At 29.6% G+C, this 845,000-nt stretch overlaps 2 protein-coding genes, 1 long non-coding RNA gene and 9 other non-coding genes across 12 annotated transcripts; 9 read left to right on the forward strand and 3 right to left on the reverse strand.

The window, feature by feature from the left end:
* The first annotated feature begins 4,225 nt into the window (after nt 1-4,225).
* Trnat-ugu (transfer RNA threonine (anticodon UGU)) lies at nt 4,226-4,307 on the forward strand. The gene has a single exon. It is a non-coding gene; the product is annotated as a tRNA-Thr (tRNA).
* A 494-nt stretch (nt 4,308-4,801) lies between these two features.
* On the reverse strand, nt 4,802-4,883 carry Trnas-aga (transfer RNA serine (anticodon AGA)). The gene has a single exon. It is a non-coding gene; the product is annotated as a tRNA-Ser (tRNA).
* Nucleotides 4,884-5,027: 144 nt separating this feature from the next.
* On the forward strand, nt 5,028-5,100 carry Trnak-cuu (transfer RNA lysine (anticodon CUU)). Its single transcript has one exon. It is a non-coding gene; the product is annotated as a tRNA-Lys (tRNA).
* Nucleotides 5,101-5,300: 200 nt separating this feature from the next.
* Trnak-uuu (transfer RNA lysine (anticodon UUU)) lies at nt 5,301-5,373 on the forward strand. The gene has a single exon. It is a non-coding gene; the product is annotated as a tRNA-Lys (tRNA).
* An 83-nt stretch (nt 5,374-5,456) lies between these two features.
* Nucleotides 5,457-5,531, forward strand: Trnar-acg (transfer RNA arginine (anticodon ACG)). The gene has a single exon. It is a non-coding gene; the product is annotated as a tRNA-Arg (tRNA).
* A 169-nt stretch (nt 5,532-5,700) lies between these two features.
* On the forward strand, nt 5,701-5,782 carry Trnas-uga (transfer RNA serine (anticodon UGA)). Its single transcript has one exon. It is a non-coding gene; the product is annotated as a tRNA-Ser (tRNA).
* A 492-nt stretch (nt 5,783-6,274) lies between these two features.
* Trnas-aga (transfer RNA serine (anticodon AGA)) lies at nt 6,275-6,356 on the reverse strand. Its single transcript has one exon. It is a non-coding gene; the product is annotated as a tRNA-Ser (tRNA).
* Nucleotides 6,357-6,500: 144 nt separating this feature from the next.
* Trnak-cuu (transfer RNA lysine (anticodon CUU)) lies at nt 6,501-6,573 on the forward strand. The gene has a single exon. It is a non-coding gene; the product is annotated as a tRNA-Lys (tRNA).
* Nucleotides 6,574-6,913: 340 nt separating this feature from the next.
* Trnar-acg (transfer RNA arginine (anticodon ACG)) lies at nt 6,914-6,986 on the forward strand. The gene has a single exon. It is a non-coding gene; the product is annotated as a tRNA-Arg (tRNA).
* Nucleotides 6,987-254,252: 247,266 nt separating this feature from the next.
* On the forward strand, nt 254,253-678,040 carry LOC129984667 (chondroadherin-like protein). Its single transcript, XM_056094594.1, has 6 exons — nt 254,253-254,555; nt 385,296-385,523; nt 526,618-527,525; nt 627,483-627,663; nt 638,326-638,465; nt 676,830-678,040. Exons 3-6 carry the CDS (start codon nt 526,670-526,672, stop codon nt 677,072-677,074), a joined length of 1,422 nt encoding a protein of 473 aa, XP_055950569.1. The 5' UTR covers nt 254,253-254,555; nt 385,296-385,523; nt 526,618-526,669; the 3' UTR covers nt 677,075-678,040.
* A 3,715-nt stretch (nt 678,041-681,755) lies between these two features.
* LOC129984668 (uncharacterized) lies at nt 681,756-749,516 on the reverse strand. The gene is made up of 4 exons (XR_008785516.1): nt 749,414-749,516; nt 713,082-713,241; nt 692,573-692,668; nt 681,756-681,839 (listed from the first exon to the last, which is right to left on the reverse strand). It is a non-coding gene; the product is annotated as an uncharacterized LOC129984668 (long non-coding RNA).
* An 11,597-nt stretch (nt 749,517-761,113) lies between these two features.
* Nucleotides 761,114-818,197, forward strand: LOC129985021 (uncharacterized). The gene is made up of 4 exons (XM_056094950.1): nt 761,114-761,201; nt 775,161-775,367; nt 813,964-815,748; nt 818,097-818,197. The coding sequence occupies exons 1-4, from the start codon at nt 761,114-761,116 to the stop codon at nt 818,195-818,197; spliced, it is 2,181 nt and encodes a 726-aa protein (XP_055950925.1).
* Nucleotides 818,198-845,000: the final 26,803 nt, after the last annotated feature.

Consider the following 845,000-nt stretch of genomic DNA (forward strand, 5'->3'; position numbering starts at 1 on the left):
GCCAGTTATTCAGTAATGCTGAAATAACTGGTCGATGCGCCTTATGACTGTAACAAATAAAAATAATTGTCAAAATATTTCTTTGTAATATTCATGATACAAATTTGGCCTGGAAAAATGACTCAAATAATACAGATTATTTAGACTCATAATTAACCATTTGCAACTGGAATTTTTTGAATACCTGCAAATCAAGTTCCTACAGAATATTAAGTACTGTTTTAAAATAAATTACAATTTTTGAAAAATCTCAGTTTTAAGTTTTTCGGGTTAGAATCAAAGCTCTTACTATTTTGCAATCGGATAACGACAAACCGTGGGGTAAACGAATCATTAAAAAGAAAAATCTGAATTTAAAAGATTTGCAAATACAGTTGCATTGATCTTTTTTACTTATTACTTTTACATTATTTATTGCTTTTGATGATCAGCACATGTGTTACGTCGAGGTTACTAGCCAATATAAAATTTTTAATTAAATGTTTTCTTCAGCAAAATATCTTGAAATTTCAAATTTTGATAGTCATATAATTCATACTATTGCAGACTCATTGTACCATTCTGTATTGCAGATTTTTTTAATTTTCTGTCAGCTCCTTGACAGTAATTCCTTAATTTAAAACGGGAGTGAATAAACTTCAATTAATGCAAAACCTTTTTTGTTGAAACCAATCAGGCTTATTAAATTTCTAAATACAGGGAATAGAATCATTCAGCAATAAAGTTTTATGTATATACTGAATATTTCTTTTTAATTTTTGAAATGACTTTGAATGATCTCTTATTCAATAAAAATTTCCAAAAATTCCTTCTTATTCTGTAATAATTTTGAAAGTTATGATGGAATACACTTCAAAATCTCATTTTATTTTTAACTCATAATTTTTAAAAAATTTCAGAAAAAAAAAACAACAACAAAAAAAAACATTTTACACATTTTTATTTTCTAAGATGCATATTCCACTAAGATATATATAGAAGATCTAATAGACGCCACGCACAAACATTCGTCTAAGTTTATAACAAAGATGGACAAGTGTGTGTGTCATTACTTGTCTGGTTGTATTGGTACTTTTCAGACCAGACAATTTGAAATAGAATTACCAAAATCTGCCTCTACATACATTGGACAGTGGGAATCATTTCTTTAAAATTTTAATTAACCCTTTCAAGGGACAAGGGAAGTATGCTCATCACCAAATTCAACAATTTTTGAATAAAGTTATGTAAGTTGGCATAAATTCTTACTAATTTTTCAGTAAGGTTTCAATTGTAGGTTAGAGGTTTCAATTGTTTATCTCAAATAAAATGAAGTGTCTTGATTTATTTCTTAGTTATTAATTGGAAAAATTAATTAATAAATCAGATTAAACTGATCTAATAAGTTGAATGAATTACTTTTCCTAGGCCAATCTTAATTTTAAAAACATTTTACTCCAACATGACTAGGAAAAAAAGGCCCTTTAAAGGGTTAATAAAAATTATTAAAATTTTAAAGTTCATTCGAAAATATCACAGTAGAAAAATAATTTGTACATTAATTATGAATTCAAATTTTTTCCCCCACTTTTAATTAAATTAAAAATATTTTAGCATATTTTAAAAATATATTTTATTTTTGAATTGAAACTAAACGTTTTCATTGTTATCCTTATATTTCATTCCGGCTTTTTACCCATTGATGATGATTTAGTTAAAAGGTTAAAAAGATCTAAGCTAAAAGCAAAGGGGTAAAAATTTCTTTACTGAAATACAAATAAATCATGTGGCTGAAGAGAATGCTCCATAATTAGCATCTCAATAAATAAGACACTAAAAGTTCAAGATCTTAATTTTACCTCAAAGAATGATTTTTCTTGGTGATACATTCAAATGTATAAATGACACATTGTATAAATTATATTAGAATAATTTCGTATTTTATCGCTGATAAATGGTAAAATTTTAAATAATTTTTAATTAACAGAAGTTTTAATTAAAATTTTGAAAATTTCCTCTCGAGGTGAACGTTAACAGTTTTCTAATTATTTAATGGCGAAGTGCGTTCGCTCTAAGTCAAACAGTTTGATCTGGAGATCGCCAATACGAACATTCATATTCATTATAATTAGAGATATTCGCTACTTTAATAGAAATATTCGCAAGCGACCTTCATGTCTGACACCCTTGTTCAAACTAGTTCTGTTTTTAAAAAATTAAAATGTGAGGCTAAAGGTTATTAAGAATAAAGAATTTCAAATTACATGGAAGTGGGAGTTTCCGAATTTTTTTTACTCTCGTAATCAAAAATAAAATAAAACAACGATCATATCCCGTCTTGTTTGTTAAAAATCACATCCAGTGAACTCGAACTGACCAAACAGGAGAAGAAAATAGTCTAAATGCCAGTTGTACGCATTAAAAATTTTTTAAATGCTAACATATGAGATAAAATTAGATCAAGGAGTTAAAATAATGGCAACAATTTTAAAATTATTTATTCTCACATTTAACTCACACATTCACTCACTTTCAAGTGGATTAAAATTCGTGGATTAAATTACTCAGCATTAAGAGTAAAAATGTCAATATAAACCACTTTCATATAAACAGAATCGTGCGATGTATATATAAGATTGTACAGTGAAATAAGATTAATATTTCGATACAAAAAATAGAACCTTTAAAAACTGCGCTTATATTAACTTTGAAAATATTATTAAAAACCAGAGGAAAAATATAAAAACAATGAAACTTATATCTCTACAATGCTTACATTTTTGTTCGAATTCGTCAAAGAGTGTGAAATTCTATAAGGTTTAAAGAATGAAACAAATATTCCATTTTCATATATAGTTTATTACGTTATAAAAATAAGGATTTAATGTAACGAATACTAATCTTTCCGAAAAATCGCACTTTAATATATTGGTTCTATATATCTCCCCGTTTTGAAATACACTTATTAATGAACACTAAAAAAAATAATTCATTAAAAGTTAAAAAGGTTCGTTCGTTAAGTAAATTCTGTAAATAAGTTTAGTGTCTTATTTCCAAAAATAAGTTGCATAAGCAATGTCAATTCTAAAATCCTTAAATGAAAGCACGCTGGAAAAAAAAATTGTCAAATTTTAATTATATATTTTTTATTTATTTTTTACATTAACTATTTTCTTATGCTAGAAAGCTTTAAAATCTTATGTTTCAAATTATTAATAATAATACGTTTATGTATGTATTCATTCCAGGTATATATTTTCATACTTTCAATTTTATTCTCGTTATTTAAATTTCATTTTGGATACGTAATTATTATCAAAATCTCAAAAGTAACGCCTCAGAACGTAAGCAAGATTTTAAAATGCTTAAAAGGGCGCGAGCAGGAAGACATCAATCATATCGTCCACTGTTAACGATTCACTTTTCCTTATCTCACATTCCCATCTCATTATCTCACAGCTTGAGATTGGGGGTAGGGAAAAACTGGAACCCGTAAAAATACGGGCAGTGACAGTTTTAAGGGAGTTTTTGTTTCCGTCTATAGACGGGTCCGCCGTTTTGAAGGGAGAAAAGATTCCGTCTTTTTCCGGGGTTGCCGCTTGGAGGGTTAATCTCAGGGTCGTGGTTTCGAGCCCCACGTTGGGCGACATTTTTTACAGGAGCGAGTCGGCGTTTGAACGAAGATTTGTCTTAAAATGTTCCCGTTGCGACTTGTTGCCAAAGAGACACGAGAGACGTGGGAGGGCAAATCGTGTTTACTTTGATTACGTTACCTCATGCTGTGCGATGTTTAAGACGAAGAATAAGGGAAGGGAAACTGGAAGTTTCACAGAGTAGAGCGTACGAGCCCGGATAGCTCAGTCGGTAGAGCGTTAGGCTTTTAACCTAACGGTCCAAGGTTCGAGTCCCTGTTCTGGCGGGAGCACAATCTTTTTGAACATGTGAAGTCGACAGTAAGGAATGGAAAGAAACTGCAAAGCATTACGAATGACGCGGAACGTCGGGCCCGTGGCGCAACGTACAACGCGCCTGACTACTGATCAGGAGATTCCATGTTCGAATCCTGGTGGGCTTGCAACTACGCCAATGTTTTTAATTTTTTTATTTTGTTTGCAGAGACACTCGTTCACCGGATCGAAAGGAAAATTTGCCGAAATTTTTTATCTATTCTTTAGAACGCGTTGGTGAGAGAGTTTTAGATACTTTTCGGTAATACCTACAAAGGCAAATCTTTGCCACTGAACGGGTAGTCGTGGCCGAGTGGTTAAGGCGATGGACTTGTAATCCATTGGGTTATTCCCGAGCAGGTTCGAATCCTGCCGAATACGATGAATTCTTCGCAAAAAAGTTTTTGGCGGTAGGATTTTGTTGCAGCTCTCTTTTAAGTCTACGTAGACTTACTTCTACATGGGTGATTAATTGTTGAATTGCAACATTTCCGGATTTCTCAAATTAGAACGGAACTCAAAATTTAGTGAATGTCGAATACCAATTCTGTGCAATTGGGATGGTAAAGAAGGCATATATCGTTTTTTTTTCAAGTATATCGCGAATTTCCGGATTTCGCGAAATTTCTGGTCTAGAAATCTTGGCCTCTCTTTTCGAAAAAAAAAAACAAGACTTGTCTTGGAATTATATTGCGAGCATGGGATTGAAGTTGACGCCCTCTTCATCTGATGACACTCCGAAAAACGACGTCTTACACAAAACAAGCGTAGTGTAGCATAAAATGCGGACGTAAATGTAACTAAAACTTCCATTCGAGATATGAAAAAACGCGATTTCAGAACGAAGTAAAAAGCTGATACCTTTGGTGCAAGTACGTAGTCAGTAGGATTCGAACCTACGCGAGAAGATCCCAATGGATTTCTAGTCCATCGCCTTAACCACTCTGCCATGACTACACCAGTCAGTTTCGAGAATTCCACGTGTAGTGTATTGCATTCCAGATATATATAAAAAAGCGACCGATCGACTTTAGCGAGAAAATGCGATATTATAACGGATATAGTTTTTGACACGTTAACTGCAATCCGAGATCATTGGCAACCCGGTTAGCTCAGTCGGTAGAGCGTGAGACTCTTAATCTCAGGGTCGTGGGTTCGTGCCCTACGTTGGGCGACATTTTTCATAGGAGCGAGTCGGCGTTTGAACGAAGATTTGTCTTAAAATGTTCCTGTTGCGACTTGTTGCCAAAGAGACACGAGAGACGTGGGAGGGCAAATCGTGTTTACTTTGATTACGTTACTTCATGCTGTGCGCTGTTTAAGCTGAAGCATAAGGGAATGAAAACTGGAAGTTTCACAGAGTAGAGCGTACGCGCCCGGATAGCTCAGTCGGTAGAGCGTTAGGCTTTTAACCTAACGGTCCAGGGTTCGAGTCCCTGTTCGGGCGGGAGCAGAATCTTTTTGAACATGTGACGTCGACAGTAAGGAATGGAAAAAAACTGCAAAGCAGCACGAATGTCGCGGAACGTCGGGCCCGTGGCGCAACGGACAGCGCGCCTGACTACGGATCAGGAGATTCCAGGTTCGAATCCTGGCGGGCTAGCAACTACGCCAATGTTTTTAATTTTTTTATTTCGTTTGCATAGACACTCGTTCACCGGATCGAAAGGAAAATTTGCCGAAATTTTTAATCTATTCTTTCGAACGTGTTGGTGAGAGGGTTTTAGATACTTTCTGGTAATACCTACAAAGGCAAATCTTTGCAACTGAACGGGCAGTCGTCGCCGAGTGGTTAAGGCGATTGACTTGAAATCCATTGGGTTTTTCCCGCGCAGGTTCGAATCCTACCGACTACGATGAATTCTTCGCAACAGCGTTTTTGGCGGTAGGATTTTGTTGCAGCTCTCTTTTAAGTCTACGTAGACTTACTTCTACATGGGTGATTAATTGTTGAATTGCAACATTTCCGGAATTCTCAAATTCGAACGGAACTCAAAATTTAGTGAATGTCGAATACCAATTCGGTGCAATTGGGATGGAAACGAAGGCATATATCGTTTTTTTTCAAGTATATCGCGAATTTCCGGACTTCGCGAAATTTCTGGACTAGAAATCTTGGCCTCTCTTTTCGAAAAAAATAACAAGACTTGTCTTGGAATTATATGGCGAGCATGGGATTGAAGTTGTCGTTCTCTTCATCTGATGACCCTCCGAAAAACGACGTCTTACACAAAACAAGCGTAGTGTAGCATAAAATGCGGACGTAAATGTAACTAAAACTTCCATTCGAGATATGAAAAAACGCAATTTCAGAACGAAGTAAAATGCTGATACCTTTGGTGCAAGTACGTAGTCAGTAGGATTCGAACCTACGCGGGAAGATCCCAATGGATTTCTAGTCCATCGCCTTAACCACTCGGCCATGACTACACCAGTCAGTTTCAGGAATTCCACGTGTAGTGTATTGCATTCCAGATATATATAAAAAAGTGACCGATCGACTTTAGCGAGAAAATGCGATATTATAACGGATATAGTTTTTGACACGTTAACTGCAATCCGAGATCGTTGGCAGCCCGGCTAGCTCAGTCGGTAGAGCATGAGACTCTTAATCTCAGGGTCGTGGTTTCGAGCCCCACGTTGGGCGACATTTTTTACAGGAGCGAGTCGGCGTTTGAACGAAGATTTGTCTTAAAATGTTCCCGTTGCGACTTGTTGCCAAAGAGACACGAGAGACGTGGGAGGGCAAATCGTGTTTACTTTGATTACGTTACGTGCGATGTTTAAGACGAAGCATAAGGGAAGGAAAACTGGAAGTTTCACAGAGTAGAACGTACGAGCCCGGATAGCTCAGTCGGTAGAGCGTTAGGCTTTTAACCTAACGGTCAAGGGTTCGAGTCCCTGTTCGGGAGGGAGATGTATCTTTTTGACGTCGACAGTAAGAAATGGAAAGAAATTGCAAAACATTACGAATGTCACGGAACGTCGGGCCCGTGGCGCAACGGACAACGCGCCTGACTACGAATCAGGAGTTTCCAGGTTGGAATCCTGGCGGGCTCGCAACTATGTCAATGTTTTTTATTTTGTTTGCAGAGACACTCGTTCACCGGATCGAAAGGAAAATTTGCCGAAATTTTTAATCTATTCTTTCGAACGCGTTGGTGAGAGAGTTTTAGATACTTTCCGGTAATACCTACAAAGGCAAATCTTTTCCACTGAGCGGGAAATCGTGGCCGAGTGGTTAATGCGATGGACTTGAATTCCATTGCATTTTTCCCGCGCAGGTTCGAATCCTGTCGACTATGATGAATTCTTCGCAAAAGCGTTTTTGGCGGTAGGATTTTGTTGCAGCTCTCTTTTAAGACTTACTTCTACATGGGTGATTAATTGTTGAATTGCAACATTTCCGGAATTCTCAAATTCGAACGGAACTCAAAATTTGTGAATGTCGAATACCAATTCGGTGCAATTTTGATGGAAACGAAGGCATATATCGTTTTTTTCAAGTATATCGCGAATTTCTCGATTAGAGATCTTGGCCTCTCTTCTCGAAAAAATTAACAAGACTGGTTTTGGAGTTATATTGCGAGATGGGATTGAAGTTGTCGTCCTCGTCATATGATGACCGTCCATGAAACGACACGTCTTTCACAAAACAAGCTTAGTGTAGCTTAAGATGTTTAGGTAACTGAAACTTCCCTTCGAGGAATGAAAAAACGCAATTTCTGAACGAAGTAAGGGCATCTACCAATTTTCTGATGCGATGGTGCATTTTTTGCCTGAGACTTCTAATATTTGAGTCATATGTTTAGGTTTTCACTGGTCCCAAAGATTTACTTTTTCACAATAAAATTTCATTTGATTGTAAATCTTCAAGTGATATGTCTTTTGTATCTTTACAATCATAAAGGAGGTCACATAATTTAGGAAGAAAATATTGCATTCTTTTAATGACATGTATTTACAACCCCCTCAGACGATATGAAAAATGAAGCGTAACTGGAATTTGCCCGTGGCTCAAAGTGCGTATCATCTGATTCTTCTTCGGAGGTTTCGTGATGAGGCCGCGGTGGTCTGTTTTTAATGCCTTGGCTTTGTAACCGGAGCTTATCAGGTTCAAGATCGGATTCCACCGAAGTGCCGTCGTGTAAACGGGTCTGGCTCATGCTAAATCCTTTAAGGCCAAACGACCTCCCGCTGGTATTGGATGGTGTTTAAGTTTGAAGAGGGTGCCAGCTCAAATGTCGTCCTTTTCATCTAACCGTGGTTAAACGAGGTCCTTCCCAGAGTAGCTCTAGTGTTGCTTTGAAAACGGGATATTAATATAACTAAACTAAACTTGGAGGGTTCGGGGTTCGAAGTCAAGCCAATCTCGCAAATGTTGTGTGTATTTTCAATTCGATTACATTTACAGAGAAATTCGTTTACTCCATTGAACTGAAATTATATTAGAACCATTCATTTTTTTCCCTTCAAAAGAATTTTTTTCCCTTCGAATTTGAGATTTCAATATGCCAGTTTTTTTTTAAATTTTTTATTTTCAATTGAAGAGAACAAAACTGAAAGATATATTTTGATATTTATATGAGTCTCAATGTTTTATCATTTGGCTAGTAGTCTTGGCCAGTTGGATAAGGCGACGCACTTGAGTCCCATCAAATGAATTTTCATATCCTTCGTCAATTAATTTTTGTTTGTTTAAATTCATTTTAATATCTCATATGCTTTATTTTTTCGACTATTATTATTACTATTTATACTTATACATTGCTATTACTAGCAGTTTCTGCTGTACATCAGAATTTAGTCTCGAAACGGGGATAGCTCAGTTAGTACAGAATATTAATTTGAATTTATAAGACGCTATTTGTTCACTTGAAATATTCTATTGTTTGTCGAAAAAAGATATGAAAAATAAAACTATAAAGTATTTTATATTACCTGGAATTTTCAGTTAATCGTACAACGTGCAACGCGGTTTATTATTTATTAAATGGCGAGCTTAGTTCTGAATGATTTCAAGGCTTTATTGCTTTAAATCTTTTTTCATCCTCTAACACACGAGGTTGACATAAAAGTAGAAAGTTCTGATGTCATGCTTGGTGTGAGACCGGCGTAACTCAAATGTTAAGAGTTTTTAAAAATTTTATTTAATGCCTTTGCTGCATCAATTGCGGTAACATTATATGGTATAATTTGGGTAAAGTTGGTTCAACAAATCTTATTTTATGACTAGAAATATAATTGATAGCTTTCCCATCATCTTTATGCAAACGGCTTATGGTGGAATGAGGTAAGTAAGAACCCATTTTTTGAAGTTACAAATTGGCCACACTTGAATTTAAACATTTCTACTAACTTTAACATATCTACTTTTTATTATATACTACTATATTTATAAAAGAAAAAGTGCAGTAAAATGGTAAACAATATATCAAAATGTTTGTCGAGCGTCTTTAAAATTATAAATGGACCTTTCTAATTAACCTTTTAGGTACATTTGACGTATCAGAACCTTCGGTATTAGTTTAAATTCATGTTTCCATTAGTTTTTGTAATTCTAATTAGCTTAAGTCATCTCAGTATCATGTAGCAATATATATTCTGAATAATAAGAAATAAATGAATTTTTACGTAAAAGCTACTGCCTTTACATATTCAAAAAAATGAATGCGTTCCAAATACAAATGTCGTTTCATATAAATGTGTAGTCAAAAGGTTAATCCCTTGTTTAGATGTAAAATTTAATCTATAAATATACAATCTAGTACTTCATCTCACTGGGTTTAGTAGTCAGTCCTTCCTTCCCTGAAATTCTGAAATAGATATGAAATCCCACCCCATAAAAATTTATATGTTATTATTTTATACTATAAAGTTTTTTTGTTATTATTTAATATTTTAAATGGGAGTTTAATGTCTAAAAATATATCTTTATTGAAGTTGCAAATGAAAGAAATAATGTCCACTAAAATTGCAATAATGTAAGATATTTTGAAATACTCTCAATTAACTCTAATAAGGCATTTTTAATATCGTGTAACTCTGATTTAATTCTTTGATTTTAACCTTTTGTAACTCTGATTATTCTGTGCACTTGTACGTACATATGCGTAGATATGTGTTTATGCGTGGAAATGGTTTGTAATAATTAAGTTTTTATTTTTTCTTCGACAAGCATATTCGGCCACTTCGGTCATTGGAAATGCTAAATTTAACAAATCATATTACATTAAAAAATCTTTAAAAGTTGTGAATTTTTGCAAATAAAGATAAAATTTTCTTAAAATTCAAATTTATTAATAAGTTCACTAAAATAAGCTTTAAAATTAATTTAAAAAGAAAAATATTTTAAATAACTTATTACAGCTTGGAATCATTAATTTAAGTTAGTGCTCAAAATAGTTTGTTGTAGCAAGAAAATACTACTAAAAGTTAGATGATGAAATAATACGATTCAAAGTTAATTTATCATAAGTTGGTTTAATTTAGTTTAGTTATATTAACGTCCCATTGTAAAGCAACACTAGGGCTATTTTGGGACGGACCTCGTAATTTTGAACCGCGGTCAGATGATGAAGATGGCACCTGAGCTGGCACCTTCTCTCTACACCACACCATACCAGCGGGAGGATGTTTGGCCCTGACGAATTTAACGTGCAACAGACCCCCTTACAGTGGTGCAACAGACCTCCTTCGGTGGATTCGCGTCTTGAACCTGAAACCCTATGGCTCAGGAGCCAAGACCTTATCATAAGTTGGATAGTTTATCAAAGTTAATTTTTATTAAGTTATCATAGGAAAACTTAGTGTTCTAATCACAGGATAAATGAGAATTTAGAGAAGTTTCACTTGTATAAAACCAAAAATATCCATGCCAATGGGAAGAAGATATAAAAGAAATCAAGAAATAGCCATGAAAAACAAAGTTTAATCTAGCGAAAAACAGACATGAATGTCACCAGTTGAATAATAAATATGACTTTCCCACGAAGATTGATATTCTAGTCTTAAAAAATAGTGTTTTTATTATCTTACACTCCAAAAATTAACTTTTTAATTAATATCAATTTCGTAAAATTTTTCCTTCAATTTTAATTAAATTTGAAAATTATCTGTAAGAATGTTTTTTAATGCTTTGATAGAATTATATCGCCTCCATCAAAATATTCCTGCGTTTTTGCCAACAATTAACTCCTTAGTAAGATTTTCTTTTTCCTTTTTATTTCATAATATATGCACTTTTTAACTTGCAGTAAACAGATTCAATTAAATTCAAGCTTTTCAGTCATATCAAATGAAAATGTGAAATGCTTTTAAAAAAGTTTCATATAAATCATTTACAGCTTAAAACGTCTCTATAATCTGCTTGATCAATTGATCGCCAAAGATGGATTGTACTAAACAATACAAACAATCGATTTCTTCATCATGGCAGTTACACATTCTAATTTATAGCTTTAATAGTCAGTGTCAAATGATCATACGATTGAGCCCTGTACTAACCAAATGGATAGTGGTATTGTTAGCGAATGATGTTGGATATTAAGAGTTAATGATTAGTCCCGAATTTCGACCTACTACAGGTAACCTAAAATAATCAACAATTGTAGCTTTTCATAATTGATTTGTTTGTTTGTTTAGCTAGATTAAAGTCTCGTTTTAAATCAACACTAGGTCTATTTTGGGACAGACGTAATTTTGATCCACCGTTTGGATGACGCCTGAGCTGGCCCTTCCCTCTCTAAGTTTCCACACCACACCAGCGGGAGGCCGTTTAGCCCGATGGGTTTAATGTGCACCAGACACAACGGTTCTTTGGGGGAATCGGCTCACGAACTTAAGCCCTCCGGTTTCGAATCCGTGATCTCACAACCAGGCCACCGTGACCCCTTGATAATCCATTTATAATATCCAATGACAATTAAATGAGATTTTTGTCTAAGGCACTTGAAGTACATCCATATTTATTAAGATAAGGAATCCAAATTGCATTTGTAAAATTACGATTTCAGACTTAATTGAAATAAAAAAATATAATTCATATTCGCTTTAAAGATTTTTCTACATTTAACTACGACGATATAGTTACATTCTGTCTGTTCAACAGAGTTTTTCCACAAATTATAATTTAACTATCGTATTTCACCTCTTAAGTCACAACAGTGATTTTTTTTTATTATGCCGTGTATAAATCGTAGCATCTGATGAGAGTTAAATGGAAGTAATTATTTCTTAATCGATATAATGTGGAAATGCCCACCAAATTACATAAAAACAAATGGCTCTGAATTAAGAAAAGGTTTAGAATCGAAAACCATTCGCATTTGTTTGTGAACTTTCTAAACACTCCTAACTCGAAATAAATGCGAGCAACCTCCGAACTGCATACTTTTAAGACAGACTTGAGAACCCTTTTTAATATTGCGGTCGTTTAAAACGCTGCGAAGATGATATTTCGGATATAACTAAAGCTATTTAATTGCTTGGAAAAGGGGAAAGAATAGAAAACTGCCGGACCAGGAAAGGCGACGGGAACAATTCAAAATGTTCGGACCGAATTAAAAGGAGGGCTTTCGTCCGCCATTAAGAATTCAATTCACGCAGTTTGGAGGCGTACGACCAGTGAAAAGGCAGTTAAGAAACAATGGTTTACATTAAGTGAACTGCGAAGTAAATGAATTAACGCTGGATGCGTGCGTAAATCTGTCAACTTCAGGTTCCCAAAAGGAAAAGAAGTATCTCTTGGGTTGGAAAGACCTTGAACTTATTCTTATCAAGTGTAAATTAAGAGTAAACGCTGATAATTTCATTCTTTTCTTTTTTTTTAGACTATTTCTCTTTGATCTTAAGTCTTGATGTGCATGCATTCCGTGCCTCTGGTTTAGATGGTATGTCCATCTTTAAGCAAAGAGGAAAATCACAATGATTAATGAGAATATACTCAACAATTGAAATATAAAATTTTGAAGTGTGAATTTTCAGCGTTCTAGAAGGAAAAAGAGATAATATTTATTTAATATGCGTTTTAAAGTGAAAGAGGATTCAAAAATAAAATAATAAGCAATAAATAAACAATATTTAATTAAATTAAAACTTAATCATGAACTTACTTAATCATGAAAGAAATATTAATTCTTTAAGCATATGTATTTTACAGATAAAATTATTACATAAAATAATTGCACATGAATGTGATAAATAGGCAAATAAATAAAACTTATATGCAATGGAATTATCACTTACGATCCTTACGAAGTGTTTTGAAAACCTAAATCAGAATTTTCTGTAAAGTAGAACCTTTTTTACAACAATCATATGGCAGACGAGGTGCTCATTAAAATAGAACAAAATTGGGGGAAAACAATTTTTTTTAATAAACAATAATTTCTTCTTTAACATAGTCTCCTACAGAGTGTTTAATCACACTATGCTCGAAAAATTTTATTTCTTCCATATAACAGGATTTGCCAAATCTTTGAAAATCGGCTAGTTTTCGGCAATAAATTCATAGGTCTCAACAAATCTCTTTCTGCCAATCATTTTTAAGCGTGCGAACATGTAGCAATCTTAAGGAGCTAAGCCTGGTAAACAGAAGGGGGATGCTGAAGAATTTGTTTATCTAAATTGTTTAGTTTTGCATTCACGATAACAAAAGTATGACTATGTGCTTATAAAAATCGTTCTTTTCATTTCATTTTATTCTATATATCATTACTTAAAAATTCAGAAAAGGAGCATAATGCTATTTGGTAATGATTTTGTCGTTTTCCGAAATGCTTAAGAAGAAATTTTATCACAATTATCCCAGAAACCTGTCTCCATAAATTTTCCTGTTGAAAACTCAGTTCCTGCCTTTTGGGAAACGGAATCCGCAGTAGCAATGTATTATTTTGATTACGCTTTTGATCCATATTGATAATGATGAAACCAAATCATTCTCCAATATTATGAGATGATAAAAAAATTCTTCTGAATTCTATTGAAATCAATTCTGACATTCCTGGATAGGCCTTTTTGATACAGAGTAAGTAATGATTCTTTTTTTTTTTTTTTTTTTTGGCTAATAATGTTTTTATGTGTAAATGTCGAAGAAAAATATTACCTAAGCTTCATTTCAAATACCCATGCCCATATTCCCAGCAATTTCATACTTCCTCAGCCTCTTTCTATCGATTATATATTTTGAATTTCTTAATGATTTCTTGATTATCAACAATGACTTTTGAATAACAATACTTTCTGGTAGATGATTTCAATGATTTCTTGAGTGTTCTTCAAGACGGTCTTAAATTTAAACATCACGTATGGCGATGTGGCCACTTCATAAGCCATAACAAAGCGATTACGAAATAAGCTAATCGAAGGTATTGTGTTTATCAAGATTATTTCTGGTTTTCTGACCCGTTTACAATTTCAGAAAACAAATGGCTCGAATAAACTATATAGGGTTATTCCGGTTTGAACGATCCATTAATATAAAGTGAAAAAAAAAATGTAAATAAATGAAAGGTCAAATAAAACGGAACAGATAATGCCAGAGTGTGTTTTGGTCCTGAAATTTTCACAATGCTGCTGAAAAATGGATATTCTGTAATCATCTAATCTTCAACCTGAATCTTTTCTTCCTCTCATAAAAAATCTGAGAAATCATTCGATAATATGAAAATACAAATGCCATGATTCTTTACAAAATTATTTATACAGTTTCATTATAGGAATCATAACAAAATCTAATTTAAAAGCCATATATCAGCTTATTATTTACTTAAATATTTAAAAAAAGCAGCGCTGTTTAATAGTCGTAGCAAAATGATATTAAAATCAACATATTTTTTGCCCATTTTATATTTAATAACTAATAACCAGATAATAAAGGAAAACGAGCTGAATCTTCTGTACCTACTCCCTACAACGCTATCTACTACCCAACATGTAATTACCTCGAAATAAAAAAAAAATCAAAGTAATTGTATTTTCTGCTTGGATAGAAAAAGAAGAAAATAATGAAGGAGGGAAAAAAATAAAACGAAAAAGAAAGAAAGAAAGAAAACTGTAATAATTTAATGTTGTTTTTTCTGGTTTTCCCTTTTTGCTATTTTTGTGGATCCTATTTTAGTAGTAAAACATGATAATAAGATTTTTTAAATATTTTTTTACTTCCTATAATTTTTTTTCCATTCAGTTTTCATTAATTATCTAATAAATTATCGTTTGCTATAGTTCAGATTTTTGTTCAGGCCTTTTTTTCTTGATATTTTTATTGAGAAGGAAAAATGAGAAATGCTCTTTTTTTTATTCATTTTCTTTATTTGACTTTAAAATTAATTTTATGTAGCTTTTAGAAAGAAAATACCTATTTGGTTTCTCTCTCCTATTGCTTTAAACTGAACTTTTCAACGCTGATATTTTCTTTTTAAATATAATCACATTATTAATTACATTTGTTTAAATATTCATATTTTTAAAAAGTCTTAATTACTCATGCATCTAAAAGCTCTTTAATATTTTAAAAACATTGAATGATACGTATTTATTAATATTTACTGTGATTTTGATATACTTGGAAAATGCAAAATGAAATACTGTAAACTGCAAAATTTACTGAATTAAACTAACTTTTTTTTAGTATTTTTAAATGTTTAATTGTTATCCGATTTTTCTTTCTGAGGGGATAAATAACCAAGCATTTTCAAAGGTGTAAAATGTTGTAGTAAAAATTGTATTTTTATTCGGAATTTTTCTATTTATTTTTATTATTTGGTTAAAGAATTAAAATATAATTTTTTTCTACAAATACAGCCGAGGCCTACACAAAAATAAGGACATGCAGACACTGACATTACTTACAGACAGAAAACAGAGAAATAATGCTTAGCATATGGCTTGGAAGCTAGTTTCAGTATCAACATTCCTAAGAGAGATTCGATTCATTTATGTGAGCACATCCCACTTATTTATTCTCCATGTCATTCTATTGAATTTTCTATAAAGATACTTGAATAGCGACTCTTAACAAATGTATCGCTATAACTCTTGGTATTTTTTAGAAATTTTTTTTTGTCATCAGCTTTATTTTCAAGGCAACCAATCGATATCCTTTGGAGATGCGTATGAATCCCTTTTCCTTGTTATGAAATTAACTCTGCTAAGAAACAATATTACAGAATTGTATTACCATATACACAGATAATTAAACAACAGTTGGGTTTAGTCTAAAACTCGATGCTAGTCTGCGATTTTCAAAATCATTTGCCGAATTTTATCAGTTTAAGTTCTTATACTTTTGTTATTCTGTTCTTACATACTCGGACGGATAGGCATAGAAATTTGCTATAAAGTTTTCATATAAAACCCATATGCATGGTTTTACCTAGGATCTTTGAGTAATCGAGTTTATAGACCAACTGACATAGGTCCTTAATTACATTTTCTGGCCTCAGAAAGATGTGGAGATTTTTCAAAATCTCAAAGTCGAATTTTTTATTATTGAAATACAAGGGGTGTTCAAATGAAAAGGTATGAAACATCGTAACAACGTAACCGTTAATATATTTGCCTATGCTGCTATGAGAGAACGTAGAGAGCCATCTAGGAATGTGATTGGAGTCTCCGGCTTAGATCGGAGCATGCGCAGGAGAGAGTAGAATCTCTTATAAAGACCGTCGTCCAATTGACGTGGCAGTGCATGTGAAGACAGGCTACTTGTTGAATTCCTAGAGCACAGAAGAACCATTAACTCCGATGTGTACTATGAGACACTCCGAAGATTACGCAGGTCCATCGAGAACAAAAGACAGGGGCTACTCATGGAGGGTGTGGTTCTACTCCATGATAACACGTTTCGACACGTCTCTAGGATCACGCACGCGGAACTGGCTAAGTTCAAGTGGGAGCAGCTACAGCCTGGACATGTCGCCATGCGATTTTCATGTGTTTGGTTCCCTGAAAAAACATCTGAAAGGGAAGAGCTTCATGCGGACGGCGAACTCAAAGACGTTGTGAAGGACTGGATCTCGTCATGGCCACAGGAATTCTGGGAACAAGGAATCCTTCAACTCGTTAATAAATAGGATCATTGTGCTCAGGCCTATGGTGTATATTTTGAATAAAGTCTTCATTTATACCCATAGTGACGTTTCCTTCCTTTTCGATTGAACACCCCTTGTACTATTTGTTTTATTCTTATTTATTTATTTATTTGCTGCGCAGTTCAGTGTTAGAAGATTAACCTAAAAGAAGAATGCATTTAAAATATAAATTTGTTTCATGTCTCACATTTAAGATTCAGAAAATTTTCATAATATTCCTTTCATATAATATTTCAATACAAACATAGAAACTGTGGTAGTTCATATAATATTACAAAAGATTTTATGTTGAAAGATGCTATATTTCTTTTTAGAAAAGAAATAATTTTCTAAGACTAAAAGTTAAGAAGATAGAATGAAGAAACATTCTTAAAAAATGTCCGTATGCTTCTATCAAAACAAACATCATCGAAATGTTTATGGATAATCGTATTTTTTTAAAGTTATCTTGGCAATTTTTAATTTTAAAATTATAAAGTAAAAAAACCGCTCTGAAAATTTCTTTTATTCTTTTGATTTCTTTAATCTAGAATGCTTTCTAAACTCTCAATTCCAAACAAAATAACAGTCGTCAACTCTCAGGTCAAGTGACCGAAAAAAAAATCTCAATGTTAAGAGTTTGTTACATTACAAAAAAGAAACACGCTTGGATAAAAAGTATCAAACATTCTTCCAAAAGTAATTTTTCGAGGTTAGCTAATGTCATCGGCTCGGAAAAAAAAAAAAACTCTTAAAAGTTGATAAGGAAGAATAAACAGCCATTTATTTCTCCCCCCCCCCCCTCTGCTATATTTTTATTTCCATGGACTGCATCGAAGGCGTAACTGCTGATACTTTTTCATGTAAGTGTTTGTGTTATTTTTTACTGTATCTATACGCATGTTCCTGAACATTTCAAAATAATATGGTCCAAATCTCAAAACTTCAAATGTCTGATTTCTTAAATTTATTTTTTTAATTCTATTTTAACGCATTTTTTTTGTTTTTTAATGAAAAAAAAGCTATTTATTTCTCATAAAATTTTTCACACATCAAACCTTTATTAACTAATGGAAAATTGCATCCATATATAAATTAAATAAAAATTAACTTTTAAATCAACATATTCAAAATATTTCTAAATAGTAATTATTTGTCTAAGCAGAATATAAAAATGTTTTTCATCAGTACTATAGATGAACGGAACGGGCATTCTAATCGTGAGTCTAAGAATTAATTTTCAAATTGCTACAAGTAGGCACATACTTTTGGCCGGAAGTTTTCTAAATGACGCGAAAAGTTATATTTTATACTCCTTGAACCAATACATGTGGTGTTGAAAGAAAGGAAATCTAAAACTTTGTCATACTAATAATTAAAAAAAAGTACTGATATTAAATGATACTGATATATTTTTGACATACTGATATTAAAAAAAAAGTTACAATCCTCTGTCTCTACATCTGAGCGAGGTACGAAGTTTTGAAATTCAGTTGTAGTAATTTCAAGGATATATTATTGTTTTAAAGCCAATATTTTAATCTATGTACATATTGCGACGAATCAGTAATATTACTCAGTTATTGCATCTAACTTCGTGGAAGGAAGAGAGTTTTACAGTTATATCTAATGGATGCAGAACGGATGCCAGGTGAATGGCGGCAAACTTGGCGATTCATAGAAAAATTTGTGCTTTAATGGATAAAAATGAAGGTTCTTAAGCAACAAATGTATTTTATGTCAGCGTAAAAACATTTCTACCAGGAATCAAAAAACGGGATTTTTTAAGATCTTCATAGGAGCTATAAAAGTGGAGGGACTCACACTAGAGGAGATAGTCGAGTGAGTTCTCACTTTGGAATATCGATCTCCAGCGATTTCTCTCCGAGTGCTTTGTGATATTGCATTTGTTTCATAACTATTTGTTTCTTGCCTGCGCTCTGTTGAAGTAGGAATGAAGTAGTCCAGGATCGAGGTTACTGTAAACCCAAGTTATAATTATTATGATGAAAACAACAAATACTTGCAACGTATATATTGTTTGTAAGTTGAATTTATAAGTCCGAATTAGTAAAGTTCTATCTGAGATTATTGGTACAATACTTGAAGTGCCCACCGGAATTGATGAGTATTTCTAAAACAGAACTTGTATGAACTTTTTAACTTTCAGAACTTTTTTAACAGAAACTAAAACAGATAAACGAAACAAAGATAAAAAAAAACAAAAACGTTATTTATTCAGCCATTATTTTTACTAATTCTTCCAGATAAACAAATGTTTAGGAAACATTCTTTTATCTAAACACTGGGATCAAATTCTTTGTTTTAATTCCATTTAAAATTCGGCCATTTAAGAAAATACTAAATTAATAACGCATGAATTAAATAAAATGAAAATTAGAATGTTGTTAGAAAAACAATTTATTAATTACAAAAATGAAGTTTTAATAAGTTCGCATTATTCGACAAAGCAATTATAACAATTATAATTCAAAATGGCCCAATTTAAACAGAGATGGTTTGAATAGCTATTTTTTTTTAGCATAGCATTATTAGTTATTCATAGTATTTATGCTTTATTCTTTTATTGCTAAATTTAAAATTCAATCGAATTCCTTTGTTAAACTCAAATTTATTTAATTCTCTCATAAAAGCACAATTTCAAAATGAAAGAATCAAATTGCAAAGTCTTCCAATTTTGCCTAAGGGTTACTAGACCCACGAATAATTTAAATGGAAAATAACGTTCTCATCAATATTTTAATTAATCTTTAAATGATTTCTAATCGTAAAAAATCCTATTTTAATCAGTTCTAAGATATAGCAAACGGCACTTTGTTAATTTCTGTGAGAGTAAGAGTTTTGAAATTGCTCATTAGTGAATATTTTAGTCTGAGTTCCTTTTTCGATTTAACAGAATTTTTAAATGGAGATATGTTTATTACCTTTCTTTAGGAAGAGAACGACAGAAAACTTCTAACCTTTGTTAGATTTATAATCAGCTTTATCATTGGAGATATTATACATGAAGAATGATTTTCAATTTAATCCATTTTATTTAGGGAATATATTATTTTGGAATAATTCCTAATAATATTAATGACAAACAGGAAACTGCTTTTAATCTCTTGTGCTCCGGTTTATCTCAGGAAAAGTTTGCAATGATGCACCTTATAATTTGAGTTAGTATAAATATAAAACTTTAGAAAGAAAATAACGAATTCTTTTTAATGTTCCGATACTGTACAAATTTTGCACATGTTTAAGCATACTCCGCATACTTCATACTGCATGACAACTATAGTTTGCCAATGTGAATTTGGTAAGTCAACCAACTGACTCTCCGATCTGCCACGAAGGCTCACGGATTTAAACCATAAAGCTGAATGACCAGACCGTTGCAACAGCAACACTAGCGGGAACTGGAATTAAGTCATAATGGCATCATCACCGTCCACGTCCACGGTACAACCCTCCCCGAAGGAAGTACGTCCCGTCATCGATGGGAGGAGTCAGATCCCTCACTTATGTGTGTGCACTCCAGGGTGGCGAGATCCAACCACCATGCCGGAAGCATCTCATCCTCATTTCGAGGTGCCCCCCAGGGATATGAGAATTTGGTAATTAAAATCTTATCTTTTCAGCCTAGCAAATTTAGCCACGATTTCGAACCAATCTGGTGAAGAAGCGTGAATGCGAAATAAAATATGCAATATAAAAACAAGAAAACTAGTGCAGTTTCTGCAAGATAACCCGAAATTGCAGAAGCCCAAAGAATTTGGTACGTACCATTATATGATATGAATTCCCAGATCCAAGCCCAAATAATTCGTTTCCTTAGTATCCTCAATCAAATCCCATCTCTATGCAAATTAAACTTAGCATCAGAATCCATGAACTCATTTTTCTCATCATGTGCATTCTTTTTGTATAATTGTATTGCATATTATATAGTTGTTTTATTGATATTTTCGTGTTTTGAATGTAATTCTTAACATTTTTTTGTATAAGAAGTATTGAGAAAGTATTTTAATTTTAAATTACCTCTTGCAATTACCTTATATGCATTTATTTTCTTAAATAATGAAACGGCTTTATCACTAATAAAATGTTTTTTTTCCTTTATTAATTTCTAGTGTACGAAATATAGAGAAAGTATTGTTACAAAATATTTTTCTACAAATACCGCCAATCAATCGTAATAACGCATCACATTTAATCGCTAGTTCAGCAGCTTGCTTGCTGTCTAATCCTCCCAATTCTTTTACTTGTCGGCGACTTCGACTACTCTAACACACCACTTCTTTGCAGATTCAGAGTGCCCGCCTTTTATAGTTCCGGGAGGTGGGGCTAGAATCTTCAGACCAATCAGGGCGTACCTGGGTGTATCTCGGTTCTTAGTGGATGGATCATGAAAGTTCTCAAACTTTCCAGTATTATCCATTTAGTCGCCAAACGCGCCAAATTCGTCGCCAGGCTCTGAGGTCACTGACGAGGCACCCGTTCGGCACGCACAGGACAGATCTTACTACGGTTTTTCTTACGAGGACACTATTCGTACTGGGAAGCAAATTACAGGTTTGTAACAGTATTATGATCGTCAAGAATTTTGAACTTCAGATTTTAACGAATCTTCACGTTTCAGACCGCTCTGAATTGGAAAAACGGATTTTTGGAAAATTGTCCATCCGTAAGTCTGTTTGTGACAAAGATAACTCAAAAACGCTTTGAACTGACGAAATTTAGTATGCGATCTTTACACCAAATTTGTATATTTCTATCAAATTTGAGCACATTACGTTCAGAGGATGTCTATCCTTTTGTTCGAATATAAATTAACACGATAACAATAAAACGGAGGTAGCTATTTAGATAAAATTTCGTATACAGATTTGCTATCTATAGTCGACATATCTGTCGAATTTTGAGCCAAATACAACTATGGTTTGATCGTCAATCGGCCTATCTATCTACGTCTATTTTTAAAAACATGAAAACCCGATAATTCCAAAATGCAATGACTTAAATATATCAAATTTGATATGTAATTTTGTAATTTCAAATGAAGCTTTATGCGAAACTTTGGTTTTAATCGGTTGCGAAGAACGCGTCTAGAATCCAAATTTGATTTTTCGATAACTTTGACTATATACCAGGAATTATTCCTCCCCCCCCCAAAAAAAAAATCGCCAAGGATGACAGATTAGATTCAGTAAACATGCTCAATTTACTCTAAGGCTTAATATTTTGTAACTATTGTACGTCGATGTCCTTCTCTGAGATAACACTTTTATTAAAGAGCACCCGAGAAAGTTTTGAGAAGACCACTACCTCTGTTTTTTTAAATTTTTTTAAAATTTTTATTTTGCATATTTCATCATTATACATCTAAGATCGACTAGGAGCAACTTGGTTCCAATTGGTTGAATCGCTAAAATTCTGGAAGTTTTCAGTAATATCTATTTTGTCACCAAAATCGACAAATTTATTGCCAAGTTTGCAAATGGCAGCCAAATTTGTCGCCAAGCCCTGAGATTTCTGATTCTGCATCCAATCAGCATCCAAAGGAGTTGGCTGTAAAACGGTCTTTCTTACGATGACACTATTCGCGCTGGAAAGCAAAAATTACAGGTTTGTAACAATATTGATAGTGAAAGCAGGACATCAACTTAATATTTTGTAATTGATTGATATAATATCAACCGATCGAAAACGAATAAGGTCGAAGATATCATCACTCAAGTTCAAAAATTGATACTGAGTACCGTCTACCCTTAATCTGTACCATTTTTGTGTATCTGATACAATATCAGCTAGCCCTAATCTGAAAAAGGTACACAATCACATTGTCATTTGATGTTGTCATCCTCTTGACACTAGAAAGTAAGTAAAGAAACTGATATGATTATTATATAAGCTGACATAATATTAGTAAATCATAATATGCTTGATAAAAAAAATCTTTTAATTGTTCTATAGAGAATGTTATATAAACTAAAGCTATCAAAATTGGAATAATGTTTGATAGGATATAATCACTAAGTAAAGATCATTAAACATTTAAATGAAATATTAATGATTTTTTTTTCATTTTTCTTCAATAACTTCAGATCATATTATCGCACATTAAGAAATCTTAAATGATTTTAAAATTAAAAAAAATAATAAACGTTTCAATTCCCTTAACTGGGGACGTGCGGTCTGTGAGACCAGTAGCGATGGATTTTCAATCACCCCTCTTCTATTTTTAGCTCAATTGAATGGATTGACCCTGTAGCTCCCTGTTCGGTGACCTTCAATACACGTATACTTTTTCAACCGATATCACTGGATGTTTTTTAACATAATTCAGTTATTTCTTTAAGCGCGATTTCTAAGACCGCACCTCCCTGTTTGTGTCCCAGTCATAAACAAGGCTAAGCAGATGACGCTAAAACTTGGGCCCCGAAATATCATCCAATTTACTTATTCTTTTATGTAGCAGTGCTTCAGACACTTTTAAATGAAGCAGAAAGTGATTTTAGTGATAATGATAACTATACAGAAGAGTTTTTCGATGAAAGTTCGCATTCAACTGATTCTGATATGTATGTGCAAACATAATTAATTTTTCTAATGATAATGTATTTTGAAAAATTTATAAAATATATTAATATACCAAGAGATATATATACAGAATTTATAGGTTTATTTTTATACTAGTCCTTTACCTGTATGTTTAAAATGCCCTAGAAAACCATGCTATGAAAGTCACAAATACCGATAAAAAAGAGGGCCAATTTTATCCATTGTCAATTTTTTTTATTTTACATATAATTGTTGAATTTTATATTATATTGTCTTCTATATACCTTCATATACTGTAAAAATAAATATGACTTAAAAAGTAAAAAGTAATATGCTTTGTCAAGAATATTATTTATTGTAACATGTAATTTGAGAAGAAAACGTATGTTCCAACACATTTACTTTTTTCAATGATAATATATTTTCAAAAATTTCTGAAACATATCTATATATCAAGAAAAATATCTGCAAAATATATTGGTAGTTTTTCATAAAAATGCATTCATTAGAAAATTTAATTTGAGTGTAAATGAAATGCGGTCTCGTAGACCGCACCTCCCCAGTTAAGTCCTAAAATTTCACCACCCCAGTTGAGAGTTAAATTTTTCTCTAATTTTAACACAATTTTGAAAACATTTTAAAGGAGATCTTTCAACAATGCTTTTCAGTTTTTTTAGTTACTGGATTTATACTCATGCATGCTGAGATATTATATTTCTCGAATACACATCGTTGCTGCTTTATAAATAAGACTTAATTTTGAAAATCAATGGAAAAATCCTGAAGCCTTATCATAGCATGATGTTTTGAACTAAAGTTTCGAAATGAAATTTTTTATTTATATTCTGACATTTAAAAAGAAAAAAATAAAGATAATAAGAAATTAGGTTTTCTTATTTGACCGAAATTATCTTCTCAATGAGAATAAACTTTAAAATAAATAAACTTCACTTGTTTGTCTGTTAGATATTTTTTCTTCTGAATTTGAAAGAAAACAGAAAAACACTGCGAAAAATACCAGACGAAACATTCTTGAAGCTCACAAGAGATAATAAACAATCAAAAATATGGCGGAACTCAAAAAATAGTAATGTGAATCGTAGCTTACAATTCAAGAATTTCATTTTGAAATACTTAAATTGTAGATATGATTCAGATTACTATTTGCTATTGAGCAGCAGCCATCTGTCAATATGTGGAGGTTGAAGCAATATGAGTTGCACTATATCAATAAGGAAACAGATGCGAGAAATATTTATTGATACTAAAGGAACTTGGCGTTTTCCGGCACTTAGAGTACGAAATTTAACGCCAAATGGCGGAATTCTGTAAAAAATTTGAAACTGGAAAATATAAATAGACATAGGATTTGTATTTGCATTTTGTATGGGAACTGCCAGAATTTATTAATCAGAAATATAAACATTTTTTCAACAAAAGAGTATTTCAAATAAATAATGGGGCATATTAAAGATGCTATTCTGTTGATGATATTGTGTGCTCATAATAAGGAAATTGATAAATTAATTAAATTAGAGGAGAATCAAAGTAATTGATACTAAATAGTGGGAAAAGAAATTGTTTAAAAGATACGAAAACGCCATCGTTTTGTAGACAGCAGAGTGAGTGCATTAGGAAGATTCATTTTAGATAATTTATCTATTATAATATTTTTATGACACAAATTCTGGCAATTTTCAAAATAACTTCTTCGGACATGAATCCTAGGAGCAAAATGAATTCTCATTCAATAGTTTATATATATATACATGTTACGTCCAATGCGATTAATCTGATATTACTAATAATTATCTTAGTGAAGATTTATATTGAGCATCTTCTAATCATAGAAAAACATTTATTATCAATAATGAATACTAATAATAATGTTAACATTATTATTTATTATGTTATATTAATAATAACATTTATACATAGAAATCAGAATTTACAATTCCACCATAATGTACTTTACATGCAAAACAAAAACAAAAAGAGAGAGAGAGAGAGAGAGAGAGAGAGAGAGAGAAATTTGAAATTTTTTTTTTTTAGCTTTTATAGGTAAGAATTTCCAATTTAGGTAAAGAGTTGCCTCTACATAACGGGAATTCTTATATTAAAAGCTTTTTTTTATTTCTCCCACCCCTTAGAAATTAAAGATTAAAATGAAATTCCGGTGAACGAGCTTAATTTGTTCCTGAAACTTACTTGCAATGCGAAACACTCGTTAAATAAGGGGCCACGGTGGCCTGACAGTAAAGTGTCGGTTTCGGAACCGGAAGGTTTCAAGCTCTAGACTAGATTCCACCACTAGAGTCGGGTGCACGATAAATCCGTCGAAGCCAAATGCCCCTCCTCAGCTGGTATGGTGTGGAAGTTTGAAGAGGGAACAAGATCTCAAATGTCTTTCTCGTTATCTGACCGCAGTTCAGAATTACTAGGTTCGTCCCAAAACAACCCTAGTATTTAAAACGGAATGCTACTATAACTAAACTCGTTAAACAAAACACCTTTTACATAGAAATCCATGTAAAAATATGGCACAGCGTTCAGTTCCGAAAAAAAATCAAACAAATTTATAATAATGTATTTTATTATTTATAATGCATGTTTCATTCTTATTAGAAAGTTGTTAAAGACAAATTCTTCAAAATTTGATGACAATAGGACAAAACATTACCTTCAAGTGAATTTAAAATGCTGCCTGATTTCAGTGAGGGTTCTCAACATGCGATGTAATAATTGCAAGAGCTTTCAAGATATGTTTTATTCCATAGATTGCCTATTCTATGTTCTATTCCATAGATTGCCTTGCTGAGGCTGTTATTTCCTATCCTCCTGACTAAAGTTTCTCCGTATCTTTTTGATGTGACACTGAAAGCAGTTCCATGCGTTCTTCGATAGTTCTGACTACGCTCTTCCACTAGCTCATCAATGCCCTTGCCACCCACCTTTAGTTCTACAATCTTGACCAGAGAACAAATCTTGTTGATTAAAGTTCTACAGTTTGCTCGAGTCCCTCAGAGTCGCATTTGATTTGTCATCCGTCCCAAACTTCTTCTATGTGGGTGTAAGGGTTTTCTTCATACAAGGCTACAATAGAGGCCCATCCAGGATGTGACGTCATGATGTCTCATTTTCACTCGTTTTGCGAAACATCGCTCGTTAAGACAGTCACATTTTTACATTTTGTTTTGCTCATTATAAGAGGTTTTCGTCAAGCAAAGTTGATTATATTACTATCAGATAAAAACATCACATTATACATCAAAGTTTTATTTTTGATCGAAAATACGAGGCAGTAGCTGCATTGTGCTAGAATACCATCTTCCAAATTGAAGGTTCAAGAGTTCTGTATACGATTCCTTTGGAGCCCTATCAATATGTATGGGCCTGTTCCTCAGAATATCTAAACCCAATCCAATCCGAAAGCAAAACAAACAGATCGGTCACTTCAAAATAATCAATGAGGTCGCGGTTTCCTGGTGGTAAGGTCTCGTCTTCGGAACCGGAGGGTTTCAGGTTCGATACCCGATTTCACCGAAGAACCGTCGTGTAAGGGGGTCAGTTGCACGTTAAATCCGTCCTGATCAAACGTCCTCCCGCTGGTGTGGTGTGATGTGGAGAGGGGGGTGCCAGCTCAGGTGTCGTCCTTGTCATCTGACCGCGGTTCAAAATGACGAGGTCCGTCCCAAAATAGCCCTAGTGTTGCTTCAAACGGGACGTTAATGTAACTAAAACTAAACCAAAATAATCGATTTAGTAGAAAAGCACTAAAACCATAGGTTACCGAGAACTAGCGAGTCTGAACTATGCAAAACAATAACTGTCACTTTAAAACAAGTAATGTAAATTTTTTTTAAAGTCAATTCCTACTTTCGCAAAAATTGAACTCGCATTCTTCACCTTCACGTGAAAAATACTGAAATCCTTGCATTTTACCGATTGAGCTACTGCCTATTGATTTCAATTTTCATTACAAACTGCTGAAACTCTATTTAAAGTATTACAAATGAATTAAATTTAATAATTAATGAATTAATATTTGAAAAAACTGTATTGACATCAAATGCCATCCACTACAAGTTTTAAAAAAATGTATTTGAACTTGATTGGAGGAATGAAAAGTATTTTATTAATGATTGAAAATTTGAACAAGATATATAAATATATATATATAAGGAGAGTGTGAATTAATAGTAGGAATTGAATGAAAAGAACAATTTTCTATACTAATTCGTCTTTATTCCAAATTTGAAAATAATAATTTCCTATATATCTACATGCTTTTTTTTCAAGCATGTAGATTAGGGATTCCCAAACTTTTTTTGAAAATTTAACTGGAAGGAAAAATGGAAAATACCTCCTTAAATGCATTTTAACACGGATGAACAAAGTGCAAAACTTTTTTTGATTTATATAATCGAAGATGAAACTTATACATTGTAATAAATTGCAAATATATTATATATCATAAAAATACTGAATAATTATACTTAATAATGAACAAGAAAATTTATTATTTAAGAGAAATTAGTGTGTTGAAATGAGCCTGTTTCACTATAACCAATTACAAGAAACCCATTATTAAATTTATGCTACATAATAATGTGGTGCCAGGTACATCACTTCCCACCCTTGAGCAGCGTCTCTGGTGGTGGAAACGAGAGTTGAGGCCAGTTGATGCCAAGGCATGGCAACGTGAAGACGAAGTATTACGACGTGTTGTTTATAAGATGAAGACGAAATATTACGACGTATTGTTTAAAAGACCAACTTCTATGTTAGCTCTGAACCTGACCCTTGTAGTTTCATCCTGCATATTTGTCATTTTCAGTTTGTTCATCATTATTTGTACATCATCATTAACGTAACTATATTCATATTCATTAAATTCTCAAATATCAACTAATTCGAACTTATTGCGTGGCCATAACCCCCCCCCCCCAATAATTTATGTTAAAAGTTATTTTTTAGACGAACTTCTATGTTAGCTCTGAGCCTGACCCTCTTAGTTTCATCCTGTATATTTTTCTTCTTCAGTTTGTTCATCATAATTTGTACATCATCAGTAATGTAACTGTATTCACATTCATTAAATTCTCAAATATCAACTAACTCGAACTTGTTATTGCTTGGCCATAACCCCCCAATAATTTATATTAAAAGTTATTTTTTTACCAAGATATTAACTTTTTAGATTTATTAAAATCACGGAAATATTTAAAAAAAATATTTTTTTTGAAATCAGAAGAGTAAGCAGTAAGTATAAACTTTATTGAAGTAAAAGATATACTTTTTCCATATGCGTAGTCATGAAATATTTTAAGCAATTGTAAACTCATTTTCTGATGCTCCAAAGTTTCGACATTTTGCATACTTCTCTATTTCCAAAGATAAATTTTTATCTTAATACTTTAAGATCTCGTTAATCAGTTAATTAAGTAAAATAATGATATGCATTTTTGAGCCCGTTTTTGTTGAAATTGAGAAAAATTGATTTAAGGTTCCTTAATATTTATAACAATAAATTATAAACTAACAATTAAAATTAGATTACAATCAACAAACTAAATTCTTCTTTTTAAAAATTCTGATAAAAATGCATTTTTTAAAAAAAGTGTTTTTGATTAATTAATTTATTTAATCATATGTATCTGAAAATATTGCTATTTTATATTTTATTAAATAAGAAATCATGTTTATAACTGTACTAATATTGGTATATTTTTTATTTTAATGTTTGGCTTCATTTTTTATTTTAATACTTCTTAACATATTTCTTATTTTACATTTTTAAAAAACATAAATACCTTTTGCATTTCGAAATCATTAGTAAACAATAAGTAATAGAATTGAGACACAGATACAGCATCTTAATGTAGACTTCTCATTTGTTGAAACATTGCAATAATATTTTATATTCTACAGAAAACTTTCAATAATATTAAAACTATTTATCAATTGTCCAACTGATTTATGTGTGGTTTTTCATCAATTTATTCCAAAGATAATTCAGCAAAACTTTATATTTATGATTTTCTTTTCCAAATGACAGTTTTCAGATAACATATCTCCTCACCCATATCCCTGAAGAGTTGCAAAAGTAAACATCACCGGCCATCACCAGAAAACCATCGCCGGCCGTGAAAAACAATACACCCGGCTTGTAGCTGGTTTCTTTCTCCATTTTGTGCTTCCAGAAGGTTACTGATAGGCCATCGGGGAGGCTCTTTTTCCTCTTTTTCTTCCGCCGGTCACTCTAATGGTCATCACCGCGAAATTATTATTCGCTGAAAGAACAGGAGATATAAATGGCCCCATTAGCTGCGAAACCTTTGCAGTAAATGGTCCGCCGCATACGGTTATGTTCCGTTTTAACACATAAGGATATGTTCTCTTGTTAGCAGAGGAACTCTTTGACGCTTATGAGTGGATTAGAAGAATAGAAGTCTATGACAAAGGAGTTCGAAGAAGAATTAAACAACATTATTTCTGTAAATGCGAAAAAAAGAGAAGATGAATATTATTTCACTAAATTTCGAAAACATGCATATTTTTTCTTCTAATATCTATGCAGAAACTCTACATATTATTTCAAATTTTTTAAAAAATTTATTTTGACATTCCTCTGTAAAAATTTACTATATTAATTTACTATATTATTTACTAGCCGCCTTTGGCGACCAGCCGGTTCGCCAATCTTAATGTCCGTTTAAATTTTAATAATTAAATATTTTACGCAATTCCTACTTTAATAGATTATTCATCAAAATATTTTAAAACTTCACATTTTGATACACATATAATTCACTCATAATATTATAAAGGCCTTCATTCATAACGTAATACGTATCTCTCTAATTTTCTGTTAGCTCCAGTAGAATTTATGCTTTAAATTAAAGTGGAAATAATTAATCTGCAATTAATATAATAATATTTTTTACTGAAATAAAGCATTTTTTATAATATGATTATTGATAACAGAGTCACTGAGCGCTTAAACTTTATGGGCACTAAAGAATATCTTTCTTAATTTATGTAATATCTCAAGAATTTGTCAACAAAATTTTCTCAGATTCATCATGACCAGATCGATTCATTAACAATGTTTAATTTTAAATGCATCAAACACTAAGAAAATAAAATGAATCGTTTAAAATAATCGTTCGAAAACAGGTTTAAAAAACTACTTAAAAACGATGTACTTAAACTATAAGCATATACAAAATATATATAACTAACATAGATACAATTTAATTACAAAAGCATGCAACTAACCTAAAAATAATTTAAATCAAGAATCATCCGTTAATAATATTGTCAACAATCAGAACACAATGCGCATGCGTCAGTTACGGTACGGTTACGGCCAGTTGGCGATTTTCAACGCCAGTTACGGTAACGCAAATGTGTGAATTTTTTTACGCTAGTTGGGGTAAAGCTATGCAGATTAGAAATTTTTAATTTCCTTTTTTCTGTGTTATTTTAATTCAAAAGTACTTCAGAATGAATCTGAAAGATCGATTCATTAACAATTTTTAATTTTAAATGCATCAAACATTAAGAAAATAAACAGAATCGTTTGAAATAATAGGCCAAAAAATGTTAACCCGAGCCTCATTACTGTTGGGGAAAAAATTGAAGCCTTACTCATTTGGCGGTAGGGAAAATGAAAAGACTTTTTGGCGGGAAAGTTAGTTTTTAATTAATAATTAAAATTCTAATTAAAAATTCAAAAAAGGAACCCCAGGTGTACATTCCCGACCTCTAAGGTATACATGTACCAAATTTGGTAGCTGTAGGTCAGACAGTCTGGCCTGTAGAGCGCCGACACACACACACACACTGAGCTTTATATAAGTATAGATTACCTATAATATTGCCAATTACTATTACCAATTACAAATATGCTATTCAGTATTAGTTATACTTGGTAATAAAAATAAGTAACCGTCAAGTAAACCAGCAGGTGTGGTCTCCTCAAAACTTTCTTACATGGCACCGGCGTACAAATAGTTGGAAAATATTAACTCTTGGATTGAATTTAACATTTTTACTGAATCCATCGTGTCATCCTTGGCGAGTTATTTGGCGATTAATCCCTAGCTTGCGGTTAATATTATCCGAAAATTGAATTTGCGTTTTAGACACATTTTTCTCAAACGATTGAAATAAAAATTTGACTGAAAACTGCACTTGTAGTCCCAAAATTCAATACCAGATTTTTATATATTTAAGTCATTTCGTTTTTGAATTATCGCATTTTATACATTTCGTAAAGTACCGATAGACTAACTGTCAACCCTTTGTCGAATTTGGATCAAAATGTGTTAAAAACCATAGATGTTAAATCTGTTATTTAGATGTAGATGTTAAATCTGAGTTATTTTTGTCACAGACAGACAGACGAACATTTTTTAAAACGAATTTTTCGAACTCAGGGTGGTCTAAAACGTAGAGATTTGTCAAAATCTCGAATTCGAATTTTTTAACAAGTATTTTATATACTTGTATATACTTCTGTTTACTACATATACGAGAAAGTAAAAAATTAAAAATAAAATATTTAATTGATCCTTTATTCATTAGTAATAAATTGTCAATAATAAATTAATATTGTCAAAATTAAAATATAGTTTAAAACACTCGGTATGTATCGTGATCACTACTGTGCGTATTATTTATTGTCACGGCGGTAAAAATATGTTATTAGATCGGCAAAGGAGGTAAGAGAGTATTTTACTGGAAAAATTAATCCAAATTTGAAGTTTTGGAAATAATTTTAAAATATTCACAAGTACTTGCTGTAATTAAACAGTTGCCCTATTCCATTTTAATTCTAAAATGTAAAGTAATTTATTTGTCATCACTTGAAAATTAGTAAACCAATAGCCTTTGAAAGTATTTTTTTTTTAATATTAGCCTTTTCAAAATATGCAATTCAATGAGAAAAACTTAGTATTGGGTAATTTGATTTCCTGGCATAAACTACACGAAATATTCATATCTTTCCACTCATTTTAAGAACAAATTTTGTTAAATGCAAGACCATAAAAAAGATACTATTTAAAATTCTTTTTTTTTTGAAAACAATAAGAATTTAGTTGTTTTTTAAAGCTTTTCAAAATAGCATTTTCCGTCAAAAGGAAAAAAGAAAGCTTAAAAATAAGTGGTTTAGAATTTTTTTGCAAAGAATTCGGCAAAAAATGTGTCTGGTGCCTTTTTCTTTCAATATCTTTTGAACATAAAGTTTTGAGATATTCTATTATTTAAATTATCAATTCCTTAACTTTGCTTGCAATATTCTTTTCAAGAATGTTATAGTGAATTGTTTGATATTCCATAAACTTCTATGGTAAATCAGACATACAGATTAAAATATTTTTTTTAGACGAAAGCATGAAATGAGTCAAAGAAAAGTTATATGCCATATAAAATGTACAATTTAATGGAGTACAAATTTCTAGTAATACGATAATATAGTTGCAAGTTTTTATAATATATAAAATTTTTTATTTAATGTAGTAAAATTTACAAGTCGGTAAATTTACGAATCGATAACATCAAATAGAAGTCCTCATCATCATCATCAACAACAACAACAACAACAAAAAAAAAAACCTCATGGAATATTTAAAGTAAATGCTCAAATGCTTGCTGTTAGAGAAAGAAAAAAGGCTGAAATACAATAAAATAAAAAAGATCCAAAACAACTAACTTAGCATAAATACAGAAAATATTAATATCTTTCTCAAAACTCAATAATTGTGACAAAAATAATTGTTATTATTGTCTATTTTCTTCCACAACACTAAAAATATTTATATCTATGTTTGATCACTTGTAGGTTATGCAGATAGAAAGTTCTACAAATTGAACATGACACACTTCTCCGCCTGCTAAAAAAGAAAAAAATTTCTAGCACATCAATTTTTTCTCGCCAGTTTAATATGCATGTTCTTAGAAATTTCGCTATGAATTTTTATTCATAGCGAAAAACAGAAGACTAAAAAAATCCGAGTCAATGTTTTTAGTAGCTTTCTAAAACACGTCACTACACATTCTGCAAATGATGCACATTTATAAGATGAAACATCTTGAAATTTTATACACATTTTGATATTTCATTATGGAGTATTTCAAGCATCCCACGGAAAATGCTGATCAGCACGAGTCCTATCAATAGATTGATTAATCAAAACAAAGAAAGACATGATTTGTCATATAAACGATATATATTGGTTGACTGATAGGGTTATGGAATTTTTGGATGCAAAGGCTGTCCTGCAAGCAATTAAAACAATTTGAAGGAATAAATGTGCAAAAGATTTTTAATTTTGAAAGAAAATATAGAGATTTTGTTTATTTTCAAAAAAAATAATAATAATAATAAATTTCTAATGAGTTTAATGTATTTGAAGGGTGTTAGAGGAATTAAACTTAATTTATTCCAGAGAAAATATCAAATGATTGACAAATATATAACGATGATCCCCAAATAGAGGAGGAAACAAACTCTTTTACAATTTCCAATAACTAGGGCCTGCTGTTGCGAAAAATGTTTTACAGTCTAAAAACATGAAATAATTTCTCCCAACACTGAAGCAATACTTGATAAGTATATTGGTATTATAATTATTTAATGCCGGAGAGTTCCAGGTTCGAAACCCGATTCAACTAAATATCTGTCGTGTATGAGAGCCTGGTTTTGGCTAAACCTGACGTCATGGGCCAATATCCTCTCTTCGTCATGGGGCGGAAATGTATAGAGGGGTTGCTAGCTCTGCTGTCGTCATCGTCATCTGACCGGAGCTCAAAATTACGATGTCTGTACAAAACGGAACGTTAATATAATTAAATTGTTATACTTATTTTTATAATCCAATAAAATAATAAAATGATTTGATTTAATTCCATTAACACATTATGTGATTTGTATATATCCTTTTCCTTTACTTAATTCATCTACAAAGGTGTACCACAGCACCTCCTTTAATGTGCGCGTTCTGTCGTACTCTTATGTTCTATTGATATGATATTTTTTAAAAATCCACTATGTATTTTATTTGAGATTTAAGACAAAAAGGAGGGGAGATTAGATTCGTCTGAAATAAGAATATTTTATTAATGGAAAATACAGTACCAACGAGCAAATGTAGATGGCGCTGCTGTTATTGATTGCGAAGTTTTTGTCTACAGCTGACGTGAATGCCTTTGATTAATGATGTAGAAATTTTTAAACTGGCGATCGCCAGTGGAATCTTACGATGTAGTTTATTATTTATTAATAAGAGAAGCAGTATTAGTTTCTTTTGGTTGCAATAACAGTTAGTATTCCGTACAATTATATACATGGAAAATTAAGATGTCCGTTCCAAACGGGAAGTTACTATAATTAAATTATTATAATTATTTTTATAATCCAATCAAATTATAAAAATAATTTGATTGAATTCCATTCAATAGGTGTTCTATATATTATCTGATTTGTATATATCCTTTTCATTCACTTCATCCATCGACAAAGATGTACCGCAGCGCCATCTTTATTTTGCGTGTTGTGTCGTACATTCATGTTCTATTCGACAACAACAGATATGATTTTTTTTAAAATCGATTATGCATATTTTTAGAGATTTAAGACAAAGGAGAGGGGAGATTAGATTTGTTTGAAATAATATTTTAATAATGGAAGTGAGTACAAACGGAGAAATGTAGATGGCGCTGTTTTTATAGAAGGACTTAGTTTTTGTCAAGAGTTTAAAGTGAGTGACGTTCATTAATGATGTAGATTTTTTTCAAATGGAGATCGTCAATAAAATCTTATTTATTATTTATTAATAAGAAAAGCAGTATCACTTTCTTTTGGAAGTAATAACAGTTAGTTATTTCGAACAATTACATATATGAATTCATAAAATTTTATAAATTCATGCTTGTAATATATTATGTTTAGAGTAAGAGGAGGGAATACTGACAGATATTTATTTTGAGTATACATATTTTGAATTGGAATAAATAGATGAAAAACCGTACATAAATCTGCAAGGCAACTGACAAATAGTTTTAATTTTGTTAAACGTTTTCTATTGAACATAAACAAATGAAAAGTCAACATTGAGATACTGTATCTGTGTAGATGTTAAGGATTTTATTACTTCATTCATGACGTGGGTACATATATATATATATAAAAGTGCATATTCGTAAAAAAGAAAACATTTAAAAATTTAATAGAAGTAATTTTTAAAAATTATCCACTTTTTTATGCAAATTCCTTGTCGTGATACAAAAGATTGTTAGTATTGCTAAGCAATCAGAGAGTTTAATTCTTCAAAATTCGTGCAATAATCAAAATTTTGAAAAAAAATAGTTCACTTTATATATATTTCTTTATATATATATATATATATATATATATATATATATATTTAACTTCGTAGACTTTTCTTTTGTTTGTTCGTGTGTGTCTGGTATAAAACATTTTTAATTTATTGAAAATTACTATGATTTGTTCTTGGCCCTTTTTAAAACAAATATTTAGTATTTAATGCTAAGTAGCTTTCGCAATGAATAAGAAAGATGATATGTATTTATAATTAAAAATATAAAATTTTTCTGAATTTACTAATCAGTTATGATACCGAGAACTAGAAAAATTTCATTTATTCTTAAATATAACGTATAGAAACTATTACTATTGCAGACGAATAGTTAATACGATTAGTTAATCCAATTCACCAGTTGTAGACACTCCATATAGAAAATTTAAATATTTGGTCTCCTGAAATGCATGTGTGCCGCTTCTAATTATATTTACTCATTCATCCAGCATATGTGCCGTACAATTGTCGCATTGAGCTTGCAATCCAGATGAAACGTACGTCTTATAAATTAACTGTCCTCTAGTTGCTCTGAATTAGCCTGCCCTTCAAAATTAACTTTCACACTTTGCAGAAACTGCAATCAGCAAACCTGTTCGTCCTGTACCATGTTACCCGTATAATTATCGGTTCATCTTGTTAGAGACGATTCTGAAACTAGGTGAGGCAGTTTCTGGGTGCGTTAATTAGCTAACACTTTCAACCACATTTCTAAAGATAATAGAGTTCCAACATTGATTTGCATTTTTTTCTTATATATAGAAAATTGATTGTGGTTAGTTAGGCAATTGAGTTTTGACATTTCAAATGTGATAGATAGCCAGTTCCTCATGTTACAGTCCATTTTTAAATTAAATTAATAGGCAGAAATGAAATAAATAAAGGTATATAATAAGTTTAGATAAAGTAACCAATCAAAGAAAGAAATATTTTGAAAACGAAACTAAAGCTAAAACGAAACGAAATCGTTTCGGAATCGTAACTAGAAATTATTTCTTATTCAAACTAAAACCAAAAATGGAACAGGAAAAACATCTTAGTATTTAGAGAGCGCAAATGCAGCTACATCTAAAACACAGATGAATTGCGACAAAAGTAATAAAAATCAAATTAAACCAAATAAAAAAAGGAAGCCTGAAGACTTTTTCAAGGGTCACCCTCAGGCAGGGATTCAAAAAAAGGGATTTTTTCTGTGAAGGAATGCAGATTAAAAAGTCAAATAATGATTCCTCGTGACCCGAAAATCCCCTGAAATTTGGCCCAAGAGATATACCATTTTAACAGAAAGGAAAATACTAAACACTAAATTAGAAGAATACATCCACTAATAAGCAAAAATACAATAACAAAAATACCATATAATAATACCATATGATAACACACCATATAATATTACTGGTTTGAGTGTTATTATATGGTATTTTTGTTTTATTGTTATTTTTGTTATTGTATTTTTGCTTATTAGTGGATGTATTCTTCTAATTTAGTGTTTAGTATTTTCCTTTCTGTTAAAATGGTATATCTCTTGGGCCAAATTTCAGGGGATTTTCGGGTCACGAGGAATCATTATTTGACTTTTTAATCTGCATTCCTTCACAGAAAAAATTCCCTTTTATTGAATCCCTGCCTGAGGGTGACCCTTGAAAAAGTCTTCAGGCTGGATTCCTTTTTTTATTTGGTTTAATTTGAATTTTCTATTAACTTGATTTTTATTACTTTTGTATAAGTTTAGATAACGTATTTGTAATAGATCTTTCTGTCTTTGAAAAAATATGGGATTTAATAGCAAGGCATATGCGTTTAGAATTTATTAAATCAAATTTTCTGCATCAGTTCTATTAAAAAATTTTCTTCTTGGTGTGAGCCTGGAACGGTTTTAATTATTAAGCGACGGTTGATAGGAAATAGCATTCAAATAAGCAGTTTATGTCATAAATTACATTTTAGTGTTATAATATACAAGTCAATTAAATCTAATAAAAAACAGATGTTCTGTATCCGATTTATTTGTATAGTTACATAATACTTTTTGCTTCTTGCCAGGATTCATAGCAAAATCCACAGAATCGATTATACATTTCAGACATCTTCCTGTTAACAGACTAGGTCCATAATTTTATGTATATCTACAAATCTTGTTATAGAAAACACTTCAAATTTCATTTATCTTTATTTTTGCTTTCTTTAATCATCGCATTTATATTTATTTTGACAGCTTAGCAAACCGTTTTAAATGTACAGAATTAAATACAGACCAACATTTTTTTTGCGTCAAGTTCATGTTCGAAAATTCTCTTATAGTACTTGTGCTTTTGAATTATTGTGCCTTCTTTCATACATGTAGACAGTCTGACATATAGTCAGCCGTTCCAGAGATTAAATCTAAATCTAGATTTACAATTTTAATAATAATAATAAGTGCTAATGTTTTTTTTTCTATTTGTTTCTTTGCATTTTTTAATTATCGTTTTCTTATGCACAAAGATAAATAAATTTCCGGTAGATTTATAAAAATTTCGAAATCGATTTTCATGTGAATTTGCAATTCCGTACCATGCTTGGATATTTGTACCATATTTTATTAATGTTTGTATCATACTTTAGTACTACGACAATATTGTCATGTAGATACTTTAGTATAAAACTCAATGACACACACAAGAAGTAGAGCTAAACCAATTTATTAACTAAACTCAGTACACAGTGACTGACAAATCTTCTGCTTTTGTACTAGCAGGGAAAGTTCCAGAATACTTTTCTGGAGACAGTAAGAAAAGTCCAGAACACTTGCCTGGTAAACTAAAGAAATGTCAAGAATCTTCTGGAATATGAAATAAAGGGAAACATAAAATCAAGGAATTAAATATTTACTCAAACTGTGAATCGCATTGTCTCTAGTGGGATTAGATCTCACAATCTTTTGATTATGAGATCAGTGCTATGACTATTCGGCCATGGAGAGTCGACTGCTTCTTTTCAATGCGGTGATATCATCATCCTCATATGGAAATACAAATGACATAAGAATATCTTTTAAATAATGATTTTCAACTTCTTGCTAAGGGCAAGCTCTTGGAATGTTTATAAAGCCGAGAAAAATTTTGTTGTACGTAGAAACATATTAATAAAGTAAATTAAGTATAGTTGTTTTAGATGATTTACATTTTTTACTTTATATCTACGAAAATTGTTTTCGAATATTCAAAATTTACTCCGTTTGCTTATTTTAACATTAATGAATTTTATTTTATACAAAAACATGTGTAAAATAAAAAAATCTATACGATGCAAAAGCAATCTGTCAACAAGTAAAAAACGTAAGATATTCTCTAACATTCTGTTACATCATTTCATTACACATCACCAATAATATTTACCAATTTCAATTTACACAAAATTTTTCGCCATCAAAATGCAGAAAGTTCTATTGATTTCTTAAAGTCTATTTTAAAAAGTAAATTCTGTTAACCAAAAATGAATATTTCAACTTGTTATTAGAAAAAAAATAATGTGTGAGTGCATATTTATCTTTAAAAGGGGGCTTCAGAAATATTTATAAGTAAATATATTACAATCACAGCGTTAAAAATTAGTTTTTAAAGAAAAAGTATTCTCTTTTAAATTTTGACCTGATTGCTACTCTCAGAAAAACCTCAACCTAAAAAAAATGCTACATTTTTTTTTTTTTTTTGGAATTTTTTCAAGTCAAGATTAAGAAATAACAGGAAAAAAATTAGAAACTTTTTTTACTCTCTTTTCTTTTTTTTTCTTTTACATTAAATGACGCTTTATGAGGTTTAACTGGAATAAAAAGAACCACCAAGAATAACTCAAACCCCCAGGCCAAAAGATTAAAAAAAAACTACAGAAGGTGGATATAAACACTCTTCTGGCTAAACTTCTTTAGGATGGTAAAGTCGTTTTCACTGAAAAAAAAAACATTTGTAGAAACTTAAAAGCGGGATTGAGAAAAATAAACAGCCATTTTTATAGCTATATAGCTATTTCTGTTTTTTAAAATTTTATTTGATTATTATTTTTTTAGAAGTGATACTTTAACATAAAAGTTTTCGGAATCTCTTGAAAAAAAGTTTAATGGCTGTATGGCTGTGTCCACAGTATCTATAAATACGGTCTCAGATAATACACTTCGGATATATATATATATATACACAAAGTAATATATCAATAAAAAGTAAAAACCAAAAATGAACCGGGGAAAAGAAGAAAAGTGCTTATAATATATGAAAAGAGGGAAGGAAAGATAAATGCATGCAAAATAAGTGCGCAAAAAGCTGCAATTCAAGGAAAGGAATTCAGGGAATTCCTTTCCTTGAATTCAATAGTAATTTAATAATAAAAGGAATGCAATCCTCATTAATTTCAACTCTTGATGATCCATAGGTGCATAAATCGCCTTATTTTATCTTCTACTTTATATTTTTATTATCATGTGAGAACATGATGTTGTTTTGGTTAAGGGGGTTTGACGCTCAAAATCGTGTAGGCAATGAATAAAGCATAAATGGCAATTTTCAACATCATCTTGTAATCGCATATATTTTTTTTACCTGCTTTTACCAGTATTGCATTATTATTATGTATCTTCGTTGAAAGCAGATGCGTTTTTAAAAGATTGACATGCTTTTACCAGTATTGCGTTATAATTAAGCATACTTCTTTGACAGCAGATGCGTTTTTAAAAGGTTAACGTAGTACTATGACATCATAGCTGTTAGACAAATGATGACTCATGATTTTTTTAATTTTTTTTTTTTTTTTTTTTTACTTTTAGCATTGAAAAGAGGTATTGCCGAACGAGTTCGCAATCTAATACGTATAACACAAATAAACATGTATAATCGTTCCTTATTTATATCAGTGCATAATGTAAAAAATCAAATTTCATACTTTTTTATTATTTAAATTTTTATTATTAATCTACAACATATATAGAAGTTGAATAAAATAAGCCATATTTTATCTTAATTTTATTTATAATATTTAAAATCCTAGTAATTCTTAGATGCCACATCTCTACGATTAAAGATTTCACTAAACACAAAGTACAAAAAAAAAAAAAATGTTTAGCAATGAAATTTTACTCAATTTCTTTAACGTATTTTTATAGATATAGTATCTAAATAAAAGCATCTTATAAAATTCCAATAGAACTCGTGGCTTCATCAGTCTAATTCAAGATGATTTTAAATAATTATTTGTCTTAGCAATTATTACATATATATAAAAAAAATGAATCTATCAGAAAAGAAAAAAAAAGAATTATCAGGATTTTAGAATTAGTCGGTTAAAACTTATATGTCAAACTCAAGGGCAACATAATCCAAATAATAAGATAAGAAGAACTGGGTTAAAAAAGTCTTCAATTATTATAGATAGTAAATTAATTTCGAAAATGTAAAATAATAATAATAAAAAAGACAAGATAAAGTTTATTTTTATGTAAAGTTTATTTATATATTTATAATTGGCTTTTGTTTAATTAAAAAGTTTCGAAAATAAATCACAATATATCTACGAAAATATTTCCATAATTTAAAAGCAACCAATAATTTTAAAAGCTTTGTTATACTGTCATGAAATTTTATGGTTAGAATTTTATAATTAAAGGAAATAAAGATTAAAAAAAAAATTAGAAAAGTTTTGCTCTTTATTCTGCGTATTATAAAAAGTGCCTATGGTATTGCACAAGGAAATCAAAAGAATTTTTTTTTTCGATTTTTAATTCAGAAACATTTTATACTGAGAGTGAAAGTCTAACTGAAAAATTCTCTCATAATGGCGTAAGAAAATTATTCCTTTCATTTGAGTTAATAGATAGATTTCATGGTTAAATATTTAGTAAACATTAATTTTAATATAATTATATCTATAAGTTTGTATATTATCTATAATTTCAGATAAGAATGATGAAAAATCTTTCATAAAGCTCGATAAAGTAGGTCGTGGAACCAAGAGCTTCGCCAAACCAAATTCGGCACCCAATCGCTTCTTCAGTAATAGGCGTTCATTAAAATGTTTTATTTTCATAATTTTAGTTAGATATTTTCTTAATCAGAAGATTAATGTCTTTTATCAATGAATCTGGTTCATATCTTTGAATAAAAATCACTTTTAATCCAATTTCGAATTATAAAGAATAATCTCCTATGAGAAACCAGTTTTATTTCTTTACAATTTTTTCTTTAAATGTGATTGTTTCAAATATATGTAGCTGAATACACTTAAGTATGTGTACATTTAAATACACAAATAAGTGTAGCATGAATAATATTTATTGCTTAGTTACTAATAAATCACTTTATATTTTTACAATTTAAGTTGCTAGAATTCAAATTTATGTTTTGGTGCACGTAAATTTTAAAAGCAAAATGAAGATAGAGAAGTCAAGCTTAAAATTCTACAGTTCTATACCGTGCTATGATGTTTCGAACTACAGATTAGAATGTTTTTTTTCTTTTACATTTTCCTCTAATCTAATTTTGTTTTCTTCAATATTTGGTAATCATAATATGCATTTTACAAATTATAATTTCCTCTGTCCATTTGAAGAACAGTTCAACCAATTGGAATCTTTCAGGGCATTACAATAAACTTGATATTGTTTTAAAATTATCTGCATTCATAGCATATATAATTATTAGGAAGCATGAAAATAGAAAAGGAAACATAATTTAATCTTCCTCTTTCATGAAAATAAATTACTCACAATAACAACACAGGCATTGAAGGATTACAAGGTTAAGACACGATCTCTTAACTTGTAATGCTTAAATGTCCATCTTTTATATAGTTCAATTCTGAGCCAAAATGACTCTTTGAATACCGACGTGAAGCTCCTTGAAATTTTGGCGATTGAAATTTGGCTCAGAAAATATTGATTTAGAATTCATCTTCGCGATCTTGCAATGATTCGAAATGACAAGTTCTTTCTCCAAAAGCCACCAAGCGATCTTAGAGAAAGAAATTGTTCAACAAATCAAGCAAATAAAGAAAGAAATTGTTAAAGTTGTTTTAATATTTTATTACAGCATTCAAATATATAGAAATGGAAACTGAAAATAAGGAAAGAGTTTAAAAAATAAAACAATTTAATGAGTTTATTTCAGGAATATAATATTTGTCGAGATTAGTTCCCTTTCCTAACACCAGATGGCAGCGCATTCCGTTCCTTGAAAGTTATGAAGAATAGATTTCTTGCTTGTTTGGTAGTCAAGAAAAGTATACGTTCACGTGGAGTGTGAGCGATCAGTAGCTTGCGAAAAAAAGCAGAGCAAATTTATTTTAACTATCACGTGGAAACCCAGCTAGTTTCTCGTGAAATTTGTAATTTAAGAAGAAAATAATTTTTATCAAGAAATATTCGTAACCTTGATATGGAATTACTTATCGGAAATTGAATAAACATAAGGAGTAGCTCGATGTGAATAAATGGATGAATAGTCAAGGAAATTGTTTCCTGATTTTTTTTGCAATAGAATCTTTCATTTTTGCAAACAGGAGCACAGCATATGTGCTCACCAACAGTGCAGAAATACTTCGTTAGGAAAATGCCCCTATATTCGACAAGATTCTTTAACTAGAAATTCGTTTTTCAGTTTTTATATCTAGTATCTTATTTATGTTTCTATCAATATGGAATTTAAAGAAATATGATTTTTTCTATATCACTGAGAAAATATATGTATGTATAACTTATTGATTATAAACGTATTCAATGTTTTTTCAGCCGCTAGGATATGAAACTTAAATGTCAAACGCCTCTATCATCTAAACAGTTCAAATCTTTTGAACGACTGAAAAATTATTGGCTCTAGATTTGCTTCATTATAGGATGGTTCAAGCGTATTTTGAATTCCGAAAATAGTCATTCTTCAATAAAATTCTCTGAAAAATTCAGTACCGATCGTCATTTATAGAAATAACCAACACGTCTTGCAGAAGATGCAAGCAAATTATCTTTACAGTTTTAAAATAAAGTCCGTTAAAATTATTTCAAAATGTGGAAACGATATACAAGTTTTTTTTACGGATCTACAATTAAGAATATTTTCATATTTGGTACAATTAACTAATATGGAATAGGGGACGCTGGAAGGTTTTTTTTCCATAAAGGGGTGGAGTAGGGGGGAAAAATAGTTTGGAAAATGACCACAATTTGGTAGAAATCAACAATATCAGTGTAAGAACGATATACAAATTTTCAACTGCTTAAATCGTTTTATCTTTAAGACGCCATGTTAATACGTGAACATAATCTTCAATTTTTGTAAAGATTAGGGAAAATTTGAATCGAGGAGATTTTTCAAAACTTCGAACAGTACTTCCGTTTTATATAAAAAAAAAATGCAAAATATGTTCTTAGAATTACTTTTTTTCTGCATTAAATTGGACAAAACTATTGAAAAATTAAAAAAAAATGTGTAAAAAAAAAACTAAAAAAATTGTATAAAATTTCAATTTATTAATTGCACAAATGAGATCTTAAATTAGCTCTTATAACTCGAAAATTCTTCGAAGAACGAATCAACCATTATTAATTAAAAAAATGTGGGAAATTAAAATAAAATATGATACAGAAGCTTTTTTAGTGTATCGTCATTAGCTAATTAGTAGCACTTAAGCCTCCTGTAAAGAAATTAAAATTCGCTCGAGTTCGTCTAAAAGGCGTAGAGCAAGTTCCCTTTTTTTTCAAGCTGGAAATTTAAAAGATAAAATGCCAATATATTTTGAATCAGCCTGGGGGTATCTAGAAAATAGTGCAGTTTTAATTGAAAAGGATGCTCTAATTAATCTTTTAATCATTTCGAATTATAATAAGGACTATTTTAATCGGTTCTAAGAAAGAGTAAATGGCACTTTGGTGCTTTCGCTGAGGGCAATCAATTAGGGATTACTTTGCACCAAATTCCTTTTTAAGAATCAAAAGAATTCTTAAGGGGTATTGCATTTGCCTTTCTTATTTAATTTGTAAGAAATTAGAAATGGATTTCAATTTTATTTAAATTTTATGCTAGTTTTATCACAAGAAATGTGCAAGTGTTGAAGATATCCTTTTAATTAAAATCATTAAGAGGAATATGGATTTTGAAAGAATGTCGTGGGACTTTTGTGAAGAACATGAAATAGGTTTTAGTATTAATAAAAGATGAATCGTTAACAGCAAAAAGAAAACAAAATATAAATTTAACAAGAAAGAAATAAAAAGGTATTTATAGTCGTTAGTGATGATGTCAAATATATTTTAAATTATAAATACAAGCGGTATCATAAATAGTATTTTTATATAAAAAAGAAATACCCTCCTTCTCTCAAAAATATTTTATGCATTGGAAATGTTCTGTTCTTTATTTGCGGAGAATACGATTAAATAGCAAATAATGACATGATTATGGAAATTTTTTTATTAAAATGGAAATATCTAAATGCGACAAAATATATATTTAGATGTAAAAATAATATTTTACTTTAAAAATATTACCAAATAAAACAAAAACGCATTGAAACTATTAAAATGGCAATTAAAACTATTAATGTTTTTTCTGAGGACATCATAAACCAGCAGGTAATGTTGTTTCAGAACTCTTGCGGGATGTAAATCAAGTGTTTCTTAATTTTATTTACTTTCTATGAATCGATGGGATTTTTAGATTGTTATGTCTAGGTTGTTGGGGATTTGGGATTTATTTCTATGAATTCGATGTAAGTTTATTAAAATTAGCACTGCAATTTATTGGCTAAGCGGTGCTAATTTTAATAAAATTACATCGGATTCATAGAAATAAATGGTCTGCTAAGAGAATGAGATATGATACTAAGAGATAACAGCGGTTCTTTTCCGGGATAATAGGTACATTTTCCCCGCATGAAGGCAAGTGTTCCCCATGAAGGCATTCCTCATAAGAAGTGAAGTAGTATTATAGTATTACTTTGAAAACCAACGGGTAAATTATGCAAAAAAAAAAAAAACACTATTGAAATTTGTCTATCTTTTTTGATGAATTTTAAATAAGGCCAACAGCTTCCCTAATAATATTATGAAGTCTCTGAAGTGTTCTAAGTTCACTTTCAGTTCTGTGTGCAGTTTTTCTTTCTAATATAGGTATTATTAGACATAAAGGAAAGATGGGTGAATAGAAAGGTTAGCGAGTTTCGTTTTCACCCAACCCTCACAATGAGTGTTATCAGGTGTTGCTTCTGTTTGTTCATTGTATTTCCAATACCATTTTCAACCTTCTTATCAATTTCATTTTAAATGCCAATTGAATCACCAAACAAATATCTTTAAATATTCGCCCACATTCACATTTTTAATGCACAAAATGTGTTAATACAAAAAAATATGTTCTCTAAGTAATGCGAGAAATATAAATGTTAGCTGTCGAAATCGATAAATATATCTTGTACTGATATCCAACTATAGGTCAAGTATCCAATATTGGATACACACAATTGCAGGATATCAAATAATGACAATAATAATGCACATAAGTTTTTTTTCTGTTATTTTCAATTTTTTTGTTCTGTTGCGTAACTTTTTTGTCTCTACATATGTGCACAATAATGTTATTTGGTGCAATGGGGCTTTTTACATTAACTATGTAAACCACCGGGGGGCACCTTGAAATGAGGATGAGATGCTTCTGGCATGGTGGTTGGATCTCGCCACCCTGGAAGTACATTAATAGGTGGGGGATCTGACTCCTCCCATCGATGATGGGACGTACTTCCTTCAGGGAGGGTTGTACCGTGGCCGGTGACGGCCCTTAGGACTCAACCACAGTTCCCGCCAATGTTGCTGTTGCGGCGTTCCGGTCATTCAGTTTTATGGTTTAAATCCGTGTGCTTTCGTGGCGGGTCGGAGAGTTAGATGATTGACTTACATTAACTATGTCAGATTAGCGGTGTTTATTACAGGCAGGGTATGATTATATGACCTGCCCCATTTTGCAAAAAATGCAAATTTTAACTGCTCCCACTACAAAATAGGTGGTCGAACACATCTTGTTTCTGTAGCAAACAATGCCTCATGTCCTTTAAAAAAGTTTTTTTTTTAAAAAAAGGAAGGGACTCACTCTTGAAAATTTCAGACTTGCTTTCATTTTTCTTTTAAGACTCATATATAAGCAAAATTCAACTTTTTAAAGAGAGATTGTAAATAAAAATGAACATTATTTCTAAAGAAATTTATTTATATTAACGTTCAACTAACGTCACTGCAGTTCTAAATCATCAAGGAATATTTTTGCTACAAACTTCGTTTGTATTCACTCAATGTTTCAGATATGAATTCTTTTATTTATAAAGATTTTGTTATATACATAAATATGTGTTGCTTACACTACTTTTATCAGTAAGAATATAAGCGAGTGCGTTGGTATCATGGTATCTGATGCCATTTTTTTCTTAAAATTAAAATTCACATGGTTTTCTTATTTTTAAAATTATTTCTCAGTGCATCTATCTGCAATGATTTTTGAAATTTAAGTTAGAATTATATTTGATAGAAAATTAATTTAAATTCTCGAATTTTCCTCCGATAATTTGAGGAAACACCCTCTTAGAAAGATGATTTTAATGTCGAATTTAAAAAAAAATTCATATGTATATATGTATATGTATAAAAAAATTCATATGTATATATGTATATGTATAAAAAATTCATATGTATATATGTATGTGTATAAAAAAATTCATATGTATATGTATTTTAATAATGCAAGTATGCAAGAGCACGTTTCATTGTGAAATTTATTTTTATACAAAATATGCTACCTTTGTTTAATTTACTTTTTCTGAGAAATCGGGCTTCAACAACTCTAATCAACCGAGTTGAAGGTGATATCTTATCACCAAATTAATAAAGACCCTAGAAGAAAAAAATGAGGCAGAGAAAACTAGCGGAAGGTTGAATAATATTTTTACTGATTCTGCAGTTTCATTATTATTGCGCGGATAACTGATACATGCTAGACTTATTGTGAATTAGATGACAATACATTATTTGTTTTCATCGTAATCGGACCACGAAGATTTAATCCTCTTACTACAAAGCCGAGTTTGCCACTGGATTAATACAGCCTTGGAATATGTAACGAAAAAAGAATAAAACAAATGTTACTGGGATGGTTTTCAAATATGTTACTGTAACATATAATCTAAATCGTGAATCTTAACATATTCTATCAGGAAAATTCTATTAGAATTATTCGGATTATGTCAGAAATAAAAGAAATGAAAAAAATATCCAGATGCAATTAAAATTCTTTTTTTAAAATCTTTGAAGTCGGATCTTGATCTTAAAAATAATTTTAACTGTTCGGGTCTGTTTTAGGGAGAAAGGGGTAGATTCTTTAAATGAAAAATTCTTTAAAATCTTCTGCAATGGAATGAATAGGTCCAGGTTTTTAAGAAGCAAATCATTTCTCTTCTTTGATATATCCTTTATTCTTTTTCTGATTAAATCAACTATTTCAATTTATAATAATTTATTTTGATGAAGGAGCAAGAGATTCAAGATCTGCTTGTTTTTTTCTTCTAACTGCTGTTGGACGAAAACATTTATAATATTTACTTCAGGTTTGTTCAAGAGATAAATTGAACTTGACTAAAATATCCAAACAAATATAAATCTTTGATTCTTAATTATGTTGAATAAATAAAGGGGGAAATTACAGTTGACGGATTGAATTTCATTTTGGTTTTTTTTGTGTTATCTACCATGATAATTTATAATCTTCGGACTTTGAAGCATCATATTGTAGAGTAAAATAGACAACAATAAAAAAGTTTCAGGCATTTAAAATAGTTTTATATCTATGAAAAATAGCAATACCTTATAATAGATATGAAAATTTCCAATTTTTTTTTTCTATCGAACAGTTATAAAGTTTTTTTTCCCTCACCTTTCTTTACGGTACACACATGTTTGCTGTAGTCTCATTCTTACCGGAAATGTTGCAGCCTGCCATTATCGTTGAGTTTTATTTGAGGCGACCATCTATTTGACGATGATACTAGTTATATTTAATTTCATTTGAATCGTTTAGATAAAACTTCATGTTCGAGAATCAATCAGATTGTCAGACATTAAAGCTGTGTTTTTTTAAAAGATGTAATTATGCTCTGTTTATTGAACATATATTTGAACTTCATTAATGATGACTAGTTATAGGACGTCACAGTGCTATTACGTCCAGTTCATTTATTTTTTAAACTAAGCGAAAAGTGAAACTTTACTTTTTTATTCATTTTGTAAACTACAAAGGCACTAAACAAAATACCTCTTTAGCTTTCAAAAACGGAAGAAATTCTCACTATCAAATATTTGATGAAACAATGACAGAGGTTTCGATTTCATTCACAACAAAGTAATATGCTTAATATATTAAAAAATATGTTAAAAAGGTATTTAGATTTTGACTTAATAACTTTACAATAACCAAGTTGGCATATGGAAAGACTATTTTTGGATTTTAAAACGGTGTAAAAAATCATTTTTGTTCGGTAATATTTTCTGAAGTTATAGCGGAAAAGTATTAAAATCTAGTTTAATTTTTAATTAATTGAAAACCTAATTAATATTTCAATGAAATTATTAAAAATTGTACATTCTCACCCTCCATAGTATACCTGGGACAAGTTTGAGAGCTTTAAATCAATCAGTCTGGTCTGTAGAGCACATACATTAATGTTTACTATTTTTATCTTTTCTTATAATAATTTGAAGAATTTAAGATTTTTCTCGCAATTGGACAGTGGATGAGCTAAACTGGATTCCTCACCTCCTTAACACCAAAACGAAGGCGATTCTCTTATACCAAAATCTCAGCAGAATTGCTGGTTCCACATGGGGTCTGAAAAAAGAATTCAGGCGTCATCTCTACTTCACCGTTGCCGAGAGAATGATCTTACATGGAGCATCAGCTTGGGCCTATCCTCTCTCATCCCGACAACAAAGAATCCTAATCTCAATACAGAGAAATTTTCTCCTGAGTATTTCTGGAGCATTCCGAACAACATCCACGGCAGCACTGCAAGTTATAGAAGGAATTCTTCCACTTCACATGAAAGGGCAAGCAGAAGCAACCTATGTAAGAGTAAGTCGTCTTCAATTACCTAGCCATTTTCAGAATATAACATTCCATCCTGAGAACTTCGAGATGAAATGCTCTCACACAAAAATCTTCCCCTCAAACTTTCTTCTCGAGGACATAATTTCCCTCAAACAAAAATTCCAACCTATAAACAAGACGGATATTTTTACAGATGGGTCCAAAATCGAGGGGAAAACCGGCTTTGCCTACTGCGTATTCCAAAACGAACAAATTACTCATCAGTGGCTCGGCAAACTGAACGAAAATAATTCTGTCTTTCAGGCAGAGCTGCTGGCCATTAAGGAAGCATGTAAATGGGATAGCAAATACGATCATAACGCTAAAATATGGAGTGATAGCGAGTCCAGCTTAAAAGCGATCAGTTCATTCTCCACCTCAAGCCCAATTGTTCAGGAAATTCAAGCCATTCTGCTCTCCCAACCTTCTATTAAGTTAGGATGGGTTAAAGCACATGTAGGCCACAACGGAAACGAGGTTGCAGATTCCCTAGCCAGACAGGCCATTTCTGCAGGTACGCCCGTTCAATACCCAGCTCCTAGAAGCCATATGAAAAGTATTGTAAATGAATTGAACCTACAGCGATGGCAAGAAGAATGGGATAATGGCTCAACTGGCAGAAACATCCATCAAATCATCTCGAAAGTGTCCTTTAACCCATAATCTTGGAATAGGCTTGATATTATCTTTGCAACTGGCCATGGTCCTTTCCCTTCATATTTCAAGAGATTCCATATTAAAGGATCTGATCAATGTGGCTGCGACGAAGTAGGCGATCCCCTTCATTATGCCACTAGTTGCCCTCTCACCACATCTTTTCACCTCAAAAAACCCATCCACGACCTAAAAAATATCTGGTGGACCAACGTCATGAGAAACAAGATGTCCAAGGTTAAAATTAGAAATCTTGTGCGGTTCCTACAAGAGAACGAGGAATTGATTTCTCCAGACCCAAGCCCAGTATAAATTTTCGTTTCATTTCTCAACCAAGCTCTTCTCCAGAATATATTACCTTCAATAGATTTCATCTACTCATACTCCCCACCGAACACCTCCCTCATCTTTATAATATTGTATATAGTTACTTTTTATGTGTATTGATGATATTTTATGTCTTTTTATGTGTATATTGATATTTTATGTCTTTTTTTGTGTATATTGATTTTTTTTGGTCTTTTTATGTGTATTTCTTTTATCTTAATAAATACTCCCACGTATATCCTTTCAACCGACAGGGAATCCTAGAGATTCCAAGTTCGGGGATATTATGTGGCGAAAGTGGATGAGAATTGTGAACCAATTTTTTAAATATCTAAAGGCCATTACATTTCATATGAAATACAAAATTGGCTAAAGAGGTACAGTCTCGATTTACAGATCGATTTTTATAGGTGGCTAGATTACATTAAAACTAAAACTTTTCTTACCATCTTAATTCAACAACATGCTGTTTACTGTAGAGTTTTAGCTTCAGTTTCTTACAGTGCATGCAAAATATTGATTTTTGATTTTGCATGCACTGTAAGAATAAGATTTGATTTTAATCTTAATATTGAATATCTCTTCTTAATCATGTTTACATGTGTAAAAAAGCATTTTTTTTTGGATTAATACTTTTTCATAGAAAAAAGTAAAAATCGTAATTAGCTAAAAAAATCTTTCAGCTTATTTCCTCTATTACATAATATGTTATATAATATTTTAATATATCTTCAAAACGTTGATTAAGTAAAATGAAAAGTAAAAAAAAAAAAAGTCACCAGAAATTATAAGAGTTATGATTTTCCTTTTTTTCTATAACATATTTAAGATGCTTAACAAATTCTGTGTTCAATACATAAAAGTGAATAAATGCAATAATTAAATGATAATACAAATACTGCGCTTAATGTATCAAAGCAATAGAAAAAGAACTAAAGTTTGGATTTAAGAAATTGTATCATTTATCTATTGTCACGCTTTAACTTTTTTTCCTATACATAATTCAAATAGGAGTTTCTGTTCCTGAGCTAGCAACGTTTCATTTTCCGATTCAGCGCGTTCAAAAATAAATCGTTTAGAACTCTGTACTATTCGGTAAAAACTTTCTTGCATTAGTTTTGTGAATTTTTATACTTTATCTATAAATAAATTGCTATTAGTAGTACTTAAATAAAAAATGTTTTATTGCATCATGAGTATTTATTACATATCCACAGACCTCTAAAATATATGCGAAATAAACTTGTAAGGGTAAATATTAAAAAAAAGTCTTGAATGTTTCTTTTAAAACTGTTATTATCTTTCTATTCCATTAATTTAATTTTCTTTTTGGCTTCTTCACAGCTTTTGAGATTATTATAATACATTTTAGATTAAATTGGAATGGAATTAAGAAATTTCCTGTAAGTAATCGAATTAATTACATCGTATAGAAGCAATATTTTATGGCTTTTTATTTTCAAAATATAATTTTCTTTCTTTTTGCATATTATTTCAGTTAGTATAAAATTTTTAAGTAGATCTTTTTTCTCTTCTTTTGCTATAAATGTATATAGTAAAAATTATTCAAACATTAACCTTTCATGAAATAATTATTTGACTCGTAATGCGACATAACATTTTCTTTTCTGAAAACAAAACAACAATATCTGTACATAAAAATACAGATATTTTATTATGAAAATGTAGATATTATTTTCAAAAAATATTGAAGAATATACGTGCTGTAATGTAAAACAGCATTGCATTGTAATATTAAAAATGCATTTTAAAAAGCGATCTCTTCAATTTGTTGTCCTCGAAATATTCTAGTGCTGAATTTTAAATGAAATGCATATTGAACTTTTAAGGAACACACGAGGGAATCTAATTCCAGAATAAATTTGAATATAATACTCTTCTTGAAATTTTATTTACAAACGAGTTTTAAAAAGTAAGTCTACAATATATTCGCTTAAAAACAATCGCATTTCTCTTTTTAGAAAGCATTAGATGAATGTATTACTTCAGAATCATTGTTATATGTACACAAATGATATCTACTCTTTTGAGATTGAAAAAAACAATAGAACAAACAAACATTTTTTTCCCATTTCGAATATAACATAGCAATAAGTTTAAAATCAAATAATATGAAAGAAAATCTTTTGCTGTGTTTTTTTAGTGATAAACTAAATTCATATGGATCACAACAAACGATAAATATGAGAAAAATAAAGTAAAGTATTCTAAGCGCAAATAAGAAAATAAATAAAAATTATCAGAAATTTTATTGATCATCTTTTAGAATTAAAATCAAATTAGAAATAGCAATAAAAAAGTACAAAAATTATTACCTCTAAGTTCTCAGAGTTTTTTCTTTATTTTTTTCTCGTATTCTGAAAGTAGAAAATGTTAATATTTCGATTTTTCAAGTAATTGCTGGAAGGCGAGAATGGTGGAAGATATTCACTTGTTTCCATTAATTAGATGGTCATTAAATATTAAAATAAGTGGAAATATATTCTGTAAATTTAAATATAATGAGAACTTGAATATGATTTCCAATTATGTTTATGGCATAAATAATAATAGGATCTTTTCTAAGGGATCTTAAAAGTCCATGAAAATAAATTGAAAAAAAAAAAGATAATTGCGTGTTGTATTAAATTTGAAATAACTCTTCTAAAAGAAAAGGTTAAGTAGTATATATGGGTGAAGTATCTATCAGTGAAGTACGTATATATGAGTTTATTCTGCTTTTTTAATTTCGACTCAATTATTATTTTATTTAATTAAATTCAAAAGTGTAATTTAAATTAGTGTTCCTCATTACTAATTCTAACATAAATAAAAGACTTGTGTGGTATATGGGATCAGTGAATGTTATTAGAAACGAACTTTGCAAAAGTTGTCCTTTTCTTTGATTTAAAAATGTTCTTATAAGAAGGGAAATAAATTTATAGTTAATTGAGAGCATAATCATGTTCTGGAAAATTCATTAAATGATGTTTTTTTTTTCTCAAAATTAATTTACTCGCTTAGCAGTCTTAGCAACAGAAACATTATTCCAGTATGTTCTAATTTTCTCTGAAAATATGGAGAAATCGGGAACCTGTACTTTGACTGCAGCAAAAAATTGATTTACTGAACATATTTTTAATGAGAAATTACTACTTATTGTCTCAAAGTTTGCTTTACCTTTCGTTCCAATTACACCAAAGCACCGTATTATCCTTGCTTTTCAATATAAATATATTGTAATTCATTCTAAGTGATGTAATTATTTTATATCATCAATTTGGAGTAATTTGAAATCATTCTATCCTTACTTTTGTCCAAAAAGGTATTGGACGAAAAATTGTCGGATCCTTACAATGATAGAAATTATTGAAAAGTATGAGGCAACAAAGTAAATATATATGATTTAAATAGAAACTTACTTTGGAATGAATAAAGAATAATAGTTCAATTTAATAATACAAAATGGAGCTCCTGCTTCAGGTAGAATGTTCAACTCAATTAATTTTCTTTGACATTTATGCTGCCTGAACGAATTTATTTGGCAATCGGATTTAGTAGTAGAAGTTTCATTTAACAGTTGGCAATTGTAAATTAACATTAACTACCAAAACAATTTCAGTTTAGTCAAACTGGTGCTCTTCAAACTTGTCCCATTCAGCTGACTGCTGTCAACTTCACCAATTCTCAGAAGAAAAAATAATGTATTCGTTCAGATTAAAACAAATAAATTCTTCTTTCATGTGCCTTCAACATAATTGATTAAAATACATATGTATATTTGTTGAAAAATTAACTCTGGATGATACGATATGTTATTTTTTTCCATTTCCATAACTTTCGTTTCTTATTGAAAAGAATCAAAATCACAATTTTCATATTTCTCTCTCAACATTACATTTTTTCCTTAACATCAGTTTTTTTTCTATATTTTATATCTGTTAGTAACACATCATTATTAACAACCACCTTCCAAACATCAATTACATGTTAGATAAATTATCATTTGTTAATTTGAATAAAATACAAAGCATTATTGGATATTAACGAAAAGGGCAGGGCATTAACGAATTCACCGATTTAATATTATTTCCAGCCATATAATAAATTATTCAAAATGCTTGAAAGAAAGATGATTTTTCTACATCTGTTCATAATTACCTTCCGATAATATTGTGATGAGTAATTGGGAATCCTTTCCTGTTTTACAAGAGAAAATCTGAAATTTAAAAAAGAAATGTTACTCATAGGTGTTACACCCTATATATCCAAAATTTAGCAATTATAATTTAGTAACTTTTCTTGCAAATAATTACTGAAGGGAATGAATAATGCCTTGTATAAAAGTTTTGTTTTCATATTTTTTTTTATTATGGTTGCAAATAAACAAAACAAAATTTATAAAATTCCACTGAGAAAGGCAGGAATGTGTTTATCCTCTGCCTCTAGAATTCATTTAAAAAGGCAAATATGTCTCACCTTGTTAAGACTTCACCAATCTGAATTGTAATCACAATTCTTAATTACTCACATTTTCCTTACCTTTTATGTATATAATGTTGCACATTGCAAACAACTGGAAAAAATACAATCGAATTGTGTAAAAAGATGAGACAAAAAATATTGTGAAATTTTTAAAGTGCAAAGATGAATTAAATTTTCAATTAACTATAGCTGAATTTTTGCTGTGTTTTCACAGTAATATCTAAAAAATACTGTGAATTAATAATTAAAAATAATTCTAAAAGAAATACTCTCATGCCATTTTAAAATTAAAAATGTTACCTTTCAATTATAACAATTTTATTTACTTGCATTTTTTTAAAATTTAATACATAATTGAATAAATTTAGAACAATTTGAAATAAAGAAATTTATTACTGAAAAATCGAGTTGCGCTACATTTTCTTTGTTATTTCTCTCTTATTTTTCAAATAATTTGGTTACACTTATTTTCTTTTAAAAAATGTGTACGTATTTGTAATAATATTTTTTATTGCTGAAACAAAGGGAAGAAAATAAGAGAAGAACTGTTGCCAGAACACGCTAGAAGAAATCTGAAAGAACACTAAAAGAAACGTTTTGAAAGCAGATTATATTATTTTATTGGTAATATATATATAATTTTTAATAATTGTTTTACTGATTAATTTTGTTTACTGATGCAGAGAAAATTAACTATCGGTGGTTTTTAAAAATCGCCTGATTTCATTAATATTTTAATTTTAATCGAAATTCGTTTCAGACGATAAAAAGGTTTCTGTTATATTTTATGCAAAGTAGTTTTGACATTAAAGATATTAGACACTACAGTATTTTATCTCTGAGCAATATTGGTTATTTCTCCGATATGCTTTCTTATTTTTGCTGGTAGTCTAGAATAATAAGGCAGATCATTTTTCCTGCGACCGTGAATAAGAAGAAAGAATGACTGAAATTATTTGGCTAATTTATAGCAGCTTTTTTAAATATGCAGCAATTCTCTCTAAATATTTATGACCCTACCATTTTGAAGCAAATGATAATTTTCATGTATTAATAAATAATTGCTACTTACTTTTGATTTACATTTTGCATGTGTATAGTTAAATGTGCTTGCGAAGGTTCTGATATATTTCCTAGTGGTTATGCCACTTTTATACATTGTTTCTACTATTTGTTATTGTTATAAAAATGAATATAATAAATTATTTTAAATTTTATTTAAATTTTCGAGAAATTTATTCGTTGGGGAAGATTATTGATTAGAAAATTTTTATTTTGTCTTGCACTCTGTCTGTATTTCTTGTCCGAAGTTTTATGTATAGTAGTGTATACAATGTATTTCATTTCACTGTATACAATTAATTTATCATTTTTTCATTATGGTATTTCAGTTCCCTAATTGAATTAATATAAATAAAATTTAATACACATTTGTCTTTTCTTAAATTTCATTTAAAATTTACGTCTTTTCTTTCAGATGAAGAAGAAAGAATTTTAATTTCGGAAAGAATTAATAAAATAATTAAATTCATTTTAATTTTTAGAAGGATTTTAATAAAATATTAGTGGTGTCTGAATAATTTGAACGTAACAATTTTTATTTAATGCTCCTATTGCTTATCATTTGATTCATATTCCAATACAGTGCAAGAAATTTCATCAGGCAAAGTTGTTATAAAAAGAAATTATATTTCTTTTTAAGTTCATTCTTATTTAAGACATTATCTGAAATGGTAATTAAAATTGTAAAAGGATTTTGTATTCAAAATATTACGTTTTTTTATGTTTGTTTCTGAAAGATAGTAAAGTTCTTGATATATAAAAACTGCAAAAAATATGTTTCATTGTCAAACAGTTGCTTTAGATTTCCTTAACCAAAAGTGGTTTTTAAGGTAGAAGTCAGGTATTCGAAATTTTCCTCTTTCAAAAAGATTAGTATTTCTTGTTAGAGATCTTCTGGAAGAAATGGAAACAAATTCTTCTTAAGTAACAAATGAGTTTTCAGATAAGCTAAACGAACATTAGTCAGCTTTTCACGAATAGTTGAAACAGATCAGTGAATATAAAAAAAGAGCTCTTTAGGTTCTACACACTCCATTATTAAAAATGAATATCATCATTCAATTATTTATAATGATATTAATGATTTGATTAGTGTTTTGTAATTTTTGTAATTTGTTGATGCAATGGTATCAGGCAGAAACATATACGGTGACTGGAAATGAGAAATGATTCTTTTTTGATAATCCCAAATACAAAAAGACAATAATTCACTTTCAAATGAATGACATTAAAAGACAATAATATATTTATAGACACCAATAGTCTATAAATATATCCCAATTAAATTATATTAGCCAATGATTCTCCTTAACATTCCATCTCATATCCTAAATTCAAATATACATCCTAGAAATTTAGTATTGTATTATAGTTTGTATATTGTATTATTGTATTGTAATATAGTTTGAACATCTAGAGCTATGCCAAATGTTAAATATAATTTTTTTGTATCAATAACTAAATTGAAAAAGAAATCTTGTAAGTACCCATTATTTGTTAAATGAAATATTGCCATTCTTCTATTAAATGATGCCAAATAATAATTCCCGAGAAACACCCTATATAAAATTAAAAACCGGATAAAGTATGTTATTACTACGATTTTATTTAACTGAGATGCTATTCTCATTATTGAGGATTTTATAATTATCATTTATTGAAGTAATTACATTTCTAAGAGTGGGGAAATTTAGGAACTTAGATGATGCCAATACAGAATTACCTATTATTTAAAAATTAAAACCTTTTTTTTTGTTCTACAAATACAGACTTTAAATTATGCCAACTTTTTAGCAAGAGATCATTGATAATCATGATGTTAGTATCAATGACTGAAAAAAGAAAAAAAAAATTGTCAAATTCTTTTTTATACATTTGAAAAAAAAAATATTAAATTCTTCTTAATATGAATATTTATAAATAAAACAACGTTTGGAATTATTATTTAACATTCAGATTTGAGAAATCAAATAATCTTATTTAGAATATGAAGATATAAAGATTTCTTAACAGATCAAACATTGCAAACTCAAATTACAAAATTTTTATTTTGTGAAAAGATAAATTTAATTTAAGAAAAGATAAATTGGTTATAAGTAAAATTGAAGAAATTTCTTGAAGGATTTATATTTTAAAAGAATCAAATTCTTTTGCCATTCATTTGATGTGAAAGTGGAAAGTGGTATAAATAACAAATTTCTTAGTTTATTTTTCTTTGCTCTGTGCCAAAGCATCAGAAATTGCATTTCATTGCACGGAACAAAATGTTAACCAGCATTATACTAGTATAAATCTATCTCTGTTATTGGTTTGATTATTAGCCGCACAATTTTGCCATGAAAGAACCTGTATCATGAAATTACCTAGCTGTTTTTTAGACTTTTCTTTAAAATTGGTTGTTGTCAAAATGTTTTTTTATTTCATTATTATAGTCAAAACATATAATTTTTATTTTTTGTTTAGATTCCCGAATACGATATCTGTAGTGTATTTTAGATTTAAATTTTTCAGATATTTTTGATAATTCTGATTCGTATATAAAATTTAAATTAGATGATAAAATTATTGATTTTTATCAAATAAATTATATGAATTACATAGGAACTTTTAAAAATTTTGAATATAATTTGTTCATGTTACTAACATTAAAGTAAAGACATTAAAATATATTATAAATTATATCAGCATTATTAGAATATCAATAAGAAGTTTTCAGTAGATTTGCAAGCTTAAATTTTTTTGTTTATAAAATATATGAAATAAAAATGTACTGTAAGTTCATAGTATTGAAAATTTATATCTCAAAACTTCCTCAAATATTTATGTGTTTTTACTTAATAGATATAAAACTGAAAACGAAATCACACGTTCTAAAGCTTATAATCTGTTCTAAAGTTTATTTTCGGTGAACGCATCAAATCATGTGCTCTAAATGTAATTATGGAATGGAAATTATAGAGGGAATATTTAAGATGAAGCATCGAATCATGAGATTTGATCATCAGCTTATAAGCAGCGAGATAATTTTAGTATCTTTTCAATCTGAATATCCCGTTCCATTGAGGTTGACAGCTGCATATATTCGCCAGCTCTGATTCGTTCACTTCTAAGTTTGCTTAATGGAGGCTATTGTTCTTTAACTAGCCTTTCACTGGTTCTAGTATTCTTAGTGAGTTGAATTAAAGGAAGACAAAAGTCTTTGTTTTTATTTTATTCGAATATCCTGAGTTGATCCTGTCCTCTTTCTGGTCTTGCAGATTTCTATTTTTCCTCGTTTTGGTATTTTAATTGTTTTATTTATAGATGGGAGAGCGCTTCTTTGAAAGTAAGTAGCTCTCTCCTTTGCTTTCAAAGTGAGGGAGAGAGCTGCTCTCCCTTACTCTCAAAGAAGCTCTTACTTTACGAGCTTCTTTGAAGTGTAAAATTTATGAGGTTCTCAGTTCTGCATCAAAAAGTGTGGTTTTCATTTCAAACATTTTTCAGTTTTATTTCGTATAACTGTTGTTTGATAAATTTGCAAAAAGCACATGTGCATCATGGTCAAATATAAATTACCTTTTTAGTACTAATTATTTTAGTACTTTAGCAATCATCTATCTATACATCAATGGTGTCATGATTATGTGCCTCATACTTTATTATACTAAGTTTTCCATCAAAACTGTTTATATTTTTTATTCTTATTTTTTATTATTATTAATTTACTTTCTCGTATAAGAAGTATGCAATGAAAAAGTATTGTTATCATAAAATATTCGAACAAGAAATTTCGCGTTTCAAATGTTTTCAAGACCAAAAAAATATCTTTGAATAATGCCTGTTTGTGATCACATTAACTCAGAAATGTTTCAAGCTAGATGGATGAAATTTATGTAAGTATCTAGATTTCAAACCAAACTTGTAATTTCCTGTCAAATTTTAAACAAAACCCATTTAATGGAAATCTATCAGTCCAGCTGTCAGAGGTCAGGTGAGCAAAGCAACTTAAAATTTTATTCCGCCGTGCCATTTATCTTACTGTAAATGTGAAAAATTAGAATTTAATCACGTTTGTCTAAAATGTGGATGAAAAACAAGAAAAAAATGTGCACAAAAGAATGTGTAAAATATGTGTTTCTTCTTTTATGAAAATTTTCTTTCTTCGTTTATTAGAAGAAATCAAACAAAAATCCTTACATTTTATGAATGTATGAAATATTTGGTTGTACTTTTAATCGATACAATATTTCTATTTTTACAAAATCGAAATCGAAATATCCTGGAGTAAAATGAAATTGATTTTCTTCTCAGAAGGAATGATCTTTTTCATGAATTCTTGAGTTTATTTTATCATAAAAGCTAAATTGGGTAGCAGTGGAACATTTATAATAGTATTCTTTAAAAAGATCACTTGACTTTGTTACTATCCACCAATGTTGATGTTGAATTTCAAATGAAGTCATTTTCAGTTTTTAAAATAGCTTGCAATCAAAACAATTCCAGAGTAAATTTGAATAAGGAATAATGTTTGATATATTATTTAAAAATGTTATTAAAATTGAATCAAACTGAATCTGCAATGTTCTTATATTTTTATACAATTGGAATGTTTAGCATTTTGTTTAGAAAAACGTTATGTGATGAAATCATTATTTCAATCATTTCATAAATAAGATTTATTTTAATACTTTCTTATCGAAATGATTGAACTAAGAACCTAAATAGAAATTTTATATAAAGTGTGCAAAAGCATCATTTAAAAAAATAAATAGCAAAAATGACACAGAGAATGGCAACACTTTATTTTATTTTCAAAACTAAGCTCTTTATTAGGAATCGATAATTCGTTAGAAAAATTCGGAAACGAGCTACTGTTTGCAACGAGACAAACAAAATAAAAAAAGAAAAGGAATCTAAAATTTTATTCATTATCTTTTATTTCTTAAATTAGACCCACATAAACTAAGAGGAAAAAAGAATGAAAAAAAAAAAAAAAGGAAGAATTTTTTCATAATAAATTTTTATTACGAAAAAGTTTTCTTGTGGCTTTTGTTTTTCATTTAATGTTCTTCTCATTTAAACTAAGAAGAAAATGTGAGTAATTCAATTTTCCTACCGCATGGTAATTTCATGCAGCGAAGTAGATCGCACTTCTAGAGGGGTCATTTGTCTGCTTTATTTAATTATCTACTTATTTGTTATTAAATAGTAAAATGAACAACAACAAAAAGAATCCTTGATTTTCATGCTTTTTTGCTATGGATATTAAAAAAAATCCTTAAATGTTTAAATTAAATGGCAAGTTAGTACACAAGTTTTAATTGTTTTAAACTATAAAATTAATAATTTTTTACGAGCCACGAGGATTCGTGGAAGCAGTTTAAAAAAATAAGACGAGTTGTATGTAACTTTAATCAAAAATAATAATTTAATATCAAAATAATATGTTTTGAAATGGAAATTACAGATATTGATTTCTTACAATGAATAATTGGAATATTTTATTAATATTTCAGTTTATATGCTTTAAAGGGTGAAATATTTTATTAATATTTCAGCTTATATGCCTTAAAGGGTGAAATATTTTATTAATATTTCAGTTTATATGCTTTAATGGGTTGAAATATTTTATTAATGTTTCAGGTTTTATGCTTTAATAGTTGAAATATTTTATTAAAATTTCAGTTTTTATGCTTTAATGTATTGAATTATTTTATTAATATTACAATCTACCCTACAAATTTTCGCAACAATTCAATAAGAAAATTCACTTAAATTTTCTATGACCTAAAGAATATACAACTGAGTTTCAACATGCATTAGATTTAGTACCATCTTCGTCTTCAAATTGTATCGGATCATGATTTATCAATCCTTTAAATTTGATAATTTCGACCAACTTTCAACTAATGGACGAATAAAAAATGAAATGTTTGCTGCAGTACTATGAACTGTAAATAAAAACTAGAAAGCAATATAAAAACTTTGAAAACAAACGAAGAAAAAAGTTATTTGAAAGAATATAAGTTTGATATATCCGTTAAGTTAACCTCACAAATTTCAGCTCTGAAAACATTTGCAAACAATTGTTTTCAAAATAACAGATGTAAATTAAATAAACCAATACGTTTCATAGCTTTGTTTTAAATAAAACCGATGTATTTTAGCATAAGCATATTTTATCAAAACGATTTCAAATTCATTATCATAATATTGAAGGAGTGTTTACATTAAAATCTAATACGATATTTTTCACTAAAAAAGTGCATTTCTGTCGCTGAAAAGATTTCTGTCATAGCCCCTAGATTTTTCATTTTATGGATATGTTTCTCAGAGGATAGCTTGTAAAATGTTGCATTTTTTCGGAACATTGTTGCATTTATTCTCTGGATCATAAACAGAAAAAATAAATCTTCATTATCTGTTTGATTCTTTTCATTCAGAATGTTCTATGATTTTTTTAAAAAACTGTAATCAAGAAAACAGCAAAGAAAATGTCGCTATGTACCAACCCAAATAAGATAAAAAATTCTCTATTTTAATAGTTCTCTAAGAATTTATTCATAGAGACAAAAGAAAAAGAAGATAGATCAAAAATCGTGAACATACGAGCATAATTTCCGGGAAATAAATTTCTTGAGGATACTTATATGTTACGCTTATATAATATCGTCTGCTCTGGAAAGAATTATTTGTAAAATTCTTTAAAAATAAATCCATAAAATAAATAGCCCTTTATTTCATTTTTATTTTTTAAAATTACTTTTTATTTAAAAACAGTATTGCTGCTTGACTCGAAAGTTCCACAGAAATATTCATTTTCTCACAACATATTGCCTCATTTGGAATTTCGAATAAAAATCTCTTCTGAAATATGATTAAATATTAATTTTTTCAAGTCAGTTCTAAACATATGCTTACGTTTTAATTATTACAAAACTGAATTTATCTTTGATTAAATATAAATTTTAGTATTATCTCTTTTGAAGAAATTGTTTATACTCTAATAATCAGATAATTTATATCAGAATAATTACTTTCTATATTCCGATACAATTTCTTCTAGACATGTGATTCAAATGAAGACTGCTATGGATCACTCGAGGTGATTTCCGTCAACAAAGTTTTAATTTTAAAAAAATAAGGAAAACATATTTATAAATGATAAGGGGGCTTCCTCCCTGCTTGTTTTCGCTCACCAACCTTAATATTGTCCGATACTGTATCCAATATTCGTCAGTTCCAGTTGGAAAATTTTTAAACTCTATTAGCCCTTCGTTCAACGTTGGAAACTTAATTCGTCCATGATGACAACATATATTTGCCAGTCGGCCCATTTCCGATTCAAAGCTAAAATAATTATAATAAGAAAATTCTTTGCCCATATCTCCAATATCTAAATATTGATTAAGCGTTTCATGCTTTGGCGCCAATGTAGCACTTTTACGATCAGCTTTTCTTATCAAATTCGCATATTTTTCATGTTTTTTTTTTTGCTTTATTTGTATTGATTGACGCCCCATTACTAATTAAAAAACAATGCAGGTATTGCTTAAGTATTCAGTATGAATACAAAGAATTTTCTTTACTTGAAAATGGTAAACAAATCCGAAAACTATTTATTAGAGTTGCCACAAACGGTATATTTAAAAAGTGGAATTAGCGAATAATATAGTTTAAATCCATCTGCCATTGATTTGATGTTAACTAAAATTTTACTTTTCCTTTTTTTTTTGTCCTTCAAGTGTAATATAAATATCTACTATGACGTAATAATAATTTTTATTGAATATTTCAAACAATAATGACAAAATAAAGCTCAAATACCATAGGTCAGATGATTCACTATCTACCAATCACAAAGCGAATAAAATGCAATGTTTATCTATGTATTTTATTTAATAGATAGATAGATTTTTTATTTTGACAAAACATTTATTCTATAAGATTTACATTTTTGCACAGAATGCGATCTACAAAAATGAAAAGTTTGCCTTACCACGCATAATTTTGGGTTTTTCTAATGCACTTCCTAGACAATATTATTGATTGGCGAAATGGAGAGCTAAGATGAAGCCCATTTTATTTAGGTTCAGTTCAAATATTCCATCCATATAAAACATGGATCTTCCGTGCATTTTAAAAGGGCAGTCGCAACATTAAGTAAATATTAATTTTCTAATTCAAATATAAGTTCTGTTTGGGGCAACATAGGCAACATTTTGATTTCTGTGCTGTAATAAAACACACCATAATCAAATATAAGTGATACTCCAATTACTGAAAAAAACCCCATTTTATTCCAAATCATATAAATCCAAACCTCTAACGTAATTCTATAGATTCTTTTAAATCTTTTGAATCGTCCGTTGCACGAAATGGAACAGAATAATCTTCGAATAGAATTAAGACTGAATGAGATACCGATTTAATATTTCAGGACTTTCATGCTTTTAGGCGGATCTTTTAACTAGTTTCGAGCAGCAACTAAAACTGTTTGAGAGATCGGAAATTGGAAGAATAGAAAACTATCGGACCAGAAAAGGGATGGAAACAACTCAAAATGCGCGAACAAAATGAGGAGACGAGCTTTTGTCTTCTGTTAGGAACTCAATTCAGTTAGAAGGCTAGCGGCCAGTGAAAGGGTGGTTAAAGAACAATAGCCTCCTTTAACAAACTGCGAAATACATGAATTAGAGAGGATGCCTATATGCAGCTGTCAAATTCAGCAACCTAAATAGAAAATAAATACCATCTCAAAGAGAAAAGGTCTTTAGTTTATTTCATTATATATAAGAAGAAAATAAACACTGATGATTGAGTTCCTTTTATTGTGAATATTGAAAAAGTTTCAGCTAGATTTCCAATAAATTATTCATATTGTGAAAATGAACTATGTTTATGTTTGTTTTAAATGCTGTCAAGTTCAGCAATCGAAATAGAAAATAAATACCTTTTCAAACACTTAAAATCTTTGTCTCATTACATTTAATAAGAAAATAAACGTTGAGGATTGAGCTCTTCTTATAGTGAATATTAAAAAAAAATTATTGAGATTCCTTATAAATTATTGATATTGAAAGAATTAATAATTTACATGTTTGGTACATAGTTGAGTTATATAGATACTCAAGGAATTAAAAAAAAATTAATGAGGAGAAAAATTTATTGTTTTTTCAGTGACATTTCAGTTAGCAAATTATTTAGATACTGTTTCTGTTACTCTTATTGTGACAATACTCTCTCTGTGCTCTCTTTTATAATCGCATTTCGAGCATTTCTTTTAATATATATATCACATACAAATTTAAAACAGTGTTACATTTTGGTTTGTTTATCAATTAAGTTACAGCAAATAAATAGTTAATTAAATATGGAGATATACTTTCTCAGTGCTTAGGCCTTAAAATATCCCTTTTATTTATTAAAGTTTGCAAACTAAACAAAATATTAGAATTTAAAATGAGACATAATAAATTGAGTTAAATTTAGATAAAAATCTTAAAAAAATTTTATTTAATGTTTTTACTTTAAGGTATTTCAGTGTTCCGGTAATTACTTTTTTGATAAAGTTTTATACAATACTTAGACTTTAGAATCCTTACGTGAAATACATTGAAAAAAATCTATAAAAATTTTGTAAGTAAAAATCAAAGACGCATAATAATTGGAATATATATTTATACATAAATAAACATATATAGGATACATAATAAATACGTTCAAATTTCAAGGAATGATGCGAAACCCAAATATTTCAAACTAATTATATCGACTGTTTATATAGCTAAAAAAAAAAAAATGCAATTATCCTAAATACTTCAAAATAATATAAACTTTTCAATATATACAGCCTTTATTCAAGTAGTTGTTAATTTTTTAAATCATACATTTCGTCTTTTTTAGTTAAGTCTTTTTAAATAATAGATTATTTAGAAATGAAAAGGGAAGTCAACCAACTGACTCTCCGACCCACCACGAAGGCACACGGATTTAAACCATAAGGCTGAATGACCGGACAGCCGCAACAGCAACACTGGCGGGAACTGTGGTTGAGTCCTAAAGACCATCACCAGCCACGGTACAACTATCCCCGAAGGAAGTACGTTCCGTCACCGATAGGAGAAGTCAGATCCCCCACCTATTTGTGTATCCTCCAGGGTGACGAGATCCTACCACCATGCCGGAAGCATCTCATCCTCATTTCGAGGTGCCCCCCCCCGGGAAGGTTTTATATGAAAAGGGAAAGAAAATAATTAACAAATAATAAAGAAATAGAAAATAAATAAATAAATTGTAAAATTTTCATCCATATATATACGTTATTTTTCGCAACACCCAAGAAATGGGAAAGAAAATAATTAACAAATAATAAAGAAATAGAAAAATAAATAAATTGTAGAATTTTCATCCATATATACGTTATTTCTCGCAACAACCAAGAAAAGTTGTTTCTAGGTTGACGTTAAAACAAATCTTTTCAACCTATTTATATAGACTTATTATATGGATCATAAAAAATTCAGTTATTCTTTATATTTAAAAATAATTTAAACTTTTTAACAAATTCATACTTTATTCAAGCATCGAGGAAACATATTTTCTTTAATAACTATAGCAAGACGGCATAAAAATCTGTAAAAAATTAAAAAATCGTTTTAATATTTAATAACAATTTACAAGGTAATTTAGAAGGAAAGGAGGGCCCCCTCCCCTCATGTATAAGAGTCTCTATCGTCTGACTAAACGACAAAAAAATCAAACTATCCTCATTTTTTTTCTTTGATTAAATGAGCAAACAAACAGAAGCTTTAAAAATACTTTCCGGTAATAATAATTTCTTATTTTTTTTATTCTCATTTTGCTTTTTGTTTATGTGGGTATAATATCAGCAATAAAAGAAAATAAATAAAATTTTAATTTCTTTTTTTATATTATTTGTTTCCATAGAGTGGATTTTCTGCATTTAAGTAAATATTTACTGTTTATTTTATTCTCGTTTCAAAATATAGTTCTTTATATAAATTGAAAAAGGGAAGACAGAGGATTTGCAATTCTTTTTACCATTTTTGTACAAAATTAATTTATTTGCGAAAGAATTCCATTTTATATATGAATCTCATTTTTTTCTTTTGCTATATTGTTTCAATATAGGTCAATTCATGTAAATATTTGTTTTGTGTAAAGATTACATAACCTAAAAACTCTTTCGGCATTAGACTTCAGGTTACGTTATGTATGCAGTTACTAAAAAGTTAATTTAATCTATATTTATTTATTTATATTTTTATATTTCTGTTCTGCATCTCAATAGCTAGTGAAAAGTCATCTCATACGTGGACATCAGAATACAACCATTGAATGACAACAGTGATGCGAGCAACAAAAAATACATTTTAAACCTGAATGTTGTTGTTGTTTCTTATGGCACCTAAGCCGGAGGGGAGCGTCTCTTGTTTTTTATAGTAGCGCCAACTAGGGCCAAGAGTACGACTTTGCCACTCACGCATCACTCATTCGCTTGCACAACCCCTTTTTACAGGAGGGCACATTCACACATCTCACAGATAAAACAAAGGAAGAACAACCATGCCCAAACCGGGACTCGAACCCAGGACGCCCAGATCACGGGGAAGACGCGTTACCCCTATGCCAGGACGCCGGCCTGAATTAAATGACTGTCTTAACATGAGCGTCTAAATACGAGGGAGAGTCAAAAAGTAAAGAGATATTTGAGAAAAATTGCTTTATTCTATAATGATAGAAAAACATACATATTTTTTCTGTATAACCGCCCTGGATTTAAACTCACTTTTCCCAATGTTTCACAAGTTTTTTGATTCCGTCGGAAAAAAAGTTTTTCGGTTGTATCTGTAACCAATTTTTCACCCCATCAATGAAATTCTTCATCGGTTGCAAATCTTCTTCCCCTTAGCGCTTTTGTCAATGTCCAAACATATGAAAATCGTATGGAGCCCAGTGTGGACTGTATGACGAGTGTTCCAGCACCTTATTTAAATCCTTATACTTTATAGTTTCGGCCTCAGATCCTTTATTGTTTCCGCTGGGCAGAATGTGACCTTGCATTATGTTGCTGCATGATGACACCTTTTTGTAGTTTTCCACGTCATTTGCATAGCTGATCCTATTTCCTTCTTGTTGCAGACCGACAATAGAGCTGCCATATCTGTGCTACATTCCAATAACTAACTCGGGAATAAGAGTGACACGTTGCACAGAAGTGTTGCCAATTACATTAATTCAACGCTGGATACTAGCAGTATTACCAAACACTCGAAAGAGAAATTGCGGAAGACTCTTTACTTTTTGACTTGCCCTCGTATTTTATTTGTTTAAAATCTTTTTTGAAAGAACCAATATAAAAGCAAAATCCTTTAAGAACACGTCTGCTTCAGTTTTAAAGAAAATTTGAATAATGTACCAAGAATAATTTCTTATTCAAATTTATTCTCCGTTAATGGCGATTGTGAATTATTTTAAAATATGAATGTACAACTGATTTGAAATCCAATTCCAGAATATTTGAACGACAACAAGATGGAACCATCTATTTCAGAATATAGTTTGGAATAGTATGTTCATTTGAATATTTCAAAATATATAAATATAGTCATTTTAGAAAAACGAAGCTATTTTTTTAAAGTACTTTTCAATTCTTTTATTCAAATTATTATTTCTCTCTCGTGAAAATAGAATCATCTCACTCATTATGAATACAACTGTTTATTTCATATAAATTTCCAAAGCTTTATAATATTTGTTGAATAAAAAACTGTTAAGAATTTCGTATAATTGAAAGCGAGGAAAAAATTTAAATTCCTGTCTCTTTTTGCTTTTTTTCTCACTCTGTGTAAGAAAGATTGAAATCTAATTCCAAACATTTGTGGCGAATTGAATGATATCAACTATTAAAAAATGTAAGGTAATAGTTACGCTTATTTTTAAATTAAAAACGCATTAATTTTCAAGTCAAAAGAGTGAAGAGATTTTAATTAACTATCTTAAGTAACTTAATGACTTCTCAGGAAATATCTTTAAATTTAAAATTTTTAAAGTTTAATTTATAAATTCAACTTTAAAAGTAATAACTATTAGTAATAATAAGGGAAAACAAATTTAATTTTGTTAGCAATATGTTTTTTAAAAATTTATGCGTGAAGTATTTTTTAAAAATAAAATAAAAATATCATATTGCAAAAAAATTATTCAAAGTATCATTGAAAAGATAATTTTTTGAATTTCAGGATGATGTAAAAATCACTTTGGCAGATACTATAATATTTTTAGACGTTACCTCGAGGAAAAGGCCAAAATTTTGCTTTATTTTTAATTAATTAATATTTTAATTCAAATTTTAAAAACATCTCTCAAATCTGGTACACTTTTACCTTTAAAATATATATATTTCAAAATGCGGGAGCTCTATGTGAAATAGCCTGTAGATTGCCAACACACCCATAACTACATTCATATTTAATAGAAAAGATAAAGCCAGGATGAAATATTATAAAAAAGGATTTGAATGAAACAATGGAAACGATTTGATTTTCTTTCACAGCATTGCAAGTAATGATGTAAAATATACTTAAAAACATTTTTAAAATTAATTAAACTGAAACTAAATTACTATGCAGCAACTGAAATCATTAAAAATATAATTTTCAAAGCGACGAAGAATTTAATTCTGTGCAAGTATATTTATATAAGTCATCCTGAATTGTTGCTTAATTTAAAAAAAATTAAAGTTCTAATTAAAATGCCTAACGATGCATATTTCCACCATTCAAATTAATATATTGTCAAATTTAACAGTAGAAATAGGGATTATGACTCCTAAGCTCCGGTCAAAAGCAAACAAAAGATACTAAAAAATACAGCATTTTAAATACCGGTCAATTCAAAAATATATTTTGAAACATGATGTATTTTTATTTATATTCATTGATGTAACTATATTGTGTAGTTTTCCGACATTTCGTCTAGCGAAAGTTTTGGCATCAGATGCAATCATAATTCATTGACAGTTGCATTTTATGGGTTACTATTTGTAAAAGAATGTGAATGGCCTATTATTTAATCAGACTAATTTGATGCAGTTTCAATTTTTTTCTTGATTTCAGAATAGTGAAGTAGGAATTTGGTAACAGATTTTTCAATTTAAAAAGTCTACTTCAAAATTCATTTAAATAAATTTCTATTACAGCAAAAGAGGAATTTTATTCCAATATAATAAAGAGGCCAGCAAAACCTCTATAGGCATTCTGTCACCGGCTTTTTCAATAAAAAAGAATAGAAATAAAGTACTTTGAATCTAGAAATTATTTTGGAGAAAATGGAAAACTTGCAATTATACAGTAGCCACATATTCATCGCATCGCTCATGTACACATAAACTTATTTGCGAAAAATAAATTTTAGTATGACGCACTTTACTCAAATTCGTATGCAAAGGGGCCCTGATTGTAAAAAAAATGCTCTTTTTAGATTTATATCTTATTTTTAATGAAAACAAAGGACTTTGTATAAATAATTTAATACATAAAATACAAATTCAAATGAATTTTTAATAAAAATGGCAATATGAATAGTATCAAACTCCTTTTAGTCATGTAGCCAATCATTCAATTACGGATTGAGACAAACGATTTTTATTAATAAATTCTGATTATTAATTATTTAGTAATTTTTGAAGGATAATACGTAGTTTAATCAAACTTTGTAAGTGGCTACAAAAAATAATATTTTTCAAAATCACTTTTATTCAAATTTAAGAGAAATCGCAACTCAAAAGATGATTTTTTAAATTAAAAAAAAAAAAAAAACATGATCTTTAATTAATGATGATTTCGTAATTTTAATTAATGAGAAATTAATTAAGTTAACTATTACGAAATCTTTTTCTGTATCTTTCCGTATTCTTCGGGAATGAAATTTTATGAAACTAGTTGAAAACTTTGGATTTCAAAAATATAGAAACGTTTAAAATTTTCTTTTTATATATATATATATATATATATATATATATATATATATATAAACCAAAATGTAAGCAAAAGTAATTTGCTGATGACAGGATTTAAAACTGGAATTCCTCCTATCCTATTAAATCTATTTTTTTTAAAAAATTAACAGCATACGAAGAAATTCAATTGTTTTGGAATATAACAATATTTTTAAATCAGAAAGGAATTGAGAATGCCTTGTACGTCTGGACATAACTTGCAAGTAATATGGAATGCTTCATATACAAAAGATGTTTATTTATTTATTGCTTTGAAAGAATATTTTTTTTTCTGTTTGCTTATCATCATATTTTCTTAAAAATGTATCTAGGAAATTCTTTCTTGAAGAATGTAAATATGGAATATAAATATTCTTTCTTTTAAGAATATAGAATTTCTCGAGATAAAATGCAACTAGATTTCTTTTTTTTCTTCCTTATGTTATAAAACACGCAGCAAAATCTATTTAAATTTCAGACTGGCTTGAAATAAATGGCGAATTCATATTGCTATATACGGCCTACATTTCTACATCCGTACTAGAAATAACAATATTTCTGAATAAAAATCAAGGAAAATTTATCACCTCAATATATATATATATATATATATATATATATATATATATATATATATATATATATATATATATATATATATATATATATATATATATATATATATATATATATATATATATATATATATATATATATATATATATATATATATATATATATATATATATATATATATATATATATATATATATATATATATATATATTGAAATAAGGAACATGTGCCCTATTAAGTTAAATTAGCCTTATAAAATTTTTTTTTGATAACGATCACTTTTGAATTTATTTTTTCGAAATATTCTAATGCTGTCTTTTAAATGAATTAAATACTGAACTCTTAAAATTTATTATTTCATGAGTACAATTGCCGTAAGTAATCCAATTCCAGATTAAATTTTAACAAAAGAATCGCACTTGCAATATTATTCATAGATATTTTTTAAAACAAACCGATTTAGTTTCTTTCTATTTATGAGAAATCTATTTTTTTTTCAACAAACGTAAACGAATGTGATGTTTTAGAATGTTAGTTATGTTTATACAAAATATATCTACACGATTGAGATTAAAATAATAAAACAACGAAACAAAAGATGTTCTTTTATTTGAAGTTCTGTTGTGCATTAATTTTAAAATCACATGACGTGAAAAAATCATTCTGACATGCTCTTTTTAATAAACAAAGAAACAGGATATAAATATTCAAACGATAAATTATAAGAAAAATAAAGCAAAGAACACAACGTTAAAAATAATAATAAAAAAAAATTATTGATTACCTTTTAGTTCTGAAATTAAGCCCACGTAAACTAATAAAAGTGAAAAGAAGAGAAAAAAACTTGAAATTATTATGTGGAATTTTTTTTACATGCTTATTATTTTTTTATTTTACTCTCATTTCCTCTAAGTAACACACGTGGATAATTCGATTTTTCTACCTCGCGATATATCCTCGTTGGGGGTAGCGGGCAGTGGTGGTGTTGGATACTCGCCTGTCTTTCTTAATTATCTAGTTATTTGTTATTAAATATTAAATGAGCAAAAAATTCGCTGATTTTTATGCCGTCTTGTTACGGCTATTAAAGAAAATATGTTTTCTAGGTACTGAAAAAAAAGGTGGATTTGTATACTATTTTCAATTATTTTTATAGTATAAAGAGTAATTGGATTTTTTATGAGCCATGTGAAGAGTCCATGAAAAAAAAGAGAGTAAAAAACAGTTGCGTTTCGCATAAAATTAGAAATAACATTTTTAAAGAAAGATGGCCTGCATGTAGCTGAAAATTTTTGGAATTTATAAATTTATTTCACTTTCTCTTTGTTTTAGATCATGAATGCCCTTGTAAATTTTAATTAAATAAATTAAAAATTATGACTTTGATTAGCATAATTTACTCTAGAGTAATGTGACAAATAATTTTTTTAAGATCAAAAGCTCAAAATATGAATAATTCAATTTTTTTGATTAATTTACATTTATTTTTTTAATTATTCAGAAAATAATCTATTTATTGCTCTACTAATTTATAGTAAGTGATTTTTGCAGTTTTCATGCAAAAGAGGTACTTTCAAAAAATTGCGTTTGGTTTATGTTTTACAGCTGAATTGTAAAATACGGTTGTGAATTTTTTGAAATACTTGCTAATGTTATGATAATTTGAATTTGTTTTTCTGTTATTTGTTCTAATAGTTTTTGGGCGCTAGAATTTATTCGTTTGAAGTTTTATTCAAATTTTTCAATGTAATTTTTAAAAGAAACTATATACCGAATTTCATAGGCAATGTTACAGTCTGCCTATAATTTATCTCCGAAATAGCACGTGCAAATTTCATATTACTTTTTCTGACTAAATTTTCCAATTCCTGATAAAATAAATGCAAATGAAATTTAAAGGACATTTGAAGTACATGAAATTTATGTTTCTTCATTATTATAACATAATTTATAAGATGCATGGAGGTGTTGTCATTTTCAAACCTTTCTACAATCGTATAACAATAATTATTTGATTGTGTGACCCAAGATATTTTATGAAAAAGTTATTTCTTTTTATTCGCTTTACAAATTAAATTCATTATTGTAACATTCCTATTCGAAATGGTCAGATATGTTTGCATTAGATGTCATTAGTATCAAATATTAATTTTAGGCCCTTATTGTAATGAAAGAGATCGAATAAATATTTTTTTTTTTACATCTTCAGCCTCTTTCCCCACCAAAAAAGACATATAACGTCAAAGAAATGGGATGAGAGAATTATTGCACCTATCTTATTCAATTTAGACTGAAAGACTCTGTTAAAAATTATTTAAATTTTTTATGCATTTCTGGAGTGAATAAATATCAAGACTTAGAAAATGTTAAAAAAAAATCTAAATTTTCTTCTTTGAAATTCATTTTTGTCCTGTAAATTAGAAATCGTAAACAGGCTACCGTGGAAGCAATGGTATATTGGCATGATAGATGTTCTACAATTGAATATTTTAATTTCATGGAAAAAATTTACATTCATTCCGTATCATAGATTCATCTTTTAAAAAATGGAAATATGTTTGGAATTATTCTTTTATATTCTAAGTCTTCAGAAGTAAAAGAATCTTATTTAGAAGATGAGACCTTAAGGATTCTGGGTTGAATCATAACTGTTTCAGCCTCTCATTATAAAATTTTGATTTTTAAGAAAAATTGGAAAAATAACCCCTAAAATTTTTTGAGTGTTTCATCTTTTAAAAGAATTAAATGCTTTAGATATTTGAGATAACTGGACATAGGAAGTGATAGATCGGTAAATTTTATAACGTAGCTAAGTTGTATCTAAGCCATAAATGATCTCGCTTCTTTTTTAGCAAAACATGTGAGCAGTGATTAGGAGAATATGAACTTGTAGATATGATTGTTGTCCTCACAGTTTCCATATCAGCATCATATTTCTGGAATAAACATCTCATTTATGCCTGGAAAAATAACGAATTTTGTTCCTAACTAAGAATTTCAAAACTAATAACCTGAAAAAGTTATTATATTTGGTTTCAGGTTTTCAACTTCATCTGTAAATATTTTGATTTATAAATAAGGTTTAAAAGCAATGACTTTAAGCAGTGGTCAAGGTTTAAATATGCATATTATCAATATAACTAATAGAAAATTATAACATTTGGGAAATTTTACATATTCTCAGCAACAACAGAAAGAGGAACCACTTCATCTGTGTTTACTTTTAGCTTATACATAATAAGGAAAATTTTGGGTCTTTTCCTTTTCAGAAGATATCCTTTTCTGCTCAGGTTGCTGCAGTTGACAACTGCTTACGAGCTGTGGATTTAATTCATTTATATAGTAGTTTGCTTAAAGGAGACTATTGTTCTTTAACTCCCCTTTCACTGGTCACTCGTCGCCTGACTGAACCGAATTCCTAACGGAAGACAAAAGCTTTTCTTTTCATTTTATTGGAAAATTCTGAATAATTCCCGTCCCCTTTCTGGTTAGGCAGCTTGCTATTCTTTCCCTTTCCGATTAATTACAGCTAGAAACCAGTTGAAAGAACTTTCTCGAAGTGTGAAAATTCTCAAATATTAAATGGTATACTCCATTAGTCAAAACTGTGCAGTTTCCAAATCAAATATCGTTCATTTTAATTTCTTTTATTAAAATTTCAAAAGGTTTAAAATAACAGTTGGTAATTATGTTGGAGTGTAATTCGATTTGAATTAAAGTATGACCTTTTTAAGTAGTTTGAATAGCATTTTTATTTGGATTAGAAAATAAATTCTTATGTATTGTTGCGATTTATCGTTCTTTAATTTGCGAGCGTTATTTTTATTTGTAGATGGTTTTATCAGATTTGAAGATAACTTCTAAACTGATATAGAGAAGGCTTAAGTGAAGACATTTATTTCCTTGGATTGATTCTTTTTAATGCCTTTTTTTTGTGTTCACAGAAATTTTTTTGTTGAATATTTCCTGCATCTTATTAGATATATTTCAAACCTCATTACTCAACTCAGATTTGAAGAACAGAATAACACTGTTATTAGTAACACAATTAAAACAACTTAATTAAATCGTAATTAAGAATTATCCATCCTCATGTCTGCTACTGTTATGCAGTGGAAAGTAGAAAACTTTGTTTGATAAGTGTTCTGTAGGATGAGCAATACTTAACTGTATCGAGTGTCAGCGAATTCATTCCTCTTGGCAAAATATTGGAAAAACTAGGATGTATATGTAAATAAAAAGACGATTTTAAAATATCTGGTAAGAAAGAATGAATGTAAAAACTGAGTTTTGCGGGAATAAATGACGATCATTACGTGATCACTAAAATATTACATTTACGATCATGGATATTTGTGATATAAACAATTCGCGGTATAGAATAAGTCCTTGCTGTGCAATCGCAGTGGCCGTGGTGGTAAGATCTCGGCTTCGGAACCGGAGGGTTTCAGGTTCCACCGACGAACCCGATTCCACCGACGAACCGTCGTGTAAGGGGGTCTGTTGCACATTAAATCCGTCATGACCAAACGTCCTCCCGCTGGTGTTGTGTGGTGAGGGGGATGCCAGTTCAGGTGTCATCCTCGTCATCTGACCGCGGTTCTGAATTACGAGGTCCGTCCCAAAATAGTCCTAGTGTTGCTTCAAACGGGACGTTAATGTAACTAAACTAACTAAGCAATCCAAAGATGGCTCTTGTGCCATAAAACTAAACCGAAACCTTTCTGTGCAATTCCGAACAAGAAAGATTTTTCATTAATATTTGCATTATTATAATCGGCAATTAATCAGTAGGACAAGACTTTTCGTTTAGTTCGTTGATTATTCGCATTTACGACATTTGTTTATAAAATATCCTATCGCAATGGAAGTCATTGTTCTTACGTACCTATTAAATGGTCGCACGTCTCCAAACTTCGCGAAGGCAGGAATTGTATAGGCATGTGAGAAACCTTTCACTGTATTCCAGCTTTACGACAAATTATTAGCTTCTTTTCTTTCCTATTTCACTCCAATTTGACCAGTTAAATTTTTATATTTATAGAAAGACACAAATTAAAGTTAAAAATTTCCTAAATTGTGAAAAAATTTGAAATATTCACAAGGATTCTAACTTAAAAACATGTAATTTCGAGTTGAAGATTTTTTTCACTTTTTTATGTGGTAGAGATACGAAAATATTTCGAAAGTCCAGAAGTGAATTATGTTCAAATATGAATCAATGCTATTCCTTAAGGCTTTATGGGAAAATTTTCAGTTAGTGATGTGATGATAATATATGATATAATTTTGCTATTTATTTAGTGTTCAATTGTAAGTTTAAAGTTAAATTTCATTACTTTTGTTTCATAACAATATCATTTCGAAATTTAAAGCTAAAGCTAAGGAAAATGACCTTCTCTAAATTTTTTCACTTATTTTCTAGTGAAGATATTTTCTACTGCTCCACATTGAAATTGTAAACCTTGAACAAGGGTACGAAAGCTGATTTTTTTTCAGTATTCTTTGCACGAAAATTGCGTATTTAAAATAGTATAGCAAAGAAAATCGATTCTTGTGCATTAACCACATGCCATTAATGAATTATAGTTTTGAAGGAGACTATTAAAGTTTCCATGAATAAATTCATAATCTTTCTACATAATTGGCTTGATTGTTGTTTCTGATGGCACTTGTCAAGGAGAAGCAAGCTGACTGACTAAATTAGTGAATTAAGCCAAAATTTTTGCATAATATTTACAGAAGTGCCATCTAGGGCCAAGAGACTTAGATATTAATGCGTCACAACCCTTTTTACGGGGCGTACTTCATTCATGCAACCACAGATCGTAATTTAGATCTGAACCAGAGAATGACACCTCTAATCCAGTACCCCCAGTGGGTTTACCCTCGACATGGAGGACTTTGAAATCACGACAGATTTATATGTGCGCCAGCCTCCACCACACACACGGGGAGTCTTCGGCAGGCGGGTTCGAACACACAACTCAAGGGATGGGAATTCAGCGCCTTACCAACCAGGGTTTCCTGGTTTATTGGTTTGGTTCTGGTTTGCTTATTAATAGCTATCCAAGCTGAAAATAACCCAAGCTTCAGTAGGTGGGCTATTTATTTATGTATTATTTAGGATTTCATCTTATCTCCCAATTATCTGATATTCTTTGTTGGGGTACTTAATTATTTCGTTTATAAGAATTAAAGATTAACACTTGATTATCCCAATAGTCTAAAATGAAATATCTCCTCTATCAATTATTGGATGTTATGAGTTCAGATTTTTCGAAACTAGCATAAATCTTCTTGACTAATAAGAAAGGGATTTTACTATGATAAAGGGTTTATTTCTATTCCATAATTTTGTTGAAACATTATTCCAGAATGTTGTTTAATATGTTTATTTTTCATTTCGAAATACGTTAGAAAAAGTTTATCATGTCTTATGTGAAAATTTAATATAAAACCTTTGAAAGGGTTAAATTATATTATAGAATCGTAGAATCCAATGATTACTAGTTCATGGGTCAAATAAATTATTTTAGAATACAAATAAAATAATTTGGGGAGAATAATTTAATTATTTTAAAATAATTTTAAATCCAGAGGATGCAAAAGAAATGCTAATCTCATAATGCCTAAATGAAAAGTAAAACCCATAATAGTTCCGAAAGTGCAGAAAGCGGATATTGATGCTTTCGAAAAGAAATAGCATTTGTGTTCGATATTAACATTCGCTCAGACATGCTAAGCTAATTTTTGTATTTCAGCTCACCGTTTCATCATCCACCATGCCTTTGTGGTTTTCCATCTGCAGTTTCAAAAATAAATTATTCAATTCGTAACCGTCTTGTAACTGTAACATCTTGGTTTTAACCTTTAAAGGTTATATACCATTTTCTTCAATTTTAGGTTTATGGTTATGTACTGGTGACAGTGCTTGTATTAAAATGCTGTTCAAGGTAAATTTGTATTCTTAGACTTTTAGTGATTTTACTATCCTAGAGAACTTGTTTGTAGTAAAGGGTTCAATAAACGCAATTTTATTCGAACCTCGTTTACAGCATATATTTTCTGGTGAAAAATGACAATAGACGATCTGAAGATGAAACCAAAGTTCCTGCAAATTGATTTTAATATTTGATGCACTGTTACAGAAGAAGCATTAGAAGGCGTAAACACTTCTTTAATGCACTATTTACATTCCTTTCGAAACTAGTTGATTGATAAATTCACAAAACTGGATACTATCCTGGAGGCAATTACGATTCCGCTCCTGAGTGATGAAAAGCTGTGTTAATTTTTCGACAATGGCTTTTCGAATGCAAAGCATTTGAGAAATAAAGTGAACCAATTTGCAACAAACCTGGAACATGATAACGAATAAAAAGTGAATTTACAACTGAATGAAACTTTGATTTTGCAAAATGAAGTGCGGAACTGACGAAATTTAGTGATAAATCGAAAGACTTCCTTGATTTTTGGTCACAATTCAAAATAATCCATGAGATCCTGAAATTCCAGCACAAGATAAAATGGATTATTTAATTCAAAGTTGCGTTCTTAGACCAAAAATGGTCAGATTAGTGAACAGTCTTCGGCCAATAAAAGAGAAATATTCTAAAGCTGTGTAATAGGTTAAAGAAAGTTTTGAGCGAGGAGATCGTTTTGTACAAATTTATATCGGTAGGACGTATTCACATTGTTCTACCAAATGCATATGATTAAATTAAATTTGAATTAATTGAATTCTATGACTTATTGAAGAGCAACTGTTAGTTCTTGAATTCCTAAGCAGAAAGCAGGTGAAATTCGCTGATGTTCTCGATTTTGTCGAATTGTGCTGGACGAAATTCATTCTACATATTGTGAGATACTGAATCATTGACTTTCCGTCAACGGATAAAGGCAAATGTTTTTTTGATACATTGATGAAGTTCCTCATGAAGGAAGCAGAGGAAATAATACAAATTTCCCCGCTCTGAATTAGATAGTACACGATGCTAAAGAAATCAAGCCCATGAGAGGAGAGTTGTCTTTGGATAATATATAATGCTCTTGTCAATACAGATGAAAAGGGTGCAGGTAAGTACAACATTTTTTTTTAAATTTGTATTAAGTTTAATTATTGGAGCTCTGATTGACTCATATCTGAAATGTCATTAAATGATAAAAATTGTATTGAATTAAAAATCCAGCATGCTTGATATGTTTAAATGAAGAGCATAATACTTATTCTTATAGATTAAAAATGTTAAAATGCATAAACAGTAATGTAAACTATCATCGTAGTTTATTATGTAATAAAGATGAAGTATTTGTTTTCAAAAAAATGACAGCAGCTTAAGCTAGAATTAGTAATAAACTTTCTTATTAGTCTTTAATAGTTAATAAATATTTGCAAATAACGGTTTTAAAATTATGTGGTGATATTACAGAAGTAATTTGCTCTGTTTGCTAGATGTTAGTTCTTACTGAGAATTCTGACCTAACTCAATGAGTATTTCAGAGTTCACAGTTATAACAAATCATTATTCCTGATTTATTTGGAAGCAAAGAGAGAAATGTAAGAAAACATATCCTTTACGATGTTATGATTAAGAATATAGTCGACTGTTTTTCTTGAAAAATTACGGTCCTCTCAGAAAATAAAATCTGTGCATATTTGTCTAGAGTTAATGATTTATAAGAGATAAAAGAAAAGGGAAAATTGGTACTCGATTTGTAAGATTTCGCAAAAGTAATCGCTTAAGTGTTGATATAATTAGTGTAGTTATAGTATTATCTAGTAATACTATAAAATTAAGGTTAGGTCTAATTATTGTTAAGCTAGGCTTTATTTTAATGGACAAAGCAAATGAAACATTTACGAATAGCGTTATTTCTATACTTATTACTCTGGAAAGACGAATAAGTATGTTTATAATTATTTTAATGTAAAAGAGCTCAGGGAAATTGAAATAAAAGATATAGGAAACCCATTAGGATATGTAAAAAGTCAGTTAAAGCATTCGCATATGATAAATTTTTCAGAGGAATTCAGAAATACTTCTTGATGAAAGATGTGATATGTCCTTACCTTTTAAGGGTCAACTTATCTATATGAAAAATCTAATCTTGAAAAAACATCAAATAATGTTTAAAAGTATAGATGAGAAAAACCATTTTAAAAACATTACTTTTTTTTATGAATGGGAGAAATGAAAAATAATTGAAAGGGTGCTTAAGGTTGAAATTAAAAGTGATGTTTATTATTTTCCTCAATGATTTGTGTTTAAACTCTAACAACAACGGTAAAACCTGTTTTTGATTCATCGACTAGGGAGGAAATAAAAAGTCTCTTAATGATTCTCTGCTTAGATGGCCTAATCTTACCAAGTTAATACTAGATATTCTAGATGGATTTTGGATGTATTTTTTTTTATTTGTCAGAAAAACCAATTTTTACTTTAAATATTGCTACTAAGTTTCTTAAGTTCTAGTTTTAATGTTTTTACATCCATGTGGAAATGAGCAAGCAATGTATCGGCATTGCCGACTAGTATTTGGAGTATGTTCTATCCCAATTTTGATAACGGCCATTATCAATGATTTACTTGATAGTTTCCACAGAATATGCAGGTTATATTTCAAAGCTTTTTCGTTCTTTATATGTAGGTATCTGCTTTATTGAGGTTTTAGATGTTCAAGAGGTTGAATTCGTAGTTGGCAGGGCTTAAGAAATTATGAGTAAAAGATGCTTTAATTTATGGGCTGGCAAATGAAATCAAATTTGGAACTATTTCTAAATATATGGGCGATTCTAACAGGAAATAGACCTAATATAGAATTTAGATAGGGATACTCATTGGTATTTCGTTAATAGATAAATTTTAGAAAAACAAACAGAAATAAAAAGATCAATTTTGTCAAAACCAGTTCAATTTAATGGATATTTTATTCTTCAGGAATTTTAAAGAGTCCTATTTTGTTACCAAAAACATGGTTGTAAGAAACTTGGGAGATGAAATTATTTTAAGAAGATCTCTTCTTCTTGAGTTGAATAATGAATTTGATAAGTGTTTTAAGAAAAAATTGTTATTTGACAATGTAAAAGCTCAAGCATTGGACACCAATTTAGAATCGGAACTTAACGGAACATGTAAAGACGTCCAAAAAATTACCTGCGTTACTTATGTGTTTGTTTGGACAAAATCGACGTCGGGTGTAAAATTGTTTGCTTAATATAAAATCTAGGGGGAAACCAACTAATATATTTACTTACTTTGAATAGAACTCGTGGCTTGTTTTGTGTCAGGAGGTAGAGTGTGTAAGATCCAGGTGAGCAAATTCGATTAGAAACTCTCTCTCTCTCTCTCTCTCTCTATATATATATATATATATATACCTGATTTAAGTATTATCCATTCTACAGAATCGATGGCCTTCGATTCGCATTACTGGATGAAGAACCATGGAGAATGGCCAATTTTTATTTCTAATTAGATTAAGAAAATAAGTTCGGTGGCTCTTCTAAAAAGAAATGTGTGCCTTGGGGAATGAATCTCGTAAATGCTCTTTATTGTGGTTTCTAGATAATTTTTGGGCTTTAAATGGTTTGAAGATCTGGCATGATTGAAAAAATGTGGCCTGTAATTGAAGTGAAAATCTGACGTTACAGATCTCGGTTGTGAAAGAAGGAAAATAAATCTCTGTAGCTTTAATGCTACAAATAATGGGATGCCTAGGTTTTAGACAAATTCTCCTATTACAACTCTATGATCCCAGTGAAGGTTTAGATTTTAAAATTTATAGATAACTTCCGAAAACAGTTTCAAAATAAAAAAAAATTATAAGGTAGAAATTATTTGGAACTTGTAACAATTGAAATTGAAAGGGTTTGGAATATCTTGATTTCAATGCAAGGGAATTGTTTCCATACTTGAATGTAATTACGATTTGGATATTATTTAAAGATAGCACAGGTTTTATCTGGATTAAAACAAAGATCATTTAGCTTGAAAATAATCTTAAGTGTTTTCGCTTTGGCTACTTTCAAATGTTTTCAGAGTGTTTAGTTAAATTCTTGTATAAGAAGAAATTATCATGCGGGCACATAAATTCTACTCTCAGTTCTTGGGGAGAAATATTGGATTTTTAAGGTTAGAGATGTTATTAAACATTGTGTAAGTTGTAAGAGATACAGCGCGAGATCATCTGATAGTGAATCTATAAATTTATCGGCTGACAGATGAACAGATATTAATGTATTTAAAGTAGTAATCATTGATCTAATTGCGCCTTACTTTCTGGAAGATGGTGGGAAATTGTAGATTGTACTCTACACATGTTCCGTGTATCGGGCAATATATTTGGAGTTGGTCACCTCGCTGTCATCGAACAATTTTCTGCTGTGTTTCCACCGTTTCAATTATAGAAGGAGCAGGTTTTCTGTCGTGTACATTGAAAATTTTACTAATTAAAAAATTTTATTTTCCGAAAGGATAAAATCTGGATGAGGCGAAAATTCAATATGAAACGAATTCATCATACAAAATGGTTCATTCCTCCCACTGCTGTATGTTGGTAGAAGGAGCATAAATGCTCAAATATCTGATAAATTGAAGCTTAGGAAATTCAATTTTACTATATGAAGTCCTTTTCACTGTTTCATATGACTGCAAATCCACCACCAACAGCAGCCGTTTGAATTACAATTCTGAGAATTTTGATATAGTGCCCAAAACACCTGCAATGTTTATGACTAATGTATTTCTGGATGTGACAGGCTTAATGACTTTTCAGTTTCAGAAAAGAATGAAATTTTGAAGTTTTTGAAGAACTTTAAAGAAAGGTTCCGAAAACAGTATCTAGAATTGCTCATAAATTGAATCTTCAAGGTTGAAGAGGTTGTTATTGTCAATAATGCTAAAGGCTTTACTGGTTTTCTGAAAATTATTTATGGAAGAGATTGCTGAATACATACTTTAAAATTCAGATGTTCTAATTCGTTTGACTCAGAGTTTTCCTTTGGAAATTCAATTTGAGGCTAAAGGATCTGAAGATGTTCTGTTGGATTATGAAATTTCGGTTGAACCTTCGAATTATTCTGCTAATATTTCTGGGTCTATGGTTTTTCCTGTCATCGATATGGTCAAAATGCCATTATATGGACGAACTGTTAAAGTCGATGAGAATAAATGTTTTGGACATCATTCTATTTTTATATTTGTTCAAACTCAAAAATGGGGAAAAGAGTACGTTACCTTTCAACTCGAGTTTCATCATCAACTATGCTATTGTGGCTCTTCCTACAGCTTAAAAAATAAATTCAGTTGCTTAGTCCGGGGGATTCGACTAAACGCTAGATTTGAACTTTTTAAAGATTAATTGCGTTTCTATTTTAATGTTTATTATTCAGTATTCCTGAAGAATTTGCATTAAAATTTTGATTTTAGTAAACTTGTATTATTCCGACGTTTAGTGAACCCTTAGAACCTGTTTATATTAAAAGATTCATTAAACGTATATATATTTGAACCTTGTTTATAACATCGAATTTACATTAAGATGGGTAATTTTAATAAATACAGATTTATGGAATTTAACTTTCAAACTAAAATGTGGAATTGAAATTTCCTTTTTACAGTATTTGAATTCTCATTGAGCATGTATTTGTACGCAATTACTTTTCCAAGAGATTAGGATTCTTAAAAATGATTAATGTGTGTATGGAGCCCTTTGTTGAAATACAGAACAGATGGATCCAAAATTAATATTGCTATTTTCTTGAAAATTAGTTGAAGAACACATCAAAATCACTTATTCTTTCTTTTCTTAATTTTTATCGTAACATAAAATGATAAATACTACATCTTTACAATCAATATTTGAATGCTAGCATTTTATAGAATATTAAACATATTAAAAGAATGCATTGAACTGGCTGGCAATGTATGAAGGGGTTATACCTTTCATATACTTCTTAGGCATTATATAGAAGTCATATGTCAAACAAAGTATGTTATTCGATATTAGAATAAAAGCCTGTCCCAAGAAGCATAGATATTATATTCAATAATGGATGAAAGTAACATGATGACATGTTTACTGAAGATATATTTCTGCTACATGTTATGCATATTTACAAGAAATCAGTGATGCACATGCTTACGCAAAATTTCGCAAATTTTACCTTCTGTGGCCATGCTAATTAAGATGATGAAAATGTTATTCTAGTGCACCGTATGTTACATAATTAATAACATGTATAAAAAATAGTGTAATAATGACCTTTTTTATACTTTGACTAAATATCACTTATCATTTTATGGAATGTATTAAAGTGTATAATAATTTTCACATTTCATACTTTGCCTAAAAATACCTGGCATTCTATAGAATGGCACGTTTCGTACATTACAAACAACAAATATATTTTAAATTTATTACTTTTTAAAATATACTTTCTTTAGAGTAAATAAGCAGATGAGATTGCTAATTGTTTTCCACTTCTTAATATTGAGATCTGTTGTTTCTCTAACTCGACACTAGATGGCGCGACTAGTAATTAGAAATAACATATCTCCTTAGCAGTTGGAGAATTTTTCTGCCGTTTGTTAGAAGAAATTGAACAAATAGCATTAAGATTTAAAGCTTGAATAAAACATTTGCTTTTAACAAGCTTGCATTTGCATTTATTTGTAAGGAATACTATATTTTGACTTTCGCATATATTTTTAAAAAATGAAGCCGAGTTGCACTTGAGCATTTATGAGTTGTATTCCTAAAAAAGAAGTTTTATTTTATTATCCAAATTATCTGCTGAAAATTTGAGATACAGTGCATAATTTAAAAAATAATTCTCAATCAATAATTCGTTTATTTTTAGCTGCCGTCTTTTTATTTTTTAACAGTTGGGTTGTTTAAAAGATTGCTTATCCGAATAGAATAATAGAATACATGAGAAATTTTAGTTATGTTTACATAAAAATCTTTACATTAATAATTATCTAAGTAAGAGACTCAATGAATACTTTAGTTCAAGTACAAATATATATATATATATATATATATATATATATATATAAAATCAAACCGAAAATTAAAGAAATTGCATTTGCAATTGTTTTTGCCTCTTATTTACTCTTAAATAAAGGATTTAATTTTGAACTCAGACAAAAACAGCCGATAATTTATATGAAATATACAGTAAAGAAAACCTATTCAAAGAAATTGTAAGAGAAAAGTTATTCATTTTTTTACTTTTGAAATAAGACCAAAGTTCCCCAGCAAAAATAGAAAGAAAATCAATAAATTATAATCAGAGGAAAGCTCTGTTTCGAAATTTTTGCCCTCTTCTAATTTAATCTAAGTAGAAAGTGTGTATAGTTTTAATTTTCTACCGTGAGTTAATTTCATGATCGTACGTTAGCCGTGCGTAACTGTCTGACCTAATTATCTAGTTATTTTTTTCATTAAATAATAAAAACCAATATTTGTGTTACCATGCTCCTTTTATTAAGAAAAATCTCTTAAATATTTAAGTTTTGAACACGTTTTCCTCATTTATTTTTATACTGTAAATTTTTATTATTTTTTATGAAGAAAGAGTGGAAAAAGTTTGAAACGAATAGAAGATGTTGCATTTGGGATTTCAAAATAAATTTTCCTAAAAAAATGCTTTCCTTAAAATTTTTGCAACTTTTTTCGTTTTATTTTTATTTCACTCATGTATCAGCTAACGGTTTACTGAACTCAACGAAAAATATCTCAAATAAAGATCCTTTATTTATGTGATATTTTTTTTTACAAAAACTTACAAAAAATAACTGAAATATTTTGTGAATTTAGTTAGGAGTGTAATTATTAAATACAACGAAATTTAAAACACCATAGTGATTTTAAATTTGTTTTATAACTATATTACGGAAAATTACCGAAAATCAAGGTACACCTATAGTTTACTGGACAATGAACAGAGAACAACAAATTAAATAAAAAAATGAAGTTTCATTTTGCATGAACATTCAGCCAACAAAACACTCGATAAGTACTCAAGAACAGAACTGACAATAAACAGTAGCTTACAGGCAGCACATCAGTAATAAATAGCAACAGCTGCAAAAAGCACTTAGAAAGAACGCTCTCCATCTCTATATGACTCAATATTGACTGCATCTAAGTTTAACAGCCAATTCACTTATTCAATATTCGTCAGTTTAAGCTCTGCCGCTTGGGTTTTTGTAGTATCCGTGATGTGATAGTGAATATTCAAGAATGATGTGGTAATAGAATCCTAATTGATATATCGCCAAAATTACATCAGTTCCTGAAACTTTCGCCTATATTGCCAAAGTCACTAAAATGTCACCAAATTTGTCACAACCCTGGGAGTTCTTGATTCGATATCCAGTGAGCCTCCATCAAACATATCTGTAAAATTATTTTCCTTACTAGGACATCTACTGCATTGGGAAGAAACATTACAAGTTCATAGAAATATGCTGCTGTAGAATAAATACTATAATGAATCAGCCATGACTCGTAGGAGAGACTGGCTTTTGCAGTCAGGAGGCCGCAGGCTCATGATTTTATATAAGAGAAAAGTTCACCATATATACGAACGGATTACGTTAAATCTGTCAAATGTCAAACTACAATCTTTGGCTGAAACTTTTGAAGAAATCTAGCTAAATTATTCACATATAAGAAAAACAAAATTTACCAAAATATAACAGAATTTGTGTTGCTTCAGAATACAAAGAACTAATATATATATATATACAATGTGAAACTCTTATATGGTTCTCTGGTTAATATTCCCTTTTTGTTGATCAGCTTTGATTTATTTGGTTAATTACTAACATTTCAAATTCTTTCTAATAATCAATATTAGAAATAATTTTAAATACTAGAAGAATTAATGCGATTTAATTATTAAAGATAATTATCTATTTTTATTCAGCTTCATTTCAGCCTTATTTAGTTTATGTATGTATATTTCCTTTAACTGGAAAATATAACAAATTTTATTGTTTCACTTAATTATCTTTTGGCTATTTATATCTTCTATACTTATAATAAAGACAAATGTGTGTGTGTTGGGGCTCTACAGGCCAGACCATTTGACCTAAAGCTACCATATTTGGCACATGTATTCCTAGTTATTAAATAATCTTTAATGTATATTTTTATTGCTTTTTTATGGATATAATATATATATGTGTTAAATTAAATGCTTTATAGGCGAAACACTATCTAAGGCCACAAAAAATTGTTTAAAAGAAGAGGTACTAAATGATCAATATTTTATTCTCAGATTTTTATACGATGGAATTAGTTTAAAATCCTTTTAGGCAGGGATAGCACTTCCTTTCCGGAAGTTAAATTTGGCAGCTGAACTTGCTCACTCCCTTTATTTCATTTTCTTTACAGTTTTGTTTAATGGAGGTTATTGTTCCTTAACCACTCTTTCACTCGCCCTGCATCTCCATTCTGCGTGAATTGAATTCCTAATGGAAGACAAAGGCTCTTTTTATTCCCCATTTGTTCCAACATTCCAAATTGCCTATTCTTTTCTCTTTTTTTGTGTGTGTCCTAAACTGTTTTATTTATGGTTTTCAAATAGTAAAAAAGAATCTCCTCAAAGTGTGAATGCCCTGAAATATTAATAAGATTCTCGATTCTATCTTTAAAGTGTGTAGAGTTTTTGTTCAAAGAGTGTTCACTTTTCTCTGGGCGACAAAAGGTTAAAAATAACTGATGAGATTTTATTGAAGCATATATTTTTTAAATATTTGATAAGAAATATGTCTCTCAAGAATTATGCATTTGTATAAGAAATTAAAGCGTGCTTATTATTGCAAATATACCTATTTGATAGTGTGACTCTTTCGAACAGGATTTGTGCATAAAAATTATAACATTATAAAAAATTATTAATTACAAAATGGACTTTTGTGAGCCGATTGTGAGGCTGGTTGATTCCTGAGATTTTATGAAATTTTTTATGAAAATATGAATTTGTATAATATTCACATTGTATTTTATACAGACGAATTATTAAAATTTGAATTAATTTGAATAACAAGCATTATGCAATTTATACAAATGAATTCCTATTCAATTCATGAAGAAAATCAAGGGGATTGTGATATTTCTTTTCAATTGAATAATATAAATATATCGAAGCAAATAAAGGCTTTCATCAGCTTATGGCAAATTTCTTTTTAATTCATTTATTTAATGCAATAATATAAATATATCGAAGCAAATAAAGGCTTTCATCAGCTTATGGCAAATTTCTTTTTAATTCATTTATTTAATGCAATAAGTCCGAATACAAAAGTGCATGCTATTTTATTATGGTAACATAAAAAAAATGCAATTGTTTCTTGTGCTTGAAGAGCAGCTCAATGAGGTTAGTGATGTTAAAATGACTTATATAAGAAGGGATTGTTTATGGATTCTGTCTCGAAATACACTGAGAGGGGTACCCCAAGAACGGAATTACGGTTTCATGAGTTAGTGTGATGTATAGACTTCAGTTTCTTTATAATTCTAAATGTTGTCCCCTTCTTGCAATAAAATACATCACCACACGTCACTGAGAAAACAGATTTTAAAGACGCAAAGCCATTCTTTGTTGCTGTGGCTTCAAATAATACTGTCATCGAAACGTTTCTATGCATATTGTATTCTTTAGACTACAATTTAGTTATGAAGATATCTAAAAATTTCTAAAGCATATTATTATCAAGGAGTAAAGAATTAATTGTTTCAATTAAAAAATTCTTACTCATCTGGTCATTCCCTAGAAGAAAATAGATAAAAATGAAATGTAGAATTATTGCATTTAGAATAAAAGGGAATCTTTTAATATGTTTGCAAATTTTCAGAAATATTAAGCTTCTCTTATGATCTGATTTGCTGAGTATAATTGCTTATTTATACTGCCACAAATTGATATCTTTTTTTACTTCTTTCCAGTGCAGTATTCAAGAAAAGGGGCACTAATTTTAATTTGTTTAAAACTTTAAAAGAAAAAAAAATTAATGCAAAAGTAGCATTTTATTTCCTTTCGAAAATATACACTCATGTCCAAAATTAAGGTCACAAAAATGTTTTTCAAAGTAATTCTAAATAGCTACCAGTAAAATTTAAACAAATTATATTTTGTATAATCTGAAGGACCGGTAACACAATATTAACCTTCGTTGTGGGAAAAAAATGTTGTTTAGCATTAGTTTTTGAGGAACTACTGAAATTAGACCGTTTAGGCATCTGGGATTTTTGCCTGCCATTTTGTGAATATTGCATTAAAACAAAAAATTTAACCTCTTTCCAGTGAGAATGAGTTCTCATAATCGTTTAGACGATTCCTTGAGATGGAGAGCCGTTGGCAGGCTTGAAGCAGGGAAGTCTCAGGCGGAAGTGGCTCGATGGTTACAAGTGGCACCGAAAGTGGTATTCAGGTTGTGGAATCAATTCCAAACAAGTGGTACTGTAACCAGGAAGGCCTGCCAAGGCTGTCACAGAGCAACGTTGCCTGCACAGGATTGCTATTTGGCCTTAAGCGCACGACGGCATAGGCTGACAAAGGCTCCTTAACTTGCTCGTGACCTTGCTGCTGCGTCTGGAATAATAATTTCCAGACAAATAGTATACAGACGTCTAGCAGAGAGGGCCCTTTATGTCCGGCCACCAGTTGATTGCTTCCCTTTGACTGCATCCAACAGAAAAGTCCGGTTGTTCTGGTGCCGAACACAGCAGTTTTGGACACAGCACAGTTCTTTTCTGTGATGAGTCGAGATTTACCACACAGTGACACTCGTCGAATCTTCATCTGGAAAGAGCGAGGAGCTCGCAATCATCCCTCCTACATAAAAGATATCGACAGATTTGGTGGCAGAAGAATCCTTGTCTAGGGTGGCATAATGTTGGGCAGTTGTACACCATTGCACGTATTCGATTCGGGTACTGTCAATGCACATCGCTATAGGGATGAGATCCCTGAAGCCTATGTGAGGTCGTTCCGGGGTGCTTTTGGCACAGACTTCATATTTATGGACGATAACGCGCGTCCAAACAGAGCCCAGATCGTTGAGGATTTTCTTGAGGAAGAGAATATTCGACGTATGAACTGTAAATCGAGGTCTCTGGATCCCAATCCTATTGAACATGTTTGGGAGGGACTTGGAAGAGCCATTACACAGCGTAACCGCCCCCCCCTCCTAATACCGTCCAAGAGTTAAAAGCCGCGCTTTTGGAAGAATGGGCTTTGTTGCCCCAAGCATTTATTTACATCCTCATAAACAGTATGAAAGCTTGTTATGAAGCCTGTATAGCAGTGCACGGTGGTCACATTCCATATTAGACAGGCTTTCTCAGAGATAAATGCTTTATCTCTGATTCATAATGTAACACTTTTTGATATACCCTGTTTCTTAATTCCCAATTAAAATCTTTTTCATGTTATGTGTTTGTTCTTTCTTCCATTGTAGTGTAACTGTGTGCCAAATTTCGTGGCAACACAGTGAATAGTTTTTCATTTTTCGCAGATTTTATGTTTGTGACCTTAATTTTTGACGTGAGTGTAGATTAGCAGCTCTATGGGATACATTTCTTTTATGAGATTAATTTTATATTTGAAACACCCCAATTTCTTTATTTGAATATGGGAGTTTTTTAAAGTTCTAACGATAACATTCTTAAAAACAAATCGATAATTTTCCCTAAATATTTTTGAGATATTAATTCATAATTTTTATTGGATTGAAATATATTTCTGAATGCATCAAAATGAAGCCATCATCAATTTTAAATTTTAATGATTTAAACGTAATAAATATTAATATTTGAATATTGATTTAGTTTTTATTTTGATTTAAAACGTGTTTTAAGTTGAAATGATTTATATTTTTCTTAATTTATATACTTTACATTTAGTTTAAAATAATTTTCGTAGAAAAAAAATGCAAAAACGTGCATTATTATTAAAATTCTATTCATAATTATTGTTATTAACATAAGCGACTTATGTGTTCATCACTGACATTGGAAAGATACAAATCGCCGCTACTGATCATTTGCTCTAAACATGTTATGTCCCAAAATAGAGCACTATATCTCAGGATAGGTAATTAAAAGAATTTTTACAATTAAATCTAAGTTTAGAGCGCCAACTAATCATTACTTTTTTATTAAATTATAAAGTTTAAATAATTCAAGTAAGAAAGGGTTGTTTTAGCCAAATTATTCTTTAGATAGTGAAAGACTGTTAAATCGGGTCATAAATTAATTACGTAGAACCAGTTTACTCCAGAGGGTTGTGTCTATCGTATCCATTTATATTTCCTGATTTATATTTTTTAGATGAAGGGCGAATTCTTGAGGATGACTATTAGAGTTGATCAGTGGAGAGAAGAAACGAACAAAGAAAAAATAATACAGTCCCTTCCCTGATGATGTATCCTAAAACTTCTGGACGCAAATAGTGCTATCATCTCATGGAAGAGAAAGCAAACTATTTGCTATCTCTCTTTAGTTTATCTGCTGCATTTCTTTTATCCAAGTACTGAAGTTTCGGAAGTGGGACTGACTGTAAGGTTGCTGACTGGGAGAAAAAACAATAAGATTCTGCAAAAAGCGAATGTATAGAGTGAAGAAGATTCATTTGGAAATTGAAATACATATTTTATCCGGTTGCATGTAAAGTATACATAAAGAATTATTTGCAATCGTGGAATCTGCTTTTCAGTTGAAAATAAAAATAACTCAAAATAATAAGGAATTGAGGATATGAAATTTAAGTCCTGATGTTTTATCACATTTTTGAATCTGTGGAAAACAAAAGATCAAATTAGTTGATTATCTGTAAATAAGACTATTCAACTGAATACAGTTTTTTTTAAAAACACGCTACATGTTAGAGAATGGAATTATAGTATGAGTTCTTCATATCGGAATTGCAGATCTGTATTACAGTTTTGAACCCAATTGTTGGATAAGGGAAATCCAAATTAAGAAATAAATCTTCTTTCTTAAATGAAATTAAGCTCAGAACTTGTGATATTGTGAAAATATACAACGGAGTTGAGAGCAACACATTTCTGATATCTGAGAAAGACATTTAAAGAAATTTTTCTTCACAACATACAATCGCAATTGAATAAGGACCCCTAGAAATAACCAACTAGAAATCAACTCTTCTAAAAAAAACTTCGCTTTACTACACTCTCGACTGGATTACTCACTGACTGTCGTCTGTGTGCTTTCAGTTTTATAGCTACCGTTACAGGAGATCGAATGTTATGGAACAAGTATTGGTACTCGAATTCTAAGTGTCTGGAATCTTGAAGAGTTTCGACTATTTAAGATCTTTCATTTCTGACACTGAAGTTCATCATCAGGCTCGGGGGTCAACTGCTATCCATTCAATAGTCATTAAATTATCTGTAAAACGTTTTGCGTGTACTTTTAAAAATTAATCGTGTAATTATAAAATTATCTGTATTACAGTATATATACAGTAAAATTATCTGTATATTATTATCTGTCTTACATAAAATTATTCTGTATCTGTTTACAGATAACTTTAAAATTATCTGTAAAATTTTTTAAAAATTAACCGTGTACGGGAACAATATTGCAAATTTGCAACAATACAAACGAAAAGATTTAATCAGTATAATCAGGTATAATTCAGGTCAGGCATAATAATTTAATCAGGTATAATAGGTTTAATATTTAGGTATATATATTTATTGCAACTGATCCGATTGCATATAACAATTTATAAATATTTTATATGTTTTAAGTAATCGAAAAGACAAACAGCAAAATGAGACTGTTTCGCGTAATAGAAATAATTATTTTATATGTATGGCATATTTCCTAATGAATACTATAGATTTGGGCAGGCGAATCAAAGAAATCTGTAATTTCAAGGCAAAAAATACCTTATAGTTTTCTGCTGACCTTCATTATTTGTCATCATTTTTTATAGCATTTCCGGAGATATAAAATTATCCTTTATAAAAGTAAACTTTCTCCTGGTAATATAAAGAAATGCTTTGTTTAAAGAAGAGTTTTAAGGGGATAAAGGACCTATAATTTTTATGACTTCATTTAACAGCCGAACATTCTGAACAATTTTTAGCATTTCACATGCGTTTAAGTTAATTAGTTTAAAAAATAACATGAAAGTCACTGATATCTTTTCATTCGTTTACTTTAAAGTCATTTTTCGCAATAATACATCTTCAGAGCTAGCGTGCATGATTAAATAAAATTGGTTCATCGTATCAATATGAGATTTTCCAGGTATACTTATACACACATAATAAAATAATCATGCAAAATCAAAGCATTATTACTTTTTTAATGCTTAATAATATGCTAAAAGGGTTTTTAAAAAAAGTGTGATCATGTTTTAACAACATAAAAAGTAAAATAACTCCAGTAAATCTATTAAAATATTAAGCACTTTGCATGATTATCAAGTTATGTTCTTTGGGAGTGAATTGGTGTAACATTTGTTAATATGAATTGCTTATTTTTTGAAAAAATTTGCGCTCACACTAAACGCGTGTTTCTACATATATTTTAAGTAATGAAAATTATTTCACTGATATAAACCTTCATAATTTTAAAGTAAAAGGTCTTATAAAACTGTGATGAAAAGCATTATTAGGTGTAAGAATTTTTTCTTACATTAGGAAGAGTTGTATTTGACCAAATTTCGAGGTCTGTTTTAGTTGTTAAAGGACCTTAAATATGTATGGCCAGATATATATTTGTTCATATATGCATTCCGTCCTTTGAAATTTTTTAAATTTCCTTCCTGCCAGGGTGGTTTTGTTAAATTCTGAATCATCTTATCCTCTGTCTTTTTTTGTTTTCTCTCATTCGAGTGGAATTCTTTCCTAACATCTCTTCATGTATTAAAACAGATCCTAACCACATACGGCGGATCATTTAACTGGGGATGTGTCGCAACTAATGGACTCATTTATATCCACCGCTCTTTTAGCGAATGATAATTTCGTGGCAATGACCATTAGAGTGACCGGCAACGGAAAGAAAGAAGAAAAATGACTGCAGACGGTTCCCTGACGACCGATCTGAAATCTTCTGGAGGTGCAGATGGGAGTCGTTGTTGAAGAAAAAACCGAGCTTAAGCTCCATACAAAATTTTTCACTGGTGGCAGTAGTCGTGTTCTGGTGTTAGCTTTTATAGTACTGCTGGGAAATGTGGTGGAAGAAAAAAAATCTCTTCGAAATTTCAACTTTTAGGAATTATGAGCGAGGAAGAAAGGAAATGAAGGTCTAGAAGCAACTGAATGGAATGGAGCGTTTCTTAGGGAATTTGGAAGACATCCTTTTGTTTTTATAAGATAAAACGTTAAATATTATCCTGAAATGATTGCTTTAATTGAAGGTCATTATTTTCATTTCTTATAATTTAGAAAACGAAATTCGCGTGTTCGTACTTAGTTTAGTTGAATATCACAAGTTAACAGAAAGCTACAATAAGTAGATTACATTTTTTAATTTCCATTGTCAAATTCCACTTTTTAAATCATTGTATTTTTGAATTGCCATGATTGCATGCATGTGAAAGTACAAACTAACCGACGATCAACGTTTTGACATGTACCATTTAAATTTTGATATGAATCTACATGTCAGATGTCAAATTTTATTTATCTACGTTGTATGCTTTTATAAACATTCAGAAGTTCGAATGAACAGACGTATTTGATTCAAAATTCGATAGAGATTTTAGATGCTAAATATATGTACTTAATTTTAGTTATATAGCTCTTTTTGTTTGGAAGTTTATCTTATTTGGGAAACCTTCTCCAATCAGATTTTGTACAAATTTGATGGATACTTACGAATTCAGCTTAAAAACCATATACTAATTTCATCCTTCTCGTTCAAGGACTTTTGTGTTTATTGGGGTTTCAAACAGACAGAGCAGGGCCGGTATAGCCTGGTTGGTAGGGCTTTGGATTCACGTCCACTTGGGTTCAGAGTTCGAACCCCGCTGGCCGAAGACTTTCCGTGTGTGTGGTGGCTGGCGCACGTATAATTCTGCCGTGGTCACAAAGTCCTCCATGTCGAGAGTAATACCATTGGGGGGTACTCATTCTCTGAGTCAGGTCTAAATTATGATCTGTGGAGGAGTGAATGGAATGCATGAATGAAGTCCGCCTCGTAAAAAGGGTTGTGACGTGTGTGTAGCTAAGTCGTACTCTTGGCCTTATATGGTGCTACTGGAAAAACAAGAGACACACCCTTGGCTTAAAAAAAGTCAGTGGGCTTGTCTATGACAAGTGCCATTAGAAACAACAACAGACAGAGCGACAAACGCGCATAATTCCCAAAACGTATTTTTTGGTTTCGGGGAGTTTTTGCGAGGTGAATAGTCATCAAATTCTTGAGTTTGAATTTTTTTAATGATTGCAATACTTTCTTTTTAGTAGAAATTAAATAACATGGTAATACTTTCTTCTAATGTACTTATTTAGACTCGATATTAGCAATTAATATTAATAGTCATATGTCTCGGTTTCATCCAATTCCTTTAAATATTCAGTATCTCTTCTATAGAAAAGAATCTGTCATTCGGGAAGTTATCCGATTGCAATTATTTCTATTGCAATATAATTTTTAGCAACAATGTTTTATTTCTGAAGCGAACTTTTACTATTTTAAATAATCTGTCAGTAATAAGCATCGAATCATAACATAATTCATACTGAAAATATTATTCTTCAAATAATCGCTGTATGTATTAAAACAGAAAGGGATTTGACTAAAAAATTTAGTTTTTGAATCGTAATTGAAATAATGATTCTATTAATAATTGGAAAGTAATGCTTTCAAATACTATTTATTTAATGACTCCTATTTTTGTCAAAACGGAATAGGTAAAAGGCTACTTAAAGCATGGAATAATAATTATTATAAATTGAATATTAAAGATTTACGTATGAATTTTATTACAGTTAACATATAATTAACTGGTACTTTTCACTTATTATCATGCTTCTTGATAGCTTTTTTTTGTCTGAATCGGGGAAAAATAATCAAAAATTCAGTGTCGAAATGAGTGGTATGTTTCAGCTATAACTGTATTGATTGGCTATTTTTTGGCGTGGTGAAATTAGAAAAACTGTGATTTGGTGCCAAATTTTGTCACGTTGAAAAAGTACCAATTAATCTGTATTGGGAAAATATGACAATTATGAATATATTGGGAAATTATGGCAAAAGGAATCATACATGTACTGCGTAAATGTATTAAAAATATCTTTTGGTGGCACAAAATTTATTTCTAGCTTGTGCTTATTCATATGCTTCAACTATATGCAAAAGATTCTATTTTTTGGTGAATTTATAAATAAAAAATATCGAAATTTTTTTTATTACGTTGTTATTGCTGCAGGAATTCAACAAACAATATTATGATTTTGAATGATTTAATTCTTCTAACTCATTCTTTTTAATCAACAATAACAAAAAAAAAACTATATTTGGGGGCAGACATTGCATTTTCGAACCTAGATAATACTTTGAAGGCGAAATTTGATGCCACATATCCTTGTTTAAACTTTGTCTCACAAGCCGGAAAGCATCTATATCATGAAGACAAACTTGATGCTGTTCAGTAGTGACCACTCCATTGCATCGTTCCAGCTAATCCATTTAATACGAACACTGGCGATCACGGCGAAACCAATTACTCTAATCTTCTTCCTGAAAATCTAGCTTGAGTTCATTCTAAGCCTCCCTCTTCTTACCTATTCCTAACCGGACTACGTGATCGAATGCCCACTCCAAATGGAAGAATTTAGGAAGAGATGCTTTTTTTACGGAAGTTCCATGTCTTGACAGTTGTGTCTGGTTTTCACTTTTACCTTCAGTTTGGAATGGCCTCATACTATTTGAGCTGCCGTTTCGTCGTATACGAGGGTTAGATGCACTTTGATAGTAAGATCTTGTAGCTGATCAGGAACTGAAATGTTATCATCAGGTCATCCTTCTGAAGGCACCTTAGTTATGAAAATATGCTTTCAATAGTTCTCGCTTCTCTGGTGGATATATTAAGATCATGAACTCGATCTGTCTTCTTCTGAGATGGGAATAACATCATACCGTGATCTGTGCTAACAGTTGGTACTCAATCTCAATTCCAGCATTCGTGCTGTTGTAAAGAAGGTCATGCAATTCATCTCGGACGTTAGGAGAGATCCGATGTGTTTCTTAACCGATCGATCCATTTCTTAAAATGGTCAATGTTACATAAAATTTATGAATTAAACAAAACGGTTTCAAAAGATATAACTGTCCTCACATAATTTTTACTAATATTCAAATATATTTCATAAATCTTATTCAGAAAAATCCAGAATTAAAATCCTTTCAAGCAGACATTTCATACAGAAGCTGTTTGTTCTTAAAGTATTACTCGCTGTTTTATGTAATAATTTGACGTTTAGTTTCAAATTGGAAATAGGACTGTTGATTCTTCAGGCATTGTTTAAAACTACAAATGTTTATCTAAAAATAGATATTCATTTGAATCTAAATGCTCAATCAGAACTTTAATTAAATTCCGTTCCATGCTATTTAAATCCCAGATTTAAAAATTAATTTATGATCTACAGCTGATAAAACATTGTATTTGACAACAGTGAAAATAAATGTAAATATTATTGGGCGAATTTTCGAGGCAGAATTCAGAAAGAAGTTGATGCCAAATGAAAGTGTAAATGGAAATAAGGCATCAAAAGGTGAACATTATTCATGGGTTCTTTCGGGATGTTTATTTCAAGTACAATCGAACTTTTGGCTCATCTTTTGCTGTAATTGTTTTTATTCTTTATTTCTAAAGATGGTTCTGCACAAAATTCTTCAGAGAGGTATGCTTAGTGTTTATTTTTCCAGAAATTATTTTTTATTTAGACGGATTTAAAAAAAATTACTATTCAAATACATTTTCGAAACATTTTTTTTCGAGAATACCAAATTTATAGCATTTATAAAATTACTGAATAATAAATAAAAGTTTAGATTTCTATTTTATAAATTCATAGAATTGAATTAGAAATAATTTTGAAAACTTTATTTGATGATCTTTATGATTATAAAAATCCATTATATTCATATTTTATTACACATTACTTTAAATATATCTTTTTTATATCATATATTTATGGTTGCTATTTTGTTGTGTTTCTAAAGATCTCTAAGTACTAAATAATCCCTTATACGTCTTTCATCTAAATGTGAATTAAAATTACAGAAAAGATCAAGATTCTGTTATATGAATGAATTATATATAATTTATATAAATAATTTATATAAATAAATTAAACTTTCGGAAAGTTTGAATTGCTGCATTTTGCTATCTATATTTTAATTATTGTTTGCAATAAGTTGCTGAGAAACAACTCGTTAGCAGATATGAAATAGTTATTCTTCAAAGGCAAATAATAATTGCAAGGAATTCTATCCAGGCAGAAACATCACCAGAGAGCAAAAGAATTAGCCATGGTGTGATATAAATTGTTCCAGAGGCTTTTAAAACGATAGTTCGCTTTATACGAATGTGAGTTAAAATGTTAATCTTTTCCTCTTTCTAACAACTTGATGTTGTAATTCAGATTTTTGACTTGTATAGAATACTAAAACCTTATCCATTCCACCAACATCAAGGAATCGAACTCGCGTCTCCTGATGTGGAATTGTTGGTACATTAATTATTTTATTAGGTTGAAAATGTCATGCGAAGGAATTATATTGTTGATTGAATTTCATCTCCAGCCAAACTTTCATTATACCAGAGACTCTATACTCACTATATTATTTGAAATCTTTGATATATAAAAAAAAATCGAAAAAAATTTAATAATCCCAATGGTAGGAGGTACCACAAATCTGAAGCTCCATGGAATGAACAGCTTTCTTTCTTTAAGGGATCCCCTCAGACACGATGAGTTCCAAATGAAAGAAAAAGAGAACACTAAAAGCAATTAGAATTCTTTTTTGAATTCTAAAATAAGTTCTTGATAAGGAAAATAAAAGCATTTGTATCTCTTAGAGAAAGATAGTGGTGGCTTTCTTCAAACGAATAAGACTATAAATTTCCCTCAACAAAATTGTTTAAGTCTGTTTTGGAATGCAAATTGCTTCAATTCCCCAACTTTGCTTTTCGTACTGAAATCTTTTTTTTTTTCCTGCATGACTTTAGTTTAAAATGAACCACCGAGATTCTTTTTTGTAACAAATAATTTATTTTCATGAAAGAGAGACGGTTGAAATCTACTTGAGCTTTGTTTTTCTCTTCTATAATCCCGTTCCTTTTTATTAAGTTCCTGTTTTTGAAAGCAATATTTAATGCTGAATTGTGGAAATGCAAAACAAATTTTGTGAAAAATACCTGAAATGCACATTATTAAACGAGAAAGTTTTATTTTAAAGACAATGAGAAATGTTAAATGAAGAAAAAAAATTTAGGACTGTTTCAATATTTAAAATTGTATAAATGTTGGTTATGAGATATAGGGTGGAGATAATAAAGAAACATCCCCAGTATATGAGCCCCTAGCAAGGGACCAATCAACTAATAGGTCCAACCAAAAGAAAGGAAATTCCAAGCATTGTTGTGTTTATATAAATGATTTAAAACAATGGAGTTCTCGTAGATACAATTACAGTGAAAGCAAATCTCGAAATTTCCGAATGATAGCACAACCACGTTTTTCGTGCAGATATTTTTTGTAATGCATTGAAAAAACAAGAATACTTATCATTAAAATGATGCACATACAACGAAAAATGCTGGCATAAACATTTGCAAAGAGGATTGTAAAGAGCCAAGGCTTGCATGAAAGAAGGGAGAATAAAAACTTCTATTGGAATTACAAGTTTGAAACGTATTAGAGATGATAATGCATTTCATGCGGAAGACAGTCGGCAACAATAACGAATGATCTAAATACGGGAAGTGTGACAATAAATCTGTTCTTTGTGTTAACAATTGTAATGGTTCCAGTGAAACAGTTTCATGAGGTGAAGGATATTGTTTTAAATCATCATAGTCTCGAATTTATACTTTCAAATGACAAAATATGATATTTCCTTTTGATTGCTTGAACTCATAAGCCGCCTTGTGTTCATATATCAAGGTAGCGTTTTGCCATTTTGTATTTAATATGGTCAAAAAAGCGTTTTTTTTTTTTTTTTTTTTTTTTTGCTAGTGTTACACATTTTAATTTGTATAACTGCTTATATATTAGGTAACTTCAAAAATTTATGAATTTCAGCATTAATTAAACTAATTTATTAGCCAAATAAAACCCGAAAGGGAACGCTTTCAATCAAGTAGAAAGGTTATATTTTTTTAGCATGTAAGAATAAATTTTGAAAAAATTTCTTTAAAAACATAACACTTTTCAGACTCATAATAAAGAAATGGTGAACTCTGAAATTCCATTATTAGATCAAATTCCAATGATTAAACCAACATATTTCATAAAATATTTTCTTGATGAATCGAGAATTTCTGCTGATGCTGAAGTTTGGTATTGATTTTTGTGAATACAAACATGCCACCGAAATTTTGCTACTAATTTTGAAATAACTAATGGTGTCAGATCACGTTTAGTGTTTTGATTTCATTCTTGTTTTGACACGGTAAAGATTAAAAGCTGGTATGCTATCTGTAAATTGCGATATTCATTGTATAAAAAACTATTCAAAATACTTTGCAGAACGGTAAGAGTTTCCAATTTGGATCCGTAATTAAATCTAGATTTATTAAGTGCTCTCAGAAAAACGTTATCTTTTCAAAATCTTATCTGGATTTTTTTTAAGAATGAAATCAGATATCAATGATTTTAAAAAGCTTTACAGTGATAGCAATTCTATATCCTTAGATATTTACTTTCTTGTATCCGAAGTGCGAAGAAAGTATCGTAATAGTCAAAACAATTCCAATTCGAGATTTCGAAGAATTTCCACTTTTAAGGCTTTCCTAAATTTGTAAAGCACAGTTTCGGTATTAAGAGCATAGGTATTCAGTTTCCTATTGATAGTTTGCTGAGAAAGTCACTGCAATTTCTTATTTGAATCTCAGCCAGCTCTTTGCTTCCCATTTTATTTACCTAACGTTACCCCCCCCCCCCCTACTAAATTTTAGTCAATTAATGTCAGACATCGGACAATTTGGGAATAGTCACAGCGATAGATAAGGGCATCTTCCGATATCTCTTCCACTTTATGCCCATTATACTGTTTAAATAACCAGTAAGTTATAGTTGCAAGGTCTTGTAGTGTTATGTTATGTCTGTGACAACGATAGCTGAAAAATTCTCTGAGCTAGATGTATAAAATGTGGTATGTCTTTACGTTACATTTGTAGATAGATTTGCATGAAATTTTGAGAGAAATACATTCAGAAGAACTCTTCCTGTCTGAATGTAACTTAACACGATAACTACAAAAAGAAAGAGCTAAACGGATGAAATGTAGCACACAGATTTAGCATTTAAAGCGTAGATACTCATCTTATTTCAATTAAAATAAGTCCGTGGGTTAACTTTCTGTCGATCCGTATTTTCGCAAAAATGTGAAAGTGTGTAATTCAAAATCGCGAAATCTCAAATATATAAAATTTGGAATCTGATTTTGGGACTACAATTGTAATCTTTGTGTCAAATTTCAGTTTCAGTCGCTTGAAAAAAATGCGCCTAAAACATAAATTTGATTTTCGAGTATTATTAACCAATAGTCAGAGATTAATCGTCCAAAAATTTCAAAAATTACTTTATAGATTCAGTAAATATCTTAAATCCATGCAAGAAATAATTATTTTGTGACTATTGTTTGCTAATATATAATGTAAGGTATCCATGGCCTTATTCAAGTCAAAACCTTTATAGGAATGAAAGGAATGGTTCAATATGGAAGTTTCTCATATCTCTTTAAAATTTTTTTCAAAGTTCACTTTACAACGTTACAAACGTTCTTTACCTATTAGCTCAGTTTTTTTTCTATTTTACATATAAATGTATCCTATAGGGGAAGACAGTGACATGTTGTATTAACTCGAATGATTGTCTAGAAAAAGTGCGTATTATTTAAAAAAAATATTAGAGATTTTTATTCCAGTTTTATATAAATCACTTGACAAGATATAACTATTTCCGGAACAGATTTGAATTCCTTTTGTAGATTGCATAGATATTTTCATAGTAAAAATAAAACTAAAAATACTTTGAGGAAAAATATTGCTATATGTTCAACACTTAAGAATCGAATTTGAAATTATATTGAAAGATAACAAATTTGATACATTAGACTACTAATGACAGTCGGCAAATGAGTTGCCATTTTGTTGTCTGTATATTTTTATTTATATGTTATTGTTGATATATGATTAAAAGAGAAATGTTTTGAAAAATATAATAAACACAGACCAATCAAAATTAAAACCCTATCTCTTGGGACTAAATATTTGAAAAAGCCTAAAAAGTTCCATAATTAGTTCTTTTTAAATAATGATAAATTATTAATTTTATATTTCCTTTCATTCTTTTTCTTTACTATTTCTTAACATTTATAGTATAGTAGTGATTTATTTTTTCAATTTGAACAGTTATGCCGAGATTCTGTGATGTACAAAATCTTCATGGTGCCTTATATGTAAAATTCTAAATAATTTTCGTTCAAGTCTATGCGTCGGTAAAACTTTACTAACTTGCACAATGATACAACTCATGACGAACTTTCGTATCGAAGCTCAGAAAGCTTTCATTTGTATTTCTGATTAAAAACATAAAATTAGTATGTACATTAATGTGATAAAAGTAATGGAATACCACCTAGTAATGAACTGGATCTCCATTTGCCTCCTTCTTGCTTTCAGAACTCGTATTCAGTGAGTACATGGGTGTTTTTTCTTTTTTGCTTTTACGAATATTGTCATGCAAAAAATATATTTTTAGAAAGTAATTCAGTTTCTATTAAAAGAATAAATAACTTTAGATGGGAATCGGCTACATGGAGATGTATAGTACCAAGTCGTAATTTTTGTAAAACGATAAATATACTCAAAAGAACAAAAACAGGCAACATCTGGAATTTTCTAAATTGGTCACTTCTACATAATGATGTCAATAAAAACTCCTATTTCTTTATTTTTATTTAATTAGTTTTATTCAAGCTTTTAAACTTTACCCCCCTTGTATTTAAACAATGGAAATGAAAGAAAAATATAAATATTTTATTTTCTCAAAACTGGCAACATAAATTATCGATGTTAAAACTAGTCAAATTTAGTGGGTAAAAATAGCTTTTTATTGAAGCAACTGCAACAATCGGAAAAGTGTAAATACAAAAGATTTCAGTCTTAATGAGACGAAAATTCGGCTAATTCGATTTATTTTCATATCTTCAATATTACGGATGTTATCACACACACACACACACACACACACACACACACACACACACACACACACACACACACACACACACACACACACACACACACACACACACACACACACACACACACACACACACACACACACACACACACACACACACACACACACACACACACACACACACACACACACACACACACACACACACACACTATATTCGGTGAGGATATGCAGAAATTGCCCCGAAGTCGCGTCATGAGAACCATTGCCATAGGTATCCTCTCTATAAAGAGTCTACCAGAAAAATAACCCTTGTAGAAGATCCAAGTATTTTTTTAGCTGGCATTTTTTACCTTATAAGACTCAGAATAGGTTGTTATTGCTTTTAAAAAAAAGCATTACTTGTGTTAAACATTATATTACTTTTAAAAACATTGCATGTGTTTTCTGTAGATATTTCGGTTTTTTAGGAAAGAAAAGTTAATTATTAAAACATAATTAAAATAAATTCTTTATTTTTCAAGCTCATTGGACTTCGATAATCTTTGTTCATCTAAAAATTAGTTCATAGAGATTGATTTTTTAATTCAGATCTTTCTTTTAGAAAACAGTTTTAAAATAAATGATTTATAATTAATATAAAAAAAATAAATCTGAAAATACTTCCATTTATTAATGTATTAAATTAAAAGATTCACCATTAACTAGATGATTTGAGAATATTTTATATTTTCACAGTTTTCTTTGAAAAAGATCTTGTCGCTCAACAATGAGGAACTTTCCAATAGATTTATAATGCCAGTTTTTGTGAAAGTGCATAGAATTTCGTCGCATTACCCTTGAAGCAATAAATAGAACTGAAGATAAAGTTGGAAAAATAATAGAACTATTTTTTTAAAAATAATTTTATCAGTTATAAAATATTGTCTCCCTATAACCGTCTTTTGTAAGTTTCTGAGTCCTGATTATCGGTTCTGAAGATATCACGGTACCTTTTCTGAAAAAATTTGCCGAGGTTTTAAAAAAGGAAAACCATAATTCGATTTTCTGCTACCGTTTTGGCTAACACAGGTCTAAGTTGATAAATATTTGAATAATACAGTGTCAAAGGTAGAACCTTGAAGCTAATTAAAATAATTTGAAAAAATAATGAAATTATATCGATAAAAGCCATATCAGTAATATATGAAGAGCTTTAACTTTTTTTTCACCTTAGATGGGTTTTATTATCACTAGAATTTCTCTTAATAAAATTAAAACATTACAAACATGTTTTATTCTGCATGCAAATAATTATATAACATCTGAATTGATTCATTTGCCGAAATATTTTCTATTCAGAATAATGTGTTTCAAGAATGGGAAACATGTCTCTGAATGAAAGACAAAAACATTAATATCATATAAAATATCACACCCATGTGAATATAGAATACATCTTTAGATCTTTAGAATTCATTCTAATCTTATCAGATTCAAAATAAAGATTAGAAACTACATTAAATGAGGTTAAGAATTAGAAGGCTACCTAAAATGTCAAAGAATACATTCCTATGCTAAGAATGGATTATAGTTAAATTTGATTGGAAAAAATTATAATTTTAGTTCAAAAACATAGTTTTGTTTTCATCATCTGCCATTTATTCTTTTTTTATATACATGTTGTTATAAATATGTAATATTGTCTCCCTGGACAGCTTCATGTATTATTTCTTAGTGTGATAATGAAGAGTTTTACAGAAAGCTTGGACTGATTCTGAATGGATGTCGGGTCTATGTACGCTGATCTTATTGACGACTTTGACGATAAAAGTGGAGATTCTCGAATATACGGGAATTTCGGCGATATCTCTATTGGTATTCGAATTTCATAGTTTTTTCTCTAGTATTCAAAGCCCTATTATGGGGATTTTAAAAATGCAAGAGTGCTAGAAGCAATAATAATTGAGTGTAGTTTATATTTGGATCTTTGATCTCCAGAGAGTTCTTTCTGTCCATTTTATGTTGCTGTGGTACTACTTGCATGCTGCTGCTTTTTGAATTGTTGCTTTCGTGTACGCTTCGGTTGCGTTTTGCCACTTGTTTTCGCGCTTTCTAGTAGAATACCGCTTTATTATAATTTATTGAGATTATTGGACTTTTCACCGATCACCCGAACAAATGGATTTTCAGTAACAATATTTTGATGCATAAGAAGTAAAAAAAAAAAATGAATGTAATTGTTTTGGTATTTGACGAAAGTTTTCAAAAAACATTTATTTTTTTATTTTTTGGGGTAATTCGTCAGAATTTATGTAGTAACAGTCATATTTTTTCAATTGCCAGTCGTAACACTGATATTTAATATTATTAGAAGTCATGAAATTAGATTATTATATCACATTTATTACTTTAAAAGCTATTCCATACGAACCATTGTAAATTTGTTGTATTCAACAAATTAGGAAAATTTCTGTAGTAATTGCATTATCTCTAGATATGTAGTAGAAAATGTCACCTAATTCCAAAGTTTGGAAACTCTCTCACCGAAATTTGAAATCTCCTCTGAGAAGATGAACCAATAACTATATGAGGGCAGAAGATGCTTTGAAGTGACCCATGGATTAGAGTTTTAGGAAAGTGAGTAAGTTAATTTTGAAAAACGGGTTAACTCAGAACAATCAGATGGCAAAAAAATTTATGACTTATGAAATTGCAAATCGGATAAAATATAAGACAATTGTTCAGTTCAGCTATGAGATAAGTAAATAAATGCAGTTAGAATTCGTAGAAATTTGCTTCTGAAAGCAATTTAATTAAATACTGCGATTTAGTAAGGATACAGAGTTTGAATTATAGTAATTTAAACCCTTACCAATCAATACTCTATGAATACTTTCAATCATAATCAAAAAAATGCATTGTCAGGTGATGTATTATTTTATCATAAGTTTAGGGCTGCTCTATAATATAATATTTTAATTTAATGAAAGATATTTAATAGAACGTTTCCATACTATAGATAATTAAAGGACAGTTTCTTTTACTAAGCGAAGATATGATAGAAATTCTTTTAAAAATAATGGTAAAGAAGCGATAAAAAATATTTCCGTTTTCTGTCGTTGAAATATAGAGATTTTTTCTGCGTCTATTATTAGGAAATTAAATTTAGATTTAATCCTTCATAATAAAACTCTAAGATGAATTGATAGAAATGTCCTTGCTAATTTCTATCGGGAATGTAAAGTTTAAACAGAATATAAAACCTGAAGAGCTATTAGTTCCCTTGAATGTGTTCAAATACAAACCGAAGTTTACCAATGACTGATTAGTACTGAAATATTATAAAGTGAGATTTTCATACTGTAGAACTTCTTACTTTCTTTTGGAAATTCGAAAATATCCAGAGATTATGAATGTCATTCTTGAAGTCCTAAAGGAATACTTTTGGTGCTCAGCAAGAATAACAATATGAAAGAAAATTTTTAAGAGCGTCACATAATATTTAATTTCTAATTATATATATTTATTAATTGCTAACTGACATTAATATTATCAATAGTTAATTGTCAGGGATTTTACATTGATTAATATCATAGAAATGGGACGTTATTCGTAATGGAAAACAAAATTTTAATGAATCTGAGATGCACGTTTTTTTTAAAAAAATATATTTAGTTTCATTATTTTGCAAAATTCCCATATGAAATTATTTCCTTGTTTGCTGTTATTTATTGATGGAAGTAATTATATTCACTCTGAAGAGAATTTTTCTGATGATATGAGAAATATCAACAAAAACTGACTGGAAATAAGTTTCCTGTCGGATCTAGACATAATATTTTGGTCGATTTTGAAATTAATCACTGCAGACAGGATATCAAAATAAATATTAAAGATGATATCAGAGTGGGGATACAAAAGTAAACAAGAAGATATTCAATCTTTTCTTTTTTCCACTCACGAGTTTGAAATAATTCTGCTTTTCTATCAAAATTAAACTTTATTTTTTCTTTGTTAACTATTCATGTAAACAAAGACCTTGTTTATTTGGCTCGTGCTAGCTAGGGTTTATACAAAAACCGTCTTTTTGAAAAACTGGTTTTCTAATTCAATATTTCCAAAAAACCGGTTTTAGTCGGTTTTCGAATTTTTGTCAAAAAATAGAATAGGGAAAAATATTTAATTTATATAAAATAACAAAAAAAAAGCAAAGTCAAAATATATATAAAAAAAATTAAGAATTACATATTACTTACACAAAATAACGAAAACTCAAACAAAATTTTCGAATAATATTTATATTATTTTCAGTAATTTTAATTTCTCCTAAGAAAATAGGATTTAAAAAAACATAATATCCACTGAACGGGGGCTAAGTCTTGTTCTTAACTTGGGCACAATATTGCCTGAAATTAAAAATACTCGTTTTCTAGCTACTGAGTTAGATTTGTTATTTCATGCCATGAAAACTAAAAATCCAAAGTTTTGTGCTCTTTTATTCGCTGCCTCAAATAATGCAAATTCAGCTTTCAGTGTCTTTGGATTTGTAAGTTTTTCTTCAGGGTCTTCAAGAAACTTATGAATTGATTTTTTCATGGCTTCTTTTAAAAAAGCCTTATTCTGATGAGTAGTTTTTCCGAATTTGCTCTTCATCAGAATTGGTTTCCACATGAGAATTTAAAAATAATAATCTAGACAATATCTTTTCAGATAACTTAATTTCCGTTTTTGAAGCTAAAGAAAGTACACAATATTTCTTCGCTGAACTAGAACTGTTTCGTGGATTTTGCAAATACAGGAAAAGAGTTGCTGATTCTACTGGTTTTCTTTCTTGAATTTGTTCTTCTAAAGCATATAATAATTTTAAACTTTTTTCAATGTTTAAATTTGTTAGTTCCTTTACCAGAAGTTAATAATTAATTATTAGTCATTTAGTTCATTAACAGAAATTAATCAATTAATTAAACAAATCAAATAAGTTTGAAATTAATTTTTACATAAAAATATGAATTCTTTAATTCGGTTTTCTTAATTTTGAAAACCGATTTCAAATGTGACCAATTTGCTTTAAAAAACCGTCAAACCCTAATGCTAACCTTGAGTTTGACTTTTGCAGAAAACCACTCTATGGCACATCTTGTGAGAAAGATAGAAAAACGAGAAACCAAGGGAAAATGCCGCTTCTGTTTTTTGTTTAACGTAAGATAAAAATATAGTCTACTACTGAATTTGTTTTAACTAATTTTTAATCAAAAATACCTTTGGAAATTTATTTTCATTTGTCAGTCGGTTGCACTATATCAAATATCCGCATATCGTGTTCTGTTAGTCAGTAATGTGTTCAATGAAAAGAGAAATGAAACATTTCTCGCGTATTAGAAAGGTTTTAAATGTTTAAATGTTAATTGTACATTTTATCTTAGTTTTATTGACATATTATATGCTAAAGTGCTTCCTGTTATTTATTTATCGTAAATGCATATCAGAATTATTCTCAAAATCATGTTTTAAGAGATTATTATACACTTTATTTTTTAAGACAATATACTGTTTTTCTCTTTATTTATTACTTAGTAATTGCTAAGTAAAATTATAATTTTTTGCAATTTTTCTTATAAATTTTGTTTTTTCCATATGTAATCATTTTTAGATCCAGGTTTTTTGAACGATTTTTTAAATAAAATTTTTAATGTGATTATCATCGAATTAACCAATTTGTTTGGTTTTCAGAAAGATAAATTATAAATAAAAAAAACACAAATCAAATTTTTAGTTTTCTCTATTACAATATGTTTGGTTAAGAGCAAATTATAGAATATCACAATACTGTATTCTTGAAAGATGGTTCAGATATATAAACCTGTAAAGTGAAATAAAAACTAATATTATGAATAATATTTTACCTGTCTTGAAAAGTTATAAAACTTTGTATATGAGAGGAAATATTCTCTATTCCACACATAATATTTTCCGTAACATAATTTAAATTATTTCCAGAATTATTATTTCAATACAAACTGAAAAACACTTTCTTATTTTTCATCTATATGAAATAATGTTAAATATAGTTAGCTTTAACGCTGATATAATTTTATTTATTAACTTTTTTGCGAATCGGAATTAGCATCCGGTTCTGTTTTCTGCAGAAGGGCCATTTATTAAATTCCCTCTTTCTCTGACATAGAAACCCGATTCCATCACTTATTTTGATGATTTCCGTTATAAGTTTCCCTTCCTAGTTGCTGTTACACGATTAATGGCTGCAGGAAATGAGAAAGTAGAGTATTAAAATTCTGCAGAATTTCGCAGATCACCATTTATCAACTGAGCCAAATTTTATACAAGAATTTGTTCATCTATTACTTCGTGCACATTTTCGGCCTCGGTCATTTCCTTTCCGTTTATAACTTCTGGATTTTGATCGATGGCAAGGTAACAGCAAAAATCTTTAGTCAGCAAAACGACAAACTTAAAAAAAATGATACTATTTCACTTTATATCAATAAATAATAAAATTCTTTTATCATAAAAAAAAGTCATGATAATTATCAATAATATGAAATACGACCTCTTAAGTTTCTATCTTTCGTAATCTTTTTTCAAGTGAAAACATCTTCCTTTATGTGGAATATTTTGCATTTTGGGATATTACAATTAAAAAAATATATATACATTTATTTTGCAGGCCTGCCGTTTGATTATTTAGGAAGGAAAAAATACATAAAATTAAGTCTAAATAATTAATGAAAGGGAGCTCATTTAGATTTGTCTTGAATGAAATGTTTTAATTAAAATGTTTACTTACTATCAGAGTTTGAAAATAACCGTGGCAACCATATAATACAGCCGGAAAACATATGTTTAATTTGAAACGTCTAACATCTTTCGATACAGTTACCAGTATTATGTCAGGTAATTATTTTGATATGAAATTAGTACAATATCTAAAACAATGCTAATTTTGTACGTTTTTCGAATGCAGATATTTCTCGCTTTAAGTTGTGGAACAGAATAGAAGTAAATACCACGAAATAAATCCTTTTTCTTTGGAATTAGATCAAGAACACAAAGACTTTAATCCAGTAGATCAATTTCCAGTTCTATGAAATAGAAGAAAAATGAAATTTTGAGATTTTTATAGCAATAGACTACTCTATACATCAATAAACATAAATGGTATTGATATTCATAGATGTACTACAAATTCCAAATAACTTCAGTAGATTGAAGGACTGAATTTAAACCGTCCAAGCTAATATTTTTCTTGTATTACCAGTAATTAGATTGTTGCCCTTAATTTACCTTACTTTGCCAATTAATTGGATAATCAAGTATACAAATTTTTGCCAATATTCTGTCAAGGTATAACTCGGTAATTAATTTTTCTGTAAGATTCTTAGTTTAATTGATCTTGTTTTGGTAAGATTCATTCAGATACTAAATAGTTAAAAATGTTTCTCGATTTATTTCTTGACTTCATTAAACTTTATCAACCATAGTTTCATTTTAAAATTTAGTCATGTTTGTTTCCCTTTGTTTTTACAATTAATCTTTGATTAAAATCTTAAGAGGAATAACCACTGTGTTAGAGGTTTAGTGATGAAGCATAGAGAAACACTCCTTGATTTCTTTTTTTGGTTCATTAAATCTCAAATTTTCAATTTAGGCTTATTAGTTTTAGTAATTAATCTTTGTTTGATACCCTTTAAGAACCCTTGTTTTAAGAAAATCCACTCCCAAACGAAGTAGGAAGAAATGCTCCTTTATTTCTTGTTATGCTTCATTCAACCTCATTCTCATTATGCATTTTTAGTTAATTTTATTCTCTTCTCGTTTTAAAGAAATATGTAAACTTTTAAAACGTGGCTACATTGTGAAGAGGATCTCCTTTTTGCTATTTTATTATTTGTTAACAATGATCTTCTTAAAGTATTATGTGGTTGCCAATAATTTATAACAATCACAGAAGAAAATGCCTTAATGCTGCCAGAAATATCGAACAACTGCTGTAAATTTTCTCTCAAAATAAATAAAAATATTTAAATTTTTATTTTCTTATATTTCAAATTTTTTTGTTATCAATTAACTTGCAGCTGCTTCTATCGTTAGCATATATCTGTATCCATATATCTGTATCGTTGTTTGTATTTAGATGGTTTTCCTTAGAAATGCAGAATTTCTAACTATAATTTTGTGCAATTAAGGTTTTTTGATATGATTGGTCTTATTCCGTAACGATATTTATTGTCTCTAATTTATACTTCGGTATTATTAATATTTTAAAATATCACTTAAGTTTTCTCAGATTCACTGTTAGATAACTTCAGTTCAGTAGTTTGAAAAAAAAGTTAATTGATTGACAATTGATAGTCAAGTTTTGAAATATTACCCTGAAATTCTGAAAATATTTTAAAAGTACACAGTAATCAATAATGCGAAAGTGTATAAAACTTTATTACGTCAGTATGTAAATGAAAAATCCTTTTTTATTTTTACAGGTATGAAATAGATAAGTATATGTACGGCCTTAGCAAGAAATAATTTACATCAGAGGGCTCTAAAATGCGTTCTATTGGTCCAAATAAGATAAGATTTGAACCAAAGATTATTCCGATGATGCGCTTTACATTTACTAATTAAAAACAAATTTAGTACAAAAATTCATCAACAGATGACGCTGTAACACAAATGGTATTTATTTGCATATATTAAAAATGTGATTCATCATTTGAGTTACAGAGCATGTTTATTAACATTTTTCTTTTGGTAAAAAGAAAGCGGATTCTGCACGATCATTAGTTTCTTCTTTGTTCGTCATGCCTATGTTGCAAGAAAGAGCGCTACTGGGGAAATTGTTCTACCAGAACCAACAAAACTCCGTTGCAGCTTAAAGAAATTTCGTCTTATAAAGCAGATACCAAGAGCTCCAATGTCTCTCCAGTTGCCCTATGCAAGATGATTCAGAAATTTGAAAAAAACTGGGAAAGTTGGTATTCTTCCAGATAGAGGACTAAAAAAATCTCGTCTTCAGCGTCGAAAATGTTGCGACCGCATTTGTTCAAGTCAGCAATCAGTCGCTGCATAATAATGTGAGTTTGCTATTTGCTCCCCGTGTTCTAGATATGCCGTATTCAACTGTACGAAAAATCGTACGGCAGATTTTGCATTTTTATCCATACAAAATCAAGTCTGTGCACCTGTTGCAGGACGGGGATTTGGAAGTCCGTAAAACGTTTGCACTTCAGTTCCTTACTCGAATGGTGGTTGATACAACTTGGCCCTGGCACATTCTGTGGAGCGATGAGGCCCACTTTTGCCTCAATGGGCAAGTTAAAACCCACAACTGTTTAATTTGGGCAGAGGAAAACCCTCACGTTATCCAGGAACGACCCTTGCATCCTTAAAAATGACAGTGTGGTGTGATTTTTTAGCTACCTTCATCATTGGACCTGTATTTTTTTTTAAAGAGATAACTTCAAATGGAATCCAAACCTGCTCCTTCACAGGACAACTGTACCATGATATGCTGAGGGATTTTTTTAATCCCAACTCTTCGGAAGCGTGAATGTTTTCAAAACATCATTTTCATGCAGGATGGTTCACCACCTCATATTGATCGTCGTGTAAAACGATTGTTAATACAGCATTACTCAGGGGAGCGAGTTATCAGCCGTCATTTCTCAATAGCATGGCCTCCTCGCTCGCCGGACAACATTCTTTGAGTCTTTTAATTTTGGGGTTATCTGAAGGACAATATCAACTGGCAAAGGCCATCATCTCCACCAGATCTGAAGGACAACATTCGGTGCCATATTCTTAATATTCCGGCAGACTCACGCCGGTAATCTGTAGAAAATGTGGTTCTCCGATTAGAGCATATTGTTGAAAATGAAGGAGGACATATTGAGCAATTTTAATTTTACTTTATTTAACAAATATAAACCATATTAAATGGTTTTATGTGTATTACAACGCCACCTAACGTTGAATTTTTGTACTATTTTTTTACTATTTTACTATTATTTAGTAATTGTGAAGCGCAATAATCTGTAGTTCTTCTCATTTGGATCAATAGAACGCATTTTAGAGCTGTCTGAAGTGGGTAATTTATTTCTTGTTAACCCTTTATATAAATATAAAAAGTAAGAATATGTTGAATAGTTACTTCTTTTCCACTGAATATAATATACCAAATACGTCCACTTAGAATAATAAAGGATTTTTACTGCTAAAGTAATGATGCTGTGAGATGATTTTGAACGAATTTAAATACGCTAATTTACTTATAAAGTGTGTTAAAGTTTTGAATAATCTATGTAAGAAAATTATTCAAAAATTGTATGAATATAATTGAATTTTATAAATTTATTTGAATAAGATGGAAATGATAATTTTAATTTAAAGTAAATACTTAAGGATAGTATTTAATGTTTAAGAAAAATGATTAGATATCTTTACAATGCCCAAAGCAAGATTTCCGATCTTTCGACTTCAACAGAACCTTCATTTCCTATCTTCCATTTTCATAATTCTCACAGGGTGAAATTGCGCACACAATTTTTTCCCCAGCTCATTTCTGAATAGAAATATAAAATCTAACACAATGGGGAAAAAACCTGCAGTCAGTGAAAAATTTTGCATGGTACTTACATTCGGTTTCTTTCCTCAAAATGACTCTACTGTGCTTTCGGAAGGTTTTAGATCTGTCCTCGGGGGAGCCGTCTGCAATTCATTTTTTTTGTCTGTCGGTCACTCGAATGATTATTGCCGGGAAATTATCCTTCAGTAAAAGAATGAGATACCAATGAATCTGTTAGCAGAAACATCTTTGCTTTATTCACCATATGCGGTTGTGCTCTGAGACATTAGAAATGAGAATTAGAAGAAAATATTTCAAGGGATGGATCTTCATAAAAACATTTTTAGCATTTTAATACAACACTACACAGCACAGCACGTGTATAGGGGGTGATGGCCAAGCAATAACAAGTACGAGTTAGTTGATATTTGAGAATTTAATGAGCGAAAATGTAATTATGTTAATGATGATTATGATGAGCAAATTGAAGATGTTAAATTTACAGAGTGAGACTACGATAATTAGGTTCAAAGCTAACATAAAAATTCGTGTTTTAAACAACACGTCGTAATAGTTCGTCTTTACCCGTCTTGGCGTCAACTGACAGCAACTCTCGTTTCCTCCACCAGAAGCGCTGCTCAGTGGCGGAAAGTGAGGTACCTGGCTCCACATATATAATACATGCCTTTTGTAAAATTAACATTTCTGTATATTTTCAGAAAATTGCTTAATTTTATACTTAAGGAATGCAATGACAAAAAATTATGGTAAATAATATTGACCTTTTAAAAACTAGTGAAGATTTTCTCCAGTTTTTAAACACGAACACAAGACAAGACGCGCACATACCTCTCCAGTATCACAACGCATTATAATTACAATCGCAATGCACTATGGGATGCTCACTTAATCCTGTCTCTCCATCAATTATGCAAAATAGAAGACAGTAATGAAACAGCAACAAATTAATATAATAAATTTAGAAAATAGGCTATGAAATATGTTATATTTTTATATTGAAATTGCGTTTGTGTGTGTTAGAAGTGTGTAGATTAGACCGATTGACATAGAATTTCCAACTGACCCGTATGTACTATAGAGAGCGGAAATGTGCATCTGGAGGTATTTTTTTATATTAAAATTTCAATTTATTAAAATCAAAGCCAATTTTTGGCGATTTTTAACTATAACAACTAAAAAATATTACTTATTTTTAGTTCATCTTAAAACTAAAAAAATTTTTTTTCAATGATGTATATTATTTTGCCTTATAATATTTTTTTAAAAAAAATTATTCAATTAAAAAATATTTTAAACGTAATTAACAACTATATATTTCACACAAAATAAAAATTTAAACTGTCGAGTTCTTTATGCTTGCATGAAAAAAAAGTCAGTTTTTATCAACGTGTTGCTTTTAGAGATGCTGAGAAGAACTCAAAATAAAGCATTAAGTTAACTTTTATATCAAGCTAGACCTAGAAAGAAAAGTGTGATTTTTTGAACATCCCTGTAAGAAATGAAATGAAATGAATTGTAATGTTTCCTCTTTTTTTTTTTTTTCCTCACATGGCATTCCGACCAAATGAAAAGTCACCCGTTTCCCCACACACATTTAAGTGCCTATGGATCACCATATGGGGATCCTCTTCAACAGTAGTCATTGTGTCCGGTCATTTGTTGTATCCAGACAAAGGACCACGTATGTGTGTTTTGTCATTTCAACGAGATCCATAATATCTTCAAGGAAGAATGTCAAAACATCCAGATGTTAAACTTTTTCCATTATGGTGGGACTTCTCACATATTTCAGAAACGATCAATCACCAGCAATCGTTGTCATTAAGTGTCGAATTCAAGTGGACTTTAGTCAGTGTTAGCTGTGAATTGAAAGTAATTAACATGCGATCAAGAAGGGTCAGCTACAAAAATGAATCATTAACAGACCTTCCCACGATAGACTGGAGACCATTGAAGAAGCATTGCTGAGAAGCTACTGGGTAATAAGGAACTCAAGTTCACTAATGAGGAAACCGGAGGTGGAGATCTGGCAGAAATAAAATAAGGTATTTTTTGAAAGAGAGGAGAGAAAAGCAGTGATAAACGTTGAAGGAAGAGTCGGATGGACGTCGGTGTTCGAAGTTGTTCCTGATTTTGTGAGAAAATCCGTGCAATTTGGGTTTCTGTATTAGTAGACACTCAATAAAAATAGTTAAATTTCCGGAATGGCCCCTGGAATAGCCGTTTGAGATAGTAGCCAGTTAGCATTCTTTTTGGTGTCTGTTTTCTGATTTGATCAAGGAATTATTTCATGATTAAACTTTCAACTGTTGTGTGAACTTTGTAAATAATATTAATCTAGATGAGAACAAGTTGTTTTTGCGTACACTGTAAATTAAAGAATTGTTTGTTACGCTTTTCTCGTATTTGATTGGTTAGGATCAAGACATTACAGAACATGGAACATCATATTTTCTAGAATAAGTTCAACGAAAATATTACTGTGAGCTTTTAAAATATTTGGAATATATTATAATCTAAAATAATAACGGTTTCATATTTATAGTCTTAATTTTGGTTTCAAGTGCATGATAAATTACTATTAAGAGCCAGATACTACAAGAATAAAGTTAATATTCATATAATTTCATTTAAGAGATGGAAATTGCAAGATTTAACTATTAAATTTCATTGCAACTTTTAATAGCATAGGTGTAATTACATAGTATAAAATTGTGAGAATAAATATTATAAGATGAATCCTTTCGTATAGGAATTAGTCAGGAAGAAGTTGTATAAAACATGTAAAGTGATTCAGACACGATACTTGAAAATGTAGAGACATCAAGATAACAGATATTAGAATGAAATATCAATTTTGCAAAATTGAAAACCACATAGACGCAGCATATCGCAAGCATTAATTTATTAATCAACATTGTATATATATTCTCCAAATTAAGTAAAAACGAAGAATGATAGACCCAAATGACAGCACAATCGAACACAACTCGTATCTGGTTTAAACACCACTTTCAATGGCCATTTCATAAAATAAAAATAAAAAAATCTTCGAACTCCAAACTAGAGGCTTTTAAAATCGAACATAGAAACTCTTTTAATATTTCAAGTCTTAACTGGCTTTCGACTGTCACCAAATCTATTTGAGAGATGGGAAAGAGGAAGAATAGAACACCATTGGCTCAGAAAGGGGGGCTAAAACATCTTGGAATGTTCTAACCAATTGAAAAGGTTGCTTTTGTCTGTCGTCAGAAGCTCAATTCACGCAGTTTGGAAGCGAACATCTAATGAAAAGGTGGTTAAAGAACAATGGCATCCATTAAGCAAACAAGTAAATGATTTAAAGTGTGTGGGAGGGAGAAGTAGCTGTCAAATTCACGCTTCTGAATAGAAGAGCCTTTTTAATCTAAAAAAGACTTAACATGTCTAATCACTAACGTATTGAGATTAAACATTACGATTCGGTTCTTTCTTTTGTGATTATACTCGCTTCATCTGTAGCTTTCATAGAGAGTTAAAGCTTTCTGATTTAGCGGATGTATCTAGTATGAAATATAGAATAGAATTTAATTTATCATCAATTTTATATAAAAATGTCCTATATGAAAAAAAAATCGGTGGAATCACTAGCAAGATGGCGAACCCTTTTTTTTTTATTCCATTACCTGATGATATAAAAATTTGAAAAAATATGTTGCTTATCCATTCAATTATTGTACATCAATAAAGGAAGCAAACAAATAATTTTGAACACGTTAATAAAAATATGTAGTACATGGCAATATGAAACTGAAATGAAAGTGATACTAGCCCATTGCTTTTCGATAGAATTGACATTCATTTGAAGCATTTGCCATCGCTTAGGTCAGTTTCAAAATCCGAATCACAATGAACGTCATCGGTACTTGAAGCATTCATTATGCGTATATTCAATACGTTCATTATTGCATTCGAACTAGGCATTGAACAAATATTTACGAACTATAAAAAAATGAACTAATTTCTGAAGATTAAAATATCTTCTTGCAAACAATTGATATGATTAACGATAGCAAATCAATACCAAAGTATATTTTTTTCAATGTTTGTCCTGAAAAGGACCATCGTGTGTAAGTAGTCGGTTATTAAATAAAGACACACATTGCCATTATAACATACTCAAACAAAACACTTAATGCTTTCTTTTTTCCTTCACTCAAATTTTATATTCCTATCATTGCTTTCAACATAGTCATAGGCGATTGCAATCAATGCAATTGATTTTGATTATGTTGCACTTTGTGTCATTTAACAATAGAACAATTATAGTTGTTCCCGCAGTTAGACTAATATATATATATATATATATATATATATATATAAATTAGCCTCAATGATTTCCTTTAAATGATTTTTAGATTTTTAATTTACTTTAAACTATTTGCCTCAGACGATCAGTAAGTTCGTGGGAATATTAGTTGTATTTGATTGCAGGTAAATCCTTTAGATAAAAATTTGTCTGATTCCCCATATTGACTGACAATAACGTCATTTATTTCATTTTACTTAAGCTTTATTTATTGTGTAGATAAATCTTTCTAATGGAGACAATCGCATACCGCCATAGCGAAATTAAAAACGTAAATATCCGGTACATCGATCTTTTAAGTTTCCATATAAATTTCGATAATCGAACTTCTAAATTTCTATATTCCTTCTAATTTCTATATAAAGTGAAATTACAATGCCTTTTAGACATTGTATTTTCACTTTCTTTTTATTTGTCTTGTAGATTACATAGATATCAACCAGAATCCTTGTTCTACAATTTTCAACATGGAAGAAAATCGCTGGATTAAATATTTCATGAAGCAATGAAAATAGTCTGGATTTCAGGGCAAGAATGCAATCTTTTGCTAGAAATTCACAAAAGAAAAATGTTTTTTAAAAATTGCCAAAATCCAGGAAAAAAATAGCATGATTATTAAACTTTATCATCTTCAGACGATTTTGTCAATTTTAAAAACGATGCAAAATTTACTTTTTGTAATTATGTTTTCTAATATTATCGCAGCAAAAAGTCATAATTCAGCTTAATTTTTAACTAAAATTAACAAAAAAATTTTCCGATGTTGGCATTTCAATTCCCATAAAAAATTTAGTTCAATTTTTAATGAAATTCTTATTAAAATTTCCAAAAAATTGCTCATATTCCAATATTCCAATCCTCCAAGATATATATGAGATAAATTTGATATTTGTTGGTCAAATACGCATGGACGTTTGTCTCTTTTATTAGGAGAAATACTCAATAGATTTGATAGTTCATTGGAAAGAATGCTATTTATTTATATCTAAATTTTTATTTTTCTTCTTATATTACATAGTCACATTAATTTTTATTATTTTTCCCAAAGGATGACGTAGAACAATCATTAGCAACTACAAATTATTCTTAACGAATTTTTTATTAATTCAATGATTATAAATACTCAATATCGAAAATTTAATTATGTTTCCTTCTGAAATTCATATGCTCCTAATATAGTTTTACTAATCTAATTTTCAACAATTCTAACTATTCTATTCATATGATCCTAATATAGTTTTACTAATCTAATTTTCAACAATTCTAACTATACTTGTTTATTCTGCAGCTGAGAGTCATAGCTGTCATATTAAATTTACAGCTTAGACAGTAGGGTTCAATTTATAAATTATCAGTCTTTCAGTTGTATGCTCTACATTATCCAGGTCTTCACAATTAATTTTCACATTCTATAGGAATTGCAGTTAGCGCGTCTCTTCATTTTGGCGGCTGCCTCCCGTGTTATTATCAATTCATCTCGTTAGAGGGTATTCTAAAATTTCCTGTGGCAGTTTCTGGCTTCTTTAATTAGCTCCCAATATCTTCATTTCGGAAGGTAATGTAATAGCACCACAAGCTGTCCTTTAACTCATTTTTATGTAGTTTAACTTGTTTTATGTTTGCAAACATGGAATGTTGTAAACTATATTTCAGTTATTTCTCGATCATTAAGATTTGATTTTTTTATACGTTTCCTATTTTGTCTATTCAATGCTCAGCTTGACAGTGCTTGTTATTAAAATGCTCAGAAACTTAATCGACTGTACTGAGTTAGTTCAATCTTCTTAACATATAAATTGAGTCACTAATTAAATAATACAAAAATATTTCAATATTTCAGAATATTTTTAATAATAATTGTTAAATTAAGCTTAAGAAATTTAAATTACTAAAATAAAAAGTTCTACTTTTTAATGCACTATAAAAGTGTTTTTTTAAAACTAATTTTATCAAATAGATTTTTTTGATCGAATTACAAAACGTATTATGCAGCTCACGAGTATTTGCTTTTGTCTGTAAAGTTGTAATTATTCCTTCGTGGTTAAACAGAATAGGATATTTTATGCATTAAAATTTTTTTTTTAATGTGCTAGACTATTTATTAGTAACTTTCAATAAAGATGATGGGAAATTAGACGAAATTAAAGAATATTTGCATAAAATTAAAAATCTTTTCAGGGTAACGTCTTGTAAATTCGCTTTCAAATTTGCGACCATCAATTTTAAAAGTGATTTTATAAGACATTAAACGAATTGATTATCCAAACAAAATGTTTGATATTTAAAGAATGTTTTTGGCGATAATTATCAGATATTAGAATTTCATTGCAATTGCTGAGATCATGATCTTAATGTACCACCAGATAAAAAATACTAAAGAGATTAAATTTGGTGAATGTAGCGACTGGATCTAAATAATAACAAAATACTTCCAGTTTGATTTATTGGAATATATACCGTTAGATTTGACGGCATTCAACAAAATTCCGATCAGATCTAATTTGCTATTCTATCAATTTATTGTTAATTGTATCTGTGCAATTATTAATGAAAAGTATTTAAAGACAAGTATATTATCTAATTTCACAGATCCTAAAAATAAATTAGAAATGTTAAACTTACTCGAATATGTAAAGATGCTTATTAGTTATTGCCTCATCATCATTCATTATTTTAATATTGTACTTTTGTACTTATTAATAAAATTACATTACTTTTGTTTTTCTTTCTCTATCATATGTTTAAATTCATCTTGTTTGCCCATGTTTACTAGGGAAATAGATTTCTCCTCATCTCTTCGAAATTAATTTGGCGATGCTGCCCACAATCATCCACCTGTTGAGTTGCAAAATCTATTATGACAATAAAATTTATGCTCTTCCGCTATCTAAATATATATCGAAATGTGAATGAAAAAAAAAAATCATACAAAATTTAATGAAGTTTTAGTGATTTCTTATAACTAAATTTTGAAACTAGATTTTGGAAATGTCTCATAAATTAAAAAAAAAAAAATTAATTCATGGATTTGCTTTGAGAAGATTGACGGAAATTCATCCATTTTCAAGGCGTAATGAAATTAACATAGTCATTCGTACCATTCCTTAAGCATATTCGAAATTTGGCTTCTAAAACATCAAAATTATTTATACGAACCTAAATTATTGTGGTAATACAATAAAGGTATTGTTTCAACAACAGACAAACACAGATTTCTTAATGGAAAATTCAAATGCAATCTAAACAATTAAAAATTCTCTACAATTAAAAAAAACTGCTCTGAAATACAAAATGAGAAATATTTCAACATACGATTATCTATTCTTTCTGATCTTTTCAAACACTTGTCGTTTGGACTAAAAGAGAAATATCTTGAAGCTAAAACTGCTCATTTCTTTAAAATCAGAATCTAGAATGCCATTAAGGGGGCCATGGATTTTAAAATAAGAAAAAATGGAGGAAAATATGAATTTTTAAAATTATTTCATCACAAAATATATGCTTATACTCAACTAAAATAGAATTATAAATTGTATTGTTCAATAAAATGAAAACTTGGAAGACCTAGAGAGAAAAATACAGTTTAATAACTTTTCTCACAATTATGTTCCAATTAGATTGAATTATTTTTGAAATGTTCCAAATTTTTGAGGAAATTGAGTAAAATTGACAGTGAAAATTTCGTTTAAGTATTAAAATAAAACTGGATATAAATTTTATGCCCAGAGTTCGTTTAGATAGCTAAAATTCAATTTTAATTTTGAAAAACGTAAAATTCTAATGAAATTTCAGTACTTGTGCATAAAAATAATTCTAAAACAATAACATTTAATTGGAATTATAAAATCATGCACAATTTTATTTCAAATACTTTTATATAGAACAATAAGAAAAAATAACAAAAAAAAATCGTTTGGAATATTTTGGTTTTTTTAAAAATTATATATCTTTTACTTTAAATTGAAATGTTATTTTTTTTTTTAAAAAAAAGGTGTGTTTTTTTGCGATATTTGACATTTATATTTTAATACATATACATAAAAATTTCACAATCCTAAGTGAATTATTCGCAAAAGTACCTAACAGAGTTAGTTCACCGTCCCCTTAATATTTCAGAGCTTTCACACTTAGAAAAGATTCTTAAAACTAGTATTCGGTTATAAGTAAAACTATTTCAGGAAAGGAAGGGGAAAAAAAATTAGAAAACTACAGGCCTATAAAAAGATTTCAGATTAACCCGCAATGTTCGAATAAAATAGAAAAAAGAACTTTTATTTTTTACTAGGAATTCTATTCACGAGGAATATTCGCCCAGTGAAAACATGATTGAGGGGTAATGGCCTCCATTAAATAAACTTTAAAATACGAAAGCTAATGCGTGAGTGACGCTGTCAATATCATTCTGCTAAAAAGAAAAGAAGAGTTTTCTCTGCCTCAAACGGCTTTGCATTTGTTTTATCGTATAAAGAAGTGTAACATAAATGCTAGCGATTTTGAATTGATTTTTCCTTTGATTTTTCTACGATTGCAACTTATCTTTAGTTTGCAAAGCATGCGATTTGAAGGATATATCCAAAATAAAATACCAATAAAATTTTACGTCCAGGATAATTAAGAATTTTTCTCGGCAATCTTGAATTCAAAGTTAGATTCCTTTGCTTTTAAGTTACTATCTGGCAACATAAATTATTGATGATATCAATAGTCAATATTAGGGCACCTAACTTCTAAAGTATTGCAGTTATCGAAATGAAATGCAAAATTTGTTCGTCTTAATTTGATTAACTGCACTTATCATTCTATCTTCAATATTAAGAAAGTTATATCGAAATGAAAATTTCAATCCTCACCATTTCCACCAACTTTGAACAAGAGGGGCCATTTAAGAACTCGTTCGAGATCTTTGCATTTCTAACAACAAATTCCAAGCCAGTTAAATTCCAAACAAAATTACTCTAGTTATTCTGTTCAGAAGATAACATAGGGAAATAGTTATATATAATATAACTCTTAAACAAAGAGTGGTTTTGGGTTCTAGGAACCATGGTTGAAGAAATTTACCCGAAGTCTTGTCATGAGAACACTATTGCAATAGGTAGTCTTCCTATAGGAATCTACCTAATAGAGCCGAAAACGAAAGTGTTACATGGTTAAATATTTCTTATGTATCGAAGTTAAAAAAAGAATTTTACATATATAACGCAGTTAGCTAGAAATGAATATCAAAATTCTTGCTGAGATTTAATTATATTTAGCAATTAATTTAATTTAGTTAAAACATAAAGTTATTTTTACGATTTCACAGTTACCATTGTCATTTCGTGAATCAATAACTAATGCAGAAAATTATATTTCAATCAAGAGGCAATACAAATGTATTATAGCAGCATTTAGTTCAGTTATGTTAGCATCCTATTTTGAAGGAACGCAAATGATATTTTTGGGAAAAATCTCATAATTTTGGACTGAACTGCATTTCAACACGAGTGTCTTCTTTTTCCAACTCTACAAAACCCAACATCAGGTTATATTATCTTCGAAAGATTAAACATGCAATATGCTAGTATATAAAAAGTCCTTTGCTTGAAATCGGGTTTCCAACCTACAATCCTTTTAGATAAGAAACTGAATTCCTGCGAAGGATCACTGCAACCCTCAAATATATTTAAAGATTTCACTGCAGCATTTTAATTGTAAAGAATTCATCTTATTCACTTTTTGGCGTATTATATTTTACCTCTTTTAAATGGGCCGGAATAACCTGGTTGGTAGGGATTCGCGTCCCTTGAGTTGCAAATTCGAACCCCATTGGCAGAAGACTCTCCGTATGTGTGGTGGCTAGTGCATGTATAAATCTGTCAGGGTTACAAAGCCCTACATGTCGAGAATAATACCAATGAGGTTTCTGGTTCAGAGGTGATAGGTCTCTGATTCAGGTCTAAATTACGATCTGTGGATGAGTGAATGAAATGCATGAATGAAGTCCGCCCCGTAAAAAGGGGAGTGACGTGTGTATAGATAAGTCGTACTCTTGATCCTAGTAGGCACTACTGAAAAAACAAGAGACGCTCATTCGGCTTAAATCGCTGGCAGATAGCTGTCAATGGGCTTGTGAAGTGCCATAAGTCACAGCACAACACAACAAACAGCTTTTAAATATTACACTCATAAATATGAAGAATGAGTAAATGTTTATTGAAATAACTATAATGAATTCACAAATATTTGAATTTTCCTTTTTCGTATTAAGTCAGATGGGAAAAATAGTCCATTGTAACCCCTAAATGAAAAATTATTGTTTGAATTTTATTTTTCCAATTTCAGAAATAAGAAATAAATCCATCCGTTATGTGAAATAAGAACCAAATTATTAAAAATTGCAGAATTTCCACGAGCACGTATCTTCTTAGGAAACTTATTTTCGTTTAGAACAAAGTGAAATTACCTTTATTCTTATTAAAGCCATTTTCTTGTCAACTGAATTGTATATTATAAAAATATCTATAATTTCATTTATAGTATAAAAATACATTGAATAAAATAGCCAAAAAATAGTTCTTGATTAAAATAGCCAAGAAAAGTAGATTTTCTTTCATAATTCAATTTAATTATAAATCTGAAAAAGCATAAAAATTCAAAGATATTTTTATTTATTTTAATATTTAATAATAAAATTAGATATTGAAGCAAGACGGGTGATTCCCCCCCCCCCCTTCACAAACACCACATATTACTGAGCGTGCGATTACCACGAGGTAGGAGAATCAAATTATATAGATTTATTTTTCTACTTGAATTAAATGAAAAGAATGTAAAAAACTATAAAAATATTTTCCCTCGATAATAATTCGTTGCAGTTTTTCTTTCTTTTACGCCATTTTGTGTGTATCTAATTTCAGTAATAAAAGATAATGAATAAAGTTTCATTTTCTATTTTTTTTCTGCTGTTTCTTTTCATATATTGTTCTTTCCTGCATTTATCTAATAAAATATAATTTTATTTCGGTTTTGCTTAAGGATAAATAATAAAAGAAGGTATATGTCCTTTTTTATGTTTTTATTTGATTTTACAATAAATTATTTTGTAACAAAATTAAAAGGTTCATTTACTTTTCTTTATTCCATTCTTTCGGAAGAAATTAATCGTGTAAATATTTTTTACACATATTCAACCAATATCGCCATGTTTCCAAACGTTAAGCGACCCAATTGTGCTAAAGTCTCGAAACAAATTAACTTGAAAAAAAGAAGCATTTTTGACAAATATGATTTCTTTTTAAAATTTATTTTATATTTTTATCGAATGTGACCTATTTAAAAAAATAAATATGCATTTTATCATAAATTTACATTAAAGTATTTTAATAATCAATTATCTTTTCTAGAAGATTGCTTTAAAAATACTAAAGTCAAATACAATTTAAATTTTTAAAAAAATCATACTTATATGTCGAAATATAATACTCCTCTATGAATAAGGATGAATGTTTTATCTCACCGAAAAATCTAAACATTATTTGCTAAATTAAAGAAAGCTGTAGTCGAATTTCACACGGGAAAAAAGCCTGAAATTTCAATGTTTTTTTTTTTTTTTTTTCGTCTTTCAGATAAATGTTTTTTGAAAATTAGTTCCTTATATTCGCGGTTATTACTCCTGAAAGAGGTTTATCTATTAAAAATATTTAAAAGCAATATGTTTAGTTTGAAATTTTAAATTTCGTATTACTTTCTAAAATAAATGAATATAAGAATAATTGTATTGATTTGTATTCCAAATAAGAATAAAAAAATTCCGTTCATTTTGAATATACAAATAGAATTTTTTTTTTACATATTGCTAGTATGGGCATATTCCTAAAGAATAAATTTGAGATTGGAAATAAAATATGATAGGCTTAGCCATTTTTTCATAATTAACTATTAAAGCCCTTTTCTATGTGTTGTCATGTTGCATTGTCATATATCCTCATCTCGAACCCGATTTCAATATGGTAAAATTGAGTGTAAGCTGAAAAATATAAATAATGATGGATGAATGGTAAAATAAATACTGCAATGTAGTCGACTGTTTCAATAACGTGTTAAATTAAGTGTATTCATGTTTTTTTTATTTAAATTACCAGTTATATGTAGATAAGATTGAAAAATATTCATATGTAACCAGTATGTGATACGTATCTAAATATATTTTTGTAAAATTACATGATTTTACAACAACAAAATAAAGAATAACCCTGCCTATTTGGAGAAGCTCAGTCTTTAGGATATTAATTCGTTAGAAAAAGAAGTATATATAATTTAAAAAGAACGTGTGAATATTTTCTCTTCTTTCCACAATACCTTAATTTTTCCATACTTTTAATTCGCTTTGTTTCATTGTTCGGCAAATAGAATTATGCCATCACTCATTGCCTAAAATGCTAAAGTATTGACAATTTTAACATTTGCGTATTTTTTTCAATGACAATATTCTATTTTAATGTTCTTAGAATTGAATTTTCAAATCAGTATTATTACTGATAGTAATACTATTGATTTACAAATTCAACTACTAGTATCTACTAGTTCTTACTATTAGCATAGTAGTAATTTTTTCATTCATTACTCCTGGCGTCATCCGGTAGTTAATTTGAGTCGTTTATTTTGAAAATGGGGCAAGTCCATTTTTTGTTATTGCGAGATATTTAAAGATTTGCGTTTCAATAAATTTAAAAATATTGATAAGTATGAATAGATATATTTTTTGTATTTTGTAGAACCAGATAATGTAACTTTATAATCCAATCGTGTTTACAGTGCTGACTAAAAAAATAAGAGTTCCATTACAACTAAATGAACTTGCCTCACTTTCAAAATTAAAGAATTATTGCAATCATTCATTTAATTGGGAAATAATATTTCAGTTTTATCAGCCTTTTTTTAAGAATAAAAACAAAATAATACTCAAATTTTTATAAATATTTATTCATTTGATAAAAAGGGGAACAAAATCAAGAATATTCTAGTAGAAAATATAACATAACAAGAAACAATTCAGTTTTATTAAGAATTTCAATGAAATTATATATTTCAGTTTATACGTAGGTATAATCAATTTGAATTTTATTCAAGATTTAACATTTTAAAAAATTCATGATGAACAGGATGTATATATGGTAATAAATCCATCATATTCTTGTATTTTTAAGATGTAATAAATCTTTTTTTTCTTACAGAAAAGTTAATTTTATATTTCTGAAATTACTTTCAATTATTTACCTTAGTCGTTGTGTTGTCAAATCGATAACTTTAAATTCAAAATCTCGTTCTATCGAAGTTTTGTTGAACATTTTGTATGGTGCATCCCTTGTAAATCTGATCCAGCATATAGTTAATCAATTCATGGTTTCAACATCGGTATTTTTCTTTCATTATAAAACCGCATTTTCCAGAGGTTGGTTTGAAAATAAATTTCCATGTTTCATTTCATGTACTAAAAATTTATGTTTTCGACAATTTTGTATTATTTTATAGTAATCCTGGGGAATATGCAAGGAACTGGTTTCTGGATTGGATAGTTCCTCTCCGATTTCACGATCGTTTGGTAGAAATGAATGTCTTGACAGTAAAAATTTGTGATTAATGATATTTATTTCGTTGTCACTGGACTGAATAATCGGTGATGGAAGTAAACATTATTATCGACACACAAAATTAAGATATACTTCTTATTATTTATTAAATACTGTACAACCTCCGCTTTTCAATATCAAAAATAGATAAATAGAAACACCCTAGATTTCAGACATGATGTCAAACGGCCATATTTCTTTCGCCATAGAGCAACCGGAGCTAAATTTTACCCTAATATATTCGGTCAAATATAATTTCAATCTAAGATGGACTTGCACCACTTTCAAAATAAACAGATTTTCAATACTGTTAAGAGCTAAAACTTCCATCTCCAAAATTCTAGAATCTACATATTTTTTACTATAAATTTTTTACTCATAAAAAGATCATAATAAGTTTGATCTATAACTGCCATTATCTCCATTTTTTTCAAAAATGGAGATAATGGCAGTTATCTCTATTTTTTTCAAAAATAGGACTTGCCCCACTTTTAAAATAAACGGCTCATTTTACTAGCAATATGTCATAAGATTAAGATGTAAAAATTATTTAAAATTAAAATGAAATTGCTATTTAGCTCAGTAATAAAAGCGTGATTAAAATTTTATCTTAAGAAATTTATTCAAAAAATAAAAATGCATAATTTTACGTTATAATAATGATTGAAAAACAAATGATTTTCGTATATTAGCTAACGTCCGACAAAACAGCTTATCTCTTACTCTATTTTTCAGACAATGGTACATAGTGTACACTAATCAATGATAACAGTACAAATATAATTGAGAATTTGAGTGCTATAACAATTAATTTTCAACTTTCCACTCCAGTTTGAAAGTGAAAGCCCATAAATCTATATTCACCAAAATTGTGCCGTCTTATCTCGAGAGTGCTCAATGGGCTTTGCGTGTTAGGGGCACACATATCATGATTTTAACTTCGGGCGCACATGCTACTCGTTTCCGAAGGTGTCAGAAACTTAGTAGCGCAGGGAGGTTTTACTTTTACAGTTTTGATACAATGTGGCAAGATATATTTTGTATCCTTTGTAGCTGAAACTGATTTTAGGATAATTAAGCTACTGTTTTCAAAATATTTCACTCATATTCTAATATATTTTTCATGTGAAATAGAAATCATTTCATTCCAAGTTTCTATACCATAATTCCTCCTTGGCAAATACATTATAGTAAAATTGAACATGAAAATAGGATAAATTTCCTTTAATCGATTTGATGAAGATTGTAAATATTTTCTGTTATTCGTAGGAAATTTTACAATGAAATTATGACTTGCGAATAAATTATTGATACTGGAATGCTTTTCTTTTAATTTTTTCTGCATACAAAGTTTAGAAAGCTTATTGTATTGTATTGTTAGAAAATTCCTTCTCGAGATTTTGACTTATTTCCACGTTTCGAACTTTCTTGAGTCCAAAAAATACATTTTTGACATTATGTCTGTACGTGTACACGATCATTCAAACACGATTTTAACTAGGTAGACAAAATTTAGTATACAGATTTACGACTAAATTTGTAAATTTCCGTCATGTTTTGAACGAAATCCATTCAGAGAACGTATGTCTACCTGGTTGTCCATTGGTTTACTTTTGAATGCGTGTAAACGCAATAACCTAAAAACACAGTGGCTTAAATCAATAAATTCGATATGCTATATTATGACTACAACTATAATTTTGCAATTCTACATAACATAATGCCATCCTGTTCCCCGGTGCCTATAAAACGAAGTTATCTAACCAGTTGGATGAACACAAGATTGGAGGAAGGGAAAAAAGAAAGAAAAAAAATGTTAAAAGAAAGAAAGAAAGAGACGACAAACCACCCAGGGATCTCCAGACAGAATCCCATCGGTGTCAAATCCTACACGACTGTATTCAATTTTTGGTGAAGTAATAACTAAATGGAGGGGAGAAGAATACTTAAACAAATGGTGACTGTGGTTTGAACTTACGGGGAAATGAGATTACTAACTGAAAAGGAAAAACATTGCTAAATTACATTGTGAATATCTGTATGACATGTATAAACATATAAATATGCATTGCAGAGTCAAAAATCTGTAGCGTTCGTCTGGGTCCTGTGTTTTGATTTCCTTCGTGAGAACTGCACTTTTGAATGAATAATTTAATTGATTTTGACAAGTGGCATTTTGGTTTCAGTTATTATGTAGTCCTGAAGTCTTGGTATTTATGAATATGATTTACTATGGAATGGATCTTGCCGCGTGAAAGGGTATTCGAAACAACTCCCCTGTACTAGGAGTTGCAATTCTACAAAAAGACATCGAAAATACAGTTTTTACGATGGTAGATTTACAAAGAATATCTATATTTATTAATTATTGTTCATCAATAGTTGGCAACGTTTTTCCGACCTTGCTCAAGGTCCACAATTTTATTCAGGGTGAGAGATATGAAAAAAAAATTATCGGAGAGTATGCAAGAGTGCTTTGGAGAGATCACCTCCGCTGGTTTAAACAGGTTAAAAGGTATTCGTTCACTTATTTGCATGATGGCATCTCTGCGAAGAACATATTTCATTATTTGGCTTGATGAATATTTATATATATATCGTTCATTTATTAAAGCTTTTGTAGCCGAATTCATCTGTCGAAGAAATATACATAATACAATACATGGAAAAGCAATACATAATTTTGTAAGGAAATTCTGAAATTTCCGGAAAAATATTTCAAATCACATTAAGAGAATAAAAATTAGAATAAGTTATTATTAAATATGTGGGAGAAAGCGACATCTGAATTCTGCCCATTAAAAATAGTAAGAACCAGTGATTTGTTACCCACCTTACCTAAGCAATCAGGGCAATCTGAATGTTCATCCTTGAGGCAGTCAGACGAGATAAATTGAGAGTTTAATCATAAGGATCAAAAAGTAAGTAAGGAATTTAGGTATTATAAAAAAGAGCTATATATTACTAACACTCCAACCTTTGTAATAGATTGTCGTTCGTACAACTATCAATAGCAAATTTAAATTAAGAGCCGCGATCAATGGATTAGTGTGTTTTAACAATTCTCAGAAATTAACATACATTTTAAGAAATAACCGAAAAAAACTAAGCATTTGATTCCGTGGCTCATAGACACGTTCTTATTATTCCGGCAGAAGAAGTTAATCCATTTCCAACTTCATGAACACAGCGACTAAGAAACACTGACAATTTTTTTCTTTCATTAGCGGTTGTAAATAATTTGAAAAAACAATATTTGGATCGCTCTTGAAATAGCTCACCATCTGAAATTACAAATGAGTGCTAACTATTAGATTCTCTTCTTCCCTATATTTTTCTATTTGACTGAGTACATTATAGGCGTATGTTGTGCACTTATCAGACCATATCCAATGTTCTGTTAGGATAAAGACTGCAATTCTTCTAAGAAAATTGAAAGGTTATATGAAATCCAAATGATTATAGCATATTGACAATTATAGATCTTATTGACAAAGTCACTCAAACAATATATAGAAAACACTATTCGATTTGCAAAACTTTTAATGCATTACTCTGACTACATAATATATCATAATACATAAAGTATCGATTTCCCTTATCTCCTCTTGCAAAATGAACAATATAAGACGGAATTTCATTCCATCATACATTCTAATGGCCTTTGCTGCAATCAAAAATATAGAATTTGAAAGGCTAATTATTCATTCACTGACTGATTTGAATAGTTTTAGTTGCTCCTGCTTCTTGGCATCAAATTATGAAAAAAGTATCATTTAGTTAAATAAAATATGCTATGGTATTCACCACAATAAAGGGGTAGTGAATATAGGAAAGGAAAATATTTACAGAAAAAATTAAAATGCAATCAGTATTTAGATTTGCAGCATGTCTTTTTCTTCAGTAGAAAAGCCTTTAAGACAGAATATAGGCTGTCTAGAATTAATTGATAAATGTATAATTATGTTAAAGTAAATAAACCACATAAACTTCTCATATAAAAATATTGCATATCACATAGTATTATATTAACTGCTAAAATAAATTTCTCTATAATGGTTTTTATTTGAATATGATTCACATTCAATGTTTCGAAACTTTTCATATATCAATCAGACTAAAAAAATGTTTCACCTTCGAACTTGAAACGGCATGCATTCGAGACAGGATTTCTCAAAACATTTCAAATTATTTTTGCACTTTAAGGAAACTCTTTAAGCTAATTTCGGGCTATAAATAAAACTATTTAAGTTACCGGAAAAGAAAAAAAATGCTGGACCCGAAAGGAGACCGGAGCAACTCGGAATTCTCGGAACAAATAAAATGGAGAGATTTTGTCTTCCATTAGGAATTCAATTCACGCAATTTGGAGGTGTGCAGCCATGGAAAGGTTGGTTGAAGAACAATGGTTCCCATTACGCAAACTGCGAAATAAATGAATTAAACCCAGTGAATGAGCAGCTGTCAGCTTCAGGCTTTCGAATAAAAAAGAAACACATTCTTACTCTAAAAAGACCTTGAACTTGTCTGATCACGAACAAATTAAAAATAAACACTGATGATTCGTTTACTCTTTTTTTTGACTATTTCCTCTTTGATTTCTTTCTTAAGTTTGCATTTCGAACTTCTGACTCAATGAAATATAAGGGCAGGACATAATAGTAAGGGTTTGAAATTCATTCAACATTCATTTTAACATTCAAATTTTAAGATATAAATTTTTCAGGTACTTTGAAATTGAACGATTCTTTTTATTAAAAAAATTTTTACAGGTACTGTAATTTAGATCCAGAACTATGGATTATAAATCACAATTTGAATTTGACAAGACTAAAATAAGTTTATGACCTATTCAATGTTTTTATTGTTATATTGTTACAGAAATACAGAATATCTTGTTACAGAAATTCCTTCACTAAGTTCGTAAAGTCAACACGATCGCTTGTAGTGAGTGTCTGATGTAAAACAGTCAACAGGCCTCGACACGAATACACAGACAACAAATACACAGCCGAGACGCTCACACGCAACAAACAGGAGCACACTTACAAACAGTAGCCCACAAGTAGTAATCGGTAATAATAACAACTTCAGCGCACAAATTGGTAAGACAGAATTCAGCAGGGAGAAGGAATCTAAGTAGTTATTCTATAAGGTCTCTCCAAACGCCTGCAATTCTCCACTGTCTCTTCGCTTTAGCTGTATCCAACTGCCGACTCACTACTACACGGCTGGTTCTCTACACACGACTCGATGCTGCTTTTGTAATAAACTCTAGGATTCGGCACATAGCACAATTCACCAATCGCTTGAACTCCATTCAAAGCTCGCGCTTCGCTGGACTGATCTAACTAATTTACTGTTGACTCGCTATGCGATTTTAAACCTCTCGACGACTCTCTACACGACTATCTTCGGCTTGGACTACCTGTATTTTATAGTTCCCGGAGCAGAGCAGAGAAGTTTCTAGAACAATCAAGCATATCTCAACTTCTATTGGCTCTGTTTCTCTAGTCTACTATTTTAATGTAATGGCGGTAGATTAAATTTGTTTAAACTAGCTTGTGCTTGGGGGATATTTTATGTATAGATAAACACAATTCTAAAAATAGCGTTTCATATTTGAAGAGATCAAAAATGTAAAAGGCTGAATTAAATCTCCAGACCATATTTTGTAACATAAGGAACCATAAAATAATTACAATAAATGTTTTAAACATACTAGATTACTATGTTTTTTAACCTCTCATCCCTAATATATATATATATATTATTGTACCAGATTACAAATAAGGGATGCTGATTTTAATCGTAATTTTAGCTTTAAGGAAATGAAAAAAAATGGGGGATTAATGCAACGAGGGATTAATGCGACGAGGGATTAATGCAACGAAAAAGAAAAACACTTTTAAAATTGTACCCACGAACTTGGTGGTTTCTTTTACAAAATTCTTTTTTCTTTTAATAAAAACTCCATATATTTACTATTCTTAAAATTATTTCCATGAATTCCTAATATGAAGGTAAAAAATGAAATAATTCATTGTAATATAAGAAAAACTAAAAATTTTTGACAAATCGATCCTTTAATTAATCTAAACGCTAGAAAAAAAATCACATAAAACCCGTAGCAAAAATGGGAGAATTTTTGCTCATTTTAATATTTAATTAAAAAATAACAAGATAATTAAAACAGGAATAAGTAAGAATATCCTCTATCTACCTTAGCATTGAGAGCCATTATACTGGCAATGGGCAATTACCACGCGATAGAAAAATCAAATTATTCACTTCTTCTGCTTAAAGGAAATGAGAAAAGGGAAAAAAGAGGGGAAAAGCCCTTAAAATCAAACAAGTGAGTTTTTTTAAATACTTTTTCTTGTTAATTTATGTGGGTATAATTTTATGGAATAAAGATAATGAATAAAATTCCTATTTCTATTTTTTTCATTGCCGTTTTATGTGCACGTGGAGATCTTTGCTTTTTCCCATATAAATTATCGTTTGCTGTAATCCAAATATCTGATCTTTTTTTTTTAAAATTTGCAGCAAAAAGTAAAGAGATTGACGGTGTTTCACTGCTTAGTTTAAAAATTAATCATATTTTTTTAAAAAAAATATTTTTCCTATTATTTCTTTTTGAAATTATGGCATTGAATTATGGCTCTGAATTTGCATTTGATTTCACTAAAAATCAGTATTACAATCATTAAAATCAGTATTACAATCTGTGTTTATTAATTGTTTCTTTAATTGTTCGTATTGTTTGGACTAAAAATTTATTTTGTCTCCATTCTTATTTTCCCCATACTTTATTTTTTTAAAAATTTTATCTAAATTTACTTCATTATTTATTTTTAAATATTTTATTTTATAAATCTTATTTTTTTAAAAAATAACTTATTATCTTCTTATGCATATGTATTTCTACTTCTTACTTTCTTATGTATTTACTTTATTTCTGATTTTTAAAAAAATTTCTCTTCTTTTATTTCTTTGCTTACCTTTACTTTATTTATCGCTGATTTTTGTTATTTAATTCTTACTCTTTTTTATATTTATTATTTTTTATTTACTTTGTATATTAGTTTTTTGCATATGTTTTGCTTTTATGCTGAAGATGCACAAATGTGCATTTATGCTACTTTATGACTTTATCCTGAAACATTTGTGTTAAGGCAATGCATGAATACCTCTTCGAACAGGCTTGCATTTTTTGAGGCACCAAGCCTTCATAACCATCATCAAATTATAATTGCTTAGATTTAATAAAATCTTTGGTTTAGTCCCTATTCTGACAGAACATTGCATCTGGTCTCATAAATGGACAACATTCGCCTATGATGTATTCAGTCAGAAAAGAATCTAGCAGTTAGCAATTACTTGTTTCAGTTTTCTGCATATGTTTTGCTTTTATGCTGAAGATGCACAAATGTGCATTTATGCTACTTTATGACTTTATCCTGAAACATTTGTGTTAAGACAATCCATCAACACCTCTTCGAACAGGCTTGCATTTTTTGAGGCACCAAGCCTTCATAACCATCATCAAATTATAATTGCTTAGATTTAATAAAATCTTTGGTTTAGTCCCTATTCTGACAGAACATTGCATCTGGTCTCATAAATGGACAACATTCGCCTATGATGTATTCAGTCAGAAGAGAATCTAGCAGTTAGCAATTACTTGTTTCAGTTTTCTGCATATGTTTTGCTTTTATGCTGAAGATGCACAAATGTGCATTTATGTTACTTTATGACTTTATCCTGAAACATTTGTGTTAAGGCAATCCATCAACACCTCTTCGAACAGGCTTGCATTTTTTGAGGCACCAAGCCTTCATAACCATCATCAAATTATAATTGCTTAGATTTAATAAAATCTTTGTTTTAGTCCCTATTCTGACAGAACATTGCATCTGGTCTCATAAATGGACAACATTCGCCTATGATGTATTCAGTCAGAAGAGAATCTAGCAGTTAGCAATTACTTGTTTCAGTTTTCTGCATATGTTTTGCTTTTATGCTGAAGATGCACAAATGTGCATTTATGTTACTTTATGACTTTATCCTGAAAATTTGTGTTAAGGCAATCCATCAACACCTCTTCGAACAGGCTTGCATTTTTTGAGGCACCAAGCCTTCATAACCATCATCAAATTATAATTGCTTAGATTTAATAAAATCTTTGTTTTAGTCCCTATTCTGACAGAACATTGCATCTGGTCTCATAAATGGACAACATTCGCCTATGATGTAGTCAGTCAGAAGAGAATCTAGCAATTAGCAATTACTTGTTTCAGCCAGATGGTAAGCCAGTCTATTTCAAGAACGCTTCAAATATAATTAATCTTCAAGCCACAAGTAGCTGCCATTAAAAGAAACGAATTGAAAGTGTTCCTTAATCACTATATTAAAAAAAAAAAAACTTTCAAATAAAAAAAATCAAAATTAAATTGCATTGTAAGTGAATTCTTAATCCATATCTTTATGGTAAATATCGCTTGATTTGCAGATAAAGTAACAATATAATAGTTAATTTTTTTTAATGTATAGTATTTTTCTACATTCAAATCACGATAAAAAAAGGAAAATCAAGACATGGGAGAAAATTTGAATTAAGGTGTACGTACACACTTGAAGATTTTTTTTTAAATTTTAATTTTAAAAATCCAGTTTTTTCACAGTCGGTTATTAATATATGTTTAAACTCATTTCAGTGAGAAAAACCATATAACACTAATTATTAATTAATTAAATAATATTTAATGAGCTAATTAGCCTATTTTTTGAAACATGATATCTTAAATTCTAATTTGTACAGACGCACAATTCTACTTGGAAAATATGCCTAATATTAGTCTTCATGTTGTCTGCCTCAAACAAGTTATAAAAGTGTATAGTTTTTTTTAACAATATTTTCATCATTGATGAATAGAAAAAGCGAGATTTTTTTTCTATAATTTTAACGTTTAAACAGCTATTAAAAATTTATTTCTATAAATATAACTTTGATTGAGGCACAAAACATCCACTATTTCATACAGATTATTTTGATATATAAATAACTGTATTTGGTTAATTTTTTTGTTGAGTTATGATTGTTTGAATGAAGCAACATAGTGGAAAAATATCATTCTTCATAAAATGAATTTTAAAAACATCGTAACTAGAGTTTTTAATGAAAGCACCTCAAGAAAAATAATTATAACTCGAGAAATATTTCGAATACTGAAAACATTTTGGTATCGTTTGAAAACTAAAGGATCAGAGAACATTATTAAGCAATAAAAAAATATTCGATATTTTGAACTATTTTCGAAGTTTCAAGTGTGTACATACACCTTAAAAAAATCGAATTAGCCAAGCACCAATATAAATATTTGTCATCTCTTCACATTGTGTTTTTTGATGAAACAGTACCCTATCAATAAAAATTTGAAACTACTAATATAGAAATAGGTAACTGTGTAACAGTTAAAAATTAATAGCTTTAAGTTTAATTGAATTTTAATTTTTTCAAACCTTCATTTTCATTGCTTTATTTCAAATATCATATGCCTTAATGCCTTTCTTTGTTTCTTGATATTAGTCGTTTTATGAGCTACTAAATACTGGATTTCAACTGAGTGACTTCTTTTAATATCTGACATTTTGTTCCGTGAGCAACTATATGCAATTAATATAATGAATATGACACTCTTTTTTATTTAAATGAAACATTAGATTTAATTTGTTAATAGCATGACAAATCCTATTTATTTTGCTGTGTAATGAATACTACAGTATTAATGCGATACATGTTACAGTATTAATGCAATTTCATATCTAGCTTATGATTAACGACTGCTTTGATTTGTGCTCATATTACATCACCAACAATAAGGAAAAATTATGATTTATTAATAATAGTTAGAATCTTTATATCATAATTATTCTAATAAAAATAATTAGAATTATTGGAGTTTGTTTCATAAGCGTGATTCTCTGTGGCTATACAAATGAAGAGAGAAATTCATCTCGAAGTTTCGAACAATTACTCTACCAGAAATTACCCAGAATTGCTTTTGTCACAAATTCCACTGCTTTTGTATACGGTTTAGTAATGAACTTGTTAAGAAGCAGTATCTGTCATTTATGTCTGTATTAAAGCATATCAAATGTGAAGGCGGTAATTAATAAAAGGAACATCATCAACTATTCTAATGCAATGCCACCAAAACTTATTTTGGTTTGATGGACTTTTACCGGCCCAGAAATCATTTTTCAGTATGAAATGCCAAACATATCGTGTGTTGGAATCATTTTGACGCTCCACTGGATCCGTTTTGTCCATCATTCAAAATTTGTAAGAATTATCATTCAAAATCTAGAATGGTCAATGAATCATCACTTTATCGAAACTTGCACAGAAATGACGATAGACCTAGTGGCGAGAATAGTACATATCATCACTTTATATCTTTAAGTACGTCAGTTCTGAGTCTGATAGTCAGCTCTAGGTACATCGGCAATCATTTGATTCAATCCACCCAAAAGATGTGCGCAATTTTGGTGTTACATTAAGAACCGCTATCCAATAACTAGAAAGGTATATAGACTGGTATTTTTTTAGGTGACTCTTTACAGATCGTAGAAAACATTTTCATTGATGTTAAATTTTGGCCGTTTCTGATTTCGCGAACGATTTTTGACAGCAATTTGCTTCAATTGAGGAAGTGATTAAAAACAGATAACACGAGAAATAAACAAGATTTTATTGAATTAAATCATGGTAAATTGTGCTCCTCGATTTCGAACCACCTGAAAACAAATTTTCTACTCACATGGAATATTCCGGCTTTATCATAGAATCGATTCCAGTCTGTCAACCAAAGTGAAGAAATATCTTAATAAATCACATTGCAAGGAAGCAGGAGATAATTAAACAACCTTGACAATCAGTCCAAATATATCTGTAATCTTAAACCCATGACGTCAAACGTACGTACAACGTTCTTCACAATGCATCAAATTTTTATACGAAAAAATAAAATTTTTTTAAATAAATGAGGAAGGGGTTTAACAAACCTGCAGTTCCAACGAATGAAATAACTTCATTTGGCTCTGCATCCTTTCGATGTGATAGACCGGAATAAAAAATAAAGCTTTAGAAGCAATTAGATTTCTTTTTTCACTCTAAAATGCTATATTGATAAGAAAAATAATGGTCTTAGAATGAGGCTTCTTTTAAACGAGCAAGTTTTTAAATCTTCTGCAACAGGACGCATCGCTTAAGTCTTTTTTTCAGATGCCATCCCCTTCTCCCAACTAATTTTATTTTCTTTCCCTTAAGTACCAAAGCTGAAATAGACAAACAAACAAAAAATTAACAGCCAGGGTTTTCTTTTATAACAAGTAATTTATTTTCATGAAAGAAAGACAATTAAAATCTACTTGGCTTCTTTTTATTTTTTAATTGTTATATCTTTTTTCTTTCTAATTGCTGTTTGAAGACAGTATTTATTGCATGACTGCATTTGTACAAGATATATTGTTTACTGTTAGTTCATATCAGTAAACAATATAATTTTTGTTAAATGAGTAATGAGAAATATATTATAGAAAATACATATTTCGATTATTTTAGTATTTAACCAATAGAAATTGTCTCCTCAAAATTTTCTTACATATTTGCTACCCCATGTTTCTTATAAAAATTTTGAACCTTCAGCAAAGCCCTGACTATCATGAGCAATAAAATTTTTATTTTCAGAGATCTGTACATGAGCGGTTTTGTACTTCATTGTACAGCGAAGAAAACGTGGTATGCATTATGGAAGCATTTTTTTTACCAATAAAATCAAAGTTTGACATAGAATTACATTTTTAGTAGTAAAATAACATAAAAATTCTCTTTTATCCAAATTGTTGCATTTTTCAGTTAGAGCATTTATTTGCATACGAATATACTAACCAAAATACGGTCAGCCCTCACATGGATTTGGCTCTAAATTTGGTGAGGATTTACACTTTAGAATATAAGTTTATGTATCATTTAGCAATTTGCGCCTCATAGTCACTACTTTTATTTATCTTCAGACATAGAAATATAGTTTCTGTGAAGGGAATTCGTTTTCAAAACTTTATAGAAGTTTATAGCAAGCCAGATTTCATTCTTCTAGTTAAAATTGTGTTTATCGTGTTAACATACTGATATATAGAGAGATGGACAAATATAATTCGATATATATATTTATCGGGCTCAGGAAGAAACGTGGTGACTGTCTAAATCTTGAGGTCATTTTTTTATGATTACAATTCATCGGCGATTCTCATGAAGCTAAGAATAAATTCAGTGGCGGCCATCGGTAACCCTCAAGGTATTCAGCTTGCTAACAAAAATAATAACCAAAAATCGTTCCAATTAAATCTAAATGTTCTATGCATTCCAATTTCTTCAAAAATAATGTTCTTCAACTACATAATAAGGAAGTTGTGAATTCTAGTTTTTCCTGGCTGTCTGATGCATTAGATCAACGTGTATTAATGTTTCTTGATGAATCAGACATTTTTAGTGATTCAAAAATTCAGCCAAAATATTATTTATTTATATTCCTTGAATATTTACAGAACACCGGAAACTTATTGCCAAATATGTGCAACACATTTATATTTTTATATTAATGCATGTTTCCATTTTAATTTGATAATGTTTATAGGCTGCCAAAATATCTATAAATTACACCATGTGAGAAGCATGATACAAATCATATAAAAAGTTCTACAGGTCAAATAGTTGGATCTAAAAATTACCAGATACGGCAAGAAATTATTTTTCGGCGTAATATTTGCTAGCTAATAAAAAATTCTCTTTAAGTTTTTAATTCGATTCTCAAGTAAAAATTATACAATGTCTCAAGTGTATTCCTCAAGAAATAAGAGCATATTATTTTAGAAAATCTATTTTTACACAACTTTAAAATTTAAAATGAACAATTTTCAGTGGTTACAATTTTATATCCGTACAATGTTTTTCGATCTTTCAATACAATTTTCAGCGTATTTTGAAAAAAAAATTACAATAATTATCAGAATGATTTTTATTGTTTAAGACGACGGGGAAGGAATATTTGGTGGTGTACATGGACTCTTGACCCCCAACCCCCAACCTTAGTAAATTCGGGTCATTATGCCAAAACATAATTTTAAGTGGCGAATTAATTTTTTAAGACTCAGATATTAGAAATCTATCTATTTGCTTTAAAATAAAATTTTAGGAAATTTTAGTCGTCTTGGATATTACACTTGCATGCATGCGTGTTGCGAGGGTATTAGATATAATTTTTGTTTGCAATTTATTGCTGTAAAATAATAGAAAATAGTTTTTAACATGGATGGAACTAAAATTAAAACATTATTTTTTCAATGCAAAGGTTTGAATGTCTTTAAAACTGTATTTTTTCATGCATACAGACGATGGTACATTATTAGTTCAATTTTTATATATATATATAACTTGATTTATTATGTTAGTAAAGATTATAGTAATTTATTATTTTGTAAACTTCAAAAATTAAGTAAAACAACATTATTACTGTTTCCATAAATTCATTCGAAAAGATCTATTGATGTGATTCCAATTAATTTCGGTTCAACTCTCATATATAAAAGAGAAAAATCTGAAAGCGAACATGAGTTCTTTTCTTTGAATTTTTTTTTTTAATTAAGACTAAAATATTCTGAGATGTAAAACCCTGTGAAAGATTCAAACTTGAATAAGCCATGGGGTTCGAAATTACAATGAAAATTGCATTAAAAACTTTGATATCTTATATTCCAATTCCGATCGTGATCTTTTTTTATGGTTGACAAAAGCTTTTGAATGATCAGTTTTTACCATTTTTTTTTCGTTAGTAGTTTATGCATTTAAAATATCCTGAATCCACAAAGCAATTACAATTACAAAAGGCCGCGGTGGAATGGTGGTAAGGTTTCGGCTTGTGAGCTGTAGGGTTTCAGGTTCGAGACCCGATTCCACCGAAGAACCGTCGTGTAAGGGGGACTGTTGCACCTTAAATCCGTCATGGCACACGTCCTCCCGCTGGTGTGGTGGGGCTTGGAAAGGGGGGGGGGGTGCCAGCTCAGGTGTCGTCCTCGTCATCTGACCTCGGTTCAAAATTACGAGGTCCGTCCCAAAATAGCTTTAGTGTTGCTTTACAGCGGAATGTTAATATAACTAAATTACAATTACAAAAAACTTCATTCGTATCGTTGCATTCTTGAAGAAAAGAGGAAAAAACTGTTGTCGCAGTTACATTACTTGTAGAAATGTTATAGGAATTACCACCTTATTAAAGAAACCAAAAATTAACTAGGCGAATCTTAGAATAATTTCTAACGTGATGACCCGATAATTACTTTGCGACAAAAGACGCTGCAAACAGGCTTATTGATTACAGTTTCTGCAAAGTGAGAAAGTTAATTCCGAAGGTCGGATTAAATTAGAGGAAGAGATAATTTATAAAACGTGTGTTTTATCAGAGTTGCAAATTTAATACTGCAGTTGTATTGTTCGGTAGTTGGTTAAGATTTTAACTACCGTCAGTAGTTGGAAAGATATTTTCGGATTCAAAATATTGAAATTTGGAAATTAGTGTGCACAAAGGTTGGATTAAATAAAAAGGAAATTATTCAATAATCATAGTCAGCATACTATACTTTAAGGTGTAAAGAAAAAGTGGTTGTTTCTATAATGTAAATTTTAATCATATATTTAGGAGCAGTTTTTATAATAATACTAGCATTTCTGAAGTTTAAAATAAGTTCATGTCTAACACATTTTAAATAATGAATATTTTGTTAAAAAACACTATAATACACGAGATCTTTTTATTGCCTGAAATGTTTATTTTAAAATTAAAATGAAAGTATCGATTGAACCAAGTAAAATTTTTCCATGACAATTAAACAAATCAATAAATGTTCCTTATACAATTGTTAATTATTTGCATTTAAAATTTTCTTTTACTGTTCTTTCAGAAATCTTTTGAAATAGAACTGTAGAGTCAAGAATAATAAAATAGAATTTGCTCTTACAAGTACAGCTTATACATTCTTGTAATAAATTTGTATTCTTTTCAAAAATTATTACAACAAATAATTCTCAAGTTGTCTTTTAAAGCAAGTAAAAAGAATCTTGATTTTTATAAAATAAATAATTATTTTATAAAAATTAAAAAAATATATATATTTAAAAAAATTCCTCTAGGCAAGCTGGGACGCAAAAGTATGATTCTTTATATCTAAGTTACTATCTGGCAACATAAATTATTGATGTTAGTTAGGAGGAGGAGGAATTACTTTTCAGCCAATAACTTTTTAATTTTAAATTAATATTGATAAATAAGTATTGAGAACGAGCCTCTATATTTGCCAGTTACTACTACTAGTAAGCTTAATGGATTAAAGTAATCAAAGTCGTATCTAAGAATTAAAAAAACAAAAATTGGTGAAATCTGAATGTCTGATTTGTGCAAAAATTTGACACCATCATTTAAATCTCGATTATGCCATAAAAACATTTTCCTTTTTTTTCCCAGAGTTTGAGGAGAGCAACTTTTGTTTTGTTTCAGAAATGAAATGAATTTTCTTTAAGACAAAGATTTATTATTTTCGTCCGTTTTCAACTGAGTCCTGTAGCACACAGTATATTACGTAATAAGGAAGTTTCCAGCAGATAATTGATGCCAATTATTAAATATAGCGCTTTTCTTTTTCTTTTTTAACTGTATGGTTTCGAAGTAGATTGATGTTTCTGTAAAAAAAAATGAGTTCCTTTTATTTGCTCGTATGTGAACTAGTATGAAAAGAGAAAATGCTGATTCCTTAATATATTCGAACGCGAAATTTTAACAAATTTCACATTTTAGCCTTCGCTGAGTCCAAAAATACATTTTTGGCATTGCGCCTTTACACCATAAAGATTATTTTAAAAGATTAAAACATAACTTATTTTAAAATGCTCTGAGCTAGATGGGTAAATTTCGTTAATGGTTTTTACACCATATTTTTTGATTTGCATCAAATTTTGAGCGTAATCCCTTATTCATAATATTCACCTTTCATTTAATCATTTTAAATTATATTTATCTTCCTGTCTGTGAACCGGTTAGTTCCCAAATGCTTTGAGCAAGATAGAAAAAATTTAATATGTGTGGTCTGTGGTGAATAGCTTATAACCCAGTTAACAGATATGCTGCACGAGCAATTGTTTTTGTATCATGGTCATGTTACTGGACTGCGAACCACAAGGTCCCAGGCTCTATCCTCATTCAATCCAATCCGCTACATTGGTGACCTCGGACGACGAACCTTCAATCTTCGTACAGTTGTTGTGGCGCCAACTACCCACAACCAAAGTCGTCAGACTCACTTGACGCAGCAAATGCATCAGCAAGCAACCACTCACCCACAGACGCTCGCCATAACACTTGGCGCTATTCAAATGGTTACAGGCGCATTAGAATCAACAGCTAATATATCACCACTCAGCAGCCATATCGTTCGTCTCACCTCCGACTCACTGGAGGGAGAGTCTGTGGTGAATAGCTTATAACCCAGTTAACACCTACGCTACAAGAGCAATTGCTTTTGTATCCTGGTCATGTTACTGGACTGCGAACTACAAGGTCCCAAGTTCTATCCTCGCGCATCTCAATTCAATACTGCTAAAAGTCCTTATACTGAAGTTGAGAAATTCTATTACATTTTGAACGAAAATTTTTCACAGTAAATTGTCTGTCCAAGTACAAGTACACATTAGAACTTTTACTTGTTGTTGGTGCACATTTGTATATACATAAATGCTATAGGTATATGAAAAAGTATGTACCTTCCTCACCTCAAGTAAACGCAATGACTGCTGCTAGGTGGATCAAATTTGGTATGATGTTTTGTCATCTAAAGTGTCGATCAAAATCATATTTTTAACAAAATTAACTTGTGGAGTATTTGGTATGAGCGAGGATAGAACACGGGACCTTATGGTTCGCATTCCAGTAACATGACCACGATACAAAAGCAATTGCTCGGGTATCGTAGCTGTTAACTGGCTTATAAGCTTTCAACACAAATTAAATAGTTTTGATCATTAGTCTTTTGTACATTCGTATGCCTGTAAACGTAATATCTAAAAAAAATTTTAAAAAAAACGCAGTCATTTTGATAAATGAAATTTTATATATGGGTTTTGCTATTAAAATTGTAGTTCTTTTCTAGTTTTCTTCAATAGTTTCTTAGTTTTTGTTCAATATATCATAAAGCGAAAAACGTTCATCTATGGGAATCTCTAAACAAACATTTTATCACTTTGTGACGTTGATGGCATTGCTCAAGGTCTCTTTTTGTTATGCAGAAGTGGAGGGGCCATTACCTTTTTATCGGCTGGTATATGAGAATATTATGGGGAAAACCATCTCGAGTTTTTTTTTTTCGAATCTTGGCCAGCTGTATAAACTAAGTTCATATTTATGTGGCACAAACTATCACTTGAGTTTGACACCATTACCAAGGTCAACTGAATACTAAAAACGAGCTATAGTACAAAATGAGAATCGAAACAAATATCACGCTTACTTTAGAGTTACAATTAAGAGTTTATGATTTTAATGTAGTGGATACTAGAATTTAGTTAAAACATGATAATATAAAACTCCGAAATGTTCAGCGCTTTTCTGGTGAAAGCTTATAAGCCAGTTAATAGCTACGCTACCCGAGCAATTGCTTTTGTATCGTGGTAATGTTACTGGGCTGCGAACCACAAGGTTCCAGGTTCTATCCTCGCCCATCACAATTCCCCACACAATATTTGGTTAAGATAACATTCAGAAAAAATTCAGATTTTCAGTTTATTTTGATTTTGTTTTCATTTATATAAGAAACGTAACAGCTTTCATTTACAGTGACATAACTAAGTTTATTTGGGAACAGTGATCTTGACTTAGAAGGACAAATTTGAAATAAGTGATTATAAAAATTAATTCAAACATCCATCCACAAATCAGTCCAAACTGTTTCAACGAAATTGTTTATTTTTCCCGAAAATAATTACACATTTTTAAGATAATTAAATAGGAGACCATTAAAATAACTAAAACTAGTAAGAAAAAATGGACAATGGAATTTCTTACTTTGCTGTTCGAATTTTTAATTTAATGTGTAGCATAAGTACGTTCGAAAATAATTCTTTATTCAATCGATTGCAAAGCAAATATAAATACGAAACCATTCTTGAAAAATTAATTGAAAAAAGATTTTGAAAAAAAAGCTAGCTTATACATAGGTTTATAAACAATATATTTTAGGGAAAAAAATTTTAAATGGGAGTTATATCGACAACAAAGATTAATTTGCTATTCAAATTTTTAATTTAATGTGTTACATAAGTAACTCGGAAAATAATTCTTTATTCTATCGATTGCAAACAAATATAAATACGAAACCATTCTTAAAAAAATTATTGAAAAAAGATTTTAAAGGAAAAACTAGCTTATACCTTTTATAAACAATATATTTTCGGAAAAAAATTATGCATGGGAATTATATTGACTACAAAGATTAGTTTATAAGTAATATGAGATAAACTACATGACAGGAAGAAGAGAAAAGAATATATAAACATTATTTTAAAATCAAATTTTAAAAAAAATACAACTTCTCTTATTAATTGTTCCAAATAAAAAAAAACTCATCATAAATCTAGATTATAATAAAGACTACAATGTACATTAATTTATAAAAAAATGAAGAATAAAGTAAATAAAATAAATCGCAGTGAAAAAGATGAAGATGGTGAATTTTATCTTTTAATTCTGAAATTAGATCCGCAGAAATTAGCAAAAAAGGAGATAAATATTTTTCTTTTCACCCTTTCTTTCTTTCTTAGTAGAAAATATGATTTTTTTTATCACTTGGCATTTTAAAATTGACCGACAGATGGCGGTAGTAGTGTCTGATGTAGTACTGTCTTTATTAATTATCTTGTAATTAAATATTTAAATGGGTTAACAATTCATTCATTTTTTATACTGCTTTGCTAGAATTTTTTTCTTTATTTAAATGCAGGGTGGATTAGTGAAAATGCCCAGTTATTTTTATACTAAAAAAAAGAATAATTCTTTTATAAGAATTATTCTTGAACTCTTAAAGTATCATCTTAAAGAAAAGCCTATACATTTGTGTTTATTAGTAAAAAAAAAAAAAAAAAAAATCTAAAAGAAGTCCTAAATGCGTGAGCAAAAATTCTACACATCTATTTATTTTCCTTTTTATTTTATAAACATTAATCATTGCTCTCATTTAATAAAGATTTAAATATAATTAAATTTAATGCCATTCATATACAAGTAGGTATAATAAAACAAGTTATACTTTGTTTAAGATTGGGCGTATGAGAAGATAGTAATTCTTTAACTTAATATCCCAAATAGCCCACATACATTATGATATTGAATTAATTGTATAATATTAAACAATATTCACAATATTGTATAATATTGTTGAACATTGAATGCCATAATATAATATCGTACAATATTGTTCAGTATTTTATGCAATTTGGATACAGTAATGATGTTTCGGTATATGAAGTCAGAATATTTTTCGCATGTGTTTGATGGATTTTAACATTTTAGAATTCTTGAATTTTGAAATTCACTTTTGGATTTATATATTTACATGATAATTCAATGACATAACAGTAAACTAAATAGAAGGAAAAATTGCCTACAGTCTCTATTTCAAAGCGGTAGCTTTTTTTTAGCAGGGGGGGGGGCATCTTTCGTGCTGTCAGTGGTCGTGTTATGTCCGTATCTCAAAACTGCAATGAACTTCTTGAATGGAGTTTTATAGATGTCTTATAATTATAGTGTATTTATATTATATTTTCAATCAAATAATTAAAAAAATGATTTTAGTTCTGTACTGGCTTCCTTTAAAATTCAGCGAAATGCTATAGATAAACATTTTATAAATGAAATTGTGCATATTATCTTGAAAACATAGCAATAAATTTTCTTCGTGTGTGTGTGTGTAAGTATAATTATTGCAATTTCTGTAATTTTTGTAATTACTGTAATAAGCATAATTGCTGAAATTGCAGTAATTATACTTATTATATACAGGGTTCGGAAAAAAACCTGGACAAAGTTATTACATTATAGAATCGAAGTTAATTAATTTCTCTTAAATTTTTGTTCATTTCTTTTGGTCTACCATTTCAATTATAACATATTTTATAATGTATCTTTTAGTTTACGTGTAGAGTTTTTTTTTGCTTTTTTACAATGCCAAGCAAAATATATGCAATTTTAGAGTTGGAAAACGAACAATATGAAATCGTTCGTCTGCCTAATGTGCCTCGGCCAGCAATGTTTGATGCAATCTATCGTTTCAAAGAGCTTGTCAATAGTTGGTAAATTTCAGGAAATGAACGAAAACGTATGGTGACCTCTTTCAGTAGCCGTAAGGCCATCTAAAAGCGGGTTCAATCCAATTCGAGGGTTTCCCTGAGAAAGGTAGCTCGTGAACTGAAAATAGGGGACCGATCACTGCAACGAATGGCAAAAACTGGGCTTGGATTGAATTCTTACAAGTTCCAAAAAGTTCAGCTTCTCACTAAAGAAACAAACTCGTGCGGCTCCAAAGACGCCGAAAACTTTTGAAGCGGGCTGCAAGTCAGCGCTGAGAGAGATTCCTTTTCACTAATGAGATGTTAGCTCTTTACTGTCTAAAAGCTCATGACTCTTAGAACTATAGGAACTAGTCTATAGACTTACCAAGCACTTCAGCAAGAGTTGAACATCGCCAAAATCCAAAGTCGGTCATGGTCTGGGGTGGAATTTGCGCAAGTGGCAAAACATCTCTGGCTTTTGTGGATGTGGCCGTTAAAATAAACCAAAAAGTCTACCAGTGGGACATTCTAGAAGTTGTTGAATTTCCGTGGGCTAAAACGCGCTTCTGCAAGGTAAAGAGGGAGTTTCAACAAAACTATGCACTAGCTCACAAGCCCCAAAAGACAGAAGAGTGGCTCAAGGCGCATTTTTTGGACTTTATATCATCTGGAGAGCGCGCACTATACTCTCCGAATCTCAATCTCATAATTACAGTGTAGGGTCCATTTTGGAGTCTAGGCCTTGCATTAAAAAATGCAAAAGTTTGGACTCTCTAAAGCTATGGCTTCGGTTGGAATGTGATGGATTAAAAGTAGAAGACTTGCGGCCCATTGCTGAAAATTTCAATAAGCGTTTGCGCCTCTGTATCACTGCAAAAAGCGGCTTCTTTGAAACAAATATAATTTATTAATTAGTAAGAGTCTACCCTTATTATAATTTGTTATATTTTGTTAATTTATTTTTTTTAATCAAATTGTACTTAAAATTGTTTGTCCGGCTTTTTCTGGCGCACCCTTTCTATATAATTACTACAATTTCACATTTAAATGATGCATATTTTGCAACATTTTTAGCCGTTAAAAATTCCAGTTTCGTGTAATTTATCCCTAATTATAGTAAGTCCGGAAATATATTTTATTTTCTTAATGTTCAAAAACATAATTCAATATCTGATATTGCTATAATACATTTAAAATGTTTAGGAAAGTCTTTTTAGATATTTCTTTTCTCTTTAGGAGGTTGATGTTGGCATCTTCACATATGCCACTGCTCTAATTCATTTATTTCGCAGTTTACTTAATGGTAATCATTGTTCCATAACCACCTTTTCACAGGTCGCGCTCTTTCAAAACGCGTGAACTGAATTCCTAATGAAAGACAGAAACCTTCCTTCTCATTTCGAGCAAACATCCCGATTTGCTTTTGTCTATCTTTGAGGTCCGACAATTTTCCCTTTTTCTTCTTTTGATGCTCTTAAACAGTTTTAGTTGCAATCGAAAACTAGTTAAGCGACCCTCCCCAGAGATTTAAAAGGTTTGAGATATTTAATGGGGTTCTCGGTTCTACATCAAAAGCATATACAGTTCGATGATCGTTCGCTTTTATTTCATGTAACGAATGTTTAAGTCCCTAAACTACTCCAAACGATAAATGCGAATTGTGTTTCAACCCATATGGTTTTTGATTTTGAGCCTATCTATTTTAAAATAGTTTGGTGAGTATTTGTACGTAATTGTTCCTTGTATAAATACTTGATTTTAGAAGAATCTTTATGTGTTATAACTTTTAAATCGGTATTTTTAGGGTTAGAAGTGGTCAAATGCTTTAAACTCAGATGTTCTAAAATGGAAATCTTTGTAAATCAGAAGTGGCCTCTTTTGAATCATTTAAACCGAGATCAATGTTTTAAAATCAAATTCTTTATAAATCAGATGTGGCCTCTTTCAAATGCTTTCAACTGAGACATATGTTTTAAAATAAAATTCTTTGTAAATCGAATGTGGCCTCTTTTGAATGCTTTCAACTCAGGCATATGTTTTAAAATGAAATTCTTTGTAAATCAGAAGTGGCCTCTTTCAAATGCTTTCATCTCTGACTTATGTTTTAAAATGAAATTCTTTGTAAATCAGAAGTGGCCTCTTTTGAATCATTTAAACTGAGAGCAATGTCTTAAAATGAAAGTCTTTGTAAATGCTACAAATTTAGTTTTAGTTGCCCGATTTCCTGCATATGATCTAATAGGCCTTGAATCCATTTATAGAATTTATTTTAATTTGACATTGTTTATTGCATGATGGATCTTACTCGCTGAAATCTCTGATTTTCAGCTAATTAACATAATTTTTTTGTATCATTTGATGTCCATAAATTATTTCGTTATTTGAAATCTGTGGTTCAACATATTCATCGTCATCACCAGGAGAGCCAGCGAAAATATAATAATAGAATTTACTTCATAATACAATAAAAGATTTTGATTACAATAATTCACTACTATTATTGTATTAGTGTATTTAATACAAGAATAGCATTTTATTGTAATCTTTTTTTACAATAATAGAATCCAGTGATTGCTTTCGAGAAGATCTTAAAAAAAATTCTAACTCAAGAAAGAGATTATCTAAGGCCTATAGACCTATTTGTATTAAAATTTTGATTTGGTCAAGTATAGCTAAAAGAAATCTCATTGGAACTTTGCCATCTGAAGACGAATACACTCTAAGTTTCTCCTCGACTGACAGCTTCGGATACAGGTGCCGTGTCGAGTTTATGTCCGAAGTTGATGTCCATGATAGCTTCATCCGAAACACGCAAATCCAGTAAGTAACTGAACAGTCTTAATTGAGACCTACGTAATTTTAGTTTGAACTAATTTATGGGCTTTTCCTTTCCATAAGTGCAGAGAGTAAACGTGGCGGCCAGACCACTCAGACTTCCAACAAACTCGTATATCTGTTTGAAATTATTTTTTTAAGACGACATATTAGCCTTTTTGCACCAATGAGTAATAAAGCATGCTAGATGACACCCCGAAAATTACTGTATCTGCTTTGCAGCATACTAGTTAATCTTAGAACTTTAAACGAGCAATTCTTGCATATATATACACAGTGGTGGCCAGAATTGTGTACACTTTTGAAAATCGTTATGTTTTCTAAATTTGTACGCTTATAAAAAATGTTATATTTCACAAAATGCAAACTATTAGACATCATTTTAAAGAGAATTTAATGCTGATTTCAATACAAAAATTCAAATATTTTCAATACAAAAAAAAAGTTCTTCTTACTTTAATCTGAATAACAAACTCAATGATGAAGTGGTTGTAATTTCTAACTTTCCTGACAAGTCACTGTTCTTGCTCTAAGAAGCAGTCAAATGTCAATAACTGCTAGCTGAAGCTGACATCATGTTTAAAGTTGGAACAAGTCATTATTGTGCTTTTTTCTGTAGAAGGAAGACTGTTTTCTATGTAATCAAATTGCAAGTTAGAAATGTTGTTAAACTTTTTAATATATAGTCGGAAGTTTTATTAATATTTATTATATTTAGTCAATGACATCAACTAAATGAATAGATTGGACACCTAGAAAGAGAACTAAGATTATTGTCTTACATGATTGTGGTTTTTCTTATGCTGAAATTTCAAGACAGGTGGGTGGTTCAGTGCCTACATCTGGAGTCTGAAAGTTTTGTTTGCGATATCAGGAGACAAATTCAATAAAAAATAAAGTAGGAAAAGGCTGGAAAAGGTGCATCACATTTGTTCATGACAGAAGAATAAAAAAGACTATGTCCCCAAGACAGAAGAATGTCTTCAGAGTCCATCAGAAATCAACTGAATGATGTTGGTGTTTCTGTCAGTTCCAGAGCAATCAGGAGAAGGTTATCAAATGTTGGACTAAGAGGTAGAATTCCTCGAAAAAACGTTATTTCAATTTACAGTAGAGCAAAAAAGATTATAGTGGACAAAGGAACACATTAATTGGACAATTGATCTGTGGCCACATGTTATATGGAGTGATGAAACATCGATATATTTATTCGGTAGTGATGGGTGAAAATATGCAAAACGTAGAATAGGTGAAGAGCTACATCCTGACTACATTCAAGCAACTGTGAAGAACTCAGTTAGTAGTATGATTTGGTCATGCATTTCATAGGACTGTATTGGTCTCCTTCATGTTACCGATGGGACATTAAATGCTAGAAAATACATTGACACTATTCTAGAGCCCAAAATTTGCACCTTTCATCAGTGATCTCTTTCCCAACAATGCATTATTTATTTTTCAGTAGGATTCAACTCCTTTCCATTCAGCAAAAACATCGAATGAGTGGTTTAGTACAAAGAGCATTGAATTGTTATCATGGCCAGGAAATAGTCCTGGCCTCAAAATCATTGAGAACTTATGGCGACGTTTGAAAACTATTGTGCATATGAAGCATTCATCAAATAAAAGAGAATAAAATGTGGCTATAATTTTTTCCTGGCCTCATGAATAATGAAGGAAGAACTGCAAAACGAACAGAGCTCATATATAAAATTTGGTACACAAATTTAACATCTGAAATGTAAATAATTTCAATTCAGTCCATAGATTGACCATTATGTCGGTCTGTATTTTCACAAGTATATAAATACAATAATTCAGAAGCGCAATGATTTAAATATTTGAAATTTGATAAGTGATTTTGCAACTTCAATCTTAGCTCTGTGTTAAATTTTGGTTTCAATCAATAGGAGAAAAGGCTTCCAAAATACACATTCAGTATTCTGGTTATTGAATATTAATACCATCTCAACAATCAATAACCAAAGATTTCTTGTAAATAGATTTTTTTCATAGTATTGCTAGCCAATGATCTGTGATTAAAAATAAACAAGCACATTTATAGCATTATACAAAGAAATTTAACTTATATCAAAACAGTCAAATTCTGTGATGTAATGCTTTCATGGATTCTAACATTCTATCCGGCTGAAAATATTTATTCTTACTATCGTAGAAGGGCCACTGTGGCCTGGTGGTAAGGTCTCGGCTTCGGAACCTGGAGGATTTCATGTTCGAAATCCGATTCCACCGAAGAACTGTAATGTAACGGGGACGTCGGGGTCAATTATCCTCCTGCTGGTGTGGTGACGAAGCTTGGAGAAGGGGGGGGGGCAACTCAGATGTCATCTGATCATGGTTCAAAATTATCCCTCCAAAAATAGCCCTAGTGTTGCTTTAAAACGGGACGTTAATATAATTAAACTAAACTAAACTTGCTGCCGTAGTAAAAGAGTGCTAATCGTGATTATTTCAATATTTTGGAAGTGTGAGGCTTTCTAATTTTTTTTTCTAATTTAGATATTAGATAAATAAATGAATATATATTTCTTTTCATCTATTTTAAAGAATTTCAACAAATGGCTGGTCTTTTTCACAGAAAGATAAAATTAATCAATCTCAAGAAATTTATTTCTAAAAAGGTTTGAATTATTTTTATTTGTTTTGTATACCCTTAAAAGAACGCTTAAAATTCAGAATTTTTTGAATAGTATTTACTTCTGGGAATCACGAGAGTTTAAGTTACTATTTTTGTTGAATTCAACAGCTCGTAATTTATTTTTGGTATTTTTTAACCAAATAGAGAAATAAAATTAATCTGCATTTTTATTTGCACTTTAAAATATTCTGTAGAAAAATATTTCTAAAACATTTGCAACGATGCAATTTATTTTAACATCGATATTTGTTATAGAAAAATTTTTTGGTGAGTCGCTAAATTTTAAAGATTTAGTGATGCATTTCTTTCTGCTTTGAAAAACGAGTATCTTTTAGTCCTTTATTTTTTTTAAACGCCCAATTAGCTTTTTCAAAGAAATAAAACATAAAATTATATTTTTCTTGTAAGTGGCATTTTAAATACTTCTAATTTCTTTTCCGGTTTCTTTCAAGTTATTTAATTTTTTTTAATAGAAATTTTTTTTAATAGAATTTTTAATAGAAATATTAATTGAAACTAAGCATTTTTAATAAAGTGAAAACTTGGAAATGTAATTGCCGATACGTTTCACAGCCACTGCAAGAATATAACAGATTAAGAAGAACACCATGTGTTTTATTTTAGCAAATGATTTGTGCACTTAATGTAGGTGAAAGAAAAAATAGAAATGGCTGGAAATGTTTTTGAAAATAAAAGTGAGCTACAAGAACGATAGCAATATTTCGAAGAAAATTCAAAATTCTTCCAAAACATGATAAAGACAAACTTTTTTAAAAGTAAATCTTTTATCTTTATTTTATTTAACCCAAAAGCTCTTACATTGTTTTTTATGCAGTTGTCTTTTACTGGAATTAAGCTGAAAAATACGAAAATACAAAAACGATTGATCTTTTTAAAAACGTTATTTAAAGGTTCAATGCGTTTGAAAGTATTATTTTATTTTGTAATGAGATTCTTTTTTAAAGAATATTCTTCTTTAAACGACAGCAAAAAAAAGTCTTGGTAAACATGGTTCACATGGTTAATGGATTCATCATTTGAATTCCAATATCTTTAGAATCAAAATTATTAAATGCTAACATTTAAAACTGCGTTCCTGAGTCTTAAATATAATCCATAAAACAAATATCGTCTATAATTGTAAGGCATGCTATTTTTTGTCTTTCTAAACAAATCCAGCATTTGTTGTTTTTTCTAACAAATCAATCCTACCTTCTGTTTCATATAGTGTCTATAATTACACATACATTAAATAATTTCATCCCACTTTTCTTTTTACTGTGAATTGTATTTTATGTTTCTCTCTATATTTTTTATACAGAATGCAACAGTCCTAAATTCACTTTTAAGAATAAAATGAAAAATATTTCTAAGTATAAAAAAGGAAGCAAAAACATTTTCATCGTGATAGTTTAGCTTTTCAAATATGCTCCTCTGATCCTTAGAAGACTGTAGACCAAATTTTGGACGAGTTCGATAAGTAATTTCCGGAAAATGTTTATCTGTATCTTTTTTTTTAAAAAAAATGAACAATTATAGTTTGAGAGTATTTAAAATTAGTATAGAAAATGAAAGTTTTGAATATTAGAAAGATATACTTGAAGAAACTTCTAAAGTTAATTCAAGATCAATCGATTACAGAGTAAATATTAATAAGAAACTGTATATAAAATGATTTTCAAAAAGGAACTAATTAATTTAAGGTACTATCTTGTATATACTTTTGTATATACAAAGTAATGTATATACAATGTATAAGTAACATACTTTTCAAAAATATTTCTTATGAATTATAGCACTTAAGAATGAAAGTTATACTAACAAAAAAAGAAAAAAAATATGCGTCCATAAATAATTTCAAATAAAAATAAAACATATGCGATAGAAAAAGAGTTTATGCATTGCATTATTTTTTAAATGGCCATTGCTTAAAAATTGTTACTTTTCCGCATTTTTCGTTTCAAAATTATATATATATATATACTCCTAAATCTTGGCGATCAAAAAATATATTTTATTAAAAAAAGACTAATGCAAACAAATTAAAGACATAAAAATCAAAAACTGTTATTTTATTCATTTTCTTTTACATCTGACATTAAACTCACATTAGAAAAGAACATTTTAACACAGGAAATTCTGTAACGTTTTTCTTTTTCGTTTCTTATATGCCGGAAATGCGAATAATGCGACTTTTCCTGCGCGTGATAGCTGTCCTATAAATAGAAGTGATGAAGGGATATACAGGCCTGCCTAAGTAATCTGTCTATTAAAAAAAAACGTACTTTATTATAACGTTCAACTACGAATATTGCTTTTCTTAGTTTAATTAAAAAATGGATTAATAGACAATTTTCAGTTATTATACTTTAACTTATTTATTCATAAAAATAAAACAATGATACGAAAAATTTTATGACAATAAGACATGAAAACAAAAAATTTATTTTTCATTAGCATAATAGAAAATACGCTCAAATAATTTGAACAAAAATCAATGATTTTGTCTTTCTTTATAATGAAAAAGAATTTCCTAATATAAATCGCAACTTGCGTGAGTGAAAATATGACATTTTTATTCGTTTGTTTTTTCCTGTTTGATATACAGTGATAATTATTTGTCACTTTTTGTAATCAGAGGAAGAGAAAAGTTTAATTCCCGTTAATATCGCTCAGTAATGTGACATTATAAAACGAGTCAAGTTTAAAAGAAAGAAAGGCAAATAAGTAAATAGTTCATTAATTTATTATAATATTTTACAGCATGTATTTATTGTTGTGTATTGTACTATATTTGGTATTTGTACACGTTATGAGTTTTAATTTCTTCCTCTTGACCGATTTGCTTCACAATTTGATGAAATTCTGTGAATTTGAAATCGTATCCACATATTAATTCTGTTTATTTGTTTCATTGTGTTTTTGCTTTATGACATTTTCAGAACAAGGAAAAAGCTAACCATTAGACAGTAAACTCTTTGATAAATTTGAATTAAAATGCGATAGATGTATATAGTTTCAGTGATGAATTTACTTTACCAAAATTCACCCTTTTATCTCTTTGTATATGTCATTTAACGAATTCACATGGATACATATAGGCATGAAAGTAAATTAACCCAGTACAATTTCAGTTTGACAAGAATATACAGTTGCGTTATGAAAGCAACGCCTTAATTATAACCATTCTAGTTCAATGCATTTTTAAGTTAGCTTTATCACAGATAGACTAGGGAAATTTTAAAATGAAATTCTTTGAATTACGAGGATCTAATAGATTCATCGAAATACCAATATGAAATTTTCAGCAATTCAAAAATACTTTCTATTCTTCGACTGTCAGGAATAAATTAGAAACGAAGTTATGAAAAGGAACTGACGTTAATTAAATAGTCATCTTTTCAAAGATTCTTTGCAATTTTGAATTTTCGAAGAATCAGTTTTACATTACGAGTATTCTATATTGCAAAAGAGTAAAAATAAAATTAAAAGAAAATGCTATTTAATTTTTGTTTAAAAGACAGATGAATCCTGGTAATGATTAAAATATAAATAAATTTTACAATATTATATAGTTTGCTGTATTATCACATATTTCAGACAATTAATTTGCTTTATTATCACCTTTTGTTGTTAAATGTACAAAACATAATTAAGTAAAAAAAATAAATAAATAAAGCCAGGAAACTACATTTTAGTCTTTTTCTTGAACCACTGAGGGAAAAATGATAATTTTCATTTCAAAGCCAATCAGAGCTTTGAATTGCATTTTACATGCTTTAATAATAATAATAATAATAATAATAATAATAATAAATCTTCAAAGAGAAAATCGGTCTGGCCTCATTTTCTCACTTCATGGAAGTTTAAAAGTTGTTTTATTTTCTTTTTCTTCACTCTTTAATTTGAAGAACTGAAACACAATTTGTATTAAGAATTTTAAAAAAATTTAAACATTTCGAAACAATAAATTATAAACATCAAAAATAACAGGATGTGTTTAAGCCAAATTATTAATATAGTTATATTATTAGAAATTAATTCATGGCTTAAATATGTAATAAAAGGTGATAATGACTTAATTTTTAAGATTAAATAATTAATATCTAATATAAATGAATCTAATATAAATGAATTAGATCTAATATATTAAGATCTAATATAAATGAATATAAAAGAAAAAATATTTATTGAAAGATTTTTATTTGTCTTCTTAAATCTGAATGCATGCAGAAAGAATTTTAGTTTTACTTTCTTCCTTTGTACATTGTAATAATTATAGTTCAAAACTATTTCGTTTTTGATAATTTTGGAATAATCATGAATTAGCATCTATTTTCTTTAAAATTGTTCTGCCTTCTTTTTATTTTCCCTCTAAGATTAAAAGAAATATTTGCAGCCAGACAAAAAACGAGGATCAGCGGAGATAACACATTATTCAGTGTGATATCAATGGAGATAATAAATTAATTAAATGCTACAATATGCTAGTAAAATGTTATCCAGGACTTTTAAGTTTTTTCGTTAGAATTTGGATTCTAAATCTATATTTTTGGGAAGTTACACTATTGTTTGTATTTTTATTTACATATGCTTTAATGCTGTTCTACAATTTTAGATGCTGCTTTAAAAAATTCTAATCTTTGACTGAATTTCTTAACAGAAAAAAGCTTCATAAATTAATATGAAATGCATATATTTTTTTTCAAATTTGGTATTATAATTTCTTTACGTTCTGAAAGTTTCTGAAGTAGATAATAAATAAGCTATTTATTTAGAAATATTTTAATGTTTGCTTAATAATTGTTTTAATGTTTCACAACGTGAAAAAAAATGAATCCTTTTTGCCATTTAATCAGTCGAATCCCAACATGTAAAGAATGGGTAGAAATACAGCTTATGTTTTAGTTCAGGTACTAGAAAATATATGTCTTAAGCTATCTGCAAAATTTTAAATAAATCATAAACTAGAAAAAATTTGCTTTATACCACTTTTTAGTTAAAATAATGCTCTCTTTTTTTTCTAATTCAAAAAAGCTTTTTCATTGAACTGGTAGATTTTGATTTCACAAATGTTTTTATCAATCTATTTTTATGCAAACTTTCAAAAATATAGCTATTTTCGAACATTGTTCAAAACATTCATCGTGAACGTAATCACATATCGTAACATTTCCGAATGTTATTCCACTTTCTACAACATTTTAACAAAACAATTTATTCATTTTAAACAAAAACGAGAATAATCGTTTTAAACTGAGTAGCAACTTATTGAAGTTTCGTTAAGATTTACTTCTTTTCTATAAGTATATGAATATTTTCTGAGCCCTCATTTTTTTCACATCATTCAACCATTATTAAGATATCAATTCTCAGTGCAACTCAGTCACATTTCTATAGAGTGTTTCCCTAACCTTTTACCATCTCATCTCAGGTACAAAATACAGCACCAGAACAAACTAGAATCTGAAAATATATACGCAATGTCCACGGTTGGTTCCTTTACACAATGGCTTTCTCCTATGCAATCATTTTTTTTTTTCGTCTCTTTCTTCCGCCGGTCACTCTAATAGTCATCGCCTCTGCATCATCATTCGCTGAAGGAACGGGAGATATAAACTGGTCCATTAGCTGTGACACCTCTGCAATAAATGGTCCGTCGCACACAGTTATATCCTTTTTCTTTAGACGCAAAAAGATATTTTCGGGTTAGTGAGGGATTTCTTTCTCGCTGATGAGTGGATTAGAAGAGCAAAATACAAGATTTTGATATGTTGCTGAGGAATTAAGCACAGATGTCCTGGTTGGTTAAATATGTACCAATTCGTAAATATCTTTACAGAGTAGTTTAATATCTATAGAGTATATTATTTTTCATCCCATTTCCACAATTTTGCTTTTTATTTCTAATGCTTTAGATTATTTTTATAAAAGGATATGTTAGGATCATTTTTATGATTTTGACATATAATCTTGCTAGTTTATTTTTTGTGTTCTTCCAACTTAGCTTCTTCTCATTTAAAATTTTATTTAGTGAGCGGGTAACATAGTGTCAGACTCAGTTTCGTTGCAGGAGAGCCATGGTTATAGCATCCCTCATGAGCAGAGCCTGAAGTGAATTAAATATTTCGAAGTTAAAGCTGCATAATCTTAACAATGCTGTGATGTGGATGTTTGGAGAGAACAATGATTGTATTTGTGACATCCTTAAGTATAAATTAGACTATTTTAATTTATGAACAGCATGATGAAATTAAAATTCTAATGAGTGGCAAATATGTATATAAAACTATTTGATGCAAAACGTATTTGCTATAATGAAACCAACATATCAACTCATTTGAATAATCTTCATTTCTTAAACAGTTAGATAATTTTATTGAAACGGAAATTTATTTAAAACTGTTGAGGTATGCTTCAATAATGATGGCCATTAAATTAAATTTAGTGAGCATTGCACTTTATTATGTAATAAAAATGATTTTCTAACAATTATTGCCCTTTTTTTAATGTTTCTGTAGTTATTTAGTTCTGAAATTTAGTTTCTTAGAATATACATAAATATAACTTGCCTACTCTCAGAAAAAGACATATAAAATTTTATAAATTTTTATCTTCATGTTGCTTTCCTTTTTCAATAATTTTATCAATATATTATAACAAGTTTGATAAAAAATACTGTAGCAGAAATTATTTAATTAAATATAAAGAAATTGTTAATTACTATAAAACAAACATGTGAATATTTTAGCCAAATATTTCAGCAAAAGAGTATAGTAGATCGTAAATGTTTCATTTTATAACAGCAAGAAAAAATAAATATACCTAATGAATATAAAACACAGCTAAATATACTAAAGATATATTATGCTATGGAGCAAACAGCAATTGAATCTAGTTTTTCAAATCATTTTATTTTTTAAATTATTTTTGAAATTCTGTACAGTAGTAAGGAAAATACTTCCAAAATCGAAAAATAAAAATAATTAAATGAAATTAAACTCTAAAAAAAACCTCCTAAACATAGTTATAATACTTGAATCCTAATTATAATCTAGTATCAATAAATTCCGATGTAAAACATTTGCATGTGTGTTTTAACCCTTAACTGGGGAAGTGCGGTCTGTGAGACCGCTAGCGATGGATTTTCTGTCACCCCTATTCCATTTTTAGCTCAATTGAATGGATTGACCCTGTAGCTTCATGTTTTGTGACCTTGAATACACGTGTACTTTTTCAACCGATTTCAGCAGATGTTTTTTTTAAAATAATTCAGTTATTTCTTCGAGCTCTGTCTCTAAGACCGCATCTCCCTGTTAGTGTCCCAGTGATAAACAATGCTTAGCAGATGGCGCTAAAACGTGGGCCCGAAATATCATTCAGTTTACTGATCCTATTATGAAGCAGTGCTCCAGACACTTTTAAATGAAGCAGAAAGTGATTTTAGGGATAAGAATAATTGTACAGAAGAGTTTTTCGATGAAAGTTCGCATTCAACTGATTTTGATATGTATGTTCAAACAAAATTAATTTTTCTAGTGAGAATGTATTTTGAAAAATTTATAAAATATATTAATATACCAAGAGATATATATACAGAATTTATAGGTTGATTTTTATACTAGCTCTTAACTTATATGTTTAAAATGCCCTAGAAAACCGCGCTATGAAAGTCACACAAGCCGATAAAAAAAGGGCCAATTTTACATATTGTCAATATTTTTATTTTTCATATAATTACCGATTTTTACATTATATTGTTTTCTATATACCTTCATATACTGTAAAAATAAATATGATTTAAAAAGTAATATACTTTTCCAAGAATATTATTTATTGTAACATGTTACTTGAGGAGAAAATGTATGTTCCAAAGCATTTACTTTTTTCAATGATAATATATTTTGAAAAATTTCTAAAACATATCTATATATCAAGAAAAATATCTGCAAAATATATTGGTACTTTTTCATACTAAAACATTCATTAAAAAATTTAATTTGAGTGTAAATGAAATGCGGTCTCGTAGACCGCACCTCCACAGTTAAGTCCTAAAATTTCATCTCCCCATTTAAGGGTTAAGATTTAAATAAAATGCATACACATGATTCATAAAGCCTAAATATGAAAAATTACTGAACTTTACTGCGAAAATTTGGCTGTTTACCAGCTAAAAAAAGTGTTAGTAAAAATGGATAAACTACTACTATTCAGATTATTCTTCACATGGTTATAGGCTAGAGTCCAGCAAAACAGTTACTATTTTTGGTGGTGTAATTTGTCATCCTTATCGCTCAATGGTGTAAAACTGAGAGTTTGTCATCTTGCAAGAAAATGCTCACAGAAATACGAGTTCCTTAGAAATCTGAGTGGTGTAACAGTCACGTTTGGTTCCTGCACTTAGTACGGGAAAGTCCATAAATTCGTTCAGGGCCAAAATTACGTCAGTTTCACTTGGCACTGTTCAAAAGGGCTTGCGTGTTTGAAGCGAACATATCACGAACGTCAACTTCGGACACACCTCGACACGCTACCTGTATCCGAAACTGTCAAAAGTGGAGAAATTTAGAGTGTATTTGTTCTCCAGTTGACACAATCTGATTAGAATTTCTTTCACCTCTGATGCGTTCAAACGAAGATTTGAATATGCATGCGATTCTCAGATTACTTCTTCCAAGAGTTAAATGATTTTTTTTTAATTTTTAGTTGAAAGAAATTCCAGAATTACAAAATTTTATAAGGGAATAAATAGTTTTCATTTTAAAGAAATACAACAAAAAGGAACATAAAAACAGGATAATCTATTAAGAGACAGCATATAAAATAAATTTATATGAGAATAAGTTACTTATTGTATATGATATGTATATGATACAGTTATTTATTGTCATATAATAACTGTATACGGCAATAAATAGTTTCCTTTTAAAGGAATTACAATAAAAAGGAACATAAAAACAAGATATATTTTTTTCTAACTTATTATGAGACTGTATATAAGAAAACTGCATATGATAAGTTATTTATTGCATTACATATATATATATATATATATATATCACGCAGTTATTTATTGTAATATAATAACTGTATATGACAGAAAATAGTTTTATTAAGGAATTACTGTTTTAAGGGAACATAAAAACCAGGCAAAATTTTTTCTAACTTATAAGGTAGCATATAAGATAACTTCATATGATAATAATATGTATATGATGTTACTTATTGCATATGATATGCATATAAGACAGTTATTTATTGTCATATAATAGCTGTATATGACAATAAATAGTTTCCTTTTTACGGAATTACAATTAAAGGGAATATAAAAACTAGGCACAATTTTTTCTAAACTGTTATGAGATAGCATATAAGATAACTGCATATGATAATAATATGTATATGATGTTACTTATTGCATATGATATGCATATAAGACAGTTATTTATTGTCATATAATAGCTGTATATGACAATAAATAGTTTCCTTTTTAAGGAATTACAATTAAAGGGAATATAAAAACTAGGCACAATTTTTTCTAAACTGTTATGAGATAGCATATAAGATAACTGCATATGATAATAATATGTATATGATGTTACTTATTGCATATGATATGTATTTGATACTATTATTTATTGTCATATTATAACTGTATACGAAATGAATAGTGCTTTTTAAGACATAGAAAGACAGTGCTTTTTAATTAATTACAATAAAAAGGAATATAAAATCGACATCTTTTTCCTAATCTGTTTTTAGATGTCGTTAAACACATTAAATTTTAGATTTGAAAATTTCACTAAAATTAAGAGATTATTAAGAAATCGATGAGGTGATAATTTCAGATCTGATAATGATGGATTCCTATTAGTTCTAGTCAATGACATTCTAGGTGAATAATGTTAAATCTGTTGATTAGGTTAACTTTTAAAAGACATAACAATGATCAGATGTGTAGAATTGAATAAATTAGTGTTAATGGTTGGCTGTAATTAACAAGACGATCAGGGAATACAATTGATATAATCAGTCAAAAAAGAGACAATGCTAAATTAACTTCTGTTAATGTTTCTTTCGTCTGATGAAGCTTAAGGTTCTTATCTTTCCGCGTGAAAAAATTAAATTAAAATTATTAAATCAACCATTTAAAAATAATTTCAATTTAAAACTTTTGCAGAAGACCTTCTGTCAGCAAAAATTAAAAAAAAAAAGTAAAGACGGAGCCCCCCCCCCCAAAAAAAAAATCAATATCGAACAATTATTACATTAACTTATTAAAATGTCTTAAAATAAATTATATTAAAATCAAATTTAGTGGTAAATCGACCATAATTTATTTTTTTGTCTGAAATCTTCCTAAAGCTCTTTTACAAGAAACGAAAGTCAGTGACCTGCGAACTTGAAACTATATGTTTTTTATATAGAGCTCAGAATCCGATTAAAAATTTCAAACTTTTTACTATTTTAGGTATTTTTGCAAGTTTTTAGATTTATTTAAAATTATTTAAGAGCCCCATAAGAAGAAGAAATAAAATCTGTGAGACTAGAATAGAGACGGGAGTAACAAGGAATTTTCTGACTAATTGAAAAGGAAAGCTTTTGACTTTCATTAAGAATTCCATTCACGCTCTTTGAAGCGCCTGGCCAATGAAAAGATGGCTTTGGAACAATAGCCTCCATTATATAAACTGCGAAGTAAAAGAACGGAAGAGTTTGCGTCTGTGAAATTGTCAGTTTCAATTTCCTAAAGAGAAAAGAAATGTCTTGCTTGTCTAAAAAAGAGCATTTGTCAAAACATCTGAAGTTTAAAGAAAATCACTAATTTCTCCTTTCTATTTATGTCGTTGTTTTTCAACGTTTTCTAGCCTGTATGCTCGAATGTAACATTTGATTTAGCAGATTTATTTGGAATGAAATAAATTATAGAATTTTGTGTCTTCATCATATGCTGATTGGTTTCATATACATAAACGTAAATGAATTTAAAATAAAAAACAGCAAATGTCTTCCCTTTCTTAAAAAGTACAGATACATTTCCCAGATAAATGTTTTGTAATGGTAAAAATGTTAAAGTAATATTCGTTAAAATAAATAATTTTTATAGTATAAATATAAAAAATTGAAATAAAAATCGGATTTTGTTATGCCATTTAAAATGTGCTTAAACAAAACATTAAATTCCTGTTTCATTTTGCCTTTTTACTTTCTCTGCTTGTAGTATAAAGAAAGTATAATAATTTTCAAACAATTTAAACTCGAGAGCTCCACTTTTTAAACACCCTTGAGTTCGAAAAGAGATTTTTGCAAAATGCCCGTCTGTCTTTACAAAGATAATTCACAAGTGCTTTGAGCTGGACGGATAAAATTTCGTATACTGTCTTTATATCAAATTTGTAGATTTCTGTACAATTTTGGGTAAAATCCCCTCAGAGGAAGTCTGAATATAATTTAGTTCGAATATAATTTAGCGCCATAATTACAAAATAAAGAGAGCTAAATAGAGAAAATTCGATACACAGAATTAATATCTATAATCTAGACACTTTTCGAATTTTGAGCCAAAGCAATTAGGAATTAACCTTCTGTCGGCCTGTTTTCTCGGAAATATGTAAGCGTAATAATTCAAAAATGCAATAACTTAAATATATCAAATTTGATACTGGATTTTGTGGCTATTAATGTTGTTTAGTGTCAAATTTTTGTTTTTAATCAGTCGAGGAAAACATTTCTAAAACTCAAATTAGATTTTTGGATTCTATTAAGCATGCTTGAGATTAAACGCCAAAAACTCGCCAAGGTTTACACGATAGATTCAGTTAAAATTCTAAATTAACGCCAAAAGTCAATATTTCGTAACTAGTGTACTCCATTTCTATGCAAGGCATTCTCTGGGATAACACCTTTTAAGAGTGTGTGCGAGAAAGTTTAGAGAAAACCACTTCCGGTGGTTTGTAAATTCACTATAACTAAGATGACTATTATTGATTTTATAAAGTCATTAATTATTCCAGAACCGAACAAGATGTTAAAAAAAATCACGAAAAATACGCTATTTACATACGTATACGCATCATTTAAAAGAATGTTTGATTTTTTTAAACCTACCAAACGAAACTATCAACTAATCATATCAATTCGAAAAAAAAATAGTCCATTTATAATAACAATCGGTTTCATAAACTGGTTCATAAATCGGTCACTTTAATATGAATATAAGAAAAACAATTTCAAAATCAAGCAATTTATGCTCCAATGCCCAGAAACATAAAGATATTTTTCATTACACATTGACAACGCATAATAACCGCGATATTATAATATAATGCTATATAATACAGTACACTGCTTTAGAATCATGCAGCATGCTCTAGTGACTAAAAGGATTAATTCTCACTTTCATTAAGTTTTACTTTCATTAATATTGTTGCTGTTGTTTCTAATGGCACTTGCCATGGATAAGATCACTGTCGAAGTCAGCGATTTTAAGCCAAAGGAGCTCTTGTTTTAATAGCGCCAACTAGGGCCAAGAGTACGTCTTACTTACTCAAGCGTCGCATTCGCTTGCACAACCCCTTTTTACAGGAGGGCACATTCACACATCTCACAGAACAGATGAAGAACAACCATACCCGAACCTGAACACGAACCCGGGACGCCCGGATCACGGGGAAGACGCGCTACCCATATGCAAGGACGCCGGCTCATTAATATTGAACAAAGGGAATTAACACCTTGACTGCCACGGAAGACACCTGTGACCGGCGAATCCATATAATTACACTGTAAGAAATTCAGCTCTGCAGTCAACGTGTTAAGGAAGTACTAAATGACCCAAATTACAGGAACATCATGTTACAAAGATCTAAGAGTTAAGTCTTTGAAAGCTTTATGATTGCACATATTCATCTAGACTGGATTCTGTCTAACAGGCAGGAAGCTAGTGAAGTGCAGCCCTTATTAGTGCTTCTGAAATGAAATAAGTACTTAAAAAGTAAAATCGTTTTTAAATTTCTTATATACTCAGTCAAGATTTTGACGAGTCTCCATGTTTCATATATTCCTGATTCCGAAAAATACCTGTTTACCACTACGTCTGTCTGTTTATGAGCCCCATAACTCAAAAAAGTTTTGAACTAGAAGAGTGACATTTGGTATATAGCATTTCGACGAAATTTATAGATCTATTTCAAATTTTAACTGAAATCTATTCACAGAAACTCTATTTGTCTGGCTGTTTGAGTACAAGTAGCTCTATATCTAAAAATTATAAAGATCTGTGTAGATAAAATTTGTTACTCAAATATAACATCTTAAATAAAGATTTTTGTATATTGAACGGAATCTGTCAAATTATTGCCAGTCTATCTCCTTGTACTTTTGCATTCATGTAAAAATCCGTTACTCCCAATCATGATGAGTTAAATCAATGGAATTCGATTTGTTTTCTTGCGACAACGATTGTAGTTCCTTGTCAAATTTTGATGTCGAGCGGTTAGTAAAGATACATGCAAAATGCTTATTCTCAAGATAGATTCAGTAAAAATGCTATATTCTCGTTAAAGATAGATATTTCGTAACTATTCTTCATCAACAGGATATTTATAGTCTTCCCCAAGGTCCATAATTTCATGCGAATGGAGGACAAAAGTTTATTGGAAAGTATGCGAGAAAGTTTTGGAAAGACTACACCCGTTGTTAATGTCAAGGTACATATCCAATGGACGTTTGAATGAGCTCTATCCCTAATATTTTGATCACTTAATGTATGCTACTAGTGAAAAATTTATGGTTTACATCAGTATCTAAAATCCATAATTAGTCTATATTCCAATTAATACTAATAAGAATTTATTCCTATTACTGAGACACATCATGAAGTTTAACGAGTTTGAGTCTTTTGCAGGCATACCCTATAATTGTTGTTTCTTATGGCACTTAACATGGATAAGCCCGCTGTTACGAAGACAGCGATTTTAAGCCGGCAGGGGAGCGTCTCTTGTTTTTAAAGTAACGCCATCTAGGGCCAAGAGAACGACTTAGCTACACACACGTCACATTCGCTTGTACAACCCCTTTTTACAGGGAGGCACATTCACACATCTCACAGGGCCTCGGTGGCCTGGTGATAAGGTCTCGGCTTCGGAACCGGAGGGTTTCAAGTTCGAGACGCGATTCCACCGAAGAACCGTCGTGTAAGGGTGTCTGTTGCACGTTAAATCCGTCCTGACCAAACGTCCTCCCGCTGGTGTGGAGAGGGGGGTGCCAGCTCAGGTGTCGTCCTCGTCATCTGACCGCGGTTCAAAATAACGAGGTTCGTCCCAAAATAGCCCAAGTGTTGCTTCAAACGGGACGTTAATATAACTAAACCAAACCATCACACATCTCACAGATAGAACAGATGAAGAACAACCATGCCCGAACCGGGACTCGAACCCAGGACACCCAGATCACGGGGAAGACGCGCTACCCCTATGCCAGGACACCGGCAAACCCTATAATAAATATTATATTGGTTGAATGGCAACGGGATTTGATTCGTTAACCTGTTAACTGTGTATGACGAAATATTTCAGTGCAAAACGCATTGAATATGAGTTAATTACCCGGTTAACAAGTTAAGTAAAAGAGCTTTTAGTCACATTTGATGATTGGACAAACAGATAGTGATTATAAAAAGGAATCTTGTCCCATATTTGACAGAAATCCATCATTTAGTTGTGAAGGTTGCAAACTAAACTTCATCCATAAAGATTATTGGTTTTTATTTCAGTTAATTTGTAGAGATACAATACTACAGTTGGCCTTTTGGCGTAAAGAATCCTTAAAACTGCTAGATCAAATATTGCGACTTCGTATATGATAAAATAATTACTATAATAAATTAATCAATCTCATTAACTCTTCTTTTTCCATCTTCGCATAATTAAATAAAATGTAACTGATTTTTTTACACCAAATTATAAATGCGGGACGTTAATTTAAATCATACATTTCGTTTTATTTAAATAAAAATGTAAAAAATGATTAATGCTCACTAATAAGCATGTAAGAAAAGAAATGAATGAAAATATAAAATTTTCTCCATGACTATAACGCTTTTTTCAAAAGGATTTTTGTTTGTTTCATTAATAAGAAAGACAAATATATTGAACAAACTTATGGTAATTTAAACAGACTTTCAAATAAAATCTAAAATTATTATTTACGGTATAAAAATAAATGAGAATAGTTTACAAACGAATATTTTTTTTTTTTGAACTGCACCAAAAAATATAAATAAGTTATAGTCAAAGAAGAAAAGCATAAAATTGAGTTTATATTTTTGAACATTTTAATATTTAATTAGATAATTATCAGATTAGTTAATTAAGAAAGACATAATTATATTCTAGTCCACCAGTGCCATTTAGCGGGCAGCGTATAATCACGGCATAGTAGAATAATCAAATTATTCGAATTTATTACTTAGAATAAATGAGAACGGCGAAACGAGAAATAAAAAATAACTTTATAACAATTTAAATCTTTATTTTTCTTGCTGTGTTCTGACTTCAGTATTACAAGATAATGAATAAAAATATTATGACTGTTCATTTTTTAAAAATCTCTGTTGATTAGTTTGCATTTTTTTTTTCTTGAATCTCGTAAAAACTATTTCTTGCTATTATCATTCCAAGTTAAGATTTGAGACTTTTTTATTTAATTAAAAAAATGCAGGCTATAGATTTTTTCTTTGTTTAATTTTAAAATTAATGTTATGAATATTATTTATTATTTCATTCAAAATGGCACATTTGATAAATTTTTTAAAGTTCCTTATAAGAAGGCAAATAAAAAGTATTTCTTTTACCCAAAAGAGGAAAAAAAAAATTACATTAAAAGAGTAAATTATATGAAGTTTTATCCTAAATAAGTATGGTACTGAATTATAGTGCCGGCGTCCTGGCATGGGGTAGCGCATCTTCTCTGTGATCTGGGCGCCCCAGGTTCGAATTCCGGTTCGGGCATGGTTGTTCTTCATCTGTGTTCTATCTGTGAGGTGTGTGAATGAGCCCCCCCTGTAAAAACGGGTTGTGCAAGCGAATGTATGTGTGTTATCTTCAAGTGAGCTAGAAGTCAGACTTCTGCCCTCGGGTGCTCAGGGGTCTTTACCCTCAGAAGCTTCTGCATCCCCTTTGCGTGGTAACGCGGACACGTCATCATCATCACTAAACTATAGTATATGACAGATAATTCATGGATGTAAATTTTCAAGGTTAAGAGCGGGAAAATAAGTAACGTCGCAGTTTAAGTTAGTCATAAATAAAAGAAGCGCTTCAATTCTTATATAAAAAACACATCATAAAATAACAATAATAAAACTAAAAGATTAATCAGAATGCTATTATTCCATTTTTATTTTCTCATGTATGAAGTGCTGCAATTCTGAAAAATTAAATCTCTGGATTTTGACCAATCTCCAAATTTCAGACCTTCCTGAATTCGATAAATATATTTTTGAAATTATTCCTGTCTTTCTGTCCGTTTGTTAGTCTCTCGTCTGTGAACACAACAAAAAACGCTTTGAGCTAGACAGCTGACATTTGGTACAAGGAATGACGACTAAATTTGATTTCTATCAAATTAGAAGCCCCCCCCGGGGGGCACCTCGAAATGAGGATGAGATGCTTCCGGTATGATGGTTGGATCTCACCACGCTGGAGGGTACACTAATAGGTGGGGGAATCTGACTCCTCCCATCGATGACGGGACGTACTTCCGTCGGGGAGGGTTGTACCGTGGCCAGTGTTGGCCCTTAGGACTCAACCACAGTTCCCGCCAATGTTGCTGTTGCGGCCATTCAGTTTTTATGGTTTAAATCCGTGTGCCTTCGTGGCGGGTCGGAGAATTAGATGGCTAACTATCAAATTAGGAACGGAATCCATTTACAGGAAGTCTGTCTACCTTGCTATTCGAATAAAATGAGCTTGATAACTAAAAAAATTCAAAGATTGAGTTTATAGTTAGTAGTATTGTTTGCCAAAGGAGGGGTTTAATTCGCTAAAATAGGGGTGAGAGGTAATCTATTAACCTTTTACCAATTTATTTTTTTACAAAATACCAAAAACTAATTTGATAGTATTTTCAATGCTAGAACTATTCATACAATAGCCATTTTCTAATTTTTCCAAGTTTCTAACTGAAATCTAATTTTAATACTTCTCTTGCCATTTACAGGTTTTTTCTACAAATTTTATCAAACAGCAAGTAATATATATTTAAATATAAAAAAAAAAAGATTTCCAAGCACTTACTACTATTTCGTATAGTTCATGTGAAGCAAGAGATTCGATATTAAAGGATCAGATTAATTGGGCTGCGGCGAAGTAGGCGACCCTCTTCATTATGCCACTAGCTGCCCTCTCACCACATCTTTTCATCTCAAAAACCCCTCCCACGACCTAGAAAATATCTGGTGGACCAACGTTATGGGAAACAAGATGTCCAAGGTCATAATTAGAAATCTTGTGCGGTTCCTACAAGAGAACGAGAAATTGATTTCCCCAGACCGAAGCCCAGTATAAATTTTCGTTTCATTTCTCAACCAAGCTCTTCTCCAGAATATATTAACTTCAGCAGATTCCACCTACTCATACTCCCCACAGAACACCTCCTTCATCATTATAATGCTCTATATAGTTACTTTTTCTGTGTATTGTATATGTAAAGTAAATTAATAAATACTCCCACGTTTATTCTTTCAACCGACAGGGAATCCTAGAGATTCCAAGTTCGGGGATATTCTGTGGCGAAAGAAAGTTCATGTGAAGCTTAAAAATGGGAACAAAAACATGTAGCCAAGTGGCTACTCGATGCATTGCAGGGTTGACTTATGATGAAATGCACATTGTAATTCCATAATGGATTCGTTGAATAAGGAGGAAATGAAAGCAACTTTTAAAGAGCTCTTACGATTTTCATGCAAATAAATAACAGTGCATTTTTCTTGGAATTTTTGAATGAATAAAAAAAAAGATTTTTTTTTATCTAGTGTGAGGTATTATCCATGTTTTTATTTGTTATCATTCTTTGAAATAAGTATTTTATATCTTCTCCTTCTTTTCAAATAGATATGTACTTATAGGTCTTTTCATTTTAAACAACTAATAGACTTCCGCATTTCTGATCCTTTATCTAAATTCGCTTGGATATTGCATGAAGTAGTATAAACTTATGATCACATTCCTATCAATGCCTACAATGACCACATTATAAAGTATGAGTTTCATGTATAATTTATAATGTATGATTACTAGTGTCACAACGAAATCTCATTTATTCCTGCGGTTGAAAAAAAATTCAAATTTTTATCTCTTTTTTTACCAACATTTAAAAAAAAATCTTCTTTTATTATTACAATATACAGAAGAAAATTTAACCGACTTTTCAATATTTAAAAGAAACATATATTATTATAACAATGTACAGAAGAAAATTTACCCGACATTTCAATTATCAAAAAAGTGGAATTTTGGATTGAATTAAAGTAATTAGTTAAACTAAACATTTTTGATATATATAGCTTTATTTTTACCAAAAATATCTTATTTTATAATTTTTAAAATTAAATATTCCTTTAAATATAGTATAATATATTTAAACACAAAATAAATTGTCTTGCGCCAGAACTAAACTCTTTCCCTTTATCCTAGGGAGGAAAGTCTAATAGCTATAATTATTTCTGAATAGTTTACTTAATTATTCCCTATACCAAATTTAAATACTTTACCTTCTAGACTCATAGCTGTCAATTCAAATTGCACTTGCTTGCTTATTGTGTACTAATCCAGACAACTGTCGTTTTAAATTTGAAGCTCAAATAAAACGTAAGTTTTATAAACTGTCTTCTAATTATGTCATTCATTCTGTCTGCCACAATTAACATTCGCACTTTGCAGAAATCCTAATCAGTGGATCTGTTTGTGCCATCTTCTTCTGCAGTGGTTCATCTCATTAGAGATTATTCTAAAATTCAGAAAGTAGTTTCTAGTTTTATTAATAAACTGAGAATACTATCTATTGTTAATACCCTAAGTTAATAGCAGAAAATGTTAATGCTGTTATATCCATTCTCCCTAAAGTCAATATTTGGCATGGTAAATTAGTAAATATGAGAGATACTTCAAAAATATTGATAATTCACAAAGCAAAAAATTAATAAAGAAATGGTAACTGAAAATATTCGAAGGCATGAATTGTCAATTTTCGTCATTTCGCATGGTATGCATAAATGTATGCTTCAACAACAAAAAAAGAATATTATCTAAACGTAAACAAAAAATACAATTAAACAGGAAAAATTATTTCCTATTAACGGCTACTTCTTTTATTATTGGATTTGATTTCTCTGTTCAATTAGCGTCCAAAATTAAAGCTTCAAAAGAACTAACTTGGTGAACTAACTTAAATCTAACAATTTAAAAGGAGAAGATAAACATCCAATATCAACATTTAAATTGAAATAGGACTACTGATATATCAACATTCTAAATGTTTTGAATAATATTAAAACATGAATAAGTAGACTAGATTTCGATATTAGTATCTAAAAATAGATATTCATAATAATGTAATTAAAGTTTTCCTTTCTATCAATTTCTTCTGTGCATACTAAAGCTTAAAATTACATTTATTTTTATTATTGTAGAAGCCACCTTTGATAACAGATTCGTTAAAATTATTGGTTACGTAACATTTCAATAGAATTCTTTTATAACTAACTCAATTTTCATAGATTCATCGGTAAAGCCATCTTAAATTTCTTGAGTAATTTAATTATTCTTTTGCTTAAAAAATAATTGAGGTAGTCACCTTTGATAACAGATTTGCCAAAATTATTGGTTGCATAGCATTTTAATTGAATGCTTATATAATCAACTCGACTTTCATGGCTTCATCAATAAAGTATTCTTAAATTTAAGTAATAAATTAAGTGCTTCTTTACTTAGGTACCTTCACTATTTTATAGTCCTTTTACACTTCTGTTTGTTTTGCTATGTTCCTCTCTTTCTTTCTTTTCGCTTCACGTTAAAATTTGAAATTCACTTATGGAAGAGAAAAAATTAAACTTCAAATAATCTAGCAACATGATCGCTGAATTGGAACACGTCTGTAAAAAATAGTCATCCATAAAAAAAATTCGTAAAAGTGGAAAAAAGAATCATTTAGCATTAAATTTTGGAAGTATTGCAGAATATGTTTTACGATTTACTTATTACACTAGAAAATTATTTAATATAGAAAATCAATGTAATTCAATAAAAAAAATAGAATCTTAAACTAAAAAAAGACAAAATATAATAGTGTTTACAAAAGAGAGAATTAAAAAAAAAATTCAACTATCTTTAAATTTCAGAAGTACTCAATTTAATTGCCACATTAATCATAATTTCATTTAAGGCATGCCTTAAACAGAAAAATATTCAATTTGGGTAGCTAAGGCAAATGTTCACAACTTGTTCATCAACAGTGTAAGAAAAATCCAGAGTGAAATACTAGTTCCCCAATATACAATAAAATTTCCTTGGGTATCATTCCCAGCTATCTAGATAAATAATAATACGGAAATTAAATCGGTGTCATAAAAAGCAATGTTTTAAACTTAAAAGTGATGTAAAAGTAATTTCTTTACAAGAATGCTTTCGGATGTCCAGTGTTATAATATTAACTTTTCAAACATCGTGCAGTTTCCTTTCGTTCAAACCTGTTCGCTCACTTGATCAGTTGGTTCACTGTGAATATTGGTTATATTTAATTTTCTTTAAATCGTGTAGTTATTAATTCATATCCTGACTCCATTAAATTATTGCCGTATTATTTTAATTCTCTCTTACATATGCTCTGTTTCTTGTGTACATGAACCTTTCCAATGGAGATCAGTCCTATGATATTATGGCGCTATTAAAAACTTTATATTTCAGTTCATCTATTGCGTTATTGTAACTTCATTTTTATAAGTGTTGTCAATAAGAGGTATATTAAACAGAACCATTGTTCTTTAGCTTTCATTAATGGAAAAAAATTGATCAATCATATAGTTTATGAAACAATAAAAGCAGTTTGAGCTTCAGAGCAACTATGTAATTCGTTGATGGAAATCAAGCAAAAAACATTTTTTTTTTAAATGTTGAAATTCCTAAATATTTCGCACCACTATTAAATTGGTGTCGAGGAAAAGATAATTTCTTTTAAATTTTGAAACAGTAAAAAAAAAAAAAAAAAAAAAAAAAAAAAAAACCTTTTTTCAGAAGTTATCGCGAGTAAACGTCAAAATTCAGTTTAATTTTTAAATTATTGAAATTCTAATTAAAATTTCAAGAAGACAATCGCTTCGAAATTGACAGTTTGACCAAAATATACATGGGCCAAATGTGGTAGCTGTGGCTTAATCTGTCTGGCCTGTAGAGCGCAAATACATGAACAGACATTCATCTTTAGAACTAATATTGATGCCGGCTTCCTGGCATAGTGATAGCGCGTCTTCCCCGTGATCAGGACGTCCCGGGTTCGAGTCCCGGTCCGGGCATGTTTGTTCTTCATATGTGTTCTATCTGTGAGATATGTGAATGTGCCCTCCTGTAAAAAGGGCTTGTGCAAGCGAATGTGACGCATGAGTAGCTAAGACACACTGATGGCAATACTGGAAACAAGAGACGCTCTCTCGGCTTAAAATCGCTGACTTCATCAGTGGGCTTGTCTATGACACGTGCCATAAGAAATAAAAAGGACTAATATTGCCCAGAGCGGAGTGGCTGAAGGAGTATGTCGGTAAGTCGATTAAAAAATATTATTACTCTTTTCCTAAATAATTGAATTTCTAAAAACTGCAAATAGGTGTTAAAATATTCGTTGAAGTTATCCTAAAATATTAAGTTTATATCGATTTAAATTATTGATTGAATATTAAAATTTGTTCCATTCATATCATTACTTTAAACTTTTAATGTAAATCGTAATATTATATACAATTATATAAGCTTCATATGTTAATAATAAGTAATCAGGAATTCTTTTTCTCAAAGACATTAAAAATCAATCAAAATCATAGTAAGTTGGTTAAGTTAAAATTATTTTTAAATGTGAAACTTTATTGACTGGTTTATCAATGAGAATATTGCTTCAATCTGCTATTAATTCTAAACATGAGTAGGATTCTAATGATGCGTCCATTCAAACATGTGTAGTATTATCCTAATTTTTGTAGTTATGCTGGAGAAATTCCAGTTTCAAATTCTTTAAATGCAGAATTCTGTTTCTAAAGTTTAAGGGTTCTCTTAATATAACAGATCCAATTTATGTTATAAAATCTTTTGAAGAAAAAGGAATTTTATTTTCAAATCGTACAATATAAATCATAAATAAAGCACAAAAAATAGGAAGAAGATATCCTTAAAATTCATAAGAACGTTAAAGCTTTTAGATTTCTAAGAATACAGGTGTCTTCATTAACATTTTGAAAGCATTTTAAATTCCCTACAATACTACTTTCAAATTAGAAACTCCTTTTTGTATGAAATAGGCTCTACAAAAACTTCAAAAAAATCTAAATTATTGAAGCAGTAATTTAAGACTTATTTTAAATTCTAACATAAAATAATTTTATCATAAGCTCAATTCATGTTGAAACTTTAGGTTAAAACATCACGACAATCTAATAATTTCATTATATCATTTCAATAACCATCAAATGTATCGGTAATTATATTTTATAGTGTCACTTTATTTGAAAAAAGTTTTACACTATTGAGAATAAGGAAGTGCATTTCATCAAAAATGTCAAATTTATTTGAAAAAGACATAAAAATTGATGATTAAGGAAATAAAAGATCTTAAAAAAACCATTTGTGAGAAATAAAATAAACCTTGTACTTTTATTCAGTTGAAAAGTTTTTTTTTTCAATTACTTATAAATATCTCAGAAATAAAAGGATTTTCGATCCTTAATCCTTGAAGAAAGAGGAACTTCTCTAACATTAAAAATTTCAGCGAATCAAGAAAGCGAAACTTTATTTTTGAATTTATTCCCAATATACATTTCTCAGGAAAACATAACTGATCTTTGTAAATATCTTTTTCGACATCTTTATAAACTTTTTACAAAGCTTTTTCTGCTAAATATTTAAAAACTTCAGAAAAAATATAAAAATATTTTTTTTCTCCTTTTCATTTCTGTTATCAAGATTATTTTATGGCCTTTAGACTTTCGTCAAAAGAACAGCTTAATATATCTCGAATCCTCGGGCAAAACGATATTTAAAAGAAATCTTTCATTTCAAGAGATCTTGGAAGATTTTTAGTGCCAAAAGAAGAGAGAAAAAAAAACTAGAATGATAAAAATGAATCAAAATCGTTTTCAGAAATATATGTTTTCAGTTAATGGCATCTTTCTAAGAAAACGGTATTTCTGGAAATTTTCAAAGTAGATAAGAACAAATACACAATTATTCATTTAAAAAATACTTTTCTTTCTTGATTTTCCTCGTAAATACTTCTTTAATCGAAAAATTGTTGAAACTTTGAAAAGAAAGTTTTATGGTAACATGTATTGTACCAGTGTGCTTGCAACTAGATGAGGATTACGAGCAAATCGCGAACCGAAACTAAAAGTAAAATATAAGAAAATATTGCGTTATTTTTATGCTTATTTTAATTCCTGTTCATTATGGAAGCTTGCATATCGGATATATTATTTTTAATCGTTACAATTCTGTTTTAACCGTTACCAAAAAACGCCAAGAAAAAATTTCGCCAAATTATAAAAATGTTTTCAAGTGCATTATCATTTGTTATTAAAAATTTTGAACGTGCGAATCACATGTTTTAAAGTTCGATGACTGTAGTAGCCAAATTGGCGAAATTTTTCCTTGGAGGTTTTTGATCGCCGTTGCAACTGACAAGTACCTCTTAATCTTATTTTTAATGAAAAAAAAAATGATTTCCGCAAATATTTTAAACGCAATAAATTTTTCACTGATTTAAGAACAGTTGTTTCTAGACATGCGATTCGAATTAAAAAAATGCTTAATTATATTAATAATTTCTTCCAACTATTTTATATGAATAATATTTAGCAATTTCTTAAATAATTGTTTGTTGTAAGAGAAACAAATTCTCTATATTGTAAATATTACTATCTATATTAGGAAGAAACAGAATTTACAATTCCCCAAAATTTTCAAGGAAGGAATTAGAAAAAAAATAATATCTATAATAATATCTATCTATCAGCAGCGGACCGTCGTATTTTCCTTGATATGACCAATTGAGTGGTATTAAAAGACATAGACAGATTCTTATAAAAGACAGATTTATATAAGATGATAATATTCAAATTTTCATAATGCACAAAGTTTTAATCACAATAGAGTGTGCTTTGTCTTTTTAAAATTTTTTGAGATAGCGAGCTTTTTTTATAGAATCGTTTAATGAAATAAAAGTAAACAATCCTCCGAATGAAAACTATTCACTTTTGATACAGAATTGAAAATCCTATTAAATATTTCAGACCTTTTGCAGATTTAGGAAGAGTTTTCTAAATAGTTTTCGGTTGTAACTTAAACCATTTAAGAAAGCAAAAAGAAGAGAGAAACTACGAACTAGAATGGACACGAGAACAATACAGAAGGTTAGGACCAAATGAAGAAGAGGGTTTTTGCCTCTCATTAGGAATTCAATTCAGGCTGTTTGGAAACGTGCATTTAGAAAAAAAAAAGTTTTTATGAAACAATGGCTCCCATTAAACAAAAGGTGAAATAGATGAAATTGTGTGAGTCTTTGGAGTTGTCAACGTCATTCTCACATATAAAAAACAAATGTCTTCTTTATTGAAAAGAAGACATTCTTTCTTATCAAAATAAAATGTGGAAATAATAACTAAATATTAAATTCCACGTTTTCGTTACTGCTGTCATTTAATTCTATAACACATATTCAAAAAGTGTGTTTGATTTATCGAATTAATCTAGTATGGAATTAAAACAGAAGTTTCCAAACATCACTTGTTAATCGAATGTTAATAAACTTCGACATTCTTCTTTTTGAAAAGAAAAGGATGCTTTTATCGAATAATAATTTATAAAAGAAAAAAATATGAATGTAAAACAGTATATATAAAAACAAATTCATTGTATTCATTTCATTAAGTAATGCTAATTTGCATTTTTAACTTCTTTCGAAATATTCATTTGAACGGTAAAAATACTTAATCATTATGTCTACATGACTGCGTCTTAGAATTATAGTGTAGAAGCAATATTGAAAAACTGTTATTCAGTCTTAGAAACGTATGGGGGAAAAAAGCTCAAGGTCAAATACTATGACTACAAAATTAATAACTGTAATAAATTAAACAAATGATATTAATTACTTGCTTTTCATTCTTCCAATCTTAATCTTAAGAAAAATATAAGTCGTTTTTATTTTACTATATAAATAAAGGAATGAAGATTATTTCAATAATTCTTACAGTTTTAATTAAATAAAAAAATTGCAAATGACTAATACTCTATATTAAACATTAGAAAAAAAAATTAAAAATGTAGAATTTTCATCCAAGTAGGAAATCATTTCTTTTAGAAAAATTTTTACTATATTCTTTAACAAGAAAGACAAATATGTAACATTTTCTTCAAGTTATTGATACGAGTTTCTATAAAAACATAATTATTCCATGGTGTATAAAAACGAAGATTGTTTACAAATCAGTTCTCTTTTTAACGAAAAGGAAGGGAAAAAACTAAATAATAATAACCCTAATAGAACTAAAGAAAAATAAGATAATTTTTTTGCTCATTTTAATATTTAATAACTAGATAGACAATTAAAAAGACAAGTCTATATCCCAGTCTACCAGCGCCATCTACCGAGCAGCGAGAAATTAGAACGCAGTATAAAAATCAAATTAGCCTCAATTGCAGTTTAGAAGAAATGTAAAAAGAAAAAGAAAACATGATATCTTAAAAATTTCCTTCCTAGAATTCGTAGTTTTATATTACTTTAATTTAATTTATGAAGGTCTAATTTCAACAGTAAAACATAAGGAATAAAATTTCTGTTTATTTTTTCGGTGGTGTTTACTTTCTATTTGTTCTATATTTCAGGTATTAAAAAAAAAAAAAAAAAAAAAAAAAAACAGCAACAACATAGTATTGGTACAGTTTTTTTAGACTTTTAAATTTAATATAAATGTTAGGCTTCTGATTTTTATTTTTTTATTTTTCTTTTATATTTATTTTCTTTGCGAATTTGTCAATATAACTTTGTTTCTAATGTATTGCAATTGGATTGAAAATATATTGTTGACATACCTAAACTCGTGTTTTTTAAAAAAAAAACAATGTTAGATAATGATTCAAATGCAGTTTCGTATTTATGTACAGGGTCAGCAAAAAACAAGTTACTCACTTCAGAGGGCTCTAAAGTGGGTTCTATTGATCCAAATAAGATAAAATTTTAACTACAGATTATTGAGAGGAGGAGCCTTACATTTATCTAATAAAAAATAGTACGAAAAATTCACCATTAGGTGGCGTTGTAATACACATAAAACCATTAAATATGGTTTATAAGTATTAAATAAAGTAAAATTAAGATTGCTCAGTTTGTACTCCTTCATTTTCAACAATATGCTCTAATCGGAGAACCATATTTTCTATAGATGACCGGAGTGAGTCTGCCTGAATATTAAGAATATGGCGTCGAATGTTGTCCTTCAAATCTGGTAGAGATGATGGCCTTTGACGGTAGATAGTGTCCTTCAAATAATCCCACAGCCAAAAGTCGCAAGTGTTATGTCCGGCAAGCGAGGAGGCCATGCTATTGGGAAATCACAGTTGATAACTCGTGCTGTCTTAATAATCGCTTTAATCGACGATCAATATAAGGTGGGACAAAATCCTGCATGAAAATGATGTCTTGAAGACATCCACGCTGTAGAAGAGTAGGGATTACAAAATCCATCTGCATATCATGGTACCGTTGTCCTGCGACGGAACAGGTTTGAATTCCATTTGAAGTTATATCTTCAAAGAAATATGGTCCAATGATAAAGGTAGCTGTAAAACCACACCCTACTGTCCCTTTTTAAGGATCCAAGGGTTGTTCCTGGATAACGTGAGGGTTTTCCTCTGCCTGAATTCGACAGTTGTGAGTGTTAACTTGCTCCCTGAGGCAATAGTGGGTCTCATCACTCCACAGAATGTTCCAGGGTCAAGTTGTGTCAACCACCATTTGAGCAAAGAACTGAAGTACAAAATATTTACAGACTTCCAAGTCCCCGTCCTGCAACAGGTACACAGACTTTATTTTGTATGGATAAAAATACAAAATCTACCGTACAATTTTTCATACAGTTGAATACGCCATATCCAGAACACGGGGAACAAATAGCAAACTATTATGCAGCGATTGATTGCTGGCTTCAACGAGTGTCGTCGCAACATTTTCGACCCTGGAAGACGGGGTTTTTTGGTCCTCTACCTGGAAGAATACCAACTTGCCCAGTTTTTTTCGAATTTCTGAATCATTCTGCATAGGGTATCTGGAGACATAGAACTTCGTATCTGCTTTATACGACGAAATTCCTTTAAGCAGCAACGGAGTTTTGTTGGTTCTGGTAGAACAATTTCCCCAGTAGCGCTTTTTCTTGCAAAGTAGGCAAGACGAACAAAGAAGAAACTGATGTTCGTGCAGAATCGCCTTCTTTTTATTCAAAGAAAAATGGTAATAAACATGCGCTGTAACGCAAATTATGTTTCACATTTTTAATATATGCAGATAAAGGCCATTTGTGTTACAGCGTTATCTATTGGTGAATTTTTGTACTTAATTTTTTTTAAATTAATAAATATAAAGCGCATCGTCTGAATAATTTGTTGTTCAAATTTTATCTTATTTGGACCAATAGAACGCATTTTAGAGTCCTCTGAAATGGGTAACTTATTTCTTGCTAACCCAGTATTTGATTATAAACTATATTGGAAGATTCTTATTCAACTTAATTGTCATTCAAAACAATTCTTCGCTTACATTCAAAACCAGAATATTTCAAGAATAGCAAAATGTTTTTTTTTTATAATTATGCATAATTTTAAATTTCGAAATTCTCTTATTTAAAATTTTTTTGGATATGCGCACCTAAACATTTTATAAAAATGAATGCCACACGACGATGGGATTCACTTAAAAAAAGTTATGAATTCCTTTAAGGGTCAGCAAAGCATATTCGAATGGAGAAAATAAAATAACATTCAGAATATGTAATTAAATGCGTTCTTCATCGAAGTTCAGACATGCTTTTATTTTGTTTTTAAAACAGCAGATCTCACTGCCATATAGACAATTCTTATCATTTTATTAAAAATTTCTTCTGCTTTTCTTAACATGAAATGAACGAAATAGGTTTAAATTTAAGAAAAAAAAATTACAATTGAATAAAATTTTAAATGCAAACATAAAAAAATGTGAATTTCTTTTTAGTAATTGTATGACAACAAAATATAGTTCTTGACATATTTCCATAGTATTAAATTTTATTATCCCTTTCACAACTGATTCTGCCCAACTGATCGTGCAAACTTTATCCTGGAGATCAGGGTTTTTGTTTTAAACGAGGCGTCCGGGATGTAAAGCAAGAACATTCATTTTACATCCTGCACCCCTGGTTTAGAACAGAAACTAGCTTACCTGGATAAAAATTACATAGCGGTTTCGTCCGAATCAATATTGAAAGGGTTAAATATTATCTTTGTGATATTTCAATCATAAATTTGTGGCAGCAATTCAAACTCATTAAGTGACTTTTCAGCTAAACTGAGAATCATTTTCTTTGTTGTTTGTCCTCGATTTTGGATTGGTGGTCAGCAATGTGTGAAAACCATGTGATCAGATAAACAACGTCTTAGTACATGTGGGCCATATGGAAGAATATGGCCTACATGTACTAAATCTGTATGCGTCATCTAAATCTTTATAGAAGCATAGATTTATATAAAAAATGACTAGTAAAGGATTAATATTAAGCCATTGTTTTCTTCCTGTCTCTTATCATTCTCTTCTCTTACACCAGTTTTATTATTTAGAGGGATATCTTGTCTAAAGTGATTAATTTCGGAACTAAACCAAATAATATTTCCAAACATGAGAGAAGCTTTATCACCTTCTATAAGAGACAATAATTGCTCTAACCGATTACATTTATACAAGAAATTAAGTTTATTTTTTAATATTCGAGTTCTTTAAAATAGGCAGGTATTTCTAAGTGGTGAAATTGAAAAAAAAAAAAATTCTTCGATTTCAATAATTCGTGCAAGGATTCTTTTAGGTTTGTGAATGGCAGTAAGGGTGATAAAATGTGTCAAAAACATTTAGGAGGGAATGTTTTAAGATCCGTTAATGCCAATCCAAGAAAAAAGTACTTTTAGAAAACTTTGAAAATAGATGCAATAATTTTTTTTTATTTAATATTTTTCTTATAAGTTTCTTTAATAATGCTACTTTAATGGCAAAGGTTTCAGAATTTCTATACAAAAGGTTAGAGGGCACATGCACTGCATCTATGCGCATGCTCAAGACAAATACAGCTTCAAATTTAATTTTCATTTTAATTTCAAATCCCGTTCCTTATTTAAGTTTTAATATTTTGCAGTATTTTTTCCGGCTCAGATTACGTTTAACCGAACTTTTAGTAAAAACTATCTATGATTTCTATTAAAATATTAATGACAGAAAGATTAATTAAAAATATATAAATTCTTTTTAGAATTTATATAAATTCGGTATTTTATTAAAATTGAAAAAGCTGATGCACTTTTACAGAGAATTCCTAATGGTTCTCGAAATTTATAAAATCTAGTTGTAATCTATCTAAATATTGGGACACTCTCTTTTTAAAATAATAACCATTATCTATCATCGTTATCATTCTGTGTTCTTCTGTATGCGTCATTCGAAATAATGAGCGAAAGCAGCCCTGGAGAATATAAAATTTCAATTATATTTGAAAATAAAATCCCGAGTAAACATTCGTAGTTTTCAGATTACGACACCTTGCCGTCTCTTCTAGCAATTATTACTCTTTCTATTAATTTATATCTTGAATGATTAGATTTATAAAATTCTCTCAAGACTATTTTATTTGTCTTCCGGATTTCCAGATCCCATGTCTTGCCATTATCGAATTTAAACTAATTTATCAGTTGAAATAATATATTGAAGAACTTAATTAATGTTTTGACAAAGCATTTAGAACCAAGTGAAATAATCTTGTTGAAAAATTATAATTAAAATTAATTTTTACTTTAAAAAAATCTTTTTTTTATTTAAATAATGTATTGCTTTGTTACAAACCTGTAATTCTGCTTCCCAGCACGGTTAATTCAATCACTGGAAAGACCGTTTTATGATCAGTCCTGTTGGATGCTGATTGGGTGCCGCGTCAGTGATTTCAGAGCTTGGTGACAAATTGGCGACAAAATAGATATTACTGGAAACTTCGATAATTTTAACAATTGAGTCAATATAAATCGAGATACGTCTGATTGGTCCAGAACCTTCTCGGCCCACCTCCCGGGAACTATAAAAGGTCGACAGTCTCAAGCTGTAGTCAGTTGGAGCAGTAGACAAGTATCGATAGGATAACGGAGCATCGTAGAAGCAGCGTCGTGTGGATCTCAAGCGATTGCGGAACTGAGCTGTATGCCGAGACCTGGCTTTTATTGTGGAAGCAGCATCGTGTCGTGTGTGGAGTAGCCAGTCATGTAATAGTGTGTCGGCAGCTGGATACACCTAAATCGAGGAGACTGGAGAGTTGCAGCCGTTTGGATAGACCGTAGAGGGAAGCTATGAAGATTCCCTTTCCTGTCTGGCCACTTTGTGTGCTGTGGTTGTTACCGATTACTACTTGTGGGCTATTGTGTGTTGTACTGTGCTGCTATCAGTCGTCCTGTGTTCGTCTCGGCTGTACATTTGTTGTGTATTTATAGTCTGTATCATCGTGTTTAATAAAAGTCATCGTTTGTTATTGAGACCTGCTGAGTGTTTTCACACCATACACCCACTACAATCTAACAGGGCGAATTTACGGACTTAGTAGTATAGATGAAAGTTTCGTAACACTTATTTTGTGATTTCTTCGGTGGACTGCGGTGGCCTAATAATAAGGTCTCGGCTTCGGTACCGGTGGGCTTCAGATTCGAGACACGATACAACCAAAGAACCGCTGTGTAAGCGGATCTGGTGCACGTTTAATTCCTTGGAGTCAAATGTCCTGCCGCTTGTGCGATGTGGAAGTTTGGACAGGGACAGCCAACTTAGGTATCGTCTTTGTCATCTGATCGCGGTTCAAAATTACGAGGTCCGTCCCCATATAAACTTAGTTTTGCTTTAAAACGAGACGTTAATTAACTGAACTAAACTGTGATTTCTTCAATCTTCTAAGTTGAGGATTTGTATTTAAATTATAAGATTCGAACATATTTTATTTTCGATTTCTTTTAAAATAAAAGAAAAAGGTACCACATGAACAAAAGGCTGATCACCTTTTGATGCGCAGTTACACATGAAATTTTTTTTTTTTTTTTTTTTTTTTTGTCATCCTTATATCTAAACTCTTAGGGTTCAAAAATGGTCAATTCCTACCTTATATTGATTCACTAACAGGTCTTATCCTGCTGCTGAGCTGTGAATCTTTTCTTCGCCTTTTTCTGTCCTTGGGGCGTTTGCATTCGTTAAAGATTTGATTTCCTGACCATTATGAAACCAGTCCGTTCAACTTCTATGCATCTTCAACTTAATAATGAATTCTTTCCCTATAATTTGAACCCTAACCCTTTGAAAATTTGAATCTGAGTGGATAAGATTTTATTTGGTAAGCTGCAATTGATTAACAAAATATTTCTATTTGGTAACCCATGGCCCAACAAGATTTTAAATGCTTTTGATTGATCAGGGAAATTCGAGCTGATTTTGGAGCGATATTATAGTTTTTAAAAATTCATGCATGACTTTTAACAACAGGATAGAGTTTTTTTATGCCATTGAAAAGACACAGAGACTTGATGACGACTCTGATATCTGAAGAGCAATGACTGTCTTTCGGCTTGATGTTTACTCTTCTTCATAGTATGTGAGGTTCACCGTCCAATGCTGATACTCTTATCCTATCCAAAGAATCATTGGTAAAGCCTCCTTTACGTTGTAAAAAGCCAGTAAAAATACCCTTGAACTCATAAGGTGGGTTCATACGAGGCTAACAGTTGCGCGCAATTGTTGTTTCTCTTCTGTTGTCCCTGTATTGTCCCCGTGTGAACAGTTGAGACAACGTTGATGGGACAATGGCTAATAGTTGTCCCGACGGGACAACCATTTGCCATTGTCCCGTAGCAGTCACGTGATTTTCCTGAGGTAGGCGTGACCTTCCATTGCGTCAATAGTTGGCTTCGTGTGAACCCACCTTTAACTATTCCTACCCTGATGAGACTGTTTTCAAGACGTTGTGCGAAGGTGCTGTCTGATAGGTTGCTTTGTAAGTACTGTCCACTGAAATTGTTGAAGATTATGCAAGTAGACGACCTTCGAAAGACACCGCCATCTGCATTATTGTTATCATGAACCATATTTTGAATCGCTGTCCTGTGACGAAAGTGATTATTGAAATCTTTTCTATGGACTGTCAACATAAATATGATCCTCCGACATGTGTCTGCCTGCCATGTAAAATAAGTAAGTATTTTTCTACTTTTTTGTCCTTCTTGTTCTATTAAAAAATGGTGGAAATGGTCAAGGGAACTTCCAGGTCTCGATTATTGCTTACAAAGTAAAATTTCATATCGAGAACTTGTCAAATTGTGTTTCACCAATTGAGAAGCTGTTTTTATCATTCGGAATATGGTGGATATTTTATTGTTCTGTATTTACGGATAGGTAAAAAGCGAAGTTTAAATTGTAAAACCTTTTCAGGCGTCTTGCAAAATGCTTTCAAAGTTCAAGGTATATATCACAGGGAAATCAAATGGTAATTTTCGGTAAAACATTTGGCAATTTTATTTGTGATGTTCTAAGATTCAACATCCTGTTTCAGTTTGAGTAACTGGTTCCGTTATTTAAAAGAATTTAGCATCTTTTTATATTTTTAGAATGAAGAAATTTATTTTGGTTCATTAAGATACTGTGATTGAGTCATTTTTATTTTGTATTTTTTACATAAGTATCTAATATGTTAATGTGGTGCATAACATATTAGATTATATTCGGGATAAGGTTAAAGTAATAACAATATTCCGATGTAATTTTGTATAGCTATTGAGAAAACCTTAGGATTTAGATGCTTAAAATTTGTTAGTGGAAAGTTTAGTAAGCTGTAATTTCTGTTATAAAATTTTACATTTTGATTTAACTGTTTTGAAACTTTTTGTAGCTACTTAAAATTATAATTTATTTTATTAAATTTAATTTAAAAAATGTAAAGTTTTTTGTATGGAATGAAGATGTTAGTGTTAATGTTCAATTCTGTCAGAGTTAATTTTTATTTTATGTGGAGAAAATAATTTTTCCTTTTTTGCTTTTGACGTGTCATTCGTGAAGTATTTAACGTAGTATCGACCTAAAAATTATTTGATTTATAAAGTACCTATTGTTTCCGAATTTTATCGTGAATATGGTGTTACTTTTGAATCATTTGTATAACCTGCATAGAATCACAAAATTTGTGCAATCCAAAATAACGGCAATATTCATTATTATATTTAATCAAATATTTTTAAGCGTATGATTAAAGTATGTAAAAACATCCTATATTAAAAAGCCTTGCGAATTTTTTTTTTGCATGATAACAACGCGATCTATTCACTGATTCAGTTTAAAATAAAATATTTTTTTTAAATTAAAAAAAATAATGCTTTGCAATGTCATAAAATCAATATGTAGTTTTATATAATCATACTCAAGTTTAAATAATCTTTGCATAATTAAAAATCTGCCTCCCATCTGAACCTATCTCTTAAGCCTAAAAATAAAAGTACATAAATCAGTGAGAAGGTAGAATTTTTAATTTCTTGACTAGTATAAATATACCAATTTAAAAAGCTCAGAAGAAAATTCTTCTCTAAAATATTTGAGAAATTTATCATTTTATGAGTTTGAAACTCATTTCAAAGAATCACGCTAACTCCTTAGTAAAATCTAAGCTACCAGACAAGATTCAGACTCGCAAAATATTCTATGTATATCTGAACCTTGTACATGTTATTGTTGTAATATAGTACTGAAACTGAACGTTATTATACAAACCACAGAGAATGAGCAAGGCGTGGAACAGCCCATAACATTGTTTGTATATGAACCCATTTAATGGACATAGTACCATGATTAAATCATTATTAAACACGCAAATGTGTGGTTAATCTATTGTCTAAATTTCGTGATATTGTAGCTTTACTTTTTACAATTGATCTCGTAGATTACACAGATTGCCCTTTCTTATCGGAAAAGTAATTCGATGCATAATTATTCACTTAATACAAAGATCTGTTTATTGCTCAGAAAAATAAATATGCATAATTGTTTCAAGTCGAATTTCTTTGAAAAATGAATCTACATCTTCTTACCACTATGTAGGCTTTTTTAACAATCAGAATTGAAAAATAAATAAAACGCCAATGATGCATCATCTTGAATGGTGTCTGAAAGGCACCATCCGAGTGCATAATCCTTCTTTCGTAGCTTTTACCAATGGAAGAAAATAGGGTGTGAAATTTTATCAAACCCGATTTTAAAAAGCCTGTTTTTTAAAGTAAATTTGTCACATTTGAAAACCGTAATTCACATTTAAATTAAGAAAACCGGTTTAAAGAATTCATATCATGTAAAAATTAATTTTAAATTTATTTAATTTGTTTAATTAATTAATTTCTGTTAATGAACAAAATGACTAATAACTAATGATTAATTTCTATTAAAGGAATTAAAACTTTAAATACTGAAATAAGTTTGAAATTATTATATGCTTTAGTAGAACGAATTCAAGAAAGAAAACCAGTAGAATTATCAACTCTTTTACTGTATTTGCAAAATCCACGAAACAGTTCTAGTTCAGCGAAGAAATCTAGTGTACTTTCTTTAGCTTCAAAACCGAAATTAAGTTATCTGGGAAGATATTGTCTAGAATATTTCCAAATTCTTATGTGGAAAAGGATTCTGATGAAGAGCAAATCGAAGAAACTACTCCTCAGAATAATGCTTTTTAAAAAAAAAGCCATGGAAAAAGCAATTCATAAGTTTCTTGAAGACCCTGAAGAATAACTTACAAATCCAAAGACACTGAAAGCTGAATTTTCATTATTTGAGGCAACGAATAAAAGAAAAGATACTTTGGTTTTTTAGTTTTCGTGGCATGAAATAACAAATCTAAATCAGTAGCTAGAAAACGAGTATTTTCAATTTCAGGCAATATTGTGTCCAAAATAAGAACAGACTTAGCCACCGTTCAGTGGATATTTTGTTTTTTTAAAATTCTATTTTCTTAGGAGAAATTAAAATTAGTGAAAATGATATAAATATTATTTGAAATTTTTGTTTCAGTTTTCGTTATTTTGTGTAAGTAATATGTATATGAAATTCTTAATTTTTTTAATATATTTTGACTTTAACTTTGATATTGATTTCGTTTTTTATTATTTTATATAAATTAAATTAAATATTTTTCCTATTCTATTTTTTTTTTGACAAAAATTTGAAAACCGACTGAAACCGGTTTTTTTGGAAATATTGAATTCGAAAACCGTATAAACCCTAGAAGAAAATAACGCTATCAGATAGTTGATGAAACAATGAAAAAGATTTAAGCTTCGAGGCAAAAATGAAATATATTATTGGAAATTAAATTAAAAAATGTATTTAAAAAATGCCGACTTTCAGGAAGAAACCTTTAAGACAAGTATATTGGTATTGTTCGAAATTTCTCTCTATATTCGAAAAGACATTTTGTTTAAATTTTAAAACAGTGTAAAATATATTTTTTCAAAATTTTCAAATGGTTCTTTTTTTTTTTTTTTTTTTTTTGAAATCATATTTTGGAAATTATCGCGAAAATATGTCAAAATTTAACTTAAATTTTGTTTCAATAAAATTGAACAAAAATCGCTTCGATATACATATAGATGCTATTGTAGGTTAAGGCGAAACTGTCTGGTCTGTGGAGCACTAACACACGCGCATGCGCGCACGCGCTTGAACACGTACACATTCTCCTTTATTATAATACACATATGTAGATGAGTTTTTTTTATAGTTTGAGTTTTATATTAGTAAGACTAATAATGACAGGAATGGCAATTTCTACTTTTGAATAAAGATGAATTAATCCTAAAAACGAAACTTAAAAGAAATTCTACAATTTTATGTAGTTTATTTTCAAAAAAGTAAAATTAAGAAATAGTAATTATTCTAAACACATTTTAACTCTTTTTTATAGGTGCTAATCCTATTTATCTGAAATGTGATAATGAAAATGTATCCAAATTGTATTTTGTGAAGTCTCGACAAAAATAACGATTCCCCTTACTGAGTTATGCAGAATTTCGTTTAGTTTTTTTTGTCTATTTAAAAAAAAATGGATATGTTTTGAATCCAATGAATTCCTTCCTGTCGGATTTCCTCAAATCTTTTGAAACGATGCAACGAGCAACTTGCGAATTGTCTCATTTATGACCTACTGGTCATCTGGGTTTAATTCCTCAGAAATATGCCGAAATCTTGTATTTTGCTCTTTTAATCCACTCATCAGCGAGAACGAAATCCCTCGCTAACCCGAAAATATCTTCTTCGTGTAAAAAAAAAAGAATATAACTGTGTGCGGTGGACCATTTATTACAGAGTTGCCACTGCTAATGGAGCTATTTATATATCCCGTTCCTTTAGAGAATGGTAATCAGAGGTGCTAATCATTAGTGATCGGGGTACAAAAAAAAGAGAAGAAACAATTTTATAGAAAGGAGCTGGTAGAGCCGGTATAGGGAAGACAAATCAGTCGCGGAAGGCATACACTGCTTATTATGCTGATCATACACTGATTGCAGTGGGTTTGTGCAGGTATTGCCTTATATAGCTCTGTTTAATTAGGAATAGAGGCTTACTACAAGGGTTTCATTCTGAACAGTTAAGATAAAATAAATATAAGGATGAATAGTGATGTTAGTTATAAATTTATTGAGGAGTTTAAAAGATATTCTTACTGCACAGCAAAAATTGGTAATTCATGAAATGAATATCATTCTGAAGGAAGCATTACACACTGCTTGCTAATTTATAACACAGGGTTATAATTTTCATGTGCAAAATTCTGTACATTTTGAAAATAAATTCTAATTTTGAAAGAAAAAATATTCACTGTTGCTCACCTTGTAAACATTCATTTATTATTTAACTAGCCGCCTTTGGCGACCAGCCGGTTCGCCAATCTTAATGTTCGTTAAAATTTTCATAATTAAATATTTTATGCAATTCCTACTTTAATAGCTTCTTCATCAAAATATTTTTAAACTTCAAATTTTGATAGGCATATAATTCACTCATAATATTATAAAGGCCTTCAGTCAAAACGTAATATGTATCTCTCTAATTTTCTGTTAGCACCCGTAGAATTTATGCTTTAAATTAAAGTGGAAAGAATTAATCGGCAATTAATATAATAATATTTTTTACTGAAACAAAGAATTTTTTTATAATCTGATTAATGAAAATAGAGTCACTCAGCGTTTAAACTTTATGGGCACTAAAGAATATCTTTTTCAATTTACGTATTATCTCAAGAATTTGTCAACAAAATTTTCTTAGATTCATCATGAGCAGATCGATTCATTAACAATGTTTACTTTTAAATGCATCAAACACTAAGAAAATGAAACGAATCGTTTAAAATAGACGGTTTAAAACAGGTTTTAAAAAAACTACTTAAAAAACGATGCACTTAAAACTATAAGCATATACAAAAAATATATAACTAACATAAATACATTTTAATTACAAAAGCATGCAACGAACCTAAAAAAAATTTAAATCCAGCCCGCATCAGTTGATAATAATTCGTCAACACAATGCGGAATTCAGAACACAAAGTGCATGCGTGAATTTTCAACGCCAGTTACGTAACGCAAATACGTGATTTTTTTTTCTACGCCAGTTGGGGTAACGCTATGCGGATTAGAAATTTTTAATTTCATTTATTCTGTTTTATTTTAATTCAAAAGTACTTCAGAATGAATCTGAAGGATCGATTAATTAACAATGTTTAATTTTAAATGCATCAAACATTAAGAAAATAAACAGAATCGTTTGAAATAATCCGCCGAAAAATACTAACCCTAGCCTCATTACTGTTGGGAGAAAAAAAACGGAAGCCTTACTCATTTGGCGGTGGCGAAATTGGAAGATTTTTTTGGCGGAAAAGTTGGCGGTGGGGAAAATGGAAGATTTTTTTGGCGGGAAAGTTAGTTTTTAATTAATAATTAAAATTCTAATTAAAATTTCAAAAAAAAAGGGACCCCAGGTGCACATTCCCGACCTCTAAGGTATACATGTACCAAATTTGATAGCTGTATGTCAAATGACCTGGCCTGTAGAGCGCCAACACACACACACACACACACACACACACACACACACACACACACACACACACACACACACACACACACACACACACACACATTGAGCTTTATTATAAGTATAGATATAGATAACGCAGGGAAACAAATTGAATTTATGCTAAATTTTCTGCGTAATTAAGCGTTTAAAAACTGTCCAGTTTTATTAAATAGCAATAGTATATTTTTTCATTCAATTTAAATGCAAATAGCAAATTCGGAAATAAACAAGGCTCTTCGAATATTTTATATTGATTGGAATAAAAAATATAATTGTAAGGGAAAAAGTAAATATAGAATAATAAAATATAATGGGTAGTTTCCGATTATTAAACATTTCTCAGCAATAGGGAAAATTGTTACAAATTCTTATTTTTAAGGAAGCATGCTCTTGTAAAAAATTTTTTATTTTCCCAAAGAATTGAGATTAAAAGAATTAAATATAAATCACTAAATTAGTTATTATTGTTTAATTTTGATAATGTTAGATTTGTATAAAAGAATAATGTAATAATTAACTAGTTAATTAAAACATTGCTAATAATAGTTCGAATTTTTAATATATTATTTAATTTTAGAAAATATTTTCTCATATATCTCCTTTTCTTTTTTTTATTCCCTAAGTTTAAAATTTCAGTCATATTTTAGGATTTAAGAAAATACTAATATACGGTAATATAACACCTGATTGAATTTGAATTTTCTTGAATCTGTAGTTGTAGTTGACCTAGTTAAAGTCATTTAAGCATTTTTATAGAGAAACAGTATTATCAAAGTGAACTGATATTTTAGCTTGTAACAGTGGCATCGAAGTAGAAAATTGTCCATTTTAACGAGGAAGTCTACAAATATCTGTCTTGATGTACAAATACATACATAACTATGCCAATCAAAATTTTCGTCTTAAGACAAAAGTTTTCTTATTGTTTTAAAATTGCGAAAATGTATTAAAATTTTTAATTAGAAGATTTTAGACAGAAAGACAAATGGAGAATGGTTCTGCAAGATTTATTTAATGTTCTTTTGCTGATGCCTGTAATATGATCCAAATATAAAAAGATATATATTTTTTGATGTACCCAAAATAAAAAGCATGATCTAGTAGAATGGAATATGTAGATGAGAAAATTAGAGTGTGAGAAGAAAACTACAATATTGCTATTTGAACAATCATACATTTCTTCGAATGGATTTAAAAAAGATAAAGGACAACTCATTTATAGACTATGGTTGCTTTTTAAATGAAGAATAACATTCATCTAGTGATTCAACCTTTCAAGAATTGTAAAAAGAATATTCTTTTTAACAATATCGCTGGAAAATTAACCTAGTGATATTAAATGATAGAAAAGGGGTTGTAGTTTTTACGAATGCCTAAAATCCTATTTTGGGTTCCATCCAAATTATAATGTAAATAAATCTTATATTCTGGGTCTGATTGCGATGCAGAAAATTTAAGATTTAAAAATTGCTTTTTCTGTAGATTTCCTTTCGGCATTCTACGGAAAGGGAATTTTAGAAGACATTGAAGATAGTGTAACTCTGTATCTGCTACTAAGCATTGTTTCAAGTAAAAGCCATTTATTTCAATACCAAAACGTCCATGAGAAAAAGGAGAAGTTATATGTTCTTCTGATCAAAAAGCACTGGAATCGTGAGAAGTAATTTATAAAAAATGTTTTTGAGTTTTGATACAAGCCATGCTTGAATTCTGATGCAATTTAGTAAGCAAAATAATAGATGTGGCTAAATTGGAACGATATCACTACTGCTTTTAAAAATATTGCTATAAAAATGGAGAATTAGAAAGACATATCAAAGGCCAAGCATCAAATTATTAAATAATGCAGCAAAAATGGCCCTGATTCATTTTAAAGTAATGGCACTATGCAGCATCATGGACAATCGAAAACGCAATTCGCAATTCTTGTTTGGAACATTTCTAAATGTCTCTTATATGAAATATAAATGAGCGAACTTTGAACTGGAAGATGTATGCTTTTGTACAGAATCGAGGATACCATTAAATATTTTAAGCCTTTTACGGTTTAGAAAGAAGTTTTAAACTGCTTTTCAACTGTAATTGAAACTATTTATGGACGCCAGATAAGAAGAGAAAGGAACCACTTCGTACAAAAAGGGTGACAGGAACCACTGAGAAGGTACGGAACAAATGAAAAGGATGGCTTTTGGCTTCCATTAGGAATTCAGTTAGGAAGCCAGAGACCAGTGAAAAGGTGGTTAGAGAACAATAGCCTCCATTGTGCCAACTGAGCAGTCAATGAATTAAAACTTGTGCGTGAGTGGAAGTGGTAGCTTCTGCCTTCAGAAGAGAAAGGAAAAGGCTGCCTTGGTTGAAAAGGCTTTGAATTAGTTTAATCTTTTTAAAGTTTTAAAATAATCACTATGTTCCTCATTTTCATAATGCTTCCATTTATTTCCAACATATATATTCAAATGAAGTGTTTGATTTATCAGATTTTTCCAAAGTAATATCATGTTTTCATCAAATATGAAATGTGTTTTTTTTTGAAAACCTTAATAGAATATTTTTTTTTTTGAAAAAAATATTATAAACAGAAGTTTTATTATTTTGAACAAAATCCATAATTATTTTTCCAATAAATGTTTTCTGACATAAAAAAATTTGCATTGACTGTTTAGGGATCTAAAAAAATATTGCTGTATACAGTTCGAGCGTTTTTGCATACAATATTTGTGTTCGTATGTGTATACTAATAACTTTTTGATTCATATTAAATACGCTCGTTAAAATCAAACTGTATTTTATAAAATTAAAATAAATGAATTTAGCCTTTTAAGAACTTCGAATTGAAAATTTTATTTAGAATTTTTTTATTAGCAATAAAAGTCTATATAAAAGAAATATAATATGAGTGATGTCATCCATTACTAGCATATATTCGTACTTTTCCCAGTGATTGTTTTGTGTGTGAAAACAACTTTGTTTTGATTTTTGTCTTTTTAAGAACTGATAATTAACTTATAAAAAAAGTTTTGAATTCTCCTCTCATGAAATGAATGTAGAGTAATTTTGCCGATATCATCAATAATTACACCTTTTGAATCATTTTATTTTTCTGCTATTTTATTCTTTTTATAAAAACTTTTATATTGGTTTTATGGTAGATATAATCGATTGAAAAATCCCTTATTCTTCAAGAACACAGACTTAAATCATTTCTTGATCAGTTAAAAGGTAATTGCAATCATTTTGTTAAATAATGATATTTTATGCAAACCCATCATAAATCCAAGGATTTAACTCTTCAAAAATGAATTTCAAGATACAAAGATTAGTGATAAGTGCTAAATCCGAATATTGCAAAGGACTTAGTAAGACCAAAGTAAGCAGAATTAGAACATATTCCTATCCCCAGACCCAGAATTTTCCTGCTAAATAAGCTACAATTTCTCTTCAGTTCTGTTTTCTAGTTCATTGTTTGTTTGTTTGTTTTCTTATGGCACTTGCCACTGACAAGCCCGCTGTTACGAAGACAGCGATTTAAGCCTGAGGGGGACGTCTCTTATTTTTTTATAGCAGCGCCAACTAGGGCCAAGAGTACGACTTTGCCACTCAAGTATCATTCATTCGCTTGCACAACCCCTTTTTACAGGAGGGCACATTGACACATCTCACAGATAGAACAACAGAAGAACAACCATACCCAAACCGGGACTCGAACCCGGGACGCCCAGATCACGGGGAAGACGCACTACCCCTATGCCAGGACGCCGGCGAGTTCATAGGGTGTTGTAAACTAAGGGAAAATATTTAATGTGCAAATCTCTTAAGCAGCAGCATATACGGTCATAAAAACCGATAATTTCGGTAAAAGATTCCGAAGCATTTTCGATTAAAAAATAGATACCGGTAAAATATCTTGTAAAAAAAAATGGTAATTTCGGTAAAATATTCGGCTAAAAAGGATTCTCTAGAAACAATTCGGTAATTTGACTTGTAATCGATAATTACAAATAAATTATTCGTTACAAAAAGATTTCAGAAAAAAAATCCTGAAAAATTGGTCATTTACTATTCTAATTTCCAAGAAACTATAAAGTTTCGAAAAAAATCTGTAATTTCGGCAAGAAAAGTTTGATAAAAATTTTACAGTAACAAATAGGTTATTTTGAGAAAAAAGCTCAGTAAAAAAATACGTAATAAAAAATCGCTTGTTTCTTAAAATGGTGCAATTTTTCTTATACACAGATGTATCTAAAAATGGATTACAACTGTAGACAAATTCAAAGTCACTTTTAATTTGACCGAAATTGGGATTTTTATTTATTCTATAACAATAAATCAAAAAGTAACAATTTGGCGTATCATTTTCAAACACACTTCATTCTGTAATATTTATTGAGAGATTCAATTCTGAAACAGACAAGAAATACTAATTTTTTGTATTATTCTGTAGTTAATATTTAAAAAAATTGCAGGATACTAAATAAGGTATTAAGAAAATTAAATTAAAGTTTAAAAATTGTTACATTTTAGATGGAAAGAAACGCTTTTAAAATACATTCTCTTGCTTTTTTTTATATTATGTAATCTGTAAAAGAAAGGTGTCATTTTAAAAATGTAGATAAAATTTAAAGGCTTCGATTAAATAAATAAAAAAACGATGAAAAATATATTTTTTTAAGCATTATGTATGTAAATGTTTACATTAGTTATTTTACTGCATATAGATATGAAAGAGAAAATATGAACTCAAAATATTTATTTTCCAAGAAAAAAATTTCTTTAATATTTCTGCTTTCCTATAAAATGATCTTAATATTTTTTAATGATAAAATATATTTTTAATATTTTACTGAAAAGTTTTTTTTTATATTTATTTTTTCAAACTGTTCAAAAATAATTGAAAATATTTTTTTTATTATAGGGGAATAAGCAATAAGAACAAATAAAAGTACACAAATAAGGTATGATTAAGTATTATCAAAATTGCCGAATAAGACAGATTTTTTTTTTCAAAATCTATGATTCCGATAGAAAAAAAAATATTTGAATAAAGCAAAAATAAATTCGTTTGAGTAATCAAATATTTTTTTTTAAAAGTAAAATCTAGAACACTAATTCAGTTCATTATGGTACAAGTACAAACTGAACAGCAGAAAAAGTAAAATGTAATGAGGCAGATGGTGATAAGCAAGATTTGTTATTGAACGGAGTCATATATTTATAATCCCAACTTTGAAATAGTTCAATTATCTTTATTGAATTATAAAGTAATTGAATGTCTATAGATATTAAATAAAGCGTATGAAAAGAGTTTTTTTCCTCCAAAATTGCGCTCATTCATTCATTTAATGTTTCTAGTAAATCAGAAATAAATATTCTTTACTGGTTGCAAAATTTTTCATCAAATTTTTATATTTTAAAAATATTTATTAAAACCTTTTAAAGCGATTGAATTATAGAAAGCATAAGCGAAAGAAAGTAATTAATTAAATTTCAAAATTTTAAATACGTCTAACACATTTTTATCAATTTTAATTTTAACTAATAAAACTTACGCCTTTAAAAGATTACCTCGCTAATTGCCCGTAAAGAAATATTACTTTATATATAAACGAAGTTTCAGTGTATTTTTTATCATACAGCAATAATTATAGTGCTTCTATTTTTAACATATTCCTTATGGAATCTATAGGAATTGAGTAATGGTTATTTATGGCGCATATTATAAAATTTAAATTAATAATTTATATGTAGTAGATTTTATTTAATTATTAATATAAAATCATATTATTTCATTGATCTATAAAATTTTCAAAATATATCTGAGGAAAAAATATTGTGACATTAGGAGATATAATTCATTTATGGACAGAATTTATATTACAGTACGTTTCATTACATCAAATGCTGTTCCTGAATTTTTTAGTGTCACATCATTGAATCTATGCTTAATTGATTTGTCACATTGGGGCCCAAAGTAAATTCTCAATCCATTATGATTTTACTTCCCAAATTTGCCGCTTTGGACTTCGAATTTAATATATTAAGCAATAGTAAGTGATTTAAAAAGTATATAAATAATATATATGAAAATTTTTGGATGCACGCTTTAATCAGCGAGTTAAAAAGCAGATTTTTATATATCATTTTTCTAATTTTTTAATTTGTAATGTATTGCTTGTCAAATTCGCCAACCAACTATTCCTTCATCATTTATGCATCTAAAATAATTGATAAATCATTCTTTTAATCACGAATATTGAACAGGTTTCATAAATTTTTATTTTATATGAAACTTTTTATATTACTTATATGAAACTTTGATACGTCACCAAGAGGCGGTTGCCTCTCAACTTTTAAAATTATAGTTGGTATTATAAAATATATACTAAGGAATGATAATATATAATGCTATTGCAATAATATATAACTTTATAGAAAATTACTTTTGAAATTTGAATAAGACTGATTTTAACTTCAAAAACTAGACTGATTTTGTAAATTTTCACCCCAATTAACTTCGCCATTTTGCAGATAGAGCAATTTTTCATTGGTTAGCTATATCATTATTATGCAGTCTTAATTAAAATGACATTTCCTTTTGTTTTGATCAAATATATTCCATTAAAATTCTTTGATATGGCCAGATTGATGTCATTATTATGGCTAACGAAGAAGAAGGTAGTATTAATAAGATTAATTTAATTAATTCTGTCTAATTTGATAAACTTTTACTATACCGAAATTATAATAGCAATATGGTTGAAATTAACATAAATGAAAGCCTTATGCATTAGCAAAACTTGGAAAATATTATGGAGTGTTGTTAAAAACTTTAATTTCCACGATGTTATTTCATTTTAAAAATATATTTCAAGACTATATTACATTTTTTCATTTAGTTTTCAAAGGAATAGTATTTTATATCATACAATAAGCTTGATGTATTATCTAAAATTGAATTTAGTCTTTTTTTATAAAGAAATCTTATTTGTAGAATCAAAATTACAAATAAATTTTATAGTTAAAAAAAGGAATTAAATGAAAGAAGAAAGTTTTTAAAAATGAGTTGTACTGGTAAAGATCGTATGAAAATTTTTGTGAGATTAAATCATACAAAGTAATAATTAATTAATAGGTATGAAATGTTTGGAAAATTAGAAAAGTTTGAAAAATGTATTACATTTGAAACAAATTCTCATATTTGCCTTACCATTAATCATTCAAATAAGACAAATAAGTAACGAATGAAAAAAAAAAAGAAATAAAGCGAAAATTAAAATATAGCCTCAAATTGCAATTTATTAAACATATAAACGAGGCTTTTAATTAGTTCTTATGACTCGAACAAATTTTGGAAAGCAATCCTACCGTTAAAAAGTTTAAATACGAAAATTAAAAGAAAACTATTTCAAAGTTTTTTTTTTTTTAATTCAGTCAACGCAACACATTTTTAACCGCTACTTATTAATTGCTAGTACTTATACTTCATTTTTTTTTATTAATTTTAATACAGTCGAGTTTGTTTGCTGAGTCCAATGTTTGTTAATTTTTTTTATGTTGGATTTAAAAAGAACTATATGAAGAAAAAAACTTCGCTAGTATCTTTTGAACTAGCTTGAGGGGTAACTACAGCCGCGTGTAATTTAAATTGAAAAGAACGTTCTAATCATTATTTTAATTAATCTTTTAATCATTTCTAACAGTAATGAAGACGGGTTTAATCAACTCTAAGAAAGAGCAAGCGCCTCTTATGCTCTTTTACGCGACGCTGAATCGTTGGGATAGCCAATTAGTGAGTACTTTACACTCCATTCTTTTAAAAGATAAAATTTTAAGACTGTTGCTTTTCTAATTTTATTTGAAAAAAAAATGAATGGTTGAATTCGTACTGAGCTTTAAGAAACGAAGAAAATCCAAATAATGAATAATTTCCATCTATTCAATTTGAAATTAAAATTTGTTAATATAATAAAACTTTAATAGTGACATAAAATTCAAACATAAAGGCGTTTATCCTATAATTTAAATATAAAACTACTACTGCTTTAACTCATGATTCTGTGAACCTGTAGTTATTTTTCCACATTTCTCAAAGTAGGATTATTTTAACTCATTATGTCTGTGACTACTTTTCTATTATTTTAATTTACTTCTTTCTTTAATATGTGCTTGTGAGTAGATATTCATTTTTAGAATATATCGTGAAGCGGAAGTAACTAAGAATTTTAATATGAGAATTTGATCTCGTTCAACAGCTATCATATGAATATCTTAAAAATTATTTGTAAATATCAGAAAAACATTGTTCATTTTTTAAATTAATAAAAAGTCTTTACGATGACACCACGATTTAAATAGTGTTGCCATATACGTTTAATTAAAAAGCAATTTTGGAAATCAAATCGTATCTTTTTGCATACGATTTTGCCATGATGGTTCTCTGTTTCATTAAAGACGTTTTTGAAACTAATTGCCATGAGATTTTAGTAATTAATCGAAAATTGTATATTCCATAATTTTAATAATTATATATTTGATAAATTATCAATAATTATAAAATATATATTTTTTCTGCGCAAGTTTATTTTCAAAACGAATAATTGACCCTTTTTTTCTTAGAAAAACCTATAATTTTTTAGAGTGATAGAAGACTGGAAATTCAAGCAGTCGATCAAGTTATATTACTGAATTGCAATACACCAGATACAGATAACAGAAACGTTCAAACATTAGATATTCTAAAAAAACCTTTCACTCAGAAGAACTAAAAGAAATCGCATTAATAGTTCTATAAATATAAATAAAAAAATATTTACTTAAATTTTTATGCTAGGATTGACATTTTAATATTGGAAACACTGTAAATATACAATTACAATATAAATGCAAGGTTGTAATGTTTAAAGGCCTTTGTTGCAATTAATCTAGGTTGTAGCAATTCGGTACTACTTCTGATATTGTAAATCATGCAAAATTACAATCAGTGCCAATTGTCATAGTGTTTTGGATGGGGAAGTTTATCGTCATCGAATAGCTGAAGTATGGGAATAAATGAATATTCTCGTCTTTTGCAAATGGAGTAGAGTCTCTCTACTGAATGTGATTACAAATCTATATCAAAGAAGTCATTCGTTGCCGAACTTCTCCAGTGATTCTTGCACTGATTTTATACATATTTCATTCTAGACAGTGTTACTACTATTTCGAGTATTCTTTGATTTCAACAAAGTAGCAGTATGGACATTTGTTCATACATATTCATTTGCTTACTAATCACTGCATCAAGGTGGTATGCATGTTTCAAGCTAATACTAACGTTATAACTTTGTAACTATGAGAAATAGAAAGATTCCCCATTTAAATATACAAGAACTTGAAGAAATACTATGGCATAAAAAAACAGATTGCATTTAAAATCATGGGTCGGTTTGAGATATATAGCAACAAAGGCTTGGTATCCAAAAATGATAAATAAACGTTGAAAAGTTTCAAAATTTCAAGAAAATCCTGAGAATGGTGCTTAGGAAATAGTGCAATGCTATTTTTACTCAAAGAAAAACTTAACAAGAAAAGTTAAAAAAAAAAATAAACATTAGTAACTTTCTAGAGCTAGGGAAAAATATTACTTTCTGGCCAGCCTATTGGCATAGTAGGTAGTGATAAGTTACCTCATTCTTGCCGGCACATTAGACAAGTGATAAGCTGTAACATAATTATGAAATTTTCTTCGATTATCAGTCCCGGTTCTTTCGCATTACAATCGATTCAAATGTTTCTCAGTTTTTAAATTTTGGATGACAGTGACCACTTTAAAATCTGAAATACTTTGCCTAATTTTTCTCTTAATCAATAGATATAATTGTTTGCCCATAATTGGACTTCAGATGATATTTTTGAAATATAGCAACTGAGAGATTGTCATTAATTAATTACGATTATTACATTAATTTCAAAATACACATTTTTTTTTGTTTTGAACAGACTACACAGTTAGTATAATTGAAGATATTTTACATGCGATATTTAAATCACATCAACTTGTTAAATGCTTTTCTATTATGCATGAAATAAGGGAATTTAATTACTCCTAGTAATGATTTTAGATTGTTTTTAATTTTAACATTTTTTGTGGATTTTGAAGAATTTTTTCATCATTTCTGTCAATCAATCTGTAAATGAAGATTTTTCATCAGGTTTTTTAATACATTTTTTTTTTCTTTAATCGCATCTGATTACATTTTTTAAATTTCTTACTGAAATATATTTTGCACCAAATTAAAATTTAAAAGTCCTGAAATTCGATGATTCTGACTTAAGTTAATCGTAAGAAGATAATTGTCTGAGATATAATAATTTGAGGGATGGCAATGATCGTGATAATTATGATGAATGAGATCAAATTAATAAATAATTTGATTTTGTTTCTACACAGAGGGTGATGTGTATAGATAAATCCTGGGATGATATATGACATGAACCATTAAAATTATTGCAGAAATATGGAATGGTTATCCTTAATCCTGATCTTCAGTATATGGTGTTTTGTTTAACAAAATTTAGGAATCGTTTCAAAAATTTTCAAGAAAATGTGAAATAATTTATTTTGCTTACTTTACAGGTGTCATTTTTACATCTATTGTATCTTTTGAATAAAATAGATATTTAAGTTGGAAAATACTCTTCAATATATTTAAAGCACAGTGAATCTGACATGTTTTTTTCTTGATATGGGACGTATGATTTATGATCCTTAGCTCTCATAAATTTTAAAAGAAATTCAAGTCACTTTTCTACCTTAAAGTATTCTAAATAACTAAGTAATTTCTATAAAGTAGTAGGCTTCATTTTTGTTCACGTCTGAGGAAATTATATATATGCATTATACTCTGTGTTAAGTAAAGGCAAAATTTTCTACTATAGGTTATTATAATAGAAAATAATAGTTATGACAGTCTATATCATTCAGCAGAAAAACAAAGGAAAGTAAAAGCTGATCCAAATTTGAGGCCTTCATATACACTTATTGTAAGCTGTAATACTGCTCAAATTTTGGATACATAATCTATTTCTGAAGAAAGCAGCTGGAATGCCGGCGTCCTTGTATAGGGGTAGCGCATCTTCTCCGTGATCTTCCCCATTCGAATCGGGCATGGTTGTTCTTCATCTGTGCTCTATCTGTGAGATGTGTGAATGTGCCCCCCCCCCCTGTTAAAAGGGGTTGTGTAAGCGAATGTGCGAGTTTCATCTTCATATGAGCTAGAAGTCAGACTTCTGCCCTCGGGTGCACAGGGGTCTTTACCCTCATATGCTACTGCACCCCCTTTCCGTGGTAACGCGGACACGGCATCATCATCCTCACCAGCTGGAATGGTTTTCCCCAAACTATCTCACAATCTCCTAGATAAAGGTTGTAGCAATTTCCTCCCCGCATAAAAATTGAGGATAACGAAAAAGGTCCGTTTTTCAGAATTTCATATATAAATATTGTGTGCTTCATTTTATAGCGAAGAAAACCGCTTATATATTTTGGATGCTTTTTTAGTCAGCCAAATCGAACCAACATTTGACTTGGAGTTACTATGACAGTAAAAAGGTTACATATCATATTTCACTCATTGAATTCATTGCTTTTTTATTCATCGGCTTAGTGAAGATGAGTTTTTGATGCAAATGATGCAAATCTACATTTATGAAATGATGCAAATCTACATTTATGAAATGATGCAAATCTACATTTATGAAATGATGCGAATCTACATTTATGAAATGATGCGAATCTACATTTATGAAATGATGCGAATCTACATTTATGAAATGATGCAAATCTACATTTATGAAATGATGCAAATCTACATTTTATATGCTAAAACTGATTTTAGGTATCTATTTAATTACGTTCTTCAGTTATGTTCAGTTGCATTTAGACATACTTCTATACAGGCTGACATACTTTCTTTGAAGGGATTTTGTGCATAATTTAAAGGAAATGTATAGATTTGATGTAAACGCTACTTCTAGATATTTATCTGCCTATTTCAAAGAGTTTTGGAATTTGTATTCACAGACGAACATAATTCCAAAAATGTTTTACTTACCCAAAGGGACATATATCGCTTAGTTTAATAAAAATATCCAAGTGGAATATTTTGATATTATATCACTTTCTCTCAGAATATTTCATAGAAGAGAAAGTATAAAAACAGTTCCTATTTTTACCAATAGGGGGAATGAATTCTGTTATTCAAATAAATTGTAATTGAAAAAAGAAATGCAGCAAATTTTCTTTTCAGAGAAATTATGAAAATATTGTGTTCATACAATATTACTGTCGTATGCATTTTTTCATTGTTTGCTTAAAAATTATTAAACTATCTCTTTTTATTCAACTATCCAGGTTTCTCTGCAAGGGTTTCAGTGTTTTCATACAGTCATTCATCAAAGATTTGTAATATCACTAGCGACTCAGCGAAACAGATCATTAAAACCTATGTCCTATTTTAAATTCGTAGTTTAAAAAGTAATTGCTTAATACTTTGTTATGTGGGCATATGGATTTCATATATTGTGATGCAACTTTCTATAGCAGCATTATCAGTTTCTACGTCTATCAAAATATGAAATACTTTTGCATTTTAAATTGTAATAACATAATCAGGATTATATGCCCTGAATTTGCTTAAAATTCAGTCTATAATGTTTTGTATAGGAATTGTTCTATTTAATTTCAAGCAATCTATATTTGATAAAAATGTGTCATATTTTTATTAAAACGTACACTATATCTAATTCAGTAGCAAGCAATTTACTATGAAAAATTGCAATTTCTTATGATTTTAGAAAACTATCGAAATTTAAAATTTCCTTTATTATTTTATTTGATTGGTACTGCAGTTTCTTAATTGCAATTCTTAGTGCATTCTTTAAAAAAATTGTTAAATGCCTCAGGTACAATGGACAACTTTCAAAATAATTTTACCGAATCAAAGTTTTATAAAAAGTGTTAATTCAAGAATGTTTCTAATAATTCTTATAAAGTAACATAATCTGAACAAATTCTGACTAATAACATTTAACTATTATAGAAGGAATTAAATTAGGAATACTTGAAGAGAAAAAGAGCCAAAATTGTAATTTCAAAATTAAATAAAACAGGTTTTAATTAGATTTTATTTGATGATAGTTAAAAAAATAATCCAATCGTTAATGACTTTACGTGGCGAAATTAAAAGAAAATGATTACAGTAGGTTTTTTCCCCTAACATACGATCATCAAATAATTGCCAACGTTTAAAACCTGATTGTTTTCACTAATTTTAAAATCCATTTGAATTCACTTTCAGTGCGGATATTTGTTATTTTTTCAAGGAAGTGGAATTTGTGAATGAAATAGGACACCAATATCTTTTGAAATGACTAGCCTAAGGTTTATTCTGTCGGCGTGCAATTGAAATTGAAAAGGAATCGCTATTTTAATTAATCTTTTAATTATTTCTAATTGTAATAAAGACGAGTTTAATCGGCTCGAAGCAAAAGCAACTGACCTTTTTTGTCTTTTTCGAATGAATATGCATTTTCGGCTAGGCAATTAGTGAGTACTTGGTTCCGAATTCTTTAATCAATTTATATAAAATTCTGGAAAAGTGTTCCTACACTTCCTGCATTGGATAGAAAATAATTAAAATTTTTTATCTAGTTGATGAATCTCGCTGAAATTTCACATACATTTATTAGATGCAAATAATTTGAGATATTAATGTTAATGAATGTAATTTTGTTGATTTGTAAAAACTCGTATTGATGAAGAATTCTAGAAGTATTTCATAGTGAGCAAGAATTGATTTTTAATAGTAATGAGATGTGCGGATATAATAAAAGCAGTTAATCGTAGATATTTGCATTTAAATTAATGGAAATCTTTATATTCACAATTGGTATAATTAATTGTCATGGAGCTATATAAAATATTTATAAATATTTTATTTCAATTGAATTTTGCTAGAATGTCTGGTTAAATTATTCAATTTTGTCCATTTTTGTTAAATTAAAGATGATTTTTTTAGCACAATTTCATGGAATAATAATTCTTTGTCTTTAAGATAATAATCTGCTCATTAAAAAAAAGAAAGAAAAAACTAGTGACTTTTCTTTATAAAAGTAGTCTATTTTTTATTAAATTTATTGAATTACTTGGGTTCATAATACAAACTCCTTTCTTGACACAAATAATAAAACATGATAATTTTCTTTCTTTAAAACAGCATAATTTATTGCTCTTTAATATATGTACATGAATTCTTTCAAGGCAATTATGTAAAACTTTAAAAAAAAGCAATGTGAATATAATGTATTTTTGTTACATAGCGTATTTAATGAAATAAAACAGTTAATGGTTAGTTGTTTATTAAACTACATTGCAAATATATATATATACACTTAAAAGCAGTGGAGATAGTCTCTCCGGAACTTCCTCGCATACTCTGTGTAAGGTATCATCTACCTCACCCAGCATAAAATTGTGGAGTTTGGGTACGGCTGCAAATGCTTTGCATGGAACAAGTGAAAAATATTCTAAAAAAATTAAAATACCTAAAATTAATTTAAAAATACTTAACATGGAGAAAAAAAGACATTGAAAATGTCACTTTCTAAAATATTTCATTTATTATAGAAAATAAAAATCTAAACATATGAAAAATTAAAATTACGTCTTTGATGCTTTAAAACAATGAGTAGACAGTAAAAATGAGGAAATAAACCATATATATGGATTAATCTTTTGGACATTTTTTTCGGCAATATATACACTAAAGTTCATTTGTAATGAAGTTTATACAGGGTGACCATAAAATAACTTTCTCTATTTCATGGTCTCTACAGCCAAAATGAACGAACGAAATGAAACCACATTTCTTGAACAGACTGTGAAAGGCATGGGAAAATGATTTCCGCAGGAAAAGAAAAATAGCACCAAAATTTGTAGGTAGTCAAAATATTAACGTTGTTGTCACCTACGAACGATGAACTCGCTTCACTATCGCCTAAATGATTCTTGCCCGAATGGAGATCAACACTGACTGGCCTTGAAAATTATTGTGAGGAGATGAGTCTTAATTTTATTTTAATGGATCTGTCAGTACTCAGAACTGCAGTATTTGACACGTGAATGTCCCATAGTGATCCAAGAAATGACATTGCATTCTCCAAATGTGACAGTGTGGTGCGGTTTCGCAGCCAATTTCATAATTGGACCGTGCATTTAGGAGAATCTCATTCAAACAGGTCCTATTACCTGCACTATTAATGGAGAAAAATATCAGCACGGAACCTTTTACGACAGCATTTCGATACTGAGAGAGTTATCAGTCAATATTTTCCGACGGAATGGCTGCCCCCTTCTCTGGACATCATCCCATGTAACTTTTAGCTGTGAGGGTATGGGTATCTGAAATCGGTCGTGTACGCTTGTGACGTTAAACACTTCATGTCTTGTACGCGTGGCGATGTTAAAAACGTGCATGTCTTGTACGCGTGGCGATGTTAAAAACGTGCATGTCTTGTACGCTGGCGATGTTAAAAACGTGCATGTCTTGTACGCGTGGCGATGTTAAAAACGTGCATGTCTTGTACGCTGGCGATGTTAAAAACGTGTATGTCTTGTACGCTGGCGATGTTAAAAACATGCATGTCTTGTACGCTGGCGATGTTAAAAACGTGCATGTCTTGTACGCTGGCGATGTTAAAAACGTGCATGTCTTGTACGCTGGCGATGTTAAAAACGTGCATGTCTTGTACGCTGGTAACATTAAAATCTTGCATGTCTAGAAACAGAACAAAAGACAGGCTGTTGCGAACATCTAAACTGACAGTTTACACGCAGTAGTAGAGAACGTCATACATCGTATGCAATATATTGTACACAAGAAAGATCTGCATATTGAAAAAGTTGCACAGAATCAAGGGACCCTAACGTTAATGAATAAAAGATTATTTTCTGTGAGTTTCATGAATTCATTCATAACAGCATTCCTACAGTGTCAGTATTTTCCCCTTCTTCCATGAATTTCTTTCTTTTTTATATCAAATGTGGTTTCATTTCGCTCATTCGTTTTAGCTACAGAAGCAGCCCGAATAGGGAAAGGTATTGTATAGTCCCTTTGTATATGAATTTGTTTATAAATATTTACAATTCTCTTCAATTATCTGCACGTTTTCTTCATACCTAAATTAATAAATTGTGAAGAGTTACTTCTAGTAAGAATGTTACTTTTTTTTTTGCTATCTGTATTTCTATGTTTTGAAACATCAGTTTACCGTCTGTCTATATATTGAATGAATTCTTGAATCTTTAAGTTCGATATTTGAATTTTTAGTGTCCTCTGTTTGAGAGCTAACCCTTTGACATATCGTATCATGTTACATATAGTACATACTAAGTACATATATAGTATGTTACTAAACTTTTAATATTAGTTCAAAATAGGTCTATTCAAGCCTAGTTATTATTATAAAGGGTTAATATCTTGAAAAGAAACATTTAATTTTAGAAAAAACCGTTTTTCAATAGAAATGGAAATGTTTTTCTGTATCAAATATCAAATTATAATCCTCTAAAAATATCAGTTTTCTGACTAGAACAGGACAGAAGTTTACAGGATCATACTTCTACTTATTGCACCTAGACTAATAGAGCAAACTGTGCAAAATATATAAACATGGATACATTCAATATCGGCTTCTCAGTTAAAATTCATGAGCACTGTTTGTAAAAACCTAATATTTAAAATGTTGTAAAATTGGGTTACTTTTAGTACTTAAAAGAATTTTTGTCTTGATATATGTTTCCTTAAATGTTGCATGTTTTCATTAATAGAAACTTTCGAAATTCCATATAATATTTTTATAAAGGAATTTTGCTTCAAAAACTTAAATTTAAGACTCATTTCATGCCCATAAAAAATACAAAATGAAAGGAAGAAACATAGATTTGTGAATATAAAAATTTTAAAAATTGTCTTTCAGAAAATAAAATCAACTGTAATAAGATGAATTCATGAACACACCTATGTGAATCCCCCCCCCCAAAAAAAAAAGTTATAAAAATTTTTTGAAAAGCACTTTTAATTAGCTTTAAAATTCACCTCTTTAACATTTATCCATTCAAATGGCGCAAAATTAATAATAAATGAATTCAAGAGAAAATGTAGAAGGAAATAGAAATTTATTGATTTAAGAAATGAAAATTTTAATTAATTCTAATTTCCTAAAATTCTTCAAAAAAAAAAAAAAAAAACACCGTTAAACACTAAAAACTGTTAAATAAAGAAAAAAAAATATTTCAGCTGTTTTTTAATGTACCATCACCAACTAATTACCAGAGCTTATACTTCTGTTATTTTATTCAAAAGTGTCTTTCCTCCCACGAACTTGGAACTTAATACTAAGAGAAATGAAATCCTAATACCTTCAGAACACGCCTGAGGGTAACACGATCCACGTCTAATTTGAATTGAAAAGAGCACTGTCATCACTATCTTAATTAATCTTTTAATCATTTCTAATTGTTATAAAGACAGTTTGAATCAACTCTAAGAAAGAGCAAAACGACATTTTGATCTTTTCGGCGATGCTCTGTTGCACTTATTTCTTAAAGTAAATGAATTTTTTTAGTGGGTGATGCTTTTATTTCTTCTTTTTTGTGAAATAAATAAGTGGTTTGATTTCTAATGAGCTTTATAATGAAATAAGTTGTGAATAATGAACATTTTCTACTTTTTCTAATGAAATATAAGCATTAAATTTGGAAATAATTTTAAATGCTATAATTTATACATAAGTTTGCTCTTAATGATAATAAGATATACAAGATAAATTAAAATAATCCATTTAGAAATATGAAAAATAATAAAGAATATTTTTAATGAATTTTCTACAATCCACATTCGATTTCCTTAAAACGAGTGGGGGGCTTCTTAAAGAAATTAGTCATTCAATAATCGGTTTAATATTTCTATTTTTTTTTCTTGAATGGAGTTTTACAGAAAGAAAAATATCAATATTGATTTTAACTGGACTAAGGAATAAATACTGATAAAATTGAATTAAATTGTAAAGGATGATACCATACCTAATGTTTTATTCATTTTTATTCCAATAAAGGTTATTTGCAAACATACTGAAAAGCGTACACTTAAAAAAAATCCAAGAAATATGCAAAATGGAATAGAATATTTCTTATACTCTTTTTTTTTTATTCAGGATCAATTTTTTTAAAATGTTTAATTTTTTTTTTTTTGCAAATTTGCATTGTTTATAATTTAGCTTTAATTTATTTGTCAATAACTATTTTATTATATTTTATTTAATCGAATTAACTCTTCTTGGACATTCTTGAAGACACATTGGAGGGAAAGGTTACTAAAATTAATGTTTAAAATTTTTATATCGTAATTTTAATAACAATCCTTCCCAAATCTTCCTAAGTAAGATGAAGGATAGCGCATTTTTCTAGAACCTCTTGGTTTTTTTTTAAATACATAAAAAATCAAATTAATTGAAGGCAAAGTATGTCAATATGAGTAAATGCTTACTGAAAGCAATATATTTAGTTGCATGTTTGAAAAACGAAAGACTCAGACGATTTTTTCAAAAACTAAATTTCTCTAAAATTACTTTAAGAATATTTAACTTTAAAAGAACAGTATTCGTTAGGTCTAAAAAGAGCAGTATTGATTTCTTTTTTTTTGAAAAAGAACAGTTGTTTTTTAAAAAAAGAGCAGTATTCTTTTGTTTTAAAAAAAGAGCAGTATTCTTTAGTTTAAAAACATTCTTTAGTTTAAAGAAAAACACAGTATTCTTTAGTTTAAAAACATTCTTTAGTTAAAAAAAACAGTATTCTTTAGTTTAAAAAAAAGAACAATATGCTTTAGTTAAAAAAAAATTCATTAATTCACTATTCGATGTTTCTTTTCAGAAAGAGAAAATCTCAAGGAGGTAAAAACTTTTAAAAAATATAATTTTTTTTTAAGAAATTTTTTTCCATATTTAATCTAAAAGACATTTGGCTCGTGAAATGATAACTATCGAATAGGTTTTTTTTAACTACGTAAACTGCTGTAAAAAAATTCAAAAAAAAATTAGCTTTCATTATTAAAAACTGAATATCAGAAGGTAAAAAAAAAAATACTCATTGGAACAGATTCTGTTGTGTGCAGATTGTGTATCTCTCTCAATTTCTTTGAATGTGTGAGTATGCCGTAATCTCTTACTGCTAGTATTTAAATAAAACTTTCACAAAAATAAAATTTTTCTTGGCGTGTTAGTCAGATTAATGTTTGCTTTTTTTCCACAAGGATCAATTTAAAACTGAATAAAAAAAATAGAACACCAATATCTCTTAAATAAAAAAGACTTAAAAGATAATTTGAATTAAAAATAATTCTCTACTCAGTGTGTTTATTTAATTTCAATAAAAATGGTTTTAATTTTAACAAGCAAAATTATTTTTCATTTATTAGACAGGCAGAATATTTGCTAATTTTTTATTCTCACAAAGATGGAATTTAAAATTGAGAAAAATAGAGCAGCAGTATCTTTTATACAAGAAAAAATAAAAGACAGTAATTTGAATTAAAAACAACTCTCTACTAAATATGTTTATCTAATTGCAATGAAGATGGTTTTAATCAGCTCTAAACAAAGGCAGATAATACATTATTTCTTTCAGCGAAACTAGATACTTCAGGAGATCCAATTAGCGAGCTGAATTCATTTATCGCATTATGTACAATACTTATTCAATGTCACCTTCCTTCCTTTATTAGCGTGAAATAATGGAATACTTTAAATTTTTTCCGTGAAAATTCTAATAAATTAATTTCAGATCAAATGCAGGAAACGACTGATTTATGTTTAATTTAGTTTATTTAAGGAAATACTTAATTTCGAAGTGATTTCAAAAGCTTTTCTTCATATAAAGGGAACTCATTTTAATGATGAGAAGTATGAAATTAATTAATACAAAGAGTGTTCTATATTCGCTTTCAGATTGGCAAAACACTTTATCGTTGATTACGTTTGACGCAATTGCTATTATTTCATAAAATATCTAATATTTTCTGTGATAATTTAACTTTCATCTGTGTTTCTTTAATGAACCTATTTTCTATAATTTTTTATTAAGTATTTCCAATTGTTGCTAGTATAATAGAGCCAATGTCCTTATCATTCTAGATATTGTTACACCTGTGTATTTTTTCTGTTTGAAAAAAAAAAATTAATATGATTCCTGACAAAGTGTTAATATAACAAATTTCAAAAGTTGGAAATGTTTATACTTATTCATTGCTTTTTAAAGAAATATTTGATTATATAAATTCATTTATTTGTAATGCAAAAAAAAATAATTTCAAGGAATCATGACTGAAAAAAAGCTTCTATTACAATAATGTTAACGAAAGAAGAGATTTATTTATAAAATTATTTATTATTTTTAAAGAAAATAATATATTTATTCTACATTTTTTTAAAGAATTCTCAGTTTCTATTTATACAAAATTGCAAAAGTTTTTTAATGTAATGTTTATAAAGAAAAAACTTTTTACTAAACTATTCATTCCTCTTTAACTTTTATATTAGATCTGTGAAGTTGATATTAGTTTACTACAAATTTGGAATTCCTTTCAATTGTTTAAAATTTGGAATTCCTTTGAATTGTTTAAAATTTGGAATTCCTTTGAATTGTTTAAAATTTGGAATTCCTTTGAATTGTTTAAAATTTGGAATTCTTTTGAATTGTTTAAAATTTGGAATTCCTTTGAATTGTTTAAAATTTGAAATTCTTTTGAATTGTTTAAAATTTGAAATTCCTCTGAATTGTTTAAAATTTGAAATTCCTTTGAATTGTTTAAAATTTGAAATTCCTCTGAATTGTTTAAAATTTGAAATTCCTCTGAATTGTTTCAAATTTGAAATTCCTCTGAATTGTTTCAAATTTGGAATTCCTCTGAATTGTTTCAAATTTGGAATTTTTGCAATTTTTTTAATTTGAAAAGAATTTACAAAATGAGCATACACTTTAGCAAATATTTTATAATTTAATTATTAAATACAGTACACACGTATACAAGCATTTTCGTTTTGCTATCTAAACAGAATCGATTTTATCTTACTATAAGCATTTTGCTTATTAAGATGTCATTCTTATAGATAAAAGTATCTAGTTTAAAGTTTTGGGATTCAAATCCTAGATCCTCAAATATGGTGCATCCAAATCAGTACGGTAGACTCAACCAATTCTGTAAACATATAGATAATGGGTCTTATTTCTAAAAATAAGCCTGAAAAAACGTTTCTACATAATACTGCAAAAAGCGGGAAACTGTTTTTCTTCATATAGAGTGACTTAGGCGAGGCACTGACTTTATAGCTTGCTAATGCCTCACGAGTGCGCACATTACTGCCATCATTTCCAATTACTTTTTGATCCTGTTGGAAGCTTAACTCTACTATTTTAGTGGTAATGATGCATAAAATGGTGTAATAGTAATTAATATGTAGAAATGTAGAGTAATTAGAACTCTGAATTTTATAATTTTTTACTGTTGTTAGTATTATGAGGCATACGTAGAGAACAATGCATAAAAAGTATGAAAATAACATCTTTTCGAAATGATAATAAATGATATTTTACAGCCCCAGAAAATTTTCGATGAAAGAAATTAACATTATTATGAGAAAAATGAATGCCTTGCATAAGTGATTTCTTCTTTCTTTACATTTATTTTCAAATCATTAACACCAAACTGAATATAAAGTTTTAATATATTACTTTTAAATTATTTATAAACACGTTTTAATTAATTGTAAATAACTTTATTATGTAATTTCTTTTGGGGAGTGGGGAGTTTTCTTTAAAAGAATATAGAAAATTTGGTAAAAATATATTAAAGTTTATAGACATATATTAAAAGATTATTAAAATAATAGAAATATCAGTAAATATATATTACTTCAAAATTCTTTATACATATTACCTTGACAATCTCCCTCAACCAAAAATAAATAAAATCCAAATTTTGAGAAATTAATTTTTAAATCTGGAAAATGTGTGATATATGCTAGTTTAAAATTCTTCAGGTGTTTGGAAAAACATTTTAATATCTTTTCAAAAAAAAAACATATATAGCTTGGAAAGCGAATTGTAAATGCCTTGTTGATAGGATCTTTTAAAGTTTTTACAAGTTAATGCAAACTTGTCTTTTCGGTAATCTTTACGGCAAGAAACTCGTATCGTTTTTTCTGTTCTATGTTAATTTAAAAATATCAGTTTTTTTTAAATATAAAATGTTATTAATTGGAATTTGTGCTGAAAATACTGTGTTAATTATCTATATTTAATTCAGAAAAATTTGACCTGCATAAAGTCTAAAATACTGACCTACCGCCATGAGAAAACCCCCTAGTAACCCTAAAAGTATGGGTCAGTCCGCATGGAAATGATATATTCCATTGCATTTTGGGGGGTGAAGGAAAGGGCTGTGTTTCATTGGGCGCAAATAAAATCGGTTAGAAGTCTTGTTTTGCTTTGTATTTCGATCGATGCATAAGGCTCATATTTTGTGATTTTTTGATAAATTCCATTTCTTGTTTGTTTCATCAATCTTTGATCCAATCTGTGAAGGAAAACCTACCACTTGCGTTGATTATATTGTAGATCTGTCTTATAAAATGACTACATTTAAAATTGGGTAGAATTTGTCAAGCTGCGTACTTTAGTTTTGAACAGAAGAAAAATACTAACTCAAACATATAGAAAAGAGTTATTGTAAAAAAAGATGGACAAATAGAAGAAATTGTGGACGAATTAGTCGTCTATCTATATATTATATCTGTATATCTATTCTTCAATAATTTGTGGATATTCATTATATATAATATACCAGTAAGAATTGCCGTGGTGGACTGGTTAAACAATGTTGAAGAGTATGATTTACTCCAACGACTCTGATAAATATTTCGTAATTTCTTAAAGGAATATGAAACGAATAAATAACTTTTAAAATATTTTTGTCTGTTTATTGATTTAATTATATTTTAATTATTTGTTGAATTTCGTGTTTTTAATTTTTATTTAGATTAAACAGTAACAGATTTATTATTAAACTGTATTACTTTCTAATTTTTTTTTCCTGGCCCTAAGTTTATTATTGGGAACTATAATTTTCATCTGCCGGCGTCCTGGTATAGGGGTAGCGCATCTTCACCGTGATCTGGGCGACCCTGGTTCGGGCATGGTTGTTCATCTCTGGGAGGTGCGTGAATGGGCCCCTCTCCCTTGTAAAAAGAGGTTGTGTAAGCGAATGTGACACATGAGTAGTTAAGACATGCTCTAGCCCTAGATGTCGCTACTGAAACAAGAGACGCCTCTCGGCTTAAAATCGCTGATTTTGTCAGCGGACTAATTATATGGATACGGGCTTATCCATAAGAAACAACAATACAACATCAATATAATTTTCATCCAATTCAAAACTTAGAAACTCTACTGCAAAATGAAAAAAAAAAAAAAAAATCTAGTCTTAAAACATAAGCTTTCGTCTCTTAAAATCGCATTAACCTTCAAGAACCCAATGGTTTTTATTTAATTGACGCCAAACTCAGATCTGAAAAAAAAAATCAATACAAAAGTAGTAGAATAAATGCTATTGAAGGTTTCTTATACGCGATGTTATTTTCAAGCTTAAATAACAAGGAATTTTTATCTACTATTTAATACGAATATTTTATTTAACTGGCATAGAAAAACATCTGCATTAGCACAGACGAAATGAATTTCTTTCTTAATAGTAGCGCATTTAGTTAGCCAAATGTTGCGGTCTGTTTTAATGCCCACTTCTCTCCTTTCTTCGACTCGTCTACTTACGGCAAACATGTTCAGGGTTTTTCTCGTGACGGTAGGTCAGTAGTAAAATTTGTAATGGTAAAAAGAACTATTAACATATTGGACATATATAAAATATTGGATATATAGAAAAAAGAATATATGTTATGTATCTAACTTTCATGAAACTAGGAACATATCAAAGTGATTTTTTTACGATTTATTGTATGAATTCTCCGAAATATAAAAAAAATTCGATGTTCACTTTGATGCATTATGAAACAGGAATAATCAGTAATTGAATAAATAAAATAAACGAGAATCCCAAGAAATTCTTATTATAACGAAAAAAAATTTTTTTTTGTTAATTCTGAAATATGTTTTAATTTATCTTGAAAAGCGTGAAGATAAAATTTTAATTAAAAAGAAAATCACAATCTTTATTTCAGTTTTCCTTTTCTAAGTCAAACAGGGGGAAAAGTTATTTTCACAATTTCCTAGATAAATATTCAGTTTTCATATTTATTAATGCGCTTTTAATATCTTAAGCTTTTGCATAAAAATGAAGAGAATACGGATGGAAACAAAGATTTTCGAGGAAGAAAATCGGGTTGTGAAAAGTGGCCTTTTTCCCTCCAAACAATCTGTTTAAAAATCGATTTCTTTGCAAGGAATAATTAATTTTGAGTTATAAAGGAAATTTCAGCACTTCTGAAAATTTTTAAAATATATTCCTAAATAAGCAATAAAATTCATTCCTTTTCATTCTGTTTAATTTTTGATCATAAAATATAAAAAAAATTGATGTTAGGCAAAAAAAAAAGTATGAGGGCGAGTTAAAAAGTAAAGGGACATTTGAGAAATAGAGCATTTATTTCTTCAGACCAAAAACTAAAACATAAATTATTTTTCTACATAACACCCTGACTGACTACATAACACATTATACCCAACATTTCAAATTTTTTTTGAAGTTGTCGGAAAAAGTTTTTTGGTTGCAACTGTAATCAATTTTGCATCGACTTTTTCATCGTTTGCAGATCTTCTTCCCTTTAGAGCTATTTCAATTGTCCAGGCATATGAATATTGTACTGAGTCAGGTCTGGACTGTAAGGCGTGTATTCCAGGACTTCCAATCCCAACATCTTTATTAAATAATTTCAGCAGGTTAAACACCTTCCGCAAAAAATTCGAATCACTGCCATCATTTCCTCTCTAATGCAGGTCGACAATGCAGCTGCAAAATTTAACGGTCTGCTACACTCCAACGTCTAACGCGAGAATAAGAGTGACGCGTCACATAGAAATGTTGCCGACTACACTAGTTCAAAACTGGATACTCGTAATTTTACCAAACCCTGGAAAAAGAAAATGAAAAAGTCTCTTTACTTTTTGACGTTGCCTCGTATAAAAAAATATTATTTATGAATTATAAATCGTAATTAATGCAGAATTACGCTTTGTTTCATAAGGAGAATTGCATATTTTATTATTTTCTTTAACAGTTATTAATATAAAAGCAACAAAATGATATTTAAAAATTTATTCAAAGGAGACATAATGTAGCAATAATATACAATATTTAAAACTGGAGATAATAGCATTGGAAAAAATAAACACATATATTGAACATGTGGCAACTCATTCTCAATCCCCTCGTTTAAGTAGTAATTTAAATTCCTATACTTCAACACATTATCCAGCAAGTTGTGACTTCTGTATAGTTTTAATTATGTCATCTTTGGTAAATTTTGAATTGTGAAATAATTAATTAAATTATTATTAGGTTTCTGATTCTATGATACATATATTTATTAAAAGTATAAATATGACTTCATCATTCTTTTTGAGTTAAAAAAGATACATGTTTTTTTAATGAAAACTAAAGATCGATTTATTCAAAACATTTATCTTCAAATACTATAGCATTTGTCTTTGTTTTCGGATAGAAAATGAATTCTTCGAAGTTAAAATTCTTATTATTTCTAGTTGTAATACAGTTATTGCGTCCATTTTTCGACATTTATGTGGAAATTCAACTCCTCTCCAGAAAGGACACATCTGCATCGAATAGAAATAGATAGTAGTCTGAAGGAATAACAGCTGGTGAATACTGCAGGTGAGGCAATTCATAACAAAGAAGTAATTCTGAAGTTTCTTTCTGGAAAGAAACTTTCAACATGTAAGCGCATATCGTCTTGTTAGAAAGACGTATTCAGGGGAATACTCCTTATAAACGAATCGACACCTCCAATTCTGTTAATCGAGAATCAACAGTTATATTGAAATACAAGACATGCTTCATCTTTTTGTTAAAAGAAAATATTGCACGTCTGTATTTCTAAATATTTGATTTCCTTAATGAATATTAAGCCATTTGAAAATATATCTTACTTTTAAAAATTCAAGAAATTTGAATATAATTATTTCACTTTAGTATTTTACAATAGAAATGGTTATGGAATTCTAAGCTCTATAAGATCCTTCAAAAAATCTTTGGTAAGCAAATATTGAAAATTGAATAGCAAGAGACATGTTTGATAAACATATAATTGTCAATAGTTTTATAGAAAATTTAAATTTTAAATTTCTTCTCAGAAAAATATTTAAAAAAATCTAAATTTCCGCGCAGTTTACATTCAACTATAGCTAAACACAGCAAATTTTTGTATACTTGTGAAAAAAAAATTGGAAACCTGAATCCTTTTCATAATTTTTTCGTATGAAAAATTTATTAAGATTCAAAATTTGATATTCCCAATGATATCAGTTTCATTTACATGGATTTTTTACTTCCATTTTTAATGATATTCTCAAAATTTAAGAAGCAATTGAATAGATGCAAACGATTTTCGAAGAAAATTAATTATCGTCGGCATTTAAAAATCAACTGGTACTATTAATACTCTCATTTTAATTGAAAAAGCTTCTGATAATTGAACGATTTTTTGTGTTATTATATTTTACACAAAAACGTTTTTTACATTAATAATATTAATCATAAATTCATTTCATTCCTATCGATATCGGGTATATCGGATAGCAATTTAAAAAAAAAAATTAAATCATTCCCTCTTTTTTTCCCCCTTTTTTTTTATTGTTCTACAGTAATCTTGAAACATAAAGCAAAGGTGAACGAAAAAAATAAATGAACGATGTAGTCTTAAATTTCAATTTATTAATTATAAAATGAAGTTTTAACTAGCTCTTCTTGGAAAAGTAATCCTACTGAAAAATGGGCTCTAGTTGGAAAAAGAGAAAAATAAAAGAAAACCGGTTAGCAGTAATTTTTTTTGTCTAGTATTACCACTACTTACAATTTATGCCGCATTTTAAAGAAATTAAAATTCATTCAGGTTCGTTTGCTATTTATTCCCCTAAAAGAGAATTAAAAGATGCGAAGATACTAAGCATACTATGATCTTTTGGATGAGAATAAGGGTTTACTAAGTATAATTTTATTAAATAGAATGCTGTCATTATTATATTAATAAAGTTCTTAATCAATTAAAAATGAGAAAAGAGCTGTTTTAATCAACTATAAAAAAAAAACGGCAAATGTAATTTTTATGTTTTCTATGAATGTAGATGCTTCAGGGTAACGAATTGGGAACCATTTTTCTCTCAATTCTAATAACAGATTCAATCGAATTTTTAAGAGAGGAAATATCTGCAATTCTTGTTTTCTTTGAAGAAAATCGAAATGGATTTCAATTTTATTTGTTTTTTTTTGTTGTGATTTTTGATAATTACTCACTAATAAATGTTTATAAATTTTTCTGCCAAATAATCACTGAAATTAGGATAATAGAAAAGATTCCAAGGAACCAAATGTGTGTTTGGATATCTTTACCAGATGAATCAAGAACAAAATTTGATATAGAACTGCAAATGTAATGACGAGGAATTCCAAATTTCATATATTTATTTTAATCTATGAGTTTTTAAGTTATTGTGCTTATATGGGTATGAAAGTACAGACTTACAGGCAGTCAACTCCTTAATTTTATCCCAGATTTAGTTATTATCTTCACTTTGGATGTCAAAATTGTGTATAAAATTCAATCCGTCTAACTCTTTGTTTTATAATTATGTTCAATTATATTCGGCAGCCGGATAGACAGATTTGTGGATTTCATTTAAAGTAGGATCCACATACCAAATTACATCCTTCCAGGTCCAAGAGCTTTTAAGCTATGTTCACAAATGGGTAAGCCTGCATACAAATGGATAACATTCTGAAAATGTGTTTTCGGGCGCTGGCATGCCTGAAACGTGAAGATATCTAATCAATCCCGCTTCAAAATATCGAATTCATATCTTTTGACAATTACAATATTTTGTATATTTCGTACACGAGAAAATTGAAAAGCATTGTTATGAAAGGTTTCATTTGAAATATATTAGATTTGAGATTTCGCGAAAGTTTCTAAGATGTATCATGTTGAATATAAAATTCAATAGTAATCAATTTGTAGCAAATTCAGATTGTGAGAGAAATTATGCATAAAATCGAAGAACATCCTTAAAAGAATCCTTTATATCCTTAGTTAATTTCACCATCTCTGCGCGAAATATTGCTATGATGCAGTTTGTATTATCATGCATTTTGGTTATATACTTTTAGATTTCACTATTTCATATCAATAGAGGGAATGGACCATAATTTTACTTTTGAGAGAATCTCCATGAGGTTTCTGAAAGAAAGTGTCGACAGTTAGAAAGCTCAAATCAATTTCTGCGAAATGATCTTTCAAAAATTAGAAAATAGCTTATGAATCTTTTAATTTTAATATTATTTCTTATTAAATCGTGCAGGTGTGATGAGCATATATAAAAAAAGAATTGGATTTCAGAATTCGAATCAAATTCGGAAGCATTTTAAAGGGACATGGAATTTTGTATACTTTGGACTATCAATTTTATTTATTTTAAGTAGAAATACACACTTTCAAATAAAATACATACAATAAATTTAAATAAAATACATACAAATTAAGTAGAGATTTACTTAAACGTAGTATAATTTTTAAATAATTAAAATCAAATGATTTTAAAAATAAATTTTGAATAGGTCGATATTTTTCGCGGAATATAAGCTTAAAAATGTTTATGAATAATTCGTCAATTTTTAAATTACCCTCAAATATTTTCTTTTAATTATAGAACACACACAAAAGAAAGCATTGAATGTCGTCCTTAAGCACGTGTGCATAAAAATAGTGTCTAAAACAATAAAATGCATTGTTTTGAAATTTGAAAAAAAAATGTTTTGATCTTTTATATCATTAGATCTTGTTTACAATTTCAGAATTATGTTTTTAAAATGCAGCCTTAAGAGATTAAAATATTTACTACAATTTTTTTTTAATTTAATCCCTTTCTCAAAAATGCGATGAGACATAAAATTTAAAAAAATCATTTCATTATAAATTTTCTGATAAGATTTTCTAAATATCCATTCATTTATCGATTACTGATTTACAAAGTTAATACCATTAACATTAAATGGAAACATAAAAATTCAATTGAAGATTTAACAGTGAAAATAAGTTAAAATCATACAGTTTTAATTAAATTTGTAATTTTTGATTGTTTACGAAATATAAAACCTGTAATCTTCATTTTTGAAAGAAAAAAAAATCCATAATATTTTAAAACATTAGTTTCCCTAATCAAAGGGGTATTTATACATTTCTAATTTATTTACTATTAATCAACGAGAAATAGTTGGTATTGCAGAAAAAGTATCCTTTAATCATGTTAGCAGATAAGTTTTTAAAATTCGATTTAGTGCTTTAGAATAATTTTTATGTATGACAATAAATACTAAAAATAAATCGTTTTTGATTTCTTCTACATTAAATGAAAGATATATAGCTAAAACGTTAAGTTGAAAATGTAAAACTAGATATGAATTCCCATTCTGCATTTCTTTTATTTCAATTTTCTTACTCTAAACGTATAACAAAAAATAATAATCAAAGTAAAATAAAATAAATATCAGACATAAGAATACGTTTACACTCATGCAAAGGAAGTATAAAAAATATTTTAACAAAATATGCAATCATGCGATTTGAGGAATCTTCACCTTCGAATCGAAAAGAAATTTGAAATGACACCTGTAAGTCTAATTATCTCCAAGCAAGTCAACTATAAATTCTATGATCGAGCAAGACGTAATTAGATTCGATGCAAATCGAAATCCTATACAAATAGGAATTTTATGAAAATTTTATTAATCATAAAAAAAATGTAAGAAAAGTTACACAATCAAACCAGCACTTATTGCATTTGAAGAATTTTTCAAATAAAATAATTCAAAATTGTTACGGAATCCTCCTCGAGGTCTCCCATGTCAACTGGTTTGTTAGGTAATAGCAATATGGTGTATCACAGTCAGCAGGCATCAATAATAAACAGGGACGTTTAACTAAGACGAAGACACTGACAACAAATACACAGCCGAGAAGCACACAAGTAATACAAAGCAACACACCACGACCTCCGTAATACAAGGCCTCACAACTCCCAACGCGTTCAGCCCGTGACGTCACGAGTTAGGATGAATTTTCAGGAAAATTCTAAAGGCAGCTGGTGTAAAAGAGTGCGGTTAGTCACGGTAGATGTTGGCGTAGCGAAGTGCGGGTATTGTGTTACTGGTTTTATTTAAAAGTTTTCTGATCTTTTTTTCATATTAATTTTAATTTATTGTAATAAAGATGCCTAGTGCGTGCTGTGTTCCTAATTGTAAAAGTAATTACACGAAAAATAGCCCCAATATTTCAGTACTTTCGTTTCCAAGAAATGAAAACACTAGAAGAGCATGGATCTCTGCAATAAAGCGGGACAATTTCGTGCCAACTAAATATAGTAAGGTAAGTTTCATTCTTTTTTGTACAATTTTTAGTTAATTAATTCTCTTGAACTGTGAAACATTTAAAATTATGTATAACTTCCATTTCTGTCATTTTGTTTTCTCTACATTTAGTTGCTTATGCTTCCAATTACTTTGGTATTGTTTGCTTGAGCTAAATAAAAAATTTCTTTGTTTTATTGTTACTTCTCATAGTCTTTTTTTTAATTTGTTCTTAATATTTAAAATGTTTTGTTTCTGTATCTTTTTAATTATACTTCATATATATTTTTTTTAAAATTTGACTTAAGCCTAATATTTGTTTCATATATGTAGGTCTGTGCTAAACATTTTCCAGAAAATCAGTTTTTAACTGTTAGAGAAGCATTTAATACCAGTACTTATTCAAGTACCAATGGAGTATAAAAGGTAAGTTTTTTTTTAGAAATATGTAATAATTATCACCAAAATCTTACAAAGTACTTAAGTGATTTACTGTTATTATACTCTTATAAAAAAAGTTTAAAATCATCTAATGAATAATAAAACTTTATTATTTTTATCTTTATTATTTAAAACTTTATTATTTAGTTTTTTATTATATATATCATGACTATAGATTGTAGCAAATTAAATTTATATTTTGTTCTAAAATATTATGTAAAAAAGTTAGATATAGTTGTAAAACAATATGAATTGCATGCTCATATAGGTTTAGAAAATGGGGGTAAACTTTCTTTCTCGCAAGAACATATTTTAAATGCAGTGCTCTATAATTTTACAGTATTTAAAAAAATATGCGACGAATATGAGTCTGAATTCCTAAAACTTCACGATCAAAGAAAAATAGTTTCTTGCCTTACATATTCTATTCTAGAAGAAAATAAATTCTGTGATAGTGGAGCATGTGATGAAGGTCATCAGTTTAATTCCATTATCTGGAAAGTTTGGTGCTCCACAAATATATTTTTAAATAATTATGTTAAGAAAAAAAATGATAATTTAGCTAAAGCTTTAGTTCAGAAAAAAAACCTAGCTGTAAAGAGAGCAGAAAAAAGAAAGGAAAAAAAATTAAAAATTACTAACTTGAAAAAGAGGAGGGATGATAAAAATATTTAATATTAAATTTTCAAGCATAACAAGTAATATCAGTATAAATTATTAATTGACTTTTATCACAATTGTTTCTTTTAATATTGTTATTAACTTTTATTTATAAATTTGTATTTTAACTTTATTTAATATTATAATTATTTTCATTTGTCTGTGTGAAATTTATAATAAAGTTAAGAAACAAAATGTATTTTGTTATTGTCTCTGAAAATAAAATGTTATGAATCAAATAGTGTGTGATTTTTTATTTGTGTTATCCTTTACTGTTACTTCAGATTAAGTATAAGTGCATTGAAATGTGAAATCAGATGTAATAAAAGCTAGTTTATTAAATTGTATGAATTACTAATATATTAAATGAAAACAATTCTTAATGTGAAAAAACAAGGTGTGAAAGTAATTCTTTTTTATCAACAGAATTAGTTGGTGTAAAATTTAAATCTGATATTAAATACATTAATGTTTTATTTGAAAGCTTTAAAATCATTAAGCTTTAAAAAGTCTTAATGATTAATTTAATTTCAAGCTTTAAAAAATATTTTCAAGGAAAAAATAAAACAATTTTTAACAGCTTTTAATAAAATAAAAAAAAACTATTAAAACAAGAAAACTAACAATACCTCAATGTATATATCTAAAAAATTCACATCTTCGAAAGTTTGAATGTTATTAAATGGTCACTACGCTATAGAGGACTTTTAAGATTTTCTATCATGCCGTTTCTTTTATTCACACGGGAAAAAATAAATCTTGAATTTTATGCAAGATTCATGTCTTAATATTAGGAATAGTAAGTTATTTTTAAGTGAATCTAAAATATACCTACACATCAAGGAAGAAAGCAGGATTCTGCTCACGGCAGGCAATCATCCTAATTGTGTGACGTCACAAACTAGTTGTGAGGCCTTGTATTACGGAGGTCGTGAACACACTTAGTGCAAGCAGTAGCTCAAAGTAGTAATCGATAGAAAAACAATCACAACACACAAAGCGCCCAGATAGAATTCACCAGAAGGGAATCTAACTAGCTGCTCACGACGGTCTATCCAAACGCCTACAATTCTCCACTGTCTCTTCAACTGCCCACTTACTGCTATACGACTGACTACTCCACACGCGACTTGATGCTGCTTCTACACGGTTATCCACTTCAGAGGGAAACTTACTAGAGGCTTTCTAAAATGCGTCTATTGGTCCAAAGAAGATAAAATTTCTTATCAAAAAATTTGTAGTTCAGATTATTCAGATGATATGCTTTACATGTATTAATTAAAAAAGAATTTAGCACGAAAATTCACCAGTAGATGGCGCTGTAACAAAAATAACATTTATTTGTGTATATTGAAAATGTGAAACATAATTTGCGTTAGAGCGCATGTCTATTACCATTGGATAAAAAGAAGGTGGATTGTGCACGAACATTAGTTTCTTCTCTGATCGCCATGCCTACATTGCAAGAAAAAGCGCTACTAGTGAAATTGTTCTACCAGAAACCACTAAACTCCATTGCAGCTTTAAAGGAATTTCGTCTTATGAAGCAGATACAAGGAAGTTCAAAGTCTCCAGGTGACTTACGCAAGATGATGCAGAAATTTGAAAGAAAAAAAAAAGGCATCTTGGCATTCTTCCAGATACAGGACAAAAATAAAAAATCCCGTCTTTCAGCGTCGAAGATGTTTTGACAGCGCTCGTTCAAGCCAGCAGTCAGTCTCGCCGCATAATAGGGTGAGTTTGCCAGTAGTTTCCCGTTTTCTGGATATGCCGTATTCAATTGTAAGAAAAATCGTACGGCAGATTTTGCAATTTTATGTTCCTCGCTCAAAATTGTGGTTGACAGTATGGTGTAGTTTTTCAGCTACTTCTATCATTGGGCCGTATTTCTTTGAAGCGAACTTCAAATGGAATCAAAACCTGTTCCGTCACAGGACAACGGTACCATGATATGCTGAGGAATTTTGTAATCCGAACTCTTCTACAGCGTGGATGTCTTCAAGACATCATTTTCATGCAAGATTTTGAACCACCTCATATTAATCGTCGATTAAAGCGATTATTAAGACAGCACGAGTTATCAACTGTGATTTCCCAATAGCATGGCCTCTTCGCTCGCCGAACATTACCCCTTGCGACTTTTGTTTGTGGGGTTATTTGAAGGACAATATCTATCCTCAAAGGCCGTTATCTCTGTCAGATATGAAAGACAACATTCGGCGCCATATTCTAAATACTCTGTCAGACTCACTCTAGTCATCTGTAGAAAATATGATTCTCCGATTAGAGCATAAGTTGAAACTGAAGGACATATTGACCTATTTTAATTTTACTTTATTTAACAATTATAAACTATATTAAATTGTTTTATATATTACAGCGACAACTAAGGGTGAATTTTTGTACTGACTTTTTAATTTAATAAATGTAAAGCGCATTATATCAATTATCTGTAGTTCAAATTTTATCTCATTTGGATCAATAAAAAGCATTTTAGAGCTCTCCGAAGTGGGTAACTTATTTCTTGCAAACCTTGTTTAATAAACTCCATGATTCGGCACACACCAATCACTTGAGCTCCACCAAGTATTACGCTTCGCTGGACTGATCCAACGAATTCGCCGTTGACATGCTACGTGACTCTAAACCTCTCAACGAACGTCTTGGTTTGAACTAACCGCCTTTTATAGTTTCTGGAGCGGGACGGTGAAGGTTCCCAACTAATCAAGCATATCTTAGCTTCTATTGGCTCTATTACCAAAATTCTTGAAGATTCCAGCAACAACCATTTTATTTCCGAAGTCTCCGAATCCGTCGCCAAATGTCGCCAGGTTTATCGAGTCCAGGGGTTACTGATCCGACATCCGATTAGCATCCAATAGAGTTAATCGTAAAACGGTCTTTCCTGCGATAGAACCATCCGTGCTGCAAAGCAACACTACAGATTCGCAACAATATACATAAATTTCCATGTAAAGTGAATATGCAGAGACACACATTCTAAGTATTTCTTTCTTTTTTCTTTTTAGTAAAATGAATTATGCTGAGTTTATTTTGATGCTAAAATTTAAAAAAAATGGTAGATTAAAAGTATTAAACTGCCAAAGAAATTTATTTTAAATAATGCACAAGCACCAACTATTTAAAAAAAATTTCGAAACTTTGTTGCCAAGATTTTATATATTTTCCTGAGTCTATATTTTTTTTTATTTCACCTCCTGCATATTTTTACACTGAGCGTTAAGCTTGCTTAAATATTTTCACTTACGGACTAAGTTTACTGCAAAAGAAGAAAAAAATGAAGTTCAGTTGAATTAAAAATTAAAAATGTCGGTGTGAACCGTATGTGCGAGTCGAATATTTTAGCTGTCAGTTTGAATCCTGTTTGATAAACGAATATATATATATATATATATATATATATATATATATATATATATAATATGCATAATTTCCTTTTAAATATGAAATTTCTTCCATTTTTTGACACTCTGCTACTTATTATTGAAAGATCTTTGTCAATCAAATAATATAATATAATGTATAATGTACTATTATATAAAGCGTTATTTATGAAGTATTTATCTTTTCCATTTTTTTAGAGAATAAAGTTTTATTTGTTTGAATATTTTTAAACAAAAGATTGAATTCTATTGCGAAATTGCTTTTATTTATTTGTCACTTCGCATCAAAAACATTTTGCAGACATCATCATGAATTTTAATTACATTAATTGAATTTTTACGAACTCAGAAAAAAAACATTTTTTTTTAAAGTTTTAATTTTTTTTTTGTCAGAAAAACGGTTACTAATCAAAAAAATGTCTCAAGAGTATTCTTTTTTGAATTTTTCTCTTTTACTCTAGAAAGTGCAAAGAAAATAAAATTACTTTGTTATTTTTGTCTTCTAGAAAAGGCGTATATCATGTAGAAACATCGAAAACCATAAAAAGGCCAGGGAAAAAATGGGCTACAGTTTTTTTTGAAAAGTAATTATTGAAAAACAACTTTAATTCGCTAAATATATATAGCATTTCTTAGTTAGAAATATGTGGATAATTCAAAGAAATTATTCGTAGGAATTTTGTTATTGACATTGTTTTCATTTCAGTTTGATTCGATTTTTATTGCATTGAAGTATAAAAATTTTTGCAGATAATTTTTTCCATAAGAATGATGTAAAAAAGGAAAATTTCCATTTATTTTAGATATTGGATTTTTGAATAAGTATTTAATATATATTTGAAAGTTTAAATTTTAAATATATATAAAAGTTTTCCTTTTAAACAGTATATTTTAAAGTTTTTCAATACTATAAAATAAAATTTAAAGATTTACTATGCTTTGCAAGTATAAAGTTAAATTAATCTTAATCTAATCATATTAAAAATAGCTTGAATTATAAGAATATTTACTATATAGGTAAGAAAATACTCCAAAACAAATGTATAAAATTATTCTAATATTTGTAAAAGTTGTTTGATGAAGTCCCAAACCGTTGTGTCCCAAAACATACTTCGTGTTGCTTGAAGCTATATTAAAGAGTTGAATATTAACGGAAATGTGGAATATTTCTTTTATTCGATAATCTTGGCTTCTCTCTAGATTTCTTTATAAAAGCATTTTACTTTTGTATTCAAGTTCATTCTTTGAAAATTTAAATACCTACCGAATTATAATTACCTAACCTACGCTTTAATGGTATTTTCTCAAATTCTAAATTTTCATAAAATCTTAAGAAATTACTCATAAATTGATATTTTATTTGCCAGTTTATTTCACAGTTCAAAAGCTAAGTAATATATTTCTGAAGTTATCTACGAGATTTTGAATTAAAAATAAGAATTAGGTAATTAAAAATTATATATATATATATTAGAAATTCATTTGTTTGTTATAACCTTATAAAATTATGCATTCGCTTCGAAGAATCAAGCAAAATTTTGGAATTTTCTTCGTAAGAATTCAATGCGTTATTTAAAAAATTCTATGGCCTCCTAAATGGTATCAAATGATGGTACAATGATTTTACCTTTACCCACCGTAATATTTATAGAGAAATATACTAGTGTGTGTGTCAATTAAATAACGCATTTTTGTAATATTTTTTCAATTACCAGTGTAATCGTCCTCTTTATTTACTGACCATTCACGCGTTTAAAAATATCTTATGTAAACCATCAAAAATATTTTTAAAAACTATATTGTGAGTTAAAACATGGATAAAATAGAATAAACCAGAACGATGCATTTTCAATTCCTCCTATAAAAAAGTTCGCTTGAAATAAATCTAACGTTGAGTTCAAAAAGAAAGGCAACTTCTCGTAAGAATATATATATATATATATATATATATATATATATATATATATATATATATATATATTTAAATGGGAAGGGGATAAAAAGTAAAATATTGGAAAATTCCACATTTTTCAGCAACTATCTTTGCAAAAGAAAGTAAACTCTCAGAGCAGATTAAATTCATCTTCATTACAAACCAAAATGAATAAAAAAATTAATAAAAATAATAACTTTTTCATTTTAAATTACAGTAGATGTCCTTATTTCTCAAGATGACTTAGATGATATTAGCTAGTTACTTATTTTTCTTTTCCCATGTTTGTGAAAAATATTCCTGTGTCTATAACAAGAATTTGAATAAATTTTAAACTAATTGAAAGAAAAAAGTGCAATTAGTTAATAATTGTATGTAAACATTTATTGCGACTAGCTTTCTTTTTATTTCTGGATTTTTATTTTTAAAAATTCTTATTTAAAAAGTTACAAATAGCAAATGCTTTTTAATGTTTTCTTAACTATTATGAATTAATTTCATTCCAAAATCCAGAATGAATAAATTGCAAATTTAAGCTACAAGGCTTCGAATTTTCTTTCCTTTGTTTGCCACTTTTTATTATTAAACGGTACAGAAATAAATATGATAACATGAAATGGATAAAATACTTTTGATTATACCAGCACAGTGTTTCTTCTTTTGACAAAGAGATGGTTTAAACAGCAACTCCATCCGAAGTCTAGCACTATATTGCTTTCCCGACTGCAGCGCCATCTTTTAGTTCTGCTTGTAAACAACAATCAATAAATCCCGCCTTCGTTTCCATACTTTTTGTGATAATCGAATTTTTTTCATCTTAATTCGTTTTCCAATTATTGATTTTTAATTTTTTTCTATCCTCTAAATCACAGTGTAAATTTGAAATTCTTAAATCTTTATATAATTCTGTTAGGAACTGAATTATAATTTAGGTTAAATGAATGTATAATTATAAAGCTTTAAGGTGTTTTTCAGAATTTAATGATGGATAAAGAATATCAACTCTATCACCTAAATTGGACATTCTAAAATTTCTCACAAATCTAAATGAAAGAATTTATTAAATCTATCAGATGTATAATATTTTTATGATCTTTTATGGCAGAGGTATTCATTCATTGTGAAAGTGATAATGGCCGCAAAGATGAATCGATTTTATATATAATTGCAAAATTGGAATGCCTTTTTCATGCAACTGAAGCAAAATTTTTAAACATTTAGTCTAAAGCACTTACGTAGTGGGCGACATTGTTAGAGATCACTTCCCAAGATTTTATATTATTTGATGTCTTTTCGTGTGAGTGCCAGGAAATACCTAATTTTTCATCAAAAAGTTTTGCTGGAATTTTTCAATGACAAATATGTTCCACAATCTCTTCCTAGTTAGTTTGATTCCAGTATGAAGGGTGTGTTTCGTCATTGGAGGTTTCTCCGCTTAGTATTCCGATAAATGTCGATCGGGTTTTGTCGTTTGGTTTATTGACATACTAGCCGCCTTTGGCGACCAGCCGGTTCGCCAATCTTAATGTTCGTTAAAATTTTAATAATTAAATATTTTATGCAATTTCTACTTTAATAGCTTCTTCATCAAAATATTTTAAAACTTCAAATTTTGATTGTCATATAATTCATTCATAATATTATAAAGGCCTTCAGTCATAACGTAATATGTATCTCTCTCATTTTCTGTTAGCACCCGTAGAATTTATGCTTTAAATTAAAGTGGAAAGAATTAATCTTCAATTAATATAATAATATTTTTTACTGAAACAAAGCATTTTTTTTTATAATCTGATTACTGAAAATAGAGTCACTCAGCGTTTAAACTTTATGGGCACTAAAGAATATCTTTTTTAATTTATGTAATATCTCAAGAGTTGGTCAACAAAATTTTCTTAGATTCATTATGAGCAGATCGATTAATTAACAATGTTTAAATTTAAATGCATCAAACACTAAGAAAATAAAACGAATCGTTTAAAATAAACGGTTGAAAACAGGTTTTAAAAAAACTACTTAAAAAACGATGTACTTAAAACTATAAGCATATACGAAAAATATATAACTAACATAAATACAATTTACTTACAAAAGCATGCGACTAACTGAAAAATAATTTAAATCATCCATTGATAACGGTTGTCATGGCAACAATCAGAACGGAATGCGCATGCGTGAATTTTCTTCGCCGGTTACGTAACGCAAATACGTGGTTTTTTCTACGGCAGTTGGGGTAACGCTATGAGGATTAGAAATTTTTAATTTCTGAAGATCGATTTCTGAAGATTTCTGAAAGATCGATTCATTAACAATGTTTAATTTTAAATGCATTAAACATTAAGAAAATAAACAGAATCGATTGAAATAATCCGCCGAAAAATTTTAACCCTAGCCTCATTACTGTTGGGAGAAAAAAAAACTGAAGCCTTTCTCGTTTGGCGGTGGGAAAAATGGAAGATTTTTTTGGCGGAAAAGTTGGCGATGGGGAAAATGGAAGATTTTTTTTGGCGGGAAAGTTAGTTTTTAATTAATAATTAAAATTCTAATTAAAAATTCGAAAAAAGGAACCCCAGGTGCACATTCCCAACCTCCAAGGTATACATGTACCAAATTTGGTAGCTGTATGTCAAACGGTCTGGCCTGTAGAGCGCCAACACACACACACACACACACACACACACACACACACACACACACACACTGAGCTTTATTATAAGTATAGATATAGACTAGATCTTCCAACATATAATTTCTCAAGTGTTTCATCTGGAGTCATTTAAAGTAAAAGGATTCTATCTGAATCAGAAACTTTCGCTTCATCTCTGGGGCTACTTGGATAATGAGAGATTCTGTAGGAGTATTTCAAAATGATAGGGGATTCCTGTGGCTTTACTTTAGGGCAAATATGCGAGTTTCTGATTGAATCTTGCTAATACCTTAAGTATCATATCTGGCATTTATTGACATATATCTCTTGATATAATTTTTCTATTTATTACTTTATCTGTATTTTTTTTTGTTCTAGTTCTTAATGAAATTATTTCCAGTCATTTAGTATCATGCCACTTTGAGTCGTCGAATTAAGCATGTATTAGTTCAAGAATACCAATATGATGAATATCCAAAATATTTATTACTATACTCGTGTAGCACAACTTGTTGCACATTTCGCGACATCATATTATACGTATAATATTTAAAAAAATATTGAACAATATAATATTGAGAATATTGTTTAATTCCATACAATTCTAGTAATATACAATATTACTAGGGTAGTGAGAAAAAGCTAAATTTTTTCTGGGAAACAAGTATTTATTAATTTTTTGGGATGTACAGTTCCTTATTAGTACAACATGCTTAATGATATTATTGCAATAATTGTACGATATTCTCTGGGACTGAGGATATTGAGCATAACATCATGGATATATCGTAAGATATCCTGTGTCAAGTTTCAAATATGATAACTTATTTTACTAAAAAAAGAACTGTTTTATACTGTAGGTAGTTCATGCGCACAAGAAAGATGATCGAGGAAAATGTATTGTGTTGTGAATATTGATGTGAATATTAATTACTTATCAGAATGAATAAAGTTGTTAAAAATTATTACAGAAATGATACTTATACGATTTTTTGTGTATGGAGTGGTTGTGACAGTTGATGAAATGTCTGCTGAAGATTTTGTTCATCAATTTTAACCGTAGGTAAAAAATTGTTGTGATTAAATAATGCTGGAGAATAAATTCATGTCAAGCGGGACAGGATAGAAAGTTTCTTTTGCTGTTATTATTAAGTTATAGAGAACTACTCTTACACATTTAAGTATATTTCAGAGGTCATTTAAGGATTCTTTCAAAGCGTAATAAAATGAATATAATAATATAAGTGAGTATAGAATTGTTAATTTAAAGCAGAATTGGGAGTTGCCAAAGGGAAGGAGAAGAATAGACTTTCAAGCAGTAACTTTTTTTCTTCTCATCGTTTTATGTTATTACTAGCAAATGTCTTTCGTACAGAAAAAAAAAAAAAAGATGAATTATCAGTATGTCTATTTTAATTTTCCAATTACCTATATTAAGAACTTTTGTACAATTTCTTGAATTAAAGTTTCAAAACGGGATCCTTGAATTAATTATTCCATTTTATATTATATTATATAGGAATATTGTTTCCTATAAGAAGTTTAACAATAAACTTCTGGAGTAAATTTAGTTTAGTAAAAGAGGAGAGAAATTGTTAAATAATTTTCAAGAAAACTAGATTCTTATGCAGAAGTCATTTAATGCGTGAGCGTGAGCTCACAGACAACATAAAGCTGTCACAGAGTTAAAACCTATATCAGAATAATTTGCTATAGAATGTAATTCTGAAAACTTGTCATTCAAGAATATATTTAAATTTCAACCTTTAAAAAATTATTAGTAGTATGTGTGGTTTGAGCATGAATCCTTCACAAATCCGCCTGAAATATTGTTGCTAAAGTATATAGCTCAGCTTTTGTCCCCCGTGTTCTTTTTAAGTTTTGTGACAACATTCATTGTAAATTAAAAAAAATAATTAAAATATGAAATTTTTCCATAAATTAGATTAAAAAATAAATGAAATAAAAATGATAATTAAAATCTAGAAGTGTTTAGAAAATAAGAAGGCATATTGTTACGAAATTTCAGGGTTTGTTTGGATAGTGGAAGTTATATGGTGTGGAGAACGCTCAATCAGCAGGCGGCAGTAGAAAATAAAACAACGACGTTTATTTACATGAAGACAACCGGATAGCACAAAGACGACAACTATATACAACATAGATAAGACAATTATTTTCAGCCGCGAGATGTGTACACAGCAGCGCACAACAAGACTCTACTGCAGACAGTGGCGCACAGCTTAGTTCAGCACTAGCTTGACTCCGTCGCTGCTCTGCTAATCTCTGGAAGACCCGTTCTTTACCGTCGACTCCGACTACTCTCGACTACTCCACTCTCGCAGCTGCAGACTGCCTCCTTTTATAAAGTCACAGGAGGCGGGGCTAGAAGCCTCTCAACCCATCAGGAACGTTCTAGGCGTATCTCGGTTCCTAATGGACGGATCAGGAAAATTCTCGATGTTTCGGGTATAATCTATTTTGGCACCAAAGTCGCCAAGTTCGTCGTCAAATGATCGCCAAGTTTGTCGCCAAGCTCTGGGACCTTCGACGCGACACCCGGACTCCGTCCAATACAGATGACTGTAAAACGGTCTTTCTGATGATGGAACCCACTATGCTGGGAAGCAGCATTACAGATTCGTAACGATATATATATATATAATATAATATAAATAGGCTAAAAAGAATTAAAAACAAAAACTCTTCTATCTTAGAATTTTTTTAAATGATTTATTGAAAGTTCTATAGATAACTTAAGAAATATATTTTTTACTACCCGAGCTAAATAGTAAGCTGTATTTCTATTCACATTTTAAATACTGCAATCAACCGTTAAAAGATAAAATTCTGATCTTTTTAGAAAGCATTGAAACAACCATAAAACAATATTTAAATAAATAAATTGTTTATTGTGGTGTCAAACTGTAGAGGATATTGAAAAGTTATAATAAGAAGTTTGAACGAAAAATAGGAATTATATGTTAATTTATGAGGTTTTACGTAAGATTTTTCAAAGATTTAAAAGGCTTTAAATAGTTGTAAAATAACAATAAAACTTAGATTATTCAAATATAAATGATTCTAATGATTCTAAAATATTCTAATGATCGTACAATGCATTTATAAACGTTTACTTCCATCGAATTATTCATGGTGCTTAATTCTAGAATTCCTTGCAAAATATGGATTCATTACTGTAAATAATAATCAAGATATCCATATTCGTGCAATCCTTGACAAATATTGTCATATAAATTTTCCAAAGTAGCGGGAAAATAATTTACTATCCATATAACAGGAAAAATAGGAATGAAGTTTATATAGTAAAATTTAGAAATATTTCCTGGCGCTTTTTAATGAATTATAATTAATCAAAACAATTATTTAATCAATATTTAATTTATATATGATGCTAATACTATTCATTCGTATGTTAAATTTAAAAATGAAATTGAATATAAGAAAACTGCAGGCTGATAAGTTATTTATATCAGTAATTATTGATCTGAGTTGAATTTGAATTCTGAGTTAAACAAAAATTTTCACTTTGAGAAAAGTGATTTAATTGTTGAAAATGTTATTAAATCGAAATTTTCTACTAATTTAATTGAATTTACTTTGAGCATTAAATTTCTTTTTTAATTGAAAAACATTATGGAGGATCAAAAATTTGATAGTGGATATTCTAATCAATCATTAAAAATAGCAACTTCCATTTTTTTGTAATTTGAGAAAATTTTTATTATTTTCTGTACGCGTTTAAACCGAATTTAATTAGTTCCTATTGATAAAGTTAGAAAACGGTTTTTCTTCGGTCCAAGTATTAAATTACATCAAAATTGTTTTTTTGTACAAAAAAATTAAAGTAGATCAGAATATTAGCTGTTTTCTAAAGAGAAAAAAATATGATATTTAGTCTATCTTTCTTTTTAAGAAAATGAAATGAAATCGACTGTTGTTTTTAAATAAAAAATATACGATTTCACTTAGATGAAATATATTTTAATGAAAATCTGTATTCCATATTTTTTATTTATAGTAAACAATATGATTCATTTTCAAAGAAAAGTGTTGCATTTCAACGCTTATTTATTTGATGACTTGTTTACATATAACGTTCCTATTAATTTATTTATATTATAGCAATCTCCAGAAAAATAATTTCGATTTTCTAAAATAGAAATATTACGTGTATAGATGAAAATTTTAAAGAAATTGTACCGACAAATGAGATCATAGCAATCAAATCCTTTAATAAATAATAAAGAATTTAAGAATCTATATTTTATATTGAGAAGAATTACATGAAAAACTATAGTCCTCACAGTTATTATTACAACGATACAATTTCGAAAAGAAACAGCAATTTACTTTCCGCATTCATATGGTTTTAAACAAAACACATGAATTGGATTGATAATATTTTAAATACGAAATCAAAAGGCAAACATGAAAAACATTGAAAACTACCAAAATAAAACAGTAGCAGAAATTAAGGTGGAAGCTTTATACTTCCCAGAACTTTAACATGTCCGCCCTCGCAGCCGATGGCATTTTGCATGCGGCAGATGTTGCATAATACTGCAGCATTTACTATGAGTAAAAGAATCTGTTGAATTTGATATCAGATGGCCATTTGAAATCGGACACAATCGGTGGATTTCATACATTCACTGTGGAATTTCAGGTATCGCCAGCATAAAATTCGTTGATGAGAGTTTTACGGACCAATTGCATTCAGCAATTCAAGTTTTGGGGAATGCATGACTCATATTTTACTTTTTTTTATATCCCCTCCCCTTTCTCACCTAAAAATAATGTATTATCTATACATTTTTCAACTCTGAAGACTGTTTATGTAAAAAAAACAGTGGAAGTGGACTCTCCGAAAATTTCTAATATAATTAGCATTTATGTATCATTAGATGGATATCATTGGTGAACAATAGATGCAAAAGAGCCTATAAGCATGCGTTCTTTAACGATTAATTTCTGTTACGTGATCAATACACAAAACCCACAACCCATTGGATAGGAACTGATCGGAACTAATTGACATAAAACTGCAATTATAGTTACAAAGTCGTCAGTCCGTTGACGGATGTGCCTACAAATTTTATTCTATCTGCTTCTGAAATATGTTTATCAGATTTTATCCATCGCACTCTTTACGTTCCATAGTTATCATGTTTATTTGTGCTCAGACAGCCTGACGGATTTCCTCTAAATGGATTTCCTTCAAAATTTGTAAGATATCAGCAAATGTAGTATAAGAAGTATGTATGAAATTTCATTTGTCTATCTGATATTGTGTTCATAGAAATACTGATATAATTTCAAAAATTATTTAATCTCACATATATCTGAAATGTGGTGATTCATCAGAAATCTTGAATTCAAATTTCATGAGGATTATAGTATTTTTTCTTTGTCATATACGATAAAATGAAAATAGCTATTGCTATTACAAAAGTTTCGAAATTTTATCGTTGCAACCTCAACTGTGAAAGTTCAATCCAAATTTTTATTCCTTTCTCTCCAAAGGAATGAAACGTTATACTCCAGCGAAAGAATTATTTAATAGTCATTGTACATATAGTTTAATACGATACTTATAACTAACTATAAGAATGTAGAAGTTATTTATAAAATCTGAAGTACTATTTTCTACTGTCATTACCTATTCAATGAAAATGAGAATATATAATATAATTTTCCTGTAATAATATATATTTTTAATTTTCAAGACATGTAATTTTTGGTAAATGTTTACAATAATCTTTGAGAAATAAAAATTACTAAAGGAGTAACTAAAGAACTACTTTGAAAGCTGATTCTTTTCTAGTGTGACAAAAAAAAATTGTTTTATGTTTTTAAAAATGAATTGAGTAAGCATTAGCATCTAAATAATTCTATTCACATGCAAAATGATTTTAAATTATTTCAAACACCTCAGTTGTTTACTATATATAAAGAAGAATATTGAACAAATATAATATTTTTTGTGATATATAAAAGTATTTGAAATATATTGAATTCAGTACGGAAGATTTGGAATCGGAAATTTTTTTCCTTCCCTAAATAGTTTAGCAAGAGAACTTTGTTTTGTATATCTTGCCCATATAACCACTGAAATAGCAAATTTGCATCGTATAATGAAGAAAATTATATGTGCATGATGGATTTCTATTTCGCTAACTTTCAGAGATCAAAATTTGATACAAATCTAAAATTATGATTGGAATTCCATGGTCTCAAATCCTATTTCCAATATATTCCTTTTTTGAATAAACAAATTCAAATACAAACGAAGAAATGAATCAGAGTTGTAGTCAATAGTGAATGAATTTTCTCTAAAATTTGGTAAATATTTACCATTTTTAAGGTAAAATGTATGGGAAATTATAATATTCTAGCTGGTTGATTTCTTGAAACAATGTAATTATAATTTTAAGAAATAAGATTCTTTATTTTGATAATTATGAGTTTCTATCAATTCTAACTTTAATTTTTTAAATACCATATAACAAACCTAAATATTTCCAACATTTACAGAAATTGAGGGAAGCAAAATTTACATTGACAAATATTTAGTGAAAAAGATTCCAAATAATTGCCAGATATATTATTTATATATTTTAAATTAATATTTGCAAATTATTCTATTATTTATTATCTATTAGTAATATATCTGGCTCATTGTTATTATATATTAAATAATTGTGTATTAATAATAAATAAATTATTCTACATTAAAAATATATGCGATAATGTATAATATTAAACGATATTGTAACAGTAAAACTGAATATTTTACAACATATTTCTGATATTAGGGAACCAATATCGTTTGCACATTATTATATCAATGTATGCGAAATTCTCCGGGATGCTAGCTTTTACAGAATGATGAGATTTCGTTGAAGTGGGCAATATCCTGGTTCCCCTTGCATTAAAATTAATGTACCATGACAGAAAGCACCTCATCATGAGAATTCTAGGCATCTAATTTTTTAGGGGCATCTATTATGCTTGGGTACATAGTACAAATATAATTCTTTTCTTAAGTTCCAGTTTTTCAGCTTAACAAGATATCCTCGTAACTGAGAAGTTTCTTTATGATATTCAAAATTAATGGCTGATTTTAACGGAAATCCTGCTTTAATAACAATATGTCGGTGCAGCAATACCATTAAACAATCCGGTATGTGTGATGCCTTTTCTGGTATTATACTGGTCTAAGGTAGGGAACTACGTTAAAAAGTCAAATTTTTGGGGAAACTATGTATTTTTTTAAAAAATAATTTGTTAATGTTTGAATAGGGCTTTTATAAAATCGTTAGAATGTTGTTTAAAAATTTATTTTTTGGGAAGTTTACCTGATTTTTATTTAGGTACGTTTTAATGCCATTTCATATTTTTAAATGCCATTTTCTCAAATAAAGAATAGAATAGATTTTTTTTATGAAAGACTTCATAAATTAAAATCTAATGCCTACTTTTCGTTCAAATTTGGTACAATAATTTCTCAAAATGTTCTGTAGCTCCTGCAAATGGATAAATGATTTTTTCATTTAGAAATATTTTATAATTGTTTTAGTGCTTCACAATGTGAAAAAATGAAAATTTCGTGTTATTTATCAGTTGAACGTCAATATTTAATGAATGGATAGAAATACTTCTTATTTTTTGGTTCAGGAACTAGATAATATATTCCTTAAGCTATCTGCAAAATTTTAAGCAAATCATTGGATAAACAACTTAACTGGAAAATTTATGCTTTCTGCCTCTTTTTAGTTAAAAATACTTTTTTTTCATATTAAAAAAACTTTGGGAACTTATCTGTTATATTTTGGCTTCATAGTTGTTTTTCCAGTCTTTATTATGCAACTATTCAAAAATGGAATAATTTTCGAACGTTTTCCAAAATATTCATCGGGCCGTGGTGGCCTGGTGGTAAGGTCTCGGCTTCGGAACCGGAGGGTTTCAGGTTCGAGACCCGATTCCACCGAAGAACCATCGTGTAAGGGGGTCAGTTGCACTTTAAATCCGTCATGACCAAACGTCCTCACGCTGGTGTGGTGTAGTGTGGAGAGTGGGGTGCCAATTCAGGTGTCTTCCTCGTCATCTGACCGTGGTTCAAAATGACGAGGTCCGTCCCAAAATAGCCCTAGTGTTGCTTCAAACGGGACGTTAATATAACTAAACTAAACTAAACCAAAATATTCATCCCGGACGTAGTTGCATACATTTGGGATTTAAACCTATACGTCAAATATTGGGATGAGAGTTGGAGGGGGTGATTTTGGGAAATATATCGTGTATCCTTTTCGATCGTTGTACAGATTATAATTGCAACGTTTAATCATAGAATCGTAAATGAATCCTTCACCACGTGCACCGGGTACTTTGGATTCCATCCTTTGTCCTTTGTTTAGAAATTCTAGGAATTTTACAAAAGTTTAAATCTGTTACTGCTTATACAGTCTTAGCTGGAATAAGAAAATTAAAACAGCAGGATTCAATAAAACAATATATTTTCATTTTTCCTGGAGGATTGGGGCCAAATTGACCCCTGCGTGTGCTAATATTAGAGTTTTTTAATATTATGACTATTAAAAGAATTCGAATGTGAACAGCAGAGATTCAGATATCTTCTAGCAAGTGTTCTTATTGATAGTCAAAATGATTCAAGTCAAATTCGTCAAATATTGATGAAATTTTGGAAAATTATTATGAAACCGAATCATAATAAAACGCCGGTTATGAATATTCTAGATGATCTGGTCCAAAGACTTTTCCTGCTCATGAAAACATAGGAAATTTGTATAAATAATTTCTTCGATTATAATATAAATGAATTAACAAGAAAATTATGCTTAAAATTCATTTAATTCTGAATAAAACATGTTAATAAATCTTTTTGAGTTTATATATGAAAATGAAAGGAAAAAATTCTGAATTTCCAAACTTATTTGTTCAAGCTTCTTTTACCAAATATTTTCAAATGTAAAATGGGTAAAATATAGATTTTCTTATTCTTTTAATATCTTTATACAAAAAAAATCTACTTATTTTTTTAAAATTATCTGTATGAAATGAAGGGGGAGGGGGAGGAAATGAACACAAATAAGACATTTAATAAAAAAGTTAAGTTCAATTTAGGTTTTCCTTATTAAAAACCTCATATATGTTTTAAAAAGAAATATATAAAAATATAAAAAAAAAATATTTATATTTTGATTATATTGAATCTTCCTATAAATAGCCAATATGATCTGGAGTAAAAGCCTGACAATTTGGGGTCCAAATGAATCCGCGCATTTGGTATTGTTCAAAACACAGGTGGTTGTGCTGAACGGTTAATATTTAAAAAAAAACAAGAAATTCTTGAAATAAAATTTAATTGAAAATTAAACTATACATTTTTATTTACTATTCATTTTATTAGAATTAAATTTATCAAAATCTCTTCTATAACGATATTCAGATTTTAATGTTCTACATTTTGAATAAAAGAATAATATCAAATTTTAAAATTTATTTATTCTCTATTCGGTCGCAGTCTAATATAAACATTAGAAATGCGAAATCAATAAAATGACAGTTAATCAGTGCTAACCATGACAACACGCAATGAAGTTAGACTGGTTATTTCGCCAGTTTAATTAAGTTCAGAACTCTTAAAATATCTTCAAAAACAGTGGCTAGATGGATTAAAAACAAAATTTTAGGGCCTAATTTTATCTTGTTGTCTAGAATAAACAAGTCTAGATACTCTTAAAACAACTATTTCGAAACAGAATTGCAAAACCTTTATTCATTTAGACGTTGATGATTGCTTTCATTCCGGTTTGGAGAGATATTCCTGCCTTCATATAATATATTTATTTATAGTATTCATAATAGTATATAATAAAATATCCTGAATAAAATACTTGAATGAATATTCACTGTAAAAGTTCATTATCATAAGTGAAAATAGAATAGAACATTATATGGTATTTTAATTAAAAATAATGAAACGCTAATTAATTAAATTAACATGCGTGGGTTTCTCTCCTTTTTAATGTTTCGCTTCGCATAGAATTTATTAAATTTATATCATGAAATATGATTTTAGAATATGGAAGTTGGAGATATTTTTTCAAGTTTTAATTAGAATTCTGATGTTAAAAATACAGTAAGATTCTGGTGAAGTTCGGCGAAAGTTTCTGAAATTATTATTGCAAGTAACTTATTTTGATACTATTTTAAAATTTAAAATATTCTTTTGCAATTATAAAAAAAAATGAGTTACAATGTAATATTTTCTGAATTTTAATATTTAAAGAAAGTTTCATGCACAGTATTGAACAGTACTTCCCATTGTTTTTATCAAATTAAACCCCTTTTTATTGTTTTCTGATTTTTTTCCATTTTAAGCTGTCTTTATTATCTGAGCAGTTTATATAAGGAAGAACAAACCGAATAAATTATAATATTGCAAAAATCATCGTGCAGTTCGACAATAAATAAGATAGTTACATATTTAATATTTAGATATGTAGGGACTTGACTCCATTAAGAAAGTTCATTTATACTATAGATTGAACAGACGCAAGTTCATTAAAATTGCACGTTTTTAATATTTATTAAAATATTCTGCTTGGTTCCTTAAGTGCTAAGCTTATTTTGGGGTCCTCTCTGTCTAGGCCATTGTATCCGATTTCTTCGATGGGGCCGAGGTGGCCTGGTGGTAAGGTCTCGGTTACCGGAACCGGAGGGCTTCAGGTTCGAGACTCGATTCCTTCGAAAAACCGTCGTGTAAGCTGGTCTGGTGCACGTTAAATATGCCGGGGCCAAATGTACTCCCACTGATGTGGTGTGGAAGTTTAGAAAGAAGGGTGCCAGCTCAGGTGTCACCTTCGTCATCTGATCGCGGTTCAAAAGTAAGAGGTCTGTCCCAAAAAAGACCTAGTGTTGCTTTAAAACGAGGCATTAATATGATTGAACTAAACCGATTTTTTTTATATATGCTGACAACTAGAGATCTAAGTTGAGTTGTGATAATACTCCATGCATTTAATTTATTTATTTTGGAATCTCCAGATTAAAAGTTATTAAGAGAATATTAATTTTAATGTTTATTATAAATCAAAAAGTATCAAAGTAGCCTGAACAAAAATTATATTAACAGCTTTGTGATGTAGAGATAAAATATTAAACTAAGTCATAGGTGAGCGATGAGGCGCAAAAGGAAAGTTGATTGTCAGCCATCGTTGAGTGAAATGGTACTGAAAACATACTAAAATTATTTTGTTGAGGGTATCATGAACATCAAGCTTATGATTTAATTGAAATCGAACGTAACCAATATTTCTGTTTTCCCCAAATGTTGCCGAAGTTTTGTTTTCGATGCTGGAATCAACATGTTTATTTTGGCTAAACGGCCAGGGTTGTCTTTAATCAAAATTATGAGATTTTGTGTGTGCCGAGAAGCTCAAATTGACCCTTTCGATCGCTAGGCTTGGTAACAATTTCGAGCTGCGATGCGACGAAGAGATAAAATTACTGAATGCCTCGTTTGAGTTTTCGACTAGCGAAACTCCAAGGCTACAACAACAAGATAGTGATTGACAATGATGGTAATTTTAACGAGCTCTGGATGTATTAGAGAATATAGTCGCTCAATTCTCACATTGAACAGAAGATTGTGCAAACAATCCATGAAAATTCTAAATATTATTCTTTCAGATATTTTTTCCATTCACAATTGTAATGGTCCCAGATTGCAGTTCAAAGGTCAGACTTTCTAAGAAATGAAATAATCCTAACAGAAAGGTGTTGGACTATTGCAAATTCGATTTCCGTTTCATCACTAAATGCTGATGACAAAAATGCAGAAGATAGACAAAAAGACGTATCTAAAAACATACCTTCTAAAAGTTCAATAATTGGTATAAAATAAATATTAAGCTATATGACTTCCATCTGACTGTTTCTTATTTTCTATTTCTCATATTGTTTTTCAATTTCGTAAGAAAAGAAATCGCATTTGCGTTTCAATAAAGGTAATTCCATCAATAAAATGTCTCTTTGGCAAAAACTCAAATATCTTCTTCAAAAATGTTTGTCTACTCACCAATTTAAGCTTTTATATAGGGTGTAGAAATATGATAATTGGAGCATAGAAATGTTTTTAAAAAGTTTCAAATATTTCTTCAAAATTACTAGGAAATATAGCAAGTATACTTTCAAAATGATATTTTTTCTCTTCTGTTTAGCAACTCTTCTCATCCATATCATTTTCTATTTTGGAATAAATGTTTTTCAGTAGTCATTATTCTCTAAGTTATCATAAACTGATTATTTACTATTTATATGTAGCAATGGAATATTTTGATGATACTGATTGCTCGCACATACATGTTCTTTGTTAATATTGAAGTGAATGCATAATATGGTTCATGAATTTTTCTGTTTCCGAACCAAGCACGAAAAAGTTTATGTAAAATTCAGATGTACAAGATGAAGAGAATTGCGCTTTCATACCTTATTTATACTTAACATTAGATTATATACATTATTGCGGATTTTAATCACACAATAGGGATATTTTCCTGCTGTGTGAGTCTCATCCTTGAAAAAGAGATTTACAGATATTCTTAATAGATCAGGTAAATTACGCCAACGTCGACGTGAAAGATAGTGGCCATTTGGTGATTTGAAAATGAATTTGGTGGCAAAAGTAAAAATTCTAGAAATTGCAGAAATTTTAGCGATATCCTCATTATGACTCGTGATCTGGGATTCATACAGAAATTATACATCCGGACAGAAATTCGATATAAAAACAAGGAAACTAAAAGCAAGTCAATCAAGGAAATTCAAAATAATAATGAAACTTGTAAGAGAAATAGTTTAAAACATATCATTATTGAGAAACCAGATTTCAAGAAAGCATGCTATTTATATCTTTGAATATATTAATACTAGATACTAATGCACTAGAATCTGTAAAAATTAAATTCATATTTAAAATATTATTAACAAGATGAGAAATGCCAAATCTTGCAATGTATTTAAAGTTAAAAATTAGGTTACATTGTTAAAAGGTAGAAATAACAGAGTCAATTATTTTTTGAGAATTATAGAGAAGCTGATAGAGAATTAGAGAAATGCATAATAGAAATGAAATGGAACGACACAAAACTTTTGAAATAATATGTATTGTATATATGTCAAAATCTGAAACTTAAAAATATTTTGTTGGAGAAACTATTAAAATCAAATCACATGAAACATTTAAATGAAAATTTTAGGGACCATTAATCTCTAGAACCAGTTATTTGCCAAACGCGGTTAATACAAAATGTATGAAAATAGGATGTAATTTCATTTATCTTGGTTATAATTAGATATGATAAACATTTTAAGTTTTTTATAAAGTGTTTTAATATCCAAAATATATTCGTTTTAATATACATGTTATGCACGTGTAATGACATGCAGCTAGACAAATTTGTTTTTATTTCACTTCACTAGTTTAGAAATGAATTGCCGTAATTTTGTTCTGTATTTAAAAAATTTTATAACCTCTCTCAAATATTAGAAGTCAGTCTCATGAAATGCTAAAATAATTAAATATACTGTGTACCATTAAGAGAATAGCAACTTTTAGACAATGTATAAAAGTATTTTTAAAGCACTGAGAATTCTATTTTCAATTTTTGATATAAAATATAAGCCTAGTATTCAATTTTGAACAAGAACGTTTAGGCAAGAAACGATTCCATAATCAAATTAAATCATTTTCTGTTTTCTGAATAGTTGATAAGCATGATGTTAAAGAAAATTCAAAATAAATATATTTTCTCTTCAGAATATGAAAACAATCATGCCATTCATACACATCAAATTACTCTTACATTATTTTCTCTTATAAACTCTCTTGAAATTTTATAAACAGGAATATTTGATGAGTAAAGAAAATGAACAGTTATTTCAATAAAGGACTGAATTAAAATAAAGCGTAGGCATGTTGGAAATTTCATTAAAGATATTATCTGCTCGTTCGAACTTTCTTATGCATATTTATAAGATGCAAAGTCGTTGAAAATATGAAAAAAGTTCTCCTAGTTTAAAGTAATCGTCTAATCTATTATTTGTGCATTGAAACCTTCAAGTCTGACTTTCGTACCTAAACGATTTAATTAATCTTCAGCGAAAGATGGTTCTAAGTTTTCTACAATATTCTAGTAGTATTAAATGTAATATACTACGGGAATTTTGGAAAGATTACACGGAAGTGCGTTAATAAAACAAGAGAATATTTTAATATGCTAAAAATTTCAAATTTTTCTTCTCTTTTGGAAATTTCCCACAAATATAAGGTAGAGTAATTTAAAATTTGCTCTGTCATGGAAAGAAGGGATATGAATTAATTTAAAAATAACCTATAAGTGAATAAAAAAATCAAAAAATATTTTATGATGCAGATTCTCTTTGTCCTAAAAATAATCCTATAATATCCATAATAATCCTATAATATCCATAATATAAAAGATTAATTGTAGTTTAATTGTTCAGTTTATATTCTAATGCAATATAAATAATTCGTTATTCATCTAAAGTTATTTAAAATATGATGTACATGATCCAATTGGAAAACGTTTGTCAGAAATCGGCTATTTTCTCAATATTTTAGATTTAGATCCTGCAAAGATGAATTATATCAAAGCATATACTCCCATCCTGGTGTTGCATCTGGGTTCGGAAATAGCCGGGGTATAACAAATAACAAATTCGGTCTCTCTGTATTCAGTATAATCACGAGTGGAAATCGTGACTTCCAGTCAGACAAAGGTACAACCTGTTATCAGCAGGATTTTAAAGAGAAACATCTTAAATCTGAAGAAATTCTTAAGAATCCAAGTGATACAGAATGAGGCACACATTTTAGAGTATTACTCTGCAGTATTATAGTATTTAATATTAAACAATATTTTACAACATTGCTGATACTATTTTATATAGTAAAATATCTTATATACAATATCGTACGATATATGTGTACTAATTTGAAAAAACGAAAATACAAAACTTTAAAAATATGTAGCGAGTAATTAAGCTTTGATATTCTAAAAGTCCAGCACGCTCTGATAAGGCAGTAGTAATTTTGAAACTTATTTTTATATACAGCGAAAATTAAATAATGGGGATGTTTTAAACGTAAGTATATAATTTATTAAAATCACGTTGAAATTAGTCCTTTATTAGTAAGACACATTTATGCACTTGCAAATGGTGACGGGGCCCTATGAAGCTCTTTGTCAGTGAAGTAGATAAAAGCACCTTGGACAGTAGATGATGTTTACTACTCAGATTTATTGAAACAAATTCACAATTGCATTACCACAGAGATACATAAATATCACTACTACTACTAGTCATATACATCATGAATGATGCAAAAGAAAATAGGACGCAATATCAACCATAAGCATTTGTATTGGCATTGTCATAAGTATTTATGGTACTTAGCATTCGAATTTCTTGCCGAAAGAAACTATACCAGCTTCAAGAAACTCATTCTGCTGTGCTACTATAAGTATTTATTCTATAAATCCTCTGTCGGACATTTCATCTGGGATGCCTTTTTTTTATCACTTTCCTGACCAAGAGAATCGTGAAATCTTAACTCATGTATCAGAAATGATACAAAGTCAAGTAGGACGCAATATCAATCATAAGTATATGTCGTACTTAGTGTTCAAATTACCGAAAGAAGCTATAAGCGCTTCATGCAAATGTATTGTTGTGATACTGTTAATTTTTATTCTATTAATCTTATTTGCAAGTTTCATCTGGGGTGTTCTTTCGTCTTATTTAATTCCCTGGAATGGAGAACCCAGAAACGGGTTGTATTTTATGTTTGAGATCTCATGTTGTTGTTGTTGTTAATGGCACTTGTCATAGACAAGTCTACTGACTTTAGAAATCAGTGATTTTAAGCCAAGGGTGCATCTCTTGTTTTTAGAGCTAAGAATAGAGTCATCGAAGGCCAAGAGTACGACTTAGTTACACACACGTCACAACCCTTCTTACGGGGCGGACTTCATTCATGCATTTCATTCACTCATGCATAGATCGTAATTTAGACCTAAATCAGAGAACGATCACCCCTGATTCAGTATTCCCAGTGGTCTCGTATACTTCTGTAAAAAAAAAAATCGCGTTTTCTGTACGCCTAAATAACCATTAAACAACCACTATCCTCAAGACTTCTCCTATACATGTGTTAGTTTAGCTCTTTCTTCCGAATTTAGAATACAGTCCTTGCATCCTGACATGTTTTAGTTCAAAAATGCAGAAAATGAAAGAATAAGAAAATGCGATACAGCACAGTGATTGTAATAAAAAAAAAGTTTCAATGACGGAGTGGAAAGTATGGCTGAGCAGCTTGACGACAAAGTAAAACTTGGAATTGCTTGTAATGTCAGTCATTTGAAAACATCGCATTTGTAGTACAGAAATATGAAAACAACTATTTTTAAAAGTCATATATTTAATGAAACGATTCTAAAAGCCCATGAATTTGAAATGAATGAATGAATGACTGACTGCGAAGGAAATATTAAGCTTGTAGGGAATATGATAGAAATTTTAATTTAACGTGATAGTTTTATACATGAGTGAAATTTTGTTCACATCTATGAAAATTTTTCTCAAAATTCCAATTTTGAAATACGTTTGAAATATTATAAATTCCATTAAATGTAAGGAAAAGTGACTTATTTATTGTAAAAGCCAGATCTTATACCTATTTTGTTAAAATATTTCAATGCCTAAAGGATTAAGTGTCTCATAAAATGAAAACGAACTTCGTTTCTGAGTAAAAATATTTTATGTTTTGTACATACAGTGATATTTAAAGAGTTATTTATTATTCGCATTATTCTGTTCGAATTTTTGTCACGAAAATGAAATTAACTTTCTCTTATTAGAAATATAATTGTATATCACAAAAAACAAAAACATTTGTGATTTGGAAGAAGTGGTGTTGGAATTAACTCAGAAAACTCTTAAAACTTTTTATGTGATCCGTCTTTGTCGAGTTGCTAGTTCGCCAGAATTAATGATCCTTAAATTTTGATGTTATGCAACTAGGTTTTAATAGCTTTTTCAGCAAAATGTTTTTAAGTTTCGAAGTTTGATAGATGCGAGATCCATATTATTTTAGAAGCCTTACGACGTTCTGTCGATTTTATTATGCATTTCCCTTATTTGCCGTCAGTTACACTAAAATTCGCATAAAATGGATTCACTGTTATCTCTAGTTTTTAACAGCATACCCTAATTTTAAACCTTAAACTAAAATTCTTCATGTTGGTAATATTTTCAAAATTCCAACAAATACATTGCTTACTTTACTGAAATCTGCTTTGTCGTTAATCATTTGTGTTAAAGACTGAAATTGAATTTCACTATTTTACACTGATTACCTATAGCCGTTGCTGGTCTGCCGGATCTAATGTTTATATTTAATTTCAAATATATAGTTTAGATGTCCATGATTTCGTTAAACTAATGGGATTTCAAGACATGTTATTTTGTTTTACTTAAAGATGTAGTTGTCGTGTACATGAAACTTTCTAATGGAGACCAGTACTATACATCTTGAGCTATTGAAAAACTTAAATGTTCGGTTCATTTATCTTTTAAATTTCATAATTTTAATAATGTGGTTTTTTTTTGTCGATACAAGAAAATCAGTCGATTAAATATTTGATGAAACAAGCAAAATGGTTTTATACTTTAGCAAAACAATGTAATTTAATGTGAAAAATTATAGAAATAATATTTTTAAAAATTGGTAAAATTCAGAAATTTTTTTATATTGCTATTGATTTACAAGACTAAAATGTGCACTTTGAGCGACTCTTCCGAACTTTAATTAGTTTTAATTAATTAAAATAGTCTGAATGTTGGCATTTTTCCTGCCATACTTTTTTAAAAATATCATTATACAAACATGGAGTTTACACCTTTGAAGCAAGTGTCTTTTTAACGATACAAATTCAATAATAATGCAAATTCTTTTCCTAAATTTTGGTATTTTTAAAAATATTTCTTAGTCTTAATGATACATTACATTGTTGCCCTGTAATTCAAATTTGTATTGATTTTCAAGTATTTAATTGCGTGGCTTTCTTCCATAATTATAAGCTAAACAAGAGGGAGTTTATTTAATATATTTATAGATTACAAAACAATTAACAAAAGTGAAAATTAAATTATGAAATTTACAAGATAGTTGACCTGGGCATTTTCGTTTTTAATAGCGCTATGATTTTATAGGACTTAGTAAGAAAGACTCGCATTAGAAAGATTTGTGTACACAATAAATATAATTTAAGCAAGACAATAAAAATATCACGGGTTTAAAGTCAGAGAATTTGGCTTAATTATAGGCATGCTTACATCTAAACGATTTAACGGAAATCAAACGGAAACAATAATTCCTGCGAACCAGCTGATCGCCTAAGGCGACTTTTTATATAATAAACAACACAAATGTTTTTTTTTTTCATTGAAGTTACCAACTTCCTAATTAATCTGCCTATTAGTTATGTAATAAATAACACCGTCTTTTTTTCTTTCATTTCAGTTACTAATTTCCTTTGGTGACTAGCTGATGTGCTAAAATATTAACTTTGCTTAATTTTGTTCAATTAAGTATCTTATGCATAACTTAATAATCATTATTTTCCCAGGAAAATATTATTAAGAATTAAATTGAGATAGAAATTAAAATCGTGTTTATTTAATAACCTTATACCTATTCTTTTCATTATGCGTATAAACCATCTAAATAAAGTCAGGTCAGTTCATTATTTTTCCAGGAAAATGTTATTAAGAATTAAATTGAGATAGAAATTAAAACCGTGTTTATTGAATAACCTTATACCTATTCTTTTCATTATGCATATAAACCATCTAAATAAAGTCAGGTCAGTTCATTATTTTTCCAGGAAAATATTATTAAGAATTAAATTGAGATAGAAATTAAAATCGTGTTTATTGAATAACCTTATATCTATTCTTTTCATTATGCATATAAACCATCTAAATAAAGTCGGGTCAATTCATTATTTTTCCAGGAAAATATTATTAAGAATTAAATTGAGATAGAAATTAAAATCGTGTTTATTGAATAACCTTATACCTATTCTTTTCATTATGCATATAAACCATCTAAATAAAAACAGGTCAGTTCATTATTTTTCCAGGAAAATATTATTAAGAATTAAATTGAGATAGAAATTAAAATCGTGTTTATTGAATAACCTTATATCTATTCTTTTCATTATGCATATAAACCATCTAAATAAAGTCGGGTCAGTTCATTATTTTTCCAGGAAAATATTATTAAGAATTAAATTGAGATAGAAATTAAAATTGTGTTTATTTAATAACCTTATACCTATTCTTTTCATTATGCATACAGACCATCCGAATAAAGTCAGGTCCCATGACGTCACAATGCCTGCAAATGTAATTGTTTGATTTAACTATCTTCTAATTTTCACGGTGGTATAACTTTATTTTTTTAATAGTCAAGTAAATAAATTAAACATGCAATATACAAAATCATTCTTCCTTAGTTTATAACAAAGGACGAACATTTTTCATTGAGGAAAGACTCAAACATTTTGCTCAGTTTTTATTTGAAATAAAAAAAAAATCACTTTCAGTTACCCATTTTCATATTTCAAATTGTATCTTTGCGAATTTGATAGTTTTAATTTCTGTCACAATTGAAGTCTTAGCCAAATTTAGTCTGTCCAGCCCAGACGGACAAACACACACACATTCATTTTTATTAGTAGAGATTTTTTACATTTCAGTTATGATATATATTGTTTACAAACATATTATTAGATGATTTACTAGCATAAAATCAAATTCACTTTCATTAATGATTAAAGAGTTATAACCTCTGAAATTACTAAAATAATGCAATTGTATTGAAAAAGCACAAGTACACAACATTTTAAAATTTTAACTGGTATAGCATCTAATAACTAGCGCATTAGCAACTGAGTAAAAATTTTTCAAATCAAATTTCATAAATTTAAATAATAGATATAATTTAAATTCCCTCCAAATATTATTAAATATACTTATTCGATGTAAATAATCTTCAAAGCTATCTGTATTAACTGTAAAATGAATATAAAAATATCATTTTATTCAAAATTTAAAAAAAAAAATAATTCGAAAACTCATTCTGAAAAAAACTAGCAAACTGAAATAATCACGCTAACAAAAATCATGATTTACTGCATGAATCAGCATTCTAAAATATTCTTTCATTTCCAATTTTTCAATGTCTTTTCTATTAATGACAAAAAAAATTTTTTTTAATTTTTTTAACTGATTTATTTGATTTGCTATAATTAAAAGTAAAAAAAAAATTGGTCTCAAAATTAAATATGATAAAGTTATTTATAAAAAAAATAAAAACATGAATTGTCCTTTCTCTTTCTCTTTTTGTCAGTGATCACTTAAAAAGAGCTGAATGGGACTAGTAGCCGTAACAAAAGTGTTTGCCACCAGAGGTCGTTGGTAGTTCAGGCAAGAACCTTCTACTCCAGTACAACGCGCGTTCGCAACTGGCGCTGCTGTGAACTAGAATATCCCTCATTGCTTCGTCCTGAACTTGTACGAACTCTTTAGCAGCTCAGGACACACTCTTGTCCTGTTCCTTCAGTACCCTCCCGTCGTTTCTCGGAAGAGGATGAGATTTTTCGTGCTTTTTGAGATGGTTCTCTCGATAGGAGAATTGTTCGAGTGACAATATAACGTACTTTTTTTTACGGTTACGCCAATCTTTTTCTTCTTTGAAAGTTTATAAATCCGCAGGGGTCTGTGCAGTTTTCAGTACTTCTGGATTTTAAATGCTGAGTCTTGGTAAGTTATGAAGTTTTTGTTTGTAACTTGAAAATTAATTAATTTTGAAAGAATGTTTTTGAATATAAGTAAAAGAAGAAAATATGTTCTTCATTCATGTTTTTTTTCTTCTTTTGTTTAGCTCAGCATCTGTAGATTATTTTTAAATGCAATTTTCTTTGACTTAAAAGTAATTAAAAAAAGTTTTTTTTGAAATATTTTTATAAATATTCTTTTTATTTAAAAACTTTATTTATGCTTTTTCCAATATTATTACACTGTTATGAAAAAAGAAAGTCCTATTTTTCTATAAGGGAAAAATGGTTTAAACTTTTCTGGTTCTGATTTTGCAGTTTTTAATGCAAGTTTCGTTATTAATATGAAATTGTTTCTTCAAACAGTTTGATTTGCTGTTGTCATTTCATGACTTATTGAGTACAAAATACAAATTACAAAACTGATTTCTTATCGTTAAATACGTTTCGTATCACCGATTTCATCGAATTTTGATTCTTTTCATTTCATAGAAAATTTTCACCGTTGATTTTAAACTCTGCTCTAAAAAATACATAAAAATAGATTTATATAAGAAATTATTCTCTGAAAAATATGTCGCTCAAGCAGAAAATTCACTTTTATATTCAATAAAGGGGGAATTTATTTTTATATTCAATAATATCTCAAAATTGTGACCTCCAGCAGAAGAAAAAAAAAATCAGTAATTGGAGAACAAGAATTTTCTTGATAAAGGTACAAGAATGGAATTTTTTAATAAAACCTCTTGTACGTTTTGAGCTCAATCATTCCAAAAAATGAATTTGATAAGTTTTTACTTTTTAAATAAAAGATAAATATAAATTTGTCAAAATCACAATTAAAAATGAGTATTTGACTTTTAATGCCACTGAATTAATATGTATCAGAAATGTAGAAATATAATATAAATAAAACGAATGGTTAAGCAATTTTTTTAAACTTTCATTTTTTTACATTACCAAAAACTAGAAACTAGCTATTTATCTTCATGAAAACATTCATGTTCAACAAAGCATCGAAATTCGTCATTAATGTTTGATATCAGGGAAATACAGAAATTAAAAAGACAATATATCGAAGAAAAGTAATGAGAATGTTCAACCATTTCTTTTGTTGGATGATATAAATCCAAGAAGACAATCTATTACTAACACATCTTCAGATTTTACATTATATTATTAATACAAACTTACCAAATTCGTAAATCTATTTGAATAAATATATATGAACTGATACCGAATATATCACATACTGTATGAAGATAAAATCTGAAAGATGCAAATTTTTAACTCCGTATATCTGGAGATTTTTTCTTTTCTTACTGCTCGAAATCTGTATTTTTTGATAGTGAATATTATAGCAATAGTATCATGTAAGATAGTTCTTTTGAATAATGTATAAGCTGCATCATGTTCTTTGAATTGTTTGGAACGAATATCTTAAATTCTGATGAGTTGTGATAAAATATCGATTTAAAAAATCGATATACTATCGTATCAACGTTTTCGCAAACTAGTTTTATTGTTTCTTTCTACTTGGCAACTGATAATAATTTCTTTTAATAGAATGGCGTATCTTATCGAAATGATTGAATTTGGCCTGGTAGAAAGAGAGAAAGGTGGAGGAATAGAAAATAGTAGGTTATAACTATGCTACCGCTAGAGAAACAAGTTAATAAAAAATATATAAATTTACAGTACCCATCCTTTTGTATTTGTTTTAATTATTATTCATACTCAAAAAATCAAATTAGTTTTCTTTATATATATATAAATTTTTTTAGAAATAATAAAAATTACATTATATGCTTTTGAATTAACCATGAAAAATGGAAAAAGCCTGTAACACTGCTTAAAACGTGAAAATAGGAAGCAGTTTTGAAAGTTTTACTAATTTGTACAAACTGGGAAATAAATTAGTAAATAAAAATACTCCCCTTATTTTTTTAAAAAAGTTTTAAATATTTGATGTTTTCGTTCCATGTATTGCATCGTCTTTAATTTTTTTGAAAATTTTATTTGGGCCAAACAGATTAAAATATTTTTGGGGCAATCAAAATCAGTTTGTAATATTATATTTGTACACTGTGAATTCAAAGATTTTTTTTTGTCTGACAGCTTATTTTTTACCAAATTATTATTATTGTAGAAAAATGTCTAGTACTTTTCATTAACAAGATTTTTCTAACTTCATAGGGATAGTTTCGAAAAGGTTTTTTATTCATTGGGAAGGAGTTTTTTTTTCTATATTCATAGAGGGATTTCCATATTTATAGGGATTCTTTGAGAAGTGACACAACTCATTTGGGGGGGGGAGTGTTTAGGCAGACGGTTGAAAAGTATTTTTTTCACAATATCGTTTTACAATAGTCACTCAAAAAGTGTGCACAAACAATGTACGTTTTATACACTTCATCCTTTGAATATTCGCCCCGCTAACCATTTACGTGCGTGATTTGGTTGAAACTGACCAAAAACTGCTTCGACGCTGCCATGAATATGCTGCTATTGGAGGACGGAATTTTGAGGAATTAACAGAAAAAAAAATTGTAAAGAAGCACATTTTACCGATTATCTAAGTAAATGAATCTGTTAGGAAGATTCCTATAGGAAGATTACTTATTGCAATGGTTTTCATGACAAGATTTCAGGAAACTTTCTTTACCGATCATGATCCCCAGAATCATTCAAATGTCATATGCGTATAACACTTTGCCTGTATTATCTTGTGTACAGCATAATTAGAGTAATTTGTTTGTATTTTAACTGGTTTGGAATATGTTGTTAGAAATGTAAAAATCTCGGACGAGTTCGTAAAGGGCTCATCTAGCTCAAAGGGAGTGGAATTGGTGGGGGTGAAATTTTCATTTCTGTTTAACTGCCTGATTATTGAAAATGAAAAAATAAATTCAACAAGCCAAATTAGCGCCTTATTAAGACGATCAACTTTTGTATTTTGTATTTAAACTTTTGTGACACCTGCAATATTTTAGAAGTTCGAGGCTGAAAAGTTATTTTCAAGCCCTAATTTTGACTGCTTCTAACATCAACAATTTATGTTACCGGATAATAACTTATATGTACTTTTACCTTACAGCTTGCCGATAAGAGTTTTTGTTTATTATTATGTTTTAACACTGGCGCTTCAACGTTGCACATTTTTTCACATATTTTGTATTAAAAAAAGTTCGTTTTAATGAACTTCATCACCAAACATGATTGCCCAAGCAGTTCCTCCTTGTATATATTGTTTAATCGTTTAGTAATCTTCTAAATCTATATTATGATAGAATGCTTTTCATGTTTTTTTATCGGCACTAACTACGCTTGTTAAAATTATTAAAACGACTAAATTCGAATTAGTCGTTTTTTAATTTGTTTTATTTATCGTTCCACCTCAGAAATTTTCAAACGGTAAAGTAAAGATGCATTTATCTTCTAATTCTGGTAATCTTGAAGCAGTCTATAATCTTTTACTTCGATTCGAGACACATTCGGCAGTTTCCTTATGAATCTAATATTTCATTTCACACTGCAGTCTAATATCTATGTATATTCGCGAGCTATATCTGTGTATAAACTAACCGATTAAATATGTTTGTAATATAGAAGGGATCTATTTATTATTTACCAAAGTAATGAAATATATCATTAATTATAAGAAATTCTGCTTCCGATAATTATTAAATTATAACCAGAATTAATAAATTGATTCCGATAGTTATTAAAAATTTTCATTCATGAATCGTTCAAAAATAACGTAAAATTGCGGTTTTGCAATAATTATATTTTTAATAAAAACATTTTTTATTCAAGATTACTATTAATGTTCTGTTTTGCATTTATTCATAATTGCAAAGATATTGACAATATACCAAGAAATGAAAACTTGCTGCACAACTTTGAAGCAAACCTTATGGTATATTTAATTCCTTATTTCATGGTACAATTCATAAGAAAAGCATTTTAAACAGTATAAAATGTGACAAGATAAAGCAGTATCCAAAATATATGTTGTTGAAGATTCGTAAAAACGTAATAGAGCCTTCTTTGCTATCATTGTCAAACAAATATAAACTGCCATTGCAGAAAAATAACTGTTATTTCTCCTTCGAAACATATGATGGCATTATTATTAAACTGTAGGAAACATTATTAAACTGTAGGAAGAAATATATTTTAACGATTGAAAATGGTTTCTGTGTGCAAATAATTTTCTGTTTGTAAATAATTTTTTTCAGATATATTCAAATTTAAAATTGGGTTCATAAAGAATTTGTGCTTCTTCTTTTGTAATAAAAGAGGGAATTTTTCAAAAGAATCCAAAATACAGGGTGTTTTTTTTTTTTTAACTGACGGTATTGATAGACCTCTGTAGGTCGAACTATCGGCCGCAAAGCCGCCAAATTTTGTACAGGGACTATTGACGACATGGGAAAAAAAAAATTCAGTGAAAAAATTTTAGTTCGAAAAGTTGCCGATAGAGGGAATGTGGCACTTTTGATTTAAATTTTAAGTTTAACTGCACGATAAAATTTTAAAAATCTACAGTAAACAGATACATGAATAACAAAGAATTAGTTTTCCACAAATGGGCTTTATTCGAAAAAAATAACTTCTGTAAATGGTTACACAAAAAAAAATATATATATATATATATATTATTTGACTTCCTTTTTATTCTCTTTTTTTTTTGTTTTTATTCTGTAGAATTGCGTTCCCAGGGAAGACATCGGCTATTTTCAATATGACCTCCATTTTCTTTGACTAAGCATTGTGTTCTGTACATCGTACTCTCTACAGCTGAATACAACATTTCAGGTGTCATGTTCATAACAGTCCGTGTTATGTTTTCTTTTAAAACTGATTAGTTCGAGACTCCACCAAGATAAACTTTCGATTTTAAATAATCCCACAGAAAAAAGCCATATGGGGCTAGATCCGGGGAGCGAGGTGGCCATGCAACACGAAAACAGCAACTAATGACTTTTTCTTCTGTAAAGTGATGGTGGAACAGTTGCTACACGGATGTACTAATATGTGGTGGTGCTCCATCCTCCATAAAGACAATTTTATCGAAGTATTACCTTTGCTGAAGTTGTGGGATAACAAAACTTCTCAGCATATCATGATATCTTTAAGAATTTACGGAACGAATATTCTTACGGATATCTTTGAGCGTCTGTGGTCCCGCTCGGGTAATAGTCTCAATAAAATATGGTCCGATGATAAAATCTGCTGTAAAATTACACCAAACAGTTATTTTTGAGAATGGAGTGGGGTTTCTTGAAATGCATGGGGCTGTTCAGATGCTGAAATTCTAGAATTCTGAGTTTTAACAGTACCATTCAAATAAAAATGGGCCTTATCACTCCAGAGAATTGTCCTAGTCCAAGCCTCGTCGACCTCCATAATGGAAAGAAATATCAAATCAAAGTTTAATCGAAGATCATGATCTGTAGGTTTTAATTCCTCGAAAAGGCTAATTTTATAGGGATAAAATTGAAGAATTTTTCTTAAAACTTTTCATACTGTTGAAACATTAACATCCAGTTGTCGGGCAACTGCACGTTTGCTGCTATTACCAGCAGTACTCGTTTGATTTCTTTCAACGATTGCAGTCGTAACATCTGTGATCGTATCCTCCGATACCGGTTTCCGATCTCTACCAGGCCCAGTTGCGAGAGAATCTGTTTTTTTTTTCAAATTTTTTTAATCATTGTTTTCACAGCATTAATTGATAGAGGTCCTTTATGTAAATTGTTTTGACTTTCAAATTCGCGAAGAGCGGCCGCTGCATTGGATTGATTAAGGTAAAAGAGCTTCACAAGTAATACACGCTATGCTAAAGTGAGACGCATTTTACAATTCATCTGATACTTGAAGTTATTTTCAATGCCCCGTTTCTTTTTTATAACTCCAAATACTGGCGCTGGTGTTGACTACGTAATCGAAATTTTTCATTTTGCAATTTTTCCCATGTTTTATGCAAAATGTTAGCTGTCTTAAAGTGTAAAGCGTCACATTTTCCCTATCGGCAACATTTGGAACTTTTTTTGCGGATCCTTTTTTTCCATGTCGTCAATAGTCCTCTTACAAAATGTGTTGGTTTTGCGGCTGATAGTTCAAGCTACATAGGTCTCTGAGGTCCTTCAGTTAAAAAAGACGCACCCTATATATGGATTACTATCAAGTTTCAGCACCTTATTGTTAAAGAAATAAAGTCATTAGTAAAAAAAAAAAAAAAACACGTCCGTCATTCTTATCAAATTGAACGTCATGAATGAATTATTTTTGTTTTCATTATTTTTTGTTAATATTTAAAGGTTAAAAATTAAAAAAAAAATATCTAGGAAATTCGATATTCTATCAAATTTTCTATTTCAAATATGTTCATTTTAACTTTTTTTTTTAATTTGTCACTTTTAGTGATATATTGATTATATTACTACCCTTTTAGCGCTTTCATACCCATGTGATTCAAGGAAACTATTAAGGAAATTTTGATCTAATTTTCAGGTTGGAAATATATAAATAATGAAAATAACAAGGATTGATGTTTTAGTAGAAATTGATAGAAAGATAAATTTTTTTTTGAGTAGTTAGATTATGGCGTCAATCAATTGATTGAAATATGTTTCCTCAATTAAAAATATCATCTCTAATCATTGTGTATATTAAAAGCAATGACGTTTTTCTGATTATAAAAGTTTTTTTTTGTATTTTTTTTATTAAAGATAGTGTTTCTAATAATAGTTTCTTAATTTAAAAGCATTTAAATTTTATCTAGATAAATTTTTTTAGTTTTATTCACATCTGAATACTGCAAAAGATATTTGTTAAATGCACATGAGCCTATATGACTTGCAATTTAGATATTCATGCCATTCGCAGTTATTTTTTTAATAAAATTTTTTACAATTCTATAACTTTTTTACATTTTATATTCTAAGAAATTTTGTTTCTTTTTTAACTAAAATTTAAAAATTTTGAAGAAAAAGTGCTTTATTTTGCTAATCGACGGAAAATAAAAAAAATAAAGGCAAAACCAATAGCGGCACTAAAATGTTTGAAAACTAATAAACAAAACATTTATTGCTCATTAACTTGTTTTTAAATCTGATTTTACAGTTATGGTAGGCTTTCTTGTTTAAAAAGCGTCATTGCTCAAAAATTCAAACCAAAGGATTGCTTCGAATACTTCTTATTATGTAAGGAAAACACTTTGGAAATAGGTATGTCTGTTTCTATAAATGACTTAAGCTAGATAGATGGAACTTGGTTACTGGTATGATACCAAGTTCCTCAATATCTATCGAATTGAAAACATAATCCGTCAATGTAAAGTGTGTTAGTTCGTCCTGCACAGTTAAACACGATAACTCAAACGCGCAAAACATTAAAAATATAAAACCTGGGATATTATTAATAATAATGCAACACTTATTTCAAAGGTTAAATCAAATTGGTAATAAAGTTGAAAATCTACTGTTCTATCAATGCAGTAATTTAAAAAAAAAGCCCTACGATGCTGAACTGTGAAGCCGCGAGCGTGAATGTCTTGTCTTGTCTTTGTGTTTGTGCTTGTTTAGTGTGTGAATGTGATTATTAAAAGCAATGTTCCTAAAAACATTCGTCCTATTGCTTCCTGCATGGATTATAATAATCTACTTACCATCATATTGGTGCCCAACGTGGACCCAACGGAAAAGAATTTTGAGGAAACGAAAGTGACCTCGTCTCGACCATCACAAGAAAAGTTTCCCGTCACCACATTGGCACCCAACGGAAAAGAATTTCTGATGAAACGGAAGTGAAGTCGTCCTGACAATCACAAGAAAATTTTCCCGCCATTACACTACTACCTAGAAATGTGACTTTCGGTTTCAAGTCCCCTTATCATAACTTATCAGAACTTAAAACACTTTGGCCCACGGTCAGTCAAAAGGGAAAAGACCAAACAGTTTTCTGTTTCACAATGGAGAATCAAGAAACAGACAATAATATGATAATATAAGAGAAATAGGAAAGAAAAAGAATCCTTTTGTTTTCTTTATTATTCCACATGCTTATATTAAACTTTTTTTCTGGCAACGGAATATCTTAAATAATAACGTACTGAAAACAAAGAAGAGAGAAATGAGACGATTTTAATATCATTCGACATTTTAATAATAACCACAGAAAATGTACATATATCTCTTAGTTCATGTTTTACACAATAAACTATTAGTACTTTTATAGAATTGGCAGGTGCATGGCATTTCAAATTTAGTACAGGAATGAAAAGCAGAGGAATATTTTCAAATTTCATTCTAAAAGCAATTTCGTTCAGAATTACAACATGAATCTGTAGATACTTTGAGCAGTTCATAGTTTTCAAATTTATGCGAGAAAAAATTGTAAGTGACTAAAATAGTAACCAAATTTTAAATACTTACTAAGAAACAGAATACTGAACATGGATATCCTGGGAACTTCATGTCAACTTACAACTCAATATCCTCTTCATTCCATCATGAAAAGTTTGCAACTTCCACAGTTTCAATATACGTTTAAACAGGAGAAAGAACAATTCCTAAGTGGAAAGCATGCAGTATTATTTTCTTGACTTGGCTTATTCAATTGAATGACCATAATAACGCTCAGTGTGACTTGCATAAAAGGATTCATTAATTCTGATATTGAAGCAAAAGTCTATAAGAAAAAGAGTTCAGTTCAGACTGCTTTAACCCTTTAAAAAGTCAATTTTTTTCCTAGTCAGAGTTAATTAAAATATTTTTAGGATTAGAATTGACCTAAGAAAAATGATTTATTTAGCTTATTAGATAAGTTTAATTTGAATAAGTAAATCACAAATCAAGACACACTCTTGTGTTTGAGCTATGAAGTTGAAGCATCTAAGTTTGTTTTATTGAAAAATGTGTCAGATCTTAAGAAAATCTACATAATTTTATGCAAAGATCGAGGAATTTTGTAGAAAGCAATATACTTCCCATAGTCCTTGCAAGGAGTTAGCCCTTTCTAGGGCCATGGGAAGTATGCTTCCCACCAAATTTATCAATCTTTGTATGAAATTATGTAGGCTGGCATAAGTTCTGACAAATGTTTTTAGAAAGACAGAAACTTAGATGTTTTGGTTCTTTATCTCACACAAAATGATGTCTTGATGTGTTACTTAATTATTAATTAACCAAATTAATTAATCAAATTAAATGTATCTAATAAGCTAAATGAATCCCTTTTCTTTTTCTAATTTCAACCTAAAAATATTTTAACATAATATGACTAGAAAAAAATGACCCTTTAAAGGGTTAAATTGCAGTATTTGGAGAGAGGAGGACCCTTTTGTTGATACATATTTCCCTTCCTTTTGTCTGAAGGATGTTTGATAGTTGATGACTAGGTTCGGACTTTTTGTTATGGTTGGAGAGTTTCCTATGCAGTTTTATAGTGTAATTTTCAACTTGCCGATTTTCAGATCGTTATATGGGACATTACTTTACCGATTATCATTACATTTTCGTTGGTATACGGAAAATGTGAGTCAGTAGAGTTAGAATTTTCTTTCTACAGATTTCAGCTACAAGTCCCTAAATTAGGGATGCATATGTTAAAATGGAATTATATACTTACTTGTATAGAGGGAATTTAATATTTAATAAAATCGTGTAATGCATGTCAATGAATGAGATGATGCTTAACTCTATTTAAAAATATATGAGGATTTTAACCCTTTCCACTCAGAAAAGCAATTCGATACATAATTATTCACCTAATACAAAAATTTGTTTATTGCTTTGAAAAATATACAATTTTTTTAAGTCGAATTTCTTTGAAAAATGATTCTACGTCTTTTTACCACTTTGTAAGCGTTTCTAACAATCAAAGTTGAAAAATAAATAAATAAAGCTTCAAAATGATTCACCATATTGAATGGTGAGTGATTGTCACTATCTGACTGCAAAGGATTAAAATATATATTTATTGAAGATGAATAGAATCCCTTGATATTTTACTTTTTTCCCAACGAAATGTCAATGACGGTTAATTTGTTTATTCGAATGCCTTTTACAAAAGAGAATATTATGTTTTGGTATGGGTAAGTAATTCGATATTAGAAGCCACCCACTTTAGACTCATCAAAAGAATTATGATTATAAAATTCAAAATAAAAAATGATACATTGAATGATTTTTTTTACTTTTCTTAAAAAAATGAGTTTTTAGTGGTTCCCTCAAATCATAGACAGTTCTGGATACAGAAAAAAATTTCCAATTTCATTAAATTTGAAATTATTTTAAATAAAAACGAAATATTTTTCGAATCATCTTGGTTTTATTAACCAGTCTCATTTGAAAATTAATCTGATATTGATTGTGACATTTTGAATCCATAAAAATTGTGATTAACCCATTTTCATTGATCTACGGATCATAATTATCTGATTATCATTGATCTAAGGATCATAATTATCTGATTATCATTGATCTACGGATCATAATTATCTGATTATCATTGATCTACGGATCATAATTATCTGATTATCATTGATTAACTGATTAAGGACACAATGATGAGCTAATGACCATTGCTAAATTGTGTTGTAAAGTTTATCACTGTAGATGATTAAAGCTTTTAGAGAAGTAATGTAAACATTTGCATTAATTTTAGCCAAATGTATTTACTGAAATTTTATAAGCTCTGAGCCGTCAATTGATGATGTTATTTACCTAATATTAAAATATAAGGCATCGCAAAATAAATATTTTAACTCAAAACAAAAATTCTGCACTAGAAAATACTATTATTTCTCCAAAATTGACGTTGATTATGATGCATTGGTAATAAAATGGAAAAACTGAAAGAAAATAGAATAAAAATGAAAATGTTCTGGTGTTTACAGTTTATTTCATGAAAATTGATTTATAGTCTGCTAGAAGACTTTTTGTTATGTCTTATGAAACCTTTTCCACCAGATGTTTTCTATCTACTATGTAAAATTTAATCATTTTGAAAGAACCATCATTTGTTTGTTGTTAATTCGTAGAATAAATATCTACTACACAACGTCTAAAGGTTTTTGTATGGAGCATAAACAGCATACTTTTATTATGCAAGAAAAAGAAATTTAATGAAAATTCTGTAGATATTATTAAATAAGAAAGCAAAATCTAATTTCCCTTATTTATATTGTTTGCTGTTAAAATAGATCTAAGTTATAGCTAGAAAATTATGTCTAAGTTACTGCTGGCAAATTTCTGGAAAACAAGCAATTCTTTGGAGAGAGGCGAAAGAAATAAACTGACAGAATGGTATCGAAAGGAAGTGTTTCTTTTAAGCACAATTCCCCCTTATTTTTGAAATCTACAAAAAAAAAAAAAAAAGTATAATCGTCAAATTTTTGAAATATTAACAATTGTTGCAGATTAGATCCAAGAGACAAGAAAATTTATAATTGAAATTACATTTGTTTGTCTGTTAATACATTAATTCAAAAATTTAAAAAAAATGCACGAATGAATTTGTTTTGACGTATTGATAGGAGAGTTGCAGGAACAGATTATTATATTAGAGTTTGTATGGAGTTGACCAACTGGTTTTATCATGGACATGTGAATATAATAAATGAAATATAATGAGCTGGATAGATGAAATTGAGATGGATATTACCTGTAAATTACAGATTTCTTTAAAATTTTATCGGATCTAATTTTATTTATTTAGCGCGTTTCGGTTTGCATAAACATTTCTATATTTGAACATAATAAATGAAAAATACAAAATGTTAAGTGAAATTGCTAGATGAAATTTTTTTGCATCATATTTTAGATGATATTCGTTGAAGGGTAAACTATTTGTCTGTGAGACTGTTCATTAAATGAAATTTGGTATATAGCTTTATCAATAATATACTTATATCATATTTTCAATCTGAGAAAAACAAATGGCGCGAAATGCGTTGGCATAAATTCTATAAAGTGAAGATATCTTGTCTTTTTGTCTATTACTTAAAAAAAATATTTAGAGCGTCGACTCTTTTCTAGAAAATTTTAAAAACTCCTGATAGTATATAAAAGAAAGGTATGATGTTAAACTTTCAAAAAGTATGCTTGGCGCGCGATCATTGATGTTTCTGACTGCGACGAAACTCTTCAATTTAACCGAGCATAAAAGTTGATAGAGTAATGAGTTTTTCCCATTACATTGTGAATGAGCTCATGTGTTTCTGTTATATTTTTTTGTAGATTGGATTGTTTTTACTGTATTAACAAATATTTTAATATCTATTGCAAATAAATTTCTATTTAGAACTTCTTAATTAAAAGGTTATTTCTGGTTTCTGGTCTATTAGGTTATCTTCTTAATCAAAATAATTTTCTGGCCATCGACCAATAATTATTATTCGGATTGTGATTATGACTAAAAACAAAAATCTCTTTGATACACGGGGACTTAATAAGCAATAAATACGAGATATTTATTTGGAAGTCATGTACATTGGACTTGCAAATGAGTCACAGACAGTCGTAATTTGTTGAGGCTAATGAGACGCCAACATAGATTTGCCCTAATCAGGCCAATTTAAATTTATCTCTTCACCAACAAACCATGACATATCCCGAGTAAGGATTTGAGAAAACCAATTTGTCAGTCAATATCATGGATAATTCATCCATTTCATATCTCAGACTAAATAAACATTAAATAAGTTTGGACCTTATGAGCATTAGGTCTGTCAATGAATCGCAGACACCTTCGAGATGGTGTTTGAAGTTGAAAACTTCTCAATAGCTTTTAAATAGGGCATTGATCAAACAAATTTATCATTCAGTCTTGTGGAAAAGTCTCTCTTTTGATATCTCCGAGTTGAATAGACACTAGATATGTATTTACCCTTTACGTCCATTAGATCAATCGTTAAATTTGAGATGTTTTCAAAATGGTGTTTTTGGATTGAGGAGTATTTTCTTAGATGTTGTAATCCTCATCTGTGTGGGATAATTTAAAATTATTGTCTATTGCAATGGCATACGTGTGTAGTTTTTGAACATGACACTGATCGAACACTTTTATCAATAACATCACTTTCTTTCTTTTGATATAGCAGAACCAAAAAAACTCTAAGCATGTACTAATGTTTTCATTTGGTATCTATCAGACAGTCATTGAATACTAGGCGTCTTAAGTTTGGTTTGGTGCACGGAATGTAATGTGTACTTAAATGCTTTTAATATGGTCATTTTAATAGCGTAATTCACGAGCAGCCCACACGTAATTCTGAGTATGGCATTGATCCAAAAATTGTAATCATCAGTTGAAGATAAAGTTAGAAACTATTTCTATAGAAACTTGTTGTTGTCCATTTTTTTATAAGTTAGATTTCTATAGGAAGACTACCTATTGCAATGGTTCGCATGACAAGGTTTCGAGAAAACTTCTTCGGTTCTTTACCGATCATTGTCCTTAGAGCACAAAGCGACTTTTAATTCAAAAGTTTATACAATAGGCAATGCCCATGTTATCTTGTGAACATGATAAATGGAGTAATTTTGTTTGGATTTTAAGTAGCTTAAAATATGTTTCTAAAAATATAAAAATCTCAAACGAGTTCGAACAATCTAGCTCAAAAGTGGTAGCAATGGTGGGATATTTGAAGCTTTCATTTCGCTATAACTTTCTTAATATTGAAGATAGAAAAATAAATTCAATTAGTCAAATTAACTCCTGATTAAAGCGAAAACTTTTGTATGTAAAGGTTTTTGTGTAACTGCAATATCTTATAAGTAGGTGCTTAAAAGCGCATTTCTAGCCCTTTTTTTGACTGTCACTAAAAGCAAATATTTTGCTGCCAGATAACTTAAATGCAAAGGAATTTACGTTTGCTTTTCAGATTGCTGAGATGATTTTTTTTTATAATTTTATTTTATGCGTTTTATAGATTTCGATACTGTTGAGTTAAACCAATTTCGAGTTGAATTTTCATAAGACATTTTTCTGCAATCATTAGATTTATCACATTTATTTCAACACTTTCAGTTCGCTGATTAACTCTAACAAGTGAAAGGAAAATGATAACCATCATTTCAAAAATTGCAAGTTATGCAAAGAATATTTTCTTTTTTTCATTGATTTAGTTTCTTAACCATTTCGACCTCCCGTTTCTTCTAAAAATTCTCCTTAAGGAATTGAAAGGATTTTTTCGATTAGCAGAAAAAGGCTTCTTTGGAAAGCTTTGGTAGTAGATGATAAATTTACTTAAAATTTTTCATAAATAAGAAAAAAATAAATTATATGTATTTGCAGCTTTAAAGGATTTCCATTTTTCATTACTAATTTCTTAAATATTAAAAAAAAATCAGAAATAATATTTCTTTGTAAGAAACGTTATCGATTAATTTTAATATGTCAAGGTTCATTTCTGAAAAAAAAAATTAAAATTTCTGCTTCAAAAATTTCAAAGTGTTAATCTTAATTATACAGTTTTTTAAAGAAGGAATCTTCAGAGTTTAAATTTTATAAAAAGTGGGCTCAGATTTAAAATTTCTTTGGAGGAAATTTAGTTATTCCTTCTTGACATCCTATTTAAATTTTTTATTGAAATGCATTACATTTTCATAAGCAATTTTAATCGAAAACGAATTTTTTAAAAAACAGCGTCTTTCCATTTTTAAAACCGAAGGAACGGATGTAAATAGAATAAAAAAATAAATTAGAATCTTCTTTTCGTTTATAGAAAAGAAATAGATGTATAAGAGTTAAAAAAAAGTAATAGAAATTCTAAAGTCAAAATGTTAAATGAATTAGAATAATTTTTTTTTATTTCTAAAAGTAATGTAAATTTATTTTACTGTAATGAATAATTAAAACTGTTAGATTTCTTTTTTGAGGATACTTTCAAGTTTTGAGGCAACGGTTCAGTTGGTGTTTATTTTTTATTCATTTAATTGCAGAAATTTAAATCCATTCAAAGAATGAAAAAAATAATTTTGACGAATTTGAATTGGAATTTTTTTAACAATTTCAAAAATTTTGTGTTTATATTCAATGAAAGTTAATTGGAGATTAGATTTTACTCAACCTATATATGAACTAAAAAAACAATTTTATAATCAAGAATTATAATTTTACTAGCCGGCTTTGGCGACCAGCTGGTTCGCCAATCTTAATGCACGTTAAAATTTTAATAATTAAATATTTTATGGAACTCCCATTTTAATTGCTTCTTCATTAAAATATTTTAAAACTTCAAATTTTAATAGTCATATAATTCACTCATATTATTATAAAGGCCTTCAGCCATAACGTAATATGTATCTCTCTCATTTTCTGTTAGCTCCCGTAGAATTTATGCTTTAAATTAAAGTGGAAATGATTAAACTGCAATAAATATAATAATATTTTTTTTTACTGAAACAAAGCATTTTTTTTTTAATATGAGTACTGAAAACAGAGTCGCTGAGTATTTAAACCTTATGGCCACTAAAGAATATTTTTCTTAATTTATATAATATCTCAAGAAGTTTTCAACAAAATTTTCTCAGATTCATCATAAACAGATCGTTTAATTAACAATGTTTAGTTTCAAATGCATCAAACACTAAAAAAATAAACAGAATCGTTTGAAATAATCTGTCGGAAACATATTAAACCATCAAAACCAAATCCGCATCCGTTGAAAATATTTGTCAAGAATAAGAAAACAATGCGCATGCGTGAATTTTCAACGCCACTTATGCTAAAGCAAATGCGCGAATTTTCTACTCCAGTTGGGGTAACGCTATGCAGATTAGAAATTTTTAATTTCCTTTATTTTGTTTTATTTTAATTCGAAAGTACTTCAGAATGAATCTGAAAGATCGATTCATTAACAATGTTTAATTTTAAATGCATCAAACATTAAGAAAATAAATAGAATCGTTTCAAATAATCAGCCGAAAAATCTTAAGCTTAGCTTCATGACTGTTGGGGGAAAAAACTGAAGCCGTACTTATTTGGCAATGGGAAAAATGAAAAGATTTTTTTGGCGGGAAAGTTAGTTTTTAATTAATAATTAAAATTCTAATTAAAAATTAAAAAAAAGGGCTATCCTATCTTTTAAGTTAGATCAAACTGCACACGGTGTGCAAATTTGATTAAAATCGGTTAAGTAGTTTAGGAGTCCATCGCGGACAAACAACGTGACACGTAATTTATATATATTAAGATTACATATTTACTTAATTTTAATAAATTAAATAATTTTTATGAGCAAATTCGGAAGAAGAGTTCTTCAATGCAATTCGTTATTTTTTTTCTTTTTACGAATTATTATTATTATTTTGTACTTACGGTTATAATACAAGCTGCATAAAAAAATGTAGGTTTAAAGAGATGATATTTTTACTATTTTTCAGTAACGGAAAGAATGACTTTTCTTTTCCGAATTTAAATATTTGCACTCCGGGAATAAAATTCTTGAGAAAAGTATATTATGTATGAAAGATGAATCATTTTTCCTCCTGTTCTTATATACTTGTCTTTTATTATATTTTCTGTATTTATTCACCGGATCTTCCTAGGATTGTCGGAATACATATTTCCTCTTTCTTTATATATAAAATCCTGAAAACTTCAAAGAAAGATTTTTGTTCTGTCCAAAGTTTCGGCTTATGTTTTGATATTGATAAGAAATGTAGTACGCATAAAAATTTTAGGGTTAATATCATAGATTTGTGGTGGCGCTTTATGAGCCAGATAACAGCTACGAGACATGAGAAATTTCTTTTGTCTAGTGGTCTTGTTACTCGGCTACGAACCATAAGGTTGCGAGTTCGATCCTCGCCTATCGCCAGTAGCAACATTGGTGACCCGATGACGTCATACGCAAAAAACCTTCATACAACTGTTGTAGCGCCCTCTACCAGAAATAAATAAAATGAAAGCTGATAAATAATCGGCCAATAAATAAAAATGAAGCTGATAAATAATCGGCCAATAAGAGAAAAAAAAATGCAGCTGATAAATAATCAGCCAAAAAAAAAATGGATAAGACGCTACAGCCAATATATCACCACTAATAACAGCAAAAAAACAGGACAAAAAATCGTTCGTCTCACCTCCGACGCACTGAAGGGGGAGTAATGTGGTGGCACTTTATAAGCCAGATAACAGCTACGAGACATGAGAAATTTCTTTTGTCTAGTGGTCTTGTTACTCGGCTACGAATCCAAAGGTTGCAAGTTCGATCCTCGCCTATCGCCAATAGCAACAGATTAATTGCTTCATATAAAGCTTCTTATGATATATTATATGGGGAAATTCCTCCCATTTTAACATCCTTTTATGAATTGGTGTATTTTAAATACTTTAATTTCTTTTCAAAATGTATCATTAAAATAATCAATTCTGAAAACTTTTTTAGTTAATCTTTCATATACATTCAGTCTTTGCAGAAAATGTATTTGCTTCATAACATTACTTTCAAATCAGAATACAATGAAAATCAATCATAGTAAACTTGACTGTACTAGTCTTATAACATTGCTTTGTTATTAACTATTCTTTGCTTACCCTGCTTTGTTATTAACTTTTTTCTTGAATGGTTTCCAAAGAATAAAACAAATTGAATTTCCAAGATGCATCCCAAGGGTATCACACATATTAATGACGTTGCTTTCACTGAAATTCGATTAATGCGAATTGTTGCAATTTTAAGTTACATTCGAGTTTTAGAATCAGTTGAATTTAGTTAAAAATTAGTTGAAAATTAGTCAGGGGTTAGTTATCAGAAAATTAGTCAAATCTTTTTTTTTTTTTTTTTTTTTTTTAATTTCAGAAAACTTATTCGTAAATGTAAAAAAAGACTGAAATGTTGATTTTTTTTTTTTAAATTCTATAACAGAAATACAGATTTCTGGATACAGTTTACAGATATTACGACAATCGGTGGATAATATTCCGTTAAAAAGCCGGATTACATTGAAACAACGAATAAAACATCTGCAAATACAATCCCAATGAAAGAAAACATTAACTGAAAATGAAGCATTACATTTCTATGGAATAATATTTCTATGACATATTATTTGTTACCCTATGAACAACACCATGTTAAAATTTCGGAATTATACAAAAGAAAATAAAAAAAGCAATTGCAAATACAATCACAAAGAAACGTAATATTAATTGATCTCGAAACATTACGCATATGTGGAAAACAGTCTGTAACTTGTTAAGAGAAATGTTCGGATTGTAAATTAGCCTACGAATATCACTAGATTAAAAATTTCGACAGTACACAAGAGGGAATGACAAAATGCTATGAAACCAGCTGTAAATACCACCATAAAGATACTGAACATTGATTGAACATGGAGCATCACATACACGTGGCAAACAGCCAAAAACTTTTATAAATCATTTTATACAGTATAAACGGTGTCCCAAAATTAACAAAGATGTGAATTTACCACCATTTGTGCATTCAAGTGTTGGCAACCCTATTAAAAACAATTTGACAGCTGATAGTTTTGGGTGAGTAAAAATGGAATTAGTAATTAATTAGTTAGTAAAAGTGCTACACGATAGCACAACGGTTTTCATTGTTGAACAATATTTCAAAAATAATGAAAGTCTGGAGGCCACAATTCAAAAATGTGAGTGTTGGCCCCTTAGATCGCGTGAATTAACACCATTGGATTTCTTTCTATGGAGTTATTTGAAGTCAGAGGTCTATGCCAATAAGCTCACCAACACGTTTTACATTGAAGGATGAAATTCAATTTTGTATCTACAAAATTCAGCCACATTTATGCAAAATGGCCATGGAAAATTTAGAAAAAAGAGTGCGTAGGTGCCAGAAAAGCAGCGGAGGCCCTTTGCCCTATGTATTACTTCAGACATAAACTTACCATGGGTACTTTGTGATTCAATAAAAATATAACAATTTAAAGAAAAAAAATGTGTGTTTTTTTTTATTTAATTCAAATTTTGTGTTAACACTTTGTTCTATAGTGTAATTTTCCATTCTTACCAGCCCTAAACTATCAGCTGTCAAATGGTGTTTTTAATAGAATTGCCAACACTTAAATGCACGAATGGTGGCAAATCTATATCTTGCATTAATTTTGGGACATCTTTTATGCTAGCCTGCTAGTATCACCATCTGAAAAATTTCGGAAATTTTTCAGAGATAATGAAAGAATTAGACAAAAACAATTGTAAATATAATCACATGAAAACGCAATATTGATTGAGTAGGAACCATCACGCATATTTTCCTATTGTCTGTAACCTGTATAAAGTAATTTTCGGTCTATATTCTACCTTAAAAATATAACCATCTGAAAATTTTCGGACATATACAACATAAATAATGAAATAATGAAACAAAAATAGTTGTAAAGACAGCCATAAGAAACGCAATATTAATTGAGCACGAAGCGTCACTCATATTTGCCTACTGTCTGCAACCTGTATTAAGTAATTTTTGGGCTATATTCTAGCCTACGAATATCACCATCTGAAAATTTTCAGGTTTACACTAGTGATAATGAAAGAATGAGACAAAAACAGTTGTAAATACAATCACAAGAAAATGCAATAGTAATTGAGCAAGAAAGCAGTATGCATATTTGCCTATTTTCTGTAACATGTATAAAATAGTTTTCGGGCTATATTATAGTCAAAAACAAAAACTATTGTAAATACAACCATACGAAACGCAATATTAATTGAGCACGAAGCGTGACGAAAATATGGCAAATATATACCATTTGCATAAAACAATTCGTATATAATAAGATAGCCTATAGACATTGCCATGATAAAAAAAAGTTCGGGATTCCTATGAAAGCAATGTATAAAAATTATCTGTAAATAACAGCCTCTTGGGAATGCAATATTAATTGAGATATATCATTTTCATTCAATGCAACGACAGTACTAACTAATCCGCCTTTTTAAAAAACAACTCTGTTAACTTAAAAACTTAACTTCATTAAAAATCTAAATAAAACGCTGAATATTTCATGGTTTTCAGAGTGGAGGAAAAAAATTCTCTCTATTGAAAGGCTTAAGCATAAGATTGAAATATATTTTCATTTACCTAATTAGTTAAAATAAATGCTGCATTTTATTTTATTTTTGCATAAAATTTGAATAAATTAATAAGGCTCATTTTTTAAATAAATTGAAGTAGGCAGGAATTTAAAAACTTGATCTCGTATCCTTATTAAATAGAGGCTCCTCTTTTATCTCTAACTAATCCTAAAATATTTTGGATAATGCCGATATTCATCATGGCAAGTAGTATAAACTAGCAATTATATATATTTTTTAATTATAATAAAGGCTTTTTATTTTGAAATGAACTGAAAAAAGGAAATTATTCTTTATGAGTAGGTAATTTTATAGATAAAAGTGATTTGATGTTTTTAATCTTCTTTGAAAAATGAGGGTATTAGATTTGATCTACTGTATGAATATAAAATTTATTTCAGCTTTTTACATAAAGTAAATTTTTGCAGATTGGGAAAATAATAATGATTTATTGGCACAAAAAGGCACGTTAGTTCTTATATAAATTGTAAACTTTCTTTTGTAAGGCATAGGATTTTTTTGCCATTTTAATGGGTTTATCAAAAAAATATTATTAATTCGCCATCATTTAAAGTTAACATAAAACTCTATTAATTTTAGTCAGAATTCTTCAATAGAAAATTTGTTTGTTAGTCTGTTTGTCTATCTTAGCTATACATGGCCATAGATTAAACCTGACTATAGGTTTATTATTATATGGTTACTATATATTATGACTATTTTTAATTATAGGTTTTTGCCTGATTCCTATAAATATTCACCGTGTATACTATCCACTTCTACACAAAATCCCGACACTAAGGGGGAAATGTTACGTGCTGTCTCCGTGATCTGATCAAATTCCAGACTATCGCACTTTTGATCAGATTAACTTTTATATTGATTCAAACTGTGCCTTGAAGTCAAATAAAATAATTCAACCATGTATTCAGAAAAAAGTGCACTAATTATACTTAGCACTTTTAGGGTATGATTCATTAGTAGTAACTAGTATCATTAATTTATTAATAACATAGCAATTATACAACATGAGAATTCTTCATGTTTCTCTAAAAGAACCTTATGGTGAAATAAAGGCAATTAAACATGAGATCATCATGTTTTTAACATCAAACAAATTATTTCCTTTAAAGAATTAACTTCTATTTGCAAGCTGAAAATAACAGCAAAAATTCCTTTTTGATGCTCGATAGAATTCGATATATGCATTTTATCCGTGCACTTCTGTCAAAATGTTGATTGGTTTCTTTAAAACGATTATTGAAAAAATTGTTTTTTCATCTTCAAATATTCATAATAATTGATGGATCCATTGAGTTTTTTTTTCGAAAGTGAAATAACATTTTCCTTACTCGGTATTCCAAAAGATGTATTTGATAGAAGAAAAAAAATATTTAGTGTGAATCTTGAAAACAATATAATTTATTTTGCTGTAGCTAAAAATATAATGACCCGTTTATAAACGCATTACAAAAAGCAGTCAAAATATTTACCTCAAGCTATTTTCCTTATATGTGCCAGATTTATTTTCTTAAAGCATAGCATATTTAAAGTCAATCTAGAAAGATAGAAATACAAGTATCAAATTTAATTACTTCAAAACATATCCTTTCAAAATAGGTACTTATTTTCAGTTGTAAAATAAAATAACGCTAACAATCAAGTTACATTGAATATGCTGAATTTAATTTAGTTGGAAATGTTTCTGAAATATATTCTTCAGTGATAAACAAATTGATTCAAGGTAAAAAATGCAATACATATTTGAAACTTTTTATTTGAGATCAGAATGCATCTAAGGAAAGAAATACACTTCAATTTAGTCAACTGTAGTTCTTTTCATAAATGTTTATTGCTCTGATTAGAAACTTATTGCCCATGAAATGTTAAAGATATTGTTTTCATTTGAAAGATGCAATTTTAATAAGTTGTTTCCAAAAGTCTTTAACTGGAAATTTAAGATTTCGAAGTTAAAATGCTGCTGCGATACATTTATTATATCGATTGGCTATCAATTACTTGCCACTGTGGATATTAAACCCTTTAATGATTTTATTTCAGTTTATTCGATCTAATTATGTTATTCATTTTTCATCTTTCAGAAATTGTTAATTTTGCAAACAAAGTTAATTTTTCTCCTATCTTTCAATATGCAAAGAATTTACATCGGGAGATTTGCAGTTTATGAAAAAAGACAGTTTTTGTTAAAATGTTGCGATCTTAGAATTATATAGGGTGTCCCAAAAGTGAAATGAAGTTGAAAGTTTCTTCCTCATCACGATATGAATGGCCTTATCTGGCTCTGCTTGTGCAAATATGCATGTTTATCTATTAGACGTCTATTTTATCGGTGTAAGGTCAATAGACCTTCACCAGAATCAATCACCTTTAAAGTCAGGACTACACCCAATAAAGTTCATTTGTCCATTTTGTGGGATTGGAAAGGCGTAATTTTCTAGGAGCTCCTTCCTCAAGGTGAAACAATAAATTCTGCGAAATATTGTCATCAACTGGCAAATTGAAAGCTGCCATAGCAAAAAAACGGACAGACAGTTAATGAACCGACGAGACGTTTTTTTTCATCATGACAATGCGAGACCACATATTGCATTAGTCTTAAGAAAGAACCTCTTACAGTTTGATTGTGATGTTTTATCGCATCCTGCATTCTCTCCAAATTTCGCTCCATTTGATTATTACTTCCTTATGTGATTAAAAAAAATTATCTTCGCGGTAAGCGCTTTAAATTCACCAGCGGAATAAAAGCTCACCTGGAGGATTATTTCTTGTCCAAAACACAACAATTTCGGAAAGAAGGCATAATGAGGCTTCCTGGGAGATGGAAGAAGGTAATAGAGCAAAAGGGCTCTTGTATAACAAAATAAATAATATCTTAAACAGTAAATATTGTGTATTCATTTCTTATTAGAAATAGGAAAGAAACTTATGGGACACCTTAATATATGCTTTAGATCACATTTGCAACAGAATATCTCTAAGGCCAGCGTATTTTTCGTAGGACAGTCACTTTTTACTTAATTGGATAAATCGAACGCATTCCCTTGTTCCATTTTTTTGGCTGGTGGTGTATGGGTTGGGGTTTGTTAAAACACTATGTTTTTCCAAACTTCTAAGTAATTTTTAATTGCATATATCCCCAATTAACGATACTTTAAGATGAATGTGTCATCATCTTGCTTCTTGGTTTGATTTATTTACAAGGTAATGGCTAGATAAAAAAGCATTTTTTTATTTTTTGATATTTAATTATATTTAAATAATTTTTTTAAAAATATATATCCATAAAAATTTTTAACGATATTATTTGATTTTTAGATAGTTCTTTTAACAAATAAAATAAATTAAAATCCATATATTTTTGTTGTTTTTGGAATTCTATTTTTTAACACTCATTTTAATCTTGGAGTTTTCAATATAATATAAAAGAAATATATTTAAATCTATAAACTGAAAAAGCTCAGTGGCATGACAGCCCTTGTGTGAAAAGGCCGATAGTGCCCATATCAGCTTTCTTGACCGAGGGTCCTGGGGTTCAGTGCGATATTTAAATCTATGTTTTACTTTAAATTAGGCTTGTTTGATTTGGTTTAATTTGTTTGTATTTTTCTGGCACAAGAGCCATCTTTGGCTAAACTGCCCACTCATGTGGTAAAGGAGAGGTTACCACATGAATGGCGTAGTTTAGCAGCAGTTTAAATTAGTCATCAATGAATTATATTTTGCTCCTAAATTCTCTGTCAGATAAGATGTGGTTAGGTATTAGAATTGCAGGTGCAGTTAGATAATTTTACGTTTGTCATGTGACTGTATTGTCACTGTATTGTATTTAGAATTAACATTAAACAAAGGAAATAATATTACATAATTGCTACAATTGCATGGAGAGCTATAACGTATGATAATATGCTATATTATACTATATTGTATAATATTGTACAAATCTATGCCCCTCCGTTTAATATATTGAATCGAAAGCTATACAGACAGAAGACTTCCTACAAATGTTTTTCGTTCAAAATTGGATTGAAATCGGTCTAATGATCGTCTGTTACATTTGGTCCGTCTAGGAAACCGTTTCTGAGTTATGTGCACAGTCAGAGAGGTGAACAAATACAGAGATATAAATTTAAAAATAAATTTTTCGAAAGGGAGTTTCAAAACGAGCAGATTCATCAACTATCTCGGGTTTTCTCATTGAGTATTTCTATATACGAGAAAGTTAAAACGTGTTTTCTGAATTCTTTCATGTACAATCGAATATACAGAAGGACAGTCAATTAACCAATTAGAAGAATTGGTTCTAAACTTGCTACATATCCATATGTTTAGTGAAAAAGCAACATTTATGATGTTTTGAACTTCCAAGTTACTAGATAAATAATTACAATCAAAATCGAATTCAAGAATCTGAAACCAAGGAAACAACAAAATCTAGATGCCGAAATTTTAAAATATTTTAAGAACTTTTTTATTACATTGATATTGTGAAAGTGAATGAAACTGATGATTTGGAGGGTTGAAAGAGTTTTGACAAAATCGAATTCAAAATTCGTAAGTGAAGGGAATCAACACAATCTCGATGCCGGAATATTTTAATGTTTTTTGAACTTTGCTTTATTGACATGTGAAAGTGAATGAAACTTATGATTTGAAGGGTTGAAAGAGTTTCAACAAAATTCAATTCAAAATTCCAAAACGAAGGGAATCAACAAAACCTCGATGCTGGAACATTTTATGATTTTAGAACTTTGTTTTATTGACATGTGAAAGTGAATGAAACTTATGATTTGAAGGGTTGAAAGAGTTACGATAGAATCGAATACCAAGATTCTTAAACGAGGAGGATCAACAAAACCTTGATGGCGAAATATTTAAACTCTTTTTTTTAGAACATTTTATTTCATGGATATGTGAAAGTAAATATAATAATAATTTAAAGGGTTGAAAGAGTTCCAAAAATTTAGAATTCAAGATTCTTGAACGAAGAGTATCGACAAAAATGCGAAAATAGTTTAATTGTTTTGAACATTTTTATTTCATTGACATGTGAAAATGAATGAAACTTATTATTTGAATGTAGAAAGAGTTTTGACAAAATCCAAGATTTTTAAGCGAACGGAGTCAACAAAACCTCGATACCGAAATTTTAAAATATTTTTAGAACTTTTTTTATTACATTGAAACTGTGAAAGTGAATGAAACTTATGAGGGTTTAAAGAGTTTCAAACTCTTATGACATAACTTTTAGTCAGTATCTGACAACAGAATGAACCTTAAAATTAAATTGCAGATCATGAATCAGTTTCCTAATTATCTCCGTGTCTGTGGTCAGAATCCCTCCTAACTCATCATTTTCCACTCCTTCAACAAACTCTTTCGCTTCAGCATCAAAAATTCAGCTGCAAAGGGTCGACTAAATGTTTAATTACCAAGTCGTAAGATTCGTTAGGCATCTATAGTTCCCCTCCGACCGTAAAGATCGGTGGAAGGGAATTAATTCCTTTGGCCTAATTATCTGTACGTATCCAACCACTGGATCAAAATCCAACTCTTCGCATTCATTTATCGGATTATTCTTGCGCGCTTCAAAAGGAACGAACTAAGTTGGATGCGTTTGGGTGCGGATTGCAAGCGAAACATGCATTTTTAATGACGTTGATTTATGGGGGCACTGGAGGAAATTCGTGCCGGAAGTTGCGAGAATGCAGAATATTGCATCAATTTGGATAAAAAAAAAACACTAAAGCTGTGTTGTAAGAACAAAAAAGTATATTTGATACAATTATTTAAGCCAGTTTTGTTTTGCGGAATGTAATATTTTTTAAAGTATTGTAGGAATGTGGTGAAAAATATATGGAAATAAATTAAATTTGAAAGTTTTAGAAAAGTAAAGCAATTAAATAAATAAATCAAAGAATCAGTCCTCCAGTTGCAATCACTTTACCAATTTTACCAACTTTTATTTCATATGACATTAATGATACCATTGATTATATGACTTTCATATAAAATAATTGATGCACTTCTCTCCCCCAACGATTATTTTCGAGTGAAATTTTCAAAAGCATTACTTTACTTCATATTCTATATTGACTAGAAACTTTATAAGATGTCCAAAATTACAAACACTAAATAAAATATTTAAATATTTTTGTTTCATATGGAAGCCATGATGCCTAGATAAGTCACCAAGTGTTGTTTGCTACCTCAGTCACCATCTTCGAAAAATATTATTAGCCGGGCTCAAATGTCCCCCAATTGTGAACCAAATGCGAATTTGGCTGAATTTTACTTTATTTGGCGGTTTTCGCTTGCGCCCGGCTAAGGGAAGAGTACCTTTTAAGCCAAATCGACAACGTAATGATCCCCTGTTGATCGCCTTAATTCAAACATGCAATGATATAAATAAAGGAAATTTCGTAAGCAAACTTATTTTTAAAATTTCTGTGTCAAATTTTTACTTTAATCAATTGCTAAAAGAAGTCAAAAAGGGATGCTCGGTTTCCTTCATTGTACTGTGAAGTACAAAATGCTCATGTTTAGGTATCAGAAAATAAAATTATCATTATTCATGGTGCTGAAGATTCTATTTAATGTATACTAAGGTAGAGAGATAACACTTTAGTTAGGGAGTATATGAGAAAAATGCTTGGCGAGAAATCAGAATACCTGATTTATTTTCTAACTCCAGCACCACACATATATTATACAATATTGTATGTTAAAAAGTATTCATAGTTTTGCATAATATTGAATAATATAATATCACACAATATTGTAAAATATTGTGAAAACAATATTATAAAATATTGTGCAACAGGGTGTGTTATCTGGGAACGAATCGTTGAATATTCTTCCCAAACCAAACCTTCAACAAACCATATGGGCTTGTATGGTAACGTATTTGTTCAAAATTGCAACAGATAGAAAGTACCAACGTAAAATATACGCTAATATGCATCAATTTAATTCTATTTAATTCCGAAATAAAATGAAGGACGCACATTACTTCGATTCATGCAAAGCGTCCAATTTTTGTCTTTGTTAAATCAACGTTTCTACAAGTAAATCCAGTTATTGAATGAATCATAAACTTTTAAGTAATAAACTGCTCTTAAATAACGTAAGGTCTTTATCATTTAACAATTCAAGCGGACGTCATATTTATTTTTGCTTCTGCTAAAAGAAAACGGAAGGAACGTTTCCTGTTCTTAGAAATTGTTGCAAAAAGTTTTACCTGGAAAAAGCAGCTTTCCACGAGGCATGATACTCCCCACAAATTATTCAGACTTGCGGGGTAAAAATGTACCCGGTGCATTGATTTTATGCAGCACATTATCTCCGGGGAGAGAAAAAAAAGTAAATTATTCACGTTAAACACTTTTCAAATTCGGATAGATGACGGTTGTGTGGAATATCTCGGTTTGCGAGACATGAATTGCAGTTTTCTGCCTTTTTTGTCCACATTTGAAGCTGTATTTTGATGAGGAAAAGTGAAAATGGTGAGATTGCCTTTAAGCAAATGAAGTTTAGTACTTCAATGATTTTCACGCTGAGATTCAGATTGTTTTATGTATGGCATTAAATTCGTTTTGGAATAAAGCTTCTTACGACCACGAGTTTCAAATGCACATGGACTTATATGAAATATTTTCTCTCATCAGTTATATATAAAATAGGATTTGGGAGTTTTAGGATTTGGTTTTCTTAGTATTTGAATATAACTTAATTTAACAACTAGATAATGGATAGACAAGGATGATTTTAAATTCCCATTAAAAAACAATTTTATGTTAACACAACATGATATTGTTACGAACTCTGATGCAGCTTCCCAGCATAGCTGGTTCCATAGGAGGACCCAGAGCTTGGCGACCGTTTGGCGACTTGGCGATGAATTTGGCGACTTTGGCGCCAAAATAGATTATACCCGAAACATCGAGAATTTTCCCGATCCGTCTAGTAGGAACGGAGATACGCCTCGAACGTTCCTGATTGGTTGAGAGGCGTTTAGCCCCACCTCTTGAGACCTATAAAAGGAAGCACCCGCATCTGCCGGGCGGTCGTGAATTGGGTTGTGAACCAGTCATGAACCGGAGCGGTGAATTGAGAAGTCGGAAGCGGCAGAGCAGAGCAGAGTAGTGTGAACCGGTGGTGAGTCGAGTGGTGAATAGAGTAGTTGGAAGCGGCAGAGAAGTGTGGTCGTGGACCAGTGGAGTCGTCGTAGTGTGGACCGATAATATTTAGTAGCAAGATTCTTTTGATAAAGCATCGAAATCAAAACTAGTGAGTTACATAAATCAGAACTTTTTTTATTCAATTAGACTCGTTTCATGTTCGCACAGCTGAAATTTTGTAATCCTTCTCTCACTTCCTAATACGCTAGTGTTTTGAAAAGTTTTACTCTGTGATCTTGATGGCAATGGTATATTTTAATATTTTCAGACCTTAATTACCAGTTAAAATATTTTAATGCTTTTCCCTACTCAGTGGGTCCCCCTGAAGTTAATATTTATTTATATAAAAATTTCACGATGTTAATAATATTGTTACGAACCTGTGATGCGGCTTCCCAGCATCGCTGGTTCCATAGGAGGTCCCAGAGCGTGGCGACAAACTTGGCGACCATTTGGCGACTTGGCGTCAAAATAGATTATACCCGAAACATCGAGAATTTTCCCGTAAGTCCAGTAGGAACGGAGATACGCCTCGAACGTTACTGATTGGTTGAGAGGCTTCTAGCCCTGCCTCCTGAGACCTATAAAAGGAAGCACCCGCAGCTGCCGGGGAGAGGTGAATTGAGGAGAAGTCGGAAGCGCCGGAGCAGAGCAGAGTAGAGTGAACCAGAGTAGACGGTGAATTGAGTCGCGAACCAGTGGAGTCGAAGAGTGGACGGAAGCGACGGAGAAGAGTTCGTCTTCCAGGGTCTAGCGGAGCAGAGACGGAGTAGAGCTGCTGTGTATACTGTTGTATGCTGCAATTCTCGGCTGAAGATAATCGTCTTCTGTGCTGTGTATAGTTGCCGTCCTTGTGCTGTCCTGTGTGTCTTCGTGTAAATAAACGTCGTTGTTTTATTTTCTACTGCCGCCTGGTGATTGAGCGTTCTTCACACCATATAACCCCCACTATCCAAACGAACCCCGGAAATTCCGTAACAATATAAAAACCGCCTATTATTATTATGTTTTGATTGATATTTTCGTGGTATTTCTGATTGTTATAATTTTTTTTCAAATAATGATTCATCGCTCACATTATAAAGAGAAATCAAACATATACTTTCCAAAAATTAATTACCCTTTATCACTGTATTACCAAAAATTAATTACACAATATTTACTGTATACGTTCTTCAATACTTATCTTTCAATAACAGCAAAACGTCTAAAAATATATTTTTCTCATCATTAAATAAAATTAATCTGAGTTATAATTACTACCTTACTGCTAGAAATAACTTATTAAAGATGAGCTTATGATATTAATAAGATGTATTCAAGAATGAATATTCTACTTTAATTTTATGAGCGTTATCAAGAATTTTTAATATGATGTATGTGCATTTCATGGAAGATTTCGTTGCGTAATTAACTAACACGTACATTTATTCATTGTACAGGGTAATTATGTATCTATAAACAACACTCCCGATGTGTGAGATCGTAATTATCATACCGTTCACCGAACGAAATAAAATGTTGGTTCAGGATATTTGGAGGTATGTACTCAAGATACATGGGAAAAACAGCAGAACAGTTATTTTCACAGGTGGCACCCCTGATATGTGAGACCGTAACTATCATACCGTTCACAGAACTAAATAAAATTTTGGTTCAAGATATTTTACGGTTTGCACTCAAGATACACGGGGAAAGCAGCAGTAAAACTCTAACACTTACGGTTACAATGGCAAAACTTCAAACTTTTCAAGTGGCAATATCAACTTTTTTTTTCATTGGAATATATTCTCCGTAGCAAAAAATAATAAATAGCGTTGGAACGCTATCTGTAACAGGAAACTCACCAGCGCTAGACAGACTAAGAAAATAAGAGAAAACACCTGTGGTATGCCGAACAGAGAGTGAAGTTCAACAAACTCTTTTCGACATATCACTGGATTTGGTTCGAGTCACCATCTGCTGCATGCAAACTGCAATCTTTGTTGAAGAAGGGCAAGTAGAAAATTCGTGAAGTACAGTAAAATATTTTTTCTGTTGCTTCGCGGTCTTTATTGTTTATTTTCTCATTTCTTCTTAGTCTGTCGAGCATTAGTGAATGGTTCAGCGGGATAGTTTTTTTTTAATAATCACTCTTAGTTTTCTAAGCCATGGACACTAAATTCAGGCATTCAAACATTATCAACTTCATGAGATGGGAGAGATCCTTCTGTATAAAATGTATTTTATCGTATCAGCTTTTGATAAATTCTTGAAATTTTCGCTCCAATTAAACTATATCAACAACCTATATTACGCATTCTTGTTTCTAAAATAACGCACTGCCATCTTAGATGAATTTCATAATGAAGGTTTGGACGACTTCTTGCAGCCAGATGCTGATCATTTGACTGGGAAGAAAACTATCCCATTGTTTAAATTTTATCAATTAATGAAATTAGACTGCTCTAAAGTCAACCGCATGGTCAATTATGAAACATTTGTCTTTCCAGACATCAAAATCAGGAAAATCACGTCCCTTATTAAAGCTTATTCCGCTCTTTTTCGTGTCAGATAGCCAGATTCTCTTTCGATCCGTTGTAAAATTCTAATAAAGTCTGGATTACGAAATTTCAGCATGTGTGCTTGATGCTCCTTAAATCAAGGGATGAATATCAAAATTTCTCTTAATGGTAAAGATATTTGTTAGCGTTTGACCAAATTTTAATGTTAGGAGATGCTTTTCAAAATTTCCCCTTTGTTGCTTCAAAATCGGATTTTAATATAATTAACATAAGAAAAGACTTGGTTACAAAGTACCAGATTGCAATGATTTGAAACAACTCAATTTTTGCAGCATAGCTAACTGGAAGTATCTGCAAATTTAAACCTTGACACCCTATCGGTGACAGGGGTATACGTGTCTACTTTAAGTTTAAACCCCATATATTCAATTTATTTTTTTATTTAAATAAGACATACCTGTACTAAGAACACATTTCTAATATTGGTTAATAGTCAAAGCAATTATTTCTTAATCATGAACAATATATTGTATTTTATGTGTTATAAGCCTAAAATATGCATGCAATTCAAGCTTAATATTTAAGCATTTAATATTGCCATAGTGCCAATGTAGTGTATACTAAGAGTTAATGTTCTCCTTCTGACTTTCTAATCTAGCCAAATATTTTCTATGGAACAGGTGTTTGTTATGTTTCCCTTCCATGCATTTATCAGATGAGAGAATACGTGAGAGTCATATCTTCTAATAGCAGGATTCCGATGACGTTTTTGCCAGATTCCTCCAATCTTGATCGGCATCTGTAATAAATGAACAGATGTAAGTTAAATAAATAATATGCGCCCATACTATTTCTTTTTCATTCATTCACCTTGCATATTTGATACAGCATATAAAAATGACGGCTTTTATTTTGACGCTGAAAACAGCTTCTCGAGAAATCACGTCCCTTTTGTTGGGTGGAGAGCTAATTGCTTTCATGAGGTGCAAAGTGAAGCAGATCAGAAAACCATAAACGAAGTTACTTCTCTCTTAAGCATCGCCGTCGTGCAACACCCTTAGCAGGGGACATTAAAGTAGTTAAGGCAAGCTGCAATCTCGTTAGCCAATGAAGCAGAGGAATGTGGGCCATGCCTTCATCTGCCCCCCCCCTCCCGCTCTATCCCTTTCCTTTTAAGTGGGGGGTGTTCGAATACCCTTTCAAGTTTCAGCGCCGGTTATGAGTTTCGTGTAATTGTTAAGTTGCAGTAGAGTTCTTGGAATATTCGGCTTGTAATTATATTACCTGACATAAAGTTGCTCGAAATCGTGTTAACGACATTCTGTTGAAGCAAATTGTCAAAAAATAGTCATCAGCAGATGGTGAAGCACTGATTCACGAGAAACTTTTCCCTTCGATTTTGAAAATAACGTTTCAAAGGCAGTTGATTCTTTTTAACGGAAAAGAAAACGGCTGGCGAGGAATTTCTAAGCACTTATTAGATTTCTAAAATAAAGATAATTGCTTGTCTGAGGTTTAAAGCAAAATAAAACTTCCATAAGCGTCTAAACATTTAAAATTGTAAGAAAATATGATTTACCAATTAAGATATATGCTCTTTATTTCAAAATTAATTCTATATTAACTGTAAAATGTAATGATTTTAAGAATAATTTTATAAGGGAATGGAACGAATTATTAGCTTTTTATCAATAAATGCAACATATGTTTTACAGTTAGCAGAAATTAATTCCATAATAATCAAATGGGCAACATATACGGAATCTTATCCTAAAAGATTCTTTAAAAATTTTCTTAAATATCGATTTAATTTCGGATAATTTTATTTTCGCTTCTTTATCATTCTACAAAAATGTATCTAAAAATTTACAAAAATAAATTTAAAAAAATATTCTTATATTAGATTATTTTTCTTCTATTAATCCCAATTAATTTATATTTTTTCTTCTATATCAATCTATAAAAAGAATTTAAAAAATTTTCAGCAATAAATAAGAAAATTTATTTTAACATATTATTTTTGTTCTATTAATCGTGATTAAACCCTTATGTTCATTTTGTATAGTATACCATACATACAACTTTATAAAAATATACTACCACTATAAAATAATTTTTAACTTAGTTTTATTAAACGATTTTCATCACACGATTTTTTTTATTTATTTTTTTTATGTTTTTTATAGCGTAAAGAAGCTACCTATATACATTTTTTTTTGCTTTTCTTCAAAAAAGCAATCTTGCCACGATAAGGGTTAACTACAGTGACGATAAAAACGCAATGTAAATATATTTGCAATTGTGATCTAAAATTCCAATATATAAAAGATATGAATGAAAATATAAGGAATGGGTTTAATATGTATAATCATATGTATACGCATATACAGATTGAGATTTGATTGAATAAATGAAAGAACTGAGCAATATGAGATATGATTCATTCCATTAATTATTTTGGTGTAATATCGATTACATGACATATTAGATTTTCTAAATAAATATCAGTTACGTCAATGCAGAAACATAACTACTAGTACGCTGGAAATTATAAAAAATTACCACAGATATCTTCTTTTATCATGTTTGGTTTGGAAAAGGGTTATAAGGCTCCGGGTAGACAGAATTAAACACGGAGAAAAATATTTCATTTTTTCTTTTAAATATGAGTTTTTTTACAAAATGATTTGGTAACATTGTTTTGCAATTATATTTTGAATAATAGACATAACTTATGTACTAAATTGTGCAATGATTCAGAAAATTTTTTTAATCAGATTCTTTCAAAAATTTCTTTGTCGTTTCAAAAAAAAAAAAAAAAAAAAAAAATCGCTCCAAATTTGCTTCATTTTTTTTAAAATATAGAACTCAAACTTTGATAAGTGCCTTGGGGTATTAATCCAACATTTCATAGTTAACACAAACCTTAAAGTAGTCAGATGAATCAGTTCTAATATTATTTTTGTTAAATTAAAAATTTGGTTTATTCTTCATTTGATATCTTTTTTTTATTGTGGTTTACTGTTAATCACTAATCCGTTTATTTCACGTTACTCTGATACATTATTTACAATTACATAAATAAATATAAGTTGCACCAATCGGCTTGCAAATAGTCACTAATTTAACGAAATTTGGAAGCTAAGCATTTTGGTAATTTCAGTATAATAATACTTATTATCTCTAGAAAAGAAAGCGTTTCCATTTCCAAACAGACCTTTAAAGCCTTATAATTTTCGTTTTATATTATATTGTGATTAAAAAGCGTCTGGAGAGAAACTTAGCTCAGTAATTAGTAGGCAAAATAGTAAATGTGATTTGTCAGATTGGAAACTTACACGATTAGCATTGATATAATTTTGAATTAAGTAGCATGTTTGTTTTTCTGTGGTTTGTTTCGAACATATATATTGTAACTCTATGTTGCTACAATCTTTCCTTTGAAAATCAATTTATTTTACTTTAAATTGATTCGTTGCTTTTTTTTCTGATATGGTTCAGTCCAAATCATCGAATGCTCTTATAGTATTCAATAGTAACAAATTATGCTTGTGAAATTCTGACCAAATTTAAAGAAAATAAGTGTTTGCCAAGCCGTTATATATGACGTTATGATACAATTCATAACGTCAATTTTGTGATAAAAGATTTATTATTTCTAATTTAAGAAAAATCTCAATTTTATTTGATTATAAATTATTCTAATTATTATGAAAATTCATTTTTTATTTGAATTGGCTAATAATTCAAGCTATTTTTAGCAAATGATATATAATTGAATACAAATTAATTTTTTTAAAGAAAAAATTATTTTATTTTACTAATATTAGTTGTGAATTTTTTATTTTAAAAACTATTTTGATACAACTTAACAATTTTTATTAAATAAGATAGGGATTAAAAGCAAATTCGTAGCATTATTCAGCTATAAAATTTTTTATTAAAAACAAAATAAATTTTGCAGGAGCAGAATACATAATTACAAACTATCTTTAATACTCTTAAAAATTATTTTTCTTTTAATTATACCAGGTACTTATAATCCGAAAATAATGAGCAATTTGGTGTTATTCGAAGACAAAGAACATCATTACAAAAGCATAATTAACTAAAAAAATTCATTACAAGATTTATCAATCAATTAAAAATATAATTAGCAAAAAATGTAACCATTATAATATTCACCCCCTCTCCGACTCCAAAAATATAACAATTTGAAAAATGAAGCAAATCAATGTAAAAATAATTTTGTTACAAATCTCTTAATATATATTTTTTAAAATTTTCTATATTTAAATGTGTTTTTCGATTAAATATGAGTTTCAATCAAATATTTAACAGCAGATAATAATTAATTTAGATGATAAAAATAAGTGAAGCAGCTTATTTCGTATAACGCTGATAATATTAACCATCAGTTTGGATAATATAATATATGTGTATCTTTGAAAAGTAGTAGTTTGTGTTATCTTGATGTTAACAGTCATACGCAATTGGAGTAGTCGTTTGTTATTGCCAACTAGCATATACTTAATTTCTAATTTCTCTGTTGAATCTGTTATAATACATTGACTTTATCAGTATTTTTAAATCTGACAAAGGAAATCTGAAAATGAAGTAATCGTTTTTATTCGCAAAGTTTTCTTAACTACTTCCCTGATCCTCCCGGGTTCGTACATATTGCAGTAAATAATTGTCCTGAGAATATTTGGGAATAGCAGAATTTGTCAGTACAGCTGGTTTTATCAAGTTTTTATTCGCTCTAAAGCGTAAAGAAGGGAAAAAATACATTGTTTCGATAGGCAGCTTGTTAAGTTTTATTGTAGCTTTGCCATTGGGTGTTGGGACTCCAGAATGTTTTTTGTCCTATTATATGTGCAACGGCTAGTGGATAAGTAAAGATAATTACACTGAAAAAGAATAAAAAAATGGCGATTGCAGGAAGCGGAATGCAGATGATTTTTCGAACAATTATTATGAATTGATTAATCAGAATCACTGATTCTTTGTATATAATGCAATAATATTATATATATATATTTATCCGACATAACTAAGAGGAATGATAAAACTGATGAAAGAACTAAATGCTTTAACCCTGTAAAAAAGTTCTAAATTCAATTTTAAACCTTATATTATATTTTTATTTAGTTCCTTATATTTAATTATGGAATAAAAAAATATGATGATCTTTTCAATTCTTTTATGAAAAAATTAGTAAAAGATGTGGTTAAAAGTGACTAATTGTCAAAACATTTAGGCATAATGCATTAAGTAGGAGTCTTCTCATAGACCATATGTATATTATTATGTTAAACCAATGATGGTATCACTAATGCTACATTATCTTCAGTGGTATAATTTTTACATTAAAAAGTCCAGATAGTTTTTTAATTGAATATAAAATTCAGCCAGTTTAAAATTTGTTTTAATCTATATTATTCAGATGCAAACCCTTTTTAAATGCCATGTTAAAAATATTTTATTCTTCGGTAATAAACACTCTATACAGGACGCTTTGATTATAAATTAGAAGAGGTTTTTTTTATAGCAAAAAAAATGATTTTTATCATTTATGTACATCGTAAAAATTTTAAAGAATTTGAGAACTCCTATTATAGAAACCTTTAAGAATTAAAATAAAACAATTTAATAATTTAACTGCATACTTAAGACATTCCTAATCTTTAATGGAAGCAATCAAGTTCGATTTCAGAATCTACAAATCAACCCCTGTTCATACGTGCTAAGTTCGCGTAAAAAGCTTAATAAAACGTTAGTGTTAAATATTGTCCTCTAATCACCATCTTTTCCCTTGTGGCAGGCGTGTCGGATTCTTTTCGGTTTCACCATTTGAGCAAAACATACAACAAAAAATGTAACCTAGAAATCCAAATATAGCTTCACTACATGTTATTACCTGAATAAAAAAAGAATATTAACAAGGTGTGACAGAAAAATAAAAGAATTAAATGTTAAATATGCAAATCAGACAAACTGTATTTTAATATAAAAGACTCCCATAACAAAGGGAGCTTTTCCTGATTATATAGTTTTGATGACGGAGAATATGCTGATGTTGCACAGGTTGTGTTTCAACTCCCCATTTTTTTGTTGATGCTTTTTTGCAGACTGATGAGTTTGAATTGTCATTATATAAGATAATTTTTATAGTAACAGGTGGGCTATTTTGATAAAAATTTCATAGATTCAAATTGTGGCTAGATGACTGGAGGAGGCAATTTCTACCAATCTTAACTCAGATGCAACACTAACAAGCGGTTGCTTGACCTTTAACGACAAATTTAATGCTCAGAGGTTTAATGTTCATATGTTTTTATTTATCTATTACTGGACCGAGTTTCGAACCTAACGCTATCTTATACCAAAATTAAACCTTTATGGTCTCTCTGAAATCCATATAAAAATTTCGATGTAAGTGATCAAAATTAAACTTGTGAATAAAAATATTTAAAATCTTTAATTATTTTGAGTTTTTGTGAATTTCATTCATTGAATATGAGTTTTCCCATTTTTTTTCAATTTTCAAATTAAGAAAATACATAAAAATTACAATTATAAAATGCAGACGGATGAATAAAGAAGGACATATGTGTATTCCTGACAATGTGCTAATCGCTTTTATCAGTATTATTTATTGGTCGACGAATTTACTTAACTTCCTAATTAGATGATGTATCCTGTATGGGACATTTGTTGGTATTATTTACGATACTTTTATTATTACTTAAATAATTCATTTCTGATTTTAATTTCTAAAATAATATAAAGATATTTGAAATATTAAAGATTTTTAATTGATTTTTTTTAATTTTAAATTACTCAATGCTTTTAATTTATTACAAACTACAAATTAAAAATTCAGTAATTCGATGGACTAGTCATACTCTTCATTATAAGCGAAGGAATAAAAATCAATTAATCTCATTAACCATAGCATATATAGTAAATAAATATAAAGACATAAGCAAAAATATCTATGTGCATATAAAATAATAAAAAATAAAACAAAATTTAAAAAGCGGAAATAAAAAGGATTAAATAAGAAAAGAATCAAATCATAAAAATATATAAGAAGGGAGGGAAAATATAAAAGGCAAGCAATACTAATGCACAAAACGAATTCAAGCAACACTGAGGAATAAGGGACTCAATGCATTAATCGCTCATTAGGGAATGAAGTTATCAAGATCCACAAAAAGGAAGTTTTATGTAGACATATATAATATCGTCATTTGCATCTTAATTTAACCCTCATCCACATGGGTTCATTATAGATTTGAGACAAAATTCGATACTGTTTACTATTCAATATTGTTTGCAAAAAATGGTATAATTTTTTGTGGAGGTATATATATATATTGGTTTGTTATGGTATACTGTCCATATTGGTTTGATACCATGAAAATTATTGTTTAACAAGGATAATAAAAACCCAGGAATTTCGAATTCTTTCGTTCATTCATTCATTCATTCATTCATTCATTCATTCATTCATTCATTCATTCACACACACACACACACACACACACACACACACACACACACACACACACACACACACACACACACACACACACACACACACACACACACACACACCGTTGCTTAAGAAAAATAAAATAAAGTTTGAATGGAAGTATATTAAAACTATTGACACCATGTTTCTGAAAATAATATTTATATTAGCGTTCATATTTGACATTTAAATTCAGAACAGAAATCTGAAATCCTATGGAATATGTCTCCCTTCAAAAAAAGTTTCATATATGGACATCTCCAAAAGAAGTAAAATAGGCGACCAAAAATCCTATTTGAGAAGCAAGTTTTTTTCTTTTTTGTTGCTGTTGTTGTTGTTGACCTAACTTCTCTTCCAGGATATTTCATCAGCCATATTTGTTTCCCTGAAGCTAGCAGGCGAACTATTTGTAAGCTTCTTATATCTCTGTCCGAGTTTTCGAATGAAAAATTGTGCTTCGCTTTCAGTTTTTCTAGGTATTAAGTGCAATATTGGAATTCGAGTTTAATTTATTGGACACAAAATGTGCAATAACTTCGGCTGACAAAAACACGTAGAGTTAATAGTTTTCACTGATATAAAAAAATCCTAAATCCAAATCGATATAGAAATAAAATAAATTTCATTTCTTAACACAAGCCACCCTTTTTTAGCAATAAACTATTTCTTATAGTTTTTAGCCAGTTTTTTCTGCCATTCACCGATAAAATTCGGCGCTTTGAAATCAAGTTTTACTGAGCAATTGCTCTTACTAGAATCATGTTTTACTGAGCAATTGCTCAAATGCTAAAAAATGAGATTGATTGGTCTCGATGAAGCCAATGCTGATTTTTTAATTTAATTTGAGAGCTATTAATGAATTATTTTATTTATTTTAGCTTGATTTATTTTATTATTATGATATTTTATATTGCTTTTTTGTTCATTTTCTAATGAGTTAATGTTTTGAAAATTATTTACACTTGTATGTTTACAATTGAAATAATTTATTTTATTATTTTCATAGCACCTTCAAAGTAAATTATTTTTTTTATTCAAGTGACCGTATCTGGTAGTAAATTTGAAACAGAAACCGATATCAAAATTCTAAAATATTTTTAATAAATTATATCTAAATGACTGAAATTTATAAAAATAACTAAAATAAAACATTTATGTACATTAATAAAAATGCATATTTAAAAGAGTCTTTCTTTTAAGCTTTTAATGTTTTTATAGAACTTAGATAAATTTTAGGCCCAAATTGATTAATTTTTTTCATCTATTCTTAACAGCATTTTAGATAACGATTACGTGTTAACAACAATATAGTGTTTTTGATTGGCAGTAACATTTTCAGACTGCTATTAATTTATCACATTCGCCTATAAGCATGTTATTTGATTTAGGAAATGTTCGATATTTTTTTATTCCGGATAAGGGTTTTGTTTTCTTCGCTATAATTTTTCTCCCATTCGAGGAGAAGCGAAGAAATAATCTTAAATCCAATGTATTAATGAACACTAGGGCGCTCCGCGATTTATTATTTTTCAGTTTTTCTTCTAAGAATTGTTCAAGCGGAGATTTCACTGAAGTTTCTTCTACAGTTCGCAGTTATTATCTTGTTCAAGGCAGTACTCCTATTTATCATTAAACAGAATAATCTTGTATATAGCCATAACCCGGAAATTGATCTCTAACAATTCAATTTCGGATCATGGCTAACATAGTTCATTACTAACGTGTCTTCGATAGAAACGCACATTTTTCTTTCATGTTGTTGATTTACTTCTTAATACTAACGTTTTTGAAAGAAGTGCTTTAATAAAAACTTTCATTAATAAATTCATTGACATTTAATACTCAGCACTTCTTTAAGAAAAATATAAACGTTAATGTTTTTATTATAGAAGTATTGATTTGTTTCTTAACGCTAATATTTTTATTATTTTTGTGTTAAAACTCTTTTCCTTGCAGTTCATGACGAAGGAATAGGTTGTTTGAATGGAGAATGATTCCTAATGTTAGCCATAAATTGTTTGTTGTTTGTTTCTTATGGCACTTGCCACTGACAAGCCCGCTGTTACGAAGACAGCGATTTAAGCCTGAGGGGGAACGCCTCTTATTTTTTATAGCAGCGCCAACTAGGGCCAAGAGTACGACTTTGCCACTCACGCATCACTCATTCGCTTGCACAACTCCTTTTTACAGGAGGGCACATTCACACATCTCACAGATAGAACAACAGAAGAATAACCATGCCCAAACCGGGACTCGAACCCGGGACGTCCAGATCACGGGGAAGACGCGCTACCCCTATGCCAGGACGCCGGCTAGCCATAAATAATTAGATAAACCTTTATTTCTGAGCAGCACAACTTATTTTCAGATGAGTAGGGTCGCAAATTTTAGATTTTTTTTTTATTATACCAATTCCCTCATAAAGAGAACAAATTTCAAGTAGCATACAGATCTATTTTGCTTTTCTACTTGACATTCTAATTTTGGATGATAATTGCATAAAATTTTAAATCTTTTCTTGTTTGAGCAATAGAACAATGAATAAGCATTTGGAATTCCATAAATGCACCATATTTTGACTAAAATATTATTTTATTTTCATCCCTGCTCTCTGCAGTAAAAACGAAAATATTTGCGTACCAAATTTCTTGGAAAAATGACTGCATCAAATAATCAATTTATATTCTGGAACGTGCACTTTTTTAAAACACACATGGAGAACATTTGAAATTAAACTCCCGAATTCTGCCTTTTCATTGCAGCAGTAGAATGGCTAATTTACTTCTTTCTTTGTCCAGTTTTTTATCAGTTTACTTCCCTAAAAACTATTCTAGAAGTTCTTTCGAGAATGAAGAGAAAAGGAAAGTAAAGAAAAAAAAAGAACCTCCATCAGTTGTTAATCTACTTTAAGTTCCCCTCCAGTCCTTCACAGCGAGAAAAAGGCGTGAAAACTAAATATCACTGTTGCTTTCCTTGATAAATAAACTTCATTGGTGCTCGCTTAGAAAAAGGCCCCTTGTATCAGGAATTAGCATTCTTTTTAAGTTAATCCCGACTTGGGCATCATGAATAATTTATTAGAGATTGCGTTTTGGGCAATCTGCATAGTTAATGAGTCGGTGGCTTCTGTTGAACTGCGCTCTCACCACCCAAAGAGGCCATTCCTTTAATTTGGCTGCCCCCTTTTACGACCCTCCAGCTCTTAATTCAAAGACTCGCCAGATAATAGAAATCTAAGAACACTACTCTCTGATTTAGGAAGTCTCCGTGACCTTTCTGAGCATTTCACGTGTTAGGATTAGTTAGTTAGTTAGCTGGGTATTATTGCCTAAATTATGGAGATATACGTCTTACGCCATTGACATCTTGAGGTCATTGGAGAAAGGATCTTAAAATTGTTTCATTTTTTTTGAATCAATGATTGATCATTTCATTCAATTCATTTGTTAAGCTAAGCTAGTTTCTAGAGTATTATTGTGGAAGGCCGGAAGAATTTGATTTCATTACGTCACTATCTCGAAGACACCGAAGAAGGGCCCTAAGAGTTATTTCTCTTTTTGATTTAATGACTGATCGTGATTTTCTGTGATCTGGTTCATTTTTTTAGATTCAACAAGTTTTGGACACTTCGTGACCTATCTGAGGATATAACGTGTTAGGATTAGTTAGTTATTTTTGTATTATTGCCGAAGTTATGGATACATACGTCTTACGCCACTGGCACCTCGAGATCATAAGCGAAATGATCTTAATCTTCTAAGGCAATTCGCTTATTAATCTTAGCTAGTTTCTAGAGTATTATTGTCGAAGTCAGGAAAAATTTGATTTTATTACCCCCTATCTTGAAGAAGGGTCCTGAGAATTATTTCGCTTTTTTATTTAATGACCAATCGTGACTTTCTGTGAAGTAGTTCAGATATTAGCGCCGAAGTTAAGAAGGTATTAGTCTTATGATATTAATATCTTGAAATATTTGAAGAAGGATCTTACAAATGAATTATCTTTATCTCTTAGACTCAGCTAGATTCATAGATAGATTCTGAGACGGTGTTACGAAGATAGTTTTTCTGATAACGGTGCTGTCTAGACAGATTGCTGAAAAAATCTTAACATTCATTCTCTTTTTTATTTAAGGACTGATCATGATTTTTTTTAGACAGACTAATTGACGGATTGAATTAACTTAGTTATATAGGTTGTGGAAATATTTGACGTATATTTCTAGATCTCTGGAATAAGAACTTTAAAAAACTATTGTTGTTTTTGATATAGAAACGTTTATTTAACTATCTATTTAAATATATATTTACTCGATATGCATAAACAAAATTAATTTCGGAAAAGAAACTAAAAGATGTTCTAAAATAATTTAAATGTCATTTTTGTATTTTAAATTTGATCATAATTTTCGTACTTAATTTACCATTTTCATTGTTACAGTATGAATAAAATAACAATTTTCTATGTTAATTTAAACAGATTTAGAACAGGGCAGGACAGAAACAAAAAGTGAGCTCATTAATTTTGAAGGATAGTAAAAGCAAGCTTAATGCATTTTATTTTTCCACATTATATACAGTAAGTTTGTATTGGCAAATACAAAGAATGTCTTCAGTAATTAAGATAAAAAGAGCTATCCTTTAGTAATGTCGACCAAAACCTTTATCAAAATTACTAAGTTCTCGACTTCTTTACTTTACTTTTACAACTTTTTTACTTTTTTATAATTAAGATAATCATATAGGATATCATAAAAGAATCAATCAACAGGGAATGTGTTTTTGAAAAGTAAGAAATAATGTGAAATTATGAAAGGTAAAAGGGAGCTTACCTAGGAAGTGGTGGGAGTCAAGCTAATTTAGAAAGAGCAAATTTAATATAATGGAGTTAGTTACTGAATATGATTATGCATATTATAATTGATAGAGTGATAGTGTATGTTTATGCATATTATAATTGATAGAGTGATAGTGTATGTTTATGCATATTATAATTGATAGAGTGATAGTGTATGATATCGCTTTGAAATATATCAAAACATTATAAATAGAAAATTGGGGCTAAAATTTAAATTTATAATTTATTAAACGAGGAAACATTATTGAAATTTAGTTTTGATTTAAAAATAATAACCAATAAAAATAAGGTTAATACACTTAAAATGTTGAAAGACATAATTAGTAATGTAAATGGAAAAAATACCATCATATCATCAAGACAAACAATATGGGAAGCCTATTTCCGACTTATTAATATTCAATTCTCAACATAAACTTCGAATTTCTTCAGGTTCCTCGCAAATATAATACTAGAAGAAATAAATGTCAAAGAAATTATTCATATTGTCACGTAGATGCTTTAGTATAGAACTTAATAACACACACAAGAAGTAGAGCTAAACCAATTTATTAACTGAACTCTGAACTCAGTGACTGACAAATTTTCTGCTTTTATACAAGCAGGGGAAGTTCCAGAATACTTGTCTGGTAAACTAAAGAAATGTCCAGTATCTTCTGGAACATGAAATAAAGGAAAACATAAAATCAAGGGATTAAATATTTACATATGCTATGAATCGCGTTGTCTCTAGTGGGATTCGAAACCAAAGTCTCTTGATTATGAGACCAGTGCCATGACCATTCGGCCATGGATATTCGACTGTTTTTCTTCAATGCGGCAATATTAGCATTATTTCAAGCCATTATTTTAAAGTCCCATCAAAAGGCGAGTGTATTAAGGCACATCTTGCATACTTTATATTTTTAACTAACATTATTCAGAAATTTGTAGACTGCTCTCTCTTGTCTGGTTTGTTCCTGTGCATTTCCTTCAACTAAAGAATAAATGTAAGTCAAACCAGTTTGCCTAAAATAGCTATTGGAAACTAGAATCACACTTTTATTTTAGGTAATACATAAATATTTTAAACTCTCTTTGGCCATCATTGGCCCTTTATCAGGAGTCCATAATTCATCGACATTGCTGCTTATGGCAGTTCCAGTAGGACCAATCGCATCAAAAACAATTTTCATAATTAATGAAATCTGGAATCTTTGTAAATAATATCTTATTAAGACTACAAAGCATTTCAACTAGAACTCAATTTTGAAATCGGGAAATTCCTGAAATATTTTCTATCTATCTTCTGAAAACTCTTGATATCGGAAAAAGAATCACTCCATTCTGACAGGCAAAAGAAATTTGACTAAACATGCCTTGGTGATGAAAGAAATATAGCTTGTCCCTTAAACGCGAGCCTCTTTTTCCTAAACGGAAAAATGGAAAATTGTGACGGCGAAAGAGAATGGGAGGGGGAGGAGAAAAGGCTCTATTTTTCAGGGTTCTGAAAGGTCTGCTTCCCCTTTAATAAGCGAAGTGGCCTCATTTCAAGAAACGCCAGTCAATTCATCACTTTGACAGATCCATTGCGAAGCAAAGTTGCAACTAATTTACCACCTGATGGATTATTTGGAGGATCACTTCAGGAGGCCTCCTCGATAACAAATCGTCTTTTACTTCCCGCAGCTGGTTTGAAACGTATGCTTAGCGTCAGTTTTAGGGGGCTTGCATACTTCAAGTGTTTCGGCTCGGATTAGCAGATAGTGGATGTGGGTGAAGAGAGCCAATTCATTAACAAAGCGTTGAAAGACAAGATTAAGTTAAAAACTGAAGAAAACCTGAACTGTTATTAACGGGTTCGTTGACGTGTTTTGGCTTTTTAAGGAATTTATCATTATTGGAAAATAAATTAATTTCTTTTTCTGGTATTTATTCATAAGAAAAGAATAAGAAACTTCAATTTTTTTCCTGATGATATTAAATAAAATTCCATAAATCCCAATTAAGTGTGAAAATTCAATATCTTCAGTAAACTAATATCCAATTAATCAAGGCTAGTTAAGGAATGAAATTAAAATAAATAAATAACTCTTAAAATCAAAGAAATAAACAACGATTTAGGGGAAGTAAAATGGGTAGTTGATTATCATTTCAGATTCAGAATTTAGAAAACTTGTTCAATAGTTTGCTACGAAGTCGGGCAACTTGAAGATAGTTTGACGTAGGGATAATTTTATACCTTTTCAATTAAAATGTTGGGCACAAGTAATGATGCACATTCTTTATATTAAGCTAATTTAATTGGCAGCCATCTTTTGCCGTAAAAATTCATAAATTCGGTTATGTGAAGAAGTATTTTGATATCTCAAAAATAAATTACACTGAACTTCGAACACGCAGCAAAAAAGTTACTAATATCGCAGAATTCACTAGGCTTTTCTACGTCCAATAACTCTTCCGACGTTTACGGAACTTAAGAGTAGTTACTCATTTTATGCAGCCAAGCGAGGTGAAGAAAGGAACTTTCAAGAAATTTCACCAAACCGCTTCGCCAAAGAAAAAAAAAATCGTCTCGAATTTTTGAAATAACCAAATCTGGTTGCAAAACATCCTATTTTTAATGGTTATAACAATATGTGGTTATTGATAATAATCACATAGTGTTAGTCACACGTCATTATTGATAACCATAATATGTGATTACAGATGACTCGTTTTGATATTGGAATAAATAAAGTAACACACATCAGTAACATTACGCAGTACCATATTTATAAAACTTAAGTAATGTTGAGGCCCACTTATCCAGGATTATCTGATAGGTTCTTTCTTCCGACTGTATAGGAAATATTCCAAGAAATTATTCATTATAATGTTAACTAGAAACTGAGGATAAACTGAAATTGCGAATCGTGTGGTTTCTTCCTTGTAATTTTTCAAACACTCATATGAGCCAGTTACCAAGATGATGATCGACGCGTCTAATAAAAACATGGTTTCGGCTTCACCATGGAAAATCAGTTCGAGCTATCTAATGAGACTAATGCATCAACTGCTTGCTAGTTCGTTGATGTATTCGTCTCTCCAGTAATCTCAGGCTGCATTATACTTTTATGTTCCAGTGATATGGCTTCACTTCAAAAAATATTATTTAACAATTATTCGAGATCACACGATATTAAATCTCTGAGCTTGTCGTTTACAAACTTCGCTTGTAAAGTAAGTCAGGGGCGCTTAGAGAGTAAAGTAAGAAAAAGTTTCTATCACATAAGGAAGAGGACACAAAAATTTCCAATCAAGTCGAATGATAGCAAAATAAATAAATACTGTTACAAATGGTAAGCAGTGCAAGATGCAGTATGAGAATTACTTAAAACTTAAAACAATTCTTATTCCTCATTCTAAGTCAGCCATCTGACTATCCGACCCGCCACGAAGGCACACGGATTTAAACCATAAAAACTGAATAAGCGGACCGCCGCAACAGCAACATTGGCGGGAACTGTGGTTGAGTGCTTAGAGTCATCACCGGTCATGGTACAACCCTCCCCGAAGGAAGTACCTTCCGTCATCGATGGGAGGAGTCAGATCCCCCACCTATTTGTGTACCCTTCAGGGTGGCGAGATCCAACCACCATACCGGAAGCATCTCATCCTCATTTCGAGGTGCCCCCACGGGGTTTATTCCTCATTGTAAACTGAACTGATATTTAGCAAATATTCTCTTACTTAGTATTCAAAAAATAGATTAAAATCATGTGTTTAAAAATTGGTTGAAACAAAGCAAACTATTTCAATTTCATTGCAGCAATTTAAATTTTGATGATTTTTTTTTAAATGTCAAAATTTTTGCAAACTTTATGAAAGTATTGAAGTAAATAAGTACGAAAGAAAACGATTTCTTAAAATATTTCTTAAGGGGTAAATATTATTTTTGCGTATAAATATTTTCGAATGCCATCCTGTAAAGCACAAAATTCTCATTAAAATTATGATTTATTAAAACTCCAAAAAATTGGTCTGGAGTACACTTCCACTTTCCAAACTTTATGCTTTCGAATTTGTTGGCACTATGTTAAACGCTCTGTTCTGTAGAATACCAACATCCTCACATGTATCTGATTCTTAGTTATTATTAGTCAATATGAGCAAAATATTTCATCGAATTAAAATAATTATATTATAAAATAAGTGATTTCCTTCCATGTTTTACCTTTAATGAGAGTTATTTTTAATCCCAAATGCAAATATTTCATGTTCTGCTACACTTTTATGGCATCTTTATAGATTCATTTAAAATTCACTGGATGTTGTGAACAGCGGTTTCAAAATTCCGTACATTCATATATAATTTTCTTTCATACATCACATTTTCTGCCTTTTACATGAACTTGGCATAGTGGAAATTAGCACCCTCAGATTTAATACTCACATAGAGAATTTTTAAACAATGCTAAATTCCTTTGTGTATCCATATTTGCATGTGCACATCGCAGTTCAACAAAAGAAATATACTTATAAATTTATGCATTTGTTTTACCATAGGAAATGTTATTCAAATGAAAATCTGAAATAATATATTAAAATATGACTTTGTAGAAATTTAATACAAATTCTTCAAAAGGAAATTGCACAAATACACATTATATTTTCTGTTTGTGTAATTGGTTATAAGAAGCTTTTATTCTAAAGATAATTTGTAAATTTTGGAACGAAAAGCCAAAAAAGGAATTAGAATAATAATCCTATAATCAATATAAAACATTTTTATACGCCGTAATTAAATATTTCGTGCTCGGATATATTTTATGGAGTTATTTTTTTCTACTTTACAATGTCATTTTATCGCAATGACGTAGAATGATAAAGAAATACCAATGACAAAAATTGCCTCAGCTTAAATATAGTTTTTAAAAGCATGGTTTAAATAAAAGTACATTTTTGTTTCATAATTAATCGAATTCATTGTTTAAATTAAATATAAAATTGTTATGATTCAGTATTTTAGAAGTTTTTATATATTTCTATATGAAAATCTAATTATTAAAGATATTTAAGAAGGTAAATACCATTTGATCCAAATGAAATAAAATAAAAAGAATTAATTAAAACATTTTAAACTGTCACAATTATATTAAGAAGAAAGAAAAAAATATTTTATTTATTTCGATAGTTTAGCCTTTATTTATTTTTATTATTTTAGATATTGTGAAATAAGTATACATTTTTATTCATATTTACTAACAGATGGCACCACCTTGAAAGAATCAAAATTTAATTCTATCAATAGTTTTAATAGCAATACAGTTCTGTCAATTATAAAATAGTATTGTAATGTTTATCGCCTTCTAAGAAAATATTGTTTTAAATCAAAGGCACAATTAGTCTAATCAAGTTTTTTTTGCATAGTAAATTAATTAATGTTTTTACGAACGTAGTGGCAACACTTTATAAATAAAAGAAGTAACGAAAAATGTCTATGTTATTCTATTTGAAAAAGAGAGAAATCGATAGCGAAGTAGTTACAACATTTAATAGTGTATCTAATATACATGTTTAAGAAGTCATTATAAATATGGCAATATTGTGTTCGACTATACAGTAGAAAGAAATAAAAAAATGGAATTATTAATTTTATTAATAATTTGTGGAAAATAAGACTTCTCTTTGACACATTTAGGTACATATATTTTTAATTTGCCGTAGAGATATATGCTGAATATTTTTTTGCTTTTTGCGGTAAAATCCTAGATGGGCCCACCTCTTGGCGACTTATTTGAAATCTCGCCAAGTAGACTACTAATTGAATATTTGAAAAGTGAATATTCAATTAAAAAACGATACTTGAAGGCCACAAATAATAATAAATATAATAATAATAATATAACAAATATATAAATATAATAATAAAATAAATATAATAATATATAAATATAATAATAAAATAAATATAATAATATATAAATATAATAAATACATAAATATAATAATAAAATAAAATAAATATAATAAATACATAAATATAATAATAAAATAAAATAAATATCATAAAAAATAAAAAAAAAAATAAAAAAAAATCTGTTCTAGGTTGATTATTTACTAATAAAATAAAATAATAAATAAATAATAAAAAATAAATAAAAAAATCCGTCTAGGTTGCCACATTGGCGACGTTATCGCCACTCGTTGGCGAGAATTCAAAAAGACGCCAAGAGGTGGGCTGTGCTAGGATCCACCCCTTTTTGCCTTTCTGAAGACATAGCTGAATGCAGAGATACAGAACTACAAAAATGTTATTCATTATACTCGATCAATACTAACATATTAAAAGTCCTCAAATTCACAAGATGGAAGGTTTCATAATACAATTGATTAATTTTGCGGAATTACTCATTCGTGTAAGTAATTATAATACCGAAAAAAACATAATTAAAAACGGCGGTTTTGGATGTTTTTAGAGGAAGGTTTCTATTGAAGCCGTTTTTGATTAAAAGAAAGGAAAAACATATTGGTTTACATGTTAAGAGTTTCATCTTTTTTGAAATTATGAAAGATATACAAGAGAAGAACATTCCCTATTTTATGCCTTAAGTAGGCAATGATCTATTATTATATATAAGCGTTATGGATATAATTTTTTAGCGAGAAAACTGCATAAAAAATATAATATTTTACTATTTTTAAAGTACGCATTACGAAAATATTTCGTTTTTATTTCTGGCATACAAAGTAGAAAATATCGTCTGCTTTTTACTGTGGAAAAAAAAAAAAAAACAAGCTTCAAGATTATGATGAATTTTCATGTTTTATGTTTCCCTGAGTTTGAAGCTTTTATTTTTAAAAAAAATTGTTCGTCTATAAAGACAATAAAACGCTAATAGTTAGAATATTATATTTTGTATGCAATTTTTAAATAAATGTTTTAGATTTCTCTCAGTTATTGAATAAATCCATTGCTGGAAAATCGACATATCTGTTTGTCTAACTTTCTGCATATGAAAACGATACATAGATAATATGTAAATAGATAGATGATTTTGAATAATAGTTTATTAACTGAATTGTAAATTTGTATCAAATTTTGGTCTAAGTCCACGAACGTTTTGACCTTCTATTGATATGTTTATGTGTATGCTATATGTGCGAATTCTGTATCTCAAAAAGGCAATAATTGAAAATAAATGAAATTTTATATGCGAAAATACCGTCAAAATGTCAAATTTACATCACATTTTTAGTTTCTCGTATACGTACTATAGAGAAAGTGTTATAAACGTCAAAAAATTCGAATTTGAGATTTTGACGAATCTCCACGTTTTAGATCTCCCTGAGTTCTAAAAACATATTTTTGGAAAAATTCCATCTGTCTATGACAAAAATAACTCAAAAACTCATTGAGCTAGACGCATGAAGTTTGATATAAGGTCTTAATATCAAATTCGTAGATATATATTAAATTTTCAGCAAAATACATTCGGAGGAAGTCTGTCTGTCCTGATGTTTGAATATCAGTTAACACAATAACTACAAAACGAAGAAATGCAGACAGATAATACTCGGTACACATATTTTGCATCGATAGCATAGACTACAACGAGGGTTTGACCGTCTGTCTGTCTGTCTGTACTTTCAGAAATTTGTAAACGCAATAACTAAAAGACACAATTACAAATATATAAAATACGATTGTAGCAATTGTAGTTTTGAATATATATATATATTTTTTTTACCTCATTGGGAAAAATGTATCTAAAATGCAAATTTAATTTTCGAATACTATTATCGCTTGCCAAGGAACAATCGCCAAAACATTCGCCAAGGATGACACGATAGATTCAATAAAAATGCTGAATTCAAGCCAAAGGATATTTTCTAACTATTGTGCACCAATGCCATGCAAGAAGGTCTCTAGAATAACACCTTTAAGAGAGAGTATAACAGAAAGATTTGCTCATCGGCTGCACTGGTTAAATTGGCCGATGAGATATCCGGTATGCATATATGTTTTTCTTTATTGCACTAAAAAAGAATCCACACGGCTTATTGTGCATATGAAACGATCGAGGGAAGAATTTTATTCCAAATGTTTTCAATTTTATGTTATTAATCCATTATGCATAATCATATTCTGAATGTTTTATAATATAGTTATATATAAACTAGAGTTAAAGCATTGTGCACATTTTGTTTACTTTAATTCTTAAATCAAAGGAATTAGAAATACTTCTAGAAATATAAAAGCTTCATTGTATTCCATTTAATTCTATAATAAAAAATAATTATATTTTACATCGAATAGAAATACAATATTCTAATAAAAAGAATATCTTCTATAACAATATTTTCAGTTCACAAAGGATTTTTTAAATGTCGTGATTATGTAACATTTAAATATAAATTTCGATTGTAACGAAATGCTTATAAATTAGTTATTTGTATGTTTATTAAACATTTGGGAATAGAAAATATCGCTGTTTTAAGAAAAAAAAAATTATTCTACTTTTTAGGCAATTTTTGAGTTGCTCCTTTTAAAAAAAATAAAAATATGAAGAAATTAAAAAAAAAAATGTGTTTTTTTGTGATATAGCTTTAAATATGAATTCATAAAATGGTGCTTTATTTTTCTAAAGGGAGAAACGCAAACATAATAATAATATGCTTTTAAAAATAAATATTTCGCATGTGATCTAGAAAGTTTTTTTTATGTTCAACGCAAATTTCTTTAGAAATTTTATTTTTATTGAAACCATTTAAAGTTTAAAAAAAAGATATTTTTTGCTGAAAGAGATCTGAGATAACAGTCTACTGGCCGGAAATTTTTAAATAACGTTTTCTCATAAAAGGGATCGGATTTTTTTTTTTTTTTTTAATTTCTAAAGAAGAAAATGTTTTTTGGCAATGATAACATTTTATCAAAAATGATATTTCTAGCCTTTAGGGCATTCAGAATGATATTAGAATTTTCATAAAAGAAAAGTGAAGTTTCCTCGTCGATTTATACATAGAGAAAGATAAAGAATATTCATCCATGTGTTAGATATTATAACTTACTTTGCTAAAAATTGAAATATTTATCATAAAATAAATTAAAGAACTTGAAAATATGGGGTAACTTTACGCTTAAATATTTAAGTGTCGAGTTTAACAAGTGCGATAATATCTTACGGCATTTAAGATAAGGGATTTTTTGATAAATTGTAATGTCAAAATGCTAATTTGTCACGTGTAATGTTTGAAACTTATGTATGAATTTATCAAATAATCTAGAACAGTGCCAACAAGGACTTTCCTTAACCAATTTGACCTTTGAACATCTGCCAGTTTTAATATATTCTCCTCATTGCATTTTTCAGTCACCTTGTACAAGCTTCGTTCAAAATTTGATCTTTATCGACAGTGTGGACTTAAAGGCCATTTACAAGGTGTCTTTTGTTCAACTTGTCTAGTGTTTGCAGTCAGATTACCTGTATCTTCAGTCTTGATGCATTATCACAGTTCAAAAGTTATATATCAAAATAGTTCCGTTTATTAGCTATAACTTTCAATTTAATATTTCGTAGATTTAATTCCTTAACCGATTTATCTGTAATTTGTACCCATAAATAATCGTAATTTTGCGCTTTTAAATACCAAATAAACCATTGACTAATGTTACAATATTCAATATAAAAATTATACATTATAAGAATATTTCAAATATTCTATGGTATCTAAAATAATAATAATAAAAAAATAGAACAATGGTGAATATACCCTTTTTGGAATTTGCTAGTTAATTTAACTTAGGTCTAAAAATATGATGTGACGATTTCGAATACAATTTCAGTTATCATTTTCTTTCCATGCATGGGCTTTTATGTTCAGAAATATAAAGGAAAAATCCATATATAACTCTAAAAATGATCTAAATGTCTCGGTTCAACAAAACCCTCAATTTGTACTTTCAAGTCCATAAAATATTTTCCTATACTTCATATAAAAAATTTCGTGCACATAAAGAAAACAGAAATAAAACAAGTCAAAAATTCATCGGTTTTTGAAATCCTCCCTCTCTCCCAAGAATTTATAGGCTACACTTTATGAGCAATAAAAATGTTCCATTTTATGTCTGTCATATTTTTTCTTTGTCTACATTAAATAATCATAAAAAAAATACTTTTCTCACGTAAAGAGCAATGATATAAAAATTGGCCTTAAATATTCATGAAATTGTATCCTTATCAAAACTGATGATGAAACATCATATGTTCTTTAAGCACATATCTAGATTCTTGATAATTAAAAGATAATTACAAAATAATCATTGAATTAGAAAATGAAATAAATTCAAAAATATTAAACGCATTTCAAAGACCTTATTATCTCTCCTCAATGGGTGAGGGAGTGATCTCCTTGAAACATTCTCGTACTTTCTCCAATAAAGTACTCCTCCCCCCCCCTCTTTCCGCTTAAGATTGGTCGTAAATTTCAATTGAACAAAGATTTTTGCCTTCGGAATCCCATACATGAGAGAGGCCGCGGTGGCCTGGTGGTAAGGTCTCGGTTTGTGAGCCGTAGGGTTCCACGTTCATGACCCGATTCCACCGAAGAACCGCCGTGTAAGGGGGTCTGTTGCACGTTAAATCCGTCAGACCAAACGTTCTCCCGATGGTGTGGTGCGGTGTGGAGAAGGGGGGTGTCAGCTCAGGTGTCGTCCTCGTCATCTGACCGCGGTTCAAGATTACGAGGTCCGTCCCAGAATAGCCCTAGTGTTGCTTTCAACCCGACGTTAATATAACTAAACTAAACTAAATCCCATACATGGGAGAATAGTGATTTGTAGTAAAGAGATGAAATCCGTTAAATGAGTATTAATTGCATGCATTGGTACGAAAATCTTACAAATAATCGGTTTTCGAGGAGGATCTAGGGCTTACAGTAAATTTATTCTTGGATAATTATTTTAAGATTTATCACTGGTATACGGTAAATAAAAATGTATTAAAAAACCACATGTGTATTTTGAAAATAAGATAGATATGCAAACCAGATATGTACATCATTATATCATTGAATTCTAAATAACTTATATTTGAGATGTCAATACTAAATAGTGGGTCTGTATATTGGACTTTTGAGGTCCTCATATCTCTTTTCGGAGAAGAGAAGATGGGGAAAATGGCACGAATGCTTTGGTCAGCTTTCAAATAACCTTGAATGCTACTGTAATGATGGAATTTCTTTACTTTGAGTGCAGTCTTTGGAGAATTGCTTTTTTTAATTAATCACTTCGATGTAATTAATTGAAAAGTACCAGAAAACTGATTGTGTAATTCTGACGGGTTTTTTTCAGACTGATTAAAAACCAAAACTTGACATCGAATTACAATTTCAGTCACCATATCATATGCCAAATTTTATAAAAAATTGAGTCATTGCGAGTTTGAGTTATTCGTTTGCATTCATGTGAAAATACAGACGAACGGTCAACCACTGAAGGGATTTGGTTCTAAATCTGATTTGTATCTGAATTTCAATTATAAATCTATAAACCAAATCTTATCCGTCTAACTTTGTTAGGTTTGTAACTGTTGTATTAATTTATATTGAGATGGCCAGACAGGCATGACTTCCTCTTAGATGTATACAATTTCATAGAAATCTACAAATCTTGTGTAGGAACCATATATTAAATTTTATCTATCTTGCTCGAGTCGTTTTTAAATTATCGTATCCACATAAAATGACACACATGATGTCATTGAGTGTGCACACATAGACACATATATCATGTAATTTTGGACTGCGACTTTTGGACTTAGGGATATCTAGCTTCTGAGGGTAAAGACCCCTGAGCACCCGAGGGCAGAAATCTGACTTCCAGCTCATATGAAGATGAAACTCGCACATTCGCTTGCACAACCCCTTTTTACAAGAGGGCACATTCACACACCTCACAGATAGAACATAGATGAAGAACAACCACGCCCGAATCGGGATTCGAACCTGGGACGCCCAGGTCATGGGGAAGATGCGCTACCCCTATGCCAGGACGCCGGCTACAGTATTTCCTCTTTGATAAGATACACGAGAAAGTAAAGTACGAGTATAAAATAATTGCAACGTTTCTTGCCAGAATCTTTTATTCCATTAGCATTGAAAAATTTATGTAAAGAAAATCGAAGAAAGTTAATACAAATCTGAAAATTGAAAATGCTTTTTAATTTGAGAAAAGACAATTTGAACGAACAGATAATATTTAGTAGCAAGATTCTTTTGATAAAGCATCGATATAAAAACTAGTGAGTTACATAAATTTGAACTTTTTTATTCAAAAGATGAAATTTGTACTCATTCTCTCACTTCCTAATATGCTAGTTTTTTTAAAAAAAGTTTTACTCTGTGATCTTGATGGCAATGGTATATTTTAATATTTTCAGACCTTAATTACCAGTTAAAATATATTAATGCTTTTCTCTACTCAGTGGGTCCCCCTGAAGTTAATATCTATTTATATAAAAATTTCACAAAGTTAATAATATTGAATTACTAAATTGAATATTATTCAGCGGAATGATGCCCTAATACTTTCTCCCAATGATGTCCCAATATATCTCTAATAAACTTGTCATGCCAGAGAAAGCTTTGCATGGCACTGGCATATAATAGTTATGAGATATTAACTCGTAGCGTGAATTTAGAATTTTTACTGAATCTGTTAAGAAGTCGAGTGTTTTTGGCGATTAGTCTCAGGCATAAGTTTAATAACATCTTAAAATGAAACTTCTGTTTTAGGCGCGTTTTTCCCAACCGACTAAAACAAAAATATGATTCAAAACTACACTTGTAGTCACAAAATCATATATCAGATTTGATATATTATATTATTAATTATATATTATTATATATAATTATATATATTATTATTATATAATTAATTATATATTATATTTATATTATATATCACGATCACATATTTCTAAAAGAACAGACTGACAGATGGACAATCCATTGTTGGATTTGGCACAAAATTTGATAAGTACTATAGATATTAATTCCATGTATCAAATTATATGAAGCTCTCTTCGTTTTGCACATATTGTGTTAAGTTATATTCGGACAGCTAGTCAGACAATTTTTCTCTGGATAGATTTTATACAAAATTCGATTGAGCTCAGCTAATTTGGTGTAAAGACCGTACACCAAATTTCAACCATCTAGTTCAAAGCATTTTTGATTTATCTTTGTCACAGACAGACCGATATATTATTTTCAAAAATGTATTTGTCGAACTCAAGGAGGTCTAAAATGTAGAATTCATCAAAATCTTGAATTCAAATTTTTTTGACGATTACTATATCTTCTCTATACTACATGCATGCGAAAGTAAAAAGTAGAAATAAAATGAATTTGAAAACAAAAATATGTTTTAGAACATTAATAAAAACATATTTTTGAAAACAATTTAATTTATTCAACAAAAAAACAGCTGCAAAAAAATTGGAAAGAAGCTAATAGAGAGTAAATTCTGGTTTTTACTTCTTTATTTTTAACAATATATTTCCATTTCTATTCGATAAGTAATCTGCTGTTTCTGCTGGTATTCTAAACTACAATCAGAGAAAGCGAGAATCTTCATTTTTTTTCTTCTTCCGTCTCCATGAGTAAGATAAAGATAAAAAAAAAGATAAGCGAATAAATCTTAAGATATTCTTGTTTTCAGAAAAAAATAAATAGATAAAAGAAAATGGAACGCCGAAATCTTACTCCTTGCAAATTTAAATCTCAAAAGTAAAGAGCGATGCTCAGTTCCCTTGTGTGCATTTGCACTTCCTCGATGAAAACGTGTATTTCTCAGAGAGCTCAGTATTAAATCCAGCCTTATCCACTCGCTTTAAAAAAGAAAACGTTATTTAAACAAAATAAATCAACAATAGAACACTCATTAAAGATTCCCATACACGGTACTACAAGACACCAGAGCGAAAAGGATGCACGAATCATCGTTTCTGAATCTCTATCCATGGTAAAAGACAAAGAATCTCGCTTACGACTCCGTTGTCATTTATCAGGAATAATGCAAATCTTTTCCTTGCGAGAGTGTGAGACAGGTAGGAAAAAGGGGTGTTTTTATTCTTCTCTTCGCTTCCCTTTTGTTCTTTTTTGGTTCCATTTTCTTGCCGAAGAGATCTGTTTACCATTCTGAAAACATTGAAAGGCGAATATTGAGTGACGCGGAATTCGAAACGGTTCATGAATATGGATGTCCCAGGGCAAAGAAGAAGAATCTTTATTTTTGAGACGCAGATCGGGATGGAGATCGTGAGATGCTGGAAGGGGCAACCCCTTCCAGGAAACGAAAGGATGTGATAGGCAGTCCTGCTTTCATGCGTGAGTTGTTCTTCCGGATCTTAACAAGCGAAAAAAGGGGGAAATAGCAGTGATTTAAGGGAAATGCATCTTTTCTTTTGAACTACAACCTGCTGTTAAAACTTTTGACATTCTAAAGTGAGAACCATTTATGAAAGAGTAATTAATCGACGAACGGGATTAATAAACATTATTTCGGCAATGGGGTGCCTTATCGTGCATTTTTTTTTATTGTGTGTGTTCCATATTCGTGAGGCTGTTGGAATGAAGGCTATTGAATACCGTGAATCATTTTAATTTAGAACAATAACAAAAATTATCGAATCATGTATTAATTGATGGATATTCAAATCAAATTGGCCGGTCCTAGGGGTGTAACATTATTGGCTCTATTATTTTGTAACCAGATGTATGGCGTATTTCCAGATCAGTTGTGATTGGTTGCTATATTTGTGCTTTTAAATAAAAAGAATTAACCCCAATTTGGTATGGGCTGTATACTCTGCAAGTTGCAGCCACTTTAATTTATTAAAGAATTTATTTCTAAATCTCCTGCCTGACGTATGCACTCTGTTCTTGTTGCGATGAAGTACGTCAATACTAATGATTTTAAATCGTCAGTGTAATTACATGATTAAAATTAAAATTGATATTTGAACATTAAACAATCAATATCGTGAAAGGGCAATATAAGCGATTCGGTTCTTAACATGGTTCGATAGCTAATTTCTAAATCGTTAAAGATATGCAAATAGTTGCAATTGATTAAAAAGTGCTTTTAATGTTGAGGAAGATTATAGTTTACGTTTCTTGAATTAACAAATGCGTTTTTGACAAAGTTACGACATTTAGTTTTTTATATAGTCGCTCGGCCCTAGCAACCATCTCAAGTAAAATAAATTTGATTTTGTAACATGTAAAAAATTCACTCCTCAGCGATTAGAACTAGTCGGATTATCAAACATTGAAAATTGCTATTTTAGATAAATTTCACAGACAAATTTGGAGCTTCGATAGAAATCTTAAAGGAATCGTTTGCAAATTGATATTAAACACCATTTTCAGATTGTTCCTTAAAATAAATTTGCATAAGATCCCACTTTTGGTTAAACATTTTTAACTTGGTTAGTTTTAATCATAAACCGGTGCTATTTTGTTAATAGTACGTTTTAGAACATTGGACATTTTTTATAAATATGATTAATAGTACTAGAGGGACTATATAAAAATTAGAATTCGTAATTTGTCAGAAACATATTGTTACGAATCTGTAATGCTGCTTCCCAGCATAGTTGGTTCCACCATCGGAAAGAATGTTTTACAGTCATCTGTATTGGAGTCATTGTACGGAGTCCGGTGTCGCGTCGGAGGTTCCAGAGCTTGGCGACCATTTGGCGACTTGGTGACGAATTTGGCGACTTTGGCGCCAAAATAGATTATATCCTAAACATTGAGAATTTTCCCGATTCGTCCAGTAGGAACCGAGATACGCCTCGAACGTTCTTGATTGGTTGAGAGGCTTCTAGCCCCGCCTCTTGAGACCTATAAAAGGAGGCAGCCGCAGCTGCTAGAGAAGAGTAGTCGGAGTCGACGTTGAAGAACTGGACTTCCAGGGATTAGCAGAGCAGCGAGGAGTCAAGCTAGTGATGAACTAAGCTGTGCGCTGCTGTCTGCAGTAGAGTCTTGTTGTATGCTGCACGTCTCGGCTGAAGATAATCGTCTTCTATGCTGTACATAGTTGTGCTGTCCTGTGTGTCTTCGTGTAAATAAACGTCGCTGTTTTATTTTCTACTGCCGCCTGCTGATTGAGCGTTCTCCACACCATATAACTTCCACTATCCAAACGAACTCCGGAAATTTCGTAACAATATTAATTGACTAACACAACGTACATAATAATTCTGCGCACATTTGAAGCATTTCTAAATTGGAACTATATGTTTATCTTTCCCACTTAAAAATAGCTATTGGGTTCTGTACATTACATTAATGCTCTGAAATATATATGAATGTAATGTATATGACAATATATACGAAATATAAATATGTCTTTCAGTGTTTATCTATTCTGAAAACATTGAAAGGCGAATATTGAGAGACGTGGCATTTGACGTGGTTCATGAAATGGATGTCCCAGGGCAAAGAATAATCTTTATATTTGAGATATAGTTCGGACGACAATATTGAGATGCTAAAGGAGCAACTTGTCCAAAAAATTTAAAAATTTGATTGACAGGCCTGCTTCTAATGCGTGTTGCACTGCCGGATATTGACACACAAAAAGAAGGGAAAAGCAGTGATTTAAGACAAATGTTTCTTTCCGATTTCACTAAAATATGTTGTTAGTGCTGCTGACATTTTAAAGTGAGAACTACATGCAAAAGCACAATTGGCAGTACTAATTCGCACTGAATTGCACTGATTCGTATTGAAATGTACCAATTCGAATAATTTGTCAGTGGAAAATGTATTATTGTAAAATTTCTTAAAAGTGAATGTTCCACATTTATGTCGTCTTAGGAATAAGGCTTAAATAATTTGGGAAGACAGTTTTCCTCTGAAAACTAAATTTAATCATATATTAATTCCCTGATGTTATATAAATGATAAAATATAACAACACAAGAATTCAATTTATTTTTTGAGTTAAAAAAAGTAATATCGAAGATGACAATAGTCTGTGAATAGAGTCAAATTTTTTTGCTTCAAATTTTTAGATTCGAGTTTCTGTTCAACTAAGTTTTTGCTATTAAAGCATATAAAAGATAAATGCCGATCTTTGTAGCTTTAAAGAAATAATATACGACAGCAAAAATTTGTCGAAACATCTTTTAATCGAATTAATTCTAATTAGGAACTCATATTATCGCCAAGATCTTAAATCATAGCAATAAATATCCTGAATAATATCTGCAATAAAAATAAACATAAAAAAGAAGAATTGAACAATAAACGATTCGTTGTTTGTGGTTAAATCGCATATTTTATTTTCGCAATAAAACTGAAGTATCACGTTTAAGATTAATGTGCAATATTAGACAATCGTATTAACTTAACAAGTAAACACGTTTAAGAATATAAAAGTATAAGAATTCTGAACGGACACTGAAAGCATAGCGAATAAGGATATATATTTAAATTCTGAAGGGATATAATTTATTTCTCAATATTATTATTAAAATTATTATTAATTGAAGAAATTTCTTATTTTAGATTAATAATAATACAAAAAAGTGAAATTAAACGTCCAAATCTTACGCATTTATGTGACTTAATACATACTGAATTTCCCATTGTGTTATAAATTTCTTCACGTTAATGAAAAGGCAATGTTAGTAATGATCCATATCTTCACTAAGAAATACTGAATAATTTTGAATAAAATACACCAAAGACTCGATTGTTTTATATGTCCATACGTCTCCAATGTTTTAAAATATTTGTCAAAGAGAGGTAAATAAATATTCTTATGAAAATATGCCAATGAATGCTTCGTTTTAGCACTATTTTTGTCGAGTTAAACCAGCGTGAATGGTCTCGAATTGTTCTATATTATCTAATAAAAATATTATACTCTTTCCTTCCTTGGAAACATTGTCAACCTTAGAAATACCGTAAAAGCTACAAAAGCTCACGATTTTATTTTCACGCATGAGAGTTATTTGCTTCATAACATAACAGAGAAAACGAGTACTCGCATGATAGTTACGAAATATTTATCTTCGGTACGGATCTAGCTAGTGAAATTTAGTGATTAATATGCACAAATTTCAAAATTTAACGTGTATTTTGAACGCTTTTTTCTCAACCGATTGATTTGAGTCCCGATTCCAACGAAGAACCATCGTGTTAGTGAGTCTGGTGCATGTTAAATCAGTCAGGGCCAAATATACTCTAGATGGTGTGGTGCGGGTTGAGATAGGTGCTGGCTTAGTGGCATCCTCGTCATCTGATCATGGTTCAAAATTACAAGATCCATCCCAAAATAGCCCTGGTATTGATATAACTAAACTAAACTCGGCCTACTGAAAACAAAATTTGATATAGAACTGTAATACAATTATCAACAAAAACATCATGTACCTAATTTCATTCATGTAAATTATTACGATTTTAAATTATCACGTTTATGTAAATGATCGACAGATGTTCAATCCAATCTGGCGAATTTAGTTACAGATTTTATAGGAATCTACCTTATAGTTATATATGTGTGTGCTTCTAAATATAATTCTTTAAAAAATAATTAATCTCTTTACCATCGAAATTTTCATACAAATACATCGTGTATGTTAAAAAAAACTTGATTTCCTTATTTATAGCTTATGGGTTCTAGATGATTTCCACCAAAGCTTCTGTTTAAATATTAGCTAGGTGCACATAATTTCTACCTTGGATTGAATCCAGGTGTATTGTAAATATTTAGAGAGTGGCCGTTTGCGAAGATGTCATTTAATAATAGTTACAAAAAAAATAACATAACATTAGTTTAACCCTTTCTAGAGCCTTAGGCAGTGTACTTCCCACCAAATTTATCAATATTTGTGTGAAATTATGTAGGTTGGCATAAGTTCTGACAAATTTTTTTAGAAAGATAGAAATTTAGATGCTTCAGTTCTTTATCTCACACAAAATGATGCACCTTGGTTTGTTACTTAATTATTTATTAACCAAATTAAATTTATCTAATAAGCTAAATGAATCAATTTTCTTATTCTAATTTCAAGCCTAAAAATATTTTAACATAGTATGACTAGAAAAAAATGGCAATTTGAAGGGTTAATTTGAAAAATATAGCATAAATTAAAATGAAATCTTTTTGCAACGTTTTATTTTATTTGGTATATCATGTTGTTGTAATTGATTGACTACTATTCGTCTCGGTATGCTGTGACGACCACTTTTCGACGATTCTATGCCACTAAAGGATGAGACGCGGTGGGATAGCACATTTTTCGATTACTTCGTCATTCTTTGACTTTTATTCTCGCCCTATCATATACTTTGTAATTCCTTTTTTTTCACGTGTATGAGCATCGTGTCGTTTCTGACCTTAATCTTTTATTTTAATTTAGTCAACGAGTAATCCGAGTTTAATTTATTGTTAAATGTAAACATATCCTCCTTTCATCTTTAGTATCTCCTCTATTTTGATGAATTAAACCCATCCAAAAGCATGCACAAACGCGCGAAAGGCTTCATAATCCGTTGGTAAACAATACAAAGACTTCTTTGTTTGAAGAGGATTGCAGTTCGTTGTTCTTCTGTAAAAATTTTTGTATTTTTATGATTAATATATCCTTGAATTTTGTTTAATCTATTAAAATCATTGAATATGTTTGATACAAACGTATCTTATCTAGTTAATTTGTAAATATTTCAAAGCGACGGATATTTAATTTTCATGCTTCGTGAATGATTACAGATAAAAGAAATGCCAATATCTGTAGCAAAATGCATTCCATTGTTAATATTTGTCACTACATAATTTTGCTCTCTCAAAAGGCCTCGAGTCTGACACTTGAAAAGGGCAAATATTTTTATCTCCTTCTTAAATTAAATCGCCTTTTTTTTAATTCGTAAAAGACAATTCAATTCTGCCATTTTCGAGAAAGATCTTGTTTGTTCATCTATTGTGCGGTATTTGCTAATCATCTATCTATGCAGAAGAGAGAGAAAAAAGAACAGCATCAAGAATTTGCGGGGGCAAGTAACACACACGAAGCTAACACGATTTCCTTTTATTCTCTTTGCTTTTTTTTTTTCATTATTTCATCCCAATTACTCAAAAGAGGAATTTTTCTGTAGGATTCTTCTTCAGATGTATTACTCCTTCCTTTATGAAAATGTAAATACGTTTTTTATTCTCCCCTTGGATATTAGCATACGTTTAAATGATAATAAATAAAGGCAGCTCGAATGGCTTTGAAGGCGGCTTTGCAGCGATTTGATCACCATGGTGGTTGAGATAGTTGTTCAGTGAGATGGAAATTGTCTGATGTTTTAGTTTGTTGTTCATCAAAATTGTGTAGCGCAAATCCCGTGGTGTTGTGGAAAAGATATGCAGTTCGGTTTTGTTTTTCAAAAACTTAAAACATTTCGGATTTATGGAATTCTTCTGAATTTGGTGGTATGTTGCGAAAGGTTCGTTTAATAAACTCGCTGGGGATTCCAGATCCATTAAATAGAATGCTAAAGTTTTTCGATTTATTTTAAAGAAGATCGAGGCATAAAAGACATGATCTTATATTTTGAAGAAGAGTTAAGTAAAGATTTTCAATATTTTGAGTTGAGGACTATATCTGAGTTTATGCCTGTAAAAGAAATCTTTTTCTGTGATTGGGAATATGGCTGCAGAAGATTTTGTAATACTGAGAGAGATTTCAGTTATTTAACCCCTTGCCTGCCGCGGGCGTATATATACGTCTCTCTAAGTCAATGTGTTAACTGCCCCTGGCGTATATATACGTCTCACAATTAACTATATACGTATATGTACGTGGAACTGGGGACCGAATCTCGCAAGTTATCCTCGGCAGGTAAGGGGTTAAATGTTCCGTCTCATTTATCTCAGGCACTTGAAATAAATTAAATGAATTAAAGTTTTGCTCAACTTATAATATGCTATAAAATCTCTTTTTGATATCTTTATGTAGAAATATTTCTTCCATAAACTTCTCCGAACATCTAGATTGTTTTCTCTGAAGTGTTCTCAAATTTAAAATATAAAATTCTTCTAAAAGTGAATTTTAAATCTTAATTTCTGACACTGTAAATTTTAAGAATTATTTTTAAATCAATGGGGGATTTTAATATTTCATACATTTATTTATTTACTTTCAGAAAACATGCAATTCGTGTTTAGTTGAATCCTATGGAAGTAACAGATATTCCAATATAAATTTTAAATGGAAATATAATCTGTTTGCTAGTAATTGCAGAGAAATGACAATTTTAATTAACTTTTTTTTCATATAGTATTGATCCGATGAGTATTGGCTTAATGATTTTGTCTACATAAATATTGAATGATTGTCCAATTAATTATATCAAATTCTTATACTAATGCAGTATATCTATAAATTTATTTGATTTTTTTTAAAAACATGCTGGGACATGTTTTGTTTATCAAAAGTATATGCGTTTGGCGAGACTGGTTTCTGATTTGTGTTTAGTATAAACAGGATTCCTTGTTTAGTTAATTATATTAAAGTACTGTTTTAAAGCAACACCTGGGCTAATTTGAGACGGGCTTCGTAATTTTGAACGGTGTTCAGATGAAAAGGACGACTTCTGAGCTGGCACCCTTCCCTCTACAAACTTTCGCAATACGCCAGAGAGAGGACGTTTGGCCTCGACAGATCTAACATGCACCAGAACCGCTTACCTAAATCCCTTTGGTTCTGAAGCCGAGACCTTATTACCAGGCCATTACGTTCCCAAATGGTTCTAAGAATCTTTCTCTTTAGTTGAAAACAAGGGTCGCTTTTCTTGCTTAGTAGGAAAAGAGATTATGGGTTTCTGTTTAATTCTCGGAGTAGGTTTGAGTGTATGCACGTGCTCTTTCAACTCCTTTTCTTTTAAAAAATGAAGACGAAATCAATGGATTTCAATAGAATAGAAAGGGCAGCCCACCCCCTTGCTGATCAGAAGGATTTAACTGACGGATCCCAGGGGTTATTTTAACATTATAATACTATACCATAACTTCCAATCAAATCTAAAGAAGGCATGGGTAGAAATGCCCACTTAAAAGAAGAAAGAGAACTGTCTCAAAATGTGTGATATTTCATTCGTGTTTTTTTAAAATTATATTTTAGATTCATGCTAATTCTATGAATTATCGTAGGGATTTTCATATAATAAGAGAAAACTTCTTGAAGCCTTTATGTACTTCTCAGTATAAAGATAAATAAGAAAGATTAATTTTAGTCCGATGGTGTTTGAAGATCATCCAGCACTGTTGGTATTTTTGGTATTTTTTCTGTAAAAAGCTTAATGTGTTAGGCTATGGTATAATGAATACTTCTGATATGATAAACATTAATGAATACTTCTATTAAAATGTTATACTTTTATATTTTAAATGTTTTAAAGCTTTTAAGTCTTTTGAGTAACATTTTTAAAATTTATTTAGAGATTTTTATTTTTCTATAAACACGGATATGCTCATTTTCACATCTGATTTATAATATTAATGCCTTGCCAAATAACAACTGCTAGAAATTTAGTTTTTCTAAACTAATGAAATGTGTTTCAAGTACAAATTGGTAATTCTAAGTTATTTTAGAGCTTTTTAATGAGTAATAACGAGATATGTTGAGTAATACTCTAATAATAAGAGTATATGAGTAAGTAATATTAAGAGTATATGAGTAATAACGAGATATATGATCTGGCTGTGCCCAGCTATAGGAAAAGAACTAGGGCTGCAATCGACAAATCTTACATCAATTTTCCGTCTTTAAAAAACCCTGAGAATTTACTAATTCAGTCAACAATCCGATGAATTAAAATGTCTCAAAATTATTCTTGTTTCGAGCTTAAATAGTCACAATAGCTAGGCTACATGCGTGAAATTTCTGGATTTTCTCGAAAATGACTATTTAAAAATGTCAATTGAATTCCCATAGTAAATTGCATATGCAACGTAATTCCATTAAAGTTCTCGTTCCCCCCATAAATAATCAAAATATTATTTTATATTAATAATAACATCAAAAATATTAATCTGACATTTCTATGAACTTTAAGTGCTGCTTTCATGACAATAGAGCTTATATTAGAGCTAACTAACTTTAACCATTCCCTAAACTTCTAAATTATAATAATTATTCCAAATTATGATATGGAGGTGCTCGTGACCATTTTGTCACACCGTGGAACTCCAAAACATTACGACGGTTGCCATTGGTTTACTATTTCGTTCGTCTTTATTGAATTTTATTTAGAATAAAATCTGATATTTTGATTTAAATTACAAAATCTAAATTAAAGTTAATCCGACCATGTACATTACTAATAAAAAATACAGCCGACCGATATTTTTCGAAAATATGTTCAATTCATGTACACGATGCTAATACTCAAATATTAACAATAATTAGATCTATTGAACCAATTATTCATTGGATTATTGAAACACGTCAGTTTTCAAGTATATTAATACTATTATAATATTTTTATGAAATATCAGTTAAAATAACAATGAGTTATTAAATTTTTACCAGAAAATTGGGTTAAAAATATTTTATTACGTAGTTTCGTTTACCCTCTTGACAATCAAACGATTTTTTATTTCTGATATTTTTAATACGCATGATGAATTCATATAAACATGAATTAACTGAAGATTCATTCCAGAAATGTTATGCTTTATTATTTAATGGATATTCCATGTACTTAGGCTTTTGGAAATCTGAATAAAGAATTATACGATTAATCAAGAGAGAAAAGAGTTTTTCATCTGCATGAAGGTTTAAAAATGGACCAGTAAAATATGACATAAACACTCTTCTAATAAATTACTTTAATGATATCTCTGAAACCTTGAGTGGAAGCCAATTTTTAAAGCTGAGAATAAAAAAGAAATTGAATATAATATATCCCATATGGAAATTAATTTAATTCTCTTACTGGTTTAAGTGAATATAGAAAATTTTCAACTTTTGCTAGATAACTTTATTATCACTCTCCATATTATTTATTTTTGAAATATTAAAATTGAAAATATGAAGATCACATGAAAGCATTTATGTCTTTCGCTTTTGTTTTACTTCTCTTAGAAATTGATTTATTATTGAGGCTGACATAATCATGCAAATTCAGTTTGTGTTTTTTCAAAGTATTTCGTCCACATATATTGCTTTCATGAAGTCTGAGCTTTATGGAAATATCTCTTCTTTATGCAGTCTTAAAAGCTTTCAGAAGTTTTTGTGTTGGAAATTTAATTAATTTTTTTTTCAAATTTTTTTTATTAGAATTATTTTTTATAGATTCCCGGAAAATTTTAAATTATTTAAAATATTCTCTCAAATTAATTAATTTTATTTTGTTTTCCGAATTGATTTTCTTTTCTTTAGTAATATATAATTAAATTTTTTGGATCGTGATATGCAGAGTTAGAATTTTGGCAATGTCGTGAGATATAGATTAAGGTGCCGAATCAAATTAACTTTTTAGCCCATTGCGTGCTTCTAATGAAGGAAAAACATATGTCATCGCAGAAAAGTAAATGCTAAATTACAAACAAAGGTCAGTTGAAAGGCAAAATAATTTTGCGCTAGAGAAGTAAAATTTTGTTGAGGAATGAATTTGAAAGTGTACTAAAATACAACTCAAATATAGAATATATAAACTACAATGAATAAAAAATTGCACTTTTAACAATTTATTAACATCTTAATTGAGAAAGGATTTTCTATTCTTTGAAAAATCTTTCAATTCTTGTGTCAAACCTCGATTAGCATACTGATTTTATAATTATTTTTTAAATTAAATTTTATGATTATTTTTTTCATATATCTGTTCCTAAACTGTGTAAAAGCATCTTCAGACACCTCAAAAAATAAAACAATGATTTATAAAAGTTTACTGATATTTCTTATTATGTTGAAAATCATTTAAATCAAATCATTCCAAATGTTAAAGAAGGAAATTGGAAGAGAAATCGCTATGCAATGGCAGACTAGATGGATAATGCCATGCAGAAGATGCATAACATATGAATTTATACCGAAGCCAAAAATCATAAAACGAATGTTTCATCTGTTGCTAGCAAATTATATCAGGACATGGAAGATTTCCTGAATACTTTTACAGATTCGAAAGGATGCAAGACAATAGACGTACATGTGTGGAAATAGGCTTAGTCCAGCACTACATAACATAATATGTGTTCGAACTCAATGAAATTAGAAGAGCTGTCATTATGGATAATGACGATTTTTAACAAAATATTTACAGTGCCCTTAAAATTTAAAAACATTAAAAGAAATTGGAAAAAGGCTAGAAATCCTTTCCATAAAAATTTAAAGTTTCTTTGGACTTTTGTTGGCCGTTGTTTTCTTATGCAAACGTTGGATAGTTAATGAGCATAACCGCCAATCACAATTATTCTTTTTATACGGCTTTGTTCTGTGGTAACGGGGGAACAGGTTGTAACTAAAACTTAAAAAAATCTTATTATGAACTTTGTAGACATGTCATATACGTTATAACATTTACAAATTTTTCCACATCTCTGATCCGCTTCAAAAATCTGGTAGATCAAATATACTCATTTTCATGAATTAATGAATGAGATATTTTCCTCTCTTTAATTCTGCAAAAATATAACGTAACATTCATATATTTGCTTCACATTTTTGGAAAAACGCCTTAAAAAATCAGGCGATTTATTAATTAATTTTAGAAACAAAACGACTTCAAAATTCTTAAATTGGATAAAAGGAATTACAATCCTTTTCCAAAGCAGCATTTTTTTATGGTTGATAAAATATTCAATAAAATATTGTTCCACGAATCGAACAAGCTGGAGCAATGCTTCCTTAAAAATTAACTCACCTTCATTTAATTGAATCTTCAAGTAGTTAATCTGCTGAGTTAGACATATCAGTTTTAATGAATTAAATATTATAGAGCAACTACAAATGCGTCTGATGTTGATAAAAGAACAATTTTTTATTGAATGCATAATTTGAAAGATAATTTCCATACGTTTCCTTATGTGTGTAAATATCTATTTTATCAAAAAGGAAACTTTGCATATTGAAAATGAAGGAGTCTGTTTATTCAAATATAATTATGTTATTCATAGGTTCTAGAAAATTCGCTTTACCTTCTAGATAAGTGGAAGATATTTAAAGAATTTTTCAGGGTAAAGAAGTTTATTATGGAATTTTATAAATGAATTTCTTGTTTTGCGATGAGTTATTTTATAATAGGAAAATGTTTCTTCTTTTTATGCTTTCTTCCTCAAAAATAAATCATTTTAAGAATTTGAATATGAAAAGTAAAAAAAATAATAAAAATATTAGTTTAAATTTTAATAATCTGCATATGAAAAGTTAAAAAGCGAAACCAAAATGTGGTGATTAGTAAAATTTTTTGTGATCTTACTAATAGCTTTTCATTTAATTAAAAAAACCCAAATTTAATAATGTTGAATTAAAGCCTCTTCTTTTATTAAATTCGAAGCAAGAAATTAATTGCATAAGCGCCTTTTTTTAAAGATCTCACATATCTAAATATAATTTAAATAGATAGAATTCTCAATTATTTTGTGAATAAAAAGTTCAGAAATCGAAATTGCATTTTAAAGTAAAATTCTATAAAAATTTGAATTATGCATACATGAATTCAATTTCTTTGAAAAAGTGTGAGAAGACAATGTTATAAAAATATGCAATACAATTTTCTAATATAAAATTTATGCTTAACTTTTCAATTTGAATCTCCCGTTGTTTAGTCTATTACTTTGTAATAATATTTTAAATTAAATATATTATCTATTTTCTATGTTACCTATAGTTCTATTTTTTGAAGCAGATATAAAGTATAATAGTTTTTCAGATAGTAAATTCAGTGATATAACATTTTTTTTTTATAATGGAAGCTATAGGGTATTTCTAAATAATTTTAAATATACTTCCAAAAATAAAGCGCTAAATGATTATATAGAGTATCCATTTTTATTTTGATCGACTAGCTAATTTCTAAGAGTGATATTTCTTAAAGTGATAGAAAAATCTGGACCATGGACATTCAAAAGATAGAATGACCAATGGAAGAAAGTTTGAAACAATTATAGAATTGTACATTATATGCGAAATATAAACATTTACTCTCTAAGCTCTCCGATACAAATATTCCCATTTAATAAAATTTTCTTGGTGTATTTCATAATTAAATAAAATTATTCCATAGTTTTGTGACTAAAATCGAGTGACCGGGTTATGGAGCTCTGTTATCGAAATTTCAGAAGATTTTATCTAATTTCAGTGGCTATCTTGAGGAAGCTCCATTTATCAAGAAATTTGGTTTGATTGAAATCACTATGATTAGATTTAAAATAATGAAATTCAGATAATTCGAAAACTTGATGATTCGATCAGTTAAAAAATGTGCTTGAAAAATTATGGTGTTAAAAGTATCTTATTATATGTGACTATTGAACTGAAAGTCTATATAAAAATTTAGTCAAAATATTATTTTTAATTACATTTAATGACTTAAACAATTTAAAGCGTAAGTCTTAACATTTAAAACATTTTTGCAGTGAAATTATTTTGTAATTAATTGTAACTTAAAAATTATATATTTCACTACTATTCATATATTGGAGGGGACGTCTGGACTCTATCTACGATGATTTGATATCGTACAAATATACAGAAATTAAAAAAATCTCAAATTTCTGGATGTTTATTATAGCCGAATTATGTTAATTTTATCCTGAAGAAAACTTGTCTTGTCAATGCTATTTTATTTCAAATCGCGTAAGAATAAGTAAAATTCGTTGGTCATCCGCACTTTATGTTTACTGCTAATTGCGCCAATTGCTACTGTCATTGCGCCAAGCAATGCTAATTTATATAAAAAGAAAATCATTTTTTTTCATTAGAATAATCAATCGAATTTTAGACTATTGTACAGTAAAATAATGGTAACATATGGTCTCAATAGTAATTCAGATCTAGCATTTCATTATAACTCTAAGTATCTGACAAATCATAATATGTTACAATCTAAAAGATGACAAGTGTGTGTGCGTGGGTGATGTTTAACCATATGTGGTGGAAAGTTATGCCATGTACATGGATATTCTGTTGTCACAGAATCGCCAACGATACGACTATATACGCCAGCAGACAATTGTCCCAGGAATAAAAATAATTTATGCGACTTATCGACAGAAATTCAATCAAAAAATGCTGGAGCATAGTTGTAGGTCGAAAATTAATTCATTTAGAAGATATAAATAATTTCCCGATTTCGATAAGGTCTCGTATATTTTGTATGACCTAGCTGCAAGTTAGAGAGGACTACATTGACTAGCGCACAAAGTAATTTCTTGCTACAACAAGTGGTTAAAATGTCAGTATTTCACATTTCATTATAACCCTCGATATTTGGCAACTTATTATACTTCACAAATCAAAGGATGCAAAAGTTTTCTATAAACGTTTAAGTTGCCATCATTTACTGATAATCTAAAGTAAGAGAGAGATAAATCGATTTTTTAAAATGATTTCCACATGGAATTCAGACACTTACTATATATATATATATATTTAAAAGTTCTATATCGATCATAAAGTCATTTTATTATCAATATTATCAGGCTTGGCGTACTTTCGCCGAGTTGAAGCTTTTTCTGATAGAAATTCGTACCTCTGTATTTGCAGATATTTTCTCCTTTGACCTCCTCCCCATGGGATACCCACCTTTGGCACAATTCCACGTAACGATTTATTGGTAGGAGCAACTTCAAGAAACGAGTGAAATACTAAGCAGAAGACTTTATCTGCCTAGAGGAAGACTGTAATTCTTCAGTAGTGATATTAGCTTTTAAAGAGAACTCAGTCTACAAGCATAAACAGTTTTTAGAGGGAACTATGTTTTATATAGATTTGCATTCAACTTTTTGTTATGAAGAAATATAATGAATTTTTCATTATAATCATTATCACGTTGATACGTATATTACAAAGAGAATAATAAGAGTTTTTTTTTTAAACTTTTTGCTTCACGCTCCTTTACATTTCAAGAAATGAAGCAGATTTTTTTTTATCTTCCTGCCAATTTTGTAAGGTAGAAAATGACATTTTTAGTTTCTTTAGAAAACGATTAAATTATTTTTTGCAGAATGCTAGCTCAGAAAATATAGGAAAGCTCTACTTTTATACCATTGAATACTATAAATTTTATCATAAAATTTTACTTTATTTTGTACAAAGTATATAAAAGTAAAGAATTGAGTAGTTAAAAAAATGATAAAGAAATTTTAAACACTCTAAGAAAATTTATTCTTTTGTGAAAACTGATTTTTTAAAAGTTTTATCCTTATAAAATAAGAAATATTTTACCCTACATGTAAAGGTATAATATATGTAGGTGTAAAAATGACGAAAATTTATAAATTAAAATGTTATGGTTATATTTTTCATATTTTGCTAAACTTAGAACTTGTTTACCATTGCAATATTCTTTTCAGATTATAAACCATTAAATGAAAGATTACTGGAGAACGCATATTGAAATTAGAATTTTAAACTAGTCAAAATAGTTTAAAATCATCTTATAAGTATAACCAGAAAAGCTAGATCATCTTATAATTTAAGAAGCGTAAAAATTCTCACCTCTGAGCTGCTGGAAATGTGCAATTTTGGTTACAACTGATTAACCATCTTCACCAGTTGACAATGGTAAAAATTATGATTTCTCACCTAAAATGGTTTTTATATAGCTTTAAATAAGACAAAAGAAATGAATTGTAATTAGATTTTATTACGTTGTCTTTCATTTACTTATTCATATCATTTTCCAAGAGAAGTGTTAGACTTTCCTTTGAATGGGATATTGTACTGCGACCTGTTGGTTTGTTTGTAAACTAAGTTCATTATACTTTTTCCGATTTATCATACGTCAGTATAATGATGATTTACGAATCATCATATATATATATATATATATATATATATATATATATATATATATATATATATATATATATATATAATATAATATCAAAGGCAACCCTAACTTTCAAAGCAAGAGCAGATTTTACTCATCATTAAGCTAAATCATCTTGTAATTCTGAAACTTAATTATAAATAAATGCTAGGTAATAAATAATTTAACGGAAATTTAGATTTTTATCAAAAATCTGTAACTTTTAACGAAAACATGTGAATTAATGCTTATATGGATAAGACAATAAGGACAGATTCAGGAAATCCCCACTCCGATTCCCGTTGTTTTGTAGTTTATTAAGGATTTCCAAAATAAAAAATTAAACGTACCATAAAGCGGAATAAACAGAATTCCAAAAATCATCTTTTTTTTCCTTACGAGCAAATTTTGCGAGAATTTTTTAATGTCCATCCACCTCGAAATCTAACTAATACATTCCCGATACAGTAATTGTCTCAATTTAACTGTTTGATATTCGTTTGTAGTTTTAACACTCGCTTGTAGTTTTCGTAGTTTTGGTTTGCTTAGAAACGAATGTTTTTGCTAAATCATCGGTTTCAGAATATTTCCAACGTTTTTATTTCGGCATTACAGTTTAGAATATGAATCAATAAATAACAATGAATTTTTAGTGATTCCTTTGGGAATTAACGCGCATACCACCTAAAACAGGAGCTGTTTCATTTCTAGCTGTTGCATCTGCTGTTAATACTTACTTTTTCTTTATGTTATCTGCAACATTTATTTATTATATTATCAATTTTTAAAGATATAACGCGAATAAAAAACGCAACTGCCATGTGTAAAGCCATGCCACGTGTTGCCATTCTATTCTATATTAAACAATGATCTCTGAAATTTCGAAACAAATTCATAAAAAATTCAAACTAATAGATATTTGGTCGACTTTTGACGCATCATTATATTAATACATTATTTAAAATTTAAGTTGAAACAACTATTAAAACAACATAGATATTATGGCTTCATCTCTCATAATCATACCTATTCCAACAGCCATTTTTAATCAACGTTTGCACGAGGCTATGTATTGCGAGCAATAGAAGATCACGTGGTTCTAGTGAGACAGTGGCAAATAGTTGTTTCATTGAGACAACTATTTGAAATTGTTCCATGGCAATTACGTGATCTTCCTGATGTAAGTATGAACTTCTATTGCCGAAAAGAGTTGGCCTCGTGTGAACGTTCCTTTAGTCTAACAGTATTTTTGTATCTACTATCCGAAATAATGAATAAATAGTTCAATAAATTGATATCAAATATAAAATAAAATATTATAGAAGAAGATATTATAGAAGAGGATATATATTTTATATAAGAAGATATTATAAATATTTTGAGATCAGTAAATGGGTGTTGCTATTTAGCGAAAGTTTTTCAATGATTATTTTATGTCAACTCCTAAATAAAACATTAAATTATGCTTTGACAGTGAAAATTTTAACATATACTTAAGGATTACACCTATAAACGAGTATGCAAGTCTGGCATTTGCTTTCAGTTATACAATTATTTTAGTTAGTTAAAAAAATCTCTTAACCTTTACGAGCAACAATTGCAAATTGTGTTATAGCCTGGAAATTTGTAACGTCAGGAGTCACCTCAAACTGTTTATGTGAATATGAAATGATTTGATTTCTTTGTAAATTTATAATTTATACTTAATTAATTTATAACATGAAGACACATCTTTAAAATTGTTTCAAAGAGATTTATTCAATAATAATAATAATAATTGCAGTATCTAAAGGGGAAGAATTTCTGAGAATTCCAAAATTAGCAATTGTTTTTGCTTTACACTTTTGTTTTACAGAAATACGAAATGATATAAAGAAATTTTTGCTTCTCACAATATAGGAAAAAAAAAAGAAATTAATAAAACCGAGAAAAATTCCACAGAGCGAAGAATAATTATCGTGTTGCTACGCACATTTATACTAGTGATTGCATTTTAGGAAGAAAAAAAAACTTTTTTTTTATTATTTATCAGAATAAATACTTAGATTAAACGAATGAATATCTTCTTGTATAAAAACACGTATAAACGGGCAGATTAGTGTTTCATTACATAACATTTTTTTTTATCGTCTGGAAAAAAAAGTTGGCTATCGAATTTTCTTTATGCATATTTTTCTCGTTAAAAGCATTATCCATTTGCAAAAATCTGGTGACGATTTTTTTTCTTACTACATATCGATTTTATTTCTTTATTTTTTGTCTATCCTTTTCATAATGACTAGATACCATTTCTTAATTGTCGTTTGTTTCAATCCGTGAAATCACTTAAAGAAACCATTTTACGAAGAATGATAGTTATTATTTTTACCGCAAATTTCATTTTAAATTCAGAAAAAAAATGTAGCATTCATAGAATCTGATTGGAATTCATTTAATTCCCGAATAGATGGAATGAGGTGTATTCACGCAAAATGCACAATTAGCAAGAAGATCTTCCTACAAATAGTCCATTATAAATCACGATAATTTTTTTTTACTTTAGGTTATGTTTGAAGATAAACTAAAAATAATCAAACTTGAAGGTTTTATTTGTCTTAATGATTGTAAACATCAACTAATTTCTAAAAAGCATTGTAAATAATTTCTACTTAACATAAAGTTTACTTTTGTGGAAAAAAATACGTTCTATCTGTTTTTTTTGTTGTTGTTTTGTTTTTTGTTTTTTTCATTGCATTCCAGCATTTGTTTTGCACTTGAACAACATTATTCATTTTTAAAGGGTCTTTCTTTTAATTTAATGAAACAAGTTTCCATTATTTTAATTATGGTTAATAAATGGTTTATGCATTAGGTTTAATTTTTTAAAAAATGATTACATTAACTCTATGAATCTCACGATTTTTTTCCGAAGTTCCAAGTTCGAATATAAAATCTTCACATATATTTATTTCTACGTATTTAATTTCATGTACTTTTGCAGCAATTTTATGAATTAAATATTTTACAGTAAATAAAAGTTTCTAGAAATTAAAAAAAAATATTTTATAATTATTCAAACATTTATTTTAATTGTAAAAACTACGGATTGAAATGAATATGTTTGATGAAGAAATGCAGCTTAAAAGAAACTGAAAAATATTGATTGACCATAAAAAATATAAATTATTTTCGATAATACCCTGAAGCAATTCTCTGCAACGGATAAGTTAGAATTTAATAAAAAAATATTAAAAGATTGACGGTGGAAACAGTAATAACATGTTTTCTTAAAGATTATTAGTAATGAAATCATTTGAAGTTGAAATATTTTTTTATCGCTGCTTTATTTCAAGCTTTGTTATGCTTTAGATGTCCTTTTTTTTAATTTTCAAGTATGTATTTGCTTCTATAGTTATCTTCTGTAAGAAGAATAGTGTGTTATTTTATTCGCTCAATATATGAGTCGAGTTCTCAACTGACGAAAATAGTTTTATTTCAATTGACTTGATTTTGAGTTATAAAGATAAAATTTCGTATTCAGTTTTTTAATCAAAGCGCTACTATATTATCTTCAGAAAACTATAATGAATTAATCATTCATCAAATTGAAATTTGATTACACCAGTGATTACACATGAGCGTTTAATTTGTGGAACTGATGATTTTCAGATCAATAAAAAAATTATCTGAAATAATTATCCTGCTTAGTACTCAATAAAAGTAGGATTTTAAGTCAATTTATTAGTTCCAAATAAAATTACATACTATCTCACTTTTTTCTATTAACTCTGCACGTGAGCAAATAATTCAAATTCCGCGTTTTATAACTTTCATTTATATATATGATATAACGGAATGAAAAATAATTTTAAGAAAACAGTGTTTTATAATCACACTAAAATACAGAATTCGTTTTTATTTTAAATATATTTTGCTTTCCAAACTTCAAGAAATAATTTATTATTACAAGTATTATTAAATTTTAAAATCGTATTATTTTTTAAATTTAACTCATTACCAGATGGCACCAATCGTATGAAATATTTCGACTTTAGTCCAGCAAAAAATGAGTTAAACATCAATTATGAAATTCTATCTTTCCAAAGATAAAATGGCAAAGTTATATATTAAAGTTTTTTTCCAATTAGGAGAAAACTTAAAACAATTCAGAATCTATTCTCTGTGCAAGTAGAAACTAAATGGGAAACAACGGGAGTCGTCCTCCAAAACTTTTACGCATACTCCCTAATAAGTGTTTTTATATATAATTAATTGCATGCCATTATAGAATAATAATTACGAAAAAACTAATCGTAATTAATTTCTGGGATGCGAATAAATTACAAACACTAGAAACCCGAATGTGTATTTTGACGTTTTTTCCGCAACCAATTGAGCCAATATATGACCCATAACCACAATTAGTTGCAAAATCATTTATAAAATTTCATATATTTAAATTATTGCGTTTTTAAATTAAAATGCTTACTTGCTATCTTACTAGTTGTTTTCATATTTTAGATATCTTGCTACCTTACATTAGCACAGTCGGATAACAGAATTCCTCTAAACGGATTTCGTTCAAAATTTGATAGATATCTTAAAATTTGAATTAAAGACCATATGTGAAATTTCAGCCATTTAGCTCAAAGCAATTTTGAGTTATAGTATTCATAGACAGGCAAATATAATTAATTGCAAAACTATGTTTTTAGACTTAGCAATGTCAGAAAAATGAACGTTCGTCAAAATCTCGATATGGAATTTTTTGACTATTGCAATACTTTCTATTTATAGATTTAACATACTAGAACGTTAAATGATGGATCGTTTAAAAGTAAGTCATCCAATGAAAAGATACGAAAGATAGCCATAAGCTCCTGTGGAACGAAACCGAGGACAAGCTGATAATACATGCATATTAAAGCTGTGCAAAATACAAAAAAATAGAATCACTTTTAAATGTAAGATCATTTGTCTCTTTGATCATTTGTCTTATTGAATTTCATTCAAAATTTCATAGATGTCTATACTATAGATGTTAATTTTGTTTGTCGAATTTTGTCTCTCTCTCTCTTTTCGTATTGAAGCTATCGGATTAACTTTTATTCGAACATCCGCGAAGACAAACTTTCTCTGAATGGATTTTGCTCAAAATTTGACAGAAATTTCCATATTCGATGTAAAGACTGCGTACCAAATTCCAACCGCGCAGCTCAGAGAAGTTTTGAGTTATCTTTGTCATAGAGAGACAGACAGACATTTTTCAAAAGATGGATTCAATTTCAGCGAATTTTTTTTCAATTTCTGCGAAAATTCTTTATTAAATATTTTTGCTATAGTTAATTTACAACAATAAAATATGTTCCAAGATCCTTTAAAGCAGCATCAAAACTTATCTTTACTTCACCGCTATGATGAAAGAAATCCAAATAAATAATTAAGACATGAGGAAACACTTCGAAAAAAAAAAACAGACTATAAATCAGCGAAAGTGGTTTTCGCAAGACTTTCTAATATACTCTCTTACAAACTTGTCATGCCAAAGAACGCTTTGCATGGCACTGGCAATAGTTACAAATTATCAGCTTTTGGAGTGAAATTAGCATTTTTACTGAATAGATCGGGCAAACTTTGACGCCTTAATAGCATCCGAAAATCGAATTTATGTTTTCTGTTTCTCAACTGATTGACCCAAAGCTTGTACTTGTAGTTACAAATTCCTTACTAAATTTGATATATTTATGTTATTGAGTTTTTGAATAATATGATTGCTTTTGACCGATAGATAATCAGCTTATTGAATTTCATTCAAGATTTCATAGATGTCTATACTATAGATGTTAATTTTGTTTGTCGAATTTTACCTATCTCTCTCTCTCTTCATATTGAAGCTATCGGATTAACTTTTAATCGAACATCCGGGGAGACAAACTTTCTCTGAATGGATTTTGCTCAAAATTTGACAGAAATTTCCATATTCGATGTAAAGACTGCGTACCAAATTCCAACCGCGCAGCTCAGAGAAGTTTTGAGTTATCTTTGTCATAGACAGACAGACAGACATTTTTCAAAATGATTTTTTTTTTAATTCAGAGTGGCCTCAAACGTGGAGATTCGTCAAAATCTCGAGTTCGAATTTTTTGACGATTACTATACTTTCTCTACACTACATATACGAGAAAGTAATAAAATGTATGTAGTAAAATAAGAAAAAAATTAAACAGAAAATAGAAAACGATGAAAACAAAATGGTGCTCATAGTTAATGTTAATCTAGTTACTTAAGGAGAAAAAAAAACAATAACATTTACCAGTAATTGTGATCCTTGCTAGAATTCAAAAGAAACCATTCTTCTTAATGAATTTGTAACAGGTGACATATACAAAATGAATTTTGTAGTCAGCCATATTTTCCTGAAAACCACTCAACAGGAGCTTTAGTGCATGTATATAATGGATGGCGGATAGGCATGTTAATGAAATGGGATAATTCATTGTTCTTTTGTTTGCTACGGGTGTAACTTGCAACATTGTTGGGTAGTATCTCATTGTCTATGAGGCCCGCCCGCATGATGGAGTATGAAAAGCGGTTTATGTTACATTTCTCTATTTCCTGAAGAGTTGACAGGGAAGAATAAAAGGGATATGTTACGTCATAATATTTATGAATATGCATTTATTAATAATAATTGTTACAGTCATAAGCGTCTGCAAACATATGAAGAATAATGAAGTCTTATAAATAGTTAATTTTTATTCTTATAATGATACAATTAATTTAGTTGTAAAAACTTCATTCATGATTTACTGAGAGACATAGTTGAATTTTCTAGTTCATATTCAGGTAAGTTTACATGATGAATCTACCTAAATGAGAATATAAACTTACTGAGAACATAAGAGTGCTAAATTAAATCATGTCATTGCTTTTTAATTTATGGTTTTTTACTATGATCATAAATTGATACATTTTTACACCAGATATTATTGTAGTAATATAGACTGGGTTATAAAATTTTTTCTTGATTACAAAAATTATTACAAAATAAAAATTGAACTTAAAAAAATGTAAATTTTTCCTATGTAATATCATGTTTCTAATTTATTTTAGTTTAAGAGGTACCGTATTAATGCAGAAATAGTGATTTTACATTCGGTCATTATCAAATTGGCGCCAATGAATTATAAAGTTGTGTTATTTGGTTCCATGGGTTCAAACCGACCATTATTGTTCAATGTAAAGTTTTATGGTCACAAAGAGGACGAAGTGTTTATAATGCCAGTTGAGCATATTAATACATTGAAAATTAGGATCACAGATGATATGCCTAACGTGAAAATCTAAATGTTGGACATTACTTGGAGGAAGCAGAATTCCTTTATATTATTTGATATATCAAAGATCTGACAGTGAAATGTATTGATTTAAGAGGTTTAACATGTTTATTGTAATAAGAGATTTAAAAAATCATTTGATAGAAATCTTCAACTTAAGAATTACTTATTAGAATTCTCATCTAGTTTATAGCATTTCTGAATTATGCCGTTTATAAACAAACAGCTTTCGTCTCTCACTGTAGCACTTCTCACCATGCCATGCGGCAGCTGATAGTTTGTGATTTCTTTAAGTAAATCACGCTTCTGCAAACGCCTTCACAATGCACTGAGTATTTGTGCACCCAGACGAGTGAATTCTGCCATACAAAAGTAGTGTATAGTAGAATTCACACATCGGCACACACATGTAACCTGTACCTATACACATATATGGTAGGTTCTAGACAGTGGAAGATACACCACAACCATGTAAAGTGGTTGATGCCCACATCCAAAATCTTATGACAAAGTGGTTTCAGTGTTATGTACCAAGGCTGACATTCAATAATCCATCTATCTACAAGCAAAATCCGAGATTTTCAACTGTTGAGCACATTGTAAAGATTTTCAATCTTCTCTACCTCTTACCGGTTACTTGCTCACCATGTTTCTCGGGCTGTATGGTAATTGCGATGCAATGTGTATTACACGATAAATGCAGATGTTTATTTTGTTTAGATTATTGACTTTTTTAATTGCTGAATGAGTGTTGCTGTTAAGGTTGTAAAATAATAAATGTGTATTGTTCCAAAAAATTTTTTTTGTTTACTTGGTGTTTTCACCTGCAGCCACTAATTCATAACTAAGAAGAAACATAAAATCCGCCATAAGCATACAGAAATAATTCTTAAAATATTTTTAAAAAGAGACACAGTATCGGGGGTGGGGCACTGGTGAGAAAGAGGAGAGATCAGAATATCGAAATTCATCAGTCTCTAGCTTCACCTCTTCGGTAATAACAGATATTTCTCTTTATATTTTGCATTTATCAAAATATATTTCATTTATTTTTTAAGGTATATGCATAATCAGTTGCAGACGATTTTATGAAATTTTAGCAACTTTTTATATATTGCTATTTGCTGACGATTTTATGAAGTTTTAGCATCTCTTTATATATTGGTGTTTCCAGACGATTTTGTTAAGTTGTAGCATGTCTTTAATATGATGTTGTTTCTGTTTTTTTAAATTTAATGTAGCTTTAATCACAGATGGTATGGTTAAACTTGTTTCACCTCCTGCGTTTAACTATATACTGTTAAGAAATTTCGGCAGTAGAAAAAAAAAGACGACGTTTATTTACACAAAGACACACAGGACAGCACAAAGACGACAACTATATACAGCACAGAAGACGATTATCTTCAGCCGAGACGTGCAGCAACAACAGCAGCATACAACAAGACTCTACTGCAGACAGTAGCGCACAGCTTAGTTCAGCACTAGCTCCACTTCGTCGCTGCTCCACTTATTTCTGGAAGGCCAGTTCTTTACCTTCGATTCCGACTACTCTTCTCTGTCGCTTCCGATTACGACTAAGCACTACTACTGGTTCACGAATCTACTTCTCGGCAGCGGCAGGACTGCTTCCTTTTATAGGTCTCAGGAGGCTAGGCTAGAAGCCTCTCAACCAATCAGGAACGTTCGAGGCGTAACTCGGTTCTTACTGGATCGGGAAAATTCTCGATGTTTCGGGTATAATCTATTTTGGCGCCAAAGTCGCGAAATTCGTCACCAAATTATCGCCAAGCTATGGGATCTCCTATGGAACCAACTATGCTGGAAAGCCGCATCACAGATTCGTAACAAAACGTTTCTTTTACAATTTAAAGTTCTTAAAATGGCAATAAAATGCATAAATTAAAAAATGAATAAAGATTTTTTTTATTTGGGTGATTGAATTAAATATGCACAAGAAAAAACATTTAAAAAGTGCATAACAATTCTTCTTTCCTTTTCTAGTTGAAAATATCTTTCTTAAATACATTATAATCTCACAAATCTAAAAAGATATCTGCTTCAATATATCGTTCAATTTTATCCAAAGACGGTAGCTTTAAGTTATTTTATGATTCTTTCCAATTTCTTTCCGTCTGTTTCTGATTGAAAAATGACTAACAAGGCCGATCGCGAAAAAGAAATCCGATTTTTTTAGAAGCAACCTTCAGATAATGAGCTTGCTTTGCGTCGAGAGATTTTAAATAGTTAGGAAAGTCGCATCGATTTATATCTATCAGCCTCCTGTTTGATTTACCTGGGATTAATGCAGCAAGGTCTCTTATTTCCATTGCATTTGATGACTTTATTTGGTTGCATACTTTTTTATGATTCCAGTGGTAACTCTAATTTCAATGAGTGGAAAAAAATGATGTTTTTATGGTAAATATTGAATTCTATTAAGTATTGCTAGACATGGCTGTTGAAAATTATAGATGCAATAGCAATGGGTTTGGATTGATTAAAAAAAAGTATTAATTATCTGATATTTCAACACGTATTATTGATCCAAAGAAGAGTTATTGTAATTGTTGAAAAGTTTGAATATTTATGAAGCTAAATATATTCTGTTGAAAAAAATGCCTCCATAAAAAATGAATCGATTCTTTTTCTCTTCAAGTGAGAGAAAAAATATCGATAAAATCGATTGCATCGATTAAAAGCACTCTACATATGGAAGTGTATTTTTGTGTTCTTATTGGAATGGTTTCCAAAATAAAGTAAATACTTTGTTTAAGATTATGATATATACAGTTATTCGGTGCTGAGTTTTTTTTTTATAAGTTAGCAAATATATGAAAATAATTTTTTTTCCTAAATTATTGTATAGCTTCTAAATTCATACCACTTTTTTCTGAGTTTTAATCGCTATTCTGAATGGTTTATCGTTTCTGCACTCATTTTAGATAACAATTATTATATAAATGTATAATAATAATAATAATAGAACTATTAGAATAAGGAATTTTAGAAAAATGAAACCAACACTTCCTCTGAAAGGAAAGATGTGTTCACGAAGTTAAAGAGATTGACAAAAGTAGAAAGGCACTTGTATATATTATTTTTCTACATAGCCACTACGGTAATGGAAATATTTGTGCAGCGTTAAACAAATCTATCTAAATCGGCATAGAAGAAATCAGGTTCTAGGTCGTGCAGTCAATTAACAATGACTTCTTAAATATCGACATAGGTTCTGAATTAATTTCGCATTTAGTGTCAGATGATGTACCCACTTTACGCCTCTTATAACACGATGTCGGAAGAAAAAAAAACCTTGTGACTGATACCGCAATTATGAAGACACAATTCAATTTGTATGATTTTATTGTCCTGTGATAGTTGTCTCGGTAGCCAGTGAGAACAGTGGAATATTTTGGTTTGGGCAATTTTTTGTGCACGATATTCAGGACACAGCCTGTGGGGATGTTAAGTTCGTATGCAATCTTTCTCACATAAATGCTACGAGAGGCTCGAGCCAAATCTTCAACATGATGCATGTCGTCTGTGGTGGACATATTTGCCTGCCTTCACCTTTTCTCTATTTTGCTTTGTTCAAAAACCTTGCACCCAAATCATGTTTGTTTTCTTGGCATTTTCCTTCTTGAAATTTCATTAATCTTTGTAAATTTTTACTATTTGGAGATGAATTTCAGTTAGAGATGATTTCTTTCAAAGCAAAACCTTATTATATTTTGAATTTCATGCGCCAACCAAATATATGCCAGCTTATTAGCTACCAACATATTTAATTCGCATGAAAGCGTGCATTCATGTGAAATTTAGTTACAGTACTTTTTGAACCACCTGCGTAATATGAATCTTTATATTCTGATGTGAATATTTATGAACTTCTCTTGGGAATTTTTAATAGTAAAAAGTTAAAGGTCATTGGACCTGAAGAAGCCAAGTACATATTACTTGTATATAAAAACATTCTAAAATATGATTAAAAAATTATAAATAAATTGGTTTTTTGCGAACATTTTCAATAATATCACTTATTTTATTGTATTTCTATGAAACGTATTATATGCTCTAAAAATAGTTTGAATGGAGATATCAATTTATTGTCCAAAATAATTTTTTAGGAAAAGCCCCACAGTTTAAATTAACAGATATATGTAAGTTTTCTCAATGTCATGTGATTGACAATAATGTAAAAAAGTCAGTTTCGCAAGAATAATTTTGATTTGAAAGAATTATACAGACTCCATGATTATTCCATGATCCATAATCAGCGAATAGGAATTTATATTAGCCATGGTAATTTTGCAAGTAGACGGTAATCTTCAATATAAATATAAAGACTGCAGTGGTCCCGGCTGACAAGAAAGTTAAGCTTTCCATTTAATTGATTAAAGGACAAAATTGAATTTTATTACATCAAAATATAATTTGATATAATAAATTATTGAAAAGCAGCATTTTTAGTACATTTTTTAAATATAATTTGAATTATCTCGTGTTCGCAAAAAATTTGTAATCGAAATTTTATTCAATGCCTGATGTTCTAGCGCTGAAATGTTCTAAAAATAATTTAGTGAAATTGTGTTCGCTTAATTATTCTTTACTATATCACATAATTTCAATATTTTCTTAGGTTAAATATTCAGTTAATCAATTCATTTAGTTTAATTTTCATGACATGAAAATGGTACTACTCAAAAATAAATTGCAGAATATGGTATTGTCAAAGTCCCATAATGTTCCTAAGTTTTAATTTTTTTAAATATAAATACTATAAAGAAAATATGAATCCGACGTTTTAACGTACAGATAAATGTATGCCCTTTAAAATAGTTTTTAGTAATCAATTTATTTCACTATTTGTTAATTAGAAGAAGAAGAAAATTTTTCCAATTATTTAGCAAAGCCAGTGTATGTTTAATTATCTACAAAAAAATTTCTTTCTTCTAATTACATTTAATGATAATTTTAATCTCAAAAAATTAAAGGAGATTAGAGTTTCCAGTTCAAAACACCGTAGCTTGATAAAAGAATTAAAAAAATATATAATTACAAATAAGATAAAATTGTTTAAAAATTTGTTAAATTAAAAAAATTGTTAATTGTTAAATTAAAAATCTAATTTAAATTTTTAAAGCTGCTTTCTTCATAAGTTGCTGCTATATAAATAATAATATTCTGCCAAATATACAAGTTTTATGTTGAACTATTTTTTTATCTTTCATCATTAGTTTCACAATTTACAGATAAAATAACAATTTATGGATATTATCATAATAAGTTTCATTGAAAAATAATACTACAACTTCTTTACTAAATTTAATTTTTTTTCTTATTATCAACAGAATAATCAGACGATAAAGTTCATGGAACTTGTTAACAGCAGTTGTTAATGACGGCAACTACTTTTGAAACTTAACAACTCGATGAAGAGTTAATTCTCTTGCAGCTCCGGGCAGAATATAGAGTTTGAATGAAAAGTTATTTTCGAAGCAAGCTTGCTTAAGTCTGAAACCGTCTTCAATGGAATTTAATTACTTGATTTAATTTTTGATTCGACTCAATTCGCTCGAGATGAAAGGAAGTTTCTGAATTCTATTTGATCTCCATTTGAGTGGTAAAAACGGATGAACGAACCGAAAGAGCAAAGAGAATTTAGTGGGGAAGCTAATCTATTTCACATCCCTTAATTTTGAAACTGAAGTGATTTCTGAAGATCATTGCATCAAAATAAAAATGGTTTCAAATTTAAATATTTGAAATCTGAGCCAGAGTTAATGAGATGGAGGAAAGAAGATTTTTTTTTTTTTTTTTTTTGAAATTGAAAGTTTTGTTATATTTACTTTTATACCCAATTGAGATTGTAATGGATTGAAGAATTTATTTCTTTTAAAAATATTTTATATGGGATATATAAAGTTAGTTATAGTTACTAAAATTATACTATAATAGGATTTTATTGGATTTCAATATTTAAACCATGTATGGATCGTAGAAAATAATTTTTGGAACTATGACTATGGTAATGATAATTCATTTATGCTACAAGTTAAATGGATGAATTCATGAAGGATCGATTGCTACACGAAAATTGTAATTTTCTGCCAGGTCTTGATGAAAATTGATTTGAAAAGTTGCATCGGAGATTAGATTTATTATTTTGTGATAAATATCTGTATTATTAAATTGTCTCATAAATATCAATTAGTTTTTCCATGTGACCCCCCCCCTCCCATTTGAAGGTATAATCTTCTCCTGAAATAACATTTGTACAACCCCCGTAAGCACGAGGAAACTATTGGTGCGGTATGTACAACCTATTTTAAGTGGAATAGTATCTATATTAATCCTTATACGAACTTCTACTGGCAGAGCAGCAACTTCAGCCGTATATATTAAAAATTGGCTGCTGCCTAAACTGACTAACCCTCTAAATCACATGGAAAAAACTGGATAACCGAGCCGTCACGAACATTGGTGGAAACTGTGGTGGAAGGACCGTCACAGACCACGATACAACCCTTTCGGTGAGAATTACGTCCCGTCATCGATCGGAGGTAGCGAACCCCTACCTTTTCTGTACCCATCATGGTGGCGAGATCCAACCACCATACTGGAGGCTTTCCTTCCCCATTTTTAAGGTGCCCACTGGGGCAATTTCAGTCGTAGAGAAAAGGTCAGCCAATGATGGATAAAAGTTGAAATGGAATTGTTCATGACATAATATAATTTTATGAAATAGAAACATCTAAAGCAACTTAACATGCATTAAAAATTGTTTCAAATGAATAAAAAATTTGACAGAATTTTAGATATATGTTGAATACCTTATCTTGAGCAAACTAAAAAATATATGATAACATTGCGACTTCACAGTTGAAAGCAGAGTAGGAATGGTAATTGTACAAAAGTACCATTATAGAAGATATTGGAAAACATTCAATTGACTTTTATTTAAAATATATATCGCAGTAAACTAGGATAGAGTCTTATACAATGAGATGTTGGTGTACAGGTGAAGTGCTGATGTACAAACAAATTATGTTTTTATGCCTTTTACAGGTCATATCATTGCGAATTCAGAAGAACTGACTGCAGTGCACATTTCCCATAAAATTGAAAAAAAAATAAGTCTAAAAGTCTCATTTAAATATTTGAAAGTTATTAAGTGTTCTTTTCATCTAAATGTTGTATGGGGAAATCAATCATGGAAAAAATTAAATCTGAAATTCAAAAGTAATGCAGTCGATAAAACAAAATTTCCCTTGACTGCATTAGGCTTGAGCTAAATTTCATGTCGAGAATTGATCAACATTAAGAGAATAGCTGGGATGTTATCATGAAATTCTAGAAGAATAGGTAGTTTTAAAGATATCATTTTAACAAACAACCTGAAATGATATTTATTAATTTGTTGAATTAGTGATTACCAGTTGCCATATCGAAAACTTCACATTATTTTCTTCGAACTATAAGTAGTTTTGATAAACTGATTTTGAGAAACAAGCTGAATGATGTTAATTTGTTGACTTACTGATTATCAATTGCCATATCGAAAACTTCACATGTTAGCGAATACAATGCTGTTCACCTTGTATAAAATAAGATCCCCCTCCCATATAATCCCGTAGACAAAATGGTGGCATATTTATTGCATGGCTCTGATATAATCAAATAAATATATTTTTGCTGCATTTTATTCAGAGAGAGATTAAATAAATGCATTGGAGGTTCGTTATGGTCTCTCCAGGTCATGAAGGATTAGCTGTACATCATCGTATGTTTTGCTTATCTAGAAACCCCAGCAGTCCATTTTGATTATAAGAAGACCGTAATGATTTCGATAAGAAGAAAGAATTAATATGGATTCCGTCTACATTTATCGCTTTGCTCTAAAAATAATTTATTTTCGACAGGCAGAAAAAAAAATCCTCTGCAGGATTTGTTCATTATTTGCAAATCATATCTGCATTTTTTTCTCATTAAAATTATATGTCAGTAGATATTGAGATTGAAAACCAGTGACATTTACGAAAATGCACGAGTATGAAAGCACAGTAAAAATTACTAAATCAATAAAAAAGGAATTTTTTTTTAAAAAAAAGGTCTTTTATTAGTAAAGAATAGAAGATATATATTTTAATCAAAATACATAAATGTCGTTAATTAATTAATTAACGACAATGTAATGAAAACATGAGATTTTGATTAATAATAGTCAAATTGGAATTCTATCATCAAGCTACGAGTTAAATGGACATTCATATTAATATACAAATGATTTATTTTGTCAATTATATTTTTATTAATTGTGTACAAGATCGCGTAATGAACATCGGATTTCGTTCATTTTTTTGATAAAATTCAGATGTAACTTTGTCAGTTAATACTAATTATATTTTCCATAGATTTGACTGATAAAATATAAATAATAAAATAATATCAGAAAGCTCCCTAAAAAACATTTCACCTCCTTAAGTAAGACGAGGTGTATAATAAGTGTTACCATAGTTTTGCGGAAAACTAAACAACTGAAGTATGTAAATTTAATCTCTTAATTATTTTTTAAATAGTTGCCATCGCCAACCAGCTTTTGGGTGAGGAGTTTTGCTTGATTTTAATTAAATGTCTAATGGACAATTTGATATTTACTGTTTTCACATTGAGATTTTTCTAAATTTTAAATTAAAATAAAAACCCATTTAGCATTATTATTACCGCCTCAAATTTCGAAGTGCACAGCAAATTCGTAATGGCTGTCAAGTCGAATGACACAATCATATGAAAAGGATAATGGCCCGTAAAATTTTAATTATAATTGCACATAGTCTTTTGTGGTGGTATAAATTCACTTATTTATTCATCATACAAAAGTCATTGTTAATTAAAGCAATAAATTGATTTTCTGGAAATCGCGCGCATTACTTGCCCAAGTAGCACAGCCTGTTCCACAATGTTTTAAAATAATGTGCAATATTATGTGATATATGATATTAAATAATATTCTACAATAGTAAACAATATTGCGAATATTGATCAATGTCATGCAGTATTTACAATATTTGTATGCTACTAGGGAGAGTACGCCAAGCAACATGTTAACAGAATTCTAATCTGGTAATAAAAAAAAAATAAAGAATGGGAAATAAAATTTTTTAAGATACCACATTCATCCATAATGTTATCTTAATAAGATTTATTTATTAATTTTGGAAAATAATGAATGAAATAATATAAAGAAATAATAATACATTAGAATTTACCAAAGAAAATGAAAATATAGACAGGAATTTCATTTTAGTTTTAACAAACGGAAGGAAAAAATATGTAATTACATAGTTGACGAAATAATAAAAAAAACTGCTTGAATTTCATTGCAAAATTCAAAAGTTTTTTTGAAAATTATGCAAAAACCTATTTTAAATAAACTATAACAAATATAATTTGCAATGAATTATATTTTTGTCTTTGTAAAAATATCACATTGGGGAAATATAAAGATTCTTTTTAAATACAAATTTTTTCTACATATGTTGTTTATAATCTCCTGAGTTTTGAGCTAAACCTGTAGGCCAATTAAATAAATACATCGAAAATCTGAATGACTTTTACTTCTAAAATCAAATTAAAATTATTAAATTTTTATATTACAAGGTCATTTAGATTACCGATGAGTGATTGACGAAGGAATAATTTTCATTCTCCCTGTTTTTTAAAACTCTAAAAATTTGAAAGATTTAACAATTTTTTAATTCCCAAAATTATCAGCATATTTTTGTTGAGCTTTAGGCTAAATGATATGACATTGATAGAATGTATGTTGTATAGACTATAATAATGAAATTAAATATTTTTAATATTTGAAAAAAATATTAGTATTTGCAATAAATAATTTGTCACTGAACGTGTAGAGAATGTGAATTAATTTTTCTTTCAAAATTTTAAAACTAAACACATTAAGTCAGCTTATATAAAAGCTTCAGTTAAATGCTCTTATATTTAGAAAGATATCGGCATTGAAATGAGATCAGTTTCAATTTCTGTCTAACAGAAGCCGAATAATGAAGACTTTTTAGAAAATTGAGCAATTACGAATTTAAACAAATAAATTTATTTACCTATGAAAGGAATTAAAAAATATAAAATATATCCTTGCAGGATATTAAATATGTCCCAAATTCAGATACAATTCTTCCAATTCCCCTGCCCAATTTATCTTTCAAGAGGTCTGTTTCGCCCATAAATGGAAAAAAAGAGGCATTACTTCTGATAAGTCGCCTCAACGGGCACATTAAACCTTCCTCCAAGTCTTTCCAATTAACTTTACTTTCTTCCTTCGCTTCATTTAGGCAGTAAACAAAGGTTTTTAAAAGCCCCCGATAGATAAGAATGGGAAAAAAACTCCTTGGTTGTAACCTTAAGCAATTGATGGTCGTCAATTGCGCGTTGTTCCAATCGCTAATAGCGTCGGTTGACTTGGTGAAATGCTTAAATATTACCGAGTGCAGTAATTTTTTTAAGCAGTCAGGCATGGAGAATCTCCATAATTCAGATAAATTTGAATCTGGTCGATGTTTGCAATTATTCTTCCGTAGGTACGGAACTGATGACCTTTGCTTAGTTTGAATGTCAAAATTCAAGGTCATTATCAGCTAACTGTGGCAGTATAAATGCGATATTTTGTAAAATAAAATTGATGTCAGTTTTCACAATGAATTGTTTTTTTTTATATAATTAATAGGTTACTAAAATGCTCAGCCGGCATTTTAACTGTGTAGTCGGCTTTTATTTTATAAAATCTATTCAAAAATAGTTTGGTAATAATAAATGATTTTTAAAAAGATTCGAACATCGCAATTGTTAGACTGATTATAATTTAAATTTTTATTTAAATAATTCAGGGTAGAGATCTGCACTAATAAATATTCACATTGCAGTAATTTGCAGAAAAAAGTGCCGTTTTAAATATGTAATAATGTTAAAATCACGATGAAAATTTTAGATTTGTTAAAACATTGGTTAGATTTAAAATGATATATCTAAACTTATTTGCTTAGCTTTTTCCGCAAAGAAATAATTTGATTATTTAATTATATTTGCTTAGATTTTTTCAACTAAGAAATGATTTAAACTATATTTCCTTGGTCATAAAAGAGTTGTTAAAATATTTCTTCCGATTGTTGACAAGTCACTATTTTGTTGTGCTTTATTATATAAAATAAAAATCCATTGATACAAATGGCATTTAAAACTAATTTTGAAAAATTAACTAAAATTAAAGAAAAAAATGTTGAGAAATATAATGATGTTATTAAACCTAATTGTTTAAATTTTAAAGCGGAATGAAAACAATTTTGGTGCAGTTGTATATTATGAATTTTATGAGAAAAATATTTGAATTTTTCATTGTTTATAATCGAATTAAACTTTTGAATACCGATTTCTTTGTATACCATCTGAGAAATAATTTTTCTATCAAATGTGGTATTTTAGGCAGACATTAAGCTTATAGAACATTTGAAGGCTTTTTTCCCATCATGTAACTTTTAAATTCAACATAAAATCATTATCATATTAACTCATTATTGTTTTATGTAATTTTGCTATTTTTGATAAAAAATTTTATTGTTTTTTAAAAATCTTATAACATTTATTTATGTTCTTTGCTTTTTTTTAAGGAAAGATTTTTTTTAGTATTATTTCTGACCAACTTGCTCCAAAGTAGTACCATTCATATCCAGGAAATGGAATATTGAGTGATTCAGTCAATTCCATTTCATTTTACAGCATATGTTCCTGCAATGTTTGTATAAAGTAGATAAATAATTTTTATGGCGAATTCAGGAACAAAATTTTGATAATACATGAGACATGTTATTAAGTTATTTGGCTGGTTAATTTTTGTAATATTTTGGAATTAGAACCATTCTTAGTTAAACACCGCTACATGGCTAAATTCAAATACAAATGTAATACAGCCATAGAATCACTTTCATAATCTTATAAATATCAAACCAGCTGGAGTAGTTTCCAAAAAACTTTCCCGCATACTCTTTAATAAACTTCTCATTCCAGAGAATCCATTACATGGCATTGGCGAAACATTAACTTTTAGTTAGATGAGTTAGATTCTTTATATATTTACAAAATGTTAACTTTTTGCGCGAATGTGACGTATTTGCTGAATTTATAGTGTAATCTTTCGCAAGGATTTTTGGCTATTAGTGTCTGGAATGGGGTTAATAGTATCTGAAAATCCAATTTGTGTTTTAAGCACGTTTTTCTCAACCGATTGAAACAAAAATTTGACAGAAAACTGCATTCGTAGTTACAAAATCATATACTCAATTTGATATATTTAAGTCACCGAGTTTTTGAGTTACTAAAAATACAGACAGACAGACAGTCATCCCCATTCTTGGATTTTCCTGAAACTTTGATGGGTGTCTAAATTATAGATATTCAATCTGTGTAGCAAATATTATCTATCTAGCTCTCTTCATTTTGTAATCATCATGTTAAATTTTATTTGAGCTACCGGACACAAGGATATTTTCTGAGGAGATTTTACTCGAAATTTGACAGAAATCTGCAAATTCGGTGTAAAGACCGTATATCAAATTTCAACCGTCTGGCCGAAAGTGAGTTTAAGCTATCTTTGTCACAGACAAATTGATAGACAGATGAACGTTTTCCAAAAATGTATTTTTCAAACTCAAGGGGATCTAAAACATGGACATTCGTCAAAATCTGGAGTTCCAATTTTTTGACGATTACTATACTTTTTCTATATTACGCATACTAGAAAGTAAAAAAATAAATTACTGTAAGGGGAAAATAGCAGATCTCTTTCATTGGAGGACATTTCATAAAAACTCAGTTATGTTATGTCACAATGAAAAATGGCATTTTTCTTTTTGCACGGCGGAAAACAGATGTTCAAGAATCATCCCCCACCTCCGGAAGGATATTTCCTCCTGTCCGCATGTGACCAAAGATCAACGAATGAGCCTTCCTTCCATTTTTTACGGTTGCTAGCAGGCTCATCTTTTTAAAGCAGCTTACTTCATAAATAGTGATAAATTCTATATTCTTTAAAATCATGCATACATCTAAGAATATTATTAATTTCATCAGCTATTTCCGTACTAATTAATACAAAATAGCGAATATTGTCAGAACATCGTTTTTCAATTATTTATTAGCTGACCCGAGTACCTGAATAACAAAAAAGATTCAGGCATTTTTCCAGAAAAGCGCAAGATAATGCGATGTCAAAAACACTGTTAATAGAAGAGAATAACAATATTAAATAAAGAAAATGATTAATGAAAATTTTCCTTAAAATTAACGTTTTCCTGAAACATTCTTAATTAGTAAGTTGACTCAAAAAATCCAATTAAGAAATGTGATTTTCTGTATAGGAAAAATATTTCATCGCCTTCAAGATATGATGGCCGTGTGAACAAATAGTTAATTTTTCAAAAAATATTCTATGACGCCGGAATCCTTTTTAAAGAATTTTCTTAAGAATAAACTATAAATTATTTAATTTCTTTTAATATATCATTAAAAAATGCGCTTATTAATTAACTATTCTTGCGCATGTGTTTTTTTAATTAAATTTTTCTCAATTATATATTTTTTTTTAATTTGACACATTTTGGAAATTAATAAATATAATATATATCGTAATTAATTATGACTGGAAGGTAATATAGTTTCGTTAAACTAAATGCACGTAATATGAACACCTTAAGAATTTCTCTTTTGTGTGACAGTAAACGTCTTCAGATAGGTACGGCAGAACCATTGATATTAAAAAATTGCCATAAAATCTCTTTTTATACTGCAATAAGCTTTTTAAACAAAAAAATATAAAAAGTTCAAGATTGAAAATTTAAAATGCACTTAATTTTGAATTTATTTGTCGTGAAATGTAATATTAACTTAGGATAGCAATAGATTTTTTTGCAAAAATAAATCATATTCTGAAATAAATCAGATGAAAAACACATGTTTGATAGATTCATTGTTAATAAAAAGCATACTATTAAAATATCTCGAAATGTCACCTTAAATGTTACAATATCAATTTGAAATTATTAATATGCCATAACAACGAATAACAATTTAAATAATAGATTCCAAGAAAAAGAGCAAAACAAATATCAGCATTCTTTTATTTAAAAAATGGAACTCGGTTTTTATCTAAAACAAATGTGCTTTAATGTTAACTTACAAAATTTAGGTATAAAATGTAATTGAGCTTAACCCACTAACTGTTTAATTTTTAAAAAAAAAACCCATTTAAATGCAATGTTTACAAATAACTTCAAATATTTTCCAACAAATTGACCTGATATTATACATCCCATGTTAATATGATATAATTAAAATCTGCAATCGTAAAAATAAACACTCTAAACTGCGAAAAACAAGGGATGCAATATAAAATGGACTGATTACCAACCTACGGAAATCCCGGGATAAGCAGATGGAGGGTTAAAATCGGGTAAAAAAAGAATGAAAACATAAACTAGAACCAGAAAATAAACATTTATACTTTATCTTTAATTACAATCAGCTGTGATTTATGAACTGATAATGGTTTGGAAATTTTGTATTTTTTATCCTCCATATTTGTGAAAAAATAAATAAAAAAGCATGGAAACTTAAATTATAGCAGTAAGCTTAATCATTAAAAAAGAGCCTAATTAAGAATGCCTTAAAAACTTTGCTAACCTGGCAGTGAATTTTCAATAATATTTGTTAATTTAACGCGAATGATTAATTTGCTTTTTCATTAAAAATAACCACTGCTTATCCGCCCTTACAATTACATCATACCTCATCTATAATTCCTAACGAATGAATAACCGAAAATCATTCCAAATCTCCCACTGCATGGCCATTCCCTATCTTCCCGCCACGACACAATACGATTATGTCCATCCGGTGGTGAAACATTGTCCCACCAAGATAACTGCGGATCTAAACCTTAAAAATAACCGACATCCAAGCCATTATCGGCTTACGTTTTGAAGCGCGCCCCATGGAACATCATTAATGGAACCCCTTCCATTGTTTCTGCAGGTGCTTTATTACTGCGAACGGACATTTTCAATGGATCCGCTAATCTAGTGCTTTACGATAGCAGCGACGATTGCATTCATCAACATGCTGGGACACGAATGCTTACAGTTGTCATTCGGAAGGATTGGAGCTCTCGCAAAATTGATTACGTTTCGCAGTCAAACGTTTGAGGTGAGGCCTGCGATCTTAACAGATGCAAATACAGATACAATGGATTATTCAACGACCGGCCGATATTAAAGGTAGGATTAATTCGTGTTGCAGAGAAATTGCCGGTCCGTGGATATGCTTTCATCAGCGTAAAAGAGGAATTGATGTATCTATGAAATTTTAGGCGTATCGTAGGGTATTATATCGGCTAAGCAAGCACTTCAAATTATAGGAATTGGTATGGATATTGCATTGTAATTTCCGATAGAGATGTTGGAGTGTCATGTTTTTGTGCTATGGCAGCTCTCAGTGTGGGTGCGGAGTGTGTTCTGATTTGTGTGGATACCTGGATTTGAATCGACTGGTTTATTGCTGTAGATTCAATCATGCTTTGGATTGAAATGGTTGATGATGTCTTGATATGTTAGATACGAGCAATTATTCAAATAAATAACTACTTCGAATTGGAGAATGCCATTCGATGCAACTTGGATGAAACCTATATATTGTGCATTAATTCTATAGCCAAGGAAAATTAGGAACTAGATTTGCTTCTTAAAATATATTGAATCATATCTGTGAAATTAAGATTCACATAATTACATGTGTCTATAATATTTAGAATCGAGCTTGGCTCTTAAGAACATTTTATGGGATATTAAAAAATAATTTATTTCCGACTAATGGAATGCTAGAAAATAATGGAAAGAAAAAAAGTTGTAAACTTTCTTAGCTTAAAATAAAATTTTTATCTTAGCAGAAAACTAAAATATGTCGGATTTCTTTATATTCATAAATATCCTATAAATTAATAGTGAACAAGAAAATATGTGAAGTAACTTTTTTCACAAGATAAAAATAGCATTTATATGACTAATATATATATCTATACTTATAAAAAAGCTCGATGTGTGTGTGTGTGTGTTGGCGCTCTACAGGCCAGACCATTCAACCTACAGCTACCAAATTTGGCACGTGTATACCTTGGAGGCCGGGAATGTGCACCTGGGGGTTATTTTTTCGAATTTTTAATTATAATTTTATTTATTTAAAAATTAAGCGAAATTTTGGCGTATTTCTGCTATAGCTTCCGAAAATATTACCGCACAAAAAAGATTTTTACATGAAGTTAAAGATCAAAAATTTATCTTTTAAATGATACCAATGTTTTAACCTTAAAATTAAATTTCTATTTTTAATGAGTTTTTAAATAAATATTTTAACTATATTTTTCAACAATTTTTTTCGTACAAAATAAAAATATAATTTAAGCTGCACGAGCACGTTTCGCATTCATGGGAAAAATTAGCTTTTTTCAAACTGTTGCCATTACATTGATTAAAGCTCCAACTAAAAATAAATTAAATTTTTTTGGAAATGAAATGTGCAAAAATATAATTTTCGGCACGTGTCTGTAGAAAATGAAACAATATGAAATATTATTTTTTTAAAAAAATAAATTCAAGAAAAATTATTTTATGATCTTTAACACTCTCTGTATTATTAATCCAATAAATCAGTTTTATTTTAAGGCAAGTTTTGTTTAATATGAACAGGATATCCATTCAAATCAGGGCCACACAGCTAATTTGTAAATCTTTAATAAGACACAGATCTGCTAAAATGGTCTAAATGGAAAATGATTATATTTTATGTAACTTGATTCAATAAATGCTCTAATAAATAACGAATTTTTGATTTTACATAAAGCTTCTGCTGTGGAAATCACGAATAACAATATGTTCTTGAAACACTAATATTTTAAATAAAAAGAGTTAATTTCCAATCAACTAAATCAATCACTTAAACTGACTGATTTATGAAAATTTGAATATCACTATTCAATAAAAAAAGGATAATTTTAGATTTTCCATCGATCGTTTCAAAGAAAATATGTCAATCAGGGCGCAGGTTTCTCAAGATTAATTGACCTAAGATTATGAAAATGTTGAGTTTTTCTAAATTTTTAACATTCAAAACTTCATAAATAAGTCTTAGTTGATCGTGGAAAATAGAAAAATTCATTCATTTATTTAAAATTTGGTGTGTCCGGAATATTTCTCAGAATCTGATTCCTTACTGCATTAAATTTAGATTTCATAATTTTTTAAACATATTTATAAGCCAGAACAAAATATTTTTATTGATTTCATTTCAATCCTTTTGAAAGCAAAACTAAAAACTGAATTTTATGCTGAATCTGAGAAATTTTTGTTGAATTATTGTTTGAGATATTACATAAATTATGAAAAATATTTTGTAGTTCGCATAAGACTTCAATACCGAGTGATTCTGTTTGCAATACTCCTATTCAGTAATAATAATAATATAACAATAAAAATGATAAAATAAAAAGCTTGGTTTCATTAAAAAAATATCTTTATACTAATTGCAATTTCATCATTTCCACTTTAAATTAAAGTTGAAGTTTTATTGGAAATGACAACACATTAGGAAAATATATATAGTAAATTGAACGAAACGATCTAAGCAACAGTATAAGTTTTGTATGACTATCAAAATTTGAAGATTAAAAATGTTTTGTTTGAGAATCTATTAAGAGACCAGTTACTTAAAACATTTAATTGAAAATTGTAGCGAGCGGTAATACTGGCGAATCGGCTGGTCGCCAAAGGCGGCTAGTATATATATATATATATAATATGGATTTTTAAAAAGAAAATCCATATTAATATGATTTAAACTTAATGCAATAATCTCTAGTACTTTAATCTCATTTGAAGGTGAAAAATCGTCTGCGAGCATTATAAAAGTGGATTATTTGATGTATTTACTATTAATCATTATTATATTCAGGAATAAAATTGTGCAATATTAAGTGGAAGTAAAATCCTTCATCAAGAGAAAAAAAAGAAATCTTGCTAACCAGGATATTTGTTTATTAATAATCTTAAATTATTAATGTGTTATTAGGCTATTTTAAAATTGCTAATATTAATTTGTATTCTCATGAATATCTAAAAAAGTAGTTTACATAAACATGAAAACTTGTATAAATATCTTTCTTTAAAAAAAAATCCAAAGAAATAATGAATTCTAATGATTAAAAAAAATAATTGGACTTATAAAAGCTTTAAAAATCAAACATTTACTGAAGATAGCATTGTTTATGTTTAATATTAAAATAGTAAGTTTTTCTTCAATGGATCATCTGATATGAATAATTACAAATAGTAATTTTAATCACCATTAGATGCCATAAAAACGATTTCCCTGTCTTAAAAAGATAAAGACATTTTTTTTAACAGAAAATATTTTGAGCTTGAAGTCTTGATAGCTTGGTTCCCCTCTGCTTGTCTGTTCTCTGAAGCGGTTCTAATGGGACCATCTATTTAAAAGCGCTTTTTAAAAGTCGTTTACATCCCGTTTAAATGAAATTAATTAAGCATACGGGGATTGAAAAAAATGGAAATGGTCGCTAATAGCGTTTTTATTTCCTGTCCTTCGAAATTTATGGTTTTCAAAGTATCTGAAATTACAGAAACTGCAGATCGCTCTTTTAGTGCATTATCTCTTGTTCTACAAACGTATTTAATGACTGAATTTTACTACTACTTTTATTTTAGACTTATGAAAATTGTAAGATGGTTTTCAACTGTACTTAATAATTGAAATCTATTTCAGTATGTCTAGATTTTTATATAAAAAATTGTTGAATTATTTCTGCATTTTCCACGTAATATTAGTTTAATAATTTTAATCGCAATAATTAATATCAAATATTGAAAATTTCAGTACGAGAATTTTGTAGTTTTAAACTTCTTAAAACTGTCTTTTTATGAAATTTGCATCCATGCCATAGATTTTTATTCAACTGATACAATATTTATCCCTTCTAAAAAGTATTTTTAAATGACCATTGACAATAGACAGTGCAATAGACTTTCAAAGTTATACAAGATTTCATATTAAGAGATTATTTGAAATCTGAATATAAGACTTTATCACGTTTAAAGATGAATACATGTAGATAATGACTTTCTAAAAGTTAGATTCTTGCTGTAAAAATTATTATATATAGAAATTTTAAAAGATACTTAATGAAAACCAGAAAGATATATAATTGAAAACCAGAAGATCAAAGATTTATTTGAATTTGAAAATAATTCTAAATTTGAATTAAAGATAAATAAGAAACGAATACAGGCTTCTTTAAAGGACAGATATGTCATTGATAAACATGAGAAATCATTCAATAAAATGCTTTTGCTGAAGCAGAGAAAAAGACTAAAGTAGAAAGAGACTAAAGCAGAGAAACAAAATAAATAGAATTATAAATGAATAAAAAGAATTTACATAAATGTCGATAATAAATTTGCTTCCAAGTCATATAAGAGCTGTCAATCATATGGAATCATCCTTTAATCAAGTAAATTGTTCTCCTTATCATTGAAACGATGTTATTCATATGAATAGCTAAGAATATTGTTCAGGCCAATAATGTATAAAATTCCAGAGAAGCTTAAAAATATTAGTGTAGATACAGCACATTTTATTTATAGCATCAGACTCACTACGTCTAAAGTATCACTGCTTAAGTGTAGAATAGAAATATTAAAACATTCATGTAAATGTGGTTATTTCATCTTGAATTAAAGGGAAGCTTCTGGGAGTATCCTTTGTATTTTCAGTCCTGATAAAGAGTAAAACGTGAACCAGAATCTCACTTCTAATAATATTATAAAGTAAAATTCAATATGGATATTGTAATGTCCTGATCTAGACTACTCAAATAACGAAGCAGAATTTCCAGACATTCTTTATTTTACAACCGTAAATATACAAAGAACAACTTGTTCTAATTTTGGTTAAATAAATAGCTATTTACACCTGTAGTAGAAGATACAACAGTCAAAATCGAAGGTTTTTCTTGGAACCCAGTTCTCCATCATGTCAACACAACAACTCCAGGGGTAGTTTCTCAGACTCCGAACTCGTGAACGTAGTCCAACCGTCCTCTGCAATTCGTTTCCTCTTTCTCTCTAAAAAAAATATCCGCGCTTTTTTTCGGCGACAATCTCCGCCTCTTAATTTACATTGGTCATTTGAGCTCTCCTTCGGCAAATCGGGGTTCAGCCATATGCTCTCTCAGCGGCACAAGTGGGTCGTGGGAAGGTCCTTTCACAAAGAGAAACATTGGACACCCCTTTCTCTTTGAAGGTACTATCAATACCTCTGGGACGAGGAATTCCATATGTGGTCTGTCATTGTAGTCGCTAATGAACAGATGCGAGACCACCCAGGTGAAAAGATCCACTATCGAGGGGGCTATCTGGAGGGTTTAGTAAGAACAGCTGGCTGTAAATGTGTTATCAGTACTGGGAAACGGGGAATGTTACAATATCAAATTTCCGAATTTACAAATTGCCATCTTATTATTGTCATATGTAAAATAATTATTTTCGTTATGAATACTAAGTAGTCTGGTTTATATTTAGATAGTTAAAAGTTTATTTCTTTGCCATATGCATCACTATTACATCGCGAAACATATTAGTGGTGACATTAACTGATCCTTTGGGGAAATTGATGCTGACTCATTTGTAGACATTTTGGTTCCAATATGAGGATGCAATAAAATATACCTAATTCAGATTAAATTTAAATAACAAATTACCAGCTGATTAGTCATACACAATAGTAGCGCAATCAAAGGAAGTATCTCTTTTGTACGTCTTTATAAAAGATCTTTCAGGATTGAAAGGAAAATATTGCATGGCATATAACCGAGACATGATCCAAAGCATCATCTAAAGTTTTGTTAAACCTTCTCATTCTTAAGATCATTCCTACGTATGCATATCAGAATATTGGAACTCCTGAGTTTCTCTTTCAAAGATAGAAAGATTTCCTACCACTTTAAAACATCGATGGCAGCCCATGTTCTTAAAAGGTTAATACAGAAAAGACGACTGCGTCTAACTGATAACTATTCACAAAACGTATACCCGGACACTCTTTCAGAATTCTCAAAATATCTCCCTTTCCCTCAAACCCAAATGGGTTTATAAGAAATTTTCATTTAAAATTTCATATCACTTTTGCAGCTATACTATTCGAAAGTAAAGGGAAGGTAAAAGGATTATAATTAACATTTAAAACTTTTCCAGATGGAAATAACTCTATTTGATGTGAATATTTAATTTCAAAGAAATGCGGAAAAAAGTTTCAAAAACAAAAATATTGCACATATTTAATAGAAACCAAGTCCACTGAATGAATTAATATGAAGCAATAAGGACAAGAGTTTTTTTAGAATGACGAATACACACCATTCGTATCTGTTTCGGCAACAGTAAAACACCGAGGCCAAATATTTAATACAAATTTGAAAAAAAAAATTGCAAATCCTTTTTGTCGTGCCATTTTTAATAAATATATATTTTTAAATTTTTAATTGTTCGTCTTATAGGTAGCTTGAGTTTCACGAATTAAAGTTAAAAAATGAATGCCTTTGACGCTTTTTTATAATTTTATAATATTTAAAAAGAATTTGAAACTTATTTTATAAAATTGATTACTCAAAAAACTTACTTGTCATTTTTTTTTTTAAATAATGACTTCACTTAGCTAAATCTGTTTTCACCAATGCATTGCCAATCAAAAGGTTCTAAAGAATATTAATAAATCTTTAGTTTATATTTTAGGAAAAAAATATATCTTATAAAATTCTGTAAAAGCAAAATAAAAAAAATCTAATTTATGAGAGAGCACAGCTGTAAATCTCTAAGAATTCACTGGAAAAAAAAGTAATGTTTAATCTTGAAAATAATTTTGCAAAAGAAATTTTACAGACTGTCTCATGTTCAAATATTAATGGAAGAAAAAATACTTTATGGTAGAATAGTTTTAAAATTAATCTGAATAATTTCTTGCTGTACACGAAAGTGGTAAAATCTTGCTTCAGGCATGTTATTAAAAATTTAATAAATGATCATTTCAGCATTAATACACGCATTTTTTTATAAATTTCATTGAGTTTATTTATTCAATTATTTCTTTTAATTTAAATCCTAACTTGAAAGTACAAAGTCGTGAATATCTCTGTTATTTGAGTGAAATTAAAATTTAAAAACTACATATTTAATTTTTTTTTTTTAATTTTTGTGTTATTTTGTTAGTTGTTTTTATTTTTTAAATGTTCAGCAATATATTTATTCAAAATAACAGAAACTTGATTTGTTTTGATATTCTTGTCTATAACATAGTTTATATAAAACTGTGTGCAATATAGTTTGGATTTTAAATCTAAGTACAATTCTCTCTCTTTAGAGAGTGTGAAAAAATAAGAACTAAAGCTAATATATGGTGTCATCAGCACGGGAGTTCTAAAATTTTTCGCCTTTTCAAATTAGTATTTTGCATATACTTTGTAAATAATAATTTAAGAATGATGAAGCTAAATGAAAGAAATTATTATAAACCGCCCTTATCCTCACGATCTTAAATTTTTATATAAATTAATTGATATTAGTTTTCAAGCTTGTTCTATAAGGATTTATAAGTACAATTAATATTTTATTATATTTTTCATTTATCAACAAAGTTTAGTATTCTTATGATAAAAAATAATTTATTAATAATAAATTCTAATGAAATAATGTGACTGCAAATTAGTATATATTATGTTTTTTTAAATAATATTCTCAGGTCAAATTGCATCAATATGCTACCGAAGGGTGAAGTCAGTACTTTATATCAATGCAGTCGCAGTATGATAGTCACAATACTTATATAACTGGCAGTGCTGAACGATTGCTCAAAGATCAATGTACTTTATGTTCACCTAAGAACCCGTAATGCTCCTGAATATATAAATGATTACTGTAACTGAAATGGCAAAATGTCAGTCAGCAGACTCCCATGATTACCAATGTATTAAGTAAAATGGTTATTATTTTTTCTATAAATAAAAACATTATATCTTTCCCTTCTCATTTTGTTTCTTTCAAACAACATTCGTGCTCTGTGCTATTACACAACTAGTTCAAATACTGGCTGTAACGCTGCTGTTCTTCTAGAGCAAATGTTTCAAAAATAGTTTTTATAATTAGGTGATTGCATTGATCATAATTTCTTTGTTTAAATTATGCATGAGAGCAATTCCTTCTCCCGAAATTCTGAAATACAAATACTAAGAGGAAATTTGAAGATTCATTGATGCTGACCAGTGAGAAACTGGAATTTTATTTCACATAGTTGTTGAACCTACGAAAGATATAAAGAAATGTACCATTATTTTGTGACGAACAGCTTCAAGTAGTCGAACAAGAACACAGGTTAATAAGAAGTGATGATAAAATTTGTTTAGAATTTTTTTTGGGGGGGGGGCTCCCCTGTCAGAGGTGTGAGATTTATCTCATTCATTTGCTTATGTGTAAGTCTTGATTTAAACTTACACCAAAGAAGAGAAAGTATTAACAGATGTTTGTATTTTCATTGAACATGTATACATGGAAACGACGATCTTTGCACTCGAGGCCTGAAATGCTACTTATAATGACATTGCTTATGAAATCGTTGATCAAACATTTCACTATTCATTCAACATCTGAAAGTCAACAACAAATAAATTTTCTAAACACTTATGGTTTATATATATATCAGAGAAAATAGTATTTTTAAATTATTTTTTATTGTCATGTCAGCAGATCTACCAAAACACAAATGATGAGTTCTTTCAAAAAACAAGATAAACAAAGCAACTTTAAGCAAGTGAAGATTACCCTTTAAATGTTTGGGAGCAAAACTGGGAGATTTTTGTGACCACCCAGTCAATGTTACAGTTAGAAATATTAGACTTCCCAGTGGGTTGTCTTTCAGTTCATCTAGCATTCTGGGAGGTAATAAAAAAATTAGAAAACAACAATCCAAGATCTAAATTTAGAGATGTGGAGTGGCACTTATTCGGGAGTAGAGTAGTTAAATAACTAAAGATGAGAAGCAGCTACAATTGTAATTACTAGTTATTGTGAATCACCATAGAAATGTACCTTGAGAGCAGAAACATTACGGTGTTTTTAATTCTTTAAAAAGCATTATTTTTTCTACGACAATGATAAATTTATTAAATGAAACATAAGCGAAATTTATTGCCTAATGCTAGCGAATTTATACATCTATTGCCCCGTGAAAAAAATGTGAGGCACGCAAATAAATGTAAAGCTAATATTTTTTTACGAAATTGTCTCATTATAATAAACTTTGGTTCACTTGAGCTACTTCTTTGAGTTATTTTGTTCACCAACTGACAGGTTAAGTTACAAAAATGCTTCATTCTGACACAGAAAGGTGTAAAACTTGGAAATTCTTTAACGCTTTCAACGCTACCGACGAGATATCTCGTATTTCAGATACTTCCAATTACCGGTTTCTGTGGGCTAAAATTTGTTTCTTATGCCAATTTGAAAAAAATTAAAGGTATTCTTCAGATATGTATTAGAAAGTTCAACCTGTCTAAATTGGCATAAGAAACAAATTTTATCCCACAGAAACCGGTAATTGGAAGTATCTGAAAAACGGGATATCTCGTCAGTAGCGTCGAAAGTTAAAATCTCAAGTTGAATTTTTGACGATATATTTTTCTGACTATTCCTGTTTACGTTCTTCAGATACAAGAAAGTAAAAGCGCAGCTGAACAGGACCATTACTGAAAACTGTTTAAAGTGTTTCTGTGCTGAAATTTCAATAAATATCTGTTAATTTGAAATCTTCATGGTTAATTGTAAACTATGTGTTCTTTTATACGCTTGATTTAAACTAACAGAACACATCGATTACAACAAACACGCTGTAACAAAATTACGTAAAATTGTACAATAAGTTAAATGAGGGTGTGTTAGCACTGGTCAGAGTTATCTTGATGCAATTAAACTGTTGGGGAAAAAAACCTTTATTCATTCAAGCAATTAATAGCTTTAGTAAAAAATTATTTTGCTATAAACTTTTTTATTCATTCTGCATTTTAGAGATGTATCGAATTTGAATCATCATCTATATTACATTTGAATAGTTAGTAACCACATACAGAATTTTCAAAACAATAAATAGGAAATAAATTTTTTAAATGCAGTAACTTTATTTACAACTATTTTCCGTTGCGAATGATCTATTGTATTTAAAATGTCCAAATTTCATTGTGCTGGATTTAACTACTTCCGCGCTACCATTGTTTAGGACAACAACTACAATAGGCTACAAAGCTCCAGGTAAGGGTAAAGCTTCAAACGGGAAATGTTGGGAGGAGAGGGGTGGATGTGTAAATGTCGTTTTGCGGGGATCTGCCAACAAATTGCGACCTCCCGAGCACGTGTGTTCGAAATGACGCGTATTAATGGGGGCTGGGCTTGGAAGGGGTGAAACATTTGCCTGATGAGAGATCTGGTCGCTAGGCTACAATGCTATGGCACGTTTCATCTCATCTATCATCGGCTGCCATATTGTCTGAGCACCAATCATTGTTGTTCCATTACGCTCCGCTAATTCAAAGCCGGCGCACGCTCAGATACATGCCCGGAGATCTAGTCAGCCATTTCTGGACATTACCAATCGTTATGAATTGATGCTTTAATATTTATTGTAAAATTAATATTTCCCTATCATTATAAAATTATTAAAGCATTATTAAAAGCATCCTCACGAATAATTAGTCAAAAAGCAAATTCTAATACATTTTCATGCTTCTCAGATCGGTTTTCTTGCTAGATAATACAGTTCAGCTGGGACACAGTAGCATATTTATATTGTTTAATATTGTATGGTGTATTGTGCAATATTCACAATATTGTACCATATTGTGCAACAGGCTGTGCTATTTTGTAGTTGTAAGCATTTACCGAACTTTTTGAAGTGAAATTTCATACCAATCTGGCATCATAGATTAGGAAGTTTTTAATTATTGTGTAACAAGAAGAAAGTATTCAAAGGTGTTTGAACAAATTTTATAAAATAACTATTAGTATCTTATTGCTGTTTCTCAAAATAACTTATAAGTTTATTTGTCTTGTTTATGTTATGAGGAGATGCTTATGTTCATAACTGTTTATCGTCGTTAAAAATATTTATCTAAAAAATATAAATACCTCCTATATACATCAAAATCGAAAAGAAATCAGTTTCAAAAGTTGGAAGTGGTGGAATTGCATAAGTGAAACATTGTCTGAAAAATCAAATTTTAGCAGTTGGTACGATGTTTGGATTGGAACACTTTTCTAATATCAGTTCCTGGCAATTATCAAATTGTTTTTTTTATATTCATGATTGAATTGGCGATATAGGTCGGATTTCAGATGAAATTTAGGTCAAATATCTTCTCTCATGCCAATTTTTTTTTGTTTCAATTTCAGAATATCAAATAGGTTTACAAAATAAATATTGATTAATCAAGAATATCTTTATCTCAAAGCAATTCCATAATTAAATTTTATTTTGCAATTTTTCACTTCCTGAATAATATCTTGAACATCATCAATGATTATGTATTCAATATAAAAATAAATTTCGAGTTTTGATATCTCTAAATTATTTTTTAAGAGCTCCGTAATTCTACCTGTTTAAAAAAGAAAGACAGTTTTCTTGTTTTAATAAGTTTCTACTATCGTCGATGTACTTTTTCTGCAAAAGAAGCAAACAAAAATTAAAAAAGATAACACTTTCTAAATGCATCACAGATGTAAATTCAGCAAATTTAAATTGCCTATTTGGTTAGGAAAAGCATTAATTACCCTTCTTTTAAACAATAAAGGCGGTTTTTAATTCTCTCTGATAATCAGTCGCGTCTTTAGAATTTACAGAATCATCTTATGCAACTCTTCGAAAAAAAAGGAATATATTAATATTTTGCATAGAATGTGATATTTACTTCTTCGTGAATTAAAAGTCAAATTTAAAACTCGATGTTTCATATTCTTTCTGCTATTTATTTTAAATCTCAATAAAATGCCAATATTGACCTTTAAATATTTACATCCGTGATATAATTTTCTAGGCTCTTAAACAATTATTTTTTTCGAACAAAAATGTTTTGAACTGTATGAATTCGAATTGGATAGCCAATATTGACGAAGTACTCTCACAAACACTGGCAATCTGCATCTTAATTTAATCAATTTCAAATTGCCTTTTGATGGCATATAGTAAAAGTGTGAAATAGATAATATCGGTTTTTTTATGCCATTAGACATTAATCTATTTAAATTAGCTGAACTATAAATGTAAATATAAATTTATTTGTGTTTATATTGTTTATGGTATCTGTATTGTTTTCCATAACTTCAAAAAATCACCAAAATCCACGATTTTCAATAATTTTTAATTCGATATCTAAGCTGGCTAAATATTACTTACACTATTTTCTTAGAATCAAATAATTTCAAATAAATAAATAAAATTATTTTCACTGATATTCAATTAATAAAAAATTACACTTTTAAAAAGATATCAAATTATCTTTTAAGCGCAAACTAACAAAACAATAAACAATTGTGAACTGTATAATAAATTTAATAAAAAGGATAGTAGCAGTTTCAAAATATCTCAATTTATTTTCCTGAAATGAGACATTAAAAACAATCTAAGCTGTGGTATATATCTTTCATTTTAAGCAGACCCAAGATGGCTGCTTCTGACAGCTGCGTGCTCAAACGCTTTGACTTGTAGTCTCTACCTATCGAATGAGGTAATGGCACACTTTAAAAGGACTCTGAACACACGCCCTGAATAAGTTTCTCCTCGAACTCTTTGTGAAGCATTCGAGTTCTCGCAGAAGTTTGTTTGCACTTTAGTTGTTAAGTATCCCTTTTGAGAACAAGCTGCAGCTGACGAGGAGGAAATTCATAGCATGCGGATTCTCACTTGCATACAGAAGTTACTCTGCAGTTCTTGACACTTTTCCAGCAGGAGGATGAATACAGTGAAATATGCTCAACTCCTCTACTAAATGCAATTTGGGAGTTGTTTGAATAAATGCTCTGCAGATATGCTGATTTCAGCTGGAGATGAGAGAAAATATATGATTAGCAGATTTGTATGGTGCATATAGTAGGCAGAAGCTGGTTTATTGTTTGACAGTGAAGGCATAAATATGGGAGAAATGCTGTGTATAAGGTAATCAGATTATGATTCAGATACTCGATTTATGAAATCGAGAGTTTACAGATTAAGTTATATAGATATTCCTTTGGCTTCGTAAAATTTAGTTATTTTACATCACTGCCTATTTATTTAAAGAAATATGGTGTTGTTTTCGAATAGGCCTGTTATTTTCAAGAAGAGTTCAGATGACACATGACAAGGGAACACCTGAGTCGACATCCCTGCCAAATCTTTTTTCCTAAATAAATAGGATGATGTTTAGAGGGACTTAACATGGACAAAAGTCCATCTATACAGCGCTTAATCGGTAGAATCGTATTTCGAACTTATAAAACTTTATTTACAAAGCTGAAGTCTTCCTACGGTCTCCTTCTGGTTTAAGTAAATTAGGCTTAATAAAAATGGAAATTTTTGCGAGTTTTGTAAAGTTTCAATGATTAAAATCTGTTTTACGTTCTTTTAAATGATTAGATAAGCTGATAATATTTTCTATCAAAATATTAGATAATCAATTTATAAGAGATATTTTATATGTTGAAGGTAAAATGTTTGTAGAAGATTAATTGGTGTTAAATATATTTTAAAGAACATTGTAGCTATTAAAATTAAAAATTAATGTTTTTACTTCAGTTTTGTCGTCTTTAATTGAATGAAAAATTATATTATCTTCAGAAGATATTTTCAATGATTCCAAGATAAGAATAATTTAGAAGTATTGCACATGAGGATAGCGAGAATTATCTGTAAGTGACAAATAGAAAAAGGATGATTCTAAAATATGCATTTTGTTATTTATTCTTACTAAATAGGGAATCGCAAGCTAAAGTGTTTACTCAGATTTTGAAGAGCCAGGGGTTCTTTAAAATACGAGTAAACATTTTATCTGATGACTAATCTTGCCGTAATAATGCCGTTGCTAATCTTGTCTTCATGAAAGCATGAATGAAATTGAATACAAGATATTGTTATTAATATTACCGTTACTGTGAAGGAAGGAAAGCCCTAGTAGATATAATTTTTTTCTTTAATTTGGGGGAGGGGGTGTTTGAAAAAACACTATTGGCGAGAATTGTTGAACTGTCAGTATAAAATAACAAAGAACAAAATAGATTATTTTTTAGTTAACAATACTTTATATTCAATTTCATTCATGTTTTTTTGAATTCTGAAAAGAAATCACGCCAATTAATTTTTTAATTCTTTGTTTATATTTCAAGGAGAAAAAATTCACGAGACTATCTGGTAAAACTGAGTATGTAAAATATTAAATAACGTGTATATAATGCTAAATCACGTGAACTGACTTTTTTATCAAACGTTTGTAAGTTTCCACTAATAATAAAAGATAATGCAAGAGCGTATTTGCGCTTAGATATCTACAAAGCTAAATGTTTGATTTAGAATTATAAATTCCATCATAAATATACTTCAGAGGCCATCAATATAAAGTTGGAAGAGAATTTTCAAAAGTTCTGATTAATTAAAATTTCAAAAATATTGCATTTCTTTGACGATAGTTTTTGAAAATATTATTGATCAAAATTAACTTTAGCATAACTCTAAAACTCAAAAATTATTCTTTGTAAGGAGCCATTTTGTTTATTATTTAAATTCCATTACTAATTTTTTTAAAGTATATTTTAATGTAATATTTGCAAAAATATTTTTCATTGCAGTAATTAAATTAATTTTAATTCGTAAGACAAAAGAATGGAGAATATGTTTTTAATTTTCGTTTTTAATGTTGTGAATTTTTAATTTCTTATTTTATTTCATTTATTGTTTTGGGGAACCTGTAAAAACATTTTAGTAATGACTTTTATTCTATTTTGTAAAACCAAGGAATAAAGATTATGTTTTCTTTTTTTCTTGGAAATATTATTTATAATTATTTTTCTTTCTTTTTTTTCTTGGAACTATTATTTATAATTATTTTTCTTTCTTTTTTTTCTTGGAAATATTATTATTTTATTGAATTTTTAAATTTTTATTTTATTTCCCTTAATATTTTATGGAATATATAAACAATATCCCTAAAATATGAAGTAATATGTTTAATGTGTCAAAAATTAAATGATTTCCACTTAAATTTTCCAGTTAGCACATTTTTATCTATTTGATATACTATTAGACATATTGATATAATAGAAATAAAGTACGTAGTAAGCTTTTATTGGAAAAATCAACTGGGTATTTTACATGACAAATATATAATGGAATCACTTCTTTATCCTGTGTGCAATTATACATTAAATGATACTGAAAATCATGGACTGTATGCTGACACAATGCCGATGAGTTGAGAACTTCAGCAAAGTTCAAGGACAGATTAAAAATACCACATAAGCGGTTATCAAAATTCCATGCTTCAAATAAAATTTTTTGATATAGTAATAATTATCAATTTAGACAAAAAAATCTAATTGAAATTAAATATAAACAAAATCCATAGATAATATTTGTGTGGTAATCTGGTGATTTACCAAAAATTTGATTTTTAATTTTATGACGATTACTATAAATTCTCTATATTAGGTATGAGAGAAAGAAATTATTAAATTTTGTCATTGCTTTCATTGCATTTTAAAACTTTTAATTTCTACAGCTGTGCTAACTTCTTCTATCCAGTTTTTCTGGAATTTTTATTGTAGTCCGGCCACTTTCGAATTATCCACGCTGCACAGTATTCTAATCAAACATTATCCCATTCTTTTGTGCAGGAAATATTCAATCACCTTTAAATGCAGCTGATTGCATGAGTTAATGGTCGTATCAATATTTAATGAGTTGCTCCCTTGTAAAACTCGAACCATAAACAAAACGGGAATCATTTTACGAGTGCATGCACCGTCCATTCCGCTTTAATGATATTCATTAAGCTGCTCCATTTTTCACGAATAAGGCCCATAATATAATTTACAAAGGTGCTACGACTTTTAAATAAAAGGGATATCGACTTCAAGATAAGCATTTCGCATCCGAGAGTTTTATATCCAAAAATATTTATAGCGCCCCTACCAGCATGTGTTACCGGAATTCGTTTCATGGGAGATATTTATGATATTTAATATGCGGTAATTACTTCAATTTCCCTCTGCTGCTTGCGCCCGAGTAAAAATATCGAGGTAAATAAGTTTTCTTTTCTTTCTGCTGAATGTTCATAACTTCTACTTGTTCACTTTCTATTTCTGGGGTGCATGCATAATTTAGATGGGGCCGTTTGTGCAAAGATTGCTGTCTGTCTCCTGTTATGCATTGTGGGCCATTATAAGCGTGTATTGCTATATATGCATTAATGCCACCGTTATTTCTAAGAAAAACAACTACAGAGATGATAAAAGATTGGCTTTTCAAATCTTTAGTGGATGAAGTAAGCTAAGATGTATAGTGAGCCATTCATTTTATGCTATAAACTATATAATTATGCTAAGAGCTATGTTTCTACATGTAGGGCGAAACATACAATTGGAAAGTGACAAAGTGATTCAAAATTTAACAAAGATATTGTGATACTGGCTTTTCTTCATTCAGATCTTTAGTTATGCAATTCGTGTGATAGTTGTTTATATATTATTTTCTTATTATCGCTTTTATGGCTACTTCAGAAGTGTTTGAGTTATTGTTGTCACAGGTAGACAGTTAGTCAGACGGCCATTTTCTAAATCCTATTGGCACATTAATATTTTATAATATTGATAGATTACCGCACAAATATTTTATAATATTGCTAGATTACCGCACAAATATTGTAAATAAATGCTGTACAATATTGTATGACATATTCAATATTCGCAATAAGATGGAATATTGATTATTATCTTATAATATCGCATAATATTGTACAACAGGATATGCCACCCAGGTAGAACATCATCTTCCACAGCATTATACTATTATGTGGCATATAATATTAGTATATCATTTAATGTTCAACAATATTATACAATATTGAGCATATTGTATAATATCATACAATATTATACAATATTGAGCATATTGTATAATATCATACAATATTATACAATATTAAGCATATTGTATAATATCATACAATATTATGCAATATATGTGCTACTAAGGTCCCTGGAAAATGTGTTTATCGAACTCGGGGAGATATAAAACGTGGTGATTCACCAAATATTTGATTTTTAATTTTTTGACGATACTATACATTCTCTATATTAAGTATACGAGACGATAACTCAAAAACACATTGAGCTAGATGGTTGATGATTTTTACACCAAATTTGCAGATTTATATCAAGTTTTGAGTAAATTATGATCAGAAAAAGTCCATCTGTTCGGCTATTCGAATATTAATTAACACTTTAATTATAAAATGAAGAGAGCGTGATAGATAAAATTTGGTACACAGATTTATCATCTATAGTGTAGACTTCTATCAAATGTTTCGTCAAATATAACAAGGAGTTGACCATCGGTCAGTCTGTAGTTTGAAAAGCATATAAACTCGATACTTCAAAAAAGCAATGACTGAAATATATCAAATTTGGTATCTGATTTTGTGACTACAATTGTCACTTTGAGTCCAATTTTGACATCAATAGGTGGTGAAAAACGTGTATAAAACACAAATTTGGTATTCCTTTAATAACATGCCAGGAATTATTAGCTAAATAACACGCCAAGGAGGACACGAAAGATTCAGTCAAACATTAACATTTTCGCCAAAAGTTAACATTTGGTAACTATTTTATGGCAATGCCGAGACATTTTTAGGAATGACACCTTTTTGGAAGAGTATGCCAGAAAGATCACATCCTCTGGTTATTTGAATTAGAATCCTTCAATAAATAATTTCTATAATAAAAAATTATTTCATTTCATTAATAATTTTTAGTGCGTGTGCATGTATGCATTCTGCAAGATCTGTAACGTTGTAATAAGCAATGTTGCATATGTTATGTATACTGAAAATTTGACTTTCATATGTTTTTCCTATAATAAATGATCATTTTTTAATTCGAAACAAGTAATAAGGCATTTAAGGATTCAGTGTGGTCAAATGTCCATTATCGTGAACGAACGCCCCTGTCCTCACAATTCTATGGACAACAGAGACATAGCGGATTGGACGTAAACTATACTCTTTCAGAAACTCTTACTTTTGAATGAAATCGTGTTGAGAACTTCTCGTGCACGAATAACAAACCTAACCAATAGGCCACGATGCCGGATATGCCTAAAATGAGGATATTTTTATCTTGATAACTTGATTTTTTTTGTCAGTTTAATAGAAATTATTTGCTAAAAATGTTAATGTTTCAAGAATAATTTACTGAATAAGAATGATATAACTGAATAGATATTTTAGCAGAAGATTTATTGACAAAAAGAAAACATAAATTTTGGCCTTAAACATTTCCTATCTTTAGCTTTTATGAAGTAGTTTTTGAATCATCATTATTATAAGCGTTTTATATACTATAAGTCAAAAGCGTTTAATGTATTATTGAGATATAAATATATAATCATAAAGTTTTATGCATATTTTAATATGTGTCAATATGCCATGGAACTTGTACTTTACATTAAAATATGTTGGTACATATAAACATTTTATAAGCGCAGAAATTTGATAACAATATAATCAGTAATCTGTGTAATTATTTTTTCTTTCAGAAAAAAATTTAAAGAAATATTGACATTAAGAACTTAACAGATTTTTAATGAAATTGAAATACATTTAAAAAAAGTGAGCTCCATTGTTTAAGTGTTTATATCATACTATCCTATAAAAGAACATACATGTTGCTTCAATAAACAGAGTTTAAATAATGCGAAATTTTCAATGAGTAATGAAAAAATGTGACTACATTTCTTTCTTTTAATTAAATATCTATAATATTTTCTATTAATTTTCCAATTTTAAATACATTGTGAAACATTAAACAATATGTTTGGAAGAGGAAGAGATAAATATCCAGCCATCGCTGAATCAAAATGTTTCCAAAATTATTTTGGAAATATCTAAAATAAATTATTCATTTAAGTTTTGCATTTTGATAAATCTGCATCCCACCTTAAAAGGTGGCAATTACTGAACCTATCCATCTTCCGATCGCAACTACGCCCTTTTAGATCGCCATCAAGACACATTTTTATCTTAATTAGTATTGCGTAGATCTCTTCTTCTTTCTCATTGTTCGCTATTTCGCACCTAACTTGTTTTTTTCTTCCATTGCGAATCGGAATAAAATATTCAGCGTAATAAATGAGCTGCTAAAAATACAGCTGCTTGTGTTCCCGCTACATAGAGAAAATCATTTACTTTTTTTCTCATCTGGCAATGTAGGAAAGATATCTCTGATCTCAAAAAATAACTTTGAGAAACTGTATACTGATGTTATTAAGTAAAGTGTTTCTCTTTCTAAAGAGATTAAACTCAGTTGTTTAGAAAAGTCAATTCTGGGCTTAATATTTCATTTCACAATCCAAGTTGGTTCCCATATTAATATTCACATGATTTATACCAACATTTAGCAAAATATTTTGAAATGATTTATTATGTTTACTAATATTTTTGCAATATTTTTCCTTCCCCATTATCTCTATGGACAGGATAACTATGCATGCAGTAAAGTATGTAGGACAGGATAACTATGTATTAGTACTTTAAGCATGATAAGTTGGATATTATCAGTGAATTACGTGCTGCTTGGTTTGGTTATATTAACATCCCGTTTGAAGCAACACTAGGGCTATTTTGGGACGGACCTCGTAATTTTGAACCGCGGTTAGATGACGAGGACGACACCTGAGCTGTCACCCCCCTCTCCACACCACACCACACCAGCGGGAGGACGTTTGGTCATGACGGATTTAACGTGCAACTGACCCTTTTACACGACGGTTCTTCGGTGGAATCGGGTCACGAACTTGAAACCCTCCGGTTCCGAAGCCAAGACCTTACCACCAGGCCACCGAGGCCCAAATTACGTGCTGCGACATACATGATAGAATGGTGGGATTTATTGAGCTTCAAGTTTGTCTTTTCATATTCTAGGCCGTATATCAAATTAGCATTCATTTGGTTTATTCCGACATTCAGCAAGGAGCTTTAAAATTTTTACTTAGATAATATTTTTCTTTCCTATTAGCTCTATGATAGGACATAATAACACATTTATGTTTTTTAACATAAAAATGTTTGTAAGTTGAATACTATCTGTAAAGTGAGTAATGCGGCATACATGATACTAAAGTGGGATTTAGTGAGCTTCAAGTTTGTATTTGCACATTCTAGGTCGAGTACCAAGTTAGTTCACGTATGATTTATTCCAATATTCGGCATGGATTTTGAATGTTTTAGGATGTTTACTTTGATAATATTTTTGTTTTTCTCTAATAGCTCTATGATAAAACAAATTAATTAGATATGCACAATTATGTTTTTGTTTTTAACTTTAAAATGTTTGTAGGTTGGATACTATCTCCAAATTGCGATATGCGGCATACATGATATGAGAATCGGATCTAGAATTACCTAATTTGGTTCATAATTAGTTTTTGAGCAACAGGTTCTCAAATAGGAATGGTTTTCAAAATTATTTTAATTCATTAAAAAAGGTGAGAATTTTAGATTTTCCTTGAATAACTGATTAACATACTATCAGACACATACCATTTTATGTAACTCTAAAATTCAAATTTAGAATTTTCAGTCCATTTATATCAGTTCAATTCTTTTCCAATTTTAGTAATGTTTAAAATTTAGTATTAAGCACAATTTTGTTATAATGGCATTGCTTTATATAATTTTTGGCAAAAAATCCCTTTGCAGCAAGGTTATAAGTAATTAATTTAAATATTTTAATATTCTCTGTGCGAGTAGCAAAAAAAAAATAATAATAATAGGGTTGAAATTAAGTTTAGTGTGCTCTTCACCTTGTCAAAGATGCCAAGAATGCCAATTTAATCTCCAATCAAGATGGTTGATCAGATAAACAATTCCATAAAAAGTTGCTATTAGCTATCTTGAATGTTGAGTTTGAGACTTGGTATTCTTGCGAAAATGAAAGAGAACCTAAATTAGATTTCGATTAAACAATAAATTTTTCGGTTTATTAGACAAAGGCTGTCAAAACAAATTATTTTTTAATGTTATAAAAATTTATAGTGTTACTCTTTCTAAACTTTTGCTATCTAAAAGTCATGGAAATTTGTTTGGAAGTTAGAAACGGAATTTAATGCATATTGTTTTTAAAGTGAGTAGCTTCAATGGAAATACAATAGCGTTTATCTAGTACAAAAAAAATCCTGTCAGATACCAGTGTTTATTTTTTTCTATTTTTAAAAGAATTATCTATCTAATTCTTTTTTTTTTTTCAAATAGTAATTTCAAATGGAACATATTTGAAAAATATAATTTTTGGTTCCTTCTTTTAAGTCAGATTTCCTAAATGATATGAGCAGAAATCGCACGGATAAATATCTGATGAATAATGTAATCAATGCATGCTGTTTAAAAATGAATACATGAGTACAATAACTCATTTTCCAAACTCGCAGTTAATGGTTTAGTTGGAAAATCGTCATATACGAACATTAATAACCACATCTGTGGATAAAATATTGTTTTTACACTACATAATTTTTATTATAAACGTCTGTATGTATATTCCCAATTTCAGCATTTTAAAACTGACACTTGCTAACCGCACATAATCGAAACTTTAAAAGAACATCACTAAACATAATTATAGAGCAAGAAGACAACGTTCTCTATTAATTTTGGTTGTCCGCTCTGGATTTAGTTTGTGTTTTCATTTCTTCCTCTTCTAATATTTCCCAGGGAGACTGCCAAAAGATGCATGTCTCAGAAGAAACAAGCAGGTATTCTTGCTCCTGGAGGTTTATCAATTATGAAAAACAATGAGTTATTGCAATTCTGATGACGGACATACTTCTGTTAGAGGGGTTGGAATGGAGCCTGTAATAATGAGTGAGATTCCATAGGTTTCATGCAACTATAGTGACCTTAATTATTGATTTCACCTCAGATACCTATGTAGGGAAAAGTAATTATCCTTAATAGATTGCACAAATAATTTTATATCATCTGACACTCACTACAGATACATAGAGGGAAAGAAATAATACGAAACAGAATCAAATTTCATAGAAGAAGAAAAATAATTCAATTTGTAAGGCAGTGTCATCAATTAACAAGGTAATCAATCAGTGAAGACGGTGATCAGTGATTCAATCAGTGAGCCGGCGTCCTGGCATAGGGGTAGCGCGTCTTCCCCGTGATCTGGGCGTCCCGGGTTCGAGTCCCGGTTTGGGCATGGTTGTTCTTCTGTTGTTCTATCTGTGAGATGTGTGAATGTGCCCTCCTGTAAAAAGGGGTTGTGCAAGCGAATGAGTGATGCGTGAGTGGCAAAGTCGTACTCTTGGCCCTAGTTGGCGCTGCTATAAAAAATAAGAGACGTTCCCCTCATGCTTAAATCGCTGTCTTCGTAACAGTGGGCTTGTCAGTGGCAAGTGCCATAAGAAACAAACAAACAACAATCAATCAGTGAAGAGAAGATTATAAAATCTTGAGTTTTATGTTGATATAACTAAGCATTATGCATATTTTTATTTTAATAAATATAACATCAAGTCCTTTAACATCCGCAGTTCACTACCTAAGTATTCTTCTTTTTCCCCCTTAGTTTCAAACGGTAGAGATGTCTGCGAATCTGAATAAAATATTCCAATGTAATAAATGGGCTGCTAAAAATACGGGGCCTTCTGCTCTAACTACACTGCGTTTTCGGAAAAATGATTTACTTTTTCTCCCTTGGCAACGGCGGATAGATATCTCTGGTCTGGAAAGGAGAGAAAAAAAAAAGGGTGGTTTGGATGTAAAACTCGGGCATTAAATCTATGCAGCGCGGAATGCTTTTTTAAATAAAACACGACGAACAATAAAGCCTCGTCTTCAATCCATCATAAAACAAACATATGCACCTTGTGATATTCAGCCGATCTAATATTGAATTCCTCTGCCTTTTTTCGGTTACGACTTTTTCGAGGCTTTTATTGCTTTCATAGACTAATATTGGCTGTAAAATAAATAGAATTTTGTGCGTCAATGTGAAATGTTGATTTAATAATAAAGAACCGATTCCTTTTTGATTCGATGTTCTGAAATATTTTTTTTTCGTTTGAGAAGTTATTGGTTTTTATTTAATCAAATTGGGAAAGTTATAGTATTTATGTTTTAGGCGTTCAATAAACTTTTAATGCTTTTGTTCTTATTTTCAACCAACTTTAACGCTTTTTGGTTCTTGTTCTTGTTTTTATTTCATCTGTTTATAAATTTGAATTGTAGAAGTGTGAAGGGAACAAGAGACTCACAAATAAGTTTTTTTCTGGCCTTTTATAATTTAAAATAAGATTTCAAGCGTGTTGCTCAAATTATATTAAAATTTCTGTGCCATAGTCTTCCTTTTAGAAAATATTATTTACTATAAAATGATATTCATTATGTAGATTTGCCTTGAATCTGTAATAAATTTACTATATATATATATATATATATATATATATATATATATATATATATATATATATATGGGAAACAATTATTTTGTTCTAAGGATCTGAAGAATTTATAAAATAACAGCAGAACTCATAAAATCTTATCCATGACAAGATGACTATTAGCTAAATGAAAATCACGACAACCGAAAATATAGCTATTGAAACTAAATGAAAATATAATATACAGTTTGTGCATCGACTTTATTATTTGTTTGCGCAAATGAACAACAAATAATAAAAATCAATAGAAATAACTAAAATTGAAAATGCATAGAAAGAAAAAGCAGATGATAAAATTAGAAGGTGTCTCGTAAAAAAATAACATTAGTAATAAAATTATGTAAATACAATTTTCATGATTACTTAAGTTAATTCCTGACAAATCAGCGATGAAATAAAATTTCATTTGGGAATTGGTGAAGAAAATCTTTGAATTCATTAGAACTTAAAATCAATTAGTAAAGATATATTTATCGTTCTGTTTTATATTAGAGGGAAATAACTAAATAATGAACTCAAAAGATTTTAAATGAAACAGAGTTAAAGCATTAGGTGAAAAAAATCTGATTTCAACTTTTAAAAATTTAGGAAAGAGAGGAAAATTTGTAGAAATATCTCAAATTCAGTAAATAGAGCCAAAAGTATAAAAAGAAATCTCTGTAAAACGACAATTATTTGCTTTCTTTGATGGTGCATGATATTTTCTGCAATTATTAGAAGCTATAAAATGGGTAAATATGTTCAAAATCTCGTCCAAATATTAAATAAAAAAATTTCTTCATTACATTTTAATAATTCAAATTAGTAAGTTTAATGACTCACCATTATGACTACCTGCATATCATAGTGCCAAAAATTCAAAAAGAAATCTCCGTAAAATGGCAACTATTTGCTTTCTTTGATGGTGCATGATATTTTCTGCAATTATTAGAAGCTATAAAATGGGTAAATATGTTCAAAATCTCGTCCAAATATCAAATAAAAAAATTTCTTCATTAAATTTTAAAAATTCAAGTTAGTAAGTGTAACGACTCACCATCATGACTACCTGCATATCATAGTGCTCCAATATCACGGATGTAAGTAGAGATTGCAATACCGGACCAAAATTTCAATACCGGTATTCGGTATTTTTTAGATCTTAATACCGGGATACCGGTTTTAATACCGGTATTAGAAATTTTAGAAAAAGAAAGAAAACAAGGTGTTTCTTTGTTTTATTTGCCAGTTTTATAAGAGAGTGTAATATCACAAAAAATAATATGGAACTTATAAATTATAACAGTATATAAAGAATCACAAAAAAGTAAAGGAACAACTTATTTATTTAAATCACAAAAAAAGTGTAAATATCACTATTCAGTCTGTGATACTATTACAAATTTTTGAAATGTGATCTTAAAAAACATAATGCATCAGTTGTACTGTCATTAAAGCTGAAAAGTAATTTTGTGTAAAAATTACCAGCTGTCGAAACCACTCTTTCGGCATCTACGTCTACGTTCTTCAGATAGTGATTTGTGCTGTTTTTTCATGATTGCAACATGAAATTTATTGTTGCATTAGCTGTTAATAAATTAAAATCTCTCCCACATAATGCCTCTATAGTCAGTTTTATTGGAAGTAGAGCTGATATAGTTCTGGATATTAAGATGAATTCACTGTCTGAAAAAATTAATTTGCAAGTTTAAGTCGATTATTGCTTTTTGGATTGGATTTCTAAATTTCAAAAACCGTTCCATCATTAGGAGTAAACTGTTCCAACGTGTCTTAGAATATATTATTAACATATATTCTATTTTATTTTCAGTCAGTATATATTTTTTAATATGGAGTTTTTTGTAGGGGAAAGTTTAAATATCTTAACAATTTTTCGAACTTTATAAATTATAGGAAGCAATTCTTGATGGGTTAATATTTCATCCTCATTAGCAATATCTTCTTCCACAATTACATTGTCATTATCTTCATTGTCAATATCACTCTCACTCTTACTCTCTTCAATGTCGGAATCCGAAGTTTCTATATCCACAATATTTGGAATCTTCTGTTCTTTATTTCTTTGGTATAATACATCTATTACCCCTAATTGAAATCCATGAGCATAGCACAATTGCTGATTTGCACCAATCAACTTACCAGATTTTTTCATAACTGTTGCTCAATTAGTCGTTATAGATACAATATCTTCTTTCAGTTATAATCCATGTTTCGCTAAATAAGATTTAAGCAATTAATTAAGCCATTAATTAGCTAATTAATTTCGCCAGTTTGGGAGACATAAAAGCAAAAACGTATACTATTTTGCTATGTTGGCGATCCCTGAACATATAGTGGAGACAATTTAAAAAATTTCTAGTAAATACCGAAAAACCGGTATTTAAACTTGTGAATACCGGTATTACGAAATTGTAAAATGGCTCAAAATACCGGTATTCGGTATCCCGGTATAGCGGTATTGCAATCCCTAGATGTAAGTAAAATGGAATCATCAGGATACACCGATCGATGTACAAAGTTATACACATATTTCTTTTTTTTAGTGCAAATTCTCTAATTGTTTGCATATTAAATTTTGAATCCTAATAAAACGAATTCAAACATTTATGTAGAACTTGTTAGAGAAGGAAAATCAACATGTTTATTGGATAAAAAAACATGTCAGATTCACTCAAAATTGCCTGACTGGAAACTACGCTCGGGAATATAAGAAGATATAAATTTGAGAAGATAAGAAACGGATGAAAATATATAGAGAAAATTAATTTAAACTCAGGCAGTAAGTTGGAAGAGTGTAAAGTTATATAATTTCACAACTGTTTTAGATTATAGTCAATAATATTGATGGATTTTTCTTAGAAGTATCGTATAAATTGGCCAGTGCCTGCGAGATTTTCCAGTGCATTCTACAAAAACTCTACTCCGTGTGTAATAGAAAGCTGAAATATGGAACAGAGAATAATTGATATTATAATTGAATACTGGATTATGGAAAACGAATATTTATTACGCAAGTAAACATGAAACATCGATAACAAAACAAAAGAAAGAACCAGCAGCACTCCTTCGTGATGAAAAAACATGCTAAAAAGAAACTTCAATCATTTGTATGAGGCAGTCTGTTGAGACAAAGTTCGAATATTCTATAAGGATTTATGGGTTTCTGCTCCTGATTGAGACCTCTCAAAATTTCCTGCATTTTCTATAATTTTAATGTTTATTGTCTAGTAACTAAATTTACTGCCAAACCAATCCCCTGGCATCCATTCAGGTTCATGTAAAATTATCTCTAATAGTTTCTTTCCAGTGATGGCACTCAAATTGCCGGAAAACAATAAAAGAATTAATAATGCTATAGAATTCTTGCAATAGGATGAATGTCTCATTGACGTTGCATTGAAGGACTCCCATAAGAAAAAAGTCCGACTAAAAAAATTGTGGAGGAAGCAGTATCACTATAACATTGGCGAAGAACATCCTCATTTTGAAGCGTTTTTGATTACATTTTCCAAAGGGGATTTTGGATGTCTATTTTCTGCCAGCAAGTTTGTAAATTGATTGGATATCTAGACTACAGAATTAGAGTTTTGGAAATATTATAATAAATTTATAAATTCCCAATTGTCACAATATTTGTACTAATTTGAAATGTCTGTATTTCATAGTCGTATTATTAATTATATATATATATAGTTATTTCTCGAGAATATCTGATACATATTCGGAGAATATCTGAAATCGTAGAAATTATGATCATAGATTAATAAATTTTCATTTCTCTATTTTTTTCTTCGTGGTTATTTCACAAACAAATATATTTTTGCGTTTTTCTTTCTGGAATGCGTTTACAAGCTGGCATTTTTATGAACGTGTCGGTGACAAAACATTAAAAACTTCGGCAAAAGTGTTTATTTTCCCGATTGCCATTGTATTTAACTCTAGTTAATAGAGTAAGTATTATATCATTCAGTCCTATCAATATTTAGTCCAATCATCCATTTATTCTAAGGAAACAGAAATATTTTTCAAAAATTTAACTATTAAAAGAACATTTGTCGCTCACAAAATTTTAGTACCCATAAATTTGGATTATCATTAATCCTTTTGTTTACCATACTTAATCTTTACAAAAACATATTGATTTACATGATGCCATTGTAATGGACTTCCCACAATGTGTATAAATTTTGTATAATATAAGTAGATTATGCAATTTTTTTAAAAAAATTCAGTTTAAAAAATATATATAATTTAATTACTGGAATTATTTATAGGAATTTTATTGAAATATTTTTAAAAGCAGTATTTTATTTTATTCCATATATGTCTGAAGTAAAATCTTTCCCAGTTTTAATTTACAATATGAGAAATGGTAATTACCATTCAATTTCATTTAAATTCATAATTTTGATACAAACATTTAATTTTTTTTAATAAAATGCAAATGAAATGCGATTATTTTCTTTTCCACAACTCTTTTATGTATGCTATAAATAACTATAATCGATAGATAACTCAGTCATTTATTACTTTATCTCCGAGAATATAAAATAGATTGTTGGACATCTTAAAAATAAAATAATTGATTAACGTTACTTCAAAAATAATTGGAGGAAATTTCTGAAAAATTCGTAATTGTATTAAAACTTATTAGAATAACTATCATTATAAAGCAAAATATCTTTTTCAGAAAAATATATATAGCTGTCTTGCCATTTAAATTTAACTAACTAAAGGATGTTTCTCATATGGTGTGATATAACTAACAAATAAATTTAATAAGAAATCAAGATTTTCTAATCCCAATTAATTTCTGCACGGGGCAAATATCTTGTTATGCTCGTATAGTTTTGATTAAGTTTAAGCATTATCCAATAAACTTCTAAATTATTTTTATATATAAAATGGGTTACTATTTTTCTGAAAATATCTGAGCAAATATATCTCATCATTTATAGCAAGAAAGGAGACTAGATAATAGTTTTTATCTCACATGCAAAATGTTATTAAATTGTGATATAATTTACCACCAGATTATCTTATAAGATTATATAATTTGGAAATAAAAATCATTCCGTTTGATGAACTAAGTATTTTTAAATACCTAATGAGATAAGATAAAAAAGCGAAAAGTTATTAAAAAATACAATACCAATTTAAATTATATGAATAATATATTTATTATCACAAGAAAATATTCACTAAAAAGATAGTTATGTTATTGTAATTACCAATGAAAGTGACTGCATATCCATATGGGTTATGAAATATCAATATAAGTTTTCGAAATTCTATTACACTTTATATGTGATCTTCATTTTCTAATAATTTATGCGCATTTCTTCTAATATTTCTATTGGAATCTGAATTTTTTCTTTTCACAAAGTGTGTATGCAATAAGAAATTTAGATAGGAAAATACTCATTTTGTTTTTTAAGCAATAAACAGTCGGATGAGTTTCAGTGTTAAAAATGTTAAGTTCTATATTTAAAAGCAATTTTTAAGCATATTGTTTTTAGTATAATGAAAAAAAAAAAAAAAAATTTGGTTTTTGGTCATTATTGGTTCATTACTGTTGAAACTTGAAATCATTTTTTAGTCTAATTCAATACTAGACAGATCACTTGTTTCAAATCCGAGCTTAAATTAATCGATAAGTAAGTTTTAAACCATTAAAATATATCATTATCATTGACAACGCACAGTTATTTAAAATTATAAAATTCCAGCCTATCATAAAATAAGAAAAGTTCATCATAATAAAAACGAAACAAATCAAAGTGAATAACACTATCTATCAAAAATACGATGATTTTTGTAAATAACTGAGAAATAGAAATTTTTTTTAGGGGAAAAAAATGTTTTCGAGCGAAAATGAAAATATTTAAATATATTTCTCATTATTCATTTCTTTTCCTACTTTGGAAGATACTCATATTGTCACTGAAAATATTACAAAAATTCAATCTATGATTTTTCTTTTATAATACATGCGCTGCAATGAGACACACGTTTACGGTTATAACTGTGCAATATTGCTACGAATGTGTAATCTTACTTCTCAACGCAGTGCATCTCCTGGTAAGAAAGATAGTTTTACAGTTCTGATGGATGTTGAGCAGATGCCGGATTAATGGTCATAGCGATAGGTGTATAGAGATTTTTGCGATAAGTGTATTAGAACACAAGTGATGATAATCTTTCTGGAACATTTCTTGTTCTATCACAGATAACTATAAAAATCCAAGAGACAGACTGAAGTCAGCTGTGTTTGAATAGATAGTTGGCACTCACGTTCAGCTCAAGCATGTAAACAATAGAGAAGAGAATTTACTCGAGAAGGCGTCAGTAATTGTGAGAAATCTCTCCTTGTGAGTAGCAGAAGTTCGAGAGGCGTGAATAGTTGTGTGAAATTCTCCTAAGCGCACTAAGGAGTTATCTCCGTTCTCTTTGTGCTGTTACGGTTGTTCACTATCGATTTGTCGTTTGTCTACCGCTGATTATTATAAGTACTGGTTCTAAGAACGCTTCGGCTGCATTTTGTTGACTACCTTGTTTATATTGTAGAATAAAGAGTCAATTCTTAATTATGAATCTACTGAATTTTTCAAAGTAACTCACTGCAACGAACCTTATATTTTGAATACTAGGAAATTTTGTAATAATATCTAATTATTAAAAAAAATGGAAGATATTAAGGTTTTATTTATTATTTCATGCAATTAAATATTATAACGTATTACATTACATTATTTGCTTACTCTACGAAGAGAAAACTCCTTCTCTTCGTAAGATGAAAATGGAAATCGATTATCATCTTAAATATTTAGTTTCTCTGAAATTTGGAAGGTATTAAACAAATTTTACGTTAAGAAAAAAGCTATTTTTATTAATACATAAAAAGTCTGTTAAAAGAATTGATAATTTTAATATTCTATTTTATAGATTTAAAAACGTTTGAAATGCTTCCATCTATACAGCTTTTTTTATTGTATATCTACAATTTCACCGATGAAAAAGTAAGCGAATATTTTATAGTAAATAATGGTCTATAGAAAAATAATGGTGTGTTTTAAATATAACTTTTAATAACTTTTCTATTTGAAATCATGCCCCATATTGTGTTCATTCTGGAATTTTAATATTTTGTTTATAAAACCTAACCTAATTCTACTACTTTCGAAATTCATATTTGATGCAATTTTATGACAGCTTTGACATTTTAAGCTGAGTACCATTTTATATTTATTAGTGAGTAAGATATGAAAATTAAAAAAAAAAACATATTACTCTAATTTTGCAAAGATTGATAGCGCTTATATTATTCTAACTTCACTGTTGCAAAAATAGATAGGAAAGTAAGATTAAATGGTGTGATTTAAAGTTAAGCCATAACTCAATGTACCTGAAAATGTGAAATTTAAAAGACATTATTATTTTTTTTTTTCATTAAAAAACATTTTTTAGCTGCCACACAGAAAATTAATTTAAAGAAAATCTGCACAATCGAGTTTTCCAACAGCGCTTGACTTGAAATAATTCCATTTTGTTTACTTTACCGTCTTTTTTTCGTTTAAAATAAATACCACCTGTCAGAATAGGATAGCATGAGATCCAATGAAAACATCTCCAGGAAACCACGTCTTCTGGAATGAAGATTTGTCGTCTACAAGCGACGCTGCTGCCACTGGAAGAAAAGTAAAAGAAGTCCCGCACGTGATCCAAGTTTCTTATGATGGATTATCTTCACTTGATGAATCGCCTTTTAGGCCTCTTTTGTTGAGCGTCCCTGCTTGCTTCAACAACTGATTTATTGGATCTTGCGAGCTTTCTTTTGGCTATTACTTATTACTTTTTGCCGCCAAGGCGAGCCATTTTATGGTATAAACGAATCTGGTCGCGATGTTCTGTAAGTTATGTTTTGCAATTTAGCCATCATTTATCATTTCTTGGTGTGATTTTTGGAGGAAGTTTTAATTTTTCTTTTTTTTACTGCACAGTAATTTTCAGTGACAGATTTAACTTTTCTTGCTGGTTCTTAATTCTTAATTAGTTCCGTTTAGAAATCGTAGCTTAAATATTTGGTGCTTAGAAACAGATTATTTTTTGCTCTAAATGAGTGTGTGTTTGAAAGAAAGAAGACTTTTTTTTTGCGAATCTTCAGTCAGGTTTAATTTCATATTATGGGGAAAAAAATATTTTTTGTTTCAAAATTTATTTTATTTCCGCAGTTTTATAAAGAATATGAAAATAGAATTAAAAAGAATATGACCATCATAAAGAATATGAAGTCATTTTTGTTTTCAGTATTAATATTTGCACTGATGTATTATTATGATTGTGAAACATTGTCTGATTTCAGTCAGAAAGAGAACCACAACCCAGCATAATTTCAAAGGAAGTTTTATGCTATAAAAGACCATTAAATAACTATAAATCTTTAAAGAAATTCAAAAATATGTAGTATTTATATAGCATTAAAAAGTCGTTATTCAATCAATAAGAAATTCAAAAGCAAAATATTTTGTGGTTACTTTGTGAATAGAAAGCTTTTTAACTTCTCATTAGACAGATTATTATGATCCTTTATTATAGATTCATCAATTTCTTAAAATAATTTTACTACTTTTACTAAAGTGTCTTCATTTTTAGTTCTTGTAAGAAATTTCTAAATGCATTTATTTTCATGCAAACTATTTTATCTCATTAATATTACAATAATATCCCTCATACTTCCTTCAAAATTTTCTGAACATATGATGCTTTAATAACCACCACAAACTGGCGACAATGACCCGACGGAAGACACACCGAAAAACCTGAAGGGCCGAATCACTTTAATAGCAACACTGGAGGGAACTGAGGTTGAATCCTAAGGACCATCACCAGCCACGGTACAATCCTTCCCTTGAGAAGTACATCGCGTCATCAATGGGAGGATCCAGACCCCCTCCTATTAGTGTTCCCACCATGGTAGCAAGAAAAAAAACTACTTTGCCGGAAGCTTCTAGGAACTGGAAGTCGGACCCCTCCACCCTCCCCGTTTGAAAAGGGGCTTCAATAAAGTTAACATCGTGATACTAGGAAAGAAATTACTAGGTTTTACAATTTTCGTATTTAGTAATATAACCATTAAATAACTTGATGTACGCAAATAAATTTTAAAAAATATAAAGTAAAAGCACATGATTTTTTGTGAGTTGATCTAACTGAAAGGAGTTGTGTTTTCTGGACTTTGATAGAACGGATTATGTAAATGGTTGAAAAAGCGCTAAAACAATATTGTTTGAAAGAGGAATGCTAAATTTAAGCAAGAGATATGACAGATTGTTTACTCTTAATTTAGGTCATGAATTTAATCGTATTAAGAGGAAAAGTTTTAATTTTTATAATACCACTTATGAAAGGTTGCTTTTTTAATATATTTAAAAAAAAATTTTAAAATACATATTTAAAATGATAAATACACTTAAGAACTGTGTGAAGTTTTTGGCAACCGTAACTCCCTATTCCTAAAAAAGAAAAAAAAAATTCGGATAAGCAAATGAGGTAATAATATCATTTTCATCATTGCTATATAATTAATACTAGCAATGATGTGGAAGATTGGGAAAACTCATTCAAATCTTTTTAAAAGACGCAACGAACTCATATGGAAAATTTATAATTTATTTAGTTTGTCAAAATATAAATGAAAATTCATTCAGTTAAATTAATTAAATCCATAATGCTGCACTTAATACTCATATTCAATCAACATATCAGACCATGATTAATATATTTTGATAAGAGCTTACTTATTTCTAAGCTTATTTATATAAGAAACTGATATAAGTAAGCTTACTTATATAAGAAATATATAATTAATATTCAGGTTATTTAATATTTTGCCTCTCCCCCCTCCCACTTCAAATATTCTCCATTTTAAATAAAATTCAGAAATAAACATATATAGAAGAAATAACTTCAAAATTTGTCATTTTTTTCCTTTATTAATTAGAAGTGTTTCATCAGAGGACGATGAGGATTTTTTGATCAAATCCGTATTTATTCATAAATCGTATGAAATAAGAAATACATTATAAGTAGTTAAGATATTCATTATTTTGATTTCCACCTTCCACTTCAAATGTTTCCTATTTTAAATATTGAATACAACTTCATGATTCAGAAATAAACATAAATATCAGAAATAAAAAGAAAAACTGTCACTTTTTCCTCAAAATTGAGCCGGTGGCAATACCAGGAATTTATCAAATTATGAAGTAATGATATTCATTTATGAGAGTTCAGTTGAAAGTGACCTTCGGCACTCGCATAGCAAAGTGGTTGATGGCCGTTGAATTTATACATGTGCATGAGTCAAATGCTTTAATAGATGTTGACATCTGAGATTAGATGCACTATAAAAGAAATAAACAAGTTCTTGACTGATGTGAGCTTTATAGAAGGTCTCTTCTTAGTTTGAAAATTGTTGAAACAATAGATGAGTAGGGAATACATTCTGGTATAAAAGCAAGAAATTAAAATCATATATATAAATGTCTGTGTGCGTGCGTGCGTGTGCGCGCGAGCGATGGAATTTTGGTAGGGATTTCTAAGTAGTTGATCACGTGTCGACTTAGGAAAGGGAATCTTATGTATCTTTAAAAGAATATTGTAAGCACCAGGAATATTTATCTCTTCACTCGGAACGGCAGAAAATGCTAAAGTCATCAGTTATCTAGAGAATGTGTTGAAAAAAATTCAATAAAAAGAGATAAATGTATCAGGAAATAATAGAACCTAATAGAATGATGTTAATATGGGCTAAATTAAGGAAAATAATTATGACTGAAATTAAATTCAGAGATATTGTTACATATATATTAAATGTTTTTAAGAAAAGATATCTGAGAAAAAATATAGTTCCTTTATTTTATGAATTATCGATACAAATATTTTATTTTAATGCATTATTTTATAGGTGTAAGTATGAAGAATTATTTATTATATATATTTCCTTCTAAACACCTTTATACTTATTGCTTTTCTCTAATTTAAAAAAAAAATCACCATGAATTTATTTAGATGACGTCTTATGCAGACCTTATTTACACTTTTTTCGTCCTTTCTCTTTGGGGTAATTATATATATATAGATAATACTATGTATATATACGTATATATATATAGTATTACCCCAAATGTATATCTATATATATATATAGATTAATAGATATACTATATATATAAATACGCATATTCGTTACAACTTTACTCTTACAAACAGGATGATTAATTTTTAATATTCTTCTTTCAGATGCCCCAGAAATGCTTTTAAAGTGAGTGCCGTCAAGGAAGCCAGAAAGCAGAAAAAACATCCGCTGCTGCAGAACATTCATTCTAGCATTGAGTGATTGCCATTCTGCGCATCTTAGGATATAAACTGCGCAGACGAACTTTTTTGGTCTGTGCAGACGATCATCGAGGAAGATCCATTGGAAATATTCCTCAGATGCTGTTCAACACACTCTGTGACACTGTATCGGTGAGTTATATTTTTTTTTCTTTCTCGAAAGGTGTAGATCTATTGAGAAGTGCGAGGATGAAACTAATACGATACTTTATTTGTGTGGATACACTGCCACTTTCAGAATAATCTTATTACGTCTCAATGCAGCATTCCTTGTAAACCTTCTAATTATGGAATGTTCTGTAAATACGAAACAAGTTTTAATAGCACGTGCAAACTCTTTCGATTCATTTTTCTATTTCCGTGATGTTGCAGTACATTCTTTTAGTCGTGGCACTCAAAATACAATTCATCCCAGAATTGCAAAAATTTGGTGTACTGAGTGTAATGTCACTAAGGCAGATATGCTGGATTTCTCACAAAACAATGCGTGCACTCAAAGCAAATGACTCATGGAAGTATTAGTATAAACATGGTGTATTGTGTGAAATGCCCTTGTAGCGGATTCACCGAATTTCACATAAAATATTCTGGTTTTTTCCTACTTTGTGCTGGTAATTGTCCACGCATTACAGAACTAGTTTCAAAATTTTTTGATACCACCTGATATAATACTATTTTGACAATCAATAAAACAAATTTATGATTTATTACAACAATGCGATAACAATACAACTGGACATGCAAAAATGTTTTGTTACGTATTTAATACAAGAATTCAGGTATTCCTGTGTGGAACTTATGAAGGCTGAGCGCTTATAACAAATACAATTTTCATAAAAACTTGGTTACTACTAAACTGAATTAATAGAAAAATTCATTTTTGTGCAATATAATATTACGGATATAATGCAAAAATGAAAAATAGTACAAATTAATAACCGAACATAATCTAATACTTTTTAATCCAAATAATTCATCCAAAATAATTGATATCAACTCATTTGACAAACAATAATATCTGCTTAATGATTTGTGATTACAATACCAAGCGATTAGAATACAAATGGACATGCACAAATGCGTTATCGCATATTTATACAAGAAATCGGATATTCCTGTGTGGAAACTATGAAAACTGTGCTCTTATGATAAATAGCAGTTTCATAAAAACTAGGTTACTACCAAACTAAATTAATGAAAATACTCATTTCTTGTTCAATATAATAATATGGATATAACACAAGAGTGAAAAATAGTATTAATTAATAATGGGACAAAATAATCTTTTTTTGTTTATCTAAATAATTTACTCAAGATAATTTGAGAAACTCAGGATATATGTTAATAAATTAAGCCTTATGAAAAACTATAGATACTTTGCATTTTTAAGATATAAGAAATTTCATACATATTACAACCATTTTAAAATTGAAGAATACGATTTACATCCCACATTAGAATTGCAGCTATGTAATCATATTTGAATGAAACTTGTTAACGGCATGCCTATCTGCCGACTTGCCTAATATAGTATCGTGTAAAGGAATACTTATTATTTATTAATACATTAAAGAAACAATTATGAAATGGAGAATGCATAAATTTTAGTATGTGTATGCTACACCATTATTATAGAATATATTAATTTTTCAGAAAAAATAATGAACAAAGCATCTGTCGTGTAAATTATGTGTCACAATTGGGACCTATTTGCCAATGGGAGAATGCAGAAAATCACTATTCCATTTTATTTTCTGATTACACAGCTAATCCAAAAATGCGTGATAATGCTATCCACTGCTGCATCATATCAATACATGCACCACTGCCTTTGGGGATCTCCGTAAAATTGAATTTGTAATGTAGTTTTGAATGGTAATTATATTCTGGATAGAGTTCTGTCTTGATAGATTAGATAAAATGCAATCAATTATCAACAATTAGTTCTTTACTTGACAATAACGAAGAATACTTTCGGGTATCTGACTTAAACCGAAATTCTGAGCCACCTGTTCGACTGATAACATTATAATTTTAGGGGTAGATATTTAATACATATAATATATATAAATTTTATTAGAAAAAATAAATTTTGATTTGAATTTGTTTAAATAAGTAAGTAATTTTTAGCACTTTTTTCTATGTATCGGATTTTATTTTAAATTTAATTTTCTTTTAAAAATGCATTTTACAAAATATTTTGTAAATGTTTGTTTACTTCCAGTAGCCATTTACTGAACCTATTTTCAGGATAATGTGACAGTTATTTACAGGCTATAAACATGATGTAAAAATGAAATTTTGAATGAAAAATTTATTCGAATTTTTCAATTGAATATTAACTTTATATATTTTTATTTTATTTCGTCGAGTGGGCTTCAAAACTGATTTATTTTACTAAGTTTTTGGAAATTTTCTTATGTCTCTGATAATGTAATATATATATATATATATATTAAACATATAGCTACTCTCGAAGATTATCCTTAAATGTTTGCTTACTTCTATGCATTATTTAGTATGGAGGAACATATTTATCAGACTATGCAACTTAGATCTTGAGGAAATATCGGCATGATTTGTAAATGAAATTTTTATTATTAGTAAATATGAATGTGTGCATGTATATATGTGTTAATGCTCTATAGTCCAGATCGTTCGACCTACATCTATCAAATTCCTCGAACATTAAGCTGAATATTGGCGGTATTCCATGAAAATTTCCGAAATTATTATTGGACAAAATGAATATTAAATCATTTAAAAAAAACCTATTTAATCATATAAATTTGATAGCCCTGCGATGCTTTCCCGAATTTCGACACTTTTTAAAACACAACATTTTTTTTCTCTTATTTCCAACATTAGATTATATTGGTATTTTGAAATTAAAATCGTTTTTTTTTGTTTGTTTCCTCGCATATTTAATCATATGATTTTCATCCTTTGCTAAAAGATAAAAGAGAAGTAATCTATTTAATATCTGTTTTGTTTGAAAGATGATTAAAAAAAATTGTTAAATATCGCGAAATTTCGAAGAAAAATAAACTTACTTTTTTATCATCTTTACAATGTTATGGGAGAATCTCCATTGGAAAGGTCCATATATGTAATAAACAGATCTTAACCCTTTAAAAGACAATTTCTTTCTAATCAAGGTATATTAAAAATATTTTTAGGATTGAGATTGGCTTAAGAAAAGTGATTAATTTAGATTACTACATAAATTTAATTTGATTAATGAATTAGTTTGATTAATTAATAATTAAGTAACAAAGCAAGACGCACCATTTTGTGTGAGATAAAGAACTTAAGCATCTAAGCTTATTGAAAAACTTATCAGAATTTATGCCAACCTACATAACTTCATGCAAAGATTGAGGAAATTGGTGGGAAGCATGCTTCCCTTGGCCCTAGAAAGGGTTCAGTAAGACAATTAAAAATACATGGGTTTAATGCGAAACAGTCTAGTGTATCATGGACATGAATTTATAACTGAATAATTGAAATAAAATTAAATATAATCAAAAATCCTAGTGTACCTGAAGCAACTACTACCTAATAAAAAAATTTATTCCAGTTTTAAATTTCAGAGAAATAAAAGTTTATAATAATTGAAACTGAATTATTATTAACGACATTAATTATTAAACAATATTAATAAATAATTTAATTAATTTTAATTAATTATTTAAAAAGTTTTAATAATTGAATTGGAATGGAATACGTAACTGAAATTTAGCAAATCTTACGCGCTAAAAATAATCTCAGACTGATAATATTTATTTTTATGTATATAATAAATAAAAAGAAACTTTTAGTTATCAGTGAATGTAAATTCATATTTATTTTTTATAACATATATATGCTATTTGTATATATATATATATATATATATATATATATATATATATATATATATATATATATATATATATATATATATATATAACATTTATATGTTATTCTGAAAAATCATCATTTAATACCGTCTGGATGAACTATCATTATTTGCATTGAAAGATTACTTTCAGTTCAACGACAACAATCCCAGAGTATCTACGCCTCAAAATCACATACCATCCGGGAATATACTGAAAGCTTTGTGCAAGAAAAATACATATACCTCTATAAACAGACGAGGAGAAAAAAAAAGAGTTTCTTACAATCCTAGCAATTACCGACGGAGTCTTTGCGAATATTTGCCGAACATAACACACACCTAAACCTCCTGGATAAAAAAAAAATAGTTATAAAAAATGAAAAAAGGAAGAAAAAATAACAGTGAAAAAAAAACACGATACCGAGCAACAGAGAGATTAAAAAACAGCATGGCAAAAGAAAAAAAAAAGAACGAAACCTGGGTGGAAAGAGGAGAGAATTGTCGTGAAGGTCTTTTATCATTTTGGTTCATATGATGGAAGATAAACATTCGGCCGGAGCGTTATTTTACAAAATAACAGAAAGCGTATCAATCATCGGAAAAAAGGGAAGGAAACCCCGCTTTTATCGCCCGAAAAGCTGCCGGAACAATGAACCGACTCGAATCGATGGACAAAGACGCCGCGAATAATCTTCGGAAATGCCTGCAAAAAATGATGCGTCGACGTCTCTTACTTTTGGATCTACCGATTGGTAGGCTTTACAAGGATTAGGTCTTTTAACTTTTTGAAGGTATTGGTGAATGGAAAGAATATTTTTGTATGTAAATTTTCTCTGTTATTAAAATATTTTATGATTTACTAAGAAAGTTATGCCAAGGACATCAACAGGAAAAGAATTCGGAACATTTAGTTTTGATATCGAATAAGACCCTCAAAATAATTTTTGAAAACTAGTAGGCGTTGTCTTCCCTAAATCTTCTCATAAAATCCTTAATAAAAGTCGTTCTCTCCTCATAAAAAATTTAGACCTTGAACAAGGCTGTGAATGCCATAAGGGCTCAAATATTTTATTTTCAGATTCATAAAAAAATTTAGATCTTGAACAAGGGCGTGAATGCCATAATGGCTCAAATATTTTATTTTCAGATTCATAAAAGATTTAGACCTTGAACAAGCCTGTGAATGCGATAAGGGTTCAAATATTTTTTTTTTCAGATTCCCTCGTATGAATAATTTGTATTATAGAGAAGAATTTATGGAGGTATTTTATATATACCTTTTTTTCAATCGACTGAGTATTATTTAAGTAATAAAATGACGACCAAATTTCATTTACTTTTGTCAATGTCTTTTTAAATTATTGCATCCATAGACACAATAATGTATATACCAACTAACTGAAAATCTTTGAAATATTTGGTTAAAAGAAGGATATATATACACATTTACACTTTGCATGCCAAAATTATACGCCTCATTCGATATGTTCAGGTTTTTGCGTTTTATAGTTAGGATATTTCTTGTTACTGGACATACAGAAAAACTATTTATACATTTAGATAGTTTGAAGTAAAATTTGAACTTGAAACTTCAGTTGAACGAATTTTGATATGTAGTTACACCAATTTGCTCAAATTCAGGTGAACAAAATTGGCATAAAAACAAAAACAATTCAAAGATTCAACCGTCTAACTTAAACTTAACTTAACCTAAACTTAACTTAAACACACACACACACACACACACACACACACACACACACACACACACACACACACACACACACACACACACACACACACACACACACACACATGTAATATATATATATATTACATATTATATATATATATATAATATGTAATGATATTTTAAACTCAAATTTAAATCCAAATTAATTCCCAAAGTTTTTATCTTAATTTAACCCATAGTAACTTCATTTTAAAATATTCTCTTATTTCCTGATCCACTTCAACTTCCTCTACTTAATTAATTCCATTGAATCTTTGTGAGAGCGAAAACATTTACACTTCCACACGCTCCGCGTGACGGGATAGAAAAAGGTCCAGTAAGCACATTCTTTTTAAAAGATCATTGTGTTTTTCTTACTTGTGTGTGTGTGCATACGTGCGTGGGCGCGCGCGTGTGAGCACTGTAAAAAAATATTTTCCCTATCAATATCTCATGTTATATAAGACAAGGGACAATTTATTTCTTGCTCTCTCCCCGACTTCTGCTTTTGTGCCACACTGTGGCGGACGTGCCTTGTCCGAGCCTTCTTATTAATAAATCATGCCTCCTGCGAGAGAATAAATCGAACTTAAAAATGCAAAGTCTCTTCACTGCTCGTCGCGCCTGCATTCTGCTTTCAAGCAAAAAAAATGCTTACACGCGCACTCTCACATACACACGCACGCACACGAGTCTACAATTTACACAACCAAAAATACTAGTTTTTCGGTGGGGTCAATAATATATATTGTACTTGTAATTGAGCAAGTAGAACGAAATCAAGCAAAGATTATTCAATAAATGTTTCAGAATTCTTACTATCTAAAATCATAGATATAAAAATTCTATTGTTATATGAAATTTTAGATAAGATTCCAAACTCGTATCGGAATGTTCTGTTAAGTAGTAAAAACTGTAAGGTTAAAATAATTATACGAATCCATAATTATAAAGAGATTATTGGCAATTTTTATATGAAATTGGATTTTTTTAAATAAAAAATGACAAATATTAGCTTATTAACAGATATTTTGACCAATTTTTTATTTGAAAGAAAATAGGCCATGACACAGTGTAATATTTTAGCAATGCTTTACTTAAATTAATATATATTTTACAATGTTTTATGTTATGCGATTGATGCATCACCTTTTTACAGTCAAGGTATGAAAGAAGGCATTTTATAGAACACCTAGGCATTTAATAAAATGACGAAAACTATGATGAAATATATGAAACAATTAAGCATTTTAAATATTTTCGAAGCATTCATTATAATGCGAAATGTCAAGTCGATAATGTATGAAATATATTCCTGATGCAAAAAAGTAGCCTGTTTCAAAAAACATGACAACCTGTGATGAAAGCAACATCATGATGATATTGCTCATTCAAGAAGTTTCCATTTCTTTTACTTGTTGAGTGCTTTCAAAAGAAAACAATACCCACGCATGCGCAAATATTCGTCAAAAATCCATACCTTCTATGGTCATACTAGTAAAAAAGCACCCTTTTTGTATTTAAACTAATGCAGCTTATGTGCTATTATTTCATACTTTTCTTTAAAATGTCGTCATGCTTTAAATTTCCTAGGTGTTTTATAAAATGCTCGTTCTTCATGCATTACTAATTACATGTATAAGTTATACAGCTTATAAAGATATATCGCTCAATGTTCATATTATGTAAGTTAATATAAAAGTTTATTTTATACCCATACTGCACTAAAATTAAAAAAAACCATATTAACTTCATACATATATCAAAAACCTACTAAAACATTCATTCATTGCCAGTTACATGCATAAACCGATCAGTATTCATATTATATACGTTAATATAAAAGTTTATTTTATATCTAAACTGCACTAACATTTTATAAAGCATATCAACTTCATAAATATATAAAAATCCTACTAAAACATTCATAATTGTTTATGAAAAAGGTATGCAATTTGTCGCCTATTATATCTAAAGAAAAAAAAATCCCACCATCCCTTTTTGTTCGAAAACCTCTCTCAAAGGATAAAAACCACCTTTCCGATGAAAGAGCATTCGAAAATCCCTAAATGTTCCCTGGAGAATCGAAATGACAGAAATCTAAGAGTCTGCTTCAATTTTAAAAATCTCCTTTTTCCGATTTTCGCTAAGTGCCGTCTCTACTGAAATAAATACGTTCCCAGAGCGAAGATCGATTGCAACGAAAAGACAGCCCAAATGAATCATTTAGGAATAGAGTTGGCGCTCCTAAAACATCCTCCGAGTTAAATTATTAAATTTTAATGATGACTGAAGAGCGCGCGTGAGTCTACTAACGAGACTTCCAGCCGTTGCTTGGCGCAATGCCAGCTCGCCAAAAGAGTAAACGGTTTCACGCGGACGTCGTGATGAGTTTGGGTCTAGTTTAATTTATGCGTGTCGCAACGCATAAAGGACACACGGTTATTCAGTAGTGCGCTTTGGAAAAAGTTATTTTCTCAGAAATAGATGACCTTTACTCGTTTTATATGATTCGAAAGATGCATATATATATTATATTTAAATATAGTCATTTCATCGGCAAATTATGCCTGACAAAAGCGTCGATTTTTTTTTTCTTCACATTTTTAAAACATGATTTGATAAAATATATACCTTACAAAGTAAAATTTTATGAATATTTAATTAATGAAATAAATAATTTTATACTGAAAAGGAAACGGACTCCAAATGGAGAAAAATAACCGTTATTTGTACAGATATAACAATGAGAAATCCAGAAATTTTATAATGAGTTTCATTCTAATAACTGGGATATTTATTATATTAGTTTTTCTTAATTAGCTTATACCAAATTATCTTCAAAGGATAAACTCATAGTAATTGGGATTTGTGATATGAAATCACTGTGGAAAAAGGAGAATAAGAATTCAAATCTCAATTTCACTAAAGATCTTGTCCTTGTTGCCCGTTGAGAGTCAAATATTCTCCATTGATACATGGATAGAAGTTAAAAAAATGAATTGCTGGGCCGTATGTTTTTTCTCCATTTAACCGTAACTCATAAGTACGAAGTCTAGTATAATTCTTATCTCAAATAATTTATAAAAGATATCGATTTAATTAAAATGTATCTACAATTTTAAGATATTGGCATTAGATCAATGATTTGAATAATAGAAATATAATATCATGAAATACAAAGAAATGTAAAATGCAGTGTGTTAAAAATGGATACCAAATTAAAATGGACTGTTTTGTGGGATTAACTGAACTATATATTTTTTAAGGATGTATTCACCACAATATAACCAATTGTGCTTAAGAAGCTAGTAGTGCCTACTGCGAATACAATTCTTCATACTATTTTCATTTATGTTTGTTAGTTAGAATGAATTCTAAAACAACAATGAACTAAAAAAAAATCATCGGATATTATGCTATTTAACCCTTTCTAGGGCCGTGGGAAGTGTGCTTCCCACCAAATTTATCAATCTTTGTATGAAATTATGTATGTTGGCATAAGTTCTGACAATTTTTTTTACAAAGATAGAAACTTAGATTCTTCAGTTCTTTATCTTACACAAATTGATGCGTCTTGATTTGTTACTTAATTATTAATTAACCAAATTAATTAATTAATCAAATTAAATTTATCTAATAAGCTAAATGAATCCCTTTTCTTATTCTAATTTCAAGCCTAAAAATATTTTAACATAATATGACTAGAAAAAAATGGCCCTTTAAAGGGTTAATATTATAAACATATATGTGGTTTTTGTATAGTAAATTCTGTAGTCATCGTTCGGCGCATCCTTTTTGAAAACTCCTTAGTTCTTTTTTGTAAATTAACATTTGATAAACACGAAAATGCACTAATGAAATTTGGGATGGAGCAAATAATTTCAAACTTCTGGCTGGTGACCAGAACTCACAACTCGCTTTAAAAAAAATTCAGGCACCATTGGGGAAGAACTTTAGATCCAAGACAGATTTTTCGAGTCTCCAATTAGTATATTTGACAGGTCTAAGATGACATCGGTTTTTGGTATGAAACAGAAATTATGGCAGCCCCTTTCAATATATAACGAGTCAGAAAAAACAACTAAATAGCATCTATATAAAAATCCACATAGTTCTCCTTTATATTTCATTTTTTTACTGTGTAAGGAGTATAACAACGTCCAAAGGGATATCAACAACAAAAAAGGGAACTTAACATTTAATTTCTGTTCCTCGGTAATAAGGGATATCATATTCCACATCCTTTTCAACCATCCCTATATCTATCTGTGACGAGCATTTAACCCACAATGGATTTAGCGTATAGACTTGGTAGATTTTTGATTCAAATCTTAAATTTAACTCACTCCGGTACCCAAACAGATATTTTGTATGCATGTTAATGTTCACTCTTCATCAATATTTCAATAATCTTCAACCGCAACTTAAAAAAACATCTTCAAAGAATAACATATAATTATTCTCCTTAATTTGTTTCTAGAAGGAGAGACCGACAACAACAAAAAAGGGAACTTAATTATTAATTCACTCCCTTCAATAATAAATGATATTATATTCCTAATCCTTGGCAAACCATCAATGTGGCTATCGGTGACGAGTACAAAACCCACGATGGAATTGGTGTATATCAAAAACGTATATTTGGCAGATTTTTCTATGGATTCTAATCTTGAATTTAACACTTTCAGGTCCAAAGCAGATATTTTGTATACATACTAATGTTCCCTCTTCATCAACAGTTCAGTAAATTTAAAGCTCAATTAAAAAGTATCTTCAAAACAATTTCATATAGTTCTTCTCCTATATTTATTTCTAGAATGAGAAACCAACAACAGCAATAACAATCAGAAACTTCTCATCCTCAGTTCCAGTACATCACTAAAAAGCAATGCTATCTTCCACGTCCTTCGCAGACCATCAATGTAGTTATCGGCGACGAACCTTAAACCCAAGATAAATTTAGCATATATTACATACATTTAGTGTACAGATATTTTAAGTATTCATATCTAGAATTTAACACTCTCTGCTACCCAAGCAGATGTTTTGCATACGTGCCAATGTTCCCGCTTCATCAATATTTTAGTGAGTTTAAAGCGCAACTAAAAGCATTTTCAAAAAAAAAAAAATAATATATAGTACTTCTTCTTCTTATATTTCTAGAAGGAGAAACCGACAACAGCAATAAAAATCAGAAGCTCTATTGTTATTTCCAGTACGTCACTAATAAGGGATGCTATCTTCCACGTCCTTGGCAAACCATCGAAAAAAACCACTTTTTTTCATAAAGAAAACGACAATTTGTTCCTGTTTCGCTGCTTTGCGTCTTATCTGCTAAGGCAAAAGCAAAAGTTATGCACTTGTGCAACGCTTCCAACTTTGCGGGGCGAAACAGAAAGATAAAATCAACGGGGAGAAGGAGAAAGGCGGGGGAGGGAGATCTTTCCACTCTCCCGTTGTTCTTATCTGTAACTTCATGTTGCTTGTGCAATGTTTTTTATCTTTTGGTCGCAGGGAAAATGGGATGAAAAAAAAACGGGATTCTTTCATAACGGCCGAGCCCCGGGGCAACGCAGGGAAAAGAGCGTCTTTTATTCATTTCTGTCCACTATAGGAGGGTAGACGCCCAGAATTGCCCGGACATGGCGGCATGTGAGCCTCGTTAGTGGGCAGATAGCCGGAAGAGTTTTCATCTAGAATATTCTTGAGCATTTTTCTCAAAACATGAATCTAAAAAAAGAAGATTCTTTTGATATAAAGTAATTTTCTTTTGAGATTTTGATTCGAAAAAAATAAATATATATAAGAATTCTGTAACATATCTTTAAACTTTTTACTTCAAAGCGAAGTTTTTTTTCTTCATCGAAATACAGGGTATGCAGGTTTTCTAATAAGTCGATAAAAGTAAAAAACTGTGCAAAATTTTTAAAAAGTACAACTTATTAGTAAAAGTTTTTTTAAAAAAAGTATTTACTTTTTTTCTAATTTTTGTTGCAATCTATATAAGGATTACAGAAGAACGTAATAACATTTGTAAACCATCTTCGATACCATGGCAACTAATTTGTTGATAGATATAGGATAATTGTAGAATATAAATCATAATTTTTAAATAGATATATCTATATTAATAGTTATTTTATTTTCATATCATTAAATATGAACACTATTTCCAAAAAGAAGTGGAGTAATTTCAAATCTTATTCGTAATCCACTGAAGTAAATTATTGGAAATAGATTATGCAAAATAGATTTGTTTTATAGCTCTCCTTATGCTCATTTATTTAATGATGCAAATCAAGATAAAGAATTTTGGCACTGCTTCTATGAAAATAAAATTATAATGTTCCAAACGATGCAATTGAAGAGTTTTATCTGAAATATAATTACCATCTGAAGATTGTAAAATATAGTGAATAAGAACGTTTTAAACACATTAGAAAACCATAATTATCCATAATTCCATGCTTTATACTCTACATTTAAAAAAGAAAACCTCTTTTCAACTTATTTCATTAGCTATCTCATAGCTTGTAAGATGTGAAAAAAAATACATACATTTTTTAGATGTATGAAAAATTTTAATTATATGTGATATTCGAAAAAAAAAACTATATCTGCTTATCAATCAAAAATTATCTCATTTGCGCGTAGACTTATTATCTACTCCAGAAAGGGTTCAGAGAAAAGAAGCAACTGATTGAATATCAGAGAAAATTATTTTAACGTCGTAACTAAACAATGAGAGACAACTGTTTATTTTAAAATACATTTGTAGATTTACAAACAATGTTATTTCTAGAATTTCTTGAAAAAAAAATGATTTGTCGATTCTTGACAAAAATGAATAATTTTTAATAAATATTTTCACAAGTTTTATTAGAAGAATCTACAACATTTTTGTGGTTCCAAATTCTTGTATTGAAATACTGCATATTTCCTGAGACCCAAATCGAGACAAACATTTTAAACATTGAATCATTCTCAAATTAGGAAAGAGGCATTTTTTGCAGTTGTGGAATTAAGATGTTTGAATTTGTTTTACGATTTCATAATACATAATTTAATAGTTTAATTCAATGAAAAACAAACCTTAATGTTCATTAAAATATTTCCTGAATTTCAAATAATTATTTTAATAAAACAAACAATATTTTTATATGAAAGAATGGAGTTTCAAACAATTTGTATATTAAAAATATCACAAAACAAAACTTTTCCACCATAATCATTAATAAAACTGTTTTTTTCACCTCAACTACGATCCCTTAAGCATCAAACATTTTCAAAACCATTTTCTTCATTCACAAAAATACAAAAATGATGCTGGGACATATACAGATATATTTATAAATAATGGATCAAAAAAGGAGAAAGGTTCTTCTAAAAAGAGTAACAATGGATTGCTTAATCCGATACAAAAAAAAAGCAAAAAATATTCGAAAAAATGGAACGTATTATCTCCAGCACTGTGACAGTTGCTCCCATTAATCATTAGCAGACGAGCTTTCCAAAGCAACACTGCTTGTCATTAGTCATCGCTAACCGCAGAAGCTACCGTCACCCAGTAACGGTAGATAAATAACTCTGCAGTCATTTTTTTTCGGAATAATAAAGAGGACTTACTGAGCAGAAGTTTAGTTGTATGAAGAATTAAATAAATGATTATGATAAAAAAAAACTGAATTCTAAAATGATAAGGTCGGTTTCATGTGTATGAATTTATGTGGGCATAATGAATATTTCTGTGTGAAATTTTAAAATTTTTCGAATGTTAAGATGAATTTGATGTATAGTTATTTCCAGAATTTGTTGGATAAGTTTGAAATTTTATTATTTTTGTTATATAGTAAAGCATTCCCAAGATGCTGTGCAAGAGACGAATACAAAATGATGTATTAACGTATCTTGGTTACAATTGCCAATCCGAAATCCATTCCAAGAATCTGGCAATGCATTCTAAAAACTTGTCACTGTATTATATAAATGGTGACATTTAGCAATTTATAAATATTATTTATTGTTTAAAGATAAAACTATTTCATAAAAGGCGGTTATTTATTTTATACGAATATTAAATTTAAAGTGGAGGAATATATATGTTACCTCGAATTAACCATGCACTGATGGTAAATGTTGAAAAAAAATATTTTGTTACTTTTTTAAATCATGCTTTATTATTAAAACATATTATGCATGATATATGTCAAAATAGAAGAAAGCTGTAGTAATTAAACTTAAAAAAACTATATTAATTAAACTATTAAACAAAGCTAATAAATTTAAGTAAATAAACTTAAAAAACTATAGTAATTAAACTATTAAACAAAGCTAATAAAATTAAAGTAATTAAACTTAAAAAATTATAGTAATTAAACTATTAAACAAAGCTAATAAAATTAAAGTAATTAAACTTAAAAAAACTATAGTAATTAAACTATTAAACAAAGCTAATAAAATTAATTAAACTTTTAAATTTAAATCTGTAGTATTAAACTTAATTATGTGATTGACATTAGACTCTCTTATTTTTTATAACGATTTAAACTGTTATGGTACTTTGAATTGCACAACAGTCCCTTGATTTTACAATTGCATATAGTAAATGAAACATCTTTTTGCAATGACAGTGTATATAGCCTTGCCTTTCACTTCTTGAATTAGCTGCAGCGGCTTCTCTCAGCAACATTTCTTGAGAAGAAATCTCATCTATGGAAAGTAACTTTTCTTTACAAATTACAAACTTATTACAAGTATAAAGCTGCTTGATGGTACCATTTTTGTATGCTAATTTACAAAAGCCGGTGTCTTTTATTCCAACAACAACCGCCAACACATTTAGGGCATCTTTACGACCACCATCGGCATCAGGGACTTGTATTCGCACAGTGGTATCGCCTCTCCGTGGACATCGGCGTCTTGTTTCGATAATAAAATATTCGGTTTTCACCGTGGTATTTGGTCGCTCACCGAGATTTGGTTGTTGGGACATTCACCGGTGAGTGTCGACATTTTTCAATTTCGGACATTCATGGTAATGGTCCAGTTTTACTATATTAAGCAACGTTATGGTAATAATTCTTTCATTAATATCGGATATCAATGTATAAATAATCCCCTGAAATAAATGTTCTTAAGTAACAAATGCAAAGGTCATTCCAAGAACCTGCCAATACATCCTAGAAACTTGCCAATGTATTTTAACAATGATGACATTTAACAATTTATAAATATTATTTATTGTTTAAAGATAAAACTATTGTATAAAGGAAAATAATTTATTTTAGACGAATCTTAAATTTAAAGAGAAGATATATATAATATAAAGAAATATCAAGTACAAGTTTTCCTCACTTCATTTAAGATCCAGTTTTGCTATATTAATCAATATTTAATGGCAAATAATTCTTAATTTAATATTGGATATTACTGCCTCCTGATTAATATAGCCTCCTGAAATAATGAGCTTAAGTAATTTTCTATGAAGTAATCTCGAATGTTTGATCTTGGAAAACTACTGAAATTTTAAATAATAATATCAAATTTTCATGCATTTATTTTAATCAGAATTATTCGTAGCTGCTGTTTTCTTTTAAGAAAAGTTAGCAGTAGGTGAAACAACCTTTACAGGTTAATATCGCCTGTTTAAAATCCAGTGATATTAACTACAAAATTTATCCTCGAAAGAGCGTAGTCTTGAGGCATTTGTTACGCTCTGCAGATAAAGAGTTAAGAATTTTGCCTCTATGCAAATGAATAAGAATTAATTTTAGTGTTATTTAGTGATATTTACATAAAAATAAATACTTTTGGATTCCATTATATTGATTCTCAACAAGTGACATGAAAGTAATTCATACACTACATGAAAGAACTGGAATTAATGATTAAAATATTTTTAATATGTTTCTACCAAAAAAAAAAGAAAAGAAAGAAATGCAGCTAAATTTTAGATCACAAAATTCTCCTAAAGTTATCAGAAGTAATAATATTAATCCTATAATATGTCACATTCGAAAAAAATATCTACAAAATGGATATCATAATATTTTACATTAAATTCCGGCGCATGAATGCTAGCTTAGAGAAAATATTAGCCTATAAAGTTTCGACAATGCAAAGTTCTGTGAAACATAGTCGTAACACATAAGCAAATAAAAGATTTTAGATGTAACTGTTTAAATATTTAAATTGTAACAGTACTCTAAACGGAAAATGCTTTGAAGCGGCATGCATTTTCAATGCAAAGACTTAGATAATTCGTAATAATAAATTTCTTTGTATTCAAGCATTCGCATCATATTAAATGCTGCAATTCATTCTTACGGTAAGCACTGAACCCATATATATATATATATATATATATATATATATATATATATATATATATATATATATATATATATATATATATATATATATATATATATATATATATATATATATATACAAGCCGAAATTGTCCATGCCATAAGTATATTTTTATTGACTTTGATTCAGATATCCTTATAAGTGCATATATAAATAAAATAAAAGTGCGAAAGGGCAAATAAGTGCATGTATTTGCATAAGTGCATATTTTTCTGAATTCAAATAATGTATACAACATGAGTTTCTATGTAATACATTATAATTACCCTCAAAAATTTGAAAATTACCACTGAACAACCTAATGCACAAACATTTTTAAGATGGTAACGAATAAGAATAAACAGAAAAATAATAAAAAAACATTTAAGTTACCTGTTAAAATTTCATATAGGCAAGTTTATAAAATCTGATTCAACAATATAGAAATAATAGTATTGAAGTGGTTCTTTTGTATATACCAAAGTACAATTACGACAAAACACCTGAATTAATTTTTAGTAATGCATTTCGCATGATTGTTGCCATGAAACATAGAAAAGTAATACACAAAAGTGAATTGAGTGTATAAGGAAAATTTCATATGAGCAAACAGACATCGTTTCTTTCTGAAATCGCTCCAATGTTTAAAAAAAAACAATCAGAGAGAACCATGATGATTCCTAAATGAACAAAGAATAACTTCTTCTAAATCAATAATATCATTAAATCAGAGAAATAATTTTTTTCTTCCAACCTGTATTTAGGTTAATGACAACAGCAGAAATAGATTTAATACTTACCTCATTTTTTTGCTATTTGAACGTTTTTATCTGAAAAGAGATATAGTAGTAAAGGTAACTGTTTTTTATACAGCATTTATCTGAACTCTGTATCATTTATTGAAAAAGAAAGGTAAGTAATCGCTGCATTGAATTGTATGGGATAAATGAATATTCACCTATAAATAATTCATATATATATTTAATATATATATCTTCACTAAAAGAAAATTATTTTAACATATCATATTTATTATTTTTAAAAAATTATTTATTTTGGTTACAAATTTAAAAATATATATATATATATAAATATGAAAGTTATCATAGTTAATTTTTAAATGAATATTAAATAAATGTTACTCATCGATGAACGCATAAGATCAATTTCTTCAGTAAATGAAAATGCTTAAAGAGATAATAGAAACTACATTTCTATTTTTATAATGAGTTACGATATGTAACTGTTATTGAATTAATTTATGTTCTTGTTAATTAAGAGGGATCAACAAAAAAGCTTATCGCTTTCATATTTTGATGATAATTCTGCCACAGTAATAAAATTATTTTTTCATAAAATTAGCATTGTTCCCCTACTTTGTTCGCCATAGATATTGCTTACATTTAATTTCAGTTAAATCCTTTTGATATAATTATATAATATATTTGATATACTCACACATGATTCCGGAGAAAAACATTGCCAGACATTAAATCCATGTTATTATAATTGTCTCATATAAAATTCCGTTAATTCTGTAAATGAATCTTTTTAATGGAGACCAGTTCCCTGGTATCGTAGTGCTATTAAAAGCATAAATGTATGTCCAGCTGTCTTCTAAATATCGTGAGTATATTAACTTCATTTTCACTTATTTCTGTCGTAAACTGTAAAAATTTAAAACATAATAATTTATCTTTAACTCTCAAAAAGAGAAAAAATCATATTATTAGATATTAGATGAAACAATGAAAATACTGTCATACACGCGTTGAAAAACATAGATAGATATACATATTAGAAGTAAAGATGTTTATATAGACAACTCTTTTGCAGCACAACATTCTAGTAATGGAAATGTCATAAGTCAGCCATCTGACTCTCCGACCCGCCACGAAGGCGCACGGATTTAAACCATAAAAACTGAATGACCGGACCACCGCAACAGCAACATTGGCGGGAACTGTGGTTGAGTCCTAAGGGCCAACACTGGCCACGGTACAACCCTCCCCGAAGGGTGGCGAGATCCAACCACCATGCCGGAAGCATTTCATCCTCATTTCGAGGTGCCCCACCGGAGGTTTGGAAATGTCATAAGACACAAAGCAAAGATTGGTCACCATCTTGTAAATGGACAATATATAGACAAGAATTTCTTTATAATATGGGCACAAATTAAAGCTGCAATCATGTAATTAGGAATTTTTATTTCCCTCTTTCAGCTCGGATTCAGGAAGTAATTCGTTAATTGTCATGCCTATTGTGAAGAAATAAAAATTTACATTTTCGCAGTTACCAATTAAGGGGCGTATCTTTTTATACGATGATTTTACATGTGATATTTGATTAATTCAGCAATGTTCGTGTAGTAAGTACCAAAGTTCCGAATACTAACACTAGAAATATTAATTTTAAAAATCTTATAGCATTATTTTATAAATAATGATCAGAAAAAAATCATTAAATGGCATTCATCATATTAATTAAACTGCAATTCATTAAATTAATTGCAGATGCTTAACCAAGAATCATATATTAAATTAAAAATGTGACCTATGTAATATTCCATTTCTTCAAGATAAGTGATAATACTATCGTACTTCCTTTGTTACTCTCATGTTACTTTATACCAAATACATTGATTTTTACGGTAGGACGCAGATGTTCTGTGAGAACTTTTGATATTTTTATAATAACAATTTTAAATTTGTTAGATCCGATACCGAGTTTAAAAAGAAACAATGAAACATTTTTGGCACAGACTCAAGATATACATAAACAGTTAAGAATTTTTTGGATCGAGTTATTTCTATGTCAGACTTTGAATTTATTGAAAACAATTTAAAATTCCTTTTGCACAAATCAAACATATATTGTGATATCCATTTGAGCGTATGAGATGATGTCAGAAAATAAAAGATGCCAGCTTTATATAAAAACAGACCAATATATCGGATATTGTATAAATAAAATCATATTTTTTTTTATTCCTACTACCGCTCAAAAATTTAAAGAATTAATGATGACATTAATAAGTCTAAACGTTTATAATTCGATAAAATTATTTATGAGTATATGCTTTATTGCAATTATTGTATTAAATAATTGCTACAAATTGCAAGAAAACGGAACAAAAGCTACAAGTATTGATTTAATTTCTTAGATTTTCTGATAATTAAAGAGGTACTAAAAACAGGATTATATATTTCTAGACAGTAAGGAAATAATTGATGAGACAGTGTCTCGATTGCCTCACGAGACTAGCACTCTGATTTCATAATTTGTATGAATATGGTCCTTATATTCTGGCCATGTTGTTCTAGGGTTATACTCGGTTGTTGAATACTCCTTTTGGAGTTACAGTAACCCACTTCAATATTCAATTCTTGCAAAGAGTCATAAGAAATGCAGCTTGGAGAAGTTAAAATCTAGTATTGTAGACCAAACATTCTTCCAATGACAAGGGGTGGGAGTTTCATGTGGTGAGTGTTAACACAAGTGTCACATTCGTTATTTAACATTAGAACAACCAGAGATCGACATAGGCATAGATTCCAACAGATATTGATAGAGACACAGATTCTAACAGATATTGATATACACATAGATTCCAACAGATATTGATATACACATAGATTCCAACAGATACTGATATAGACATAGATTCTAACAGAGATTGACCAATCATTTTGATTGGTCCATTAGTTCTAGGGTTAATGACCCTTGAAAATTAAACATTAGTCCCAAAATTGCCCAAATCCATGTGTTGCTGGAAGACATGTTAACATATATCACGTGTAAAAGTATAAGGAGCAGAATTTTCAAGATTTTAATTCATGCTTTCCATCTCAGTCTGAATGTCGATCGTGTAGCCATGTCGGCCCTCATATGTATATGTTTGTATTTTTTGTATTTGTAGCAGATAAGAAAATATGATTTTTCAGATATATGAATATAATATTTTTGGAAGTGTAAAACTGGAGTTTAAAAAATTAAAATGTAATTTTTAAACACGGTATCATTTTAAAATGAATTTAAAACATCCATACTCACAAAATTTGAGAATAAGAAACAATAATGCATTCATTCATTCACGGTAAATTCATCCGCATCAGTAATAAAAATCCAATATTACTTAATTGAAGCAAAACAGAAAGCAAGTAGCAACTCAATTGTAGTGAAAAAAATATTCGGAATTTGTAAATAGTTAAAATAGATAGAAAAATATAATTTTTGTAATACAGTTCTAATAATTTTTTCCTAAGTGGCTTTTAAGTGGCTTCCATTCAGAAAGCAAAGTATTATTGATATAGTCAAGTATTGATACAAGACAATAACATTTATATCACGCCTTTCAATTTTTTTCATTTTATCTAAAGATAAGCTTTTTATATGAATGAATTACATAATAATTTTTAACACATAAATCAGTTTCGATGCTTAGATTAATTTTTTTAAATTTATCTATCGAATAGATAGTAATAAATTATTAAATATTAAGAATATCATAAATATTGTTAAATAAAATTATATGCCCAATTTAGCTGAAACAAATTATTGAAATTTTGAGTTATAATGTATAAAAGCTGATAGGGTGAGTGCGAAATTAATTTCTCGTTGTCATATTTCGCCTATAATTCTACAGGAATCTGCAGTATTGGCATAAAGAAAATATAACGTCCCAATCGTCTGCGGTTTTTATTATTTATTTATTTATTATTATTCTTTTTGTAGATTATTATAGGAAGACTATCAATTGCAATGGTTCTCATGACAAAACTTCGGGAAAATTTTTTCAGTTCTTCACCGATCATAATCCCTAGAACCCAAAACCACCCTTCGTTCAAAAGTTATAATGAGCACATCACGCTTTGTCCATGTTATCTTGCGAACAGGAAAACTAGAGTAACTGTGTTCGGATTTTACTAACTGTTAAAAATGCAAAAATCTCGGATGAATTTGTAAATGGCCAATCTAGCTCACAGAAAGTGGAAATTATCATTTCCCTATAACTTTCTTAATATTGAAGATAGAAAAATAAATCCAATTAGTCAAATTAGCGCTTTATTAAGACAAACAACATTTGCATTTAAATTCTTTCGAAAACGGCAATATCTTAGAAGTTAGGGGCTGAAAAGTGATTTCCATGCCCTAATTTTGACTTTTTCTAACATCAACAATTTTTGTTGCCAGATAGTAACTTGGATGTAAAGAAATCTTCTTTTACCTTCCTGTTTGCCAAGAGGAATTTTTTTTTTGTTATCATGTTTGCGATCCAACCAAGAGAAAGGAATAATTTTTAAAACATGTTTTTTTTTAACTCAGTGTTATCTAAACATAGGGAATCATAAAATCTGGTTTTCGCATATTTACATATGATTTCAGTATTTCAGTATTTCTTCTTATGCATTTAATATATAAAAAAGCAAAAATAAATAAAGTTACATTTTTTTTTTGTTTTAGAACGAAATAAGAGTCAAGAAGGGGCAAATTATTAACAAAAAAAAAATATCTTCCCAGTTCAAGATTTCTTGCTGAGAGTCAACAAGCCAAATTCTTTATCACTTTCTCCTCCTAAAGGGAACTGTATTTAATTTAACTTAATGTAGAAACGGAAAACAACATGTAACGTAATTGTCCTTAAAAAACATCTATATTTGCGGAAACGACTAAAACGGATACAAATGTGCCATTTTCTAATGCAATTCTAATCTTTTTTTTCCTACTTTTGGAGTAGCATGCACCCAGGAAACAAAGGCCGGCATTACTCGTGAAAAGTAGCCTCGGCGGAAGCATTAAGCGGTGGCCTTAAGTCTTCTAATTAACGTCATTTTCTTCCTTTGCTTCATTTAGCGGATAAACAAAGGTTTTTGGAACGACCCTGCCGTAGATAACGCGTTCAATCTTTTTGGAAAAAAACTCGCCAAGACTTTGAATGAATTTCTTTTAGATGGCTTTTCGGCATTACATAAGGGAGGGGATCCAATTAACTTGCAATTGGACGTTATCGCTTTTTCTTTTTTGCTCGCCAATCTGTTGTCTATTGTAGTCATTGAGAACAAAAAAAAAATGACGAAGAATCGTTTTTTTTATGTAATTTCTTTTTATTATTAGAGTTACTGTTTATTTCGTAATCAAATGAAATAAAGGAAGGGCTATATGTTGATTAAACTTATTATGCGATATTGACTTAAGCTAATGTATAAAGGACTAGAAAAATACCAACTAGTAATTTTTTTACTACAACTTATTTAATTTGATCATTGGAAAAGAGCTTAATAGAAAACACTAAGTAATTAATTTTTTCTTCACCATTTTCACTGCAGTTTTAACTTTATTTATTGTTAGAAGTTCGGTTAACGGTGTAATTTAACTAACTCAATTAATTCTTCTTACAACTGTTGCTAATTATTCAGTAATTCTTAACAATTCATTGTATTGCTTCGTATAAGCCAATTACGCTCTGAATGCTAAGTGATAAAAGAAAGTTGCAGGTAGTTTTATTCGGGAAATGGAATTGTGAACAAAGATCGTTATTTTTAACTTCTAAAGCTAGTTTCATTCATATTTTGCTATTCATAATCACGCCATGACATTCCATTTTTTTATGCCATTCATTTAAGTTGGTCATACTTGCCCACTGCTCACCGCTTAAAGCTGCCCACTATCAGTCTTCAGTATCCTCGATTAACACCTCCTAGACTTGCTTCCCATGCACCCCCCCCCCTGTACTAATCATTTCTTGTTTCCTGTATTCACTGACTGGCAGCGTTTTCTCCAAATGAATTGGAGTATGGTAAACTCTGCGGTTCTATCAGCCACTCCACGCTATACCATTTACATTTGGTTTCCTCTTTCTAATTTGATTTTGGCACTGATACAAGATATTCGTTAGACATGAAGTACTGTTCATTTCAGTATCCTGAGAGACCACTTTTCGACTGTTCAATCTTAGTAAAAAGACAGACGTGGAAAGAACCCTATTTTGTAGAATTGAACATATCCTAACGCATGCGCAAAAGCTCGGTGTTTTTTAGAATACATTGGTAAGTAATTGGTTTAGAGTACATTGGTTCTCTAACGCTTACTAACACTTTCGCGACGGGGGTGTCATATATGCATCACCTACGAAAATCTCCCACAGTCAGGCATACCACCCTTACATTTCTGGAAATCGAACTCACGGGACGGGGATGCATATGTGCATTTTGAAGTGGAACAATTTTTAAACGCCACTAGATGGCACATTGTGTCCATTACTTTTAAAATAAATATAGTTTGGTATCTTGACTTTCAGTTTGCTCATATTCAACCTGACTTTGTTATTTTACTCATCAGCAGTGGCGGGGTAAGGGTTTAAGAGCAAATAAAGAGGTAAATAAGCAGAGCTAGGTTTTGTAACTACTTTCCACTTGATAGAGACATTCTCTATTCTGTCTTGCTGTTACTGTGTAACTATAGTCTCAGCTCTGCTGTATTCTGCGGAGCTTTAGGATTCGTTTCGTGCGCTTCTCATTATTATTACGGAAAGCCTTGGTTTCGGTTTATTACGGAAGAAAATGTGATTTGTGAGAAGAAGAATGTGCTCGTATTATGAATAATGAAGTAACAATCTAAAAAAGTAGCATAAATGACGACGTTAGCACTTAAATATTATTTTTGGGGATTTTTTTTTCAAAGTTAGGCTTAGTGATGCAAAGTCCCCATCCTGTGGGATGATTCTTTTCGCGTACACTCCGTCCCGTGTTGCGTCTAGGATAGAGGCCTCCTGTCCCGAATGGGTTAATTCTTAAGTAATTGAAAAAATGCGAATTATGTGAAAAGTGTGACCATCATACAACATTTAAGGTGAACATACAACATTTTTGAACGCTCCCAATCAACAACTAATGGAATGTGCTGATGTTTCCATTTGTATTCTCGTAGTATTTAGTGAAGGTATTGGAGCATATGATGAGGATATTTTTTTTAGAATCTGAGTTTAAAGGCAGTTATTCACCATTTATAAAGCTATGAAGGTTCGACTAAAAACCAAGGCAATTATAACTAACGGCAGCAAAGTAATCTTCTGTCTGTATTTAAATAACGATTTTTTTTCTCGTTTCATTTCGTTCAAATACAGTGCATACTTATCTGGGAATTTTTTGTAGATTGGAGCATCTTTCGATGTCTTAAATGCACTAACCATCCATGCCCAAATATCTCTTTGTGCTAATTTCCATTTGCTTGGAGTTATGGCGTCACTGTTATATCAAAATATTGTTTGTCATACGTCCCCAGAAAACATATGAAATTATGATGCAAAAGTTGGAACCACCAACAACATTTATTACTTTGTGCAGCATGCAATAATTTCAGTTTTCAATTATTTCAGAAACAGGTTATAGCTGACCTAAACGTGCACGTGTATTTGTACGTACACCTTCAAACCAGTCTGGTTGAACTAAAAAAAAAAAAAAAAAAAAAAAAAAAAACTTGCCACAGATATATTTTGAAAGATGAAAATGTGCAACTAAGAGTGATTTTTTTTTTATTTTCAAATATTAAGAGTAAAGTTTATATTTTCCATGATAGCTATTAAATATTTCATTGAACCAAAAAAAAATCTAACACCATTTAAATATTTCAAATTGTGCCTTTCTTATGATATCACTTTAGTTGCATACAAATTTTTCTAAACTTCAGAATTCCAATTTTTTTTTTTTATAATTTCAAACAATATAGGTTATTACTGCAATAGAATTAAATGTCTTCTTTTTACCCATGGAATAATTAATCATGAAAAAAGAAAGATTCTGCTATATCAGTAACCAAGAAAGAATATTACATTAATGCAAAAAAATAAAAAAATGAATGAAGAACACAAATATTTAATGCTATTATGATGAGATGGGCTTCGATCCAATTAGAGCGTTTCATGTGCTCTGTAAACAGTTCAGATATAAGGAAAATAAAATAACATGCTTTTATATAATAAAATTTGATGTTTAAAATTACCTTGCACAGGAAATAATTACCATCATATTAGCATTAGAGATTTGTTTGAAAGGTTATAAAGTCAATTTTTCCTGTGAAATAATTGGTTCTTGGAGAGGTTCGTAGAAAAACACTAATAATTTATATATTATTTAGATAACATAGTCCTATTTTCTTTCTTCAAGAATGCTTTGATAATGAAAAGATTGAGTAGCTTGCAGGAATTCTGCTAGGAAAGTATAAAATGGAAGATAGAAATAAAATACGTGAAACCAAATTCAAATGTAATTTAATGTCAAATCAGAAATTTCAACAAAATGCTGAAATTTCATTAAACATTTTCTTCCATAGCTTTCAGAGATGCATTATAAAGAAATTCCAAAATAGGGACGGTTACAAAATATCAAGAAGGTAATTTTAAATCCAGCGATAAGGTAGCTATACCCAGGAACTAACAAGAAACTAAAGCTACCAGATCCTATTTCGAAAATGGGGAGAAGTCCAAAAAATCGCGCAACTTCAGAGAATGTGCGTCGGATAGGAAACAAGTAATGAAAAAAAAAATCGAGAAAATAAATATCCCAGACGCGCATACAAATAGGTAGAGCCAAGAAAATAAGACATCCCGAAAAAACAAGACGCCCGGCCCTTATGAATAATAATAGGAAGAAAATCTCCATGGTAAATATAAAACGAAATGGAAATCTCTCTTGCTTTTCATTTGGGATCTTCTCTTTATTTCGAGTTGTGTTTTTCCTCCTTACCGATCACATATCCATTGAGATGTGAATTTAAATACGGCGATAAATGATATGTCTCATTTGGATGTTGTGAGCCCCCTTCTTATTTTGCGTCTGGCTTGTTTCTAGTTTTTATGATTATTTTTTCTTAACTTTACGGTTCTTCTAGATGGCAACGGATTCTTCAATCACAGATTGAGCTTTGCTTGTTGCCGATGTTTTTATTTCTTTTTCATTTCTATTTCCATCTACTTCTTGTGCGGTAAGAAAATGACTTTTTTCAATGATTGGTGGATTCGATTTGCTTTTCAAGGTGCATTTTACAAGGAAAAATGATGAAGCTATGTTATTAACCAAATTTTTTCGGCGGTGAAAGGAGGAAAACATTTTGATTCTTTGAAGAAATCAGACCAGATAACGGTGGAATAATTTAATCCAAATTTATTAGAAATTGTAAGATGACAGGTATTTCGTATTCTACGATTTTGAGTTTATTTTTAATAAGTTTCTGAAATATAAAATACTGCTTTGAAATTTCAAGGAAGCTTGAAGTTTTAATATTTTTCGAGGTAACATATTGATAAAAAAATAGTAAAATATTATATGTAAATATGCTCTTATATATTTGTGTATGATTTAAAGTATGCTGATGTTTGAATTATTGTTGCATTTTTCGGATACAATAGCAGAGGCATGAATTAAACATTAAAGCATATTTACATTTTGAATATGAAACGTTGATTCAGGCTTATTATGAAAGTTCTTGACAGCTGGAAGTAAACGTTTTTTGATTTACTGGCTGGTAATACTTTTTTAACCCAAAGATACATACAATAGTAAATTTGATATAAAAAATTACGAATTTAGTGAACCTAGAAAGTAACTTTAAAATGACAAATGCTCATATTTAATTTTAGGGAAAAAGGCTAATATGGGAGTTATTTATTGGATAATAATCAATACCCTTAAAAGCAATAATTCAATTTTAACATAGGATATTTGCAACATAAGATTTTCAAATCCTTGGTGTCTCTATGCTGAAAATTCATTCATTTTCATTTTTATGTTATACAATAAAAATAAATATGGCTGGTTCTTTTCGAATTGAAGCAGTGGTATGGAGATAAATGAATTCTATGCAAAAGATTACATCTAGACATTCTGCGTCTGGAAGTTTTGAAATGTGTTAAATGACAGGAACTTTGAGCATGTATTGATATGCTATGCTATAAAAATTTGAGACCAATAAATTTTAAATACAGAAACTGTAGTCGTATAGATAAACGAATCTGATGAGAGAAATACGTGAGGCATTCAGCAGATGGATGTTCCAGATATGCTGACTGACAAAACTGAATATAAATGATCTAATATTAATAAATTTACTTAACCTTTCAATGCGCTCTCTTTTACATTTCAAGATAAAGAAATGTTTTTGGTATGGAAAGTTATATATTCTAACCAAGTGTAATATTTGTAATTGTAACCTAGAAATAAACAAAAAATATTCTTGGAATTATGGAAAAAATATATTTTAAAATCCCATCTAAAAAATCTATTTAGAAAGTCTTCTTTCTATTCCAAAATGTGTTCTAAATTTCTATTTAGAAAGTCTAATAAACAGAATGTTCCATGGAAAAAATCAATTGCTTATTAGCACGAAATATAAATCATGTATGAAATTTGGTACAGTTTGCAGTTATGTTTAGTACATCCATATTTGTTTCCGGAGTTTGAATTTAAAATAATTAAAACTAGACGAAAAAATTCCAATATAAAGAGGTTCCCAAATACTATACGTTATGCTGGAATAAAAATATTCTTTCCACATTACTGAGTCGTAAATTGTTTAGTCAATTTTTCAAAAAATAAATTCTTAAAATTTTGTATCAAAAACATAATGTCGATACCTTTACTTGCATGTTATTTTGGATGGGCATATTAGAAAATTCACATTGTTTTAGCAAGGGAAAGTAGCCCAAATGTCTTGAGTAATGGTATTTTTACTGAAATACATCAAAAGCTGTTGAAAATAACTTTTACTTCGCATTAATCATCAATCAGAATACAGTGTTACGGTCAGCCAAAAAAAAAATAACTTCCAGAATGTGAAGAGTCACAATTTTTTAAATCTCGTTCAATCAGATAAAGACTATTTTTGAAATATTTTTCAGTCTGGATTAGATGTAACTAGTTAGATAGGTGAAAATAAAGAACTTTTCTTAAATCAAAGTTGAGCATGTCTATCCTATTTTGGAAGATAAGAGTCCACAGGAGGAATATGTATGTACATGTAACAACGATAACAGAAAAGTCCTCAAAAACATCCCAACTTTAATAGATAAAATTTTTGACGCGATCTTCTCATTATTATTATAGATACATATTAATTTTTGTTTCAATTTCAAAATTGAGAAAAAATCGAAAATCTTTCTCCAGATTTTTATATTATACAATGAAGCACAATTCTGAATGTCTTACATTTATTAAAATCGAACATAGAATTATACCAATAACTTTCTTTCAAATGTATATTAACAACACATTTAACTTTTCACTTATTCTTGAGTTTAAATTCCTAAATACTAAGGAATTTCAAATTCCCTGGTATCAAAAACTGGACCATCTGTGCTTATCTCTGAAACATTAGTTTAGAGATTAGATAAGCATTAAGCATCAACATTAAGATAAGATTTCCTTTGCGGGTTATCTTAACTTGATTCTCATTCGCTGTTAAAGGTTCTCAAGTGATATATTCTACTTAGGTTTGCAGAGCTGAAAATTTAATGAACATTTCATGTCACGAATTTAGTGTTGATTTTAGAGTTTCGGAAAGGGAAAAAGTTTGAATTACTTTATTTTTCTTTCGAGTTAATTGTAAATTCTTAATCTAGAACCTTCGAAAATAAGCAAGAAAATTTAATTAAATGGACTTTTATGCAAGTTGTTAAGAGGAGTTAAATGAGACAACAGTTTATATTTTATTCTGTATTCAGTAAAAATGCGTTAAAATGTTAACGCATTAACATAAACGCAGTATTTAGAATTTTACATCAAAGCCAAACAATAATTTGATTTTATCTCAACGTAACTTTTGATTAAAATAACCCCAAACTATTGCATTTTTATTTTCATCAATTTGGTCAATCATTTAATCATCAACATTAAATTATTTTAAAGGTAAAAAATAAATAAATAAATATATTTTGCCAAAATATAATTGATTCTTGACCCTCAAAGAGGATTTCATGTAAAAATTTCTAATTTCCCTAACTGATTAAAGATATGATTTGGAATTTGATTTTTTTAAATGCATGAAACGAAACCTTATGGATAAAACAGAAATGGTTAATAGTTTATAAGTCTATGAAGTTTTAAATTCTCTAAAATATAATAAAACAAAAACATCATTCGAAATATACTGAAGTGATAAAAATCATGGAAAACTTTCTAATAACCTACCTGATCATCTTTATCCTGGAGAAATGTAGCAACTCGACGTAGCATGGACTTAACAAATCATTGGAAGTCTCCTGCAGAAATATATAGCAATGTTGCTTGTATAGATATCCATAATTGTGAAAGGTTTGCTGGTGCAGGATTTCACGTTCGGATTGACAATTTGATCATGTTTTATAGGGTTTTAAATGTTCTTAAAACTAATCGTGATCACTTGTGATCCAGCATTCATAAAAATACCGTCGTTGTTTGGGTACATGAAGTCCATGCATGGCTGCGATCGGTCTAACAGTAGCTGAACATAAACAATTCCTGTCAATGAACGGTTCAACTGGACCAGAGGATCCTTTTTATTCCATGTAAAATCAATCCATACAATTATGGTGTCAGCACCATTTTACACAACTCCTTCTTGAAAACTTGGTTCCATGGCTTCGCGGGATCTGAATCCCACTCAAACTCTACCATCAGCAACTTCCAACTGAAATCGTGACTCAGCCACGGTTTTCAAATCTAGTGTCCAACCGATACGGTTACGACCCCAGGTGAGGCACTATAGGCGATGTTGTGTTGCTAGTAAAGGCACTTGAATGGGTCTTCTTTGCCATAGTCCAGTGTAGCCAATTTTCACACACTGTCCTGATGTATACGTCCATCGTGCATTCCACATCGATTCTTGAAGTTACTTAACGCAGTGTTGCTTGCCCATTAAAGCTGATTATTCAACACATACGTCATTGGTCACGGTCATGTAGTGGTTGATCACCACATTGTCCATGATGGGAGGAATGCCATAAATTCGGTATTATCGGTACACTTTTGACTCTGAAGGTTTTGGACTGATGAATACTTAATGATTTCCGATATAGAATGTCCCATGGTCCAGCTCCAACTATTATTGAGTGTTCAAAGTCTGTTTATTGCCGTCATGAGGCCATAATCATGTTAGAAACCTTTTCAGATGACTAGTCTTAATTAAAGCCTTGCCAATGCATTGCCCATTTATAGATGTAGCACACGATACTATTGCATTCTATAAACTTGCATATTGCTATCCCGTGACTTTTATCACCTCAGTGTAATCTCATTTGAAAAATGAGCATTTTCTTTATTTCTATTAATTTTCATTTATTCATTGTGATCATGCTGGAAATGCTTTTTGTCACCGTTGACAATCACTTGAGCGATCAAAATATTCACATGCGCGTGTCAAATCATTCCACTGTGACTCACAGTGAAGCCATACTAAAAATCCGTTACCTTACGATTCATAACCTTCTATAATGATGGGTAAATTTATTGCTTACATGGCAAGAATGAATAAATTTATTACGTAGGAGGGAAGACAAGAATGAGTAAACCTTTTGTTATCATAACCTCATGTGATGATGAATGAATTTATTGCTTATCTGGCAAGCATGAATAAATTTATTACGTAAGAGGGAAGGCAAAAATGAGTAAACCTTTGATTATCATTAGGGATTGCAATACCGGACCAAAATTTCAATACCGGTATTCGGTATTTTTTAAATCTTAATACCGGGATACCGGTTTTAATACCGGAATTAGAAATTTTAGAAAAAGAAAGAAAACACAGCTGTTTCTTTGTTTTATTTGTCAGTTTTGTTAAAGAGTGTAAATATCACAAAAAAAATGTGTAACTTATAATTTATAACAGTTTATAATCATAATAAAGTAAAGAAACATCTTATTTATGTAAATCACAAAAAAAGTGTAAATATCACTATTCAGTCTGTGGTACTATTACAAATTTTTGAAATGTGATCTTAAACATAATGCATCAATTGTACTGTCATTAAGCCTGAAAAGTAATTTTGTGTAAAAATGACCAGCTGTCGAAAACGCTCTTTCGGCATCTATGCTAGTTGGTGGTACTGTTAGCAATGTCTATCGGAGGTTGTGGCAATGCGCAATATACTTTTTCTAAATATTTACCTCTAAATCCCTCATCTTTAAATAAATCGATTTCTCGTCGGATGGTTTTGGATATAGCTGGCTTCTGTATTGTATTTCGGTTCGTTGAAATTTTTTTACTGTCGCTAATTCTAATTTTTATTCCAGATCAATTCCTTTTCACTATCGACAGTAGTGACATCATAATCTTCGATAATTGAATCAAATTCTGAATGTGGATAGGTTTGTGGGTAAAAAATGTTAAGAAAATTTACTCTAACTTAATCAGATTTGAATTGGTCATTTTCTTTTCTTCTTTTTCATTCTGATTTTTAAAATTATTATAATTATGTAAACACCGTAAGACATTTTCTATTTCGGTATGCCTTTCTTCTGTGCGATTTTTCAATGTAATATATAATTCTTCAGATAGTGGTGTGTGCTGTTCTTTCAGTGACTGCAACATGAAATTTATTGTTGCATTAACTGTTAATAAATTAGAATCTCTCCGACATAATGCCTCAATAGTCAGTTTTATTAGAAGTAGAGCTGATATAGTTCTGGATATTAAGTCGAATTCACTATCTGAAAAATTAATTTAAAGATTTAAGTAGAGTATTGCTTTTTGGATTGGATTTCTCAGTTTCAAAAATCGTTCCATCATTAGGAGTAAACTGTTCCAACGTATTTTGAATCTAATATTAATATATATTCTGTTTTATTTTCAGTTAGTATATATTTTAGTAATATATCCTTTTTATAGGGGAATGTTTAAATATATTAATAATTTTTCGAACTTTATAAATTATAGGAAGCAATTCTTGATAGGTTAATATTTCATTGTCTCAATTACAATTACATTGTCTCAATTACAATATCTTCTTCAACAATTACATTGTCATTATCTTCATTGACAATATCACTCACTCTTTTCAAAGTTGGAATCCGAAGTTTCTATATCCACAGTATTTGGATTCTTCTGTTCTTTATATATTTGGTATAATACATCTATTACTCCTAACTGAATTCCATGTGCATAGCACAACTGCTGATTTGCACCAATCAACTTTCCAACTTTTTTCATAATTGTTGCTCCATCAATCTTTATGGATACAATATTTTCTTTCAGGGATAATCTATGTTTCGCTCATTTAGATTTAAGCAATTTATTAAGCCATTAATTAGCTAATTAATTTCGCCCGTTAGGGAGACATAAAAACAAAAACGTATACTATTTTGCTATGCTCGCGATACCTGAACATATAGCGGAGACAATTTTAAAATCTTCTAGTTAATACCGAAAAACCGGTATTTTAACTTGTGAATACCGGTATTACAAAATTGTACAAATGGCCCAAAATACCGGTATTCGGTATACCGGTATTGCAATCCCTACTTATGAATTCGGGGGAAAAATTATATCTTCCAACTGAATTAATTTTCGACTTAAAATAACAGTAAAACTATACGTTGTACTGTTGTAAACAATGGCAGTCGAGGCGTGACGACCATAACTTTTACGTCTGTGATAATCGCCTGGCGATGTGTATAAACACATGTTTGGTGGTTTTATGATCAAAGCATTTCGACTTGCGCAGCTCTCCTTTCTAACGATAGTAGTTAAAAATTGCTCTTATTAAAAGAAACCCCGGTATTATAAATTATTCTAAAACATAAACATTTATTTTAAACATTTTATACAAATTATAAAAAAAAATATTATTTTATCGATTTAAACATTAGAGAGATGAATTTCCGAGGTGTAAAATGAAAATAGGAATCTCGCTATCATTTTTGCAAGTGTGAAATTAATTGTTCCTTTTAGCTGAAACATTTATGAAAGATTTTTTTAATAAATAAATCGTTTATTCCATCTGTTTAATAAATTTTGTTTTGTGGTTTGTCTAAAACTGTATGGTAATATAAAATCGAAACTAGTTGAAAATGTGATTTCCACAAGTATGTAATGCACAGCCAATTTAAATAACACAAATATCCAAATCATGACATAATTTATGTGCATTATTTTTATTCTGTAGTCTTAACTTAAACTAACAAAAAATTAAAGAAAAACTTTATTTAAAATTTTCTTGTAATGAAAATATAAAAGTTCTGATCAATGTACCTTTTTCCTAAACAATCCAATTAAATAATATTAATTAACTAACAATGTGTATACTTATTTAGGTTTTATAGTTTACAGTAAAAAAAATATAGATGGACTATAAAGATTCGAACATCGAACTTTCTAGGAAACGTCTCTCGAATATCGATGAGCAAAACATCAAACATTTTACGATAAAAATTCAAGCGCGATCACGTAGTTTAGTCTATTGAAGGCAAAACTCCCTGTCCAAACATTTCTAAAGGTTAATTCAATAAAAACTTCTCTGTTTTCCGTAGCTGTCCCATTTCTAAAATTGCATCCTTTGGCTGAAACGGAATTGACGAAAAAGCAGCGAAAAATGTTCCCTCTTCTTTTCCAATACTCTCATGGAGTTTATTTGTATCCACTGGATTATTTCATTGATCTACCCCGAGAATCATAAAAACGGTGCGACTTCCACTTTCTATGTTCAGCGCTCCTAAAGTGCTTATAAAACAGAAGGGAACGCTTATGTAAGCGCGGGAAAATATTTACATCTGGGAATTCAAATGTCTCCTGATCTACAAACGTGAGGTTCTAGAATCGATCTTTTCCCTGTATTGAGCACGTAAGTGGTGCATCTGCTTTTGTACAATATAAATGGCGTACTCTATGCAGTAGAATCAGACTATTAAGGAATAGAATAATTCTATGATAGGACACAAGAGAAGTATAATTCAAAAGGAGGCACATGGCTTGGAAAGAACATATTTTTCTATGCACATTTTGCAATTCATAGAGTTTCTATTTTAAGCTTATGATCTCTTTCAGATGTAACGGAGCATTTGATATGTATTTCAAAAATTTGGTAATTGTTTTTTTTTCAATATATTTTTTTAAAATTTTAAAGCAGAATATTGTATTTGTTTTAATTTTAGTATAAATTAAAAATGGTATCTCATTTCTTTTTAAATGACAAATTACCACCTTTTATTTTTGTTTAGAAATTGTCAAAATTGGTAAAAAAATTATTTGGAAACCTACAGGGAAATGAATAAATAACACACTTATAAAGAAAATTAATTTTTCTCAAAATATAGTTTTAAAAAATTTAATTAAATTTAATGAGTTTTTTCATTTAAAAATTTGGATTAAATTTGTAAATGCGGTAAAAAAATATCAGAAAAAAATTGAAAAAAAAATTGCTTGATGTTTTTTTAAAAAAGTTTTAATTCTTTAATCATTGTCATACTTTCATCGAATCATTGCTAAAAATTAAAATTTAGCTATTGAATCATTAAAACATTATGTATGAAAATTCCTCATATTCACCAAACACCTCAAATATTCTACGAATTCCTACTTAAATCACTATGACTACATGTCCCCAAACAAGAGGGTGCCATCTAATTAGGCAGTGAAGGAATATCTGTTAAAGAGTTAAAATCTCAAACAATTTTTGAGAAGAAATATTTGAAGCAAATGAAAATATTTGGGCAGCAAAAAAATAAGTCTACGTTAATATTGGTTTTACTTTGAGATCTTTTCTTATGTGATACAAATTATTAAGAAGTTCGACATTTAAGTTCATTGGCAATTATGTTTAACTTATAAATTGCTAATATATAGAATCATATTCTTACAAAACTGGTATTCAGAAGCAATTGAACCAGAATCATATTCAAGATAAATTTATCAGTCTCTCAATCTATATGCACACAAATGTATAAAAAGCCGTTTTCATATTATATTCATATATAGATTTTTGCCCTCAAGTGTCGATATTTTCAACAAATTTCATTAAATAAATCGAATTTGTTAGAATTTGTGATTTATAAATTTATATAATTCGTCGCTTTCAAACTGTTTCCGTGCTAAATTAGGCAATTATAAACCTGAGTCTTCCAGGCAGACAAATACTTATTGTTACCATAGCAGATTGTTATTCAAGTAAATTCTTAGACAATACAATGATTTAATGTAAATGCGTTTAAAGCAGGGTGTGATCCAAATTTAGAATTAATTTCAATCTTTTTATATTAATGAAAAAGAATTTTCTTGAGGTTTACATTAAAAAAAAATGTTGACGAATCATTCATTTTAAGTTTTTATAAAAAAAAGCTCTTAGATGTAAATAATCTAGATGCAGCCAAAACTGTTATGTAATTTGCTTTTCTTAAATACATGTATGTTTTGACTTTAATTGTTTCGAAACTCATTTGAAAGATTTTGGAATATCTTATGTATAAATCATTGCATAGTTCAGTATTTGACTGATATTCTTCATTTCATCAACTATCGTTTCTTGTACCTGATATTATTATCTTTAACTGAAATATTTAATCACTTATTTTCTCATTATTGAATGCAATATTGCTAATAAAAAAATAAAAACGTTGCTTTCTCACAATTTAAACTATCTCTAACACTCCAAAAGAGCACAAGAAATTTAGGAGTTAGTTTTAGAAACGTAAGGAAAAAAAATAATGTTGTAGCGGTTACATAACTCTACTATCTTCTCTTTTTATCCAACAGATGGCGCTACCTTATTTACATCAAGGTATATTTCCCATAATATTTCTTGGGAGTCATTATTAGATTGTATTCTAAGTGAGTGTCATGTATTTCGTGTTTGTGTTTGTCTTGTGAAAGGTGGAATTTAGAAAATAATTAAATAACTGTTCCTGAAATTCCTCTATTTTTATCTACCTCATAATGACGTTATAAAGAGTCTCGTCTCACTCTCGTGCAATGTAACTTCATTTAATGTCATAAATGAAAGATAATTTGTAAAATACAGAAAATCCATTTTATGATATGTTCATGAGAGAACTTTGTTTTTATTCTTTAATGAAATTGTTTAAAAATATTAATGAAGATAGATATTCCGAATTATTTCAAATAATAACACCAATAATGATATAAATAAAATATAATGTTAAAAACATATAAAAAATAAGTTTGAATGCATTCATAATAGAAGCGTATTTTGATAGTTAGTGTATATATATACAGTAGACTCCCGATTATCCGCGGTGCGGATTATCCGCGCCTGCCGCACTAAGTTTTTTTTTTTTTTGACTGATTTTTTTCAAAAAGGTGCAGTTTTACAGTTATGCTTTTGTAATTGCATAATACATTACAGTATTAAAACAGTACATATGTATTAATTTCTCTGTGTATCCTTGACGCCTCTCGTAAATACAAAGCTCTTTTCTGTTTTCATTAACAAAATGCATTTTAGGTTAGTTTTGAGTGATATACTAAAATATTAAGCATTAGTTAAACATTTCCTGCTGTTTATTTTACGTTTTATTGTACATAAAACGATTTTTCAAAGTTGGAATGACTGTTTTCTTTTTTGTTATACCCGTTCTTAGCTTTTTTTCGGATTATCCGCGATTTTTGTTATCCGCGGCCGCCGCGCCACCCAATTCCGCGGATAATCGGGAGTGTACTGTATATATAAATATATATATTCTATCCCAAATAAAACAGGATTTTTATTTGACATACGACTTATTATACGAACAACATTTAAGAATAGGATTATAATAACTCTATTTAACACAATATAAGTTCCGTGTCCGTATATAATATTTATCCATATATATTTCAATACAAATGCGTGAAGAAGGCTTTATGAAAGAAAAATATGACTACATCAATGCCTGAATTTCTGCTATGGGATAAAGGAACCTTATTCTTCACATAAACACATCTCATATGTTACTTTTCCCTCATCCTTTCCGATTGAATGACAGTTTTGCTGCATAGCATCGCTCGGAAAAATAATAAATAAGCAAAAATATGAAGAAAAAAACATCCCCTATTTTTTTTCTGCGTTATGTTCTTCCCTCTTGTAAGATGACAGCTCCCCGCACGGCGGTAAATTACGTGCGGATCCCGTTTTCCGGTGCTCTTTCCGTCGTAATTACGCTACAAGAGAAACATAACGAACTGTCGGATGCATCAAAAGATAAAAAAAAAGAAGAAAGAAAACGAAAAAGTTGCTACAACAGGATGAAATGACTAGTGTGGACGACGTTTCCTCTTTTTCCTTCTTTCACTTTTACGGAATTTTATTCCGTTACTTTTGGTGGAATAAAAAGGAAATGAAAGCAGTTGTCGACCATTGCTTTTGTGTTCCATGAATATGGTATTCAAGTCCCTCCATTTTTCAAGGAAATTTGGAGAGGATTTCGAAGTTATTTGGCTCTTCATAAAGCTAGATTCCTCTCTTAGAAACAGGAAAATTAAATAAGTACTTTCAGAGAGAGAGAGAGGGAGAGAGAGAAAATGCTTGAAATCCATTTTTATACGTTGTTACCTTCTCGATTGCTGAGTTGTAAAAGTGCAAACTTTTAACTGCGTATGGAATTTCCGTTTCCTTCTTTTTGAAATTGAGAAGATATCTCATCGTGCTTTTTGAGATTAGAGAATGTGAGATTTCGCGTTTAAGAAATATTTCTCACTGGGAATATTTTGAATCGTTTAGCAATAGATTTAAGAAATATCTTTTCCACCATTAAATGTTTGCTATTTTTTTATACTTCAATTAATCGTGCATTTAAAAATATTGTATTTATTTATTTTATAAAAATCAGTTTATATTATTTATTATCGCAATAAGTTTCACCATTTTCGTTATTTCCAAATAAAATCATTCTTTTCTTTTATTGAATTTAAATCACGAATTGAAATAGAAAGTAGATATTTATATACATTTTTTATCTTTCTATAGGAAATTAAAAATAGTAGTGCTTTTGTTAAAAAAAATCGTTTTCTGAAACAAATACATTTTTTTTTTAAATTTTTAACAAATCAAACTATTTAAAGATTTTTATTTCTTTTATATCGTTTGGCCTAAATTAAGGGGAACGAAACTTATTTAATATCCATTGGAAATAATATGGAAAAATTATTATTTTCAGGTTTAATTCTTAATTGTATAAATTCAAATACGATTTAATCATTCTTTAAGCCGTAAGTTATTTTTTTTTTCATTTAATGAATTTATTTCATTTCATAATTGTTTCAAACATAAACCAAAGCGACTGAAAAAAATATCCTTTTAAGATGAGTGCTATTTACTGTTGTATAATTTTTCTCCAAGATGAAGATATATTTTTTAAATTTTATATTTTGAAAAGAATAATAATATGGTCCTTAAAAATCCTTATATTTTGTTTTGTAATTTGATTTTTCAAATTGCAGTGATGTATTTACAAACATTTTATTTTTAAATAATCATTTTGAATCAAACTCATTACAAGATAATGCTTAGGTATCAAAATTATGATTTTAGAAATAATCGCTAGTTGTAATTACTGCAATAATTAAATTTGATACTATGTTTAGAAAATGCTTATATATATACTGTGGTGGCCAAAATTGTGGAAACGTTTGAAAATCTTTATGTTTTCTAACTTTGTATCCTTATAGAAAATGATACATTTCACAAAATGCAAAGTCTTGTATATCATTTTAAAGTGAATTTAATACTAATTTCAATACAAAAATAAAATTTAATTATTGGCAAAACAAAAACAAAAAAAATCAAACAAAACAAAATAATTATCGAACATTAGATGCTGATGATTGCAGGGAATTATCAGTACCTTGTAGGGTAGCCTTTATTTTTTATTCCAGCTTTACATTGATGTTTCATTGCACTGACGGGAGTTTTAAACTCTTCCTTCGTTATCATATGATGCCAGGAAACAATTATAGCCTCAATTAGTTAATTTGAATTAGATGGATGCCTCATTCGTACAAGAGTTTCCAAAACTGGGCTATAAGTTCTCAAGAGGATTGAGGTAAGGAATATTTCCTGGTCATGATAACGGTTTAGTGCTCTTTCTACTTAAACCAATCTTTCGATATTTTTGTTCTGTGGCAAGAAGTTGAATTTTGCTGAAAAATAAATGATGCGTTGTTGGGAAAGAGATCTATGATGGAAGGTATAAGTTTTGTCTCTGGAATAGAGTCAATGTATTTCCTTGCATTTAGTGTCCCATTGATAACATGAAGGCGACCAATACGGTCTGCTGACACGCATAAGCAAATCAGAACACTGAGTTTTTCACAGTTGCCTGAATGCATTCAGGATGTAGCTCTTCACCTATTTTACGTCTTGCATATTTTGACCCATCACTATCGAATAACAACACATTTATTTCATTACTCCATGCAACTTGCGACGACTGATCATCTGTTCAATGTGTTACTTTGCCAACTGTAATCTTTTGAGATAAGGTTTAGATAAGACTGAGATAAGGTTTTTTCTACTGAATTATACCTCTTTAGTTTCACATTTAATAATCTTCCCCTGATTGTTTTTGATCTGACAGAAACTCCAGCATCATTCATTTGTCTTCTGATGGCCGCTGAGGACATTCTTCTATCTTGGAGACAGTCTTTTTATTCTTCTGTCATCAACAGATGTGATGCGTCTGTTTCGACCTTTTCTTGTTTTGTTTTTAATTGAAAGTGTCTCCTGATACCGTAGCAAAACTTTCCGACTCCAGATGTAATCACTGAACCCCCACACTTGTCTGGCAATTTCAGCATAGGAATAATAGTCATAGTTCTCTTTCTAGGTGTCCAATCTTATTTGATGTCACTGCTTATTGATTAAATATTAGATATACTTACAAAACTCCCTACTAAATATTAAAGAGTTTAACAAAATTTCTTACTTGTAATTTGATTACATAAAAATCAATCTTTCTTCTAAAGAACAAAGCACAATAATATCTTGTTCCAAATTTAAACATGGTGTCAGTTTCTCCTGGCAGTTATTAACATTTGATTGGTTCCCAAAACAAGAACGGTCATTGGTCAAAAAACACTGTATATTTAATCACTGTATTTGTTTTCAGATTAAAGTATGTATAGATTCTTTTGTATTGCAAATATTTAAGTTTTCCTTTTTGTATTCAAATAAGCATTAAATTATCTTTAAAATGATATGTAAGAATTTGCATTTTGTGAAACGTAACATTTTCTATAAGCATGCAAAGTTAGAAAACATAAATGTTTTTTTGAAATTGTCCACAATTTTGACCAACATTGTTATCTTTAAATATCTAACAAGAAAAGAAACTTTTCACGAAATCCTTCCTTAAATTGAATATTTCATAATTTTTTAAGTATTTATTTAATTTAAAAGGAACAAAAGAATTTTATTAATAATGCATCAGCATCAATGCAACTACCACTATCTGATAAAATACAAAAATAAATTTTAAAAAATTGCCAGAATTTTAGAATAATATTCATTTTTTGCTTGAAATATTGTACTACATTTGGAGAAATTTGTATGTTTTTCAAAATAAATATTTTCAGTATTTTAATACTTCTTCCTTTTCGTAGTTTAATTTTTGTGCTATAGCAAGAGTTCAAGAAACTTTTTTTGTGATAAGTATAAGTTTGCAGTTGGACATTTGATATTATTATTCTGTTTTATAGCGAAATATTAGTATATGATTTAGAGAAATGAATTGAATTCTCAAATTTATATAAAATATTTCTTCAGGAAAAAAAATAATTGAGAAAATTTAGAAAAATGCAGTTATGTGATTTCTTATTGTTTCTATAGTCTGTATCACAGAAATTGGGAACTTTAAATTATGATAATCGTGCAGCAATGCTTCCAGATTTACCGAAAAAATTAATTTAAAAGTTTTTGACGATGTACAATAATTTTAAATTTATTAGAGGTAGAAAGAAATCTAGGTGTGCAGATGTGAGAAAATAAATTGAAAACCTTCTTTTTAACCATTTTTTAAATCTTAATCCTTTGATTTAATAAATGTAATTGACTTTGTCTTGAAATTCTGTAAGTAGATAAATTAAAATCAGTTCTTTTAAACTTTATGAAGTTTAAGATAAAAGATTTTTTTTCCCTTTTCCTGGTTATACAAAAATCTTTTTTCCAAGGTAATATATCTGAATAATTTAACTTCATAATTATGCTTGCAGTTTTGAAATTCTGCTAAAAAGTATTTACGTGGTGATCATTTTCAGCATATAAATATATGTTTAAAATAATCATATACGTATATATAGTATCAATGATATACATTTCTGGGTAATATATAAGATATGGCATAATTCTATGACCTATTAGCAAATATAAGTTAATAATAATTCATCGATTGTAATAACATAAGCTTATTCAAATAGTTTAAAATTAAGACAATTTTGTAATAATAGAAATGAGAGAAAAAAAAACAAATCGTTGAAAAACTCATTTGGCAGCTAATTTATACATTATAAGTAATCAATATTTTGTGCATCATTTTTTTGAAACCCAACCGAACACATATATCGCTTTATTAAATAAGCAATCCATTAATTACTTTTTTCGAGAACCATTTCACACATTGAAAAAAAAAGATAAAAGTAAAAAACAGCATTGCAAATAATCTAAATTCTTTTTTTAATCTTTTACAGAAAAAACTGTCTTCTGTTAGAAATTCATTTTTTAAAATATCATTAAAATAAATTAGTTTAAAAAATTTTAGGATTTGTCTGAGTTTTAAATAAAAATATTCTTTTTCTTTTTTTTATGCTTTAATGACCTCGTTTAATAATTACAAAAGTCTGAGAACGCTCAACTATATTTAGATACACGTATGCAGACAACTTAGTTTTTCTCTCCAGACAGCAAGGTGTCATAGAGATTGCAGTATTATTATTTTTAAAAATTCAATTATATTTACTACTAGATGGTCCAATTATATATACCACAAATTACAAAAAATAAGGAAATTCAATGCAAGTTTTCAATTCGAAAAAAAAAAATAATTAAAATTATAAACTTCATAAATTACTTTAGAAATTACTTTTTCATATGAAAATTTCTTTAGAAGTATTATAAACAGCTCAGAAATTTGAAATATATTTTAAGAAAATGAGCAATTTTTTAAAAAGTCAATCAATATTTTTAAAAAAGTTTTAAGCTATGTGAAATTCTCAAGAACAAGACATTTTTAAAATACCATTTTATCGATAAAAAACAACCGAATAATTAATATAATATATACAATTATATAATCTGGAAGTTTTTATAGTAATAAATTAAAACCGTAGAAAACATTAAATTAATAAAAGATTACATGAACGGTAAGTTAATATATCATATAAAGAATTTGAGAATGTCAAATTCTTAATATGCTAACAGAAACTTAAATATATTGAAAATGGTACATGTGCATTACTTGCATGTCGGAGATTAATCGCCAGAAAAAAATCACTAGATCTCATGTTTATTGTAATCAATGGAACAAATCGCCATGATAATCTTTTGACTATGACTATGACTATGACTAATTACATGCGGTTAAGTAAAATATTCGTTAATGGCATACGATTAATATGCATTAAGATATGAAAATAGTTAATTAATGAAAAAGAAAAATCACAAAAACCTTATACATCTGCGAATATTCAATTGCCTCCTTTCAATATTCTTTGAAACATTTTCATATAAATGGTGTTAATCAGGCTATTAAGGAATTATTAAGCATAGCTTGTACTTGCAAAATGATGCTTAATATCATCGATTATTATTATTTCATAATGTAAAAAAATATTGACTTTAAGATCATTATGAACATTAACTTACGGTGAAATTTAATTAAATATCTTGATGACCTTCATATAATAACTTATTCCTGAAAAAGAAATATGAGTAGTTATAATATAGAAAAAAAGCAGAGAACAAATATGGTAATTTCTAAAGAAAAAAAAGAAAAAGAAAATGGGACATCGATTCAGTGTTTTCCATATCAGTCTCATATTTCTTTTGGCAGCGATGTTTAGCTTCCGGATTCGATACTTCACAGTTCCAAGCTCATAATATGAATCTAACATGGAAAATCTAACATCTTCCTATAAGATATAATATGAAATTAAATCTGTTTTCTTAAATAGTTGAATTCCATTGTAGCTTACCTTGCTGTTAACCGCTTAACTTTCTGGCCCGAATGCCATACGTGCATCGATTTATCGAATTTTGATAGTTGTAAGCAATAAATAAACCATTCATAAGGATTATGATTTAATATTAAAATTACATCGAATACATAGATAAGTCAAGTATTCAAATGGATTTTCATTTGAATCAAAACAAGAAAATATTTCCAAAATAGAAGGTGTCATCTTATTAGATAGTAAAGAAAATAAAACAGTTAAGTGGTTAAGATAATGTCAGTTTGTTTGTTTCTTTAATAAGAAGAAGAGAGAGAAGAGAGTTCGTGCTGTACAACATTTATCGTTTATCTGGTGGTACATTTTTTACAGTACAGTACACATCGTTTATCTGGCATTTTTCCACGATGCCTTAAGAAATTATATTGGAAGACCTTAAAACCTTTTTAAAATTCCAAATTCAATATTTTTTAGGTTATGAAGGAATTATATATGTCATACCAGATATTAAACTCAAGATGAAATGAAATGAGTTATTCGTTATTTACTTTGTTTTATTATTGAAAGCTAAAGAATAATAACATTATCTATGCACCTTATTTCGAAAAAATTACTAAAAAAATGAATTTACAGTACTTCAAAAGAAGAACATGCGCTTAGAGTATAGATTATTCAATATTTACGTTTTTAATAGCACAATAATGTCCAGTGAAGTAACTCCAATATGAAGGATCATTTAGATAAAGAAAGAACAAGAGTAAAGCAATTAAATTAAAATTACTCTAATGTTTAAAACAAGGTGATACTGAAAATTACTTCTTTCAGAAGATTTTAGGTATTTAATTTAAAATAAAAATCCTCCAATAATCTTGGCAAACCTGCCAGTCATCAAAGTAGGCTAAATAAATAATACAAAGATAGCAATGGAAGAGGAATAGTATTTATTAATTATAAATAACCAATATAAACTTATATCAAGCATTATTAACTATTTCTTAATAATATTGTTTTAAATATTAAATACACACCATTCTGAAATATTTAAATTTAGTACCAATTGAAAGCTCATAAAATTCATTTAATATAAATGCGGCGACTAAAATTTTCATGATGCAGAAAAAAAATCATAATATAATTCACTTCATGCTTTTGTATGTATCTTGGAACAAATACTTTACATATTTCCTAGTACATGTCACGCATTCGACAAAATTATGATCGCAACATAAAATGAGAATTCCCAGGATATTTGTTTTTTATATATCATCTCCGAAAAGCACAACTAAATAATTTCAAATGTCACAGTTATTCTCTTTATATTAAATGTCATAAATTTCCTTTATCCAGTACAAAAAGGAAAAATTTAATTAGCTTAAGACGATAATTTCCATTTAGTTTCTTTTTTTTTCTGTTTCATATAAGATTTTAATATTAAACAACTTGTAATAAAAAAGCATATATTTGAAGTTAAATTGATGTTTAAATTAAGATAATAATTTACTGTGATTTAAAAATATTAAATCAATATTCTTTGTCTGAAAATCACAAAATGAACAATGAATGTTTGCAGTCTGTTTGATTTGAATTATTTTTATACATTGGATATTACATTTGACAAAATTTGATTATCATTCTTTTATTCGTTGCAATGACATTCAATATCTTACTGTATTTTTCATATGAATCGGCATTTGAATATACTATTCAGCTAGTTATTTGTGTATTGTGATACGTGGAAATGAAAAAAAAATATTATCTTTTATGAATTCAGAAATGAAATGAAATATTTATAATATGAGTAGGAGAAGGATTCTGTAGTAAATATATTGAAAATGACAAAGCAATTTTTCTTTCGAACATTTATCAAGTTGTTGTAAGAAATTTTTTCGGTGCAGATGCTTAGAAAATGTGTCGCAGTTACATTCTAATTATCTTTATAAATTCCTGAAGAATTATTTTTGGAAAGTGATAAAGAGAATATGAAAGGTTGGAAAGTGATAAAGAGAATAGGTTACTGCTATTAAATGAATGCGCAATTTTTTTTAGGTAGTCAAATTTGTTTTATTGTTTTTACTAGGCAATTGCATTTTAAATGAAAAGGATACGTATTTCTACATTAGAGGGCCAGTAATTTTTTTTTTCTTTTTGCCTTTGGATGTCAATAGATGTAGTCATAGCAAAGATGATATTAGCAATGATGTAGTTAGTATTAGCAACTCGATAATACCGATTACAATACACAATACAGTCAGAAACTGACTACTTCCTCCACTAGAAGATGAAAGGTAAAACTTGAATGACAAATCGCAACAACAACGCTGGCTTAAACTGTGGGTGAGTCCTAAAGGTTATCACCGGTCATGGTAAGAAATTACGTTCCATCATCGATAGAAGGTGTCAACTCCCCAACTTTTTTTTACCCACAGGAGTGGCCAGAACCAATCACCATGCCGGAGGCTTCTCATCCTCAATGACGAGGTGTCCTCACCCGTGGGACAATACAATAGTGGTAAAACCAGAAGTGATCATGAAAACTATATTTTCTGTATATCAATTGAAACTGAAGTTTTACTAGGTATATTTCATTGTTCGAGGTTCGTAAAATTATTAAATTTTGTAAAATATCATAAAGATATTACCTTGCAATTTCTTTAGAGACTCTTTAAGGACTCAGTGAAATTTAATTTCATTGCGGCATTAATTATGTTTTACTAGAATATTGTATGAACCAGGAATCTGTTACTAACACTTTTAGTGATTTTATCATGCAGATGGGCGAGACGTAATGAGTAAAATGAGCGCATTCGGGATTTCTTTGTTTGACTGTGATCGTCGTCCCATTAAATACATATTATTTCAGTTCTTTATTAGAGAAAGGGAGGAGATATTTTTAAAAATCTATCTCCATGACATATTGTTGTTGAAATTCGAAGGATAAATAATTTCTTACTTATTCTGCACTTATTATTTGCATATGCAGTATATCTTTTTGTAATAAATCGATGACATTGTAATTCAGTTAAACTTACTTTTTTCCACATTTTGTATATTTTCGAGATCGGTTTTGATTTTACAATGGTCTCACTTTGTAATGCAGAACTGCCTTATTAACTCAGTTAGCGCTTTTTATGACTTTAAAAGTTACCACTAAAAATTAAGGATTACAAGGAATTAATTATTTTACACCATGAGAGAGTAAAAACATTTTTTTCCAAAATTAAAGAGTCGTGCAATCAGAGACGTGAATGTATCTTTAGTGAGTTGCTGTCATCTTAAGTCTGGAAACTTTCATCTCGCACAAGCTAAATAATTGAACAATTGACAAATAAAATTGATTGATTCGGAATTTTTATAATAAGATTTTATATCTTAAAATGCTTTCCTTTCTAACCGTGTAAAACTTCAGTAGATTGTCGATGAAAGAACAGAAGACATCAATTAATTTCGAATTCCTTCTCCATGTTTGGACTTCGGTATTCCTGGCTTTTTGGATAAAAATATTTTTGATTAAAAATAAATTGAGATAGGTAGCAATATTTTTATCTGATTCCATATAATTTTGATAATTTTTTTGAGAAATCACTTTGTTTTTTCCTTACAGTTTATCACACTTATATGCACTCACGTTTATAATTACAATTTCGAATTCATGATACCCACTTCACTAATATATCTTCGATTTTCCTAAAATATGATTAAATTCGTTCTATGTTGCGTTGAAACCGTAGGAATTGAAATTCATGCGCTTTGCGTTTTAAAAACAATTCGACTAAAAAATGTTTTATTGTAAAGTGTGTCACAAAATTAGTGCAAAAATTGAATTTGCTACCATTCCAACAGTAAAATGTTGGCAATCCTATTAAAAAAACTATATGATAGCTGACAGTTTATGATCAGTAAAAATAGAGCGTTACACGATAGACCATCATGTTAACGCAATATTTGAATTAAATAAAAACCACATTTTTTTTCTTTAAGTTCTTATATTTTTGTTCATTTGTATAATACATAGAATAGGTTTATGTATGGAATAATACAAATGGAAAATGAGCTCTAAGGCTTTGCTGAGACATGCGTACTCATTTCTCAAAATTTTACCATTATTATTGTGACTGAATTTCTTTGATGCAGCGTTTCATTTCCTACTTCAAAACACGTGATTGTGGGCTTGTTGGCATAGGCCGTTGACTTCAAATAACCCCATAAAAAGAAATTTAATGCTATTAAATCACACGATCTAGGGGGCCAATTCACAAATTTTTGAACGGTGGCCGGCAGATTTTCACTATTTTTGAAATATTGTTCGACAATGAAAACACGTTGCTGTATTATGCAACGCTCCACTTTTTACTAACCCTAACCTAAACTGTCAAATGGATTTTTAATAGGGTTGTCAACACTTTCATGCACGAATTGTAGCAAATTCAAATCTTTTGTTAATTTTGGGACGCCCTTTCTAAACAATGACCGATTTCCTTATGTCGCCCTGGATGAAAACCGTATTTTCGAAGAGTTGTTATTGCAAAATGTTATGCGAAAATTGAATTATTAGACTTTCGGGATATATGGGGATCGAACAGTTATTTCAAGATGATTTAAAACTTGAAAGAGTTTGATATAATTACCCAGATAAAAAGTAAGTCATTTTGGCACCACTTCGTTCCTAGGCAACGAACAAACTGCTTTCAAATAAAGCAATTCTGCGAGAAGAGCTTAAAAAGTTTGTCTCAAAGTCAACGGGCAGAATTCGGAGAAAATGAAAACTGAAACTCGCGAGCGAATTTCATTCGTTATTTTTCATCGAGTAAAAACGATTTTTTTTTCTTTTTCAACTTTTCGTTTTGTATTCCCACTCGCAAGTTTTTTCCTCTTCTTTTTTTCATTTCTTTAGTTTTGGATTTCATTTCGTTCTGAAAAGAATGAAGAATGAAACTTCGGAAGGTTTCTGGGTGATATGAAGGCTGTCACGTGCTGCAGTGTGTTTGGGAAAATGAAGAAGATAACTGAGATTGTTTTAAGACTAAAGGTTGAGCTAACTAATTTGGGACGATGTATCATTTCAAGAATATAGGTAGTCTTTATTAATGTAATCAAAGTATAGTATATTGTAAACATAAAATAGAGCATGGACAAAAAAAGTATAAGGATTTATGAAGAGCCTTTCTTTTAACGATATAACAAAAATGAGTGCCAAAATTTGTTTTAGAGATTTTCTTTACTATTAGAAATAGTTTTCAAATATGTATAGTTTTATAATTTAGAAATTTTTAATCAACTAAATAAAACTGCGGACTTGATTCCCCTTCACAAATTCATTTTCTTTAAATGTCTAATTTCGCAGAAAATTTTTTGACACTTTGGCATCAAAAATATTTTTTTGATTGTATTCATGTTTGATAGACATATTTTGAAGATGAAGAAACAAATGGACTACATTTTTCATATTAAATATTCGAGTACCAAAAGTCTGTCTAGACATTCCAGTAAAAAATAGTGTGAGATGTCTCCGAGATATTCTTTCTTTAATTAACAAAATATTAGTAATTTCTAATGTAAAATAATGAGGTAATTAAAAGAAAAATAAATGTAATGTCTATTTCATAACCGCAATGCATATTTTTATAACTTAGAGTTATTAAAAAGATTTTCTGATATTTATAGAAACTGATGGCTCGAAACCACCAGTGCTAGCTTAATATAAAATACAACGTTTACTTTAATAGCGTTTAATATAGAGTATTTTTAACTTGTTTTTTGTAAATTTTGCCTTCCTAATACAAAATAAAATCTTAATGTGTATTGTCATAAATTCAGTTTATTCCATTAAGAAACTTAAAAGCTTGAATTTCAATTAGTGTTATGATTTAAGTAATTTTTATTATCTTATACAACTTTCATTCTAAAAAATCCTTCTGAATTTTTGTATAATTTTGTACTTAGCTGCTAAAACCTGTGGTGTACATTCTTTTTTGTTCTCATTTTTTTTTTCAAAATTCTTAACTATTAAGTTTTATTGGGACTGAATACTATAAGCTTAAAGTTTAATATAGTTTGAGTTATAGTATTTTTATAAATATATTTATTAGTATAATGCTGCAATAAATTCATTTTTGTTTCATGATAATATATAATTCATAATTAGGAAGACATACTTTTTCAAGTTAATTAAACCATTTTAAGAATAGTAAGTATTATTCAAAAGCATATTCAGTCGACTTATTCTCTGAATATTACTGATTATAGATCAAATGGCGTTAGAAAAATTTAAAGTTCAAGTCCACTATATTAAAATATATTATATAGAAATGTAGTTCTACTTGAACTTTGATTAATTTGCATAATTATCAGATGAAATAAGCAACAGTATTTTAAAAGTATAATGCTTTTAGGGTAACATACTGTTTGTAAGTTACCCTAAAAGTAAAGTTTGTTTGTAAAAAATAATTTTAAGTTAAGTAAGTAAGTAAGTTACCCTAAAAGTAAAGTTTGTTACCCTAAAAGTAAGTTTGTACTACTGTAAGTAAGATATTTACATACCATCGGACCTAGGGGTACCAAATTTCGAACATGGTTACTCCTCGCCTCGGAGAGAAGAAGTTTTTCAGAATTTTCAGGAGGATATTAAGTCACTAAAATACAATCGAGATTCTAATTTTTTGCCTCTACAATATAAATTTATATTTGCATTAAAAACCCTTTCATGAAATTTTAAAAAAACTTAAACTATGAAATTTTCAATGATACCAATCTTGTTTTCCCCAGATTTCTTCCTACATTTCTAATTCTTTTTTAAAATAATTTCAATTTAACTTGTAATGTAGTTTTATTCTTACAAGAAAATCAAATCAATTTAATTGTTTGAACTTATCAATCAATTAAGTTGGTTTCGAATCATCAATCAATTCAATTGATTTGAATCATCAAACCTATCATTCGCGTGCATTTTGGGTTTCGCTTTAATAATACAAAAAAAATTGCTTTTCCTTGATATTAAAATATCAGAAAAATTGCATTCTTATTTACCTTAATTAATATATGTTGTCTCTAAAAATTGAGAAATGCGAAAGTCGTTACTCCTAGAATATAATGACAGATTCAATCAATCTAGGTGCAATCAAATCTAAAATATTATCATTACACATTGTTCCAAATTAGAACAAATTCCTATTTTTTCCCTCCCCTTTGATTAATCGAAATTAACATGACACGATCGTTACAGTTTGAGCTTTTATTTAACAAAATTCCACCATCATTATTACAATTATGTTTCATTTATAAACTTTACTCAATTATTTAACTAATTTGATAACAAACAGCTCTTTCGCTTTTCCAGATTTGTCAAGCTCATCATCAAGCATTAAGTGAAATATGAACTTCGCTCCAGACGGTTAAGCTTTAGGACTGTTACTCGGATACTAATCACTTTGAAAACGTAGATTAGCTCTCTTCACCTAATTACTGAGCCGGGTTTTCAACGAGACAATCTATTAGCTCATGAATTCAACCATCATTGCATTTAGTCGTGCATTTATCTTTGATTCTCTGTTGCAATTAAGCAAGCAAGGGCCTCTTCTCACGGATAACCATAACTTATTAATAAAGAGGAAACAGCCAACATTACAGCCATTAGAAAATGAAGTGTCTTCTGAGAGCGAAGATTTAGTTTAAGTAGCTAGGTAATGTATGAGAATTATAAGAGTTATTAATGCTATTAATTATTCTAATGATTATAATCTATAATTTATGCAGTTTATAACATTGAAAGGATCTCGAATCTCGTATAAATAAATATAAATAAAAGTCATTATAATCATATAAATAAGTATATACGCTCTACATCTTCTCCTAAATGGCTGGGTGGATTTTAGCCATACTTTCAACTATTATGACAAGAGAAAGAATGAGATTAACTTTTCAAAATACAAAAATTAATTCAATATTCAGTTAACTAGAAATTAACTGAGATTATGTTATGTCTCTGAAGTAACTTCAGAGAAAATTATTTTATAAGAAACATCCTAATATCATCTTAAGAAACAAAAGTTTACCTTTTCAGTGGCATCAAATATTACAATTTATAAGTTATACAGTTTATTCCGTTAAAGGAATCGCAGCTTTCGTATAAATTAATCTTAATGTAAATAAAAGTCATTGTGGTCATATAAGTATATATGTTCTACATCTTCTCATAAACGGATGGGCTGATTTCAATCACACATTCCAAATTCATTCTTTAGAACAAGAGAAAGAATACCATTAACTTTTCAAAATGCAAAAATTAGTTAAATATTCGAATTAACTAAACATTAACTGAAAATTTTCTATTTCTCTGCAATAAGTTAGGGGAAAATTATTTTACACTGAACATTCTAATATCATCTAAAAATTCAAAAGTTTACCTTTTCGGTGGTTTTAAATGTTATAATCTATACTTTATATAGTTTATTCCATGGAAAGAGTTTCTAATCATGTGTTAATTAATATTAATATAAATATAAAAAACACATTGTGGCCATATATATGGATACATGCTCCACAGTTCCTTCTAAATAACTGGATTGACTTCAACTATACTTTGCTCACTTATTGTTTTGGGAAAGTGACAAAATACAGTCAAAAACACATTTTGTCTGTAAATTCAAAAGGTAAAAACACATTTGACTTTTAAATATTTTGGACTGTGCGTACAGTCTACAGTCTTTTTAATTTGACTTTTGACAATTTTGGACTGTGCGTACAGTCTACAGTCTTTTTAACTATACATACCGAAGCTTTGATATTTTTATTTACTGTACATACTGTCAAAAATACATTTTGATTTACCTTTTAAAAATTTAAAAGTTAATTAAATATTCAATTAATTAAAAATTAACGATAATTTTTCATTTCTTTAGGGAAACGTCGGAGTGAATGATTTCATAAAAAATAATTTAACACCAACTTAAAATTTAAAATCTTACTTTTCAATGATAGCAAATATTTTTTCTGCATTTTTTCTTCTTCGATTCTTATATTACTCCTTATAAAATTTAATTAAAAAAGGTTTAAAATCTAGTAACATCAAGTTTCTACTCTATTTTACCATTTTTTTTTTAATTTCTGTTTTTATCGTTTGGAATTTCTTTTATTGCTTTAAATAAAAGATTAGTTTTATTGGTTCAAATAAAAGTAGTTAATTAACGGTGCCCGAATAAACTGAAGGAAATACTTAGACACCCTTCCTTTTTTAAAAAAAGAAGTGAACAAGAATCTATAGCAGTCAGTTCAGATGTGTGACATATAATATGTATTATAAAAATTATTAAAAAAATAATTTTTATTAGAAATATTCTTGAAAGTATTTCAATCCCCAGTAACGCTAGGTATATGAACTAGTGATATATATATTTCCTTAATTATTGTTATTTTTGAATTTTATTTTGCGTAAACATTTGCTGAATATAATATTGTTATTTATACAAATAAAAGCAGAAATTTGCATATTTTGAACTTCGATAAATCTCCCAAAATCTCTATTAAGAAAAATATACTTTCGCAATATTTTTACTTGGATGACACTATTTCAGCTTCAGCTTATTTATATAAAAAATATAAACTTTATGCTTGATATGAGTGTAGTTTATATTGTCTAAAAAAATTGAAATTTCCCAAGATTTTTGTTACATGAATGAATGAAAAAGTAAGTGAAAACATTATTTTAGTTACTATTTTATTCTTACCAGATATTCACAATTTAAATGAAATGCTTCAAAATATTTAATAACTTCACGAATAGTGATTCGTTTTTAAATGAAGAACGTTACATAGTAAATAAATTTATTACTTGAATATAAAAATATATTTTATTGCTACATCTAGAAATGTATAATTTTGATATTTAGAACTACATTTTAAATTAGTAAATTTCAAATCATTATTTGAAAATATAATAGTTTAATTTCTTCTAACACGTGTCAGTTTCTTTAAATATTATTTCGCAACATTTTGAAATCATTAGTATCTCAAATGCTCTTTCTTAAGTCTTTGCAAACCTATTAGAGGAAATAACGAACCATTTCGTTCAACCAAGAGTTTCTAAAACATATCAAATTTCGCGACCAAATACATTTCTCTTTTACAACTACAATTTCCAAATATGCATTAGGCTATACGGAGTCATATTTCCAAATTTTACCAAATGATTTCTAATAAAAGTTTGGAATGAGTTCTAATGTTTATTACAATGGTTTCGGAACTGAATTTGATAAGGAATTCTATGAATGCATAAATTAAGGTCTTTCATTTCCTCAAATTCTTACTATTTCCACTTTGCCTCAAATTTGACCTATGATTTTGCTACATTAATAAGTAAAGCTAATGTAGATATCTTTTCACCATTACTTACTAATGATGTAGATATTATACATTCGTAGTAAATCAGGTTTCTTACGCACTGGAAGTAAGAGTAGGTAAGCATAGATGGGCAATAGTTGGTCGAATCTTTAATTTTGGCTCTAATATTGAATATAGGAAAAGATATCAGATATCAGTCTTGATAATCACTATTTTTTATTGCTATTCTACCACATTGATATAGATTTCATAAATAAACACGAAAATTGATTGTGAATTATATAAATTGTTGTATATGTTGATTGGGTCATATCCGACTCCAACACCCAATCTGAACTAAAAATGTTGTGCATATATGACATAGAATAAGTAATGAATTAATTTAATAAAACAATAACAATAGTTAAAAAAAGCAAATCAAACAAAATAAAGACATCAATACATGGGAGGTGTAGCAAATTGGCCTCAAGAACAACCAGGAACAGTCATAACTTCTAGAAAATGAATCAGAAGGAAACAGAGTGAATCAAAACGCAAGCGGAAACTGTTAACTGTTAACTGGAGATGAAAGTACAATTTGAGCATTTATATAACTAATTCTTGTTCACTTTCATTTTACTTCATGCTTTGGCATCACAAGTGAATGAAATGATAGGAAATAGTAGATTGTAATTGGTATTGTGAAATACGTGTAACAGAAATCAAAAAGTATATCGTTTCATTAACGCAAACATATACTAAATTTATGATTATATAATATACAGAATGCTCCAATTTTCATTCAGTATCTGCTACATATATCTCCTATGTTAAAAAGTTCAGATACCTTGATGTGAGAATCTTGGTCTCAGGCCTCTTGGGTTCGTAAGGTTCATGAACTGATAATTGTTTGATAAAATTGATTCCACCAAGGATCCATTGCATACGTTTGTTTGGTATTTCGTAATAACTCCAAACGTCTTTTTGCTATATATTTCCTTATATATCTCCGCTAGATGTGTAGCGTAGAAACAGTGAGATGATAAAACTGTGTCTTCATGTCATTAGATTCAATCGACTCTTATATGTCAAATAATATACAAAAGTATAACCAAAATAATTTTTGTGCAATTTCGTAATAAAAATATAGCCCGAGGAATCATACTTGTTGACAATAAACAGCAATTAGAAAATAGGAGTCAAGTTTTAGAATGATATTGCCTTAAAAATATTGGCAGCACTCTCCACTGCCAATTGTTTATTGAGGAAACAAGGAATATTTAAAATTTTCATTTCTGTTCTTGACTTTTTCATATGAGCCACCTGATACAGCATAAATGCATTACTTTATTTAAAAATAACGGAAAAAAGAAGTTTATTATTGCCTCAAGAGACGCTGATTTGATCTTTGTGGTACACGCAACTTGAACCAGTTTAAGGGGCTTTAAAGGACATTAAAGCAGTGTATGATATAACTATTTGCATGAGATATCTTCCAGAACCATATTAGCAGTTCTCAGATTTTTAAGATTATGAATATGAACACACCATGAAGGAATTCACAATATATTTGATTAATTTTTCTGCAAATTCATCATTTCTGCAGAAATCTAAGAAATCAAATTTCTCAGAATCAGCAGAAATCATCTTTTCAATAATCATATTGATCACTTGATCAATAACTTCTCATCATTCCAATCTTTAAAAAAAAACAAAAAAACTTGTAACCTACTATTTCAATTGTTCTTATTTTCACTTTGTTCTCATGTTATGACCAAAGGAGTTGAGAATTGTTGACGAATGATAAACCAAAGTAGATTTTTGAGCGAAATAGTGTGATGATCCGGAAGGTCTTAAAGTGGAGGAAATGATTGATTGTTTCCGGTTCATCCTTTTCCTAAATTGTAGGGTAGCGTTGTACTTTGGCTTTGGTTGGAATTGCATTGTAGCTGTCAGCATTGATATCCACTTGGTTTCGACTAGGACAGAATAAGATTATGTATACCATCATTAACTATAATCGCCTCAATGAATCGATAAGGCATTCAACAAAGACATAATACATGTATTTTGTGAGCTAACTTTTAATTTTTATCTATCATGATTCTTCTTTAAGTCAAGAGAGTTTTATATAATCGTAAATTTTGTCAAGTCCGTTTAATCTCGGTGGATCTTTATAATACTTATAACGATTTTAAAAACACACACAGGCACAGGCTTTAAGAATTGAATTATGGATTGAAAATTGAAGAATGGAAGATTGAAACTTCAAGAATTCATTTGGATTAGAATAAAAATCAGAACGTTCCAAACTAATAATATTTGGTGGATTAAGGCAAAAGACTAATATATATATATATATATATATATATATATATATATATATATATATATATATATATATATATATATAATATTATTAACGTGATATGGACATAAAACCTTCATTAAGTCATATAGTACCAATATAACAAATAAGTGCAATACGCAAACAAGCGACTCGAGTCAAATAATAAAAAATAAGTGTATTTTAAGTGTACATATATCTTGTCACTTAGTGTTCTATTTTAAGGATTCATTTCACATAGTTTAAATTTCATTACCTAATCAGAAATTCTTATTTTTAATATGAAAAATCAATTCATTCTGTAAACTCATTCATTCCATTTATTATCATTGTGTATTCTGTTCTATATTATTCATGTATATTTTTATTTTATTCAAAAATAACAAAAGCTTCGTTCTGGCTATAAAATCTCTTTTGCAAACAGCAAATGTTGCGTGTCTCTGAAAAAATGCAATTCCTCCAGGAGTAGATCTCTGTAGATTTGACTTGTAAAAATCAGTTACCAGTATTTAAAAGTTTAAAACAACTGTTTTAATATATTGTATAACATATATAACTTTTGTTACTATTGAAAAGGAACTGAAATATTTTTGTTTAAATGAATCATTGACTAATATCATAGTAATTTTTTTTATTTAAAAATATAATAATTAAAAATTGTATGGATATTTTATGATATATTGATGATCAATAACAATTTCATCTCAGAAAATTATACTAGTTATTGATAAAAAATAATTCTAGTTGACAAAAGATTCGAAATAAGTTAGAACATATTCCACCTCTCATTTTCTATTAAAATTTTCAACTTTAACTTCCTGCATTTCTTAATGTCATATCATTAACTTAAGCCTAATTACTGAAGAACAAAAACTGTTCAATACTTGGTATTGCTACTCCGTCTGAAATTAAGTCCTCTCTGTCAATATCCACTAAACAAATGAATCCCAAACTTTAATTTACATTAAGACCAATTTCTCCTGCAATTTATTCCACTAATAATCGAAACGAATGTTGAATTATCAACACTGTAAAAAGGCATGTTCAAAACTCATTAGCTTTCGTTAAAAGGAAATAAATTTCTCAGTCCTTATCCCTTTCACGCTGGTTTGATTTACGGCTTCCAATTTAAAGTTCCGATAATTCAACTGCTGCGCGTTTTTGCCAATTTCCAAATGAGTTATCGCCTTTGCCAGCAGATGACAGTCGGCCTTGTTTGAGGATAATTTGTAGATGATAAGGGAAAATGAACTCTTAGGTGAAAGAGATTATTAATTAGTCCCGCTGGTAGCCATGACAACCAGTACACAGTACTCGAGAAAAGAGAGGTCTGGTCTTGGTGATAAATATTTATTTCTTGGGCTATAATTCAGTGAAAGGAAACGTCTGTGTTAAGAAATACTTGGTGTTCCTCATTTTGGAAGAGCTCTTCCTTCTTTTCGGGATTCTTAATTGCGAATAAAGCTCGTAATTCGCAAATAAGTAGTCAGGATGTTTTAATTTCTAAGCCTAATTATCAGTGACGCGTATTCTTTTGAAAATGTTATTTACTTAACACTTGCATCCTGAGTTTGGAAACGTAACCTGTCTCATCAGATAAGGAGTAAGCAAGACTGTTGTAAGAATATCGAGTGCCTCTTAGAAAAAGAAAATTTAACCATTTCATCCAAAATAATATTTATATGCTTCTTACAGATCGTATCTGCATATAAAGACGTGCAAAATCTAATAGAACAAAGTTAAATATAAGAAAATCATTTAATTACATTTTTAAAGTAATTAAAGTTAGCCTAAAGACAAAACTGTTCACAATAATAATCATTCATTTGTATTTTAAGCACTGATAAATCATTAATATTAGTCGATTCTCAGTAATTTTGCAGATAACAAACCAGATAAGTGACGTTTTAGAGAAACTGCTAGCTTAATAGAGATTTATTTTAATAGTGAAACTTCTTTTTAATAATAATCTGTCTAATAATAATCATTTACTTGCTTTTTAACAATTAACTGGGGAGGTGTGGTCTACGAGACAGCATTTCATTTAGACTCAAAATAAATTTTCTAATGAATGTATTAGTATGAAAAACTGCCAATATATTTTGCAGATATTTTTCTTCGTATATAGACATGTTTCAGAAATTTTTCAAAATATATTGTCATTGAAAAAAGTAAATGCTTTGGAACATACATTTTCTTCTCAAATTACATGTTACAATAAATAATATTCTTGAAAAAGCATATTACTTTTTACTTTTTAAATCATTTTTATTTGTACAGTATATGAAGGTATATAGAAGACAATGTAATGTAAAATTCAACAATTATAGGAAAAAAAAAAAAAAAATGACAATGGGTAAAATTGGCCCTTTATTATCGACTTGTGCGACTTTCATGGCACGGTTTTATAGGGCATTTTAAACATACATGTTAAGAACTAGTATAAAAATCAACCTATAAATTCCGCATATTTATATCTTGGTATATTAATATATTTTATAAATTTTTCAAAATACATTATCACTAGAAAAATTGATTATGTTTGAACATACATATCAAAATCAGTTCAATGCGAACTTTTATCTAAAAACTCTTCTGTACAATTATCCTTATCCCTAAAATCATTTTCTGCTTCATTTAAAAGTGTCTGTAGCACTGCTTCATAATAGGATCAGTAAATTGAATGATATTTCGGGACCCGAGTTTTAGCGCCATCTGCTAAGTATTTTTTTTATCACTGGGACACTAACAGGGAGATGTGGTCTTAGAGACCGCGCTCGAAGAAATAACTGAATTATTTTAAAAAGCATTGTCTATTGAAGGTCACGAAACAGGAAGCTACAGGGTCAATCCATTCAATTGAACTAAAAATAGAAAAGGGGTGATAGAAAATCCATCGCTAGCGGTCTCACAGACCGCACGTCCCCAGTTAAGGGTTAAGTATCGATAAATTTTAATTTACAGTTCGATGCTAAGTAATGTGGTAACTAACAAACCAGATGAGTGGATGAGTGCCAAATTAGCAAAAAGGCCAGATTAATGACGATTCTATTAAACAGTGATTTTTCTGCCTAATTATAATCCTTTACACTTGCATTTTAAGCATCGATAAATCTTGTAGATAATTCATATAAATGTCAAATTATCAAAAAGGCAGAAGAGTGACGATTCAATTTAAAAGTGCAATTTCTGTCTAATAATATTCCTGCACTTGCATTTTAAGAATCGATAAATCATTAATTTACAGTCGATTCTAAGTAATCTGGTATTTAACAAATCAGATGACTGCTGAATTATCAAAAATGCCCGAGTAGTGGAGATTCAATTTAACAGTGAAATTTCTGTCTAATAATAATTCTTTGCGCTTGCATTTTAAGCATTGATAAATTATTAATTTACAGTCAATTTTCAGTAACCTTGCAGATAAACCAGATGATTGTCGAATTAGCAAAAATTACAGGTTAATGGAGATTCCTTTTAATCTTGAAATATATGTTCATAACACGAAATATACAAAGATACTCTAAATTTTATAAATATTACAAAATATAATTCAAAATTTAAGAAGAAGTCTATTATTTCAATTGATTCTAGATAATTAAATTGCTTGATTTGTTGTCCCTTTAACGTTTCCTATTCGTCCCTCTAAAACCGTCGGATTATTGAAAGGACGGAGAGGAAGGACGCTGTATTACTAAGAGTATACAGCATTTAATGATATATTTGTAGTTATAATTAAATCAAAACAGCTATTACTCATCTATTACACCTATTACATTACGTACCATTTTAAGGGCAAGCTCTTCATTTTTCTGGCAGCCCTAAGAAATCGCAACAAATCCCGTCGATACTGCTACGTTCAGTGATGGCGGGGTGGCCGGCTGTACGTACGAAGAAAGAAAGCCCTAAGAAATCGCTTATAAATGTCTGTACATCTTCATGTGAATATTACATGGAATCTTTGGTATTACTTTTGTATAATTGCATTCAGTTTTTTGGATTACAAAACTGAATACCAATATTGTTGACTTGATTCAATATTTGAAAGAAAACACATTTTATATCTCTCTCAGAACATTATTATTGAATTGAAACTTTTGTAAGAAGAAACTGTCAACTATAACACATAAAAATGAAATCCAGTCTCATGATACCCCTTATACGAATTAGATTATACAAGAATTACAGAGAGAGAAATTTTTCAGTAAACTTTAATATCAGCATTTAAAGTTAAAGCTAAATAATAAACTGCAATAAAACATAAAAAAGATAAAATTATTTTAAGACATTCTATTTCAGTATTTTGAAATGCAACATGGGACTATAGTAGAATAGTGAAAATTCTTACAAACGTGTAAGAATCTGGCCATATTAGCACAAGAATACAAGCCTTAGAATCTAGCCATATTAGCACAAGAATACAAGCCTTAGAATCTAGCCATATTAGCACAAGAATACAAGCCTTAGAATCTAGCCAAATTAGCACAAGATATTGTAGAGTGTCTCCACAACGTTGTTCAATATTCTAAATACCAATATTGTGAAGATATCGTAGCAATATTGTTGAGCATTTTGTGCTAATAAGGAGAACTCAGTTTTCTTTATGGTACAGTTAAAATTATACTATATTACTTTAACATGCCGGCTTTATGCAGTCAGTTGCACATAATGTTCTACAATATCGTTAACTCTATTTGTTCAGTATTGTGCACATTTTCATTATTGAGAAAATATTATTCACTTTCTTTTGTAAATAATGAATAAAAATCTTCATTATCAGAAAAATGGATACAAGAATTTATTAACAAAAGCAAATAATGTGAAATTAAGTAGACGAATGCTTTTATGAAGTTATAATAATTTATCTTATATAAAGTTACAGGAAGTTATTGAATAATTATTTGGAAAATTAATATTCATCATAAAAAGATAATGTCTCTTACTGCACGTTTCAGTATTCTGAGACAACCACTTTTCGACGATTCTATCTCATTAAGGGAAGAGACGCGGAAGAATGAGCGCGTTTCCGGAATTCTTCATCACTCTTCGGCCTTGATTTTCGCCATATTTGATACTTTTTTGTTCAAATTTTTTGCACTTTTATTTGAATATCACGTCGTTTCTGTTGGTATTATTTTAATTCAGTCTGCGAGTAATCCGAGTTTATTTTATCGTTAAATGTAAACATTCCCTCCTTTCATCTTCCCTCTCATCCCTATTTTGACGAATTAAACTCCTTCTAACGCATGCGTAAAAAGGTGGAGGGTTTTAGAATCCGTTGTCAAACAATAACTCAATAGTTGAATGTTATAATACCTATAATCTGAATACATCTTCTGTTTAGTGACATTTATTCATTTAAAATAGCTAGTTACTAGAAAAAAAATTGACTAACTTTTTTGAATATTTTATTAAAAATATTCAATTTTATTCACTTTGAAATTAATTTAATTTAAAAAGAATGTCCAAATATGCATATGTGATATATAATATGTATATGTCAATCATCTTGAAAATTTGAATTATGCAATTAATTTCTTATGGGGAATTATTTTTAAGATATCTAATCATAATTTTAGGGAAATACTTACCCAGAAAACAAAAGTTTCTCATTAATGTACCCATTCAAACCTTGAAAAAAAAATCTTTTTGATCTTACTAGAGGCTCCCCACTTCAACTTTTAAGAACCGACACGAACTTTACCGCTTTAAAAGTCGCCACACTTTAATTTATTTTGCCAAAGCGAAACAACGAACATAACGTTAGAGACAGAGAAAAAAAACTGCTCTTGCAAATGGCAGAAAAATTACTTTAATTAGTGAGTCGGCCATTTGCAGTTAGCTTCAAGAGTGGAATAATGCGTGCTCAAGTTATTGACGATGGCCTGACGGTAGCGTCGTGCTCATTTTATCCCTTCGAGCCAATTCCGAAAAGAAGGGCTAATGAGGAAAAGGCCAAAAGAACGCATCATTAGCAAAACCCTTTCCTTCAAATTTCGTTCCAGCGATCCTACAGGCAATCACCCAAAGTTGATGTTTATTCTTTCTTTTCTTTTTTTTACTGTGTTTGAGAGGAGTGATTGCCCTTCTACGCGGCTCATTGATCAATCTCGGATCAGATGGTTTTTCTTCTTCGTGCTCCCATACTTTTTTGGGAGCCATCGATGAGTATCTCTAGGTTATATATTTTCTTTACGTATAACCCTTCTCATTTTCTGTCGGCTTAACGAACCTCCCTTTTCTGTTTGTCTTAAAATAAAAGAGAAATAATTTATATGTAAAAAAGCAGCGTATCTAGTCCCTTTTATATTTTTTTCTGTTATTGATAGGATTTTTGTAAGGTTGTCCGTCTGATAAGTAGACAATATTATCACTCAGGTTATACGTAATTAGTGATAATTCGATTCGATAGCTATGGCGTGAGATATTAGGGCAACTATTCATTCAGCTAGATAAGGATTATGATGAGTGAGATAGTTTTATTATTACTAAATGGAAAGGTTTTAAGCGTTGATTAGTAATTTTCTTTTTATTTTACTGTTATTCGTCCGATTTTGGTAAAAATAAACTTTGACAGCCATATTTTTTTTTAAATTATTTGAAATTTCTATAATAACATGAATTATTCATTTAGGCATCAAATGAAACTGGATAATTCTAAATAGGTTGAAATCTTGGTTGAAGCATTTACTTCAAGACTATTATTTTACTTATTTGTAAAAACGAGAATGTTATAGCTCGACCAAATATAAAAGTACTGTTAATGAAAACTTTATATGATATATATTGAAATAAATAAAATGAAAAAAAAAATACACATAAAGGATGTTCCAAAATTGACGCAAAATTTGAATTTGACATCATTTGTGCAATAAAGTGTTGGCAACCTTATTAAAAAATCCATTTGACAGCTGATAATTTAGGATTAGTAAAAATGGAGCGTTACACGATAGATCAACGTGTATTCCTTATTGAACAATATTTCAAAAATAATGAAAGTCTGGTGTCCAAAGTTCGAAAATTTGAGAATCGGCCCCTAGATCGTATGATTTAACACCACTGAATTTATTTTTTGGTGTTATTTGAAGTTATAGGTCTATGCAAATAAGTCAACAAGCACGTTTGCAATGAAAGAGGAAATTCAAAGCTGCACCAAAGAAATTTGACCACATTTATGCAAAAGGGTCATGGAAAATTTCGACAAAAGAGTGCTATGTATCCACAAAGCCGAGGAGGCCATTTGCCCTGCGAGTTATTCCATATATTACCCTATCCTATGTACTTTACGATTCAATAAAGATATAACAATTTAAAGAATAAAATTGTGTTTTTTATTTAATTTAAATCTTGCTTTAACACGTGATTTTATCTTTAAAAGCTCCCTTTTCATTAACTTTAAACTACCAGCTGTCAAATGTTTTTATAAGGTTGCTAACACTTTATTGTTGGTGACAAATCCAAATGTGTCATTAATTTTGCGACAGCGCAACACGCAAACATTAAGAACAATCTTGAAAATAAGCAATTAAAACTCATAATATAAATATTAAAATTCAAACATCATTATTAAACTAATTTTTAATATTTTTCCTTTATTTATATTAGCAGTCTTAAATAACAGTCATATATTTATTATTATAAAAGTAATTAAGTGAAGATTGTAGAGTATCAAATAAAGAAACAAAGAATATCATTCATACTATCAAAATTAAAATACTTAACTTCAATAAAATAAATTATTCTTTATTCATTTATTTAACATTAAGCAAAACCAGTTGGAAAAATTATATTAACAGAAGTGCCTTAAATTTAATTTTAAGAATAAAATATATTTAATTAATGTATATGAACAAATTGGATACAAATATTGAGAAAATAATATTGCAGAAAAATCATTAAACTATAATTTAATCAAGAATCCATTGTGTACTGAGAAAAACGTACAAATGACAAAAGTTTGGCTGAAACAAACACGAATCAAACTGGAACAAGAAGTTAAAACCAAAATTGATAGCAGAATTTTTTTATTGTTCCCGAAGTTTCTAATATTTATTCTTAACAACACATATCAAACACGAATCAAACTGAAACAAGAAGTCCAAAATTGATAACAGAATTTTTTTATTGTTCCCGAAGTTTCTAATATTTATTCTTCCAAATTATTACTTCTATTAAACATATATTTCCTTATTTATATAAATTAATTACATTATAAAATATTTAAATACAAATATTATGTTTGATGAAAGAAAAATTAAAATTCGTTTGGAAAAAAATATTTTAGATCACATTTAAGCTTAATAATCATATTTCATGATTGTAATTTCGAGTATTGTAAAATTTATAGTAAATTACTGGTTTTCATTGTAATACATTATGTTTAAGAAATTAGGGGGGATAATTGAGGGAAAATCAATTTAGTTTCTATTTCCACAATCTAAGATTTATAATTAAAATTTTTAAGTATTATAAATATAATTTTAATAAATATTCTTAAAAAATTTCACTTAACTGTAAAATGACTTCTCCCTTTTTAGATTTCAATTTTATGCCTCATGCAAGCCAGTAATATACGAAAAAATACTTCACTTTTAGGTGTGCTTAGTTAATATTTGTTAGATATCTGCAACTTTGGAGCTAAAACTAAATGCCAAATTTTTTCACCCATGTAATTTTAAGTTATCGTGATTTTACGCAAATAAATTTCTAATTTATGAAATTAATTCAAAATCCAATGAATATCTGCAATTTTGATAAGACTAATGAGTAGAAAATTTTATCTATATAACCCGTTTCCTTTAATCACCTATCGTGTCTACAGACAAACAGATAAAAAAAACAAAAATAGTTGCACAAATTTTCACAGCTTTTGAAGACATATAAATATCTTATAACTTTAAACATATATTTATATTCGTAATATATATATATATATATATATATAATATAAATTTCATGTATCTCGGAAACGGCTCTAAAGATTTAAATCAAATTTTATATTATCTTTTTACCTTTTAAGTTTATTTATATAGGAGTCTTTCCTGAAAAAATACAAAAAAAGCATTTTTTTTACAACTAACTACTGGAACCTTTTTTTTTTCTGTTGCCATTCTGATAACGTCATATAGCGCCATCTCGTAAATTTTAGTGGTACTTGAATTTTCGCTATAGGATGATAATCTACTACTACCTCAAAATTTTGTGAGATGGCGCTATATGACATTATCGCAGTGGACGACATCACACCTGGAAGTGCATGTCTAATGAGCACTTCTGTATAAACTGCTCAGAGTCGAACAGACTCAATGGAACTAACCTGCACATCTACCATATGGCCATAGACCCACGATGCCCCTGCTACCAAAAAGCGTTAGCAGCATTTAAACGGACTAGGGATTATTAATGACAACTAATATCACTTTGAATTCGTCCTTCTCCAGCAACAAAAATTTTAATATTCTCCAAATTAACCTCGGCAGAACTAAAGCAGCAACCACTCACCTCCACCCTGCCGTGGTAAAATTGAAAACGGATATTCTCTTGGTACAAGAGCCATATGTGTACAACAACAAAATACAAGGTTTGCCGATGTCTTGGAACATCTTCACATCCACATCAAATAAAGCTGCAATTTTTATTCCCCAAACCATCCATAAAGTAATTACAGTAGCTAAATTGGAAAATACAATAGCAGTTAAACTTCACACTGACAACAAACCTATAACACTCATTTCGGCTTATTCATCCCCAATAGCGGATATCAATCAAACTTTACAAGAGATCCAGGATATTATAAGAATGATACCAAATGAAAACTTCCTTGTTGGAGCCGATCTGAATGGCCACAATCCTCTTTGGGGATATCATCGCACAAACACCAGGGGTGTTGCAATAATGGATTTCCTACTGGCTAACAACCTTTATATCAACAATTCGTCAGATGCCCCACCTACCTTCACAAGAAATACAGATGTGGGTTGGCCCGATTTGACATTCTGTTCACAGGAAATGATCACAAAGGTAGCCTCTTGGGAAGTTCTCGAAGAACCATCGTTTAGCGATCACCACTTTATTCAGATAACAGTAAGAACAATAATTACTAGCCACATCTTCAATAGGTTTAAAACCCTCCATGGAAACCATAACAATTTCCACAATCAATTTAAGTTTCATGTCGAAGAACTAATTAGCATAATCAAGAACTGCAATACCCAACAAGAACTAAATGAATTTACCTCCCTTCTCCAAGCAAAAATAATTCAAACCTGCAACAAAGAATTTAAAATAAAAAAAACAGCCATTGACTGAAAACCCAACTTGGTGGACAGATAAATTAGAAATAGAAAAGAAAAGAATTAAGGCATTGAGACGAAGGGCCCAAAGATCAAGTTCGGAGGAAAGACCAGAAAAATATTTGCAGTGGAAGACAGAAGCCAAAAAATATATGAAGAAAGTCAAGAGAGCCAAAAGCGTTGGTTGGAAAGATCTTTGCACGGAAGCTGCAAATCCATATGGGAAACATTTCAAAGCTGCCTTTAGGAAAACAATTCATCCATCTCAACTAACAGTCTTGAACAATATCAATCCAGAAGGAGGACACCAAAAAATAGCTCAGGATATATTAAAACAAATTTTTCCATTCCCCAATTCAACCCCATCTTTAACACATGAAATCACTACCACTCCTAATGATTGCCCTTTCACTGAAAAAGAAATAGCACAGGTCATTGATAATCTCCCTCATGGAAAAGCACCAGGATATGACGGCATTGATAATCTAATTATAAAAACAATAAACAAAAAGTTCCCGATCCTCTTCAAAGAATATTTTAATAAATGTCTTTCACTAGAAAAATTCCCGGATCCATTTAAAATAAGCAATATCATCCTATTTCAAAAAACTGGAAGAGACCCTAAACTAGCCACGTCATACAGACCAATAGCTCTCTTGCCTACTATAGGAAAAGTTCTAGAAAAATTACTCACACAGCGTCTTATTTATTTTCTAGAATCAAATAAACTCATCAACAATAACCAGTTTGGATTCCGTGAAGGAAAATCCATAGATGCTGCTCTTAAAAAGCTTGTAGAAAAAATTTATGATGGAAAAAGGGAAAAAGACAATATTCTGGTTCTTTCAGTGGACATCAAAGGGGCATTTGATAATATCCAACACCATTCAATAGTTAAATATCTAGATAAACTCCAATGTCCCCAAAATTTAAGAAACATCTTTGAAAACTTGCTACATGCCAGAAAAATAATCCTCAACACACAAGAAGGCTGGGCCATAAGAGAACAGAAGCAAGGCTGCCCCCAAGGATCGTGTAGTGGTCCAGCTCTGTGGAACTTGGTGGCGAACGATCTGCTTAATAAAATCTGGCCTGCCCATACAACTATCCAAGCATTCGCCGATGATTTTGTTCTGGTCATTAAAGCCAAAACAAAAGAAAATCTAAGACAAAATACCCAAGAATCAATAGCACAATTTATATCCTGGGCTGACATAAACAATCTAGAAGTGTCCACGGGGAAATCCAACTTTATTCTGTTTAGTAAATGGGTAGCAGGACCCAGAATCTATTGGCAGGGAGAAAGAATAAAGCAGACGCATGCCATTAAATACCTAGGTGTCCATATTGATGATAAATTGAATTGGAATACCCACCTCAAGCATTTAGCATTGAAAGCGCAACAACAACAATTCAATTTTCTCAAAATAGCTGGCAAATCTTGGGGGATAACACTTCGACACAGAAAAATTTTGTACAGGACAGTCATTGAAAGGATGCTTGCACACGGAGCTGGAGTTTGGTGCCTTCACCCAACGGTTAGATTATCAAGAAAGCTCTCTTCCATCCAAAGAAGCTTTCTGTTAGCAATTACGGGAGCATACAAGACCACGCCTACTGCAGCACTTCAGGTTATCCTTGGCTTGCCACCACTACATCTGAAGCTTCAAATGATGGCAAGAATGACTGAACTGTACAGACTCCGTGGAATCGTACATGATATGCCACATATCAGCCCACACGAGTATGAATACAGAGCTACGGGCTGGACGTCACATCCTTCCAAACATCTCCAAGCACATCAAATTTCGTTGGAAGACGGTGGGTCTCAGAATGTAGTACTCGGGATCTATACAGATGGATCAAAATCCTCAGCAGGAGTTGGGGCTGCATTTTGTGTCATGCAGGATGCAGTGACTATACACCAATGGTCAACCAGCCTATTGAAAGAAAACACGGTCTTCCAAGCTGAATTACTAGCACTCAACAGAGCAGTCAAATACGCAACCTCTCTTCCTACATCAGATCCAGTTACTATTTACGTCGACAATAAAGCAAGTATACAAGCCTCAAGTTCTCCAAAATCCAATAGCCAATTAGCAAGAGATACATTTACCCTTCTTCTTGCAAACCCTCACATTAAAATCTCATGGATCAAGGCACATGTAGGCTATGAAGGGAATGAAGCGGCTGACAAACTAGCCAAAACAGCGGCTAATGCTAATCAAGATCGGAATATAATGAAGCTCCCAAGATGTCATCTGAAGAACATCCTCCAAACCGATATGATGACAATATGGCAAAAGGAATGGGAAGAAGGCGAAACAGGCCGCTCCACATTCAATATAATACCGAAAGTTTCTCTATACGCTGCCAACTGGAACAGAACGGATGTCCTTTTCTTCACTGGACACGGTCCATTCCCGACATACCTACACAGATTCCATCTGGCCAACTCTCCTTACTGTAGCTGTGGGGAGATAGGATCCCCAATTCACTATGCCACCGAATGCCTACTGACTCTGTCATGGCACATGAGAAAGCCAGAAACAAGTCTCGAAGAAGAATGGTACAGGAGAGTTGCATCGAATACCCTATCACGTGGCAAGATCCACTCCATAGTAAACCATATTCACAAATACCAAGACCTATTCAAGACTACACATTAGCTGAGACCAAAATGCCACATGTCAAAATCAGCCGAAATTATAACTTCAAAAGTCCCTCAAAAGTGCCGTTCTCGAGAAGGAAATCAAAACCACAGGATTCAGACGGACGCCACAGATTTCTGACTCTTTAGTGATTACTTATATGCTAATATATGTCATACAGATATTCTCAATGTAAATTATCAATTTTTCAGTTAGTAATCTCATTTCCCTGTAAGTTCAACTCAAAGTCACCATTTGTTTAAGTATTCTTTTCCCCTCTATCCAGTTATTACATCACCAAAATATTGAATATAGTCATGTAGGATTTGACACCAATGTGATTCTCTCTGAAGAACCCTGGATGGTCTGTCGTCTCTTTCTTTTTATCTTCTTTCTTTCTTTTTTTTTTCCCCTTCCATCTTGTGCTCATCCAACTGGTTAGATAACTTAGTGTTATAGGCACCGGGGGCACAGGATGGCGTTATGTTATGTTATATATGACATTATCCGCATACGAATATGTTCGACTCACATCCAATAGCAACAATGCAATTATTGTGTTAAGCAATTCGATTAACGAGTTAAACTAAGTGCATTCATGATTTTTTTTTATTTAACTCTTTCTACGGCCGAGGGAGGTATACTTCCCACCAAATTTATCAATCTTTGTATGAAATTATGTAGGTTGGCATAAGTTCTGACAATTTTTTTTAGTAAGTCAGAAACTTAGAGGCTTCAGTTCTTTATCTCAGACAAAATGATGTGTCTTTATTTGTTACTTAATTAATAATTAACCAAATTAATTAATGAATCAAATTAAATTTATCTAATAAGCTAAATGAATCTCTTTTCTTATTCTAATTCCAAGCGTAAAAATATTTTAACATAATATGACTAGAAAAAAAATGGCCCTTTAAAGGGTTAAATGACCAATTCATATGTAAATAAGATTGAAAAATATGCTTATGTAATCAACATGTGATTCCTATCTAAATATTTTCTCAAAAAAACAAAATATCGGTGAGCTGAGCTTGCTCTCCCTGGTAATTTTAGAATAAAATTTACAATACGTTTCCGTGGAATATTTCATAGATAAGGATGCTTAATATGTTTCCCCTACAATTGTGTTTTATTTTATATTTTTGTTGACAATGCCATATATCTAAATATATAGCATTTTTCTTTTGCTCCTTCTACAAGACCATAAATAAACAATGTTTCTATGAAATATTGAACTTTAAATAAGCACCGTTTAATATCGAAAGAAACACTAAACAAAAAAAATAATTAAATGATGTAATCTCTCACATTTAGAAATTAATCAATAAAAAAAATCGGAAACGTAACTCACGCATTTCTTTGAAATGTGTATCAATGAATTATTGAAACAACTAGTTGTCATTTCGAAGACTTTGGCATCGATCCTCCCTCCCTAAACAAACACATTTAGTTTCACAATCACTTCATATATATAAGAGAAAATATTGATCAGAAAAATATTTTACCAGCTCCAAATAATTACAAAATACCTCCGTTAAAATTTCTGGGAAACTCTGGCGACCAGCGTTTTTCTGGATGCCATCGTTTTACTGCGCCGAAGTTTTTAAAGTTGATACGAAGCGTTGACCGCTCTTTCTCGCAGCTTTAATTAAAAGCAACATATGGAATTTTTCATTAAATGCCTTTTGGCAAAATATTTATCGTTTCTTTCATGAACTGGCGAAGAATAGTGCTTTGCCCCTGTCGCTTCAGTTTATTATCTTCCAGTCCTTCTTCAACCGACTTGATGACTCTAATGTCTAAATTATTTTCATATGCATTAATTATTCATTTAGCGAAACGAAAATTTCTGAGAGTTTTTTTCTTCGAGAGCAAAGTGATTTGAAAATTCTTTGGGAGCTTTAATTTACTATATGAATTTCGGGGAAGGAAAGAAAAAAATTGACGGAGAATTGAATGGTATTGTGCTGTCCGCTTGGGGCTTATTTCTGCATGCTTACGAAATTAATTTCTGTTAATAATGATAATTTTACTAACTAAAATAAATTTATTCTATTGTATATTTAAAAGAATTGTTTGTAGAATTACTTCAGGAAACTGAAGTTTATGTTTGTAGAAATCACTTATTTAAAATGAATCACATAATTATTATGACGCCAGATACATAATATTAAACAGAGTTTCATTCTAAGGAAATATATATAATATGTGTGTGTGTGTAGTAGGTTTTACTTTTACGTGTAGAAAATTACAAAGAGAAAGTACTCTAATAAATTGAAATAAGATTTTAAAATTTGACTACCAATATTTTGAATCCATGTCATGATAACTGAAAAATTTAATTAGCCTGATGAAAAGTGAAATACATTGTTTACACTATTTTTTATAAAACTTTTAACTTTATGTTTGATTGTCTAGGTGCATATAATGGCACAATTGCTCAACACTACTTAAATGCAAAGACAATTTGACATTTGATTCTTGTTGCAAAAATACGAATCTGTGCTAAATTTTAGAAGTACGAAGCTCCGTTCACTGTATGTTAAAATGTATAATGAGCGCAATCACTCAAAATTTGAAGAGATAATGTACTGAATTTTAAAGCAAATCTATCGCATGAAAAAAATAATTAAATTTAATTTAAATGTATAACCAAAATATAGTTGCATAATAATCGTTTATTCTTGATTTACCTGTCTTTATTTTATTTTTTTAATTTGTACTTTATTTTATTTGAACATTAATATGCATACAAACATTTATTTAATATCGTTGGAATGCGAGTAAGTGTTGACACTTTAACTAAAATATCGAAAACAATTATTTTAAAATACATTTAGAATGTTTTTAGAAATTGAATAAAATTGTAAAATATTCTATAGAAATAAAAAAAGATTTTCACTGAAAAATCACTCTTAATTTTAAAATAATATAGAAATGTTTTTGTAATAAGAATGCATTTCAAAGGTATTGAGGAAAGACATACATTTTTAATTATCTTTTGTTTTGTTTAAAACTTAAATTAAATGTTTAAAAAATTCCTTTATTATCTTCAGTTACTAACCAAGAAAACCTAGGGTTATAATAAATTTTCCAAAATGTTTTGCATCACATATACCACATGTCGTAATTTATAGATAATGTAGCAAATGAGAAAAATTATGTTAAAAGCTGTAAATTTCTATATTAGCTTCGATTAAGTCATAGATGCAATTTTTAGGTAAATAAAAATTTGTTCCACATTTTTGGAATTATCTGTATTTCTTAATAAAATACAAAGAAAAGAAAATATATGTTACAGTATATGAAATATAAAATAATTCTTAACATACAACTGTTATTTTTAAAAATTTCAGTCTTAAAATGATTTAAAATTTAAAGATTTAAAAAAAAATGTATTATTGAAATTTGAAAAGTGAACAATGCAAGCCATGTATAAGATTTAAATTGGAAATATAGAATTATAATGTTAAATTCGATTTAAAACTTTATATAATGCATAAATGAAAATAACTGCATCGTGTTTCAGAGACCCGACTACTGTTTAGATTAATAAATCGAAAATACTATTAGGAAATCGGAGAGAGATATCGAAATGTTTTGTTATGAAGCTAATGGATGCTACGATTTCTGCCATTAAATCGGTTTCTTTGTTTGACTTAGTTGTTATTGTTGGAATATGTTCTGAGTGCTTTGTGGTCGCTAGTGAGTAAATGGACGATGGTTTTGCTTGGGAAGAAAAGATTCTCCCGTCGGTTTGAATAAAAATATTATCTTCCTCTAAAGAAAGATCTATGCTTTTGGCATTGTCTGTCTAAGGTATCATATTGAAGAATTAATTATGTATGATGTGGCAATCTTCTGTCTTGGACGCCAAAAATAATTATATATTATGAGAGAAGATATTAGACTTCATACTCCAGAAATATTAGATTGCGGCATGTTGAATAGCGTCTAAATGTGGAATAGGTAATTTTGCTGTTTTGCAAACTAGGTCTCATATGTCTTTATTACAAATGTAATACTTCTGTGACGAAAAGAAGAAAGATTGCTTTTTATAAAAACAGTGGATTGTTTTCTTTTGTTTTTCAGTATCTTTAGCAGAAGAAATGAATTCATACCGATTAGCCAAGAGAGTTATATGTTGTAAATTCCATAAACTGGTTTTATAAATGATGAAATATTCTTTACTTTATAATTCATAATTTCAGAAATTATCTCGTTTTGGGCAATTCTAAATTTATTCTTCAACTGTAATAAAAAAAGAGTGTTTTCAAAAATTGTCTGATAATTGATCTCAAACAGGAAAAAAAAAAGAAAAAAAATTAAAAATTATGTTGTTAAAACAAAATCGTAAAAGCTTTTGTTCTGAAAAAATATTTTTAATAAATTGAGATTTTAATTCTTATTAAAGGCCATGCATTTCTTTTATTATGCTTTTCGTTTTGGCTTCATTTTCCAACAGTATTATTTCCAGGATATCACAACAACTTTGCTTTATTTTGAATCATAACTGTAACAAAAAATTGCCTACTAACCATACTTTTTAATACATTTATTAAATCACCTTCTTGTTACTCCGTATTAATATTGCTTTCAATTTCATAGTCTTTAATACATTCTATTATATTTTATTATAAATATTTTGGAATCTTGCAATAAGTTTATTTCACAAATTTATTACCATGTGGCGCCAGTTCCAAAGTATCAATAATTTAATTATGATCATTATATTAACCGATAATAAAAGTTTTAAAAATTCAAAACAAATCTTTCAGTATAAAATAAATCACTGTATAAAATTTCAGATCTTTAGTACGTAATGAAATTTGCAAAAATTTGTAGCAAAATCCTATATTTACAAACATAATACATACATAATTTATATTACATACATAAAACAATTCAAGTTAAATGAATTCATCTGAATATGTTGTAAATGGAATACATGGAGAATTAAAAGAAAAGCAATTGTTAATTGCTAAAATGATTTTTATAAAAATAAAAGGAATGTTAAAAATTTATTTTTTATTAAAATTTTGCATTCGAAAAACATTTATCTATATTGGTGATTATGACTGGAGTGCTTTATTCACTGAAGCACTTGAATGGACAATCATCATGCTGTTTGGTTAAACACTTGCTCCTTAATAACAAACAAGAAAATTAAACTTAATTCTCCATTTATAATTAGGTACTTTTCATTGAGCCAAAAGTTTTATTTTTGAATTTATTACACGATATTTCCTTTGTTTGTTTACTTTAAACTCAGAATCTTCAAAATACTTCATTATATTTTAAAAGCCTGTGGAAATAAATATGGAAATAAGTCTCAGTAAAATCGATTTCAATTAGTTTGCGTCTTTTTAATTAGTTTTTTTTTTAAATATCACTCTACTTTACAATGAAAAGCCATCCAACGCCAATGTTTTATTGAAGTAAACAGGATTAAAGTGAAAACAATTTTTCCAATTAAATCGACAATTATTTTCAACTAATTGAATTTTTCACAATTCATTAGAGTTGCTAAAATAAAAATAAATTCAATTCATTTCATACTCTAAATTTTTGAAAGCAATAATGCAAAAGATCAGTTAATGGTAACTGAATGTAACAATGCTGATGAAAAAAAAATTTCTAATTCGATTTAATTTTCAATAAAAAATTAATGGTTGCCAAATAAGTCAGGAAAAGAATTGTGAAAGCAAGAATGAAAATACCTTATTTATCCAACTAAATTAAATATTATTGTTAACATTCTCCTAGTAATAAATTTATTCTTATTTGTAAAGTGCTTTTAGTTAATGAAATAAAAAAAATCAATGGTTGAATTGCTTCAATGGAAACTAATTTTGTGTAATTATCAAAAGGTATTATACACTATTTTTACTCCTTGAACGCTTTAAATATAACTTGACTTATTTCATGTTTTTCGAGACAGAATTCATGGTCTATTTTCCAGTCGCTTATTGATGTTCTAAAGAATTTTGTGTAATGCATATTCTCGAATGCAATGTACTATTTTGGAATTTTGAGAGTTTTATTGAAATGTAATCCATTAATTTAATTTAAACTTAGATTCGTAGCAGTGGCAGCTTATTGTAATTATTTGCCCTGCAATGTTTAAAATAATGGATAATAAATTAAAAAATTAGTAAAAAATCATTGAAATAAAAGAAAATATATGTTTTTCCACACTAAGAAAATGTAATTTTAAAAACTGCTTTTATTTATTGAACTGTTTTTTTTTTAATTCTTTCATACAAAACATTCTTTTTCCTCTCATTTGATTGTGGTGTAAACTATTTCTACCGTAATTCAGAGTTCCAATAAAGATTTAAAATTGTATTTTGGTCGTTGAAATACATAGGATTTTTTTAAAAATCTTTATTATTTTAAGTATTTTCCAAAAGTCATCATTCCAATTAAACACAGTTCGAAATCACAACCTTTTAATTTCTTGCTCTGCACAAAGTAAAAAAATGATTTTAAATTTAAAAATAGTTACTACAAAACGAATGCTAATGGATTAAGATTTTAAAACAATCGATCCTTCAATAAACACAGTGAAGAATAAAAGAGAGAATTTTTCATTTTACTGTATATTTTTTTCTTTCCTACTGTTTTAATAAAATCTTTTCATTTATCCATCCGTCCATCTGTTACTTGGATTGTACTTCTCTTACATTATTATTACTTGAATTCTACTTAGGTAATAATTATGGTTGTCTTAGTCACTATTACAACTGAAAAATTATTAATTGGTAAGAATAATACCCAAAAATTAATTTTCAGCTGAGAAAAATTAGAAAAGTTATTTGAATTTCTTGGTTTTAGAAGTATATGACATACACTTTATGAAATGACACACCAAACGGAAGAAGCGATTTGTAGATGGTTAATTTTAAAATCTTGGCGCTGTAATTTTCAAATACCAAAATCTACTTCATGAACTTTTTCAACGTTATAAAATATAATATGGAGATTTAAATCTTTTGAATACAATCAATATCCTATACATAGCCATGTTTCTGATTTATGGCATTTAATTAACATATTGTTCATAGAAAAAGAATATTTGTCGTTTTAGGGAAACGAATCCCTCGTTTAATTTCGCAAGAGAAATGAATAAAATGTTTAATAAAACATAGGAATAAAAAATAATTTTCCATAACAATGGAGTTTTCAGTTTGAATTTGGAAAAATTTTCATTTACTGTTGAATATATGCGATGAATTACTTTTTAAAGTTAATGCAAGAACGATATTTGTTTTTTCCATATTTTCATTTATTTGTGTATTTAGGTCAACATAATTAACATATTATTATTTAATATAACTAAATAACTGAATTAAACTCTTGATTTGCATTAATACATATAAAGCATAATACATAATATAAATAATACATATAAAACATGAATTATGTATATATCTATATACGCTCGCATACGTGTATTAAAGACAACATGATTAATATGTCATTATAAATAACCGTAATAAATGATAGGTTTGTATTAATAATTACTGATTATTATTATTATTAGTAATAAACGGAATTATTGACCATAATATATATGTAAATATGTAGTTTATATATATATATATATATGTGTGTGTGTGTGTGTGTGTGTGCGTGTCATATTTTTGGTTTAAATAGAATGCAGGTTCGAAGCAGTGAAGAGACTTGGTATTTTTAATTCTGTTTTATTCTCCCTGGGGAGGCAAACATGGTTATTTACAAGAAGGCGCAGCGTGGCACAAAAGCAGAAGGCAAAAAAAGGGACGGAAAAATGATCACTAGTCTTATATAACATAGGATTTCTGCCCAGGCGCCAATTCAATAGACGTGGTGACCTTTAACACCTTTTCAAGGGCAACAGAAGATATCACTTTCTCTTGATACGTAGTACTGATGGCGCATTATTTTTACAGATTAAGATAAAATCTTGGAAATTAATTTAGATTAAATTAAGAGTTTAAAATATATATATATATATATATATATATATATATATATATATATATATATATATATATATATATATATATATATATATATATAGTGTGTGCGTGCGTGCGTGCGTGTAATACATATTTTTTTATTTATTTGTCTTTTTAGTTTTAGTGAACCTGAAAATGCTTTTCATAAAACAGGTGTTTCACAAAAAATATTGGAAACAAAAAATATTTGTAACATCTCAGTATCGATAAATGATAGAATATATAAAACTACATATTCATAAAAAACAAATTTAAAAACTTTTTAAAAAAATAAAGTACTGAATAAACAGAGTGGGAGAGAAAAAGAAAGAATTTTTACATTACCATAAATATTTCTTCCTACTTCTTGGAAACATTTTTGTTGACCCTCCTTTCCTGTATACACGGTCTCCCCGAGAACATTTGCCTAAAAGAATCTTCCCACAGAAAATTGTAGGCTCTGTCGATCCCATAGACGTCGTAATGCAGCTGATGAAAATCGATTCCAAACATTGAAAGAAGGCAAGCAATGATGCAGGGGATTGAATTCAGGAATTCGTCGTTCATTGATAACCGATAGCGGGGCCCAACTCGCCGCTCGTAGATCGATGAGGTCATTGGATCAGAGTAGGGAAAAGTTTCGAAGAGAGAGAGAGAGAGTTCTGAACTCGGATGCAACTGGTTTCGAGAGAGATGAGAAATTCCAATTCTTGAATTTTCTTCGGATGTATATGTCTCTGGACGAGATTGAAAGGGCCTGGCTATTGCTTTTGATCAGAAGAAAAGGAAAAGATTCCCCCATCCGTGTTTGAGCTATGGAAAGATATAGTAGTGAAATGGATTCAATAGGAGGAAAGGGCCCCTAGGGTTGGGGAATTTGTTTGTTGGATGTAGTGGAAGATAAGTTGAAAGGATATTGGGAAAAAAGAACTATGGATATCTATGCATAGAATTAAATAACTTTGTATAAATTTTCATTACATTGAAAAGCGATTTTCTTAATTATGTTGTAAATGATTATGCAGTTGAGAGCCAAATGAGTTGTCAACGATCAAAATGAACCAATCCACAATTAATGCTGAACTATGCTTGCCATATTAACAATGAAAATATATTTTTTTCAGAGTCCTTAAGAGCGTTTTAAATGCTCTATATTACAGTAATTTACTTATTTAATTTCTGTCAAGAGAGATTGATTTTAATCTCTTGATTTATAAGACATAATTTCGCACAAATCAGAATAGCTAACAATCTCCTTGGCTCAAAGACTCATTGGTGGGTCCATGGTTCGAACTACATTCACGATGTTTTATCCAAAGAATGGAATTCTTTTATTTAAATTGTAATCTATTGTTTATCTAAGTTCTGGAAGGTTCTAGATCTTTCTTAAATATTCAAATTGGATTGTTCTCGAACATTCTATATATGTATAAAAGCTGAGCCCCATAAATGATGGGTAAGTTCTCAGTATCGTGCTATTGCGAGTTTCTTTGTTCTACTAAATCAAATCGCTTCTTTAAATTAACTACGTAGTTCTTTACAATGAATAATATTAATATGATAACATGCATTTTTAATAATCTGGCATTAACATTATTGATTTCATGCGTATGAATCAGGAAATCTGTATTTGAATGATTTGACAACAAACTTTATAAATAAGTGTCTGATCTCTAATTGATATTCAAAATATATAGTATTTTACTTTCGATAACATGTCGAATTCTTTGCCAGACACACAGGATTTATGTAAAACATTACAGCATTTCATTGCAAATAGCTGCATTGTCTGTTATTGGACATTGTATGGGGAATATCCCCAATCGAATAAAACTTGCAGATAGCTGTTTCAGTGATTTAGAAATAATCATTTTAATATACATAACAAAGAACATGGCAAGCCACCAAAAATCCAAGATGCAAATTTGAGAGCGTTATTTGATGAAATCATCGATGACGAAAGATGCAAGTAACAATTGATGTTTGAATGGAGCATTGAAAGAGAAACTTCATAATATGGCGAAAGGCAAGGTATAATGGTTTTTCAACTAGCCAAGGCTTTCTCACATTTTGTTAGGCCAATGAAAGAGAGTTTAGTATCCCACCCATGGAAAATGTTGTCCTACCCGCTCTATTCATCAGATACTGCTCATTCAGTCTATTATTCATTTAGCTCTATGCAGAAAACTCTTTCTGGAAAGAGATTCAATTCCTATACATATGTATCAACAATTGACATTAATTGGACTGCATCTCAAAACCATGGTTTTTTCTGTGTAAAATTTATTTATTGCCCTAAAGCTGAATAGATCTTGTAGTTTTTGAGGAGACATATTTTGAGTAAAACGATAACTTCTTTTTATAACAAGCAAGTGCCATTTTTTTTATCTTAAAAAGAAAGGAGTCTTATTTATATACCAAATAAGACCCTCGGGGGGGCACCTCGAAATGAGGATGAGATGCTTCCGGCATGGTGGTTGGATCTCGCCACCCTGGAGGGTACACTAATACGTAGGGGATCTGGCTCCTCCCATCGATGACGGGACGTACTTACTTCGGGGAGGGTTGTACCGTGGCCGGTGACGGCCCTTAGGACTCAACCACAGTTCCCGCCAATTGCTGTTGTGGCGGTCCGGTCATTTAGTTTTATGGTTTAAATCCGTGTGCCTTAGGGCGGGTCGGAGAGTTAGATGGTTGACTTATATACCAAATAATCTAGAGAAGTGTGATGGCAGTGCAAAGAAAGGAAGACACTGTGTTGTGTATAGTTTATCTCAATATCCGTTGACTAAATTTATGCTAAAATAAAAATTTTACAATAAGACTAGAAAATTAACTAGTCTAAATGGATTATTATTCAGTGAATGATATATTAGATTTAATTATTAAAAATCACTAAAGTTTTATTTAAAAAATCACTGTTTTTAAGAAATAAAAAATATATTATTTTCCAACACGTATTGTTGTAAATATGTAATAACATTAAAGGTTTCATTTCCATGTGATGGGATTTTTTCTATTTATAACTTTCATAATACTCAAATCAAAATAAGTCTTTAAGCTAGGATTGAATTTAAAAATAAACCACTGAAGAAAGAAAAATGTAATGCCAAATACAAAATTAAAAAAAAATGCTGAAAAACATAATGGAAATAATATTCAACTTGATATTTGAAGGTAGAATATTAATGAAACCTTGACCTATTTATTTATGCTTATATTCGTACTCACGGGGATAATTCATTAAATTTAAACATAAAAAAACTCTACTACAATTGCTGATGCCAAAATGAGATTTCACATGGATGATGACGCAGATCAAAAGGGCGAAGATATTTTTAACTCCCCGCAGAGTTACAGAAACGTGTGGGCTATTATATATATATATATATATATATATATATATATATATATATATATATATATATATATATATATATATATATATATATATATATATATATATATATATATATATATTGATGATAAAATCGTCTAACATGCACTGTTTTTTTATCATAAAGCCTTATACAAGATAGCAGCACTTGTTAAATGTTTACATTACACATTTAAATGTATTATGACTAGTTCAGTTTAATGGAAATTGTTAGAAAGCTTGTTGTAACGTGGATTGTGAAGTTTCAATTTCAAATATGGATTACTAGGCATAACAATTTTCATTAAATGTCTATTAGTTTTATATTAGTATGCAATCTGAACGCGATAGCTTTCTAGCTAAGAAAACTTAATTCGATGTTAAATTAGGAAAATGGAATTTAGTCTGTAATATTGCTATTAAACTTGTAAAATTTGCTTCAAACTTTAGTGTGAAAAAAATGCACTCAAAATGTGCACTCAGAAAAATGCTTTAAAAAATTCTGAATATTTCCTTTATTATCCTAAGAAGCATAAAATGTTCATCTGAAATAAATTATTTGAGTACACGTATTGCTAACGCCCTTACCTAAAGTCTCCTCTGTTTGTTATCGTTTTTTTTCTTTCATCGAAACATATTCATATCAAAAATATAAAAGGTTCTTTTCAATTTAATTGAAAAATTGTATTAAAAATAACAAGAATCTCTTTTATTAGTTTCTTTCTGAATTTTCATCTTATTATTAATATTGTCAAAATTAGAATAAAAAATGCTTAAAAATATTTTAAGTACTTCATTCCAAATCTGCTGTAAAATACCGGGTGTTCCAAAAGTGACTCATGGATTTTGAAAATCAATAAGAAAATAGCAGAAAGCGATACAAATGTATGGTTTCCGACCTTAAGAATGATAATTCCGGAAATTTTATCACACCGAATGGTAAACAGTTAGCATTGCGACCGACAGGTGCCACTACAAAATATGAAAATAAAAATCGACATGGAAATGTTGGAAGGACTGCCGCAAAAAATTTAACAACTGTGTTTTCCATACCCTCTCTCCTATTTTCAGCAACAACGTGAAGTTATAAGAGAGAAATAAATAAATAAAAAAATAGCGATCTCAAGTATTTTGTTTTAAAGATACAGATTGTTTACTGTTATTTACTGTTACAGATCGCTTGCAGCGCCCACTTTTGGTGGCAGTGTTAACTAAGTGTGCAGTTTGTGCGATAAAATTCCCTGATTTCCGAAACGTAAGGCCGCAAACGATATGTTTCTATTACATCCATCTTTTTTTAAATGATTTTTAAAATTCATTAATTATTTTAGAGCACCCAGTATGTTCTATCAAACAATTATCAAGCATAAACTTTAATACAAAAGCGTAATTGAAAATATTAATATCTGGATCAAATATAGTTAATTAATTTCTAACAAGCTCTTGACTCGATTCTGATCTCTAATAAATCCCAAAAGAGTAAAATCGCACATTGGAAACATTTCTAAAATTCTCAAGGGCACCTACCTACAAAACAAAAACATTACAGGCACTCTCATAATAAAATTTATCATTCTCAAGATGTGATAAGATACATATATCAGCCTCTGTCTGTTAATTATGTAACAAATTTGAACAAATCTTCTAAAATGTAAATTGCGTGCTTTCGCCTATCTTCCAGTAACGAATTATCGTGGCGGAGAATTTGAAGAGGCATGGTTAAAGAATCTTAGGATTTAATTTCGCTTCGTCTTCCCAATGGAGGCCACTTGATATAAGCCATTCAAAGTGTTGTCTCTCCACAATGATGAGAACGAATGCGATATTAGTTCGAGAAAAGCTTCTTGTAATTAGCATGTTTAATGTGATGCTCTTCATGCGAATATGGCGTATAATTGACTGCTTTGATGCTTGTGTTTGAGGGGTTAGTTTGTATGAAATGAAGTGATTGTTTGAGAAGTTATATGCAAGTTTTAGATTAAATGTTATATGTACAAATCAGAGGGATGAATAATTTCTTGATACAAATGCATATATCTTTTAACTAGATATTTCTGTTGAATATTTTATAGCCGTTTCTCAATGTTTATTAGACATCGGAGAGGGAACTGGGGGGTTTGATGAAAGGCTTTCAAATTTATTATATATATATTTTGTTGAATTAAATTGTAATAAGATTGAATATATTTAAAATTATATCCTTCCTTAATGATATTTCTAAATTTGTTCAAAAAATCTTATTTGCGACTTTTTTATATTGTTTTGAAGAAAAATAAAGGAAATGGTAGTCTTTCTACTATTATTTAAATCCCCAAGTAATTTAATGAAATTCCTTGATTTTAAGTAATTATTAAATTATCTAGCCATTTTCTTTTTGTTATCTTATCTTGTTATTAAGGTGACTCCTTTCAAGAGTGAAGAAATCAGCATAAATGGTCTCCCCAAAACGTTATCGCATACTCTTTAATAAACTTGTCATGCCAAAAAATGCCTTACATGGTACTGGCGTACAATAGTTACGATACATTAACTTTTGGCTTGAATTAAGCATTTTTAATAAATCGATCGTGTTATCCTTGGCGGGTGATTTGGTGATTAATCCCTGGTATGCGCTAATAGTATCCAAAAATCAAATTTGTGCCTAAATACGTTTTACTCACTAGATTGGGAAAAAAAATTCTGACATAAAACTGCATTTGTAGTCATAAAATCCCATATCAAATTTGATATACAATCAAGTCATTGCATTTTTAAATTAATGCGCTTGAATATATCTGAAAGTACAGGTTTAGACAGCAAAAGGTCAACTCCTCTTTGGATTTGGCTTTAAATTTGGCAAACGCTTACTCTATTGATGTTAATTGGTTTGGTTTGGTTATATTAACGTCCCGTTTGAAGCAACACTAGGGCTATTTTGGGACGGACTTCGTAATTTTGAACCGCGGTCAGATGACGAGGACGACAGCTGAGCTGGCACCCCCCTCTCCACACCACACCAGCGGGAGGACGTTTAGTCATGTCGGATTTAACGTGCAACAGACCCCCTTACACGACGGTTCTTCGGTGGAATCGGGTCACGAACCTGAGACCCTCGGGTTTCGAAGCCGAGACCTTACCACCAGGCCACCGCGGCCTCTATTGATGTTCAACTTGTGTTCCAAGTTTTGAGTATCTAGCTCTCTTCGTTTTGTAATTATCGTGTTAACTATATTCGAACAGTCAGATTTCCTCTATCCAGATTTTACTCATCTGCAGAGTAAAAATCTGTCCTGAGGAAGTCCGTCTGTCAAATTTGATAGAAATATGTCAAATAGAATTTTGATAGAAATCTTCAAATTTGATGTAAATATCGTATACCAAATTTCATTCATCTATTTCAAAGCGTTATCAGTTATATTTGCCCCAGACAGTTGGCCTAGCTGTTCCAAAATTTTGGTTCCCTATCTGGGATGTCTAAAACATGGAGATTTATCAAAATCTCGAATTCAAATTTTTTGAATATTACTATACTTTTTCTATACTGCATACAAGAGAAATTAATTAAGTATCCCTAATCACATTAAAAATGAATGTTGTTGTCAGAATAATAAAAAATGCCAGCGATTATTACAAAATTAAACGAATTAAACAGTATATATATATATATATATATATATATATATATATATATATATATATATATATATATATCCAAAAGTATTAGATGTAGGCGCTGGGAGCCTACATCTATTTACATAATTTACCGTTAGTTTTTTAAAAACAGGGAATCACAATCAATAGGTTAAAGTTTCCTTGACTGTTGATGGTATGTACTGGCCTTTTCGTTTTTAATTTTTAATTTTAGTGCTATCTTTTGTTTTTATTGTTACTTTTGTTATTGTATTTTTACTTTGTTGTGGTTAATTTCTTCTTATTTGTTGTTTTATATTTCCTTTCTGTTAAAATGGTATATCTCTTGAGCATAATTTCAGGGGATTTTCGGGTCACGAGGAATCATTATTAGACAATATCTGTATTTCTTCACAGAAAAAATCCCTTTCTTTGAATCCCTGCCTGAGGGTGACCCTTGAAAAAGTCTTCAGGCCGGATTCTTTTTTTATATTTTTTATAATTTTTTTGGTTTGATTTTTATTTGATTTTTTGTTTTTCCTATTAACTTGACTCTAATACTTTTGTATCAATTCATCTGTGTTTTAGAAGTAGCTGCAATTGCGCTCTCTAAATACTATGAAGTTCTTTTTTGGTTTTAGTTTAAATAGGTTATAAATTTTAGTCGCGATTTCGAAACTGTTTTTGTTTCGTTTTCAAACTTTTTCTTACTTAAGATTGGTTATATATATATATATATATATATATATATATATATATATATATATACTGTGAAGAGAATGAAAATATAATAATATATATGTACATATTTTCATTGATTAGCTACAGATTTCTAAAAAATACCACGAAAGGATCTTTCAATCCATCAGACAATTTTATCTCTTACTAATCCATTGTTATTATATCACACAATCTCCGGATTGAAAAATATATCTTATTTTTACATTTAATTTCCTCTTAATGTAAGAAAAGTTAAATTCTGCAATTCTATTGCTTTTTCTGCCAGGAAAAGTGAGCTATATTCAATGACATAATCCTGAAACTGAGCGAGGAATAAATCATATTACTGTTTTTGGAACTCTAACATGGATGTTTTTACACCACGTGATTGGTTATTGGCTCTGGAAGAGCCAGAATATTTATATAAATTTTCTCTTGAATCATATTATCTTTTTTTTTGTCTTCATTTAGAAAATGCAGAAATAATATTTATGGCTATAAATAATAGTTTAATTGAAAACTTTCTCGGTGAAAATGTCACTTTCAATTCGTTTTCTAAAAATAAAACTCATTATTCTATAGAATCTCCTTTATACTTTGTCAATTATTTGGTTCTGAAACTTGGTTTTACACTTTGTAATTTACAAAATTAGAGGCGCATGCTAATATAAATTAAACTTCTAACAAGAACAAACTTACTAAAATAAAAACTCTCTCAGGATTCCTGTAAAAGTTTCTTTAATTGTCAATCCAGCGATGGCAATAGTCATCCGATATATCCGTTTGACGTCAAAGCTCGACGTCATGACGAATGACCATGACGTCATTGTCATGGTTATTCGTCACGGCCTCATCCTATTAGAATTAGCTCTGCTTCCCTTGGGACACCTCGGGAACATTCCATATCCTATATATTCATGGATGATGGATATTTATTATTTATGCTGTTGGCAACTGAATCATCAGGACCAAGTAATAGTGAGGTTTCTAAAGTATTTTATAATCACATGAAAAGATAAAAAAATGTAATTGAACAAATTTGACATGGTAATATTTTAATATCGCATTTAATATATAATTTTATTTTTTAATTATCAGTTTTTAAAAAGGGCAACTAACGCACTGCGCAATAAAATGTCAGTTGAATTGAAAAGCGCAAACACAATTTCTTCATCTTATATTTTACAGTCCTTTGAATGAAAACACTTGATAAGTTCATGTATCTAAATAATACACTTTTGTTATTTTCATTGCAAACCCTCTCGTTGCAAACAACCTTTTCCTCCTCCCTTTATTTGCCTTTTGGCTTTTCCTATTTCAAGTACAGATGTATAGGCTAAAAAACAGATAGGCAGATGCATAGTTTCACTGCCTCACAGGATCAAAAAGAAAATATTTAAATTGAATAAATGAATAGGCACTTGATGAAAAATTATCAGTTTCTCTATATTGAAATTCTATGGTTTATTATCATGCAATAAATAAACAATTATTAATTTTTAGAAATAATAATATCATTATGAATTTTATATTAGTTTGATACAATACAAGGTTATTCAAAACGAAGGAGCAAATTTAAATTATTTAGCTTCAAATATTAAATAAGTTTTATTTTATGCATTATTGATGCATTTAATATCAAAATAAGCTTATTTTGTGAATTCAACATGAGCTCCATTTATTATTTGACAGATGGCGAATTAGAACAATTTCTACCACTCTTAAAGTAAGTGGGTCCTTGACAAATTAACTCATTGCTGTAACAATTCAATCTTGTAAATCCTGAAGGGTGGCAAACATGTGTAATGTATACACTCTGTATTTTAATTACATCCCATAAGTAAATCACAATGGTTAAGTGCTATTGAACGGTTGATCACTTCATTCTATAAATATTGAAAGACTCAAATGCCCATTCAATGAAACTATGATGGGCTCCCGAGACCCTTGGATATCCCTGCAAAATACTCCTTTCTTTCGTTAGATGTGATTGAAAGAATGCGTGTTTCGTTCGTAAGAGAAAGAAAAGAAATAAAATCCGTTGCATTTAAAGAACAGAAAGGTTTTCTAGGAACGCTCAAAGGGTGTCCGAGCATATATTCATCTTTTGTTATCAGTTATGTGAACTCCTCTTTGTATATCACAGGTTATTTTTATAAATCGTGGGATCGTTTTTGCATATGATGAGGTCTGAATTTGTATATCACTTTGGCTGCCATTATGAGTTTGAAGGGGTGTATATTTGTTGTTGCTGAAAGGGAAATTCGAACTTTCTAGCATTTTGAGGTACCTCAACTTGAATTATCTTAAAATTGAGAGGATTAAAATCAATAAAATCACAATGTCCATCTTTTTGGATCTATTATCTTGAAACTGCTAAAATACTGAAATATTTCGTGGTGCAAGTGAGATGGAAATACCGCCGGATGCAAAATACAATTTCTTGTACCAATTCTTCTTGTACCACCAATAGCAAAGATGTGCAGCGGCCAAACAGGCGATAAATGACTGTTTGTTTCGCCAGTTGGCGATAAGCATCAATCATACCTTTGGAGGTGAACTTTGCTCTCCAACGGATACGAGTGATTCACTTCCTGCCTTCGCCAGCTGGCTTAGAACGTCTGTCTCCTGCTGGTCGAGGGAATTACAGCCAATGTATCATATTCTATATTTGTTAACTTAATTTGTAATTAAAATTTATTTTTGTTATTTACATGGCTGGCAGTTTTCATTAAGTAAAAATGTTTTAATACTTTAATTTAAAGTAAATTTGGCAATGCGTGTTAAACTACGCACCAAAGATGCTTATTTTCCGGATTGTAAAAATGCTTGAAATGGAATTTTCAACTTTTTCCTTTCCAATAATGTGTCCCAGTCCGTTGTTGTTCATTATAAATAAACATCTTAAATTCACTAAATAAATATTTTAAATTTATTAAAATATAAATAATAGATATTAATTTATTAAAATATAAATAAATATTTTAAATGTCCTCTTTTTCTTTAAATAATCATGTGCTTTGGAATGCTGGAATTGGTAAACATTATAGAACATCGAAAATGTTTGGAAAGTAAGAAAAAATTGCTTTGACAGCCTTGAAGGTCATATACTAGTAGCCTTATTTCCTGCTTTTTTGAGGTTGTCAATAAAGTATTGTTCATTTGTTTCTTAAAAGTGAAACAATGAAGTGTAGTTATTTCCCCATAATTAACCGATTTTATTATTCAATTGCGTCTCACGTTGATGAGAGTTATTACTTCTGTTTTAGAAATCTTTTTTTTTTAAAGAAATTGCAATTCATTTGATATTTTCATAAGTTGGTTATCAACTCATCTTCATCCCAAAGCATATAAATGTTTCGATCATCATAGTTGGATATTGCGTGATCGAAATCACTTCTCTCTTAACCTCCTCAAACGCTACTGATCGTTCCATGTCTTTATTGAGATTCTTAATCGTTTTATATCTTGATGGTGGGAAAGTGGAAATCTCAGAAGTAAAATCTATCTGTTCTATATATATTATATTTTCTTATTTCTTTGTTAATATACATTTTTACTGTGCAAATAACATATTAACTCTTCATAATAAATCAACTCTTTCATGGAGAACTTGGATAGATAAAATACAGAGATCCATTATAAGATATTTACTGAGGTGATCAATCAAATCAAAAAATGAATTCTCTGAGAAGAAAAATTGCAAAAAACTCCATTTACAGATAACAAAATATTTGTAGAATACACATTATTTGAAAAAAAAAAGTTTGTTACGAAAATGAGAAATCAATTGTACCTTCATTAGTTATCCAAATGTTATTATAAATTCACTTTTTACTTTTTCTTTCCTTACAAAGAGGATTCCATAGTATTTTCAAACCGAACAAGAACGATACGGAATCAACCATTTGATCTTTCTGTTTTCTTATTTTCTATTGGTTCTGTAATTTTCCTAGATCCGTTCTGTCAATTTTGAAGAAGGCGGCTTTCGAGAAAGACAGACAGACAGACAGATACAACCAACACAAGGGAGGATTTTCAAAGGGTTACTGAGACTTTAAATTGCAGCCTGAGACAAACCTGCTATCGATCTGAAGGTGCACAAATAACGCATTCTGTTTGTTTCGAAGGCAAGACCATGAGCCCCCTTCGGGCGCTTGTATGGGTTTTCCAAACAAACCTTTCAGACTGAATGGAATAGACAATCTACCGGCGCGGATGGAGAATTGAAAGCACTCCCATCCGTCTATTTCGGAATATTCAGCTGTTCGAAAAAAAGAATGGCACGTGTGTATTTGATGTAGGCTGAATTTTGTTGCAAGGAGGCACATTTCCACGCATTGTCCGAAGTAAAAATACCAGGGAAAGGGGAAAATTTAGAGCGTGAGATACGAAATGAGATCCAAGATGGTTTTTGCGTTGATACTTAATATTCCCAGAGTGCTTCTTCCAATACACTTGACATGTTAGTTATGATTCTCGATTCTTTAAAAGAATGATTTTTGTAAACTTGACAAAGATCGTTCTTTGAATTTAGAAATAAATAACATACGTTATCTATTAGAATTTTACTAAGTATTCATTGCAATATTTTGAGAACTCTTAAGCAAATAAGAAAATTCAAAATTAAAATATTCCCATGTCATCTTACTCAGGATCCTGCTATTTTGGAAAAAAATTGCAATATATTTGATGTAATCTCAGTTTTAACATCAAACACATTCAAATAGGCATGAAATGAGAACTGATTATACATCTGAGCATTTTAGCATGATAGCTTTTGTTGAAAGTTGATACATTATTATACATTTCCAGAATAATAATAAAAAAAATCGTAGAAAGTTGAGAATTTAGAACATGAGACGTGAAATGAGAAATAAATTTCCGTTTGTGCTTTTCAAAACTGGTAACTTTTGTTCCAAAACGAACGATTTCTAAGTAATGCAAAAAAATTACAGAAAATGGGTATTTTATTATAAATTAATTAAATTTGCCTTTGAGTATTTGAACATGATGGCTTTTTTTTATAAGGCAATGAATCCCTGTGTATTTTCAAAATTAAACCACTGGAAGTGGCCTTCTCAAAATTTCTCATATACTCTCTCTTATTGGTGTTACTCCAGATGCATTGATGTACCATATTTATGAAATATTAACTTCTGGCATAAATATAGCATTCTTTCTGAATATATCGTGTGACCCTTGACAAATTTTGGGCCGATTCATTTCCCGCATGGAGTTAATAGCATCTGAAAATCGAAATTGTGTTTCAGACACTTTTCTCTCCTGATTGAAACAATTTTTTTACACAAAACTACACTTTAAGGTACGCAATTTCATACCAAATTTGATATATTAAAGATACTATGTTTTTCAACTATCACATTTATATGCTTCTAAAAGTACAGATGGTCAACGTTTTCGTCGATTTGAGCTCAAACTTTGATACGTGTCTACACTATATATTTTGAATTTGCGTACCAAATTTTATCTAACTAGATCTCCTCATTTTGTTGTTATCGTGTTAGTTTGTTGTCGAAACAGCTGGACAGATAGACTTCATCTGAATGGAAGCTGCCCAAAATTGGTCAGAAATCTACATATTTCGTATAAAGACTGTATATCAAATTTCAAACATTTAGTTCAAAACGTTTTTAAGTTATCCTTGTCACAGACATATAGACGGGCATTTTCCAAAAAATGTGTTTTTCGAGTACAGGGAGATCTAAAACGTAGAGATATATCAAAATCTCGAGTTTGAATTTTCTGATGATTACAATGATTTCTTTATACCACGTATACGAGCAAATAAAAGTCACAGAAAATGAAAAATTTAGAAAACGTGTGAAATGTTAAATAAATTTACATTTGAGAATTTTGATATGAAACATAATATTTCTTGTGCGCTTCTTCATATATAATCTATATTTAAATTTGAATTATAAATTTAATAAGAGAATAATAAAGACAATACTTTTAACAAATATAAACTACGAAACACAATAAGCTCTAATCGATGCGACCACAAATTCCTTCATAGTATTTCCGAGCAAATGACAATGTTCTAACATCAGTCCTTTCTGAATGATCAATTCTAGAATATAATCGAAATTCTTGAAACAGATTTTATATACATAAATGTATCTCTTTGTGTTATAATTGTTTCTCCCTTAAGCGCCTATTATTGTTTGCCTTGTTTGTAAAATTCCTATGAACATCTTAATACAAAAGAGAAAATTTAAACTTTACAAATTCTGATCTCCTATTCGGACACGTGATAAACGCTCTTCAGCTTATACCCAGACCGAATGCATTCATTTTAAATTTCCCGACAGTAAAGCAGAAATCTGGAAGAGATCAGGTGCGGATCTCTTTAAAGCGCTTTCCTCTCCCGAGTGAATCCGAATCATTTGTTATCCCGTCGCGGCGAGTCACTTTCGAAGGATTCGCCCAAGTGTGAACGCGTTCCAAACGACGGATCTGATGAATCGGTGGATACATTCTTACGGATTTCCGGAATGTTTTCCCGAAGGACTTCTGGAAAATGGACCGAGTGGACGATTCAGTTTAACTGAAAGATACTTTGCGAAGATATATACCATATTTATTTTTGAAAGATGTGTCTTGAGATGTGGGATTAATTTGAAAAGATATGTGCGTTGTGAATGATGTAAATTAGAATATTCGCTTTGAATTCAATTCATCTATTTAAACAATGCCTTTGATAATTTATTATTCTTATGACTATCTGATAATGGTTTTTCTTTTAGCATATTATTTGTTCAAAGTCATTGAAATAATCACAATAGAGGACATAACTATTAGGTTCTTTCATACGCCGCAAATTTTTTTGCCGTAATGATGTGTTATGAATATATAATTTTCATTCTACCTTTAACATAAAAATAATTTAAAAGGTAAGAAATAAGTTGGGATTATGATTTTACATTAAATTGTATAGGATAATTGTTTACTTATTTTTGAACATAAAATTACTGAATCAATGCAGGAAGTTGATTTTTCCATTAATGAAAATGGTTTTTTCTTCTTTATATTCAATCATTAGCAAACTATTGAATTTTTTTGGTTTAATGAATTTTATTGCCATAGCTACTCCAGATGTAAACAATCTTTCAAAGATTTTATAATTTAGTATAAAAGACTTATTGTACAAAAACGTGAAATGAATTTATTGCAAAACTGAATAAACAATAAATAAATTTATTAAAAGCAGTTATTTTATAAATTCATATTTATAAGTGCGCTGAATAATAAATTTTTATTTTAATTATTTTACATATCTTACTACTTAATTAATTGTTCATAATTTAAAAAAAAGAAATCTTGAAATTTTAAAAAATTATCTACATTTGGCACAATGTGGCGAATTGTGATAAGCGAGGATAGAACCTGGGACCTTGTGGTTCGCAGACCAGTAACATGACAATGATACAAAAGCAATTGCTCGGGTAGCGTAGTTGTTAACTGGCTTATAATCTATTCACCACAGACACTCCCTCCAGTGAGTCGGAGGTGAGACGAACGTTATGGTGATGTATTTTCTGTTAATTCTAATGCGCCTGTGCCCATTTGAGTAGCGCCAAGCGTTATGGCGAGCTTGTGTGGGTGGGTGGTTGCTGCGTCAAGTGAGTTTGACGACTTTAGTTGCGGGTAGATGGCGCCACAACAGCTGTACGAAGATTCATCGTCCGAGGTAACCAATGTGGTGGATTGGATTGAGCGAGGATAGAACCTGCGACCTTGTGGTTTACAGCCCAGTAACATGACCACGATACAAAAGCAACTTCTCGTGCAGCGTTATTAACTGGCTTATAAGCTATTCACCACAGGCACTATGGGGGATGAATTAATATTTAATTAAATTAATAAAGTTAATAAAATATTGGTTTTTTGTAAGAATTAAATTAATTTTACTTAATACAGAACACAAAAGTATAAATAAATTCAAAATTCTAGTTAAACATTAAAAGAGAGAAGATCCAATTGCAAAATTTGATATTTTAAAGCATAAAATAAATAAAGCTGAGTAGTGAAGAATATTTTTCTTAAAATGCCTTGCATTGCTACATCAAGATAATACAGAAAGGAAACGTACTAAATATCTGATCAAAAATCGAATTTAAGCATAGCTCTTTGAGAATATGGAACAGAAAAAAAGATAATAATTTAAGACTTTCCACAGAAAAATAAGATTTAAAACTCCCTTCACCACCAAAAACAGTTTTCGTGATAAAGTTACATAAAGCAATACGTCGTTAACAAAACGACGAAAAAAAGTTTAACTGTCACCAGAGGAGTGCTTAGAATGTGGCAAAAAATGTAGATTCCAAAAGTTAGAACCTGAGCCATTGGATTGATAACGGATATAATCCAGACGAAAAAGTATCTACATTTTTAGCAACTTTGTTATAAATATTTAATTGCAGCAAGACTTTTTTTTTTACCTTTTTGTACATGGAATATGCCTAGAAAAAGTATTATAATCATTTTTTTTATGAATCTATTTATCTCAAGTCTAAAAATGTCTGTCTACAATAATTATAGACAGGATATTCCAGAAAAATTTATTTTCTTAAAATATTGATTTATGTGCATTTAATTTCAAAATTTCCTTAAATAATGTAAGAAATTGCATAAAAATATCCGAATTCTGTAGAGACTGATAATGAAAAAAATTATCTTGTTAAAGTTTTATATGGGCTTCCATCCTGAAAAAGTATCCACACGTAATTATACCACTGTTCTTCTTCAATTTACCAAAGCGGACATAACATTTCATGTCCCTATCTACAAATTTTCATTGATATGTTTATTTCTGTATTTAAAATGTCTTACTATAAATTCAGATTGATCATTTACTTTAGAAATGCAAATTTATTCGATACAGGAAAACTATCAATTGCGTATATTTGTCAAGTAGTACATATTCAATCGTCATAACTTCAAAGAAATTTGCTTATTTCGAATATTGTTAACCAGTTTGATTGTTTGGCCGTTGCCACTTTGAATTTTTAAAGAAAGAAAGAGAAAAATGAGAAATGTAAGAAATTGAGTATTTTATTTATCTAAAAAAAGCAATGTATTTTGAAAAAAATGAATAAAATTCTTTAATCACAATTACATACGGGGAATTGGACTTTCTTTAAAAGTGAAGTATTTCAGCACGGACAAACAAGCATTTTGAAACGCTGATATCTTATGCAGTATGTAATTGCAAATCTAGCTTAAATGCGCAATACAGATTTTATTTTCTGAATGCTCGGAGTCTTTTCAGGAAATTTTGTTTATGGCACCACTTACATCTTTTGGTATATAACACGTCTCTCTTAGACGATGTATAAGTTTGTAAGTAAATTCAAAAGGAGTGTTTCGATGCCACACGTCATGAATTGAACCAATACTTTTAGAAAAATGAAACTTTTTTTAAATAGTGATAGATGCTCATTTTGGGCAAATTTTATAAACACTTCATTTAATGCATTATTTAACTATTTTTTTAAAAATTAATAGGCATGAACAAATGAACCTTATTCTCTAAAGAAGCCCTCATATATATTATCTCCAAATTGTTGAAGGAAAGAATTGTTGAAAAATGGTCTAAATCAATATACCAAACATACAGTTTCGTATATTGATTTAAATTTCTACAAATTTTGCAAATGAGAGCATACAGTTTTGCTCAATTTATAGATGAATGCAAGAAAAAAACATTTTACTCTGAGACTCTTTTTCCTCCAGGAGACCTATACAAATTCCATTTCTTATCTATTTAATTTTACACAGGCAAAAGTGTTTAAAATAAATCGCATACCTTATTTTACTATAACTAGCACAACACTTGTGGCTATAATTGTCGCCATTTTGAAATAAATGTAGAGTAGAAAGGTCACGTAAATACACTGTATACGCTTTGTATATAAACAATTTGCTCGAATTTTTGGATAGGACTTATTAATTTAAAAGCTATAACAATAAAATGTAGAAACCCTCATTGTCAATAGAACAAGAATCAAAGAACCCAAGAAATGGTAATGGTAAGAAATAATAATGCATAAAAAACAGCGTATAATTTTAATCACACTAAAAAAATTCTGAATATTTAGTTTTTCTGAAATGAGTCTATTATGAAGAATCGTGAAGGTTTCGAGGAAGGGTTAGAGTGCTTTTCAAACACTCTGGTCAAGTAGTGTAATAATTCGAAGCATTAGGATAATTCGTGGATTAGTAATCACAGGGTGATAAGTCTGGTCAGTTTTGGGAAAGCACTATTGTCCACCCGTGTTCAGATTTCCCTTTAAAGTATTGCTGAATATCATAATTGAAATTTTGAGTAATTTTTCAAAGTGACGCCTTTTAAAAAAAAAAAATGTTTTTCAAAAAAAAATTAGATGAAAAAATACTTCGAACTATTCAACACTTCCTGGCATCCAGACGAATAAGATCAAATTATGCGTTAATTTATCAATAGCGATGCCATACTCAATACTTTCTCTACAATCAATTTGATGCCATTATGAAGCATAATTATTATAAGATTACATTTTGGCACTCTTGCAATCCATGTCTTCCTGAAAGATTTGGAAATGTATTGAATATTTCTGTTGATTTATTAGTTACTAAAGTAGCAGAATATAAATTCTTGCTCAGTTTGGTATCAACCAGAGAAATATGCAGAGTAAAATTCAAACTGCTTTGAATTTCATTATGAAGACTAGATTAAACCATTCACTAAGAAACCGAGGAGAGTCACTTCGAATCGCTTCCGTTTGTTGCTTCAGGTAATAGGTGGGGCAATATGAAATGTGAACAGATAATTTTAATCATGTGCAATAAGATATAATATATAATTATACCTATCAACAGCTTTTCCATATATTAATGGAAAATTAAAATTTTTCTCTAATTGGAACGCACTAATTTCATTTGTCTGATTTTTCTTAATGATATACAATTTTGTGAAGAATTTGAGTTGAAGATAAATATTCAGTATCTAGTAAATTAAATATTCAGTTCAGTATAAATATACAATTTTCTGAAGAAAAATTAGCTTATTGGAAATTTAACATAGTTAACGGGATGTTACATAAAAACATATTAAAGTAAAACGTAATTAGTTGATGTAGTTGATTACAGACGAAAATTGGATAATTGTTGCTTTCATCCATTACATTGTCAAGATTGCATATAAAAATAAAGTTACAGTGTAAGTGAATTTAAGCCAGAAACCTGTCAGAACCTTTCTGATGAAAATGGTTGAGCAATGTTTATAAATTTATACTTTATTAACAACAACTTAAAAATAGGAGAAAAAATTAATAAAACAATCTGTAGTGACGAATTAGATTTAATTTCATGAATAAAATATTTTCTTAATAGAAAATGGATACTGCATGCGAAAGAATCAAAAGAGAAATATACTATTTTTAATTTACAGGGAATGAAAAGGATTAAATAGAAAGAAAAAAAACTACCGTCATTTAAGGAATTAGCTTATTTTCAAGCCGACATGAAAAATCTCCTATTAAAGAATTCGTTCCATTAGCTGGCATCAGAGATACACAAAGAAACAAGATAGATATTTTTTTTCATGTCTTCCTATTTTCAATGCATACATTTTTAATAGCATATCCATTATTCTTTCTGTGCATTACAGGTTTCATTCGTGGACTATCTAAGTGATATTTTATTTAAAATGCTATGTAGAGAAATTATTTTTCGTTTAAAATAAAGAGTGAAAATAGAAGAAGTAATTATTTAACTTCTATTTAATGCAGCATTAAAAAGACTTACTACTGTAAAAGAGAAGTGCAGCTGAGATTAGAAGTGAAATGCTTCCTTGAGTCGTCCAAATTCTTCCGCCGTTACAGTCGGGTTAGAAAGATTGAAAATACAAAATTAATATTTCATTACATGGTATTTCACTTAATTTTTGTGGCAAAACGAAACGTTCTGAAAACAAGAAACAGATTAGACTGATGGAATTTGTTTGGTCTCTGTTATGCTTAAATCTTTTATTGTTTAAACATAACAGAAATAGGATGAACAATGAGCAGATTTTCATTGTGCATCTGATTTTGAATGGAGTCATGTTGTTAAATTTCTCAAATGCATTATACCAGTTTCAATTGTTGTGTGTGCAAAAACATAAAAAATAATCAGACAAAATGTGATTGCATAGCATGAACAATTGCTTTCGTCATGAGTATAATATCTCAAAAGAGGATTTCAGAGAAGAAAGGAGAAAAAAATGTTATACAATGTTTGAAATTTTGAATCTGGAACGAAGCAAATAATTAATTTTGTAATTAATATGAAGTAAGAATCTGAAGCAGGTAAGAGTTAATCGATTGCTGGTTACTACGGCGAACCGAATTATATTGAGGAAACTTGAAAAATGAACCGCATTCGTTTGTAACAAGTTTAGTGCTGGAGAAGTAAAAGAAGAAGATGAATTAATATAAGATAAGTACCTTTTCAAATTTTAACACAAAATTTTATATAATAGCTAACATTAAATAAAAATAGTAATTAAATATCGAACCAAAATTAAAATTAAAAATTGATCTTCTATGGAAGGTTATCAAGTAATTTATTTTCCATAGAAAAGCACTCACTTGATAACTAATCCCATTCCGTGCTCATAAGCATATTAAAAAAACAAAAAAATGAATATTCATCCAACATGAAATGTACAGGCGTATTCTAAAATAAAATAGTTTTCATTTCTGTAGGACTAACTTAGTCCTTATTTCACTAAAAAAGCAAGTGCTTCATCAATACATTTTTCAATATTTTTATTCTATATCCTGCTTTCAAGAATATTATTAATAACTTTTCTGAAAAAATTTAACTGGAACTCTGGAACATCATTATTTATGAGCTGATTTCTCATTTTTAGTACTGTTACTGGTGTTCGTAAAAGGAAAAACAAATTAAAAATAATTGCCATTTTTATATTAAGTTCTAATTCATTTTTATCATTTCAGTTGTATTTAAATCAAAAATCTTTACAGAGTCTTTTACAAAGCAATACTTCAGAAATCTTTCGTTGAAGTGATGAATGGGCGATACTGCGAGCATTAAAATTATAATGATATCGGATGAAAAGCAATAGTTTGCTTCTTGCTAACAATGAGGTATCAATATATAACGTATATAATTTTGAAACACAATAATAAAAAAGTGCAATTAATGGCAGTATAAAAAAAAAAAGATGGACATACTGGAAAATTATTATATTTGACATAACTGTAATTCACATTGAAGCAGAGTGGGAGCCGGCGTCCTTGCATAGGGGTAGCGCATCTTCTCCGTGATCTGGGCGTCCTGGTTTCGAGTCCCGGTTCGAGAATGGTTGTTCTTCATCTGTGTTCTCTTCTGTGAGGTATGTGAATGTGCCCCCTGTAAAAAGGGGTTGTGCAAGCGAATGTGTTTCATCTTCATGAGAGCTAAAAGTCAAACTTCTGCACTCGGGTGCTCAGGGGTCTTTACCCTCAGAGTCTACAGCACTCACTCCCTTTCCGTGGTAACACGGGCGCGACATCATCATCAGCAGCAACAGAGCGGGAATAAAAAACTTGCCAAGAATATGAAATTCCCAATCTCATAGAACATCGTAGGTTAGTTTGAGGTCATCACCAGAGAAAAAAAAACTTTTGGCTCTCTAAAAATCCTTTAATGGATATAAACAGATAAAAATTTGAGGGTGCAATGTCCAGGCTATATGGTGGGGGCTCCAAAACTTCCCAACTGATTCCTTACCATTTTGAACGGACTTTGAAAAGGGAAGGTGCTGCTTCATGTATCATCCTTATGATGTGATAATCATCTAAATCCCAACTATCTCTTGTTTATTTACACAGTTGGATATTTGGGGCTTGGATTAATTGGTAAATTGTACCTCTGCTGATAAACCTTTGCAATGGTGATGAAGATCCAACTTTTCATTGAAATGTCTTAGTTAAGGCAAATCCTGTCATTTCTAATGTATTTAGTAAAAAGAAGTGAATATCATATAAAGTCTTCAATGCACGTTTAATGGAAAAAAATATTTACAAAATCTACTATACATATTTAATAGAGAGCATATTCACAAAATCTACTATACATATTTAAGGGAGAACATATTCACAAAATCTACTATACATATTTAATGGAAAACACATTAGTAATAAAAAACAGCAACGTTTCATGAAGAACAACATATAAATTATGTAGCACTTCATAAGGCAAGTTCTTTGAACACTTACTATGAGAAACTTCCTAGATTTATTTTTCTTATGACTTCCTGCTTTCCATTATATTTATCAAATTGTTTGTAAATTTCTGTGTTGTAATTTATGATACTGTGGTGTTCTATTGTAAATTCATATTCTATTAAATATTTCATACTTTATGTCATTTCCTTTTATTTATTAGCCACGGATACCCTACAGTAATTCTATAGCAACGACGTAGCACATAATTGGCACCTAGAATTTTGCTCGGAAAGTTTTAGACTATCTTGCACAACTATACTAATTGCCACAATAATGTTCTTTGTATTTTCTGTAGAATTTTAATTTCATGATATATGCAACATATGTCTCTCTCTATTGAAGCAAAATTATTTCGTTATATGAAATTTAATAGCATAGTTAGTAATAAATGAAATGACACTTACTAACTGAAATTTGAATTAATATTCACTTATTATGCAGAAACTAAAACCATTTTATAACGGAGAGAGTCATTTTCAAATAGTTCTGATTGAGATTTATCGGCACAGAGATCTTATGGTGTTTGCTTTAAATCTTTCCAGAAGTTTCACGTACTTACTGTCTGGAAAAGGAGATCAGTGTCAAACAATCATAATCAGTTTAACCACTCAAATACACCCCAATCCTTTGAGTTCCGTATTAGCTGTCTTTGTCTCCTTCGAGTAAATATTGGTCTCTTAATTTAAACCTTCAAGCAGCATGGAGCAGTTCTATTCCTTGCAGTAATTAAATGACATATTGGGTATCCGGACACTTTGACAGACGTCGACATTCTCTCTATGAAGAATTGGGATTATGAGAAAGTCCTTTTTGATAAATGGGCTCTCCGGGAATTAATTAAGCTGTAAGAAGTACGTATTTCAACTCAAGTATGTAATGTATGCTCACGATTAATGATGGTCCTAATAATATATTTCGAATCATTCATATCAAATTTGTTCCGTACTTCACATTAAAACTGACAAGTTGAGTTCCAAGACGTGCCAGAACATTTGAATGGTGTACCAAAAATAGTTTCATTTGTGTACCATGTGTCAAATATGTTAGCATGCCCAATGACTACATAAAGGTATTTTTGCTCTTGAGAACTTTTCAATAAGTCAATTGGGGAAAGAGCAAGTTTTGCCGAGAAATCAAAGTTCATCAAAAGTACCGATGAACTTCTGATCGCAGTAACTCTCATTGTTAATTTGACTCCCTAACCTTTTCTTGCCTTTTTGCTCTTTTGTAAGCGAAGGACATAAACAAAAAGTATTGTTATCATCAAGCATTTCAAATTCCAAAATTTTGACGATTTTCTATGTTTAAAACATTTCTTAACTCTTTAAAAGACAATTTTTTATAGTCATATTATGTTTAAATATTCTTAGGCTTGAAATTAGAATAAGAAGAGGGATTCATTTGGCTTATTAGATAAATTTAATTTGATTCATTAAATTTGATTAATTATTAAGTAACACATCAAGACACATAATTTTGTGTGAGATAAAGAACTGAAGCATCTAAGTTTCTGTCTTTCTAAAACAATTTGTCAGAACTTATGCCAACCTACATAAATTCATACAAAGATTGATAAATTTGGTGGAAAGCATAATTCCCACGGCCCTAGAAAGGGTTAATTCTAAAAAAACATCTTTCTGGGATTATATTTGTTTATCGTGGTTTCTGTCTATGAACAGGATAATACAAAATAATCTTGTTAAATGACTAAAATTTGGTACATGACTTTAACCTAAATTTGAAGATTTCTGTCAAGGTTTGAGCTAATTCCATCCATAGAAAGTTTGTACACCAATCCTATCAATAGTAAATACGATTATTACAAAACGTTACAAGTTATTGTAAAGCAATGTTTTATATTTGATGCAGAAGTTTAGCTTCTAAAACGTAGAACTTAATTAAAGTTTGAGTAAAATCCATCAAAAGATTCACCGCCTGTTTTTCTATAATTTCGCATGTGTGTCAACGCAGTTATTGAAAAACGCCATGACTTAAATAAAAGGATATTTGATATGTGATCTTGTGATTACAGATTGTAGTTGTTTATCAAATTTTGATTTCAATCGGCCGGACGAAAGGTGCCAAGAATACGTATTCGATTTTCGTATATTTGTGATTTAACATCATTGTAAGTATTAATAACCACTCAAAAATCGGCAATACCAAGAAAAACATTACTCATGGTCATCAAATGCTATGCAGGAGGGGGTGGATGTGGAATACCACTGAATATGCGAGAGAGCTTTGGGAAGACCACCCTTGCTGATTTCATTTTCTAATTTGATGTAATCTTTCTTTTCTGAAATGCGCGGTATTATTGATTCAAAAAGAATCTCTAGAATATTCGATATAGTTTTATTTCTCTTGGCGAAACTACGAGTTCGAAAGCTACGACAATTTCAAAACTTCATTGTATGTTGAGTGTAAGTTTGAAGATATTCTAGTTCGTCTAAATTGTTGAACCATAATCACACAAAACAAAATATATTAAATTAAATGCGTCGTTAGATAATTAATCTGTAACTGGAGACATGAATTTCCTCACACGGCCAGAGACATGGAGTCAAAATGATTCCATTATAATTTTTCTTTTTTTTTTTTGTTTTTTGCAAACAGCATTGGAATTTTATTTTAGAAACACAATACATTCTGGAAATCATGCAGCTATCAAAAATATTAAAAAATAATAGCATTAAAATATTAAATGTTGGCAAAAGGTTATAAGAAAAACATAAACAATCTTTTAATGAGTATTTACTTCGGTTAGATATTATGGAATTGCACTAACTGTTAGAATTTAACAAACAAAAATGAAGAATACAATATTTTAAAATATTATTTTAAGAATATTTCGTTATTCTTTTTTTACTTTATTCCTTTTGCATTCAAATTGAAAACAGTTTCAGAGACATGAAGTCAATGACTCCATAAATAATAACAAAAACTATGAAAAAGAATAACTCGTTCACACATGTTCATACTTAGACTTTTGCAACATACTGCTGAGAGAACAACTTGAAGGCACTGACGAGATGACTGTATTCAAGGATAAAATACCAAGTGATATGCAAAGCTTATGAACAACACAGAGTCATTTTGACCTCCATTTCCAATTACGGGTTAGTTCAATTTCAACTAAGCCTCTACAAATACAATGAACATCTACAAAATCAATAAGCATCTACAAATGAGTAATAGCTTTATGTTTACATATAAAACAGTAAAAACAATAATATTTATATATGCAAACAACTCATTTATATTTAAATATTTAATAAAAAGCAATATGAATATTCAAAGGTATTGATTTCTAGTATACAGCCTGCTTATGAAAAATCAGTACAAAATCAAAATTGTTTAAATATACAAATATGCTCAAGCTTTAGACTTTAGGCTATCTTTCTTTGTCTGCTTATATTCATAAGTAAATTTTGAGATTCTATAAAAACATCTATTTACATTTATTTTGTGAAACAGCAAGAAAATTAAAACAAATCTGGTATGAATATTCATATATTCGCATAAGTTTTATGCACATAACCGTAATATTTAACCCGTCAAAAGAAATGAATAATTTTTTAAAAGAGCTGTTTAAAAAATGTTGATATTAGAAAAGCGAGATTCAAAAGATGCTGACAGTCGCTGCAAGCTATGATAGAATGTGAATATTTTTCTCGTCTAAGCTGTTTTTCCCGTTTCGTTACTGAAACGTTAACATTTACGAATTTAAAAAAACTTTCCAGAGTGGAAGATTATACAAGGCTGCAAGAAATATGCAGAAGCTCGTAGATGCATTCAGCTGCTTTAATGGCAACTTTAAAAAGCATTTTGAGATGTTGACAACCAAGTAGAATTTTAGTTGTATCCATTCAAAGAAATTCATAAAGCAGCAGAAAGGTCGTTTTCTTCCACGACATGACTTTACATAAACTTTCATAGGTTCACGCAATTTTAAATAAGATTTTGCGCATTTATATATGAACTTTCATAGATTCAATGACATATTCATCCATGAAAATACTTTTAATTATGAAAATAAATATATTTTATCTGTAAGTTTATTAATTAATGATTCAAACTGGTAAATGATAAAAATATTTAAAAATTTTAAACAACATTTTACAAATTAAAGCGTTAAAGAAACAATTTATTATAATGTGATAATATAAAAAAATAGTTCTTCAAATAGCTCAAAAAAGCTTGTAAATTATTAATTCTCATATTTTATTCTTATAAATTTATTCTTATTGTTTATTCCTCTAATTTCCCGATATTTTAGTTTTTCATCACATTTAATTATGAATTAATTTGCAAGAGAATGATACATTTTAAAATGAATAAAGGATTAAAAACCTCATTATCAAGAATGATTTTACAAATATACAAGCCGCAATTCATTATATGATTCCTCTGCTTCTTTTTATTTTTTCATATACAAAGTACACAAAGAGAAGTTGTAGTCATCAAAAATTCGAACTCGAGATTTTGTCGAATCTCTATGGCTGTTTGTCTAGATGAAAGATTCTTTTAATTAGAAGAATGAAATTCGATACATGGTCTTTATATTAAATTTGCACATTTCTGTTAAATTTCAAATGTGTTCGAGTACAGGTGAACGCGATAAGTACAACATATAAAGAGCAAGATCGATAAATAAAGATAATAACATCTATTAAGTGAATTTTTGTTAAATTTCAAACCGAATTCATTAAAGGATTGACCGTTTGTCAATCTGAGCTTTCTGATTCATTTAACACTATAACTCAAAAATGTAATTACATAAATAAATGAAATTTGGTATGCAATCTCGTGACTTCACTGTAAAAGTTTGGTTTCAGTCGTCCGGGCAAAAGGCGTCCAAAATACATAGTTGATTTTCTAGTATTTATGTAATAATGATTTTCAGCTATTAATTATACTAAAATCATCGGCAGAAGTCGCTTGCTAGATTCAGTTAAAACTATATTTGAACCAACGATCGATCTTCCGTAACTATAACTCAACATACAGGCAATTAACAAATACAGGGTTTAAAAAAAAACTATGAATTGCTCAAGTCTATTCTGTAAGTGAAACTAAAAATCTGAGTCTCGTGGGACTGAGTCGTGAAATCTGAGACTCTCGCCCAATGTCTATAATTTTATGTTGGCGAGGTGGATAATAACTTTTTATAGAGAACGTGAGAAAGTTTAGGGGAGACTGCTGCCAATGGGATTCCAAAAAGTCGAATTAACTTTTATTAAATCTCATGTTTTTACTAAATAATTCTTTTGTACTCTATATGCGTCATCTCATAAGTTCCTTATTGTTGATATAAAATTGCCATCTTTTTATTCACATAATGTAAAATAATTACTAAATTTAAGATGGTAAAATTTATGTTGTTGTCGTTTCTATTTGCCATGAATAAGACCACTGTTACGAAGACAGCGATTTAAGCCGGAGGGGGGGGGCGTCTCTTGTTTTTTTAGTAGCGCCAACTAGGACCAAGAGTACGACTTTGCTACTCACGCATCACTCATTCGCTTGCACAACCCCTTTCTACAGGAGGGTACATTCACACATCTCACAGATAGAACAACGGAAGAACAACCATGCCCAAACCGGGACTCGAATCCCGGACGCCCAGATCACGGGGAAGATGCGCTATCCCTATGCCAGGATGCCGGCGGTAAAAATTTATAGTGATGCCAGATTCTTTTTAAAGAGAAAAAGGACTTAGATGCAAAAACGATATCCGGATAAGTTAATTTGTTAAATAAAAACATGGATGAAGTAGAATCTACATTCAACTGTAAAATAAAAGCAGTGAAGTCCTGATGATAAAAAGAAAAAAAAATGTTTTGTTTATCAATAAATTAGTATAAATCATGGAGCACAGTTATAAACTCTTCCAGAATACCATTCCACATTTCAAACTAGGCTTTCTTTTAAGACAGTAGATACCGAAGAAAAAGTTACAGCATCATTCGATAGTTTTGATGGTGATAATGACTGAATGTTTTGGGACGGGGAAGATAATTAATCAAAAAAACTAAAATAAATTTCCTTTGAACTAATGATTGATACATAAAGATTGATATAAAACATTGCATTGGATATTGGAGATAATTTTTTGGTTCTTTTATATATTAAAAAATGGAAATAGACATTACTTTGTATATTCCCTTATTATTTGTCTAAATCACGAACTTAAATACACAATCAATTTAAAATACATGTCACTTTATCCACGGCTTCTACCCCCACATTGAAATGATGAGGATAAAAGGAAGAAATAATTAAAAAAATTATAATTGATATTAAAAAGAGTATATTTAAAAATTTCTTTTACATAACTATACCATATATCTGGTAAGGAATGCTAGAAAACTGATGGAAACAACGAATGATGAAGTGCAACTTTCTGAGCTTAATCTGTTAGCCAAAAGACATGGTATGCTATCATTTCTAGAACTTTCTTTAGGATAAGATATATCCCTGAGGAAAAGAAGTTGCAGAAACGAAGAAAAAGAACATGATAGACTTTCAGGACGCATTTCCACCAGAGAAATATGGGTCTTTCTTTCCCCATCCAATGGCTGAATATAAAAAGATATGCACAGCCTATCTTAATCCACTGATACTTGTAAGAAATGCGAGTTTAAAAAGTAAATAATAAAATAATAGCTCCAGTAGCACGCATATGTCGTACAATATTTATTATATTAAATAATATTCACAATAAATATTGAATAATATAATATGGCACAATATTCTTCAACATGTTGAGCTATTCGGAAGTCAATCGTTTTGTTTATTTGTAAGAAAAAATGTCAATTTCTGATAAAAATGTATTTTGGAAGGGAAATAATTTCCAAAGTAGGTTGAAATACAGTTTGTTGACATATACACTGGAATAACTCACGGAATGGTGACTAAGATATACCTCTTATGAATACTAAGCTATTTTTGTTAATAATAAAAGTATAAATACTTATAAGTTCTCAATAGCATTAATCGCCTCTATAAAATCTGAATCTTGAAAACACCTCTAAAATGATAGCAGTACAATACTTGGCCTGGAGGTAAGGTCTCGGAGTGTGAGCTGTAGGGTTTCAGTTTCGAGACCCGATTCCACCGAAGAAACCGCCGTGTAAGGGGGGTCTGTTGCACTTTAAATCCGTCATGCCAAACGTCCTCCCGCTGATATGGTGTGGCATGGAGAGGGGGGTGCCAGCTCAGGTGTCATCCTTGTCATCTGACCACGGTTCAAAATTGCGAGGTCCGTCCCAAAATAGCCCTAGTGTTGCTTTACAACGGGACGTTAATATAACTAAACTAAAATAAACTACAAATCTCAGAATTCTTAAATTGATCTGAGTTTAATTTCTTTTACCATAACTGAAATATAAGTCCAGATAATTGGGTGCGATTTACGATAGTACCAATTCACATTAGGGAATGCAGTTCCAGTAAAAAGGTCTTTGGTCTTACAAAATTCTCGATGAAACGATTCATCACATTCGAAATATTTATGTATTTTAATCCATAAAAGAAAATAAAGGACATCTTAGATAATTAAGAATCTTCCGTTGAAGTGTATCTTGATTTTCTGTTAATTCTAATGTCTCTAATGGATAGACATTACAAATTAGGTTAATCTACTTTATATTAGTTTGGACTTATTTTAATAAATTGCAGTTTAAATTTTTCCTGCAGAACATTTTATAGTCTCATTAGAACTAATTATAATAATTACATTAAGAACTAATTATATAATTTGCATCCGAGAGATGCATTGTAAAAATTAAAGGATGATATTTTTTTATGACTAGCAAATAATTAACTAATTGTTTGTTTTGATTCGGTTACAGATTTAAATGCCAAAAAATTGTGTGATTTGACGCATGCATTTTATATTGGCTGTTTGCTTCAACATCCCGAGACTACCAGTTTTCGATGATTCCACCTCTCTAAGTGGTGAGAGTCGTAAAGATGAGCATATTTCAGGAATTCATCGTCATTCATTGACCTTCATTTCGACCCTATTAGATACTTTTTCTTTCACTTTTTCCCTCTCACGTGTATATGAGTATCGTCTGATTTTTGATGGTATTATTTTATTTAAATTCAAACATGTGTGTTGATTGCTTATATGGATGATTCAAACTACAAAGAAAAAACTTTCAGAAGTGTCATGAAGAACAATTTAAGTAGTTAATCATAAATGTTTTAAAGAATTCAATAACAAATGGGAAAAGAGGAAAAGTGATTAAAAAAATTACTGTTATTTTGTAAAAAAGTGAATTACCAAATTTTAAGAACATAAATTTTCCATTTATTCATCATAATTTAATGTGGTAAATAAAAATTGTTCTAAAATATTTTACTATGAATAACAGTCTTTTCCGTACAATATTGCGGGTTATCTGTAGTTTGTACACCTCCAAATTCGAGTAAAATCCGAGTTCATCTTATTGTTAAATGTAATCTACCCTTTCTATTTTTTCTTCTCACACCCTATTTTGACTATCTAAAATCATTCTGATGCATACGCAAAAGTGTGGAGGGTTTTTGAATCAGAGACATACAGTACTTGTATTCGTAGAATTAAGGAAAAAATATATTTTCTTTTTACTCATCTTATGAGTTAAAATGCAATATGATTATCTCATCAAATAAGCTCATGATTGTATGAATCATGCTAATTCATGAGTTTAGCAAGCTCCATTTTGCAAATCACGAGAATGAATCATGTGGCGACGAATAGATTTCTAATATAAATGGGAATCATGCTGCACAAAAGGCTATATTTGCTTTTGGAGCAGGCGCTATGATTTGGAAAAAATGACAACTAATCCCTAGTAGCATAGCAGATTGCACAATATTTTACAATATTGAGCGATATTATGTTATCCAATATTCAACAATATTGAGCGATATTATGTTATCCAATATTCAACAATATTGAGCGATATTAGGTTATTCAATATTGAGCGATATTAGGTTATTCAATATTCAACAATATTGAGCGATATTAGGTTATTCAATATTCAACAGTATTGAGCGATATTAGGTTATTCAATATTCAACAATATTATACAATATTGAGCGGCATTATGTTATTCAAAATTAAACAATATTATACAATAGTGGGAAAATTGTTAAGTAAAACATAATGTTGTTCAGTATATGTGCTCTATTGAGGATATTTATGGTGTTTAGCCAATCAAATATTTTAATTTTATAACGAAAACATTTAATTGTAATAGTATACAATAAATATTTATGCTAAATCTTGCAAAAAATTAATAAATATGATTTGAGGAAAGATTATTGAATATTACACTCTGTACTCAAAATGAATAATTTCAGAAGTAAGAAGAGAAGAATCTATAGTTATCTGAGCATAGTCTTGAGACGCAATCACAAATTCGCATAACGACTTCAGAAAACTGCGTAATGAAAAAGGGGAAGAAAAGAGTATTAAATTCCAATAACCTGTATATGTACGTCTAAATTAAGGATAATACTTTGAACCTTTTCAAGTGAAATTCAACTTTACCCAAAATCCAGCCTGTTAAACCAGGTCGTATTTAAACATGTATCCAATCCCTTAATCCGAAATAAATTTCATTTTTTCTCAAGTCGACGATCAGCGAATATCACTCTTCAAAAGAATTTTTATAACTTACTTTGATTTCAGTGTGGATTTTCACTGAGCATGTTTATGTATCATTTTCTAGAATTCTGATATCATGAAAGTCCAAAAAAAAAAAAAAAAATGACTCCAGACTGAAAAAGTTTTTTAAAAAGAAACGTGACAAAAAACCTGAATTGGATTTCGACTCACGTATTAACCAACGGGATACAGGGAGAAATACAGCAGGAACACAATTTGTACGGCTCGAAATTCGACCCATTCATAGAAGCAAGAAAAGTTACCTAGTGGCGCAGTTTTTGCTCTTTTTCTTCTTAGTTTTCATTTCTCTTATTTGTTCAAGTGCATCTTTTCTTTTTTCATCCATTGCGCAGATTCAATCTGGAATGGAGTGTGTGATATGTGTCCAATCGAACATATATTTTTTTTTTGTTGATATTTAGTTCACCCTGCACTCAAGTTCTCGAGAATTGTCAGTACATTATCGCATTACTTAGTACGCCCGTGACTACTTAAGGACTAGTGTCAAAAGAAAAGTGCAAGATCTATTAAAAAGATGCAACCTGATGCTGTACTGGAGTCAGCTATATTGATTTAATTTCAAATCTTGCCATTTCTGTGAAGTTGTAATAGATATGGCTCCAGTATAAAATTTCTGCAGATTCTGTGGAGTCAGAAATGAAGGATAAGATTGGCGACAACAGAATAACTAGTTCTGATTATTCTTATATAGTTTGTACACATTTCTGACAAGCCAATGATATGATCACGACAAGTAAAATACTAATAAAGAAAAAAAAGAAAAATGTATTTGAAAGATGAATTGTATTGACATATTGAGGATTTCTCTTGAAACTAAAACTCCAATGATGCTGGGGTGAGGATGGGGTCTTAAGAAGTGCTTGGATTCAAAAGTCTTTGATCTTCCACTTGGAAGTGAAAAATAACGATTAGTGACATAATATGTGATTTGCATCTAAAATCAAATATGGTACAACAGTTTAACTAAGGAGATGGATTTGATTCGTGTTTAAATTTTATCATTACAATATAAAAGTATGAAGGAAAGAAAAGAAAGAAAAAAAGGATGAAAAGACTAAATTATAACTTGTTTATTATAATGAAAACTCTAATATGAAATTCAAAACTCATATTTGGAATATCAGATAAAGCCACTATGGCATAAGGATCAAAATACTAATGTATGACGAACATAATAAACAAATAAATAGTGAATAGAGAAATAAAAATATGCTGTAAGGGTTAAAAGGTCCTCTAAACTGACAGACTGATTGCTTTTCTTGAATTTAAAACTTTTATTCTGAGAACCAGATAAATTTTACAATGATGGATAGGATAAAAGTATTAATTTGTGACAAATTCAGAAATGCAAATTCTACTAAAGAAAAGATATTATATAAACACATGTCTTGGAGAATAATTGGAATTTGCAATGGACAGACAATATCAGATTATTCATTTATGATTGGATATGCCTTGCGAGTTCCACTGTTGAAAGATACCTTTCGCTATTCTGATTTGAATAGTCGGAGTAAACAGAAAGGATCAAAACATCGGATTTGGAAGGTACTGGATTATCACTACGGCCTTGTTAGTTGGAAAGATATTTGATTATAGATTGAGGAATACATAAATGAGTATTTCATTAAACTAATCGTTTTAATTATGTTTTACTCTTTATCAATCAAAAACACAAATCAGTTAAATTCAAAACTTTAAACAAATCATTTTATGGTTATCTTATTCCCTCCTACAGAGGCTGTACTTCAAAGTTTTTCAAATTAAATTTTCAGATCCAACATGGGAAAATGATTTAATTTAGTTTTATTATATCATAATCATATTTTAAAAAAAAATATAAATATCAAATTCACATTTTATTTTTTCTGTCATTCAAAGAAGAAATATTTTTTATCTTTACGTGAATTATTATTTTATTATTATTTGGTGTCAAAGAACATTTGTTTTTATGTCAATGGCAAATATTGACTGTTACTTTTGACTACTGACTAACTTTACTTTTCGCTTATCTAATATCATTTTTGTGATGTCGTCAATTCTTTTATTCTTTTGCAACTTACGCTGTGGCATCTAAACTTAAAACTGTACTATGTATACTGTAATTATCAACTTCTTATGAATGAACTTCATTCTGAATCTTGATAATAGTATTCTTTCTAAATAGCTCTAATTATTGACAATAATCTTAAAAAATATAAGAAATCCATATTTTTAAAATTGTTTACAGAGTACTTATCTGCAATTGATCTTTACATTATTATAATTGTAAAATTTATTTATTGTGAATAGAGATATTAAAAAACCTAAAACTACTGACACAAACTTAAAAAAAATTAATAATATTTAATTACTATTTTAGTTGTAACTTATTAAACTATTTCTCTTCATCGCCAGTATTTTTAAAGGTATTGTCGTTCAAACAACAATAAAAATCCAAGCAAAAAAAGTGAAATATACCATTGCAAATTTCAAGTGAGAACATTATTATTTTTAAGTCATTATTTGTATTAATTAATTTAAGTCCTTAACCAGTTTAAACCGGTTTGAAATAATCACGAGACCTCTCTATTGGTCTCTACCTCTCTCCTTCTATATATAGGTATATATAATGATACTTTTTTTAAATTTTCATTTTCAATTTTTATAGCTGGTAAACAAAGTTTTGGAGTTCTACCGATTTTGAGATGAAACAACAGCTATGATGTCATAGTTCTACGTACAGCACTTGTATAATAAAGCAATATTGGTAAAAGCAGGTCAATCTTTTAAAAACGCATCTGCTTTTAAAGAAGTACACATAATAATAATGCAATACTGGTAAAAGCATGCAAAAAAAATATATGCGATTAGAAGATGATGATGGAAATTGCCATTTACACTTTATTCATTGCCTACGCGATTTCGAGTTTCAAAACTCCATAACCAAAATAACATCATGTTCTCACATGATAATAATTAGATCTCCTTAAAAATGAAATAAATAATACTATCATGATACTTATACTTAACTTACACTTACACTTATACTGATACTGATATGATATATTATACTTAATACTTATTTCATGATACTATCATGGAATAAATTAAAGTCTATCATTAAAGTTACACATTTAAATTCGGTATAGAAAAAAAAAGTAAAGAAAATCGATGCTTTGATTGTTCGAAATATTTTCAATAAATGACCTAAAATCGATTAATTGATATCTGAATGTATAATAACATTTTTCTTAGTTAAAATAGCGTTTAAATAATATTGGAAAGGACAATTTGATTTTAAAAATAAATTGGAGTATTGAAATCAAATTTATAGGGAAAGAAATCTTTTTTCATAAACTTTTGTTATTTACAATAAATATATTTTTAAAGAAAACTGCATATTCTTTTAGAACTTTATGAAATTGAATTAAAATCACAATATGTCTTTTAAGAAAAAAAGATTTTATTTTCTCTTTTTTTTGTTTCATTATTATTATTTTTTTGACTATAAGATAATTTTTACAGCTTAAAATAAAGAATCAAAATCTAAATTATATATCATTCATTTTACTATTGTATATAATATTCATTTATTTATCTATATTTGTATCTAAATAAATTTTTCTTAGGGGTAGGGTAGAAAATTGCATTCTCTAAATGACAAAAGTTGTTTATTATTGTCTTCTCACTTCTCAACTATGGATGAGCTTTATAACTTCGAAAGATATTTGTAGTTGCTTACAAGCCATAATCTTTGTGAATACATTTAGAGCAGAAATGTGTGTGTTATATTTAATATCAAAAACATAAAATAAGTTTGTGAATTGATACTTTTGAATTAAAAAATTCATTAAAGAAAAGAGTCAACTTAAAAACTAAGTTAACTCTTAATTGCATAAAACAGAATTGACATAAATGACAATTAATTGACAGTTAAACGAATTAATAAGCATAAGAGTGATACTTATAGTAATATGATACAAAGTATGAAAACGATATTTATTTCACTTCAAAAGCATCAGATTTTTATGTTTTAATTCAATCGAATTCTTGTATTTTCTTTATTTACTAAATTCTTTTCTTCTTTTTTCGAAATTCGATCTAAATTCACTCACTATTTTTAGTCTTAGATATTAGATACTTCCAAATAGGGAAAGCTATTTTTGTCTTACCTTGTATTTATCGAATTGCTTTGCTCCTCGTTATAATAAAATAATATGCCCTTTGTTATTATCTAAATTGAGAACCAAAATTTTACGTTAAAAGGTCATTACATATTTGTAGCTTCATTCATTTTCACAACTATATTTCCATCTTCACATAGTAGGTAGAATAAAAATAAAAATAAAAACAAAATCACCTCTATTTTACTATTATATCTTAACTATACATTAATTTATATATTAATTATTATATTGATTATTAATTATTATATATATTAGGTATGCAAGATTTTTTAATTGTCCAAATCCTTGCTTCAGGTAACTAAATCAAGGAGATAAATAAATTTCATTACTCATTTCATCTTAAAAGAACAAAAGAATACAGAATTTATAAGTTTAAAAAAATATCTATTTTTATCGATTCGAACTGCAGAGAAAGGTCTTGACAGAATACCGCCATGAAATAAAACGTGTAATAAAGGAAAAAAAATGGGGCATAAAAAAATCTTCTGAAATCTTTGGTACTTTGCCAATATCAGAAATAGCAATTTTTTTCCCTTAAACTTTTCTTTTTTTTCTCCTACTTTCTTCCTTTATCAATCCAAAGTTACAGAGTCACTTTCCCATTCGTATAAAATAAAATATAATAAAACAGAATGAAAAAAATGGGAGAATATATACTCCAAGAATTCCGAGAAGAAGAATTCGTTTTCTTCACAAAGTAAAATGTTCAAAGAGAAGTAATAAGAAACGAAAAATGTGTCCTTTTCAAAAAAATCCAAATTTCATTTTTTGGATAGACTTTTATTCGCCTTTTATTGTCACCCTACTCTTCGTTGATGCATATGAAATATTTTCGCACTTCAGACACTCCTATCGAACAGGTGATTGCTTTCGTTCTCTAACACTCCCTTTTCCTCCAATGTATGGAACATTCGAATGCGCTTTATGACTAACGGTGATCGATGTTCCCTGTAGAGCCATTGCCTCACTAGAAGAAAGAAAAAAATGTGATAGTAACTGTAACTTTAGCTAGTGGGGTAGATATGCGATATAAAATGAATGTTTGTTCTTCTGCAGAGCCTTTGTAGAGCGTTGCTTCTGGGACTTGAATATAAAATACTTGAAGTTATTGAAAAATTTTTTCCCATGCAATATAGCTGGTCTCTATTATGTGCTTACTTTTCTTTATCGATTTTTTTCTTATATAATTCTTATGTTTTTTTAGAAATCGAATTTACAGTTTGGCTACTTTCCTTCTGTGTCTTTGACCATGCGTCAGTGGGTATTTATTTAGCTATAATATTAAAGAGATTATGGATAAAGGACGATATGCATGTTTTCAGTTAAGTTTATAAAAATTTTTTTCGCTTGTACAGTACGTACACACTTGAAGATTTTTTTTTAAAATTTTAACTTTAAAAATCCATTTTTTTACAGTAAGTTATTAATATATGTTTAAACTCATTTCAGTCAGAAAAAAAACCATATTACACTAATTATTAATTAATTAATTAATATTTAATGAGCTAATTAGCCTATTTTTTGAAACATGATATCTTAAATTATAATTTGATATTTAAATTATAATAACATACAATTCTAGTTGGAAATGATGCCTAATATTAATCTTCATGTTGTCTGCCTCAATCAAGTTATAAAAATATATAGTTTTTTTTTTTTTTTTTTTTTTTACAATTTTTTCATCAACGATGAATAGAAAAAGCGAGATTTTTTCTGTAATTTTTAACGTTTAAACAGCTATTTAAAATTTATTTCTATAAATATAACTTTGATTGAGGCACAAAACATTTGCTATTTCATACAGATTATTTTGATATATAAATAACTGTATTTGGTTCATTTCTTGTTGAGTTATGATTGTTTGAATGAAGCAACATAGTAAAAAAATATCCTTCTTCATAAAATGAGTTTTAAAAACACTGTAACTAGAGTTTTCAATGAAAGCACCTCAAGAAAAATAATTATAACTCGAGAAATATTTGGAATATTGACCACATCTTGGTATCGTTTGAAAGCTAAAGAATCAGAGAACATTATTAAGCAATAAAAAAAAATATTTGATATTTTGAACGATTTTCGAAGTTTTAAGTGTGTACATACATCTTAAAAAGATCCGATAATAGATATGACAAATTCGTAGATAGTAGATATTAAGTAGGTGGATAGATAGCTAGGATGGTGGACTAGATAACAACACGCAAACAGTATCTACCGTGATGCGATCTCACTCAATGCGACCCCCTTTTAGGCGTCTCAAAATCGTCGAAAAGTAGTAGGATTTCTAAAAAAAATGGAGAAAGTATATATATTTTTAAAATTTAAAGGAACAGTGCAGGAGACAGTTTTTAAAAGCAGTACGAAAGAGAGATTTAAAAGATAATGCAAGGACAGTTTTTAAAGACCGGGATAGTATAGACCGGGATAGATTGTATTTAAAGATAGTACAAAGGGTTCATTTTAAAGACAGTGGAATGAGCAGTTTTCAAAACATTACGAGGGTCAGTTTTGAAAGGCAGTTCTTTTCTAAACAAATTTATTTATTTAAAAACGTGCTCAGATGAAAATGATACTCGAACTTGAGTAAAACGCCCTAACAAAGACAATGGGTAAAAAGCTTAGTTCACTCCCTGTGAATATTTCATCTGTTGAATAAAATCTTCTAAAAACCATAGTCATGTCTTTATAAAAAGGACAGTTGATATATTTAAATATTCTATGAAAGTAGTATGAGGCTCATTTAGGGACAGGTTTTTCTATTTCAAACAATACTGAAATGATACACCCCAAGCAGAGAATGAAAACTTCACTGGTGGATAAAGTGATTGCGCAGGGTCGAGTTATTTCCGTACCAATGATGGGATGTACTTAAAATAGAAGGGTTGTGCCCCAGCCGTTGACGGATATTAGACTATATATTGAATTCCTTCCTCAGTGCTGTCGAAACGATTGTCATTCACGCAGCTAGGCAGGATTGTGGTAACATCTTCACGATAACGAATCTATTCTTTACATATTAAGACTGTTCACCATTATGTAACTGGACAGAAATCTACGTATCAAACTTATATGTACAAAATTTTAGTCATTTAATCCAAAGTGTTTTTGAGTTGTCATATCATCAGGCAAACAAAATCTGAAACTTGAAAAATCATTAAAATCTTGAGTTCGAATTTTTTTAATGAATACAACGTTTTCTTAATATGATATTTTGCATACAAGAAGATCAAAAGCGAATGCATATAAAAAGACACGTTCATGTTATATATATTTAAATGTTTTTAAAAAGATGATTTAGTAATACAATTAACACCTTTTTATATACTAGAGTTCTGGTACTTTCTGTATTTGCGCATCCTCAAAATCTGTAAAATATTTCATATTATTATTAGAAAGTCCTTATCAGTTAATCAGTTTATTTTCATTGAATTTTGGTTCCGTATATTGGATGTCTCAATAAACTTTAATGAATTTGAGAAACGCTAATTATGAGATTGCATAATATTTATGATATAGAATTTTTTTAAGTAAGTAAAATATTAAAAAAATAAAAAGTAATTCAATTGAGAAATTATTTAAAAACACAATTTTTTATCGGTACTTTACACTGTAAAATATAAATTTTAATTAAATATTTAGTCATATCGTGAATCGCGAAGGCCTGAAAACTGAATATTATTAGTTATATCCCGAAATTAAGAAACAATAAAAGTCATAAGGGAGATAATTCTTAAATATTCATTAAAAATTCAAATACATTTTAAATGTGACTAAGATTCCAATTTACATTGTGCGTTTCGACTTGTGTTTTCCGGTTTAACATTTTTTCTTTTGACCTGACGATTTTTTTATCAGAAAAAAATTATAATCTAAATTTATGTATCCATAAAAGCATGTTTTTAAATATATATATATATAAATATTAAATATATATATATGAATTAAAAATCTAAATTAAATATAAGCATATTTACCACAGTTTGTTTATTTTAATTACTAATAAAGCTATGAAAAATAAAAGAGTTTTATATATTTTACCATTTACTTTTCCTAAGTCAAATGTTTGCTAGAGCTCCGTAGTTCATGATTAACATAGCAAATCTTATTTTGTACAAAGCTCTCCTCATAATATGATGGCTAAAAAATCTTACAAACCTAAATGTTTGATAGCGTTATACAGCCATTAAAACAAAAACTAAAAAACACAATATAAACACATTACATCAGACTACAGACGCATTTCTTTTGAAAAATACGGAGTTCCTTTCAGTGTGAAGTCTAGAAATTCTGGTTTTACCAAAAACACAGGCGTGTGTAAACTACCATCTAATGGCTTCTGGCTCGATGCCAAACTGCTCCGACAGCTTTTTACGTGACCTTAAAGTTTTCCCCGTCGACTCATGACAAAATTTCCTATCATGCATTTGCACCAAAACACAGTTACTTACGAAAGAACATGTGATTATGTCGATAAGAAATTTTTATTTTGTGAGTTAAATATGCAGAACCACGCTCGCACTCGGCCCAACCTATCAGTTCAGAATAATACAGCATCGTTGTTTGGAAGTCAGTTTTATAAAACTAGTGGTGAAACTTATTAAGTAAACTTAGCATCAGTCAATTAGTTCTACCCTAGAATTTAGATACAATCGTTTAATTTTTCCAGATTAAGTTGGCGTTTGAATACATAATGACCATATTTACGAAGTAATGAGTGTTCATTACCTTTTAAATAACGCACTAGTTATGTGTGGTTTACTCGTATAACCATACAGCTTTCATTTAAGGAAATTGTAGAAAATTATATGATGGTTATATGACTCACCTTTTAAGCTAAAAATATAAATGGCTCCTATTATAAGAATATTCTAAATCCAACTAAATGTGTAGTAAAAATCAGGCGTTATTCTGTTTTCATTCATAAAACTATTTTCAATCGGATTACTTATATAAAAGAAAAATTCATCAATGCATGTTTTGGCAAATATAACTTACAGAACAACAATTGAAAAGAAGGGATATAGATTCAGTTGAAAATAACTAGAAAAGCAAATTTTACGATATAAAGATATTTTTATTATGCTTAATTAATAATATTAAAAGTTTTAAAAAAGAAAATATCACTATATTATCTTAAATTGCAATAAAATCTTTTCATTGATACCAACATTTCAGTACAATTTTCTTTCTCTAATTATAATGATTTTTAAAATTTAATTTGATACATTATCTGCAATAAAGCGTTTTTATCGTTCCATTAAATCAGTCTCAATTAAAAAAAAGTGTTTTCTTCAGATATTGGGCCGCTGTCTCCTGGTCTTAACGTACCATCGTCGGAACCAGAGGGTTTCAAGTTCGAAACCCGATTCCACCGAAGCAGTGTCCGTGTAAACGGGTATGATTCACTTTCAATCCGTCGCAGCCAAACTCCTCCTGCTGTTGTAGTGTAGATGTTTGAAGAGGGCGTGCCAGCTCAGGTGTCGTTCTTGTAGTGAATGCCTATCATAAATCATATATACCTATCATGAATCATAAAAATCATATCAGATATCTGTAAACTACGGGCTCCGTAGAGGCTGTCTGTGACTTAATTGCCGCGCCGCTCATCATCCGGGTATGCTTCTAAAAGAGTTATTATCTCTCCTTCTCTTCGGAACTGCCTCGGTAAAATTCATAGTAAAAATCAAATGTTTAATGTCTTTAGTTAAAATGCAAATAAAATTATTTTTCTAAAACGTCCCAATAATTGGTGTAACAACAAATATAAGCAACCCTAATTACAGCATCTTCATCATTTGATCCTGGCTCAAAATTATGAGGTCCGTCCCAAAATAGCCCTAGTGTAGGTTTAAAACGGGGCATTAATATAACTAAACTCACCTAAAATAATCTTTGGATATTAAACCAAAATACGATTTCATTTATGCTATCATTTTGTGTTATATCCTATTTAATTTTAAACCAGAATTAATTTGCAATAGAGTGGAATTCTAGGTTTTTCATTCTTATCAAATCGTAAGATAAAAATTTAAATTAATCAATTCCATATTAATACTTTTACAATCAGCAAAACCGATATTCCTAGCCATGACTGATACCCAAATGCATCTAGTTCACATTATATCTCAGATATGGAATTATATAATAAAAGTTAATTTATTCAGAAAACATTCAACGATTTTTTCACAGTAATTCCAGTCTTGCAAAGAAAAAAACTGGATTATATGTATATTTGATTTTGTCTTGATTGAGTAGCTATCAAATAGCATTATAATCACCATAAGAAACTTTTGCTATGTGAACATTATCTTAATTTTATAAAATTTTAATTACCGAAATTTACAACACAATTACCCCTATCTTAATCCTCTATCCCATTAAACGGTAAATGATTTTGCAATAAAAAGCTTTCTCGTAAGCAAAACAAAACAAAAAGAAATTAAATAAAAACTAAAAGATTATTTACTGACATATTGTTGATAACATAAGACATAACTGACATAAAGTTGACGTTATCGAATATAATTTACCTTCAGGTTACCATCACAACGCCGATATATATACAAATATAAAAATATATTTGCAATTCTGATGTAAACTCATTTTTTCACAAAAGTTGTTTATATCGTAATTTTTATTTATTATTATCAATATAATTAATAACTCCTTATGACAATCGAAAATATTAAGGTAACCGTTGTTTTTCAGAAGATATGTTGCTATTTTCCTAATTTTGAAATGGAATAAGAAAATATGCAATATACTAACCTTGATCACAGTTTGGAATTGAAAGATTTTATATAGTAGATTGAGCACTTACCTATACCCTTCTGAAGCAACATCCAGCCTATTTGGGTACAAACTTTATTTCAGAATACCAAACCACCTCAAGGTAAAGACGTTGGATTCCTGCAAGCCTGTACCATTGTTAAGAGAAAACATTGCACGAAGGGTTTAAGATAATGTTTAATTTTCTGATCCAAATCTACAATATCGAGAATATATTGTATAACAATATTATAAAACATATTTTCCTATTTAAGGTATACAAGGTTGTTGATCTTTGGAATTGATTCTCATTTTTCTATGGTGATAAAACCGAAACTATCCTAAAGATACAGTGGCTTAATTAAAATTGTAAGTAGAGAATTATACAGTACGAAAGTTAAATTTTACGTTGAAAATTTTCATTGGCTAAGACTACAAAAACAGAATTTGTTGAAAGTTGGTTGTGTTTTATAATGGTATTTTGAAATTTTTATATTTTAAATACTTTCTAAATACATGATTAAAGTTATATTTTCTGTTAAAAAGTTTCATCGTATCAGATTACAATAAATCTTCAAAGAAGAAGAATTACCTGATAGTTGGTTGTCTCGAAAGATTTCCTAGAATCATCGCATTTTAATACTTTCTAGGAATACAGTAATAAAGTTAAATATTCCGTTAAAAAATTTCATTCGAGTGGCTGTGAAACAAAAATGGCTACTTTAGAACTATTTGTGACTTTTTATGTTTTATTGGGAATCATCGTATTTTGAAGGCCTCCTGAAAACGCCGAATTGAAGATAAATTTTCAGTTAAAAAGTCTAAATGCTTTGTGAAACAGAAAAAGTTCTTGAGAATTCCTTGCATTTTTTTCTATTGCTGCTTGGAATAATCAGATTTAAAACATCTCAGTTTCCTTTTCAAAAAATTATATGCATATTTATCAAAAATGTATTTTAATAATAAGAGTTTGAATTTTCAGATTTTTTTATGAATGCTTGAAAAAGCCATAACATTGTTGAAACATTTTGTAGAATTTACAGTGAAAGGCATCCATTTTGGCTTAAACAGAAGAACATAAAAAGAACTGCTGCATCGATTGACACTTTAACTCTCATTATAATGAAATGCCCCGAAAACTTATTCAATGGAACTACGCGGATGCCCAAGGCGCCTGGATATAACAAAGATTTTTTCTTTCTTTTCAATTAAATGTGATTGATTGAATACACGTGGTACATACTTTGCCCGCTAGAGAAGTTCACATAGATGAGTTTGAAAGACAAGAAAGCACATATTTCCTTAGAGTACATTTGAATTTTCTCTCTTTTTAATTAAATGTGATTGGTGAATACACGTGGTACATACTTTGTTCGCTAGAGATGTTCACCTAGATGAGTTTGAAAGACAAGGAAGCATATATTTCCTTAGAGAAATAGCCATTAGTAAATCAGAATCGTCTTTCTTATATCAATACATTAAGAACATGGTTGTCATTGCGGTTTTCTTACTTTTAGTGAAGAAAGAGCGATTCAGGCGCTGCAATATTCTGAGGTATCTGAACTGGAATGATTTTAGGAATGAGAGGATTGACGTATTTATAAAAAGTTGTTTTACCTTTAGTAATGAATTTCTCTATAGTAAGAAGATGAACACAAAAATTTCAGTGAAGGTATTGTGTATTGAATAAAGAAACGCAAATATGAAGTAACATTTTCTATATTTGTAAGCATTTGTGTCCTCTATGAAACCATGAATAATTATAATATTTAAAACTATATTCAAAAGGACCCTTTTTCTGTCTCTGAAGACATATCATGCCTCTTTCACACGGCCTTTATGTTTTATGAATCCTTTGAAATATCTAAGCTAGAGCCATTTGATGCTCAGTGTTTTGAAAAATCCTTTTGCTTGATGGATCTTTTTGAGTTTTCGTGCAAAAGAGAATGATTTTGAATACTTTTGGATTCTTGAATGGAACACATATCATCAAACCTCAATCGCATTATCTACTTAATACAAAGGTTTTCCTTTCTTGTGGTGGTCTTTAAGAGTTTTTCATTCCAGATTAACAAAGTACTGAGGATCTTCGAATTGGAAAGAGGCAGGAAATGCAGAAGCGAAAAAAACTCACACACACCAAAGAAGTAATTTTTTTCGAATGTTTATTCAGATCTTTTGTTCTGTTAGAGTAACTCAATGGTTAGGGATTCACTACGAGTTAGTTCTATGCGGCAGATAAGGGAAATTCAAAAGATTCCATCCACCCTCCTATCCACCCTTTCCAAAGATCCCTTTTGGGAGCTGTTCCGAGTACGACTAATTAGAAAAGAGCTTTTTTTGTTCTTTCTTTCCCTGTTTTTTTTTTACTTGCTTTTACTCTTTCTTTGGCATTTTTTTTTTCTGTTTTTTTTCTCTCTCTCTCTCTCTGTTCCAGGCCTTCTACTTCTTTCACCTCTTCTGGTGGACTCATTTGTCTCCGCTTTCCCTAATCTTTGCCTTCTTTCAGTGCGAGGATCTTTCCCAGTTTCTTTTTGCATCATTTTGTCTTTAGCCGCTTCTTTGATTCACCCATTCACGATTACGCAGAAAGGTATCATCTGTTTTCTGTTTAGAGTTACGATAGTGAATCTGGATTCTGTACTTGCTGATACGAAACAGAAGTAATTCATTATTTATAAATGTTATCGCAGATCTTGTAACATGAAAGAAACCGTGATCGCCCCAGCATTTTTTAATATAATTAATTACGCAACTTTTATACATAGTAACATTTTAAGATGTATCTATATGAAGAATCGTTACTTTGTAGAGTATCGAAGAATGTAGGTATTTTATATTTTCTTTCTCTATATGAATTAAAACAAAAATTTGATTCAGGCATACAGATATTGAGATAAGAAAATGTATTAAATAATATTTATATAATATATTGTATTGACTTATTAAAATTCATTTGTAAGTGAATATTCTAGTCGACTGTGTTGACGGATTAAGTTCAAAATATGATTCAGATCACCAATTTCGATGCTAAACCATATGCTAAATTTCGTCTAATAAGTATCTAGTTCTTTTCTTTCATTAAGATATCATGCCCCCATGCAAATGAATATATAATCAGATAAATATCTCATTTTCTAGTTTGCTCCAAATTTTGTTCATGTACAATTGTGATTTAAAGACTACAAACTGAATTTCATTTTTCTTACTAGCTGCAATTCTACAGTTTCATGTTTCCAAAGAATCAACAGATATGCATAATTCCTATATAAGGGATTATGCCTATCTGGGATTATTAAGGGATATTTAAATCATAAAGATTAATGAAAACATTATATGTACTTACTTATATAACATTATACTCACTGTATTTCACACACAAGACAGTAAAAGTGACTTCCGGCCAACGTAAACTAACTTACTATATAATTAACTAAATATAAAAGCCTCTTAGTGTACTATTTTTTAATGATTATCTTAATAAAGTTATGTCAAAGATCTTTGAGCAGTAATTATCAAACTTTATGCTTTCTTACCTCCCCTTCCCCCAGTTTCTAAATTTTTTAAAAAATGAGTTATTTTTATGAAAAAGAAATAAAAAAAAGGAATAGAAATTTAATTATTATAAACTGGATTCATTTTTTACTCCTAATTTTTTATTCACTGTAACATTCTGCCTTTTCCTACTTTGAATATTCTGCGAGTTAGTCATTTGTCATTAACAGTAGGTTTACGAAACGCGTCATTTTGACACATTTCTGATATTTTAAGGAGAATTACAAACAAATTTCGCAGTTTTTTTTTAATCACTTGCACTGACTTTTATCCGCTAAAAAAGATAAATATTTACTGATACCTATTTTCTTCAAAAATTGTTGAAATATTGTAATTCTCTATGTGGTATACCGATCTTTACGAATGTGTTTCAATTTGACGCGATCGTAAACCTCACTAGGTTTACAATAACAAACATACACCGGGAATATAGCATATTACAATGAGATAAAGTTTGGAGTCGACATAGTATAACAAATGACTCGCAAATATACAATCAAAGGAGCATCTTTTTGAGGGCCTCTCTAGCTGATTTTCAACATTTGAGATTTCGTGGCAATAAACGCATAGCTCTTATATAAGAATGTACTCCATAATACTATCCTAAAGGATTTTTTACTTCAGTTATCTTGTCCAATAAATTTGCAGAAGGAAATGAATAAAAAATACAAAAGCATAGATTATAATCTCTCGTCACCTAGTACTTCGCAAGAATACAGGGATTACCGAATTGGCTTTTGTAAAAGAAACAGTAGCAATAACGCTTGTAAAATATGTGAAAAAATTGTTTGCAGAAAGTGTAAAAATGCATTTGAGTATTTTTGTAAAAGATGCGCGAAATGAATGTAAAATATTAAAATAACGTATACTAAAATTATTGAATAATAAAAACTTTCTATAAATAGATTTTTTTTTTTTACATATAGAGTAAAAGTATTTTGCCTTCTAAGTGGTTGTTTTTTCTTTATATGCTATATGGAGTCGTTCACACGTCCAGCTGATGCTTGTCGTAGAGATAGGTATATAAAAAATATCTGTAAACACATTAACCTAGTGTTAATGTTTTAGATGTTCTAGTATTTACACACTCTAATAGATATAAATTTTTTTCGATTTTTTTTTCTGTTACTTCAATAAGTTTATTTAATAATTTTTTAAACTTTAGCTTCAATTATGTTAGGATATTCTTAAATTCATATTTGAAATTTTGCGCAATCTCATTCATTTGCATAGTATGTGCAATTTCATTTACATTGTCAAATTTTATTGTTTAGATATAAACTATTTCAAGTGGGCAGAAATGTTTGAATATATCACATTTGTTTAACAAATGAGCATGATTGATATCAATAAACAGTCATATAGTACGTAAAAATATTTGTGTTTTATTGTAATAATTAAACAAATTATCTCATTTGTTTTAATTTACAGGGAAATCCTGCAGGATTCTTGAAAAATGTTTTAGTCAATAGATTATAAAAGTTTAAAAGCTAACTAATTAATTGATCAAAAGGATAAAATTATTGTTCATAATTAGTACATAATTCACTCATGATATATGCATCTTAATAATAAATAATATTTAAAAAGAACAATATTCTTTAATTAAATCAATTCCAATTTCTACAAAAAAGTGTGAAATTTAAATAGATGATTTAGTAAAAAGGTAGAATTATTTTTAAGGCCTTTTGCATGCTTCTATTCTACACGCCTCAAGTGTGACAACAGTTTTTAAGTAGAGTATTTTTAAAGTACCTTCGAATCTAAGAAATCCTTGTAAAAAGAATGGCTTTGAATACAGAGAAGTTAGCAAAGCGCTTTTGAAAAATGTATGCTTCAAATTTCTTTTTCATTCCTTATCACCGATCTTTATAAAACATTAGAAAACTAAACGCAGTGAGACAGAAAACACACATCTTGAATTTTATTGTGTTCTCATGATTTTTATAATCAGTGAAACGCGTTTTTTATTTCTGAAATAAAAATTGATTTTCTCGAAATAAAGCGTTGGTTATTATTGAAAGAAATCGGCGAAAGCCACCAAAATTTCTCTGAAATACAAAACTCATTAAAATTTTTCGAAAACACAGCTTCAAGGTATTTTTGGAAAAGAAGTTTCTGTCTTATGCTTTTACACTTCAATAAACATATATACCAATTCATATTCTTTTATTGTCACAATCTGTTTACTGCTTATATTCTTTCTGTAATGAGCTTCGTCATAAATCATACAAATGGGAAAATGCAAATAAATAAAATTACTTTTTTAGTTTTCAATTTCTATCTTTTTTATACTGTTTTTATCATTAAAATGATAAATCGATATAGCATTATGTATGTGTACATATTGTAGATTAAAAATGATATAATGTTTAGATTTAATAAGGTTATCTAATTTGAATTATTTTTCACAATCTTAAGAGTAAATTGAAAAGAAAAAATTCGAATCTGGAGAAACTAGAATATTTTTTTTTTGTTCCTGCATATCGTTGAAATTATGAAAGCTCTTTTTGAATTTATTTGAATACAAATGGCTTTATAATCTAATGAATAATGCATTTTTTAATATATTTGTGCTTTTTATAAAAGACTGAACACGAAATATTTTTTTTAGTATTTGTATTATACCAGGATAATTCCTTTGTTTTGAAATTTTTCGACAAGTTAGTTATAAATTTTAATTTAACGTATATGCGTTGGACTAAAGATGACATTTCTATATATTTAAAAAAAGTTCTTTGGTGTAATAAATTTGGAAATTAAAGAAATGTTTTTCTTTAATAAAGGATAACAGAAAATTCTAAAAAACGAATATGTAGATAATTTTTATTTTAAATATGAGAACAAAAGAATTTCAAGCTCTTTTGAATAATAATTTTTCTTTTGTGTCATGTCTTTTATTGCACATTTAAATTTTAGTAAATATTTATAATTATTTTTTTTAATTATTCGACATTTTAACTCTAAACACGTAATTACTTTAGTCAGTGTCATGTTTGTTAATAGGTAAATGTTAAAAAGATACGTTTTTAAAGTTTTGTTTGCACGTGAAAAAGATTGCAAAGCTGAAATACCACTCGATTGAAAATATTTTACTTTTAAAGAATTTTTCCTACTTCTAATATTTTCCCCGAGAAAATTGGATAGCTTCTGTCCTATCGCTCCTCAAAGGGTCGAATCTGAAAATTGATTTTCTGGTGGTTCTAAATCTGACAAAATGACATTTTAAATTCTCCATGTTATGTACTTCACGACAGAGAAAAAAGAAAAATACTGCTTATTCAACTGAAATGACTATGACTATATATATATATATATATATATATATATATATATATATACTTGGATCTACGTCAAAAACGAAAGTCAATTAAAATAAACCTAAAAAATAGTCATATGATTTTGTTCTGGAAGTTCCGCGTTTAAAAAACATTATTTAGCAGTTTTTAGTAACCCGTATTTTGTTCTTATTTCCGTAATATAATGGGTTATTTATTATATATCAACAAAAAGACGAAAACGAAGAATATATACCAACAAAAATCAAGATGTATGGACATAACACCAGATGTTGCTATCTATTTTATATAATCTATTCTTTCTACATGTATTTTGAAATATGGCATTGCAAAGAGTTTTAATCTTGAAATAAGTTATTTTACTTTGCAATAGAGTAAGGACATTTGCATCGTGATTTATTACTGTATGGTTATAGGACGAGTAGTTTGTTTAAATATAAATCAAATGAAACAGCAATAGAAGGTCCTCATATGCAAACATCATGAATTAGAGAGCGTTCTTAAAGAAATGGTAAAACATGAGTGCTGAAACACTTAAGGTCAATTACTAAGCAATGAGAGTAATTATACGGTTTAAAATCATTAAAGATAAATGTTTTTTTTTTTTTTTTGAAAAATGAAATATACTCGTAGCATTCCATGCAGACTACCCAAAGAAAATAAAACGGTAGGTGGTACTTAAGGGGTTAGACTATAATCTGTAAGTTCAATGTTTACGTATTGGAAAAAATAGTGTAAAACGGAATTTCTTGATTTTCTATTTTTTTTCATTTATTTATGATACATGACGTAATTTTATGACTAACTGATATTTCTAAATTCACGTTTAGTTAGCAATAAAATACAATAATGACGAAGGAACATAAAACTCATCCATGCGACAACCATTATTCATTGAATTCTGGATATGAAATACATTTATATCTTCTAAAGTAACTGCATTTTTATAATTTCCTTAATATATCATAAATATATACGTATATTTATGATGAAGTAGTTATATGACTAACTGAATTTTCTAAATTCACGTTTAGTTAGCAATAAAATACAATAATGACGAAGGAAAACAAAGCTCATCCATGCGACAACCATTATTCATTGAATTCTGGATATGAAATACATTTATATCTTCTAAAGTAACTGCATTTTTATAATTTCCTTAATATATCATAAATATATACGTATATTTATGATACATGAAGTACTTATATGACTAACTGAATTTTCTAAATTCACGTTTAGTTAGCAATAAAATACAATAATGACGAAGGAACATAAAACTCATCCATGCGGCAACCATTATTCATTGGATTCTGGATATGAAATACATTTATATCTTCTAAAGTAACTGCATTTTTATAATTTCCTTAATATATTATAAATATATACGTATATTTATGATACATGAAATAGTTATATGACTAACTGAATTTTCTAAATTCACGTTTAGTTAGCAATAAAATACAATAATGACGAAGGAAAACAAAGCTCATCCATGCGACAATATTATTCATTGGATTCTGGATATGAAATACATTTATATCTTCTAAAGTAGCTGCATTTTTTATTTCCTTTTGACTTTTCGGAGATGAGATATTCGAGGAGAAGCGGACAGATTTCGGAGATGTTATGAAACGGGAGAAATCCTGTCAAGCATTCGGAGCGGCGAGTGTCAGAACTGTGCAGGCATTTTAAATCGAAAATCACATTCTTGATGTTCCATTTTCGTCCCCAGGAACGGTTATAGTGTCCGGAATTTTCCTTTTATTTCATCCCTTTCCATCGAAAAGTTCTCATCCCCCCCCTTTTTTTTCTCTCCTTTTCTTTCTATCAAACTTCTTTTTTTTTCCTATCCAGAAAGCGGGAATAGTAGCTTGGATCGAAAATGGGAAAATTTTTTCTGAAATATGTGACATTCGACGGGCGATGATCTGGAAAAGCAAAGTGGAAGATTCTCTACCCCGTGGAAAATAATAATAAAAAAAAATCGCAGAAGAGCAGGTTTTTATATTCAATAATCTATTCAAATATTGAACTTTGCGAATAGTTCTTCACATTTTCTTGTGGAAGATCTCAACAAGAGATAGATGGAAGCTTCTTTCCAACCAGGTTGAGACCTGGTGGTCTTAAGAGTTTGACATCGTATTTAAACTACATTTCCTAAAGAAAACATACATTTCGAAAACTTGTAGATGTTAGTCATATAGGTAGTCTGAAATAGTTTTTTTTTTAATTCTGATGCAATGCATAGAATAGTAATAGTAAAGAATCTGAAGATGGCTTCAGACTGAAAGTAAATGCTTTTTATTTAGTCAAATGTTTACCATTTTCATTTAAGAATTTATCGCAAAAATATATTGCATATTTATTCGGAATGTCACTCTCATATTTATCTAATAGATATTTAATCCTGCTGCTGTTTTCAATTCGCATATACATACACTTTGTTCGGGTCCAAATGAGCTTAATGTTTCTTATTTCATTTAGTAACAAAATGTTCATTTTCAATTTTCGAACAAAATTAATGGAACAATTTCTTTTTATCTTTAAGAGAGTATACAACATCAAACACGGTATTTCTGTGTACATTTATCCATATTTATTTCATAAAAATATAATATAAATATAAAATAAATATAAAAATACCAGAAACTTGCATTTTTTTTTTACTAAAAATAAATATAAATTAAAATTATATTAGATAAATTTGTTATATTTATCAGATTTCTACAATATTAAAAAATTGTAGTAGTTGAAATACATTAAGAAGTGTATTATTTTCTCTATTTAGGCAAACATATGGATATAGTCATATAAGTATATATGCCTAATATGTATAGTCCCTCTGCCTACATGGAAACCACCTTAAAAATAGAAAGGGTGAATCTTCCTGTATGGTGGTTGGTTCCCGCCGCCCTGCGGTTACAGAAATGAACTATCTCTTTACGATGACGGGACATACCTTCGATTAGAGGAATTGTACCGTAGGCTGTGGTGGCCTTTAGATCTTAGCCATAGTTCATGAATATGATGCTGCGGTTTACCGATCTTTCATTTTATCCGAATGCCTATGAGCGAGGTGAAGTAACCGTTTGTGGTAATTGTATTTATACGGTTATATAATAACGGCGACAATGCAATTGCAGTCATTCAAAAATTTTTACGGCCTTTTTTAGTCAATTGCAATACGTGGTTCGAATTTCTGTCTATCTACTTATCATAGCAGACATATGTAAGGATCGTAAAAAAGGAGCAATAACATTTGCTATTATACATTCCTTTTAATGGATTTTGTAAGGGAATGTTAATGCTCATCTGAGGTGGTTAAAAAGCTGCTTCGATGAGGAAAAAGTGTTCTTCATCACGATCCTTTTATACTATGATTCAAATTATATCCTAAAATTCCTGATATTTAAAATCAAGAAAATGCTTTTAGATAAATTATTCGTCTTTTATATTTCAATATATATTTGCCATCGTAAAGATTGTTTTCTTGTGTTACATATATCAAGATATAAAACTATAAATAATAAAGTTTTTTAAATCGCGTAATAAAAATTTATTTAGATATAATGGCCGAACTTCTTTTATATCGTGAGTCATGGTGCCTGCTACAATGAAAATATTGCTTGGCATCTCAAGTTCATTAACAGAGATGACCTTATAAACAAGGATAAATTTTAAAATGCACATGATAAGATATAAACAATTAATTGAAACATGAACGATTTAAAGACTTTAATACCGATATGACCAATCAGCTCTCAGTCAGATTTAATTTTGGGTGTTTCAGAGCCCTTTGTATAGAACATTGGATGGAAGGAGTAGCGCCATCCGATAGCCTAGATATATTTGTCACAAAAAGATTTAAATTTCATAATTTTATGCATCTAAATTGAATGTAAGATTTCCTGAATCTACGTAGCCTTGGTAACTAAGATAAAAATTGACGATTGTCAATTTTACAAGGACTAAAAATTTTTGGTCCTTGTAGGCGGTAAGCGAATATACAGTAGCTATTTCTTAATATTATCACTTCAAGACTTAAGAATTTTAATATTAACCACCTGATCATAATAAAGAAAACGGGTACAATCAATTATATTTATCATACAAAGGAAAGCCAAACATCTGACTCTCCAACACGCCCGAAGGCACACGGATTTAAACCATAAAACTGAATGACCGGACCGCCGCAACAGCAACACTAGCGGGAACTGTGGTTGAGTCCTAAGGGCCATCACCGGCCACGGTACAACCTTCCCCCGAGGAAGTACGTCCCGTCATCGAGAGGAGGAGTCAGATCCCCCACCTATTTGTGTGCCCTCCAGGGTGGCGAGATCCAACTACCATGCCGGAAGCATCTCATCCTCATTTCGAAGTGTCCCCCGGGGGTCATCATATAAAGGAAAAGAAGAAAAAAAACTTACCGTAGAGACATTTATAATTAATTTCAAAAATAAAAATTTCAAAAAAAATCATTAATTTTTACATATTTACAATTATTTCTTCACTTATATATTGTTCGTACTTCTATTGTTTACATAAAATATATTAAACCATCCTATAAGTTCAAAATATCAAGTGCTTGACTCATTTAGTTGCTTATTTAAAGGCTTTCTTTCTTAAATCCATTATTCTCTTTCAAAATCAGCGACAGTTATTTCTTGAAATTGATCAACAAAAAAAAATCCAACATTTTCAAAGAAGAGGCTAGAAAATGTTTAGTGGTTTTGCAAAGTTTCATTGATTTATTTTGTATTAACTTTTATACCTGTTAAGAATTTCAATTTTTATTTTAACACTCCAACCTATTATTTTTATAGAGTTTTCTTTCATAACTCACATGAAGGTAACAATGTTTTATGGATGCATTTCAACTCACGCTTACCAGGGCAGTCATCCTTTTAAACCAATCCAGATAACTCTAATCCAGACAAAAGAAAATCCGTGAAAAAAAAATGTTTGTCTGATATTCCCATACAAGTGGTGAGAGAAATTTCACGAATATCAAACTTTAACGATAGTTGAAAAGGAAGGATTGCTCGATAACGTGTTTCAAAACTAATAACATTTACCTTTTGCACTCAAAAAGATAATCCGTTGCTTAATTATTCAATTAATACATGGACCTGTTTATTACACAACAGAATAAATACATGCAACTATTTTAAGATGAGTTTGCCTTTTTCTTTTTACCATTCTGTAGGTATTTTCAACAATTAAAAAAATTGATCAATGAAATGTCAAAATGATGCACTGCATTGAATGGTGAGTAAGAGGCATCATTCGACTGCAAAGGGTTAAACGATGCAGCAGTCACATTAAATGAATAATTTTTATGCACTTGAGTGCATTGCGTCGATGCCACAGCCTTTTGATTATATGAAGGGAATTATGTCGTTGTTTGTTGTTGTTTCTTATGGCACTTGCCACGGACAAGCCCGCTGTTACGAAGACAGCGATTTAAGCCGGATAAGGAGTGCTTCATATTTTTATAGCCAACTAGGGCCAAGAGTACGACTTAGCTACTCACACATCACTCATTCACTTGCACAACCCCTTTTTACAGGGAGGCTCATTCACGCACCTCACAGAAAGAACACAAGGAAAAGAACAATCATGCCCAAACCGGGACTCGAACCCGGGGCGCCCAGATTACGGGGAAGACGCGCTACCCCTATGGCAGGACGCTGGCTAAGTGAATTATAACTTAAATCGCCATCGCATTAAGTGACGTCCAATGTATTAAACTTTTTCAAAAAAATTGCAAAGAAAATCTTGTTTTTGCTATAATATAGAAATGGCAATTAAATTGACAGAAGCAGGTATTTGTTGCTTAAAAATATTTTTTTGGATATTCAAAACTTATTTCTAGAAGCACAGAAGAGAAAAAAAAAGCATTACCGAAACTTGTAGAATACAAACACAATTTAATAGCAGGTTGAAATATAGTTTACGATAAAAATAATACTTTCACAGCCCACAAAACTTTCTGATTCAGTTTAAGGGACATTATGGAAATGATAAAAAAGGCCCAGGGGAGTTTTCGTTCGATTAAGCTTCCTCTGGTCTGTGCAATCTCCACATTCACAGTTTAATTAAAGGCACAGAGCGTCGAATGTTTGAACGCACGAAAAAAAATAGTTATATAGCGTTTGAAAAATGTGTGACGAAGTAAAGAACGATAAAAACAAAGGGATATATTTTTTTTCCTCCATCTTTAAAAGCGCTGAATAAAACAAAACATAACAAAAAAACCACAGCAAAGAGTGAATAAAAAGATCATTATCACGAAAAACAACGATTACGAAGAAACAAAATATTGCGAGAGACAGTAGGAGAAATAAAAAAGATAACTTTAAATGAAACTGGGTAAAGTAAAATACTAACATCTCAACTCAACTCGGAGTGATTAAGTACCCTGCAGACGGAAACTCCGCCCACCAGGCAGCGCTTTAATGCGCTTTATCTCCTTCGGAATTCTCCTTATTTTACGGACTTGTGGGGGTTAAATAAAAAAGAGAATTTTTGAAACTTCGGCAAAATGACTCTGACCAATCAATATCAAGAGTTGAGAAATAGGTTTAGATTTAACTCATGAACCAATAACAGCTCTGCTTTACCAAAATGTATGGTCATTGCAATTTAGTGGGTTTTATTCCTTAACGGAATGAAAGATTTTCGATGTTTGGTTTCAGATGTTACTACTCAAATGGATCGAATGTTATGGAGAAAAAAGAAACGATAAACTGGTGGTTCTTTTTATTTCAAAGTAGTTTTTTAAGTGCTTTGGAATTACAAGTGATTTAAAGAGAGGAAACGGTTTGGTAAAGAGGAATTAAAAACCCAAACGACAATTGGGCTAGTATTTTACAACGTTTAATCGTTTTAGAGAAAAAGCAACAGTTTCGTATAAAATAGTTTTAAAATAAACTAAGGGGAATTAAATTTAGTTGTAAAGCTATTTAAGTTTTGGGAAATTGAATTTTGTTAGCTACCCACCTAGGTTCGGAGACGAATATATATATATATATATTACATACATATTTTTTTTATTGCAGCAGATAGCTAAAACAGGCTTTAAAGGCCAATATTAGAATATACTCCTTGTCTTTAGTTTTCGAAAAAAATTGTTTTTTTACTGAAAATTTAGCAAAATTTTTAATGTTCGGAAAAACAAATTAAGTTAAAAAATAATGGAATTATTTAATTTTTATTTCACCTATATGTAGCTCAAACTACATAAAATGTAACAGACCGCAAAATAAAAATTATTTTAATAAAAAAATGAGAATTTGACGTTGCCGTTAACCACTTAACTGTTTTATCTTAACTATCAACTCAGATGAGGGCCGAGGTGGCCTGGTAGTAAAGTTTCGGCTTCAGAACCGGATGGTTTCAGGTTCGAGTTCCGATTCCACCGAAGAATCGTTATGTAAGTGGACCCGGTGTACGCTAAATCCGTTTGGGTCTTTCTCTAGCTGGTGTGGCGTGGTATGGAGAGGCGGGTGTCAGCTCAGGTGTCGTCCACGTCATCTGACCACTGTTCAAAATTATGAGTTCCGTCCCAAAACAACCCCAGTGTTGCTTTAAAATGGGACGTTAATATAACTAACTAATCTAATAAGATGGCACCTTCTATTTTGGGAATATTTTCTTATTTTGATTCAATTGGAAATTCATTGAATACTTCACTTTTCTGTGTATTCGAAGTAATTTTTTATATTGAATTATAATCGTTATGAATGGCATATTTTTTGTTTACAACTATCAAAATGCGATAAATCGATGCACGTACGGCATAAAGGGAAAACAGTTAAGCGGCTAATGATTTTTTGTCGTAATTTGTCTATGTTTTGAACTTAAAGTGTCTATAAAACATACCTAAATGAAGCTACCTTAAAATCCACAGCCTCAAAAGTATTGGATACTTGTAATACCAAATTTCATGAAATTTTATTGAATTAATTTTGAGACATCCTGTTTACCATGAATCAATCGCAGTGAAATAAGCATTCCTAAGAAAATGCATTTGGATATTGTACTTGTAAATTAGTTCGTCTAAATGCGCTGAAAGTAATGTAGTTTTCCCGTATCTTTAACTGAAATGCCAAAAATAAACAAACTACTACGATTGTGTAGGTAGAGGTATCGTGTAAACATATAAAATATTATTTTGGAGAATTTTACAGTAAAAATAAAATAAATCGCTTATTTTCGATGAAAAATATCAGTTTCCGATTTCATTTTTATTTGTTGAATATTATTGAAACTACTTTATCTACAGTTCTATCTCACATATATAAATACAAAGTCTGTTTTAGAATCTACGAAATGTAGACTTTATTTCCAGATCATTAAAAATATTTCAAAATTTTCTGGAAAAATATTCTTTTTAACCTAGTACCTTAATGAATCACCACATAAAAAGCTTCAAATATTTTTTGTATATATGTTTCCTTTCTTGTTAGTCCCTAATATCATAATAATGTTTACTGTTCTCATATTCTACTAATCCCGTTTGTAAATTTCTTATAATCTTCATATTTATTTCAAAATTTTTTTTGAAAAAGAGCACGCGGGATTTTTTTTTTTATAATTTGGGTTGAAAATCCTTATATAATTAAATAAAAATTCCAAATATTTAAATTCCTATTTAATTTATCGCCCTAGTTGTAATAATGTAGCTAAGGAGCATTTCGCCTCAAGATATTAATTGATACTTTAATGCCTAATAATATTCAATACACCGCGTCTCAACTTTTCGAATTTGGGAAATAATTTGTATGGAAATCTAACAGGGGTTAAAATAACTTAAAAAGTCTTCTAGAAATGTAAACAAATGTTAGAAATCCTCTCTGCGTTCTCTTTTGGTATCGAAAAGATTGATACTGCTACGTTCAGTGGCGGCGGGGTGGTCAGCTGTACGCAAGAAGAAAAAGGTATCGAAAAGATTCTTTCTTTCTATGCAATTCATTAAGGCCCGTCTTTGTTTAGATCCATCAATCAACCATCTGTAACTATTAAATGTTTTATACAGCTGTTTTAATTCTGAATATTATCTGACATTTCGGTACTTATTGACTACAGCTTCATTTCTTATATTTTAACCCTTTGCATTCGGAAATTCGATGCATATTATTCTTCCTAATATTTACCATGTTTACTGCTTCAATATATATATATATATATATTTGTTTTTGTTGTTATAATAAGTTGAAGTTTTGATTGTTTATAAATTTAATTCCCCCCAAAAAGTAATCTACATTTTTTTACAACTCTGTAGGCCTTTTTAATAACAAAAATTGAAACATCTAAATGATCCACCGTCTTGAATGATAAGTGATAGTCACCATCCGATTGCAAAGGGTTCATTATCAAACAGCATGAGCATTTTATACTTTCTGTTGTACGGAGAGAGAAAATTTAGAAAAAGAAAAGTATTACAAACATCAAAAAATTGGCACTCGAGATCTTGACAATTATCATTTTTCTGACTTTCTGAGCTCCGAAATCACAATTTGAGAATTACGTTTGCCTGTCTATAAACAAAATATTTGGAAAACATGCTTAACTAGAGAGGTGAAATTTAGTATGTTATTTTTGCATCAAAATTATTAATTCTTATGAAATTTTGAACGGCATACGTTCAGAGTAATCGATTTTTCCATGCAAACACGAAGTCGGCGTCCTGGCCTAGGGGTAGCTTGTTTTCTCCGTGATCTGGGCGTCCCAGGTTCGAGTCCTGGTTCGGACATGGTTGTTCTTCCGCTGTGTTCTATTTGTGTGTGAAAGAGCCTCCCCCCTCCCTGTAAAAAGGGGTTGTGCAAGCGAGTGGGTAAATGTCTTCTTCATATGAGCTAGAAGTCAGACTTCTGCCCTCGGGTGCTCAGGATCTTTACCCCTTTTCTGTGGTAACGCTGTCATGACATCATGATCATACAAACATGATTATTATATATAGAGTTAAATAGATGCAATTTTGTAAAATATTTATTATTATAAATGTAAAGCCATTTGGAATTTGGAACTGGACCTAACTGTTGGATAGGAATAAAAAAAAAAAAAAAGAAAAGATCTTTCCATTATCACGATATGAGTTGTCTCCAAATACTGGAGAATAATATAGATCAAATAGTAGCCAATTATTGGCCTTCCACCTTGATGCATTAGCACTGTTAAAGTCAGAACGTAAAAGTACTTAGAAATTGTAGATTTTCAGTTTTAAATTAGTTTATTGTAACTATTACACAATGTTTTTTGAATTAATAATAATCTATCAATAAAAATAATCTTAATCTATTCATTTATTTCTAATATAATTAACAAGCATTTTCAATTTTTTTTTTCAAGAAATAATGAAATCTGTCGATAGTATTTGAATAGCTGATCAAATTTATAACAAATTTTTTATTGAAATAATTCATACAGATTATATCGGAATGATAATGAAAAAAAATTACTAGTAAGTGTGAATTTAAATAGGATGAATTAATTAAAAGAAAAAAGAGGATAATTTATAAAACTAATGAAGAAAAATATTTTTCTCAGTGTCTCGTACGTTTCTAATTTATTTAGTTTTTCTAAAAATCGCTTTCACGTATATTTTATCTTTTCGAATATAAAAACGGATTTAAAATACAAATATATGGAATTTTTCGTATGAGTTATTTATAACTTTGTCTTGGATATTTTTTACATTAAAATCCAATTTGAAAACAATTCGATGGTTATTTTGGTGCGGACTTCTTAATTTTGAACTGCAATCAAGTAAGAGGACGACATTCGAGTCTTCATTTCCTTTCTAAATTCAGTAACACACCATTGGGCAGGATCGTAAGTCCACATATACGCAGTGGAATTTAGCTTCTACTTAAGAAAATTTTGAACACGATACCAAGATAATAACTACCGAATATCACAGCATCCATAATGTTACGTACCGTTAACATTATGCATCATAATTATTCAATTATTTGAATAATTATATTTAAAACTAAATAATTTTCGTAATTAACCCTTTGCAATTCTATGTCCAGTCTGATTCTATTTTCTCCATCGTTTTTACTTTCTTGCTAGATAGTGATTATTAAAAATCCTTTTAACAGCAAAATATCTTACAGTAAAGTGTTAGGAATTCTAACAAATATATAAACATGTTTTTGAGATTTTACGTTTTAAATGGAATCCTTACACGCTCTCATATATAAAATTTCATCTCATTACTTTTCGGAGAATAAAATGATTATAAAAATTGAAATTTCTAAAATAAAACTCAATTCCATTATCACTCTAAAACTATTAAGACGTACTAGTATTTTTAAATATGTCAGGATTTTTATTTCAATCTCTAGCCAGTACTTAAATAAAAAAATAATATTAAGGGATATACCATTCTGATGTTATCATTTATGCCATGAAAATATAGTGAAAAATATCTTCCAATTAGGGATTGCAATACCGGTATACGGGATACCGAATACCGGTATTTTGAGCCATTCGTACAATTTTGTAATACCGGTATTCACAAGTTTAAATACCGTTTTTTCGATATTTACTGGATTCTTTTAAATTGTCTCCACTGTATGTTCTGGGATCGCCAACACAGTAAAATAGTACATGTTTTTGTTTTGTTTTTTGTCTCCCTAACAGGCGAAATTAATTCGACTATGAATACAAAGTTGCATCGTACAATCAAGATAAATAATAAAATACTGTTTGACAATTCGACTTATTATTCGACTTAATATCCAGAACTGTATCAGCTCTACTTCCAATAAAACTGGCTGTTGGAAAATTATGTTGGAGATATTCTAATTTATTAACAGCTAATGCAAGAATAAATTTCATGTTGTAGTCACTGAAAGAACAGCACACATCACTTTCTGAAGAATTATATATTACATTGAAAGATCGCACAGAATAAAAGAATAATGAAATGGAAAATGTCTTACGGTATTTACACAATTATAAAGATTTTAAAAATGAAAATGAAAAAGAAGAAAAAAGACTAACTAATTCAAATCTAATCAAGTTTATAGTAATATTTTTTTACCCACAAACCTATCCACATTCAGAAGAATTCGGTACAGTTATCGAAGATTATGATGACACTAATGTCGATAGTGAAAAGGAATTATCTCTTGAATAAAAATTAGAATTAGCGATAATAAAAAAGAATTCAACAAACCAAAATACAATACAGAAATCAGCTATATCCAAAACCATTCGGCGAGAAGTTGATTTATTTGAAGATGAGGGATTTAGAGGTAAATACTTGGAAAAAGTATATCGCGTATTGCTAACAGTACTACCAACTATAGTAGATGCTGAAAGAGCGTTTTCGGCAGTTGGTCATTTTTACACAAAATTACTTTTCGGGCTTAATGACAGTACAGTTGATGCATTATATTTTTTTAAGATCACATTTCAAAAATTTGTAATAGTACCTCAGACTGAATAGTGATATTTACAATTTTTTTTTATTTAAATAAATAAGATGTTCCTTTACTTTTTTTATATTCTTTATATACTGTTATCATTTATAAGTTACAAATTATTTTTTGTGATATTTACACTCTAATAAAACTGGCAAATAAAACAACGAAATACCTGTGTTTTCCTTATTTTTTTTTTTCTAAAATTTCTACTGTCGGTATTAAAACCGGTATCCCGGTATTAAGAACTAAAAAATACCGAATACCGGTATTGAACTTTTGGTCCGATATTGCAATTCCTACTTCTAATACTTTCACAATTCTTAACTACTTTTTCTTATAACTCTATAATTTCTAGAACAGAAATTATTGGATCGCTCCATTCCTTAATATACAAACTCCATATCAAAGCTTAAATTAGCAATAATTTGGCATCACTTTAAAGGAAAATCTCGATAAGAGTGTGGCCAGGAAATTTCTGTTCATCCGATCGCTGCTGTTAATAATTACACGGGATCAACCAGAATTATTAATTTTAATTACACCTTTCAATCGAAAAGGGAGGCCGGAATTTTCCACCTCCTATCACTTACCATAGAAAGCTATAGTTAATCAATTTCACAATCGATAGAGCCTCGTTTCTTAGACTAAGATGGTGCTGTGCGGATTTATTGGCATTCAGGGAATTAGAAAGCGCTATGAAAAGCGCATACATTTACTGAAGGTATTATTTAGAAGAATTATGAGCTAAAAAAAGGTAAAATATAATCTTGCCTATGAGATCAGAGAAATTTTCTATTTGCTCAATAAAATGGTTGATAGTTCAGTTTTACTAAGAATGCATGAATGCTATATATACGGTATAAAAAATATTAAAGTAGGGGACTACGTTGAAAATTCAAATTTTTACCAAATTATGGATTTTTTTTAAAATTTAATATTCTTAATGATTTCTTTATGAAATCGTTTGAATTTAGTTTTCAGTCTATTTTTAGGTAGCTGCACTGATTTTTTATGCCTGTATTTACATACATTTTAATGTTTCCGATACTATTTTCACAAATTCTAATCTTTGAAAGAATTTCCTTGCGGAAAACTTCATAAATTAAAATCCGATGCATATTTTTTATTCAAATTTGGTATGATTTCTCAATATGTTCTGCAGTTCCTAAAATAGAAGATAAGTAATTTATTCATTCAGAAACCTTTTATAGTTATTTTAATGCTTCGGAATCTGAAAAAAAAAGAAAATTTCGTGTTACGTATCAATTAATCTCAATATCTAAATAATGGATTAAAATACGGCTCTGTTTTTAATTCTTTCCGAAACTGGATAATATATTTCTTTAGCTGTCTGAAAAAGTTTAAGCAAATCACTTGATAAATCTCTAAACTAGAAATTTTTTTTATTTATATTTCTTTTCAGTTCCCCCAAGAAACATTTTCCCCACTTAAAAACCACTTCAAAATTGCAAAAATATAAATATTTTCTAACATTTTCTAAAAATAATTCATCCCGAACGTAGTCACAGACCTTAAATCCAATCGTAATTTTAAGTGCTTAAATAAACCCCAAGCGATCAGGTTTATAGATTTTAGATTATTAAAGATTTTATTGGAATATATTATTTCATTAATGGTGATAATGCTCTCATGACAACTAAATATTACAAATTATAATGAATGAAATTTTACCTTTTCTGTACTCTTTATACATCTCTTATGCGTAAAAATTACAAAATAGGTTTAGTAAGTTATTGCTGATATTTAATATTTAAGTACAATATTAAGAAACAATAAGCAATCTGTACCTAATGTTCTTTTACAGTTTCTTCCTCTTCTTTTCAAAATCAAGAAAACATTGAAATATCTATTTTATATTTCTAACTAAAAATTTCTTTTTTAATCTAGCATTTTCTCCTTTATTACTCTGAGAATTCTTTAACGTTTCAATTCATCAATATTCATTTTATTTTTGCTATAAAAAGTAATTTTTTTATTAATATATCGAGTCATATTCAGCGGAATTATTGATAGGTCTTCAGGAGTCGAATGATTTGAAGTTGAATATCTTTATTAGACGAACTACATTCGAAGAAAGACAAAATACGCACAGCAACATCACCCGAGTACCAAAATCGGAAGTTGTATGTTGAATCTTAGATTTTAAATTATATGAGTGTAAAGGTGGGTTCACGCGAGGCCAACTATTACGCGCAATAGAAGGTCACGCCTACTTCAGAAAAATCACGTGACCTCAATGTGACAATGGCAAATGGTTTTCCCGTCGAGGCAGCGATTTGCTGTCCCACCAACGTTGTTTCAACTGTTCTGACGAGGACGGCAGAGAGACAATTGCGCGCAACCATTGCCCTCGTGTGAACCCACCTTAAGAAAAAAATAATATGGCAGCCAATTACATCCTTATAGTAACTTCACTTCACTTACATCATTATAATATCTTCATTTCATTTACAATTAAGATGCAGTTCACAACAGTTCACCAATTCGTAACACATATACAAATATTTAAATACATTTTTTGAAAATTGTCTGATTTGCAATAAAATAACTTAACATTACCTGTATGATAAAATAATAAAAATAATTATTTCATTTAATCTGCTATTTAAAAATACACTAAATGATGAACTCTCTTTTTCTTAGGTCTGCTGATTACGATGTTGTCACCCGGCCTCAAATCACTGGCTTCAGGGTCATGCTTGGAACTCCACCCCGCATTAATCTGGCATCGCTCCTCATGACGGCAGCAGCAGCCATGTGCCTCACCTGCGGCCAGCACTTCGACTGTCCTCTTCCCCAGCACCTCAGCCCTTGCACCTGTTTGGAAAGGCCCCTTGGCCTAGATGTGGTTTGCACAGACGTGACCTCCATACAACTGAGGGAGGTCCTGGATGTGGTTGGCCTCACGAGACAGACACTATGGTTCCTGAGGATCAGCAAGACTGATCTCTCATCTTATCCCAAAAACCTCCTCGAAGGCTTAGACATTCGAAATCTCATCTTGGTGCAATCGAACATTTCAAAGATTGACTCCGGGGCCTTTGCGGATGGCATGGAATCTTTGGACTTAGCCAGAAACTGTTTGAATCGTGTTCCCTCGATGGCCCTCTCTTCCCAAAAGTCTCTGGCTGCTCTTAATTTAGATTTTAATGCTATCGAAACCCTTGAGGCACATGTTTTTGGTGACCTGGTGTCACTTTTGTGGCTATCACTATATGGAAATAGGATCCGATTGATCGATAGCCGGGCTTTCTTGGGAACAGAAGCCAGCCTGACTAGACTGAATCTGGGTGGGAACAGACTCGGTCAGGTGCCTAGATATGCGCTGCAGAGGCTGAATTGTCTGCAAGGTCTGCGACTCCATGATAACAACCTGACGGAGGTGCTGGTAGAAAATTTGCCTGAGTCATTGTGCGACCTAGATTTGTCGGGAAATGATTTAACATATTTGGATGTTGAAGCTTTTGTTACCTTAAAGCACCTTTCAGCATTGGATATTGAAGATAACAGGATAAAATCTATACATGAAGATGCTTTCAATGGAATTCATGGTGAGTAAAATTAACATTTTTTATATTTTTTTAAGATTTCTTTTTATGGTGTTTAAGAGTTGGGATTCATAAATTTACCGCGAAGCATTATTTGTCATTAAATTAATCTAAAATTAATTATGTATTAAGTCATAAATTAATCTATACTTTTCGTTTCTCTGTTACTTTTCTTTGCAAATGTATCTGATTTATTGCATCAAATATAATACTTCCCCATTGGAATAATGATTAAAAATGTTATATGCAATTTGATTCTATGGCTATATCAAAATTCAATGCCATAAGTTATTTTTATGTGCGATTCGTAATTAATGAGTGACTGGCACAGTATGATCCTGTTTGGCCTTGTGCCATGAAAATCCACAAATCTACAATTATTACTGAATAAAAAACTCCATATATTTTATAAATGCATGTTTAATGAAGCAGATTTATATATCAACATAGTTATTAAGGATATTAGATTGAAATTGATAATACTAATTAGAATGAATTGGCATTTGATAGAAACATATAACTTGATAAATATTTGATAGTAAATTATTTCAGCACTTTTTTTTGCACAGGGCAAGAATTAATTTACTAAAAATATATTCTTCGTTGATTTTTTTTTCTTATTTTATATAAAGAGATAAATTCAAGGTTCTTTCCTTTATTCGTGCATTTATCGACTACCATAATGGTCACAAATATTGTATGATTTCAAATTTTTTTCTGTATGAAACGAGATTAAAAGAAAATAACTTGTTGGTTTCTTATTCGGATTTACATTTCATTAATTCACTGACTTTTAATATTGTGAAGAATTCTGTATGACCTTTGATCAAACTTATCAATATCAAAACACGATTTGGGTTGGTTCAAGTTTATGTTCTACGAAAGTAATTTGAAGTTAAAGCTAATGTTTTAAATTAGAATCAAGTTTGTTGTTTTTAAACATTACTAGGGATTGCAATACCGGACTAAAATTTCAATACCGGTATTCGGTATTTTTTAAATCTTAATACCGGGATACCGGTTTTAATACCGGTATTAGAAATTTTAGAAAAAGAAAGAAAACACAGGTGTTTCTTTGTTTTATTTGCAAGTTTGGTTAGAGAGTGTAAATATCACAAAAAATAATTTGTCACTTATAAATTATAACAGTATATAATCACAAAAAAGTAAAGGAACATCTTATTTATTTAAATCACAAAAAAAGTGTCAATATCACTATTCAGTATGTGGTACTATTACAAATTTTTGAAATGTGATCTTAAAAAACATAATGCATCAATTGTAATGTCATTAAGTCTGAAAAGTAATTTTGTGTAAAAATTACCAGCTGTCGAAAACGCTCTTTCGGCATCTACGCTAGCTGGTGATACTGTTAGCAATGCGCGATATATTTTTTCAAGTATTTAGCTCTAAATCCCTCATCTTCAAATAAATCGATTTCTCGTCGGATGGTTTTGGATATAGCTGATTTCTGCATTGTATTTTGGTTCGTTGAAATTTTTTTTTATTTATCGCTAATTCTAATTTTTGTTCAAAACACAATTCCTTTTCACTATCGACAGAAGTGACATAATAATCTTTTCTTTTCTTTCTTTTTCTTTCTGTTCTTTTCTTTTCTTCTTTTTCATTTTCATTTTTAAAATCATTATAATTATTTAAATACCAAAAGACATTTTCTATATCGGTATGCCTTTCTTCTGTGCGATTTTTCAATGTAATATATAATTCTTTAGATAGTGATGTGTGCTGTTCTTTCAGTGACTGCAACATGAAATTTATTGTTGCATTGGCTGTTAATAAATTAGAATCTCTCCGACATAATGCCTCAATAGTCAGTTTTATTGGAAGTAGAGCTGATATAGTTCTGGATACTAAGTCGAATTCAGTATCTGAAAAATTAATTTACAGGTTTAAATCGATTATTGCTTTTTGGATTGGATTTCTCAGTTTCAAAAATCGTTCCATCATTAGGAGTAAACTGTTCCAACGTGTTTTAGAATCTAATATTAACATATATTCTGTTTTATTTTTAGTTAGTATATATTTTAGTGATATATCCTTTTTTATAGGGGAACGTTTAAATATCTTAACAATTTTTCAAATTTTATAAATTATAGGAAGCAATTCTCGATAGGTTAATATTTCATCCTCATTAGCAATATCTTCTTCGACAATTACATTGTCATTATCTTCATTGTTAATATCACTAGCACTCTCTTCAAAGTCTGAATCCGAAGTTTCTATATCCACAGTATTTGGATTCTTCTGTTCTTTAATTGTTTGGTATAAAACATCTATTACTCTTAATTGAATTCCATGAGCAAAGCACAACTGCTGATTTGCACCAATCAACTTTCCAACTTTTTTCATAATTGTTGCTCCATCAGTCGTTATGGATACAATATTTTCTTTCAGGGATAATCCATGTTTCACTAATTTAGATTTAAGCAATTAATTAAGCCATTAATTAGCTAATTAATATCGCCCGTTAGGGAGACATAAAAATAAAAAAGTATGCTATTTTGCCGTGTTGGCGATCCCTGAACATATAGCGGAGACAATTTTAAAAATTTCTAGTAAATACCGAAAAACCGGTATTTAAACTTGTGAATACCGGTATTACAAAACTGTACAAATGGCTCAAAATACCGGTATTCGGTATCCCGGTATACCGGTATTGCAATCCCTAAACATTACCGAAAAGCACATTCTGGTTTGAATTTTTTCATGAATCTTTATATAAAAATTCTAGTGTTGCATTTTTTTAAAAAAAAATTATTATTGGATTAAAAGTGACCGGCAAATCAACTGGCTACTGGACTCAGTTTGATGAAATAAATTACTTACAAACAAGCATAAAATTTAATAATGAACATAATATCCATAAAATAGCGACTGATCCGTAATTATTAAATACCACTTGTTATACGGTGAAGGCAAAAAATTAGAGTATTATCACTTCTTCCATGATATTATCATCTATTTAAATAACTGACAGATTTCTAGTTTAAGAGCGAAAATTTATATTTGTATACATGATATACCTGAAAAAGCACTGTTCTCACATGAAAAATGACTTGCTATCCTTAAATGTGAACATGGCATATTGGAAATACCATACTTCTGAATTAATCTCTAGAAAACTGAGTGTGAAAATATCACCGATATTTAGAAATGGGGTTTACTGTCTCTATCATACTTGCTGAAAATAAAATTTCATTTCATCTATGCAAAAATATAGTTATCGATTAATCAGTTAAGTGCGCTCGATCCAATTCTTCATTTACGCGGTCTAATTTAATTTTTTATCGAATAAAAATGAAGTCGCATTCACTTATTATAATGTTTTTGAAAAATTTACTATGCAACCATTTGTATGGAAATCGACGTGTATATACGTCCTAGCTTGAATTAAAAAAAACAGGTGGGAGGGAGGCGAGGGATTTAAAAAAAATAAATTCTGCAGTTAACTAAATAAGGTAATGCAGGATGGCTTATGGAATCGGGATATTGTAAATTGCAAATAAGTCATGTTTTGAAATTGCATTCCATTTTACTAAATGTTCAATTGAAGACGTCTTTTTATTTTCTAATTACATACCGGCATTTTAGATAGACAATACTCCATATGGTGTCAATCGATGACTACTATGATCACATGATTCTGAAGAATATCATTCAAAATTACCACTGTTCCTGACAATTTTCTTTCAGCAATAAGAACTTATAGAAATCTATGAACTGAATTAAATAAATCAAAACACAATTTATGTCGAATATGAGTGAGCTCACTTTCTGACAATGATTCTTCCTATCAGACACCTTATGGTTTAGAGATTTTAATTCTCTAACAGTGTAAATGTAAACTGTAATGCTCATAATAAGTAATCTACCGATTAGATGGGCATTCTTGAAAAATTGAAACGATCGGTATGAATCTTTGAATAATATCTGACAGTGATTTTCTTTTCCCGACACTTCCTGGTTTGAAAGATCCCATATTTTCAGTCAGTGTTAATATAAACTGAAGTGGTTATAAGTAATGTGCCAATTATAGGGTTGGGTTTGAAAAATTGGAGCAATCGGTGTAGGTATTTGAGTAGTATTGTGCAAAACTCTGTGTCTAGAGGGAAGACCAATAATTTCAAAATAGCGGCCAGTAGTAAAATTATCATTCCATCGATGCATTGGAAAGATAATCATTTCTACATATTGATTCTCAGACACAGAACTAAATTTTCCTAAAGATATTTCTTTTTAGCAAAACAGAGGGATTTCAGAAATCTTTTCTGGGAGTATTTCACGATTAAGTACTGATACTAATGATAATGGCTGCAGAACAATCATCGCAGAAGACAGTCGCATCTATTTCATGCGCTCGCCGATTAACTTTTTGACTCCAATGACTCTCAATCGGCGCGTAACAGAGCACCATCCCAACAAATGACAGAAAATTTTATGTAATCCCTTCCTCCACCACTCCCCCCCCCTTCCACTGTATCATTTGCTTGCGCGGAGGGGTGAAAGGATGAAGGAGTTAATCGATTGGAACAAAAGCCATTAGCGATTACCATTGGACGAGTCAAATATGCCGTTGTTTGGATTTTCAACAATCCTGCTTGAAGTGATTTGAATATTCGATAAAGTGGTGCGGAGAAAGCGCGCGTGTTGATAAATTAAGATAATAACCGCGGAATGGAAGAAGGCGCCCCCCCCCATCATCATTTGAGGAAACAAAGAAAATAAAGCGTTTTGAATAAATAAACCATTTCGGCAGTTATACTTCCAGTTCTCGATTTCTCTGTTTCGTCCCACCCCTCCAAGCTTAAATGATCACTTTGCTGCTAATGATTTTATCAATTACGAGGGCAAAAGCAATCGGACGAATAAAATGCATGCGTAAGTTTTAAAAGATAAAATTATTTCTTTTTACCCAAATTGAAGCATTTTTAATGAGTAATGATGCCGTTTTATATCTGCTGATTTTTTGCGAGGTCGTTTAATCTGCGTAATTTGGAAGTCGGTATGTGAAGTTCATTCGTGGAATACAATATTATGCGATTCGTTGTTGTTGCCACAACTAGGTCAAACAGGTACAAAAAATGTTGAATTCTTCGAGAGGGATATTTCTAAATTTTTCTCCGTATTTAGAATCAACTATCTTTGGCTACCAGCTAATTTGTTGGGTAACCAATATTTTCATTTAAATGTAATATGTAACTTAATAGCTTCTCCAGCAAAATATTTGTAAATTCTAAATATTGATAGATATATAGTTCATACCATTTCAGAAGACATACAGTGTCTATTCGTTTTTCTATACGCACACACACACACACGTACGCACATCTTTAATATTAATAATCAAATAAAGATATAATAATGTAGACTTAATTTTTGTCTGCATTCTCTATTTCGATTTTAATATAAAACAGTTAACTAACTGGTCATAGCTTATGAACTTATGAATTTTAATTTTCTATTCAAAATAACGTTTAAAACATACTGAGAAAAAACATCTTCAAGTATATAGTCAACGACGATTATTATTTATGAAAAGTGGCTTTGTAGATCATTTTTAACGAAAACTGGCTCGCATGCTAATTTCAATTGTAAAATTATATCAATAAGACAATTTGGAAAGCATAAGTTTGCTTTCAATCGCTGTCGGCGTTAGCTCAGGGTAAATCGGGTCTCTTAAATTGGCATAAAGGATATTGTTAAAGATTCCGCTGTTTGTTGAAATTTTAATCCCCTTAACCACTTTGTTTCGTTCTTAATCTAATTAGATGACATCTCATGTTTATGGTATGTGCTGTCATATGATTCAATTAAGAATCGTTAGAATAATTGTGGTGTTAATGGATTATGTGATTTTTGCAACGAATTATTCCGCCTTGGAATGATTAAATTTCCGCTTATAATTTTGAGCTCATGATACCCCACTCTGTCACAACCGTAAAGCGATTCAGTAAAAAATTCGTTGCTTAAGTGTAAAGAATGATTGAAAGTCTGAGAGGGGGGGGGGTAACAAGTTGTTGTAAAGCACCGTATAAATGCAGTGTGATCATCCGTGGCAAATTTGACAAGCGCTGAAGTGATATAATAGTTGCATTAAATATTAACCAGCACCTATTTGTTGCTTTGAAAAAGAAAAAGAACTCCATCACTGTGGGGAACCTTTTCTAAAGTTACTTGAAATAAATGGAATTCAAGTGTTTTGGATTTGCTGTGTCCAATTTTTTTTTTTTTTTTCTAAATTGGCTTATTCACTCATCCGCCCCAAAGAAGCACATCATCATTAGTTGCAATTATATTATTGAAGAGAGCATGGAACTTGTTGGATCAAAAATAGGGCACATCTTCAAAGATGACTTAATTAATGTAAAGGAAGATTCACTACCATTTGATAAAGATGAAAGAGGACAAAGTTTCACCATACTAATATTAAAAGGAAATTGTTTTTTAATAGCTCTGTAATTTTCAGATAGTTCATTATGCCGAATTGAAAAAATCGAGCTATTAAGTCTTGTTAACTTATGCATTTATTAAAGATACCAAGCGAACAACGCAAAGATTCATTTTTGTGCCAAATTATTCTGGATTTATGCTATAAATGAATTGCATGATCATGAGGATGCAGTTCGAATCTATTTTTGCTCTTGTTACTTTCATTTACATTCCACTGAAGAGTGCTTTGAAAAGGAAATATTCTGCTTCAAATGCATATAATAGTCAATATAACTTTTGATGATTAAAAAAAAGAAACAGGAAGGTTTATAAAGAATTTCTCTGTACATTTGAACTATACGTGAGCAGCTATTTTCTTTTTTAAAATAAATATTTTTTTTGTCTGTTTGGATCCTTCCATCATCCATAATCTTCATTTCTGAAATATCTCATTTTTATGTAATCCGAGTATACAATAATATAGCTTATTTGAGAATTTAGCACCCAATCGGAGAGTTTTCAGAAATCTCCAAGATCAATCCAAGTGTTATTTAAAGTCCACTATTTGTATGAGCTGCATGGAAGAATTTTCATAAAATAATAAAATTTCAAAATATTAGAGATTTTATAGAATAGGTAAAAACAAATTTTCTGAATCTCTTTTTACGATTGAACCTCATTTCTTTTATTATTACAAATAATTTTAAGGTTCGAAGCAATTATCTAATTTTCTTGTGAATAAAATTGGAAATAAGCATTTTAACAAAGTAAATTTAGTTGTACTTAAAAGCATTCAATTTTAGAAAACTACAGAGTACAGAGTCTAATTATTCAAAAAAGGAAATTTACGCAATATAGCAGCTTAATGCGACTTTCTGTATTGTATTCTTTTGCACTGTAAATTTTGAAAATTATTTTGAAAAGTTTTGGGCATCTACACTCCCATTAAATTATCAAGAGCACAGCTTGGTTTTGACATTTTCATCCTAGACTTTTATGTTTCCAACTTACAAATTTTTCTTTTAATGTTTAAAATTCCGTCATAATTTCCCAAATCAATCAGCTAGCTAAGCTGAATTCCTATTTCAAAATTATTTGAAATGTTTCAAAAAGCATCTGATACAGTTTATTCATTTCAAAATGTTATGCTTTTATAACAATAAATTGTAAAGAGTAAGCGAATGAGTTGCACACCATAGAAAGAAAGTTTTCAATTATTTTTTTATATCCTAAATTATACCAGTTATAATGATTTTGCACCAGTTTCAAATATATATTGAAAATATCTGTACTGTCTTCGTAACTTGATATTCAATGAAGTTATTTTTATATGAACATTATAAATTGGTAACGATAATTTTGTGTTCGAACACAAGGATAGAACACTACAAGCCCTTGACTAAAAATTAGAATGCACTTAAAATAATTTTTTTTTTCAAATTCTTGAAACCATTGTTAGTTATATTTTTCAGAGAACGTAGCTTCAGTAAGGAGTCTCTCTTTGTACCACACTTATTGGATAAGCTGAAAATTTAAATAGCAGATACAGATGAAATGACATCAGAAATGCCATTTTTAGAAAATCGGAAGTAGACAGTGGGCGTTCACGCTGTTTACAGGATGGTGCCGAGTTTTTATTGTCAAAACGTGGAGGAATTCTGCAAATTTCCAGTACGGTCCTATTCTTTATGCTCATTTCTGTGAAAACATTTTGAAACCAAATTATGAAATTAAGTCATTTAACCATTCACCATATAGTAGCTTGTTTGGCGGAGAATTTGTATTCTCTGTCAGATGATGAAAGGGCATAACTTCCCTCCTTCGGAACTCAAATCACATTATTTATCTAATTTATGTGCATTGCATTTAAATAAGGTTATCTTATGACTCTGGCAAAATTTGTATGATTGAAAAAAAACGAAATTCTGATATTAGGAAGGATGACAAACAATGATTTCTACGGGTATATTAAAACTGAAATAGTGAAATTTGAATTTCGGAAATATTATTAAAGAAATCAAATGAAAACGCTAAAAAAGAGGTTGCGCATTGCATACCATATCGCTAAAGAGATGTTGAGTTTTCTTGTAGCGAATGTTTTGAGCTTAACGACCAAGCTGATTTCTTCGCAAATAATGTCATTACTGATGAAGATGAACTAAATATCTCCACATCCTCCACTTTTACATTAAATACGAAGTAAAACTTAATGTAAATCTGAAAGGGAAGAAATATTGGTAATTCTACATCTCAGCCTTTGGAAGAGCAATAATTAACAAAAAGGATTAAAAAAATAGTTTGTGTATATTAATTATATGATGTGCTTTCTAAGTATTTATCGCCTATTCACAGAACGTCTAACCAGACTTAAAATATTAAGTTGTCTGTGTTGGTCTTTAAAAACAGGAGGCGTGAACTACTATGTGCTCGAATTCATACACACCACAGATAATCATTTTAAAACCTGTTATGACCAGCAGGAAAGTCAAGTTCGAAAATTATATTAAAAATTTTGTAGCCGTTATTAAAATTATTGAGGTCTGTAATATTATTGGAGCATACTGCTCCAACAATATTACAAGCCAGCTACGCACTGAACGGCTAAGAGGAGGCAATGCTTTAAATGTTTTAATATATGAAATTTTACTCTTACTTGGTCTGTCATTTTTCAATTCAGATTAACTAACACTTTCAGATGGCCGAGCTCTTAAGGTTCTTGCTGCTCTTAAGGTTATAGACTTCCATTATTTAATTCATTAGCTTTTAAGTAAATACTTTTTTTAAAAAAAATCCTTACATTGTTTACATTTCAAAAGCATATGTTACTATGGGGCATTGTTTAAATAAGCATTTCTAACACTAGGTTGGATGGCCATTTATCACTTCGTTTACACAGTTAAATTTCTTTTGTTTTGTTCAGAATTTCTTTTTGTTTTAATCAGTTTGTTTTAATTATTGCCTTTGTTAAAGTATTGAAAATACTTTAACAAAGAATTAATAAATCTTTAAATATATAAAGTTAATTAATCTTTTAAATATATGAATGAAAAATCGACTTTAAGTTGCAAAATCAGAAAATTAGAATTTGATAGTTTAAAAGTAAATTTGTTTCATTTTAAAATACATTCACGAACTTTCAATTCGAGTTAACTCGAATCCTATCAGAACATGATGGCATTTCTTACCATGCTCTTTTACCAGGTGCAATCTGAGCGCCTTAATTAATTTCTGGTGATCTGCGTGACAGAAATTACTCGTGCTTCCATCAAGGCCACGCCTTCCTCCACCCCAACAGCCCATTATCCCTTTCCGTTTTGCCGCCTTCTGCTACAAACGATCCTGCTCTCTTTCCGGATTGGCATTTTTTTTTATATATATTTTACGTACCATATATGTGTTTGGGGGCATTCCGTCCAGGTCTTTTATGACAGGATTTCAGGCGATTTCTGGGAGCGACATTCCGAACAGTTTTCCATTTGTGCACCCTTAGTACGGAATTCGAAAAGAGTATGCCGGCATTGAAGTTAATTAGAGAATTCGTGAGGAATCGTTTTTAAAATTATATTAAAGAATTATTAGCGTTTTGAAAAAAAAATCAATGTTTTTATTTTGTTTGAACATTATAATTTAATTATCCGGAAAATTTTGAAATTTGATATTGAGTATATTAATTATAATTCATGCTTAATATACTATCCATTCAATATAAATACTTTAAGATCCTTCTATAATTTATTTACTGAGTGAAATGATTTTATAACTGCGACACTAGATGTTGTATAGAATGCCTTTTCTGGACACGATTTTTTAGATGATGAATCTAATTTGTTTTAATATTAATACCTAGTTAAACTTGTATTAATATTATAAATAAAAGAAAATAAATGACTGCATATAATAGGTGGTATAATAAACACATATTTTCAAGAAATTTAAGCTACATGAAAGTAAAATATCAGTACCTATAATCGTCCATCTTCGTCTGTAATGTAGAGTGAAGTTAAAAATAACTCCGTCATTTTGGTCTACGTCATTATCGGATGTGAAGTCAGAATTTTTATTCAATATCTAGCAACTGAAACAGTTATATTTTATATTCAAATTTATTGATTCACTCAATCATGTATACGTAGGAAATGTCAATGAACTGCAATTTTTATGAATTTAAAAAGTTGTTATTTCTTGAATTCCAAATTTCACTGCTGTCTTCAAGGAACAAATTAAAAGTCATTGCCAATATTTCTTCAGCATTTTTTAAAATTATTTTGTAATCGGAATTGCAATTTTTACCATTAGATTATTTGTTTTAATGTGATTTGTATTTGATTTACGAGTTCATGAACATTACGGATAGAAAAATAAAACTTTACTCCATTATTTTTGTACAGAAAAAACTACTTATATTAACAATTAGAAATTTTATATGAATAGAATGGGTAAAGAGGAAATACAAACTGGAAGAAACATTACAGAAAAAAAATAGGCTAAGTCAATTTCGTTTTTCCTTATTAAAAATCGTATTTGTTTCTTATATAAGAATATATCTGTAAAAGAAAACTTCAATTACTCTTGTCATATTTCATGTTTATGCAAATATCCAATAATATATGGGAAAATGTTGTGTAAAAATTAACCACTGGTCTCCTAACTTTAAACAAAATGGGTACATGTGCTGAAGGAAAAAACAGATCCCGAAATATTTCCAGCTTTTCTATCTATATAAAAAAAAATACATTATTAAATAGAATATCTCCAATAACGATTAATTCATCTTTGCTCGTAACTCACACCAAGATGCCGCCAGAACAAAGTTCGAAAAATCTGGAAGCTTCTGACTTATGAGCTTTCCGAAATGTATCGCCTCCACATTTGAATAACGACCGTCCTTTTAGCTCGAATGACGCGGCAGCCATGAACACACGAATCGAATAAATGATCAAGTATTCGAATGACACGCTACCCCCTGCACTCTTAATTAAATTTCGAGCTCTGAGAACCGAACAGGCGGAAAACGTATCCAAGATTCCGGTAGCCATTATCGGGAGATCCACTTGAACAGAGTCGACATTCGAATGCTAATGGAACGAACCTCATCTCCTTCCAGCAGGGAATTGGACAGAGTTCTCGAGGAGGCTGGTGGGTTCCGGTGGACGTCAGAAGATGTATCGGGATGCATTCGCTTGTGAACCTTAGTTACAAAGATGTTCTCGAAGCCTTGATGTGTGTCAGGCACGAAACTGATTCAGTGGAGGATTCGAACGCAGTTGCTAGTTGTAGGGTATGATTTAAGGCCAGAAGGATTTGATGAGAGTCCTGAAGTGAATAAAGGCTTTTAAGAAGTCTTGCTTTATATTGCATTCTTTTCTTCTTTTTTTCTATATTATAAGGAATATTTACTATGGATACTGATATGACAATAAACATATTTTGAATATCAAACGCTATGTGGAATTATCGCCTCTAGTATCGTTGTAGGTTTCCTGAATACTTCTCCGTATTCATAAATATGCAAGACAACACATGTATATGTGGGGAAATAGGCTCAATCCAGCAATGCATAACAGAATGTGTCGAATTCAAAGAAATTAGAGAAAGACTCATTATGGATAGTAATTTTAACACATTACGATACACTAGAAATTTAAAAATATTAAAAGAAATGATGGAAATGATTTCTAGTTTGAAAATAATTGAATTGCAGATTCTTTGAACTTTTGTTGGCTATTGTTTTCCTATGAAAACATTTGGATAGTTCATGAGCATAACAGCCACTCACAATAATTCTTGTTTATTCTGCTTAGTTATGTGGTAATGGGGTGACTGGCTGTAATTGTAAAATAACATAGTATAGGCAGTAAACAGCTGTCCCTTGTAGCACACTTATTTTATATGGTATGAAGATAAATATTCCCAATATTGTATAATATTGTTAGATATTTTGGATACTTGATATACTGGATAATATTGGCCAGCATGCTGCGTTATCTGTGTCTCTTGGTAGTTGTTGGGTCAGTTATTTTAAGGATTTTCTATAAATACTCAATTTTACACATTTTTTTCATTGAAAACGTCCCCTGAACATATAAGTTGAGTATATTTCATTTCCACAACTTACTACCATTTATTGTGTATTCTGTCACCACTTAAATTCAAAAACTTAAAAATCATTGTAATTCTGACTTTTCATGTTTTTGAATCCCTTATTTATACAACTTTACTTTCCAATGCTATGTTTCAGTAGCACGCAAAAATTACATTCATTAAACTAAAGTCTGCTCAACTATATTTCGATGAAATATTTTTCACCAATTTATTTCTATTTACATTTTTTCAGTGATGAGTATATACTTCTAGACTTCAGTCATGGCTTAAAAAAATAGGCACATTTTCATTTTTGATTATTTTTAATCATGAAGAGAAAAAATAAGCTGTAAAATTAAAGCACTCTTTGGGATCTGTGTTGAAAAAAACACTTTTTTATTATGGGCATCTATTCCTACTAGGCAATATTACATAGCGGGAATTTTTTTTATGGTTTATTTTTCTGTTCGTGCACTACGATTCGTGTGTTTATGCATATATCTTTTCTAGGCAAATCCACATTTTTTTCATTTGCTCCATCTTTTTTTAGAACATGTGGGTGTGTTTGATGATGAGGTATAAGTAAATAAGTCAATGACAGTAGTTTATTTGATCGGAATAAAAAATATATAGAATTATCGGCGTATGACTCTGCGTTTTAAAGTGCAGATTGTAAACGCTCGATACACAAAATAAACATTTCTTATTTTAGGATATTACGACCAACGACTGAAATTGTTTTAAAGAAGTTAAAATCAAAACACAGACTACATCAAATCCAAGTAACAGCTAGCATCTCACTCGTTCTATTTATTTTTTACAACATAATCCTCATTGACAGATGCAACAGCAGCAAAACAGTTTCATTTAACACAAAATAATATATAAAATATTTTTGCTACAATTACTTCAAAAACAAACATGAACAATTATAACAATTAAACAAATACAAAGCATTAACAATTATTTATAATATTTAATTACGTGTGAACCACAATGACTTGCGATAATGAGTTGCGTTACTTACAACCTGTTCCTACAGAATAGAGGATAACGTACTTTCTTTATGTATGTTGCATCATAAAAGGTAGCAAAATAATTCATAAAACGATTTTAAGAAAATACAATTTGATACATCTGAATCATTTATGTATTAAAATTAACCTAATTTAGATGCATAAATAATTCATAAAACGATAAAAAATAATTTATAAAATTGGTTATAAGTTAAAATATGGGCATATAATTACTAACCCTCTGGCTGCGTAATTCTTTAAAATCACTATTAATTAAAATATTTTTCAAAGAAAGTGAATTGACACTATATGTTACACGATAATAATATTATAAAAATCTGTAATCGTAAAAATAAACACTCTAAACTGCGAAAAACGCGGGATGCAATAGAAAACAGAATAAAAATAAAGAAAAATGATTGCCAACCCATGGAAATCGCGGGATACGCAGCTGGAAGGTTAATATTTAACTTAAGAAATCCCTACCGGGGCAATAAATTTGTCAAAAAATTGATAAATGAAATTAAAATAGAGAGCACACATTAAGGGCTGCAAACACTACTGAAATATTAAATATGAATTTTTTCAGTACTGAAATATTGATTATTCATTAAAATGTAAAGATAATTTCGAAAAAATAGAATCGGTTTTGAAACTGGCAAGTTGCTCTAAAATCATTATAACTGTCTTTTCTTTTATTGAATACTGTTTCCGTTATAAAATAGATGCAGCTAATATTTCTTAATCTACTGTATTTTCGAAAAGAATTTCGGAACTTGATACATGTTATTGTTATATGTATGAGAAATATTAAGGCGAATTTTAAGAATTTTGAGAAAAAAAAAAGATTGGAAATCAAATTTTGAATTTACATAACTTGAATTATCTCTATTTTCCTGATTCAGACCAACCCTGCTAGTTATATAATGATTAGTCGGTTTTGGCCTTATTTATAGAGCAAATGAGGAGCCAGGTTGTAATGTAAGTTATTACCAAGTGCGCCCTATGGCTGCAAATATCATTTTGTCATACTTTGTCGATGATGAATTACTTTTCCGAACAGGATAGCTTATGAAGTTTACAGAAGGGAATAAGTCATTAAATTTTTACTCTTGTAAAATTTCAAAATTCATATTTTTTGAGAAAATATATATTTTATATTTATTAAACTCTGCTTTGATTCGTATAAGAGAAATATTGAAATGTAAAAATACCATACATGAATTAAAATTTTTGAGAAACTCGTTGAAGTTGATTTCGTAACTTATGTGGGAATTCTATCAATTAATTTATTGTGGTTTCCTTATCACTCTTAGTCAAAGTAAAGAAAGCAAGATATGTAATGTATGCATGTATGCATACATTATATATTTTGTATGTATTATATATGCATGTATGTATATATTGTATATCTTGAGTACACATTACATATATATATATGTATGTATGTATGTATATATGTATGCATGCATGCATGAATGAAACTAATTTTTTTTTTGACTACCTTTTATAATTGAATTTTTGTGTTCGAGCATTTGTCAGATGTTTATTTAAAGTTGTTGTTAATATGTGTTATAAGTTGTTATATTGTTGTTATAAGTTGTTAATATGTGTTATATTGTTGTTAATAATAAGTGTTATAAGTAATAAACGAATGTATATTGTCATTTGTAAACAAAAGCAATTGCGAAGAAACTCTTGGAAGAAAAATCCAAACTTCACTTAACACGTTTGAAGAATTGAATGTTATATTATTTATTTTCCTCATGTTGCAAAATAGCGTGAATGCAATTGCATTCAAATGTTAAGCCATATTGACAAGCATTCAATTTTGTATCGCCTTAATTAATGAATCTAGCAGATTTTTGTAGGTATTTAATTGGCCGGTTCATTATGTATTAGTTTCAACTTTTTTTCGTATATTTAAAAATATACAATAGATTACAAGCATATCCTGTAAGTTAGATGCATAATCCTATCAGCATCAGTTTGTCTGTCTTTGTAGAGTAAAAAAATTTTAACCGTCAGTGAAAATAATTAAAAAAAAAACTAAATTCAATTTAAAACGTAATTTTTTCTACGTTTGATTTCTGCTTTCGCATTTCCTATAATCAAAATCAGAGCATCATCTCTTGAAAAATAAAAATTTCCATGGTTGTTTCTAAACAGTAGCTATTTTGATTGCTAGTAAAGGAAAGCATTCTTGAATTTTACTAGCAGAAAACTGTCTCAGAAAAATCATGTTTTATTGAAGCATTTAACTAGTCTACATTTATTTCTAAAGGGTTGGAAACTTTTGACTCATCATGACATGCATATAAATGAGTTTCAAACATGTTTTCTGAATTTTAATCCGTAATAAAATAATATTCAACTTGACTGATTTTAAGTTTACAGCTCTGGAATAACGCAATAGAGAAATTACTCACTTCTTGACCTACTAGAGATTTTCCAGTTTTGGTTTCAGTGACAATTGAATATTATAATTATTTCAAAATTTAATCATCTGTCAATCGGTTTATTTATTTATTTCAATTGCGATTCTATAATTGTGGTGCCATCTAGTAGCAATTTTTCAAACTAAATTGTTATGTTTTATAATATTTACAGAAATGATTAAAAAATTTAGTCTGAAGTTTTCTTTCTTTGCCCACAAATAAAAGTGCAATTTTAAATGAAATTTATTTTTTACATTTTTATATATATATATATATATATATAAAAAAAACGATTGTAAATGATCTCCCCTGCTTTATACGGCATGCATTGCAATTTACTTCACAATTAATGTGTTCTGTGAATAGAATATCTATCTAATTAGTGACATTCTTTGATATACTTTAATTGCAATAGAGAAGCATTTAATTAGATGTAGTATGAATGAATTAGACAGATGTTATTCAAATACGATTCACGTGGTAGACAACATGTTTAGAAAACATATTATTGATTTTAGACTTCTGTCATCTCATTTTACTCAAAATTTCATGCAGATATAGAATTTTCTCGGAATACTCGATACTAATACTCGGGATACTTGATTGATTCGTAACATATTAATTTGATTGGTCATCGTATTTTCTAATTATAGTATTCACATACATGGAGGAATTAAAATAGATTCTTGTTCCCACAATGGTGTGTTTGGTACTAACATTGATAAATATTTGAGAAAGTGAAAATAAAAATTGAATTCTGACTTTTTCAGTCTTTTAAAAAGTTAACTTATCCTTTATCATGTTCTGGAGGACAGTTGGACTGTCTGTGCATAGACTTCCTTGAAATTTCAAAGATGTCAACACATTTTTATAGAAAAACCACATATTTAATCCATTTCTCTTTTTGAATTATTCTATTGACATACATACAAATATAATTTGAGAAATATTAAGACATCTGAAATGTTCTAGTAGCACACATATATTGTACAATATTGCATGATATTAAATAATATTCGTAATATTGTATAATATTGTTGAATACTAAATGATAAAATATAATATAGCACAATATTGTATAATATTGTAAAAAGGGATATGCTACCTGGATGTTGATTTTTTTTTTTAATTTTAAGGTAGAATTTTCTGTCAATGATAATCATTTATCTCTATGTATTCATGCATATGAGAAAGTAAAAACATCAAATCAATTAACAATCTTTTTCCTGTCATTCACAACCGATTAATACATTGACTGACCAGTTGAATTTCTTACAATGCAATTTGTATGGGCTCCCTCAGTCACCAGTGTTCCCCACGGCAGTCAAGGTGTTAAGAAAAATACCTTGTAAATCTTCCAGCTACATAATGTGAGTAGTTTGAAACTGTTTCTGTAACTAATATCTTTTTTTTTCTACAATACAAAATCCTTCACATTTCAACCTCAATAATTAAATTATTAGTACAGTACGCAAGTTAAAAAAATAGTTCGAGTGGTACTTATAAAGAAATTCATTTCCAAAGTGATCGCTCAAATTCCCATTACATGCAGATCCCAGCGGAAGTGTTACATTCAACTGTTATTTCCTGGAACATTAATTACATAGCTCACCTGATATTCCTGTTTCTTGTACGTTCCGCTGTTTTACCATTCTTTAAAAATACTATTGATCCATCTCACTTAAAGGCCCTGGTGTCTGAACTTTGCCACGAAACCCATGTCCCCGAACTTACTACTTGACGTGCATGATTGAGCAACAAAGGAAACAAGACATTTACTACTCTCTCTCCTCCCCAAAATTCACCGGAAGATTGGCATTGCGTGTGATTGTGAACGATCACGATATGCCTGTAAAAGCTAGAAAGTTGCTTTTTCACAAAACGTTCATATCCTCCCTCCCCCCCCCAGCCATCCGTGACTGTGTCATTTACAACTTGCCTCGAAATCGATAACAATAATACAAACTTCTCCTTACACAACTCGGGTATTCGATACTCACAATAAATAACTGTAAATTTGCCATAAAAAAAGTCTGAATCAGACCTGGTACTTGTAACCGCATTGAGATTTGAATCACGCAAATGGTATCTTAAGAGATCCAAAGCAAACATCTTTAAAATGCAGTGGTGTTTAAAATCGAGGGCTTATTGTCATTCGTTCTAGAAGGATATAATGAGTGTTAAGCTAACATTGGATATAAACTATTTGATTTTGGAAGTACGTAAAACACAAATATTTCGATCTGTTTGAATTGTCTGCTAAAAATGCACTGCTGATTAAGTATTGATGTGTATTACTTTAAACAGTTTTGTATTTATGCATATAATGTAATCTGTGGTAATTAACGAACATTAGATTCTCTTTAATATTTATAGATCGATGCTATAACCAGTCATTGATGAAAGCTAAAATGCGTAAACGATGTAAATTTCTAAAGTGTTCATTTAAACTTTATTATCCAGTATTTTTTTATCTTGATTCAGCATTTGCTCATTAATCAAGTAGATAATATTATTCTGTAATATGTAATAAGGTCATATGGCTTCTAAAGCGACATACTTTAGTCAAAATAGTTCTTATTGCAGGAAAAGTAATTTCAATTATTCGTAGTATGATGTACAAAATATTAAATACAAAGACAGAAATTAAGAGAACTCTTTATTGGAAATAACGAATTCTTTTAGGAGCACTCTTTAAATAGTGTACTAAAAATTATATTCTTTTATTTTGTTTTGTAACTTTTAGTGTTTAATTTTAATTCACAATCGACATTAATATGGATTATTTGCAACCATTTTTAAAACTTTTTTTCAAAATCTTACTAAGCCTTGCCTTACATGAATTTAATTAAGTTGGTAATTTAACGTTGAAAATATTAAAATAATATATTATTTTCAGCTGCACAGAAGTTAGAAATTTAAAAATAAAGATGAGACATTTTTTTTTTTTTTCATTCAATAATTTTTGTTAAAAATTCTGAATGTCAACCAAACAGATGAAAAAATGAGTTGCTTTAAGTAATATAATAGGAAAGTAAAATCACAATAAATATTATTTTAAAACCATTGCACGTTCATGAGGATGATGTCGTGCCCGTGTTACTACGGAAAGGGGATGCAGTAGCTTCTGAGGGTAAAGACCCCTGAGCACCCAAGGGCAGAAGTCTGACTTCTAGCTCAGGTGAAGAGGACACTCACACATTCACTTTCCCAACCCCTTTTTACAGGGGGGGGGGGGTGCTCTTTTACACATCTCACAGACAGAACACAGAATGAAAGAACAACCATTCCTGAACCAGGATTCTAAACCGGGAAGCCCAGATCACGGGGAAGACGCGCCATCTCTAGGCCCGATATTGCACGTTCATACAATTTGTGATTAAATGTTTGCATTTAAAATTCGGAAGATATGAATAAAAATACAATGTTTCTCTTAATATCTTATTCTTACGATTTTTGTTGAGCTTCCAGATTTAATTTAGAATTTTTAGATTTCTAACACACTAGCAAAAAGATATATATTTATTTTTCTGAATAATTAATTGACCTTAAATAAAAAATTCATGCAGTAGCTATTAAAAATAATTCAGCAAAAAGCAGAAAACTCAAAACATTTTATTTTGACATAAGACAAAATTTTCTTTCAATAACTAAACGAAAATATTTGTCACTTCTGGGATTATGTTTCATAATTAACTAGAATTCGAAAGCGTTTTATAATTCACGACATAATTTCTCAAGGAAATCTTTTAATGTAGTGAAGACCACTTCTCAAAACATATTTCATTTTGACAGCAAGTTCATTCTAACGAATAAGTTCTTTGACAGTAAGTTATTCGACACTTGAGATACAAGCGCTATTGAAAATTTTATTATAGCATTAAAGAAATAAAATTACTGATACACGGAAATTCATATATTCAAGACTCTCAAAATGGCTTGAGTATAATAAGTTAATAAAGATATCATTTCCAATGGCATGAAAATATTGTATATTATTCTTGACATAACTCTCAAATATATAAAGCATACATACAATACATAATTTTAAAGTATTATATCAGAAAATATATTAAACAATTTAGCTTACTAGAAATAATATTTATGGTTTAATAATATTGTCTGCAGCCTTATGTCTATAGTTTATATTTGATATTAAATTTCTCACTTTCAAAAAATGTAATGGCATTCATTTGTAACTTCGAATGCAATATTTGAATATCGGATCTCTATATTAAGAAGGATATTTAATATCGTTTTCGCTTCATTTAGATAGTACAAATATATAAGTTATTTGAAGGTAAATGTTATATATTACCTATGCCTCGGTTTCTTAGAATAAACTTTAAATATTTGTTTCAAAATAAAACGTTATTGTTACTTATTTTTATTTGTGCATATCAGCTCCCTTGCTGCATCTGTAACATCCTTCAAGTAAAAATTGTATTTAAAAAAATACTTATTTAAATACAATTTTAACAATTGTATTAAAATTGTATTTATATAATAATTTAACATGTATAATAAATAATATACACTTTCAAATTTTATTAGACACGTAATAATATTTGAAATTATAATCCAAACATTTAGTGAAAGAATTTTTTTAAGGATATAAATGCATGTAGTTTTTGGTTGAATAATATCTCTCATTCTTATTCTTAAAAATTAGGCAGATATTTAAATTTTTTTGAAGACGTATTATCGATTACGATCTTAAGTAACAATAAATATGTATAAGATAAAAGGAGACAACAATGCCATCTCGGCTTTTATTAACTCGGAATTGGAATTTCCTCTCACTTCAAAAGTGAACATACTAAAACATTTTGAAATTTCGGTTATCTGCCGCTCTTATTGATATTCACTCTGGCAGAACAATATCAATTCATCAGTTAAATAATTAGATGTTAAGAGGCGTGGGAAAAACCACGATTCAGCGCAGTTCAGAAGTTAAAAGTATTTTTGTGTTTTGAGAGTTGAGATGACGAATTACGTTTAAAATCGCAGAAAAGTAACCTATTACATACATATAAGTAAACTGATGAATTTTAATAAGTAGGATTATAATCATTTAACAGAAATGTGTCAAAATCAGAAATTTCAAATTTCTTTTTTCATATAATACATATTTATGAACTGCAAGTGCTCGCGTTTACACGAATGTCTTATCATTAAAAAAATTGGGTCTGAAAATTGCTCAGTTTTCCGAATCTAATTTGAAATATTAGTACCAAGTCACTGCTTTCTTGGAAAAATATCTGCAAGCTGTCAATAGTTTTTTTCATTAAAGTTTATGTTTGCAATATGCTTGTTGCTTGAGGACAATTCTGGAGAAAACCTTGGAAATTAAAAAACGATGGATAACATCTTATCCAATAACCCTTAGAATATTCTTAATCACGCAGAACTGTTTGACCTCTAATGAAAATAAGAACGGACGTCAGGCTTACATATATTATTTATGATTGGTCAATCGAGTCTCCACTTTACAATCCCTCAATCCTGTTTGGTGAATCGAGTCTCCACTTTACAATCGCTCAATCCTGTTTGGCGAATCGAGTCTCCACTTTACAGTCCCTCAATCCTGTTTGGTGAATCGAGTCTCCACTTTACAGTCCTTCAATCCTGTTTGGCGAATCGAGTTTCCACTTTACAGTCCTTCAATCCTGTTTGGTGAATCGAGTCTCCACTTTGCAGTCCTTCAAACCTGTTTGGTGAATCGAGTCTCCACTTTACATCCTTCAAACCTGTTTGGTGAATCGAGTCTCCACTTTACAGTCCTTCAAACCTGTTTGGTGACTCGAGTCTCTAATTTACAGTCCCTCAATCCTGTTTGGTGAATCGAGTCTCCACTATACAATACTTCAACCCTGTTTGTGCCGAATCTAAAACAAGAACTTGGTCAATGAATATCCCAAGACTTTTCGATTTATGCATGGTAATCATATAAATTGTAAAAATCTAGATAAATGTTTATAGATCTTTGATACAGTCTTCTATTATTAAGCATAATTTCTTGTCACAGATATAAAATTCAACGAAAACGCATATTAGTATCTAATTAATTCTGATTAGGTACCACTTATGTTGATGGTTAGACGGTGAAGATCTTGTTATCTTTAAAAATATCTGGTGCAATTTTCTAGTGAATGTCACAAAGGGGTTCCTTCATCTTGTTGTAACATTTTTAGATTCTGGATATGAAGTGTGGTATATGCAGCTTGGTTTTTACTTTTTAATCATACCAAAAATTTCATTCAGAATATGTAACATACTGATTTAATACATCGTTAATAGATTACTGATTAACGTGCAACATTTTACTGTACATGTGTTAATCACATTGTTAGTTGGATGGAAGAGCCTATTTACTGATAAATAGTTTTGATTAGTAGCAGCGTGTGGAAGAAGCAGTTCCGTTTAAGATTGTATACACATGCCGTTTAATATTTCGTTTCCCTTTAGATTTCGTTCTTTAGATCCGTTTATATCTTGTATACACATGCCACTGTTATATTTTTAGCATTTGTTGTTTGTATCGATATAATATTGCACTCCATTACTTGTAAAATGCAATACTATTCCGCTATTTTATTTATCAAATGCTGAATTTTAAATGGACTTGAAAATTCAATATAAACTATTCAATAAAATAACTTTTAACACTGATTGAGTTGAAAAGAAACTTGACACATTTAAATCCTCCCGATTCTTAGTATTTGATTTTTCCAATACTGTAATGTTTTCGTCTCTGATAAACTTTTTCTTTTATTTTTCCTTATCACATTTTCTTCCCAGAAAGTCACCGATGAATTCTTTATGATGTCACGGATCAAATCTTGATAAAATAAAGCTCCCCCATTTCCTACAAAGTCAGCGGGAGGCGTCCTTACAGGATTATACCACCATATTGATTGACGATGTATAGGAAGGGAAGATCTATTTTAGTTTGGAGCCACTTATTGCATTAGAAATACATTACTGGCCCTTAAATAGATGTTCGGATGTTGCCTGTAATCCTCAAGGAGAACACGTAGAAATGTCTAATGTTGTTGGAAATCGCAACGTGTTCAAGTAGCTGAAGGGGTCTTATATGCCTTAATAATCGGACAAAAAATTATTATATTCGTTTGTAATGAGTTAACACTTTAAAAGTACATAAATGTACAACTAAGTAGTCATTTTTTAAAAATATTTTGATTTAAATAAAATATTTTCATCAAAACATTCACAGAAAGAAATTGCCAAGATGCTAGGATATATCAGATTGGTTTCTGTCTTATGAATGAAAGCTTGATGAGTATTCAAAATTTAAGAATCAAAATTATATAGTATTTTAGGTCGTATTATTTTGTATTATTTAGAAGAACTCCAAATAAAATACTGTTTCTCAGGAGTGATTCTGCAATTTTATATGCCACCATAAATATATTATTATTAAAAATTTTTAATTTCTTTCATTATTATACAAATTGTTTAAATCCATTTTGAAAATTTCGTAGAAGTTAATGACCTCCTTTGGCCTGAGACCTAGTTTCGGTTTGATCGAACAACTTTTGAATCATGTTCAGATATATAGGATGATATCTGAATCGGCATGTTTTTAAAATGGCCATTCTAAAATAGCTGATATTTGATAATAAGGACATGTAGCTCAAAGCGTTATTTTATGTAACCCATAAAAAAAGTAACTTCTTACCTCTAGCTGTTAATATGTGTTAAAATTCAATGAAATATATAATTTTAACCTGTGTTTTCTTTAACTATATGTGCACATAAATGTCATATTCGCATTTGTTTCCATATGAAGCTCACATTTTTCGTTGATAAGTAGGTATCATGCAAGCAGTTAAGAGACATCAATGGCGTGAGATGGGAAAGTGATATTTCGTGCGCTTGTTTTTGAATTTTTGAGATAATTAGGATCACAAAATTAAGTAAGTGCATTACTACTGTGTATGGGCGCCTGTGCAAAGTACTACTACATTGAATGGGCGCCTGTGCAAATTGTTTGCCTGCAATGATGCACTAAACACTGTCTATACACTGCTTCTTTGATGCAACAGTGTGGCCTGCTTCAAATTATATTCCTGTACTAATATGAAACAGGTGTTCCTATAAATTGAATTGAATTGGATCTCGTGCAACCTTTTATTTTACTAAAACTATTTTCAAAAAACCCTTTCGCATTACTTCTTGATTTAAGCAAACATTTATTTCATTATAAAATGCTTGATATTCCTTTAAAGTTTTTAAGCGACAATTTAAGGTACTCTGTAGATTTTTATATTTGAATGATTATGTATTGATTGTCCTGAATATCCCTGAGCGTTATCTAGAGCTTCTAATCAGTTCTATATATAGGAGCTCGTAACATTTTCACATGCAGATGATTAGAGAATTTCCTATTAGAACTAGATATTGTATGATATTTTCACGATGTTGGGCGACATTCAGAATACCGTCCAATATCTTAGTTATCGTAACAATGTTTCTTGGCATTTTCTGTTAACCCTTTAAAGGGCCATTTTTTTCTAGTCATATTATGTTAAAATATTTTTAGGCTTGAAATTAGAATAAGAAAAATACGTGTTCATTTAGATTATTAGATAAATTTAATTTAGTTAATTAATTTGGTTAATTAATAATTAAGTGACAAACCAAGACACATTATTTTATGTGAGATAAAGAACTGAAGCCTCTAAGTTTCTGTCTTTCTAAAAAAAATTTGTCAGAACTTATGCCAACCTACATAATTTCATGCAAAGATTAATAAATTTGGTGGAAAGCATACTTTTCACGGCCTTAGAAAGGGTTAATAGGGTTTAATCAAGAAGATATTAAATACTTTTTTCGCTTGCAGTTGTCACAAAGACAGGAATAGACTTGTGAAATTTGGCATTTCTTTTACAGAAAAGTGGGTAGGTTGTATATTTTTTTAGGTATTTATTTTCCATTGAGGACGTTTTTTATCAATTTTCAATACAGCCTTTATATAGAACATCTGTTAGTCTTTTTACACCGCATCAGTTTGAAAAAAGCAGCAATTATTGCTACGAACTTTGTTTCTATGTATACTATTCTGCTCAAGAACTAAACTCTACTAAATAGAACAGTTTTATAATACAGATTTGAAATTATCTGTTTCCCCATATCTGTACCGTTTTCGAGATAGGAGCATGAATTCCGATGCTTTTCGTCAGATGGCGCTGTTACTGATCTCGATGCATTGCCCTTTATTTATATAGCAAATTTGTTGCAATATTTGATTTCAACTTAATATTTGGTTGACGGATATTACTGAGCATCCAGTGATTAATTCCTCTAAATTCCTGAAAATTTTGAAAAAAAAAAATCTTGCATTTTAATACTTATATTAATAAAAGTATATTTCATTTTCCAAAGCAGTATGTGTGCCATTTTAATTTATAATCATAAACCTCAGTTTTTTAATATTCCTTTCCTCAAACTTTAATTAAATTCTGGAGTTTATTTTTGAATATCCATCTGCTGCATTATTCATGTTCTCCATCAATAAATTTGCTGAACTTTGTTTTAATTTTCCTGATGAATTATGAAGCAACACGAAACTGCATTACTATTCTCAATTAATTTTAATTTTTTTGTTGCTTTATTTAACAATAATGATGACGACCGTAATAAATTAAGAAATATGATAATTAGATGTTTAATTTATTGAGATTATTTTAGACGCTTAAGCAATGCATGCACAGATTCTGGAATTACTTTTTAACATACTTAAACATGTAAATGTACTTTGCCCTTAAGTTTCACAAGAAAAAAAAATCAGAAATTCAAATGAATGTAAATGATCATTTAGCCAGAGTAGAACATTACGGTCCAGTGGGAGCAGCTATTACAGATAATGCTTTTCTAGCATTTGTTTCGACACTGTTTAGTTCCAAGGTCTTAATCTTAAAGGAATAAAATTGCCACAATTCGCATTTAACCAGTTTATTTTTCAAATTGATGAAGTAGTTAATTTACAAGAATGTAAGTCTTGCATTTATTTCAATTGAATTGTATTTTCACTTTGAAAAAATGCATAACAACAATTTTATTGGTTTAAATTGTTTTTATTGGTAAAAATTTAATATGTTTCGAACACTGTTTAGTTCCAAGGTCTTAATATTAAGAGGATAAAATTATCACCATTCGCATTTAACTAGTTTATTTTTCAAATTAATGAAGTAGTTTATTTACTAGAATGTAAGTCTGGCCTTTACTTCAATTGAATTGTATTTTGACTTGGAATAAATGCATAACAGCAATTTTATTGGTTTAAATTGTTAAAATTTAATATGTTTCGAACACTGTTTAGTTTCAAGGTCTTAATATTAAGGGGATAAAATTATCACCATTCGCATTTAACTAGTTTATTTTTCAAATTAATGAAGTAGTTAATTTACAAGGATGTAAGTCTGGCCGTTACTTCAATTGAATTGTATTTTGACTTGGAATAAATGCATAACAGCAATTTTATTGGTTTAAATTGTTGAGCTGAGTATCCAAAACTGGCTTCAATGTTTACAACCTGTTATATTAATGGATATGGAATATAAGTTGATATTATTTTTGCGTTGAAAAGAAAAATCTATTAAACTGAATGGAAAATTAATTTAAAAATTTGTAGGTATTAAAAAGACTTACTAATTTAGCTGTAACATTTTAATCGATAACTTAATAAGATTTCTCGCTTCTAAACCATTCATAGAAGCTAGTCAAGCACTATTAATTTCTATTTTCACATACACCTCACAGATTTGACAACACTATTTCCGCAATAGCCGTGACTTTGGTTTATCTAATCCGTAATTGGAGATGGGAGTCAAAATGACTCCGTGTAGTTCATTAGCTCTGATTACCACGTGGTGTTTTGTCCTTGAATACAATAATGTTCTCAGTACCTTCAAGTTGTTCTTTCAGCAGTAGGTTGGCTACGGTGGCCTGGTGGTAAGGTCTCGGCTTGTGAGCCGTAGGGTTTCAGGTTCGAGACCCGATTCCCCCGAAGAACCGTCGTGTAAGGGGGTCTGTTGCACGTTAAATCCGTCATGCCAAACGTCCTCCTGCTAGTGTGGTGTGGTGTGGTGATGCCAACTCAGGTATCGTCCTCGTCATTTGACCGTGGTTCCAAATTACGAGGTCTGTCCCAAATTAGCCCTAGTGTTGCTTTACAACGGAACGTTAATATAACTAAACTAAACTTCAGAAGTTGGTTTGCAAAAGTCTAAGTATGAACACGTGCGTACAACCGAGTTATTCTTTTCTTAAAGTCTTTGTTGTTATTTATGGAGTCATTGATTCCAAATCTCTGAAATTGCTTTTAATTTGAATAATGCAAAAAGAATAAAGAAATATTCTTAAAATGATATTTTAAAATATTGTATTCTTCATTTTTTAAAAAATTCTAACAGTTATTAATGTTAGTGTGATTCCGAAATATCTCAACGAAATAAATATTCATTAAAAGATTGTTTAGGCTTTTCTTATAACAATTAACATTTTTAATATTAATATTTTAAATATTTTTCGAAACTTCATGATTTTCAGAATGTATAGTCCTTCCAAAATAAATTCCAATGTGGTTTACAAAAGACAAAAAAAGAAAAATAGCAATGAAGTCATTTTGACTTCGAGTCTCTGGCCGCATGAGGATGTCAAGTCTCCATTTACGGGATAAGCATATTTTAAGGATTTTTCATATAATCTTTTATTGATTAAAAATATGCATTAAGACTGAAATGAAAACTTTTGCTTATTCGATAACAACCTTTATTTTAATGTCTATTATCTCCAGACTTATTTTACATATGCTATGTAACTTTTAAATACAAGGTGAAAATAATTAAATTTCCCCTTTGAAATGGTCATAAAAGGAAAACTACTGGTCCAAATGTTATCAAACTTGGTAACAGATTAAATAAGGTCATGGAGTTTCTTTTCCGCCCCCCGTCTCCCTGAAAAATTTCAATAACTCACCACTGGGGGGAAATAGTGCTGTATGCATTATTGTTAAGTAAAATAGGACATGAAGACATAGATTTAAAATGTGTTTAATCGTTTCAGAAACATCTTACAAAGCATGTTCAATGTGGCGTCCGCCATTTTCTGAAAGCAAGTTAAATTACATTACTGTATTCTCATAGCATATCAGGAGGAATGTTACGTACATTTGGGTTATCGCATATTTCAGTTCCACCAAATTGTTTAGATTATCATGATAAACAGTGCTTTTGAGATAACACACATTGAACATGCTTTGTAACACGTTTCAGAAACGATTAAACACATTTGAAACCGATGTCTTCATGTCCTATTTTATTTTACAATGTTGCATACAGCGACATTTCCCCCCGGTTGCGAATTTTTGAACTTTTTTGGCAGAAAAGACATTTTTATGACTTTCTTTAAACTATTACCAAGTTTGGTAACATATGGTACAGTAGTTTTCCTTTCATGACAATTTTAAAGTGGAAGTTTAATTATAACCACCCTGTATATAAATAGCAATTTGAAATCTTTTTGCTACATGCAATACTTAAGAAATATTAACCCATTGTTTAAATCCATTTGTAATATAAGATGATAAATCATGATGCCAGTGCCTTAAAATTATATATTTTTTTTCGTACTAAACATTACATTTCTATTTGAACCTATTGAACATATTTCGATGTATTTGGTACCGCCTACAGACCATCTTATAACCCAGTATTATGACATAACCTTTCAACCTCTCCTTCCGCCGTCCACTGCATTTGAGCGGAGAAATAATTACAAGGAAAAGATCCTACCCTGTGCTCCCAGTGGACACAGTTCCACATCGATCCGTCTAAGTCCCGGTTCGGAAAAGGGACCGGGGGTGGGAAGTCCTTTTCCCTTGGCTGCCGGAAGAAGTGGGACCATTGAAGTGAAGTGAAGAGTAAAGACGGGTGATGGAAAGCCACTCTTATGGAAAACTGAGATCTCTCTTTCCGTTTCTTCTCGGAATTTTTTTCGTCTGAGTGTCTATCTTGTCACCCTTTTCGTTCAGGTTTATTTTGTCCGACTTCTTCTTTTGTTAGGGCTCGGAGACTGTCCAGCGATTTCTTTGTGGTTCTTCTTCGGTCCCCTCTTCGTATTTCATCTCTTCGCGGCCGCTGAGGTTTGTTCTGCTGTTTGTTCTTGTTTTGTTCGAGGGGACAGAATGGAATCTTTTTTTGCCCTCTTTGTCTCTTTCACGGAAGCTGTAAGAGGATTAATAAAAGCACAAAGTCAGTGATGGAATGCAGTGGCGTAACTGGATAGTATGTGGCCAATGACTTCGGGGCCCATTAAAAAAATTAAAATTTCTATCTTTTCTAAAATCTCTATCAAAAGAGCCATTCCTTAACATGTTGAATTTCACACTAAATTTCTTTTAATGCAACTTGTATGATCCCGTGTGTCACCGGTGATATCCACGATAGCCAAAGTGTTAATTACTCTTTGCAATGTCGGTAGCTTATTTTATAGATGAAAATTCATATATATTCCCACAGGAGATAAAAATGTGTGGGGCAAATTTTAAACTTAAATGCAAATTTAAATTAATTGGAAAAAACCGTCTAATGGAAAAATATCCAATAAAAAAAGCAGTTTTCAAACACATCAGTGTGATGTGTTTTAGTGGTAATGATATCGATGTATAAATACATCGGTGCCACTACCACTAAAATGTGGGCATTTCAATGCCGATAACTTTTTAATGCTAATAAACTCGTCAAATGAGCACTTTTTATTTCCCTCAACATAGTTTCATCATTGTAAATTAATATATTTTATTTATTTTTTTAAAATCAGGAATATGCTCTTCTTTAGAATATTTTATTTCCAAAATTTGGCATTAATTTTTTTGAGAGTTGAGACCTTCTGTGAATTTGATAGTTCCTTTCAATTATTTCCTGATGTACTATATTGATTGTATATCTGGAATGACTGATTGATGACTTTTATTGAACGGTTTGCTAATGCATATATCTATTAACACCTATTTTTATGAGTTTAACATCTCGGTGACATAAATATGATATACTTACAAATAAAATCGTCTTTTAAAATCGAAATTCTCTATTATACGAGTTTATTGTTTCTTAAATTCCTTACTAGGTGGTGCTACTGCGCAAGTTGAGGTTCGAACTCGCTACGTGAGGGTTCATATCCGAGTAACAAAGTCACGAGAAAAAAGTGTACACTCATTTCCTGAGGTTGTTATCTGGCTTGTGAAGTTACCACCAAACTAGTTATAGGGAATCGAAATTTATTCAAATCAATGAATTAATGGACTACCAAGGAGTAAACGCAAATGTACAAAATTTCAAATGGCCAACACATCAGGAGATATGAGAACTCTCTTTTAAATATCTCTTTTTATAAATAGAAAAAAATTCATCTGAAGCATTCTGAAACTTTAAAAAAAAACTTTAATAAAGAAAGTTTCTATTATTTTAAACTTTCTCTAATGTATGGGGGACTTCATTTGTTTCTGGAGTTATTCCAATCTCACTTTTGAAAAAGACGAGCCACATTTTTTCTTCATTTCTTTTCATTGTTTACATTTTCGAAATTTATATTTTTTTCATCACTTTATAAAACGGGATATATTCTAAGCTAGAGAGTAAAATTTAAAATTGAGTAGCTCTAAGTACTCGTAATTCGAGGTATTATTATAATTAATAATTTATATTTTTTTTCTCAAAACCTTTTTTTTAAGTCTCTACAATATCTTATTGTTAACATAAAATTTCTTATTTCAAGTTTTCACTTTAATATAAATTTCTAGTATTTATTCAGAATAAAACATTTATTGAACACGTGCAAAGTTTTGATTCGGCAATTCTTTAAGTAAGGTACAAAATAGTGCAAATGTTAGCCGTTAGAAAAGTTCTGGGCTCATTTCAAAACAGTTAATTTTGTGGGGAAACAAAATGTATTTTCTATCCATATGGTAACTATTAAAATTAAATCTTTGTTATGAGATATCTTATTTGAATTTGTATATGGATGCAATTTTTGCTCTCTCGATTATAAACATTTGAGAAATTCTGTTTACCTTACGAACAGCTTCAGCTCCTACAAAATAGTACCAGACCTCTAATTCACTTAATCTTTCATATAATGTTGCATAAAAAATTAAAAATAATTTAGATTGGATGATATGGCTACTCAGACTATACGTAAATCCTTTTGGCGGATTTCGGGAATTCTGTGGAACACAAGTTTTGGATGCAGTAATAGTAATATTGTATATCATGAAACACTGTTCAAATTACTTAATCTGTGTTTTATACTGATTACTTTCTATTAATTCTTTTTAATCTAATAAATATGACCAATATTTTTCATACATATTTTATTTATTTCAATTAAACGAGATATTCAATCTTAATCTTTATCCCATTATTATCCAATCTTAATCTTTATCCCATTATAATCCAATCTTAATCTGCATCCTTTATTTATGATTAAAAAAAGTATAGTCCAGCCTCGATTAATTAAATTTCAATTTATTAAAAACCTATGTACCGAAGCATTATTGAAATAATGTATTTTCATTAGAAATGCAATTCATGAGCACCTAATACAATTACAATATATCTAACAAAAGAATTATTTTTATAATTTTTTGAACAATCTATTAATTTTATATAATATAATATAATTAATTAAAACTATTTTAAAGGAAAATTTTTATAATTTTTCTATTTGAAAAATCTTAATAAATGATCAAATCACCGATAAAAAAAATCCATGGATATTTTTACAAAAAGAAAAAAAAATAATGAAGGAGGAAAAAGTTTCATTGATATTTACTGCAAAAGAAATTTACAGACAGAATAATAAATATTTGCAGTCTGTTTTATGCTATTCTTTCTCTTATAAAACTAAATATATATTTTTTAGAGCAGATTCTTTAAATTTAAATTTAGTTTAACTTTAGATTTATTATAATAAACAGTGTTATTAAATGGAATTCTTTAAATATGAAAAAAGAAATTCAGCTTAACAGTAAATATAGAAAGCGGACTAAAAAAATATGTTAAAAAAAAATGTTTTTTGGAGAAACATATTGTTACGAAATTTATCGGGGTTCGTTTGGATAGTGGGAGTTATATGGTTTGGAGAAAGCTCAATCAGCAGGCGGCAGTAGAAAATAACACTAAGACGTTTATTTACACGAAAACACACAGGACAGCACAAAGGCGACAACTGTATACAGCACAGAAGAAGATTATCTTCAGCCGAAATGTGCAGCATACAAAAGTATACACAGCAGCTCGACTCCGTCGCTGCTCCGCTAGTCCCTGGAAGACGAGTTCTTCATCGTCACTTCCGACTACAACTCTCTGATCTGGTTCACGACTCTAATTCATGACGACTACTACTCTTTCGCTTCCGACTACTCTTCGACTCCGCTGGTTCGCGACTCAATTCATCGTCCACTCCCCGGCAGCTGCAGCTCCTTTTATAGGTCTCAGGAGGCGGGGCTAGAAGCTTCTCAACCAATCAGGAACGTTCGAGGCGTATCTCCGTTCCTACTGGACGGATCGGGAAAATTCTCGATGTTTCGGGTATAATCTATTTTGGCGCCAAAGTCACCAAATTCGTCGCCAAGTCGCCAAATGGCCGCCAAGCTCTGGGACCTCCCATGGATTCAACTATGCTGGAAAGCCGCATCACAGATTCGTAACAATATATTATTTATCATTCACCTTAAACAAATTTGAAAGTTAAATGCTTATTTAAATATTTTTAATGATTTTTTTGATAATATATTTTTGTGAATTTTTCTTTAATCCAAAAAATGAATTTCTTGTTTTCAGTAAAATAAGAGGAAGAAAAGATTGCAATATATGCTGTTCAATGTCGAATTCTCTTTAACGACTATTTTTTCTGGAAACTTCCAGTATGTTACGTAAAAGTTTGTCTCATACTGAAAGTTATGTTTATCAGTTATTTTTTGTATTGTTCAATATACATTTGCACTTATAGAATGCATTTAAATCCTTTCTTTCCAATAATTCAATATAAAATAAAATTCTCTTGCTATCGGTTAATTAATTTAAATTCAGTTACTAATTGCATCAAAAAGGTATGTAATCAATAGTTAGTCCCTATTCAACAACCTGTTACCCCAATTACATTATTGCTACAAAATAGAGGCACAAATTGAGACTCGTCCAATTAAATAATAATCAATCGTAAGCCATCATAACATCATAATTAGAGTGCCATTTTCTTTTTCTTTCAAAGCATTCATTTCAAATGTAATTCAATTTCGGTAATGTAATTCGTTGTTAATAAATATAAATTCATTCTGGAATTTCATATTTATTTACACCATATATTTCAATGAAACATATTTATTAATGAAATATAATTTGTGATCCATAAAAGCAATTGAAATAATTAAAAGAAGGGAAACTTTCGCTATTGAATTAAAAATATATATTGGCGTTTTTGAATGCAACAAGTTTCAGATACTTTTCCCGATTAATATTAATTTCATATCCATTCATGACATATAATGCAATGAAACTGAATAAATAATTTTATATAATTTGCAATTGAGAAAAATGACATCGGAATAATATAATAAAATTAATATATCTGTAACCGAATAAAGTATTTTAAATTGGCTGTTAGAATGTAATGATGATTATAGATATTTTCTCAATTAATTTGTGAGTATGTCATTTATTAAATGGAGAATATAGAAGACATTATTCTATTTTCAAACCAAGTTGAGCATTTTGACTTTGCATCAAAAGGGTGAATCTGTTGCGCAAATAAAATCGGGAATAATTTTTGGGGAATAGTTGTCCAAATGGACAAACCATCATTATAAATATTACTATTAAAAAAAGGTAGACTTATTACATCAAGCATGACTGAAAATTTTCAAATTTTCTCATAGAAAATTAAATATGCAAAATTATGTAAAAAAAAGTATCACGCTAATAACTAGCCACCTTCGGTGACTAAATTGTTCATCAGAATTTTTAATGCCTTGTTTTCAATTAATATTTTATGCATAATAATTACTTTACTGGAGAAACTGTGAACAACAATACACATATTCTTCAGTAAAGTATTTTTTAAATAAAAGAGTAGGATCTAATAGATCTTATTCTTTTATTTAGAGTCGAATAGACAATAAATTCAATCAATAGACAATAGATCAATAGATCTAATAAACCATTTTCTATAGGATCTGACAATAATTTTCTATAAGATCTAATAGACAATAAATCCATGTTGTATTAATATCCTTACAAACGGCTATCCTTGTCTGCAGCGCCATCTATCGATAGTTTTTGAACTAAAACCAAAAAAATTGTGGGAGGAAAAATGTTTGCTCCGTCACATGAATTTGCTGGAAGAAATGTTTTTTCCCCTTTAATCTTAATCATTTTCCTGTTATGTGTTTTTGAAAACGTTCAGTGCATTTCAGGACTCCCTGTAGTTGCATATTATTTTGTTAGTTTCATTATGAAGAAGATTAACAACCATAATTATAAAACTTAAAATGTATACTTCTTAATATTGTAACATATGATTCATTCGGTGGGTATATGGTGAAAAATCCAATAAACTCGATGATTTATTCTATGAAAAAAAAACACAGTAGCAAAATATAGCCGATGCATGCAAAAGAAAAGAACCTGTAGGAAGCAGTATCACACAAGCAGCAAAAAGATCAACTTTCCAAAAGAAAATTTGCTAGACTATTTTTTCTCGATTCAATTGATTCCTTTATTGATTCACTCCGCTTTTTATAGTTCACGTGGCAAAACATCGAATATTCTAGAATGAATTCAGAGTTCTAATCTTGGTCCGAGTCCTGATCTTTGCTGCCTCCAAGATTCTGGAATATTTTGGATTCTCCATTTTTGTCTGCAAAATTGAGTTTATTAATCTATGGTTGAAACCAAAGGGCCATAACTGGCTGCAGTACAACCTTTTCCGTACTAGGTACGTTCCGTCATCGATAGGGAGTAGTCAAATCCTAACCATTTCTGTAGCCTCTAGGACGATGAGAGACAATCACAAGTCTCACATCTCCATTTTTGAAGTACCCTGGGATGATATTTGCAAGTATAAGTGTACGGACAAAAAAATGGAGGAATGCATAATCCATTGAAGAGAATCGTGCCAGACTTCTAAAATAGTATGAGCTATGCGTTTGTCAAATTTGAAATATAACTGAATTTTGTTTGAAACTATTAAGAGTAAATTACATAAAATATTTAAGATAAATTTTTAGTGACAATTGAACTTTTCGTCAAAGATAGCTGGGAACTGAATATGAATAAATTCAAATAATAATTCTTAAAAGCACATTTTTATTAATGTGCAAACAAGCAGTGATCATTTTATTTTGTGTTTTTCTTTTTCTTTTACTTTTATCTATCCCCATTACTATAATGACTTTTAAATGCTTCAATGAATATATTTCAATGCTTCCACTTTTCTCAAATTCTTGACCAGAAGGTATTTATCATGAAATAAAATTTTTATCAAATCACATAATTTTACACTGAATATTACATTTGTTGAATTATGTATGCACTTAATTCAATACTTATATATACTGAAAATATTAAAACTGTGTATAATCATTGAGAACTCAAAGTGTACAAACTTCAAAATTCCAATACATCAGGAAATGTTAACAATCTGTTAAATTTTTTTCTTTACAAATACGAAACAAACTAAGTTAAACTAAAGTGAACATTTATACAAAAGTTTTTTACATTTATACAAAAATAATTCAGCAGCGAAAAGTCATAACTGATATATAAAAATCTATTTATCTGAGAAAAAAAATTCCTATTATGCAGCTTATGCAATATTCTACATTTTTCACAGAAGCTTTATACGCAACATAAAAATTAGGATAATCATAAAAATTGTCGAGCATAATTGAAAGAAAAAAAACACAATTAATAAATTTAATAAAATGATTTCAAATGGAATTATTTTCATATTATTATTGTACTGTCAATAAAAATGTGAGACATCCACTCTCCATTTATTGTAACCTCCTTTACTTTTATTAGGATTGAAAGAAATTCATCTGAAACGAAAAGTCCTTCCTTCACAAAAATAAATAACAGAAAAAAAAGGCAAAAGTTTTTTCCTGACAATGAAAAACTGGGGAGTGTTTTCCTTTTTTATTGTGTATTTTTTCCCAGAGATCAACTGCATCTGACAAGCGGCTTGAAATTTTGCTAAACTTTGGACGTATTGCCTTTTCAGTTCTAAATGGCTTGTTGTTTCTTTCTTGCTATTATTTTTCTTTCATTCTTTTTCTCAGCTGGACTTTGGTGGCGTTCGTAAAAAAGAAAACAAACCAAATCAAAAAAAAAAAAGAAAACTGCTGCTCATATCACAATTTTAAGGAAAAAGAAAGAAAGAATTTCAAAGAAAAAGAAAAAAAGAATCGCTGTTTTATTAATTTTTTTTCTTTCCATCCCCCGAGAAAGTTTCCGTGTCTAGTTTTAGCTGTCTTGGGCGTACGCTTTCATTAGATTTGCTGCAGGGTTTTTTTGACTCGATCAAAGAAATGTAACGGCCAACAGATGAACAAAAAACACTAAACTAAATTCATGAGATGACGCCTCCACGGGGTTTTTGGGAAGAAAATCTAAAATTTCAAAAGCTTCAACTTTGTTGTTTCCTTTACTGTCACCTGTAGTCGTCGCCGCCACCTTTTTATGTTTTCATTTCCAATTTTGCTTTCTTCTTTTTTCTGAAGGCATTTTTTTTCCTCCTTGCTAGGTTGGAACATACAGATGATTTCTTGGTGACTATACTATCCGATAAAGCTGTGACATTCACAAAGATGAAGTGTGATATCAATATCTTTTTTTTTCGAAAAGGAAATATTCTACCCTGTTTGTGTGCCGAAATGTTTATATATATACTTTTTTCCCCTATCTGCACTTTGTGTCGGTCTTGGAGGCAAAAGAAAAGTAAGCATTCGATTTTTTTTGTTGTTGTTCAGTGTCTTCTGGCATTCGAATTTAGTTTTTTGTTCACTTCTCTTCCTGAGCTAACTATTGCTCGGGATTCCTTCTCTTCTTTTTTCGAATTTTTGTTGTTCTTGTTCTAAAAAGTGAGGAAAGAAGAAGGAAATCTTTTCACTTTGCGAAGAGTCTTCGAAAAGTCGTCTTTGTTGTCGACCGCTCTTAGTTTTTCTTCTTTTCTTCTTCTTTGCAACTGCTTTCGGTCTTTTCCATCAACATTTTGTTTCGTTCGAAAATTGGAACCTGTACAAATATTTTTTCAAACCCTTCGAAACCTTCTTGTAGGATGAAGTCTTTTCAGCTCAAAATTTACCGATAAAATGTAATATTGCCTTTAAAGCTAAAAGATTGTTTCGAAAGACCTTAGGAAACAGCGGTAAATAGCAATCTTCTTTATAAATTCTTTTACAATCGAGGTTATTTTCATATTAAAGGTATTGCTCTTGAATTTTGTAAGACTTTCTTAGCACATGTGGTAATTACCAGTACAAAGAATTTATAAAGAATGTAATAAATGCAAAAGTGTTTCATCAGTAAAAGGGAAAAGAAAATTCAATATTTTTGAAAAACTGAAACTGAATTTTTGTGTCATTTGTCGATGCAGCGTTGAGTAGTAGCTTTGCTGTTATTAACAACTTGAAATACTTTTGACTTCTTTTCATGTTACCATTTTTGTTTAAATTGCAATATTTTAATAGTTACAAAATAAGGTTATGTTTTAAGCCTTTCCTGTTTAAAACTTGACCATTTTCTTGAAGGAAATAATTTTTCAGCGTATTCCGTACTTTATTTATTTCACAAGAACCCGTATAAGAGAAAATAGTATGATATTAGCAGTATATAAATGAATGGAGTATATGGTTGTGTGATATTGGTTGCATAGAAAGGATGGTTGTGTGATATTGGTTGCATAGAAAGGATGGTTGTGTGATATTGGTTGCATAGAAAGGATGGTTGTGTGATATTGGTTGCATAGAAAGGATGGTTGTGTGATAATGGTTGCATAGAAAGGATGGTTGTGTGATATTGGTCGCATAGTTGTGTGATATTGGTTGCATAGAAAGGATGGTTGTGTGATATTGGTTGCATAGAAAGGATGGTTGTGTGATATTGGTTGCATAGAAAGGATGGTTGTGTGATAATGGTTGCATAGAAAGGATGGTTGTGTGATATTGGTTGCATAGTTGTGTGATACTGGTAGCATAGAAAGGATGGTTGTGTGATATTGGTAGTATAAAAAGGATGGTATTAAAATATTAGAAATATATCAATAATAGCAGTGATAATTAGTATTGAAATGATGGTACTATGATATTAGTAATATACATAGAAACTAGTAGTATACGTAGCATAAACTGAAAAGAGTGCATCTAATTGATGAGCAATAATTGAGCGAATTTACGCTGTTTTGGTGCTATTTTTAAAGCATCATTAACATGGGAATAAATAGCTCTAGTTTATGCATGAACCCGGATTAGCTTGTTGTAACAGGCATCGATTTAATATTTATTGATAAAAAATTATAGACATAAATTGCATGGTTTTAATTTATTACAATTCAATGGCGTAAAGCCAACCTAACAGTCATTTGATGCTATTAATTAATATATGAAAATTAAAAATGCAGTAAACCAAAGAAAATCTCCAAAATGATAATTTACAGGACAATTGTACTTCCGAATTTTTTCCCTTTTGCTTCACTTTTCCATAAAAAAAGCATTTACTGTGCTCTTAAAAAGACTACATTAAATGATAATCAATGCCCTTTTCACTTAAACTGACAAATATTCAAGAAACTATTTCACGTCATTAAACATATATTTCAAGCAGTTATTTTCACAATACTTAGGTTATGGATCTTTCTATCACTTATGACTATTATTCTTTCCAAGATATATTGGCACGTAGAACTATAGTATAGAACTCAATGACACACACAAGAGGTAGAGCTAAACCAATTTATTAACTGAACTCTGAACTGAGAATACAGTAACTGACAAATCTTCTGCTTTTATACAAGCAGAGAAAGTTCCAGAATTCTCTTCTGGGGACAGAAAAGAAAAGTCCAGAACACTTGTCTGGTAAATTAAAGAAATATCCAATATCTTCTGGAACATGAAATAAAGGAAAACATAAAATCGAGGAATTAAGTATTTACATATACTATTAATCGCATTGTCTCCAGCGGGATTCGATCCCAGGTCTCTTGATCACGAGACCAGTTATGACATTTCATTGTGTGGCTCTAGTTCTTGATCGAGTCACAGGACCAGTATAAGTTGCCGTGTCTTCACGGGGAGTAGTCTCTTGAGAAATGTCTCTTTCCGGAACCTCCATAATTTTATAAGAATGTTGCTCGTCTTGTTCTTCTGGGTCATGGTATGGCTTCATGCATAAAACGTGGACAACTTCCTTCGGTTTGCGCCTTCAAGAATTAGGATCGAAATCGGCTACTTCATAGGTGACGTCAGACAACCCCCTCAAAACTTGATAAGGGCCGAAGTACCTCTTGAGGGGTTTCATGGAAAACTCTTTTTTACGAACTGGAATAAAAATCGACACCAAATCCCCTGGTTCGTATCCCGCCATCCAATGTTTGGAATCATAATGCCAATTAGAATTGTTAGAGTGCATAGAGTATTCTAAATCTTCACGTTCATTGTTTGAATTATAATCATGTCAATATTTATCCTCAAAATCACAATCATTCTCAATTATTCTTTGATGAATCGAAAGTATACCCTATCTATGCCATTCCATTATTATCAGAAGTAAAAAAGGAAACCTGGATGGATGCAATACAAAGTAGAAAATTAAAAAAAAAATCTTATAAAATCGATCGTGAAACAAGTACAGGTCATTCATTTACTTAACAGCATAATGTATAGAAGTTACGGAGACTTAAAGCAATCCATTGCCATATGATAAATGTAGCTTTAATCAATGGCAGTGGTCTCCTCCAAACTTGATCACATACTCTAATAAGTTTGTCACGCCAAAGAACGCCTTACATAACATTGGTGTACAATAATAGCGAGATATTAACTTTTGGCGTGTATTTAGCATGTTTAATGAATCTATCGATTATTCGTAGCGAGTTATTTGGCGATTAATCCACGGCATGTGGTGAAATCGTATTCAAGAATTGAATTGTGTTTTTAGATAGATTTTTTCTCCCAACCGATTGAAACAACAAATTTGAAACAAAGTTGCACTTATGGTAACAAAAACCCTTACTTAATGTAATATATTTCAGTCATTTCATTTTTGAATTATCGTGTTTTCATGTTTCTGAAAGTGAAACCTAACAAATAGTCAACCCATAATTCGAATTGGCTCAAAATTTGACAACTGTGTACACTTTAGATGATGGAACTGTGTACTGAATTTTATCTAACTCTCTTTGTTTTGTAATTATCGTGTTAGCCCTTTAAAGGGCCATTTTTTTCTAGTCATATTATGTTAAAATATTTTTAGGCTTGCAATTAGAATAATAAAAGGGAATCATTTAGCTTATTATATAAATTTAGTTTAATTAATTTGGTTAATTAATAATTAAGTAACAAATCAAGACACATCATTTTGTGTGAGATAAAGAACTAAAGCATCTAAATTTCTGTCTTTCTAAAAAAAATTTGTCAGAGCCTATGCCAACATACATAAATTCATACAAAGATTGATAAATTTGGTGGGAAGCATACTTCCCACGGCCCTGGAAAGGGTTAACTTATATTCGGACAAATGAAGTTTATTCAACAAAAATTGATTTTATTCAAAATTTGATAGACATTTTCAAATTTTGTTTAAAGAATATATACCAAATTCCAACTTTGTAGCTCAAAGCTGTTTTGAGTTATCTTTGTCGCAGACAATCGAACATTTTCCAAAAATGTGTTTTTAGAACCCGGGAGGTCTGAAACATGGATATTTGCCAAAATATCGAGTATGGAATTTTTGACTATTACTATATTTTCTCTATAGTATGCATTCGAGATTGTTAAAGATAAATTTTTGCTTCAGAGAATGTCGGAAGAACTTGTGAAATGGATTTCCCGACATACTGAATCCCAAAATATCCGTTCTAAAGTTGATTTGCTTTTGTGAACAAGATTTTAGAACTGATAATACAATTCACATTCCGTTTTCTTATTCAAATCGAGCAATTCCTAAAATTCTCCATCCTGTACGTGGAGAGTACAAAGTGTGTGAAGTCGTCCCTCGTTAACCACTGCATTTGCACAGCTTTGGTACTGTTTTTCCAGCGACGTTAACACGGAAGAGAATAACTCTAGTTTATCATCTTAAACCACAGTAAATTGCTCCGAGGCGAATGTTTTAGGAATACTAAATATCTAGGCGTACGTGCTTCATTTTGGCCATTAAATGAACTTCCGTCGTATGAAAGCGACGGGAAACTGCTCCATGCCTAAGTAGAGCTTTTGTGCTACCGGAAAAGCGGTAATGCGAATAATTGTTCCCTTTGTTTGGAAATTCAGACTCGTTTGCATTTAGTTGTTAAGAATGGATTTGCGTAAAGCATGTTTTGTGGTAAAGTAGGAGCACTGCTTTCGGATTTGGCCAATTAGATGCTAACAGCGCCTTTTTCCGACAAATACTTATACCCGGATTAATTATGAAATCTTCCTGTATAATTTAAATAATTTTCTAAACAGTCGTTTGGTTATTATTGAAAATAAGCTTATCTGTTAGTTTGGTGAATTTCAAATTCATGAAATAAAAAAGAGCTGTAATGACTAAAAGCAGTAGTTCAGTGGCGTCTTAATCCTTCGTGTATCTGTATTTGTTCTATAAAAGTAAGTATTGTATGTTTTGTCCAAATTCATCTGTAGTACTCAAAATTAGGAAATTTGGTAGATGTTCGTCATAAGAGTGACTCAATAATTCTCAATGTACGAATTATAATATTTCAAATAAAAATTATACTCAATATTTTGAGTAATGTGGGGTGATTATTCTTAATTATTGGACATGATATCATTTTCGAAGATTACTGAATAAAAACAGTGCATCATTGGAATATGTTGATGCATTGATTTTTTTTTCTACCGAAATCGAAGCATTCAAAACAAATATTTGTTGTACCAGTGAAATTTCAGCAGAGCAACTAACCTTTTCTATTAAATTTTGAGAAATAATTTGAAAAATAGTGAGTTTTCCTGAAAAACTTAATGAAATTAAAGTTCTTGAGTATTTCATTTTTTATTTTGTTAATTTAAATTGTTTGGAATAATAAATTCAACATTTATTCCTAATTTAATGCAAAAAAGTGATAACGCTTTTTATAAATTGATTTTTGTTTTTCTCATATATTCAAACATTCACTTCACATATTCACTGCCTCCCACCCATTGGGTTGATACATAAATGTTAGGGGTCTGCTACCTCTTACCGTTGACGGGCCTATCTTACCACGGGGAGGGTTGTGCCGTGACCAGTGATAGCCCTTAGAATTCATCATTAGTACCCCCGCCCCCCCAGCGTTATCACGGCGGTCCGGTCAGTGAGATTTAATCTATATGCCTTAGTGGCAGGTCAGAGTTCCCAAATTTGTAGTTACATATTTTAAGTAGAAATATTCCTTTTTGATTGTCATTGTTTAACACATCGCGTGTCTTTTTTTATACTGATTTGGCAAGAATTCGATTGAAAATGAATGTTCCAGGAATACTGTATGAACCATGCGTTCTGCTTATTTGATCAAAGAATCTTTTTAGTCAATATAATACTTAATGCTTGGAGTTCTCTATGAGTGTTTCTAATCCTATTTCATGGGCATATCTATTCAAATGAATAAGTATAAGATTTATAATAAAGAGAAGTGTGCTGTATAATGTAAGTTATCTGGGTAGACTCGAGCATCACTTAAAATAGAAACCATATATTGCTCTCGTATAATGGAGAATGCTGCCTTCATGAAAATCTCTCAGGGAGTTGGTGTTAGCCCACATTTGCCTTTTTCTTGTGGGAATACCAAGAATGTCTCAAGAAATAGCGCGATCACCTGAAATCTTTCATTGAGGAAGGTGCTCAATGGTTCACACAATTTCGTTTAATTTGGGCTTTCACCACAGCCAATTGCGACTATGACTTTTGGATATAAAAATAATTTTTCGTTCGCAGTCAATTAGTAGTTTAGAGAAAATCGCGTATTGTTTTATTAATTCTTCAGGAATATATATTTTCTTAATTTTCATAATAATTCTTCCTGCGTTATATTAACCGTTTCGGTATATCTTTTTGGTCTCTACTAACTACAGTTAAATTCCGTGATATAGATGTCTCTTGAGCGCACACTGAGAATTGTGAAATCATAACCTTGGCCTTCATTCATGCGATATCTTAATACAAAAGGTCAATTGTTGGCATGAAATATTATAAAAAGGTTAGTAAAAACGATCTTAAGCGACATTAAAACGTTATACAATTAAATTTCATAACTCTTAAAATAATTAATGGCAGCTATGAACTCAAAGTCAAAAATTAATTCCTTTTGATATAAAAAAATAAGAAATAATCCAAAAATATGATAAAAAAAATAGGCATGAAGGTTCTGAAAACTTTACATTGTCGAAATTTCTCATTCAAATTTATGAGCAAAAGAGGTAATTTATTTTTTTGGTTTTAGAGCACTAAAATTTTGTTATTTTGGAAGCGATTCAAGATTTACTTAGCAAAATAGAATTTTATAATTTTTTTTTAGATTTCTTTGTAAAAAAATACATAAAATGAATTCATATGGCAAATATGTAATGTCATTCATTGAAAAACACAAGTCATCTGCTATGCAATTCCAATATGTATTCAATTTTTAGAATATACTTAAAGCGTATAAAAAAATCAATATTAAAATAGGCATACCTAAGTGCATATGCGTATGATTTTTATTTCTGCAGTTTGTTTAGTATAATTTAATCATTAGTATAATTTAATTGAATATATATATAATATGTATTAACTACAAAACATGACTTAGATAATCCTTTCAGTATATTTAGATATAATCTTTCTTTATTGAATTTCAAAGGGTATTAAAGACGAAAAAAATGGTTAACACTGCATTATATTTTACAAAAACTGAAGATACGGGAATTAAAAACGTAAAAAATATTAAATTAAAAGTAAAAGACCAAAATTATTCAGCAAATTTATCTATGTGTTAATTTAAAACAATACCCCTCTTTTTTATTTTTCAATGAAAATATTTTCGAAAATAAATTTCAAACATATTTTTATCATGACCCTTGTTGATAGTAAATCAAGCAAATAATAAAGAAAATAGGATTACAAGTTTACTCTCCTTACATGCTTTAAAAACATAAATATTATTTGTTGTTGTTTTTAATGCGTTTCCGTAAAGAACAAATAAAACCTCATTTTTAAATATATATATCCTCTTAGTTAAATTGTTTGAGTTACAAGAAAGATAAAAAAGAATCCCTTGTTTTTTTTTTTTCGGATAGTATATATATAAAAGGTTAAGAGCATATAATTCATTATTTTTTAATGTTAGACTGTGTGAATGTACCAGAAATTTCATTTTTCTAAAATTATATTACACTGGAGGTAGATGGAAAAATGTATTTTTAATGTTTTGCCATTTCATTTAATAAATGTGTTGGAAAACACTGAATAATTTATTATTTACAAAACTCGTTCAATATATTGAACAAATGAAACGGACGATGAAACATTGAAAACATTATTTGAACAATGAAAAAAAAATAATACGAAACCTGAAAGCATTAAATGGACAATTTACAATGAACAATTTAAAGATATTTAATCCAATTAAACTTAATTTGCATCATATCTTAATACAAGCTGGAACTTCAGTTGGAAGTTCATCCTGAAACCTCGTTTCTTTTATCCCAAAATATTTTCATAAAGGCGCAATATTAAAGCCTCATTTTCAGGTCCGAAGGAGCCATCTTCGAAATCCAATTCCGTTGAAGAACCATCAAATAAGTGACTTGAATCCATTGAGGACAGACGACCGCCCCGTAAAGAATGGCATGGAAGTTTGAAGAGGGAGGAGTGCCAGCTCAAATGCCATCCTCGTCATAAAACCACGGAACAAAATTATGAGGTCTCTCTCAAAATAGAAGTATTGAGACTAGATCAAAGTGTATTTGGGACAACGGGTACAGGGCTTTTATTGCTATAAGGATAAAAGCATGCGGCAAAACATAACACCTATAATATAACATATTCAAACAAAAAAATCTAGAAATTTTTGTTTCTACAAATTTTTGTACGAATTGAAAATTCGCTCACTAAATAAGAAAATAATGAAGATGTAATAGTTGACAGATAACATATTTATCATCATTCATGTTTAATGATTATGCATGGGTATATATCTTCCTGTACGGAGTCATTATTGCCCCTTTTTTGCTGTTTTTGTTAGAGCTATCGAAAAAAATGTCAAATACTTTTAAAGCTTCTTGATTCAATGTTTTCATCAAACGCTCAGTAAGAAAAATATATGGAAAATTTGATTATAAAGGTGAGTAATTATTAGATTTTTCATAACTAATGTGAAATTATTTCGTTAATTTTATTTGTTTTAATGTTGAATTAATACTATTAGAAAAGTCGAATTCAATATAAAATTTAATGCCCGTTTTATAAGCTTTATTAAGTTAGTTCATACCGTTTGATTCATAAACTTAACTTCAGTAACTTCTATTTTTAACAGCATGATGTTTGGAAAGGTCAGAAAGGGGCTCTCAAAAATAAAAATAAAAAATATTCAAGCAGTAAGATAGGAAAGGAATTTAGAGATATATTTTCCTGCTCATTTATATGTCTGTGAAACAATTTTTCATTTTTATAACATAGTTAATGACGAATGGTTGTTATAATCCGTTAAGTTGAAAAATAAATAACCATATGGAGCAAATGTAGTAAATGATATATAATATAGTTATAGGGAGATATAATGTAGATAATAATTTCACAATTTAATAAATATGTTTCCCACAAAAAAAATAAAAAAATATATGTGCTTTTTGATGAAGCAAACATTCTTTTATTGGCAGAACTGATTCTCGAAATATAGGTTACTCGAAATAAAAGCAAATATTACTCTTAATGTTTCAGATGCTCATCGTCCAATGTAAAAGAATAAATTTAATATATATAAGAAATTATTGGCATGTTAAATATTTTCTCCGGATACCGGGACACTCTTGAAAAATATGGCATTTTTTGTCAAGTTTATCGATACTTAGCTTAAGGAAATAAGTCATTATTCTGTAATTTGAAGATTGGTATTAACTAAATTTCTATTCTGTGAATAATTATTGAGACCTCCAAAATCATAGGAGTTGCAGGACATTGGCATGATATGATATACTTTCCTCATATTTAGATGACATGGTTAGTTGAAAGACGAGAAGACTCATTAACACGATGACAAACCATTAACGTAGTCAATTCAAACATTTGTTTTTATTTACCACTGTCTATCAGTGACAAAAAGAAGCAGTTAAAGCGCAACAACTTCAATTGTAAAAGAAAAGTTGCGCAATGATAATTTAAATTTGAAATAAAAATTTATTTATATTTCTACCAGAAAAATTAAAAATAAATAAAAAATAAAGTGAAAACAGTTGTTTAAGGTGCACTAATCTTTCAGATTCTTGTAGGTGTGAAGGTTAAAGAGCCGCTAGTGCTCTGTAACACTTCTCCAGTCCAAGATATATCCTATTACTACTATGTACACAAATGTCCTGGAACTCTTTTACTATTTTACAAAGGCAAACTAACTATGCTACTCCTGCTGTAAAAATGAAGAATATTTTCAAAAACACATAATATTGCATTTTTTCTCAGTAAGTCTAATAGTAAGGAAGAAAATTTTACAGGTAATTATTATGGATACTGAATGGATCTCAGATAAATTATCTCCGGCCTTGGCAACCATTAGGTGAGAAGTTTGGCGATAAAAATAATGGCATTATTTCTATTAAGAACTGAACATTGCGGATCATTTTGGAAGCGTATATACCCTGAAGATTATAAAAACCGATAATGAGTGAGGCCTAAAGCCAGTCAGTCAGATGAATTCCTTCTTTTTTAGAATAATAGCGGCCCGAGATCTCTAGCTGCAACCCAAGCTCTAATCTTATCTGCCGTTATTTCACTAGTGATTTCTTTCTTGTGTGTTTGTTTTTGATTTCTGAAAGTGCTATTTCTTTTCTGCTGTGTAGTTCTGAGTTTCGCGCTTTCATATGGAATTAGTATCCGATATCGAATTTTTGGAATTCTCCTGATGCACAAATCGGGCAGAGTTTTCAATCTACAATATATGAATGGGTATATAAAATATGTGCATAGATGTGTATATATATATATATATATATATATAATATATATATATATATATATATTGAAAATATTGTATATAACATGGACATAGATTGAGATTATAGGCAATCAAAACTTTACATTGCGGGGAAAAGATGCTGATTTCTTTTCGATTTAAAGGTAATTGCTTTAACAAAGTAGAAAAGTCATTACATAATAATATGATAATGTCTTTAAACTTTTGCATGAATTATAGGAAAAAAGTGGCTAGATTTTAAGTGGGATATATTTTAGGTGTTAAATCTGGGTAATGTATTCGATCATAACTGCTTTCTAGTGTCAAATTATATGCAAAAACATAATATTTTCCTCTTTTACAATTCCTTTATAACTTTGATTTCATTTCATGCTCCCTTTTTCAAAAACGATTCACTCAGATTTTTTAAGCGACAAAGGCAAAATTCCGAAAAAGTGCTATTGAATAGTTACAAAGTACCGAGCGATGTGTCAAAAAGAGGTCTGTGGTCCTCATTTACATCTTCGCATAAATGATGAAAATTAATGAGGCATAATTACATAATTGAATTTCTTTGAAAGAAATTAAAGAATTAAACATATAAATTCTATATTTATTCATTTAAAGGGTACTTCCCTTAAAAAATCTCCCTAATTTTTTTAAAATAGTTCTGCATATATTTCATTTTATTAAATATTCGATAATAGATCCAATAACAGAATACTATAATTATATGTGTAAGCGTAACAGCTTTGCTTATATTTGAATTTAACATTTATTTCCATTGTTGGCAAAAGAAATTCCGGATTATATTTCTTGAAGTAATTCGTCATTTTCCTTCTTTTTCTGCTTGAAACATCCAGTATTGGATGCAATCTGTTTTCCTCGCATTTTTACGCTTTACTGCAACTCAAATCGCAGAAATCTGAGACGGGAAAAGGGACTAGCGTCGAATCTTATTTCGATGAAAACATTCAACATGGTCTCGAATTCTCTGTAGTAAAAGAATTTCCCAGAACTTAGTAGTTTTTATATTAGAAAAAAAAGATTTTATGCTTTGAAATTTTCTACACATATTCCATTTAAGCATTTAATTTAATCTTTTAATGGTGTTACATTTATGAGTAAAATCCAATTATTAAAATACATTCTATTTGCTCTATTATAAAAAATATATATAAATAGATTCTATTTTATTATTATATATTAGTATATTTTTATATTTTATTACTCTTTTACTTATCTTGGGAAGGATATATATATGCTTTCAATAACAGAATAATTAATTTTCTGAGGTGGTTACGAGCAGTTAAAATAAATTTGTTCGGAGTTGAATGTAAGTAAAAACGCGCAGATATAAAATAAAAAAAAAGGATATATGCAACATATATATATGTAAAAAGTTAGAGAAGCTGTAGTCCGAGATATAGTGGTATATCAGTGTTCCAGACGTGATTAGCTAACTTTATTTTAGTTTCAAAATTTATTTTTAACCATCTATTTCTCAGATGTTGCGAATAACTAAATTTTCCTTTTTCTTCTCTCTTTCCCCCATTTTCTTAAATATTTTTTCTACAAATGTTGTCAGTTACTTTTTTGAAATAGATATAATTCTTTTTTAAATTTCTGCTTGTTGAATTAAATCATTCTTATACTGGTTTTCATCGGATTTTTTCAATGTGTAATGTGATTTCAGACGCAGAGGTGATTGCACTGCAAAGAAGGCCAGAAAACCCAAGGATATTTCTGTATAGAAAATTAAACAAAAGCTGTACTTTGATACAATATTCATAGTCCTTTCAGTTTCATTAAAATTATTCAAATAGAGCTATGAACTGTCTTATTTCAATCATGCGATTTTTTTCCTTCTCCTTACTTGTCTTCATTCTTCAGTATGTACTCAGGTAATACATTGTTCTCCAGTTTCCTGCTACTGTATTTAATTTCCCTTTCAGTATTTGTCTAAAGTATGTATTTAATATCTTCTACAGTTCCTTATTGTCTTCATTTTACTTTTTCTTCTAACTTCTAATTCTTTTTGGATTGTTCTTTTGTATGAGATATTGAATTCATTTCTAGTTTAATATTTATCAAAACTTCTTAAGAAACATGTTGCAAAATTGCATTTCATTTCACAAATGGAGCTGAAGGAAGCGATGGGAAGGTATCAATAAAAAATAATTGTTAATTAACTATACACATGAGCGATGTTTTGGCATAAATGAAGAGTTGTCAAAAATATAGGTTACTGAAATTCATAAATTAAAATACGAAAAAATACTCTTTTATGAAAATAGTCATTAGAAAAATATAGTTTCATACAACAATTTATAGGGGAGAATAAAATCTTACTGGTGTTTGTAGAAAAAAGCAAATCTTTGAAAAATTTGGAAAAAAGTATTTAAAATTCAAACAACTTTTAAAACTATAATTCTCCAGTGAGAATATGTTTTGAAAATTTGCGAAAAACGCGCAGCAAACAGCAGTCCACAGCTTAACATTTAAAAAGTAAGAAAACTTACAAGAATTCTAAAATAATACTTTTGTTATTGACTTCTATTTTTGCTGACTCAACCTGTGCCAAATGCAATTCCGATATATCAAAGATTGAGATATTCATATAGATGTTAGGAAAACATGTACGCATAAATAAGCTCTTTCTTACTTTATATATAATTTGAAAACACATATACGTATATTTGAATCATTATGTATATATATATATATATATATATATATATATATATATATATATATATATATATATATATATATATATATATATAATGTAAAATGACAGAAACATATATGTGCTTATGCATATCCATGTATATTATATATTTATGAGCGACGTATGTATGCAAATATATATATATAGAATATACAATCAGCTGCTAATATTGATTAGTTTTATTTTATGAAAGCAAAATGACAATTTCGAAGACAGTGTATGTTGCTTTTTAAAATATAGACAAAACTTAAGAAATCTTATTTAAGAAAGTACGAAAACCAAAACTAAATAATCATATTTACAGAAGTGCTAAAATTAACAATTGATATTCATTCTTTTGTGTACAATTTATTTGATGACAAAAGGAATTGAAAAAAAAATGTATCAATTAAACTGAAATGCCAACTTTTCTGTTTCAAATAGAAATCCAAACTTCTAAATCGATACTCTTTAAATTTTGTTCATTTTATATACCATTCGGATTTCCCTTTTAAATTCTGACACAAATGTTTCAATATTTCTTGTATCATTCCTTAAAAATAATTCATTCCTTAAGTAAAAGCAATCAGTTTTCTATTGTTTTTATAAATCGCTTGTGATAGTTCGCAATTCTTTCAGAAACTAGAATATATTAAATTTTTCAGCGCAACAGAAGTTTGTTTTCCTATTTTAAATAAAATTGCAGATGAAAGAAAGATTTCGAATTTTAATGAAAATAATTTCGCATTTTCATTAAAATTAAAAATAATATCTTACAATAAAAATAACTTTTAAATAAAAAAAGATTAAATGTACGTGCATACTAATGAAAATGTGATGTTTCCTCACAAGCGCCCGAAGCATTAGAAAAAATTACCGAAGGCTTTGTGGAAAATTATAAAATAATTAATTTTTCAATAATTGGAATTTTTCATTCACGGAGAGAAAGTAACGTTATTGTTGCCATTCATATTTGATAAAAATAATGTAGATATTTAAATCGTATTATTTATTTCTGTATTGCCAAGCGCAAAGCCTAATTAAGTTTCATATCATTTTTAAAAAAACTATTGACAACGAATTCAGAAAAATGTGCTCTCAGTGGATTATAAATATCTTTTAGTGGAGTTCGTAACCTTTCAAAAAAACAACAATTTAAAAAATGTGTTGGTCAAACCGAGTTTATATATATATTTTTTTTAAATTAAAAATATATTTATAAGCGAAAAAAAGATCTTGTGCAGTATATTTTATATAAAGTATTTTCTCATTATAAATATCAGCAAATTTTAAATTACGTGTTGCATTAGGGTAATATTAATTGATAGTTAATGTTAATTAATTTCATCCAAAGCAGAATAATAAAAAAACGGAAACTTTGAAATAATAATAGTGTATAAAAAATTATTAAACATGCAAAATCAGTTATAGTAGTTTGAAATATAAGCTCAACAGTATTATTCAAATCAAAAAAGACAAACTCATTTAACGAAAGAGTAAATTTTGCTTTTAAATAGTTTGTTATATTTCAAGATCAGTGGACTAATCTAAATAGTTTCACGATTTTAAACTTTTCGAAACTTTCAAATTATGAAAATGGATACTTCATCAAAATTTTCTCACAATAGCGGATTATAAATATTTAGTTCTTTAATGATGGAATTGCAAATTTATTTATAGATAACTAAACGAGAGGCAACAACATAAAAAAAAAACTTTCGAAAGAAAATATTTGAGTGAACATAAAGTAATGGAATGTAGAATTCAAAATGAATAACTCCCAAGTCAAGGGAAAAAAAATAACAATCTATGAATACAAAAGCGATAAATTATAAACAATAAAATTAAATTCTAATGCACAAATCCTTTAAAAAACTCTTTTAAATATCAAATATTATATTGAAATACATAACTTGTTAGAATGCAAATATTCTTCAGTAATATTTTCAATTTTCTCACGTAAACAAGAAAGTTTAACACATATCTTTTTAAATGTTCCTCACGTAGTGATTGTATCAAAATTTATATATATTAATCTAAAAAATAAGGGTTTCATGATGTTACCAATAAAATTTTTAATTCTTCTATACTTTAATTCCTGTCTCCTGAAAATTTGACGCTTGTTAAAATCTCGTTAATCATTTTGTCTCGGTTAAGCTGCGGATATTCCAAGACACTTTTTTACGTAATTTAATCTTGTTCTTTTACTACTTATCTGGTAACTTTCATCTAATAATCCTTCGCACATTTTTCCATAAATTTATAATTTTTAAATGTATTTTTCCATAATTTTTTTTCCTATATGCTTCGGAAATGGCCGTTGCAAATTTTTCTGATTTGATGTGGTATTAAATTTTCAATCTAAGCCATTTATTTTAAAATTTCTTTAACATGAAATTTCTTTCTTAAAACAAGTATTTAATGTAACAGCGTAGTAAATGAAATTTCGGTTTTGAACAAGCTTCACAAGAAAAATTGGGTAGATAAATATCTTTTGAAAAGTAATTGCATAAAAATTAAATTCTTAGTACCTTTTTAAATCTAAAAGTTATTTAAATATTTGGTGAGAGCTTTCATAGTGGAAAGATGTCCTTGATGGAAATATTTATAAACAATAAAAATAATATATTATAGAAGTTGTAATTAATCGCTTTAGCTTGAAAAATCTTTAATTTTAATTTATAAACATTGCGTTCGTGTTCAAAAGTTTGTTAAACGATATGGAGAAAGTTATAAACGAATATATTCCTTTGCATGCAATAATTATTTGGCAAATATATGAAATTATATTTCATTACACTTTTCGAAAACAGAGTTCATTGTAAATAATTAAAAACACATCGTTACCATTTAGGTTCGCAAGCTAAAAGAATTCAATAATTTATAATTATCCTTGAAAAACATTATTCATTTAAAATTTGTTAGAAAAACACAATTGGTTTTACTCTGTGAAATTGACCATAAGGAACTAAAGATTTATCAAAAATAAATTTGGGTCATCATGTTCTGAAGATTTGTGTAAATAAGCTACGTATTATAATGAAAGTTACATTTGAAAGCTTTGAAAAAAAGGGGCAAAACATAATCATTTCAACAATGAAGATTCAACACCCTTGATTGCCATATGTATTGATACAGATAGATTGCCATTTGTATTAGAATTTCTCTCAAGATGTAGAATCCCTCCCTCCTTTTGATAAAATCTAAAAAAATAATAAATAATAAATGCTTACAATAAAATATTTTTTTTTCATACAAATGATAAAGCACTCTGATTGGTTAACAATACTTAAGTTTTAATGCTATCATGTTTCAATAACAATTAGTAGAACCATTCCCATGCTGAAGCTGACTTCTGTGTCAAAGTTTAGAAAAAATTCTTGAAATAGGAAGGAAAATGATAAACAACCATTGTAAACGAGCCGAGGAGTCATGGGAATTCATATGAAATAAAATTTTCTGAAATCGATTCAGTGGTTAGGTCTTTCAAACTTTTTCGGAAGATTTCCCCGTTGAGAATACATTATGAAGTGATTTCGATCCTTGATAATATGTTTAGGAATCATGAGTTTTCATATGAAATAATCGAACCAATCGTTGAAACTGAGCACATGTTCCATTATTTCTTCTTATTATTTTTAATATATAAAGGGTGTCCCAAAATTACGCAAGATTTTCTCCATTCGTGCAATAAAGCGTTGGCAACCCTATTAAAAAAACCATTCTGCAGCTGATAGTTTTGGATGAGTAAGAATGGAGAGTAACACGATAGAAGAAAATGTAAAAGAAAGATTGAATTGAATGAAACATAGTTTTTTCTTTTTTAAAATTTTTATATCCGTATTAAATCGTAAAGTATAAAGGATAGGGTTATGTATGGAATAACACACCGAGAAAATGGTCTCCATGGCTTTGCTGGCACATACGCCCTCTTTTGTCGAAATTTTCCATGGCCATTTTGCATAAATGTGGTTGAATTTCGTTGATGCAGCGTTGAATTTTCATCTTCAGTGCAGGCGTGCTTGTGAGCTTGTTGGCATAGACATTAGACGTGAAATAACTCCTTAAGAAATCCAATGGTATTGAATGACACGATCTAGGGGGGTTAATTCTCAAATTTTCAAATTGTACCCAAAACACTTTCATTATTTATGAAATATTGTTTAACCATGAAATCTAGTTGTTCTATAATGTTAAGTTCCAGTTTTACTAACCCTAACTATCAAATTCAAATCTTGTGTTAATTCTGGGATACATTTTAGATAGAAATCATCGCTCATTTATATGTTTCAATTACAAATAAAGTGTTGAGGGGTTATCAGTTTACACACGCATTTCGCAAACTGCAGGATTGAATTAGAGTATCATTTGAATTCGGTTCATAGAAGAAAAATTGCACATATTGAATTTTTGCAATAGATTGTACAAGATACCTTATTAATACCTCCTTGTACTTTATAACAAATTAATTTCTTTATACTTTCTGATCTTGTACTTTTATAATGTTTCAAGATACAGCGCCATCTATGTGAATAATTTGAAACTTTTTGTGGTTACGTTTTTATTATTGTAAGAAGAAATTTAAATTGCACCCGCTGTACTATATCCTTTAAATGCTTTTATATTTAATTTTAAATATTTTGAGTATACTCGGTAGACCCGTTATATTTGGACTTCAAAACGGATTGGATACAAAACGTTACGATTATTATTATAATTATTATTTTTGACTAACATTCAAATTTTTAGAAATCATTTGAATCTTTCAAATGTAAATATTTTTATAAAGGGAGAATAATAATAATAATGATTGAAAGATTAATATTTTTTTAACATAAAGACGATTTTTTAATCACTGCCAAACAAAAATACTTTTATATCATTCATTATTTAGAAACTTATTTCTTTTTGGAACCGAGCCAATGTTCCGCAGAAATTGATTTGTTTTTTCATGCAAATCCATTTTGTAAAATATTTCGAAAGCAGTTTACATAAATAAGCAAAAACAGAAAATTGCTTTCTCGAGACATATTTTAATATCGAACGCTCAAAAAGAGTTTCATGTAATTTTAAAAATATGTTTCTGTGTTAACGCGGTGTACACTGGATAGTTTATTACGTATGATGGAGACAATTTTGGAAAGTTTAGAATATCTTCTTCTTCGAGACACAGCTGGGGAAGTCCAGGTTTATGCTTTTTTAAAGATGTGCCATTTTCTGTTCTGCGCATTAATGTTTCTCCCCACTGATTTCAAATGTTCGATCCCATACTTCGAATGTTTTAGTCTGGGATTTCCTACACAGCTGCATTGAACTTAAAACTGTTTTGTTTGTTTACGAATAACATTCATTTAAATACATTTCTGGATCCTTGATTTAAAAAGAATGATAAAAATGTAAATTCACAGTCGAAAATTTCCTTCAGATTAAAATATTTCTTGAGGTCCTTTTATTTTTCCCTGAAGAAAATTAATTTTGGGGAAATTCTCTCTCCTTGCATTATTTGCGAATTTGAAATATGCCAGATTTTTTGATGGAATAAATTATGTTAAATTGATATTTTTTTCAAATCTATTTCAAGTTTAAGAGAGCTTGGTTATTATTTTACTATATTTTTAAAGTAGAGTTGATATTTAAAAAAATTATGTTGTTTTACCCTATTTACACAAGATAAAGTATATCGCAGTGATGCGTTTTGATATTTTATGTTTCGTTCAATACTGTAAAAATATCGTTGCAATACTGTAGATTAATCTTATGCTTATTTGGTGTAGTATGCAAATGCTAAATTGTGCGATGTGAGCATATAAGATTGTAAATATCATTTGCTAACTTTCCTTTTCCTTTCATATAGCTGCCAGATGAATATTTGATTTTAACGGATTCTTACTTCCGTAATTTAAAATCTGGAATATTTCTTATCATGTTATACTTTAAGTATTTTTATCACAAATAAAGACGGAAGATCTCGCTTACTATCCTGAAAAAATAAACATCAAACTGTGGCATTTCTAGAATTTTAATGATAATCATAAAAAAAACAATGACCCATAAATATTTTTCTGTTGGATATATTTGTTGTATTTGTGTCCATTCTCGAAGCAAAACTAGATCTATTTTTGTTAGAACTCATAACTTTGAATGACGCCTGAGACAACACCTTATTCATAACTGAGAGCATTCAATACTAAGGAGTTAAACAAAAACAATTATCGCTTACACTGATGCTTTTCCGTGGAATCAGGTTTCAGATATGGAACCTTCTAATGATCTGAATCCCAACATCAGATCATTGCGGCTTTAACCCGTGAGAATAAGTTCCGTCAACTTTCTAAAATTTTTGTAAATAATGTCAAGAAACCTTATTGTGTTGAATAACACTGAAATCACAATCGCAATTGCAATTTCAAAGACTATGTCATCATAGGTGCTTCAATTAGCGTTTTATTAAAATTGTGCTGAATTGTATTAGAAATGCATAAAAATTCCCGTTTGCCTCTTTGCAAAAGTTTCTCACCCATTAAAATCGTCTTTTCTGTAGGAATTAACATTTATACTAAGTATATAAAAATAATTCCATTTAGTTTTAATAGATGAAGTTAGTTATATTGTCTGCTTATCTGCAAGCAAATAGGAAAACTTATATTTGAACGTCTTGTCAATAACTTTTAAAAATGTGTGAACTGTGGTTAGTATTTAAATTATGTATGAATTCAGTTTTGAAAAAGTTTCGAGTTTGAAGCAAACCACATTTGCAAGAAATTATTTTAAGGATTTCGTTGCAAAGAAAACTACAATGAAAAAAATTCAGTTCCGATGATATTTCTAGACATTAACACGGCTGTAATGTCTAGCAATTTAGCAGAACGTTGGATATAAAGTAATATGTAAGCGATTTTGTTCAAATTAAATATATCCAGTATTTTCTATTATTTCTTATTTTCTATTCCCAGTTGGTCGCCAAAGAAAGCTGGATGAAAATAATGAAATTTTAATGTGAAGTAGTTAAGCTATCTTCGCAAACCATTTAAGTTTTTTCGGAAAATTGTCTAAAAAATATATATATTTTGTAATGAAAATTGCCGTCTTTGTAATTTCTGACAATTGAGCGGATTGATGGATATGAAGTTATATTTAATTTGAACTAATTCACGTACATATATCTGGAATTTTTGACTATCCTACTGGTCGCCAAAGGAAACTGAATAAAAATGATGGGTTTTTTTTTTATTTCTATTCAATCAAGCAATGCCTAATCAGTTAATTTTTTTAGGAAAATTGTCTAAAAAATAATATATGTATTTTGTAATAAAAATAGAGGTATTTGTAAAGTCTGAGAATTCATCGGAATGATGTATATGAAGTTATAGGTAAATAATTTGGTTCAAATTAAATATATCCAGTATTTTTGTCTAATCAGCTGATCGCCAAAGAAAACTTGATAAAAATAATGGACTTTTAATGTTCAGTAGTTAAGTTATGTTCGAAAACAGTTTAAAATTTTTGGGAATATTTGCTAAAAAATAATAAATATGTTGTAATGAAAATAGCATCAGACATTTAGAATCATGATTTAATTTTTTAAACCTGATTCCAAGATAACAAATCTATTTATATTTTACTCTCAGCTATAAACTTTCCGTTCTAAGTGCGTAAGCAAATTTCTCTCTTTTCTCTCTCAAACGGCCCAATCCTCCTGACACGTAAAACACCAAATAAATAAATCCGGAGTTATGACGTCCTCTATAAGAACGCCCGCGCCATTCCCTTCATTAGCTTCTAAAAACACAATTTATGGAACTTATTTTTGCACGCAAAGCTGTGGAACGGATTCTATTCGCCGGACGCTATAAAAAATGCAAAGTGGTGGCTCACGATACTCGCGAGATTGGGCGGTCGCTATAAATCTGATCCCCCTGTAACTGCTGAGTTTATGTGCGTTCAGGGAGTCCTATTTCTGCCCTAACAGCCGTCCGAAATACGAGATCGAGGCAAGAAAAACTTTTTTTTGGGTGTTATACCAACCTTTTTCCAATGTTTTTTATTTTTTTTTCTCAATCCATGTGGATTTGATTTCAGAAAACTAAGATTGTTTTATTATCTCTATGGGTTTTTATATCTGAGTCATGAAGGACGTTAAACTGCAAAAGTATATTTTTATTTTATGGTATTAACCGAAACAGATTAACCTCAGAAAATATTATTTCTAGAATTGAGAAAAAAAATATGAGTAGTAGCAAATATTCAAAAGACATTATTGGCAAAAAAGAAAACGCCTTGGCTGCCATAATGTTGAAGTCTTGGCAATGACATATGACCCAATTGTCATAAAACTGCAGGTTAATGACTTATTAATTCTCATATCAGTAGATTAAGTCATACAGATGTTTGTTTCTTGCAAGAAGACATTGCTTTGCCGATACTATATATCAAACATATCTAATCAAGATGAAGACCTATAAAAAGATGAACCTGAAGAAAGACTCAACATTTTGAAGTTATGATTGTGAGCAATCCTGTGCAAATGAACTGTTTCTGGTAGCATTTGTTTATTATGTTTCAATAGCTGGTAACGAATTTTTAAGGCTCAGAATTCAATATTTTTTGCCGACCTGAAATCTTAAGGATCTTCAGAATAGTCTTTTTTCAAATCTACTTCGTCACCTTAAACTGAATAAATGCATTTAGCATAGGTTGAACAATTGTATAAGGTAACTAATATGACTTTCTCATCGGATGACGATAGTTTAATATAACCAGTAACTTTCTAAATTCTGAAGAGACATTTGAAACTTTGCATTTTGATAAAATATTATTTTTTTCCTTTTGGAAATATTTGTTGGAATAATCTGTTGATATTTCTTCTTGATAACAAGATTATATATAAAATCAAATTTAGACCGTTCTTAAAGACACCCTAATTCACCCAGTTTAATTATCGGCAAGTTGCGATAGCATGTTGATAAGATCTTGGCTTCAGGACAGAGGGTTTTATTACATTCGTTTACGGTTTCGAAATCTTTCTACACGGGAAAAAAAAATCCCACGTAAGCAAGCCTGCTGTCTATTAAATCCATTAGGTCCTAGTGGCTTCTCACAGCACAGCGCAGTGTCTTGAAGAAAGAATGCTGTCTCACCTGTTGTCTTGATAATCTGATTGAAGTTCATAATCACACGCCCTGATGTTGTTTCAAAGCGAAAATTTAATATAACTAATTACAAGCAGAAACAGAAAATCTAATTACAACAAATTCACTAAGATTATTATTTATCACTAAAATTATAGCCAGCTCGTTTCTATTGTTTCATTGTTTTTATTCTTTTGCTATTTAGTTTCGCTTCGTGAATATATTTCATGTCTCTTGGATGGCATTGAACTCTTGCATTTTAATGTATTTAAATTTTGATAATATTTAAGAGACAGCTTTCATGCAGCAGAGAGAAAAATGAACTTATTTTTGTTACATTATCACATGTTTTTTATTCATTTTTTATTAATAAGGCTGTTGATTATGTATATATTATTGCTATTGCTTCTCTGTGATATTATTCCTGTAATTTAGACTTAATATTTTTATGATAATTTCTTGCTTCTCTTTATTATTTCCTGATATATAAATTGTCTTGTATTAAATTTATATCTTATTCACTTAAAACATTGAATGCTTTCCGATTCCTTCCGATGCTATCAAAATTTCTTAAAATTGCAATTTAAGAATTTTTTTTTTACTAATTTCTGGAATTGTTCTTTTCTTATATAATTAATTTATTTATTCTTGCAAATAGATAGTAAGAGTAAATTAGATAATGATGGCAGAAAATAAGTTCTATTTTACCGTTTTGTAAAATTCGAATTCTATTTTAATTCTGAAAATATGTTCTATTTTACCCTTTTTGTAAAATTCGAATTCTATTTTAATTCGGAAAATATGTTCTATTTTACCCTTTTTTGTAAAATTCGAATTCTATTTTCATTCAGAAAATATGTTCTATTTTACCGTTTTTGTAAAATTCGAATTCTATTTTCTTTCAAAAAATAAGTTTTATTTTACCGTTTTGTAAAAGTGGAATTCTATTTTCATTCAGAATATATATATATATATATATATATATATATATATATTTATTTTTGTTAAATTCGAATTTTATTTTCATTTTAAATAATTTAAATATTGTTGCTCGCGATCAATCACCAAAACATATTTATAATTAAAAATATATTATATTGTATTGTATATGTATAAGCATAGTGGGTATTTACTTCCTGTTAATATTGACTTCAATAGCTAAATTTAAAAGATATTTCGAAGATTTAGAGGTTTAATAATCTCGAATCCCTTTAATTTTAAATATTTCCACGAAATAATCTCAATAGCTTAGTTAGGTTGCTAGATATTCCAGGAATAATCTTCGAACGGAATCTTATAATATTTGGCCTTCAGATTAAATCTTCCATTAAAAGTAACTTTCGCAGTTTAATCCTATCTCGGCTGCATTCTAAGTCGGATCAAAATCATTATTCTTTTTAAATGCATGCTGTTAAGCTAATTGGAGTTTTCAAATTCTCGAGTGTTTACTTCTTGATGAAGCTAAATAATTAGATGAAAATTTTGAAATAAATTTTTCCATCACGCAATGAGTTTGAAAATTAAGCGTATATAAATTTAAACTAGTTTTTGCTTTCTTGTGTGAAAAGTATGCGTAAGTAAATGAGAACATCTTGGGTACAAAGTATGCATAAGTAAATGAGAACATCTTGGGTACAAAGTATGCATAAGTAAATGAGAACATCGTGGGTACAAAGTATGCATAAGTAAATGAGAACATCTTGGGTACAAAGTATGCATAAGTAAATGAGAACATCTTGGGTACAAAGTATGCATAAGTAAATGAGAACATCTTGGGTACAAAGTATGCATAAGTAAATGAGAACATCGTGGGTACAAAGTATGCATAAGTAAATGAGAACATCGTGGGTACAAAGTATGCATAAGTAAATGAGAACATCGTGGGTACAAAGTATGCATAAGTAAATGAGAACATCGTGGGTACAAAGTATGCATAAGTAAATGAGAACATCGTGGGTACAAAGTATGCATAAGTAAATGTGTACATCTTGTGTACAAAGTAAAGGGAAGTATTGTAATCTTCAAAACATTTGTACTCGAAAATCATATCTCCCCAAGTTCGAAAAGCCCATTATTATGAAAGAAATTTTCTTTTCAGGCTAAACGCTTAGTTAGAGTCATAAGAAGAATTGGAGATTTTTTTAGAAAATATAATTTGCTTAAAGTTTTCTTATAAAACAACTTTCTGTATTTTAAAATTAATATTGCAATATTGTCAGTAAGAGATGGATTCAATACATCTTGAATAATCAAAGCTAGTGAAATACGAATACAAATACATTCAGAATTAAAAGGCATAAATAAAATACATAATGAATTAAATGCTCATCTATAATTACACATTTAAAACTTGGAGTTTAGGAAGAGAACTTTTAAAAATTATTTCCAGTCATCACATTTTTCGATAGCGAAGAATTAATATCTTTCCAACTAAACTCTTTGTTTCCTTCTGCATTGTACTTGAGCTCACTTTAAACATTTCCTTTAAGGATTTTAACTTTCAATTTTTCTATTTAACATCAGTGGAGGATACTTCAGTATGTAACTTTTGAATTTCTAAAATTAATTGTGATGCAAGAATGTTAAGAATTATTTTTCATCTCAATACAAGCTGACATGAATGTTATAAAATTCTAATTTGCATGCTGTATATTATTATAATACATAAAACAATACATAGTAGACTTTATTTTTCAAAATTATTATACACCCTGAAATCGTGATTAATTCTTGTAATAAGTATTTTTAATTTATACTTTTTATGCAATTAATATTTCGGCTTATTAGACTTTTGCTGAGATTAAAAATATGACAATTCCATCGTTAACTCAAATAAATCACCTAACAAATTTTGAAATTCACCAAAGTATTTATAGCTGTTGAAGGGGTTAATCTTCAATTCAGTACGAACCGTGGTGGCTTGATGTCAAGACATAGAAAGCTAGTGGTTTAAGGTTCAAATCCGATTCCACCTAATAATAACCGACCTCGATATACATATCTGACGGGGTGTAATATTCTCCATTGATATCGCTCAGAGGCTTGGAGAAGAAGAGGGACTGATAGGGGCCACCCTCATTAACACGATTCGGCAAATCAAAACCGAACCAACACCATTATTTTTAATGTACTGTTTTTCTTCAAAACCAAATGTAAATGCAAATAAAAAAAGCTAATTAAAGCTTTTGCTCAATGTGAGTTTAATTGAAAAGATTCCGGATATTGATAAGAATGAACAAATTATTTACTCAACAACAAATAAACGAAATATTTAGAATAGTTTCTATTGTGTGCTGATAATGAAACTAATTTACTTCAGTAGTGAGTTTATTATCGAATTTTGAAATTACTAATTGATAATTTATTAGTGTTTTATTCTTTCTCAATACATTTGTGTGAAATTGTTAGAGAAACTAATAAAAAAAAGTAAATTAATAGTAGAAATATAAGCTTATAATGAAGAAGAGGAATTGTCTTTAGATACAGTGTTTCAACAATTTATAAAATTATTGCAAAATAGCATAAAATGCATGAAAAATATTTCTTTCTTAAATCCTTTATTTCCTAATTAAAATAGCCTCTAAAAGTATGCTTCAGAGACGATTTAAAAATTAGGGTTTTCTATAAAAAAATACTTTTTCAGGTAAAAAAATTAAAATATACTACGTCTTGAACCAGAAAAGCGCTGAACCCAACCAACTGAGGGAAGAAAACTTTTTTAGACATCAATCAACATCAACACATTGTCTGGAAGAAAAAAAGTTTGAGTTAAACCATGGTATCTCCTGAAATTTTCCTGCTCCAAATACCTCTACTAAAAATTCAACTCAGTCTTCCAGACGCAATATTTCTCTTGGCATTACACAATGTATAAAGCAATTTAAACCTTAATGGTTTTTCTTTTTTTCGCAGAGAAAGTGACAAAACAAAAGCAGGAAAAAAATCAATGACAAAGGTGCTATAATGCTTAACTGACGTGCAGCCAGAAGAAAAAATACATCTTTTATTTCTCGGGTTTCGCTAATTACAAGAACTTGACGTGCCACATTTTTCGAGAGAAGGACTAATTAGATTTGTTTTAATTAAGAGACTTACTTTTTACAGCGGGTGTTGTGTTTTTTCATTATTAAATTAAGGACACTTAGTCGTCTTTGGTGTTTACTTATTCCCCAAATTATGAAGAACCGAAACCAGATCTCAAATGTAATTATGAATGCTGCAGGGGGTAAAAAAATGACTCATTTTTACTCGCGCCTGGGATGTAGAGTTGTGTACTTGCAAGGAAGAAAGTGTGAAAGTAAACATTTCTTAGAGGGATTCGTTTCTTGTTAATTTTTAATAAACTTTGCTCGGCTTTTCGTTTTTATTTTCTTGCATTCATTCTTTCAGAAGTTGGAAATGTGTTGTGTGAGATTAACACGAATAAACTCTTTAATTTTAAAAAGCCATTATATTTTCATATGGGAGATTTTTTATTGTCCTAATGAATGTGATTAAAGTAAAACAGATTATGTCTCATCAATTTACTTTTTTTATTAGTTTTTACTGATCTTTTCAAGTTTGAAATCGCTGGAAAAATCATTTCGACATGTTATTAAAAATTTCGTGAAATATAAGTTCTATTTAAAAGTCCAGAACTTTTTGATTTTTTATTTTAATCAGTTACATGGAAATTTACAAAGCCATTTTATTACATGAATGTAAATATAAGGAATCCTAGTTTCAATGGTTGATACTACTAATTGTATAAAATATTTAATTCCTTATGGACACATGAAACAAAAATATTTAAATTGTTATGGTTATATAAGTAATTCGTACTGAAACGGGGGCCGCGGTGGCCTGGTGGTAATGTCTCGGCTTCGAAACCGGAGGGTTTTCAGGTTCGTGACCAGATTCCACCAAAGAACCGTCGTGTAAAGGGGTCTGTTGCACGTTAAATCCGTCATGACCAAACGTCCTCCCACTGGTGTGGTGTGGAGAGGGGGGTGTCAGCTCAGGTGTCGTCCTCGTCATCTGACCGTGGTTCAAAATTACGAGGTCCGTCCCAAAAATAGCTCTAGTGTTGCTTCAAACGGGACGTAAATATAACCAAACCAAACCAAACCGTACTGAAACAGCTGTCTCTTTAAAAAAATATAGCTTTTAAATAATTAAGATAATAGGAATCTAGACAAGATAATATATTGCACATCTTGCATACTGGTTTGAGAGTTCAGAGCGCAGATTATTAGAGGAGGTGGGGGGGGGGGCGCAAGCCCATATCCTATTGTAAAGGGTGGTCAGTAATGGAAATGTGATAATCCAGAGGTAGCTATTCTTCAGCGCTATAGTTGGACTTAAGTATCAGCAAATTAAAAATATTCGATTATATATGATGGATATGTAATAATTGCAGAATGCTAACAAAGTGGATTCACATATTGTGAACGAAATTATAATAGATATTGAAAGAATGGTGATAAAATTGAATATATAAAGAACTATGTGGGAAATGATACAGAATTGCAAATTTATCCTAGAATTTGCATGAATATGGGACGTTACAAAGTTAATAAGTTTGTACGTATTATCCAAGTATCGCCATGTAAAGACATTATATAAGTTATGGACTTCGCATTTCGTATATTCTAATACCTTTCATTCTATCTTAGTGACATTTTTAACAATATATTCCTCAATTATTCTGCTTTTGTTATTGGTCTTTCTTCTTTCAAAACAGTTTATATTATTCAAATTATCCTTATTAAGACAAATCACATTATGTAATGGGCAATTATTCTTTTAAAACATTGTTCCTTGAGCTTTTTAGAAACAAAGCAAGTTTGTATCATTGAGATTAGTCGTTCATAAATGAATTTGCTTTCCCTAATTAGTACACATATATTGTACAATGTTATATAATATCAAACAATATTTGCTATATTTTCTAATATTTTCCATCATTGAATAATATTATATAATAACGGAAAATATTGTATAATATTGTGTAACAGACTGGACTACTTGGGTGAGTTGAAAACCTATGAATATAAAAGAATTTTTTTAACGAGTCTTTACTAAATGTCCTTAATTCCTTCGTTGATCATTTCGAAATGGTATTTCTTTGTATATCTGTCTCTCTACTTTTTTATATGGCTTCTTAATGAATATGGGACATTACAAAGTTAATAAGTTTGAGCGTATTATCCAAGAAATAAGACTTTATTTTTGAGGAAAGTTTATCTGACTAGTAGAAAGGTTATATGATTTATTTGTTGCCCTTCCATTTATTATCGAGACCCTAGATACACAATCTAAAACAGCATCATGATTTATATTGGTGAGGATAATGTTAATTATCCACTACTCTTTGATTAGTGTTTAATTTAGATTTTTTTTTTCTATTTTTCCCCTTTTTAAATTTATATTTTTAGTTTCAGTTGTCGCTTTTTATAAAAGTCTGCAAACTCTTTTCGAAACTATACACGAGTGCCTAGATATCCTAGAAAAAGCAATTTCCCAAAACTGTTACAGACGCATAAAGTAACAATTTTTGTTTTTCAACAGTTTTATTCGTCTAACTAGTTCATTTGTATTCTGTCCAGGCAAGTCCGGTAACACCTGTGGTTTGGGTTTAAGATTTCCTAGAATATTCTTTTTTTTATTTCGAAAATGGAACGTTTACGTAAAGGGTCACCTTGCAAGTTAATAAGAAATTTTTTGAAAGCATTCATCTGATTTATGAAACATTCATATTCAATTCAGCATCCATGTAAAAAATAAATGTCATATACCTTCCGAGTATTTGACCTTTTAAATAAAGCTTTGCTTTCAGAAAGTTTTGAGAAATTTGCCATAAATCATCTTTTTCAGAAATGAGGGAAAAGATTTCTAACCTTTTACCAACAGTTTGAAAATCCTTTTAACATTTGGTGGACGTTGTTAAAAAAAACTATCTTTTCCGTAACTTTTTTCTGTCAATAGTAACAATTTGACTCAACATTGTGAACTTTTAATAATATTATATGTAAATATATTGAAAAATATAATTCATTTATAAAAAATATAACAAAAATATCGTAATAAGTTTTAAAATATGAAAATTTTGAAATTTAAAGAACCCAGTAAGTAAAAAAAATACTTAGTAAAAGGAGGAATATATTGTTTTGAAAAAATTATTTTATCGAAAAGATAAAATAAAACTTTTTTTTGTGAGAATTGCATTAACTGGAAGGGAAAAGATGCTTGATTTGTAAGAGCTGGAAAAGGTAGGTGCAGTCCAAGCAGATTCAATTGTTTAGTTTATTTTATATGTGGAGACAATCTGCTTTCGTCCAAAATAGGAGTGCTGGTGAAACTTCGGAAATAAATTTAACCATTCATGAACCGTTGGCAGTTAAAATTTTGCAATTCCTTTTGATAGTCTTAGAATCGTTTGATCTTTCCTTGGAATCAATAATTAAAGTCATAATGGGTAGGATAGTGCATTATGGTATGCATTTATTTATTTATATTTAAATCTCATTTCAATGCAACATTAGGGACGTTACTTTGAATGATAATAAATAAAGTGACGATATATGGCATTATATTGCACTTACTAATTGTATCAATCAATGACAGATACATATTCTTTCAAAGAACAAATGAAATCTTAAAGGTGTAGTAACCTTTTCTATCGTTTTTTCATATTAATGTTCTGTGTTTGAAATTAGAATTTAAATGTTAGGTGATATGATAGAAAATTGAGGATATGCATAGTACAGAACAGAGTAAAGCTTATAAAACAGCTTATATCTGAATAAAAATTAGATATAGAAATTACTTTAACTAAGACCATTAAATACAAGGTTATAAAATATTTAATTGAACATTTTAGCAGTCATCAATTCCGCTAACCTCCTAATCGTCAAAGCTACTTAATATTATAGTAAAAACGTGTATAATTAAAAATTGCTATAATAATAAGTCTTTTATTACACATTTCTTTCTAAGCGTAACGGAGCATTGATTAGTACAAAATGAAATCAATTTATGCCCATGAAATTCATATTACAAGGAATTTCCCTTGACCGAATGCATGCAATGAGATGACAGAATGCATCTGCAGTAATGCATTGCATGTGATTTTGATAGGCTTATTGTATTTGCAGCAGTTCTTTGATAAATTCTGTGGAAAACAAAGAAATAATTAAGATTCATATTTTTTTTATTGTAACTTTATCTTTAAATGTGTCGAAAAATTATTAAAAAACTAGTCAATTTAAGGGGAATGAAGAATCATACATTCATGACGCATAATTGCATCTACACTAATCATAAACCTATTTCTGTACTGTTTAAAATAGGCATATACTTATAATTGGAAATCGGCAAGTGCTGTTTCTCCGAAACTTTTATGCATTTCAGCATGCATACTAACGTTGTTATCCCCTTCTCCTCGCATGAAGAATTTTGACCTTGAGCAAAATTGTGAATGCTACGAGTACCAGATTTTTATTTTCTAACTTCGCATCCATGAGCGTTTGAGAATTCGAAATATGCTAAATAGAATGAAGTTAGAATTTTGAATGCATGTTTGCTCCCTGAGCAAAAATATTTGATAGAGAAATAAAGTTTTAGTAAAAACAATTCGCCGAATTTCCTTTCTTTAAACCATTCGCTTTTGAAACATCGTGTTTGCTTGAATGTATAATTATGCATACTATCACACCTGTAACTTTGCTTAAGACTTTCATATAAATCTGTAGTTTAGATGCTTAAGCCAGCGAGAATATCCAAGAGAAAATATTTAAAAAAATTGATTAATTGACTGAAAGGAAAGCACACATCCACATAGAAAACAAAATACATTTAGACATATTTAATAACTTATTGAAGTAAAACAACTTACTAAATCAAAACTTACTTAATCAAAACATACTAAATCAAAACATACTAAATTTAAAACAAATTTAATAATTATTAGTGACTTCCTTGGGACTGTCTTGCACAGCAAAGTTTTTCTAAGAAAGGCTTAACATTAGAAATAGCCACTCTCAGTTCTGTTTCTATATTTTGTCTTCAAAGAAGCCACAGCAGAAAATCCAGTTTCACAAAGGTAGGATGTTGAATGGTAATAGAATGAGAAATGTCCTGGTTTTTAGTGCAGAAAAATCATCCTTACTCCTTTCCAAAATTCAAATAGTGATTTATTACTAAATTGTCTTTTAGTTTCGCTACTTGTTGTGAAGTCTATGAATTTTTCTTCCTCATCAATTGAGAGTCCTTCGGGAGTTTTATGAAATGGATCCCTAATCCACTCGCTATCAGTTTGTCGTCAGCATGAAAATACTTTTTAAAATTCTTTGCCAGCAAGGCTAAATGATTTTCAATGGTTATAAAAACAACTTTTACATATTCTTCTTCAGCCTTATAAGTTTTAGTACAATCATGCACATTTACAAACATTGTTCGATTTTTTGCTTTAAATATCTGCTCCCCAATTCCAATTTTCTATAAAAAGCATTAACTTTATAACTCGTATCCAACATATGTGTATTTTCTTCTTGGCGTTGAAGATTCAAGTTATTTAATCTCTCGAATATGTCTACCAAGTACCTCAATTTCATCACAAATAAACTATCGTGAAAATTCTCAGCCTCCTGTCTGTTTTCTTCTTCTAAGAAATGGCGATTTCTTCTCTTAATTCATAAACACGTTGCAAAAATTTCCCACGTGATGACCATCTAGCCTCGCAATAAAATAGTAACTGAATGTACTGAACCCATGTGGAAAAGAGTCTCCATTTCAGGGGTCTCATTTTTATATAATTTACTACGGTTACAACCGTAGTAAACCAGGACTCATTTCTTTCGAAGCCAAAGTTTCTCTGTGGATCATGCAATGTGTGCACTGAGATGATTTTTGTTTTAAAAGTGCTTGTATATCTTGGAATCTTTCGGACATTGAACGAGTACAGTCGGTGCATAATCCGACGCAATTTTCCCATTCTATGTTTGCCTCGTTCATAAAATCGTTTAAAATAGCAAATAATGCGAGAGCTGATGTTTTGAGTTTTATTGGTTTGCAGAAAAGCAGTTCTTCTACTACTGACCTATTATCACAAATTCGAACATAGGCAATTAAATGAACATCTTTATTACTATCTGTTGCTTCGTCAAGCTGTATTGAAAACAATTTGTCACGCAACTTCGAGAAAAGCTGACACTATACATCTTCAACTATATCGCCAATTCGACGGGCAACAGTATCATTCGAAAGAGGTAGGGACTGCAATTGTTTTGAAAAATTATCTCCATAGTTTCTACAATCTCAATTGCTGCTGGCAAAATAAGCTCTTCACCAATGGTGTGAGGTTTTTTACATCTGGCTATGTTATATGAACTTTGTAAGATGCAATTAAAGCTTTTTTTTATTCACATACAAAGTTTCTTTAAAAAATGATTTTTGCTTGTTATATGATTTTAATTTCAATTCGAAGAATTTTCTGGGTTTTTTGACGTACTCACTATGAAGCGTTTCCGAATGTCGTTTAAGTTTATTAGGTTTCATGCTGTCTGCGGCCAACATTTTTGAGCAAAAGATGCACAGGGGCCTTTCTTCTTCATTTACTTCAGTACTGGTAAACCCAAAATTTAAGTATTCTCGAGAATATTTCTTTGATTTTATTTTCGAAACCACGCTCGTCTGTGTACATGTTGATGCTTGACTATCGTCTAATGCTTGCTTACTTCCGCTTAAAAATTTATTCATGAGTCTGCATAAATCTGCTGCCGTGAATATTTTATATGGTGAATTGCAATTAACACGAAAATATATATAACATACACATTCACGATAGATTCGATTGCGATAAAAGGATAGACTCGAATGAGACTGGCTGGAATTGAAACTTGCGTTATCGAATATTTTCTTTCTTCCTGTGAGGAAACATTTGTTCTGCGCATGCTCGAGACGGCATCGGTAGTGTGGATTCCCTTCCACAAACATTCATATTTTTTCACTTTTGTTTTGTCATGCTTCGGTTTTATTTCTTTTATTATTCGAAAAAATGTATTCCTAGTTTCTAAATTTAGTTCACCCCGTCTAGGTTAACTTTCATTGACGAATTTTCTACATTCATATTCTTTTAACGTTATCACCCTGTTTGGCTTTCATTTCAAATATAATATTTAAATTTTCTCTGCTTTCATTCGCTTCATCTGTTTACCGCCCGCTTGTACAAAATGCACGATGTAGTTTCTCGCTAACATTGGCTCGTTTTTACTCTGGTTTTGGCAGTTATTTCAAAATAATTTAAAAACAGAATCCAAAATACTCAATATACATTAGTGTTGCATACATGTTATTGTAATTTGGGATCGCGATGAAAATTATGATTGAAAACTGGGCCACGAATACTGAAAGGTTAAGAAACGCTGGCTTAAGCTGTATGCTAACTTTTACCCACCTGGATCTTTGCGTTTTGTAATTATCACATTCTCTTGCACAAGGATAAACATTTATACAGGCAATTATTCTGCTAGACAAATATACTACAGATAGGATAGACAGATATACAGGCAAATATTCTGCTAGGCAAATACACTACAGATAGGATAAACAGATATACAGGGAAATACTCTGCTAGATAAATGCACTACAGACAGGATACACAGATATACAGACAAATATTCTGCTAGACAAATACACTACAGATAGGATAAACAGATATACAGTGAAATACTCTGCTAGATAAATGCACTACAGAGAGGATAGACAGTATACAAGCAAATAAAAATAACTTTCGAATAAGATTTGAAAAAAAAATCTATAAAGTGGATGCAAAAATCACATTCCAAGTTTCATCCGTATAACAGAATAGTTTTGAATTATCGTGATCAAGGATAGAGACAAACAGATATAATTCCATGTAAGTATTTTCGGAACAAAAGTGCTTTTTGTAATTCGTCAAAATCTCGATTTATTTATTTTAAGATTACAGTACATTTTCTTTGTATATTCTGTATGCAAGAAAGGAAAATTGATCTAAAAGATGCTAAAATATTATATTTCATATTTTTAATACCAATAAATGTATTATTGGAAATATCTGTGAAATCTATCTATCTTTTTATGCAACTTCACAATCCTCTTAGTTTTATACACAAAGTACTCTGTTACACATTAAGGTAATAAGCGTTAACTTTCAAATCCCTGTGAATGAAACTGACAGAGTAATAATTTTTTTATATGATTAATACAATCTTAATGGGATCTTGGAATGAACTTATGGCGTTTTCTATAATCCTTTCTAGGGCCGTAGGAAGTATGCTTCCCACCAAATTTATCAATCTTTGTATGAAATTATGTAAGTTGGCATAAGTACAAATTTTTTTTAGAAATACAGAAACTTAGATGCTTCAGTTCTTTATCTCACACAAAATGATGTCTTGGTTTGTTACTTAATTATTAATTAACCAAATTAATTAATTAAACAAATTAAATTTATCTAATAAGCTAAATGAATCCCTTTTCTTATTCTAATTTCAAGCCTAAAAATATTTTAACATAATATGACTAGAAAAAAAATGGCCTTTTAAAGGGTTAAGATAGCCATTAATCGGCTTCAAATAAAATGAATTGCTTCATCTAGAATTGCTTAAAAATTGGACCTTATCTATTTAGCCTTTAGTAACATTACTAATTAAAACCTAAAATGTACTTTTTTTAGGTTGTTTAGAGCATTTTACTAGTTGGAAATGCATATTTTATTTCCAATGGTCTAGAGCTTTTTTGTGACACGATTAGAAGGGATCCCTATAATTAGGTCAATCATTCATGTTAAATTTATTCATTACAAGAAACATAATTGTACAAGGAATAAAACTCACAAATAAAGTTTATTTTTTAAGGAAATTTGAGGAATATCTGATAATTAAATTTTATAAACAAAAATAAAACATACATTTATAATTTTACTGCCTCAACTAACTTTAAAAATATTATCTTGCTTTTTCGCTGCAATATGTATAACCTAACCTTTTTTACTGTAATATAAAACCTAAATCATATTATTCGTTTTCTCTGATCACCCTTCATTCAATTACAAATTTTTTTTTCAAGGAGAAAATTTAAATAGATTATGAAGGGTCACATCGCAAACTGAAGCCAATTGCATAATACTATGTTTTGCAGTGATCTCGCAGAAGCATGCACTATCCCTTAATATATATTATAATTACTAATATTAGCATGATATTATATTATAGCTGAGATTAAGGGCACCGGAGCTTCGAAGCATACATTAATGATAGAGCAGATGCAGGCAGCCCTTTAAACAAAGCTGATTACATTTCCGTAATAATCCGATTTATGTTTAATCATCATTGATTCTGCATGATACGAACATCGATGTAAACTTATTTATGAATAGGGAAGAAATGATTTGTTACATATCTGCATTATAAAGGAATGATAATGGTATTAAAATAGAGAGTGATTTTGTTAATATATTAAAAATCAGTATATTGTTACTGAAATCGTCTAGCAGGTGTTTGGTACAATAATTGCAACAAGCTCGATAAAAGGATAAAAATATCTTATTCCATTAAAAAGCAAAACAAGTGTAACAAATATAACTAAGATGTATAGAAAGAAAAGCATTAATAGAAATTGACATCATACATGTAAACATCAAATTAGCTAATTAGCTGATGCCACAAAGCATTCAAAAATCAATAGACAAAGCAATCAATATAATATTACTAGATCGCAATATGATCAAACCTCTTAGACGAATTAATTATCCTTTATTCAAATTTCAAGAACTTTTAATTTTTTCACTGTCGCCAATGTCGCCAAATGGACGCTAAAGTCAGAGTTCGATGATCAGTCATTCACTCAGTATCCATTACGACTCATTATTACCAATCTACGTTTTTAACCATGATAATAACTTGAAAAGGAAGCGATATTATATATTCATAATAATATAACATAATATTGAAAATAAAATAAATGTCCCCAAAACGGAAGACGAGGAATGAAATATTACTTTTCACTTTTAATTTTCATTATATTTGATAAAATTCCTAATTTTCTGTGTATTCATTGCTGTGTCATTTGCGTATTGCAGATTTTGATATCATCACGCTTTTTATTTTATATATTCGGTTATTTTTAATGCAAAAATGTGTTTTAGAAACATTTTTTTTCTGCTCTTTAATGCACCAATAGTAGTGAATTTTAAAAATTCTTTTTATTTTGTAACTTTTAGTTTTTCATATATTTCGGAATTTCTTATTTCAATTATTATTAAATATTGATATCAATTTTTTTTCTCAGAAATATTTCAAGATGGCGTCTTCCATAGAAAAATAAAATTTAATTAATATCAATTTAAAATTTGTGAATAGAAATCTTAATATGTTGAAAGATTTTAGTTTCATCCCTAGATTTTTCTAAATTCTAGAAAAATGTTGAAAACTTTGAGATTTCATTAATTTATATAATTTCATCAGAATAAATATTAAATTTGGAAATATAAAACCAGCATGATTATACCATAAAAGTCGGATATCATGAAAGTATCTTTGATAGAAATTTTTTTTTTTTTATTTCAAGATAAAAGTAAAAATTGTAGCAATGAAATAGCATAGTGCAAAAAAATAATAAAATTATTAGCCATATTATAGATAGATCAGGTAATAATATTATGGGTAAATCATTGTCAATCAACCTTTGAACATTTTTTTTTAAATTCTGAAGCCGGATTTTATTTTTAAAAAGTGCAAAATAATTAAAAATAGGAAGGTCGAAACAGAACTGCTAAAGAGAGAGGAGAAAAGAATAATATATTCAAATTAGGCTACTACGAAGAAGAAACATAAATATTTATTAACCTTTAAAAATAAATTATAAATTTAAATTTTTATCGTATTCATATAGAAAATCTGCTCACACATTAAAATTTAAAATTCAATATTTTCGATAAAAATATTATTTACTATTTTTTAATTGACAAATTAAATATATTTTAAATTTCTTTAATATATTATAATATATTTAAAAAATTTAAATTTTTAAAATATTATAATATATAAAAAAATTAAGTAAATATTTCTTACTGATCGAGAAACAATATATTCTCAGCTTAGAAAGCAATCTTTCCTCTTTATGAAGACCTAAATAATTCCAAAAAAGTAATATTCTCAAGAGAAATAGATTTTTTTTTCTTCAAGTTTCCGCGAAAATCAATACAGATTAATGTTTACACAAGCTTAAAAGGTAAACAATGATATGACTAATAGAACCCCCATCATTTCCAGCACCACGAGGCACGTAATTATACTGGCATAAATTATTCAGTGAATGTTCTAATTGGGAGCGGTATTAGCTCTGTTTAATACGCAAATTCGATTTTAAAAGCGTGAGGGAATTCTGGGACTTGTTATTAAACTGGGTGCGTTGGGAATGCAATTTGTAATTGCGCTGAATCTCTGTTGCGGAATTTAAATGCATTGTAGTGTTGATTGCAACAATTCATTTTGGCAGGTTTTGCGGTCAGAGGTGGCTGAAAAGTGAGATACACTTTCTGGTTAGAAAACATGTCATTGGAGTTGTGGATTAGTTTGATTATTATTAATGTTTATTTTTAATTTATTCCAAAGTTATAAATACGATGAAACTGTACTCTATATTATTACATAAATTCAAATAATTTTTAAAACATAATTCTCATTTCATAGATACGTGGGCTCAGATTATTGGCGCAAGGGACGGACAGATTTCCTGTGCCAATCTTATAGTAAAACTAAAATCATGCACTGTATTCTCAGAAAAATAAAGATTGAGAAGCAAAATATTCATGAGGAAAAAATTCTAAACACATGATTTAGAAGCCAAAATTCAGAAACGTATATTCATACAACATATTTAGAAGTAAAAGTGTTTCTTCAAACAAAAGGTTTTGAAACAATAATGTGAAAATATATATTCAAAATAATAATTTAAATATCTGGAGAAAATTTAGTATCTCATTTGCTAAATCTATTTTGGAAGATACGCATTTATATTGTAAAGTTGATGATAATTTTCCTGAGTATTGCTTTTACTTTTGAAGACACTAGGCTGTTAAATTGTTTTCAGCAAGAATCTAGGCTGTTGAATTGCAAGACAATCGAGGATTTGCCCAACTTCACAATTTATTTGGGGTGAGAGGTCAATGTGTAGGATATGATCTTCATTAGAGAGTACACGAGAAGCTTTTAGCAGACCACTATTTCTAATAAAACTTATTGAACGGGGGATCTGAAGTTATAGTTTCTCATTTTTACTATATTAGACTTTTATTTTTACTATATAAAATGAGAGAATTTTGGATTTTGTGGTTTATTCTTATGATGTATTAGGAAAGGTTTTCGGTCATTCCAATATATGTTCCAATATGTTTAAAATATGCTAAGAATTCAAGCTATTATACTAATTGGATTGGGACAAATTACACTGTGATTTAAAGTCTCTTATACGTTATATTCAATTCAATTTCAGAAAAAAAGTCTTTGAATATTAATAATTAAGAAGTAATTTTCTTCGAATATCTTTCTCAAATAATAAAATAAAGAAAATATAAGAATAATCCTTATTTTTCTAAATTTTAACAATATTCAAATCTTTTAAGGTACGTTCAGCACCGATCTTATTTAAGAAAGATTCTCCCAATACAAAATTCCATATAACATGATATAAAATATTATATCGATCTTTTACTCTATCAATAAACCCCAAACACCTATTCTACAAAATTACAGCTGGCATTTGAGACCATGATTTGTTCGCTAGATGCTCATCCAGAAGGAATTGAGAAAAATAGAGGTTTTTTTGAAGAATCTGAATGTACTATCGAGGATGCATTTGCTTAGTAGTAATCATATAATCAGGGTTCCCATTTACATATCAACTCTGTTGAGTGGTAGGTGACTGTATGGTTCGATATCAGCTGCGGAGTAGACGAAGAATTATATTTCTACAAGGTAGAAAGAGGGTTATTGTACTGCTTCGTTCAGTAATGAATGTTGGTTGAGGTTTGTGGCTTTTCTGGTTAAGAAGAGGACCCATTCCACTCATAAAAAAAGGCTGAAAATACCTATGAGGATAGGGTAAAGCAGATTTTTGGCATGTAAGTGGAAAACGAATTGAAAAGTTGTGTTTAACTTGGGTTTGAGTTCTCTATGTAATGCAACGTTGATTGTTATGGCTGTATACCCTGTGTCTTGAGAGTAATGGAGATTTTGAAGAAATGTACTTTGATGGGAGGAATGAATTAGTTGAGGAAAATAAAAATTTACTTTGGAGGGTAGATTATGTTGATTAACACAGACAATTTATTACAATTAAGTGGTTTATCACCTAATTATTGAGAACATATTGTACGTAGATAAAAAGAAGCCAGATAAGAAATTGAACAGCCGGATCCATTCACAGAAACGGATTAACTAGTTAACTGTTTCGACTCCTTCTTATCTAAATTGCCATAAACATATATATAATAAATAATTAATTATGAATATAATAGTTAAAGAGTTATTATATCAATAAATGTCATTGAATGGCCTCGTCATTACTTTTTCCATGACGAGTATACTCGTCAAAAACAATTAACTGTTTAAAACACCTGTGTTGATGTTTAAAGTATATTTTTGCACTTGAGAAAAAGTGAATTACAAGGTTGGCTCCAATTTTGGTGTGAATTTCCTGAGAGTATCAGTATTAAAAGTTATGGATAGTGAGGGCCAATAGGTAGTAGCAACCTTGTGCTTTGTCAAACAAGGAGAGTTAGATGAAACTTAGTTTCGTAAGTAGAATAAATTAATTGGTCTATAAGTATAATGGATTAAAATTTATTCTGGCGATTTGATTGTGTTATATAACAAAGAAGTAAAGTGTAAATCTGGTGCGAATAAGTTCATTGTTAGGAACATCTGGAGAGGCAATAAGTAAGGAAAGTTAGGTCGGGCCTTGATCTCTGTTTTCCCGGATGCCAGATGAAATGGAAAATAAGAGTTTGTGATTCGCCTAAAGCTTGTGACTGGAGGCCAACCGCCACGAAGAAGAAAGCGGCTAGCAGAGGATGATGAGTATTTCGGACACACGATTGTTTCGATATAGAGTGTCTTTGGAGAACGGGAAGAGGTCTGATCTTTTCAAAGAGACTGTCAAATATGAAGAATTACCTTAGTGAATGTACTAGCAGTCAGTCACAGCGAATTCTGTTTATTCGGCTCAGTTTTGTAGAAACGGCGTAACTGGCTGTATTCAAATGTATAACAACCTCATTAAGAAAACGGGCTGTCCAATCAGTCTGTTAGGAGGGTAGGTTATTTTCCTTATCTTTGAATGAGAAGCTAAAGCATTCTGAAATACTTGGATTCAAATGACCTTAGAAATGAAGAGGTTAAATATTTTGTATTTACAATGACAAAATATTACTTTAAATATATTTATAACATGGAATATATAAAATTAGGGTTAGCTGTTCAAACTTAAGTCTATATAATGGTCTCTATTATTTTTATAGTCAGAATTGCTATACAAAATATAGTTTATTTGACATTTAATTTAATTTAACTTTTCATTGTTCGACATAATGTGTGAAAATATAATTCTTATTGTTATTTTATTGTTTCAACCATAACATTTCTTGAATATTTTAAAAAATATCTATGGACTTCTTTTGATGTTTCTAAAAAGATTATTAGCTAAAGATATTCTTTATGAATATTGTTTGTTCATAAAGAATCTATCATAAAGAATATCTATCTAATTTTTGAGCAATTTTTCCCAGAGTTTTAAAAGTAAAATAGGTATGTGATAGCTATTAAATTAAACTATACATATTCAATTATTTCAATATAACTTAATACATTAGTGAAATAAAGTATAAACGTTTAGGTATTTTAAGTATTCTATTAAAAGCTTGCTATTTAAACGACATCACACAACTTTACACAGAATTCTTAGGATCTTGTTTCAAATATTTGATAAAAGGCTTTGGAAAAGTCTGTATGAATCATTGTTAAAAATATAATTTAGACTGATTAGATTTTCAACATCTTCCAGACTTCATCATTCCGCATGCGGCAGAAGGAAGAAGACCCGAATAAAATCCTAACTTTTCCAAATCCATTCCCATTCAAACCCTCAAAACGGAATTTCGCATCGTCCCTATTTAAGACACGTTCTCTCAATATAAAACTCCCTCGAGGATACGAGCAGCATGCTTAATTAATGCACTTGGCAATTTCGGCGGGTTGCTTGGTCGGAATCATTTTTGTCTTTTGGTGGGGCCTTCCATCCACGCCCTCCCTTCCCTCGTTCCAGCACCTCATGAGAGCGCGAGGAACCGAGATTTAGAACTATTGCCTTGTAATCCACAATCCTCTTCCCAATTAATGCGAAGCCATTGTTATAGCCGCTGCCATTCCACAGGATCAGAATTTCCCCAGAAGACCCTTCCTCACAAAAGTAATTACAAAACCGATTTGGCAAAAGGGGCTGCTTAAAGTGGATGGAACTTTGCGAGATGTGAATTTTGGCTGGAAGTCCCAGAAGAGATGGGTGGAAGAGAGTATCTAAGTTATGGAAAATGGGAGCTGGTTTGGAGAGTACAATGAGGACTGAGGTGTGCTTACTTGCAAAAATAACCACCCGGAGAAATCCTAAACAATAAGGATTCAATTGTTGGTGACTTTGAAGAGTTCTTCTTGGCGCCATTTTGGAGAAGCGAATCTCGTTTGGAATAGATATATAGGGTTTAGAGTCGTATGGAAAAGGCATTAAGATTGGTTAGGAATACTTTTAGGCCGTAGTTAGTTGATAATAGACTTTTAGAAATAAGATGAGTGAACCTTAGTCTTAATGCACTTAAAATTATGAGACAAGAATGTATGCTCATGAGATTCAACTACAGATATTTTCATTTTCATTTCGAATACTCGGAGCAGAACAAGGTTTATTTAATGCTTTAGAAGCTTTTGTTAGATCAGATAAAAGAAAAAAGCAGTAGTATTTTATTATTGCGTTGAAACGAAAGCCTAATATGGAAAATGAATGAATGGTTTTTCAGATTCTTTCTTAAGTTATGCAGGCAGCCAAGCTGTAATAAAACTACTCTCAAAATTTTTAAGCCATTTAGTATGATATTATCATTATCAGATTTACAGCCTTTTTTACCATGCAGTCAACTGTAAAATTTTTTCTTCGTCTGAAAGAACAGCCGAAGTCATATAATTTTAGTATGAAACTTTACATACATAACAATCCCAAATAGAAAATTGCATTTTCATGATTATTAAAATTTTTATAATCATCAAAGTATGAAGAAAAATAATCGTAGAAGGGGAAAAAAAGTCGTAGAATTAAAAAAAAGAAATGGTAATCTAGATGTTTTGAAAGATTTTATGAAGCTGCTAAAGGCCTTAAGAATATTTTTTTTTTGAAATTTCGTTCTTTAAATAAATTAAATAAAACCAATGAATGTTTATACAAGGTGACGAGAGTCCTGCACACAGTACAGGGTAGCCATAAAATAACCAGCCTTGTTTGTAGAGATCTGCGTCAACACTAATGAGGGGAATGAAATTGCATTTCATATATAGACAGTTTAAGACCAATGAAGATAAACTAAAAAAAAATAATTGCATCTATCAATAGGAGAAATTTAGCCACATATAGAACGAAAATTCTGAATTCAATAATGGCAACAACATCCAGAAAACAGATTAAGAATTTCATTAATGTTCGAGTGATGTAAATATGTGCATATAGATATGAATAATATGCAGTATAAAATACACTGAAAACATACTTTCATTATTTAATATTAAGGCTAATGTTCACTGCGAATATTCTACTTTTCTATAAAAGATATCTGCACATATATTTGCAAAATTTATCTGCATATGCCTTCCATAGTTTGTAAATGGAAAGGAAATTTGGTTTCATTTTTATCATTCATTTTAGCTGCAATGCCTTCAAAAAAGAAAAAGAAAACTTTGCTACCATCTGCCTCTATCTTATCTGATAATCATCATTTAAGACCACAGACAGGCAGATTATAAATACCATATCACTTGGCCTAATGATCGTGCATAAAATATATTTTATTCACTAAAAATTAGATAAAAATATTCGAACTTCTACTTTAGAGATTTCACTTCTGTGGTTTGACAATCCTTGAGGGTCTATAAACTGAGAATATATGAAAATAAAATTGAAACGGCGAAAAGCAGAAATATAAAGAATTAAAAGAACGAGAAATTATTATTTTGTAATTATTCCCTTCAAATAAATCCTTGAAAAAAAATCAAGTTAACCTTGGCAAAAGCACACGAGTAAAAAACTCTATAAATTATAAATGCTGGTTTGGATTTCATTAAAAAATTAAAAATAAGTTCTCCAAATCTTGTTTGAAGAAGATCGTTTTTTGAAAAAAAAAAATCTATAAACATTAAAAAAATTTCACGCAAATAAAATTGATGCCATTGAAAAAAGAATTTTTGAATTTCAATGCTGTTGAAAAATGGTTTTTTAAAGAGTCATTCGGGGAAATATTAACATTTCTAGCTATTTTTAATAATTAAAAATGCTAATACTATCTTAATGAACACCAAACATAATACGCCCTTAATTATAATGTATTAATAAGGCATGGTATATTAATTATGGACCTGAATTGGTAGTTCCAAATCGGTTTGCATTGTAAAGATTTCATTAAGTGTGTAATGCTTTATGTTTCCCTGTATTTGTGCAAATTTGCATCACGCAATTTTGGGTAAGTATACCAACCTATTATTATCATTGCGTCAAAAATACTTCGAAATGGAAGCACTTATTTGATGGCCTATTGAATAACAATAATTTCCAAAATTAGTCGGAAGAAATGAGGATTTAACATTTAATCAGCTCTATTCTTCCTAAGGGTCATCCATCATGAGTGAAAATTTCACGGCTTTAGATCCTTTTTATTGCGTGAGCACTTAAAAGGTAAGATGGCATCGGAAATCGTTTACGTGTATGAGGGATCACCCACTCGGAGGTGAGACAATGCGCGTTCATGCCATGTGTGACAATCTCACGAAGAAACAGGTGACGTTATGGATGAGATAATGCAGTGTAATATGCATTTGCTGTGCACATTTTGATGAAAGATCTGTCCGGTTTCCGCAGATTTTCATTAATTATTGCAGGACATCTGGTAACTAGGTAGGAATGCTTGAATTCATGTTTTAGCATGCGATAGGAAGTAAAAAAAAGATCAAAATGTTAATTGAGAAAAATTGTGCAATGTTTGACCTTGTCGTTTCGTTTATGAAAATCTATGATTAGCAGTCGTGTCAATGTAAGGTCAGTTAAAAGTAGTTCCAAAGAATAAAACTATTCGTGTTGTCCTTTAAAATAACCGTCGTGATCTGTGGTATAAAATAAGTGTAAAAAAATACAGCTTAGAGCACTCTTTTGACTTACCATCTACTGACAGACAACAATTGCTTTTGTAGAAACTTTAGTTATTTGTTGATTTTGTCATTTCTTCCATGTTCTTTTACTTAATTTCACCTGCTTTCTGTTTCTAAAAATGGAAATTGGTCACTTATATTTTCACTCACTTCTTGTTGTTCTATTGGTTAGAAATTTTGACATTACATTTGTTCATTCGGAAAAGCTATATACTATTTTAACTTTTTCCGAATTTATATACCACTTTGTCAATTAATTTCATGTTTTCACGAACAAGTGACGCTACTTTGTAGAAGCTCTTATAAAACATAGTTACAATAATATTTAAATAATGAATTATAAATTAAAATTTGATAATGAAAAAAAAGAATGGAAATAAAAGTTCTATTTTTTTAGATCATCTATAAAAACATTTTCAAAAATTGTTTTCATTAAATTTGTTTCTTGGTGACTAAGTTTAGCAGTGAAATTCTCCTCAATTTTTCTTGTAACTATTAGTCATTTTAATGAAATTGAAACAACTGGAGCGTATGAAAACAGCGAATCCTCGTTTCTTCCCCGAGTTGTAGAAGTACAGGAAGTGCCCATTCAGGACAGCAACTTACTTAACTCCTGTAAAAACTGTTTTTAAAAATTAATAAATATCCCTTCAATTGCCACGAAAGTACAGCTTATATATATATTTAATATATTGTGTTCAAATTGAACCTGAGATGTTGGATACAATGTGTACTATCAACGCGATGTTGTTTAAATACAGATTCAAAATGTTTTCTGCTTTAAAACGTTGTTTGTTCGGTTAAGATGTTCGCATAGACGATTTTCACAATCGCTCATACAAAGCGTTGAGAGAGACATATTGTCCACCTGAAGGTCACATTCTGTCTTTTTTCTAGATACTACTCTAGGATCAAATTTTGAAACTAATTTATCAAAGAATTGATTGCATGTGTGAAATTTACATTCGGAAGCATGCAAACGCGATGAATCAAAAATGCAAAGCGTCAGATAAATCAAAATATGGATATGAGGTCTTCATACTAAATTATTTTATATCAAATTTTGGTTACAATCGGTAATATATATATATATATATACAGGGTAGTCAAAAAAAAAAAAAACTTCCCCTATATATGAAACCCTAGCGGCCTACTCGCTCAACCAATCGAACCAAAATTTCAGACATGGTTGTTTGAAGGTATGCGCTGGAGATTGTGATGATTCTAAACAACGCAGAGCTCACGGTTACGGTTACAGTGAGAGAATTTCGAAATTTTCAAATGGCAACACCCACTTTTTCCTTGCACAAATTGATCAGCGTATTGAAAAACCACAAATGGCTTTGAAACGATTAGCATGTGACAAAAATTGACGCCGTAAAACTTTTGCAAAGAAGAGCATTATAAAGGACTAATGACAACACAGAGAGGAAAGAGAAAAAAAAAGCTTTTATTGGAATGGAAAGTTATAATTACAGGTTTTCAACGTGTTCACCTTCGCAGGCGACAACTCATTGCATTCGGGAGATTGCGGACAACAATGCCGAACGTAACATGAAAGGAGGAATCTGCATAACTTCACGTGTTATGGCGTCTTGCAATTCTGACACATCTTGTGGACTAGGCGTGTACACCTTAGATTTCAGATAACCCCAGAACCAGAAATTCATAGTCGGGGGATCGCGGTGGCCACGAAATTGCAAAGTCACTAGAGATAACTCTATCACCAAAGTGTTGTTGCAGCATTGGTCGAACACATTGGGCGACGTGTGGAGGAGCCGCATCTTGCATCCATACAATCCCCCTAATGACATTTCGTTGCTGCAATACAGGAATCACAGAATTCTGTAACTTTGTCAGAATTGCAAGATGCCATAACACGTGAAATTATGCACATTCCTCCTTTCATTCTACGTTCGGCATTGTTGTCCACAATCTCCCGAAAGCAATTATGGATGCAAGATGGGGCTCCTCCACACGTCGCCCAATGTGTTCGACCAATGCTGCAACAACACTTTGGTGATAGAGTTATCTCTAGTGACTTTGCAATTTCGTGGCCACCGCGATCCCCCGACTATGAATTTCTGGTTCTGGGGTTATCTGAAATCTAAGGTGTACACGCCTAGTCCACAAGATGTGTCAGAATTGCAAGATGCCATAACACGTGAAGTTATGCAGATTCCTCCTTTCATGTTACGTTCGGCATTGTTGTCCGCAATCTCCCGAATGCAATGAGTTGTCGCCTGCGAAGGTGAACACGTTGAAAACCTGTAATTACAACTTTCCCTTCCAATAAAAGCTTTTTTTCTCTTTCCTCTCTGCGTTGTCATTAGTTCTTTATAATGCTCTTCTGTGCAAATGCTTTACGACGGCAATTTTTGTCGCATGCTAATCGTTTCAAAGCCATTTGTGGTTTTTCAATACGCTGATCAATTTGCGCAAGGAAAAAGTGGGTGTTGCCATTCGAAAATTTCGAAATTCTCTCACTGTAACCGTAACCGTAAGCTCTGCGTTGTTTATAATCATCACAATCTCCAACGCATACCTTCAAACAACCATGTCTGAAATTTTGGTTCGATTGGTTGAGCGGATAGGCCGTTAGGGTTTCATATATAGAGGAAGTTTTTTTTGACCACCCTGCATATTTTTTTCTCTAAACTATGAAACACAAAACTGATAATAAATATCGGTTTTAAAGGCGACGGATGATAAATACCAGAATGCTTAAAGAATGAAAAATTTGTCCAACTTGTACATTTTTGCGAAGAGGAGGATTAATAACACTTTTATTTGAGACTATGCAAGAATGTTCCGAAGAAATCTCTTCCCCCGATTTGAAATAGCAAAGTATATTTTTTTGTCGCATTTATCGCGAGTCTCCACCTTGTCCTCACAAAAAACGAATTGGGCAATTTTAACTGATAAAGCACTATCGTACCTACAAAAGACGCACGTAGACATAGCAACATATCACTAAAAATGTATGAAATGACACGAAACTATATATTTCATATATGAATTGTATATTGTGCGTGAAATATGACGACATCCATTTTGCATATCCACCACAGCATCCTGTCTACTTCACAACAGCCAAATGCACTGATAAAAAATAATAACAAAAAAAAAATGGTTGAGGGGTTGTCATGGGAGTAGAAATAATTGTAAATCTACTCAATCCCCACAGACAGGAGAAAGCACTTAGGACTTTTTATTAGTATTTATTTCCGGGCGAAGTCTGTGTCATCTCTAATTCAACAGCCACTCGGGTGCGATGTGTTTTCGCCCATGTCCGCACCTCCAGCATCAGCTTACAGCGGATAAAATTTCTGCCATAAAAGCTCGAAGCTCGTTTATAGGATGCAGACATTTCATCTTGGCTTTATTTCTTATTCGCTTCTCCTCTTTTTTATTGCCCCGGAAGAAAGTTAGAAAAGAACTGTAGAGTTCAATTATAAGCATAATGCATTTTTAGAAAATATAAACCGGTTCACAATGGCTGGAGTGTAAAGTTTTTCTCAAGTTTCGCTTTCTTTAATCTTCAGCAGATTTCGACTTAGTTTGAGTATGTTATTATTATTTTTTTAATTTTGAAAGAGAAACCTTTGGGGAAACCTCCGCTAGTTTACCGAGATAAATACACATTAAAATTTACAATTAAATATTTTATCTAGCTGGACCTTTTAAATAGCTTCTTCATCAAGATATTTTTAAGTTTCAAATTTTGAATCATATAACTCATTACTTATTACATATAACGTATTATATACTATTATAGAAGCTTGATGCGGTTATGTTAATTATTTTAAGAATCTCTAATTTGTTGTCAGCTTTCCGTAAAATTTGAAGCAGAAATGATTAAACTTCAATTAAATAAAATTATTTTTTTACTGAAAGGAAACATGTTTTTTGAAATATGAGTGCAGAAAAGAGAATCATTGAGCGTTGGCGTTTTATGTGTATTACAGTGTATTATGTGTATACAGTATGTTTTTTACAGTATCTTCATAATTAATTCAAAATCTCAAAGAAATACTTAACAAAAATATCCCTGATTTATCAAAATTTAATTTTTAGTTTAATTTCCAAAACCATTTAAATGAAGTAATTAATAATATTTTGTTTCAATCAATAAATATACCTCTGGACATATTTGATCTAAATCTATATCAAAACCCTTTGATACTAAGGAATCATATTCAGTAAAACATGCTTCATACTTCAACTTTGAAATGAAAATAAATTTTTTTATTTTTACGACCAATTCTGGCCAAGTGATGGAATTTAGAATATCAGTAACTTAAAATGAATGATTTTAGAATTTTAAGCTAATTATCCTCGAGAAGATTTCGGTCACTGATTGCATTTGGCCTTTAAGCCAGTCAACGGAGGGGACTAAAATCACTCGTTTTTATAAGATAGTAATATTAAATTAAATTATCATAAATCATTCCATTTTAGTCGCAAAAGAGTCGACTTTTCATTTCATTTAAAATGCTAGAGGACCAAGGATATTTTACTAAATATGAATAACAGGCCAAGGAATCCAAATAAATTTATAGATTACATAAATCATCAGAATATTTACTGACTAAAACTACATAAAATATAGTATTCTTTCTTTCATTTGGACGATTTTTCTTATTAGATGCTGTTTAGAAGTTAAGTGTTTGATCCCGAATAGAGTAGTCATTTTATATTTATATAGACACTATATTTGATTTAAATAATATAGAAATATTGAATTAAGAATATAGATATTTTCTTTTCTTGTAGAAAATTAAACATTTGAAATTTGAAAATTACAGTTTTATTGGCTAAGTTTGCAGTACGATATAACTTAATATTTTAATTTGATCTTTTATCAACGTGATAGAAACACATTGTTAACAGCTAATGCTATCGTGCATGTTAAATTACATTGGTGATTAATTAAATAATAGTACAAAAACAAATACATGGCAGTTTTTTTTATTTTTATGAGAAATTATTATTTCTTCTGAACACAGATGTCTCAATATATTTGAAACATGTCTATAAAACTATTTTGTGGGTAAGAAAATGCATAATAAGAACAAGTAATAGAAAATAAATATATATAATCAGCATTGGGAAATAAAGAGTTCGGTAAAGGATTATATTTTGAATGAGTCAAAGAAACGATTCCATAAATGTATCTCATATATAAACTGATTTTATTCTTTGTTTTAGAAAACTCTTTTCTACATACTTTTATTAAAAATAATAATAATAATAATAATAATTATACCTTTAGTTATTCTGAGATTAGATCTCAATGTTAACACCATATATAGTTACAGTTTATGTATTTCACAAATACAATTTATATGTTATAATTTATAAAATTTATATGGTTATACAATACAGTATATATGAATATAAAATGCGATTTTTAATAAGAAAAACCGGAACTGAACTTTAGCCATATTTTTCATACATTTTCTGTATTTATTTCCCTTTTCACTATTCCATTCCGATAAAACTTATTATTTTTAATGTAAGTAGTTTTTTTCTGTATAAAAATATTGGAAGAATAAGAAAATATATATTTTACATATAGATTACATTTGAAATTTTTTGAAAAAAAAAGAAGCTTAAGCATACAACTTTGAAAATTCATAAATTCTTTCTTTCATTTTTATATACGTAAACAAAAAATATTTTTATTATTTCTTATTCAGAATAAAATGAATTTTTATCATAAATTTGAAGACAATTTATTCATATAATAATAGAATGCATTTTATATAAGGATTTACTACTTTTTTTTTCATTAGCAAGAAAGAACTCGATCAGATTTTCTAGAGTATTCAGAATTTGGGTTTTGTTCCGATTCTGTATCATGATCCTTTTCCGAAATGTCATGAATGTATCACGAGTCTGATCTCCCGTAATTTTGTCTATTAATAGAAGGATTTAAGAAAAGATCTCTGAATCGGTACTTTTCATTGTCATAGTTACAATATTAAAGGATTCTGAAACGTTAGCACATGAAAGAGTCGATTTGGCTCCAAATCTCCTGTAAAAAATAGGAATAATTTTTCATTGTTTTCTGTTATTCTAAATTTCTTTTTCTAGCTCCCCCATGTAGGTATAGAAAGTAATAGATGTATTGTTTGCCTACGGATTCTAAAACCCTCCGTTCTTTTGCGCATGCGTTAGGATGGGTTTAATTCGACAAAATAGGGGTGAGAGGAAATATAAAAGGAGGAGATGTTTGCATATAGCAATACATTGAATTCCAGAAATGTGTACATCCTTCCGCGTATCACCCCTTAGTGAGATAGTATCGTCGAAAAGTGGGCGTTTTAGAATACTGAAACGAGCAATAAACTTTTTATACATTCCTAGAAATTCTAAACAAAAAAGAAATGTCGGGGTCAAAACGACCCCATGCGTTTGCTAACGGTTAAAGAAATTTTGTTTGTAATTACTTTCATTGAAATTTCTTAGCCATAACTTAATTAATATTCGTGATTCTTTCATGAAACTGTTTTTACATGTCAACTTGCCACAAAAATTAAAGTCTTGTTAGTTTAATTGACTCACATCTGCTTTGTTCATTATGTATTTGTATCATCTTAATAGCATCGATTCCCATGATATCATAGCGCTTAAAAATCTAATTGAATGTTCATTTATCTTCCCTCATTCATTTATCTTGAAAATCTAATTCTCTGTTCATTAACTTTTGCGTACTATAAATTTATTTACTTATTCGTCGTGTAAACTATACACATACTATACTTCATAATATACACATACTATATAATACTAAGCAGTTTTTTCTTCCTTAATTTTTAACAATAAGTTATTGCCAAAATTCAGGAAAATTCACATCACTATTAACCCAACAGTGCATAAGTGTTACATACGTTTGTTTCCATTCATAAGTTTCTCAAGACTGCCAAGCACTTGCAAAAATATAAAGATGCCTGTTGTATGAATAGTTCTACCATTAAAAATAATAGCAAGATTTCCTTTTTTTTTTTTTCATTGTAAAAACATATTGGTAAAAATGAATTTTTATTTTTATTGCAGAATTGTTATAAAGTGATTTGTGTTACCGAAATATTGTTTATTTTAAAATGTAGGTATATCATGCATTTTATTTATTTTTTTATTTCAAGGAAACAAATAATGAAAAAATAATAATAATTTTCCTAAATTATATACACTTATACAAAATACACATATTACGTGTAACAAAATAAAAAAAACCCTTTCATTTTAGGGTTAAATTGTTTCATAAAAAAATAATTTTTAAGATGATATAAAAAGTATTTTTCGTGCTTAAATATTTTCGAACATATTCCGAACAGCACATGCGCACATCATCAATGTAACAGGCAATTAATTATCAATAGAAATGGGGATTAAATATCGCAGTGCAGTGTTGAATCACACAATAAATCCCATGCAGAAAATACTATTATTTAAAATTAATCGACAATGAGTAATCAAGAATATGTTGCAAAAGGCAAGCCGACTGACCAAATCAGAGTCACTTGCATTTGTTCCATATTGATTGCTCTATTTATGCTATTTATATTCGAATGAAAAGCTCGATCTTGAATATTCGATCATGGATAAAATTTCACAAAGTTTATATTGTCATTTTCAAATCCGTAGTATTTCATTCTGTTACTTAACCAAATATTCAGCCATAAAATCTTGCTTTTACAATAATTAGTAACGATATGATTAATCGTTAATCGATCATTTCCACAAATTTGCTAATCTTCTTTTTTTGCTATTTTAAATGCTTTATTTTAATTTTCATTAATTCTTATCAAATATTTTTTTTCCTTAGTGCTAAGTACAAGAATTTAGAATAAAAAACATCAGTTCAAATTTGCAAATTAATTAAAAATTGAATGCTATTTAGTAATTTTAATACACAACAAATAAAATTTTAATTATAAATCAGTTTTTTAGTTACAATTTACAGGAAAACCGTTTTGCATAAATTTCAATAAAATTTTAGACATTTTATTTTTTTTATATTTTTTTAATTTTTTTCTTAATATTTACATAAGTAATTAATACTTCAATGCCCGTTTTAATATATATTTTTTATTTTTTTCAATGAAACTTAATTTTATAACAAATGGTTTAGAATCTTTGATTGTTTTATAATATTTCTTCTATACACAATCATAGTAAAATTTAACAAAACGTAAATAAAGCAGGGTAATTAGTCTCTGTGTAGCTTCAAAAAATGACATTCAGCAAAGAAATGGTTAACTTGAGTAATTAACCAACATAAATAGTTAAGTCACACAAAAAAAAATTTAAATAATTCTCTTAATATTTGCTTAAAATTAATCACTATCTGCATCAGCATAGGAAAGCAGCAAGATTGTGAAATAACGTTCTTCGAAAATTAAAAAAAAAAGAAAATTCTTTTTTCGGATATTTCATTTCACTGGAACACATCTGAGAAACATGATCTAATAACTTTGAGTGTATTTTTTACTAAAAACTGAAAACACACTCAATCAATCACGTGAAGTAAAGAAGAAATAAAAAAAAAATATTATATATCTAAAAAAAATTCTTATTCAATTAATCATCCAGAAAGCTACATGCCAGAATGGAAGGAGCTAAAATTTCAGCTAATGAAAAATTGATTTCAATTAGTTTCTTGTGATTTGAACAGTGCCTTACGTTTTGAGCAGATTTTTAAACAGAAAAGGAGAGATGCGTGCGAGAGTGTGTTTTTTTTCTTCTTCTACTCAATCCCTTTTCCCTCTTTTTTTTCGCATCAATTTCAGCTGAAAAATGTTTGTTTGATTCTCGTTCCAGATGTGGTCACTCATTAATGCTTGGTGAGAAAAAGAAAATGGCAAATAATTATCCTAAAACTGTGACACTTTAGCGAAGAGATTTTTTGATTACTATTTATTTATTTGGTTTTTATTCAAAGCGAATTCTGATGAAGAAAAAAATATACTTGAGAGGTGTTGTTAAGCAAAACTGCGTCAGTCCAATTATGCATTCCAAATTTTTTTTCTTTAAATTTCAGAAAAAAATAAGACAGCTAGATTAGAAAAAGAACAGGTGATTAACGTATTTTTAGTCGAGTATGAAATTTCACACTAAAACGAATCAGTTTTTTAAATAGGAACATTAAAGCAGTATTTAAATCTTTCTGGCAATTTTTTTTACTTTTCGAAATCGATCGATATTTCCAAAATCTTTTATTTGAACTTCAACAATAAGCTTAGGTTACATGATTTTGCGTAGGTAGGATTAAAAATAAATAACTTCAGGGTGATATGTTATTACTATGAGGCTAGTTTTTGAGATTTTTCTATGTAACTGATGGGCGAATGAAACTTTCAGAAACAAGGAAGATTAAACTGGCAATATCAAACGAATGCCGTTTCTATATTCTATCGCGAGAAACCACTTTAAAAGAAATTGGTAAGAAAAATGAACATTAATAAACTTAAATTTCTAGAAAAAATGGATACAAAAAAAACTAAACTTTTGTTTTTACTATAACAAAATTATATCATAAAGATTATATAGATAACTATACTTGAATGAATTAGTAGTATGTTAATAGTAATATATACCGGGAGGCTCAAAGATGATTGGTGGATTTTGAAAAATCAATAAAAGATGGAATTCGATAGAAATGTATCATTTGTAGCCTTAACGTTGGGATATCAGGGGATTTTTAACCCGCCAGATTCCAAATTTAGTCAGAAATTCCACCGTCAGGTAGCGCTGCAAGACAATCTGCAAAAGGTATAGTTAAAACCACAGAGAAGTCTTCTTCTCCGTGTGTAAAACATACTTTATATCGCCATTCATGTAACTCATTTCTGTAATTCCGGTTTTTATTTTTACATTTTGCAGCGCCACCTATCGGGAGCAATATTAACTAACTTTGTAGTTTAGTGGGTTAAAACACCCTGATTTCACAAACATAAGGCCGCAAACGATACATTTCTATCGCATTCTACTTTTATTTATCTATTTTCAAAATGTATCAGTTTTTTTTGGGGACATCAGATATATATATATATATATATATATATATATATATATATATATTTGTTTACAGAATGATACAAGCTATCAAACTATAACTCTTTACAAATAATTGCAATTTTAGAATTGAAAATTAATTGAAACTGTATAATATTAAATTTCTATTTTTAATATATATCACTATTTTATTAATAATATAACTACATTCCATATCACGCTAGATTATTTAATTGAAATTTTTCACGTGTTTTTAGAATAAAGAATTTGCAATAATATCGTCTGACTAGAAGTTTAGAACGCAGTTTTTCTTTAAAATCATAAAAAATTTATTAATACTCTACAGTTATCAGTGTTTGCTAACTTTTCATACTTAAATAGCATCCAGTCACCCCATTAACAGAACTAATCCGTATAAATAGAGCACTGTTAGTTATTATTGGGATTTTATATATTATTATATTATTAAAATTATATACATTATTTCTACATGTATTCAATTATAACCAAGCTTAACAATTAAATTTCACTTTATTTTTTATGTTTTTACTTAATAGCATAATATTCTTCAAAGTAACAAAATTTGTCATTAATATTTTTATATTCTAATATTTTAAATTAAAATAAAACTATTTTAAGCATTATTATAATAATGGTAATTTTTCAATTTAATGACTGCATATTTATTACAAAATTACATGCATGGTTTAAATCCCCACAAAAAATTTTTTAAAAATTCCAAGATCTTAAAATATGTTATTTGAAACCGAAAGTATTTCAAATTTCTGATATTTTATCTCTTCCAGACTGTCATTTCCTTTATGTTGAACTATCACTTTTAATTTATACCCTTTCCTTCATGAATCTCTACTCGAGAAGAGTTAAATCTAATACGAATATAAAATATGTTTGCCTAGCATAAAAATCCAGCCGACTCCTAAGGGATGCAGAGAGAATATGGTAATAAATTTGCAATCTTAGAAAATGTCACGTCATATGCATACAACTTGCAGAACTTTAGAAACATGGAATATGGTTACCTGCCTTGTTATTTTCTTACTCTACATGTCATTTTGTAGTTCAACATTATCATCTCTACACACTTCTTAGACTTCAATCTTAAGCCTTTGGCTACATTGAGTATATTTGCATAGGCATAGACAGTGTAGTAGACGCAAGCATCAACTATTAGCATAGTACAAGATTTTTGGAACAAGATCTATCATTTTCAGCTCGAAAGTGGTACGTTTCTTTAAAAATGCTCTCTGACAGCTATTTTGATTCTGGATGAAAGTGGTTTACTATCCTGGATTCAATGCCTCTCAGCAATATTAAATTCGTTGGAAAGTGGTACATGCCCAGATTTTTCAAAAACTGTTGTTAGAGTTGAGATTGAGGTTGGATTGAAAGTGGTATGTAGCATAGCAATTGTGTTTTGGCAATGAAATGAAGAACGTTCCTGAAGTAATCCATTCATTTTAACGTCTGAGATGAAAGAAGTTATTTCGGAATTTTAAAACAAGTTTCTTAGTAGCTTTCAGGAGTTTGAAGTTTATATAATGAATTATTATGTAATAATGATGCATTATATTCAAATCTAATTTTATCTTCACTAGTAATAAAGAATGTATGAGTGTTTTGGTGCTCCATAGAGATGGTAGTTTCATACAGAGTTACCAAATTTGGTACAAATATGATTTAGGAAAGTCTGAAACTGATTTCCGTGGTGAGTCTTTGAAATTTTGATGAGAATTTGAATAAATTGAAAAAAAATTGGTTTTTCAGCCATAACATCCGGAAGTATTACTGCGGTATTATTATAATTTAAAATTATTTATAAATATAATAGAATAAAATAAATTTTTGTACACCACCTTAAAATTCAAGCAATTACTTTTCAATGATACTAATTGAGATGAAAGAAATATTTTTTTTTTCTAATTTTAATTTTGAAGATGTTTGCCAGTTTGAATTTAAAAATAATATTTTCATAGTTGCAATGAAGCTCGAATCAATTTCATGGTTTCATCAAATAGTTCTTCGCGTGATTTTTTTTGCATTATTGAAGTGCAATTAAGAAAAATTCTGCTGATTGTCTATGCAGTTTGCAAGAAGAAAAAAAAGTAATGTCACATATCACAATATCAAGGAAAACAGCAAGCGATTAGAATTTTGACTACTCGAACAAGTGTGTTTTTAATGATTTGTACTCCGTTAGAAAATTGACTGTCCTAGGAAGATTAGGTTCTATTATTCTTATAAAGAAGTCAGAAAATATGATACAAGAAAATTTTTGAAAATGCTATCTATAATAGTAGTATATATATGTACAGAATAAACATTTATGGAATTCTGGCCTAACTGAAGTTTATTTCATCCGGCTGTTGTGTTTTTACAGTGCAGAGAATATAATATTAGGATAGGGTTTTTAAAAGTCCCGATGAACCGTAAGGAAAAAGTAAAAACAAATTGAATTTATTACCAAAAGTTATCTACCATCTTAGTCTTCAACCTTCTTTATAACATTTAGTTAATAGCAGCACTTTCTAAGCAATTTACATTCTAATTTTTGAAGTTGAGAAATATTTTCATTATTTTTAGATATAATCGCCATAAAGTTTCATGGTGTTGATGGGTCAGGGTTGCTATTTCTTATTCAAAAACGATTCCACTTGTGATACGAAATACCTAACATTTGTTTGAAACTTCTCATTACCCTAGAATTATCATTTTAATAAACTTAACTAATTATTTAATTCAGGTAAGAGATGAAAATTATCCGATTTTTAGTCTTATTCTCCATGAAGGAGGACAACTGCGCCAACAGGAGATCTTGATCAACCTATGGAGTTGTTCAAAAGAAAGGGAAAATGAAATTCTAGACAGAGAGCTGATCATCCAGGCTACGGAAGATGACTATTTAGACATTCTTACTCCGTATTGTTTTTTAAAAAATTTCAATTTCAAATTTCCTAATTAATGAACAGCTTCAAAGGAACGTTAAATCTCATCTTGCATTACTTGCATTATATTTTTCGAAGAGTAAATCTGAAATCTGGTTCACTTATAGGACGAATTGGTGAATCTCCATTGATTTTAGAAATTCACTTATAGGTAAATCCTTATTGATGTGAAAATACTGAATCTCCACTCTAATTTTGAAGAAAAGTATTAATTCTTGATAAAGCCATCTGTAGAAAATAAAATGAATTTCGTTTTATGCCTATCAGAATTTGAAGCGGAAACGCCCGCAATAATTTCATGGCATTGATATTTTCAAAAGTTAAGATTTCTAACACCAAACATACAATTCGTAAAAAGAGTCAATAAGCCATGAACAGTCACTATATTTTAATTTATAGTAACTTCATTCCTTGTTTCAATATAAACTTTACAAACTTATTTAAAAGGACTCATAGTGTCAGGAATGAGATATTATAAAGATACATTTCATATATGTTTCTTATTAACGACACAATAAAATTTTTGAGCACATTTAAGAATCTTGATGGCTTAAAGAAGATACATTGAAACAACACTTTCGGTTACAAGAAAATGCATCCCAACTTTAAAAATTAGAATGTAAATTGCTTAGTAAATGCTGCCATTAGCTAAATCTCGTCAAGAACTTCAAAGACTAACTTCTAAAGTAGCGAAGTTCTAAGATTGGATCTGAAGAATATTCGCAAGCTAAAAAAAAAGGAGGCGAGTTATAAACTTAATTTCTGCAGCCGGAATTAAACATTAATGGATTTCAAATTAAACAGAAGGCGTGGATGAGAGACTTAGACCAGATTTTTAATTAAAGTTCTCGCATCCACGGGAGTTTTTCCCTTCAACAGAACAATTAAAATGCCATCAACATTAGGGTAATTAGCTGAAAGAAGCGTGCGCAGAGTTGAAGTTCTCTTTGGGAGGTGAATTCAGTGGGTAACTCCTCCATAGCAAGTGCACCTCCAAACAGTTCTGCCTCCACTGCAAGACACCCCGATAATTGAGAATGGGCTAAATTCTTCTCTCGTGATGACTTTGCATTCTGGAATTACCCCACCGTTTATTTTCTACACTTCACAAAAGCTTCTCGGTTGGTTGGTCAGAATTTCCCCTCTGATAGTTAGTCCAGTTCATGCATGGGTTCTTTCAAACCGCCAATCAGCCATTCTGGAATATTTTAATAATTCATAAGGAGCGGGACAAGGGTTTGGAGGCGATAAATAAAAGTATCGCCAGAACTGGAGTGGCACATAATTATAATATTTTCATGAAATTAAAATGAAGTGAATGATACATGCCCCTCATGAACGTTTCTGGGGAAATTTATTCTTGTTGTTTCTAGAAATCTGGAAGGTTATATCGGTTTCCTTGCATTTTCGAAAATTGAGCGAGATTTATGGTAACAATTTTAGTTGCTACCAAACGAGACTCTTAAGGTGTAATTTATTTAAATTTATTGTGAGAGTGATTTCGAATTAATGTTACTTCATTCGGGAAATGTAACGATATTTTTAAATATTACTTTGAATAATTAATTATCATACGAGTAAGTCGTTCATATTTGTGTAAAATATCACGTTGTTCACAAAGATGCAGTATGGCAATTTGCGATTAAAGTGAAAAAGATATATTTAATTTTATCGCTAAGACATGCTGAAAATAAAGTACTTAAAAATCAGAAGAATTTTCTCAAGTATAATGGAAATTTTGTAGTTTTATCTTAAAAATAATTTGAGGATGGCACACTTTATTTAAGAAAAACTTAAAGGAACAATTCTTTGTTTAATAAGCAATTTACAAAAATTATTTAATAAACAATTTGAAGAAAATAATCTATGTTAAAATTTAACAGCTGTGTAGAGATTCTTTCTTTCGACGCATTCGAATAAAAATATTAAAAATTAATGAAAACTTAATAAATCATGAAGATATATGAAAAATTGTAAGCTACATCGAATAAAAAATGATAAATGTTTAAAAAATTTCCATTTGAGATCTTCACAATATACAAGAGTGTTTAACTAAAAATCATTGAAGAAGAAAGTAAAAATATTTGATGAAGTTTTAAAGCAACATTGTATTATTTCTGATTCTTTTTAAGCTTTGGACATTATTAAAAAAATATACATATATCATCTGCTTCATTATTTTTTTATAAAAACACAATATAAATGTTTATACTTTAGATTTTTTTTATTTGGGCCAACTAAACTTATTATAGAATGCATTGAAAAAAATCCACTAGAAGCTTTTACAAATTTGCTTCTTTTATAAATTCTGTATTTTACTTCATAAATACATTCCTTTTGTTAGATGCATAAATCTACATAATATCCGAAATAAGCCTGACATCTAAAGTTTTCAAAAAGTCCCAGGAAAATAAAAATAGAAAATAATGATTAACTGATATGATAGATAATTACTGAGAGATATATTTACGTTATAATCCCATAAACAGTTTATTGAATAAATTATAAGTACAAATTTATTATTTTGAAATTAATAATGTATACTTTTTTATAATGGTAGGTAATTTGTGTTATGTGAAGACAGATAAGCCTTTTTGGAAATAATATCTTTTATATACTACTAGCCGCCTTTGGCGACCAGCCGGTTCGCCAATCTTAATGTTCGTTAAAATTTTAATAATTAAATATTTTATGCAATTTCTACTTTAATAGCTTCTTCATCAAAATATTTTAAAACTTCAAATTTTGATTATCATATAATTCATTCGTAATATTATAAAGGCCTTCAGTCATAACGTAATATGTATCTCTCTCATTTTCTGTTAGCACCCGTAGAATTTATGCTTTAAATTAAAGTGGAAAGAATTTATCTTCAATTAATATAATAATATTTTTTACTGAAACAAAGCATTTTTTTATAATCTGATTACTGAAAATAGAATCACTCAGCGTTTAAACTTTATGGGCACTAAAGAATATCTTTTTAAATTTATGTAATATCTCAAGAGTTGGTCAACAAAATTTTCTTAGATTCATTATGAGCAGATCGATTCATTAACAATGTTTAAATTTAAATGCATCAAACACTAAGAAAATAAAACGAATCGCTTAAAATAAACGGTTGAAAACAGGTTTTAAAAAAACTACTTAAAAAACGATGTACTTAAAACTATAAGCATATACAAAAAATCTATAACTAACATAAATACAATTTACTTACAAAAGCATGCAACTAACCCAAAAATAATTTAAATCATCCATTGATAACGTTGTCATGGCAACAATCAGAACAGAATGCGCATGCGTGAATTTTCTTCGCCGGTTACGTAACGCAAATACGTGATTTTTTCTACGCCAGTTGGGGTAACGCTATGCGGATTAGAAATTTTTAATTTCCTTTATTCTGTTTTATTTTAATTCAAAAGTACTTCAGAATGAATCTGAAAGATTGATTCATTAACAATGTTTAATTTTAAATGCATCAAACATTAAGAAAATAAACAGAACCGATTGAAATAATCCGCCGAAAAATTTTAACCCTAGCCTCATTACTGTTGGGAGAAAAAAAAACTGAAGCCTTTCTCGTTTGGCGCTGGGGATAATGGAAGATTTTTTTGGCGGAAAAGTTGGCGGTGGGGAAAATGGAAGATTTTTTTGGCGGGAAAGTTAGTTTTTAATTAATAATTAAAATTCTAATTAAAAATTCGAAAAAAGAAACCCCAGATGCACATTCCCAACCTCCAAGGTATACATGTACCAAATTTGGTAGCTGTATGTCAAACGGTCTGGCCTGTAGAGCGCCAACACACACACACACACACACACACACACACATCGAGCTTTATTATAAGTATATAGATATCGTTATATTATCTTGTAACAGTAAAACAAATGAGGCAACAGTAATATAAAATAAACAAATATGATACAAATGAGGTTTTTATCATATTTGTTATTTGCAATATATAGAAAATATATAAAGCCTGCAAGCTATGCCTAAACTATAATAATTTCATTTCAAAACAAAAATAGTTATTTTGAGTAATTATAAGTTTAATTTTATTCAATAATTTATGTCAGAACTATCAATTCTCAGTAAAGATTTTGGAAATATTTGCAAAATTCATATTCCCAAAATTCACTGCATTTAATTTTTAAATCTGACCAAATGAAATTTTCTCTATTTACATACGACTATCCACAAAATGGAAAAATATAATTATGCTATTATATACTTAATTCTAGTATTTATTTACAAAATAATAAGAAAATTACTATTCATTTATAAAATCAAACTATTTGTTAAAGTGTTACGACACAATTGAAAAATTTTTCACAAAACAAATTTCCGACGCTATAAAATACTTTATTTGTAAACTAATCTACATTTTTTTAACTTCTTTAGAATGCCATGCACACAAAAAAGCATTATGTAAAAGGGACGAATCCAGTTCCGTTGAGTTTTAATATTATCTGACATTCATAAACAATAACCAACCGCAATATAAGCACATAAATATTCATAAGAATTTTTTATAAAGAGTGAGATTGATCTAAAACTTTTCCGTTTACTCTCTAATAAATAGGCTTGCATATTATTAGCCACATGCCATTAGTGAACAACAGTTATAAAATGGCCTAATGGCGTGCCACATTTGTCGGGTTTTTGGCGATTAATTGGTGAGATGCTGTTGAAATACAAATATCATAAAAACTATTGTGCGATTTAGACTCATTTTTTGACCAATTGAAATCAAAATTTAATATAAAACTATAATTATTCTCATAAAATCGTCTGAAGATTTAAATTCATACATATCTACATTTTAGATGATAAATCTGTTTTCTAAATCTGGTTCATCGACTTATTTTGTTTGGTAGTTGCCATGTTTATTTCTACTTCATCAGACGAAAGGTTAAGCTTCCTCGGAATGTATTTCATTTAAAAATTGAATAGAAGTCGACAGATTTCGGCGAAGATCTCATATAAAATTTTATAATTCAATCTCAAAGAGTTTTAAAGATATTCTGTTCACAGTGATTGGGCGATAGAATTTCAAAAATGCACTTTTCAGACACAGGCATATCGGAAAGAGGGAGATGCGTCAAAATCTCGAGCTCGAATTAGTTCAAGGCTACAATACTTACTTTTTGTGTGCTTCGTACAAGAAAAAAGTAAAAATGAAATGATTACATTTTGTGAAACATTCTCAATTTCCCTCTGTGTTTATTTGAATCATTTTCATTTCAGATTCATTAGAGTGGTTGAAACTGGGAGGTAACCATCTTACTGCTGTCCCCTACCAAGCCCTGCGCAATTTGAGCCGGCTGCGCCAACTGGACCTGCGTGGCAATCTAATTACAAAATTAGATTCTCATTCTTTTGAAACTTATGGGAAGACACTCAAGTTCATATTTCTCCAGAAGAATTGGTGAGTAGAATATATACCCAATAAAATGGCGAAGTTTCATCTTTCACGAAAATGATTGGCCAATCGAATAACTTCAAAATTATATCTAGTATATATATATATATATATATATATATATATATATATATATATATATATATATATATAATCATAAGATTTTGGAGAAATTCGATTCACTAACCTCCATCCCGAGCTTTCCAGAATATTTGGTTCGAATATTCTGGAATTTATTTATAATAAAAACCCTTAGCAACCATAATGGCTGATGATCATAATCACTTAAGATTTAATCAAACTAAACTATCACAAAAGGAATTATACTAACCACAGAGTCTCGAAATTTTGCTTACAGGAACAAGCAAGAAATTATGAATCAAAGTTATATGTACAGATTTTGCACAAATGAATACGTGTATTTATTTTAAAAAACTATATTTCCAAATAATTAACCCGCAATAAAATTAGTGATAAATGAAAATAAAAAAAAATCCCAAATTTTGTTCTATATTACAACAGATGGGGATTTTCTGTACATGTTACAGATATAGTTATTTCCACAACTACATAGGAATAGAGCGAATTATAGATTTCAACAAAATAAGGTCTCATCCCATTGAGGAACTCATAGGTCTAAACACAATGTACGTCAGTTGGAAACAAAAGCTTCAAAATCGCTAAATTTGACATGCAGGTGACATTGTTTGTACTTTATCATGAGACCACCAAGATACTTGAATCTTGCATCTCATGTGATTTCTTTTTATGGACTTACCCCACAAAACTTGTTACTAACCACACAATTTCCGGAAGTCATTGAATTTCAAGAAGACATAACTGTTGCATGAACTATCATTGCGAGTATAAGACATCAAAATTTAGCGAATTCGTATAGATTAGATCTTTATTGTGCAACGAAAAGTTTCAAACATTAATAAATGAAAAAAAAAATGAATAATTTTCTTTATTTCTCTGTATTTATGATGATATTATGAGTAATAGTTCTGAAACGAAAAATGTTTAATATCCGAACATCCCTATATGCTGACTTTGAATATCAAGAAATTTTGTATCTTGATTTTTTGGCCAGTTTCAACCAATTTATATGAAATTTCTTATAGACAAGCATGCTATAAGTAAATTAAAGAATGCGATAAGCAAGGTAAAAAGTACTTTCAAAATATTTTTAGAGTAAACTGTTCATTTAGCAAAGTTATACACTTTGGCATATTTGCTGACTAAGAAAGATTTTCACAATTTTTCTAGAATGTTATATCATTTAATTTTATGAGCCTGGGCTCACCCCAAATCATTCAGTTTGACAAAGTTCTAACTCAAGAAATTTAGAGGGTGAAGGATCATTTGCGACCAGCCATATATATGTTCTCTAGGGGCTGCTGATACTCCTGACAGTGATTGATGCGCAGTTTTTCATGTTCTTTTACTCGAGTCAAGAGCGTAGAATGCGGAAAACTGCAACTAAGGAAATAAAACATTGTTTATCAGTGAAGAAAAACTATAAATTATATCAAAGATTGCAATTTATATATATATTATCATAATTGTATTTAGATGGGTATTTTAAAAATTATCTTAGATATAAGACATCAAAATATTTTAATTTAGGAGGGAAAAAAATTTTTTTTTAAATATTTTTTGTCTTTTTTATTTGTTTAGTTTTATTGAAACTAATTATTCAAATTTTTCGCGAAATCTTTTAAACATCATTTTTCAGAAGTCATTGGTCACAACAATAAATATAATTATCCCTATTATTGCATTTATACACAGTACAATTTAATCTTAATCCGATTGTATAATCAAATTTATTCCAAATAATGTAATATTCTAATATTCATCAACGGAGGTTTAACAAAAATCTATATTTTAAGAATTTACAACAAAAATGAATATACAATCAAATTATCTATAAAAAAAAAAGAAAAGCTGATATCTCATATTTTAGAAAATCATGGAAACTGTTACAAAATATTCTAAACTATTTGTAAATATTAAGTATCGATAACATTGTTATTAGATTGTAAAAGAATAATTATATAAAGTTAATAAATAAATTGCTATTAGATATGAAAGACACGAAAAATAATTTTTTACAAAGCAAATATTCAAATATTTAATATTAAATATTTTAAATACTATATATAAAAATTATATAATACTAGCCGCCTTTGGCGACCAGCCGGTTCGCCAGTCTTAATGCTCGTTAAAATTTTAATAATTAAATATTTTATGTAATATTTTATATGTAATATTTTTAAAATTCCTACTTTAATAGCTTCTTCATCAAATATTTTAAAGCTTCAAATTTTGATAGTTATGTAATTCACTCATAATAATATAAAGTCCATCAGCCATAACATAATATGTATCTCTCTAATTTTCTGTTAGTTCGGGTAGAATTTATGCTTCAAATTTAAGTGTAAATGATTAATCTGCAATTAATATAATAATATTTTTTACTGAAACAAAGCATTTTTTTTAATAATATGATTACTGATAATAGAGTCACTGAGCGTTTAAACTTTATGGGCACTAAAGAATATCTTTCTTAAGTTATGTAATATCTCAAGAATTTGTCAACAAAATTTTCTCAGATTCATCATGAACAGATCGATTCATTAACAATGTTTCATTTTAAATGCATCAAACTTTAAGAAAATGAATCGTTTAAAATAATCGGTCGAAAACAGGTTTAAAAAAACTACTTAAAAAACGATGTACTTAAAACTATAAGAATATACAAAAAAATAAATAACTAACATAAATACAATTTAATTACAAAAGCATGCAACTAACCTAAAAAGAATTTAAATCATTGAAACAGGTTAAAAAAAAGTACTTAAAAAACGACGTACTTAAAACTATAAACATATACAAAAAGCTTGCTTTTGTAATAAATACAATTTACTTACAAAAGCATGCAACTAACCTAAAAATAATTTGAATCATCCGTTGATAACGGTTGTCATGGCAACAATCAGAACATAATGCGCATGTGTGAATTTTCTTCGCCAGTTACGGCAGCGCAAATGCTTGAATTTTTCTACGCCAGTTGGGGTAACGCTATGCAGATTATACATTTTTAATTTCCTTTATTCTGTGTTATTTTAATTCAAAAGTACTTCAGAATGAATCTGAAATATGGATTCATTAACAATGTTTAATTTTAAATACATAAAACATTAAGAAAATAAACAGAATCGTTTGAAATAATCCGCAGAAAAATGTTAACCCTGGCCTCATTACTGTTGGGAGAAAAAAAAAAAAAAACTGAAGCTTTATTCATTTGGCGGTGGGGAAATTGGAAGATTTTTTTGGCGGAAAAGTTGGCGGTGGGGAAAATGGAAGAATTTTTTGGTGGGAAAGTTAGTTTTTAATTAATAATTAAAATTCTAATTAAAATTTCAAAAAAGGGACCCCAGGTGCACATTCCCTACCTCTAAGGTATACAAGTGCCAAATTTGATAGCTGTATGTCAAATGAACTGGCCTGTAGAGCGCCAACACACACACACATTGAGCTTTATTATAAGTATAGATTAAAAAGAATAAAACCACAAGAGCTTAATCAATTAATAATCTACAAGGTTTCGAATTAGGTATTCGAATTTTCTTTAATTTTTTTAAAAAAAAGTATTCACTTATTTATCGAAAATGAATTGGCTTAATATAAAAATAAACTTAGTAATTGAAATTAATTATAACTGATTTGATAGTTTTGTCAGATTGTAAACGTATAATGATATCAAATTAATAAATAAATTGTTATTAAATATAAAGGTCACCTACTTTAATTAAAAGAAGAAACAAATAGTATGTATTTTTTCACATTAAACGAACCTATAATTTCACTATATAGTCTTACATATTTTAATTATATATATTTTTATTTTTATTATATATAAACATATATTTTTATTCTATTGAAGAATGTATGAATACTTTTAAATTAATGTTATGATTAATCTGTTCTTTTTTCTTATTTCTAAAAATAGTAATTTTACTAATTGCATATTTTTGTTTTTGTATTCAAAAAAATTATAGATTATTATATCAATCATAGAAAAAAATGTGGTTCCGCGCATTAAGTCTTTGCAGTTTCGCATATTATGATGGCCGATAATTAGAGAAAGGGAATCTGCTTTTTGTAATTAACAAAAACTATTTATATTGCATTTATATATCTTGATAATTTTTATATCTTATTATTAATTAATTTTTTAGAATTTTTCTATTAATTTCTGTGCATGAGAATGTAATGAAAATGAATGAAAATTATTAAACAAAGCATATTTTTGATTATGAGTAAACCAAACGATATATTATTTTGGTTTTTCTTCTTGAAACTAATTATTAATAATTTAATATATTTATTCAATTTTATTCTTTCAAAATTAATAAAATAGCAATCCATTGTGTGTGTTTTTTTTGTTTTGACTGGACTATAAATGAAACGTAATATGTAATTAGCCCCAATTAGTGACTTAATTCTTTCATATTTGTATAAGTTAGTGATAAATATTTTATTAATACTTAACTGAAGAAATGTTAATTTTTTTTTTTTACTAATTTAAGTAACTAGTATATTTGATCTAGTAAATATTCTGATTTTCTATTCTAAAATATTTCAAACACATTTTGATAGAGGTTATATCAGTCATGCACTATATAAAAATACCAAAAGAGAATTTAATTTTTCAAAAAACATTTATTTGAAATTATAGTGTAGACATTTTTTTTTATTTGCAGCAATTAATAATAGTTTTAATAGCAATATTTACTGTTATGTTCCAAAAGCAGTGATTGAAAAATGCGATTAGTTTTTTCACGCATGCTTCTTTGTACAGAAAATTTAAAATTCATCAGATTCATTGTAAAGTTCTAAAATACTTAATTAATTTCAAAATTAAAATAAAATAATCAAAAATATTTTTAAAGTTTTTGGATTTTGCGATTGAAATAAAATCATAATTTGAGACAAATTGTGGCATCGAATTATCTTTCATAATCCAGCATAATTGCAGTAAGGAATTGTAGTATTTTATATTCTTCTTTTGCAATAAAATTTTAACAAAGAATGGAAAATACAAATTTTTATTTTTTGTGTGAAAAACTTCTCAAATTTATTGCAATAATAACTAGAATATAATAAACTTTTATTTATAATACTTATTTTAATTACAATAATAAGTACAAGAACGTATTATTTCGTTTTTGATATTGATCTTAACAGTAATGGAGAGGAATGAATAAAGTAGACGCCTTAAAATGAAATATAAATTTTATATTTTAACCCTTTTAAGGGCGGATCAATAAAATTTTAGAAATATAATGAAAAAAACAAATCAATGTGATTAATAGATTGTGTAAACATAGATTTGCAATCAAAAATTTATCTAAATATCTTTCGTTCCGCAGCGAGTAATATCCTTATTTAAGGACATCCCCCGGCTAGTGCTATCTCTGTGAAAGAAACTCTTTCGAAATATTTGCCCAAATTTCTTATGATAATAGCAGTAATTATGAATATTTTAAGTTAATAAACATTTTTATTTATGTTTTAGGTAATTTAAATTTTTTAAATATTAAAATTACAATTTATGACTTATTTATTACGAAATTCCTAAATTATATATATATATAATATAATAAAAATTAGAAACCTTTGTAATTTAATACAAAATATCAATTAGGAATAAGAATTTTCTAACTAAAACTCTAAATATATATATTCACAATTAAATTTAGATTGGCAAATACCAAATAGAAAGCAAAAGAGAGAGAGAGAGAAAGAAAGAATAACTCATTATATGGCCTGAAATCTTTCGAAAAATGTAAAAGTGTCTTTTTGTCTAACACACAATGTCACATTGTATGTTTTGCACATTGTTCCATGTTTTATCACGGTTTTTTTTGGGGGGGAGGGGGGGGGGAATTGCACAAAGTACATCTTCGATATCTTTTTTTTACTATTTTGAAGTGCAGAAAACAATAATAATAACTACGAAAAAAATTTAAATTAAAAATTTAAGGCTATATAAACGCATTAATTTAAGAACAGCATGATCGTTAAAAATAAGAAACCGTCTAGAACGAAAGATAAACCTAAAATATGAGATGTTTTCTGGTTTCAAATATGGGTGGTCTTTCTCCGAAGATAATAAACAAACCCCCGGCCTTATCCGCAGATACAAAATCTGCATCGAACCCTTCCTTGAAAAATATCGTGTTATAGCTTTACCAATGATATGAGAGGCGGCAAAACAGTTGATAAGACAACTAAGAAACAGATGTCCAAGACGAATGGTGCCCCAAATGAGACCACCCAGAAATGAACCTCTTTGGTTCGTTCTTAAAATAATTTGAAGCTTCAAAAGAATTAGGATTTAAAATATCATTGATATTGTAAGAAAGTGGGTGACTGATTTTGATAAAATTTCAATTCTTAAGAACTCAAAAAAAATCCCACATTTCAGGCAAAAAATCGAGACATTTTTAATATAAAATTAATACCAATATATATATATATATATATATGCTCTTGCTGCCATCTATTCATTAGAAAAGAAACCAACTACTGCACTTTTCCAACAATTTTTTGAGTTAGTTTTTACAGAAATTTTTAAAATAGGTGTCCATATTTGCGACTACCCCCTGAAAGAGTTCAGCCTTCGCTGTAGGAGAGAATTGGATTACACTGAGTGGTACTGCATATACGAGTTATTTCTAGATTTTTTTTTTTTTTTAACATTTGTTCAGTCGATAGCGTATGTGGTGTTACATGGCAACATAACGCGTGGCATAGAATCGCAGAACACATTAATTCTATAGTTGGAGACCAGTTCACCCTTACACACTCTATTTTGACTGCTAGTATTCTCTTAAACGTGCTTGTGCCTATGACTTAGTTTATGAGAAAATTTAATTATAAAAGAACAATCAAAATTCCTATTAATTTTTTAAAAATTAATATTTTAATAAAATTTCAAAATATTCGCACCAAAGCGCACATTTCCATCGCCAAATTTATAAAATCCAAAGTTGATACCACAAGGTCGAATGATCAGATTTTTTCATTCGTCTTTATTATTTGCGGAAAAGATAATACCAGATGCGGCATAAATTCGTGCTAACTTCAAAAAATTATCATAAAAAAGTAATGCTCGAAAAAAATTGCGATTTGCGGGAATACGTTCAGAGAGCCTCTGGATTTCATTATTTCCGTTAAAAAAAGGACCGACAGATGGCGCTCACACGGTCATACCGAGTTGGTTTATGCAAATCAGGAAAACAGAGCACAGCAACATTATAGTACATTTTATTTTAAAGCAAAAGATGCTCAACATGACCGCCACTACAAGGTATTAAGCAAGTGAGGCGCGTAACTACACCTATTACAGCTGCGTGTAACATGTCGGCATCGATGCCACGAACGGCCAATTGAATGGCATCTTTCAGTTCCATCAAAGTGGTAGGAGAGCCTCGGTAGAAACGAGACCTCAGGTATCCTCACAACCAAAAGTCCGCTGGAGAAAGATCCGACGATTGTGAGTGCCACTTATCCTTACATCCTCTGCTTATCACTCTGTCCTCAGTGAATGTGTCTAGGAGAAACGTCTTAACGGAGCTAGCAACGTGGGGCGGGGCACCATCCTGCATTAAGGTGATGGAAGATAACGCACGTCTTTGCTGCAAAGCAGGCATAACGTGGTCTCGCAAAAGCCTAAGATAGGATTCTGCAGTGACGGAACAGATTTTCCAACCGGATACAGGACAACACTCTTCAAAAAAGAAAGGGCCTAGAATGAAGGACGCAGTGAAACCGCAACAAACAGTCACATGTGGAGAATGTAGTGGTTTGGTCGTGTACGCACGAGGGTTTGATGCTGCCCAGATACGACTGTTTTGCGTATTAACGTCACCATGCAATGAAAAGTGGGCTTCATCTGTCCACATGATGTTCAATAACCATTGTGGGTCACGTTCCATTTGTGCGAGCACCCATGTTGCAAAGGCTTGTCTTTTCTTGCAATCTGCTGGCAACAACTGGTGTAATGCCTCTATCTTGTACGGATGCATTTTGAAGATTTCGGGCAGAATGCTTCGGATCAACCTTTCCGGAATTCCTGTTATTTTACCTGCTTCACGTGCACTGGAACTCCCCATTGAAGTCTCGGCTGCCACATTTCTCAAGACCCTTTGGACAACAGGAACTAGGTCAACGCTGACGGATAGTCTGCCACTTCGTGGACGATCCTCTGATCTTCCCGTGTCCTCAAAACGGCGAACTAAATGCAATATACCATTTAATGAAATTGGGTTTTTCTTCGCTTTAATTCCTTTCATCGTCCGTAACTGTCGCAATGCTTTAGTCGTGGATTCACCGTTCTTATAGAACAATTTAACCACTAATGCTCGATCCGGTAGCGATAGCATGTTGCTGGCGTCAACTGACAGATCCATTTCCATCCTTGTGTTTTATTGCTATGCTGATCTGCATAAACAATCTCGGTATGACGTATGAGCGCCATCTATTGGTCATTTTTAAATATATTTTTTTTAATGGAAATAACAAAATCTAAAGGCTCTTTAAACATATTCCCGCAAACAGCAATTTTTTTAGATCATTACTTTTTTTATTATGATTTTTTGAAGTTTGCACGAATTTATGCCGCACCCGGTATTTTATTAGTAATAGAAAAATTATTGTTTTATAGTTAGAGATTGTAATAATCAGTTTAATATGATGATTTTAAAATGTAAAATTCGAAGTTAAACACATTTTATTGCGCAAAATTTTCTGTAATGATCAAATGCCCTGAAGTTGGAAACTGCCCTTAGTGAAAGATAGATCACTAAGAATATATTCATGAAATATTAAATTTAGAAATTTGTATAAAAGATAATACTGTAACTTTAAAAATAGACTTTCTATTCGCATATAGTTTTCTTTGTCCTTGGACTTAGTTTAAAAGTTTCATGGAAATATATTTATTTTTATTCATATTATTGCAGTTAAAAAAATTTCTACAGAAGTTCAGATAACTGTCTGCAGGCCTGGAGAATTTTAAGTAATGCTTTTCTTACGAATGATACCATTTCTTTTTATAAATTTTATGGAAAAGAAAATACTTTTCTTTTGGAAATGATAACTTTTTTATCAACTGTGTTTTCCCCCTTAGGAGCTGAATTATGATATAAGGAATTTTATGAAAGAAAAGTTTGAAAAGTTTTATTTCAATGAAATGTGATATTTTTTGCATAGATAAATAAGTAGAATATAAATTCAAACACTATATATGACATTTTAGAAAACTCTTATTTTATTTGTTGGAAATGGGATTAAATTAGTTGAATTGGTTAAAAATGGTTTCGTTAGATCTTCAAAATATGTGGGTTTTATTAAAATATAAAATTTAATAGAAATGATTTCTTTATAATAATTTACGTAAAAGTTTCTTTCAATAATATTTTATCTACCGATATATATTTGTAATGATATATTTTAATTAAATTTAAATCCTGATTAATTTCCTAATTTTATCTTAAAATAGATAATGTTAACTTCATTTTAAAATGTGTTTTAAATGAAAAGTTTCTACTTTTTTATTTCATTATTTTTAACATGAGTTTAACAAAATTGCTGACTCCGGGATTCTCACATCAGGAAAAAAGTGATAAAAATCCTTAACACTTATATATAATTTTCGAAGATACCCTTACAAGATTCCCTTGTCCGATTCGATACGTGGAAAAGAAATCCCTATCAAATCCCACAGTAAAATCACTGAAGGGAAAACAATTCTGATAATTTGCTCTTTATATCGCGATGTGAACAAACTTCATTTTATCATCGCTTCTAACCAGTACTCAATATATATATATATATATATATATATATATATATATATATATATATATATATATACAATATAATTTGCTTAAATTTAAATCTGTTCCTCATATTTAGAAAAACGCCTTTATAATTATTTAACTTACTGATATTATTCTTCGTCCATTTGATACTCCGTCAAAAATTAAAAAAAAGAAAAAAAAAACATTTTTATTTCTAAAACTGTAGTTAAAATAATTGCTCAACTATTTTTATTTATATAATATAATTTTTATAGAATGAATGTTGAAAAATTTTTGTAAATTATTTAATGCTGGTTGATATATCCGAAGTATCTAGAGGTTAAATCTCATTCATATATATATATATATATACATAAAGTTTACATTTATATAAAATATTATAGTATGCAAAATATTTTTATCGTCTGAATTTCTTTAAAAATTTAGAATATTAAAGAAACCAGTCAATTTTTAAGAACTCTCAACAGCTGATATTCTCCATAAATTATTAATATTGTTTTTGCTCAAAAATTCTGAATTATAAATTTCTGAATTATGGCTGTTGAGCAAAGGATTCAATGTTTTAAGCTTGAAAGTTAGTTCTTCAGAAGTTCTTTGCAATAAAAGATAATACATTTACAATCCGTTAGTCATCGTTGAATAATTAGTTATGGATATTATTATAAATTTTCAGCTTTTCTTTTATTATTATAACCTTTCAAGTTAGCAATTTGATTGATTATTTTTCCCTTGTCCGTTTTTTGAAACTAAAGATATCCATTTCTTTCAGTATTCGAGAAATAGAAGAAGGTGCCCTGGATGTTCTGGAATCTGTGGAATGGTTATATCTGCATTCGAACGCCCTAACAGAATTGAGATACGAGACATTTAAATCTGTGATTGATAATCTTCACGTACTTGATCTCCACGGTAAGTACTTATTCGTAAAAATGTGATAAAATCTTGTCATTGTTTTTGTAATGTTAAAACTACTGTGTATATAATAATCATATTTTTGCAAATATTACTTGATAATTTTTAAATCAAAACCATATAATCAATAATCACTGAAAAATATAACTTAAAAGAATACGAAAATTAAAGATCATTTGATCGGATTGTAAAAAAAAAAGTTATGTAAATTCTAATACTGAGTGCATTATTCTGTTATATATTTATAACTTCAGATTATGATTATAATTTCAAAATGAAAAGATAAATTTTTAGTTTCAACCTATGCCATACACATGCGTGTATCTTCCTCTCTTTGGCCTTAATATTTACTATATTCTTCAAGGAACAGCATATCCCAATGTTCCTTGTTATCAAAAATGTCAATTCTTTATAGAAAACGCCTGTGCGAGTAAATGATTTTATTTTCTTGATTGATATTCCAATACTTTTCTGATATATTTTAAATACTGTGTTTCACATACTTCTTTTCCCCTTCTTCATAAAATTGATATTGCACCTGCCGACCAATCAAAGGGAACAACAACATACGAGATTAGAAAATTTCTTTGAAGTCATGATTAAGGAATGATGTTGCATTAGACGAATATTTACATATAGCAGTTTTTCTATCTTGATTGAATAAATTTAATAATAATTTAAATTAATAAATTCTTAAAAAAACATTCCTTTGAGAAATTTGCAGGTAGAAATGAGAATGTGTTTGCATGGATGAATGTAACACTGGATGACATTTCTATAATTAAAGTTTTAATTAATTTTTAAAAATATTTTGCTATAAACTTCTACAGAATAAATGTTTTTTATAAAACTTTCCGCCTTTTTTAAAGAAGCTTCTTTGTAATAGGAAATATATATTGTAGCTCAATATTTAGGGAAATAAAATTTCGTTTAAATTTTTAGAACACCCTGTATAATCGTGTTGCTCTATGGTGCCTTTCCATTAACATGTCGACTACAGAGCTTCATCATCGATATTATCACTATGTGCGTAGACAATTTCTAGAGATCAACGCTCAAAAGAATTCAGTCAATTGTCGAGTTTTAAATCTCATTCTCATGCTTTTATAGTCTCCATAATAAAGAATAGAAATTTCTAAAACGATTGATTATCTTGGTTCTTAATTCAAATATCACCCAAATTAATGTGGTTTCGAGAACCATAAATTTTATTGTCAAATGGCTTAGAAGATTATGGTCATTGACTCAGCATCCATTCTGAATTCTTTAAAGCTATCTGTTAAACTCTTTACCTATGAGATTAACTGCGCCGAGAAACAATATTATAGATTTTTAACCATACGATAATTCTACGAATAATTCATAGTTCCATAATAGAATATCGATGTCCTAAAGTACTATCGTTGAATGTTAAATTATTTGCTGCAGAATGCTTTATTTCACTCTTAAACCCTAAAACCGCCATCGGAACCATTAGAATGAAGCTTAATCCTTCTTCGTTCTTTTCGTTCTCTTATTTCTTATTTTTCATCATTTTAAGATAAAACAATTATCGCCTTTAAAAGTCACTCTCTTTTATTGAGTCCATGCATTATAACGATTTAAGTTTGTCTAAATGCATTCACTGAAAGTTCAATGCATATGAAGTATGATTCTTGCAAATACAATAGCTTCATACAATAGGTTGCAAATACAATATGTTTTGTTGGGACAGTTGAAGAAGATCATTAAATGGATCATTAACATATTGTTATGGTATTTCTAAATTTAAAAACTTTTCGCTTTTTGGTACATTTTGGCAGACGTTTTTTCTGATTTAGTTGTAGACTGGGCGATATATTTGGCGTCTTGATGTATTTATTTCTGATAAGTTCGAGAGTATATAAAAGACTTACTTCAAGTGCTAATGATGGAAATTCTGTTGTTTGTAAATGAAGCACACAGTTATCATCCCTGCAATGAAATTGCAATAAAAAGAATAATTTTTATTGTAATAAACGTCCCGAATCTGACAGTCTCAAATTTGTAGGTTCCCTTTCCGGATGTTTGCAGATTAGATACCCGAAAAAAAATAGACACCAGATCAACGAATAAGTGTTATAAGCCAATGGAAATGATATATGTCTGTTACCTAAAGATTTTATTTTCGATAATTCATCATCTGAAAAATTGAGAATGCAAAGCTCTATACCAGAACATCGTAACACCACTAGCTTAATTTGATTTTGGGAGTATAATATTTCAAAAATAAAAAAAAAATAATAAAAACTTTTACCAATATTACGCATGCAACGTACGGAAATTGGAGAAAGTAAGGTATCTGCACATCTCCTGAACATATATAATGAAACACAACTAAAACTTAAAATTATCTTTCAAGCATTTCGTTACTTTCTTTGTAGATTATATAGCCCACTTATTCAGTATTTTGGCAAGCACTTGCTTGGTTTCTTTGTCAACTCACTTACTTGCTCAAATGAATTCGATACTTTATTATAGTAGGGAAACTAGAAGTAAAAATAGATTTTAAGTGTTTTATTTCAGAGCATGATTGGAACGAAATGATATACTTTCCAGAAATATTTTATGAATATTTTACCTTGATCTAAAACAAATATCTAAATCTAATTTAAAGGTTTTTAAAAAAATTTATAGCTTCAGAAAAAGATAAAAAACGACTGTCCTTTCATGCAGTGAATCCTATTCTAAATCTCGCATTAGACAAATTCAAATTATGCTCTAAAACTGTATCATTTTACTTTTAGAAAATCGGATACATAATCCAAAGACACTTTTATTCCCTTTTAAATCTCAAAAAAACAAAATGCATTATATAAAAAGCAACCGTACTTTTTTTTTATTGGAGACATTTTTCACTATTCATAATAATACATCCAACAAACAATACTTAATATATTCCTGGTGCGAATTCTTTTGAATTTCGTTGTGTGTTTCATTGGAAACTTCCTACGTGCGGAATAGGTCCCTAGACGTGAAAAGCATATTATGATTTATTTTTAACGCATTGTATTCCATTCATATACTTTATATCAGTCGAAGTAAAGAAAAAAACTATTTTAAACAGAATGCATACACAGAGGAATTCCTGAATAGACTAAGCTTTACAGTCACGTAAATGCTAAAGTGCTTTCGCTATAAAAGATATCGATTAATAGTAAAATAAAGAAGCACTGATAAAGATATTGCAAAAAAAGTAATCTTATATTTTATGGATTTTATACGGATGAAAAGAGGCCTGAGTAGACACGTTCGTTTTTAAATATTATATGAAGCAAGGTGTCTGGAATTGTTTCTGTATTTTGTTACCTTCTAGATTTTTAAATCAAACACAATTGCTTATTTGAAAGCTTATTAGTATAATGTGGCAGAAATATTTACCCAAACTATAACTTTTACATAAATTTTACTATTAGCGAAACTTGAAAAAGGCAGAAATTTTTTATTTATTGTCCACATGAATTTCTTGAATTACTGCGTTTATTCCAAATTTCTCCAATAAAAGGCACTGCTTTTCTCAAAATAAAAAGGAAAGTTAATTATTTTTGTTGGGTCAGTTATTATGTTTTGATGTATTATAACGCACTAACTACAATACTCGAAAATCCGCATGCATTTATCTTTTTTATATGTAAGAACCAGCGATATAAAATTGCTTTTGTGTCGTACAATTTTTTATATCCAATCAGTTATGAAATTTTACGATGCAAAACCGTAAGATTTTAATACTCTTTTAAAAATCTCGAGTAAAAGCTATTTTTAGTCTTCAATTTGACTCGTATACGTAAGGACTGCTGAGAGCTAATACATAATTTGCCATTTTCAAAATATTTTGTTTCTAAATTCATTCTCAATTTTTAGGAGATTAGATTTTAAGAGACGGACACTCTAAAAAAAAGACAATCTGAAAGCTCTTTGATATCAAGTAATAGGGGTATGATTTAATATTTGATGTAATAACAAAAATAAACTTAATATAAACAACCTCTAAAGGATAATTCCGGCAAATAAATTTAGATAAAGTGCAAGTAAATAATTTTCATGGAGAAAATGCAACGTTGAAAAATTTCCAAAGCGTTATATCAATAAATATGCATTTAAAAAGCTATTTTATCAGCTGTTTTTTAGAGATATTTTTCCATGTGGTTATTATTGCTAATGTGTGTTGAAATATTGACAACCCAATGATTAGATTTTGAGCCTAGTGATCTGGCAACAATGATTTATAGTAACACAAAGATGAAAAATACGCCTGAATAGCAAATATTGTGAAATTAAAAAAAAGCCAAAACTCTATAAATATAAAGTGAAATCCTAAAAAAAAAAAAAAAAGAAAAAAGCAACGCTTATTAAAGCATTTAAAAAAATGTGACTTTGAATCTGATGAAATGAAATATATAATAGTACAAACAAACACACAAACTTCACAGAGAAATAAAATCTTTTTTTATTGAACAGAGGAAAAAAAGATACATAACAGCCAAATGCATTTGGTATAAAAAATGTTAAAATACGAGACAAAATTACATAAGAAAGTCAAAGAAATTGCCACAGTTTTAAAAGACAGTGCATTCATGTTAAATTACAAGCACGCTCATATTATTATTATTATTTTACACAATGTATAAAAGCTAAAATTCAAATGATTGTAGAAAGCCCTTTTAACAAGAAAAAAAATGATAAAAATTATGTTTCAATTAATTTTGAAAATATTATTACAAATTTCAGCAAAAGATACAGTAAAATCAATCTCATTGTCATACTGAAGTTCATTTTTTGATTTTCAATATGGTTCAGTAGTTAAATTTTGTGGTACTCTGAAAATTGTAGCGAAAAAAATATTTCAATTTCCGTTTGCTCACTTTAAAAAGCGACATTTTTTTTAAAATATTGCATTTAATCCTTCTAAAAGCTGATGAACATGTGTACAAAATTTCATTCAAATCTACTTAAGTGCATAATGTAATAATTAGTTAAATGTAACATAGAAATACTGAATTTTGTATGTATAGATTACCGGCAGAATTAGATAAACTTAAAATTATAAGTTTGCTTGAGTATGAAGAATTTCTATTGTGATCAAAAAGTACTCAGAATGATTTATACATCCTGTAATATATATAGTCTGCGAAGTTTCATCAAACTGTTCTAAGACTGCTAGAAATATTTAGCAGCGTTCACGAATTTATTTCATTTTATCGTCTGAAAATAAATTTATTTTTAATGAGCTAAGAATTTTTTTCACTCTGTGGATTTACCTAAATGGTGAATGTAAATTAAGCAAAGAATATAATTTACATTTTGCTTTCACAGTGACATTGTTTCTACAAAAGTATTTGAAGTGCTTTAAAAAGTTTATAAAGACAGCTTTTCATCAAATCGGTTAAATAGTTTGTAGAGAAAATTTTGTAGCGAAAACGTTGTAGAAAATCCTAGTAATCTAATCTAGTAAACTATCTGTTTCAATTTTAGTGATTAAGATGCCGTGGAAGTCAGATAATCGGTGTTTGTTTTTTGAAAACTTGAAGCATTATTGAACAACTTTATTTTTATTATGCAAGTATAAATTCAGATAGTTCTTTTCTTCGTTTGATAAGGTATAGTTCATCAAAAAATGGTTGACAATACAAAATTATTTCTATTAATATGATAGGTAAACAACTGATAGCTAAATTACTTAGCAGTAAAGTTTCAAATAAGAATAGTTCAAAATATTATTTGTAATTGATTCTTTATGCAACTAAATCGTATAGGTATGAAAATATATTTCAAATTATTGTATTTTATTCGCACCAACTTTACGACAGTTTATGCAACTTTTGAGCTTCAAATTAGAATGATTTAAGCAATATCTATATATTTAACCATAAACTTTCAAATAACATTTAATAAAGTTTGTAAATAAATTAAAATTTATATCATTATTAAAATTTCTAAAACTAAAGCATTTTTTTAAGCAAGCTGCACAGATATAAATTATATATCTTGTATAATCTTTGCAGTTTTCAAGTCGCTGTGTAAACTAGAAAATAAATAAATAAGTTTTTTTTCAGAAATGAAAATATAAACCTTATCCATCTAAAATTTCAAAAGGCAACTGAAATGAATAGAAGATAATTTTATTTTATTTCGGAAACATCAAAATTCCGATCATTAAATACTTTTGTTGTTATTAGAAAGAAAATAAAAATATCAGTTTTGATCCGCATAATTACACTCTAGTATAATCTTCGTGTTGTATTTGATTTGCAGGCGAATTAGAAAATAAAAATCGAATATTATAAAATAGTTTCGATCAAAGATGAATAAATAAACTGGAATATAATTATTTTATTCTTCTAGAATTGTCAAATGACATTTAAAACCTGAAACAAATATATATTTCGAATTGACAAACTTACGATCTGTTCATAAAGCGTAGGCTTACCAATTAGCACAATATTTAAAATTTCATCAAACTTAATTAAATGTAAAAATCGACAAATGAGCTTTTTGATGTAGACAGTGAAGTTGTCGTGAACTGTTTAATATATTTTTTTTTAAATTTTGCAAATGATTAATCTCAAAATCTAAATATATTAACAAATATTCTTAAATATGATTTAAAGATTTATCAAATAAAAGTACAAATGATAGATTCCTACAAACATTTTGTGAAAATAACTATTGATATTTTTATTCAATTTATACTGACACTTATTTCATCTTATTTGTTTATTATTGATACTTAAACTTTTCATAATAAAAAGGTGGGAAATGTTTAGTTTTAAATTTCCCTTATTTTTATCCTTTCAGCACAAATATCAGTTATTTGAAAATTATGACTCAACTGATCTTCACTCGGAATCATTTTGAAAACATATTGTTAGACATATGATGATTATTTCATGGATTCTTCATATATCAATGGATAAGAAATAAATATTGGCAATTAATTGGCAATACATCAATTAATTGCCAATTTTCATACATGAATTTTTTTATAGTGAATAAATCGTATTTAAGAAAGCATGTTGTTTTCCAAAACAACTAGACAATCTTTTTTTCATTCTTATCCCTTAAGGGGGTGTCTGAAGTAGGGGCAGATATGAGAGATTATCGGTAAAGTAAACACGTTCTTTATCCCCCGAGAAAAAACAGTGAGATGCAATAATAATAGTATTGACTTTCTAAATAATACGAGTTAGATGTCTAGAAACTTGAGAAATTGAAAAATACATTAAATAAGTGAACTAATATTTATAACATTACGAAATTCGGGAATAAGATCTTAAAAGAATTTCATTTGGATACAAAATACCTGGAATAAAAATTTTCCAGACATTTCAAATTCAAATGTGAACTTTCAACATTTTAAAGAATCAATGTATTTTATGGAAGAGAAATTCTAATAAGGTTAATCACAGAGACTCATCATATGCATACACATTTTATTTTACCATTTGAATCATTATTATAACCATGTGACTAATTATTATAATTCAAATTAAAATAATCTTGATGGATTTTGGAAGACTTTATTTCATAACATAAAATATTAAGACTCTAAGAAGAAAGGAGAACTTGTATATTAAAATTTGAAATCGATATGTTGTGCAATTTTCATTCACTTGTGAAACCGACGTAGAATTTTCATCATTTCACATTTAGAAACCATTCCATATTCGTAATAAAGTAATTGATTCTGTGTCACAGACGCTGTAACAAAATGTCATAAGTCATTCCTATTGCGCGAATTCACCACCTACATCTCTTAATATTCGAAGGATTCATAAATTAATTTGTAACTTATAAAATGCATTTTGATTCCAAATCGGAAGCAGTCTATGCAAATAGCAATCTCCCCCCTCAGAAATATGACGCCTCTAACTTCTTAACAAATTGCATAAAGCTTATGAAATTGGCTTCTTTAACAAAGCGCGATGCAGAATAAACCATTATTTGAGTTGTGAAATAAGAAATGCAAATAAGAATAACTACTTTTGTTTGAAAATTCCTCTTTAATACTGCATGCATTGCTTAAAATAAAAATATTTATTCTATTATGCATTAATACCTAGCATCTACAAATAATATATGTGTAATAAATATTTAGAAGCGAATATTCTGTGATCCTTGCACCTTACAATGAACTTTATTACGAAATTACGAATATGATTTATTTGTTCATACTGAATTATACAAGTTTTCTCCGTTTTCTTAAATAATAAATAACTTAAACTTAACATAATTTAAATAATAAATATTTAGTTTGGTAAATGAGTAATAGAGATTGGTGTTCCCTATTTTCAGTTATCTCATAGCTTTAAAATTCTATTTCAATATTTAATTCCTATTAGAAATATAAAAGTAAAGCTTTACATTGTCAGAATGTGATTATCTTTCAATTTTGAACGCCAGTACTAGTAACATTATTTGGTGCCTGAAGTTTCTACATATACATCTTTTCAAATTTGATCTAATTCATATATCAAGTTTCCTTTACAAAAACTGAGGTTGGAAATGTATCCTTTTATAATACAAAGCAAATCCGTAGTTGCATTTTGCTGTATCTACCGGCTAAACTTTAATTTTTATTTATGTTTTAATGGATTCTTAAGCATTGGGAAATATTTCAGAAATGAAACAAATTTTGACCTTCACTTATAAAAGGAAGACTGAGTTACTAATTTTTTTTTCTGGAAATTATTTGAGTCCAGCCAAAATTAAAATGAAATATTATTTAGGTGTAAAAGAGGTTTGTTATTATGAAATTGTTAAAATGGGGCCATTTCCATAATAGCCCCATTGCATATGGATTTCGTATATGGGATTTGAGTTCGTTATTATTGAGTTAATACTTATTTTTTTTTAATACTGTCTGCCAGCTTATTTTCTGTAGTGGCCATAAATAAATAGTATTAATTCAGTTTAGAGAAATAGTAATAATTCAATTTTGTTAATTCCCACAGTAGTTCTGACTGTGTAAATATACAAGGTTTAATTGGACTTGTATGCGTTGGAGAGTGTTAAAGAAAAAAAAATTGCTAATATAAAATATACTGATAGAAGGTCATAAATAAATAGATTAATGGAAAATTCACCATGGTAATAGCTGGTTATATATAAAAATTCTTTTATACAAATGCATTAAAACTATCTATGGGAGATGAATCTGAAATTAAGATGTTAAAATGACAGATGATACTATTTAACTCTTTCTAGGGCCGTGGGAAGTATGCTTCTCACCAAATTTATCAATCTTCGTATGAATTTATGTAGGTTGGCATCAGTTCTGACAAATTTTTTTTTAGGAAGATAGAAACTTAGATGCTTTAGTTCTTTATTTTACACAAAATGATGTGTCTTGATTTGATGCTTAATTATTAATTAACCAAATTAATTAAGTAATCAAATCAAATTTATCTAATAAGCTAAATGAATCCCTTTCCTCATTCTAATTGCAAGCCTAAAGATATTTTAACATAATATGACTAGAAAAAAATGGCCCTTTAAAGGGTTAAAGCAAAGATAGCCATAAAGAAACAGTTTACTGGTTCATTACAATCCCGTATTGGTTTATTGTTTTGATTTGTTTTTAAGAAAGGCATTTGATATACAACTTCAGCCTATTTTTCTTATTAACGGAGATTTCAATCCTAATTAAAATGGGCTAATATTTCTGAGATGTTTTTTTATAGTACATGCTGAACTTGTTGAGCACCCTGGTGGTGGTAACTAATATCTAATGCTCAATATTTCTTCAACGCCAAAGATTACAACAGTGTTTCAACATATAGTTTAAATATTTGCAGAATTAATTAGAAAAAAATAAGACATGTTTTAAATTCAATATTATATATAGAATGCTGGGCCAGTTTAGTAATTCTGACATTAGGATTTAATATCTTATTTAAACGTAAAAATTATAATTTAGAATCATAAATGAATGAATTGCGTAATAGGCTGTAGTACGTAATTAAACGATAAATCTAAAGTGTCTCGAAAAGCCCGGTGAAAAATTGGGTCATTTTTACTTTCTCGTATATGTAGAAAAAATACAGTAATTGTCAATAAAAAAAAAATCGAACTCGAGATTTTGATGAACCTCCACGTTTGTATTTCTCCCCGATTTAGAAAAATGCATTTTAGGAAATTGTCTTTCCGTCTGTCTGTGACAAAGATAACTCAAAAACGCTTTAACCCTTTCTAAGCCCGTGGGAAGTATGCTTCCCACCAAATTTATCAATCTTTGTATGAAATTATGTAGGTTGGCATAAGTTCTGACAAATTTTTTTAGTAAGTCAGAAACTTAGATGCTTCAGTTCTTTATCTCAGACAAAATGGTGTGTCTTGATTTGTTACTTAATTATTAATTAACCAAATTAATTAATCAAATTAAATTTATATAATAAACTAAATGAATCCCTTTTTGTATTCTAATTTCAAGCCTAAAAATATTTTAACACAATATGACTGGAAAAAAATGGCCCTTTAAAGGGTTAAGCTAGAAAGATGAAACTTGGTAGTTGGTCTTTGCACAGAATTTATAGATTTCTATCAAATTTTCAAATTTTGAACAAAATCCGGTTCAAATACAAATTAAAGCGATAATTTAAAAAAACGAGGAGAGCTATATTGATGAAATTAGGTGCACAGATTTAACAACAATAATGTCGATCTATCATATTTTGAGTTAAATTTAACTGTGGATTGACCATCTGTCGATACGTACTTCAAGAAACATGCAACCGGGTTAACTCAAAAACATACTGAATCAATTCTATCAAATTTGGTATGATATTTAGATAACTATGATGAACGCGTCTATTACACAAATTCGATTTCGGGAAACAATTAACTGCATGTGAGAGATTAATCGCCAAAAATCACGCCAATTATGACAAAATGACTTCAGGTAAAATATAAATTAACGCCAAAGGTTAAATATTTCAATTACGTAAGGTATTCACTGGTAACACAATTTTTCTCAGAGTATGCGAGAAAGTTTTAGGGAGACCATTTCCACTGGTTATTATTAAGTTTTGAAATGACTTTAGTTCTTATAACTGGCAGAGCAAAATGTTAAAAGTACCAGATAAAGATTTTTAGTTAGTTATTATTGAATTGATAGTTAACTAAAAGATATGCCTTCCTATCAGAAAGAAGTATTTCTTAACAATCATATACTGAAGAATTATCTATTTCTTTGCAGAATTTATTTGAAAAATGCGAATCTATCAGGCGTTATACTATTTTATTGTTAAAATGATTTTCAATAATGCTAAAGAAAAAGTTACACTGATACCAATTTAATTCCTTAACTAAACCATAACTATGATGTACTGCCTTATTTTGTTTTTCCACTAAACCAAATCATATCCAATATCGCCCTTTCTTCCTCTTTCATACTAGATTTACATTTTTATCTTAAGAATCTCAATTCATTACTTTTCTTTTTATTGTTAATTTATGTATTTTGAAAAATAAATAAAACAATTCCGAAAAACATTGCGGTTGAAATGAAAGAAGAAAAAATCATTCCGAAACAACGGCTTGTTTTAAATCTGCAGTTCAATTTTATAAGCGCTTTTTGGTGGAAACGCCATTGAAGAATTAAAGAAAAATATAAGAAGAAGAAACGAAGAAAGAAATCAAAAACAAGAGAAAGCATTGGCGAGGCTAAACCCTAAAAGCAAAAAGAAGGAACAGCTAGTTGAGAAACTTTGCTCACATTACAGGAAATCGATAGATTGGAAGACGGCTTCCAACAGTCGTGAGTTTGGAGTGGAAAACCCGCCAGAAAGTGACACAAAAACATCGGCTTCAGTTAATTAGTGGGAGAACTTTCATCTGACATTGTTTTTTGGTTGCTTTTGGTTATTATTTCATTTTGGAAAGATTCAACTCTGTTATCTTTAAAAAAAAAGAGAGAGAAAACCTTGCATAGGAAAAGAGGGGAAGTCTCAATTTATAGTTATATTTTATCCCCTTTTTCGAATAAAAATTATCTAATTTATGCTAAATTCGATGCCGCAGATGACTTGTTTCATTATGCTGCGTGTAGTTAAATATTACAGAACGAAAATGTTGATTTTGTCTTTTGGATGCTTTTTTCATGTCATAAAAGAGGAATTCATTATAATACCAGAGACGAAAGTTATTAAAGGACGATTTAGAAAATTAAATGTATACTAGATGGATAAACAAACAATCTTTAAAAACTTGTCATGAGTTGAAAAATGTTGATTTTTGTTTCATGTCTTTCGGATGCTTTTTTATGCCACAAAAAAGAAATTCGTTAGGTACGTACAATTCGTTGTAATATAAAGATGAAAGTTATTAAAAGAAATTTTAGAAAAATTAAATATATACAAGGTGGAAAGTAATCGAAGTATTTTAAATCTTTTTATGAGTTGAAAAATGCTGATTTTTGTTTTATGTGTTTTGGATGCTTTTTTATGTCTTAAAAGAGGAATTCATCAGGAATATTTCATTCATTATACTACCAAAATAGAAAGTTATTTAAAGACATTTTAGAAAATTAAACGTATACTAGATGGATAAACAATCAAAGTCCTTTAAAACTTGTTATGAGTTGAAAAATGTTGATTTTTGCTTCATGTCTTTCAAGAAATATGTGATAAAAATACTCATCTCATATTTATAATTTAGTGTAGATAAATGAGTTCGAATAAAGAACGTTGTGGCTAAAAGCTGAATATTGACGTGACGTTTTTTTATATAGGTATTTAGAAAAACAGGCACATCGAAATCATCTTTGAATTCGTCATAAATATTATTAATTTTTTCCCATTTTGCACTTTTCGAAGTATATTTGGAATCGTCTCTGATTTATCGATTTTGAATTTAAAAACTCAACGAATCTCAAAGAATTTACAAAATGAAATCTTGCATGGGATTTTTGCATTAATTAATTGACTTCCATAAAATTTCTTGAAGTTAAAAATGTCTCTCTGCCTAGATATAAACAATAAAAATCTCAGAAACATAATACTCCTGATAAGGGGCAAAATTCTGTTTCGGAAGACATGAGATTCTTAGTAATTTAATATATATATATATATATATATATATATATATATATATATATATATATATATATATATATATATATATAATATAAACTGAAGTGAAAATGTATTATCAATATTTCATTAAATTTTGTTTATTTATCACGCAATTCGATTGTAGCCCAAAATCCTGTTTCTCGAAGCTAACAATATACTAAATTTGAAATCGCCAGTTAAAAAAATAGAGTTCATTTATATTTAATGGCCCAAAACAAATAAAACTACATATTTCAGAGTATTTTTTACTTAATTCGCTAATTATTCATTTTAAATATTTAGCAGCTTTTTCAAATATGCTTGCTTTTATATATTTATTTTTCGCCATTTGTGACCTTGGATAATGTTTATATCCTTTAAATATAACTTCATATCCATGATTCCATCTAGGAGCTAAACATTAAAACCATTCTTAATCGCCTGTGTTCTATCTAATGAAGACTAATCCCATGATATCATAGCTATATTAAAAACGCAAATATATGGTTCATTTAATTTCTAAAATATCACTATTTTTGCTTTGTAAATTACGTAGCTGTGGAACAGAATCCTTTTTCCTTATTCTTCTAGATTGGAAAGGAAGTCACTCCATTGAAAATTTAAGAAAAAAATGATGTCGATGTTAACTTCAGGACAGCAATGCATTCCCTTGTTCGAAATTCGGCAATATATATATTTATATATATTTAATTCTCAACATTTTTCGCTATTATGAAATTGATATCACAATAGACTTATTTTTAGTTTAGAAACGGTGTAAAGTTAATTTCTATGCAACAAAAGTTTCTGAAATTATTATGGAGAAACTCCAAAATGGTGCTTAATTTTTAATTAATTAAAAGTTAACAGATCGCTTCAATATGTACATTACTGCTCTCCCAATTATATATATACCAAATATGGAAACTATGGATTAAACGGTCTGAAATGTAGAACGCCAACACTTATACTTACAATCATCTTTATTATTAATAGAGATTATGATTCGCGATTACAAGATAGTTCTGTTTTTCATAATGCATATTGCGAAATGCGACTCTGTGAGTATTATTCTGTGAGTATAGACCAGTTTAAAACAAAAAAACTGGTTCTTAAAAAGCAAATTGCAGAATCCTATTCTAGACAAATAAGTTGGTATATAATTCAATCACCAATATTTTAGATTTAGAGCAGAATTTAGATATTAATTTTCAGACTGACTGTCGGCTAGAATATTCGTAGGTTAGTGAATTCGATAATGCAACTAGCAAAATTATTCTCCCTAAATTTTTATCGCACACTGAATAGTAAAGATGTTATTCTTTCCCCCGAATATATTTATCCACCTTGATTAAGACCACGAATGCTTTATGTGGCACTTATCGAACAATAGGTTGAAAATATTTATCCTTGTCGTGAATATAACATTTTTATGAATTTAGAGGGCGATCCTTGGCGATCAATGGTTATAGCATGAGATTAGAATACATGTATTTGAAAATTAAATTTTTGTGGCAGATCTCTTTTTCCCGATTAGTTGAAACCAAATTTTGACATAGACCTACTATTATCGTAACAAAATCACATACCAAATTTCATTTTTTAAAAATCATTCCATTTATGATTTTATAGAATTTGCAGATATGGTGAAAGTATCGAAAATAAAGTAGTCAGCCTTTTGAAAGATTTGATTCAAAATTTAATAATTTCCATTTTAGATGCTGCTATATGGATTTCGTTTAAAACTAGTTAGATATCTAAAAATTTTGTGTAAATTCTGTATGCCAAATTTCCTCCCTCTAGCTCAAACCGTTTTTGAGTTGTGTTTAGAGAAAGACAAACATAATTCCAAAAAAGTATTTATCGGACTTGGGAATGACTGAAACGAGAATTCTCGTACATAAAACGAATATTCTCGTGTACGAAATTTTTACTCTATCAATTATTTCTCTTTGTTGCTTTCGTATTTCTCGTACACAAAGTACACACAAACTAATTGCATAAATATGCGCGTCGCTCTTAGAAGCCAGTCTTAAATTTTACTCCCCTTAAGTGAAAGGAAATAGATCCTAATTCATGTTGGATCCATTCCATACTTTGTGAAAGTCAATACACATAGTGATATACTGTTTATGCTTAAATTCAAAAGGATTATAATCCGTTAGTTGGTTTTTTAATCAAACAAAGCCCTTTCAGTGTAGTTTGTCACATTTAGAACAATACATAAGAAACTCCAAATACTAATATCGAGCAGTAGATCTTTATCTCTGATGACGTTTTCAAATTCAACCATTTCTAGGCCATTTGAGGTTTGATCAGTATCTTTCTGTCTGCAAACGATTATTTACCTCATTGTCGTTAATAGTGTCTTCATATGAAATCGTAATCCTCATAATACGTGAGCAGTGATTAAATATTGGAAATCCTGGAGAAAATGATAGTTTTAATTCTTATTTGTTTCATATAGTTAAAATCCCTATTATCACGCGTATTTCTAAATTTGTTTCTTTTTGAAATGCCCATCTCTTGATATCAGCCGATATATGCACCCATGTGTAACCAGAATACATAATAATAAGTCATAAATTTTATATTTGATTCATGATGGAATAAGTTAACTCAGCCTATGTTATTAATTGGTCTGTTTCGTACTTTAACATATAAAAAAATTATTTTAATCCTTGATCTTTAATATATTACTCAAAGACAGATATCAGAGTATTAATATATTTATTTCAATATTCTCACAAAATATAAACAAAACAGATCTTGAATTTCAGCAGAAGGTTTCAATGTATATTTTTAAAAATTTCAATCATTTGAAAAAGAAAAGAAAAAGAATTGTATTCTATTTTTAAAAGTAATATCGATAGTCATAATACATGTCGAAAGTGACCGCCCCCCCCCCCAAATAAAAGAACATGATATAAACAGACATTGATTTATCAATCATTCCTCGGGTTATACCCATTAGAGCACTAAAGAATGAACGGGCAACTCAATTACAGCGGCATATACAGTTGGAAGCACGTATTCGAAACGAGGCAATCTCGCGCTCTTTTTGAGGTTCACTGTAACTGCCCCGTTTCCGTCATGAGTCCACTTCAAGACAATGGCCCTTCGTTTTCCAATATTTACTCCATTTCTTTCTTAATGTACAGCAAAGCAGAAATATTTCGATTAAATGGAAACACAATTCCAACCCTTCACCTCCACCTAGTTTCCTAAGGGGCTTCCAGTGGAAACTTGGAAGGAGGGTGAAAAAGAATATAAATGGATTTCGTGATTTCTGATTCATGGAGCCACTGCAGATGAAGACTTGAAGGCAATAAAATATCCACTTTTGCTTTGTTTTCTAAAGATTTAGTTATTTTCCTTCGATATAAATTTCTCTTCCTTCATCGTGGAAGCAATAGTTTCTTTTTTTGTTTTCGAAAAGTCGCAGATCGAAAGATTGTAATATCCCTTTTCCTTTGAATGGAGTACTTGAGTTAGATTGTAATCGTTTTTATTACCTTTCCGATTTAAGAGCTGGCTGTTACCGCTTCCTATTATAGACGGAGTTCCTGTTAATCTCGAGATTGACGCGAAGTATTAGCACTGATTTTTTTTAAAAATATCACAGCTAGGAATAATTTATTTTTCTTATAACATAATTCGGTAAAATTTTGAATAGTATTGAGAAAGTATCATTCAACGTGCATCAGGCGAAAGAAATCCGACAATGCTATATAGTGAAAACGATGCTTTATTTCACGAAATGTATGAAGCAGAAATGGAAATACACATTCGAAGCCTATACCAGAACAATTGTAGAAATAAATAACATCAATAGAGAAAATCTTTAAGAAACAAGAGTGGCATTCTGAATGCACAATTCGAGAGCTCATTCCGTGATCAACTCTCTAAAGAGAAAATTCTTACTCGTGTAAATACTTTGTCTTTTAAAGTCTTTAAAATGTAATTGGAATTTGCTAAAAGGTTATTTAGATCTCGGTTCTTAATAGAGATTGTGCCATTATTCTTATATTTCCAGAATCTTCATTATCGCCAAATTCTTCAAGCTTCAGAAACGCCAAATATTTCGCCATATTCAGAAGTTACTTGGCATTTCTTTAACACGAATAATTATTTCTAAGCAATAAGTTTACAGAACATGATAGGAGCATTGTAGATTCATATTATGTGATACTTAAATTCTTGTATACATATTCAGAGTTGACCGGTCAGACATATTTAAGTCTGTCAAATAGAATATGGAAAGCGAGGAAGGGCTGCTATAGGAGTAAATAAAGAAGGATGCGATAGATGAAGCACAGGTTTAATAGAATACAAGTTTTCACGAAAGAGACAGTAGCGAGGAAAATGCAGAATGAAGAACAAGCCTACGAAGTATAGATTAAAATTAATTGGACGATACTTAGAGGCTCCTGCTCTGTCACTACTGAAAGGATGCGAATGAATTTTCATATATCCGTTACTTATACCATGGGACTAAGGTTTCCGTTGTGAAAATAATTTGAAATTTTGCCAACAGGTAGCGATGAAAGGAAAAAAAGAGCAGATAATTCTTCAAAATTAAATAACAGGGTATTTAATTACTTACACATCTGTATGATCAGTGTGTATATCTTGACGGTAAACAATATGTTGTAAGCATACCATGGCGTTATCAATGACCGCTAGCGACATTTAAATAGGAATGAAGGAGACTTATTAAACCATACTGATATTCAAATTCAATTCATTATTTTTACCTCCTTCATGAACAATAGATTTGACTAGGTAAGTTGGAAAGTTTGCGCGATAGCAAGTTCGTTTGAAAAAACGGTTTGAATCATATTTTTTGCATGTCTTTTTACAAGCTATATGAACAGTTGCACTGTCCTTGCTAACATTGTGGTGGACAAAATATCACTTTTTCTAATCACCAGAACAACATGAGTCTGCTGTATCGGTCATTGGTAACTGTACACCTTACGAACCTGTTCAGTGTGACTTCCTTGAAGATGTATACGAACCAACAATGAAATTCACCAATCCCTTATGAAGCAGCTCGGCTTGCTCACAGCAACATTTAAGTGAAATTTGGCCTCGTCTGCCAGGTGAATATTGAATGACATTCGTTCTCTCGCGTCCTCGCCAGAAAACGCAAGGCGAAAAATCAAGATATGACAAATAATCTCGATCTCAAATATTGCACGAAATGCATCTTTTAAGGGTGAACATTCATAATTTTGAAATATAATGTCAGCAGAATATCCAGTGCTCTTACAACTGAGCGTCTACTTACTGCAGTATTTGAAGAACTTGCAGATATTTCAGTTCTTGCAATCTCAACAATTGTCGCCTCAGCCCCTGTCGTATGAGACCTTTAAGTGCATTTTTGATGCGTATGTATTAAGTGTATGTTTCATCCTCTGATAAGCAGAAAGTGCCCTTGAGGCATTGCTCAACTTTTGATAAAATAGTTTTATGATCAATGCGCGCTCTTTAACTGCGGGCGAATGATTCATTCTAATCTTATGTATAGCTTTTGTAGCGAAATTAAACGATGTAGTCATTAGCATATGGGTTAAAGCAGCAACTGACAAAATTTCAAAGATTGTTTTTTTCTGAAGGAAACTTCGACCCCCATGTCAGGAAACAAATATATGTCGTTTCATTCTGATATGTACAGTAGAAACGGAGCTACGAATCTTTGAGTAACATGTTTAATTTTAACAATCCGGCATTTAGAATAAGTGTCGAAACAACTTGACATCTAAAGCTATATAAGCTAAGTATGTTTTTGTTCATGTCACTGTTCAGTTATGATATTACAAATTTTTACTCCATCAAGTCTATGATGTACAATTAATTTTATTACTTCCAGTATATTGGTACGAATTCTAAAATTACATACTTTATTCACGCATTCGTTTACTTTACTAAATTCATTGATAAAGAGTCCATAGTAAGAGTTTGAGTTTGCAACTCTATGTTGTGTTGCAAAAATGATTTTTTATGTATGCCAGGGAAAATTGTTCCTATCATTTCAGAATTATTTTCGTCAATGATGTTATACATTTCAAGTGTAAAGAGTTGCACCATGGCTTCCTATTTCAAGCTGAGTTCTTCTATGTAATTGCGATGACTGCATTCAACTTCATCTGATTTTTTGGTGGTAGTGAGGGGACAAACTGGAGTGGCATAAAATATCAAGCGATATTATTAAAAAATGCTAATTTAAATAAAATCTTTAATGAAATTTTGCAAATAAATAATTAATACTAATAATCTCTATTAATAATAAATATTAAAATGTTTATGTATGTGTGTGCTGGCAATCTGCAGTCCATACCGTTTGATTTAAAGCTACTAAACTTCGCTCGCATGTAATTTGAAGGATAGGAATATGCTCCTCAAATCGTTTTTTGAAATTTTAACTAAGCATTAAATAAAATTTTGGCGTTTTACCGCTATAATTTCCGAACGTATTATTTCGGAAATACTCGACATCCTCTGAGAGTTCTTAGATAATTTCTCTAGCTCTCAAACACATTTGGGTGAGCGCATCTGACAAACAAAGCATGCACCAACGGTATTCAATCAATCGCACTTAACAAAAGGAGTTGGAAATTAATAATGACTTTGAGGCGACTTAGCCAGTCACTGTAGCTTCATTGAACGGGGCGAACGGTATTTCCATATTGATAGAGTGAATTTTATTGCAAATTTACAATTTTAATCCCAGGTATAAAGTATTTATCAATTTCATTTCTTTAGCTTGTTGATTTTTTCATTCACCGCGTTCATGTGACATTGATAGAAGGATAAGAGTAACAGTTAAACTCGCGACAAATTTGCATCTGTTGATAAAGCGATGTACCAAATCTAATATATCTAACGCTTGGAGATTTTGAATAATTATGCCTAAATGCATGTTTATGGAACATCACGTTTCCATTTGATGCAGAAATAGACCTTTATAATTAAAGAAATTCCTATCTTGGCTCATTCCTTTTCTGCATTTTGTATTTAATGACAGATAAATATAATACCAGGAAAAAAGATGTTTCGGTCTGTAAAATCTAAAACTTGGAAAGATAAAAAAAAATGGATTTGAATGGTTTAGCAATTATAATACTTTGCGTAATAATTTTTTTAAATCTTTAATTTATTTAAATATTGCTATTAGCAATCATAAGCAAGAATGCGTTTCGAAATCAGTTGATATAAAATTATAAGATAAATGCATTCTAAATTATTTGCTCAATTCTATTGCAATAAAATAACAAGAACTGATATTAGTCTAAAAGCTTTTTCCTAATTGTTTATTTCACAGGAACGCAATATTATTCGGAGAATTACTTTTAATTCTATTTTCTTTACCTAGCATATTTCTGGGTCTGTGGGTGGACATGAAACAATTCACAGAAATGGCCTTATTAACGGCACCTCTCTCAGCGATATTACAGCTGGGAAAACTTTGCGAACTATTGTCATATTCATTTAACTACTCAGACTGTATATAATTCCCAGCAAATGCCAGAGACACCACTGCATTAAAGTGGACGTGACTAGGGGTTGCAGACGGATATTCAAGCGGTCGAATCCAATCAGGAGACGTTTTATGGAGACAGCCGGTCATTTGTTAGGTCATATAATGGCTTAAAATTCGAAATACGTGTACTTTGTGACCGTTTGTTTGATGGGAGAGTTACATTTTGAATTACCTTTTGGTTTTTGTATATTTGCTTACGGAACGCGAAAACTTAAATAAAAATTCAGAAAATGAATAACGGAATTGTTTATTATTTGTACGACAGTAAGGTCAATGAAACCAGGTTCGAATTATGTATGCGACAGTAATGTAATAGAAGATGGTGATTCTCTAGTGGTATATGCACTGATCCATAAAAATTTTAATTTTAAAACAAAACACATGCTAGCAATGCTTCCAAGTCAGAATAGCGAACTAGATTATATCGTCCGAATGCAGCGGGCTAAGACAACCTTTGCGAGCAATAGAAAGTCACGCCTATTTCAGGAATATCACGTGACCCAATGGGACAATAACAAACGGTTTTTACATCGAGGTAACTATATGTCATTATTCTATTGCGGTTACTTAATCTTCCTGAAGTAGGCGGGACTTTCTATTGGGCACAATAGTTGGTCTCGTGTGAACGTTGCTTAACACTTTGTATCAGTTTTATGTCCTTAATGCTTTTGCTTACCTAACTCTCACGTTAATATTATATTACCTAATCCCATGGCATAGTTCATAATTTCATCGTCATAATTTTAATATACAAAGCATGTATGGCTTCCAATGACAAGTACCTGTGAATTCTTACTTTAAATCTTTTGCTTTTTCTACAGTAATTGGCCATAAGTATCTGGTATGCAATGAATATTTCTGATGATACTTCTTATGTTGTATTTCTAAATTAGTAGCCAATTAAATCTGTACGTACTCCTTATCTGATATTTCTTTTTGCTTTACTTACTTCATTTGTCACTATGCATTTGAGAACTAAATTCTTTTGTAAAAATCGCATATTCCTTATTTGGACTTAACTGTGAATTTTTAAAAACTTTTGAGATGACACCTTGTAGAAATATTAAATTGATTTATAATATACCTTTAATAACATGGGACACAATTTAAGGTATGTCAGGCATCCTGGTACAATTCCTTTTTATAATAGAATATGGATATTGAGTGTTTCATATATATATGTATTTTACTTTATATTCAGGAGTAGTTACGGTCACAATGAAATTCAAGCATTAAAACAGTTTTTAACCAAATATTTAATTGCTTGAATTCTTTACTATTATTGATATGTTCTGATAATTTCATTGTGATTTTGTTAATTATCCTATCAGTTTACATATGGAATAAGAACGGGAAGTTTTAGTACAGCGAAAGGACGACGTGCAATTATAAGATAGATCTATCTAATATTTACTATTTGAAAGAAAAAAAAATATGTTAAGAATGTTTATATATTATATAACAAGCTTAAAAATACTTAGCTGACATATTCATTAATATGAAGTTATGCATAAAAATGTTAATAGAAATTAAATACAATCAATTTTCGCAGCGAAATGGCTGGTTGCCAAACGCGGCTATATAATAATAAATTAAAGGATATATCTTTTTTTTTTAATCTTTAAATACACTCTGTAATTTCCCGCCAATTCGTACAGCTTAATTTATTCTCCGTTAGAAGAATGCCCCTAATAAGGGTGAGGATGTAATTCAATTTACTTGCCAGTTTTTCAGGTTATTTTCGAAACCGCTAACGATATTAGTGAGTAGCCTATGAAGAGGCGAAGGGAAATCAAATTAAAAGAAAAGTAAATTACAGTTTCAGAGTTAATTAATTTCTGCCATTGTAAAGTGTACCCGCGAGACTGTGTAGGGATTTTTTCCCCCATTTATCATCGAAATCACATGCAATTCATTCTTTAATGAGATGCAATGCTGAAAAACTATGTAATGAAATTAAAAGAAATGAGTCGTTTTTTTATGTTATTTTTTTCTGATATTTTTTTTATGTATGTTGTATTTCTGCTTGATTTTTTTTTCAAACAGGCAAATGTAAGTACATTCGTATATAATAAAAAAAGAATTATTTAAACTTTGCATAAAATTAATTTTTTTTAAATTTAACCCGCAACTGGATTTGGGAGTCAAAATACATGTTGTTCATTAGCTCTGATTATCAAGTGGTGTTTTGTCCTTAAATACAATCATCTCCTCAGTACCATCAAGTTGTTCTCTTAGGAGTATGTTAGCAAACGTCTAACTACAAACACGTGCGTATAACAATTATTCTTTTTCAAAGTTTTTGTTGTTGTTTATTTAAAATCGTTCTATAAATATCAATATTCATTGACCCCATGTCTCTAAAACTGCCTTTAATTTGAATAATGCAAAAAATAATAAATAAATATTCTTAAAATGATATTTTAAAATACTGTATTATTTATTTTTATCTATTAACTTTTAACAGTTATTAACATTAGTGTAATTCAGTAATATCTAAACGAAGTAAATACTCATTAAAATATTTTTTAGGATTTTCTTATAACATTTTTCCAACATTTAATATTATAACATTTATTATTTTTGGAAACTACATGACTTGCAGAATATATTATTTCCAAAGGCGAACAAGAAAAATTACAATGGAGCCATTTTGACTCCAGGTCTCCGACCGCGTGAGAAAATTCATATCTCAAGTTACGGTTAACCATTCACTTAGAAGGGTTGCTTCAAAAATAATTAAAATTTTTGAGTTGAACGTTCAAAGTAAAAAAATTCTAATGTTAATTTCAATGCATTTTTACATTTTAAAATAATCTTTGAATTTATATATAAGGAAAAGGCAAGGATAGTTATATTTTCATTAATCTTTCTTTAGATTAAAGAAAGAAAAAAGTAATATGAGATTAATTAATTTCTGGAAAGATGAACCAGAACTAATCTGTTGAGAGATAGGAATAAGAATTTAATATAAAGATGACAAGTTTTCAAAAAATAGTGAGGTGTCTAGAATCATAATCGAGAAAATTAAATAACTTGGATTTATAGGATTTTTGCATTTTAAATATTTGTCTAGACAGGAAAAGTAATTTCGAATTGTTTAAAAAAAATTAAGCAAACGGGAATGAAGTAAATTGGATTATGTTTACGTTAGTAATAGGAAATTTAATTATCTTACTTAAATTAATAAGAATCTTATGAATGAATAATATAATAAGTGGAAGATATATTATAATACTAGAGATTTTATGCTGGCCTATTATCACTAAATTAGAAAATACGGGTCCAAAGAAAACTAAGGCTACTAAATCTCGTATGAAATGAAGATTTTTTCTTGAGGAGAATTTTAAAATATCATTAGATATTTCATTCAATATTAATTAAAAAATAATAATTTCATAGCATAAATTTATATTTACACCACTTTAAAATTCTTTAAATGTCAGCTTGTAAATTATATTAATTTCAGTTCCATAAAGATCTCTCTTTTCTATCTACAATTTTTAAGTATAATTATTTTACCACTGTAACTAAGGTAGCGACGGCGTTTGTGTGTTCTAAATGTAGGTAAAAAAAAATGCAAAGCATGAATATTTTGTATTCAACTCCTTAAGAATTTCTTTAGATACTCAAGCGTAATTAGAAACTTATTTAAAGATTTCAGATGAATGGAATACAATCCAGAATATTATCCAGAGTGATGTTTCATTTCCTGTGCTCCTCGTAATACAGCTGCCATCGTTTACTCAGATGCCTCAGGGGCATTGAATAATCCATGTTTTTAAATTCATAAAGACCATTAGACATCAAAAAATAACATATTTCCTGTCTTAAGCATCAGTTTCTATTTACCACTACACTGACTTTAATTTCATCATATATAAAATGTTTTATCAGTGTAAAGTGTCATCGATGTGTGGAAACAGATATACATCTTTCTTTTGTTTAATCGTGTATTATTGACATAAGAGTGCCATTCATCATCATTTTTTAACAAGTCCGGATATAACTATGATGGTTTCATAACAGTTTCAATCAGCATCCGTTTTACCTCCTTTTGAATCGCTCATTTCTCAGTGATTGGTGTACGTTAACTTTTTTAAGGATTATTTTCTTCTAGTCATTATGTTAAAATATTTTTAGGCTTGAAATTAGAAGAAGAAAAGAGATTCATTTAGCTTATTAGATTAATTTGATTAATAAATTAATTTGGTTAATTAATAATTAAGAAGAAATCAAAACAAATCATTTGACACACAAAACACACAAATATTGATAAATTTGGTGGGTAGCATACTTCCCACGGCCCTAGAAAGGGTTAAATGTGTTAAATTGGGGCGTTGTCACGTATATCAATCTTATACTTTAAAACATTGAATCCTCAGTTTTCTATTAGAAGATTTACTGATTTTATTGAAGGAATTTAGTGACATATTTTGCAATCTGAATAGAAGCTATCTCAGTATCTAAAACTCTTTAAATTTTTCCTTATTCTTTTCCTATCTTTGTGTTCTCTAGAAACTTTTCATTTCCCCCCCTTTCTGGGAACATATTGTGACATTTTCTATAGTCTTTAGGCAGATTATCGCCTATGAAATCAGTCAGGTTATAAAGAGAAATGTATGAATTTGCTTTAGAGAGAGCACTCAACGTTAACATTTGATACTGGGATAGATAGGTCTCTTTTGCATATGACATATTTTTTACCTCACCTAAATCTTTAACACGTTGACTACCGCTTTCCATTTCTCATAATATAATTCATATATCCCGCTGGTCACCGGTAATCCACAAGGTTGTCAACGTGTTAATATTTTGATTAGGAGTGCATATTTACTTAGCTGAATTGGCTCCAATTTAGTATCACATGCGGCAAAGAAGGAGAAATCAGATTTGCCTAAAAGAATTTTCTTAAATATAGCTCTTTGTTTCCTCTACCTTTAACAGCTTTAGTAGCAGAGAAAAAGTTCAGTCCAAGCAGAAATTGATACTCTATTGTGGAACACTAGAAATTCAAATGCCCCAACAAATGCATCCAAATTTACTTTTAATACACTTCGCCTTGAGGTGACTACAGTATTCCACTCGCTGTTTTAGTATAAAATTAGGCTCTGTAGACATAGTTGCATCCTAAAGCTGGTGAAATTCTTCAGAAAAAAAAGGAATTATCGGCACTCGAATCATTGAGGGCTTTTATCCATGTCCATTTACTGTGATATGAGTGGTCTGCTTTTTAATTTAGGTCTAATATCTAAAAAGAGTTTCTTCATATGCAGCCTCATCTCCTACACAGGTCTCTTGAGTTAGTTTCACTCATTATACCGACTTCCAGAACGGCTGAAGTGACGTAAAGGTGACTGGTAGAGGGAACACCGAAGTTAAAGTGAATTGCTTTTGTATCTGGAGAAAGACATCTGTGTGTAGTTATCGCCTAAGCTTTGTGTGGATTGGGTTTTATATCCCGTCAGAATCTCGTGCAACTCATGTAACTGTAAATGTTTGGCGCCTTACCTGCAATACCTCAAGAGGTGTCCTGCTTGTCTAAAAGGTAGCAAAGAAGAATATTTCAGCAGTTAGATCTGTTTTACATAACGGGGCGTCCCTATTTCTGGCCTCACGACGAGAAATAGTGTTTCGTCCTTTCTGAAAGGTCAGTGGTGCAAGAACCTCCATAACCTCCTTTTGGAACCCAAACGTATTGCCAAATTATGTTCATCATTCTCATAGCAATATTCGCATGTTCTTTCTTAACAATTTAACAATAATAAGGACCTTATGTTACCACTTCTGTTTCAGCAGATACCGCTGATGTCTTGTTCGAGTGATACAACTCCATCGAAGACGTTCAATCCCGCTGCAATTTCTTTGCAAAGGAAACGACTATCCTATGATCCAAGTATAAATACTCCACTATGGTCTTCACAATATAATCCGCTTTCTTGACTTCTAACATGTCTACAATTTGCTGTGTACGTATCAGGAATATTCTTTCAGCTTGGCTTTATCTGTTCCTCAAAATGCGTTGTTCAACGAATTCTTGGAGGTAGCCCTATTAGAGAATGTTCCATCATTCTTGTCAAAGCAAAATTGAGCCGTTCCAGCGTGATAGAGAATGACAGCCAGACACTGTTTCCCATTCCAGTGATGATTCAAATAAAGCTCTTCAACCACATGTTAGTGTCTTATTTGTCATCATTCGAGATAATACAAGTATTTCAAGATTGGTACTAACACATCGCAAATAGGAGCGGAGCTGATATTAATAGTCCCTTCATTATTTTCCGAAAAATTTCCTCTGAATGGGGAATTTTTCTTTCAACCCTTATAATTGGATTTGGTAATATCTCAAACTTAGACGGATTTGCTTGCACTCGTCGACTTTTGCATAACTCTACCGTCGCAGCTATCGTATCCTGTTTATCCCCGAACTTAGTTAAAATAGAATGCAAATAAAACTTGCTGATCTCAGCTTGAGCCTTCACACACGAGATTCACAGCTCAATAGGCACTGCTTGGGTAACGTCAGTTTAAATCACCTGCAGTGAGATTTGAACTGATTTTCTGCCATTTCAGAGTGACCCACGGAAGCTCAGAGTGCTACCAACTCGGCCATGGTTTCACATATAAAGAAAAATGTTTCACTACATTATCATGAAGCTTGGATACGACACATTCCTCTTCACTGGTCTGCATAATGCGAACATTACTGGGACGAAGATGATAGCAAAATTTTGAGTCCATTCTGGCTTATTGGTTAGGTCTGAGCTTCGGAGCCGAAGGGCTCCAGGTTTGAAACCGGATTCCACCGAGGAACCTTCGTGTAAGCGGATCTGGTGAACTATACATCCGTCAGGTCCAAACTCCTTCCTGATGGTGATGTGTGGAAGGTGCCATATCAGGTTGTGTCATCATCTGACAGCGGTTCAAAAATAGCTCTAATTCTGCTTTAAAACGCGACATTAATATAACTAAGCTATCCAAATTTACAAATGAAATGCTATCTTTATCTTGTATGATGTGTCATCACGCGTTATGCTAGATGTAAAAAGCATTCAAAAAGTGCTACATGGAAAGTCATTACAACATGCAATTACATCTAGATAGTTGATGTTCACAGTTGATATTAAAATAAGTTTTCATATTTCTAATTAGAATTTTACCGGAAACTACGGGATTTTGATATTTTTACGCATAAATAATTTTTACGTCATTTTAAAATGAACTTCTGTTTGTAAAATAATTCTGACCCATAGTCTATTATATTTATTGTCTTTCTATGGCGTCGATCATATAACTTGAAAATGATAATGAACATAAACCAAGGTCACTAAGTCCCAACCACGGGACCAATCATTCCACTTTTGTTTCAATGGAAACTCATGACCTTTAGAAATGCCATCAAGTGTCGGCTGCATTCCAGCATCATCTGTTTCTGATAGAAATCGAAGAAATAAAGCTTCACTGGGCATCATTTTTTTGAGAAAAACTCACAAAAAAGTTCATCAGTCACAACTGATTTCAAAAAACATTATTTAATAGAAAATCTCATGATTCCTTCATGTGTCACTAAGCCTCGCTTGCTTACCGAAATCCTCCATTTCAGAAGAGTCTGAAAAACCAAACTTCCTTGTATAGTCTCTAAGGGGAAAAAGTGCGATAAAATTCACCGGCTCCAACCACTGAACTTGTTCCAAATGTTATTATTATGGCCTCTATATGTCAGCAATGGTTGCCTCCTTGCTTGATAGTGATGGAGCGTTCTGATTGGTTAGATGCGCTCGCAAAGTTGAGATCAGGAACTCTACCTAAGTTTCATTAAGCAATATTTCTCAAAAATGGACGTGAAGAAGAACAATTGATTCTTGCTTAGTTTAGTTTTATATTATGTCCCATTTTTTAAAGCAACACTGGAGCTATTTTGGGACGGACCTTGTAATTTTGAACATCGGTCAGATGACGGGGACGACACCTGTGATGGCACCTCCTCTCCGCACCACACCACACCAACGGGAGGGATGTTTGGCCCGGGCTATTTAACGTGTACCAGGCCTGCTTACACGACGGTTCTTCGGTGGAATCGGGTCTCGAACCTGTAACCCTCTGGTTCCGAAGCCGAGGCCTTACCATCAGGCCATCACGGCACTAACTGGTTCTTGCTTACGGATTTAGTGGTTGTAATGTTCACATGAAAAGAAGGAGTAAAATCGGCATATTGGATATTTTATGTTTGGAATGCAACTAGAGAACTCTGTCTAGCTATTTTTACCAGCAGAAAAGCTACAGTGAAGCTGTAGACTCGAAATATCTTTCGGAAATGGATGGTGGTTGATAGAAGATCACCCCTAATTTGATAAAAATAACACTGCTAATTTCATAAATAACTAAAAATTGTCGAAATCGATACAATACTTGAGGCTGGCAAAATAATATCTAGATTTCTGCAAGTGACTAAGTCATTAGGAGGACAGATGATCACCATAGGGGCTAAGTATTGATTTAAAATTACTTTGGTGATATTTAGCATCAATGTTTTAATAATATATGCCTTACATTTCCAATATTGCTATGGATAGTTTCGTTTACCAGTAATGAATGATGATAATAAACCAAAATTATCATGGCAATCATGTACTACAGAACACATTTTATTAGATGAACCGTCCTTTATTATAAAATTTTTAAATTTATTAAAATCATAGTAAAGAGGCAGAACTTGATGTATATATTTAAATTACTTTTAAAATGTGCGAATAAAATCATTCTGAAAGCATAGTTTTAATTATCACGGATATACAAATTAGTAACAATAATTTTATTTACTTAAGCCAAACTCACTATTTGTTTGAAGAAAATGATAAATGAAAATATTTTTTTTTCAATTTATAATTACTTAAACTAGTAACTACCTTACTACTAAATATTTTTTATCAATCAATCAATGACAATCTTATCAATATATGTTTTTCTATGGAAGGAATAATTATACATGAATAGTGTATGCATGCTGGTTCGAATTAAAAAGCATTTAACCCGTGAATAAAAAATTTAAAGTGGAAATGCTTAATGAATGTCTAATTTTTGAAATTGCGATTGAAACTATAGTTCCTTTACTGGAACTGAATGAAAATTAAAACCTGAAAATCTAAACATTTTTTTTTTCGAAATACAATTTCAAATTAAAATAATTCTGCAAAAATAGATTTTATTCTGTCGAGAAAATAAAAATTTTAATTTCAAATGATGGTTTTATTTATCCAAAAATTTCGATTTTATCATGCACAAATGTAAAGTTATAAAAATATAGAATCTTTCTAATTGACTATATTAATAAATACCGTCTGTATACCGAATTGCTCGGTATGAATACATGCATGTCAGATTATTTATGATAAATATATTCTTGTTTAAAATATTATATTATAGAAAACCCTCTTCTCCTCGTCAATTTTATTTTTTGTTCAAATATCTCCAGCATCAAAAGATTTTCAAAATTCAATTTTTAATAAAATGAGTAAACTTTGAATATAGATTGAACCATACTACTTTCTAAAAGTATAGACAGTATATTTTTCCATAAATTATTAATAACTTTGCATCATTCGTTAAAAGTTAAATTAAAAATTGCAATTTTCATCTCAGAGGGAAATAAATGATTTAAAAAAAATAATTTGAATTTCAGTCATTAGAGATAGCAACGCTACAAATAAATTGATATTTTCTTTCATTCGAAACAAAGTTTTTAATTAATTTTCAAGAAGCATTCACTAATTCTTTCTTTATGCTTCTCGATATATGACAAAATATTTTTAGAAAATTTAATTTCCAGTCCTATAGTTTGCAAACTGTTAATGAATTTCATAATTACTCCCATGGATAAAAACAGAATGAAGCCAAGTTTCATTCTCATAATGAGTCTAATGCAATGAAATAATTGAGCAAATTTTTGTATTTCAAACTTTTCAAAGCATTAGTACGATTTGATTTAATTTATATATGCATTTTGGAAAAATATATAAAGAATGAACTCCTACAGACGACACAAATAGCATATTACATGAAAATCTAATTTTTGTATTGAAACCATTTCCACTCATTTTGTCTTTCCCTTCTCATAAAAAATTATCCACATTTTCATAACGTGCTTTATAAAAAATAATCCATAATATTTTATTGGTATGAAAGAAAATATGTAAAAGCAAATAAAGTGGATTTGAGTGTAATTACATTTTTTCAGATTTAAAAACAATTTTTGACTTCGAGAGCTGAAGAATAGAAGTGAAAACAGCTGTTGTAAAGAAATACTAAATTTCTTATAATTCAGCATGAATAAAAGATGAAAATCTATTTCAAGAGGGAAGTTTTAAGGCCTTTTAAAATTTAACTGTTAGTTTTATTCATCGAGTGATTTTTTTCTCATATCTGGTGATCTTTCTAAATTACTTAATTAGTATAAAATATTTAAAAAATTAGATTGAAAAGAAGAAATTAAAAATTATATATTTAAGATTATTATAACGCTTTTTTCTAAAAGCATTATTTATAGCTTGGAAGGTACAAAAGAGTTGAAGTATTTTAAAATGTCATATATCATAATATTTCCAATATTACATATTAAGATTTTTCAAAGGAATCTGCATTTCTCATGTATTCCACAAATCAAAAAGACTATTATATTAAAATGGAACTAGGACATTTTGTTGTCTTTGTGGAACGCAAAGAAACGTTATAATAGTTTATAGATAAGTATGTTAAAAATAATCCACTTACCTTCTATTTTTTAAGCATTGATAGGCATCAAAAATAAAAACAATTAATTATCCAAATGGCAATAAATCCATGGAGACAGATTGTAACTTGCAGATGAAAAAACATAGTTTAATAAGTTGCACGAGAACAAGGAAAAACGTACACATCTAAAATGAAAAAAACGTAAGTGAACAAAAAGATGATTGGATGTTTTTATATTATAGAGTTCTACATTGAAGAACGCCATCTGTTGGGACAAATAATATATATTGTTTTTTACACAGGAAAACACACAAGTGCAATAAAATTTGGGATATATAATCCCCAAATTAATTGTAAAGATAAAGATAAAACATATGACACAATACAATTTAAAAAAAAGAAAGCAATTTACGAAATATTTTCAACTTTATATTATTTGGAAAAAATTTAATCCTTTTAAAATAAATTTTTAGAAATATCAGAATCTAAATAATTATTTGGAACATTATCAAAAAATTCTGTTTTGGCTTATCCACAAAAACAAAATAGGCGAAACTTGAAAAAATTTAATTGGGTTTTATATTTATTTTATTATTATATCTCAAATACTTTGATAGTCATAGTGAAAAGGAACACAGCTTTTGAGAATTATTTGCATATTTCCTCTAAATTTTACTTAATCATTGAATAAAAATATTTCCTTAAATCACTAAGAAACCAATATCTAGAAGAAAAGATTTATGACTCTAAAATTTCATTTAAAGAGAAAATTCCTAAAAATGTTTTTAGAAAAACATTATTGTCTTGTAAAACTCAATTACCAAGAATGTTGGCAATTCACTTTATCAATCAAGTCTATGGAATTAAAACAGCGCACCATCTTAACTGTGTAGTTGCGGCGTTTGGAGACAAATTCTTCTATACCGAAAAATTCACCTCATTTCTACTATGTTGGCAGTGAACATCATTGCTGCTCCAAATAACAGAGAAGCTTGCATCAAATCTTTTTTCTCAAATTTTCTTTCTACCATTTAAATAATGAAATTCTAATATACCTTACTTTTTTATATAACTTTAAGAGATCAACCCTTTAGATATAACTTAAAGAGATCAACCCTTTAGAATTCGGATATTTCAAACGATCATGCGTAGAAAACATTGAAGTATGCTGAAAGCTTAAAAATATTTTAATTCATTAAGTATTCATATAAAGTTCATTCCAGAAAAGTATGAAAAATTTACTTACGAACACCCAAGAGGCATTCACCTGCTCACAATTGCAATTCAGACTGGAATGGGACCATCTTTTGTAATCCACTATATGAAGATAGAAGGATTCTAAAGGGTTCTCTATTAGGAATATTTTTTTTAGTTTAGTTATATTAAAGTCCCATTTTAAAGTAACACTAGGATGTTATTGGGACGCACTTTGTAATTTTGAACCGTTGTCAGATGAAGTGAGCAACACCTGAACTGACACCTTCCCCCTCTCTAAACTTCCACACTGCACCAGCGAAAGGACGTTTGACCCCGACGGATTTAACGGGCACCAGACCTGCTTCCACGACGGTTCTTCGGTGGAATTGGGTCTCGAACCTGAAAATCTCCGGTTCTGAAGCCGAGACCTTGCCACCGCGGCTTCGCTATTAGTGATAATCATCTGAGGCCCAATCTCAATAGCGTTTAATTCTCCTCAGTTCGCACTGGAAAGTTAAAAAAAGTGTTTACAGAACTGTTACTTATTTGACCTTGGGAGTTAAAATGTTGACCGTCTTGATATAACAGAGTAACAAGTTAACCGTCTTGATATAACACAGTAGATGAAACAATTTCTACTTAAGAATTTTGAAACGGCAATTTTAGGTTACAGTATTGATATCATATATTGAGTATATTACGTCTAAACCAGGGGGAGTAATTACCCGATTTACTCTTGTCATTATCTCTCTCCCCTGTATTCAATTTTGAACCTTCATGAACATCACAAGTGCTCAAATTTTATTTTCAGTGTCACTACATGGAATTTTTTCGCTTCGTGATATAATCAAGATACCAAAGCTTTTAAAATTAATAAACGTACAATAGTCTTTTAATGAAGGATTGAAATTAAAATTTGACACAGAAGCACAATTTTAATAATAAGATCTCTTATTTATATACGTCATAATATTTTTTGATTATTCACTATTAGCATAAGGTATTGCACGAAATCAGTCATATTTTGCATTTACTTTTTACAAAAATGATATTTTATATTTAACTTTTTTTTTTAACTTCAGCTTTTGTCAATGTGATGGCAATTCGTTGATGAAAGCTAATTTTTTTCATTGCATACCTAATGTTCTCGTGCAGGTTAAATTTTATTTTTATTTCATGCGAGCTAAATTGCTGATCAATATGATTAAATTATTTAAAAAAAGAATATTTAAAAATAGAAATCTGATTGGTTGACTAAAAACCTTAGCATCATTAAAAAGATAATTTTTTGATCTTCAATATTATTAAATGTAGGTTTGTAATTCAAACTTTTAAGTGAATGGCAACGTTGTTACAATTCTTTTTTTAGTTTAGCGAAAGTGGAAACGCTGTTGTAATATTCCATAAAATAGACAGATGTCAATTTAAAAAAAGCTTGTTAGCTTCTTGCTTTTGTTAAGAATGTCTACTTTACTGGGTAGAATCTGGGATTCAAATAAAGTGAGTGACATTAGCAATCAGATAATATAAAACATAGACTTTAATTTGATATATATAACATTTAATAGATAGATCTTGTGACTTTAGTTAAAGACGTTCGATTGTACGTTAAAATTTGAATGCCAGTCGATATTGTGAAGATATCTTAACTAAGGTTGTAGTGCATTTTGTGTTCTAAGAATCTCATCTACATGTATATGAAGATACAAGCCAATAGATGGTGATCCGTTTTACAGATTTAGTTCAAAATTAAATAAAGATCACTTTAAATATTGAAGCCATGAAACAAATTTCATTTATCTAAGTTATGCTTTGAAAGAACATTTACATGTATAGCATGTAGCATATGTACATAAAGTTTCTCTTTAAGATAGATTTGATAGAAAATGTTATACATATTTGCATTTTAGATGTTATGTAAGGGTAACAAAATTTATTTATATTATATAACTCTGTATTTATAGTAGTCTTATTCGCTTGTTCTCGGATTACCAGACTTCTTGCTATTGAAATTCATTCAAAAGTATGAATACAGAAATATAGGAATTCGAGATAAATATCATATACCAAATTTTATCTGTCTAGTTCAAAGCAGTTTTAAGGTACCATTTTCACATTCAGGCATAATTCCAAAAATGTATACTTTGGACTCTGGGAATTCTGAAGCGTGGAAATTAATCAAAATTTTAAGGTCACATTTTTTGAATTTTCATTGCTCTTTTAATACTAGAAAAAAATTGCTAGCATTCAATATATATATATATATATATATATATATATATATATATCCACTACAGATGAATAAAATTAAAATATAAATATTATTTATAGTTGCTTTATAAATAATTCAGATATTTTCAAGTTTAATTAAGTAGCTATTTGATTTCAGCGTGGTACATTTATCACGTGAATAAATTAAAAAATTATAGTAGATTCTTTATCTGCTGTGTTTTTTCCTGTAAATATTACAAACAATTCATTCACGAGAAAAGGGCGAAGAAATAAACTTAGTTATAAGAAAGATAAGATTTCTTTTGAATAAGTTTAAGATTTTTAAGTTAATTTTGTAATTTTTTTAAGTTATTCTGAGTAAAGTGGCTTAAAGTTCATAAGAGTGTTAAAAGATATTAGATCACTCTTTTTGACAGATATAAGGAAATGTTTGGCGGAATTTGGAAATAAGAGTTCTTTATTAGCACATTATTATGTCTAGACATAATAAATGCGCTCAAGGCTATAATCTTGAGTAATATTCTGAATATTCATTAGAAAAAAAAATCCTTCGCTGGTTATCAAATGAATAGTTCGGAAACTGCAGCCAAAAGAATTATCAAGAAATTGTCTTAGATAAGGTTGCAACATTTATAAGTTTATATAGTGTAACTCGAAAAAAAAATCTTCTCGCTTTTTAAGAAATAAGTCGAGATGATATTTAAAGGTTCAGTTCTAAGATAAAAGATTATATGATATAAAAATAATTTACACTTTCTTTAGTATAACTAAATTAAAACGTAAAAGCACTTAAAAAATTTTGGTGGAATTTAAGATTGCAATGTCAAACTCTCTGATTTACAAGCAATAGTCAATTCCTAATCAGATGCCATTCTGATTTTCTGTGAGGAATAAAAGTTATTAAAAATAATCGATTATTGTATCGATTTCGTTTTACGACAGACGATTTCTTTTATTCAGATGTTTTAAATGAATATTGTAGTAAAAAATATCTTTAATCAAACATAAGCACAAATTTTGTTTAAAGATAAATAAAACCAAATTAGGATCATTTTGATTTTCTTTTTACGGTTGCAATTTGATATATTTTAGAACTTTATTTGACTTTCAGGTGGAAGATTTAGAATTGATTATACGCGACTATAACAGCAATAAGGAAAAATTATGATTGACATCAACTACGAGTGATATTAAAAAAGATATTGTCTTGTAAAACACTGTGTCTAGCTGAGTATTAGTGGATAATTTCGTTAGGTTAAGCGAAAAATGTACTTTTTTTATTATGTGTGCATTTATTTACTTTAAAGCATTAATGTTTTCTTTCAAGCTTTTCTAATATGCAAAGTAATATAAAATTTATAATATCTTCAATCAAATTGAAACCCAGATTTAGATTAAATGTAAAAAAATCCTTAAAGTTTCTATATTTTATAAAATATCACTTGTACTTTTACATGTTTGCAGACTTTCAGTCGAATTTAGAAGCTATGAGCTCAGAAGAGAGCCATAACAAGCATCCAGTAAATAAGAAAAAAATTATAAATTACATCAATTAGTATTAATATTATGATATAGTATCATGTTATTAGAGGTAGTTTCATTGAATTATTTCATTAGTATATTGAAATAATTCATGAACAAACACACTAATACAAACAAATGTATGCATTATATGTAAACAGGCAGATTAACAAATGCCATTAGTATAATGGCATTTGTCAATCTGCCTGTTTACATATAATGCATACATTTGTTTGTATTAGTGTGTTTGTCCAACCTTGTAAATCTTGAAAAGTTTTAACGATTCAGATAACTCTCTTCTAACAATAACACAGAATGTAGATGTTTTTGTTTGTCTGCTGGAGCTCTTTAGTACAAATCATTAAAGCTGTAACTACCAAATTTGTCACAGATATGCTTTAGAATATAGGAATGTGCATCTCGGAACGAGTGTTGTAAAAGTTTAATTAGAATTTTAAGAATTCAGAGTTAAAGTCCAAGGTTAAAGTTTCAAAGTTAAAGTCCTCTATAACTTACTAAAATATTATCGCAAATAATTATTTTTATATCATCTTAAAGTTCATAATAGCCTTTTCTGTATCAATCCAGCTGTCGTCCAAATTTCTCCCTAATTTTATTAAATTTCCAAAAATTGTTTAACTTATAGTTTACAAAAATATTTATTATTATTATAAAAAATTTAAAAAGTTGAATTCCACTATATTATTAAATATTCTTTATAATATATATTAATATATTTTTCAATCACTGGTGGAAGTTCATATTCTCATGAAATTTACTTCCTTCTTATATTTAATCAATTTTTAATGAAATGTATAGTGAAATTTCTTAAAATAATAAATATATAGGAGATATACTCATTAAATTTAATGATTGATTAGATTCATTTTTTTATCGATATGCTTTAAGATAAATGGTTTATTTTTATTTTGATATTGACCATTTCTTGTGCACAAATAGAGTGGATTTGAAGCATAATTTTTACAAATAGTATTATTACAATTCGTAATACAATAGTAATATTACAATTACAATTCGTCTTATTTCGAATGCATATCGCAGAATTAGCAAAGCGTGAGATATTATTTGTTAACAATAATACTAAAACTAGGAATTTGTTTATTTTTACGACCCCTGCCAATATTAACTGGCGACAATATTATGCATGTTACAACTTGGAGATACTGGCATGATTTGAAAATCGCCAAGCAAATTTCGAGCCGTAAAAATAACCCTATGCCTCTTTTTCTTACCCACATACGAAGTACAGAGAAAGTACAGTAATTATCAAAAAATTTGAACTCGAGATTTTGACGAATCTTCACGCTTTAGATCACTCCAAGTTCGAAAGACACATTTTTGGAAAATATCCGTCTCTCTGTCTCTGACAAAGATAACTCAGAAACGCTTTCAGCTAGACGGATGAAATTTAGTAGGCTGGTTTAAAACCAAATTTATAGATTTCTTTCAAATTTTGAGCAAAATTCATTCAGAGAAAGCCAGCCTGTCCGGCTGCTTGAATATAATTTAGTTCGATAACTACAAAACGAAGAGGGTTACATAAATAATAATCGCCACTCAGATTTAATATCTTCAACATAGAAGCATTCCAAATTTTGAGCGAAATCCAACAATGGGTTGACAGATCTGTACTTTCAGAAACATGTAAACGCGATAACTAAAAAATCCGATGACATAAACATCAAATTTGGTATGTTGTTTTGCGGCTACAAGTGTAGTTTTGTGTTAAATTGTTGTTTCAGTCGGTTGGGTAGAACGCGTCTGAAATACAAATTTGATTTTTAGATGTTATTAACAGAATGCTAGGAATTAATCGCCAAATAACTCGCTAAGGATGATGCAACAGATCCAGTAAAGATGATGAATTAGCGCCAAAGTTTAATATTTCGTAAGAATTGTATGCCAGTGTTTTACAAGACGTTCTCTAGTAAATACCTTTAGTAGAGTGTATGCGGGAAAGTTTTAGCGAGACCAATCCGGATGGTTTAGGAGTTTAAAAAATCCTCTAAATGGATTAATGTATAACTTATATTTATTGTTTCTTTCTAGACAACCCTTACCATTGTGACTGTTCCATCTTGTGGTTCCGAGATTGGCTCCAGGCTAGAGGTCAGAACGTCGCCAATCTTCCCCGAGAGACCCGATGCAACTCGACCAAAGAACTTGCGCAGAAACCCATCGTCAAGCTCTCCAACAGTTCTTTCGTCTGTTCTTCATCATACAACCCCACAATGGTCCATCCTCTCCTTGTGGTCCTATTATTCATCACTCTTGTGTTTGGTATGTGTAGGTAATATTCGGGACCTTTGCTGTTTTTTTGTAACTAACCATGTCGAAAAGTAAATCTCCACAAAGGTCATAAACAAAAGCTGATTTTGTCACTCTACCAGCAAGACAAAAATATGTTTTTCTAAGATCAGATGACCAATTTCTTGAGTGCAGAACTTTAATGTGAAGCAGTCAATGCTACAAGACTTTGTTGCAAACATCAAGAATGAGATATTGGAGGTTATCGATGATAACCTAATACGGCATTTCTTCTTTCAAGATAACAATTTCAAAGTTATTAACATGGAAATGTAACTGTTTTGGTCCAGATAAACGTAGTTATTAACTGATGATGATGCATAAGAAGATAACTTTGATGTGTTTTCGTTAATTGTGTACTAAAACAATCTTTTTATAACCGTTTTAATTAAGATTCTGATTACCATTTCTGTGAGCCATTGTCTATATATTACAGACAATAAGTGTGACAAATTCTCTAATTTGGAACCTAAATGTATACGCCAACGTGTATTTTTAGAGTGTGATTAACAATGTAATAATGTCATTTTTGTAAAGTCAGTTACATACTTTCAAACTTTTTCTTCCGTTTATTTGAATAATCGTAAATTGATAATGGTGAATTCGATGACATTTTGGAAGACAAATTCTTGATTCATTATATGTACTTTTCATTTAAAGTAAGTGAATATTGTATTTATTCTATACATCGCTTTATATTCACATTAATATTTTAAAAATATTTTTAACTTCATGAATGAAATATTTTATTGTATTTTATGGTGTCCATTGAAAAATCTTGAAGCAGAAAAAATATAACTAATATATTAAATAACGTAATTAAAAGGAGAAGTATAACTGCCCAAATTGTAGATTATTGATTAAAACAAACTATATTATCTTCTTTTAAATTTCATTTTTTAATATTCCATATCGCTTAAAGCACAGTTCATTCTCGTCAAAATAAAGCCTATATTTTGAAGTATTATCTAATTTAAAAAACCAAACGAATAATTTCTAAAATTAAATTGCAATTTAATTACAAGATTAAAAATTATAATTTTTAAATGAAATATCAAAAATTGAAAAGGTTAACTGATGAAACTCAATTTATCAGTAAAGTACCAAAAATGCTTTATTTCACAGTAAATTAACTTACTAAAATATATATCTAAAACGAAAATGCTACACCTCTAAAACATATGTACAAATTACACTTCAAGTTATTCATTTTTTTTTCAAATGAGAAATTTGCAAATTAGAACAAATTTGAGAAATTCGAAAATTTCGTTCTAATTAGAATAGATATTTCCTTGTACCAAAATTACGATTACATATCTAAGAATATAAAAAATACTGCATAAATTATTGATGTATTTTGTTATACATCTCACATATCAAATAATCGATATCATTTTCAAACTTTACAATTTTATAAAATATTTATTTTATGTACGTTTCATTCATTGCGAAGATTCTTTGGAAACATTATTTGTGGCAAACGATGACGATGATAAATTATATTCATCGACGATGAAAGTCTGCGCGCTCTTCCATTATCAAGCATCTCTCTTTTTGATCGCTGAAACATTTTTTTCCTAATATATACTTGGCAACATCATCATTGCAAAATGTTTGTTTACTATCAGAAGAATTTTTAAAGAGTTAGTTCTTTTTGTCTCGAGCAACATTGTAATAATCCAATAAATAAATAAATATATACAGACTTTGAGCTTTTTGATGCACAATAATTTCTGCATAGAGGTGTACTTCTGTATTTTATTAATGTGTGTCTCTCTTATGGGAAGCCACATGATATCAGTGTACATATCGGTATACACTTACGCGAACTCATCGTGGAAATGTTATTATGGTGTTTTATATTGTATCATGTTTATGTATGTAAATGAATATATGTATACATGTATACATACACATATATACACAATATATATGTATATATACATATAAATGAACCTATCCTTGTTGTATCATTAGCAATAAAGTTATGTCACACTGATATTCATCTAGTTTATTCTGGATTTTAATACATATGTATTGTATGGTTATAAGTAATCAAGGGGAAAGATGTATACTTGAGGTAATTCAAAGCCTCAAATTACATTTTGTATATTTCATTTTTGTGAGAAGTAATTAAGTTTATGTGCTCATAAGATTTCAAATAATAATATAAAGAACTATAATAAGAATATAATAATATATATGTGATTATAATAACTATATAATATAAAGAACTAATAGAAGCACAGCATATCTACAGGAAAAGAGCATTTCGAATATTTGATGTATGATTTTATATCAATTATTTTGAATCCAATCAAGACAGTGCATTTGGGCATAGCGATTTTTAGAATTCAAATGTCAAATTTTATAGCTTTGAAGGTTTAGAAAAATAGTGATCATAAGGTCATCACATTTTTAAGAATATGAAGAAACAAATTATGTAGAAAGAAACATGAGAAGAGAGACAAAATTAAGTTATTTTTATATGCCTTATGATTCCTAAACATTATGACTACATGATTCCTAAAGATTAAGACTAAATACAAAGAAAATTGTTGCTGTCTGTTAGAGGAATTTTAAGTGATATTGAATAAGAGTAAAAATCTAAGCGGAACATAACTGGAATGTTCATCTAAACTTTCTTGCATACATTCCAATAAATGCCTTATCCCCTTCATTCGCAAAAAATCTTGAATGTAACGAATATCTTGTATGGTATTAATGAACGACACTTACGAAATATAGATCTTTGACCTGAATTTAGCTTTTTTTTCTGAATCTATTAAGATAATACGCATTTGGATACATTTTTGTCAGATAATTGGTAGAAAAATATACGAAACTACTATTATGGTCAGAAGATAATATACTGAATTTCATTGATTTAAATCATTGTGTTCAAGTGCATGTGAAAGTACAAGCCGACTGACACCATCCATTTGGTTCAAAACTTGACAAGTATCTTTATTTTAAATACTAAAACAGTGTACCAAATTTTATCTACCTAATTTTTTGTGTTTTGTAATTATCACATTCACGTACACTAGAACAAGAAAACAGATTTCATGTGAAAAGATTTCATACAAAATTTGATAGAAATCTTCAAATACGGTCGTAATTATATAAACCAATTTTCAGCCGTCTCACTTAAAGCATTTTATGTTATATTATTTACTGACAAACATAATGCCAAAAATGCGGTTCTTTTTTTTTTCACGTGGAAATTAAACATGGTGATTTGTTAAGATCTCGAGTTCGAATTAAAATTCTTTCTCTTTATTTCGTATATTAAAAAATAAATGTAAGAAAAAGAAAGGGGCTCTGTAGTCCATAATATATCGGCTGCCGCTATTTTAGAATATGGGAAAAGAATGAGGACAAAAAGAAGAGAAATGAGAAGGAAAAATATTCTATATTAATGAACTTTATTTTATTTTTTAAACAATCTTATAAATTACAAAGACAATTGTGTCTGTCTGTTACAATTCTTTTCCACTTACACATCTCAATAAATGTGCAATATGACTGCGATTGAATTTATATATAGTGGTAAATGAATTATCTTTTCATTAGGGACTTTCCAATTCTCATTCCATATCATTCATTTTTGAAACTTAATTTATGTCATTGTTTCCATATATATTCTGAAAAGTATTCCAGGAAAATATGACATTTTTATATCAATTATGTTTTTCCCCGACTACATTCTGAATAGCAACGCTTTAATTATAATAACAAGATTTTTATTTACATACAATATTGCTTCCAAATCGGGGATTCTAGTCAAAGTATCCTATAAATATTATTTATAATTTCATTGCTTGGTTACGAATATATCTATATGATGTAAAAATGTTGGTGTCTGATTACCATTTAAGTATTTATAGATTTAAGGCGGGCATTCAACGAATTCTTTACATGAGGCTTCAAGTCCTAGTAAAAAATATATTACTTAAGAATAATATTATTGAACAAAAGTGCATGAGTTATTCAATTAATGTCTCAAAAATGAGTTTTATTCGCACTATAAAGGGCTTGGATTGCCATTCAATCAGTAGCACTGTTATAGAGACAGCTGAATGCTAAGATTGAAGACAGTATGAAAATCGCAATCCAATAGAAACACTAAGACTCATAAAATTGATAAGTTGTCTAAACAACAATAGATAAAGATTAGTTTAGTTTAGTTATATTAACGTCCTGTTGTAAAGCAACACTAGGACTATTTTGGGACGGGCCTCGTAATTTTGAACCGTGGTCAGATGACGAGGACGACACCTGAGCTGGCACCCCCTTCTCCACACCAGAACAATGGAAAAAAGGATTCACAATAAATTTCGGATTTTCAGATTCAAGATGAGTTTTAAGTTCTCTTCAAAGATATTTCAAAATAATTCATCTATAAAAAAAACCCAATAAATTCACTCCAGAAGTTCGATATCTTCCTTAATCTTAATCTTCCTTAACAAAATACTCAATGGAAATTTTCATAATCATTGAAAAATCTGAAAAAACACTTGGGAGAATAATTATTACAATATTTAGGTATTTGAAATATGAGACGATAACTAAAGTTTATTATTATATGGCAAACTGAAATTTGACAATCAAATTTTATTATTATTTAATGATTGATCAGTTTATCTTAAAGTTCACCATTTTTGCGTTCATTCTAGAGCTCAGGTTCATCAGCACTTCACAAAATAATGTATGTTTGGTAATCTCCAATTTCATGCATATTTTTTCACTCTAAAACAAAAAATTGTGTTACAATAATTAATATTACTTTATTGCCAAAGTATTCGCATTAATCATCAATTGATCATATAACTATCTTAACATTTTACCATCATACAGGTGTATTCGGAAAGAATGTGATATCAAAATATTTCAAAATTTCATTACCTCTTCCAGTGGAACTTCCATCTGGGTTTGATGCATGCAATTGTGTTTCATCTATATGTGGTTTCCACTAACGTAGGAAATTGAAACTGAACTCAAATGACTCAAACTGAATGCCTTATTTCGAAGCTTTACTGTACAACAAACGAGTTGTGGCTGTACCGATTCAAAAAATACACATTTCAAGATTTAATAATTTCAAGTTCAGATTTCAAATATTACGGATATTTAATACCATTTCTTCTTTACTTTTCCGTACCCGAAAAAATTTTTGTAACTATAAAAACTATCGAACTGAAGATTCTGGATATATTTCCACATTTCACACTTACCCGATTCCGAAAAACACATTTTTGGAATTATGTCTGTCTATGAGTACGATAATTAAAAAAATGTTTTGAGTTTGTTATATCGTTTGCTTAAAATTCCTAAATCCCAAACAATTATTGAACGAAATCCAATCAGGCTAAAGTCCGGCTTTTATGATATAATTTAACACGATAATTACAATACGAAAAGATAAAGATAAAATTTAACTCACATATTTAACATCTAAATTGCAGATATATATTAAATTTGAAATGAAATCCGTCAAGAGGCTGACCATTTATCTGTTTGATCTTTCACAAGCATTTCCAAGATTTATATATATGAAGCTTGGGAGGCGAGTATTGTGATTACAATTATAGTCCTTAGTCATTTTTTAAAATTTTAATCAGTCGGAAAATGTCTAAATACATAAGCGATTATGTCTAAAATACATAATCGCTTTCCTAGTGTTCATATTCATACATTATCAAAATATACATGCTACTGTCTCATTTTGATGGATTCGAAAAAGCTGATGATTTTTATTTCCACTTAGCATTAAATGACAACTCTTAAGTCAGCTTATAATTTTCTTATAAAGATGATATAAATGAATAATTGAATTGGACTTTGGATTCCAAATTAGTAAATTGGATTGGAAAGTAAATTGGATTTTTGATTCCTAAAATTACATTTTGAAATGACAATATCTTTAAATGCACTGGTTTCTATTGAATAAGCATTTTATTTAAGGGTATATTGTCTAAATAACCCCGATTTTTCGGCTTACAATCTGTCGAAAGATTTGATGAATTCAGAGAAGAATAAATCGCCTTCTTTGGTTTTTGATGAATATATGATTCTAGAAAATCATATTCTTCTATAACAATTATATTCTAGAAAAAACTATATATTCTATATATTTTGAAAAATATCCCACTTGGGTAAAAAGGAAATAAAACGATATAATTTTGTTTCTTATAATAAAAAGGTTTTAAATAATCACAAGCAATTTGATAGTTTTACGTAGTTTCACAATATTGGAATTGGAAAGTAAATTGGATTTTTGATTCCTAAAATTACATTTTGAAATGACAATATCTTATAAATGCACTGGTTTCTATTAAATAGGCATTTTATTTAACGGTATGTTGTCTAAGTAAGCATGATTTTTCGGCTTCTCTTTGTCGAAATACATGATGAATTCAGAGAAGAATAAATCGCCTTCTTTGGTTTTTGATGAATATATGATTCTAGAAAATAATATTCTTCTATAACAATTATATTCTAGAAAAAACTATTTATTCTATATATTTTGAAAAATATCCCACTTGGGTAAAAAGGAAATAAAACGATATAATTTTGTTTCTTATAATAAAAAGGTTTTAAATAATCACACGCAATTTGATAGTTTTACGTAGTTTCAAAAAATTAAGTGTAATAATACACCGGCCTTTCTTCGTAGAGAGCTTAAAACTTCCTACCTGTTCATGCGCTTTTAAATTTTCTGACTCTTCAACATTAAAATTGCATATGGGATTGTATACAGGCATTTCTAAAAAAAGAATGCAAATAGTTGAACGAATGTTGATAGGATGCGAGATACGAAGTTATAGATTTGTTATTTGCACTTAACAAAAATAAACTGCAATTAAAAAAAATTAAAAAAAAAAAAAGAAATCTTGCAGGATACTTTATAAAATCCGTTTAAAAATGTGCGCAGTACATTAATTTCTGCTTTGCATTAATTTTCAACATTATATTTTTAAATTTTTTTGAGCAATTTTATTTCTTATTTAAAGTCTTGTATTGATTAGAATGGGATAAATGTTGGAGTGCAAGACCACTGTAATTACTCCGTTAGATATAACTAGTCTTATCGAAGATATTATAATTAAGAGAGATATTAGTTTTAAATTCATCTAAGCAATTGTTCTTTGTATTTAATATATTACATAACTTTAAACGAGCAATTCTTACTCTCTTCTCTAAATTTATTTCGTGCATCTCGGAAACGGTTCTAAAATATTGGATCAAATTTTATATAAGATTTGGCTTTTTAAATTTATGTAGGTGTCTTTCCTGAAAAAATGCGATTTTACACACAAAAGAGCATTTTTTTAAAACTAACTATTAGAACTTGACAATGTCATATAGCAACATCTTATAAATGTGTGTGGTATTTGCATTGTTGCCATAGGAAGATAAACTACAGATACCTTAAAATTTTTGTGAGATGGCGCTGTATGGCATTATCTGAATACGAAAACGTTCGGCTCACATCCAATAGCAACAATGCAATTATTGTGTTAACCGATTCGAATGACATGTTAAACTAAATGCATTCACGATTTTTTTTTTTTTTTAATTTAAAAGACCATTTCATATTGTTACGAATCTGCGATGCGGCTTTCCAGCATAGTTGGTTCCATGGGAGTTCCCGGAGCTTGGCGACCATTTGGCGACTTAGCGACGAATTTGGCGACTTTGGCGCCAAAATAGATTATACCCGAAACATCGAGAATTTTCCCGATCCGTCCCGCAGGAACGAAGATACGCCTCGAACGTTCCTGATTGGTAGAGAGGCTTCCAGCCCCGCCTCCTGAGACCTATAAAAGGAAGCAGCCGCAGCTGCCAGAGTAGTGGTAGTCGGAAGCGACAGAGAAGAGTAGTCGGAATCGACAGGAAAAACTGGCCTTCCAGAGATTAGCGGAGCAGCTACGGAGTCAAGTGAGTGCTGAATTAAGTTGTGCTCTACGGTCTGCATTAGAGTCTGTTGTGTGCTGTTGTCTGCACGTCTCGGCTGAAGAAAGTTGTGTGCTGTATATAGTTGTCGTCTTTGTGTTGTCCTGTGTGTCTTCGTGTAAATAAACGTCGTTGTTTCATTTTCTACTGCCGCCTGCTGATTGAGTGTTCTCCACACCATATAACTCCTACTCCAAACGAACCCCGGAAATTTCGTGACAATATGTAGGTAAGATTGAAAAATATTCATATGTAATCAGTATGAGATTCGTATCTACATATTTTCTCTGAAAAAACACGATTTTAGAAAAACAAAATGGCGTCCTGGTACTAAAATATTTACTAGACTAAAGTTTAGCATTTTACAATTTTAAAACTATTTCAAATAAAACAGTTACAATGTAATTTTTAAATCAATAAATGTTGGAGAAAATACAGATACTGTATACATATAAGTAAGGAAATACACTGAAATATATAGGCATGACGTCGTGTATACTTCAACTGAGATTTATATTGTTAGAAGAGGATTTTTCTGCCTGAAGCCAAAATGACATAAAGACAATTTTGTTTTCCATGAATACAATCATACAACAAAATGAAAATAAAAGAAACTAAACATCTGAACATCAAGTAAAATAAAACTGTATCAAATAAGTTAAAGATATTTGCACAGAAAACAACTAGACGAAAATAATTTTATTTTGAAAAGAAGATTCCAAAATATCTGAACATTATATTTTTTTAGGTTAAATATATTTGCTGAGTTAGATTTGTGTTTTGTTTCAAATATAATTAACAATTCCAAAATAAAATTTAAACTGTGAAACCCTTTCTAACACAATTATAAATTTCTTTTGTATTACCAGAATTCATACATTATTCAAGTCTTTTCTTATTTCGAAAAAGTAATAACCATGCTAAATTTTATTTTAGAAAACATTCAAATCTTCTACTAAAATTATTCAGTATGTGTAGTCTAAGCAAACAAGATATCCTCTTTTGAATTTTCTCCCCTAAGGAATGTGAATACTTTGATTTATTCAAAATCTCCGTGTTTTGCAAATGTTTATTCAGCCAGTGTACAGGATAAGTTTATAGATGTTCAAGTTTATTTTAATCGAAGTTGTTTCCTAGACAAATTTTATGATTTATAAGTTACATATTTGTCTAGCAAGCCTCAGAAAATTTTAGATAACTCTATGATTTTGGAGATAAGCTATACATGATAGGAATATTGAATTGTATTTTAATACTACATTCAAGGATTATATTTGTTGACTTTGCAAGTAAATAGCTTTTTCAACTATATCTCATTGCTTGATAATGTCTTTTTTCAGAGATTCATGTAAACATTTTGCACTTTTGTTTTTCGTTCATGACATGGAAACTATTTTTTTCCGAAAGTATAGCTTTTTTTTTCCTTCTTTCATTTGAGTTTATAATGATGATAATGAACTATAAGCTCAAAAGACTTTCAAATAAAACTGCAATATTTCAAAATTTAATTTAATTTTGTTTAAAAATTTACTATTATAATAAACAAAATTGCAAAGTTTTATTTCCAGTACAGAGAGGGATGTTAGATTTAGAATTTTTGTTGCAACAGAAAGCGAAAAATAGATTTTCATTAAATTTCCTCAAATTCATTTACAATTTAATATAATTCGGCATTTTCACAAAAGTTTAATGAAAATTTTAAAATTATTATTTTATTAATTGAGGGATTTAACAAAAACTAATCAAATGGCTTTAAAATGAAAAATATGGTATTGCATACAATTCAAAAGAAAAAAAATTGATAATTAATACAAAAAAAATCTATCAATTCGATCTGTCAGCCTGCTTGTAAAGTGCCATAAGTAACAATAACAACATATATCAATCCATTTCATGTAATTCAATCTACTGCATAAATCATACTGCAAAATAATATATATTTTTAAGATATGAAAAATTATTCTAATTCTCATTTTTAATGTTTTGTTACCTCATAAGGTATATTTTTTTATTTACGTAGGTAGATATAAATTATCTCTGCTAATAAAATTTATTTAAAATATTTTCATCAATTATTTTTATATTTTTAATAAAAACATATCATTGGGTTTTCTTTTATTCTATCTGCACTGAAAAATAAGAATAATAAATGGAGTTTTTATTGTATACTGTTAAATAAAAGAAATATGGTATTACGTTTTAGACGACATCACTATATATATAATTATATTAATATGAAAAAAATTATCAAAAGTATAATATTTAATATAATTAATAATTAATTACGATTCCATTTTGTGCGTTATTTTTAAAAGCTTTCTACCAATACACCATTTTCAGAATTTCTATGCTTCGTATTCATACCTAAAAGAAATTAAGAGACTTAATTCTAAATAGAATCTTCAAAATCTTTCCTTTGAAATAATTCAGTTAGTCAAATGAGTTCATTTAATTAATTATCCCAGACAGAAAGGGAGGTCTTATGTAAGATGTGTTTAATTTTTACATTATTTTTTTTAATTCTAGAATTATTATATTTTTATAGAGCTTCTAGGAAAGAATGAATATATTTTTCTCACATGCAAGAATACCTCAGAATAATTTGGTAAAAGTCTGTAGTTAGGAAGTGAATGTTTTCGAGAAGTAATTATTATTCTGTCTCTGTACAAAAACTAGACTTAGATTTCATTTAATTTCATAAAAAAGGTTTCATGCATACTTGCAATTTCAGTTAAATAATTGAAGAATAAATAATTGTTTATATACTTATGACAAATGATTTTTAACTCCCCGAGCTGCTCAAAGCGCAAACTGAATCCACCTAGAGTTCGTTGTTTATATACCCATCTATAATTGCTCATTTGCATGCCAATAGAATACCAGACCACAATTTAAAGTTACTAATGCAATCAATCCAATTGAATATATTTATTTTCACCAATTTGTAATATTACATTTTTGCACAGTTACTGTCACAATTAAGAAGAGAGATTTACAGTTATTTAAATGGATGAGAAATGGCCCTATAATTTGGGGACCATTTGGCGATTTTGGCATCAAAATGAAAGTTTCAGAAAATATAAGAAATATGGCAATATCACTATTAAGAGCTGAATTTCAGTGATCTTTATATATTTTTAAATGCTTTAGCGGAAAATATATATAAAATGAGTCGAATAAATTATCTCAATGAAATGTTTACAGAACGATCTCTGCAGTTTTTTTTTTTTTTTTTTTTAATGCTGAAACTATCATTCTTTGCTTCTAATTAAGAGATCAGATGCCTGCTGGTGTGTCGTTTATTTCTGCAACTGCTATTTTTTAAACGCTTCCTGTATGTTTTGATTTTGTTTTTCAATTATTCTTATGAAAAAAAGGTGTGTTATTGAGCTCGATTTACTTCTTGAAATGCCCTTTCACCGGTTGATAAAAGTTACATTATTTTTTTGCTTTTCTTTCAAGCTTTATGCTTTTTTCCCTTATTTCTACCTATTTTTTTAGGTGTAAATTGAAAGAAAACGAGAGAAAAAAACGTACCTTAAATGGAAAGACCTTTAAGGAAATAGATAATAAGAATTCAGTCGCTTAGCTAAAAAAAATTATATTCCTAATTTTAAATGCATGAATCCTCATCTTATAAAGATGTATCATTCATTTTGAGGGTTCATTTTGAAGAATAGAAAAATCTCAGCAATATATGAAAATTATGTCCACTTTCTACTACACTTCAAAAGATCCACCGTCTACTACACTTCAAAAGATAAAAGATATTAAACATTTATGAAAATTATGTCCACTGTCAACTACACTTCAAAAGATCCACTGTCTACTACACTTCAAAAGATAAAAGATATTAAAAATTTATGAAAATTATGTCCACTGTCAACTACACTTCAAAAGATCCACTGTCTACTACACTTCAAAAGATCCACTGTCTACTACACTTCAAAAGATAAAAGATATTAAAAATTTTTAGAGAAAAGTGATGGAAAGTATATCAGATTAGGCTGAAATCTATTGGGAATTCCACTCCATGGATAATGAAATATCGTATTCAAAGCTATATGAGTCACTTCAAAAGATCCACTGTCTACTACACTTCAAAAAATAAAAGATATTAAAAATATATGAAAATTATATCCACTGTCTACTACACTTCAAAAGATAATATGTTTTTAAAAGACCCAGGGTTTATCGTTTTCTCATGCTTTTTATGAAAATATTAAAATATCTAGTATCGTATCATACGATAAATTTCCTTTCTATTGAAACAAATATATTTTTGTTATCTGTAAAGAGATTTTCAAAATTTCTATTATAATAACAAAAAACAAAATTAATAAGATATTAGTACTTACAATAATTACCTTTTAAAGAAAAACATAAATGTTGATCTCGATATATAGGACTAAATGCATTCGTCGTAAACTCTAGATAATTCAAACTGCTTACTTGAGAACTCTTACCATATAGTACATTATTTTCTGGTTTTTATTTGTTAAAACTAGCTGAAAGACTTGAAAAGTGATAAAGAATTAGTTTAAAGGAAACCTTAATTTAAAATATGTGCAGTAAAGTATGAATGGATTTTATCCCTTTAAATTTTTTTCGCAACTTAAATAAAGATCAGATTATTTTCTGAATTGATTAAAAATAAATTTCTGTTGAATTCTCTATTTAACCTTTAATTTTTTTTAATAAATTGGTATGAAGAATAAATAGATAATACGCTTAAGGAGTAGATAAAATTTAATTTTGCTAGGAATAAAATAAGTCTTGGGTTTCGTTTAGTTTAGTTACATTAACGTTCTGCTTTAAAGCAAGACTAGGGCTATTTTGGAACGGACCTAGTAATTTTGAACCGCGGTCAGATGACGAGGGTGACACCTGATCTGGCACAACCCTCTCCACATTTTCACACCACACCAGTGGGAGGACGTTTGGCCCTGACTGATTTAACGTGTAACAGCCCCCCCCCCCTTAATGATGGTTCTTCGGTGGAATCGGGTCTAGAACATGCAACCCTACGGCTCACCAGCCGGGACCTTACCACCAGGCCAATGCGGCCTCAAATAAAACTTGGGAAGAAGGCATCTAAAAAAATAAACTGATGCACATAAACTGCAAAATCTTCTTTTGAAAATCTCTTTGTAGGTCGAAAAAATGCTTGTTAAAGAAATGCGTATATATACATATAAATCAATCTGAAATCAGGAACCAGAATAATATCCAAACGGTCGACTTTTCAGAAAAAAAAAAAAAATGTTGAAAATTAAAGTCTGTCTCAAGTGTTGAAATACGTATTCTATACATTTATTACGCAAGTTGTTCCAAAATTTGTCATACATGATATATCCAGTTTTGTCACCTTAAAATTAAAATTTTATCTCAAATAAAATGCCCGAATATTTTTTTCTTCCTGATAGATCAGGAAAATCACCACTACACTCATAAACGTTGCTATTTAATTTTTCGAGAGGAAAAGTCAGCGCAAAATAAAAAATAATTAAAAAACCCTCAAATTCATTACTTTATTTAAATAAAAATTCGCCTTTTTCTCTAAAATTCAATCATTATTACATCATCTGAAATTTCAAAAACAACGATTATAGAATTTCCCCCCCCCCAGAATTCGGACAGACGGAAATATTTTTTTTTCAATTACGCTATCTTTTTCGGTAACGCTGAATGCTTTGAGTAGTAATACAGCTAGCGATCATACATTTATACCAGATATCCCGCTCTGTAAAACAAGTAATTAACCGATATTTCAAACGTTTCGCTCTGATAATTTTTTTAAAAATCTACTCTTGAGCTAATTAATTTATCTTTACGTTTAATGATTCGTTTTATAGGGTATTTTTTATACCTATAACATTCCTTTTTTAAACAATTTTCTCTCAGATTAATTGATTTTCATCTAAACATCGTTGTTATTGTTTTCCCTTTCCCTCCTCCCTCTTATCCGCTCCGATAACCAGGAGCAAATACACTGACCTATTTTAGATGTCTCACCCAATAACTTACAGTAATTAAATTGCTATAATATATTTTCTAACATTATTAAATATCATTCGTGGCCATTGCTGCTCATAATTCAATAATTGCATTTGTAATCAAACACGAAAAAACGTTTTACCCTGTATGATTACTACTGATTAAAAACACCTTTTCTATATTATTCTAACTATAAGAAATTTAAACTTTAACTGGGGACGTGCGGTCTGTGAGACCACCAGCGATGGATTTTCTGTCACTCCTATTCTATTTTTAGCTCAATTGAATGGATTGACCCTGTAGCTTTCTGTTTTGTGACCTTCAATACACATGGACTTTTTCAACCGATTTCAGCGGATACTTTTTAAAATAATTCAGTAATTTCTTCGAGTGCGGTCTCTAAGACCGCACCTCCCTGTTAGTATCCCAACGCTAAACAAGGCTTAGCAGATTGCTCTAAAACTTAGGCCTTGAAATATCATCCAGTTTACTTATCCTATTATGAAGCAGTGTTCCAGACACTTTTAAATAAAGCAGAAAGTGATATTAGTGATAAGGATAACTGTACAGAAGAGTTTTTCGATGAAAGTTCGCATTCAACTGATTCTGATGTGTATGCTCAAACATAATTAATTTTTCTAGTGATAATGTATTTTGAAAAAATTATAAACTATATTAATATACCAAGATATATATATACAGAATTTATAGGTTGATTTTTATACTAGTTCTTAACCTGTATGTTTAAAATGCCCTATAAATCCGGGCTATGAAAGTCACACAAGCCTATAAAATAAAGGCCAATTTTACCCATTGTCATTTTTTAAAGTTTATCACATAATCGTTGAATTTTATATTATATTGTTTTCTATATACCTTCATATACTCTAAAAATAAATATGATTTAAAAAGTAAAAAAGTAATATGCTTTTTCATGAATATTAGTTATTGTAACATGTAATTTGAGAAGAAAATGCATGTTCCAACGTATTTACTTTTTTCAATGATAATATATTTTGAAAAATTTCTAAAACATATTTATACATCAAGAAAAATATCTGCAAAATATACTGGCAGTTTTTCATACTAATACATTCATTAGAATATTTAATTTGAGTGTAAATGAAATGCGGTCTCGTAGACCGCACCTCCCCAGTTAAGTCCTAAAATTTTACCTCCCCAGTTAAGGGTTAAGCTCATGATATTTCATGCATCAAAACAATGCCAAGATAACATCTGTAGAGAAAATTGTGATTTTGGTGAATTTCCTTATCAGTTATCTAGTCCAAATATGTGTATAACTGAATGTTGTTATTTATTGCAATAGCAGTAATTATTTGTTATAATAAATCTAAAATTCAAGTCACACTATTAGGGATGTAACATTTGATAATTAATATACAGAAGGCTTCCAGATAGCAAAAGCACAATTTTATCAATCTTTGCTCAAATTTATTTTGGAAAAATTATAAAATGTGATCTTAATAATTACATCAAATAATTAAATGATAAATGGGATTCAAACTTACAGGTTTCCTAGCTGCAAATGTTTTCTCTTATTCCATAGAATATTCGAATGTAAATTTGTTCTCCAGTTGAAAGTAAAGAAATAATCATTCTGATACCTATAAGAAAAAAATAATTCCTTAGAATCCTAATTTAGAAATTAAAATAAATGTGGAAGAAATAAATACTTTTTCAAAAAATTGAAATTGTAACCTATATTATCTTTTATATGTTATACGATGAAAAATAAAATAAGTAAAGGGACTTTTGAAATTTCTTTTTCAGGAGTTTGGTAACACTGCTAGTACTCAGCGTTGAATTAGCGTAACCGCCAACACATGTATGCAGCGTGTCATTCTTATTCTAGCTTTAGTCTTTGGGGTACAGCGAGTCGTTGAATACGGCCTACTACAAATACGAGCCGAAATTATATTTGTGAAATTGTGAACAATGAGAACTCTTGTGAACTAAATTGAAGCCTGTAATTAGATCCAAAAGGTGTGAAAAAGTCTCATTCTGCAACAAGATAACCCTTGACCACAATCTACACAACGAACGGTCGAAACAATCAAGGAGTTGGGATTCGAAAAGCTGGAACACGCGTCGCAATTTTCATACCTGGCTCCAAATGATTTTCATATGTTTGAACCAATGAAAAAAGCTCTAAATGGAAGAAGATTTGCAACTGAGGAAGAATTCATTGAAGCTGTGCAAAACTGGCTACAGATGCAATCGAAAAACTTTTTCCTCCACGGAATCCAAAAAAACTTGTGAAACAGTAGAAAAAGTGCGTTGAAGTCCAGGATGGTTTTGTAGAAAAATAATGTTTCATTAATTAAATAAATTAATTTTTTTTTATCATTTGAATAAATGAACTGTTTCACAAATTTCCTTTTTGTTAACTCTCCCTCGTATAAAGTGTTAAAAATTATGTTATATAAAGTGATAAAATAATTCTTTTAACTTTATCAAGTAATTGAATTCTTAAGGTAAAGGAATATAATAACTTTCCAATGATTAGGTTAATAATAATAATAATAAATTGCACTTTGTTTAATATGATTTTCTTTAGTTCAAAAAATTCAAGCGGAAAATTTCTTCTGCAGAAAAATCAAAGAACTATTTCTCATATAAGACAATAATACTAATAGTAAGTTCATATATTCTAATGTACTAAATAAAATAAAATATCTGTTAAATAAAAAAAAAATATTTATGAATTATAATTATGAACATTATATATATAATATATATATATATATATAAAGTGTTAAAAATTATGTTACGATGTTATTAATTATGTTACGATAAAATTATGTTCATGATGAAATCATTCTTTTAACATCATTAAATAATTGAATTCTTAATTATTTAATGATGTTAAAGGAATACATAAGATGTATTCTTTCATCATCTTTAAATAAAGATGTTAATTATTTAATTATGTTAAAGGAATACATAACATGTATTCTTTCTACATCTTTAAATAAAGATGTTAATTATTTAATGATGTTAAAGGAATACATAACATGTATTCTTTCAACATCTTTAAATAAAGGTGTAATGTATTCCTTTAACATCATTAAATAATCGAGATTGATTCTTTCAACATCTTTAAATAAAGATATTAATTATTTAATGATGTTATTCAAGGAACACAATAACTTCCAATAATTATTTTACTAATAAAAAATAGCACTTTAATAAGACTTTTTTTAAATGAAGAGTCAAGTTTAAACTTTCTTTTGCATAAAAATCAAAGAAATATTTATAATATAAAGTAAAAAATAAATTCTTAAATCCTAATGTGGTGAATAAATGTATTAAATAAGAATAACAAATTCTTTTTTATGAATTACATATAATATACACTTAAAATACAAAAAAATTATTGTATAAATAAAATAATACAATCATTTCAACATCATGAACAAATTGAATCAAAGCATTTTTAAATACACATTAGCTTTACGATTCACTTTCGAGAAATAAAGATTTACACATTTGTTCAATACGAAGTTCTTTTCCCTAATTTAATAGAACATTCAGATGGAAAATTTCTGATGGACGTTGAAGGCAAAGAAAGAAGAATTCTCTCACTTAGGGAAGAAGAACATACTTTAGAATTCCAAAATTTATGAAATATTCTCGGACTGCAAAATACGCCCATCCATATTTGAAGAAGATTCCATTCCAAAATTCAGTTATAGTCTAAGCGCATCAATGTCAAGTTTGGGGAAAAAATATATACATATTTCGCGTCTTTTTCGAGCCGAGGAGTGGGGCGAAAATCTTTTTGATACTTCTTAACTCCGAAACGGTGGAAAAAAAGTAAATCCAGCTCCCGTCAGACGAAGTGGATTGAAATTTGGAATAAATATATAAAGTGCCGATGAAATATGACTGTGGAAAGACAGATCAGGAAACATTTACATAAAAAAAGTCATTTTTCTCGGATTATGGTATAGGAATCAACCAAGTTATGCGCTTCTAAATTTTATTCCTGAGTTTTTCTTCTACAGTCTTCTATCAGCTTCGAATGCAAATCCTTGTGGATTCGGCATAAAATGTTTTTAAGCCTGTCGATATTATGAAAATAAGTATTTGGGGGAACTTTGAAGGGTAGTAGGGGATTTATTTTTTGGAAGTAAAGTTAATGTTTTCTCTGACAGAAATAAGGAATATGTTTTAAAGTTTTATCGCTGTTTATGTAAAATAATCATCTAATACTTGTCATTAAATAGTAATAATATGATTTTGCTTAAATATGATATAATCGGTTCAATATTTGTTAGGTTCTTATTTAAACATTAAAAAACTCATTTTAAATTATTTAAATAATAAAGAAAATTTTAAAAATTCTATATTATAATATACTTAATGACTTATATGAGTTTATACTTAAAATACATATTATATAAATAAAATACATATTATATAAAATAATATGTAATATTTTTTCGAATCCTGTCGGCTAAATTATATGCAACATATTCTGGTTGAAGCAGAATTCAGGTTTGAAGACATAGACGAGACGTTATACTTTTAACTTCGTTTTATTCTCTTTAATATCTATCGTGGGAAAGCAATTTATTTACAAGCAGACGCAGTGTGGCACAATAGCAGAAGTATGAAAGTAGCGAAAAGGGACGAACAAATGATCACTAGTCTTATATAAAATAGGATTTCCGGCCACGCGCCAATGGAATACATATGCTGACCTCTGTCAAGGGCAACTAAAGTATCACTTTCATTTGATACGTAGCGCATTTTTTTTTGCAAAGGGATTAATTATACCGAAAGTGGAATTGGATCACGAAATAAGAGAATATCTTAGAGTGAAGTTATTATGGTCTAAATTCAGATAAAGTTTTGGAAATTAATTTGATTTAAATGAAGAGTTTAAAATATCATTGCATATATATATGAGTCTATTTTAATATATGGTGTAAGGATTATTCATTCAAACAGAACAGTAATTTTGAGACTTCAGGACAGTAATTTTGATTATCACCACATAGTCTAATATATATTTTATAATTTGATATTTCAGTGACACTTCGGATAAGTCCAATTACAGTTTAAATGTCTTAGCTTTAGTAGAAAATAATTCCTTTTATGAAAAATATTACAAAGATTACAATTATGCTTTATATATTTTCTATAATCCAAAAAAAAATATTGGAGCAAAACCGAAAAACTCAAAGAAGGAATATTAAAATCCAAGCAATGTTTTAATATGCATAATATTTTAAAGAATGTTCAGAAATTTTCTTACTTATGATTCTCATTTAATTTTAAATTCTTTATAGCACTATTTCTGGATCTCATCACATTAATTGTAAAAATATTTGCTTTTTTTTAAAATACTATAAGTTGCGTTTTAATTTTTTTTATTATCTTTGACATCACAGACATCAATATATTTCATATTTTACTATTATAATGGTATGTTAAAATCAGTATCAGATGACAACACTCATACTTAATCAAAATTTAATTATTATCAATTGATAAAAAATAATAAAATTCTAAAAATACAAAGATAATTTTATTCGACTGGAACATTCAAATGATACGAATTTCTGAAACTGCGAGAAAAGATTGAAAAATCCAACTTAAAGTGCCATCATTACTAACAACATTAAGCAAATGTGTAATTTTACTAAGCATTTTGATCTCTTTGAAAATGCAATATTCTAATAAATAGCAATAAAACTTATGTTAAAACTTAATAATTAAAACTTTTGATATTATTCTCTGTAAATAAGTTTTAATGGTTAGTCTGAAATGTTTATCTATTTGAACACATTCTCGCGGAAATACAGTTACTAAATAATTGTTTTGATGATGCATCTTAATATGTTGGGGAAACATTTTGAAAAATCGTCAAACTACTGTTTTACACAATACCATCATAATTTAAAATTTAATTTAATATGAATGCGCATGTGTAAATTTTTGAATTATTGTATTATTGAAACAAGAAGAAATATATTTAAAGTTTTTAAAAATCTAATTTAAGACTTGCTACTTAATTATTCACATTCCTTTACCTCTTTGAATTTATCAACGATATTTTTAAAGTTATTAAGTTAAACTGCTTTTCGCCAGGGCGAAGGAAAGATTTAAATTCTGAGTAAAATTTCATTTACATCTTTCTTTACTAAAACTAAACATCCAAAATGTTCATAATAATAATTTGTTGTATTCTTTAATCTAATATTAGAATAAGATTAGCAGGCAATATATTGTTACAGAACTTCAATTCCACTTAACTCGTAAATTTGCCGGGTTCTATCTAATGCCTGTATGGTGGGAAAACAATCAACAGGCCTCAATAACGAAAGGCGACTTTCAATAAACACGGTGACACAGACAACGAATACAAAGACAACAAATATACAGCAGGGATGAACACAGGAAACACAGCAGCACACTACAACAAAAGTAGCCCACAAGTTGTAATAACAACCACAGCATGCAAAGCGGCCAGACAGAATTCAGCAGGAGGAGGGAATTTACTTAACTTCAGCTTACGGTCTCCGCTAACGCCTGCAATTCTCCGCTGTATTCTCGATTTAGCTATATTCAACTGCCTACTCACTTCTACACGGCTGGCTATTCCACACACGACTCGATGCTGCTTCCACAATAAACACCAAGACTCGGCACACATCTCAGTTCAGCAATCGTTTGAGCTCCACACAACGCTTGTTCTTCGATGGACTATTCTGCCATTACTTCTTTATCCTCTCAACGACTCTATTTACGACTACGACTGACTACAGCTTGAGACTGCTGACCTTTTATAGTTGGGAAGTTCGCAGAGAAGTTTCAGGCCTATCTCGGTTCCAATTCTCTGAATCTCTAAAATTCTCAAAGTTTCCAGTAATATCTTTTTGTCGCTAAAATCGTCAATTTCGTCGCCAAGCTCTGAGATCACCGACACGTCACCCAATTAGCCCCCAACAGAGCTGATCATAAAACGGCCTTTCCAGTGATTGAACTAATCACAATGGGAAGCAACATTGCAGGTTTATAGTAATATTCTATTGGGTATGTAAGGTGATTGGCAAAATCAGTTTTAGCCCTTTAATTTAAAAACGCTTTCTCATTTAATCATGGAAATAAAGTGACTATGTTGGATTTGATACAAGTTATAACAATCCCGGCGACGAAATAAGGATGTTATAAAAATATCGGATTCTGACCAAAAAATTAAATTTGAAAATTGTATCTTATACCATAATGCCATAATAAAAATAAAGGGAAAATTTCATGGATTTTTCTGTGAAATCGGTGGAGATTTCTGCGATTAAAATTATGAATTTTTCTACGACTTCAAAAAGAGTTTGTCTAAAATTAAAATTTTTTCCTTGTATACTCCCCCGACCCTATTTTTGCTGACTCCCTTCGTTTTTCAATTTGATTTCATGTTGCTTAGACCGGAAAAACTGTATGATAATACCTGTAAAAAACTAATAAACGATGAATACGTGTACTTATAGAAATATTCATTTTATTATAGGTGCAAATTACATCCCTGGCTGTACGAGACGTCTTTTTGAATTCAAAGAGTTTAAAAGGATTTTACCGACTATACTGAATGAACTTTTGTTAAAAGTGAAAAAATGATGACATTTCTTGAAATTTGAATAATTTTATTCAAACCTAATTAATGAATTATCTCTAAAAACATTATCGCAGGATATTTAGAGGAATTTTCATACACAAAATTTGCAATCATAATTTTTAATGGGTGTACAAAATTTCACAGTCTACACAGTATTTTTTTCATTAGATTTTATATTTTATCGTTACATTATAAAGAAAATAACTATTTAAACGTCATATTTGTTTAAAATAAAGGATTCTTTTATTGGAATTTAAACTCCATCACTTATTATAAAGCGAATAATAATAATCGAAAATGTTTTATAGTCAACCCTGATAGCAGTTTGTAATGTTATCTCAAACAGTTCCGATTTTTTCTTGAATTTCCTTTTTAAACAAAACCAATTGACGTCACAATTATTATATGAATAATGTAATATGGCTTATTGTTCAGAAGCGTCATAAATATCGAAATGGGAAATATTTTTCTAATGCAAAACCCATTGGAAAGTGCAGTTTTATATGATATTTTCCAGACATCCATTTGTATGTCTGTATCGCTAATCAATGTGAATTCGAATACGACTGTTAGAAAAGGAATTTTTCGTAGATCCATTCTTTTGTAAGAATATCTGAGAAAGATTTCTTTGCTTCAGTCTCAAATTACAGAAATATTGTCTTTCAGCTCTTTGTTTTACAATCAGGATTTTGTTGACTCGGAACATACTTCTTAGGAGTAGCTGAAATATTAATATTGATGTATGGTTTGTATATTTGTATAAGCCGAAAGCTCTAATAAAAATGAATAGTATTTCACGAAGAATAATATTATCCTAATGGCTTCAAATTGTATGTTACCATATACTCTGTTTTCCACTATTTAATGTTGGTTTGATTCCAGAAAATGTACGGTATTATATTCTTGATTGAAAAAAAATCTGGCATTTTCTTTTATTCCCCAGAATATCTCTACTAATAATAAAGATGAAAGTGCGTTATGTATGTGCATGTGTGTATTGGAACTCTCCAGACAATAGATTTGGTTTGCAGTTTCGAAATTTGATACATGTATTTTAGAAGGCAGAAATGTGCATCTCAAAGAGAGATTTTGAAACATTAATTAGAATATAAATCAATTAAAAAGTAAGAGAATTTTTGGCACTTTTCCGCAATAAATTAAAAAAATATCACAACATAAAAATAAACTGAAAATCATTTCAATTTTTTAAAAAAAAATTAGTGATACAAATTTAATTGTCATATAAGTTTTTCTTGAAATTTGACAGTTTAAAAATAGTTTTCCCTTAATATCCAGCTATAAATTAATTTTCACCTTGAAATTCAAATCGTTTTCATCGTTTCATCAAATATTTAATCACTTGATTTCTTCGATTGTTGAAAGTGAAAAAAGAGAAATATTGTTTAACACTGTATGGTTTTCAAGACGAATAAAAATGTGAAATTAAAACGCTACAAAATTTAAAAGATGTATCAACCGCATATTTATGCTTTTAGTAACGATATGTGATATGACTGGTCTTCATTAAGATGATCCACGTATATAAAGAACAGAACATACGAAAGACAGTTGAAGTTATGCGCCTTTAATATCTGACAACTTGAGGAAATAATGGATATTAAATTATATCGAAATGCTTTAAATAAATTACCCAATATTCACAATGAATCAGCGGGTCGTTAACGGCGAATATATTATCATTTGGTATTTAGTATGTATCAAACCAGTTCTATCAAATACTTATTTGGCACATAGTAAAATTATATTCCAAATTTCGTCCGTAGAAGTCCAACATAAGAAAAAACATATTTTCATGACGAGGAGGAGATTCAAGAAGGTTATAACCTTAAAGGGTGACTGCTAAAGGGATTATTCGACAATGAATTGCAAGCTGATATTAGAAATTATTGCAAATATGAATTCCTGGCAATTATATTGTCCAAGGAAATCTAATGAAAACTTAGACGTGTTTACTTTAAGGTATGCGCTTAAGACTAAAAGGGAAAACAATAGTTTAGCCTTCATGGTTACAATGGCAAAGTTTTAAAATACTTTTTTTAATGTGATTCTTGTAAAGGAAAACTATGAATAACGTTTGCACTTTAACCCATTAACCGCTAGTGTTGCGTTGACGCAACGGTCAATATAAATAAATATAAAAAAATAACGATTAAACAAATTTTTAAATAAATTACAGTTTTATGTTAAAGAATAGCACTACTAACAAATCAGTGAAAAAATTGACTTCAATAAATTATTTTACACCTAATAATCGATGTTTTACTTTAAGCATTTTTTTGGTTCAAATTTCCAAACTCATTTTTTCTTAGAAAAAATAAAAATTAAAAACAAATTAGGGTTTGTTTGTGAAATACATTAGCTAAGGTTACTCTTTGTCAGTACATTCCACAAAACAGATGTTTCTGTGGGGGATGAGGGAGAAGTAAAAACAGGTGCTGCGTTCTCGCAACGTCAGCGGAAAGGGGGTAGACTATTATCCTTCTTGAAAGATTTCATTTCAGTAGTGTGTGTCTTATTGGTAGCAACTTTTTTTATCCTCTGTGGTTTAAAATGCGTAGAACAAGATATCTTACGTTAGAAGAAGCTTTGGAAAAAAATTTCGAACGCAATTCAGATGACGAAGATGCAGATGAGACCGATATTGTTGTCATACCTCCAGAAACAGCAGATGCTAGTGATAAAGAAGAAGGTAATGGAAATATTTTAAATAACGATAATGAAATTTTACCTAGATATACTGCAGGGGAAGTTCAAATTCATGTAAAGAAGAAGTTAGATCCTCCCAAAAGTTCTGCTAAAAAAAAACAGAAAAAAGGAAGAATTGCGATGGATAAGAAGGGAACCAATTGATTGGCCTCCAATAAAATTCCAATAAAAAAGTTGGTATTTCCATTTGAAAATTTTAAAATTTTGCCACTGTAAGCGTAACTGTTAGAATTTAACTTTGGCTGTTTTTTATATGATTCTTGAGCAGCTACTTCTAAATGCCTGGAATCAAAATTTTATTTCGTTCTTGGGAATGCTATAATATTTACGGTCTCATATATCAAGATAGTTTTTTTTTATAACCATCTTGTATTTTCTATAAGAAAGTGTAAAGGTTATATGAACGTCATAAATTCCATATCACAAGAATCAATTGCAAGATACTTGAAACATAACAAATCTACAAATTACACATAGGTTAGCATCGAGTAAGAAAGAAATGCTTTACTTATTTGGTCCAAAGAATTTAAATTTTCATGGTTATCGTACATTATAAAATTCAAAGAGCTCTTGATAAGGACTCCCTTACTGTGATTTCACGGTAGAATTCCGATTTCCAAACCCCGTCTATTGTATTAAGGAAAAAGATAATCGTTCAATGTTTTGGAAATGCGTTCGCTCAAGAAGATGGTTCAGCATCCGAAGATTGAGTTCCGTTCATCCACAACAAATCGAACGAACGAATTCTCCAGAACTGAAGTAGGCGCTTAGCATACATGAACGGATTTTTAAGAACCCCTTTCCTCCACAGAAAACTCATTTCGTCCAACTTGAAAATTTCACGAGGGCCAGAAATTCATTTCGCTGGTTCTTCCTCCTATTTCATCACTCGGCTAGGAAATGGCGGGCATAAATTCGATTGATGCCCCACCCCCACCCCTCCCACTACACTCGCTTGGTAAGGAAGTAATTTTTCTCCAGACCGCAAAAGATTTCCCCCTAGGCCCCCTGCAAAAGAACAAGTCAAGAGTTGGAGAGAAAAACGGAAACTCATTTTCTTGTCATATGGCGTCTCGGAACATATAGAGAAACATGGGGAAGAAATGTTCGAGATGTGAATTTGAAGTGAGTTCCATGTGGCACATACAGACGGACAGGCAAATGGGATATACGGTTAAGTTGATCATTATCCTTGCAATTCGCTTTGTGGTGTGTGGTGACCCTTTACATTTTATTTTTCCTCTTATCCCCTTATACATGATAAAATAAATGGCTAAAGATTAACATGATCATAGTTTACTCCAACAATTGAGTAATTAAACTCATGGTTTGATTTTTTTGCACCACATTGAGCAACATTTGGTACTCTGCTTGTTTTATTTCTAATGAATTCTCAATAAATGCATAAATATACAATAAATTCTAATGAATTTTCAATATAAACATAAATCTCAATACATATCTAGGCAAAGACAAAGCGTATGCAGTATTTATATAAAGCAAAAAATTCCAATATCTTTTCAAAAACGTCATAACATATTATTTTAGGCTTGATAAATAATTTTGAATACACCATTCATTGCATTCTGGGCTTTATATAATGCAATATAAAGAAAGAGTGTCCATCTGTTTGCCGGTTTTATTTTCTGATATCAGTTTGGTTATAGATATAGTGTCCTTCAACGATTTCATTATCATTTTATTATGTGTCCAAAAATAATAAAAATATGTAGATAATGATTTTTAATAAGAAATAATATATGAATTGTGTCAAAAGAGCGTTAAATACTGAAATCTATTTATTCGACGATTTTTCTATGTGATGGCATTTGTTTAAACATGTAGTTTCCTTCAACGATTTTTTATCATAAGAGCGTAGAAATATTTTTTTTTTATTTAAAAAAAAGTTCTGAAATTATAAAAAACAGACTGATTTTTAATAAGAAGTAATATATAGTGTCAAAAACACATTAAATACTGAAATCTTACATGTTAGGCAAATTATACTCCGAAAGAATGATAATGGCATGAGTATAGTTTAGAAATTATTTAAAAGTTGTTTTATATAAATTATTAAGTATATTTAGAAAAGGTATTTTACTGCTGAATTCTGAAAAAACCAGAGTACACCGACTTTCCCCAGATTTGTATTTAAATTTCATATGAATCCGAATTCCTTTCATGCTAATCCAAAATATTTATATATTTTTTGGAGGGGAGGGATCTAATTTTTATGCATATACTTGAAAGTTCTGCTCTGATGAATAAACACTATTGTCTCTGCGAAAAATCCTAAATGGTGTTTCAGATAAGTATCGGTATACCTTAGTATACATCTATATAGCTTTTAAAACATGCCTTAATCCCATACGTTCAAATTAGTTCATTCTTCCAGAAATCATTATTAATTTTCATCCTCAAAGAGTCATAAGATTTTTAAATGAATCCCAATATATTTTTATATAATTCTGGCCTAAATTTCTTTAAATAAATCCTAATCTTGTAGAATGAATGTTGCCTGTCTTGAACAAATGATGGTACTTTTTTTGGCAACACAAGACATTATAATTTAAGTATTAAATGATCGATAATTATTTACATATATATATAATTAAATTCTGATTTAAATTTAAACTCATTTCTTGGAATTCCCACCGGACCTCCTAGCACCATTCATTCTTACCAGTGTTAGCCACACACTCCCGTGCTACTGTTCCTTTATTTTCACTTCATCTCCTTTCAGCTATGTGGCTGGAACAGCTACGTGGTCGTTATAGGCATGATAATCATGTTAGACGTTTCTTTCCGAAACGTAGATGATTCTGAAGGAAAAATTTACACTTGAAAAATTTTATATACCATGTTGATATTAAAGTCTTCTCGTATTCCACAAATTTTATATATTTGTCCCCCTAAAGTACTATGGATACCCTTTTTCCAGATATATTTAATTATAGTCCTACCTACCAGTTTTCTGTTCATTCGGTTTAATTCACAATTCTGATCTAATATGATCTATTCGATCATATTATGATCCAAACTGTCACTCTCTCTTACCATTTCCATGTCATACAACAATACTTAGTTAAGAAGTTCATTTACAAAATACTTTCTATAAACTCAAAACCAAAAGTTATTCTAACAAATCAAACGAAATAATTCGTAAATATATAAAAAAAAAAACACGTGTCAACATAATTTTTTTAATAATAACTATTTTTAAAAAGTATTCGTAATAATTTCCGCGACAAAAGTAAATGAAAAACAACCGTTCATAAAGTCATGTATTAATCAGTCCGTTTATGTATTAAAAATGCTTTCCAAGTTCTTTTTTAACTCAACTATTGCTGATTGCAAACGAAAAAAGAAGTTGTGTCGAGATGAAATATCACTTCGGAAAATATCTTGTCTGAGTGGGATTAAATGGGACATAAAGATTAATGTCCCATATCTCTGTGGAATTGGGACTGGGACGAATTCTGCCGAAGTGCAACGCTTCATACAGTTGTTTTGAAGAAAGGTAATAAAATGAAGGAAAGGGGTTTCTTTCACGAAATGTGTTTATCTTGTTTATGGTCCTGATTTGGGTTTAAAGTATTATTTCGAGGCATTTTAGAGCAGTAATTTTTTTTAACGTTCTAGTAACGAAATGTAAAAAGAGAAGGCTTTTTAAAAATAAAAATAAATTTGATTTTTGGACTCGGATGTAAGGAAATCTTCTAGAACTCTTCGCATGCGATGAAAATAATTTTTGGTATTATATCCGTCTATAAAGAGGATACTAAAAAAAGCGACATAAAGATGAACGAAATTTGTTATTCAGACTTGACGAAATTTTAGATTTCTGTCATATATTGGCCCCTATTCATCAGTTAAAATGCTGTCTATCCATTCTCATTCATGTGGACATGATTTCAGAAAAACGTAACTATCAAAGAAAAAAAAATGACATGTGTTCTTTACTGTAGAATCATATATTTACATCAAATTTGGGTCGAAATCCTCAAAAGAAAAGTTTAAAGTCCAGGTGCACCTGAAAACACGCTTTTTCATAAATCAACTCAATAGATCGGTGAGGTTTTGTGCCTGGTTTTATTACTAATGTTATAGACCAAAAGCTTTTGGATAAAGTTTGTCAATAAAGTAACAGTTTATGAGTCTACCTATTCGTGTAAATATGCAAGTAGCTAATTCAAAAACCAAAAATGCAGATAAATGTTTTTATAAGTAATTTTTGACCCAAAATTGGTGATAAAAACCAAATTTTAATTCACCCCAGAACAAGTTCTAGTATATAATACGTTTAAGGAAATATAGAAGTTTTTATCAATCATATTACGGAGAACAAAATTTGAAAGAAAGTTCAGAGAAAAACCCTTGAATATCTTAGTATATGCATAGTTCCATTTAAAACTATTGCTCTAATACATTAACTTAGAGCATTTTGGAAAGATATCTTAATGTTCATTTATATTTTCTTTTTAAAAAAAAGAAAGTTCGGCAAAAAATTGATTACATTAGTGCCGAATTTTGATTAATTTATTTTAAGAAAAGCCATTTCGATAATTTCTATGATTTAACAATGACACAAATATTGGCTACGATTCATAAGTTGTTATACTAAACATTTTTGTTTAAATATACATTTGTCAGTAGTCGGTAAATCCAGTCAACTGAGCCAATTTTCAACAGTTCAACAACTTAAATCTCTTTTGAGAGCCACGTTTATTTAAATTTAAATTGTATAGGTATGCATTTTGCTATTTACTTAATTAGAGAACTCTTATGCTAGTTTTTACTAAGAATGTCCTCAATTTGATCCGCGGTTTGTTCGCTGGCCTTTGTTTGCCGCCGACTCTGTATATCCTTAGAGCTTTGTCCCTGGGTTATAATCCATCTTTTTGTTTTCATCACTCCCACTTATAAAGGTTTACCTAGGTAGTATTTATATTACAAAAATAAAGGAATAAATAGTGAATATGCTATTTCTAATTTCAATAGAAAGCTTAGGCAGACAGTATACGGATTAACATTGACAACCTTGTTTCATTTATGATTTTGATCCTCGCGTTTCCATCAGGGGAAGCATTTTCCCGTTGAACGATCTTTTCTTAAAATGAGGCTAATCTACTGCTATTTTCTTGAATGATAGTCATATTTTTGCATCCTAGTTTTAAATAGGTCATTGATTTTTCAAAAATAGGAGATCTTTTTAAGCATTTCCTGCCTCTAAGGAATTTGATAATCCTCAAAACCAGCCACTTCCTATTGTGATGATCATAGCACAGATCCCTTGCCTGTTACCACAGCCCAAATCTTTCGTTACAGAACCTAACGACCACCTTTTATGCTAAACGAGCACTCGGCTTTCTGACGCATCAGAAATTGCATCCAACAAGGGACCCCCTTCGAGAGATAAGCATCTCACGAAACCAGTCTTGATCACCAACTGCAACCTGCATTCATTTAAATAATAATGTCAGAAGACGAACCGAGTCGTCCACTTCCCAATGACACTAATGCGCCGCTCCAAAATGCAGATCGAACTAATACCGATCTCTCTGTTGGAGGCAGCTCTACCCTCCTTCGCACGCGAGAGCTGTCACAAGTGGAATTTCTCTGCCTCCCAATTACTTCCCAGGAGGTGATATTGCATGCACTTCAGAATGCAAAGAAAGTCTTAAAAGTTGGAAGCTGTTTAAGTCAATATGTGACGTTTCCTGTCTTATTTGGTTATTTGCTTGATGTTTTGAGGTGAAGGATTATATTTTTGTCCGCGAAAGAGGGCGGGTTGGATGAAGGAGGTATTGGTTTTCAAGTTATTGAGACTGATTTGCATATTCTAATTAGTTGGATAATGTTTCGAGTATTAAGACTCTTTAGAAGTGGGTTGGCCACGTGTAAAAGAGTGATATTGTATTGATTTTTCTTTTTGAGTGATTGACTGTCTCTCTTTCAAGTAATTAAATTGGGCTTAGTTTTGCAGCAGTTTAATGGCACAAGAGTCAGACTAGCTTGTGATGAGCCAAGTATATTGTCTATGAGGAATCGTAGTTGCGCAAGTCCAAAATTTATTATCTAGAGAAAATATGATTTCAAATGTTTTCTTTTTCATTTATTCTATGCCACCCTCTATAAAAAACCTTTCAGATAACTTTTCTCCTCTTTTTTTATAAAAAGGAATTATTTAAGTATCATTTTGAGATCTTACTAGAAAATAATTGTTTTTAAAGTTTCGGCACTCTAATTCTAATCAGACTTTAAAATGTGTATAGAAATTGTTTATGACAAAAAAAATGAATTATTTGAAATTCCTGAATAAAAACAAGAATGAAAAATTTGGAGTAAGCAAAGGCTAAATTTTCGAAATTATTTATAAAATTTAAAAAGATTTTATCGAGTAGTTCCATAAAACTTTTAACATTCGAAAATAAAAAAAAAAAATCCAATATAAACCGTTTGAAAACAAACTTCAGAAAAATTAAGAACTATGTAAATAAATTAAGAGTGAATTTTATGGGCATGCGCCACAATTGAAGAATAATAATTTATATTTGCCATTCTCATATTTATTTTTTATAGTAAGGCCCCTAATGCATCAAAAAATATCTTAATTTTAATTACTTTTCGCAAGTGCAAATTACTGACAGCATACAATATATAATTTTAATCTTTGAACCTAACAATTTCAAAATATAAAATTACATTGTTTCTTATTTTTGAATTTTTTTCTATTCATGGCAATTTTTTGAAACGCATGTTGCGATTATATCAGCGTCCTTCCAAAATTCCTTCAAATAAGAAAAAAAGCAGCAAATGTCTAAAATAGATCTTAAAGTCTTTTGCCTTCTTGTTATGTACAAACACTTACTACTACTACTACTATTACTACTGCTACTATATCAGACCCACCCAATATGAAACGAGGTTACCAGTTATCCTCAACTTCGTCCAGCGTTCACTTTTTCTGAAAATTGAACATATATAACCCCCTCATATCTGGAGAGAAAGGAAAAATTTTGGTCCACATATCTTTTTCTGTATTCGTTCCACACCCAAACTCTTCTAGACAGGGCCAGCAACAGTATGAACAACAATACTCATTTAAACATTTTTACTGTCAATATATATATATATATATATATATATATATATATATATATATATATATATATATATATATATATATATATATATATATATATATATAAAAGATTGAACAAGCATTCAGCACAGTAACATCTTGGCATATCTAAGGACCACAAAACTCAATGGAAACTATGCACATTTTTCCAATTAGATTCCTAAACTCTCAATGAAGCTGAGATGTATGCTAAAATACAAACATCCAATAAAATAACTCTAATTTTAGAATATATTAATTGTAATTTTTTTTTTAAGTATCTGGCCATAAAGTATCAATCACAAAAATACTAAAAGAACTTTCCTCATATTTAAACAATTGGAAAATTTGAATGGATAATGCTTACCATGAGAAAAGTGAGAAAATTGGTCAAAAAGGCAGCAGAACACATTCAATTTTATCTCTCAATCCAGTTTCCTAAATCTTTCATTGAAGCACTAAATATAACATATCGAATAGTTTATGCTTAAATTTGTACTTTTTTCTTTTGTTGGCTATTATGTCAGCTATATTATGTTCTTTTATTGAAAAGAAAAAAAAATAGTGTTTCAAATCTACCCAAGTGTTTAAAGAATCAGTAATTCATTCAGATTCCGGGGGTAGAGATGGAACGGTATTGTGTATTATAACTTTCAACTGTCATGATCCCTGACAGAAAAATACCAATTATAATTTAGTTTTATGGAAGGAAATGGAAATAAAAATATTTCATATAATTTATCTTACACTCCCAATATATGAAAAATTACGAAATAGTTCAGCAGTAAATATGCAAAGTTAATATTTTTTTATATGCAGAAATTTTAAAGGATTGTTTATAAACATAAAAAAAAGTTTAATACTTCAACGCCGAAGTTTTAACAATACTTAAAATTTAAAAAATCATATTAATAATCAGTCAAACAGCTTCTTAGGAAACACTCATTATAATCACGAAAATAGAATTGAGACAATGATGAAAAAAATAGCCACAATACCATCATTAAACCTAATTTTTCAGAAATTCCATAGAGGTATCAAAGTTAAAGTCAAAAAATCAAAATGTATTGACAAATTCTATTATTCAATTCCCGTCAATTAGAAAAATTGTGGAAATATTTTATTTCTGTAACTTTTCAATCTCGTGCAGAAAATATAAAAGATATGAAGTCACGTCAATTATAAACTTGGCTTTCTTTTATATATAAACTGTCAATTTTAATGCTTGTTACTATAGCGGACATAAGCTTTTAAACAGTTTCGTTATTCCACCGTTTTTTAATGTACTTTTTTCTTGTCCACTAGCAGAGTGAGAGAACATAAAGTACATGGTATTGTATCACATCAAAAAAAATCTTTTACAACCTGAAATGCCAACCTATCAAAATTTGACATAGACTGAATTCTCAGATCATTAAGGATAGCTCAGTGAAGCAACACAATACATCCTCCACAAAATTCAGATTTAGAATCTTCGTACAATAATTTGCTTGAAATTCTCAAAAACGTGTCAGAAGAAAGAATAATTTCATCGGACGAAGAAGTAAGGAAACTTTTGAGTAGTTGTCGTCGCACATACACGTCAGAATAATTTTTATAATATAAAAATGAAAAGAATTTCCATTATAAAGAGTATCCTAAAATTAACACAAGATTTGGATTTGCCATCATTTGTACAGAAAATTATTGTAAATCCTATTTCTTCCTTAAAATCAATAAAAAAAAATTTATTACCCCTAAAAAATCCATTTGACAGCTGACAGTTTAGGGTTAGTAAAAATGGAGCGTTACACAATAAAACAAGGTATCAACACAATATTTGAATTAAATAAAATACTTTTTTTGTCTTTATATTGTTATATTTTTATTGAATCGTAAATTACACAAGACAGGGTTATGTATGGAAAAACACATAGGGCAAACGGCTTTGCTAGAGCACGCTTTTGGCGAAATTTCCCATGACTATTGTGTATATATGTGGCTGAATTTCGTATATGCAGCATTAAATTTCCTCCTTCAATGCACGTGTGCTTGTGGGATTGTTGGCATAGACATTTGACTTCAAATAACCTCATGAAAAGAAAACCCAGTGGTGTTAAATCACAAGATATAGATGGCCATTTCTCAAATTTTCGAACTATTGTCACCAGACTCATTATTTTTGAAAAATTGTTCAACAATGAAAACACGTTTCTCTACCGTGTAACGTTCCATTTTTATTTGCCCTAAGCTATCAGCTGTCAAATGGGTCTTTTAATAGGTTGCCGACACTTTACTGCACAAACAGTGATAAATTCAAATTTGCGTTAATGTTTGTGGAAGGAAGATGTATAGTTGAATAAAGTAGCCAAGATTTCTGAAATTATTCTTAAAGAATGTTTCATCAGAATGCATATCAGACAAAATAAACAATCGCATTTGATGCATTCTTAGGCTGCGGTGACCTGGAGCTAAGGTCTCGGCTTGTGAGCCGAAGGGTTTCAGGTTCAAGACCCGATTCCACCGAAGAACCGTCGTGTAAGGGGGTCTGTTGCACGTTAAATCCGTCATGCCAAACGTCCTCCCGCTGGTGTGGTGTGGCGAGGAGAGGGAGGTGCCAGCTCAGGCGTCGTCCTCGTCATCTGGCCGCGGTTCAAAATTACGAGGTCCGTCCCAAAATAGCCCTAGTGTTGCTTTACAACGGCACATTAATATAACTAAACTAAACTTGAGGCCTTCTTATAAACCTATCAAATTTAATTAACATTTTTTGATTTCTATATATTAAATGAACTATAATTTTAGAAATTTCCTCAGAAATTCCCACAAGTCTAGTCTTTTATATTAATATTCCGATTTGAGATAGGGACTATTTTGCGATGGACCGCGCAATTTTGAACTGTAATTAGATAAGAGCAGTAACTGAGTTGACGTCCTCTTTCCAAACTTCCTCAACCCAAAAAAAAGGTGCCCCAAGATATCGGTATTTTGGGGCTCGATATTAGCATATACATTAAATCTTTTAGTGGAGTCGGGTCTCTAAACTGAAACCCACAGGCTTCGAAGACAACTTTTGAGCTCTTATGCAAGTTTGAACAAATTGAAAAAGCGTAATGCATTATTCATTTTCATAAAAGAATAAGATATCAGAGAAATGTTATATAATTTTGCATAATGGCGTATCCTTGTTTGGTAATTCAAACATATTAATTCCTTATTCACCTAATAATTAGTATTATAATCTAAGGAACAACAGGAACGTGAGCTCATTGATGGGAGAAGAATAGTCCTGCATTAACGTTACTTACTGAATGTCAATTTAACAAATTTCTATCAAGACTTATAATATTTATAATTTAATGTAAAACACAATCGAAGATTTCAGAAAAGTTGTTAAAATAAAATTTCCTCACGTTCAAATCAGTTCATTTAGGGACGTTTACGATTTCGTTTTATAAAGTAGAAGTAGTGTGACACATTAATATAACAACTCTACACTTATTCTAAATCATTTCTCATAATTTTTTTTTTGATATATGCAATGAATACAATTGAATTTTTCAACCATTCTATCTATTATCAATACTTAAGTTGTTGATTTTAAAATATTTTTGCGACATACAATTTTTAAATCAAGTGGGAAAATGCCTTTAAACTCATATATTGTTTTAGTAAGTTATGATGAAACTACAGCTTGTTGCTAACCAACAGAATTGACTTTAATTTGAGTAATAAAAATCTAAAACTGCAATATATAATCTTAAATACATTATTATTCATGTATCAACTTTTAATTCAACTATGTAGAATAAAATATGACATTTTATATCATATAAAATATCAAAAAGCATTGTCATTCAAGTGTCCATGTTGCAAAATGATTTAATAATAATTTCAGTGTGTCCTTGGTAGCTATATTCCTTGTATGGCTTCAAATTTATTTTCATAATACTTTAGAGGACGAATTGAAATATTTCACCCGACATATAAGAGTTAAATATTGTCCACGAAGGAAAGGATTTCACAATTGCTATTACAATTTATAGAGAACAAAAAGTGTGTAGTAAAATCATGAATAATTTGTCCTAGCTTTTGGTCCAATTAAATATTTGACTCATTTTTAATAGATTCCTAAAATAAAGGTTAATGATAAAATTATCCAACTGAAATTAATTATCCTTTTTATCAATATTTCTGCAGTCTTAGGCGATTTCAAAAATAGCATTCTACAGAAGAAATAAATAGTTTTTAGCAGAAATAAAACTATTAAAACATTTATATGATAGAAATTCATTAGAAGATGCGAAATAGCGTATATTTTTCGCATCTCTTTTGTAAAATTAAATCAAATGGTGAAATATAGTTTCTTTATAGTGTAACCGAAATAGCATCTGAGAACCCATATAAATAAACAATTTCAACAAAAGTATTCTATCAAATGAGTGAAAACCCATAATAATAACTGTCATAATAAATAATATACGCATTATTTGAATTACAACAATATAATTTTTAAAGGAAATTTTATTACAAGATATAGTAGCATTGTCAAGCCAAAAGCACAAACCTGAAAAGCACTCTCCCCTATCTGGATTTATATATTGATCTCCGGAATGACAAATCCCTCGATCGTCAAGACGGAATGGGTAGTGAAATTTGTCAGACTTCCACAGCATCCACTTTGTTTCGCAATGGAACACACGGGAGTGGTAGAGGGGTGTTCGAAGCTAAAAAACAGGGAAAGTTCATGACACAGAAAGCTCATAAATTGAAGACGAAAACAGATTTTGACATAAAAAGCTCTATGTGAGCTTTTTTTTTTTCCTGTCGTGTTTTCGACGGGAGGGAATAAACCTACTTGGAAAGAAATGTTCTTACATTTTATACCAATGTAATATATTTTCGGTAAAAAAAAATATGGGTCACGATAAAAATAAGCTTTAGAAGGAAAAAAAAAAAAATGCGTCGATTTTAAAAGCGAAACTGATAAAAATAAGTATACTAAGCTGAATGGGAGTGTTGGGATTGCCTAGATTTTTTTTTAAAGTATGTTTTGGAACATTTCGTAGAAAGTTTTATGTGTGTATGTTTGGTTTAAGAACATATCTTTATTGATGGTTGTCTCCGTCCATGTTTAAGAATTATTTCTATCATTAAGATGCAGATCTTCATATTCATAAGCCTCCTTTATAAGCATTATTCTTGAAAGTTTGAGTCTCTTCCTCAGATTTATTTAGTACACAAAAAGAGGATTTAGTTTCACCTTATTTGTTTTCAGTGTAATCAGTTTTCAAATATTCATATTAAAATAAGTTAATGTAATTCTTTTAAAATTATAGCATTTATTGTATGGATGCTATTTATATATTGACTGTTATATAGAGACAATATATGATATATTTATATTCTTTACTATATTATGATTACTATGTTCGTATATTTGCACTGATTAAATATACAAATATAGTATTACGCTGAGTAATTATACAAATATAGAATGTTATGATTACTATATTTGTAATATTTATTATTTTATTTATTATATATTTATACGATATATTGTATTATTGTAATGAGATATTTGTATCATATATATACAATACATGGAACAAATGATTGAACCTAGGACAGAGAGCCGGTAAGAGTTGAAAATTTGGAAAAAATTACTTTTTGAATTGAATATGCTCATAAAGAAACGATTTTCTGAAATTTTAATGAGATTTTTAACTAAAAATTATTTCTAATATTAAATTTTTCTTATAATAACAGAGCCTATTATTGCAACCATTATTATATTCATTAAAATCACATTATTACACCCGTTTGAAATACAAGAAAAAATATTTTCTGTGATACCAATTTTCTTCGAACAATTCGTGATGTAACTCTAATTATATTTCAGATATATTTGAAGTTTAATGAATATATTTAAATCTTAGCCCATAAAGTATATATTTTTCAGTGCTGTATACAAATAGGTATGTTCTTAGCATCTGCATTTTTGATTAGTGAAATTTCGTATTACCAGTTTAATATTATTCCCAAAAAAACATATTTATGGTTCCATACTTTGATTTTTTTTTATTTCGGTTCATTGCATAAATATCAAGGAAACATTATATCTACCCGTTTTCCTACTTTCTAGCACGGGCCGCGGTGGCCTGGTGGTAAGGTCTCGTCTTCGGAACCGGAGGGTTTCAGGTTCGTGACCCGATTCCACCGAAGAACCGTCGTGTAAGGGGGTCTGTTGCACGTTAAATCCGTCTTGACCAAACGTCCTCCCGCTGGTGTGGTGTGGAGAGGGGGGTGCCAACTCAGGTGTCGTCCTCGTCATCTGGCCGTGGTTCAAAATGACGAGGTACGTCGAAAAATAGCCCTAGTGTTGCTTCAAACGGGACGTTAATATAACCAAACCAAACCTACTTTCTACCACATGGCTTGACAGATGTATTCAGATTTACTTTTACATGCGTGTAACGCAAAACCGCAACAATATAGATAGTTGAAATTCAGCATAAAATTTTTGTTACCTAAAGTATAATCCTTATCAAATTTTGAACCGAATATGTCAAACAGTTGACCGCTCATCGGCCTAGAATTTCGAATATATGTATACGTAATAATTCAAAAAAAAATTTATGACATATTTTGAAATAAATTTCAATGTCAAATTTTGGTCTCAATACATCGAACGAAAGTAATCCAACATACAAACTCTATTGTCTTCACTCTACTATGACTACATTTTCAGGATTTAAAATAAAGTCGAGAACACGTGAAGTTGATGCCCTTTTCCCAAGTCCATAATTCGATACGAAATGTTGGAAAATTCCATCTCCGTTATAGAATATGCAAAGAAGTTTTAAGAAGTTTCCACTCTGGTATCTTTATTTCATGTTAATTCTCATCAATTTATTTATTTTATCTTCTTTTCTGATTCGCTATCCCATTTTCTAGCTTGGTAAATATGTCTTCCAATAACATGCCAAACACTTCAGGTTCACCTCAATATCTAAAAGCTACCGACAATTCTCTCTAAAACGCATTAAACCTTCCACCTACTCCATATAGGGCTCTTTTTTGTGCCCTTTCTTCAATATCTAATGTAAACAAAGGCGAGAGTGAATTTCAAGACAATTTCATAAAAAGGGGAGCTTCGGAAAAGACAACATTTACATAATGCAAGTGACAAAGGCAGCACACGCTTTTTGCAGATGTTTTTCGATTGCCGAGAGGTATTCTGGCGCATTTTTTGGCGACTCTTCAAATTGACTTTTAGGGGGTATGAAAGGCAAACACAATTTAGGAATGCTACCTGAATTCAGCTAATAAGTAGTGTGGGAAGAGCAAATGACTGAGATACGCCTGTGGCTAAATTTATTAAATTTTTTGCAATCCGAAGTACGAATAGGATCAACATTTGGAGGCGATCTTTGTTTTTAGATTTCCAGCTAATTTAAAAGCAATATAGCAAATTGGTATCTTGAATCAAAATACTGTTAATTTTAAAAGTTACTTTATTCTGTTTAAATTATGTTTACAATCGGCTTTTTTTTCAAGTTATTTGAAGGTAGGTTGATTTAGGTTTTACTGAATATCTTTTCTTATTGAACAAAATCAACCGTAGTTTTTTTTCATCCACAAATGCTTTAGGCTTAGTCTTAAACTGCATTAGTCTTGGAGCTTAAACTGAGGTTGTAATTTTTTTTTATTTGTTTTTTTTTTTCAGGTGGTTTATAATCTTGAGGAATTTCTACTGTTGAAAATATGAAATGTCTATTAATTAGTACCAAAAATAAAAATGATTAGTCTTTGAAAAATTTGATTTTTGCGGCATTTTTTTTGACAAGTTTTCGTCTATTTTACCAAGTGGTAAAGATTTTCCTTGCTCATGTAAATAACTATAAAGACAGTAAGAAATGAGACATTCTATGAAATGTTTCAGCTTACAAAGTGAAAAGAATTTAATCTCTTAAAAACTATAGTAATTTAAAAAATTTACCGCAAAAAAAGAGATGCCTTCTAATTTTATATCATTTCTACAAACTTCAGTTTCCTTTAATAATAATAAGGGTTTTTTCTAATTAAAGTATACATGAGTTCTTAAGAATGTTAGAGAAAGTCGCTAATGAACTTATTTCTTTCACAATAGTAGTTTGAGGGACGTGGAATGATGATATGATCCTTATTTAATGCTTAGATAAGCATTTCTGTTGGCAAAGGATTAAAGTAATCATTCGTATCAAATGAAATAAGATATACTGGAAACTTCTTATTAACATTTTCTGCCTTTAAATGCGCATTGCATGTATGTGGAAAATAATTCGTCTAATAACGTTTCCTCTTCGCCTAGTTGTTCACAATATTCTAGTAATAAAATATCTGTTTCGAGGTCGAAGGGCTCAATTTGATTTAGATTAACACTAAAAATTTGTTGTTTATGGGCATGAATATTTGATATTTTGGGTCAAATATCCCTTATGATTTTATACTTCTGTAGATTGGAGAGGGGTTGCCGGCTGAAATATCGTTCTCGTCATCTGAACAGGAGATTAAAATTTCGAGGTCTGCACCAAAATAGCCTAAGTGTTGCTTTCCAATGAGACTTTAGTTTCACCAATCTCTTCAGAATACTTCAACCCCTATGATGGGTTGCACCCCTTAGGCAGGAAGCAAATATGCGAATGCTGATGGATCTAAAATTTTCTGGTAACTTCCATTGTAACTGTTGTGTTAAAGATTTTGATAAATAACACTGATTTTGATATCAAAAATACCAATTAAATTGCAGCATCCAGTTTTTATTTGCGATTCTGATCTATCAAATTAACACATGCATGAAAATTGGACCAGCAGATAGTTAACAATTTAACAACATGGATATAGTATATGGTAAATTGCAGATTCAAAACAATTTATTGATCATTAGCTTCTCTTTTAAGTAAAATTTCCAGCATTGTCTTATTCTTGATATTAGTTATATTCATTGTTAATTATAACAAAGCATGTGATCTGTAACAGCAAGGGTTGATATAACATCAATTATGGTGTCTATATCAATATCGCCAATGTCTTTTCTAGTATTCTTATATTTCATATGTAATTAATAGCCTAGTATGACATTATTCTTAGTAATCTATAATCATCTTTAGTTATTCGCCGAAGATTGTAATAGAATATAAATACAATATTCAAGATATATCGGACGTATTTTTAGAAAGAATATCCAACATCTTAACTAAACATAGTAAATTAAATCTGTTAGATATTATCTATAAATTCACAATTTGGCGAAGATCGGTAGGTAAATAAAATCATGTCCCAAATTTGTAAAGGTGGTGTGCATCTTTGATATTACAATGATTATTGTGCCTTATTTTTCTTTTTAACATAAATATTAAATAAGAATGTGTTTGAGCGTAAATAAGCATGTTGTACTGTAACGTATAAGCATGTTTGTTGTACTGTAACGTATAAACATGTTTGTTGTACTGTAACGTATAAACATGTTTGTTGTACTGTAACGTATAAACATGTTTGTTGTACTGTAACGTATAAACATGTTTGTTGTACTGTAACGTATAAAAATGTTGTACTGTAACGTATAAGCATGTTGTACTGCAATATATCGTTTGTTTAGACCTCATTCTGCACTTTTTTTCCCTTATTAGTTGAAAAACCAGCAAGGATAGTTTTCATGAAACTTTCTCTCAGGAAGGAAGGAAGGAAGATATTTTCCCTTTCTCCCCTTCCCGTTGATTTAAAATTGTGGCTTTTGGGCAAGGCCGTGAGCGTAACAAGCTCTCAGAACTTAATTTTCAGTATTCTGTACATGCGTCATTTATGCTACGTAAAATAGTGAAAAATACTAAATATGCACTTTATACACATTAATATACAACCAACTGAAACTAAAATTTGAAACAAAACTATAATTTTAAATACACGATCATATACCAAATTTCCTTTATCCCAGTTATTTTTTTAAATAATATCATCTACATAAATGTGAGCGTACAGGCCAACAAAAGAACAAGTTGTTTAGTCATTTGATATAAAATTTGACACAAATTTGATTTGAATATTAAAATCAAATGACAAATTTTGTGTGTATAATTCTATGCTTTATAGTTATAGTATTTATTTGTATAGGTGCAGCCATATTTCCTGTAAACGGGTTTAGTTCAACATTTGATAAAAACCTCAAATTTAAGGTAAAAACTAAATATCAAATTTCTTTCGTCTGTGAATACGATAGTTCAAAGTGTGTGAGTTATCATATTGATAAACTAAGCGATTATAGACACACACAATTCCCAAACCTGTTTTTTTTTCTGGGGAGGGGACTGAGGAGATCTGAAATATGGAGATTCTTCAAAAATCAAGGTTGATATTTTTTCTAAGGATCTTAATATTATCTCTTTGAATATCTCGTTTACGAGATGGTGAAAAGGGATATTGAGAACTTTTATAGAATATTGCACCAAAAATATATTTTCTATTACTAATATATCAAATGATATAAAAACCGATATGATAGCCATTTTGGTTAACCTTGCAATGCTTGGAAAATAAAGGAGCCTCAGACATCGCGCAATTATATTATTTATATTATATATATAATATATATATTCCTATCCTACATAAAAAATTTCGAAACATAAAGACAAAGCATTTTGATAGCAAAAAAAAAAGTCTGGGTATTGAATATTAATAGTAATTTTTTTGTACATTTCATGAAAACAAATGTCTGCGTTGGAAAGTGGGAAAGATATATAGCTGTTATTTTGCTTTTGTTGAATAGAACGCATCTATATACACAAAAATACCGCCATAGGCTGAAATATAATATCTGATATATCACATAAAAGCAGTCTATAGAATCAAATAGACAGACATATGGAATAGATATAAAATGGCCGGGCGAAATGTGATGTTTGGGAACGGATGGGAGAGAAATTCACTAGATATATTCTTTTTCTCAAGAAATTCGAAAGAGAAAATCCGATAAAAATATTCTTCTAAGAATTTACATTAACTTGCTTTCGTGCTAAAATATTTTGCAATAAAGATTCCTTACAATGCAAAATCTGAGAACAGGCTGATGAAATTTTAAAGAATTCAGAATTTAGAAATATACTGATTCAAATGTTATGTTTTCTGAGAATTCAGTTGAATTCTGCTATTTGAATTTAAATCCTAATTGAATCAAAACTTACAAGAATATTTTTCGAAGCTATATTTAGCATTTTCTGGAATTTGTTGTTGTTCGAAAATGAAGTTATGAACTAATTTTGAATTAATTTGTGTTGCAATAAAGCTTTCTATTTACATTTTATTATTATTAGCCAACCAGAATTAAATTTCCATATTTCTGCAAAGAAAAAAGAAAGGAATGCACTTTATATTAATACTGTAAAGAATATGTAATATTGTTTTCACGAGGAGTTATTTTCGTGTTCAAGATTTTTTTCTAACCACGTAATTTAAAACATTATAGCACTATTAAGTATATAGTAAATATTACAGAATTATCCAAATTGTATCATTTTCCGAATTCAAATAAAAGCCCTAAATATATAAAAATTAAAGTATTCCTTATTCAGAATTCAAAAAAGTTGCCAAACTTTACTTCTAACTTTCTAACGACCATCTTTCTACGATTTCAAATTCATTGAAAAATGTGCGATATGTGTTTATCTAATATTGTTCATCTATTGGACTTCATTTAAAAGATAATCAAGGTTAGAATTAAAATATTTCAATAAATTTAAGTAATAAATGCCATGATTAAAATAAAAATATCTGGATTTTTCACCCGATTAGAATTATTTTCAGGAATGTACTACGTCACTAATCACTTTATTTTAAATGCATGCTTTAACTTCCAGCGAAAGAAACTCTTTTGCGGATACGAAATAATCTTTTGTTAACTCCCTTGGGAAAAGAACTATTCCTAGATTATTTTTTTTTAGTTTTAATTCCGAAAATGAAATCAGTGAATCCAATTGAACTCATAACATAAACAAAGCATAGTTAGGCTTGATTCGCATGACTAGTGAGTCATTGACATTGCTGCAATTCATTTCACTGCCAAAAATAATAATGATATGATCGATCTGTAGTTGGCGACATCAATTTACGACCATCTCCGACCATTGGTCAAGGCCACAAATCAACTAAATACGTGATGTGGAACGCAGTTCGTTGCTTCACAAAGATATCTAAAAGATGTCATAATTCTTTCAATTCTCTAGTAATGAACAAAATTACTGTTAGCAATAAATGATAAGGTTTTCGATTATTAGCAGGCCGTAAAAAGTCTATTTGAGTTGTGATAAAGGTTTGGGAAACTTCTAACCATTCTCATACACAGTGCTACAATGACTGGAAGAAGTATGAAAAATCCAAAAATATTTGTGCTTAAATATATAAATTTGCTTGAATAAAAAATATTGAAACATTACGTCAATTATAAAAATAGAAAAAATGAAAAGTAAACTTGATTTTCTTTCTTAATGAAATATATAATTTCACAACAGCTTTAGATGTCTTAAGTAGAACTAAGTAATCCATTTGTCATTTGCTTCTTAATTTTTTAGAATTTGAAATTTTGTTAATATAGTTATTTTCAATATCATACATTATTTGATTTTCGAAATCTAATTTTCAGTTAATCGACTGATTTAATCTAATTTTGATTCTTGACAAATGGCTCCACATCGTAGCCAATCTGAGAAAAATTTATTTCAGCAGTTCGTATTATTTATAACAATGAATCATAAATTGATAAACAAAAAGAAGCTTAAAAATTAAATGAATCTCCAGTTTACTTCACTGATAAAATTGTGCTTATTTTTTTATTAGATTATTTATTAAAAAAATAAATTATTAAGGTTACGTTTGATAAAATATTGGATGCAATTATGAATATATTAGATGGAATATATGCTTTTTTTTGCTTTTTAAATAATTTTAATTTCTCATTAATTAATTAGTTCTTGAAATTGTTATCCATGGCTTAGATTCGCTATTAAGCATGGAAGCTAATTTATAAATTAATTCATGATTTATTTTATGAATATTTTATCACTTAATTAACACGATTATATCTTTAAATTGCATCAAGAAATCATTATATCATGAAATAATTTTGAATAACCTCTATACTGTTATTAGCGATAATTAATGAGGAAGACATGATATCAATTACTATCACGCCAGGCGTTAAGATTTCCTGTACTCTATAGCCAGTGAAGTATACGATCTTGATGTAAAATGTCCCATTTCTGTTACTTGCTAATCATGCCTCACTTAATTTCTCACATGTTGAATTGGAAATAACCCAGTGAACATTATAAAATTTCATAGAACTATTCCTGCGAGTCAAATATGAATTTTTGAATATGATATAATATTTTATTAATTAGGTTAGACTAAAAATTGCTAAAATTACAGCTGTATCAAATTACAACTGAGCTAGTAAAACTCATTCGAAGTTTCATACCATCATTTACAAAGATATTTCTTAACTCCATCGCTAAAAGTGAAATTTGCTTTCTGACTGTAGATATACATATAGAAAATATTTTTAAAAATGTGTACCAAGAGTGGGTTAATAAGCAGAAGTAAGTCACTTGTAAAAAAGAAACTTATGGGTACTAATTTGAAAGAGGACTATTACAGAGGGCGTTTGGATGATTTGTAAAGTAAGTGAAAGAAAAACATTTGTTACATAAATATGATTAATCAGTTTTGATTTATAAATAACTGCCTTTGGCGACCAGCTTGTTCGAACGTTCGCTCGCTAAAAGTTGCAGTTAAATATTTAATGAAACTTAGGCTTAATGATATCTTCAGAAAAATATTTTTTTAAATTTCAGTTTTTGGTAGTCATATAACAAACTATTTAAAAAAAACTTCTCATAGCTCTGTTCATTTAATATTTTCGAAATTTTCAATCATCTGTCCTAAAGTCTGAACTTTAAATTGAAAGGGGACTGATTGAACTTCAATTAATCCAAAAATAATTTTGCTGAAGCATAAATTGTTTAAATAAATAAGAGACAGAAAATAGAATCATTCAGAATTTCATGTGCACTACACAGTATTTATATATTATTTCAAAACATTATTCAACAAAAATTTATCTGGTTCATTATTTAATTCAATTTTCTGTTTTAATTTCAAAATAATTCAAATGACTCAAACAACAATATTTTATTTTTCCCCAGTCAACAAATATACTTCCGAAAAAAATATAAAGACATAATTTATATAATTTATGTCTTGTCACTCTAAATTTTAAATGAAAATTGGCTTCATTCTTCTGTGACCAGATTAATTGGGTTTCAATCTTCTGCGAAAATGGGTTTCAAACTTCTGCGAAAATGGGTTTCAATCCGACCGATAGGTGAAGTTTTGAATATCATTATTTTAAGACAATCAAAAGTTTCTTTATTTCTTTGGGGGAATTTGGGGCGTTGATTATCATATTTTTTTTTTCAGACGGTCAGTAAAATTATTTAAAATCACGCATTTTTCTAAAATAATTTTAATTAAATAACACTTACAGAACCAATGGTAAATTTAAAAATTTTAAACTTTGTAATTCATCAAAACGTTTATCAGAAACATCAAACATAATTCTCTAATTCATTTAGACAATTTTTTATTATGTTTGTATACCTATAACTTTTTAAACATTATATATTGGACCACGATGAAAGTGGGTATCCTATATTATATACATACTAAACCATGTTTGCCGTAAACTTTGAATTATAGAATTAATTATTGACACTTCTCTTGCACTTATTTTTCTAGAAAATATAATGCTTAATATGTATTTTATTTCATACTGAACTTTTCTGTGTTTAGTTAACGGCAAAATTTAATGTTTGGATTTGGGTTTTTTTTTTCATCTGTGATACCAACATGTCGATAAAATTTAATATTTTTTCATGGAGGTAATAATTTGCACAGGCAGATTAATAATTTTGCGCTAAATAACTGGTTAGAAAATATGTTGAAAGCTTGCAACATTTTCAAAAATTATCATCAAGAAACGCCAAGATTTTAATTTTTATTAAACTTCTAATTAAAATCTTGACAAAATCCATTCCCTAGTCACATTCCCACCCTCAAAAATATATATCTACCAATGTATAAATATATGTGTTTGGTATTCATATGCATATCTACTTTTTTTTTAAAGTTATCGAGAATCGATTCATCACATTGTCGTAACAGATATATTAAATAAAGAAGGGTATGGCATAAATTTATATATATATATATATATATATATATATATATATATATATATATATATATATATATATATATATAGCACCCTAAAATTAATAAGTGTACAAAAACACAACATATTTGCAAGAATAATTTCAATGCAATGTGGTATACCAAATACAATAGCAAGTAAACAGCAAAGTCTGGATTATTTAAACCATTTCTTCAAAGAAAATGTCTCCCTCAGATATACGCGTTTAATTTGTTATTAATAAAACAAATGTTGTGGTTTATATGTAGTATATTAGTGTGAATATCAAAGGTACTTTGACCCATTAATAATAGATATGCATTGTAATGGTATACACTTACTCACAAATTATATACCATTAAACGTATTTTTACTAAACAATATTCAGTTATAAATATTACTTTTTATATGCATTATAGTAGCATTTCATTTTATTAAAGATCTTTTGTTAAAGTAAATAGGTAAATAAATGATGCTAATACATTCATAACATATTCATTAAAATATTTATTTTGATTTGTTTATTTGTAACATTTTAACGACACACTGCGTACAAAAATACATTTTTGGTGCCATAACGGACTAAGAATAAAATTTTTCTCAGAAGCATTACGTTCTATATTAAACAATCCCTGATTTTGAAAAACGGAGACATCTTCACATACTGAGCTTAATCCATCATTTTAGAGCACGAACCTAACTATAATCTCATTGCCTAAAATGGCGAAATTTTATATATTTTAAATGATGGCAATAATTTAGTTATTTTTTGTAGCATTTTGAATGAAAGATTACTGCACAACATCAAGTTGATTTACATGATCAAAACACTACCTGTGTAACATATGGCATTCAACATTTTAAAAACATAACTTGAACAAGCAATTCTTTTATATATAAACTTATTTCGTGTATCGGAAATGGCTCTAACTATTTGGATCAAATTTTATATTTAGATGAGGTTTTTCTTTTTTAATTTATATATTTTGTTCATGAAAAAAAAGAAAACTTTGCACTGAAAAAAAACAACATTTTTTATAAATATTAGAGCCCTTTTCTATCTGCTCTCATGCTGGCAATGTCATATAACACCATTTCGTAAATTTTCTTAGTACTGACATTTTTTGCCATAGGATGATAACCGACTAGTACCTCAACATTATATATACATGATATTATCCGAATATAAATACGTTCTGCTCGCATCCAATAAGAATAATGCAATTACTATGTTAATCAATCAACTGGTCGTACAAGTAATATAACTGAATTTGGGCATCAAATCATTGTTGGATAAGTTTTTCTTTGTTTAGACTAAGGAATTCATATATTTCACTTCTAATATGCATTTGTAACCAACCTGTGCACTTTATAATGCTTAGGCAATCTTTGATAAAGACCTTTAATTTTAATTTTGCTTGCTAAGGCTCATCTAAAAAAAAAAATGGAATCAAATCCTCCCAAACTTGATTCACGAACTTTGTCCAACTTTAACAAGAATTTCTGGAACTTTCCCCCGAAAAAACTGCTGAGTAAAGCTCGATAAAACTCCCAGGTACTAAACGTTAAGAAAATAGTCAGACTCTGGTGTATCAAAATTCAATTAATTTTTCGATAAAAGTTACTCTTAAAAATACTACCATCCAACCATAAAATAAATGTAAATTTCCATTTTCAATTTTGGGAAATAAATTTAATAATTAATGTTTATCTCAAGATATAAAAAGTTTTAAAATGCAAGAAATATATTTTGTCGACAGAATCAATAAACTAATATATACATAAAGATCAATAAACATCAAATAACCATTGGAAAAATACGGAATTCCATCTCTTTCACTTTCACATCAAATCACTGAAAAAAAATCGTGAAAAATTCTCCCCTAGATTCATTTTGACATTGGTCATGAATAAATAAACAGAAAAGATTAATTAAATCTCGAAACATTTCATCTTGTGCACGCCACTATTTCCTTTTATAAAAAAAAGTATTTTCCCTTCAAAGCAGATTTCGGTCTAAATAATGGAATTTAAGAATACACACACACATAAAAAAAGCAAGAATGAAGAAACACCCATCCATTAAACACGTTTACCTTCGTAAAAGTTGTGGCATTCCAAAACTCTAGAGTCTCATTATAAGAAGACGGATTTCGAATCATTCGGACTTGAAGCTGAGGGATTTAACTACTTCAGATTAGCGAGGGAAGCGAAAAACACAGCTCTAGAACGAAAAAAAAAATCCAGTCTAGTTTTCCTAACAACATCTATTTCGCGTTTGATTTATTTCTTTTCTATCTTCTCTCGAGATTTGCTTGAGGAACTTTCTAATTAGGCTTGGCGAGATTTTTTTTTTCTCTCTCGACAGTTTTCTTTTGACCGGAGCCCCATTAAAATTGCATCCAACTAAAACAGACAGCTTAAACTGGAAGAAACAATGAAAAAGACGACAAGGTAAATGGGGAGGAATAATTATAAAGTGACTCAAGTGGATGGCGTCTCTTGAATTCGATATATCATTTTTGGAATTACTGTGGGTATTTAAAATAAGAAATGAGCGTTAGAAATTTAAAAAAAAGTCTCACTTTAATACTTTTGTTATTATTTGCATTGGTTCAAGAAACTGAAAACAGCTTACATATGATTATATAAATTTTTAAATACATTATACCTAAAAATTAACCAGAATTGGGGTTTAAGATTGCCAGAACCTAAACGTTTTAAGTGTAAAACATTTTTTTTAGCTACTTACAAAACTATGCCACCATTAATTATATCGAAAAATATTATGTCAAAATATAAGACATATATGAAAGGTAGCACAATATATGGCACCATAACGTATAAAACCATCAGACATATTATCTCATACGATATCGTCCAATAATTTAGAATACGGCGTTCAATACCAATAGTAATGTGCAGGGTATTTGCATTACAGATATTATACCACAGCAGATATTATATATATGTAACATATTTTTGGTTTAAGTAGAATGCAGGTTCGAAGCAGTGAAGATAATTTGTATTTTTAATTCTGTTTTATTCTCTCTCGGAAGGAAAACATGATTATTTAGAAGAAGGCGCAATGTAGCACACAAGCAGAAGGCAAATAGGGACGAACAAATGATCACTAGTCTTATATAACATAGGATTTCTGGCCAGGTGCCAATTCAATACGCATGGTGACTTTTGATACCCTTTCAAGGACAACTGAATATATCCCTTTCTCTTGATACGTAGTACTGATGGTGCATTATTTCTACAGAGGAATTAATTAAACCGAAAGTGGAATTGGATCACGAAATAAGAGAATATTTTAGAATGAAGTTAAGATGGGCTAAATTAAGATAAAATCTTAGAAATTAATTTGGGTTAAATTAAGAGTTTAAAATTTCATTACATATATGTATATATTTTTTGAGGCATTAGCTATTAACAAATAAAAGAAAATTATGTATATATTTTTTGAAAATAGGATCAAATAACGGAAATTATCAATTCATCACTTCAATTGTTCGAAAGATTTTATCTCTAATGTCGAATAATCTGCCATAAAGATTTTGGATTTAATATTCAGCATTTTTTTGTATATATTGTATTTATAAATAATATATATCATAATATGATGTATGTTGGCGCTAGAAATTCTTATATTGGCTCTCAATTCGGGAAATGTTTCATAAACCCGAAATATTTTCTTAGAGCATCCAACCAAATCATGAACTATTAGTTAATATCTAAGAATTTACATCCACATTGTGTAAAAATTATTTAAATAATGTAAAAAAAAATCATATATTCTTTAAGGCAACAAATGCTTGGCATAAAAAGTTATGAAATCATATTTTAATAAAACGTTTTTTGAAACTGTAATAGTTTAAATAAATAAAGATACATTCTACAAGACACAAAATGAAATCATGCCATAGTGATTGGTCATTATAACATACGAGTACACATTCTAAAAAAAACAGCAAAACAAAAATAACACCATATTCATTTTTGTAAATTTTGATGAAATATGAATATGTTTAAAATATATTCAAACGTATAAAGCTAATTTAAGCCAAAATTTGCAACTATATCTGCTTTCAGTATATAAATCATTACTCAAATGCGGTAGTGCTTGTTGCAAAAGCACGCTGAGTTAGATTTCAAATTCCATTTTTGAATTAATGTCTTAAAAGTGAAATTTTATAGTAGAATAGTTTAAAAATCTTTAGATCTAAACAAAGTATAACAATCCTTTTTAGAAAAAATAATTCGTTGCTTTTTTTTTAATGCAATAGAATTGAGTGCCCTATATATTTGTAGAAAAATGAAAACACAGTAAATGTAGTTATTCTGATATTGAAAACACATGAATAGAGTTTTCTACTTTCGACATACAGATATTAACAGAGTGGTGTCCATTGAATCACACTAACTCAAAGAGCAATATATATCTTATCCAAATAATATGAAATTTGAACTTTAGGTATTTTAGATGAAATGTTCGCCATTTTTGAAATAAAGAAGGAAATATTTCAGAGAGAATTTATGCACAAACGATTTAAATAATTTAAGAGATAAAAAATCCGAAACTCTTTAAAAATTCTAAATATATTTTATGTTCCTTTTAAATGATCTTAAAGGATTCAAATCTGTTCAAACACGTGACAGAAGTATTGCAACAATAATAAATTTATTATATACTTATCGCAACTATAAACAATGTAATTGCATCCAAGATGCAATGTCCATGGAAAATAGTGTACATCTCCACATAAATCTAGCTATTCAGCATCTAATACAATAGAATTTGACAAAATGGCATGTGGTTAATTTTTTTTTTCCTTTCAACCTGGTCTCGTAGCTGCTATGTTTATTTTAGTTATATTAAAGTCCCCTTTTACGCAACACTAGGGCTGTTTTGAGACGGACCTCGTAATTTTGAACCGCGGTAAGATAACGAGGACGACCCCTGAACTAACACCCCCCCCCTCCACACCACACCAGCGTGACCCTGGTGGAGTTAACGTGCAACAGACCCCCTTACACGACGGTTCGTCGGTGGAATCGGGTCTCGAATCTGAAACCTACGGCTCACGAGCAGAGACCTTACCACCAGGCCACCGTGGCCCTTAACAGCTATGATCTTAGCCTATGATTCCTGACAGTCTGTGTCTTTTTAAAATAGAAGATTTATTGTAATGCCGAAAACTTTATTAATCAAAATCTTATCATTTAAAACATGATTTTTTTTTTCTTTTAAAAAATGGATGGCCTTTATTTAATAATGGAAACTTGTCTTTCAAATTTCGCTTTACTAAAACTAGTGAAACATCATGCACAGTCCTCTAAACTGAGAAGGTTACATTTGAACTACCATATACTTGTATATTCTAATACAAATTGATAAGTGCAGCATGTTTAAGTCAGAGAATATAAAAAGGAATTAAATATTCAATTGATATAAAAAAATTCTCAAACTTATAGGGATAGTAGCATTATCAGTTATTACTTTTAATTAGCCAAGGTTTCGTTTGAAAGGCAGCTTGATCATGCGATTATGCATTCTAACAAGTGTAAAATGAAGGAGCCAGTTTTATCAACGACAATTTACAGTTTTATTTTTCATTAAGGAATGAGTTCAAAATAATTGATGCTATTGGAATTAATTTTCATTCTAAAACGAAGATTTTTTTTTATTCTTATGTCAAATATTTAATAAAAATATGAGTATAGAAAGAGTGTGAGAGATAAATTGACAGCAGTTGAGAGATAAATTGACAGTTTTTTTTTTTTGGTTGTTATTGTATTAGACTATGAGACAGTTAATAACCTAATTAATCAACGAAACCTTAAAATACGTTATTATATTTTATATTTAAATTACAGAATGTATTAGTTATACCTTTTAATACTTCCATTTCATGTCAACTTATTAATGGAAGTAAATTTGAAGATTTGGTAACTTTCAGGCTGATTGACATTTTTTAGAACGCATTTTTTTTTTACTTTAAAAGTTAAACCACCTCTAATGTAATATTCAGCAATTTATTGATAAAGCAAAATAATTTATAGAAAAATTCAGCATTGTAAGTTCTTTTTTAATATTCTCAAAGAAATGTATCTAAAAATGTGCATTATAGAATTCCTGACTTATGCAGAAACAAATAAAACAAAATTAAATTTTAATTAGTTACGAATTTCTATAAAATTCGTAATTGATCATTCATGAATTCTCCGATTCATCAGCTGCAATATTTGCCATCATTTTGATCATAATGAAATTATGTATTAACCTTCATATCATGATAAAAAATTATCAATAAATCATATCAATGCAACTGTGACACTGAAAGCAATTCCAATTATTAATGGTAAATTATCTGAATAATTATTGCATATCTCTTGGCAACTTCACTAACAGGAATTAGTCAAATCAATGACCGAACATTGGTATCTGTTCTACGAAAAAAATAATAATCAATCAAGAAATATAAGCAAATTCGAGTGAATAAATGGAAACAAATCAAGAAAAATTATGCTAATCGAAACTATTTGATTACTAACAAAGGATTCAACACTGATTAGAATTTCGTCGTAATGCATCAGATTCCCAACCGTTATCGGAGCGAAACTTTTAAAAGTATCTCCAGGCAGACATCAGATACGTGTTCGAAACGCATCGAAGAATGAATTAATTACGACAAATAAATATTTGAGCGCGTCAGAGTAATAGCTAGGGGTACGAACAATCGATGGCAAATATTAATTACGCGAAATTCATTTCGCAAGCAGAATGAGGAGAGCCTTTTGACGGCGTGTAAATATTTAAAGCATCGAAATTCCTTCGAATGTCAGGCGGAAATGTGCAGTGAAATTAAAGTCGTAATTATTAATATGATTATGTGTGTGTCAGGAATGACAAGGTAGTTCTGATACCCGCCCTGATTGTAAATCTGCGAAATACGTGTTATTAATATCGTTGATTGAACATCTACAGCTATTCTTCTACAAAAGTACTTGGCGATTTTTGAAAGTTATCTGATTTTTGTACTATTTGCTTTAACAAATTAAGTTTCGAATAATTTTTAATTAGTTATATGAAGAGAGAGAAGGCTATATTGCAATAAAAAAATTCGACTTAGAATTTTAGACTTCCTTATCTTCAGACACATTTATGTTATTAATTCAATTAGTATGTTAATAAACACAATGTCAAACGTCTGAGTGTTTAAAATATAAGGTTTGAAACATTGTCTATGCATGGGCACTGGATACTTGGTCAAAAGTTTAGATGAAATCTGTTTAATGGAAGTCTATACATGATGATGATGTCGTGTCCGCGTTACCACGGAAAGGGGGTGCAGTAGCTTCTGAGGGTAAAGACCCCGATGAGCACCCGAGGGCAGAAGTCTGACTTCTTGCTCATATGACGATGAAACTCACACATTCGCTTGCACAGCCCCTTTTTACAGAGGGGTACATTCACACACCTCACAGATAGAACACAGATAAAGAACAACCATGCCCGAACCGGGATTCGAACCCGGGACGCCCAAATCACGGGGAAGATGCGCTACCCCTATGCAAGGACGCCAGCAAGTCTATACATAAACAGAATAAGGCAATTAAATTTATTAGAATTATGTATTCCATATTTTGCTTTTCAGTAGCAAACTTCATTGCGAACACAGATTCGCTTCACAGAATAACAACGAAAATGGATATCTGTTCCAGATTATCAAGTTGGAGATTGACCATATCCGGTTCACATACCAGTATTTGTTGCTAGGAATATCTGCACCTTTTTTATTTTATTTTACTATTGTTTAATGTATATTTTACGTATTCTTATAAAATGTTTATAATTTGCTCCACAGCGTCGAATATTTTTCAAGTATCTCACAATAATTTGAACAATTTGCTGTCCAAAACTAATTATATTAACCTTTTTGGGTGTGCCTCACCTAATTTCAACCCAAATAGTTTTCTTTTTACCTAATGTGAAATTTTGCGATGATTACTGTTATTAGTTTATTTCATCCTCATTGTTTCGTTTCATCATGGAACTTTACATTTTCAGGCATTTGAACTTCATTAAAATTTCCTATCTTGAATTTTTTTTAAATTGACGCAAGCACTATTTAATATCTTGAGTGTAGCGCATTTCAGACAACAGTGATTTTTATGACAAAAAAATACGAAAAAACTTAAAATCAAACTTGTAACAGATATCAAATATGCTAAATTTCATCTTATACTTAAATTAAGGTGTATCTCTTTCTCGTTAAAGCAACATGTATTGCATTTTGGACCTAATCAATCAATGAATTGTTCTTCTTTCAGTTTCTCCATTCATGGATATGTAAGTAACTCAAAACCGTATCAAGCTAAACTTCTCATTTTTACGACCTTCCGGTTTATTTGATCATTTTCAGATTACCCCACGATTAGCAATGCCGAGTTGCCTTGGGCCATTTCATTAAGACTTATCGCGGGGGCCATAAAAATATACAATTACTCTATGTTATACGTAAAATTAAATTTGGCAAGACATTAGATTTTAAAAATCGTGTTTAGTATTTGAGACCCAAAATCTTAAAAAGAAAAGGTCAAAATGCATACTGGACTATACTATAAACCTTAAAAATATCGAAAACCAGGATAAAACAGAGAAAAGAATATTCCCACTTCTTTTCGATTTCGGTTTCTTTATACTAAGTCCATTTTTCTAATTTTACTGAAATTGAATTCATTCATAGGTCCACCAGATATACATTCACATTTTCGGAGCGGATACTTAGAATTCATACTATAATCATGTAATAAAGATGTTATGTGAAGCATGGCAATGTATATTAAATATATTTTGAATTCATCTACGTACTCACGGTATGAGGTCAGTGCCTTGAATTCTAGCGCTGAAGACCGTTACTGTCCTTATTACAGTTTCAAGTTTTATAATAATTTGAAAAACGAATGTTCGAAACTTGAACCGTTGAGTTATGCGAACCAAGAACCACATGCAGATCAAATGACCGATGCCATTTGATCTCAAATATGTGATCTTTTACACATAAAACCGATACCTTTCCATTTGGCTGCCGAGTAAGAAGGTTGACGGTTCATCATCTCACGAATATTTGGTAAATGTTATGTCTTTAGTAAGTTTTCGCTAATTTTTGTAAGTTTTAAGAATTTTAATGTTCACGCATTTGTCAAAAAAAGGGATTAATAAATTGTGGACTTTCAGGAAACGCACAAAAAATTGTATTTCCTTCAAACAATTTCATATTTTAGAAATGGTTATATACAAAATAGTTTTAAGTAAACCTGAAAACGATCATTGTTATTGAAATTATAAATAACTAATTAATTAAGGATTACATTAAAAAATTGATATTTTACGAAATTAATGAACTTATTTTATTTAAAATGTTTAATGTTTGAACAGGTTTCATTATAAAACCGTTTCAATTTTGTTTATAAGTACCTTTTGTGAAGTTACATAGAATTTTATATTTGTATTTATATACATTTTTAGATACTGTTTTCAAAAATTATAATCTTTAATAGAATTTTCTTACGAAAAATATCATAAATAAAAATATAATACATATCTTTTTGTTCAAATTTGATATAATTTCTCAATATTTTCTGCAATTAAGGAACTAGAAAAAACATAATCTGTTCATTTAAAAATATTTTATAGCGGTTTTAGTGTTTCAAAGTGTGAAAAAAAAATTAAATTTTGTATTTAATAGTGAAACTCCTATATTTAAAGAATAAATAGAAATACAGCTTGGTGTTTATATTAGGAACTATTTGATATATATTTCTTAAGCTATCTGTAAAATTTTAAACAAATCATTTAGAAAAAAAACCCTTCTAATCTAGATAATTTTAGTTTTATACATCCTTTTAGCTTAAAAAATGCCTTTATTCAAAAAATATTTACCATTTAAATGGTATATTTTGGTTTTGCAGGTATTTTTTCAACTTCTTTTAAGCAAATACTCAAAAAATACACCTTTTTCCAACCATTTAAAAAAATTATCTCAAACGTAATCGCATACCATAAAACATTTAAAAAAAACATGCAAACTTTTTGTCAATTCTCTACATTGTGTTATTTTTTCTACAAAACGAAGGTATAAATCGAATGATGACGTGTGGCCTGTTTCTTTTGGTGGGGGGGGGGGCTTGAATTTCTACAGAAATGCAATATTTTTTAGACATTTCTGTTGGTATGATTTAGATGTAGTGATCAATTCGCCTTGGATCCAAAGTCATTTCTAATAGATTTGGTTTGGTTTGGTTATATTAACGTCCCGTTTGAAGCAACACAACTGCTATTTTGGGACGGACCTCGTAATTTTGAACCGCGGTCAGATGACGAGGACGACACCTGAGCTGGCACCCCCCTCTCCACACCACACCACACCAGCGGGAGGACGTTTGGTCATGACGGATTTAACGTGCAACTGACCCTCTTACACGACGGTTCTTCGGTGGAATCGCATTTCTAATAGATACCTTCTCTAAATAAACAGTACGAATTCCTTACGGTACTAATTTTTATTTTCTAAAGAGAAAGAGCGAATATAAAAATCATAAAATCGTTAGAAACTGGAAAAGCATAGCGAGGATTTTAAACTACTATTTATAATTTTAAAAAAATTCTCAACGTTCCTTTAGAATTAAAAGGTATTATGAATGCTATTAAAGTTTAAGTTTTCTTAGAGTGTTTCTTATTTCTGCCAGCCTTCAACGATTCGAGATTTTTTGGTTTTTGATTTGACCTTTAGAAGTAAAAAAGAAAAAAATAATCTAAGCCAAAAAATCAGTGATTAATTCGCTTATAAATACATACTTTAAATTTTTTTAAATTTATTATCGTTTCTAGTCAGCCAAGCTCTCGTTTTTATTTTAAATAATACCTTAAACCGAAGATTAAAAGAAAAAATTCTTTAATTATAAGATTCCAAGAGAGAAAATTTAAATAGAATCAAATTTCATTTTAATTAGCTAAATTAAATAATTCACCAATCTTAAGCCATAGACAAAAGATATTTTTAAAGTTCCAGTTACTTATGTCAATGGCTTTTAACTACAAAGCACAGAAATTAATCCCTTCTTTTTTTCTGTAAGATTTTAACTCAAGATTTATGGTTAATGAATGTAAAATGTCCTTTCTTATTATTTTTTTCTTATTCTCTCTGTTGAAAACAGATGAAAGTCTTAAATTGAACTAAAAGAAAGGTATTTCTACAATCTGAAGCTAAAAAAATATGCTTTAAATGCTATAATCCGCTTTGCTTTTAATTAGTCCGAGTCATTCTAATTGTTAAGAATGCTACTTTGTTTTTAAAACAGAATCTTATATTTCTTGTTAAGTTTCCATTCTTCTTCTTTTCTCTTAAATTCACAGACTTATCTACGTAATATTTATCCATTATTTTTCAAGTGATTTCTTTTTTAATTGTAGTGAGAGATTAATGTGAGATTACTAACTTTTAATATTTTGAATTCTAAGATATAAAATCTGAAATAGAAATTAAAGATTTTTTTCAGCCACTTATTATATTTAAGATGTTGTATTTTTTTTAATTCAAACATCGATTAGCCCATAAAGAAACAGCAATACAGAACAAAATTTATTACTAAAATTATACTTTGGCCACCTTAGCAAGTTCTTCAGTTCTAAAAAGTTTTGAAAATCATTCGGTTCTAAGCCACTTTCGCAATGAAGGGAAACAAGGATGTTAGTCTGTCTTTGCAGATATTTTTAATACGTTGATAATGTTTATGTTAGAAATTCAATCCTTTTCTATCAGCATGACAAAAATTGGAGGACAAATGCTTAGACACCTGATATGAGCATTCTTTCCTTCAAACAAAACTTCAGACGAAAGGCAGAATTAAAGAAATCTTAAGACCTATCTCACATCATTACAGGCAACGTTAGTCGAAAAGAGATCGGAAAACCTCATCCACTAATGTGAGAAAATCTCTATGGCAATTATTTCAGAAACTAAATATGTTTCTATATAGCTTTAAGTAATAAATTCATTTTTTTCTCAACTCTTATTTTATCTCATGGCCCATCGGAACTTCAAATAAAACGGCTGTCGTATTTATGCTTTAAAATAGTTTAATTTTTTACTAAGATAAAGCAAGAATACTGGGGGATTTTTAAGTATATTTAGCAAAAAATAAAATTGAACCTAGTATATAAATATTTTTATCAAAAAAAAATTAATGTGAAAGATATACCAGCTATATCTGAGGTTGCGTATCGGTTGATCAGCTGAGTATCGGTTGAGGGTGATAAATGAATCGCTCTCAACCTTCTGTTGATATTTGAGACGACCTAAATGTACATCATCTTTGGCAGAAAGAGAAGTTACAGTCCTATGGATCATCACCGGCCATGGGCTAACCCATCCCGTAGGTGGTATGTCCCGTCATAGAAGTGGAAGTATCTGGACCCCGGGATAATTTGTATGATTATCAAAGAATCGAGAATCTGTTTTTTTCGTGCTCTAAACCCCATATATCTTCATATATTGATTTCCAACCGAGAACAATAGCCAGGTAAAATATTTGATTATAAAGAATAATTTTTTATATCCATAAAACATTGGGTTATTTTACTGGGTTTGGTCATAAACAATTGTATTGCTGCCAAAAAGGACTGAAAGAATTCATATGTATATTTTTTTAAAGGCAACGTTACAGCATATTTCGTAGAATTCTTTCTCATTTCTAATTTCAAGAACTCAGTAAATATCATGTATTCCCAGTTTCTAAATTTAGCTCACTCCGTCTAGGTTAACTTTCATTAAAGAATTTTTCTATTTTCATATTCTTTTAACGTTTTCTCCCTATTTGGCTTTCATTTCAAATATAATATTTAAATTTTCCCCGATTTCATTCGTTTCACGTATTCACTGCCCGCTTTGCAAAATGCCAGATGTGGTTTCTCGCCAATGATGACTCGCTTTTACTCTTTTATTGGCAGTTAGTAAAAAATAATTTAAAAACAGAATACAAAGTACTCAATATACATTATTGTTGTAAACTTTTTATTGCAAGCGGGGAGGGGGCGGGGCGAGATGAAAATTATGACTGAAAACTGGGCCTCGAATACTGAAAAGTTGAGAAACGCTGCTATAAATGGTAATCTAGAATGGAAAACTATGCTGTCAGTGGAAAATTATATAAAAAAGGAAGGGATGTATGATTAAGTCATAATGTGCACTGGTTTACAAATACGAAAATAAGAATATAAAACAACAGTTCAAACAATAAAACATTTGTTTCATTAATTTTATGAAATTTCTAAACCTTGAATCCCCCAACAAGATTTTGCCGTATTTGCATTTTATCCCTGAACCTCGTTTTTGAAAAAAAGAAAAACTTATTCTGACACAGAAATTATTAATTTGCAAAACAATGCACTCATTTTTCAATCCTCTAATAAGAAGAAACCTGACTGACAGAATAAAACCGAAGAAATTCGAATAAACTTTGATCTTTACACCTCAATTATAGAAGACTTTAGACCTATTTAAACTAGAACACGAAAACAATTTTTTAATTACAAATTTAATACTTGCCACAAGCAATTATTACTTCCTATAAAAAAAAACGGCCTATGCTCTACTCCAATGCCACGTGGGACATTAAAAATTATTAGTAAGAAAATTAATACATTTTTATGAGAAAAATCTTTTAATATGCAAATTATAGATTCTGGACTTTATTTTCCTTAGACGGAAATGATTTCATTTTCATTTTACTTTAAAAAGTTATTTCAAAAAAAAAATTAGTCGTATTTTTCTTAAAGTGAGTAAAATAATATAGTCTTAAGGGAAAGAACCAAGATTTTTCATTAATATTTTTGAAGCTAAGATTTCTTTTAAACACCTTAATTCTATCGTTTCAATAGAGTTTCGTCGTAAATTACCAAGGTCCTAAGCTTCTTTTTAATTTTAAATTAAAAGCATTTTATGGAAATTCATAAATTTTAATTGATAGCTATGTTATTATTAATTAATTCAGATTTCGTTATCAATAAACGTTTTAATTTTTCATCGACGTGAATATTTAAGAATGTATTAAGTTTCGTAAATTATTCATTGAATTTGCCGTCTCTCTTGTAATTTGAAAGATAAAGTAATTATTTAATTGAAGGAAAAAAATGGTTAGAAAATATCGAACCCAATTTTTTAATCAACACATTATTAATTCTTCATAATTAATTTTATTTTTTAAACGAATTAAAGACTTTGAATATGGCAGTCCTTATAGAACACTCAAAAAGATGAATTTTAAGTGAAAGATTCGATTGTAATGGATTTAATTAAAAATTAATTTTATAGTCTACCAAACACGTCTCTAAGGAAAGAAATAAAAAGAGAAGATTAGAAGCGATTCTTATTATTTCTTCTAATTTGTATCAATAGTGATAAAATGTAAACACATCGAATTATTAATTTTTACCTATACATTTATTCCTTACAGATCAAAATGTTTTTTTTTTAATTCATCAAATTACGACCACCAAAGCGCATATGGCGATAAATTAATCAAAAGCATAAAATAATTAAAAATTATTTCTGTTTCTGGACTCTGTCACGCACACACATATTATATTTAACGAATGTTAAGAAATATCCTTTCACAATTTCAGGAATATTTCAGGTGTCGTCCTCGTCATCTGACAAAGGTTCGAAATTAAGAAATCCATCCCAAATAGTCCGTTTTTCTACTAACGGTTCGTTTATTTAACTGATACAAAACTAACTTCAGGAATGTTCTTATTACAAAATCACGATTTAAGAATGATAATGTTTAAGTGTGGTATCTATAAAAACAGGCAGAATAAGTGCCGGCCATTATCTTAGAATAGTTAAGACATTAATACAACTAATTTCGAAGCAACACGATATTTTTTTAGAACTGTCTTTATTACTTTTTAAAAGTAGTCAATCGACTCTTTTTTATTCTTCCAGGTTGCGAGAGTGGGAGATGAGACTCGAGATGGCTAATTATTTCCCCGTATCCAGATTTCTACGTAACGAACTGTCATGTATCACTTTACAAAGATAGTATTGGAAATCATTTTACCAAGACAGTGTAGGAAATACATTGATCACCTTCATCACATCGACATCATTCGAAATAAATGATCTTGGATTTAAATAAGGGATATTAAGAAGATTCTACATAAAACAAAGCATGAAATCATTGATTATAGCAGCATCTTATTAAGTAGCATTCTCTATTTCCTTAATCGGTTCGATTGTATGACGTGCGTCATGATTCAGCGCATTTGTACACTTGTAAACAAAATCGAAATGTTTATAAATATTACAATTCAACTCAAAAATTACGTGTAATACAAAAATATTTCGATAGATTCCCATTTGAATCAAAATCATTTTTAAAAAAATCTTAAGACAGAGAAAATAAGTTAATTAAAAGGTTAATATTCACAGTGAACTATTTTATTAATTTTGTGTTATTTTCTCCCTTATTCTATCTGTGACATTTTTATTTAAATTCTAGAAGATTTTATTTATTCTGATAACCTTTATAAAGTGAATCCCCTTCTGTATCCAGATTATTTTTTTAATAATGTTCACCTTAATAACATGCACAACAGATTTTGGTGGAAAATATGGTTAGGAATATGGGTTTCATCTCCTATTTTCCATATTAACAAGTAATAAAGTTAAAACATGGTTTTTTTTTAACTAAAAATAGCTAAGGTTTTAGTTAACCCTTTAAAGGGCCATTTTTTTCTAATCATATTATGTTAAATATTTTTAGGCTTGAAATTAGAATAAGAAAAGGGATTCATTTAGCTTATTAGATAAATTTAATTTGATTAATTAATTTGGTTAATTAATAATTAAGTAACAAATCAAGGCACATCATTTTGTCTGAGATAAAAATCTGAAGCATCTAAGTTTCTGACTTACTAAGAAAATTTGCCAGAACTTATGCCAACCTACATAATTTCATACAAATATTGATAAATGTGGTGGGAAACCTACTTCCCACGACCTTAGAAAGGGTTAAAATATAACGCCGTTTTGAAGCTACGTGGAGAGTTGTTAGGGGAGGGAACTCGCAATATATCAGATAACAGGGATGCTACCTGAATTGGCAAACCACTACAAAAAAAAAAAAAAAAAAAAAAAAAAAACTGACCCGTAATAATGGCAGAATTCTAGCTTTTCAACAAATGCGGCGTGTATTAAGTCTGTATAACAACATTAATCTCTCTGTAGTGAATTTTCTACAGTCCGGAGTGAAATAACCTCTATCCTTTTCTATACAATAGAATATAAAAGTTTATACGGTTGCTCCCTTATCTCGAGTGTTGATGGTCATTTAATCATCGTTCAGAATTAAATTCTGCAATGGATGCAACTATTTGCCGTACCAATTATTTCCGCCTCACTTCTTTCACGAGTGAATTTCTGATGAATAGATTATGACAAGCTAAGACACGCTGAACAAGTGAGATCTTGCTATTTGAATAGACAAGCTGATCATATTTCCTAGAGTCAAGAAATGGTTTTACTATTAGTTAAATATACAATAGCTGTCTTGATTTATGGTACTCTTTTTTTATATGTCATTTGATAGCCATTCTTACATAACTTAGATGTAATTCGCCCCAATTGTTTCAATGCTTCATTTGTGCTATTATGATGAATTCACTCACATTTCATTCTTTAATGACATATAAACGAAATTATGTAAAGCAAAGCAACATATTTTGTTGATAACTGGTGACAATGAAGTGCTTCAAAAATAAAAAAAAATCTATTTTTAGGACCTATCATTTCTAAGAAAGAGGCAAATACACTGAAGAAATTACATATAGAATATAACGATTTATGGTTCAGTAAGAGATGGAAAAAAATTCGTAAATCATGCCTTAAAGATAGTACGTAAATCTTTCCTTTTGGGTGGAGTTTCTCTTGGAAAGAAAATGATGCTATTCTGAAAAGGCGATATCCTTGATAGATTAATAATAGCGATCCTAATTTGTAAATGATTAAAACGGACCATTCTTCAAATCACAATTTTTAATCCCAGCTTGTCTGACAAATAATAAATAACATTTTCCATCTAATTTAATTTTAAAGTTTGTATGCAGTAAATGAAGCTGAATATACAGGTGATAATTTCGTCGGGTTTTTTTGCCACCTTTGGTTCAATTTTTGCTCATTTATGAAATTTTTACTGCAATTCCCATTGCCGAATCTGTCAAGAATTATGCAACTCTATCTGCTAATAATAAATCACGTATTTATTTATATAAGTTTAGTGTCAAAAATTAATTTACATTTTTTGCAATTATTAAAAATAACTGCCACTAATATTCTAAAGATTTATATCCTGTAAAATTTCGAAAAAGGTAATTCTGTGTAAGAATTTCAGTTAAATTAGGTAGCTATTAGATATTAAAAGGAATGTTTAAGATTGGTAAATAAAAATGTTGAATTTTTATAAAAATATCAAATTTCTTTATTTAATATTATCCAATATGAAATTTATGAATAATCTTTATAAAATCATTTAAATCTTATTTATAAGTCAAATCGCTGAGAAATTACGTTTCTTAAAATTTCAGTAATACATGCTTTAATACTATTTTACATCTTTAAATGCTATTTTATCCAAATTTTAAATTTTTGGTATAATTTTCTTAAGAAAAATCTCATAACTTAAATATATTTAAGTTATGAATTATAAATATATTTATAATTCATATTGCTTTAAATATAGTATAATTATTTTTCAAAATGTTGTATAGTTTCTGAACTAGAAAGGAAGCATTAGGATCGTGGTGAATATGAATATTAAATATAATTTTTTGCTCTTCCCTGTACGACATTTACATAAAATGATATCTAAAGTTGATTTGATGTATGGTAGCTGTGGAAGATGACACTCTGTTGACTGTTTCCCTGCACCCATTGTTGTAATAACTTTAATTTTAAAAACATATATTTATAGTATTCTCACAAATACTAAAGTAAAAACAAAACTCTAATAAAAGTTTTATAATAAATAACTAAAAACTTATTGTTTTAATAATATAAAGTATAATTAAATAGTATTTGTTGAAAATTTGAAAAAAAAATGTCATTCTTAACAACATTGGGTTTATAAATTAATAAATAACAATAATTGTAAACGTTCGTTTATTTTCATTCTTTTTTACTTGATATTTTCCCATTTTCTTTTACCTACTCTAACATACACCTGTTATTGTGTGTAATTAATTATAATAATGTATTTAAATTCTTATTTTTTCTATTAGGACTTTATTTTTCTTTACTGTTGCAGTAAAACCTTAGAAGTTATAATTCAAAAACCCCAAAAGGAGCAATACGTGTCTAAGTGGATTATTGTACATGATGAGTACAAATGATGGACCCGATTTTAAAAAATCATATTTTCGAAACTACTGCACATATTACAATAAGTGATACACAAATTGAAAGAAAAATACACCAAGTTATTTTTTTTAGTTACTAATGTTTGATGTATGACCCTCTTGTTGTACAGCATAAGTCCATCTGTAATCCACTTCGTTCCACACATTTTGTAGCAGTTTGTATTGTATGTTATCTTTGACATAATCCCACAAAAAGAAATCATTGAGACAAGACATTGTTATGTACCACCAATGCCGAAAACACTACAAGAACTTAAAGAATGCATTTGTGCTGCATTCAGAATGATTGACAAAGTTTTGTTACAAAATTTTTGGAACGAACTGGATGACAGATTGGACGTATGCCGTGTACAAGAGGGTCATGCATTAAACATTTGTAATTGAAAAAAAAATTGGTATATTTCTCTTTAAATTCATGCATCACTTATTGTTATATGTGCAGAAGTTTCGAAATATATATATATTTTAAATCAGGTCCATTATTTATATTTACCCTGTGTGCTGTTACAAAAATAGTCCTTTAGGTGTTGGTACATTAAGTCCAAAAATGACGTTTTAATCCACAAAAAAAGGTGGCAAAGACACAGGCGAGGCATAAAAAGCAATTGTAAGCTTTAATAAAACAAGCAAACATCATATCCCTATATGGAAACTGCTAGAGAACTCACTCTGCGATCAACACTCCAAAGCGATAATTCTCCAGGTTTTAACGTCTCTGCTTATAAAGCCATCGTGACAGGGTATGAAATTTTTAGATGGATCATTTGTCACTTAATAGAGATATCACCATAATTCTTGTATTTTTTCAAGAACTTGAATTTTTCTCCCCGGAGTCACGAAGTTTATCTTCAAATGGTCGCCAAGACCTTGCCTTCCTTGACCTCACATTCATTATCTATTAAAAATATCTGTAAATATCTTTTCAGCTACGATATTTAAATAGCAAAAAAGCAATATTACAGGTTCAGAACAATATAATATACAATATGAAAGACAACAAATATTTTTATGCGAAGACAATAATTCATTTTATAAAGTGAAAATTCTATTTTACCAATTATTTTGTCTGCCGACAACAAACAGTTTTGTTTTATCTCAAGTGTATTCGTGAACCATTTGATATACTGTTCTACACATAAGTAAAATGTTAACAAATATGCTAAATATTTTCATAAAACAGTTTTGAATGCATAAAAATATACTATTCTAATCAAACAGAGAGACAAATCACTTCACAAACTCAGTGACGCAGAAACGTCGGGGCTTTTCTATCAGACATAGATCCCGATGCATATTTCACGATAAACCGACGCCTATTTCTCTCGAAATTCCACTTGGAGGGGGGGGGTGGAGGGACGGGGATGGTTGAGTTCTGCACCTGGTTCTCCTTTCAGGTCTTGAGACACTTCTTTGAAAAGCCGAGGGATTTGGAAAGTTCGACGGAAATACGGTCGTCGTTTATCACTTTTTCGGGAGACGAGATGCCTTTTCGGTGGAGAACTTCTCAAATTTATTTGGAGGGAAGAAACACTCCTTTTTCAGGTGTCTCTTTCCTCTTTTTTCAAATCGATGGGAGATGTCTCTTGCTGCAGCGTTTGTTTTTCATTTTTTTTTTTTTTTTTTGCAGAAACCAAAGTAAGCCGCTCGGTGAAGTTGTCAGTTTACAACATTACATAGACCAGCAAACATATTTATACATTCGGTGATTGAAATGTTCCATTAATATTAAAAGATTCTACAAACAGTTTTTTTTTATCTCGGCATTTGATTAGGGATTAAAATTGTGGCCGTACTATCTTGAATTTCTTATACAGCGAAATAAGTACACATTTTGGACTTATTCTCATAGGTCAGTTGGCACCAAAATAAATCAACTATTTTGAATCTAACTTTAGTTTAGTTATATTAGCGTCCTGTTTTAAAGCAACACCAGGGCTATTTTGGGATGGATCTTGCAATTTTGAGACGCAGTCAGATGACGAGGGTGACACCTGAGCTAGTACCCCCTTCCCCAAACTTCTCCCACTGGTGTGATGTGGAATGCTTGGCCTCCCACGGATTTAAGTGCATTAGACTCGCTTACACGATGGTTCTTAGGTGGAATTGGGTCGCGAACCTCAAACCCTCCCGGTTCCGAAGCCAAGACCTTATCGCCAGACCACCGTGGCCCATTTTGACCATACATCACCTTTCTTTTTCTTATTATATAATTTTTTTTCATTTACCACCGACTTAGTAAATGGACATACAGTCAATCAGTAGACAAATTTGATGTAAATATACAATTTTTATGATAAAATAAAGTACCAAATTTTATCTATCTAAATTGTTTCTTTTATGAGTTATATATCCATTTGTATCATCAAAGCTCACTTATGAACTCTTGGACGTATTTCAAACAACATCTGATATAATTCTATACCTTTTGTATGAAAACTCGATACCAAATATTAATTGCATGACTGCTAAATACTAAATTCTATCCTCTTAGCTCCCCCAGTTTGAACTACCGACTTTTAGATAGGCATATATATACATATTTACGAAAGAATTTTTTTCGAATTATTAATCAAATCTAGATATGGAATTCTTATTGATTAAAATATTTTTGGTTTGTATCCTAAGTGGCATGCAAATATTGCAGAATATTAAATGAAATTAAACAATGTTTGCAATATTTTTTAATATCGTTTAATATAGGATAATATATTATCATATAGCATTGTATAACTTGCTGTGCTACTTGGGATAATTCGTACACAAGAAAGCAAGAATGTCATTCTATAATATCCTATATTAAATTATCGGATAAATTAATATTTTCTTTAGAAGAGTACGCTCAAATGATTTAAACTCAGACAGCTATGGAAATACACACTTACTTATAAACCAAATCTCCATAAAACTATTTCAAGACTCTTCAAGAGACTTAGTTTAAAATAGATTTACATAAATTAAACGTCTTCGGGATAGTCTGACTCGAATTCTCAGGCATTAATCTTAAAAAAAGTTTTAATTTCTAATTGTGACATGTAGCTAAACTGAAGTAAAATGATAGTTTGACGCCTTTTAATAGATTTAGTGTTTTGAACTGACATCTCTGTGCTAAAGATGAATGTGTATGTGTGCGTTGGCGCACTACAGTCTAGACCGATTGATTTAAAGTTACCAAACTTCGCGGACACACGCACATCATATATATACATACATACATACATATATACACTTTGGAGAATGTAATGCGCGTCTAGAAAGGAGTTTATGATATTTTAATTAATTGTAAACTAAGCAGGATATTTGCATTTTTAAGCGATAGTATAAGAAAATATTACAACATAAAAATATAATTAAGATGGCGTAAAATCCTTTTTAATTCGTTTTAAAACCCAGAAAAATATTTTTTAATATTTTAAATGAGTAAAAATTAAAAATGCTGTCTGATAGTATATTTCATATAAAATAAAAAAAAACCTGTATGAGTACATTTTGAGTGCAAGGGAAAATTCTTTTATTAACGTCAAGCCCTCATGTTGATAAAATCTAAAAAAGTTCAGTTAATTCTCAGTACAAACTAAACTTACAAACGTGTTATTTAGCATCTGTCTATATGAAATAAAATTATGTCAAATTTATCTTTTAAAAAAACGTGCAAGAATGTCCTGCATTTGTATTATTATTTCAATAATTATCTATTATTTAAGACAGACATGGGTTATAAATGCATATATTTAAACAGAATGTTCTTTCAAACGGATATCTTCACCTGATTTCAAAAACGCTAGCTACAGACATAAATATCTAGTAGGAAAAATGTCCTAGTTGAAGTAATTAATTATATTTTATGTCGTTTAAATAGATTTTCTGATGAATCACGAATATTACATTTTTATACAGATCATTGGCTCTATGAATCATTTAGTAAAAAAAAAAAAAAATATGACACTAATTGTTTAAATAAAAATAATATTTTTCACGACTAAAACCGAGTGAGATATGAAAAGTTGTCACTTACGGACAAATGAAAACGCTACGTTTTGGACAATATCATCGAACATCAAAGAAGATGCGTCAATCAGATCCTCAATTCTCTTAACCCTTTCTAAGGCCGTGGGAAGTATGCTTCCCACCAAATTTATCAATCTTTGTATGAAATTATGTAGGTTGGCATAAGTTCTGACAAATTTTTTTAGTAAATCAGAAAATTAGATGCTTCAGTTCTTTATCTCAGACAAAATGATGTGTCTTGATTTGTTACTTAATTATTAATGAACCAAATTAATTAATTAAACAAATTAAATTTATCTAATAAGCTAAATGAATCCCTTTTCTCATTCTAATTTGAAGCTTAAAAATATTTTAACATAATATGACTAGAAAAAAATGGCTGTTTAGAGGGTTAAGTTAGTTTAGTTATATTAACGTCCCGTTTTTTCAAAGCAACACTAGGACTATTTTGGGAAAGATCTCGCAATTTTGAACCACGGTCAGGTGACAAGAACGACATGCAAGTTGGCACCCCCTCTCCAAACTTTCACATCACACCAGCCGGAGGACATTTAGCCAAGACCGATTGAACGTGCACTAGACCCCTTACACGACGGTTCTTCGGTGTAATCGGGTCTCGAACCTAAAACCCTCCGGTTCCGAAACCAAGACTTTATCACAAGGCATCGGCGATCATTTTCTCATAAATTAGACCGGCCTAAATTAACGAGATTTTCCTAAAGATCGGCTTAAATTGATTTTCCTAAAATAATGATATTCTGCCGTATCTGAGAGAAGAAGGCCGACATTGTTTTTTGTATCAAGACTATAAAGAGAAGAAAATTTGTTAATAAATTTCTTTTCAAAGATGTAATTTTATTTAAGTACCGTTTTTTACATACTTTAATTTAAAAAATATTTTTAGCATATTTTACAAAAATTTATTAAAATTAAGGGGGGGGGAACGCATTTAAAGATGTAAAATAACACAGAAACTTGTATTATGCAAATATAAAAGTCAACAAATATTACTTTCCAATAAATAAGCTTTGAAAGTAAAATTCAAACGATTTTTGAAGAATAAAAATCAGAAAGAAATATTGAATAAAAAGAAACATTTCATACTTTTGAAAAAAAATGGCTTTTCAATTTGTTACCTACCTTAAAATATGCTTTTACCATACTTTTGAAAATTTTCTGCATTTATAAATAAGATTATAATGAATCTTATTTATTATAATTAAGATTTAACTTCAAGAGTAGGCAATGATTCGAGTTTTATATGTGTCAATTTTTAAACACTTTGAGAAAATAAATGGCTGTGAAAATGTTTTTATTGTTTAATTTTTTTTTATTCTAGTTCACCGATTTTTTAATCTGATATTCTTTTTCTTGAATAATACTCTGAGATAACACAAAGTATATAAAGTATTCTTTAATACTAATAAAATTTCAATTACTGAACGATGCTATTTTATTTTGAATTATAAAAAAAATATTTAATTTCCAAAAGAAAGATTCTGCTAAGTTGAAGTTAATCATTTCCGTTTTTAGCAAATTAAATTTCACATTTTGGATGAGATGAGTGAAAAGCAAGGAGTTGCTTTACATATTGAACTGAGTGGTGTAACATTTTTAAGACAGTATGTCTTAATTCAAAGTTTGATACATACGTTTTCCCTTTGTATCAAACTTCGAAGTGCAAAATTTGAAGCTTAAAAGCTTAACCCAATCGAAGATAACATTAAGAAAGACAGCTATACAAATCATTTAAAATTAAATTTTATCAACCATTAATCATAACAAACTATCAATATATATAACAAAGCAGTATATTTCAATATCACATTTTAAGAAAAACTAGATACATTTTTCCAGATTTAATAGCAGAGGCCGTGCTTGACTGGGGTGATTTAAAGCTCGATCTTCGAAGGTGGAATATCAGTTTATTTATTTGTCCAGTAAAATAATTAAGATTCAAACTATTTATGACTATCAATGTAGATTTATATCATTTTAATTTATTCATAACTTGTAAGAATGTAGGTTTGAGATAATGAGAGTTATTTGTAGTCATAAATTTAATCCTCGTAACATATTTCAAACTTCCGAGATCGAATTCGAGAGCATATTATATGCATTTTGATTAAAATGTTATATAAGAAATCGGACTGGAGCTTGTAAATTTATAACTAGATCTTCAATTTCATTTCCTCTAAAGATACATTCTATTCAGAAAGAACCTCATTATTTCAAGATTTGATGAAATGGTATAGGCTAGAATTGCAGAGTTGCATTGGTAGTTATAAAAAAATAATGGATCACTTTAGTAATTATGTTATTTACCATTGCATCTTCACAAAATTGGTGCGGATGAAAATGACTCGAGGAAACAAGTTTGTTCCAATCGGCACAATTATTAACCAAGTTAATTAACTACTATTTTGATTTTTTTTTCTTTTACAGAAACCGAGATTATTTCAAAATTCCCATCCAACAGGTCTTTCTATGTATGTTATCAAATTTCATTTTGAAATTTGCATAGCTCTTGAGATATAATTAATTTTGTTGTTCGAAACTCTGAATTAAAGGACCTAGTTCAGGGATCATATGGAGACTGTATATTAAACAAATCACAACCTGTCAATAGCAAAATTAAGATTTTTTCTACGTTCCCCCTCAGCGAATTCTCAGAAAAGTAATAAAGCACTGTTCAGATTTGTTATTAATATATGCATAATTTTCCAAGTTATAAATAACTTATTTCCTTCATTTCTTCTTCAAAACCTCAATTCTTACTGATAATGAAATATGTTGTATAACCCATTTTTTTAACTTACTGATTGGTGAGATGCGGTTACCGTAAACGCATTTTAAGTCAATGAAATTATCAGTTCTTATTAAAAGAAGGAATTTTTATATTCTGGCTGAAACAATTCTTAATTACATAGGCGATTTATCAAGTTTTTTAGGATCATTTCATTATAATAAAAGTATTACACATTTGATTTTTACCTAGAGATCGGCAATAATTAAACAATCGACAATAATAACAATAACTTCAATGTTTGAAGACGATGTTAAATATTCAAAAATTTTCATAATAAAAATTTAAATACAAAATTAAGTAGCTAATTGAAATTTAACATACCTGGTTAGAAAATTGCATACAGATAATATTTATGGTGATGAAACAATATGTGGAATAAATGTCTTTTCTTCGTTTTAAAAATATTCAAATAAAAACTGGCTTATTGAACCAGTTATTATTACTAGATTCTAAGGAAAAGAAAAATCACTAAAAGTTCCAATAAATCCAACAAGTTTTCCATAAAACAGCATTTTTATACAAAATCTTCACAAATATACTATCACAAGAAAGAAAATTAATGACACTGAACAAAACTCGGACAAGTTACGGTTAAACCTTCCCTATTAGGAAACGAATTGCTTATTTTTTCAAACTACAGGAGGAATCACAATGGCATGGTGGATGATGAATCATTGGATTGAAGCACAACATCCATTCCCATTTTTTGAGTTTAATCAGATTCAGTCTTTTCGGCTTGCAATAGCTCATCCATATCTTTATATCTTAGCTACATCAATAACAGGAATAACTACAGACATTGTAATAATTAGAGACGCATCATCAGAGGAATTCAAGAAACACCATCATGGATTTCAGAATCTAATGGAACATTTTTAGGTCCTTCAACCTCAGTAGATTTTATTCCTGTATTCCTTTTATCCCTTGGAGCAGGATGAAGTATTAATAACTAAAAGTAGAATTCGCCTATTCGTGAGATAATTTTTCGTATGCAAGTATTCAATTAACCTTTCAGTTAGTAATTTGAAAATAAAATATGGAACAAAAAATTGAGGTAATTTTCCTGCTCAGTGATTCTGGTTTCAACTTTCCATAAGCTCTTACTATCTTTAATTGTGTATAAAATTAGGATATTGTTTAAGGAGGGAAAATATCATTATGTCCTCAGCTATTTCAATTTTAGTTGTTGAAAACTTTAAAATTTTCTAAATTTTCATTCTGAATCCATTTACAGCAATTATCTAATCATGACCCAAGCATCACTCGGATGTTAGAGTGATTATTGAAGGTTTTGCTTGAACATTAAGGAATCCTATAACAGCAGTTATCTAGTCATAACCCAAGCCATCACCCGAATATTGGGTTGGTTATTGAAGGACTTCATGAATATTAAGAAATCTCATTACAGCAATTACCTAACCATAACCCAAGCCATCACTTGAATAATAGAGTGGTTATTGAAGGACTTGTTTTAATATTAAGAAGGGATCATATTAGAACAATTATCTAATCATAACCCAAGCCATCGCACGGATAATAGAGGAGCTATTGAAGAACTTGTTCAATATAATGGAACCTCATTATCTGTAACATTAACATTGCATAATTTTATGTTCTTTCTTTTGCAGTTGAGATCATTCATCTCACAATGTAAATTAGGTGCCGGTTGCATTTTAAAATCGTTTGGAAGCCATTTCAGATCTTCAAACCATTTACAGTTCAAAAGCTGTTGAGAAGAGTAGCCACTAAAAAGATCATGTGCGTGATTCATCTATTCAGTACTACTGTGTATGTATGTACTACTCTGATGATGTTCATCTATTCAGATGTATGTCTCCAGATTTTCAAAGTAGTTGACTTTAATTTCTGAACTTGATTCGACCTAAGAGTAACCCTTCTTCATGACTTTTTTTATCCAATAACATCCAGTCTGTCCTATAGATATTACTTAAAACAGGTATATCTATCGAATCTCCTGAACTCTCTCCCACACAACATGGCAGAACATCTAATCAAGGTATAAAAATGAGTACGTTATATTTAGCTCTAAGCAAATGCAGTTTTAAGTCTAATACCGAATTGGTGTTGGCAAACAACACACGTAATTTCTCTGTCAAAGACAAATGGTGCAACCTCTTGCACATCCAAATCCCAGCGACACAGTGATCTACATAGATAGATCACAAAGAAAAGATTTTAAACGTAATCTGTGAAATCTATTAAGTAATCAACTGTGGCAGATGATAAAAATGATCTGAAAATACTCCTACCTTTAAGTTGCAACACCGATACACTAGTTCTTCATTTTCACGTGGATGGGAGAATATTAAAAAAGTCTCTAATCTTAGGAGAGACATTTATTTTTGAAAATGTCTCATCTAAATCAGAAGCAAATAAATAGGATTAAACGTATGTAAAACATCTGGCGTTAATAAAATTAGGTCATCTATGCAGACAATCATCAGACGATTAATTGTTGCCCTTCCTAACAAATGTATCGAATAAGGCTTTGTTGGCCTCATCAATAGGTGCAAAAAGGAAAAAATCAACAGAAATGGTCTCCGCATAGGAAGAAACTTCTTTGCATACTTTCTAATAAAGAAGTTATTCCCCTTCCCTTGTATGCAATCTGGAACCTTGGACAAGGCCATGGCAGTTTTATTTTCACAGATGACAACTTATAGAAAACAGATTCTCGAGTATTAGATGCATATCATTATCATTCGATTTTTTAAAATATATATTTGTGGTATTAATCTGCGTCATACCCTTGATAGATCATTCAAAAACAAACGTTCTCAGAGTTTCATTTTCACACATGAGAATTGTACATTTCTTAGTATACTATAGAGAACCGTTTCTTGTGTATTGAATATATATCATTAGCATACGGCGTTTTGAAAAATCACTCTGTGGCATGAAATTAGCGTTTTAATGAATATACCGTTATATCCTTAGCGATTAATCTCTGACGTACACAGTAAATACACAACTACCAGTAAATCTTATATCTATCTTGGAAGTCTTTTTTAGGCCGATTGAAACTAAAAGTTTGAACAGAACTACAGTTATAGTTACAAGATCATACATTAAATTTCATTTTTATAAATTACAGCATTATAAATTATCACATTTCTATACAAGAGACAGACGGTCAACCCGTCTATGCATATGTTCCAAATTTGATACGATTTTATAGATGTTAAACCAATATTCCGAACTTCTTTTCATTTCCAGTTATCGGATAGCAATCTAATGTCTAGAACAATCAGTATATACTAAATCTCCTTCTTTTAGTTTAAAGAGCCTTTGAGTAATCATATTTACTTAAGCTTAACATAAATCTGAAAATATTGTTTTCGAATTCAGGTATTCTGAAACGTGTAGTTCGTCAAATTTTGATTTGAAATACAAGATTCTTTCTCCGCATATTTCATATACTAAAATGCATAATAACAATAATAATAAAATCAAACAAAGGTACAACAAAGAAAACCTGTCGAAAACAAAGAAGACTCAAGCACTACACAGATCCTCTTCTTTAATTCAATAAACCCTCTTAAAAATAAGAGTCCAATGCCTCATATCATAGAGATTGCCTCCAAAGCAAGCCTATCATAAAACGCTCCAGCAGCGTAATAAATGCTTAAAACGAAGTCATCATCCATTGTATAATGGGCTATTACCTCATAAAACATTGTTTCGCTCTCAGAGCTAATTTTTTTCCCCCACATAGGCAGGAAAACAATCTTTTTTAAGACTTTGAGTCCGGGAAAAAGGTGTCGATAATTAATTGGAAGCGCGAAGAAAGCCCTTTTAAAGCGGCGAGGAGCGGATACAAAATTAATGACGAGGTTAATTGCTTCCCATTATTAAGCCCTTTGTGATGCGGTGTCTTGTCCCCCCCCCCCGTATTCATTATTGCTGGGGATGTAGGGTGTAATCGAGACGGCGGATCGTCGAGCATTACTCCAGGACAGTGTAATTCCAACGGCCCATTTCCATCTCATTGAGCACGAACCAGGCGTGTCAAGGGAGATTTACTAGGGTTTGAAAGTATTCTCAATGAATTTTTTCAAATTTTAATATATCGCAGTTTTTTAATTAATGCAGAATTTTTCCCAGTTGATCTGTAAAAGTATTAAAAAGAACCGTGCATTTATAAGGATTTCCCGCATCAGTTTCTTAATGTTTTCTTAAAAAATAAATCAAAAATTGTTAGATATTACATATTACAACATTTGTCGATTGTTTGCCATAAAAAATCGATAAAATTAAAAACAGCTGAGAACAGTGGCAATTACTTCTATATGAAATAATGTAATTATCGATATTCCAAAATATTATTGGAAATTCACTTTTAAGGAATATATATATAATATTTTTAATATAAAATTTAATAAGAAGTAAAAAAAATTATAAATGCATAATGCAAATAATAAACGGTTACCTTAAGGCGGCATTTAACGGAAATGGAGATGCAGATATTGTTTGGAAAGAGAATCAGTGACAATGAGATGAAATGGCGCACAAAGTATAATTTGATTTATATTATCTTTTAATGGTTATTATTGGCTAGAGTCAGGGGACTGATATGATTTTTTTTCACTCGCTCATTATATTTAGATTTAAAAAAAGTTGTATCATTGTTTTTAGTAAAATTTAAAAAAAGTTGCCATAAAGTTGCATTAACATATAAAATTTTTGCTTTTAGTGGAATCTGTGTTTTTCTTGACTCCTTTCACTATAATGCTACTGAGATTATTCATCCATAAGCATCTCAAGTAAGCAAAGCATTATCTGGGATCACTTCACATAAAGAGAAACAATTGCATATGAGCAGGTGAACGAAAATTTACATAGAGGTTACTTATGCACGTATTTGAAGTCCAAAACAAATGGCCAAATCAGAAATGAAACATATTGGAAAAAACCCCGACAAAAACCTAACCTGTATAACTGGAGTCAGTGGAAATAAAGATAATACATTATCTACAATTTTGGTGATTTTCAAGATTAAACTGCATTTTCTTATATGCTTTGCTATGACACTGCACTTTTTACTTTTTCAAAATGAAAACAAATTTCCAAACAGAAATAGCGTGGTGAGTATGAAGTGAATTTTCAGATCATGAATTAATCCCAATATGCTGCTCAGATAAAAATATGGCTTTAATAAGAGAGCTTGGTTCACAATGACGATATATTTTCATTGATTTACAAAGCAATGTTATTTAACGATAATATAAAAATAGATCTGTGTCATAAATGACAAGATAATAGATGGTTGTATTAAAGTCTGCCGCTAATAATTCACATAATGGTTGCCAGCTTTTCATCAATTTTTTTTATAATGATTGGCTTCTAAACTTTAATCGAGAAATTATTTTTCGTCAGGCATTTTCAATTTCGCACAAACATTCAATAATCCTTTGTTGTTATTATACTACCATTTAGAATCATACATGTAATAATATTTTAAAAAAGATGGTTTGAATTTATAATGCTTTTTCGCAGAGCATTAAATCTTCTGATGAAAAATGCAGTTTTGCATAGAGCCCTAACGGGCCCTGAATGGTTCTCGGATCATTGACGGAAATCACTGATTTGATCATCGGTGACTTACTTGATCATCGGACTTACTTGACGAATATGCCAACTTTGGAGCAAAATCAAGGATTCCAGAAACAGCAAGAATCTTGGTGATAAGCCCTTTAGAATGCCTGTCATGCTGATCTTTCTAGAACATTCATTGCCCTAACAGAGAAATTATTAAAAAATCAAAAGTTGAAGCTGCACTCAGTCATGAGTAGAATCATGTTTTGAGTCGGCAGTCGAGTCCAGCGCGAGCGAGTAATCAATGGAGAATAGCAGACGTTCGAAAAGCGTGAATAGTCGAAGGAATTTACTTTCCTATGGAGTTCCTTTTAAACGCTTTGTACTGTTATTCATTTTTACTACTGATTTGTTACTAGTCAGCTTCTGTTAATTGTGAGTGCTTTTCTTGTGCATCTACGGCAGCTTTTTGTTATTTTTATACGTGTTTTCAAGTTGAATAAAGTCTTGATATTTGTATTGAGTCTGTTGGATTCTTTCACCGTACGTCCACTGTACCGGGGCTGTTCAGTTTCGGATCCTGGCTTAAAATTTTTTTGTAACACTAAGTAAGTATCATTCTTTTTTATTGTTGGATTTTAGAATTAACTCAAAATATTCGATTAATTAACAAAAGATTTTTGCTCATTAGATATTAATCCAAATTTTGAATGGTTTTGTTATTCACAAGGTACATTTGACATTATTTTTAACTGATAGATGCTTTGCTGAAATCTCTTTCTCTATTTAAAGTTAAATTTCGAAATGATATCGTTCTTTGATTCAAAAGCCATAAATCTCTTATTTCAGTTATATTTAACCAAGTCCCTATTACTTCCAGTGACGTAATTAGAGATCTAAATATTTAAAAATCTTGAATAAATGTTACTTTTTTAACCTTTTAAAAATTTATTTTAAATAACTATGGACTAATTAATTTGATATACAAAACTTTAACCTTTATTTGAAAATTCTAAGCGCATTTAATTTCCCTGAAATTAATAGGTGTTGTTCTAGGTAATAATAAAGATGGCAATTTATTAAGGTTTAATTAATATTATTTTAATTAATAATTTACGAATATATGTTTTTAAAAGAAAAAATATTTAATCTAAATTTGAAATTTACCATTCGAAATTGGCAGATAGCCTTGAAAGGACTCTGCATCTATGAACCTATATATTATCATTATTATATGTTACTTTAATTCGTTATTTAGCAGATGTTTCATATTGTAAAAGTATTTAATCATTTTTCAATCAGAAAGCAAATGATTTTTTTAAAAAAATGTTAATGTATTCAGGTAAAATAATAATTTTATTAAAAATTCCTTTTATTAAAGTGAAGTTGCAATACTAAAGTGTGGTGTTAAATCTTTACATTTTTTTTCTATTAATCTGGAGATCTTTTTAAAAATTACAAAGAATTTTAATGTTTAAAAGTGTCTGTAATTTTTTTTTCTCATTTTTCAGTTATTAAGAAAACTTAATATAAAATAATATCTAAGTTGCTAGCTAATGGTTTATTTCCATATTGATTTCCATGATTTATTTCCATATTCCATATTTCCATTTATATCTTTTTAATTACTTGGTGGTATTTGTTTCTTTTGTTCTTTCTTTTCCATATAGTTCTTTAAAGGTGTTCACGATTTTTTTGTGTTGTTATTTAGAAAAGATAATATAAAATATTATCTAAGTTGCTAGCTGATGGTTTATTTCCATATTCCATATAACATATATTATTTAAATATTTTTATATATATCTAATTTCTTTGGGGGATTTGTTTCGTTGTTTCATTGGATCTTTCTTTTCAATATAGCTATCTTTCAAGGTATCCTTTATTTTTTTTTTAGAAAAGTTAGTATAAGATAATATCTAAGCTGCTAGGTGATGGTTTATTTCCATATAGCACATACTTTATTTCCGTGGTCTATATTTATATAATTTCCATATTTATTTCTGTGGTTTTCATTTATATTATTTCCATTGTTTATTTCCATATGGCATGTATTATGTCCATATTTCCAAATGGATCTTTCTAAACATATGAAAGAATTTTAATCTTTAAAGGTACCCATAATTTTTTTATTTGTATTGCCATTTAGAAAAGTTAATATAAAATAACATCCAAGTTGCTAGCTTATGGTATATCTCCATTTATTGCTTCCATATTAAAATTTATGTCCATTTACATTTGTATATAACATTTTGGATTTCCATTTCCCTTTACACAAGCACTCAATATTCAACTCCAGATACATTTCATTTCCCTTTTTGGGAGCCCTTCAGAAGCAGCAGATTACAAATTACTCCCCGCAAACAGAACCTTCTCCTGACAGATTGCCCAATACTTTTTCATTCAGCCCATTCCTCCGGAGTAACAAATCATTTCGGCTTATCAGATACAACGGGCAATGTCATAGCGGAGGACGTCGTTTCTCATTTGCCATCACCATCTGCATTCGCCGTGTATAAATCTGTTTATGCGACTGCGTGCCATCGATTTCGGTTGGGAACGAAAGAGAAGAGGTTTCTATTTTTCTGATTCACCCCCCCCCCCTTCGCTGGACCCTCCTCCCCAGCCAGCCCGAGCGGCAGATGTTCAATAGGGATGTCATCTTCCAGAGTCAGATGTCACCGACATCCGTCCCATCAGCACGTTTGTGTCTTCGTCGCAATCACACACGGAGCGTAAAAATTGCCTCATGTCTTCTGATGATCGCATTGGGAAAAGTAGTTATAGGCTTTCTTTCTTGCCCTGTATAAATATTTTTGGATGGGAGGACCGGCTGGATGGATGGCGACACGGATATCGTTTATGAGTGGCATCAAGAGGTCGTTGTTTATGGGGAATGGCCTTGGTTTAAATTTTTTATGAAGTCCAGCGTTAGATTTGGGAACGTAAATGGGCAATAACAAAATCTTCATGAGAAAAGTTGGAGTGTAATGGGCTGCCGGTGTTAAAATATTGAATATCGTCTGACGTATATCTTAATTTTACTTTAGAGAAGTTTTGGCAAATAAAAGCTTATTTGTTCCAGAGATATGGAAGTATGTATTCGTCATAAAATTCGGAAGTAGATTTAAATATCTAAGAAATAAAACATATTTGATTATAAGCGCATTATCTAATTATACTGATGCTATTACTATTTTCCAAATCAAATGCTAAATACCTAAATAATAATAATAACCTCAACAAGCATGATCTGACTGTGCTAGCCGCTGATACATTTTCCTCTATATAAAACATACCAACAAGATTTGAAAAAAAAATTATATTTTCTTTAAAATAAGAAAATGAATAATCTTTCTCTTTCCTTTCTTATAGTTTTTTTTCTAAGCGTAGGACAATAAAAAATGTTCCCTGTTTGGAGGCATTTTTGCAGATAAAGTTCATTAATAGATAACTAAAATGTAGAAATTCGACAAAATCTCGAATTGGAATTTTTGGAAGATTTCGATACTTAGTGATAGGTTACTCTTATGTAAGAGAAAGTCATAATAAATGGTACTGCTAATGTCAATACTTCGAAAATATATATTATCTACTTTAAATGTGAAAATTCTTCTAGTATATTATGTGCCAACAGGGTCAATATCTCTTTTACTAGCAATTATTAAGTTCATTAAATCACCTTTTCATGACTTTCACTGCCAGCTTATGAAATTTGGCTTCATTTTGCTAAATTTGGCTTGCTTTTGCTTTCAGATGCCTCAAAACCCTTATGACCAAAACAATTTTATGGGCATCCTTAGTAATAATTATATTACTCTACTAACTACATATGCATAAATATATTCCAAAGTCGATAATCACAATTTCTAAGTTTATATAATCAAAGTCTATTTCATAAAATTGCTGTTATTATTATTAAACTCTTTAAAGAAATAAACTAAAAATTCCACACTTGAACAAACTATTCGGATGTTATATATAAGTAACTAATTAATTATATAAATTAAATAATGATTGACAATAAATTTTAAAATAAACAGTCTAACTGAATAATAATGCATGAAAAATATTACATGTAGGCACAAATATTCCTAAACTGACACTTGACATGGCAAAATATAATTTTAATAGATATTAAGTAATATAAATTCCAGTCGAATATTACTTCTATAAAAATTAGGTTTTTTTGCAGACAAATTTCATTTTACTGGATTCTGTTTAATTTCCTGATTACAGGAAAAATTTTGAACTGCAGCAAACGAGCGATGTAATTTTTCTATAACAAGCGCTTCTTCAATTTAAATTAGTTTTTTTTAAAATAGCTTATACAAATATGTGGGATAAATTTGGTTTATATTTTACACTTTAACGAGATTAGATGGTTATTCTATGAAACGACTAGTTAAACTATACAATACAATTAATTTTTTTTCTCATCAAATGACTTCCTCAGTCATTTCGAGGAAGTAATTAGGCATTCAATGAAATAGTAGAGTTCATATTCTAATCCCTCTAAAACACTTTTGATAAGGAATGTTCTATTCTGTATGCTTGATTTTCAATATCAAGACTTTGAAAGTTATCTGCCAGCGCAATGATGGTTGTCTTAGACATCACATTAAAGTCATAGTGAACGAGCTTCTAAGCAAAATAAATAAAGTACATGTTGCAGACGATAAAAATCAGACAATACGAGTAGTATCTAATGTAAATTCTAAGAGAAGGCTGTCTGTTCTATTAGATTCAACAGTTTTAGTATTTGCGAGATAATCTTATTACAAAGCGTCTGAAATCCTAATTTTGAATAATCTTCGTCAAATGAATTTTAAATAATGTATGCCAAAATGAAATATGAGATTCATGTGATTTCATTTTGTCAAGCACAATTGTTCTCTATCCTTTCATTTTAATTTTTTCGTTGTATTTAAAATTTGATATGTTTAAACATCTTTCAAGAAACTTGATGATCAGATGCCTTTTTTTTTTAATATTCACAAAATTTGCTGAAATTTATTTCCTTCGTCAGATCAGATCCTCTGGAAATTATAAAATAAATTTAAAAGGAATAAATTTGGAAATGAATTCTTCAAATGAATTTTAAATATTGTAGGTCAAAGTGAATCTTAGGATTTCTTTTGACAGGCATGGTAAGTACTCCATTCTTTCATTTTACAATTTTTAGGTCTAATTCAAATTCGATGAACTTAGACATTTTTCAAGAAACTTAATGATCGAATGTATTTTTTTTTTCAAATATCCACAAAATTTTATATATAAAATTAATCAAATATTTCTGAAACTAATTTTCTTCCTCAGAAAAGATCCTCTGGAAGTTACTAAATAAATTAAAAAGAAATCATTTAAGGAAATGACTTTTACATATAAATTCAAAAAGAATTTAGAGATTGGATTACGATTTCATTTTGACAGGCATTGTATGTGCTCCCTTCTTTCATTTTACAATTTTTCTGTCTAATTAAAATTCGATGAATTTAGACATTTTTCAGGAAACTTGATGATCGAATGTATTTTTTTTTCAAATATCCACAAAATTTAATATATAAAATTAATCAAATATTTCTGAAACTAATTTTCTTCCTCAGAAAAGATCCTCTGGAAGTTACTAAATAAATTAAAAAGAAATCATTTAAGGAAATGACTTTTACATATAAATTCAAAAAGAATTTAGAGATTGGATTACGATTTCATTTTGACAGGCATTGTATGTGCTCCCTTCTTTCATTTTACAATTTTTCTGTCTAATTAAAATTCGATGAATTTAGACATTTTTCAGGAAACTTGATGATCGAATGTATTTTTTTTCAAATATCCACAAAATTTAATATATAAAATTAATCAAATATTTCTGACACTAATTTTCTTCCTCAGAAAATATCCTCTGGAAGTTACTAAATAAATTAAAAAGAAATTATTTAAGGAAATAACTTTTACATATAAATTCAAAAAGTTTCACGTTTATGCCACAGAAATTACTTTCACATCAGTTCAACATTTTCAAATTATTTCTGAAAATTGACCTCTACGTTCAAAAATTATAAAATAACCTTTTTTCTCAAACAAGTCAAGAAACTCTTATTCATTTTTTTCCTTAAATTTCCGGAAAGTCCCTAATGCGTAAGCTTAATTTAAAGCATTACATTACTGACGAAACCCCGAACACCACCGAGTTTGCCCGAGTGTTGACGAATCTTGCCGGAGCTGAAAAGCGATAGGTTACAGGAATCTTTCCTAATGGGCTTAGGACTTCAGTGAAAGCAATAATAGGCGAAAGCATCCATCAAGACAACACAATACAGCGTGGCTTGATCGAGTTTCTCGAAGAATGATTGAAAGGAAGAGGCCACCCAACTGCTGGACAGAATCTGGGTCGGGAAGTGATTTCTTCGCGTCATCATTCCCTTTTAATAGAGGATGAAGGAGTGATTAATAACAGCTAGTGATGTATGGCCTACCAAGAGATCAACGCTAAAGCATTGCTGTTCCTTATTGGACGAAGAAACTGCATTCCAGAAAATGGAATGAAAGGCATTGGTTGGTAAGAGAACAGATTGAACGATGATGTAATAAAAGTAATTAGGTAAAATAAAATTATTTAAAACATTATTATATGAAAAATATTGGAATATGAAATTATTGTTCATTATGCAATAGGTTTTGTGATATTAAAATTCTTGGAATTTACTTAACTTTATAAAAATGGTTCAGCATATTTTGCTTTATCATTTAGAAAAAGTGTAAACTCATTTTGCTGCTGAAGAGTTGAAATATCAATTTTAATAGCATCAAACTTCCTGCAAACTTATCGAATTTTAAAATCGCATCTTTGGTTACGTAGTGATTGGTTATGTGCTATTAAAAAGGTTTGACACAAAGAAATCTAACAATTGAAATTCATTGAAATTACAACAAAAAATTTTTCAAAAGAGAAATAATCATTATTTTATGATTAACTAATTGTCTTTGGAGATAAATATTTACTACTATCCATCGAATCAAAAATATATGTTTTAAAATTGAAGTTTATGCACAACTAATCTGAAACTGAAATGTTCCAATCACCGAATGATTTTTACTAAATAAACTATTATAATTTAAGTTTAAACCTAATTTATTTCATACTAATCACTTTTGGCTACCAGTTTGTTTGCCAGGGATATAGGTTATATTTAATTACATTTAATTAATTTAGTTATATTTTTATGTCCGTGATACCATCATGTTGTCAAGCATTGAAGTCTTGATATTTCACCTGTCTTACATATGATTTTATTATTGTATAATTTTAATGTAGATGAAAATGAAAAGTCCCATTAGTCATTATCGCTCTATTACAAATAGTAATGATTTGTTCAACTATCTTTTAACTTTCATTGTATAGTAACTTAATTTGTTTTGATTCGTCTAGTAAATTACAAAATATTAAACAGAATCCCTTTCCTTTTGTATCCAAAAATAAAAGACAATATTTGATGAAACAGTGAAACAGTTTAAGAGCAACAATATGATTAAATATCGCAAATTAAGCAATAAAATATATTGTTACGAACCTGTGATGCTGCTTCCCAGCTCAGTTGGTTCCATGGGAGGTCCCAGAGCTTGGCGACGAATTTGGCGACTTTGGCGCCAAAATAGATTATACCCGAAACATTGAGAATTTTCCCGAACCGTCCAGTAGGAACGGTGATACGCCTCGAACGTTCCTGATTGGTTGAGAGGCATCTAGCCCCGCCTCCTAAGACCTATAAAAGGAGCTGCAGCTGCCGGGGAGTGGTCGTGAACCAGATCGGAGAGAGTAGTCGTGGACCAGTGGAGTCGTCGTAGTCGGAACCGACGGTAAAGAACTGGTCTTCCAGAGATAAGCGGAGCAGCGACGGAGTGAAGCTAGTGCTGAACTAAGCTGTGTACTACTGTCTGCAGTAGAGTCTGTTGTATGCTGCACGTCTCGGCTGAAGATAATCGTCTTCTATGCTGTATATAGTTGTCGTCTTTGTGCTGCCCTGTGTGTCTTCGTGTAAATAAACGTCGTTGTTTTTATTTTCTACTGCCGCCTGCTGATTGAGCGTTCCCCACACCATATAACCCCCACTATCCAAACGAACCCCGGAAATTTCGTAACAATATATATATATATATATATATATATATATATATATATATATATATATTAAAATTGCCAAAATGCTGAAAAATTTGCGCAAGATTTTTAAATTGACATCCTTAAAAAGACAAGTTTTGTACATTTTAAAAAAGTGTAAAATTCGTTTTTTTTTTCCAATAATATTTTTGGATGTTATCGTGGAAAAACGCCAACACTCAACTTAATTTTTTAATTATTTAAAATTCTATATAAAATTTCAAACATATCGCATCGAGTTCACCATCCCACTTTGTAAGATACAGACGTGAGAAATTCGATCGATCTTAGTCAAACAATCTGGCCTGTAGAGAACCAAAACAAGCATATATATTCCTCTTTATTATTATTAGAGTGAGGAAAGTAAATTTACTTACATGGTGAGAAGATAAATATAACTTTTATCTGAAACCTTTCAAAACATCCAATGCCGACAGATCGATTAAAAAATAACAAATAATAAATAGTCGCCATTTATCCATGTAAAAACAAAGCATTCTTTACAATGTTTTAATAACTAGATTTTTCATTTCTGTTTTGAGTGTCATCTTATTCTCCACCTCTCAATTTTATCGTGTTTCTTCTCTGTTTGGAGAAGAATCAATATACTATAAGAAATATGTTATACCAAAATAAATTGATATTTTTATAAGGTTGGTGATTTGCAATTTATGTAATTAAAAAAAACCATGACTTTTTGCTTTTTTGAATACGAAGATAAAACATTATAAGAGTAAAGAATTTCTAATTCCAGATTTTGTCTAAATTTCCACTTTTCAGATCTGCCTGAGTCCGAAATGCAAATTTTTGGAATTATATCTGTCTGTAATAATTCAAAAACCCTTTCAGTTAGACGGAATTCATTTGGTATACGGCCTTTATTCTAAAATTTATAGAAATTTTTATCAGAATTCATTTAGAAGAAATTTTTATCAAAATTCATTTAGAATTGATTTTATAGAAATATTTCTCAAAATTCATTTAGAATTGATTTCATAGAAATTTTTATCAAAATTCATTTAGAATTGATTTCATAGAAATTTTTATCAAAATTCATTTAGAATTCATTTCATAGATTTTTTTTACAAAATTCATTTAGAATTCATTTCATGGAAATTTTCATCAAAATTCATTTAGAATTCATTTCATAGATTTTTTTACAAAATTCATTTAGAATTCATTTCATAGAAATTTTTATCAAAATTCATTTAGAATTCATTTCATAGATTTTTTTTACAAAATTCATTTAGAATTCATTTCATAGAAATTTTTATCAAAATTCATTTAGATAAAGTTTCTCCTTCCGGCTGTCCAAATATAAGTTAACATGATAGCTATTCAACTCAGAGAGTAAGATAAATAAAATTTAATACAGAGATTTAATATCTAAAATTTAAATATAAAACATAAGACCTTTATAAGATAATATACGAGAAAATTTCAAGGAGAAGAATCCCCCGGTTCTATATCGCACAAATGAACCATCTCCATAATTGTTTTTGCTTTGTCCAATGTTAAAATTTCATATCAAAATTTTGTTGAAAAAATATAACTGTAATCAAAATACTTATCACATGTTTATTAAGTTAATGACATGAATTATAATATCTAATTAAATCAATAGGAAGCATTGAATGTGTCAGTCTACACTTAATTTAATTTAGTTCAGAATAAATATGCCTATAAAAGCCCAATTTGCCATTTATTTTTGAACATATTTCATCAGATGTCATCAATTTTCTTCCTAAAACTATTTCCAGTTAAATCACAATGACAAATGATCCTTCAGAAGATATATTTAACCATTTAGGGAAGATTAAATCTTTCTCTTTGTTTTTATTAAATCAAAAGGGAAATTCCGCATATTTCAACTTTTTTCCATTCTAAATATTTTTTTCAGTTTTCAGAAAGCGATTAAAATGAAAATAGGTTTCTGAATTTATGTTTATTAAAATATTACGAATAAGCTTATAAAATATGTTTGTTTTATTATTCATTAACAAATGTCTTCTTTATGTCCTGAGGAAATTCTACTTTTATAGAAATAAATAAAATAAATTACATTTATTCCCAAGTAAATTGAATTTATTTCAGAATAAAAGTTATAACTATTTCCTGACATTCGAGTAAAACTACAATTCTAATTTTAGCTTCTGAATAAATCAAAATTTAGTAATTTTTATTCAGAAATATTTCGATAGTTGATTAATTCATTCAAACTGAAAATATATTGATAAAAATCAAATTTTATTATAAAATTGCATTCTATCGATTTATAATAGGAAATTATGCATCGAATTAGAGAATTTCTGCACAGAAAATTCTGCATTGCTGATAGAAATTTATTTGAAAAGTAAAATCACTTAGATTACAAGGATGGTTACATCTTTCAGACTTCCAACATAAACAGATAGAAACACCAGATGCTATTTAGTTAGGAAGTAGATGAGATTTGTTCATTCTACAATGCTGGTTTTATTTTAATAATGTTGGTTTTATTTATGCTTAAATTAGCATTCTGATCAGAAATTAGGTACTCCGTATTGTTAGGTAGTTTTGGTATGAACGTAATTTTTAATTAAAGACACATAGCATTTTTGTACACTTCCGAAAAAAGTTCTGCTTGTTGAAATCGATTATAACTTTTTAAAAAATTATGTATTTTGTATTCAGGATCGTTTGAAACTTGTAGATCTCATAGAATTTCAAGATTAAATTATTTAAAAATACAAGAATGTCTCTTTTTTAGTACTATGCGAAGAAGAATTAAAAACGAGTTTATAAAAATTAGCAGCTTTATTTACCTTTTAACATTTTAAAACTAAAAAATCATTTTAACTGGCATCTTATTTAACTATTCGTTTTAAATTTAGCTTTCTGTTTTTAGTAACAAAAATATTTTCTGATTTATGCAAATGAACTATCATAACCCCTTGACATACGAATCCATTTAACTTCATAATTAGATAGCATTTCCTATCTGAGACATTGATTGTCATTTTAATTCCAATAATATAAGAAGATTTGAGATATTAGAGCGTTTCTGAAACATTTTTCGCATTTTAAATTACTTAATACTTTTAATTAATTGCAGATTTAATATTAAAAATTCAGTAATTCAATCGCGTGTCGGACACATCATTGTATGTTAAGGAGTTAAACTAATAAAAAACTTGTATTTTTAATATTAAAAAGAAATAAGCTGTTACTTTTGTAGGCAAATGACCTACCAATCTTTATTAAATTTAATTTTCTACTCTTAGTGAAAGAAAAAAAATAATAAATACGTAAAAGTGAGCCTTTTTAATTAAATGAAAATGCACATTTTTAAAACTGAAAATATATATACAACTATTTATATTGGCATCTGATCAGACATATCTTATTAAATTCTGCTCTGTCCTTTTCTTTAACACATCTAACTCAAAGATCCCACGCATTAGTAACAAAAAACCTCAACGGAGTTATGGAAATAAGCTGCTTTAAACCAACGGAAATACATATTTTTAATATCGAAAAGAAATAAATTATTATTTTTAGGCGATCCCCTTCATTATGCCACTAGCTGCCCTCTCACCACATCTTTTCATCTCAAAAAACCCATCCACGACCTAGAAAATATCTGGTGGACCAACGTTATGAGAAACAAGATGTCCAAGGTTAAAATTAGAAATCTTGTGCGGTTCCTACAAGAGAACGAGGAATTGATTTCTCCAGACCCAAGCCCAGTATAAATTTTTGTTTCTTTTCTCAACCAAGCTCTTCTCCAGAATATATTACCTTCAATAGATTTCATCTACTCATACTCCCCACCGAACACCTCCTTCATCATTATAATATTGTATATAGTTACTTTTTATGTGTATTGATGATATTTTATGTCTTTTTATGTGTATATTGATATTTTATGTCTTTTTTTGTGTATATTGATTTTTTTTCTTTTTATATGTATTTCTTTTATCTTAATAAATACTCCCACGTATATCCTTTCAACCGACAGGGAATCCTAGAGATTCCAAGTTCGGGGATATTCTGTGGCGAAAGTCTAACAACTGTATTAAATTCAATTTTCTGTTCCTACTGAACTAAAAAATTATATATGTAAAAGAGTGCCTTTTTAAATAAATGCAAACGTCCATATTTAAAACTGAAAAGAAATATTCAACTATTTTTTATTGACATCTGGTGGGACATTTCTTATTAAATTCTGCTCTGTCTTTTTTTAAGCGGACGGTAGACAGTATTAGACACTTTTGCGAATTATTCAGTTAGAATTATAAAAATTTTTATGCATATGTATATATTATTTTTAAAGTAAGTAAAATATATTATTTTTAAAAATTGTAAACACATATTGTTTTTAAAAATTTCAAAATATTTCAGGTCGATTTAATTTTTTTTATTATTATTATTTTATTATCTAATGTATGCTCATTTGGAATAAAACTGCGTATGATTTTGTAATTACAATTAAATGCTAAATTTTTAGAAATATTTTATTCATACGTATTGAATTTTATGTTTTTCGGAACTAAAATTGACTTTTAAATATCTAAAAAAAAGACGAAACATAAAATGCATACCCTATTTTCTTTTAATGTCTAACTGAAATCTTTATTTTCAATTCTATTTAATTTCTTCAAAAATTAAAACACCTGGAACATTTCAAAGGTATTTAAATAAAATTACAATATTATTTTAAGAAACGTGATTAAAATGAACTATTTTTTTCCTCTAAATCCTGCAATATTTATTTTATTGAACAATATATTTTATAAAACTCTATATTGGTAATGAAATGATAAAAATAAAATTGCATGATTTTGTCCATTTTTGCTTATTTTTAAGTCCACTGTCCCCTTAACAGATCCAACTCAAAGCCCCCACGCGTTGTACTCTAAAGGTTTATTTATTTTTCCCTATCCCGGAGTCAACGAACCCAGATAAAACCATAAAAGTTGGCAAAAAAGGAAGAAAACAACCAACGCGAATCTTCGTGCTCACTGGCCAAAAGATGAGAAACAAACGAGATTGATATGTTCCTCCAAAGCCCTTTCTAATGCTTCCGTCGTCATTTAAGATGTCAAACGCGAAGGAAATCGCATTCTTTTATGTCTTAATTTGGGGGTCGGGAGATAAGGACGCAAATCCCTTTTAAGTCACGCAATTCACGGAAAGTCGCCAAGTTGGCAAAATTTCGCGCTTCCCAATTGCCGAACTTATCTAATCTTTCATGTTTTGTAACCTGTCCTGTCCTCGCCCAGACTTTGATGTATGGAGGCAAGAGCCACTGGATCAGAACAACAGACGCACGTGATCCGATTACGTCAAGAGGTGAAGCACAAGAGTTTCTTAGCCCATTACTTGGCGCCATCTTTCTGCGCCATTTTTAACCACTGATAACCAATCTCTTTTACGTTTGACACGATCTGTATATTTAATAAACCACAGTGAATGCAGTTCCATTGTATATTTTCTAATAAAGGTATTATTCATCTGCCCCGTCATAAAATTATGCAATTCGGACGAAATTGTGAATGCTATGAGTGCTCATATTTTTTTTCAGGTTTTGTACATGAGTATTTTGTGCTTGATAGTACAGTAAATCAAAGTAAATGTTGAACGCTTTCTTTTCACATGATAAAAACCAGCGGGAGTGGTATACCTAATATTTTCTCGAACAAACTTATCATACCAGAAAACGCCTTGTATGGTACTGACGTATAATAGTTGCGAAATCTTAACTTTTGTCGTGAATTTAACATTTTTACTGAGGCCATCGAATCATCCTTGGCGAGTTTGTTGGCAATTAATCACCGGAAAGTGCTTAATAATATCCGAAAATCGAATTTGTACTTTAAACACTTTTTTCTTATTCAGTTGAAACAATGATTCGACACAGAACTACACTTGCAGTCACAAAATTTTATAGTTGTATATTTCGTTAGAGATGAGATTGCCAACTCAGAAGACGCCCTCAACATCTGATCGAGAATCGAAATGACGAGGTTCGTCCTAAAATATTATTAGAGCTGCTTTAAAATGGGGCGTTAATATAACTAAACTAAATAGATTTTGTGTATTTCGTATAGGATAAAGTAAATAAATTATAAAATTAATATAACATTTTTATCTCTTTGTATATAGGAACTGTAATTAAAATTGAATTATATGCTATATTAAAGAAGTGTTTCTCTTATACATGAGAAAGCACCATAACTGACTACTCCGACCATCCCGTAGCAAAACCATTAAACTGAATGCCCAGACCACCACGACAGCAACACTGGTGGGAATTGTGATTGAATCCTAAGGGCCATCACCGGCCATGGTACAACCTTTTCGGTGGGAATTACGCCCTATCATCGATGACAGCTTAACAAACTACACTTCTTTCTGTACCCACCGGACGGCAAGAACCAACCACCATACCGGAGGCTCTTGATTCTCATTTTTGACTTAACTTTCAATGGGATTTATACACGGGAAAATACAAATTACTTCAAACATATTATTCAATTATTGCTCCAATTCAGCACAGAAGGTTTAATTTTTTGGCTGAATAGCAGTTTATAAGCACAATTACAAATTCCGCAACAGTACTATGTTTATTTAAAAATATATAAAAGAAGGAAGCGAAATGAAATACAAAATAAACTCGCACACAAACAATAATTAAAAAACTATTCATTACCTTTTATAAAACCATAAAACGCTTCCATCAACTATTATTTAAACGAATAATAATATGTTTTTAAATTTACGACTGAAATTTTTCGATTCGATTTTTATTAACTAATAATCGAATCTATTATAGAATTAATCGAAGATTATAGATTTCTGTTGAAAATAGTGCTAACATGGATATGAAGTACTAAACTCATTGGTTCTTATTCCAAATTAATTTACATTTCAACAGATAATTACAATTTACTACTTAAAACTTAAAAGTGAATTTAATTAGTGAGTTGAAGGAAGTAATTAAAAAAGTAATTCCAAATACCAATTGGTATATTCGAAGATATCTGTAATTATGGATAAATGAAGTCCCCAGTGCTTGGATATTATTTATCAGCCTTTCGACCATTTGGACAAATCGCACTATTCGACATTTTAAGGTGTATGTACACACTTGAAACTTCGAAAATCGTTCAAAATATCGAATATTTTTTATTGCTTAATAATATTCTCTGATCCTTTAGCTTTCAGTTGATACCAAGATGTTGTCAATATTCGAAATATTTCTCGAGTTATAATTATTTTTCTTGAGCTGCTTTCATTAAAAACTCTAGTTACGGTGTTTTTTAAACTCATTTTATGAAGAATGATATTTTTCCACTATGATGCTTCATTCAAACAATCATAACTCAACAAGAAATGAACCAAAGACAGTTATTTATATATCAAAATAATCTGTATGAAATAGCGGATGTTTTGTCCCTCAATCAAAGTTATATTTATAGAAATAAATTTTTGATAGCTGTTTAAAAGTTAAAATGACAGAAAAAATCTCTCTTTTTCTATTCATCGTTGATGAAAAAATCGTTTAAAAAAACTATACATTTTTATAACTTGCTTGAGGCAGACAACATGAAGGCATAGTTTCCAACTAGAATTGTGTGTCTGTACAAATTAGAATAAGATATCATGTTTCAAAAAATAGGCTAATTAGCTCATTAAATATTATTTAATTAAATAATAATTAGTGTAATGTAGTTTTTTCTCGCAGAAATGAGTTTAAACATATATTAATAACCTACTGTGAAAAAACTGGATGTTTAAAGTTAAAATTAAAAAAATAAATCTTTAAGTGTGTACGTACATCTTAAAGAAATGTTTTGAGTGATATTATTTTGATATGTGTTATATAGAGGAACTGAAAAATTCATGAAAATTCCAAAATTTTAATTGTAAATATGTTTCTCAATTTCAGAGATATCTATATAATTTTTTTCCTTTATGTTATAACACACATTTTTCCAATAGGAGTTTTTGATCGATCTCTTATTTTTTTAAGATATATATGCTACTTCCTTATTTTACCGCTAGAAGCTCTGTAACGTGTCTCAATAAATTCAGCATATCCACTTTAATATAGGTACATGTTACTTTCCAGGCTGTACGACACACCCTTTTGTATTTGAAGTAAAATTACTTTACCGACCGCACTGTAATCTTCGATTAAATGTTTTGTAAAATTACGCATGTTTGGAACACCTCATTTATACCGTTCAAGAAGTTTGACATCAAAAATTATATGCGGAATCTTTTTTAAATAAATTTACACATTTTGTGAACACATTCTGCTTTTCAAGTCCATTTGGATCAGAAACAAGCGTCTAAATGTTCATAAAGAATTGCATCTTGAGCTCTTCGCCTTTTTTAAATCGCCGGATAAAACGATTCTCCCATATGCAGAACTTAAACTCTTCTGACAAATAAATAGCAGAATCTGGGCAAAGCGCATATCCAAATGGAAATGCTTCATTCACTTTCTACTCCAAAGCGAAAAGAAAAGATCTTATGCATGCTACCATGGAAGGATTCTAAGGAGAAGTTAAATAAGCCGTTTTAAACTCTCAGTTGAAACTTGAGGACTTAGTCATGAATATTTAAGCACTCCTTGTGCGAGTTTGAAATCTTGTAGGACTAAGTCATGAAACTTCGACTTAAATCTACGCACCTTACCGCCAAATGTAAGCACGTATATATGTTCTTAAAATGAGTGGTAAAGGCTGCTGAATTATTGATCGCGAGTTTTGATATAAACCAACATTGTGTCATTATCTAAGCTAAATTGGAATGAATGGGAGTTTCTAGAATTTTAACTTGATAATTTTTCAAAGCTGATGATGTTTACTGTCTGTAAATTGTAACATAGATGGTGAAAAAGTTTTTCAAAGCGCTTTGAAGGGCGCATCATTTTCACAATGATCTAGTATGCAGTGGCTTTTTCAATTTTCTTTTCTCGGAAAGTAAAATTATAAAAATGAAAAAAATAAATAAATTAGAAATATTTTTTTTTAAATTTAAGAACATATTAATGCAGAAAAGTCATTTTTATACAACTTTAAAATTTTTTAAAAAAATCCAGGGAAACATATTTTATACCAGTAAAAATTTACTATCGAATTTTTAAACATTTGTAAAGATGTTTTAAAGCATTTTGCTTTGTTTTGATTCAGTTACTGATATTATGGGTTTGATATCGGTGTTGCATAATTACAAAGCTTATTTTAGAAATGAAATAAAATAAGCGAATTGAGTTTAAAATATTTTCAAGTTATTTCAGAATAAAGGTTCAAATATTTTTAAAATATTAAAAACAATATATCCTCTTTTCAAATAGTTTCTATTGTATTTTTCAAGAATGTAATAGTAAACATTGCATCAGAATTTTTTGAACAATGGATTTATCTTCAATGGGATTCTATAAAACCAATTCCCAAATTTATTTAGGAAAAGATGGAATTTTTTTAAAGGTTTTGATAATTATTACTCAATTGTCTCTCATAAATACTTGAACAACCATTTGATGTTTTATAAATGATTTTTATGATACTTATGATAACAAGTAAGAAATTCTAATTAATGTAAAGATTTTTAGTAAATTTTAATGTTGATAGAAATACCCATGTATTCCCCAGAGAACTGCTACTTCCAAAAATTTTCTAAACTCTGAACTGATAAAATAAGATTGATTTTACTTGAAGGAATTAATAATTTCATTAATCAATATTTGCCCGTTGAAATTATCAATTACTTAGTAATGCGTTCTTCTTCAATTATATATTGTACTGGCTGTTGATAATTTATTTCTTAAATTGCAGTTTCTGATCACTAATGTCGGTTTTGTCAAATTTTTAACATTTATACTGTTATAATTTCTTTTTCTTATTCCTTACAAACTGATTTTGGCGACTAGTTACCCACGGGATTAATTGTTGATACAAATTTCAATTATATATTATATGTAATATTTTTCATCTTCTACAAAATAAATTTAAGTTTTGTTTTTTATAAATCTTGCATCGACCTATTCACTAAGCTATACATTTCCATAACTTTGTTATTTATTTTTTTATATGTGAAAATTATTTTCAGAAAAATGCACCGGTATTCAAAACAGGAAAAAAAAATTATTCTGAAGTTAAATCTTAGTTATAATTTTAACAAATTTTCAAAAATTTTATTAAAAGCCTGCATTATGTAGATGCATGTTTAAACTATAAAAAAAAATAAACCGTACCTTCAGATTCTCATCAATAACATTGTAAGAAAAACCGAAGACGAAACATTTATAGTGTTACAAATCTGTAATTTTGCTACCTGGCACGGCTAGTATCACCGTAAAGCGGCGGTCCAACGACCTGCCACCTCACGGATTTGGTCATAAATCTGACATCCAACCCACTGGGGGACCACACTCCCCCGTCGCCCGTGGTACGCCTGTAGTTTCCCGCAAAATGTCGGTAGATGGATAAACATCAAAGAACCGGAAAATTTGTCTGGGCTAAGGGGGGGAAGGGAGTCAAAAAAACTGAGGGTTTTGAGTGGTCGAAAGGGGAACGCGTGCCGTCTGAAGATTTCTCTGGTCGTGGGTCCGCTGCCACAGGCCGGGGTGGAACCACGAAGGAAGGGTGACAGTTTTATGACCACATCTGTGAAGATCATCCGGCCGTTGGACCGCGGCTTAAGAAAGACCCTTTGTAAGATCTGTCCTGTGCGTCAATGACCTGTGAGCTTGGCGACCATTTGGCGACTTGGCGACGAATTTGGCGAGTTTAGAGACTAAATGGATACTACTGGAAAGTTCGAGAACTTTCACGATCCATCCACTAAGACCCAAGATACAGCCATGTACGCCCTGATTGGTCCGAAGATTCCAGCCCCGCCTCCCGGAACTATAAAAGACGGGAACTCTGAAGCGAAGAAGAAGTCGTGTGTATCGTCAGAAGTTGTGTGGATCGTCAGAGAAAAAGTTGAGTGTGTGAGAGTGGTCGGAGTCGCCGACGAGTAAAAGAAACTGGAGGATTAGACAGCAAGTAAGCTGCTAAACTTACAATTAAATGCTCTGAGTAATTACAATTGAGTGGCGGTATTTGTTGTAGAAGAAAAAATTTTGTAACAATAGCAACGATGCAAAATATTTCTTTATTTCAACAATTAATTTTGTAGACTTCGATGAAATATATTGTTACGAATTATGAGTAAAATATTTTTAATTATCTGAAAATTTACAAAACATAATACGAAATTTTAATTTATTTCATTGAACACGTAAATTTCAAACGCATAGGGCAACGAAAAATATTTTTTCTGTAACAATATTTTCAACAACATAAGCCAAAAAAAACACCCCACAAAAATTTGCTTTATTTATAATTATTAAATTTTTAAAGAAACTCTCTGAAACGCATTTCACATTTCAAAGTATATCTATAACAAATTAGGTAGTTTTAGATCTAAAAAACAAAGACAAATACACATATTTTCTTTTATTAATAGCCGCTTTCGATGACTCGCCGCTTTGCCTGAAATATTTGTGTTCAATTTACTCTCGTATGTTTGGATTTTGTTTTCTTTATGATTTCCTTAAATAAATATTTTTAAGATTCAAATTCTGGTAGACATTAAAACCACGTTATTTTAATAGCGTTACAATTGTTCTGTTTATTACACAAATTAGCCTGCTTAATAAGTTAAGTTCTATAATAAAATTAAACTTTTCGGGTAATCTAATTGTATATAGTCTTTCGCAATATTGTAACCTAATTTTTCTATTCCCCATGTGGCTTAATAACCACAGTTTAAGAACCGAATGAAACAATGAAAACATATTTCATTGTAACAATGAAATATACAGGGAAAATTACATGGTAGCTAAATCCTTCTCACGAGAAAGAGATTTTAAACTTTTAAAAAAGTGTAAAATTATATTTATCTAATAGCATTTAAATTAAAATACACTTTAATTATTAAGTAATTAATTACTTATTTGTTAGAAAATACAGTAAAAATTCTGCTTACATTTGAATTAATCAATATTTTAGTAAGAATTTCAAAACGAATCGCTCCAAGTGCACATTCCAACCCTCCATATTATATTTGTACCACAATTAATAGCTTCAGATTAGACTCGGTTTATATAGTGCTTCCTTCACACACACTCACATTCTCTTTGATTAGTAACATACGTGGGAACTGATCAAATATTTCTCACCATTATTCAGATTTATACTTCATTATGTCATTAATTTCCTCGTGTTGAAAAATATATGCTACTGAGGATTCTGGTATAAGTATTTGTTGTTGTTTTACACATATAAGTATATATACGTATTTTCTGGATACAGAAACGTCCGATTCCAACTATCGTCAATACTTCGACTTGACCAAAGATGGCGTCACTGTTACATCAAGGCAGAATCGTGTGGACGCATCTCACGTCCTGTCGCAGAAGTCACGTAGCCGGTGGGGTTTGAGGCGGATTCCTGGCCGAGCTGCAGGACGGATATGGAAGCGACATACCGAAGGAGGCTTTTGTTGTTTCTGCCTACGGGGTGCGGGAATAGGTTCCAATAAATGGCGTTTTGTCTCGATCGAAACCGGGAGAGCTTTCGAAACATGTCCGACACACTCCGATTCGTTTTTCCTGCTTATTTGCCGGATCAGAAACGGATTTGGTTTTCTTGAGTGGTTCCATTCCGGATTCCCAAGCAAACGTCAGACCAGCCGAGGTATCTGTGGATGCTGATAGGATCCGGAAATGTGTTTTTCTGTTATCATATAAAAATGTATGTGAAAGATGACGCTTTTTCCAAATTGAAAAAGACAGATAAAAAGAAAAAAATAGAAACTTAATATTTAAATGAAATTGAAGAATTATTTATTTACATACATGTTCTCTTATTCTTTTTTTTTTTTTTTTAGCTTACCTTATTTGTAGAAATACTATTAAATTTTGTTCCTATGTTCTATTCCTTTTGGCTGCCTAATAGAAATTATGATGATATTTAACATCAAAAATAATCAAAATATTTTTTTCAATACTTTCTTCGCATATTTCTTTTAAAATTTTGATTTCATAAAATATATCATATTGCCATCTTTATTCTCTAAAAGTCCATATAAGCTATAGTTTTTTTTTATTATTATTATTCAGGTTCCAATTATATAAAGAATTACAAAAAAAATAAAGGGAAAAATAATTTACAGTAAAATACAAATACTTATCATTTATATATTCACAAATATTCAGATTGAATTCTAAAAGCTTAATTGGATTAAAGATAATTATCCACATTATAATGGAGTCATATTGATATATATGTTATTTCATGCTATTCCATATTCTTTTTAACAACTGCAAATCCTGCTACAAAGAAAGTAGATTTAATGTGAGAATTATGTATGAGATTTGCCTAGTAGTTTAAAACTCGTATATACTAGTAATAAAGTGAAGTGCACGCTTGTCTGAGTGGGTAGTGGGGCTTATCAGGCCTGTTCGTGTGACCTAATACTACCAGATTTCGGGTACAGACATTTTGGAGGGTGGTTATATGTATCTCAGAGAGATGCTTTTAAAATTGAATTAGGATTTTAATTAATTAAAAATTAAGGAAGTTTTTGGCTTTTATCCGCAATATATTCCTTAAATTTTACTATTAAAAATTTGAATTTCATATAATTTTAAAATTTAAATATGGTTTTTTTTAATACCAAATTGGGCACATTTTTCCTAAATTTTGGTAATTTTCCAAACGTTTTTTTTTTTTTTTTTTTTTTTTTTTTTTTTTTTGCCAAATTTTTACCAATATATTGTATTATTACTTTGAAATTCAAAATATTTTCCTTATTCCATCAAATATTTAATTACGTCATTAGCACCTATTGTTGAAAACTAAAAAGAAAAATTCTGCTTAATATCTATTAGTTTACAAGACAAATAAAACAAATAGAATTTATAATATCGCGAAGGTTAGATGAGCCGTGCATTTAAGTTTTTAATAGTGCTATGATACCAAAGAAGTGATTTCTATTGAAAAGGTCTGTCTACAGAATGGACACAACATATTGAAAGGTAACTAAAACAACACATCTTTAATTTCTGATAATTTGAGAGTATCGCAGTTATGAAGTTATACCTAATCAATTTAAATGAAATAAACAATATCAAATATCACCAGCAAACCAGTTGATTATTAAAGATAACTGTTTGCATGTAATTTATTTTATGCAATAATCATTATACAAATCTAATATATATGCCTCATTTGATTGGAAATTTATTTTTTAAATAAATTGGAAATACACTGATCTATTACAAATGTAAAATATATATTGGAATCCAGTTAGAGAATACATAAAATCTTAGGCTCCGATATGTAAAGATATATTGTGTTTTATGATATAAAAAAACATATAGTATTGATTTTCAAGGAGGGAGTTTTGGGAGAGGTCTATCCAAAACTTTCTCGCATATTTGTCATGCTAGAGAAAGCCTTATATGGCATTGGGGTAAAATAGTTACGAAATACTAACTTTCCCCGCGAGTCCGTAGTCGTTTTCGCTTAATCTATTGTATTATCATTGGTAAACTGCTTGGCGATTAATTCCTTATATGCCTTAATAGTATCGCAATATCAAATTTGTATTGTAGACACGGTTCTTTCAACCGATCGAAACAAAAATTTGACACATGACTACAATTGTATTTACAGAATACTGTAGATAATTTTATATATTTAAGTCAATGGGTTATTGAATTATCGCTTTTGCATGTTCCTGAAAGTACAGAGCTACAGACATACAACCCCTAATTGGATTTGGCTCAAAATTTGACAGGTGTGTACACTATAGACGTTAAATCAATGTATCGAAATTTTGTCTATTTAGTTTTCTTCGTCTTGTAATTAGAAGGCCGCGGTGGCCTGGTGGTAAGGTCTCAGCTTCGGAACCTGAGGGTTTCAGGTTCGAGACCCGATTCTACCGAAGGACCGTCGTGTAAGGGGGTCTGCTGCACGTTAAATCCGTCCTGACCAAACGTCCTCTAGCTGGTTTGGTGTGGTGTGGAGAGGGGGTGCCAGCTCAAGTGTCGTCCTCGTCATCTGACCACGGTTCAAAATTACGAGGTCCGTCCCAAAATAGCCCTAGTGTTACTTCAAACGGGACGTTAATATAACTAAACTAAACTCGTCTTGTAATTATTGCGCTAGCTTATATTCGAACAACCGGACAGATGGACTTCCTGTGAACATATTTTATTCAAAATTTGATACAAATATGTAAATTTGTGTAAAGATCACGTACTAAATTTCAACTGTCCAGCTCGAAACCAGCTCGTTTTTTAGTTAGTTTTGTCACTGACAAAAGACCATTTTCCAAACATGTGTTTTTCGAATTCATGGTGTTTTAAAATGTGGAGATTCGTCAAAATCTCGAGTTCAAATTTTTCGACGATTGCTATGTTTTCTCTATGCTACATATATGCGAAAGTAAAAATGTCTAAAGAACGATTCACGAATTATTAAAGAAAATGTTCTAATCTTTTCGATCGATTTATATAAACATTTCTCAAATTTAATGGAGATAATATCTGAAGTTCAAATGCAGGTGCTACTTATCAAAAAACTATATAATTTTTTGAAATACATATTTTGTATGAAAAAAAATCGGTTTATCTTTCTACAGCAGATAAATATCCCGAGAGAGGTTTTAATCCAATCAATACTTTCTTTGCTGCAGATCCGGCGATGTTTCCATCCATGCCGCCGATTGCCATTAACTGAAATGCATCTCCATACACCATCTTTTCCTTTCTTTTTTCTATCGGCCACTCGATAACTTCTGTTTCTTTTTTGATAAAATAGAGTGATTCCTTTTCACTACCAGATCGATAACGGAACTTTGCATACGAGGCCTAGTTTCTTCCTACCCTGCAGTGGTTCAGAATACATTCTTTCTAAAAATAAAATTCAATTCAGTCCCCCCCCCTTAAAAATACAGCGCTTCCGTGAACTATAAAAGAATTTAGAAGAGAAGAAGAAGAAAAAAAAAAGGATGGGGCGAAAAAATCTCTTAGTGTTTACATTTCCTTAATTTAAGGCGGAACCAACTTCCCAGTGGGAAGTCATTAAGTTTATTTAACTACAGATTATATTTTGTTTAGGTCAGCCCAGAGCTTTGCTTGCAAGAATGATGGTAATTACGTAGATGGTTTTTATCAAGCCCGCACAACCCACGTCGGCATCCCCTAACGTCCAACACATCTGCGATAATTTCTGGATGGCTGTAAATTGGAAGGCCTTTCCTCTATAATGGCCCTGGATGAAATGAGGTTCCGACCTACTGAGGTTTTTATTTCTAGTTATAGGATCCTAAATAGGGGTTTTTACTGGCTGCACTTACTTAGAAGTTCTTTAGCCATATTGAACTAAGTATGTCATTAAATAAAGCAAGAATACTGGCTAGATGATCAGAAACTAAAAAGTAATAGTTGATTATTCTTTTTAAAAAATGTTAGTCATGATATAACTTTTAACCGAAAAAGGAAAATGAACTCATAAAATGATGTAGTTATAAAGAAACTGCTACTGAAATTTCAGAAAAAATCACCGATTACAAAAATTTCATATGTTTGTTTACATCATATCATTAAAAAAGGCCATGCATTAGACATATGGAAAAAATAATTACATTCATATTTAGGTTTAACGACGTGATTTCATGATTTAGAAAGACGAAAGTAATGTATACATTTTTTTAAAATTTTAATAATTGAGAAATATGGCACCGCATTTCTAGAAATAAAACCCGCGCTTATTTTTGTTCTTTCTTTATATTTAATAAACGTAGAATCTTCAGAATTTCTGTACGCTGTTTCTTTCAACTAAATATCTATAGAATTTTTATTATATCCTTTTTAGCCCAGAATTATTTGACCTAATAGTTTTAAGTTTAAAAAATCCAATTTTTAAATTAACTATAAAAATTGTAAACAACTTTTATGTATTGTGTCAGAGTTCTTAAATCTTAAAAGTACTTTATTTACTTTTTTTAAATAGGCATTTAAGGATTAATTCTTTGAATTTGGATATTTCTTTCTTTTTTCCACAGAATATCCCCGATTTTGAAATTTCTAGAATTCTCTGCCATTTAAATAAATATATCAGGAAAGATTTTTTAAGAAAAAAAAAGTTTTAAATTTACATATAGTACACAAAATAATAAAACAACAACTATGCAAAACAAAATACAGTACACTCCCGATTATCCTCGGAATTGGGTGGCGCGGCCGCAGCGGATAACAAAAATCGCGGATAATCCGAAAAAAGCTAAAAACGGGTATAGCAAAAAAGAAAACAGTCATTCCAACTTTGAAAAATCATTTTATCTACAATAAAACGTTAAATAAACAGCAGGAAATGTTTAACTAACGCTTAATATTTTAGTATATCACTCAAAACGAACCTAAAATGCATTTTGTTAATGAAAACAGAAAAGTACTTTGTATTTACGAGAGGCGTCAAGGATACACAGAAAAATTAATACATATGTACTGTTTTAATACTGTAATGTATTATGTAATTACAAAACCATAACTGTAAAACTTCACCTTTTTGAAAAAAACCAGTAAAAGAAAAAAAAAAAAAACTTTGTGCGGCAGGCGCGGATAACCCGCCCGCGGATAATCGGGAGTCTACTGTAATGTAAAAAGAAACGTTTGGTGAAGAATTCGAGTTCAAGAATTGTGATGAAATTAATATTATTAAGAGAAAAACTTGGTTAAGGAAAGGAACAAAAATTATTCTTGGTTTGGGTCTAGGGAAATTAAATCTTCGTTATCTTGCAGACACCACATAAAATTTATAATTCTGATTTTGGACATTTTGGTTGTCATCATGTTGATCCACCAGATTCGTTCGAGGTCATGGATGGATTCAAGAAATCATTAGAAAGAAAGAAAAAAAAATCAGCACCACCATGTAACGATATACATAATCAGAAAAAATAAGAAAATTTTAATATCCAGATATATTCTGCAGTCTAAATAGATAAAATTGCCGGCAAGAGGGAAGCAATTATAATTTACCTACACGGGTAACAATAGGTAACGGAGCAATATCTCACAGCGCTGCGTTCATAATCTGCTTGTTATATACAAACTAAACAAAGCTATAACAGTCTCTAACAGTGATACGACTATGTCAGATTTGGTTAGAATGCAATTAGTGTTTTGCATACATGCAGTAACAGTTCGGTACTAGTAAACAATGAGAGATAGTAAAGTGTTACTATGAAGCAGAATTGTGTTAATTTGACAAATGGCAAGTTTTCACTCATTGCATTATGCGGATGTATACATAAATATATGGTGGCCATTTTCGTCCCATCACTTTCTTTCTGGGATGAGGCCGCAATCTCTGTGGGTGGAATGCTCTCAAGTGCAAAGAAATTATCACCGAGTTATACATGCGGAAAGGCAAGCAAGCTATAATCCACTTCGCTACACAATAATCTAAATAAAGATATGCACTAGTTGAAGTGAGATTGTGTCAGATTCAATGAGATTAAGCCAAAATAGTATTTCGCATACATGTACAGTACTCAGTAATGGTAATGTCCAGTGAAATGCAATTATGATAATGCTTTGTGACAACATGACAAACTGCAAGCTTTCACTGATTGTATGTGCAACGGTTTGAGCAAACAAGTGATGTTACATTTTTATCCCACCAGGGACAAAGTACATTATTCTAAGGCCATTATTGTATGGTAAAAAAAATACCAAAAAATGAGACGTGTTCTGGTAGAAGTACATCAATAGAAATATAAGACTAACTGAAGATATCCCTTCGAAACTTATGCCCCTTCAAACGTTATCCCTTCACACGATAGAAAAATGTAGTACTTAGACAAGGCCTTGAACTCAACGAAAACTTTGCTGCTTATTTTCTGAGTCTAGCACTTGAGCAATTTGAATTTCATTCATTTCAGTGAGTGCATTTTAGGAAAACGAGTATACGCATTTTGGATATTATTTTCAACCTGTTGAAATAAAATTTGAAGCACAACACAAATTTTAAACCATTTTCATTCGGAAAAGTAATTCGATGCACTTTATTCACTTAATCAAATCATTTATTCACTTAAATCAAAGACTCGTTCATTGCTCCGAAATATATAATTGTTTTAATTTATATTTTCCCGAATTATTTTTCAGATCTTCTTACCATTGTGTAGTTATTTTTAATAATTAAAATTAAACAAATATACAAATAAAACGATAAAACGTGAAAATGTTGCAGTCTTGAACGGTGACTGAAAGGCACCATTCAAGAGCAAAGGGTTAAAGTCCGAGTGCAAAGGGTTAAAGATAATCACATACCAAATTTCATTCATTTGAATCACTGGGTTTTAGAATTATTGCATTTAAATGCATGTGAAAGTGCATACTGAGAGACGAAGCATCCGTGGCAGATTGAATTCAGAATTTTATACAGATAAACATTTTAAGCTTTTACTGAGGAAGTAAAAATTTAGGATTTAACAGGGGAGGTGAGGCTGCACTCCACGAGAGTGCATTTTCTTTACACTCAAATAAAATTTTCTAATGAAAGTATTAGTATGAAACTCAACCATTATATTTTTCAAATACTTTTCTTGATATATAAATGTGTTTTAGAAATTTTTCAAGATATATAATAATTGAAAAAAATAAATTGCATTTTAACATACATTTTATTCTGAAATTACATGTTACAATAAATAATAATTAAAAAAAACATATTACTTTTTACTTTTTAATATACTTACATACTTTTAAATCTTATTTGTTTTTCCAGTGTACAAAGGTTATAGAAAACAATATAATGGAAAATTCATCTATTAAATGAAAAATAAAATGACAACTTTTTTTTTATCGGAACCATTCTTACGCAGAAACTTCTGGACATTCGTAGCACGGTTTTAGAGGGCCTTTTAAACATATAGATATATACTAATATGAAAATCATCCTGTAAATTCTGTAGATATTTCTCTTCGTATATTAATACATTTTAGAAATTTTTCAAAATACATTATCACTAGAAAAAATCAATTATATTTGAAGATACATATCAGAATCAATCGAATGTGAACTTTCCTCTAAAAATTCTTCTGTACAATTATCCTCATCACTAAAATCACTTTCTGCTTCATTTAAGTCTCTGTAGCTCTGCTCGAGGATCAGTAGGTTGGCAATAAGTAGGTCAATATTTCGAGCAATAAGTTTTAGAGCCATCTGGAGCTAAACGTTTTAAATGACTGGAACACTAAAAGGAAGTGTGGTCTCACATATTTCGGGCAGAGAAATAGTTCAAATATTTTTTTAAAAGAAACCGGTTGAAAAAGTACACGTGTAGTAAAGGTCACGGAACACAAAGCTACAGTGTCAATTCATTCGATTGAGCTAACAAAAAGTTAGGGGGTGACCAAAAGTCCATTCTTAGCGGTCTGAGATTCCTCATGTCCTAAGTTAAGGGATAAATTATTCATTTACGTACGGAATTTTATGGGTTGTGTTCTTTTCGTTTTGTAAATATCGTTTTCACATTTACTTCTACAACGAGATGACCAGTTAGATGTTTCTCAACGGATTTCGTTCAGAATTTTAAAAATATTCGGAAAGTTGATATAAAAATCACATATCAAATTTCATCTATATAACTCAAAACGTTTTAAGGTAATCGTGCTCACAGACAAACAGACAGAAAGACATAATTTTGAAAATGTATATGTCAGTCTCCGGGAAGTCCAAAACCTAAAAATTCGTCCTAATTTCGAATTCGAATTTTTTGAGGATTAGAATATATACTCATATTTAAGAAAGTAAAAAAAGCAAATGAAAAAAAAATGTAAATGTATTCAGGAACAAAAACCGTTATTAGATTTTTTTCAGATTCAATACAACATATTTTTATTTTTTAAATTTTTAAAATATTTTCAGTCTTTTTAATACTACTGATGGTTAGAAGTTATTGTCAAACACATTGTTCTTCTGTTCATACTCTTTGAAAAAAGCTCCCCTCCAATGTGAACCTTTCAACATTTGCATGTCACAACTAAATTTATTCAAACCCTATTTACTAATCATTCACAGTTTGGAATGCAATATTCTCCGGGCGTACATAGCATTGACAACAAAACACATCACCTTATTTTGTAAGTACATCTTATTCCACCCTCTCAGGAAATAGGCTAGATTTCCATTTCCTGATGCTTCAGGTGCCCCTTCCGATCCCATAATTCAAGGAAGGGAAACAAATGCCCCATCCCCCAACCCCCCAACATAAAAAGGCAAATCTAATTCCACGTGAGCCGGTGGGCGTGCCACCGGATCGAGAAAAGTAAACTTTTACAGTCTTCCAGAAAAACAGCGGCATAAAAGAGACCCCCGCGAAATAAGCGGAATTGAATTTCTTTTCAAATCTTATTCAACGAAAATCTTGTTGACGCGGCACTTCTAGAGAGGCACGCACACCCCGCCAAATCACGGTTCGTTACCGCTAGGCTTCTTTAAGGAAGGCGGCGTTTTTGCAGGGGGCTTGGAAAAACAGAACGAACATCATTCGAATTTCGAATGGAATGGCGGATGGGAGATAAAAGGCGGGGTGGGGTTACGTTCTGGAAGAGATGATGAGCCCTGGCAACATGTGGCTTTGGCCATCTTTGTCAGTTGAGCGTCAATAGGATGGAAATTTAAATCAGGAGCTGAACAGTTTTGTTTGTATTGCTTTTTTTTACAAAATTGCTATGAATTTATAATATATATATATATATAGAAAAGATTTTAGGGGCAACTGAAATATGTCATAAATCTATTTTATCAAATATTAATTATTTTCATGATGTTTAAATGAAAATGAAATAGACATTCTGAAAGTGATGGTTTCTGTTGCTGTTTCATGTTAAATTTCAATTTTCAAGAGAGTTTCACCTGAAGATTAAAATCTTTCATTAAATGTAAAGTATTTTGAACCCAAACTGTACGTAAAAGATTGCAATAATTAAATACCTCAAATTTTAATGAAATAAACCACAAAGTTATTGTATTATTGTAAACAGTTATTGTAGAAAAAAACAATATTTTACCTTTAAATAGAATCTCAATATATATATAGGGTGTTCATTAATTATTGTCGGGGTTTCCGTACCTCACAACTTTCGAATAAAACATATTACGCAAACACCGATTACGTATTCGTAAATTACAACTCAAAGAATTTTATTAATGATATTAAAGTGTAAAGTTTGCACAATTTGCACTTTGTAGGCATTCAACGGAAAGCGATTATGTATTCATAAATTCGATGAACAAATTTTGACTTTTGATAATCGTGCGGGTTCTCCGAGCCTCATATTCTACAGTTGTGTTTATTCACTTTTTCTGACACATGAAAAGTGGATTCGTCACTGAAGAACCATTTCCGAAGGTAATTTTCATCATCCTCAATTCGAGTCAAAATTTGTTCAGCGAATTTACGAATACATAATCGCCTTCAGCTGAATGCCTACAAAGTGCAAATTGTGCAAGCTTTACACTTGAATGTCATTAATAAAATTCTTTGAGTTGTAATTTACGAATACGTAATCGGTGTTTGCGTAATATGTTTTATTCGAAAGTTGTGAGGTATGGAAACCCCGACAATAATTAATGAACACCCTATATTATATATATATATATATATATATATATAATAAAAGTGATGTTATAAGGAAGTAAATAACTAAATAACAATGTTGCTCAGTTGAATCTTATTTGATTTCGTTGAGCATATTTATGGAATAATACTGAAGCACAGAAATCGAATAAAGAATCCCTTTTTAAAAAATGCATTATAAGAATAATGAAGTTGTGCAGATTTTTTTGTTCAAAATGATAAAAATTTAAATATTCTGAATCTCTTAACTTCGTTATTTTCAATTATTAAAGATTTTGTTCCAAGAATTAAATATTATTACGGAGACACAAAATGTTTTATTTTTTATTTATTTTTTTTAATGTCACATAATTCTACATACATTTTTCTACATCAGATCGAAAATTCGTCAACTAGGAATTCGTAAACTAATTTATGAAAATGAAAAAAAAAATAAAGATTGAAACTAGGGATTGCAATACCGGACCAAAATTTCAGTACCGGTATTCGGTATTTTTTAGATCTTAATACCGGGATACCGGTTTTAATACCGGTATTAGAAATTTTAGAAAAAGAAAGAAAACACCTTTGTTTCTTTGTTTTATTTGCCAGTTTTGTTAGAAAGGGTAAATATCACAAAGAATAATTTGTAACTTATAAATTATAACAGTATAGAATCCCAAAAAAGTAAAGGAACATCTTATTTATTTAAATCACAAAAAAGTGTAAATATCACTATTCAGTCTGTGGTACTAATACAAATTTTTGAAATGTGATCATAAAAAGCATAATGCATCCATTGTACTGTTATTAAGCCTGAAAAGTAATTTTGTGCAAAAATTACTACCTGTCGAAAACGCTCTTTCGGCATCTACGATAGTTAGTGGTACTGTTAGCAATGCATGATATGCATTTTTCAAGTATTTACCTCTAAATCCCCCATCTTCAAATAAATCGATTTCTTATTGTATTTTGGTTCATTGAAATTTTCTTATTTATCGCTAATTCTAATTTTTGTTCAAGAAACAATTCCTTTTCACTATCGACATTAATGTTATCATAATCTTCGATAACTGAAACCGAATTCTTCTGAATGTAGATTGGTTTGTGGGTAAAAAATTTTAAGAAAATTTACTCTAAACTTAATCAGATTTGAATTGGTCCTTTTCTTTTCTTTTCTTCTTTTTCATTTTCATTTTTAAAATTATTATAATTATGTAAATACCATAAGACATTTTCTATTTCGATATGCCTTTCTTCTGTGTGATTTTTCAATGTAATATATAATCTTCAGATAGTGATGTGTGCTGTTCTAGTGTGATGTGTGCTGTTAGGAGTAACACACGGTTCCAACGTGTTTTAAAATCTAATATTAACATATATTTTGTTTTATTTTCAGTTAGTATGTATTTTAGTAATATGTCATCTTTTATAGGGGAAAGTTTAAATATCTTAACAATTTTTCGAACTTTATAATTTATACGAAGCAATTTTTGATGGATTAATATTTCATCCTCATTAGTAATATCTTCTTCAACAATTACATTGTCATTATCTTCATTGTCAGTATCACTCTCACTCTCTTCAAAATCGGAATCCGAAGTTTCTATATCCACAGTATTTGGATTCTTCTGTTCTTTATTTTTCTTTGTATAATACCTCTATTACTCCTAATTGAATTCCATGAGCATAGCACAATTGCTGATTTGCACCAATCAACTTTCGAACTTTTTTTCATAACTGTTGCTCCATCAGTCATTATGGATATAATTTCTTCTTTCAGGGATAATACATGTTTCGCTAATTTAGATTTAAGCAATTCATTAAGCCAGTAATTAGTTAATTAATTTTGCCCATTAGGGAGACATAAAAACAAAAACGTATACTATTTTGCTATGGTGGCGATCTCTGAACATATAGTGGAGAAAATTTTAAAAATTTCTAGTAAATACCGAAAAACCGGTATTTAAACTTGTGAATACCGGTATTACAAAATTGTAGAAATGGCTCAAAATACCGGTATTCGGTATCCCGGTATACCGGTATTGCAATCTCTGATTGAAACTTATCTCTACACTTTATTGTCTTTCACTCATGTTCTGAACAATGAAAAAGTTTGTAATCCTGATTTGTTCAGTTTTATTATAAGGGAATATATTTTTTCATAAAAAAATCCTTACTTTGCAAAGATTGATACACATAATCTTGAATTTTTTTTAGAAATGTAATCCCATCTGTATTATATTAAATATTGTTAGCATTTCTCATTGCGAATTTTTAATAATCTATTCATTATTAATTCCTTTATTCACTTTAGTGTTTTCATGAGATTTTATTACATTTCAGAACAGAGCATATTTTGTAGATTTTTCTAGACAATCTCAATCTTACCTTCTTTAATAGCTCCCATATTTTTTAAATTTCGGCAAGAGATTTCTCATATTTTATTGAAACTTTGACAAAAAGAAACAAGTTTATTTGCACAAAAAATAGTTTCGAAAATTAATTTATAGTGAATTTACTTTCTTAAGAAGTTTCTAATGTTTCAAAATTTTAGTATAAAATTTCATTAATCAAAGCTCTTTGAATGGAGAATCGACTTTATTCAATGCGAAACAAATATATAATGATAGTGTCGTGGAAATCTTACTCAGTATATACTGAAAGATGTATCCCGTGTCTTTTGGATAAAGGAAAACTTCAATTTTCCTGACTGTGCGGTGAAAGACGTCGGATACTTTGGTTAAAAGGAAACGAAACTTTTCCGAAATGAAATATATCAAACATGTTACATAAAGAAAAACAACGCTTTTCCAAAGTGAAAGAGAGCGAACATGTTAGATAAAGAAAAACAACGCTTTTCCAAAGTGTATAGTGAAAGAATTCGAATATGTTTATAAAGAAAAACGACCCTTTATTCCACAAGAAAAAGCAAAGCACAGAGAGCTGTTCTTTGGGGTTTTACATAGCATATGTAAAACATCAAAGAACAGCACAATAGAGCTTGGAACTCGAGTTGCAATTGGGTCAATGTCCAAAGAAGAATTTTCTCCTCATGTGAACGACTTGAACAGTCTTCAAACTGCAAAACCCCTAAGAACAGCAAAGTAGACCTCGGCATCCCGCTTGCAATACGGTCAGTGCTGCGAGGAGGAATTTTCTCGTTAAGTAAGCACTTCAAGTTCCAGAGTCTTCAATCCTGATACAGGACTTTTCAGGAAAGATCTCCAGATCTTGGACTCACAAAGACAGGGCCAAAATCCCAAAATTTACTGTAACTCTCATTTCCGTTGCCAAAAACCTTCAAGTTCATCATTAACGTGAGTTTATAAATTGGCATCCATTAAGAATCTCTGTAAATCTCTCTTTCTGACCAAGCCACTACTTTGATCGGAAAGCTGCATTACATATTGGCAACAATCAATTCTTGTCTTTGATTTAATATTTATTTAAATAAATAGTTTAGAAAAATTCCATATAAAGACATATCTAAATTTATTTTTCTAAGTAAGAAAGTTTAATTTGAAAGTAGCACAACATATTTGTCTAAGATAAACATATTTTGAATACAGAAATTTATTATTAAAATAACAATAGAGTTTACCAATTTATTTTTATTTACTAACCATTTTTTAAGAATTATTTTCTAAGTATTCTTGATGTACGAAATAGAAACAAGTGGGCGAAAATGCCAGTAATCCAGAAAGTATACTATATTTGTTGTAGTATTTTTGAGCTAAAAGAAATTCATTCGTATAAGGTGCTGTACCATGGGACTAACAGCATCCCTTTATCATTTAATACATGAGAGACCAGTTGATGTGATATAGATGTTTGTCTAACCACTAGAGAGCACTAAAATACTAGAAGAAGCATAGTATTACTATTATATGTTTTTGTTGTTGTTAATAAAAAAAAATGAAAAAATACATTATGGTAGATAAATATTTGTAGTTATCATCATCATTTTTAAATTTTTATTTCTGTTGTTTGTATTTAGTATAGTGTGAAAAATATAACAATAAAATATGCTTTGTGTAGAAAGACACATTTCTATTTTACAGATAATCTAAAATACTACTTCACGCTACTTTTATTTTTAATGAAATCTACTTTAACTATAATAAGCTTGATTTCTGTTAGTATCAAAGGTTAAAATAGTAGTACGTTAGTAGTAGTAGGTTAAAATAGTAGTTAGGTTAAAAATAGTAGATAACTATTTCTAATCCATTATACTTTGGAATAAATAAACTATTTCTACCTCATTGATATCTTTAGGCACAACAAGGGTTGCATGAAATGACGTACATAATTTCAAATTACAATATTTGATGCAATGACGTATCTTTTTATTTATAAGTATCTTTAAAATTATACGTATGGCTTTTTTTCATCTTAAATGTACGTGTTTAGGACAATTAAAAAAAACAACTTAGGTTGCGAAAAATGTAAAAACTATCAATTATAATATAATGGTTTATTTCTTGTTATTAATAAAGTTATTTTTTTAATACACATTTTTATTTTACTTTTTATCTTGTCACAAAGCACAACCTGGTATTACACTACCTTGGGAGACTTACAAAAGTATGGGTTTAGTTTAGTTGTTATATTAACGTCCCGTTTTAAAGCAACACTACGACTATTTTGGGACTAACGACGCAATTTTGAGCCACGATCAGATGACGAGAAAGACGCCTAAGCTGACACTTCTTTTCCAAACCTCTACACCACACCAGCGGGAGGGCGTTTGACACCGATGGATTTAATGAGAACCAATCCCGCTTACAAGGCGGTTCTTTGGTGGAATCGGGTCTTACCACCTTACCACTAGGCCACCGCGGACCCTACGAGAGTATGAAAAATGCATTTTAAAACCCTTTTAAAATGAGATATAATTTGTTTAAATCTCGTTGAACATATATTAAACAGACGGATTTAAATAATCTCTGCATGAATAATTTAAATTTTTTTTATAATTAAAGAAAGATTTTTTAAAAATTTTTTTTAATTTTTCCCTATTTACGATAAAAAGTTAATTGGAATACCCTGAGCATAGTTTTGGTGCACATAACACAATCAACATAATTTTCCTGCTAAAAATACGGAATGAATCTGGAATTTGAAGTAAACTGCTTATCAATATTATTTTTTTATTATTATTTCGAAAGGCAAGTTATTATAATAGGACTTTGTTATTATTATATATCAATATCACACATTTCATCAATATTTGGCATGCTGTAAAATATCAGGAATCCCTGAAATAGCGTCTTCAGCTTGAAATGGTGAGAATGTGTAATCCTGGAGACAGACTGAATCGAAGATTAAATCATTTTTGCTGAAATGATTTGCGTGATATTTTTTAAGATCAATGACTATTGAGTAAGATTCAATTTTATTTTATTTATTTATTTTCAAAAATCATCCTAAGCCCTGAATTATGGGATTTATAGCTATCAATATATAGCAAACAGCATTGTGGGTATATTTCTGTGTTTGAAATAATATTTTTATATTTCATTTTTATAAAATTTTAAAGCTTATTATGGAATTAAAATCTTATCTTCTTGAAATCTGGTTTTCAGAAAAAGTCAATTATTTACTAATATATTCCTTAAGTAGTTATGGCAAAGCAATGAATATGATACGAATGCCTCCATTAAACATTTAAAAATACTTTTTTGGATTAAAGAACATATGAAGTACATTTCAGTTGGTTGTATAAAAATCATTTGCAGCTACTGTTCAAGAATAACTTATTATTTATGCCATTCTAGATTGCGGTATTACATAAACAGAAGAGAATTCATATCTTTCTAAGAAAAGTATGTTTCATGTACAAAATTTGGTATTCTGACAACCCTTTGGAATTTTTGCATAGGCGACAGCACTGTGATATTATAAAGGAAAAAAAAGTAAGCAACATATGAATATGACCATATATTTTTATAATCATTTATCAAAACCGTATGCTTTTCTTCTCCTCAAAATCATTTTTAAGCAGTGGGTATGTATTTCAAATTTCTCTTTTAGTAATAGACTACATTTTTAATTTAAAAATTAGTCAGATTTTAAGTATTCGCATCTTTTTAATTATGTATTCAAACAGCTTATAATTTTTTTTCTTTTTTTTTTTGAAATCTGAACTTTTATGCAGTTTGATATTGCAAGCTCATTTTCTAATTTCTTAGTAAAATGGATAGCTTGTTGTTTTAACTATGTAGTTCTTTTAAACCATTAAGTTTTCTGTAAAACCAAGCAGTTCTTTATCTAGGTATACTACTATTTAAAGATAATGTTATTATAATATGTATAATAGAGATTATTCTCGAGTGATAGTTTGCTTTCTTCTTAAAACAATGAACTCTGTAATTAACTTCTTCAATTGCAATTTGTTTTCAGTTAGCACTGATCTCGCAGACAATGTCATTATTTAAATTTTGAGAGGAGGGATTAATATAGAAACTTACTTGTTTCTTCATAAAATATTTTTCATAAATAGAAATTTCGAAAAAAGCATCAATTCTTAGTAATTTCTCGCAGCCGAAACTCAAATTTATTAATCTATACAAAAAAGTTCATGAAAATCTGGATTCGTTGTTTCAATTCAACATCTAACTGGATGTTCAACGGTAAGGCTTATCATTATAAAATTGGAAAATTATTACATATTTGCAATATTTATCGTAAAGTTTGAATTTTTTGTTTGCAATTTTTCTATTTTTAATTTCTAAATATTAAAAAAAGGCCTCATTGAGCTTCATTGTGATAGCTAATTTTTTATCTACATTTTATATGCTGGTGGAATGTCCATTTTTAAAGACACAAAACTTGCATTACTGTCAGACACCTTCTATAACTCCTTTAAGACTGCTTGATAAAATTACTAATAATTAACATGTTCTCTTTTATAAAATTCGTTGTATTTTATTCTTTAATTTATTTGCATCTTTCCACTTTTATCATTTTGTTTCGATATTCACAGAGTTTTTCTTATTTGGTCGTTTTGTCATCTTTTTACTGCTTCTAACTATTAGCACAATTGATTTTTAAACAATGGTAGGTTCACACTTAAGGCTGGAATAGTATGGTCAAAGAATGGTTGTTGCCAAAAATAAACTACAAATAAACCAATCTAACTGTATGAATGTCTCTTACCTATTTTTTCTCAAGAATTTCTCCTCAAGAAAGGCTAAGGCATAATTTATTCTATAAAAATACCTTGAGCCATAACCACATCCTTATTCGAATGGCTAAGTAATGGCCTCATATCAAGCTGTTGATCTTACTATAATAAAGTGAAGTGAAAAAATAGCACTCATTCTCAAGTTCTCAAAAAAAAAATGTATTACGAGTCTCATTCAAGAATTAATAAGGATTTCATGTTTGACCCCAAGCTATACGTTTGTTTCCTCTCCCCCCCCTCCCTGAATTTTATGGCACAAATACTTGAAAATCGCAAAAGAAATCTAAATAAAGGAGTCAGAAAAAGTCATTATTTAAGATAGCTTAACCTGGTATAAAAAATTTAGTAGGTCGGAACTTCATCTAATCCTGGCTTCATTATCGAAGAAATGTCTTCTGATGCACAGCTATCCAGAAATTATCGCAGCTGTTATAGCCGTTAAGAACGGCCGGTGCGAGCTATACAGCATGATAAAAACCATCTACGTAATTACCATCATTCTTGCAAGCAGAGCTCTCGACTGACCTATACAAAAATATAATCAGTACTTAAATAAACTTAATGACTCCGCACCGGTGAGATTGCTTCCTCCTTAAATTAAGGAAATGTAAACACAGGGGAATTTTTTCGCTCCATCCTTTGATTTTTTTCCCCTTCTAAATTCTTTTATAGTTTGCGGAAGTGCTGTATTTTTAGGAGGGGATGGATTGAATTGAATTTTATTTTTAGGGAGGTTGTATCCTCAACCCCTGGTGGGACCGGAAGAGATTGGGCCTTCGCATGTAAAGTTCCGTTATCGATTTGAATGGCGAAAAGGAATCACTTCCTTTTATCAAAAAAGAAACAGAATTTATCGAGTGGTCGTTAGAAAAAAGAAAAGATGCTATATGGAGATACATTTCAGTTAATGGAAGTCGGCAGGCAGGATGGGAACTTCGTCTGGGTCTGCAGCAAAGAAAGTATTGATTGGATTAAAACATCCCGCAGGGTATTTATCTGCTATTAGAACGATAAACCTTATTCTTTTCACACGACATGCGCATTTCTAGGAATTATTTGATTCCGTTATAAATGAGGCCTGCATTTGAGTTTCCTAAGTGAAGAAGTTATATCCATTAAACTTCAGAGAGGTTTTAGATATATTGATTATGAAATAACAGCGATGAGAATTGAAACTTCGTTAAGCCATTTGGATCGATGAATAGAATTTAGATGTGGTTTAACACTTCCCTTTCAGATGCAGTATTTAGAATGAGATCTAAATCTTGTTTAAATGTTTCTTTGTATTTTTATTAATATTTAGTTAACATTTACTACCATCTGGTTCGCCTGCATTACTTTGTCTGAAATGTTTCAATAAAATATTTTACGCGTAACTTAAATTTAACATTTCCTTCAGAATATTATTTTTAAATTTCAAATTTTGATAAATACCTAATATAATAATTTTTATAAATAATAAATAAAATTATAAATCATAACTAATTTTATAAGTAAAATTATAAATAAATTTTTATAAATTTATTTATACTTGATAATACTATTTTAATGATTATATTTTAAAAGATTTCCTTTTGTTTTATTCTTCGGCTATTTACCTGCTTTTCAATCTTTTTTTTTTTTTTTTTTTTTTTTTACTTAAATATCGGGATATAATTGGGATATGATTAAATATAATCTTAGCGTAATACTTGATTGCTTAATGGAGAATACATATTAAATACAGGGTGGTTATAATTCAAGTTCCATTTTGAAATGGTCATAAAAGGAAAACTTCTGGACCAAATGTTATCAAATTTGGTAATAGTTTAATGAAGGTCATGGGAATTTTACACCAAAAAAAAGTTCAAAAACTCAACAAGGGAGAAATGGCGCTTTATGCAATATTGTTAAGCAAAATAGGACACGAAGACATCGGTTTAAAATGTGTTAAATCGTTTCTGAAACGTATTACAAAGCCTGTTAAAAGTGGCGTCCACCATTTTCTGAAAGCAAGTTAAATCACATCACTGCATTCTCAACAGTAGCTTTTTGCATATCAGAAGGAAAATTACGGACATGTCGGTGCATCGCTTCTTTCAGTTCCACCAAATTGTTTCGATTATCACCATAAACAGTGAATTTTGAGATAACATACATTGAATATGCTTTGTAACGCGTTTCAGAAACGATTAAAAACATTTTAAACCGAAATTTTCATGTCCTATTTTGCTTACCAATATTGCATACAGCGCCATTTCACAATTGGTGATGAGTTCTTGAATTTTTTTTGGCAGATAATAAATTCCCATGACTTCCTTTAAATTATTACCCAGTTTGATAACATTTGGTCCAGTAGTTTTCCTTTTACGACCATTTCAAAGTGTAACTTTAATTATAACCACCCTATATATAAATGTTAATAAGTGAAATCGTTCATCATTTTTTTTATGTGGATGAACGTTCATGATGTACTATAGGATAGTGAGTATTCATATATTGTAAAATGTTTTGAATCAGTTCAATGGGTGCGAATGGCAAATTCTGTCGCATGATTTCCTCTTTGAGACTGTACAGTAAAGGGTGTACAGTAAACTGTACAGTAAAACGGTGAAAGGCAAACAAAAATTTCTGATATATATGGGGTTAATAATTTTTCTTATGAAATAAAAGTTTTTGAAATCGGTTCAGTGATTTTGGTATACGAACTTTGACACAAATCCCTCCGCTTCCCTCACACTCAAACATCTTAGAGAATCTGCTACGAAGTTTTGTTTTATCGCTTTCTCTCAAAAATAATGTTGGAAAGTAAATCCTTGATGATATATCAAGGAGTCACGTGCTATTATATGAAACCAAAATTATTGAAGTCAATTCTGTAGTTATAGCTGGTGAACTCTTTTGCAAGATTTTCCCGTAGAGAAGGCATTACGAAGTTTTGTGTTTTCAATTCCGTTCAAAAAGGAAGGACAGGAGGGAGGAAGAGATTTAATGATATATCTAGTGGGTACGAGCCATGGCCCTTTCCCTTCATATTTCAAGAGCTTCCATATTAAAGGATCTGATCAATGTGGCTGCGGCGAAGTAGGCGATCCCCTTCATTATGCCACTAGTTGCCCTCTCACCACGTCTTTTCATCTCAAAAAACCCACCCACGACCTAGAATATATCTGGTGGACAAACGTTATGAGAAACAAGATGTCCAAGGTTAAAATTAGAAATCTTGTGCGGTTCCTACAAGAGAACGAGGAATTGATTTCTCCAGACCCAAGCCCAGTATAAATTTACGTTTCATTTCTCAACCAAGCTCTTCTCCAGAATATATTACCTTCAATAGATTTCATCTACTCATACTCCCCACCGAACACCTCCCTCATCCTTATAATATTGTATATAGTTACTTTTTATGTGTATTGATGATATTTTTTGTCTTTTTATGTGTATATTGTTTTTTTATGTCTTTTTATGTGTATATTGTTTTTTTATGTCTTTTTATGTGTATTTCTTTTATCTTAATAAATACTCCCAAGTATATCCTTTCAACCGACAGGGAATCCTAGAGATTCCAAGTTCGGGGATATTCTGTGGCGAAAGAAAGAAAGTGGGTACGAGCACTCATATGAAACCAAAATTTTAGAAATCGGCAGAGTGGTTTTTGCTGGAGAAATCTGTCGGAAGATATTCCTTATTATTTTAAATATAACTCGGTAATTAAATTCAATAAAGGAATGAAATCAATGGCATAACTATTTTAACAGCTATAAAAATATGATATAGAAATTTCACATTCAATCACAAAGATTACCGTGAGGTAGCTCTACAAGCGTAACACGAGTGCGGATTTCTAAAAGAAGGGTTACGAAGTATAAAGTGAACAGTTAGTTATGGTATGGAGTGATTTAAAATTTCCGACTTGATGTATTTGATTCTTTAAAACTTTCGTATTGGTTCATCAACTACCATTTTAAGTTTACTAAAATTTGAATTTCTGATGGAAACTTTAAATATCAAAAGTGTAACCTCATTAATCAAATTTAAACATTTGAACAACTTCATAGCTTTGACATTTGATAATTTAATGGCGCTTACTTTCCTTTTTTCAACTGTTAAATTTTTAGCAGATTTAAAGAGCAATAAAAAAAAAGCATAAATCCAAGTTTTTTTTTCTTTCTAAAAATGAATTTTAATCTTTAGAATTGAAGCAGAAAAAACGAAAACACTTATAGGTTTGCAATTTTTGAAATCCTCTGAAACAGCGATGAGTTTAAGAACAATTGAAATAAATTTATATACCAAGCCCACAATGTTTAATCTAAAAAAATAAACAAAAACTCAGATATTCATAAATTCAATTTGTGAAGCACAAAACTTTTCCTGTGATTTAGAATATCAATGTCATAACAATAGTTCAGAATCCTTTCTGCATTTTTTAACGTTATTGAATAAAAATACTTCAATTTTTCTCTGTAGATTAAAATATTTTATTCAACAATAGAACAATTCATTCTTTATTGAAATACTTAAATATCCTTATAATAGTTTTGTAAGCAATTGATTCTATTGTGTTTCATAATGATAGAAATAAATAAATACATTGAATTGAATTGTAAACAAATTCTGATAAATGCGTAGCTTATTTTAAGACTAACATATTTCGTTCATACACAAAATGATATTTTTTAGGTTGATTTTAGAGAACATTTTTAAACACGAATGAAAACGAAATTATTAAAATGTTTTGTTGAGTACTCATTTGGAGTACATGCGACGTTTAATTCAGATATAGTCTTTTGTTTATATTAGTATTTTGTTTATAAAATTATTTTGTTAAACATTTAATCGTGTTGCACTACACATTTTGAGAAAATAAGCGTGCTATCAGAAAAAATATTTGAATCATCTAAGCTTATTAAGCAGTTAAAATGTTATTTGTTTAAAACACAATATGTCATCTTAAAAAAAATCGGGATGAATGTTAATATCAACTTTTATATCATATTTTAAATGGCATTTATCATTATATAACATTATATACTATTTAAACATATTTATCATTATATAATATTTCAATATATTTATCATTATAGTGTAAAAGCCATATTTTAAATGACATTTATCATTATATGACATTATATAATAATATATTTATCATTATAGCATAAAGGCCATATTTTAAATGCTATTTATCACGGAAAGAGCGTATCAGAAGAATTTTCCTTCTTCTTTACAGTATTTTGAAACCATATAAAATTTATTTAAAAATATATTACTCTACGTGAAAACATGATCAGGTAACGGTGATGGTATTTGTGACAGCAATATAGTATACAAACATTCGTATTAAAGTTTCCTGAAGATGTATGGCCCATTACGAGTGATCTAACGTTGGGCCGTATGCAGTAGATCTTTCGTTAGAAGGAGGAGGGAATGAAGGAGCAAGTTGGAAAGGAAGGAGAAAGTTGGGACACAGTGTTTCGATTAGGAAGAAGGAGATGAATTATTTAATTGAGAAGATTTTTTTTTTCTTCTTCGGAACAAAGATGCTGTATGTTAGGGTGAAATAAGGTTAAAAGAAATCAATGACTTGAAAACAATCGAAGATTACAGATACAGGATGTAAAAAAGAAATGAAATTATTTTTGTCAAGAAAATCAAATATTGTCGTCACATTGTTTCCATTTCTGAAACTAATGTAGTACTGGTTTATAAAAAAATAAATTTGTCGCAGTTGCAGTTTGTATGTTTTTTATGGATTAATTTTTAACTGCCATCGGCAACTTACTAAGAATAGTTTATATCATAGTCATACTACGTTCCAAACTGGTGTTATAAAATGCATTAAAGCAAACTTATATTTAGCTTTTAATAAAAATTATGTAATTTTTTACATTATTTTATAAGTTAATTTACAAATTAAGTTTAATTTATAAGTTATTTCTCATTTGAAAAGAATCAGTAAATTTGCTCCCTCACTCTGTTTAAATTATCTTCGTAATACTTAGATTTAAAGCGAATAAAACGCGCATGATTTTTATATATAATTTGCAATTTTTTATTTAACTACTTAAGTTTCATTTCCATTGTTGGAAAGTGTAGATATATACTTGAAAGTCATCAGTGTAAAAATTAGGAAAATTCAATAACATTATTTAAATGTCCGCAAAAAGTACAGATTACACTCATTTTCTATTTTTTTCCCTCACAGATTTCAAATTGCATGTAAAAATTAAAATTGTAATCTACTTTATTTTCATTACATTCCCTAGTAGCTGTTATTCCCTATACTACGAACTCAGAAATTCAGAACTGAACCAATTCTTCGAAATCTTTGATGAAATAAAGTATATTCATCCAAGATATATATTTATCTGCTTTGTAAATTTATGCTTAACTGCTCGTAGAACTGATAGGGGGAAAGACTGAAGCGCAAGTATTCTAGTGCCTTTGTGTGCCCGCAAAATCTTTGATAAAGAATATAAATCCAGTCACTGCAAATATTTCTACTGATAGGAACTGATAAAAAGAAATATTACGAATTTTTCTGAGAGTTTCGCGACTAAATGACAATGCAATACTATCTATCTTCTATCAATCTTGGTATATCACCTCTTAGAATTAATGCTCAATGCAGCGAAAAGTCCAGAGTCTCTACTGGCATCTATGATTTTGAATAGAGCACGTGACAATGAACTTTATTAAGCCGTTTCTCTGTTCATTGGAGATCTTATGTAACATATATTTCTACACTAACCGCAGTGCTATCTGATGGTATAAATTGGAAGAGTACCTGGGAGTTCGAGCTTCGTTCGGTTTTTAAATTTTTTTCGGAGAAAATATTTAGATACGAAATACATACTAATTACATATGAATATTTTCAGTTTTACTTACATATGGTCATTTAAATAAGGAAATCATTAGTTTAACATGTTATTCGAACCAATTTGCAATATTACATTGTTGCTACTGGATGCGAGCCGAACATATATTCGTATAATGTCATACAGCGCCATCTCACAAAATTTTTAGGAACCAGTAGGTTATCATCCTATGGCAACTATGCAAATATCACAAAATGTTTACGGAATAGCACTATATGGCAATGTCAGCATGAGAGCATATATAAGCTCTAATAGTTATATTATATTATATATATATATAAGCATTATTTTATGTGAAGCAGGATGCAGTTTTGAAGACAATGAAAAAACTTTCGATTTCGTGACGTCGTTTTATTTCATTTTGGAGAAGCAGGCATACGTACAAGCGATGAGCACACAGAAGGGAATGATGAAAAAGCTCTTGAACATTTTATCCCTGTTCTTATATAACCCAAGATTTTGATAGGGAAAATATTTCTTCATAGTGCTAATATATAATGAGATTTCGAAAGGGATTTTTGCTACAAGCGTCATCGAAGTAAGAGAAAACACAGGGATCTTTTAACCCATCGAGCGTCGGCTGTCCAGCTTAAGAATGTTCTTAAAACGGCCGCAGTCAAAATAAAGGTTGAACACAATTTACTAGAAAAGAAATTGGCAGAACGTTCCTAAACCGGCCTGGTATGTTTTTGCTTTCCCCTGACCATTAACAACAGGGGGTAAACTTTCCCGCGTCTCGACCATCGCCACCCCCTAAACACCGGGGATTTTGAATAGGACTGACTGATCAATCAAGTAATAAATCTGTCGACGCAGGGCAATTGCCATGCGGTTTTTCAACTAAGAAGTTGGTTTTCGCTCTGAGAACTAAGAACTTCTCTTTTAATCTGCAATGTTTGCAGAAAATAGAATTTGTTCAAAAATAAATTTAAAAAAAAATCCGCAGTATGATTTTATAAATTTTTATTAGTAATAGAAAAATTTGTTTAATAAATTATTTAAAAGGAATTATCATTCATCAAATTGCATTACGAATATAATACATTCTTTTTACTGACATTCAGTGAATTTTACTTAAGTTTTTTCTAATTTTTAGTTGTAAGCCTTTTACTCGCGTATTTGGTATTCGAAATGAAAATAGCATGATTTATAGCTCCCTGATTGAAATAAATTATAAAAAATTATTATTAATTTAAAAATACTACATTCATTTCGGATATAAATCTGTTATAATCTGTTATTGAAAATTATAAATAAAAATTTATAAAAAATTTTTGTTTATTTTTTGATTTTTGTTTTTCATTTCATTTTTTTAAGTTTTGAAAAATAATAAAACAATCTTTTGTCAATATATAGTAGGTGAATATTTTAATGATAATATGTTGATGAAAATATTATTAACTTGAATATTTTTGACTAATTATCTTATTTTGAAATAATTAAAAAATAAGTTGAAATAATAAATTTTTAAAGTTAATTTTAATGCTAAAATAAGAAAACATAGTGTATCCATTTACTCACGAGGCTTATATCTGATAAAAATCATCATTTCATTCATATTTTTAATAAGTGAATATTTTGAATGTCAATTTCTTATATCATTCCTAATTTTGTCACAAATCTTGGTAAAAATGACTTATAGTCAGTGCAGAAATATTTTCATAAATCCAAGCATTTCTCTGGCGTTAAATATTGCGAAGAATCTTTCTTTCATCTAACTCCATCAATGAAATCAAAATTTCAACTGTACCCATTTTATTAAGTTACAACATTATGATTTTTTATGAAAATTCGTAAATTATCTCGTAGATAATTTACGAAAAATGAGACTTAGCTGCATGTGTCCAACAGTTAAGAATTACCCTTTCAGACTCTTGCTTCCATGCTCTTCATTTCTGAACAATTCAAACGAATTTCACTGGCAATATTTATAAGGTATTTCGCTGCATGTGAATTTCAAAAGGTAGATGCACAATAAAATAAATGAAAAACAATCTAGAGTAAGTAATCATAACTTCAATAACGTTTAAAACCAGTGAGTGAAAATTAAGGTTTTTATTTCATTGCAACAATAAAAATACTTGCTACAAATTTTGGCACACTCATTAAAATAAAACAAATTATAGATATTAATGAATCTGTAATTATTTTATTATTTTACCAGTTCCTTATTTTTCCAGTTTGTGCAAGAAGGGCAGAAATTCTTCATTTAAATGATCTTATCCTCCGGTCACAAAAATTGGATGGGAGAAAATTTGCTTAACAATGACATTACATATTAAGAAGGTTGTGCTAAATCAGAAATAATATATATATATAAGTTATTTTATATTTTTAAGAAAAATAGAGATAAGCGTGAATTGTTACATCATAGAATTAATTAGCAAAGACAGGTCGGAGAATCATGTGTGATAAAGCAGCAAGTTATTGGTGGTCTAGTCACAGATGACTCATCGTGGTCTCATGATGTTAAAATGTTCTCATAATGTTAAATGTCTCATGATGTTCTTATCATCTGTAACTACTTTTTATCAAAGCAAAAATAATATTCACAAATAGCTTTTTAAAAATTCAAACGCTACTATTTTCGTAAATTATGAATTTTTAAAGCATAGTAAAAATTTTAATTAAAATTTTTCCGTGGTAATTCGAAGAAAAGTAAATTAACTAATTTGACATTTGTATATTAATTTATCGAATTTAAGCATATTTTACATCAATATATTTCATTATGGAAGTGAAATTAAATTGTCTTCATTGTTGCTTCTATCATTTCAACCTAATTTTTTTCCATTGTTGATATCAAGATATGATCCAACTAATTATTTAATGCTGAGTATCTTTCAGTGGTATGCTTTTGTTAAAAATTCTGTTATACTTTAGATAAAGTTCAAGTGCAGAATCAAGCATTGGTGAAACATTTTTAGCTCATTTTTGAAAATTGCTATTAGGATTGCCCTTAGGAAGTGCATTAGAAATAAATTTCCTAAAGGAAGCAATTTTTCTATTGGAAACAATCTTCAGTAGTATCTGATCAATGGCCGAATTTCAACCAGAATATAAACAAATTTAGTAAGAAAACCCACTTGCATTGTATTAGTGAACAGAGAAATCGAATTTTTTATTTTATTTTTTAGTCATTACTTATTATTGAATATATTAAGAAATACGTCTTTAAATCTTCTATGAAAAAAAAACTTTAATGGATATGAAAATCAAAAATAGTAGAGCACACACTTTGTTTGACATAAAATCTAAAACTGATTAAAGAGCAAAGCTTAAAAACTTTTTTTCATAGATTATTGCCATAATACCCACGTTAACTTAATAAAAAGAACACCGCTTTCAGGAGTGATGAATTAATCTTTTGAATCCAAGACTCATAAATTTCAAGAATGGTAAAGATTAAAAGAACTACTCAAAACCTCTTTCAAGAATTAATTCTTGTCTTGCTGAATGCCTAGCAAGGGAAAATATCCTCCCTTTCAATGCAAGATTCGTATTAAAAGTACTTCTATTGTACAATCTGCCTGGCGCATGTTCTATATAACCCATTTTGAGACACTAATTTTCCTTGAATAGGCTGTTGTTCACCAGATGTAACACTTCTCTTTGTAATGTAACTTCGGCAACTTTAAGCACTAAACCTACCGACATTTTACTGCTTGATTTGATCGTAAAACTTCTTTTAACAATGCGAACAAGCCGAAAAACTACTTTCACATAGAGAAACACATGGATTTTCTTACCGAATACTAGCAATTGAAAGGAACCGAGATCCATAGATAAAAAAAGTTCTGAATCCACAGCCTTGTGATACGTTCAAACAGTTAGAAATCGTATCAGCCTTTAATGCATTTATTTAATTTCATTAAATAGTTAATGCTGTTTTATTGCAAAGCAATAATTATAATTGCACAGATACATTCATTAATTCTATTCTTCAAAGCAATATCATACACATCATCCAATTTTGAAGAATATAAATAAATGTTTTCCATTTATTAAATATATTTTCGTTCTTTCATATGCCAAACTTTTTTTAATAGTCCTTATTATTACCAAGTAATTTTTTTCATTTACGCTTTTCGCAGCCCGTCACAAGACACAACTCTTCCTCCCATTTGAATGTGCTTTGATTTTTTTATAGAGATTTTAAATATATATTTATAATATAATTATATATTTTAAAGATATAATTTCTAAAAAAATATTTTTTATATTTATAAAAAAAGCGGTTTTTTTTATAACCTGAGCCCTCTCCCTCCCCCCCAAAAAAAACGAAAGACAAATATGATTTGCAAAAACCAGTGAACAACGCTTGTATTTAAATAGTGAAATAAAAAATAATATTAAGCAGTATAAGAGAATAATAGTAACTACATTTATCAAGATACTTTAAATAAAAACGTCTATAAAAAAAATTAAAAACGCTTTTACTAAAAACTCATTCTAAACAGTAAAAAATAAATAATTAGATCCAAAAATTTTCAAATTTGCCTTTCATTACGTATTAAATGCTTGGCCAAAATCTATATACAAAGCTTAAACAATAGTTAAAATTACATTTAAAAATAAATATTTGTCTCGCTTAATAATTGGGATGAAAATAAATTTAAAAATTTTATATAAGGATTTGTTTTTTTATATTTTACAGCATTTTAATAAAAGTATTATTAAAAGTTCAAACGTACTTTTTTGCGAACTAATCACAATCATTAACTGTTATACATGATTATGACATGTAAATATGAGGGATTCCCTACCTTTAATAAGTATAATAGTTTTCATTTGGATATTAAATTTGTGGCGAAATAATGAAATATCCAAATCAGAAATGAAGTATACAGCTCATATCACCAATCGATCCTGCAATCGCGAATTCTTACGAAAAGCGTTATTTCCCCTTTTCGGGAGTTCGTTCCCCTAATTGGAGGGACCCCCCAAATTCTAACTGTCAGCGAAAACCACAAAATGACCTTAACAAGCAGATGACCCACCCCGTTTATTGCATTTAAGGGGGAAAGCATTGACGACTTTCTACGTTGGAGCCGGGTTAATAGCAGTTTGCGGAAAGCAACTTCCTACGTTCCAGCCGGGTTCAAAACAGTTTTCGGAAAGCAACTTCCTACGTTCCAGCCGGTATTCAAGAGACACGTTGGAGCGACTTTCTACGTTCCAGCCGGTTGAAGGGTTAAAAAGAATGTGCTCACTGGACATTTTTCTACCCCTTCTCGCGGAACGTGGGAATGTGAGGTTTTCAGCCGATTCGGTAATCTTACAAAGCTACTCTTGAGTTAATTAAGTAGAGAAAGTGGAATTGGATCACGAAGTAAGAGAATAGTTTTAGAATGAAGTTACTATGGGCTAAATTAAGATAAAATATTGGAAATTAATTAAATTGAAATAATAATTAAAGTATCATTTTATATATATATATATATATATATATATATATATATATATATATATATATATATATATATATTGTGCTTTAAAAGTTGTGTTTTTTCAGGAAAAACACCTATATAGATAAATTAAAAAGGCAAAGTCTTATCTAGATATAAAATTTGATCCAAATCATTACAGCCGTTTCCGTGATACATGAAATACATTTTTATAAATATATATATGAGAATTGCTCGTTTAAAGTTATAAGATATGGAACTAGTAAATTCAACTTTTAAGCTAAATTAGAAAAAATGCCAAAAAAAATAGATGAAAATAAAATCAGACACACTTATTTGTCTATAAGTTATTTATCTTTAAAGTTGTTCCCAATCATTTGAAACATTCTGTATTTTACATAAGTTGATTATAATTATGACTGTCGTACATAATATGTCACAAATTTCAGAAAATATCTACAAAAGCAGGGGCATTTTCCCTTAACTAAAACAATACACGAATATATCCGTCCAAGAATATCTAGTAAACAAATGCAGGTGAAGAAATCATCCAATCCCAGAATGCCACCGAAAGAAAGGACCGGACGGCACCGGATGGGCGAAAAGGGGGGGGGGGGGGGTAGGGCAAGGAGCAAAAGTAATCTAAGTCGCATTATCCAGCCGGCACGCATTCCGTCCCTCCCGGAGTTCCTAATGCGGGGAGCTGGTTAACAAAGGAGGGCGCCGCCCCCCAATTGCGACCGAATGGAGGATAAAATAAATGCGAAATGAATAATCCGGGAGATTGTATCCGGCTCTTTAGTGGATCGGTCTTTTTCTCCGCGAACTAAATTACGGAGAAAATGTGCAGACCACTGGGACCGGACGCCACTCTAGGCAAAGTGGCGCAGGTCCAGCTTTGGGCACACTTCTTATTTATTTCAATTAGTGGACGAGGCTAAGTTGTAGATCGAGTTGGCCGCTTTCTACATGCTCTCTGAGACTCTGTTTCTAATTGAAGAAGTTCACAGTCTTGGGAAATCCTTCAGAAGAAAAATGGTCCAAATACGGGATTCTTGGTACGGATTCTAGAATTTTGGACATGCAAGATATATGCTCGTTCGTTGAATTATAATGCAATGATTGTTTGGCTATGAAAGAGATGGTTTATAAATAACAGCAAATGCAATAAGCATATGGTTATTCTCGCACTTATTATTTTCATCATTTGTTTATACTAATGACGAGCAGAGGACAGTAAAAATTTAATCTGTAATTTGAAATTGATTGAATTTTCTTTTTCCAATTTTCAAATATTTTTTTTTCATTGTGGTATAAATCATAGAAAAAGTTAAAATCTAGCGACGCATGATTTTTATGATTAGTTGTTTTCTCTTTGTCAAATACGAGAATGTTAAAATATAAACAAGGAACCTATGCATCTCTCAAAAGGATTCTCTAACACTTAAACTTTATAAGAAATGCGAAAAAATCTCATGAAAATATCTCGTTTAAAAAATTTCAACCTATTAATATCAAGAGCAGAGAGCCCTTTTTAAAAAAATATCCATTATAAATTGACAAAGAATACACTATTCTTTCTTTATTAACTTTTTTATTATCTTCATTATGTAATAATTATTTCATGAATATTCGTTAGAATTAGCAAAAGATGCTCTCAACATCTAATAAAGTGTGATGGAAGTTGTTTTTAGAGTTGCCAAATACAGAACCCATGAGTGACGACGTTGTCAGAATGTTAGTTGATTATGTTAACAGAATTTTTTTTCCAATGAAGTCAATCTTCTTTTATTTAAAAACGTCCTTATAAATACAGGCTGGAGTGTGGTATGGTTAAATTATTAACGATCCATTGGTCTCTTTGAATTTGACTAGAAAGATAAAAGCAGAAATTGGAATACAACTTCCATCTGAAACTGAAATGAAATGTTCACAAAGTTATGGTTTAGTTTCCGACTTATATAGTTTTCAAATAAAACAAAATACAGCTAAATGCATCCATCGTTTATTGCATGAAAGAACATGTTAAAGAATTTCAGAATTTTTTTAAAAAAATGTTATTTGAAACAGATATTACTGACACTATTCAATCACTTATTTCTGTTATTTTTTGTGATATTTCAAAGGATCTGGTTTATCATGTGTGAATTGTGATTGCGGGAAAAAATGGAACTCGCATTGAATTGTATGGAATATGAAAATAAATTTGATGCTGGTGAATTTTTTTGCATCTATACAAAAAAAAAAAAAAAAAAAAAAAAAAAAAAAAATCAATGTTTAAGCTTGAATCAAGAAGCAAAAGATTAGTACAAACTGATCTTGTATATCGCTATATAATAAAACTATATGCAGAGACTTTTATCAAAAATAAATTTCCCTCCGACCAGACACCTCAAGTAAGAAGATGGGAGTTACCGGTATGGTGATTCGTCCTGTCATCGCTGGTGGGTAAATAAATGTTTTCTTATTGAGTAAACATCATTGTCATGATAAATAACACCTTCTAAAGGAAGTATTGTACTGTGAAATGTGATTGCCACTAAAACTCAGTCTTAGTTCTCGCTTCAGTGATATCGTTATAGTGGTTATTCTTATAAATCTGGATTCTTGGACTAGACGGTGTTAGTTCCTTTTCGTTTATGAATTATATGTAAATTTTCATCTTGAATTATAAAAGTTTGCCATCAATTTTTTAGTTTATCGTTCATAGAATTTCTGGTTTTTATCAACAAGGAAATCTGATCCAAGTCTCATCTCAATACTCCATTATCATTGTCATTTTAGCGATCAAATAAATTTGGGAAATGTGAATAAATAATAAATTTATACTGTTAAACATGGTCTATATGACATCACTTCGAATTTCTAATATTTTTTTTTATTAAATCTCTAAACATGCTTATGATGTGCAGGAACAGGAGTTTTAATCAGTATGTGAATATATATATATATATATATATATATATATATATATATATATATATATATATATATATATATATATATATATATATATATATATATATATATATATATATATATATATATATATATATACTATTTCATTTAAGCTGACTAGTTTTTAAAAGTACAGATTAGAAATATAAAAAAAAAATCTTTGTATATTTTAAATTATATAATTTATACAAAATCCTTTGTATAAATTGTACGAAATCAATAGCTTCATATTCACTTGAAAATTTTCAACTTTACGTTCATTTATCAAATTTGCCACAGTAATCATACAAATGATTTTTGTCAAAAATTTATTAGTCATCTCATTTACTATTTATTTCAAAAATTTATAAGTTTCAATGGGGATGTAAATTGCAATTTTTTGTACGCAAGACTGTAAACTGCAATATTTTTTTTCATTTTCTCCAATTAATTCAAAACTCAAATGTCGAACTTTTAGAAAACTCTGAGTTTTAGAAATTCATGTGGATTCTGGGAAAATGAACTTGACGATTTTTACTAGTATTATCTACTAAGATGATAATTTGAATATTCTATAACAATAATTTGCTGCCATCAGATTAAAGACCGACCCTTTGTACAACCTTTAACGAAATATCGGCAGAAAGAAATCAGATGAACCAGTTCCGACAATCGATCATAAAATCAATCAATTGTCAATCATTAACGCCATAAGCTTGTGGTGGTAACTTCATAAGCCAGATAACAACCTCCGTAAAGGAGTGTAAACTTTTGTTTAGTAGCTTTGTTACTCAGCTATGAACCCTACCTTTGAGAGTTCAAACCCCAACCTTGCACAAGCTCTTGGTATTACTTTTGAGAGTATCACCGTTTCTATGAGAATAAAAGAAAATGAATAGTTCTTTTTTCTAAGCCATTTAAATATAACCCCATACAAATAGTTTTGAGTGAAATATTACGATAAAATTATAGAATTATCATATGGAACATATCCTTTATTGAGTTACGTCATTCAAATTGAGAGCTAAACTTTATGTTTGTAAACACTGCAATTTTTTTAACCAAATAGTTTTTAAACTCTACTAGGATTTTACAAACACCCTGAATTCTTACAGAGAAAAAAAATTCATTTCAATGAAGACTATCATAAATAAAATAATGAATCAAAGTTTTAAACAAAGAATATCTTTTCGAAATGAAAATAAAATAAAAAAATTAATTAAAATAAATCAGAATCAAAGGTGTGTATGTGAAAAAGTTTTGGAGAAACCATACCAGTTGGCGTATGCATATATTGTCAACGAAACGACATGCGAGCTAAATACCTCGTCAGTTAATAACTTTTCAGATACTTTTTATGTATCATATGGAACATATCCATATGATATAAAATAACATACGATATAATGATGTATGATATAAAATGATAATGATATATCCATATGATATAAAAGTAGCAATACTTTTAAAATTATTTTTATATATTTCTAAAGGTTTCTTACTTTGCGAAAAACTTTTTCGCTGTCTAGACTTTCTTGTCTGAAATCTGTTCTAAATGAACCTCTCAAATGTGATGTCTCAAAAACAGCATTATATTCTCGACAGCTTTTCAGCATGTCATTTCAGATACTTGAAAAGATGTAATAAGCTTATATTTGGAGAAAGTTGACACGCTACTGACGTTTCTACAGACTAATTTGATAGAAATATCTAGTAAAAAGTTTTGTTTCTCTTTCCATATAAAAAGAGGAGTTTCTATTTCTACAGACGTTTGAAAAAAATGAACTTAAGAATGATATTGTCAATCAACTTCGATCTATTTTTGGGATTCTCCGGCTAAAAGAATATTTTTCTGAAAGAGTATTGACGTATCAAATTATTGAAGAAATTGCTTATTTAATAAAAAACTTTTTTAATAGATGCTTTTTTAATAAAGTTATTATATATATAATATATATATGTATGAATGTATCTATCTATATATGTATGTGTGCTTAATGATATCTCTTAATTTAATTTAAATCTTAATTAATTTTCCAATTTTTATCTTAAATTATCTCATAATATTTTATTTCAGAATTTTCCCTTTTTTCCTTATACAAATCCCAGTTTTTATTTAATTATTTTTATGATGACTCTTTTGCTTCCCATGCCACGAGAGAAGATACCGAAGATTGTTTTTCCTAATTCGACATCTGTCAAAAGAATCCGTATCAAAATATCTTGATAAAAATGACTAAAAGGAAAAGTTTTTGTCACTTTTGTTCTTGTTTTCTGGTGCGAAAGAGAGCCCTCGAATGTATCTATTAAAATTATTCAACACACACACACACACACAAATATATTGCAAATATATTTGGCATGGACAGCTATTAGTTTTTATTGACCTTAAGATATAAAGTTGGCTTTAATAGAAAATAAAATTTTAATAAAAATAAACGGAAATCCAGAATATTTTTCATGAGTTTTTTTTTAGTTATCATTTATTATTACATTATAAATATTATCAAATGTAGAAACATTTTTTTACTCAAAGTCACTACCACTTGTTCGCCACTCTCGTTGAAAGAGAAATAATTACTCTCTTTAAATACTTAGAAAATAGTTACTATAAAATTACACTTTTATAACTGAGTCAAATGGAGAAAAATAGAAATGTCACAAATGCGTTTAGCAAAATTTTTATTTTGTTTCTTCTATTAATAGCTTTAATTACTACCAAAATTACTTCATTTTTAGAACTAAATATTTGGATATTTTATGACAAATATCGACGATAAAAAAACGAATTGATACAAAATAGTTCAGTAATCATTTTCAAAAAAAAAAATCATATTTATTGGAAATTAATCTGCGAATACATTTATTTATAAGTATTCTGATTCTCTATAATTTAATAAGAACCATTCATTTTGTATGATTTATAGTGACTTACACCATTTCTTAATATTTTTTTCTGTGGTTTCACTTAATTGCTACAACTGGATATTTTCGTAAAAGATGTAAAAATATAATAAAATGCATCTTGAATCCTTTTTGGTTATATACCATATGAGAAAAAACGTTTAGAAATATTTTGGCAATATATTCAAAAGCATCTTCTTTGAATATTTTTATACATTGATCATACAAATTCGATGATACTTCAGAATTAATACGAAATGCAGCAGAAAACTCAGTCCTCTAATTGTTTTTATCCAACAAAAATATGAGAAAAATATAATAAGCAAATGAGATGCAAAATAAATTCTTGATTAAAAGATCATATGTGATAGAAATAAATAAAAACGAGTTTCAACAGATAAATATTGCTTAATGACGAAAATGGCACATGCTGATGTTTGTGGGTAAATATATGATCACTCAAGACTATCAAAACACACTATTAGTGATGTGGTCTAGACTGAAACAGATGGTGCAATAAATATTCGGGATTCTCTTTTACTTTTGTTCCATGGCAACTTTCACCAGAAGACATACTGTGGGAGGCATTGAATGGTATGCCATATATCATCCCAGAATAGAATCGAACAGTTTTCTTTCACTTATGCTGTCCTTTTGCCAGCATAATTATTAAAAAGAAAAGTATATATAATTTATAAAAATAAATATTATGTAAAAAAACGTATGTAAATGTTGCTTTTTATTCGCTTCATGATTGGTAGATAGTGAGTCACCTGACACATGACATTTGAGGTTTGTTTTGCCGGTTGTTGAAAATGTATTAATATTTTATTTTATTTATTTGTTTATTTTAGAATGGCAACGTTATTTAAGAAAATATTTTTTTTGCTGTCTCATTTTGTAGATGGCAACTTGTAGATCAATCCCAAGATGGAATAAACAAAGTTTGAATTTTTTACCGGAGGGATATCGTTTTTCTATTTTAATATAAAAAGCGAAAGAAAACGGTGTTTTTCTTAGGCAGCTTTAACATTTTTTGGCGTCCGCGACAGGATTTTCTCGAAACAAAATAAATCAAGATGCTTCAAGCAATAAAAGGTTTTAAAAAAGAAGATCTGAAATACGTTGCGTCTGAAATTGGAGAAGACGTATCAGAAAATATTACGATAGTTGGATTAAAAGATCTTATTTTAAGTAGTTGTGAATATAAGAATGATCCAGAATTCGTTCAAGAACTTTTAAGTAATGTTATTTCGGAAAGGAAATTAAAAGAAGAAACCGAAAAAGAAGATAAAAGATTGCAGCTTGAAGCTGAAAAGGAAGATAGAAGATTGCAGCTTGAAGCTGAAAAGGAAGATAGAAGATTGCAGCTTGAAGCTGAAAAGGAAGATAGAAGATTGCAGCTTGAAATTGAAAAAGAAATAGAATTGGCAAGAATACAATCTCAAAATAGAGGTGAGTCATTTTCTGCTAATTCTACTGCTGATTTAAATAATTATAAGAGAAAGTTTACACTGCCTAGATTAGAACTTAGACAATTTGGCGACGATATTAAAGATTGGCTCCCATTTTGGAGTCAATTTGAGCAAATACATAAAGATGAGGATATCGCACCAGAAGACAAATTTCAGTACCTAGTTCAAGCAACAATTTCTGGTTCTCGTGCTAGAGAGGTTGTTGAAAGTTTTCCGCCAACTGGCGCCAACTATCAAAAGGCTATTGATGGTTTAAAATCGCGTTTTGGTAGAGAAGATATTTTAGTGGAAGTGTATGTGAGAGAATTATTAAAATTAATTATTTCTGTGCAAACAAAAGAAACATTTTCATTAACTTCTTTGTATGATAAGCTTGAATCATATTTACGAGCGTTAGAAACATTAGGTGTAACCACAGATAAATGTGCATCCATTTTGTATCCTATGGTTGAATCGTGTTTCCCAGCTGAATTTTTAAAGGCTTGGAATCGTAGTAATATTTCCAGTATTAACTCTGACGCGAAAGGAAGATTGGATAATTTGATGCAATTTTTGAAAACGGAAGTTGAAGGAGAAGAAAGAATATGTTTGGCTGTAGCCGGTTTCGGTTTAGGAAAGGGCCAAGAATACAGACCTTTGAAAAAGAAACAATATAGCTCGGAGAATTTGAGAAATAAAGTACCTACAGCTATAGGTTTGTTAACGACTGCTGCAGATAAAGATGTAAAGAAATCTTGCGTTTTTTGCGGTGGTAAACATTCAAGTTCAGATTGCTTTACGGCTCAAAAAATGACTCTATCGGAAAGACAAAAAATAGTCAAGGAAAAACGATGCTGCTTTGCATGTTTATCGCCATTTCACGCAGTTAAAAGATGCCGAGCAGTTTTAAAATGCCTGATATGTTCTAAAAAACATTTTCCTATAAAGTGTGATGTGCTTGATTCGCAAAAGATGTCTGTAGAGGGAAAAGAAGATAAACCCGCACTAGATGTTAATATGGCTAATTTTAATAAAAACAGCCCTAAGATATTTCTTCAAACTCTCAAAGCTAAAGTGGTATCGGATAATAAACAGAAAATTGTGAGGTTACTTTTTGATTCTGCATCACATAAATCTTACATTTTGAAAAGTGTAGCTGAAGAAATGAATTATACACCCGTTCGATGTGAAAAATTGGTACATTCTCTTTTTGGTGGCGTTATCACTAATGAATTTAAACATAATTGTTATAAAGTAAAATTGAGAAATTTGATTGGAAATTTCGGCTGTAATTTTGAAGTTCAGGATCAATCTATCATTTGTGACAATATTAGACCGGTTTTTAAAGGTCCCTGGATAAAAGAATTAGAGGAAAATCAGATTAATATAACTGATATTAGCGATACTTGTGAAGGCATTGATATTCTAATTGGAGCTGACGTTATGGGGAAAATGTTAACTGGCAAAAGAAAAGTCTTATCTTCAGGTCTTGTCGCTGTAGAAACTTTCTTAGGATAGACCTTAATGGGTAAGGTACCACAGGAAGAATCTTCGGAAGAAAACCTGGCTTTAACAGTGCTGTCCTTATTTGTAAATGAAGCTGAAATCACAAATTTATGGAAATTAGATTCAATCGGAATCAATGATCCTGTTGAGAAAAAATCTAAGAACGAGATTGATCTTCGGACCAAGGAGCATTTTCTAGAAACGGTAACAATTAATAAAGATGGTGGATATGAGGTTTGTTTACCATGGTCTGATGATGAGTCACCTTTGCTCGACAACTTGGATTTGGCGAGGAAAAGGCTCGACTACACTACCTCAAAACTTATAGCTATGAATATGTATGAGAAATATGAAAATATTCTTCTAAATTGGTTAGATGAAGACATAATAGAGGAAGTTCCTACCAACGAAATGAACTCTTATGGTAATTATTTACCTCACCGTGCAGTGATAAAACTAAGCAGCAGCACTACTCCAATTCGTCCGGTGTTTGACGCTTCAGCGAGATTAGCAAATTATCCATCTTTGAATCAGTGCTTGGAATGTGGTCCTAATCTCATTGAGCTTATTCCAAATATTCTTCTTCGATTCAGAGAGGGACAGCTTGGCGTTATAGCTGACATCAGGAAAGCTTTTCTGCAAATTAGTATTCGTAAAGAGGATAGAGACTTTCTTCGGTTTTTGTGGTGGGAAAATAGAGAAGAAAAGAAATTGAGAGTTTTTCGTCACACAAGAGTTGTTTTTGGGGTAAAATGTAGCCCTTTTCTTTTAGCTTCAGTAATTGAGTACCATATTCAAAAATGTGAAGGATTTGAAAAATCTTTGAAGAAAAGACTTTTGGAGAGTTTCTACATTGATAATGTCGTTACTAGTGTCGACAGTAAAGACCAATTAGATCGATTCATTGACAATTCTAAAACCTTGATGGCAAAAGGTGGTTTTGATCTTAGAGAATGGGAATGGTCTGGCGACTGTGAAACTAATTCAAAGGAAGAAACTCAGGTATTAGGTCTTATTTGGAATAAGAAATTAGACACTTTGAAAATTAACATGAAATGGCTGGATGGCATTAATGTGGAAAAAGTAACTAAAAAGAGTATGTTATCTACAGTACATAAAGTATTTGATCCTTTTGGATTCACTGCACCAGTGATGCTCTGTCCAAAAATAATGCTACAAAAGGCATGGACATTAGGTACAAGTTGGGATGAAGAAGTAACTGGTGAGCTTCGTAAAGAATTTCTACAGTGGTTTCAAGAACTTAAGCATTTGTCTGACATACAGATTCCTAGGTGTGTTCAAGCATCTTCAAAAGATATAAGCAACTGCACAATTCATACGTTTGTTGATGGAAGCAAAGATGCATATGCTGCTGTTACATTCCTTAGAATAGAAAATAATGGTCGAATCGAGCTATTTCTACTTGCAGCGAAATCTCGAGTGGCTCCTTTAAGAGGCACAACTATCCCAAGAATGGAACTTCTTGCGGCGGTGATTGGAGCGAGGCTAGCGAATTCAGTTGTTGAAGCTCTTGGTTGGAAAAATGTTACGATATATTACTGGAGTGATTCTACAACAGTGCTTGCATGGATATTGCGAGAAGAAAATTGGTCTGACTTCGTTAGGAACAGAGTCCAAGAGATAAGGAAGTTGAGTAATCCTACATCATGGAGACACATACCTGGTGATAAGAATCCGGCAGATTTACCTTCCAGGGGCTGCAAGGCAAAACATCTAGTCTCCCTAAGATGGTGGGAGGGTCCACAATGGATGAAAAATGCTTTTGAATTTCAAAACATTATGGGTTCCACCAACCATGATTGGAATGAAGAAGAGATTAGAAAGGAAAAGTCTAAGACGACTTTTATATTATCAAATAATGAAGCCTGTGGTGTTGCAAACTGGTACTACAGATATTTTTCGAACTATGATAGAATAGTTCGTCTTGTTGCATGGATCCTCCGCTTCATGAACAACTGCAAAAATATAACTGAGAAGAAGCATGGTGAATTAACCGCTACAGAATTTCAGGAAGCAGAAATGAAGGTTTTATTTATGATACAGAATGAGTCTTTTCTCCCAGAAGAAGAAAAGAGATTAAAAACCCTACAAGTATTTAAAGACGATCTTGGCATCATCCGTTTGAAAACTAAAATTATTTATCGCAAGGACAGTGAAGATTTTCTTAAACCTATTGTTCTTCCTCCGAAGCATGAAGTGATAAAGCGGTTAATCTATAATGCTCACGTTAAGAACTGTCATGCTGGAGTCCAGATACTATTGAATGCACTTAGAGAAAAGTACTGGATCCTAAATGGAAGAAAAGCGGTGAAACATGTGGTGGCCAATTGCATTACGTGTAAAAGATATAGCTCAAAGAACATAGAAGTTATAAGTCCCCCCCCCTTCCAGAAAATAGAGTAAAGGATGCTGCGGTGTTTCAGATAACTGGCGTTGATATGGCTGGACCTTTATTCCTTAAAGACAAGAAGAGCTGGGTTCTAATTTTTACTTGTGCAGTGTACAGAGCAGTTCATTTCGAGCTTGTTACTGCTGCATCGACTGATGTTTTTTTAATGGCCTTTAGGAGATTTGTTTCTCGCAGGGGAAGATGCACAACAATATACTGCGATAATGGCTCCAATTTTGTTGGAGCAGCCAACTATTTAAAACAACTGGATTGGAACCGTATCCAAAAATATGGAGCAATAAACTCTATTGACTGGAAGTTTAATCCTCCAACTGCTGCCTGGTGGGGCGGATGGTGGGAGAGATTAATTAGAATTTTAAAAGATCTTTTGAAGAAAGTGTTAGGACATGCACGTCTCAATTATGAGGAGATGATAACGGTTTTGGCAGACTGCGAGCGTGTAATCAACTCAAGACCTCTAACTTACATTTGCTAAGAGGAAGCTATAAAACCAATTTCTCCATCGATGTTCATACAAGATGTGCATGAATGCAATCTTCCTAATATAGATGCTGTAGAGCAAAATTCTGTGAGCAATAGATTCAAATACAGACAAGCAGTGCTTAAAGACTTAAGAAATCGTTTCAGATCTGAGTATTTGGGTGCTCTCATACAGCGGAGAAATAAAAAATCAAGAAAATGTACAGTTACTGTTGGTGACATTGTTATGGTGGGAGCAGATAATAAAAAGAGGCTTGTCTGGCCTTTAGGTCGTATCACAGAAATCATACTAGGTAAAGATGGAAATGTACGACTTGTTCGAGTGCAAACTTCACAGCAGAATTTCCTGCGACCAATTCAAAGAATATATCCATTAGAGTTAACATCCTCTGATGACTTCTCCACTTCGATGACACCAGATGATTTGAATAAGTCAAATGACATCACCAAAACTTCTGACAGTACTTCTGGCAACGAGATGAAATTTAGTAGAGCCGGAAGAAGAATTAAATTGCCAGAGAGACTGAACTTGTGATTTATTTTGTTTTTGATTGGACATTTTCACATTAATTTTCATTTTTATATTTAAATATTAATTGAAAATTTGTAAAACGTTGCCATTTATTGAATCTCTTAACTGTGTTTAACTAATAGTATTATATTTTGATTATTATTTATAATCAAAAGGTGGGAGGATGTTGAAAATGTATTAATATTTTATTTTATTTATTTGTTTATTTTAGAATGGCAACGTTATTTAAGAAAATATTTTTTTTGCTGTCTCATTTTGTAGATGGCAACTTGTAGATCAATCCCAAGATGGAATAAACAAAGTTTGAATTTTTTACCGGGGGGATATCGTTTTTCTATTTTAATATAAAAAGCGAAAGAAAACGGTGTTTTTCTTAGGCAGCTTTAACACCGGTGTTGTTTGAAATATTTAATAAAAATTATTATTACGTCGTAGTAAGTATTTATATTGCACTTGACGGTAAAATGGAGAGAAAAAAGAAAAATTACAGCTTTAATTTACCCCAAATTATCAGCAAATGATTTTAAAACAATATTATTTTTTAATTCTACTTTTAGACACATCATTTCTGGAGGCACTAATGGAAACTTGCCAGGTAGTTTTTTCGTCTTTGGGCTGGTCTAATACCTAGGCAATAAACGTGTTAATTGCATTCGTTTTGTAAATAGTAATGGGTCGTCCAGCGATATCAGATGGAAAAAAATGCGACGATCGAGCAAGAATCTGGCAATTTGAAATAAAAGCTGATTGTAGAACTACTAAGTTGGCTGCAAAATGTGAAAAATTTATTCAATATTTAGATATCGGAGATACAAGCAAAGGATGTTCTCACTGTGGAGCTTTCAGTTTTTAATAGGAAGTAGACCAATCAGAAATTGCATGTTCTTATCATGGAAATCTTTCGTTCAAGCTTCTAGCATTGAACGAATGGCAATGGAGTTTAAAAGCTTGCTAACTGGATCATCGGGATTGGAGAACGAAAGCGAATTAATAGGGAGCAACGCATATTAATAAATTATAAATATTTTTAAGCAATCAAATATCAGAAAGATATATAGAATGATTGCGTACTATGGGGCTTTGTTTTGGGAGAGATCAAAGAAAATGGCAATCACTGAATTATTTCAGGAGGCATCTTTGCTTCCCATCGAAGGAAATGCCACCATCATAACACACATGCATTACTGCGCCTTCCTGGAAAACGAGAATCTGTATGTTTATCTGACATACTCTTACAGACATATTTTAGTTGCCTCTGAAGAAATCAGAATAGCTTAATTAAATTAATGTTGATAAATATAACATTTCAACTTCAAACTTACTATGCACGTTTCCACATTACAGTAACTTCAGAATATCTGAAGACAACTGAATTATCTGGCAATAAGCCCAGTACAACACAGTTCGATTAATCATGGGTTTTTTCCCCGATCCACTGATATCAAAATTAGGCTTCACAGGGCATAGTCAGCCATCCATGTTTAATAAAAGCATTCTAGAATTCGTTTAGTAAAATAATTCAAGATTATATTATATATATTAGTTTAATTAGAAGAATGTACGCCTTACTATAATAAAACACATGCAAAAATTCCATTGAGGTATTTGAGAAAATTTTGGAGATATTTGCCATAAAAACTATTAACCTTCCTTCACTCGAGGAAGGATTTGTCTAAAACTGAAAATTATATTTTATGGTATTAGTCTTTTCCGAATTAAACAACGGCGAAGTGAAATTTAAACAAACAAGAAATTAAATAGAAACATTAAAAAATTTGCAAAACGCAATTGGGAGTGAGCGTGGGAATAAATTTTTTTATTTAGTCGAACCTTTTCTTATGTCGAGGAAGTCCATACTTTTATCTCAATAAATTCAGCATAGTCATTTTACTAAGTTCATATATTATATTCCTGGCTATACGAGACACTGTGATAAATTTAAAAACCCCAAAAAACTTTTAACGAGCATTATATATATTTACATAGATAATTATAATAATGTAATATTTACTATTTTTTTCCTCAGATTCACTGTAAAATAGGAATACGTCTATTGATTTTAAATACTGTATTGTCCTCAATAACATACAAATATACAGAATTTCGAAATCGAACACATGAAAAAGTGATCGAGACATCTATCCCAAAATTATATATTTACATACATAAAACAAAGTAAACTTAAATTAGAATGCAGAAAAAAAAACCCATTCTCTTCGCAGAACCCACCTGTCCCGCACACCAGGTCCTGCACCACTTTACCTCTTCATCCCATCCAACTTCAATCTCAATTCTTGATTGAGGAAAAGGGTCACTCTAGGGAGTGGCAGCTCACCCTCCGTTGCAAAAGATTTCTAATTATTCTCCTTTTCTCGTCCCTATTACCCATTCTTTTCATTCGGGAAAAGGTAATGTTTTGTTTATTAAGTGCGTCCCGAACAAACTTTGCTCCCCTAATTATTCTCCTCGGATGGACTGATTGAGCGGAGACTAATTTGAAACGTCCTTCCCGGGATTGTCATTAGGGTTGCCAACTCTTTTCGTCCTCCCACTCCGAAATTCGGTAATCAAAGTTTTCTATTATGTGCACACGATTTCTCCAGGGAGTGGTGGAATACTACCCAGTGCAGTTAAATCAAAACGGATGGTTACCTCTGTTTAGCCAGAGATAATGGTAATGGAAAAGGGATTGAATAAAATCTTGATTTAGCCTGTGATTCCAAAAGGAACCTATATGAATTTCGTTTCAGGTAAGTCCATTTGTCCTTAATTTCCTTAATTTTGACCTTCGAGATACCCTTAAATCATATCCATTTATTAGAATTTTAATTTTAGATTTTTTTCTAAAAAATTGGATATAAAATAAAATTAATAATCCAGATTAAGACACTTCCTCTGTGGTATTGTTAAGCAACACATACTTTTAAAGATTTTCATTTTTACAGAAAATTATTTCTCAGTAAGTAATCAACCAGCTCAAATAGTGTAGCATAAGAATAAACTAATCTAATCACATCTATTTATTTACAATTAATAAATCACAAGTGTTTTTTTTTTCTTTTTTATGTATGATCAAGATACATAAAATAACTTTTTGTCGAATTAGAAAACCCTATTATTTAATCTAAAAAATGATTGCACCCGATAATACATAATGTTACGAAACACATGTCTAATGACTGAGGAAACCCAAGAGTTCGTTAGAGTTGTTAGCAAAAAAAAAAAAAAAAGTAAATTAACCAATTTAGAAATATTTAAAATTCCAGATATTATTGAAATAGTAAGAATATAAAGAACTAATTGGATGATAGTGGCACGCCAAAAGAGTTTTAGCTAAATGAACATCCAAACAAAGAATGATTCAAGTTCAGATGGATTAATTTTTGGAGATAATGCATAAATGTGTATAATATATGACTGAAACATGTATAATGATTAAGTAAATCTAAGAGCTTGTTGGAGTTGTTAGAAAAATAAATATATAAATATTAGAATTACATTTTTTAACAGAAATGATTGAAAATATATGAAGAACAACCTATTCAGTAATGTATAAAATTCCAGATATCATTGAAATAGTAGCAATGTAGAGATCTAATTGGATGATAGTGGCACACCAAAAGAGTTTTGGCTAAACGAACCGATATCCAAACAAAGAATGGTCCAGGATTAGATGGATTGATTTCTTGAGAAAATGCTTGAAAATCTTTTAAAGGTTATGAATTGAAAGATGGCGAAAACATAACCGCACTGGGAGGAATCAAGAGGGAGATTAAGACATATCCAAGATTTCATGCGAATGAGGAAGATGAAGATAAGAAATTTTAGAAAGAAATTAAAATATGTTGAAGTAACATTATTATAACGATGCCCACATCAAACAAATTTAGGTATTAAAGTCTGCTTTACCAGTTTTATAAAGAGGTATATTTGCACTATAAAGTTTGGATTCTACAGAAGAAAGAAATGAAATCAATTTAATGCCTTTTAGAATCATGGCATATTAATTTTAAATTGTTTGTCAGATAACAATATTTATTCAGTGTCCCACATTGCAATATTTAAATTTGCATTAATTGCTCTATTTTGAAAGAAATATATGGGAAAATGAATTGGATGAATCTCCACGCTTCAGATCCCCCCTCCCCCTAACACGGTATTTTGAAAAATACATTTTTGACATTATATCTGTCTGTCTATGAACTCGATAATATAAAAATACTTTGAAATAGACGTATTAAATATGCTATACGATCTTTGAACTAAAGTAGTTGATTTCTATCAAATGTTGAGTGAACTCCATTCATAAGAAGTCTGTCTACCCTGCTGCCGAACTTTAGTTCATACGATAATTACACAATAAAAAGAGGTAAATGAATGAAATTTTGCACATATATTTAATATCTAAATTATAGATACTTAATAAATCTAGTAAAAAATCCAGCAAGGATTTAACTGTCTTAATCCTACAGAAGCATGTAAATTAAATTCAAATTTCCTACGCTTAAAATACATGAAATTTAGTGTATTATTTTGTGACTACAATTATGTGTCCCTGTTCTTCGGCTAGATAAAATGTATCTAAAAAACAAATTCGAATTTTCGGTATTATTAACGCAATTTAAGGTTTAATCGCAAAGAAAATGCGAAGGATGGCACGACATTTGGCATTACAAATGAATCTCTCATTTTGTAAAAAATGAGAGATTTACACCAAGGCGAATATTTTGTCACTATCATGCAAGACATTCGTGGCCTTTTACAAGATACACAAATTTATGAGGCTGTAAAGGAACGTATTAGAGAGATGTGAGAAAGTTTTGGGACCACACTTATTCCCACAGATTTACAGCAGTAAACATCTTATAACGCAGACACATGTTACAAAACTGATGAAACGTCTTGAATCATTTTAAATAAATTATGCTTTGAATAAGACCTATCGATAACACAGTAAATAAAATTCTGAATTTTAATTACTTCTTGCAACTAATAAATCATCGGAATACGGCATTCTAAAATCATTTTAAAATGGATTATTTGTAATAATAATTATCTCACTGAAGAATCTTTGGGAGCTGAATTGTACTACAATAAAAACCATTTGATCAATCAGTGCTTTAAATGATTTTAATCTGTACTACGTCTGAAGAGTTTGAGTTTACAGATTGATTCAAAAAGCAATGATTCTCCAAATATGCGAAATATGTATGTAAAAAATGATTTGAAAAAATTGTCATGGAGTTCTTTAATGATCTTTATTCTTCCTCCTTAGAAAGAAATATTCTTCCTAATTCCAAGGAAATAAGACTTTTTTTGTCCAAGCTATGGCGTATTCAGAATAGAAATCTGAACTTATTGATTCTACCAAATAGAAAAACAGAAATCAGGAAAAAAAGACTAAGAGGAAGTAATCTGAACTTACATAGCTTCAGAAAAGAATTTGTTGAAGCTTTGGTTTCAATGCCAAAACTAATACTCATGCAACTAGGAAGTTATAATGAGACCGAAGTTCAAATGATCAGGAAATTACAGAGAAGAACAAAAATAGTTAGAATAATGAAAATAATATTATCAAGAATAATTAGAAATTATTGGATATTATATAACTGTTATAAAATTTCTATGATCCAATATTTATTCATTTTCTAATTTGAATAGACGAATAGAAACACAGTATGAATAAACATAGCTTATATAACTTCAGAAATGAAATTTAATATTACTAACCGAAACTGGTTTTGCGTTAGTACACCACCAGCACACGTGTGAGAAGTTGCTCACTTCTCCTGACTGTACAGAAATTATTGTCCAGTCTGTTTAATGGACATCTTGGCCATTGGTATAATGAAGGGTATTTTCATTGGTCACATGACCTATATTATAATCTACGGTGGTCCATTCATTTATATTTATATATATATATATCGATAATCACCGGTCATGGTACAGCCCCTTCCGTAGGAGGTATATCTCATCATTGGCAGATGCTAGCTGAACAGCATTTCTGCCCCCACCAGAGTGGTAAGAACCAACCTTAATACCGGAAACTTCTCTTTCCCATATCTCAAATGCCCCGGGTGCTACAGATGAATATACAGATACAGATGAATATCCACACAAGTTATATAAGGTAGGATTATCTTTCAATATAATACTATATTAAAATAAGGAAGCATAATTTTCTCTTTACTTTGGATATATTCATCAAAATAATAAAAAACATTCAAGGCTATATTTGGACCAAATAAGCTGTCAAGAACTCATAATGTTTCATGATACTTATTAACTGGGGACATAGAACTGTTAAAAAGTTTTAACATCACCGTTTTCTTTAGTTAGCACAAAAATGTGAACTTTTGTAAAAAATACTTTTGGTAAATTTTAATAAAAAGAATTCCGTGTTTAACTTTCCCTATAGTAATATCACTTTTATTAAAAAGCTACTTCTTTAAGGTGCTACCGTATACCAAGTTTCTTACCCATGTCTACTCATGCCTAACTGACAAGACAACGCTTGATGGTAACTCATCAACATTCTGCAAAAGATTTTGCGCCATTCAAACAATTTACTCCCTGCCAAAGTATTCACTCCCTGCTGCACATGATGAATCCTGCAGTAAATCTCCCCTCCCACCTCGCAGCACTGTGTATCATTTATCAGGCGAGACTCCCGTTCGCAGATAACGAGTTGACTGATGATATTTGAGTGACGTCTTTCCATCCTCGGTGGGTCGCTGGTGATATGAGAAGCGAAATCTGATTGGACGGATCGTGGGCGGGAGATTAATGGTCGTCCCTCTATGTCGTGTTAACGTCACTACTTTATTGGATGCGCGTCACTCGCAAAAGCCGATGCCATTACTTACAAAGTCAATTTACGTAATTTGTTTGGGGGATGCCCGACTCTTCGTAAAAAGCCGTGACAAGGTGTTTGTGAATGCTAAATTGGTTTCTGGAGAGTCTATGAATGGACGGAAAGTGCCTGCTTTTCGGAATCTTTCGGTGATATGAAAAGACATTATTTATAATGTGATGCTTTATTAAGAGGATGATGTGGAAATGAATTGTGTCCGTCAAAACAACAACATCCCTTGATCATTATTAATCATTCGAGGGAAATCAGAAACGCGCAAAGATATATGTCTAGTTATTTGACGCCATTTAAGACATATCGTCGACTTTAATAAGAATATACTGATTTCAAAAGGAGCGTTTTAAATTTTAACTAATACTACAATCGAGATATTCTCTTAAAACCATGCCATTTGTCGAAAATCAGTGGAATACTTTTTCGATTTCAAAACCCTTAAATTATAATTCGCCATTCATTTTGACCACTTGTAGATCTTTTACATAATCTGTACCCCTTTGACAAAAAAATACTTGTCACAAGAAAAACATATTAGTATTATTTCATGTCACAAAATGCATATCCATAAATTCACTGGACTGAAAATTAACCCCCATTTATATAAATATAGACCACCACCATTAACTATATAACCACCATATAGATATGTATTGTACAGTATTATATGATATTAAGCAATATTCTCTATGTTATATAATAATGTTGAGTAGTAAATAATGTAATTTAAAGTCACACAATATTGCACAATATTAACAACATGCTGTGCTACCTAGGATAGTTTTACTGCTACGACTAACACCTGATCTATCCCATCTGTTTAATTAGATGACTCCTTCTTTGCTATCTCTTAATACAGTAGAGAATGGGTCATCGAATTACATAGATGTTTGGATACAATTACAGAGTATATGTGAACCATACGCCGGTAGCACAGCCTGTAGCACAATATTGTATAATATTGGGAAATATTATTATACGATATTAAATAATATTCCACAATATTAAACAATATTGCAAATATTGATTAATGATCATATAATATTGTACAATATTTGTGTGCTACTAAGACAGGTGAATCACCCTGTAGTCAATGTTCTGCCGCGTCACCTAATCAAAGACCACTGCCTTAATACTTAGTGAAAATTTCGTTCAAGAAAGCGATCTGTAGATTCTAGGGATTAAAAAGAATTCTTGATCTGTTAACATCCATTGAGTATCCACGAGAGACATAAATAGGGGAGTTTCTTTATAGGAATTTAATACTTTGAAGGACAAATACCGCTCTTGAACAAATGGAATTTAAAACTTTTGTTACAGGTTGGTTATGAGCACAAGAAGCCCACATCATGGAAGATTACCTTCATCGACTTGCCATTCAACTCATGAAGTGGTTACATAAACCTTTGAATGAAATTGAACATATTTTGAGTGGTCTAAGATATCTTAATTCGTTTAATTTTCATCTCCAAAACTAATTGCATGAATTTTACAATTTAAGAAGATCAATGATTCTCACTCCGTTTTGTCTGAATCTCCATTCATCTATATTGGAAAGAAGGCTTGCACAGAATTATAATTACCTTCTATTGTTTTTATACAGATTATAATAAATAAAATCACTTAGCATTAGGAAAACTTACATTATTACTCAGGTTGAGCATGAAGAATGTAGACGATGCACAATCTATATCATGTACATGTATGCTATAGAAGATTACATCGTATATACAAGATATGATCTTTAAATTTTACGATTTCATGCACACATTTGCCTCAACTTGCGACTATAAGCAATTAAATTTTAATTTTCAAAATATAATTTGCAGATGAATTTTTGCTTATAGCACACAAAATAAAGCATATATTAGGAATTTTCTGTATTATGCTCAAACCTCCTACGTACGTAAAAGTAGTTATCAGTGAAGGATATAAATTTGATTTATCACATTAGAGTCATAATGAAAGATAGTATAAATTGAAAAAAATAATTTATAAAAACAAAGAATTATAATTTTTAAAATAAAAATATATTAATTTGTTATGTTATTTACAATCTTACAATGTTTTGAATATTTTCTCCAAGTGTCATATAAGAAATATATAAAAAAAGTTTTTTATATTAGAGCCATTTTTTTTACTCCTATTAATGAACCTTAGATCATTAGACACAAATTAAAAAATAGAAATCTAACATATGGATTAAGAAATTTGAAATTATTAATTTAATTGTCGTTTTGAAATCTAATTCCATATATTATTTAAAAATTGTTAAGAAATTTGTAATTTTTAATGCCTGTAACCAAGGAACTGCATCACATATATTTGTTATCATATTTTAATTTACTTTCAAAATTCGATTAGGAGTTTCTTGTTCCTAGCTGACCAAGGCTCAGTTTTCAATCCAACTCATGTTCATATCAAAAAAGCTTCGGAATTTTGTATAACTAATTTTAAAAAAAATTACTTGTTTACTGTTTGTTGTTTTTATTCTAAAATTTCTGGAAAAGAATTAAAATTATTATTGCTTATATTAAATCCATAGTTTTTTTTTTTATTGAAACCTTTAAAAAACATTAAATTTATATTTAAATGTTTTCGCTCATCCCCGAAATTTGTTTATGCTCACAATCTGTTATAAATCATTTAATGAAATATAGTCCCTTAGAATTTTTTTGATTTCAATCCAATGTCTAATGAAAAAAAAAAAGAAATCCCAAATAAAAAGGGTTTTATTTCGTTATTACTTGTATTCTTATTGCATACTGAATAAATTTCTGTATTCTAAATGAATATTTTTCAAATGTGTCATTCAAAGAAAATAATTTCTAAAATCATCTATCATGAACTATAATTTTCTTTTGACATTAAAAATGATCCCACGAGAGCAGCAGAAGCACATTATTTGCAGAAAAGTTAAACAGACTCTGAATATGATAATATTGATTGTTTGGATAATATATTGAAACGAGGCATTCTAAGACTTCAGGATGGACCTTGGACTTACAAGAACCAAATTTTCCACGCATTTACTTCTTGTGTAGTATGTATTCGTTGGCAAAGAGCCTAGAAAGTTTTGATTAGATTTTTCATTGAAAAATAATTGAGGCATAAAAGTCTTTTTTTATATACTTATTAAATGTATTTTCTACAAAAGCCATTCTTATATAAATTTAATTTTTTTAGAGTACTTTTTCATAGATAGTTGTTTCAGTATATTTTCCCACTACTTTAAATAAGTTTAAAGCAATATTTTTTCAGTAAAGTTTGAAAATTAGAGATATTAATAAAGTTTTGGCCATATCTTACTATTTCTCTCTCTCTCGATTTAAAAAAAAATACTTTCAAATTTTTTTATTTCTCTATCATTTATATTATTTATTATTTATACACAAGTGTCTCTACCGGCAATTTGATTAAATGGTATTTATTAATAATAACCAATAATTATTAACAATATTTATTAATTGCGATAAATCTATTAATCACTTTGACTGTTTTATTATTAATAGTAATCGATTAATCACATTACTCGAAATATAATACATTACCCCACTTTTTCACTTTTGAAAGGGGAAAGCTTCGTAAATTGCAGAGAAATACTGACAAAAATAAAAATGTTTAGAATAAAATGTTAAATACTTCGCAAATGTATAAAATTAATATTAAAAATTATTTCACTCTTATTTCTTGTATTTTTATAAATAATTTTTTATTGTAAGTAATTATTGGGCATAATAATATTTCTGATGCCATTCAATGTCCTTAAATTTACCAATCCTTTCGCTGAAAAAAAATGGCATTTTTAAGTATTAGATAATGTATTCATTTATGTGGTCAACTTTCATAAAATGGATGTGAAATTTTCTAAGGTGTAATGAATGAACTTTTTCCTGTATGAGATTATTTAAATTTTAATTACCAACATTATAATATTCACAAATATTTATTTCAGAAGAAAAACGCAATTTTTGATTCTTACTGAAGTAGATAACAAGAATGAATTGGAGTTCTTTGAGCATGTCATATTCCATTTGTCTTTCACGATCGTGAATATTATAGGAATAATTGTAACCTCCCATCTATAAAAGACTCATCATAAGGTTCGTTGCATGACTTGATATTAACGACGAAAATAAAAATATTTTATAAAAATAAAATTGAGAAAATATCTGCATATTGCATATATAAGAGAGTAAAAACTGTTATAAATAAAAAGAAAAGGTTTAAGATAGGAAAGCAGAAGTTGTATAATTGCGTATATATATTCTCTTTCTATTTAAATGCTTTATGTTTGATATTTATTTATGCAATTACGTTAATACTGTTTTTTATTCAGTCAAATCTAGCTTAACTAGCACTTTGCATAACGAATGATTCCCACAGCGAGCAAAAGCAAAACGTAAAAAAAGCACCTCGGTTAAAGAGCGATGTTTCGCAGAACGAGTTAAATTTTTTTTCTTTAACCTGTTCCGAGTTTGAAAAAGTACAGCGAGGAGATAACGTGACTTCACATGCTGACTTGTTTTTGTATTAATATACGTTGGGCGTTTGTTTAAAGATAATTCCTAATATCTACATGGGAGCTTTTTCTGATAACGTTGTTGTACTGAATAATAGAAGTTTGAATAAGTGCTTGTGAAGCCTTTATCGGCGATTGTGTCACCCTCCCATGAATATTATGGGATTAGAGGTGGAAAGTAACGGAAACACTGATCTGGCGGAAAAATATAGCTAAAACTAGTGAAGAACTTGTGGAGATGCATTCCGTGTCACAGCAAAAAGTTACGGAAGAGATTTGGTCCAGGAGAGGACGAAATAGTAGATATAATACAGCAACAACATTTCAGATAAATAAAGGAAGTGATGAAATTGTGTAAAGTTATTGCCTCGTATGTTGGAAAGTTTCATTTTGATAAAGCAGTAGCTTTATGCACTACAAATTAATTTATTGATAAGGCTGTTATGTACTAGTCAGAAAAACAAGTATTATAACTAATAAATTACATTATTATAAATTTGAGGGTTTTTTTCCGGAATGGAACACATTGTCCAATGTTACATGGATTTCTATAGGAAAAAAAAAGGTTTTTCGCTTAAACGAGAGTTTCGAATTACTTGTAAGATTTGGAAATAAATTATCCGAGTTAAGCGAGATTCAACTGTAATTGTATTTAAGGTATTTTTTATTAATAGACTTTAGTGCGATGTTTTATAATTTTTAAAATTTATTTTGTGTACATCTTTTAATTGTATTGCAATATTATTATTATAGTGGTTATTTCGTTTCATTTTTCTAATGATTTTTAGTAATTCTTTAAAAGCAACTCTTTATTATGCGAATTAAAATGTCTAATATATTTACTTACGCGTGAGTAATCGTTAAATTGTATACGCTTCATATATATTGTATTACGCTTTAGACCAAAGTCGATATTAACGAAAACAATCTTTTAAGAGTTGGTTTAAGTTCATTAAATAGGTTAATTAGTGAAAATTTATTTATTGATGTTACTTTATCTCCAAGTAAGTTTACAAGATTAGTATTAATATATACACAAAATACATAATTACATACATAAAAAGAAAAAAAAATGTACGATACCAGTATATTGATTGCTTTTTCGGCCCTCACTGAAACTTCACAATTCTAGTAGACTTTACTTCGGCTGCCTGGGAAAGAGTCAATTATTATTTATGGTACATAAGCGACGCGCAATACAAGAACATTAAGTACGTGTGCACCATGAATAACATATATTGTTGAATATACCGAGTAATTTATTAAGTGTCAGGTAGAATTATGCAAAGTGAAACTGGAGAAAGATGAAACCTTCAATTCACTCGAAGCGAGCAGTAAATCTTCAGATGGCCGAACTGCTATCACCTTGACAGCAGCTCCTTACGAACGGCCGAAGAATTTACACATTACATTATAATTTCTATACATGATGAATTTACATACATTTGAATTACATGATTTAGCGCACATCAGAAATTAAACGTAGATAATACAAGCAACTAAAACCTTTGCTCCGACTCGAACCATCGACCTCACGATCTGCAGCCAAAAACGTATCCATAGATGCACGCTCACAGTTCATCAAAATGTAACAATATCAATCATGGCAAGTATTATTGATATCGTAACACTAGTCCTTATTTCAATATGTGCATTATTATATTTGGCTTTGAAGAGAAAATGACAATTACTTATGCAGGGTGTTTTAAAAAAACCTGAACACTTATATAATTTCTTAAGTATTGCGACTTAATGTATACTTCAAAGTTTGATCAAATAAGACGTGTAATTATATTCATACACTTAGGGATCTATGAAGCGTCAAAAATTAAATTTTTATATAGCTTCCATAGTTTAAAATTGTCAATTAATATATTTTCCCTAAATTTACCTCCTATACAGAAGTTCCACTCTCCTATTTGTAACAGCCTATATGATTTTTTTTTTAATTTGAAGTAAATTTTATTCACAGAAATAAAATTTAATTTTGTTAATGTAACTTTCATACTTCTTTTAATTAGATTTATAATATAAAAAATACATAACTGTGCTGTACAAAAGAACTTTAACACGAATGATAAAAAAACATCACATTTAATAGAAGTTTATACATTAGAGCCTCACAAAATAAAGATAACTTTCAATTAAATATGCAAATTATTTTATAATGAAATAGTCACTTATTAATTTTGAATGCAAAAACCTAAAAACACAAATAAATAAACATTAGAAATGAATCAAGGATTTTATGTTCCACACGCAAAAACAATAAAGAGGGCAATTCTTTTGAATGGAGCACCAATAGTTATATATTATTAAAATATTAAATTGGTTTTGCAGACACATACAATTAATATAATTGGAACTGGGTATACATTTTGTCGTTTTTCCAACCATTCCTTTAATTAGTGAATGCTAGGAACAGTCTTAAAAATGGATAACAATATGATCAGTACTTTTATTTCAAGTGTTTCATCTCTATAATAAATTACTGTATTCTCATTTTTATAATAAACAGATTTAATTTATAGACAAAACAGTGAAATAAGAAAAAAGAAATTGTTTACTTAAATTATTTAAATTGCATATATATTTCTTGTTCATCTTATATAAACAAAAACAATAAATTGTTTGCAAAGAAATATCTATTTTATTTGGAAAAACTAATAAATTATGAGAAATTAGGTAATTAATAGCTTTTAACATTTTTTTACTTGCACGCGCTACAAATGTGTTGTTTATTATGTGCATTTTCTTAAATATCTATTATTTTCTAGTTTCTTAGACTTGTTTTGTTTGCACATAAAATTGTTTTTTTGTCTTTTCTAAAAATATTATTATTTTTTTTATAATTATAATATTTTGTGTTTTTAAATATTGTTTTGAATTAATAAATATATCTTTTCTTTAAATCGTCATTTTTGGGACATAATTGTATGATTTCTAACTCTAATTAGTAGTAAGCGGGGGTATATATGCGGCAAAGTTCAAATGTTCCCCTTCTGCTGCTTTTTTCCTTCATCCCTCTAAGTTGAATTGTTCCTCTCCTGATGATCCACATTGTTTTGCAATCTCATATAAGAGGGGAGACAGAAAAAGGGGACGCAGCAGGAGCGAACAACTCAACTCTGTAACCGCGTATATACCTCGGCCTACTTTAATTCTTTTTGGACGTTTCATAGAAGAAAATATTGACATATCAGTGCAATGTTTCGTCTCCTGACGATAATTTTTTTCGGTTTTCTTAACAAAATTTCTGTAATAATTTATTACTTATTTATTGGTACATATATTGCTATTAATCTGTAATAGAGCGTTAATACATAATTATTTTAATAGTTAGGAACAATATTTATAGGTACCCCCAGTCCCCCAGTAGTGATATATGCAGTATCACTCCACATACCTTGATGACCTATGACGGGAGCGATAAAACCTGAGGTGTATAGATGGCAGTAATATTTCTTTCTTCAGAATGTTGATTCTTATTGAATTCCCTCTCAGCGTTCTTGCTATTATAATAAAATTGCATTATATACGAGGAATATTGAACAATACTGGGATTTCTGAGGAATTCTGAATACGGCATAAACAATATTGTTCAAAATGTAGCACTCTTCTAAAGTCATTGAATTTTTAAAAGCATTGATACAGAAGAATTCTGGCACAAAAATATTAGTTATTGCTTAAAAATTCATTTCACTGAGATTTTATTCCATAATATTAACTTAGAATAATATTTTACTATAAGACTTATCTTGTATAATATTGTGAAAACAATATTTAAAATTCGACATTAAAAAACGATGAATAATGTTTTGCAAACTAAATAGTAAACTTCATATTAGTCAGAGGGCGTGGTAATCTACTGGTGAGACTAGGGCTTCAAGGCCGGAAGGTTCCAAATTCAAGATCCGATTGCACTAAAATATGTATATGCTGAAAAATTGTATAAAATCGTATATGGTTAACTGGTGCACGTTAACTCTGATGTCGTAAGCCAAACGTCCTCTCATTGGTGTGGAGAGGAAATTTTGAGAAGGCCTGTCAGATCAGTTGTCGTCCTCATTATCTGGTTGAGATTCAAAATTATGGGGTCCGTTCCAAAAATGCCCTCGTGTTGCATTCCAAACCGGACGTCAATATAACTAAACTAAACTGATTTTTAATCGACGTTGTTTTATGCATATGTTTTCGGACTTAGGTGTGCATTCAAGAGGGAGATCTCAAAAAGGAACAAAAATCATTTTTACATCATTTTAAAATACAAAAAGAAAGAAAAAAGAAGATTTTCATGCGCACCAATTTTATTCCTGGGTAATTCTTTTTTATTATTCATAATTTTCCAGAATAATTTTTATTATTTAGAAATATTTTTTTAGTTATATAAAAATCAAAATAATTTTAATGCTTCATAAAATCCTTGAGAATCCTGCTTTTTCTAATTTCAAAATTATTATATTTTTGAAACATAATTATAAGCCAAAATTTTATGAGATCCTTTATTTCACTTTTACGAACAAGATAATTTTTTTAATTAAATTATTTCTATAAATTGGATGAAATAAAAAAAATTAAGGACAAAATGCAATGCCTGCTTGTATTTTAAACTAAAATTAAGCTTTGAAGAAACTAATTTATCTGTATTAATTATATGAAAGAACTTTCTAATTGGATGGAAGGTAAATGCCAGAATTGAAAAATTTTATTGCAAAGAAAGTATTATTTTGCTAAATAAGGCGATACATTTCTGATATAATAATGAAAGTCTAGGCGATAAAATTATCGAGTGTATGGAGTCATGAATAATATATTAAAGGAACTTGCTTATTTGTTTCATGTTGCAATGGAAGTTAATTAATTGTGAACTTACTTTAAAGAATTATCTATTCATTTTACTAAGATTAAATTAGCATCTATTTTCAATAATTTATACTTTGGAGCAAATGTAAATAGTTAAAAGTTTATTTTTATCCCAGAAAAGCAGATATTTATTAAAAAAATTTCTTAAATTATATTGAGTTGAGCTCGAAATACTGTAATATTTCTTCAAATTATGTTGACGTTTCTAAGAATTATATTATATAAGATATATATCATGAAATCAGTATTCCAATGTGTAACAATAAACTATGTTATTAATTATTAGTTACAAATTAAATTTTTAAGATTAAATTATTACTTTATGAAAATATTTTCATAGTATTTCTTAGATACATATGATATGAAAATTTTAATTCAAGATTTGGAAAGCAGATATTTTCGCAATTTGATATTATCTCAAAATATTGTCTACTTTAATTTTAAGAAAACTTATTTGTACAAAAATAAAATTCAGTTAGAAGATTGAAGTAGTCGAAGCTTATTAAATTTAAGTTTCTTTATTGTAAAGGAAGTAAATAAAATGCAACATAATAATGTCATGAATATAATTCATTATTCCTACAGTTTTGATAAAGATTAATTTACACACCAAACGTTGTTCGGGTTCCTTATTTTATAGAGATTCATTTTCATAACCTCTTGTCTTTGCTTATCTTCCCTTTTTAATTTCTCGTATCTCAAGTATATAAAAAGAAAATATAACGAATGTTAAGAAATTCGATCACGATATTTTAACGAACCCTAATCTTCTGACCTCGCCGAGTCCAAAAAGAGCCTTTTATTAATTTTTCTCTGTCTATCTGTGAACAGGATAACTTTAAAAGATTTGAGTTAGATGGATGGAATTTGGAAAATGTTTTCTACTCTAAATTTTAAATTTCTATCGTGCTTTGAAAGAAATCTATTCAGAAAGTGGCTAAATTTTGTTATATTTCGTCCAGTACATAATCCGCTACAAGGCTCCAAATACCTCCTGTTATTTCATGATCACCCTGTATATAATATTTAGCATGTGAGTGTTTTACTACAGTGGTAGCTTTGTGTCAAATTTTGAAATGTAGAGAGTCAAATCTGTCTGAAAAAAACTTCCAAGATACACATTTAGTTTTCTTATACTTCTGTATTAACCGCATTACAGTGATTAATTGGTAAAAATATCGCCAAAGAATATCGCCCTAGTAGGATTTAATATAACTAATGTTCGTAAATGCAGTTAACAATGCATAAATATATTTATTCGGAAGTATCCGAAGAAGTTGGTGGATATCCACTTTGCAAGTTTTAATAGATATCGAGTTTAAATCTCTTCAAGAAACAAATTCCCTTTGTATTTCTTCTCACAGATTGAATCGCTTTGAATGATTGCACGAATAGTTAGAAACAAGAACTGTTTTTTAGTCTTAACTTGGCGCTGTGGTGCTATTTGATTGCCTAACATTTCTTAACTATAGCCTCTGATAAAACAACTGCCCCTCACCCATACTGCTACGAGTACCCTCCAAGAAAAGAGCTTATGATAGCCTGACAAATTCTTGAATATATTTTAGTTTTTTTTATTGCTAAAAGTTGCTGCAGTGTCAGAATGGCATCACAACACCATTAGCATTGAGCCTTTTACACACTCTCACCAAAATCAAGCAATTCTAACATCCACATACATTTGTATGTTTGTGAAATTACAGATCCTCAAATAGCCATTTATTTGATGGATTTGATGTAAAACTTTGATAAGAATAGCACTTTAGATGTTCAAACGAAATGTTTTTGTCTTGCCTATTTGGGCTGTGTAGTTATCGACTTCAGCTTCTACTCCGATAACTAAAAATATTTCCTCTGAATACATTTCATTAATAATTTGATGGCAATGTAAAAATTTAATTTTAAACTCATTTACCAAATCTTATCCTTTTGATTCGAGGTTTCTTTGAGTTATCGTGTCCAGACATAGACTGAGCGATAGTCAGAGATAATTCCAAACATATTGTTACGAATCCTTGATGCGGCTTCCCAGCATGGTCGGTTCCATGGGGGGGGGGGTCTCAGAGCTTGGCGGCAAACTTGGCGACTTGGTGACGAGTTTGGCGACTTTGGCGCCAAGGTGGATTGTGCCCGGGGCATCGAGGGTTTGCCCGGTCCGTCCGGTGGGAGCGGGGGTGCGCTTCGGGCGTTCCTGGTTGGTTGGGAGGCTTCTGGCTCCGCCTCCTGGGACCTATAGGGGGAAGCGCCCGCGGCAGCCTGACAGTGATGAGTCGAGTGGTGAACCAGTGGTGAATTGAGTCGTCGGAAGCGACGGAGAAGAGTGGTCGTGGACCAGTGGAGTCGTCGTAATTGTGAACCGACGGTGAATAGAGTCGTGGACCAGTGGAGTCGAAGAGTAGTCGGAAGCGACGGTGAAGAACTCGTCTTCCAGGGACTAGCGGAACAGTGACGGAGTAGAGCTGCTGTGTATACCGTTGTATGCTGCTGTGTATATTGTTGTATGCTGCACGTCTCGGCTGAAGATAATCGTCTTCTGTGCTGTATATATTTGTCATCTTTGTGCTGTCCTGTGTGTCTTCATGTAAATAAACGTCGTTGTTTTATTTTCTACTGCCGCCTAGTGATTGAGTGTTCTCCACACCATATAACCCCCACTATCCAAACGAACCCGAAAATTTCGTAACATTTGGTGTCAGGAGTGGAGTAGTGGTCAACAGTGTATGGTGAAAACGAGATCCGAAGGAAAAATGGCTGATAACGGTAATGGTCAGTTATTGGCTCTGTTGGCTGAGATGAAGGAAGAGATGTGTTCCGGTCAAGAAAGAATGGAGGAGATGAAAGCCGGATTGGAGAAAGAGATGCGTTCCGGTCAAGAAAGAATGGAGGAGATGAAAGCCGGATTGGAGAAAGAGATGAGTTCCTGTCAAGAAGGAATAGAGGAGATAAAGAATGGACAAGAGAAACTTTTGCAAGAAATGAAAGCCTTTACGGAAAGAGTGAAAGCCTTTACGGAAAGAGTGAAAGCCTTTACGGAAGAAATGGGAGGAAGCAACAAGAGCCAAGTGGAAAAAGAAAAGACTGAGGATCGAATGGAGACGCCGAAAGGGAGCTTAACCATCCGGAGGATGAGGCGAGGTTTAATGAGGAGAGGAGCGAACAAGGAGAATGTCATATAGTTGCGAAGCTGAACCAATCTTCTCCGAGTGAGTCCCCTGGGATGGAACCGAAAGTGCAGGCGCTTGGGGATGGAGAAGATGGTCTTTCTTCGGACGGGTATGTTGGTGGCGACCCGTGCTCGATGCCTATGGATTCAAGAGTTAATGCGACCCTGTTTGGATTGGATTCGTCCCAAAGATTAAAGGAACTGCCTCTCTGCAAGCCTCTTGGTATCTCCTGACATAGTGACTTGGTATCTCCTGGCGGAAGAAGACTACGGGGCTGTAATCGCTGATCCTTGTTGTCACGGCCTCGATTTCCTCCAAGAATTCGGCTTTGCTGTGGATTCTCCAAGGAGTGTCATGCAAGTAGGTGCCGATGAATTTCCTGTACATCCGGCCAAGTTACGTCGTCGCAGAGGAATCTTTCCTGCAAAAGTGGATGCGCTCTTCGGAAGATCCAGTGTGGAGAGCTGCGTACAATTCTCAAGTGTCGAGAATGAGCCGGGAATAGGCCCAGTTATTTCCGTGAAAGCTTTGGCGACGAAGGTGAATACCTGGTTTTCGAGTGGATTTCAGAAGGCACCGTTGGATCATCCTGATATACGAGTGGTTTGATGGAAGAAGTATAAAGTGACGAAGAGGTCCGTGTCAAAAGCATCGAGAAGGTTCGGATGGATCGTTAGTTGCCGACAAATTAGAGAATAATGTCATATTCAAAAGTGTGGAAGTCTCCAAACGCATCAACATCATCACATCATTCGGAAGCCTACACCAGCTGTTGGATTGAAGTGGGACTGCCTGGGACGTGCAGTCCTTAGGAGGGGGACAATGTTACGAATCCTTGATGCGGCTTCCCAGCATGGTCCGTTCCGTGGGGGGTCTCAGAGCTTGGGGACGAGTTTGGCGACTTTGGCGCGAAGGTGGATTGTGATCGGGGCATCGAGGGTTTTCCTGGTCCGTCCGCTGGGGGCGGGGGTGCTCCTCTGGCGTTCCTGGTTGGTTGGGAGGCTTCTGGCCCCGCCTCCTCGGACCTATAGGGGGAAGCGCCCGCGGCAGCCGGGCAGTGGTGAGTCGAGTGGTGAACCAGTGGTGAATTGAGTCGTCGGAAGCGACGGAGAAGAGTGGTCGTGGACCAGTGGAGTCGTCATAATTGTGAACCGACGGTGAATAGAGTCGTGGACCAGTGGAGTCGAAGAGTAGTCGGAAGCGACGGTGAAGAACTCGTCTTCCAGGGACTAGCGGAACAGCGACGGAGTAGAGCTGCTGTGTATACCGTTGTATGCTGCTGTGTATATTGTTGTATGCTGCACGTCTCGGCTGAAGATAATCGTCTTCTGTGCTGTATACATTTGTCATCTTTGTGCTGTCCTGTGTGTATTCGTGTAAATAAACGTCGTTGTTTTATTTTCTACTGCCACCTGGTGATTGAGTGTTCTCTTCACCATATAACCCCCACTATCCAAACGAACCCAAAAATTTCGTAACAATGTTTTTAGGACTCGTGTAGATCTGGAACCATAAGATTTATCAAAATCTTAAAATCGAACTTTCTGATGAATGCAATACTTTTTCTTTGTATACTTCATTTGCGAGAAAGTAATAATTGTTCGATAGATGTTGTGCATCCTTTTGCGAATTAAACACCGAACAAGCAATCATATATATCTCTTTTACATGGTCTAAATTTTAAAAGGGAAGTGGCTTCAAATCCACAGTTAGGTTTGGTTTAGTTATTTTAATGCCACGTTGTAAAACAACACTGGTGCTATTTTGGGATGGACCTCGTAAATTTGAACCGTGGTCAGATGACGAGGACGACACCGGAGTTGGCACTTCCTTCTCCACACCACACCACATCAGCGGGAGGACCTTTGGCATAACGGATTTAACGTGCAACAGACCCCCTTACACGACGGTTCTTCGGTGGAATCGGGTACCGAACCTGAAATCCTAGGCCTCCTCTGCCTCTTCAAATCCACAGATTCTCGCAGCAATTCTCTGTAACTCAACGCTTTTTTGGGGCATTGATTTTGCCAAAATGCCACTTGTCAAAGTCAATTAAATTATTCATTCAAAAATGTACAAAAGTCCCTCAAAAGTGCAGTTCTCACAAAGGAAATAAAAATACAGGACCTAGACGGACGCTACAGATTTCCAACTCTACAATGTTTGTTTATATGCTTATACATGCCATACAGATGTTTACAATGTAATTTAGCAATGTTTCTCCTTTTCATTTAGTAATCTCATTTCCCTGTAAGTTCAACCCACAGTCACCATTTCTTTAAGTATTCTTGTCCCCTCTATTTAGTTATTACTTCGCCAAAAATTGAATACAGTCGTTTAGGATTTGACACCGATGGGATTCTTTCTGGAGATCTCTGGATGGTTTGTCGTCTCTTTCTTTCTTTTAACATTTTTTTCTTTCTTTTTCCTTCCATCTTGTGCTCATCCAACTAGTTAGATAACTTAGTTTTATAGGCACCAGGGCACATGATGACGTTATGTTATGTAAATTCAAGTTTTAAAAACTAATTTTACTTTTGAAAAGTTTAAATTTCTAGGTGCCATTTTCTTTCACACTCATTATTTCCACAAAATATTCCACATTGAACTAATAAAATCCCATATTATTTGTTGACATCAGTATCCATAGGATTATATACGGAATCGATAAAAACGTTGTGAACCTTACACTGAAAATGCTTCAGTCAAATACAAACAATTTATTTTCAAAATATTTGCAATATTAGCTTCAAATTAACATCATATTTATATGTGTTTAAAAATATGAATGGAAAAAGAAATACAAAAAATTTGGCAAAACCAAATGTCAGAAACAAATATTTAAAATAATAACAAATACTGAGCAGTAGGTAAATGTTAGACAAGATGGCAAGTGCCACAAATGGTCAAGTGAATTGATCTCTCGTTTCATCTCTTTTTGTCCAAGTTCCATTGTTATTGAAGCAAGAAATATCAATTCACTCTTTTCATTTATTGGCATTTGTTTTTCTATTGACATATTTCGCCAATCTTTCTCCATTTTCTTAAATACAATCTTGTTAAAATCACCTTTACTTAAAATTATGAACCTTGCAAAACCTCATACCTCATTTATTTTCATAAGTTATCCAAAAAATGAGTTTTACCTTTTTCCGAAGTGATATTTTAGTTTGATGAAATAAACAGAAAAATAGATAGAATTTGATCTTTCCACATTTGAAGCTAAATTCGTATATCTTCACAGTCATGACCACAGTACAATGATTACGAATTAATCAATTAATATGCATCCGTTCAGGTTTTATGTTATCATTGCTAGTAAAAATATTTAGAGGTAAAAATAAAGGTTTTTTTTTACCTAATTAAGTTCTATCCACCTATTTTTTACCTATTAAGGTTTTTTTTGCCTAATTAAAAATATATCGATTCTAAAGGTGCACTTAACATCAATAAACCTACATCTCTCATTTCCACTTTAGACTATTTGAATATTTTATCTCCAGTATATTATGATATGCATAAGCACCAGCACCTTTACCTACAAAATTACTTAAAGCATGTTTTCCTTTAATCGATTTATATAAAATTGAATGAATATTTTAAATTCATACAATTCCACATGCCTTGACAAAATAGAACAAAATTTAGGATATTTTCAAGTATATAAAAGGATTAACTGCACATATTTAAAAAATTTCACGCTCCACCCCCCCCCCCTTCCCCCACGAAAAAAAACAGTTGAAATTGGCGTAAAAAGATTTCACGTTTTCTCACTGAGATTTAAAAAAAATTCTCAAAGTAATTTATATGCCACCTTGATATTTAAAAAAAGTCAGCATTTCAGTAGCATAAATTTCATTTCTAAACAACTATTTCTTTAAATTTAATCAAGTATTCAAAAAATACAATTTATAGCAATGCCTTGTTTTCCGTTGAAATATTAAGCCCATTAACTGCCCAATCCCGTCTATCAAATGAACATATTTGCCAGTGTTATTTTTATTATTTTTTTATTTTTTTGCGCCTTTCAGTATACGAACGCAATAGCTTATATTGAAATATTGTAGCTTAAAATAGTTCCAATCAATTATTAATCTTAATTTCGTGTTACATTTTAACACTTTGAAACTTTTAGCGTTTCATTTGTCATAATATATGCAATTTTCTTGGCTATTTTTAGCATACACTCGATGAAAAAATATTTAATTTCTGAATTTTTATTGAATTATAAATTTGATCACTCCAGTTTTAATTCCATATTTCTTTAAATGTGCCAACACGCTCTTTCTTGCCGTCTTGACAAATTACTGATTTATCGACTGTTTTTAATTTGTTAAAATATACAATTCATTCTGCACATCTTCTATGCATTCTTAATATCTACGATTAATTCATTCTAAATATCTACAATTCATTCATTCTTAATATCTACAATTCATTCATTCTGTATATTTACAATTCATTCTTAATATCTACAGTTTATTCATTCTGTATATTTACAATTCATTCTTAATATCTACAGTTTATTCATTCTGTATATTTACAATTCATTCTTAACCCTTATCGTGGCAAGATTGCTTTTTTGAAGAAAAGCAATATATAGTTTTTATAAAGTATAAAAATTTTAATATAATTTATAAAATAATATTAAATATAAAATAATAATTTATGAAATAAGTTTTTATAAAAAAAATGTATATAGTTTTTATAAAGTTGTATGTATGGTATACTATACAAAATGAACATAAGGGTTAATATCTACAATCCCTTGCATTTTTTTTCCTGTTAAGTGTTAGTGCTCTATTGTTATCGTTCAAAATTAAATATATCGTATATTTTATTATATATATCGTATATTATATATCGTTATATATATCGCCATATATCGTATATTTTATTATGGCTTCTAAATTTGTACGGTTACAAATCTAGATTACAAAATCTGCTCAAAACCAAAAATACTTCCTCATTAAATAAATAAAGGCAATGAAAATAGTTTTAAAAAATGCAGTTATTATCAATGCATGTTTTATCTCGCTCCATTAAAACTTCTTACTTGAATTTATCTGAATAATTAGCAGAAATTCTATTATAAGTAACAATAATTGTTAAGATATACATGTATATTATTTAGTATCTTAATTATGAAATCATAAGAAATTAAAAACAAAGAGGTTTTATAGGTAGTCTTCTTTTAAAATTAATATTTTCATAATTTATAATTTAATCTCAGAAAGTTCTTAGTATCAGCTTAGAAATTTCATATTTATTTCTTGACCTATATATATATATATATATATATATATATATATATATATATATATATATATATATATATATTGGATGTTCTAAAGCTGGAAATCCAAACATGCTTTAAATATGCTCGACATATATGACCAAACGTGAGATTAAGTGTTTTCATTTATCCGAAATCTTAAATATAAATTAACGATTTACTACTAAAAAATAAATGAGGCCACTAAAATACCTAAAAGATTTGAGTATAAGACTACAAACATTTTGATCGAAAAATTATATCTATTATGCTTTAATTGCACATAAATAGAAGATACAGAAGCTGAAGGAGCTGGGAGAATAGAGGCTAAATTAAAAGTAGATTTATGACATGTGATTTTCATGATAATTATTTTTTAATTCTATAAATTTTGTTTACAAAATATACTAGTACCTTGTTTACTCTGCTCAAAACACAATCAGTCACACACATTTAGAATTCTCATTTATTTGGATATTTTTCTCTCTCTTTTGTTTCTTCGCTGTAAGTGAATGAGGTATCGCACTCCCACACCACAGCTTTGCTTTTAAAGCAATTTTCTTGTTATTCCGCTTCAATCACTGAGCGGAACGCACGTTCTTAGGCCATCCATTCTACTTAGAGCACCCCTCCGTCTCCCACTCCAACCCCCTTTTATTCAGAAAAGATAAGATCCTCTCACACTGTTCCAGCAATTTGGAAACGAGCGAATTTATTCTGTTTTGAAGAAAATTTATTTCATCACAAATCCAAACCCACTCCCCCAGTCCTTCCCCGCAATCTGGAGAAGGAACAAATTTTAAAATATGAGTCTGGTCTTCCCCGCCTTGAATAGTGGGGACCACAAAAAATAAGTTAAGGGAAAAGCAGGAGGGGGGAAGAGTAGGGCGTGTGTGTAGGTATTACAGAAGAATCCATCCATGAAATGGACTGCATACATCACGTGGAATTTGTTGGATTTATGAGCGAATTATTTTAAATACCAACCGAATTCGTTGAATGCATTAGCGAATGATTGAACGTATTTGGCTGGTCCTTACGCATTTTTGGAAACGGAATGGTTTCTAACACGGAGCGAATATCCAGCTGACATCCGGATCTGAGAGGGAAGACATCATTTTTCACGACAAACAACGCTTCATTGCGTTTTCCATAAATTTTCATTGTTGGAAATCGCAATGGCGATTAGACAGTGCTTATTGTCAGTGATTAATGATTAATATTTGTCTAAAATTTCAATTTTCTTTTATATTGCCTGAATTTCTAATTCCAGAGTCCATTGCGATATTTTAAATCATGGCTAAATGGGAAGTTTTGTTTAATGCATGGATTGTTGGAGATGGATTTGTTGTAAACCGCAAACTGCAGTTAGTTAACGCTATGTCCATGTTGAATAATTTAATTTAATGCGAAATGTAATACATTTTATCAACAGTGGAAGTATCATTTCTACAATTACAATCCATTACAAGGCTTTAAATATAGCCTAAATGGAGGTTTCATAGATACAACTGTAATTAAAAACGGGTTTATTGAAAAATAAGATTTTTTTTTTTTTTTTGCCAATTCAAGCATAGTTATCTGATTTGACTATTGTTTAAAATTACGAATTAATATATTTTCAAATTAATTCTCAGTTATTTTTGCAACTATATGTTAACTTAAATTGAAACAAATTTAAAACTCAAAGGTACTAAACAAAAAAAAAGATGAAAACTATTCAAGAAATTGCTTGACAAGCATGTTTACTGTCGAACAATTATTCTTTTAAAATAACTATCAAGTACCTGGGAATTCAAAATTTTGCCTCTTTAAGTAATTTATTGAATGTAACTAGTAAAGTTCCGCTACTCTAAAATCAAAGAAACAACATGATATATCACCAGAGCACCATAGTAAACGATGTGCAGGAAATTTTCACTTTAGATTTACGGCGATTGGTTATATACCTGTTTTGATTCAAACCTATTATGTTGATGCGTAAAGTAAATTCAGATTTTTGGTAAAGAATTTTAATTCCTTTTATTGTTAACATAAAAACTATCACTAAACAATATTTATTCATTACGACACCAGACATTGCAAAGTAGTGAAATAATATTCGATTGCGGATTTGGAGCGTATATATCGCGTTTACATAAAATGATAGGTGTACTACAATTCGGAACTCAAAATTTGAGGGTCTTGAAAGAAAACAGATTTAGATAAATACACTCATGTACATAAATTAAGGATAATTCAGAGTCACGTGGGAATTGAACTCTAAAATACATATATCACCCGTAAAATGACTACACGCATCTTCAGAAATCATATGCAAATTCCAGGATGCCACCAGATGGCACCGTCATTACGTCACAATGACACGATTGTAAGAGAGTGATGTATAAAGAATACACGCAAAGAAGTAAAATTGTTTGCAAGCGCTTTATAGGCCTTTCAGTGCAATAACCGCATATCATTTGGTGTTTTACTTGCTAGAAGTATCGGTCGTTTTTAATGTGGGCGTACCAAGCCGGAAGTATCCGAGGAATTTGGAATCGCCCAGAGCGCCATCTCCAGGTTTTGGCAAAGATTCCAAGATGATGGTAATGTGAGTAGACGTTACAGCACAGGTCGACCCCGAGTTACAACCTCGAATGAGGACCGGCATTTGGCAGTTACTGCCAAAAGAAACAGACGGGAGCACAGCATCAGACCTGTCTCGTCAGCTCTCTGCAGCCATTGGTACGACAGTTTCAAAGCAGACCGTGTATAGACGAGGATAGATTAGTCTATATGCTCGTAGGCATGTCAGATGATTTCCACTTACTGCAACTCACTGTCGTCTGCGGTTATCCTGGAGTAGAGAGCATACATTGTGGACACCGTAACAGTGGGCTTGTGTGATGTTTTCGACGAGTCCAGGTTTAGCTTGCAGTCTGATTCTCGACGGACTTTCATATGGAGAGTGCCAGGTACCCGTTGCCACCAAGAGAACATCATTGAACAACACCATTACGGTGATGCAGGATTGCTCGTTTGGGGTGGAATTATTCTGGGTTCCAGAACTGACTTGCATGTTTAGATTGGAAACACAACAGGCCAAATTTATCGGTTCGTCATTTTGGAACAACATA

The sequence above is a fragment of the Argiope bruennichi genome, chromosome 9 (assembly GCF_947563725.1).
Source record: "Argiope bruennichi chromosome 9, qqArgBrue1.1, whole genome shotgun sequence".
In the NCBI taxonomy this organism is placed as follows: Eukaryota; Metazoa; Arthropoda; class Arachnida; order Araneae; family Araneidae; genus Argiope; species Argiope bruennichi.

Bases quoted from the DNA above. Each gene is read 5' to 3' on its own strand.
- LOC129984667 (XM_056094594.1), top strand. From the start codon at position 526,670: ATGCTTGGAACTCCACCCCGCATTAATCTGGCATCGCTCCTCATGACG. The intron at 527,526-627,482 runs GTGAGTAAAATT...TTTTCATTTCAG, and splicing joins TGCTTTCAATGGAATTCATG to ATTCATTAGAGTGGTTGAAA. The intron at 638,466-676,829 runs GTAAGTACTTAT...GTTTCTTTCTAG, and splicing joins TCACGTACTTGATCTCCACG to ACAACCCTTACCATTGTGAC.
- LOC129985021 (XM_056094950.1), top strand. From the start codon at position 761,114: ATGGCCTACCAAGAGATCAACGCTAAAGCATTGCTGTTCCTTATTGGA. The intron at 761,202-775,160 runs GTTGGTAAGAGA...TTCTGGATACAG, and splicing joins AAATGGAATGAAAGGCATTG to AAACGTCCGATTCCAACTAT. The intron at 815,749-818,096 runs GTGAATTAACCG...CTTTCGTTCAAG, and splicing joins TATAACTGAGAAGAAGCATG to CTTCTAGCATTGAACGAATG.